An 897351-nucleotide genomic window follows, 5' to 3' on the forward strand; every position below is an offset into this window, starting at 1 on the left:
CGTTGGTGGAGCAAAGGGGCCGAGGCGGTGGCAGGTTGGGCGTCCCGGCTGCGACGCCGGGGGCACCGTAGTGCGTTACATGGGTCTGGGGGGTCACGGGTGGCCTCAGTCACTGCTCGAGAGGACCCCGGCCCTTGGCTAATGCGATTGGCTGGGAACGTGCAGCCCGCCCGGCACTTAGAGGCCGGTATGGAGGCCGCACCTGCTGCTCCGGCAGCCGCGGTGGAGACCGGCTTCGCCGAGACTCCCACAGCAGGGAGACGAGACGGACGGGTGGGAAAATTGGGAACACAGGATCCTGCCGACGACGAAGGGAAGGAGCCCATCCAGGCCTCCCCCAGCTGTGGCAAGATGTCGCATCTGGCACCCGCGAGAAAATCGGAACACGCCGATCCGGTCTTGTCTAGCGTGTGGAAGCGACGACCTCAGGGAAAGGAGTTTATTTCCTTGAAAGAAGGTTCAGAAACTGGTGTGCCGAGTGCCCGTCCGGTAATGGAGGAATTTCGGGGTGGAGACCAGGGTAGGGACAACGTTGCCCTCTAGGGTCTGCAGCTGGTCCTGCTGGTCCTGCTACAGACCGAACCAGCTCCGATAGGCATTGGAGCTGGATGCACACCTACCTGAAGAAACCCTTGAAATCTGGGGGAGAGAGAAGGCTTATCGATGGTTACAGGGGACAGATTAGCAAACTCCCGTTAGTCTCTACGGATCCGCGGGCTTCTTCCCCCCGTTTCCTGGCGCGTAGTTACCCCATCCCTGCGTACACGTGGGGGTAGACGTTCCGCAGGGTCTGGATCTAACCAGGGCAGGTGAACTCAGGTTGCGGACCCCGAGAGTCACCCTCGGTCTGCAGCGGCCGCGTCAGTATGGCGTGACGTCCGGAGGATGGCAGGTCGGTGCCGGCAAGAGCCCAGGGCGGGGTCATTCGGTTCATCGGATAAAAGTGATGCGGGATGCGGTCGCCGACACAGCATGAACCTTCCCGGTCCCGAAGATGAATTCCAGGCTCTTGTTAGGTTCCCGGAGGCCTTTTATTCCCCGGCCAGCGCAGGTGTTAAGACCTGTACGTGGCTTGGTTCGGAAGCCGATGGGGCTGGGTGCCATCCAAGAGGCTTTCTCCCGGGTAAAAATGCTGGTGAAACAGGTACAGGCCCCGGGGGTGTGAGTGGTGAATTCCGTGTCAGTTCCTGCCCAGGAGGACGGGGCTGGGGCTTGTGGCAACAGAAGGAAATCGGTTCGTTATTCGCACAAGTTTGAGGACAATCTGTTCTTGTGACGTGACGTCATGGGAAACACCGGCTGTTACCACCAAGGCTTTGACTGGAAAGTGTAGTTGAGACCGAGGCGCCCACACGGCTTTAGGGAGCGAGGGTTGACTTTACAGACCCAACAGAGCCCTTGGAAGACACTGGCCTGGTACCTTGCTTCCGGGGTTCCCGGGAGCCTGACCAGGTGAATGAGGGAGGTCGTTGCCCGACAGGCTCAGGAACCTCGGCAGGTCTTGGCGAACTCAGGAAGGGAGGGAACTTAACTCCAAGCTGCAGACGGCGTTGCAGGTGAGTCTGCTGGCGGGTGAGCATCTGGTGGGGCTCTTGACCTTGAACGGCTGTTAAAGGCTCCATCTGAAATTCCTTAGGAGAAGCGTGCCCGGGGGCGGGGGGCTCGGGCGGTTAAGCGGCGGACTTTGGCTCGGGTCATGATCTCAGGGTGAGTTTGAGCCCCGCGCCAGGCTCTCTGCTGTCAGCACAGGGTCCGCTGCAGATCCTGTCTCTCCCTGCACCTCCCCTTTTCACTCGCCCCCCAAAATGAAGCCATTAGAGAAACTTTTAACTGAAGTTCTTTAGGAGAAGCCCCAGCAGAGTTAAGGGAGCCTAGACCACCCGTCGCTGTATTTGCCGCACTTATGTGAAGGATTTGGCCGAGTTTGGGAGGACTGGACTCTTCGATCTGTGCTAGAAAGGAGGGTGAACTAGCTCGGGGGGCGGGGGGGCGGGGGGGCAGAACACGGCCTCGGCAGCACCCCTGGACGCCGGCCCCGGAAGTTCAGTGCTCTGCTCGCCTGCAGAACCACTCTGGTGTCCCCGTGGCCCGCGTTCGGCCCGGCTGCTTGCACGCTCCGCACCGACTTTGAACCCCCCCCCCCCCCCCCCCGGCAGGGCCACCTCCCGGGAGGAGGCCACTGTTACCCGGCCTCCCCTTGCTATGAAACGTGCAAGGAGACCGAGCCTGTGCCTGGGGCTTCCAGAATCATGGCTCTCTGAGCACGGGGGTGTCTGAGGCCGGGTGCGGGGCGCACAGGCCCCTATGCGGCAGGAAGGCTGGGGCAGTCGTCCCCTCGCCAGTGAGGAGTGGAGAAAAGCTGGGGCGGGGCCGGCTTGTCACCAGTGGCCACTGCGTTGCTGAGGGCAGAGCCCACAGCCGTGTGGTCTGCACGACCCTGGCCGCCGTCACTGGCCTCGAAGTGCCCGCGGCAGGGCGAGCCCCCCACGTGGCACCGAAGCGCACGAGGACCCCGCTAGGTGCGCCGAGAGGGACTCCCGCTGGCACAGCGGGGCGGGCTCGTGTGACCGACCTCGGGCTGTGGGAGCCCCGGGACGAACTCCCTCCCTCCGCCCGCCCCCCTCCTGTCCTCCTGCCGGCCGCGACCTCCCCACCGGGCCCCCCGCGGGGAGTTACCCAAGTGGCTGGCTTTGCCATTGCTATGAAGGCAGGAGGACACCTTACCGACCCTCCCCCCCCTAAAGGGACCACGGGGGCCCCGGGGGCCTTTTTAGGATGGAAAAAACACGGCCGGCTTTGTCGGCCCCGGAGAGGGGGGCAGGCAGAGGAAACGCTGATGCGGGGCAAGGGGAGGCTCGAGGACAGCACATCCTTGAAGGAGCGGGTGTGTCTGGCGCACAGGTGGGCGGGAGCAGGTGTGGCAGCAGACGCAGCAGCAGGGAGTCCGGGGACCCCAGTGATGGGGGAGGGGGCTGCATGTGGCCGTGGCCGACCCCAGGCTGCTGGAGAAGCAGGGCAGCAGCGGCAGGGCCGGCGGGGGTGGGGGGGGGGAGGGGGGCAGGCATCGGGCCCTCCAGGAGGGGCAGGGTGCAGACCGGGGACACGCAGCGTGTCAGCGAGGCCGGTCGTGGGCTTGCCTGGGACAGACAAGTAGGGAATGCTCGGAACGGGTGTTTCTGCCACGTGTTGAAGCGGAGGGGCCCGAGGTCCCCACCTGGCCTGCTCCACCCAGGCGGACCAGAGGGGGGACAGACCCCACAGCGCGGCCCCGGCCGTTCCTGTGGGTGCCGTCCCTTCGGCATCACGCACACGTGTGCTCCTGGACACGGCACGGGAGCCAGGCTCAACCTATCCCGATGTGCATCCCTTAGGTTCCCAGAGGTGTAGACGGCCAGGGTTTTTGCCAGCACTACTGTGGAAAGGGTGCCCCTTCCAAGGGGGTGAGGTGGACACCTAAACCTAGACCCTCTGGCCCTCTCTGTCCCCCCAGGAGGCCCATCAACACCAGTGCAGAAGAAAGCAGACAAGACAACAGAGAGCCCCCCCCCCCCCCCCATCCTCTTGTCGACTAGGCTCCAGACGCCTTCTCAACTGGCACTGGCCCAAGTCCCCAGACGAAGCCCTGGGATGTATCTACGGGACCGTTCACCTGGCAGAGGTTCTGGGCCTAGGTGCGGCGTGGACACAGACCAGGCGAATGGGTGACATTTAACATTCAATCTGGGAACCACTGCCCGGGACGAGTGAACAAGCCAAGCCAGAACCCTTTTGGCCGGAACGAATTTGAGCAGATGTTCCGTCCGTGGCGGCAAAGTCTTCGGGCTCGGGTGAGCGTCTCTTGGCCACTGAAACTTCTCTAGATTGAAATCCTGAAGAATCGGTAAAGACCTGAAACCTTTAAGAGATCGTGTAAAAGCTGCTACGGATGACGCTTTGATGACTTAACAGTTACTGGCCAGCACTACAAATCCACAGACAAATACCCCAAACCAATCTGTCACAGCTGCAGGGTTAGCCGTCCTCACACCCCTTTGAACCGGGACGGCCTCTAAAGCAACTTCTGCAACGGCATCTGGTCTCCGGCAGCTTTCTGAACACTCGCAAGGCCCTGTTCCTTTCCCTCTCATGTTCACAGGGTTAAGGAAGTAGGTTAAGGAACCTGGGCTAATAGCCAAGATCAGTGTTAACAACAGTTATTAGCTACAACTAAAAGGAAAATAAGATGGTTTTCATTCATGTTAATAAGGCATTTATTTGAAAAGACAAGTATAACATGCTCAGACGAGTTTATGTATGATCGCTAACATTCACACCCGTTACGTTTACAAGCACCATTTAAAAGTGAATTCCGTTCATTAACTGCAGAATTTCCTGAAATTCCTACAGATACGTAAACGTGAACAGCTACGATTATCAACTCAACAACACCCTTCTTGGTCTGCACTTCTGAGCTACGGCTCCCATTCTGGTGTTACAAACTTGGCAGATGGCAGCCGTAGACCGTCAAGTGATGCGGATTTCGGTGTTTTTTTGTTTTGTTAACATTTATTTATTTTTGAGAGAGAGAGAGAGAGAGAGACAGAGCATGAATGGAGGAAGGTCAGAGAGAGAGGGAGACACAGAATCCGAAACAGGCTCCGGGCTCTGAGCTGTCGGCACAGAGCCTGATGCGGGGCTCCAACTCATGGACCTTCGCTTTTGTAAATGGATCACAGCCCTTTGACGGAGTGAACTCTCCCCCATTTAAAAAAAAAATACAGTAAATGAATGAAAATGCAGATGCTTTCAGTAAAAACAAACTGTTCCTGAACAGGGTAACAATCCAATTTTATTCTATAACAAGCAGAATAATGTCTCAGTTGCAAAACAACTCGTAACGTTAATATAGGTTACTGACCTCTTAAGAGTCTTAAAATGTTTCTTTGGACAGAAATTTAAAACTTTTCAACCATCTTCTAACCCCTATACCACCTAGCCCCAAAATGAAATAAAAAATTAGCCTACTTCTCCACAGAGTCTCATACAGTTCCCACACCTTGTACAGGTTATTTAATGGCAGCTTTCATCTCTAAAATAGATCAGATACCCAAATAAAACCCCACCTTACAGTTCTAGTGAGCTTCCTTAAATGAAAATATTTCAAAAAGAAGATAATTAACGTAAGGCTTACAAAGAAGGACTTGCTCACTCCTGAAAGTACTTTTCAGTAAATCCCCACTTTTCAAATAGTCTAAAAGTCTGTTTATAATACAAAGCACCTTACCCATATCTTTCTCCAAAACAAAAATCCTCACACTGTAGCTGAGGAAACAAACAAGAGAAAATATAAAATTTGAATTTTTACCTATAAGCCAGTCAAGTAGCAATGCTAGAAATTAGACTCCAGACCTAATTCCTTCCCCAAGTTTCATCTAGAAAGATAACAGCTAAAAGAAATAAAAGGCTTAAGAAAAGCCCGACGTTACATTCCCAACACAGAAACCGCTGTGTGTCGTCCTCTGGTGGAGGTCAGAGGTAGTACAGGCGGTTGGACAGTGACAGGTTGGGCTCCCTGTGAATGCTCTGGCCCACGAGGAAAGCCAGTTTGTGGGCGTACTGACAAGGAGCCGGGACCCGGATGACGCCCTTTAGAGGAAGAAACACAGGGCCTGTTACTCTCAATCTGGTGTGCATGACACATGTCAGTGTTAACCATAAAAGGCCTTTAAAAACCCAGCAACTGCCTTCCGAGTCTCGCTGAAGTGAACGAACACACTTACCGGCCAGTTGTAATAGACGTGACACAGCTTGTACGTCAGCCTCTGTATGTGGTCCGGCTTCAGGCCGCTGTTGTCGTAGATGACATTGTAGTGTGTGGGCGAGACGCTGCCGCTTCTCACTGCCTGGCTCACGATAAAAAAGTCATACCTGCAAGGACAGCAGAAAAACCACACGGACGTGAGGCGAACGAGAGCTGAAGCGGACGGCGAAGGGATCCCGCGCACTGACGTGACCTCCTCATTCAAGACAGAGCGCGCCTCCTGAAGTCAGAGACTGCGGTTCGCGGACCATCTCGGAGTGCTTATGTGCGAAGGATGTTCAAGCTGCCACTACTGCCTGTATCTGAGGTCTCGGTCACTTCGGCACCCGGCGGGGCTGCTTCCATGGCGGTGAACACGGGAGCTCAGGGGAGGACGGAGCCGTAACACGGGCCCGGAGAGGCAGCGACGGTGGGGGTGAGTGGAGGAGGTCTCATTTCGGGCTCTGCGGTTTCCAAAATCTGCTTTCACCCCAGGACCTTTCCCCCTCTTGCTGTTCCCAGTGCTACTTGACAAAAATACACTTAATGTTACTCGTCGAGGATAAAAAACAAATTTTAGACTAGAGCGTCCGAGGACATAAGCACAATTCGTTCAGGACCCAAACGGTAAAGCAAAACCAAGGAGTGCAGCATAAAGGGACAAGACGGACAACAAAACATCAGTCCAGAGAGGCTGTTACCGGACTTGAAGTGGATTACGTGTGCAACTTGCTAGGTCCGCTGAAAACTACAGAAATTATAAAAATCAGAACTGATCTGTAACACTGTAGTGTTTCAGAAGAATGAGGGTTTCAGTGACAAATAACCTGCCCCAAACAACAGAGAATTCACACCAGAGCTGGAGTCAAAATCTCAGTTCCCAACACAGGCAAGTCACCGTCCAGAGTGCTGGCAGCCGACACCGACTCTGGTCTAGTCCTTAAAAGTGGACCTCTCCAGGGGCGCCTGGGGGGCTCAGTCGGTTGAGCATCTGACTCTCGATTTCAGCTCAGGTCGTGATCTCGTAGTTCGTGAGCTCAAGCCCCAGGTTGGGCTCTATGCTGATGGTGCAGAGCCTGCTTGGGATTCTCTCCCTCCCTTCCATCCTCCCTCTCAAAATAAACAGAAACGTTTTTAAAAGTGGACTTCTCCAGGTATGTCAATAGCATGATCAGCTAAGTTTTAAATAGCATCTAATAAAAGTAATGAAATGTTTTCATACTTCTTAATTCAACTTGGATTTTACCCAATTTGTTTATATCGGCTGTCTTCGGGTCCGTGTTACCCCCTGAGCTCTGGTTACCACAGCAGGAATACCTTTACTAGAAAGTACCATGGGGTCATTCTGACTGCTTAAGGGATCTTGCAGGAAAGGAACCTAAGTTAGTATCTTAGCTATTCTTTCTCAGCGGACACCCCCCACCCCCCGCCAGTAGTAGAATCCTACTGAAGCACTGCCACGATCCAAGGTCACACATTCATGGTCGCTTGACAGAACTGAAACCTGTATGATCGTTTATCCACATGAAGTTAGCAGAAGAAACCCTCCTGTACCGCAGTTTATACAGGAGCAGCACACTAACAGCTTTGCACCTAGGCCTGCACTTGATTCTGGTTAAATCTAACTTTGGAATTTAAATTTGGTTAAGTTTATTTTTGAGGGAGACAGAGCAAGTGGGGGAGAGGGAGAATCCCAAGCAGGCTCCACGCTGTCAGCACAGAGAGAGCCTAACGTGGGGCTGGAACTGACAAACCATGAGATCATGACCTGAGCCGAAACCAAGAGTCACTGCTTAACTGATGGAGCCACCCGGGCGCCCCAGATCTGCCTTTTGAAAAAGCGCCAATACGATGAAACAGAACAGTCCCAACAGCGTGCTTTCCCCGAGGAGGGGCTAACCTGGGCCGAGGGAGGACCTCCCACTACCCACAGGACCTACGGGCCAGGCGCCCAGCCGCACACAGGGCTTTCCCAGGGGCCAGCGGGCTTCAGCACTGGACAGCGGAACACTGTGCGCTAATCTCATTACCACGTGCCACTCAGGTCCTACTTACTAGCTTATTTTCCTAGGGCAAAGTGTAGCCCAGGTTGCATAAAAATGTTACTCAGAAGCCACTTTTCTTACCTGTGCTTGTGTTTCAGATGAAACATTTTGACCTCTGGGTAATTAAAAGCATTACAGACCTAAAAATTTTTACTGAGAAAACAATCTGAAGACACAGATGTGAAAGAAAAGACAAAAGCAATCTACAGCAGCAGTTCTAACGTCTCTAGATCATTAGTGCCGCAGACAAGAACCCTCTTCCCCCAAAGAAAAACTGCACAGAAACCTGTTGACCATTTCAGACGCAAATAAATCGTAGGCTTTAGTAACACTATTGGATCAAAGTAATCGGGGACTTTAGGATTCATAAGAAATAGAAGAAAAAGTAACAGGCACCTGGGTGGCTCAGTCGGTTAAGCATCTGACTCTTGATTTAGGCTCCGGTCCTGACCTTGTGGTTCAAGAGTTCCAGCCCCGTGTCAGGCTCTGTGCTGACTGTGGAGCCTGCTTGGATTCTCTCCCTCCCTCCCTCTCTGCCCCTCCCCGGCTCGCTCACATGTGAGCTGCTCTCAAATGAATTAAAAAAAAAAACATAAGAAAAAGTAAACGAGTTAAAGTGGATAAAGCAGAAAACAATGTTCAGAGAACACTACACAACTTACCACTCTGGTCTGGTAACTTCCACATCAATAACTGTTCCAGGAAGTGGGTTTTGAAGTCTTCCTCCAGACTGAGCAAAAAATCGGGCGTTCACTCGTTTTTTCACCACAATTACTGTTAGTCTTGGGCTTAAAACATGACGACGATGATGATGCAGATGCGGATGAATGTAACGACACCAAGTTAGCCACACTCTCAGTCAATCAACAACCCACTCATGTGGCTCTAACCAGAACCCCACCCCCCCCCAGGGCAGGGCACCGATCCAGGGTGTGAGGGGACAGCGTGCATGTGCCCGGTGTCTAATAAACAGGTAAGCACATCATCTGCCTATCACAATGAAACACTAAATTTGGCACACAGTTCGGAGCCTCTTCTACGTGGAAAATAGGACCTCGAGTCTAAAATCCCTGCTAGGGGGCCTGGTGCGAGCAGTGTCCGAGTGCAGCCTAGCATTACCAGTTCACGACGAACAGGGGGTCCCTGTCTCCGTCTCCCTCCCGGGGCCCAATCACCCCTCAGCCCACCCCACGGCAGCAGAGAATGTGCCCTCTGCGTCTCCCCCAGTGAGACTCTCTGCTTGGTTTTCCCGCACCAGGACTGAGTCCCTCTCCCCGAGCGTCCGGCTCTGCATCCGAGGAGGTGTGCTGGCCCCTAACCTGGCCTTGGATCCCCGCAGGGCAGCCCTTCAAGGGCAGCACGTGCGGCTTGACTACTTTCACACTTTCTCTACCACCTCCAAGGCCCACGTCGAATCCAGCGTTTGAAACACGGAATACGTGAACTGGTGCATGGAAGGCACTCGGGACCCTGCTGGCATGGGATGGACGTTTGATAAACAGGACAGTTATCGATGCCTCGGTTTCCCCTGTGCCCTTTTCCCAACCAGAGCACTGGCTCCTGAAGAGCCTCAGTACACTGGATTGCAAACTCTGGGATGCCACGGGCTTTACGTGCAGTGGGATCTGGAACGTTTGGCTTGGGAAGGGGGTCCAGAGTACACTGTTGGACAAATGGTCAAAGAGACCCCGAAATGAGAACTTCTGTTCCGTGGTAAACCTAATTTCACTCCTTCCTGGTAGCAGTAACTAAACAGACAAGGGGCAGGGAGGTGATGTCACTTCAATGAACAGAAGGTATTTTTAGAGACACCACCCTGCTGCCCAGTTACTGCGGCTCTGGATAGAACAAAGCCAGTCCCAGGAACCTAAGGCAGGTGGGTTCCGGCCCTCTGACATCACAGGAAGCGATTCAGCAAATGTCACAAAACAAAGTCGTAAGGATGAGGTGACATTTTGATTTCTTCTTCTGCCAAATATTCTAAGTCAGCTAATCCATCATGCATTTTTATAAAGTTAACATCACCATTTCAATCAAAACACAAATACTGTGATTCTAAGAATAATTACGAATATTTACATCCAAACTGCATTTCTTCAAAGTGAGGAACGACTCTCGGGTATTACTTTACCTCACACACGAGTTCTCCACCATTTATGGAGTGCGTATCGGGTACCGTGTCAAGTACTCTCCTTTATTCCTTCTGACGACCCTGGCTGGTCGCCTCCCCATTTCCCAGATGCAGCAGGTGAAGCTGGGTGGAACCTGGCCCTGCTCCTGAGACACCCTGCACTCGGTCACCTCTCCCCGCAGCCACCACGTCCTGGCACAACTCACAACGTGGCTCCAGTCCTGTGGCAGCTGGTCAGGCTCGTGCGGCCTCGGCGTGAAGTCCCCTCCCCCACACCCGTCTAGCCCATCCCCGGAGCGGGAGCCGGCAGGGGTCCCCCCACCCCACCCCGGCAGCCACCCTGGGCATGACACCGCCCCGGGCAGGACCCGGTTCACCGACTCCCCTCACTCGGGCTCCGGGCTCCTCTTCGAGAGCAACTTCTGCTGCTCCTTCTGGGAGCCAAGCCCACAGGACTCGAAAGACTCCCAGCAGCAGAGCCCCAGGCCCCACACGGCCACAGGGTATGTCCCCAAATCCCAAACGACATGCAGCTCGAGGCTGTGAGATCAACTTGCACCGCTGCGTCTCCTCCTTACTTCCCGGAAATTTCCTTTCCCCTCAGTGTGAGAAAAAGGCAGTGGGGCTAGAAGATGCTGAGGGCTAGAGCAGGGACCTGAAAAGGAGACCAGCAGGCAGCCGCCTCTCCGCACCTTCCTCTGCCCACCCCCCCCCCCCCCAACTCTGTCCGTGCGGACGGAGCACTGAACTCAGAGAAACACAACCAGTGAGGCTTACATTTCGAAGACCGAAAGCAAATACCGTTCTTTTAGCGAGAAAATGCAAGCATTAAGGTTTTTAAAGGAGACAGAAAAGAACATTAACATCCACTTCCAAAATATCGGAAAACGCTTATTAGCATTTTAATCTGAAAAACCTCCCTGACTTGCTCTGAGAGCTTACTAATAAACTCACTCCAAGAAACGGGTGCCATCAACACCGAGAAGCTGGCCGAGGCCGACCCGGAAGTACCCTCCACCCCAGCGAAGCAAGTGGCTCCGGGTGCCCAGCCCACAGGTGCCCAGCGCCGCCACGAGCCCAGGTGCACTCGAGGGCTCTCCGACGCCCTCCTTTCTGCAACGATACCAACTGCTGGCCGAACGCACAAACAGGCCTCTCGGAATTTCTGGGGCTCCTTCAACACCGACTCCGCCGGCCATCATTCTGCACCAGTGAGCCCCTGACACAACGGTCCCGGATGGACGTCAGCTTGCTCACCACCCAACAGACTAGCAAAACGTAACTTCTCCAAAGGGCCGTGTGGAGACGGCGCAGTCTCACTCCCGCGGGGGAGCGGAGGAAGGCAGAGAGCAGCACGGTCTGCAAGGGCACAGGCGGGGTGCTCGGGGAGGACCAGTGTGTCCCTCGCACGTGCGCGCCATCCCCCCGGACGGAGTAAGACATCAGTGCCAGTCGAGTTCACAAAGAAGTATTCGCTGTGTAAAGCAATCGAGAGAGAGTACACGAAGACTGTTTGGAATTTATTCTAATAACCACTCCTGCAGATGCCTGCAGACGTCTCCGAATACTCAGATCCTGCGCCACGGCCCCAGGCGAGAAGGCCGAAGGCAGACCACTGGCAGAGGTGTCTTCACGCATCCTCCCTGAAGGAAGGGACCCTCCACACCTCCAGCCTCGCCCCCAGGGAAGGCTCCACGAGCACCTCCCGCCCCTTCCGCAATCTCACCCGCCCCCCCCACACCTGAGGTTAAGGGCTCCCTTACCTTCCATCCTACCACACGGACCTCGAAGACAAAAAGCCGTGACCGTACAGACACAAAACGCTTTACGACGCGCACGCTTACTTGTAGCCTCTCCCGACGGACTTGAGGCAGTCCAGGAACTGCGGCACTTCGTAGTTCACCAGGGTTTTGAGCTGGCCGTCGCCGACGCCGTCCCGGTACACGATGATCCGGCTGGGCATGTACTGGTTACAGCTGTTCCAAGCCCTCAGGGCAGCTGCGGGAAAGCCAGCACCGCGCCACGTAACCCTGGGTCACCTCTCGGAGGGCCACGTCAGGGAGCAGGGTGAAAAGGCTACAGGAGACCAACCTTGGAGGCAGACCTTGAGACCGTCTACCAGCTCTTGTCCTCGATCTTGAAAGACGCAGCGAGAGAACCAGCTGTTGGGAGAAACACCGCGACCGGACCGCGGTGAGAACGCCCTTGCCTGCAGGCGGTTCCTTTCTCGCCACTGCTTCCCTCCCAGCAGCTCGTCTTTAGCCCCTTTAAAGAGGTCCCCTGGCATGTCCGGTGCTTCGGGAAACCCTGGACAGCAATGACAAGCCACTCATAACGCTACAAACCAAGCTTTCTTTCGTCACAGATCAACACAATTCCGCTGCTGAGGCGAAAGTGAAATCACAAGTAGGATACCCAGAGACACCTCCTCCCTCCCTCACACACACACACCCCCCTGTCACTCTGCTCATCAGGAGACATTCATTACAGATTTCACTCTTTTAAAAAGATAAAATACCTTAAAATATGCCGTTACTAAAGCTCACACATCAACATTCCCTCAATTTTCATCCTTTCCTATTCTTGGCAATGCTTAGTTCTAAGAAAAGCACTGAAAAGCAATTTCACTCCATCAAAACACAAGTGACTGGGTAAACTGAAGAAACGGGTTTTCCAAAATAAAGTCAACACCAAAACTTTAAGGTACGTTTCAGCAGGTCAATAAAAACTATGAGAGACCTTTTCAGAGATGGCCGCATTTAAGGAGATCCGCTCCCCACCCCCCACAGAAATCACCTATAAAACAGCCGGAAATGTGATCTGACTAGTACAGATTAAGGGCCAGGGGACAAAGTAGAAAATGGCCAGGTAGCTGTTATTCTACTTCCCTGACTTTCTTGATTATCGAATTCAGAGAAGTCAATAGGTTCAAGAGAACCTCGCAGACCCCAGAAGTCGGCCCTGCACGCACACCTCTCCTGCAGTGTCCACAGCCAACCGCCCGTCACCTGACCGCACTGACCGGGTCATCCCTTCGTTGATGCTCGCAACAAATCCTGCAATTGACCTCCGTCCAGCTGTGGTGTCATGATAACAATCGATGCCAACGATCATCGCCAGCTTCAGCTGTAACAAAAACCGTGTGCTTTCAGATAAACGGAATACCGGCAGTATTTAAAAAGTCCATTTTTGGTATACAAAGCATTCAAGCACCAATTATATCAATGAAACTTACGGGCATATCGACCCTCCAGAGCTCCCCTCCCATCTTGCAGTTCATCTGCAGGGCGATCTTGGTCGCAATGGCCATGACTGTCTGCTGCTTGCCCAGGGTCCGGGCTACCACACACTGACTTGGAGTAGGGCAATCTGTACACAAGTATTTTTTTATAGCATCGTATTTGTCTTTCCGATTACTTGACAACAGACAAACAACCTGAAAACCAAAAAACGTTCTCGTCACAGAGGATTAGGAAAGTGACGATCAAGTTCAGGGGAGAGAACAGAGAACCAAGCCCACCCGCCACGTCTCCACCATGAGCTGACCGGCGTGACGTCAGCTGATACGGTCTGCACATTCCCTTCAACCCAGTGACAGACACTCACAGAGGAAAGAAACCACGTGGAGCAAACAAGTCAAAACTGAAGGCCAAGAAAACCTGAGAACCTACTTAAACACGCTCTATTGCCAGCCTGGAGTACTTTAGGAATAAAGAATAGGGCAAAATAAGTTAGTGGTAACCTACAGGTGCACAAAAAATTTTCGAGAGACAGACAAGTGGGGGATGGGCAGAGAGAGAAAGGAGGAGACCCAGAACCCAAAGCAGGCTCCAGGCTCCGAGCTGTCAGCACAGAGCCCGACGCGGGGCTTGAACCCACGAACCGCAAGACCATGACCTGGGCCGAAGTCAGACATTTCACTGACTGAGCCACCCAGGCGCGCCATGGCTTTGAAACTTTTAAAGCTCTGGCCTGAGAACCTGATCACCCTATGAAATTTCTCAGGAAGTCCATGGACAATCCTGGGGACAAAATGGAGTGCCCAATCTAAATATGTCCCGGCCAGAAATGGGACGATGTTAGTCAAAGGGCACAAACTTGCAGTTATAAATTAAGTTCTGGGGATCTGATGTACGGTGCAGGTGACCACAGGTGACAAGGCTGTGTTATGCACCTGAAAGGTACTACAGACCAGATCTTCAAAAAAACAAAACTGTAAGTGAGGTGACAGAGGAGAGAAATCGCCCTGTTGGGATGATCAAGTGATCACGCTGTGCACGTTATGCCTTAACCCTGTCGTGATAATCGTTTCTGTGACATATACACGCGTCCAACGATCACACTGTACACCCTACGCTTTCAACTTACGCTGCTCTGTCTCCACCGTGTCTTAGAAACACTGGAAATAAAACAACCAATTCCTGCCCAATCTGAGTTTGTGTTCTAGAATTGAACGCAGACCTTTAACTCACTGTGTTTTCCTAATTTATAGTCCCCGATTCTTCTCTTTTCTCTAGTCCCCAACCAAATCACTTTGCTTTCCTAGGTGTCTCTGTTATTCCCGACAACGTAATAGTAATCTGCCTGCGGCACTTAAGTAGGAGATGAAGGGCTGGAAAAGGGAACGGATTAGTTGAAGCCAATTCACTTCTCAGGCTTGGAGCAACATACGTATGTTGTTTACCATCACACTGGTCTCTGCCACCACCCTAGCCGTACCTGTACGCATGCTCACCAACTAAGTACTGATTTTTACTTTTGTGCCTTTTCCCCACAAAATTTCCTGCAATTAAAGCCTTTTTTCTTAACATAATTTACTGTCAAATTAGCTAACATACAGTGTGTACAGGGTGCTCTTGGTTTTGGGGGTAGATTCCCATGGTTCATGGCTTCCATACATCACCCAGTGCTCCTCCCCACCGGTGCCCTCCTCGGTGCCCATCCCCCATTTTCCCCCTCCCCCACCCCCATCCACCCTCGGTTTATTCTTGGTGTTTAAGTGTCTCTTATGGTTTGCCTCCTTCCCTCTCTGTTTGTAACTATTTTTTCCCCTCCCCTCCCCCATGGTCTTCTGTTAAGTTTCTCAAGATCCACATATGAATGGATATTGGGCTTTCTCTGACTGACTTATCTCACTTAGCACAATACCCTCCATTTCCACCCATGTTGCTGCAAATGGCCAGATCTCATTCTTTCTCATTGCCAAGTAGGATTCCATTGTGTGTATAAACCACAATTTCTTTATCCATTCATCAGTTGATGGACATTTGGGCTCTTTCCATAATTTGGCTATTGTTGAAAGTGCTGCTATAAACATTGGGGTACATGTGCCCCTATGAATCAGCATTCCTGTATCCTTTGGATAAATTCTTAGTAGTGCTATTGCTGGGTCATAGGGTAATTATATTTTTAATTTTTTGAGGAACCTCTACACTGTTTTCCAGGGCAGCTGCACCAGTTTGCATTCCCACCAGCAGTGCAAGAGGGTTCCCATTTCTCCACATCCTCACCAGCATCTGTTGTTTCCGGAGTTGTTAATTGTGGCCATTCTAACCGGTGTGGGTTGGTATCTCAGTGTGGTTTTGATTTGCATTTCCCTGATGATGAGTAACACTGACCATCTTTTCATGTGTCTGTTGGCCATCTGGATGTCTTCTTTGGAAAAGTGTCCGTTCAGGTCTTCTGCCCATTTCTTCACTGGATTATTTGTTTCACGGGTGTTGAGTTTGGTTAAGTTCTTTACCAATTTTGGAGACTAACCCTTTATCCGATATGTCATTTGCAAATACCTTTTTCCATTCCGTTGGTTGCCTTTTAGTTTTGTTGACTGTTTCCTCTGCAGCGCAGAAGCTTTTAGTCTTGATGAGGTCCCAATAGTTCATTTTTGCTTTTGTTTCCCTTGCCTCTGGAGACATGCTGAGTAAGAAGTTGCCGTGGTCCAGGTCGAAGAGGTTTTTGCCTACTTTCTCCAACTGTAGGATTTTGATGGCTCCCTCTCACATGTTTAGGTCTTTCATCCATTTTGAGTTTATTTTTGTGGATGGTGTAAGAGAGTGGTCCAGGGTCATTTTTCTGCATGTTGCTGTCCAGTACTCCCAGCGCCATCTGCTGAAGAGATGGTCTTTTTCCCACTGGATGCTCTTTCCTGCTTTGTCAGTGATCCAAGAACCATAAAATACCTAGGAGTAAACCTAACGAAAAGATGTAAAAGGTCTGTGTGCTGAAAACTTATAAAAGAAATTGAAGAAGACACAAAGAAACAAGAAGACATTCCATGCTCAGGGACTGGAAAAAGAAGTATTGTCAAAATGCCAATACCACCTCAAGTAATCTACACATCCAATGCAATCCCAATCCAAATTGCACCAGCATTCTTCTCAAATTTCTTAGAGCCACAAAAGACCCCGAAGAGCCAAAGTAATACTGAAGAAGAAAACCAAAGCGGGAGGCATCACAATCCCAGACTTCAGCCTCTACTACAAAGCTGTCATCGTCAAGACAATATGGCACTGGCACAAGAAGAGGCACACAGACCGATGGAATAGAACGGGGAACCCAGAGCGGGACCCATACAGTTAAAGCCTTCGAATCCAAATAAATTCGAGATGGCTCTGTTCCCCCGGCCCTTCCTTGCGCACAGTCACGCCAGCATCACCAGGGCCACTTCATGAAGGTGAGACCTCTGTCGTGTGGCTACTTTATGACCCTAACTACGACATTTCAAACTCAAACACTAAGATTTACAAATGCCGTTTTTGAAACCAGTCACTCCGGGACACCCACCTACGTATCTGCGTGCTACTTACTATCTGGGTATCTGATGTGACCTTCTGCTGTAGGACTCTCAGGTAAGCTTCAGTTCTGTCATCCACTTCAATCCTGGAATGGAAACCCGGTACCCAACATTCAGAAAAAGCAATGAGAAACGTGCCAACATAAACAGTTTCCTATAGATTATAACATACGACACGTTCCGTATGAGATCCGAAATAAACCGCCGAGAGTGGTCATTCAGGCAAAGGTCGTTCTAACACAAACAGCAGAGATAATTTGAGAGGAGCCACTGCCTGCTCTCCCGCCCCTTCTTTGTTACTCAAATACGGTTCCGCATCCACGTTACAGGGGACTGGAGCAGATCTTTAAACTCCCGTCACCTAGAACGTTTCCAACACTTTCATCGCTTTTGTGTTCCCACACCCTCCAAATGACTACTCATCAGTTTTTCAGAGTAGAAATGACTTGATGGACTTACATTATTGCTTTTTTCATTTGTATGCCCATGGCTGGTGTAACTTTAAATAGATTCTGTATCAACGAATTGGCCGCTTCGTAATTCCTTCGAGTATAGATCAGCAGCCAGTTATCCAGTGGCTTCACGCTAATTAACGGTGCACCTCTGGTTTCTTTTGACCAATCTGCAAACTGTGGATTGTAATCGAACTAGAAGAAAGTTCAGAGACACTGAATTCCACGGTCTGCTCTCGGTGACAAAGCCAACAGGTCTGTAATAATTCTTCTCGTGGCATATCCTGAACCTTACAGAAGTTCTCGTACTTTCAACTGTGGTGACAGACAGAATGGCCTCGGTGGAGGAGAAAGGGACACGGAGGTATCCACAGACGACGGGGTCCTAGCCCACCAGGCACTCCCCGCCCCGCCGCCTCCCTCTGCTGAGATACCGCAAGGACGCGAGGTACTTCCCTTGTGATAAAGACCCAAGAGAAACAAGGCTCTGAGACGGGAGCAACTGGCTGACGTGTCAGTACCAAAAGTGAGCGGTGACCACGTCTGACAGCAAGACAGAGGGCTCACAGGCCAGAAGCTCGGTGACCTGGTGCTACTTTCCCCCCAGAGGAAAACCACCCAGTGCTTTCTGCACGTCCTCCCCACCTCCCGACAACCTTTATGTGGGGGTGGACGCTTTTATCATTTCCACGGGGGTAATAAAAACACCCGCTGTTAAAACACAAAACTACTTCATCGGGCTGTTATTCGCAGAACATTTACGAGGTGGGAGGGCATCATTTTCTATAAAAGGGTTTTTCAAGTTCTAGCACTTGCGGGTTTCCATTACACACCAGAATGTTTTCAGAATGCTTGCTTCCCTTTCCTGAGCATAAAGCATAAAAGGCATCGCAACACTTAACATGTTTCTCTACAAACAAGTCATCCAGGCGAAGACGAGGCCAAATAGACTGGAAGTTTCCTGGATAAAAAATCACTTCAGCGGCAGACATCACGCCAACCCAATACCTTAGCTCAACGACTTGTGTCACGAGGAAAAGTAAAGCCGGCTTTCAGTGAAGCCTCACCGGTGACCCAGCCCCAGGCTCCCACAGGCCCACCTCCTTGCTCCTGGGAGGCGGTGGGGCGAGGGGAGGGGCGAGGGAAGGGGAGGGGAGGAGTGGGCACAGCAGCAGACTGGCGTGGGACTTTATCACGAGTCACACCCGAATCTGACGTGATTGACAACTTAAAGAACTGCCTTACTGTTTTTCCACCTTGGTGAATCTTTTCTGCTTGCAAAATTCTTCCTGAGAAGGACAGTAAGTTGGAGTCAAAGCTCAAACCCCAGTCTCGAAGCTCCCTCTGAACGTTATCATCTCTGTAAATTTAACATATTTACGTACCACTCAACAGAAGGAAACGGCAGGAACAGACACAGGCAAACAGACCCACTCTGACCTACAGCACGCGGTCCCGTGTCTCCCGGGACCGGAAGCCTCGCAGCGCCAGGAAACACACAAGGTGCTGGTCGCTGCTCCCTCCCCGCAGCCCTGGGTCCCTCCGTGATGGCCTTTCACCTGAAGTTCTGATGCCCGAACCACCTCTTCAAAGTAACCCCCTCGATGTCGTCACCAAGACAGAAAATCCGTCTGTCCAAAATGGTTCACCTTCTGCTCTACTACCTCCTTCTAACCGAAGAATTAGGCCGCCGGCTACAGAATGCGACATGCCCTGACGACAGCAGCCTCGCCTAGAAACACCAAGAGCCCGCCCCGAAGGCCGCAAACGCAAAAGGGAACCAAAACTGCGCTCTGTCGCTCCCCAAACCCAAGAAAATACCACAAATTGGAAGCCATGCTCCAGAGCCGTGGGGGGGACCTACTTATGAATGTAGTCAATGAGTCTTCCCACTTCACGCTGCCTCTGTTCCGGAGTTAGTCTGGTATGGACAGCTAAGTCTTTCATCACGTTAAAATCGTTGCGCATCTTATCAGTTAGACCTTTAAACGAGACGTCGGAAGGCACAGGTTAGTGACAAGGGTCTAGTCTGTGAACGTCTGGGGTGCAGGGTGGTGAGGAGACGGGACAGGCAGCAGGAAGGGCTCCCGTGGAGGGGGAGGGGGCAGGCGTCTCGGCGAGGGTTTCAGGACTCCCCGAAGAGAACGGGGCAGCAAGCTGGGGGAGCCGGGGCGCAGCAGTACCTGTGAGATAGCAGAGCTCCGGGATGAGCATCGCGGGCCCCGGCAAGGTGCCCCCAGGGCCTCGCCTCCTCTTGGGCTGACTGACCAACACAGGCTGCTTCAGGTCCGTGATCTCTTGGTTGTATTGCTGGTCAAGAAAAGACGCCGTCACCGTTCACGGCAATGCCTCTGCTAACAGGTCAGAGGACCAAGGGGTTTTTGTTTTGTGTTTTGAGAACTGACGCCCACAGCAAGGCTGGTATCAGTTTCCAAGGAAAGCTAACAAGGTGCACTTTTTTTATGTTTTTATTTTTCATTTTTGAGAGAGAGAGAGAGAGAGAGCATGTGCATGAGCGGGGGAGGGGCACAGAGAGAGGGAGACACAGAATCTGACGCAGGCTCCAGGCTCTGAGCTGTCAGCCCAGAGCCCAACGTGGGGCTCGAACTCCCAGACTGCGAGATCATGACCCGAGCCGAGGTCAGACACTTAACCGACTGAGCCCCCAGGTGCCCCCTACAAGGCGCGTTTTTAATGCTACCAAAACGAGGTGTGATTTATGTGATCGCTCATCGTTCTTTCCAAGAACTTAAGAGCCTCACTGTCCCTGACTTTATCTAAACTCTGAGTTTTAGTCACAGTTCACTTCGTTTTGTGATTTCTTGGTCTACCAACAGGCGTCTGTATACCTCTGGGTCCTCACAACAATCCCCCCAAAACTACTAGTGTTACGTCAAGAAGCGTGGGGGAAACAAGTCTTGCTAGAACGATAAATGTGGGGGAGGAAGAGGTTGGCATGCCAGAGAACATTTTTAATTAGGAATAGTTTTTGCCAAATGCTGACACTTGGTAGAAGCTGAACTTGCCCTCAGTGAGTAGCCTTCAGATTCCCCACATCAATCGCCAGGTTTTTACAACACAAAAAGAGACAAAAATGCTGACTTCCAGGGGTTAATGGAGGCGTGCGCTGGCCTGCGGGCCTCCAGCTCGGCCCTGCGGCCTCAGAACCACGGGACTGGCCTTGCACGACCTCACCAGGGTTTCTGGCCTGGTTTCCTAGAGACCCTCTTCGTGGCATCTCTCGTACCCTCTCCTGGCATCTTTTGACACCCCGGTTCATCGGGCTCTTTTTAAGAGAACCACACCTCTCTACTTGGCACACAGGACGTGAGCTTAATCAGCACGGCCGTTCCGTTGGCTCCCGTCTCTTACCAACACAGTAAGAACTACTTCCTGTTCCCTGTTCCCATCCCATGACAAGGTCCCGGCCACCCACCCTCGTGAATGAAGACCTTGAATCCCAGTCTGTTCTTGACTTTGTCCTGTACTGAACTCTTCAGCACCCATTCAGGAAGAAAGCTAATTTTCCTATTTCAGGGCAGAAAATGTCAGTGCTCTTATCTAACCTCTGCTCCGTGCACCTACACTACCGATTTTAGCGCTCTTTTTTAATTTACTTAGAGAGAGTGCACATCCGAGTGGGGGAGGGGCAGAGAGAGAGGAAGGCAGAGAATCTCAGGCAGGCTCTGGGCTGTCCGTGCAGAGCCAAATGCAGGGCTCAAACCCACCCACGAGCTGCGAGATCACGACCTGAGCCAAGACCAAGGGTCGGACACTTAACTGCCTGAGCCCCCTGGCACCCCGCACCCCTGCTCACCGCCCCCGCCCTTCCGCCTCCTGTGTCTGTTACCTGGGTGCACCCACGGTGGGGGGTGTGGGAGTGGAGGCAGGTGTGTCCCTACTTCACTGAGGGCTCCTTATTGCAGAACCCTGGGACCTCCTCTCTATATTCTGCTCCTTATTGCAGAACCCTGGGACCCCCTCTCTATATTCGGGGCCCGAACAGAAGCTAAAAACTGACCGTGATCTTTCCTTTCAAAGGCCCTTCTCTCTCTGTGCTTCCTTAAATATGACCTTTGCTATAGAACATCCAAGCTATCACTTATCATTGAAACTGCCTCTCCACTGGGAAGTCCTAAGAATGCCTGGAATCCTTCCAACATTTCACCCTTACCCCATTGTGATTAACTGTATAGCTAGCAGATACACCCAATGAGGCCTGGCTGTGACAGAAGTCTTCCAGAAGAAATCATCTGAGTGGAGACTGAGGCCTCAGAACACGAATGAGGCATGGAGAGCGTTCCAAGCAGGGGGAGCCCCAGGCTTAGAGGAGACAGCCAGGGTGACAGAGGTGAGGAAGGGCAAGCAGGCCAAGGCCGCATCGCTCAGGGGCTCACTGGATACAGACCAAGTGCACTTCAACAGGCCACGGGAGCAGGGGAAACCACTTATGTGCTGTGGGTAGAAAATAACATCCCATCTGTAGGAGTATGAAAATGGATCAGGAAGCAGGAGAAATGAAAACCGAGAGACCAGCGGAATGAGAGACAGCAGGGGCCTCCACAGGGAGGGCAGCCCCTCAGCAGGGGGAGGACAGAGCCATTTCCGGCAGGGAGATGACCAGGAACACAGCAAGGTAGGCAGGTGGCATAGCTGTCCGCTGGCAGGAGGTTGTAACTGTCCGTCAGGCATGTGTTCGTCCACTCGAATACCTCAGTGCCTATGCGGGCACAGGGGTGGGGGGGGGAGGGGCACATAAACCACAAAATCCCTGCCCTTGAGGAAGTGACAGTCCCTGCAGTGACCCAGAGCGGGGCACAGGGGCCAGGTCATGGGACAGAACATGCTCAGCGCTGGTCACGTGGAAGGAGTCTTTAAGACTTGCAAACACTGAGGACCGGAAGGCTTAGACAGGTCTGGGATGGAGCTGGAAACCGGAGAACTGTGAACGTAGAACACTTTTAGTCTGACAACAGACGAGCCTGGAGATCACCTAGCAAGTTAAAATATAGTTAGGTCGGGGGTCGAGGCAGAGCCTCTAAGTATGCCACCGTGTAGAAGGCCACTTTCGGAGAAGGAGCTGCCACCTGAGACTCACTACCAGGCAGAGGAGGGGAGGACTTTCCTCTGACCTTCCTTTGGGTCTAAACCAAACTCTCCGCTGAGAACTCCTTCGTGTCTGCTGTTGACACGTACCAACCTTTCCCAACCCTGACAGGGATTACGAAACCACACAACGATGCCAACTCATTTCTCACGGTAGCCTCGAACGCCCGGAAGGAATCTAGGTTAAACACGGCCGGAGTCCTCAAGCAGTTAGAGGTTGAAAAGGGCAGTAGGGAAATCAAGCTGAGATGGCCCCTGGCCGGTTTTTCATCTTGCCCAAAATGAGAACAGCTCTTAACGCGACTTCACAGAGAATCCTCTCCCTCCAGAGCATCTGATCTTTTCATTCATAGCAGAGCAGCTGAAGGTCAGACAACAGTCGATAACCAGCAAGTAACAAGACACTTCAGGGTCACCAACCTGACGTATGATTCTGACATAAGATATAAATACACAACGAACAGCTCATCTGCCCAGCTTTTTAGGAAAAGGAAATAATGTACTGAAAGTAGAAAAAAGAAGATAAATCTTAGCACTTCAAAACCAAGTTTTAAAATTTTAAGTGCAGAGCGTTTCACAAACGCTTTTCCAGCACTTGTAACAGAGCATATGCAACCTTCTAAGGACTGAGGGGCCAGATCTGCCCCTCTCGGGACAGCAACGTTCGTGCGCGCTCCTGCATAAACACTGTGTTCTCTTCTAGTCCCAGCGGTTCTTTCTTGCCGCTGTTGTCAATTCAGCGATTACTCTGTATAAAACTAGCGTCGGAAGGTCCCATAGTCAAAGGACCTAGCCTGGATGATACAAGCTGGTCTGAGGTTGTCGATACGGGAGATGCAAGTTAAGAGTAACCCATAGGCAGATTCAGCTCATGCTGAAGACTCAGCCATCTTTAACCCCCATCCCTGGGTGAATCTAAAAAAGTGTCCACTGCAGAATATGGGTCAGAACAGTGAACTTCTGGTGTTCACTACCGGTCATCCTGTTTGTCCTCCCCATGCTTAAATTCAAATGTCATCTTCTGTTCGGCTGGGAAAAAGGAAACGGGCCCAAGCACTTCTCATTGGATAACGAGTTCAAGTGAACTATGCTCCGACCGCCTTAACAAACACATTTCTACAGTTTTCAAAGCAATTTGTTCCATGTGTACGAGCGTTAGAAAATCCTAATGAGTAGAGTTCAGATTTCCTCTAAGGCCTAAATACCACACGTTAAAAGATCAGGTCCACGGTGACCCCTTACCTTCCTATAGTACTCTAGGAAACTGATTTCAGAGCCGTCTGCTTTCTTGAAGGTGCTCTTTGGATTCTGGTCCCAGTCGATATCGTCTACTCTGTATGTTTTATTGTTATACCTATGAAATGATTGAGATTTACTGGTATTTGCTTGGAACATGTAGAGATATTATTAAAAAGAACCTAAATAGAGATAGTATGTAGTCCCTAAAAAATAAAGTTTCAAATAGCTTAGCGATATACAACGTCCTGCGGAGAAAAGGGAAATCTTCTTACAGACCACGCTAGATGGGTGGGGAAGGGACTAAATCACTACCAGAAAACAAAGACTGACAAAGATAAAAGCCATTAGATACCCTTTCCAGACGACTGTACTCCCCGAGAACTCGTGTCTTGCGAAGGGTGACACACACCCCTCCCCATTTTCATGCTCTTCCCACCAGTCAACTGTAGACCCTACTTTCTAACAGGATGGACCAGAAAGCCATGAGGTCTTAAGACTTGCAAAACGACTGCTGTGCATTTTTAAAAAAAGCCTTACTTGGTAAGAACAATTAAGCCTATCAGTTCTTTGGAAACTTGTTCTTGAAATTTATGCTCTTCTATTTGATGGTACAGGTTGAACATGAAATCTAACACGGTTTCACTCCGGAGGACTTTATGACTGACGTCGGTGCAAAGCATGATGTTATTTTCGTACTGGAGGATGGAAGTGGTAAAGCCAGGCCAGATCACCAACCTGTCAAGCAGAATGAAAATATGAAGTAACCTCTAACGCCCAAACATGGTCTGCACGTATCACGTTCTTTTTCTCCTGTCTTAACTGGGTCTAAAGTACAAAAGTTCCTGAAGTGAGTAAATTTTGTTATTTCTAGGTTTCACGTGGTTCCATATAGAGACCCATCTTTTTAAGATCTCAACAACGAATGTTTTTTCATAACGTAATTTTTAAGTTCCATTTTGAATACACTCTGTTAAACTATTGCTGACGCTGGACTAAGCCTTAACAAAGTTGCCGATCTAACTGAAAGCACCTGTGATGACAAGCCTGACCCGTGTGGGCCGCACCTGAATGCACGCCACACAAAGGAACTTCTGAAGCAATCTCCTGAGCTCGTAAGTTTGGTTACCCGAGACCAAATACAAATGCTGGACAGCTCTTTATGCTTCCCCAGTGACAGATGGAGAGCATGTGACGTCTTTAAAGCCGAGTAATCCGGGAGGTCTCTTTTATTATTCGGACCGAGTTGAAACTTCACGTACCAGGACGGGCACCGCTAACGGCCACCGTAGTCAATCTGATCGTCTCAAACTGGAGCACCCCTTTCCAAGTCCACGATTAAGCCCAAGGAATAGAAAGCTTCCGCCTTATACAAACCTGTGATTTGGAATATCAATTGGGTCACTTGGGTTATAATAATTCCGTCCAATTTGTTGTAAATTCATGATCTTCAAGAGCCTAGAAATTCAAAAGTCAGAACAGAGATGTGAATACTGACAAGCATCTCCAACACACAGGTCCTCACCGCACTGGTTTTTCAACTTTCCCCTTGATTTTTAATTTTTCTGTGTAGAGGGTTAGAAAACACTGACATACCTCCTGAAGATAATGTTATAGAACTGCAAACAAGTTGGTGATGTAGGTGGGAGCTCATTTGTTAAGGTGATCGTTATCCTCACTTGCTCTCCATTTCGGGTCTGACTAAATACTTCAGTAACCTGAAGCCGGAGCAGTGGAAAACCACACTTGTAATTATTAAAAGAAGTAAGCCCAATCACATAATTCCTGCTAATAAGGCAATGACAGGACTACAGAACAGTTTGAAATTAAAAAAAAAAACAAAGAAAAATGCTAGGAGAGGATGAGTGGTTGCGGCCCGTGTTATAAATTCAATTGTGGGGCGCCTGGGGGGCTCCGTCGGTTAAGCATCTGACTTCGGCTCAGGTCATGATCTCACGGTCCGTGGGTCTGAGCCCCGCGTCGGGCTCTGTGCGGACAGCTCAGAGCCTGGAGCCCGCTGCGGATTCTGTGTCTCCCTCTCTCTTTGACCCTCCCCTGCTCACCCTCCTCTCTCAAAAATAAAAACGTTAAAAAAAGATTTATGAATGTAATTGTAATCAAGTTACTGGGTGGATCTGAAAATGAAACTGCCCAAGTCCCCCATGGGTTTATTACATGGAACATCAGACTGAAGGCCACTGGTGCTTCTCTAAAAGCTACCCTAGACTGTGGCAGTTCTGCTCTGAAGTGGGGAATCCTTCATCACCCTCTCCCCGACCCGACGTTTTCAAATAACCTTGTGCTGTAGTCTTTTAGGTAAAAATAATATCGTTCCATCAAAAGCATGACACCTTCCAATTAAATCTTCATGTTGAAACAGAAGAGCTGAGCGGAGTCTTCTGGCCTCCATCAGCGGGTTATAGTCAATGTGATACTGGTACAAGGCCCACTGGGGACGGGACGTCAGTCGAAAATGGTTAGTGCTCAGCCTTACTATAATACCTGAAGACCCTGCAAAAAAGGAAGTCGCATTTGATTAACAAAACAAGTTTCGTCTTCCCTGAACTCCTTCCTACTGTGGCAAACAGACACAGTTCTGCAAACACAAGGCTGGGAATAGTACAGGACACTAGAGTTCTCAGACATCTGACTTTGAGGACCACTGTCCTGTCCGGAGAAGTTCCTAAAAGCATACATTTAGGAGTAAATCCCCCTCAGACTAAGCAACGTACAACAGAACCAACCAAACCTATGGCAAAACCCTCTAAAAGAAAAATGTTATCTACATCACATGTAATAAAAGACTGCAATGCAGCTGAAGACCTCTAGAACTTATTTCGTCAGAGCAGAGACAGAGGGGGAAGTGGAACAGCCACGTGGCACCCTGAGTAGATGCAGATGCGCCTCTCCTCCCCAGGACCGCGTCACGCGTGGATGTGCGAAGCGCGGAGCCTCAATTCAGCGTCCTACGTACTTGAAACGTAATCTCATGAACACTGTGTTCTTCATAATCGCTTACCTGTCTTTGATTCTCTAACGTGGTCTAGGTTCTGTCTTGTGTTAACACCAAGGTCATGAAAGTCTCTACGACGACCTCCCCTCTCTGCTAACGATAACTCCTGAAATCCAGCGGATATCTGGAGGTCTTAAAAAAAAAAAAAAGAAGAAGAAATTATACACACAGTAACATGAAACACGAAATAAACGACAACAGCATCAACACCCCAAATGATGCCATATGAGACCCGAAAGCTACTGAGGTGCTAAAGATCACGTAGAAGGGTCCCGTCAGAGGGTTTTAGGTATCTCTGGCCATCACAACATCCTAGCTAGGACTTCTCCTATAAAGCCTTTCTCGCCGTGCCCTAGCCAAGCTCTGCCGCTCCCCCATACGACATACGTACCGTTAAAGGATTAAGACAACTGGACGGAGATTCAACAACTCAGGAGTACCTTTGTTGACTAGGAAGTTATTCTTCTCGAATCTAACTTCTGAACAACCTAAGGACCTTTTTATCAGTATTTTTCACAGCTTTACGATACAATTATAGCTACAGGAATTAGTGGTTTCTAGGTTTCAACGTGTAACCTGAAATAGAAAATACAGGTCTAAAGCATAATTTCCTCACTAATTCCTTGAACACCCAGCATAACAGATGGAACCTTGTGGTGCCTGTCCCATGGCCATCATGCACCTGTCCTTTTGGGACAGGTTAACTATCAGCTCATGCTTAGTTGCAAAAACTGCTTATAATATCCAGAATCATTAAAGCTTTCAATTTTTACAACATATGGAAGCAGCTCATATCACAGTATGATATGGGCCCAAGAATGAACACGGGCTTTGTGGTCGCGTGTTAGAATTCTAGCTTTCAGTTAATCGGCATGATACTTCATGTACTAGAGACTTCAGCCTTCCCAACCTCTCAGCCTTCTTTTTTAAAATACCTTACTTAGGGAACAGTGTACCTAAAAGACTAGAATTCCACCTTATCTGCAGGCAAGGACAGCGGAGGAGACTTAAGCAGAAACTTCGGGGAAAGCACCTTGGGAGGAGAGCCAGTGGCTGGCGTTTACATTCTCTGTGCCCCTGCCTGCCACTCTTGCCTGGACTCTGGTCGTGATCACCAAATATATGTCTTAATGACAAGAAGTTGGGACAAAAGAACAAAGTGACTGAAGAACCCAGTTTTCTTCTGGTGGCAAGTTCCAGATTCAGCACCCAACTGCCAACTTCTGGACTTCTCATTAGAGGACACAGCTTGAGCAAAATATCGGCTTCCTGAAACACCTTGGGAACCAGTTATTCTAACATCAGCTTCAACTTCTTTACGTGGAAAAGTGAGGAACTTTACGGGTATGTCGTATGTTTTAAGTGAGAATATGATTTACAAAACTCCTCATAGGTGTTGCTAAATATGTTGGTTATTGTACCTCACGATATTCAGGGGCCCTATTTCAAAGTCCTTTAGGGGTGCCTGGGTGGCTCAGTCAGTGGAGCATCCAGGTTTCAATTTCAGCTCAGGTCATGATCTCACAGTTGGGACTGAACCCCGTGTCAGGCTCCCCGCTGACAGTGCGGAGCCTGCTTGGGATTCTCTTACTCTCTCTGTCCCTTTCCTGCTCTCATGTGCACGAGTGCTCTCTCTAATGAATATGCTTTTTTCTTAAAGATAAAAAATCCTTTAAATATTTAACTATTTTTGTCTCCTTTGGTGAATTTTTTATCCCCAAAACTTTCAAATTAGAGCATCCTCGGCACTGCGAGATTAACTGTATACTAACACAGGTCAACCGTACTGCATCCAACTTAGTAACAATGACAGGTCATAGCAGCTTTTTTCTCCTGAAAAAAATCTGAGTTTGTCTTAAAATTCCATTCCAGATACAAAAACCCAACTATAAGTTTCTGAATATAAATAATGAAGTCCATTCCCCTCTCTACACACAGTATTGCTATCACATTTAGCAACAGCATAACTGTCAACCTGTAAAGAGAACAGGTTTCAGAAAGAATAAAACTGTAAACCTCGCTAATTGTTAACATACCTCATTTTATTGTGCTTTGCAGGTAGTTTTTACAATTGACGCCTTGTGGCAACCCTGCATCAAACAAGTCTGCTGGGGTCATTTCTCCAACATTTGCTCATTTCATTTCTGTGTCACGTTTCAGTAATTCTCACAACGTCTCAAACTTCTTCGCTATTGTATTTGTTACAGTGATTTGTGATCAGTAACTACAACTTGCTGAAAACTCAAATGATGGTTGGCACTTTTTAGCAGTATTTTTGAATTAGGTACATACACTGGACACAATGCTGTTGCACACTTAGCAGACTACAGCAGTGTGAACAGTTCTTCCATACACGCCGGCAAACCCAACGATTCACACGACTCGCCTTGTTCCAGCTGCTGTATTGCAGCGTCTGGAACCAGGCCTGCTGTATCTCTGAGGTCCACCTAGAACCTCCCCCTCCGAGCAGCTGCTCGAACGACTAAAACTACACGTTAGACCTCGCTACTCTTCTACTACAGAGTCCTTGGGAATGAAAATCAATAAACAAGGTTTATTGACAATAAACCTAACTTGTCACTTCAGTTTCTAAAACCTAGTAGATTCGTGAACATTTGGGGCAAGCAGTTCCCAGTGAAGTGAAATGACGACCCTCCCCAAAGCAGTGAAATGACATAATTTGTTATTCCAAGTACTATTTAATCCTCACAATGGTCCTTAAAGTTAGATGCTACCTTTCTAAAGATGGGAAACTGAGTTTCACAAAATTTAAGTTCATGCACAACGGTTAATGATTAATAACGGTCGATATAGAGCATGTTTAAGAAATTAACGTATTTCCCACAATCTTATCGTAATTTTAAGGCTGCAACAGTAGGGAAATGTTTTTGAAACAACTTTAGCAAATCTAGCTGTTGGCGAACACACTGACCATGTCAAGTACTCTAAGTTTCAAAGGAACAAAGGCATCAAAATTAGAAGAGGAAGTGACTGCCTAACACCCTATAAATTTAGAGAGATTAATGCCTATAAATGAATTCTCATCAGGCAGCTTAAAAAACAAAACATCACATATCAGAATAGTTAACAGGTAATTGGATACATAACAAAAGACCATTCCAGACTTCTCACTGACTCTTCAAATGTAGCACTATTTTTAATTTTTTAATGTTTATTTCTTTCTGAGACAGAGAGAGAGAGAGAGAGAGAGAGAGAAAGAAAGCGTGAGCAGGGGAGGAGCAGAGAGAGCGGGAGACACAGAATCTGAAGCAGGATCCACACTCTGAGCTGTCAGCACAGAGCCTCATGCAGGGCTTGAACCCACAAACTGCAAGACCATGACCTGAGCCGAAGTCGGACGCTTAAACAACTGAGCCACCCGGGTGCCCCTCAAATGTAGCACTATTAACTGACATTTTCCCTCAAACGTTTCTGAACAAAAACACACACATACTCACGTATTCATTAAAAATGCGAAGATAACGCTGACTCACCACCCGATCCTGTCTGCCGTAGCCCAGGCGAGGGTCTACACCCCTGAGCGTGGTAACAAGGTGCCGTGCCGTTAGTGCGACAGTTCTCTCCGACCCTTTGGGCAGGCATTCCCAGTGTGGGGCAGGGTGTGTGACGACGGCCCTTACACGGTCATGCCGTCCCTGCCCCGGTCCGTCGGGTGCACTCCCAGGAGGGGACGTGCTAACGACAGGGCACCGTCACGGCTGCTACACGTTACAAAAGTCGGTACAACCGTACAACCCCTCAGGGAGGACAGTGCTGGCCTGACAACCGCCAACGTCGGCAAAGCGGTAAGACAGAACAACAGACAGGTAAACAAAATGTTCGCTTGATTTCACTTTCTTTCACGAGGCTTACCGTTTTCATTAGTCTTTGCGGTTCTCAGTGCACTGCCCTCCCCTTTCCTCTGCCCGCCTCCCTGCAGCCTGTCAGGCATCACGGGTTTTATAGGAGCGTTGTGTGGGCCACAGACCCAGCCCCACCATCACTTCCCCAAGTTTCCAGGCTTCTGACACGGACGGCGGCTGTCACGGCACCGTTTACGTGGCTCTGACACCACAGACTCCTCCAGGGGCTCCTCTGACGTTCGCGGATCTCACTGGGTAGGACCAGACCTCTGGAGTACTTGGGGGCGTCACCCACGGAGCAAAGCCGGGTACAAGCTTCGCCTCGTCACCAGCTGTCCCCACGCTAGTTCACGGAACAGCCCGTCTCCCGTGGCCACCCCGGCAGGAAAGCTAGCGTCATTACATCAGGTCCCGCACGTACAGGGGAGCTTTTCCTACACTGAAACCAAACTTAACTGCTGAAGAATCTTACATCGAGCGCCCAAGTAATCCAGGTTTGTAACAAAGTAACGAAAAAGCACAATTTCTGGAATCAGAACTGGTGTTCTGACCTCACCAGCTGTCGCAACTTTGGCCCCCAGTTTCTGTGCCTGAGAAATGGGGGGAGCCAACACAACACATAAGACACCGTGTCCTGCAAAGCAAAGTCAGAAACGTTACAGGTGGTCCAGCTTTTGGTGAAATTACTAAAGATGCCCAAAGAATGTTCTAAGTGGCTAATCGGCGAAGAAGGAGACGTAGGATTGGTTCAGAACCACTTTGTGAGAGCCACTCTGGGGGCCTGGCGAGGACACGCTCTTTCGTTTCCAAGAAGGAGAGAAACCCCGTGGCGCCCAACACAGCCCGAGCGCGCCTGTCGTACTTTAGAGGACTGTGGCTTTTCATCGTAAGGGGTCTGCACAGCGGCTGCCGTGCCAGGGCCACCGCGCGCGCGCGCGAAGTCTTTTTACCCTCCTTTCACCTTGTGACTTGGCCGGCGCTCCGCCTGCTCCTCTCTGTCGTCCACGGCCAACTAACTCCCCCTCTGCTGCCGGCTGCTGAGGCCGAGGCTGGACGAAGCCGGGGGGCTGACTCTATAGGTACATGCAAATAAACAGCAGGCTTTTCACGTCAAAGGTCACACAACAGAGGAAACCGTCTTAAACACGACTGAGACGCTCAAACAAAAGTCATCTAAATTAGAAGTCTAACGCTGTGTTCCCACAGAGCGGTTTCTTCAAAAACGGTCACTAACTAAAGAACCAACTCTCAAGATCCTCAGGAAAGGGAACACGATCGTCTTAGTTCTCCTCCCTTGTCCCTCACAGGACAGTCTTTTCAACTTATTTTCAACAGCCTAAGTTGATAAAGATTGAACAGATTTGGGGCGCCTGGGTGGCTCAGTCGGTTAAGCGTCTGACTTCGGTTCACGTCATGACCTCACGTTTTGTGAGTTCGAGCCCCAGGCCGGGCTCTGTGCTGACAGCCCGGAGCCCGGAGCCTGTTCCGGATTCTGTGTCTCCTTCTCTCTGCCCCTCCCCCCTCTGTCTCTTAAAAATAAACATTAAAGAAAAGTTTAAAAAGCAGATTTAACAGATTTTTGTTTCCTAAAGGTCGTTTCTGCAGTTAGAAAATGGTAAAGCACTCACAGCAGGGGCCCCCACGTGCCGCACCGTCTCCTGACCGCAAGCCCTTCCTCGTGCTCTCGCTCTGGCTCGCCCGGTCATTTTTCTTCCTTGAGAGGAAATAATCACAAACACAATACTCAATGTGCACAATTTGACAGTTTCTACGACGTGACCTTTAAACTTCAAGATTCTAAAAGAAGCTCCTGAATTATCACGTATCTTGCTAACCTGTCCTCTAACGAACTCAAGCGCTGGCAGGGCGGCGCTAAAGCAGACGACCTGTTTTAACCAGTATCTCATTTTCATTGCACTACTGGTTTTTTTTTAATAGTTAAAAGTTTACTCGTTCTGAGAGAGAGGGAATGCAAATGCAGGAGAGGCAGAAAGGGAAAGAGGGGGACAGAGAGAATCCCACATGGGCTCTGTGCTGACAAAACAGAGCAGTGGCTCGAACTCGCAAATCGCGGGATCAGGACCTGAGCCAAAGCTGGACCCTTAACCGACTGAGCCCCCCAGGCGCCCTGAATTATTGTTTTATACAGACGCAGGGAGAAAACTGTTAAGAAACGTCTGAGGGTGGGGACTAGCTCTTTCACATCCGGACACGTATCTAGGACACCAGGCACTGGTGGCACGGGCAGGCCCTTCACGGAATTCACGCACGTGCGCGCACACCCGTAGCACAGCTTCTGGGATCTCCCCACAGGTTCACGTGTGAACGCACCCAAACTAGTGTCTGTTACAGCACATCACTCGTGCTCCAGAATCTCTCTCTCGGTGAGCAGCACAACCACCCACTGCCTCTAGGGAAAAAGGACGGAGTCGTTTAACTACTCCTTTATTGCTCTTGCTACTTCTGACCCAACACTTCTCTCCGACACCGTGTTCGCAAGGCCCTGGGGGCCAGGACGGGTGCTGGGCGTCAGAGACATTACCACGCCAAGTTTCCCCACCCACTCACCCCCACCAGAGCGGACAGCAGTATCGTCGGGTTGTTAAGGTGTAGACCTCAGAGCTAGTCTGCCCGAACCCCACTCCTTCACAGAAATGACCTTGAGCACATCACATAACCTTGACTCCTCTCTGATCTGTGATAGGGAGTTAATAACCTACCACACAGGTCCAGTGTGCGGTTCAAGTGAGAACACACATGAGGCACTTGACACACAGTGAACGTTCAACATCAGCTGTAGCAGGAAAGGCACGCGAAATTAGAGCTACAAATTTTTTAAAGCTTAACGCAGCAAATAAACAACGCTCTCATACAAAAAGCAAGCAGGAACTGATTTACACACTGAAGTGTGCCTCCAATGGAGCTAGCACTTACACGGAGCTGGAAGATTAGAACTGGAAGGGAGACGGTGCCTGTCTTCCCCAGCAGGGCGAGGTGCTGAGTGTGGCTGGTCGGCAGGACTGGGAGCCGCCCGGGGACTCCAGGTACCCGGGAAGGAAAGCTGGTGAGCTCGGAGGCAGGCACAGATCCGAATGCACAGGGCCCTGCAGACAACGGGGTGGGGTGCCACGAAGGTTCTAATTATAGAGGGGCGGGCTGTGACACATTTAAGATCACTCTGCTTCACATCACATTTTCATCTTTTTTTCCAGTTTGAACAGCTTCTAAAATCCTTGCTGTACGAGGGCCTTCCTAGAAAGACCAACCTAATGACATCCTCCAACTGGGAAACCCCTCTTTGACTTCCCGTTGTGTTCCACGGGATCGGAAGCAAATCCTCAAACTTACCAAATTGTAGAAACCTTCACGATCTCATTCTAAGTCAGCCATCTCCAAAGCAGCTTACAAAACATCATTTGCGAGGGGCCCACGTATCAGAACCCGTGTTTAATGCCGTCTTCAACTACCGCGCGTATACTGCCTGTATCAGGACAATGGCTATGCGCACCTAACTCCCGCCCTGGGCCTACCGGCATACGTGCTCAGGGCGCTTACTGAAGGGGTACAGAATGAGACTTTTCTTTCCCGCATGCACCCCAGTAAATTCCACCATTCACCTTGTACCACGGGGTGCCCTACCTCCTCCACACGGCTGTGGTCCCACCAGCATTACTGCAGCTACCGCACAGCCCAATAATTCCCTCCCTCACTAGACGCGGACGCTGGTCGTAGTCAGTCCTGCGCACCTGCCCGGCCCAAGTGCACGTCTGGGGTTTCTTTTTAAGCCTGGTAAAAAGCTGAACTGCCACCTCCGACAGAAAACGTTTTCCTAGCGCACTTCTCAGAACGTGACCTCTCTCTCTCAGCAACACCTAGAACTCGTTGGAAACGCCAGTTAGACAGGGGGGTTCCCCGCTCCCAGACCCACGGGGTCCAGGGCTCGTTTCAGTGGGCCTCCAGGTGATTCTCACCATCACCCAAGACAACCACGTAACCACACACAGGTGGGGTGTGCAGACCCCGTGCTGGGCTGGCCGGTACAGCTGTGGTTCTCGGCTACATCCTCCCAACCTCAGGGCACCCCAGAATGGGAGACGAGTTAGATAGTCACTTTCAAGTAAGACTTGGAGGCGATGCTTCTAATCATCATCCCAGCTAGAAACCACACCGGGTCAAACTGTGCTCCATCCAGAGGCAATGCAATCCCAGCACCTGCCCCCAAACGAGAGCTGCCCCGGCCCCTGTGGACTGGAGACCAGTGCAGACCAACTCCCTAAGGGCCCCCTGAGCTCCCCCCACCTGGACAGTGCCACTCTCCTCACCCTGGGAAGTAACGGGAATGCCCTCCCGACAGGGGCAGTGCCCCCTCAACCCGGGAGTGTCCAGGAATGCCTCCCAACCCAGAAAGTGCCCCCCCAACCCAGGCAACGTTCAGGAATACCCTCCGACCCAGTGTCTGGGAATGTCCCCCAAACCAGACGGTGCCCCCAACCCAAGTAGCGCCCGAGATCGCCCTTCCCTGACCTCGGAAGTGTCCAGGAATGCCCCCTGACCCGGATAGGGCCCCCCGACCCAGACAGTGTCCAGGAACGCCCTTCCCTGATCCCGGAAGTGTCCAGGAATGCCTCCTGACCCAGATAGGGCCCCCCAAACCCGGGCAGTGTCCAGAAATGCCCTCTGACCCAGACACTACCCTCCCGAACCCGGGCAGCGTCCAGGAATACCCCCTGACCTTGCAAGTGGCCTCCAGTCCCCAGCAGTGTCCGGATATGCTCCTCCCCCCCCCGCACTCCCCGCCCCTGGGCCTGTCCCTTCCCCAACCCCTGCCCCCTCCAACCCCTGCGTCATCGTCGCCGCGGTGCCCGGCCTCACCAGGCCCAGAGGCTGCAGGTACAGGGAAACAGACACGCCGTGCGGGCCCCGCGACCCCCAGCCCCTCGCCTCACCTCCACCGACCGAACCGCGCCAACCGTCACCGCACGCCGGATCCCTCCGCGCGAGACTTCGCGCCCCGATGCCCGCCCCAGTGACCTGGCGCTCCTCGGCCCGCGAAGCCCTGCCGCTCGCCGTCGCCACCAGCCGGGGCTCCCACCTGTCGGCGGTTGCGGGGCGCGGACTCCCGCCGAAGGAGCGCGGCGTTCCTTTTCTGGGCGGATGAACACTTCCGCCTGGCGGTGAGCCCGTCTGCACGTGACACCCGGCTAACGGCGCGGAGAGGACGTGCTCGTGCTGCGCCCTGATTGGCTGACACGCCATGGCCGTTTGCCGTGGGGGCGGGGCCAGACCAGCTCAGGACTGCGGGAGGCCGGGGCTGCAATCGCCCATTGGGCGGTTGGGCGGTTGGGCGGTTGGGCGGTTGGGCGGGGCGGGCTCCCCCCTCCGGGGACACCGTGGTGCACGGCGCTGGGCCTGGGTTAGCTGTGAGCGCCCCGCTGCGAAGTGGTGCACTGAACCTTGGGTGGCCCCTTAAAATTAGAAGCGATTTAGCTCATCAGAGAGAGAAATGAGATTGGATTTTTGCCCCAAAGAAAGAGCCAGAGCCGTTCCGGAGCCAGAATGCCAGGCGGCTGTGCACCTGCAAATTTCAGTGGGCGCAAATTGTGTGCCGAGTGCACGCGTGTTGACGTGTACGGCAGCTGTTCTCAACTTTACTGACCGGCATCAGAGTCATCTGGAGGGCCGGTTAAAGCACGGATGGCTGGCCCCCTCCCCTGGGGATTCGGATTCTGCAGATTCGGTTGGTGGGGCCGGCTGAGGTCCATTTCTTGACGAGCTGCCGGTGATGCTGGCGCGCTGCTCTGGGTCCACGTTGATCCGAGGCTCTTTGTTAGATGCCTTCAGTGGGAATTCGTTTCCTCATTGGACAACCCCAACACAATTAAAACTATTGTAAACATTGTCCAATAGGACAGGATTGTCAGGATGGGACATGAGACTACTGATGTAACTAGTTAAGTCCAGTAATATTCAACAGTTTCTTAACGATGGAGTGTAGGGGAGAGCAGGAATACAGTTGCCTAGACGGACTTGTCTTAAAGCTGCCTTTGCACAGCGAACGCTATTTTGTTCTTAAGCGTGTATTCAGGGGGCTGGGAGTTTTCCCAAACCACGTCCCCAAGTCTATGGTCTCCTCTGTGGGACAGAAGGAACAGTCTGGGTTTCAGCGTATTCTGCACCTGCTGCATTGTAAAAACCCACATTCCCAGGTAATCCTGATTCAATAGGTTTGGGAGGGGAGCGAGGAATTTTCTTTTAAGGAGTCACCAGGTGATTTTTATGCTGAGAAGTTTGAGACCTTTAAGGCAGGATGCGTGAGCTTGACAACGTGCACGCTTAAGGAATTTACCCAAAAAGCCGTGGCACATGACGCCAGTAGTTTTGGGGGAAACAGCTTCACTGTTCACTTTTTAAAAAGGAAAAGGCACCATTGGGAATACAAAGGCAAGCATTAACTTTTCTGGGAAGGATCGAAGATGTTGGCGGGAAAGATGTTCTGTGATCTTGCCAGCAGATGGGGCAAGAAAACAAGAAATAAGTCTACAGTTTCCCCTGGATGCAGGGGAGAAAGAGGCCAGGAATGCACCCTGCAGGGTAGAAGTAACGCTTTTCCCTCAGTTTATTTGCTCTATGTGCCTACACCCCTTGGGACTTCTAAGGACACAGTGCTTGTGTAAAATGAGCTAGAAGAGAAGTTGGGGAAACTTTTTTTTTTAATTTAAGTTTCTACATTGACCGCATGACCTAGTGGCACCAGTTACTGGATACAACTATGCGTCACACTCTAGAAACTGAAAAATGAAAGGAGGTAGATCCTCCTTCTGGGAGCTTGGTCAAGAGCAGGAGAAAAGGGGGAATCAATCACTGAGAGTGAGCAGAGCACTTCAAGTGACCTGGGAGCTGGGAGGGAGGGTCGCTTGGCACACGTGGGTGCTGAAGTCTGGAAGGGTGAATGGGATTTGTAGGGAGCCCTGTGGTGCAAGCAGGGAGGGGTGTTTCGAGAACCGCCAGTGATTTGGTGCTGCGGGAGTGACAAGTGCATGCAGAAGAGGGTCAGGTGATGACACTGAAGGGGCAGACCGTGTTCTAGAAGCTGAGTGACCATAAAAAACTGAATGTCCAGACTATTGAATGCATCCTGCCGGGACAACCACCACCTCTGTCTGGTTCCAGTGTCCCCGAGTAAAGCCAGTTCCCTGTTGCCCCCTCCCTGCCAGCCCCTGGCCACCACAAATCTATGTTCTGTCTCTATGGACTTACCGACTTTATTCACATCATGTAAACGGAATCCTACACTATGTGGTCCCTTGGGTCTCGCTTCTCTCACTGAGCGTCATGTTTTCAAGGTTGGTCCTTGGACGCTGTAGCATGCATCAGTCCTTTGTTCCTTTTTATGGCCGAATGATACCCCACAGACCATGGGAAGACCATGTTTGTCTATCCATTTATCACTTGAAGGAAGAGTCTAATGTTTTCAAAGAGAAGCAGGGCTCTTGGAGACCTGTGGGCTCATTGTCAGCCCATGGCCATGGGTTGGTGGCACTTGTGCTGAGGGGCATTGTGGCCACATCACATCCTTGTTTCCAAATCCGGTGCACCTTTTGGACCTACCTGTCTTCTCCGTAGCACTGAGAGTGATGCATGCTCCATTTACATATATTCTGTCCTGCCTTCCACGACCCGGGTGTTCTTCCTCTGGCTCAGGCTAGTCCCCCTTCGTGTGATTCATGGGTGTGTCTTTTCCTGCCCATGTCCTAAATGTCCATTGCAGCGGTTCTTAAAGTGTGGTCCCCAGGTCAGCAGCATCAGCGTCACCTAGAACCTACGGGGAATTCTTGGGTCCCACCCCAGGCCTGCCGAACCAGGAACTCAAGGCGAGGGCCAGAAATCTGTATCTAAGCAGCCTGCTGGTCGGTTCTGATTCACCGGGTAGCAGGTGCTCCCCTGAGCTAACCCCTGCGCAAAGGGTTGAGCTGACCACCTTACTCACTCTTGGGGGAGCCCGGTTATCACCATTACTTCAGATGGCCTCTTTAGTGCAATGGCCCTGAAGTCTGTGGGTGGCTCCTGAGCCTCCATTCTGGCATATTCTGGCAGGATATGCCTGTGCTTGTAAGCAGGCACAGGACAGCTGTGGGAAGTTGGGGAAGAGCTTCTACTCATAACTAGTTTTTTTCTAAAAATAAGGAAAGAAATGAAGCCTCAATGATATTTGAGAGGTAGGTGTCCCTGGTGCCCTCCCGTGGCTCCTGGGTCTCTAAGTGAGTGGGTGGGCAGGGGTTGACAGCTGTCCCGTGACCCGCCTGTTGTCGTGAGCACTGGGACGGGCTGCCGTTTGCATGTGGTCTGTAGGCCGCGGCTCAGGTTACATAATCCTACTCACTCTGAACCAAGCCTCACGAAATGAGAAAGCTGCTTCAAAAGATTCCTGCTGCCGAAACATGGTGGAAAACCAACGAAAAACGCAAACGTGACCAAACAATAAGAAAGTGTTAAAAGCGATGCTTCCACTAATCAGTTTTTTGTGGGGCTGTAAATGCTGAATCTTGCAGGCCTAACAGCCCCGTTGCTCTCTTGAGAAATATGAGAATATATAATAATATGTAATACACAAATATAGCATCATATAAAATATGTAAAGTATCAAAATATAAAATAATATGTAAATAAATAAAATATGTAAGTAATAAAATATCAAAGCATTTTATAAAACAAAGGTCAAAAGTAAAATTTCATTAAAAAAATTTTTTTAACGTTTATTTTTGAGAGAGAGAGAGACAGAGCATGAGCATGGGAGGGGCAGAGAGAGAGGGAGACACAGAATCCGAAGCAGACTCCAGGCTCCGAGCTGTCAGCACAGAGCCCGACATGGGGCTCGAACCCATGGACTGTGAGATCATGACCTGAGCTGAAGTCAGACCCTTAACCAACAGAGCCACCCGGCCGCCCCTAAAATTTCATCTTTAAAATAAAGCTTTGCAAGATGAAATTTTTGAGATTTTTATATTGGAGCATATTTATCACGAGCATAATAGGACGATGTATCTTGTAAATACGTGTAATAATTTGCCATAAATGAATATAAATGTCTTGGGTGCACCTGCTCCAAAAACTTGTGACAAGTGCATGTTGGAGGTCGGTTGGGGGCCACTGGGCCCCGGAGGGCCCTGCTCTCTGGGCCTGCGGCTCCTGACCTGCGTACATCCTAAGAGCACCCAGTGGCCTGCTGGCCACTGGGTGCTCTGGAAGTATGTACTCCTCCCCCACCCTAGTTCCTTTGTTATTCAGGAAGCTCCCTGAGGACAGGACCCTGTCTTCCTCAGCTGGGTGTGAACTGAGGAAATGCCATCGAATACATGAGCATAGCTGCCGTGTTCAGCTTTATATAAGCCTTTGTGTTGTGAGCACGCCGGCCTTCCCACTCCCGCGTGCCTCCTGGCGGCCAGACGAGGGTGAAAGTCACCTGCCATGGACATGCTGGTGTCTCCTTCCCCTTCAAGTATCATCGTGTCCTGCGCTCTGGACTTCTTGTCTTTGGCTAATAGCCGCAGGTGTTCTGCTTTCTGTCGTGTACTTCTGTTCTGCAGTGGCAGTAGCGACCGGCCGTGTTCCTCCCAAATTAAGTTGAACACAGCTTCCTGGTGCCCGAGACCCCCACGGCCATTTCCTACCTTCCCTGCTGTCGCGGCCCAGCGTTTCGGTGGGTGTCTACCCCCTCCCCAGGTGACTCGGGGCTCACTGCACATTAGGCTGAACTATTGGCGATGGCCCCCAAACCTTTGCCAGTGAGTGCTTTATGTCTGACAGTGGCATGTGGCACAATTCTGGCCAAAGACACAAGAGAGGTCATTGGCTGGGGTCAGCGAAAAAAAGAACTATGAAAAAAAAAAAAGGAGAGAGAGGGAGCTTCACAAAGAGACGGTGCTTCCTGACTCTGGACTTTGAAGTAGATGCAGTCCAGAGTGCTGTGGCCGTCCTGTGGCTGAGAACAGAGTGAGTCCAGACTACTGTCCTCGCGGCTCAACCCCGCTGAATCCAGGGAACCCTGTTGAACGCCTGTAACTGCGGCCGAAGACACCTGAGCAGAGAGGTAGCTGTTCCCGTAGGGCAGCACCTGCACAGGAACTCGGAGAACGAGAATTCCCGGCTCCCAGGCTGAGCCGTGAACCCACAGCATTGAACTCAGACGATACGCCGCAGGAAATCTCGGGTTTTAGAAGGCTCTCCCGCTGATTCTGTGTCGATACATCAACATCAAACTTTGACAAGCACTGATAAGTTCTGTTTCAAAGTCTGTTCTGAAGCAGAAATTAAATTCCGAATTTAGTCCAGGACACCGGTTTTGACAAATATGTACCTGACCTTGGGGAGCTGTTTCGAGGTAAACAAGGACCCTGACGTTCTTGTTACAGTCATCCAGCACCTGTTAATTTCTACTCCGAACAAAGTGGCTCCGTGAATGTCTGTTGAATGCACAAATGGCTGAGACCACACACCTAGGGCTGTGTGTGCGAGCCACAGCTCTCTGACACCCAGTGTCTCATGGTTACAGTAGAATCAATAATTCCAAGCTCACAGGAGCGTTGTGCGAACCAGACGAGGTAATACACATAAAATGCCTAAAACTATTCCCATCATGTCATAGATTCACAATAAATTCACTTGTTGTACCCAGTTCTGGGGGGAGGGGGGGGTCTGTAAACCTGAGTTACAGGTGGGAAAGTTATAGCTATGCTGGTTTTCCTTACGCGAGTGAACACAAAACCGTATTCATTTGGTAAGTGATGATGCGTGGGGAAATTTTGCTATGTTGAGTTTTGTTAATGAGAAGCAGGGATAATGCAATCTTAATTGGGTTGAAGTTTATCTTTGTACTTCAAGAAGGGCTCCAGATACTAATCAATTGTGCGAACACAATCGAAGAGACGAGTCTAACCTACTTAGGAGAGAAAACCGTTCTCAAACCATTGGCTTATCGTGTCACATACGACCTGTTAATAGCACATTACCTTTATCTCTGTTTGCAAATGCACCATTACGTTGCTGCCACGGGTATTTGAAATTAATCAAATTGCTTAAAAAATGTATTTATTGATTTTGAGAGAGAGAGAGAATGCGTGTGCGAGAAAGCGTGAGGTGGGGTGTGCGTGGGGCGCAGAGAGAGAGGAAGAGAGGATCCTAAGCAGGCTTCGTGTTTAGCACAGAGCCCAACATGGGGCTCAGTCCCACCAACCGAGAGACCACGACCTGAGTCGATATCAACGGTCAGACGCTCAACCAACTGAGCCACCCAGGCACCCCTCAAATTACCATTCTAATGGCTTATGCTATTACGTGGATTCATCATAAATTGAAAATCGTCTCTCTTCGGTTGGATTTTTTGTTGATTCATAATTCGCAACATTGTAAACAACATGCTACCCCATATGTAGCCTTTTCTTTCTTTTAGACATATCTTGAGGATAAATTCCCTAAAGCGTGATATTATCTCCCGGGGAACTGTTCACTTTTAGGGCCCTGTGCATATTTACATAATTGCTTTTCGAAAAGTCCTGATTGGGTTACTCCCCATTGCCACTAGCTACCCAGATATCAGTTTTACTGCGTCCTCTAAGGGCCACCATCAGAAAGGGAAGTGACAAGACACTAGTCTTCCTTATCAAGCATGAAAACAATGTGGTGTTGACGTCGTGATAGACCAACAGGGAGATCCTAAGAAAGAGACCCCAGTATAAATGGGGATTTGAGAGAGCATAGGTGATTTTTCAGATCGGTGGAGAGAACACAGACTTTTTTGAAATAAATGGGTGCCACGGCCAACGTGGTATCTAGGGGAAAGTCACGTCGCGTTTCTAGCCTAAACTGGGCACCATACAAAATGCAATTCCCGATGGCATCCAGATGTACACGTGCAGAGGAAATGATGCAAATGTTCAGAAGCCGTTGGGAGACTAAGTTGCAGCCTGGGTGTCGAGGAGGCCTTTGTGACTTAGAAAACCCAAAGCTATCATAGAGAGAGGAAAATATTTAAGGATGTAAAAAGTTTGGTGTGCCACAGGGTCCCATAAATAGAGCACGTGAACAAAGAACCTTTCGGAGCAGCTAGCTGCAATGCAGACGACAGATAAGGGGTCCCGTCTATACTGTATGAAAAATGCCCGTAATCTAGCAGAGCAGCAAGGATATGATGTGAGTAGGTGAGTACGTGTTCCAGAAGGGAGCATTACAGAATGGCCATAAAATGCTAAGCCTCTCAAGTAGTAGAATGCAAAAGACACGAATTTCAGGGATTAAAAGAAAGATACCCAAGGGGCAGAAAGAGGCCACAAGTCAAAGGCTGCTAATCAAAATCAGACCGGATGCTTTAACACCAGCACGGAAAGCTAGACAGTCCTACCTGCTCCTCCGTGGAAGCGTCTCGAAAACGTGATGCCATATGAAAGAAGCCAGACCCAAGGGACCCCGCGTGCTCTATGACTCCATTTCCGTGAAAGGTCCAGAAGAGGCAAGTGTATAGAGACAGAAATTAGGCTCGCGATTGCCGGGGCCGGCGTGGCTGAGGGGTGGTGGGAGTGACGCTGCTGTGTGCAGGCTTCCTTTGGAGGGGTTGGTGAGAACGTTCTGAAATAGTGCTGAGGATTGCACAACCCTGTGAATGCGCTAAAAACCACCGAACTGCACGCTCTGAATGGACGAATTGTACGAGACCCCAAGAGAGCCGTTATGGAGGCGAATGTAAAGAAATAGGCTGGTGCACCTTAAACTCTCACCGGAGGACAGTCTTGACTCAGTGACGCCACCACCCCTCGTGAGCTCCGGCACAAGTCCCAGCGGGACTGGCCGTGTGAGGAACCTCCGTGCTAACTTGGGACAAACTGTCATCTGTATAAAGTTTCATCTTTCCATCTGAAAGTGCGGCAGCCCACGCCAACACGACTTTTTCTTCAGCTCATGTGGCGCGAACACGTGCTTTGGCCATGCCACCGCTCACCTGTACATCCTGCACTCGGTCTGCTGTAAGCGGCGTCTCAGCTTCGGCTTGAGAGATACCGTCGTTGTCGTGACCGCCCCATCGTCACACACAAACGCTGCGTGACGTCGTGTGCAAGCTCCGTGCATCGGGCGCTCTGGTGGGTGGTTTAAGGCCGCCGTTCATTCAGGCCTCGCCACACTCCCGAGGGAAGCTCTGTAGTTAGCCCTGGTTTACAGATGGAGAAATGGAGGCCGGGCAGGTCAAGAATCGGAGCTTGTGGGTCGGGGTCGCCCTGAGCCGTTCAATGCACAAGTGAGGACCTCACAACGACGTTGACAGAATTCTCAACGCATGGCCGGTGGACATTATATTCTGTGTGAATTTATTAGTACAAGGAAGTGACATTTGCAGATTCATATGATGTGCCTGTGTGCTCCCCGCCCTCCCGACACAAATGGCTGCATTTGGGGTTTGGCACAGTTTAAAAATACGCTTTTGATGTGTGCGATACCATGATGAAGAAGCCACATCGCTGGTTGAAAATTGAAGTTACTTGGGGCGCCTGGGTGGCGCAGTCGGTTAAGCGTCCGACTTCAGCCAGGTCACGATCTCGAGGTCCGTGAGTTCGAGCCCCGCGTCAGGCTCTGGGCTGACGGCTCAGAGCCTGGAGCCTGTTTACGATTCTGTGTCTCCCTCTCTCTCTGCCCCTCCCCCGTTCATGCTCTGTCTCTCTCTGTTGAAAAAAAAATTTAGAAAATTGAAGTTACGAACGTATGTAAAATATGGTAATTTTGCAGACGTATGTTTGGTATTCACCAAACTGATGTATTCCGCCCCCATTAGGATCTGACAGTATTTCCGAAATCCGGCCTCATTCACCCTCCTCCTTATTCTCCCCTCTTGGATCCAGTTCACTTCTTCCCCAGGCCAATCATTTTTGTTCCTCCAGGGGATTTGAAATCACGGAAGTGAATTCATAAACGCCCAGTTGATAACGGTTGAGAACTGGGAACAATTCTGTTCCGATCTGACTTGTATTCACTCACCCCGAGGATAACTGAGGGTTAGAGGGTGGGTCAGCCTCTAAACATCATAAAGGACATATGGTATTAGAACGGAGGCTACAAAGGGGCGCCTGGGTGGCGCAGTCGGTTAAGCGTCCGACTTCAGCCAGGTCACGATCTCGCGGTCCGTGAGTTCGAGCCCCGCGTCGGGCTCTGGGCTGATGGCTCAGAGCCTGGAGCCTGTTTCCGATTCTGTGTTTCCCTCTCTCTCTGCCCCTCCCCCATTCATGCTCTGTCTCTCTCTGTCCCAAAAATAAATAAACGTTGAAAAAAAAAAAAATTAAAAAAAAAAAAAAAAAAAAAGAACGGAGGCTACATGGATACAACAAGCACCCACTAGTAGGAGAGTGTCTGAATAAATTATGGTGTGGATGGTAGTAATCTACAGAGTCGTTGAAAAATTATGCGTCGGTCTATGTTTATTGATGTCAAAAGGCACAGCATTCACTGTTAATGGGCGAAAGCCGGTTACAAACAAGCCCATGGCACACGGCCCCTCTTCGGTGTCCCTCTCCTCCCAGGTCCTGCCTCTTCCCTGCTCCTCCCCTGCCCCTTTCCCTGCCTGTATCTCCGTCTCTTTCCACAAATTTGGAACCATGTCCTCTGTGTGGATGTGCATATGTTGCACGTGTGTGTGTGTGTGTGTGTGTGTGTGTGTGTGTGTGTGTGTATTGTGTGTGAGTCTGGGGGAATCTGGAAGGATAGATACAATGGAGAGAGGTAAATTCATCATTCTTAGTTGTCCTTTATGTGTCTTTTTCTAATCATATGAGTTCTGTGTGGACATACTCTTTTTAATAGACAAAAACAATGGGATTATTTCCATTAAAAAAAAAACAAACCAGGCAATGTATGCGATTGACTAATAGTCTTAGTGGATCAAAGGTTTCCATTGTGTTTTGGTTTTCATCGAAAAGGCCAGGAACCCATATCACCCAATCAAAACGTCGGTGACCCTTTGAAAGGATGACATTTAGCGTGTCAGGACTGAGCTCACGAAGAGGTTATGGAACTTTTCAACCATAATTTTTATTGCTTCGATATCAATATAGATGAATATTTCATCAAAACAGAGCACAGTTATGCAAGGCGTGCTCTCTCCTGATTAGCACTGAACTTGCCCTGGGCGCTTTGCCCGCAGTGGGGAGTTTTATTCTGCAGTAACCAGCTGAGCTCTCCTGCGGGTCAGGGGTTAAAGCCACAGAAACATGATTTGAGAATCATCTGAGCTCAGCTTTGTTGGGAAGATAAACAGAAGGATTATCAAAGCCTTTTCACGATATTAGTTAAATGCCCTGCCGTGGGGGTGGGGGGAGGAGGGAGGGCAGCGGAGTCTAAGCAAAACCAAACCTGTAAATACCAGTGTCGCTTTCACGAAAGAGCGCGCATCCCGCTTCCCGAGGCTACATTTACAGATCTGGATTGGTTTTAGTCTGGAACCGTTCGAGATGGTCTTCCCTGGTCCCTCCCTGGTCTGTAAAGTGCTGTCAATTACAATAAATGCCTGTGAGTATTGTTTTTCTGAGGGTATTTCATTGGTCATGGTGCCGGGGCCAACGGTGACCCCTCCAAGGCTTCCTCGAGGCAGGTGTGGGACCCCATGCCTCTGTGGGGACCGGGGCGGCCCCCCTGGATAGCCAGCAAGCCGTTCTCCCTTCAGTGTTATGCTCCCTCGTGGTGACTTTGAGGAAGGCTAATCCCCATCACCTGCGGGATGTGGCCGGTTCCAAAGAGACTGGAATCGCTGGGTCGAGGGGGCTTTGGGAGGAACTGAGCAGCTTGGAATTGGGGCACACCTGCTGATGATCAGAAACAAAGTAGCTGTGAAGCTGAAAGTTCCAGAAAAGCTCATGACATGCCATTTTGTACAAAATTTCCCCCAAAGACGTTCACGTCTCGATGTGCCCGATCGTGTGTGAGGGGTAGCGGTCAGTGGTTATTTGGGAAGCATGGCTTTGAGATTTGCCTTCTCATGGTTCGTGTGTGGATGTGTGCATGTGGGGTGGGTGGTGTGTGTGTGCGTGCGTGCGTGGTGTGTGATTTATGTATGCGTGTGCTGTGTGTGCATGGTGTGTGGTGTGTGCATATAGTGTGTGTATGTGTGTGAGCCTGTGTGTGCATATGGTGTGTGTATGTGTGTATATGTATGTACACATGTGTGTGCATGTGGTGTGTGTATGTGTGCATATGGTGTGTGTATATGTGTGTGTATATGGTGTACGTGTGTGTGTATGTGCATGTGCATATGGTGTGTGCATATAGTGTATGTGTGTGTATGTGTGTGCGTATGGTGTGTGTATACGTGTGTGCACATGTGTGTGTATGCGTGTATATGTGTGTGAGCCTGTGTGTGCATATAGTGTGTGTATGTGTGTGCATATGGTGTGTGTATGTGTGTATATGTATGTGCACATGTGTGTGCATATGGTGTGTGTATGTGTGTGTATATGTGTGTGCATATGGTGTGTGTATATGTGTATGTATATGGTGTGCGTGTGTGTATATGTGTGTGTGCATATGGTGTGTGTGTGTGTGCGTGTCAACATGGCATATGTGTGAGTACGATATGTGTGCCCATGTGGCGTGTGCGTGTGTGCTCTCTTTTGCACAGTCTGCATCCTCTCCCACCATCCCCAGTTGCTGCAGTAAAGCCACTTCCCTTCCATGTCATGTCTAAATGGAAACAGAACAAAGAAAACAGGACAAAAGAAACCAGGGAACTTTCCAGAGGCACATTTGATGTACAAGTGTAAACAGGAAAGAGATGCCTGAGGAGACCGGAATCGCTCAGCAGACGGCTGTTAATGCATGTCGGCGGTGAATTTGCAAAGGAAGAAAATACAGGAAAGGAGAGGGCTCGAGAAAGACCCCACGTTCTCTCGTGCTATTTTAAGTCCCCTTTGCATGGGCAGAATGGAGCCCGTACCTGACTTCCTGAGAGTCAGCTCCCAGATACAGGGGTGCACCTTGGAGAGAGCCTGAACACTTGCCCTCTGCATGACCGTCAGGGTGTGAAGGGTGCTAAGGCCGGCCTCAGCCGTCGGCGGTCCCCCACACCACCCGGGGGGGGCGGGTTGCTGGGAACTTGGGGTTTCCCGCGTCTTCTCCTGCTGCTGGATAGAGCGTGTTTTGACACAGGCTGGTCCCATTTAAGGAGACCTGGAACGTATACTGCATTAGGGTGTCAGTAGTTACATGTGCAAAATCCGTAATCCCGTCACTCATTTGATTTTCAGAGACACTGCGGGGTCTCCGGTGTTGTGTTGAATATGTTCTAGAACATTCTGAGCAAGAAACAAACGTTTCTGCTGAAATCAAGCAGAAAGAGATGGGAGGGAAGACTTCTCGTGACAGTTGTGGACCTGAACTTCCTGTTTCTCATTTCGGCGGACGCGACTGAGGCGGAAACCTTCGTTCTCCCTGACACGGGGTATAACTCGCTCAGGGAGGTGGAGCCAAGAAAACAAAGCATTTTCTGTTTTCTGAGAGGGTGTGACAGTATCTGTCTCTCTGTCCTCCACAGAGCTCCTCGGTGGCCGTTGGCCTGGTGACAGTGCAGTTAGCCGTGGTAGGGGACGTAGGGAGTGATGTCTGCACAATACGACGTGAGAAGCAACACCGGAGGGCCAGGTGTTGTCACGAGACACACGACTTTCCCATCTCGTTTCATTCCCAGAAGAACCCTGGCAGGTGGAGATTCCTGGGTAGAGCCCAAAGCTGTACCCAACCGGCCCGAGGCCACGCAGTGGTGAGTCATGAGCCACGCATGGGCCCACGTTTTATGAACAGCCGTCATGGAGTCCCGGCGTGCGGGATCAGTGAGTAGCCCATGTTGGGCTTTCCCCCATGACAACACCATCGTAACACCCGGTGAAACTAAGCTGACGTAGAAGAAGACCAATGAATAAAAAAAGGAGGTAAATCTGGAAATGTGCGCACCAAATTAAGGCAAAAGTGCATTCGACTTTGAAAGACCAAAGTTAGGTGTTCCTGGTCTGGAATACAGTTTTCAAGTTAAATGCTTGACAAGAAGGAGATTCAATGCCACTTGGTCCTAAGTGATTGTATCTGACCCCCGGCACAAGGGCCGAGCTGTGTCATTAAAGTTACGTACCCTTCAAGTGTCAGGTTTGTGAATGCCGTGGCTTAACCTTGATAATGCTGTGGAACTTTGTCCCAGTCAGCTATGTTCTTCTCTTTCTTTTCCTTTTTTTTTTTTTTTTTTTGTTCAGAGGCAGCTGCTGGCCTGGAGCCCTTCTCATAAAGAGCAGGAAGGACCGAAAGCCACAGGCAGGATTAAAGGGCTGATCTAAACCTTAGATCTCAGCTTTAAAGTTGTAATGTACAGTGAATTTGGTTACACGGAAAAGGAAACAGTAATTGTTGAAGTATGTTTTCTTAAGCTACAGAGTAATTTTTCAAATGCTTGCCTTTAATCCGCAGACAGGCTTGCCGTTTGAGAAAATATTGTCCTGCTTCTTTGGATCAATCTGACCATCTGAAATGTTGGATCTTGGAGCTACGTTTTGTCATTTTTTTTTTTCAAAAAGAAAAAAAAAAGCGACTAGTATCCTAGGATAAGGTTTGAAAGGTTGCTTTTTCTAGCTACCGTGCTTCAGTTATGGGCTGTTGGAATGGCTCGATTCCTTCTGCTTCTTAATATTTGAGACAGCGCCTGGGTTTTTTGCTCTCTCTTTTTAAAAGGCACCTGTGAGTTCACCACGACTGGACTGGGAACCTATCTCATTGTGCTTGTCAGTGATGGACGCAGACCTCCCCCCACGCCACCCCCCAAGTTCACCGGCCACAGGAACGTGGGCTTCAGCTCTCAGGGAGCACCGCTGGATTCTGTCTTTGCTGCTTCCTAGATCGGAGCCCTCGTATGGTCTGCTCGACTTTGGAAGCCTCCGCCGGTTGTGGGGAATCTTGGAAACCTGAAACAATCCTTTCTACACCAAGAGCTTGACGGACACATGACACGCGCCTGGTGTGAGCACAGCCCCGCTGGTCCTGCGTGTCTCAGGCGCGATCTGCGGGACTCCCAAGTTGCTGCAGAGACGAAGCGCGAAGGCTGTTTGGGACGGGGCTCCCGCACCATCGGCAGGCGAAGACTGTTGGGTTGCTGCGGTTGATGCCCCGCGTGCCACGCACCGCTGCTCTCGTAAAATAGGACAAAAACGAGTGTCCGGAAAAGTGAGAGGAAGAGAAAACAAGGACGTACAAAATACAAGCTCAATTTTAAAGTTAGCATTGACAAACAGCACCATTGGATTGGACTAGTGCCCTCTCTCTGCTTCCGTGCCAATATCTGTCCCGAAACCAACACTGCACTGTATGCTAACTAACTTGAATTTAAACAAATAAAGTTTAAACAATTGTAGTGGTGCTGACTCCTAATTTCCGTACTCACTCGTCTCCAGTACGCTCTGGGTGGGTGCTTCGTTATGACGGCCCCAGGAAACTCCCACGAGGGAATTATTATTATCCTCGTGGACAAACCAGGAAACAGGCACAGAGAGGTTATGTCACTTGATTTTGGTCACACAGCAATGGGTGGGGCCTGGATCTGTGCTCAGGCAGTTGGAATTCAGTGTTGAACCCTACGGACGCTAGTGTAGGAGGGTGGCTCAGAGCATGGGGTCTGGGGCCTGCTTTTGAATCATAACATCTACCTTGAATTTTCCAGGGGCGGAGACTGGAGGGTGAGACACCGGCTGGGAATCTGTAATGACAGGGGCCAGAAGCAAGCAACGGCAGAAGGATTGGGAACGACTGGGGTGCCCGGGAGGCTCAGTCGGTTAAGCGTCCGACTCTTGGTTTCAGCTCAGGTTGCGATCTCGTGGTTCGTGGGTTCAAGCCCCACGTGGGGCTCTATGCTGACAGCACTGAGCCTGTTTGGGATTCCCTCTCTCCCCCTCTCTCTGCCCTTCCCTGTTCTCTCTCTCTCTCAAAACAAAGAAATAAACATTAAAAAAAAGAAGAAGGAACGGGAAAGACAGATGGAAGAAACTATGTGGGGTTCAAATTCCCAAAACTTGAAAATTCCTTAGTTTACACGCAGAGGAAAAGATGGAACCTTTCCCCGTTTGTTTTACAAACCAGTCTAATCCTTGTTCCCCAAACCCAACAGTGGAAAAAAGAAAATAGAGATTATTTCCTCTATAATTAAAGATCTCTAAATCCTAAACCAAATACTAGAAAATCGAATTCAGTACTATGCTGTAAGATAATGCGCCATGGCCAATTAAGGTTTATTTTGATAATGCAAGGGTAGCTGGTTACTTAGAAACTTAATGATATAATTCATCACGTGAAATGGATAAAGAAGGAAAGCCACTGAACCAGGCTGATAAATGCCAGGGAGACTTTTGATTGAACACAAAAGAAACCGGGAAGACAGAGGCACAGCCAGACGTGGTGCGGTGAGCGCCACCCTGAACTAGCCAAGCAACCTCCCCGACACGAGAAACGGGCGTGTTCGTGTGAGAACCAGAATCAAAGATTTAAAAACCCGTGACTTGTGTTTGATAATGTTTTAGCTGATGCAAGAAAGCAAGAAATAGACAGAAGAGGTATGAACAGTGAAAGGAAGGTACTGAGACGAACCATGTGTAAGAAGAGAGCCTGACACTTTGCGGACGGCCGCGACAACGAATAGACAGGAAGCTACACTCCCGGTCCAGAATCCCGAATATTGCAGAGGCTTCATCTTCTCGTTAAATACATATTTATAACAGTAAAGACAGAGGGGGCCTGGCAGGGCCAGGAGCAGGCAGATCATCAGCACGGGTACGAACTTTAGGATGGGGTCAAAGAAGAAGGATGAGGTATTTCAAACCAGGGGCAAAGGTGGATTACTTAATAACGTGTCTGGGGTCAATTACATAACCACTCAGAACCAAATTAATTAATTCAAACCCATAATTTATAACTTTCTCTAAATACGTTTTAGGTGGTTTAAATATTTAAATGTAAAAAAAAATGAAACCAAGGAAAACTAGAACCCGATTTTACGTGCATATATTTATGTTTCCGTGCTAAAGGATCTTTTTCCACAGACAGAAAAGGCAGACCCCTTAAAAAATATTAAGGAAGGGGCGCCTGGGTGGCTCAGTCGGTTAAGCGTCTGACTTGGGCTCAGGTCACGATCTCGCGGTTGGCGGGTTCGAGCTCCGCGTGGGGCTCCGTGCTGACAGCTCGGAGCCTGGGGCCTGCTTCAGAGCCTGTGTCTCCCTTGCTCTCTGCCCCTCCCCTGCTCGCTTTCTCTCTGTGTCTCAAAGAAATGAATAAAGGTTAAAAAAAAATCAAACCAAGAAAAAGAATGAAATGTGCCCTGGCTTCATGAAGCACCTCTCCCCGAGGACTCCTGTGTTTTAGGGCTGCTCTTAGTTTAGACATGTTTTCTAGAGTGCTGAGGTGAGCCCGGCACGTCCACGTTTTGTTATTTTACATAAAGTGAAAAAAGTCTCTCACCCCAGGAAGGGTTGTCTGTGGTTAGCACGGAGAAAAACAAGTAAGGGACGACCTTTGTATCAATCAGGGTCTCAGCAGGAAAAAGAATTTACGCAGGTGGTTCGCTAAAGGATGTGGAGACAAGGGGCTCCCTGGGAGGGTGGGCAGGGTTAAGGGAGGCAGCACTAGAGGTGGGGGCCCCAGGCAAGCAGGAATAGGGGGTGTCCCGCCCGGGTTCTGAATGGCAGAGCCCACAGACGCCTGGAACCTGCAGGCAGGCAGGGGCGCAGGGGTGGGAAGAAATCCACCTGTCTCTCCTCCCGCCCTCTGGCTGCTGCTGGTGCCCCGTTGACTGTAGCCAGCCCAAAGGCAGCCGGCAAGGGGGCCCTGGGCGAGGCTGCCTGACCGATCGCCAGACGCCCCCTCAAACCCACGTCCACACACACAATCTCAGAACGTGACCTTACTCGGAAGCGTCTTTGCAGGTACAATCAGTTAAGGATCTCGAGACAGAATCATCAGGGACGGGGGGCGGGGGGCTTATAAGGCCGGTGTCCTTATAAGAAGCAAGGAGGCCACAGAGTGGCACCCAGAGGAGAAGGCCGCGTGAGGACAGAGGCAGAGACTGGACTGGTGTGGCCACAAGCCCGGGGAGACCACTGGCAAACCCCTCTCCAGAACCTCCAGAGGTAGCGTGGCCCTGCCCACACCTTCATTTCAGACGTCTGGCCTCCGGAGCTGTGAGAGAACACACTCAGAAAACCGAACTTGTGGATCCCCTGAAAAACTTGCACCAAAGAGCCAAAAAGCGGAAGGAACACAAAAGTTCGTTAACAGGCCGACGAAAACACAAAATGTGGCCTATCCCTGAAATGGATTATTATTCAGCCCTAAAGAGGCAGGAACACCACGCTGGCCACGTTTCAACATGGACGAGCCTTCAAAACGTTGCCCTCAGCGGAAGAAGCCGGGCTCCAGAGGCCATGTGTTGTGGGATTCCCCTTACGTGAACTGTCTCGAGCAGGCAAAGCCACAGAGACAGGAGGTAGGCTAACGAATGCTTGGCGTGGGGGAGACGCGGGGCCGGTGGCTGCCAGCGGGTACTCACATTCTTTCCGTGCTGATGAAAATGTCCTAAAATTAGCAGGGACGGCTGCACAACCATGTGCAACCCCCCCCCCGAGTTGTAGGCTCGCAAAGGGTCAGTTTTATTGCACGTGCATGGTCGTTCCGCGACTTCTTAAAAAAAAAACTCCAGACCCTTGGGGGGGAAAAATGTATTTTCTTGTGGCCTTGCCAAGATCTCTGCAAAGAATGTGTATTTTAATAAAGCTGTTCGGAGGTCTTGAAATTTCCCGTGACAATCAACCCATATTACTGTCACTTTACCGTGCAATTTATATTCTTCTGAGTCGGGTCACTTGTGTTTATTTTCTGGTGGGGCGTCCTCAGCAGGAGGGAACGGGTCTCTTTTGCGGCCCTGTGCTCAAATTTCTTCACATTACATCGGTAGAAACTTAGCAAATTCCTTCAGAGTGAGTGGTCCTGCCTCTCTGGTGTTTTCTGTCCCATTTAAATATGTTCTAGCGTCTCTGGGGCGCCTGGGTGGCGCAGTCGGTTAAGCGTCCGACTTCAGCCAGGTCACGATCTCGCGGTCCGTGAGTTCAAGCCCCGCGTCAGGCTCTGGGCTGATGGCTCGGAGCCTGGAGCCTGTTTCCGATTCTGTGTCTCCCTCTCTCTCTGCCCCTCCCCCGTTCATGCTCTGTCTCTCTCTGTCCCAAAAATAAATCAAAAAAAAAAAGTTGAAATAAATATGTTCTAGCATCTCAAGTTAAAAAAAAAAAATCCCTTCTCGGCAATGAAATAAAGTATTTTTGTCTGTAAACATCAAAGGCTCTTTTTTAAAAACATTTTATGCTCTTCACATACTCTAAATCTCTTTTAATACCCCTGGTTTAGAATTAATCAAGCAGTGTAATATGATCTATAACACCGTATCATATAATAAGGATTTGATCTCTGGGGCTCTGAGGTAAAGGATAGAATAGTTGTCACCATAGATAGCTATTTATCAAAGGAATATAAATTAAAAATAAAAACTCTCCGTGCTCCGTCAATGCATGACTCGTTTATGAGTGGAAAGAAATCTCCACGATAGGATTTTTTTTCTTCAAGGCTAGAATTTTTAAAGCTGCATTTCACAATGGAGTTTTGTTTACAAGGGTATTTCAATGTGAAAATATCCGTGGGTGGCTTGAGGCTAAAAAATGTCATATATTTCTAAAGGCTTGACATCGGATTTTATCTGGCACTCCGATATACGGGTCACGTGACTAACTGGCAATGTCTCACACTGGGGGGCCTTGACTTTGATACTTTTGAATCCCTTGCTCCTGAAGCGGACTGTAGGTGGGACCCCGCTTGTCCAGCGTCCATGCAGGCAGCTGAAGCGTGTACCACACCCGTTGGGTTATTTCAGTGAAAAGTCTACTCGGGGTGAGATTATTTAACCTACACGGACACTCCCCTCCCCAATGTTTTTGGGGGTACAGACGCGAATTAAACACCGATTCGTCTCATAGATGAATCTCATGTTTGGAGTTTAGAAACTTCGTAGGTTTCCAAGTACATCTCAAATTCAATGGTGGGACAGTCACACAACTGTTCTTAACGGTGGTAAAGTTCACAACTGCAATGACAATGACAATGACAACCTTTGTGAAGCACTCAGCGCCCCGTGGATTGGAAGACGTATTTCTCATCTCTGCAGACAGCGTCAGCTTTGTCCTCGGTGGTGTCCCAGAATCGCTGGGGCCGGGAGGCAGGTGTGACAGCTGCCAGAGCTTCCTGCCCGGGCTCAAGCTTGGCCACAGCTGTTCATCTTTTGCGACTTCCTTCAACTTCTGTACAACGTCAGCGCTGTGTGTGTTGGGTTTAGCGGTGGTGGAGATGTGAGCCCAAAACTACGCACCCATGTGCTTCTGGAAAGCGGGCTTATGAACAAAGGCACACGTTTGTCTTAAGAGAAGTGAGTCGGGTTCCACATTTTCCTTCCAAGGAGACGTTAAAGTGCTTCCGGGAATCCAAGAAAAGAAAACACCCGCCAACACCCGCCAACGAAAGAGGCTAAGATAGAAGCTGGATTGGCCAGCACGGGCCAAGCAACACGACTAGGGACAGCAGGGACAGTCAAGTGTCTCCGGAGAGATGGGAGAAATCTCACAGCCGAGAAGGCATGATACAACCGTTCATGTGTCCGTGAGATTATCATTAAGATATTGTGGCATACTTTAACAGGCAGTGACTTTTCTTTCTTAGCTAGTGTCTAACAAACCAATCTCGAACTTCACTCGGTTAAAATACGGACAACCGTTAATTTTTCGTGATAACGAAAAGTCAAGAGACAGGCCAGCCAGACTGGTGTGGCGACTTCTGGGGTTGACCGCCACCCGAGCTTTCTTCCGTCTTCCTGCTCCACCATCCGCGGGGGGAGTGACTTTGACCTCCACGGCTACCTCACGGTTGCAAGACAGCTGCTGCTGCCCCAGACTCGCCTGCGTTCCAGGCGAAAGGAGAAGGAAGCTCCGGACGAGGGTTAACGTTAAAACTGAGCTTTTAGATGGTCTCTAAACCGTCTCTTATTGGCCTCTAGGGCCTTTGGGGAAAAAAATTTTTAAAGAGTGCTTAGTGTTTAGGAGGGGCGTAACAGGTAGTTGACTAGAAAGGGTTTCACGACGGGCTGCAAGGAACTGTTCAGAGTATCAGACAACAGCGGGGCTCTGCTTACTCGGGGAACACAGCAATCGGGCTCTTTGTATTGCTGGCGGGCAAACACGGGCATCATACACAGGAGCGGCCTCTGGTCACTGCACGCTGGCCGTGGCCCGTGTTGCATGAGCGGACCCTCATCGCCGGTTCCCTCGCGCCTGAAATATTCCGCCCCCAGGGGCCAGCACGCACCGATCTCTACTTGACTCGACCTCTGCCTGCTCGCTCTTGAGCTACCCCCAGTCAGCGGCACACCCGGCCCTCCACGCCCCGCCTGGATGCCGGGGTCGGGACTCTGCCCGGCCTGTTTCTCCTTTGCCGGCTGCCTCAACCCATGACGGGAGGGCTCCGGTGCGGGAGAGAGGCCGCGGGGAGAAGGGGGAGCCCGCTCCTCCCTGCTCGCTGGCTGGCCCTGTCCGAGTCACCAGGCACCTGCACGGTCTCCACCCCCAATGCAGCAGGCGGTTCCAGCCGCCCCCCTCCCCCTAAAGTAGCCGGGCTGTCCCAGCAGCAGGCCCCTCCGGTGAGCTCCTGAGCTGCCTGCACCGAGGGGGCAGCACCCCCTCTCCGGAGTAACCCCAACTTTGTCCCCGCTCCCCCAGCCCTAGCATGGCCGTGGCTCGTGCGGTTACCACCCCTGGGTCACCCCCCTGCTCCGTCTGGCTCTTGTCAGCCCTCCGCCCCCCGTGTGACCCGTTCCCGGGGCTGCGTCCACCTGCTGAAACGCCCGCCGCGGCCTCTGCCTCGACCGCACTGGGCTGGCACCTGCCCCTTCTGAGATGATGCCTACCGTCGTCCTGCCCCCTCTCGGCTTCACTTTTGCACAACCCTCCCCGCGCCCCTCCCCCCGTGCGCGTGTGCAAGCTCCGGGGCGGCGGGGGGAGCCTTCCCTCACTCAAATCCTGCTCCACCCCCAGCCCCCGGTGCACCCCTTGGCACATTGTAGGAGCCCGGAAGCACACGGTGAAGGCACTGGTGAGACAGAGGCCACCTGCCCGGGGGGCCGGGAGGGAGAGGAGCCTGCCGACCGCCGTAGTGGTCAGCAGCCGCTCCTGGACAAGAGCCCATTCGTGCACGAGCTGGCTCTCCCACGGCCACCAACGGTACCGCCCCAGGTGTTGGCAGACCAAGCCGGGGCTCCCCTCAGTGTCATGCACGCCCCCGGGCATGTGTTTCTTACTCACTATCAGAAAAAAATAATAATAATTAGCTCGGCTGCTGTAACAAAATGCCGTCAACTGGGCGGCATGGACCACAGACAGCTACTCTCACGGTTCTGGAAGCGGGAGTCTGAGACCAGGGTGCCTGCACGGCTGGGTTCTGGTGACAGCTCCCTTCCTGGCTTGCCGACGGCTGGCTTCTGGCTGTGTTTTCACGTGCTGATGAGAGAGAGAGAGAGAGAGCACCTTCTGGGGAGTCCCTCCTTCTAAGGGCACTAATCCCACCACCAGGGCCCCACCCTCATGACCTCCCCCCAAGGCCCTCATCTCTAAATATCATCACGTCGGGGGGGGGGGGCAGGGCTTCAACGCATGCATTCTGGGGGACACCCTTCAATCCACAGCAGATTCTCTCTCCCCTGCCCTTTGATTACGGGATTTCTGTTGAGTGGCGTATTCGGTTTTCCTTCACATTTTCTTCTGTAGCTGCTGGACCGAGTCTACTGGGTGCCTCAACCTCTTTAAAAAAGAATGCATCTCAGATCAAATGACATTTTCCCTGCAGATTCAATTAGTTATGAAGCTGGTGTGGAATGTGCCAGCAATAGTTGGACTGAGGCAACCCACCAGCTGTTCACACCCACATTCCTGACCGTCCTGCAGAAGGAGATTTATTCTGAAGTCCCTTAAAAGCATCGCCACATCACGAGGGCACACGCTCTCCGGTTGTGTGCATCGTGCCTTCAGAAAACTGAATCCTTGGCAATTGCTCACTTTGCCTTTCTTGACATAAGAGGATTTTTCTGGCTAACCCTACAGGCAGAACGGAAAGATGGGCATCGCCTACCGAAGTGCATTGCTGGGTATCTGAGCAGCCTCCCCGGAAATGGTGTCTTAGCCACTGCAACCATCCAGCAGTTTCCTACGAGGCGGCGAGGATTCCGGGGCTTCGGGAACACAAACACGGCGTCAACGCCAGCCACGTTCCTCCCTGGAAGCAGCCGCACGCTACTCTGGCGAATTTCAGCAGGAAAGGGATTTACCCCAAGGACGTCGGCAAACCCGCAGAGCAGGAAGTTGGGACGGTGGCTGCCGGGGGCTGGAGGGACGGGGAGTGGGTGGTGAGTGCTTGACGGGCGCAGAGTTCTGCAGGGTGCAAAGGGGTCCGGGGGTGGGCGGTGGTGAGGACCGCACCGCCCTGGGGATGTGTCGCATGCCACGGACCGGTTAAGATGGGAGATGATTCTAAAACGTCTATCCGACAGGAAAGAGACTTTCTCGGACGACCCAAGCTCCTCCGCCTGCAGACGGGGGCACGGTGGCCATCACCACACTCTTGCCCGATGTTGTCACCTGCCGGTCCGGCCACGCGAACCTGGGGAGACAGGCAGCGTGCACCTGCACGGGAGATCTTTCTTTCAGGTCCCACCATCCTCTGCTTTCAGGGTCGGATGAAGACGGAATCCCACAAAGCCACATCTCTGCAGCCCATCCTCTAACGGTGGCTGACGTGCAGCCCTGAAGGCCACGGACGAGACAGCTCAGTGCCAATTACTGTAACAGCACCCTCGACACACGCACTCCTCGCGTGGGACAGATACGGAAACCCCGGCTCAGAGATATCGTACAGCCAGCTCGAGGATCACGGGTTCATTGTTGAGCAGAATTTTGACCCAGGCTGTCTCTTTCAGGAACCTGCAAAATAGAGTGTGTGCACACAAGTGTGCGTGGGTGTGCGTACTTTTGGGTGCACAGACATGGGGGTCTCTCGGGGGTACCCGGACCCATCCGCAACAACACCGTCGCGGACGTGCTTTGGAATTTAAAGCACAAGTTGACGGATGTCCGCACACATTGAGGTGAGAGTTTCATTTCACCAGACTTCTCTTCGAGAGATCTTCCCATTACATGATGTCTACATTCATAGGTGCCTGGGTGAATGCGGCGGCCGGACGGAACAGAACCAGAGCAGAACGGTGTAACGCAGAGCTCATGGAAGTAACTGGAGGCAGCAGGGTGTAGGGGTCAAGACCTTGAATCCCGGAACCAGCCCCGGGGCTCAAACCCCCATCTCCCACGCATCAGCCACGAGATGTGGGCAAACGGCTTAATCTCATGGTGCCTCCGTGTCCCCATCCACACGGTGGGAATAATAATCATATTAGCGATGTCATAGGGTTGTTCTGAGAGTTAACAAAGTGACCTAAGTCCTTTTGTGTAATCCAAATAGCTCCGAGACCCTACATTTGACAGTAAGTAACGAGGCTACTTGTAGTTTTATGGAATATTACCGCGTGGAGTTGGATATTGCTGTTACAGAGGTTACCCCAGTTTCAAAACACATCTAAGGAGTTGGGGTAAGGAGTCGGGGAGCCATCCAAGCACAGCCCTCCACACACAGCGAATGCTATGTCAATGCTGCTGTAGTTGACTCGTGCGAAAATCCAGAAATACAGAGAGCACGTAGACCTAGATAGATTTAAACACACACACACTCACACACACACACACACACACACACACTCACACACACACGCGTGCGTGCGTCCACTCTGGCTTGTCCTCCACGGCCTTGTGTTCTCTGTCTCATCCAAACTACTCTGATCCAGGGCACCTGGGGCATGCTGGGGGAGGACGCCTCTGCTACTGGGTTGAAGTTTAAGGCCCTGGGTCTTATAAGCTTCAGCTGCAACGATCCTAGGGAATCAGGCAGCCACGTGGGCCGTGGCGTTCCAAGGAGCACTCATCACCGAGTTACAACAGCCCTATAGGTTGATGTTTACGCAAAAAAGTTTATCGCTGGAGGATTATTATTTTGTTTTTCCCAAAGTAAATATTTTAGATCGTCTTGTTGCAAAACAAAATGCCTTAAATTGGCGTCTGTAAACATTGGTAATCAGAGATTTTAAGTCTGAAAATTTTAGCTCGTTTCTTGGCTTGATAATATGAGTGATGTCCCGAATAATAATCTTTAGTGTTACTTTGGAGTCCTTTGGAATATAGTCAAATTTTAGAGACACCACATTTCTTTCTTTCTATGTTTATTTTTATGTAGAATACAGGTTAATATCACCTATACTACATATAATCTATATTACATAGGCTACATATATTATGCGCATAATTTAAATGTAATTATAGGGGCGCCTGGGTGGCTCAGTCAGTTAAGCCTCAAACCTCGGCTCAAGTCATTGTCTTGCGGTTCATGGGTTCAAGCCCCGTGTTGGATTTTGCACGTGTGCGTAGGACTATTTAAAATTTCTTTTTAATGTTTATTTATTTTTGAGAGAGAGAGAGAGAGAGCATGAGCAGGGGAGGGGCAGAGAGAGAGGGAGACACAGAATCGGAAGCAGGCTCCAGGCTCCGAGCTGACAGTACAGAGCCCCACACGGGGCTCGAACCCACAAACCACGAGATCATGACCTGAGCCGAAGTCAGATGCTTGACCGACGGAGCCCCCCAGGCGCCCCAGCAGCTAGAGCTTTAAAATGAGATTTGCTCCATTATATACAAGCTCTCACGGTGTTTTGGCTCAGCGGAAACAGAGAGACAAGGGGCCCAACTCCCCCCCCCAGATTTTATGCAATGTTTCAAACATATAGAAAAACACAAAGACCTGCGGGGAGGACGCCCACTCCTGGACGCTAACGCGGACCCTCTGCTGGAGCTGCCTTACCATCCGTCTGTCTGTCCGTTCGCTTATCCATCATCCCATCTTCAGGTTTTGATGGCAGGGGCCTGATCCGAACTGCCAGCCACTCTCTCTCTGGCCCATTTAAACGGCACGAAGGGGCAAGACATCCCGGCAGCTGGAAGAGAGAATTTTACGCGCCCGCAGCACCCACCCCTCCCGGGCTGGACGCTGACTTTTCCATCACAAACCTCCTCCACCCAGCTCTGTGCCCAGCTGACAAAAATTCGACACAGATCTCATCATCCAGACAGAAATCAGCCAGGCATTCCCTGGGTCAGGCTCGGAAATAGCTTTAGAAGCTCGAAGCTTCACGGAAAGGGGGCCTTCTGTGCACACAGAACTTCAGGCAAGCGTGCAACTCAGGTGTTCACCTCTACCCGTCTCGACGTCCCTAGGCATTCTCACAGCCGCCACCCTGCTCCCCAGGGCAAACCCTTCCAGCGCCCGGAAGGCCCCCTCGGCCCGTCCTTGTGAGCACACCCGTCCCACAGAGAGAATCGCAGATCCGTTCTCTGTAGGCCAGGCCGAGCTTCCTGCCTGCTGCTTCTGGTGGTGGAGACACTCCAACCCCACCCAGACAAGGGAGGCTGAGACTCTCGGTGCTGGCTGCACATGCCGGTCCCTTGGGGTCGGCCCCAGCATCTGTGAGGCCGGGTGGGAATCCATGGCTCCTGTCCCCGCCGCGATGAGTGAGGCTGCATGAGGGGCATCACATCGCCTTGTTAGAAATACTGTCTCTCTCTCCCCCAAAGCAGGCTGCGCTGTGTCACGATCCCCCAAGTGGGTCCTATGCACATCAAAGCCCACGAAACTCCACCCTAGATGATGCAGCCCTTCTCTCCCCTACGCTCACCTGGCCGGCCCCAGGCTCTCACCTGGTCAGCCCCACCCCCTCACCTGGCCGGCCCCACCCCTCACCTGGCTGGTCCCACCCCTCCCCTGGCCGACTCCACCCCCTACCTGGCAGGCCCCACCCCTCACCTGGCCGGCCCTAGCTTCAAGGTCACCTTCCCAGAGATGGTTACAATATCACCCACACCCCAGCTCATCACCCTGCTGTTTCCTTCCTCCCTTGTATCCCTATCTGGAATTCCATTTTTTCTGTGTTTGCATGTCTATTTTCTGCCTCACTCTCCTTGCAAGCTTGTATGTACCCTCCACAGCAGCAGAATCTTTGCATGTCTCCTTATTATTATGATCCCAGAACCAAGAATAACATTGTTCACTCGTTTCTGAATAATACTCCTGCAACTGTTGTGGACACTTTTCGAATGACATCCTGAATGAAGCGTGCCCTTTTTCTTTTTCTTTTTTAAACCTTTATTCATTTTTGAGAGACACAGAGACAGCATGAATGGGGGAGGGGCAGAGAGAGAGGGAGACAGAATCCGAAGCAGGCTCCAGGCTCCGAGCTGTCAGCACGGAGCCCGACGCGGGGCTCGAACTCACGGACTTTGAGAACCTGAGCCAAAGTTGGATGCTTAACGGACTGAGGCCCCCAGGAGCCCCAAACATGCCCCTTTTCTTTTCATAGACGTCCTCTCTCCGATCAGGTCTGAAATCTTAAAAACCCATCCCTCTGATAATTTGCATTTGTCCTGAATGCCTAGCCTGGACGCTTCTTGTGTATAGCAGGTGTACAATAAATGTAACCTGTGGATGGTGAGCAAGGTTTTTTGATTCAGTTCATCTCTAAGTCATACGTAAATTCAACGTCCGATGTCCTAGGGAGAGGCAGAGAAGGTGCTGTGACTCCCGGATCCACAGAAATACTGATGATCGGAGCTGCTCACCTAACAGAACTGGGTAATTCTAGACTTTGCTTCTATTTCCGTCCCTGTCCACCAAGACAGAAAGACCCTGCCATCATGCGGGGGCAGGAGGAAGGCAGATGTCCTCGAATTTCTCTGAATTGGATGATCATCTCCTGCCTTCCGCGGTCATTTGCTCAGGAAATGCCCAAGTCGCTATTGCAGATGTGGGTATGGCAGTGGTTACTTCCGGGATGGAAATATGTGGGCTTCCTACGCGGTGAACGAGAAGGAGCCAGGAGCCTCACGTTCCCGCTTGTTTTACCCTTCACCTGTCAGCACAGCACGCGCTAAAACCTATTTGGCCGTGCGGGAACCCCTTCCCCTGGATGATGATCAACACTCTGGGAAATGTCATTGGCCTCACCGGGCGGGAAGGAAGACCAAAACTTCAACCGGGTCTCCTGCTGAAGGTCCTCAAACCGAGACCAGTGCACGAGCCACAGACGGAAGCCTCGGGACGTGCCCCCTGTTCCCAAGTCCCCGGACAAATGGAGCCGTCCTGTTTCCCACCTCGCCCCGGAGCCTGGCACTTGGCGCTCAGGGGAAGCAAGAGAGGGACGGTGGCAGCCAGAGGGCGCATGTCGGGTTCTCCGACTCGGGTCTGCTCGGTCCCAGGCTCCGTCGGGGAAGGGTCCGAGCCTCGGACAACAGTTGAAAAGTGGAAAGGCACACGGCAAATCAACCCCTGCCTATTATGTGCTATTCAAAACAGAAATGCTGGGGGGTGGGGGCGGGATTTAGGGATTAAAAAGCGATCGAGCCTCCTAGACATTCAGGCAAACCCCTCTGCAGGGAAGGAGGGGGGGGGAAACTTTGTGAAAGGGTCTGAGGAGGCCAACGAGGACGACGACGGCTTAGAAAGGGAAGGGGAACACTTGGGGCCGCGCCTTGGAAGTGAGAGGCGGCTCCCCCCTGCCGGGGACTTGATGAATAATCCTGGAGCCTCAAGCTGAGCCTGGCTCTCCGCGGGCCTCCAGACCCAGCACTGCGATCAAGGCGGGGCTCAGCCGTTCTAAACGCAAATGAGGGGGCCCTTTCCACCGGGGCCCAAAGGGGAGGATTAGAGACAGAGTTCAAAGCTCTAAAATGGCTCATTCATGCTTTCTTTTCTCCTCCCCCCCTTTATTTTTTAAAGGGGCCAGAAATATGGTTCGTTATTATCTCAAGTTATTGCTACAAAGAATTCCGAAATTAAAAGATAAGCACACTGAGGAAGCTCAGTAATTTTCATAAAAGAGGACTTAAAACAGATGTGCCCTCTTTAATCGAAGCACGCTTGAAAAAATAGAAATGCATTTTTAACATAGCAGGGGACAATCACATGGCTGTGCGTTTGTCTCCCGAGGATCCCTGTGTGTGAACATGGCGGGTTTGGGGAGATAGTAGTAATGTGTAACTCGGCCACCAACGGCTAGGAAAAGCCTTTTATCTCCTGGCCCTGGGCTGGATGACCTGTGTCTGTGTGCCAGACCTTTGGCTAACTGGATAATTTAATTTTTTTGACATCGTTAAATAATCTGCCGTTCAGAATGTGTTGACGTCATTCAAGCCACTGACCTTATCTGGAAGGAAAGCCAAGAGGTTGTCAACAACTTACCCCTGTCCCTCTGCTCATCACGAGAGGGATGTTTTCACACTTTCGGTCAACGGTTGACGCAAGACACGTTCACTTTTAAAGGGTGCTTGTTGGTCACTAGGCTTGAGCCGTCGTTCGTTCTCCAGAGTGGTGGTGGCTTTGCGTCCGCTGTTACCAAGCCCCTCTTTATCTCTGCTCCTTTCCTATGTGGCACCCCTTGAAATACAAGAGGGGAAAGGAAGTGATTTCTCCGATGTTGTAAGTGGAGGAACGAAAGGCAATGAGACTAACTACTATCAGAGACAAACATTTAAACAATATTTAGAAACAACAACTCCAGGGGCGCCTGGGTGGCTCAGTCGGTTCAGCGTCCGGCTTTGGCTCAGGTCATGATCTCGAGGTTCATGAGTTCAGGCCCCACGTCTGGCTCTGTGCTGACAGCTCAGAGTCTGGAGCTTGCTTCGGATTCTGTGTCTCCCTCTCTTTCTGCCCCTCCCCTGCTTCTGCTGTCTCTTTCTCTCTCTCAAAGATAAATAAATGTTAAAAAAAAATTTTAGGGGCACCTGGGTGGCTCAGTTGGTTGAGCATCCGACTTCGGCTCAGGTCACAATGTCACGGTCCGTGAGTTCGAGCCCCGCGTCGGGCTCTGTGCTGACAGCTCAGAGCTTGGAGCCTGTTTCGGGTTCTGTGTCTCCCTCTCTCTCTGCCCCTCCCCTGCTCGTGCTCTGTCTCTCTCTGTCTCAAAAATAAATAAGAACATTAAAAAAATTTTTTTTAAATGTTTAAAAAGTGTTATTAAAAAAAAAAGAAACAACAAGTCCACTAGGAATGGCAATCTCTACCCTCTGTTATCCTATCTCAGCACCGGGTCCTGAAAGACTCAAATCGTTTTTCTCAAGTTAGGGAGATCACTGTGGGGTTTTCGTTGTTGTTGTTATTGTTATTTTAAGTATTTATATTTTCCACAAAAATAACTTCGTGTTTTATATTGTCCTCAGCAAGCACGCAAGCACCTAGCTCCATGACATGGTTCAACAAATACCTACTGACTTGGGATGATTAGATGCTTCTAGAATTACTCCGTTTCCTCTTTTAATTCAGAAATTGAGCTACCCAGATCAATTCCTCCTGTGCCGGATCGTGAGAAATTATAGGATCTTTTAGGGTCTGGGGAACTTTCTCCAAATCACCTGTCCTGTTCATCCTCATCCAGACTTCACCTAGAACCACTCTAAAGCAATGGTAGTGACCCAAGGGACTTTAATAGGACTGGGTGATTTTTGTTTTATTTGCACTAATTTATTTCTTGGGCATCTACATTGTTTTCTTTCTATCCTTTATTTTAACATTTAAGTAACTCACTTTAGGTAATGCGTGTACAATACAAGGTAGCAAATTCAAAAGGTACCAAATGGAAAGGAAGTCACAATCCCCTCCCCCACTCCCCAGCCAGTTACTTCCTGCATGCTCTGCCCACAGACTTCCATTCTTACCATTTTCTTATGTGTCTTTCCAGAGACATCTTTGTCCGTGTAAGAAGATCTATCGGTCTGTCTCCATATGTATGCTTTTAAATATTTCTCCAATAGCATCGTGCTAATTGCCCCATATTTTTTATTCCGCTACACCCTGAAAATTTAATTTTTAGAACTTGTTTCAAGCATTTAAAAGTGTCACAGAGGTAGTAAAGGAGTTACTGCTCATAGTGAGAGATAAGAACGAAATATATGGTGTAAAAACTTGAAGTCCCCCTGTATCTGCTGTTTCCCCCTCCTACGCCCTGAGTTTTCGTCCCCAAAATGGCAGCTGTTAAAGCTCTGTAGCCTGTCTCAGCCTTTTTCTGTCGATTCACCTAGATATGTGTGTACACGTCCGTATAGAGATAACGTCCATGATGTTTGTTCCCTCCTCCGTCCTAAGGATCTTTTCTTGGGGGTACAGGCAGATCTAGGTCCGTCTTGCGGTCATGTTCAATGTGTCTCCCGCACAACCCACGTCCAGCCATCAGAAAATTCTCCCAGCGTGAGTTTGAGAATATTTCTGGAATCTGAACACGTCTTCGCTGCTACCACCTGCCCTGAGCACCACAATCTTTCACCTAATTGTCGCCATGGCCTGTTTCCTCCCTCCTTCTTCTCCCTTTGGAATGCGAGCAGCCATGTTGGGCCCCGGGTGGAAAAACATGGGGTCCCAACAGATATCTGAAACCATGTTTCCTCCAAACCTCTTGTTAGATCATCTTGAATAGTCTTCTGTTACTTGTATCTCAGGGCAACCTAACTGATATAACTAGATTGTAGAAGTTATCATAAATTGTATATTCCATAGGCTTTAAGATAGTTTATTCATAAGGATCTATGTGAAGACAGCTATAAAATTATCCATAGCCTAATCCCACCTTGTGGAATAAAACCCAGAAAACCACCCATCTAAAAATATCTTATCCAGAGTATTTAAAGCTTGGTGTATATATATATATATATATATATATATATATATATATATATATAATGGTGAGAAATTGGAAAGAATTCTATGCCCAGGAACTGGGAATGCTCTGGAAAACCGTGACTTATCAGTATAATTGAATATGATGTCAGTATTCAGATTACCAAGCACAGTAGCTCCATTAACACAGGGGAACATGATATAAGAATAACATTAAGGTGAAAAAAGCAAGATAAATTTATGTCTGTATTGCCATAACTCTAACAGGATAGGTTCATAAAGAAAACTTACATAAAGTTGGATTTGTTAAAATAGTATTTTCTACAAAATAATCTGCGTATAATTATATTTTAAAATTCTCACTGAAGTGAAAAAAATCCGGATCGGAATCAAAGGAATAAAGCGTTCCCCTCGTCTCTTTTTAAGTCCAATGCTTTTCTGTTAAATCTTAACATCCTTCGTGGTAGGAAGATTTTATTTTATTTATTTATTTTTTTATTAAAAAAAAATTTTTTTTTCAACGTTTATTTATTTTTGGGACAGAGAGAGACAGAGCATGAACGGGGGAGGGGCAGAGAGAGAGGGAGACACAGAATCGGAAACAGGCTCCAGGCTCTGAGCCATCAGCCCAGAGCCCGACGCGGGGCTCGAACTCCCGGACCGCGAGATCGTGACCTGGCTGAAGTCGGACGCTTAACCGACTGCGCCACCCAGGCGCCCCAGGAAGATTTTAATAGCAAGTCTGCGTTGGCTGCCTCAAATAAGTGCGGGGCATGTAAGAGGTGGTGGGGCGTGCAGGTTCAAAATGTGAACTCTGAGATCATGTTGCCTGCACTTGAATCCCCCCGCTGCCACTTACTGGTGTGTGACACGGGGAAAGTCACTCGACTTGTCTATAAAACGGAGAATGATGATGATGGTGCTAAAAATGAAAATGATGGTGATGATGATGGCGGAGGCCACCTAATGAAGTAGCTCCAGGCATTGAAAGAGTTTGCAAATATAAAAGTAGTTAAAACAATGCCTTACCCATACCGAGCTCTAGGAAAACAAAGCATTATTTTATTATATGCGATTAATGAGTGACTTAGGTATTCGATGGCTAAACATCCTAATTCTGGAAGGTCACTACTTTTGCTGTCAATTTTCATTATGTAATATTTAAGGGCCAGACACAGAGTGGACTGACAGAAGAAAAAATACGCGTATAATCTGGCCCGTATTACATTAGTCTTTATATCAATGCAATCATAAACATAAATGTTACTATTTTCTTTTAATGAAAGAAAGGGCAATGATGGGGGTCATAACAAAGCTCTGACCAACTAACGGACATTAGGCCTGGGTGGTTCGTAAACCGTACATGTTAGAATTTTCCGGAGAAACAGAGCTCATGGGGTATTTATTTATTTACCGACGCTAGGTTTATTAGAGGGATTGGCTCATGTGGTTACGGAGGCTGGGAAGTCCCATGATCTGCCCCTTGGCAGCTGGAGACCCGGGAAGGCTGGGGGTGTAATTCAGTCTGAGGCCAAGGCCTGGGAACCACAGGAGCCAATGGTGTACCTTCCCGTCTGAGGCTGAAGGCCTTGAACCCGGCACAGTGGTGTAGTCCTGGAATTCAAACACCCAAGAACCAGGAGCTCTGGTGTCCTAGGGCAGAAAATGGACATCCTGGCTCAGGAAGAGAGAGCAAAAAATCCCCCCTTCCACAGACATCCCCAAAGGATTGGATGGAGCCTGCCCACATTGATGAGGGTCATTGTCTTTACCCACCTCCCCAATGACATGCAAATGTCTTCCAGAAACACCCTCATAGACACGCCATAGCCATGTGAGCATCCCTTAGTCGAGTGATCCCTTAGCCATCACACCATAGATGAAAATTCAAAAACTTTAAACCCTTTTCTCTTGAATGTAAGTCCTAACGGCAAATTTGACTGTTGGGAGCTCTCATTTAACCAACTCTGTATTACAAAAAGAAACGGAACAAATATGGCATTTCCCCGTTATTCTTACTGCCTTAGAGATCGTAGAAGGAATTTAAAAAGTAGCCAGGTGCGGACGTTCTGATATACTAAGGGGCTCACGGGTACATTCAACTTCATGGCTCACGTTTCATGGAGATCTACACATTTTTAACATTTAAAAACTGATGGCATCCTGGCTCAGAGCCGGTTCATGCACGAGTCCCATGTCAGAGTCTCATCCGTCTCTGGGTGCCGAGGACGGAGACGTGTCATAGAGGATGTGACTTTGCAGGCCCCGGGGCAAGTCAGCGACCCTTACGAGGTTGGGTCTGGGGAGAGGGGACAACGGCGAGGACACGATTCTCACCCGCACGCCAAATTTTCCAAGTTCAGAAACACTGCCCCCACGCACTCCTGTGTGAACCACTCCTGTGTGGGTCAAGTGCACAAGGGCCAGAAGGGGCCCGTGGCGGGTGTCCCGGCGCTGAGTGTGTGTGAGGAGAGCCTCTGGCCAAACCCACGAGCGGGAGGCAGACGCTGCCTCCTTGCCTTCTGTCTTCACCTCGCAGAAAAAGCCAGTTGGTGTCCTTCCCACGGCTCTCCTGGGCGTCGGTCAGGAAATGTGGCGTCTTCCTGACCTCTGGGCCCGGGCTGGGGCCGAGTCGGGCACACAGCTCTCCGGAGGACTTGCTCAGCTAACTGCGCGTAACTTCCTCCCGAGGAAGACCGTGTGTGGCTTGTTTTCTGCCTGAAGTCACGGGTTGACTTTGGTTATCACCAACTCTCTGAAGGAACGGGATGCTTCTGCATGGCGGGGTCGATTTTTATTTAGAGGGAGGCTGAGGACGCTCCCTTCTGCCGGGATGGGAGTCAGCAGGGGGTGTAGACAATGCACATTTATTTCCTCAGCTTTCTGAGGACCGGCATGGTAGTTGGTGCTTTGAACATGTGCCTCTTTTTTTTTATTTTTGAAAAGAATTTTCTTAATATTTTTATTTATTTTTGAGACAGAGCATGAGCAGGGGAGGGGCAGAGAGAAAGAGAGAGAGAGAGACAGAATCTGAAACAGGCTCCAGGCTCTGAACTGTCAGCACAGAGCCTGACGCGGGGCTTGAACCCACAGACTGCGAGATCACGACCCGAGCCGAAGTCGGATGCTCAACCGACTGAGCCACCCAGGAGCCCCTGAACATGTGCCTCTTGATCTACTGATGAGCTCGGGGAGCCGACGGGGGTGCTAGTAACAGCCAGCACGTCAGCGTGTGCCGGAAGGGTGCATCCTGCCCCGGTTACCCACACGGGGACCTGGGTGCCATTATCACCCCCACTTTACAAACAGGCCAAGGACACACGGGGTAAGAGGTTAAGTAACGTGGCCAAGCGGTGGGAGAATCCAGCGGCCTGGAACCACTGTCCACACTCGCGGGCTCACAGGGCCGCTCTGGCGGCCCGTCTCTCCTGTGCAGGGCTGTGTTGTCAGTTGCAATCACCCCAACGCAGGCTTCAGAATCAGCCGGATCCCACTTTGGAGGAGGCTCCGCCCCCCATTTTTTTCTCCGTGTATCTTTGGTTAGCAGGAAAGTAATTCCACCACCTTGCATTTTCGCTGTGTGGATTTAAGATAACATACGTGGGATTCTGGGCACCGTGGTTGGCATCCTGCGGGAATCCGTCCGTCTCTGCAATTTTTGGTGTCACTGGACGCAAACCCTTACACTCTGGTCTACTCATGGCTGCAACCCTTCACCCGCCAGCCACCCCGGCGATGTCTGCTCTTACCTACCTACCTGCCCCAAATCTAACCTGCTGCGTCGGTGGTTGTGCTCAAAAAATTCTCACAGTTGAGCCGTTTGACCAAGTTACAGGGTTCAGATCTATGTGTTTCTGAAGGAAACATTTTTTTTTTTTTTAAACAGCCTTCACTCGCGTTTTGACGGTTTTGTTGTGCATTTGTATGAATGTGTCCCGATAATTATGTTTGGCCATTGTTATAAATATCTATCCCTTGTGCTCTGGTTTGCGAGGAGAAGAATATAGGGTTTAACTACACCACAGTCACTGGAATCACGAAAATGTGAGCCACACTACGATGAAAATTGTCAGGGTCTCCCCGACGATAAGATCTGCAAACAAACGTCAAGACCTATCGCTCTGATAGTTGGGGTACCTATCCCGTCTGTGGGTACATTTTGCCGAAGTTTGTAGACTGGGGATTATGTGAGTGAGTAAAGCATTAAAAATGAGAAGATTTCTGCTGCTTGGATTACTGGCATTTTACTGCGAACTTCATTTCAAGTTACGCAGAAGATTACACGTCTTGTGACACTGTTTATCTGCAGCGTAAATGGCCTTCTAATAACTACTTCTAAAGGACAACGGACTTCATAAATCTAGGCAAGCCTGTGGCACAGCAGACATCAAAGGAAGGGAGAGGTAAGGAAACCAGCATTTGGTTCTAGCTCTTAGTAGCTGCCTGAACTCTCATAAGGGAATGAATATTTTTGAACTCTGGCTTGCTCATCTGTGAATAGTAATAACCTCTAATTCCCAAGACTCTGAAGACGAAATGATTTGGTATCAGCAAAGCTCTCAACAACCATAAAGCATTATTGATAGCGGCTATAAAGAAAGACGGGAGGGAGGGGGCTGTTGGGTGCGAGGAGCTGGCCTTTTCCACGGGGCACCGCACGGGAGCACTGCCCAACCAGGGCCAGCCACGTGGGCTTCCACGAACAAGACCAAACACCTGCCGTGTTTGGCCACTGAGGTTCTGTACTGTTTGTTACAGCAGTTGGTTTAGCCTGACTGATACAGACAACACCAATGCTGTGTTATACGTAAATTAAGCAATGAAAATATGTTTAACCTCCCCTCGCCAAGAAGAAAAAAAATTACAAGTATCTGGCCTTCAAGTGTCACAGACACGGCATCTTTTTAAAAGCCCTAAAATTATACCGATCGCCCTAGAAAAGTCCTAGTGGTGTTGCACGTTTAGGCTCTGAGAGGTGGTGGACACGAAAGAGGTCCATTTACCTTTATTATTTGTGAAGCTCTCTTCGTGAGTGGGCTCTTCCCAATGTAGTGTGTGAGGATGCCTTTTTCTGTTTATGACCCCGAATCGTAGAAATGTAGGATTAGACTCAGTCTACGCTTGTGATTCTGACACTCAGTCATTTCTTCCTAATTTAGAAATGACTTGAGGGATCAGAGATTAGTTGTTTGATGCGTTGGGTGGATGGTAGATAAGCTTGTTGGTTAGATTCACATTTGGTTGGTGATGGTCCGTACGTCGGATTAATTCCGTGCTCTGGTCTTTAGGGCTAAAAACAGATTTTGGGTCAGGGTGTATTTGTCGAGTACTGTGGCCATCCAGCGAAGTGCGTGCGTGTGTGTGTGTGTGTGTGTGTGTGTGTGTGTGTGTGTCCATGTGGCTTGTGAACACAAGAATTAATGAAAGCCACTCCCAGCTTCCACTTCAATCAGGGCAAGGAGAATGCAACCTCTACATTTCACGCACTTGACCCAAAATGGCACCTTTAAAAATTCCAGTTACCGACTGTCCACGGTAACAAAAAGAATATTGTCAGAAATGTTTAAATAGCTTGGCGTGCGCAGTATAATACACGTCTGCAAAAGTGTATAAAAATAAGGTTTTTGAAAAAACTTCAAGCCTGACTTTGAAAAAGTCTATATTAAAAATGTCCCAATTCAATTAAGCATTTTATTATTAATGGAAAGCCCACGCTGGTAGAGGGAGAATGTGTGTCGTTTGAGTGGGAGAGTTCACAGACATTTCCAGGGTCCAATTTCCCTTTTGGGATAATGGCAGGCATTAAGAGACGGGGTCCTTACTGAGCATAATGGTTAGAGAGGGAACCGGCACCAGGTTATGCCAATAATTGCCAGCCCCCCAGGATCCCAGCTCAGAAATTTTTGTGTGTTCTCAGGAGAGAGAAATGAGTGATCATCAAAGACAGTGCAACTCAGCAGGACTGTCATGAGCCTGAAGTTACAACTTAGACATGCAATAGAAAATATCATCGGTACCTCTCCAGTGCCTCGCCTGTAGTAATTAAAAACTTGATCCCTGCTGTCTTATCATCTCATTAGCAATGGGGGCACAAGACTTTTATCCTTGTTTGTCAGGAATCAAACATACCGGGGGTACTCTGATTATAAATTGATGAAGGTAAAGTCAAACTTTTAAATAAGAGAAACGACTGGTCACGATGTTTTTTTAAAGCTGATTAAAGAGACCCATTTTTCCCATAAAAATGATATCTCGGTCCAGCCATGGAGGGTAGAGGTCGTCGCTGGGATCGCCACACGCCACGCGTGTCGTAAAGGGGGGGCTTGCTATGTGCGCGGCTCTGATGTAAAATAAACACCAATCCTGAAACTTCCTGAAAGCACAGATACAAAGGACGTCCTCCTTCTCATGCTTTTTGATGAACTTGAAACACCTTCTACCCTTCTCACTGATGTGGGTTCTAACGCCTTTTATGGAGGGCGGCTGCCTCTCCGTTGAAAAAACCAGGCAGGCTTCCTGTTTATTTTAATAACTTGTCTTTGTAAATGAGGACGGCTGAAGGACCCGGGACCTTTTCTGGGCGGCTAACTTCTCCAGCGCCTGTCTCCAAGCCAGGAAAGTCTCTTCGGAGCCGTGGTGTCTCCCGTGGGTCCAAAGAATTGTGCGCTCTGCCTCCTTGGTGGCTCCCGAGTCGCGGGCCGAGCCGTGCGGCAGAACGGTGGGAACGGTGGGAAATTCGGATTTGAAGGATGGGAGAGCTTACGGCACGTTCCGTTTTGTTTTATTCATCTCGGACGTCTCCCATCCATAATTAATTCATAATTTATGCATTAAAAGCACACTTCTACTTGCTGAGAGCCGTGCTCTCTGTGTCTCTGCCACATGCTGGGATCCAAAAAAAACAGACCGGAGATCCTGTTCTGTACCACACGTACAACTTCCTCTCCTCTATGCTCTGAGGAGAGCTTGGCTAAACCGTTTGAAGAACAGGGTAGCTTGAGACGTAAAGCAAAAACAGGGGCGCCGGGGAGGCTCAGTCATTTGAGTGTCCAACTCTTGATTTCCGCACACGTCGTGATCCCGGAGTTACGGGATCGAGCCCCATGTTGGGCTCCACACCGGGCTTAGAGCCTGCTTGGGATTCTCTCTCTCTCTCTGCCCTTCTCCCCCACTCATGCACACTCTCTCTACATAAAAAAATAAAAATTAAAAAAGAAGTGAAACGGTAACAGTAAAATCTAGTTATTCTTAGCCTCTGCGCTGTTGACGCTCCAGCTGGATCCTGGGACGTGTCGTGAGGTGTCTACCCATCAGATGCCCCAGATGCCCGTAGCAGCCCACCTCTGGTCATGACGACCCCAACTATCCCCAGACACTGCCCGCCATCACCGGGAGGCAAATCCACTCCTGGTGAGAAGCACCAGAACAATGGGTTCGTGGTTACCACACACACGGTTGTGGATGCGTGGGCCACCCGGGAAAGGGAGACGCATTTCTTATTTGTCAAAACGTGGTTTTCTCTCCCAGGTGAGGTGAGAGCGGGGGAGAGAAGGAGATCTATTTTTGCTGTATACCCTTTTCTTTTTTTATGCTTATCTATTTTGAGAGAGAGCGAGAGAGACAGCAGCGGAGGGGCAGACAGAGAGGGAGACACAGAATCCGAAGCAGGGTCCAGGCTCTGAGCTGTCAGCACAGAGCCCGACGAGGGGCTCGAACTCACGAACCGTGAGATCAGGACCTGAGCCGAGATCAAGAGCCGGACGCTCAGCTAACGGAAACCCCTGGCCCCCCTGTGTTGTGCCGCCTTTGAGCCCGTGTGCCCTGTGGATGCCGTACCTCTTCTCAGGCAGCAGACGAGCCAACGGAGGAAGGAATGCTCCAAGCCAGGAGCTTCCACGGAGATAAATAAGTGGAGAAGTGAGTTAATTAATAAATAAACACGTACATGAATGGATATGTGAAGATATTATGCGGAGGCTCCTCACCAGTTCGACATTTGTAAGCTAAATAATTAAATAAGTCGCTCTGATGGCATAAACACAGGAGTAATCAGAATTATTCTAGGAAAGCCAAGAGACTGAGCTTATCCAGACTGCGGCCGGTGCTTCCGGCCTGATTTTGTCATCGTAAACAATACCAATAGAGCATGTGCGTGTGCGTTTTATGCCGCTGGCAAATGAAGGGTCTTGTGGACTTTGAAAGCTCTAGAAAGTCACTTGCCCCCGTTTTCCAGAGAGGCTTCCTGGGAAGGAGCCGTGTTTGTCTTCCCATCACAGGTGTGAGTGTAGAAGGCGGGCATCCACCTGCCTGCACAACGCCTCTCCGGTGGGTGGGTGGCCGACTGGCAGGTCCCGGCTGCCCGGCCGGTTGCATCTTGGCGTCTGGCACTTTGCGAAGCTTCTCCTGGCTCTTCCCCAACCTGATTAACTGCTGCAACACGGGACCATCCCGCGGGAACAGGGAGGTCCGGTTTGGGACAAGCCGTAGTGTTGTCATTACAAGGACGTGACGTTGCACGACTTGTGACCGCGGGGCTCAGCCGGGTGTTGTAAGAACGGCCGTGAACTGGGAGCCTGGAAAGTTGGCTCCGTCCCCGGCGTCCCCAGAGCCACGCTGGCCCGCGTCTTGAGTGAGGAAATCGTGCTAGGCAAATCCTTACACGCTGCCCAAAGTCCACAGCCCCATGGTTCTTAAGGATTTCAGTAGCCAGGGGAAATGTCTTTTCCTCCTGAAGCAAACACAGAAAAGAGCTTATTAAATCAATAACATTATTTAAACCTCATCATTACCCTGAAAACACCTTATTCCACAGGCTGTAGTCCCGAATATAGGCTTCCATCTTCTTGGTGATTTACAGGCATTTAATGTTCTCATGCAATTCATGCCTAACGTGAAGATTAGAAACATCCATTCTTCTGAGAGACAGAATCAGGGTCAAAATATTTTGAGAGTCGAGAAAACTTAGCAGAGATCATTGTAATCAGTTCTGCTGTAATGGGACACATGCGTGCCTAAAACTCACCGTGCTGTGCAAAGTCCCAGAATACGATTCACGCCGCTTATGAGACGCAAGGGGTTGAGGCATCATACTCAGAAACTTCATCAGTGACACGTTAAGAAAAAAAAGAAAAGAAAAAGGAAAGATAGGAACCTGGGGAAAATGCCAGCACGGTTTTGCACGTGTTAAGGGTGCCTCACATGCCCGTATGTTCATTTGTATTCCCGCTTGATTACCTTCGTGAGGACAGGGACAGTTTTCGTCACCTGCACACCCTAGATTCTCAAGAAGCACGTGCTGAAACAGGAAAACATCAAAATTCGTCCCCTCGTCTGTTCAACCACTCGGCTGCACTGACCATTAGCCATCACACCTCGCTTCATACGTGAGAGGACCACAGAAGCCACGGTCTTGGGAGCTTGGGCCCAAAGCTAGGCATTTATAAGGATAAATTTTCCGTGGGGCCAAAAATCTCGGTGTTGGATTTGCAAAATTCTTCTGGTTCGTTAACTCTGCATTTTAGATTTGCTTTTACGGAGCAAATGAGATTTTACGATGGTGCGTTCGTGGATAAACTATTAACCCGGAATCACGTCCCAGAAAGGTTACTTTTCAAAACCCTTCAACAATCGGATTCTTTCAACAGTTAACAAGGGCGGGGGTGGGGGGGGGATGTATAATTACCAAGGACTTACCCTTTAATTGTAGAGAAAACACTCACTTCGTAGCTTTACATTTGGACCAAAAAATATTTCGCAGGTACCAAAAATCACAAAAATGTGTAACTTACTGGAGACAGGTGAACTGTTTTGGTAATCTGGTCAACGAACAGTGTCCTTCAAAGAAACGACGATGCCCGTGGCCCATTCCCCTGTGCCGAACACCCGTGAGATACATTCTTCAGTGGTGGGACTGCCTGCTCGTCTCGAGGGGTCTCCGTCGAAACAGGAAACGGAGACGTGACTTCCGTGTCACGGACAGTAGCTGTAGTAAAGAGCTCCTTCGTGTATGTAATAAAATAGAAGACGTTTTAAGCGCCGAGAGAGAGTCCCACATCTAAGATAGCAGGGCCCGGTAAGACCAGATCGAACTTACCCCATTGTAATGGAGCAGACACGTAGGAGACACGATTCTGTTTGAAATACCGGATCGTTTCCCCTTGATTCCGGGATCCTCAAGGCACCCTCAGCCATCGCTGGTGCCTTCCGCAGCCAGGCAGGTGCGGGCACGCTTCCTCCCGGGAGTCCACTCTCCTCGGAGACGCTTTCAAAGGACCGCGTCCTCGGTCATACTCCAGAATACAGTGGCCAGACACACAGGACTTCCGGTCAGTTTTCTGACCTGAAAATCTGTGGAGACATCCAAGGCCACAGGGGGAGCTGCCGAAACATGGGGGCCATAGGACTGGAGGACAAGGCAGATTTCTCCCTCCAGAGAAGCGGTGCGGGGCGACGGGGCGCTCTGCCATCGGGGACACGTGCCTTCTCTCCCTGGGCCAGGCTGGCCGCACTAGTCTTGGTTTACCGGCCTTGTTTGGAAGGCAGAGACCCGGAAATCGCCTGCACCTCGTCCCCCCCCCCACATCGGGGACCTGCGTTTACCCTTTGGCCGCACGGAGCTGCGGGGAGGGCCTCCAGATGTGTGGTCATGTGCGTGTTCGTCCGTCCACCTGAGCTCCCCGACTAGGTGAGAACACGGCCCACAGAGAGCTGAGGGGGGCGACCCCGGCAGAGGACGTGGGGGCCATGGAGCCCGCGGTGGACGGCGTCCGGGGGTTCCGGGAGGCACGAGGCTGCAGATGGGCCAGTACGGGCAGCAGGGCCAGGGTGTGGAGGGCTCAGAGGCCATCACACACGCAAAAGGCTCCGCTCTGGGCTCCTGGGAAGCCTTCGGGGGGTTTGAGCACGGCAGTGATGTGACGTGACTCAGCTTTGAAAAGGATCACCTCGTTGCCACGCTGAGCATTAGACAGAAGCTGCCAGGGTGGAAACAGAGAGCTTGGTTGGACCTTGTCGTCCAGGAGAGAGGTCTGGTGGCCCAGATCAGGGAAGCAGCAGGGGAAGGTCAGATTCCGGGTATTTTGGGGAGGGAGTTTGTGGGACTTGTGACCGTTTAGATGTAGGTTTCAGAGAAAAGGATGGTCCAAGATAACTCAAGTGTTTCGATCTAAGCAACTAACTGGAAGGACAGATTCACTTGCAAGTGATCCAGGGACAGGGTAGAAGGGGGGTGTCTGGGAGAAAGGCCAGAGGTTTGGGTTTTGCATCTTCTGTTTGACACATTAATTAGATTCCGAATGGCTGGCTGTGGCCATCGGAATGCCCATGAAGGCAAACTGGGGCTCGCCCTGTGCAGAAAGTCAGCCTCAGGTGAGAATTCACAGCGGCAGTGAGACCCCGTCCAGCTTCTGATTCTCAAAAACCAGAACGGCAGAGCTGTATGCGTGTGGCATACGTAGGTCGGGGATTCCAGAGAAAACCGTGTGCCAAGGCACCTACGACGTTAGGACCCCTGGTGCAGCTGTTTACAACCCGGGCCGCCCAGGTCACTCCAGATTAAGACCTCTCTGCTCCAAACGGCCTGAGTCGGGTCAGAGGCTCTTTTATTAAACGCGGCAATTGTACGAACAGCTAACTCCTAACCGAGGTGACGATGTGCGGGCCCCGTGCTCCATTTACACGGTCGCAAAAGCCCTGTGAGGAACCTGCCCCGTGTCACTCTCTTGTCACGTGGTTTCCAAGCAGTGAGGAAGCCAAAGCTGTATCCTTGGCCCCGTGGTGGGATCCACCCCTCTGGTCCCTCCTGACGTCCCCGCTTCTCCGAGGTGCCCCGCTCAGTCCTCAGTGCGGAGGTAAGCTGTTAGGAGAATTTATTTAAGCCCACACGCCCGGTGTTTCTAAAAAAGAAACCGTAACATCCCCTCCCTTTCTCTACAGTAAATATTTTTTGGAAAAGCCCACATTTCCCACAATCGATAGATGCAGTAGACGTTTGTGACAATGACAGTAGCCAGCCAGCCTGTGTCGAACCCCGTGTAAGGGCCCGTGTTTCTGTGAGTCGTCACGCTAAGTGACCCCGGGAGGTACGGCCGTTCGGCATTACGGCAGAGCCAGGACTCCACCTGGTTTAATCTGACCCCAAAACATCGATGGCGGGGCTCACGGTGCTTGGAAAAGCAGAAGTCAAGGACTGCAGAGACCCCAGGACAGTCCAGGGAAAGCTGGGACCACAGGTCATGACCCCTGGGCCCCAAAGGTTCCCTCAACCCAGGAGGTCGTCGTGGTGCCCAGGAGCAAGGCCTCCGTTACCTGGAGGGGGTCACATTTTGCCTCCCACTACTTGCCTTCTCTCATGAAAACAAACCAAAAACGGGCATTGGAACAATCCTGCAGTATGGCAGGAGTCCTCCGGGGGGCTTCCCACTAAGCCCCCCTCAAAACCTGCCCCCAGACCTTCCCAAACAGCCCCCTTTCCTGTGCCTCTGCCCCAGGCCATTTGCACTTGCCAGGTGGGACAGCCTGCCTTCACCATTCTGTAGCCGCCAGCACAGAGCCAGGGCCTAACGTCAACACCCTGCCTCTGGCCACCAGCGTAAACAGCACAGCCTTGGAGGAAAGCACGGCCTTCCAGAGAGCCAGGTGATTTATCCTTCCCCTCCGCCCCCCCGGCAGGAGACAGACACTTGGGGTCCACCATCTGTGGGGCTTTCTTGCTTTCTTACAAACTGCCTCTTGATGAGGCCACCAGGAGCCCGGATGACTGGACCTGACTCCTCAGAGGCAGGGGGCAGAGCATAGAGAAGGGCGATGGCCCTACGGCAGGCGTGTGCATGTGCGTGTGTGCGTGTGCGTGTGCGCGTGTGCGTGGCAGCCGCTCGCCTCTACGACAACAGTCTGCAGACCCCCCGTGTGGGCAGAGCCCGACCCCCGGGCCTCTGCTCACGACACAAAGGCACCTTCTAGGTCGTGGGATGTGCCTCCTGCCATCCGCCAGTGCCCGACCCTCACGCTTTCTTTGTTGAGAAGGGAAAAAAGATCACACTTAAGCAAAAGTAAACCACAGCCTGATACTGTGCCAACAACATTAACCAACTTCTCCTCGGCGCCTTTGAAGTCAGCGGGGGGCAGCACACTTGTGGCGCAAGGAAAGAACGATCCTGTAAGTGATTCCTTTTCATCCCTTTAACGTAATGAAAGATTAATGGCCTTGTTATTTTTGTTTCTGCTCCTTTTCTCTCCCCTTTAATTCCTGCCCACCCCACCCCCCACCCCGGCCCCAGTGAAAGAGAAAATCCTGCCCTACGACGGTCTTCTGCATCCTTGGGGTTGGCGGATACACGCCCGCGCCTTGGCCGCCATCTGCAAACTGGGCCACCCGTCCAAGTGCACAGCATCCAGGCGTCCGCGGAGGAGGAGCTCGGGGTGACCGCGCGGGGGGGGGGAGCGGCCGGGGGAGGCGGGCCTCACGCAGGCCGCCCTCCCCTCCTCGTGAATGGGCTGCGATCCCTCGGCCGTGGATTGTTTTCTTCCTGAAGGTTCGGCGTTGTGGGTTCTGGCACCGCCTCTGGAGGCCCGCCACGGGGGTGACCGGGAGGGGGCCACCCGCCACGGGCCAGCGGGTCACAACCGTCCGCTCGGAGGCGGAAAAGCGTAAACCCGGGACGGCACTTTTCCTTCTCCCCTTCCCCCACCCCTTCCCCATCCTCGCTCCCCTCCCACCTTCCTCCTGCTACCCCAGGACCGTGTTGTATGTGCCCTTGTTGACAGGAACGCGTCCCCAGCCCCTGGCCCCCACCCGCTCGTTTGGCAGGACCGCTGTTCCAACCCCCACCTGCTGCCCAGCCCGTCCGCTCTGTTCACATCGGCTCCGGCCGCGTTCAAGCCAGCTCTCCCTTGTCTGCAGGACAATCAGAGCCTCAGGAACCCCTGCTTCCCTCCTGCCCCCTGGCCTTTCTTGCTCTGCAGCGAGCGAGATCGTTCTAAAACGAGGATCATGCTTCTTCTTGCTTAAAACCCTCGGGGCTCCTAGACACTCTTGAAAGAAAAGGCAAGTTCCTTCTGGCGGGGGGGGGGGGGGGCTGCCCGACCTGGCCGTGTCCAGGGCCCGCTGCTCCGGGCCCCCACACCTCCCTGGGTGTCCCCCTGTCTCCCCGACTGGTCATTCGGGCCTCAGCCGAGCGTCAAGGCGGGCCTCACCTACACACCACACACCTCGCACGAAGGGCACCGCGTGTAAAGGACGCCTCCGTGTCTGAGCCCCGTAAAGGCTGCCACAGATGGTCTCAGCCCCTCGGCTGGCTGAGCCCGGGAAGGGTGGATTCCCAACCAAGAAATCTGCACTGTGGGCAAAAGTCCCAAGTTCGCTCACTCGGATGTGTCAGCATGCATTTAATTCATACCTGACTAGTTTCTGCAAGTTTAGAGGTTGATTTTAAAAATGAGCTCCGGTAGAATAATCCAGAAATGAGATGATCTGGAGCCGGGTAGCACCTATCCACTCAGTGGCTGTGCTCATTCGGTAAAATAGAGTTTTCTCTCATTACTGATGGCGGGAAGCCGCTGTATTTACAGGCGATCTCGATTTCAGGTCAATTCCGTACAAGCCATAGAGCCTCGGCTTCAGGGCCCCCGGTCAGCGAGGCCCCCCCCCCCCCACCCCAGACCCATCCAGGCAGGGATCAGCCACCGGTGCTGCCCTCACACTCTCCCACACCTGCCTGGAACATCTCGTAGTTCATCCAGACCTTCTCTCGCTCACCGTCTTCCCAGAATATTTCAAAACGTCCTCCAGGGCCGCATCACCCCAGAGAGAGACTGTGGTGGACGCTTGTTTAACACGAGATGCGTGAACCCGAGACCGCAACCCCGGAACCCAGCTGAGACCACGTGCAAAGGTAACCCGGTGCCTTTCCTTCCTCCCAGGGGTGCGGACGCGGCTCACAGAATTACAACTTTATGTAGATCATGGCGAGTTTCTTGCCATGTTCCACATTTACCCCAGCTGTGGCTACATCAACGATGCTTACCTTGTGGTCCGTCGTTTGCCATTTAAGAAATTCTACTTCCAGGGGAAATGAGAATTCTTTGCATCCTCTGACCTGTCGGCTTGGGATTTGCAGAACCATTTCTAGCGCTCCAGAGCTGACCTCCCCACCAGTCCCTCCAAGACCGGAGCCCCGGGTCGTGCACCCGACAGGGACCCGTCCCCCAAACAGGCTGGTGTCTCATTTGTACCCAAACAATGGACGCATCACATAAATACTTAAACTCCACACTTAGAAGAATTTAGTAAAGACAGACCCTGATGCATGACGTTAAATACGTTCCCTTCTTTTAATAACAACTTGATTTCAGATCAGGAATCAGAGTCGTCTAGTCCTATGAAAATTAAACAGAAATTTTCTGCCATTACACCAAGCAGCCTGCTTAATAAATCAGTAATGAAAAAGAATAATTTATTATGGCTTGTGAATTCTGACAGCTCTAAAAAGATGTCCTTTCTTTTCCCCCAAAGGGAGAACAGAATTTTCTTTTTACCTTCAAGACACTGGCATTCAGCATAATTTCTCTGTCTGTAGAACTTTACTATTGAAGGGGAGAGGGTATTAGAGTTTTACATCACAAACTATTTTAAGCAATTATAATCCACGAGTAATCTTTTCTCATGCATCCCCCTGGGGTGAGGGAGATGTAAGAGACCGGTCTCCCGGCCTCAGTTTAGATCAATGTTTGCATTCCTATTAGCTGAATTAGCTGAGATTCTGGAGAGCTGAGCTCACTTATCTCACACTCCGAGATCGGCTCAGAAAGGGAGGTTTGCCGCGGAGAACCATTAGTCAATCAACGAACACGGTCACGCCCTCGTCTGCACCGGAACACGGCTTTGGCCCTTGTGTGCCAGCAAGTGGAGAGACTGTGGTTAAAAGAAATTTTTTTTTAATGTTGATTATCTTTGACAGAGAGAGACAGAGACACAGAGACCAAGCAGGGAAGGGGCAGAGAGAGAAGGGGGCACAGAATCCCAAGCAGGCTCCAGGCTCTGAGCCATCAGCCCAGAGCCCGACGCGGGGCTCGAACTCACAGACCATGAGATCATGACCTGGGTCGCAGTCGGCCGCCCTACCGACTGACCCACCCAGGCGCCCCGAGACTGTGGTTTAGGGGAAGCGGCTACCCGGCCGTTCCTTCAACCCACTTGCACCCGGGGTCCTTCTCAGCACCAGGCGGTGGTGCGTCGGGGTCAGCTCCTACCGGCTTCTGACCACCGGCCATTACATTTCAGGGGTTTTGTGAGCCGGTGGTCGAACCCAGCCATCATTCAACATTAACTTCTACATATTTGCAATTAAGTAACGCACAAAGTAAAGGCGACCAACCCGCAGTTGGTCGCTTCCTGATGATTTGACCACATTTCACGGTGATCTAGGGTCTTGGCGGCCGACGACATCCGCTTTATCTGTACAGAAGAATCGGCGTGCGGGGGGCACTCTGTGCTTGGGATGTTTTCTCAACCGTCTTACTTCTGACACCTTCTTCTCCAGCCTCTCACTGTGAGTTTATTTGTCAAGGATTAACGTCGCCTTCTCTCTCAAACCTTTGTATCATCAACGCACCTCTTGCGGACAGCATGTTGCCGACTTTCTGTATTTCCCCAAGTGGGTGCAACTTTGGTTCATCGATTGATTTTTTTTTTTTGGCAGAATTGCCCGAATAGCACGGGTTACCTAGTGATTTCACGCACAGCTTATTTCTGCTTACGTTGTTTCTTTTTTTTTGGTGCCTTTTTCTTTTTCAAATTAAGCCAAACAAGGCTTATTCATTCCAGAAACCGCCTCTTTCGCAGCTGTGGTGGCAGATACGCAACCTGGTTCTACCTTCAGAGGTCATTGAAAAACGTAATCACCATATCCAGTTTTCTAGTTGGATCGATATAGCCAATATTAATCAGTGGCTTCACCCGCCAAACGAAACAAGAGCCCCAGTTCCGTGTTCCCAGCTCCCGTCCCCACCCCCCCCAGCTTTCTGGGGTTGTCACAAGATGGCTCTCGCCTCACAGCCAGTGCGTCTCCTGGTGGCCTGTGGGACACTGACCCACCACCGATCCCGTCTGCCCAACCTGGTTCCCATTTCCACGTATTTGTGGAATTTCCCCTTCGCTCATGGCACCGTTCTTGTTTTCCACGGATCTTAGATTTGAAACGTATACGTAACCATGCTTTTTCCAGGATTTTGCGAAATTGGAGCAAGAAGGGGAAGGAGGTGTTAACGGACATTTGGATCAAACGTCCTTTTTGAATGCATGTTTCCAGTTTCTACAGATTTAAATAATGGATCCACCTGGTTACTTCTTACTTATCCAGAGCCTCGAAACATAGGTGTGGTGACCCTTAGTTGGAAGATGAGCAAGTCAAGGTCCCAGAGACATTAGCTGATTGATGGAAGGACAACCGTCTTGTAAGAGAGAAAAGCCAGCACTGGAAAGCAGGCCGGTCTGGTACTGAAGCTCATCCTCTTTCCGTCCCTTCCTTCCCCCTCCCCCTCCCCCTCCCCCTTCCCCCCTCCCCCTCCCTTCCCTTCCCCATCCCTCCCTCCCCCACCTCCTCCTTTCCCCTTCCCCCCTCCCCCCACACACCCCCTCCCCCACTTCCTCCTCCCCTCCCCTCTCCTCTTCCCCCCTCCCCCTCTCCTCTTCCCCCCTCCCCCTCTCCTCTTCCCCCCTCCCCCTCCCCTCCCTCCCCCCTCCCCCTCCCCCACCTCCTCCCTTCCCCTTCCCCACCTTCCCCCCACACACCCCTCTCCCCCCTCCTCTTCTCCCCTTCCCCTTCCCTCCCCCCGCACCCCCCCTTCCCCCTCTTCCCCTCCTCTCCTCTTTGTGATAATTATCGGTTTCTTTGCCCCTAAGGATCATCTGAGTCCCTTAGAGAGAGCGACGACGGGTTCTCTCCTTTTCCCAGCCCCAGGGCCACCCCCCGGCCCGACGCCCACATTCTAACTCCTTGCTCAGTGTCTCTTCTGGCGGCTCGACTTGAAGCCCCCCCCCCCCCCCAGCAGGTTTGTCTTCATCCACAGTCCCGCCAGGTCCTGCTGGGTGATCGGTGACTATTTGCCGGACACTTAAATGAGCGTTCAGTAAATGCCCACAGATGACCACTGCACGGTGCGCTGGGATACAGAAGGGGAAAGGGGCTTGAAGCCAGAAGGTAAGAACCACAAACTGGACTTTCCCATCAGCTGAAGATAGGAAACACCCTGAAGGGGTGATTTAATATTCTCCAAAAGCATCTTTCGGTTTCACAGAACACAGTTTAAAGACACCTCGCTCTGCTTCAACTATACTGTATAACGAAGGCTTTTTCTGCATTTTTAAAAATGAAAATCTGTTGCCTGGACTTGACTTTTATGCATCATTTTCTTCTCCTAAACGCTGCCTGACAGCTGCTGAGATTCAAACTGAGGTAGCCCCAAGGACTTGACGAATTGGCTCGTTCAGGAATATTCACTGAGCCCGCAGTGTACCAACTTCCAAGTGTTTTCAAGACACGGAGATAAATGGAACGGGGTGCCTGTTATCAATCTTCATGCTGTGTGAGCGGGGAGAGGGTGGAACCCTTGATGGATGTGTAAGTCCTTGGAGGGATCGTTCTCGGCTCGATGGGGAAGCTGTGTGCTCAACTCTTCAGGGGAGAGGGCTCGGCAGCGACACGACTTGGCCGGATTTTCTCTCCAGGTTGTGACTTGTACCGGTGGGAGTGAGATCACAACGCGTTTCTTATGCAACCTCACCCTCCACCCCGGCCCCCACCCTTCACACCTACTTCCCTTTTAATCTTTTCAACAAGTAATTAAAGTTGGCTTGACCTCAAACATCCTCTACACCCGAAGAAATGCACAGATGATTGATTGTCGCTCTCAACTATTTTGAGACGAGAATGATGCTTTCTTCAGCTTTGTGACCTCCGAGGCAGGTGCTAGATGCTGACGGGGCGTATGATGGAACTCTATTCGGGGATAGAGGGGGGTCGACCAGATCTCTCTACCGCGAAGCTGCCGTCTTTCCCTTTGTAAGGAATTAGTGTCTTCCGAGGAGATACTTTGGGACTCTGCAAATAGCTGCTTTCTCATCAAACTCTCACCACTGGTTTTAGCACCCATGGATGATTCTTGTCTAAAATGATTATTATCGTACTGTGTGTCCAATGGTGGTTTTTCCCAGGATCTTTTACTTTTATTTTTAGAATTTTAATTCACGTTAGTTAACGTACCTTGTGGTCTTGGCTTCAGGAGCAAAACCCAGTGATTCTCCTCTTACACACGACGCCCTGCGCTCATCCCAACAAGCGCCCCCCTGAGGCCCATCCCCCATCTGGCCCATGCCCCACCCCCCTCCCCTCCAGCAACCCTCGGTCGGTTCTCTGCATTTAAGAGTCTCTTAGGGTTTGCCTCCCTCTGTGTTTTTACCTCATTTTGCCAGTTTCTTTTCAATACAACCAAGCATTAAAACAAAACCCCGCTACAGTCCCCGCGCCTCTCGTTAGCTACGTGACCTTGGGCAGGTCACTGGTACCCTCTGAACTTTATCTTTTCAGTAGGGCGGGAGTAATAGTAGCAATTAACTCACAAGGGCTCTTTAAAGATGAATTAAGGGGGCGCCTGGGTGGCGCAGTCGGTTGAGCGTCCGACTTCAGCCAGGTCACGATCTCGCGGTCCGTGAGTTCGAGCCCCGCGTCGGGCTCTGGGCTGATGGCTCAGAGCCTGGAGCTTGTTTCCGATTCTGTGTCTGCCTCTCTCTCTGCCCCTCCCCCGTTCATGCTCTGTCTCTCTCTGTCCCAAAAATAAATAAACGTTGAAAAAACAAATTTTTAAAGATGAATTAAGGAGGATGTGCAAAACTCTGAGAACAGAGTGTGATCAGCAGCAAATATTCCATCAAGGTTAGCTATTACTATTATAGCACGTCCCTCATATTGCTCGACACCCATGGGATCTTCACTACAGAACTCAATCTTGGCAGATTCTGTGCAGTTAGAAAGCAGATTTTGTGATAGTGCCTTGACACGAGCAGCCAAGTCGTTCACACCGGCAAAGGGATTTCAGAAAGGGTTTACCTGGCACGGGGAACACCGAGGGGCTGTGCTCCCAGCTCCTCATGGCAAACACCTGCGAGCCCCGTCAGTGGCTTCCTGTCTGTTTCTCCCCTAAAGACAAGAGCTCTGCTAGAGATCAGTCCTCCGGAGGTTTTCTGTGGAATTAGGGTTTGGGTCACACGCCGGATTTTCTTGGGACATGGGGGGTCTCCTGAGGATTCCGGGGTGTGGGAGCACCTTATCCGTGTCCGAACCGGAGTGCGTTACTGGACAGGGTGTTTGTGGGTGTAAATATCTCCGGGATGGTCATGGAGAAGCAGAGACTCAAATGACAGCGCGTGACTGTGGGGAAGAGGGAGGGACGAGATCCCCAGCAGCTCATCACGGAGGCCTCTCCTTGGACGCCTGCTGCAAAAGCACCACTACGGTATATTCTAAATAAAATCCTCTTTTCCCGGGGTGCACAGCAGACCGCTAGCCCCCTAGAGTGTTGCCGTCTATAAGAAAAGGAAGATCACAAGGCCTCATATTTTGATTTTAATTCTCTGTCAACTGGGCAACATGGCCTCTGAAAGGTCAGCTTTTTCCAGCTCCCTTTCCATATAATGTGGGGGTAATTGTACTGCCCCCCCTTCAAGTTCACATCTACCGGAAACCTTATTTGGAAAGAGGGTCTTAGCCTACAGGGTGGAGGTGAGGTCATGGCGGACTAAGGCAGGTCTCAGCCAGCGACTCGTGTCCGGAACAGACAGCCACGTGCAGACAGACAGATTCCAATGATCGCTCTACAAAACGAGGAACAGCGAGCATTGCCAGAAGCCCCCAGGAGCTCGGATGGTGTCACAGACCAGACTTCTCCAGAACCTCCGAGAGAGCAGGACCCTGCTGTCACCTGGATTTGGGACTGAGATTCGGGCTTTTAAAACAAAAATTTAGGTGGGGGGAGGGGGGGCGTTGCTTTCTAATCAGGTACATCGAACGCAGTCAAAATCCCACCTAAAGTTGCTCTTGAAAAATCAACGGATGGATCATGATCCGAGGGTTTGAATTTTCCGGCTTCCCCCAATAACACTATTCTTGGCGATACTTGCCGAAGACGAGGGCACTGTGGTGCTGACCTCACAAAACCGGCCGAATGCCTCAGTGCTTCCTTCTCTTGTGCTAAAAAAGGAAACTTCTGGCCCACCATCATGACCATCCAGTGTTCATGAACCCGATGTATAATTTCACTCATTCATTTTTTTCAGTAAGTATTTACTGGGCACCTACTACGTGTCAGGCGCTGTCCCAGACACCGGGGACACAGCAGCGAACAGGACACGGCAGAAATTGCTGCCTTCGTGAGCTAGTGTGCGGATACAGGTAGCACACAAGGTCAACAGTTAACATCTAGAACATCTGTCAGGTGGCGGTACGGACTGAGGAAAGTGCGAAGCGGTGAAGAAAGCCAGGCTGCAATTTTGGACAGCGTTCCAGAAGGGGCTTCGTTGGGAAGGGGACAGGTGAGCATAGAGTTTAGGGAGAAAGGGGAACGAGCCAGGTGGAAATCAGAGGGAAGAGCATTCTGGGCTGAGAGCGCAGGAAGTGCCAAGGTCCTGCGGTAGGGCCGGTGTGGCCTGTTGCGGAACTGAGCAGAATAAGCAGACAGGAAAGTGACAGCTGAGGCCTGAGAGGGAGGAGAGGTGAGACCACAAGGCACGGAGACCCAGTAAGGACGTTGGCTTCTCTCTGGGAGAGGTGGGTCAGCACGAGGAGGGTCGGAGCGGAGGCGCGACAGGCACCGACCGAGTTTTAGGCAGTCGCTCTGGCTGCTGAGGTGGTGAGAGCAGAGGCCGTGAAACCAGGCAGGAATCACTCAGGTGAGAGGCAGAGGGCGTGTGGGCGGCGGGTGGGCAGTGTGGGGCTCTGTTCTTCAGCAGGTGGAGGGAGACGGACACACGGGTCTGAGCATCTCTCGGTCTCTCCATTCAGTTTCTGCACGGATCCGGTGAGAGAGGGGCTGGGTCCCCTGCAGCTGCTACAAAGTCGTTTTCCTCGTTGTGTCTGTGTCTCCATCTGCACGGAGAGCAACAGCTGTACGTGTTCGTTCTTTCCCGCCGCAGAGTCCGGTTGGCCGTGATCTTCACTCACGGCTCTTTGGCAGCATCGGGCACTGGATTCGTTTCCCGAGGCTCCTGGGACAAGCCACCCGAACTCAGTGGCGGTGAAAATATCCCCTCTCAGTTCTGGGGCCTGAAGGCTGAGGTGGGGTTCGCTGGGCTACGTGCAGTCCCGTGACCCTCGCGCCCCCCCCTCCCCCGCCGGGCCGCTCCCATCAAGCCCCCCGAGGACTCCACCGGCTTCCCCTGGGCCCTTCCGCTTTTCCCTCTTCCCGATCTGTCGGCGGGACACAGGCCAGAGCTCACTTCTCCCCAGACCCTGTTTCCCTCGGCTCCCGGAGACCACACCCCGCTCTCCGCCCACCGCTGGGGAAGCCCCCCAGCACCCAGCCCGCACCTCTCCCCCCGGACCAGCTAACCGGGGGGCCCCCAGAGCCCAGGCGCGGCCTCGCGTCTCCCCACCATTGCCTGCCGGGCAGTGCCCCGGCCCCAAGGCTCGAGCCACGGCCTCCACCATCATGACCCCCGAGTCGCCACCGTCGGCCTCTGGCTCAAACCCCAGGCCCGCATATCCAGCCGGCTCCTTGACATCCCCCCACGGCTGCCCAATGGACACCAGGCGTGAGCGGTCAAGAGCGGACAAGAGCAGGGAACGGAGACAGCCGGGGCCGACAGGAGCTTCCAGGAGCTTTGTGGAGAGGGGAAGAGAGAAACGGGGCAGGGGCTGGAGGGGACAGGGGTCCAGGGAGGTTTGTTCGTTTAAGACCGGCTAAGAGCACACCTGCAGGCTGGTGGGAAGCACTCGGGGGAAGGAGGGGGGACCCAGAATCCGGGGCATAAGAGGGGGAACGGCCCGGTCAAGCTCGGGTGAGGGCAGCAGAGCGTGCGGCTGATACGCAGGTACCACTTCCTAATTTAAAATAATGTGCTACTTTCTTCTTCTCCTGGACTCTATACCCAGCAACACGACCCTTAAGCGTTCAATTCCCACTTGTCTCTACCCAGGTCTTCTGCACAGACCGTGGCGTGAATCCTTCCCAAACCACACAGGTAAAACAGGAACATTGGACGTGACGGAAAGTCTTTAAAATGGAAGAAGTTCAGGGGCGCCCGGGTGGCTCAGTCAGTTACACATCCGACTTTGGCTCAGGTCATGATCTCACGGTTCGTGGGTTCGAGCCCCACGTCGGGCTCTGCGCTGACAGCTCGGAGCCCGGAGTCTGCTTCGGATTCTGTGTCTCCCTCTCTCTCTGCCCCTTCCCTACTCACGCTCTGTCTCTCTCTGTCTCAAAAATAAATAATAAACATTAAAAAAAAATTTAAACAGGAGAAGTGCAAAGCAAATGTGGTGGCGTTTTCTTAGCCTCTGTGTATTTTGCAAAAACCAAGATCCCAGTTCATGAGAAGCCTTAACAGGTCCCTGCTTCCTGTCTGGACGGCACGTTTCCATTAGGTGGAACTCAGCTTGGGCCGCTTTACCGTCTTCGCAACACGGCGGCCGCGAAGATGCACAGTGTTAAAAGAAGGCAGGCGAAAAGAAAGAAAGAAAGAAAGGAAGGAAGAAAGGAAGAAAGAAAGAAAGAAAGAGAGAAAGAAAATTTAAAAATAAAAGAAGGAAGGCATCCGACCAGAACAAAACCAAAAGGGAGCTGTGATCCCAGAACTGGACGTAGAAAAGAGGGAAGACATAGGGAATGCATGGGTCTCTCTCATTTTAGAATCTTAGAAACATTTTAGGAGCAAAGTAAATGGGTGGGTGGAGCGTAATGTCTACTGAACAATAAAGTTGGGCCAAATGCCTTTTCTAGAGAGAGAGGGAGAGAGGGAGGGAGGGAGGGAGGGATAGACTGAAACGCATTCTTTGTTAACCCAACTACAATCCAATTAATGATGAAAGCGTTTCCGCCTTGTTCCAGAACATGGGGGACCATGTCTCAGAGCCCCCTCCGTTACCTCTTAGGGGACCTGAAAGGAAATCCCTACTTCAAAATGTTTTCCAAATTAAAGTGTCTGATGATCAAATCTGTCCACAAATGCTGGTTCTCTGTCTTGACTTTAGTGCTGGTGTGTTTTCATGAGTAGAGTTTTCCTTCGGTCCGTAAGGCGCCTGATGCCCCAGGGCTCTCGGCCACCCCACCCCCCACCCCCACCCCGCAACCCCCAGCCCGTTGTGTTTCATCTCATTTTCTTCCAAGAGTTCATAAAAGTCAGTCCCCGAACCCTGGGGGTGAAAACAGACCCGAGCCGTCGGGCTGTGCTTGGCCAACTCCGGGCAAGGGCGCTCATCCTGAGGCTGGAATCATAAGGCCACGTGCCTCCGTATGTTTCCAGGTGTCTGCTCCCGGTGTGTACAAATTCCCATTTGTACAGGATCCGTTGTTTCTGCTGTCTCCGTCCCAGGGAAAGTAGAGGTCACCGAGCCACAATGCCCCCTGACGTCCCCTCCCCTGCTTAGAAACAAACCTACGATGGTCCCCATCTCTTCTTTGGGGGAAAACACAGCTCTTTTTTCCTTCCACACGTTATCCCCCCCACGGGAGCTCGTGGCCTGTATTCCCCCCCCTCCCCCCCCCGTCCCCGTTGTCACAGCTCGTGCCTCCCTTCAGGCACCAAACTCGCCTCCACCTGCCCCCGAGCTCAGCTGTCCTCCCTCTCTCCGCTCTCCTTCCAGCTGCTTCCCTCGCGCTGGGGCAGCCCAAGGGCAGCCGGAGCGCCTTTTCTCCGGCTCGCTCGGCCGCCAGGACCAGCCTGGCTCCCAGCCCCCGTGTTCTGTATAGAAACCCATGTTTGAAGGCCCTGTTCACCTTCCAAAGACTAAATGCCATGTTTAACTTCATCTAGGAACTTTCTACTCTGCGGACCAGGTGCCCGTTGAAATGCACCCTTTCTTCGATTTCTAGATGGCCCTTCTGCCCACCTGGCTACTCCTTTTCTGTTTCTTCTGTCTCCGGACTCTGTGGCTATGAGTCCCGTGGTTGGTCACCCTGGCCACGTCTGCAGAGCACTCCTAAGGGTCACACTCTCTGCCCTGGTTTCTGCCACACACTGAGAGCCAACTCTGTTGTTCCGCCTCAAACCTTCCCTTGAGCCGACGGACCATTTCCTGAGAGCTTCTTGAATGTGACCTTCTAAATAGACCATAGACTCAAGTGTAACAAGTCTGTAATTAAATTCACTATCCCACGGCCCGAGCCCAACTCCTCCGGGCTCATTCCCTACATCAATGGCTTCCCAACCTTCCCCAATCGGACGTCACATCTTATCTCTTCTGCCCCTTGGATCTGGATCATTCTCCTGCCTGGACTGCTCTCACAGCCCTTAATCTCTGTCCCAGGTCGTAATTTCTTTTCCTTCCAGCTCATTTTTTTTGTCCCAGGAATGTGCATCAGCATCACCGGGCAGCTTGTTCAAGGAACATTCACCAAGCACTTGCAAATGTGCCCTCATTTTTGTTCAGATGAAACTTCCAAGGTTGGCACTGCCATTTTTCAGGCACAGGAGGGAAGGAACTTGGGAAAGGTCCCACTGCCAGCGCTGGTAATGCCCCAATTAATAAGCACGGTATTTATTTATTTACACTCACAGATTGTGTGTCTACTTATCCCTGTATTCCCAAAGCTGTTTATATATTGATTTAAATAAAAGTTCTTCCTTTAGCAAATGAACGCACTTACATTTCTCATTCGTACTTGATGCTCACAGCGCCTGCCCTGTACATCAGGAAACCAGCCTCATCAAACGTGCACATGTGATAACACTTCTGATCGAGACAAAACACCTTAAATAAATAAATCGTCTTGAGACTAGAAATACATGCATCACGGTAGTTAATTGTTCTCTCCTACTGGGGTTTCCAGCAGGATGCGCGCGCGCACACACACACACACACACACACACACACTCTCCTTACCTTTCAGCCCTTCAAAACTTACAGCTTTATTCATTCTACATAACTCACATTTCCTTTTTTGCTCATCGTTGCTTACAGAATTGTCTGTTTTTAAACGCATTTCAAGGGCCCCGTCTAATGATACACGATAGAGAATCACAGGGCTTCTTCTTTTTTTTTTAATGCAGCTTTAAAGTGTGTGGAATACATTTGAATGTGTTTGCATGCTATGTGCATTTTTTTCTTTGTTATAGACGCTTTTAACTTTTATCATGCATATATAATATGCAGTATGGAACAGATACAGAAAATTACGTAAAGAAAACGTATAGCCCACTTAATATGATGACCGAAACCCTTGTAGGTACCATGCGGGTCACAGGACAGAATCCCATCAGCCCGCTTCCGAGGCCTGGGGCCCCTGGGCACCAACCCTCTCCCCTGCTCCGGAAATCACCACCACCCTGGTCTTCTGATAGTTACTTCCTGACCTTTTCCCACAGTTTTATCACTCAGGTGTGATCTCTCAACGCCGTGTTTGGTTTCGTCTGTTTTAATATGTCTCTTAAGTCTTTTTTAATCTATAGACTCCTCCCTTACCCCTTTTCTGTTTTCTGTGTAATTTGTTTGGTGAAGAAACCAGGTTGTTGGACGTGGTGTATTCCCACGGTTGGGGTTTTCCCGAAAGCATCACTATAGACCAGTCCCCACCGTGTTCCTCTGTTCTTTGTATTTCCTGTAAACTGATAGTTGGCTATCTAGGCTTGATCAGATTCCGGTTCAATTTTTTTTTATGTTCATTTGTTTATTTTTGGAGGGAGAGGGTGCACAAATGGAGGGGGGAGAGAGAGAGAGAGAGAGAGAGAATCTCAAACAGGTTCCGCACTGTCAGTGCAGAGCCTGACTCGGGGCACCATCCCGTGAGCCATGAGATCATGATCATGACCTGAGCTGAAATCAAGAGTTGGATGCTGGGGCGCCTGGGGGGCTCAGTTGAGCGTCCGACTTCGGCTCAGGTCATGATCTCACAGCTCGTGGGGTTGAGCCCCGCATCGGGGTCTGTGTTCACAGCTCAGAGCCTGAAACTTGCTTCGGATTCTGTGTCTCCCTGTCTCTCTCTCTTTCTGCCCCTCCCGCGCTAGCTCTCTCTCTCCCACTCTCTCTCTCAAAAATAAATAAACATTAAAAAACAAAATAAAAAAAAAAAGAGTTGGATGCTTAACCGATAGCCAACCAGGTGTCGCCAGGTTCAACCTTTATTTCAGTGAGACAAATTCATCAACCGCACAGTGGTATCCTTTGGAAACACAAGTGGTTGTTATGGCAAATGTGACCTTGGACGCCTAGGACCTTGAATTCACTAAAAGAAGCTCATGATGGTGTTATAATTCTATAATGTTTCTTCCTTTCTTAGCTGGGATAATTTCATAAAAAGGCAGTTTCCTCCATCTATTATTTGATTATGCAGCGACACAGTTATCATGGGACAGTTCACATAGGAGAGCTCTGTTTTGCTGTCAGTTTTCAACATTTTGAGCTATTCCAATGGTCAACAGCAACCGATTCTATGTCTGCAACGTCATTGTGAACTCATGGATTTAAACATGCTTAATGCGTCTTAATTCATTATAGTCATTTTCCTAGCGATGCTTGTGCTCTCTCACCTTTGGTTAGTGGCAGCCTTTCCAAGTTGGCTTTTGAGATTGTTTTTCTGCTGGACTCTAGAAGTCTTTGGGGATCTCACTGCTGTCTGGTGCCAGCCTCCTCTGTCCTTCCCCTGCCCCAGACCTGGGGACAGCCATCAGTCATCCCTCCAGAAAAGAAGTCTTGTTTAATTTGTTAGTTTACTTTGGAAATGGTATTTCAAGACCACAATCTATGCTAGGTGTGTTCATTCCATTAATTTGTTCATGAATTCTAGAGCTTCCAGTGGACAGAGGCGGGAAATACAGGTTTACATATCAAGATCTGTAAATAAAAATACCTCTGGGCTTCGTGCTGATTTTTCCCGCTCAAATTTAAGACTACAGTGTTATTAAATTTTTTTTTAATGTTTATTTTTGATACAGAGACAGAGCGTGAGCAGGAGAGGGGCAGAGAGAGAGGGAGACACAGAATCCAAAACAGGCTCCAGGTTCTGAGCTGTCATCACAGAGCCCGATGCGGGGCTCGAACCTACGAACTGTGAGATCTTGACCTGAGCCGCAGGCAGATGCTTAACCGACTGAGCCACCCAGGGGCCCCAGGACTACAGGGTTCTTAATGTCATGTCTCCTACTTTACATGTGTCATTTGGCTGCCACCACAGTGGCCTCGTTCTCAAGGACGTCAGTGTGATAGGACACTGGTTAAAACGGTGCCTTATCCTGTGTCACACTCATGACAGTCTCAAAGTAGCAAAACCAATGCCACCTCCTTTGAAAATAGCAAAAACGTTCGCATTTGTTTTCCCACCACTTTCTGCTTATGACCGCTGTCCTCTGCTGACGTGGTCAGGACGGAGAGTGCCTTCACACCCTCCTTACCTTCTCACACCATTCAACGGGTCTCACCAACAAATGGACACATTCACAGCTCACGCCAGCTGTGTTGACGTGTCTCCGCTCTTGTTGGTTGTATGAAGCTATAAACTTACAAGGTTCTCCAGAAAGATCCACAGATACATCCTGGCTCAGTCCTTACACGTTAGGTGGGTGACAGTCTCGATGACCAGCAGGGCTGGGTATAAAACCCTTCTGAGGTTTCTGGTTTCAAGTTATATTGTTCTCTTTTTAGTTAATCTCGTATCATTTTATTTTTATTTATTTATTTTTTAATGTTTTCTTTTCATTTACTTTTGTGAGGGAGAGAGAGAGAGAGAGAGAGAGAGACACACGCATGAGTGGGGGAAGGGCAGAGAGAGAGAGGGAGACACGGAGTCTGAAGCAGCTCCAGGCTCTGAGCTGTCGGCACAGAACCTGACTCAGGGCTTGACTCACGAACCGCGAGATCATGACCTGAGCCGAAGTCGGACCCAACTGACTGAGCCACTCAGGCGCCCCTCCTATCGTTTTATTTTAAAAGCTCCACGTTTTCTTCTGGCTTGTGGGTGCGTCCTCTTGGTGTTTTGCTGTCCACGGGTCCCCAGTTCTCCACATCTCTCCCCATTTCCACTTCCTCACCAACACTTGTTATTTTCTGTTTGTTTACATAGCAGCCCTCCTCATGGATACACAATAATTTGAATTTATTTCAAACCAGGAGTGCACATGGCTTTTACAACAACAGAGGCTCGCTCCGGTTGTCCTGTGGAGGACGGACGGGTGAGTCTGGACAGGGAGGCTGGAGACCAGCTCGAATGCCCTGTTCCCACAACTCACCTGGAAAGAGGCAGCGTCCCGTGTTTTCGGAAATACGAGATGTACCGAGCTTCTCACACGATGACCGTTTTGGTGGGGCAGCAGCCTGTTGGGAGCCAGGGTCTGGCTTTCGGGGGGGATTTTCCCGGAAGGGTCAGCGGGTAGCCCTGTCTTCGCACAGCTCCCCACGGGCACCCCGCACCCTGCTGCCTGCTTGCACACAAGCACTGGGAGCCCCGGCTGGGACCCGGGAGGGCACGCAGGGCCAAGACAAGCTTCTAAAACTGTCAGACATCACCTGTCCGAACGCCCTGCCCACCGCTGCTTGGAGCAGGCCTTGGCACCCAGGCCAGGACCGGCCATCGGACAGCAGTGGGGAAGAGCCTCGTGCAGCGGGCATTTTCTACACTGGGGGGATTTCCGTGAGCCGGGCAGTTTCCATCTTTCAGGGAGGCAGGGAGCCCAGCACACAGAACGATCGGTCACAGTGCTCCGACCGGCGAGGGCGCGTAGACGTGAGCAGGGGGCAGAGGTGGGGAGCAGACTCGCGGCCGGTTGTGCTTTTTCATTGTGCTTTTTCTCCTCACGAGAACGCGCGTCCCATCAAAACCCACGAAGGGGGACCCACGTGATCGCCACGGGGATGTTTGCTACGGTTTTTCTGTGCGGATATGTGTGTGAGGACCGTTCCCCCAAAGATCAGACACCTCTACGAAGGTGACAAAAGTCACCTTCTACCGTCCTCCGGCCCCATACACGGAAATTCTAAAAGGGGGACACCAAGCACCCGCCTATAAACCATCTAATTGACCCGCGAGTATTTGCGCGGCGACACGAAAAGGTTAGTGCCAAGCAGAGGTGCGTCCCCGGGGGGCCCCCCTCGCCATCAGAAACTTTCTCGCAGAAACGGGTATCGCGCCAGAGGACACAGGGAAACGTCTTCCCGGACGCCGCCCTCGGCTGTTTTCCGGGAGCTGACAAGCGGGCTGGGTCGCGGGATCCCACTTTCCGTGTGTCGAGCTGCTGCGTTGATCGCAACCCGCCTGTTGTATTAACATTTCCCCGAAGGACGCGTTTGAGCCGGGAGGCCCCCCCGGGAGCTCGCCCGCCCACCCCCTTCCCGCCGCCCCGCCCGCGCTCCGGCTCCCGCGTCCCTCCTTGCGAGGCCGACGCGGACCGTCTTCGCATTGTACTTGGCCGAGGAAGGGCTTGTGATGTGGAATCGGAAGAGAAATCCCATTCGGAGAGGGCAGCGGACTCCTCGCCCGGCACAGCCAGCGTTTCAAAGTCAGCGTTGTTTGAAGGTTCAAAGAGCTATCAAATAATCAGCAGTGTCATCCAACTTGCAGAAAAGAAAGTGGCTTTATTAGGACTGGGATTTTGTCATTTTTATTTGAAAACGGTGTGGCGAGTTGTCAAGCCGAGACTCATTCTTTAATTTAATCTATTTCAAGGCGCAAAGACCCGACTCGTGTGCAGGCACGATTGTACTTCTGACGCGCCCGTTTCTAAACCTCAGGATTCAGATCTTCATCTTAAAAGCACTCCAGACTTCAGCCAGGGCGTCTGCCCTCCGTTAAAATACAATGCAGAGTTTCTGAAATAATTGTGCGGCGATGATCATTTTTCCTCCATGAAGCGCTTTCCACGTGAGGAGCGTCCTTTGAAGCAAGGAGCCGTGAAGATGGCGGGGGCAGAGGTGAGACGTGTGTTACAGAAGTTTACGTTCCCGGCAGAGGGTGGGTTGCGGGGCGCAGGACGGACTCTATTGATATTCAGCGCTTTGACCTGCTGACAATAACCGCGGGCCCCGGGGTCACCGCGGCGGCGCATCTCTGGCTTGTGCGGCAGGGCAGAGACACAGGCCTCATCGGTCTCCGTGAGCCCGGGCGGGACGTCGGCAGGACTCGGGCCATGCGGTCACCAGTCGCTCCCGGGGAGAAACGGAGTCAGAGCACGTGGGGCAGGGGGCAGTCGGAGAAGGAACTCCTACCCACCCCACATCCCACCAGGCAAGCGATCTTCGGCTAATTTGCCTGCAGATTTGCAGCATGATGGGTCGTTTTCAGAACCTCATGCAGGAAGAGAAAGGGGAAAATTAATAGTGTATCCTGAAGCTGGAATTTTAAAGGGCACAGGCAGAGTAAGGCAACACCCTGCTGTTGCTATCTCTTTCTTTGTGTTAAAAAAAAAAAAAAAATTGCCTTTCCTGACTTTGAAAGTAGCGACTGCTTTTTTTAAAGGAAAAAAAAAAAAAAATGAAAGGCCTACCAACCATTTCTTTTTGACAATGGGGAACATTTTTCCCCTGGTACTCAACTCATTTTGAATACGGCTGTACCAGTCTTACGGAATACATAGCATGCGCGCGGTATTTTTATTACAGAACATCTAAGCAGCCCCCGGCGGAGGGGAGTGGGTGTGTGCGTGGCGGAGGGGGAGTGGGGGGGGGCAGCAACTTGTTTATTGCAGGAAGGAGGTCTCCATCCCACGCGGGCCCCAGCTTGTGATTCCGCGAGCTTTGTTCTTCCACTGCCACCTCGATCGGAGCCCCTGACGCGCCACCCGGATTTGCCTGGGTCACTTCAATGGCAGAAAGCGCGCGCGACTCAGGGTGGCCCGGAGGGCTTACCCGGCTCCGTCCGCAAAGAAGGCATCTGCCAGAGCCGCGTGTGGGGGCACTTCTGGCGCGCCCTTGCCGGGGCTCCTGGCCTGGTGTGTGTGTGTGCAGCGTGCCCGGCCTGGGGCTCGTCTGTGTGTGTGCCGAGTGGTCCACTCATCACCGGACCGGGGACTGCATTTTTGTTATTCCTTGTGTCTTCCAAATCCTGGAATCCGAAGGTCCCAAATACCTGTTTTTGCTTTTTTATCCGCGTGGCTCAGAGGGCTGAGGAAGCTGGGTGTGGTGACCACAAGCCCTCGGGATGGCCGTGCACAGCCCCGGGGGACGCCCTTCAGGCAGAAGGATGAGGCGCCTCCCCCTGAGAGGGGACCCGCGTGGAGATGAGACCGTCCGCATTTTCAGCTTGCCAGCCCCCTCGTTTCTTACCAGCGGCACGTCGTTCGACTTTCCCTAAAGAGCAGTGGCCACACGTGTCTTTGGCGAGTGCGGGCATTTTCCCCCAGCAGGTGCAATGCCAGCGACACCGCCCTTGGCCACCAGCTCACTGCACCGGGATCGCGTCTGCCTTTGCCTCAGTCCTTCCCCAGGACTTTCATCCCACTTACCCTGCCCTCTCGTCCAGCCCACTAAGCGTGTTTTTTGATCTCCAAAAGAGTGCGAATCCTATAGGCGGATGGGCTCATTTCCATGAGCTGTATAAAGTCATTATCCAGATGAGTAAAGGCAAAGGAGAGGAGACCCCGCCGTCACTCTAGCTGCTCGTCACAAGCTTGGGATGGACGAGGTTCAGGGCATCAAGGGCTCCAGATCCAACGGCAGCGGGGTCACAGTTCACACGGGAGCCGTGGCGGGAACGACCAGAGATCGTGGAGGTGGGCAGGGGGCTCTTCTGTGCTTTGACCTCAGCAAGCACACGGCACGCTCTCTCCTGCACATGCATGCACCCACACATGCACACACACTCGGACGCACTGTGTACACACACATGCACGCTCTCGTACATATATACCTGCATGCACACGATACGTATATGTGCACACACTCACGTGCGCACATGCATGCACACAACACACACGTGTGCACACTCTTATACATACATGCATGCACACGATACACATGTGCACACATGTGCGCACACTCATATATATACATGCATGCACACAATACACATATGTGCATACATGTGTGCACACACTCATGCACACACAAACACACATGAATGCACACTTTTATACACATACTTGCCTACACACATTCTTATACACATATATGCACACACACACATTTGCACACATTCTCACACACATGCATACACACACATAATTGCATGCACGTGCTTTCTTATGCACATGCACGCATGCACGTACACATGTGTGCGCGCTTTCACACACATGTATGCACATATATACACACATGCATACACATGCACTCTTATACACATACTTGCACGCACACACATTGTTACACACAGGCATTCACACATGCATGTGCACACATAGGTATACACGTATGTGCACACACACTCAAGCACACACACATGCACGCATACTTTTATACACATACTCGCATGCACATACATCCTCGTACACGTGCACACACATACACATACAGTCACACACATGTGGGCACATCCACCCCCACCCTTCATCCCTTTCCTCCCCGTACAGCGCTCCTGTCTCTATTGAAGGGTTTTTGCTCACACCTCCCGCTCTTCTGTGGAGCGCACCACGTGGGGAGGGTGGAAGGATGCGACGGGCACCAGATTTGTTTTGGTCGCGACTACACTTGGGGACCCCGGAACTGATGCTCTGGTCAGGCTGCAAACACACGACACGCGGCCCCGCCCAGGGGGCCAGAGGGTGCACAGTATGACCTTGGCTCCTAGATGTTGTCTTATATGAATTCGTATATATTTTTCGAAATGAGAAGTGAATAACAGCCGACTCTTCTGAAGAGCAGCCTAATCAGTTATTAAGCAAAAAGTCCTTCAACGAGCCCGCGATTTCCTCCTCGGCCAACCCTTCTATTATTTATGTATTTCGATTTCTGGGTGGAAGATAAAGAAAGGTTTTGTCTTCCTTCCTCTTCCCCTGAGGCTCTTTAAAAACACCATTTAGAACCGAGGCCGCTGTCTCGTCTCAGACACGGCCGCTGGTGAGCTCTGGAGGGAAGGGACAGCCCCTGTCCTGCCTGTGTCTCCCGGGCCCCGGCCTCTCCCCAGAATCGCTCCTGCGTTTTCTTCTTACTTCTCCTCGTTGAAAGGAATGAGTGGCCCTGGTGCTCAGATGGTGTCACCGGCACCCCCAGCTGAGAGCGAGTAATTATTCCCACTCGGCGTGGCTTTGATACGCTTCCGAGGGCCGTCTCTGGCACAGCCACGCGGCCTTTGTTCCGCCAGAGTCACTTTCCTCCTTGGGAAATGAATAAAGATGGAAGTTGACAACACTGTGCAGGGGACGGGGAAACAGCTACACGTTGTTAACCTTTACAACACCGCCGATCGGTCCTGCAGCCGAGGAGAGAGACGTCGGCGCCCCAGGGTGGGCTCCCGGCCCGGCGTGGCTTCCGGGGAGCCAAGGAGAAGCGTGGGATCGATCCGCACCATCCAGCTTGCGGGGACGTTCGGTGATCGGAGACGGGCTGAGGGCAGCGAGGCCCCTGGGGGGCTTCTGGCGTTTCCGGTGGCCACCGAGACCCCGAGTTTCCCCCAGAACGCGTGAAGTCAGGGCTTGTGAACCAGGGGCGCGCTGAGGTCCCCCGGCTGGTGAGACCAGAGGCGGGGTCTTGTTGGACACTTGGCCGAGCAGGTGGCGTGGGCTGGATGTGCCCCCAGAGGCATTTGTGGGGGTCCCAAGAGCGGAGCCTGAGAACAAACGTCTGTTGTTTGGGCCCCTGGCCGGTGGCGTTTTGTGAAGGCGGCCCGAGCACGCACACCCGGCAGGTGGCTGGAAAAATCCAGCTTTAAATCCCCATGTCTCTTCCACTTTGAGTAAGAGAAGACATCTCATTCCCCAAAACCTCGTCGGAACTTCGCAACGGGGGCCGTAAAGTCACTGTCTGTAAACACGACATGACATCAGCAGCTCGTGAATTTCAGCGAGAGAAACGTTTGGGCAGATGGTGTTCGGGGCCTGAGCGCCGAGCTCCACACGTGACCCCCGCTGAGCGTGGGCGAGAACGCGTGTGGACAGACCGTGGCCGTCAGCACGGCAGCGAGCCTGGGTTTCTGACGCGCTCGCGGAGCGGGCCCACTTGTCTGGGCCGCTCCGTGCACCTTGGTTCTGAAAATATTTTGAGCGGAAGTTTTATTTGTGCTTTTGCTGCACGAAGAGTCACTTGTTCCTTCCCTCTGATTTCTGATTCTGCCAGAGGCACCGTTAGAACAAGGGCTCCGATAAGGGGGAAAGAAAAAAACTGGGCCAGGAATTAAATTAATGCGTTTAGACAAATATCCGTTCCATCTCCAATTACATTTGTGGATCAAAGACCGTTCGTTAAAGTTTTGCTTTTGAAAAACAGGGGGAGATTTTACTTCCTCGTTTGATATTTTTATGAGACTTGATGGGGTCGGTGGGGGGCGGGGCGGGGAAGGAGGGCCCTCCAGCCGGGACCGGGGGCAGCCTGGAGGACCCCGACGCCAACCTCGGGGTCAGACTCGTGTCCGAGTTTCTCCTTTCACGCCGTTTACTCTGCTCGCTGGACGTGGCGGCCTGTGTGCACTCCGCCGTGGACGCGGAGCCTTCTAGAGGCTGCGGGGAGGACGGACGGAATGCGGGAAGCTAACCAGGGCCAATGCGCGAAAAGCTCTGGGGGTCTCACTGGCCGATTCCAGCTCGGTGACATTCTGGAAAAGGCACAGCAGCAGAGGCGTGAACGGGGGCATCCCTGGCGGGGAGGGGGGGGCGCGGCTTGAGACAGGGAGACAACGCTGTGTGCCCGAGCCCGCAGACATTCGCCCAAGCCCGCAGATTGCCCAACACCAAGAGCGAACCCCAGCCTAAGAGCTGCACTCTGGGGAGGACGACAAGTCCGTGTGGGTCATCGTTGTGACAAGTGTCCCCCTGGTGGGGATGCTGACGGCCTGGAGGCCGTGCACCTGAGGGGTTAAAGTCTATTTAAAAGGAGAAAGAGGGATGGACAGAAGTTTTTAAACATAAGCAAAGCTGCTTTGGGCCTGAGTCCCGCACAGTAGCAGCACAGAGACCAAGCGGTTTGGGGAGCAAAGGAGGGGAGGGCAGCCAGTGGAAGCCGGGCAGGGGGAGCAGCCTCGGAGGCCGCGGGCAGGAAGGGAAGGGGCCCCAGCGGAAAATGCAGGCCTGCGGGTAAATCTCAGAAAGCCCGGTTCTGACACACAGAGGGAACAGCATGGGGGGCTGGGAAGACGATGGACCCCGGGAGACGGTGCCCGTGGGCGGAGTGTGGCCACAGGGGCACCCAGGAGAGGTCACACCTGGACCCCCGCCCACGCGCCCCAGCGCGTGCGTTGTCTCGAAGGCCCGGGGCGTGGTGTGCCGGCATCATGGGGCATCACGGGGCAGCGGATCCTGGTCGGTGCGCTTGGGTGCGTAGAATTTCTTCCCTCTCCCGTCTACCCGCGTCCCGTTTGCATTCAGGGACTGGAACCCACGGAGGTTACCTCCTAGAGAAACACGCAGCCTTAGGCGCGCGATAAACACCCAAATAAAGTCCCTCCTGAGAGACACAACCGGGAAAACAGGGGAGGAGGCGGGGGGGTGGGGGGGGTGGGCGGGCAGCAGCCAAGAATGCTTCATGGAGGAGGTGGTGTGGGACCTGAGGCCAGGATGACAAGAATCAGGTCACCGTTGAAAGGTCCGGGTCCGGGTCCAGGTCTGGGTCAAAGAGTGTTGTAGGAAAAGGGAGGGGCAGGGGCCGGAGCCGGGGTGTTCCAGAAACCCCCGTGTGACCCCACATGAGGTGGTCACGGGCGGCTGACTTCCCAGGTTTGGGCTCCAAAGGTCCTGTGTTCCAGGAAGCCCCTCCATCCCGGGGCAAAGCAGGACGGTAGTCACCAGAACCACACGGGGGCCCTGGTGAGGCTGTATTTCACTTTAACCAGGAGGCACTGTTCACGATACCCACTCGAGGCTCCGACCTTGGAGGGGGCCCTTCCCGCAGCAGCACTCAGCCAGCCGGATGCTTGGAGGGACACCTGGTAAGAGTAAATCCTGCCCACGGGATCCCCCTCCTATGCGTCTCCAGCAGCACAGCTCCTCCCGGCTCTCTGTCCCGACGGGCCCCTAACCGGCCTGTGCTGTTCCACACACCGCCTTCTCCCTGGATTCCAGGAGAGCCTCAGCTCACGCTGCCCGCCCGGCGCCGACCCACCCAGACAGCAGGGACAGACTCTCATGCAGGAGACCTGCTTCTCTGTCTCTTCAAGTGGCCAGGGACAGCCTGAGGGGGAAGTGCTCATGGTCTCCTGTGGTGTGGTCGCTGCACGATCCAATTCATTGTCTTTGATTCTGATGAAGCAAAATTTCACATGTGCATCCTGGTCCTGGAGTAGGGCTCAGTTTACAGTAACATGCTGATAAGGAAACCTGGAATAGGGCTCAGTTTATAGTAACATGCTGATAAGAAAACCTGGAATAGGGCTCAGTTTACAGTAACATGCTGATAAGAAAACCTGGAGTAGGGCTCAGTTTATAATAGCATGCTCCAAGGAAAACCTGGAATAGGGCTCAGTTTACAGTAACATGCTGATAAGAAAACCTGGAGTAGGGCTCAGTTTACAGTAGCATGCTCCAAGGAAAACCTGGAATAGGGCTCAGTTTACAGTAACATGCTGATAAGAAACCTGAAGTAGGGCTCAGTTTACAGTAGCATGCTCCAAGGAAAACCTGGAATAGGGCTCAGTTTATAGTAACACCCTCCAAATAAAACCTGGAATAGGGCTCGGTTTACAGCAGCATGCTCCAAGGAAAACCTGGAATAGGGCTCAGTTTACAGTAACATGCTGATAAGAAACCTGGAGTAGGGCTCAGTTTACAGTAGCATGCTCCAAGGAAAACCTGGAATAGGGCTCAGTTTATAGTAACACCCTCCAAATAAAACCTGGAATAGGGCTCGGTTTACAGCAGCATGCTCCAAGGAAAACCTGGAATAGGGCTCAGTTTACAGTAACATGCTGATAAGAAACCTGAAGTAGGGCTCAGTTTACAGTAGCATGCTCCAAGGAAAACCTGGAATAGGGCTCAGTTTATAGTAACACCCTCCAAATAAAACCTGGAATAGGGCTCGGTTTACAGCAGCATGCTCCAAGGAAAACCTGGAATAGGGCTCAGTTTATAGTAACACCCTCCAAATAAAACCTGGAATAGGGCTCGGTTTACAGCAGCACGCTCCAAGGAAAACTTGGCCCTTTCCTTCAGTCTCTTCGAATATTGATGGAACATGATACCGCGCATCCCAGGGCCCCATTAGTTATTCTCAGGGGCCTAAACTCTCATGGGGCCTCTCCCCCAGCCTGGTCACACGGCCCCCTCCGCATCCCGGAGCGGCTGTCCCCATGACGTTCCCGCCACTGCAAAACCAGGAGCATGGCCTCTCCTGTCCCATGAGCACGTGGGCACTCTTCTCTGCCGTTTTCGGACACTCCTGGGTTTCCCTAACGAAGCTGAGCGGGGCGGGGGGGGGGGGGGGGTGGGGGGCTCCCGCTACTTCCCTGCACGTCAGACGTTCATCCTCTCAGGCCGAGAGCCGTGGAGCTGCGACAAGAGAAGACAGGCCCCCACTCCTCTTGTTTCCTGAGAATTTTATCGGACGAATTTCTAAGCATCGGAAACTGTGGCACAGACACGGTGGGGACTTCTGAGTCCACAAAGCAGGGTGTGACCCTGACGAAGGCCGGCTCGTTTTTTCTGATAAACCCAGGGTTGAGGGGGTCCCGACTGATCTTTCCTTTGGGAGCTTGGCACCAGGGATGCCAGCAAATATCTCAGACCGGTTCTCACGCTTACGGACCCTCGTTTAGCGTCCTGCGCTGTTCTCTTGTCGCCGCTTTGTGTCAGAAGGACGTAAGGCAGTGGGGACAGTGAGAGTGTCAAAAGGGCAAGAAGGGGCTGGCAGGGGCTGGGCGCCATCTCATCTCATCTCATCTTGAGACCGTGAAGTCCCTGTGATTGTCTCCATGTCGCAAATGTGGAGAGTGAGCTGGGCAGTGATGGTTCAGCCCCGTCTGCTTCCAGAGCTCGTGCTGAGCTCTCCTGCCCTTGGCCTTGGCTTGGGGCTACTGGGCTTACACGTATGAGGTCCTTCCCACAACCATCCGAGGGACGAGGACACAGGGTCCGTCCCCAGCTTGGGATTGCGCAGCAAGGACACTGCTTTTGTGAGCGGGATGCTGGAGACGGTGAGGGGGCTGAAGCCGGTCGATGCGGGACTCCTACCCGGGTACCGGAGGGGAATAAGAGGGAAATAGAGCAGAACCAGGCAACTTGTGCTGCTCACTGCTGGCTCCCTGTCCAGTTTTTAGGGCTATGCTGAGGCCACGGGGTTTCCCTTCATGTCCCCCCCTCCCCAAACTGATCACCAGTTGATATGGGAAACCGCAGAGAAGCCTGTGAATCATCCGAACAACATTTCCCCCCAACCCAATATATTCGTCAGTTAAGAGAATGGTCCTAAGAAGTGTTGTCCCTGGGTCTCCGTGGGCTTCTTCCAGCCCTGTGCCTTAGGCTGTCCCCGTGAGCTGGGGCTCGGGGACCACAGTGTCTGCCAGAGCCCCCCACCCCTGATGTCCTGCAGGCCCCGCGGCTCCATGCCCCTGTGTCTCAGGCTGGTTCCTCCCATGTCTTCACCGTGGGGCAGGCAGCTGTCCACCCGAGCTCCCGAGCTGCCCCCAGCCCTGCAGCCTCGCCCTCCCTCATCTCCATTCAATTCCCCAAACCCTCCACCCCACTCTGGCTTCATTGCCCTTCGTGGTGCAAACGTAAATGTCCATCGGTGTGAGTGACCATCTGATATATTTACCTGCTAAGTGTCTGCATGCCTCCAGACGGGGGTAGAGGACATGACTTATTTCCTCTTTCAATCCGTTATCCTTAGCAGCACCTGACGTAGGGTCTCCGTACATATTTGTTGGATTGAAACTTTGAATGACTTCCGGGTGCAAAATGCCAGACCAGTAGGAGATGCACCAAGCGTGTGTGAAAAGAAACGGCCAGAGAGGAGACCTCTGTGCAGTAGACGTTTGTTCCCAGGTGCAGCCGTGACCGTGTGCTGGGGTCGCCCCTTCCCAGGGCTCTCCCCGGCTTCTGGCGGGCACTGGCTGCCGTTGGTGCTTCCCGGCTGTGGACGCCTCCCTCATTCCGTGTGTGCATGTCTGTGTCCAAACGTTCCCTCCTCAAAAGGACAGGAGATATATTGGATCGCGGCCCACCTTCACGACTTCATCTCAACTAACTCCGGTGTTGGGTGTTAGCACTTCATCACGGGATTTTGGGGGACACAGCTCAACACAACCCAACGTGGAGAAGTGGAGGGCCCTCAAGCAGAGACCCCTTCAAGAAGGCAGGGCCCCTTTGCTTCGGCCAGAGAGGGACCGTGTGTGAGCGTTCAACCGTCGGGAGCCCCGTGGGTCTCTAGCAACACGCAGGCCTTAGCCCCCCAAACACAGAGCAGACCTTAGGTTTGTTGCCGATGCTCGTTAATCAAGAAACAACTCAGAAAACATTGCCGATTGATAACCAAGGACAGTTGAGAAGAATCTTCTCTTTGCGGGCTTGGTCCAGCAGACAGATGAAGGAGAACGCCCAGAACAGAATGTGAACATGGAGCCACCACGACACCGCTGCACTGAGGTCACAGGCCCAGGCTCCGCGCACCATGGCTCCAGACATCAGAGTGGAAGGCAACAGATTTCGGCGCCCCTCCCTGCTCTGGGGGAGGGGAGAACAACACCCCATGCCTGCAGCTTTCTCGCCGAAAATCCAGGTGACAACCGATCGAGCCTGGCCATCCAATTTCCAACTGGCGGGAAACGCACAAGACGGAGAAGAATATTAGCATCACCACGAGGCCGTGATTGACAAACCCAAACTCACAAGCACAGCCAGACCATGGAAACTAGATTTTTCCACGAATGCTGAGGTTTAAGGATACCCCCGAGGCAAAAGTGTGGAGTGATTCTGGGTCCTGATTCAAATCAACACGCGTAAATTAAGTAAATACGTCAATAAATGAATAAAACCGTGCAGATGTGATCGGATTCCACACAAAGTACATGAGGCGACTGAAATGCGAACACTGATGGGTTTTTGACGCGGTCAGGGGCTTACTGCTCTATGAACCTAATGGTATCACGGTTTTGTTCAAGAAAGAGGCCTTGTCTTTTACAGAGATGCTCTGAAATCATCAATAGTAGATGATATGATGTCCAGGATTTGCTTCCAACTCATCCGGGGAAGGGAAAGTGGATGGAGGTAGGGGCGACGTCAGATCGGCTTCGAGTGATCACTGGGCCCACCTGGAAAACCCAGGACTCTCCGTCTGTCGGGTCAGATGATGCCCACCTTCGTGGCATCTGCAGCCTAACAAACCCCCGGCTTCTGTGGCTTCGGGCAGGGACGTCTTCGGGCAGGGGGGACATTATTTCATGATTCCGCCTTTGATAAGCATATTGTAAGCAATGGCCTTGTGTGCAAACAAGGAATTAAACATTTCCATGACATGCTTGTCGCTTTCTCCTTCTGCTAGAATGCATTAAGCTGAGCTATTGTTTGGAGCCTGTACATTTGAGGACGACGTCAACAGACAAGGGGAGGAATGCAAGTCGTAGTGGGAAAAACACTCTTAGTAAGGAGAGAGAAGGAACCAGAAATGCCCGTCCAAGGCCTCCCTTCCCCAGTCCTGTTTGTCGCTGCATAGAATGGCAGCTGTGGAGGGGGCTGGGAAGGTGCCCGGAGCCCGTATCTGGCGAGGATGGCCCAGGATCAAGGGCAGGTCAGAGACACCAGTGCCAGTGGGCGGACCGGTCAAGGGGGTCAAGGGACCGACCAGCATCAAGGTCCCGCAGCTCCCTGAGCTGAGCCGGGGCACGGGATGAAGGGAGCACTCTGCTTGGTAGATCAGGCCAAGCCAGTGCGGAGGGAGGGTGTCGAGGTCACCAGGCCCCGTGCATCTGGCCCCTGCCATCCGCTTGTGTTCTCCGCCCTCCTACCTCTGCCTTCTACCAATCTCCCTGCGGTGCCCCCCTCACTGAGACTTGGAGCACTGACTCTCTGCCTGCGGTGAGCACTGGCCCCCAAAATCCCGGCCCCCCAAGTCCATGTCTACCCAGGACCTCAGAACGCAGTCTTAGTGGGAAATAGGGTTTCTGCAGATGGGATGTGTCAAAATGAACTCACGCTGCGAGCGGGAGGGGGCCCTAAGCCCAATGTGACTGGTGTCCTTGTCAGAAGGGGAAAGAGACAGAGGGGTGCCTGGAGAGGGGCGCCCCGTGGAGCCGGTGCCAGACATCCCCAATGCTCAAAGCACCCAGCGATGCGTCTGCGAGCCAAGGAAAGCCAGGGGTGGCCGGCCATCCGCAGGCCTGCCACAGACAGACCCCCTTTTTTGTGCCTTCAGAGAAAGCAGGGCACTTTTTTTTTTTTTAATGTTTATTTTTGAGAGAGAGAGAGAGAGCACGAGCAGGGGAGGGGCAGAGAGAGAGGGAGACACAGAATCCGAAAGAGGCTCCAGGCTCCGAGATGTCAGCCCAGAGCCTGACGTGGGGCTTGAACTCACAAGCCGTGAGATCATGACGTGAGCCGAAGTCGGACGCTCAACCGACTGAGCCACCCGGGTGCCGACTGAGCCACCCGGGTGCCGAAAGCAGGGCACTTTGGACGCTTGCTTTCTGGCTTCTGGCCTCGGGAACCGAACGAGAACAAGTGTCTCTTATTTGCAGCGCCCCGGGTGTGGTTCTTTGTTATGAAACTACAGGATCTGCACACCCAGCCTGTCCTCCCCACCCACAGCCCCGGGGGGACTTCTCCACCCATGTAGACAGCCCCTCCAGCAATCATGGCCAGACAGTTGGGACCCCATCACTCCGGTTGACCTTGGTCACCCGCACCAGGGACGCACCCTGGGTCCGACGCCCTTGCAATGATCTCACCCGAGGAAGTTGCAAGTCTGACCACACCCGTGTCCCCTCGCCGCTGTCCCCCTGCAGGTCTGATTGCACCCGTGTCCCCTTGCTGCTGTCCCCGTGTTTCCGGGGGACAGTGCTCGTCAGGCCCGCCCGGGGAAGTTGGAACGAGGCCTCCAAACTTCACCCGCACGTTCACAAAGGTGAACACCCAACCCCTCCTCTTGAGTCTAGGCCGGCGACCCTTGGTCTAGACAGCAGAGTGGGATGCAAGAGGCCTGTGTGTCTGCCCTTATCCCCGTGCTCTGTCACCACGAGGAGGCGCCTCTGCTGGGGAGGAGACCCATGGAGCCACGGCCAGCCCACCCCTCGCACACGCTCAGGCCCGCTCAGCCCCGGACCGCCCCCACCGGGGAGCCACCAACACTTGCCACCGGCCTCTGAGGTCTGTGGCCGTGGCTGCCTGAGACGTTTGTCCAGACCACAGCTCCTACGCTCGCCTGCTTGAGCACAGGCATTTCTTGTGCGTTCCTTTTCCCCTTGTTAGCCTGGACCGCGTCGCTGGGCAGTCGATCCCACCACCTGCCGTTGGTTCTAAACGGTGTATCTTTTTGCATTGACGTTTCTGGTAAGAGGATGTGTTTTGTAACTGATTGCGCCCAACGCAATAGCGATGTTGGTGCGCCTGGGTGGCTCAGTTGGCTAAACCAACACAATAGCGATATGTCTGGAGAGACAGCACTAAGTTCAACACTGCAGAACGGCTACCGGTGGTCCGAGAAGGCCGTAGAGCCCACAGCGGAGAGCTCTTTCCAGAAAGGGAGCGTTATTGTACACTGGAAACTGACGTAACGTTGAATGCCGGCTGTACTCCAATAGTGAACATTTTAAAGGTAAAAGACGCGCTAAGAATTAAAAAGAAAGCGCTGTAGTACAGATGAAAAGTGTACTCTGGCCTCAAACGTTTCAGAGGAGTCGGACTCTGAACGGAGAAGTTTGCAGACACCTCGACAGGTTGGTTTTGTGTGCGTTTGGCACTTTGCACGCGCAGAGAGCTGCGTGATGTGAATCTCGGGGTCTACGCTCGTCTCAAAGAGGTCCTGCCACGTGCGCAAAACACGCACGCGACGCGAATTCCAGGTGGTGAGACAGCACCAGGCCCCAACGTGAGTTGTCAGCCCAGTTTCTTCCTTCAAGGAACGCAACCTGGTGGCAGGTGTCACGGCAGACGACGCCTCAGAGGGAAGGAGACGCGGGACTCCCGCGGCAGCACCCCCGAGGGCCCCGACAGCTACCGCCGGCCTCGCCTGGACCCGGACGCGGCGGGTGGAGCCCCCCCCCGACCGCGCCCGGCCGCACGCCCCTCCTTGGGATTTCCAGGGAGCAGGGGGTCCCGGGCGCCCACCACACCGCTCCTGGAGGCTTTGCTCCAGCCCCGCGGTTGGTCCGCGAGGCGCGAACTCTCATCTCCTCCGCTCCCGCTCTACCCTCACACCTGTCGCCGCCTCGGTCTCCCCATCCCGACCCCGGGGATGTCGATCCCGGCTTCTGCTCCTGAACCCTCGACCCTCCCCCATCTCACTCAAGGCGAACCCACAGAGCGCTGGGCGGTCGCTGAGGCTTAGTACGGTGGGACCCCGCCCCCACCGTGGCTTCGTCTTCCACCCCTCACCCTCACATCCATCCTTCTCCCGCCGAGCTTGCCGGCTTCGTTGGGCCTGCCGGGCTGTCCCTGCCTCAGGACCTTTGCACAGCCTGGTCCGTCCGCCCAGAACTCTCTTCTCTCTGACACGTCCGGGGGCCACCTCCGTCAGGGCTTTCCTCTGACACCCCCTTCCCACTGGCTTCTCCTTGCGATCCCATTCGAAAAGGTGACGCCCGGCCCCATTTCCCCATCGCTTTTCCTTATCGCGCAGCGCCCACCGCTCACATCCCGTCTTGGAGCGGGCACAGCCCTGACCCGTGAGCTCCACGGTAGCGGGTCGGCGGGCGCCTCCACCCCAGGGACGGACCTGTGCCCGGCTCACCGCGGTAACTTTCTGGCTGAAGTTCACGGAATGACTTTCCTCCCGGAGTCACTCGCTCTTTGTCACCCGTCGCCTCTCGTCCCACGTGCACACGGTTTCCTCGAAATGGCCTCCTGGACCCCAGCCCCCCGGCCCCACCTCACTTCCCGCAACGGTGCGTATCCCTACCGTCCGCATGCCTTGTTCGCTATCCGCTCGGATGCCGTGGCATGGCGCACACACCCGGCAGCCTGGGGTGGCCCTCTCTGAGGTGAGCCCGGTGCCGTGCCTGCCGTGCACCTGCCTCCCGCCTCTCTGCTCCAGGACGGGCACCTCCTGGGCACCAGCGCTCAGCAGAGAGCCCTGCACACGGCAGATGCCCCGCCCCCGTGTGTCCAGAGCGAATGGGAGCCCCACCCAGGCCCCTCCCGACGCGGACCGCGCGCCCTCACGGGCACCTCGGATCCTTACCTCCTGCCCTTTCCCGACCTGTGCTCCACGGACGGCACGCGACAAACGTGTGCCGGATCGAATTAAGCGCCAGAGTTTTGGCCATAGGTGCTGTTTGTGAAGAGTCTGGCTCGTGCCCTTGCCCCGAGAGCCCCGGAGACACCCTTGCCAGCACCTAAGCCGGCCACGCGTCATCCGTCCTCTCCGTGGCTTTGAAATTGCCTTCAGGACTACGAATGAGCACTTCAAGAGCGTATTATAAATTCAGACGTGTCTACGGGGCTTTCAAGTGTCACAGCGGGAACCTCTTCCTCCAGCAGCCTGGGGGTGGAAGGCTCCCCCACTTTTCCAAAGTGGCTCCTCCCCCGGCATTATCCTGGCCTGAAGTTAAAGACGGGGAACAAGAAGGGAAGCCACCTGGCGGAGCCTCTAAAAGCCCCTCCGGTTTTTCTCCAGGCGGGTTTTCTGCTGCGCTGTCGCCGGCTCGGGTCACGGGGGCTCCAGCCCAGATTTTGCCCTTCTCCACACCTGGCCCCAAGCGCGACCGAAGCCGTCATCCCTTGGGGGCCGAAGGAGAGCGCTGACGCAGGTGAGCAGGAAGTGAAGGCGCAGGAAAGCGAGAGCGGAAACGGGAGCGAGGCCGGGCAGGGGGTAAGTGCCAGAGGGTTTGCGGGTTATCTCGGCCCCGGGCATCGGCAAGCCTCCCCGGCCCGGCCGCGCGTGGCCGGGAGCAGGGCCTGGGCCGTGCGTCCTGGTCCTTGGAATGAGGCCTCGCGCGGGCCACTCAGTCCCCAGCCGCCCCTCCGGCATAGCCATCCCCCGGGGGCCCCCTTTCCCCCTTCTGGAAAGATCTTGTTCATTTCTCTGTTGATCTGCTGACTTCCTGCAGCCCCATGAGATTATAATCTCTGCGATGAAAGGAAACCTTGGGGCCGTGCTCCCCGTTTATATTTCAAAACGTCTTTTAAAGACCCTTAACCCGACAAGGGGTTCCAACACGAGGGACTTGGATGGACGGGTGTCTCCGAGGGAGTCAGAATCACTTTGTATTGAACAGGGTATGTATAGAGGAAGCACACACTTAGAGAGACTCTGACGTACGTGCAAGCCAACCTTGGTGCCCCTCTAGCGATCTTCCCTCCGGCCTTTGGTCACCGGATCGCCGGGCTCTGTTTCGACCACCTGCGGCTTGCTCTTAGGACCTCCGCCTGCCAGCAGGAAAGGACCCTTCACAGGGACGGTTTTAGCTCCGGAATCACTCTCTGCTCACCCGTGGGCCCAGGGGTGCCCAGACACATTCTCCTTCACGGTATGCACGCGCCCACACCTGTAGGCACGCTCACACACGTGCACGCACACACTCACTCACGTGCAATTATATCAGTGGCCAATATTTGAATATCAGGAGGTAAACGTCCCACCAGGACAGGGCCTGACTGGGGGAGGAGAGCAGAAGCCTGGGCCACATAATTACTACCCCCCCCGTCCCCCCACCCCGCTCGGTCTGAGGGTCTGCAGGGGCGGGGCTGCCCCCAGAGTGAGTGCTCCTCAAATTCGGCAGCCTCGGCAGGCAGACCCCCATCTGCGCGCCTAGTTTCTTCCGAGAACTCAGGAGCGTTGGCCATGTGTGACCGTCGGCCACGTGTGAACCGAAAAGCTGGCTCCAAGGCCCTGCAGGTGGCCCTGGAGACGGAGCGTGAGCAGAGGAGGGGCGGAGAGAGAGGGAGACGCAGAATCCGAAACAGGCTCCAGGCTCCGAGCTGTCAGCAGAGAGCCCGACTCAGGGCTCGAACTCACGGACCGCGAGATCATGACCTAAGCCGAAGTCGGACGCTCAACCAGCTGAGCCACCCAGGCGCCCCTTGATGTCGTGTTTAAAGCCGCACATCCTGGGGCGCCTGGGTGGCTCAGTCGGTTAGACGGCTGACTTCAGCTCAGGTCATGATCTCACGTCTGTGAGTTTGAGCCCCACGTCGGGCTCTGTGCTGACCGCTCGGAGCCTGGAGCCTGTTTTGGACTCTGTGTCTCTCTCTCTCTCTCTCTGCCCCTCCCCGTTCATGCTCTTTCTCTGTCTCAGAAGTAAATAAATGTTAAAAAGAATTAAAAAAAAAATGATGCCACAAACACCTGCCCGCACGTATGTGAGTATTACTGGAGGACCGCGTTCGGGGGATAACCGCGGTGGCTCTGAGATACGGTTTGCACTGGGCCCATCCGAGGTGCGGGCCACACAGCAGTGTGACAGGCCTTCAGGTGACCGTGGATGGGCTCTCCTCATCGTCTTACTGCGCTAACACCTTTGACAACGTGACGTTTACAGTAATTTCGGCACCTCCAGTACTGGCACGAAGTAAAGGTTTATTGGTGATACTTAATCAACTATTCCTCTCATGCACAATGCCACTTTCCCATTAGTGTTTATTTTTTCTAGCAGCGTCAGGCGGGGAGGCATCTTCTCCTGCGCTACGGCGGCCTATTGATCCGCAACGTTGGAGAAGCCCGTGACAAGCAGGGCCCGGAGACCTTCGAGCTGGTGGGCCAATAGCTCGGGACGGAGGAGCTTGGTTATCGCTGAGCACTACCGCTGGAGCATTTGGAAGACATCGTCGACAACGGTCTCGAGAAACAAGAATGTCACCAGGTGACGGAGTCCCGCCCTTTGACTTGCGGGCCAAGTAGCTGTAGGTTGTTCAAAGACAGCTGCACGGGCTGAGGAACATACGAAGGCTTCTCGGGTGTTCCGAGGCTCGATACTTTATCTGACTTCCTAAATACGGAGTTCTCTGTCCGAGTGTAAGTCCTGTGGGGCACGCGTGGGTGTCACGCCGTGAACCGTCCACGACGGCCTCTGTTTCGGGAAAACAGCACCACACTGTTCTTGAGCCTTTAACGTGTCCTCTCCGCGTGCCTCTTTCCTAACACCTTCCCTCCTTGTCCAAAATCCTTCTGCCCCTTGCCTACGAAAACTAGGCTCTCGTGGAAGGTTTGGGGCCAAAGGTCCGGCTATAAGACAGGGAAACAGGGTCCAGACACAAACGGAGATTTGCGTCTGCAGGAGCCGCAGGTGATAACACAACCTTAAAGTAGCAAGGGCTGCTCCCCCACTGTGTTTCCCGGTCCTTACGTTTAGGAAGGCCGTCTAATAACCCGAGCGCCAAATGCAGGCCAGACAGCCTGTCTCTCCCGGACGGTGGGGTGAAGAGGGGAACGGCAAGCCAGATGCTAATAGAGAATCCTTCAGGCCGCGAGTGCACTTGCAAAGGGGCTGAGGGAAGTAGGTCAGGATGAAGGCACTGCGGCCTCCCGTGGATTCATTGTGACAAAAATAGCTCCGCGGGGCTTTCATCGAGAGCACCTGCCTGTTCATTCAGGCACCGGAGCCACAACTCCGAGGAAGCTCCTGGAAATGAAATACTGGTTAGTCCACAGGCCCCATCAAAATGTGAGTCAACGGACAGAACTCTCCAAGTTCTCAGATGTGACAATGCAGGACTGCTGGTTTCTTATGATGATTATTGTGATCGTATTGCTTTGTTTTCTGCTTGCCTTGTTCTGAGATGGCGTGCCATGTTGGCTGATGAGGTGAAGGCACCATCACTGAGACTTTTAGCTACACCGGGTCAACGGTCTCAAAGACCAAACAAGGAAACCAAAAAAGTCAAACCAAACCAAATGGGAATTGTCTTGTCCATTGAGAAAGCTTCTGGAAGGTTCTTGCTCTGCCAGAGGGGCTGCCTCCCTTTCGGCCGCTCTTGACAAAGCACCTTAAGGGGAAGGTTGCCGAGCACCGCGAACTGGATGTTCGGTGTCCTCCCCGAACCCGTGTGTTGAAACCCTAATTGCGATGTTGGTATTAGGAGGTGGGGCCTCTGGGAGGTGATGAGTCACAGGGTGGAGTCCCCAGGGACGGGACCCGGGCCCTCACAAGGAGAGCTAGCTCACTCTTTTTCTCCCGCGTGAGGACGCAGGGAGGAGACGGCCCTCCGTGAGCCCGGAGGAAGGTCTCGCCAGAGATCCCGACCGTGCCGGCACCCGGGCTCCGGTTTGCAGCCTCCAGAACCCCGGGAAACGAATGTCCGTTGAAGCCACTCGGCCTGGGGTGATTTACGGCAGCAGCCGGAGCCGACAGAGACGCTGCTGGGCTGTCGTTCTCGAAAACAAACGCCCGTGTAGATCAAACCTCGCCTGGCACCAGGGCTGGTGCCCACGGCCACCCCGGCCGGTGCCCACGGCCACTCCCACGGCTGCTTCGGGGAGGTGAGGGCGAGGCTCCAGGGACTGGAAGAGCAACCAAGCGGAGGGAGCCTGGGTGGCGGGGCGACCCCACGGAGCAGAGGCGCCTGCCAAGCGGGGCCATGCCCCTCCATGCTGTTATAGGTCAGGGAAACAAAGGCAGATACTCAACTAAAGGGCAGACGGGCGAGAACCGCCCTAAATGTCTCGGCTCCCTTCTGCGGGACCGAAAACAGTCAGCAGACCTGTGTGCACTGGGGACGTGGGATCCGGGGTCTCTGCCCACGACGTGCTCTTGTCTCTAAAACCGCGTGAGGCACACAAGACAGGTGCCTGGCAGAGCGGGGCTGACGTACCTCCGGCTCTTGTTTTCTGCAAAAGCCGTTCAGATCGCTGGGTCTTCCTCTCCTAGACCTATGCCAAAGGTACAGCAAGTAATTTTCGAAATGGGTTTAAGCATAAAAAATTACAGTTTCTCCAAGAGAGATCTGGGGCATCCCCTGGGCGTCCCCAAGGCCATTACGAGGGATCCTGGACACATATTCACTCTACTATCTCACAGAAGTACGGCAGAGTGTTCCAGAAGCTACATGGCACATGATAGGACAACAGATAGAACAGAGGCAGAGATGAGAACCCAGCACTGTCTTACTAGGCCAGAGAGGAAAGAGATTCACAAAATCTGGAAAAAACCACAATGTTCTTATTTTTTATTTTTTTATTTTTTTGCCGTTTTGGAAAATATAGTCATTTTCCCATTGAAATTATGCTATGTCTGCAGGGCGCCTGGGTGGCTCAGTTGGTTGAGCAACCGACTTCGGCTCAGGTCATGATCTTGCAGTTTATGAGTTCGAGCCCCGCATCGGGCTCTGTGCTGACGGCTCAGAGCCTGGAGCCTGCTTGGGATTCTGTGTCTCCCTCCCTCTCTACCCCTCCCCCACTCACACCCTGTCTCTCTCTCTCTCTCTCTCTCTCAAAAATAAACATTTAAAAAAAAGGCTCCTGCCAGCAGCCCCCACCGACCTCCAACTTCCTAATGCAACAGAAGGGAAGAAGAAACACCCACCACATAGCACTAAGATTGACCACAACTCACCACCCTGTGCCTTCCAGAAAGCAGGCCCTTTATCAACCTACCTGCACGCCAGCGACACAAAGGACAGATCGGGCACCAAGAAACCTTAGCACATTTAAAAAGTGTCAGCACCGTCCATGTTTACGGTCCAGAATGCAGGAGTCATTGTGAAGGTTTAAATAGGAAACTCAGGTTTCCAACAATAAAAATTTGCCTTCTGAAAGTCTGTCAAGGAGGAGGAAATAGACTTTCCGACTGTGGACGTTAGAATAACAATTACAAACACATGAAATCTTAGAATGCACAGGATGTGCCCAGAGCTGCTCTCGTGAGATGTTTTACCACCTTCAGTGGGTTCGGTGGTGTTTTCTTTTTTAAAGAATGTTTCGGAGAGAAAACAGGAAAATGGTGGAAGGCAGACACACATTTAAATCAAGAATCTAACAAATGTAACAAATACTGTATCAGAATGATGTATACATACACATCTGTAAAAAGGATATGCTATAAACTGAGGAATAAATTCAAATACAGACAATTATTAAAGTGAAAAGGTGAAAGAAATTGAAGCTAAAAGAAACAAGTCGATTATAAAAGAGAGCAAAAATGGTTATAAATACATTTAACAAATACACATCAAGTTGGTATTGTTGTGTTTTGTCTTCCGGGGATGAATGGTATATTAAACCGGGAAGAAAACGAAAATACCTTTCCAAGCCTCGTATAAAAAGTGCCTGAGTAGATTTACAAGCTCTTGGCACTATCCAAACTAATTAATGAATGTAACACATTTTAATATACAATTCGCGTGCGACGATGATGGGATCCTTCTTTCACGGGTGCAGCCACCGGGGTCATGGGGAGGCTCCCAGGGAAAGCAGAAAGCAGGTGTGTCTGCAAGGGCGGGGTGCCCTGTGCTGGCGAAGCACGTGCGTCTGGCTTCCCCCTTTGCTCTGACTCAGCCATCGGTTCTCGAACTTTGCCACGCACAGCATCGTGGAGGGCTGGACGGCCACGCGCTGCCCGGCCGGTCCCGGGGACTCTGATGCAGCGGGTCTGGGGTGAGAAGCCTTCGTTCTGTTTCTACCCAGCTCCCAGGTGACGCTGATGTGCCAGCCCCAGGGACCCCACTCTGAGAACCTGAGGTCTTGATCAGCGGCAGATAGCGGCTTCAGGAAGACGGCACATCCCGACACGTCACGGAAAGGTCATCCAAGTGCAGTAGAAGGCAAAAAAAAAAAAAAAAGTGATTTTTAATTTTGCTGCCCCTGGGAGAGAGAACAGAAAAGGTCGGCTGTTGGCCGGGAGCGTCACACTACTGGGGGGGCCTCCTGGCCAGCTGGGGGTGTGCCCGCACGTGTGACACTGAAGAACATTCCAGCAGCCTCGTGCCCCTGCAAATCACTCAAAGCAAAAGCAACTCTGAAGGGTAAAATATGCGAGCGAATGTCCAGCATTTCCCGTGCTGGTCTCCCCCTCAGGCTCCCTTTGAAATACTAAACGCTTTAAGACGAAGCTTTGGCGCCCATAGTTTTCCGGCATCCCAGGCGCGTCATCTGTCGGGCTATTAGGTAGCGCGGCCCCGGCGGGAGAGGAAATCCCCGTGGTGGCCGAGGCCGCCCGGACGGAACGCGTGCAGAGGACGTGACGTTGTGTGTGCCCAGCCTCAAGTGGGGTCTGGCTTCCGGCGTCCAGCTTCCTGCACTTGGCAAGGCCGCCCCAAGGTCAGAGCTCCCGGCCTAATCCTCTAACGGGTCCCGGTCCCAGCTGGCGCAGGAGTGGCCTTCCACCCCTTCCGACTGGCTCACCGGATCTGGGCGACAGAGCGAGGCCACCCCTGAGCCCCGGCCCTATTCCAGCGGCTGCTTCCTACCTGGAGCTCGCAGGTGCGCTGCTATGGAATGGCTGACTCGGGCCCCTGCTGGGGAGGGGGCTCCCAAAGAGGTACCTCCAAAGAGGTACACCGGTCAGGGTCAGCCTTCTCAAGAACTCCTCTTCCCACTACGGAGGCCCAAGGGCGACCGACCCCTCTCCCACCTGGCCTGGCCGGTGGCACCGCCCCAGCTGGGATTCTGCAGCCGGTGACACAAACCAGTGGGAACGGCTGGAGATTATTTCATAAACTGTGGTCACACCGGGCCTGGGGACGGGGGCACGCCTGCCGGGCGGTTCCTGAGTCCCGGAGCTGGACCTCAGGCCTCCTTCGGACTCGCCTTCCCCACCGCCCACAGCCCCTCTTGCTGCGGACGGTGAGCCCCGTTGCTTGCCACCCGGTCCCTGCCTGCTGGGACGGACCCGGGAAGCGGGTCTCGCAGGGGAGCCCCGAGAATCCCACAGGTTGCTCGTCCCGTGGAAAAGGGAGTTGAGAAAATCGTGACCGAGGACCTAAGGTCACCGGCCTGGTTTCCCGGGCTCGGATGGTCAAACGTCCTCCTCGACTTTGCTCCGTGGCTGGCATGTCCGGCCTGGGCCAGGGCGACGCTGGGGCGGGAGCTCGGGGCTTTGGAGCTGGGCACCGGGTCCCAGAAAACAGCTGCTGAGTCTTTTGAAGTCAGTGTTTCATTACAAACCAGGTACAGTTGTTTCTGTCCATTTGCCCCGAAAGCCTGAGTCAGCAGGACCCGGGGGCGGGGCGGGGGGGGGGGCAGTTTTCTCTTCTGTGTGACTCCTGGAATCCCTGGCCCGTCCTCAGGGCTGCTGCTGAGGCAGCAGAGAGGGGCTGGGGGCGGCGGGCACGGGCCAGGGGGTCCAGGGACCTGGCAGCTTGCAGGCCGGCCTCCCACCCCTGTCCCCTCGCACCACAGACAAGCCGGGTGGGGCCCCTGTGGAGAGTGCTAGAGAGTCAGACGCGTCGTTGCCCCACACAACTACGGGCAGCCAGGCAGCTACACACCCTGCATTTCTTTTTTCTTCTTTTTCTTTAATGTTTATTTTTGAGAGAGACAGAGAGAGAGAGCAGGGGAGGGGCAGAGAGAGAGGGAGACAGAGAATCCAAAGCAGGCTCCGGGCTCCAAGCTGTCGGCACAGAGCCCGACGCGGGACTCAAACCCACGAACCAGAAGATCATGACCTGAGCCGAAGTCGGATGCTCAACTGACTGAGCCACCCAGGCGCCCCACACCCTCCATTTCTAAGAGCCTAAATCCCGGACCCGCACGACTCTGCCGACTTCTGTTTGATATCACGTGACAAAACTCCACGCTGAGCGCCCGGGACCTGAGGGTTTGGGGTGGCAGGCCCAAGAATGTGTACTCTTCACCCAAATAGCTCCTGACCCTGTCCTGTTTCTCCTGGTCTCTCCTGGAGACCACACGTGGCGGCCACAGCAAAGCCCCCAGCCCCAGGACGGTGGCGCTGGGCAGCTGGAGGCAAGGCGGGAAAGGTGGCCCGGTACCATCTCTGGGTGCCCGGGGCCCTGCTCACAGGATCGGGGGCTATGTGCCCGCCTTTGGGTGCTCCTCTGTGCCTTGGCTTCAGTTAGCCCCCGGGGGTTGTGCCTGCACATTTCTGAGGCCAGATATGCCCACATTTCCCCTGTAAAGGCGCCCACAGACTTCACACCTCTTAGCCAATAAAAACGTGGTCGTCTCTCGGGGGGGAGCAGGACTCTGGAGAACCACACCATTGACTTTACGGGAAACCCTGGACTTTATGGAAACTCTCCTGCGCACTTGAGGGCAGGGGACACTCCTGGCGAGCAGACCAACGGGGGGTCCTCCCCACCACCCCAGAGGAGCTGCAAGCCCGGCTCGGGCCCGGCTGGGTGCACGAATGCAGAAGACAGCCGGAGAGCCCTGCTACGGGCAAGCAACATTGCCCGGATGCAGGAGCACGGGGAAGGAGGGCTCCGAGATGCACCAAGGGTCCAAGCATGGACCGTGGGCACACCATCCACGGGTCTGAGTGTAAACCCCGTGTGCACCGTTCACGGGTTCTGGCGTGGACCCGTGTGCACCCTTCATGCGCTGAGAAGGCAGGGGTGGACCCAGCCCCGAGTCCCTGACGGTGTTCTGCACAGGCAGGTGGAGGGACTCGTGTGTCCTCGCTGCCCTGGGAGCCACACCGATGCGAACTTCCTTGCCCACAGTCGCGCAGCCGGCAGGTGCCGGGAGGCAGGCTTGGCCCGAGCCTGTGTTCCTCACACACCTGTGTTCCCAACAACCCCTCTATAGACACACTTGTGGGGTGTATCAGTTTCCCGGAGCTGCTGTGACAAATGATCACAAACTGGGTGGCTCCAAGCAACAGAAATTCATCCTCTCAGAGTTCTGGGGGCCAGAATTCTGGAAGCAAAGTGTGGGCAGGGCCGCGCTCCCTCTGGGGCTGCTGGGGGATCCCTCCTGCCTCCTGGGCTCCCGGTGTCCCCAGGCGTCCCGCACCCCTGGCTGCATCACCTGTGTCTCCGCCCCTGTCTTTCCCTCGTCCTCTCCCCTAGGTCTCTGTGTTTCCATCTTCTTCCTCCTCTTACAGAAACACCCTAACCCCGGGGTGATCACATCCCAGGACCCTTGACTCGATTTCGTCTGAGAAGACCTGTTTCCAGATAAGGGCACATTCACAGAACCCGACATCGGGACACAACCCAATTCCCTGCAGCCGGTTTATTCATTAAGTTTTGAGGGAAATGAGAAAATGAGCCATTGGAAACTCAGGAGGGACCGACAGAGAATAAGGTGAGGCCTCCACTTAGACGAGGGCACAGATTTGGGCTCGAGGCAGGAGTGACAGTAAGATGATGGGAACAACTGTGCGTCCTGCATCTGGAGGGGGAACGGCATACATCCTGGGGGGGTGGAGGGGGGCCTGTCAGATGGCCTTTCAGGGAAGCCTGTGGCTGGTCCCCCTGAGCGGGGGTGGAGATGTTTTGGAACGCGACAGAAGTGGCCGCACAACGTGGTTCACTTCGAATCCTTGCCTTCACGTGAACTTCAGCTCAATAAATTATTTGGAGAAAAACCAACCTAAAGGTGTGTGGGGAGGGGAGCGAGTGGGCGGTGGGCAGGGGCAGAGCAGGAGGCCACTAAATGGGGCCGACTGGGTGTGTCCCAGAGAACGGCTCTCAGGGTGGACACGGATGGACGTTGTTCTAGAATGACCAGCGTCCCTGGGCCACAGGGCTGGGCGGACCCTCGCCTGCGGGCACGTGCCCCGGGGTCCCCCTCTGCGGACGCCTCTGACAGGTGGAAAGTCAGGAGAAACGGAGGCTCTGCCCCGGGGGGAGCACCACCTCCGCCTCCCCCGCGAGAGCCCTGGAAGAACCAGGCTGCGGAAAGGGAGGAGCCGCGGGCGGCTGGTCTGCGACGCTGTGACATCGCGGCTGCCTTTCCCCGCCTGCGTCTGGTGCCTGTTTTCTCTGGACTTTTGGGGAGAGCTCGGCTAGACCTGGCCACTCACCGCCTTACTCTGTGCGTCGCCGTCTCGTTAAAAAGAAACCTAAAGATTCACTGAGCACCTTGCACCTTGAGGCTCAGGCTCCGAGCCGGGGGGAGATCGATCACCATGCGGTCACGTAGCGTCCTTGCCTCCTCCTTCTCTTCAATCGTCATGTCCCGTCTGTGAGGTGGGGGTGGCCCCGCATCTCTGTGGGAGTGGGGATCACGTTCCTCGCACGCTCCCTGAGCTCTCGTCCTCATGCAACTGTCAGGTCCATCTGTTTTCCTGCAGATGCTCGAGAAACGTGGAAACGAGGCCAATAGCTCGCGTCTTGAGACCGTGCGGCACCCGGGGCTCCTGCGGGAAGCGGCCGGCATCCGCGGGAACGTTTGTGCTCCCCCCAAAGTGCATTTGTGGAAGTCCTGGCCCCCAGTGGGACTGTGTGAGGAGGCGGGGCCTCTGGGGGTGACCAGGTTTAGATGCGACAGGGTCGGCACCTCTGTGGGAGGCAGAAGTCAGCAAAGTGTCTGCATACTCAGGGGAAGGTCGGGCGGGGGGGGGGGACATGGCCAGACGGTGGCCGTCCGTGAGCCAGGACGCCGCCCTCGCCTGGGACAGAAGCTGCCAGCATCCAGATCTGGGACACCCGCCTGCAGAGCCCTGAGGGGTACACGTGTCCTGTGGGAGCCGCCCGGGATCGCTCAGGCGGGCCGACCTGGAGGCCATCTAAGTCACTGACTCCCTAGCCAAGTGTGGGTGGCGTGGGGAGCCCAGCAGTGGACGGCAGGGCTGCGTGGACACCCGGGTGGGCACCGTGATGTCTCGGCCCCAGAGGGCTGACCCCTAGGGACGGGAGCCACAGCCAGACAGGAGCGGGGCAGTGGGGAGAGGGAAACCATCACTTCTCTGTCAGGCGGGCCCAGAGCGCAGGGCAGGAGACGGTGAGCAGGGGCCGGCTTCCTGTGGGCAGAGCAGGGAGGACCGAGGGCCCGAAGGGGCAAACGGCGAGGGAGCAGCCTGGCGTGGGTTCCCGGAGGGACTTGGAACCTGACAAATGCCCAGTGTAGACACGGTGTGGACGCGCCCACGGCACGGCGCGCACGCAGGCGTTCAGCTAAGGCCAGATGCCCGCTGGCCGCTCTGACAGGTGCTTACACCCGTGTCCTCATTTCACCCTGCCGCACAGCCCTGTGGGCAGGAACTAGAAGGTATTTCTAGGGACAGCCGGCGTCCCGCTGGCCTGCACCTTGGCCGAAGGTGGCTTGGAAGGACAGGGCAGGTCATACTGGCTTTCGGGTCCCGGGGATCAGCCTTGCCGGTCTCTGCTGAGCTGGTGGGGGGAGGGGCGCGAGGGTCTGTGACATCCCTGGTGGCTGGGGCTGCTCAGGACAACATTCCTACCGCCGAGCTGATTTTTTAAGGATGGGAGGGAGCGTCCCAGCTGAGGACCCCTAGAAATGTAGATGCTGATCAATTCCGGTCTGAGCTGGCACTGGGGCATCCGTTTTAAGAACTATGACGCGTCTAAAGTTTTTAAAACGAAAAGCTTAAACGAAAAATGTGGTGCGTCCCTGCCCTTGCAGCCCCAGATCACAGACGTTCCCCTGGGAACACGGTCGTACACGTTCCCTTCCCTCCTAAAGGTTCCCGTGTCTCCGTCCACACGCGGGCTCTGCCCATGGCCAGACGCGGGGCTGTAGGTACATAAACCTCCCGAAAACAGGTGAAACAAAGGCCACGCAGCCGTTCCCTGGTCGAGCACTGAATTTAATGAGCTTTATCCTTCCTGGAGCCTTAATCTAAATAAGAACCATACCAACCGCCATAAAAGCTACGGCCCTTTCTTTGAAATCTCAATTAAAACCAACACAAAACGAGAGCGTTTCGAGTCTCCGTGCGGGACTGTCTTGCAGGAGGAAAGTTTTTTTTTTAATTTGGTAACTCAAGTTGGAGCCGCTCCCCCGTCCCGCAATTCCACTGCCGTTTACTTAAAAAATAACTAAACCTCGCAGACCAGAAGGGATCCACGGAGACGGGACACGGGAACGTCCAGCACCTCAAAACCAATTTTGAAACATTTTCAGTTCTGGCTAAATGCCAGAACATGTTTTGACATGATTCTTCCCCCTTAATTTATAACCTATGTGTATCTGCGAGGAAATTCAAGCCTTATGTTTCTGATTCCTTTACACTTAACTCATCAGACGCTGTCCTGTAAGAACCATTTGATGTTAAGGGGCTTTGAGCACTTTTTTATGAGGGCTTTTAAACCTGTTCCCCCTTAGAGACAGGAAGCCAGGTTTTTCCAGAAGTAAACAGACTCGGCCCACAAAAAGTGTCCCTCGTCGGCCTGGAGACCAGACCCATCAGCACACTGGGCAAAATGGCCCAACGCGCGCTCTTTCCGGGGCTGAGGTCCTCTGGTTGAAAGTCAACATGCCGCTGAAGACAGGGACAGCGTGATTCTGACAAGGAGGAATGATCCCGCCTAGGGACCCTTTTCTTGCAATTTATGAGAGAAAAAAAAAACCAAAACCAAAACCACAAGGTGGGGGATCCGTGGCGGGAGGGGGAAGGAGGTGAGCTTCTGTTCTGGGTGAGCTGGGAGGGTTAGGGCCTGGAGGGGGCCACAGCGTCCTTGCCTCCTCCGACGGGCAGGTGAAGACTAACTTCTCTCCTCGAACCCAGGTGGCTCCGAGACTCCCTTGTCAGACAGGGCTCGGGCCTGGCCCTCGCGCACACAGCCCGCACGGAGGGGCCACCCTCTGTGAACCCAGCGCTGGGGCTGGCGAGCCGCACGCGGGGAGGCCCTACAGAGGACGGCCTTCATTAGGGCGATCATAGCCCAACAACCCAGCCGAGCCCTTCCAGAATGCCCGGCTCACCAGATCACCGGCAAAACCAACGCGCCGCTGGGAATATGAGTTTTAGGTGCTTGCTACGGAGGGACTGACGGCCAGAGCCCGGGGTGGGTCCACTCACCTCCTCGGCTCTCCTACGAAGCCCTCACGAGCCGCTTTTGTGCCAGTGGGAGCCCCTCTGTCAGGTTGCGAGGAGGAGAAGACCCTGCCGTACAATCTAAAAAGTCATTTCGGGACCGAGAAGCCCAAATGACCTCATTCAGGCTCGGACGGCCCCAGCGTTTCATGATGTGAGCACAGCTTTGGTTCAGATTCTCTGAAAATACCTTCCCCTCCAGGTACTGGCCTTGCCATGCCGCCGGACCCCGGGAGGGAGGGCCTGTGCCCACCGGGTGACAGAGACGCACTGTGACCCCGCACGTGCCCACCTCCCCGGGGAGCCGGATGGAGGGAGCCCATGGAGGCCGGAGCGGGCACCCACACCCCTGTAACCACACGGAGCCCCGAGCAGAGAAAGGATCCGGTGAACCCTGGTGGGGGCGGGGAGGCAACCAGCTCACGTCCATTCGTGAAATGGATGCCATGGCCACGCTTTCCCTACAATGAGAAAGACCTCCAACTTCTGCTCGTTGTTACCGTAATTCAAGAGCAGGAGATAAATCATACACTTATAAGAATTGAGGTAATATTTAAAGTAGAGAAAGAGGGGTGCTTGAGTGGCTCAGTCGGTTGAGCATCCGACTTCAGCTCGGGTCATGGTCTCGCGGTTCGTGGGTTCGAGCCCCACGTCGGGCTCTGGGCTGACAGCTCAGAGCCTGGAGCCTGCTTTGGATTCTGTGCCTCCCTCTCTCTCTGCCCCTCCCCTGCTCACGCTCTGTCTCTCTGTCTCTCTCTCTCTCAAAAATAAATAAAGAGTAAAAAAATAAAGTAGTGAAAGAAAACGAGGTGTGAGAAATTCTCACACTTACACTTCGGCTCACGCGCTGAAGACTGTGCTGCCTGCGTTTCTATCTGAGAATAAAAACAAAAACAGCTCATGGGGGGGTGGTTGCTGGAAAAAGTCAGCAGGCAGCTGCCCAGAGGGAGACGCTGCCCTCGCTGGGGGCACCTGCCCAGTTTCTGCAGTGTAAACGCTCCCACTGTGTGCAGTTCAAGCCGGCAGCCTCACGCGGAGCCAGGAAGGATGCTGACAACCGGGTCTCGCACCCAGCTCCCGAACTTCTGCAACATCCCTTAACGAATGTCAGCATCGAGGGGCACGCAGAAATCTGCCCCGGTCGCTGCGACCAACGCCGTCCCCAGCGCCGTCAGAACCCCACGCCGGAAACAAAGCCGGGCTTACCAAGGACCGGCTGCCTTTGCTAGCCGCTCCCTGGTTGTTTCCCAACAGCCAACTCAGGGAATTGGAAAACCTGCTCCCCCCTCCCACAACGAATTTGTGAAGCCAGAAGGCCCCAGAAAACACTGGTCAAGTTTGGGATGACAGAGACGCGGAAAGAACAACACACGTCGTATGACAGAAGTAGGCGTCAGAAAGAGCTCAGAACCAGGCACGTGCTGGAAGGGGGGAGCCAAGTCGGGGCCAAAGGGACGGCCGTGAGCTTGGGGAAGGAAATGTCACAGGGTAAATGTAACGCTTGTCTCCGGGGGGAAGCAAGCGCAGTCATACAGGGACAGGGGTCGGGGGAGCACGGGTCAGACGCAGGGTGTGGAGGACAGCGGGGAGAGAGCCCAATTTAAATCATTCGTGCCGGGGACCCGCTGGAACGCCGCTGTAATTCTCCCCCAAATTTGGGGTCTAGAACAGGGCATAGACATGGCAGGCTAGCAGAGTGTTTTTACAAGTTGTGATTAGTTGTCCATATTTAAAAGCGTAACGCTAACCGCCTCCCCCCCCAAAAAATCAAGATTTCTGGTTTATCTTGAAAAATCAGAATTTCTGTTAACACCAGGCTCCCAAATCTGCACTGCAGCAGTGGTTTGGAGCTTAGCTGCAGCAGCCTTTCAGACAGGACACATAGATCCAGAGACCCTATAACTCTCCTTGTTTACTCTCTCCCATTATCTGCTTCATTCACTGTTTTTCTAGCCCTACGGGCGTTTGGATTTGCAGCCTCTGATCCACAAAGTAGTACGCAATTATCTTATTGTTTTTAATAGCTTTGCAAACCCTCTCTCACCCATCCCAACCATTCGTCCATCTATCCATCCATCCATTCAACTATCCATCCGTCCATCCATCCATCCATCCATCCATCCATCCATCTTTCCATCCATCCATCCATCCATCCATCCATCCATCCATCTTTCCATCCATCCATCTTTCCATCCATCCATCCATCCATCCATCCATCCATCCACCTGTCCATCCACCCATCTGTCCATCCATCCATCCATCCATCTACCTGTCCACCCATCCGTCCATCCATCCATCCAAACTTCCACCCACCCATCCACCTGTCCACCCACCCATCTGTCCACCCATCTGTCCACCTGTGCATCTGTCCATCTGTCTGCCCATCCATCCATCCTCCCATCCACTTACCCATCCATCTTTCTTTCTTTCTTTCTTTCTTTCTTTCTTTCTTTCTTTCTCTTTGTCTCTCTTTTTTCTTTCTTTCTTTCTACATAATACATATTTATCACTAAGCACTGAAATTGAGAAAGTATAAAGAAGAATGTAAAGATTGTCCATAAATCCTGCCAAGCACAGATAACCACTGTAAACATTTCATGTCTTCCCAGGAATATACACACATTTTATGAAAAATGAGATGGTACAGTCCACAGAATGTATCGCATGCCCTGCCTTGTTCAGTTAACAGCAGATTAATATTCAAAATGCCTAACGACTGATGTGGCACAGGTATGAACCAATCAGAAAACATGCCAATCGTCAACAGCCAGAGGGCTGCCCTGGTCTTCCCTGGCCGGTGTCCACCTGCTTAGTAACACGGTTGGCCATCTGCCCACGTTAATAACATGTTTCTACGTAATTACTGCAATGACTACATGATATTCTAAGGATTTACCACGGTTGAATTGAACAGTCAACCTGCTGGTATACACCTAGATTGTTTCCATCTTTCAATACATTTAATGCAAGTAGAATTCCTGCCTCGCAGGGTCCACCCATTTGAAAAGGTGTTGGATACACGTTGCATTTGCTCCGGTGAGGACAATCCACTTTAGGTCCCCACTGGCATGACACGGAGCCCGTTTCTCCACGCCCAAGCCAAATCTAGGTATTAGGAGCCTTAAAACGAGAGTGCCAACGTCTTCGGCAAAAGTAATCATGTTTTCACACACGCGCGCTTTGATTACATTGGGTGAGATGAACTTTATTTCTACAGGTTTACGGATGATTGTATTTCTTCCCGTTTGAATCGCCTCTTTATAGACCCATGCAGGAAACTATAGTTTTTGCTTTTTAATTTTGTTCCTGGGGATTTCGCATTTAAAATTTTCTATTTATTTTATTTTATTTTATTTTATTTTATTTTATTTTATTTTTTTGCCATACAGAATGTGTAATTTCGATGGAGTCAAATCATTTTTGTTACTGGTTTGGGCTGTGGTGTCATACTAGGAAGATTCCTTCCTGGTAAGTGATAGGTAGTATTTACCAGAATTTACTTGGCATGGAATGACAATTTCAAATAGCTTTTTCCCCCTGATGGTAGTATTATTTTTACATTTACGTTTTTGAACAGTCCAAAATAGATTTTGATAAATGTATGAGAGCTCTGGTATAAATATGTCCCCAAATCTAAAACAAGCCTCAACATTATTGATTGAATAAGGCATTCTTTCTTATTCATTTGAAATAAAGTCCCAAACGCATTTAAGGCTCCTTCTGGGCCTTATATTTTGTTTGTTTTAATGCTGTTTTCCCATACTGTTTTCATTACTGTAGCTTTAAAGGGCACCCGACTGTTGTGAAAAGTACACTCTTTCTTACCATTGTCTCAGTTTCTTCCCCTCCTTTGGGTCTTTGCTCAGATTTGATGGCTTAATATCATTTTGTAGAGTTCCAAAGAATACAGGCTTTTGCATAGGAATTGCATTATATTTAGGGATTGACTTGGGGACAACTGACATGTTGGCCAGGTACATGGTATCATTTGGCAAGTATTTGACCCAATTATTTTATCGTTTCGGGAACAGGTGGCATTTTCTTCCAAAGGGCTTGCGCACCTTGTTTCTTGGCGGTTTACTTACACTTTTCGTACGTTCTGCAAAGGCGGTCTTTATGTCCTTTATATTTTCAACTGGTTACTGCTGGGTCCTAAGGAAGCTGATAATTCTGCAGATTTGTTTTCTCTTCGTCTCCTTATCAATTCTATTCCGTTCTCACAGGTTCTGTTTTAAGCTAATTATCTTTTCGATCACATCGTCTGCAAATATTGACAGCTTCCGCCGGTCTCCCTTGTGTCTCCTCCGCGTGCCTTACTTCACGGCATGGTGGGTCCGGCACGTCTGGGGTAACGTTGGACAACCGTCGAGAGCCTTGTTTGGTTCCCGCTTTCATAAAAATGCCTCTAGTGTCCCACTGTTACGGACATTGTGTGCTGTAGGTGATCCTGTGTCCGGTGATCCTCGGGTCCTCGTTCGGCAATTCCTGGAGAGTCGAAGCCGCCTGTGGGCACCGCTCCCGAACAAGAATTTAGACCCGGGTGAGCGTACTCGGAGGACAGTCAGCAGAGTGATACCAAGCTGTCTGGGCCACAGTTTTAAGAATCCAACCAGAGGCAGGGAACACATAACGCTCAACTTTAAAGACACGGGGCCTTCGTGGGGAAAATGAATTAGATGAAGGATAGCAGACCATGTGTCAGAAGGAGAGCCAAGAGGCAAGAGTCGTAAGGAAGCAGAGTTTACTTCAATGTAAGACGTTTTTAAAAACGGAGAGCTAATCCAAGCTGGGACACCCAAGTGGTGGTGCCCAAGCGAAGGCCGTTTCATTGTGGCCAGGAACAATGTGCAAGAACTTCACAGTGCAGATGGTGCTGGATGGTTACTCAGACTAGGTCAGCACCGCCTGGGAGTCTATTACAAACTTTATTACTCCTCATTACTCTTTATTACTCTTGGGTCCCGCCCAGACCTACAGAATTAGGATCTGGTAGGTTATCAAGATCTCCAGGTGATTTGTATGCACATTAAGATTTCAGAAGCACTGGACTAGTTGACCATATCAAATATGTTTTCTTACCAGTCATAAGACCCCCAACTCAAGGACTCTTGGAGGACCCAGGCAGTTAATTACCTCAAATATCAAGAAGCCTGGAGGTGGAGGAGCTTGACGAAGGCATCGTGAGCCTGGCGTTCTCGTTTTGCACCTGCCATCCTCAGAGCGATGGCTTCAATACTGAGTTTATTGCCTCATGGTCACAAAACGGTTGCAACAGCTCCACGTACGACTTCCACACGCTACTTCTGTGCAGGAAAAGCACAGGCTTCCTCATCATCTTTTTACCACAAAGCACAATCTTTCCTAGAAGCTTCCCCGACTTTCAGCTACACACACCCACTCTTCTGTCCCACCTGCTTGGCCAGACTGAGTGATTTGAACACCCCTAACCCAGTGGGATCATCTTATTTACAAGAATAAAACCTTGAGAAGACAGAGGTGGGCTGGAAATTAAAACATATTTCCAACTTTGTTTGATGCCCCTTCCTCTCTTACGCTTTTCTCTCTCTAATGCCCCGTCTCTCTTTTCTCTCTCTAATGCCCTCTATTACCCAAAAGATGTCACACAATACTGTGAACATGGCTGCGGTATCGGGCTTCATTGGTGGAAAAAAAGCCTTAGACGAATGGTTACATTTTGTAACTGACCTTTCCCTTTCATTCTGATTGTGTTTCTTTTTGTCTGCGCAGGCCTGTTTTAGCATTAGAGCAAAGTAGAACTACAAATTCTTTATACAATCTCTCACGTCCTCTGTCCGCTATGCCACGCACCGAAGGGCAAGTTGACTTTTATTCTCCCAGTACTTAAGAAAGTATGTCTTCCCTTTAAGAAAAAAAAAAAAAAAAAGCGTCAGCTGGCTTACAGGGTTCCTGAATTTAAGCTGCGGCCTGAAATGCAAGGACAGTTAGACAACATGGACACAGGTTGGTTAACATCACTCCAGATGAGCTGTGGGAAGAAAAGCCTTTTGCAAATGAAAAATCTTACTGGGAGCCAGCAGAGCCCAAGTGTTTTATGAGAGGGCGGCCCGGAGGTAAACAGGTGCTGCCGTGCCCCGGGGGCGAGCGAGGGAGGACGCAGCCCCGACCCCAGAGCTTGTCTCTGCTGATCAAAGTCGGCACCGGCACCTGCCCCCCATAATCACGGGCGCCCACCTTTCAAAGCAGGCCGGGATAGATCACCTGTCAGGGTTGATAACTTTGTAGTCCTGCCTGAGTTACAAAAACATTGTTAAGGTAGGTTTTTAAGACGGTTTTTTTCCCCCTTTCTTTCTTCTAGTGCAAATATTCCCCCAAACGCCATGGAGTGCTCCCTTTGAGGGCATCTGTTGGGAGAGACCCCGGGTCGTCAGAGACCGCCCGAGAGCATCCCATCCATCATTACTGCGCTCCCGGAAGCCACCGATTCCAGAAGAGTCCCTCCGTGTGGGACGGAAGCGTGTGTTTCAAGGATGGATGTTAAGAACTCTTTCCTACAAACTGAAGCCCTCTGGATGCGGGCTCGGTATCCGCCCTCCTCCCTGCACAAAAGATGTGTCTTAGAACAACAAAGCGAAACTCAGGGACTTTCGAGAAGTGCCCCTCGGCTGCGGATGGTGTGCGGGGTCCGGGAGCGTCACCTTCCCAGGGGCGGGACTGTCGGGAGTCCCCAATTACGAAGGCTCACCTCGCCCGGCAGCGGCAGAAACTTCACCCGCACGGATTTCAAACACCTCCTTCCCTCCTCCCTCCAGCTTGGCCTTCACACTCTTAATAAAACATTAAAAAATACGCCACGCTATGTTGCCTGAGCGTGTTCAGCGAGCTTCCCTGAAGTCTGGCCGTTCTTCTCCGTCGGCCCATTACAGCCACCTCCATCCATTTGCGTACAGAAATGTCCATGCATGAGGTCTGAGTCCCTGGGAAGTGAGTGTGATGTGATCGTGTTCAAAGAGGAAGGCCGAGCACATTCTCCACCGTGGCAGAGACACTGCACCTGCCTTTTCAACTTGAAAGACCAGTGGGTATCCTGTGTAACCCGAACACGGCATTGGGAAAGTGTTTCTCTAAAAAAAAACCCTCATTCTCTTTAAAGATCAGTCCTCATTAGCCTGCGGGGCTTGCTTTCTGGGGGAGGGAGAGGCCGTAAACACAACGCCAGCCCTCCTCTGCCCTCCGTCAGATCGTCTTCTGGGTACCCGTCTCTCCTCCTTCTTCCCACCCTCCCCCCTCCTTTCTTCATCCCTCTCTTCCTCCTCCTTCCTCTGCTCCCAATTAAACCCTCCTCCAACCCTGACCGCTTTGGGACACCCACCCTCGGCCCCAGGCTCCCTCCCAAGTCCCGCAGCCCAGGCACAGCCTGCGTGCTGACCTCCACCCGGCACATCAGAGGCCCCGCCTCCCGCCACTTTCACCTTCCATTCTCCTCCGGCCTGCGGCCACGTGTCCTCTTCTGCCTTGGCGAGCGCCCCCTGGCCGCCCCAGTCAAAACCGTGGCCGTCCCTGGCCACCCGGCCCCTCCGGCCCATCTGGGCCCAGCCCTGCTGCCCCCGCCCCCTGAGCGCCCACCTTTGGGCTCACTCGGCTAGCCAGCGAGGCGACCAGGTGGCAAGCGGCTGCCACCTCCTCCTGTCGTCTCCCAAGCCGGCGAGGCGACCTGCGCTCCGTGCCAGGATGCCCTTGCCCCCCCCGGCTCACGGCACAGGCATGGGGGGGCTGCTGTGAAGGCCAAGGAACTCAATGCACTGGAGTCCTTAGGACCACGGAGAGAGGTGGGAGGGCCGGTGCTCACGGGTGTTGGGTTTGGAGCCACACAGCCAGGTCCACGATCGGGCTCCTGCTGGCTCCCCGCGTGGCCTCGGGCACGTGTCTCGACTTCTCTGCGGCCCCCTGTCCTCATCTGCGGCACGGGGACAAGAACGGTCCTGCCAGAAAGGGTCAGCGGATCGAGCAAGCACGTGGCATCCAGTGCTCAGTGATCGTTCATTCGCTCGACGAGACCCGACGGAGTCGGTGGTCCAGGACCCATGACCAGACTGCCTGTCCTGTCCGGCTCTAATTCTTACTTGCTGTGTGACCCTGGGAATGTACTGAACCTCTCTGGGCCCCAAGGGAAAGCGGGGCTGACAGCGGCACCTCTCTGGGCGGCCGTGAAAGGAGACACTCCCGGAAAGCACTCGGCCCAGCAGCAGCGACTGCTGTCTCCGCTGCTGCTGGAGTTACTGTTACCACGCCGGGAACTTCCGCCGGGCGCCGGGCACCGCGAGGGCCGCGCGGAGGCTTCTGCGCGGCTCACGGCTTCTGCCCTGGCCATTGCCGTGTCCCTGCAGCATCGCCTTGCTGAGAGACGATTCGTGTGGGATCTGCTGTCTGCGTGCACTTGGGACCACCCTTGGGAGGCCTCCCCCGCTCAAAACAGAAGTACACCGAAGACGCGTCACTCACGAGCCGCTTTCACGGCGTGCTGGTCTCCTGCGCCGGGCCGCGACCTCAGAGCCACGGTGCCCCGTTTCCCGGGCGCTGGCGCAGAGGAGGTGGCGAGGAGCTGGGCGGCAGAGGGAAAGAATGACGGAACACACGGGGACGCACTGCAGCGTGACTCTGGACAGTCCCCTGCTCTGGGCTTCTCACCACGACCTCGCGGCTGGGATCCATCCCCCAAAGCGGGCTTCCGTCTCCCTGGAGCGAAGGCGAGGGCCGGGAGGCTGGGAAATCGCCACGTTAAGGCAGGCAACAATTCCTGCCGAAGTCCCGAGTCCGGCTCGAGAGGACCCGAGGGCCTAGTGGTGGCGTTTGCGCTTTCGAGCCTCGATGCTTCTCCTAAAATTCACAAATTATCTGCGCCTGACCCAGGTCAGGTGGGGGCTCCGCGGGAAAGCGCCCCAAGAAGCAGTTTGGTAAGAAATCCCTTCTGTGGTCACGGGCACGCATCTCCGGCCGACTCGGCCCCGCCCCATGCACCTGCCCCGACCGTGTGGTAAGAGCCCCTGACATCTGCGAACACGACTCCTGCGGTCTGTATCCACAGCGAAACGCATTCTAGTGCCGCGGAACTTAGTTTTCCCCGGGGACTGAGGTCTGCGGCCGACACAGCCAAACGCGGGCAGATGTCCACGGAGTTCACCACGGAGGAATTTGGGGGTCACACTCAGCTCTGATGCTCACAGCAGCTCTCCGTAGTGTTATCTTTCCAGACTTTCCAAAGCTCTGTCACACGTCATTTCTATTTTTCCTAAGAGTCACTTTAAGGGAACATGACGCACATACACACACCCATACACGAGTATCTCTAGATGGTCTTTGGGGGGGGGGGGGGCTGGGCGGGAACGGTCCACAAATAGGTTTTTATTTGCGGGCATTTTTAAAAAACTTTTGTCTTTCTTTTTCAATGCGCTGAAGGCAATTTTGGATTTTATTCTGAATTGATTTGCCTACTCAGGTGGTGTTTCTCGAACGTCATCCCAAACCACCCGGGGTCCCTGTTGGGGAAGGCCGCAGCCATACACGTCCATGGGAGGTGGTGCCCCCAAACCGACCCGGACCTTTGCCCAGCTCTGGTATCGATGCGAGGGTGGCCTTACCATCATCAGGCTCAATTCCTAAACACCCTCTTCAAGAAACAGGCTGTCCTGACTCCAGGCTTCTGTCTGTCTTTAGTAAGCCCTTAACACACGTTCAAAATTCTTACGGGCTCTTTGTTCAACCGAGAGCTTGACTTCACCACGACCCCACGGATAGCGTGGTTTATCGTGCCGGTTTCCCACGGCAGTGGGTCTGGACCGTGCCCTTGGAAACTGCGGGTTAGGACCTGAGTGTAGCTGTGCCTCTGACCGCTGAACCTGGGCTCCCTTCAGGTATCACCTACGTCCCTCCCGCAGCCAGCACAGGAGAAGAATCAAGTTCACAGACATACAGAGCTGATTAACTTCTCCTTAACGACTTGCCCACCCTCAGCAGCTGTTTTTTTCCTGTTCAGGTCTATAATCTGTTTCGTAAACATGGCCGAGACTTGCCACAAAGCCAGCACGCTTTGGACGGGTGCACAGAACCGTCTAGGTACGACCTGATCCCAGCAAGCAACTGAACACTACCCCGACCTGGTCCTCTTACTTGGGCTGGCCCCACTCCCCGGAGATATTACCGGAGGCTGGTCCGGAGCTCACCAGGGTACCCCCACTCTGCGGCCAAGTCACTCCCTGAGGAAGCGTCTCCAACCAGGCCCTCACATCCAGCCTTCCGCATTTCCTGCGTTAATTCCACTGAAACTCGAGATTAAATTATCCTGCCAACCTCAGCAGCCGCCCATCTGCCATTCCGCGTACGGAGCACCGTAATCTCTAGAGATGCACTCAGGATTTGCCCGAAAAGCCAACAGAGGGGAAGTTTTCTCTAGTCTCTCCCCACTCGGGAGAGGGAAACGTCATGATGCACAAGGGACGGGCACCAAACTAGAGGAACAGATTTTATTTTTAATAAAAATAGTGGAGCGTGAAAAATACCCTGTATTACAAATATGTACAAGCAGCATCACTCTTTCCGGGTGTGGTAGAGAGGTTACACTAGACTTGTCTAGTGCTTCTGGATCTATTCATGGAAACCATTTGTTCAACAATAGAAAGAGTCAATAAACCCTTTGGGTACTTTTGAATGATCTTTCTCCCCTCCCCTCCCCCCCCCCTTTCCACAAATCAGTCCAAACGTGTATAACATTGGCTTGGCTTCCATTAAAAAGCCACAAAATGTAACACTAGAGGGTTTCTGAGGGCTGGGCCTCCCCGTGCTTTTGTTGAGATTTCTTTTGTTGTCTCTCTGGAACAGCAAAATACTTGTTTGTCTTTTCGTTTTCAAGGACAGAGGGAAGAGATGTATCGCACATTGTTTGCATTTGCAAATGTGGGGTTTGGTGACAGTTTCTGTCTTGGAGAAGGACCGTTTGTGAAGGCTGGAGTCTATTTTAAGTGACTCCGAACCCACTGGAGTGCACTGAATTGTCAGGGCTCTCCTTTCTTCCTGTCTGCACAGAAACTGCTGTCCCATACACAGCCCTCCTGGGGGTGGGCCCCCGGGGATGGCTCCTTCCTGGACACCCGCTTCGCCTCCTTCCCTCCCTCCCTCCCTGTCCCCCTCCACGCCACCCAGCAGAAAGAAGTTCTTTAAGTGACAGAGAAGTCATCCCTTCTGATTTGCAAATGGGTAGCAAAGCCAACCTCAACACAGCACCCTGTATTTACAGCAGGTTCTAAACAAAAGTCTTCTCCTGGAAGCTGAACCAACCACTTTGCCACAAATTAGTTACACCAGGGGGTTACTTAACCCCGAGGGGCTCTCCTTCTGCAAACAAAACAGAACAACAACAACAACAACAACAACAACAACAAACCTGTAAGCTCATATTTACTTTCAGTGTTATCACAGCATCCTGACTTTCAGGGCAAAAACTTTTTTCTTTCACTTTTATTTAAAAAACCAACCGAGCGACCGACCGGTGGCTCTGACTGCCACTGTGTCCTGTCTGGGAAAAGTTTTCCACTCCAGCCTCCCTCCCCTCCCCCCTCCCCCCCCCCCCCCCCCCCCCACGAGCCAGTTCACACACAGGTGGGAGGCTGGTCAGGGATTTCGTATTTCCCCAGATGCGTCTTTTGGGGATGCTGGCCCTTTTTGTAAATCCCACTGTTGGCGATCACGCTGGCCGGTTTCCTCCTGCTCTTTGTCTTGAACCTGCGGCTGCAAATGTTCTGCCAGGACTGCAGGGTCTTGGACGTCCAGATCCACATGCCGCTGGTGATCCCCACCACCAGCAGCATGAAAATCTTCACCATGAAGATCTCCACGGCGGGGATGGAGGCGGCCATCAGACAGTCCAGACTCTTGGTCTGGTTGTTCGTTTTGCACGTGTGCTGGGTGGCCAGGACCTTCCAGTACTCCATGTTGAGGCGCTCGTAGAAGTAACAGGCGATCACACAGGTGGCCGGCACCGTGTAGAGCACCGAGAAGACCCCGATTCTCACCATGAGCTTCTCCAGTTTGTCCGTGTTCTCCCCGCCGGTCTTCATCACCCTCCTGATGTGGAAGAGCGCCACGAAGCCGGACAGAATGAAGGAAGTGCCCACCACGAGGTAGCAGGCCAGTGGGATGAGCACGAAGCCGGTGAGGGCGTTCACGTCCATGCTGCCCACGTAGCACACGCCCGTGAGCTCGTCCCCCGCCACCCGGCGCATCACCAGGATCAGGATGGTTTTCACGGCCGGGATGGCCCAGGCCGCCAGGTGGAAGTAGCTGCTGTTGGCTTCGATGGCCTCGTGGCCCCACTTCTTGCCCGCCGCCAGGAACCAGGTGAGCGTGAGAATCACCCACCACAGCGAGCTGGCCATCCCAAAGTAGTAGAGGACCAGGAAGACGAGGGTGCAGCCGGTGCTCTCCAGCCCCTCCTGGATGACGTAGAGCTGTCCGCTGTCGCGGTCGCAGGCGATGCTCTCGGCGCCGGCAAAGAGGCGGATGAGGTAGCCCACGGAGTAGACGCAGTAGCACATGGAGAGGAAGATGATGGGGCGCTCGGGGTACCGGAAGCGCGCCGGGTCGACGAGGAAGGTGAGCACGGTGAAGGCGCTGGAGAAGAAGCACAGCACGGCCCACACGGCCAGCCAGACCACGGCGAAGCGCTTGTCGCCGCGGCTCCAGTACACGTCCACGCCGGGCGCGCACAGCGGCGCGCACGCGGCGCTCTTCTCCACGTGGTGGAACTTGCCCGGGTTGTCACAGCTGGCGCGCCCCGGGCCCGCGTCCCGGAGCGGGTGCTCCTGCGCGCTGTGCGGCCGCTGCGGCCGGAAGAGCGGCGGGAACAGGCCGGAGCCCCGGGAGGGCTCGTCCGAGCCGTTGTTGGGCGCCTCCATGCACAGGTAGTTGGGGTCGTTCTTGTTGGGGAGCCTGCTGCAGTCCAGCGAGTCGGGCCACTTGAAGTTGAACTGCTCCATGATCGGGGAGCACTTGAGCCGGGCCTGCTCGCACATGACCCGGCAGGCGGGGATGGGGGTGGAGACTTGCTCGGTGCACATGGGCGCGTACAGCGAGCACAGGAAGAAGCGGAGGTGGCCGTGGCAACCGTACTCCACCAGCGGCGCGAACTCGTGCAGCTGGATGGCGGCCTCGCGCTGGTTCTCGTGGCCCATCAGGTTGGGCATGCGGGTCATGTTGTAGCCGATGTCCTTGCACATCGGGATCTCGATGGCCTGGCACTTGCCGTCGCCCGGGCGCTCCGTGTCCATGGAGCTGATGGCGGCGCACGAACCCATCACCTGCAGGACCAGCCACAGGCGGGGGCCCGGCCGCGGCATGCTGGCGTCGGAGGTGCCCCGGCGGGGAGGTCGGCTCCCCTCAGCGCCGCCGCTGCCCGGCTCGGGCCGCGGGCCCCGGCTCCCCGTCCCCGCTCGGGTCCCCGCCCATGCCCGCTCGGCCGGCCCGAGCGCTGCGCTCCGCACCCCCGGCCTCGGCCGAGGTGGGGGGGCCGCGGAGGGAGGGGAGGGGAGGGGTGGGGAGGGGACGGGGACGGGGAGGGGACGGGGGGAGAGACGGGCAAAGTTGGCCAACAGTACCGGGAAGCGCGACGGGCCCCGGGCTCCCGGCGGGCGGCGGCTCCCGGCCGCGGCAAACTTTGGGCTCTTCCGCGAGCGCGTCCGGGAGGCCGGCGGCGCGGGGCGCACGGTGGCCGGCCGGCTGGCGGCGCCTCCTCCCTCCCGCGCCGGCCTCGCCGGGCCCGGCCGCAGCTGCTCGGCGCCGCGCGTCCCGGGCGGAGAAGACGCGCAAAAGGCGAGGGGGGGCGAGGGGAGCGCGGCCGGGCGGCGACAGGCCCCGCCCCCCGGGCGCGCGCCCCGCCCCCGCCGCCGCTTTGCATGAGAAAGCCGGCCCGGCGCCCGCTCCCGCCGCCCCGCCGGCCGGACCCCCCGCCGGCCAGCCCGCCGCCCCCCACCCCCGCCCGGGGAAGCCCCGGGTGTCCCCTCCCCCCCCCCCCGCCCCCCTGCGCCGCCGGGGGGCCCGGCTCGCCGAAGTTCGGAGACGGGGCCGGCGGAGCGGGCGGGTGGTCCGCGGCGGGGGGCCGGGGGGCGCATCTTCCCTCGCCCTGACGGTGGGCCCCGGGCGGGGGGGCGCTTTCAAAGCGAGGTGGGATTTGCGTTTTACAGCCCTGGCCATAAAGTGGCCCCTTGGCTTGTAAACCTGCCCGCATCCTCCCGAGGCCCGGGAGTCACCAGGCCTGCGCTCCGGGCCGCGGCTCCGGGGAGGGGCTGCCTTTGAAATTTCAAAGGGAAGAGCTCGGGGCAGGGGGAGGGGCCGGGGGGAATCCGGATTTTAGGGCCGCTCCTGCGAGGGCTCCGCGGGCCGGGCGGGGAGGGGGAGGGGCGGCAGCCTCCCGGGGCGCTTGCATTTCCCCCCCCCCCACCCGGGAAGCGGGGGCTTGGCTTGTGAGATGACCCCCCGTCGCCCCCGACGAAGCCGCGCAGTGTAGGGGCCTCGCGCCAGGCAGGGCTGCTGAGTTCTTCTAGGCGGCTGAGTTTATTTATTATAGGAAGTCATTCGCTCGTCGGGTATTTATATTATTTGGCGACTGATCTGCCCGGCCTGCGCCCTCCTGGGCCGCAGACCCGTAAGACGATGCGGAATTGGGGGTGGGAGGTCGCGCGGCATCAGCTCGCGCGCGGAGGGTCCCCAACTCCCGCGGGAGGCGGGGTGGGGGGGGGCGGCGCGCACTCAATTTCGATGAAAGTGGAGAAGAAGCGTCCCGGGCGGACGCCCCTGTCTCACCCCCTCATACAGGAGCCAGTTTGTGACAAGTCACTTGGGACAGAGGGTCTGCCGCCCTGGGCGTGTGGGGGCGGGGGGGGGGCACCCACACCACTCCTGGCCTCCAGAAGAACTTGCAAAGCCCGTAGTGACCCTTAAATAAACAGCTCCCCTAGGAGGTGGCCGGGCGGGTCTCTCTCCTCTTAGACGCCCTCTAGGTCAGGATCTTTTTTAAGTTGCTCTGAGACTCCCAGGATCTCGTTCGTATAGGGGGGCAGTTGGATGACTGCGGCCAGAGGAGAGGTCGGAGGAGCGGGCCTTCTTCCTCCGCCTTCCTTCTTCCTCCGCCTTCCTTTCTGAGGTTTGACAGTGGAGAGGTGTGCGGTGTGGATCGCTGCGGCCCCCTCAGTCTCCCCGCCCTGCACTGGGCATTGGGGGAGCTGGATGCATCCCTCCAGGGGAAGGCGCTGCGGGTTTGCTGGCTATCTCTAGGAAGTGCTCCCGCGGGAGAGGCGACTGCAGGCACTCCTCCTCCCCCGGGAAGCTTTTGGTAAGCTGTGGCAGAAGGGGGGCCCTTCCTCTGAGAAGGCTCTTCGGAATACTGGCTTTTATTTAAGACAAGTGGTACTCTTTTCCATCTGTAAGAAACTTGGGAGATGTCACATATCCGCCTACCCATCCACCAGCCTATCCAACTGTCCACCCATCCAAACATTCATCCATCCATCCACGCACCCATTCACCACCTACCCAGCGTCCTCCCACCCACCAACCCTCCATCCATCCACCTGCCCATCCACCCATCCATCCGTCCAGTAAACACCCAGAAGACTGAGGCTGAGGCTTGCCCAGGACCCCAGAACTAATAGGCAGATTTGTGCAGCCGGCCCTGAATCGCTACCCTGACTCTCGCTGTGGGGGTGTTGGAGGAGGCTGGAGGGAGGGAGAGAGTGGAAAAGACACCTTCAACCGTGTCGTTATTTCCCAAGTTAAAAAACAAAACAAAACAAAAAAACCCCTGCTGTTTTAAAGGCTGCCATTCTTCTTATGATTTTGTGTTTGTTGTTGTTTGTTTAGTGACTTATTTTAAAACCTTTAAGTTAAAAAAAAAATTCAGCGGGCATCCCTTGGCCTCTCCAGAATCTTCCTTGCCGAGGTCCTTCATTGGTCCCATTTTCTCTCCTTTCCTTTTTTGCTTCTCTGCCACAGAAACTCTGGACACAAGGGAGAGCCCCAAACGCCAGGAGTGGGCGTGAGCTATTTGAGAAAGTGCGTCCTAATCGATCTTTTATGTGCCATTCTAATTCAGCCATGTTCAGACCCATTATTTTAGCCATAACCACTTCAGATGGCTTTCTTCCCCCGTTTTTATAAAAATGTCTGCACCAGGGCTCCGCTCTGCCCAGCTGAGACAGAAACCAACAAATAGACGTTATTATAGATGAGAAATGAACAGCTGTGAGATAACTCTGTAACTAATAAATGAAAAGGGCCTTTCGATGGCTCCAGCTGAAAAGATATTTTATTTTATTTTTTTCCTGTGTGTGGGATTTGAGATGTGTGATCCTTAGGAGCAGGGAGGTCCCCTGCTGCTCGGCCCTGGCTGGCAACCGGCCCCCCTCTGGCAAATGTTATGGAGAATTGGGAGGAATTTTATGGCTGTCTTTCCCCTCAGCTCTTTTTTCTTTTGTCTTCTTTGAAGAATGACTTTAGACATTTTATTTACATATTTAACCATGGATGAAAGCGGCGAAAGAAAGCATTTGGGGCTGTCGTGGGAATAGTGATATGTTTAAATTAATGGAAATCTTATTAGGCCTCTAAAATTTTGAGCAAAGGTTTTTAATGAAACTTTATAATTAAACATGATTTCAAATAACATGCAGGGACAAGGAATATAATTTTTTTTTTTTGTTTTACCCCAACCACCTAAAAAAAGATATCCAAGAACTACTCTTCACACACGGGCTACTTTGGAGCTCTTGCAAAAATGTTCCCCCAGAAAAGTAGAAGGTTTTTGAAAGGGACTATTTCTGAAGTCAGGCAGTATCTTGAACGATACCTAAATATTTTCGGATGGAAGGGAATTGAAAGCGAGGCAGTGACATTCCATCCTAGCAAAGGCCAAAGTATAAAATACTTTGACACGGATGTTGCTAGAAATCAAAGTTGCATCTCTTATTATTATGTTATAGTCAGTGGAACTTATAAGCGCTGTGCTCGGCTCTCTGAAATGAGATTAGAGAAAACCCATATAATCTCTTTAAGATTAAAGTACTGACACTTTCAGCAAGAGAAAGAAATTAAAGCATAGGCTTTGCACGGTACAGGCTAATTGCGAGAGTAGAGTTGTAGCGTGTCAGCCGAGCTCGTGAAAAGAAAGAGGAGAGCGTTGGGGAAGTTTCAGATAAAACGTGGCTCAGGTTGCCTCTCACTGCCTGTTCCCGGCTCTCGCGTGGACGGTCTCTCCCGGCACGTTCAGGTTTGGCGATCCCACGAAACGAGGATTGTGGTCTTTCAACTTCCAGTGTCATCAATGTGTGTAATTTCACCAGGAACTTTTCCAAGGCTGCTTCCCAGCAAGGGGAAAACGTGGTCTCTTTGCTGATCGTTGCCTGATGTGCAGAGAGGTCTCTGATACCAGTAGGCGCTATTTCCCTGACCTCATCCTGTGGTACATTTCTGCAGAAACTTATTACCAGACTTAAAAAAAAAAAAACAAAAAAAAAAAACCAACAACAACAAAAAAAAGGCAGTCAGGGAAAATTCTATTTTCTAACCCAACAGGCACCCTGGCCCCCCATTTTTCTGCAAGGAAAATACCTTTCGTCCTCTGATGTGGTACTTACTAGGGAAAAACACACTGTGCCTCCGGAAGCAATGCGGCAAATTCAACAGGCACAAAAGTTTGCACTACACCTAAAAACGCTCCTTGTAAGATGCCGGTGGGGGTGCGGAGGGCAGAGCTCCCCAAAAGCACGCACGTCGTGAAGCAGATGACTGGCATGCACTGGGTTACTCCGATACAATTTAGGCAGCTATTTTAAGGCCACTTCTCCTGAAATGTGGTTTGAAATATTACCAAAGGTTCCACGGGGTGCACCAGTGTGAATTGCAAATCAGAGCATGCTTCTAATCTCCCTTTCAAGGGCCGGCTTTGGATCCCGGGCGTCTACGGGGCTCCCCACTGATTCTGGCACAGGAGGGACCATTCAAGGAGCCAGCTCAGTCTCCTATTCCCACACTCCAAAAAACAACACCGCAGACAGACACCCTCCAACTAAATTAGATTAAACTCCTTGTTCTCCACAGCACATTAGTCTTTTCACTGCCCAAGGTTGATTATTCAGAGCCTCCTAATTTAAAGGTACAGTATTTCTTTTTCAGCACAACAGCAGCAGCCACAAACATACTGGAAAAAAGGGACAAAGCCAGCCTTCGTGTAAGTGTTCCCAAATTACAAGGACATTATCTGTTTAAAATATAGGAAAGGCTTAGCACATGCCTGCTCTAAAACACAACCAAATTGACCCTTAACCTGTGACAGAACCGGCCCCTATAAGAAGGACTTAAACCCATTATTCTATATGGGACTGCCTTTTTCTTTTTTCTTTTCTTTTCTTTTTTTTTTTCTAAAGAATTATATGAAAAAAAGAAATCACAGAATTCCAGAAAAACGGAACAAAAGAGATTCTAGAATGTGCGTGTGCGTGTTTTATTTTGTTCTGCGTTTTTATTCTGCACAGCTTTAAGGGACAGTCTGTTGGAAATGAATGCGTGTGATGAGTTCAAACTTCAGTTTTTGACCTAATTGTTTTGCTTCCCCCCTCCTTCCAGGCCCACCCCCCTCCCCCCTCCCCCCCCTTGCCTCGTCTGTTTGGGATATATTGATTTAATTACCCACGTTCCCATCTGTTTGCTTTCTGATTCACCACCCCCCCCCCCACCCCCAGAGCATTTTCACTGCCTGTCCCGGGGAGCTGGGCCACCACATGGAGGCCCAGAAAGAGGTCAGCCCCTCCCCGCCCCCCAGGCCCGCTGCCCCCGCACAGGTGACAGAGGGAGATTAAACAGAGAACCCGTCCCTTGAGGGGCGGAGCGAGGACACCCTCAAAGCCTGGTCCTGCCTCAAAAAGAAGCAAGAATGAGCCACACTCCCACTTTGGACTTTGGTTGGCTGAGTCTGAAACCACATGGCCGAACGCAGGGCGGCCCGAGGCCGCGGTGCTGAGCTGCGTGGGCTCTGGGTCCGAATCCCCTCTGCCACCTTCTCCCACCTGACCCAGGGAGCGGTCCCTTTGGTCTCGTGCCTCAGTTTTCTCAGCAGAAAAATGGGCTCCGGCAGGGCTCCAGGCTCCCAGGGCAGGGGGAGGATTATGTCACAACGCACGGGGAGCGCGTAGAGAACCAGGCCGCCGTGCAGCAAGCATTCGGTTCACGGTGCAGCGCTCCAGCGTCCACGGAAGGAGGGAGCGAAATCCAGAGCTGCCCAGGGTGTGGACACTTGGGAGCGAGTGTCCGGGGAAAGCACAGTGTTAGGACTGAGGTGATACGAGCGGATGTTCCTGTAAGTGAATAATGAAAATGCTAGAAAATGCTAGAAGGAGCAGGAGCCAACAGGGCATCTGATGAGTGGCCAGCACTGGCTGAGCCTCTCCTGGGAGGTGACTCACTTACAGGCACCCCAAGCAGCCTGTCCAGGGGAGATGCCCATTTTAAAGATGAGGAACGGGAGCCTTTGGGCATCCAAGGAGCCCGGCCAAGGCCCCACGGCTGTCAGGAGTGGGCGGGGGGCTCCGGGCTCCCTCCACCACGGCCTCTCCACAGTAGGCTCTGTGGGTCAGCCTGAGCTTTCTGCTCGGCTGGGGACCCTCTTCTGGTGTCATGTCGGCAGCCAGGAGAAAGATAAAGGCCCGGATGGTGGCCTTTTCCCTTTCCTCTGGGCTGAGACGCGTCGGCCACTGTCTTATCATCTTGACAAGTGTTTCCTTATCGCTTTCTTGTTCGCGTGCTTTCTTGCCTTTGAAGGGATCCTTTAGGGTCACCAGTGAGGAAAACGTGGAGGAAACACCATGTGGGAGGTACTAGCACGTACTGGTTTATTCCTGTCCTGGGCTGTGTGGCCTCAGGCAAGTTGCTTAACCTCTCTGAGCTTCGCCATAAAATGAGGATAATGCCAAGTCCTCCTTTATCTGGTCTGGGGTAGGAGCCAGCGAGACAACTCAGAAAGCACTTACAGGTGTGTCTGGCACCGAGGTTTTGGCCGCGACGCTGAGGTCTGTCCGCTCTGTCCCGTCAGCTCTTCGACGTGTCTTGGCCCGCTAGACGGCCGACGGTTTCCTAAGAGCATCAGCCACGAGCCTTTCTCTTTGCGCAGAACTGATACCCTCGTGGCTTCCCTCATCTTCCTCCAGCGAAACCAGTAACGGGCAGCCGACAAGCTGGGGGGCCCTCTGCCGCCTTGGGGGCCTCCTGAAGCGGCAGCCGCATCCTGGGCACGGACCCTCTGCCGCTCCCACGGGCGTGTCCAGCCACCACTGCCACTGAGCTCCCGGCAGGGGCTCCGGGTCCTCCGTGGGCCTCTCCCCCACTGTCCCGCGAAGACAGACCCCTGCGGCCTTGTGGACAGAGGTCAAGCTTTGGCCTCATATTTCGCTGCAGGAAACAAAGTCACGTTCAAGCCGTCCGTTTGCGTCCCTCGTCGTAAACGGCGGTTCACAGGAGTGAGCATGTTTTTGTCTAGGGTCCGGAAGAGGGCAGGACAGACGGTTTTGCTGTTCCTGCCTGCATTTCACTGTTTGCCACAAAGTAAGACTCGGGAAGGTCTTTGTTCCTGCTCTGGTAGCTGAGGCCACAGACCTCGGGGACGGACAGTCTCCCTCCTTCGATGACGGTCAGGTTCTCTCTCTCTCTCTCTCCTTTTCCTTCCTTTCCTCCTTCTCCCTAACACGTATGTATTACTTATAAAATCTAGTCATATAAATACTCTAATTGTGAAGCTGCCTTTCTGAGCTTGACCTTGTGTGCGTCCCCAGGACCGAGAACTGGGCCCAGTTCATGTTTTCTCAGCAGTCGAACAAATGACTTTTCCCTACGCTGCCGTCCTACGTGGAAGGTTGTGCTCTCTCCGTGGCCGGGAGCCACGGGATGTGCTACTGACCCACTTACGCACTGAGGACGGACACGTGAGGCTGGATTGGCCCCAAGGTCCCAGCCAAAAGAGGAGCCTTAGCCGTCCCCTGCCCTCAGGCCGTGGGGACGCGGGAGACGGGAACATACGGCTGCCTCCTGCTTACTCAACAGGTGTGCCAGCCTTTTAGGAAACTCCATTTAACTCCTTTCATCCTTCAACAACCTCATCAAGTCGGGGCTGCTGTCTCCGTCCCCCCAAGTGACTGAAGTGTAAAGGGGGTTGAGTAAATTTTTTTTTTTTTTTGAGAAAAAGAGTACGATCAGGGAAGGGGCAGGGGCAGAAAGAGAGAGAGAGAGAGAGAGAGAGAGAGAGAACCCCAAGCAGGCTCCACACTGTCAGCACAGAGCCCACCGTGGGGCTCCCTCCCACGACCCTGAGATCACAAACTGAGCGGAAATCAAGAGTCGGGCACCCAACTGGCTGAGCCCCAGGGTGCCCCAGGGCTGAGTAACCTGAGCAAGCCGTGCAAACATCCTGGGGTCCGCGGGCCCCGCTCCCCACCCCTCGGCCCCCTTCTCCCGTCTGCCAGTGTCGACAGAAGAGCCAGGGGATGCCGGAGCAGGGAGGTGGCACGGAAAGAGAAGGGCGGGTGGTGTAGATGCTGCAGGGGGAAAGCTGGCAGGGCTCAGCTTGTGCCCCATGGACGCGCCCTGTGACTTACGACCCGGCCGCGACGTCGTGGGGAGTGACCACAGGAGCCACTGGGCGAGGGTTGTGAGGCAGGCGGGGCGGGTGCCCGGGGACTCTTCTGTGACAACGCAGTGACAAGTGGCAGCGATCTCTGTGGCCGTGCCACCCGCTGTGTGTCGCTGGGCCGGGCAACAGTCACAGCACCCAGGCGTCCCGGGGAAGGTGTGTGCGCAGGTGACCGACAGCTGCGGTCAGGAGGTCACCGCCCTCAGCAGTGCGGTCAGCCTGGTCCGGGGCGGGGTGGCAGGGTGAACGATGTGAGGTTCCAGCGGGGAAGGACATTTCCCCTTCCTTCCGTCGTGTAAGCCAATTCCTTGCAATGAATCTCTTTATGTATTTACAGGTTTGCTACTGTACGTTCTGGCTTCCTGCCAGGCTCCTAACCCATGAGGCCCTGGGGCCAGAAGGACGGGGCTCCAGGCTCGGTCATACGAGGTGTGAGTGGGGTAATCAGGACCCCTCCAGGTGTGCGGACTCGGGTCCCGCACGGGACAGCCCCCCCCCCCCGAAACCACACGTCCCGGCGCCGGCCTCTGTGGAAGCGAGGGCTCCCTCTTCCAGGTTGCTCACAGACCCCCAAACCTGGTCCCCCGAATTGTGTGCCCTTGGGAGGACCCCTTTCCCAAGGGCCAGCGGCCACCTCGTGGATGGCCTTGGACGCGGAGCGTTGTGTCCTCAAAAGGTCGTCGAAAGGATTTACGTGACACGATGCATGGGAACGGCTCACGGCACCCTCCACGGTGGAATGTGTCGGAAGACTGCATTTGCTAATCACTGCAAAGGTTAGGAGTCTTGTAAGGAAGTGACAAGACCCAGCTCCAACGGGCTTCAAGCAAAGAAGCTTCCTCTGTCTGGGATAGAAAGGATGGGGCTCAGGGCCGAGGCTGTGATCGGTGCAGACCAGCTGGGATGCGCCCTTTGGGCCCCAGGGAGGGGGGCGGACTTCCGGGGGAGCTGGGTGTTGGCCAGCGAGGGAGGAGGAGAAAGGGTGGGGGACAGGCGTCCATCGGGTCTGCTTTGGCCTCTGTCCCCCAGAGGCTGGTCAAGGCAGTAAACTCGGGGTGACAGCAGGTTAGCAGCCGATGCACTTTCCTCGGGGACAGTGCCCAGAAACCAGCGTCTGGTCACCGCACGGCTAGACGGTGAGCCGCTCGCCGGGGTCCAGTGGCTGCCGGAGGGTGGGGCTGACACCAGAGGAGTCTGCTTTTGGCTTGGTGACGCCCCCCGGGAGGGCACACAGGTAGCCCCTTCCCCTGTGTAAACACAGAGCTGCCGGGACAGACGCCTGGCCACTGAGATCCCACCGAGGAAGACACTCGCTTCTTCCTACTTGGGCAGCTCGGACGCTTATCTGGGGGGCCCAGGGAGCAGTCAGAGGCGGCCCACTTATGGCCTCAGGCCTCATGGAGGAAAAGGCATCATCGACAAACGCTTTTGATGTGGTGTATGAAGCCACGTGGTCACTATGCCTTGTGAAGTGTAGGTGCTAGACCAACGCTCTGTAGAGCAGGGCATTTCAGACCCCGATCCTAGCTTTGCAGGGACGTGGGGAATATTTTCTGCTAGGACACTTAAAACACCTAGGTGGCGCGTGTTCTGTTTCCACCGGACTGTGCCGATCCGGGTAAATGGGCCACACTTGTTTCTTCAGAGCCGAACCCCCCCACCCCCCGCCCCGGCGACACGAGTATGGTTTGGCCTGTCCTGTGCTTTCGAGCTTTTTGAACTGATTCGGCAACTTGCAGCCATTGCAACATGTTCGCACACAAAAATGGAGCTTCAGCTTCTCAAGAGATCTTGAGTGGCCCCGGCCCCCTGCAGCCCGGTTCTCCGCGGAGCCCCCCTCGCTGCTGTCACCTTCATGGGGCCGTGTCTGGGCCGTGTCCGACCCAGCTCCCAGGCTTAGGGAGGACATCCCACCTCCCGCATCCGGGATGACCCCGCTTCTGGGTTCGACCATGAGCCAAGGTCACTCGGGTGACAGCCCGTCACACAGTTGAGGCCGGGAAGGTCCCTGCCTCAGTTTCCCCGTGTGTGAAGTCAGCGTGATCACCGGCGCAGAGCAGGACTGGGGAAGTGTGATTACTATTTGGGAAGCCCCACGGCGAGACTGGCTCACGAGCCGTGCAAAGGGTTCTCATCGGGGTTTGGGCGTCGGTTCTCACGCCGAGCTAGGGGAAGGTGAGCCACCTGGCTCCTGCGTGCGGCCGGTCAGCCAGCACAGACGGGGGGGCTCTGCGCGGCCGCCTCAGACCACATCGGACCTCCAGGTGCAGGAGACACGGGCCGGTCGGATTCGCCGTCCGGCCCTCGGATCCTATTCCCTTTGGAGGATGACGGGGGACACTCCCACCTGAGCGCGAACTTGGGCTGAAGGCAGAAGGCGGGCTCTCTGCGGGCACAGCCTGCTTTCCGGGCCACGAAGCCGACCGTTGGCAGGGGTTCCGGGGGTGGGCTGCAGGGGGCCGGGCAAGGAGGGGTCCGCCGGGGACCGGGGACGGGGGTGCCACAGATGGAGGGAGGGAGGGCCGTGGCCGAGCCGTGGTGGTCCTGCCTCACTGCCGGTCCTCGGGACCCACAGGCAGTGCTCTGCTGGTCCCTGGGCCGAGACTAAGGCCAGAAAGGAGAAGCCAGGAGCCCGGCCACAGGTTGGCACTATCAGAGTGGCTTATAAGACGGGGTACTCATTCAGGCACCCGTCAGGGCACGGGGAGCACAGGACGGTGGCACGAACGTTATCACATTGGATTTCAAAGTCCATCCCGCGACCCCGCAGGGAGGAGACCCTGTGGGACTTGAGTGAGACTCCCAGCTGAGTGCCCGACCCTGCCCTCCCTCTGGAGCCATCTTTGGCTCACTGTCCCCTCCCCAACTTTCCTCCCAACTTCTGCTGTCCCTGTCATCTGGGTCTCACCATTGAGGGTGGCCTTATCCGTCATGTTCTGTTTGACCTCTGAAGACGCTGCCTCTTTGCAGACAAGAACTCTCTCCCTTGGGTTTGGGGTTTTTTCGTTGTTTCTTCTGTCTTTGGCCTTTCTCTGTGGTGCCTGGGCAAACTTCACAGGCAGCTTCCTGAAGTTCTGGGGAGTCTGAGAGAAGTGACCCTTTCCAGAAATTCCTCCTACCATGTTGCCTTAAAAATAAAACACAACAGATGATTTATGATTATAGAATTAATACCTGTTCATACATAACACGAAATACAAGCAAAGAGATCCAAGCAAAGGTCGTCAGGAATCCCCCACCCAGAGATCCCCATGCTCTCACTCCTCGATGCACAGCCTTCCTGTCTTTGGTTCTTCTGGGAGGCTGTATCCCCAGGAATGCACGATTCTGTACGTGGAACCTTACTGTAGAGACCTTTCCGTAACCCGCTCTGCATTTCATTTAATTCACCATCGTGAGAATCTTCCCCGATCACGGAACGTTCCCTAAAAAGATCATCGTGATGGCTATGGTCACATCCCACTGTGTCAAAAGCTTTGAAGGAATCCCCGCCCCCCCCCCCCCCCCATTATGGGACATTTAGATAATTTCCAGTATTTTATTCTCAGTGTAATTTTTTATCAGCAGTATCACATCTCTAACGTTTTACTTTTATTATTATTTTTAATGTTTATTTATTTTTGAGAGAGAGGGAGAGAGGGAGAGAGGCCCGAGAGGGGAAGGGCCAGAGAGAGAGGGAGATCCAGAATCCGAAGCAGGCTCCAGGCCCCGAGCTGTCAGCACAGAGCCCGACTCGGGGCTCGAACTCACGGACCGCAAGATCATGACCTGAGCCAAAGTCAGATGCTTAACCAAATGAGCCACCCAGGCGCCCCTCTAACATTTTAGAAGAGTGCCCTAGCTTTGGCTTCGTTCTCCCTGAAACGCCTTGGTGCCTGGGGCTCCCGGCCGTGCAGTGAGAGGTTGACTTTGGTTGTGGCCCGTGGCTTACCCAGTCCTGGTTTCGGGCCCCGGGACAGAGTGCAAGCCGGCGGCTCACCCTGTTTTCGGGTTGGGCTGAGAATGTGGTGTGGGGGAGGCCACACACCAGTGTCTGGACGGACAGGTTTCCGGAGGTGAGATGGGCGAGACGAGGGTGGTTGAGACAGTGGCCCACAGACACACAGCAAAGTCGTGCCCAGGGAGGAAGCAGAACCGTGAGGCCTGCCCTTCCCGCCGCCCCCCCAGCTGGGGTCTGCACCCCCGAGGCCTCGCCTGTGACAGACACTCCCACGTCCCTTGACAGTCCGAAGCCACGTCCGTGTCCTGTTCTTTGCAGCCCGTGGCCTGCTCATCAGCCCTCCGTCCCGAGGGGCACGCTTGGAGATAGCTCAGCATCCCTGGGCTAAACCACCAGCCGTTCCTTGCAAGCTGTGCGTTTGCAGACGATCTCCTGTCCTTTCCATCTTGACCTGATGCTTTTCAGTTTTTGATCTTTGGCTAGGAGGGCAGAACAGTTCTGTGCTCAGCCACTTGGCACTTTTTCATTTATTTATTTTTAAAATTTTTTTAATGTTTGTTTCTTTTTGAAAGAGAGACAGACAGAGCACTAGCAGGGGAGGGGCAGAGAGAGAGGGAGACACAGAATCCGAAGCAGGCTCCGGGCTCCGATCTGTCAGCACAGAGCCAGACGCGGGGCTCGAACCCAGGAACCGTGAGATCGTGACCTGAGCCGAGGTCTCCCCTCAGGTGCCTCTCTGCTTTTTCATGTAAGTCTACCACCTGGAAAGTGCACCTAAAAGATTTAGGATGAAAATTTGTCTCTCAGGCATCTCCAAGATGCCTTCTATCTTTTGCAAAGACAGAGGTGTTTCACGGTCTTGAGTTTACCATGAACGCAACCGGAAACAATGCGATGGCCCTCGGGGGCCCTGGGAGGGCCCGCGGAGAAGCAGCGCTCCCGCGGGCCTGCGTTTTCAAGGACCCTCTTGAAAGGATCATGCGACGGTGTTCTGTGGGAAACCCCAATTCCTGCGGGTAGGGTAGCCGTAGCTGTCAGCGGGCTGGGTCAGGTGTGGGCGGGGGGTTCAGGGCAGGGCGGGGCACCTTCCGGGGGGGTCTGCAAAGCTAGGACCAGCTCAGGGGCCACCGGGACGTGCTAGGGGCTGCGGCCCACCCATCCCCTCACGTGGAGGAACTTCTCAGGAAGGAAGACAGGGCTCTGGACAACAGGGTGTGATTGCCGGGGGACGTTGTCCCTTCCCGAGTCCCACTCAGCATTGGGGTCACCCCCGTGCCCGGCGCCACGACTCAGGTCAACGGCAGCTGAGGAGGTTGACGGGGACCCCTGTGCCACACTGTCTCCTCCCACCCATTACTGGCTCTGTGATCTCGGGCGAGGTGGGTGACCTCTCCGAGCTTCTAATTAACTTCTCATCTGGGTGGTTAGTTTTACGTGTTGATTTGGTGACCCTTCCCGGTGATGTCGTCAAACCCTAACTCGGTGCTGCTGTGAAGGCATGTTGTGGACGTCATTAGCATCTGCGATCGGTTGGCTTTAAGTGAAGGAAATTATCCTCCGTAATGTGGGTGGTCCTTCTCCGATTAGTTGAAGCCGTAGGAGCAAACACGGAGGTTTCCTGAAGAGAAGTTCTGCCTGAAGACGGTGACGTAGAAAGCCTGCCTGGGCCTCCGCCCTGTGCATTGCGGACTTGGCATCCCAAGTCTTTGGGCCAGGTCTTTAAAATAAATCTCTATCTATCTATCATCTGTTATCTATCTATCCATCCATCTCTCCATCCACTCTATTATCTATCTATCATCTGTCTATGTATCTGTCTGTCTATCCATCCATCCATCCATCCATCCCCCCCACCCCTCCCTCCCTCCCTCCATCCTGTCTGTCTGTCTATCTATCTGTCTGTCTGTCTGTCTGTCTATGCATCCCTCCCTCCCTCCATCCTGTCTATCTATCTATCATCTATCTATCTATCTATCTATCTATCTATCTATCTATCATCTGTCTATGTATCATCTATCTGTCTGTCTATCCATCCCTCCCTCCCTCTCTCCCTCCATCCTGTCTATCTATCTATCTATCTATCTATCTATCATTTGTCTATGTATCATCTATCTATCCATCCATCCATCCATCCCTCCCTCCATCCTGTCTGTCTATCTAGCAGTCTCTCTATCCATCTGTCTATCCCTCCCTCCCTCCATCCGTCTGTCTCCTGTTGGTTCTGTTTCTCTGGAGGACCCCGGCTGATGCACAGAGCCGGCGGTCAGGATTCCGTGAGCACCTAAGACTGTGTGCAGGCCCAGCGGGACTTTGGTAAATCACAGTGATAAAGAAGACCGGGCGGGGCCGCGTTCATTCCCCCAGTCGGTGACTCAGGCACCTCTGGGGCTTGATGCATGTGGAACAGTCACCTCCGGATCACCTCTGCCTGGGGCCGCACTTTCCCAGGCCCTGTCCTGGCTCAGCTCACCCGCAGGACACACTACCGCTCGCGGCACCTTCACGCGACGCCTTCCAGGTGGGAGAAGGTGACACATCTGGTGATTCAAGACAGACAGACAGGCAGACAGGCAGGGAGTGAGCTTGGCACAAACGTCAGAACAGCACGACCAGAATCATTTTCCGGGAGTGTTTGGACATCAGGGGATGGGGGAGCTTGGGGAAGGAAGGAGTCCACGGAGCGAGGTCCCTGTCGTTGGGACGCCAAGGCTGTGGTGACAGTGTGGACGTGGAGCGAAGCCTGGTTCTCTGCCTCTGCCGATCGCCCTGGATTCGGAAATTAAGGCCCGCAGCGGCGGGATTTCGGAAGACGCGGCACAAACATGCGCTAATGCTCTCGCTCACGGTCCTGTGGCGTCACCACCAGGCATGTCCTGGGTGTTGTCCCCGCCGTGACCTCCTGCCCCCTCCCAAGCCAGGCCGCGCCCCGCGGGGCTTTCTCCTTGACCCCGAAGCCAAGGGCCTTTCCCGCCTCGGTCCACCCCCCTGCGCGGGGGCGCACCTGCCCCGGCCTGCGAGCGCCCTTACCCAGGCAGCTGCCAGTGTCTAATCCCCAGCGGGCTTGCTCACTCCCTGCACTTCATACGGTAGCTGCCGGAGCCCCTGGAGCGTCTGAACCGCCCTCGGAGGCACCTTCCCACCCCGACTTTTCTGCAACGCCCCGGGACTGGCGACGGGCCAGCGCGGGCTGCGTCTCCGGGCGGGTTGGCCAACAAGCTTTTAGAGACGGCCCCTGTGCCCCCAGGCCAGGCCAGGCCAGGCCAGGGGAGCAAACTCACCGCGTTGCTTTGGGAATGCCAGGTCTGCCTGTCTGTCTAGTTGATCTGTCGTCACCCCTTGAGTCAGGCGTGGGGAGGTGGAACCCAGCCACGGTGACCCAGCAGGCTGTCTGCGGGCGCGGCCGGTCCCCGGGGACGGGGACGGGGCCGTGTCACCGTGTGCCCCCCCTGGCCCCCTGCACACCGCTGCACGCGGCCGGGCCGGCGCGGGGCTCCTGCCGCAGCTGAGCTGCCGTAACTTTGTGCCAACAAGAGTCTGAGTGCGGCCGCCTTAGGAGAGCCGGTCCTCGGGCTTTAAGTGGGACAAACTTGACCACGGTGTTCGCCCTTCACGGCTACCTGTCATACCCGCCCGACTGCGGGGACCTCTCTAATTGTTTTTGCCAACGTGTTCGTCTCTCGGGGCTGCCCAAACGAGGTGCCACCGACGGGTGGCTTGAAACAACAGACACTCCTTCTTGCACAATTCTGGAGGCCAGGAGTTAGGAATCAGGGTGTCGGCCCCGCATGCTGTCCCGGAAGGCTCCAGGGCCGGTCCCTCCTCGCCTCCCCCTGCTCTGTCGGATGCCGGCCATCCCGGCGTCCCTGGCTTCGGGCTGCGTCTCTCCAAGCTCCGCCCCCATTCTCACGTGGCCTTTTCCCCGTGTGACTCCTGTCATGTGGGACTAGGGCCTCGCCTACCCTGCTATGGCCTTATTGTAACTAATAACAGCTGCTATGACCTTCTTTCCAAATTAGGGCTTTTGCATCGTCTTTTTGGGGGACACGGTTCGCCCCACAACACTAAGCCACGCTTAATTCCGTGAAACGGTGGGCAGGGGGGCTCCTCGGTGAGACTGGAAAAGGCAGACAGTGTGGACGCGGAGCGGGGGAAGGGCGCTGCGTGGGAAAGTCCCAGCACAGGTGCCTCGGGGCTCCAGCCGGAGGAAGAAAGCCCAGGGGAGAAACCCGGATGCGTACCTGCAGCCTGGCTTTCCGCCCCTCGAGGAGGTGTCTGTGCGAGGGCCACTCTGCTGTCATCCAGCCCCCGCTAGGCAGAGACCTTTGACACAGAAGCACGTCGCTGACAGAGGTCCCTGCTGGCCGGGCTCGGGGACGCAGGGTGAGGAGTGGCGAGGGCCCACGCGTCCCCGGCCAGCCCCCTACCCCGTTCTCCCGCGGCAGCAGGGGCGCCTGGCGGCCCCCGGTGCTGGGCGGACGGAGCAGAGCTGGGACCGCTGTGTTTTCCCCCATCTTTCACCAATTTGAATTCTTATCTTGTTCATCAGGTTTCTTTTTTACTCTTCACAGCATCTCTTTTACTGCGTCTTAAAGGCCCTTCCCACGTGGGCCTGGTCAGGACCCCTTTGCCACGGGCGCCGTCCTGGCCCCGGGGTTGCTGATGCCAGGCTTTGCGGGGGCGGGGGGAGAAGAGCGTGTGACTGTCCCGGGGCGCTGTGACGTCTGGCCAAAACGGGGGTGGGGGGAGTGTTTCATGAACCAGCCTGGAGGCCGAATTCGAGGCATCACAGGGCTGGTTCCTGTGCAGGTGCCGGGGGGAGTCCGTTCCTCTTCTCTCCCCCCGGGGTTCCTCGTCACACGGCCCCTTCTGTGTGTGTCTCCATCCCCTCCTAGTCTTGTAAGGACACCAGTCATTGGATTTAGGGCTCACCCTCGTCCAGCGCGACCTCAGGCGATCCTTACCTGAATTCCATCTGCAAAGGCCCTCATTCCAGAGGAGGTCGCATTCTGGGGTGAACATGCGTGTTGGGGGGAGGCTATTCAGCCCACTGCCAGGAGCACCTGGGTTTGTGTGGAAGGAGCTCAGTGGGTCGGGGGGGCTCTGTTCCAGGACTATGCAGGCCGTGGCTTCCCATGAACGCCACCCCACCCCGTAGGCCACGGCAGGATGGACGGGAGGCACGGGGCAGCGTCGGAGGTGAGCACGCGCTGGGAGGGGGCCGCCACCCCTGCGGGCTGCGGGTGGTGGTGCGGCCTCCCTGGGAGATCAGCAGGAGTCCCCCGGGGCCAGGCCTTCCGGACAGGAGCGGGGCCCGCGAGGTTGGAGCCCGAGCCACAGCAGCAAGGTTGCCTCTGCCCGAGCAGAGAGAGAGGGAGAGAGAGCCGCGCTTCCCCCTGCTCCGCCCTCCAGACCTCTTGCCTGCCAGGGGCCCCTCTGCTAGAACCTTCCCCAGACCAGATGGCAAGGGAGCCCCAAGACTCACGTTCCCTTTGATGCCCAGAAGGGCGGAGAGGGGGAAGAAGCACGCTGCTTGCATTTGTTCGGGAGGGTCCTGAACGCAGCCCCTGCCCCCTGCCACGAGTAAGATGGACAGGGTTGCAGTGTGTGCAAACTTTATCTAGATTTCTCTCTGGGGAGCCCAAAGCTCTTTGCTTGTACCAGCTGGTTTGAGCCTCGAAAGAGATCCCCCCCCCCCCGCCACGATGTTGGCGTTCTTACGATGCCCACTTTACAGACGAAGAGACTGAGGCCAAGGTCATCCCAGTGAGACTTAAACTCACATGGTCTAGCTGAAGAGCCCCCCTCTTTGTCCGTCTCCGGGGTTGCCCCCCACCAACACGTTTGTGACAGCCGTCGGGCACAATTGTTCCCAGCGGAGCTCCAAGGGGCAGGGCCGTCACGACCGTCAGTCACAACACCCGTGACACCGGAGGTCCGGCTGTTGCCATCCGTGCACCCAGCGGGCCGAGCGGCTCCCACCTGGGAGTGTCTCCGGGTGGACTCGAGGGGTCGATTCTGCTCCTGGAAGCGGGGAGGAGCGGGGGCAGAAAACAGACTTGCACACCAGCCGGCGGGCTGCACACCGGGCTCTGCCGAGGTCCGAGCTGCGTGGCCTTAGGCAGATGGCGGCCTCCTCGAGCCTCCGAGAACTAACCCATCGCGCGAGTAAAATCATGACGGTGTCTTAGGCGCCGGCCTCCCAATCACGGGTCCGCGCGTTCTGTTTTCCACGCGCGGACGTTCCAGCGTCCGGAAGAGGGGTCGGCGCCCACGCGGTCAGTCGGGTGGACCTGGGGGCCCCGTGTGTTTGCGCTCCCGGGCCGCACAGCAGATGTTTTACACCCCGGCCGTGTGCTTCCACCTCGGCTCCTTTCGCCCGTGTCACAGGGCTCCCCTGCAGCCAGAGAGCGCTTTGGCTGGCGGACAGGTCTCCGGTGCATCTCTCCGGCAAGCGGGCCCCGGGCGCGGGAATCTCCCCGGGGCGGACTCCGGCTTTCTCCTCCTGATTGTCCGGAACGGGAGTCCCGCTGAATGCCCGTGGGCCCGAGGGAAGGGCATTTGGTCCCGTCACGAGGAGGGCGGCGAAAGCCCGTGATGCCACGTCAGCGCGAGCGCTTTCTCCTACCCCTTCACGTGCTCTGGCTTTGTCCTCGTCAACGGCTTCACGGAGCCCGTGCCGTTGGCGGCCCCACCTGACACGGGGGAAGCCGGGCGCCGAGAAACTTGTTGGTCTGTGTTTACCCGGCTTGCTGGGCACAGAATCAAGGTTCGAACCCCAGGAGCCTGGCTTCACACATTCTCCTAACCGAAGTTTTAGCTGCAGTAGCTAGAGGGTCGTCAAAAACCGGACGGAGACGTTCCGGGCGTCTTCGCCCCGTTCCCGCATCTTGGCATCTTGCAAAACCGTGGCACCATGGCATAACCAAGCTGTGGACACTGATCTGGCTTCACTTTTTTTTTTTTTTTTTATTAAATTTTTTTTTTCCAACATTTATTCATTTTTGGGACAGAGAGAGACAGAGCATGAATGGGGGAGGGGCAGAGAGAGAGGGAGACACAGAATCGGAAACAGGCTCCAGGCTCTGAGCCATCAGCCCAGAGCCCGACGCGGGGCTCGAACTCACTGACCGCGAGATCGTGACCTGGATGAAGTCGGACGCTTAACCGACTGCGCCACCCAGGCGCCCCTGGCTTCACTTTTAATCAACTGCGGGGTCACCACACCTGTTGATACGCTGTTTCCTCAACCAAGGTGCTCTCTTTTTTTATTTTACGAAAACGTTTGTTTATTTTGAGGGAGAGGCATAGACTGTGAGCAGCGGAGGGGCAGAGAGAGAGAGAGAGAGAGAGAATCCCAAGCAGGCTCTGAGCTGTCAGCATGGAGCCTGATGTGGGGCTCGAACTCACAAACCGTGAGATCATGACCTGAGCCGAAATCGAGAGTCAACGCGGATTGTCCGTCACTGAATCGAAACACGACTTTGCCCCCCAACCTCCCATCGAGCGGAGAGACCTGTGTTCCCCTCCCTTGGATCTGAGGGGGCTACAGACTGCATCGAGGCAACGCCACTTAACTTCTGAGAAGTCACGAACGGTGACGAGCTTCCTCTGGCTCTTTGGAAGGTGCCTGTCCCGGGACCCAGGTGTCGTACCGTGAGGACGCCCGAGGTACCCCAAGCGGGAGGGGCACACGGACCGGTCCTGCGGAGGCATGTGGCCAACATCCCAGCCGAGGCCCCAGCTGACAGCCAGCCAGCATCAAACGCCAGACAGGTGCGTGAAGACACCTCCGGGTGACTCCACCGTCCGGCCCCCAGCTCTCAGGTGCTGCAGAGCAGAGCAAAGCCACCCCTGCTACGCCCTCTCCAGCTTCTCAACCCGCAGAACCCATGAGCCTAATGAGAGGGTCGTGAAGCCTCATCTGGAGGAACCGGAACACCGTCCAGCAAATACCTCTTGAGCACCTACTGTGTGTCAGGTGCCGCGTTAGGCGCAGGGATAGGATGGTGAGAAAGACCAGACCCGGGTCGCACCCTCCCACGCCTCCCACTCTAGCAAACACGGGCGATGGGAGCTAATCAGAGTTTTCCTTCTCTTCGTGCCAGGATCTGTTTTTGTTTCTATCTTATTTTATTTTTGAAAGAGGAGAAAACTTGGCCTTGGTCCTCTCTGGGCTTTGATGCTGTTGCCGAAGGAATTAGCCCAGAGCATTTTCGTCTGGCGGTGCCAGTTGAGTGCAGCCTCAGCCGGGTGAGCGGTGACTCACCCCCCTGCTGCACGGAGGGCTGACATCCTGGGGTGAACGCGTTCCGGCCTCCGGGCTGGTGGTGGCCGAGCTTGAGGGCGGGTGGTGTCACAGAGGCGTACGAGAAAGAAGACGGACCTGGTCAGCGCGTCCTCCCTCGGAGCCACGGCTGAGCATCTGCACAAGGTGGGAGACGGTCCGTCCCCACGCCCGGGGAACAAGGGCACAGCCCAGGTGTCCGTCCCGGGGCCTGGCGGTGGCGGGCAGGAGCTAAGCAGCGGCCGGCAAGCCCGGCCCTTCAGGAGTCCCGCCCACAGTGTTCCCAGGGCCCTTCTGGAGGCCAGTTGGGGATGGCAGCGGGCGGATGGAAAAAGTCGATCATTTCCCTGGTTTAAGGCCAAGACTCAGGCTTGCACACTCTGCGAAAACAAACCCAGGAGTGAATGTTCCAGTCCCAGCATGACAGACAGAAAACAATCAGGAGGCTTTCCAAGAGGGCAGCTGCGGGGATGGGAGGCTGTTTGCAGAGGAACCAGGGTTGGAAAGGACCCCAGGACCTAGTGCCCAGGCCCGGACCCAGAGGGAGACTTTCACGTGGGAACAAAGGGGCGGCCACCGTGTCCACTTCTCATGCTGGAGTGACCCTGCGGGTCGAGCCGAGCGTTCGCTGGGAATATCATTTCTATACCTGCTGCCCCAACACCCACAGACACCCCCCCACCCCCATCACAGGGTCCATGTGGTGGCCCTCCAGCAAACCAGCGAATTTCCGGTATTCCTGGAGCAGACATTTTTTTGGGCACTCAGCATCCGTTTCCCTTCTCCCCTTATTCTCACGCTGCATCACTGACCCTGAACCAGACCTGACCCTCCACAACACCGGGCATCTTTGGCCGCTCGACTGAGGTGACCCGGTCCTGGCCAATAAGCATCTGGCCGCGTCTGCTCACACAGGTGAGGGAGAGAATGTTCGTGTCTCCTGGGTCCGAACAGACAGGGTGTCGGTTGGGGCCCAAGGAGGGACGCTGTGGGGGGACCACGTGTGGGAGTGGGGACGCTCGGGACAGAGCAGGACCCAGAGCTGGCTTTGATGACAGCACGTGAATCTAACCAATCCCATCCCCGTGAGTCAGAACATTCCTTCTGTCTGTTTCTTAAGCCACGCTGAGTTGGGTCTTAGGAACTGCCGGTGAGAAAGTCCCAGCTAACACCACCCCACCCCAAACACAGCAGTATGTATCCTGTAAGAGAATGTGCACCTCACCACGGAGCAGAAGGGAGCGGCGTGAGTTAGCATTACTGTAGGAGGGGTTGAGGTTGCCGTAACACCCGTTCCCCTACGCATATATCCAAATCGGATCTCACCAGCCTGAAGTCAAGGTGTCTGCGGGGCTGCGTTCCTTCTGGAGGCTCTCAGGAGAATCTGTTCCCTGACTCTCCAGCTCCTTCAAGTTCCCGCCCCCCGGGCTCAGGGCGCCTCCCTCCTTCTCCTGAGACAGCCCCTCCCTGACCCTTGTCATTGTGTCCCCTTGTGACCCCAGCTGGGAAAGGCTCTCCAGTATGAAATCCTCAGTGGCTAGACTGGGCCCACCTGGACCTTCCAGGGCAGTGTCCCCATCACCAGGTCTTTACTCTGAACCACATCTGCGAAGTCCCTTATGCCATGGAAGGTAACACAGTCACAGATTGCATATCACGGGGGAGGGCATCATTCTGTCTGCCGCTGTCACGCGATTAGCAAGCATTTATTATGCACCTATTGTATGCTACCCTCTTTGGGGGTGGCTAAAGGGGTTACGAACAAGAATAAAGTCAAGAAAGATGCGTAGCACGGCAGCACCCCAGCCCTTGCCCTCCCTGACCTGTGGCCGGGCCCTTGTGTTCTCCCCGCGAAGGCGTGTGGTTTCCTGGTGTGGGCATGAGAGAGGCACGGGCCACGTGTAGGCGGGAGCGACAAGCCTCAGGAGGGAGTCGTCTGAGACTCGGGGTGCTGCAGACGCCTCCCCCCTGCCGTGGCTGGGCTACACAAGCTGGTCCTGCCGAACCAGCTCACCTCTGGATGCGCCCAGCCGGCCACAAGCCACGCACAACCCAACTACCCAGCGACCCCGCCTTCGGGCAAGGCTTTGGATCAATCAGTCCCAGCGCTCTGGGAAGAAAACCCACACCGTTTACCAGGTCCCCGACACCTGCGGTCTGGCCCCGTCCCAGACTCCTCCCACTACTCGCCCTTCTCACACGTGCCTGTCGTCTGTCTCGCGAGAACCTCAGCCCCACTCTGCCCCGCAGCCCGCGCATGCGCTGTTCCCTTCCAGCACTTCCGACCCCCACCGAGGTCCTTCTTGACGACGATGGTCACTCTCCCAGCTGCCCCATTGATGTTCTCTTGCTATCTGCCTGCCTCCCTCCACCCCCTCCCACTGAGTGTAACCCGCCGTGAGCACAGGACCGTGTGTGACTGGTTACTTGTCGCTGAGGACAGTGCTTGACAGATGGCAGGTGTCCATTTCGTGAAGCCGGGACGCAAGGTGAAGGAGGCCATGGTCATTCCTGGCGTGGAGGCCAGCCTCTGACGTGGCTCCCAACCCCCGCCTCCTGACGGCCGTGCCCTTGTGGGGTCCCGGCCACGGGTAATCAGGCAGTCTGTCGGGGGCCTTGCAGCTCGGCCTTGGAGTCTGGAGACACAAGCTTCCCGGGCTTTTAGCCGCCGTGGAAGAAGTCCTTGTACGTGAGGCCAGCCTGCTGGAGAGGCCGCACGTGAGGCTCTCTGCTCGCGGCTCCTACGGGGCCCGGCCTCCCAGCCATCCCTTCGAGATGCTAGTGAAGGCATTTGGACGTGAGGGAACCCTTCTCACGGCCGAATCCCTCCGAGCACACGCTGTCCGTGCCACGTGGGGGGGGGGGGGGGAATCGCCCCGCTGAATCCTGCTGGATCCCAGCCTCCCCGAATCGCAAGATGAAAAAAAAAATGGCTTTTGTAAGCTACTAAGTTTTGGGATCATTTATTACACAGTAATAGGTCGTCTGAACGCTAGGTTTCGTATGCGCATGTTGCTTTTTTAAAACCTTTCGGGCAACGGCAGCAACACCCAAGTCCGTGTCTGCCGTAAACAGGAAGCGTGGGTGCTGGGAACTTGGCTCGCTCTCGCTTTTCACACGAAGACCTCACTGGTTGCGTTATTTCGTGACATCCAGTGCTAACCTGTGACATCCCATCCCAGCTTCAAAGATGTCAAAATGTGGGGGACCCGTGTCTCAGGGTTAGTAAAGGCAGTGAGTTGGTGCGGCGCAGCGCGCAGAATCGCGAACGGCGATCAGCCCCCGCAAACCCCTCGGCCCTGCCAGGAGCCGCGCGGGGAGCCCCAGCGCTCGGTCCCGCACACGTGGGCGCGCACAGCACGCGCGGCCTTCTGTGTCTGGCTTCCTCTGCTTCGTATGACGTCCTGGGGCTCAAACACGTTGTAGCAGGTGCGAGGACTCCACTCCCAGCGATGCTGGGTGTCGCCTTCTGTTGCGTGGAGAACACACGGCATTGGTGCTGTTTGCACGGACAGAGATCCCTTTAAAATTTTGTTTTAATGCTTATTTATTTTTGAGAGACAGAGTATGTGAGCAGGGGAGGAGCAGAGAGAGAGGGAGACACAGACTCCGAAGGAGGCTCCAGGCTCCGAGCTGTCAGTGCAGAGCTCGACACGGGGCTCGAACCCACAAACCGTGAGATCGTGACCTGAGCCGAAGTTGACCTGAGCCGAAGTCAGACGCTTCACGGACTGGGCCCCCCGGGCGCCTTGAGATCCCTTTTAAGGAGGGAGCAGAAATGGCTCTGGGCTCGGGGAGCACTGTGGGAGCACTTCCCTCTCACTGCCCCCTCCAGCACCCCCAGCCACCCCAAGGATTGTGGAGCTCCCATTCGGTTGGAGAGAGAACGGGTCCGCACCCTCTGGAGCCAATGGTGGACGCAGGCGAGGTTGCAGGGAGGGCATCTGCGGTGCTCGAGCCGGGCTGGCCGCCCCCTCCCTGGGGAGAGCGCCTGGCCTCCGGAGCGGCTGCAGACGTGGCCCCACCCGCGCGAGTGAGGGCTCACCCTGAGGCCCCAGGGTTCACTCGTGTTCAGCCTCCGTGGGCGCCCGGGCTAACCAGGGCCGGGCACGCCGCCTCCCAGCTCACCCTTGACACCACCCTGGAGTTGGCGTGGAGAAGGCGGGGACCTCGCCCCGTGGGCACCTGCAAGAATCCGGATTTGGGCTCCGGGCTGGCGCTCGACCTCGACCTCTCGCCTGCCCCTCGGTGCTTCAAGGGCACCAGGGACCCAGCTGACCTGGGTGTGAAAGGCCCGTGGAGCCACTGCTGGCTTTCCAGACCCAGGTGTCAGATGTCCAGGGACAGCTCCCCACCCGGCAGCTGTGTCTGCGGCCCCCCGCCCGCGAGGGGGGAGTCCCGGCCCGAGGGCAGCGTCAGAGGCACCGAGTCAGGCAGCCTGTCCGGGAGGACGGCGGGGCGTCCCTCCCAGGCCTCTGCCTCGAGGGGCACCCTGCAGCCGGCTGGGCCCGGCCGGCCCCCCTCCCCGGGCCAGGGCCAGAGTGTAGCCGCTTCTGGAAGGCTTGGTGTGGGTGTGCCTGTGTGAGTGTGCGTGCGAGTGTGCGTGCAAGTGTGCGTGCACGTGTGTGAGTGGCGCAGCCCATGCTGGCAGGGAGAATGTGACAACCACCCTGTCCCGTCCGTGCCCACTCACACCCGGGCCCGGGCTCCCCTGTGCAGGGTAGTCCTTGCCACCCCTTTGAGGGCCGTGCGACCCCCCGGGCTCTGCGGGCGAGCCCCCTTCACCTGCCCAGGGCCCCCACTGTGGCGAAGGGGAGCCTGAGACACAGGGCCCCCACGGTGACACTGTACCTCCGGCCTCCTCGCGAGCCTCCCACCCCAACCCCGGGCCCCCCAAGCCAGCCGGGCGGCAAGTCCCGTCTTGTGACTTCTCCGTGGAGACGAGAAATCGGGTTTGTGGACAGGCTGGAATTTCTCTCTTCCCTTCCTGCTCCTCAGCCGGGCCGGGGGACGAGAAGGAAGACGCTGACTTTTGCCAAAACTTGTTGTGTGAGCCACCAGGGACGACGCATCCGGAAATCTGTGATGAAGAAATTTTGAAAAAATAAAAAAAAGAAAAAGAAAAGAAATCAAAGGAAAGTTTGGGGAAACGGGGCCAGGGGATTTTCCTCGGGTTTCTCCCTCGAGCCACCGACTTATCTCTCCCGCCCGCCCTGTAATCTTCTTGATTAGTTCTGCTGGAGGGCTGCAGGTCTAGAGGCACCCACTGGAGTGGGGGGGGGGGGGGCAGAGGAAAGTTTGGGTGTCCTGCCGAAGGCCACGGGGACCCCGGGTTTTGTTTTCTTGGGGTCCAGGCCTTTGTGTGGGGTGGCCCCGAGACAGACGGCGAATCCCTGCTCAGGCGGCCTCGGTGTCCGGACGCTGCTTTCCAGCGGGACCCTCGGCGACGGCGGTCAGGGCCTGCGGGCCACACGGTCCCCCAGGGGGTCCCGGCCAGGCGGAGAGGCGTGTCTGCAGCGGGGGACCGCGGCTGTGGGAACAGGCGCCCTCAGACGCAGTGCTCCCAACAACAAAGCCCTGGAGGCCCGGCCGCTAACACGAGTGTGGCTGAATCCAAGGGGGAGCAGGGCTGTGGTCGCCCAGAAGGCTGTCACGAGGCAGGTAGCTGTCTCCCGTCGGGAGGCTGCCCGCGTCCCCTGGTTCCCGACCCCTTCCCCTGCTTCCCTTGTCACATCTACTTCCTGTTCGGAGCCTCTGGCCTCCCTCGGGCCCTATGGTGACACCATCCAGGCAGCCTCCGGTCCCTTCCCGAACCTCGCCAGCCGCGTCTCCTCTCCCTGACCCCGGGCCCTGGGCATTATTAGGACGTGGACCACGGCCTCAAAACCAAAGCCAAAACAGCCCGTCAGTTTCCCCGCCTCTCCTCACCTGCTCCCTTTGTGCCCGTGGTGATGCGTCCGGGGCCCGGGCCGGCCCTGGGCGCCCAGGCCGAGGGGCATCAGAGGAGAGTGGGTCGGCCTGACCCCTCCTGCAGAGACCCCCAGCCCCCACTGGAGCCGTGAGGCGGATCTCGCAGAGCCCGGCTGTCTTGGGGGAATCTCATCTGCCGTTCAGGAATAATCCCGAACAAATGCTTTTCATCAAGGATCACGCAAGAAGCAAGGTCAGGATCAGGCCTTTGAAATGTAAGCAATGTGACTACTAGAGGTTGGGGAGGGGGGGCGGCTTTAATCGAAGCTGCCTGGAAGACGGCGGTTTTCTTGACGATAAAAGAAAATACAAGCCCACGAACCCCAGCAGGCACGGGGGCAGGCGGGACCAGATCGGCAGGATGCCCCAGCCCTGGCCCTCCCTCCGCGCCGGGGGTCTCGGGGCCCAGAGGGGCTCCTGAGAGTGTCCAGTCTTGCTCACCTTGGACCCGACACACGAGAGGCTCTTTGCCAGGCCTCCTGCCCCGGAGGCGAACATCCCCCTCGCCCTTCTGGAATGTTCTCTGTAGTCACGGGGGCCACGGTGGCCTGGCGACTGGGGTCTCGGAGCACCCCACCCCTTTGTCCTCTGCGTCAGCCTCTTCCTGTCTCCCCTCCCGGCGTGCCATTATTCTCCCACAGAAGTCCTAGTGTTCCGGACTGGACGCAATTACTTGAATTGTGACACTCTTGGGGTGCTTCATTTCTTCATAGACTCGCCGAACTTCACACAAAGCAAGGGACCTGACCCCCGCGGGGGGGGGGGGGGGCGGGGGACCTCCGTCCCGGGTGGGACCCCCAGGCTGCTGCCCCCGCTGGCCGGGGCGCGGGGCTTCGGGTCCGCCCTGGGAGGACGAGGGAGTGGGGGGAGGCGGAGGGCTGAAAGGGCAGCCCGCCCGCCCGCCGGCCTGCTCTTTGAAGAAAGGAGCATCTCACTACCGGCTCCCCCCCCCCCACCGCTGCTCACAAGAAAGGCGCCAGCCGGATGGTGTCACCCGCACGGGGCTGGCCGCCCTCCCATATGGGAGAAGGGGCGGGTGCCCTCCTCGAGGGGCAGGTCGGGGGCCGGGGGGCTGTGCTGGGTGGCAGTCCCTGCCTATAACGCGGCCCCCGCACCCACGCTGCGGGGACCCCGCGGGGCCCCTAGCCAGGCCCCACCCCCTGAATCCTTCTACTGTTCTCCATTCGGTGCCGGTCATTCGTTTACTCCCGGAGTCCGTGCTGGCTCGGGCCAGGCCACCCAGCCCGTCCGTGGGGCCCTTCCTGCGTGGGCTCCAGTCACCCAGGTGCATGAGCTGGAGATCACCCCTGCGAGCCCTCAGTGGGCTCTCCCTCCTTCCCGCCTCCTGGGACGGGCGTCAGGATGTCGGAGAGAGTGCCGGAAAAGGCTCGCTTCGTGCCCGGCGCGGGACTGGACACATGGTCCGTACTAACGGTAGCAGCAGCTGGCGGCTTCGTGGCCGGATGGCGTTTGAGGGGCATTTATGGAACAGGAAGACTTCGGCAGATTTTCCACAAGAAGCTTGAGGTCCTCTCGGAGACAGTCCCCTCATCTCCCCGCACAGAGGGCATCCCGTGAAACCCGGGCCTGCGGGGTGGTCATCAGAATGTGCTCTGGGGGGCGGGCGACCTGGGACACACCCTGGGGCGACTTCAACGCCCGCTCCCCGAGAGGTGTGAGGTTGGGAGAACGACCTCTGCCAGGCGACGGGGAGGGCTGGGGGCGGGGCCTGGAGGAAGGACAGGAGGGAGAGAGCCAGAACGTTCTGGAAGCAGGCGGACCGACCCAGCCGGGGCTGGAGAAGCATCAGGCGATGATGGAGAACGGGGAGCTGGCCGAAAGGGCTCATTTCCGATGAAACGCAGGAGGCTGAGCCTTTTCAAAGCGTTTCTGTGTCTGAGTTTCAAAACCGTCAGGCGAGGCGCGAAGGGTGTCTCATCTGCTCTGGTTCAAGTTTGGGAGGGAAGCGTCAGCCTTCTTTCTTTCCCTGGATGCATTTCCTTCTGGCCTTTCGCGTGATTGCTGGATGTTTCAGCACAGAGTCGTGTGCTACGTGCGTGACATCTGCCGTGATGCAGGAAACCCTCCCAGACAGAAACTGCGGACCCACACTGCGACGTCAGTTTATGGGAAAAGGGGCAAAAACACTCTCAGAATTTAGGGGGAGCACTTAACTACCTACAATCGTACTCAATAGTAACACTTAAAAAAATTAGACTTAGTTGCTATGTTGGCCTCACCGTATGCAAAAATATCTGTGAGCTACCCACTTGGTGGCATATGTAAATATTTTCCTTATTAATATTATAAAATGTTTTAACCTTTATTTATTTTTTGAGAGACAGGACGAGACAGAGCACGAGTGGGGGAGGGGCGGAGAGGGAGACACAGAATCCGAAGCGGGCTCCGGGCTCCGAGCTGTCCGCGAAGAGCCCGACGCGGGGCTCGAACCCACGAACCGCGAGATCATGACCCGAGCCGAAGTCGGACGCTTCACCGACTGAGCCACCCAGGCGCCCTTCCTTATTAATATTATAAATAAATACAGTAGTCTTTATGCAATAATGTTTACGTGCATCTGCTTTGTGCACAATAGCAGCATGCATCCAGCGCTGAGAAAACAGTGGTGTGCACAAATAGCTCAGGCGTGTGGCCAGACGGACCTGCTGTGGCCCCTGCTAGCTGTGTGACCCTGAAGCGGTGACAGATGTCTCTGGGCCTCAGCTTCCTACCTCTGACAGGACATCACGGGAAGGCAAACAGGGATGGGGTAGTCCCTGGCACCTGCAGCCTCTGTAAAGCCCGCTGCATTTGAATGCGGAGAGCAAGCCAGTCCAGGAAGAGGAAAGAGGTGAGAGAAAGTTGACAATAACCATGGCAAATGTTGTCAACGCTTCCTTCATGTCTCGCTCATCCTGAGTATTTATTGTGCACACAGTCTTATTATGTTGATAACCCTACGTAGTATTCCTTGTGATTTTTTTTAAGTTTATTTATTTGAGAGCAACAGGGACAGTAAGAGCGGGGGAGGGGCAGAGAGAGAGAGAGAGAGAGAGAGAGAGAGAGAGAAACCTGAGCTGGCTCCGTGCTGTCGGCATGGAGCCCGACGCAGGGCTTGAACCCATGAACCGTGAGATCGTGGCCTGAGCCGGAATCGAGTCGGACGCCCAAGCGACTGAGCCACCCAGGCGCCCCGAGAGTTCGTTTTTATTAAGCTTTTGTGCATCCAACAGAAACACGTTCTGTGTTCGAGTTCACCTCCGCTGGCTTGGTCGGCCTGGTCCCCCACAGAGCGCTAACTGATACGGCATCCGTCCTGATGGAGAGACAATGTGATGTTTCCTTTCACTGTCCCCATCGTATCGGGGCTGTTGAGACGGAGGAAATCTAACTGGGAAACAGATCCAGTCTGCAATCCTGCTTGCCCTGAGGGTAAACATCCCAGGTTACCCTGAATTTCTGCCCCAAAGTTGGCTTTATCTTCTCCTTTTTAATCACTGGCGGTGGAGGGGACAGTAGAGAGACATGTCGAGCGCCGTAGTTACAGAACATAGAGAGAGGTCCGTGTGCTGACCTGCCGGGGGCGGAGGACACGGACCTCTGCGGCTACTCAAAAAAATGTATTTCTTATTTATTTTGAGAGGGAGAGAGAGAGAATCCCCAGTAGGCTTCATGCTGTCATCAGAGAGCCCAACGCAGGGCTCGAACTTACAAAGTGCGAGATCATGACCTGAGCCGAAAGCAAGACTCAGACACTTAACCCACTGACTTGCGCTCAGGTGTCCCCCACACGTATTTCTTTAAAAAAGTAGGCTCCACCCCCCACATGGATCTTGAACTCAAGACCCCGAGGTTGAGAGTCTCCCTCTCTACCGACCGGGACAGCCAGGCGCCTGTCAAAAACGTATCTTAAGAAAAGAGGCGTGGTAGCTGGACAGACGGAGAGAAATCTGATGGAATAAAACAAGGAAAATGTTAATAGTAGAAACCAGGTAGTGGGTACGTGGGCGTTTGCTGGGCAATTCTTCCAACGTCTGTGGATGTTTAAAATGTTTCTAACGGCGTGCTGTGTGGAAGGTTCTATGCAGTCACACAGGTCCTGTCCCTTCGGGGCTGGTTGCAAACGCTTCCCCCTACACGGTTCGTTGGACCGGCAGGCTTTGCGAACTCAAGTCTCGGGGATTCGCACTGTCGGCTTTGAGATAAGATCACAGAAGGTCTGTTTAGGGCAGTCGAGGGGAGGAGGGTACTGATGTCTGCAACTTACCCTAAAATGTATCCAGAAATTAGCTGGCAGGGCGGCGGGAGGGCCCAGGCTCTAGTGCTGGAGGTTGTGGGTGCTGTGGTTTTGCCGATGTGTCATTACATCTCGGAAAGAGCAGAGAGAGGTCTGCCAGCCAGCCCCACAGCACGGGGCTCGGCGCTCCCCTGCCCTGGTTGGCGGGGGGACCCTAGCGCAGTGGCCCCCCTGCATCTCACACACTCGTTTTCATCAGAACCAGTAGAAACCAGCGAGAGCCGGCACACGCAGGGAACAGAAACCCATACTTGGGAAGCCCGAGAGGACGGCTCCCGGGAGCTGGCCCTGCCCGGGGCTGCGGGGGGGACGCTGCTCCTTGTCTCAGCCGTACTCGGGGCGTGCAGACCTGCCCCTCACCCCGGCCCAGTGCTCGTGGCGGCAGAGCCCCTCCCATCCCTCCTGTCCTCCCGTCCTCGGGTCAAGCCCGACGGAGCTGGCGACCTCAGGGCCCCCGCCTATCACCCGGGGAAGGGAGCCGGGGGCCCAGCTTGGGGACAGTGTCCCTTCTGGGCCCACTCCGCTGTGGGTCGACACGGCTATCAGTGACGCGCTATTGCGGCCACTTAGAGAAAAGGGGAGAGCCCGATAGACATCCCTGTTGGTAGCACTCACTGCATTTATACCGTCTGTAAAATCTGTAAAATAGGATAATTACAGGTTTTCGCGAGGGCCCTTGGCACAGAGACCGGCTCAGAAATGGCAGTCATTATTCATCAGTGAGAAAGGAGAGAACCCGTGTCCCCAGTAGCACAACAGAGGGCTTGGGGACAGTCGCCCCGCGTGCACAGAGCATTCTGGGAATCCACGACTGGGTAACAGGCTCCCGTCCGAGCCTGGGGGTTAAAACAGCAGCCCTTGTCTGCTCTGTTCACGGGTCTGCAACTTGGGTGGCAGGTGCCGGGTGCTGGTTCCGCGGGCTCCGTGCGGTGTTGGTGGGGGAGAGGGGCTCGCTCGCCCTCACGTGGGCAGCAAGCTCGTGTTGGCTGTCGGTTGGCTATCTCCTCCTTCCACGTGCGCCGGAGAGCTTCTTGGGCTTCCTCGGGGCATGGTGGTCTCGGGAGGGATCAGCCGTGACGTGGTCACTGGCTTCTTCCCGAGCAAATGTTCCAGGACGCCCTAGGAAAAGTCACAAGGCTTCTCATCGCAGCGTCTCACATCATTGCTTCTACCTTGCGCTGTTGATCGAGGAAATGGTCAGGGCAAAGGCAGCGTCGCTCCCCCTGTCAAAGGGAGGGGTCGTGAAGAATCTGCAGTCGGTTCCTCTCTGCCACCTGGGGTCGAGGGAAGGATTTGAGTAGCAGGGCAGCAGCATTGCTGTGTTTTGGGTCCTTGTTCAAGTCCGTGCATTTCAAAACCCTCCCGCCTTCGGAGCATGCATGTAAAAAAATCACTGCTTGCCCTCAGAAGTTTAGGTAATTGGGGAGACAAAGCAAAGCCACTTGAAGAGATCTTTTGTTGCACACGCCGTAAGTGCAGATTAATCCAGATCAAAAGTGCGGAGCCCGAGGGCAGAGATTCTCAGCGCCGGAGTGCGCCAGGGTAACCAGAGCGGGTCTGTTACAAACACGGATTCCTTGGTAGATCTGGAGAGGGGTCTAGGTAACTGAATCGAACGAGTTATTTGATTTATCTTTTTGAAAAGGTCATACACACATCAGGGGCAAAATCCATCAGGACCGAAGAGTACACAGGAGGATTTCCTCTTTCCCACCTCTGACCCCAGCCGCCGGGCCCCGTCCTCAGCAGGAAATGGACGTTGTTTCCACTTCTCGGGTATGTTTACAGAGATGGTTCAGGCACAGACAAGCGTATGTTTAACAGTTTATCTTCATTTGTTTTGAGAGAGAGAGAGAGAGAGTGAGAGAGCAGGGGAGGGGCAGAGAGACAGAGAGTCCCAAGCGGGCTCCACACTGTCAGCCCAGAGCCTGACTCGAGGCTCGATCTCACGCACCGTGAGATCACGAGCTGAGCCGAAATCAAGAGTTTGATGCTTAACCGACTGAGCCACCCAGGCGCCCCAGGTGTCTGTTTAAATACACGTGGCCGGGTGCGTGTACAAGACGGAGCCTCTACTGTTTACATGTATGTAGAGGTGTGCACAGTTAGTCTGTGTGTACATGGATCCAGCCTCCTGAACGAAAGTATATAGATGAGTTTCCTTGCCCTCGTATCTACGCATATATAAACACATATGCATATACCGCACTCCCTCCTCAAATGATAACGTCTATTTCCACAGCCCCTCACCTTGCTTTCCACTTACCCACACGTTTTGGAGAACGTTCCTTATCCTTTTAGTGCCCGAAGCATATTGCGTTGCATGGATGGGCCCTCGTGGATGCTACTATATCCCTGGCCGGTCTTCGGCCACGATAAGTGATGCCACATGGACGTCATGTGCACAAAGGCAAGTCTGTCTGAGACAGGGTCTCCTTTCGGGGTCGAATGGCGTGTGCAGTTTAAAACTGTGATCGTCCCTATAGCTGTCACCAGAGCACATTCACGTCAGTAACGTGCGAGGGAAGGTGAGACCCTCAACTCGCCGCCCAGGAGACTCGGACCCACGCATGCCCGAGAGCCAGGACCCCTGAGCCAAGTGCTACTCTCTGGCGTCCGAATTCCCGGAGCGGCCTCCTCCTGAAGGCGGCCCCTGCAGCCGCGGAAGGAGGAGGGGTCAAAGAGCAGCACAGTCCAGCTGGCTGTACCCTGTCACGTATGATCAACCAAGAGGAACCTCTCTGCCGGCTGCTGCCTTTCCCGGGGCCGGGGCTTGGCTGCGGGAGTGACGTGGATGCCCGGGGATTTGCTGCCGGTCAGGACATCCCTCCCTCCAAGGTGAGCGTCCGGGACTAGACGTCCCGGGAGGGCCCGGCCGGGGCCGGCGACCGAGCCACCTTCGGAGCTGCCTGAGCAACATCGGTGGTTTATAGCAGCTCTACCTGGTGGGGACGGAAAGGAAACAGCTGATGTGTCCTCGGGAAGTGGCCACAACCCTTTTATCCTAGTAAGAAGAATGTTTCCTATTTACAGATGAAATGCTACGAGATCTGGAATTGGTCTCAAGGCAACCTGAAGGGACCGATGGCGCGGGCGGGTGTGTGGGCAACACGAGGTCGGCCCTGACCCGATGACCGCTGGGTCTGTGCGTTGGGTACACGGATTCATCACAGGCTTGTCTCCACTTTGGAGTACCTTCCAAACTTCCCGTCATTAGAGGTTTCCATAATGGTTCTGCCTAAAACACGGAGATGGTTACACAGACCCCGATCTGTTTGCCTGTTTTAAAAACGTGTTGCAGGGGCAGCTGAGGATGTAAAGGGCCTTGTGCACCTGAACTAGAAGCTCTTTTGCAGGTGCTGGCCCCCACCCCCCACCCCCAGACGGGAGAACACGCCCCCCGGTTCATCTCCCAAAGACGAAAACCCAATACAGACTCTCCTGACGGCATCCGGGGCCCTTGAATTGGCTAAAAAATATTTCAAGGTCTCCGAGTAGTTTAATGCCCCATGAAAGTAAAATAAATTGTGTACAAATAATTCAATAAGCTCGGGGAAGTGGGGAAAAAAAAAAAAAAAACATTAAGCATGTCACAGATGTTACCCCCAGGCAGTTTATCAAAGCGAGTTTCATAATTTAACAAAACCATCTTGGCATCAGACACAAAAGTCCTCCTGTTTGATCCCTTAATAACACTGCTTAGCACTTTCTGGGGAACTGGCTTCTAGCAGTGGAGCTGTTTCCAAGCATTAGCTAATCAATCATCAAAAGATATTTTCCACGCAGGCAGGCAGGACTCCATTCACAGCTCACTTGACCCCCACGGAAGGGGCCTCGGAAGCTAAGAGGCTTTCTCAAGGTCACGCGGGGGGCAAAGGTCACAGCGGGGGTTGCAGCTAATGAGTTTCTGGTTTCTCCTGTGCTCCTGAGGACGCCCGGGCCCCCTGGTCCCCTCCCGGGTCACCGCGGGGCCCCGCCCGTCTGGCCGGAATGCCAGCGGCAGCTCCCCTCCCGGCCTTCATCGGGGACACGATCAGGGACACGGCCGCTCATCAAAATAGACCAGTGGAGTCATCGTCACCTCGCCTGCCCCTGGATCTGGAAGTGGGCTGCAGGTACGTTCTCTGCTGTAGGACAGAAAGCCTCGCTCGGGGCTGAATATCACCGGAACTGTACCCCCGTCCGCCTGATTTTTGCTCAGCATCTCACGTTTGTTTAGGGAACGAAATAGTTTTAAATTTCAGAAATCATCCGTGCACAGGTTGAAGGCGCAAACGCCACAGAAGGGCTTAAAGGTAAAAGAAAAATGCCAAATACAGCACGCGGCTCTTCCCCTCCGGGAGGGTCTTCCCAGGCCCCCTCCCTACACTCGAGGTGGGGATGCGGTACGGAGGTCACTTCTAAGGACAGAGGAGGAAAGGGACCAGCAGGGCCTTGAAGCCAAGGCACCTTCAGGGACCGCCTTGGCCTGGTGATCGCGGTGACCAGGTGGGCGTTGGGGACCCTTGAAGGACACAAAGGGAAGCCGCGGCTGCGGTATGCTCTCCCCCGAGCCCAGTCGGGTCTCGAGAAAAGCCATCAGACAGACCCCAACTGCGGGACACTTCCCAGCATCCCTGACCAGCGCCGTTCAACACCGTCAGCAGAGGTCCCAGAAAATGGAAAGTGGAGAGGCCCACGGACCGGAGGCGCCCACGGACACAGACGTGACGCCGTGTGCTTGCGGGGACAGATGGGGCGTTGGCGGAAGGCTGGTGGCTTCTGGAGAGAGCCTGGGGCGGACGGAGATCATGGTGACGCTCCATCGTGCTGTGACAAGTGTCCCGTGGTGATGGCGGGTGGCCGATGTGGGGAGGCTGAAACGGGTGAGGGACACAGGGAACACCTTTGAAAACAATGAATGCACTTTGGTTTTTGGAGCCGTCTTCCGTTCGTAGCTTCTCTGCACGGCCTTGTCAGGTTTACCGTAAATCAAAATGTCTCCATAAAAAGGTTAGTCAAAACAAAATTAAGGGTAAAAATCCTCTGCCACCCTCCCTGGAACATTCTAGAATATTCTTCCAGAATTCTGTGGCACAAAACGGGTCTTTTTTTTTTTTTTTAAACCAAGGCCGACCCCTACCATACCTGCTTTTGGCTTCTTGCCTTCTTCATTTACTCTGTATCTGGGAGGTGTTTTTCTAGAGCAACTTGTCTGGTCCTCCTTGTTTTTAACTGTCTTCAGGCCATGTACTTCAGCATGTTCCTGTCCTTTATTTCTCTGGGTCCCGGCAGGTGCACCAGCTGGTTTGGTGATTCTGCCTCTTGTAACAACATTACCAGCGTGCCCAGGAAGAAGTGAATAAACACAAGAAAGAAAAGCCTCAGCTTTACTCATAATCTAAAAGCCAAAGTGCATAATCTAAAAGCCAAAACACACTTTTGGTGTGTTGGACAAGCTCTAGGCCCCAGGGGGGCAGGGGGTGGGTATGGGAGGCAAACTTATTTGCGCCAGGGGGTGTGACTGCGATGAGTCCTAGCGCGCGGCCGGTAGGAACGCAGTTCGCGGCGGGGCAGGCAGTGACTCGGGGACCCTCGAAGAAACAGGCAGTGGCCCCCTCCATGCAGAGGCTCCCCCCACCCCCCAATTAAGACCAACTTTTATTTGGGCTGCTCTTTGATAAAGCAAAGCCTCCTCTGGTTTTCCCCATATATTTTTTTTTCTGGCTTCTGTGTGTCACACAAGCCTTTTACATTATTAATAAAAGTTTTGAATTGAGTGACTTTGCTCTTGAATACGAAAGGTTCTCTTTGGGGGACTTTGAAACTTGGTAGCTGCGAACTTCCATTAAGGCACTTAGAGATAAAGCACGATGGTCGTCTGCCTTTGAACATCTGGAGTTTCTAAAAATCAAGACCGCCCATGGAACCCGGAATCATAACGCGCGCTAAAGGAAAGTGCCAGATCTGACTCAAAGAGCTCTCCATTTGGATGTGGTGTAATTAAAAGCTTAGCCTTGCGGGCCGTTGCTATGGGCACAGTGTTTGGTTGCGTGCCTGAGAGTCGTGAAGGCCGGTAGGGCTATATCGTGGCGGGCAAGGTGGTCCGGGAAGGGGTTTTGAGGGACGCGTGCATTTGAGAGGGGCGGGTTGGAGGTGGGGAGGAACGAAAGGAATGGGAGCCCCCAGTAGCTGTTTGGACCTGAACTATTGGCTTGGAGGCGACGCGGGAAAGATCTCCGTGGTGAGTGGGCAAAATCCTAGTGAGGTACGTGAATTATCCTCATACTACACATTTCCTTTCGAAGTTAACTTTTCTTCGTGTCTGGCGACAGCGGTGCCCAGACACAAACAGGTCTGGGGCGAAACCGCCCGTTTGTTTTCCGGCTGCAGAGATAGATTCCCGGGGAGGAAGGTGTCGTGAATAACCCCAGGCCACACAATCGGGGCCTCTAGATTCCCGCAAAGCCTTTCCTGGATGTTCTGGCCCACGGTGCTGTCGCTGTCTCCCTTCACCGGGGATCTCCCGTAACTACACTGCAGTGGACGTAGCTGTTTGAATCCTGGTGTCCCCGGCTAGCTGGAAGGCCTTCTGCAGGCCACTTGGCCTCTCCGTCGTGGGTCAGCCTCCACCCAAGGTGTAAGATCACCTGCCCTCCAGAGGGTCCTGAGGAGGCCTGCACAGGGCAGGGAGCCCGGCGGGTGTCCAGGAATTAGGAATTCTCATTCCATCTTTCCCAAATCTGACTGCCTTATATGGCTAAGGCAGCTGCTCTCGTGACTGGTTGTTCAGGACCGTCAGGCTCCTGTCTGTTGGGGCCAGAATGATCATTGGCTGCTGGGGACCTTCAGGCTCCTGCCCGTCGGGGACGGAATGATCATGAGCCCAGCACCCGCACGTGATTCACACTGCCCACAGGAAAGCACACGCGGCTAGTTAGAGCCACGTCGTGGACTGGGAGACAAAGCCACCGGGCCCCGGGGGCGTTGGGGGCGGGGCTCGAGCTGCTGACTTTCGAGACCGGGCCGCCTCCTCCCCCTCCCTGACCAGCACCCCGCCAGCACCGCCCGGGACCAGTCACTCCTGGCCACTAGCCTCCTTGTATTTCACGCGATGCCCGTAACACCCTCGTGAGGAGTAATTATCCTGCTTAGCAGACGGGGAGACGCGCTCAGCAAAGTCTCTTCACTTGTGTGAGGCCATCGAGCCGGGCAGAGGCGGGTTTCCACTCAGAGCGCGTGCATGAGCTGCTTCCAAAGCCTTCTTGGATCCAGTTGGCAGGGCGACTCCGGGGCAGAACGCACGTGGGTTTTTTATGGGGTGCAGAAGGAGGGCGCCGGGAATCAGATCCCAAATAAAACGCACGGTGGCCTGTGCCAAAGTTCTGGGCCAATTAAGGCCAATTACAGACCTTGACTCAATCTGACGATCGGAGTCTCTTGCAGGAGTCTTTCATTACTTTGTAAATCACCAGGTAGCCCAGCCCTTGAGAAAAGTCTGATGGCACGGGCCTGTCCCTCGGCTTTCGTATGTCCTCGTCGCTGATCTCTGCCCGCGTCCAGCTCCTACCGTCGACTGCTGTCGAGCGTGCGGCTAATGTGTGTGATGACCCTGCTTAGCACGCCCTTGGTTTTGGAGCCCCTGGCCCTGGAATCTGTGTTTTCTCAAGCGCGGCCCCCCCGCCCCGTCACGTCACCCCCAGGCAGGACAGGTGTCTCCGAGGCAGCACGCAGAGGCTCTCGACACGGCCGCTTCCTACAGCAGAGAGCGGGCTGAACACTTGGATTTCGGGCTTCTCTTCACCTCTGACCTTGGCTGTGGTTCCGGGGCTCCCGCCATTCTCCCCAAACGGAAGCCGGTTGTGCCCCGTGGGAAGCAGGATCTGAACTAAAATGAGGCAATCTTCTTTGGGGCTTCGCGGTCAATTTCACGGGACGGCTAACTCATCTTTTAGGCAGTGTCTGCGAACTGAAACATCCCCCGTGTGCAGCCGGGGGACATAAGGGTGCTGCGCAGGCCGGGGGAGGCGGCTGGGGGCGGTGAGGACCGGTGCAAAGGGCCGGGGGCATGCTCTGACCAAGAGGCAGCCTCCCCTGCCCCCTCCGTATGGGAAGGTGGGCCCAGCAGCACAACTGGCCGGGTCCTCCCGAGAACCACGAGTGCAAACGGTGCGTCAAATCTGCAGGCCTCGGGAGGGTTAGAAGTGCATGCTCCTTAAGGAAGCTCTAACGGTCAAAGGAATAGCGAAGAGTGTCCTGCCCGTCTACCTGGAAACCACAGCCATGCCCCCACTGTTCCTCTGGCACCTGCTCCAGTTTCGAACATCTGCTGTGCTCCGGGCACTGGCGGAGGGGTAGTGAGTGAGCCCGACGCCTCGGAGGGACCCCGGGTTCCAGGACTCCTGCTCGAACCGCCGCTGTCCTTTGTGACCGGCTCATTTCCCTGGCCGCAGCACCCTCAAGTTCATGCATGTGGTAGCGGGTGTCAAAATGTCTTTCCTTTTAAAGCCGGAATGCCCGGAGCACATCTTCTGGGTCCGTCGTCCGTCCACGGGCACTCGGGTTGCTTGTACGTCTTGGCACCTGTGGGTGGCGCTGTTGTGAGCACGTGTGTGGCTATTGAACGATCCTGACTGTGTGGCCACGGCCACGGAAGGGGGCTCTAACAGTCCCTGGTTATAGGGCTCTTAGGAGGGCTGTAACGGTGAGACCCATACAAGACTTTGTTCAATAAACTGTGAACGGCTCTTGCCAAATCTTCCATATTTCTAAACGGAAGCTGGAAATCTGGACTTTTTATGTGAAATCCGGTACTTTAAAAAAAGTTGGCAAGAGGTTCAGATTCAAACTAAAATCACATGTGAACCCAAGAGACATATCTGTGAGCCAGAAATGCCCCTGGGCTGCCTGTGTGCCTGGGTGGCCTTTCAATAACAAGTGGTGCTCCAGAGACAGGAAGGCTGCCTGGAGGAGGAGGCATTCAGACCGCAATGAGATACAGACCGTCTTACCGGCAGACTGGATGGTAAGCATGTGTTCAACCCATATATTAGCACTCAGAGCAGTTGTTAGGGGCTGATGTGGGCCCCCCGAAAAGTCATACGTTGACGTCCGAACCTCCAGGACCTCAGAATGTGACTGTATCAGGGGAGAGGGTTTTACAAAGATAATAAGGTGAAACGAGGTCACCAGGGTGGGTTCCAATGCCACAGGACTTGTGTCCTCTCAACAAGAGAGAACGTAGACACAGACACGCTCAGGGGGGAGACCACCTGAGGATTCAGGGAGACAGATCCCTCCCTCGTGGCCTCACGGGGCCCGACACCGACCTTGGGCTTCTGGCCTCCACGCTGGGAGACGCTGAGGGTCTGCAGCTGGGGGGCCCCGGTCGTTTGTCACAGCTGCCCTGACTCGGTGGCCACAGCATTTCGCTGTCTTGCCGAGGACTCGAGAGGCTCCAACCCTACCCTGGGTCTTTCCATCCCGGCCGTCCTACTGTGTGCGGGACCATCTCAGCACAGCGTTTGTTTCTTTGTTCATCGTTATTTGGGCTTGGGGAAAAGCTCATAAGACAGAATTAATCACTCAACTGCCCACAGCTCAGTGGTGTTGGGGCACTCGCACTGCTGGGCCATCTAGCTCCAAAGCCACTTCAGCATCCCGCAGGACGTCATCCTCCCTCGTCCGCCGCGCCCCCCCTCCCCCCCCGCCACCACACGTCGGCCCCCCGTCTCCGCTTTCGCTTCTGTGGACGTTCCCCGCACACGGAATCCCAGCGCGTGGCCTGGTGCGTCTGGCTCCCCTCCCTCCACATCCTGCTTTCCAGGCTCAGCCACGTCACGGGAAGTGTGGCTGAGCGGTGTCCCGCCGTGTGGACGGACAGGCCGGGCGCACCCGTGCACACTCTCACTTGGGCAGTCCTGGGGAGCCTGCCTCGCCATGGCGTCCGCTGGCCTTTCCCTGGTGGCCGGCGGCTCTTTGTGGCTTCCGGACACGTGCTCACTGTGCACCTTGGCCTGTGTCCCCGCCTCCCCGAGCCCCCAGATTCCCACCACCATTTCCACCGGATCCTCACCACTTCTGTGCCGGTCGCGGCGAGGGCCGGCGAGGTCGGGCACAGAGGACGGCCCTCGCCGATGCCAGCCGTGGGTGCTGGTTCCCGGCCAGGTTCGGAATTCTCTTCCTGGAACATCTGGAGAATCTCTGAAGGGTTGCACCCGGAGGGGCCTGGCTGGGTGCAGCAGTTGTGAATGTGGTCACCGGGCCCCGTGGAAACGGGGGCCCGCCCGCAGCGGGGGGAGGCCGGCTCCACCCCGGGGGACCTGAGCCCTTAGGAGCCCAGCTCAGGGGCATTGCTGTCTTCTGGGCTATGACTGGAGGCACTGACCAGGTCAAAGGCCCCGCAGATGTACGTGAGCGAGCTAATGGGGCTGACACAGCCAGGGCGGCCGCGGTTACCGCTGGTCTGGACGCGAGGGCTTGCTTGTGAGTGAAAAGGCAAGCGGCCTTCTATGATGCCCGAGTGTCCCCAGCGTGAAAACAGAGCGAGGGACAGCACTCTTGGTCTTCCCTGAACACACACAGATGCACACGCACACACGGGCACAAACACGCACTCATGCGTGTGCACGCACATGTGCAAACACACTCACGTGCACATACAGACACACAGGCCCACGTGCAAACACACGCGCACGGGCCCCCACACTCCTTCCTAGGGCCTCTGCAGCTCACCCTGGAGATGAACCCCACACTCCCTAGATTAACAAACCGCAGTGGTTTTTATTACAGTCCCATGGCCCTGAGGTCATAAACCAGCGAGTGTTTCCCCGAAACCCTCAGCAAACAGGCAGGGTCACGGGGACGGCTTCCAGGGGACCGGAGACGGTCTGAAAGCGGGGCGGAGTGCCGTTTGCACGGGTGTGTTCGCCGCGAACATTCTTCAGCTAGGATCTGGACGTGTCGGCCGAGGAAAGACTTGACAAGACTTTCGCAAGCAGCCCCCCTGCCCCCGGCCGGTACCTGGCGGGACCCTAAGCTCTCGCTCCCTCCGTGAACGCCCCCATCTCGAGGTAACGGGTGTGCCGCTCGGTGGGTGTGAAAGCCCCCTGCCTGTTCTGTGGGCTCGTCTCGGGCACGCAGCCCCGCGGGCCGTGGGCCTCTTCAGGGCGGAGCTGGGACGGGCCCGGAAAGTCGAGGCCGCTCCCGTGGCCTCCCGACGGCCTCCCTGCCAGGCGGGCGGCCAGAACAGACGTGGGGAAGTTCGCTTTGTCAGAAACAGACGAGCAGGCTCGCGCAGCCCCTTTGATCTCACCTCGGAAGAAAGTGCTCATCCGTCCCCAGAATCTCCGCAGTTCCGACATGAAACACAAAGACAGGAGGATGTGAGGGGCGCGGGAAGGCCGCGGACACCGGCGCACGCGGCCTTTGAACGCGGGCGGTTCCTGGAATGGTCTGCGCCGTGGGGCCAGGGAGCTTCCTCGAGGATTTTCCTTTTTTATCTTTCCTCACACGGAGATGTGCGAGCCCTCGGCTTTTGATTGCGGTGGAGGCAAGCGCGGCCCCGTCGTGGCAGGAAGTGGACTCACTCTGGTCCCGAAGCAGCGCGGGAGGGGGGGTGGCGAGAACAATGGGAACTTCGGGGCTGGGGCGGGTGGGGACGGGGACCTTCCCCGCTTCCCCTCACTCGCCTGGGGGCGGGGGCAGGGCCAGGGAAGGATGCCCGAGGCCTAGCGGCCAGGACACCCTCAGAGACACACCCTGATGTGCCCGGGGCCCCTGGCCGCACTCGTTTAGCGGAGCAGAGCAGCAGCGGGGGGCCCTGCGGTCTCTGGGTGACACAGAGTCCTCCGGCTGGGGAGCCCTGGGTGCCGGCGGGACTTTGGCGCGGATAGAATAGAAGCGGGTAGTCAGAGGAAGGAGGCTCGGGGGAGTCCGTGTGCTGGTCAGATGGCGGCTCTCGGCGCAGTGAGTTCTGCCAGGCGCAGATCCCGGCCTGGCGGGCTCGGCGGAGTCCGCTGGTGCTGGGGGAGCACGGAGCCGGTGGTCCTCCGGTGGCCGGCTCTGCACAGGGCTTTGGACTCTGTGAGCTCCTGCACTGCTGGCCGGTGGGAGCCTGATTACGAGTGAACTGGCTGTCGCCCCAGAGCATGCTCCTGGGTCCCCCCCGTCCTCCGGGGAGCCTCGAAACCAACCCCTCCCCGTGCTCGCCTTCGCAAACGTCCAGTCTCACTCACGGCCGTCTTTGCAATCGCTCGTGTGATTGTGTTGATTCTCTCTTCGGAATCCTTCACGCACCCAGCAAGGGGGGCTCGGCAGACCTCCGTCTACACAGCGTGGCTCACACGAGTGCCAGAGGCCTCAGGCTCAGTGTGTGTGGTGGGGTCACCCTGGGAAAAGCCAGCGCCGCGGGAGGGTGTGGAGGGCAGGGTCTCGGTGTCCCCGACTGTTGGGCACTACTGGATGGTTCCGTCCACGCCAAATGTGCCTGTACTACGAGGCAGCAACTCCCCTCCCCCCCCAGTTCTTCAGGCGTCCACATCCGCTGAGGCTGTCGTGCTGAGAGTCCCCATCTCCCCGTCGAGGCCCCGTCCCTGAGACTCTCTGACGGACGCAGGTTCACGACATCGGGGCACACGCCTCACTAGCAGGGTGCACCTCTGGGGCAGAGAGCGCAAGGGTTGTCCCCGAGTCAAAGCCACGGGCCAACCTCTAGAGCCTGGAGGGAGCCCCCGCGGCCCCACACCCGCCTTTCCCCACGGACTTGCCGACGCTCGCTGTTGTCACCAACCGGGACGGTGGAAATGGGCCCTCAGGTTGTCTGAGCGCCGGGAGGTCACGCACTGATGTGCCCTTGGTACGTCTGCTTCCTGTCGCCCGCCCACATCGTCCGCCCGGCCGCTTTCCCTCCTCGGGTGGGCTCTCGGGAGCGTGCCGGGGGCTCCGGACCAGTCCCCGCCTGCGAGGTCACTGCAGGCCTTTCCCCCCCGTCTGCACCTCCCTGTTGTGTGTGCGCCCCAGAGCCGCGCCGAGTCTTACATCCGGCCGGATCCATGTTGACGCTCCCGCGTGAACACGTCCCCTTAGGCTCGCGCCGCTCACTCTTCACGGGTCAGCGCCAGCCCCACCTGCTGACCGGGTACGTGCTCCCCACTAACTGCCGCGGTCCGCGTGGACGTGCGGACGTGCGCGCGCATACGGCTTTGTGCGTAAACACACACACGTATCCCATATACGATATATCTTACGGAGGAGCAAACCGGCCAGGTATTAAATAGAACATATAATCGTACATACGAAATACACCGTGTCTCGTCGGTTCTCTCCTCTGTAAAAAAGAGAGACACTAGAGAAGGGGTCTGTGTTGCCAGGCTCACAGAGCTGACACGAGAAAACAGTGTATGTGAGAGTTCTGATGCCTGTATCTACACCAACACTGGATGCATGCTGGGTAACATTTCTTTCCTCCCTACCAGACTTCAGCCCAACCTAGGCCAAGAAACTCATGACGTCCTGATAGGAAATGCCGTTGAAGCTCTGTTTAAACACGGCTTGTTCTTTTTTTTTTTTTTTTTTAATGTTTACTTTATTTTTGAGACAGAGACAGAGCATGAGCAGGGGAGGGGCAGAGAGAGAGGGAGAGCGAGACACAGAATCACAAGCAGGCTCCAGGCTCCGAGCTGTCAGCCCAGAGCCCGATGCGGGGCTCGAACTCACGAACCGCGAGATCGTGACCTGAGCCGAAGTCGTATGCTTAACTGACTGAGCCACCCAGGAGCCGATTTCTGTATTTTAAGAGTTCTTTTATTTTTTTTATTGTTTATTTTTTTGACATTTATTTATTTTTGAGAGAAAAGAGTGAGACAAAGTGAGAGTGGGGGAAGGGCAGAGAGAGAGGGAGACACAGAATATGAAGCAGGCTCCAGGCTCTGAGCCATCAGCACAGAGCCTGATGCGGGGCTCGAACCCACAAACCGTGAGACCATGACCTGAGCCGAGGTCGGACGCTCACCCGACTGAGCCACCCAGGAGCCCCTAAACACCCTTGTTCTTAATCACAGCTAACATTTAATAAGCTCCTACTATATACCTGAAACTCTACAGCACCTATGAAGTACTGTCTTTATCCTACGGACTGGACCCTGGAGGCTCTCCGGTAGCCCGGGGCTGTTTGCGCGATAAGGAGCCGCGAGCAGGGCAGGGTTGCACGTGAACCTGGGAGGCCCCGTTTCCAAAGCGTGCCTCTACTTTCCAGTCAGCTTGCCTCTACTCACTCACTAGACTTGGGGCCAGGTTCTTTGTAAGCTGAGTTTAATTTTAAAGACTATTTTGAATATAATTTTGACTTTATCACCTCTTGGTGGTTCTTTCCTTCTCTTTTCTTTTTCTTTTTTTGGCTGTTCTTATTTTTAATAAAACAAAGAAGGAAATAAAACTCCATCACCTTTTGCTTCTGAATGACTTTATCCGCAAAACTTCATACACACTCCCCCCAACCCTCCTCATTATCGTTCCAGAAGCCTCCCTTTGACTGACTGCTACATGCGACAGCCGCCCTTTGGGGGCTCGACTACTCATTTTTGGGCATGTTAAATACACAGACGCCTACTTCTAACAACAGAGGTCAGTGGGGGGCTTGCACCCCTCCATTTTTCTGGTCACTCTTTACCGCTGGACAGAGTCAGAAATGAGGAGACCGAAAAAATACTTGTTTAAACTTCAGAAAAGTAGGGTAGGATTCTGGGTCATCTCCATAATGGAGTTTCCAGCCCTTCATCCCTGTGGTATTCGGGGGGGTCGTGTCTTTGGCAGCAAGGATTAAGTGAACCGCACGACCCCCACGGAGGGCTTAATTGGCAACAGAGAACCCACTGATGTGTGCAAAATTCATTATTGTGTTTAGGCTTGGAATGTTTGCACGGGCCAGCCCGTTTCTCTTTCTGATTTTCCCACAAGTGTTCAAAAAGATCTTGTGTCTCAGTGTCAGCTCCCCGGTGGGGCCAGGTTCCTGAGTTATGTGGTTCGGTAACCTCGAGGGCGAGAGAAAAGGTGTGTAAATCTCTCCGCGTCTGCAGTCCCCGGGTCGGGCCAACGAACGTGCTGGAGCAGAAGAGGAAAATCAACGCCGAGCAGTGATAACAGCCCTGCTAATCAGGATTTATTAGAATTCACAGACCAGCTGGGGAGGGGGAGGACCCAGAGGAATCTGGATCTGGCTCCTTTTAGGGTCTGTGAGGAATGTCCAAACGGCACGTGAGCTGGTACAGATGGCATTCGAGAAGCTGGGTGTTCTAATTCCCCACATGGGGCTGAACTCGCCCTAACATGTGGAACCACAAAAAGGAAGGCCGTTGGGGGCGCCTGGGTGGCTCAGTGGGTTGAGCGTCCGACTTCGGCTCGGGCCGTATCTCGCGGTTCGTGGGTTCGAGCCCCACGTCGGGCTCTGTGCCGACGGCTCGGAGCCTGGAACCTGCTTCGGATTCTGTGTCTCCCTCTCTCTCTGCCCCTCCCCCGTTCATGCTCTGTCTCTCTCTCTCAGAAAATGAATAAACGTTTAAAAAATTAAAAAAAATAAATTAAAAAAAGAAAAGGGAGGCTGTTGCGTGTTGGAAGGTTTATTTTCATTCCGTCTCTGGAGTATCAGGGACGTTTGCTCTTTCTGGCCACAGAACCACCCCTTTACCCCTGTTTGGTTAATAAGCGTTTTTGGTTAAGGCAGACCAAGCTCTGAACGGTAGACCACAGGGTCCGTACCTCACAAACTTGATAAAGTTCATGCCTGTTCATGTGATCGTACAAGCGGTGGAGGGGGGGCGGGGGCGCTCTGCTCGCCGTGGTCGTTCAGAGACCCAGGCTAAGCGAGACCCCCTGTCTTGAGCGGCGTGGCACCTGCCGGTCCAGCAGCTGGCAGTGGAGAGAGGTCTGGTGGGTGGGTCCCATCACTTTGCCACCTTCCAGCGGCTGGACCCGAGGATTGTGCCCACGTCTACCTGCACAGGAGGCTGGGAAGCACGAGGCAGCTGTCTGCCAGAAAGAAGGAGGGAGAAAGGATTTTGGAGCACCATCTCCCGAGGGGGTCCCCCTGCATTGTGCGGACTTGGTGGGTCTGTAAATCAGGTTGCCTGCCCCTTCCCACCAAGGCAGACGCAGGTGATCCTAACTTGGCCAACCAGACTATTTTTCCCGTGACTTTGAAACCTGAGTGACATTTGCTAGCACAGAATTTAAAAAAATTTTTTTAATGTTCATTTATTTTTGAGAGAGAGAGAGAATGAGCAGGGGAGGGGAAGACAGGGAGAGGGAGACACAGAATCCGAAGCAGGCTCCAGGCTCCGAGCTGTCAGCACAGAGCCCGATGGGAGGCTCGAACTCACAAACTGCGAGATCATGACCTGAGCCGAAGCTGGATGCCTAACTGACCGAGCCATCCAGGCGCCCCTAGCACAGACTTTTTTTTTCCTTTTTTAAATGAAACGAAGGAGATTAATCTCAGTGACAATTGAGGGGACCTTCGAGCTCTTCCTGCCACCAGCTGTTTGGAGCTACTTTCTTTTCCCAAGACGGGTCCTCCCGCCTTCCCACTGGTTCTGGAAGCTCCTCGTGGAGCTCCCGTAAATGATCCTTTGCTTTGATTAGACGAAGCTGTTGCTCTGGGGAACAAGGAATTAATGCCCGCTAATATGGGGGCTGAACTCTGAGGCATCTGGGTTAACCCGCCTTGATAACGTGCCGTGCCTACGGAAAGGAGGCTGGGGAAGTCTAGCCACATCTGGGTGTCATTCTCAAGTGGCCCCCAGTCTCCTGTCTGCTTTGTGAGAGTAACTCGTAGAAACGGAGGCTTGGGGTCGTTGGCTGGAAAGGACCCGCCACCTGGTGTTTGCACGTCAATGCATTCTGCTCTCGGGAATCCAGAATCCTTGGGGTTAGACGCCAGTCTTGCAATCCTCAAGGTGTCACGCGAGCCCTTAAGTTGCTTCTGTTTTATTCGGCAGTAACATGACCAGTCCACCTCCCACTTGTGAGGACCAAACGTGGGAGAAGATATCAGGGCATTTCAAAAAGCACAAATGTCACACAGGTGCAAGAACGTTTTGCTCTCAAGTAAAACCGGGAGGGAACAAATACAAGGGTCCAGCCGAATCGGCAAGAGCAAACCAAAACTGAACCTGAACCCAGAGAGCTTCGGCCGGGAAGTAGAAAGGCAGCCACAGGGTGCGTATCTCCCAACTCAGGACGGAGTGGGGTGGGGGCTGTCTGCTGGTGGCATGTGCAGCGACTTTGTCCCCAGGTATTTGTTTGACCTTCGAGGTGCTCGAACGTTTTACGTTGCCAGAATTGTAAAAGAACAGGAAATTTCAAGCGAACATTTTGATTTCTCGCTTGTCGGGTAAGACCCGAGATTTTGCTACTTTGCACCTTCGTGGCTTCGTGGTGGGTGACTTTCGGCAGGGGCGGGGTCACCGTGCCCTCCTTAGACAGGGCATCCCTTGGTGCCCAGCCCAGCCTGTGCGTTCATCGAAGAGGTGTTTAGCTTTGCGACCCCGAGTGGGGTTTTTGTGGGGCAGGCGCTAAAATGATGGCTGAGTCCACGAGGAGCAGGGACCCACTGAGGTCGACCAGATGCCAGCTGAACGGCTCACCGCTGTGTCCCTTCTTACCTCGGTTTGGACCCCTTGCTTGCGCTCAGGACCATCGTCAAGCTCACGGTCAGCACTTCATCCCCCTTCTAGGATTCTGCCGTCATCTTCCGTCCCACCAGCTTCTTCCCCCCAGACCTCCTGGACCCCACGCCTGGAGCCGCAGAGGAAGGACCCACAGCGTCTGGGTGGTTGGGAAGAAAGCCACACAGCTGGGGCATAATTGTTACCTGGAACCAAATTAGTTTTAATGACTTTTGGACGCTTCCCAGCCCCCTCCCGTCTCCCACCCACCCATGAAGTTTCACAGCCTGTGGGGCAGGTCGGTGCCCCACTCCGTAAACGTGAAAGCTTGTCTGGTGATGGCAAGCCTAGTGCGATAAGCCCAAGCAGGATAAACATCAAGTGGGGGGGGCCGCCGGCTTTTCATGCTGATCCAAGGAGGCGCTATTAGACGCAGGGGATGAAAGGGACAGAAGCTTCGGGCTGATCGCCAGGATAATTTTCCCAAGAGTGAAATCAGTTAGCCTCTGAAGACTTGCTCCTCGGGGGTGACATCCTTCCGACCCGGCCGTGAAGGACGCCCGACGGGGGGAGCCAGGCAAGCCCCCCAGCCCGGGACGCAGTGGAGACTCCCGGGGTCTCCCCACCCGGTTCCCCTGATTTGTTTCGATGAATTTTTCCAGCAAAGCGTGTTTCTTTCTCTAGATACGTTGCAGCACGTTCGACCTGAGCTCGCTCCTGACTCCCCACCGTGAGAACATCTGCCTCGCCATCGTCGTCCTTTCCGGGCTGGTGTTCAGAGCTGGGAGCTCGAACCAACGGACAACCCCCCCCCCACCCCCACCCCCAGCCTCGTGCCGCCCTCCCTAAGCCCCTGGCCGTTGGGTCTGACCACCGAGAGCTTCCTGTGGCTACACCTGACACAAGGCGGCAAATACTCGTGGAGCTACGTGCCAGGCACCGTTGTCCTCACTGGGCCGAAGAGCAGGGAGCGCGAGACCCTTCCTTTTACGGAGGGTCTGGAATAATCTGGTGGCATAATTGCAGGGGCCACATCTGCGCTGGAGGGCCTCGCGATCTTCCTCGCCAGCAGAAACACAATTAGTTGGGAGCACTCAATTTCCCAGACTCCCTTGCGGCTGGGACGGCCACGTGACCGGTCCTGACCAATGAGATGGATGCAGGGGTTAGTGGGCGGGGCTTCCAGCTCAGCTCCTCCGAGGGCGCGGGGCTCGCCTGTCGTTGTTGACCCTCACCTTCTGGAGCAAGTTTGCAGCCATGAGGACAAAAGTCGCATACAAACACAGCTGGGCAAGAAGAGAGAGGGAACCTGGTTGTTTGGGCGGCTAAGGTGTTCCTGCCTCCAGAATCCTCCTATCGCTAGAAGCATAAACTCCTTAGTAAGGTAACTCGTAGTGATTAGTCCTGATACTTAATCTTCTTCTATTTGTTCAGTTAACCCACCTCCGATCGTGAGAACAAATAATCCGGAAATATTACTTTTAAATGTCTGTCTTGTTCTTTGCACGCTTTTGCCCGGGTGCTTGTTAATATGCTGCTGAATTCCAAAACATTCCTCCTCCAAAACCTTCAGCAGAACTGGGCTTGGCTGGGACTGTCCCCGAGCCTCCACCGGTGGCTTCTCCACTGTGGGGGGTGGGGGTGGGGGGTCTCAGGGTAGCTGAGCCGGGTCTCCTTGACCATCGATGACCATCGTCAGCTTTTGAGCATGGACCGAATCTCATTGCCTCACCCGAGAGACATCCTCCACCTGTGTCTCTGTCTGGATATCTCTGCGTCTGTGTCTTTCTTTATCTCTTTCCCTCTTGCCCCCTCCTGAGGCAACACTTGTCAGTGATTAGGGACACGGCTTTGAAGAGACTCGTGCCGGCAAATGATTCAGGCCCCGGCGCCTGCACCTGGCAAATGGAGATCTCGGAGCGTTGAGAGCACGGGGGCCCTGGGACGCAGCACGGGGCACAGACTCGTGTGGCAGCAATGCCTGCTGTCCCCACCATCACCGGCACCGCGGCCGGCACGTCCTCACGCCGCCTCTCACGGAGATCCAGCTCCCTGCGGAATAAAGCCGGCGGGCGGGGGGTCCGCTGAGAGTGCAATCAAGGCACAGGACAAGTGGATAACAAGAGTTTAGAAAGCAAACAAGGCTGCAGGAAGTCTGGACACTTTCAAAAACAGCCTAAAACAAAACTAAACAAAGAGAGCGAGGGGACGGTGATGTAATCTCTCTGGTCAAAGGCAGAGGAAATTGTCACCGTGCTCCGGGAAGACCCGAGAGGGCCCCGGGGCGGCCTTTGTCGGGCACCAGCGGGCCCCTCGGATCTCCTCGTGTTTTACCTAGACAACGTCCACTTCTTTCTTTTTAAAATTTTAAATGTTTTTAAAAAAATTTTTTTTCAACGTTTATTTATTTTTGGGACAGAGAGAGACAGAGCATGAACGGGGAAGGGGCAGAGAGAGAGGGAGACACAGAATCGGAAACAGGCTCCAGGCTCTGAGCCATCAGCCCAGAGCCCGACGCGGGGCTCGAACTCACGGACTGCGAGATCGTGACCTGGCCGAAGTCGGACGCTTAAGCAACTGCGCCACCCAGGCGCCCCTTAAATGTTTTTTTAAATTTATTCTTGAGAGAGACAGAGCGTGAGCAGGGGAGGGGCAGAGACAGAGAGGGAGACACAGAATCTGAAACAGGCTCCAGGCTCCAGGCTCTGAGCTGTCAGCACAGAGCCCGACGCGGGGCTCGAAACCACGAACTGTGAGATCATGACCTGAGCTACCTGAGCTGAAGTCAGATGCTCAACGGACTGAGCCCCCCGGGCGCCCCTGGTCCACTTCTGTAACGTATGCTTCTCACTGGCCCGAATTACAGTGTCAGGTGCACACACGCCAATGCAGGGGAAACGTGGAAAGCAAACACACTAAAATGCTAGTTATTATGGTTCCCAGGCCAATCGCGTTCTTCCTTTATGTCCGGCAGACAAAAAGCGAGGGAGCACTTTCATAGCAGCCCTGCTTTCCTGGGGGGGGAGCCTTAGAAGCGGGGCCAAGGTCGTTCTGAGAAGGCCGGGCGGAGCCTCCGAACGGCCCCCCGCCCCGCACTTTGCTGGCCTGACCGCAGGCGCTGTTTCAAAACGCCCGCCTTCACCCCACAGCAGATCGGGGAGGAGCAGTGCCTTCCCGGCGCTGATGTGCAGGAAAGTTGATTAATGAATAGAATGTCAGCGGACCCTTACACTTCCTGAAGCCCCTGTGTGTCGTTCCCTGAGATACCCGCGCACGGCCACCTGCTCTGCCACCTTGAGCAGTCGCCTCCCTCTCCGAGCCTCAGTGCTCTCCTCTGCGAAATGGGCACAACAGCAGGGCCGATGCACGCGGTCCGCGGAGGAGCGAACGAGCCGTAAGTCCACGCACTTAAACAGCTTGCCTTCCAGAGGGTTCCCTCCATGTCCGGGGCTCTGGGTAATCGCAGAATGTCTCCGTCTGACCAGGGCCTCCGTCCTTGGTCCTGCCTCAACCTCCGTTCCTTCCCCCCTCCCCGTGATTTCCCGCCACGTGCACAGTCACCCCGGGGCCCCATCTGCTCCTGGTGTCTTTACCCCAGGCTCCCTGCACGTGGGGCCTCCCGGCACCTCCACGGTGAGGCCCCCCGGCCACCTCCCCCCCCCGAGCAGCCCCAGGCCTGTGGCCCCTGACCTTGTACAACAGGTGCACGTGGCCCCTGCTCCACAGTGCTCACCCTTCCTTCTTGCTCCCATCGCGGGTCCACCGTCGGCTTTGGGGCTGAACGGGGGGCTGATGGGGACTGGGGAACAGCAGCCCCGGGGCACCCTGGACGTCTGCCTGCCTACAAGCCCCTGAGGCCGTGGTGTTGCCCCCACGCAGTGTCAGAGGAGCAAACTCTCTGACGGTGGCTTCGTGGGCTCGGGCACCGAGGGGGCACACCCACCTCCAGCAGGGCAGGGCCTTGTCTCCTGTCACCGGCTCTCCCGCGTGACCAGTGTGTATGCCTGATGGGGCTGCCTCCCTCCACCTCCCCGAGCCCTGTCTGCGCCTCTGAATTAACCCCGTGCCGAGCAGGAGTCAGAAGCTCTCCAAGCGCCCGGAGAAGAAAGGGCAAGGCAGGCGGTCGCTGGGGCGCAGGTGAGACCCGTGCTGGCGCGTGGACCCCCGCGGGACCCCCCCTGCCACCCACTTGTGTCTCCCCAGCCCCTTCCCGCCACTTGTGTGTGGAGCCCTGCTCGCTAGAAAGTTCTCTAGTGGCTTTGGAACACGTCCGTGGATCTATGACGCGGAGAGAGGGCTCGCTGGGGGTGGAAACTGACTGCTCTCCCTTTCGGGGTTGGCGAGGCTCCGTGGCTCATCTCTGAGAGGTAAACGCTGGCAGGCGGACGCGAGCCACGTCCGAGCCAGGGTCACCAGGGGCACGGCACATGCTGCTGGCCATCCGGCCCACTGACTCTGGGGACAGCAGAGGCCGCGTCACGGGGCCACGCAGGCGGGGTGGGGAGCTGAGGCCTCCGGCCGGCGGCCCCTCCGGCGAGTCAACGGAGCCCCCTGCCCGCCTTCAGGACTGCTGCTGGCCTTGGCCGCCCTCGTGAGGGCCCCAGAGCCAGCCCCAAACCTCTCATCCACGGACACAAGCCGTCTACGCTGGTTGCACCGGAGGCGATTTTCACCCGGCAGCGGGTGTCCCGGGACCCCCCACCCCCCCCCCCGCCCACGTTAGCCATCGCCTGCTCTCTCTGCACACTCTGTCCTGGGTGTGCCGCTCACCACGCATCTCTGCTCCGCCCCTGCGACAGGGGTAACGGCCACGCATACGGGGTTGTGGGACACAGAATTTCCACGACAGTCACCCGGGGCTCGTGGCACCAGGCCACAGAGCGGGCGCTCGGGAGCCGTCGGGAACATGCCAGTGGCCACTGTCGCTGCCGACGGGACACGCGGGGGGTGACGGGCTGCGCTTTGCACCACCGTGGGCCCGGCCGCGTCTCCCCCCAGGCTCCCCTGTGTCTCCTGGGCCCCGCGTCTCCTTCAGCCCGACTGGGGCAGATACAGGTCCCCACGGCCCCTCCGGGAAGGGCGTCGCCGCCTCCCGCGCCCTCTAAGGCTTCCCCAGGTAATCGAGACGCGTGAGCCCCAGCGTGGACGCCCGCCGGCCGTGCTCCGTGTACGCGCAGGTGCCCCGTGTGCTCCGGGGACACAGAAGGAGCTTCGGGAGGAAGGCCAGTAGCTGAGCGGAACACCCAGCGGGCAACGTTGCAGTCACTTTGTAAACGTCCGAGCCCCCCTTTCTCCTCCTGGCCTCGTGGGCCATCGCGTTGGAACAGGACGCTTAGTACAATTCAGCTTCTCTCCCCTAACGGAGCGCAGAGGGTGGTCTTCGTGCCTTTCCCGGTGCAGAGCCGGGGCGCCACCAGGTCGCCCTCTCCCCGCGCTGGCCCCGCTAACGAGCGCGTATCTGGGGCAGCGTCTGAATGCTCCCGCCTGCCAAGTAGGGCAGTGCTCGCCACCACCCCAGCCGGCCGCGGGAAGCGGGTCTGAGCTTTGCCTGCGACCGTGGACCCTGCCCGTCACGCTGGGTCCTCGCGGCCGCGCCCCGAGGTTGGCGGGCACACGTCGGGGTCCCGTTCGTCTCAGAGACGAGAAAAACAAGGGACGGGGGCTTGGGTGGCTCTCTCAGGAGCCGGGGAGCCACAGATCTGGGTTTGAAGGTCTGCCCCACGTGTGGCCCGTTGGGTGCCCGCGGGCCAATCATTCCGTGGAATTGACACTTCGAACGCAAACCGGATTTCTGACCGATGCCCACGTGACGCGAGCTCTGTGGCGCTCTGACTGCGATCGAAAGCAGAAGCGGGTAATGAAACGGGCGAGGTTAACACAGGGGGACACGTTGGGACACAGTGTCGGGAGGGGGCCCGGAGCCAGGCCAGCGGGTTCAAACCCTGGCGCCCCCCCCCCCCCCGAGCACCGACCAGACCACCCTGGCCAAGCTCCCGTGCCCACTTTGCCTCCTCGTCCCCATCTGTGACGTGCCTGTGACAGTGGCATGGGGCGGGGGTCTTGTCGTGAGGATTCAGTGAATTCGCCTCACGCAGACTGCTTGGGGCCGCAGACACGCTTCACTCCCACGAACCCTCACTGCCCTACACTCACGTTTTTTTAAAGCACAGACACAACTGGATGTGTTCTTTCCACCGTGTGCTCCTCGCTGGGGGACGCACATACTGACGACCGTCGGTCGCGTGAAATCTGGCGCTAACGCTGCCCGGATCTCGATAAAGTTCAGGACGCTGGCTTCCCCTCGATACTAAAAAGTAGTAAGAAGGGGCAGACAGCCACAGCCCTCCCGTCTCTCAGACACTCGCGGCTCCTATCACCTTTCAGACCAGAACATCGGGCTATTTTTAGAGGCTTGGCCAACCACACGCGAGTGACCTTTTGGAACAATCTTTTCTCTACGCTCCGCGTTCACCCTTCCCGAACATTCCTTCCTTCTGTGGCTGGGACCCGGGGTTTTCGTGGGCTTTCACGGCACCTGCTTTTGGCTTTGCCTCCAGCAAGTCCAGAGCAACAGGAGGTCGCTGACCGGCCGTCTCGCTCAACGGCAACAATCCATAAGCCGCCTCCCTTCCCGCTTTTCTTTCTTTTCCCTCCCGCAGGTCCGTGAGCTGGGGGTCCCCGCGTTTGAGGGTCCTGTTTCCTGTGACCTAAACCAAACGTCTTCATGGCCCGAGTGCAGACACCATCGTCAAGAACCAAAGAGGAAAAATGGAGACAGAAGCGGGAGTCCCGTGGCCGTGGAAACACCCACAGACCCCCTCAAATGGAACTTCTTTTCCGGCCGAGGCGGCAGCTGCTGGCCGTACAGGTGCGCGCACGCCATCTGATTTCGTGGACCTCAAGAATCATAAGCCGGGGTGCACCTCGGGATCCCGTGGGCCGCGACACCCTTGTGCCCACCCTGGGGTCTCTGTATCACCATAAGACTTGCTGTGCGTGGCCGTCCCGACGCCCGGTTCTGCGACCGAGGTGCACACCCCCTTCCCACCCACCCTTGATGACGAGCCACCTGTCCCCGTGTGGAAGATGGAAGATAAGGAAAGAGGTCAGGAGGTTGAGCTGTGCCCAGGAGCCCACGCGTGAGAAGCCCCCCGAGGCCACGTCCCCTCCTGGGCCCCCCAGGCTCCTGACAGCACCGGGCTCTGCTTCTGAGGCCTGGAAAGTTTGCCCTGCTCACCCGACTCTCCTCGGGGCTCCTCCCTGACAACCGCCTCAGGGCCAGGGGCTTAGGTGCCCAAGGGCTCAGGGGGGAGCACCCTGCCCCAGGAGGTGATGGAGCCAGGCTGCGTCTGAGCCACAGAAATCTGATTTGTTTTGAGGCACGTGCTGTCCCAGGGCCTGGGGACTCATGCTCAGACCTTCTGGGGATGCTTTTTCAAAACACATCCTCTGTCCTCTTTTCTATACACTTTTTAGGTTAAAAGACAGTATCTGACCCTCAGTCCGTTCTGCCCCCGCGTCAGCGGCGTGCAGAGAATGTTTAACAACTGGCTGTACACACAGTAAGCCCGCGTCCGCAGCACTTGCCAGTTTCTGTGGTGTAAACGTCGCCCCCGTGGCCACTTGTGGCCTCCCGCTCACAAGTCCCTGCAAATCTGACATTTAGCTCTTGTGAGCCAGCGTGACTCATTCTGAGCCGCTCCCCAGTCTTCTATGTCTGTTTACTTTCTGTTCGGTCGACCCGCCGTGAACACAGCATCTGCCGAACTATTTTATTTTGTGCGAAACTTTTTTATTCTCATCGATGTGGTGATTGAAATAAAATTATGGATCGAACCTGTATTTCATTCCCCCTGAAAATAAAAGACAAGGGAATTCAGAGCAAAGGCGAGTTGATAGGTGTTTTTTCCTGGCCCCAATGTGAAACCTGACCAGATCAGTCTGGGCTGGGCCCCTCATCCTTGTAAGGAGCCCACGAGGGTATGGAGCCGCTACAGAAGAAGTGACTTTCAGCTAACCCTGGTTTTGCAAAACCCTGTAAGCCGGGAGAGGGAGCTGAGAATCTTATTACTCTGGGCTGCTCTGTACGGTCGGGCAGGTTGTACCAGGCAAGGAGGCTGGAGGCAAGAACACTTCTTTCTAATCCACACAAAACTGCTGTGCACCAGGGTGGTTGAGTCAGCCCCAAGGGGGAGTGTTTTTCCAACTTGACAGAGGCCCTGCAGAAATGACCCATAGCCCTTCTCCTTTCTCTCTTTGAGGTGGGACCTGGCTGGTGAATCAGGCAGGGCACACGGGGAATGCATCCTTGCCTAAATATGGCGAACGCTTCCTGGCAGGGGTCATGGCACCGTGGCACCATCTGAGGAGGCGGGAGAAGATGCATAGGTTTTGAGTACTCACAGTGGCTTTCACCTAAACAATCAGGACCCTGTCTGCTTACCCGGGCTCCTCTAGGTACCAGGCATCCCCCCTACCTGTGAATCCTGGGTATGTGGGTGGTCCCCATCCTCAACGGAGGAAGGCAGGTGGCCAGGCACCCCAGCATCTAAGCAGGTGGCTCTCGGGTCCTCACGTCCATCCCAGAACCACAGGGAGGGCCAGGCAAGGGCAGGATGGCCCTAGGGGAAGCAGGACGTCACTCCCGTCAAGAACACAGGCTCCGAAGATAGACTCCTGGCCCCACCACTCACCAGTCGTGGCCTTTTTATGTCTCCGCTTCTCAGCCCAAGAGGCGCACACAATGTGTCCCACAAGCTTCCCCCAGAGTGAGTTAGTCACCCTCCCAATAAGGCACGGACCAACCTCCTCTTGCCTTGCATCCGGGCTGGCCGCGACGATTTGCTCGTAACTGATGGAACATGGTGGGGGGACTCTGCCCGATTCCAAGGCCAGGCCGGGGCCTGCACAGATCCCACCTGGCTGTGTTAGAGCCTCAGCTCTCCGGACACTCTCTCCCGGGGCCCCCTGCTTAGAATGTGGCCGCCAAGCCACAAGCGCAGGTGCACGGAGGTGCTGGGGACAGGCCCGGCGGAGCCAGGACTGGACGTGTAAGAGAAAAATCCTCCAGAAGATTCCCCACTCCTGGCTGGCTGATCAGGCGTCCCCAGTCTTCGAGCCTTGCTAGTTGACCGCCCCCCCACCACCGCCAGACATCATGGAGCAGAGAAAAGCCGTCCTGTCGTATCTTCTCTGAATTCCTGACCCACAGAACCCCTGAACCTAGAAGCTGGCTGCGGTTTCCTACCACTGCACCTGGAGTGGTCTGTCACAGCCGCAGACTGCCGGCACGTGACGTGACCCTGGAACTCATTCATGGGTGTTGGGGCGGGGGAGCTGTGGCCCCAAAACGGGTCCACATTCTAACCCTCAGACCCTGTGAAAGCAACTCTCTTTGGAAACAGGGTCTTTGCAGGTGTAATTTGGTTCAGGATCGTCTCCTTGGCTGTGGGCTGGGCCTGCTGACCTCTCCTCCCGTCCAGCCGGGAGGTTCCTGCCTCCACACCCGGCCACCTCTGCCATCCACCCAGTCCACCCACCGGGTGAGGCCACCGGGCTGGTCTGAGGCACGTGAGGAGCCGGGCCCCCCACCGCTGTCGCAGGTGCTGCAGGGCAACTCAGCCCTCAGGTTCCGGGAGGCCTTGGCAGAACTTTTGAGCTCCTGGGGGGGCAGCGATAACACTAGGCAGCCAGGCTGAGCAGACCGGTTTGTTTGCACACACAGATGCTTATCTGTGCCTCGCACTTACTCTGCCTCTGCCGGGAAATCTGGGCAGGTCCCGACAGCCAGGTGGAGCCTCCACGCCCAGCTGGCAGTGGCCCCGAGCTCTGGGGGAAGGCAGGTCTGCTGAGTCGGAGACCCAGAGTGGGCGGGCCTCGGGGCGCAGAGGCCGGCCTCTCTCCGCTGGGTCCGGGGAGGATCTGAACCGGGAGCCTCCTCCCCATTCTGCTGCTTAAGGTCCTCCCTGGGGTGGGGGGTTGGGGAACGGGCCGCTTCTGCCTTCCTTACCCACCTGGAGCACGAGGAAAGAGGCGTGGAACAGGGCCGTGTGGCCGTGGTCTGTGCGCCCGGACGGGAGGGGGCCGGGCAAGGGAGCCCCCCATCCCTCCCATCCCTCACGGTCAAGGCTTCCTGACCAGCGCCGGGCGCCTGTCCGCTCAGCACCCACCGTCTCACGCGTTGGCACTGCTTCTATGCCCAATTTCTAAGTGAGAAATCTGGGGTTCAGGGCAAGACCGAGCAGCTCACCCGTGGGTGGTGAGATCAGGGTTTGGCCCCGTCTGACCCCAGTGTCCCTGCCCGCGGAAGAGCGTGGATTTAGATTTTATTTGCAAGAGTAGGTAGGAGAGAAGCAGGAGGAACAGATAAACAGGAGGTCCTGGGGCTATCGAACATTTTCCCGGTGGTGATGCCTGCTCACAGTTGCTTCCCCCAACCCCCACCCACCCCGTAACAAGCCACCACAAACTGGGGCGGGGGGGCGGCAGGGTGGGGTGTTAAAAAAACAGCAGCGTGTTTTCTCACAGCTCTGGAGCCAGAAGTCTGAAACCAGGCTGTGGGCAGGGCCGCGTGGGGGCTCCGGGGAGGAAGCTTCCTGCCTCGTCCAGCCCGGGGCCCGGGTGCCCTTGGTTTGTGGGGGCGTCCCTGCAGTCTTTTGCCTCTGGCCCCCCGCGGCCCTCCCCTCCCCCCGCCTCCCTGCCTCCAAGCCGCCCTCCCCTTTCTCCTGTGAAGACCCCGGGCCTTGGATTTTGTGCCCACTCGGAAGCCAAGTGAGTTCACCCAGAAACCCTTACTTCCATCTGCAGAGGCCCCACTCCTGAGGAAGGCCAGGCATGCCAGGTGAACATGAATTTGGGGGACGTTCTTTAAGCCGTCACAAGAGCAATGACCTTACACAGGCCCATGGCCAAGATGAAAGTCTGACTTTCTGCACGTATCCAGCCAGATAATGGGCTCTTATCCCCCTCGTCTTGCTTCTCATTAGCCCTTGTCTTCAGATGCCCTCAAATCTCATTCCTGTCAAGTCCAGGGTGGAGGGTGACGAACTTTTCATCTACTAGTTTCCTTACAAATAGTCTTCATTTTGGCCTGAGGAGGCTAAGCTACATTCATTCGGGGCTCGTTCAGATGAAAAAATCAGGTCACCGAAACCTCTGTCAGCAGGACAGACGGAAAGGGACCTCTCCCGGCCTTTCCTAGAAAATATTATTGTTTTCTACAAGCGTCTGGTTACTATTGTCCAAAGTGCCATTGGAGTCCACGGCGAGATTCACAGGGACGGTTTTTGATGTTTGGGGTTCGCTGTAGACATGTTGTCCCAGAAGGACCTGTGTGTGAGCCTCTCCCAGGCCGTGGTGCAGAGTGTCCCTGAGAAGAACGTTACCCACGGGAGCCCCGTCTGCGATTTTAAGGAGGCGCTTCACTTGGGGGCATGGGGTATCTCCTTGCAGCTGAGTGTTTGCTCTGCCAATCGGTACACAGTCACTGAACATGCCCTGTGTCCCGATTACAAGCCTGGCTGCTCAGCGTCCCGGTGGCCCGTGCAGGCGGTGGGGGAAGGGCAGCAAGGCACATTCGCACGAGCTGGCTGGTGGGTGAGCCAGGAGCAAGCAGGTGGTGGGGAAAGGGAAACCCACTTTTGCAGTAAGTTCTCCCAGAACACTGTTCCCAGGAACTCGGCGAGCCTCGTTTGTGCTCACATGTACATTTCGTGGATTTCAAAAATAAGTGATGCTGTCCGCGTGAGCGTCATGGAATCCCAGCCGCGGAAATTCTAGAAAGTAACCGTTGACATGAGACGTCTACGAGCCCAATCATCTCATGTCATGATGGGTTCTGAACAAAGACTGACGTGTCTTGTTTTAACTTACAAACACAGAGACACGCATTTATTTGCCAACACTTCAGTATGGGGACAATACTTTGTTTTGAGCGTGTGCCTTCTGATAGGTGTTTCATTCTCTTTGTGACAAAAACCAGCCTAAAAGGCACCTCTGTGACTCGAGCCTGTTTATTTAAAGCCCGGTGAGCACGCAGTGAAACCCCCCCAAGCTGAGGATTCTTTTATGCACTTTGTGATTTATCGCTCAAATATTTCAGTTGTCTGGTCCACATCTACTTTGAAGGCAATTTTTTGGCAACGGCTTTTATTAGATCTCTCCGAAGCATTCTAAGTATTTCTCACAGAAACGATTTTTGCGCTCGTATTTCATTGGCTGAGATTATATTTCATTAAATCACACGCTGACAGTAGCAGATGTAACTAGCATGAACAGGTTCAGGAATGGATACGGGCCGCTTCGGGGAGCCGGTGGGAGGGCCCGGTGCGCCAGCGGCCGGGGTCAGGACCTGCCTGTGCGACAGCAGCGTGCTCCCAACCTCTGGGCCCGAACATCCGCCAGGCGATTCCCCGGCCTCCTCCCTCCCGCCTGCAAGAGGAAGATGGAGAGGCCCGGGCCACAAGAATCTAAATCAGTGTCCCCGTCCGCAAAAGGAGGCTGTCAGGGCTCACCTGCCACAACATCATGAGGCGCACATGAACCCGCCGAGGTCCAGGCACACAGTAAGTGCCCGTGACGGGTTGGCCTGCCGTTGGACTCTGAAATAAAACACCTTCCTTCTAGACTTCCTAAGTGTTCGATTTTGATTAAAGTCTGCCCGGCTGAACTTCCTCGGTGTGAGCCCGTGTGTGCGCGGACGTCTGCCCCATCCCACATCTGTCCGTGTGCCCGTGAGGTGGACGCCAGGCACTTGCTGTTGCTGTGCACACAGAATGCAGGGCACTTGAGTATTCTTTTAAGTCTATTTATTTGGAGAGAGAGAGACAAGGCACGAGCAGGGGAGGGGCAGAGAGAGAGGGAGACACAGAATCCGAAGGAGGCTCCAGGCTCCGAGCTGTCAGCACAGAGCCCGACACGGGGCTCGAACTCACAAACCATGAGATCATGACCTGAGCCGAAGTCGGATGCTCAACCAACTGAGCCGCCTCAGGGGTCATAGTGAACCATCCGGGAATCATGTTGCATGTGTCAGGGGTCCCTACGCTGTACTGAGCACAGCGATGCTTCTAGAGAAGCCGAACCACTATGTCGGGCATCTGTAACTAACGTAACTGGGGTGTCAGCTGTACTCAGATGGGTTTTTTTAAAGTCGAGATCTCGGGGCGCCTGGGTGGCGCAGTCGGTTAAGCGTCCGACTTCAGCCAGGTCACGGGAGTTCGAGCCCCGCGTCGGGCTCTGGGCTGACGGCTCGGAGCCTGGAGCCTGTTTCCGATTCCGTGTCTCCCTCTCTCTGTGCCCCTCCCCCGTTCATGCTCTGTCTCTCTCTGTCCCAAAAATAAGTAAACGTTGAAAAAAAAAACTTAAAATCGAGATCTCAAGCTCCCTTGAAAAGTGGGAGATCTGGCATACTGCTGCCAGTGGCGGTGGCCAGAGGCGAGTGGCGGCTGCCCTTCTAGAGGGGCCAGGCAACTCCAGTTTGCCCCAGTCCCCACTGCTCCCTACTGTCCCACGCCAGGCGCACTCGAACCATGAACCCGCCTGCCTCCAACAGACGCAGGTCATGGTTCCCGGCTCTTCTGAGGGTTGAGCCACTTGGCTCTACATGAACGTTGGCTTATTCCCAGCAGCCCCCAGAGCGCCCAGGGGCCACACTCGCCCCCCCGGGTCCTCACGGGGTGCGGAAAACAGCACAGGAGTTGATGGCTCAGGGCCTCCCCAGGAAGCCCCTGACTCTCTTCCCCCAAAGCTGTTCAGTGGTTTCCAGCTTGGGCAAAACTTGTGTTCATTATCACTAAGGACGCCAGGATGGAATAGGCTGATGCGAGGAGTGTATGATCTATGCTGATTTATAACGAAGGTACAATGATACATTCATTGGCAAACACTGTGTTGTAGGAAGAGGTGGCCGGCTGCGTCCGGCAGGGCCGGCGCCGAAGGTCGCCTCCGTCCGGACTTCCAGCCCTGCGGCCGGTGAACCGGGGAGCCCGGCAGCTCGCGGTGGTGACTGGAGCTCCCCGCGGCCCCCCGGCCCTCCTCTGCGACAGCAGGGGAAGAAGCCTCCGCGGAGACATTCTGCTCTGTCTCCTTAATGAGCCCGGGGCCGCCCAGGATGAGTTTCCCTCTGAATTAGAAGCCGCGGTGCCTCGCAGACCGCGGGAGGCCGGGCTCCTCTGTTCTGTCGCTGGTGTTCTGTCGCTGGGTCTGTGCGGCTCCCCAGGCAGCCTCGAGGCCTCCCCCCCCCCACCGCCCGGGGCCCGCGGATGACATCGCAGGGGCCCTGAGGAAAGCGGGCGTCTGGCTCTCGGCCAGGGGGCCCCCAGGGGGTGGGGTCGGGGCTCCCTCGGGACGGTGCCCTTCTCCAGCTTGCTCCCCTTTCTGGAGCATCTCTTGGGCCGTGAAGTGGGCCCCTGCAGCCCCACGCGTGGGGCGTGCGTCCCGCCTCCCCCCGCCAGCATCCTTGGGAGAAGGACGGGCCGGGGAACAAGCGCGGCCCCTCCTCACTCACTCCACCCGCACCCACCGGGCTCCCCTCTGCCTCGGGTGTGCCCTGCCACAGAGTCACCTATAAAGACAGGACATCTGGTTAGATTTGAATTTCAGATAAACAATGGGAAAAAACTAGCATAAGTATATCCCAAACATTGCACTAAACTAATATTCATTGTGACTCTGAAACTCGTATTTAACCGGGCATCCAATTTGTCCTGTTTATTTGCTGGCCACGACCAACCTGCATACCCACGAGAGCCCGTGCTCGGCAGAGAGGCCCTGGGGACAGCTGCCTTGGTTTCAATCCCAGGTCGGCCTCTTGCAAGCTCTGTGACCTTGAGCGCGTTAACTAACCTCTCTGTGCCTAGATTTCTACACCTGCCTATTGAGGATAAGGGTGGTGCGTCCTCGGAGTGCTCGAGGACGACGTGGCCGTCGGGGTATGTACTAGCGCCCCCCGCACGGGCCAGCTAGGCACGACCTCAGAAGCCCCGACCGAGCCGCAGAATGGAATCGTTGCAACAGAGACCGTGTGGCAAAGCCCAAAATATTTATTTTCTTACCCGTTGCACAGAATGCTTGCCAAGGCCCGATCTCGATGCTGGAAATACAGCGATTAGGACAGACCATAAAATCTCTGGTCTCGCAGAAGCACCACTCGGCGGGAGGTACCTAAGTAAAGGGCGTCACGGCTCCGTGACGGGAAGCATTACACGGAAATGAGGCGGGGAGCCCGTGGGGAATGCCACACGGGTCTCTCCGTGTTAGACGCCTGGTCAGGGAAGCAAGATGTCAGTACTGACGCTCTGGGGGCGAGGGGTCCTCACGAAGGCGCCCAGAGGGGAGGGTTCCAGCGAAGGAAAGAGAAAACGAGAACTCGGCAGAGGGAGCACCCCGGCCCGTCTGAACAGCCTGGAGCCCGCTGTGCCCGGGGAGGGGACAGGCCCTCGCAGAGGTAGGGTCCGCGGGGCCCGGGCCCAGGGCCGGTGAGCACAGTCAGGGCCTGGACTTTTCCCCGGAGATCGATGCGGAGCCACCGAGGGTTTGTGTTGAGGTGAGATTCGCAAGAGGCAAGTCTCCCATTTTAAAGTGAAGGACCCACTGGTAGTCAGTACAGCCACGATGTGACCCAGACACCACTTTATCTGGTTCCAGATACTTCCAGCGTCTCAAAGGGTCTCTCCCGTCCACCCGCCCTGGACTCGGCCACACCACCTGCGGCCTGTCTGTGTGGCCTCACCTGCCTGGGTGTCTCGCATACGTGGAACCGCATAGCCGTGATGCGCGTCTAGCCGCTCTCGTTAGCCTCCCGTGCTTGAGGCTGAATAACGTTCCATCGCGTGCACGGGCCGCTTGTCTGTCCTGGGACACCTTTGCTGTCCGGCTGCTGTGAACACGCGTGTGCGTGTGCGTGCTTGAGCGGAGGAGTGACATTTTCTAAACTATACCCTGGCGGGAGCCCCGTGGCTGCTGGGTTGGGATAAGCGGACAGTGGAGGCCTGGAGCCCAGTTAGGCCCCGGGGGGCCGGCGAGGGTCCCGGGCGGCGGGTGCGGCCTCCGGCCCCCGCGGAGTGGGAGCGGCAGGGAGGAGGAGGGGACCGTGAGACTCCAGAAGGACCAGGTTGAGTTGATCCAAGACGGGGACAAGGGTGGAGGGGCAGGTGCCAGGGAAGGCGGTGCATTTGCTTTGGGGACAGGTGACGTTTGGGAGGCCTCACGGGAGCAGGAGGCCGCTGGGTCCCCGAGCCTGAGAAATAGACTTGGACGGGTCTGTGCACGCATGGGACTGGCCTCGGTCACCAGCACAGACAGAACATCCTTCCCTGAGTGCACAGGCTGAGCCAAGGGGCCCGGGAATACAGCCGGGTGGCCCTCTGGGCTTCTTGGGGCGCAGACGTCAGTTTGTAAGTGAGTCACAGCACGGGGCGCACTTCGGGGTTTGGTTCCAGCATGACCCGCAAAAGCTATGGGGCCTTGGACAAATGACCCACCCTCTCTGTGCCTCACCTGCAGAGCAGGAGTCACGATGGCCTCAGAGGATGGACTGAGGGCTCACTAAGCACGTGTGTGGAATGTGCTGCGAGCGACATTGGACATCCAGTGAGCACCGTGTGCACATGGTCCGGACCGGGAATACTCTTTAACGTGACCCTGAGCCCCCTTGTCCCTGCAGCCCCGGGGCCCAGTGCAGGGTCTGGCACTCGGGGCCCCAGAGTGCTAGCTTTAGCAGGGACTTCGACACAGACAGAGGCTGTCCCTGAGCGTGAAGCGGGGGGCGGTGCAGAGCCAGGAGGAGCCGGGCCGGAGGGCAGTGCGGTCGGGAAAGAGGGGAGGGAGGGCAGCAGGGAGGAAAGAACGGAAGAGGCTGGAACGATGTTGGAAGCGAGCAGAAGGGACGATGGTCCCCGACACGTGCTGAGACAGGAGACCGCAGTAGGCTGACGGGGGAGCACAGACCAGCTTGCGGTCGACACGGGAGGTGAGCACAGGACAGGACAGGGCGGGACAGGGTGGGAGAGGGCAGCACAGAAGACACCATAGCGTCTAAGTGATGACACATCCGTTCGGGGCGCGCGTGCGGGCCGGGCATGAAGCGAATCCCCTCCTCGGCTGGGACGGAGCCCGGTGGGTGCGGGTGGAGTGAGTGAGGAGGGGCCGCGCTTGTTCCCTGGCCCGTCCTTCTCCCAAGGATGCTGGCGGGGGGAGGCGGGACGCACGCCCCACGCGTGGGGCTGCAGGGGCCCACTTCACGGCCCAAGAGATGCTCCAGAAAGGGGAGCAAGCTGGAGAAGGGCGCCGTCCCGAGGGAGCCCCGACCCCACTCCCTGGGGGCCCCCTGGCCGAGAGCCAGACGCCCGCTTTCCTCGGGGCCCCTGCGTTGTCATCCGCGGGCCCCGGGCGGTGGGGGGGGGGGGGGGAGGCCTCGAGGCTGCCTGGGGAGCCGCACAGACCCGGCGACAGAACAGAGGAGCCCGGCCTCCCGCGGTCTGCGAGGCACCGCGGCTTCTAATTCAGAGGGAAACTCATCCTGGGCGGCCCCGGGCTCATTAAGGAGACAGAGCAGAATGTCTCCGCGGAGGCTTCTTCCCCTGCTGCCGCAGAGGAGGGCCGGGGGGCCGCGGGGAGCTCCAGTCACCACCGCGAGCTGCCGGGCTCCCCGGTTCACCGGCCGCAGGGCTGGAAGTCCGGACGGAGGCGACCTTCGGCGCTGGAACCCCAGGATACAGAGCTGGGGCTTCATTGAGTGGCAGTAGGGAGCCACGGAAAGGCACTCCAGCAGGGGTGACACCAGGCTGTCATACGCTGTAAAGAGGAGATCTGAGAGCGACGTTCCCAGATTTCCTTAGAGTCCTAGTCGTATTTCCACACCACCCGAGGCCCAGAGGAACACCTACCAGCTTCCTATTTATTCAGGAGTTCCAAATGGCTGCACAGGAGCAGTCTGCGTGGTGCCTGACAGACGTTAGCCGCTGTCCTTGAACACAGGGCGTTTTCGTGTTTGCTGGGGAGGCCCCAGGGTGCCTCGCAAATGCACTCTGGGAACCACAGTTCTCAGAGCTTCGGGTCTGGGCTCTGCACCCACTGGCCTCGCGTTCTGGACAAAGTCAGATTAACCACTTTGCTGCTTCGGTTCCCTCCTCTCCACGGGGAGCGGATGCGGGTACCATCCTGTAGGATCCGGAGGTGGAATGAGTGAAATCACGCATTGAAAGGTGTCCGCGGTGGCCTGGCCCGCAGCAGGTGCTGAATAATCGTCATCACCACCTGCCCCACCATCACCACCACCGTCATCATGATCATCAGGGGCCTTTGTGCAGTACGCAACCTGCTCAACGGGACGGGGCGAAAGACTCACAAGGAGGCCCTGCCTCGGTGTGTGGTCACCGGGGGTTTGTGCCAAATCGAGGAGCTCCGCGAAGTTCCCTGACCCCGAACGGCGCCGGAGGCAGCCACAGCTCCAGGGGACGACACAGCCGAGGGACGGGGTCTGGCCCTTGCACTCGGCCGGCCAGCGGGGAAGCCGCGGATGAGGTCACTAAATACCACAACCACTGGTGATCGGTGCCTGAGTCTCACAGAGCCCCGAGGGAAACAGACTCCTTGGGGGTGTGGCGTGGGCTCGGCGTTTGCAGAGCACTCCCAGGCTCTCGCGTGCAGCTGGGCTCGAGAGTCCCCCTCCCTCCCGTCACGGTGATTCCCACTGGAGTGTGGCTCAGCCTCCGAGCGTGTGCAAGCAGTGTGTGCGTGTGGGCGGGCAGCGCGCCCCCCCGAGCCCGGACCCGCGTCCCGGCCTCTCCTTTGGACCCGGAGACCACACTGGAGGGCTGGACGGTAGACGCGCTGTGAGTTTCGAGGGGAACGTGGAAATGCCCCACCCCTCGTTTACACGCCTGCCCACCAGAAGTTCCCTCCACGCCTGCCTTCACGCTCGAGGACATCACACTTTGGTTTGGGGCCCGTCCGATGAGAACAAAACACGGCACCGGCTGGAAAAGAAAGCTTCAGACTTTATGGGCCAGTTTGGCAAGATCTCGGAGACAGAATTGTTGAGAGATGGAATCTGATGGCAGCTGCAGACAAACCCTCGGCGGACGGACGGAGGCAGAGCGAGGGGCAGTGACTCAGCTGGGGCACCACCCGCGGCCCGCAAGGCAGCGTCCTCCAGGGAGGAGCGGGGGGCCACGCGGGGACGTGGGGACGGCCAGGGATGCTGTCTGTGTCTGGAATGTGTTCGTGTTTGCAAGGAGAAGGAATTGCAGTGACAACTATTTCGTTAGAGACTGACCTTTTAAAAGCTCACGGGGCGGAGGGTTGGGGGGGAGGTGGCACCTCGGTGGCTCCGTCGGTTGAGCGCCCGACTTCGGCTCAGGTCATGATCTCATGGTTCGTGGGTTCGAGCCCCGCGTCGGGCTCTGTGCTGACAGCTCGGAGCCTGAAGCCTGCTTCAGATTCTGTGTCTCCCGCTCTCTCCGCCCCTCCCCTGATCATGCTCTGTGTCTCTCTGTCTCTCAATGATAAATAAATGTTAAAAAGTTTTTTTTAAATAAATAAAAGCTCACAGGGAAATTACATAGAGAGACAAAGCTGACATAGTAAAGCGTTAGGGTGTTACCGTTTGCGGTTCCTAAAACTGGGGCTGTCCAGGAATTCCCGTGCTATTCTCAGTACCGTCCCACAGGTCCGAAAGCACGTCAGAGATGCGCACTGCAAAAATCCTTAAAGGGGTGAGCCGGGCCTGGTTGTCTTTTCCCTGAGAGCTGTGTCAGCGGGTCCTGCCCGGGTTTCCAGCCAGGGAGGTGGAGACCCTGGGGCCCCACGGGTGCGAGACAGAGGGTGGGCTTGGTCACGCCCGCCGGGCCTCTGCCACCGCCCCCCCCAACCCCACACAGGACAGAGCCACTTCCTCTTCAAAGCCCATCCTGCTTACACCAAAACGCCCCCCGGGACTGAAGTTCAAAGCGACGTGGGGAAGGGCTGTTTGGTGCCCGTGTTTGGCCTGGGGATCTCAGGGATTACAAAGCCCTGTGTCGCAGGCTCGGAACCAGGGGGCCTCAGGTGCGAAAGGCCTTTGAACACCGCGAGCTCTTTAGAGGCCCCAGCAAATTGAGGACAAACCAGCTGGGCTGCCCAGGAGGGGGCCGGCTGTTACCCCTTTCCTTCCAGTCTTAGGAAAACAAACACTTGATATTCCAAAGGCTGAGTAAACTCATTAAAAGGATCTCCAACCTCCTGCCTTTCCAGGAAGTCCTTGGAAGCCTCGAGCTCGGTTCCCAGGCAGCAGGACAGGCTGCAGGACCCCGGCCTTGGAAACCTCCGCCTTCTCGCGTCGCCGGCTTCAGGCCATGGCAGGGCAGGACACGGAGCCGTGCACGCCTGGTTCCTGTGGAGCACTGCTGCTCGGAAATTCGGACGTGGCGGTCTCACGGGTCCCTGCGGCCCTTCCAGCCATGGCAGCACCAGAGGCCCCCGTGCACACCGCCCCCTGCAGGTGTGAGCTGAAACCACCCCTCATTTCCACACACTCCCCTTTCACCGTGATCTCTGGAGGCGACACGAGCTCAGGCCGGGATGGGGCGGCCTCAGCATTTGGGGGGGGCCTGGGGGTCCAGGGGCGCAGAGAACCCTGGGGCACCTGCTGGGTGGGGGGGCAGGGATGATTTTCATGGGGAAAATGAAAGTCTGGGCTCTCGTCTGGTTCTGAACTTGTGCTTGGACGAGCCAGCACTGCGAGTGTGCACACGTGTGGGTAAGCAAGCACACGTGTGTGTGGCCGGGGCTCTAGCAGAAGGAGCAGACCACAGCAGAACGGCCCGGGCCGCGGTGGGCGTTCTCTGAACCTCTTTCAATCTCTCCGGCAGATCAAGCTGTGCCCGTGGGCTTCGCAGATGTTTTGCATTACAGGACCCGATCATCCTGTGGGTGCCTTCCTGCCAGAACACTCTCAGAGCTCCTGGGACACGTGGGCTGGGGCACGGGGGCTCCCCACTCTCCGATCCTAGGAGGCCCGCAATGGCCGTGCTCGTGCTAAGTGCGCGCCCTCCGCAAGATCCCGGTCCGGGGGCCGGGGACACGGGCTCGGCACCCAGGGGGAGACGGCCTCCACTCAGCCTCGGCCCACCTGGCGGCGTGGAACAGGAGTCCACCCGGCCAGGCCCCTGCTGTCCCCAGGGCATGGGGATTTCGTGAGTGTGTCTGAAAATACCCGGTTTTTAAATGTTGGCAACTCAAGAAATTTTCTCTGACTCTCAGGGGGCCAAACGGCACACATCTGTGGGCCAGGTGCGGCCTGCAGGCCCACGTTGCCACAGCTGGTCGACGCGGAATTCAGCCCTACCGGGTTCCAGCCACCGTTTGGGGGGGGGCCTCGTGCACGCACGTGCGTGTGTATGTGTGCACCTGTGTACGTGAGGGCACATGTGTGTGAGCCCATGGTCTTCCGAATGCCCAGAGCTGCCCTGCGCGTCTTGTTTTCGGGGCCCGGTTTGGCCCGGAGCCGACACTTCCGTCCGGAGTTCCTTCCCGCCCCCCTCTCCCGCCCTCCCCCCTCTCCCCTCCCCCTTCTCCCCCCCTCCCCCTCCCCCTTCTCCCCCCTTCTCCCCCCTCTCCCCCCTCCGCCCCTACCCCCCCCCCCCATGGCAGGCCTGGGTCTTGCTTCTGGGACCAGCCGTTCCCTGGCGTGCTCACCGGCCGAGTGAGCTCTGCAGGGAATTCGGTGGGCAGAGACCCCTGAGGATGGGGACACGGGGATCCAAACAGGCCGGGAGGAGCCGGCGGGGGTGGCGGAGCGGGCACGGAGCCCAGGGATCAGCACGGCAGGCCCTTGCGGCTGGTCGCCTGCACGTAACCGCGCAGATGCTGCCCCCCGGTGGCCGCTGGGGGCACTGCGGCAGCCAAGGGACTCGTCCGGTGGGGAAGTCCTCTCCCCGGCCAGGCCTTTGCCACGGGGCTGGGCGGGCACCTTCTTGCCGAGCACACTGACCTGCAGGCCAGAGGCAGGCGGCAGGGCCCGGAGAACACGGGCGGGCCTGACTCAGAAGAACACGCACGGGCGTGAACGCAGGGCAGCCACGGCCGGGGAGCTCAGGGCGCACAGACGCACCAGGGTGGGCACGGGCTCAGCGGCCGGGGGGCCTGGACCCATCCCGGAGCAGCTCTGCCCCCCGGGGACAAGCTGTCCTCGCCTCTCTGCCTCAGTTTCCCCTTTCAAAACAGGTGGCAGCTTTCGCGGTGGCGAAGGTGGGGTGAGGGATGCAGGGCATTGACCGTGCTGGGCTCAGGCAACACTGGAGACGATTTCGGGGGGGCCCCTCTGCTCAAATCTGGAGGCATGGGTGCCCTGTCAGATGCCCCTTCGGCTCGAGCAGAATCAGCACCCAGGCGGGGAGGCCGCTGAGAAACATTCTCTGAAGGGAACCGGCCCCCAGTAAGACCTCTTCCGTCCCCACTGTTGGCTTGCCTGAGTCTCCCCTGGCTGTCCCCATGCCCCCCACAGGCTGGCAGTCCTGTCTCCCACTGTCTTTCTTCCCTTCGGTTCCTTGAGTTTACCAAGCTCCGTTCAACCCCAGGACCTTTGTGCGTGCCGTGCCATCTGCCCGTGTGCCGGCCCCACCTCACAGACGGCTGGCCAGCATGGCTTCGGGCCAGGCGTGGTGCTGACCTGACCCGGTCAGGTGCTACCGTCCGTGGGTCATCCTGGCATCCGCCTGTCACTGGTGGATCTCCGGGGTGGGAGTTCCCTTCGTCTGTACGAGCGTGAGGCCTGCTTGAGACTCGCTCTCCCTCCCTCTCTCTCTGCCCCTCTCCCACTCTTGCTCTCTCTCTCTAAAATAAATTTTAAAAAATTTTTAAAAAGAAATAGGATTTGAACCACCTAACACAGAATTAACCATCTTAAAGTGAACAATCCCGTGTCATTTAGTACGTCACCCCCAAAAGAAGCCCCCGCCCCGCTAGCGGTCCCCCCTGCCCCCGTTCCCTCCCCGGAAACCGCCAGGCTGCTGGTCTCTGTGGATCACCGCTCTGCGGCCATGGTGTAGACGAGATCGCACAGTAGGGCCTCTTGTGTGTGGCTTCTGTCACTGAGCACCGAGTTTCCAAGGTCCTCCCACCTACTGGCACGTCGGACACCTGTTTATCTGGTCGGAGAAATGTCTGTCCCCAGTCGTTTGCCCACTCGTAAATGGGGTTGTCTGTCTGTCTTTCCGTTCGGCCTCTGTCGCCGAGCCAGGGGGCCGCCTCTGTTCTGTGCGTCCACGCCAACCTCCTTCTGGGCGCTCCCCGCGGAACTCCAGCCTGTGGCCTCCGCGTCCCCGGTCCCTTCTGCTTGGCCCAGACGCCTGGGTCCCCTCCAGGGACGCCTCGCTGGCCTGCAGGCATCCCCGGGCACAGAGAGCAGGCGGGTGGTGTTACTGGCCTCGCCTGGTGTCTCCCTCCCCCAAACGAAACTGTCTAATGATACCCTGCCCGCGGGCTGTCATTATGATGGGTTGTGTTCAGCCCAGTTCCCAGGCGGGAAATCCGAGATACAGGCTGCGTTTGAACGCCTTCGTGTCCAGCGACACTCGTTAAACCATTACCACTTCTAAGTGCTCCGAGGTGCTCAGATGAAGGGAGCCGGATCAGACAAGCACGTCATTATCTGGATCATTACTTCCCAGGACAAGACTCTTTCTCAGGCCTCTCTCTGGCGGGGCAGGGGCAACGACACGTCCCGTCTCCAGGCTGCCTCGTCTCTGAGGCAGGGAGGGGGGGAAGGCAGCGCAGGTGACCAGGTAAACAGGGGGAGGTCCATCCTCGCACTGGGACATGATTAACCCTAGGAAGGTTCCCACCTAGGAAGGCTTTCTCTTGTCTGACGCAAACAATCAAGGCTGCCCACGGGATCGGCGAGCCCCGAGAAGCTCGCCGCCTGTCACTTGGCAGTTTGCGTGAAGGCAGACCGGAGGCCCCCACCTGCCCGGCGCCCAGGGCTCCCCGCCAACCCGCCTCACGGGGCCGGTGCCCCCCGGAGACCTACCTCGTGGCGCTCCCCACCAGCGTTCTCCTTGTTTTGATCCTTCTTACAGTCTTCTCGCTGTGGGTGTGTGGTATCTGGCCATTGCCTCCCCTCACATGTCTGAGATGGAAATTCATTTAGGTGCATTTCAGGAAACTTTTGTTGAGCGTCTACTACGAGAGGGCGGCAGTGGGAGGACAGGTACGCGCCCTCCTTTCGTGAATGTTCATAGTCTGGACGGGAGGCGGATGGTGGAGGACAAACACACGGACAAGACGAGGGAAGTGTTGAGATCCGTGCGGGACGTGACGCAGGGAGGGAGGGCACCCAGGGCCACGGCGTCAGCAGAGTAGCCGTGGAAGAGGGGACACCTGAGACACAGGCGCCTGAATGGTCAGGAGGAGTCGGCCGCGGGATCGGCTGAGAACAGCTTTCCCGGGAAGACAGAGCAGCAGGTGCACAGATCCCTAAGCAGGACGAGTTTGGCGGGCTGGAACAGCAGCAGCGGAAGCAGTCGGAGCGTCGAGGGAGGCGGAGGCTTGGACAGCACGTCATTCAGGGCGTCTGCAGTGTTACGATTCCGCCGGAAGGGCTGCTGGAGGCGTATCGGTCTGTTTTTGCTGCGTAACAACCAAGCCCCGCGTCTCTGGTTTTGCGTCAATATACCTTAGTGTTCTCGCTCCTGAGTCTGCAGGTTATTGGGGGTCGACCGGTCTCAGCGGGGCTGTGCAGGGCTTAGCGCCAGGCTCAGGCTGTGGGCTCAGCAGCTCCCTGTGCCTCAGTCTGGGATGAGCCGTGATTCTCTCCCCACCGTGCACGGCGGGAACGCAAGAGCACGACCCAAGGGCGCGGTCACTCCTGCTTGCTTCTGTCGGCTGGAGGCTGAGCTGCGGGGCTTTGTCACACTTGCTGAGCTGACCTCACACACTCCTCAGCACTGTGTCCCTGTGCACCTGTCTCCTCGTTTCTTGGTCTTGCACAGAGAAACGGTGAATTAACCAGCTGCTCTGTGTGTGTGAGGAAGGTTCTCTCCTTACGCACTTGAGGTGAAACTGGCAAAGAAATCCGGGTGATGGAATTTCTCCAAAATCGGCATTAGCCTATGACGTTTAAAACATGCTTGCAAATAGGAATTTTCACTGTGGTCAAATATACGTAAGTTTTGCCACTTTAATTAGTTTTACACGTGTGGTTTCGAAGTGTTCACATTCCCGTGCAGCTTCCGGAAACTTCCACCTGCCCCAAACTGGAACTCTGCCGCCATTAAACTCTAATCCCCAAGCCCCCCAGCCCCGGGTGCCCACCCTCCTGCCTTCTGTCTCTACGAATGTGGCTCTTCCGGAAACATCACAGCAGTGGGATCGCACAGCGCCTCTGTCCTTCCGCGACTGGCCCATTTCACTCAGCATCACGACCTCACGGTCCCCCCGGAATTTTCTCTTTAGGGTTAATCACGTCCCAGTGCGTGGATGGACCTCCCCCTGTTTACCTGGTCACCTGTGCTGTTCCCCGTTTCGGCTGCTGTATCACCACTGTGCACGTGGGTGTGCACGTGTCTGCTCGAGTCCCGACCTTTGCGTGTGGACACTCGGAGGCGGGACTGCTGGGTCGTATGGCAACTCGTGTGCAGTTTTCCAGGACCCACCACTCCATTTGCTACTGGGGCTGCACCACCTTATGTGGTCCCCAGTGGTGCACGAGGTCCCCCCACCCCGTCCCTGCCTCTCTGTGTACTCACCTGCACGGCCATTTCCTGTGGGCTTTTTTTTTTTTAATGTTTATTTATTTTTGAGAGAGAGAAAGAGCATGAGCAGGGGAGGGGCAGAGAGAGAGGGAGGCACAGACTCCGAAGCAGGCTCCCGGCTCCGAGCTGTCAGCACAGAGCCGGACATGGGGCTCGAACTCACAAACTGCGAGATCATGACCTGAGCCGAAGTCAGATGCTTAACCGACTGAGCCACCCACGAGCCCCCTCTCCCCCGGATAATTTTATAAATAAGGGTCAGTTTAGGGAGGTTCAAGGCCCGGGGATCAGCATACGTTAGTATTAGGTCAGAGAAGGAGCCTGACTTCCTCCAGGATCAGACAGCTGCCGCGGATGAAGCCGTCCCGAAACATTCTCGACAAGAATTCTTAGCGCACAGACACCCCCTGCCCATTAACATTTAGGATCTTTGTTCCATTCTGCCAGCAAATATGTTTATACACTCACTCCACGTGTTTTGGTAAAATGGTTTGTCTTTTGTTAGCGATTTTGAGAACGAAAAAGCCAAGGGAAATGTGTCTCTTTTACAAGGAAAGCAAAAGTCCCTGCTTTCCTTCGTAAAAAGAAAGCTGTCATAAAAAGAAAACCATAGAAACACACACGGACACGGTGGTAAGTGGCTGTCGGTCTCCGGGAGCGTGTGCTCGGCCGGACGGCGGGCTGCCCACCCCAAGGCCAGGTCTCCCGTCAAGGGCCGGTGACGGCAAACACTCCGGGCCTTGTGGGCCCCGTGGCCTCTGTGGCGGCTGCTCCGTGGTGCTGGTGCGGCGGAGGAGACCCCGCAAAGGGCAGGCAGGTGCTTGGGTGAAATGAGACAAAACTATTGGCCGAACCGGGACCCGCACTGGATCTGGGGCATCGGTCGCGGTCTGCCGGCCCTGCTGTCGGCAATCACTGCAGATGTCAGAGCGGAGCCCTGCGTTGGCAGAGACTCTGACCTTTTTTTTTTTTTTTTTTTTTTAATTTTTTTTTTCAACGTTTATTTATTTTTGGGATAGAGAGAGACAGAGCATGAACGGGGGAGGGGCAGAGAGAGAGGGAGACACAGAATCGGAAACAGGCTCCAGGCTCTGAGCCATCAGCCCAGAGCCTGACGCGGGGCTCGAACTCACGGACCGCGAGATCGTGACCTGGCTGAAGTCGGACGCTTAACCGACTGCGCCACCCAGGCGCCCCGACTCTGACCTTTTTTAAGTTTATTTATTTGTTAGAGAGAGAGAGAGAGAGCACGCACCAGGGAGGGCGGACAGAGGAGAGAGAGAGAATCCCAAGCAGGTTCCACGCTGTCAGCACAGAGCTCGATGTGGGGCTTGTGAACCTTGAGATCGTGACCTGAGCTGAAATCAAGAGGCAGACACTTAACTGAGCCACCCGGGCGCCCCAGAAATTCTGACTTTGAAAAAGAATCCATAAATCCTTGTCTTCACAGGAAATCTCCCCACTTTCAAATACTAGGCGTAAAAAAAGAAAGTCCAGGTAAAGGGAAGCTGTGCCCAAGCTGTTTCCAGCCGGCGGGCCCGGAGCTCAGATTTCCCACACGGAAACCGCACCCCTGGCGTTTACGGTAACTCGGGGTCCGTCTCCGCTGGCGCCCCCTTTGCGGGCAGAATGGGGGGCAGGCATCCCGGGTGCTCACGGCCCAGCCGGGGCCGCCCCTTCCGGGGGTGACGACGCCCGGGCCTGGCGGGGCGACGGCGGACCCCGTGTGCACCTTTCTCGGGCCGCACTGCCCCAGTGGAGCTGAGACAGCCGACTCTCCGGGGACCTTCCTGTCATCTCCCTCGTGACCCCCAAAGGCAGGTTGGAGCCGCCTCTCAACACAGAAGCAGCACTCCCACACTTCCAAGCGTCCCCTGGCGTTCCATGCATCCCAACCCACAGAGGGGTTCCCCGGGAATTCTGGAAGGTGTGCAGTGGTTGGCAGCTCAGCTCTGGTTGGGGCGTTCAGTTCAAACTGGTCCAGCGGGGACGCCAGCTGAGTCCGCAGCGCGCCGGCAGCCGCCCAGGTGCCCACGAGGACGGAGCAGCCGGGAAAGACATGCCCCCAGGGTCCCGAGCGCCGGGTGGGACCCGACGGACGCACAGTAGGTGCATGATTCAGGCAGGAGGGAGGTGAATGCCAGCAAAGGCCAAGCCAAGTGTTTGACCATTATTTCCACGGGAGGGATGGAGAAATCAGTTCTCCTCTCAGATGTCCTTTTAAACTGCACTTGAAAGCGATGAAAAGGGGGCCTAGGTGGCTCAACCCGTTAAGCGTCTGACTCTGGCTCAGGTCTAGACCTCGTGTTCACAGGTTCGAGCCTCGCGTCGGCCTCTGTGCCAACAGCTCGGAGCCTGGAGCCTGCTTCCGACTCTGTGCCTCCCCCTCTCTCTGCCCCTCCCCAACTCGTGCTCTGTCTCTCTCTCTCTCTCTCTCAGAAATAAATAAACGTTAAAAAAAAGGGGGGGGATAAAAGTAAGAAAGAAGAGGTGTTTTTTTTTAACGAGTTCTTTTGCTAACCATCTTCTATGTTTTTCCAAAGGCGTTCTTTCCTAAAGGAGCATCACAGGAACCCGAGCTGTAACATAAATGCACACAAATAGTATATAAACACGCTGGCAGATATTCCTTCCAAGAGGAAAACACAGCAGGGCTGTGACCTGGCAGAAATTGAAGCCCGTGTTGGAGGCTGTGGCTGCAGGGAGGCAGGGGTGGGTGTGTGAGCGACGGTCGAGGACCGTACAGGTCCCGTGGGACAGTCTGTAAGAATTCCTGTCCCGGCTCCGTGGAGCTGAGACACCTGTACATCTGAGCGTGTGCCCTCGGTCTCGGCACCGTCTACACTCTTGTCTTCCAGAAATCTAGTCTCTCTGTGAGCAGCGACCCTGATTTGCTGTGGGAACCCCCCCCCCCCATTCCGTTTGGTCTGCACAGCTGGCCCCTGCTTCCCGATAGCTGGGGCTATGGTTCGGGACCCGAGTCGGCCTGGCCAATCACAGCATCATGATGGGTGGCAACGGTGATTGATCCGGAGTAGATCATTGATGCAAGCTGGGTGGTCAGGCCAAAGGGTGTCTGTAACTTACCTTTTTAAGAAATCTTTTCTCACCGGAGTTATAGCTGAAAGAAGGCTGAAGATGCTAGAAGTCATCTTCCTCCCAGATAGGGCGAGACTGCCTACGAAAGAAGCCAACACATGTGCAAAGGCAGAGATGAAAGGCCGAGAGAGACTGGATTCTGGTGACTGTGTCTGAGCTCCTTGATCCAGCCATGCCTGAAGCTAGCTAGCACCACACCCGGACTTTTCGATTATGTGATCCTATAACTTCCTTTTTTTGTCAAGCCCATGTTATATGGCTTCTGTCCTTTGTAATTGAAATATCCTTTACGAATTACCTGAGTTGCCAGCTCTCCAAAGGAAAATGAGAAACTGTTTATGTTTACTGAGAGCAAGCCCAACATCAAAGCCAAGTTTACTTCCTTTCTGAGATGAATTTCTTGATCGGGGGATAGCTCAGCTCTATGTATCTGAATTTTAGCAGGTGAGAGAATGCATTTAAGATCAGCAAGGGAAGTGTATTGAGTCGGGAGAGCTAGAAGAAATTCTTATCTGCTGTTACCAGATTAAGACTCACCTGGAGGGCAGTCTTGGCTGTAGGGACACAAAGATCTGGTCCTAATCGTATTCTGTTCAACCATTTTAAGATCTGGTCTTAATCGTATTCTGTTCAACCATGTTATCAAAGCCTCGGAGCATGCTGATCAGATTTAGGATGACCCAGAAAAATCAGATATTTGGATAATATACTTACAATACAGAAGCTCCCGGTGGCCTGAAGCATGAAGTCAGAGCTAGCAAGATAAAAATGCAATAAAAATAACAGAAGGCTTTGACCTCCCCAGATTCAGAAAGTCCACTGGAAGGGCAGGAAGTGAATGGACAGTGGTTCCAGGCAAACAGGCTGCATGTCCGTGCAAAGGCACGCGCCCCACAAGCACAACACAGCACAGGGTGGCCTCAGGCCATCTGGTCTATTTGCTAAGAAGCCCGGCCATTTCTGATGGATCCCAAGTCACAGGAAACGTTTTTAGGGGGAAAAAAAATATTAAGCCATCTTTTTTTTAAAAAATTTTTTATTTATTTTTGAGAGATTGACACAGAGTGCGAGTCGGAGAGGGGCAGAGAGAGAGGGAGACACAGAATCCGAAGCAGGCTCCAGGCTCCGAGCTGTCAGCAAAGAGCCTGACGCGGGGCTCTAACTCACAGATCAAGAGATCATGACCTGAGCCGACGTCCGACGCTTAACTGACTGAGCCCCCCAGGAGCCCCATTAAGTCATCTTGACTATCCCTCATGTAGGGTCATCTTGAAGGGGGTCAATAGGCAAGCATTTTTGTAACTTGGTAGGAAATCTCGTGTGCTACAATCTACTCACCAAGCAATGGTGATGAAACCACATCGCTAAAAAAAAAAAAAGTTGGTTTCAGTGAATTCTTCTAGAGCCGGATTATGAGAAGATTAAATCTAAGACATTAGTAAAATAATCCAGAGTCTGTCTTTGATCAGCCCTGCGCCCTGTTTTGTTTTACTCTTCGCTGTTTATGAGGTCACAAAGCTCTTGTCATGGAAAATCTACTGTGCTTGCTGTGCTCAAAGAGTTCTGTTAGAGTCTCTCATTAATCCTCCTTGAAAAGTAACTCTTTATTTTCGAGGAAGAACGCCTTGGCTGTGTTCCTAATTATAACCATATCAGCACAGTTTTGATGTCGGTCGGTTTTAACAGTGTTAGATCAATGAGGTCACAGCTCTCAGGCTGATGGTCGCAAGGCTGGTGAGGAAAATCAATCTTTTATGCAGAATGTGCCAACCTTAGAATGTTTAATGATCCTGTGTGGTTTTCTGCGGCAACGCTTCTGTGCAGTATCACCTTCTAGAACAGACTTGCCTCGTTTGGGACCCCAGGCTGGGGGGGGGGGGGGCCCGTGCCGCAGGAACAGAATTTTAAATTAATGCAACCCAAGAGGAACAAAATGGCCAAGTGTGCGTGAGGACCGCCACCATGTGATCCGTACGGAGGCTGAGCCGGAAGGACAGTGTGAGAGCAGTCTTTGACAATATTTTCAAAACCTTCTATTTGTCTCGTTTGCAGCCGAGAGAAGGGTCATTTCTCTTGATCAAGTGGATTCTGTTTGGGTAGAAATAAAATACGTATACTTAAAATCATGCCGTAAGTTTTTTTGTTTTTTTTTTTTAATTTTTTTTTTCAACGTTTATTTATTTTTGGGGCAGAGAGAGAGGGAGACACAGAATCGGAAACAGGCTCCAGGCTCTGAGCCATCAGCCCAGAGCCCGACACGGGGCTCAAACTCACGGACCGCGAGATCGTGACCTGGCCGAAGTCGGACGCCTAACCGACTGCGCCACCCAGGCGCCCCTCATGCCGTAAGTTTTAACGTACCTCCTTTCCGGGTTTTCAGCATTTTTAAACTGCTTCAATATTCCGGGAATAAACAACCATCACAAAAACACATAAAATCACGTGCACAGGGCACACACTTTTCTTTTTTGCCTCATGCAAAATCCTGGCATTAAGTCTCGAGACACCTGTCAATGCTTCACGGAACAGTTAAAACAAATATTTTCATAGAAAGAGAAAATTCTTTGTCTCGGAAGGAACTCAACATTTGACGACAATATCTCGAGTTAAATTTTAGGTTAACTAGTTTGCGAGTATTTACGCACCTTCCTTCTGTATTTTTTTTTTTTTTAAGGGAAAGGGTTTTGCTACACTGTATGTTAACTAACTTGGATTAAAAAAAATAATAAAAATTTTTTAAAAAGGGCTTTGCGTTGTTGAAGTGCCTGTGTGAACTGCTTTGCTATACTCTCAAGGGATTAAAAACATGTGGCCAATAGTTTTAATGTTAATTAAGATCGAGGCTAACCCAAAGATATTTCAGGCATGTGAGGATCTATTTTCAGGTTACCGATCAGGTAAGAGGCTCTGCTTTGCTTTCAGAGTTCACCACCCGAGGGCCTCTGTAGGGGTCTATTCTCCATCTGCTCTCCAACGGGAAGCCTGACCCTTCGTCTAGAGTAAGATGCTTTGGACTCAGGGACACAGAGGGAAAAGGCCCCTCATTTTTCCAGATTGATGGAGGACTTAGCTATAATCCTATCACCCTGTTCTTTCAAAGGCTATGACATTGAGTCTATGTTCATACTTGCTGGGATGGTGCTCAGTTTTGCTGGCGAGCCGTGCATGGTGGTAGTCCTAAATGGGAAATGTTAGGGCGTCCCCTATCTCCGCCTCTGATCGGTCACGTGGTCTACAGCTCGTCAATTTCGTTAAGATACACGTGGGAGCCGGCACCTTCGCTGGCATATTTTGTGTGGCTGACACCACATCTGCTAGACACAGGACCCGTTAGCTTTCGTGTTGGGCTCCGAGCCTTCCACCGCAATGTGGGGCGCAGAGCAAGTTGGGGAAACTTTCTCGGGGGGAGACCGGGGGCCGGAACTGCCTCGTGGCAGGTGCCCGTGTGAATTTTCACTTGTGCCTTTGGCATCACGATAGACATTTTGGATGGACATTGCACCTGTCTGCCCTGTGCTGTCCCACACTGGGCTCCTGGCTGCGGGAGTCCGGGGGCATTTGGTTCTGCATTTGGGAGACAAGGTTGTCCCCCCGCCCCCCGAAGCTTCTGCTGTTTCTACACAGTTGGGAAGGTGATGGGGTTTTTCTCTCCGTCTGTGGCCAGTGCACACTCACCGACTTCCCGGGTGTCCCGAGGCAGTTCCCGGGCAATGGCCTCCTGACCGCCGATGACAGTCTGCCCTGGGTCCCCACTCTGGCAAACATGGTGGAGGTAGAGACTCCCTGGGGGGCCGGGTCTGTGGGGCTGCTCTGAGAGATACTTCTGGAAGTCTTGGCTCCCGGCTGCTGCTCTCGCCCTCGCGATGCATTCAGAAGCAGCCGCTTCCTTGCATTAGATCCTTTCCGCTCACGGGAGCTACGGCACTTCGTGTTCTGGTCGCTGACTCCCGACTGGAACAAGCACGCAGCCCAGGTTGGAGCTCGGCAGACTTTTTCAGAATCAAGCCCGATAATGACTCTTTCAGGCTTTCTGGGATCCAACGACCCCTTGCGATGACCCCGTTCTGCCATTACATCACAGAAGCAGCCACAGGCAACCTGTTCCATGGATGGCTGTGGGTGCGTTCCAATAAAACTTTATCGACAGAAGCCAGCAGCTGGCCTGTGTGCTATCGTTTGCTGATCCACAGAATCCGGAGAACTTCCATCCTAAGGCAGAAGTGCTAACACCCCCCCCCTCTTTGAGTCGGAGAACAGACGTTTCCTACTTCTCCTTCCAAGGGAACCCACACTAGGAAATTTAGAATCTACAAAGAAGTATCTTCCAGTGCACTCCATCATTCTCTTTTCATTCATATATTCATGTGATCAAAGCAGGGTTTGCACCTCCTAGGTTGACCAGTCAGGATGTTCTAAGGTCATGAGGGCAAGTGTGACCAGTCTGTGGTCAGAGCTCAAAGCCCAAGATGTTTCCTGGTTTATTGATAAGCCTGAGTGCTCAAAATGGCGCACGGCACATAGGACGGATAGATGTTGGGTACTTGAATCATTTTGCACCTCGAGCCCTTGGACAGACACTTTCAGATGGACGGACGGGCCAAGGTCCAAGCACCCCTGAGCATGGCAAACTTTGTGACTCTGACTTTCCACCCTGGCGGTCTGTGTTGGAATGTTCAAGAGGCATGGGGAGAGGTGGAGGCTTGGCCACGGGGTCAACCCTTTGCCCTTTGTGACCGGACAGCCACGTGCAGAGCCGGGACCCCCATGGCAGCCGCAGAGGCACCCGGGCGGTGAGCCAGCTTGTCACTTCCTGATGTGCACGGACTTGGGGAGCAGGTCCTCCTTGGGGGTTCTGAGCCTCTCTCGGCTTGCAAGGAGAGCCGGCCCCCCACGGCTTCTCTTCCGGAGCCAGATTATGGCCCACGGGGCCCTTGCGGGGCGTACGTGAAGGCCCCAGCACAGCCTACTCTGTCTGACCACAGCTCTGGTGTGCTCCTTCGAGAGGACCCAGGAAATCTGTCACTTCTCAGCCTCAGCTCTTGATGTGACGCTACCTCCGAGGAGGCGAAGGGAGAGGGGTTCCTCGGCTTCGGGCCCCTCTGGATTGACCTGGGTGCACAGCAGCCCCACCCCCACTCCGGAGCCCCGCCTCCTCCCGCTCCCCTGAGTGAGACCTTCTCCAGCCAGAGTCCCATTTCCAGGCATTGAGTCCTCAGGGGTCACGGGAACCCTCTGCTTTGCCCGGTGGAGACAGTCGGGGACCGTGGGCTCCGTGACAGCCAGGCCTGGGCTTTGTAGTACGTGTGACATGGGGCTGTGGGCTGCTCAACCTGGAGGCCCGGCCACCCCTCGCTCCCTGGGTGCCAAAGCCCACAGGACGCACGGCCGTGTCGTGCCGGCTCTGGCCATCACTCGGCCTGGTGACGCTCTAGATGACGGCACAGGGGCGAAGGGCGGAGGCGGGGGGGAGGGGGGACCAGGGGTTGCAACAGCATCGGGCAGGATCCTGTGACCCTTCTCTCTGTTTGGGGTCACAAGGAGGATGCACGACCGGTTCCAGGGCTCAGAAATGGAAGAAAGAGCCTCTTCCCAAGTTCACAGGAAGCTCTGAGTGACCTCAGCCCCGTATCATTTCTTCATCATTCATCCATTCACAAATATTTACTGACAGCCGACCATGCGCGAGGCCGGTCCGCAACACTGGACGTGGAGAAGCCACCCAAACTGACAAAGCCTCTGCTTCGGGGGGCTCACGTCCTTGGCGGGAAGACACTGTAACCAGAAGACAAATCCCTACGTCATCTCGGGTAGCGAAGGGCTGTGATGAGCGTGCGGAGGGACCAGTCAGGGGACGCGTCCCCGCAGAGGTGGCTCTGAAGGGAAGGCAGCGGGCAGAACGGAGGCGTGCTCTCGCAAAGAGCCGGGGGCATCAGAACAGCAGGTCCCAAGGCCCCGGGGTGCAAAAGGCCTGGCTTGTTCGAGGAGGAGCCGTGGAGCAGGGCGTCTGGAGAGCGAGCCCAGAGCGCGGAGGAGAGGGAGGACCGGGTGGCGGGCCCGCGCACAGGAGCTCTGGTTGGGTCCCAGCGGCAAAGGGAAGCCATCGGAGAATCGCAAGCAGGACGCGAGAACACCGCGTGAGCTCGGGAGAGAGCGCCCCGCTGTTGCACCGGGGGCTGCCAGGCGGCGCGAGCGCGCGCGGGGTTCAGGTGCGCGCGCGCGCCCTGCCCGAGCCTGTTCCCCTTCCTCTGGGACTCGCAGCCCTCCTGCCCCCAGCTGCTCGACCATCTCCTCTCTCCCCGCTTCCCTCCCTCAGCCAAGAACCGAAGGACAGCCCGCCCGCTAGTCCACCAACAGGGGCCTGGCGGTGACTCCCGCCCACGCGACCCAGTGGGGCTCCCGCCCGCGTTGCTGTGGTTTCTTTCCTCGCTCCTCAAGGTGGTGGGTTTGTGAGTTGGGGCGCAGGGGCTCGTCCTCGGCGTGACGGTCGTCTGAGCCGCCTTCTAAGTGGGGGGGGGGGGTGCTACGGATGCCCCTGAGCAGGTGCCCTGCCTGGGCCTCCCCCGTTCCGCCCGATCCCCACCAGCGGGGCCGCGTGCCTTCCCTGCGGCGGGCAGAGAACATCACAGCAAACTCCAGCCGACCGTCTTCTGACTTTCAAGACCACAGGTGACAGGGACGCCCAGAGAACAGCGGGAGAAGCAATTCTTTTGTTTCTGTGTGCACACTGAAGCTTTTTTAAAATCATGATGTCATACATACAAATAGCCATTTCCGGCTTATGGAGTCATAAACAGATAAGAAAAAATCATTATTGTCGTTGCTGGTTTCAGTTTTCGAAAACTGATTTCAGTTTTTGAAGACCTCTGCCAGGAAATATTACTCTTTAAAAAAGGCCGGGGGGGGGGGCACCTGGGGGGCTCAGTGGGCTGAGAGTCCGACTTCGGCTCAGGTCATGATCTCGCGGTCTGTGAGTTCGAGCCCCGCCTCAGGCTCTGTGCTGACGGCTGGGAGCCTGGCGCCTGCTTCCGATTCTGTGTCTCCCTCCCTCTCTGCCTCTCCCCTGCTTGCTCTCTCTCTCTCTCTCTCTCTGAAAAATAAGTAAACATTAAAAAAAAATTTAAGTTTTTTTCTTGTGACGCAGACTTCTAAGATTTATTCTAACAACTTCCGAATACGCGATACCGTATTGTTAGCCATAGAAACGATGCTCTACCTTACGTCGCCATCACTTATGTATCTTCTGTCTGGGAGTTTATACTTTTGACCCCTCACCCGACTGACAAGTGATTCGTGAACCACCAGGCTCTCCTTCCCGCTGAGGCAGTGAGCTTTGTGGTAACCTGCCCCCTTTCCGTGGGGCGGCCTGGAACTACGACTCGGCAGGCCGCGGGTTAGTTTTCACTGCAGACGTGCTACGTCCCAGACCACGCACCCCTTGGCTGGGCTCGTGGCCCGGAAGGCACTGCCGTGTGCCGTCTGCATAAACAGTGCTCGCCCAGGGCCCGAACGTCCGTACCCGCGGCTCTATCATTTCGGAAAGTGTATTCGAGGACCAGTGAAGCCAGCAGGCTCCCTAATTCCTTCCCGTCTTATTGCAGGGCTGAACCAACCATAAAACAGACTGACAGATAGAGGGAAAACAAAATCCTATATTTTACAGGCTAACGACACGATTTCATTTCATGTCAACGTCGCAGGCTGATGGATTGTCCTGACATTTCTGCACTTGGATGTCCCCCCCGGTCCCAGAGACAATGATAAGTGGCCACGGCCCTGCCCGTTTCGTCTCCCTAAATCACTCCCTCTCCATTCTCCTCTCCGATGGCTTCTTTAACGTGGGCTGTATTTTCAGGTCTCCGGCGGCACGATGGCACCCAGAGGCCGAGCCGCTGGAAATCCGTCCTAAACGGTCTGGAGGAGCCGGGGTGCAGGCCTGCCTTCCCGTCGGACGAGTTCGGGCTCCCGGCCAGGGGCCACTATGCCAGCAGCCGCCCCAAGCATTTACGTGAGGCACTGGGCTGAGCGCGGAGAGTTGGAGGGTGTGCGGCCTCGAAGGCGGGAGAACTTTCTCATCTTCTCGTCCGGATGCCGTGGTTTGTATGATGGAGGACAGATCGTCTTCTCAAATCAGTCTCCAGATTCAGTGCAATCCTCGCAGAATTTCCAGCTGGAGGGCACGGACAGACTGACTGTAGAAGTCCTCAGAGCGGCACCTGCGGGCTCAGTCTGTCGAGCATCCGACTTCGGCTCAGGTCATGCTCTCACAGCTCGTGAGTTCAAGCCCCGCGTCGGGCTCTGTGCCGACAGCTCAGAGCCTGGAGCCTGTTTAGGATTCTGGGTCTCCCTCTCTCTCTGCCCCTCACCCGCTCACACTCTGTCAAAAATAAATAAACATTAAAGAAAAAGAAAAAGTAGGGGTGCCTGGGTGGCTCAGCTAAGCGTCCGACTTCGGCTCAGGTCATGATCTCGTGGGTCTGTGAGCTCAAGCCCCGCGTCGGACTCTGTGCTGACACCTCGGAGCCTGGATCCTGCTTCGGATTCTGTGTCTCCCTCTCTCTCTCCGCCCCTCCCCAGCTCACACTCTGTCTCTGTTTCTCTCTCAAAAATAAACATTAAGAAACCAAAATTAAAAAACGGTCCACATAAAATTTATGTCCACAGGTACCTTTAGAACAAACGGGTGTGGAGAGGGGCTTCAAAGGGAAAGAGAACAGAGAGGTGTAAGTTGCTCCACAGCAGGATGCAAGTCCCCTCTGGCCCTCCGCTGACCCTTCCTGCTCCGGAAGCAGGTCCTGACCGTGCAGGGGGGAGGTGCTGGGGGGAGGGAGGGTGCGGATCCAAACAGCAACGAGTGGGAAGACTGTCACCTGTTTCTCCTGACCTTTGTAAGGGTGGCGGCTGGACAACCTACAGCTGCGTGGGCCCCGCATCTGACTTCCGTGGGCCGAGGCTGGTCCACATCGCGGCCCGCACACAGGCGGAGGCCGGCGGCCAGTGGCGGCCGGACCCACACCCTGCGTGCACGGGGGGCTGGGTGTGTGGTGGGGGGCTCGTGCTGCCGCGCCTCTGAGCTTTGCTCTGGTCGGTCGTCCGTGGAAGGTTCTGGTCGTCCGCGCCCCGCAGAAAGGCGTGTTGATGGGCGGCGCCCTCCTCCAGAGCCCAGAGCCTGGAACTCTGGACTCAGTGAAGCCGGCTGGCTTCTTGACGCAGACGAGGGGACGGTCACACCGTGTCCCGCCTCGTCGCCCCCCCGCCCGCGGGGTTGTCACTTACTGCTTACGTTTTTATAGTCCGTGACATGTGTTGGCACGACCGGAGAGCCAGCGATTCCTCGGAAGGTCGGGAGGGGCGAGTGAAGGGACAGGCTTGACCAACTCAGGAAACCTCCCCGCGGAAGTACCCGCGAGGGACACCGGGTGGCAGCATCGCACCGCGTCCCCGCCTGCAATACCCGCGAGGGACACCGGGTGGCAGCATCGCACCGCGTCCCCGCCTCCCGGTGAGGGAGGGTTGGGGGCGGGGGAGTCACAGCCCCAGCAGGTGCCCCACTCACACGTGCGGCTCGGCCTCCTTCCCCCCTGCCCCCAGCTCCTCCACTTTGCCTGACCTGGATCCTCTCCTCTCCCTGCTCTCCTCCTCTCTCTCCGCCCCTGCGGCTCCCAAGCCCGGCCCAACGCTGTTCATCTCAGGGTCTGAAGAGCCAGACACAAGGACACTTGGTCAATCTAGAACATTCAGGGCTAGAACCCCTGCCAGTGGAGACGGGTGCACCTGTCGCGGGCTTCTTAGGCTCCAATCACACCCCAGCTTTGCGCCCCCCACCCTTGGTCCAGACTGCAGAAAATGTCGGTTCCCTCAGTTTATTGACTTTCACGTGGTCCGCCCCACATCCCCTTCTAAGGGGCCCACCCCGCCTGAGGCACACAGTGACCTCGATGTGTCCACCTCGCTGGGCTCGGGTGCCCAGCCGTTTGGCCAAACGCTAGCCTAGACATCACGGTGTTCTGTGAATGTGGTGAATATTTACTATCGGTTGACTTGAAATAGAGGAGGTCTCCCCTCCCTGGTGTGGGTGGGCTTCACCTAATCAGTGGAGGGACTTACAAAAGCAAAACCTGAGGTTTCCCAGGGAAGAAAGGATCCTGATTCAAGCCTGTGACACAGAAGTCCTGCCTGAGTTTCCAGCCCTACAGATTCGGGACCTGTCAGTCCCTGTAACCACAGAAGCCAATTCCTTCGTCCCTCTCTGTCTCTGTCTACATATATATTTTTGTATCTGATACATAATATATGCATTATATCCTGTGGATCCTACGTACTACATACACGTATCCTGTTTATGACATAGACACACATGTATATATTGTATATATTGTATCCTACTGGCTGTGCCGTTTCCCTGGAGAACCCTGACTGATGCAGGCATACTGTTGTGCTCCCCCGAGGAGCCCTGAGGCTTAAGGACACTGAGATGGGAACCCTTGCCCTACAAGGGGAGTCCCGCCCTTGTAGTTCTGAGACACGATATATCGCTTTAAACCTGCCGGCACGAGATCTTTGCAGAACTTAGGGATTTTTTTTTTCCCTCTAATATACGTGGTGCCTGGGCTGTTCGAGGCTGATGGGAAGGCCATCTGTGCGTGCGGTGGGAGAGAGAGGCCGCCTGGGCCGGTGGTAGACGCAGCCGGGCTTACGTGGCATCTCCTGGGAGACCGTGCTGCCTGGCAGGTGCGGTGGACGGCGGGCCCTTGAGAGCAGGTGGAGAGGTAACCGTGGTGCCTGGACGCCCCCGGATCTTTCCGCAAGAAAATCATGACCCCAAAGGGGGCTGGGCTCTCGGGGAAGGGGGACGAGGCACCACGGGCGTCTGCTACGTCCCCGCATCACCCAGGGGTCTCACACTTGCATTCCTGCATCAGCTTGCCTTACGCCGGAAGGTTCAGAACCCAGCGTACCCTGGAGTGTGGGCGTGAGAGGTGGGCAGGGGGAGAGGGAGGGGGAGGGGGCCTCTGTGCTTCCGAATTGTGTGAACGCTTCGCCAGCGTTTCTCCGGTAATGAAATTTGCACCGATTCTGAACAGGTTGGGAGAAACCTCTTCCACGTCTTGGGTCAGGGCTTTGTTGATATGTTTTAAATCCTGCAAAAACAAATCATCTCACAGAAGGAGCAGGAGAATCAAATCAGGGGTGCTGTGCACTCAAGGAACGCTCCCGAAGGGTCTTGCCCTGGCTGCGGGGGGGGGGGGGGGGGTCGGGTCTCGCCTCCCCGCTGGGTCCTCTGCATCCCTGCCGTCCTTCCTCATCGGCCCCTTCCCGTGACCCCGACCCCGGAGCAGAGGGCTGACCGACCCTGGGGTCCGGGGCTCCGGCCGCCTCTCCCTCACCGGACACGGCGATTGGCTGGGGTCTTAAGCTCTGGGGGGGGGGGGGGGAGGAGGGCGAACGCTGGGTTGCAGCCCGTTTCTGCAAAGCCCTATTTATCTCCACAGATGCAGGAAGTTAAATTTTGATGATGTGCTTAGCTGGGAAGGAGAGTGTAGGAGATGATCTCCATCCCACAAAAAGGGGGAAAATGAAGCATTATTACCTCAAGAAAGGCATCTGATTGGGCCGTCCTCGGAAATCAAGTGCTGCTATTAAGTCCCCTGGAGCCTGACGTGCGGGAGCTGGGAAGGTGGGTGGGCTGTCAGCCCGTGGCTTTCTGCCAAGGGGTGTCGCCGGCTCCCTCCTGCCCTGGGGACGGACGGCAGGGTCCGCAGCTGCGTGGGTGGGGGCTGGCTGAGCGGACCTCAGAGGGGACCCCGGAGGGGACCCGTGGCCCTTCAGAGCGGCGCCCGGGACCCCGCCTCGGCGCCGAGTGCACGGTCAGCGTGCTCACTGCTCCCCGCGGGTGCCTCTCGGCTCTCTGCGTCCTGCCTTGTGCCATCCGTGGCCCCTCCAGCTTCGAAGGCAGAAACCCAATCCGGCCAGGAGGCAGGAGGCGGGGATGGGCACGCTTCACCGCCCCGAGTCTCCGGGCTCCCTGTCCCTCTGTTGGCTCCAGTCCAGGCCACCCTGCTTCGAGGCCGCCCCTGTGGCCAGGAGGACGGACGTGCCCAGGGGGGCAGGCCTGGGTCCCATCCTCACTGCCAGACCCTTCTCGTCCCACTCAGGCCGTGAAGCTGGGCATTGCTTCGGGCAGGGAGGCCGGGATGCTGTATTCTCGTAGGTAGAACGGATCATTAGGACGACATTCGTCATCCCAGCTGGAACACGCCTGACACTGGGTCGGCGGTATTGATGGGGGCCACCCAAACGGGCACGCACACAGTGACTGCACCTAATTCACGAGATCGCTGCCAGGGCTGAGATAATGGTCCCTACAGAGGCTTTAGCACATTGCATGGGATCAAGAAGGCGTCCCGAGCGCTTCGAAGGCAGCGTCTCCTGGAGCTCTGCGTTTCTGAGCCCGGCAAGGCGGGGGTGCGGGTCCCAGGGAGGCCAGGTCACGCAGGACGGTCCCCTGGTCCAGGTCAGGTGGCTCCCTGGATTCTTACTGGCTGGGGGTGGTTTCGGTCGGAAGGCATCTCTAGACACGGTGCCCCAGGGTGGCGACTTGCTTTCCAGCTCTCTACTGTCTCTAAACACAGGCCCCTGGCCTGGCCGTGGGTGTCAGCCCGGGATTTTCGCGGAGAAGCTTCCCTCTGCTGCGCTCTCACTTCTCTCTCCCTGCATTTGGATGTGAGACGCTGGGCGGCCCCAGGAGGCCTCACCCGGTCTGGATGGTGCTGCCTCTGACCCGTCAGCAGCAACAAAGGAGACGGGTTTGGTCTATGAGAGGCTGGGGCTCACCGCCCCCCCACCCCTATCGCTACCTCTGTAATCTCTTGATTTGCAGAGACAGACACGCAGCGGGCGGAGGTTACTGTTTGCGGGAACCGCGTCCCCCCCCCCCCCCCCCCGGCACCGAGGGGGCAAGGGCGCCCGGAAGAGAGCTGGGTCTCGGAGAAACTGGAATCTGGGACTTGTACCCCGTAGGGCAGATTTCGCTTTTGGTTGCTTTTCCTCGTCTCCGCCGTGTGAGCTGTGTGTCAGCTTTATTAGTCACTCTCTGCACTCCCGAGTTCTCCACGCGAGTATCAACCGCTTCTGTGACTAAGAGCCTGACACTTGAGCTGACACAGATCAACTGGAGTTTCTTCCCCCTGCGCGGAGACGCCTGTGGGAGGTGGTTTGTTAGCATAGCCAGGCCCAGGGGCCCAGGTGTGTTCGTGTGAGAACACGTCGGCTCCCGTGGAAGTCAAGCTCCAGGGCAGGGAGGCGGCAGGAAGCTTCCAGAAGGGGGCTTACTTTCCCAAAGGGGTCCCCGTTCTTAGACCAAGGGGATTGCTAGGTACACGGAAATATACCCGCACGGCCCCTTCTGTAGGTGGAGGTTCGCAGGAGACTCATTACTCGCTGTTCACTTTTCCTCGTCTCCAGGCAGGGGGACTTGACTTCCCTCCGTGGATCCCACCTCTTCCGGTCTCTCTCTCAGTTCAGGTGCGTCGGGGAGAGGGGTCCCCATCCCCTGGTCCAAGGGTGGTCATGTGACAATCAGAGCATCACATCCCCTAAGGGTAGCGATCAGCGGGAGATAAGCAGCTTACCTGCTTTGGCTCAACTACAACCAAAGGCGCCCGATGAGATTATTTCGTTTTGATTTGGGGTTTTTCCCGGTACCGTTGAAAAATAAATGTATTCACACTCCTTAGCACACCACACACAGCCCCTCCCCCCCCCCGACTTGCCCCAGATGGTTTTGGCTTTGGGCAGCTGCCCGCCATCTTGCCGCCACATGGAGTCTCAGGGTGGAGCCCGCGTGGGGACAGGAGGACCGTAAGATGTGCAAAGACGGAGTCCTGGCGGCCTCGCGGGAGCCCCTGGATCAGGTGGTTCCTGACGCCCACATTTCCACTGAGCTTTCAATCAATTAACCTCTAAAGAAGTTTGACCTGCTTTTAGTCGTTGTAACTACAATAATTATAACAATGGCTCAGTTTTTTAAAAAGAGATTTATAATTCAGCTTGCGTGCTGAGCACCTGCTGTGGGCCTGGCTCTGAGCATGTGGCATCCTCTCGAACCCACACATTAATTGTGCGTTGTTTTATTTTACCTTTCAGGACATGAGGGAACGGGGCTCAGACAAGCCGGGTCCCTACATGTCCTCGGTCTCCAATATCTTCCCCATCCAAACAGCTCTCCCATGAATATCTCCTACTTCCGGTCCTTATATATACGGTCCTAATTTTTCTTCATTCTGAGATATCTTTCAGGAAATGTCTCCTTTTTGTTACAGGCTGGACCGGGCATTGGAGAGGGCAGGTGGTGAGGATCTGACTTCCTCCCATCATGGGGCTGAATATGTCCCTTTGTGCCTCGAGCGTGGTTTCAGCTATTTACTTACTTTTTATTTTTTGTTAACGTTTATTTATTTTTGAGAGAGAGGAAGAGACACAGAATCGGAAGCAGGCTCCAGGCTCCAAGCCGTCAGCACAGAGCCCGACGCGGGGCTCGAACTCACAGACCGTGAGATCGTGACCTGAGCCGAAGTCCGATGCTCTACCGACCGAGCCACCGGGCGCCCCAGGTTTCAGCTATTTATTGAAGCGCCATTCAAAGGGCGTGTGTGGGCCGTGCCCATCAGTCCACCTCAAGGTCCCATCCGAGAGATGCTCCCTTGACGAGCCCGCAGTTGTTACAGACACGATTCTGCTCTTGTAGCGTGTCTGGATGCAGCCGGGAGAGAGGCAGGAGAGTCCAGGCAGAGCCTAGCGGGAGAGGCTGGCACGGAAGCCTGGAGACGTGCCGTTCCGACTCTCGGCCCCAACAGTGGCCATCCCAGAGGGCTGGGAACAGGGCTGAGACCAAATGAGCACGCGCGGGGCCCCTACCCCACCCACACCTCACTCTTCTTGCTCACGTGTCATCTCATTTTCGGATCAGATTTTCCAGAGCGAACGTCCTAGAACCCAGACACCAGGCAAGTCCTCTTACTATGCGGTCCTAAGGCCGCCTGAGGGCCCCCTGCCCCACTCAGCATCCCCGGTGGCTCTCATTTGGGCCATCTCTTCATCCCCTGGAGTTTAACTTAACAATAGTTTTGTTTTTGTTTTTGTTTTTTTTTAAGTTGGAAAGAACAGGCCAACCTCTTTAACAAAAGGAAGAAAGTTTCAGGTCACTAGAAAAAAAAAAAAAAAAGCCCACCATTTTCTTCTGACTCAGCACAGCCGTGTTCATCGTTTTATGGCAGTTAATTCAAGCACAGTGGTACGAACCTTGACGTAACAGGGAGGTACGCTGTGTTTTACAGACAACGGCACTCTTGCGTTCCAATATTTTAGATGCAGAGGGGCAAATGCCTGTTGATAACTGTGGAGCCGGTCCAGGGGGAAGAAGGATGCCGGTTCATCTAGGGTCCTTTGGAAGAAGACGTTGTGTTGGGGCTGGGTTTCCAGCCAGGACGCCAGTTCTGCAACACTGGGTGCGGCTTCGGTGAATCGAGCCGAGCACAAAACGGGGTGAGGTCCGGAGAACCGTCACTGGAGGGTCCGATGTGGGAACCTCGCTGAGATCCCGCAGGGCTGGGACACAGAACGCTGGGACCTCAGTCTTCTGGGAAGCGGGTGGCAGAGCGTGGCCGGCTAGGGGTCCTCCCTGTACGTTTCTCTACTGGTCGATTAATAGGAAAAACCACAGAATTAACGTAAGAGCCGAGAGAAGGTTTAGAACGACGTGGTTCAGTCGTTCTCAGCTCAGTCATGCTTAGAGTCACTGAGGAACAGCTTTGAAATCTGAAACACGAGGTCTCTGTCCCTGCCGATTCCAATTCGGTACTTTTAGGGTGACATCCCGGAATCTGGATTATCGAAAAATCTCTCTGGGTCATTTGGATGCATATTCTCAAACAGGAATCTTTGATTAGGACAATTTTTTTTTTTTCATTTTGCAAGTTAAGCAGAGACCAAGTGACTTGACCCATATTTCTCTGTGTGTTTGCTGTGGAGTCATCAAACGCCCATGCACGACTTCACGATCTCCACATCCCCATCTGGGCAAGGCCATATGATCAATATCTAAAGAGACATGGGCAGAAGTGATGTAACCCATTCCAAGAATGGCCCTTATAAACATTTTGGGCTGCCTGGGTGGCTCAGTCACTTAAGCATCTGACTTCAGCTCTGGTCATAATCTCACGGTTTGTGAGTTCAAGCCCCACATCGGGCTCTGTGCTGACAGCTCGGAGCCTGAAGCCTGCTTCATATTTTGTGTTTCCCCCTCTCTCTGCTCCTCCTCACAAGCTCTCTCTCTCTCTCTCAAAAATAAATAAAACATGAAAAAAAAATTTTTAAAACATTCAGGAAGTGGTTCGAACCCTTCGTGTCACTGGGTTGCAAACGCGGAAGTTCTGTGTCCCATAGGGAAGCAACTTGGCTCTGGAGTCGTCACATGGGCACAGCTGCCCCAGGGAACACATCTGTGCTGTGAGCAAAATTAACCATGATCATGTCAAATAAGCGATGTTTTTGGCTTGTCTATTGTGATGGCTAGTGTCAGTTCCATTGAGATTAGTACTAAAATGAGGTCCGTATTAAAGACATCAACATATAGGGGGTCAATTTCTGAGTATCTGCGGGAGATTAGAGAAAGTCATTCACTCGTTCGTTCAATGTGCACATGGAGAAGGGGGCAAAATACACCACCCTAGAATATGCCTCTTTTGCATACTGATTATTTTAAGGTGGTTTTTACTTTTTTTTTTTTTTTTTTTTAAGAAACAGCAGACACAGGGAAAGCTCTGAACAGTGAAGTTACCCTTCTATGGGAGACATTCACATTCATGAAGGAAACCTGCGTTCGTAAGGGCATCTCCGTGTTGGTACCATGAAGGGGGGGAGGACTCTCAGTCTCTAGAAACTGTTACCAGTGGAGAAGTCCACACAGCAAGCTCGCTCTGTTTACTGAGTCTTTTCCTGGTCACCACCCATAACCCACTGCCCACCCCAACATCTTTGCCCCTCAATGACGGTGGCGTGGAAGGTGATGGCTTCAGCCATTTCGGGGAGCTGTTCAGTTTTCCTGGTCTCTCCCATGTGTATAGGAGGTATTCACGTTATAAAACTTTTGTTTGCCTTTCTCCTGTTAATCTGTCTCGTATCGATTTAGTTATCAGACCTACTGAAAAACCCAGAACAGGGGGAACGCTTTTCTGCCTCGACAGCTGCGTGAATTATGAACTAGTAGGAGCGAGGTTCGTACAAGGTGAGAAAAACATGGTCTGGCCAAATGCATGGACGGTTTGCTTAGAACAAACAAGAGACCATTGCTGGTTACAAAGAATGATAAAGAGTATGCCCCATGATTGGATATCTTCCTACAAAGAGCTCCTTAATTAGCATGTACACTTGGGGGGTGGGGTGGGCATGGGGTTACATTTGGGGTTAGCTTTATCAGTGAGTCCAACCTGGGCTGTTGTAATTAGGGAACCCAAAATACAGGAACTACGTCGAAATAAAAGTGCGGGCAGCATCACGGTGTTGGAGACCCGGGCGCCTCTGTCCTCTGCTGTCTCACGTGATGAAGGATGGCTCATCTTTGTTGGAGTCCCAGCACTTGTCATCAAGAATTGGCCTTGACTGTGACTCCAGCTCTGTGGTAGCTCCCTGGTTAGCGGTTGCCACTGGCTGTGTTTCACGGCATCCAACATCCAACACTTGCAACCAAGAGACGAGTTAACTCAGCTGGTGTGCATTGTTGATTACCAACAGTTTGGCTAAAGCCGTGAAGTCTAGACTTTCGCTCTAGCATCTGGATTGCGCGGTGGCCCCGGGATGAGATTGTTTTCCATTTGCAGAGCCAGCAGTCACATGGATCAGTCAAAGGTTTTAAGGCATAAACATCCCCCCAGGAAGAATAATTTATTTTTTTCCAACGTAGATCAGCCTTATGAGAAGACCTATGGACCCACAGGAAAGCCATGACGATTCCCATCGTACGTGCATGGACATGAGCACCTGCTTGTAGTCCCGAAGAGCTTATATGTCCAACGATGAATCACCAGTGTGGACTAGCTTATTGAGGTTTTAGGTCTTTTTTTTCCCTCATCGATTTGTAGAAGATATTTATATAGGAGAAATTTAGCCTTATTTGTGTATTTATTAAATATGAAATATTCCCCATTTTGTCATTTGCCTTTTGGTGCTGTTTATATAAATAGTTAAATTCATCTGTCAACCCTAGAAAGGGCATTTCTACTTGAGAATATGCAGTTTTCATTTATTTGCCATATGGACACCCAGTTATTCTAACACCATTATTGAATAATATATATTTTACAATATTGTTGCTGATTTGACTTACAGGAAAAAATATTTTTGCCTCTTTGAGGCAGAGGACAGAAACCTTGAATCTTGAATGGTAGTCAGTTAAAACTGTGTATTTTAAGTATTTGGGGAGACGGAGTTGGAAACTTCTAAAATCTTAAGTACTATTTGTGTTTATAGGCTAAACCCATTCTAAGGACAAACGGGAAGATAAGGAGAGGTCAAAGTCAAACATTTTCGAGCATGGGGTAGCAAACCCATATACCCATAGGAGCGTACCAGGCAATATAAGTAGACTGTCATCTAAGCCGACAGTCCCTAGGCAATGAAGGATGGTGAGCACTGTGGTGAGCTCCAAAGAGCGTGTCTTCCAAAGGAGGCAGTGATTCCTCAGTTGGAACCAATTGTTGCCAATGGAAGAGCCCAAGGTAGCCCAATCTTCCAATTTTCAAAAGAAGCTAGGGCTTTTAGGGGGAAGTCCCCCAGCTTGAAAATGGTGAAGGTGTTTTTAAAACCACAGGGTGACCAGGTTGGGGTGGAACAAATAGAATATGTTTGTGAGCTGGAACTTGTCTTTGGGTACCTGTTTGTGGGTGATTAGGACCTCAAAATCAACTGCTTATGGGGGAGGTGGTACTTAGGGGGAAAATAGGACTTGAGTGTTTTCTCTCTTCTCTGTCGATGATGATGGCGACAGTGACGATGATGGCGGTGATGATGGTGATAATGGAGATGTTGATGAGCATCAGCAGCTCACCTTCTGGCAGGGCTGCACTGACCGTTGCCAAGTGCTCCAGACACCTCCCCTCCCCCTCCACACACACCCCTAGGTCACACAGGTCAATGAAGATCCCACAGAGCCATCTACTCCATTGCAAATTTTTAAACACTTTCATATCCTCCACCTCCAAGATTAGGAAATGGAGACACAGTGGAGTTCTCCAATGGTTCTGGAGCCCACTTCTCCAGAATCCCTTTTTGTGATACCACACTACCCTCTCCTCCTCCTGGCACCCATTCTCCAAAACCATTTTCTGAGTGTCTGTGTGGGTATACTGGAAATCCTCAACCCGAATCCCAGGAGCAGACTCCCGCCTGTAAAGAGGTCTTTTCCGGGCTCATTGGCAGGTGGAACCTAAAGTGTGTCTGACCTGACCTGAAAAGGAGCCAAGGGCTCACCAAGATGGTGACTCCAAACTGGACCCATCCCACATCAAGAAGAGCCTTCCTGGAAGCCACACGTGGGTTTTCTCTATTGCTTTTTGAAAAAGTAGAAAACATACATTTCTATGGGCACTTGCACATCTTTCAGCAAGCACTTTTCATTTCATTGTTTCTGATCAGAAGCAAAATGTGAAGGTCCAACACAGACTCTGACAATCTAAATGCCAGCAGTGACAAATGGCTCTTTGGTTCTCTGGTGTTTCCAGTGCATCTGTCAAATGCCACTACGCTTTTATAATGACTGGGAATATTCATCTTTGGGGGGATAGTGCAATCATTCCAGCCTCTGAATTATGAAAAGTGACAATTTGTCTCCCATGAAGTGTCATCTTGTGGTGTGACACACACAGGCACATGGTTGACCAGTTCTATAAAATAAGAAGAAATCACCCAAAAAGGTTGCATTGGTATCTTCCAGGCTGCCTTCCTCTGAGGACTTTCTGTTCCTCCCAGTGAAGTTAACTAAAGAGGCCAGTCTGGGTGCGATCCCAGCTAAGAGGATGGGGGGCAGCTTGTACCCCACTTGGGGACCACACTTGGAAAGCCTGAGATTCCCACCCACGAACCAGGATGAAGACCCAAGTCTTTTGAGTTACTGACTTTTCTACTCTGTGATTCTGATGACCTCGTCTGGCTTTGCATTACTGATGAAAATTAATAATTTACTTTTTTTTCCCCTGAAGACTCGGAGAGCATGAATCAAATTGGAATTCAAAATGGAAATTCGTGTACCATAATTAATATTTAAAAAGACAATAATAGGGACGCCTGGGAGGCTCAGTCAGTTGAGTGTCCGACTTCAGCTCATGTCATGATCTCACAGTTCGTGAGTTCAAGCCCCACATTGGGCTCACTGCCATCAGCACAGAGCCTGCTTCGGATCCCCTGTCCCCTTCTCTCTGCCCCTCTCCTGTTTGTGCTCTCTCTCAAAAATAAATTTAAAAAACATTTTTAAAAAGACGATAATATAATTCTTTTTTTGTCTCAATATTCTCTCTCCTCCTTTGTAGACGATCTTCCATACCAACACCACCAATGGCAGGCATACCCAGGTAGCTTTCTTGAGAACGTGAAATCTGAGTAGAATGAAGCACGCCACATCCAGGGGAAAATCCAGTGAGCCCTGTCCGTCCTGCTGTGTTCTCTCGGCTGTTAGAAGCTGCTACTTTACTCTGAATCCTAGAGCAAGCGACACTGGAATAGACTGTGGCTGACTCATAAGGAACATATAACACGAAGGAGGAATAGGTATTTGTTCATTGGGTTTAGTGTTAGTCGTTAGTGCAGCACAACTTAGCTTACGCTGACTAATACCAGATAGATACAGACAGCCGATACAGATAAAGCTCTCGCTTTCCAGCCATACTTTCCAACAACAACAAAAATAACCAGACATGCTGTAGAGTGACTCAAATTTGAGAAACTGACATACCTTCACCTCTGATGGTTTTCTTTCTCTTCAGCTCGTGGGACCCGTAGGTAGTCTGGGGCGGGGGGCGGGGAGTACAAGAGGGGAGATGAACTCTCCAGTGTGAGCTGCAATCCTTTTGTCCAGCAAGCAACCCGACTTCAGTCTGAAACTCAAAACAGATCATGTAAATATGTCTATTTACCCTTCTCAAAATTAGTGTGTATGCTTTCTAGGATCAAATATTATTTTTGTGTTATCAGACAAAAATAAATGCTAGCAGGTAGCTAAGGAAACATATTTGTTTGAATGTCCATCCTGGATTCTTGGTCTTAGCATTAATAAACAGCTCAAGTTCGGATCATTTCAGTCTTTTCGCTGGAAGCTATGAGGTCTCTGTTTGTAATTCAGTTCTGGCTGATGGAAATTGACATAGTTTACATTGTCACAGCTCTTGAGCCTCCCAGACGCACACGTCTTCATCCTGATCCCCAGCTGCCCAGGCTTCAGAGGGAGCTCCCTCAACTCCTCCTCCTCCAGAAAATGCAAGTCTACCTGCAGATTTTTCTCTCACATCTTCACTTTCCACCCGAAAACCACCCTGACCAGATGAGGAAGAACCACCACTATCGCTGTATCTAGAATATCACTTTTGTCATTAAAAAAAAAAAAAAAAAAACTCCAAAATTTAAACTTTTAAAGAAAAAAGAACCTTAAGAATGTGTCTCTATTATTCATTCTGTTGTAAAAACCTCACCTCACCTAGGGTGATGGATGACTTATTCTCACCCTCTGAAAAGGTGAAAGTCCCAGGAAAAACAAGAAAAAAGAATCAAAATATGATCCTGCAACACAAACATCTACCAGCTACGTGGCCTACCCTTAATACAACACAGCCCAGCTGGGTGATAGCTAGAAATACATTTTTTGGCCTCCCTAAAATATCTTGAAGTTAGTGGTGTCCTAGAACAGGAATCAGTAATCTGTGAACAGACCAGATCTGGTCCCCTCTCGATTTTTGTAAATAAAGGTTTATTGGAAGCCGGCCATGTGCATTGGTTTATCCAATGCCTATGGCTGCTCTTATGTTACGGTGGCCAAACTGAGTAGTTGTGGCAGAGACCGTACGGCTTATAGAGCCTCAACATTTCCTTTCTGACCTTTACAGAGAAAGTTGGCTGACTTCTGCATCACAAGCAACTTTGCTTGCTGGGTTTTCTACTTGAGACAGAGGACAGCCACTAAGTGTCACAGACCAGGACATCCCGCACAGCTCTGCCCCGGAATTCAGCCAGCCACCATTAGGTCGTGGTTTGCTCCTTGTCATCTCAAATATCAAAACTTCTCCATCATCTGTGCGACAAATAGGCTGGAGAGGTGAGGCGAGGGTCAGCCATTTATTGGCTTATTAGGCTCTTCCGGGAGAAAGCTTTCGGTACTTTCTGTTCTCTCAGGAGCTTTATGATTTCTGTAGAGCCTTTTATCATCATTCAGATGACCTTCACTGTGGCACCTAAGAGGCCCCTCCTAATACTCTTTTCTCGAAAGGATGGTTAAAGCAAAGATGTTGTGGTTGCAAGACGACTACTGCATCAGCAAGTTTGTCTTTAGTAGAAAAATGGGAAAGGGGGTGGGGTAGGCGGGAGGAGGTGAGCCCAGTGTGGTTAGGACATTGTAACTGTTGGCTAAAACTGTCCTCTCACCCATCATGGCTGCCCACATCCTCCCCTTCACCGGTATTGTTGCCCACACCCTCCCCCTCACCCAACATTGTCCTCATACCCTACCCTTCACCCAACATTGTCACCCTTATCCTCCCTTTCACCCAGCATGACCACTCAGACCTTCTCCTTCACCAACATGGCACCATGAAAAAAGTGCTAACTTCACAGAGACCTTGCCACTCCCACATCTAAACAAGCAGGACCACTCCTATGTTTTGATCAGATCAGCCAACACCCCATGAATCAGGTTGGCTGCCAGTTCTTACAGTGGGCAAATCCAACAAATACCACTCGTGAAACTGATCAGTAAGTTTAGGTCTGAACCTCTTGGGTCACTGAACAGAGACATCCCACCCTGGTCATACACATAACAGCTTCATAGTCTTTCTCTCCCTGTCCCCAGCCCTTCACATGATGGTGCTGGGGACCAAGCCATCCTTGTCTCTGGATTCCCGGTTATTGTAGCAAACACCCCCTTATTTCTCCAAGCAGAGAAAAACAATGCAACAACAGCCAAGAAGTTAGCATTCAACATGGTACAACCATGGTCCAATCCTATATCCCTAAAGTTTATCTGGGCAAACCTACTTGGAACCTGACTTGTATTTGGAAGAGAGAGTAGCATTTGCCATGAAGTCTGACCTCACGGCTCACACAGACTCCAGGAAGCCTAGAGGTAACTTGGTGGCCCACTCCAAGGTGGGACTCTTTCTGTGAACTAGTGTCTGGATTCATTCCATTTTCCTCCTTTTGATTTTTTTTCTAATTCCCTTACCCCTTCACACTCATGTTTGTACAAGATAAAGCATAAGACAATGTCTCATATTCTGATCTTTTTTCCTTCTTCATGGTATTTTCTTCCTTTTTTGTTCTCGGTCTTTGCTTCCATCTGGTTGGGGATCTATCCATCCGACATCGATTCAGAGAAGAGGCTGCCACAGAAAAAATAACTTGAGCCTTAGAGCCTGGGCTCTGAGAGAAATTGGTGTATAAAATAAACACAATGAATTACATCCAGAGTTCCTTTTAGAATATTAGGATAGAAAATGTACCCCGGGGGTAGAGTAGAGGGTCAGAGAAGGGAGAAAGAGATGGGATGGGGCGGGGGGGAGGTGGAGCTAGGAGACCCTCAGCCAAGAGGACCTTGTAGGCAGAGTTTGAAACAGCATCCTCGGATGACCTGCCCCAACCAGGTAGCACAACCAAGCTGTCCTTGCTCGTCAGCCGTTCGACAATAATGACATCTGCCTGTCCTCAAGACCACTCAATTTCGGGCAAAAGCAAGTCCCAAGACACAGATAGGTCCTCAGAGAAGGAGGGTGGGGTCCTGGACATTTAGTGAGAAGGTGTGATGGATGGACCCATGGCGGGGCGGGGGGGGGACGTGCTGACCTGGTGGCAAGTGTGATGCCTCTCAGAGAGGTAGGTATCGTGGTGAGGAGAGAGCCAAATGTCACACCAGTATGTCCCTTTAGCCCAGGCATCTTTCATTTCCGTGGTGTCCAAAACTACCCCCAGGGGCAGAGGTGAGAGACTAATCAGCCAGGTTTAATTCAGCAGAAGTCTCACACTAACAGCTTCTGGAACGAATAAGATATAGAGACATATTTTAGTTGGCCTGCACTGTATTTTCACATTTTGAATTCATTTTCCACATTGGAAAAATTGTAAGGCCTCATATAACCATCCTGATTTCTGACTTCCAAACAAAATGGGCCCGTTGGACAGGACTTGGCTGGTGTCCCTGAAGGGCAGTCGTGTCCCGGAGCTGAGTATGGCCTCCCCTGCAGACAGAGCATAAGGCTTCATGCATTGTTATCTTTCTCCTCTAGGTCCACCCCCCTTGCGACCCCCATACGGTATTTTCCGTGTCCCTGTAGACATCAGGTTTGAAGATGTGAAACTGTTCGAGGAGAGACCAAGTCCTGCCCTGTTTCCATCACTGTTATTGAACAACTGGCTACTTTGCCATAATACGGCTAATTCCTTGTCATGTTGCCTCCAAATAACCTGATCAGCAGGTTGGACCAGGACTGAGGGATTTCACGGGTCCTCAGGCCCCCCTTCCGTTCCACACCGTTCCATTCTTCTACTTCTCTTCTCATGGTTCTGAAAGGTCAACTGAAGGTTCTCCTCTCCATGTTTTCTTCTCCTCTGCGTTTAATTTTCACCCAGAATAATCTCTGTCTAGATGCAACTGCTGTTGACATTTTGCCATGTTTACCTTTCTCCTTTCTCTCTCCCACTTTGTTGACCTTGAAGCACGTGAAGGTCAACTGCAGACACGGGACACAGGATGCTTCAAATCTTCACCAGGAAGGAGGCATGCCCTGAGATTATGCTGGATATCTCCAGACCGACCCCCCTTCCCTCCTGGCAAGACTTGAGATCTCGGCGTCCAGCTACTATTCCCAAGTAGCAAATCACTGCAAAGCTTATCAGCCCCAAACAAACCTGTTTAATTACACTCATGGGTCCTGTGGGCCAGGAATTTGGACAGGGCGCCATGGGGATCACTTTTCTCTGCTCCCTGCTGTCTGGCTGTCACCCGGGAGGACGCTAAGGCTGGCTGCTGGGGTTACGGGAAGGCTGTTCACTCTCATGCCGGGTGCTTTGCAGACCGACGTGCCTGCCCGGGGCTTCCCCACAACATGGTGGCCTGGAGTCCGTGGATTTCTCACGTGGTGGCTCGGGCCCAAAAGCGTTCCCAAGAATTGCTGTCAGATACACCCAGTGCACAAAATCACAGTGTCACTTCCAAGCCCAGCTGAATAGTCAGAGAAAGAAATGGCCTCCTCCTTGTGTTGGAGTGACAAGGACACCTCATAGAAGACCATGTGGGAGGGAGATGTGACAAGGCCATCTTTGGGAAGCCCAGTCTTCCACATCTTGTACTTGGGACCTAACAGTGCTGTGGCGCTCAGCTGATCAGATTGCACATTTCGTATTTTCCTGTCTCTCCTTTCCTTCTCAGGGAGGACCATTTTTCCGTCCTCCCCCAGAAATAAAGTCCTTCTCCCGCGAGCTCCCTCTGTTTCTTCTTCCCTTCTCTGTCACACACGCCTTTGTAAAGCTCTTTCGAGTTCCCAGCAGGTAAATGGACGCTGATCCTTTTCACCTCTATCTACTTCCATTAACTGCCGATGGAGGAGTCCACGGTGTCCCAATGTGACCCTGTCCCCTAAGCGAGCGTGAATCCCCCATCACCGCCACGGCGTAAAGGAGACACGCGGCACACTGCCTTACACGGCGCTCCCTGGGTGGTTCTCCCGGGGAACTACCCACCCCTGGTCGACTCCATTTGGCGTCAGTTGCCAGAGAGTTTTCCTGTAGGCAGATTTCCTAGTAGGATTCAAGACTTTGGAAGTAAACACACGAACAAACTACAACCACTCTATGGGCAGGCGAATCTCCCACTGGTGATTAATAAAGAATTTCCATGCACTGCTTTTCTAAAGAGTTAGTGTTCTGGAATAGACAGGAGCGGCATAATTAAAGGCACAGCATCACAGCCACTGATAACCTCGAGAGGAGGCGGCTGTTCTGTGTCATCCATAATTGAGCGCGCTCTTAATGTCTGCGTGCCATTTGCCTGACAGCAATCCAGCTCACTGACTCCATGGGGTCCTCCGGCCCCGCCATTAACTGGCACATGCTGTGGGTTTTGCAAAAACACCCACAAAATTCCACTGAGATCACGTACATGGAGTGGGGGCTATGTGTGGGGAGTCCTTGGTGTTTCTTCATCTAAACGAATAAAATTTCAAAGTGACCCTTTTGGAGCTAGCCAAGAAAACCGTTAAGTGATAGCTTCGTTGCCATGATTTTTGAAAAGGGCTCCGCGATCGGTAACCAGGGAACACTTGGGGAGGTGGGGCCCTGGCAGTTGAAGCAGAAATAATTGTTTCAGGAGTTCTTGCAAAACAAAGAGAGATTTGGCAAAATGCAGTGTGGAAAATGTGTGCCTTCTGTGTCCCGAATATGGCAAAGCGCGGGCCTTGTCGGAGAGCCTGGTGCTCCTGACCGAAAAACGAGATCAGCCTGAACTACAAGAGGACTCGCCCAAGAGGAGAGTCAGACTCACTCGATTACACTTGCACATTCACTCATTCATTAAGTCACTCATTCATTCACTCGTTCGTTCATTCACCCATTCATCTTCAGTCTCCTGTGGGGGAGGAGACCCCCAGCCAAAGCGCCACCTCCCGGAAGTGGAGGCTGCAGTCACCAGACCCCAAGCTTCCTGCTGTGTTGCACGTGGCCGGCATTCCCATCAGAATGTCGCAGGTGAGGCTTGGACGGCCACACACACGTGTACATGCCCACACAAACTTGCACGCGCACAGACACGTGCACGCACACATGCATGCACACACGCACAAACACACACGCACACGCATGCACACACACACACATACATGTGCACACTCACATACACACACACACACGCAAAGGAAATGAGTGGAAGCTGAGCTTCTGTCTCTGAGTTTGCCTTTCTCTTCAGAGTGTGGTTTCTGTAAGACCACGAAGGAAACAAACGAAAAAAGGAACAACAAGTGATGTTTTTGTCTTTTCTCCCATTGTCCTGCCAAGACCCGGTGGAGCCTTGCTGGCATCCCCAGACCCACGGTGCAAGTCCTGGGACCTCCCTAAGGACCCTAGTCTTCATTCTGCCTTCTGGGGGCCCCTCGAGCAATGACCCCAGCTTCCTGGTCTAACAGCAATTCTGACCCCACCTCCGATTGTGGGGTCCCCACACCACCGAGCTGCGCTCCGACACCAGCTGGGATCCTCTGGTGCCATGCGATCCTGACCCCGTCCACCCAGAGGTGGTGTCAGATCCCCCCCCTCCATGAGGGGCTCCTTCCCACAGGACTGTCCCCCCCCCACTTCTGCCACTGCAGGTGCCCGTCGCTGGTCCGGGCTGTCCCCTGGGCTTCTGACCCACCGGCTGTAGATCAGAGCTTCCCCCCTCCCCCGCCCCCTCCTTTGCTTTAATTAATTTGCTGGAGCAGCTCACAGAATGCAGAGAAACCCTTACTGACTTAGGGTAAAGGATGTAACTGAGGTCAGCCAGATGGAGGGGACGCACGGGGTGTGGGGCAGGGGGCACGGACGGTCATGGCCTCTCTGGGCACCGCTCGCCCCAAATCTCCACTGATCTGGCCTCCAGATCCCCTCCCCACTTCAGGTCCGATGGCAAGCCCAGCCCTCTAATCACCGGGGCTCTGAGCGCCAGCCCACCCCCAGGAGCTTTCCAAAAGTCTCTCGTTAACATAACAAAAGTCACCTTTATCACTCTCGTCCAGGAAATTCCAAGGTTTGCAGGGGCTCTGTGCCAGAAACGGGGACAAAGGCCAAACAGATTTTTTCCCCCCAAACCACAAGGTCACCGAGGGTCTGAATGCGCAAGTGAGCCACCCCAGCCTCAGGTGGATACTGAATTTAGAGCCAACTGTTCACCTTCCTTGGAGGATCCGAGCTGCGGCCCACCCCTCGGAAGCTCATTCCGCTGTGGCTGTGACAGAGACCCCGGTGGGGGGGCCCTTCCTTCCCGGAGCCCTTGAGTTCCACACAGGAGTGCTGACCTCTCCCGCAACAGGTTCCTGTGGCTTCCCATCTGCAATCAAACCCTCATTCAGTTTTTTCAGGCCCGATGAGTGACATAAAGACGTTTTCTTTTCCAAGCGCCCCCAGCCTTTGTTCAACCGACGCCCATGCGCCTCAGATCCCGCCGGTGGGGGGCCGGGAAGCCTGGAGCAGTCAGAGGAGTGTCACCAACCCCCCACCCCCCACCTCACCCCCCCCCCCCCCCCCCGCCCCGCACACACCCATAAAGACACGTTTCTGCAAATTCCAGGGTATTCAGACAGGGGGAAAAAAGTGATGTCTGTGTTTTGTTCTGTTCTTCCAGGGACACGATTCTCCCTCCTCTGGCTCCCGTATTCCCTTTGCTAAATTGTCCACACTGGATGCGGTTCCCGGGGCTGGACAAGGCAGCACAGAGCCATTTTGCATGACAAGAGCAGAGCTGGTCCCCCAGCAAATGACCACAGGGAGAAAACAGTCTCCCGTTGCCAAGCAGAATTGTCCAGAGGGTTGGACTGTTGGCAGGGATGGGACAGGGTTGCTCGTGGCCCGCCGGGCTCCCAGGTCCCCACCCAGAGCCACCATGCTCCCCAGTGGCCGGGAGGCCTTGTGCACCCCCTGCGTGCCCAGCCGTGACCTCCATTTCCGCCCACCGGAGAAGGTGAAGGGGCTCCCTCACCCTCAGCCGATGGCTCTACCCCATCTCAGTGGCCCAGCTCGGTGAGGCCAAGGGACACAAGGAGGCCCGGCCCGTGGGGCACAGGGGGCCAGACACGCAGCCCCTTTCATAAGCCGGTGAGGACACGCTGGTCTTCTCCCGGCCTCACGAAACAAGTGTAAACCCAGCGGCAAAGCTGTGCGTTTTGCTAATCGAGGGATTAACTCAAGAGGTGAAGAGAGGCCCACGTGAGCCCCGTGGCCCTGGAGCACCGTGGAGCCTGGCAAACGAACTTGGCCTTTCCGTGGGACAGGAGCCAGCGTGTAATAATTCTCTGCGCCAGGCCCTGAGACGGATGCCAGTCAATTCGTCGAAAGGGCCACGGCAGCGGGGATTTCTGTTCTGTGGGCTTCCACGTGGGGGCCACGCAGGAGAGGGGTTCAAGAGGTATCCAAGCGGCAAGAAAGGAATGATTCCAGCACGAGCGATCCCCGTCGGACCGGTTATTCACTCAGGAAGTTCATTTAAGAAATGTTCCCTGAGCCCCAGCCAGGCTCTATTGGGGGCTCTGGGGACTCTGCTGGGCAGGACCGCCTGGCCTGCCGATGTAGGTGTCCCCACCTGTCCCCTGGAGAAGGGGGATGGGCTCCTTTGTCTGCCTGCCTCTGTCTCTCCCCATCTGCCTGTGTCCCCAGCCACCGCCTGGCCTCCAACCTTCCACCGGGGATACCTCAGCAAGAGCTTAGGTATTTCACCTGCAAACCGGATTCACCGACAGCAAACCGGATTCGTAACAAATGCCATCGAGAGCTCTCCCCACCCCCGGCAAAGAGACAATTCTGTTTTCTGCCGTGTTCTTTTCCCCTCCTTGCCTTTTCTTACGCAGACCTTGGTTCAAGTCAAGCCCCCGTCCTTCCAACCGGCAAAGCCGCGAAACGTGCCTGCCGCCCGCCTGCACTCGACCCGCTTCCTGGGCTGTGGAAGGTCACCTCTATCCCAGACCTTTGCTCGCAGCACTGCCACCAGCTGAGCGTCTGTGTCCCCCTCCCCAAAGTGCACACCCCGACATCCTGCCCCCCGTGTGTGGTGCCAGCAGGTGCAGCCTTGCGGAGCTATCGGGCCTGAGACGGGGCCTCACGGACGGGATTAGCGTCCTTACAAAGGAGACCCCGGAGAGGGCCCTCGCCCCTCGCACCAGGAGCAGACACAGGAAGCAGACGCCGTCTGTGAACCAGGACGCGGGTCCCACCAGACGCCCAGAACCTGCTTCGTCTTGGCCTTGCAGCCCCTGGGACGGTGAGAAACCAGTATTTGTTGCGTAAGCCCCTCATTCGAGGATGCTTGTGTCATCACAGCCCTATCACCGCCATTTGTTTCTTGAAGAATGAGCTCTTCGTTATGGCTTGTGGCCGTGTGGGGGGCAGCGCTGGTCTGAGACCCCAGCTCCCTCCACGACCGTGAGCGCCTGTTCTGGCCCCCACACCCTCCCCCAGGACGCAGGGTCTCAGCAGAGGGAGGAACGATGGAGGGCAGCGGACGGCTCAGTCCAGGGGCCACATCCCGACAAGACTGGTCCCCAGCGCGGACCCTTGGGGCGTCCTTCTCTGCTGGCTGAAGCTTTTCGCCATCCGGCTCCTTGATAGTTTTATAACAGGGTCATAGGGCACAGCTCTGTTCTCGCTGAGGTGAACCCAGATCAGGTTCTTTAGTTTCCACCTGAAGGCCAGGGTCGCTCGGGGCTTGGGAACAAGTACCCCATGTGTCTCCGGGAGCGTCTGTGGCCCCGCGGACGAGGGAGTGAGTGTTGGGCTGACGGTACCGGCCATGCCGGTGGCCTGGAATTCCTAGCACGCCCTGGGATGTGACCGTGCCGACGGTCCAGCGCGTTCTCCGCTTTCTGTCTTGAATCTGGCTTTCGTCTGGGTCGTTGGGGTCTCTCCTCTGCGTTTCGGGTTAACTTAGTCTCCAATCTGTAGATGCGTGTTTCTTTTTGCCCCCCCTTCTTTCCAAAATCGGGCAATTCACAGCCATCGTTTCTTGGAATTCTCTCCCTCCCGCTCGACCCCTCGACTCCTCTCCCCTGGGACCCAGGGACACAGACGTGACGTCTCTTGTCACAGTCTCAGCGTGGCTCCTTCTGCCTTTTGGCCCACATTTCTCTGTGTCTAGGCTGGGCAGACACAGGCTGCTGTTCCCTTTCACAGCGAGCGGGGTCCCTTCTGCTCTTGAGAACAATTCCCCGACCTTATTTCGGCTCTGTCGTTGTTCAGGGACAACATTCCCGTTTGTTTCTTCTCTGTGTCTTCTGCTTCCTGGCCGAGACTTTCTGATCGCCATTTGTTTAAATTGTGTTTGTAACTGAAGCATTTTTACAAAGACCACTTTAAAATCCTGGTCAGCTAGGGGCGCCTGGGTGGCTCAGTCGGTTAATGGACTTCGGCTCAGGTCGTGATCTCACGGTTCGTGGGTTCGAGCCCCGCGTCGGGCTCTGTGCTGACAGCTCGGAGCCTGGAGCCTGCTTCAGATTCTGTGTCTCCCCGTCTCTCGGCCCCCCCCCCCCGCTCATACTCTGTCTCTCTCTGTCCCTCAATAATAAATCAATAAATGTTTAAAGATTTTTTTTTAAAATAAAAAATAAAATACAATAAAATCCTGGTCAGCTAATGTGTCACATCGCTGTTGGCATCTGTCAATGTTTTCTCTCGCTCAGGTTGGGGTTTTCCCGGTTGTGTCTATGCTGACGGACTTTGTCTTGGAATCCTGTCACTTGAGGCGTTTCACACGAGACTCTGGCTCCTCTGAAATCAGGGAGAGGGGCTGCTCACTTCTGCTGAGACTCTGGAGCCTCCGCTGACACCCGACGCCTCGGAGGGGACGTCTACCGGGTTCCCGCTCCCCATCTGGCCTCCGCTGATGTCCAGGCTCCCGGACTCCACTCCAGCAGGGGCCCGGGGGACACCTCACTGCCACCAGCGAGGCTGGATGTCAAGGCTCCCCATCAGCCTTTGTTGGGGGGGCCAGTTTTTCCATCGGAGAGTCTGTCCCTTTCCTGTTCCCGTAGCTAAAGAGAGCAGCCTTTCTGGTCGCCGACTTCTTCAGTACCCAATCTGCAAGCTGACCATTCTGCTGAACCCCGGGTCTTTTTTTTTTAACGTTGATTTATTTATTTTGAGAGAGAGAGAGAGAGAGAGAGAGAGAGCACATGCAGGGGAGGGGCAGAGAGAGAGAATCCCAAGCAGGCTCTGAGCCGTCAGCACAGAGCCCGACGCGGGGCTCGCACTTGAGTTCCCTGTGAGGTCTGCCTTCTTCTCTTGACCCTTCGGAGTCTCCTGGTGTCTGTTCGTATGTGATGTCTGTGGCGGTCAGCGGTGCTCAGAGGGAGGAATAGGACACAGCACATGCACCCATCCTCCCAGAAGTGGATGCTTGGAATTCTCACGCTCAGGATGCCCCAGGTGGGTGTGAGCAGTGCTCAGGCGTCTCCTGGGCCCCAACCCCGCGTACAGAGGACGATGCTATGCATTCTTCCCTCCTGCCTCACGACCCATTTCGTGCAATTCAGAAAACTCCGGTGCGTGCTCTACCCTTGCCTTAGGGGACTTTAAACTCTTAGATGACTTTCCCAAACCTTCACTATAAATCTCTCATTCCAAATGACCTGCCTTGGGAGGCCACTCTAATTCCTGCTTTTTAAAAAAATTTTTTTTACCCTCCTGATGTGGCATTTGGAATTAGAACCCCACCAAATGGCCCGGCAGGGGGGCCCTCTGCCTCGCCCAGATCGCAGGCGAGCTGCCACCAGTCACCCCGGCAGTGGCTGCAGGGGTTTGAAAGGCTGCAAACTTTAGAAACAGCTGCCGTGGTGTTTCTGGGGTCTGTAAACGTGGCGGAAGGCCTCCGGCTACGGGACTTGTTGGGAGCCTTTCCATCTCACAAGGTCTATTTTAAAAGCCAAAGGTGTTCCTTTGCTGCTCGCTTCTGTTTGCTTCTTTAAGCAACGTTGAAACTGACAGCATCTGGGCAGGAAGGAGACATAAGCCGTGTCCCCAGAGCTGGACTAAACCCAGGGAACCCTGCAGGATAAAGTACTACCATTCTTTTGTTTTGTTTTTAATACGTATTTATTTTTGAGAGAGAAAGAGAGTGTGAGCAGGGAAGGGGCAGAGAGAGGAGGAGACACGGAATCCGAAGCAGGCTCCAGGCTCCGATCCGTCAGCACAGAGCCCAAGGCAGGGCTCGAACTCACGAACTGCGAGATCGTGACCTGAGCCGACGTCGGACGCTTAACTGATGGAACCACCAGGTGCCCCTGTACTTGTCACTCGTGTCTGGGTTTTCTCGTGAAGCTTGCATGGATCGGAGCCCCGGGAGGAAACAGAGCCCGTGAGACAGCCACCGAGTGGACCCAGGTGGACAGGATCCAGAGAAACCCGCGAGGGTGTGGGACGGTGCAGGGCTCTGGGACAGCTGACGCTGGGGACCGTTACTGTCTGGGGACCCGGCGGGCACGGCAGGCAGTGCCGCGGAACCTGGAGAGGGTGGCTCTGGACGGGGCCACCTGCCGGGGCGGTGGCCTTCGGTGGAGGACCCAGGTGACCCCTGGTGACCCCTGGTGGCCGTGGGCATAGACACCCAGTCTGACCACCGCTGGCCACACCTCACAGGGAGCCAGAGGCCGCGGAAGGCTTCCAGTCGGAGAGGGAACCCACATCCATTGCTGCGGAAGGCACACGACGTGAGGCAGAAAACCAAAATCGCTAAAACACTTATTTTTATGGATTTTCTGGAAACGAGAAAATGACTAAAATCACAGAAAGATGGATTTTAAATCTCGAATGTGGCAATTATCCAGTAGAGGCACAAGTAACCACCAAACACCTCATTTGCAGAAAGTCCCCCTGGTTCCTCTGACTCCTGTCTTCGCCCGCTGAGTCCCTAAGCCCCACCTTCGCTCGCCTAGAATCGTCGCTCGGAGGCGTGAGGGTCCCCCAGGAAGACCGCGTTCACATTCGCCCAAATCCCCAGCGGCCGTTCTTCGGGATGGGGCCCGGCTGGCCCCTCTCCTCACCTGCAATGCACCTGCTGTGCCCCGGGACGGCTTCATCCCTGGCTAGCTTCCCCGCACCCCCTGCTCCGTTCTTGCTGTCCTCGCTCTTGTCCCCGGACCGTTCATCCTCCGCGGCAGCCCGGCCGAGGCAGTTACAACGTAGCTCAGACCAGGGCATCCTCCTGGCGGCGTCTCGCCTCATGCAGAACACAAGCCAAGGCCTCAGGATGGCGCACGGGACCTGCGCGTGGCCCGTGGCCCCTGCTGACCTCGGCTGTGACTCTCTTGCTGGCTCCGCCCCGGGCAGAGCCTTCCCGTTTGCTCAGAGCTGCTCAGCCGAGGGCCCCCTTTCTCCCGACCAAAGGGACGTGTTCCGACATCTGGAGATGTTTGGGCACAGGGAGAAAGAAAGAGATGTTACCGGGCCTGATGGACGGGAGGCAGGGATGCCACCGTCGCAGCACGCCTAGGACAGCCCCCCACAGTGCCACCGGTCTGAGCAGGCTTGCGTCCATCCCAAGACCCCCCTGACTGAGATCTTGGTACAGCGTCTCCTACACCAGCCTGGCGTCTTCCCTTGCGCGTCGTCTCTCAGTGAGACTTCCCTGGCCGTCTTCTCTGCACTGTCCCCCCTCCGCCGTAGTTTCTGCAAAGCACCCATCACCTCCTCACGCACCAGGACACCTTGTCATCGGCACCATTTCCGTCGCACAAGAAGATGGGCTCCCTGGACGGTGATTTCCGTGCACCGTCATCTCCCTGGTGTAGACACTCAGTAAATATCTCCTGGGTGGACACAATACATTTCTAAACGGGGTCCTTTGGCACCTCTGTGTCCACTTTTTATTTCTAGAATAAAACCTGAGTTTCACTTTTGTCTGAAAAGACCGGTTAAGTGTTGCCCAGGGCCAAACAAAGAGACGACGTACTTCATCCACGAGTTTGGCCTGGATCCATGGGGCAAACAGGACGACAGGCGCTCTCTTCATTTTTCTTAGATTTTTTTTCAAATGTTTATTTATTTTTGAGAGACAGAGAGACAGAGCGTGAGCAGGAGAGGGGCAGAGAGAGAGGGAGACACAGAATCCGAAGCAGGCTCCAGGCTCCGAGCTGTCAGCACAGAGCCCGATGCGGGGCTCAAATTCCCGGACCGCGAGATCACGACCTGAGCCGAAGTCAGACGCTCAACCGACTGAGCCACCCAGGCATCCCACGTATAAAAAACACACATCAGCAATGCTGCTTTATTTCACTACTGGGGTGCTCTCTTTTCTTCCAATTTCTAGAGACATGCACACAGGAATATATCCCAAAGATATTGGGATTCCATTTATATCTAGCTCATCCGTTATTGGCGTAATCTATATTTCACAAAGTAATTTATTGTTCCTCTGAAGGAAGTTCAATATTTGGAATCAGTTATCACACAGTGAATAAAATAAAAGTTTGAAGCCAATTTAACCTTTCCATTACCCGCAGCCCAGCCAAGGCAATTAAGAAGCGTCTTCCGGATGGAAGCTGAACTTGCAATAATTGAATGGATCTCATTCCGAGCTTCCCTTACCGAGACATTGCCTTAATGTTCAATTTCCTAGCGTATGGATGTGGATCCCAGCCTGAGTTCCTGCAAGTTGGAGCAGTGTGGGCTCGTTTCCAAGGGAAGCTGGGAACGTGAGCATCTCTTTCAGACAAGAAGATGACAGGAAGGGGATCCACATCTTCGATGGTGGGTAGAAATCACGGGGAAAACTGATGGGCGCTGGCTTGTTATCAGGAACGTTCTCAGCCCTGCTGCCCCTGCCACCATGCTCTCTGTGTGGGACGTGGCCCTCACTGGCTCAGCCTATGCTGGGTCTCAAGGACTGCTGGGATCAGGACGTTTAAATGAGTAGATAAGGGGCGCCTGGGTGGCTCAGTTGGTTAAGCGTCCGACTTTGGCTCAGGTCATGATCTCGCGGTCCGTGAGTTCGAGCCCCGTGTCGGGCCCTGTGCTGACAGCTCAGAGCCTGGAGCCTGTTTCGGATTCTGTGTCTCCCTCTCTCTGACCCTCCCCCATTCATGGTCTGTCTCTCTCTGTCTCAAAAATAAATAAACGTTAAAAAAATTTTTTTTTTTAAAATAAATAAGTAGATAAAATCATTCCATTTGTTCGTTCACTCATTCGTTCGCCACATACTCACTGACCCGGCCACAGCCTCACCGAACGTGTGGCCGGGGCAGAGAGGCAGAGGCTTAACCACCAATCCCAAAATAAATGTGTATTCGCAAGGCTGTTTTTCAAAAACATGGTGAGCTGTGAGATCTCTCGGATTACAGCCAACATTTTAATTTTTTTTTTAGTTTATTTATTTATTTTAGGGTGAGAGAGAGCTCAAGTGGGGAAAGGGCAGAGAGAGAGAGAGAGAGAGAGAGAGGGAGAGAATCCCAATGGGCTCCACACTGTCAGTACAGAGCCCGACCCGGGGCTGGAACTCACGAACTGCAAGGTCATGACCTGAGATGAAGTCAGACTTAGCCAACTGAGCCACCCAGGCACCCACAACCAACATTTTAGAAATAAACGAAATAGAGTAGAACAGAATAAGATACAAACCACCAGCATATCGTTGACAATACAGGTAAACAGACACAAACTTGTACAGGTCAGCACAGGCTAAGTTACGCTGTGAATCAACAGTCTCTGAATCTCAGCAGCTTAAAACGACGTTCACGTCAGGGTCACGGTGCACACGTGTCCACAGCTCAGCCACGAGTGTGCTATCCTGACTTTTATTTTTATTATTTCTGGCTTTATTGAAATAAAATTGATGTAATATCGTACAAATTTAAGGTGTACATCATATCGATTTGATACTTACATATTGCAAAATGATTACCACCATAGCATTAGCTAACAGCTGCATCAAACAGATGCATCATATCACATGATTACGGTTTCCTTTGTGTGATGAGAACATTTAAGATCTCCTGTCTTGGCAACTTTCAAGTATATGACAGAGTATTATCAGAGAGCAGCCACCATCTAGAAAGCTGTGGGTCACCGAGCCCGCGGATGGACAGGGCTGGGAGGTCTCCTGCTGGCCCCTGTGCTTGGTCATGACTGAGCACACCTGGATCACCTGAACGCGGGGAGGCCAGGAGGGCCCCTGCTGCCACATGCCTGACGGGCAAGCTGACAGAATCAAGATGGGGTGGCCACTCTAAACTACGTTTCTTTCGTGGTGTTTACAAACGTAGTGACCGTTACTCCGGACTAATTTAATTTTAGTGCTTAATTCCAGCGAAGCAATGCGAAGCCCTCTTTGGCCAAGATCCCTGCCCTTCCTGTCTTGCCACGTGGGCGGATCCTGCCCACGGGACCCACCCTTCTGCGTCAAATTATTCTGCACAGACGGCCCTCAGCAATTCTGTGGACGCCGCTCAAAACGTCTCCGTTACGGCCTTGCTAAGACGAAATGTGCCGGGTGATGTGCGAGTGGCTGGCCCTCGATGGGAGCCCAGCTCTGAGTCGCTTCTTCCTTGTCGGCGGTGTTGTGTGAGGTCACGTGTGTGCTTGCCCTCTTAATGTTTATTTATTGTTGAGAGAGAGACAGAGCGTGAGCGGGGGAGGGGTGGAGAGAGAGGGAGACACAGAATCCGAAGCAGGTTCCAGACTCCTAGTTGTCAGCGCAGAACCTGAGGCGGGGCTTGAACCCATGAACCACGAGATCATGACCTGAGCCGAAGTCGGACGCTCAACCGACTGAGCCCCCCGGGAGTCCCGGTGTGCCTGTCGTCGAGTGTCCTTCTTCTGTCCCCTGAAGAAGCCACCTTATTCTCCCTACATACCTGGGTCTGTTTGAGATTGACCTTGTGATCCATTGTCCTATCGTAACCCACCCCCCCAACTCGGCCGTTCTCAGTGTTGCTGGGAGAGGATCCGTTATCTAAGCCCCTGACCAGGGCATGCGTAACCCACAACGTAGGATTCCACAACGAATTTCGAGTTGTCCGAAGACACACAGGATGACAGGCATTTCATCTGGTAACAGGGTCTGGAAAGCTGGAGAAAAAAGTGGAAGATTCTCTGCGCTTGTAACCTGATTTCTGAGTCGAGACACAGACACGTAGCTCCGCTCACCGAATGTCTCCCCGAAATGCCAACCTGCCCACTCAGCCATTTAATCAAGTGGAGGGCTTACAAGGGAGAGATATTTTCACTGCGCGATATGATTATTTTGTGTAGAATCAGAAGGCATGACTCCAATGTCCTCATTCTCCCCTCAGCATCTGGAGACAGAGGAAGCTACGTGGAAAGTACCGAAGTAGAAGACTGACAGAGGCCTGCCTTTCAGTGACTGCACGAAAACCTAGGAGGAGAGTGGAGGCTTTCCGTCAGCAGCCTGGTGCCCGGGCCTCCCGTGCGAGTCCACAGCTGGAGAGCCGACATGAGGCCAACAGGTGAAGGAAGCCACATGCACCTGGCGGGCTTTCCTGGAGGACGGTGATAGGGCCTTTGGTTTAAAGTCATGGGCAGCGGGGGCGGGGGGTGCCTGGGTGGCTCAGTCGGTTGAGCGTCCGACTTCGGCTCAGGTCATGATCTCGCGGTCCGTGAGTCCGAGCCCCGCGTCGGGCTCTGTGCTGACAGCTCAGAGCCTGAAGCCTGCTTCAGATTCTGTCTCCCTCTCTCTCTGCGCCTCCCCTGCTCACGCTCTCTCTCTGTCTCTGTGTCAAAAATAAATAAACATTAAAAAAAAAAAATTAAAGCCAGTGGGTCGGGGGCGCCTGGGTGGCTCAGTCGGTTGAGCTCTGACTCTTGATTTCAGCTCGGGTCATGATTTCATGAACCGTGAGATCAAGCCCCCCAACCCCCAACCCCTGTCGGACTCTGTGCTGAGAGCCTGGAGGCTGCTTAGGATTCTCTGTCTCCCTCTGTCTCTCTCTCTCTCTGCCCCTCCCCTGCTTGCTCTGTCTCCCAAAATAAAGAAGTAAACTTAAAAAAAAAATAAAGTCAGTGGGGACGTCTTTGGCACTGGTTACAATTCTGCTCTTCAACACTAGATAAAACAAGGGGGGTGCTTTTCTGCTCTGCACCTGCTTGGAGTGAAGTTTCATCACTTTGTGCTGGAGATCAGCGATCCAAAAATAACAAATGTCTTTGAACCATTTTCTCGTTTACATGTTTTCTTGTGTCTTCGTGTCTGCCCCGCTGTCTTCTCAGCTGCCGGCTCTCCTGACCCCCCGAGCCCGTTTCTGGCCTTTCCTCCCACGGCAGACAGGTGCTCAAGCAGTCCCGTCATCACCCCTCCTGAGAGTCACCCCCGGTGTGGCCCCCTCCCCGAGTGCGGCTGGGGTCCGTGCGTGTTTATGGCTTACGGTACTGTAGCGGCCACCTCGCTGGGATCCGTTGTAGGCTCGATGAAGGCAAGCGGCCACGTTAGGGCACAGGGCAGGGGGCAGGTGGCAGCCCAAGAAAGTTCTGCCAGCGGCCAGCAAGCGTGTGGAAACTGACCCTTCCCCAGCCAAGCCCTCAGATGAGACATCATCCCGATGACACATGGACCACCCGCCCTCGGGGACTCGGCACGGCCCTGCCACGTCCTCGCTCAGAAACGGAGACAGTAAAAGTGTGCGGTTTTCTTACAAAGCGATTGATAGACCTACTTTGCCCCTTTTAAAAGAGGAGACTCCGCAGGGCCTGCATATGTTGGGGGACCGTGTATCACGCGTGGCATTTCTCTGCCACTGCGAGCCTGCCGTCTCCCTCGGTGCTCCCCTCACCCATCGGAGTGCCGTGTTCCCGTCCTGAAGTGTCAAAACAATGATCAGATACTGATACAGGCTCATTTTGTCAGGGATTAATATGTAGCCTCCTTCCTGCCGACACTGCATTTCTCATGAATAATTTGTTTCAAACGAAACCGCCGGATAATTTGTAGGCCACCTTCACTTTAAAGAGTGTTTCAAGCAGCTGCTGTCATCTGTGAAATAAGTTTGGTTTTTATAAATGAACTGTATTATAAATCAATGAACCCGACTCTTAAGTACACCGGGATAATTTATGGATGTTATGTAAGGTAGCTCAGTCTTCCCTCAAGCTTATGATTAAGTATGATTCTGCCTGTAAGTGGAAAGCCCATCCTTCAGACGATACCGTGCACGCACTATCTGGTGTCATTTGGGGGCCGTCCCTTTTCCATCCTTGAAGGCAGCAGTAACGATCACAAATTGATGTTTTTCCTGCACAGATATCATCCACTGGCCACCTTCTACCTGGGGGGATTGAGGGGGTGTCACAGGAGGCATCCCTCAGCTTCTTCCCTTGAATAGACGTCGAGTTGCAGGAAGCACGACAAAATGCGTCCCCTGCAGAGAAGAGATCATTTCAGATCAGAGCAGAAGCTTTGAACCAGGCATTTCCCTTCGGCCCCTCTGGGTTCCTCTCCACTGCTCTGTGCCTCAGGGACTGGATTTTGTGAATGGCACCGACAGTTTCATTATCCTGTGGGGAGATCTGGCCAATGGGGCACACTGGCAGGAGGCGGGGCGGGGGAGAGGGTCGGTGTGCCTCCCACTCACCCTTTCCCTGCTGGGTCCCCACGCTGGGCTGCAGCCTCTGGGCACGGCTGGCCCCGGCTGCCACACGCCGGCCCCGGCAGCTGCCTGGACACATGCACGTCGTGTGGGATGATCTTTCTGTGTCATACGTATCGTTTTCTTCTCCCTCTCCCTCAAGCAGAGGATGCTCTACGTTCAGTGTCTCTGGACACGATGGAGAAAGGAGAAGAAATCACCTGGGAATGCTTGGCTTTTCTCCAAATCGAATACCCCAGGGTGCAGGGGGCATTGGGAAAAGAGACTCTCTAATTCAGAAGCAGGAGGGGTCCTGCAGGGGCTTCTCCACAGGCCAGCGGGCAGTCTGGGTGTCCTGGTGCTGGTGCCGAGGCGTCCTGAACCGGAAGGGCAGTGCAGGGTCCGCCTCGGAAGAAGAGGCTGGGGAGGACCCCTGCAAAGACAGTCATGCGCCAAGGACGGAGCCAGAGGGAGACGCTCACCGGTCAGCAGTCATCTGGGCCCTGTGTCTCCCTGGGCACCTCCCCCAAGGAACCTCATCAGCGCGAGGGATCCCCCGGGATCAGGGTAGTCGGCTGGTACTGAGCGCTTGCTGTGTGCCAGAGGTCACGTACCTTGCAGGTGCTAAGCAGCTCACCCTTCCCAGACATCTGAGGACTTTACGGGCGGGGAGACTGAGGTACAGAAGGGTCAAGGAACTTCGCCAAGGTCACATACCTCCTAAATGGCAGAACCAGGGCCCAAGCCCAACACGTCCAGCTGCCTCCACCGTTGTGTGTAAAGACCAAACTGGATAAACCCAGTAGAACCTCCAGAAAGCTGCCAGCTTCCAGCGGTGTCTACCGTCAGGGCTGAGCTGGTGATGCCCGGGGACGCTCCCTCCAATCCTCGCCGAGAGCTGCCCACGTCATTCCTGTCCTGGGCTCCTGTGTCCGCAGAGAGGGAGGTTAAGAGGTAAGATTTGCTGGGGCGCCTGGGTGGCTCAGTCGGCTAACCGTCCAACTTCAGCTCGGGTCACGATCTCGCGGTCCGCGAGTTCGAGCCTCGCCTCGGGCTCTGGGCTGACGGCTCGGAGCCTGGAGCCTGTTTCCGATTCTGTGTCTCCCTCTCTCTCTGCCCCTCCCCCGTTCATGCTCTGTCTCTCTCTGTCTCAAAAATAAATAAACGTTAAAAAAATTTTTTTAAAGAGGTAAGATTTGCTAATGTTTTGGAAAGCTGTAAAATCCAAGTCTGGAAGGGGTGCTGAGAAGTCGTTCCGTCCAGCCCCCCCTGCCTTTAGATAAGCGTTGACGATCCTCTCCTCCTCCTCAGATGGCCAGGAAGCCAGCGTGAGCCCCGCCCCCAGGACCTCATCCCAAAATGTAGTTCCTCCGAATCTTTCTCAATGAGTCTGTCGCCGCTAGCCGAGCTTGAGGGCCCTTTCGGTAACGTAAACTCCCACGCCAGCCCGTCTCCATCATGACAACCCGCGTTTTTCTTCCGAGATTCTTCTGGAATTATCTGGGGTGTGCCTTATCTGGATGACCGCCACTTCTCCTGTCTAGGGTGGAAGCTACTTGAGAGCAGGTGCCATATCCGTCCCGATCCCTGCTCCACTCCCGACGCCCACGGCAGCACCAGGCAGATGGCGGGAGACAAGTAAAAGTGTGTCCAATGACTGAGTCGTCCTCGTGGCTGAGAGTCACCCGATGAATCACGGACACGCAGGCTCTCCAAGTTGGGAAGGAGTTTAAACTTCTCCCAGTCCAATTTTCTGCCCAACCCATGAATCCAAAGCTCCATCTATTACAGAATCATGTCCAAGAATGTTTTTCTGACTTTAATTTAAGGCTCTTTTTTTTTAAAGAAATACTGTTCTTTTGTTGGCAAAGAGGCAGCTGCTATCCCATTACACACATAAAGCGGAGCTTCTTAATGACATCTCGTTTGGAATCTAAGTGTTTATCATTTGGTAACAACTCACAAAGACTGTCAATTTCACAAATAACTGTTGGTAAGAGTGAATGGCTGAAACCCTGCACACAGCCGGTCATTTTATTTTATTTTATTTTATTTTTTTTTAAATTTTTTTTTCAACGTTTTTATTTATTTTTGGGACAGAGAGAGACAGAGCATGAACGGGGGAGGGGCAGAGAGAGAGGGAGACACAGAATCGGAAACAGGCTCCAGGCTCTGAGCCATCAGCCCAGAGCCTGACGCGGGGCTCGAACTCACGGACCGCGAGATCGTGACCTGGCTGAAGTCAGACGCTTAACCGACTGCGCCACCCAGGCGCCCCCGGTCATTTGATTTTAAAAGTCAGCTTTTGTTAATGAAATGCTGTGCTTTGCTCAAACTGTCTTCACGCCTGGGGCGCCTGGGTGGCGCAGTCGGTTAAGCGTCCGACTTCAGCTCGGGTCACGATCTCACCGTCCGTGAGTTCGAGCCCCGCGTCGGGCTCTGGGCTGATGGCTCGGAGCCTGGAGCCTGTTTCCCATTCTGTGTCTCCCTCTCTCTCTGCCTCTCCCCCGTTCATGCTCTGTCTCTCTCTGTCCCAAAAATAAATAAACGTTAAAAAAACAACAACAACAACAACAAAAAAACTGTCTTCACGCCTTGCAAGTGCCATCAACTGCCTGTGAAACGCGGACCCGGCGCTCGTGGATCACGTTTCGGGTTCTCAAGCTGCCACTTGAGAGAACGGTAACAAAACGGTAAAGGATTGTCGGTGTCCGGGTTGATGAGTGTGTTGGAGGTGGGTGTCGTCTCGCTGTGCGGGCAGGACCATCCGATGGGATTTTAAAAGCAGACACAAATTCCACGCCTCCGATACCCCACTGAGGAAACGCTCCCCTCCACACACAAGGACGTCTATTTCAGCACAGTTAATGGGGGAAAGTTAGAAAGAACTTGTCCAAATGTCCGTGAGTAGGGAAGTGTGGTTTCAGAGGTGGACCGACAAGCAACGATGTGCGAATAGCTCACTGATGTTCTGTCGGATAAAAAAGCTGCCTGAGATCATCTACGGTTCTGTCGACTTTTTTCCTCAAGTTCTGTGCTCCAACACATGCGTGTGAATTCGGAGAAAGAAGTCCACGGAGATACGACGCAAACAGGGACCGGTGGTTATTTCTGGGGAAGAGAGAAGGAGGGTCTGCGCTCGAGGGAGAAGTTGCTGAGAACTTCAGCGTCACCCCTGAATTTCAGCATCTTACAAGGAGAATATATACGTATATTTTCCTGGCGCAATTAAAATGTAATTAACATGCTACTGTTATAAATCAGAAAACCAGTTGTAAGCGTGAGGTCGGGGGAGATAATGGCGATGTCAGCCTAAGACGTGATATTCCTATTCTGGCTTTCCACGTAAGATGAAGGCTTCTTCCCCAACACAAGAGACGGCTGGGGGCTTTCTGGAAAGCGTTCAGCCACGGCCAGCTGCTATCGCTTCTCGCTCAGTGCTCTGGACTGCCCACACTCAGCATCCCTGTGGGAACAGCCCGAGACAAACAGGAACCTGAGAAGTATGGGGGGGAGGGGTGTGGAAGGAGAGAAAGAGGAGAAGACTCTGCCTGGCTTGTCCCGTGCCTAGGCGGGGGAAGGCGGTACCTCGGTTGCCGCCAACATTGCCCCAGTTCTGGGAACAACCAGTTCCACGGGACCTGCCACGTTCCCCAGGGGATGGCCGTGCCTCCACATCACCTTCCCTCCGTGTCCCCGAGGTCGGTTAGTCCACGCTGGCCAGAAAGCCCCCTTGCAGATACCATCCCAGGATGTTTGGAGCTGGGATCTGGCGAGGGAGCCGGGTCCCCGATCCCAGTGGGACCTTTATCCACCCAAACTGGTTGCTGCTGGCAGCCACGTTTCCCACTAGATGGAGAATCCAGGTCCCTGGGGCAGAGGGAATGAAGTGATGTGCAGAGTAGAGAGATGAGAGACGGAAAGAGAGTCCAAGTGGTTTTTAACCTCCTTCTTCTCCGGACGTTCACACCCTTCCTGCTCTTAAATGTCCCCCACGCCCCACCCGCCTTGAGTTCCCCGGAGCCAGTGCGCCCCACCCCCTGCAGAGAGGAGTCCTTACTAATTCAAGGACAGACGCCCCAGGCAGGCCTACGCCAGGACAGCAGACCCGGACAGGGCATCAATCACAAGGGACTCCCTTCCCGAAACCCACTCCTGTCTCTGGAACCTCTCTGAGCCGAGGCAAAGCGGTCCCCGGGGCCTCCGATAATCCCTGCGTTTTTGGCAAGAAAGGATGTCAGAGAAGCCAGCTAACAACTTCCCATTTGAGGCTGCCACGCCCTCACCGAGAGCTAGCGTTGCTTCGTACTTATGGAATAGATATTGGATTAGGTCTGTCTGCTATCCTAGTGACAGAATGTTCCAGAAGGGCCCTCACCCTCGCAGGATACTGGGACCTGCACTTGCTTCAGGACTCACGGCTCCGCTTCCTGGAAGGAATCCCTCTGCCAAGTTGGGTTTCTCTGCTTTGATAAAAATCGGGTCATCCAGGAGGACTTGGCCGTGGGTACGTGACTTCTCGCGGCCAGGCTCCAAAGACATACGCGAGCATACTTGTGACTTTCCAGAATGTTCTGGAGGCCCCACACTCCTGTTTGCTGCTTCACAGGGTAATTTCTCAGCAGAGCAGTCTGGTACACGTGGACACGGAGGGAGGGTGGGAGGGGGCATTATCCTCAGGCAGGTTTCCCCAAGCCACGAAAGATGCCCCATGTCACCCCTGTCCTACGACACCGAAGTATTTCTAGTGATCTGGTACTCTTTTCGCCTGAGATGACAGAACTGTCCCCTACACAGGGCTGAGCAGATGTTCGTACCCTTGACTTCCTAGCCCCCGCTTTCCACGGCGCAGGGTTTTAATGAACTGTGCAGACTCTGTCTCCGATGTTGGCCCAGCAGCTCACTGCCCTGGGAGAGTCTCTTCACCTCCCTGGGCCTCGCTTTCCTCATGTGTAACGTGGAGATGAGACTGCCCTGAGTTAGAAACACATTAACTGCTAATAATTCATGTCAGTGGGGAGTTTTTTTTTTCTCACAGCTAGTCCTAAGGCATCCGTTCACGGCCCGCTCGTGTCTCAGGACTGTACGGTTAGGATTGCCCTAGTCTTTCCCTCGTAGTCACAGGACGGCTGCTGCAGCTCTTGCCATCGCATCAGTCTTCAAGGCAGGAACAATTGGGGATGGCGACAGCCATGTGGTTCTTCTTCCCTCTCTCCCAGATTTCTATTGGCCGGTACTGTGTGCAGGCCTCCCTTTGCTGCAGGGAAGGGTATTTGGTTTTCCAGCCTTGTTTGATTGTTGTTGTTGTTGTTGTTGTTGTTGTTGTTTTTTCAAAGTTTTATTTATTTGTTTTGAGAGAGAGAGAGAGCGCGAGCGGGAGGGAGCACGGAGAGGGAGAGACAGAGAGAACCCCAAGCAGGCTCCACGCTGCCAGCACAGAGCCCGACATGGGGTGCGATTCCACGAAGCTATGAGATCATGACCTGACCTTAACCGACTGGGCCACCCAGGCGCCCCTCCAGCCTTATTTGAAAGCAGCAGACAGACAGGGAGGCTGGAAATTGATTTGGGGTTAACTACACGGCATCACGCGGATTAAATACTTGATAAATGTGAAGTGCCCAGCCGCACAAGGATTGCGGATGACCATCCTGCGCATTGGTCCAGCAGAGACATCAGTCCACACCGGATTTCATAGAGTCTCTGCGGTTTTGATGGGGCCCGTGTCCCCATATTGTGCCAGTTGCTAGCTTGATGAAATCTTGACCCTCTTCTCAATGTCTCAAGTAGCCTGTGTCCAGACGTCACGACTTTTGGTGGCAGGGCAGGCGCTCTCTTTTTGTCCCTTTGCAAAGGGCTAATGCAGTTTACCATTTATTTTTCCGTTATGAAGTCACAGGAAATACAGCTATTGCTTCGTGGATGTCGTAAAGCCTTCATCACCAGCCTCATGGGAATATATTTTTGCCACAATTGAGAAGCTTTAAGTTTTTAATTTTTAAAAAATTTAAAAAATGATTTATTTATTTTGAGAGAGAGCCAGAGAGAGCATACGAAGCAGAGAGGGAGAGAGAGGATCCCAAGCGGGTTCCACGCTGTCAGCGCGGAGGCCCGACGCGGGGCCCAAACTCCCCAACCGTGAGATCATGACCTGCGCCGAGATCAAGAGCCAGGAACTTAACCAACTGAGCCACCCAGGTGCCCTGGAAAGTGTTTTTAGATAAACAAATCTGGAAAACACGGACAAACTCAGAGGAAAATACATACAAGTCGTTGGCAATCCTGTAACCGTTGAAATAAGAAAACGAACCCCCGTGAACGTGGCTATATGTGGAATGGGTTGCTTCGGGCGGTGTCTCCGTGTTAATTAAGGTGCGGAACGCTGGCTGGTGTCGCGGATAAACTACGGCGCGTCCGTGTCTGAGCACAGGGAGTCCGTCTGTCCTCCATGCCACAGGCCAGCGGGACCAGCGGATCCCGTCCCTTCCTCCTCTTGGCCCACTACTGTCCCCGGGATGGCCTCGTCCAGCTGGGATCTGTCCCCGGCTGATCTCACTGATCTCACTGTGTGCCTGTTATTCCGGAAAGGACCACGAAGCCAGTGCCGGCCGGGGCCGCCACGGGGGGCATCCTCGTGCCCGCCCCGGCTCCCATGGGGGCACCGCGTCTTTACCGGGGCCGGGCACACGTGTTTCTCACGGCAAACCGCCAACACCACGTTTGGCATCATCGCTGCCGTGTGGCTTCCGAATAGAGAGGTCCCATGAGTCACCCAGGTCCTCTTAATGGATCCCTTTTCTGCTGAAGTCAGCCAGACTTGGTTTCTGTCGGTTATGCCTCCAGAGCCTGAAGGACGCGCTCCGGGTGGATGTCGGTGTTCTCGCGGCACGGGAGACAAAGGGCAACTACGGGAAACACGGGGACGTCGGTTAGCGTGATTCTGGTAACAACTCCACAGCGTGTGCCAGAACGCGGTTGTGTACAACTGGAACACACACAGCTGGCACGTGTCCCTCATGCCTCAGCAAAGCTGGAAAGGACACAGTTGCCCAGTAAACACACTGACCAAGTTGCCTGGCACATAGTTGCCTTGAATGAATGATAAACTCCTAAGTGCCTCCCTAGTCCTAGAGATTGAGCCGGACATTCATGCATCAGACACAGAGCTCTGACGACCCAAGTGCCAGCAGGGACCGTGAGGCCCAGGGGGACATCATGCCCAGGACACCATGTCCTTCCGTTTGCGAGGGGTGAGCTGGCAGCTGGGCTCCGTTGGAACAGGACTCAGGGCAGAACACAAAAGCCGCGTTTTCCATCGGCGGCTGGGAGTGCCTGGAGGGGGCTGTCTGTCCCCACTCCCACAGCTCTTTCCGCGGGCTGTTCTCTGGGGTTCCCTATAAACAGGGGCGCTGCCCAGAGCCGGGCTTGAACGTCGTTGTTCCAAGTTGGTAACTAACGAGCATGTGCCACGGAGCGTCAAGAATGCCGTTGGCACGTACTTGCACAGACACGTGCCGTTCGGCTGGGTTGAATCTGCTCCCATCTGGCCTAAATATAGAGACATCGATTTTTTTCCTCCAGATGGTGCCTCGGCTTTCAGCTGATTGCTCTCTTTTATACTAATAAACGCGGAAGCCATCCTGCTGAATGACAGAACCCTGGAATGGGAGCATCTGGAGAAACTCAAGCTGTCCCGTTAGCGGGCACGTAGGCCCCCCACCCGAGTTCAACCAATCTTCGCGGGTAACAGGTGCTCCGGCCGCTGAACGGCGACAGGGCCAGGCTTCACGCGCAGGGTGCTGAGACGGTGACTTGGGGCCGTGGGCCTCCCTTCATCTTCTGCACAAGGGAAGCGGTGAGCCTCAGGGACACAAAGGGAGTCACTGGATGGGCTGGGTGAAGAAGGCTACTTAGCTTTGGGGAGCCCTGAGGCTTTCCCGGCACTGCTTGGGGACACTGGTCCTCTGCCCTCCAGGAAAGAGGATGGGCGGGCAGGGCAGCAGCCCTCAGCCAAGGGAGCCAAGCAAGGTGGCCCAGGGAGCGGGAGCAGGGCAGGGCACAGCGGGTCATGACGGGGAACTGAACTCATTGTCGTACGGCCAAGGCAGAAGACACCGACGTGCGCCCACCTCACCCCTTCCTCCCTTCTGGCAGGAGGGGGATGGGTAACAGAATGAAGAGGGGCCTCGCTGAGCCGTGTGTCACTTGGTTCCTGATCAGACTGTGGCCCACGCTCCTGACTGCGGGAGGAGGCTGAGTGACGCAGCCCCGGAGAGTCCCGGCTCAGAGAGCCCGCCCTGCACCCCCATCCCAACGCTTCCTAGTTGTGGGACCCCCCTGGGCTCCAATTTCCCTGCCTTCTCATGGGAAGAGCCTGGGGGGGCTCTCAGTCCGTGAAGCATCCCACTTCGGCTCAGGTCGGACGATCTCACGGTTCGTGAGATTGAACCCTGTGTCAGGCTCGGTGCTGACAGTGAGGAGCCTGCTTGGGATTCTCTCTCTCCTCTCTCTCTCTCTCTCTCTGCCCCTCCCCTGCTCATGCTCTGTGTCTCAGAAATAAATAAACATTAAAAAAAGTATTAGCAACTGAAAAACACAACCAACTGAAGGTAAAACTGAACATTTACTGAGGAGTACCCTTCCCCTAACATTGTAGAAATTCTGACCACGTCCCTCTGTCTTTTACTTACTGATGTGCAAGCACCCTTTAGCCGCTCAAGACGTGATCTTCTGGCTTCTGCAAACATGGAGCCTACGTTTCGGTTGCCTCTTTGGCGTGCGTGCGCGGGTAAGTGCGTCGCAAGGCCTGGGCATTCCAGGGGAGTCGGGTTTCATCCAATCTCTCCGATCGATACTTGCTTCTTTCGCGACTCCTCCCTTTGGGGCGTTGCTCACAAAGCTCACGCCTATCAAATATTTATATATTAGATTTTAACTGCATTGAGCCGCAAACTCTTAGTCCGTTCATTCCTACTCCTGAGACGTGAGCGGCAGCCGGAGGAAGAATCCCAGCAGTGTCCTGGCAGAGGTCGCGCTCCATTAAAAGTTTAACGGCTTTTTTATTCGTACGAGTCGTGACGGCGGGTCCCAGGGAATGGTTTCTAAATGGATGAGTCAGAAATAAACAATGTGGCCGAACCGTGACTGTCCGCTGCTGAACGGTGGTGTGGGGGCCTATTTAACAGCCCCAGTGAGAACCCCCCCCCCGCCCCCAGGGCTGGAAAGGAAATGCCTGCGGGACAGTTCTGCTGAGACCGCTGCAGCAAAGTCACTTGGCCAACATTTTGCTCCAAAGCTCTGCCTTAATTCTCTCTGAGAGCTACTCCCTGAACCTCACCTAACGTGCAGGATCGTGTGGGATTCAATTAATATCTACAATCTCTCCTGTCAGTTTTTGGATTTGGCTAAGGTCCTTGCTCTGGGTTAGAAACACCACGGGTCAAAGTAAGAGACAGTCCTGTTATCAAGGCTGAGTAATGGCCCCCGTGGCGTCCAAGCCCCCATCCCCGAACTGGTGATTGTTACCCACGTGGCAAAAGGGATTTTTGCACGGACGATTAAATTAGGTTATCCCGGACTATCTGGAGGCCTGAGATGCAATCAGGAACGATTTCCGCGTTAGAAAGAGGCAGGCGGATCGCAGATGACCGTAGAAGACGAGGTCACAGAAGCCAGAGGCACCCGATGGGCTCTCCCCTGGGACCCCCAGAAGGGACCGGCTCTGCTGGGTTGGCACCTGCTGATGCCCAGTGAAACGTATTTCAAACTTCCGGCCACCATGACGGCGGGAATGCATTTGTGATGTTTTCAGCCCCCACGTTTGTTGTAACCCGTCACAACAGCCACAGTAAGGTAATGCGCCCGCCTGGTACATTTTGTAGGATTTATGTCAGACCCTTCACCAAAAATCCACTCTAAAATTGACCAATTTTGAACACACCGAGACTGAAACATTAAGAGCCCCTTTCCGGATCTACTCTAGGTAAACCTGTTAAATAGGAACAATGTCCCGTCTTTCTTTTGGGAAAGACAAGATGGTTTTTTGTTTTTTGTTTTTTGTTTTTGTTTTTTTTGTACCTCTCTCTCAAACTTCCTTTCTCGGGCTAGAAGAGAACTCTGTCTGATACCTTCTGTCTTACTCAAGTGTTAATGAAATAATGTGTTAAGTAACCTGTCACAGTGTTCGCATTTCAATAAGAGTCTGAGGAGGAGACAACTCCTTACACAAAGGAGAACTTTTGGGGTGGAATTGTAAGCATCGGCTGGGGGATATTCGGGACTCGGAGGTCTGCGTAGATGTCCTCAGACAATGCAGTGGTGGTGGCAATTGCCTGGGAAGCCTAAGAAAAACCCCCTCCTTGGTGAGTTGTTGCTCTAAGGTCCTGGGGGGGGGGTGGTTACAGGGTGGCATCTGATAAGAGAGTTGCAGAAGGAGAAAAAGCCAGGCATGTGGGGGGAGAGCTCCAGGGAGGGCACAGAATTCAGGGTATCCATCACGGATGGTCATAAAGATGATGTCCAGCATGCAGGGTCGCATTGACCACTCTAAGGAATCTGGATTTCATGCCACACAAGACGGAGGCATTTTGAGTACAGGAAGTGTATCCAGTCTCTCCTGAGAACAGACCCACATACCCGCATACCAGGATGCCCAGACACGTGCCTGAACTTTATTTCTGGGCGCGTCGGTGGCTGAGACAGATAAATCACGGGGCGTGGATCGCTCCTGGGAAGATCTGAACAGCTCACCAGCCTAGTCAGCGGGATCGGTCTAAGAAAACCAGGCGTGTTTGGGTCACGCCAGCAGATGGACATCTGGGAGCAAACAAAGTGCCCTTTCCTGGCCAATCTGGGCCCCCGTGCAAACGTGAGCAAACGCTGCTCAGAGGGCCGTTTCTTCCCACCTGGTGTGATTTCCTGTGTTTGAGACTCCGGCTCATTGTTTTAATCACAGTCTCCAGGGGCGCCTGGGTGGCGCAGTCGGTTAAGCGTCCGACTTCAGCCAGGTCACGATCTCGCGGTCCGTGAGTTCGAGCCCCGCGTCAGGCTCTGGGCTGATGGCTCGGAGCCTGGAGCCTGTTTCCGATTCTGTGTCTCCCTCTCTCTCTGCCCCTCCCCCGTTCATGCTCTGTCTCTCTCTGTCCCAAAAATAAATAAACGTTGAAAAAAAATTTTTAATCACAGTCTCCAAATATCAAAAATGATTTAGTCTATGAGAGACCTTAATTAACCACTCCGTATAGTCACTAGGAAGGAGACTAGAACCCATTCATATTACCCACTTAACCCACCAACCTAGTACGTGCTCAATAAATATTTGTGGGATCTGTTCGCAGAAGTAAAGGGGTCTCCGTTCATTATCAAGCGGTATGTTTTCCGTCCTTGGACTTGGCAAAATTAAAGTCGCCACCTGCCTTTGATTTCAGTGTGATTATCGAAAGCCAGAGCTGCGAGAGATTTTCAAGATAACTTTGTATGAGAGCCAGTGATATTTGAGGGAGTGCTTTTCTTCATCACTCAGAACTTCTACGGTAATCCAATCTTTCTTTCCTTTCCTTCTTGAAAACAACAACAACAACAACAACATTTCAGACACTGGTCATAATTATCCAACACCAGAGTCCACGATGAAGAGTAAAATATTCACTTATATCAGGGTCTGGCACACGTCCTGATGCTTGGTTGGAGGCTCACACGCTTGCCTGTGTGTCGACTCGAGGTTCAAGCGGATTTCGTCCGCCATTCCAACCACTCCCAGGTGTTGGGAGGGATTCTGGTCGGCTCGGGCTCCGAGGACAGGAGGAGAGCGATTTGGCAGGTGACATCTGTTGTGGGGGATGGACCAGGAGATAGCATCACAGGGCTCACAGATCTGACGCCCGTGGACGCCCTGGGGCCGCTGCGCGTGGTCAGCTCAGTGGGCTTGCTTTCCCCGCAGGTATGTAAACGAGGGCGGCCAGAAGCCTTTCTCCTTCTCGGCTCAAAATGCACCCCCGATAAAGTCAAAGCACGGAGAGCCCCCACGTGCACAGGTGAGCTCCTACACCCATGACACCTTCTGGGGCAAGAAGCTCTTTACTTAATTAACTTTTCTACAATCTTAGTGGAGACATAATGTCACTTCTCTAAGCCGACACCAGAGATTTCCTGTAAGACGAACGCAGCAGTTCGAGAATCCACACGGAACAGGTCCAAAGGGCTGGCTTCTCTTTGTTTAAGGCAGAGAAAAAGGGAGATGATAGGGAAGCAGAAACAGAAACTCTTACATAAATCCTGGGGGTTCCGCTCTCTCCTGTGGAATCTCCATCCCTGTTACCTCAATTCATTCCCGAGTGTTTAAATCACCATCGTGGGATGTGGTCGTCACATATGAAGAAAGAAAGCAGCTTAGGGCAACGCAGGACAGGACGGGAGGGGAGGTAACAGGGGACATGTGCCACAGGATACGGGTATCAGGGCGAGCAGGGTTTTCCGAAATTTCCTGGCAGCCGAGACCTGTGTGTGCGCGCGCCTCTGTGTTTTGGGCTGTGGCAAATCTACTTCCGACTGCCGTCAAGAAAGCGTCATGGCCTGTACTGCAGGAGAGGACACGTCCCCGTCCTCGCTGCCCCGGCCCGGCCCCAACGGCCCCGCCACCAGCAGCTCTGCTGGGGAGGGAGGGCGACACGGCCTCGGGCGGGACGCACGTGCACATCTCGCCAACACTCCTCGAGCTTTGACCCCAGGCCCTCCCTTCAGAATTCGAGTTCAAAGAAGGCTCCGTCCACCCACCCTCGGAGGCAGGAAGGACCAAAGAGGGACACACAGCATATTTTAGACAGCCACCCACGTGGGGAGCGCGTGAGGCGCAGTCAGGCCCGAAGAGGCACACCCTGCAGTTCTCGATTCTGCTGAGCCAGACGGAAGGCGGCTTCTGGGAGGGCGCGGACCTTCCAGAAGCGCTCAGCTGTGCTCGTGTTTCTGCCTGTGCGCCTTTGCGAGAGGGTGTCTTCTTTTTCTCCCCCCCCCTCCCTCCTTCCTTCTTTTTTCTTTTCTTTTCTTTTCTTTGCTTTGCTTTCTTTCTTTCCTTCTTTCTTTTGTCCATTCATTGGTTCTTTTGTCCCTCCTCCCTCCCTTTCTTTTTTTCTTCTCTCTCTTTTTCCTTCCTCCCTCCCTCCCTCCTTCTTCCTTCCTTCCTTTCTCTTTTCTTTATTTCTTTCTCTCTCTCTTTCTTTCCTTCTTTCTTTTGTCTTTTCATTGGTTCTTTCTTTTGTCCTTCCTCCCTCCCTCCCTTTCTTTCTTCTCTCTCTTTTTCCTTCCTCCTTCCCTCCCTCCTTCTTCCTTCCTTCCTTCCTTCCTTCCTTCCTTCCTTCCTTCCTCCTTCCTTCCTTCCTTCCTTCCTTCCTCCCTCCCTCCCTTCCTTCCTCTTTCTTTCTTTCTTTCTTTCTTTCTTTCTTTCTTTCTTCTTTCCCCTTCCTTCCTTCTTTCTTGAGGACGCCTATCTTCAAGACACCCTTTCTGCTCCTGACTTTTGTGGACAATTTCGCACATGTGTGACTGAAAACATCCATTTCAAGCAGGATTCCCACCTGTAGACTTTGTGGACTTCAAAGAAAGGCAAACTGCTCCTCACACGCTTACTTCGCTCAACTATAATTTAACACCAACTCTCGAGCATAATGGGATGTTACAGCCAATATTTATTTTTTTCCTTTCATTAGATAAATAGTATTAAATTGGGATCCTTGAGAAAATTGTACCAACGGTATCATATTTGAATGTATTTGGAGCTCAAGACTCACTCAGGCAAATTTTTATCATATGCAAATCACCATCATTATGCAAATAAGAGCATCCTCATTGCCAAGCAAGTGTGAAATGGATGTTTGTTTTATGGTGATGAATTATCTCTCCCAGTTGCAGTCTGCGGAGAGCGGCTGGGAAATCTGCGTGGGGTTCCTGTCTGCATTTCAGACGTTTCTGTTGGTTCCGACATAAACCTATTGCCAACGTGGGCGATGTGGGGTCTGTCTTTTGTTTCCAGATCTGGAATTTGAGCTTCTTTGTTGAGAGTTACTGGGGTCTCTACTGTAACTTGGGGTTTATATGTAACAGCCTTGAAAAGGCGTAGTTCTTTGCAGCTAAACTGGGGAGTTCCCAGCTTCGAAATCTTCCATGCCCCTCCCAAGAGCCCCCCAAGGAAGAAAGCACCTCAGAGGAGGGGCCAGTTAGCTGTACTGTGGTCCAGGGGGGACAAACTGGATAATATTAATCATTAATAATTAACCACTAATGACTAATGCGTCTGGAGTGGACACTGAGCTCCGAGCATTGAACTACGGCTTTTCGTTTAACCCCCGTGCAATCCTTAGAGGAAGACACTAGCATCATCCTCATTTCGTACCTGAGGAAACTGAGCTCTGAGAAGTCAAATAACCTGCTTAAGGTCACACAGCCCACGAGTGGTAGAATCAGGCCTCAGACACAGGTGCTGCTTCCCCGAAGCTCAGGCTTACAGACACCCTGTGTCTCTAAAGGGAGACTCGAACCTGAAACTTGGAGGCACATGGGCTCTCTAAAGGGAGACTCGAACCTGAAACTTGGAGGCACATGGGTCCCGGGACCCAGGCCAGGAGAAGGCAGGTCAAAGGACACACTGGTGGACGTCCACACAGAACACTGGGGCCCCATCTCGCCTGAGAGAGCATGCGGTGACCAGTGGGCTGCAGTGACTGGGAGGACGGATGATGGCGGACCAGCCAGGGAGGAGCTCTGCCTCAGCCTGAGTGACCAGTGTCTCTGAGGGAGACGGAGGGGGGGCACTCAGGTCCCAGGAAGATGGTGGGACTGGCGAGTGGTCCATTAAGACTCCCATCGCCTGATATTCTCTTAGCCCTAATATGCCTATGCCCTGTCTTCTCATTCCATTTGCTTCAATGCCCCCCCCAACCTACACGTGTGGATCCCCATGAATTCATTCCAGGCTTACGAGGGATAAGGCTGAGGGTGACAATCCCAACCGTTCTAGAACATTCCTTCTCAGAGTCTGGAGTTTTTCCCCTTCAAGTATGTTACTGCAGGAGTGGCACACACCTGCAGGGATAGGAGGCAGGTGTACACGTGTGTGTGCACGCACACACACACGTTCCAGCTCCCGACGTTCCAGTCTTCCCCACGGAAATGCACAGGGTAAGGGGCAGGTCGACCAGCCCTCTCCTCAGGAGCCCCACACAGAAGGCTCCTGATTTTGTTGTTTTCTTGTCGTCGGTCCCAGGGGATGGGAGAGGGAGAGGAGAAAGGCTGTCAGCCTGGGGCCTCACGAGGAGGCGTCTGAATACAGACGGCTGGGCTGGGAACGTGGATGTGTGCGTGACCACGGCTGGCCCAGGGACGCCCGGGTCCCTGCCGCACCTCCTTCCAGAAAACCACACTGCTCAGCCTGCACCAGGTCTGGCTGTGAGGTCAGGGTCGCCAGTGGGCCTTGTCATTTGAGGCCCGTGATCCCGCCTGAAAGATCACATACAGGATTTCTGTCTGCAGCCGGGCTCCTCACATCGTGTGGGTGAAGGTCCACAGGGACACTTGAGATGCTACCCTTCAGGGGTGAGAACCAGACGCACTTCCTGGCTTCCTCTAGGGGGCTCCTTCCCGCCCTCGGAGTCTCTGCTGTGAGATGCACAGAGGTGTGCCACTGGGTACTCGTGTGTGCAAATGCTGTCCCGCAGCCACTCAGAAGAGCGTGTCCGCACGCTTCCCTCCCGAGTCAGGGAAGGTGAATTTGAAGGGACAGAGGTGCACAGACCACAGTCTGTCCCCGGCATGGATCCACCCCAACCATCTCCCACCTCCGTCACCAAGTGGGAGATGCAGGTCCCTGGGGGACGACCTGATGCCTTTCGCCTGGTCACGTGGCTGCTGAGGCCAAGGCCACGCACAGTGGCTTGGAGGTCCTTCTAGGGAAAACAGGTGCTGTTCCCAGAGGCTTGGGAGGGTGCTGGTTGGACACGCACAACCGCTGTGTGTCAGGGCCTTCTGGTCCCCAGCACTGCCAAAGGTGACATATTTCTGAGTCTTGATCGCCTATGCCCCATGTAATCTTCCTTGGGGAGAGGGTGGTTAAAATGTGTTCACATTTATGGGGTGTCTGGACAGCTCAGTCCACAGAGCATGCAACTCTTGATCTGGGGTTGTGAGTTCGGGCCCCACGTTGGGGGTAGAGATTACTTGCAAATAAAACCTTAAAAGATATATATGTTCACATTTTATTTTTTTAAGTTTATTTATTTATTTTGAGAGAGAAAAAGTGTGTGAACAGGGGTGGGGGAGAGAGAGAGAGAGAGAGAGAGAGAGAGAGGGAGAGAGAGGGAGAATCCCAAGTAGGCTCCACATTGTCAGCATAGAGCCAGACACATGGCTCAATCTCAGACCATGAGATCATGGCCTGAGCCAAAACCAAGAGTTGGACACTCAACGGACTGAGCCCCCTAGGTGCCCCTGTATGTTCACATTTTAAAGGCAAAAACAGTAATATACAACTATAAGATTTTTAAATCCTCATGAAGCCCCATTTTCATTTCTACAAAGAGCTACTTCTCTTAACAGGAATAGCAGTAAGCCCTTGTTAGGGGCTGAATTGTGCACTCCCCTCCCTCTGTAGATTGAAATCCTAACCCCAGGACCTTAGTATGTGACTCTGTTTTGAGATAAGTTCTTTTAAAAGGTGATTATGGTAAAAGGAGATCACTAGGGTGGGCCCTGACCCAATCTGACTGGTGTCCTTCTAAGAAGAGGGAGTGTGGACACACACAGAGGGGTGACCACAGGAGGACACAGGAGGAGAGATTGACTGCTGCCAAGGAGAAAGGCCCAGGGAGGAACAGCTCTGCTGATATTTGATTTCAGACTTTCAGCCTCTGGAATTGTGAGAGAATAAAACTTCTGGTTTTTAAGCACCTCCCCCCCAGTCTCTTTTACTTTGTTATAACAGTCTGAGCACACTAGTGCGGCCCCCTACGTTCCTCATCTTTTAGGAAAAGTATGGTGTATCCTACCACAGAAATTTGGGGGAATATCTCAAAGGTTATTATTTTTGCTTATTTTTCAAAAGTTCTCTTTTCTTCCTCCGGCAAGCAGGCAGACTTTGGACCTTTCTGTAAGATTAATTGTCCGGAAAACTGTGTGGATTAATTGCTTACATCATTAAAAGGTCAGTAGGAAACGCGTGAGGCTTTTCCGAAATGGGGTTTGCTGTGTGGGTTTGCTGGGCTGCTGGGGGGTCTCCCTGAGCTCAGGGCTGCACAAGGGCAAGCAGCCGTCCCTCCAGACGGAAGCTCAGTGACAGCCGCAACCACCCCCGCAGGAAGGGGGGAGGGGTTGATGTATATGTAAGACCTTCCCCCAAATCTGTGACTTGGTTTTTAGAGGTCAAGAACTCCACAGGAGCAATGGGGAAAGCATCCACTTCCAGGATCTTTGTTTGTTTGTTTTGAGATCTAGGAGGTCATTTGGGTCCGGCTTCCCGGTATCCGGACCCTTCAAAGGCAGCAACTGCGCCCAGATTTCGCTTGAGCTCCTGTGGTCCAGGAGCCAGTGCTGGGCAGGACCAAGGACAGCATCCTCAGCATCCTCCCAGCCACTCTGATTGGCTCCGCCGTGGGCACATGACCGAAGCAGGTCCAATCGGAAGGAGGCTGAAGGCTTTGCAAGAGCCAACAGAGTAGAAGACTGATCATCCCAGGCCCGGATCTGAGGGGGGACACGAGCACAGCTGAGAGGGAGCGAGAGAAATCAGATTCCCGAACATCATCCGACCTCACGGCGAGCCATGTGTAAAACCGGATCTGAGCCTTTCCAGTTATGCTGTCTAATAAATTATTACCTTCCTCATGTCAGCTTGGGTTGGGTGGTGACAGTTTCATTTCTAGGCAAATATATCAAATGGCAAAAAGTTCCTGTTGGATGGGTAGCTTGAATTATTTGCTTCATACGAAGGAAGAAAAGTGACCCATTTATTTCCTAAATGACCTTTGTGCTAAGGGTCAGGAGAGAGCTCTTTCCACCGGCCATTTGCAGTCTTGCCCCTTGAGTTCACCAAGAGACCCAAGCGTGGAAGTCCGTGTCCTTCGGGGAGTCATGTGTTTGTTGATCCAACATCAAGACTCGGCCATGAGGCAACAACACACAAAACTGAGTTTGCTTTCACTGTAACTAATAAGTGACAAGGAGCTTTAGCCTCTCAAGACGCAGGGAGAAGATGGTCGCTTCAGAAGACAAAAAATGACCCTTCTCCTCCCTCTGTGAGACACTCTTGTACTTCCCCCTTGCATTAATTGTCACAATAATAATTACATCATTGACAGCACTGTAAGTATAATGAATTTTTACAACTTTGCTCCTCTGCTAGAAAATTGACTGCACAGAGACACAGTCATGGAATATTGGTTGATGCTTTCTCTCTTGGGCAGGGCACAACCTCAGGAACAATTTGGTGCAGGAATGGGGCAAGTAGGCTCGGAGATGCTAAGTCACTTGCTCAAGACAGCACACTCAGCGAATGGTAGAGCTGGCACGAAATTTCCCCTTGGGAACCTCTGGAGCGTGAGGAGGTGCAGGAGAGAAGGGGACAGAACTTCACATGAGGTGATGTCCCCCCCCCCCCCAGCAGTGGTGAACATTCAGGTAGAAAAGCAAAGCAGTGGCCAGTTCTCCATAAAGCTGATGGATTGTCCCCAAGGTCAGAATTTAAGAGACACCAGCATGGGCGGGGGATTTGCTGGTGTGAGCTTCAGCAGGGGAAAGCTTTCTGTCTGAGGTCAGGAGAATAAGGATCCAGAGGAGACAACCGTTAACCAGGAGATGGCCTGAAGAGGGTCACCGACGGGAGTGGGGTTAGGTGGGCGGGAGATCGGTGCCCTTCTGGAAGGAATGCAGGCCTCAGGGCAGGAGGAAGAAGCCTTAAGGAGGGATTAGGACGTGCAGGGGACAGTTCCTGCGGGAAGAGACAGGCGAGTCCATACAGTAGGCAGAGTCTGGTCAGGAAAACTGTCCACACCAGGACACAACTACATAAGTAGAGGAGGACATAACTTAAAACACTAGTTAAAATTGTTGGAGAAGGGGTGCCTGGGGGGCTCAGTCGGTTGAGCGTCCGACTTCAGCTCAGGTCATGATCTCGCCGTTCATGATTTCGAGCCCCACATCGGGCTCTGCGCTGACAGCTCAGAATCTGGACCTGCTTCGGATTCTGTGTCTCCCTCTCTCTCTGCCCCTCCCCTGCTCATTCTCTCTCTCTCTCTCTCTCTCTCTCTCTCTCTCTCTCTCTCTCTCTCAAAAATAAATAAAATACTAAAATTTTTGGAGGAACAGAAGCACCAGACAGGGTGGCATGAACTCCAGAGGAGCTGTTAGCATCCTAAGGCTGGGGACATGGATGGAGGTGACAGTCCTGAGGCCATCTGCTGAGAACCAGTGCCACGGGGACACCTTTCCTGCCACCCACGTCCCCTGTTGGCCAACGACGTCAGAAACCAGGTGGCCAGGGATCCTGGGAAAAATAAACTCCAAAGGTCAATCTTTAGTGGTATAAGGGAGCAGGGGGGGAGGAGCTGAGACCTGATGGAATGCAGGGAGGTGACAGGGGCGGGCAGGGGGGGCGCGGGGAGAGGCTTGAAATCAGTTCTCTGCTTGAAAACAAGAGGCGTGGATGGAATGGAGGCAATTAAAGATAAATTACTTCTGAAAATTTCATTAGTGCCCAAATGTTTTGTTCTTAGATAATAATTAAATAAAAAGAAGAAAATGTGGTGTTATGGTCATACATTATTAAAATACAAACAATGCCCCCAGGAATCTGAATTTCTTTCTTTTCCTGCTTAGCTGAAGGCCCCCCAGCTTTCGGGATGCAAATGTGTTTATCCAACACATTAGGCAAAGCGGTTCAAATTATTTATTAATGATGCTTATTTAATTTGATATCTTGGGTGGCTTCTGTGCATGTCTGATGTTATTTGGGAAACAGACCTTTGTTTACCATTTTTATTCCTATAAAACAGATTTGAGAGTGAATTATTCATGGAATTGTTTAATTCTGTGGGAGTGATGATTCCGAAGCTGTGTCATTTTCCCCTCCTTTATTAAGACTGCCAGAAGTCAATTAGCCAGCCCTAAATGAAATACAACAGATATCTCATTATCAGTCAGATTCATATTTATTTTTTTCTAGATGCTTTTTCATTAATGGTAATAGCTTTTGTTAAGATAAATGATCTTATAGGTGCTTTGAAATCCACATGTGGCTTTTTTTTAAATCAATGAAAGATGACCATAAAATTGTTTCGTACCAAAAAAACAAAAAAACAAAAAACAAAAAACAAAAAAACAAAAACTTTCCTGGACTGTAAGCTGCTTGAGAGCAGGGACCACATTGTAACCCTCTCTTTAGGAATATTGGTGAACATTTACATGGTATAAACTATGTGTAAGATGCTGTGGGGGTTACAAATATGACCTGATTAAATTCTCCCAATAGCATTGTGATTTAGGGGTTAAGAAAGAGGTCCAAGTTCACAGTGGGCTTGGGCCATTTTAATGCTGTTATTTTAACCATGGATGATCTGCCCCTGAATCTGCCATAGTGATTAACAAACCGTAAGTACCTGATAAAATTGCATTTTGTGAATGAATGAAAAAATACAGTAGTAGAGAGCTGTTTCACAGTGACTCCTGAAAAAAGGTACAATGTCACCTGGCCATGACACAATCTGTTTTGTTGTTAATGTCCATGGACAATTTGGTGCTTTGTTAGTTAGGGCTCTTAGCTGCAAATAACAGCATCTCGAGCCAAACTTAAGCAGAAAAGGGAGTTTGGTTTGTATCACCACGGAGGGGATGCAAAGGGTTGGCTTCAGGCATGGCTGGATTCAGGCGCTCACATGATGGCCGGATCTCCTTTCATCACAAAGCTGTGTGTTCTGCTGAGCTGTTTCTATTGTCAGGCAGCATGTCCCCAGGACCAGGGCTGAGGACCTCCATCCACCCTGCTCGGCTTGCCTGTGGGGGACGTGTCCAGTCCGCAAAGCTACGGATGAAGATCCCTGATCCTGAAGAAGGGAGAACGGATCCAGAGCCGGCAAAACACATAAATCTTCACTCGTTGAACTTTGAGCAAGGTGTTTAAGACACTTGTCACTTCTGATTACATCTTCTGCTCTCAATGCTTGAGTCACTCTTCCAGAAGATTGCAGCATTCTCCACGGTCTTTGTGTCAAGCTCCAGGTAGGAGGCCTGGCGTGTGGGGGAAGAATTGTCTTACTCCTCTTTGGTTGAATGTGCTCGACATGACTTGAAGCCATGTTCGGGGACAGAAGGAGCTGTAACCTCAGAGCACAGACCTTTTTTCTTCCCCACCTGCTTCCCAGGAGTGAGAGATTAATACCAGCCCATTTCCCAGCCGGTTGATTAGAGAGAAACACCATTACCGCAGGCGTCCAGGTTGACAGAGAACCATAATATGTACAGGTGAACATTCCAAGACCCTGAGGATTATTTAATGGAGATTCCTTAGTCTTGGATGCTCTGGCTTTCCCCGGGACCGGTTTCTTTCTTCCCTAGTGCACCGTCTGTCTGGGTCTGGGAGAAGTTGTCTCCTTCTTCACATTATCTGGTTTCTTCCACAACCAGCCCGAAGAAGCTACTTTTTCTGTCGGATTCACCCCTGATGACCAAGAAATCCGAATCTGTTTTCTTTGCAGTGGGCTCTCCTTTGCTGTTCCGTCCATGTGGCGGGTGGAGAACACGCGTCCCCAGCTCCCTGAGACTGACATCCTGCCTCGTGATTCAGTTCCCAACTCGGGGAAGGCTCTCTGACCGGTCTGGCGTGCGACGGTCACCTCACCGTGGTCCAACCAACAGTGGCCACGAGAAAGCGTCCTGCTGCACCCACAGACCTGCCAGGAGCCCACGGCGGAGAGCAGCAGAAGCAGTCTTTGGACCTTTGGTGCAGGGGAGGGGGCGGAGGGTAAAGAGGAAGGAGGAAGGGAGAAGGGGCTGGCTTCAGGGGACCCTTGCCCCCAGCTGGCAGAGGAGCAGAGGCAGCTGCTGTGCCCTGAGCCTCCTGAGACGGGGCAGTGAGTGAGAACGTGGCCCCACGTACCACGAGGCTCCCTGGGCCAGCCAGCAGGTGCTTGCTGCCCCTCCTAAACCACCATTTCCACAAAGCCGTTCTCCACGCGGATTGAGAGCTCCCAAGGTGGGAGGTCTCTCTCCTCTGAAGCAAAGATCACCTCAATTTGCCAGGGAACAAGGAATAAATAAATGCACTTGGGAACATAGATGCATAATAAATACAAGTACAAGTGTCAGTAGGACACAGCTTCCCTTCCGAGTTACCTCCTTATTTTAGCGAAAGCTTTTTTATCACTCCATTTACCAGCCGTGTGTCCGATCAATATGAAATCTTACTAATGTGACAAGATCTCACATTGCCTCCTGATGACACTTGTAAATTTGTGGGGGGGGGGGCGGTTGGTGAGGTTTACTTCTTGTTAGACTATGAGTAAATATGGCTCTGGAAATCCTGCAGTGGGGAATCTAGAAGGAAAAGCTTTATTTCTGCCAATGCCCAAGAAATGGCTCCAAGTCTCAGGGACACACAAAGAGATTCCACTGCGACGGGCCCCGGTGGTTCAGCAGCGGAGCGCGAGATTTGGAACAAAGCACTTACTTTTAAGGAGCAACCTCATGCCTCGAAGGGTGGTGGACACAGAAGAGCGAATCGCTTGGTGTTCGGTCAACTGCCGACTGTTAAACTCAGCCCACGTCCACAGCTACGATTCGCTGTGATTAAGACAAGGCCGATGCACACTGGGAACAGAACGCCGGCGATCTCACAAGCGCTGCTTTTCGTTCCGGAGAAGTTCGCACATACCGTTCACACTTCCGTTTCGGGGGGTGGGGGGGAGCTGGGTGGCTTCACCCCCGGCATGGGGACGGTTGGCTGTTGACACAGGAGAAGAGAATCACGTCCTCACCCCACACCGTAGACAACAATGAAATCCAGATCGATTCGAGTTTAATTAAGAAAATGAAACCACGAAAACCGACGTGGTTAACGATCGGTTTTGACTAGAACAACACACACGTTTCTACACACCCCCCCAGACCATAAATACCGTTAAAGAGCTAATAAACCACCTGGCCGGTTGAGGGGGGGCAGTGCTTGCTAGCTAAGACAGAGCATTCACATCTTACTAAGGGCTCTTACCAGCCACCCTGGAAGGCTCACACGAACAAGCAAGTGACAACAAGGACTAAAAAACATGTGAAAACGCTGTGTGCTTCCTGGTGGCGACAGCAAGAAATAAAAGCAGAAACGATGAAACCATGAGATTCGACTTCTCAACTCTCAAACTGGCAGATAATCTTAAAAATAGTAACTCCCTGGGGCGCCTGGGGGGCTCACTTAAGTGTTAAACTTCAGCTCAGGTCATGATCTCACGGTTTGTGAGTTCGAGCCCCGTGTCGGGCTCTGTGCTGACAGCTCGGAGCCTGGAGCCTGTTTTGGATTCTGTGTCTCCCTCTCTCTGTCCCTCCCCTGCTCGCACTCTGTCTCTCTCTCAAAAATAAATAAACATTACCAAAAAAAGTAACACCCTTATCTGGTGGTAAACAGTGTTTCTCCACCTGCACACTGTTGACATTTCTGGAGGATTCTTTGTGGGGGATGGGTGTCTGGCATCCCAGGCTTGTCCCCTCCAGATACCAGTGGCCGGCCCTCTCCCTCCAAAAGTGACAGCGAGAAATGTCTGCAGACATTTCCAAACATCGCCAGGGGCCAAAATTGCCCACTTGGTTGGGACATGAGAAAATTTGTAGCCCGGTATGTTTCTGGCAGATGAGTTAGAAACGTTTATCCAAAGACTTAGGATGTACATCCTCTTTGATGTAGCAATAAACTCATAGTATTTATCCTAAGGAAAATATCCGTGCCCTAAAATTTTATCTACTATAATATTCAAAGCCTATTTATAATTGCAGACAATTATAAGTGACCTAATCTCCAGCAGCAGGGATTGGGTGGTTGTTAAAGAAGGTCATGTCATTTCTGGAATCTCTGTGACTATGAAAGCCATGATAAGTGTGCACAAAATGCCCAGCCGTGAAACAGTATTGACGTGTGGGGGAGGGGCATGGCGCACATGTACATAGAAATACACGGTTAGGACAATTCTCAAACGATTTTGCTGGATGGCCGATGATGGCGGTAACAAGCCCCAGACTTACTAGCCTAAAGCAATGCTGATTCTCTCGTTGTTTCTGTGGCTCAGGAATTTGGATGCAGCTTAGCTGGGTGGTTCTGGCTCAGGGTCTCTCAGGAGGTGGCCACGAAGTTGTTGGGGGAGGGCTGCACCATCTGAAGGCTCGTCTGGGGCAGAGGATGAGCCACTCCTTAAGTGGCTGTCTTGCATCCTTGTTGGAAGGAGCCCTCACTTCCCAGCCCCCTGATCCTCTCCATGGGGCTATTTGAGGATTCTCTCCAAGCAGGTGTTCCAAGAAGGCGAGAACCAGAGGGCGGTAAGACACCTGTTGAGATCCAGTCATGGAAGTCACACACCAGGACTTCTGTCCCATTCCAGTCATTAGAGGCTGTGGCCTTGTGCATCTGCCATTTGCAGTGAGGAGTCAGGTAAGGACGGGACACATGGCATCTGAGTCTTCAAGGGACAGCTTACCAGGGACAGTGAGAAGATGCTCTCTTTCTAAGAAAATGGAATAGTACATGCAAAAGCGTGCAGTGGAAAAGAGCCCAGTCACCCCACACAGCTTTTGTCGGAGCATTTGCAACCCTGAATATATGGAATGGAGGTGGGAAGGAGGTGTGTGGTGGGGAAGAAGGCTCACAAGAGGGGTTAGGCATTGTCCAGAAGGTCTCAGAGAGCCACACAAGAGTCTCAGCGGGAAAAGAACACGATCAGATTCCTTTGCAGTAACATCACCCTGGAGGCTGTGGGGCCAACGGAGGCAGCAGGGAAGATAATGCAGAGACCCTGTTTATACCCACCCTACATGAGAAACCCCACGGACCCCAGCAGGGGCAGGGTGCCCAGGGGAGAAGAGAACGTGCCTACATGTTCAGCGTGAAAGATAACAGGGTTGGATGAATTATTGTATGTGGGGGTGAGGGAGGGCTAGAACTGGGGGAGACCTTCAAGTCCGTGAGCAGTGGGGACTAAATATGACATGGCACAGAGAAAGGGGAGAGAGAGTGGATGCGTTTTGTGACATTACAGAAAAGTGACACCTTGAATTGTCCAAAGAAGACGTCCAACAGGCAGTTGGGAATTCAGTGTGGGTCTCAGGAGCGACTTCTTGGGCGTGACGTGTGGCCGTCTCTTCACGGTCGCTGGTTGGAGCTACGATGTCGACAAGGTGCTGAGGAGAGTCTGCGGAATTGAAGAAAGACTCTATTCCTAGACGGTGCCTAAGAGATGGCAAGAGAAGAAGAAAACCACAGATTAATACTGACAACAAGTGGTAAAGAGAGGGGAAACCAAAAAACTATGGTCACAGAACAGTTGGATCGCAGGCTCAGGAGGAAGTACGTGGGTGGTGTTAATTGTTACAGAGAAGTAAGGCCAATGAGACATTCAACACAGCCTTGAGACTTGCAATCAGCAGGTCACTTGTGACATGTTGGAAATGGTTTCCCCAGATTGATGGGGAAAAGATACATCGTAGTCGGCTGAAGAATGGAGAATCTATTTAGGATTGGCAGACAAAAGAAGTTTTCAACAGAAACCCCAGATTCTAACAATTAAGGAAAAATGACCATTTGTACTCTGTGACCAACTAGTGAGGGAGCTTTCTACTCGTCGGAAGATTTCACATTTAGACACACGAAGAAATGAATGGCAAAGTGAACAGTCGAGCTTTGATACTTGTAGTTGGGACCTTAGCTTTCCAAGCCGATGGAACATGGATGCTCTTTGAGGGGAATCGAATATTGATGCAAATGGATGCCTCGTACGGGTGGGATAAATCCAACAGAAGGGAGCTAACATTCATTGAATAATTCTTATGAGCCAGAAAGTTTACATACCTTGTTTTCTTCACCCACCCTTACAACTCCAGGCTCCATGGGTCCCTGAGAACAAACGTGACCGTGGACACTGATGCTCACATTAACTGGCTTTGAGCTTTCCTCTTGTGAGTCAAAACTCTCTGACCGGGAGTCGTCTCCCAGGGATGTTTGGAGACAACTTTTCGATGCTGGTCGTCATGTAATGGAAATGCATCTCTAAGCCGCTCAGGCAAAACGGTAATTCATTGGTTCACATTATAAGGCAAGTGGAGGCACAGATGTGGGTGTCGAGAGCAGCTGGAAGCAGGTTCTCAGGTTTGCCCGGGGTTCTCTCTTTTGCTCTCTAAATGTTGCCTTCAATCTTTAAGCCCCGCTTTCTACCAGGCGGGGGACCCAGTTACTAGACGCTCTGGACCTTTTCAGCATTTCTGCAAGGAGGAATGAGGGCTTGCATTTTCCGGTTACAGTTTGCAAATTCTCCAGGGAAGGGCTCTTCGGCTCCCTGAGTTATACGTATTGGTGGGTCCAGTATAGACCACAAGCCCAATCCTGTGTCCGAGGGTTTGCAGCAAAGCGCGGGGAAGGCACACCTCTGACTGTCCCCTGCAATCAGCTTCCCACCTCTACCAACAGACGCTTCCGCAGAAAACCTTCCCGGCCAGTTCTGCCCCCCTCCCCCTGCAAATCAACCTGTGCAAACAGATGCTTGTATCTCAAACGTCCCACGAAATAAAAACACATCTCAGCTTAGGCTCTGAAGCCTCATTTTTATCCCCCATTCCTGCTTCCAGGTCAAGAAACAGAGGCTTAGATGGGCTGTCACCTTGTCAGTGGTCAAATCTATTGTAAGGGACAGAGATTTCTGCCATCTGGGGGAATCAGACGCCGTTGCCCTCTACCTAATAAGCTTTGCAAGACGGGCTTGAAGCATCTGAGTTTGCTGGCAGAAGACAGGAGGAAATACCTGAACTTGATTTATTCTCCTGTGTATTTGAAGTTGGAATCAATAATCATGAGCCTGGGGCGCCCGGGGGGCTCAGTCAGTTGAGCGTCCGACTTCAGCTCAGGCCATGATCTCACTGTCCGTGAGTTCGAGCCCCACGTCGGGCTCTGTGTTTACAGCTCAGACCCTGGAGCCCTCTTCGGATGCCGTGTCTCCCTCTCTCTCTGCCCCTCCCCTGCTCATGCTCTGTTTCTCTCTCCTTCAAAAATAAATAAACATTAAAAAGAATTTTTTTTACTTAAACAAAAATAATCATGAGTCTAAATCCCTTCAACTGGGAGAAATCAGGGTTGTGCCTGGCGTAATGGTTAGTATCGTCTGTGGCAGAACAGCAGAGCAAGCCGCGTGCTGGGGCGTCTTGTCTGGATGCAGGTGCCATCTTGACTCGTTGTGGACGTATTTGCGTCTTGATTTCTTCACCTCCAAAGTGAGGAGGAGACTCAGAACTCGTCAGCCTGGATCTTGGACTTTCTTGACCGCCCTTGTACACACGGATCCTCATTCTTCCCTTCAACAGAGCAGGCGCACGGGACCCGTGCTGTGTCTGGATGCCCACAAATCCTTCTCTTTTGATAACATCGCTGTGGATTTCCTTGGTGATAGAGCCCTCCCCACCCTCAGTGCACGCGGTCGGAGGGCATTCAGCACCTCGGTGCAGCTCAAATCCGAGGCAGCCAGACCGTCCCCAAACTCCAGCGACGGGAATTAGCAGAGGGCCCGTGGCCCTATTGGAGATGACGCCGGGGAACGATTCGAAAAAGGGAGTCAACGGAGATGTCGACACTGACGAAAGATGAGCTGGGAGGACGAAGAGAGGCTAGGGCCTGGTGATGCCATTGAATGCCCTGGATCCAGCCTTTCCTGAAGGACCTCCCTGGAATTGTCAGTTACTCGAGTCGATGACCTACCAGTCAGGTTAAGTTGGGTTTCTTTAGCTTGCAAATTCATGGGTCAAAACTAACACAGGGGGGCGCCTGGGTGGCTCAGTCGGTTGGGCGGCCGACTTCGGCTCAGGTCACGATCTCGCGGTCCGCGAGTTCGAGCCTCGCGTCGGGCTCTGGGCTGATGGCTCGGAGCCTGGAGCCTGCTTCCAATTCTGTGTCTCCCTCTCTCTCTGCCCCTCCCCCGTTCATGCTCTGTCTCTGTCTCAAAAATAAATTTAAAAAAACGTTAAAAAAAAATTAAAAAAAAAAAAAAACTAACACAGGACAGGAATCATTTGTGGATCCTGAATCCCAACAGCCCAGCCCAGGGCCTGACAGAGTGTAGGTGCCTAACTAGTGTTTATTGGCTGAGCTGAAATGAACGAAGGCCTACTTTGCTCACACCCGCACACTTAATGGCTTAAAATACCCTTTTTCAAACGTTTGGTCACAGTAGGGGCCTCATTTGGGAAGGCTTGATGCAGAAGTCTTTCTGACTTCTGCATTATTGATCATTTAGCATCATTTAGGCTTGATTCAGCGCTATCTGAAGGCTCCTGTACCCCGCATGTCTGGGGGTGCCGCTGCGGGCTTGAGACAAGGGCTGTTCTCTGGAAAGCCAGCACATGGGCTCTCCGTGTGGCTCTGCCCCTCCCCTGGGGTAGTCAGACTCCTTCCGTGCGCCTCGAGCCTCCAGGGTCTCTTGTGAGGCACAAGTCCGTTCAGAGTCTCAGGTAAGGGGACCGAGACCCGCCTCTGGGTGGGCGAGTGTTGGGATGGCACTGAAAACAGCGCCCGGCTGGGGGACGTGATTGCAACCATCTCTGGGAAGCACGGGTGCCCCAGTTAGCATGTGGCCGGACGTTGATGTGGTCGGTGGAGGGGAGAGGTTGGCATTACTGGGCGAAGTAGGTTCTTGGAATTAGCACCGGATTATTTGTTATTTATTCACATCAGTTCTCGTAGTCTCGGTTTCTCTGCCTGAAGGCAGAGAGGCGTGGACAGGGGTTCTCTGGAGGCGGAGGGGCAAAGGGGGACCCTCACTGACCTTGGAAGGCGATGGCACGCACCCGGTCGCGTGATCGCGGGCACAGGCTGGGGCTGCGCTCTGGACGCGTGCCGTCTCTGTGCCACACCATGCCGCACACGTTATATAAACACCCAGCAACACCATTTTAAAACGGTAAGTCTGACACTCAACTTGATCTCGGAGGTGCAACAGCTCACGCACACGACCTGAACTGTGGCACCATTGGTTTACAGCAGTCAGCATTTTCCCCGACGTGTGTGCACCAGAACGAAAAATCAACAAACGGAGCTTACACCTGCAGACACTTCATCACGGAAAATTTGCGATTATATAAGGTGTCTTCCAGGGTCTATTTCTTTCTTTATTTTTTTGGTTTTGTTTTTTTCTCCCCCCCAACCCCCACCCTAAGGCTTGGAATTTTTTTAATGCAGAAAAGAAAAACCTTACCACAAAAAAAGAGAGTTATTTTCAACTCCAGGATGAGTAAAGCCGATGTGTAAGAATTGTTTTTTCTGACTTCTGCATTATTGATGTTCTTAGAGGTCTAATGTGAGCCTAAGACCAACAAGACTTTTGCTTATGAGTCTGATCCCCATGGAGATCATTTAGCATCATGCTAAGAAAATCTGTATCTGGCCCTGACCCTGCAGAAACCCCATAAATTATGTGGACAGTCAAACAGGGAAACCAGACGAGGAAAAGCACATTTTGAAGCATTGCTGCTCCTGTGGAAAAGAGTATCTGGCCATCGCTCTCTCTTTACCGCTAACGCTGTGCTAGGATGCGCATCATGTAGGTGCTTTATGTAATTATCCTCAGTTAATTCAGGAACAGCCCAACTACTTGGGTGATAGTGTACTCTACAATTTTTAAGGTAAGGAAACGGTGGCCCAGAGAGGTTAAGTAACTTGGCCAAGGTCACACAGCCGTCAGTCCAAACCCAAGCAGGAGCTTCTCCATAACCATCCTACAGAACAGCACTGGGTGGCCAGGGGAACTGGGAAATCACCAGTCGTGGTGAGTTCCTCACTAACCAACCCCAGTCGGGGAAAGAAAAATGTTATAGAATGCCTACATTACCCTGCATTGCTCTGGGCAGTGAAAATATGGCAGTGAAGAAAGCTATTGCTCTCAGGGAGTTCACATTCCGAGGTGGGGGGTGGGGAGAAAATTAAACCACCGTAGTATTTAGCATTTTGTATACAGTATTTTATTTTAGTATTTAGTATATAGTGTTTTGGGTTGATAATTGACCTGACACCCAGCACAGGGTGAGGACAGGAGGCTGGTATGTCCAGGGAAGGAATCTGCTGTACAGTGATATTTAGCAGAGACCAGGGTGAACCACACAGGTGTCAGAAGGAACAGTGTTCCGGGCAGAGGAATCAGTCTGTGCAAAGGCCCTGTGTCAGGAGCAATGCCTATGCACTGGAGGAGGGTGGCACAGCTGGCTGAAATAGGGGACAAGTAGGGACAAGAAGGGCAGCTCACAGCCCCCTTGCAGGGCACTGTGGGCACTTGAAATCCTCACTGGGTAAGGTGGGAGCCATGGAAGGTTCTGAGCTAGGGTGACAAGAACCAATTCATGTCTCTCCAAAGCGGGCTGAAGCAGGAGCCCGGCTAGAGGAGTGAAACAGGGGACACCCCCACCTGGACTGGCTCCACACAGTGGAGTTCACGTGGAGGCCAGGGTGCTTCCTGGAGCATGAGAAGGGGCCAGGATGAACAACTAAGGCAGCCAGACTCTGTCTCAAGTCTGTTCCCCTGGGATTGCCTCGCCCAGGGCTCCAGATCGTGTCGTGGGCCACACGGCCAGCAACCCAGCAACGTCTAAGTTTCCCACAATACATTCCAGACATCCAAAGGTGGCTCTCCCCTCCCGCTTCAGGTGCAAAGGTCCTGGGGCAGGACTGCGGTTGGTCTGGCTTAGGTGCTACTCTAGACCAACGGAGGGAGCACTCGCAGGAGGGCTGCACAGTCTTACAGGGGAAACACAGCAGGGCCAGCTGGGGCAACAAGGCACAGGGTCGGAGAACCTTCCAGCTACTCCTAAGCATCCCCTCAAAGTGCGTGCATGTGTGGCGAACCCTGGTTTTGCTGGCGTGGTCATTTTAGCCCAACTGTAATTTTTGAAGGCCAGTTTCGGGAGAGAAATTGAAACACCTGACAGACACATACGTTCTCAATGCATATTTCTCGTGACAGATTTTCTACGAGTAACTTCCGAAGTGGTCTCGGTGCAGAAATGCCGGAATAAAAGCAGAGGACAAGACAAAGAAGCCCCAGCGACTTGAGTTTTAGTTTATCTGAAGCACGAAGCTGGGCCACAGCTGCACGGAGCCCCTCCCCCACGGCCCCTTTCAGGTGACACCCGGCACGGTGAGTCGTCATGACTTCCTCACGCTCAGAATCTCGAGGTTATTTAATCCGTGCGGCAGCGTCTTTAAAAGGCTGCAGTAGTTAAGTCTATAGCTTCCCTCTTTCTGGCTCTCGTTTTGTCAAACCTGAGAGACTGAGCCAGGGGGATGGCCGGATATCCCGCCGGAAGGCCCTCTGTTTTAACTGGGGACCGCCAGGGTCAATGCCACTGGTACGACTTTATATTTCTTACAAACTCACTTGTCTTTAATTTTGCTTTAAATCTTTGTTTTTCAGAGAGAAAGAGAGAGAGACAGAGTGCGAGCAGGGGAGGGACGCAGAGAGAAGGAGGCACAGAATCCGAAGCAGGCTCCAGGCTCCGAGCCGTCAGCACAGAGCCCGACGCGGGGCTCGAACTCACAGACCGCGAGATCATGACCTGAGCTGAAGTCGGATGCCCAACCGACAGAGCCACCCAGGCACCCCGAACTCACTTGTCTTTAAATGACACGTAACACTACATCCTTTCTGAGCGGGACCCAGGGGCTCCCTGCTTCAGGTGTCTCTTTCTTGTGCAGCACCCTGGGGACAACCCCCCTCCCCCTGGCCCCCATAGCCAAGGAACCAGGGTTTCACCTTTACTGGAGAGACCACAGGATCCTGCGGAGTAGGGGACAGAGGACCTGAGAAAGCGGAGGGTTTCCCACAGTGTCTCATCTGGAAACATTAGCTTGGATAATCAATATGGGTGCGTGAGCTCGTTTAAAAATACAATCTAATTCAAATGTGACAACCTGGTGGCCGGTGGGTTACAGCGGGAGACGTCCCTCGTTTATTTTTCTGTGGGAAAACAGGTGTCTTGGGCTGCCACTAGGGGTCACTGCAGGCCCACGGATGCGGCCTTGACGCCCGGGACCACAGTTCAGCATCACTGTCCTCTCTGGCTGTACAACAGGGAATGTTCCAGAGAGTCCGGTCTCCAGGTCCTGCTTTTCAGCCTTTTTGATCCATTCATGTCATAATGAAAATGGTCCAGTGTCATGAATTTTACTGTTGTCGAGGAACAATTTCAATTGGTCTTTCAAACTTACCTCCAGCCACACCCGCCATGCGTTCACTTACGGACTCAGCTGCCTACTGGCCATGAGTCGCTTTTGCAGACACGGATACCTGTCCCGCGAGGAGTTAAAAATCCGTGTACAGATAATTGATTGCACGCAGTCACAGTGGGTTACTCAATGTTGATCGAGTTAAGTGCCAAGCAGAGACCTTTTGGTGAAACAAAACAGTGGCATTTAAGAATTGTTACGGAGTTTTTAAAAAGGCTTTTGTGATTGTGCAGGTGGGGGCACCTGGAACGGTGCGTCCGTGGGGAGATATGGGGACACCAGCAGGTCTCCACTCCTCCATCATTAAAATCCCAGGCACATACGTCTACGTCATGGAGGACGGTTCACTTTCTGGAAGAAATTGGGGCATACACATGATTTACGAGGTGGATGTGGAGGAATTTTATTAGGAGGGAAAATCGAGTTCTAAGCCAGAAGCATTCCCAGCCCTATTATTTCCATTTGTTTGTTGCCCAAAGCACCTTAAATCTCTTCCAAATTAGGCCATTGAAAATGTCCTCCCATTTCAGCTTTGAAGCTGTTATACGCTCACATGGGACCTCAGGTCTCTTTGACGTTGACAAAATCCACAAACTGCCAGCAAAGCCTCTCCCTCCGTGGCCGCGCTGGCTCCCCCTGGGCAGGATCAGGTCCCTGCGTGTCACCGTGTGGACAGGGCTGGGGAACCGTTTTCTCGGTAATAATACTGGGATACCACTTACGTATGGTTCAGAGGCGCTTGCAATGAGTTTAGTCCTTCCCCGACAGAGGCGTCTGTAAGGTCACAGCCCAGCCGTCCACAGCCGTGAGAGACACTGGTTTTCAAAGGCCTCGGGAAACCAAACCCTGTGGGTGCTCAGTTAGGAAAGCAAATACGGCCTTTTTCCATGTGTCCGTCTTATCGGATGGGGGTGGGGCCCTAAACTCCAGTTTTCTCTCCTTCCTGGAGAGGTTCCGTCGTCCTGCCTCTGTCTCCGGCCCGTACCCTTGACCTCACCTCCTCCCCCTCCTCCCCTGGCTCCCTCCGCTTCAGCCACAGCTTTCTCTCGGAGCCTCCAGCTTTGACGTACCTCGTGGCCTTTGCACTCGCTGTTCCCTCCAGCAGCGTGGTAACGACCCAGATCTGCACACGGGGTCCTTCGCGTCAGCAGGCCTTGCTTCCCAGGCCACCTCGTCAGGGAAGCCTTGGCCGACCTCTCTCAAGGTAAACACGATCCTGCCTGAGTTTCTCCCAGGGTCTTTCTAAAAGTATCACGTTCCTTGTTTCCTGGTTCCCCGTCTGTCTGTCCCTGTGAGAACGTAAGCTCCGTGGTGGCTCCTTGTTGACTTGCTGGATACACCGTGCCTGGCCGATGACACGTGTAATAAATATGCACGGCATGGAGTAAGGGGTCCCTGGACGTCCCTCTCCCCTGGGTAGCCGGCCCGTGAGGACCACACCTCCCCTTAGGAAGCCTGTGCGCCTCGTGGGTGGAGGCCGTGGGATCTAACGTAGCAAACAGCTAGTGGCACCGTCAGGGGCTCCAGCGAGGGACAAGTGCACGGCACGTCGAGGAGGTCCTTCCGCAGGGGGCTTCTCTCCGACCCCCGCAGAATCCTCAGCCCTGACGGAGGAACCCGGCCTGGCCCGGCCAGGAGTACGAAGGCAGGATTTATTCGAGGGGGTACAGCATCCAACTCCAAAGAAGTCAAAGAAGACCGTTTAGGGTCTGCATGGATCCCCGACTCAGGAAATTAAGGCAAACGGGGCACGGTACTCCTGGCCTTCAGGAAAGAGGCTGTTCCTTAAGGTCACCTGGCGATGGCGGGGGCTGCTTGGGAGGCCGGCATGCTGGGTTCTTAACAGTTGCTTATGGAGCCCAAGGAGACGAGTAAGGGAGGGCCGAGTGGGGAGAGTAAAGGACAGTGTCATATTAGTAAGGCAACCAGAAGGATCCGGAAGTGCAGTGACTTAACACAGTGACAACCGTGGCTGCTGCTGGGTGTCTCGTGCGGCTTGGCAGGTGTTCTGGCCCCCACGGGCCTGCGGGGCTGGCGGACAGGGACTCGTGACCCCATAGCAGCTGCACCTGCTCACAAGCATGGTCTCCTCGAGCCTCCTGGTGGGGAGGTACCGAGTGAAGCACCACGGGGGGCTTTTCGCTGCCTCATCTCGGAAGAGACCCTCACCACTTCTGCTCATATTCCATTCGTCACCTTCCCAGGGACCGAGAGGCACAGTCATCCCTGCGTCCGGAAGGACAGAGTGACAGGGACTGGCCAACAGCGGTCACGCCAATCTCAAGGCCACCTCCTGGAGTAATCTTGCTGGAGACATGCTCTCCCCCGCCCCCCCGCTCCCCGAGAAGCACATGGGTGTTCCGAACGGCGAATTCCAAATCACAATTCTGTCCCCACTCTTAAAACGAGATAAGCCGTTTCCGGCCTATTTCCTGGCTGTTGCACACGTTTGGGAAGATTGAGGGGGAAAACAAAGAGATCCAAAACGGCTTGCCTGCACCTGAAGGAGGGATTGATCTGGCGGCTCACGTCCAGGGTCTCCCACACGCCTCCTCCCTGCGTTCCCAGGTCGTGTTGCAGAGAAAGATGACGTATACGCCTGCATCAGTGGTGATGTGGTCCTCCCCTTCAGGTCAGCCCACTCCTCAAAAACTTACGTCAGTTGATTTGAAAAAGGAAACCTGCCACTAAGTAAAGGTGAAGTGGGAACGTAAAGGTATTAATACTCGAAACAAAAAGAAAGCCGCGTTAAAGATATTAATAATGGAAACAAAAAGAAAGCCGCGTTAATGCACTCTGGCTAGCTAGCGTCACTCTGGGCAGAAAGAGGTTTCCTCTGTTATTTATTTATTTTCAGAGAGAGAGCATGAGTAGGAGAGGAGGGGGGGAGAGGGAGAGGGGGGACAGGGAGAGGGGGAAGAGGGAGAAGGGGGAGAGGGAGAGGGGCGAAAGGGAGGGTGAGAGAGAGAGAGAGAGAGAGAGAGAGAGAGAGAATCCCAAGCAGGCTCCATGTTGTCAAAGCTGGTACCACTTGAAATTGCCTCAAAGAATGTTTTGTTTCCTTGAAAGACGAGGGCCCAAACTGCCTCATGTAAAGCATAATCCACACGGCAGGAACAATTAGTACTATTTAATTACTGACAAAATTAGGCTTACAAATTGATTTATGGCCCTGCAGATGAAACCCACAGTCTTGCAGGAAAGCAGATTTCTTACAATTAATTGGAGAGAAACGAGGCAGGCGCTCTGATGGGGAGGTGGTCCTGGAGGCATCGGGACCTGGCGGGCCTGGCGCGCTTCTGGAGGCTTCGGAAGGCTCGGCTTCCCCACAACTAGCCGGGCTAATTACCCAAAGAAGATTAGATGTGTTAGCTGCAACAGCATCCCCGAGAAGCGGTTCTTACGTCTTATTGTAGCCACTGACCAGGTTTCTGGAGTTTCGGCTTCCCAAAAAGCGTCCGCACCAAAGAGTAGAAAAAACTTGGCCAACTCTGCATAACGGGGAAATGGTTTCACATTTTGGGCCAGAGCCTTCAGCCACGTTTTATCCTAAGGACACAGAGAAATCTTTTGCAATGAACCCCCCCTCCCCGCCCCCTCCCCATAAAGGAGCATCTGATGATTGCAATTCTGGAAGAAATAAAAACAACTTACTTTGATTTCAGAATAGAAGATGGTTGTTTTTAATAAAGAACGGGGACTATTAATTCTAGTCTACACATTGGGGAAATGCTCAAAAGACAGACTTTGTTTCCCATCAAAACCGACTCTGGCCACCTGGAATCTGCATTTAGTGCAGACTCTGGCCTTGCCATGAGGAGGCCAGGTGGGCAGGGGTTAGCCCTCAGTTTCCCCATCTTGGAGGTGAGTATCGTGAGCTAGGCCAGGGGTCCTGGGAGCAGCTGTGTCAGCTTCACCTGAAGCCCCTTTTAGGAATACCACCCAGACCTGCCGAATCAGAGGCTCCTGGGGTGAGCTTGTCGGCAGCATTTTTTTTTTTAAAACGTTTATTTATTTTTGAGATAGAGGGAGACAGCATGAACTGGGGAGGGTCAGAGAGAGAGAGGGAGACACAGAATCTGAAACAGGCTCCAGGCTCTGAGCTGTCAGCACAGAGCCCGACTCGGGGCTCGAACTCACGGACCGCGAGATCATGACCTGAGCCGAAGTCGGACGCTCAACCGACTGAGCCACCCAGGCGCCCCTCGTCAGCAGCATTTTTAACAAGGTTCCAAGTGATGGGGACGCTTCCCCAAGTTTCGGAGTGCTGAAATACACAACCTCTTAACGTTCTTTGCTGCATTATGCTGTAGGAGACCCAGAGAGGAGGAGCAGAAGTTTAAGAAACAGACGAAAGAAAAACAGAAAGACAGACATTCCAAGAAACGCAGAGACGGTCCTGGGGAGACAAGCACCCGCCTGTCTGATCTTCCCTGAAACTTTGAAAGCTAAAAACCCTGAAACCTTTGGCATATTTTCACAACCACGGCACCGAGAATCAAAACATCTGCTCTGTTAGCCGGATGATAAAGACCCGTTTTCACCTACTGGGTAAATTCGCCTCATTTGATTTGGGTGTTGTTGTTTTACAGTATTTTCAAAATATTCAGAATGCTTTCTCTGTCTCTCTGATTTTGATCCGGTTAATTCAAAGGCTCACATGGAGCGCAGGGGTCCTTGGACTAAACTCAGAGGATGATGCTTAGTGATCTCGGTTTCAGGGCTGTCTTAATTAGGGATCCAGGAAGGTATAAACCTAGAACCTTGTGTCTGATATGCTCAAGGCCACGTTGGCCCTCAGCCCATCAATTCCCAGTTCCAGTTGGCCCGGGGGTAAGGGGTTAGTGGGGGGGCGGGTGGTCAAGATGGAATCCCTTCAGGGTCCCTGACTTGGTGGTCATTCCAGCACCGGGGGCTGGGGGCCGGATGGCTTGTCGGAGGCCCTCCTCCTCAGAGGTAGTCGGGGATGGATGCCCGGGGCGGGCCGAGGGACCCTCTGTGGCGACCTTCGCGTCCACTGGCCGGCGGAGCGCACGAGGTACCCCCCAGGCCGGAGGGCTGGCCCTTCGCTGGAGGTTTGGGTACGCAGGGGAGGCAGATGGCCGTCTCGCCACCTGTTGGGGGGGGTTGGGCGGCCGGCTCGGGGCGCTCCGGGCGGGCGGGGTTTCCAGCCGCCTCCGGCAACCCCTCCCAGCCGCACCCGCGGGGAGGAGCGGGGGACGGCGAGGGCGGGGCGAGCGGGCGGCCCCGGGGTTGGGGAGGGGGGAGAGGTGGACCCTACTTCGCGGATTGGGGCTCACGGCTGTCACTCCGAAAGGGTGGGGCTTTTCAAAAACAGACAAATTCGGAAGGCGAAGCCCACCCCCCACGCCCCAACCTCCCAGGCGCGCAGGGCTCGGCGGCGCTCGGCTCCGCGCCGGCTGCGGTGTCGGCCGAGCGGGGCCACCGCGCGGGTCCCCGAGCCGGCGGCCGCTCCTCCGCGCGCCGGGGCCGCGTCTCCCGAGCCGGCCGTGCGCTCCGCGCGCCGGGGCCGCGGGCGGGGGCCGGAGCCGGGCGCGCGGGGGCGGCGCCGCCAAACTTCGGGCGCGGGCGGCATGGGGACCGTGCGCCCGCGCGCCCCGCGCCCCCCCGCGCGCCCGGCCAGCCCCCCGGGGGCCCCCGCGCCGCCGCAGCCCCGCCGCCCCGCCGCCCGCGCGCGCTAGCCGGCTCCCGCGCTCCCGAGGCGGCCCCCCTCGCCCGCCGAGCGGGAGGCCCGACCCCGCGCGGACCCGAGCGAGGCGCCCGGCGGGGGCGAGGGGTGGGGTTTGCGGCGCGCGCCGGCCTCGGGGGAGCCAGTCCGGAGCCGCGCGCGGTCGTCGCCCGGCCGGCCATGGGCTGGCGGGCGGAGGGCGCAGGGCCCCGCGGCTGCTCGCGCCCCTAGCCGCCCTCCCCACCCCCCCCCCCCCAGCCCCGGGGCCAACCCGGGCCCGGCGGCCGCTGGTCCGCGCCCCGACGGCGCCGGGAGCCGAGGAGCCGCGCTCGGGTCTCCGGGATGTGCCCTTCTGAGATGGGGACGCCGTGGCACCGCTGGTCCCCCGTGCTCATCAGCCTGGCCGCCCTGCTCTCCAAAGGTGAGCGCCGCCGCCGCCTCCGGCCCGGGACTAACTTTGCCGCGAGTGAGGGTGCGGGAGCGCGCGTGGCTGGGGTGGCCGGGACGGAGGGCGTGGGTGTCGTGTGCGCGTGTGCACGCGCGCCGGCGGCCCCTCTTGCTGCGGGTCCCTCCCGGGGGGACTTGGCCGCGAGGTCCCCGGGGAGACTGGCGACGGACGCCGGGAAAAATAGCCCTGCGTCGGGGGAGGGGGCCGCGGAGAAGCCGCAGAGGGGAGGGGAGGCGGGCCCTGCCGGGGGAGGGGGCTTGGAATGACCTGGAAGGGCCCCGGAGCGTGCACCTGGCGCGTTCCCTGCCGGCGCCGACCTGTGAGGAAAGCATTCCAGAGCCCTCCTGTGTACGGGAATGCATTCAGTGCCTGGCAGGCTGCCGAAAACGGGGCCCCGGAGTGACCCCACTGCCCCCAGGACCTCGGGGAGGGGTGTCCTGCGGGGTCGAGGCTCCCGCCCTCCGGGGCCGCGGGGCCGCGCCAGCGTCGGCACGGCCTCGCCGCGGAGTTCTGACCGCAACTTGTCAGCAGGGCCCCGACCCGGAGCCTTGAGTGCGGGCAGGGACCCCTGCCCCGTGTGCCCCCTTCCCCTGCAGTCAGCACCCAGACCCGCATCCAGCAGCCGCTTTGGAGGCTCAGGGCGCTAATTCCTTGAAGGACGAGTTAACGTGGTTCACGCAGGAGACGGTGGAAAGTAGCAGCAATTCTTTCTCCTTATCGATCCGGACTCTCGGTTCTGTGAGCGGTTCCCTCCCAGCGCCTGCCTCCTGCGGGGAATCATGTTAGGAGGAAAGTGGAGATTCGTGCCAGGCTCCAGTGGGTGCCCCCCAATCCCCGTCGACAGATTTTTTTTCTGAAAAGATTTTCGAGAGGAGAGCTCCGAAACTTCAAAGCCACTTGTCATGCACAGAGCCTTTTAATGACAGGAAATCTCTGCGAGCTCTTGCAGAATCGCGGAGGTGAGGAAGGCCGGGATCGGAGGCCAGACGAGGACCGTTCGCTTGCTGTGGTCCGGGGAGGGGAGGGTCGCCCACCCCGCTCGCCGTCTTTTCAAGTGCTGTTGGAGCGGGTTCACGGCTCCTAATTAGGAGTTAGAGCAGTCCCGAGGACCAGGGCCTCTGGGGTTTATGGTGTGCACACGGAACCAAAGACAAGGTTGATGAATTCAGTGAATCCAACCCAGGCAGACGCGAGGTTAAAGAAAAAAAAACAAACCCAATTCACAGCAACAGCAGCGGTCTTGCATATGGCTGTGAGGCATATTTCTTTATTGGTTGTCACTTGATTTTCTGAAAGGAAGAGGCTTCTCTGTTTTTATGTTGTTGAGAAAGGTCCAGAATAGCTGGGTAAATATGACTTAACTCTCACGTTTCCTTGGGTATGTACGTAGCTCCGTTACTGATTTCTTTATGAGATTGAGCAGTGTTGGAGAAGACTGTATTTTCCCCGATGCCATTCAACTTTTTCAAGTGGAAACCCTGAAAAATGTCCTTAAAACAAGGGCCTGTGCGAGGTGGGGGTGGGCGGGGGGGGAGTCTCAGCGTGTGAAATGATGCCATCAGCCCAGCATGTGGCAGGCATATTTTGTGTGTTGAATTTAGAGACCTTAACTCAGCCAAACTGTTCAGAAGTGAGTCAGTGCTGTGTGGATTTTCCTACAGCGGCAAGCACAGAGCTGAGCCTGAGATCGGTAATTCAGTGATTTTTCCCAATATACCGAAGAACAGAAAAAAGTGTGACCCCCCCCGCCATGCCATCATGTTATATAAAATATCCTGGTGCAGATGTGATTTCTAAATGCAGGGATGGCTCGTTCTGGCTCGCGTCTGCACATGGCATTTCTCCCCTGAGATTCTTTGACCACCTGAAAGGTTTAGACCAGCTTGACATCGAATATGGACTCTGTTTTGAAGGATTTTAATTGGAAGCGAATGTAGGTCTGCACACGCACGGACACGTGCACGTAACCCAAAGTGCCCGGTGGGTCTGGGGCCGATGAAAAAACGGAGATTACTTCCAAATATTGAATATCTGCTTCAGCGTGTTGTTGCTTTTACCGTATCGCTCTCATTCTTTCCAAATATGAATCCTTGAATGAACAGAAATGCAGGTTTTAATTCCAGGCTGATGTCCTAGAACCTCACGTAATTCGTGAGCAGGCGAGGATTGGTCACAGAGCAAACCCACTCTTCTATGGATTGAAAAGCAAGTAAAAATAAAGCTTCGTTGTTTGTACTCCTTTAAAAAACTTTTTTTTTAATGTTTATTTTTGAGAGAGAGAGAGACAGAGTGTGAGTGGGGGAGGGGCAGAGAGAGAGGGAGACACAGAATCCGAAGCAGGCTCCAGGCTCCCAGCTGTCAGCACAGAGCCCGACGCGGGGCTCGAACCCACGAAAAGTGAGGTCATGACCCGAGCCAAAGTCAGACGCTCAACCAGCTGAGCCACCCAGGCCCTCGGCTGTTTGTACTTCTATCCTGGGGACCTAGAGATGATATCATGAGGTCAGTAAGTGACTGGCCACGTTGTCCTCTGGTCCCAGACTTCCCTGGAGAATGGTCTTCTGTCCGGTTGCCAGAGCGCTTATGTCTTACATGTAGGTCTAGTCCTGTTGGGAACTTGACGTGAACCAGCACTGTGTTTTTATACGCTGCTGTTCATTTCCAGGGTGGGGGGGGCAGCGATATGGAAAGTGGGGGCTGACAAGACAAAGGAATGAGAACACGGGAGTTGGGCGGGGAGCGGGCACGTTTCCACGAACACAGGAAGGTCACCGCATCGAGGTTGCTTGTCGTGACCCGCACCTGCGTCCTCCAGGGTGGGTTCTCCTGTACGTGGCAGTGAGAAGCGGACCCTCAGCGACCCTGGGGGCTGGGAGAGGAGCCACTGCAGCGATGCAGGTCCCGTCTCAGGACCAGAGAGGGGTGTCGGAGAGGGGAGCACCCCCGCCTCCGTGGAGGGAGTGTCAGGAGAAATCCGGTACAGCCTTGGACTGGAAACAGCTCTGGTTTACAGCCGCCCCTTGTCCGGGCTTGGCCGGGAGGCAGAACTATCCAGGAGGGACCTGGCCGGTGCCTGTGTGAGAGGCGGAGACGTGGGGGGACTCTGCTGCTTACACAGGTCAATGTTAAAGGGCTGGGGGGGCGCCTGGGTGGCGCAGTCGGTTAAGCATCCGACTTCAGCCAGGTCACGATCTCGCGGTCCGTGAGTTCGAGCCCCGCGTCAGGCTCTGGGCGGATGGCTCAGAGCCTGGAGCCTGTTTCCGATTCTGTGTCTCCCTCTCTCTCTGCCCCTCCCCCGTTCATGCTCCGTCTCTCTCTGTCCCAAAAATAAATAAATAACGTTGAAAAAAAATTAAAAAAAAAAAAGGGCTGGGGAACAGGGGGATCATTAACTTTCATTTCCTCCGAATTAGAAAAGTTAAACAACAGATACGGTTTTATAACAAATACTTACACGCAAAGAAAGGTAGAATTCCGAGTATGAGGATCTGTTTAATTGGTTCCATTTCGGTAGCCAAGAAAAAAAAGAAAAACAAAACAAAAGCTCCAAAAACACCCTACTGCAGAAGCTTCTACTACCCTATGTTTCTGTGTCATCTGTCCCTTGAAGCCACTCCTCCGTTCATTGAACCGGTCGTTACCCATTCATCTGTCTTTCTGTTCATCAGGCTATCCATCTAGCCATCCTTTTCCTCCCTCCCTTCCTCCCTCCCTTCCTTCCTTCCTTCCTTCCTTCCTTCCTTCCTTCCTTCCTTCCTCCCTTTCTCCCTCCCTCCCTTCCTCCCTCCCTCCCTTCCTTCCTTCCTCCCTCCCCCCCTTCCATCCATCCCTCCCTCCATCCATCCTTCCACTCACAAATTACCACAGACGTGGGGACTTAACAAACAGAAATTTATTCTCTCGCAGTGTTGGAGGCTAGGTGTCCAAACTTAATATCGCAGGGCTGAAATCAAGCTGTCAGCCGAAGGCTCCAAGGGAGATCGTGTCTTGCCTCCTCCAGCTTCTGGTGGCCGCCTGCCCGCAGACCTGGCCACCGGCAGCCTCACTGCAGTCTTCCTGGCTGGTGCTACCCGCCTCTCCGCTCCGTTCTCAGCCTCTCCTCTCTGTGTCTGTGTGTAAAGTCTCCCCGCCTCCCTGTAGAAGCACGCACTTGCAGGGGAACCAACCAGAACAATCCACATCATCTCCCATCCTGCTCAATCGCACCCGCAAAGACCCCTCTGCCCGCCCCCCCATAAGGTGACACACAGGTGTGCAAGGGATTTGGACACAGATACCTTTTGCGCGTCCGTTTTCAACCTTTTCTGGGGGTTACATTCTAAACCTAGATTCTCCTGTCCCAAACTCTAAGTTCCTCTAGGGGCCACACTGTGTATTTTTCTACGTAGCTTTGATTTCTCTCCAGTACGTGGTATGGTTCTTTGAACCTTGCAAAGATACAATCAGTGTTCAAGTATGCTCAAGACTGTGGAATACCCCCGAAAGGCACTTTGCCCGAGGGTAAAATAATTTAATCGCGTATTTGTTTGTTTGTCTGTCTGTCTGTCTTTTTCCTTCAGTAATTCAAAGTGCCGTAGGAAATACTTTGGTCAATAATAGCGATGGCTAGTTTTGGGAGTAATTATTGTACGGCCGCTGTGCTGAGTGATTCAGGACAATGATTTCTGGGGGGACTTTTCAGATAAACCTAACTGGTTGGGGTTTGTTATTAACTCCATTTTACAGATGCAGAAAGTGAGGCTCAGACGAGATCTCACAAGGAGAAACGGGCCGGGTCTGGATTCTGATCAGCCCATGCGCTTGGCCGCTCGTGGTTGTTCATAACACCTGAAAACCAGTCCCTTCTTTCGTGCTTCCAGACTCGGTGACCGTTGAGTACAGAGAGGCCCTCGTTCGACTTGTAGCTCAGAGCCTAGTGTATGGCTGGTGCTCCACACATCTGGCCCTTGAACAACACAAGGGATGGGGTCGCCGACCTCCCCCCTATGCAGTAGAAGCTCCACTTAGGACTCTGACTCCCCAAAATCTGGCTGCCAGCAGTAGCTTGCCGTTGACCGGAAGGCTTACGGACCACGGACACAGTCGATGAGCGCGGGTTTCCGTGTTCTGTGAACTTCTTACCGCGTTCTTACGACAAAGGGAGCCAGAGCCAGGAGAACGTTATCAAGGGAACCGTGATGCGGTCTATTTCCAGGACAGTACTGTCGTTCTTGAAAACGGTGCCCGTGTAAGTTCAAACCCGTGTTGAACAGGTGGGCGAAAGGACGTCCTCGTCCGTAATCTCTTCGGCCTGAAATTTTCCAGCAGCGATGGGAAATGGTACCGAACAGGGGCTGAAGTGTAGATTTTTAAACATGCCTTCGGTAGTTGTCTCATTTATTTTATGTCCTAACGGTCGCTGTTGAGGCGGAGCGGGGGTACCGTGTCCGGGTGGGGTCGCGTGGGCGACACGGAGAGTCGACCGTCGTGCGTGTGACTCAGCGGTCACCGCCTGGCGCCGTGGGAGGACGTCGCTCCAGCCGTATCCCCTGGATTTCCTTAGGCTGTGCTTTTCTTTCCCGCGACTTATTTGCTTCATAACTGGTAGTTAGTACCTCTTAATCCTTACCAATGTAGATTTTTAATTCCCAGACTGTCGCAAAGGGTTAAGTGACACTCTGACTCACATCACTGACGTCACCAGCATGCTTGGGCCCCAGGTGTGGGGGGGAGGGACCTGCAGGACACGGCGTGGGGGTGGCTCTTTAGAGAAGAGGTAAAGGAAGAGGCAGAAGCATGTAGGCGGAAGGCAGACAGACACGTATCGATTTGCTTTCGAGAGGGGGACGGTGTGTCCCATGAACGGGTGAATCGGTGAGGTTGGCTCGGATGCCACACCCCAAGCCCGACCGAGCAGTGAGTCTCGAGGGGAGGCCGGCGGCAGGGAGGTGGTGGGGATCATGGGGACCCACCGCGGGCTTGTGCCGACGTGAGACCAAAGGCTCAGTACGCACCTGCATTGCTTTCGTCATTCATTAAAGAAAACCCTGCTTCTAGGAAGGAATGAGGGGGGCCCCCGACAGCCCGCAGCCGGTCTCTTCCACTTCTGCTGTGGGACGCTGGTTTTGAGGGTTCCTTTGACGCAGAAATACCGCCCAGGACGCCCCGCCGCTTAACGGTGTCCCGATCCACAAAGAGGCAAGTCCGTGAACTTCAGGGTAGACAAAATCCCGACACGTGTTGGAAAAGAGACTCGAGCACGTGTTGTCAGAGCAGATGGCACCACAGTGGCCGAGGGAAAGAGCAGAGAGGGCACGGACATCCTGCCTTCTCTGCCTGCAGTGAAGCGTCTCGATGGAGCGTCAGATCCGGGTTTGAGAAGACGGGCGGTCTCACGGTGTTTTTAGCTCTTGGGGACTTGACGTTCTCCTGTTGGTGTGAGAAACTGCGAGTTCGCACGTCGGTGGGGGAAATCGCCAGGCAGATTCACGACGTAGGCAAGATGACCGTCCTCAGGCTGGCGTCTCGTCGGGAAAGCCGTCCGGGCAGGCGGGGCGCTGAAGTGAGCACGTAGCTGGTCGGGGTGCAAGGTGTTGGGACACCTTCTCGCTTAGCCCGTGGGGCAGTGAGAGGCTGTGGGTCCATGTTGCAGATTCCCCCGCCTGGCCCCCTTCCCGGTCGCCCCGGACCCCTCTCTTCAGGCAGGGGACACGTGGAGGCCGCTGCGGCAGAAAGCGCGCGACCAAGGGCCTGACGTTTGGCTCCAAGGGAGCAGAGGGTATTGCTGAGCGGAGACGCCCCGAACCGCCATGTGCCGTCGGTGACGGAGGCCACACAGGGTCTTCCCAGGTGCACTGGGGAGTCACAGGTGGGGGCTGCGTGCCCTGAACGTCGGGGGCGAGGGGCAGAGGGGAAACATTTCTGCGCGGTGAGCAGGCAGGGGGCTCCCTCGAGGTGCTGGGAGTCCCAGAACGTTTCCCTGCCCGGCTGGGTGTGGTGCGGACGTGGCTGGACGGGCGACCTCAGGAGGCCCTGAGGTCAAGACCATGGGGGTGCAGGGGCACCTGGGTGGTTCAGTTGGTTGAACGTCCGTCCGACTCGGGTTCAGGTCGTGATCTCACGGTTCGTGGGTTCGAGCCCCGCGTCGGGCTCTGTGCTGACAGCTCAGAGCCTGGAATCTGCTTCAGATTCTCCGTCTCCCTCTCTGCCCCTCCCCCGCTCACGCTCTGTTTTTCTCTCAAACTAAATAAACAGTAAAAGAAGTAAAAAAGAAACAAAGACCGTGGAGGTCCAGCCGAGGTCTGCAGGGACTGCCCGCAGGGGACCAGATGCCATTTGGACACACGGCGAAGGCTGTGGTGGGAATGAACCCTTCTGGTTTGCTGGGCTTCCGGAACCTAGACCCGGTCCCTGGAACCACTAGGGGGGTGTTGACGGAGACTTTGTTTGGCCTCTGAGTGAAACGAGGACTCCAGACGGACACGGGGTCCCTGCCGTCAGGAGGAAGAAACGGACATTTCTGGCTCGCTGAGGTTGGGGACTGAGGGTGGCCATGTGGCTGGTGCCCCTGGGGACACGGTGAAGAGCAGACACGGGCCGCGCCGGGCGCGGTGGGTCTGGCCGCTCCATGGTGGCAGATGGCTGGGGTGGTGGTGTCCCGGGGTCCCCAGCCAGCCCTTCCCAGGTGAGCGTTACTGTCTCGGGCACACGGACGCTGGCTCTGGCTGCAGACGGGCACGTGCTCTGTCCCGGCTCGTCCCGACGTGGGAACCGTCTAGCAAATGGGGCGGGCGGGATGCGTGTGGCACACTGACCCCAGGGCCACACAACGTGCCCCCCCCCCCCGCCCGAGCTGCAACGCGTGGGAGGGGCTCGGGGTGCCCGTGAGGATTGTGTCACCGTGGGCGGCCGAGTGGAGTGGTGGTGCAAGGAGTTTGGCTATTAGAACACGATCCCTTTCCTCAGTGCCTTTCCTGAGAAATACTTGCTAGGTCTTAGTACTTCGGGAGGGGGGGGGGGGTTGGGGGGGGCGGGGAAAAAAAAAGCTGTGTTTATCCTGAGAAATGGTTTGCACTTTATCCTGTGGACACCACGAATTTTGTAAGTGAGTTTCTAAGTGTCTCTCTTTGCTCCAACTCCTGGGGCTCTTCTGAGCCACGTTTGCTCTTTGTAAGCAAGTGACACGTCTCTTACATCAGCTTTCTCCTTGGCTTTATCTTGTTTCCTGCCTGTGTCCTCGCCTCCTCCTGTCTGCTTCCTCACCTGCTTCTTCCATGGCAGCTACTTCAAGCTAATTTTGAGAGGACAGAGAGGTAAACACAGTCTCCTTGCCCAAGGACGGCCGTTTCCTGTTGTGATGTGTCTCATCCTAGTTGTTTTCCGTGGGTTCTTTGAATCATTGTGTTCATACTGTGGATGCTACACGTAGTTTGCGTTCTGCACTCTTTTGAGCTGTATGTTCACGTAAATATTTCCATGTCTTAAACACGTACCGTGAACTTGGGCGCCTGGGGGACTCAGTCGGTGCAGCGTCTGACTTCGCAGGTCATGATCTCACGGTTCTTGAGTTCGAGCCCCGCGTCGGGCTCTGTGCTGACAGCTGGGAGCCTGGAGCCTGCTTGGGCTCTGTTTATGTCTCTCTCAAAAATAAATAAACGTTAAAAAAATAAATAAATAAAAACCTACCGTGAACGTACTTATATGCATCATGGCTTAAAGGTTTTAGCTCTTGCTGGACATTTCCAGAATTTCTTGTTTTCCACTGTTCTAAGGAAATAATTATCCTCGTGCATAATTTTTGCTTTGAGTTACTTTTTTGGGTAGATTTATGGCAGTTTAGTCCCTGGCCACGTAGTACGGGTAGAATTCCTGTTTCCAGAAGGGCCGTCTGTCCCTTGTCGCACAGGTTTTGCACAGTTGTCTCCCTCGCACCTGAGAGCATTGGTTTCGTGGAACCGTGATGCCCTTGGTGACGGCACGTGTCCATGTGTGCGGTACCCATGAACTTTGCCGAGTGCCTCGAGTGTCCCTGGAAACCACTGTGAATGCGTCACGTGGAAGCCACTGCTCTTTGCGGATGTGGCTCCCAGTGCCCCACGCTCTGTTTTCCCCACAGTGTGGTCCGGTGCCCCGAGGTGCTTCGGCGCCTGGAGGCTGTGGGGTTGCAGTGGCTGAGGTGACACAGTCTGTGGCCAGAGAGGAAGGTCCAGACTTGCTTACGGCAAGCATTCTGCGGGCACGCTTTGTGAAGAGGGCTGCGACCCGGAGCCTCCTTGGTCATTAGTCAGCAGGTGACTTGGAGATAGAGCGATAGTGGTTTCAGGGGAGGAGGAACAAGGCAAATGTGTTAAGAAAATGTGTTTAAGACAACTCAGGCAACAAGAGATGTTGGCGAGGATGCCGAGAGAGAGGATCTCTTTTGCATCGTTGGTGGGAATGCAAACTGGTGCAGCCCCTCTGGAAAACAGTGTGGAGGTTCCTCAAAAAGTTACAAATAGAACTACCCCGCGACTCAGCAATTGCACTACTAGGTATTTAACCCAAGGACCCAAAAATGCTGAGTCGAGGGGGCACGTGCACCCCAAAGTTTATAGCAGCGCTATCGACAATAGACGAAGTATGGAGAGAGCCCAAATGTCCATCAAGTGACGAAGGGGTAAATACACACACACACACACACACACACACACACACACACACACACACACAGTGGAATACTACTCGGCGATGAAAAAGAATGAAATCTTGCCATTTGCAACAACGTGGATGGAACTAGAGGGTATTATGCTAAGCGAAATTAGTTAGAGAAAGACAGATATCATAGGACTTCACTCCTCCGTGGAATTTGAGAAACTCAACAGATGGACATAAGGGAAGAGAAGGAAAAATAATACAAAACCGAGAGGCAGACCAACCATAAGAGACTCTTAAATACAGAGACCAAACTGAGGGTTGCTGGAGGGGAGGTGAGTGAGGGGATGGGCTAGATGGGGGATGGGCACTGAGGACACTTGTTGGGATGAGCCCTGGGTGTCACATGTAAGCGATGAATCACTAGATTGTGTTTCTGAAACCATTATTATACTGTATGTTAACTAACTTGGATTTAAAGAAGGAAGGAGAGGGGAAAGGGAAAGGGAAAAGGCGGGTAGGATGCTATTTTGTTGGCCGGGAAGATGAGGTCCCCTCTAGGACATGCTGTTTGGGAATCACCATTACATAAGCGAATCTGGAATTTCACGGTTCTGTGACTTTGATGGCATTTGAGAGAGTCCCGCTGCCCACACACAGCAGAGAATATTCAAGTTCAGGCTGTGATCTACCCAGTTCTGACTTTTTATCTCCGGCAAGGAATGCCACCGGCCCTGGGCACTGAGGGCTGTTGTTTACCTATCGGTGAGCTAGGTTCTCAGGAGGCAGAAAGGACTATGAAGTCAGTTCTGCCGTCGAGATGATGCAGGGAAGTGTGGGACACAGTCATAACCGTCTCTGGTAGAGCAGTGTGATCAGTACAGGAATGGACACGCTCTCTGATTATGGGGTGAGAGGAAGGATGCGTCCTTGGTGTCCCCCGAATAGCCCTTTGGAATCTCTTTCCTGCGGACTCCGCTTGCTCTGTGTTGGCCAGGATTCTTAGCTGCTGGCCGCAGGCTCTGTCCGGTGGAGGGGGGCTTGCTGGGTTGTGTGTGTAGACCCGCAGGGCGCCCTGGGGGCCCAGTTTGCTGAAGGACCAGTGGGGGTGGGGGGTGGGGAGACCCCTAGCCACAGTCTGCTCCCTTTCTGGCCCAGAGCCCGCCTTCACCAGTGCCCTCCTCCCGGGACCTGGGGGCCCGGGGACTGGATGCTGCTGCTTCCCGGGGCCCCCAGTACCTGAGCCAGCCCTGAACCCTGGTTCCAGGAGGTTCCTGCCGGGCTGGTTAACAGGACTCAAGAAGGCAACTCCGAAGGGATCTGGAATTGGTGATAAATGTTCCGATCTTTGGAATCCAGAGAAACTCGCGCTGTGTTAAAGTCGATTTTTGACGCTATTGATGTTGCCGAGAGAGTCATGTTGGAGTATCTCACCCTTGTTAGTTTTCTCTTCCCAAGAGGGCTATAGGACAGAGGCAAGAGGGGCGCCTGGGGGGCTCAGTCCCTTGACCGTCCGACTTCAGCTCAGGTCGTGATCTCACGGTCTGTGAGCTCGAGCCCCGTGTCGGGCTCTGTGCTGGCAGCTCGGAGCCTGGAGCCTGCTTTGGATTCTGTGTCTCCCTCTCTCTCTGCCCCTGCCCCACTCACATTCTGTCTCCGTCTCTGTCTCTGTCTCTGTCTCTGTCTCTCTCTCTCTCCCCAAAACAAAGAAACATTAACAAAAAAAAAAAAAAAAAAAAGGAAGCAAGAAGTCTGCCTGTGTGTTTCTGACATTCCTTATCATGGCGTTGGGAAAGAAATGCTCAATCCGTAGCTGATTTGATTCTGGGTTTTCTAGGCAATCCCTCTGCCTTCTAGGATTTGAACGTAGTCCTTGTGTTTCTTTGAGCAGGAGACCCTCAAGAGGACCGGTTCCGTTTTGTCATCCCAAGGGCCTCTCTCTAGGTTACTGTTCCCAGTCAGCATTTAACAGGTGCTGTCAAGGGAGGAATCAGAGCAGGTCTCGGGCTGGGACGACCCCCTTCTGGAATGTAAAACGAGGCATAGGACAGTCTCCCAGAACCTGTGGGTTGAACAGAAACGTTCTACCTGAGATTTACTTAAGGCGGCACTTTGTACTGATTGGTAGTTGGACATGTTTGTGTTGCAGGCATGAAACAAAGCTTTCGGGTTGCCTGGGGGGTACAGGAGTGAGGATAGGCCAGCCGCGGTACAGGGGTAAGCAAATGCCCGCGTCTTGGTGGATTAATTTGAGAAAGGGTTACTTGTTGTTCACTTAGAGCCTAGTTGACCTGCCTCCACCTTCTTGTTATGCCGCTCGGAGCACACGGCCTCTGAAGGCATCACGGGAGGGGAAGAGAGGGCCAGAGGATCACGTGGGATGCTTTGAAAGTCCAGATTCGGAACTGGCTTCACTACTTAATGCGCACCTCCCACTGACCGGCACTTAGAAGCGAGGCCTCCCTCTGACCGCAGGGGTGGGGGCTGGAAAATGTAGAGCAGCACGTGTCCCTACGCGTGGTGAGTACTCACAGTCTCTGCCGGAAGGGAGAAAGAAACATGCTGCTTCCTGTAAGGGAAGTTCTGTGGGTAAGCTGGCATCAGGCAAGGCTTGATCCAGGTGCGTGTGTGATGCCTCAAGGCCCTAGAGCCTCTCTGCTCCTCTTTGACTGTATTGCTTCTGTTCTTAGAGACACTGCCCCTCATTTAGGCAGGATGCTTCCCAGCTCAGAATTAAATCTTCTTACCCAAAATTCGCTAAAAAGAAAGAACATTTCCTTTCACAGTTCCATCAAAGTTCTGGACCTGCTCTGGAGAGGCCACACTGCCCCATGAGCCTCCTTAGGCAGAGCCAGGAGTGGGAATCCACCCAAATCAGCTGGTATGAGAATGGGGAGAGCATGATACGTATAATTTGGAATGCCGTTACTCAAAAGGATCGTGGATGCTGGATGTTCACTGTAAGAGCGATATTCCACACGTACGGTCTTTGCAGTTTTAAACCTAAAATGAAAATGCTCACACGGTCTCCAATATTTAACCTTACGGGGAATTTTGGGTTCCTGCTCAGGTGACAGCTCTCCGTACAGAACTGTCCCCTCCCAGAGAAGTGACTCTCTCTCCCTTCCAGTGTGTAAATGTGATGAAGGCTCTTGTTTCCAATGGTTGTAATTTTTCAGAGTCCTTAATTAGATGTAAAAACTATGCACAATAGGAATTACTGCTGTGATTAAATATTTGCATTATGTGCCGTTAAAAGCAGGCATCAAAACGCGCAATTGCTTGTTTTACAAGCATTCAATATTTTGAAACGTGAGGTCCCCGAAGGCCCGGGGAATTCTGTTGGAAGGGAGAGAGACCCACTCAGACGGTATCGTTTGCGTTTTCAGGGAGCAGCTGTGTGTTGGGAAGGGAACGGCAGTTTAGGGGTGCGGCCACCCGCGTGAAGCTTAGCGAGTTCTGGGCGTCTGGTCCCAATGCGTCACCAAGGGTGTGTTCTTCTTGGTTTCTGTGCGGAGTTTGGCTCTGACGGCAGGGGCTCGGGTTTCTCCTGTAGAGACACAGTTTCCAAGGTGTTCTGAATTCCAGATAGCCTACTATTTAGGCTTTCGAAAGGAAAACGGCTTGTAGGGTGGGTCGGGGCCGAATGTCTCATTTTCACTATTCCGCAGTGATTTTCCTGGAATTGTTTTGGTTGCGGTAAAGGGATTTTTGATGGGAAGGGGGCATTGTCACTATTCTTGTACAATTTAATGTTTATTTATGAGGCAGAGAGAGACAGAGCATGAAGGGGGGAGGGTCAGAGAGAGAGAGACACAGAATTGGGAGCAGGCTCCAGGCTCCGAGCTGTCCGCACAGAGCCCGACGCGGGGCTCGAACTCACGAACTGTGAGATCATGACCTGAGCCGAAGTCGGACGCTCAACCGACGGAGCCACCCAGGCGCCCCATATTCTTGTGCAATTTAAACTTAAACACAGGCCTCGTGAATCTGAAGGAGGTAGAAGAGAGAAACAGGGTGTGTCATGTCTTTACCAGATAGAAAAAAAAAAAGCCCTCTCTTGCCTTGTGTACCTTATGTCCGGGGTGTGGCTCTGGGTGGACGGGAGTCAGGTCGAGACTGTGGTCCGCAGGTCCGTCTCATGTGGCTGCCACAACGAATGTCTCGTCAGTATTTTGAAATCAGGAGATCTTCATAAAAATGTGGGTTTTTCTGCTCCCCTTGATGGATGTTTCTGCGTGGTGACAGGTGGCTCCAGCGACGTACGCAGCAGCTGTGGGGCCCACACCTGTCACCATTGTCCTGGGCTGGAAGTGCTGTTTTGTAGGACAGAGGACGACTTCTCTGTCGTCCGTGTCCACCAAAAGCGGGGAAACGAAATACAGACAGCCCACGTGTGTTGGATGTGATCTCCCCGGGCCCTGGCGGTGGGGGCACGAGCAGCTCGGGTGGTGTCAGTCCTCCCTTTCATTTACGCTGTTTGTTTGGAGCAGTGTGTCCTTGAAATAGGATGTATGCATGGGGGGAGCCTAAGGCAGAGACCTTCTGGGAGGAGTTCATTGGGGGTGTTTGAAAGGTTACGAGTTCACAGATCCTTAACTTCTGCGTGCATTCGCTCGTTTATGTTTGTTTTTTTATTTTATTGAGAGAATGCATGCAAGAGAGGGGCAGAGAGAGAGGGGGCGGAGAATCCAAAGCGGGCTCTGTGCTGTCGGCACAGAGCCTGATGTGGGGCTCGAACTCACAAACTGTGAGTTCATGACCTGAGCCAATGTGGGACGTTCAACCGACTGAGCCACCCAGGTGGCCCGTGCATTTGCTCTTAAATGTCATCTTTTTTTTTTTTTTTTTTTTTTACTATAGTTGACATACAAGGTTTCCCTAGCTTCAGGTGTAGTATTCACTCTTTAACTTGATCTCTCCAGATTTACAGTTAGGCCTGTTATCTTGTGTGTCTGTCTGTCTACACCTCTCTCTCTCTCTCTCTCTCTCTCTCTCTCTCTCTCTCTCTCACACACACACACACACACACACACACACACACACAGCTTTGACTGTAAGATAGAAAGGTTCTTCTCCATCTACGGTCTTAACTGTGATTCATTTCTTACGGGCATTAAAACCTCCACTGTCCCGCGAGTACAGTGAGACAATTCCTTTGGTCAAGACAGCAGAATACTCCCACCCCATATAGCGCATTAAGAGGTACATTTACAGGAGGAGAATTGCTTTTTGTTAAAAAAAGTTATGTATGGAAATGGGAGACATTTATGCTGTTTTGTGCCCCAGTCATAATTGTAATAGTGCCAACTTGAAGACCTTTTTGAGTACTGAGACTCTTACGGTGAGAAGAGACAAAAAAAAGTTTAAGTTCTGTGTGTATCCACATAGATTTTTTTGTTGTAAAAAGGTACAGTGGGATAATGGATACATTATTTTCAAGAGTACGGTACGTTACATTAGGATAAAATTCTGTGAGGCAGTAGAACGGAAATAGGAGTTCGGGAGAAAAGGGAACAACGGCACATTTCTGGTTGTTAATGGAGAGCTCTTCATGGGTTTTATAAATGGATGGTGGTGGGTGTCAGGGCATTCTGTTATTTATATCCCAGTGGAGATATTTAAGAGAGTGATATAACGGTTTAATCTTAAATGTCAAGATTTACAACACACTAGAAACTTTATCCTTAGCAACTGTTGGAACGCTGATAAGAAACAATACGGATCATTTTTTATACGTGCGAGGGGGTACATAGTTTTAAAAGGTTTCTCGTAGGGATTTTGGGAGGAATCAGTCGTCCAGTGGTTCAGCATCCCGCGGCCCAAGCCACGCCGTGGACCGAGGACATCAGAATAGCCTGGGATCAGGACACTGGCGGTTTTGAAGGGCCCCCCAAGTGATTCTGATGGGCAGTCGAGGCTGAGAGCCGTGAGGCAAAGCCATCAAAGGAAGGCATCTGTTTTTGGGGACGAGAGGTAAAGCAGTGATTCTGAAACCTGGCTGCACATTAGAATCCCGTGAGAGGATATTTTTGGGGGGTTGTGTGTGTCCCGTTAATAAAGGTAAATTTGCATGGAGTACAGGTCACCTTTTTACGGTACGTCTGTGAATTTTGGCAAATGCAGATCGTCTTGTAACCGTCAGGATGCAGAGAGCATTTCCATCACCCCCAAGAGTCTTGTGCTCTCCCCGGCTGGTACCTCCTCCCGCCCTCATCCCCCGGCAGCCGCTGCTCTGTAGTTGTGCCTTTTTCCAGAATGTTCTATAAACGGTGTCACACGCTGTGTAGCCTTTTGAGTTGGGCTCCTTTCACTTAGCACAACGCATTCGATCTTGTTCCCGGTGGTTGGATGTGTTGGGAGTTCACCTGTTTCCCTTAGCGAGGAGCATCCTACTGTATGGCAGACCAGAGATTGTTTTTCCGTTTGCCAGACGAAAGACACCCAATTTGCTGGTAGTTTTGGCCAGCGTGAATAAATCCGCTACAGGTATTTGTGGGCAAGTGTTGGTGTGAATGTCCGTGTCCACTGCCTTGCGGGTACACGCTTGAGGGTAAGACGGCTGGGCAACGTGCTGAGTGTGTGGCTCACAGAGTAAGAAACTCTCAAGCTGTTTTTGCAACGTGGTTGAACAGTTGGCGTCTGTAACGGGGACGTGTCACCTTCCGGCTGCTCCACACCCTTGCCCACACTTGATATTTTCACGCTGCAATTTTACTTCAGCTCTTCTAATACGTGTGTAATGATATCCCGTAATTTCCCTGATTGCTAATGATGTTGAACGGTTTTCAGTGGCTTTTTTTTGCCATCTGTGTATCTTCTTTGGTAAAGTATCTTCAAATCCTTTGCTGTTTTAAAACAGGAAACTAGGGGCGCCTGGGTGGCGCAGTCGGTTAAGCGTCCGACTTCAGCCAGGTCACGATCTCGCGGTCCGTGGGTTCGAGCCCCGCGTCAGGCTCTGGGCTGATGGCTCAGAGCCTGGAGCCTGTTTCCGATTCTGTGTCTCCCTCTCTCTCTGCCCCTCGCCCGTTCATGCTCTGTCTCTCTCTGTCCCAAAAATAAATAAACGTTGAAAAAAAAAATTAAAACAGGAAACTAGGGGCGCCTGGGTGGCTCGGTCGGTTGAGCTCTGACTTCGGCTCAGGTCATGATCTCACGGTTTGTGGGTTCAAGCCTCACATTAAGTCTCTGTGCTGACAGCTCGGAGCCTGGAGCCTGCTTCAGATTCTGTGTCTGTCTCTTTCTCTCTGCCCCTCCGCTGCGCATGCTGTCTCTGTCTCTCAAAAAATGAGTAAGCGTTAAAAAAAAAAAAAAATTAAAAAAAAAAACAGGCAACTAATGTGGGCTGTCTGGCTCCGTTCAGAGAATTATTTGTGTTGCCTGGATATGTGTCTCTTATCACATATGTGATTTGAACATCGTTTCTCCTTGGTCTGCGATGTGTCATTTCTTCCTGGTAACCGGCCTTTGGCAGAGTGGATTTCTTTATTTTGATGAGGTCCGAGTTCCCTTTGTCTTTTATGGAATTGCTTTTCTTTTCCTATCTTAGAAATATTTGCCAAATGAAAGGTCACAAAGCATGTTCTCCTGGAAATGTAATAGTTTTGGGATGTACACTGAGGTCTATGATCCATTTTGGGTCAACTTTTAGGTTTTTTTTGCATGCAAATGCCCAGTTGTTCTGACATAATACGTTGTAAAGACTTATTTCTCTCTTAAATCAGCTGTTTTTTTGTGAAGACCCTTCGACCTTACGGGGTAGGCATGTTCCGGACTGTCGGTTTTGTTCCCCTGACCCACACGTCTGTTCCTTCACTGAGACCTCCCCCCCGCCCCATCTCCATGGCTGTTCTTTATAATGAATCATGAAATCAGGCAATGTGAATCCTCCAATTCTGTTCTTTGTTAAAAACACTTTGGATGTTCTAGTTTCTTTGATCTGCAGTTTACATTTTGGAACTAACTTGTCAATTTCTTTAAAAAAAAAAGAAAGAAACTGCTGGGATTTTAATTGGGATTGCATCGACTAAGCAGAAGATACACCTTTGTAATAATGAGAACTCCCACCTTAACAACCAGCCCTCTGATCCATGAGCATGGTACATCTGATGGTGTATTTAGGTTTTCTTTGGTTTTTCTCGTCACTGTGCTATCATTTTCAGCATACAGATGCTGTACATGACTTTTAGATTTATGTCGGAGTGTTCCATGTTCTTGGGGAGCTGTTGTGAATGGTATTCTTCTTTAAGATTTGAATTTACGGTCTTTATTGCAATTATATAGGAACACCTAATTTTGTATATTGATTTTCGTATATTGATCTTGTGTCCCAAACTCATTTATTTTTGGTTTTGTTTTCTGGTAGACTCTTGGGCATATTTTGCATGGTCAGCCATGCCATTTGTGAATATGGTTTTACGGCCCCGTTTTCCATCTGTAGGACTCCCCCCACCCCGCCCTGTTCCCTCTGCACAACCCCCAGGATAATGTGGAGTAAGAGTGGGAATGGCTCGCATCCTTGCCCCGTTCCCAATAGCACGCCTTTAACCATGATGTTGGAGGTTTCATGTGGATGATTTGTATGAAGATGAAGAAGTTTTGCTCTGTTTCTTGTGTGTTGAAAGGTTTTATCATAAATGGAGTTTGAACTTTGTCTGACCCTTCTATTGTGTCCGTTCCATCGTCCTGTGGTTTTTGTTGATAGTGTAGATTACGTTGATGTTCAGATATTGAATCATCTGTATTCCTTGCACCAACCCAACTTAGTCGTGGTATAATTCTTTTTATGTGTTGCTGTCTTGGATTTTCTAATATTGAGGGTTTTTGTGTCTAAGCTCTTTTTTTTACAGTTTTTTTTAAAAATGTCTTTGACTAGTTTTTGTGTCAGAGTCATCCTGGTGTTGTAGAATGAGACATGGAATGTTCCCTCCTGTTCTGTTTCCTGGGCAAGACTGTATGCATTCAATGTAGTGCTTCTTAAAATGTCCAGTTTAAGTCGTCTGGTGAAACTGCCTGGGTCTGGAGGTTTTTTCTTTCCGAAGCTTTTACATTGCAAATTTAAAATGTTTTAGGACTATTTACATCATTTAATGGTTTTAGGACTATTTCCATTACCTGTTTTATATGGAGTGGGTTTTGGTAGTATATGTTTTTTTGATGAGTTGGTCCATTGTATCTAAATTATCATATTTATGGGAATAATGTTCATAATATTGCTTTATCTGCCTTTTCCTAACTGTGAGATCTGTAGTGATGTCCTCTCTTTCATTCCTGCAATTAGTGGTTTGTTTCTTTTCTCTGTTCTTGGTTAGTCTGGGTAGAGGTTTATGAATTTTATGTGTCTTTTTATTTTTTTTCAACTTTTTTTTTTTTTTTTTGGGACAGAGAGAGACAGAGCATGAACGGGGGAGGGGCAGAGAGAGAGGGAGACACAGAATCGGAAACAGGCTCCAGGCTCCAAGCCATCAGCCCAGAGCCCGACGCGGGGCTCGAACTCACGGACCGCGAGATCGTGACCTGGCTGAAGTCAGATGCTTAACTGACTGCACCACCCAGGCGCCCCTATGTGTCTTTTTAAAGAGCCTGCTTTCACTTGTCATTTGTTTTTCTTTTTTCCCCATTTTTATTGATTTCTAGTCTTATTATTTCATTTTGTGGCTTTGGTTTTAATACTTTTCTTCTTTTTTTTTAAAAAAAGTTTTATAATGTTTATATATTTCTGAGACAGAGACAGAGCATGAGCAGGGGAGGGGCAGAGAGAGAGGGAGACACAGAATCTGAAGCAGGCTCCAGGCTCTGAGCTGCCAGCACAGAGCCTGATGGGGGGGCTCGAACTCATAAACCATGAGATCATGACCTGAGAGGAAGTTGGTCACTCAACTGACTGAGCCACCCAGGCACCCCAATACGTTTCTTCTTTTTTAAAATCTAATATCTTCACAGGGAGGCTTAGATCATTTTCTGAGACATTTCATCTTTTTCTGATAAAAGTACCTAATGCTATAAATTTTCCTCCAAGTACTGTTTAAGCTCTGTCCCTCAAACTTTATTTTCATGTAATTTACAATTATTTCTCCTAATTTCTCTTCGGATTTCCTTTTGACCCATGTGTTATTTAGATTTTGTTGTTTATGTCTGAAATATTTGAGGATTTCATGAATACCTTTCTTTTTTTTCTTATATGAAATTTATTGTCAAATTGGTTTCCATACAACACCCAGTGCCCATTCCAGCAGGTGCCCTCCTCAATGCCCATCACCTCCCCCCCCCCCCCCCCCCCGCCACGCTGCATCAACCCTCAGTTTATTCTCAGTTTTTAAGAGTCTCTTATGGTTTGGCTCCCTCCCTCTCTGTAACTTTTTTTTCCCCCTTCCCCTCCCCCATGGTCTTCTGTTAAGTTTCTCAGGATCCACATAAGAGTGAAACATGAATACCTTTCTGATACTGATTTCTAGTTTAATCCCAATTTGGTCAGAGATCAGACCTTGTAGGAAGTCAGTTTGTTTATATGTTTGAGTATTTTTTATGTTCCAGAATAAGGTCTGTCTTGCTAAATGCTCCTTATCTTAAAAAATTTTTTTTTAATCTTTATTTATTTTTGAGAGAGAGACAGACAGAGTGCGAGCGGGGGAGGAGCAGAGAGAGGGAGACACAGAATCCGAAGCAGGCTCCAGGCTCTGAGCTGTCAGTACAGAGCACGATGCAGGGCTCGAACCCACAAACCGCGAGATCATGACCTGAGCCAAAGTCGGATGCTTAACCCACTGAGCCACCCAGGCGCCCCTGTGCTCCTTACATTTTAAAAGGAATATTGTATTATTGCTTTTGTTGAGTGGAGTGCCCTGTAGCTGTCAGTTAATTTACTCAGTTGATAGTGTTCTCCAAATATTCTAAATTCTGAGTGATTTTCTGTTCCTTTCGTAACTAAGAGGGGAGTGTTGACCTCCCCAAATATAATTTTGGATTTTTCTGTTTCTCCTTTTGGTTCTGCAAGTTTTTGCTTTATATATTTTTGAAGTCCTTTTGTTAAATGCAAACACATTTAGGATTGCTATGTATGGTAGGTGGATTGGCCCCTTTACAAACATATAATACCTCTCTTCCCACCATATTATGGCTTATTTTTTTCTCATCTTAATAGAGTTACTTCTATTCTTTTGTTACTGTTTGCCTGGTATAGTTACCTATGTTTTCCCCATCCTTTTTTTTTAAGTAGTTAATGTATTTATATTTATAGTATATTTTCTATAGATAGCATATGACTGGGTGTTGCTTTTATATCCACTACAATAATCGTTTTTTTTAATGTTTGTTTATTTATTTTGAGAGAGAGAGAGAGCATGAGCATGAGCGGGGGTGGGGGGGGGCAGAGAGAAAGGGAGAGAGAAAGAATCCCAAGCCAGCTCTGCACTGTCAGCACGGAACCCCATGAGGGGCTCTAACTCGCGAACTGTGAGATCATGACCTGAGCTGAAATCAAGGGTCACATGCTTTATCGACTGAGCCACCCAGGTGCCCCAGCAATCTTTGTTTTTTAATTTGGTGTTTAGACAATTTATATGTCATAGAATTATGTAATTTTATATATATTTGGGTTAAAATGTACCATCGTTTCAGTTGTGTTGTTTGTTCTTTTGTGTGTGTGTGTGCCCCCACCTTGCCTACTTTTCAGTTAATGGAATATTGTTTACAGTTGTATTTTATCTTGAGTGTTAGGTTATTATTTATACTTTTAAAAAATCACGGTGGTAGCTGCCCTAGGGTTTTCAGTATGGACCTCTATCACAATCTAATTTACAAGCAGTATTTCACGACCTAACATGCGGCATGAAAACCTTGCAACGGTAAATTTCCAATTTCTCTCTCTTCCTGTTCGTTTTATTAGTGTCCTTTATTTTATTTTTAGACATGGTAAAAGCCCACGCGATGTTGTTATGATTTTTGCTTTCTACAGTCAGTTATCTTTTATAGCAATTGAAAACAAGAGAAAATTGGATTTTATATCTGCTTTGACTTTAACCATTTTCAGGAGTCTCCATTTCTTTGTGTCGATCCCCGTCCCTGCCTGGTAATGTGTTCTGTCTGTCTGAAGAACTGCCTTTGCCCTCTCTTGTCTTAGAGGTCTCATGGCAATGTAGCCCTAGATTTTACTTTTTTGGGGATATTTTTATCTCCAGAAAATATGTTCTTTATTTACAGATGTTGCTTTATCGTCTTCTGGCCCCTATGGCTTCCGAGGGGAAGTCCGCTGAAATCCTCATCTTGGTTCTTCTGTGTGTAATGTGTCTCTTCGGCTGCCATCAAAATTTTATTTTATTTTTCTTGGCTGTTTGGAGGTGACGGGTCAATATATGCTCTTTCTCATTTATTTTCACCATTTGAGATTCTTTGAGCCTCTTGATGTGCGGTTTGATGTCTTTCGTTATTCTGGGTAAGTTGGCACTCACTTCTGTTTCCGCCCTCTCTTCCCCTTGGGATTCCAGTTCGGGTTGGGCCGCCTCTTGCATAGCGTCCCGCGGTCCAGGATGCTCTGCTTCTCTCTTGCACAGATTCAGGGGCAGTGATTTCTGTTGACCTGTTTTCCTAACACGGATGCTTCCCTTGGCCCTTTTCAGGTCCACGAGTAAGCCCACTGATGATTCCTCATCTGTGTGAGGTTTTTGTTACGTTATGATTGCTCGTGTTTCCGTCTGACATTTTCTTAGATCCGCGTCTTTGCCGGAACCCCCCACCCCCATCTGGCCACGAGGCTGTCCACCAGCCTCGGCCTGTGGGGCACTGGAGTCTCTTCCTCTGGCTCCGGCACAGGTGAGGTCTCGTCTTCTTGAAGGACGTTTACTTCCTGACGTTCAGGTCCCTGGTGAGTTATGTCATGGATCCCCGTGGGGGTCCAACCCGGAAGACAGCACGTCAAATCCTTTCTGCGAGGACACTTCAGTGCAAGAGGTGAGGAGAGGCTGACAGCCGGCGGGGGCAGGGGTGACAGATTCCCTGCAACAGGAGCTGTGCCGTCTTGAGGTGAAGGGACAAGGGGAGGAGACTGGGCTCCCCCGGTCCAGTTTCCTGGACAGGTGTTTGCTGCTGGGGCCGCCAAGGAAAAAGATACAGCTGCCTTCCTAGAAGTCCCCCAGACACAGCGTATGGGGCCGAAGTCCTGACCCCTCTCCCGTCCTCCATGAGGCCCGCTGGCCTGGGAGCCAGGATGTGCCTGCAGGGCCGGATGGAACAAGAGAAGTGTTGGGAAATGCTCACAGGTGGCAACCAGCCATCTCCCAGAGACCTCGAGTGTAGCCACCTGATTAAGCAAAGCTAATTTTGTTACCTGTTGCAGTAAGGAGAAATCTGTAGAGACTCTCGGTAGTATCCCAGGACACTCCAGGTCAGGTGTGGAGGTAGAGAACTTGGGGGTCTGCGCCCAGCTGACTGAAGGCGAGGCCGTGCGGGCATCGCGGGCGCACGAGAGCGAGAGGCTTGAGGATCCTGTGCCACCGCAGTTAGGGGCTCAGCGAGCCTTGCGGCCAGGCGAGCCTTTGTCGTTCTGGGAAGGGGGGGGGGGTGCTCTTTGCCCCGATGAGCAATCTCTTGTTCGCATCAATCAGTTTTCGGGCGACTTCCTGAAGCAGACAGGGAGGTTATTTATTATTTCACAGCCTTATCTGCCCAGGCGGGCATTTCCTGGCACGGACTGTAAAGGCGCTTTGATACAGACGGTGGTAGTTTTGAGCCTTCTTGCTTGAGTGTCTGGACGCAGATGGCCTCCGTCCCGAGGGCACAGCGGACAGAAGCCGACCTCAGTGTGTGGAAGGGATGCCGGCGTCCCTTCGTCATCCCGGGGCTGAGGATACAGGCGGCCCCGCGCGTGTAGGTTTCAGCGCGTGGTTGGGCCGCAGACGTCAGGCCTGGAGAAGCGGCGGCTGGCTACCCCTGTGGCGAGTCACAGACGCCAGGAGTCAGCTTTCCGGAACAGGCTGCCTTCACGGCCCGAACAGCGCCGTGGGGAGGCTGCGGGACGAGGCCTTAGGTGGTGGCTGCGCGCACGTGTGTGCGTGTGGCGTGTGCGCATGCGCGGGGGCGGGTCGCGTTAGGCTGCCGCCCTTGAGTCGCTCGGCCCGCTCTTTGACCCGTGTACGTCTGCGGGCCGAGGGTAGGAGACACGTGAAGGAGGCTGGCTCTCGTGACCTTATCTGCCCTACGCGTTTGAGGGTGTCTCTCAGCGGAGCAAATCCCTCCCTCCGCTGGCAGGTGCCTCGGAGCGTCAGCCCTTGACCGGCCGGATCCGCGGGTCCGACGTGCGCACAGGAAACGGCTGGGATTTAGGAGAGGGCACAGAAACGTCCCCGCGGGTCTGGCTCCCCGGACGCGTGTGCCCCCTAGCCGTGGCGAACGGTCTTGGTTCCGTCTCAGCCCTGGAAAGGAGGACGGTATTTTGAATTCCTTCCTGAAGGGGTCGGAAGGAGCCGGTTTCTTCACAAAGCCCTGCCTCCCTCACCCTGGACTCAGGGGGGAGCCCACTGTCATCGTGGGGGGTGTCAGCCGTGTGTGCGCACACGCCTTCCGTTCCCAGGTCTCCTATAGCATCTTGGTTCTCTTGGGGAGAGGACACCCCTTCTCTGGGTCAGTCTGTACGGTGAAGGCAGGCTGAGCCCACCTCTGGTGGCAGAGGTGGGTATGTGGCCCAGCGATGAGGCGGTCACCGCGGCCCGTCCTCCTGGCCCAGTGGCTGGTCAAGGATCGGTACCCGATCCCATTCCAGGAAAAGAGAGGCAGGCTTATGACTTTTGGTGGAAACCGTGGAAAAGACAAATTCACTCTTTGTGGGGATGAGTGACCGTGAGCATCGGGTGTGCTGGGGCTGCTGGAAGTCACCTCGCCGAGTGCAAAGATGTAGGGAGAGGCCAAGCATGGTGGTGGTATTTGAGGCTTGATCCAGCCGTGCCTGAAGCTCAAGTTTCAGTTACATGAGCCAGTAAAGCCTTTCTGTTTTCTTCTTTAAGCTGATTTTATCTAGGTTTTTCTCAGTCACTGCTGGAAGAATCCTGACTAATATAGTCACCAAAGGAAGAGAGTGATGGCCATGGAAATAGTCATGAGAAGTGACAGCCAAGCACATAAAGCCCCAGCCAGTATTTCCACTGAACCTCAAAACAAGCCTCTAAGTGGAGAACTCTTGCTGAGTGGGCAGCAAAGAGGTGTTTACTCTTCCTCTGGACTGTGCTAGCATCATTAAAACGTTGGAAGTCCTGTTTTAAAGGGTAGAATTTAGTGATCGGGATGCTAACAGCTGAGTTTACATCACCAAATAACTGTATTTGGGATGCAATGAATGCTTCTTGGCACACTGCCTGCTCTTTAGTCGTGAGAATCCACCACGATATCACGGACCCCACTTAAAGTTGATTTGCTCGTGCTTTTATGCATTTGTCTACTTTCCGGAGCGCCGTGGTGGGCCGTCTGAGACCAGGGGCTGTGTTTATTTTGGGCCTCTGAAACGTAGTGTCGGCATTTTAACAATGCTGAGAACATAGCCTGAGAAGGCCTTCAGAGCTCTCGTAAATAATGAATGAATGAGTGAATACGGCAGTGTTGATTAATTTGGAAATCTCCGGGCCAGAGTGAACAAAATGGCAGCTGGCAGGTCAGACGTGGCCTCTGGACATGTCATCTTCGATCACTAGAATGTTGCCATTGTTTTTGGAATTGAATTGCCAGCATCTCAAATCAGAAGAATTAACATGCATTTGGATTTCCGGTGTCTCTCGAGAGCCGGCAGTCCTCGCTGGGCTGCTGTTCCCACGGGCCCTCCTCTCTGGTGCCTCGTGGCTGCTGTGGCTTCTAGTGACACGCTCACCTTCCGTTTGCCCACCAAGCCAGCCCCACTCCTTCTGATATTTGTCCCCCACGCAATGCAGAGCCAAGCCTTGGAGCGGGTAAGATGCCTGTGCCTGTCCTGAGCTGTGCCCACCCACCCGCTGAGGTTCATGTGTTGTCCCTGGAGCGTTTGTCCTAATTTGGATCTAGGGGCTTTCCTGAGTGTGAGCCAGGACAGCACAGGTTTGTCACCTTTTGAGCCTGTGATTACATGGAAGGAAAAGAGGTTAAAAAAAAAAAAAAAAAGAAACGGGAGACGAGAAGCAGAAGAAACGCCCAACAGAGCAATCCAAATTCTGATATGTATTCGAGACTCCCATCAAATAAATCACTGCTTCCAGTGCATGTGCATACACATAATGAGCCTTTAAGATCTCATTTGTAAGCAATTTAGATGTTTGCTTTTGTGGGAGGCCCTTTGGAACAGTGAGGTAAGGCCATATAGTTCTCCTGGTGCTTCCTCTGCTGTGACTTCATCCATCCGTCCGTCCATCCATCCATCCATTCATTCTTCCATCCATCCATCCATCCATCCATCCATCCATCCATCCATCCATTCTTCCATCTGTCTATCCATCCATCCAACCATCCATCCATTCATTCTTCCATCTGTCCATCCATCCATCCATCCATCCATCCATCCATCCAACCATCCATCCATTCATTCTTCCATCTGTCCATCCATCCATCCATCCATCCATCCATCCATCCATCCATCCTTCCATCTGTCCATCCATCCATCCATTCTTCCATCTGTCCATCCATCCATCCATCCTTCCGTCCGTCTATTCATTGGTCCATCCATTCATCCATCCAATATTTGGAGGCACCTGTGGTGTGCAGGGCACCATACTGAATAGGAGAACAGAAGTGTCTGCCCATACGGAGGTTATGTTCTAGTATGGAGGCAGATGACAGAAAACTGGTAAGTAGAATCATTTCAGAAATGCTACGTGCTGGAAAGGAAATACTACTGAGTGTCTGGAGTGAGGGGTGGTGTTTGGATGACGTCAGGGGAGCCATCTCTGTGGAGGAGGTATTTGGGTAGCAGACACCTGTTCTGTGTCTGGATTCATAGGTTGAAACCTAATCCCACGTGAAGGTATCAGGAGGCGAGGCCTTTGGAGGTGACTGGGATTTGATGAGAAGGCAGAGCCTCCGTGAATGGGATTAACTCTCCTTTGGGTCAGGCGGGCTTGCTTCCTATGTCTGCTCTCTGCCCTGTGCCCTGTGCCCAGGAAGCGGGGCCTCCCCACAGTTCGACTGTGCCAGTGCCCTGATCTCGGGGTTTCCAGCCTCTGGAAGTGGAAGAGATAAATTTATGTTGTTTATAAGCCCCCAGTCTGCGGGACTGTGTTATGGTGGCCCGGAAAGATTGACCCAGAGGCACTTGAGGATTATTTGGGACCAGAATTTTCTAGGGGTCCAAGTAAAGACCCTGAGCATAGATAACCCTGACGTGCTTACTTCAGACTTGGTGGTACTTACCATTGCTGTCATGGCTCATCATCTGTTGTTGAAGTGCCAAAGCAGCCAGACAACGAATACTCAAAACGTTCCGGCCCCTGTTCCGGTAAAACTTTATTCATAAACACTAACAGTGCCATTTCACGTGCTTTTCACATGTCATGAAATATTCTTTCATAGATTTTTTTGGAGTCATTTAAAGATGGGAAACCGGGGCGCCTGGGTGGCGCAGTCGGTTAAGCGTCCGACTTCAGCCAGGTCACGATCTCGCGATATCTCGCGTGATCTCGCGTGAGTTCGAGCCCCGCGTCAGGCTCTGGGCTGATGGCTCAGAGCCTGGAGCCTGCTTCCGATTCTGTGTCTCCCTCTCTCTCTGCCCCTCCCCCATTCATGCTCTGTCTCTCTCTGTCTCAAAAATAAATAAACGTTAAAAAAAAAAAATTAAAGATGGGAAACCATATTCACTTTGTGGGCTATACGGAAGCAGATGGCCGTCTGTCTGGATCTGGTCCAGGAGCCGTAGTTTTCTGACTTGTGTTGTGCGCAAGTCGCTGGCGTTGGCCTGTCGCAAATGACGAGGGCCACAGGCGGTGGAATCTGAGACGTGGGTAGGAAGCTGGCTTGTGGCGTGGATCGAGGGGAAGCCAATGGCGGGTTTGAAAAAGCAGAGTAACCTACGGGACCCAATTTACATTACAAAAACGTAACGGGCTCATCCATCCTCAGTTCTGGGTGGGATACTTCTCTTTTGCAAATTATGTGAAATTCACCCTCAGAAAGAGCCCCCCTTTTTCTCACCCACGAAAAGGAACACAAAAGAGTACATTTTTGCTTTTGTGGAGTCAGGTCTGCGTGGGTTTCGTTTCTTCGGTCTTGTGGTAAAAAGAGGTGGTTGGGACAGGGTGGGAAGGAGTCACAACGAGGCGGACCCGTCTTTGAGCTGGGTTCACGCTGGCTTGGCGTCGAGCCACGGAAGCCGGTCAGCGAAGAGCCCGGGACTTAAAAAAAAAAAAAAAAAAAAATTCTGTTGCTGAGATTTCCTGCTGCTTTTGACAAGTCAGCTTAAATTCCTATTGTTTGTTTTTATAATAACGTAGGCGACAGCAGTCTGGTTGTCTCTTAATTGTCCTCGTTTCTGCCCACATTTGCGCTGCAGCGAATCAGCGAGATGGTGGGATAATGGCAATCAAAGCAACCTCTTTCCTCGTGTCGTGCGGTCCCCCTTCCGCTGGTTAATCACAATCAGAGGACCGCATCTGCTCTGAGCCCCTCTCCCATCAGATGCCGGGACGAGACGGAGATTTGAAATTTGAGGACCGTCTCTGCTGCCTGCGTCTGATGCAGTGACTTCGGGGTGGCACCCGGCCGGACAGCGGCTCCTGGCCACCGCGCGGCTCCGGGACTCCCCGGCACGCCCCCCCCCCCCAGTTTGTAACGGGGCCGCCAGGGGCCGGCTTGCACGGTTCTGTGCACGGGAACGGGACTCTGGTTTTCACCGGAGACCTGCCTGCCTCGTTGTGGACGAAGGAACGTCCGTGAATGCGCAAGCCCAGCTTTCTGACGTTGACCGAGAGGCTCCCGGGTCTCTCTGTTCACCTGCACGCGTGGCGGAGGAGGTGCATGATGTCCAGTCCATGTTTGGTTCGAGCCTACTAAGTCTTGCCCGAGATACACCTTTCATTAATGAATTTGTTGATGTGATGGGAATGACCTTACCCGTCCAAGCATGCACGGTCCCGACATCCTGCTCAGCACTTAACCCAGAAACTTCCCTTGGAGACTAGTCCCCGTGGACTCAGAGGTGTTTGAACGTGGTGAACGGGCTTTCCCGGATGAGGTAGCCGATTGGGCTCCTAGGTGGACACTCGTTTTCTTCTGCGGGTGGAGCAGATTTGACCTTTACGGCCCCTAGATTAAGAGGGAGTTAAGTGTGTAAGTTACTCCGCAGTCGGATGAGAAGTCTTTGAACGTCTCCCGAACTCGCTAATGCTGAGGCGATCATACCGAGGTTGGGGGCCCTGAGCGGGGTAGGGAGGTGGGGGTCCTGAATGTTAGTCTGGACATCAAGACGGCCCTTTGATCAGAGAGGTCACGTGCTTCGTGCCATAAACATCTTCCGTCTTTCCACTTCCTGTACAAACTGGATTAGGAGTTCTGCGCCTCTGATCTCCTACTTTTGCTCGGGGAGGTTTCCTCCTATCGGAGAAAAGAGCCGGGATATTAAAGCAGCCTCCGTGCTTGGGAGGGATTTAATCCTGTCTCTGGAGCCTCTGTTGCCACTGAGAAGTCACCCAATTTGGAAAGCGATGGTCTTTTTTTTTTTTTTTTTTAAATTTTTTTTTTTTTTCAACGTTTATTTATTTTTGGGACAGAGAGAGACACAGCATGAACGGGGGAGGGGCAGAGAGAGAGGGAGACACAGAATCGGAAACAGGCTCCAGGCTCTGAGCCATCAGCCCAGAGCCCGACGTGGGGCTCGAACTCACGGACCGCGAGATCGTGACCTGGCTGAAGTCGGACGCTTAACCGACTGCGCCACCCAGGCGCCCCAAGGAAAGCGATGGTCTTTGATTGCAGTTGCTGGAGGGAGGTTGGCAGGACAAGTGCAGGTGGCACTGAAGGGTTTGATAACCTCCAGGAGCCCGTATCTTTGTCTCAGTCAAGGCTGTGAATGAAGGAAGGCAGGTCCTCGGTGAACATAGACCCACACGGATGTGGATCAGGAGCAGCATTTCTGACCCGTCCCTTCCCCTCTGCTGGCTGGGCTGGAACAGAAGGCCCCGCCCCCCCCCCCCCCCCCCCCAGTGAAGGGGCCGGGGGTTTAGCGGGGATCCCAGAGACCGGCCATGAGCTGCCTGACAGCCTCTAAACACAGGTTTTTGGTCCAAACGCTGGAACCAGAGTGCTTCCCACACCTGCAGGGCTAATTTCCAGCTGCTGAGAGTTTGACAGTGGACGTGCAAAGGGCCTGGAGATTTCACAGCTGGCCCCAGCTACACAGGATAGGGCCAGTATTAGCGCCTTCCTGAGTTGCCTCTGCCTGTGGGGAGAATTCAGGTGGATTTCAGCCTTGTCTATTTTTCAAGACTCACTGGGATGCTTGGGAGAGAAACCCCCCCCCCCCCAAACTGGCCGGCGGAGCGGGGGTTTCTTGACTTTCCTCACCGCGTGCGGGGGCACTCTCCTTCGGCCCCGGGGACACAGAGGGTGCAGATGCTGCCGCTGGGACCCGTCTCTTTCGCGTCGTGGCTCTGCCCGATCTCATGGCGGCTTCATTCTCGGGCCGACCTGTCCCCAGGAGAGCAGGGTGACTGTTAACAGCTCCAGTCTCGCTTCCCGTCTGCCGAGCTGCTTCAGCAGCAAGAAAGAGGGGCTTCTTTGTCTCGAGGGTTTCCAGAAAGTTCCAGACTAGACTCCCATTGCTTCCGGGCGGGCTCACCTCCACCTAACCATCGGTTACTTCCGTGACTCACTGACTGCCTGTGGCCTGAGGATCCAGGGGAGGCAGGACTTGGAGAACGAGGACAGAGTCCCGCTTCTCCTGGGCCCCCGGCTGCTTCCCAGTGTGGTGCGTGAGTGTCGTAGGCCAGGATGTGGGGGTGCTAGCCTTGCGGCCAGCAGACCGCTTCCGGCTGCCCTCTGTGGGTGTTTATGTAGACAGCGGTGCTGGTGTTGTTTCTGACACGAGCCCGGGGGGGGGGCCTGCAGTTTGGTTCAGCCCTGACAGTGATGGCCCCGAGTGGGCCTCAGACCCCACGGGCTGACGTCACGGCCCTTTAACTGCAACGGCAGCTTCCCAGGCCCAGCACACGACTGCCCTTGTTCCAGCTGCCCGCACTTCTGTCCAGCGTGTCTATGAAGCCCGTGTTCCCATGAGCCCCTCACAGTTGTCATGGCTTCTGTAGGACTCACAGAACTCACTGGAAAACCATACTTACGATGACAGTTTCGTTACAAAGCGTATGAGTCAGGAACAGTGAGGGGAGGAGACACATAGGGAAGGTCTGGGGGTGGGCACAGAGTTTTTACGTGGAATCTGGGCACCCCCCCAACCCCCCACAGGGATGTGTTCGCCGGGCAGGTGAGCGTCGGGGTGCAGGGTTTCATGTGGGGTTCCGATACGTGGGCACGGCTGGTTAAAATCATGGTCCTGCTTCCCAAGGCTGGGGCTGTGTGGTCTCTGTGCCGTGGCCGCTCTCTCCTGTCAGTCACCCCATTAGCGTCAACTCCGGTGCGGTGGAAAGGGGCTCGTTATGATCCCAGAAGCTTGTCATTGAGGAAACTCCAAGGGTTCTGAAGTGGGTCCGGTGTTCATTCTATCCGGTGTGGGTGTGGGCGCGGGCGTGGAGACACAGGTGTAGACGGAGAGCCGTGCGTTGCCTATAGCGTGTGGGACCGTTAATCGTGAAACATACCCGCTTCTCATGCACATCTCTGCAGGTAGCGCACAGCCCAAGAAGGACGTCAAGGTCATTGCTTTTCACTCAGATGCAAAAGGATTTTCATGCCCAGACATTGAAAAATAAGGACTTTTTCTTGGCTGCCGTTATAATTCGATGCATAAAATTAGGCTGAGAAACACAACAGGTGCCCCGCAGCGTGGTCCCTTCTGACCGGGCATTTGAGCTGCTTCGTTCCCCGCGAAGGAGGTGGTTGGTCTAAAGTCGACAAACCCAGATATCTCTGGGCACCAGGAGGTGCCTTCGTGTGGGAGTCCGCTTGGCGTAAGGGGTGCGGGGGGGGGGGTGTCCCGCCTAAAGACGTTTACATTAAAAGACAAACAGAACCCAAGGTGTAACACTGGCGGCCCGGAAAGTGGTTCTGGGGGCTGTGGGTGGCGAGGCGTGGCCAGTGTCGCTGCCCCGGGGCCCAGAGCCGTGCAAAGCCTGGATCTTTGATGCGAAGCTGGTGTTACTCTGTCTCGGGACAGCTCCTGCCCTGCTCTTTGCCTTTCGGTGGCCGGACGGGCACTTCTGGACTCGCTTCCTCTGCCGGAAGACAGAACGGGGCACACCTGCTGTATCCACGGCTGCCGGAGGAGTGAATAACCTTCCGGAAGCTCAGCCCCGGAAGGGCCAGCCTGCAGCCCTGCCTGGGTGTCACAGCCATACGGCTGGCACCTGCTGTGGGCGGGTGAGCCCGGATGCATTCACCGCGTGGAATCCTGCCCGTGGACGGAGTGTGTCTTGACCACGGGGGCTGGAGGAGGGCCTTGCTCATGCTTGGATCTTCCGGGAAGTTCTGCTAGAGGCTCCGAGGTGGCTTTTCGTTGCGCACGTAGGGTGTACCCGCGTTAATCCAAAAAGGAAGTCGTTTGCTTGAAGTGAATACACACCTCTGAAAACATTCGAAGTCAATTTCTTTGGGGTGTAATTTGCGTACAATAAAGTGTGCCCCCTTTAAGTGGATAGTTAGTGGGGTTTTTTTTGTTTGCTTGTTTTTACCAATGGGTGCACGTCAGTGTTGTTAGTCGAGACGGAGAACATTTCCGTCACCCCAGAAACTACCTTCTGCCCGCCTGACGTCAGCCCCACCCCCGTCCCTGGTGCCTCATTATTGCTGTTTACCCCTGCAGCCCCTGCCGCTGTGGACCGTACCTTTTAGACCCCAGGCCTGTTGACTGGAACCTCAACAGCGTGAGAGGAAAACGAACCCAAGCCCTGCTAACGGCGGCTCAGTTGTTGGGGCACCCCACCTGCAGTGACGGGGCACCCCGGTCCGTAAGGAAAGTAAGCGTGAGACCACGAGGGGGCTCAGGCTCCTGACCCCGCTGGCCGCGTGCCCACGGGCCACGCTGCCCCTGCGTCCCTCTGTCTGCCGAGTGGAAATGATAGAGCACCCGCCTCGTGGTATTGGGAGAAGTGAGTGAGGGCAGCCCGGGGGTGGGGGGCGCTTCAGAGCTGTGCCCCGCACAGAGGAGGCCCCACAGCCCCATCAGTTGTGACCGGCTCCGGGCATCTGTGTGTCCGGCTGGTGGCTTCTGCTCCCACGTCACTCGGCAGCCGGCTGATGAGAGAAAATGCAGGTCAGACCCCCGCACTTAGCGCAGGGCCAGAGTCCCTCCGTGCCCGTAATTGCAAGACGTGGTCTCATCCCTGCTTCTGCTTCTTGGGCTCCCCTCCTGCGAGGTGGGGGTGGGGGGGGTGCTGGCTGCTGTGGTTCGTGGGGGCACGGTCACCCGGAAAGGACGAAAAAGAATGTTTTGCTCTCCTTCCTGCCCCCCGCCCCCAACCCAGATGCCGCCACAGTGGCACTTTATGTATTAAAATACGCTGGGCCCACAGCACTTCCTTTTTCCCTGGGGAAGGCCAGAGTCTACGCCAACCCCAGAGGTTTTGGATTCTTGTTTTCTGTCGGCCCTTCGAAGGCGGTGCCAGCAATCTTGCTTGAGTTGGGGATGTGTCAGGGCTGCTCTAGCGAGCTCAGAATACCAGAGAAGAAAAGCCTTCGCTGTCAAGTGGAGAAATGGGGCTGTGTAAAAGGAGGCTCCCTTTTACCAAAGACCAGACCAACAGGTTCCTGAAAATACTGGGTTCCCCGCGTCGGTGTGAAATGGTACACACGCCCACCCGAGTCTCGGCAGGAGGCGGGCGCCCGCCCTCCAGTCCCTGGGGAAGGCCGTGGCTTCGCCTCCGGGCACCTGCTCCTTTCTGTTCCCCGCGGGTCCCCGGTCCATTCCTCACTGTTGTGTAGGACTTTCATCCCGCTGCCTGCCAGACGTGCGCATAAAAGCACCGTCTCCTTTTTAACCCGGCTTCTAAGCCCGGCACAGAGGTCTGGGGCTCGTGCTCTTGCCTGAGCTAAAAATTACAGTGAGTTTCGTGCCACACGGCCCATATTTGTCTGACAGGCAGCCTGCCCCCTTTCCGATGCCTCGGTTCTCCGAATGAACCGATGAACGTCCCTGGATCCCCGTTTAAATCTCTCCTGGAATTCTTCCAGCACCGCGGAGGGCGGGTCCGCGGCAGCCGGCCGGCTCCTTCCACCACGATGCCGACGCCTGTCGTGCCGTGCGGCTGTCGTGTAGCCCGGCTGCCGCGGACCGATGTATACACATGCACACACGTATAAACGACATTCGTCTTGCTGCTGCTTAAAGCATCCAGCCTTCACCCCGGGCTGTGTCAACTTTCAGTGGTGTTTTACTTCATGACAAGGGAATGAATGGTTACATTCCGCACGGGGGTACGGAGCTTGGCTGAGTGCTTCTGAATCGCAGACCATTCGCTGATTATATTTGTGTTCCCTCTTGATGGAATTCGAATAAACAGTTCTCTGGTGTGAAAAGCTCTCTATTAGATTTATTGCTAAATTCTTTTAAGGATGTCAGCGCATAGCTCCCAGGATGTGACCGGAAGGGCCTCGTCCATCGACCTGTGTGGCTGCCGTGAGTCAGTCTGGATCTGTCGGAAATGAAGAGCTCAGAGGGCAGAGAGGGAATGGGTTGAACCAGGGCTCAGGGTGAGTGGCGAGGGGAGGTTTGCTGTCTGCCGTGTGGACACAGCCGCACCTGTGCGTCGAAATGTGCTGCACGTGCGGCATCTGATGCCTGCGGGTCTGTGTCTTGGGCGATGATGGCAGGTCCTGGTCCCCGGGGGGACGAACGTTCCCACCCTGCCTCCTGCCCTGGAAACCCCTGCCCGACCTGGGGGACCCGGGAGAGGACACCCACCTGCCTTCTGTGGCTTCCGGAGTCGGGCTTCAAAAAGCCGCTCAGCAGGGCAGGGCGTCCCTGGGTTCCTTCCGCCGCAGCAAAGGCGTGTCGATGTGTAGTTTGCCAAAAATCACGATTTGCAGGAAACCAAACAGTTTTTCAAAAGTTAACTTTTCCCAAGCGGTTAAAATCCTCGCGTGGCCCATGAGCGAGGGTCAGAGACTTGTTTGACGATACAGCCGGACACAAGGTGGTTATGAGAAACTCCCAGGGCACACACATGCCCGTGCACACACACATTCCCATGCAGACCCATGCAGGCGTGCACACACAGGCCCCCCCCCCCACGTGCACACACATGCATGCACACACACTGGTGAGCATGTGCACACGCATACGGGCACACGCATACACGCATGTTCAGCGGAAAAGGAAAGGGGGCTGGGGGAGGCCTGTGGGGTCTGACGCAGGCACAGCCCCATGGACGAGGACACAGACACCAGTGGGGTTTCTTTCCATGCGACTCCAGTCGTTTGCAACTTACCGTCTCCTTCAGGGAAACGTCTACACTTATGGAGTCTGGGCTCCGATCAATAGTAAATAGTCAAACCAAGTCCCCTTTCCCTGGCGAATCCTGTGACATTTGGGTGGGCTTGTTGAGTGCTCTGGCGTGACTTTGAAAGGGCAGGCAGTAATCTTTTGGCCTTATTTCTGAAATGCGCGTGGTTTTCCTTAACCCGTCACCTTGCTCGGCCCCATGCGTCTGGGGAGTGGGGGCCCTGTCAGAGGCCAGCCACGAGCTTGTTCCCAAGAGCCGTGTGAGTGTCCTGCCCCCCAAACTTCACGTTTTCCACGAGAAGCTGTAAGTCCAGATTTTTACGGAAATGCCCAAGTTTCAAATGCGGGCAGCTCGTTGAGTGGAGACAAAGCAGGTCTGAGGTTGCCGGCCGGGTCCTTCTGAAGCGAGGGAACAGACAGGGCCTGCGTGCTGCACGCGGGGAGGTGGGCAGGAGAGCCCTGGCACGTGATGCATGTGTCACCTCGCGTGCCCGCCCGCCCCCCCTCTCCAGGAATGCTGTTTCCACTGTGGTTTTGCTTTTGTCCCACGAGGCTGGTTTTTCTTGTACCTTTATTCACCCAGTTTTGGGGATTTTCCTGATGGCCATAGGGAGACTTTGGGGATTTTCACGCCGCGGAGGAGTTGCTGTGCCCACCCTGTTCACCGCTCAGGGTGCCTCCTGCGTGTGTCGATTGCTGGTCTGCAGTGTGGGCTCTGGGCCGCCCCCTCCCCCCCCCCCCCATCTTCTGAGGGTTGGGTGGGGCTACGTGGGGTGGCCTACGGGAAGAGCGTGGCACAGCGCCTGGAACAGAGTGACTGCTCTGAAGGTGGCTGTTTCGTGTTATCCCGTGACCACCCCGCAGGCCTCGTCAGCTGTCATTTCGCTCCACGCCCTGGAACGTCGCAGACCCAAAATGTTGGAGGTGACGTGTCGTGGGAAGGGCCACCGTGAGTTGGGTTGTGTGCCATCACCTCCCACCTAGTTTGCATGGTGTCACTGCTGCCCTCCTGTTCGGCTCGCGTGGACTCTGTCATCTTGGAACTGTTGTACCCGTCCTGGCACCTCCCAGAGTCAGCCCTGTGCCGTGTGGGTCGTGGGGTGGGGTCGTATGGTCCGTGTGCCCTACCTTAGCCCGTGTGCCGAATGGAAAGCCACCCCTCCCCCCGAACACAGCCCCGGCCCTATGAGACGCTCCTGGAAGGAGACGGAGACCGCTGACCGGGGGGTGGGAGCATCCAGCCGGGACCCCGGTGGTTAAGGCCAGTTGCAAAGAGGTTCTCTTCCACGGCCCTTCAGAAAGCAGAACAGTTAGTGTGTGCATCTCTGCGCAGCTCCCGTCTAAGACCATCAGCCCAGTACCTACCGTGCGGTAAACACACAGGGAAGGCTGCTTCCAAACTTCCGTGGCCCCTTTAAGGCTCATGTGAAAGCAGAAGTCTTGTCATGACTGTATGTTCTACAGAAACTTTGGATTAAAGCAGAACCATGTAGAACCTACAGGCAGCGGGGAGACCCCAGTGCCGGTCGCCCACCGTGTCGCCCCAGGCAGAGCGGCTGCGTCCGGTGTGTGTTTGCAGACCTGTCTTTTCCTCCGGCTCTGTGGTCCTCGAACGTACGAGGCCGAAGAGTTCGGTACCAGAACGTGTACGTGAGCCCATCGGAAGCCGAGGGATGTTCAGTGAGGATTTCGACTCCATGTGTCACTTTGGAACCTCTGTCTCTCCTCCACTTTACACATTAAGCGTTAGGTGCACTGGGCACACAGACGTCCAATGAAGTAAATGAAATTTATCCTTTTCTGTCTGGTGGCAAACATTTTGAGGAATACTGAAAGCCTGCGATCTCTCCATAGACATTCAGAGGGGCGCCCAAGTGGCTCAGTCGGTTAAGCGTCCGACTTTGGCTCAGGTCATGATCTCACAGTTCGTGAGTTCGAGCCCGGCATTGGGCTCTGTGCTGACAGCTCAGAGCCTGCTTGGGATTCTCTCTGTCTCTCTCTGTCTCTGCCCCTCTCCTGCATGCATGCTCTCTCTCAAAATAAATAAACTTTTAAAAAAGAAAGAAAATCAGAAAAGATCCCAGAAAGACATACTGACGCCTCAAAGCAGGTCATACATATCTGTTCTGCAACCTTTATGTCTTGCTTTCTTTTGACTGTATTCTATTTCTTCCAAACCATCTTACCCATATTCCATGCCGTGTGTGTTCAGTGGAGTTAAAACATCACTCATTCTGAAAACCTGTAACGAAACACCTACCTTGGGAAATTCAGCCAGTGTGTTGCTGTAAATGTTTGCATGTCGGGTGGGGCATGGGAAGGTCAGGAGGAGGAAGAGGAGGAGAGGGAAGGAGGTGGGAGAGAGGAGGTTGGTTCACTGAGCAGCACGGGCAGAGAGAGAGAGAGCGCACTGTCCGAATTAGACACCGGATGGAGAGAGAGAGGGAGACACTAATCAACGGTGCAGAGGAGTAGACACAGAGAGAAAATCAGACCTAGTAGTGTGAGTCTGTTTGGGGTCACATTTACCCTAAACCTACCCCTGACATGCCCAGAACAGAATAAACAAGCAGCCGCCAGCCACACAACATTTAATGCCATTTTTGGAAAGAGATAAGGGAAATTGTATAAAACATTGTGATAAAGGAGCTAAGAACCAGCGAGTCTGGTATTTTAAAAACAAAGGTAGAGAGCAAGATGTCTGACTCCGGGGGCACCTGGGGGGCTCAGTCGGTCAGGTGTCTGATTTCACCTTAGGTCACAATCTCATGGTTCATGGGTTCGAGCCCCGCGCCGGGCTCTGTGCTGACAGTGTGGAGTCTGCTTGGGATTCTCTGTTTCTCCTTCTCTCTCTGCCCATCCCCTGCTGTCTCTCTCTCTCTCTCTCTCTCTCTCTCACAAAATAAATTAACATAAAAATAAGATACATGGCTACATTCAAAGGAAATGGGGCAAGACGGGACAGATGAGGAGAGGAATCATCGGGGGCCTCCAGGTGGTCATCTGCCCCTCTTAGCGGATGCTCCTGGGCCTTCTGAAGAGATCAAGTCAAGGACACAGCAGCAGCTCTTTGCATTTGCACGTTGTCGGTCAGCCCACAGCTGGCCCTTCAGGGACAAGTCACAGTCTGCAGTGTGGCCTGGGGAGAGCCCACACTCCCTGATGGTAGCACAGAGGAGCCTGAAGACGTCACTGCTTTGGTCTTCCTTGGGTCTCTCCCCTTCTGGAGAGGAGGTGACCTTGGGGGAAGAGCCTTCGCACCATGGCCTGTCCTTCCAGCCAGCTGGCTCTCCCCCGTCACCCCCGCCCTGTGTTGTTTCTGTGCTTCTCTTTGGGGGTTTAGGACCCCCAGTCACCCTACCACCCGCCCTAGGAGGCCTTTATTTCTCATTTAAAAAGAACCTGATTTCCAAAGTTAAATAGAAGCCAGAGTGGATGATGCGCACCAGCGTGCCCCCCTCTGTCAGCGTGAACTCCCGCAGGCGGGCTCTGCTGTCACGAAGAAAGTTCTCACCGGACGAGGTCCCCGATCTTTGTGCACAGTTTAGAGTCGAGAATGTTCCCGTGAATGTTTTCCAGCATCCGTCTGTGGCCGCGAAGTGGACGGAATAGTCGTATCTTGGGTGCGATGTTTTATTGGAGGATGTTGTTTTAATTTTTTATGGTCAAACTCAGCCTCCTGATTCAGCTCCAGGGAAGTCTGAAGAGCGCTTGGAAGGATGAGGATTCTTCTGTCGTAGAATCTTCCTTTGGAACGCTTTCTGTTGTTGAGGATGGTACACGTACCTGAAAGTCCGTCAGGCATATGTGGCGGTTTAATGAACCACCATAACGCACTTCCTGTGTAACCACCGTTGGGGAACATCATGTGACACCTTGTCACCACCCCAGTGCGGAGCTGCCCTGCTCGGACTCCAGGGAACCGTCTTCACCCAAGCACACGCCCCTCACAGTGTGCTTTCTGCCTCGTTTTCATAGCCGTTAACAAGAATCACTTGTGCATTTCTACTGAGAAAAGTATATACACTCAGCAAATACAGGAAAGCCTTGGTTTGCGAGCGTAGTTTGTTCTGGAAACACTCTTGTAATCCTAAGCACTTATATGTCAAAGTGAATTTCCCCATAAGTAGTAATGGAAACTCAGATGGTTCGTTCCACGACCGAAAAATATTCACATAAAAGTGATTATAATACTGTAATAGAAAATAGTAAAGAAAATACAAAAAATAAATAACCTGAACTTACCTTTGAAAACGTGCATGGCTGATGTGAGGGAGACAAGAGAGAGGAGGGTTATTGTGCCGGGTGACTTTCACAATCATTAACGGAATCACTGCTATCTACTGACTTCATGGAACCTTTTTCTGCATGGGGGCCATTATATATGCTCACACGGATGTTGACTTTATTAATAAACTCTTGTCATATTCTGTATTTAATGTAACTGGCAATACGGTGGCGGAGGAACGGGTCTATATCCGCAGGCAGCCTGACCTGGAATGAAGCAAAGCATTCCTAAGCTCACTCTTGTCTGGAAAAGCAAAGGACTGTCCACAGGTGCTTTGAGGTGACAGAAAACCCACCAGTGCCAGTTGTGGGCACCTTCCAACCTTCTGAAAAATCACTGATTTCTGCCAGACACTGTGGCCTGAGAATGAGCATCTGAGCATGGGAGATGATCACCCACAATTCCGCAGAGAGAGAGAGAGGGAGAGAGGAAACAACCAGTGGCTCATTTGTGATCCTGTGACATTCGGTGTCACGTACGACTCGTATTGCAAGACATCGCTCGTTTATCGAGTTAAGAGTTATTGGGAATGTTTGCCCATCTTGCAGAACACGCACAGAACAAGTCACTTGCAATCCGCAGTTTTACTCCTCAGGTATGATTTGCAGACTTTGCATCAGCACCTGCCCCCACTGCCCAGTCCCAGAAGGTCCTAGATAGCACCTGTTGAAGCTATTTGTGTGCTGAGAAGTGTCAGCCCTGATGCATTTGTGCTCCATTTACCTGTGAGGCGGTGCAGATTGTACGTGGCACACCGTAAGTGGCTGACGTTCATGGAGATCCGGGTCAGCGATTGGTGGCTCATGGTCAAAGGTCATTTTCTACCTGCCCCTGCCCCCCCCACCGTTTTGGGTGGTCCCGAGCTAAAAGCAGTTTTTACGTTTTTAAATGGCTAAAAAAATCAAAAGAGTAATACTGTGTGACAGGAGGAAATTTTAGGCGTTTCCGATTTCAGTGTCCAAATACAAAGTGTTATTGGAACATAGCCACAGTGACTCAGTTATGTCATTGACCGCTTTTTGCTATAGTCTCAGCTGAGTAGTTGTGGAAGAGACCCTGTGACTCTCAGAGTCTAAAACATTTACCGTCTGTCCCTTCATAGAAACGGTTTGCTGGGCCCTGACACGGACTACAATGTGGACATCCCCCTGCCTGGAGTTGTGAAGTGCACAACACGCACAACTGTACTGAAGCAGCATTGCGTATACAAGGGTGCACATATTTTACGAAATAAAACAAGGCTATCGTGCGGTAATTTGTTTTATCACTGCTGACATTTTGGTTGCCTGTAATTTTTCACTATTACAAATAATGCTGTGGTAAACAACTTTGTACCTTCATACAGCCTTCTGCATGTTACTGAAGTTACAATTATCTCCAACTGAGAGCCACGTAAATGCTGGCATGTGTACAATTTAATCAACAATGTGGCAACTTGTAGTAAATGAACAATTTTTCAATTTAATATTTATGACGGCAGCCTAAGAGAAGGAAATCTGTCTGGTTAAGGGGGAAAAAAAGTCTATAATGAATCAGGAGGTTTTAAAATCCTAACTATGAAAGGCAAGTCAACTAATTTCCAAATAATTGAGAAACTATTCAGTATGGAGAAAATAAAGCTTTCTCACGTGCTCAGATTAGTTCTCTCTGCAAATGTGATCCTGATTTACTTGTAGAAGTCGGTTTTCGCTGTGGATAGCAACATCTGCCTTTGTCTGCATCTGTGAAAGTATTTGAACAAAAGCATTCAGAATACAGGCTGTGTTTTCCATACTGAGCTAATATTTGCGTGGATATTGAGATGTTCCCTCCGAAGTAAATATTGACCTCAGTTTTGCTCTGATTTGAGTGCTCGGATCAACACCCACCGGTAACTGTTTATGAGATCGGGTTTTCCTCATGGTGGAATCCGCTAGAACCAATAGAAGTGTCTGGCCCCCCGCTATCTCTTGATGTGCTGCTCCTTTTAAAAGAATCTAATGAAGAAAAGTAGTTTGTGTATTTGTATGAAAAAGTCCTCAGTGCGTGTGGAACAGCGCGTGTATTAATAACTCATGCTTGGCAGTGATGGGCAGCAGGTGTCCTGAAAATGTAGAATATGGAGTCTCTTCCCGTCCTGGAAGGTCCAGATATATCTGCACAAAGTTTCCCTTGACTCAATGACATCAATCTGGCCTGTCAGGCTTCTTACTCAGTTCTGGGAAGTTTTTTATTTTATTTTATTTTATTTTATTTTATTTTATTTTATTTTATTTTATTATTTTATATTTTATTTTATTTTATTTTATTTTACTTTATTAAAAAATTTTTTTTAATTTACTTATTTTGAGAGAGACAGAGCATGAGCCGAGGAGGGGCAGAGAGCACAAGAGCGGGAGAGAGAATCCCAAGCGGGTTCTGCAGAGTCCGTGCACAGCCCGATGTGGGGCTTGAACTCACGAAACCTTGAGAGCACGACCTGAGCTGAAATCAAGAGTCGGATGCTCAGCCGACTGAGCCCCCCAGCTGCCCCATCTGCGAAGTATTTTAGAAAGCATTCTGGTTCTGACAGAGAGCATGTTTGTAAAGTGTCCTGTTCACAACCAGACTCACAAACAAACAGAAATCAAAACCCCATGCGCAGCTCAACCAGACCGCCCCAGGCCCACACGGTGTACAACTCATGTTTCCACGAGGCTGGATGTCACCTTCGGCTGGCATTTTTGCCCCTGGTGTCCCCTTAACCTGTTTCGTATTTGCATGGCAGATTATTTTCAAAAGCTTTAAAATAAGCAGGTGGCACATGTCCTCGGAGGGGCACGGTGGGCGCATTCCAAAGGTATGTGTGCTAACACATTCAGAGTCGAGTTCTTGCTTAGGGCGTTCTGGAACGTTCTCTGCCCGGAACCGGAGAGAACTCTCTGATCGGCTCCTCCTCTGTCTCTTCGGCTTGTACCCGCCTCCCTGACTGTGGTTCCTCCAATGTGAGCACGAGACAGAGAGCAGCACTGCTTTCACGCCCGGACCTACACACCCCTCAGCTCTCACGTTTAGTAACCCCGAATTAAGTCCGGGATCATGCTTTCCACAACTGAAATCGAACTGGTGGGCAGCCGGTGGTGCAGTGGGAGCTCTTACCAAACAGAAGGCCGATGCCGTGTGTTTTCCTCCCGCTGTTACGAGCGCCCCCAGATACCCCTGTCTGTTGGACAGGACAGGTGGGGGGTCTGCCATGGCGTGGGGGAGACCCTGGGCTTGTCAGGTGGTCGGTCGGCAACACGTAAGTCTTCAGCTCTGCTTGTAGATTGACTGTTCGGTGCGAGCATTCTCTGACCCCGCCCCTTACCTGCATGATGCGTGACCTAGTATCACAGTTGTGTCACCGGATTCAAGTGAGGTACTGTGTGTGAAAAAGCGAGCACGTTGCCTTCAAGCACTGGAATAAATAGAGAAGAGTTTCCTCCTGCCATTTTGTCTCCTGCTTCCCCGATGGGCCCCGTCCACAGAGTGACCACCTAGTTTCTGTACCTTGTCTGTCAGCGGTGTTGACATTTCATAATCATGCTGTGTGTGTGTTTGTTCTGCGCGGCTGTATTAACAGAACTCAGGTAGATTCAAAACTCATGTATTTATTTTTGAGAGACACAGAGCACAAGCGGGGGAGGAGCAGAGAGAAAAAGAGGGAGACACAGACTCCGAAGCAGCTCCAGGCTCCGAGCTGTCCGCACAGAGCCCGACGCGGGGCTCCAACTCACGAACCATGAGATTGTGACCTGAGCCGAAGTCAGACCCTTAAACGACCGAGCCACCCAGACACCCCATGAAGCAATTGGCTTTTTGTAGACTCAAAGCGAACTGCACCCAAAGGTTTTGGTTTTGGCTGTAGACTGATGGTTCAGACTAAAGGAGGGTTTTTTTTTTCCGCCTAGAAAAACAAGTGTGGTTTTATGGTTGCATTTGTTTGGGCTTTGGTTCTGCGTTTTAGGAGAGCTGATTCGTATCCTTAAACATGATGTTTTAAGAGCTGTATTTATATATGTATATATAAAAGATGAGAATGGAATAGCTCTTTGTGTTTACAAGATGAGAATTGCTCTAACACGGTTATACCACCGTGCGGCTCCGATGTGTCCCTTTGTAAAAGGGGAAACTGGGAAACTGGAGGTGGGTAAGGTCTACTTCGTGGCATGATAAACTCCTGCCTGTGACTGAAGACACGTTTCTCTGGAGCATTTCCCTTCTGAGTATTGAGCCTACACGCAAGTCTGGGATCTGCAGCCCGAACGTGGCACTTTGCGGTTAACCGGAGGCGGGAAGAGGAAGGAAGCCGGTCCGGGTGCAACCAGAGGGCATTACCAGGAACAACAGAATGTGATTCTGCAGGGTGGGAAGGAAGGCGAGCCAGAACACGGGAATTCATTTCTTCTTCCTCTTGGCCAACACACGCATGTCGTAGGCGCCTCGAAACTGGTGTGCCAGTTGAATCTTCGGGTATATGACTGAAATGGAACCTCAAAATTATTTTTTACCTTTATGGAAGAAGATGAGAAGTGGAAAAAAATGGAAGTGACTGATCAAAGGGTTTTCAAACCCAAGAAAGGACCGCTGTGCCCAAGTCTTCCCGAAAGTGGTCTTTTGTTTTTTTCTACCCAGTGGCATCTACCCAGGGGCTGCTGGGCATGGGGAAGAGTCACGTGGAGCATTTTATCTTCTTGATGTTTTTCTGCATTTTTCTTCAGTGGAAAAAGGGGTGTGTGTGTGTGTGTTTTATTTTCAAATCTCCTTTACTAATAGGACCAACTTATCCAAACAAGCTGTTTTTATCTCAGGACGAAGCTGGTGTATTTATGTACTGGGTGACAATTCTCTTTATGTATCAAGGAAGAAAACTGTCACTTCTGTGTCCCGAGTCCTCCACGTTTCACTGAAGGGCAGATCCTGAACGGGACCATTTGCAGCAAGTCTTAGAAAATCTCTGTGATAATTTTCAAAGGAGCCATTAGGAGCTTATCTTTGGGTATTTCAGATGTCGAATACAGAGAAGGTACCCGTGGTTCCCAGGGACGATCCTGCTGGGTGGACAGTAACCGTGATGTTCACTGTGTGGAGGGCAGTATGTCCTCTGCTCTTTTGACTTAATTCAGTAGATTCATAGTCTACTAACGATGCCCTGCTAAGCTGCAGGTTTTATACAGTTCTTCTAATTTGGAGTGGACACACCCCCATTTTAGATAATATTCATTCTCTCTCTTCTAAAAATACGGCAGTTTGGGCGAGTGGCGGTGGTCGGCTTGCCTTGGAGAGCATGTGAAGTTTGGGTTATTATTTAGCTATGAATAAAATCTGATACAAGGGAAGTAAACATGGGGATAAATGATTTTCCGTGCAGTTCTGCCCTCAGGCCTGAATGGTGTCACGGAGAGAATTACTCATTATCTCTGAGACTTAGCTGTGTCTTAAATGACATTGGGAAGAGAATCCCTTGAATTTGTTTTCATTGTCAGGTGCTTACGAACGTCCTCTCCGCATGCTAGGGTGCTGGCCCACGGCCACGAGGGTAGCACCCCGAATTCTGCTCGATGCAGTCAGGGTGGGCTATCGTTTGCTACATGAACAAACAGCCCCTGAGTTTCTGGTGCTTAAAACAACTAAGGTTGGTGTCTGTTCACACGACGCGTCCGATGAGTTTCAGCCACAGGCCCTGCTGGGCATTCTGGGTTCCCATTTGGGACCCAGGCTGGTGGGGGCAGCATCCCCACCTGGAACCGGGCTGGCCGGGCGGTGGAGGGAGACGCAGGCTGGCACAGGTGCTCACACGGCTTCAGGCCTGAAGTGACACAGTCTGCTTTGTAACTTTCCACCGACCAAAGCCAGCCACGGGGCCACGGGGCTGTGCACGCACACGTTCTCTGGGAGGGACACCGTGTTCCCGAAAGGAGAGCTAACGTGGTGCAGAGGGTTACGGGCTGTCTCTCAGCGCTCACAGCAGTTACTGGGGGGTGGGGGGAGACGCCCACGTGTGGTGTGGGTTGTGGTGAGCACCACGGACAGAGGCGAAGATGGTGCGAGGCTGGGAGATGACCCGGGGTGACCGAGGGCCGGTCGGGAAGGGACCCTCTGGGGAGCCGGCGCTCCTGCAGGGACCTGAGTGCAGCCACCAGGCCAGCCACCGGCGTCTGTCTGTGTTACTCGGGCCCAACGGCGGTTCTGATTGCTTTTAAGGCTTAATGGAGGATTTTGTGCTTATAATGGGCACAGCTTCCATTTCCGGCTGGGATAGGCTGTCTCACATTAGACCAGAACTTTTGCTCAGATGGAGTAGTGGCTTGGGGTAGATTTTCCTACACCTAGACACGGACACATACACACAGGCGCAGGTGGGCACCCACAGGCACACAGAGATTCACGTACACAGATGTGGATACACACAGACGCAGATTCACATGTATAGACACACAGACACAGCCAGAGACACAGATACACAGACACACGTACATTCACACACAGAGGCACACGGATACACACAGATTCACATGCAGACACAAAGACACAGATTCACACACACACACACACACACACACATACACACACACACAGATTCACGGACACAGACACATAGACACAGGCACAGACGCACAGCTTCACACACACACACACACACACACACACACACACACCCACACACACACTGGAGAGACTACCAGGCCACCAGAACTTGAAGGAAGAAGATGCTGTGGTTATATATTCCAGAAGCAAATCACCCGCAGAGTTAGTGTAGTAAGCCTATAATTTATCAGTAACCTTCCTGATTCGTGGAGTTGATGGGTTCAGCTGAGTCGTTCTTGTTTGGGGTCCCCAGCACTACCGTAGGCAGGTGGTGACCGGGGCTGGCATCATCCCAAGGCTTCTCCATGGTCATGTCTGGTCCAGGGGCTGGATGATGCCATGCTGCCTCTCCATTTGGCTGCCTCGGGCTTCCTCAAAGCTTGGTGGCTTGATGGTGGTCAGACTTCTTGCGTGGGACCTCCTTTCCCGCAGCGGTGTTCCAAGGTTCAGGAAGGGGAAGCTGCCATTCCCTTTGGGTGTGGGGCTGGCAGAGCATCCCTTTCCTATTCCGTAGGTCACTGAACCTGCTCAGATTTGAGGACGGGCCTCCCCTCTCCATGGGCGGGGGGTCAGAACGTGCAGATGCCTACATCCACCACAGAAGACCCAATACCTTGGGCATCCCGATGTTCGGAATCACCGTGGACCCAGTGCGTTTGCTGGTGTTAAGGAAACAAAGTGGACCAGGGTCGTCGGAAGTCCCTGGGGTCAGGGTGGTGCAGGCGACAGGGCTGATGTAAGGGACGCGGAGGAAGAGGAAGCAGAGGAGGCAGAGGAGGGGGCCCAACATTGTGCACCAGTATTTCCCTTGAAGTATTTGCCAAGTAACAGCGACAGTGGGAATACGGAGGAAGGGAACGGAGTGGCAGCTCCAAGGCTGATGAGCTAAGCCAGTGCCCTCGGCATTCTCGTGGTGCGGTTTGCCAGAGACAAAGGTCGGGTTCCAGACCAGCCCTTGGGACCTAGGCCCATAAACACTCAGGCTCCTTGTTGTGGCTCCCGAAGGGCCAAGATTTGGGCCAAGAGTCTGCGTGGACCAGAGCTAGAGTAACCCTCACAAAAGCCTCACCATCAGCTTCGAAATAGCTCAGTTGCAGGCTGGATTACGATAGTTTCCTCTAACTCGAATTGCCTGCCAGAAACCAAATAAGCTCTCCCTGGGGAGAAGTTAACATAATCCAGAGCCTTTACAGGTTTTCACATGCGTCGTCTGACATTCAGGAAAAAATTGCCAGATGCACAAAGAGCCAGGACCAACGGTAGAGAGGGCAGATGTAGACCCAGGGTGATCCAGGTACTGGGATTTCCATAATGTATTTAAAAATACCTATCCTGGGGGCGCCTGAGTGGCTCAGTCGGTTGAGCGTCCGACTTTGGCTCAGGTCATGATCTCGTAGCTCATGAGTTAGAGCCCCGCGTCGGGCTCTGTGCTGACAGCTCGGAGCCTGGAGCCTGCTTCTGCTTCGGTGTCTCCCTCTCTCTCTGCCCCTAACCCACTCGCATTCTGTCTCTGTCTCTCTCAAAAATAAATAAACATTAAAAAAAAGTACCTATCCTAAATGTATTCAAGAAAACAGATGATGTGATGGGAAGATTTAGCAGGAAATCAAAATATGTTCAGATGAATCGAATAAAAGTGGTAGGGCTGAATAGTAGAGTAACTGAAAATAAGAATAGTGGTTTTTAAAAAAGTTTTCATTTATTTATTTATTTTGAGAGAGAACTCATGCATGAGTGGGGGAAGGCCAGAGAGAGAGAGAGAGAGAGAGGGAGGGAATCCTAGGGAGGCTTTGGCTGTCAGCACGGAGCCTGACATGGGGCTCGAACCCATAAACTGTGAGATCATTACCTGAGCCGAAAACAAGAGTCGGATGCTTAACCGACTGAGCCACCCAGGTGCCCCAAGAATAATAGTTGGTTTACAAGCAAATTGAGATTAGTGACTGGAATGGAGGTCAGTAAAACATACTCTGAAGAGCAAAGAGGGGGAGAGAGAGCAGCGCATGGTAGAAATTCCCCAAAGAGGTGAGAACCTTCGAGGCACGGAGTCCAGAAGACCTGTGACCTCAACACAGACACAGAAGGAGCTGCATCCAGGTAAAGAAATCATCCCAACACTGCTTGAAACAGAAAGATGGCATTTAACTTCAAAGAGGAAATAGGAAGAGCGACCCTGTACTTTTCAGTGAAATAATGAGACTTGGGAGACGATGGAGTCACACACTTGAAAATGCATTGTTCAGAAATGAAGAGTAACCTCTGATATTTTTGTTACATCTTCATGCTGTGTTTCGTACAGAAGCACAGCGAATGTGTCCCAGATGTCTTCTGTGGAAGGTATGACAAAAGGGAAGGAGGTGGGATAAAGGATAGTGGTGAGTGTGCAGGAAATTGATCGCACAGAGTAACGATCGGATAAACTGTCAGTGATCGCTGTATTTGAAGTTTAATGGAACTTGTTTGTGACATGCTGGTTCTGTTCTTGCCACTCATTTTAATTTGGGATAAATCTCCTATAATTTGGGATAAATCTCGTAGCTAAATTTTGAGATATATCTTACTGGCGGGCTAGTGGTTGGCCCTTGTGGGATGACATTTGAATGTGATTGTTCTATCTGGAATTTATTTGTGTATTTGTCTATTTAGAGAGCGTGTGAGTGGAAGGCAGGGGCGAGAGGGGGGCAGAGAATCATAGGCAGGCTCTGTGCCCAGCGTGGAGCCCAACCAACTTGGGGCTCGATCTCACGACCCTCAGATCATGACCTGAGCCCAAATCAAGAGTCGGATGCTTAACCGACTGAGCTACCCAGGTGCCCCTGGAATTTAAATCTAGTAAGACAGAGTGGGAAATTATGGGGATTATAGGCATGATGGTTTCAGTCTTAAACATTTTGCTTTCCCCAAAAAGTATTATAAATGGTTTTGCTGTTGTTGGTTTCTGACTCATGTAGGACCGGTGGCTGTGGATATGTCTATATATATGTATATATATGTATATATATATATATATATATATATATATATATATATACACACACACACACACACACACACACACACACGTCTATAACAGTGACAGGGAAAAAACATTCAGGTTTCCTGGGGGTTTTAGACGCTACTTTTACATGAAGCCATTTTCCGGCAATTTGTTCTGCCTCTAAACACTGTTACAGGGAAGTGGTGTTTTGATTATGAACCATCCCTGGAACATTAGCCACAAGACACATCACCTTCAGATGCATGTTTAAAAAATATATATGTATATACGTATATGTATTTCAGGTTCTTGTTTATCTCCCTAGTTTGCATATATTTTCCTTCTAGATATTGAAATAGAATGAACAGGGAAGGGGTCTGATGTTACCTGTTCTGTGCCCACCAATAGGTAAACTTGATTCAAGAACACAGGGAACGTTTTCATCAGGATGACCCAACCTTTCTCACCGAAATCACATCAGAGGTGAAGGGGGGACATGTGACCATCCACAGAGCTTAACAGTGTCCCCCCACCTCATGAATTATGTGATTCCATCTTTTTTTGAGAGAGAATGCGAACTTGCAAGTGGGGGAGGGAGGAGCGAGTGAGCGAGAGAGAGAGAGAGAGAGAGAGAGAATCCCAATTAAGCTCCGAGCTCAGCCTGGAGACTGACGCAGGGCTCGGTCCCACATCCACGAGATCACGACCCAAGCTGACATCGAGAGTTGGATGCTCAACCGACTGAGCCACCCAGGAGCCCCTCCATCATTTTTCCCAATGGATAATGCTCAGCGTGACCTCCAGCCCATCAAGCTAAATGGGGCAGCATGTTCCAAGTCCGCATCCTATGGTTACTCGCCCGTGGAGGCCCGTGACTCAGCCCCTTGTCCGTGCAGAAGAACCGTAGAGGGGAGAGGGTTGGCTGTGGTGCAGCTGAAAGTGTGATGTCACAACTGTGGTCTTAGGACAGCTGCTCGCACTCGAGGCGTTTCCAGCCGCGCAGCGGTGTTCCGTCTTATTTACACGTACGCGAGGGGCTCACGTGTGTTCCTCAGCGAGGCCAGTACAGGAAAGTTGTCTTTCAGAGCTAGGGAAGGTCCTCTATGTTCACATGAGCATCAGGTAGGCTTGGATCTTTTTTTTTTAATATTTTTAATTTTTTTTTTGGCTGATTTTTAAGAGAGTACAGCGGGGGCAGGGCAGAGAGAGGGGGACGGGATTTGAAGCCAGCTCCGCGCTGTCCGCACACAGCCTGAGTCTGATTTGGATGCCCAACCAACTGAGCGACCCAAGTGCCCCGGCTGGATCTTTCAATAGGGGTAAATAATATCCCTAAATATTGGGGTCACACTGGTCTCAGCAAGACACTTAAGCTAGGAGAGGCGTAGGGGGCCCAGAAGTCTGACGTCGAGGTAGCTATGCAGCCCGCCTCCCCTGTCTCGCCCGCCCTCCAGGACAGGTGCTCAGGTAGTAATAATTTGCAGGATTACCTGCACTGTTGAAATTACTCTCTCTCTTCCCCGCCGTGTCCCTCCCTCTCAGTTTTTCCGAGCACGTGAAGTTAAATTGGTTTATTACTATTTTTCATTGCAAAGAAGATGTCACCTTGTGAGATGAATCCTATTTTCAGGTATGTTAAAAACACGCGTCCCACCACGGACAAGATAGAAAGGCTGCCTGCCTGTTCCAGGGAACCAGTTTGAATAGATTCCAGATAAAGGTTAGATAGTCATTAAAGTATCTTTTGGTATCTATTTTATCCGTTTATCAGTAGCAACTTTTTGTGCATTTGGTCTTGTGTTTTTTCGATTATAAAAGCAGTATATTTGGGGGTGCCTGGGTGGCTCAGTCGGTTGAGGGTCCGACTTCAGCTCAGGTCACGATGTCGCCATCCGTGAGTTCGGGCCCCGCGTCGGGCTCTGTGCTGATACCTCGGAGCCTGGAGCCTGTTTCAGATTCTGTGTCTCCCTCTCTCTCTGCCCCTCCTCTGCTCACGCTCTGTCTCTCTGTCTCTGAAAAATGAATAAAGCTTACAAAAAATTAAAAGTAAATAAATAAAAGTATATTTGCACCGTAAAAACTCTAATATCGTGAAAGCACACGGAAGCGGTCTCATGGTCCCGTCTTGCACACACACAAGGCTTGGGCACCTCCTCACGCCCTCTGGACAGCATCCTCTCACAGCTCAACTGACGTGCGCGACTAAATATGCCATAAGGAAGACGTCTGAGTGGTTTGAAACTCAGAAACTGCAGTAACAGCCCCCCCCCGCCCCCCCCCATGATGAGTCTCACCTTCTCCTCCGAGCATCCCGGGAACAGTGACCCGGCTGTTCTCTTGTTTTTTTCTTCAGGTAATTTTGGTCCTTTACTGTATTTCAGCGTGCGATGACTTGCAGTGAATCACTTTTGCGTTGTTCTGTGTTCCACGCATTTGGTGCGTATCTTGTCTTCCCAGTGAAATTTAAGTTCCTTTAGGTCCTGCAGTCACATCGCGACTTGGTGTGTTCCGTAACGGTAAGAGTATGCTTAAGGGTTTGAAAGGGTCAGGATTGGTAGACTCTTTCTGTGGTCGTGAGCGTAAGAGTGATCACTCAGTGATATTCTTCTTCTTGTTGTTAAAGTGTATTTTCCATTTTTTCTTATTCTGGAAAAAAAAAGGTCTTATGTGGGCTGATTGGGGACCCTGTTTAGACCAGTCTGTGGTGATTCGTGGTTTAAAAATGGCCCCTGTAGGGGCGCCTGGGTGGCGCAGTCGGTTAAGCGTCCGACTTCAGCCAGGTCACGATCTCGCGGTCCGTGAGTTCGAGCCCCGCGTCGGGCTCTGGGCTGATGGCTCAGAGCCTGGAGCCTGTTTCCGATTCTGTGTCTCCCTCTCTCTCTGCCCCTCGCCCATTCATGCTCTGTCTCTCTCTGTCCCAAAAATAAAAAATAAACGTTGAAAAAAAAAAATTTAAAAGGACTGGATACCCGTTCCTCTGTTGAGTGTTCCTGAGGTCACTGCTCCGGTTCACTTCTCATTTACATACAATTAATATTTCAGTGCCGACTACTCGCCTTCGGCTTTCGGTTCTTCCCGCCATATTCCGTCTTTGCTTCTCCCTCTGTGAACCCTAACTTTATCTATTAAAGGGAGAGAACTCAGGGCATACGTTTAAGAAATCGTTTAAATGAAAACTCCAAACAGCATTAACATTTCAGGGCACCTCATTATTACTACAGAGCAGGGCAGGAAATACACAAGGTAAAATTAACAAACTTTTGCTGAAGTTCATGGCTTTGAAGAAGATGTTCTCTCCAAGGAACAGTGGGACTTAGGGTTGATTAAACTGGGATTTCACCATCTCTCAGCCTTGAATGCCTGAGATAAGAAGTCATTGATCTAATTAGACAATCTTATGGGGACTTTGAAAGAACCAACCTATGGTGGTACTTTTTTTTCTTTTTTAAATCTTGGAAGTGGATTTTCAGAGGTGTGTGAATCTGTTTCTTTCGTCCGAGGTTCGAAATCTTCCAAGAACGAAGAGCATGGGAGACTAGCACCTGAAAACTTTCGGTGACTACCTTCCTGAGACTTCACAAAACCATAATTTTGTATGTGCACCTCTAAGTGTGTGCATGCATACAGCACATCGGCCATGGAATGTGCGTTATGTATGGACGTGTGTGTGTATTTACTGCTCCCCAGTCTGTAGCTCAGCCGTTGTGATAAAGTTGCATAAGCACAACCCGTACGATTCTGTAGACTTCCGCTGTTTTATAATCAAACGGCACGGCACACGACTAAAGATAGTTCTTAAATTTGGTCACGCGGTCAGCAGTAACGCTTCTGGGTGATACTCCTTAAGCGGGTAGCGCTGGTCAGCCACTGTGCTTGGGTGTGGCCTCGTGGGTTGTCACGGCAGTCCTGTGTGGGGGGCCTCTGTCGTCCGCCTTGCAGCTGAGGGACAGGGACACAGCTTCCGAAGCTTGCCCAGGCCCCCGAGCAGCAAAGGGACAAGGTGGCCTCCCGGGGCTGGAGAAGGGACTGCTTCACGGGCCACTCGCGACGGCTTCAGGATGGCACAGCCCGTGGAACTGAACTTTTCACTTTTAGTGTGTGCGTTTCAGAAGGTCTGGATCATCCTTCCGTTTTTACTTTTCTCCAAGTGTATGTGATTTGCTTCCTGGGTTGAAGAGAAGGTCTGGGTTTTTTATTCCCACTTATTAGATGCCTGCAAGTAAATCAAGGAACTCAACACTAGGCTGCAGAAACTTGACTGAGGTTCTGTCGTCCATCTTCACAGCCCAGGTCTGTGCGGCAGGTGCTCAGGGCCCCTGCGGGTGAGGGGCGGGAGCCCTGGGGCGGTCACCGTGATGGGCAGGTCTGCCTCACTCCCAGCCGCCCCCCTTTCCACAACTGGTGCCTCGGAAAGAGGGAGAGAGCAACCTCTCTGAGCATCGTTCTCCAAAGAGGGTGGTGTCCTTGCCGGTGTGGACAGAAAATATCGGAGCTTCCACTTCCGTATTTAAATTTTATCCTAAACAATGTTTTTAAAAAATTTTTTGGGGCGCCTGGGTGGCGCAGTCGGTTAAGCGTCCGACTTCAGCCAGGTCACGATCTCGCGGTCTGTGAGTTCGAGCCCCGCGTCGGGCTCTGGGCTGATGGCTCAGAGCCTGGAGCCTGTTTCCGATTCTGTGTCTCCCTCTCTCTCTGCCCCTCCCCCGTTCATGCTCTGTCTCTCTCTATCCCCAAAATAAATAAAGGTTGAAAAAAAAAAAAAAATTTAAAAAAAAAAAAAAATTTTTTTAATGTTTACTTACTTTTGAGAGAGAGAGAGAGAAAGACAGAGAGAGAGAGCATGTGAGCAGGGGAGGGACACAGAGAGAGGGAGACACAGAATCTGAAACAGGCTCCAGGCTCTGAGCTGTCAGCACAGAGCCCGACGCGGGGCTTGAACCCACAAACCGCGAGATCGTGACCTGAGCTGAAGTCGGTTGCTCAATCTACTGGGCCCTTAAAAGATTGTTTTTTTTGGTTTTAATTTTTTAAATGTTTATTTATTTTTGAGAGAGACAGAATGCGAGTGGGTTAGGGGCAGGGGGAGAGGGAGACACAGAATCCGAAGCAGGCTCCAGGCTCCGAGCTGTCAGCACAGAGCCCAACCCGGGGCTCGAACCCACAAACCGCGAGATCATGACCTGAGCTGAAGTCGGTTGCTCAATCTACTGGGCCCTTAAAAGATTGTTTTTTTTGTTTTTAATTTTTTAAATGTTTATTTATTTTTGAGAGAGACAGAATGCGAGTGGGTTAGGGGCAGGGGGAGAGGGAGACACAGAATCCGAAGCAGGCTCCAGGCTCCGAGCTGTCAGCACAGAGCCCAACCCGGGGCTCGAACCCACGAACCGTGAGATCATGACCTGAGCCGAAGTCGGACGCTCAACCGACTGAGCCGCCCAGGCGCCCCATGTCGATTTTTTAATGTTGGGGTTTCATCCTTTTTAAAAATGAATTTCTAGGAGCCGTTTCATAGGGAGGGTCAGCTTTCACGTTTTAAGGTTTTTGTTTTTACAGAGCATTAGCAGCAGTTGCCACACGCAGACCCACGTCTGTGTCACGCTGGCCTGTTTTACTTCCCTTCGTTGTAACTCAGGGCAGAGGGGCCTGATTTAAAGTTTGAGTGAAGGAGGAGCCAGGCCTGTGCTGGGCGGTGGGGCCGTCCCGCTGTCCCCGCAGACAGACACCCTCTGGTGGCCTGGCCTCCAGCCCTGCGTTTGGAGGGATCCGTGAACTCAGACGGAGTCTGGACAACATACGCCCTCTTCCACTTGGGACGTTTTAGGAAGAAGCTTAGAGTGGAGTTTCTGCTCTGGAGATGACGTCTCTGGCAATCTTATTTACTTACTTTTCTCTGAGCTCCAGAGTGATTTAGGGAAGATGCCATTGACGTCTCTGAGTTATAATAGCAGTTCCCCCCACGGCTTTTAATCCTGATTTATGGCCAGGGTTTCAGAGCAGGAATCCAGGGTAGCAGTTTCTGTAACGGAGAGAGCCGCTGTTCCCGCAAAGCACGTTGAGCGATCAGATTTTATCGGTTCATGAAAATGTCAGAGGGTTCGTATCTTTCTTCGGTGGGGCAGCTGTTCAGTGTCAAGGCTGGGAAATCGCTTCATTTTTCTGTTTGAAGAAAGAACACATAGATGTTTTGGATTACATTTTGCGCGTAACCGTGTAAGACAGACGTATTAAATTAGCCAGGGCCTTTGGAGATCTGCCTCCAAACAGTAAGTTCTACTTGACGTTTTCATTTGCACGTGGCAGGAAGCCACCTCCTGTATATTTCACGGGCCCCAAAGCGCCACGGACATCGGAGAACCAACCTGAGGCTGCAGCTTCGTCGCCCGGCAGTACGCGGAGGGGACCAGATCGTCTGCGCTGGTGTTTGGGGTTGAAAAGACTAACAGCAAGTCAAAACCACAGAGCCACTAAAGCCAAGCGTTTCTCTGGGTGGAGAACGGTCCCTGCTCGTAAGGCCCGAGCAAGCTTAGAACCAGAATACGTCTCTTCCTTCTTTCGTCTTCCATAAACACAGAGGCGCTTCAGTTCAGAGAACGTGCCCCCTTGAGGAAGGCGCTGGCAAGGTGCGATCGTGTTTTTTGCCGGATTCCAGTACTGAGCGCTTTAGCGGGCGCTTTGTTTGTAAATCTGGTCATTCAGGTGGATTCATTTGCAAACGTGAATTTTGTCCTAAAATCCTCCCTACAAAACCTCTCCCCTTGTGAAGAGCGCTGAGGATCTGAAGTTAGTTTCCGTGTTTCCAGGTGTGTTTTCCATTAAAAGTAATACCCTCGAGGGGCGCCTGGGTAGTGCCGGGGGTGAAGCGTCCGACTTCAGCTCAGGTCATGATCTTGCAGTTTGTGAGTTCGAGCCCCGCGTCGGGCTCTGTGCTGACAGCTCAGAGCCTGGAGCCCGCTTTGGATTCGGTGTCTCCCCCTCTCTCTGCCCCTTCCCCACTCACGCTCTGTCTCTGTTTCTCTCTCTCAAGACTAAATACACGTTAAAAAAAAATTAAAAGCAATATCCTCGATGGGTTCCTCTGCGGCTCAGTCGGTTAAGCGACCAACTCTTGGTTTTGGCTCATGTCATGATCTCACGGTTTGTGAGTTCCAGTCCCACATCGGGCTCTGCCGTGACAGCAGGGAGCCTGCTTAGGACTCTCTCTCCCTCTCTCTGCCCCTTCCCTGCTTTCTCTCTCTCCCCTCCCCCCCTTCAAAATAAATAAGTAAAATGTTAAAAAAGTAGTATCCTTGAGAATAAATTATTTTGGGGCAGATGCCAAATGAAAAAATTATCAGACGGTGTTTGCCACAATCTACATCCTTGAAACAAAGCAGGCAGCATCTATGAAAGATAAAAATGAGATTTCGATGGCACATTTGTTACCGTGTAAATGCCACCGTATTTCCCTTGCAGATGTGATGTGGCGGTGGTCGCACACGTAGGTATTTATTGACAGCCAACCAACACCAGAGCCCCGTTTTCTATTTCCTAGAGAGTGTTTCTGAAACAAATCCCTTTCGCCTGTAGGTAGAGAATAGACTCTCCGCCCCCCACCTTTTATTGGTTTTCCTTCTTTGCTTTGCAAAATTTGGAATCACTTAGGGAATAGATTCCTCACTGGTTGCCTTAATTAGTCTGTTAATGGCTGTAGCTACGAGGTAATTTTTTGCCGGGTGCCCAAAGTTCTTAGGTTTGTAGAGATCCAAGTATAATGTTGCCTCCGACTGCTGCTTTTTACTAACAGTATGTGTAAACAGCCGTAGACAGCGAGGGAGTCACTTTACTGCAGCAATTTATCCCTTTATGGTGTTAGGGAGAGGATCCTCTTTCTGATTTTAATGATTCATGGGAAGCATTTATTTTATGTGCATAGAAGGAAACCTGTCATTCCGTTGTTAGGTGAGCCGTACTTTTGCTTGGCAAAGAGCTAATCTATTCCCCTTTTCATTTAAGAAACGCAGAAGGCACTTGAGCCGTGGTGCATGCTGTCAGCATTCATGTGCACATGCGCGTGCTACACACACACACGCGCGCGCGCACACACAGCTTCCATCCCCGGAGACACGAGCCAAGCACTCGACGATAAGAGCTCTTCAGTGTGCAAACAGCCGTCCTGCAGATGGTACGAAGCCACGCGTGGATATCAAGAGCCAGCAGGTGGAAACCATCCCTCTGCCGTCCCCAGAGGACCCCGAGGTCTTGTGGTCTGAGCCACACGTGGCTGCGGAGGTCAGGGAGGGGATGGCAGCGAGCTGCGCCAGACGTGGAACGGTGGTGGTCGCCCCGGCCTCTTCGAGGGGCTCCGCACGCGTCCCATCCCACGTACGAGGTGTGTTTGCTCCACGTTGATGCCGTGAAACGATGACACCATCGTGGTTGCACTTATGTTTTTAAAAAGAATGTTTATTTTGTATTTTTGAGACAGAAAGAGAGAGAGGGGGAGAGAGAGAGACAGCACAAGCAGGGAAGGGGTAGAGAGAGAGGGAGACACAGGATCCGAAGCAGGCTCCAGGCTCTGAGCTGTCAGCACAGAGCCCGACGCGGGGCTCGAACCCGCGAACTGCGAGGTCAGGACCTGAGCCGAACTCGGACGCTCAACCGGCCGAGCCAACACTTGTTGTTGGTCTTACACACTGATGCCAGACAGCAGAGCCCCCCGCTCGGGAGCCTAGGCTGGCGGAAACATCGTCAGCTTATTGTGGGAGGGCACACAGGCTGACCCCCCATCAGCGGTTCCGAAACTGGACAGGGCAGCTGAGTCTCCTGGAGGGCTCATCGGAAAGTGGAGAATCCTGGCCACCGCGTCTCTGTGGTTGACGGGCCCTGAAAAGATGCACATCCCGTTCGTTCCAGGCGGTCGTAACGAACACAGAGATGCACAGACTGACTTACTTCACAGCCTGACAAGTATGGCCAGATGGCTCGATGGGTGGCCCGTGGGGACATGGGTGGAAACCGGAGCCCAGTGTGGGGAAGGGGTGGGGGTTTCTCTTTGGCATAACTTTTTTCTTCATAGAAAGCCCTAATTGGCATGGAAATGTAAGCGAATCCAAAAGGAAATACTCTCCACTGGTGAAGGAAGGGGGGAGAGGGGAAACAGGGCTGTGTTCTGTGTGCAGGGCTGTGTTCCCCATGGCCTGCAGGGGATCCGGCGACAAGTTCTGTGGACTCGACCGTAGTGTTAGGTGGGGACACTTCCCGGGAGCTTGTGAACGCTAAACCGAGTTGTGTTTTGGAAGGCACGCCTGTGTCCCAGCACAACCCAAAGTCAAGCGTGAGGATTTTGGAGGTTGAAGCCTTGAGGCCCGTGAGAGCCACTTACCACCTGCGGGTGACACCCGTGCGGGGACACCCGGGTGCACGAGGCCGAGTCTCTGAAGATGTGTCATTGGTCGATTTGCTCTTCCTTCGGTGGAAGCCAGAGCGGGGAGGGTGGACCCAAGGGAATAAAGCTCCTTGAAGGTAAGAGTGGGGTCCCCGGAGGCGTCGCCTTTGCGGGACGTCCCCGGGACAGAGATGTGACGATTGACACAGCCTTCTGTCTGGATCATGGCTGGGCTCGGGGCAACGGTGACAGGCAGGGCTGAGCAGCCGTGGCCACGCCTCAACCTGTATGATCAGGGGACGAGCACAGCCCCCTGTGAGGAGGAGAGAGGCGTGGCTGGTGGGTAGCTCCTGGTGCACGACCACACAGTACTTCCTTGTGCAGCTTCACATGTGACTCCCCCCGCGGCCCGGTGGGGAGAACTGGATGGCCACCATCCCTGCTTCGTAAGTGGACCGGCTCTCTGTGCTGTAGTGGAGGGGGGGCCAACTTTCTGTAAAGGGCCAGATGCTGACTGTATGCCAGTCACATAAAGTCTGTGTCCCGTGCTGTCCTCCGGGTGGGGACGTGTTGGCCCCTCAGAGGCCACGGTGGGAGAGGGGCTCCTGTCTGGGCACAAGGGCGGAGGGGCAGCAGGTAGGGGAGGGAGGGAGAATACCGACACCGGTGGGCCCCTGGAGTCCTTTGCCACTTAGCAATTTGAGTAGCAGTGGCAGGAAAAGTCACTTCTCAGCGTCTGTCCAATTACAGTGACTTTTCTGTCCCCAGTTACTGGAAGTTCTGACTGAGACACTCAGGTTTGTAGTTTTGTAACAGTCCCTGTGGTCACAATTACTACCCCTCATGAAATACCTCCTGTGCTGCACATGCTGGGGTGTGTGTGTGTGTGTGTGTGTGTGTGTGTGTGGGCACGTGATCCATCCGCCCATCCACGTGTCGGCCTCTGTCCCTGGGCCCCTTCCTCCCGTCCTTGCAGGAACCGAACAGACTGGGCGCTGTGTCCCCGGGTGCACAGGTGGAGGGTGGGGTTCGGGCACACCATGAAGCTTGAGCCTGAGCTCTGGACCCTCTGCCCCCAAGAGGCGTCAAGTGCCGTGACCGCACCATCCGGATTCTTGTCCACAAGTGAGAGGTGACACCCGACCCTCAGGGAGACAGACAGGCTGGGAGCTGGCGTGTCAGCTGGGCATCTGAACGGGGGTTGATGCCCAAGTCCGCTGCCCCTGGCCGTCGCTGCCCTCATTCGTGGCCACACCCCGCATTTCTCACGAGGGACGGCTCTGCTTCGCTGTGGGACCTTTGTCATTTCAGACCGAGTGTCGAGAGACACTCATCCTAATTCGGGTGACACAGTGCACACCCTTTCCCACACTCGGGTGGAACCTTCCCGCCTGCCCCCAGGTCCCAGCTGTGGCCCAGACCTGGCCTCTGTCTCCCTCCCCCCTCCTCCCTCCCTCCTTCCTTCTTCCCTCCCTCCCTCCTTCTTTTCTCCTTTCTCCCTCCCCTCCCTCCCTCCTTTCTCCCTCCCCATCCTCCCTCCTTCCCTCCCTCCCTCCCTCCTCCTTCCTCCCTCCCTCCTTCCCTCCTCCTTCCCTCCCTCCCTCCTCCCTCCCCCTCCCCTCTCCTCCCTCCCTCCCTCCCCCCTCCTTCCTCCCTCCCTCCTTCCCTCCTCCCTCCCTCCCTCCCTCCTTCCTTCCTTCTTTCCTTCTTCCTTCCTTCCTCCTTTCTCCCTCCCCTCCCTCCCTCTTTTCCTCCTTCCTTCCTGCCTCCCTCCCTCCTTCCCTCTTTCCTTCCTTCCTCCTTTCTCCCTCCCTTCCCTCCCTACCTCCTTCCTTTCCTTCCTCCCTCCCTCCCTCCCTCCCTCCCTCCTTCCTTCCTTCCTCCCTCATCTTTTTTCCCTCCTTCCCTCCTTCCTCCCTCCTTCCTCCCTCCTTCCTTCCTCCTTCCTTTCTCCTTCCTCCCTCCCTCCCTCCTTCCCTCCTTCCCTCCTTCTTCCCTCTCCTCCCTCCCTCCTTCCTCTCTCCCCTCCCTCCCTCCCTCCCTTTCTTTTAGCCTAGAAGACAATAAAGGTCTTTGCCCAGCCAACCAGCCATGTCAGCCACTCATAACTGCTTGGATTTAATTTCAGTGCTCAAACTGTACCCAACCATAGGTGATAGGTTGTAATTTGGCGGTGGCTGTGGGGGGTGGGGAGTGATGTAAGACTGCTGTGAATGCTAATAGATATTTTGAGATTTATATGCATGGGTAGATTAGAATTGTTAACATTATTTATAAAGATAATAATTATATAATTTCTAAATTCACAGAAATAGTTTGGCTTAATGATTTCTAAATGCACACAATGGAACATTAGGCAGTTTTTATTAATTCTATTTATGTGTGGAGAAGCAAAGACTAAGAATCCTGAATCTTAAATGCACCCAAAGAGCGTGCTGTAGAAAATTCTCTTGCTCTATGAGATGAATTTCTGGGCCACAGCAGCCAGGGCCAGACCATGTCGTAGAACCTTTGCCAATAATTTCTGCTTCTGAGGACCCCCACTTTGCCGTTATTTGGCGACTGTGGGTGCCTTTGCATATAATTTACATGCAGTCATTTTCACCCTGGTAAGAGAATATGGTTATTAATGTGCCTGCTGTAAAGTCGGGTGAGCATAAGCTTTCATTTAGAGAGTCTGTCTTTAGGGCACACTTCGTTTCACTTAGAATAAATTATCATACATTTATCATTAGTTAGCACGTTATTAACATTAATATAAACAAATATGTGGCACATTTCTTCAGGAAGATTACGTTTTTAATCACTTAGTGAATGCAGCAGGCAGCTTATACATATTTTATTTTTTAATGGATGTGCTTTCCCCAGGTTCTGTGTTCGTATTAAGAACAGCACTTTGCATCTGTTAGCTCAGGATGGGCTTCGTGGAGGTGAGGGGCTTAAAAATGAACTTTTCGGGGCGCCTGGGTGGCTCAGTCGGTTAAGCGGCCGACTTCGGCTCGGGTCATGATCTCGCGGTCTGTGAGTTCGAGCCCCGCGTTGGGCTCTGTGCTGACAGCTCGGAGCCTGGAGCCTGTTTCGGATTCTGTGTCTCCCTCTCTCTGACCCTCCCCCGTTCATGCTCTGTCTCTCTCTGTCTCAAAAATAAATGTTAAAAAAAATTTAAAAAAATGAACTTTTCTCTTCCAGTGATGAGAACTTTCTCAGACACCCTTTTACCTCTGAGACTCGCTGTGTGATTCCTGGCTGGGGATGCTCCTTCTCCGGCAAGGAGGTGCCTCAGTGAAATGTCAGCACAGGAAACGAGGCGTCCTAGGTGCCTTGTGCAGAACGTGGGTTCCAACAACGGGAGTTGGGACAGAAATGACCATGGACTGTGTCTAATAGGCTCTGTAGCTGAAGAAGCATCAGGTGCTCTGTTACGAGTTCTGCCCTCTGCGTCCTGCGAGCCCCTGGCATGGGAGGAGTGAACCATTGTTGGTGTAGGTGTTTATATCCTTTTGTCTACACTCTGGGTCTCCAGTGCTCTCGGTGATGACCGACCACGCGGGGTGGAAACCTGCGTTTTGGGGCCAAGAGAGACTGAGCACCTGCTGTGTGTTAACTAGGTGCCACTGGGCAGGTTACATAGTTTCTTTACCTGAAAATGGGGGTGATAATGATAGTATTTATTTCACACGCTACAGGAAGGTGAGACGTGGACAGAGCTCAGGACAAGACTAAACAGGAAGGTGCTCAGGGGGCGCCTGGGTGGCTCAGTTGGTTAAGTGTCTGACTTCGGCTCTGGTCATGATCTCGCGGTTTGTGGATTCAACCCCGCGTCAGGCTCTGTGCTGACAGCTCAGAGCCTGGAGCCTGCTTCCAATTCTGTGTCTCCCTGTCTCCCCAAAATAAACATCAAACATTTTTTAAAATAAAAAGTAGCCATTAAAAAGACAAGTGGCCCATTATTAATTGCCACTATTCCCGTTTATTGCTATGAGATACGTACACCCTTGCCTCATGAGCCGCCAGATTGCGATATGACATTCACCGAAACAGTTTTGTATTTTTCACGTTTTGTCATAGCCTCATTTTCAGAATGAGCCTATTAGCACAGCCCAGGTTGAGTTTTGCATGTCAGCTCCGGACAGAATTCGTTGACTCTGCTTTCCGAGGAGAGACCCCTTCACAGCTCGTCTGGCTGGCTCTCCCGCTTGAGTTCACAGGCGCACGGGTTTCTGATGTCGTCCTGTTTCACCTCCCCATCCGGTGTCACTGCCAGTGCTGCTGGGAAGGCACCCCCTGCCCCTGGGTGGGAGCCCCGGACAGGGAGATGCCGGGCGGAGGCTAAGAGAGACTCTAGAGGGTGAGTGGACGGCGGGTGACCAGTCGCGAGGTCGTGCTGGGTCCTGGAAATTTGCTGAGAGTGATTTCGGGTGCCCCTCCCCCCCCCCAGACACAGTGGACGCCGTGTGGAGGACGTAGGGCAATCAGCGTCACGGTGACAGTCACCACCCCGTGTGCACGTGTATGAGTTTGTCATGCTGCACGCCTTCCGTATGTGCCTTTTCGTTTTGTTCTTTTAAAGATTTTATTATTCAGTAATCTCTGCACCCGACGTGGGGCTCGAACTTGTGATCCCCGAGATCAGCAGCTGCACACCGGTGCGACTAAGCCAGCCAGGCCCCCTCTCCCCCGTTTCATTGCGAAAATTCACGAAGGCGGTCCCCCCGACCCTTTTCTGTTTCGCAGCGGTATTCCGATGGGCTCCCATCTCGGTCCCCCCTACGTTTGTCTGTTTTTGTACCGTGTTGCCAGGCTGTGCCCTCAGAGGTGTTTGCTCACCATCCAGAAACAGGAAGGGAGGCGGGAGGGAGGGGAGGTGGGCTCAGAGTCTCCTTCCCAGGAGAGGCTGGCTTTGTTACACTGGATCCGCTCACCGGGTGGTCAAGCCCAGCCTTGGCCAGCAGGAGTGGGTCCCTCTAGCCCTGCTCCCTCTGGGACGCGGTCGGTGGAGGCTCCTTGGGGACACCTGCCCTTGGGCTCCCCGTGGAATCAGGTGCTGGGCTTTGGAATCTGTACCCGGCAACGACCTACAGGACTGGTGCTCATTCCGGGAGTGAAGCAGGTGACACGGCCAGTCCTGACCTTAGGGGGTGTGCCTGGAAGGAGAGCTGCTTGTGAACAGGCCTGTGGGTGGCCACAGGGGCCGTTGTGTTTGCCCCGTCCCCTCCCAGACCTCCTGCCGCTCCTGGGCGTGTGCCGGGGGTCTGCGGGCAGGGGATCCGCCAGCGCAGCCGTTCACGTGATGGGCGTGGGACGTAGGGAAGAAAGAGGCCCGGGGCCCCACGGCACGGCAGAGACCCTCGTGCTTCCCACAGGTGAGCGGCCGGAGCGTAAGCCCCTCACCAGCCGTCCCACTGCCAGGCCGGTCCGCCAGGGGGCCAGGGACAGCAGGCGGGAGCCTTTGGGGCTCCCTGGCAGGGTTGGATGGACGGGTGGGGAGAGCTCGAGCCTGGACCCCGTAGCCCCTCGAGGAGAGGTGGGGCCCCCTGGGACACTCCGAGGAGCCCAAAGAGAAAGCTGTCTCTGGAGACAGGTGGCAGGAGAACGTAACTGCCCATCTGCGTGCAAGGAACAGGTTCGCAGAGCAGGCAACAGTTGTTAACGACCAAGTGGAGAACGGGGGACTGTCCAGGCACACGCCCTCGGGAAGAAGGGTCTCTCCCCCGCCCCTCCTCTCTGTGAGACAGTGGAAGGAGGACTTAACGGGTGGCGGGAGTGCCCCCTGGCCCCCTCCAGGCCACCACACAACCAGTGTGCCCACTCAGAGACCACAATTTCTCCCCCCAGCGGTGGGGGCTGGGAGTGCAAGGTCAGGGTCCCGGCTTGCCAAGGGCCACCTTCTCCCCGTGTCCCCACATGGTGGAGAGAGCGCATGCTGGCATCTGTCCCTCTCCTCCTCCTAAGGAGGCTGACCCCACCTGGGACCGCCCGCACGACCTCCTCTAACTAACCCCGATCACCTCTCACAGCCCCCACCTCCGAACCTGCACGTTGGGGGTTAGGCTCCGTGAATTCCGGGGACACAGACCCTCGGTCCCTGATGTGACCTTACCTTTGCCGGGGGCTGACGGGCTAACACGTGGTTGCAAGCTGGGAAGTGGACAGAACGGAGTATTCATAGCCGTAAGAAGCATCTTTTGAAAACAAAAAGTAACTGAAAAATACAGAATTGCCCTGAGACCCTGATGAGGGAGCCTGCCTGCCATCCAGTTAGAATCACATTTCCTGGAACACGGCCCATGATGTCCCTGGAACAAGGAAAACGGATCAAAGTGGTTTCCTGGTGCTTCAGGCTTGCATTCCTGCCTCTCTTTTCTCACCTGTAAAATGGGAGCATGATAGACTGTGCCTCGCAGTGTTGCTGTCCAGTTGGAAGGTGCTAAGAGATGAAAAGCACTTGGAAGAGCCCTTTTGTACGCTAATGCCTGGCTCATTGTAGGGCCTCAGTCGATGTCCGTTCTTTAAATGAGGAGGAGGTTGAGTTACCTGCTGATGATGGTGAGAACGTTCTCATCCAGTGCTTTGCGTGATGGCCTCATTTGAGGTTAAACGTGACTTAGCCCGGAAGTGATGGAGCCTGGAATGTGATCGCCCGGGGATGTGACCGCTGCTTTCTTCTCTGGGTTCTTTCAGCCCATGAAGCTCCAAGCAAACTAGCTTGCTTTCCTTTCCCCGGCGCCCATGCCCGGAGCTCTGGCTTGAGGTTGGAAACGCACCTGCTGGGACTGTTCTCCCTGGAAGGGCTGCCTGCCGAGCTGGCCCCTGGGTGGGGTCTGGGACCTCGGATGGTAGGAGGGCTCCCCCCTTCCCTGACTGATAAGGGCGGCTCACCGGGCCTCACACCTGCTCTCCTCGGGCAGTCTGGGTATTGGTAGATGCCGGGAAGAAGGTGTCTCAGCGACGGCAGTAAACGCCCTGGTGCTGAGTCTCGGGTGGGCTTCCTGGTGGCAGTTCCTGGTGAGCTCCCACATCACCACTCCTCACAGGGGGCGCTAAGCGTGTCCTCTGTGACTCCCCTGGGAGAGGACTCTGGCAGCCTGAGCGCGGCTCCCCCAGACCTCACCTCCTGCCCCTCTTCCCTGTGCTAGTGTTGTGTCGTGTCCCTTTGCCGGAAGGAGTCATGGTCACCAGCATGGCTGTTTGCTGCGTCCCGTAGGTTCTCCTAGCGAGTCCCTGGGCTCAGGGGTCCTGAGGAGTCCTTGCCTGCTTCCTTCTCCTCTCCAGCTGCGGTCCCCTGTCCTGTCCTCGGAGACACCCACCCACCCAGCCCGCTGCCGTCCTCTGTCCCCTGACATATCCTGCCAGCTTTGTTTGTTTGCTTTATTTTTCCGTTTCCCCAGGGTCTCTCTGACGTGTTGGTTTTCTGTCTCCCCAGCATTGTGCTCTGTGAGCACAAAGACCACGTCCCTCACCCTCCTCCATAGAGCAGAAGGGCTCCTTCTTCCCTGAATCTTTGCTGGTCAGCCCCGTGGCCAGGGAAGGCCTCGGGCCCCGGCAGCCCCTGGGAGTGTGATAGGAACGCGCACTCTTGTCCTCGCCCGTCTGCCGCACCTGCTGAGTCAAAATCTGCCTTTCAGTAAGGTCCCAGCTGGTCCACCTGGAAGTCCAAATGGCCCACGTGTATTTTCCCTCACTTCCTCCCTGATGGCAGTCCTGTTCCAGTGGATGTTTTCACGTTTCTTCAGACCCAATAGATGACGCAGACCTGCTGGAAATCCAGCTTCTCTAAAAGATCCTTCTCTGGCTGCCTTTGCAGCAACCTGAGTTTTGGCAGAGGGCTTAGATACCCAAACCCTGAAGCTATGGGATGGCAGGCTGACTTGTGGTACCTTCCGGGTAGTTCCACGGGCCCATTTCTTTTCTTTTTTTTTTAAATTTGTTTTTTTAACGTTTATTTATTTTTGAGACAGAGAGAGAGAGCATGAATGGGGGGAGGGTCAGAGAGAGGGAGACACAGAATCTTGAAACAGGCTCCAGGCTCTGAGCTGGACGCGGGGCTCGAACCCACGAACCGTGAGATCACGACCTGAGCCGAAGTCGGACGCTCGACCGACGGAGCCACCCAGGCGCCCCATGGGCCCATTTCTCGATGGTGGAGGTGCCAGTTAGCCAGGGGCTTTGTCACCCGTTACGGTTCAGCCTCCCGGAGGGGCAGCCCTCTGACACCCTGCAGTCAGTACCTGACTACTCGTTGCACTTGTGCACGTGTGTTCCCCAGGCGGAAAGGAAATCAAGTTCTCCCTGGGCAGATTCATTCCCCCGGTACAGACTCCCAGCATACATCATCCCCATGTCAGAGAATCTAAGGGGTCTCCGAGAAGATGTCTCCACTCCTTGAACCCAGTGTTTCCCGAATGACTCTGACCAGGGGCTGCTTTTACTGTAGAGTGTGTAACAATTGGAATTGGGGCGCCTGGGTAGCTCTGTTGGTTGAGCGTCCGACTTCGGCTCAGGTCATGATCTCACGGTTCAGGGGTTCAAGCCTCGCATCGGGCTCTGTGCTGACAGCTCGGAGCCTGGAGCCTGCTTCCGATTCTGTGTCTCCCTCTCTCTCTGCCCCTCCCCTGCGCATGCTCTGTCTCTGTCAAAAATAAATAAACATCAAAAAAAAAAAATCGGAATCAGAAAATGCCACCTCAGGATGCTTAATTTCTACCCATTCTTAAAACTGGTTTAGAAGGGACGGTGGTGGAGGGGCAGGGGAGGGGAAGGAAAGGAAGGAAGGATAAGGGAGGGACTGACCAGAGACTGAAGTCCTCTATGCTCCTTGTCAGATTCACCAGGACTTGTGGTGAACCTTTCCTGGGTCCTTGCGGATTTATTAATGAAAATCTGGGGGACACTTAATTCAATTTTGCTTGTTCCTCTAGCTTTGGCATGTGTATACGTGGTATCTTTGTACCCCAAATAGGAGCTCCTTCATGGTGGGGGGGGCTCACATGTATTTCACAGTCGGTCTTCCCAATGTGCACCTCTGCGTAATGGGCGTTAAACACAGCACGCATGGTTGGGATTACGTGGCTTTCTGGTCTACCTCCCATTACATATGAGCACTCCACTTGAACCTTGTGGCTAAATCTGAGTTTGAGGTATTTATAACTTAGGGGTAAGTGTTCTGGAGTGGAAACCAACACCAGGCTGGCGTCAGAGTCCCCTGGCTCTGTGCCCCAGCTCTTCCACACATCAGTAAGACCCAGCGCCTCTCCCTGCCTTGACTCCTACCCGCAAAAGGTGTGTACTGTGCCCGCTCCCCGCACAGGGAGGCTGGAAAGGGCTTTGTCGGTGCTTACGACGCGGTGGGAGCCCCGCACCTTGCAACTGCTGCCTCCTGAACTCCTGGCGGAGGGAGAGTGGTCTTTGAAAAACAAGTCTTGGAGGGATTCTGGGTCCTCCAGGGTGCGGTCTCTGCTGCGGCTAGGATCGCTGGGAGAGAGGACAGCTTCAGGGAGCAAGCAAGAGGAAGGAGGGAAGGAGGAGGAAGTGATGCCAGCTTCTCTGGGGAAGGGGAAGCTGCCCTGAGCGGCTTCTGGAAGGTTCCAGGGCACGGTCAGCACGGCGATCCTCCCGCGTGGCCTCTGCGGCCAGCATTGCCTAGGCCCTGGCGAGCGCTCCGGGGGAGCAGAGTGGAGGACTCGCCCAGAACCACAGGAGCCACAGCGGGTGGTGCTGGCAGAGTCGCGGCCAGGCTGGGTGGGACCAGCAGCCTCACCGACCACCGACCGCCACTTTGCCCTCAGCTGGCTGCGCGCCGGGCCCGCCGTTCACACCGAGTTGCGCGGACTCTGAATGACAAAGACCGTCCTTGTTCCCATTTCGCAGGTGAAGGAAGCCATAGAGAGGTGACAGTCTCCCTGGAGCTCAGATCCGCCCTGACTCCAGAGATTACACCATACTCCCCGTGCTAAATGCCACAGGGGACCTGGGACAGACCCGTACCTCTGCACAGGGTGGCACCAGAGGCTGGGACCGGTTTTATCCAGATTTCACCCGGCATCTACGTTAACGTGCGTGCACTGTGACTGTTTCTTAGCATATTTTATTTGTCAGGCAGGACACGTGTAGTGGCAGGGACGGTGAGACCGGAGGCCAGCTCTCCTTCCCAGCCCTGCTCCGATGTCCGTTCGCGGAGCACCAGCCGGCCTTAGGAGCACCGCGCTGCCCCGTTGGGCGCTCGGGGCGGGGTGGGTGCGAACAAGGTGAAACGGGCCTCCTTGTCTCTAAGGAGTGTGTGATCCAAGAACGCGTTTTTGCACTTGGTAGCGTGCATCTGTGTTTTCATTCTGTTGCAGAGTTTTCTGCAGCAAGTGGCCGGGGGTGGGGGTGGGGGGCAGACAGGCTTCATGCAAACTTCAGTAGCTCCTAAGAAAGGAGAGTGGCAACACGGGCTACCTGTGTGCACACGAGTGCGTCCGTCACCCGAGTGCATCCGTCCGTCAGCACGCTCTTCCTGTGAGAGGCAGCCCGCCCGCCTTCACGCAAAGACCTACATCCACACGCTCCGTCTTATCTTTACCTGTGGGTTTCATCCTTCTGTCCTTCCTGCTTGCTGACGTCTGGCCTCTGCTTCTCAAACGGAGTGAGGACCTTCTGAGGCTTTCCTGACAGAGCCCTGGGAATCACACACAGATGATAATGCTTGGTGGTCAAGCACCAGACTTTCCCCAGGCTCTCTTTTTTTTTCCCTAATGTTTGTTTATTTTTGAGAGAGAGGCAGAGCTTGAGCAGGGGAGGGGCAGACGGAGAGAGAGGGAGACACAGAATCAGAAGCGGGCTCCAGGCTCCGAGCCGTCAGCACAGAGCCCGACGCGGGGCTCGAACTCAACGATCTGCGAGATCGTGACCTGAGCCGAAGTCGGACGCTCAACCGACGGAGCCCCCAGGCGCCCCTTCCCAGGCTGTTAATTGCAGAGACTAAACGTGTTGACTGGGCCACTGCATGAGTTTATTAAGGTCAAGATCTCCCTGCCAGGGAGTTTAATTGCAAGCATCGTATATTCGTGAGAAATAAATTTACCATCAGCTTCAGCCATTCTTTTGCAGTTGTACATGGTTTTCTTATACTCCGTTTCTGTTCTTACTAACGTCAGCTAGTTATTAAACTGACTCCTGTCTAATTAGCCACATGCTCTTGGATAAAATTGGATGGCTGTAATAAAAGCTGACTCATTATCAGAATAGGGAGATATGGTATCTATTTATGTTCCCGTGTGTGATCACATTCCAGAATTTTTGTCTTCGATAAAACGATCCCAGTGTTTTGGAATTACTTGTTCGGGCCTGAGAATATCCTCTGTGTTCGTTTTAGCAAATGCTGTCATCAGAGGCCTCACGTCGGAGAAGAAACGTCAGCTCTAGAGTGAATAGTCTCGGGATGAGCTCACAATAAGTCTCTGACATAACGTCTTACGAGGAAACCTTTTCCCCGGGACTTGGGAGGGCTGGTGATTACAAAATAGATCTTTCTCCCATCTCCTCCTAATTGTGGCGTTCATCATTTTTATCTTCCGTTTATGGGCTCGAAGATAGAATTCGCGTCTCTTTTCTTTTGACTTTTTCTATTTACGTATGGTTTATTGTATCTCTGCTTTCCTGTAATTAATATTTAGCTTTTCCTCGGTGCAAGTTGCACAGAAGATCGTGCGTGCCTTTTGTAATAAATTAGCCCCACGCTGTCTCAGAAGGGAGCCTTAGGTAGCAACTCAGTTTTTCTGTCTGGAAAACGGAGCTGATAACCGGCCCCTGTTGCGCTCTGACCCAGGTTGGGGCATACAAATGGCAGACATTGTAACACTTTGTGAGAAATGCAAAGTATAGTCGTAACATAGCGGGGTTTTCATTTGTAGTCACACGTGTGTGCGGATATTCGCGTTCTGGCTGATCCTCTGTTCTGTGTTCTCAAAAAAGAGGGTCCTAGTTCTAGAAGACATAGTCTGAGATGCTGAGGTAGGTGCAGGGCAGTTTTCTAGAAAGTCTGCCCTGCTCACCTGCCTGGTGGCTGTTGTGGTTTTGGGTTAGTGTTCCGCAAACGCTGATCCCGGGCAGAGCAGATACCCCCCCCACCATGCTTTTGTTCACCCTGGTGTCCCAACGATACGATGCAAGGGGGAGGGAGACCTCAGAAGGAACCCCGTGAATTGTGGGTTTGCAGCTGCTAACCAGTGTTTCCCTGTGGTCAGCAGCCTTCCGTAGCTGACGCTGAACTCATCCCGTGTCTCAGGCGTTGCTTCTGTCTCTGTTTTCCAAGGGAAAAGAACTTTGATTTCTAGTTGTAAAAGGAACATAAAATAATGGTAGAATGTTCAGACGGTGAAGACCAGCCGAAAGCAAAAAATGGGTAACGGCTGAAATCCTACCACCCAGAGAAAACACCTTGAATGTTTGGGGGTTCCCCTTTCCGATGGTCACACAGACAGACAGACAGACGGACACACAAACCCTTATAAACAGAAACTAAGTCCCTGACGGCCATTACATGGCCATCTAATTTAAAAAGAAATGCTGGGGGGGGGGGGGGCGCCTGGGTGGCTCAGCTGGTTGAGCGTCCAACTTCAGCTCAGGTCATGGTCTCATGGTCTGTGGGTTCGAGCCCCGCGTCGGGCTCTGTGCTGATGGCTCGGAGCCCGGAGCCTGCTTCGGATTCTGTGTCTCCCTCTCTTTCTCTCTCTGCCCCTCCCCTGCTCACGCTCTGTCTCTCTCTGTCTTTAAAAATTAATAAATTGTTAAAAACAAAGGAAAAAGTGATGCTTGGAATGGTTTGACAAAATATCAGCCCTTGGTCCTCTAGAAATGTGGCAGGGGCCCTGGATGTGGGGGCAGCGCCTGGAACAGGTAGACTTTGGCACATTCTGGTGGGTGCGGGCTGGGGTGGCTCTGATTGCCGTCCACACGTGCATTCTTCCCCGAGAAGTGGCAGGGACTTACTCATATATTACATTGCTTAGCGGTGCCTGGGAGAATCATATTATTATGATATTTTAAAGCCTGTGTTTTCACCCCACAATATATCCTGGATTCTGACATGTTTTTATGGAACTAAGAACTACATCCCTCCCTTAATGGCTGCATATGAATCTACATTACACGCATGTATTAACCTTTATTTAACAAATACCCTTAGGTTCATTACCGCGCAATTAACACTCTTGTGTAGGTCTTAAGATATTTTACCAATAAATACCCATTATGCATCTAGTATGTTCCAGGAGAAGTGTTCAGCCTGATGGAGCTCTTAGGCTGTTGGGGGCAGCTGAGAACACACGGGTAAGGGTGGAATTGCAGATGGAAAGAAATGGAAAAGATAATTTGATGGAAATAATGGGGAATGGAGAGGCTGGGGGGAGGCTTGTCTGTAGCGGGGGCCAAAAGCCGACTGGAGTGTCCTCTTTACCAGCGAAGCTGGAAGCCAAGCCAGAGTCCCGTACATGTAGGGCCCAGAGACCAGGAACTTCAGACTTTATATGGTAAAAAAGGAAGCCGAAGAAGGTTTTTAAGAGGGAAGTGAGGTGAGCTTCTGTCTCGTTTACGTTATTTTCAAGTTCACCCCGACAACGGCTGCACATGGCAGGAAGGGGAGGGGAGGAATGGGGAAGACTGGTTTGAGCCGCTGTCCCGATGGTGCCACTAACTGAGACAGGGACAGGTGGACAGAAGGACATCGGGAAGGGGTGCGTCAGCCCCGTTTGGAAAAGCCGATATGTCAGGTAGGCATTGCCCCTGTAAACGTGGGGAGTAGGGGCGTGGCAGGCCTGGACACGCAGAGGAGGGGGGCGCTCACTGATGGCATTTAGAGCCACAGGAGCAGAGCGGCCGCCCCAAGGGACGAGTGTGCTGAAGGCATGGAAGGGACCACGTCTGGAGAAGCTTGTGTTCAGTAGTTGCGGGCAGAGGATTATCCAGGAAGAGAGGGACAGAGGGACCCGGTGTGAAGAAGGTTCCGGAGCTGGTCGCCTCCAGGAGGGGACAGTGTGGCCCAGGGAGGAGCTGACTCCCAGACGCTGTTGAGCGGGCGGGACGGACGGACAGGCGCCGTCCCTGTGATGCGCGGACCCGAGGCTGGTGGTTGCGGTGGGGACGACACGGGGTTGGAAGGTCTTCAGGACTGAGCGGCAGGAACCCGAGACCGTCTGGGTCCGGAGCCGATTCTTACAGAGGTTTGAACCGTGGGGCTGAGGACAGAACACAGAGAGCCGTGAAGGGAGACGGAATTTCTTCAAGGTGCAAAGTGGCACCTCCTGGTCACGGTTCTCGTGGTCTTTGGCGGCCACGGCAAATCCAGGCCGGCAGATTTCAGAAGAGGGGACTCCGGAAGGTGTGCGTGTGGTCCACGGGGACTCTGGGAGGCTGTCAGGACGGCTGCTGGAGCCGTGGGCCAGGAGCTGTGCCCAGTGACAGCACAGAGGCTCCCTGTGGACCCAGCGCCGAGCTCCATGGAGACAGGAGAGCGGGGCGGGGGGGGAGGAGAGAGGAAGGGAGGGTCGGGCTTCGTGGTGAGCACGTGGGCGCCCGGGTGCGGGGAGGTGTAGACGGTGCCCTTCCTGATGAAGGCTCAGCCTGGCTGCACCCTTGGGACTGGATGGCAGAGGGTGAATGGCCTTTTCTGCCGCCGAGTGGGGGATGTGGCCACGTCACCGCTGCACAGCACGCGGGGCTTAGCGCTCGGGCTACAGGGCAGACGTCCAGGCGGGCTCGGGTCGCTGCTCAGGGTCTCGCTGGGCTGACACCAGGGGTCAGGGGGCTGGGTTCTTAGCTGCAGGCTTTGGGGGAGACGCTGCCCCCGGGCTCCCCAAGCGGCCAGGAGGACCTAGTTCCTGGGCGTTTTAGGACGAAGGGCCCTGTCTCGTGGCTGGCTGTCGGCTGGGTGGCCCTCCTGCCCTCCCCCGTGGCCACCTCTGTGTCCAGAGCCAGCAGCAGCACGCTGGGCCCTCCTCACCTTTTGGTCTGTCCGGCTTCCTCTCCTGGGTCGCCTTTCAGGGGCTCCGGTGGCTGCGTGAGCCCTCCCCGGGGAACCCAGAATGCCCGCTGTGCCAGAGTCACCCCGAATCACATCGGCAGAGTCCATTTTGCCCTGTCGAGGTAGGGAAGCAGAAGGACTCCGTTAAAACCTGCCTTTTGCTCCTTTGTTCCTGCTAGAACCTGCACCCCCCACTTTCCTCTTGCCTCGGGGTGCAGGCCTTGTGTGGCCTCCGTGTGAGGGACCAGGCCTTAGTGGTTTCTTTAGAATAGGTCACAGGCCCAGGTGAGAGCACGACCGGATGAAGCCATCGAATGCGAATCCCAGACCACCCGCACTCTTGTCTGCCTTCAGTGCGCTCTGCCCTCGCCTCCTGCCCGCTCTCTCGTTGAGCCCAGCCGGGGACCCTCTCTGGTCATGGGTCCCAGGACCTGGCCTGCCTGCATCGCTGTCCGGTGACACATTCACAGAGGCCGTGTCTCCTCTCCGTCATGGTCCTGGGACTAGGGCAGGAACCTTCCTGGGGCCCGCAATTCTGCCCGCCCCTCCCAGAATCTGAGAAAGAACCAAGAGCCCAGAGGTCCGAGGGTCGTCTTTGTGGATGTTGAGGTCTCACTGAGAATGTCAACAGGTGCTGAGATTCTGGGGTGGTTTTTTGTCACAGCCAAGCCTTCGGGTGTTCAGGTGAAGGAGGGATAGAGGGGGACCCCGGGAGGAGGTGGGGTGGTGCCCACTGGCGTGAGCCTCGCAGGACGGGGCGTGGGAAGCAGGACCAGGCTGACCCCAATCCAGCCCCAGGCATGCTAAGGGCAGAGTAAACGATAATTATTGGAAAGAATCAGTGGCTGGAATTTCCCCCAACACTCTACGCTCCTCGGTAGAGGTTTAAGCCTTTTCTTCGAGGGGTCTGACAGTTTGCTTGTTAAATCTGCTCCTTGATACTGTGTTCTCCACTGGAGAGTATAAATGGAAACTTTCTGCCGCTGCTGCATTTGTAACGGGTTATGGTTTCCTGTAAACAGGTTCCTGACTTTGTTTTGTGCCCTCCTCACTGAAAGCTCTTACGATTTGTGATTGTTTTTCTGGAGGTTTGAACGGATTTTCCAGGCGGGTAGTGTTATCAGTGGTAAATAACCAATATTTTCTGTAAAAATACCCATTTCTTTCATTCTGCTTGGGGCTTTTTAATTAGGGGCGATTCCGATTTTCCTTCAGTGGATCTTTGGGGCATCTTTGGCTCAAGATGGTGACATGCTTTTTCTTCTTCGTTCTGTTAATATGGTAAGAAATTAGCAAATGTTTCACTATTCCTTCTGAATTCCTAGAGTGGTTCCACTTAGTCACAATGCTGAAGTTTGTTTTGTTTAGAGTTTTAGAAATGTTACGTAAATCCCGTCTTTGATACATTCCTATATTGTTTTAATACTGGGATACACTTTTCTTCTGTTGGTTAGGGAACGGGTTATACAGTGTACGCGTGCGTATCTTTTCCTTGAATATGGGGAACCGTTTACATACGAAACCACCGAGGGTGCCCGATCTCCCATTGCCCCTTTTTTGGTAAATATTAAGCACGTGCATGCGCATGTGCACACACACACGCGCACACACACCTGCACACATATTTCTGGATACTACCCCAAAACAATGTAACAATCGCTCATTTACTGACCACTCCAAATGAAGAAATGCTATCGTTTTGTGATTTTTGTATTCTTTTTTTAATGTTTGTTTATTTATTTTGGCAGAGAGACAGAGAGCGCACAGGCAGGGAGCAGGGGAGGGGCAGAGAGAAGGAGGGAGGGAGGGGGAGAGAGAGAGAGAGAGAGAGAGAACGAACCCCAAGCAGGCTCTGCACTGTCAGCACAGAGCCGGACATGGGGTCTCGACCCCACGGACCGTGAGATCATGACCTGAGCCAAGATCATGAGTCAGACGTTTAACCGACTGAGCCACCCAGGCGCCCCTCGGTTTTATATTCTTCAGGTTTATTTATTTATTTATTTATTTATTTTTAATTTTTTTTTTCAACGTTTATTTATTTTTGGACAGAGAGAGACAGAGCATGAACGGGGGAGGGGCAGAGAGAGAGACACACACAGAATCGGAAACAGGCTCCAGGCTCTGAGCCATCAGCCCAGAGCCTGACGCGGGGCTCGAACTCCCGGACCGCGAGATCGTGACCTGGCTGAAGTCGGACGTTTAACCGACTGCGCCACCCAGGCGCCCCTTCAGGTTTTTTTAAATACAGAAAAACAGGCTTTCAGATTTGTCAGTGGACGGACACTCCTTTTGTCTGCCATTAGTAAATCAGTCTTTCTTTCAAATCCGTATGTCCCTCACGCACTTTTTCTTGCTTCCTTTCCTTCCCTAGGACCTCTGCTGGTAAATGCTGGCGATAGAGGTATTCTGCCCTTCTTCCGTAAAACAATGCTAGTAATATTTTTGCCATTAAGGTAGTATTTGTGTTTTGGCGTGAGTTTTGGCAGGTCCCGGGTTGAGAGCGTTGCCTTCTGTTACTGGCTGGTGAGACGTTCCTTCCCGCCTCCTTCCCGCTGCCAGTGCTTTTTCTTAGGGACCACTGCTCGGTAACTTCTAATACGTTAGATGCTTGTTTTTCCAATTTAGGCAGCTATATTTTCCAGAGTCCATTTTTGCACGTTACAGTTTCCTAGAAACATCTTTTTTCCACCTCAGATTTTCGAATTTATGAGCATAGGGCTTTATACAGTATTCTGTCTTTAAATTTCCTGAGCATCTGTGTTTATTTACCTTCTCGTTCCTAATTCTCATCATTTATAGCTCCTGCCCCTATTTCCGAGGTTAATCGGAGGCTTACCATTTTTGATTCTTGGTCTTTCTAAAGAGTTCTTTTTTTACTTTTCCAAACGTGCACGTCAGCTGCTGTTCTCCCCAGCTACACTGAGGTTAGAAGATTTTCAAAAACATAGGATTTATTGATATTGGTTATGTGTTAGAGCAGAACTCTGCCCGACTTCTTCATTCGGGGCCCGAAGGAGTCTTCTTTCCGCCAAGATGGGAGACCCATGGGCTCCCCGTACCTCCTCTCCCCATCTGTCAGTCTCCACCACGACCTTGATTTCCAACTTGAGCCAAGGCTTTCGCTAGAAGACTTTATACATTTGTAAGCAGTCAACTTGTTTTTATTTTCCTGCTGTTGAAAAACAATTTTTTTAGTGTTTATTTATTTTTGAGAGAGTGACAGAGCACGAGCAGGGGAGGGGCAGAGAGAGGGGGAGACCCGGAATCCGAAGCAGGCTCCGGGCTCCGAGCCGTCAGCATAGAGCCCGACGCGGGGCTCGGGCCCACGAACCGCGAGATCGTGACCTGAGCCGAAGTCGGACGCTTAACCGACTGAGCCACCCGGGTGCCCCTTCTTACTGTTTTAAAAGAACCTACAACATTACTAGATTGTGGTCTAAACGTTTATTCTGTTTCTTTCTCGGGGATTTATTGACATTTCCTGCGGACAGTGTCTGTAAGCGTTTTGGGGCATTTGGAAAAGTGTATATACCTTCGTAATATTTTAGTTTCGTGTGTACAGAAGGCTGTTAATTAAATGTTACTACTTAGATTTTTCATGTTGTTTGTCTTTGTTTCCTTCCATTTCATGCACAGGACCTGTCAGAAAAAAAGTAGTGTGTTAAATATCTTCCATTTCTACTGTGTTCTGTCCAATTTTCCCTTATTTCTTTGTGTAACAACTTTTGCTTTGTATATGTCAACATCTGATTCGGTTTTCAATATTCCAGTGCTATGCAAGTGAGCCTTTGAGAATTAATAATCATTGTGTCTACATCGTACATGTTAATCTTCAGACTCGTGCATTTCGTTCCTTGATCTTGAATTTACTTTTTCCGTTACTGTTGTATCCCTGCTTTCTTGAAATAACTGTGCCCAGCCTTTATCCTCGTCCTTACCGCGTTTCAGGAATGGGTAGATTTTGTTTTCTGAACCAGTCTGAGAGTGTCTTTCTTTGAGGGGTCGAGTTTGACAATTTGACGTCCCCGTGTTGATTCTCCATCTATATTTTAGACGGGACAGTACCGAATTCTGCGAATTTCCATCACTTGAATAAAGAATAGACTGCCTTAGGCAGAAATGGCAGGAGAATGCAGGTGTCATGAGTTCAAGTAGGCTGTGCTCTACGATATTTGTGTGATTTACATTTCTTTTATCATTAACGGTGCTAGGCCGCATGCACCTGTTTCCTTTCAGCTGAGAATCGAAATCACTGTTTCCTAAATCGAGTCCCATGTGTGTAACGCCACGGTGTTGAATAAGAAGTCGAGACCAACATAAGAGTTTTGTCAGCAAAAATAATGACACGTTTCAGGTTTTTGTCATGCTAATTCCCAAGACTGCCCGCTGCTTCGGAGTTCATTGTTAGGTCTAAATCTGCACCCTGTTCAGTAAACCTCCCGCACGATGAGACTGAATGCTAAACTGGAGGGCTATCTAGGATAACACGGATTGCTGCGAAAGGAGTGATAATGGACCGAGGTAGGGTGGTTGCAGGTGAATGGCTGCTTGGACCTCAGTCAGACGCGGCTCTTTTCATGTCCGTCAGTCCAGCTCAATCCGAACGGGTCCAGCCTGCCTGCCTTTCACGGCAGGGAATGCTCTCAGGTAGGAGACAAGGAAAAACCCAAGACAGATTTGAGCAATCGGTATTACGTCCTGTCCGAACTTTGCAAACATAAAATACAAGCGCGGCGGTGCCAGATTTGAGCACTTTATACCCAAGAGTTGGGAGAGGGGAGGGCTGCGGAATGTGGCCACTGAGACTGAGTATTCTGTGTTCCGTTTTCCATCAAGCAGTGATGGGGACTGGGCGTGGCCGCGACGGAGAGGCCTGTCTGCAAGGGTAGAGGGTGTCTCGGCTTCTGGCAAATGGCACCCCGGGGAGCCATTTATGGCCGGTCTCCCAAAGTCACAGCCCTTCCTGGGGTGCTTCTCGCTAGTGCTGGTCACCAGTGGACGGGGGTCCAGCGAAGTCAGGGCTTTCGTTGTTTGCTCAACAGAATCAGAAAATCTGCAGTTTTACGTCCCATCTCTTAATGTTTTCCTCGGACAGTTATTGTAAGCAAAAAGGTAAAAAACGCACTAAAGCACTCTCCTACCTGCTCAGGCGCGGCTGTAGACTCCTTAGGCTTCACTCTAGGTACCGGGCAATGCATGTTCTGGCTACTCTAGAGCACAGATGCCCCGGGGGCATCTACCCATCACCCCTTCCCTGAACCCCAAGATGCCCTCAGCCCTGCTGCAGCCCTGAGCACGAGGGATGCCGCTCCCCACTTTGGACCCTCCACAGAGAGCGAGTTTCTTGTTCAGCATCTGGGCCAAAACCCACAATTCTATGGAGACAGAGCAGGGAGCGTGGGGGTCCCCCGGAGCTCAGCCCAAGGCCTGGCACCCAACAGGCTCAGTGCAGACCTGGAGAAACACAGACGTTTCCTTTGCGGCTTTAACCCCCCCGCCCCCACCCCCCATCTTCTTCCTTCTCGCCCTTTCTGAACCACCCCGCCCCCACCTGTAGAAGCTCAGACCTCAGTTCTGCTTCTCGACACACCTTCCCTCATTTACACGCTTAACCACTGCCCCTCTGTCCCCGTTTAAAATCTTGGAAAGATGCTAGCAGAACGTGTCCTCCCCCCGCTTCGGTCCGCATCTTACCCTTTCTGGAGGGATGTCTCTGCGGCCGTGGAGTCGATCACACCACGACGGACTTACCTTCCTGTTAGGAGAGGTTCAGGTGCAGTGGGGACATGTTTGGGGGGTTCGGGCGTCGTGTCACATAGAGTGCTTTTTTAGAGTCCCAGGATTATCTAGGAGGATGTCTTCGTTCCAAAGCTGGAGTAAGAAACACTGTGACCACCGTGGTTGTGCGCCTCTCCCCGGGTAGAATTAGTTTTGGCAGAAATGCGAGGGAGTCTCAGATGGAAAGGGCAGTCCCCAGGCTGCAGAAACAAGCGGATCTCCTTCTGTCACCCCCAGGGTGTCCTGGTCCAGGGGGCTGATTCCTTTCTTGACAGCTCAGTGCCAGTAGGTACTCCTCAGTCTCAGGGCCTCTAGATTTGTCTGGAGCAGCGATAGAAAACAAGCTTGCTTGTAAGCACCGGCACATCACGGAAGTGAGTGAGGTATGCAAGCGTGAGGCCCCCCCCCCCCCCCCCCCCCCCCGCAAATCAAGTGGATTGGCCACAAAACCACTGCCAGGGAGGAGTCTGGCCCTGGAGGGCACAGGGTCCCACGGGGACCCGAATCTGTCACCCCCAGGTGACAGTTGACCTGTGGAATGCCGGCCCAATATTGCTGGAACTTACTATGTCCAAAGGAAGCCTGAAATCTGTATTTTCCGGTGAAATTTTCCAGTTCTTTAAGGCTCACGACTAATTAAAAAAAAAAAAAGAACAAAGCAGCATTGTGTGAGCCAGAGGAAACTAGTTAGTAGGTTGGATTTGGCCTGCAGTTTACCAATTTGCAGTTTCCGCTCAAGCCAGAAGCCAGGAATTCTAGAACAGGCAGTCTCTGGAAAGCCAGAACCTGCCTTTCTTTGCAGTCACCCCCCTCCCCTCCAGCAGTGATGCTCCCTGCCCCCCACCCCCCACCCCCACCCCTGGTCAGGGGGCGGGGCAAGCCCCCTGGGCTCACTGTGGCACTTCAACTCCTGTTTCCTCCAGGGCATGAACTCCTTAGAAGGCAGCCTGTGGTCAAAGATTGTCCTGCACTATTTAAATAGTTCCTGTGTTTTTTCCTTTTGCTTTAATTTGGCTGATTCCGTGCGGTTAAATTAATAAAAATTAGATGCCTTTAGATGTGTTTCTACTAATTATCTTAGCTTTCTAATTTCCTTTGCAAAATGTGAAACCAGATAACCTGCTTGGCTTTTCCGGAACGTTTGTATTAATAAACAAACATCTCTTTAACCATTTGCATGTCTGTCCCCAAGCCGCAGAGACGTTTGAAAACTATGTTACTCTGTGTTTCTTTTGAAGGATGAATTAGTCCAGGGGTAAACTCTGAAATCTGACACTTGGACCTCCTTTTCTCATACCAGCTGCTCGCTGGGTCTTCTTTTTTTTTTTAATTTTTTTTTTAACATTTATTTATTTTTGAGACCGAGAGAGACAGAGCATGAACGGGGGAGGGTCAGAGAGAGGGAGACACAGAATCTGAAACAGGCTCCAGGCTCCGAGCTGTCAGCACAGAGCCCGATGCGGGGCTCGAACTCACGGACTGTGAGATCATGACCTGAGCCGAAGTTGGACGCTTAACCGACTGAGCCACCCAGGCGCCCCAACACTGGGTCTTCTTAAAGAGTTAGGCATGTGACCCAGAATTCAGAATATCTGCAGTTTCTCAGGCGTTGGGAGATGTCCTTGGAGGAAGCCCATGTGCCCTTCTACCCCGGTGCCGGATGGGGGATGGCGTGGAAGGAGGACTGTAGGTTTCCATTCTCCTTAATAATGTGTAATGGGTACCCTAGAGACATATGGGAGTTTTCCTAATAAGTACACAGAGGCTACTTCTAGAACCTTCTGAGGCATCCCCCCCGCCTTCCCAACCCAGGGCTCTTCAATTAACATTAACCTGGGATTATAATTCCAATGTAATGAAGCATCCGTGGATGTGGGGGAAGGGACAGGCAGCCTCAGGAAAGGGCAACCCCGGAAGGTCCACGTGAACAGGCTTCTGTTGGGGGGGGCTCCTGAGTAGGGAATATGGTGGTCACACCTCATGTGCCATCTTGTTGAGAAATTAGCCTCCATTTCTCAAATGTGGTGGAGTTAGAGAGTTGTTCCAAAGGGTTAACAGATACCCCCCCCCCCAACACAGTGGGCTGAAGAGAGTGACCCCCCCCCCCCACATGTACTTGAAGAGAGTGGGCTTAGCCTTTTGGCTGATGATGTATGCAAAGCCAAGAGAACAGTCAGGATCCCTTTGGAAGAGACCCTTGATGGAACCTGGGCTGGATGGAAAGCTTAGCCACATTTGAAGACAGACATAACAGAATGAGATGACTTGGTTCCATAAAGGATGAGGAGAGTGGCTTTGATGGTACACAAGATGTGTATAGTTTTGAAAGAAAATGCTGCTGAGAGCCGACCTCAATAGCATTGGGGTAGGACAGACTTGGGTAAGACCGGAAGCTGAGACAAGGCAGCGAGAGAAGACGGAAGTGGGGAAAGCAAGAATTAAAAGAGCCACATTTGAAACCAACTTGTTTACAGACATGAAAACTGCGGAAACGGTAAATGTTTTTGTAGGTGACCTTTGTTTTAAACCAAAAACACAAATTGTAACAAATGAGTATGTGGAAAGAAACTTAAAATGTTATTAAACTCTTCTCCCCTGGCAGAAAAAAAAAGGCATTGGGCCCAGATGGGTTTGTATTATGTTTTCCTCTACGTTTTAAAGGAGTGTTCAATTCCATTGGCTATACACATAAATAAATAGAAAGGAGAGAGACGTAAGTTGTAGGTAAAAATAAAGGTCTTTCATTGAATTTTATGAAGCCAACCTAAGCTCAGACCAAACTCTAAACACACAGAAAAGAGGAAAATCTCATCCACAAAAATACCTCTAAAAACCACTAACAAATTAAATGGAGTAATATAATACATTAGTAAAACCAGTTTTAAAAAAAAAAAACAAACAGCAAGAATTGTATATAGCATTAAGAGACCTCTTGATGTACAATTGTTTGGGTGAAACTCAACATGCATTTCTAATTTAAAGATATAAAAGCAGTAAGACAGGAGCGGAATGACCCCTTCCCACATTGTAGACACCTGATAGTATCTGGGTCCAGCAGCCACCTTACACGTCATGGTGGAATATAAGGAACCACGAGACAAAGGATGCCCGTTATTGGCATCATGACTAAGCAGCATGTTTGTAGCTGAGGCCGGCAGCTCTGGTGTCCTGAACTTTCGTTTCAGAATCACTTGTGAGGTCAGTCAAGACTAGCTTCTTACATGGTGTACATGCCTCAGAATGTATAAATGACACCCCGTGATCTGGTGAACCCTGTCGCTCCCACCTGGGCATGGTCTCGCGCACGTGTGCACCTATGAAGATGTGTCTCACACCCGGGGAACTCTGCATTTCACCTGGTGCACAGCGCATGCCCGGGGATCCTCTGAGCGTGGGAGTGCCCTCTATGCTTTGTGCTGAGGTTAAAAACAATCAAGACTTTTTGCCCTAACCGATGCAGTGAGGCAAGAAAAGCCTCACGACAACCTATTGGAAAGGATGGCAATGGATCACGTTAAGTAACTATTAATGCTTTCAACAAAAAGAAGTATAAAGAACACTGTACAACAGCCGATAATTCATCTCCCTCAGATAAACCTCTTTCCTGTTAAAACACAATAAAGGAAATACATCCACAGAGTTCGAATAACCAAATAAATATGTATAGTCCGGTGCTGAGTGAGAAAAAGCCCTTCCCCATCAGGCTGCCTGCTCATGTCCACTACATTTTAATACCGTTCTTTAGATTTCTTCCAGAAATGCATTTACATGTGCTTTCCTTTTTATTTGCACGAGGAAATTCGTTATCAAGAGATGATACGGTTGTCTTCCAAAGAGTCGGAGAAACTTGGGTGCGCAGAGTAAAGCCACAACAATAATTTTGTCCGAGTAGGGGCTTCTGGGTGGCTCAGTCGGTTAAGCATCCAACTTCGGCTCAGGTCATGATCTCACAGCTCATGAGTTCGAGCCCCGCATCAGGCTCTATGCTGACAGCTCGGAGCCTGGAGCTGCTTTGGATTCTGTGTCTCCCTCTCTCTCTGCCCCTCCCCTGCTTGTGCTGTCTCTCTCTCTCTCTCTCTCTCTCTCTCTCTCTCTCTGTCTAAGATAAACATTAAAAAAATTTCAAAATGGGGCACCTGGGTGGCTCATTTAGGCACTTGACTTCAGCTCGGGTCATGATCTCACAGTCCGTGAGTTTGAGCCCCGCGTCGGGCTCTGTGCTGATAGCTCAGAGCCTGGCGCCTGCTTCAGAGTCTGTGTCTCCCTCTCTCTCTGCCCCTAACCCACTCACATTCTGTCTCTCTCTGTCTCTCAAAATTAAACATTAAAAAAATTTTTTTTAAAATAATAATTTTGTCTGATTATAACAGCACTTGCTTTGCACATAGCATGGAGACAACCCACTCACAAATAACGAAAATATAAATAATTTAGGAAGAACTTAACAAAAATGTTCTAAATTGAAGGAACTACATAAATATCTAAAACCTATAAACCACAAGTGAAGGCAAAAAGGCCACTTACACAAAATTACAGAAGATTCCATATTATATAGTGAATTATGTAATATAGTTATATAGATCATTATCTAGTATAATTATCCAGAATTAACTTACGATTCTACCTTTTCAATCAAAAATAGCAGTGTTTTCTTTAAGGGTGATATGACAAAATGATTCTGAAGTTCACTAAGAAAAATAAATGACTTAGTGTAACGAGGAAAATATTTAAGGGAGAATAATGTTGAAGACTTGTACTGTTAGATATGAAAACACACTATAGGGGCGCCTGGCTGGCTCAGTCAGTAGAGCACAACTCTGATTTTCGGGATTGTAAATCTGAGCCCCACGTTGGGTGTAGAGCTTACTTAAAAATAAAATCTTTAAAAAGAAGAAAAGGAACAACGAAAAAACGGACTACAAAATTTAATAAAATACTACAGTATAGGCCCAAGAATGAGTTTGATGGAGTAAAATAGAAAGCCTAGTGATAGCGCGTATGTGTGTTTCTACAAAAGAACAACACGTTTAAAACGTTGATAACTCTGATTACTTACAGACGAGAATTACGTTTCCGTGTACTTAAAATGCCATATCCGTGGGGGCGCACGTGCCCCTTCGAATCCGCACTCCTGTATCCTTCGCATAAACACCTAGTAGTGCGGTTGCTAGGTTGTAGGGGGAGTTCTAGTTTTGATTTTTTGAGGAAGCTCCACACTGTTTGTCAGAGTAGCTGCCCCGGTTTGCATTCCCACCAGCCGTGCAAAAGAGATTCCCCTTTCTCCACGTCCTCACCAACACCTGTCATTGTCTGAGTTGGTAATTTTAGCCATTCTGACAGGTTTGAGGTTGTATCTCGTTGTGGTGTTGATATGTATTTCCCAGTGCTATCAACAATAGCCAAATTATGGAAGGAGCCCAAATGTCCATTGACTGATGAATGGATAAAGACGATGTGGTCTATATATAATGGAGTATTACTCGGTGATGAGAAAGAATGAAATCTTACCATTTGCATCAACATGGGTGAAACTAGAATGTATTACGCTCAGCCAAATAAGTCAGAGAAAGACAAATATCATATGATTTCAGTCACGTGGAATTTGAGAAACACAACAGATGAACATAGGGGAATGGAAGGAAAAATACAATAAAAACAGAGAGGGAGGCAAACCATAATAGACTCTTTCTGTAAAAAATTTTTAAACCTTTATTTCTGAGAGAGAGAGAGCGAGACAGAGCACAAGCACGGAAGGGCAGAGAGAGGGAGACAACAGAATCCAAAGCAGGTTCCAGGCTCCAAGCTGTCAGCACAGAGCCCGATGCAGGGCTTGAACTCACAAACCGTGAGATCATGATCTGAGGTGAAGTCGAATGCTTAACGGACTGAGCCACCCAGGCACCCCAAAGAGACTCTTAAATACAGAGAACAAACTGAGAGTTTATGGAGGGGAGGTGGGGGGGGGGATGGGCATTAGGAAGGCACTTGTTGGGATGGGCACAGGGTGTCCGTAGGTAAGAGATGAATCAGTGAGTTCCTCTCCTGAAGCCAAGACGACACTGTATGTTAACTAACTTGAATTTAAGTAACAAATATGAAAACATTTCTTATTTTCCAAAAAAAAAAACCACCAAAAAAAACCCCCACACTATATCCAAAGTAAAGTGATTTGCTGTCCTATGGCACCATTTTATAAACATCTAACTATATATAACAAGTAATTGTGGAAGAGTTTGTAACAGATCCTATAGAAAAATAAAACAGGACATTAACAGACAATTCACAGAATATTTAAAAAAATTTTTTTTGAGAGAAAGAGTGTGAGTGGGGGAGGGGCAGTGAGAAGGAGACACAGAATCCGAAGCAGGCTCCAGGCTCTGAGCCGTGAGCACAGAGCCCAACACAGGGCTTGAACTTGCGAACCAGGAGATCATGACCTGAGCCAAAGTCGGACGCCCAACCCACTGAGCCACCCAGGCGCCCCCACAGAACGTTTTATAACAAACTTTGAAAAAGGACGCCTGGGTGGCTCAGTTGGTTGTGTCCAACTTTGGCTCGGGTCATGATCTCACGGTTTGAGAGTTTGAGCCCCTCATCAGGCTCTCTGCTGTCAGCGCCGGGCCCTCTTCAGATCCTCTGTCCCCTTCTGTCTCTGCCCCTTCCCCACTTGTGCTCTCTCTGCTTCTCTCAAAAATAAACGTTTTAAACAATTTGAGAAATATTGTCATCCTCACATGAAGCCAAAGAAACAACAATGTGCTATTTTCTCCTAATGCAGTAGCAGTGGTTTGGGGATTGATCAGGTAGGGGGTGTGGAGGTGTTCCTGTCCTCCCGAAGAGAGCAGATCCCAGAGACGATGTAAAAAAAAAGTTTTTAAAGGCAGTTCAGTAATACTTACTAGAGACGTGTAAATGTTTTTAACCGCTTTCCTCACAACACAGCTGGAGAAATTATCCCATGGGGAAAAAGAATGGGATGGTGTGCTAAGATCCACTCCCAAATATATTCTCTGCGTCTTTATTTATTACAGAATTCTTGAGGTTCTAAGTGCTCAAGGCGCAGTATTAAGTAGAAGTCATGGTTTCAGCCAACACGTTCACACGTATCCCGTTTTACAGATGAGGAAGTCGAGGCTCCTAGAGAGTAAAGACCCTATTCAAGACTACATAGATGCTGGCAAGGAGAGTTGGTGTTTGAGATAAAGTCCCAACGCTGCTGCTTTGAACCACCGTGCCCAGCGCTATCCTACCCGATAAAAAGGAAAAGTAGCAGTATACATAAAGAAAACCCAGCAGACACACACCTTAAGTGAGGCTGACTAGACGGGAACATCTTTTACACCGAGATGCTCAGTCCATCCAGGAATCAGTAATGCAGCGCTTCTGTTTTTCACCCAGAGTAATTCAGACATCGGCTTTGGAGTCTGAAAGGCATGCTAAGAGATCAGTTTACTTATTCTGTAGTTTAGCATTGTAATAAAATCACCCTGGGGAAGTCACAGCGGGTTATCTTCCCTCCCTCAAGAAGCCCATTGGTAAAGGGGGCCCACAGCCTCTTCTGTCTTTGCCTTAAAGTGCCGCACACATGGGGGTTATTAAGCATGCTCTCTGGAAAGCGGGTCTGTGGATTGTCGGACGCTGCTGATGGCTCTGAAGCTGTTTGCTTTCCAGATTGATTTTTTACAGCCAAGATTCCTGGCATCAGTGGCTAAAAAAACTCAAAAGAGCTGGCTGAGATTGAGAGATTCGTTTGGTAATTAGATTTTGAAAAATCATAACTTTGGTTTTTGCAGACGTGCAGAGCAGCACAGATTGGTTACTGTGGAGGCCAACTCAGGCTATTCCTTTGAAGGAATAGGATGTTTGTGATGGGGACGGGGCGGGGGCAGGGGGAGAACAATCAACATTAAAATATTTTTCTTTTGTAGTCTGCAGCGGTCAGTTCAAGGCCATGACTTTTTAAGCCATTTAAAACATTCTTTTTAACCACCTCTGTAGCTTGACAGGGAGTCAGAATGAATAACTTTATTTTTCTCACCACTTTGGTCTGGAAGCAATATTTTATTTTCAAAATGATGAAACTGCATGTAACTTCATATACGTACGGTCCCTAATGCTCCACATAATTAATCGTGGAACGTCAATTTCTCTTTTGTTGGGAGTCTGTGGGTGCATTTCCATAGGGTTTATTCCGTGTTCTAGTTTTGACCCATGTGTTTTCAGACCTTGCTTCTGGAAGCAACTCAAATGAAAAGGCACGCTTTTGTGATGCTAATGGGGTAGGATCTTGTCTCTCCTGAAGTCTTTGACCCGACACCACTGATCGGACTATGTGTTGCTGCCCCAAATCATGAAGGTGTTGAAACTGGAGGAACATACAGTTTATACTCCGCTTGCGACCTCCAGTGGGGACTGAGGTCCCCAAAATTATAGAGACACCATTAGTGTCAGATTAAAGGTCTCCGTGCTTTTGACTCTTAGACCATTGCCAGTTTTTAGAAGTGCTTCGCATTGAAAACAAACCCGGAATTTCATAGATGGGGGTAATCTGAATGTTTGGGAAGTTCCGATGCATTCAAACCAAACTCGCTGTTAACGCATCTTTCTGTTTCAGATACTCGGCTTGGTGTGGTGGGGGGACCAGGTGTTTATTTGTTGGGAGAGCAGGATGAGGACTGTGGCACCGCGGCCCGTGCCCAGGGTGGCCTGGGTGCTGAGCTGTGGGTTTAGACACGTGTTGTCTTTTTTTTTTTTTTTTTTTAATTTTTTTTTTTCCAACGTTTATTTATTTTTGGGACAGAGAGAAACAGAGCATGAACGGGGGAGGGGCAGAGAGAGAGGGAGACACAGAATCGGAAACAGGCTCCAGGCTCTGAGCCATCAGGCCAGAGCCCGACGCGGGGCTCGAACTCGCGGACCGCAAGATCGTGACCTGGCTGAAGTCGGACGCTTAACCGACTGCGCCACCCAGGCGCCCCTAGACACGTGTTGTCTTAATGCGCCACGCCACGATGCAGAGGCTCATCCTTATTTCTGGTGGATTTCGATGGCTTGTCAAGAAGTGTCCACGGTGACGGGATTTTGTGGCTCCTTGGTTTGTGGGCAGGTGTCTGGAAGGCACCGTGAGCCTAACCCTCCATGACGCACCCTGACCAGGCCGCGCTGGGTCTCCTCCAGGTAGCTCTTGCCCCTGTAGCCCCTCTAGACAGTCCCTGAAGAGGTCTGTCCCAGCATAAACATCGGGGGGTTGCAGGTGCTGAATGAACCCTGCTCTGGTTTGCAGTCCTATTCGGACCCCAGTCCACACTCGTCCCCGGCCCGCCGTGGGATCTTATTTCTTCTCGTCTGAGCTCTGACTTCTGTCCCATGCGGTTCCCGCCGCGCTGGCCTTCTCTGTCTTCCCCAGAATTGCCTGGCTCCTGTCTGCTTATTTTCTTCCATCCAGCCGGGAAGCTCTTCCCCGGGCCCTTGCCTTGTCACGTACGCCCAACACCCGCTCCTCAAAGGCAACATTGGCCCTCTGAGAGCAGAGACCCGAGTCTTGTCCGGGGGTGAATCCCCACACTGGCATGCGCCTCGATAAAAGTGGGGTGGGCGGATGAATGAGCCGGTCCGTGTGGGGTTCCCGTTTCTCCCTCCCGAGTTTGACCGTGTCGTTATACACCCTGTGTGTGAAAGCCTTTCCGAGGACTGAGCCTGTGGCCTTCTCTGCTTGGGTTCGGGGACGGTCTCCATCTGTGTGTGCCTGCGCCTCTCTCCGCGCATCCTGCCCTAGACCGCGATCGTTCCCTTTGTCCTGACCTCCGCGCGTCACCTTCCGATCCTTGACTTGTTCTCTGGGTCCCGTACAAACGTGGGCAAGCCGCGAGGCCACGCGCTTCGAAGCGGCAGGTGCACGGAGGACAAAGCCCCCGCGCTCTCCGAGTTTGTGGCCTTGCGTGTGGAATGGACCGCGGGGCGCAGGAAGCGGTTGTTTATGCCGAGGATTCTGGGGTGCACTGGGAGCGCCCCCTCAGGAAAATCCAGTTCCTGGTCCATGGAGATGACAGAGAAGGCCGAAGCGCTAGGGCTTTTCATGATGGATTCTGAGAGCGCCCCGTTTTAGGGCCTTGGTGTCCCATCACTCGGGCTCCTGTGGGTTCCCTGTGTCCTGGGGGGCCGGGTCCAGATCACAGATGTGGAACCTAGTCTCCTGCTCCTCTGGCCTCCTGGAACCTGCACCAGGGGTGGGGGGGACACCACCCCTCCCCTGCCCCCGGGCCCCTCCCCCAGCACTGCCCACTCCCTTTTCTGGAAACCCACCTGCCCCTGCTTCCTCGGGTTCACCCTCCCACACCCTGTGTTCTGCGGGCTCCCCTGGCCCTGCTGGGCTGACCTTGCACTCCCCCTGCAAGGGCAGGGTGTTCATGGGGAGCAGGGCAGTGCCCTGGGCCCCTAGGCCAGCTGCAGGCCCCTGGGGGGTTTTCTGCGTTCTCTCTCGGGAGGCAAGTGCCCACAGTGGCCCTTTGGGAAGTTAAGGACTGAGGTTTTAGGGAAAGTCAGTTAAATGTTATCGTGTCTATTTCGGGTCAGTTTGGACAAATAAAAGGTCACCTTTTTCAGCATTAAGGGTCAACCAAGGAATTTTAGAAACTGCCAAATGCAATACTTTCATTTGCTGTGAGGAAGCGGAGGCCCAGGGAGGGGAGAGAGACACCCGCGGGGTTATAGTCACTGCCATGAAACTCCCCCCTGGACCAGAGTTCTGGGGCCTCCTGTAAAGGGAGGAGGGCACCTCCTGTGGAAACTTCCTTTCCCTCCTCCTCCTCCCTGCTTCCCTGAGACCTCTCCCCTCCCTCCTCCCTCTTCCTCCCTCCCTGCCTCCCTCCCTCCCTCCCTCCCTCCTTCCTCCCTTCCATCCATCCAACAAATCACTAGTAGCCAAAAAGTCAATATCTGCAAATTTGAGATCAAAGTCTTAATAAATAAAGGGATTTTGTAGTACCATGGGTAGCATTTGGGGAGATTTTTTTGATAGTGATTGCAGTGAGGACCGAGAGTGCTATTTCCTGGGTTGATTTCCCCTGATTTGGTTGCAGCTTTTCCTGGCCACCGTCCCCTGCAGCACCCCCACCCCCTCCTTTCATGGGGTCCCTGGAGAGCCCTCTGGCCTCTCCAGCCCCCTCCTCATGCTCTATGTGGCTCATCTCATTTGAGTGTATTCTGGGCTCACGCCTTCAACATTTCTGTCTCTTGTTTTTTGTGACAGTTTGGGGCCACCCTGTTCGTTGGCTGTGGGACATTTCGTGCCCCTGGAGTGGAGGCAGGAACAGGGCTCTGTGACGCGGGGAAGTTTGTCTGCACCGCCCTCAGGGATCCGTTAAATGCAGGTGTCTTTTCTGTGGGCTCCTCTCCCAGGGACCAAGCAGGGCACACGTGCACAGGACCTGGGGTCCCTTCCAGGCTTGGGAGCCGTGATTGGCTAGCACCAGCCTTCAAACTTCCAACCCACGTGTTGCTGATGGAATAAACCAGAATCCAGCATTCTGCCGGAACCGTGTGATAAATACACCCAGTGAAACGGGAGACAGTGTAGCTGTCAGGAAATTCAGCGACAGTTAACTTTGTTTCTGATTACGCTGGATGTCAGCCACGCATTGGACGGTGGGCGGAGCGGGGCGTGTTTTCCTGTGCCCGAGGGACTGCCCGCCTTGCTGAAGGTGGCTGTCCGGGGCCACCTGCCCCCTGCCAGGGAGCTGTCTGGGAAGACAGACTGACACGCCAGTGACCTTCAGGCCCCCGATCTGTATTTCCGCGGTCCCGGTCTTCTCTTGGGAACAGGTGTTCCTGACCGACCAGCCCCCTCGTCCCGTGTTCCGCCCTCCACGCGGACGCTCCGTGATCTGTGCTCCCGACGGCTCATGTTCTGTGCTCGTGCGTGTGTTTCCCTGACATCTTTTCTGTTTCAAACTTGGGCTCAGCGTGTGAGACAGCAGCTGGTCAGATCTCACAGCGTAAGCCCCGGTTCGTGTGTTTGCGCTTCAAGTCTCAGGTGAAGCCCGGCGTGGAGTAGGGGACCCGTGCTGTGGTTGAGGCAGTGAGCGGCCGTAAGGAAACACTGGAGACGGAGGCTGAAACTGCGCAGACTGCTTGTCTCCAGGTCTGGAGGCCGGGGGTCCCAGCTCTGGCTGCCTTCCCGCTGTGTCCTTGCTGGAGAGAGAGAGAGAGAGAGAGAGAGAGAGCGAGCTGGTGTCTTTCCCCCACCTTATCAAGACACTAATCCCATGACGGGGCCCTTGTGACTCCAGCCAACCCTAATGGTCTCCCCAAAGCCCCAGGTCACGTGCCACCGCGGGGATGTGCTGAGGGCTCGGGGGGGGGCCCAGCTCTGTCCTTGGCAGGTGTCAGGGATGGGGCACGTGGTGAAACTTCACCCCTGCACACTGTGTCCGGTTCCTCAAGGCCACGTGGCTTCGTTCCCAGGTGGAGACTGACCGGAGTCGAGAAGCAGAGCGTCTTTAGCACCTGTGTCTGCCAGGCAGCCCTGTGTGTCCCCTGATTATGTACCGAGCCCCTGGAGGGAGGTGTGACCGCCTCCGTTTCCCCCGTGGGAAGACGGGGCCCTCTCACCGGTCGCACTTGCCTGGCCTCACAGCTGGCCCGCGGCACGGTCCCCATCAGAAGCGTGACCACTGTTTGCAGAGTCTGACGCTCACCGGAGGAAGAAGACGTAGCCGTGAGTGGATGGGGCCGATCGGCGGGCGGTGACAGCGGCCGGGCCGGCGGGAGGGGGCCCTGAAGGCCAGGACGCCGTCCGCTTGGCCGGTGGCTGCAATCCCGGCGTCGCGACAGGGCCTGGCCCAGGGCAGGTGCGTCCTATCCGCGGGTGGCCGCGGGAGAATTCAGAAACTTGCGTCTTAAGGTGAAAGCTCGTGACATTTTGCGTGGGTCGGCTTGCGGACCGTTCAGGGTGTGTGGGATTAAAACGAAAGCCTTCCTCTGTAGACCCAGCAGTGTGTTCTGGGGATGAGTCTCCCGTCGGAAATTGTGTGAAGGGATCAGCCTTCGGTTCACTCCGACCTGCTCGTTACTAACAGGGGACTAGGTCACACGTTCCCAGCGCCGCTGGCTTTAGGTTTAAATATGTGCTTGCAGAAGCAGGGAAGAGCCAGAGAAAACGAGAGAGAAAAAGCCCACGGGCTGTCCTCCACATCCGCTGGAAGCAGCTGGAGCATAAACATCACGCCCTCTGCCTTTTATGTGCCACACTACGGGAATCGACAGTTTTGAAAGACAGTAATGGTAAATAGAATGGATTTTCAAGAGTTAATTTGAATACTGAAAAACTAAGAAGGAGGAGGAGGAGGAAGAAAGAAACCACGAACAAAGGCAGGTGCACCCACCAAGTTCTGCACGTGGACCTTGTGCCCTTAACCAAAGAGACAGGTGTTGCTTTCTGCTTTTTTTTTTTTATTTTTAAGATTTTCTTCAAGTTAGTTATTTATTTTGACAGAGAGAGAGAGAGAGAGAGAGCGAGCACAAGTAAGCACAGGCAGGGGAAGGGCAGAGAGAGAGGGAAAGAGAGAATCCCAAGCAGGTTGCATGCTCTCAGTGCAGAGCCTGATGCAGGGATCAAACCCATGAAACTGAGGGTTCATGACCTGAGCTGAAATCAAGAGGTGGCTGCTCAACTGACTGAGCCCCCCCCCCCCCCCCGCCCCCCCCACCAGGTGTCCATGCTTTTCTGTTTTGGCATTAAATCCCTGCTTCACATTCCTAGAATGAGCTTCCTGCTACTCGGGGAGCAATTGCAGGATTCCAAGATGAGTTTTTCCTACAAAATGGGCCCCTAAGTGCCAGCTAGTGACGTCACCTAGGGGTGTCCTGAAAAAACTGTTGTCTCCTTTGATCTTGGAGGAGGGTGAAGAGGGGAGAGAAGCACACGTATAACTGTGACTTTTGGAATTTCTGAGGGCGTCAGGGTCGTTCACCATGTTGGGGCGTGCTGGGATTTCAGACGTACTTTGCGGCCCTTTCTTGCCCCCTCCCAGGCAGAATTGACCTCTGCTGGTACGACAGACACAGGACACCAGCAAGCGGCCACGTCACCAGTGCTGTCTTGAACACCTGCTACTGGTGTTCGTGGCCTCCACCGCATTCAGCTTTCATAAATCTCAAATCCCGAGCTGTTGACTCAAACCAGAACCTTCGAAGTTGAAGACATTGTGAGCATTTATTCAGATGCAACCCGCTGTCAGCCCTTAACCATTCACTCTTGCTTTCCCCGCACATCGAGCCCTACAGCAGCCTGGAAGAGAACTCTCGTTTGGCCCCACGTGCGCCCCCTGACCTTGTGCAGGAAAGAGGTGGTTCCAGACGTTGTGACCGGGTCGTGTCTGCGCCCGCCTTGTGACCATGTGCGTCTCTGAACACGGGACGTCCCTCGTGTTTGACTAACCGTCACCCTCTGCGGTTTTCACTTTGCTGCGAGCTCTGATTTGCAGCAAAGCTCTTTCTGGGCTCAGGGTGGTACATTCAGAAGGCGTTGGAAAGAGACCCACACGTCTGCCATGGGGGTTCTTCCTAGAGAGCGCTCACATCATGTCTTCAAACCCCAGAGCCTGCAGAAACCAGTGTTGCTGCTCAGAGAAGCAGGACGCCGTCTGGGTCCAAGGACAAGGTGACGCTTCCTGGTGGGGACTTGACCTCCCTCCCCCCACAGCTGATGCTGAGTCAGCAGGGGCGGAAGCTAAGAGCCCAGGTCTGGAAGGACAGGTAGGGGGTTACTGTGGGCGGGAACTGAACCGCATCGTGGGGGCTCGTCCCTTTGTCCGAGAAAGATGTACCCGGACTCCCTCTCCTGCCTCCCTTGCAGGGTGCAGCTGTGCGGCTGACGTGTGGCCACTGAGACGTGAGCGGGAGTGACGTGTGCTGCCTGGAGGGCATTGGCCCGAGCGGCTCCTGGCCTCTCCTCTTCCCCCCTGTCTGGGGCACACGCGGGATGCTGGGACAGAAGCTAGGCGTGGTCCTCTAGCTGTGGCCACAGCGTGCCAGCAAATTCTCACCCTGTGCCACTGACATCTGGGCTACTCTCACCCCAGTCTGGGCCAACAAAGAACAGAGGCAGGGCGCCTGGGGGGGCTCCGTCGGTTAAGCGTCGGGCTCTTGATCTCGGCTCAGGTCACGATCTCACGGTTCGTGGGTTCGAGCCCGCGTCGGGCTCTGTGCTGGCAGTGCTGAGCCTGCTTGGGATTCTCTCCCTCCCTCTCTCTGCCCCTCCCCTGCGTGCACGTGCACGCACGCGCTCTCTCTAAGTCGATACACCTAAAAAAAGAAAAGAACAGAGGCACAGAAAGGTTGTGTGACTCGCCCAGGGTCACACAGCCAGAAAGAAGCAGCAGCGGAATGCAGGGGCAGAGCCCGTGGTCTGAGATGCCATTCGGCAAGTTTCCGCGGTCCCGCCTGGGGGATCATGTGATGCACGGACCTCGTCGTGAATGCCCCTCTGTCTTTCCCAAGAGTTACCGCTGCATTGCAGTTGAGGTTGTCTTCAGAGAGGTTACGATGAGTTTGAACTTTTCGGGAGGCCTTCTCTCCTCTAGCGTGGATGTGGCCGTGTGTTACCCACCAGCCCGCCAGCGTCCTTTCCCACCTTCTTTCTCTAATGAAGTGACTCCCGGTTTCTCCCTGGGCACACGGACGCCCAGCTAAAGGCTGCATTTCCTGGCCTCTGTTGCAGTGCCGTGAGCCCATGTGACCGACCTCATGCTGGTGAGGCGCGAGAAGGGATTTAAAAAGTGCTTCCTGTATCTTTGCTTCCCACTGGCTGGATGTAGATGTGAGAGCAGAGCCAAAGCAGCCACTTTGAACCCAGAGGTGGAAGCTGTACGCTGAGAATTTTGGAAGGGCTTTGCTGGCCCAGGACTCCCTACATGGGAAAAAAAAGTAAACTTGCCTCTTGTGTAAACCACTGTATCTTGGGGTCACTTTTCATGGTATCCCAACAAAAACACTCGGAAATATGCCTGGTTTCTGGGTGTCCTCAGAATTTTCCCAGGCTGCTTTGTAAAGTCTGCCTCATTGCGTGCTTGGAATTGACTCTGTGATACACGAGTCAGAAGTATTGTGAGGTTTGCGTGCGTGAAGACCGACGGACCACTTCAACGTGCATAGATAAAGGGCCAAGAAAGACAGATGTGGCACCTTCCATATTGATAGTGTCTTCTGGGATCCCAGATAAGTTTTAAGAATGTAGCTCCTGGAGCCTCCTCTTAAGATGTTACAGATCTTAAAATGTAGATTATGACAAAGCTTTTGACGACGTAACCTTTCATCGTCCACTGTGCACCCCCGGAACACGCCTTTGAGCCTCCAGTGCACAAGCTGTCATCAGCTGTCAAGACAGACGGGCTTTAGCAACCCAGATGATCTCCCTGTTCGTGTATTCTCACGCTGGTCAGGAATTCATTTCCTGTGAATATTCCTGACCGTGGCTGTTGCAGGAATACCACTAAGTTCCCTGTTACCCAGCCCTCTCCTCGGAAACGTGCTTATTAACATGCCTTTGCTGTAGATCAAAGAGAGACTCCAGCCACTGTTTCCATTTTTATCTTCAATTTAATGATGACAGAGGGTCCTGGATGAATAGCCCTGGGATCCTTTTTGGTCATATACGTGTGGAGCGGGTGTAGGGGGCCGATGGAAGCTTGAAATTCACTTCCTCACTGGCCTGCGGATGCCCGATGGGCCCGGATCGTGGCTCGGCACGGTGCCTCGCACACAGTCAGGCTCACTACCTGGGGAGCCGCGTCTTTCAAGTGAGAATAGGTAATACGCAAACGTCAGGAAAGCAGTGCGTCCTGGGCCTGGGTCAGCTGACCAGATGCATCTCTGTGGGTTTGAAGCCAGGGACCCAAGGACCGGACTCAGCAGGAGGGAGCATGCCCGTGGGCTTCTCGGAGGCGGCAGGCTTCTAGCGCTGGAGTCAGGCAGGGGCTCTTCACACAACTCACCGTGTCACCGCGGGCAGGGCACACTTCTGGGCCAGACTCGGCTGTAGACACCGGCTGAGGGTTCTGCCTTGGAGGAGAGTCGTAAGCATTTCCTGTTGTATCGTGTGGCCCCACGGCATTCAATAATGAAGAAGGAATCATCATAATGATAAGTCGCGAGTATGTGAGACTTGCCCGCACAGGGGCTGGGACTGAAAACGGTGGGACCTTCGCATGGTCCCTCCCAGTATCCGTTCTCCTTCCTTAGAAGCAGGACCCTGGTTTAAAACGAGCACACGACCACCCGAAATGAGAGCTGTGTTTTCTCGTAGCTGTAGGTACAGCCACTTGGCTGTAAGTGGACGTGTCCAATGAGCATCTGAGAAATGTCCTCGAAGAGCATTTGTCCTTCTACCCTTCCTGTGGGCTGGATTCTGCACGTGATGCCCGGAGCTGCTGCAACCACTGTGTTTCATGAGAACGTTCAGGACGTGAGTAGAGAAAGACGGAAGGGGCCAAGCTCTCCGCTGGTCATGGGGGCACAGATCAGTCCTGGAGCGCTTAGCGCTGGATGGTGTTTCCGTGAGAGAGAAGTCACCGTGCCTGGTTGGAGCCTCTGTTCTGTATTGTCCGTGGAGCCCTTATCACAAGTCCAGGGTCCAGCGTCCATTGTTGAGGGTGGCAGTCAGCAGCCGTCTAAAGATGATGGGCAAATCCAGATGTTGTTAAGAGAGCCCCCCCACCCCCGCCGTGAAAGAAAAAGATGTACAACAGCTTAAGCTCCTCAATTTCAGGATTGTAGCAGCTCCCTTCATACTGTTATCTCATCCCCAGATAAGCAAAAAATAAGGCCCTATCTGGGTCAGAGTTCAAGTTACTCTTTCCCACAGTGACACCTTCCAAACATTTATTCAGTGTAAAAGCCTCCCGTTGTCTGAAATCATCCCAGTGCATCAGCAACTTGCAAACTGTTTTCTAAAGCGTCTTCCAGGCATAAGATTATGGTACCCCACGGCGTGACTGAGTCCCATTAACAGGAACTTGATCGTGCTGAGTGTTCCTGTGCGTCTTCCAGGAATAATAAACAGCTGGAAATAACTACTGACAAATTCTCCAGCTGCCTTTTTACCGGTGTGTTGGCAACTGTGTTCATCCTAGATCAAGGCAGATTATCCAGACTTTTATAGGATGGGGCTAAGCATCTACCCCGGCTTGCTTGAGTGTCAGGCTTGGGAACAGTTTAATCGGGAAGGTAGAACACTTGGGTTTGCTCCATGAATTAGCAGAGCTTTTCGAAACTTAAAGAGTGTAGTTTCTAAGAATAGTTTTCGTTTTGGGGAGGGGAGGGGAGGGAGGGAAGGAGGAGAGAAGATTTTTGTTGTTTTGTCTTTTTTTTTTTCCCTCTACGAAAAAGTTTTCCTTTTTGTCTTAGATTGTTAAAAATCATCTGTGGCCTGTAGAATGATTTTAACCTGACATTCCTAACTTTGTTTTCCAAATGTAAATTTCTTTGCATTTGAGGTGTGTGTGTGTGTGTGTGTGTGTGTGTGTGTTTCTTTGCATTTGAGGTGTGTGTGTGTGTGTGTGTGTGTGTTTGGGGTGCTCTTGACCGTGGCCGTTGATGACCTTGTATTTCATGAAAGGGTGAAAAGATTGGGGGGGGTGGTTATTACAGAAGAGGCGAATCCTGTAGACTTGCTTCAGAATGTCCCCGTGACCATTCTGTATTCATAGGATTAAGTGCTTATTCTTTGGTGACTCTGGTGATGGAGAGTCAAGGTGGGGTGAGGCAGGCCGGGTGGCTGTTCCGATCTCACTGAGACACTGTCCATCGAGGGTCCTGGGGGGCTCCACATAGGCTGAATCTCACTTACACATGTATTGTGTTTGTCCCACATTTAGTTGTTTGTTTGTTTTGTTTTTTGTTTTTTTTTAAGTTTGGATCGGGGCTCCTGGGTGGCTCAGTCAGTGACGCGTCCGGCTCTTGGCTTCGGCTCAGGTCATGATCTCACGGCTTTGTTGGTTCAAGCCCCACGTCAGGCTCTGCGCGGGCAGCGCTGAGCCTGCTTGGGATTCTCTCTCTCCCCGTCTCTCCCTGCCCCTCCCCCACTCGCGCTGTCTCTGTCTCTCTCAAAATAAACTTTAAAAAAAAAGTTGAGATGAATTGCTCACTTTTAAAGTCTGGGCAGTGTCACCTAGGAGGACACAAAAGGATGTCCGCCTTCTCCCGGTCCGTAATGATGGGCACTGAGTCTTGACTTCCTCTTGAGACAAGGCGTCATCTCCCCATCCAGCGAGCTCCCCCTGGAATACCTCTTCGAAGTCCTGATACCCGACTAGCCCCACCACCCGCAGCACTTTGGGTTTCCCATTTCTGCTTAAATAAATGCCACAGTAAATAACAGTAACAAACATCAGAAATGACACTGCCCTGGGGAAGGTTTACAATGTGTCGCCCAACCGGTAACAAGGCTCAGCGTCTCTGTGGCATTTTGTAAACGAGTGGTCGGATATACGCGGCCGCTGTTTAAAAACACCTTTGTTAATCGGAAGACGTCCCAGTGCCTGACTTTGTGGTTGGAAATGCCACTGTTCGAGGTATGGATTTCTTTTCCTCCTCAAGGGTGTAGACGTCCATTAGCAACAGTTTAAGAAGGAGCGGACTTCGTGATTTCTTTTTTTTTTATTTTTTTTTTTTAATTTTAATTTTTTTTTTTTTCAACGTTTATTTATTTTTGGGACAGAGAGAGACAGAGCATGAAAGGGGGAGGGGCAGAGAGAGAGGGAGACACAGAATCGGAAACAGGCTCCAGGCTCTGAGCCATCAGCCCAGAGCCCAACGCGGGGCTCGAACTCACGGAGCGCGAGATCGTGACCTGGCTGAAGTCGGACGCTTAACCGACTGCGCCACCCAGGCGCCCCGGACTTCGTGATTTCAAGGGGAGGTCTTTTGTTTTTTTTTTTCCCTCCCTGGAAAGAAGGCATTTTTTTGAAGCCTATTATCTAAAGATGTAGCTACAGACCTGACAAGCTGTTCTTGTTACTTTTATCCCTAGTGAAGAAGCAAGAACTTGCATAAATGATTAAGGAACACGGTCTTTCGTTTCTTAAGTATCCAATTTGAATATGTTTATCACCAAGTATGCTGCTGCTTGAGAAGATGAATTAAGCAATTTTTACAAAGCAGCTCACCGAAGGCGAGCGGCGAGGTAGGGCTGTGATGCGTCAGCAGTGAGGGATCCACGTTCCGTGTCTGTGACAGGTGAGGAGCTGGTGGCTGGTGGCTGGGGCCCCGTGGATTCACAGCGGGGCTGGGCACACCACACCATCGACCACGAGTCCAGGGAGAGAACTGAAAAAGACAGTCTTTGGGAAATTGGGGGGGTTTGGGTGGGGCTGGGGGACCTTTAGTGCCTGACAAGTAAGGGGAGAACACAGTTGTTGAAAGAGGCTGGGCTTGGCCCTTTTAGCTTCTGGAAGGACTTCCCAAATGGCAGTCTCCAGATCTCAGCAACTGTGTTTATTTTTATTTTTATTAAAAAAAATTTTTTTTAATGTTTATTTATTTTTGAGAGAGAGAGAGAAAGAGAGAGAGAGATAGAGCACGAGCAGGGGAGGAGCAGAGAGAGAGGGAGACACAGAATCGGAAACAGGCTCCAGGCTCTGAGCTGTCGGCACAGAGCCCAACGTGGGGCTCGAACTCACAGACCACGAGATCATGACCCGAGCCGAAGTCGGATGCTTCACCGACTGAGCCCCCCGGGCGCCCCATCCCCTGCTTACACTTCTTTCCAAGGCTCTAGTCTCTTGGAACAAAGGGGTTAAAGACATTCCCCTTTCCCAGCCTTCCTGGGATGATTCTGTTCAAATCAGCAGCACAACACAAAATTCATTACGGCTCAATTTTAGGGCTCATTAGTTGCTGGATCGTGGTTTCTCAGAAGACACTTTTTCTGATTGTTGAAGTGGGGTACCGATACTCAGTATCAAAACATACATATATACACACATGTAGATACATACATACGACCGTGCCTACATTTGTATCTATATGCTTGTGTGTGTTTATGTTTTACCATAATGACAGGTGATGTGTATTTTTGGGGGGGACGGATTTTCTGCCTCCAGGAGCTGGCATACGGAGAGAGAGCACAGGAGGGTGTCCCTGGGGGCCAGAAGGAAGTCGGGCCACTCGTAACAGGTTGTCACTTGGTGTTACCTGTGGCATCATCGCCCTCCACACTTCCTTGGTTTTCTCCTGCCCTTTGCATTTATCTGCCCGCATCCCTTTTACAGATGCCGTCGCTTTCCGTCCCTTAGTTAATTGGCTTCAGCTTCTGCCACAGAAATGCTAACGGCGGCAGAAATGTGACAGCTCGGAAAATCCCAGGGCGACAGTAAGCTGTGCACGGGGGCCGTGTGTCCCTGTCTCCGCCAGCCGGGGAGGGATCCCTGGGTGCAGCCCGGTGACTCTCAGAAACCTGGTTCTTTGGTGAATTAGGACGCTCCCTTCAGCAGGAGACTTGGCTGGGTCGATGCCTGTGGGACGCAGCGGTGTGCCTTCGGATACGCGCCCCACTGTTTGTTTTTTTGTGTGTTGAACAAAACCACCCTGCGGTGGCCCCAGAGCGGAGTGCCGGGCCAGGGGAGGGTGCACGAGAAGACGGGGTGTGCCTTGAATACACCCGGGCTGCAAAACGAAATTTCAGCAACACCTCTGGCCCTCAGCGGCCGCGTCTCTTACCGTGGCCGTAACTGCCGTGTCTGTGCGTATGCTTTTCCCCAAGAGAAAGACACCAAGGTTCCCCAGACGCGGAGATGAAATGTGTCCCCATGTGGCCATGGTAACCGTCTCCTCCCCAGGGATGCCTTTCTCGCCTCCTTGATGGGATCAGTCCTCTTTCTACGCCCTCACGGTGCCCTGCGGTTCTGAGCCACAGGACTGGTGCAACTTTGCGTTTACGTGTGTGGTCCTTTGACAGTCGTTTTCTCTTGCCTTTTGTTCACGTGGCATCACCAGCCTCCACCTTGTAAGTAAAGGCAGACGGGTTTTAAACGGACACCGTGATTCCCAGCATCCTGCACGAGTTTTGCAAGCCTTACCCCACTTGCTACGGACAGTAACCCACAGAGCTAGCTTCCTCGCTGTCCCCATTTAACTGCTGAGAAGATGGAGGCTCTGAGGGATTTGCCCAGGTTCCCATGGATCGTAAGCAGCGGGGCTAGAATTTTCTTCCCGTCCCTCTGACGCTGGGGTCCTGGTCAGTGCACAGATTCCATCCACCGACGTGATGTTGCTTATTTAACCATCCTTGCGCTCCTAGCATTTAGGTGGCTCCCAGTCTTCCTCAGTGAAGGTCATCCCGCTCTGAACCCTTTGGGGGCGTACAGAGATACGCAGCGGACACACTGCAGCCGCTGGAGCCTGCCCTCTGTCCTTGGGAGAGGTCGAACTTCCTTCCACCCCAGGGCCTTTGCACTCGCTGCCCTGGTGCTTGCAACATTCTGCTACTTCCAAATCTCCTCTCGCCCAACTCCTTCTTGACTCAGCCCTCCACTCAAACTTCACCTCTTGCGGAAGGCCGTTCTCAAGTGCCTCGTAACGACCGCCACGGCCCTTGCCTCCTGCTGTGCATCGCCTTGTGACGTCTTCACTTACCGCGCTCTCCAGTCATCCCAGCGGCTGCGTCCCTGCTCATGCCCGTCTCCCGCCCACACACCGTGTCTGCCGGTGGGTAGTTGCACCCCGGCCCCGGAATGGTGCACAGCATGCCGCGGGCTCTCCACGTCAAACACGTGATACAGCGAGCGAGTATACCTTAACGTTTTGTTCCGTTATTTCATCAGCCTGAATCGCCCAGGAATGGGATTATTCTGCCCAGAGGAAGTTTGTATCCAAGATACCCGGGCACCCAGAAGTGGCCCAGGCACAGAAGCAGCCTGTGTTCCCCCCCGGCTCGCTCTAACAAACCCCCGACTCTTCCCAGGGGTGTTCTGCCCCACGGAGATGAAAAGAGGTCTTTCTCCTCTGGGTTCCTTTGCTTGGTGGCACAGCAATGAATCTTGTGCTCTGTCGGCGTCTGTGTCTCCTCCGTTCCTCAAAGATGCCGAGAAAGATAAATGACACGGGGGGAGGTCCCGGCTCCGCCTGGCTTTAAATGCCCAGTGGCTCCGTCCCTGTGGGCCCTTGGACTTGGGTTTGGTCAGCCTTTGGAAATGTCAGCAACATGGTTATGCAGTCCTGGGCCTCTGCTGGCTTAAATGATCTCCTTTCAGATGCTCCTAGGACTTCCTGTTAGGCGTTTAGAGACATGTAGGTGCTGTTATCCCGGGAAATGACGATGTGGGAAGAGACGATAACCCACTGCCCGTTGACGTGTGAGCGGCAGGACAGCTGTGTTTCCAGGGGTCCGTTGCAGACACGCCCCGGGGGAAGTTGAGTGCGGCTGTTTTGTTGACACGAAGCCCGTTTTCCAGGTCGTCAGCGGGATTTAGAGATGCGAGATGCAGCCTGAATGTACACATTTACGTTCTCTAAAATACCCCGCTGTTCCTTTCTTTGATCCTGATTTTTCCCCCGAAGTTAAATGGACCGTCCCTCACTGCGCACACAGTCCAAATCGTTAAGTCATTTGGAATTCCAAATCCCCATCACTCCAAGTGTATGGAATCCAAATCATTGAATTAAAAAAATGAACTTTACAGTCTTCCCTACAAAACTGTACTTTGTTATGGCAAAAACTTCAGATTTTACCAATTGAATCTTTGACTCAGGTCTCCATCAGTTTAAATTATGCGTGTGTGAAATTTACCCAGATTCCGTTTCGGTCATCCCTGGGAATGTTGCGGCTATTAGAAAGAATGAGGTAGGTCAGTGGTTTTTTTTTTTAAATTTTTTTTTTCAATGTTTATTTATTTTTGGGACAGAGAGAGACAGAGCATGAACGGGGGAGGGGCAGAGAGAGAGGGAGACACAGAATCGGAAACAGGCTCCAGGCTCTGAGCCATCAGCCCAGAGCCCGATGCGGGGCTCGAACTCACAGACCGCAAGATCGTGACCTGGCTGAAGTCGGACGCTTAACCGACTGCGCCACCCAGGCGCCCCTGGTCAGTGGTTTTTATATTAGCAATAGCCGTCCGACTCGTTAAGTGAAGAAAGGCACAGTGCTGTCACCGGGTGATCCCGTTTGTGGATTCTACGTGCACGAGTTGGGTTCTCCCCACTGTTGCTTTGGGTGGAAATCTGGCGCTTTACCCTCCCGGGTGGGTACCACAGGTCCGACCCGGGCAGTTACTTGGGGAAAAGTCAGAGAATTGTACTGACCACACAGATTTGTCCTGAAACGTAATGAGCTAGTATCTGTGAAACACTAGACGTTTTGTCACAGGCTTACATGTGTGTGAAAGTGATTCGTTTGCCCTGACCTTGACCGTCAAGCATCCCCCACTCTGTTCAACAGGCAGCTGGCAGAAACGTCTAGCTGTTCAGGGCATTACTTAGTGGACGTGGCTCAGGATGGGCCACGAGAAAGCAGAGATCGGGGGAGAAAGTGGCTCTCGCCTTGCTCCCGAGACCTTTGCTGCCAAGATGCTCGCTGGAACCATGGCATCACCATGGTTCTCAAGCACGCGGAGGGCGTCGCTTCGCGGGTCGGCGGGCCTGGTGGTGGCAGAGGAAGGGCGGCTTCTGTTCACATAGCGATCGAGAAACGCTGCTGCGTTTTACCAGGTTAATGATAATAACAGCGGACCCTCCCGTGACCGTGAGCAAACACCAAACCCTGGGCTGAGTCGTGTTCGTATTTTACCTTAATCATCACAGAACCCCAGCGAGGCGGGTGCTGGTATCTTGCGGGTGGGGAACCTGGGACACAGGGCGGTTAAACTTCCCCCAAAGCCACACAAGGACGAGGGCAGGCAGAACCAGCACTCAGCCCATCATTGCCTTCGTGCGGGAAAGCCGAGCGGAGTGAGAGTGCCAGTAGGGAACTTGCTGGAGGTGCGTCGATCGCATTGTGTGCTCGGGGCCGAGCTGCCCTCCCTCCCTCCTGCGCGCGGAGCCCTGGGACACCCCGGGCACCTCCCAAGTCGGGAGGCTGTGTGTTCAGGGGCCTCCAGGGCCCTGGGCCTCTCCGATCTCAGGGACGTGCAACTACCTTGCACCTCAGCGTAAAACACCTTGGTTCCCCGGGTTCTCGGTGGCACCTTCCCGCGGGAGAGTTTCTCTCTGAGGTGGCGCGCGCATACGCGGGCCTGCAGTCAGGAGAAGTCAGCCCCGTGTCTCCGGCAGAGTCCTGCGCGTCCTAGAGGCAAGCCCCTGACGTGCACGGGGACCCTTACTGATTTGCCCCCTGGCCTCCTGTGTGAGTCCTTTCTGACCTTCACTATTTTATGGCCCTGGGTGAACATCCCCTGTAGATTCCAGAAGTCCTCCTGGATGAAGACTGTGCCCTCCGTCCAGGCATGTGGTCAGCATGCAGTGGCTTTCCAGGACTTGCCGCCCTTCCCGGTCAAGGCCGTTCTCGGAGAGAAGCCGTGTGTGCTTGGGGAGTAGAAAACCCCGCCGTTCTGCTGTGTCCGGGGCTTGGGGGGCAGGGCCCTCCCGTCCTCCTCTCTCCCTGGAGAAATCTTATGGAGCTGGGAGTCTGTAATCTTTCCCTGCATCACCACCACGACCGTGCAGGCTTGACCGTGTGCCCCATGGTCACTGCTTCTCCCGTGTGTTGGCGGAGGCTTTGAGGATGGTCCGGAACAAGTGGATTGTCTCCTTGCCGGGTGACTTGGGGACCAAATTGCAAACGCAAGGCACAATCCCACCTTATCCTTAAAGCTTGCTAGAAGTGTATCAGCCGATGAGGGTAAGAATGCTCTGGGCTGCAATAACAGAACGCCAGTTTGAAGCGCTCGAAGGAGACGGAGCGCATGTTTCTAACTGCACAAGAAGTCTGGGGGGAGGCGTTCGTTGACGTCGCTGAGGCTGTGGACCCCGGCCGTTGGCTCCAAGCTCGTCCCCGTTTCTGCCCCCACGGTCTTCAGCATGTTGACTTCTTCCTCACCCTCGACACTCTGAGGTCAGGGGGACAGATGGACAGAAGCAGGCAGAAGCGGGGGGACCTGGCCACAAGGAGATATCAGACACCTGTCTGATGGCCACTGTGGGAAAATCAAAAGACAACAGTACTGGTGAGGATGTGGGCGAGGGAGCCCTCGCGCACTGTCGATGGGAATGCGCACTGGTGGGTGCAGCCCCGTGGACAACAGGATGTAGGGCCTCAGAAAGCTAAAAATAGAATTGCCCCGTGATCCCGCGGGGTCACTTTGGAGTATGTACCACACATCATCGAAGCCGTGGGAGGCACCTTTGCACAGCCACGTGCACAGCAGCGTTCGTCACAACGGCTAAAACATGGAAGCAACCCAGGTGACCTTCCGTGGCTGAGTGGCTGAGCGGGGGGAACAAAATGCGGCCCCTCCACACGATGGGATGTGACTCAGCCCTAAAAAGGAAGGAGATTCTGACACCTGCCACTCCAGGGGTGAACCTGGAGGACATGATACAAAGCGAAACAGCAGGACACAAAAGGACAGATATAGTAAGACTCCACTTACGTGAAGTTTCTCGGAGAGTTAGGGTCATAGAAACACGGAGTCGGATGGTGGCTGGCGAGGGGAGGGGAGGGGAACGGGGGGAATTAGCGTTTAACGGGGACGGTTTCAGTTCGGGAAGGTGGCAGATGGCAAAGTCCCAAAGTCCCAAAGACACAGGGTGGCGGTGGCTGGGGACAGCAGTGTGAGTATACACAACACCACCCAAGTGTACAAACAAGAACAGTTAATATGGCGGGGCGCCTGGGGGGCTCAGCCGGTTAAGCGTCTGACTCACGGTTTGTGAGTTCGAGCCCCGCGTCGGGCTCTGTGCTGATGGCTCAGAGCCTGGAGCTTGGGATTCTGTGTCTCCCTCTCTCTCTACCCTTTCCTGCTCGTGCTCTGTAAATAATTAAACAAATAAACCTTTTAAAAAAAGTGATTAATATGATAAATGTTATGGTGTGTGTGTTGTGTATTTTATCACAATTGGAAGTAAAAGCAAAGCCTAGACATAAACACACACGGGAGAAAGCACACACGCATTCTCCTCGAGAGGCCTTGCTACTTTACTGGGGGAAAGTGACGGATACCAGGCAGTATCGTTTTTTGGAGACCACAGAGTTGCGAACGAGCCATGTGATCCGTGTAACCAGACAGCCCCCGGGGCCCCCCGCAGACGCGCACACAATTTCCTCGAGGCGGGTCCGGGTCACATGCCCACCTTTCGGGGGATCCCAGGTGAACAAGAATGGGTTCGCCACGATTGGACTAGGGCGGGCTGGTGCAGGGCTGGCTACAACCTGAGCTAACTGGGTGCTGGTTTTCAGGGAGGTGGCGCAGGTTGGCCACTAGGAAGCCCCGAACACAGCCTGCCGCGTGACTCGTCACACGAACACGTTAGCGTCTGTCCGCGGGGGATGTGACCGGGTTGTTGTCGGGAGATCCGTCACCTGTTTCTGTCCATTGCCAAGAAGCCCGTAATTTGCGAAGTTCTTTGTCGGATTGCTTCCCTGTGGTGCAGAAGTGATTTTGCTTTTCCGCCTTTATTGACGTTAGTATCTTATTATCGTTTGAATGTGGGGGGAGAAGCCCAGGAGAGAGGAGGCGTTAGGGTTTCGTATTTTTCTTTCCTGCTTCCCGATGCTGACGGGATGTCCCTGTGTGTTGGGTTAGAGTCCTTTACATCCAATCCTTGCCTCTTGGATTCTCAGGAGGCAAAAGAAAGAAAACTTAATAGGATGTGATCGCCACCATTTACAATGTAAATGCTGAGGGCTTCCGTTATTCAGAGTATTTGTGAAGACTGGAATGTCTTCTCAGGAAGTCTTTCCTGGGGAGTTCAGCGTCTCTGGGGGCCAGTTGGGTGACCCGTATGTGTAGAGAGCAAGAGACTTGAGGGTGGTAACTGTGGGTTGGCATTCGAGCTCTGCCAGTGTGCTTTGATATTTCAGGGCAAACCCCCTCCCCCCACATCCAGATCTCCCCTTTCGAATTTGTCCTTTGAAAAGGTGAGTTCTAACTCGACTTACGAAACGCATAGTGTATGGATCAGCTTTTAGCCCCGGGAGGCCAGTTTGCAACTTTTGGCTTAATAACCATACGTGGTGCTTCTCCTTTTAAATGTAAATGTGAAAAAACAACAGTGCTCTGGAGTTGCGAGTGAGTGCACGTTAATACCATCTGCACAGAATCTAGCCTTTTGTACGTTTCAGGCAAAGTGTAGGAAAAACAAAACCGTGGCGTTCCACGGATGTGCTTCCGCCCACCCCGGTGCCTTTGCGTGGGTGGCACGAAACATATTGGATGGCTTTTCCAGCGAGCTGATGCATGAAACAGAGTGACAGCAATAGCTTTCCATCCATCTCCCCAAACAGGGATAAACCAGTCGATTTGCACCATAAATGGCTCCGACTCCAGAAGCAGACTCTGCCTGGCCGTGGTGGATCAGCCAGACTCCACATCAGGGGACGTTGTGCGTGACAGGAAGCCCCTAGAGCTAGCGGCTTTGATGAGGCGTCTTCATCCATTAGCTCTGTCTGTTTCACCTGCTTGCTGATGAAGGCAGAATGCTAATGCTGACTTGGAATCCGGGGTGGCCGCCTGGCACTTGGAAGGGCGGGCGGGCAGGAGACAGGGGCAGCCTACCTGCCCAGAGCAAGCTCCTGGGACCTGACTGGAATCCTCTGGACGCTGAAGGAAGAGTCACTGTAGGATAGCTTGATTCTGGGATTTAAAAGCAAAGAACCAGAAAAACCTTTTTGGAGGTTTTTAACTTTTTAGTGGCCGATCTCGGTAAAAAAAGAAACAACAACAACAAAAAACAAAACCAGTCTGTTCGTCTTAAGTAGGCAGAGATCGCTCACGCATGCGATCGATGGGAATAGAAAATTAGTTCACAACTGTTTCAGGCAATCGCGTACCTGTCCCGACACCCAGGATGTTTTGTTTGTAAGTAACAGAAGAGACAAACTGGCTTAAGCGATAAAAAAAGAACGTGTTGGCGCACATAACTGAAATATCCAGGGGTTGTCGGCGTCAGGTACAGATGGATCCAGCGGTGTGCTCTCTAAAGAGGCTCCGGCTTCACCTCTCTGTGGTTGTCTTCGTTCTGGTCTCTTCCAGGTCTGAGCTTTATCCTCAGGCTATCGTTTCTTATGTCAGAAGGATCCCGCATGGATTCTAGGCCTGAGGCGAAACAAGCACTCTGGTCTAGCATTGGAGTACTGTGCCTTAGTGTTCACCGTGGTGGGTCCCATTTGCTCAGGTGCTCACTTGTGCACCGGTCGGTCGCTGTTGACCAGGAGGAGGCAAAGTCTGATGAATTTAGCCTGGGGAAGGGATGTGACGTCAGCTTCCAGGAACCTGATGTAGCCTCGCACAGAAATCGTCAGCTCTTGAAAGGGAATCTGGAGGAAAGGAGGTGCTCTCGGGAGTCCTCGTGGCCCAGAGCCCGAAGAGAAGCTGGCATGCTGTCGCCTCAGCGTGTGCGTGTTGGGGGGGCGAGTGGCACAGTTCAGGTTCGTGTATCCCAGGAGGAGGAGGGACACGAACAGGCGCCCTGTGGGAAGCAGCCCACCGGGTCCTCGCCCGTGTGTGTCTGTGCCTGAAGGAGGCTCGCCCTTTCTGCTGCCGTTCGGGCAGCCTGCGCACTGCTCAGAGATTACAGTCGGGTCTCACAGCCCCTTGTCTGCTGAGTTACCCTCTCACCTTTAAAAGGCATCGACCTCCTGATGGATTATGAGCGCGAAGGTGCGTGAAGCATAGAGAGAGCAGTTGGCATGTCCTGAGCCCCGTGCTGTACCACATGCTGTGAAGCACATCTCTGCAGATGGGCTCACGATGGGCGTGTTTGTTTTGTGTCTTAAATTCCTATATTTGGAGCCCATAATTATAGCCACATGCATAACTTCTCTCAATGGGTCTTCACATCATAATGATCAGATGAATTCAGGGCCAAAAGTGTAACCCCCGCGGTGCATTTGGAGGAGTTTGATTTTATGTGGGATTTTGAAAAATTATTTTAAAACGTATTTTTAAAGTCAAATCCTGTACATGGCATAGTAGACAATTATTTGAATAGAGAAAAAGATAAGAAAGTTCTCTTAGTATTTTGATGTTCAGATGTAGCAAGTATTGACATTTGGTAACTATCATTTTGCCTTTTTTTTCTTTTTCCTATTTATTGATCTTTGTTTACCTGGGGTCATAAACACTTGTTTAATGGGGGTGTCTCATGTATACATTTTATTTATTTTTGCCTTTTTTTTTTTTGAGAAAGAGCGTGCATGCAAGCAAGGGAGGGGCAGAGAGAGAATCTCTATTTTCATTTTAAATTTTTTAGGATTTTTTTTTTTTTATCATTTTTTAATGTTTATTTTTCAGATGGAGGCCGAGTGGGGTAGGGGCAGAGAGAGAGGGAGACACAGAATCCCAAGCAGGCTTCATGCTGTCAGCGCAGAGCCCGATGTGGGGTTCGATCTCAGGACCGTGAGATCATGATCTGAGCTGAAGTCAAGAGTCAGACGCTCAAGTGAATGAGCCACCCAGGTGCCCCTTCCGTGTATGTTTTGAAATCATTATTAGGACAGGTTCAGCCGTGGTAGCAGATAAATCCCGAAGATTAGTTGTCTCATATAGCACATCTATCTGTATTTCTTCCTCATGCCTTATCCCCTTTCCATCCAGAGTCCCTGGCCACCTGGGTGTCCAGCTGCTCGTGGCATGCAGTGACCCCCCCCCTCCCGCCCCACACCTGCAACACACCGCATGTCCGAGATCTGTGTAGTAAAAGAAGATAAAGTTGGGCATTCACACGTCCCCCCTGAAATCCCAGGGCAGACTTCCCGTGTGTCCCAGACAGGAAATGGCATGGGCAGCAGCTACATCAAGTCTTTAAATGTCTTTTGAGAATGTAACTAATGATTTTTATCTTCTATATTCTCATTGATGCAGGAGGGAGGCTGGGGTTGCTAAGAAAATAATAGTAAAATAAAGAAGAACAACATGGCTGGGACACCTGGGTGGCTCAGTCGGTTGACCGTCCGACTTCGGCTCAGGTCATGATCTCACGGTCCGTGAGTTCGAGCCCCGCGTCGGGCTCTGTGCTGACAGCTCGGAGCCTGGAGCCTGCTTGGGATTCTGTGTCTCGCGCTCTCTCTCTGCCCCTCCCCTGCTCATGCTCTGTCTCTCTCAAAAATAAACATAAAAAAAAATGAGGTGGCCGACTCCAGCAGGTAGGGAGAAGGAAGAAGGGAGGAGGCATGTGACAGGTCGGGAAGGTCTGGACGGACACACCCTTGGAGGCATTGCAGCAAAGTAGGCCTGTGAAATGTTCTCGCTGCTTTGAGCAGTTTTGAGGACCGCGGGGGTGCTTCAGGAGGCGACGGAGACTCGGGTGGGGGCCGTGGTGAGGAGCGGGCAGGTGTAGGAAGACGTGGCAAATGACGGACTGAGGTTGGGAGGAAAGGAAGTGGTAAGTCCCCGAGATTTCTTCCAGCCTGGGAGAAGCCGCGGGGTGGGGGTGGGGGTGGGGGTGGGGGTGGCCGTGAGGCTGGCTTTGGCCACCATGACTGGAGGACGTCCAGATGGGGCTGCTGAGTGGGCGGCTGCTACAAGGGTCTGGAGCTCAGTGTGGCAGGATTCTGGCCGAGGATACGGAGTTTTGAGTCACTGGCATATAGATGGTATTTGAAGCGACATCTATACGGGCAGAACAGAACTGAATTGCCAACCTCCAAGGAACGACCCCTCTGCAGCACTCGAGATTGAAAGAAGCAAAACAAGAGACTACTCACATCGGATTGTTCTTTAATACCGCGTTCCGCCAGCCCACGAGCACTGTTAATTTTTGAAATAAGCATAGAGTCTGCATGCTGGCAAGGGGGGGGGGGTGCATGTAAAACTTGCTTTTTGATGTTGAGACGTTGAGACCCACTTTCCAGGTGTGAATGGCAGATTCAATAACGCCTCGCCCTTTCCCCCATGACCCTGACCCTGACGTCGGCTTGTATTCATTTCCCGAATGACTGCAACAGAGCCTTTTTTTTCCCCCGTTTTGTTTGTTTTGCGTGCACACGTCTGCAGTTGTGAGCCCTGTTCGGGAAGAGTGCAGAGGGAGGCCAGGAGAGGAGCCTGGGAGGCAGAGAGACCCCCCACCCCCACCCCCCGGAAGGAAATGTCAGGGTCAGACCTTTCTGCTCCGAGCCAGGTGGAGGGTGCAGATTTCTGGGTGCGGGAGCCCTGCTGACCGGTGAGGCAAGGGCCGGGGAAGCTCGAGTTTAAGCACTGAATACAGTGACCCCTTACAGCTACTGTTCTTTTTTTCTTTCCTTTTTAAGGTTTTATTTTTAATTGTGGTAAAATACGCATAATAAAAAGCTGCCCTCTTAACCATTTTTTTAAAGGAACAGCTTAGTGGTGTTCAGTAAGCACATTCCCACAGTTGGACAACCGTCACCGCGGTCGGACCCTTGTCATCCCGCGGGAGTGAGACTCTGTCCCCGGGAAACACTCACACCCCACCCCGCCCCCCAGCCCCTGGCGACCACCCCTCTGCTTTCTGTTTGCATGAACGGGACTGCTCTGGGGGCCTCGTGTGAGCAGACTCCTACGCTGTTTTCTGTTTGTGACTGCTTTATTCCACTGAGCATCACGTCCTCTGGGTTCATCCATGTTGTAGCAGGTGTCATAACAGCCTCCTTTCTTCCCCCTTTTGTTTGAGCAGGCTCCGTGCCCAGTGTGGTGCTTGAACCCATGACCCTGAGATCAAGAGTTGTATGCTCTACCGACTGAGCCAGCCAGGCGCCCCAGAGTCTCCTTTTTCAAAGCGGAGTACCGTTCCCTTGGGTGTGCATACTGCATTTTGTTTCTGTTGTGGTTAAGAACACTCCGCGTGAGATGTGCCCGTTTAACAGACGTTTACGTGTGCAAGGCTGCATTATTAGCGGCACGTCTCTGAGCGCATTCATCTTGCAGGGCTTCAACTTCCTACCCGATGAGCATCTCCTGCTTCCCCCTCCCCCAGATCCTGGAAACCACCACTTAACCCTCGGCTTCTGCGAGAGTGACTATTTTCCATGCCCCGTGGGAGTGGAATAATGCAGTATTTGTCCTGCTCAGCATGCGAAGTGAAATAAATCTGCCACAGCCGGACAGATCGAGGACTTTTTCTTAATTGTATTCAGATGTGTGTATCATTTGGCTCAGGCAAAAATGAAATCGTAGATGATTCGGGTAGTGCCTGAGCGCAGGCGTGGAGAGAATTCTCCCCGTGGCCTTCGGGGGTGGGGCGGCAGGACTGGGGCCTGGGAAAACCAGGAGGGCGTCACCTGTGCGTGGGGCGGGAGAGGAGAAGGCTTTTGTGATCTTTTCACCCTTTTCTGAGAACGAACCTGCTCAGAGCCCTCTCACAACCTGAGCTCTACGTTTTCATTCCCTCACCCGTCTCTCAAATTCAAACTGATAAGCTAATGACGGGGAGCCAGGGGAACATTCTGCGTCCACTTTTGGCCCAATAAAAGGCAGACGGATGAGGCAGAGAGAGAGATCCCAGACCCAGAGGCAGACCTCAGTGTGGCTGGTGCACCCTCGCTGCGTTTTCCTCCCAAACCCCAGAAACTGAAATGCGTGCGATTGGATCCCAGAAGCCCACGGCCCAGGATTTCCACCTGCCCTGCCCGAATCAGGCTGGCCGCCCCCCGGGGCCGGACATACAGTGGACACATCTGGAAATTGATTCTCCATTTGTATACAACAGCTCTTGTCACGAAAATGTAGCACCAACATGTCAACGGTTCCCTGCACATCACGCACCTGTGCCTGAGGGAGGGAGCCGCCTCGACAGCCCCTCGGAGGACCGCGTGTCTGTAGGCACGTTGAGGAAGGACTGTGGCCCCGAACCCGCCACGTTTACCACAGTCCAGGGTCCTCCAGGGCAGTAAGCCATCGCTCCGAGTTACCGGAGAGCTTGGCCGTGTGCCCGCGGCACACCGGGAGCACATAACCAAGTCAAACCTGGTGGCTTCTCCTAGAAAATCGAACGTTAGCTGAGTCTAATGAAGGGACAGAAATCCCCTTCTGCCTCGGTGCGAGGGTTTGCACAAGATCTCACGGCTATAGGAAAACGCCAGGTCCTGGCGGGGAAGAATGGGGTGGTGTTGGTCACCGCCATTTCTGCTGCGTTTAGAGATGTCGCCAGGTGCCCGCAGTCCCCACGTGAGTGTACGTTGGACCGTTTCTCTGTTTTGGGCTCCAAGTCTGGGTCTGGACTCTATGCTATTGAGGGCAGGTTTCTGGTCTCTTTGGTCTTTATTTAATCCCCCGAATGGATGTGATCTCCCAGGCTGCTTTATCAGGTGTGAATTTGATGGCCACCTCTCTTTGCCCTTGGGAGGCATCGCAGTCCCAGGTGGGGACGGGGTCTCTTCCTCTTTGCGCTCAGTGCACCTTATCCCATCTGGAAACCAGCCATTTCCACCTCTACACGTTGGCATCTTCTTAGAGTGGCTTCTCCTGTCTGCTCCTGGCAGTGCCCGGTCCACGTCTCCTCCTACTGTGTGGTCTCTCTGTCCAGCCCCGTTTCCCGCAGAGCATGAGCTTGTGGAGAACGGTGTTCCTGGCCTTCTTTGGGGCCCCAGGCCCTTAGCACGTTGCCTCAGCCTCTAAAGTACCTGACTTAACAGCCAGATGTATCAACGCCCTGGTGGAGTTGGGGACCGACAGGTAGGACACCCAAGATTCTATGCAGAAATTTAGGGCACAGGTCTTTCTGCTTCACTGTGTCCCACTGTATCTGGAGGGGAGGGGTTCGTTCTGTCTCCCCCATCCCAGACTCCCCTTGGAGGGGGTTCTGTGGACCCGGCAGGGTACAGTTCTGTTCCTCAGAATCTTCTTCCAGCATCCTCTCGTATTCTTGGTCTGCATATCTCTTTTTCCTTAAAAAAAATATTTTTTTTAGCATTTATTCATTTTTGAGAATGAGAGAGACGGAGCATGAGCGGGGGAGGGGCAGAGAGAGAGGGAGACACAGAACCCAAAGTGGGCTCCAGGCTCCGAGCGGTCAGCACAGAGCCCGATGCGGGGCTCGAACTCATGAACCATGAGATCATGACCTGAGCCAAAGTTGAATGCTCAACTGACTGAGCCACCCAGGCGCCCCTAAAAAAAAAATTTTTTTTTAATGTTTATTTATTTTCGAAAGAGAGAGAGAGGCAGAGTGGGAGTGGGGAAGAGAGAGAGGGAGACCCAGAACCTGAAGCAGCTCCAGGCTCTGAGCTGTCAGCACAGAGCCCGATGCAGGGCTTGAACTCACGGACTGCAAGATCATGACCTGAGCCGAAGTCGGATGCTCAACCGACCGAGCCACCCAGGCGCCCCACGAAGGAAAGGTTTATAACAAAGGTAAACAAATTACAGGGAGCAAGTAATAGATAAAAACGTTTTTCTTCCACAGCACCTTGGGTATACAGAAACGCACATACCATCACTGAACGCACACTTAGGCCTTACGAAGTCGGAGACACACAGGAAATGTGCCATTTTAATTTCCTTTTGTTGAAATTGATGGATTTTAAGCGTGTCATTTCCAGTCCTTGCCGAATATCGTGTGATTCTGTGTAAGTACGTCTGTCTTTTTTTCAATTAACTTGTCAGCCTGCCCTTATTTTTCAGGAAAAGAAAGCATTTCAAATTACTCTAAATTGTTTAAATAAACCTGGTTGCCGATTTGTGAACGTCCAGGATTTGGTCTGAAGTGTTTTCACTGGAATCTCTTTGTGATTGGGAGAACATTTGGAAGGCCTATAAGAACACAATTCTTGCTTTAATCAATTGGATTAAGTTTAGGGAACAAAGATTCTTCCTGATTTCTTTCAGATCTGAATAATGCAAGAGCTGTTGGTTTTAAGGGACTTCATACCTTACATCGTATTTGTGAATTTTTCGGATATTGCACCCCCTTCGGTACTTTCTGGACAAGGATGTTGAAAAATGATGCCCGTAGGGATGTTGTCTCTTAGGGGTTCTGATGTCAATGGGGGCGCGGATCAAAGGGAATCTGGAAGAATCTTATCCTAAGTTCTGAGGATGTGGCACTCACAGACGGTTCGAGTAAACCTGGGCTACGCTGAAGGCTCTGTTCAGACAACGTCTCCAGCATCTTGAGAGATCAGTTTCACTTTATTTGCCCTGAAGCGAATCCTGATCAAATAAAGGCAGCCATGCCCTTTGGTCCGGAATGTTGATGTGAAACGCTCAGCCACAGGCTGGTGGGCATCTGTCGTCCTATCTGTTGAGCATCTACGCCCCCTTTCCGATAGTCTCCTGCGGAAGTGGCTTTGGATGTGGTCTTGGGAACATTAAGATCCCTCGCTTTTCCTGGCCAAGGAGCAGGTGGTCCTGTGACCAGACGGGACCCATCTGGGGGGCCGTTTGCTGCTGGAATGGCTCCCAGAGACTAGAAATGATGAGTTTATCCCAACGGGGTATCTTGGAGATGATCTCTCCGGGTTCTTACACTGTTATCACCAGTGCTGCTCAGGAATGTGACTTTTCAAGTTTGGTTTTGTTTCAGTGACTACTTTTTCTGGGATCTTTTGAGTGTGTGTTGGGGGCTTTCCCACACCACTGAGCAAGCGAGCAGCGCTTTCACACCTGCTGGGGTCCTCCTCTTAAACTTGACCCTGACCCCGTCTGCCCAGAGGTGGTGTCAGATCCCCCAGGTGAGGGACGCTGTCCCACAAGGTTGCCCTCCTGCAGGTGCCAGTTACTGGTCCAGGCTGTCTCCTGGGCTTCTGACCCACTGTCTGTAGATCGGAGCTTCCCTCCCACCCCCCACCCCCTTGTTTGCTTTAATTAATTTGCTGGAGCAGCTCACAGAATGCAGAGAAACTCTTACTGACTTAGGGTAAAGGATGTAACTGAGGCCAGCCAGATGGAGGAGACGCACGGGGTGTGGGGAAGGGGGTGGACCTTCATGCCCTCTCTGGGCACCACTAACCCTGAATCTCCATGTGCTTTTTGTTGAAAACGGACTTTGTGCTTCAGAACCAAGATGTAATGTGAAGACAGGGTTTGGGATACGGGGAGCAATAGCTTTATTGCTTTGTGGGCACAGGAGGCTGCGGAAGAACGTGCCTTCAAAACTGTAAGCCCGCCTGGAGGAAGGGGCTGGGGGTCTTACAGAGAAATACAGGATCTACTGGTGTTGACAGGAATAGGGTCAATGCTACCAGCCTCCTTTGTCTCGTTTTCAAGGTGGCACCCTGTTGCTGAAACAAAAGGGGAAGAGGGGAGGCTTGCAGAAGAGAGCCGGTTTTCAATTCAGCTTTGTTGAAGGCTCCCTGCCGCCGTTTTGATTTTTGTTCAACTTTATGCTCGCATCTGGTTTCATGCTCACCCACTCGTAAGCCCTCCGAACCCTGTCCATTTGGGGTTTTCCGTTGGCTCCATTACACAGACATGATTGATAAATCACCGGCCTCTAATGATAAATTCCCTTTGTAGATTGGGTCAGACCCCCGAAGGTCATGGGTGGGACTGAAATTCCCAACCCTCCAGCTGCATACTGGGTGCCTCTGGCAACCTGCACCTATCTTTATTTGCTTTCCAAAAGCTGCCCCATTAACATAACAAAAGACATTTAAATGGCTCTCCCTACAGGAAATTGCAAGGGTTTTAGGAGCTGTGAGTCAGAAATGGGGACCAAGACCAAGCATCTATTTCTTGTTATAACTCACTGTATCCCTTTGACTGACCCCCACAGACTTCTAAAACCTGTTTGCACCGAGGAACCCTGATACTGAGTCATGTAGTGGCAGGCAGAAACCTTTGGGTAAAGCATTAGAGAATCTTCCAGTTGCCAAGTTGCATGGAGGGATAATTTGATGGACTTTATCTGGGCACACAACTCCTAAGGCTCATTTTATCCAGAGTTCCTATGCATGAAAGGTTGATTTGATAGTTCTTTCTTCTGAAATTCCTGCCACCAAAGCCTTGGCAGAAGTAGAGCCTTTCCTTTGGGTGTAAGAGGGGAATAAGGTTTACAAAGTCTCCCTCTCTTGGAGTTTCTTACATTTGGTGTTTTGAATTACCTTCTAGTGATGGCCCACGGATACCTGGAGATAGATTGTAAATGCAGGCATTGAAAATCCAGCAAAACTTTAACTCCTTTTTAACATTTCTTTAGCCTTTAAATATTGAAGTCTTGTGGGTTTTCCTCCACATCTGGAAGACTGGGGCTATATAATCCACTAAAAAGAAAACCTTCACAGTAGTGGGGTTGGTATGTAGACTGTACATGGATGTGTCTCTGTCGCCTATATTTATTTGATTATTTTATTTTATTTTTATTTTATTTTAGTTTACTTTTTCTGTCACTATCGTTTCATTTTGTTTTTTATTTTATTTTATTTTACTTTATTTTATTTTATTTTACTTTTTCTGTCACTATCCTTTCATTTTGTTTATTTTATTTTACTTTATTTTATTTTACTTTTTCTGTCACTATCCTTTCATTTTGTTTATTTTATTTTACTTTATTTTATTTTATTTTACTTTTTCTGTCACTATCCTTTCATTTTGTTTATTTTATTTTACTTTATTTTATTTTACTTTTTCTGTCACTATCATTTCATTTTTTACTTTATTTTATTTTACTTTACTTTATTTTATTTTACTCTTTCTGTCACTATCATTTCATTTTGTTTTAAATTTTATTTATTTTGAGAGAGAGAGAGAGACGGCACGAATAGGGGAGAGGCAGAGAGAGAGGAGAGAGAGAATCCCGAGCAGTGATCTCATGACCTGAGCCCAAATCAAGAGTCGGACACTTAACTGACTGAGCCACCCATGCACCCCCGTACCCATCATTTTAGAGCTTTGGATTTTGCTAAGCAAATAACCGTGCGATTGTGAAGACGTATTACCCAAGATTAAGGTAGTATTAAGTCTCTGATGGGATTAGTTTTAATTAAGATCACAAGGAAGAGAAAACACTGAGAAGGGAGGACCACATAGTAAAGGCAGGAGTGAAATCATGCTAAAATCAGCTTTATGTCTGACAAAGCTGTTTGGGAAAGCCTTGACGCTCTCTTACGGAAACACTTCAACAGGAAACACAATCATCATGGTGTTCGTGAAGTCGCAACCCTAGTCAGTATGTGCAGACGTGGCCTTGTCTGCAAGGTGATCGATCCGTCTGTGATGCACAAAAACCAGGCAGGTCTGCCATTTATCCCGGAGTGCTAATGGTGCAGTCTGTAACACGGGCAACAGTCCGGAAGCGAATGGCTTGCAAAGCTAACCAACATTTTGAAGGCAGGTCCGGAGTCAGTGCCTGCAGGGAAGCCGGTGGGGTCTGGAGGCTGGGACACGATGGGGGAGTAATGCCTCCTCGAAGGAGGACAGCGCTGGGGAGGAGGTGCTCACACCTAGCCGAACAGCAGTGTGGCCCTCACTGCTAGTCAGGAGAGTCCGTCAAAACCACAGTGAGACTCTTCAGAATCTCCTGTCTTCCGCACCCTGTCTCTTCCGCAGGCAGAGACAGCCTGGGCTGCTTCCTGTCCGGGTGGTTTTACCAGCCTCTGTCCTACTGCTCCGTGCTTTCTACTTAGTGACCCGTTTGTTCAACAAATAACTATCCGCATGTGCCGAGCCCTGCTGTAGACGCAAAAGCACCCCCCTTCTTGCCATCATGGGGAGTCCGTTCCAGCGGACTGTGTGCAGGTAAATAAGCAAATATGAATACAGAATGTCAGAGGTCAGAAACGTGCCAGATAGAAAAATGAAGCAGGGAGGTGAGTTACGGTGTGTGCATGTGATTTAAGACGTGTACAAGTGAGAAGTGTCAGAGGCAGGGGATGAGTGTGCTCCAGGTGCCTGAGGACGGCTCGCTCTGGAGCGAACGGCAGGTGCCAAGGCCCCGGGCAGGACGGCGGCCGTCAGTAGGTTAGTGCCAAGAGGGAAGTGTGGCCGGACGCGGAGCGTGAGGAGAGGGGCAGACAGGTGCTGGGAGCCAGGGGGTTCTGCACCCCCTGCACCAGTCCGGAGGGATTGGGAGCCTCGGGGGCTCCCTGCGCTGACTCCTGTCTCAACAGGCTCATGGGCTGCTGTGCAGGGAGCAGCTCACAGCGGGGACGTCAGGGGCCGGGGACCCGCGAGGAGGCCAGATCAGAGTAGGAGCAGCTGTGGCGGTGGGAGCGAGGCCCGCGTCTGCACGCCACGTGGAGGGGGGGCCCACAGACTTGGGCCGTGAGCAGAGTCCGTGCTGGTCCCCGAACGGGGAAGGACAGAGTTGCTGCCCGCGGAGCTGGGGAGAGGTCAGCAGAGGCAGATTCAGGAGCGGAAAGGCCCGGAGCGCGTGGCAGGATCGGGGCACCTGTGCCCTGGGAGGGCCTCCTTGCAGGGTTAAGTGACGGGAGGTCTTTCCCGCCGGCTGGAGAGGCTGGCGTGGGTCTGTGTGCGTGCACGTGTGCACGTGTGTGACTACTGCCTTTCAGCCTGACGACGTCTTCCTATCTCCGAGTCCGCCACCGTCCCCGACGATGTCTTTTCCCTCCTGGTCCCCTAATCCGTGGCCCCAGTTCTGCTGCCATGCTCGCGGCAGCAACAGTGACCTCAAGTGCCAAGGGCATCAAGTCGCCGCAGTCGAAAGGTCGGCCGCTGGTGTGGGACCCGCAGCAGCCACCCCCCTGGGGCTTCCCCACCCCCGCTCCTGTCCAGCGTCTGCTCTGCCTGGGACGCTCATTCCTGGGCTGTTTTTCCTTCATCCGTAAATGCCACTTCCCGTTGGCCTGGCTCTCTCTTCGGACGCAGGTCCCGGGCTGAGCGTCCCCCCTGTGAGAGCTCTTCCCACACTGCACGCGTCCCCCCCCAACCCACCGAGAGCTTGTCTGGGACCCTCCTTCTGTAGGGCCCGGGGTCTGTTTGCATGTGGGAAAGAGTGATTTCCAGGTAGAGGTGCATTCAGAGACCGGACCCCATCCTGAGCACCGGGCACACACATGAACTAATTTAACCTTCACATACCACTATTACGCTTTCCATTTTGAAGTAAAGAAAGTGAGGGGGGACAGGTTTCTGAGAGAGGAGGGGGTTTGCACTCCCCCTCCCCCTGCCCCAGCCTGGGACGCTTTGCTGCTCAGCTTAGAGCTGAGGACACTCCGGGCATGGCTGAGTGACAGCACCATGCGGGGGCCGGTTGTGAGAAGGTAGGAGCTCCCAGACACCCCCCCCATCCGTGAGCAGGTGCACCCGGGGGCTCGGAACAGTGCCCCAATCCATGTTTGTGGGTATCGATTCTGGAAGAGTCACTGACGAGGAAGTAGTCTAAAAATGAGCCCACTCTAGGAAGCTGAACGTGGCCTACCCAGCACTTGCGGCCGGTGTCTTAGGATTGGCTCTGAAGCTAACGCGTGCAGATTTATGTAGATTCTCTGCCTTCGTGTCACTGCGTGTTTTCCTTCGTGTAGTTGAGAAGTGCTCAGGGCCAGGTCGCTCGGGTGGGGTGCCTGGCACACTCAGTGTCTGGTCTGTGCGGGGCAGACGGGGGCTCCCTGCGTCCCGAGCCCGGGGCTGTGCCCCTGCCCAGCCTGGCCCCGCCCTGCAGGTGCTCCAGCCTGGTGAGCCGCGCGGCCCCGGGATATTCTCGGAGCTCCAAGTTATGCAGCCTGCACACTTAGCACGGCTCTTTGCAGTTCTTTTGTCACAGGCGCCATTCCAGCCGGTTTCCTGCTCCGACGCCAGTGTCAGATCTCCCTCCCCACACGCTTTTCATAATTCAGCAGGAATCTTTCAGGCACACGGGATTCTGGAGGAGAAGCCTTAAATGTAGCACTGATACTCCCCACACCGGGTTCAGGACGGGCGTCCCTGGGGCTGTCCTGACTTTGTCAAGCCTGCAGCATTAAGCAGTTGAAAACTGACGTCCGGGAGAACAGTAATTGCTGATGTGCATGTCATGCTTCGCATGTGCTGGGCACCGTTTTACGGGGACTCCTAGCCCGTGAGGGGCGGTTGCCGTCACCCCCGTTGCGCAGGTGAGGAAGGTGAGGTCATTTACCCAGACAGCTGGTCACAGGCTGACTCTGCTCGGCATGGCTTCTGAGCCACGGGCTCGTGGCAGCAGCGTGGGCACCCGTACGCATCTCCTGTAGCTGAAACAGATTTCCGCAAACGTAGTGGCTCAAAATGACACACATTGTTCTTCCTGTTACGGTTCTGCAGGGCAGAAGTCGGAAGTGGGTCTCAGGAGCTCAGATCAAGATGTCAGCAGGGGTGTGTTCCTTCTGGAGGCTCTGGGGGAGGGTCTGTTTCCTTGGGTTTCCTGCTTCCAGCGGCCACCCTGTGGCTCCCAGCCCCCCCTCCATCATCTGGAGGGAGCGTCACTCCGTCCCTTGTGGTCCTCAATGTGTCCCTCCCTCGCTCCCTGTCTTAGGACCCTTGTGATCGCACGGAGCCCACCTGGACCCCTCAGGAAGAGCCTCGTCTGCAGGTCCTTAACTGGGTCACATCTGCAGTGCCCCCTTCCGGTGTGAGGTCCCATCTGCACAGGTCCTGGGGTTCCAGCGTGGCATCTTTGGGAGGAGGTGCATTATCCTGCCTACCACAGTCCTCAAGAGCAGATGAGGAGTTTCCCAGTGCAGGAGAGAGGCTGAGCGGTTGTGGGCGGTTTCCTCCCCCCGAGCAGAGGCCCTTGCAGCCGGCCTCTGGACCAGGATGAGCAGGGATCGTTGGGGACAAGGCTGAGGCCAAGAGGTCGGATTTTTGCCCTTGGATTGGAGGGAGCGTCCCGAAAACTTTCTCGGGGACGCTTTCCCAGTGCGACGCACCCAGTGGGTCCCCAGTGACTCTAAACAAAGGTAGTGTGTTCATTTTCTCAATTTTGCCGGGTCGCCGTCTTCCATCTGACTTCCCGGCGGGTTCCTGTTCCAGAAGGCAGAAGGCCATTCAAGTTGATGAAAGTCTCACATTCCCGCGCTTCAAAGAACGGGACTTTCATCAGTTTCTGCCTCTGGGATGGAGCCAGTCCATGGAGTCACGGAGCCAGAAGACAGGGGTCTGCCTCAGATGCTTGCGGGCGGCAGTTTGCTTTAAAGTCTTCCCAGAGGGCAAAGATCACAGGCGCCCCGGGGAAAGCGACTCTTCCTGTAAGACGTAATTTGTGTGGTTCGAGTTTTGTCTATTTTCCGCAGCTGCACGGACAGCGATACCTTACTTGTTTCAGGACGCAGCGTGAATGTGTTCCGTACGCCTTCCTCCTCTTAAGGCCAGAGTCAAAACCTTTCAGTATTTGCATCTCGAGACGGTTTTGGAGGTGCCTGGGTGGCTCAGCCAACTCTTGCTTGCGGCTCAGGTCACGATCTCACGGTTGTGACATCGAGCCCCACATCAGGCTCTGTCTGTGCTGATGGTTCGGAGCCTGCTTGGGGTTCTCTCTCTCTCCCTCTCTCCCGGCCCCTCTGCTGGTTGCGTGTCGTGTCTCTCTCTCTCTCTCTCTCAAAATAAATAAATAAGCTAAAAACAAAAGATTTTTTTGTTGTTGTTGGAAGTCATCCTCATGCACCTGCCACTGTATGCTTGCCTTTGTAAGGAGAGCTCACCAAAATTTCACCTAACATTCTCTTCCTCGGTGCGATGGTTCGTTTTCAGTGTCCGCCTGACTGGCCGGAGGGATGCCCAGACAGCTGGTCAGCACGATTTCCAGAGGGTGTTTCCTGGGGGGGCTGGCATTTGGATCAGGAAGTAGAGGAGAGAAGATGGTCCTCACCTGCGTGGGCGGGCAGCAGCCGGTCCTTTGAGAGCCTGAAGAGAAAAGACGTTGGAAGGACACGTCTTCTCTCCCTCTGGTTGAGCTGAGACGACCGCCTCCTCCTGCCCTCAGACCCTGGTGCCCCTGGCTGTCCAGCCCGCAGACACAGGGGGCTTCCCTCATCCCGTGCAGATCCTTCCCTCCCCTCCCCTCCCTCTCCACCCTTCTTTCTCTTCTTTCTTTTCTCCAGCAAAAGCCTTCCCTCCGTCTCCGAGTTTCCTGGAGGTGTGCACTCGGGGAGCCATGGCGGTGATTGGAATCCCTTTCACTGCGCGGCGAGGACTAACATGACCGCTCAGGTTTAGCGACAGGGTCTCTAATCTCATTGATTTTTCCTGGTATTTGGTAGAATATTATAACTGAGACAACTTAAATAAGATTTTGAGAAATGCATGGAGTCATTTAATCTGCTCTGCTTGTTCAGTAATAGCCGATCAATACGACGCATTATTGGCTATAGAAATGATGAATGGCCCCGATCGATTATCAGGGAACAACTGTTTTTGGTTTTTGTTTTTTTTAATTTTCGCTTTATTGGCTCTAGGTGAGTCTTTGTGACATTGATTGTCACAGCGTCTACAAACCAGAGACGAGCACGATGTGGTGATTTTCACTCTACAGATTAGATAATGGGTGGCTAACGGAGCCTCCGCGAGCGTGGTGACCTTTACGTTGCTCTCTAGGTAATTCCGTTACTGCCTTTTGTATTTTATTTGCCCCAAATCGGCTATTCGTTCACTGCAGAAATGTCTAGGTCCTTTGCGTTTGGTGTTAAATGCCATAGGGGCCAGAGGTGAAATGTATGCGAGTGAAGCGGGCAGGCGTGAGCAGGAAGGAACTGTGTGGAGCCGTAGGCAAGTGGCCGCGGCCACAGCGGTTCGGGACGCGCACGGAGCTGCAGACGCACGGCCACTTGGGACGAGAGGGCGAGTCATGTTTCCAGGTGCCTTGTCTTCTGACACCTCAAGAGAGAGAAGAGATTAAGGGTTCCATGTGGATCATCCCGAGTTCGGGGTCGTCAGCTAATTAGAACATATTAAAAGGTTATTGGGCAACGTGTGGGGTGTTTTGGGGTGTCACATTTGGGTGACACACACCCAGGTGCTGCTGGCTGCAGGGTGGGGCCCACAGGTGCTGCAGCTCATGCCACAGAGCCGTCCAGCCCCACGGTCGCCAGTGTGGGGGAAGCACCTGCATCTCGGGTCAGCATCAAGCCAAGGCTGTATATTCATGCCTAAGACTTATCTTTTTTTTTTTTTTTAATTTTTTAACATTTATTTATTAGAGAGAGAGAGAGTACATGAGCAGGGAGGGGCAGAGAGAGAGGGAGACACAGAATCAGGAGCAGGCTCCAGGCTCCAAGCTATCAGCACGGAGCCCGACGTAGGGCTCGAACTCACGGACTGCAAGATCATGACCTGAACCGAAGTCGGACGCTTAACTGACTCCATCACCCAGGTGCCCCAGACTTTCTCTTTTAAGAAGTACAAATCCAGGGGCACCGGGGGGCTTAGTTGGTTAAGCATCTGACTCTTGATTTTGGCTCAGGTCATGATGTCACAGTTGTGGGATTGAGCCCTGCATCAGGCTCTGTGCTGACACCTGCTTGGGATTCTCTCTCTCTCTCTCTCTCTCTCTCTCTCTCTCTCTCTCTCTCCCCCTCTCTGCGCCCCTCCCTCCGTCTCTCTCAAGATAAATAAACTTTAAGAAGAAAAAAAAAAGGACAAATTCATGCTTACAGAAAGCAAGGACAGGTCCGTCTCAGAACATCTTGGTCTTGGGGTTTATGTGTGGCAGGTACGTGTTTCTCACTATCAGCTGGTTGTGGTTGTTTTTAGCTGGAGTAGTGATTCCTTCGCAAGCTCATAATCCCATGCTGCCTGTTTCTTCCTCACTGACCCCGACTCCGGAGTCTCAGGATCCCTTTGCGAGCTGCTGTCCCTTCTTCCCTGGAACACAGTGTGCGTGCTGTAACATTCTCTGGTGGGATACGTTAGGCGGAGAGGGTTCATGGAAATGCTGGGGGAGGGCGGTTCTCAGATGGAGAGTGTATTTCTCTCCGTGTGACTGGCTTTGCGACCACTTGTCCAGTAACATTTCCTCCTGCTTCTGTGACACCAGCATCATGGGAAACCAGTTCCTGGCAGCATAAAAAAAAAAAAAAAAAAAGCATCACGCTGTTAGAAATGAGAAGTCTGTGTGGGCAGAGGGTGACTGCAGGAGCAGCGATACAAGTACAGTTATTTTCCAAGGTTGTCGATTTCCCTGAAAGGCAGGAACATGGGAACAAAAGAAAAACACACTTGTAGTAGAGTGGAAATCCGGACGTGGGCGGGCGAGATACGGACCCGAGTTGCAAGTGTGGAGAGAGGGATCTCAGGAAACAACGTGTGTGTGTGTGTGTGTGTGTGTGTGTGTGTGTGGATTCAGGTGGCCTGGTTATGCCTGAGGTCAGCAGGTGCGGGCACCTGAGATCACAGATCAGGGCGGGATTCCGCTGGGTGGGACTGGTCACTCCACACTCACGTCCAGTCTTCCCCACCTGCGTGGCGTCCCAGGAGGGTGATCTTTGTGGGTTGCAGGAGGGATGAGCAGGATTTGGGATGTTTACAACTCGCTGGTGCCCATCGCCCCCACCCCTGCCCCTGGGATGGCCGCGTACCTGGTGGATTTCATGGCATGAACTGCCCTGAGACACCCGGTTTGATTGAGCTGTATGTTCCCCGATTACGTCGATCCGTGGGGCTTTCACAGAGGTCCACAGTGCTCTGATGGAAATAAAAATACTTTTAATATTATGCAGTTATTATAAAAGTAATACCTGATCACTGTAGAAAACAGAAAACGAAGGGGATGAACAAAAATAAGAAAACCAATGCATCAATCGTAAATTCTATGCCCAGGGAGAACTCGCGCTAATATTTGTAAGTAAATGTTATTCACTGAAGTATAAAACCTATGAAGAAAAGGGAGCGATCGTATAACTAAAGAGGTTAAAAATAAGGGTTACGAAAAAAAGGAAGAGGGGACAAACGAATAATTACAAGTAATCAACCCATCCATGACCGAGAGGGAAATGTGGTTGCCTGGGGCTTGGTTGGGGGGGGCAGTGGGAACTGGGGAGAGGCTGGCAAAACGGAACAGACCTCCAGCTGTAAGATGGGTGAGTTTTGTGGATCTGATGTGACACATGGTGAGTGTAGGTGACAACACCATCGCATAACTGAAACGCGCTAAGGGAGAAGAAATTAAACGCTCACTGTGTATAGTGATGCGTCGGGAGGGCTGTGTTAATTGGATGAGGGGAAACCTGTCAGAATTCATTCGTATATCAAATCACCACGATGTACACCCACCTCAAACATCTGACAGTTTTGTCACTGATATCTCAATAAAGCCGAAAAAGAAGACAGAACGGGTAGGACCTCTGTGGCGCCCTGCTCTGGGTCGAGACCCCTTTGTCCCCGGCGGGCACCGCTGTCCTGATCACGTGTTGCTGGTGCCTGGTGTCGAACTTTACGCAGGTGGCATCACGTGTCCAGCAGGGACGCATGGACCGCTTCTAACGCTCTGTGTCACGTTTCCGAATTCCACGTAGGTTGGGAGGTCCGTTTGGGTCTCCTGCCTCACATGCTGCTGGACTTTCTGTGTTGTTCTTCCAGCCTTGTGTGTGCGCACGAATGTGCAGGGTTCTGTGTTTTTGTTCCCAGGAAACGGTCCCATGTGCATGTGCGCCTGTGATGACAACAGCCCCGCGTCATCGCATAAGCCTCTTGTCCCGGACCCTGTCAGCGGCTGCCCGATGGCTGTCAGCATTGTACTTGTGTCACACGGGCCGCACTGCACCGAGGTCTCCCCCTGCTGCACCTTGCGCTGGGTGCCGCGGTCCTCTCCCTTTCTGCGTTCCGCTCACAGAAGCGGGACTGCACGCGCTCGGCTGGCGATGGGGACGAAGGCGGGGTGTGCCAGCGCGGCCTGTGCGTCAGCCCCTCGTGGCCGTGCGACGGGCGGCGGCCAGACAGTGGCTGAGAATTTCGAGTATTTTGTCCTGAACGACGACGTGTTGAAGGAGGAATGTTCGGATCGTCCCAGCCCTGAATGGGCGGTTCCAGGTCTGGTCTCACAGCTGATGTCCCAGCAACTATGGGGACCCCGTTGATTCTTCATGCTTTGACTCAGCGGTGGTCAGAGGGACTGCCTTTTCTATTTGCTTTGGTATTTGCTTTCTCCCGGTCTTTGTAGTCTATCCAGAAAGAGAATGTTGAGATTCGGAAATTTACGCCAGGGATGCCTTCGCGATGAGGCTAGTTTGTTGTGAGTGAAGAGAACAGGTTCTCCCAACACCACAGAGCCGAGTCCTGTGGTCGTTTGTTTTTTAAGCCTGGAGACAACAGCAGATGGGTGGGATCAGAGTGTCTGCTGGGAATCAGATTCTCAGTCAAACAGGATCGTTTCCATCCTCTGCGAACACGCAAAAGTGTTTCTCTTCGTAAGCAGGGTGTCCAGAGAACACGGGCTCTCCGTTTGGGTGAACTTGGCTCCGATTGATTGAGTTTATAGGGTCGTGGGTTTGGGAGAGAGCATTCTGTCGTTCAGAACAGTTAATAATCCCGGTAGCCGTTCACGGCGTCAGAAGGAGCGTCGCACGGAACGCCGAGGCTAATTGTACCGCGTGCTGCACAAACGATAATTGTTACAGAAGTTCACGGACAAACGGGAACAGGGAAGGCCGTGGTCAGGAAGAAAGCCTCATGGAGGGGGGCGGGTAGGATGGGGTCTGTGCTTAAACGGGAACAGGGTTTGGGTTAAAGGGGCAGACGTTTGTGGCGCTTGCAAATACATCCTCTTCATCCATGACGTTTTACATTTGCATTAGGTTCAAATACAAGGACAGCATGAGTGCAATGAGCAAGATGGCTGATTATGGGTAATTAAGCATCATGATTTTCTGTTCTCCAAGGGGAGCTGGCAGTGGGTCCCACCTCGCTGGCCAACATCGTCCTGTTTCTGTCACGAATGACTGATGTGTGTGTCGCAAGCTGTTTTAAAAGCCACCGTCTCTGACGCCAGGTTGCCAGTGACATCTGAGAACAGATGAGACAGGGCTCTACGTTTACCTTCTCAGTCTCCCGAGGTGCTTTGCAAGGAGGATGAAAACAAGGAATGTGGAATGTGGGGGGAAATGCGGAAGGCTGGCTTGGCTAAGCGTCTGCGGTGGTACATGTCTGATGCTTCTGTCCAGTCCATCAGCAAAAGCCTTTGAGCTCTACGCATATTACGGCCACTGCTTACCACCTTCTTGGCTGCACCTTGGCTCAAACCACCATCCTGTGTCACCTTGGCTTTTTAAAAATGTTTTATTTACTTTTGAGAGAGAGAAAGAGAGAGGATGTGAGTAGGGGAGGGGCAGAGGGGCAGGGACACAGGATCTGACAGAGAGAGAGAGAGGGAGAGAGAGAGAGACAGAGCATGTGAGTCGGGGAGGGGCAGAGGGGCAGGGACACAGGATCCGAAGTGGGCTCTCCCCTGTCGGCCTGGATGCAGGGCTCCAACTCATGACGTGAGATCATGACTTGAAGTTGGACGCTCAACCGACCGAGCCACCCAGGGGCCCCCGCTTCGAATTTTGCAGTCCTCCCCAACCCCCCGCCCGTCGGGCCCTTCTTCACCCTTGCTCCCTCTCTCTACCTTGTCTCCGTAGAGTTTTCAGACTGATCATTTCAAATATCTGGGGTTAGCGGATGATCCTACAGTTTAGAGATTAAAAAACCAAGTGCCTGGGGCGCCTGGGCAGCTCAGTGGGTTAAGCGTCCGACTTCGGCTCAGGTCATGACCTCATGGTTGGTGAGTTCAAGCCCCTCACTGGGCTCTGTGCTGACAGCTCGGAGCCCAGAGCCTGCTTCCGATTCTGTGTCTTGCTCTCTCTCTGCCCCTCCCCTGTTCACGCTCTGTCTCTCAATAATAAATACATGTTAAAAAATTTTTAAAGGAATACAACAAAAAACCAAGTGCCTGTAGGAGGTGAGCACGATTACAAATGAGGCAGAAGGGCTGGGTGGGGACTGTAGCAACCTCCTAAGTTCCTGCCCCACCTAACGGGCACCTCTCTTGCTTGTTAGGGTAACAAGTGGATTCACAGACTTGTCACCTCTTGCAACGTTTTAAAGAAAAACTCAAAGTCAGGATTTTTATGTGAAATCTTCTCTTTTACAAATATTGGCGTTTAAAGAAAATTATGAATTTAAAATAACGCCACGAAGAATCAACCCCAACAGTCTTTGGAGCCAGATCTGGTTCCTGGGGCTTCAGTTTTACATCTGCTGTGGGCAGTGGGGAGGGTTTTATTTTATTTTATTTTGTTTTATTTTATTTTATTTTTTTTAGTATAAAATTTATTGTCAGGTTGGTTTCCATACAACACCCAGTGCTCATCCCGACAGGTGCCCTCCTCAATGCCCATCACGCACCAATGGGGAGGGTTTTCAAAAAAGAAACAACTGACGGAAAAGTGGGGTGACATTCTGTGGCCATCTACCTGGGCTTCCTCCTGAGACCGTGTTTGGGGACTGACGGTTTCTTCTTGGCATCGTGAAGGCCCAGTGACTCCTTTCCCTCGTTATAACTATAGATGTCCCTTTGCCATGGGAAGGCGATCTTAGAATTTAATAATTAGAAAATAATTCTTAAAAGGATTTGAAATCAGCCCTTTTCCCTTTCACATGGCCAGCACCTGAGTGCAGGAAAACAATTTACTCCAGAAATTAAATGGGCCATTGTTTTTCAGCCCTCTAACATTCTAAATGAAGACCAAGCCTTTCAGGCTCCGATGGGTCCAGATTTCCCAGGTCGTTTTTTCAGCTCCGCACTGCGGAGGCCGGCCGGCCGGGGTTCCCTCAAGAGAAAGGGGCTGATTGCCTTAAGGTTAAGAATTTCCAGGCAGACCTGAGCGGATTGCACATTAATTGCAATCACTCACATCACAGAGTAAAAATGTGCTGTGCTCGCTCAGAGACAAAATTTGTTGTCAAATGAATTTGAGACACAGGAACAAATATTGTAAGATGTGAATTTCAGCCTTTGATAATGCTTTAAAGAAAACAGTTTCTGTCTGTCCTCGTTTTCGAGAACCCTCTGTACTGATGGGTTTTTCTCTGGCTTCTTGTCATATTGTGTTCCCCCTCCCCCCCCACATTCTGTGTCTTTATTTTTCTTTTATGATGGACCGAAGTGGGAGACTCTCTGGAGACCCCTCTCCCCGCTCCCCGCCCTGGACCTCCACCTGTTAACATGCTTACACAAGAGATAGACACACAGAACCAGTGTAATGAGCCTGGTGGAGAAACAGATGTTGCCATGCTGGGTGCAGCCTGTGATCGGGGAAGAATGTGATCGGGGATGTCCCGACTGGGAAGCATGGTAGGAGTAGCCGGGGCTTAGCTACCTGCCCTTGCTCTGTGAGTTTCGCTTCTTTTCCATCAGCCCCCAGCATACGTAAAGCGTTTAAGGTTGCCCTTTCAAATTTTGTTCCAGTGAGACCCTGCTAATCCACCCACACTTAACATTCCCCGGTTAAATTGTTAATTTGATCGTAAGTCACTTGGGAAAAGAGGATCTCATGCTGAGTAACCAGATCTTGGGAACAGAAGCTGGTGGAAGCTGGTGGGGGGGGGGTGGGGGCGTCCACAGAGGGACCCACGTGATCCCAGCTGCCCCCTCTCATCGCCCTGCGCCCCCGACCTGCGCCTTTGTTCTGTTTTGTCTTGTCGCTAAAATGGGGATGGTCACATCGTCATACAGGAGATCTAAAGACGGTCCTCAGAGGTCACCTCGTCAGGGGCTGCTGGTCCACGCTGCACTTTGGACTCACCTGGGAGTTTTTAACAGAAAGTTCTGGCGTTCGGGCCACAGCCACAGGAATACATCAGCACTGGGTGAGGTGGGCGTTCGCATTTCTCTGAAAAGGCAGGACAAGGCTGATGTAGCTCAGCCCACCTTGGACAGAGTCCGGCTCCTGTCAGTCGGGCTCAGAGCTGGGACGCGGCTCCTTGGGCACGTGTGCTCAGCTGCGGAGGGGTCCCCAGACCTCCGCCCCGAGATCGCCGCGTCCGCCGACTGCCTTCACCTCTGACCCACGTCAGCCTCCTCACAAGCTCCCCGTTCAGCCTTTTGGACACACTTTAGCCTCCTCCAAAACCCCAAGGGCTCCTAATCACACATAGAATAAAGTCCAAAGTGCACCGTGGCACAAGAGACCTTGCCTGGTCTGGCCCATGGCTGTGCGTCTGCCCCAGGGCCTTTGCTCTTGCTATACCCCCAACCTGGGCAGCATCCCTGACCGTGTTTGCGTCGCCACCACGTCCTAGCTTCCCAGGGGTCTCCGCTTAAATGTGGCCTATTCAGGAGTCTGTGCTGGGCCTAGGGTGTCCAGACGTGCAAATGAAGGCCGGGTGTTTCTTCAGTCGCTGATTTGGTATTCAGGATTCTTAACCTTCTCACAGTCTGGTGTTCCCGTGGTCGAGGAAGATTTGGGAAACCCTGTGTAGAGAACAGACCGATGTGGGACCTGTCAGGCTGTGGCACCAGCCGGGCAGACCCTGACAAGCACATGGCATCTGGGCTCGCCCCAGCCCACAACCTCCAGCTGGTGACACCCTCTGCCGGGCCGGGAGGGGCTCTGACCACCAGCCGGGTGTGTTTCTGCCGCGGCCTGCTCTTCAGGGCCCCCCTCGTTTCTTGCTGGGAAGGAGGGATCATCGGAAAAGTGGCTCATTGATATGGGGGAGGGGGGATCGATCAGGCTGGTGCGCAGAATGAGGACGTGACTACGGCCAAGTGAGAAAGTTACATTTCCTGTGACCCAAGCTGGTGAAGCAAGCTTTGTGCTTTCTGCGTGAGGAGTGGGCGGGCAGAGGACCCTCCCGAGGGTGTCTGCAGCCCTCTTACCACGGCACTCTGCCCCAGGGCCAGAGTTTGCGCAGGGTGCACGTGGGTCTGTGCTCTGTCCATCTCGCTCCCGACCCCCGCGGTCCCGTCCTTGAAGCGTCCCAGCTGGTGAAGGTCAGTGGGGCAGTCGAGGGGAGGTCAGGCCTGACAAGCTGTTCACCTGTGGTTAGACTCCACAGGCAGCTCCAGGGACCCACTAGCAGGGGGCCACCCCTCCCCTCTGGGGGCAGAGCCCTGATTCACTTGTTGGTTTTGACCCAGAGACATGGTTTTTTCTGGGCACTGAGAGAAAGAGACTGTGAGGGCCTCCCACCTGCTTTTGTTACCTGTTGAATTCGGTGCAAATCACTCCCCCGACGGGGGCGTGTTGTGCTTGGATGGGTCAGTGGACAGGTCGGCCCTGGGTGGGCAGTTCAACCTTTCTTTCCACTTCAGTGTTGCTGTCATTAGCCTGAGAGTGGGGGGAAGACAGCCTTTGCGTATGCAATGCATTTATTAAAACCATGTCTTTAAATAATGGTGTATCTGCACCTCAAATGTGGACCCATTCCGTGCAGAGGACCTTTCCACGATTTAGTCCTATCAGATCATTCGCTGTATTCTCGATCACGAGTCTTTAATGGCCCACTTGAAACGTTGCCTGTGTGTGTGTGTGTGTGTGTGTGTGTGTGTGTGTTTGTGGGGGGGGACAAGAATGGCGACTGACTGGTTTCCCAGTCTCACTGCTGGCGGGAGGGAGAGTTGGCTTGGGCTGCAGTGGGGAGCAGACCAGGCGGCCTGGCCCAGCACCTGTTTTCTCACCCACCCCCTTCCCTGCCTGAATTTCAGCTTCTATTTTGCTTTTATTACGGTGGCAAAAGCGAGTTACTTATTGGCCGCTTACTGCTTGTTTTGCTGAAAGGACGTAAATTAAGAGGAAAGTCAGTTCTGACTTGGAGTGTGTTGGGGGCGTGGCAGCTCCTCTGACCCCCCTTTGTCCTTGGAGATGCACAGAAGGGGAATCACCTCTTGTACTACCCGGGTTAGTACTTTGAGGATAAATCCGTTCCCGCGGTGCTGGGAAGCCAGGCCGTGCAGAGGCGAGGAGCTCACATTCTGGAGTCGGGCGGGGCTTGGCCACGTTCTGTCTCAAGCATCGAAAATTCTCTGGGTCGTATTCCCTTGCCTACTAAGTGGGGATAATAAAATGCTCACCTGGCACCCTGATGAGTGTAGGATACGGTACTAAATGGGCGAGAACACAGTAAATGTCACTTTCCTGGTCTGTCGTCCTCACCCTTCCCACGAAACGCCTGCAGAAGTCAACCGACTTCCAGAGACAGCAAGATGCAAACGTGTGAAGCCTTGTCAGAAAGAATAAAATAAGGGGCAAACCCGGCCCGTCGGGGTTTACTTTACGTAACCGGAGGTAACACGGTCATAGCAACATGGCACGTGAGGCTTCATGGTGCTTTTGTGAGCTCCTCCGGGGAACCTTCTCCCCTCGCCTCCCGCCTCCGCCCAGACACCCCGCTGGGGCCGGAGCCATGCCAGTGTCAGGGTGCAGGTGTGGCCCGTGCCCGGCCAGTCTGTGTGTTCCATCTCCCTGGCCGCTGTGATCCGTGTTGTCAAGAGCACGTGACCCAGTGTGGCCCAGTGAGCGCCAGGCTTCAGATTCAAGTTAAGGAAAAGCAGCTACGGACCCTGCTGGACTTGACCCTGGGGGAAGAGAAGCCAGGAGCTCCTGGGGACCACGGGCATGTGACTGGGCCACCCTGAACATAAGCCATTAGTTTTGGGGAAAAAGATGCTGTTAAACCTGGGTCCTGACTCTTTACACATCTGGATCCCTCGGATTTTGGAGTAAGAGAAATTACCGACACTGCTTAACTTGCATAGGTATGGATTTTCCGACAGGTTTTACAAAAACAGACCAACAGGCGACACTTGGAACACTTGGGATGTGGTTCCTCTCCTCTCCCCTTCCTTCCTCCTCCCTTCTCTCCCCCTCTCCCCTCCCTCCTCCCTTCCCTCCTCCCCCTCTTCCTCCCTTCCCTCCTCCCCCTCCTCCTCCCTTCCCTCCTCCCCCTCCTCCTCTCATCCTTCCCCCTCCTCCCCTTCCTCACCTTCTTTCTTCCTCCCTTCTCTCCCCCTCTCCCCTCCCTCCTCCCTTCCCTCCTCCCCCTCCTCCTCTCATCCTTCCCCCTCCTCCCCTTCCTCACCTTCCTTCTTCCTCCCTTCTCTCCCCCTCTCCCGTCCCTCCTCCCTTCCCTCCTCCCCCTCCTCCTCCCTTCCCTCCTCCCCCTCCTCCTCTCATCCTTCCCCCTCCTCCCCTTCCTCACCTTCCTTCTTCCTCCCTTCTCTCCCCCCTCCCCTCCCTCCTCCCTTCCCTCCTCCCCCTCCTCCTCTCATCCTTCCCCCTCCTCCCCTTCCTCACCTTCCTTCCTCCTCCCTTCTCTCCCCCTCTCCCCTCCCTCCTCCCTTCCCTCCTCCCCCTCCTCCTCTCATCCTTCCCCCTCCTCCCCTTCCTCACCTTCCTTCTTCCTCCCTTCTCTCCCCCTCTCCCCTCCCTCCTCCCTTCCCTCCTCCCCCTCCTCCTCTCATCCTTCCCCCTCCTCCCCTTCCTCACCTTCCTTCTTCCTCCCTTCTCTCCCCCTCTCCCCTCCCTCCTCCCTTCCCTCCTCCCCCTCCTCCTCTCATCCTTCCCCCTCCTCCCCTTCCTCATCTTCCTTCCTCCCTTCTCTCTTCCTCTCTTCTCCCACCTCCCCTTCCTCCTCCCCCTCCTCCTTCCCTCTCCTCCCTCTCCTCACCTTTTCTTTCCCTCTCTTTTATCTTCCTTCAGGAAATGACTTTTTGATTAAATCACCCAAAAGGTCTTTGCCCTCAGGAAGTGGGGAGGAAGGAGAGCTGTTTGTGAGATTTTTAAAATGCTGTTCAGTCCCAGCACTAATTAAACATGAATGTCAACAGTCCTTAAAAAATTACGAGCTCTGACATTGTACTGGTCTTTATATGAAGCTACTTATTGGAGTCTTTGCACCGCATCCCGGGTGGTCCCCGGCCTTGGGGGGGGTGTGTGGGCGAGAGGTTAAAGGTGCCGTCAGGGCTCTGAACGCTCACCGTGTCTTCTCGCTGGCCTTCCATCTGTGCGGCGTTCCGGAAGATTCAGCCCCCGCGGCCTTCTGGAGTGCAGGTGTGGGGTGATGAGCCGTGGACCTTGCTGTGGGAGATTGGCTCTGCCTGTTTGCCCCGCGCCCCTTCATGCTTTCCCCCCTCGTTTACTTAGTGTCCCTCCGTCCCTGGCATCCTTCCGGGCCTGCACACCCATGGCTCTGAGCAAGCCCGCTCAGATCTCCACCTGCAGTGGTTTGCCAAAGAAGGAGGGGTCTGCACATTGAGTCAGGAAAGCAGATAGGAAGGGCAACGAAAGATAGGAAGCAAGGACACAGGGCCTGAGGGAGTGACCAGGTAGGGCGACCTCAGGCCAGCTCCAGGTGCCTCTTAGGCCAAGACCTGAATTAGGATGGTTAGCCATGCAAAAGGCCCGGGGGAGAGCATTTCAGGTGGAAGAAGAGGCCAGTGCAAAGGCCCTGAGGCAGGACTCTGGCAGAGAGCGTGCAGGGCAGTATGAACAGATGCAGATGGGCAGGGGGCTGTGGCAGTCGGAGAGAGGCCACGGCCTCCTCCTGCAGGATTTTACAGTCACCTCATGTGCGTCATGAGGTATATGCTTTGTCCATTCATGTTCTCTTTCTTACCAGCGTTGGGGGCAGTTTCCAGGCACAGGGATGCAGGAAGTAACCGGTTCTCAGCGTGTGGCTCCTGGACCAGCTGTACCTGCACGACCGGGTAGAAGGCAGGGCCTTGGGGCCTACCCCAGACCCAGTGAATCAGAAGCCGGGAGGACCAGGCCTCCCGATGCGGGCCAGAGTTGGGGAACCGCTGCGCTCAGAGTTTGCTCCTTCGTAGTGTCAGACGTTAAGGGGGAACTCGCACGCCTCCCGTTCTGCCACGGTTCCCAACCGAGACCCTCCGTGTAGTTACGGAATGTGGGCACAGACACTGAAACACACCGGGTGAGGTTGGGGCCAGACCTGTGTGCGGCTTGCCTGCTGTGCCTGGCTGGTTACGTTTTTAAAACTTGGGTGTGCCCCTAAAAGCACAAAGCTGATCCACACCCATTATTTGAAGGAATTTTGCAGTTTTTCTTTAAAAAAATTTTTTTTAATGTGTATTTCTGAGAGAGAGAGAGAGAGAGAGAGAGAGAGAGAGAGACCATGAGTGGGGGAGGGGCAGAGAGAGAGAGAGAGACAGATCACAAGTGGGGGAGAAACAGAGAGAGAGGGAGACACAGAATCCGAAGCAGGCTCCAGGCTCCGAGCTGTCAGCACAGAGCCCGATGTGGGGCTCGAACCCACGAACCTGGAGATCCTGACCCGAGCCGACTGGGCCCCCCAGGAGCCCCTGCAGTTTTTCTTAAACAGGAAAAAAACAAAAACAAAAACAAATTCCGGAATGAGAGGGATCTACACTCGAACAACCACGCACACACAAAATTCTTCCGCGAATGGATTTGTATGTACGTATGCGGTCGTGAATGCACGTCTGCACATGGCTGTACACGCGAGAACCATTCTATTGAAATTCGCTAGAATAGCTGTTCTCGGACGGTAGCCTGTGATCCCTTGGGGATTGTTTTGGCGAAGATCACTGAGCCCCAGCCCCAGCGTGTCTGAGTCAAGCGTCAGCCGTGGGACCTGAGAATCCGCACGTCCGTCTAACCAGTTCCCAGGGGATTTGATGCCGCCTGCGTGGGGACGGTCCGCGGAGGGCACGTTGCTGGAGCACAGAGCTCGGGAAAGATGACTCTGTCGTAAAGCTAGGGATTGGCTCCGCTGTGAGTAGCGGGAGTTGCAAAACGGAGGAGCTGAAAGTGGCTGAGAATTGCTTCTCCGTCACATAAAAGTTCAGGCTCACGCAGCAGCGCGCTCGGTCGGCCGGGACCCCAGAGTCCTTCTGTCCACAGCCTGTGCCCCCTTTTCAAGGTCGGTGTGCCCACTCTCCAGCTTCAGCCACAGGAGGAGGGAAGGCAGGAAAGGACAGGGGCTGCACTGCTCCGTTTATCACTTCTTGCAAACTGCAAACCCCCTCGGCCAGCGGCCCAGTGTGGAAAACACTCGCCACATGAGGCTGTTGACTTCAAGTCCCTGGAATTCAGTGCAATTCAGAAAATTATTTTCCCTGTAGCACTGATTGTATTTCAGCCGTTCAAGTGGTTTGTGGCCACTGCATTGAACGCACGGATAAATAAGTTTTCACGATCCTGGAAAGTTCCACTGGACTGGGAGGGGCTAGAGCTTAGGGGCATGGCCACTCCCGCCAGTTGGGAATGTGTTTTTTTTTTCCCCCCTGGCAGGGGGTCCTTGTTAAAAGTGGGGTCCTATTGTGATAAACACATGAAAACTGATTTTACAGAATAACTTTTTGTTCCTATCACAGGACCAAGGGCATGCACTAAATAAAAGGCATCTCAGGCTGAGCTGGATGGGATCTCAGATGCTCTGAGGTGCTTTAAACTCTGATGCTCAGAATCTTATAAAGTCCTAGATTTGCCTCATTTTAAACTCAGCCTTACGACTTTGATCCGAAGGATCATATCGGCATTTAACTGTTAGCTTCATGTTTTCACTCACTTTATGTATGTGAACTCATGATCTACATATGAATCAATGTAGATGCACTTTCATATTCTAACAGAGACACAGCAGTGAGCAAACAGAATGGTCAAAGTCCCGGCCTTCACATAGCTGTCAGAGTATCGGGCCGACAGACATATAAATGATCATAAAGGTGTGTACAACTTATTATATATTACATAACTTATGATACAAATATGAAGATAATGTAAATATATAATAAATGACATAAGGCCAGTACACAGAGAAGAATGTGTTCATTCAGTTAGTACTTACTGGGGATGTTCTGCATGAAGGGTGCTCGAATAAGATAGATTTTGTACACATCAGATGAGAAAGTTGTGTAATATGTTCCAGTGTGATGTGTGAGAAGGAAAAAGGCAGATGTGGAACAAGGCGGGAGACGAGGGGAGCCAAGGAGAGGGCTTTGCGACTTTATACGGAGGGCGGTGGAGGCCTCCCGGGGAGTTGCCCCTGGAGACAGAATCATGAGGAAGAGAGGGAGGAAGGCTTGATGTGGGAATTGCTGGGATGCCAGGGCAGGGAAGGGCAAGTGCAAGGGTCCCGAGACAGATGCAGGGTTGATGCGTCTGAGGAGCAGGGGAGGGTGGCCATGGGCAAGGTCAGAGGGTAACAGGCTAGACCCTGTAGCGTCTTTGGGAGTTCATACGGACTTCAGAATTTTCTCTGAGTAAAGCACTGGAAGGTTTTGTGCAGAGGAGAGACTGCTTTGTATGTTCGCAGAGTAACTCTGGCTGCTTTATTTTAGCACATGTACCATAGAGTATGTTATTTACTACATGATGTGCAATGTACCATGTGCTATATAATATGCCGTGTAATATTTAATATACTATACAATATAAGTAGACTATAGAGCGTAGACTGTCCTATACAATATAAGTAGACTGTAGAGTGTAGACTGTCCTATGCGAGGGCATGAATGGAAGCACGCTGACCAGTAAGGAGGCTGCTACAATAACCCAAGTGAGAGTTGGAGGTTGTTCGGTGCAGAGTAGCTCCACTGTGCATTTATCCATGTGGATTCATGCTTTGCTCCTTCCTCCCCACTCTACCCTGGAATGCTAACAGTTATGAACTGTGTCTACGGGCTTCCTTGCTCTCCGGCTCCCGTGTGAGTTTGGCCGTGGGAAGTTAAGGACAGGGACCAGAGGTCGAGGAAGAAGGCGTGGGTTGGCAGAGGCCGTGTTTCCCCACTGAGGACCGCCGCGCTGCTGGGAAGCCCTCCGTCAGCCGGGGCCACCGCCATCCGGCACCTGCTCTTCCGCATGCCTTTCCCAGCCTGGAATTTGTGTTGCTTTAGCTCCGGCTGCTGCTAGTTCAGGATGCATCTTTCTCTCCGCCACAGCTTTAAATAACCTGTTGTAAAGCATCCTCACCTGCCGATTGTAGCAGGGTGAATGTTTTCTGCAGGGACCTTGACTGATGGAGAGGCCCTGACAGATGGGAATGGACAGTAGAGTTCAGCTTCCAGATATGTTTTAAGGCAGAGCCGACAGCTTAGGGATTCACTACGCAATATGGGAGGAAGAGAAGAGTAAGCTAGGACTCCCAAGTTTTTGTCAAGGGTATTGGACTAATGAGGTCGCGTTTTCCAAGATGGGAACGCCGTAGCCAGAGAGGTTTCATAAGTTCCAATGAAACGTTATACTTTGGGCATGTCACATAACGGATAATATGTTATTCACGTGAAAATTAGCAAACGATCTTTAGAGGTAATTGGAAAATTTAGGGGAAAAACCTTAAGGAGACAATTAACACTAAGTCTCATCAGGAGATGCAACTCATTGGTGTGCTTTCTCTTCTCACACCCTTCATGGGGATATACTGTATTTTATTGTTACTGAGTCTTTCTTTTAATATATAGAGCTCTAAAATTCATGACATCTTAAATTAAGTAGTGTTCTGAAATCAGTTGTCACACGATTCACGGTGCTCTCCTGCTAGTATTCCCTGCCGTCCAGGTCATACCTGCTCATAATTCATTGCCGCTGTGTGTAAATAGTTTTAAATAAATTTTCAGTAAGTATCCGATAGAAAAATGAAAAGCTTAGTGTCATACTTTAATCTCTTAGTGGTACATAAAATAATGGCTTATTTAAAAATTAATGGGATCTTAGAGACTATAAAATATGATATGCATTTTTGCATTATAAACTACATATCCTCATTTTATTCAGGCAATAATAACTTGTGTGATATTTGCTTCAGGCTGGTAGACCAGACTTCCTGCTGAGTAGAAAAGCTGAATAATACAGTGAAAAAAGAAATGCTTTAAGGCATTAGTGAGCTTTGGAGGCAGACGGGATATTAAGGAGTAAAGAAGCGGGGGGAAAGGGAGGCACATTGTGGCAAATCCAACATCCTGAGATGTTTCCCCTCAGGACATTTGCTTCTGCTTAGTTGGTACAAGACAAAGAAACTTAAAAGCTGAGAAGAAAGTAGTAGCTAAGGGGCTGGAAGATGAATGAAGTTTTCACAATGTCGTGGAGCTGGGCAAACAAAAGTAGTTTATCTTTATGCCAAGAAATAGGGGTAAAGTCCCTAGGCTTTCGGAGAGATTTTTTGAAGGCTTTACCTTGTGGGTAAGAAAAATACTGGAAATAACTAGTCCTCACAAAAACTATAATCCAGCTTCAAATCAGATCAACTCCTACTGGATGAAGGTGATATGACCCTCTTCTACTTGTTTTCCAGAAGCAAATTAAATCGTCCGGGACAAATATAACTCCATCTGGGTATTCTGGATAACCCTTTATTCATATGCCTAGCACTCAACAGAGACCTTCTAGGTAAACCAGAAGACAAGATGAAAAGAATGAAATAGATCATAGAAACATGCACAGAGGTAATACAAATGTTAGAGGTGAGTTACTAGATATATAATTTTAAATAAATGGGATCCATATGCTTAAGTAAACAAATGGCAAGATAGGATATTTTAGCAGAAAACTAGAATCTACCAAATAAAATACAATGGGAATTTTAGACTGAAAAAGTATAATTAATGTGATTAAAAAATTCCATACATGTGTTATAATGCAGATTAATCAGAGCTGGAGTGAGAATCGGGACTGAAAAATAGACCCCTGGAAAATACACAAATATAAAAAATAAGAAAGAAGAAACATGGTAATAAGCATATGTGACATTGTGTAAAGTTCTAACTGAGGTATAATTGGAGTCTGAGAGAGAGAAGGGAGATAAAAAGGTATAAAGACTTTTTTTTTTTTAAATTTTTTTTTCAACGTTTATTTATTTTTGGGACAGAGAGAGACAGAGCATGAACGGGGTAGGGGCAGAGAGAGAGGGAGACACAGAATCGGAAACAGGCTCCAGGCTCTGAGCCATCAGCCCAGAGCCTGACGCGGGGCTCGAACTCACGGACCGCGAGATCGTGACCTGGCTGAAGTCGGACGCTTAACCGACTGCGCCACCCAGGCGCCCCATAAAAAAGGTATAAAGACTTTGAAGAAGAAACTACAGCTGAGAATTTTTCAAAACTAGTGAAAGATTTTAAGCTGATGATTCAAGAAGGAACATGAAATCCCAATAGTGCATGCATGCACACGCGCGTGCGCGCGCGCACACACACACGCGCACACACACACACACACCCCTACACAAATCTTAGGAATTTTTCTGAAAACAAATGACGAAGAGGACTCCTTAACAGCAGCCACAAGAAGAGAGAGCAATTATCTTCTAAAGAGGAATATGAGCCTTACAGCAGACTTATGTACATAAATTATGGATGTAAGAAGACGATGGACTGACGCTTGCTGAATGAAAGTAATTGCCAATCTAGATAGAGTTCTATATGTGGCGAAAATATTCTTAAATAACTTAGGTGAAGGAAATGATTTACATCAACAAAGCCCAAGATAAACTATGCCCAGAGGTGTTATTCATTTGAAGTAAGAGGATCACCAGTAGACGAGCATCAGAAAATGTACACATGATGCTAAATCCAAATAATATTGATGGTTAGCAAGAATAAGGTTGACACATGTATAATGACATGTGTGCACTTTGATAGCAACATACGGGATACTTTTACTGCCCTAAAAACGCTCTGTGCTCCACCTGTTCAAATATCCCCCAGACTTCTCTGGCAACCACTGATCTTTTTACTGTCTTCATAGTTCTGCCCTTTTTAGAATGTAATGTAGATGGAATCAGACGGAATGCGGCTCTTCCAGGTTGACATCTTTTCCTTAGCCATAATCATATGAAGTCCCTTTATGTCTTCAGAGCTTGACAGCTCATTTCTTTTCAGCAGTGAATTCTACCCCATCATCTGGATGTACCACAATTTATTTATCTATTCACCTCCTGAAGGATATCTTGGTTGCTTCCATGTTGTGGCAATTAGGAACAAAGCTGCTTCAACCATTCGTGGGCAGGTTTTGTGGTAGACATCAATTTTTGGCTCCTTTGAGTAATTATCAAGGGCATGGCTGCTGGATTGGATGGTAAAGGTATGCTTAGTTTTGTAAGAAATTGCTAAGCTGATTTTGAAATTGGCTGCACCATTTTGCATTCCCATTAACAATGAATGAGAGGTCCTTTCCTCCACATCTTCACCAGCACTTGCTGTTGTCAGTACTTTGTGTTTTGGCTGTTTTAACGGGTTTGGAGTGGTTATGTACACTTTCACTTGATACTTAGTTTGTTGCCATTTTTTTAAGTCTGACACTGCACTGAACAGTCTTATAATGTAGACTGTCCCGTGCATTTCCTTATTTTTTCAAGTCTAGGAATAGATGGCAAAGCATACGATGAATGAGGCCAACTTTCTCTTAGATACGTCAGTCATCTTTAGGCAATATGGCCCTAGACATGCTTCTACACCAAGCCCTGTTTACCAGTGTAGCTGTGGCTGAACTCTGGACAGCATTGTTCACTGTGAGTTAAAAACTGTTTGCCGAGTCTGAGAGGAAAAATACGCTATATTGAACGTGACTTTTCTAGTCGTGTTTGTAGAGACCAAAATAGAGTTTTAGCTCTATTTTCAGAATCTGGTAATAACAGATCCTGGTTTCTTTAATCTCATCTTTGATAGTCTGTCTGGAAGGTCCGTTGCCATTGTGCGTTCACTAATCTGCATGGTCAGAGCATTTGATTGTGTCCTTTTGGCCCGTAAATCTGTTACTGGTATGCATGCATACGTACATACATACATACGTGGTGTGCGTACATATAGTATTTAAATTGCAAAACTGGAGTAGTGGTTCTCAGGAGTGGTTTTGCTTCCTAATGAGGGTTGCCAGATAGAGCAAATAAAAATGCAGAACTTCCAGTTAAATTTGATTTTGGGATAAACAATGAATGTCCTATGCAATATTTGGGACACGCTTACGCTAAGAAAAGCATTCATTGTTATTCTGAAGTTCACATTTAAATAAGTGCCTGTGTTTATCTGGCACCTGTACCCGGAGGGGTTATTTGGCAATGTCTGGAGGTATGAATGGCTGTCACAGCTGAGCAAGGGGGTTCTACTGGCATCTGGTGGGTTGAGGCCGGGGTTGCTGATAAATATTCAGCAATGCACAAAACGACTTTCTACAATGACCAGTTCCCTCCATAGTCCTCAGTTGAGAGTTCCCGATTGAGACCATTGGAGCTCCTGTTCCATTTCCAGGCTTTTGCATTTAGCTCGTGAAATGTCAAGACTGACAAGGACTGAGTGTGAGTGATACATACGGGGCTACAGAACTCCTCACTGCCTCTCCCTGTCGTAGGCGGAAGTCTCACGTGACTGGCCGTGCCACCCTCCACCCTCCAGCCCTGCTTTGTTTCCGACACGGCACTTGCTGCTACATTGGGTCATGTGGCAGGGACTCATCGCTTGTGTTTTAATTGTGCCCCTCTCACCAGGACATGGCGTCCTGGGGATGGAGACCTTGTTCCTCTTGTTTAAGCTGGTCTCCTCAGCACCTTGGACAGCGTCTGTCCCTACTGTGAAAGGCACCGTGACCACAGAAGCAGAAGCGTGTCTTGCTTTGAAGATAACTTCACAGCCTCCAAACACGTTTTTCATGACAAATGATTCTTCAAGTGGGACGCTTCTCACACTTAGATCTACACGGGGGTGGGGGGTGCTGCCTGTGCCACTGGCTGCTCCTTGGAGAAGCGGCAGTAAAATGCCCATTGCCTGACTCATTCAAGGCATGAAAACGTGCTTGGGAAATGGAGACAGATTCGCCTCTGAAATATCTGAAACAACAAATTTGGGTTTTGGAATCCAATTAAGGACCGTGCATGGAAAGGAAATGTGTTAATCTCCATCTTGGGACATTCTTCCTTATTCCCAGTGCTGCAGGGAAACGGGGCGGTGGCGGGGGGGGGGGTGCAGTTCTCCACAAGTGTCTCTAAAAGTGTCCTTTGATTGACAGAGATCCTGAAGAACCACTCATGTGTTTTTCTGGAGCTAACATTCTCATGAATAGGTAATAAAGCCCCCAAACTGCCCAGCTCTGCGCTTGCTCCGGGGGCCCCACATGTGTTGTTTTCATAACTTTTGAGCAGCAGTAGTTTCTTTAAGCCCTTTGCTTGTAATCCATGCTGCCGGTGTAGACAGATTAGCATGATGTACCTCCCATAGTGTCAACCTAAGCAGTGTTATCCAAGATTCTTGGATGTGATATAGGAATTACATTGTTTCCCGTATTTGTTAAGAGAGATGCCTGGCTCATTGCGATTTTAAAAATATGCTTTTCTGTGCACCACTGGGAATCGTCAATCGTGGTGCCATTGACACTCATGCCACATTCTAGGAAAAGCATGGATTCACATGGAAAGACGAACAGAACAGGGCCGAGTCCTTGACTCGCTCCTGGAGGGTCACATTGTGTGGTGGTAAAGGAGCCGGACTCTGGGGTGTGAATCGTGTCTGCCACTTAACCACCTGCATGACTTCAGGCCACTCAGCTTCTCAGCATCTCCGTTTCCTCACTGCCAAGTAAGGGTGATACAAAGCACCTGCCAGTGGGGTTGCTGAGCATCGCGGGGTCACCCACCCCTCTAGAGCATACAGGACAGCGTCTGGAAGTGAAGAAGCATAATTATTACCTAAGTAACTTGGTGGGGGTTGCTGCATACCCAAGGAGAAAAACAGCATCAAGGACCACATACGTGTTGGAGACCCCGTGGGAGTGGGGTGAATGAACGGGCTGACTTGCCTAGAAGCAGAGTCCCCAGATAGCAGTGCTGTAGGCTGGGACAGATGGCATCTTTCCAGCTAGAGATTTGCTTTGCGGGAGAGGCCATTATAACCGGCCATTACAACCATTATAAATACCAGGACGTTGTGAACGGTGAGCTGCAGGGTACAGATTTGATGTGGGAGTCATTGCCTAGCCGTGGAAACCTTTTTAGGGGTCACAACAAACAGGAAGGACAACAGCAAAGCCGTAAGAGCCCAGTGGCTTGTGGGGAGCAAAACCCCAGTCGTCAGACAGGGAACGTTTAACAGCTGGCTCTGGGAGGCGATGGGGAGGGTGACCCCTGATCCGTAAGGTCTGTCTGTTTCCATGGTCTACGTGCTGCCACCGTGGGGGACTGGCGCCCAGGGCCTGGAGTCACTGGATGGGGGGTGTGGGGGGGCAGGTAGGAGGTGGGTGGAATCAGGTCTCTGCTTCCTTGAAATTAGGTGAAATGGGTTTCTTTTTGTTTTTAATCAGGAACGTTTTCTTTTCTCGGTTGTCTTTCTACGATGCTGCTTTTGGCTTTTTCTGGTATCTTCCCCAAAAGCCCCACTCTCTGCCCTGCACAGCTGATGTGTGACTCACTTGTTGGCAGTCTGTCCCTGGCTGCTTTAATTTCTTTGTCTTTAACCATTTACCTTTAGGGAAAGCTTCCAAAGTCCCCCTTCACATATGATAGATTCAATTTTCTGCTTTCTCAAATCTGTTTTATTGCCTCTGAAATCATTTTAAACCCTTCACTTTTAATACTGCCAGATTCTTACCCCTTAGTCTTATCGCATTAGAAATGGCAAAGGGCCGAGCCGGTCTTAATTGTGGGGAGCTTAAAAGTTGTCCTGGGTAATATGCACGTCCCTACCCTCTGATGGGTATTCTTCAAAGCTGTGTCCTTCCTTGGCCTCTTGAATGCCTTTTTAAATTTGTTTCTTTTGCTTTGCTGTTTTTGCATGTGGATTCCATTCCTCTCTGCTTTTTGTTCCTTTGCTTTTTCTGTTTCACTGTCTCTGTAGGAGGGAAGTCTCTTGCAGGGAAATTTCCCTTCACACAATGGAGTGCTTTCTTCTGTCCCTAGTTTTCTTTCTTCTATTAGTGTTCATGACAGAAATTCACCTGGGGGGGGTGTTGATCCTTCATTACCCTATGTGGGGGGCCCTGCAGCTTGAGCAGTGCAAGGGTGCACTGGGTTTGTGGACATGCCCAGCTACTGTGCTCTGGACCAGTTTAGGGTTGGCCTGGGTGCATCCCAGGAGCAGTGGGAGCCTATGTCTCATGTTCTGTTCCCTGTCAGCAGGACACCCTGACTCTGGGGGGCTTTCTGTGCGAGAGGCCAGGCTTCCTCTTGGGTCTTTCAACTCAGCTAATTGCAAAAGTTCACTGCCAGCGTCGGGAGCTCACCAAGTGCACAGGATCCATGGGGTTCAGGACTTTTGCTCCTAGAAATAGCAAGCAGTTCAGGGCACCTGGGTGGCTTAGTCGGTTGAGCGTCCGGCTTTGGCTCAGGTCATGATCTCGCGGTTCATGGGTTCGAGCCCCGCGTCAGGCTCTGTGCTGACAGCTCAGAACCTGGAGCCTGCTTCGGATTCTGCGTCTCCCTCTCTCTGTCTCTCTCTGTCCCTCCACTCACTCTCTATCTCTTTCTATCTCAAAAATAAATAAACATTGAAAAAAAAGAGAAATATCTGATAGTTTCCACCCGGCTGCCTGCTCTGCTTAGGGTTCCAGATTTAGCAAATAAAGATACGGACTTCTGTTACATTTGAATTTCAAATAAACGACGCATCGATTTACTTCCTTTTATAAGCATGGCCCTGAAATGTCTCTGTTTATTGGAAATTGATCCTGGCTTCCTGTATTTTGGCTGGTGGGGTTAGAACCCCTGTGATCTCTCGGGACCTCCCATGGTTCCTGGCGTGCAGACTGAACCTCATGGTCAGAAGGTAATGACCCTTCTGCTTGTTACCGTATGCCCTCCGTGACTGCTTTCTGGCCTGCCCAGAGGAAAGTATGAAAGTCTGTGCTCAAATTGCCATCTCCCCCATCTTTCTTAAAAGTTATTATTTAGGGGGGCGCCTGGGTGGCGCAGTCGGTTAAACGTCCGACTTCAGCCAGGTCACGATCTCGCGATATCTCGCGTGATCTCGCGTGAGTTCGAGCCCCGCGTCGGGCTCTGGGCTGATGGCTCGGAGCCTGGAGCCTGTTTCCGATTCTGTGTCTCCCTCTCTCTCTGCCCCTCCCCCGTTCATGCTCTGTCTCTCTCTGTCCCAAAAATAAATAAACGTTTGAAAAAAAAAATTAAAAAAAAAAAAAGTTATTATTTAGGGAAAAATTATCTTTTCAAAAATGCTAGAATTAATATAAAGTCTCTCTGATGCCACTCTGAACTGCTTTAAGATGGGAACATGTTGCTTTCCTTCAAATTACTGTTTAAAGCCATGGCTTCAAAACCAAATGTAGTTTTTTTCTTAATGGGTTATTAATTGAGCTTTACTGGGCATGGCTTCTTGGTTATCTGACACCTTGCTCATGTTGATGGAGAATTGGTATTCTTAGGTTATAGTAGCCACCCCTGTGGGGATTCAAGGGTAATGAGTTTTACTTCTTAGTCCGTTTTGTGCACTGTGGAACGGAATTGGCATGAGTTTTGCAGTTTGGTTAAAAAGAAAGAAAAAGAAAGGAAGGAAGGAAGAAAAAGAAAGAAAGAGAAAGAAAGAAAGAAAGAAAGAAAGAAAGAAAGAAAGAAAGAAAAAGAAAAAAGGAAGGACAAAGAAATAACACTAGCTTTAGGTCAACTCGGAGCACTTTTAAGCAATAAACATGTGGGTCAGATACCAGGCAAAAAGACAAGTAAGCCACCTGCGGAAGAAAGCTTAGAAATTACTTCCCTCTCAACAATGTTTGCTGTGACCTCCCCTTATTGCTTTCCCAAATAAAGTCGGAGGACCCGTAGTCATTGCCCTTGGAATATGTAATTAGTTGCACAATTAAGTTTGGTGTCCTCAAGGAGTGGGGGTCAGGGGTTCAACAGGAAAGTGCACACAGTTTTGGTGTCTACCGTGGATGTTTAACTTTCTGTTACTTGGTGGTTTGGTTTTGGCGGTTTCTGGAAGGAATGAGAAGCTGGTGTGGGCGGCTCAAGGCAGTTGTTCTGTCGAGTGCCCAGGTGTCCTTTTAAGAATCAGGAGACGGGCGCCTGGGTGGCTCAGTCAGTTAAGCCTCCCACTTCGGCTCAGGTCATGATCTTGCGGTCCGTGAGTTTGAACCCCGAGTCGGGCTCTGTGCTGACAGCTCAGAGCCTGGAGCCTGCTTCAGATTCTGTGTCTCCCCCTCTCTCTGCCCCTCCCCTGCTCATGCTCTGTCTCTCTCTGTCTCAAAAATAAAAATAGAAACATTAAAAAAAAAAGAATCAGGAGACACTGTGTCATTGATGTAGGTCCTTCAGAGATCTCATTGCCTGGAGAAGCTTGTCTTCCTTGGCCCCACATCACTAGTGTTTCATGGAGCCCATAATGGGATCGAGGATTCCACTTATAAAGAGATGATGGACAGAAGACGGCAGCTAAAATCCCGCTGTAAACGTATAATCCACTCTTTGTAATGTTAACGGCATAATTCATTTGTCGGCCCAACCACTCACACATTCATCAAATATTTATTGGGTACTCGCAATTTTCTGGGCGCCCTTCTGCCCTGTGTAGGAGCGTGCGGGACGTGGATGGGGCTCGTGGCCCAGAATCATGCAGTCAGGGGAAGCACTCCAGAGAAGTGACTTTGAGCGTGGCGGGAGCGCAGCAGAGGGTGGGGACAGGGTGCCAGTGAGGGGACAAAGCGTTCAGTCCAGAACATTAGCGGCAGATCCACTCCGTGTTCTCTGGTTTCACTAAAACTCATGTGGGAAGATACAGAAGGATAGGAAACATGACTCCCGAGTGATGTCCAGAAAGTTTAAAAAATTCAATCCTGTTAAGGAATGAAAGAGTCTGGTTCTACCTCTGATATTCTGATTTTGGGGAACAGAAAGTCCTCCTTATTAGGTTGAACCGTATGACGTCACTGTTCCGGTCAGTCACAGCTGCTCACTTTTCGGCCGCTTCCACCGGGTCAGCACCACACAAACCCTGTTGCTTGATTGGGACTCCGCCTGGCCTGGGGTTGACAAAGCCGTGGGACCGAGAGAGTTCTTCACTCGCGACTGTCGCTACGCTCGGGACGAACGTCCGTCGCGACCCGGCTTCGCGTCCAGAAGTGGAGTGAGTGTAGCTTAGCTCCCGGCGGTGCTGTGGTTGGACGGTTCTTCGGTGCCCTGATCGGGGCCCTCACTCTGCAGACCGGCCCCCGAGGGGCCGAGAGGTTCAGCGCCTGTCACCTCCCAAACACGTACGGCAGAGTCAGGCACAGGACCCCTTCCTCTGAGTCCTTTGCTTTGTCTTCTGCTCGCAGACCGTTGCTGCGAGGGGTCCAGACTCGGGGAGGCGTCGTGAGCCGGAACAGGTGTTCACGCGGGCCTTTGAAGCAGGTTGGCACAGTGAGTGTCAGGGTTCGAGTAGCTTTTATCGCGGAATAACCAGAGATAATTACACGGCTCCTAATGAGAAGGGCTTTGTGTGACTTGTGGAACTTTGCCTGGAAAGTCAGTGTTCCCAAGGCCAATAATTTCCATTTCTAAAAGCCGTTAAATTGGTTCTTGCGTTGTGCAGTTTCTGCGTCTGTGTTTTTCTTACAGAAAATAAGGCGTACTGTAAAAACAGCTTGGGTTTTTGCCCCCGCTCCCTGACGGAGGGCTGTGTTCAGCGAGGGGAGAAAAGAATACCTTTTGTGCACTAGTATCAAGATGGCTTTCGGGCGGGGGGGTGCGGCTGTGATGCGAGGGGCCGGTTGCCTCGGGACACGCGGGTCTGCCGTGCCGTGGTCAGGTCCTCTCCTGTAACTGCTCCCAGCAGATCCTTCTGGGCTTTTCATTTCTCAGCATAACCCCGAGGGGTGCGCGTGACGTCCGCGTGATTGTCGTGGCCCGTTTTAGTTTCCCTTTGCCCCGAGTCCCTTGTCATTTCCCAGTGGCCGGCGTGTCCTTACGTGTGTCATGGGTGGGAGGTGGACGCAGCCTCAGTCCCCGCGCTGAGGAAGTGAGTTCTCCACCTAGCGTCCGTCTGTCCGATGGAGCTAACGAGAACAGCCTCCTCTTTCTGGTGCTTGCACACTCTTAAGACTTTCCCGATGCCAGATGCCTTCTCCTTTGAGCAAAAAGAGTAAGTTTTAGGCACAACCCCATTTTAAAAACAGCATACTCAATGGGGCGCCTGGGCGGCTCAGCGAGTTAAGCGTCTGGCTCTTGGTTTCAGCTCAGGTCATGATCTCACAGGTTCGTGAGTTCGAGCTCCTCATCAGGCTTCAAGCTGACAGTGCGGAGCCCGCTTGGGATTCTGTGTCTCCCTCTCTTTCTGTTCCTCCCCTGCTCTCTCTCTCTCTCTCAAAACAAGTAAGTAAATAAACTTTAAAAATACTAAAAAAATAAGAGCGACATACTTCGTACCAAGTGAGTGGATGATTTAGAAGGTTTGGGTAAAGAGTTGGGTGGTGGGGACAAAGGGGGTGATCTGTACCAAAGGGACGCGGAGATGCCGCCCCGGGTTTCTAACGCCTCTGCCCCGATTCCCTCCCGCAGTGACCGAGTGCCGCGGGGTCCTGGAGAGTATCCAGAGGTTCTCCCTGCTGCCCACCTACCTGCCCGTGACCTACCACATCAAGAACACCGACGTGTCCTTCTTCCTGAAGGAGGCCAACCAGGACATCATGAGAAACTCCAGCCTGCAGTCCCGCGTGGAATCCTTCCTGATTTACAAATCCAAGCGGCTGCCCGTCCTGAACGCCAGCTACGGGCCCTTCTCCATCGAGCAGGTGGTGCCCCAGGACTTAATGCTGCCCTCCAGCCCCTTCGGCTTCACCAGCAAGTTTTCCCTCAACTGGAAGCTGAGGGCGCACATCGTGCGGGACAAGGTGTACCTGAGCCGCCCCAAGGTGCAGGTGCTTTTCCATCTGCTGGGCCGGGACTGGGCGGCGCGGAGCCCGGGCGAGAGACTGCCCTGCCTGCGGGTGTTCGCCTTCCGGGAGACCCGGGAGGTGCGGGCCGGCTGCCGTCTGCAGGGGGCCCTGGGGCTGTGCGTGGCCGAGCTGGAGCTGCTGGCCGGCTGGTTCGGGCCCCCCACTGTGCTGGCCGGGAGGAAGAAGGCGCCGGGGCCGCCCGAGGGGAGCCCCGTGGAGCTCTACTATGCCGTGCAGCCGGGGGACGGGCGCGGGGACTGTGCCGGCGGCGGGGACGCCAGGAAGGGCAACTCCATCCGGCCGGGGAGGGACGGGCCGGAGGAGGCCGTGCCCCGCCTGCAGAGGATCGGGAGCGTCTTCCTCTACCAGACGGGCAGCAGGCCCGCCCTGAGGGAGCTGCGTCTGGACAGCAATGTGGCCATCCGGTACTCGGCCCGCACGGCGAGGCAGGGCGAAGTGCTCACCTTCCCTGTGGCCGTGTCCCGAAACTGCAGCGCCGATCGCTTCACGCTGAGGTGAGTTCCCCGGCGGCACCTGTCCGTGCGCACCTGTTCATGTGCCTCTGAGGCCACACGGTGCCTCCAGAGACCCACTCGTTGACCCCGAGCGCTGAGTTACTGCCTCCCAAGTTTTATGAACCCCCCTTTCCGGGAAAATAGAACGGGCTGTCCTTTCCCGGGAGGCAATTTGGTGGTGAAGACATTTTCATTACAGGATGGTCCGGGCCCTCCCAGAGCAGCCCGCGGGACGCTGATGTGCGCCTTTGCCTGAGGGTGGGGTCTCCTCGGAAGTTGTAGGAATGCTAGCGAGGTCCCTTGGGGCCCTTGGAGCATCGGGGAGCCCGGTGCTCGCAGTTGAAACGAGTCGGCAAATGGGATCGCGACGGTTGTCGGAAGGAGAGACGATAGGGTTTTGCCAGCTCAAGTCTGTTCCGAGCCCGTGAGCTCTCAGTACGATATGGTACCAGCCTCACTCTGTTTCTCTCTGGAAATAGAACGCGGTGTTCGAAATATAAAAGAGCATTAACGTGTGAAGAATCTATAGTAGAATTTGTTGAGAGTGTTACTTACTTAAGAGCGTACCAGAGACAAGAAGACATTTAAACGGAGGACTGGGTACTTTGGGGGGAAAGAACGGGTTGGTTTTCTCTTTGGGACGTAATATGTCACAGAAGCTACTGGCCTTGGCCTGATTGGATTTTCATTAGATCGGTTTTTGTTTGTTTTAAACACAAGACAGACTTCAGTATACAGCTATCTGGGCGTGACTGATCGGGTCACTCAAAGTGCCCTGACGTTGTTAGCGAACGCAGTGACGTGGTCTCATGTGCTACGTAATGACATCTGTCATGATCCCTGAAAAGGGGCTGTTAGCGTACGTGAGACCGAGCGTCTGTGTGGCTTTTAGAGTTCACACGGTGATGCTCCTCTTGTCTCGTCCTTCTCCACGTGGGCTTAATACTTGCTTTTTCTTCGTTTTCTTTTTCCCCTTTCTCTTTGGCTTTGTGAAGGGGTGGGTGAATTTCAGAAAGGATTCATTCTTTTGCTTATACGGTGCACATTTAAGCTTTGTTGATTTATGACCTCTTAATCTTGACCAAAGGAACAGAAACTAATGCACAACATTAATCTCACGGTTGAACGCAGCTGATTCCAGCAGGTCAAACCTTCGGCGTGGGCTGGCGGCACGGCTGGGGATTGACCACAGGGATTTAGGTCACATAAACACATCTGCGGGGCTGAGGCCTCATTAGCTCTCCCTCCGTCCTCTGGAATCAGACCTGGATGCAGCTGGTCACAGGTCTGCTGGCTCTGTTCTCTGCCTCTCCACATACGGTCTTCTATAATGTTCTTTGTGGAGGTGGCTGTTGATGTCGAGAGCTGTTCTGATGAGAGAAGGCAAAGGTTTGGAATAAGGGGAGCTTTGTTCTTGGGTGGTTTTGGAACCTCTGCCGTCCGGTAGGTTTGCCAAGTGCTAATTGTTGATTTCCCGAACCCAGGGTGAAAACCCCAAATCTCTTGAAGCCTTGACTCTCCAGGAGATGATGTCCACATCCAGCTTTTTGGGGGACACAGTTGCATATGGAGTATTACACTTCACAGAAAGCTTTGTAGCTGGTGACCGCCTACCGCCCACTGTGCATGGTCATCAGAGTCCCGAGGGCCGCTCGGTCATTGGCGAGTGGTAACAAAGCCAGCGGAAATTGGCATTGCTGGGCCACATAATCCGAGGAGTCCACATCTTTGCAAAATCTGAAACAGACACATTTGAAACACCCCGGCGTGGCCACTTAGAAGGTAAAGATTTGAGCACTTGGGGTGTGGAGCAGAGGTGTGTTTGTTCAGAGTCCCTGGTTAGAAATTGGTAGAAAAGTTTAGTTTTTCGGTTACGATCATTGTGAACTAAATGTTCATATATGTGTGTTGAACCTGGTGAGGGGCACACCTTGTGCCCCTTGGAAAGCACTGATGATGTGTTTGCTGCATCCTTCACATGCTGTCGTTACTGGTGAGTCATTGGGGTTTGTGGTAACGGCTGGAGGTGATCCTGAATCAGGTCGTGCTGTTAGCGTTCAGTCTGATTGCTCATCATTACAAAGTAGTAAGACCATGTGTCTTTTTTAATGAAGTCAGTTTGACACTAATTTAGTGTAGCCTCCAAATATTCAGAGTGAGGGCGGGTCTGCTCCGTCTGGCTGGCCACCTGCTATAAATGACCCTGCAGGATCCAGCCGCGTGTCCTCGGGGGCTTTTGTCTGCATTTGTGACTTCTGTTTCTAGATGCTCCGTGAGAACATGCTCACGCGGTCAGGGGTGGGCTTATGGTATACAGGTCAGGTGTCAGCAGGACATCCATGGCCACTGAAGGATGGCCAGAGTGGGAAGGGGACCAAATTCAGTGCCACCAGCAGGAGGGGGCCCTCCAGTCCATGCAGCTGCTGCCCCTTGAGCTCTTTGCCGAGAGTGGTTCACTGCCTTCTGCCACCTCCCCTGCTTGTTCTGAGCCTGTGACCTGAGTGTGGCACCAGGGCTAACACACAGGGCAGGAATCCAGTTGTATCCTGCAAGTCATCAGGAATGGCGGTTTAAAACCTTAGTTGTATGTGTGTGCACGTGTGTGTGTGCAGGTGGGTGTGCATGTGTGTACGTGTGTGCAGGTGGGAGTGTGCAGATGTGTTCATATGTGTAGGTGTGTGCAGATGTGTGTGAGCAGGTGCATGCATACATGTACGTGTGTGTGCAGGAGTGTGCATGTTTGCATGTGTGTGTAGGCAGGTGTGTGAATATGTGTGCATATGTGTACGTGTGTGAAGGTGTATATGCAGGCAGGTGTGTGTATATGTGTGTGCAGGTGCGTGTGCATGTGGGCAGGTGTATGCGGATATGTGTGCACACGTGTACTTGTGTGTAGGTGTGTTTGCACAGGTGTGTATGTATATGTCTGCATGCGTGTGTGCACATGCGTGCATACGTATACGTGTGTGTGTCAATGCCCGGGTGTGTGCATTAACTGTCGAGAAGAAGAAAACTGGGTGGGGCTCTCGTCATCTTAGGAACTGTCTTCTCCCTCGTAGCTCCTGCTCTCCCGGGCAGAGCTCCACAAAAGAGGAAAAACAAATAAATGCTTTCATTCGTTAGACATCTAAGGATCCCTTTTAATTTCAGGAAATGTTTTCCTTCAAGGAGACAACTGAAGCGTCCCATGGCAGTTGGGTTCTTTCTTTGTGTTCTTGCCTTCTGTTCTGTCCCGTCTCTTCCCCCACAGAGGGCCAATTTCAGAAGCATCCGAGGTCTCTAATCACCTGATTATGTGTCTGGAGGAAGAAGAGAATGTGGGCTCTCTGTCACATGCCCCCTACCTATTCTAACGTTCCTTTCCCCCCAGGACGTCAGTTGGAAAGGGGTCTGGGTCATCAGATCTGAACTTGGGGCTAGAGGCAAGTATTTGCATAATGTGAGCTTGGTTCCCCACCACTCCGGGAAGTGCAGGTGGAAAGGTCCAGAACAGTGGCACAATACTCAGATGAATGGGGGCTTTTGTCAAAGTCAGAGATACTCTTAAGTTGGTTGAACCAATGAGTGAATGAACACATCACATTACGAATGAACGCAGGCAGTTTCCTGAGGTCTCTGCCGTGTCCCTCTCTAAACGCTCAAGAGTGTGTGACATACGTCGTGTCTGGCACGGTGGTCAGACGCGAGGTCGTCTCTGAATCAGACATTATTACCAAGGAGGTGTTCTTGCAAAGATGAGGGTTGTGAAGGCGGCCGTGAGAGAACAACATAGAATATTTGATGAGGGGAGAAAGGGGGCCCGGGATGGCTAAGGCTCGAAAGGGCTTTGTGGTGGCTTGGAAAGCCCTCTGTGCCAGATCCTGAGGTTGTTGGAGGATAATGTGGTGGCTTGAGACTGGCCCTGAGCTCAATTCACTTGAAGGATGCAGCCTTTGAACCTGCCCTGACCTAGAATAGGGCCCTCGTCTTACTCTGTTCCAGGTAAAATATGCCCTTGCTGTAGCCAGTGATAGTCTTAGCTGCAGACCATAAATCTCCGTCTGGCTCATTTAAGAAAAATACATAAATAAAGGGCTTGCCGGATGTATATCGTGGGTCTCAAGAATTAATAAGAGAAGGGGCACCCGGCGTCGCGTCTGAGAAGAGGTGGACGGAACAGCCTACCCCCAGCACGTCTTCCCACCCGCCAGCGTGAACCCCTTCATCTGTCCTTGTCGTGCTCACAACAGGTGCACAGACTCTCGGGAGGCTTCCGCTGGCTCTCACGTCTACTTGCTGCCTGTGCCCGGGGTGACACGGGGGCCCGGTGTGGCTCCCATAATGAGACATAGGTCCCGGCCATCCCCTGCCTGTCACTAAGAGCGCCTCCTGCGGGAGAAGGTGTTTCCCTCATGGGGAACCTGGGGTGCCCTCGGAAAGGGGGTACGTGCTGGGCCTCCCCGAACCCCAGCGAGGTCCCTGACACCCGTGGCCGGGACGCTAGTGGGCATTAACGGCCTCATGTGGGGTGGACAGCGGGTGAGAGGGGGACAGAGAAAGGAGGGCGTTCCATCTGTTTTAAAGAAGCTTTTGGCTTTAGAATAGATGTCGACATACAGGAAGGTTGTGAAGTCCGTGTAGGACAGTCTCCCGGCTGGTTTCCCGTGTTGTTAACATCGTACGTTAGTATGCTACATTTGTCACAATTAATGAGCCACACTTCATTCGTATTCCCTTAATCGTTGCCCTCTTTCTGTTCCAGGAGCCTGTCCATGATGTCATGTACGTGTGGTCATTGGGTCTCCTGCGATTCCCTGACTGACCGTTTCTTACCCATTGTTTTTAAAAATTTTTTTTAACGTTTATTTATTATTAAGAGACACACAGAGACAGAGCACAAGCAGGGGAGGGGCACAGAGAGGGAGACGCAGAATCCGAAGCAGGCTCCAGGCTCCGAGCTGTCAGCACAGAGCCCAACGCGGGGCTTGAACTCACAGACCGTGAGATCGTGACCTGAGCCCAAGTCGGATGCTCAACCGACTGAGCCACCCAGGTGCCTCAGTCACACATAGTTTTTGATGACCCTGGCAGTTTTGAGACTTTACTGTAGGGAGATGTGAAGAATGTGCCTCCAGGGGCGGGGGCGGGGGCGGGGGCGGGGGGGGAGGGGTGGTTGTCTGTTGGTTTTCTCAAGATGAGACCTTGTGAGGGGCATGGGGTTGAAACCATGGAGGTGGAGAACCACGGTCACCGCACTGCATCAGGGATGCGTCCTACCCGGCTGACCCACCCTGGCCGACGGTACCCTTGCCAGCGGCTGGGGGCGTGTCTCCCTCGCCCCGCCACCGGGAGGCTGCCCCCTTCCTCGCCCCCGTCTCCCTGCTCCCGACGCTGCCTGCTTTGGAGGGACGCTCACAATTAGAGTGAGGTACGCAATTACTGCACCTCCTTGAAGCCATCATACCTGCCTGAGTCCCTCGGAGTTCTGCAGGGGTGATGGGTTTGTTTCCGTAAGGGCGTCTGGGTATTGATTCTACAGTTTGGGTGATAAGCCAATAGAGCGGGCTAGGTTTCTCAGCCTCGCGCTGCTGACATTCGGATCGGGTAGTATTTTGTTGGGGGTAGGGGTTCAGCCTGTGTCCTGCGGCCTCTCTGGCCTGCACCTGCGAGATGCCGTAGGACAGAAACCCCAGTAGTGACACCCCCACAGTGTGCCCGGATACTGCCACGCATCCCCTGCGGGAGAAGGCACCCCAGCGAGTTAAAGACCAGTGAGCGAGATTCTGGTCCTTGGGGACAAAAGGAAACATCTACAGAGGGAGCTCGCCTCTTACCCCCAGGGAGTTTCAGAGTTTAGAGTGAAGACGACATTCCGTGCGCTCATGTTGTCCTTGGGAATCTTTTTTTTTTTTTTTTTAATTTTTTTTTTTTCAACGTTTATTTATTTTTGGGACAGAGAGAGACAGAGCATGAACGGGGGAGGGGCAGAGAGAGAGGGAGACACAGAATCGGAAACAGGCTGGTGTGTGTAAGAAGACCGTGTTGTACTTTGTCGAGCAGCGGTCGTGACACACGCACCAAGGACGGAGGACGGAGCAGAGCAGGTGCCTGAGGTCACTTGCTTTTCAGCTCCTTCCCACCTTCTCTTGCTCCGCTGGGTCCGCCTTAGAACCTGCGTTCCCCACATGCCCTACACGGACTGCGTCGGGCTTCTGAGTGCACGTGGCCGAGGGGACCCTTTGGCAGGAATCTTGCGTGTGGGAAGACGAAGTCTGCGTAATCGTCTTCTGGCTCGCTTCATGGTCCCGGCTCAGGCGTGGACGCCCCTCCATGGGGCAGCCGTGCCCTGGCTCCAATTCTTACAGGGAGACCTTGCCATTGGCCCCTCGCGGCCCCAGCTCTGTGCTGTGTCCTCCCGACCCAGGATAGCTAGCAGCGTCCCGTAGGTGTGGACATCCAGGTCGCGCCACCATTGTCTGGCCGGTCTTCCGGCAAGTTCTGCACCTCTTACCACTGCTGTGTATGAAAGTGCTCTGGTTGGTTGTCTGCTATGGGATCTCATCCCTGACGTGGGGGTAGCACTTTGAGGAGACATCTTTTTAAAAATTTTTTTTCAACATTTATTTATTTTTGAGAGACTGAGAGAGACAGAATGTGAGCGGGGAGGAGCAGAGAGAGAAGGAGACAAAATCCGAAGCAGGCTTCGGGCTCTGAGCCGTCAGCACAGAGCCCAACATGGGGCTCGAACCCACAAACCGTGAGATCATGACCTGCGCTGAAGTCGGACGCCTAACCACCTGAGCCACCCAGGTGCCCCATTGAGAAGATACCTTTTATGGAAACAGAATATCTCATCTGATGGACTCCACCTTGTTCCAGATGCAGAGGACAGTCATCGGGGGTTCCCATCTGTGTTGGTCTCAGCTGGGAGCACAGGCCCGAAGGTCTCAGGCAGGGAAGAAATGAATTTAGCCACACAGAAAATGTAATAAATAAGATACAAACTTCGAAAGACCTACAGGCAGCAGAGAGAGAACACGGCAGGGCAAGGTAATATATTTGTCTCCAGTCTGTGAACTTCCTTGTGTGTAGGTGAAAAATCAGTGCTTGTATTTTTTTCCCTTTCTTGTGTTGGGCAAGGGTCCAAGAGGCAGAGGTGAACTGGAGTACGCACCTGAAGCCCAGGGTTATCCAAGCGCGCGGAAGATGTGCACACGGGGTTGAGTGAACTCAGGCACGGAGTATTTGGAAACAGCTGCATACAGGGAGGACAGGGCTCCCTCCATCAACCCTGACTGCACTCTCTTCCTCTCTCCCTGACCCCAGGCTGTTGAAAGCTCGGGTGTTGATAACACATTTTGAAAGATAAAGCATGCCAAGTGAAATTCATCCACAGCGCGTCAGCGCTGATGGAAGGCCTGGGTCTGGGTCGGAGTTGTCCAGGTTGGACACAGTCCCGCTTAAAACAAAGATGGCAGGACATTCTGTAAATACGTTGCGGGCAGGCAGGAAGGAGGAAGGAAGGAAGGAACGGGGAAGGAAGGGAAGAAGGCCAAACATAAGAGAGAGGACGAATTTATTTTGGAAGAAAATGTAAACCAAGAGAAAAAAACAGAGAGACTTCTCTGTGAGTGCTTAAATGGCTCGGGAGTTTTTTTAAAAAAGAATATGAACTTAATATATCAAGAATTCAGATATGCAGAGAAAACAAAGAGAGAGGCAGTAAGGTAGACGAGAGAGCTAATATGTGAATTGAGGCCCCAAACAGCATAAAACGGAAATTACCACTAAGGAATACTGCAGGAAAAAAAAAAAAAGTTAAAAAAATCAATACCAAAGTATCACCTAATTATGAAATTTCAATCATAATGAAATAGTTAGCTAATCGTTCAGGCAGAATAAATATTCGTAAGAACTTAAAGACGTGGGTGTGCTGTGTTCAGAGAGAGAAAGACGGAATGTCGTGAAAGTGTCCGTTCTCCCCAAATGACTACGTAGAGGCACTGCAATTCTAATAAAAATACCAGCTGGGATATCCTTAAAGGAGCTTGACAGGTTGAATTTTAATCTGTATGAAGACCAGAAGGCCAAGGATGGGTAAAACACTAGGGAGAGGACAAATGCAGATAGGTCGCTGAAAGTCCATAACCATGCAGGTATGAGACTTCGTGTGACAGAACTACCATTACGGATCTGTGAGAAGGGATATATTTTTCAAAAATGGCACTGGGGCATTATCCAAATGAGAAAGAAAGGAACCCGATCTCTATTTCATGCCATTTATACACATCAATTGTGGATCAATTAAGTATCCAGAGGGGAAAATAAAGGAAATCAATGTAGAAGAAAACAGTAAAGAAGTCTTTATACGCTCTGCGGGGAAAAGATTTCTTCAACAAGATACCGGAACAGTGACCACCAAGGGGACAGCGATACTTTTGACTACGTGTGAAACATAAGTACTTTTTTTTTTTTTTTTCAACGTTTTTATTTATTTTTGGGACAGAGAGAGACAGAGCATGAACGGGGGAGGGGCAGAGAGAGAGGGAGACACAGAATCAGAAACAGGCTCCAGGCTCCGAGCCATCAGCCCAGAGCCTGACGCGGGGCTCGAACTCACAGACCGCGAGATCGTGACCTGGCTGAAGTCGGACGCTTAACCGACTGCGCCACCCAGGCGCCCCAAGTACTTTTTTTAAAATCAAAAAGCAAACCATAAACTTGGGGAAGGTGTTTGTAACACATCAGACCGACAAAGAATTAGGATGCATAATATATAAAGAATGCCTAGAATTCAACAATTAAAAGCAAATAAACAAATAGAAAAATGGGTTAGGGACTCTCTCGGAAGAGAAAACACAAAGCAGCAATAAATTTAAGAAAAAATACAACATCTCACCAGAAATTAGGGAAAAACAAATTAAAACCAAAATGCATTTCAATTTTATAACCACCCGGTTGCCAAGAGTCAAGCAGCCTCCTCCTCTCCAGAGTTGTTGGAAAAGCCTCATCTCTTGCTGTCGGAGGAAAACACCAGAGGGTCGCTGGAGGGGTTGTGGGTGGGGGGATGGGCTGAATGGGCAAGGGACTTTAAGGAGGACACTTGTTGGGATGAGTCACTGGATTCTGTGCCTGAAATCATGTTTGCACTCTATGGTAACTAACTTGGATGTCAATTGAAGAACAAGAAAGTGGTTTGGAGTTACCCCATAATAGGAGAGATAAGCATAGTCTGTGACACCAAATTTCCACTTCTGAGGTATAGAACCTGGAGAAATTCTCGCACTCGTCTGCGAGAAGGCCCCTAGCAATATCCACAGCCATGCTGTCATTAATGGCAGACCCCAAGTGACCATTGCCAGGATAATGGATAAACAGATTGGGACACATTCTTGCAGTGGGATCCCACGCATTCATGAAGACTGTTCCATTACAGCGAGATACATCAGTGTGAGCAACCCCTGATCTCTACCATGGAACGGAATTGAAAGTTGCAGAAAAGTATGTTTCTGTGAAGATGCGATGTAGGCATCGAGTTAACGACAAACGGCTCATGGATGATGGATATATGCATTCATTTAGGCGCAAATGTAAAAGAACAGGGGAATGAATACCAGATTCAGAATAGTAGGTGTCAGTGGGGAAGATGAGGATTTTATGGGGAGGAACATACAGGAGGTTCCAAAGACATTCTTCATTGTGCTGCTTATTGTACACGGCTTGCTTACTGTCTTCTAAAATGTCCATGCATGATACACTTTTTAAACTGTATGTGTGTGTGTGTGTGTGTGTGTATTTCCACCAGTGCTTTATATATACTTAAGTGTGTGCATGCACGCGTGTGTGATAACATGCCAAATTTTAAAATATTTTGTCAGGAAAAAGTAAGTCCCTGTCACTTATGAGGGGAAGAAATTCAGGCTGGCATGAGACTTCTCCACAGAAACATTGAGCACCATTCAGTGTCAGAAGATAAGAGAGCAATGACTGCAATTGCTAAGTGTTCATTAAAGGCATTGGTTATTTTACGGTCACATAATGTTATTTCACGGAATACTCTATAGCTATTATGATATGAAAGTTTTGCAAAACATTAGGTGCAAAAAAGTGAAGTGCAAAAGATGGGATAGGATGGATGGATAGATGATAGATAGGTGGGTGGATGGTTGAATGGATGGATAGACGAAGGATGGGTGGATGGATGAATGGATAGATGATGGATGGATGGATGGTAGGTGGGTAGATGGATGGATAGATGATAGATAGGTGGGCGGATGGATGGATGGATGATAGGTGGATGGATGGATGGGTGGGTGGTAGGTGGGTGGATGGATAGACAAATAGATATTGGTAAGTCTTCTTTAACTCTTGCATCTCAAGTAGAATCCCACCCTTCTCCATATCATCTTGCTTTAATTTGTGTGTGTTTTTTAAGATTTTATTTTTAAGTGATCTGTACACCCAATGTGGGGCTTGAACTTACAACCCCCAAGAGTTGCATATGCTCTACTGACTGAGCCAACCAGGAGCCCCTTTAATTTGTGGGTTTCTTTTTAATTTTTGAGAGAGAGCGAGAGCAGTGAGTGGGATAGGGGGCATAGGGAGAGGGAGAGAGAAAGAATCTTAAACAGGCTCGACACCCAGTGCGGAGCCGGATGCGGGGCTATGTTTCACAATTGTGAGATCATGACCTGAGCTGAAATCAAGTCTGATGCTCAGCTGACTGAGCCACCCAGGCGCCCCTCGTTTGTGTTTTAATAGAAGTTACCATTGCCTGAAATCCAGCTGTTTCCGTAAGTGTGCTTTGCCCGTGTTAGTGTTCTCCCTCTGCAGACTCCACGTGAGCAGGCATTTGTCTTTGTGGTGCATCCACGAAAACCACAGTGCATAGATCTCAATAGATCTCTGCTGACTCAATGCTTTGATCAATTTAAAGCCAAAGATCATGACAAATTCAAAGGCCCAGAGAGATTCTTTGCATGTTAATGGAGCCCAGATTTGCTGACGCTGAATTGGGACCACCTTTACCCATGGCCGTACATCTCAAGACTCTGTGGTTCGATTTTTCCCAACTCTGATCTTAAGGCTGGGGGTTTCCTAATCTTAGCATGACTGACATTTGGACTGGATAATTCTTTGGAGCATGTGTTTGTGTGTGTGGTGTTCTCTGACAGTGTTGTGATGGATGGATGGATGGATGGATGGATGGACGGACAGACGGATGAACGGATGGACAGATGGGGTATTTTAGGGTACGGACAGCATCCCTGGCCACCACGTACTAGTAGATGGCAGTGTGCTTTCCTCTTCTGTTGTGACGTCCAGAAATGTCTCCAGACATCGCCAAATGTCCATTATCCTAAGGAAACCTTTCCTTCTTCTCAGGGAATGAAATATTAGTTGAAGTCCAGATTTATCTTCTGGCTTACACAGTAATTTTCAATGAGGTTTGTATCCATTTTCTTTGACTTGCCATGATTTAGGTTTCTCCACCTTGCTCTCACTGTGTTTCCTAGGCATTATTGGTGGAAGATCTCATTTGGGTCTGAGAACAAGCGATGTTTTCCACTTCCTACATTCTGTTGAGAGGAAACGGAAGAAGCAGAGGGAGGTGTTGAGGGTCCCAAAGCCCCATGCTAAAAGCAAGCAGAGTATAGCAGAGCACTCTTGGTTCTGGAATAATACACAGAAGCACCACATTCTACAGGGCAAAGTCCGCATTCTGGGTGTTGTTTAGGATGAAAACATAAAATAAATGTGGCTCAGGTGCCCCTCTGCATCAGCACTCCTGTATCCCTTGGGTACATTCCTAGCAGTGCTATTGCTGGGTCATAGGGTAGATCTATTTTTAATTTTTTGAGGAACCTCCACACTTTTCCAGAGTGGCTGCACCAGTTTGTATTCCCACCAACAGTGCAAGAGGGTTCCCGTATATGTTTTTACTCTTATGTGGATCCTGAGAAACTTAACAGAAGACCATGGGGGAGGGGAAGGGGGGGGGAAAAGTTAGAGGGAGGGAGCCAAATCATAAGAGACTTTAAAAACTGAGAACAGGGGCGCCTGGGTGGCGCAGTCGGTTAAGCGTCCGACTTCAGCCAGGTCACGATCTCGCGGTCCGGGAGTTTGAGCCCCGCGTCGGGCTCTGGGCTGATGGCTCAGAGCCTGGAGCCCGTTTCCGATTCTGTGTCTCCCTCTCTCTCTGCCCCTCCCCTGTTCATGCTCTGTCTCTCTCTGTCCCAAAAATAAATAAATGTTGAAAAAAAATTAAAAAAATAATAAAAATAAAAACTGAGAACAATCTGAGGGTTGATGGGGGGTGGGAGGGTGGGGAAAGTGGGTGATGGACATTGAGGAGGTCACCTGTTGGGATGAGCACTGGGTGTTGTATGGAAACCAATTTGACAATAAATTTCATTACAAAAATAAAAAAAATTAAAAAATTAAATAATTTAAATAAATTTATTTTTTATTTTTTTTTTTAAAATTTTTTTTTCAACGTTTATTTATTTTTGGGACAGAGAGAGACAGAGCATGAACGGGGGAGGGGCAGAGAGAGAGGGAGACACAGAATCGGAAACAGGCTCCAGGCTCTGAGCCATCAGCCCAGAGCCTGACGCGGGGCTCGAACTCTCGGACCGCGAGATCGTGACCTGGCTGAAGTCGGACGCTTAACCGACTGTGCCACCCAGGCGCCCCAAATAAATTTAAAAAAATAAAATAAATGTGGCTCAATCTTGAAGTGCCTTTTAAACCAAGAATTATATGGATGAGAGACTCTTTCTGTGGTGTGGTTTGTTGTGAAAAGATGCCTGAATGCGGTTACTTTGATACAACTAGATGCATGTTATGGGAAGAAAATGACGTTTCTGACATTCTCTGTATGAGTAGAATCTAAGTGCATGAAAAACCATCTTAAAAAAATTTAAGGTGGATTTTTCCGTTCTCTTTGCCAGAAGGGACATCTGTGCAGGAGTGCTCGGGTTCCCAGTGTGCTGCTCAGAAAATGTGCCCTTTCTAGAGCCTGTTTCAATTCCCTGCTGCCTCCAAAATTAGCACCTGATGCCCTTTCCCGTTGATTTGAGGAAGATTTACTTTAATTCTGCCTTTCACACTCTGGACCCGTTACAGCAGAGAAAACTCAGGGGTGGCTGCAGTCTGTGAGTCTGTGCACAGGAGTCCTGTCAGTGCTGGGCTGGTGGGGTGCTCATACGCATGCCTAGGGTTAGCCTTTTCTCCCTACAGACCTGTCATCTTGGAGAAGGGGCAGAATTCATTTTCCATAGTGGATTGCCCTCATTGTCCTCTATCCATTTTGTAGATGGAGCTGGCCTGTTTCTGTTGTATTGAACCTCTGAGTCAGAAAGTTAAGGGATTCTCAGATTGGCAAAGAGCAAAGGTTTGATATTGGTTGTTTTTTGTTTTTTTCCCAGAGAAGTAGGACATTGCAGCTGGGTTCATTAGACACAGCCAGCAGTCAGATCCTAAAAATGCAGACTCGGAAGCTATCAGCGTGGTATTTTGATTGTCTGCTCCCTGCCTCTTGTGAGGGTGTGAGTGTAATTCCAATACCAGTATGGCTCCATTTACGTGACATTCTGGAAGAGGCAGAACCCAGGGATGGAGAACTGATCAGTGGTTGCTAGGGATGTGAGGGGAGATGTTTGGCCACGTCAGGAAAGCACAAGACAGGTATTTGGGTGATGGAACTGTTCTTTATCTCTTTTTTTAAATAAAATGTTAAAAAGTGTTCAGGGGTGCCTCGGTGGCTCAGTCATTTAAGTGTCTGACCTCAGCTCAGGTCACAGTCTCGCGGTTTGTGAGTTCGAGCCCTGCATCGGGCTCTGTGCTGATGGCTCAGAGCCTGGAGCCTGCTTCAGATGCTGTGTCTCCCTCTCTCTGCCCCTCCCCTGCTGGTGCTCTGTCTCTCTCTCTCAAATTTTTTAAGTGTTTATTTATTTATTTTGAGAGGGGAAGGAGGGGCAGAAAGATGGAGAAAGAATCCTAAGTAGGCTCTGCACTGTCAGCATAGAGCCTGACTTGAGGCTTGATCCCACAAACCGTGAGATCATGACCTGAGCCACGCTCAAGAGTTGGGTGGATGGTTAACCGACTGAGCCATTCAGGTACCCCAGGAACTGATCTTTATTTTGATTGTGGTGGTGGTTACCTGAATCTAGACAGGTCTGAAACCTCATCCAGCTCTCTCCCTAAATACTTAGGTACACTTACACGCGTACGTATACGTGTCCGCGTAGATTGCATGATTCCATGAGCCTATAAAATTGTCCAGACTCAACAGACATTTGACGTGGATGAATTATATGAAACAACATAGATTTTTGACCTCATATTTTATTGTCTAACACTGACCATGTTACTAGTGTCAGTGGGAAAAGCACAGGTCTTCTTCACCTGGGTCGTGTCGGTCTGTATCTTCGTAAGCATAGATGTTCTGCTTACCTCGGGTCACCTAAGCTACAGTCTTGCTCTTTGTGTTGGTTGGAGTAGGTAACCCCGGAAGCTGTAACAGACCAGTGCCTACTCTCAGTTGCTCGGCACAATAAGTGTGTGCTCCCTGTTCACACCAAGTCTACTGTTCACACCGAGCAGCTTCCATGGGGGATGTGGGGACCGGGGCTCCTCTGAGGCCCAGCCATCCTATGGGACTTAAAGTCCTTCACTTCCAGGTAGTAGATAGGGAGCCAGCAGTGAGAGTGTGGAGGATGGTGGAGGAGGGCTTCCAGTCCTGGAAACGGACGTTGCGTTGCGCGGATGCCGTTGGCCAGACGCTGTAGGTCGCTAGCCCAGGTGTAGCAGATGGTGGAGATGCGAGGCCTGGCCGTGTGCTCAGAAGGAGCTGGTTTGGTGTGTACATAGTGGTCATTCCACATCCCCCCTGGTTTTTTTCTCGGGCCTCAACGATAGAAAATGAACCTGCCTGAGCCTTTACCCTGAAGCACGAACTACCTCTTTTTGTTGCTTTTTTTCATTATCATGTGTGGTGATGCGGTGGGAATTCTGTAACTAGAACACCCCAGGGTCTCTCGGGCGGTGGCACATCTTGAACCTTAGCGTGGCTCTGGTCTCGGCCCTCACCGCCCACGGTCTGATTCCCACGTCTTTCCTCTCCAGCTTGTGACCTAACGGAATAGTGACCCTCCATTCCCCGCAGCTGACTGCTTCCTTGCTGTCCCCGTCTCGTGCCCTCAAGGTCAGATGAACTACAGTCTCCCCTACGTTTTCAGATTAGGCATTGTTCACTTAAATAGCCGGTCTGGGTGCCTTTGTCCTTCTGTTATTCAGGGACCACCACGTAGACCGGTCCTTCCACTCACCATTTTGGTCTTCGGGGTCTCCCGTCCCCGGGCCCTCACCCGCCGCACCTGTGGCCACTGCTCTGTCCCCTCCACGTTGTTCAGCTGCTCAAGCCCCCCTTCTTTTTTCCATATGGCTTCCCTTCCCACTTTGCCTGGCCCTCTTTTCTCATTTTCTTACGCTCCCTTTGGTAGTTACCCAGTGTTCAACACTCTTTCATTGATCTCAACAGCCGGTATTATGATTTCTGAAGGGCTGATAACCCTTCCGTGGGCCAGGGTCCCCACCCTATTTACTTCTTTCTATCTGAGTGCGTGCACCTTCAGTTACTGGGATGCATTTCCCCCTGGAGACCCGTTTTTAATGTTGGAAGCCTGTTGGAAGCGATTGTCATACCAGCGACTGGAGCTCACATGCTCCGTTGAGGGTCCACCGTGGATCTCTCCGGGCCCCTCTCTTCCCCCGAGAGCGGTACAAGCCTCCGAACATGCCGCGGGCTGCATGTGTGGCTTCTTTCCTCTGGCCGCAAAGGTTTGCTCTTCGAACCTCTTGGCGAGGAGCAACGTGCAGCGGGAGTTTTATATATCACGTTAGTGTTTACTTTTTCTGTCTGTCTCCTCGCTTCCTGCCAGACGAAGCTTTCGGTGTCTCCTCACCCCTGAGAAAGGAGCATCAGAATCGGTTCCAAAGTTTTTAGGAAAAGCTTCCAAATTCAGACGTGTTTTTTTGGCTTTTGCAAGTGGGGAAGAGATCTGGTGCAGACCCGTGGCAAATGTAAAACACGTGTGTCTCCCAGGGTCCCTGGGCACTTGGCTCCGGGGGGCTCACCCCCTTGGAGTTCGGTTCTGGTGGAGCCATGGCCGCAGACGCATGCCTATAATGGAAACGGGTTTTAGGGGCCCCTGGGTGGCTCAGTAGGTTAAGCGTCTGACTTGGGCTCAGGTCATGATCTCGTGGTTTGTGAGTTCGAGCCCCGCATCGGGCTCTGTGCTGACAGCTCGGAGCCTGGAGCCTGTTTCGGATTCTGTGTCTCCCTCTCTCTGCCCCTCCCCCACTCACACTCTGTATCTCTCTCAAAAAATAAACATTAAAAAAATAAAAAAAAGTAGTCTAATATATAATACATATATATAATGATACATACATACATAACACATAGAAAACAGTAGCGTAAGTAGTCTCTCCCCATGGAGACTCCCATATCCGAGCTAGAAAGTTAAAAAACCCGCCTGAAACTATTTGCAGTGACTTGGCGGATAAGGAAGTGCCCAGTTGGTCCTTGTATGAGAGGGAGCGGTATTTTAGGCAGAATATTCAAATGCAGCACTTTCCCTTTGTGACTGAAAGAGGCTGACGCCCTCTGCTTCGTACCTTGGACTTGCCACGAGCACTACACTCTGGTGCGTCTGGTTCTCGCTCATCTTGGACACGAGCTGGTTTCCAGGCTTCTCCCGGGTCTGTCAGCAGCCCTGGTTACAGAGCCCTTAGGCTGGCACGTTCCATGGGTGACGGGAGCAGGTCCCGATGCTGGTAGGTCTAAACCTCCTTCTGCTTCTTAGTTTTCTACCTGGGTTGACTTGGGCCAGTTCTTCCTGGCGCATCACGGCTGTTGTGGGAAGACCAGCAAATCACCCCACCCGAGATGGCCCGCCCATCGGCCAAGCTGGAGGCAGTCAGTCTGAAATACGGTGGCGTTGGGGACCTTCACCAAGTCTGCTTTCCTACTCAGCGGCGGCCAGTCTATGCAGGTAGCAAGTGCTGGCCGTACCCCTATGTGTGAAGGTGACAGGGTGTGGTTAAGAATGCAGGCTCCTTGGGTCCCCCGAAGGTCTGATTCTTCAACCACAAAGTAGGGACAGGTTCAGCATGCACCTCTTGTGATGGGAAATGCATACAAATCACTGAGAAATGGTGCTTTGCATACAGGAGGTGCTTAGTAAGTGTCAGTGGTTACTGCCCTTTCTACCACCGTAGCTGCATTCAGTGATTTTGTGTCTGTGGTTTTATTCCAAGGACTGACCAAAATTGAGCATTCCTGCCATCTCCGAGCAAGCCTTCTTTCTGAGGTTTTTGGGGTTTTGTTTTTAATTCTTCTGATTAAAATTGCAGAACACCAAGAGATAAGGCAGTTCAGAGGGTTTTGGTCTCTCTCTGTTAGTGCCTTCTCTTATTATCCGACCAGGCTGGTTCAAGCTAGACCCGGCTCCTGTCCATGCAGCCGTAGAGGTGGAATTCTATAGTTGTCCAGAAGGTCAGGGTCTGCCGGCCAGAGCCCTGGGATGGAGGGGTGGAGAAGCCGGGCGCACCCCCTCTTCCAGTGTTGATTTTCTCAGGATTGCTGCCGTGAGTCTCTGAGGGCCTCTAATCACACAGCCTCCATGGAAAGCCTGAAGGCAAATTTCTCCCTGGTCTTATTTTTTTTTTTTTCTTTAATAGAATCCCAAAAATCAAGCCATGATTCCTAATCACAAAAAGCTGCATGCAGGAGATGTGCAAATGTGACATGTCTCCTCTCTTCTTCTGAATGCACAGGCTGCCCCTTTGCAAAGGGCCCCCCCAGATGGTGATGTTTCCTAATTTGAGGATAATTGTCAAAATCTCTTAGTCTCACGTCACTTTTTTCCCTGGAGAAGGAGAGAGATAGAAAGCACTCTGTGATGACATAGAGAAGGATTTTCCCCCGGGGTATCTGCTCGTGCAAAGCAGAGTATTTGGGGGAGGTTGGATATAGTCACTGCCATGGATTAAAGGTCTCTCTTCCCCTTTTGCTCCTCGTGTGGATAGTCACAGACGGCCTGTATGGTGCTGTGTTATCAATTGTGCGGAATGTAGTCCCGAACGCAGCTGCTAGTTGCCGGGCCAGCATCTCCTTCCTCCTTATTCTGGGCTAATAGAATTCCGATTTTATGCATGGGGCAAAGCGTCTGGTTACGTTCGTTACTTCTAGACTCTTTTGTGGTTCTCGGTGGCTGTTTCATCCGGTCTGCTCTAGTGAAGTCTGAGTGGGGGTCTTGGGAATGACTTGGTGGGACCCCGTTCTTGTCTTGATCAAAAAAAACAGGCAGACACAGCCAGGACGTGCCTCCCCCCGCCTTCCCCCTTCGTGCAACAATGCCACACAACTGGGAGTCACAACCCAAATGTGGGCAAGTAGGTTGTGTTTTCAGGGGCAAGGTCCTCGAGGGCTCCTAAGTGCACAGCGGTAGCCCTGCCTGGCTTCTCGACATCTGAATTTCTTCTATGTGCGAAAACCAAATCATTGCTGTGTTAAACCCCTGTGGTTAAATCTGTTACCTGCAGCCCAAGGCACTCCTGTTACTGACTCCCGTTTCTGCCTTTCCTACAAGGTGGGCTGATTTGAGCCTTGCGCCCCCTAAAGCCAAGTTTGTGTATTCTGTTCATATGGGTGATGAGCTTTCTTTTTTTATGTTTGTTTATTTAGAGAGAGTGAGTGAGTGAGCATGAGTGGGGGAGGGACAGAGGGAGAGAGAGAATCCCAAGTAGACTCCATGCTGTCAGCACGGAGCTGGATGTGGGGCTTGAACGTAGAACTGTGAGATCATGACCTGAGCCAAAATCAAGAGTCAGATGCTTAACTGACTGAGCCCCCCAGGTGCCCCTGGTGATTAGCCTTCCTGAGTCATAAGACTGCACACTTGAACCTGGCCACTCCTTAGACACAATTGGGGAGTGGGGGTAGACCTGGTAAGAGAGGGCTCCAGGCTTGGACGAGCCCGCAGAGCCCACTGCCTGAGGTGGAAATGCCTCTGCCCACGGGTTGAAGGAGAGTTTGTGCTGTGTTCACTCTGAAGAACCCTCTGAGTTTAAGGCGAAGTTAGAGGTAGCCTCTGAGATGTGTGGCCTGGGGGCACAAAGAGCAGGCCCCAACTATGCTTCTGTCAGGACCCGTGTGTCCTGCCGGAATGCCACCTGCACCCGCCCTCAGCCCAGCAGAGTATCCCTTCACCTGAATTTTATCACACGTCTCGTCTACACCGCACGCTAAAGCTTCATTGTCTCCCTCTGTTTCTCAAATATTAATTGTATTCACTCTTCTATGAAGATGGAAGCAATCCCATTTCCTACAACTTGAATGTCCCACAGGACGCATCTAGCCCAGGACGGATTTGTGGGCTCAATAAAATCTTGTCATCTGCTCAATCCAAAGGGGAACCACTTAGGAGGAGGAGGAGAAAACACGAACTCTGTCTTACTCCGTTATTATGGCTGTACTGTCTTTTTCCTAGTCCTTGATGACAAGGGGCGTATGACTCCTGCATGGACGTTGCTTTGGCCAAAGCGAAGTGAAATGCTTGGGTGGCTCTGAGCTGACCGTGTGTGCGGACACACACACGGAGAAGCCAGCAAGTGTGTCACTGTGTTTCCTTGTTCATCGCGCGGCGATGCAGCTTCCGGAGGTGAAGCAGGTGCAGGCACAGAGCCACGCGTCTGGAGAGCATGTTGTGAGGGCGGATGCACCTGTACCCTTGCTGAGCATCTGCGATGAGATTCACTGAACCGCCTTCAGGTGTTAGGAGTCAACGGCAGTTTGCCCTTTATGGAATTATGGGGCCGACCTGCCTGATGGGCTGCGGGGACTCACGGGCTAGCATGTCACCGAAACGCTGTAGAACACCAGTAACCATTCTGCCCTGTCCTCCATTCTCCAAGTGTGTTTTGCAATCTTTGAAAATTAGGTTTTCAGTAAATTTCTTTTTATGTGTTCGCTCCAGAAGCTGCCGAGGAACAGAAGTAAATGTTTTATGGCTTCATTTCCATTAAAACGTAATGGCCCTGAGATAGCCACTCAAATGCGTGCATTTCCAGGGGCTTAAGAATACCAGCTCCAAGGTGACACACTGCATGCAAATGGCTACTGCTCCCCCCAACCCCCTTGCCCCACTGTGGCTTGGGTTCTAGCAGCACCGTTTGCGAGTGGCCACATCAGACTGGGGAAATGCACTGGGCTGTGGGAAAATAAACTAGGATGGACAGTGACACCAAGTGCATCTCCAGCCAGCCGGGTCCCTCCTGCCTCCGTTCTGATGATGGCAACAGTGATGTGCTCACCAATTTGTGTCTAGAGGATTTCCACTTGAGAAAAAGAGAAACTAGCTGTCATGGAGAGTCATTTGCCAAATCCCATTGGTGCATCTGCTCCCAAGACATGGCATATTCCCAGCCCCACAGACAGGGGGAATCAAGATGGTGCATCTTGGTGCCACGTGTACAGATCGGCACTTGCACTCTGAAACTTGGGCTGCTCCTTATGTTCTACTGGATGGCCCCCTTTTAGAGGAAAGGCAACAGCATGTGGGCTTCATGCCATGGAAACCCTCTTACCAACTTGCCCAGTTGATTGGACCAGAGTTTGGGATCAACAGAGAAACCAACAAGATGCAGTCCAGACATAAAGGAGGGCCAGCCTCATCAGCGAGTTATATTCAGTATGGCACTTGATGCAGTGTCTAGACGGTGGTGTGGTTCTCCACATTGGGTAGCTATAGCCAGGTCACAACATGTTTCTCCATATTGGATGGCCACAGCCAGTTTACAGCATGGTTTCCATTCGGCGTGTTTCTCCATATTGGATGGCCACAGCCAGGTCACAACATGTTTCTCCATATTGGATGGCCACAGCCAGTTTACAGCATGGTTCTCCATACAGCATGGTTCTCCATATTGGATGGCCACAGATAGTTTACAGCATGATTCTCCATATTGGATGGCCACAGCCAGTTCACAGCATGGTTCTCCATATAGCATGGTTCTCCATATTGGATGGCCCAGCCAGTTCCACGAGACCTCTGTCTGTTACGGGTTATGGACATAAGATGCAAGCATAAGAGAAGGAAGAGGAAGTGACTGTTTCAGAGGTGATGGTAAGAAAGCAGTGTTGTGACAACTTCCCTGGGGGCTGTTTTTGCATCTGAGACACTGCACCAGTCAGCTTCCCTAGGAGGTCTCAAAGACTTGGGTACAGAATGAGTCACCTTTTCCATTTATTTATCTGTTACTTCCCTATATATCCATGTACACTTGACCCATGAACAACGCAGGGGTTGAGGTGATGATCCCATGCATAGTTGAAAGTCCATGTATAACTTTGACTCCCCCAAAGCTTAACCACCAATAGCCTACTGATGACTGGAAGCCTTTCCAATAACATAAGCAATTGATTAGCACCTATTTTGCATGCTATGTGTGTTGTGTACTGTATTGTTACAGGAAACTAAGCTAGAGAAATGAACATGTTAGTAAAATTGTGAGGAAGAGAAAATGCATTTACATTCCTGTGCTGCTGTATTTCTAAAAAAAAAAAAAACAAAAAAAACAAAGAAAAATATCTGCATGGAAGTGGATCCACGCATTTCAACCCTGCGTTGTTCAAGGGTCAGCTGTAATGTGATTACTTTACTTGAGTACCGAGCCTGCCTCTTTTACAATACGTATCCCTCCCACCCCCTGGCCTCCACCTCCAGTACCCATTGCCCCTGCCACTTTCTATAAACCGTCCCTTTTCTGGGGGATGTAGGTGACGATTAAACCGTGACCCGGCAGTAACCCCCTTGAACAGCTCGGATAGCGCCCTTTCCGTGGGCTTCTCATCGGTGCCGCTGTAATCCCGTCTAGTTTATCCTTAACTCACAGGTGTGCTGAAATAACATTCCTTGGATATGGCATCCTGAGGATGGGCACACTTGTTCATTAGTTGAAAAGTCTACCTACTTGGAAGATTTAGAGAATGCCGTTAAACAAATCCAGCCGAATCATTCTCGGAAATAGCTGTTATTTTTTAGAGCTGAATTGCTTTTCATAAGAAAGCAGTTATAATCAAAATCTACTCTACTGTGTCATATACCGTCGTATTGCAAAAGCTGTTTACAACAATCCACAAAAGAAAGATATTCTGTGTTCTTAAGAGTCGTTGCACAAAGCTTAACAGAGCAGAGTTGTTTTGGCTTTTTTTTTATTTACCTGTTATTTTACCCATTATTAGACGATAATCAAGCCATTCTCAGTTCACAAAATAACAACCTTTCAAGCTGACTACTCCTTTGTGCTCCATAGGAGCAGAGGACATAAGTAAACGCTTACTTGCTTTTGAGAATTTCTAAGTAGCTGGAATGTAAGAAAATTATCTTTTTTTTTCCTATGCCAAACATTTCAGAAAGTTTCCTTTTGTGTGGCAGCACGATATAGCAGTCAGTTTTATAATGTAATGTTGGAATTCATAATAAAAAGATGTGTTCTGGTTATGCCATCACTGTAAAAGTAACCCCACCAGATCGGGGGGCCTTGCAACAGCCCATCTTACAGCTTAGCTTTCTGTAGGCCAGAAGTCGGAAGCAGATCTCAGTGAGCTAAATCATGACGTTGGCAGGGGTGCATTTTCTTCTTAGAGGCTCTGGGGAAGAATCTGTTCTGTGCTTTTTCCAACTTCTGGAGGCCGCCTGCATTCCTTGGCTTGTGGCCCCTTCCTTCATCTGGAAACCCAGCAGGCACAGTACCCTCAGATCTTTCTGCCTCCGTGTTCTACATGTGAAAAGACCCCTTACGCTTATATTGGGCCACCCAGATGATCCAGGACTGTCTCCTTACATTCGTGTCAGCTGGTTAGAAACCTTAAGTCCACCTGCAACTTTAATTACCCTTGCCTGGTAGCATAACAAGGTCACAAGGATCCTGGGAGTAGGACATTGATACCTTCGGTGGCCATTTTCCTGCGTACTACCAGTGCTCAAAATATGATGGTTGAATGGCTGAATGGATGAATGGGTAAATGAGTGAGTGCCCTACCTCAAACCTTCTTGGGTAGAGGTGGCTTCCGCAGTCATCTTATGACGACGTTCGATAGCACTCTTCTCTGTGGAACGAAGGTGGGTTCTGGGGTATTACATTGATTAAAAAAAGTGTTTTCCACAAATGAGTCGTAATCTAGGCTTCAAAGCACAGGTAGAGTTGATAAGAACCCCCTTATAGGCGCTTATCTAAAGCTGCACATCCCTGCTTCGATTCTTCCCGGTAGATCATTTAAAATTCCATTGATTTCATTTTTACATGTGACTAAAGCTTACTACTAGGAACCTCCTAAGTGAGTTATCAAAGTTACAGAAATTTGGAATTCAAAGACTAGAATCTGTTTTTTCTCCAATTTGCTGAAGACTTTATAAAGTCGCATATAGTCCCTTAGTGTCTGGCACTATTGCAAAGCTCCTACTGTGTACGTGCGTGTCCTCGGGAGGCCCAGGAAAAGATATCTTCAGTTGTTTGCACTTTGTAGTCAAAGTGCATGAATTCCTGTGCTGATTTGATCAACATTATCTGCTTGATTTGTTTAGGTTGTTTAACTTCACAGTCATCATAATGTTAGAGAAACTTTCTTTAATAGGCTGTAGCTTTCCACCAGGCACTTGGGTGGCTCTGTCGGTTCAGTGTCAAACTTCGGCTCAGGTCATGGTCTGATGGTTCACGAGTTCGAGCCCCACGTCGGACTCTGTGCTGACAGCTCGGAGCCTGGAGCCTGCTTCGGATTCTGTCTCTCTCTCTTTCTCTCTCTCTCTGCCCCTCCTCACTCATGCTCTATCTCTCTCTGTCTCTCAAAAATAAATAATAAAAAATGTTAAAAAAAATAACTTGGAGACATCTAGGAATAAACCTAACCAAAGAGGTAAAAGACCTATACTCCAAAAACTGTGAAACACTGATGAAGGAAATTAAAGAGGACACAAAGAGATGGGAAGACATTCCATGCCCATGGATTGGGAGAGAGAACATTGATCCAATGTCTACTATACCCAAAAGAATCTACAGATTTAATGCAGTCCCTACCAAAATACCAACAGCATTTTTTACAGAACTAGAACAATCCTAAAATTTGTATGGAACCACAGACACCCCACATATCCACAGCAGTCTTGAAAAAGCAAAGCAAATCTGGAGGCATCACATTCCAGGCTTCAAGTTCTACTACGAAGGTGTACTAATCAAGACAGTATGCTACTGGCACAAAGATAAACACATAGATCAAGGAACGGAATAGAGAGTCCAGAAATAAATCCACAATGGTATGGTCGTTTAATCTCAGACAAAGGAAGAACAATACGCAATGGGGAAAATTTGCTCTTCAGCAAATGGTGTTGGAAAACTGAACAGCTACATGCAGAACAATGAAAACGGACCATTTTCTTACACCATTCACAAGAATAATCTCAAAATGGAGTAAAGCCCTAAATGTGAGACGTGAAACCATAAAAATCCTAGAAAAGCACATAGGCAATAATTTCTCTGACATCAGCTGTAGCAGTATTTTTCTGGATATGTCTCCTGAGGCAAGGGAAATAAAAGCAAAAATAAACTGTTGGAACCACATCAAAATAGAAAGCCTCAAGGCGCCTGAGTGGCTCAGTCAGTTAAGCATCTGACTCTTGATTTCAGCTCAGGTCATGATCTCACAGTTTGTGAGTTTGAGCCCTGCAGTGGGCTCTGTGCTGACAGCTCGGAGCCTGCTTGGGATTCTCTCTCTCCCCTTCTGTCTGCCCTTCCCCCTGCTCGCTCTCTCTCTCTCTCTCTCTCTCTCTCTCTCTCTCTCTCCCTGTCTCAAAGTAAGTAAACTTAAAAAGTAACAAGGCTTTACACAGTGAGGGAAACAGTCAGCAAAACTGAAAGGCAACCTACTAGGTGGGAGAAGATATTTGCAAGTGACATATCTGATCAAGGGTTAGTAATCAAAATATATAAAGGACTTCAAACTCAACACCCCAAAAAACAAATAATCCAACTAAAAATGGGCAGAAGACATAGAGATTTCTCCAAAGAAGGCATCCAGATGGCCAACAGACACATGAAAAAATGCTCAACATCACTCATCATCAGGGAAATACAAATCAAAACCCCAATGAGATATCCTCTCACACCTGTCAGAATGGCTAAAATCAACAACACAAGTAACAACAGGTGTTGGCAAGGGTGTGGAATAAAACGAACCCTCATGCACTGTGGTTGGGAATGCAAATTGGTGTGTCCACTGTGGAAATCAGTATGGAGGTTCCTCAAAAGGTGAAAAATAGAATTACCATATGACCTAGTAACTCCCCTGCTGGGTATTTATCCCCAAAACACAAAAACACTAACTCAAGAAATACATACACCCCAATATTTATAGCATTATTTATAATAGCCAAGATATGGAAGCAGCCCAAATGTCCATCAATAGGTGAATGGATAAAGAAGATGTGAGATATATATATATATATATATTTTTTTTTTCCCCAGCCATAAAAAATGAAATCTTGCCATTTGCAACAACGTGGATGGAGCTAGAAAGTATAATCCTAAGTGAAGTAAGTCAGAGAAAGACAAATACCATATGATTTCACTCATATGTGGAATTTAAGAAACAAAACAAATGAGGAAAGGGAAAAACAAGAGAAGCAAACCGAGAAAGAGACTCTTAACCACAGAGAACAAACTCATGGTCACTAGAGGGGTGGTGCGTGGGTAGATGGGTGAAATGGTGATGGGGATTAAGGAAGGCACTTGAGGTGAGCACTGGGTAATGTATAAAATTGTTGAGGGGCACCTGGGTGGCGCAGTCGGTTAAGCGTCCGACTTCAACCAGGTCACGATCTCGCGGTCCGTGAGTTCGAGCCCCGCGTCAGGCTCTGGGCTGATGGCTCAGAGCCTGGAGCCTGTTTCCGATTCTGTGTCTCCCTCTCTCTCTGCCCCTCCCCCGTTCATGCTCTGTCTCTCTCTGTCCCAAAAATAAATAAACGTTGAAAAAAAAATTAAAATTGTTGAATCATGATACTGTACATCGGAAACTAACATGACACTGTATGTTAACTACAGTGGAATTTATGATAAAATTTTTAAAAATTGGGGATCACAGATGTACCGTTCTCCTGTCACGCCCTTGCCTCGTCATATCAATGGGGCTCATCCTCAAGGAAAGATAACCAATGAAAGTGGTTCTGATCTCCCGTCACCTGGGAGTTAGTCGGTATCCAAGGGTAAGCAGCGTAGCAGTAAGGTACATGTCAAGTGTTAAGGGTGTGAACGTCACCGGCGGCTGGCTTATCGCAAGGAATATTCAAAACAAACTGGAAAAAGTATGTGAAGAGGCAGTTCATGATGAAACCTGCACGCTCAGTGGTCCTGGAAACAATGCTCAGTGTTGCAAATAAAGGAAATCAGATGAAGTCATGGAAATGGAGGTCCGTGAGTTGGACACAAATTAAGTGTGGGAATACCAATTGTAGGTGATGGAATGGAGCCCCAGGGACTCCCCCAGATCCGTAGTTACACCTGTGTTGAGAAGGGGTTTTGCAGTCCTTGGTGGATTCGAAGGTACGGGAGCCTCAGAGTGGGATAAGTACAAGACCGTTCGAAGCAGCATCGGGTGGTAAAACATCGGAAACAACTTACAAGTTTATCCCAAAAGGGCCGCATACGTAAAAGATGAAATACCCATTCGATGTGTGTGCCACAGCAGAGGGGCTGGGTGAACAGGAGCCGGGTGACTATCACAAGCCTGTTGTGGAAGAACATCGACCTCTAGGTAGGCACCTACGTTATGACATACTTTATATAAACTTGCAAAATAATTACATGGAAACGTAGTTGCAGACGTGTGTGCACTGGGGGTGCAGTGGTAGCCTTAGAGATGACAGCAGCAAGTAAAGAAGAGAGGAGTTGCCCCTGCCTGGGAAGCAGGTGCAGCGGTCGAAACAGGAGGAGGAGGAGGAGTCACGTGGGGCCTCCGTCGGATTTGTATGCTTTTCTTTCTTCAGCTGAGTGTTAGGTCCTTTCCTCTGACTGTATGTCTGAAATGGTGTAGAAGTTTGGTCAAGAATGTGAAAACAAGGGGCGCCTGGGTGGCTCAGTCAGTTGAGTGTCCGGCTTCGGCTCAGGTCATGATCTCACGGTTTGTGGGTTCGAGCCCCGCGTCAGGCTCTGCGCTGACAGGTCGGAGCCTGGAGCCTCCTTCGGATTCTGTGTCTCTGTCTCTCTCTGCCCCTCCTCCACTCGCACTCTGCCTCCGTCTCAAAAATAAATAAACATTAAAAAAAAAAAAAGAATGTTAAAATTAAACCAGTCATTTCTTAAGGATTCTCTAAATAGCAGAGAAAAAGTTACGTCCACCATAATTTTTTTTTGCAGAGATGGGAGAATAATGGCTGATAACAGGTGCACATCGAATGATTAAGAAGGTCCCCCTCTCATTTGATGCCCTATCTTTTTTGGGTGCTTTCTTAGGCTTAAATTGGTATTTACTGAATTGATAGTTTTTGAGGGGCGGTGGGCTACAGGGGAGGAAGGGACATTTCTTTATGAAGCAAAAGTTTATTTATTTTGAAAGAGACAGAGGGTGGGGAGGGGCAGAGAGAGAGGGAGATAGAGAATCCCAAGCAGTTTCCCTGCTGTGAGCACAGAGCCCGACACAGGGCTCGAACTCACAAACTGTGAGACCATGACCTGAGTCGAAATCAAGAGCAGGATGCTTAACCGACTGAGCCAGTGAGGCGTCACATGGGAGAATACAAGTCTGAATTATTTGCTGCCATGATGAATAACTGTCAGAGAGTTTGGGAGCCAGCTCCGTGAGGACACCTCGTTTATCTCTGTCGTTCGAACTCTGTATCTGGCACCCGGTAAACACGTTCTTGTTGAAGAACAAATGGGAGATCTGAGTGTGAGTCAGTGAGTCCATCATTCGTGCTTTGACTTTAGGGAAGTTTCTGATCCTTTCTGAGTCTTTCCTTCACTTGGAAATCTGGGAAAATCCTATCCTCCTTACAGGATTACTGTAAAGGTTACATGCAGGTGAGAAGGAAGGCTTGCAAGGCTGTGCCCGCCCCCGGTGGATGTGTCCTCTGTCATCCTGTATCCTCAGAGTGGATGCATGGAGGGCATTCACCGTCAGGTCTGGGAGACTCCCCCGTTTTGCTTGGCATTCTGTAGTTAATTCCCTTTGCAGTTTTATTTGACCTATTATACGCACCCATTTATGAAAGTAAAACCCTGTTAGGTAGATTTCATTTGAGTGAAAATGTGTAACATGAAAATTTTGGAGAATTTCCTGTTTATTTAGTGCATTATTCATTAAGATCAAATTCTATGTTAATAGAAGACAGTTGTTTAGACAGAACATACGTGATTTGTTGCAAATAAAATTGACTTGTATCACAATTGAACATAAACAGATACATCCTTAAGGATGAAACTCATTAATCATTAATACTGATTTGTTTTAAACACAGGCTGTGTGCTTGGCACTGGGCTACGTGCACAGTGTATGTATGACAGAAAAATCATAAAACAGGCTGTGTCTAAAACAGCAAGGAAGAATTAGAAACCGGAATAATTAAAGAGCTCATGCAAATTAGCAAGAAAATGCTAAACAATGCCACAGAAAATTTAGCAAAGGGCAGGTACAAGCAATTCTCGGAGAGGAGAATGCCACCAGCCAGTAATGAGCACGTGAAAAGCTCTTTGTCTCCAGGATTCAGGGAAACAAAGTACTTGATCCTGTTCTGTATTTATTTAGGCAAATGTTCCATATTGCAACAAGGGAAAGTCGGACAAGAAGCAAATACCGGGAACGCGTGTGCACCGCGGTGCGCGTGTAAACCGGTGTGTCCACTGGGAAGAGCGCTGTGCAGCGTCTCACACAGCCCACGGTGCTCTTCCTCCGCGACCTGGCGGTGCTTCTGCTGGATAGACGCCCCCGAGATAGTCTGCGTCTGAAACCGGAGGCAGCAGGCAGAGATGTTCACTGACATGGTGTGGCGCTGCGAGGTGACACTGCGGCCATCCGGAGACCATGCCAGGTGACGCCGTGCTTGGGTTGTGTGCGTATGTGTGTTGACCACATACACGTATACTTACAATATGCATGCGTATAAAAGTATTGGTGTGCATATACGCATGCGTGTATATACGCGTTTATGTAGACATACGCACAAACGTACAAGTATGGATTCATTTCTGGAAAAACACAGTCGCGAATGATAAACACTAGTTGATGGTACTAGTTATCTTGAGGGAAGGAGAGAATACAGTAGAATCTGGGGAGAGAATTTATCTCTTCAGCTGGGTGGTGGGGATATGGCTGCTCACTGTAATACGTGTACATCCTCTGTATTCCTCATAGAATCCCTGATACAGAAGCCCTTGCCCCTCTATTACTTTGCTGACCTCTGGGAGCAGATGCCCTAAGAATCCCTCGGGAGTGCTGGCCATTATGACCAGGAGAGGCTCTGGTGTATGGGAGACAGATCAGGAGTGTGATCTCCTGCCAGCGAGTTACTAGCATGTTCTGGCATGTTCTAGAATGTTCTAGCATGTTACTAGCATGTTCCCGTAGACGGAATACTTACCTGCATGGACACTCCCCATCCTGTCTGCAAAATAGGAAGGATGATGCCTATTTCAGTGGTGGCCGTGGAGAACAGGTAACACAGTAGTAAGTGTGCTGTGTCAACCCTGGGGCAGTGCTGCCCAAGAGAAACACAGAGCGAGCTGCAGAGGTGTGCCACATAACATCATTTTAGATTTCTCATAGCCGCACTAAAAAATAAGTAATTGCAAAAAGATAAATTAATTTTCATAATATAGGTTATTTAATTCAAAAAAAAAATCCAAATTACTGGGATGCCTGGCTGGCTCAGTCGGAAGACCGTGTGATTCTTGATCTTGGGGTTGTGAGTTTGAGCCGTATATTGGGTGTAGAGTTTACTTAAGTAAAATAAATGAATGAGCTTCAAAAAAACCCCAGATTCTTGTCATTTCAACACCTAATCAACGTGCATGTATTATTGATACGTTCTTCTTTTTCGTACTAGGGTCTTTGAAATCCAGTGTCCCATGCCCACTGCTCATGTCAATTAAGAACGGGTTGACATGCTACTCAGTGACTGGCGTTCGCTTTACTGGGCAGCGTAGCCCTCGAAGAACTACGCTAACGCTGGTTGTTGATGATTACTCGTGGCTCTAAGGGCTTTAGGTAGGGGATGAAGGGGAGAATTGGTGTGAGTTAAAAATACACCGACTGGTGGATTTATCCATTCATTTATTCACAGAGTACTCATTGACCGTGGCGTGACGTGCGTGGTGGTTTTCGCGCGTCCTTCTCTAATGGTCATGGTAGCATGGCGGTGGGTATTGTAGCTCCCATGTCAGTGGAAAGGAAGCAGAGGGTTGACAGCTGTCCATGGGCACAAGGGTCCCATGCGCGATTCTCTCAGAATCGTCCATCCACTGGCGTAGGGGTGGGCAAGCATTTTCTGTGAAGGGCGAGAGTAAATATTGTTGGCTTTGCGGGCCATACGGTTTCTGCCGTGGCTGTCCGACTCTGCCACCGTGTAGACAAAGCAGCCACAGGGCAAGTGGAGCAATGAATGTGTACAACCGTGTTCTTACGAGGTGATTTGCAGCAGCCGGTGGTGGGCTGGCCTTGGTGGCTGGGATGTTCTGTTGACGGCAAGTCAGGTGGTTTTAGGCGATGTACCGACAGCGCAGGTAACACGCCCATCAGGAGAAAGTAATTCCTTTTTGAAATTATGTGTAAGGCCTTCCGTCTGCGTCAAGGAGAAATTCTCGATCGTTGCCGGAATGTATGTAACATTTCTCTAACTCTTGGAAATTTCTGATTTCAGTGGAGAGATGGCTATCAAGGACATACCGTGGCGAAACTAAGCCTTTTCCTGGAATACGGTCGAGGTTCAATTTACAGGAATAATGTGAGGCTTCTTCTCAAAATATATGGGTTAAAAAAAAGCGAGTTGATTTAAAGGGCACTGTGTACTATAGAACAATATTGGTGGTACTGAAAAAAATCACAAAGGGTCTCCTTGAACATCTGAGGTTTGGACAATACGGTTCGTGTTCGGATTCCACATTTTGTGGCAGATGAAGGGAGCGGAGCGGGGGTCGGGTGAGCTAGTTAGGGACAGACCAGTCTGCGAGGGAGCTCGGAGGCGCAGCTGGGGGCTGGGAGCTGGGCCGAGTTTGGGGGGGGGTCAGAGAATACCAGAAGGAAGAGCCGGTCCTGGGATCAGATGTGGGGGAGACAGTGAGAGCTCACCCCCCTGAGCTGCTCTGGGAAGCCGCCACTCTTGGCTGCACTCGGTGGTTTTAGCGCATTTCCCAACTTGTTCTCATGATACAGCTCAGCTCAGTAGCTACAAAATGAGCTGCAGTGAGACATTTGCACTGTTAAAACCTGGAAATAGAATAACGGGCTCTTAAAATGCACCACTGCAGGATTGTTATTGTAAAAGGAAAGCTGTCTTTCGAGCCCCCACCCCCACCCCCGATGCATCCAAAAGGGAGGTGCCCAGGAGTGAATCTGCACTGCCTGCCCAGCCCGGCTCCAGAAATGGAGGCGCTCGGGCCCCCCAGCAGAGCAGGTGTGGGGAGGACAGGGGGTTGAGGGTCGGTGGCTACATCGGGACAGCCCGGATGACGCTAACGCGACCCAGAACGTCACTGGGCACAGAGGGTCCTGGTGGGCTCCTGGAGGCTTCACTGGAAATCAGAAAATATAGGACACGAGCTGGCTTGGTTTTAAAGGCTGTTCAGACGCTTTTGTAAAGCATTGTGTGGCCCCTCTCAGGTGCCAGCCTTCTGCTGCTTGCAAAGTTCATTCATTCACTCGTTCATTCATTCATTCATTCATGGACAACCTTTTATGGGTGAGGCATTGATCTGGGCTCTGGAGAGGGGACAGACCATGTGGCTGTGTTCATGGAGCTTACTTTCTTTTTTTTTTTTAATTTTTTTTTTTCAACGTTTATTTATTTTTGGGACAGAGAGAGACAGAGCATGAACGGGGGAGGGGCAGAGAGAGAGGGAGACAGAGAATCGGAAACAGGCTCCAGGCTCTGAGCCATCAGCCCAGAGCCTGAACGCGGGGCTCGAACTCACGCGAGATCACGCGAGATATCGCGAGATCGTGACCTGGCTGAAGTCGGACGCTTAACCGACTGCGCCACCCAGGCGCCCCATACTTTCTAAGTTCAGTTGAGAATGAATGAATGACCAGATGAATGGGTGACTGGAAGTGGAAATGGTAAATGCTCCAGGTGTTGGAATAGAGCAGGATTTCCTGACCCTCGTCTTGCCATGCCTGACCCAGGAAATGATAACATCATACGCTGAAATGGGGTCCTGGGATGCACGGGAGGTTACGACCGATGGGAAACCCTCCAGGTTCCCATCTCCCAGATTCTGCCAGAGCTGACTGTAACAACCCCGCCAGCTTTTCGTGGCTCCTCCCGCGCCACAGCTCATGGGGAAGGACTGTCGGTGCTGGCAGGTGCTTCGGACAATGGGATCAGAGGAGGTGACGTGTGAGCTGACCCGTGAACGGTGGGAGCGTAGGGGGTTGTGGCTGGGGGGAACCACGTTACATGTAGTGAGGTCAGCCGGAGGGTGGGTGTTGAAGAATCTCCTCTCTGACCCTTTGCAGAAAAAGGGCGCTGGCCCCGAAAGCGAGTGCGGAGGGAAATAGATTCATTTGAAAGGCCGTGCCTTTTAGGGGAGTTCCTGGGCTTTGGAAATTTGGTGGGTGCGTGTGCACGTGCTATTTCCATGGCATGCTGAGGAGTAAGTGTGATAGCATCCTGAATTATGTCCGTTTTGGGGCACATCGCACGTCACAGCAGTTTTCCTTTATAAACGCAAATTCCTGTTACAACTCTGACACGTGGTGGCCCTACACCTTCGCCTGGTTTTCGGTTGCCGAAAATTTGGAGGAAAAGTTCACTCAGAATGAGGGAGGTTCAAGCCAGACTTTTGAGCAGGTTCTCAGAAGGCCTGTCCCAGAGCAGTGTAGACCACGTTTGGGAGTTTGGACCTTAGTCGGAAGGGAAGCCGCGGGGGCGTCTGGAGCAGGGTAGCCGTGCGGCTTGACTCACAGTTTTAAAGATGCTGCTTGTAGGAAAAAGTCTTCAGCGGGGCTGGCGTGCGAGTGCAGACCCCGTGCAAAGTGCCGTCTGCAGTCTGGGTCATGGGACAGTGAGCTGCGCAGAGGGGGTGCCGGGAAGGCAGGAGGAACAGGAACCCCAAAAAGATGGCAGTGGAGATGCCCCTAGAGTGGACAGGGTCATTCTGTGCCCACGTATTGAAGCGATATAAGTAAGCGGTTCCGGGTTTGAGTATCGCCCACGACTGTTCTTTCACCCAGGATGAGGAGCTGCCGACCCGAACTGAAATCCGTCTGCACTAGACGTCATGCTGTGCAAGCCGATGGTTAGAAAGACATCCTCCCTTTCCGCACGCCAACCCCCGGGTCTTGCTTTTGCCGTTTGGAACCCTTGGCTTCCTGGTGCCCCACGAATCTCTACTTAATCTTAACGTGCCTTCACCCTTGCCGACCTAAATGAGGAAGCCCTGCGGGCACCTTTGGTGTTAATTACCTTGTAGATACATAATTGCAGGGCTGCTTATCACGTGGCGACTCGCGTGGGGATCCTGTTCGCACACATCACACCCGTGCGGTTGATAAGTCCCCCGGCCAAAGCTGAGAAGACCCTCTGTGCAAAGACACCGGCGGTATCCACAATTGCGCAGAGAATTCAGAAGTTCCATTTTTCTTACGCCTTCAGAGGACCGGGGAAAATACCTTCTGCTAAAATTTCTGACCGTGAAAACGAAAGTAAAATTTTCAAATTCCAGTTACGGCTTTTGCTTCACCTTCATGAATAGAACCCTCCAGGGAGTCGGGCCGAACCCAGAACATATGCCCTTCTTTACCCCAGATGTGTCCAGTATCTGTGGGTAAAGGTTGGAGGCGACTCCATCAGCCATGAGGCAGAGTGAATCTGGACGTTCCCGCGTAGCATCCTGGGGTTTATTCTTATGCACCTGCTGTCGGAGGAGAAATAATCCTTGAAGTCAAATGATGCATTTTCCTGTGGAGCCATTTGCAACTTCACGAACTTTCCAAACAGGGATGCAGAGGAACTGAGGATTTTAGAGAACTTTGTGATCTAGTTGAATCTTATTTACTGGAGCTTTTCCATGCAGAGTTCTCCTCTCCTTTGAAATCAAGATGATGGTATGAGACCAGTTAATAAAACAAGTAAGAAAGGACGTATGGCTCCAGCTGTCCTGCCTTTGTTTTTCTTTGCTGTATTGTCATTTTGAAGGTTTTGTTGCATGGATAGAAAACGTCTTCCGGGACCTGGCTGGAGGGCTGGCTCACGTGTCATTTCCATTATAGAGAAGTTCTGTGAGAGACCAGCCCATTTCTCTCGGTCTACAAAATGCAACGGAGTTGTTTCAGGGCCTTTTAAATGGAAGCCTGCAAGATTCACAGCTCCTGATGACTTTTCCACTACAAATTTTGCAGATGAAGAGATGTGGCCATTAGCATTTACAACGAAGGGTTTTGCTTAAGTGTGCGAGTTAGGAAATTCAACCTGTGAGCTATTTCCAGGCAAACCTGTCCCCTTATTCTGATTTGGGGGTGCTGAGAAGTGCCCTGTGGAGTTTCAGTCTCAGCCTGGGTTTGAACCACAGCAGGTACACTCTGTATCACCTTGGGCATGTCGTGGCCTCTTCCCTCTAAAAGGGGAAATTGTAATACTTGGCTGACAATTTTGTTGTGGGAAGTAATGAACTAATAAGGGCACCCGAGGAAAACACCACACTGAATGAGGTGAAGGAAGCAAGAAGACTTTATTCAAGGCTGTTGCACTTGGGGAGAGAGGCCAGAGCCTGGGCTGAGCCCAGCTCCACCCAAGATGGACGGACGGAGGAATTTTTAAGAGCCAGGATGGAGGGGAATCTTAGTTCGTTGCTGGTGTCTGCTAATTGGCTTTCCCCAAAGGAAAAGTCAGCTTTCTCCTGTCTTCATGACAGGAGGGAGATTGACAGTTGAGAGCATGACTCCAACCCAAGTCTGGTCCCATTTCTCCTAGAGAGGCTAGGAGACGGATAGGCGTCGTTCTTGATGGTTACATTTCAAAGGGGTGGCTGCTAGGTCCCTGGAAAGAACCCTCTAGGGCTGTAAATCTGGCAAGAGGTTTTTAAAAAGATTTACGTCTCAAGGCAACAGAGAAAGAAGATACAATGGCAATTTTTCTAAAGCGAACGTTCTAGGAGAAGGGAGGGGGGACGTCTGTGGTTAGGCCATCTGGATTCTGTGAGGGCAGGAGAGGACCCTGGGTGGGACAAGCCTGGTGAGGTGTGGCCGGCTGAGGGGCAGTAAGACCCTCCTCATCTTGGGTAAAGTACTCAGAACTGTGCCCAACACAAAATGTGTAAAGCTGATACTAGAAAGTTTACATCTGTTTGCAAAGTGAATTAGAGAGCGACTGTGACTATAGCCAATGGATTCCTTACAGGAAAACAAACAAACGAAACAAAACAAAATCTCTTAATAATGACGTTCCCCGTGTATTCAAAGAACCTACTCACGAGAATCCAGGACGATGGTAGGTTCACAAACTCAATTTTCAGTGTAAATTTTGGAGAAGTGTGCATCTGAATGTAGTGTAGCTGAAAAAAATTGCAGTTACTTGCAATAGGAGGGAACAAAATTGACCATAAAAAGGGCTATTTTAGGAAAATAAAAGCTTTTTGAGAAAAAAAAAAATTTATACAAAGCAGTGAGAGTATCTGCCCATGAGTCTCCTTTGCTTTGGAAGTTTGCCTCTGTGTGTGTGTGTGTGTGTGTGTGTGTGTGTGTATGTGTGCACATGTGTGTGTGCGTGTGCATGCATGTGTGTGTGTGTTCACTGCATGCTGAGGAGCACGTGTGGGAATACACGTGGCAGAATTTCCGTGTGCCGGCATCGGGGATGGGGGTTGATACATAGCCGTGTGATGTCTATGGCATTGTTGAACTCATTCTTTATTATGCGAACTTTATGAATGCAGGTGGCCCCTTGTAACGGTACCATCCGCCTTTGTCTTAAACCTTCATGCAGACTTCATTTGTCAAAAAGTGGAGATAAAAACTCACTCTGAATAAGAGGACATTCAGGCCTGACTTCCAACTTTTGAGCTCTGCCTGTCCCCCTCTCTCCTCCCCTCTCTGCCTCTTTCTGTGTCTGTCTCTCACACCTGCTTCCGAATACATCTGAATACAGGCTCCTCACCTGGGAAACGCCAGGGAACACGCAGAGCATAGGAGTTGGGACCACAGCGACTTTGACAAACTACTTCTCTAAATACTTCATTGTCATCTCTGCCTAAGTCAATCAATTAAAACTGGCTTTGACTCTGAGTGATGGGAGCACTCCACCATCAAATGAAGACTGAGCACTGCCTTTTGACTGATGGTTTCAATCTCGGCCAATGTTTGGAATGAAGCTGTTGGCGGAGGGGAGGGTGATTGCTGGTGCGGAGGGCTCATGAATTGGGGCGACCGTGGCTCGGGGGCCACTTCCTCCCATTCTTCGCTGCCCTCCCAGCTCTGCGAGTCTCTCTGCACCTCTCTGCCACGTGCGTTTGTTTGAGGACCTACCACGATGGAGATGACAGCAGAGAGAAAATGGTGCGCATCAAGTTAGAGAGAGAGCGAGAGAGAGAAGGAAACAGGCACCTGGCAGCCTACTGCAACCCTGATTGACTCAAGACTTCAGTCCCAAACATTTAAAGGCAAATAATGTAGAGACATCAACGTATACAGTTGCTGGGACTCCAAGGGAAGGTGGGGGTGTTGCAATTAGACGTAACATTTAGAAACGTTCTTTGTAATTAAAGATGTATTATGTGCATGTAAATGCTAACAATGCAGATACTTCGTGGGAAAGCCTTTCAGTCCAGCTGTGGAGTTGGTTTGCAAACTCAGACATTTTCAGTGAAGACATTTCATTTTACCTTTTTACCCCAAAGGTTAAAATTCTTACACAGACTTGGTTTCTGTCTTCTAAAGGGTATAACAGGTTTACATGAGTGAACTACAGAGCAGAGCTCAGTGACTTAAAATTATTTTCATAACCTCCTAGGTGTTTATGAAACCATAACATGAATTTTTAAAAAGGCAGAACCTTTTTGTAAGTCCTACTGTGGGATCCCAGAAAACACTAAGAAGGCGAACACGATGCAGCTTTTGCTATAAAACAAAATACCTTCGCGTAACTTTTTGAATAAAGTATTCGCACCCTGATGCATCAAGATCCCGTTTTCTTTGTCTCTGACGCTTTGCTTTAGACAGAAAATGATTACTTGAATAGCTGAGGATAGTCCAAGAAAGAGATAAACACCAGAATTGTTCCCAGGATTTCGAGAGAAAGTTGTGAAGATTCTTGAATACATACGTGCAGAAGTTGAATCCATTGAGAAGTACGGCAGCACTCTGGACAGTTCCCTCCGCACCTGTTGAGCACCAGACCATGACATGGGCACAGGGTGCCGGCCATGGAGGGGGCAGGCCCTAGACAGCCGTGGGGGGCAGGGAGGTGGCCGGGGGCTGTGCAGATGGGCCGGATAGACTGTGTCTTGAGAATCGTAATGGTTTCAGCAGGGGCTCATTGCTTCTTCTGCAACAGAGAGATGGATCCTAGTGAAGAAGGTTGCTGTTTCTTCTTTTCTTTTTTTTTTAATATTGTCCTATCAATTTAGATGGGAACTCGAGTCTCAAGAGTTACTGGCCTAACTTCTTTTGGCTGAGTATTTTTAAGTTTGGGGGACAAAAGTCTCCAAAGCCACTGTGTTTTCGTTTCTGTTGCTTCTGAGTTCCCTGTGAGGCACACATTAGCGGCTCCCTGGCAATAAGAAAATGAAACAATATGAAGGAAGGCTGTCGGGCCGGCGGGTAAGCGGGAAATGGATGGCGGGCAGGATGGGTCCTGACAGCCTGCGTGCAGGCGGGTTTGCGCGTGGCTCCCCTGTCATCCATCACACTTCGCCAGAACGGCGGTGTCATTCGGATGTACTTAAATTCCCAGAGAGCTGGTAAAATGAATCCAATTGGGGGGAGGCTCAGGCCGTCGATCCTGCTTCCCAGACTTCAAAGGGGATTAATACCTATGAAGACACACAAGCCGGGGAGTCTGTGTTCGCAGAGCCCTCAGGTTCATTTTCCCATAGAATTCCTGTTCCTTCTCAGGCGAGGGACAAAAAAGGCATGATGAGTTTTCCTGTTCTGCGGCACAGCATTGGCCAGCAGCCTCTGGCGCGGTAATTCACCGATCCCATCTCTCCAGCCAGGGGCCAACACGTACCCCGTTTGGAGCCCGGTCAGATCGTGGAGTTAAATGGTTTCTCCCCTTTAAATAGGTAAAAGCTTTTTGTAATAGTGGGAAACTTGGTGACTTCTGAAAACTTTGGATTTGCCTGGTTTCAAATACCCACCCGTGGTTGATCCACAGTGCCGTAAGAGCCATGGAGCAGTGGGGACGAACGACAAGGGGCAGGTGAGCCGGAACTTGCGGGGAAGACACTCACCTCGTGGCACACGGTTTTTTGTTTTTTGTGTTTTTTTTTTTTGCTTTATCTGTGACATGGTGGCAGGTAGAGTTCATTGTTTCAGTTTGGGGGGCAGATGATGACATTATAATTTCAGTAGCATTGGGTACAGAAGTCCGGGATCATAGCCAGGCCCCTACTTCCCTTGTGGGGATTCAAGGTGAATCAGATGCCACCGTGGAGTTTGTAGTCTGCGCAGGGGCAGGGGGATGATCTGTGGAGGACGACAGAACGTGTGAACGAATGGACCCAAGTAGCTGAGGCTGAGGACGGAATGGGAATGCTCGCTGTTGACAGGCAGCTGGACGAGGCTGAGTCTGTAGGACTCGGCGCGGACAGGGGAAGACAGTCCCGGGAGAGTCTCGAGATCATCCTGGATGGTTTCGTGAGGGTTCCGTAGCTGGGGAGAGAAGAAACCAGATGTGGTGACTTCCCTGGAGGGAACAGCAGAGTGTCCCGAGCGGGAGCCTCGTCTGCTGGCCTCCGGCCGCTCCCGGGGGAATGAGACCCCACCAGCCAGCACGGATGCAGGACGTAAGGTGAAATTGAGACTGGTTTCTTGTCCCAGCGGGTCTTGAAAGCTGCCCTTCCATGATGAGATCCAGTCTGTAGGAAGACGGAAAAACGGCACACAAATGACTTTTGAACTCAAGATGAGTATCATTAGAGCTGAGCATATTACTCTTTTCTTCTTCTTTTTAGTTTTTATTTTTTGGCCTAAAAAGCATTAAGGCAGAACAGAATCAAACTCCCGTCCTCCTACGCCGACTCGGCGAATCGTTCTGTGTCTTCTTTCAATGCTCGGACACTGTGGGCAGACTGTCACCTCGGCATAATTATATATGGACACGCTCTGGTCTGGCCTCTCCCGTTTCTGTGTCACCATTTCACAACATGTGAGGTTAATTCCTAATCACAGTTTTCACCACCCTTTAATAGCCACTCACAAGTAAGCGCCAGGAGATCCGCCGTCCCTTCCCAGAGCCCTGGGGACCCTCATCCGGCTGCTGTTGTAAATAATACTGTAGAGAATATCTTCACATGTTTCCCTTGGCCCGGCTTTAGTCCCTGGGTTATGGAATTAACAGTCTCCAATTCTCGAGTTGCAGCGTGACGAGTTTGAGGACCCATGGGAGTTTGCAGGGTTTAGGAGTTGGTCATGTTACAACCCATCACAAGGGTTCCTCCCCAGGATGCGGGGGGCCTGTACGGTTTGCGCCCCTCGCTTGTCAGTTGCAATGATGTGAACAGCCCAGCAGCTCTGCGGTGATTTCATTTGCCTGAGAGGCGAGACTTTGCGGAATCCTGACATCTCATTTTGTCTCTAAATGATCTCTTCACGGAGAAGAGTTTGTCAGACCCGTCAGCGGAGATCATCAATCATGCGGTTCTGTCCCCGCCGCTCGCCCCCGCTCCGTTGAGGACGTCCGGGCTTTCCTGGGTTGGACGTTGGGAGCATGCCCCTCCCAGCCCCCTGTGACCCCCGTTTGTGGGCGTGCAGGGTGTTTCTAAGGCCGTGTCTGCGAGGTTTGCAGGGTGAGCATCTCGGGATCCTTCCTGCCCATTCTCTTGATGGTCAAGTGAAGCTTTTCATCTTTTGCTTGCATTTAGCCACTCTTTTTATGAGACAGGCCTGACCAAAGGTTTCAGGACGGTGCACAGCTTTAGTGCAGAGCTCTGTAATCGTTTCCAGGGGGCAGCTGAGCTGTGCGGAAGTTGAAGTCGGTGGTACCCCCGAAGGAGGCGGGGTCTGAGGTCACACCTCCTGGCAAGTCGGCCGTCACATTGGAACCCCTGTGTTCACAGCTATAAAATGGGAGTGATGGTAACAATAACTGCGGTGCTCCCACTTCCCCGGGGAGTCCATGCGAGTCTTACGTCAGGTGGGGACTGACCGTGTGCTCAGGAGCCCCTGTCACCGCTGCGTCCCCTGTGACCGCCACAGTGCCAGAGCCGATGGCGCTCTCGGGGCCCGCATAACTGCCACATCTCCGTCAGCTTAGACTCAGTGGCTTGGGTCGACACCTTCCTTCTGTGCGGCCCCTGCCACGCTCGAACCCCTCTCTGTGTATTCTGCCTGTACAAGCCAGGTGCACCCTCTGGACCCCTCTTTTCCTCGTTACCCCACCACATGATTTCGAGGTGTCTTCTGAGTCTCTGCAATGTGGTTTTCCTTTCTTTTCCTTCCCTGGGCCTCGCTGCCCTGAACTCCAGTCTTGCACCACTTGGTCCCACTGTTTCCATCTGTCTGTTTTTCCCAAACACACACATGCCACGTATCATCTGGGTTCCAAGATGGAACACGTTCAGTTAAAGATGAACGGTACCCGCTATCGCATGAAGGCCTTGGGAGTGAACCGGGGCTCCTGGAAATCTGCGTGTACTGACCACGTGCCACAGCCGTCTGTGTGCTTGATGTGTGTCCACGTAAGCCACTTCTTAAAAACTGTTTAGCCAGCCACCCAGCAAATATGTATCAACCGCCTGCTCTGTGCAAAGCTTCTTTTCAATTGCTATGTAAAGCCGAAGATGAATCAGAAACAAATCTTGCTCTTCAAGGATATATTGTACTTTTCCAAATGGATACTTAATGTCACACATTCAACTGCATGTGCTCAAGTTTTTATACACAAGGGGTCAAACACGAGCCAAACCACGTCATGTGGTGTGCCACCGAAAATGCCAGTCGGCTTCCCTGTGGTGATTGTGTTGAGGGGCGACACATCATTGTGGGTTTGTGTGCAGCGTCATGGATACTGAGCTTATAGGTCATCGGGGGCTTTCCGAGGACCATCCGGACCGTCCTACTTTTCTTCCTCGTGCGTTAACTCCTAAGCAGGGTACGGCAGCGCCAGTAAAGCAATAGGAAGTAAGGAATCAGCAGCTCTGCAGGAATGTGGGAAGCAGACATCCTGGAAGAGGCATCGAAAAACTGAGGGAAAGTGACCAAGTGGTCTTCAAGGTGGGAGCCAGACTGTAGAAAGTTTTCTGGGGAAGACACGTGACTGACCTTTGCACTGGTCACACGTATGTGGAGTGTGACTTCGTGTCGGGCGCGGGGCTGGGCGCCAGGGCGAAAGTGGATGTGGTGCATAGGGGCTACATTTGTAGTTCGGTGAGAGCCACCGAGGAGTGTGGCCCGTACGAGAGTGTGCACTGGGGTGAGCAGGTGGCCCCACACAGACAGAGAAGCCACCCAGTGGCCGAGATGCTCTAGACAAGTTTTGAAGGATAGGTAGAAGGCTACTTAGGGGTTGAGAGGAGGGAAGAATGTGCCAGCAAAGAAGGTGGCATGTGCAAAGGTACTGTGGTAGGGGCGTGTGGGGAGGGCAAAGGCTTTCCAACGTGGTGGGTTTGACCGGAGCAGAGGGAGGGATGGAGGGAGAGAGAGATGGGGTGTGTGTGAGTGAGAGAGAGAGAGAGAGAGGGAGAGACAGAGGACTGGCAAGAACAGAAGTGTGGAGGAATAGGACTGCACAGGATGCATCCTGAGTGAGGAATTTTGGCTTTATTCTAAACACAATAGTAAGTGCAAGAAGAAGGTCACCAGCAGATGTGAGCAGGGTCAAGGATGTGGCCATCACACTGACCCTCCCCGTTCTCTGTTTTCCCTGACCGGCACTAACCACCTGCACTTACCGTACCCATGTGTTCATCTGTGTGTCTGTTGAGGGCTTCATTTGGACAGTAAGTCCCACAAAGGCGGGGACTCCGTCCCTGGTGTTTCCTGCTGCGTCCCCAAAGCTTCGTATAGTTCCTGGCATGTAGCAGGTGCTCACTGTGTATATGTCAAGTGAAGGAAAAGTCCAGGCTTGGCTGGACAAGCCTGTCTGCCTGCAGATGGCTGTGTCCACCGTGAGACCTCCCATAATGCCCAGGGTGCGGGGCTGAGCGGGCTGCCTCTGTGTCTGGTCCTTCCTGCCCCCTGCCGTGCGGCTTCTTCAGCAGCTCAGCGAGTCTGCAAGTATATAACCTACCCAGCACCACTCTTCCGCCCCCCGTGAGGGTTTCCTGCAACTGTGGGGCGGGGGGATTCTACAGTCGTTTGGGGGGACGCATGCCTCCCGGACACGGGTCACTGTAACACGCGTTCTGGAGGGCCCTGCCTCCCGTGTCTTCCTCCTCCCGGAGAGTCGCAAAGCCCCGGACCGGGAGAGCCTCTGCGAAGTCAGGCAGCCGGGAAGCCCTCTAAGCTTTCTTCCACCCAGGGTTTCTCAGAATTAATAGACCATGGGGCTTTTTTGTTTTCAGCTTAATGCTGATTAAAATTCCATTAGAAACTAGTGTTCCAGGAAACAGAATTGGAAAACAAGTGTAAGTTGATAAGTTTATAATAGCCGTGGAGTATTCACTGCTCCTGTGAATTATATACTTTCAACCTGCATTTGAAGAGTTCTCCAAGTTAAATTGTTTAAAGTTGGAGTTATTTATGTAATTTGCAACAACAGCAATCATCTTTACACACCCGAAATTGAGACTTCAGGTACCCCCTCTGAGTGGGTGTTTTTTAAATGCAGCCTCACAGATTGAGGGGGGGAGATACAGAATTCCTGTGGGTGTGAAGGGTCTAATTGTGTTGAAGGTAATAAATCCTGTCTTTAAATAATGCAACTACTGTATGGGGCTTTCTTTGAAATACCTCCCGCTCGACTAGGAATTGGAAAGTGATGCCAATCTCATCCACACTAACTGTCAGAGACACAGTAATGGCTTTGCTGGTCTGTGGGCTGGAGCAATCTGTACAAACGGTAAGAATAATGTTAGCCTGGAGCCGGGAAGGGCTCCTGGCTTGGGGAGAATGTTCATTCTGGAGGCAGAAACGTGTCTACCTTCCCAGCCTTTGTTCTACCTTCCCGGCTTGTAGAGTCGGTTTTAAGGTTAGAAAAGAATAATTTAAAAAATGGTTTTTAATGTTTATTTTTGAAAGAGAGAGAGAGCACGAGCAGGGGAGAGGCAGAGGGAGAGGGAGACACAGAATCCGAAGCAGGTTCCGGGCTCCTGGCTGTCAGCACAGAGCCCGACGTGGGGCTGGAACTCACGAACCGCGAGATCATGACCTGAGCCAAAGTGGGATGCTTAACTGACCAGGCCACCCAGGTGCCCCAAGAAGAACAACTTTTAAAAAGTGGAAGCAGGTTAAAAGAATAGTCACTGTTTGGAGGAATATTACGTTTTTGTGTCTCTTCCTTGGAACTTTACAAAATGTTGGGCACCGATGCCATGATTTAGTGACTTAGAAAAGAATGGCTAAGTCATCTATGTCTCTCTCTGTCTCCTTCCGACCTTCCTTCCTCTCAGCACAGATCTCCTCTGTGTTATGTTTTCGTCTGTCGCAGATGAAGTTTCGTGGCACCGTGCGGCCAGGAAAGGTGTCTCCCGCAGCCCTAATATTTACTCCTCTGCTGGCCAAAGCCAGGCTTACCCCACTAGCTTTTACAGCCTGAGCAGGACTGCTACAGTCCTGGGTTGGATCTTTTGTCCATATCCTGGCCAAGCACCAGGGCAGTGAAGAAGGCTTTGTCTAACTGGCCACCCTCTTCTGTCACAAGACGGCTCCTGTGTCTAGCAGGTGGGGCACCATGATTGACCCATGGTTGACATCTCCTGGATAAGAGCGGGGCGCTTGGGAGATAAAGCAGGCATGTGACCACTACAGAAATAGGGATTAGTTGGTGATAGTTATAAGAATATTTAACAAAAGATGGGGCACCTGGGTGGCTCAGTTGGTTAAGCGTCCGACTTCGGCTCGGGTCATGATTTTGTGGTTCGTGGGTTCGAGCCCTGCATCGGGCTCTGTGCTGAGAGCTCAGAGTTTGGAGCTTGCTTCAGATTGTGTCTCCCTCTCTCTGCCCCTCCCCCACTCGCACTCTGTGTCTCTCTCTCAAAAATAGATAAATACTAAAATTTTTTAAATAAAGAAAAAGAATATTTAGCAAAAGAGTATAGAGAAGAAAGCCCTACTAGCCCGTATGGTTGTGGGTCTATATGGACCTTTTCGCACCTGAGGCAGGTGCCAGATGAGCTGGGGTGTTTCTATATTTAGAAAAGTTGGATATAGCCCAGGATGTAGGATGTGGGACATCAAAGTTCCATTTAACTTCTGACTCTTGAACTTTTTCCTGGATGTGCTTTCTCCCAAATTTACCCACGTTCAATTCCCTATGTTACGTGTTGGGTGTTCTTGGGTTTCCTTCCGGCCCCGACGTTTGCATATGGAGCCCCTCCGCAGACGCCCACCGTCCTGGCCATCTGTGATGCGTTTGCGGATTTCCCGTCATGGTGTCTCCCACGGGACCACAAGACCAGCGGGAGCCCGGCCGTGTCTCTGTCTCTGAGCTTGTACCGCCAGGGGCTAGTAGGCTCCCACACACTATCGGTTAGCCCGTCGTTCCCTTCTTGTTCTGAACACTTCCACTTTTATGGGTTCGGCGTGTGTCTAAAGAGAGAGAGTTCGCCCACGGACCCGATGAATCTCTGAGAAAAGGAGAAGTCGCCTCTCTGAGGATGGGCACCGTTTGAGGTTTTCAAGTCAGAGAGGGACACAACCTTCTTTACTTTTCTAGAAAAGGCCAGTGGGTTCTGGGTAGAGAATGGACAGTAGCATAGACAAAATAAATAAATTAATTAGTAAATTAACTAAGTGCTAAGTAGGAGCAGCCGTGGGGGATGGTTCCACACAAGGGCTCTGGACCAGACCACCTGGTGTCCAAGCTTGTTTCTGCCAAGCGGCTGGGTGTCCTTGGCAAGCGACTCGGCCTCTCTGTGCCTCAGACTCTTTATTGGTAAAATGGGATAATGGTAGGACCCAGCTCACGTAGTTGAGAGATTTAATGTGTTCATCCTTTATTTTTTATTCATTTTTGAGACAGAGAGAGACAGAGCATGAGCAGGGGAGGGGCTGAGAGAGGGGGAGACACAGAATCGGTAGCAGGCTCCAGGCTCTGAGCTGTCAGCCCAGAGCCCGACGCGGGGCTCGAACTCACGGAGTGTGAGATCACAACCTGAGCTGAAATCAAAGAGTCGGTCACTTAACCGACTGAGCCACCCAGGCGCCCCAACGGGTTCATCCTTTAAACACTCAGAACAGTGCCAGGCACCTGTTAGCACACCCTCAGCATCAGCTTCCTTTATTAGGATGCTAAAGCAGGGGCTGGACATTAATGTGCATCAGACATTGGTCATCAGGGCGTTGCGTGAAGTGCACGGTTGTGGCCAGTAGGGTCACAACAGTGAACAGACAGACCCAGTCCCGGCTTCGTGAGACTCCAGTGGGGGGAGGGAGCAGGTAACACGCAAACGTGTTGCATGTCGAGGCGATGCCGAGCGCGCCGGGGAGAACATAGCAGCGTGAGAGGGTGGGGTGACCTAAGGGAGGTGACTGCTCCTCGCTGCTGGTGGGGAAGGCGCAGAGCTGGCGGGAGGAGGACAGGCGGGCTCCGTGTGCTTCGGGCAGAGGAAAGAGTGGTAGGGAGGCCTTGAGAAGGGAGTGTGCTTGGCGTCTTCCAGAAAGCAAGGGGGCAGGTGTGGCTGGGGGGAGGAGAGCAAATGGGAAGACAGGTGTTCTGAGACGTCGGGATGGCCAGGAACACGAGAGGCCAGAGAGGCCACGGGAGGGACTTTGCCTTTGCCTTTGCAAGCAATATGGAAAGCCATGGTTGGCTTGGATCTGGGCAGTGACTCGGCCTGACACACTCTAGGCGGATGCCCCTGGCTTCTGTGTGGAGGACACATTGGAAGGGGACACGTGGAAGCAGGAGGGGGAAGGTGCTGTTCCAACAACGGTCTGGACCAGAGCAGACGGTGGCTTGTCCAGGGTGGTAGCAGGGGTTGTGGTGACGGGTGGCTGGGTGCTAGGTAAGCCCCCAAGGCTGAGTTGCCAGCATTTGCTGCTGGGCTGGTTGTGACTTTGAAAGAATGTGCAGAGTCAGAGATGGCCCCATAGACATGGCAGATGGCTCTAGGAGGAAGAGCAGATTTGGGGACAAAACCAGAAATAAATTTGTGTAGACTAGATGTGTCGCTGACTTGGGTTGGGTAGTTTGGGGCCATTTTAAATATATATTTATTTTGAGAGAGAGAGAGAGAGCGCACACGCACAAGCGAGGTAGGGGCAGAGAGGGACAGAGAGAGAATCCCTTATTGAGTGTGGAGCCTGCTTGGGATTCTCTTGGATCTAGGGTGGGGCTCAATCCCACGACCCTGGGATCATGACCTGAACCAAAATCAAGAGTCAGACGCTTAACTGACTAAACCACCCAGGCGCCCCTTTTTTAGGGCCATTTTAGGGTACCATAATCCAATACAACTGATTCTAGATGCCTTTCTGGAGAAGAATTCTGGTTTTTGTATTTTAAATGTCCTTTTCTTGTTAGGGCAATGCACTCAATGGTAAAATGAAATGTCCTTTAAGGAAAACTTCCTCGTGGTGTTTAAGTTAAGAAGAAAATGATTACCAAAACTCAGTTTGAATCAAAGAAGGTTGTTTAAGGAGTTCCATTAACACTACTGATTGAAACCTTTAAACCAAATGTCAGATGATCCTCATATTTAAAACATCGAAAACAGGAATTTGTAATGGGAACATTAAGAGAATTTAGTTCAGCAAGTGGGATTAGGGTGATACCTTTCCTTTCAAAAGTTAATTGAGTTTAAATGAAGGCAATTTGGCTGAAGTTGAAAAATCAAGTGGGTGGGGGAGGAGGGGCGGATAAGCCAAGACAAATGAGTGCCTTAGGAATAGGAACACTTCGGAAAATTAGCTAAATGTAGGGAAATTGGCTAAGTGTTTCCATATTTAATTAGGTAATAAGTCCTGCGTTGGCAAGGACATTCCTGAACATGCACCCAGTTAGTCTCTGTTGAGTCCTGTGCTAGGTTTGATGCAGGTCTTGTGTGGAAGTGAACTCTGTCCTGTGTCAGGTTGGCATGTTCACAAGTGCATTTCAGTGGGGTCCTAGGTGTTTTCTGTCCTAGTACAAATGTGTGTGTGTGTATTTAAAAAATTCTAAAAACGACGTTGACTTTAATTATCATGGAAGCTACAAAACTTGTAAGGAATTTGATTCTCACTGTGTGGCTTCTCTCTTAGTTACCGAGTGTAGCTTGGATACGATTGTGTATTTGCAAGAGAGGCTGTCCGGCCAACAAAGCCAAAAATACTGACCATTTGGCCCTTCACGGCAAACGCTTGCCAGACCACGAGATGGAACACGAGTACAACGTGAATAAGCAGTCATCTGTTAAGTGAACGACCTTTAAGGCCTGGAGTTCCGAGGGTTCCCGGTGTTGTTGGGATGCTTAAAGCTTTATAGTCTAGCTTGGTTATTATTTTATTTCATTTTTGTTTGCTTTATTTAAAAGTATTTTTAGGTATTTTTGTTAAAAAAGTCACCTCACACTTAGGGTTCCGAGACCAGCAAATGACATGTGGTCTTTGAAACTCAGTGGAAAAAGACACTTGCGTCTATGTAATCTTCCACGTGCATTTTGCTTTGTTTTATTGAATTTAAGTGTCATCACCGGCAGGCACCGTGTGAGGCACGCCCCCAGCTTTGTCTGTGGTCCTCATAACAGCACCACAAAGTAGGTGCAGATGCCCCCTAGTAGTAGGTTGGGAGGTTCACGCACTGGGAGGTAAAGTGACTTCCCCAAGGCCCTAACACTACCTAGGAGGCATCAGAAGTGTCAGGCCTGAGATTTAAAAAATTGCCAGTCTGCTTCCCAAGCCACTGATGGAGGTATCGGGTACGGGGAGGCAACGCTGACCCTGAGGTGCATTCGCACAACTCGGTCTAATGAGTGGAGGGAGGCCTTCCTATACATGAACCTTGCTCACCCGAGCCTGGTGGTAGAATCTCTTTTTTTCGATTCTTCTTATCTTTCTCATTCTTCATTTTCTGTGTTAGTCTTGAAAACGGAAGTTTTCAGAGTGCCTGAATGGCTGGCACCCCGGCCTTGCCTCCTTCTGCTAGTGCACACCCGAGGGTTTGACCCTGCACACGTGGCTCTCAGGCTCCGCCCACAGTTGTGGGGCACTTGTGGGTCTTTGCAAGGAGTTCTGTGACTCAGCATCGCAGACTTGCTGAATGTCTTTCCTGCGTGTGTCCTAGTTCCAGTCCTGAGCTCTCCTCTTGTTTCCTGTGATCACTCACAGCCAGGCTGCCGTAGTCCCTTCCCTGGATCTCCCTTCCCTGGATCTCTGTGTGGGGACCGGGGGATCCACCTCCATCAGGACTAAGCTCCTTCTCCGAGTCTCCATCTCACTTCGCTGGCTCAGGCCTATTCTGCTTGCACCAAAGCTGCCATATCACTTAGGTTCCGGCTCATAGACCTGTGCTCGAGGTTTTTGAGCAGGAAGGTATTTAACGGAGGGAATGAGACGCTCACAAAATTGCGAAGGTTGTCAGCTGCGCCCCCATGTCTGTGACCCAGAGGGTGCGAAAGCTGTGTCTGCCATCCACCTGGGAATGCTGGTGCCACTCCCAGAGTCCCCCAGGAGGGCCCCTGCAGAGAGGGTAGACGCCACTGCAGACCCACACCTGCCGGGTGGCGGGTGTGTCCCCGCCGTGAAAAGAAGCAGGAACGACTGCCATCCCGTGCTCCTTTCCAAATACTCTACAAGTGAATTGCGTTGGCAAAATGAAGATTACATCCAGAATTCTGGAGGAATCGGGGTCTGCTGCATGCAGCTGCCTGGCTCCCAGCCCCGTGCTTTAGTGGGGATAAAAGAAGGGAACGCAAGTGAGGGAATGATGTGTGTGCGGCAGGAGCCAGTATCCCCCATCACGTTGTCTGCTTGGCCTCCAGCCACGGGCTGAACTCATATTTAAATTTAGAAACTTCAACAGTAAGAAAAAAATACAACACACATAATTCTGTGATCCCCACTTCCCACATTAAGCACACAAAAGCATATGTCCTGCCCCCCTTGGGAAGCCCAAAGACCCCTCGGCCATTGAATCCACCTCTGGGTGATGTCTGTGCCCTCCCCCCTTCTGTCCCCTCCCCCTTGGGTGTTAGGTCAGCCAGAGATGGACTTGCAAGGTGACGATGCATCTGGGCTGAGGGTGACGGTGCCTCCCTGCAGCTGTCACTTCCAGGGTCTGGGTCTCAGAAACACGGGTGCCCTCCGATTTTGGCGTCTATCCCACTTGTGGTGAAATTACAGTGTGGGCTCTTTTTGTTTACCTACCCACCAAACAGAGGGGTGGTGGTAAGGTGTCTCCGCCTTTGTCACATCTAACTTTCATTTGTTGGTTTCTTGTGTTTTAGTAGTGTTAATTTTGCTCAGTGGTCTCACTGCAAACTGAAATACCTTCCAGGCTGCAGGTGCCAGGAATGTTAGAAGGAGGCTGGTTATGTCCCAGGGACTGGCGGGGGTGGGGGAGCGGTGCCAGGCTTTCAGAGCCTGTTCTTCTTTTTAAGAAGCTCGCATAGGGGCACCTGGGTGGCTGAGTCCGTTGAGCATCCGACTTCGGCTCATGTCATGATGTCACGGTTCGTGACTTCGAGGACCACGTCAGGCTCTCTGCCCCTCCCCCCATCGCTCTCTCAAAAATAAATATTTAAGAAAAAGGAGCTCACGTATACAGATTTGTAAGGAAAGGCTTTCTGATTTAAATGTAGTGACAAATTAACGAACTATGTGTCGGCCAAATTAAACATTATTTGTGGTGAGGAACTGTGAGCCATTCTTCTGCAACCTTTTACCTAAACCTGGTCTCCCGATCCCAACAGGCCAGATACCTGCAGATACGACTCCGGTGTTGGGGGTTACTATGGACCCCAGATCCACCTGGAAGTAAAATCGTTCGGTGATTTCCTTCCCAGACAACAATCCACGCATCTCTGTTCTCTGTGTTAGGATGTTGGGATGACAGCTAGTGTGTCCAGCCTCATAGCAGCCATTGTATTGCTGTATGATAAGCCTTTAGACGACATTAGACAAAAAAACATTTGTTTCCTTAGATCCCTAGACATTTCTTCAGAAGTGATTTTGATTGTAAGAGAACAAAACTACAGGGGACAAGGCCAGATGGTTGTATAGAGTGGGTCAGCTGTTAGACATGGAGGAATCTCAGGTCAAAGACGGGTTAGTTTGCTGTGCACGTGGAGAGTCAGACGACGCGAACCTTTTACAAGCTACGTCACGTCAAATCCACATTTCCGTTATCCTCAGCAATCCCGGGAGATCGGGAGTACTCGGCATGCGTGGGTGTGACCTGATCGCAATGACCACCGCTGCCATGCTTCCGTGCGACATGTGTGTGCTCTTCCCAGGTTCCCACGGCCCCCACCCAGTCTGTTTGCTCATTTCCTCTATCCCTCTGGACCCTGTAGGCATTTGGTTAAGTTCTGCTCCTTCCCAGCAGAATTCTGTCCCGTAATTCACAACAGTCAAGATACTGTAGAGATGTGATTGGAATCGAATTTCCAGGAAGAGAATTGTTCTAACGAGAGGGAGCGTAGCAGGGGGATCATATCTGCCCTTGTTGGTTGTCAGCCATCCAGTGATCTTCCTCCATCACAGAACTCTGGTGAATCCAGGCCATTCATGACAAAGCTTTCACCCACCCCTTCCAGCCTCTTTACAGCTGGGATGACTCATTCTGGTCTGGAAATTGCTGAGCCATTGAAACTGTGTTAGAAATAGCTGGATTCTGGGCATTCTGTTATGTGGGCAAAATTAATGCCTCTTTGGTTAAGCCACTCTCGTTATATTTCTGTTATTTGCACCTAAGTACACTGCTAACCTATATGACACCCAAGAGCTTTGGTTCTGGGGCCGCGTTACCTGGGTTTTGATGCTAACTCTTAATACCACAGTCATGGACCACAGCCTGCCCTGTGGTCCCCAGCTTTCCTTTTCCAAATGGATGTGCTTATGTTACTTACTGTGTCCTTGGTCCATCATTGCGTGTTGGGTATTGCTGGTGCTAATTACCCTTAAAATACACTAGCTCTGTGACCCTGCTTATGCAAGCTATTTTTCCTCTTTATGCCTTAGTTTCCTCATAAATGCCATCTGCTTGATAAAAGTAGCTAACTTGTAGAGTGTTGTAAAGATTATATAAAGCACATGTAAAGATCTTTGGACAGTGTCTGGTACATGGTGAGAGAGAGAGAGAGGGAGAGAGAGAGAGAGGGAGGGAATCTTCCCAATACTTTTTAAGCAATCCTGGTTTGAATTCTGCTGCAGATGTTTTGACTCCTGTGGTGCATCTGAGACTGTGAGGTTGGGGATTAATGAATATGGCAGTTCTTCCGGATCGAGGTGAACTCAGGCTTCTCCCTGGGGAGAAATTTGGACCAGTGCCCCTGTCGATCTGTTATCAGAACATTGGTGCCTCATCAGACTAATGCACTTTCGTCAGTACTTAACCTAATTGCCCTGTAAATCCCTCCGATTACGTGCTGTTTACTTCCTAATGCGTCCTAGGAACACGCTTGTAATTCACTTAGGGATGAACACAGCAGCGTCCTAGTAGTTTTTGTGTGTTAACATCATTAATTACTTACCCACTTGCAGCCCAAGGAATGGAGCCCACATGTGCGTAAATTTGAAGTTCTTAGTGATGCCTGGCATATGCTGACAGGCCGCATGTTATTCTTCAACTTAGAATGTCCTTTGGCCCTTCCTTCTAGCAAGGAAGCATTGGATGCTTGGATGGTAGTGTTACCTTCGCAGAGACCCCGCCCTCCAGGAAGCAGCCAGACTTGTAGAAGAAGAAACTCGGATGTTGGGGGCTGTTTCAGTGTTTGAGCTGGGTGACAGAGGAAAAGGGAGAAGTGAGCATTGGAACAAGGCAGGGGCCCGTGAACGCATCAGGGGATTGCTACAGAAGCTGGTTGCAAGGCTTACGGTAGAAGAAAGGCGTCACCGGTGGTGTTCCAGAGAATGATGTACTGACTCCCGGACCCTCTCGTTCTTACGGGAGAGGATCGCACCAGGGTCCTTAGGAGCTGTAGCTGAAGCTCCTGTCTTGGCCAGCAATTGAGAGGTGAATCCCCACTTGGCCGTGTGTTCTTGAGATCACGGACTGTGTCCTCCTTCCTTTTGTATTTTCACCCTGAGATCCACTGACCGGCGGGGTGCAGAACAGAATACATGGGTGAATTAAGGCCGGAGGGGCCCCGGATACATTTACCACGGACAGCCTCAGACTCCGTTGTGTTAAAGTGAACAGAGAAACAAGACGGTACCCGTCCTGTGCTTCCACAACACCTGCATACTCTTGCTTAATTCAACAAGCTTGCTTTTCTTTATTGTGTTAAGGTACATAGGACATGACATTCACTATGAGACTCATTTTTGGGGATACAGTTCGGGGGCATTCAGCGCTTTCACGTTGTCTTGCGGGTGTCGCCTCCATCCACCCCCAGATCGTTTTCATCTTGCAAAACTGAAACTCTGTCCCCAGGAAGCACTAATCGCCCTCTTTCTTCCAGCCTCCGTCATCCACCACCTACTTGCCGTCCCTATGAATGTGACAACTCCAGGGACTTCACAGATGGGGCACCATTCAGTGTTTGTCCTTTTGTGTCTGGCTGACATCACTAGTATAATGTTTTCAAGATTCATCCATGTTGTAGCATTTGTCAGAACTTCCTTCCTTTTTCGGGCTGAGTATTATTACGTTGCAAGTATACATCAAATCTTGCTTCTCCACTCATCCATCAACGGGCACTTTGTCAACAAGTTTTAAAGCCTGGATTATTACACTCATTTATTTAGACACAGAGAGGTTAAACAACTTGCCCAAAGTTAGAAACCTATTGATTTCTGAGCTCTCACGTAAGGTCTGGCTTGTATTTTTCAATATAGGTCTCTGTAACAAATTCTTTGCATGATGGTAAAATTTTAAGGCTGGTCATCACAGACTCATTGGAAAGCAATAGATTGGGGCGTGTGGTAATAATCTTCTCACCTCCCTCAGTGTCTCTGAAATTAAGAGGATGGGTGCCCTCTAGGTCGCCTGTCCTGGATTTATTTCCCTTTCCTGAGGGCAGCCCAGATTCCTTAAGTTGGAATTATCTTTTGTGGATTGAACACGGTGTAGGGAGAGGAGATCAAGTGTTGCTCCTCTGCTGTGCAGTGCAGGTCCTTGACCCAAACCAGTCTAACCATGTGGGCTCCTGTGGAGCACGGACATGAAGCAGGCATTGAGAGACATGGTTAAATGGTGGTCAGGGTCCCTGCCCTCTGAGGGACAAAGTTCTGACCACAGTGCTCGGGCTCCAAGACCCATGCGCCCATTCCTTTAATGTCCCACCCGTCCCCCGGCCCTATACCTCGCCTCTCATCAATCCCACGGATCCCTCCCCTCTCCCCCCCAGTGCCCTTGCATCTGGCTCTGTCTTTTTGGAATTAGCCAGAGTTGGTTTCTGCTGTTTACCATGAAGAATTTTGAGTAACTCAGGAGTATGGTGCTTACATATTCCCATTAAGCGAGTGTTTATTCAATTTGGGGCCTATTATGTACCAATTACTCTTCTACACCATCTTGGAATTAAAAAAGAAAAAGATGAGGGCAGAGCATGCTACTTAACGTTTGGACCACATCACCTGGGAGCTCTTCAGAAATTTAAAATTCGGGTACCTCCCCTGCCTACACACACAGAATCAGAATCTCCACTTTAACTTAAACTTTGAGAAAGGTTGACCTAGCACATAACCCTTAATCTCAAAAATATCAGCCGGTTCTTAGAAGTAGACATGTAATTACAATAATAGGCTTATGAACAAAATGGCCAAGGAGGAGAGCCCTTTAGGGTTTTCTGCTCTTTCAAATGCTCTGGCCCTTCCTGCTGTGTTCCTGACAAAAGAACCACCATTTTTTTCTCCCAGTTGTCTTTATTTTTATTTCTAGGCATTCCTTTGGTTTATTTTGTCCAAGAGGAGACGGCTAAATGCATTATTTTATTTCCCTTTTTATAATTATAAATCTAAGCAATTTTATACCACTTGTTTAATGAAAAGAAATTACTCAAGTACATGTGGATGAGTTGAGAGTGTTCAGAAAACAACTCTCTTCTTGTGGATAAATGTGTGCCCATCGACGTTTGGGAATATCTCTCAGCGATTCATTCAGATATCTTCTGATTCAAGACATTTTCTCTGGTCTTCTCCACTGGATATGATCTCTTGCTTCCTTGTGAGAAATTACAGCTTTAGTTTGTGAATCTTGTAGCGTTTGCCAGGTTTAACCTTACATGATAGGACTTATTTGAATGTTAGCTCTAGAATTCAGCAGATGGTGACTTTTAGGGTGTTTTCCTATTCGTGTTTGCATACCTTTCATCTCCAGGTTTTGGAGGATAGAATATATTAATATTGTGGGCTGACTGTCTTGACTACCTGGGTATTGTTACTTTCATCGCACATCCTTTATTCAGTATGAGCGTCTGAATGGATCTAAAATTTAGGTAGGAAATTTGGAAGCATGAAATCAAGAGAAGGGTAGAATTTACTGCCCTGTTAATCTTGTGTGCTCCAAAAATGTTTTCTCTGGAGAACATTTTAACATTGTCTTTAAATGTTTTTTTTAAAAAAATTTTAGTGTTTATTTTTGAGAGGGAGAGAGAGAGAGAGAGAGAGCAAGCAGGGGAGAGGCAGAGAGAGAGGGAGACACAGAATCCGAAGCAAGCTCCAGGCTCTGAGCCATCAGCACAGAGCCCAATGTGGGGCTTGAACTCATAGACTGTGAGATCATGACCTGAGCTGAAGTCAGATGCTCAACTGACTGAGCCACTCAGGCGCCATGACATTGTCTTTAATTCATAATTAATGTTGCTGGGCAACCCTTGAACTTGATGCAGAATGTACTGCCCTCTCCCCTGCCCCCCCCCCCCCCCCCGGCATGAGCTGGGGCTAGAGCATAGATAACAACATGGTAGACAGAGTCTTGACTTGAGTGCTCCCTGGAGCACCAGCCCCTCCCTGGTATGATCAGAAGGCTGAGTCATGGGGCTGAGTCTCCATGAACTACTATGACCTTCCATGACCTGTCATGACCCCGATTGATTGCCTCAAGCACTGCAGCATTGTCCACTTGCCCGAACTTTGTAAGAGGCCATCATCCCTCTTGGGAGGCCACCCATACCGATGGGCAGACGGTGTGATGAGTCCGATTCTCAAAGGATGGTCCCCAAACAAACAGAATCAGCATCACCTGGGAAAATATTAGAAATAAAACAGCTCTGACCTACACAGCTGGAAGATCTGGGGGTCAGGTCCAGCAACCTGTGGTTCCACAAGCCTGTCAGATGGTTTGGGTGCACCTGAACTTTGAGAAGCAGTGCTCTAGCAGGGTTTCTTTGCAGCCAGAATAGAAACAGTGTTGTTTGGAAATTGGGAGATGGGAAGGAATGAGGAATAAAACAGAAGCTGGAGGCTTTAGGACATTGACTCGGATATTTTGAGTTTCTCCATTAACGGGGGTCACCTGGTTTTCTGCAGGGCATACGGTTTTGTTCTTACCTGTGAACATAGCATTTTTTTTCAGGGAAAAAAAAGTAAGTACAAAGGAGACTCTTTACAGGTTTCAGAAAGAAAATCGATTGCCATCTCCATCCAGTGAACAGACTGGTCTCTTATTAACAGTGTCCATGACTTGTCAGATGGGAGCTGTGGTCCTGTAAGGGCTGTCCTGCCTCATAGGCTTTCTGTTTCTGGTGACATCTGAGCCTTCATCCATCATCGAATCATCGACATATTTGCATTCCATCTTTGCTGATGGGACGCAGTTCCGCATCTGGATGGCATGACAATGGGTTTCCAAAGAGAGCCTTTAGTGTTCTTGGCCGGGCGTCACCACCCACTCCCTGCAGAAAGGTCGGTATTCTATTAGCTTCTGCAAACCACTCTGGTCTGTTAAGTGGAAAGTCAGTGCGTTTCAAGTGAATAAACATAAGAGTTCTTATTTCTGCCACTTCAGGGTCAAAAGGGCTGAATTAAAACTCCTTAAAACACACTTCAAGGTCCCTTCACAGTGATTTCAGTTTAAAAGCCAGGGATTTGTTCTTCTTGCCATGTGTTATCTGTGTTCCTCCATAGCAATCGATATTTCACAGAACCAAGCAGAAACAAGTGCTCATCTGTCAGACTCCCCCACTTTCACTCCAGTCAGCATATTCCCTGGGGGCTGGGCATCGTTACTTGGGTGGTAGTGATTCCAGCCTTGCAAAATATATTATACGTTGATTGGTGGAATTAAACGCTGGACTCATGCCATGAACAACTCAGCAAGCAACCTCTAAATCTTTTGAGAGTTGTAGGGGAAAGCCTGTGAGAAATCGGCAAGTGCTCATGAAGAGGAAAAGACATTCAGAATGCATACTTAATTTATTTTGGAATTGGTGTCCGTCCGTCCATCCATCCACCCATCCATCCACCCAGTAATCAGCCATTCGTTTTCTTCAACACATATTAAATATGTGCAGTAGAGGACTGACCTTACCCAGAGACAGTTTTGGCCCTTTGTCCCTTGCTCCTGGGGATAACCTCTCAACCTGACAAGAATGTCTTTGTTTAAGGACCTGGGGACCTTAAGCCACACCGGATGGTCTGTGTTAACAATGGGATCTATGGCGGAGGTAGTGATACCCAAGATACTAACTCCATCTTTAGAGGGGATGGGACTAAGGTCAGCCCATGCAGGTGTCAGTCATGCCTAATGGACCAACATCCCGTAAAAACTCTGGACACCAAGCTTTGGGTAAGCTTCCCTGGTGGGCAGTACCCATGCATACCGTGAACACTGTGGGGCTGTGCTGGGAGAGGACAACTGGAAGTTCTACCCCTGCGTCACCCAAAGGACCTTTTCCGGTTGCTGATCTTCATTTGCATCCTTTCCTTGAATGAACCCTAATTCAGTGTAGCAGTCTTACCGAATTCTGTGACTTCTGGTGACATACTGCACCAGGCGGTCTTGGGGGAGCTCCTGAATTACAAAGAGCCTGTGCAAAAAGTCAGGGGCTACGTACGTTAGCACTGGAGACACAGAGATGAGAACACCGTCTCTTTGTTCATTTCCAAGATAGACAAAGAAACCAACAACTGCAGAAAAGCATCATAAAATTCCCTTTGGCAATCAAGGGGATGACTATACCTACTGCCAGTGACCCCTTCTATGGACGAATATATTCTTTGGAGCAGGTTGCATTCTGAGAGTTGCCCTTACATCTGGCATTTTTGTAGAGGATGCTTCAATCAGATGGTATACTCAGGTGAGTAAGAAATGTGATTTTTATTCCTCCAAATTTAGTGTAACTTCTCTTTCTTGCTCTCCACTTTCTACCCACATGGCAGAAAGTTCACCTCAGTCAGTCACAGGTAGGTCTGTGTGGTTTTTTGTTAGTTCTGAGTTCTTCTTGCCCTTTTCCAAAAGCTGCTTCTAAGTCTCAAGCATTTCTGTAGTGCCTGTCTTGGGTTGGAGTGACGGAGGGTGGCATTGGCCATTGGTCTCCCTTGTTAAGCCTGATTCTCAGCTTTCCATCCTGTCTCATCAAAGCTGTGCCCTTGCTCATTTGCTGCCCTGGTTTCTGACTGAGCTGGTCTACACCATTCCACAGACACAGGGAACTTTAGCTGCTTTCTCAAGTGGCTCTGGGGCTATGGCAAACTCTGAGGCTATCTTAGGGTCTCTATACCTACACATGACAGACCTATCTCTACCCTCCTGCATTTTTCTTGCCAATTTCCCTACTTTCCCTGGGCCGCACTCAAGAAAGTCTAGAGAAGCTATGTATTGGCTTTACCAATATTCATTCCAATCCCCTTCTAGCTTTCTTTCTGAAACGTAGAGGGTAAAAACTAAAGTGGCATTTCCCAAAGACCCTTGTAGCTAGGGCTCCACCTGTAACCTGGGTTCTGCCAAGAAGACCCTGCTTATAAGACCAAGGAGGAGAAGCGAGGCCTATACAAGTGCAGATTACCCTGTGCAGAGAAATTGGCAAGCACAGTGACTAAGGACTCTGGTCCCTCTTAGCCAGCTTTGATGGTGTGTGTATCATGCCATCCCTAGTGTGTATAGCTACATAGGAAGTAATAGCATCTACCATGATTTTTTTGCTAGAACAGTGAAATGGTATAATTGAGCCATTTTCCTGCCTGTACTACTTTTGGCTCTGGAGCATCTAAGCTTGTTTATGTGGCGCTCACCAGATCCAGTGAGGCTGCTGTTGATTGCATCCAAGAACTCTGACCCATAAAACTAGTGATATATTAAGACCTCCACTGCCTGTTCGTTGATTTACAATGGGAGGTTTGACTATCTAGGCATCCACGTGAGTGCTAATCAGTACATCTTCGAATATATGGAACCCTAATTGCCCATAATAATTTCAAGTCTGCTTAGGAGGCATGGAGACAGAAGAGAAATTAATTGGATTTTCTACTGCTGACGTCCAAGTGCCAATCAAGGACCATCCAGGTCAGAAAGGGTCATTTTTTTTCCCAATGTGTGAGAGGTGGTGTGTCCTCCATGTAATTTGGGGGATTAAAAGTCACATCCATCTGCATTCTCCCCCACTTGCCTCCTACTTGTTCTGTGCACGCACTTTTAGGGATGATTCGGTAAGATGGGAAACCCCCAGTGCCACAATAAAAAGTAATGTCCCCACAAGTGCCCATCATTTTTATAATCACACCCATTGTGTTTAAAAGTCTTCTTCAGTGACATATTGATGTGTTGTTGTATGCTGGGCAGAACAAACTACAAAATATGTGAGAAAAAAAAGTCTTAAAGCAGAACAATAATTAGAGGATTCAAGAGTGAGCCCCATCAAAGTTGTCTTAGTTTTATCTCTCTAGTATGTTTTTAAGGGTATATGATTCATTTTTATAAATATCTACACTGTGAAGAGAAAAATTCTAAAATTAACATGTGGATAGGTTATAAAGTGGGAAAAAAAACTCTGTTCTAAAATTAATACCTCATACCACCTCTTATTTACCACCCCTTCTCTCCAAGGCCAAGGCTGTTTTAATTAGAACCATTTTCTTATGAAGGTGTGCATTTGTATTGTTAAAAATTAAGTCTGCTCACAGCATCTTAATTTTGCGCCTTGGCCGGGTACCTGGAACTTGAAATTCATTTGCAGCTAGCCAAGCTTCAGTAACGATAATGATAATTAAATCCCATGCTTCGGTATCTAAGTATGATAATGCTTCAGGCACGAGGGAGGGAGTTTTCTCCATTCTGTGACATATTTCCGATTGGTTAGGTACATTATAGTGATCTGAATGCATCTTTTCTTTCCTAATGCAACTGGAAATAATTACCAGAGGCTAGACAGTTGGGTCAGGTCTGGAAATGATGACATCTGTGATGTTCTGAATCAAAAATGGCATATGCCCATGTGACTAAATCAGTAGCAGACCCAAAGAATTGCAGTAACGAGGCCATGAAATTTATGTCCTAAGAGCTGGAGGTGATTGGTGTCAACCTCCAATTTTACCTCCATTTGCCTACTTCCTCCATGTTTCTTTTTTTCTACTCATCATTTTTTTCCTGTTTTTTTTTTTTTGGACCTTATATTCTATCATTCTTTCCTTCCCACATTTAAATAAACCACTGACATCCCAGGCATTCCTGTAGTCTACTTTTAGAAGCAAAATTTGAGAACATCATTGGTAGCTGTATTTGTATGTCCTAGGATTAATAATAGTTCCTTGGTACTCTAGTTTTGGGGAGATGGGTATTGAGACATGGGTAGATGCTGGAACATTCTTTTTTTTTTTAAGTTTATTTATTTGTTTATTTTGAGAGAGACAGAGACAGCACAAGTGGGGGAGTGGAAGAGAGAGAGAGAGAGAGAGAGAGAGAGAATCCCAACCAGGGGATTCTCTGATGTGGGGCCCAAACCCATGAAGCCGTGAGATCATGACTTGAACCGCAATGAAGAGTCAGACGCTTAACTGACTGAGCAACCCAGACGCCCTGATGCTGGCACATTCTTAACCAACAGTGTGGATGTAATAATTTGAGATAGGCCATTCAGCTTTTACTTTTAACCTTTCTTCCTGACGGCTTTCATGGTTATCAGTTTGCAGTTGGACCTGTCCTGCCAACAGAGAGCCTTGTCTTTGCCAGGTGCTGTCCAGAGTACTGAATTTAGAGGCCGGAAGCAGTTCCAAGTGGGGAGATGGAAATAAATAATTACAACTCCATTCAATATAAGTGATAGTGAAAAATATAGACGAAACATTTAAAATGCATGAATTATAAAACATGAATTCTACTGATTCATGACGATGGACTTTTTTATGGTTGTAAGGTGATGCTTGAAATGTAAAAACTTGGGAGCAATTATACCTTCTAACTGATGAAACAAATTATGTGATATGAGTAGTCATATTTTGGGTTTAAATTCTTTTTTCTATTTGACTGGAAGGAATTTTTGTATGAGGACCATATAATCACTGGTGTTTAAAGCTTCCATAATTCCAAGTCACATGTTTATTATTACTTCTGCTGTAGATTGTAAACAATGAATTACAAATGCATGCACCAGTACGTATTAGTTGTGAATATGTTAATTGCGGAAGACAGAAACCCTACTGAAGCCAGATTAAGTAAAATGGGGAATTTATTGGTTCATAAAACTGGGAATTCTGAAGCACTACTTTCACGCATGACTGGTTCTAGGATTTAAACAGAGCCCTTGGCAATAAATCCTTTTCTGCTTCTCAGCTCTGCCTTCCTCTGTCCATTCAAAGAGTAGTTCTTCTCTTTGATGAAAATGTGGCTTCCAGAAACCCCAAGCCCATTTTCTATCCCTCAACAATCCCAGGGGAAAGAGAGGACTCCCCAGTGACCCTCAGAAGTGTGGGGGTTTCTGTGGTTGGCTCAATTGCATCAAATGCCCATCTATGAACCACTTTTGATGCAATGCCATGAAATGGTATGACTTTCCAGACCTTGATCAAATCCCCCCTTGGCTTGGAATAGAATCAATCTACCCAGTCCACATGGACTTTGAGTGAGGAAGAGGTGGAAATACAGCTTGTAGTATCAGAGAAAAGAGGGGATGAATTCTTGGAAAGCAGGGAAACCGATGTCCAACATCTATTACCAAAACACAAATCTGTAGACATCCGTGCAATCTTTCTGTGAGCCGTGACTTTTCCTTGCATCAGTTTTTGTTGTGTTTGGTGTGGGTTCCCCACCCCCATCCCCTGATGGCTTTCCTTTGGCTTATATGTGTCATGATTATGGCATTCCTTTCTTGTTTTCTGCCATTGTTGCCAAGAAGAGCTTAGAAGTATAGCAACAACAATAGAAAATACAAACACAGAAAATCTGTTTCTAACTTTGCAGTGGTAGTTGGAACCTGCTGAAAGGGAGGGGTGATGATGGTTCTCTTAGGGGGAAGGAACATCACAGAAAATGTAGGATCTAGATTCTTTGCTCTGGGCCAGGTCCACCAGCAGTAGGTTGGTGTGTTTAGATGGCGAGGGGCTTTGACCTCTTGTATCTCTGTCCTTCCAGCTGCTCTGGAAGCAATGCCTCGGAGTCATTCCAGGGTACATTGTGCTCTTCAGTAGCCCGTAAAAGAATAAAGAGCATTTCGTAGGATGCATTTTCCTCGTGGAAGATGTAATGTGTGAACACACTTCTGGGTTTCATAAGAATCTGTCCTAGGAATCTGGCTTACGATGTGCTAGAATTCCACACCTCCCAAATGTGTACAATTTATATTTGTGACTGAATTTCATTGTAGAATTTTTTTTTTTTTTGCAAAGGGTGTCATGGCTGGGTTCCTACTTTTGAAATTCTCCTATATCTTTTTACTACTTGTGTCTGAATTCCATATGCCTCTGACCTTATCCAAATGTCCTTTAAAAAACTCATGTTTGAGTATACCTATCACTCCCTGCCCTGTAAGGCTCACATAAACCGAAGACCCAGTTTGAACTTAGTGGTAAATCCTGTGACTCTCTGAGCTACCAGTAGGCCAAGCCTGATGGGAAATGGTGGTCCTACAGATAATGACAGGTCACCTTGGGGGCCTTTGTGATCTTCAGAGAATGACTTCGCCACTGTAGCTACAAGTTCTAAATGCTGTGTCATGGTTGAAATGCAGGTAAGAGTCTGAACATAATATTTGGATTTCTTGGTTATCCATTTTTATTTTTAAAAGGATTTGTCCACCTTCCTTTTAGGGGAATGACATTTTCGTCTCTGCACTGCCCGAGGGAACATGCTCACGTGATGGGCTGTGAGATGATACAGTTTTCCCAGGGGGCTCTCCCGCTCATCCTGCATGGCTGTGTTATGCGCTTCTGGGTAATCCTGATGGAACATTTCTCTTCATAACCGTTTTACTTATCACTCTGAGAAGCAATACAGCTATGTTTTATGTAAATACTGGGTGTGCATTAGAGAAGATTGGATTAGATTTTCCTTGTAGGTGTACCTCTTTTAAATACTTCGGGACCCGAAAAACATTTTGTGATGTTCTGGTCGTTTATGTATGCAGATAAATTGGGCAGGATTATATCGGCATTCTTTTGAACATACCCCCACCCTCGAATTGATATGTGTACAACCGTTATCCACTGTCTTGGTATTATTGTCCACTACCATACATATATGAAAGAGAGATCTGATTACGTTTATGTGTAACATGTACTTCTTCATAGCTACATCATATATATCCTGTGCTTTTTCAGGGATAGGAGGAGGTGTATGGTTTTACTTGAACTGTCAAAGTAGTTTCCTTTCATCCAAGTGTTTTTGTTCTTACCTGTGTTCTGTGCTCTACAGAGTATCCAGTTATCTGTCAACAAGATAAATAGATCATGTCAGTCTCTTGTTTTATAGCTTCCCATTGTGATCATGGTGAAATCTCTACCACAGCCTACAGGGCCACACTCAATCTGTCCCCTTTCTCCTTGTGTGCAGTCGTGTCTCCCTCTATGCTTTCACACTTTAAAATTTTTTTTAATGTTTGTTCTTGGGAGAGAGAAAAAGAGAGAGAGAGAGAGCACAAGTGAGCAGGGGAGGGGCAGAGAGGGAGACACAGAATCAGAAGCAGGCTCCAGGCTCTGAGCCATCAGCACAGAGCCCGACGCAGGGCTCAAACCCAGGCACCGCGAGATTGTGACCTGTTAGATGCTTAACTGACTGAGCCACCCAGGTGCCCCTGCTTTCACGCTTTTAACAAGCTACTCAGTCACACTGGACTGACTCCTTCCTGTTCCTCAGAGTCTAACCTATACCACCTTTGGAGACTTTGACGTTACTGGTCCATTTTGGGGGGATATCTGTTTCTCATGTCAGCATATCGGTGAGCTAGGGCCGTGATGTACTGTAGAATAGAGATAGGCAGCATGACACAGTGAGCATTTCTATGGCTCCTGTGTCGCCGGGCAGCTGAGGGTCACCTGGAGATTGGCCGGTGCAGTTTGGGCTCTGCTGGTGACTCTTCTGGACTCAGTCACACACCGGCAGCTGGAGGCATCTCTATTACGTTGCTGCACCTTATTTCCTAAAATGACATTGTTTACACATGTACACGTGTGTCCCTCCCTCCTCACTGGAACGGAAGGTCCATAAATCCGCCCTCAGCGCCTGAATCGGCACAGGCACAAAACAGGCGCTCGGTGCGGTGTTGTCGAATTAATGACCGTGTGCAGTGTCGGTTTCCGTTCCCGTTCCTGTTTGCGTGTTGTCTGGTTTCACTCAGAATTAACGAGGAGGGCAGGGTGCTAGCTCGGGATCTACTTTGAACACAATCCGTGTCCAGAAGCCAGTTATTTTCTCTCTTGTCCTGCTTCGTCACCTGTGCAAAAAAGAAGCTATTAAGTTGTATGGGTTCGTGCTTTTTTTTCAGCTCTGCCTGTCCGTGATTATAGTCCTTGAGCCTATTGAATAAGGTAAGGATTCACGTTGCTTTCACTCCTGAGTGCTGCGGAAGTCATCTGCCCTCAGTCTGAACAGACCTCTCCTTCTCAGCAAGTGTCACTCACATCCCTACGAGACACACGTGCCCCGCCTGAGTTGGAAGACAAGGTATCCCAGGCCGGCAGCAAATGCGAGACACCCATATCAACGGGTAACATGCCCAGTACTGAGAAGTAATTCCCACGAGATCCGGGAGAGCTCTGGGGACATGGGTGCAGGGCTGAGTGGGGTTGCTGAAATAGTTTCCAGCTACATACATCCCTCTAACCTTAGTGGCAACTGATTTGAGCCACTCTGGATTGGATGCCACGCCTTCAAATACTATAGGTTTTGGCTTAATGCGTCATATGTGATATATCCCTTTTTATCTTTGTTCCAGTAAAAACTGAAGGCATCTATCTGCATGCAAGGCAGAGACTCTCTCTTGATGGTCACTCCTCCTGACAGTTAGGAAAACAGTGTATTCCTTGCCCCTGGTCTTGGGTGAAACATTAATGTTCATTTAGCCGGCAATCTATCCAACGAGTGTCCAGAAAATCTCTTGACTAATCTTAAATGTACAAATCACATCGAAGCAAATCATTGTCTTAAATAAGGCCGCGTGGCTTAGGGGTTGCAGAACTGAATCGGCTTATAGAATAAAAGCTTTTAAAACCCTTTGTGAATCCTGAGAGGAAGCCTGGGGAAGTGCCCCGTGTTTGTGGCATTACGGCGTTCCTGCTTACTGTGCCCCGCAGGCCAGAGTGACGTGGTCTCCTGTACTTGTGGCTTAAACGTGAACCATAGAAGCCCGAAAGCAAGCCCCTTGTTTTTTGGTAGGATGCCTCAGACAGCTGTCAAAATGGGACCCAGAAGGACTTATCTGAGTCTGACATCAAACGCTACACGATAGGAGGTCACTTAACACCAGGAGGATATGTACAAAGGTGGAGAAGGCGTTGGGAAGCAGCTATTGAAGTCACACAAGCTTTAAAATCCCTGGCGGCCCTAAGGAACTTAATATTTCAGAAAAATGCATGCCAAGTGGAAGAGAAGTTCCCTGTGCCCCCTGACGCTTTCGGGTGTCAAACTCAGCCCTATGCTAATGCACTTTATCCTAAGAGAATGAATATTGACCAGGGAAAGGAAAGGTATCTCCTGATCAGAGGTGGCCTCCATTTCTTGGCGACCACTGCTTATCTTGTCCAAAAGCCAAGGTCACAGTATCTCAGCGTTTGGCGTCTCTGTTTTTTCTCTCAGCCCACCCTTTGCCCCTTCGCTGCCTCCTGCTGCTCTTCTACTTTCCAGCACATTCAAAATGTGTTAAAAACCCTCCCCAGCTTTCAAGTGCCTGAGACCTGATCTGTGTCATCGATGTATTAGTACGCACTTGAATTCAGGGATGTACGTGGACAGTTTTCTTTGCCTTTCTCCCACGCCCGTAATGGAGATTTTATGGCAGAATACAAAATCTGGTGTCACAAGGCTGCTTCACTTTCTGTTTCCTTGAGTGAGCATGGTTTGACCCACATAATGTTGAGAAAGCCTGCCTGCTTCCCCCCATCCGGGGCCCTGGCCGGCCTGCTGCTAGACGGTAGCTCAGCGCGAGACTCTCCCGACTTTTGCTCTCCCCAACCATTTTACGCACGCTTGTGCCTCAGCAGCCTTTTCGCGTGGTGATTGGTCTTATGAGATGTGTATTTAGACCATTGGAAGAAAGTTCAGAAGACGCAAACCTCGAAGGGCTCTGTACTTCTTTGTAACTAGTGTGATGTCAGGTTGGGAATCTGTTCTGATTTTCATTCTCCTGCTTCTCCTTCTTTCTCATTCTCAACTGAATTATTTTCCTCATCCTCATCACTGAATAGGCAATATAGTACCTGAAAAAAGCACAAAGCACAAAGGGCTACATGATTAATGCAATCGTCTTTCCAGTGGCTCCCGACAGCCCTTTCCCCATACCTCCTTACTGACACATAATTCTTGTTATACGTAAGATTATATAATTATCTATGTTACATAAGACCTATGTGATTCTTGTTCTGTCCTCACACCCATTAACAGTACACACGTTCCGCACGTGGCTTTGTGTCCCTTGAGACTGTATCTCGCATGGCATTTCCATATCAGAACATATAGAGCTGGCTCATTCTTTTTAATCGGTGCGTAATATGTTATTGGGCAGAAGTATCATTATTTATGTAATCAGTCCCCTACTGTTGGGTACTGCCTTATTCCCATTCTTCATTTCAGATAATGCTGCAAAGAATATTCTCGTGTATGTATCATTTCGTCCATGTTGGAAACATGGCTGCGGGCTAAATGCGCAGCTGTTGAGTCGGAGGAGACATATTACCAAATTCTGTAGGTGTGTTGGATTGTCCTGTGAAATGGCGGATTTCAAAAGTGGGAACAATTTCATAGACAAGAGTAGCATTGATTTTTCTTTCTCTAGCCTGTTTCATCTGGAATGCTGATGGTAGAACCTGGGTCTGGAAGACCGTCTGCAAAAAGAAAGCAAGATATTTCACCCTGTTTTACCAATTTCAAGTCATTCTTTTCTCCCTCCCTGCAACCAGAGGGGTGTCCTACTTGGGGGTAACTTGCCGTTACGTTCCACCGTAATTTTGCCTTCTTGGTCACACATGCATTGAAGGCGTGTCTTGCAATCATTGGTGTCTGAGATTCAATGACCTGTGACCCTTTTTGTAATAAGAAATAGGAAAAATAATTTGATTTAGAAATCACATCTGCTTCTTTTCAGATAATGTTACTTAGATAAATGTTCAATTTGTCAGTATGAACTCTCCAGGTTAACAACTCAGTATTACTTCTCTTGTTGATGCTGATTTTCACTACCACCGTGGATGCATCTTGAATTTCTTAAAGAAAGAGATGACTTTTTAGTCACTCTTCTGATTAAATATTAAGCAATTAGAATTATCCATTCAGAAGAAGCATCAGATCATGTGCTCTCAAGCTTACAGCATCCATGTTTCATGCATTCTCACTCTTAGAATGAATCCCTCATGAATTTGGGCCAATACCTGTCTCCCGCCTCCCATTCAAAAAAAGCTTCCTGAGGGCTAAAACCTAGCACCATACCTACGTGACTGCCTCTTACTAGACACTTGATAAGTATGTATTGAGTGACTGTGTCTTTATAGCCCCACCATGGTTCCTGAAACACAAAAGCAAACCCAGATCCCATCCAGAACATTGGTTGAATGGTGGGATTACTTCTGTTTAGTGGGAAGGCTCTCTTCGGGAAGAGAGACTGGAATATTCTGCCAAGTGCAGGGCTCATCCTTCATTTTCCTTACACACTTGTTCCAAAGCGTGATGTCCTTGTTGATAATGACACACGATGACGTTCTGCGGTGTGGACGATCGAAGCTGGAGGTCTCTCCCACTGCCGCCATTCTCAGAAAGAAGACGTGGGATAAATAAGTGATGGTGTCATGTGAGGGGTTAATCAGGAACTTTCAGAAAGCCGTGGGGAGACTCATTTGCCAGTCTCCTGATTTCATCTGCCAGGACCTTCGCAATTTCTTTGTACCTCAGCCTTCCTTCCAGGGCTCCCCCACCATTCAGATTTGCCTTTCTGTCTCCCTCCCTTCCAACTGATTTGAAGGTCTCCTATTTTTATCCCTCATGGGCATTCTGGGGATTCCTGGTTGTCCTTGATACCCTTTGTTTTTTTCTTCTCCATCATAACACAACCCACAACTGCAATGTCGTCTGGTCTCCGGACCACTGGGTAGTGCGAACAGGTATGTTTGGGTCCTGGCGGTCCCAGGAGGGTGGCCATCCTCAGGAGCTGTGCCTAGAGCACTGTGGGTGAAGCTTGGCTCACCCAAGCCCCACGAGTGAGATGGAACCTGTAGGGCATTACTTCACGAAATCTAAAAACAGAATCAGCCGTGGAAGTCCACGTCGGCAGCCGTAGGAGACCGGTGCTCTGCTCACCGGCTCTGCTATCTCCCTGCAGCTGTGTTGGGTCCTGAGCCTTGGCCGTGATGAGGGTGGGGTAGCTCGGTGGAACCCGCCCCGGAACTGAGGCACTCGTGACGGGGCGAGCTGGAGGCCGAGGTGCACACGGGTCTTCACGGGGTGGGGTTCTGCAGGAAACCCAGCATCTATCTATCTGACAAATACAAGTCCTCCTGCGTGTACGGGTATGGAATTGTGATTTCTGGGGTCTCTGGAGGGATTCTCTTTCGATGGCAAGTCTTACTCCAGTTGAAATTACTACATGCATATTATTGCCAAACTCTGTATCTTTCACTTAATATTTTGTTAGCATTTTCCCAACTGATTTCGTGGTCTTTAGCCCCATATCCAAGTGCAGTATGCGGGATGAAAATACACTTTTATTGTGTGAACCCAGTGGAGTTTTGTGCGTTGTGTATGGTATCTGTCTCATGTTTTCTCGTGTTCAATGTGAACGGGTAATTATTTGAACGCCATTTATTGAATCATCTCCTTTTCCCTTTATGGTAAATACTGTTGCTATTTCTGTTACCTACTACATGCCCTTAATAGTTCTAATAGGCTAGACCGTGGTACTGTGACACATGAGCTTTGAAAGTCATTGGCGTAGCGAATAAACTTGTGTTGTAGCGAATAAACTTGTGTTTGCCCCACATAGCACAATCTGAGGGTGGTGGAGGGTCCCTTGTCCATGTTGGTGTGATGGCATCCACTCTCCACGCCCTTCAGGACAGATGCTACAGGACAGAGTCAGGCTGGGGGATCGAACACAGGATTTTAAGTGCAAGCTTAGATGTGCCTTACGTGATATTCCACAGGCAAAACTTAGTACATGTTCCAATCTAATTGCAAAGGCGGTTGAGAAATTTGGTTATCCCGTGTGCACAGGGAGAGGAAAAGCTACAACGGGCAATACCAGCAGTGTCTCTAGTGGAGTACCAATAGGTACGTGGTTTGGCTTCTAGATGCTCTATTTAGTTCCAAGGAACTATTTATTCATATTTCAACACAATTCTCTTTTAATTGCTATTATTAAATTTTACAGTGCACATTGATATATACTACAGCAAATCTTTTTCTCTTATGTCTTTTTCCCCTGTAAATATTCATGGGTTTTCTTATGCAAATACATTTACTTAATAAAATTATCAAGATATTCTCTCCCGCCTCACACACCCACACACACACACACACACACACACACACACACACACACACATCTCATTGGCATGTTGATTGAAAATGCATTGTATTCATACTTTCATTCTGGGGGACCATCGACATCTGTATGTTATTCGTCCTTTCTTCCAAATGCCTCTATTATGCAAACAGAACAAAACAAAACTATCCAAAATCTTAATTTGAAGTCCCTTTGGAAGAAGCCCTCTGTCATTTGCTGAGGGATAAAAATTACTTAAGGGAATATTTTTAAAAATCAAGCTTGGAAATGCACGTCAGCATCACGCAGTCCATCGGTCAGTTGTACACTTAAGGAATCGTTTGAGACCACCCGTAATGAGGCACAGTCGTGAGCAATGCACAGGGACACTCAGGGCTGGTGTGTGTCCCACAGAGGACAGCGTTTGCTGCCTGCCATGTGTTCCCTCCACTCTCCAATGTTTTGAAACATTGCCCATGTTTTACACAGGTTCCTGAGTTGCGGCCCAGAACAAGTTGGTAGACTTGAGAACGTGAGGATGTGCCCTCTTTCTCTCCCAAACCTCCTCCCCTCTGTACCCTCTGTACCCGCCACGGGCTGGGCCGTGTGTAGGTGTCACACTTGACTCCTCACAGGAGAGCACAGTCCTTGTTCAGATGTTCCGCTCATGTTAGTAGCAGATAAGGCTTTTCTTGCCTTTTATTGAAACCATTTAAAAATTTTAATACCGCTCAAATAATCACATATGCTTCATTAGTGTAGACGAAGCCATCTTTAATGAATAAAGAAGCCTCTACTTAATTACTGATAATGGTTACCAAAGCTGTTTATTGACTGTGTTTTGTGTGTCTGCTCTGTTCTAATGGTTTCATTTGCATCGATGTGTTTCATCCTCAAATCCATGCATTAAGTAGGTCCTATTATTTTCTTCATGTTAGAGATGAGGAAACTGAGGCACATAAAGTAATTTCCCGAGGTCCCTTGGACTGAAAGCACAGAGCTGAGATCCAGTCCCATACGCTCGGTTCGGTTGGACCTCCTTCCGCTGTGTGTTGGGACTCCCTTCCCATTCCCTGTGGGTAGCTGACACACACATTTAGGGCTGTTCTGTCGTCCTACTCAGTTATTTCACTACACTTATTGAATGAATGCGGGCAGCCTTGTTCTTTTTCCACTATCCCAAGTCATCTAATGTCGTTCGAATTAATGCAGCATACCCAACTTGCAGGTTGGAACAAAGTCCCATGGAACCTGGGCCAGGCCAGATAGTTCCCACACCCTCCTTGGACCAGTGTGTGTAGCCAGGGAACGTTCTCCACTGTGAAGGTGGGGATGTAGCCGAGAACATCCGATGAAACCTGCTTGTGCTGTACCTGCTCACATCTGTTGACCAAAGCAAGTTGCATGGAGACCCCAAACATAAGGGATGGGGCAGGTAGCATTCATCCACCATATTGCTAATGGAATCCACCCAGCAGACTCAAAGATCAGTAAGGCACAAAGTGCCAATTATTTATACATAATAATCTTATCTACTCCTCCCCCTGCTTCAGGAACAATGTCTAAACTATCCTTGGATTTTTAAAGATATGGAGAAATTTCCCAAGACTTAAAAATTCCAGATTATTTAAATCAAAATAAATATTAACACGAATACAAGGTCTAAGCCAGCTCTTTAGTTACCAATAATAGCATGCAGTGAGACACCCGTGTTCAGCGTTCACTACAGTCAGTTCATGCCAATAGAAGAATGTAGAACTGAACAGCCAGAGAATGCAATTTTTTTGGATATTTCTGATAGAGCTTCTTGGCCAACTCTTATTTTAATGTTTATTTACTTTGAGAGAGAGAAAAAATAGAGGAGGGGCAGAGAGAGAGAGAAGAGGAGGGGAAGAGCGAGAGAGAGAGAGAGAGAGAATTTTAAGTAGGCTCCACACTGTCAGCACTGAGCCTGATGAGGGGCTCGATCCCACAAACCGTAAGATCGTGACCTGAGCTGAAATCAAGAGTCAGACACCTAACTGACTGAGCCACACAGGTTCCCCTTAGCCAACTCTTTACACAAATTATTTTTCTGAAATGTTACTTGATGGGAGCCCAGAAAAAGTATACTTTTAGAAGTTTCTTTGCTCTTATTTAAAATACATTATTCCTCCCCAAATTAAAAAAAATGTTATTCTAGAAACTTTCTTAAGAATAGTAATAGCAGTCTAAGAATTAGAACATTAAATTATCTGTGACCCTTTTAAAAGTTGGGGTTAAATGTCCATGAATCTTCCATTGTGGAGTCATTAAGATCCTACTTCCATCTAATTCATGGCAGGAAGCAAGCTTTTTTCCAAGAGAGCAGAAAGTGTCTTTCTCAGAAAGGAAGGAAAACGTGGGTAGAATTTTAAAAAGCAACATAACACTGTTTCCTGAGAAAACCTGTCTTTTGTAGGTTTATAGGGTGATAGGTGTGACCAGGTATGACAATGATGCTTTTCCTCATCACAAAAAGTAAACAGATATGAAATATCTACATGATAGTGTCACAGTCACCTGCTAAAAATTCAAACCTGAATATAGTAATTGGAGTCCAGTTCAAGTTTATTAAATTCATACAAAGGCCTACAATCTTACTGAATCTCAAAAATGAGAAAACCTCTGAAAATATTATATAAAGAGTCTGAAATTTTATTACCTTTTCCAAATGTTTGTTTAAAATATTGATCTCGTGCCTGTTTCAATGACAGAGATGTAAAGACGATAGGTATTACTTTTTGGACAGTTAATTTTCCAGCATCGAATTTTCTTTTTAAAAAAATTTTTTTTAATGTCTATTTATTATTGAGAGACAGAGAGACACAGAGCATGAGCAGGGGAGGGGCAGAGAGAGGGAGACGCAGAATCCAAAGCAGGATCCAGGCTCCGAGCTGTCAGCACAGAGCCCGACATGGGGCTCGAACTCACAAACCGCGAGATCATGACCTGAGCTGAAGTCGGACACTTAACTGACTGAGCCACCCAGGCGCCCCTAGCATCGAATTTTCTAATATCAGAAAACAGTCCTTTGTAAAAGACCCTTATTTGCACATTAGGAGAGCAAGATTTTTAAAAAAATAATCTAGATATTTTTTGAAAATATCTTCAGGTTTTGGTGATTAAGATACGTTCCCCCCCCCCCCCCAAATATTTCCTTAATCAAAGAAAATGTTTTTCCTGTTAAGTTAGCAGTTCCTAGGACGGAGAATTCTAAGGAAGCAATCTAAAAGCAATGTGCCACTGGGCAAGTCAATTTGAGGACTTTCCACTTAAGTAGCTAAGAGATTTCTAGCAAGATCACTATAATGTTTTCTAGGCACATTTAAGTTTGTTTCAAAACTAATTTTAAACATCCCATGTATGACAATTTCCAGAGGAGACAATGAAGAAAAGAAAAGGAGAGTTGAATCTCGACCTGAGTGGTGTATGAGTTTTATCACTCGTGTGCAACTTGACCAGTTGGTCATGTCTTCCTAGCGCCATTTTGAATTTGAATCTGTAGAGAATTCTTACTCGACTAGAAAGGACCAAGAGCAATTCTAAGTTCCCCTGAAAGTAACTTACTCTGTAAAGGGCCGTCTGGTGATATTTTAGGCTTTGTAGCTCTTCAGCTATTCAACGGTATTGTGAAAGTAGTTGGAGACTGCCCGAACAAATGGATGTGGCTGTGTTTCCAATACAACTTTATTTACAGGCATTTACGTTTGAATTGCATGTGTCATGTGTCCTCAAATGTTACTCTTCTTTTGATTTTTTTCCCCAACAATTAAAAATGTTAAAATTAAAAAAAAAAGTTTTAGTTTGCAGGTTGTAAAAAACAGGTGATAGGATGGATTTGACCAGTGACCTATAGTTGACTGACCCCTGATACAAAGGTTATACATTGGCACAGAGTGAGCTCTAGCCAAGTGATAACAGCCTCTGACTGTTTGGAGTGCATACAAAGTAACTATTATATATAAATCTGGGATAGGGGCTAACTTGTTAAATAATTAAGAGCTCTAACAAAGTATGAGAAATCCTCTAGCAATTCGATGTAAAAATAGTCAAATGACAAGAACAGAAAATTTGCCAAAATTCTCTGCAGATGGCTCCAAAGCAGATACTCAGCCTCATTCAGGATAAAAGCAGTACCAATTGTCATCGAACAGATTGGTGAGGATCAGAATTCTTGATAAAGAAAAGTGTTAGCAAGGGTTTGTAAAAGGATGCTCTCTTCATACTGTTCTTGTGAGTTTAAACCAGTATAATCATGTTGACAGGCATTTGGACATCCGCCACTGTTTTCTCCAATGAACATCATTGTCCATCCAGAAATTCCATTTTTAAGAATGTGACCTATGGCCCGTGCGTGCAGAGCTTCTGTAGAGGGACGCTCACTGTGGCATCAGTTACATCGTCAAAGGCTGGGGGCCACGACATGCTGGTCAACTATGTGATGGGCTGTGTTAAATCATGGCAGAGTACAAAGTAGAGAGAGAAAGCACCAGTGTGTAATTGGCGGATCTGAGTCAATCTCCAAGATCTATTATTAAGTGGGGAAAAAAAGGTACAGAGAATGGAGAAAGCTATCAATTATGTGAATAATAAACTTGAAATAGAAGTTGCATTCACGGAGACTGGCAGAAGAAAAGAGTCTTATTTTTCTTCTTTGAAACTTTCTGACAATTTGAATTTCTTGCCATGTGTGCTCCTTCAATCAGATGTTTAAATACTTAGAGTGACTTGTTCCCAAATAATTACTTATTGGCTCTCTCACTTGGTTACGACGGGGGGTGGTTTAAGATTTCTAACTTGGATCCATGTTGAACTGAGGCGAGGTAAGAAAATCAAGTTCTCCATATTGAATGTACGCTATTGAGTTTCAGAAAGTGAACTTTTTCTTTGTAAGAGAGAAGATATGTAAGAATGCTCTGCTTAACTAATAATTAAAAAAAGGGTCACTTAGAACAGAAACAAGTTACCTTATCCCCCCATTTGGTCTTTTCAGTCAGGAAAGGACTCCCAATGTGTTGACAAAAGTGTGGTTGGTGAAACTACCACATCCCTCTCTGCATGTGGCTGGTTCTTTCTAGTAAAATCTGCTGTCACCTTGACTCCCCTTCAGAGAGGGCTGTGCATTGCTTTCTGTAATGCAGACTCCCACCCCCACGGCTCATCCTCTATCATACCATCCGCTCTATTTTCACTACCCTGTGGTGTTACCTTGCTTATTTGTTTACAAGTCCTTTGCTGCTAGAAAGTAAGCCGTGTGAAAACAAGTCCCTTTACCTCTGAATCCAAAGTGCCCAGGACCATGACTGTTAATGACGGCACCCCAAATGATGTTTGTAAAGTTGATTTTGAACAACAATAAAAGTAACTCTTTTTTGGTACACAGCTCTATGAGTTTTGGCAAATTCATAGAGGTCTGTAGCCACCACCACGATCAAGGCACAGAACATTCCGTCACCCTAGGAACTACTGTCACCCTGCTGTCCGTTAGTGAAACCCTCCCTCTCCCCCAACACCTGGCGACCACTGATTTGCTTACCAACTCATGGTTTTATCTGTTCCAAACTGTAAAATCAATGCAATTGATTAGTAAGTAGCTACAAGCTAAGTAGAACATCAGTTTTGAGAGGGCTAACCATGTGCTGGATATTAATTTAAATGCTTCCCGTGCATAATCTCAAAAATATCTTCTGTCTTATTCCAGTAGATAGATAATGAAAATGAGGCTTGGTTTCACAGATAATGGGTACTGTTTACCTAACTTCTCAGCACTGGGGAGAGAGTGGTTGAGCTGATGTATAAACCCAAGTATGGACCCAGCAAGCCAGAGTTCCTAAGCAGACTGCTTCTGGTGCTCGGAAGCATCAGAGAGGATGACAAGGTGTACACTTCAGATGCCAGTTCCACAGCCACAGCCATGACTCTGAGAACGCAGACCCTCTGCTGGGAATCAGATCTAATGCCGTGCTCTTAAACAAATATCTGGTGAGTTTCACTGCAGGGTGGCCAATAAAAATGCCAACAAACCAAGATCCAGCCACCTTGATGGGGCACGAGCTCCCCTCAACCATTCTGGAAGGAAAAAAGAATTTCGCTATGGTCACAATCGTGAGAGAAACGTCAGTACATGAGACAGGCCACATGGGTTGTGAAATACAAGCCATATCCTTTGGTTGTGCCATGGTGTAAAAACGCGACATTTTTCATCGAGATCGGGGAAGAACCAGAAAGAACGTATGAACACTTTGGCATAAGTCAGCAACACCGGTACGTCCATTTGTGCCAGCTGTGATGGCTGATGCCGTGTATCATCACCCGTGTGTTGTCCGTGTCAATACCACCACTGTGGCCAGTGAAGGTGTTGAGGGCTGTGGACGTGGCTAGAACATCATGTTACAGCAGTGTTTGTGGTTTTAACAAAAGGATGTCAGAATGCACCGAGGAATGACCTGGTCACGTCTGGAGTAGCCAACCATCATCACTATCACTCGTTAACCTTTGTCTGGTGCCAGTTTAGCGAGGCAGGCTTTCGCACTGGGATCCTGCCCATGGCTTGAGAGTTCTAGAGATTGGTAGTGGATTATGCCGATCTAATTTACATTAACAGGAGAAATGTCAAGACAGATAGTGACTTTTTGAGGAATCTTAGTATTCGTATTTTGGGATTTTTTTTTTATTTTTTATTTTTAAAAAATTTTTTTTCAACGTTTATTTATTTTTGGGACAGAGAGAGACAGAGCATGAACGGGGGAGGGGCAGAGAGAGAGGGAGACACAGAATCGGAAACAGGCTCCAGGCTCTGAGCCATCAGCCCAGAGCCCGACGCGGGGCTCGAACTCACGGACCGCGAGATCGTGACCTGGCTGAAGTCGGACGCTTAACCGACTGCGCCACCCAGGCGCCCCCGTATTTTGGGATTTTTAAGGCGATACTCAAAAGGATGTAGATTCTTCTATTACTGGCAGAGATGGACCTAGCTTCCCCAAACGTCCCCACATATTCCGTGCGGGGGACTCTTGTACTGCAAGACATTTATGGCTCAGACCCTTTTGGGCACTCCTTCATGTTCTGTCAAGTTCAACTCTGACTCCAGGCACGGATGCAGTGACGAGATCTGCCCGGGCTTCAGCTAGGTGGGTGCAGGTGTAATCTGACCACTTCACACCTCAGCGTGTGGGTATCTTGCTTCTGTCCTGGGGTTCTTCTTGCCTTGAAGGAACCACTTGGCCTTCAGGTGTGCGCGTCCCAGAAACGTGGGAGAGCAGATGCCTCCTGGGGCCATCCTTGCTTGACTGAGGAGCTGAAGCCAACAGTTAAATGCTTCCCCCTTCTCCTCCCTCAAGTGATGGCTCAGCACCGACCCCATTGCCTCTCAGAAAACCCTTTGGGTCAAGCAAGCGGTTGCCTCCTCTGATAGCTTGATGACACGTCTCATGTTTACTGTCCTTTCTCTGCTCATGCCTTGTACCTCTTCCTCCTGCACCCTGAAATCACATTTCCAAATAAACCACTCATAGCAGACGTATCTGAGACTTTATTTCTGGAAGAATCTAGGCTAAGATATCTCTAACGGGAAAAATTCTCTAAATGTTCATGACATACGAAGGAAGGTACATTGATGGAGTTGAAATTCTAATTTCCTCTTGTGGGAACATTGTCAATAAATTCAGAGCTTCTCTCCTTAAAAAGGGCAAAGAACAGGATGGATCAGCATTCATGGTGGAAATGCATTTTTCCCCCTTAGAAAATGTATTTAATATTAGAGAGGCAACTGTTCATTTATTCTTTTAACAAATGATCAACACCTACTGCTAAGTGTCCTTCTGGGTAATGGCCTACTGTGGTAATAAGACAGAATTTCCATTTTCATGGAGCTCATTCTGTGTGTCTCTTTCAATTACAAATTCAGAAAATTATTAATTGTTAAAAATCACACTGAAAGACCCCCTTTGCAGGCAACATTCAAGAAAAATTGTTGCTTTGAGTCACTGCATTTGGGGTTGGTTTGTTAGATGGCATTGTTTTGAATGTAGCTGACGTGGAGCATGACACATCATTCCAGAGAAAGAATGTGAACGTTGCACACAAAGACCCGTGGGTTGAAGTTGGCTCATAAATGCGAGAGTTGCCTGAAAAATACTTAAAGCATTCAATACGTAATTGAACTAATACCCAACGTATGTGTAGATTTCACATAGAACTGGACATTTTTTCTTTCGTTGGATAAGCAGATCTGACAACACTCGGTCCATATTTCCAGTTGGCAGCGGTTGGTTGGATCTTTCTAGCAGGTACAACTTCAGGGACCCTGGCGTTTCATTTGGTGACATATTAACATCACTCCCCATTTTCTGTTTGACACCTGCACATTTATTTTACCAACTGGCTCTTGTAATCCCTGAATCATTTCAGTTTTGACCGTTGCAGCAAAGGATTATCTCCACACTGATTTAGGGAGAAATTTCTAACACCTGCAGGCAAGCAAATAGCATTGAATAATTTCAACAAACAAGCGCTGGAGAGCCATAATCATGCATGAACCATGAACTGTACTGATGGGATGGAAATGGTCTGGGGTGCTGAGGATCTCCATGCCCACTTCTTCCAGAAAACATCCTTCCACATTCTGGGTGGCAGAGGGGCCTCCTTAGACTCCGTCTCCACCACCTGGCAGACATGATGAGGAAATTAGCCATCCTCCTGGAGAGCTTGGGCTCGTCTGTTTCTCTGGCCCCGTCTCTCGGTGCTGGCGGCTGCACTTGGTTGAACAGTTGGCAGCTGCATCTGGCTTCCTCTGGCGTGGGGCTTCTCCTATCACTTTAACCTTGCTGTTTGCTTAGTTGGGGGTCTTTTCCATGTGCTTCATATTGCATTCTTTCATCTGTCCTTTGATACTGGAGAGCACGGAGGGACAGGGCAAACCTGGGATTTCCAAAGTATTCGTGTTAGGACCCACTGTGATAATGTGGAAAAGCCCTGGACTGGATCCTTGGGTTTTCATCCTAATGGATTCTGAAGGGTTCTATGAGCTTGGACACATCACGTTCCTTCTCTGGGCTTCAGCTCCCTCCTTGCTCAAAATGGCACCAATAACACCCGACCCCCGTGCCCCCACTGTCGTCGGACAAGCTAGTGGGTAGGAAAGGCATTTTGCTTTGCGCACAACTGCTGCTGTAGCTCAGGTGGCCTCGTGGCCTCCCTAGGAAAACAGAAATCCGAATCGCAGTGCGTATCACATCTTTGCCTTTCATTAGATTTTTGGGAAAGTTTTTGGGTTTTCGTATTCCCAAAGATCCTGATTAGAATGGATGGAACTCGAGCGTGTATATTTTCCTCACTATTTTATTATACAGACTTTACACATGCAGTCATGTTGATCAGATTTTACAGTTAGCACCCATACCATCACCATCTAGATTCTATAATTAACATTTTAATTATGTCTGTGTGTTCATGTATTTCTCAATTTATCCTCCTTTGCATGTATGAATCTGTCTTATTTTTGATGCATTTGAAAATGAGCTGCAAACATCAGTATACTTCATCCAAATATTTTAGGATGCCTATTGTTAAGAGTCCAATATCTACGGATAGTTCTTCTTGTTGTAAAATTTACACACAGTGAAATGTGGTGGTTGACGAGTTCTACCTAATGCAGACCCCTATCAAGATAGAGATTACCAGCTCCGTAGAGCTCCCTGGTGCCCCTTCTAGGCAGGGCCCACTCCTTCCCACCGCCGCCCAGAGGCAGTCAGTATTCTGTTTTTTCCCCCCAACAGATGGCATTAGCATGCTCTAGGGTGTTTTTTTTAAGTAGGCTCCACGCCCAACGGGGGGCTTGAACTCACGATCCCGAGATCAAGAGTTCTACCGAAGTTCAGTCGTGTTCTACCGACTGAGCTAGCCAGACACCCCTGTCAAGAGTTTTTTAAATAAACAGAATCATACAAAATATACTCTTTTGTACAATGCTTCTTTCACTCGGAATCATATTTTGGATTCATCCATGTCGTACTGTGTATCATTAGTGCGTTCCCTTCCATCAGTGAGTCATTTTTCATTGTAGGAATACACCATCAATGGTTGATTCCTTATCCTCTTGGGGTCACCTGGCTGTTTCTAGGTGGGGCTACCATAAATGAAGCTACTGTGACTTAGTTGAATAAAGAAAATCCATGCACACACTTTCCAAGTTGTCGTGATCCCCAGTTTTATGTTGAAGAAGCATCGGTGGAGAATTTGGATCTTAGACTTTAGTGTCAGAGAGACCGGCAGCTGACTCCACCTCCCTATCCAACCAGAATACAGACAGACATGCTAATTACTCACCTGGTTGTGAAAACAAGATGCTGTGGCTTAATGGGGCGTCCCTCTGGATCGCACATGGTGGGCACCCAACAAGCTGAAACTCCTAGGTGCTTGATAAATGTTACTAGGGCAATGCACATATCAAATGGGCTGTTTTCCGATTGGGCTCCTCCTGTCTGTATGCAAACACTGAAGATCGGGCTTAGTTCCGTCTGGAATTGTCGACCGTGGACCTCCTCCTCAGCGCCCTCTGCTCTCTGCTTTTGTTATCCCAACCGTGCTGTGTCTGGTCCTCAAGATAATGACCGTGTCAGAGTCCATAGGTAGGGGTTATACTCCTGGTGTTGTGGGGATGGGCTAGAGGCTGGTGGGCGGAAGCTTGGTGCCCTGGGTGGTGCAGGACCAGCTCACGTCTCCAGGCCACATCTCCTCATGCCCCTCTGCCTCTCTCACGTGAGCAGCCCCGTCAGCATACGACACGGGCACAGCTTGTGCTGTCACCTGCAGGTTCCCTTCATCTCCCAGCTCCAAGGGTTCGCCCTCTGGAGCTGCACAGTCTAAAATCTATATAATGGGGGACGGCAGACTTTGCTGAGTTTCTTCTTGTTGGCAGTGCTTCCCCCCCCACCCAGGTCTCTAAATGACACCCTTCTGTTGGGCAGTGGGTAGTACCCTCCTTCCCTTCCTTCCCTTTCCCTCAATACCAGATTAAGAATCGGATCTGGTTACTTCTTTAAGTTTATTTATTTTGAGAGAGAGAGAGAGGAAGGGGCAGAGAGAGGGGGAGAGAGAGAGAGAGTCCCAAGCAGGCTCTGCATTGCCAGTGCAGAGCTCCGTGTGGGGCTTGAACTCCCAAACCGAGAGGTGATGATCTGAGCCGAAATCAAGAGTCGGACACTCTACTGATGGAGCCACCCAGGCGCCCCGAGGTTTTGTCCTTCTATGACAGGAATACCTTAAACAACCACCAGAAACAGCAGTCAAAAGCTTATGGGAGGGGGCTCCCCACTGTCCAGTGGATGTTTCCACAGGTGGTGTTGGTGCCCTGGAGACTTCTTACCCCAATCTCCTCCATACGTCTAGTCTGACTTTTAGTGCTGGTGCCCCCCATTTCATGCGGGGCTCCTTGGGGGCTCCTTGGTGCTCATGTGGCCCAACCCCTTGGGGTCAGAACCAGCATAGAATTAGCACCCACCAGGCGCAGTGCTTATCTGGCATCCAAGGCAGCTCCAAACACCACCCTTCCCTCACCTCTTGAGTGGGTAGCACTTGGGGCCCCTCTGGGTCACCCTGATGTTACCTTCCTTTCCGGCTCCCTCCAGCTTTTACCTGTGGTCTTTGGGTTGCTCCTCAAACAGACTCTTCACCCTTGAGTCCTTGTCTCAGGGTCTATTTCTAGACGACACGAAATTAATTCAGATGTCCCTGTGTCGCCATGAGAAACTTGGAACTGCCCAGCCATCTTGGGACCCAGGGGAGACTGACCTGCAGGCTTAGATGGCAGAAAGCAGAGCCTTTACTGAGCGGCGGCTCATCTGGGTTAAATGTTTGTCCAATGGAAGACCCCTAATCTACTTAAGAAACTTCTATGTGATCTTTTGTTACTTCAAGCCAAAAGCATCCAAACTAACAAACCAACATTTGGTTTGGATTTTTGATCCTGCCGTCGTATCCACTAAATTGTTTCTGCCTGATTTTATTCAGCCAACAGAAAAATACTAAACATTTATCACCCAGCCTCTTTCTCATGAGTTTCTTCCTTTAAAGTTGAAGAAGCTGCTGGCGTTATTTGCCAGCCACTGAAATCCACACACCTGCTGCTTCCTGGGGATTTAGAGCTGAAATAGGATGTGTGTCCACTTTCATTAAAATTACCAGTGCATCTTTCCACCCACAGGCCACAACAACCCAAATAAGAAAAGAAAAAGCCCCCTTCTCTCACCATCGTAGTGACAATTGAGTGATAATTGGCCTTGGCTTTTGTTTCCAGATCTCCGTGCTCATCAGACGGTCATCTCCCCAGCAGAGCTCAGTAAAATGAAGCTGTTACCTCATTAGAGTTGCTTTATCATAAGCCTGCAGGTCGGGCTTTGATGGACGTTATGTAATTGGCACGTTGCATAACCTCATGAATACTTTTATTTTGTGCTTACGCCTTCTGCTGTCGTAGTTTCAAAAAGCCAAACAAAAACTTGTCTTTAAAATATGAAACACAGAAATGTTTTAATTCCCCAAGGAAACACAGAGGAGAAATGCCTTGCTGTTCATTCGTCTCCATCACCCCAGGGTTTATTTAGTGTCTAACACATAGTGGGATTTCAGGGAGCATCTAAATCACCGACCAGATCCAGAAGAGAGGGTGATGTTCGTGTGGCTGCTGAGGCTGGTGGCCAGGGCATCGCTGTATCTGAAAACCGTTCTCCCTTTTTGTACCAGCGTCAATGAAACCATCCCCAGATGCCCTCAGTAGGGTCCCAACTTCTGGTCTCCTTGGCATGTTTGCACCTTCAGTGCCGTGGGAAACGACATGTAGGTTGATCTAAGCCAGAAGAGCCCTGTCATTTTATAATCCCTTGAAGTCTTACTTCAAGGTCATTAGGTCATTAGGTCATTAGGATGCTCTTCGCGTCACCGGCTGAACATCTTCATACTGTTCTGGTCTTTCCAGATCTCACTTACGGAAGCCTGTCTCTGACAATGGCTCTCGGTTGATCTAGGACACTGGTTCTCAAAGTGTGGTCCGTGGACTGGCAGCTCCAGGGTTCCCCCGGGAACTTAGACTTGCAAAGTCTGCAGACCCGCGGAGCCAGAAACCCTGGGGTGGCGCCCAGTGTTCTGTGCTGTGAGGACTTCCAGGTAATTCGGGCGGTGCTGGGGTTGGAGAAGCGCTGCCCTGCTGGCAGACCGTCCATCCCTCTTTCTCCTGAGGCTTCAGTCCTGACCTGGGGAGCTGCTTTCTGTGGGTGTCCACACCGAAACGTGTGCCTGTGCTGTTTCCTTCGCTGCTGAGCCAACTCAGAAATAAAATGACAAATATGTAGATTCTCTTCACACATGCTGCAGTGAGTCGGAGATGCAAATCACTGAACGTAAAATAACATAACGTAACGTAAAGTAAAACAAAATAATATAATATAAATTCAAGCTAAATAACATAAAGTAAAATCACATAAAATAATGTGAAATACAATGACCCAAATGTAAGTTTATATTCCTAAAGTATTGCTTAATATATTTGAAGGGCTTGCTTTCTTCCTTTTAGAAACACTGTATAGAAAGTGCCCTGCCTTTCTACATAATTGGTTTTTTTATGTTTATTTATTTTTGAGAGACAGAGAGACACAGAGCGTGACCAGGGGATGGGCAGAGAGAGGGAGACACAGAATCCGAAGCAGGCTCTAGGTTCTGAGCTGTCAGCACAGAGCCCGATGCGGGACTTGAATTCGTGAACCGTGAGATCATGACCTGAGCTAAAGTCGGATGCATAATGGACTGAGCCACCAGGCACCGCTCAGTGGTACTTCTTAGCAGAGAGAACAGTTTGGTTTGAGCTTTTTTAAAAAAAATAACAGAACAACAGATGCCTTCAGAGTGAATGATTTGAACATGATCAAAGCTACTGTTTCCGAAACAGACACAGGAACAATTCTGTCATAAAATCACAGGTACTGAACCCTCTGGGGCGTGTCTGCTTCCCGAGGGGTGAAGGTGTCTTTGTGTCCCAGCGGGGGTCGGGGATGTGCTCCTCAGCACAGTGCATCAAGGGTGCACTCCACATCAAGGTCTCTGCCTTCTGAGTTAGCAGCTCCGTCCACAGATCCGCATTCAGTACCCAGGGCAGGCTGTCCCCTTACGCTTCCCCTGGCAGACCCTTCCAGATACGATAAACTCTCCTTTTCCCCAACCATTGTACACATCTCCTTAATTACTGCTGTGTTCAGTCTGTTCTTACCCGATGGTCAGACAGTGGCAGGTGCTTGCTGGCTTCCACCGGTGCTTCTCAACCTTTTTTGTCTCCGGCTGCTTTACGCCCATGCACATTATCGAGGAATCCAAAATATGTTTGTTCATTTAGGTGATACCCATCAATTTATACCACATTCAAACCTTAAAACAGGTACTTTTAAAGTGTGTGTTTATTGATTTGACTTAAATAACAGTCGTAAAGCCATCGCACATTAACGTGAATAATATATTTCTTTAGGGAAAACAACTATTTTCCAAAATGAAACCAAACGGATGACAAAGGCGGCGTTGTTTTACAAGTTGGTCAGTTTTTTTTAATGTCTGAGCCTAGTAGTTCGATTCTCTTTACCACTCGCTTGTGTCAAGACTTTTATTGAAGTATAGATAGACTTGTTGGACCTCACAGGTTTATGTAGTTGGAAAAGAGAGGAATATTTTAATAGCCTTTTCAGAGCACTGCATATACGTGTTCTTTTAATACTACACCAAAACTTGTCGTGTAGTGGCTTCTGGAAGGTGAGCTGCAATGCGGATACTGGGACTTGAGTGTCTCCCTTGCCCACGCCTGACTGTGGCGTGCCGTCATGCATTTGTTGTTTGGAAAATACTGACTCTCCAGTTATACAAGACTTCCCAGTGTGGACCCGTTCCATTTTGCAGTACCCCACATCCACATTTTCCTTTGAATACCAGCACCAGTGTCATCAGCAAAAGCCTGTATGTATTGAAGAAGCTTCCAGAATCACAGTGGCAGATAACAGTTTTCCAAAATTGGCAGTTTTGGCTTGAAAGCTGTAATTTGGTCATCGGGAACAAACCGTGTGAGTTTTTTGTCTTAAAGTGGCATACTGACTTCGCTCATTGTGAAGATGTTTGTCACATACCCACACTGCATGACCATGGTTTGCTAGTCGTTCTCATAAGTGAAAATGGTGTTTTGTGAGGGAAGAAGCTAGCTGGCCCAGCTTGTGGTTCAGAGACTAGCGCACACGTGTTTCTCATGACAGCCACCAGAACTCTGTAGGTAGTAGAGGTGGCCTGTGTGTTTTGTCACACAGAATATTAAAGAGATGTGATCTCAAGGACACCCATTTAACAAAAACAGGTGACTTTTACTGTTGCATCACGGACGTCCTGGAGTAAGGTTGGCATTTTTCACGATGCGAGTTGCGGTGAATAATATAATAACTACCAGCAGAGCTGGCTTTGTCGCCTCCATCCGTGCTGAGCTGACAGCAGTTTCACCCACCGCTGCCTTTGCACCGTTCGGACAAAGGACAGCACAGTGAGAAATGTGAATTCGCATCTTTGTTTTCTTACGAAAATAGTTGTGACTTTGCAGCACTGCTGGAAGTGTGGCGAATCCCTCTCGGAGAGTCACTGACGTAAGCCACCAAGAGCCCTCTTGTCACTCAGTCCCCTAAGAGTGAAGTCATTTCCCAGAAGCCACAGGGTGTGAGGGGGTGATGGAAATGTCCTCTAGGGAAACAGAAGTGCACTGTTTCCCAAAAAAAGTGTAAGAGAAAGTTGAGTGGCAAAAATAGCGGATGCTCAGGACAGTGGTCCAAGGAGGTTGTGGGGCCCTTTGTCCACAAAGTTCTCGAGGAGGAGAAAAAATGTCCTTGTCCCAGACGACGCCACGACGACACTGCGGGGAGCACCAGGCTGTCTGGTCATGTTCCCGTTTTCCATTGGATCTTGTCGCCACCGTGTTGTGACGTGTGCCGTGGCTTTTGCTTTTGGTAGGAGCTGTCACGTGGCCTATCGGGAAGATGCTTGCTTTTCTTTTAATAAATTCAGCAAGTCGAGGAGATTTAGCTCGGAAGGCCGGCGCTGCTGCTGATGAGTGCTTGACTTCAGACGTTGTCAGCTTCTGCTGCCCGTGGTTTTCCTGTCTGTGAAATAAGGCAGGTTGACTAGATAATCGCCAAAATTGAGGCATACCAGCTTCTCTGGGAGCAGTAAATGCAAATCCTGTGAAATGCCTTCGTTATACCCGAAATAACACTGACGTGTAAGAATCGCTTTTGTTCGTTTTCCAGACTGGACACCTGCTTCCTTTCGGCCAGTGGTCTGATGCTTTATTTGCTATCATTTCCCTTGACTGTCAAGGATGCTGTCCCAGGTCAAGGACGCTGTCCCAGGTCAAGGACAGCCGCGTCAGTATTGATGGCTGCCCTGATTGGTTCCTGTCACACAGGACTTGTTAAACCATTTGGTTCTCGCCGCCAGATAGAAGACTCCAGTTCAGATAGGCATTCGGGTAAGGGTTTGGTGTCTCTCTCCTTCCTCCCCCGAAATCTTAGATCTTTTCCCAGTCGTGCTGTTCCCACCCCGGGTCCTCGATCCATCCCAAGGGGGGAACTTCATCTGATCTTTGGTGTTCACTGCAGGAGGAGGCCTTGGGTCCTTCAGATTTTACAGAATGAAATATCTACCAGAAAAATAAACGTCCATCTTGTAACCTTCCTGACAGGTCTGCTGCAATGCTCGGTTATGCTGACCACACTGTGTCTGTCATATAATCTTCTCTCTTCCCTTCTCAAGAAGGGTTAGGGGAAAGTAAAGATGGAAGGATGGGGGGAAAGATATCCACATACAGCTCCATCCATACACAGACACACTCACACCAGAAGCACTGCGATCAAAACCATATCAAAGAACAAACAAAGAAGAGCTCTGTGCATTCTGGAAGGGTGGAAATTTATGTCCATGGTTAAGGTCTTCTACATAAGCAGTATTAAGCTGATCCTCAAGGTAACCCCGTACTTTGATTGAGTTTGTGGTTAACCATGTTTCTTATGAGGAAACGGGTTCAGAGAGGTCATCAGGCTCATTGTCCAAGGATGAAAAGCTTGGGTGCTGGGTCTTGGGTTGGAATCCGGGACTTCCTTCTGCTAGGCTGGGATCTTTGTACAGCTCCCTGGGGTTCTAGGAAACGCAGAGGATGGGGGGCTTCTCACAGTCACCTGTTGTAATCTGTTCTCTGCTCTCTGGTTATCTATCTGTCAGTGATGTGTTCAGTATCTTCATGGAAAGTCCATTGCTTGCTGGTAAGCAGTACCCTTCCAACTGAGGAAATTAGTTTACAGCAACGTTCTCTTCCTCATTAAGAGTAGAATATGCCCCAGATCCATTAAATTCTCCTCTGGAAGAATTGGTAAATTCAGTAGCACCTTTCAAAGGTGATTTGGGAACTCAGGGATTACCCAGACATGGATTGTCCAGTGGACAATCTAGAACAGACTACTGACACTCAGAAGCAAGCACTTTGAGCCAGGGGCTTGGGACCTTGGAGAAGTCCTTGGTTAGTTGAGACCGAAATCCTCTTAAATTTGATGAATCCCTTAATAAATATGGAATATATCCAAAGTTTTAGTGCTTCGCTTTTAAAAATGTGTCAATATATATACATACATATATACACGCACACAAAAGCCATCAAAATCAAGTGACATTTCTACTTCTGGAGAGAAATCCACTTGTGCTCTGAATTAATTTACACAGAAGTTTATCACCTTCTTTCAGTTCAAGTGGATGGTGTCTGGAAGGCCCAGCTCTGAACTCACAGCACAGACCTTTCAAAAGCGAAGGCCCAACTAGTCTCCTGCCCTTTTGATAATTAAATTGAGCACCAACACCTTCTGAGGCTTATATTTTTTTTTTAATTTTTTTTTCAACATTTATTTATTTTTGGGACAGAGAGAGACAGAGCATGAACGGGAGAGGGGCAGAGAGAGAGGGAGACACAGAATCGGAAACAGGCTCCAGGCTCTGAGCCATCAGCCCAGAGCCTGACGCGGGGCTCGAACTCACGGACCGCGAGATCGTGACCTGGCTGAAGTCGGACGCTTAACCGACTGCGCCACCCAGGCGCCCCTGAGGCTTATATTTTTAATATCTCGGTTTGAAAGCGGGTTGTCCTCGTATCTGGACAGAATGCCTTTCGCTCTGAACCGTTAATTGGGCGGAGAACCCAGAGATAAACAAATTGATTTAATTTTAATCTGCTTTCATGGTGATGCATAATGATAACTGGCTTCTGTCTCATAGGGTTGAAAACCACGGCCCTTAATAAGAGTTTGCGGGTGTATTATGCAGCTTTAAATAGCTTATGTTGTGCCAGACCGCTCTCCATAAATTATTCCAACTCCGCAGCGTCTCAGGGACTCCCAGTTCTTGTCTGCTGCGGATTTTCAATCAGTGAAACTATTAGTGTGTCATGAAAGAGCTCAGAGCCTTCTCCTGTTAAGAACAGCACTGATTCCACGCCTCGTGTGCTGTAAATGAAGTTCGTTCTGGAGAAACTAGGGGTGCTGTCTGTTGCTGCGTGAGAAGCCCGGCAGGAGCATTCAAAGCACTGGGAATGGCCTGGGCCTTGGGAGTGACCTTCACATACTGAGGTGCCCACAGACTGGTTGGTGGAGTGGTTCAGAGTGTGGATCCCAAGTTAAGGCTAGTTAGGGTCCAGGTCGAGTCATAACGGTGAGGCCGTTGACTCTCAGTGGTGGTTTCTGGGTTCTCGCCCAACCAGCTCTGTTCTGAGTCCGCGTTTTGTGTCCTCTCCCGAGAGAGAGGCCTTCTGTGAATTCCTCCACCACAGTGAGGCCCCGTCGACTTCCTCCTGGCACCTGAGACTGTTCTTCCCCACTGTCCGTCATCACCTAATCCTTTAGCGTCTGTCTCCCTTTCCCGGCCGTTGCTACCGCTCGCTCAAATCTCCTCTGGAAAGAAGCGGGATGTTCTCCCCCATCGCGGAGCTCATATGGTTTTTCAGACTAAGGGACAGATAAGGGGAAGTGACACGTCACTCCCAGGGAAGCACAGGGAGGGGCTGGGAGGGGAGTTTCCATCTTTTCTTCCCCAAATGAGGCATCTGTCAACACCCCTGATGGTACAGCCTCTGCGGGTTGTCCCCGAGGGAGAAGGCACTGGCCCCGGGTGCGCGTGTGTGGGAAGGAGCGACGAGCTCCTGTGCCCGCTCTGTAGGTGGCGTTGTTACTGTGGTCTGTGTCCCCTGACTGGCTCATTCCCGCTTGTGCCGGGAGGAACCAGGGCGGGTCTGTCCTCTGCTGTTTCCCCAGCAGTGAGCAAGTGCCTGGCACATGGGATAACCCACGTCCCGTGCTTTTGTTTCCTCACCGAAACCTTGGATCTCTCCGTGCTCATCAATGGATTTGAGGCCTGGCCTTGGAAACCTCCATGGCTCCACATTTCATGAGTTTGCCCCTTAAACTTCAGTTTGCTTTGAGCATTAGGAGACTCTTCCTACTGAACAAAAATATATCTTCTCTGAACGTTCCTGCGTCTTTCTGGCCCCTCCAGTTGGTCATTTGCCATCCACACTCCACTTCCCTTCGTGGTTCTCTTTTGACTTGAACCTGGCATCTGTGTCCTACATGTACCTTCTCTTACCAGCAGGTTGTCAGTATGAAACTTTTCTTGTATCTTTGGATTTTGATTAAATTTATGTGGCAGAAAGCAAATGTATGCTTCTTCTTTCTACATTAAAAAATAATAATACGGGAATTGAAGTCTTAGAAGGTGAGCTCCATGTCAAAAATTCTGTCCCAGTTGGCTTTCTGGAATGTTCTATACTTGAGAGCCCAAGGCAGAAGAGCTGATAGTGAACACTTGGGATTTATGGAGAAAGAAGGTTCTGGGTTAAATCGTGACCTCTGCATGTTAGGTGAAGTAGAAGGAAATTAAAACAGATTTCCCAGGGCTCCTGGGTGGCTCAGTCAGTTAAGTGCTAACTCTCAGTTTCAGCTCAGGTCATGATCCCAGGGTTGTGAGATTGAGCCCTGAGTTGTGGGCTCTGTGCTGTTAGACTGGAGCCTGTTTGGGATTCTCTCTCCCTCTCTCTCTTCCCCTCCCCCCTCAAAATAAATAAATAAACATTAAAGAAAAAAAAAAGCACACAGATTCCCATCTCTTCTCTCGGGCTTGATCTCGTGTGGCCTGTCAGGTGCATAAACTTTTACACACACAGAGAACTCACAGCCTCTGCACCTGTTGGGAAAAATAGCTGGTGAGTCCAGTTATGTGCTGGTGGGTCGCATTGTGGTTATTCACCTAGCAGAACATGAGTCCCCGCCCTTTGGATTCCTGAGGGAAGTTTTACATTCCGGAGGTGTTTCCCTCGGCCGTGAGGATGGCTGGTGTTCTGCAAAACCATTCCAGGAGCATACAGACATAACTCCTTTTAAGTAAATCTGTTGGCGGAGTTCTCTGCTTCCAGAAGCCCTCTTCCCTGAAACTGAACCCAAGGAAGCATCGAAGCTGGAGGTGCCCATCCTCACATTCTCCCTCAAAGCATCGAGGTATATCGCTGTATCACAGTACACTCTGTTCAGCGTTTCCAAGGACCTCATCCACAAAACGTCGGACCTGAACTGACCCTGAGCCCATCTCATTCTTGCCATAAACGAAGGGCCTCCGGGGATCCACGGACACGAGCTGTAACTGGGGGAAGTGTCCCTGCTCTGGGATCTCTCTTACCAAGTCATGGTGACCGGCACCCCCTTCTATATTCTTTTCTGCATTTCAGGACAGGAACCCACACCTCTGTGTCCCCAGCCTCCGTTTCCTGTGGTGCTGGGTTAGAGTCTGCAGAGGAGAGGGGTGAGGATTTGGAAAGTAGAAAAGAATGCACTGTTGTCCTGTGGCTTCGCGGAGATTGTTGGGATCCCCGGAGGCTGGGGAGCTAGGGTTGGAAGTCACCCCCATTCCTGCTGCAGGCAGGACGCTTCCCGACGCTTCCTTCCAGCCTGCTAGTGGTTTCTCCGTCCTCCTCTTAAAGACCTTCTGCTTGGACTGTGCTAGACTTGCTTCATGGGGCAAGTCGAGGCGGGGCCCTGTAGGCCCTGTTTCCACGCGGGAAGCCGTGGCCATGTGACTTGCTTTGGCCAACACTTCCGCGTAGATGCATCTGTGAAAGTCAGGGTGAGGTGTCCTGCTCTGTGTTCCTGGGCTTGGGAAATTCTGAAGTCCCGGGTAGCGATGACATCACCAGAATATGGGTTCCACCAGCCTGAGTTCTGGTCACATAGAACCTCAAGTATGAGCAAGAAAATAAATCCGCGGTTTTAAGCCTGTTAAAGCCAGGGTTGGTCTGGCATAAGACAGCATGTGAGTCCATTCCCACCATGAATCACTGCATTTCTGATACTCCCTCCCTGTCTCGCGTTGAATAACTGTTCTTTAAAAGTTAGACCGCCCCTGCTTGAGTGTGTATTGAATCCAATTGTAATGAATCTCAATCTAGAATTTTAAAACCCACATTTAGAGGCTGGTGGACGAAGACAAAACATGAATTTGAATTCATATACGTATTTTTGTTGCAGAGACATATGACAGAGTGATCAATAAAGGACTTTGAGACATAAAAAATAGAACACATTAGGGTAAAATTCAGTGAAAGAGACAATGAATTTGCAAGCTCAAGGATAAAAAAAAAACAAATATAAAATTCGAGTCTGGGAAAGAAGAGGTTTCTGCATGTTTTTTTTTAAAATGAATAATGGTGAGTATCAAATCACCATGGTATTTGGATTCCAGTGAATACTTTTAAAAGAATGATATAACAGTTTAATTTTAAATGTCAATAGTTACAATATACTGAAAATCTCAACCTCTGCAGCTTAGGAGGGAAAATTTTAAATGTCAGCTTTAACATGTGCCTGGGGAAGCATAGAAAATTATTCTCGCGCAGTGCTGTCCCATGACTTTTTTCTGCGGTGATGGAAACGTTCCCTACCTGTACTGTATAATTTTGGTAGCCCCTGTCTGCATGTGGCTCTCAAGTTCTTAAAATGTGGCCGTGCAAAGTGAGGAACTGAATTTATTTTCTCTTAACTATTTTAAATTTAAATAGATGCACATGATTGGGGGGGGGGCTGCCTTTTTGCACAGTACTTTTTCAGAGTATATGATTGGACCAGCAGGTGTCTAAAAGGACCGAGTGAAATTGCAAAATGATTTCTGGTTGCCGCTGTCCCAGAGGGGGCCCCCTTCTAGTAGTAACGTCTGCGGTCTTTCCTGCGATTTTAACCGCCGCTGAGACAACCCTGTGCTTCACACCGGAACACCTTTGGGAGACAGAGCCCCACTCTGTCCGCAGGGGAGACAGGAGCCTCCCCGTGGTAACGAGGGGTCCGCTAGGATTCCGGCTGAGCTCACAAGGTGAAGAAGGTGCTCAGAGACCTCTCTCCGTGTGGATACAGGTGCAGGTGGCCAGGTGTCGGCGGAGTAGAGGCTGAGGTGAGGCAGTAATGACACATTTTCCGCCCGCTCAGGTGCACGGACAGGTGATGGGTGGGAGGGACGGCTACAAGGTGTTGACGTTCTAGGAGGACCACATCGGAAAACAGGGGGAGCGTTCCTCCCACAGCCCCGCACACCCCACATCCTTCTGGAGGAAACTTGGATAGGGAAGCAGGGGGGTCAGAGAGAGAGAGTGACGCTCCATGGGACAGACACCCTCTCAACCTCACCTGAGGACACGCGTCCTGTGTGCGTATGACGGACGACTGGTGTTGTGATGGAGAAGAGACCACGCGGAACACGTAGATCGCCCGGGACCCAATCTCCCAAGATTCAACGATCACATTTTGACGTGCGCGTCTAGCTTTCTTATGCCTACCTGTATTTTTATCCCGTATAACCCATTAACACGAGAATGTCAAGGAATCTTCTCACTTATCTAATATAAATAAACAAGTTCTTGCTCATCTCTTCGTTCTGCTTCTCGCCCCGTTCAGGGTCTGGGAGGGAGAAGAAGTGTGTGGGCAGAGGCGTGCTGACAACTGGGAAAGGCCTGGCGACTGGCAGATCACCGTACCTCCCTTTCTCTGCACGTCGGTTTGAAATATAAACAAAATATGAACTATCGGCAGAATCTGTGTCCCTCCCCCCCTCCCCCCCCCGATGATTATCTTTTTACAGATCAAAACCTGTGAAATCAATGTCTTGTTCAAACGTGTGTGTACTTAGCGGGCTGTAACACTGCCTAGCAGACGATTCAGCTCTTCTGGAACATCCAGGAGGCCCAGAGGTCACCCCAGGGTGATTCTGTGGCTGCAGACCCAAGCTTCCAGCCACCTGCAGACTGGGTCTGCGAAAGGGGGCTGCCTGACGCCCAGCTCCCTTTTCCTTAGGGCGTTCTCGTTCTGGTGGGGAGGTTAGATACGTCCCCATGCAAACAGTGCGTTCCTGGGCTCTGTATCGGTGCCACTGAGCTGTCGGGTCCCCGTCAACAATGAGGCCGCCTAAGTTCTGAGTAATCGGCTTCCCTTTCCAAGTTGGAAGAGAAGGCGCTCTGCTGGGCTTAGGGAGGTGGAGCAGTTCCTATTATTGTCGTTGTTTTTACTGACAGCCTACAAATTGGCAGGATGTTTGGTGTTTTGGAAGGACAGAGACAGTAACATAGCTGGAGGGAACGTACCGTTTGGGGCACTGGAAGTTTGAAGCGGTGATGGGGCTGGAGGAGAGGATTATCCACGTGGCTGGAACCCCGTCAGGAATAGGAGAAGGCCACGAAGCGGGTCCGGCTTTCAGTGTCTCAGAAACGTGGGCTTGGTGACTTAAGGCCCTGCTGTAGCTGGAGTCCGCATCACTGAGACATCCCGGCAACATGGACTCAGGTCCCCCTTGCCTTCCGCACCATAAGCCTGCAGGCTGCTCGGGAGCTGGTCTCCAGGTCTCTCTTTCCAGTAAAGGAGAGTCACTTGCTGGGAGATAACCAGATGCAACAAATGGGAACGTTTTCTGGGTGTCTCTGCCAGGGATGAATGTGGTGATAGAGGGGCAAGGTATCAGGATTGTGGATTCAGAAAAGAGAGGGTAATTTAAAAAACCCTGGGGTGGCTCGGTGGGTTAAGCGTCCGACTTCACCTCAGGTCACGATCGAGCCCCGCGTCGGGCTCTGTGCTGACAGCTCGGAGCCTGGAACCTGCTTCGGATTCTGTGTCTCCCTCTCTCTCTGCCCCTCCTCCATGCACACTGTCTCTGTCTCTCTCAAAAATAAATAAACACACAAAAAAAATTTAAAAAGCAGGCATGGAGCTAAAAGGGAGGCAGTTAATCACTAGAGAGGATAGATAGATGGTAGAGGTACATAGTCGATAGATGATAGGTAGATAACAGATGATGGATGGATGGATGGATAGTTAAATAGTTAGATGGATAGATAGAATTTAATACAGGAGGAAACACGGTTACAACGTAACTTTCCATTGCAAATTCAGTCTTTCCTTTGCCAGTCTCTGTACGTTTAAACAGTTTGGTCGAAGTTGTCCGTGTGACGTATGGATTTACCTTCATCATGTCTTTGTTACGTTTCTTTCCAAACACAGTTTTTTCATTCCCTCTCAGGCCTCAGCAGACACACTCTTCACCCTTGTGGGAAGGAACTTAGAGCAAGAGAGAAGCCTCACTAGTCTACGCATAAGGACTTTCCGGCAGAAAAGGACTAACCTGTCTGTATTTGTGCCCATGTATGTTACTCTTGTACCAGCAAAATATTCTACACCCCAACTAAAATATCGGAGGGTGTTGGGTTCTCTTTGTTTTTTCGTGGCACGGGACTGTAATCAGACTACTGGAATCTGTCGTCACTGATGTGGTTGCAACTTTGGACCCTTTGTTAATTCCAAAGGCAACTCAGCTGCCTTGCGGGGACAGGCAGCTAATAAAATTGAGTGAGTCAGTCCAGGTCAGACATAAGAAAGGTGTTTGTGTTTGGAGAGGCACGAGGGGGTGATGGGGGAGTGGGGAAGAGGAAAGAACATTTGTGCTGTTTAAAGGTAACAGCCTCAGCTGGCTGGTGCTATTAAGTCATGCAGACCAAGGACTGCAGTCCTGTTTCAAGACAAGCCCCAAATCTGGATCTTTAAAGGAAATGTAATTTCAAATAAAAAAATTTTAATGTTTATTTTTATTTTTGAGAGACAGAGACAGAGCGTGAGCAGGGGAAGGGCAGAGAGAGAGGGAGACACAGAATCCGAAGCAGGCTCCAGGCTCTGAGCTGTCAACACAGCCCAACGTGGGGCTCGAACTCAAAAACTGTGAGATCATGGCCTGAGCCGAAGTCGGACGCTTAACCGACTGAGCCACCCAGGTGCCCCTCGATTATAAATCTTTTAAACAAAAATTTTTTAATGTTAATTCATTTTTTGATAGACAGAGCATCAGTGGGGGAGGGGCAGAGAGAGAGGGAGACACAGAATCCAAAGCAGACTCCAGGCTCTGAGCTGTCAGCACAGAGTCCTACGCGGGGCTTGAACCCATGAACCACGAGATCATGGCTTGAGCCAAAGCCGGACGCTCAACTGACTGAGCCTCCCAGGCGCCCCTGTAATTTTAAAATATTGTTTCAAATGCTCACGATGGAATAAAACTATGTCAGACAAGGTTTGTTGGCTACCCTTGAGCCCGTGAGCGGCCACTAGATGACCGAGGGAGAGACCCAAGCCTCTGATGAGCGCCAAGGCGGGTAGGCAGTGGTTCCCACTTTGGGTCCAAACACTGTCCCCCTGTTTTCTCTTGCTGCACTGCACAATGAATGCTTTAAACAAAACCTTTTCTTGTGTTCGCGGCTTCCGTGGATCAGGAATCAGGAAGGACACGTTTGGGGTGTGGCTGTCTCTGCTCCGTGATGCTGGGGGCCTCAGCCAGGAAGGCCCCAAGGAGACGACAAGACCCTGAGGGCTGGACCCTCGGAAGCCTCACCCCGAACGCATTTGGTGGGACCTCAGTGGGGTCGTCAGACGGATACTCGCCCCGCTTGGTGGCCGGGCCTCCCCAACAGACAGCGGGCTCCTTCTGAGAGGAGGCCGCGAGCTCCCAAGGCAAGCATCCTGCAAAGCCATCGAAGCTGCTCAGCTCGTGGGACTTACGGGTCCCCTTGCGTCACTGCCCCATGGCTGCCAGCCTTCCTCCTGGGCGTCAGGGGAGGCGACGGCACACCGGAGCAAGAGCGTGGGCAGCAGGACACGGGCTCCGCCTTTGTGAAACACGACCTTCCGTGTCTGCCAAACACCACGCAGATCGAGACAATCAAAGGGGAGCTGAATGGAGATCCGAGTCCGCCAGCTAACATGCAAAGCTGTCTTTCCTTATTTATCAAAGTGTCTGTCTTCACCTCGCCTGGTTTTCGTTGTCGTTGGCGGCCAGTTTAGCGCCTGGCTTTGCGCTGACTGGGACGGCTGTGGGATCGGCACTTGATGCTGGGGACGGGGGAGCAGGTGCGTGCAGAGGCACCAGCTCACGGCCTCCGTGCCCGTCAAGAGTGTGAGGCTGTCACAGGGGGCAACAGCGGGACAGTCAGGGCGCAGGAGCACGGAGCCACCCCTCCTTCAACAGACCCTCTCTTGCCATCGTGAAAGCAGAGGAATTCGCTCCTCCCCTTCCGCTTCCAGGCTACAAAACCAAGTCTCTCTATCAGGGATTTTTTTTTTTTAATAGGAAAACATGGGAAAGCATATCAGTGTGGAATAGTAATTGGTGTCATCAGAGAAATTCCCCAGTGCTGTAGAATCTGGAGAATCATCTGTGTTCTACGCACGACAGAACCTCTTTCAATAGCTACCAGGTCAGTCTGTCTCTTGTGTCATCAGGGCTGAGGGAGCACCCACAGATCCTCACATGCTGGCCACACAACAGCACAGAGGAGGCTTTGCAAGTGACGGCCTGGTCCGTGTTCTGCCACATCCCCGATAACCCCCAGGCCTCAGTGTCTCAAGCCCGCACGATGGTGTGTCCTCAGTTGGGGTCCGGATGAGGGAGCTGTGCCATCTGGTACATTCACGGTCAGGGGGTTCCAGGGGAAAGACGCCACAAGAGAACATGTGTGAACCCTTACGGCTTCCGCCAGTGCCGGGAGGTGTCCGTGCAGCTCGCGATGTGTTGAGCAGAGCCACAGGGGCAGACCCCACTTCAAAGGGAGTGGAGGGAGCCACACTGGGCAGGTGACAGAACCGCGTCCCCAGGGCCCCTTTTCTTTCCACGTCTGACCGTCCGCCCGCGTGAGCTCAGGAAGCGGTCCGTCTCTGGGACCTCTGTTAAACCTTGGTGTCTCGTTGACAAGGGGAGAAAGGTGACCATTCTTGGGAATGCATTCATGGGTTTCCTCTTCTGCGTCTCTGGAGAGAGGACTTTTTTCTTAGTCGAGGCATCTGCTGGCCTCGGGATGGGAGACGCTAGGATGGGCTCTCCCATCGCTCCTGAGGTTGCACCGTGATTTGCTTTGTCCGGTAAAACGTGAGAAGTGACACGTGGCCGGTGACGGGGGAGAGCTGTAGGGCTGCCACATGCTCTTTGAAGCTCTGTGAACATGCGGTTCCACAGCCAGAAGCGCTGGGGCTTCTGTTGAGGCTCTCGTGTCCCCAGTGGGGTTCTCTTGTGCCCAGAGAGGCAGTCAGCCTGAAAGCCAGGATGTCAGGGAGTGAGCGAGACAAGAATCTTCTGAAAATCTTTCTCATCTCCCCACACTCTCCCATTTCAACACCACGAGCAGCCTTGAAGGATCAAACGAATAGATTTTGTTATACTCCAGGGGCAGGGAGGACGCAAATGGTGTGTCAAAAGACCAGATCCCACCTCTGTGCTCATGGGTTGGGGCCTGCGGGACCGTGGGAAGGACAGGGGGGAGGGGGGCGGGAACAAGGGAGGGCGTGCCTCAGTTCCCCCTGATGATGGAGAGAGGAATTTTCCGGGAAGACCAGCAGGAACTCCAAGGCCAGAAGGGTCTGTGCTGGCCAGCCACATTTGGGTTCTGGAAGCAGGTTGCCCCGCACATTCGTAACGCAGTGACTAAATCAGGGTTTGGTGAGGCTAGGTCTGATTCCACTAGGACAGTGTAGAGGTACCCGCACGCCCAGCCCCCATGTGCCCTGCAGAGGGGCGGGCGGGCTTGGGTTTGCCAGAAGGTACCCCACAGGGACAGAAAAGTTGCAGAAGAACACAGGGAGTCAGAGTAGGGCTCCCGGAACCAGCGTCAACCACGCAGTAGCTGTGTGGCCTCGAGCAAGTTACTTAACTTCTCTGTGCCTCCCTCTCTTCGCCCGTAAGATGGGATAAAACTTGTCTCACAACAGCACTTGCACAAATACACTTTTTTTTTTTTACGCGAGACTCTTATGCAACGTATTGATTTTTTTTTTTAGTCCACAGACACCTCAGGAGAGGCACGGTTGTGGGCTCATCGATGGTAAGGGGTATACGGCTGGGGTGTTCCGGGATCCTGCTGACAGCGGGGGGGTTGTGTAGGGGGGCAGGGGTTGTGCACAAACTCTGTACTTTCTGCTCTAAAAACGAAAGCTTATGGGGCGCCTGGGTGGCGCAGTCGGTTAAGCGTCCGACTTCAGCCAGGTCACAATCTCGCGGTCCGGGAGTTCGAGCCCCGCGTCGGGCTCTGGGCTGATGGCTCGGAGCCTGGGGCCTGTTTCCGATTCTGTGTCTCCCTCTCTCTCTGCCCCTCCCCCGTTCATGCTCTGTCTCTCTCTGTCCCAAATAAACGTTGAAAAAAAAAATTAAAAAAAATAAAATAAAAACGAAAGCTTATTAATTTTTGTAAGAAGTGATATTTAATCATGAATGTCTTCAAGAAAGACCCACTCTCTAGTTTGCTCCCCTGATACTTTCCAGCCCAATTCTGGTCAGAGGATGTTGTGTAGACAGACTTTAATTGCCCATCGTGTTTGGGTGGGATTGCAGGAATGAGAGCCTGCCCACTGGGGTTTACAGGGATGAGAACCCACCGTGGTGAGCTGAGCTGGGGGCCGAGTTCTGTCTCCCCAGATGCCGGACTCCAGGGTCTGACGGGACCTCGTTTGGAGGTAGAGGCTTTGCAGACACAGTCCCTGTAGCACGCTGTTGGCTCAGTCGGTTAAGCGTCCGACTTCGGCTCAGGTCATGATCTCGCGGTTCGTGGGTTCGAGCCCTGCATCAGGCTCCGCGCTGGCGGTGTGGAGCCTGCTTGGGATTCTCTCCGCACCTCCCCTGCTTGCGCTGTCTCTCTCAAAAATAAATAAACGTTAAAAAAAAATGTGTTCAAAGAGCGGATCTCGTGATCAGTGTTCTTTTCACGATTAAAAAAAAAAAGGTAAAAAATCAAAGTGGAATAAAAATAAAACCTGAACTCACAATGATAAAAACCAGATTAAATGTTGGGATGGTGGGGAATCGGTGACTCTTGCTTTCGGCCTTGGGTGTGTCAGAAATCTGGAAATAGCTGGGGCGCCTGGGTGGTGCAGTCGGTTAAGCGTCCGACTTCAGCCAGGTCACGATCTCGCGGTCCGTGAGTTCGAGCCCCGCGTCGGGCTCTGGGCTGATGGCTCGGAGCCTGGAGCCTGTTTCCGATTCTGTGTCTCCCTCTCTCTCTGCCCCTCGCCCGTTCATGCTCTGTCTCTCTCTGTCCCAAAAATAAATAAACGTTGAAAAAAAAATTAAAAAAAAAAAAAAAAGAAATCTGGAAATAGCAACAGTTAAACCCACCAGACCAGTAAAATAGCGTGGAGTACGAATGTGGTGCCCAGAAGACCAGTTTTCACACTGGGTGCTTTCACGTTAGAAACTGATGGGAACGTGCAGGGATGTGATGTCAGAGGTGAATTACCAGGTGAAGGAGGGGGCTGTTTAACCTTTAGGAGGATGCTTATCACCATGGGGTTCCCGGCTGGCAGGGGGTTGGTGAAAATCACTTGGAGGAAGATTTCTTAAAGTTTCTTTGACGATTATCAGGGGCACTTAGAAGAAATGACCTGAGTCTCGCATACGTTCATGACATCAGCTGGATTTAGGTTTGCTCGCGTGGCTTAAATGGATGTATTTGCTTGGCGTGGAGGGGGGCGGTCTTCCAGCCTGGTCTCTATTTATTTTATTGTGATTGTTGGATCCAGGGCTCGTATACGAACAAGGATCTGTCTCTTTTCTCCTGACTCTCCCTCCCCATGAGCTCACGTCTCGCTTGGTCCTGTTGGGGTGTGATGGCTGAAGTCGCTCACCTTAAGTCAGGGAGGAGGACCTGGGGGGAGGGGGACGCTCTTCTGGTAGCTCCTGGCACATTCCTGAGCCCGCCCATCCGATTGGACCCAGTCACTGTCACCAGAAGGAGGAAAAGTAACTGTTGTCTGTGGGTAGTCTCGTCTGTTTCTACCTTGGGCAACCCAAGGCTGTTGCCCAAAGAAATAGAACACTGTCAAGGTCAGCCACCCGTCCCTGTGAGGATGTCATTGTTCTGAAGGATGTTGTGTGGGAAGCAGCCGATCTGGTGTTCGGATTCAGGAGGCACCTGTTCCCAGTGACAGAATACTTCCCTTTTGTCTTTTGGGGACAGAACTTCTGCCGTGGGCCATCACCCCATGATTGCCTGCTGGGTGTTATTTTCAATGTTAGAGAGGGATGTTTTAGAGGCACATCTCTCTCTCTCTCTCTCTCTCTTCTTTAAAACTGAAAGGCTGTTTTTGAAAATATGCTAACAGAAGATGATTTTTGTTGAAATAAGCATCAAGATATCCCTGAAAAAAGAGAGGGAATAGGAAGGGGATAACCTTACCAGATATTAAAACACGTTATAAGATACTGTGTTTAAAACATTTGGGTGCTGCCTCATGAGAAGGCAGACAGATCAATGAAGGCGAACAGAGAAGCCAAAAATAAGCAGACGAATGTAGTATGTATCAAGGTTGGCATTTTAAATCAACGGGGTACTGGGTGAATCGTTTAATAAGTAGTACCAACGAAACCCATGTGGAGAATCTCACACGAAAATAAATTCCAGGTGGACCAAGGGAATTTTCTTATACATCGATTTCCCAATTAATAATAAAAATAAGACCAACAAACAACAGAGAAACGGACAAAGAATGTGAACAGGCATTTGATTAAAAAAAAAGGTGATTCAAATATAAGCCTGCGAAAAACACATCCAACGACCCTCCGACGTAATGAAATACTAGTTTCATTTGTCGGATCTGCGGCAATCCAAGAGGCAGACAGAACGGCACGTAAGACCCTCTCGGTGACGGTGTGATTTGGTAGAATCTCTTCGGCAGTTTGGCGAGTTCCGTCAGAACTGGACTTGGGCATCTCTTCTGGCATGACAGTCCTTCTGTCGATGTTTATGCCGTACACGTGCGCGTGTGCGCGTGTGCGTGTGGCTTCTCTGAGCACCAATTGCAGCAGTAAAGATTGGAGATCACCTGTTTCTCCATTGGACGGACACTGGGTGACCGGATGTTACTTCAGAACACCTACCAGAGACACTTTTAAACACGTATGTAGTTTCAACCCCCAGAAGACGTACACTAAATTGGGTACAAGTTAGGAGAGGTGAGTCTTCAGGGAGAGAAACTTTACGTATCCCCATTTGTAACATCTGAATATTTACAACATGCCTGGATTATTTCTTCAGTGAAAAAAAAGATGTTAATTAAAAATTAACAAACCCCCAAGGACATCCCTGAAAGTGTGAGTTTGCTGCCCAGAGCTCTGGCTTTGACTTAGAACGTTTCCCTTGACTAAAGAAGTATATTGAAGCAATTCCTCCGAAACACCGGCAACCTCAAGGACTGAGAAGACAGCCGTCCTGCTCTGTGACGTGCTGTCGTGAAATTGGAGGGTTGGGCTCTCGCAGGCAGCGAGATCAGGTCGCATCCCAAAGCCTGGGAACCACACAGCGCAGTGCCGAGGGCGTGGCGGTGCCCAGAGCAGGGAACCCAGCCGAATGTCCACAAAGACTAGTCACGGGTGAGGAAGCCCACCCAACTTGCTTTTCTGCAAATACGGGTCCTGCTTGCTCTAGGAGATGATGGCCCTGGCGAAATGGGAAACTTGGACACCCTGTAGACCTTTGAGTCCCCACTCCCATCTCCCAGTGGATTGCAGGGGTTGTGTGTTATTTTGCTGTGTTGTTTTTTTCAAAATCAGAGCTTTGATGAGTGATTGACTAGTGCACGGACCAGATGGCAAGAGGGTGAAATTCAAAATAGTCAGGTGTGCAGGTCTTTGTAAAAATAATGACGATGGGAGCTAAAGTCTGTCTTCTTCTGGACACTGTATGAAGGACTTGGTGTACCGTTATATCCGAGAGTCCGTGATGTTCAAGAAAGAACAGGGCTTTCTTCTTGCAAATCTGCTGGTTCATGAGGCGAGTCTACGACGGGGGAGTCGATAACGTGCAGAATGAGTGGGGCGGTGCCCGCGTGTGGGCGGCACAGAGAGCATGTGCGTTTATTGCTTTAGTATCAGACGCAACTACTCTGTCTTTCTAGAAATGGTCATGAGCTGTTCTCTCTTACCGCCATCCGGCTGAGCCATCACTTGGGGGAGCTGTGTCCAGGGATGCTGATTCCATCAAGGCTTTGCTTCTCCACACGGGACTCTCTGGTTCGCGTGGGGTTGTCATGATCCCCGTGAAACCATGGACAGTGGGCTCACTGTGCAGCATGTAAACAGTGCCCTTGAGTGTTGGGGGGTGGTCTGTTCTCAGTAGGAACAAGGCGGGTTTCCCTCCCCAGTCACCTGGTAGGCAAAAACCAATCCAACGTAGAAGACACCCGTCCGTATACGTATACGTATTTCCCTTCTGCTGGCCCACTTGGTTTAATTGCTGGCTTTCCCACTGGGCAGGTACATCGATAATAAACTAAACCTTTCTAGGATAGCCACTCCTATGCTGGGCTGTCTGTCCCCTTGTCTTCCTTTTTTTAATCCATTATAGAACTTACCAACATAAAACGTGTGTGTGTGTGTGTGTGTGCGCTTTCTCGTTGGAATATGAGTTCCCTGTCAATACAGAACATGCCTTTTTCATCCTTACTTGCATTTCCAGCCCTGTGAATGTCACCTGGAAAGTCCAACGGTGTTTGTTGAAGGCATCACTGAACGAATAAACAGACAGTTTGGTTTCCTTTGTTATTCGTGACCTGCTTCGGTCACGTATCCAGTCAACGTACACAGTCGCGCATTTACCAAACTGTTTTGGGGGGTGGAGTGGGGCCAGCCTTACTCCCTCCACAGCTTCTGACAGTGATACGCACACTCATTGTGCCCGCACGGTTCCGTCTGCCAGGCAGTCCTGTTTCTAGCGACCGCATGTCTGTTTGAACTGGTGTCTGTGGGAAAGACTGGCCTTTGCACCCTCTTCACGAACAGAGTCGGAAGGAAAACTAGGCGCTTAAAAAGACTAAAGATTGTGTGCAGGAAGCACTCGGATCGAAGATGTTTTTCTCTTTTTTAATGTTAATTTATTTTTGAAGGAGAGAGAGACAGAGCGTGAGCGGGGGAGGTGCAGAGAGAGAAGGAGGCACAGAATCTAGAAGGGGCTCTGAGCTGTCAGCAAGCCCGACGTCGGGGCTCGAACCCACAAACCATGACATCGCGGCCTGAGCCGAAGTCGGATGCTTAACCAAACTGAGCCACCCAGGCGCCCCTCGAAGATGTCTTTCAAAAGTCGTGCATGGGGCGCCTGGGTGGCGCAGTCGGTTGAGCGTCCGACTTCACCCAGGTCACGATCTCGCGGTCCGTGAGTTCGAGCCCCGCGTCGGGCTCTGGGCTGATGGCTCGGAGCCTGGAGCCTGTTTCCGATGCTGTGTCTCCCTCTCTCTCTGCCCCTCCCCCGTTCATGCTCTGTCTCTCTCTGTCCCCAAAATAAATAAACGTTTAAAAAAAAAAAAAAAAAAAAAAAAAGTCGTGCAGCCTCTGTCTGGGCTGGCAGAGAAAGCCCAGGGGCCAGGCTCAATAGGAGGACAAGTGCTGAGTTATCGAGGCCCCAGGATAAACGGGACGTCATCAGAGCCAGCAGCCTGCCTGGCATCACATGTTGCTTACCCTTCGGGCCAAGTAAGATGTAACACTCTGTTTTTCTGCCTTCCTTGGGTTCTCCTGAGTTGGTTGGTAGCCAGACTGGTCCCTGCTCTAAGTTATTTTATTTGTCCCTGGAGCTAGTCAAGAAGAGAGACCAGGATGATCTGTAAATAAAGCAGCATGTAATGAAAGCAGCTGAATACAGTTGTGCAGGTTGTATACTGCTCAACTCTAGGAAACCTCACTTCACATCATGATCTACATGACTGATGCTGCCCCGGGGTTGGTCAGTGCACAAGTTGAAGAGGCCTGACTTACAGAGTCCCAGCTAACGGAGGCCACAGGCTGGCGACATTGGCTGCTTCCAGTCCTCACGTGTTTTGAAAAGCCAGGATGGTGTTTTCAAAATTTGTTTTTAAAAGTGAGGCTCTCTGGCCTGTCTCCAGCGTTGCACATTCCGCCGCGCCTGCATGGCAGCTGGAGGGAGGGCTCTGCCCCGCAGGCGAGGCCGGAGCTCCCAGCCTGACTTGGTCCTTTCTAGTGGTGACAGACCACAGGCAGGGCCTCGTAGTGTCCAGTAACTGAACCATCTTCTGAGAGCCGTTCACCCCTCACCCCTCCTGCCTGGCGGTGGGTCCCGGCACCCCCAGGCCACACCCCCCAGGCCTCCCCCACTCCAGGCTCCTTCCCCTGGGGCTCTTGGAGATACCTCTTTCTCGTGGGGACAGACTCCTGCCCATGTGTATCGTCTGTCCTACAGTGTTCCCCACAGGGTGCGCCTTTGACAGCCGGGACGTGTGCGTGCAGTCCCTTGCGTCCCTCGCTGATGACGTGACATCAGAAACCGTTTTCCGTGCAGTGACTGGCCTTCCTTCTAAATTTAGCATTACCCCTAAACTGGCCACGTGCACACAGGTTCCCTCATCCTCGGGAAGCTGTGAACACACATTGCTGGCCGGAGACTCGGCTTCTCGTCCACACCCTTCCCCCCCGCCTTGTTGGAACGTGACCTCTGCCCGTCACCTTTATCCACCCTGCACTTGGGCGTCAGTTTGAGCGGGACTTCCTCGTTCACGTTCCCCCCATGGGGTGGGCAGCGTGATTCCACGAGACGGTGGAGAATCTGGACTTCAACACGTCCACCTTCCTCTCGTCATTTCGACGCATCCCGTCGTGTGTCTGTTGTATATTTTACACTGCGGTAGTCCAGGTACCAAACCGATAAATGAATATGCCCGTGTTAAGGGTGAATGCTGAAATAATTTACTGGCATGAATGCATAATAATAGTTGAGTATTTGGAACCTGCTGCTTCACATTTCGATTTTACGTACACAGGATTCAGTTTTTCCGTAATGCCACTGCATATACTGGGGATCGTCCCACAGCCATGGCACGGAGACTCAGCCAAGCACTTTCCAGTGGTAGAAAGAGGGGCCCAGTGTCACGCGATCCACACAGAACCGCTAATAACGTCGTTCACAAGCACACGGAGGTACTCGTTGGCCGAGGCAGGGCCAGGACGTGGGGACGGAGAAAAGGTCGCCCTGTGCCTGTAGCATGTGGACTCGGTGGGGAGCCTCATTGTCGTAAACTGTTCCTGGTCAACTAGCCATAGAAGCAGTGTGTGATTGTGGAATACGGCACTGTGGCCATTGCACATGGGCGTACGGGGCAGGTTGTCTTGTTTTCCACAGTTAATGAGAGGAAACAAGTAAACACGGGAGGGGAGTTTTGTTTTTGAAGCTTTGCTTTGGCCCCAAAGGGTTTTCACCGGACTTTGAACCAGTGGGGAAATACAGGTTTCTATCAGCGAATGGGGGAGGCTGCCGTTAACCAAATCCCCCAGGGTAGTGAGTGAGCCGCGTCTTGTGTCACCCAGACTAGGAGGGATTGGGTGTGGGGAGCGGGGTCACCCAGCATGCGCTGCAGACATCACCCGGCTGTTTCCGTTAGCTGTTTCCCAGCAGGTTCCTGGATGCCGTACTTGGAACACACATGCGTGCACGCACACACACGTTTATATGTGTGCGTGTGTGTGTCCACATATGTGTATGTGTAGAGTTGAGCCTTGAGCAACACGGAAGTTAGGGGTGTCGACCCCCTGCCCGGTGGAAAGTTGACAATCTGAGTATGACTTTGACTCGCCCAAACGGAACTCCTAACAGCCTTCTGTTGAGCAGAAGCCTTGCCAACAACATACACCATCGATTAGCACATTCCGTGTGTGTCCTCTGTATTGTATCCTGTGTTCTTGCAGTAGGATAGGCTAGAGAAAATCAAACGTTATTAGGAAAACCATAAAGAAGAGGAAACACATTTACGGTCGTGTGCTGTCTTTATCGAAAAAGATTCATGTGCAAGTGAGTGGATGTGTACCTGAAACCCGTGTTGTACCAGGGTTAACTGTATACATATACAGATGCGTGCACATAGTCGTGGGTGTATGTGCACTGTAGCTCAGTTGTGTTTTCAAAACACAGCACACCGTGAACCCGAGCAGGTTTTACCCGTATCGATCCATAGTACATGTGCCTACTGTGGGCGGAAGTTACGACTTTTCCCTGTCACTATGGTAGATACATTTTCAAGTATACATGGACAACAGAGTAACAGAGTGTCTTTGGAAATCAAGTGCCCTGTTTATCTCTGTGTGATGAGGCTGTCAACGTAACCTGTATTTATTGAGCCACAAGTAGGTTGTAAGACTTCCGTTAATGAATACAAGTGACTCATTTGTCATAAACCAAGGCAGGGATTAGCACTTGGTTCAAGCCCAGTGAAACCAAAGTGCACGTGTCCTAAGAATGATCTTAATGGTTCCAAAAGGCTGCTCGGAGATCACTGTGTGAAAATGATTCACCTGAGGCAGACCGTGCTCAGTATATGCCACAGCTGTGTCTTCGAGGAATGACCACCCACTTTCTTGTACGCGATCGTACTTGAAATGCACTCGCCCTCTCTCTGGAGCCAGGATCCGTTCTTCAGTTCGGAACATCTGAAACACGTCCTCGAAATGTGTCTCTTCTCCTGAAAATGTTCTGTGTCTATGAGAGGCAACTTCCCAGCGTCCTGCACTAAATTTCAGAAAGCGTGTCCCCTTAGAAATAACGCCATTCATTATAACTTCAGGTAGCTGCAGTAATTATTAGCAACAAAAGCTGGGTACTTCCTAGCTTAAATCGTCAGCCAGGTTCCTTCTTGAGCACTTAAAAAGGATTCATGGGAGAAACATTGTCAGAGCTCCACATGACCTACTTGTGAATAAAATGTAAGAAAAATGTGAGCCTGTCCTGTATCAGAAAAGTCTTATGCCCTGATGTGTCCTATAGAATGAAAAGATCACCAAATCCAGGATGATGACCTATTTATTTAAAGCAAATTTGATTCAATAAAATTCCAGTGCACAATAATGGGACGGCCCTTAGAATTCATCTCCGTATAATAGCAGCTGTCCACAGTGAATTGAACTTTTTTTTTTTTGCCACCACCTCCCGGTTGCCTGCTATTTAATTGAGTTCCCGCAAGGCAGAAATCATAGCTTTATTCACCTGCCGATCTCACTGGAGTATCTGGAAAACGAGACGGCTTCCTGGCCTACCGCATGCCCTTCCCGGTTTATAGATGACTGCATTCCAAGTGTTGGCTTGTACCATGATTATTTAAAACAGAAAGCATGCTATTTTTTTTTTTTTTTCACGCAGAAACAAGGCTGTCCATAAAACTCCTAAAACTATAAGCTTCAGCACCGAGGGTCCCACATGAGAGACGATGCCTCTTCTCATGATAGAACAGTAATTCAGCAAAGGGAAAAGACGTGTGGGGTGAGGTCTGGGGGGGCCCCACGGCCCTCTCCCAGGGAGTCGCTGCGGACGCCCCAAGTCCCTCCAGCAGTAAGTTGTGGCTTTACGTGTTAAGTGTCGCCTACCCCGGGAAGCTGACCTGAGCCTGGATGCCCAGGGTGTCCCCTGGGGGCTGGTCACTAGGCGCCTCTGTCTGGCACGCACCATAATGCCAGGCTTCCAGAAAGCAAGTGGGTGTCGGACGTAAACTGTATTGTTTGTGCAGACAGGTCGGGCACAGTGGACCCTCTCCTCAGGGGATGGTGGGATCCCCCTGCCCACAAGGCCGGTGCCTGACTGCCAGCCAGGGGCACCCTTGCCACCCGCCTTTCTAGAACGGCAGCCTCAGACCTGCCCTTGATTCTGTGCCACCGTGCGCCTTGAAGGCGTTTCTGTGGGAGGTCGTGTGCATGGTGTGAGCGTGCACCAGGGTTTCAGAGGCTGGCGCCCGGCCTCCGTGTCCGTGCAGGCACAGCGGTTTCACATCTGGAGGGTGCACCTCGGAGTCTGCCCCTCCCGGACCGTCTCGTCCCCGACTATGTGCTCGTCCCTCCTCTGCTCTGGCTGCAAAGCCCCTTGTGTGTCCCCCGCACCCCCGGGGGACCAGGAGGAGCAAACCCAGCCACACGCACGACTTTCGAACACGAGTCCGGTTTGTAGACCAGACGGTTTGCCACGCTTTGCCCGTCTTCCTGCATACTTGCCATTCTGTGTGATTTTCCACTTGAAACTTGTCAGAGAGAGAGGAAGGGCAGGCAAGGAACCTCCTTCCTCACCCACCAGCTTCTCGGGAAGGAGCGAGGCCCCTCCTGTCTAGGCACAGAGCTCTGGGCACATGACTTGCCCCTTGCCTCGGACGGTGGGGAAGAACGAGTGAACGGGCATGGGGTGACACACGCATGTGTGTAGGGAGGCACGTGTGTGCACGTGCCAAGTGTGTACACGGTGACACACTTGTATCAGGAAATCTGTGTTCGTGTAAAGTCTGGTAGGCGTGGGACCTCCAGACGCGCACGGACCGGTGTTGAGTGGCCGCGGACGTGCGTGGGATCAGAGTACGTGGCTCCTGAGTTCCGTGGGTTTGTGTGATGCTAAGGGTAGCACAGGGCACGGCCCGACCTGCGTGGCCGCCCGGCCAGGTGACGAAACACCCGGGTCCCCTGCTTGTGAGCTGTGTGACGCCCGGGTCCTCAGCCGCTGGGGGGGAATGACAGCGGCACTGGCCCCACAGGCACGTGGGATCGTAGAGGTGAGGCCGCAAGGCCCGTGAAGGGCGCCCGGTGCATGGTGCACGGTCGCTCACAGCAGCCGTGACGGGGACGGTGGGGTGGGAAGGGCTTGCACGGGAGTCGATGGGTCTGTTCAAACCTCCGCACCTGCGTTCCTGGGGCCCCCACCCCGTCTGAGCTGCAGCTCCCCCGCTCTGAACTGAGGACATCGTTAGGGCATCAGCCAATACAGGCGAGGCGTCCTCAGCGCCTGGTGCAGAGGAGACGATCAGCGGACGCGCCTAGGCCGTTTTCCTTCATTTCCCTTTTCTGCTTCAGTCCTCATGGTCTGGAGGTTTGCAGGTGATTCCTTTTTTTTTTTTTTAAACTAAATCTACCCACGAGCGCGGCTTTGACCCTCTGTGCCTGCAGACTGTCCGTGCACCGTCCGGGCTCCTCTGTTAAAGCTGGGAAGAGCTGGGGGTCCGTCAGGACAGAGGGATTGCAAGGTGACGGCGAGGTGGCGAGGATGTGATTAACACAGGCTCACGCCTGCAGTAGGTTCCCCAGTCCCAGAAGCAGCGGCGCCCCTGGGGTTCCCCAGAGCCATCTGAACTGTGCTCTCTCTGTCTCCCCAGGGCCAAGGTGAAGAAAGGCGTGAGCGTCGTGGGGGTGAGAGCCAGCAGCCCTTCCGTTTGGGAGGTCACGGAGGGCACGGAGCACACTGGCAAGTACGCACCGGCTGTCATCCTCTGCCAGAAGAAATCCGCGGGCTCGGAAACCGGGTGAGTCCCCGCGGCCCGCGGTAGATTCAGACTCGCACCGCGGCCCGCACCGGCACCTGCTGTCTGTCCGTAACCCTTGTGCTTCTCAGAGAGGCGGGCGGAATCCGTCGTTGGGGAAGGGGGGCTGTTCTGCAGACTGGCCCTCCGTAAAATTCCAGCGTAGCCCCGGGGTCACCCGCAGGGGCCGCTCCGCGCAGGTGGGATCTAACCTACAGCTGGGGGTACGCGTCGCCGAGGCCTCCCTCTGGCCGGAAGGGCATCTCTGATGAAGCGGCCTGTCCCGCGAGCCGTATACACGAGAGCGTGTGAATCTCTGGCACACGGGCTCCGCGTTTGCCGTGCAGAGTCCGGGATCACGTACGCCATTGTGTTGGTGCGCACGCGTTTTCCGATGCACGGGGAAGTGTCTGCTGTGGGATCATAGGGCATTGTCAGTCGCCCGAGAGGCCAATTAAAACTGGAATCTGTGTCTCATACCCAGCAAGTTAGAAACCGTCAACTCACAGCTGGGCCGAGGGACTTGGAAGCTCAGCGCTTCTCGATTTTTATTCCTGTTTCCGGAAGCCTCATTTGGGGCTCTGGAGAATCCCTAGTCTGGTCTCGTATTTTTACCACTTCTAGGTTGGGTGTGCTTTTGCTCCTTATGTTACTGACCATTGGAAAGTAACAAGCAGATGAACACGTTATTTCTGGTGTCAGGTGATTAGACCTCAGCGCGCAAGTGTTTGGAAAAATACGTTTATTTTCCTTCCGTTTACTTATTCTAATCTCGAGGTCGTGGATCCCAACCGATGGCTGTGACACTGTCACCTAGAAAGGTTTCTTCTGCGTTGTGGCGTTAGCAAGAATTAGGAAGCCTGGGCGGGTGGATGCATGGATAGATGCGTGACGGGTAGGAGGCAGGTGGGTAGTTAGGCAGGCAATCAGCTTATTTGATTCTTAACTAGACGAGGAAAGGAATTTGGGAGGAGGGCTCTCGAGTAGCCTGTTCTGTTTTCTCTTCTCTTTCTTGCCCTCTCCTCTGTAGGTTGTTGTAAGTAGGAATGGTTGGATCATCTTCTATAAAATATGAAAAGGTTTGAGCAGTTTTAAACTTTTATGATTCTTTTTTTCTTTTGAGTCCCTGGCCAAGGATTAGCTCAGTTTATCCCGGGCCTGGAGGAGGGAACAAGGAAAATTTCTGAACACGGCTCATCCCCATCAAGGCGTAAGCCGCTTTTCCGTGGGTCAAAACTTCAGGGGCTCCCAAGAATCGCTTTTAACCCTTCTTGAAATGGAACAGAAACTCAGCATCTGCAGAATACCCAGAAACACACAAATGTATGGCGTTTGCCTTTTTTCTTCTCTCCTGTGTATCAGGACCTTGTTTTAAGAAGCAAGTGCCCTGAATGGAATTTCACGTTATTCCTTCAAAGTCCTGACCCCCTATGGAGAGTATTCCTGATCGCTTTGTAGATCCTGATGTCCGTTTTCTGTTTCTTCCTATGGGTCCAGAGGACAGGAAAAAAGCACGCACATATGCACAGACATACGCGCACACACTTAGTTATATGCGCATAAACAGTATATTGCATGCGTATACGGGCACGATGTGTTTGTGTGTGTACTGAGATGTATGCGTATATCGTATGACTCTACAGAACATACATACGATGGAGGTGTTAGCGTGTGCTTGCGTGTGTGCATATGCTATTAGGTGATTTATCTGTGCTCACATCTGTTGAGGGGGAAGTTCGTGTTTCGGAACTCGGTTCTCACGCTACAGCTAGGAAGGCTTTGCTCGGTGAGGAGGCTTAAAAGCGTAAGCCGTCTTGGTTTGGGGACACGTCTGTCTCGTCCGCAGCTACGGCCCCAGCCCGACGGCGCCCCCTGCTGCACATGGGGCTCCCCACACATGCTGGTCGGCTGCGGTTCTGGAGCTGCACCTCATCTCTGTTATTCTGTTACGATGCGAATCACACATGGTGAATCCTTTCCAGTACACCTGTTTGAAACAGTAAGGCGTATGACAAGGTGTGTGTTGAAGCCTAGGTTGGGGAAAACCCAGAGAAAGGTACTTTTTTTAAAAAAAACTTAAAGGTTTACTTATTTATTTATTTTTTGAGAGAGAGAGAGAGAGAGAGAGAGAGACAGAGTGTGAACAGGGGAGGGGCAGAGACAGAGGGAGACACAGAATCGGGAGCAGGCTCCAGCCTCCGAGCTGTCAGCACACAGCCCGACGCGGGGCTCGAACCTACGAGCCGTGAGATCATGACCTGAGCTGAAGTCGGATGCTTAACCCACTGAGCCACCCAGGCGCCCCAAGAGAAAGGTACTTTTTTGAGTGGAGGGGTCCAGCAACTGTGATTTCTACTGGAGGAGCGTGCCAGGAAGTTGGGGGAGAAGGCTGAATGTGGGTTGCTTTATCCTGTGAACCATTTGGACCATGAATGGTTTGCTCGGTGCATGTATTGCCATTTAATAAAATGTAGACAGCTAAATGGACATTTTTTGAATATGATACATTTATTAATACAGTCAACTTTTATCCTCACTTCAGAATTTTTCATCTTACTTCTGTCTGTATGGAATTCAATGACGAAACATCATGTTCCAGGATCTGGGATAGTGAGTGGCCTGGGAGGAGATCGATTTCTCTTTATCTGAAGGATAATTGGAAAATGTATTACAGAGTGGATGTTTTACTATTAGAAGGTTTTGCTTTAGAAGTTGTCTTGCTTTATAAATTCTTCCTAGTCCCTTTGAATGTTTTTTAGTTATTCTTAAAAGTCAGAATCAGATCATCAGAATGTAAAGAGGCAGTCTTAATTAGCTTGAGAGTCATGGATTTCGTATTGCTAATAATTCACCACGGATCACGAAGTTGTGCTAATGAAGTTAAATCACTGTGACAGGTGTAATTTTATGGATTAAGGAGACACTTGTGGTCGTGATGAATTCAGTAGGAAGGAGTGAAGATCTCTCATCTGAGTTGAAATACATCCTTTCCTTTCTGGAAAAGTTGGGTTGCTGAAAACCTTATCATAGTATTAACATATGAATGTTATCACAACTCTCTGGTCTTTTTTTTTAATTAAACCGATGTGCTTGGCCATGTAAAACTACTGTCTCAATGTGTGTGTGTTTTTAACATTTTTATTTATTTTTGAGAGACAGAGAGAGAGAGAGAGAGAGAGAGAGCAGGGGAGGGGCAGAGAGAGACAGGGAGACAGAATCTGAAGCAGGCTCCAGGCTCTGAGCTGTCAGCACAGAGCCCAACACGGGGCTTGACTCACGGACCGCGAGATCATGACCTGAGCCGAGGTCAGACGCTTAAATGACTGAGCCACCCAGTGCCCCTCTCTGGTCTTTTTTGACTAAACATAGCCAAGAAATAGTGTGGAACAGGGTAGAATAACTAATGTCCCTCCATCAAATTCCTCACTAAGGCACAATGCAAACCGAGATCAATGTATGACAAAAACCGTGTATTTGTTTTTAAGTTTATTTATTTAGAGACAGAGACAGCGCAGGGAGAGAGGGAGAGAGCGTCCCAAGCAGGCTCCGCACCACCAGCAGGGCTGATGACTGGGGGCTGGAACTCACGAACCGTGAGATCATGACCTGAGCAAGAATCAAGAGGCAGACACTGAACCGACTGAGCCACTCGGGCGCCCCAAGTCGTGTTATTTTTTATCTCTTTGCTCTTCCCTGCATAGATGAGTGTTTTCCGGAGTTTGCCACCGTTGCATAGGTGGGGCATAGATATGGGTTTGAATCAACTCGAATGACAGAAGCTTCCGTGGTTTTCTGTTCTCCGGCGAGACTTCGATGGACATGCTCATCTACCTTGTCTTTATATCACCTGTCCTTTGTCAGCAGATCGTAGACAGGAAGTGCACAGCTGGAATTAATCTTTTTTTAATAATTGTCCATTTATTGTATATGCACTAATTTCATGTGTATCGTAGGTAGTATTTTTCACTTTAAGAAGTACATATTTTAGATAAATACGTGAACTGCTATAAAGACAATTGATATTTAAAATACAGACCGATGTACAAAACCATGAATGTATGTTCAAAGGGAGGACTTTCTGGCATCGATAAATGTATCTCAAACTATATTTGTTAGGATTATTTGATTATTTAATTTTTATTGCAGGAAAGAGTGACTTAGGCAAGACAGAGGTTTATTTCTCTCCCACCCAGAAAAAGCCTGCTGTGGGCGGGTGGGCTGGGGCTGGTATGACACTCCCTGGCACCTCCAGGGTCCCAGGCCCCCTCTTCCACACACACCAGTGCAAGGACTCCGTCCTCACAGATGAAGATGGCTGCGGGGGTGCCGGCCATCACACCTGCCCTCCAGAAGAGGGTCTTCTGAGCTGGGTCAACTCCCTTTCAGCAACTTTCCTGGAAACCCATGCCAACCCCCAGTTCTCTCTCACAGCTCCTTGGCCAGGACTTAGCCAAGTAGCTGCACCAGATGTCAAAGGAAAGTGGGAAACATCATTTATTACAGACAGTGGTATGTCCAGCTCAGAACCATTTTTCTGCTCCAAAGACAGAAGAACATACGCAGTGGGTTGGGCAGCCCGAATCCTCTTTGTCAATTTATAATGAGCAGATGTTGCGGCATTTCCAGGAGCGCGATGACAAGCTCATGGTACCCGGTGATCTCCTTCCCTCTGCCAGGCTCCTACGGAGGTTTCCAGAGAAATGTAAGGGGTAGGGAGGCCCACCTAGCAACGCACCCGAAACGTCATGCACGTGTTGGCAACTTAGGGAAGAGTTTGTCCAGGTGAAGACAGGACTGAGCTGAACGAGGGTGCAAAGGTGGCCAATCCCGAGAGAGCCGGAATGTGAGTGGACACCCGGACAGAAGAACCAGGAGCCGGACGCACACAGCAGGCCGGGGCTGGCGAGCCTCGCTCTCTGGACGGATGGCTGCAAGAGACCAGGAGGCCCTGGCCTGCCCAGGAGCAGACGAAATACCACCCTGAGCGAGAATTCGGGGTAACCCTCGAAAACCAGAGGCAAAGCCAGAACTGCCCGCATGAAAGGGGGATATTGTGCGCTGGTCAGCGTTCTCATGTTCATATCATAAGAGATGGATCTGGCCACGGGAGGAGAGGCCACGGGACCAGGCAGGGGGTGAGAAGATGGGCCGCCGCGGCCGTAGAAACAGATCAGTGGGGTCGAGCCAAACCTTCGGGGCACGGAAACTTCAGAGGAGAGCGTGAGAAAGAGCTGGAAATAAGGAGAACCCCCTGAAGCCCAGCCCAACGAAAGTATACAAAGGGGCAGGCAGAGCTAACCCGTTACCACAAGGTCGAACCCTGCTAGTTATGCCCCTGGGAGGAGCTAACCTAGTTACCACCAGGTCGGACGCGGCTAGTTACCCACCCAGGGGAACCGAAAGCAAAACTCCACGGAAGAGCCGCCGCACAGACCTTCTCGCCAACACCACCCACAGCAGCCGGAAGGCGGACGGCGGCCCAGTGTGGCACGTCCACGCACGGGGATGTCGCTCGGCAGTCACGTGGGGAGGAGTGCCGGGCCCTGTGCAACGCGGGTCGGCTTTGAAGGTGCTACAGCCCGCGACACAGGCCTGCTGTGGAAGGCCACGCGCTGTGTGGCTCCTTTTAGACGATGTGTGCAGAGCGGCCGGTGCCCAGAGACCTGTGTCTGAGCTGCTCGCCGCTCTGGGTTTGAGCCTGACCGCTGCGGACGGGGGTGTCTTCCCGAAGTAGTAAGGATACCGTCCCACGCGCTGTGGATAAGCCAGAGCCACTCACTTGGGCACTCTAAAATGGTGAGTGTTACAGCGTATGAATTCCGTCTCGATTAACGTGTTGTAAAAGTCGGCAGACGACAAGAGCTGACACGGTCATACTGATTTTGCGTGTAAACGAGAAGAGGGCAGGAACGATCAAGGCCGACAGATCAAGGCATGTTGACACTGCTCAATCCCAGATGGTGACGCCACGTGGGACCCGTGTTCGGTCCCCTTCATCTGCTCCGTGTGTATTTCTGAAAATTCCCATCGTGAACGTGGGTTGTCTCTGACTTAGGAAAAGAGAAGGTATGGAAGAGTGGGATAAAAAATAAGCTGGATTTCACCGTGGAAAATCTTGTTCAACAGAGTCCTGGATGTTGGTCCTTGTCATTGCTGAATGGAATATGGGCTGTTTGGGGATGCTTTGTCCATCTGCAGGGGTGCCCACATGTGAAGCCAGCAAGATCTGGCCTCTTGGTTTCTGGCAAAAACAGCTTGTAACAGAGACCTTGTAGATTGTTTGTCAACGCTCCATTTTGCTTAACAAAGCCAAGTTTGAATCGTTGCACTTGACTGCTGCTTGGCCATGCCAAGATCACAGACCCAGGGATGGAAAATTAAAACCTTGAGATTGTTTTTTGCATTAATTCAATAAATTGATTAGATTTGTTTTCTGGCAGTCTGTCACCAGCGAGACAGTTCACCTCTTCCGACGTCCAGAACCCGGGCTTAACAACAACAAAGTCTTTCCTGTTCAAGTGTAATTTGTCTGATGCTTTAAATGATTGCGTCATCCTTACCAGTGACTTAATGGATTACGCCATGCATCCACGGCCCCATCTGGGTGATAATTCCTTCACAAAGCGTGGAAGGAACGCGGGCATCCTTCAGGAGAGCTGATACGTGTTTCTCATTTTCACGCTGGCCGTCTCACATCTCACCACCAGAGAGGTGGTAAGAGGTAGGGCATCCCCCTCTATAATACCAGCAACGCGACGTCGGCCTTTGCCCAACTCTTGTGAGAACCCCACGTAATCCTGTGCGGGAGCACACTGAAGGAATCAAGACCACCTTTCTAAGAAAACCATCTACCGATCGTTTTCAGATCGTTTAGATGACCGTATAATATACGAAGCACGCGTACCCAAGTCCTCCAAGATCCTGGAGAATTACACGTTATTTCCATACTCTAAATGAAAATTTCCCAGAGTACGAGATGGATTACATTAGTTGTGTGTGGAGGTTTTATTAAGCATTGCGTGTGACTTTAGAACCTGCCAGGAGCCATTTGGTTCAAGTGTGTCTTAATAACTTCTGCATTAGGGAGACAACAGACCGAGGTATTGTTTCCGATGCTGCTAGACATCATTTCTTCTAATCATATTGGAGGGAGGAGATGCACGTAATAAAATGTTGTTTTTTTTTTTTTTTTTTTCTGAGGATGTGTATGCTGTGTGCTGGACTAATTATAAAATGCTTCATCCACTTTGGAGAGGTATCTGTCAGCATCTGGCTAATCACATTTAAGACGGGAATCCGTATGACCCTAAAATTGCGTTTCTGGATACATCTGGTCCAGATTAAAGCTTAGCCATGGACACGGGGAGACGTGTACCACAGCATTCATTGCTGTATTTTTAAAAGCAGCTGGTGTCCAAAAACAAAATAATACTCATCAAGAGGCACGCCGAGTTTTAAAAATGGTGCATTCATTCTGCCGTTGTGAGGAGTAGCCTAGATCTCGCTATGTGTGTGTGTCGACCTTAAGTTGAGCCGAAAGTCCAGGGGAGCCTGGGTGGCTCAGTCGGTTAAGCGGCCGACTTCGGCTCAGGTCATGATCTCGCGGTCCATGAGTTTGAGCCCCGCGTCGGGCTCTGTGCTGACAGCTCAGAGCCTGGAGCCAGTTTCAGATTCTGTGTCTCCCTCTCTCTGACCCTCCCCTGTTCATGCTCTGTCTCTCCCTGTCTCAAAAATAAATAAAAACCATTAAAAAAATTAAAAAAAAAAAAGAAAGTCCAACTTTGTGGGAAGCAGGAAGTGTGGATATCACGTACGATGTTGCCTGTCAAGTGATTACAAAAGAGACCCACGCAAGTGTGTCGTTTTCGAGGAAGACGCTGAGTTAATACAGTCAGAGGTAGGATGAGACGTTGATGCTGTCTGAAAGGCTGGCCTCTGACACCCAGCGTGGAGGAAGGTGTGCAGGGGTGTTCTGTGGGCGGACGGCCCAGAGGACGGAGCTCTGGGACCCTCCCAGGGCCGCACTGCGTTTTGTCCCAGGAAATGGAAGCTTCCTTGTGCGGCTCCCCTTAGAAACACACAGACTGAGGGAGGCGCTGTGATCATTCAAGCACACGGCGTTACAGTTAGCGGGACGTCACGAGCCCAGGTCTCTGTGAAATGCTACCTCGATCTGCCTCCCCCAGGCCCATTCTGCGGGAGCACAGGAAGTGTGAGGTTTGCCTTAATTTACCCCGTGTTGCTTTTCTTTTTATTACACCCATCTATTTGATATTTAGTGCCTCCTGTTTCCAAGTAGAGCACCAAATTTAGAATGAAGTTATTTAACACCCACTTGTAGCGGGCCACGGCAGTGAGCTGGGACCACACACACACACGTCTTTGCTCGCAGCACCTGCCTTTGCCTTCGGTAGGACCTCCAGGCTGATGCACCGGCTGGGTTTGCTGCCACGGCCACAGAACCAGCGACTGCGGCCTGAGCGGTCACCCAGTAGCAGCGATGATTGTGTTTCCCCGGTAGCTGGTGTTCATCAGAGTGCTTCCTAAACACGCTTCGGTGCTGTGGAGACTGGCTGGTGTGGGGTTGCCGGTGGTTTGTGATGTCGCAAAGCCGACCGGCCCCACTGTGTGCTGCTCCGAGGAGGGAGAAGCCCCTCGTCCGTTGGAACCACCAGGAGCATCTGCAGTGGTGGAAATAGCAGACGGGACACATAACGTCCCGTGCAGAACGCTGTGGGATGCAATCCGTCTTCCTATATGTTTCTGAACTTGAATGTGCACGTGAAGCGAATGGGTGTGTGCGTGGGTTGCGTGGATGTGTGTGTGCACGCCCTATGGGCCCAGCCCTTAGAGTCCTTCTCTCTGAAGATGGAAAACATGATCGGTCAAAGTCCTACCGGGAAAATAAGTCTATATCTGTATCTGTATCTCTGTATCCATGTATCAGCCTCTCTGTGTCATCTATATCTGTATTCATATCTGTATCTCATCTATACCACGTCTATATTTGTGCATGTACATATGCGTAATGTGGATATATGCATAATGCGAAACACAATTTTTTAAAACTCCGCTAAGAGTCACAAGCCTCTGTAGTCATACTGTTTTGGTGGGTGTTCATACAGGAGTGCTGATTCATAGGGGCACAAGTACCCCAATATTTACAACAGCGCTTTCAACAACAGCCAAATTATGGAAAGAGCCTAAATGTCCATCAACGGACGAATGGATAAAGATGTGGTTGATATATATAATTGAATACTACCTGGCAATGAGAAAGACTGAAATCCTGCCATTGGCAACAATGTGGATGGAACTGAAAGGTATTATGCTGAGTGAAATAAGTCAGCCAGAGAAAGACAGATATCGTATGTTTTCACTCACATGTGGATCTTGAGAAACTTAACAGAAGACCATGGAAGAAGGGAAGGGGAAAAAAAGTTACAAACAGAGAGGGAGGGAGGCAAAGCGTAAGAGACTCTTAAATACAGAGAACAAACTGAGGGTTGATGGGGGTTTGGGAGATGGGGAAAATGGGGGATGGGCACTGAGGAGGGCACCTGTGGGGATGAGCCCTGGGTGTTGTATGTAAGCGATGAACCACGGGAATCTGCCCCCAAAACCAAGATCGCTCTGTATACGCTGTATGTTAGCCACTTTGACAATAAATTATATTTTTAAAAGATCAAATCAAATAAAAATGCTATCATGATGTAAACAAACAAAAAAAATAAACGGAAATAAAAAGAAATCTATAAAACTGTCAGCTTTAGTTCCCTGGAATTTCATTTTAATGAAATATTTTCCTATGAAGCTTTCATGTTGAGGCATATACTTTAAAGCCACGTTTGGGGTTAAAAATAAAAAAGCCTATTGAAAAAAAAGGCAGGTGCATAGATCCCCGCATACCTTAGATGTTTTGAGGGAGAAGTTCTTGGGGGAAAGCCCATTTTTAGATCATCGAGCTGCCCAGGCTACTCTGTCCTGATCTCTGCCTTCACTGCCTGGCTGTTCAGCACAAACACCTGCCGGCCTCCTGAAATCGCCACCTTTCGCTGGTGCCCTTGGCTGCATGGAACCAATGCTGTGTTTGGATGATCTGTTTCTTGAAGGCCTGGGGAGCAGTTTAGAGAGATAATAGTATTTCATGGAGCGTTAAAAAAAGAAACAAAAGAAAGATGATAGGATCCATCCAAAGTAGCCTTATTTATAGTCAAACTGTGAAAAATATCATCTTGCTTCTTATGTTCTAAAAATTTCATTCTGATTATTGTTCTCTTGGACAGGATGGCTCATTTTATTTTTAAATGTACACGTTTTGGGTTTTCTATCATTTCCAAAAGGCCCGTCTTCTGACAGCTCTCCACGTCCGTGCTGTGTGCCAATGAGTTCAAGAAGTTTCCTTAGTGACTTGTTAGCCTTCTAACTCTCGTGATGAATTTTGTCACGGGTTAGTCTGCTGTGCCTTCTCCTCTGAGACAGAGCTGGAGAAGATAGCCAGAAGGGCATGGAACTTTATATTCTTACTTAGAGCTCTTTTTTTTTTTCTTTTAGAGCTTTTGAGTTATAAATTGTATCCTGTAAAATTCGCCCATGGAAAGTGTGCAGTTAAATGAGTTTTAGAAATCTACAGCCATCACCACAATCTGCTATTAGACTTCTTCCATTACCAGAAAAAGTTTTTTTTTTTTAATCATCTGCTGTGAGTTTTCTTTTCCAATTCCAAGCAATCATTTTTGTCTCATTTCTGTCCCCATAATACTGCATTTTCCATAAGAACCCAAACTGGAGACAACCCAGATATCTATCAACTGACAAGTAGCTAAAAACCTGAGCTGCCCCTTAGCAGAGGAATAGTATGCAGCGATGAAAAAGAACTTCCCAGTGTGCGTGAACGAGCTTGGGGAAACCTCAGCGGCGTGGCGCTGGGGGCTGGAAGCCACAGGCGGAAGATGGCATGTTGTATCATTCCGCTTCTGTGCAATTCCCAGACCTCATTGTACGGTAGTTCGTTTTCAGCTTCTCACTGGGATCCACCACGTTACGAGGCACCAGACCACTTCATTGCTTCCCGAATTACTCTTTCATTTTCCTTTTTTTTTAATACACGAAGTTGCTCTTGTATAAGATTTTGGAAGTTTGTCTGAGTGGTACCCTCACTTCACAGTGAACGCTCTGTGATCAGCTGTCGAGGGAGTGATGCCTTGGCCAGCCAGCCGATCTAATTCCAGGCAGCAATGGAAGGTTTTCCATCCTACTATTTTAAAGAGATTTACCCCATTGAACAAAAGATCCCAATCAATAAAATGCAGGGGGCTGTAGACCCTTCATCTTTGACATAAAGGTAGACCCTGTCTTCATACCATAGAAACAAGACGTATGACCTCAACTCCCATTACAAGGTCGAGGCCTCTTTTCTACCATCTTGACTCTAAAATATTCCGGAGGGTAAAAAGTGGGTTTTTCAGTTGTGGAGAGATACCAGCACAGGATGTAATCCTGTCAGGATCCATTTCAAAATGCATAGCGATCATTCGGGACCCTCTAAGCATAAGCAGGTACTTTTCCATTCGGTCGACATCACTGTTTGTCACTGGGGTTGTCTCTGTCACTGCTCAGCATTGTGCCCGTGTAACTCTCGAAGCCTGAGATGCTTGCTGTGGGTGGTTTTGGTTTGCCCACTCCTGGAGGCAAGTGGAACACGGGTGAGAACCGCATCTGGCTTGGTGTCATTATAACCGATCCTCCTGGAGAGAGAACCGGCCGGGAGCCCTTAGAGAGGGAGGAGATAGTGTGGGTGTCCAGGGGCTGCGTGGAGTGGGTGGGTGGATCTCGAATCCCAGTAGCACACTGGTGTTAATATCCAGAAATGGGCTGTGTTCAACGCACACAGCTTAATGCCTGTGTGCAGGCTTGCTTGTTTTCCGTGCATTCATTACAACGGAGGTGTGATGGGATCAAAACAGCTGAGGTTGGTCCAGGTTCCCCCAAGCTCTGGCAGCCGCACGCTGTGTTTGCAGCGGACCGTTTCCCATCTCGCCCGCAGGATCGCCCACAGGATCGCCCACTGACTCCTTGAACTCCGGGCGCTCTTGAATGGAAGTGAATTTATTCAGAAGGGCGTTGATCTGACCCACAGCAGGAAACCAGGGTGGCTTGGGTGCCCAAGGTGGCCATAGAATCCAGACAGTGAAAGAAAGCAGGGCTCGTGAGCTCTAGGTCCAGCCTTCTGCCTGCAGCAGGATCTGAATGCCACCTCTCTGTGTCACCGTGGACAGTCCACGAGTCCTCCAGGAGCATGGGGCGGTTGTGACCCGGCTGAGCCTTTCTTCAGAAGGGGCTCAAAGAGACTGAACAGAGTTCCTCCGTGTCTTATTAGATGCCAGACCTGCACTAACGCTGTCCTGCGTGGCTCTGACTCCACCTGACACGCACCTTCCCAGGGCCCCTTACAGTTGGCCATGTGTCTTACGGTGTTGTGTGTGTGCATGTGTGACGTGTTTTATCCTGTGTTTCATCCTGATGGCCCCGCACCTGCTGCTAAAGCGAGCGTCCACATCCTTTTCAGGGCCATGGACTCCGCCGGCAGCCCGGTGATGCTTACGAATCTTCTCTCAGGATGATGTTTTTCGTTTCATAGGCTCGAATTCATAGCAGCACTGAGGAGGGCGGTCGTACTAAAACCCGGCTTCAAAAAATGTTTTTAATTGCGAGGTGCTGTACGTGCTTCCTTCGTAAAAGCCTGGGGAGCACATCTCATAACCGCTAGGATTTCAGATAAGTGTGAAGGGCGGGATATGTTTTGAAGCATCTGTTATAAATCTGTTATAAAGGCAGTGTCACACGAAGAGGCAGTGGCCTCTTTGGTTGGTGAAAAGTCACCGTCGTTGCTTCTCTGGCTGTTGCCTACGCTCATTATTGAAGGATGTGCTAAATGTTCAGTTCTGGGCTAAAAAAAAAAAAACAATTCTGAAAATGCGTTTTCCCCATCCAGGTGTATAGACCTCTGAATTCCATCTCCTTGGGGCCCTAGATTAATGACCCTTCCTGAAAACAAGTTTGGGCACCTTGAAGTGGGATGAGACATAATTGAAAGAACAAAATACTTCTAATGTATCAGGCCTACCCCTCCCTGTGCTGCAGTTGAGAAACGTATATTATATTACAGCTTCCCATGAATATAATTGCAAACATCAGAAAACCTTCCCATATAGAAAAGCAATATATCCGTGTGTGCCAAGATTTGTTATAATGTTTAATAACTCTTTGGTCCTGTATTCTAGGAACTAATCCTAAGTACGTAATCGGGAATATGATACACAGGCATGTTTTTCACATTTGAATTAATAATAAAAACTTGAGGGGTGCCTGGGTGGCTCAGTCGGTTAAGCGTCCGACTTTGGCTCAGGTCATGATCTCGCGGTCTGTGGGTTCGAGCCCCGCGTCGGGCTCTGTGCTGACAGCTCGGAGTCTGGAACCTGCTTTGGATGCTGCGTCTCCCTCTCTCTGCTCCTCCCCCCGCCCCCCAAAATAAATAAACATTTTAAAAATTAAAAAAAAAATAATAAAAATTTGGAATACGCCACCCAGGTAAGGATAGAGGAATAATTGAGTGACTTTGACATACTCACACAACAAAATGTAACTGGGCCAATAAAATGGTGTTTTAAGACATTTATTGGCCCAAGAATATGCTGTCAACTTTCTGGCACGTATACACACACATACACACACACAACAGTCAAGAGACTAAAGGTAAAATGGTACAAAATCCAGTAACAGTGAGATTATGGGTGGTGTTTACTTTGTCCTGAAGTCAAGCCATAGAACCTACCGCGTACCGGGGGCTGGATTGTACAGGACTTCAGTGTGAGACGTGACACCTCTTCTTACGGATCTTACATTCTCGACGTTTGCCAGTCTTTCCGATAAGCTTGCATCAGTTTTACTAATTACAAAAATATCCAGAGGCTTCCACTCTTTTATTCTTCTTACAAACTTGCCTTAGAGACACGTGCGCGTTTCCTTCAAGAGTGAAAGCGGGGTTGACGCGCCCAGGTGTTGGCACCGTCGTTTACTGTCCTTGGAAGAAGAACTGTCTGGGAAGAGGGACCGCGTTCTGATCATCTTGGCGGTTGCCTACATTGTACATTTTATGTGTGTGTGTCTACCTTTAAGGACACAAATGCTAAATCGTCTCTGGATTGCGGGAATGGAAATACTTGGCGACGCTTCTGAGTTACAATGCGCATTGATTATCTTTTGGCAAGATAAATTAAAATCGATTCATTCTGTTATAGAGCAGTCTTAGGGCGTACATTAAAATCGTATAAAAACAAAGGAAATCAACAAGTTCTAATGCCGTTGATAGGATCAGAACTTGGATTTTCTTTTCAAAGCATAAATATCAGCCGAAACAGCCGATCCCAATTTCCCCCTGTTCTTTATTCAACCGTGCCTGCCACGGCGAAAACTGCCTCCCAACTAATTTCAGGGTGACCTTGTGATGGGGTTATGAGCCTAAGAAATTGTAGCAGAACCCTCAGGCAGGATTTATGAGAGGATGAGAATTGGGTTTTGCATGGGCAAGGAAAATTTCATTTAGTATTTATTGTCGAGTGCTGTTTTAACACAGGGCAGTGGGATGGCCTGGCGCCCTCGCAGACGGTCCTGAGCCCCGTGCCAGCCGCGTGGCAGGCTCTCACTGTCCCTGGAAACATGAGGCACAGCAGTGGGCTCAGCATTCTGCCGACCTAATGGCCAGACCAGTCTCGCTGTGACCTCTGTTGTCTGTGCATTTACCAGAACCTCAGGGTCACCCCTGCCCACTAGAGTGTAAGGTCTGCTTCTAGACACCGACACAGGGTCATTTGACTACGAATATCTCACATTTATTAAGAGGTCAACGTGTACCAGCCTCTTCTGGGTGTTGTACCTGTAACCACGCTAAGTTTAGTACCTCATTCTCCTGACGCGAAAGGCTCAGAGAGCTCGCTCCCGTTTTGTGGACCACGAAGCTGAGACCCAGGCGGAGGCAGGTTATGTAAATCAGTCCCTGTGATGGGCCGACCGATGCCTCTCTCCTCCTCTCAAATTGTGAAACATCTTTGTCCCAGCTCCTAGGACCTCTGTGTGTGCCAGTCTTGAGATGGGGAGGCTCTCTGGGGTCGTCCCGGCCGACCTGATATGATGGGGATGTAATAATGGTCCTTGTGAGGGTTGAATGCAACGGGGTCAGAGATGTGACAGAATCAGAAAGGAGGACGAGGAGCCAAGGAACACAGGCCACCTCTGAAGGCTGGAGACTCAGGGTGGAGGGTTCTCTGCTGGACTGTGCATGCGAACCGTGCCTGCCGGTGCCTGGGCTCCAGACTCTGTCCTCCAGGACTGGAAGAGAGCCAGTGTGTGTAATCCGTGGCCACCACGTTTGTGGGAATTTGTACAGGAGCCAGGGGTCCCGAGTGCACTTCCCTGGTTCACCCAGTAGCAGCCGTAGAACAGGTGTCAGCCCCAGGGAGGCAGGTGCCAGGCTTGGGCCGTCAGCCGTGGCGCTGGCCTTGGAGATCGATCGTCTGACTCCCAGATGCCCTGGACTTAGGAGAGCATAGTGGGTGAGCGGATGGCGATGTGGATTCCCACGGTTCGGGTCCAGAGCCCTGCCCTGCCACCAGCAGTGTGTGGCCTCGGCCAGGATGCATGGTTTCTGCCCTTCACTGTCCACACGCGTAAAATGAACAGAATAGCTGTACTTAGCCTGGGGGGGGGTCCCGAGGATGGGGGAGCGGTTGTGTGAGGCGCGCTTCCACGGACCTCATTGTCCACATCGTGATCGCATTTGGTAATTAACAGAAGGCACCACAAGACTTCCGAGGGCCACGAGGCTTTAGAGGTCAAAGCTGAATCACTCTGCCTTCATTCATTCGGTGATTCATACCCATTTTATTTGTAACTGGTCTGTGGGGGGGCGGGTGTTCAAAAAGTCCTCCCCAAAATGAGTTCTAATGATGGTCGAAGGCTGAAAGCCAACATGGGTGGTAATGGGGGTGCGGAATTCTGACCCTGGGGACAGTCATGGATGTGGCTGCCTGGCTGCCTCCTCGGGAAGTTGATAGGCATCTTGACTGAGAGATACGTAGAATGGGGCACCTGGGTGGCTCACTCGGTTAAGCATCTGACTCTTTATTTTCAGTGTTTATTTTATTTTTGAGAGAGAGAAACAGACAGAGCGTGAGCAGGGGAGGGTCAGAGAGAGAGGAAGACACAGAATCCGAAGCAGGCTCCGGGCTCCCAGCTATCAGCACAGAGGCCGACGCGTGGCTCGAACTCGCCGACCGTGAGATCATGACCTGAGCCAAAATCAAGAGTCGGATGCTTAACCGACGGAGCCCCCCAGGCGCCCCTGCTTTGCTCTTTCTTGACACGTTCACCTCGGGACAGTGGCTAGAGCCGTGACACGTGGACACTGGGCAGCCTGTGGAGGGGCCGGGGTGGGGGTGGGGAGGGGGCTCCTGGCACCACAGCACCAGCTTCTCCACCACGTGCACGAGCCCCCCCGAGATGCACGACCGACAGCCCCAGGCCAGCCTTTGGAAACGGAGCCCCAGGTGCCTCTTGATGAGACCCCAACCCCGTGCAGCTGCCGCGAAGGTCCCAACCTCAGAGAATATGCAGAACATAAGCACCTCCCACTGTTGTGGTCACCGTCCAGCTGGGCTTGTGGCTGAGGAGACGGCGTCACCCTTCGGCTTCTCTCTGTTGCTTGGCTCTGCTCCGTGCTGGCTGTGTTCTCAGAAGGGCTCAGAAGGGCTCTGCTCCCTGGGTGGAAAATTCATGTTTACGTTCCAGCATCAGAGCCTCCCGGTTTCCGGGCCAGCAGGAGAGACGTGCTGAAAATCCCTCCGGTCGTTCCCTAGAAGTCCCACGACGGGCTCCAGTGGGACCAGCCTTGGTCATTTGCCTCCTTCTGGACCGGTCACTGTGGCTGAGACTTAGGTCACAGGCTGGAGGGACAGGAATTGTCAGTCAGCAAACACAGAGGTTGGGGTGAGGGACAGTTTTCTCTCCACCAGACCATCATCGCCTTCTCATGAGAACCAAGGGGGACGCAGCCAACGATTATTTGAGTGGCTGCTGTGTGCCAGGCACAGCCCACATCAGGAAACCAGAGAAGAACAAATTTTTCTTCTTCATGTTGCTTCATTCCGGTGATTGAAATCTGACTTGTTCAAAACGCTGCAGATCCCACGGATGGACGATATGTGTTAATTACCAGCCGCGTAACACAGAGTAAGTTGCTTTCTTCTGTCTTGCTTCCCTCACCTGAAAAATTAGGATACGATATATCTTCTCTCCCTTGGTGAGTTTTTTCCAAGGATAAAATGAGGTGATGGATGTGGAAACAGTATATAAAATACAGGATAGTATTGTTTTCAGTACTGAAACCACGTTCACAGCCTGGGAGAGAGTTCTTGTAAATCTTACTGCCGCCAAAGGACTGACATCCAGAATACAAGGCAAAGGACCCCGTTTAAAAAACGGACAAACTATTTGAGCGGGTTTCCCAAAAGAAAACATACAGCCGTCACATCAATGCTGTGAAAGCAGGTGAAAATCTACTCCACGCTTTTAGTGATGAAAGAAACCCAAACCCAGAACATGCAACACGGATGAATCTCCACAAAAACAGAATGTTTTGCTCAGTGAAAGGAGCCAGACACAAGCGAGTGGCCCTTGTACCGTTCTGTTTATAGGAAATGCCGTAGATGTCAAATCTACTGGTGACGGAAGGCGAGTTGGGCGTGGCCCAGGGCGGTGGCAGGGCTGGGAGGTGACGACTCAGGTTTACCTGGGACTCACCAGGTCGATGGATGTGTCCCACGTCTTGATTGGGACTGCGGTTCTACGGCTGGACCTCTGTTGTTCTGCATCCAGCTGGATGCTTACGATGGGAGCATTTTACGGTATGTGAACTGCACTTCAATAAATGTCATTTAAAGTTAAGTTGATATTTACCGACGGCCTCACTGACCCCAGATTTTAGGGTACGCTGGAGACGCGTGGAAGCAGCCAGGGCCTTCTCAAATGGCCTTGGGGATGGGGGCTCTTGCAGCTCCGGGCATTTGGGGACAGCCGGCAGGGACTCCCTGAGTCATTGGGCCGCTCGATTGCTCAAGGTGGTAGGTGCGGTGATAATGTGTGTTATCGCGGGGTGCACGGCGGTGGATGGCGGACCAGATCAGATCCCCTATGTGTTTTATTTTACCCACACTGTGTTTTGGAGTTGGGAAATTTCACATCCAAATGTAGACTTTGGGCTTTTCATGCAACACAGTGAGTTCCACCTTGGCGTGGCCGTGGCCGTGGCGGTGATTAGTGGGAGGGCGGTCGGCGCCCTTTGTGCGAGTGACAGCGCTTCCGTCTGCCTCAGTACCCTCCTCTCGTTTTTAATGCCTGATTGCTTCTTTTAGGTACTTCTCTTAACACCCTTCGTCGATACAGCGTGTATACTCTGGGTATGCACTTACAGGTGCTTGGATACGTGCACCGTCTCCTTTCGTTTTCTGTAGTAATTCCTGCACGGTAGATACTCTTGTTTCCTTCTTACAGAGGAGGAAACATAAAGTCAAAAAATGCGGGTGCCTGCGTGGCTCAGTCAGTGGAGCGTCCCGCTTCGGCTCAGGTCACGATCTAGCGGTTCACGAGTTCGAGCCCCGCGTCGGGCTCTGTGCCGACAGCTGCGAGCCTGCTTCGGATCCTCTGTCCCCCTCTCTCTGCCCCTCCCCGACTTGTACTCTCTGAAGAAAATAAGTACTTTTTTAAAAAGTATTTTAAAAAATACTTCCCAAGGCCGTAACCTTCCCAAGGCCACGTGGGTGGAATTCTTAGAGCTGGAACTCAAGGGGCCTCTTTGTCCCGTGTGGTGCTCCCTATCAGTGTGGAAAGGAGGAGGGTGGGGAGGGAAAGAGCAGTTATTTGTAAACTAATGGCTTGCTCACCGTCCCATTGGCTTTCTGCCTCCCTGCCTGGTTTATCCGGGTTTCAGCCGGCACAACGCTTCCTTGTTGTTGCCGTTGAACTGAATTGATCTCTTCTCGAACATTCCCGCCATTGTTGTTTATTTTAAGTCAAATATTCCCTCCGTGCCGACACTTGAAAACGTTTGCCAGAGCATCGCCTGTCCATATTGGACAGTGTCGCACGAGTTGCAAAGACTCTTGAATGAGGTAAATTAAAGTCTCTGGCGTATTGATAGCCCTTCACGCCCTCGATTCTGCCCCTTTGGTATCTTTCGCCGCCAGGCTCCGCCGAACTTCTTGCTGTTCCCAAGCCTGGCAAGAGGGCCCCGCTGTCGCTCCCGTCCCCTCAAATGACGGACCTGATGGATGGAGTTGTGTCTGCAAGGGCGCGCGGAGGCCAGGCAGGGCGAAGCGGGCGGGCGACCCCGTGGAGCGTATGGACGAACCGGGGTGGTGCGGGGAGGGGAGCGGCGGCAGCCGGCAACATGAGGGTCACATGTGGGAATCCACAAGCATCGGGTGCTCCTGCAGGAGGGAGGGAGGCTTTGGAATTCCAGAGACGAGACTCGGATGAGGAGTTGGAGTTTGGAGAAAGGAGAACCGGGAAGAGGAGGGTCTGGATGACCGTGTTTCAAAACTGAGAGCGAAAAGGGAGCGGGATTAGGCGGTCAGGCGCAACCAGAGAGAGGGAGCGGTCTGGAAACGCGGAGGCTTTTCCCTACGTCTTCCAGTCTCCTGTTCCCACATTCCGGCTCCTTCCGCAGTGTTGTTAGGATTGATGAAATAGGGTAAACGAATTGACATTATGGATTATCGTGCTTGTCACCCAGGGGGTGGATGGCCTGTGTGAGCAAACTCACGGCGCTGTGCAGTGCCATTTGTGAAGTAACTGTAGTTTCCAGATTCAAAACGTGTGAATAAAATACTTAAGATCGTTAGACCATAGGATTTCACTCCTGTGGAACTTAAGAAGCAAAACCAAGGGGCAAAGTAAAAAAGAGAGTGAGAAACCAAGAAATGGACTCTGAACCACAGAGAACACGCTGATGGTCACCAGAGGGGAGGGGTGGGGGATGGGGAGGGGAACGGGATGAAGGAACGCACCTGTCGTGACGAGTGCTGGGCGTTGTACAGGAGGGTCCACTCGCCATCCAGTAAAACCTTGGGTTGCGAGTAACTTGTTGTGCGAGCGCTCCGCGAGACGAGCAAACACATCTAATACGTTTTCGCTTCTCAACGAGCGATGTCTTGTAATCCCAGTCGTACGCGTCGCCGAATGTCACGTGATCACAACTGGGTTTTAAGATTCGCTTTGATATGCGAGTGCTTTGGATTACAAGCATGTTTCTGGGACGAATTATGCCTGCGGAACCAAGGTTTTATTACTCTGTTGCACGCCTGAAACTAATGTCACAATGTATGATAACTAACTGGGATTTAAATGAAACTTAAACAAATTCAAGATCGTTTCAAAAAACAAGGTATTTATGAGAGAGTTTGCATACTCTGCTTCCTCGCCTGGAATGTCCTTCCCTCCTATCTCTGCCCATCCAGATACACTCACCCTTTATTGGGTTAAATGTCCCCAGTGTCTGGGAGTCACCACCCTCCAATCCCCCAAACGAAGGTAAAAGAACCTGTCCCTCTGCTGGCTCCTGTAACACGCTGTCCATAGCTCAGTTGCTCGTTGGATTTTCTCTCCCTGTCCACACTCAGGGAATCTTCGGACCACCTCTCTGGACTCTGCCTGTGACACATAACTATTAAGGCAGTTGGACAATAGTAAATAGCACATCCGCGTTATTAGGACAGCGAAGCCAATCCCAGGACTTTTGCAGGAAATAAGCCTCCTTTCCAGCTGGTAGAAGGTATGCTTGGAGCTGCTCGGGACCCATTTGCCGTAATGTGGCCCGAGTCTGCCTGGGAATAGGATGCAGAGAAGAGGGGACAGGGGAGGGGGAGGTCCTGGCCGGCTGTGGCCTCGTTTTACACCTAGATCCGGCTCTGCCCGAAATCTGAACCGTCCTTGGGCTTTTCTCATACATACGTGAGCCAATAATGTCTAGTCGCTTGAACCAGTTGAAGCTGGATTTCTGCCGTTTGCAGGCCAGTCTTCTAAAGCCAGGTTATGGTCCTGACTGTATTCTAGTTAATAAGTATAAAAGTTCCAAATTTTACTTCATAGCACGTGTCACAGAATTGCAAGAACAGCACAAGGAGAAGAGCTTCTGGTTCCGGCCCCTGTGCAAAAACGTTTATTTAAAATGGTTTAATGCAGAGAGCTTGAGATTTCCAGGCTTCTGAATTTGGGTGCTGCTCGTGTCAGAAATGTTCCGTCTTCGGGAGGATGCCCTCTGAGCCTCTACTTCCCCGGATCTGAGATTTCAAGTGGGGAATATATGAATGTCTGAAGTGAATCTGTGATTTTACTTAGTTTGCCTGGGAAGCCCTTGTGGAAAACCTGATAACCAGTCTCCCGACGGTGTGCAACGTCACTCGGGTTAAGAGAATCACAGAAATTGCGAGTAGGGACCATTCGGTCCACAAGGTGCATTTTGCAGATGGAGAAACCACACCTGTGCTGAGGAAATTTTGGGGGTGCCTGGTCTTAGGACAGTCGGGCAGCTGCGATGACCCACTCACGACGTGGAATTTAGAATCTGCTGCGAACCTTTGATGGCTCTCTCCGTGCATTGCTTGGGGGATATTCTGGATTCTGGAGGTTTTAGAAAGTTGTCAAATGTGGGGCGCCTGGGTGGTGCAGTCGGTTAAGCGTCCGACTTCAGCCAGGTCACGATCTCGCGGTCCGTGAGTTCGAGCCCCGCGTCGGGCTCTGGGCTGATGGCTCGGAGCCTGGAGCCTGTTTCCGATTCTGTGTCTCCCTCTCTCTCTGCCCCTCCCCCGTTCATGCTCTGTCTCTCTCTGTCCCAAAAATAAATAAAAACGTTGAAAAAAAAAATTAAAAAAAAAAAGAAAGTTGTCAAATGAGATATGAGCTCGTCTCGCTGATCGGATCAGCCTTCCGTTTCAAGGCAGGAATGGCGAGGCGACTCCCCAGGCTCCGTGTCGTAGCAGCCTCGGCAATCCCAAGACGGGAGACAGAACTTTAGGATTGTGTAAGCCTCCGTTTCTCCTCTCCTGCCTCGTTTTCTAATCTGAGGAGACCAACCTTGAGTCTCTCCACCTCTGCGAAATGGTTTCCACTTTGGCTGTCATCTTAAGTATGAATTTCCCCTCAATCCTGGAAGTTTTATTTGATTTTGCGCCTTTTCCTGTAGCCTGAAATTTAATTTTACTTTGATGCCGCAGTTTCTAGGTTCTGTTTTTTATGAATGCGTTGTGCCCTGAGGCAGACACAAGGAGTTCAAGGCGCCCTCGCTTACCAGGGAGGCTGTACAGAGAGAGCAGGAAAGAAGCGAATGTGTTATAATCAGAATTACAGCGTTTAGACGCGAACCCCGTCTTGCCCGCCCGGTTTTCTTGTGATCCATTGGAATCACCATAAAATGTCTTGTGGACCCGCGTGATGTTTTTATCAGGTGCCCAGGAGCGAGATTCGTAATAGCACACTCGGAGCTGGGCGTCACTTGCGTGCAGAGAGGAGTCCCGCTCGGGGGGACTTCTGCCGCTCCCGGTGGCCCGTGCTGACACTCGCTTTGTCGCTTAGGAGCGGGGCAGGGCAGGGGAGGGGCGGCTCACAGTGAACCAGATACACGGAACGGCATATTTTGTCCATCGAGGGTTGGACGGGGCACTAGGATGTCAGTGTCTGAGCAGACCCAGCCGTGTCCTCCGGGCGTGACTCGTGAGTTCTGGTGGTGGGCGGGGAGGCGGACGGAACAATTGCCGACGATCCAGGCAGCTCCCGAGGCCGTCAGGAGGCTGAGGTCCGTCTCCTGCGGGCCAGGAGTCCTTCTGAGCCACATCAGGTGCTTGGGTCGCTGGAGGACACACCGTCACGAGGTTCCCGATTGCCCCACCACTCTTGCACTCCGAGCCCCCCACCTGACACCCTTGCTCTTTGTTTCTTTCTTACCTCCTTCCTCTGACTTACCCTGGTGACTCCCCAGCAGTGGAGGTCCCCCCCGGGGACCTGATTCCCTCTCATCTGCCTCCTGTCGTGTGGCTCACGATGCTTCCAGCACGGGGAGGAGGCCGTTCTTGGGGCGTCAGGAGTGACTCTTGCGTGGGGGCCCCACTGTATTAGCAGCTCAGCCCATGAGTCTCGTGGGTGCAGGGAGGTTGGCACTCCGGGTCCCCTGTGTTATCTCCTGACCAGAGCCCCCCAGCGGGACGCTGAATTTCTCCCGGAGAAACGGAGACTGTTTGAAGCATACGTCATCTCGGATTCGTACCTTTTCATTCTGGGTACCCACCGCCTGTCCCCCGTTTGTCCCTCTGGCAAAACGTATTTCTGTTCTGAGCAACACCTCCGTGACCCCTTTGCAGGGACTTCAAGTTTCCAAACATAAAACCGTCTTGCTAAGGTAAACGTTAAACATCGGTTATGTTATTTGCTTACACGAGTGTAATTTAGGCAAAACACGAAACAAATCCCGTAGCAAGCGGCTTCCTTTTATTTTCGCCTGCCTCTTGCCCTGGGCAAGAAACAAGAGCAAAGCCTTGGTCGCCCTCCTTTCTCTCCCTACACTACCCCTGGCTTCTAGAACAACGCGGTGCACTCGACGGGGGTTCCATACGTTCTTTCTCCTGAAACGTCGTGGAACATGAGCTGATACAGGCACACGGGGTGGGGGGGGTGCTCAATGGACACAGTGCCCTGGACCGAGTAGAATACTTCATTTGCCCAAGAGTGCACGTGGATGGCCAGCACCCCGAGCTTTGCACTCTGACCCAAGCCGACCAGTAGGTAGCGTTTCCAAGAAGAGAAGGATGTAGACAGTGGTAATTAGCGTGGTCTCCCCTCGTGAGACTTTTGGTAGCACATGTCTCCTCGTGGCGCACGTAGCACAGCCCCGTGGGCTTCGTTCTCACGTGCTCACAAAAGATCCTCACCCCACCGAGGAGACGCCGAACCGTTTTATTATTGAGCTTCCTGTGTACTCTCTGCTCTCTGGGTTCACATGGGAAGGTGCACCATGGGGGAGCGGGGTACGAGTGATTTCTTCTTAGCGATTTAATTTCACTGCTCAAAGGGGGGAAAACAAATCAGCAAGCCTGGGGAATGTATCAGTGTAGTGTGGCTAAATAACACAAAAGCAAACAAACAAAAAAGATCATCAAATAACAAGATTTTTGAAGCCAGTGGACACTTCTTTCTGTCTTTCAGCCGCAGACATTGGACATTTCCGGGTCACTCTGGGGCTCTGGATGTGTTCGGGTGCCCTGTTAAACAATTGGAAATAGTTTGTGTGAGCTGGGTCTCTAGCAAGAAACCCTGATGGTTTGAACAAAGGGACTTTAGTAAAGAGAGGCCTCGCAGAAAGGTGGGCAGGGACGGGAGAAACTGGGGTGTCTGTTCACCCAGAGACTGGCTCTAGTGAGCCCTGACAGTTGCTGGGCCTCAGGACACAGGGGAAAGAGGGGGACAGCATTGCCAGCAAGAGGTGGGGTCCCAGAGGAGGGGCCACTGGCCAGAAGCAGCGAACTGAAGGAACACAGGTGGTGGCAGCAACGTGGGACAAAGCAGGGCCACGGGAGAGAGGACAAACCCACCCCACGCCTCTGTCTCGTGCCAGGAAACCCCATTGGCAAACCCAGTTGGATGCGCAAGGCCGAAGGGGACCCCGATTGAGCCAGTGACATGGCCTGTGGGAGTCAATCCTGGGTACGGAGGAGGTGAGGAGTGAATTTCGCGGAATGGAGGGCAAACGGAAAATAACCAGGCCACCATGATTTTCCACCATCTTCCCCCTTCTGGTCTTGCTCAGCTGGGAGCCTTCCCTCCCACAAAGCCATGCAAACCCTTGGGAGTTTCCTCTCTCTCTCTTCCTGTGGGTGCACCCTTCTCTCTGCTCCCTGCACCGTTAGCCGCCGTGGGGGACACAGTGATGCTGCTACACTGAGCCCCATCATTTCCCTCCTTCCCGCGAGGCTGTGTCTTGCCAGGGAGCTGCCTGTTCCCGTCTTGGGAGCATTTCCAAAGTTCATCCTTACCTTGGTCATGATTTGTGCAGAACCGCTTCCCACGTTGACGACTGCAACTTCCTCCTTTGTGGTCCCCTTACTCTCCTCAAACACCGGGGGGGGGGGGGGGGTCTAGGATGAGTGGGCCAAACAATTTTCTTCCTCCAGCAAGCCAGCCTTGTCATTCAGTGACATTTGTCTCCACCGCTTGCTAAAACCAGTCCAGGACGTCTCTCCTGATTTTTTTTTTTTAATTTTTAATTGTATTTATTTTGAGAGAGACAGAGATAGCGCGAGTGGATGAGGGACAGAGACAGGGGGAGAGAGAGAGAATCCCAAGCAGGCTCTGCACTCTCAGCACGGAGCCCAGTGCGAGGCTTGAACTCGTGAACCCCGAGATCGTGACCTGAGCCGAAAGCAAGAGTTGGACGCTGAACTGACTGAGCCACCCAGGCGCCCCTTAGCTCTCCTGACTTTTAAGATCCTCTACTAAGGGGTTAGTGGTTTTCTAAGGTGATGTGTATTCACTTTCAAACTCATCCCTGCCAACCCTACTAATATGCTTCTCAGCATATCAGCTCTCGTTCTTAATAGCTTGCTGTGTTTTTTCAATTCCGTACATATTCGCTCAATACGTTCATTCAAGAGAATATTAGTTGTATGAGTATACCGGACGAAATATGAGGCATACAGCGGCGAATGAAACAATTTAATCTTTTCACTAATAGAGCTTCCGGAGAAATCTCTTGCGAAAAAACAGACACATAAAGCCAGCGTGTGTATTGTTCTCTGTGTGTTCACACTGACTGTCTAGGCCCCAACCTGCTGTGTGTTATCTTACTGTATTTTCTTATGTTTATCCTATTATCTTATTATATTTTATAACCCGTTTGCAGAAATGAACATGAAACGCCTCATAGTTTGGAGTCAGTTCAGCAGACGTGTGTTGACAGGCAGTATTTGTGCCCTGGGGCTGAGTGGGAATCAGAGAAGCCTGGGATGTGGCCCTTGTCCCCAGGGTCTTGATCCTGTGTCCTTTTCTTCGGGCAACTCTGACATAAACAGTCGGATGTGATGCTCCCGTCCCTAAGCCCCTCAAAGCCGCCCATCAGCTGTGGGTTTGGGAGGGGCAGGCTTGCCCGGCCGGCGCTCGGTGTGCTGTCTGTCCTTCTGGGACAGCGTGGTGGAGGCACCTCTGGGGAGGAGGGAAGGCAGGTGCTCTGGACTCCCCTCCCATCACCTCACAGTGACAGGCTCCGGGCCCTTGCTGGCAGCACAGTCCTTATCTTGGTTAGCACCTTAGCAGAGTGCACCTGCTGGCCCGGGATCGCTTCTGGCCAATAGTCCTGGCGTGGATGGGCTTAGGGGCGTGGCTCGTAGGAGAGTCACATCAGCCGTGTGACCGTCTGCATGTAAAGCGGAGATGCCTGGTGAGCGCCAGCCCTGTTCCCAGCCACACGCACCCACCATGTGCGTCCCCGGGAGCCCTCCGGTGTTAGCCTGGGGTCGGCTGTGTGCAAAGCGCCGGGACAGATCCTGGGTTTCCGCCCCTGTCGTCCTGCAGCCGTTCCCATGTTGTGTCCATCAATCGTTTGTTTCCGTGGAATTACTGGCAGAGCTCGATATTGGCTTTGGTCTCGTATTTGCGTGAATCTGAGCCGACAGTCCCCGGGCTTGTGTTATCCTGAGGCTAAACTCCCTACCTCCTGGTTAAGAAAATGAGGTTTTGCAGAATGTGGCCCGAGCCCACCTCTGCCCAGCCCCTTTATGCGGAGCCCGGTCAGTGACACCAGCCTGCCTCGCCATCCCGCCTCTGTGTGCGCCCATCGCTCCCCCAGGAAAGCCTTGCTCATTTACTCAGCTGGTGTTGACCTAGCACATGCCTGTTGCCAGGCGCTGTTCTAGGCACCGGGCATCCCTGGTGAACACAGGCGGCGCGGGCTCCGTGACAGGCCAGGGTGACTGGAGCCGACAGAGGGAGCGGGGACGCAAGGAGGCGAGTGTGGGGCAGGGGCCCTGATTCAGACTTCCGGCTTTATTCAGTGATGGGAAGATGTAGGACGGGCTGAGGGGGCACGTGTCGTGTCCAGTCCTTGCTTTTTTAAAGGGAGGAGCAGTCGGTCTAGAATAAAATATCATCAAAGGCCAGCAGAGGCACGCTCTGCCTCACAAAGAAACGGAGGCCGAGCCGCTGATCAAAGCCGCAATATCTATTCTCTGTATGCTGATTTAGAGCGCTTTGCCCAATTGTTAATATGCAAATGTAAATAACGCATTTGCATATCCTGCCCTAGGCTGGCAGTGAGGAGAAAATCGCATGTAGGAGTCCCTTCAAGAAGAAAGCTGCGTGCCTGCAGGTGGCCCCGATTGTACCTGCCGGCTGTGTCTCTGCGAAGCAGCGCCCTGGATGGCGGTTTTCCAACCCTCACGCCCCGCTGTGTGACCTTGGGTGTACTGCTTAACTCCTCTGGCCCAGGCATCAGGTCTCAGTTTTCCTTCCACCCCCTAGAGTTGAGGCGGGGATGTTGGCTGGGCATGCTTTGCTGACACGAACCTCCCTGCCGGTGGCCCACCCCAGACTCCAGACTGGATGGTGGCAGGGGACAGAGGCCAGAGACGTGGGGATGCCCCGCTGACGTCTGCCCGTGCCTCACCCCGCCACCTGACCTTATCACGGTCTAACACGTGCTGAGCATCAGCTCAGAATCCGGCACTCGATCTCTGTTCCTTGCAAACCTGGGCAGAGAGTGGGGCTGTGCTTTTCTTGATCCCCTAACGTGTCAGCAGAGCAGGGATGTTGTTAGGAATTCACGCTCTGGAGGCAGCTGCCTGGTTTTCCGGGCGTCTTGGCTTCCTCTGAGGGTTACTTGCTTCCCGAGTGTCGGGAGGGTTGCATAGCATCGGAAGGCCGGTGTGTTAAGTCGTACCCAGTCTGTGCAAACCAACTATGGGTGGCAGGTGTTGTGCGTGTGAAGTGAACGCAGGTTCACGTGCATGTATCTGTCCATTTTATTCTAATGCATGTTTATTTCCAAGGATGTTTCTGAGAGGATACAAAGTTACTGGCGTCAGTAACGATTCTGAGCAAGAGAACGGAAGTTGAGGTCTGGGACAGTAGAGAGACGTAGCTTTGTACCGCAGTTTGAACCTGTTTGAATTTGTTAGAACAATGTGTATCTGTTAAACCGTATCAATTACACGGGACAGTGCCGGCATACAGCAAGCACCTACTAAGTGTTACCTGAGACTAATTCCAGTGCTGTTTCAGACACTACATTGGGCTGTATTAATTACCAGGTTTGATGCCTGTTCTATAATAGACTCCCAGTGATGGTAGCCATTACCAAAAGGTGTTTCCATGGGGCGCCTGGGTGGTGCCATCGGTTAAGCATCCTGGTCTCAACTCAGGCCATGATCTCACATGTGAGAGTTCAAGCCCTCCATCGGGCTCTGGCACAGAGCCTGCCTGGGATTCTTTCTGCCCTTCCCCCGCTGGTGCGCTCTCTCTCTCTCTCTCTCTCTCTCTCTCTCAAAATAAATAACTTAAAAAAAAGATGTTTCCAGTAATGCTTGGATCAATTTGACCTCTTTGTTTGCAAGTTATGGAATTTAAACTCAGAATGAAGCGTGCATGCGTGCGAGACAGTGCATTCATTTGTTGGCTCGAGGGCCTGAGTGTGATGAGTGCACATAGTATCAGGGACATCTGGATACAGGGGCACAGATGGTGTCAGGAGGGCATAGTTTCTCCACTGCTGGGCTCAGCCTTCTTCTTGTCACCTCTGTTTTCCTCGGGAGGGTCCATGTGGTGGCTTGGGCTCTCCAGGTAGAGAGTAGTGTCAGGGAAGATGGGGTTTCTGTTTCCCAACAATCCCAGAAAAACTTCAAGGTCTGCACCTCTCTGGTTTGGCTTGGGCTGCGTACCCCCTCCGAGCCTCTTTTATTTAAATTTTTTCAGCGTTTTTTTTTTTTTTTCTTTATATTTGAGACAGAGAGAGACAGAGCATGAATGGGGGAGGGTCAGAGAGAGGGAGACACAGAATCTGAAACAGGCTCCAGGCTCTGAACTGTCAGCACAGAGCCTGACACGGGGCTCGAACTCACGGACCATGAGATCATGACCTGAGCCGAAGTCGGATGCTTCACCGACTGAGCCACCCGGGTGCCCCTCCAAGCCTCTTTTAGAGCGTGGACATCCCCAGCTGTCCAGGCTTGGTTCATGGGCAGGTTATATGAGTTTGGGGGAGCACAGCCTCTCATGAACCCAACATGTGGGAAACAGATAATTCCCCACAGTACTTGGGGTGCCATTGCCCAATCAAGGGGGTACCATCCTCTTACGAACAGGGAAGAGTCAACCAGGAGGGTGTCTGAAGTCAGCTTTGAATTGCACGCGCTGTGTTTCCTCTGGACGTCGAGGGAACAGAGCTCCCACCGAGCAAACTGGCAAACAAAACAACGTTATTAGCCAATGTCACATGAGTGGATTTAGAGAAAAAGGGGGTCTGCATCTGGTTTTATTTTGCGCACCAATTGTCATTCTATTGTAATGTATTTAATGATAAGGTGCAGAATTAAATGTTGTGTGCCATGTGTCTAAGTGTACTTCTGTTCCCCCACTTTACAGACATATTTCTTTCTTGATTTCTTTCCTCCGTACCGAAAAGCTCTCTCATGTTTCCTTAAAATAAAAATTAATTGCTTTTCAGAGAACTCTGACAAGGAGATGCGTCTCCCAGGAAGTATTTCATAATCAGCCGGTCTCCACGTGCTGCATTTGTAACCCAAACTATTTTTAATTGGGTTGAAACTGACATTTGCTCATTTTTCTTACTAATTTTAACCCCCCCCCCCCCCCAAAAAAAAAAGAAGGAGGAGAAATTCAAACAAAATCCTGGAAGTTTTCCTACTTGGTATTCTTTTAGGCGTTACAAACTAGATATTGAACAGTACTGGTTTTTTTAACAAACAAAGCCTAGTTGGTAAGGGCCCCCACACAAGCGAGGTTCATTTCTCACTCGTGTAGAATCCTAACAGGTATTGCTAAGAGAAAGCTCTCCACCAAGCAAAGACCTGAGAACCCAGGATCCTTTCTTTTTGTTTATTTTCGAGACAGAGAGAGACAGAACATGAGCAGGGGAGGGGCAGAGAGAGAGGGAGACACAGAATCCGAAGCAGGCTCCAGGCTCCCAGCTGTCAGCACAGAGCCCGATGCGGGGCTCAAACCCATGAACCAGGAGATAAGACCTGAGCTGAAGTTGGATGCTCAACGAACTGAGCCACCCAGGCGCCCCTCTCCCTCACTTTTTTTAAGTGTTTATTTATTTTTGAGAGAGATAGAGAGAGACCAAGTGCAGGTGAAGGAGGGGTAGAGACAGAGGGAGACACAGAATCTGAAGCAGGCTCCAGGCTCTGAGCCATCAGCACAGAGCCCGATGCAGGGCTCGAACCCACGAACTGTGAGATCATGACCTGAGCCGAAGTCAGATGCTCAACCGACTGAGCCACCCAGGCGCCCCAAGGCTCCTTTAAATGTTGTTTCCCTGGTCTTCAGCACGTGGTTGCCATGGTTACCAAGGTCCTCTGCAGGAACTGAAGGAGAAGGGCAGGGAGGCTCATGGGGAAGTTGCCAGGCTGGCCTGCGCGTGTCCAGATCACTTCCGGCATACCCTGTGACCCCTCCTGCAGGGGAGCCTGGGAGACGTAGTCCAGCTCTGTGCCACGACTGGGAAGAGGTGGCTTTCGGTGACGAGCCCCCCAGTGTTGGTGACAGAAATAGAGTAGAACTGGTAAGGCAGTGGCCCAGCCGGCCTCCTTGGTCCACCCTTGCCCTTGTTTTCATCCAGCAGTCAGCGTGATCTGGTTGACAGGGCAGGAAGATCCTCCCTGTGGATGGATGATTTCAGCACACAGGTTTTTAGGGCTTGTGCGGTATTCGGAGGGCTTTCAACGTGAGCCCTCTGGATGATGTTCGCAACTACCAGGAGCAAATCGGGTGATGGTGTCAGAAGGGGAAATTCGGTCTCCCGGGGACTCAGTTGTCTGCAGTCCCACATCGGGTACGTTAAGGGCTGTGGGAGCCCATACCTGCGGCCAACAGAGGGTCACACGGTGAGACACCAGGGGGGTGGGGGCAGGTGGGAACCGTAAATGAGCAGAGAAACCACGCGTGGGACAAGGAGGGAGGTATTGCGGTGGGCGGAGGCACGCACTACTGGGTCACCGACGCTCTGTGAGCCGTGGCTATGCAGGGCTTTCGGGAGAAGGAAGAAATTCAGACGTTCAAGCGAGGTTTTCCAATGTTGAAAATATCATCTGTGCCTACCAGTGGACTGTCTGTGGGTCATTGGTTTGCAAACTGTGGCTGAGCGTTTTCGGCCTCTGTTATACATTCAGGTGGCATCCAGAGTCAGGTGGCTGGGGAAGGTTCTTTCTTTCTGAGTGTGGTGCATAGTAGCTTTGTACCAGAAGAACCCACGTATCCACTTATTTTGAGTTGACTCAGTGGGTTACAGGAGCTACATTTAACAGAATAAGATGTGGTCAGTAGCTAGGATGCCATACATTTGAAAAGAATGTCCTTCCTGTGATTCCATGAGGTACTTGGGTCTGGTCTCTGTCCTCACGGGCCTCTAGCTGCTGGCCTCCTCTCTCTGTCTCTCTCTCTGATTCTCTCTCACTCTCTCTATCTCTCTGTCTGTTTCTCTCTCTCTCCCTCTCTCTCTCTGACTCTCTCTCACTCTATCTCTCTGTCTCTCTCTCTCTGACTCTCTCTCACTCTATCTGTTTGTCTCTCTCTCTTCCTCTCTCTCTGTCTCTCTCTCTCTCTCACTCTCTCTGTCTCTCTCTCTCTGACTCCCTCTCACTCTCTCTCTCTGTCTCTCTCTCTCTCTGACTCTCTCTCTCAACCTCTCTGTCTCTCTGTCTCTCTCTCTCTCTCACTCTCTCTCTCTGTCTCTCTCTCTCTCTGACTCTCTCTCAATCTCTGTCTCTCTCTGACTCTCTCTCACTCTATCTCTCTGTCTTTCTCTCCCTCTCTCTCTGTCTCTCTGTCTCTCTCACTCTATCTCTCTGTCTCTCTCTGACTCTCTCTATCTCTCTGTCTCTCTCTCTCTCACTCTCATATTGACCGGATCTCCAGGAGACAGGAGGGCTTAGTCTCTGTCCTCAAGGTGACGGGTCAGCTGGCTGTATGGACGACTGGTCAACTATAGACACGAAAGACCTAAGAGCAACCTTTACTGGGACGTGGAGGTGATTGTCTCTGGATGATGGGATTCCAGAATGGTGATTTTCAGAATCCACTGTGTATCTGTTTATGAACACGTCCACCGTTTAGAACTACTGTTTGTACAGTTTAGAAGGCAATCAGAGTTTTAAGAGTGATGATGATATTGTACTGTAATGCTTTCCATTTCCCTCCAATACCTCACAGGAAAAAAGCACATAAGAGTGGCATCATTGAAAAGGCCAAGGCCACGTGACATTTGCAGCCACTGTCGTCAAGGCCCCAGAGCCCAGGGGCTGTGTGTCACTTAACCTGGTCACGCATGTCTTACCGTTTTGTTTCAGTGGTTTCAGCACCTCTAAATTATGGCCCGAGTGAGAAGGGTCGTCAGTAAGTTCTGTTGCTTTCTTTCAGTGCCCAAACACTCTTGGACGCCGGGGAAACCCTGAGTACAGAGGCCCTGTGTCCCCAAGACCCTGCGAGTCCTTTGAGCAGGAATGCCAAGGGCGAGGGTTTCCATGGTTAATGGAGCACTGAGCCCGGAGTAGACACTTTGATGTTTGTTTGCTGGGAGTGACACCAAGAAAGATGGGCACAAAGAGACAAAGTTGTCTTCTCTTTCAGTTGATTCCAGAAGAGAAAATGCTCCTTCAAAATAATATTGATTTCCATAGATAAGAGATCCTCATTCTTACCTTTAATCTGAGAGAGGGAAGGAAGGAAGGAAGGGAGAAGGAAGAGGGAGGAAGAAAGGGAAGGGAAGGGAAGGGAAGGAGAAATTAGGAAACCAGTGGGGAAGAGCCACTGGCATGGAGGTGAGGCCCCACTCAGGTCCCGGGATTCCATCGGCACCGATATCCTAGTCCTGACGTTGATGGCATGATTTATAGTGCGTATGATCTCCTGCTCTGGTCATGTCCCTGGACCTTTGCAGCGACCCAGTAGATGGGTCAGGTGGATATAACCCCCCCCTTCCATCGCACGGGTGAAGAACCTGAACGTCAGATGCCTTCTGCACAGACACACCGCAGGTAAGGGACGGAACCAAGATTCCAGGCATCGTTTCTTCTCTTGTGTATTAGCCTGGGAGCTTGGGCAGATGACTTCAGTGCCCTAAGACTGTTCAGATGGGGATCGTAATGTCCCCTTCCTCATTTGGCTGTGGCGACGAGTCAGAGAATGGAAACGGGGGCCACCCCGGGTCACATCTGTGAGCCTGGGACACGCGTGTAATCAACAGAGGCCCATATGCCACCTTGCTATGAATTCTCCCAGGAGCAGGTGCTACACTAGCATTTGGGTGCGGGTAATTTTCGCGGACATAGAGGAGAGTGCCAGGAGCGGGGAGGGGACGGGGAGGTAGCCGATGAGACGGGCGTCGTAAGCGCGATGATTCCTGTGGACGGGCACAGCTTTCCCCTCATGGGGAAGCGCCCAGAAATGGCTCTGCCCGAGGGCTGCGGAAGCTGGGATATTTTTATACTGACACCCATGGGTCTCGCGTGGGGGTTGCTCCCGGGGGCCCCGTTCCCCTGCGTCCTCGCCCTGCTGTTCTGGCAGCAGAGGGGACCCCACAGTAATGAAGGGCCCCGAGGCACGGAGACGCAGATTTCGGCAGTTGGGGTGGCACAGCCCGGGGAATACGGGCCGGGAGCCAGCAGCATCTGCGAAGGCGGCATATGTCTCCATGCGCAAAAGTTATAGATCAAGCTAACAAGCCGATGAATAAAAGATGTTGTGTCCTCCCGCCGTGACGTCCGTACCTTCACGACTCCCTGGGAGGCGAGGGTGCCGTCGGAATCCTCGGACCGCTCCGCTTCTGCCTTGGGCCCCGCGGCCCCGCGGGCGGCCAGCCTCCCGGCCGCGCACGTGCGCTTGGAGAGGCCCGCCTCACGGGCGCTTCCCTGGGTGTGCCCTGCTCGCAGCCGCTCCCGGCCACCCTTGGGTCCAGCAGCAAGTGCACCGCCGTGCGGCTCTCCCTGGAGGTCCCCCGGGATGAGGATGTGCAGACGTGGATGTGGGTTGGGTCCAATTGGGCGGCACGTTCGGGCCCCGTGTGGCGGACACTGATGGTGCCTGACCACAGTGCGCCACGCCCCCCCCCCCCCCCCCCCCCGATGGCCCTGGAGCTGACCCTGCGGGCAAACGCCTGTGACTTGCTGGGGGTTTTCTGTGGCAGCTGGAGTCCCTTCTGCTCCTCCCGGGGTTGCTGGCCTGTTCGCCCCTCTCGGAGATGCCCACGCTGGCCCACGGGGACACTCCATCACACGCCACTTCCTGACCCGTCCCTTCCTTCCCACATCCACCCTCCTCCGCAACAGTTCCTGGCGTCACCTTCCAAAGCCAGTGCCTGCACCCACGTACGACCTCATGGCCTTCACGCACCCGGGTCCCTGTCTAGAAGGGGGTCGTGGGCATCAGGTGGCCCCACAGGGATCAGAAGCAGAGCTGGGACCGCTACAACAGGAGCCCTACCTGCCACTTAGTAAGAGCCCAACATAAGGGCGCTTGTGCTATTATTGTTACATTGTTTAAGAACCCAGCTCTTCTGAATTCTTCTGTGATACCTACCGATTCTTTCGGATACGTGTCAACTGTTCCTAACAAATGGAAGGAAACTGTGTTTAGGTTGAGTTTTAGTTAACAGCCTTGCTTGAAAGACAACGTTCAGTACGTGAACCAAGGATGCTAAACCGGCCCCAACTTTCCCAGAAACTGGGCACGGGGAGAAGGGAGAGGCGCCCGGACGCACGGTTTGGGGGCGAGCGCGTTTGACCGCTCGAGGAAAGTGGCCAGGTGGAGTCCGTGTCACCACCGACGGAGTAAAGGCGCTAACTTGTCCGGCCCCTGGACGGTGGACGGCTCTCCTCCAACCTGCAGGAATCATCGCGACTCGTCCGGCACGTGGGATGGCATTTTACAGCACGCACGATTTTGCCAAGCAAAAACATTAATCGGGGGAACAGAGACTGGATTACCCCGTCGTATGCCTGACACGGCCGAGAACGTCACTTTCCGTCCCTCGTTGAAGTTTATGGTCCAGCCCGAGAGTTAAGGGGCATTTCGGGCAGTAAATCAAGGACTCAGCATCCCATGGGATGCAAGTTCACGATTTAAAAAAATTTTTTTTCAACATTTATTTATTTTTGGGACAGAGAGAGACAGAGCATGAACGGGGGAGGGGCAGAGAGAGAGGGAGACACAGAATCGGAAACAGGCTCCAGGCTCCGAGCCATCAGCCCAGAGCCCTACGCGGGGCTCGAACTCACGGACCGCGAGATCATGACCTGGCTGAAGTCGGACGCTTAACTGACTGCGCCACCCAGGCGCCCCCAAGTTCACGATTTTAAATACAGTCTTCACACAGATGGTTTCGCTATGGGTCCAAGCGGAGGTAGAGAAAAATCTTCGAGAAACGCAGGTGGTTTCATCGGGGATTACCGCATAGAAGGAATTTTGTGAATGAAATGCCGGAACCCTGCCGAGATGCTCCAACAGAGCTACCAAATGCCACCAAGCTATAGCCCGACTCCCGTGGGTGTGGAGACATTCACGGTGGCATCGGGGAGCCACCTGCCTGCTCGGGCTGGCTGCACGTGACACTCTCGGGTAGCCTGAGATTTTAGATCAAATGACATTTTCTTCAACCAATTTTCAAATGACTGAGCTTCAGTAAAGTATAGTTGGTATTAAAACTCTATGAAAGGGGCGCCTGGGTGGCGCAGTCGGTTGAGCGTCCGACTTCAGCCAGGTCACGATCTCGCGGTCCGTGAGTTCGAGCCCCGCGTCAGGCTCTGGGCTGATGGCTCAGAGCCTGGAGCCTGTTTCCGATTCTGTGTCTCCCTCTCTCTCTGCCCCTCGCCCGTTCATGCTCTGTCTCTCTCTGTCCCAAAAATAAATAAACGTTGAAAAAAAAAATTAAAAAAAAAAAAAACTCTATGAAATATAATTCGATCCGCCATTGAGTCAAGACACAGGACTTGAACGTTCTAGGAGATTGTTGAGAATATTATACCTGCTCATCCCAGATCAGTGGTTCTCAGCCGTGGGTATATATTTAAATCATCTTCAAGACTGCTCCCAAATTCTGGGGTCAGGCTCCGACCAAATGAAGTCAAAGCCCGGCAATTTGTACTTCTTTCAAAACCCTCTGGAAGATTCTAATGGGAAGCCAAACGTGAGAGCTGAAGGATCAGACAAAATGGAGAAAAAGCCAAGCACGTAGGCAAGGATTTGGCCAGATCTTAACGTCTGTGCAGATGTTTCCTTCGAAAAAAGAAACATAAATTCCAGTTTTTATAAGATAAATAGGTAACGTGAGGCACCGGGAGTACCGTCTATAATACTGTAATAACTGTGTCTGGTGACAGATGGTGACTAGACGCACCGGGGGCTTGTTGGGCGATGTGTAGAAAGGTCGGATCGCTGGGAGGCGCCCTGGAAGCTAACGGCACATCGGTGGCAATTACACTTCAATTTAGAAAAGTGCCACCAAGGCTTAAGAGTGGGAACAACGACAGCCGTCCAGCAGCACATTTTCTTTGTCATGTTAGCGTTTGAGGGTGGTTTTTTTTTTTTCATATGAAATTTATTGTCAGATTGGTTTCTGTACAACACCCAGTGTTCCTCTCAACAGGTGCCCTCTTGAGGGTGTTATTTAGGAAACAAGCGTCTCTTTTTTTTTTTTGAAAGCTCTCAGGTGGTTTGAATTCCAGAGTAAAAGGAATTTTTGGAGGTTGGATCATTTGGCACGCCCCCTGCACCACACACACACACACACACACACACACACACACCCCACACGCATACACCCCACCCCCACGCTCGCACACCTCCACGCACCACACCCGACACAGACACCCCAGGGACGCACACCGCAGATATATGCATACACCCCACATGCATAATCACACTGCACAACCCCCCACAAACATCCCCCAGACGTTTGCCCTTTGCAATGGGAAAGCGTTAGGAAAAGAGCCAAGCAACCACATAAACTGAGCCTCGGAAACCCGGGCTGACGAAGGCTGCTGAACCCTCCTGCGGGATTCGTGTCACCCTGAGGCGGCCGACGTGACCCGCAGGCCATGGGACTCCACCCGGAGCCTGTGCGAAGCCCACAGACCAGTTGCCAGATGCCCGTCTCCAAAACGCTGTCCTCTTCTCCCGTTTCGTCATCAGATGACGGCCGTGTAATGAGCAAATGACTCTAAAAACGCATCTAAATGTCAGCGCTGGCTGCCTCCTGAAGTCGCTAGAGCCACCAGCCCGCACGCTGTCCCCTCGGGGACTCCCACGCTCCCGCGCACGTTCTCTGACATTTATTCCAGCACGTGAACTAGAGCTGCGTGTCCGGGGCCTCGTCCTGGCCGGTCTGCCGGGCTCCCCGGCTCCCTGACTGCGGGCCGCTGTCTGCGCGGCCCGTGGGGGGTTCCCAGCAACGTGGCGGCCTCAGGAGACCAGGGTTTGTCCAGGAGACCTCATGCAGCCTCCGCGCGCGTCAGACGTGCTCCCGTCCGCTCGGCCCGCTCACACCCAGCGTCTGTCGGGTGTGGGAGCAGCAGGCAGGGCGGTGTCAGAACTGGGGCTGGTGGCGAATGGGGTCACGAAGAAGAGGCTCACTGGGCCTGAGGATGTCTGCCGTCCGGTTTTGGTCGACACGGCCAAGGCCCCTCCCCCCAAGGGGCGGCCGTCCACATCGCCGCCCGTCATGTGTCAGAGAACTCCTTTCCTAAAGTGACGGCTACCGGTCACGCCACGTTTTTTGATTTGTCAGGATTATAGGTGAAAACTTCCGTTTTTCTGCCGTTCCCTTCACCGTTAGTGAGATCGGAAATCTTTCCGTACATTGGTTGGTAAATTGAATTTTCCCTCTTCTGTTTTATGTTTTTCTGCCTTTGTAGGGTCGTTTGTCACAATGTTGTGGCATCTTCTTGGTAGATTAAGTTTTTCCTTAAGTTCTAGTTCGGTGGGAGGCCCCTGTCTGCATCTGTGGACTTCAGATGTTCCCCTAGGTCTTGATCTGAGTCCCGTGTTTCTCCATCCGCGCCACCGCATTCCCGGTGGGTGACGTCCAGGTGCCCCACGAGTCCCATGGTGCTCACGGCCCCCGTTTGCCCGCTGAGCCCCATTGAGGGCACCCGCGGTGGCCACAGAGCCGTGCTCCACGACCGAGGCTGTGGCCGAACCCGGGTGCGTGTGTCCCCTGCGGTCCCGTGTGGGAATCGTCCCCGATGCGTCTCAGCAGCGGACAGCAGGGCGAGGGGACGTGTCTGCTCCGTTTGGGCACGTTCCTCCCGTCGTGCCAGACTCTCTCCCCACGTTCTCGCCAACGCTCGGCATCGTCCAGCGCTCTGCCGTCACCGGCAATGTTCTCCAGCCCCCGGAGACCCACCCTCCTCCGCTGTCCATGAAGAAATGATCAAATATGGGGGGGAGGTTCAAAGCTACGATTCAGGATGAGATGGTCATATATTATAGAACATTCCCATCGCTGCTGAAAGTCCTGTAGGACTGGGAGCACCTGGGTGGCTCAGTCGGTTAAGCATCTGACTCTCGGGTTCGGCTCGGGTCATGATCCCACAGTTTTGTGAGTTTGAGCCTCTTGTCGGGCTCCGCGGTGACAGCGTGGAGCCTGCTTGGGATTTTCTGTCTCCTTCTCTCTGCCCCTCCCCTGCTCACACACTCTCTCAAAATTAATACATAAACTTAAAAAAATAAAAAAACCAAAGCCCTGTAGGACAGCGCTGCTCAAAGCTGGGCCAGAGATCTCTGATGACTCAATGTGTCCGCAGAGCGCCTCTCCCCTCGATGACTGTAGGACAGGAGCCTCCCAGCCTCCCCGCTTCCTTCCTTCTCCGGGCTGTCTGCTGTCTTTCTCCACCCTGTGCGCTCTCCCGCGGCCCCACGGCCTCACGGGGCTCACTGCTCCTACGGGGCTCACTGCTCCTGCAGCCTACACTCCCCCCGCCCAGACTCCCCCCTGCCAGACACCTGCAGGGTCTGCTCCAACACTGCGTTCGCACAGAGAGGCTCACTCACGCGGGCTTTTGTCGTGAAGGGTCTACGGTGAAGAGCTGGGTGTGGAAGAGGTCGCACGCAGGCCCGGAACTTCTCGGCACCTGCCCTCCTCCTCTCTTGGTCTGGGATCCTCATGTCCTCTGTCTTCTTCGTTCTTCTTATCCTGCCGACTGGCTTCTCCGGCTGCTCACCGACCTGCCTGCCCCCCCCCATGGGTACCCCAAAATTCTTACAACAAATGACGAGCTTCCTCTGCTTCTCTGGAGGCAAAACGTGCCAAGACAAACGGGGGTCTGTTTTAGCCCCTTGGAGGGGCAACTGGTTAGTAGATGTCAGTTTCTTACGTAAGAAGCTCTTTCTAGAACTGCACAAATCATCGTGTGCGGTGTGGTTGGGTGACATGGGATTCTTCATGTGCAATTTCCAAGACATCTGTAACCCCTTTAGAGGGTACAGGTTTTAGAGACAAACCGACCTGGGGCTCCATTCTTGGCCCACGAACTGTGTGTCCTTGGGCACCTCACTTCTTGAGCAGGAGTTTCCTCATCTGTAAAATGAGGACAAAGAGTCAAACACATGGAATTATCAGGAGGATAAATTAAATTAGGAATGTTTAGCAAAAGCCCTGTTACACAGCTGACACAAACCAGGGAGCCCTTGACAAATGCTGGCTCACGCGTTGTTATTCACAGCACCTCGAGGCATCTGTTACGTAAACCGTACTCCTAGACGTGTTGGTAGGCACCTCGATCGCCTAAAATAATTTACCACACACATAAGAAAAAAAATGCTTGCAAACTGCTCGGTGACTTCACAAAGAAACCCTGCTGCAAAGCCTTACAAGGTTCCCGGGAGGAATTGTTTCTGAAGTTAATAACCCAAATGCATTCATCTTATATGAACGTTCCACAAAAACAAATTGCTTTTATAGTCAGAACTACAAATTTAGACCCCTCGATCAATACCCCCATTTTATGAGCTGTCTGTGGAGGGTCCTGAAGACGCTCCCTTGCTTGATTGCCTAGGAATAAAGATGGATAAGTCCAATACCTTCCCATCGGTAGATTCTAGGTTGATTCACACACTATACACGGGCCAGGCAGCTGTGCCTCCCCTCCCCCACCATCCCTCTTCAAAATTACTTAGTCAATACCTGTGCTTCTCAGCACGTCCTATAGCGTCTGGAAGGGGAATGTGACCCCGGAGAGAACGCTTTGGAGGGGAGTGGGCAGTTCGGAGAGGTTCACTCGGCACCCAGCATCCAGCAGGGACTGAGGGCTCGTATCTCTAGTTCCTTAGCCTTGTTCTGCCAAGCGTGTCCTGTGATTCCACTGGAGGTACGTCCGTGATTTTGGTTTTCAACAGCGACAACAGGTGGCAAAGTCGGGGTGATGTGAGGTTGGTCCGTTCGGTGTTCCAAAATCTCATTTCACCGTACACGGGCTTGCCCCCGTGGGACGCCCACAGGGTGTGGTGCTTGGTGACCCAAAGACATTCTGGTGTGTGTCAGAAGCATACAAGAGCGAGCCACCCTTTCTGGTTGTGCAAGAGATCAGCTGCTGGACAGCAACAGCGGTAACGGCAGCTAAGATTCTTGCTGTGTGTCCGGTGGGATGGTCAGCCCATCCTGGACGGAGCAGGTGATGTGTGATCTCTTGCATGATGGCTGGAATGGACATTCTCTTCTCTTACTGGGGCTCTTTTTGATGTTCCGATTTCTTATTTGCCCTCTGGCAGTGGCTCTCCAATTTGAACACTCCCCAGAATCACCCGGAGGGCTTCTTGACACACGGATTGCTAGGTCCACACCTAGAGTTTCTGATTCAGTAGGTCCGGAAAATTTGCACTTCTTCTAACGATAGAAGAAGTGCCTTTGGGTGATGCTGGGGACTCACTTTCAGGACTCCCATCAAGTTTCTTTTCCCTTAATTGTCTTAAGCATCTGTAGAAGCAGAAAGCAAACTGTCTACCAGGCACACCAACCAAACAAAGACAGTTTTAATCTCTCGATTTGACGCAGTAGATAAATGCCTCCCATACAAACAGAAGACAAAGGGGCCATCCTTTTTTCAGCGGCTGTAGGGACGCAGTCTCTTGCGTCTTTATGGCATGGCGGTGTTCTGTCCCCGTGATCTCAGCATCCCTTGTTTGTGGGCCAGCCTCCTTCATTAAGTCGGGGAGGAGAAGTTTTGCTTGTTGTTGTTTTAATGCATTAGGTGACGTGCGGGTTTGGAGCACAGGGTGCGAGAGAGAGGGAGTTTATTAAATGGCCTGTCGCTACCTCTCGGGCCTCTTTCTGAGAATGCCGCGGTGAAACAGGCCCCGGCAAGGGAGCAGAACATCTGTTTCCATCTGGAAGAAGCCAGATTTGAAAGGCATGACATTAAAATTGATTTATCTAATCATAAAGATAAAGCAAAGTAAAATGTAGCAAGCACCCTCGGCTTGGAGTAATTAGAAATATACTGCTGTCAGGGGGAGAGCAGTTGGCAAAGCATCTTACGTAAAATATTGTTTTATGAAGTGTGAAGAGAAAAAGAGGCTGCCGAGGGGGATTTTGAAGAAGTGTAATCACTGAGCTACAATTGGGGAAATATTTATGGATGTACTTGCATTTCTGATTAATGTCTCCTGACTTCCGTTTTGGAACCACAAAGCCTATTGACCTGAGGTCCCCAAGGACTGTGTAGATGCTTGGAGCCTCTCTGAGACCCGAGATGGGGACATGTTCTGTTTGATTGTCCTCCTGTGGATGCAGAAGTGATGTGTGGGTGACAGATGCATCGTATCCTCCGCGCCTTCTCCGTAGTCACGAATGCCTCTGTGTGTGTGTGTGTGTGTGTGTGTGTGTGTGTGTGTGTGTCAGGGGCCATCCGCAGGGATGTAGCGTTCTGCCTTCTGTGTCTCCAGTCTTTAGCAGAACCATCCATGAGTGGCCTCCCTTGGGGTCACAGTGCCACCAGTAGAGGCAGGGCTCACCTACTGTGCTCACCTGCCTTCTTCTTGCAAGAGAAGGGAAACGCAGCCCTTGGAGGCAGAAGCCAGGAAGGAGTGCAGCCGTGTGTAATGCCCAGAAACGGTCCCCCACGTCCCCAGATGTTGCTCCTCGACAGCATCCCCAGAGGTGGGCTGGACTGGAGTTGCCAGCCTGGGTGAAAAGCTATTTCAGGATCATTGATTCCATCCCACCTGTTCTGTGGCTCACATCCCTGTGTTGCCTCTATGGATCACACTCAGATCCCAGTTACCTGTTACCTGTGCCCTCCAACTTCACCAGTGCCCTCACACCAGCTGTCTGCCTCATGTCTCTACAGCGTGCCTCTGGTCTGGCCCCCTTCCAAGTGAAAAGCATCAGTGGCCTTCCATTGCCTTCTGAATGAAAGCCAGTCCTGCACCCCAACATCTGAGGCCTTTGGGGAGCTGGCTCTAAATCCCGTTTCCAAACGTTTAGTCCGTTATATAAGTTTGAGCGTGAAGCTGGACTGGTCACCTGCTGTGCCTTCCCATAGGACCGTCTACATGTCTAACCTCTTCCTGGCTTGCAGGCCAAGTGCAAATGCCTTTACCTCTGCGCCCCTCTACGCGTATCTCAGTTTCTTCGTAAGGTTCGAAGGTGGAGCCTGCTTTCCTGATTGCCCACCATCCATTCCTTTTCTGATCATTGCCTCCTGTCATTCTCCACCTCCGGTAACAGGTGTGGGCACCCACTTCAGCCCCAGCATCAGGGCATCCCAGGCCCTGGGCTGCAGTGATTGGTTGGGGGTGGTCATGTGACTCCCAGATGGCCAATGAGATTCCACTCTTAGATTTTGCTGGGGGCCACTGGGAAAACAGCTGTTTTCCAAGGCAGATGGGAGTGGATGTCACTAAAGCCTGGACCTGTACGTCACTGTCGTTGGAAGCCTGCTTGGGAATAAAACTGAGGTGGAAAAGAGCTGAGTCAAGAGCACATCCTGAAGAGAGTTTAAACCCTGGATTCAGCCTTGTCTGGGTTGAGAGCCACCGTGAGAATTCCCCAGGAATAGAATCCAGTGAAGTATTATCGTTGGGTCTGAGCCACAGTTGTGTTACTGTGTTTTCTATTCATGTGCTTACCAAAGCAGTACTTGTTGTTTGGATTATAATTATGGGTGGTATTTTTAATTTTATTCTCAATTACTCAGTTAACATATATTATTTATTCAATTACATGGTATCTGTCAGATTCCCTGTTCAGCACCAGGGGCAGTGCCCGCCTTAGAAGGGCTAGGGATCCTACTAAAGGGAGAGAGATCATTCTAGCAGTGCAAAGTAGCTCAACAGACACTTTGGAGGATCAGTATTGTTCATGCAACCCTGAGCATACCTGAGCAGACTTCCTGCAGGCGGTGATGTACGAGCTGAGTGTTGAAGGATGCATAGGAGTTTGCCACACAGGCCACAAGGGAGTTGGGGAATGAGCACTCCAGACTTAGGAAATAATGCACGAGAACAAGTCAGAGCAAGGGTAGTGAGTTTGGGGGGAATGCACATAATTCATCGTGGCTGGAAGATTGTCTGGCATTCCCACTGAATTCCAAAGTACGTAACAGACCGGAGTCTTTTCTGGGGAATATATTTCATGAATATCTGTTGAGTGAATGAGTTAATGAATGAACATCACTGGCAAGTGCTATTCTAGGTGTTGCCAGTGTTTGGTGGTTTGAGAAATCCTCTGTTGGGCTCCCTGGTTCAAAAGCAACAGAGCCTACCTCTCTATTTGTCAAGATCCCTTCTCGAAAAACAGTGAAAGACACAGCGTGGCCATGGTTATGGACTACGAGTCTCATCTGTGCATGGCTTGGAATCCAATGGGTTAATTTTCTACTGCCTTGACCTCTGATTCTCAAAGTCCCGTTTATAATCAATTTGAAATCGTTAATTGGACAAAAGAATTCTTCATTACTGTATCCCAAGGGTCGCCAAAATTTAATTGCTGGAAGCTTGTTTGTGCAGGCAATTTCTGTTTAACAAAGAGGAATATTTAGTGCTGTTGTAAAATTAATTGGGTGTGTTATGTTTCGACCCCCACAATAGGCAAGGGCTGAGAGAGTGGTAATGTGAATAGTGTTTATTAACCATACAGCTTTCATAATAATTTCCTTCGCAAGGGCAGGCATAAAATTCTCTCCAAAGCATCATGTTCCTTCCATCACGCAAATGTGAAAATTGCAACTCATATTGTAATGCCTTTTTTTTTTTTTTTTTGGTCGGTGATACCATTTCGATTTATTTTGATTTTTTTAATATAATTTATTGTCAAGTTGGCCAACATACAGTGTATACGGTGTGCTCTTGGTTTCAGGGGTAGATTTCCGTGGTTCATCGTTTACATACAACGCCCAGTGCTCATCCCAACAGGTGCCCTCCTCAATGCCCATCACCCACTTTCCCCTCTCCTTCAACCTTCAGTTTGTTCTCTGTGTCTAAAAGTCTCTTATGGTTTGCCTCCCTCCCTCTCAAAAAATAGCCATTTCAGTTTCTAAAACTCCTTGTCCCATTTAAGGTGAAAGTCAGGCCACCCGCCTTTCTCTTAGGTACCTCCACGTGGCCCTGTTTCTCTGTCTCTGCCTCCCTCTTGGTCTGTCTCTCTTGTGTCTGCTTCTGTCCCCTCCAATGGAACCCACTGCCCACATGCTTCTTTAGCCATCGTCTGTCATCCGGCCTCCGGATAACTTTCAGGACAAGATGCTTCTCTGGGATCTTCAGCCAACCTGTTGGCTCTGTCGCCTGGAGTGACCTACTTTACCCTTCCAGCTCAAATGACTTATCTGTCATGAGTTAGCAATGCTGGCGTCCAGAATTGTGGAGACCCAAACGAGATGCTTCTTGGGGTTCCTGGGGTGTCTGCTTGCTCAGTCTTCCTGAACCAAGCCTTCTGGCTCTGATAAGAATACGTAAGTATGTGTATATGGACCTACCTGTGTATTTCTGTCAGTCACCTGCCACTGGGGACTAGTTTCCTCTCTTTCCTTGGTCTCGGCGAAGCACACGTGTATCCGCTCAGCCCCACGAACCTTTCCAGTTTGATGTGAACACCTGAAGATGATAAATGAAGGAGTCAAAAGGCAGATGGGACTTTCGTTTAAATGGGTCTATTCGTGTGATACAAAGACTTTGTGTCCCTTTCCCAGCTCCTCTTAATTTCGTGTCGGTCCACCCACACCCGTGTGCAAACTGAACACCTTCTTTCTGGTCAGTCCTCTGGCCTGGCTTCTCGGTCCACATTTCTACCCCTGTCCTCTGGCTTCTGTTTAAATGTCTTCCCCTGCATCCCCCAAAAAGCTCACTCAGAGACCGCCCCTGGCTTTGCTCCCGGAGTCCTCGCTCTGGCTCTCTGTCCTGGGTGAGAATATCTTGAACTGCAAGTCTCTGAGCTGGTTCTTGTCTTGTCTTCTCCTTCTTCGCCCAGCCCTTTTCCTCGGCACCTCTACTCTTTAGAGTTCGTACTGACTGCACCACCCGCTGCCCACAGCCTTTCCCTGCAGAGCATTAGAACTTCTAGACCTACTGTAATTCAGACTCGCACTGGTGAGCTTGGCAGCCATAGAGCCTGAGCCCCTACAAGGATCACCTCCGTTCCCACCTGGCCAGCCCCCGTGTCCTTCTCTCACGGATGCACGCGGGGTACGCAGTGCTACACATCCGTACGTTTGCTTCATGGCCACACTTGCTCAGCTGCCTGGCTGTGCCTTTGCGGCCACAGGCATCAGAAAATGGGGATGTTGAGAAACACCCCGGTGGAAAATACGGTCTTCATAGTCACTTGAAACCTTTTCCTGTGTGGATCCCCTGGTGCCTGTCTCTTCTTTGTCAGGCTGATTCATACAGGGATTGATAGCACCCACACACAAGCACGTGAAAAATTGTGATGGTCCTCGCAGATCCGTCCCTGCTCATCTGTACGTGCTCTTGAGCAATCCCCACTGTCATCTCTCACCCGGAGGGACATTTACTGAATTCACTGGAGCATTTATGGAACGTTAATTACATGCCAAACGCTCTTTGGACGGCTTTATACACGTTAAAGAATTTTATCTTGGGTACCTGGGCGGCCCAGTCGGTTGAGCGTCCGACTTCGGCTCAGGTCATGATCTCGCGGTTCATGGGTTCAAGCCCCACGTTGGGCTCTGTGCTGACAGCTCGGAGCCTGGAGCCTGCTTCAGATTCTGTGTGTGTGTGTCTCTCTCTCTCTGCCCCCTCCCCCGCTCATGCTGTCTCTCTCAAAAATAAATAAACATTAAAAAAATAATAAAGGATCAAACAGTAAAATTCATACTTAAGACATAAATTGTTACAAAAAAAAAGACGATTAGGATTATATCGGGAGTATTTGGCAGCCACACAGTAAATATCATGTGTCATGGGGTGCCTGGGTGGCTCAGTCGGTTAAGCGTCCGACTTCGGCTCGGGTCATGATCTCACGGTCCGTGAGTTCGAGCCCCGCGTCGGGCTCTGTGCCGACAGCTCGGAGCCTGGAGCCTGCTTTGGATTCTGTGTCTCCCTCTCTCTCTCTGCCCCTCTCCTCTCCAAAATAAATAAACATTAAAAATAAAAGTACGTCTTTCCATCTGGAATGGAAATCACCTTGTTAATGGTCTCACGTGCTGTCATGGAAGTTTCATGAAAGAAAGACATGACTGGTCTGTCTAGGCTGCCTGGGTAAAGCCAGCACCACGAACAGCTCCTGGCCAGTCGTCAGAGCTCAGTCACCATCTGATGGGTCAGTGGCTGAATGAGCAGACTGACCGTTCAGGGTGTGCACTGTGCACAGAAAACGTTGAAAATGAGGAGAGAGTGTTCTGACCCTGGTCGTCGAACGAAATGCTTTCTTGACTTTGAGGCAGAAGGATACTTTCGTGGAAGCCAATGGAACTGCCAGTCTGCAGCCCACACTCATCGGCGAGCGCTTCCCTGAGCTGCCCCGGGACATTCACGAAGCGACGTGTCCCCCCATGAGCCGAGGTGAAGGGAATGTCACTGGCGACCTTCAAGGAACCCGGAAGGAGGTGTTTCTGGTGCCATTACAGCCCGCTGAGCACAGAGCCTGATGTGCTAATTCTGGAAGTGTGTGATGTGCCAAACCAAAGACAGCAAAAGCTAGCCTTAGGCTTTTTCTTGGTAATTGAGAAAAATGTCTTTCCCTTTCCTGCCCGGCAGACAGCGTGGAGGCCACGGTTTCTGAGCTGTCTTCCAACTCCCCTGTCCACGACTCGGTGGGTTTTACCGACCGCCCCCCTCCCCAGCCCCCTCCAAGCCGGATATCACCTGTCTCCGCTCGCTGTTTGAGATGCTACAAGCTTGATGGCTGATTTGCGTGTGTTCAGTTCTAGTCTCCCGTGGCATCTGCCGCGTGTCGGGACCGACAGGGGCCTGCTCCGGGGAGTAACAGCCCCATGAGGTGCTCCGTCTGAGCCCCATTGTGTAGCCCGTCCCCTCTTCCCTGGAATAACTGTTGGCTGGGAGGTTGTGAGTTCAGATCCCCTCAGGACTGAGTGTCACCAGTGCTCCTCACAGACCCCTTTCTCTCTCTGTGTGATGCCCAGAGTCTCGCTGTGTAATTGTCCTTATCAGATGCGTCTGATTAAACCATTTCAGAAGGTCTTTTGGTAGAAAAGGCTGAAAATTGTAATCAATTTAGCTTGTGTCTCATGGTATCATTATTGATGGACTCAAGTCCTATTTTTAAAAAAAAGGAACAGTGAAACCTGTATTTGTTCTCTTTTTACTGGTTTCATTTATTTTTTTAATTTAAAAAAAATTAGTGTTTTTATTTATTTTTGAGAGAGAAAGAGCATGAGTGGGGGAGAAACAGAGAGAGGGAGACACAGAATCCAAAGCAGCTCCAGGCTCTGAGCAATCAGCACAGAGCCTGACGTGGGGCTCGAACCCATGAACCCTGAGATCGTGACCTGAGCTAAAGTCGGACGCTTAACTGACTGAGCCAGCCAAGCACCCCCAAAACAAGTTTTAAAAAAAAGGTTATTTACACCTATTGTTTTAAAATTTTTTTAATGTCTATTTTTGAGAGAGAAAGAGACAGAGAGACACAGAGAGAGCATGCTCGTAAGCAGGGGAGGGGCTGAGAGAGAGGGAGACCCAGAATCCGAAGCAGGCGCCAGGCTCCGAGCTGTCAGCACAGAGCCCGACGCGGGGCTCGAACCCATGAACCCTGAGATCGTGACCTGAGCCGAAGTTGGACGCTCAACCGCCTGAGCCACCAGATGCCCCTCATTTTATTGTTTAAATACCCTTAAATATCCAGCAGGGAGAAAGGACTCATGCCGAGAGACTAGCCAGCCCGGCTGAGTTTCTGTCCCCTGGATTGCCACAGCCGGGGGCTCGGCGGAAAACACGAGAGGCGCTCGGTCAGGGCACAGAGGAAGACTGCGTGCGCAGCGTGTTGACAGAGGTGTGGGCAGGGTGAGGACCCAGTAAGGTCCTAGCAGCGCTGGAGGCTCTCACCTGCCGGTCTGGAGGACAGGGGGAGAGCGTGTGCTCAGAGCGCCCTAAGAGCTGGAGCCCCGGAGGGGCCCCCGGGCTGGGAGGTCTCCCAACACATCAGGGAGAAGCAGGGAATAAATGGTCTTCCCTGTCTTGTTGTACTCACTGTCCACAATCAATCACTTGCCAGGAGGGAAGGAGGGAGGGACCCAGGGAGAGGCAGCTCAGCAAAGGGGAGTGGATTCAGGGTGACAGATGGTGGGTGGGCAGCAGACCCAGAGGGAAACCCCAGCCCTGTGGTCACTGACCCACGAAGGGAGCAGGTGAGGAAGACAGGCTGAGCGACGAGCTCAAGTTCTTGGCACAGAGGATCGTTTGTGTTGTGCCCGTAACAGGAGAGCCGTCGGGAGGGGTGGCTCCGTCTGCCCCCGGAAGGCTCTGGCAGGTGCTGGGAAGAAGGGGAGAGGGTGGGGCTGGCTTCTGAGCCAGAGCTCCTGGTGACACAGGCTCCCCAGGACCGTGGGAGCCCAAAACCCGCCCCAGCCGATCCTCCAACAGGAGCAGAGTCAGTGGTGGCAAACAGCCGCCAACGTTTGCCGAACGCTCTCCGTGCATCCGCCTCTATGTGGACGACTGCTGATACATTCTCTTGTTTACTCCTCATGATGGTCCTAGAAAGGGCCCCTGAAGAGATGTCCAGTTTAAAAATGAGGAAACATTGGGGCGCCTGGGTAGCTCGGTTGGTTGAGCCTCTGACTCAGTTTCAGCTCAGGTCACGATCTCGCGGTCCGTGAGTTCGAGCCCCACTTCGGGCTCTGCGCTGGCAGCTCGGAGCCTGGAGCCTGCTTCGGATTCTGTGCCTCCCTCTCTCTCTGACCTTCCCATGCTCATGCTCTGTCTTTGTCTCAGAAATAAACATTAAAAAATTAAAAAAAAAAAACCAGAAATGAGGAAACATTAGCAGGCGTGATGATTTATCCAACAAGGTGATTACACAGCAAAATCGGGATCTGAAACAGGTTCTTTTTGTCTCTGAAGGTTTCGCTCCTCACGAGTACGGTGGCCTTTCTGCCCATGGGATTGGTGTGGGTCCCTGTGTGCTCCGCCTGGCAAATATCTCCCAACCCCCCTCCCCACCTCCCCCCAAACGTCTGTCTCTGGCCTGGATTGTTGCCATGCCTCTGAGATCATTCCCCGCCTCCATCACCCCTACCCCTGAATCCATTCTGCACACCAAGAATAGGTTCTTCTTCCTGAAAACAGTGTGTTACCTGGATTGAACACCTGTGGCTCCTCCGAGGACCAGTTCCGTCACCTTTCCATATGAGGCGAGGTCCCTTATGACGTGGTCCAAACCCATCTTACTGGTAGCTTTTCCTGATGCACCTCTCCCCCCTCCCAGAACACACGGTGTTTTCTCAGACCCCCGTGCCTTTGCACATGCTCGGCTCCCTTCTTCCTTTTCTTTCCACGGTGCATCCGTCCTAACAAGTCAACACGCAATGCCTCCAGGCCCTCCAGAAGCCTTCCCCGGCTCCCAGGGCTGTCTTCTCTTCCATGTGTTTTCTCCTATTTGTGCGTTGTCATCAAGATGTATTGTGATCACATTGCTGAGGTCAGCTTCCGGCTCAAATCTGTCCTCTTCAAAATAGTAACACAGTGATTTTGCATATGTTATCTCATTTAGTGCTTTAAAAACACCATCAGATAAATGCTACAATTATCCTCAATTAAAGTTGAGGGAGTGGAGGCTCAGAAGGGTTAAGCACTCTGCCCAAAGATGCACAGCGTGTGAGTGATGGGGCTTTGCTAACTCCGTTACGCTGTAGCATTACATATTCACTCTGCGGGTGTCACATCCCCGTGGCTTTATATGGTTTTCTGTGAATACGCTACACTTTTATAATGTTAGAACCGGCAGAACCAAGAACCCGTTGACGGGATAAACACAGTCATCCCTTCTGGAGTTGACAGCCAGAGCTTAGACACTCGACCGTGTTAACGGATGAACTGTGCGAGCCTTTGGTCACACGTCCCTACTCCTGTCCACTTCAGGCACCCCGCCTGTGGTTCCGTGAGACCGAGCTGGGTTATGAGTCCTCGCTGTGTTTCAGACGCTTTTCAGAGTCTCTTTGAAAGGTCAGCTGTTAATTAGCTGGATTTTTATCCTTGGATTTGGCTGTCACGTATTAGAGACGGGAGGTCCCTCCCACGGAGTTCACTGAGGAGCGCGAACACGCCCATGGGCTGCCTGCAACTGTGACAGTTACAGAGAAGGTCTCGGAACTGACTGCTGGAAACTGGAGAGGGAGAGAGAGAGACAGGAAGTGGACCCTCTCGCAGGAGAATCCGCTCTCTGTAGACCATATCGTCCTCGGCCCACGCAGCCACTGAAGAGGCGATTTCTGGGGAGAGAGCCCTTAGCATTTTAAAAGGCAAATGCGACGCTTCCTAGCCTTGACTTACGCACCAGCTGAAGGACCCTTTGGTTTAGCAAGTTGGTAAGAGATTTTTTGCTGCACGGTGCAGCGTCATCGTGTGTGGACCATCTTCACTTGCCATCTCAGAGCTCTTCTGTCCCCAGCTGGAAGCGAAACGGGACACTTCTTAAGGTCGGCCGCAGCCCCCCTATATGAGGTTCTCACGAGAACCCACCTTGAATGCTTCCCAGCTAGTTTTGCTCCTGTGGGCTTTTGTTCCCGCACCTGTCACCTGCACCACACGCTGCGACCCCACTGACGTGGAGAACACGAGATACTGTGGGAGTACCTTCCCTAAATCTGAAGTCCAGTCTTTTTTTACTGAATCAGTTAAGAACAGTTGAATATTGCATTCAAGAGTAAGAGTAGTGGGGCGCCTGGGTGGCGCAGTCGGTTGAGCGTCCGACTTCAGCCAGGTCACGATCTCGCGGTCCGTGAGTTCGAGCCCCGCGTCGGGCTCTGGGCTGGTGGCTCAGAGCCTGGAGCCTGTTTCCGATTCTGTGTCTCCCTCTCTCTCTGCCCCTCCCCCGTTCATGCTCTGTCTCTCTCTGTCCCAAAAATAAAAAAAAAAAAAAAAAAAAAAAAAAAAAAAACGTTGAAAAAAAAAAAAAAAGAGTAAGAGTAGTGCTCAAAACTACCATTCGGTTTGGCCATTCGGTGCAAGATACTCGTGCACCCTGCCCAACGCTAGCCAGAAACAAAGCTCAGAGACACAGAACTTGACCTCCAGGAGTATGTTCTGGCCCGAAGCTTGACGGGGCTCTGCAGAGATTCATAATACGAGGTACAACCTGAGTGCAGGTACAGAATGATCGTTGGAGTCGGTGCTTGAGATCTGTTCTGGAAAAAGAGCTTCACCTTGCCCCCCCTCACCGTCAGGCCAGGTGTTTAGGGAGTCACTGCCGTGACACCGGCTCCAGGGGGCTGAGCCAAACACAGCTTCGCGAAATCAATGTGAAGGGCAGGGACAGGGATCGGTTCACGAGTGGGCCTAGGACCCAAGCCGAGTGCATCGGACGTGGAGGTACTCGGTTCTGCTGGGTACCAATCAAAGGAGAGATGCGTTCAGTCCTCCGGATTTGACGACACCGTGTCCAGGCCGGTGGATTCCCACGGGTGAATCACAGAGAAGGTTAGGTCACAGCCAATTAAGAGCCGGACACTAATTATTACAATTTTATATGCCAGCTATGCCCCCAATGAAGCTGGAAAACAAACAAAAGCATCTGGAAGACGAAGCCAAGCCTCAACCTGCTTTGATCGCCTGGGTCCAGCCACCACTAGAATTTTCCATTGGCATGTGGATAAATCCTTCTGAAAATTTCTCTGTTTGGCATCAGTTAGTTCGAAGTTTCTATTATTTGCAAGCAACTGAGATGAGAATGTGTTATTATTAGACGGAGCCTTATCCAGTGGGAAAGAGCAGCTGTGGCCCCTTCTCTGAGTGCAGATTTAGAAGGGGTGGGTGTCAGGTAGGGGTTCCGGGCGCAGGAACGCCGCGCTCAAAAGCCAAGAGAAGGAACAAACGGAACGGACTTTCATGGGGTCTGTGGAGAGCCTCAGACCATCTATAGTATCCCCCAAGCTTGTGCTAAGAGCTGCAAAGCAAAGATAATCCTAAAATGTTTCCAAAGAATGTGTATATTGTATTCTGGTTAAACTGTTGCACAGGGTGGGGACGGGGGTGGAAAGTGAGAGGAGGAAAACAAAGTGAGCTTCCCTCTCTCTCTCTCTCTCTCTCAATCTCTTAAAAATACCCAGAAGCCACGGATCAACAAAAGTTTCACAAAGAAAAATGATCAACTTAGGAATTCCTAGCGTGTTTCCGTTAAGACAGTGTTAATGCTCATTTGAACTCCCTTTTATTTAACCTGTACATCGATGGAGAGACTCCGTTGTAGACCTGGGCTCCTGAGTGTCCTTGCTGAGATGTATTGAGGATTTTTGTCCTCAGGTATGGCCCTTGCCCGATTAAGTCAGCATCCACAACAGCACAAGGAGGGAGTGTGGCCGGAAGCCCTCCATAAATGATGGTAAAAATAGCATCCGCCCCGTGGGAAGGGCATCGTGAGCTTTACGGATAGACAGGAAAACAGGTTCGAAGCGTTGGCTTCTCCATCTGCAAAACCCAGGCCGTTTCTAATTGTTTTCACAGTTCACAGAGACCTGCTTTCCCACATTTGTCAGAAGCCTTTTTCTCCCCCACCGGCCAGGCCCTATGATGGTCCCTTTCAGGCAAAATCCCGTTAAGTCTCACTGCTCTGAAAAGTGGGCCAAATGAATAGTGCAGAGGTATCATCTACCACGATTCCCACCCGACGTCTCAGAGGAAATGAGGCCCCGGGGAGAATTCGCCGGGGCTTGGGGACTGACCCCTAGGAGTCCGGATTCGAGATGAGCTGTCCATTCTCGCCTCTGCACCATTATGGTGACCTCTGCCTGTCCACCTGGTGTCCACTCTGTCCTTCCTCCTTCCGAGGACAGCGGTCATCCCAGGTCAAACTACCCTCCCGGACTCGGTCCCTTAGAGTGGCCCTGTGACATAGTTCTCGTCAGTCGGTACAGGTGGAATTTTCTAGGTGAAGCGTCTAGGCGAATATATTTAAAGGGCATACTTCTTCAGTCTTGGCCCCTTTTCCCTCCTTCCAGGGTGCCCCTTTCTCTGGATTCCTTGTTCCTTGGGGAAAATCTCAATGTGGCGGCATGCCAAACAGACCGGGACAGACCTCTGTAGACAGGTTTCTGATTTTTTTTTAATTTTTTTTTTTAACGTTTATTTATTTTTGAGACAGAGAGAGACAGAGCATGAATGGGGGAGGGGCAGAGAGAGAGGGAGACACAGAACTGGAAGCAGGCTCCAGGCTCTGAGCCATCAGCCCAGAGCCCGACACGGGGCTTGAACTCCCAGACCGTGATATCATGACTCGAGCCGAGGTCAGACGCTTAACCGACTGAGCCACCCAGGCGCCCCATGGTTTCTGATTTTTTTCATCTTTCGCGAATTCACTCCACTTCGGCCTCATCATTCAAGTCCTTTCTTTGGTCTCACATGTGTGAACATGATAGTTCTGCCTGGTTATCAATATGCCGGTTCCCCTGTTTCCGGACGTTTCATTTCTTTACCTGATTTATCATCCCGTGATTGCCACTCAGACATCAGCGTGACCTCCGTACGAGCCGGAACTAATGCTCATTCTGCAGGTGCCAGATATGCAGCAGGAAGTTCACACGGGCACACAGGGTCCGTACGGGGGTACAGCTGGGCAGCCGTGCAGACCTGAGTTTTAATGATGCCTCTGCCTTCATGTATGCCTATTTATCTGAGGTCCGTGCTGCCGGCTGGGTCAATTCTAGTAGATCTTCCTGATGTATATTTATGAAGACCTTCCCAGCACCTGTGTGTTTTATTTGCCTGACAACTTTGAGGAGTGTCAGTGACTGTGCAGGAAACCCATGTAGGGAGCCTTCGCGGGCGCCCCGAGCATTTGGGGAGCGTCCTTTCAGCGCACCGGGAAGCGGAAGACAGGTACACCTGCTGCAGCCCAGGGGGCTTGATAGGAAGTCACGGAAACTTCCCGTCGCTGAGACGCCTGTTTGGATACTGCTGAGACGCCTGTTTGGATACTAAGTGATTTCTTAGCGCCCAGCCAACCGCATTGCAGACAGCAGTGAACTTGCAAGGCCTGGTCTACCGCGGACACCGCTATGGGCATATTATTGATCAAACTGTTTCAGAACATCACCCTGCTTGCTTTACTTTTCAGGTGCATTTCACCCCAACTCCCAGCCGTACCTGGACTTAGACTGTGGATCAAAGCAGCGTTGAAAATCGTTCAGGGTTGGGGCGCCTGGGGGGCTCAGTCGGTTGAGCGGCCGACTTCGGCTCAGGTCATGATCTCACGGTTCGTGAGTTCGAGCCCCGCGTCGGGCTCTGTGCCGACGGCTCGGAGCCCGGAGCCTGCTTCGAATTCTGCGTCTCCCTCTCTCTCTGCCCCTCCCTCACTTGCACTCGGTCTCTATCTCTCTCAAAAATAAACATTGAAAAAAAGCAAAGAAAATCATTTAGCGTCAGAATGGTTCTTGAAAAATCTCTTACGCCAAGACGGATGCATCTGCTTTCATCGAATCAGACACACCTGTTGAACCTCCAGCACCGAGCGGAGCAGGGCTTCTGTCCCGGAAGGTTTGATTAGTGTCATCGGAGTATGCACAGAAGTCACTGGCAGGCCGGCCACGCTGGAAGAATGTTCCGGAGCAGGACTCACGCTCAGTGCCCTGACATGTTCCTGTAGCCGTGACTCCCCCCTCCCACGGCTCCGAGGGGCCTGTGGGAGGGTCTGGCAGGGAGATCCGGCTTCCAGCCAGGCACAGGGCGGCAAAAGCCCTGATCCTTTACGCCACGACCGTGGGCCACCATGCCTTCCCCAGGCTCGGGGTGCCCGAGGGGGTTCAACACATGAGGCCCGGGTGCGGGCACCTGCCTTCCTGCCCGGAGGACGAAGCGACACAGCGTCTGTATTGAGTGCAGCGGCCCCGTCCAGTGACCCCCTGGGGCAACGGACCCCAGGCGCCTCTCCTGTGGTGCAGGAGGGACCCCGTGTCCTTCCCTTGGGGGTGACTCTACGGGGAGGGAAGGGCTGGCCGTGCACCATAAGACCTCACGCTTAGCAACACTGGCAGGTACGCTGAGGGCCCGGACAGGAGAACCGGGCCTCCCACCGTGGGACACGGAGCCAGAGCAGGCACGCTCAGCCCCTGGCCACCAGACGAGGAAAGTTCCAGGCTCAGGGTGCCCACCCACACGCTGGTGGCTGCCGTGTCACAGTCCGAATGTGTAAAGACGCGTGACACTCAGAGCCCTGTCTCCAGCCCCCGAAACCCCGACGGCCGTGGGAGGGACCCACCCGGACCCACCCGGACCCACCCACCGTCTTCTCGAACTCTGTGACCCACCCACCGTCTTCTCGAACTCTGTGACCCACCCACTGTCTTCTCGAACTCTGTGACCCACCCACCGTCTTCTCGAACTCTGTGACCCACCCACCGTCTTCTCGAACTCTGTGACCCACCCACCGTCTTCTCGAACTCTGTGTGGCTGTTAGCAGTTGGGGTGGCCCTTAACTGTCCCTTTCGTCCGACACTGGGCAGCATCATCACGGTTATCAACCAGCTTGTGTCTGAAGCAATTTTGCCAGGTTCACTTTTAAGTTCCTACCACCGCATAGGTTCGGGTCAATGACAGAGGAGTGACTGACCCGGGGTTTGAATTGGTTCCCCCTGCGCCCGTGGCCGTGGCCCCCTCCCCAAACCCATCCGCCCTGTGGACCGCAGACAAAGGCACCATCCCAACGTTGTCCCAGTGTGTACCCCGCTGTGTGTTTTCTGCCAGTGGCCACGTGGAATCCAGGCTACATCCTCTGCCTTTTCCCAGATTCAGAAACACATGCTACGTTTTATTACTTCCGGGCGTTTAAAACGATCTGACTTGTGATGTGTTACTGGCACTGTGTCAGATACTACGTATCTTAGTCTGTTTTGGCTGCTGAAACAAAATACCACGGACGGGGGAGGGGGACTTATACACAACGGACGTTCATCCCTCCCGGTCTGGAGGCTGCGGGTCTGAGGCTGGGGTGGGTCCGGGTTGTAGACGGCCGTCTGTCCTCTCCCTGCGTCCTCCCGGGTTGGAAGGGCTGAGGGGGCTCTCCAGGGTCTCCAACCCCCTCATGGGGGCTCCACTCTCCCATCCTCATTGCCTCCCAAGGGCTCTGCCTCCTCCTACCATCACCTTGGGGATCGGGATCTCAGCACGTGACTTTTTCTGAGGGGGGTGCAAACATTCAGTCTCTAGGGGTAATTAGTGTAAAGGAATTAATAGCATCCCTCAAACTTCTTAAGCCCTGCAGGATTAGATGAAGCGAATAGGGCAAAGCACAGACACCTGTTGAAATCCAGGCACAGGACACACACACCTTCCTTATACCACTTCCTGTATTTCTCCTGGAGGCGCGAAGGGTTTCATGATGAAGTTTTAAGAAACGTACGTTCCCCCAGACATTGTTCTGCCCATCTGAGGAACTTGTCTAGCCAGAATAAATAAACCTTCCTTTCCTCCTCCGCGGAAACACACAGAATGAACGCTACATTGTATAGTTGCAACAGATAGAAAGATGAACACATAAAGTGCACATCACAGGGCCTGGCACACAGGCCGCGTCCAGCACGCTGCTGCTCTTCCTTCCTCTGTTCCAGAGAAGTTTGCTGAGCACCTACAACGTGTCGAGCATCGCGCTTCGCGGTATACAGTCCCCGTCACATTTTATGCCCATATGGGAGGCGTAGATAAACAAGATATTCTTGTCTTCCCGGCGCTCGTGGCTTGTTGGAGGCCAGAAGGCAGCATACACATTATTACAACTCAGGGCAGCGACATCCAGACGGACAAAGTGCTTAGGCAGGACGCACACAGCTCGTTAGTGGCAGATAGCAAGGAGCCGAGGCGTCCCGGTCCTGAGCGGTGCCCACATCGCCACATTTTATTTCGCGTCTGGGAGAGCTTGATCTACCGCCGGGCTCCCCAGAAGGGAGTGAGCCGATGTATGTATAGAACACGGACGTAGCTGCAGAGAGCCGTGAATCACACAGCAGAAAGTTAACCTTTCTGCAGCTCTTTCCCAGCCGATCGGATTACCTCCCAGAGACTCTTTGATAGTAGGGTGTCTTTAAATCCTAATATTTGCTTACCTCGTGTTTCAAAGAGAAGTACAACTCGGACGCAAAGCCTTTGGCACACAACGGTATCTAGTTAGAATTAATAAGGTTGCTTTATTTTCTTCCTGGCTGTTTGTTTACGGCTGTCTTCTACTTAGGGCAAACGACACCAGCCTTCACCAAACCGTGGGGCAGCACAGCCTCCTTTCCAAATGAATGCATTTAAGGAAAGGAAGCAAGCGAATCTAATAAAAAATACTCAGTTTACATAATAGTGCTGGCTATATGCAGACAGCAAACGGCAGATTCCAGAACGACTGAAGTCAAAAACCCTGAGCCACATGATTTACTGAGATAAAAATGGCTCTTGAGCGACAAGATAGGCTGGAGAAAGTGCTGGGGTTTGAACCGTAGTTGGAAGAGCACGTTGAGGGTGTCAGGGTGCATTCGTGTCTCTCCCTGCGTCAGGGCAGACCACGCGAGGGACACGGGAGTGGCTGTTGGGAGGGTGTGTGTGTGTGTGTGTGCGCGCGCGTGGGGCAAGCTGAACATCGGGGCTCCCGGGGAGCGGTGGGTTTTCATCACACAGATGAGCCTATTTGGGGCTTCACAGGACAGTCCAACGTGCTGTGTGTGATCCAGTCGGGGACTTGGCCACATGCTAATAGTGTGCTCAGTGGCACAGGCATTTATGTCCTGGGGACCGTGCACGCCAGCCTGGTCTCACGGCCAGGCAACTAGATTTAAAACCTGGCAGGTGTCGTTGTTTCAAATCGTTTTCCTCCTTCAAGTGACGGGAGAAGAAATCGGGGGAGAGGCCTGAAATATGGTGTTGTCGGCCCCTTTTCATTCCCCACCTCTGATCAGTTTTACACAGCACTTCACCGCTGCGTGTGGAACAGGAACGTGGTGGATGTCTTTACTGCGCGTCGCTGCTCAGAAGGCAGGCAGGGCTGGGCTCCTCAGGAGCCGAGATCTGAGAAAGGCTCGTGGACGCGAAATGGACCCGAAGCAGCCGTTCATAAAGATGCGGTCGTTTGCGGACTGTTTGTCTCCTTCGGCATCAGGGCAGGGATCTTGTCCCCGTCACTCACTCCCATCTGGGTCGTGGTGTTCTCCAGAAGTACCTCTGAATGAGGAGGCGAGTTGTTTCTGCAAGGGAATCAGCAGGATGGCTGAGGTGCACAGATCCGGAGCCCCTGGGAGTCCGGCTGTGCAGAGCTTGACCAGCAATGTTCCAGCCGGGGTATCAGCGACGGGAGGACGGACCACGCCCTGCCACGTTCTCCCCGAGATCACCGTTTTCTCCAGACCACTGCTGTCTCCAGGCACCACCCACGTCTCCCCGTCCAGGGCTGAGGCTCTCTCCCTCCACCATCTCCTAGGAATGTGGCAGCCGGTGACTGTGGGCTGAGTCCCTTTTCCGGACTTGTCCTGAGTGGCATCCAAGGTCCTGCCCCTTTCGTGGAGGCAGCTCATGTCCGGTGACTGGAGGATGCAGCTGTGCAAAGGCTCACGCCCTGGTCTCAAGCCCAGCTCCATACCTCCGTGAGGACCGCATCATGGTTTTGATTCCTGCCTCCCCCCTCCTGCTTCCTTCTTTTCCCCACAAATGTTTATCCCCAGAACACTCCTCAGCACATTTCCATGTCAGAGTCCGCTGCATGGGAAACCTGACCTGCACCACATAAGAATAAAAGTGCCTACGGGGGCGTCTGGGTGGCTCAGTCGGTTGAGCGTCCGACTTCGGCTCAGGTCATGATCTCATAGCTCGTGGGTTCAAGCCCCACATCCGGCTCTGTGCTGACAGCTCGGAGCCTGGAGCTGCTTCGGATTCTGCGTCTCCCTCTCTCTCTGCCCCTTCCCTGCTCACATGCTCTCTTTCTATCTAATGCTTAGTTAACATTTAAAACATTTTTAAAAAGAATAAAAATGACTTGTGTCTATGCGGTGAGATTTTCTGTGATTGATTTATTTGGCTGAACTCCAGAAATTCAAGTTGAAAGGGACAGAAATGCAACCTATGCTCGCTAACCCTGAAAGGTAATTGAATGACTCATAAACCGAAAATCCAGAGGGAGAGCTTCAGGCATGGCTGGATCCAGGAGTTCATATGTTGCCACCTCTGTCATCCCCTTGCCTCTGGGTTGGCCTCAGTCTTAGGCACACACCCCAGGCAGTGAGCAGACGGCCTCCAGGAATGGCAGGCTTAGACTCTGGTACATTGGGTTCTGAAAGAAAGAACATGTTTCCCTTGTCGGTTCAGAGAAAAATGTAAATTTTGGGATTTCGATCATTGCCGTCATCTGGGTCACACGGTCAAACTGAAAGCCATCACGGCGCACAAAGAGTGTGGAATATGTTTCTCGATCAGGCGTGGTTTCTTTGCTCATCTCTGCATGGAGGGGGAAGCATAGGCAGGGCTCTGATCCGAGCGGAGGGCAGAGGAGGGGCGGCTCTCGACGTGGAAGAGAGACGCTGTGAGGAAGAAGGGGGAAACGGGTGTGAGCTACAGCTGGGAAAGTGAGAGAGTGAGTGGAGGAGGAAGGATAAGTGTAGAGCGGGGGGAGGCAGCGGGCCAGCTCGGGATGGTGGGGGTGGGGGAAGGACAGGCTGGGGAGGCGGAGGGCGACTGGAGGAGAAGGTGTCAGGGACACCCAGAGCGAATCCGCAGGATGAGTCATTGCTCACCGAGCTTGGCTTTTATCTTCTCCTATTTATCATCAGATCAGAGAGCATGGAAAGCATTTTGATGATACCAGAATGGGCTCCACGGTTCAAATACTAGGGTTCGGCAGTGCCCACAGGGCTGCAGAGGGGAAGCCGGGTAACCTTGAGAGGCGCCGCCACCGAAATGCACACGGATCCCCGGGAAGCGGACTCCGGCATGGAGATCTGCGTGTGCAGGAAGTTTGGGGGCCGTGTCCCTGGGAAAAGCTGGTGGAGGAACAGGACTGGGCACGTCGGACGTGGTCCAGACAAAGCCTCAGCCCATCCCAAGGGCACCCGGGAGAAGCCGCCCTGAGCAGTCATTAGACGGGGCCTTCTGCCCAGGAGGGGGACATCCCCCCGGGGGAGGTGTCTTCTCCGCAGCTGGGGCAGTGCCGGGAGCTCGGCTGCACCCACAGCATCCGCGAGCGCCTCTGCACACGGCAGGTTGAATAAAGAGAAGGCGCGGGCGGGCCTCTGGGTCACAAACGAAATGCGCTTGACTCTTGCCTTGTGTCAGTTTGGACTGTGTTCAAGGAAGGAAAGCCTCTGGCCTTCCCCACGTGCGGCTTACGGGACGCGGGGCACAGACGCGGACAGTCGACCAGAGGATGTGTGTTCCCTGCTCTGCCGGTCCGTGTCGCCGTGTATGCTCCCAAAGCACCGTGCCAGATGCAGAGGGCGCGGGGTGCGTACTCAGAAGACGTTCTGGGTCCCAGCCTGTGTCTCTCGGCGCGGGGGACTGTTCAGGGACGTGCCCGAGGGTGACAGCTGGGAAAGAGCAGCGTCTCAGGACTCTTCCGTCCAGGGTCCCGAGAACGGCTGCCCCAATCGCCCGGTCAGATGTGGACCCACATCGCCGGCACCCTGCACACAGACCCCTCCTCACTTCCCTTGCTCTGCGCCGGGCCACAGAGGCTCTTTTCCACAAACGCCGTGTCTCAGGCTCCCTCCCTCGCCCGCCGGGTGCTGATTCGGTGTGGTTGGTGGAGGGCAAGTTCAGGACGTGTGAGACCCGGGGAAGGAGACCCCAGGCTACGTGCCACGCCCCCTGTCTCTCTGGTCGGACCAGCATCTCACACGGATGCCTTCTGTCCCTCTGTCTCCCACCAGACGGCCTCTGCCGTGACCCCGGCTCCTGTGGGGCGTCTCTGCTCTCTGGCTCCGATCAGACCGCCTCCCCTGGTCCGCTCTGTCCCGCCAGCCTCGAACCCAGGCTCCCTCGTCCCGTCCTTGTTTCTTCCAGTAGCTCTCGTGGCTTTACTGCAACGAAATTCGCGTAATTTTGTACAAGCGAGCGATCATCCAGCATCTTTCAAACTAGTCCCCTGGATTAAATTCACTGTCTGAAATGCCAGACGGAGACGGTGTCCCTGGCTTTACAAACAAGACCTCAGAGACAGTTGGTAAATAGAACCGTGGTGGATGCAAATCCCAATCTAGAAACGCACGCGGGCAAGACACGGCGTTAGCGTCTCGCGTCGACCCTACCGTGTGTTTCAAACTTCCGTTCCGTCGGGGGAAAGCACTCAGCCCCCGCCATCAGAGGCTCTTTGAGACACACCCCCTCCAGTCCAGGCATCCTGCCTCCTTGTGGAATCGTAGCCGAGTTTTGCACTGCCCAGCCTGCGGCCGTGGGTCATGACACAGGTGTTTTCTGTGTCACGAATCTTTCCCTCGGTAGGTCCGACTTGCGTGGACGTCCACCTCCGACGGCCCCGTGCATCTCAGGGACCCCGTGAAGTCTGCCCGGCTCCCCCGTCACTGAGCCTTGCTGTTCACGCCCTCCTGGACCCTGTTCAGTGAGTTCCTGTCCCTGTCTGGGTTCTGTTCCACGTAAGCCTCGAGCCACCGTCTCCGGGCTAACTTCCCTTCCCTCTCTCTCCCTCGTCTGCGGTATCCTCTCCCGGACACCTGGTGGCAGAGACCTGGCCCCCAGCGTCCGCTCGCTTCTTGCTTTCCGCCCAGAACTCCACCTCGCAACCTCCTTATCAAGCATTTCTGTCTTCAGAACTGGATGCTTCTCTCGTCCGTCATTATGGAGGCCCCCAAATCTGCTACTTTCTCCGTGCACACCAGTCTTTTCCGTTTCCCAGGCTAGCTACGTTTTGCTTAAATCCGTTTCTGTCAGCAATGACCCCGGTGTCTTCGAGGCATGTGACAACAGAAGCTTGCTGAATGCTGTCACTGCACGTGTGTGTCCAGCCGGGTTTAGCGCTATGGGGCCAGGCCAAGAGAGCCGCCACGATCTGGGACTTGTTTTCTTGGGGAAGAGGGAGAGGAAAGATCTTGAAACCACATAATAAATAATTCCTTAAGTTCTCATTTCATGGATCAAAGGAAGTCACGTGTCCGGGCCCGATGGCCTGGGCGGGCAGCCATCACCCCAATAAGCGGAGGGCCGGCACGGAGTGGGGACAATAGAATAAGCTGTGTTTCTGACATTTCAGCATCCGGGAAGCAGTCCGTGTCTGCACCATGTACTGAACGTTAACAACAGAACAGACTAGCTCATGCTTGAATGGTGGGAGAAGGTGGACAGAGACAAAAGGGTGGGTGGGTGGAGGGACCCAAGCTGTGTGTTTAAAAATACGGTCTCAGGGAGCTCCTGGGGGGTTCCATCGGTTACATGTCCAACCTTGGACTTGGGCTCAGGTCATGATCTCACGGTCTGTGAGTTCGAGCCCCACCCTGGGCTCTGTGCCGACAGCTTTGGATTCTCTGTCTCCCTCCCTGTCCCTCCCCTGCTTGTGCGTGTGCTCTCTCTCTCTCAAAATAAATTTTAAAAAGTAAAAAAAACATATTGGTCTCAGCATAAATGCAAGCCCAGGATTAACCTTCCGATGTTTGGGCCCACCGTATTCTTCTTGTTACCAGGTCGGGGAGTTAGCCCAGACACAGGCCTTCTTCCCACTCCTCACGCCCCCCGAGAACGGATCTTTTGCCAAAGATAAATCTGATTAACTCTGTGCATCTTCAGTTTGGGGTATTCGTACTCATTTCCATTTATTCCGTCATCCCCGAAGTCCCACCTCACTCTTCAGCGCCTGTCTGGCTTCCTGCCGCGGCCTTCCTGGGAGGGAAGCCCCGGGGTGGAGCTGCGAATCCCAGCAGCTTCCGGTCTATTTTTAGCCCCGTGGCGGGCGCCACACACGGGGTTTGGAAGGTTTGGAGGGAGGAAAGCCCGGCCAGAAGCTTTCCCACTGGGAACGGCAGCCAGCGGAAGGCTTTCTGGACGGTCCCGTACGGCCTCCCGGGCGGCGCACCCGCGAGTAGCGGAGTCCGGAAACGCTGTGAAACTGTGTGCGTCGCCCCGCCCCCTCCATTCAAACTCCCTTCTGTGCAACGTGTACTCGGCTGGTGACGGAAGGACGCGTTTCAAACGATCAGGCTCTAGCACATGCAGCAAAAGCGCACGAGCGTGGCGTGCCCGTCAGGACGGAATGTCGCATGTGCATGGGCGTGGCCCCCGCCCGCCCGGTCCCCGCGCAGAGCGTTTCCAGCAGCGCACGGGGGCGCCCCTCCCCGCCTGCCGGAACCCGCCTCCACCCGCACACGGGACTTGTGCTGCCCCCTCTCGCCGAGAGCAGCGGTTCCTTGCGTTCGCGAAGCCGTGCGGCATAGGCTCTCTGGGGTCTGCGTCTTTTCCTGAAAGTCGCGTCCCTGAGCCTTAGCCGTGTGACCCGTGGAGGGGTGTTTTCTCTCTGTGCCGGTGGCCGGACGGTATCCGTATTCATGCACCGCGCGTTAGCGATCCGATCCGTCGAGGGGTCGTAGGGCCGTGTCGCGCTTGGGATGGGGAAGAACACGGAAGCTCTCCGCACACGCAGTGATGCGTGCACATGAGCCCTACCCGAGGCTCTGTTCTCTGGGATCGGATTTCTGGGCTGTATGGCAGACGCACTTGGCCTTTAATCCTGGCAAACGCTTTTCCAAACTGGCTCTACAATTTACGCCCCCCGCCCCCCGCCCCCTGCCCCCTGCAGGGTACGTTCGGGAGTCATTGCAGATCCTCACCGACATTTGGGATGCTCAGAAGGTTTTGGGTTTGTTTTTTTTTTTTTTTTAATTTTTTAATGTTTATTTTTGGGAGACAGAGAGAGAAAGAGAGTGAGCATGGGGAGGGGCAGAGAGAGAGGGAGACACAGAATCCGAAGCAGAATCCAGGCTCTGAGCTGTTAGCACAGAGCCCCATGTGGGGCTGGAACTCACAGACCATGAGATCTTGACCTGAGCTGAAGTCGAACGCTTAACCGACTGAGCCACCCAGGAGCCCCTAAACATTTTTTTTAACTTTTATTTATTTTTGAGAGAGAGAAAGAGGTAGCAGAAGCAGGGGAGGGGCAGAGAGAGAGGGAGACACAGAATCCGAAGCAGGTTCCAGGCTCTGAGCCATCAGCACAGAGCCTGATGCAGGGCTCGAATTCACAAATCGTGAGATCATGACCTGAGCCGAACTCGGTCGCTCAACCGACTGAGCCACCCAGGCGCCCTCAGAAGGTCTTTTTTAAACTTAAGCTCAGTCTTTCTGAAATGCAAACAGGACCCCATTTCCCTTCCTTTTTAAAACTCTTTTGAAAGGGGGATTGGGGAAAAATTCACGAGCAGGACAGAGGCCAAGTGTTCATCAGGCAGACAGGTGGGGTCTGCAGTGAGAAATTCATTCGGGTTGCAGAAAACAGGGCAAGAAGTATTTCTTACGCACCTGATGCTACGACTCGAGGAGCAAGACACATTAGAACACCGGCCCTGGAATTCTTTTCAGAATACCTGCCAGCGAGCCTGGATGGCATGTTAGGATCTCGCGTATCATGGGGACGAGTTCCCCGTAGAACGAAAGCTTCTGCTCAGAGATAGAGGCCACGAACAAGCCCCTCGTGCCTGGGATTTCCCCCACTGGGGAATGAGACAAGTTAGCAGGTACGGGACTTGCATCAGGTCCTGATTAAGAACCTGGGTTCTGGGGGCGCCTGGGTGGCTCAGTCGGTTGAGCGTCCGACTTCGGCTCAGGTCATGATCTCACGGTCCGTGAGCTCGAGCCCCGCGTCGGGCTCTGGGCTGACAGCTCGGAGCCTGGAGCCTGCTTCGGATTCTGTGTCTCCTTCTCTCTGCCCCTCCCCCGTTCATGCTCTGTCTCTCTCTGTCTCAAACATAAATAAAAGGTTTTAAAAAATTAAAAAAAAAAAAAAAAAAAAAAAAAAAAAAGAACCTGTTCTCTGGAGCCAGATACCCTGGGAGTAAATCCTGACTCGGCCACTTGCCTGGTGAATACCCTTGGCCAAGTTTGTTAGTCTCTGTGCCTCCGTTTTCTCCTCTGTACATGAAGACAAGAGCCGTCCTTCCTCACGGGTCGTAAAGAATCAATGATTTATTGTGCGTAAAGCTCACAGTAGCACCAGGTAGTGGCCTCAGCAGGAGGGAGAAGCAGGGGAGATGCGGTATCCGAGGTGTGCACGGGGGCCTTGTTGGAAGTGGGGGCACAGGCGGCCCCCAGAGGAGGTAATCCCGGAGACGAATCAGGAGTTACCGAGGAGAAGTGGAGAGGGGATCATCTCTAGAGGCCGGTGTGGGGGAAAAAGGCGGTAAGAACCCAAGTTAGGGTTGATTTGGGCATCACAGTCGCCACCCACAGTGGCCAGGAGAGCTACGTGAACGAGGCGGGGATGGCGGGGAGGCGAAGCTCCAGCGGTGGCCCCCTCCCACGGGCGCACGCCGGGGTTTCATGCCGGAAGCTCAGCGTTTTTTGCTTGTCAGACACAGCACGTGCCCTGTGCTGCCGACTCTGTGTCACGTGCTCCCTGCTTTTCCCAGAAGCCTCCTTGTCTGGAGAGAAGATGAAAACATAGTTTAAACCCCCAGGAGTTTCTCTGTGCAGAGACCCACGTGAGCTGTGCGTATGTAAGGGAACACCAGTGAACACAGGAGGGTAGCCTGTGCAAAGGTCCTGGGGTAGGAGCGTGGTTCGTACATTCAGGGAGGGCGAGGGGGAGGCCGGTGGCGATGGAGCAGAGGAACAACGGGGAGCGACCCGGAACGAAGACCAGACTGTATGGGGGCTCGAGCAGGAGGTGAGAATCTAAGTTCTATGTAGAGTGAGGTGGAAAAACCAGTGGAGGTTTCTAGATGCCGAGGGGCATGATCAGAGTCATTCTGGCTGCGGTGTGAGCAGTTAAGTGTGGGGGCTCAAAGGCGGAGGCGAGCTGACCAGTTAGGTGACGGAAACAGCCCAGGAAGGGGGAGGGAGGCGGTAGACTGTGGTTGGAACCAGATCTGCTCTGTAAGGCAGAGCCCACGGTGTGGAGTCGAGTACCCACAGGACCCCCGTGTGCATTGCTTTGGAGAAGGTGAGAGACGTTGCCAGCCGCTGGGCGCAGGGGCTCAGGCTCCCAGCCCAGACGTGACAGATGTGTCTTTGCCTTTAATCCCTGTGAGAGGTAAACAGGAAGGAGACTGGATTTCTGGAAAATCCGAAGCCAAGAGGAGGCTTCGTGTGGCGAGTGTAGGGGGGTAGCCTGCAGAGTGGGAAAGCGTGGGCTGTGGGCGCAGCTGCTGAGGTTGTGGACTGAGTCACTGGTCCTTCCTGGAACTCCGTGCCCGAGGGTCTCTGCTGACCACCACTGTGCTTGGTCTCAGGCCAGGTGCCTCGAGCAGGCAGGTGTCCTGGAGCCCCAGAGATGACCCAGGCAGGCCAAGTTAGTTTGGCCCAGAACGGTGCCTGTCCCCTCCACCTCCTGAGCCGCTGTGCCACCAGCCTGCCCAGCGTCAGGGAGGAAACACAACGACATTGTTCCTTTCCGCGAGTTTCCGTTGCTGGCGGCCGGTAGGGGACACAGGGAACCAGAAGTTACTGTGCACTTGCCCGCTGTTGGCGGACTTGACGCGGATTGCTTTGTTCTGACACACAACCCCGGGAGAAAGGCACTTTTGTCAGCCTCTTACAGGCTTCAGGCTGAGGCTGAGTGGGGCCGGGGGTGTTCCAGATGCGAAGCGGGGTCTGGATTTGAGATCGCAGAGGGCAGAGACACTGGTGCACCCCTGTGCCAACACCCTCCAGCACTGCAGACACGGAAAGGCAAAAAGCGATCCCGCTGGACCCCCTTGCGGAATAAGGACGGACAGTCGGATGCCATTGGGACCCTGCAGAGGCGGGAAGCCCACGGCAGCGTCCTTCTGCTGGGGCGGGTCAGTGGCCGGCCTTGCTCTGGAGGCCGCAGTTGTGGGTGACCGCCAGGTGTGCCCCAGGGGCCCTGGTGGGACCTGCTTCCTGACACAGGGCTCCTCCCCGGGAGCCATCCTCGACGGCCGTCACGGGGGCCAGTGTTGGCCCGATTTTGCAGCAGGGACAGCAGTGTTGTCACCTGAGTCCCTCGCTCAACGCCTCTTCTGCACGAGCCACGAGGGTGGTCTCTGTGAAGGCACAGCCCGCCGACGGACCGACGGATCCCTCTTCTCCCGCAGGGCAGGACCGCGGGGACGGCCAGCTCCGAGATGCCTGAGCCACGTAAGCCATGCAGTGCGCGAACACAGCCTCCGTGAAGGGAGTAAAGCTCACGTGCTCAAAGGGATAGCTGTCCCCTTGAGAGCACATCCAAGCCCTGCAGTACGTAAAAAGCACACTGCCTCCCGATGGCAAACAGCGTTCACCCCAGCTTCCCCCAATTTGTAATGCGGAGCACTGACCGTGGCTAATACGTCTCTCGGCTGAGGAAAACCCCATTTGGTCCTAGGGATAAAAACAAACAAATAAATAAAAATCCGAGTTTCTGTTTGAAGCCTGCCTGTCAAGAAGCAATGGGCCTGCTCATCAAGCCAGCGACACGTGTTAAGAATTCCTCAACATGCGTGGCGGTAACCACAGCCTTGTGGACGAGCCCTTCGTGTTTTAAATTTCACACGTGGGCCCTGCAGCGCTCTCTGGTTTTTTTTCCCCCTTTTTTGTTTGTTTGTTTGTTTTTTGGAAGGAAAGGTGTTGTTGAATGTTTTATTAATAAGGCGCTCTTACTGTGACATTATCTGCCAAGCACACCTGGTTGCTGAATTATCCAGTTTAAACACGGATCTGTAAACTCACGAGGAAGAAACAGATTTCTCACCCCCCGCCCCAGTCTTTGACAGTTGACCTGCCGTCTCTGTGGTTTCTTGCTCGTTCCTTTATTTATCGCGTGGATGAAAATGTTTGCTGATATATGTAAAATTTTATGGAAGCGTAAACGGAGATTCCCGTGGGTCCTGGAGAGGCTCGGAATACTGAGCGGCCACGCGGAGACAGGACGGGAAGGGTGGCCGGGATCACTCAGCGGGACCTCGTGCCTGAGAAGTCGGTGAATTACGGCAAGTGAAGCGAAATCAGCCTCCCTGCCGGTTGCGTCGCCGGGACAGAAGAGCCATTATTTTATTTTCCTACTGTAGGAAATGTACGAGGTTTGTTTTCTTCCAGAAATAAAAAAGGAAGAAGGAAAGCAAAAATCACACGTCATCTCACCATTTTCTCACCCAGGCTGGGATGCACAGGGAGTGACGCCACGGGCCCGACGGACAAGCGGAGGGTCGCAGGGCGCGTCGCTGCCCTGCGCGCCTGGGGACCTCCCCCCGTGTCCGCCCCGTCTCCTCGTGTCTTACCCTCCACACCGCTTGCGCCTCACGCGGAGTGGGATTCGGATTCAGATGAGAAGCATTTGAGCAGGAGGGCAGCGAAGGGGCCAGCCAGCACGTGCACCTCGCGTTCGGGGTCTCGGGGAGAGGCACGTGTGCATCTCTCGTGGACGTGGGTCTCTGAGCGGGACATTCTGGGCCCGACCGGCCGTGGGTCGTGGGGAAGGACCCACGCCGGGACCTGGGAACTGTTTCTTCCACTTCCTGCCACGTCCTGACTGTGCGACTTTGGGCAAACCGCTTAACCTCTCTGTGCCTCAGTTTCCCCTCCCCTTGAAAAATGGTGATTGCGGTACCTCCCCCAGGTGACGGTTGTGGGTTCAGATTTAACTAATGCGTGTAAGGAGCCTAGCAGAGAATCTGGCCCAGAGTGAGCACCAGGCATCAGCGGCTGCCATTATCGTTACTGTTACATTGTTGTTTTGTTGTTGTTGTTGTTGTTGCGAATGACCTCATGGTCAGTACGTGCTGCTTCCGATGGTCTAACAACTCGATGCAGGATTGAGAGGGAATGAGTTCGGCGTCTCAGCCCGAGCGTAGACATTTCTTAGATCGTTCTCGGGCCACGGGAGCCTGACGTGGCCTGACTGGTCGTCGAGGGTACATGTGTCACCAGAGAGGCAGCTCGACCTCTACTGCTCATTTCCCAGCACCAGTTCAGAAGAGAACTAAGATTTTGGGGGGGAACTTCATGGTAAAAATAGCGGAATGCCTGCTGATGGCACTTTTGCCCTAGACCCTCGTGGGCAGAAAGAGAACTGACCGGGAGCTTCTTGGAGAGTAAATCATCCACGACGAGAGATGCTTCTAAATACTATTATTATTGATCATTATTATTTTTTTTTTTAATTTTTTTTTCCAACGTTTTATTTATTTTTGGGACAGAGAGAGACAGAGCATGAACGGGCGAGGGGCAGAGAGAGAGGGAGACACAGAATCGGAAACAGGCTCCAGGCTCTGAGCCATCAGCCCAGAGCCCGACGCGGGGCTCGAACTCACGGAGCGCGAGATCGTGACCTGGCTGAAGTCGGACGCTTAACCGACTGCGCCACCCAGGCGCCCCGATCATTATTATTATTAAGTTGTAATTAGTACCAAGCAAATATAATGTTCATAGGAAATAGTACATCTTCACGGACACGATGAAAACAAGGCTGGGGAAACTTTATGTAATTTCCTAGAAAGGTCAAATATTTTCTTAGCCAGAGCTTCCTGGGAGACCTCCCCGTGAGGCTGTTATGAATTAAAGGGATCTCAGACTTAACGATCCATTTGGCTTTAATGAACTGGATTCCATGCCCTAAATTTCTCTGGTTGGAAAATTTATATCAAAAAATTGGGATGCCGTGGGCTTTCTTTGTCAAAAGTTGAGACATATTCCGAGTTCAAGTCCAGATGTGACCGTGAGTAGTATCAGACGTTACTATTTGCTTAGGAAGGCATTTCGTAACTACCCGGCCGCCGTGGGGTCCCGGCTTCTGCTGCTCTCGGCCTCACTGGTTTCCGTTTCCCGTCACTGCATCCCGTCTGGAGCCGCCTCTGGGACCCGTCTGGCCGCACGCAGACTGCCTATCCGCCGTCCCCTCATCCCACCTGGGGAACACAGGTGATTTTCCGTGACCCTCTTCCGCCGAGCCCTGACGTGGCTCCAGGCAGCCACCAGCGGTCAGTCTCATTTGGCTCTGGACACGAGACAGGTTCACCAGCCCAACGCCCAAAGAACCAGGCGTCCTCGTGAGCAAGTCACCCAAGGGTAAGCGAGGACGCTGCGGGACAGTCCCTGTCACCAGCGGAGCAACTTGCCGTGTAAGGTGGCCCGCCTTCAGTCATATTATTCCACCGTGTGCCCCCGTTCTAACCCACAGAGCTCTGCTTCACGGTTCCTGGCAAGGGAGGAGAAAGAAAGAAGAGAAATTACCAAATGATACCATTTCAGACCTGAAATGTCAGCCCCCGCTGAACATGTCTGTGTATATTTTTTTTATAAACTGGGATTAACTTAGTTTTGCTTAAAAATACGTCGGGTATATTTTTCCAGATCAATACATATGGATTGAATGCTTTCCTTTTCAAACACCTGTGTGATAATCAACAGAATAGTTTTACCATAATTTGTTCAGCCATTCACCTACCGACAGTCTCTTTCCCGATGAGACTTTCTTTTCGCAGTTTGCATAATTCTGCCCATGTTCCTCCGTCCTGGTGATTTTATGTTTGTGGAGAGAATCCCCGGTGAGATCTGTGGGTCAAGGAAGACGTGAATTTTTTATGATGAGAGACACGGCCAGGGTAATTCTCGGGAACTTGAGTCGGCCCATTTGACGACGTTCGTGAAAGCTCTCACTTCGCCAACAGCCTTCCCCGACCCAGCCTGTGTCTTGCTAAATCTGATGAGGGAAAATGTTACGCTCGTGGTTTTATTCTGCAGTTACTTAACTCCTAATGAAGGAGGCCTTTTTCTAGATGTTTCCTGGCTGCTGGCGTCTCCCTTCTGTGACTTGCCTGTTTACATCCTGGGCTAATTGTTTTCTACCTCCTTGTTTGTCTTTATCTTATCTTTCAGTAGCTGACTCTCCTTCCAGGACGGCTAAGCAACATTTACCTGCGTCCAGAGCACAGTCTTGCGAGCTTTGTTCATGCTGACTTGTACCAACAATGATAAAAAAAAGTTGTCAAGCTGTAGGAAGGTCCATCTTTATCTGCCACAGCAGGCGTTTCCCAATCTTCAGATATGTAAATGTTCTCCTAAACATTAGAAACTTTAGTGCCAGCAGTGGGTAGGATGACCCAGAAGCAGAAAAGCATTTTTTTAACATTGCTGTTTCGTTTGATAGATTACAATGGCCGTGAGTTAATTTTATAATTAGAAATACAGTTAAAAAAAAAAAAAAAGAGGGGCGCCTGGGTGGCTCAGTCGGTTAATCGTCTGACTTCAGCTCAGGTCACGATCTCACAGTTAGTGAGTTCGAGCCCCGCGTCGGGCTCTGTGCTGACAGCTCGGAGCCTGGATGGAGCCTGCTTTGGATTCTGTGTCTCCCTCTTTCTGCCCCTCTCTGCTCACACTGTGTCTCTTTGTCTCTCAAAAATAAATAAACATTAAAAAAGAAAGAAAGAAAGAAAGAAAGAAAGAAAGAAAGAAAGAAAGAAAGAAAGAAAAGGAAAAGAAAAGAAAGCTGAGGGAGGATTTGACCAGAAGGAGCAGGACCAGGGGTCATTTTTGGTTGGGAGCAGTGATGGATCTGCTCTGGATCTTTACTGTTGGGACAGTCACGTGACCCCATGTGTCTGTCAAAGTTTAGAAAGAAATGCATACCATAAGGGGGAATGTTACAGCATGTTCATTAAAAAAGTAAACTTCAAAACATGAAACATTCCTGGGACACCTTAGTGGTTCAGTTGGTTAAGCGTCTCTCTTTCTCTCTCTGTCTCTCAAAATGAATAAAACTTAAAAAAAAAAAAAAAGCTGTGTTTGGGGCACCTGTTTGGGTTCACTTGGGATCGAGCCCTGTGTCAGGCTCTGTGCTGACAGCGTGGAGCCTGCTTGGGATTCTCTCTCTCTCTTCCCCTCTCCCCAACTCGTGCTCTCTCTCTCTCTCTCTCTCTCAAATTAAAAAATAAATAACAACTTTAAAAAAAATGGGAAGATACCCGGCCATCGTGTAAGCCTAGCTTTATCCTGGTGACGTCTCACAGTAGTTTAAAAACCAAAGGAAAATGCACTTCACATCACTTACAACTAGCTGTAAGTGCAAAAATCCTGGGCAACATATTGGTAGATCGCATCAAGCGCTGAGTTAAAAATACGGCGGAGTGGAGTTTCTCTTGGAACACAGCTCATCAGTGGCTCAGCATGAGTCCACAAGCTCAGTGTTAGGGAATCCGTCAGCACAGGTTTGTTGGTCCCAGCACTGCTGGTGTTTGGAATAGGTGATTCCTCGTTTGTCGAGGAGCGGGGGCTTGTCCTGCACACTTAAGATGTTCAGTAGCACGTCTGATCTCCACCTAGTATCGCCCATCATAGGACAACCAAAACTATCTCCAGAAACTGCCAATGTGCCCTGGATGGCAGAGTTCCCCATGAGCACCACTGGATTAATGTAATTGATTAGCAGGGTAAATGAAGAAATATATGATCATCTCAATGGATGGCTCATAAATGTCCGAATGAAATGTCTCATAAAATTTAATGCCGTTTCTTGATTTTTTTTTTTGAGAGGCAGAGAGGAAGAAGGAGAGAGAGAATCTTAAGCAGACTCCACGCTCAGTGAGGAGCCACAGGTGGGGCTCAATCCTGGGATTGCAACCCGAGTCAAAATCAAGAGTTGGACGCTCAACTGACTGAGCCACCCGGGTGCCCCCCGCCTCCATTTCTTGATTTTTAAAATAGATAGGCAAATAACTCAACCTTTTAGTTGCAGGAATAGATGGGAGATTTCCTTAACTAGTTCTAGACTATATCCTCAAATCCTGCATCAAATGCCGTATGTGATTCTTGACTATTGAAACGTAAAAACATCCCTGAAACGTTTCTTCCGTTAATGTGTTTAGGCCAGGTGTCGTATGTCAGGCTCAAAAAGGCGTCAGGCGTCTGCAGTCCATTCTTGAGCACGTTGTTGAGTATGGTGCTAAAGGCAGCGAGGATTGTGGTTACTTTGTGTCGGTCCGCTTGGAGGCGGGTTTCGGAGAGAGGCGGAAGACGAGGGTGTCTCCTGGGGACTCTGTCCCTCGCCGCTTCGCCAGGTAGTGGTTGTGCTGGAGAGATCCTTGGCAGTAAGGCTAAGGGTTCGCCTCCGTGACGTCCCGCAGGACTTGAGATGGGCCGGCAACGCCGACGACCGGCCCAGCAGAGGAGATGGCTTTCCTTCCCGATGTCGTGCCTTGCCCTCGTGGCTCCGTTTTCTCCGCTGTTTTCTTCGTTTATTTGGCAGGTCTGTGACGATGTTGTTCCCCGCAACCCACGCTGCTGTAGAGATGGTCTGGAAATGGACAGCGCCCAGGTGGAAACCAGTGTAGAGCCCGCCAGAGGCGGGATACGAGTAGAGAGGACTCACGGTTAGTGTTGCGGATGGCAGCGGCCCAGATAATCCCCCCAAAATGTGTAATCACTTCAGATGAGCTTCAGCATGTTGTTTGGGGTGGTTAAAGCAAAAAACACAGCGCCTGGCTGCGTGTGTCTTCTAGCCAAGGGCGGTATCGGTCGGTTCTAGTGTTATTCCCACCAGCACTGTAACAGGCATCCTTACCTGACCACGGAGTGTTTTCCCATGGAGCCGTCACGAACTTGGACTCCTCCTTAACACAGTTCTCCAGAAATCCCTACCAAGCTGTAACAGTGGCCGTTGAAGATAAAGCTAGTATGCCCGTCTTGTCCTAAATTTATGTTTACAACAATATCAATATCCTTGATATCCTTCAATTCCCAGAATGGTTTGGTCCAAGGATGATGTGTGGTTAAGCAGGACAGAACAAAAATTACCATCCGCCCCCAACCAGAAGTAAATTAGCTCCAAATAACTTCTATGTAAATTAGTTTGCATTTAAAAGAAGATTAAGACACAGCTCTATAAAATCTCCCTGAAGGTAATTTGCCACCTCGGAAAGAGAAGACCACAGACGTGGCATTTTACATTCATGTGGGGTAGGATTTAACTGTAGATGCAGCGAAGAAAACATAGTATAGGGGTGTCCGAGTGGCTCAGTCTGTTAAGCATCTGACTCTTGATTTTGGCTCAGGTCATGATCTCACAGTTCATTAGTTCTAGCCCTGCTTAGGATTCTCTCCTTCTCTCTCTGCCCCACCTCCATTCAACATCTCTCTCTCTCTCTCTCTCTCTCTCTCTCTCTCATAAACAAATAAACTTTAAAATAAAAGAGAAAACATAGTATTGTATAGCTTTATTCAAACAAAATTATATCTAACATTCTCTTGGCTGGAAGTAATAGAAAATATCGTAGAGGTGGATTGCCTATAAAAGGTAATATTCATGCAACTGAAAGGTAAATGGCAGTTCTGGTTTTAGGCAAAGCTTTAGTAGTTACCATCATTGATGTTCCTGGGGGCAGAGTCTGTCTCCTTGTGTAGAAGTCTTTGTCCTCAGGTAGCAGCATGTGGTGTCTCCTACCAGCACCTGACTCCCTCATGGTGGCAAAATGCTTGCAGCTACACCTGCACTCACATCTTCATCCCAGGACACCCAGGGCATAGAGAGACTCTTCTAGGAAACATGGGATTTCTGGAATTCGCTCTCTCTCATTGGCCCAAACTGGGTCACATCCCTATTCCTGACCCCATCCCAGTCAATACTGATTGGCCACATGGGGGTCCTGTGGCTACCCTGAGGTCATGGGCTTGGCGTTAGCCCAACCGGATCCTGGGGCTAAAACTGGGAAAGGGATGCCTCCCCACGGAAAACACAAGGAAGGTGGTTTATCAGTTTCTTGCCTCTAATTTGCCATAAGGAATTGCCACCCGCTGGGCAAAAATAGCAGGAATTTATTCTCTCAGGCTTGAGGCTGGAAGTCTGGAACCGTGGTGTCCACAGGGCTGTGCTCCCTCTGAAGGCCCTGGGGTCCTCCCTTCCTCCCTCCCAGCCCAGAGGTGCCGGGACTCTCTGGTGTCCTTGGCTGGGGGGCTGCATTGCTTTTGTGGTCACATGGCTTCCCCCGGTCTGTGCCCGTGTGTCGTCACATGGCCTTGGTCTGAGGACCCTGGCTGTTGGATTCGCGGTCTGCCCTGATGCAGTAGGACTTCGTCTGAACCCATTACAACTGCAAAGATCTTATTTCCACAAGGCCACATTCTGAGGCTCCAAGGACACATGAGTATTTGAGGGACACACTTCTGCCCAGTATAGAGGGGACACGATTAACATTCTGAGGCCCGAAGGAACCCTCCCGTAAGCTGAGCAGTGCTACGGTAACACTCAGCAACGAAGGGCAGAGGCCTGAACTCCCCAGCGGAGAGTGAGGGTCTCGTTCATCTCCGTGCTGACCTCCGTGTCTCAGCCTTGATGTCTGGCCACCAGATCTATGACGTGAGTGATCTATAGTGACAGGCACCACTTCCTCTCTCTGTGCCCAGACGTCCTTGTGACTGCTGGGGGACAGGATGGGCGGTCTTTGCTGAAGGGGTAGCTCCTTTGGCATCAGCTGGACGCTAATGTGGGGACAGTGGGCGAGGTTCAGAGGTGGACCCCACCCTGTTGGGTGTCAGTGGCATTTACCCTTGGACGTGAATTCAGCATTCGTCGCGAGTTACAGTTACGGGCCAGGGACACTATTTGGTTTGTGACTCTAGCCTGTGGCAGGAACTGTTAGATGGATGTGTGCACTCACTTGCGTTCGTTGTATAAGATATTTTTTACATTTATTTATTTTTGATAGAGAGACAGAGCACAAGTGGGGGAGGGGCAGAGAGAGGGGGAGACACAGAATCTGAAGCAGGCTCCAGGCTCTGAGCTGGACGCGGGGCTCGAACCCACCGACCTTGAGATCATGACCTGAGCCGAAGTCGGACGCTCAACCGACTGAGCCACCCAGGCGCCCCTGAGATATTTTTTCAAGTAGGAGAATAGAACTTCCTTTCTGCTTTGACATTTCCCCATCAAATATAGTCACAATGTCAGACCAGAGCTTCTCTCTGCACAGGAAGGAGTGACTTCTGGACAAAGTTAGAAGAATATTCACAGCGACACTGAAACTCATTTATTTACGTCACGTGGAATCATTGGGCACTTACCGCGTGTTGGGCGCTAGCGGGGAATAAAGCGCTGAGAGATCCATTCCGTTCCCTCATGAGGGTTTTGGTGTCGTTAAACTAATGGGGGTTAGAAATGAGCCCAAAACAAATACTTAACTTCAAATTGTAGTAAATGCGAAGAAGACAGAGGGTATGGTGGCCCAACAGGGAAGAACGAGGCGTCCCAGCTTTCGCTGAGATTTGGAAGGGCTCTCAGATGCGGCTGGGGGACCAGTGAGCCGGGAAAACAAGTTCACTTCCAGAGACTTGACATGATTCTTCGTGATAAAACATTAAAGGGCCAGTGTACTCAGAGATAGGCGTGGTCATGTTCTGGCTGCTGTTGTGGACGAATGCTTTAATTCCACTTCGAAAACGGTTCGTGAGTACCTACTGAGTATTGAACATTGTTCGTTCATGGCCAGCTGAGGTGTTCGCATTACTTAATTCCTATGACTCCACGGAAGGAATGATGACTCCTTTCTTTGCGTTTCAGTAGCTTTCTGTCCAAAACCTCCGTTAAAGCGTTTACCACATTGTTTGATTGTGTGTCTCCTGGAATAGATAGGGTGTGACCTCTCCAAGGGCAAGGTAAGACTTTCAGGTGCATTTGGCACTAAGCAAAGTACTAGCACTCAGTCAGTGATCAGGGAACTCAAAACCTTGGGGGAAATATATTATCATCCTCGTAAGTCCAGAGTAACTAGAAGCATACTTGCTGAAAAGGGGATTTATCTAATTTTTCCTAAAATAGCCTCTATTTCCCTAGAGTTACAAAAACCACAATGTCCTCCCAAATGAGTTTTCTGCCCAAGCTGTAGGAAATGGCTTGGCTTACTTTCTAGGGAAATTTTCAGTCTCAAACTAATCATGTTAAATATCCAGAAAAGCGTATTGATCAGATATTGTTTGAATCTGTGCGGCAGACACTGGACTACTGTAATTTGACTTGACAGAGGATTATAATCCATCCAACAATGTTAGTGCGGATGAAGACTGTGCAGGACTGGCCCAGCCTGTGTCCAGTGTTGGCTCTGTGCCTCTGCTGTCCATCCCAGAAGTGGTCTTAAGACAGGAACTCCCTGTCCTTCCTTCTCTGAGGGAAGAACTGGAAGAAAGAAAGACACAGGGCGTTCACAGGGCACAGCAGACTTGCGCTTCCTAAAATATTAGGCAGAGCTGTGCCTCGGCCACCCCGAATGCAAGGGGAGAGCTTGTGTTTGTTCAGATTCATTGCCAACCCAAACAGGTGAATTTCCAGGATTGTGGTTAGGCAACTAGCAGTCTCTTCCACAGAGTGTGCCTGAATGAGCAAGTCGGTTTATCCAAGCCGTTCATGCTCTGGAGAGAGAGCCCAGTCCCGGTTGGTTTTTTGTTTGTTTGGGCGTTTGTGTTTTCAAACGAGAATTTGGACTCTGCCAAAGCCATGGGTGTTTTTGTGAATTTTGATGACAGCTGTAGATGGGTGGACGTAGATGAGACAGATAGATGATTGATAGATAGGTAGATAGATTATAGATAAATTGATTGATTCATTGATTGATAGATAGATAGATAAATTGATAGATGATAGAAGAGATGATTGATAGATGATAGATATGCGTGTTCACATAAACTTACGTAGAATGGCTTTGAGTGGTATTTTCTGACATTTTGGCTAATCGTTCCCGTACAGATGGTTAAGAGACTAGCTTTCACGACAGAGGAACACAAGTGACACTTAAGAGGGTGCTGTGTTTTGGTTTCCCACCTGGCGATTCTGGGCTGAGGGGGAGGGCCGCACGCACCTGTGGACACCCCCTCTACAAGGAGCCGTATCAAACACAGGAGAGAACATCCCCACAGGGATGGGACACAACCCCGAGGAGGCTGGGCGTGAGGGCCCGGGGGAGGGGAGACACGGGGGTCCCTGTGGAAGGAGGGGCTGCTGAACCGCCACGCGGCCAGGGGAAGGGCTGCAGACCCAGCGTCCCCTCAGCACCTCAGAGAGCTCATGGCTCACAAATGCCAGGCCCAGCAGGACTAGTGCTGAAGGCAGTTCACTAAAGTTAGGGACAAGGTGCCCTGTGTCTTCCCAGCCGTGTAACCCTGTGGTGGCATCCATCCTTCAGTCAGATAGTCGAGAGCAACTCTAGACCCGGGAATCAGAGAGGCAGAAGGGAAACCATCTTCCTTTGCGGTGACAGAAGTACGTTTCCAGAAAATTCCACACACATGCTCTCAAATGACAAAAACATACCATGTTCATGAGTAGATAATCTCTATATCACGAAGATGTCCATTTTCCTTAAAGTGATATATAAATTCAGTGCATTTCTGATGAAATTACCATAGTTTTCTTTTTTTTCCCGGAGCTACAGAAGTTCTATTAGAAGACTGAACAGATGTGCAGATTCAGGAATGTTCTGAACAGAACGAATAAGGAGGCGGTACACCTACCAGACATTAACACGCATTATAGCGTCTGTACTTAGAGCAGGATTCCAGTACTGGTACATGCATTACTGCTGTGGGAACAGTGACAGAAACCAGTAGAAGATAGTAGACAATTCTGGAAACTCGCTAACATACTGAAATTTAGTAGAAGAGGAAGGTAGCATCGCGAAACAGTGGACAAAAGATGGACTTTTAAAAATTCTTTTTAATGTGTATTTATTTTTGAGAGACAGAGAGAAACAGAGCGTGAGCGGGGGAGGAGCAGAGAGAGGGGGACACAGAATCCGAAGCAGGCTCCAGGCTCCGAGCTGTCTGCACAGAGCCCGACATGGGGCTCGAACCCACAAACCGTGAGATCATGACCCGAGCTGAAGTCGGACGCTCAACCGACTGAGCCACCCAGGTGCCCCGAAAAGACAGACTTTTAAAACAAGAGGTGTTGGGACAGCTGGATAAGCCATATGAAAATCATATAATTGGGGCCACTACTCAGGTATATACCAAGGTAAATACCAAATGAAGCAGAGATTTTAACGTAAAATCAAAGCCAAGTGAAACAGTAAATACAAGTATTAGTAGACAATATGGATAGATTTCTCTATGGTCGGACACTGAGGAAAATTCTTCTTGGACTCAAAATTCAGAAGGAAAAATGTACATAAACAGGATGACATAAGCCATGCATGGGAGGGCGGGGGGAACCATAACAGACTGTAGAAAATACTTGCAAGTTATAAAACAGACCCAACCGTATCCCTAGGAGGAGTTTTTAAAGCCAGAGAAGGAAAAAAGATCAATGGCCCTATAGAAAGATGTTTAGAGCTGTATCGGTGTGCAGAAAATAAAAGTGAGTACATCTTAGCCGTATAAAAACGTGCTCAAGCTTGCTCATTAAAGACAAATGTAAATGAAAAGTATTCTGAGATCCCATGTGTCACCTTCACGATTAATGAAGGACCCACAGCACCCTCCAAGGGCATGACCGTGTGCCAAGAAGCTCTCGCATTTCTGGTGAATGAGAAACAGCCCGGCCCTGTGGAAGAGAGTTCGACGGAATCCCAGCACGTCCATATGATTCTGCCCGTGGGCCAGCAGTCCCCGTGGCGACCTCTCTCTCCGGTGAATCCTGCCGAATGTTGGAAAAGGTGCAGACGCACAAGACTGTATGCGCGAGAAGAACGACGGGTGGGCTCTGGAGTTGGAGGACAGGGTCCGTCTAAACTGAACCGCGCAGGCCCTGCTGCAGCACCCCCGTTATTGTACCTCGTCCGTGCTAATGACATCGCAGGCAACCGAGTCGTGTTCAAGTGCTGTGAACGGTGATGAGAGACGGTCACCTGGCTTGTGAGCTTTACGTGGGAGGAGGAGCTGTGGGAGGGGAGGCGGGAGATCATGAGAAAAGACCGCGTAAGCCCACGTGAAGAGCTCGGAGCTGCACAAAGGAGTGCGGTGAGCTTGCCTCCTGGGGAGCAGTGTCGGGCGTTGTTCATCCCATGGCATTGGGGTGGGAACAGTATTAACAAACCAAGTGCTTTACGTCCTTCCTATGTGTGCTTCTCCCCAGTGTTAGGTGGGAGCACACTTCCGTTCTGTGCTGTCCATCACGAACATCACCGGCCACCCGTGGCTGTTTAAATTCAAATTACATTCAAGGACAAGCTCAGACCCTCGCTCACACTGGCTACATTTCAGGTGCTTCATAGCCGCATGTGGCCAACGGCTGCCATTTTGGAAGGTGCTGATGGAAGGTCCACCGTGGGAGAAAGCTCTGTTCCTCTGCGGTGCATGGCAGGAACCAGGTGGGCATAGCTCTATTTCTGTTTAGATGAGAGTTTATGCTCTCATGAAGCACCTAGAACCTGAATGTGACTTCCCTAGCAGTACTAAAACCCAAAAATCTACCTTAAAGAACGGTCTTCGTCAGGCAGGAATCTTTGCTGTCTGTGTGCCAAGAGTGTGGCTTCCTTGGAGAGGATTTTGCTACCACACAGAGGTATTTGTTCTTCATGTCATAGGCAGTGGGGGCTATTTCGGTCCCGAGGGGGATGAGTAATGCAAAGTTACTGGAATTTTGACAGGGATGGCCTGAGTCACAGAAGAGAGAGTGTGGAATTTGTGAATTCTCTCACAGTGTGATAGGAAAAGCATAAGTTTGGAGTTGAAAGTCTGGGGTAAATTCATGTCTCTGACATTTGCATGAACAAACATAAGACAAGTTCTTCCCCCAAAAATTATCCTTTCAGAAAAGAGGGTGAATTCTTATATCCTGACGTTCTTAGGAAGTTTCTTACATTATGACATTTGATTTTGAATACTTACCAAAATGACAAGCAAGAACTGTGAAAAAAGCATATAACTTTTGAAGCAGCACTAAGGGGAAAATCAAAGATTACATCATGGTAAGTGTCATTGCTCCTGGAGAAAATGCTGTGGCCCCGCATGCTTGCAAAAACACGGATTTTCAAAAGGGCCATTGCTTAGTGGAGCAGAAGCCAGAGCTCACAGAAAGGGGTGTGTGACAGACAGAAGGCTTCTTACTTACTTGCTAATAACTAGTCGAGGAAGACATCAGCTTAGCCTCAGTCAATACTAGTTATAGATGTTTACAGAGTTTAGATCAGAACTGCTTTTAAGTAAAATAGGGGTGGGAGGAGATGAATTTCACAAAAAACGTACTCATTATGGCTAAGGAAATGGCCTCATGACCGCACACAAGTCTTACAAATTTCGGTCTGGAAAGCAGTACGGTGCAGGGTCAACCCACAGAGCAAATGAGAAAGCTCAGCTGTCCAAACATTACATGAATGAGTTCTCGAGACTTGGAGTAAAACTTTAGGGTTTCTGCATCCTAAGTGGTTACATATGCCGTCTGTGTGTGAGACCCTGTGGGAGTGACCGTCATGTGCTCAGGAAAACAATGGCGAAGGAGGGTTTCTGTGGGGGCGCCTGGGGGGCTCAGTCGGTTAAGCGTCCGACTTCAGCTCAGGTCATGATCTCACGGTTGGTGGGTTCGAGTCCCGTGTCGGACTCTGTGCTGACAGCTCGGAGCCGGCTTGGGATTCTCGCTCTCTCCCTCTCTCTCTGCCCCAACTCAACGCTTTCTCTCTCTCTGTCTCAAAAGAAATAAATAAACTTAAAAAAAGAAACCAATGGAACAACTTCACTGCTTTTTCTGATTGTGATTTTATTATTCGAATGTTCATTATAGAAGTATTTTAAAATGAAAATGAAAAAAAGAAAAGACTTTCCAATAGGACGTCAGCCTCCACCAGTATCTCCAGAGCGAACAGATTTCACGACACTCTCGCCAGAAAGCCGGACTTTCTGGGCCAATCAGCCGTGTGAGTCGTGGTTCTGTGTGCGAATCGCATTGAGGGCGTGATGTGTACTATTTTACACGCACTATTTTATAAGCTCCACATTCTGAGTTCCGTAACATACGAATATGAACTGACATAGTGTTCAAATATGTAAGGATGCTATTTATAGGTACCCAGGGTTTTCACACTCCATATGTAAAGAAATGCTTCTGTTTATTTTATGGAAGTTAGAACAACATATGAGAGTCTCATAAAGCTCGTGACGATTACCTCCCCAAATTGTAGAAAATAGTAAATTCGTAATTCATACAGGCGATTCTCCCACCAGGTTCTCAGCGTGCACAGGAGGAAAATTTCTCTTGCATGGTGTTTTTGTTGCTGGCACAGGAATGATTAAAGACACTGAGAGCCTTTACATTTTCTCCAAGAGGATCCAGCAAAATATTTATATTTTCATCTTTGGTCGCCTTGTCCTTGTCCATATGTGTGTGTGTGAGAGAGAGAGAGAGTCAGACAGACTTTCTCCCTTAATTTTCCTTCATTCGTTGATATTTGTTTTTTCCCAAGGGAGACGTAAGTTAAGTTGGAATGCAGACGTAGCTATATAACGATCGCTTTGAATGAAGAGGACTTCTCTCCAAAGGTGAAGCAGTCTCTGTATTTAAAAAGTCGTTACATGGTTCACCTAGCTAACTCGTGGCCCTTGAATGGGCATGGAACGTGTGCCAGGTCCATGTAGGTGCACATCCATGTACACACAGACACGTGTACAGAGAGTGCATAAATATACATCGTACACTCCCAGAGATTCATGACCCAGAAAAGTTTGGAGTCCCCGACTTAATGTGTTTTCTCTGAACACCTCTCAATGGTACTAAACTGCCTTGTGTGAAAATGTAAAAGTTCCCAGGAGGAAACTCAAAAGAATAATTATTTGGGAGCAGTGTGGAGAAAATCCCAAACCACTCTACTGAGAGGTAGGAAGTATTCCTCAAGTAACCTAATTAGGCACTCCATATTCCTAAATTATGTATAAAATTGCCCAAATCCTTGCAGACAAGAAGTGACGAAGGAAGACACATCTTACAAATACTTTACAAATAACACTTTTACGGACGGCACGCTTAGAGCTACAATGTGCTGGCACGGGAATATCCCGCGAGCCTAGACGGAAGGCTTCCTCTGAGTCGGGCCCCCTCTGATCGCTGACAAAAAGCAAGAAAGGGAACATCTCTCCCCTTCTGTGCAGAGACAGAGAGGGGCCAGCAGAGAAGAGCCAGGGCGAGAACAGAACAGCGTGTCGCGAACGAAACGTGTCAGGGTACGCAGGACGCACGTTGTTCGGGCTTCCAGGAAGGATAGGTCGAGGGTACAGATCTCACAACCACAAACAGACTCTTGTATCTTGTATTACAGCCTCTATTCGTGGCAACGTTTCTATTCTTTCCACCACAGTTGGCCAGATATCTTTCTCTTTGCCTCTTTTAGAGAAATAAGTGATCACTGTACAGCTCACCCTTACGCCTTTTGCTCGAAGCTTCTTAGGGACTGAGAGGCAAGGGCCCCTTCCAGTTTGCAAGGATTCCACAATTCTTGCGTGAAGAAACAGCAAAGGGACGGTGCTACATTTTAAAGGTTTATATTTAACAAATTAACATTTTTAAACCTCTGTAGACATCGTAATCCTGAGGGCAAGAATTGCCGTGCATCCTTTCCATTTAAAAAGTTGCAACGTAACTCGAATTTTGCTGAAGCGGCAGGAGGCCAACTTATTGTAATAATTTTAGCTTCATGCCTCGTCCTAAGCCTTTAAAAATTGATTTTTGCCTTGTTGATTTTGAAGTGTGGGACCCTGGTTTAAGAAGATTCTTTTCAAGTTGCCTTTTCCTGTAGCAATTTTTCTTTGATCAAGGGGACCTTCGCCCGATTTGATGGGGACCGTTGTCGAAAGAAAATTAAACTCTCGTTAGTGTGCTGGCTGTGTTGGAGGCAGAGAGGAACCAGACAAGCAGGATCGTTTAGAGGCTGGAAACAGAACTCATGCATTCTGTGTCCATAACCAGGAACGGCTGTATTGTGAGTGTAAGACTCACTTTACACAATTCCAGGTGGGAGGGTTCTGGGCTGCCATTCGCACTAGAGTCTAACTGTGCTACCTATATGCTACCTATAGCTTGTGAGGCGTAGCAGACAACCGATCTCTGTCCTCTCATTACTGATGATGTGCATGCCCACGATGCGGTGTGTGTGTGGCATGGATGCATCCTGAGAGCATTTTCTAAAGCCACGTGCAGCTTTTCAGCATTCTGGATCAGTGTTCTGACCCCACTGAGCTGTGGCAGGAGCCTTGCTGGGCAAATCTTTGGTAGCAAGGAATAAGAATGCTCCAGCTGTGGGACCGTGTCCCTTTGGGTGATGAGCTGGTTTGGACGGACCTTCTAGGCGAATGATATCCTTCATTCATAACAAGGTGCTTTAATACTTTGTAGTGAGCCCTGAGTTTGGGTTTCTGAAGGGCCAGCACAATCCTGGTATATGTTTCTATCACATGGAGTGTTCTTTGATAGTCTGGGACTGAAAGTACAGCCCGATCTAGCCAAACAAAGGGTCATTGGTTTACGTAGGTGGAAATTCAGAAGTAAGGCTGACCTCGGGTCCTGCAAGAAATGTTCCCGGCCAGGTCTTCAGACTCTGTGCTTCAGTCTCGGACTGGCTCTTTCACCACTGCCTGAGGGCGGCTGTCCCACCCGACCCCCCTGCTCTTCCTCTGGCGTCATGGCCAGCGGCAGGGAAAATCTCTACCCCTTCGGTTGAAAAGTGAAATGGACCTTCCACATCCTCCCTTGAACCACAGGGTTGGGGCATGCTGACTTCGTGAGATGTACCATTTCCACTTGGGTGTCAAGTAAGGAAACTCACAGATCTGTGTTAATGTGTGGTGGGCACTTGCCAGAGGGACACTGAGGGGCTGTCACCCCCATCTTCCTTTGGCCCCAGGGAAAATGTCACTGTGCCAGAGCTGTGCAGCGTCGGCCGGCTGTGGGATTCTAGATAACACCAGGTACACGTGAGCTTGATGGCTTCCGTGGCAGCCTCGGGGCATGCTTCTGGGAGAAGCTGTTGACAGTCGGGCCTCAAGACGCCCCAGAGAGTTTCCCGGCTTTCCCTCCTTGTGGGTCTGTAGCTGGACAGCACAAGCTGATTCTGAACCTCGATGGTAGGTGGGCACCAGCCCGGTGGTCCGCGTCCGCCCCCACGACTGGGGAGTTGCTTCCTGCCTTTGGGAGACTGTGGGTTGTGGGAACAGATGGGAAGGGAGCCTGGGTGGCCGGGCTTCACTGTGCACTCCCTCCCCTCCACCCACGTCCATCAGTCGTGCTGCACCCCGCACAGTCTCCAAGCCCATGGGCACGTGGGGAGAAGTGGGCGGGCCTTATCCCACAGCCTGTCTGGCCAGGTCCTCTCACATCCTTCAGCACCATTTGTTGTGGACAGCGCACTGAGCACAAGTCCCCAGTCCAGACCCCCTACCTCTGTGACCTAGGAGCACTTGCTCACCCTCTTGCTCATTTGCCTCCCTTCCCCATGTGGTTAAGCACGAGGATTAAATGAGTCAACGTGTGCAAAGCACATCTGACGGGTACACTGGGTGGCCACGTCACCTCTATGAAGGCAGAATTTTGTGTCCTGTCACATCTCCTCACAAACAGATTGTGCTGGCTGAGCAGTGACAGGGTCGCGGTGAGCTGCGCTCATGCTGAGACCATGCAGGTTCGTCATGCGCACTCGGTGCAGAAAGACAAAACTGTTCTTGGGGTTCAGTGAAAACTCTGCAGGGGGTGGGTCACAAAAGTGGGGGAGCCTCACCCCAGGTCCCTAAGTGGAGAAATGACATACGTTGTTGTAAACATCCGTGCCCAAATTTCCTCACGTTTGCAAGGTCGGGTTTGGAAAAATGACGTTATTTTTCTTCTTCGTGGAAAACTTTCTAAATGACCGACAGGACACGAGTCACATTTTTTCCACGAAGATACTGGTGGCTTTCCCACCCCCGTGGAACTACTGATGGTTAGTTGTAAAATATTATATATTTAACTTGTCATAAACACAACATACTTTCCCCAAGACTTTTTCTTCAGGAAGTCACCAAGTCACTGTCCCCTTCCCATCCCGCTCCTATGGGGTTTTGTCCATTGGGCTGCGAAGTCCACTTACAGGATCTTGGAGGTGCAGGAGGAATAGTTTTCACTGTCAAGGCAGCCAGGGCCACCCTCGTGGACCGTGTCACTGTCAGCAGACTTGGACACGCCTACTCTGGGGTTCCCGGCACTGGGTGCAAGCCTACGAGGCCACACGGAAAGGGCGCTCTTAGTAATGCGTCTGCGTCTGGATAATCATTTGGGAGTTGTGGCCTCTGTGTTGGTTCCCACCCACCCCTGCCCTGGGCCTCTTCCCCCTACTGGATGCGGTGGGCCTCCCCCTACCCCTGGGGTGCAGGCAACTCCCCATCCCTCCTTCTCATCTCCCGTGACTTTTGGGTACCACACACCTGCTTCTCCAGTGCTTCCTGAAGCTTTAGCCCCAAGTACAAGACTCTGGTTGCAGGGCTGTGGCCTCTGTGTCTGGGTTAGCTGCAGCTTTTTCGGAAGCCGGTGGCTTCACAACCTGGGACAAAGTAGAGCTCAGTGTGGCCAGAGCAGACGTGAATGAACCCTGAGGACTGGATGCCCACCATCCAACCTCGCTTCTCTTCCAGGCGGCGTTTGGACAGAGAAGCATTGGCAGAGAGAAAATAGTAAAATGATTTGTGAAAAGCTTTGAACCAGCCAGCAATGACCACGGACGGCATTAGACGCGCTCCCAGACACAGAGTTTTCCAGAATCCCCAGCCCCAGTTTCTGTCCTCTACTCATCTTCGGTCCCAAGATAGGCTTCAGGAAATCATCTGGATGCAAACGAGAAAGCATTAAATCAAGTTTTTGATGGATACCACTCTGATCGCCTTCCAGGGATATATTTCATTAAGTTTTATGGTGTTAGTTGGAAAGGTTAAACGCGTAACATGATTAAGGATAAGCGTGGTGTAAGGACCCCTGTTCATCACCATCACAATTAAATCTAGTCTCTGACCCCAAGTGACAGCCACACTCTTGGTGAGTGATGGGCTGGGGAAACTTCATCCGCCCGACAAGCAAGATTTTCCACAAGCTCACGAGGCAAAGAGGGATTTATAAGAGGCCATGGGAAGAGGTTAGTAAACATCCACTGCGTCTTCTCTGCCGAGATGTAACGTCAGGTGAACTGGTGGTGAACTGTCGAACGTGGACGATGGTTGCACACCCACCGTGGGACTGAAACTCCGAGAGCACCATCCATGTTCCTGTAAGGCGGAGAGCAGGGTTGTAAGTCTGCACAGGACACAGGAGAAGAGAGGAGACATCAGCCAGATTCACCTGCAGACCAACAAGTGTGTGTGTTACGTCCCCAGTGGAGCCACGTCCTGAAGAGCCACCGTTCCAGGCGTGCAAACAGTGTGGCTTGGCTTTGTAGTTCCTTGGGTAAATGGAAAGTTTCAGGCAAACACAAAAATAACCCAGACAGAAATAACCGTGCAGACGGACATAGCTCACCTCCGTTAAACACTAAAATACCGTCTTATCGTAATTGTCCTTGGATTTGTTAAGAAAAATACTCAGGTGAAAGTCATCTTTTAAAGATGACATTATGTAGAGCGTTGAGTCTGAGGTGCTTGAAGAACGAGTCCTTAGCAATATGTGGACAAAGTAAGAGAGTGATTTGTCTCTTGTATGGAAGTCTGAGCTGGTAAGCGGCCCAGGTGAGGGAGGCAGCTCTGTTCGACGTGGTCGTCCTAGACCCCGGTTCCCTGCATCTTCCCTCCTAGAGCGGCTCCCTCTTCCACGGAGACACAGATGGCCCGGCACCATCAGGTGCTCCATCCAGCTGGCACGAAGGGGGACGGGGAGGCGGCTGCGGACGAGCAAACTCCACTTACGGGCATGACCTCGAAACGGCAGAGATGATGCCTCTCATCCACCATGGGGTGGACACACGTCCACCCCATGCCGCGTGGCCGCACGTGAATACAGTGGGCCGTATGCCCACATTACAAACCTGGGGTTTCTGTTATTAAGAGGGAGAGAGGAAGGGGGATGTAGTGAAGAGGGAGACAATTCGCTGTCTCTGCCGGGACCACCACCTCCTGCCCCATCCTTCGCCCGGTGCCCTGTTGGGCATCACTGCCCCAGCTTGGTGTGCACTTTCTACACTCACAGAAATGGGTGTTTACTTTAACTTCACACAAATGAGTCATGATAATTAAGCATAGGGTTTTTTAGTTTTTAGTTTTACTGAATTTGTCTTTGAGGTTTATTCATACTCATACTCACACTGGTATATACACACAAAACAGGCCGCTTTTCATATATATATATATATATAATCTGATAATATAGATCACTCATATATATGTCACAGGATAAGTACATATATATATATCTCATAAGATAGATGATAGATAGATAGATAGATAGATAGATATAGACGTAGACATAGACGTAGACGTAGACGTAGACTTCGACCTTAGACTTAGACATTAGACTTAGGCTTCGACCTTAGACTTAGACATTAGACATTAGACTTCGACTTGGACCTTAGACTTAGACATTAGACTTCGAATTGGACCTTAGACTTAGACATTAGACTTCGACTTGGACCTTAGACTTAGACATTAGACTTAGACTTCAACCTTAGACTTAGACATTAGACTTAGATTTTTTTTTTTTTTCAACGTTTATTTATTTTTGGGACAGAGAGAGACAGAGCATGAACGGGGGAGGGGCAGAGAGAGAGGGAGACACAGAATCGGAAACAGGCTCCAGGCTCTGAGGCATCAGCCCAGAGCCTGACGCGGGGCTCAAACTCACGGACCGCGAGATCGTGACCTGGCTGAGGTCAGACGCTTAACCAACTGCGCCACCCAGGCGCCCCTTAGACATTAGACTTAGACTTCAACCTTAGACTTAGACTTCGACCTTAGACATAGACATCTCATTCACCTGTTTGGTGATATCTATCTGTTTGGTCATATATATCTCATAAGATAAATATCTATATCTATATCTATCTGTCTGTAGATCTAGATAGATCCAGATGTAGACATAGATGGCATAGATATCTCAGTCACCTGTTTGGACACTTCTGTCTTCTCTTGTTCACTTGGATAAACATTACTGCAGCAAGCATGACTGTGTAGATCTCAGTGAGTATGTGATAATGTTCCTCTCAGGTATATTCTAGAGAGTTCCTGGGCGCTAGTTACGAATATTCTCTGCTGTACCAAATGCTGTCCAGTTCCCCTCCAGAGTGGCTTGGGGGACACACTACGTCCCCAGGCTTCCATCACAACACTGTTCCTCATTCTTGTTCCCGTTGATATTATCAGGCACCTCAATCTGCACCAGTCTAACCGGCAAACAAGGATCCCTGTAACTTCCCAGAATAAAAGTTGGTTTCTATTTGAGCCTCCGCTCCCCTTGGTGGTGGAAATCCCTGCATGATTCAGGGCATTCCTGTCTTTGGAGGGACGTGTGGTTACAGGCACAATGAGAGGATGACAGAGTCCTGTGGTCATTACTGTTTAAGAACTCGATGGAGGTATAATTTGCATTTCACAGAGTTCACGTGAACTGCTTTAAGTGTACAATTTGGTGACTGACAGCATATTTGCAGATCTGTGGAACTATCACCACAATGTGGTTTTAAGACACTTCTGTCACCCCGGAAAGACCCCTGTGAGCCTCTGCAGCCGGTCCCCACCCCCACCCATTGCCCCAGGTGACCATGTGCCTACTCTCTGTCTATACACTTGCTGTTTTAGACATTTCATGTACATGGACCATCAAGACGTGGCCTTCTCCAGGTCACTGTGTTTCCACGTGGGTAGGGTGTGACACATCCTTGAGCCCCTCTGTGGGGGTCTTGTGTGCACGGGTTGGCACGTCAGAGCCACCATGCCCAGCTTATGATTCTGCGCTTCTCTGGCCTGCTTCTCAGATCCTTCCCTGGGGACACCCCTTGCAAGCCCCCCAACTCCAGAGTGGCCCACATTTGGGAGTCCTTTATTATGGCCGGCACAGGAACCTCATATGATGGCTCCCAAGAAACAAGGCAGGCCCGGAGACATCTAGCTGTGTCTTTCATAGGGATTATCGGGAAAAACACTTATGGGCACTGCAGAGCCAGCCGATCTCCATAATTTTATCGACCAGCTGGGTCCTGCACTTGAGTTTTGAGGTAGTATTTCAGCCCAGGCAGGCAACCGTAACAGGCCCCCTTCCTGTTCAGGGTGTATTCCGTGTTCTTACCAAAATGTATTGAGGGAAACAGCAATCACACACACACCGGCAAGAAGAAAGTCTCCATGTTTCTGGGCAGAAAGTGGAATTGACAGCAGTGGGTCCAAGTCCCAGCTCCGAGGCCAGCTTTTTCTCTCCCTCATCGTTCTGAGATCACACAGTTGGATCAACGGCTTCGCATTCTCAGGTGAAGCACGCTCAGCGCCACTGGAACACGTGGGGATCGAAGGCGCCTAATTCAATTTGTAATTCTGCCTCGTTGAAGAGGAAGTGGGGAGATTGAGTGCATCGTCGCTTATTTCAGTATGAATTTCGCACGACGATCCTGCCAGGACAAACACTGCTCTGTGGTGGCGAGGTGGACGTCTTGTCTGAGAAGCCTGACGGATCCGGGGTGGAGCTCTGGGGCGGCGTTTGCGTTTCCCGGGGAAGAGCTGCCCCGCCGAAGCTGGAGAACATTGCTTTGCTCTTTCGTTGTACGGCTGTCGCTGTGCGTCGTGATGGGCATTCCTGAGAGATGCACGCTACCTGCAAGAGGGAAGGAACTTCAGGTTGGCGCGATCGATGGCTGGCTGGAGTGTTTGTGCCAGCTGGCATCTGTTTCTCTTCATGAAGGGGACGCCACTCAAGGCTTTGCAGGATGGCCTTTTGAGAAGTGTCTCCAGGCGGGTGGAACAGAGCAGCTCTCCAGGGCTCCAGGTTTCTGAGAAGCAGCGTGGGGCTGTCGGGTGAGCTTTGCTCCCCTCAAAAAGCAAGCACGAAGGCTGCAGTCTGGCCTGGTGCCACCCAGCGGAAGGTGACGTGTGTCTTCAGGAAGCCCCTTGTGTGCCCTCAGCCCCCCGCCTCAGACACAGCAGCTGTTCTCCCGGAGAGAAATGGGAAAATCCGCAAGAAGTCACAGCATCTGAATTTGGATTAATCCAGCAAGAGTGCCAGGGACAATTGGCATTGTTTTTTAAGTTTATTTCTTTTGAGAGAGAGAGGGAGAGTGTGCATGCATTGGGGAGGGGGAGAGAGAGAGAGAGAGAGAGAGGGAGAGAGAGAGAATCTCAGGCAGGCTCCACGCTGTCAGTGCAGAGCCCGACTCGGGGCATGATCTCAGCAAACATCAGATCATGATCTGAGCCAAAATCAAGAGTCGGATGCTTAACCGACTGAGCCACCCAGGTGCCCCGACAAATGACATTTTTAAATTTTTTTAATTTTAATTTGCTTTATTTTTTATTTTTTTTAAATTTACATCCAACTTAGCATATAGTGCAACAATGATTTCAGGAGCAGATTCCTTGGTGCCCCTTACCCATTTAGCCCATCCCCCCTCCCACAACCCCTCCAGTAACCCTCAGTTAGTTCTCCATATTTATGAGTTCTTCTGTTGTGTCCCCTTCCCTGTTTTTATATTATTTTTGTTTCCCATCCCTTATGGTCATCTGTTTTGTCTGTTAAAGTCCTCATATGAGTGAAGTCTTACGATTTTTGTCTTTCTCTGACTAATTTCACTTAGCATAATACCCTCCAGTTCCATCCACGTAGTTGCAAATGGCAAGATTTCATTCTTCGGGGAAATACAAATCAAAACCACAATGAGACAAATGATATTTTTAACAAAGAGCTGGATAGTGCCAGTGTTGATTGATTGATTGATTCATTCATTCATTCATTCATTCACTCATTCACGGATTTATTCACTGGATATCTATTCTGTGCCCTCTGTAGTCACCCACACGGGGCAAAAATAATGAAGAGTTCACAGAGTATGTCAGATGTCAGAAACTTGCAGCCAGGGACTGAACCTGTCCCACAGGTAACACTTCGATGGTCCCATGGGATGCGGTTTGAACCGTGTTTCAATTAAAATTAATTATGTGCCTTGTTTGAAAAGTCAACAGCTTCCACCCTTGAGAAATGAGAAACACCCATCCACGGTGAGCCTGTCTTGGCACCTGTCGTGTAGACCGGACACAAGCCGAGGCTGCCTGTTCGGGTGGGGTTTATCCTGTAGGTTGTACTAGTCTTTCCCGCTGATGCTTAGTTCCACAGTAGGGGTGATGTCATGAGTCGTGAACCATTGACTCTTTGTTACTTCTTCTCTTAACACTGGCCCTGTCTGTCCAGTCAGATTACCTGTCTGGGCTGTGAGCATTTGATTTTGTCACTTTCAGTGTGGTCCAGATGTTCTCAAGTGGGGATGGCACATCACGATGGTCCCCCATCGTCATGTGCATCAATCAACTTCACACAAGAGTGAGGTTGGGGGCTTGTTACAGCAAGGATTATGAGCCCCACCCATGGTTTCTGATTTGGTGTCCATGGGAGGGGGCCCAAGAATTGTATTTCAAATAAGTCCCTGCTGGCATTTATGAGGCTGGACTGGGGACTCCACATTGGTCTGTTGTTATCCTTTGGGAGGATGGGCTTTATCAACAAATCCAACAATATATGCAGAATGTTTAGAACAGGTGCCCTTGCAAACACACTATGTCATCTGCCAATATGGTGATGATGATGTCACACTGTTACCATTATGTCAGTAAAAAAAAGTGAGTTCACTTAAGGAAGAGCAAAATTACAAGAAGCATGCTAATGATATAAACTTGGGAATGACATTGTTAGGGTGAGAGAAGAAAGTAGCCATGGAAAGGTTAATGATCTTATTAACCAACATATAATAATTAACAGATATATAGTATCTATGAAGTGTTAGGTACATATGTGGTGCATATATGTGTCTGAGTATTAGCACATATTAAATAATTTAGATTCACACGAATCCCATGCTAGAGGATATTAATATTGACATTTTACAAATAAATGAACTAAGACCTGGATAGTTTAGGTAATATGGCCAGCGTCCCACCGAGAGTGGGATGGCCACTACTGGCCACACGCATGGCCCTTGAGTCCGGATCCCGGGGCAGTGAGCTTACTGTTGATAGGGTGCTCTGGGATAGAAAGGGGTAATCCGGGGAGGGTCACGTGACAAGACCAGGAAGCGTGGCGATCATAGCACCACCAGCTAGAAGCCTGAGGACCAACAAGTGTCCTTACTTGCCAGCACCTGCACCCACTTTGCCAGCAGGAACACCAGAGAACCTCTGGAATCTCTGGCTTTTTCCACACTTGAAGCAAAAACTGGAGCTTTGTAGCTAAAACAAACAAAAAAAAACCCCACCAACATTGTCTTTGTGGTTGAAGCCAGTTTGAGTTGTCTGTGCCTTGTATCCAGAAGCTTTCTAGAAACGTTGGAATTGTTAGAAACCTGTTTCTGATAAGTGGGGTGGGCTCCGGCGTGCCATTGGAGGAAGGGGTGGGGCGAATGAGCACCGAGGGTCAGGTAGGTCGTGGCAGACCAGAACGTGGTCGAGGAGTGAGCACGTTTGGCTTTAGTGACACATGGTCTCTGGCACAACTCCTCAGCTTGGCCGTTGTAAACCCAAGGAGCCGTGAACCATCTGCAAGTGAACGGGTGTGCTGTGCTGTCCTAGAACTTCGTGCACAAAAGCAGAGAGAGGCCTGATTTGGCCTCGGGTACGGTTTGCCAGCCCTAGGTGTAGACTGCACCTTGGAAGAGTTTATTGGTATGAGGGAAGTATGGGACGAGCTTGAACACTCATCCGCAACAGGGTGATTGCCCGCTCACAATGCTCTTACCCCCGGCCAGTCCACCAGAAATGCGGCCTGTGTCGAGGTCTGCATGTGGGAGACGGGGTCCCCATGCTCACCGTTGGGAAGGGTCCGCACGGCATGTCCTAGGACACGCTGCTGTGCCTACAGTACAGCTTAAATTCCCCACGGCAGAAGAGACGCCACAAGCCTACACTATGGTGTCCAGCTGCTCACCTCCAAACTTTTATTTTTTCAATTTTTTTACCGTCAGCTCTTTGACCTCGGACAAGGAACCTAGCCACTCTCTGCTTCAATTTCCTCATCTGCTAACGGAAATGATAATAGTCCCTGTGTTAAGAGTTGTTTTTTTAGGAATTAAATGAGTAACGATTTTAAATTAGCATAGAACATAGAGTAAATGCTTAATGTGTGGTAGCTATTCTGATTTTATTTATTGAATATAGTTAGTAGTAGAATTAGTATAAGCATTAATATTCATATTTGTATCAACATAGAATAGTATGAGTGTTAACATTGGCGTTAACATTAGTATTAGTGTTTGCATTATGAGTATTACTGTCTCCGGTCCTGAGAAACAATCACTCTGTGCCTTTGTTACAGAGAATGTCCACGACAGGTCCTGTTTTCATGATCGGGCAAGATCATGTTCTTGGTTCCATCCGGGATGTCAGATACCCTGATGTAACGGGGGATTAGGTGCATGCGTATCTTATAAACCAAGTGGTTACACGGGTCTGTGCCACGGTGAATTAACAAGGATGTGTTGGTCCTAATTGGCCAGTTTGTGAAGAGAACATCAGAGACAGGAACTTTTGGGGACAGCCTGGGAAACCGTACATCGCAGAGTGGCCTGTCTCCAGGGGAAATTAATGAAGAGGTTCTAACACGCACCTGTCAGAGCCTCTGGTTGGAATGTCAGGGCTGATCCCAGACGCCTCCCTAACAGGACCGCTTCTCTCCGGAGAGCCTGTTAAGTATGCACCAATGGTTCGGCTCCTGGCCAGCTCCTCTCTGGAATACGCGGTCATAAAATATGCATCAGGAGATATTGTTTGCCTTCTGAGCAAACAATTCACGCTCTAAATTATTAAACCTGAAGATAAGATGGAGAGATATTTTTACAGTTAATCTTATCTTTCTGCTCTCTTGTCAGCGCGTAGGAGATTTGATTGAGTTTCCAACTAATTCTGGCTGCATATTTAAAGAAGGAGGGAAATTTCTGTCTCATTCTTTTTAGAACCAACCCGACCGTCATCAGAGATTGGTTAGTTATTGAGTCAGTTGGTGGACAGGAGGGAATGAACAGCCTGTTTGCTTTCAGAGCCCGGGAAATAGCCAATATGCAAAACTCTTTCCCCCTAAGTGTCCTGGTAAATCTATACCCTGGTGTGTCTAAGAAAAACTTTAACCACTTAAAATGCTCATCAGGATCCAGGGGGTGAAAATGCTCATCAGGATCCGGGGGGTGGACAGAAGTGCAGGTTCAGAGTCTGCTCACATTGTGTCGAGAGTTCGTGATGAACAGAACCGTTTGGACGGTGAAGGTTTATCGACGCCTTCTGTCATGTGAGGGATGGTTGGCTCGGAGCCAGCACACTGGAATACTGCTTCCTTTTTAATATTCTCAAAAATTTTAAAATAGGATATGACACTTTATTTAAAATTTTTTGAGAGAGAGAGAGAGAGGGCGAGTGGGGAAGGGAGGACAGAGAGAGAGAGGGAGAATCTCAAGCTGGCTCCACACCCAGCGCAGAGCCTGATGCGGGGCTCTATCCCACGACCCTGGGATCATGACCAAGCTGAAATCGAGAGTCGGATGCCCAAACACCTGAGCCATCCAGGCGCCCCTGGATGTTACACTTTAAAATGTAAGCATAAGCCCATGTAGTGTAAAATGGTGAGAAACACAGGAAAGTTTTTTCTAGTGCTTCTGAGACTGTCACATACACGTGCGTTGTCTGGAGATTGTGTTAAAACACAGATTCTGATCCAGGACATCTGGGGTGGGCCTAAGAGTCTGTGTGTGTGAACAGCTCTGAGTGATGCTGGTCCATGGACCACACATCGAGTAGCCAGGGTCTGTCTTGGGAAGGAAGTGGAATGAGACCTTAGGTGCAGACCCGTGTGAATAAACGGTCACGAGAGCAGAGTCCTCTTTCCCTTTGATGACCAGGAGCCCGTGGACCGACCTTGAGTTCTGAGGCTTCCTTTGTCTGGAGAGAAGATGAAAACATAGTTTAAACCCCCAGGAGTTTCTTGGAAGTTGTGATGCCCTTTGTTGCTTGCTGTCTTTTGTCTGTTTTCGTTTGTTTTGCTTTGTTTTCTTTTGTTTGATTCCCTCTTGAAGTTTCGATAAGCTCCTTTCAGGTTTTCAGCAGTTGGCCTGACAGCTTCTCCATTTTTTTATATGCATAAGGTTTTTGCTAATCAGAGTGTCCACCCAAACACTTTCTTTTTTTTTAATTTTTAAAAATGTGTATTGTATTAATTTTTGAGAAACAGAGAGAGACAGAGCATGAGCAGGGCAGGGGTGGAGAGAAAGGGAGACACAGAATCCGAAGCAGGCTCCAGGCCCCCAGCTGTCAGCAAGCTGGACAGCTTGAACTCGTGAACTGTGAGATCATGACCTGAGCCGAAGTTAGATGCTTAGCCGACTGAGCCCCCCAGGCGCCCCAACTTTTTAAATTATTTTTAATGTTTATTTTTGAGAGAGAGCGAGAGAGAGAGAGCACAAGGGGGAAAGGGGCGGAGAGAGAAGGAGACACAGAATCCGAAGCAGGCTCCAGGCTCTGAGCTGTCAGCACAGACCCCGATGCGGGGCTTGAACTCGTGAACTGTGAGATCATGACCTGAGCAGAAATCAGACACTCATCCGGCTGAGCCCCCCAGGCGCCCCCTGCACCCAAAGACTTTCCATGTGACTCTGTCTGTAGCTTCTCGTGGCTCATGATTGGCTTGCTATGCAAGCGTTTGGAACATCTTCCTGAGTCTGTGTTCTCAGGTGTCGTTGTTTTTGCAGTCTGGTCCTGAGCTCCATGAAGGTCTTGTACATTCCGTGAAGTTCTGTGGTTCTCAAAAGATAGCAGTTCCCAGATCTCTGCAGTGCATTCTGACACTGTTCCTCACCTCTGGCCGCAGATGAGAATTAACCAGGGGCTCTCCTGGCCACCCTCACCTGGTGAGTCAGGACCTCCAGGAGTTGGGACTCAGCCCATGTGTCCTCATGCATCTGAAACACCACGAAGGTGAAGAAACAGTCTAATTAGGGGCGCCTGGGTGGCTCAGTGTGTTAAACGTCCGACTTCGGCTCAGGTCAGGGTCTCACGGTTCATGGGTTCGAGTTCCGTGTCGGGCTCTGTGCTGACAGCTCAGAGCCTGGAGCCTGCTTTGGATTCTGTGTCTCTCTGCCTCTCTCCCACTCCCACTCTGTCTCTCTTTCAAGAATAAATAAACATTAAAAATTTTTTAAAAGACAGTCTAGTTAATGGGAATCCCAGCTTCAATAAAGGTTGTCTGCAGAGTTGAGTTTGAAATGTACAGGGCTGCCATGTGGCAAGAAAGTGGTAACTTCCATCTTTCTGTTGATAGTATTTGTAAGCACTGAGGGCGTGGCCAATGGGCTCTGTGTGCGTTCTGTGTAGTAATCTCGATACGCATTTCCCAGATGTCCTTGAAGTGAGGATTTCTGGAGGTGAGTTAGATTTCTTCAGTCAGATGCACACAGGTAAATTGGTGTTTGGAACTGGATTACTGGCGAGACGGGCAGGGTGTGGGGCATCTTCTGTTGCTGGGGCTGGTTGGAGTCGGTAGCCTAGATCAGCATGCAGAGTTTGAGAACTCTCTGCTTGGGACAAGAGGGGGCTCTTGGAGGGGCACCTGGGTGGATCGGTTGGTTGGGCCTCCAACTTCAGCTCAGGTCATGATCTCACTGCTCGTGGGTTCGAGCCCCACGTGGGGCTCTGTGCCGACCGCTCAGAGTCTGGAGCCTGCTTCGGATTCTGTCTCCTCCTCTCTGCCCCTCCCCCACTCCTGCTCTGTCTCTCTCAAATATAAAAAATGAAACATAAAAAATTTAAAAAAAAAAGAGGGGGCTCTTGGTGGTCAGGTCTTCCTAAATGGTGGAAACTCAGTCTGGACTGCCTCTTAGACACCACCACCATATGTCATTAGCGCCCTACAAAAAAAAAAAAAAACAAAAAACAAAACAGTGGATTCTGTCCTCTGTGCCTTAATGCAGAGCAACAAAAACCACAAAGGAATTACAGGATCAATAACAGTTCTGCCAAAAACAGAAGGGGGAGATGGGCTGCAACAGCACCAGTAGCCGTGGAAGGAAAGCCGTGCTTGGACTCCTGGCCCTCCCACCCTTGGACTCCTGGCTCTTAGGAGCACGGATCGGGCTCTAAGCAGGCGTTCATCCCAATTCTCGCTTGTGACTTTTCCCCCAAACCACATACTCAGGAAAAGAGGCCAGTTTTCTAAATTCCATGCACGCCTGACAAACTTGGGGCACCACGGTGTGAAAATTGACCTGGGTTAGCATTTTTTACTTACCAAGAAAGTAATGTGTATGATCATGAAAACAGCAATGCTTTCTAGTTACTAGCACTTCCTGGTATTAATAATCAGGGCCTCTCCCTTCCCTTTCGGGCTGGTTCAGTTGAATTGATACTTTTTTTGCAGTTGAGACTTAAGACTTCATGTTGTTTGTCCTCACATGATCAGAACTGCAAGCAGGGGGCAGGTTGCACGCATCCACTCCACAAATCACCTTACCTGTGAGCCACCCCGCTAAGGGAATTGGGTCTGGCACCACCCTTCCGTATGACGGGTGGCTGATGACTACTGTTTTGCCCAAGTCTCTATGCTGGCAGTTGCCTCAAGGCCGTTTTCCAGTGATGATTATAGTAATACTTGGTAATCGAATGCCCCTTGTCAACCTAATGGACTGGAAGGAAATTCAGTGCTCAGAAAACTGTGATCAGATGTTCTAATCTTGATTAAAATGACTATGGCTTGAAAGGTGGTAAATTTCAAAGAAAAAGTCTCTTAAACCAGCTTCGGAGTTGATGTTTGATTACCAGAGCAAAGTGGGACGTTTTGATATTTAAATTGACTGCTGAATATTTCAGCATTTACTTTCCTTTGTGGTAGCAGAATGGAAATTTCGGCTATTCCTGAAACTTTAAAGGCTTTCCCAGGACTTGCACCACCAACAGGTTTTCCAAGAACGTGGCGGTGCTTATGAGTATGGATTCCACCCCACAATTACACCCCTGGGTAACTCTGAGAAGAAGGAGGCTCACATATGTTACCAAAAGATGTGTGCTAGACTGTTCCTAGAATGTGGCTTCAAATGGTGGATGACTCAAATGCTCATCAAGTGTAGAATGAATGCATAAATTAGAACATTCGCGTGACGGAATACTATCTCGCCACGATAATTAATGACCTTTAAGCGTATGTAGCAGCGTGGACGAGCTTGTGTTAAATGAGAGAAGTTGGACATAGGAGAGTATACCCTGTGTGATTCCTTTTACGTCAAGCACCCAAACAGGCAATACTAATCTTTGCCTTTTTTAAGTGGTTTTAAATAAAGTTTTATTGGAACACAGCCATGCTGATTCATGTACATATATATTTTTTAATTTAAATTCAAGTTACTTAACATACAGTGTAGTCTTGGCTCCAGGAGCAGAAGCCAGCAATTCATCTCTAATCTTTGCTTTTAAAAGCCAGATGAGTGGCTACTTTGGGGGCAAAAGGCAGGATCTGGAAAAGAACCTCTGGAATGTTCCTGTTACTTGATCCAGGAGCTGAGGGCCAGGTGCGAGAATTTGTCAAGCTCTACACATATTACGTGCACCTGCTCATAGGTATCATATACCCTCAACGAAACATCTAAGCAGTTAACAGCCGTACAGACAACTGTGGAGTCGGACTGCAAGGAATCAGATACAGACTTTCCACTTTAGAGCCAGGGAACCTGGAGGAATTCCCTTAGTCACGCTGGGTTTAAGTTTTCTCATATGCAAAATGGGAAGAATTGGAAAATCTACGACAGGATGGCAGTGGGAAGTTTTTGTTAAATAAATGCTAAAAACCAGAAAGAACATCCCGAACCTCACTGCAGTGAAAAGCCACGGTTCCACGTCGGTTAAATATTTGAAGGGAAGGGAGTGTTTTCCAATATTCTCCAAGGGAGATAATCCTCTTGAGAGTCGTTCAGAGCCTAACTTTCCGTCTTTGCTGGGTTTTCTTGGCAACCTTCTCACTGGTTGTTTGTATATCTGTAAGAGTCCCTAGGAGGAAAGAAACAGGAAATCTGCTACCAATGGCCATAGCCACTGTTAGTAATAACTTTGGCTTAGCGAGCAAGCGGTGTGTGGAAAGGATGGTTTCGAATGCAATGGGCTTCCGGAAGCACCTGTGAGTTCCAGCTCCAACTCCACCCACTCCTGACTGCGTGGGGTGATTTCTCTCAGAGTCGCTGTAACCCTACTTGAAGGATCCCTTGTCTTCTGTAGGAAGACCACACAAATGACATTCTCTATACACCTACCTAAGTTCCCACTCAAAACAATTCTCAAAGGTCTCTTAAGAAATACTTAATTAGACAACAAAAAGGAAAAGAACTGTTGGCACCTGGGACAACCTGGAAGATTCCCCAGAAAGTTATTCTGGGGGAAAAACAATCCAGTCGTCAAAGGTTACATATTGTGTGTCCATTTATATAGCATTTTTGAACTGATAGCATTTTAGATATTGGCCACAGAATAGTAGTTGCTAGGGATTAAGGGTAGGGGTAGGGAGGTGGGAGGGGTGGAGCCACTGTAGGGGGGCAGTGGGAGGGGTCCTTGTGGTGATGAGCCCCACTTGTGGCAGTGGACACGCAAACCAACATGTGTGATAAGATGGTATAGAATTACGCACACACACACACACACACACACACACACACACACACACGAGTCCAGCTGGGAAATTGAGTACCATCTGTGAATCTCATTGCTACCTGTATCCTGACCGTGATGTTGTGCCAGAGGGCACGCGGGATGTCCTCATGGGGAGAAGCGGGGTAAAGGGGATCTTTCTCTATTATTTCTCGTAACTCAACATGAAACTGCAATGACCCCAGTATCAATTTACATTAAATTAAGCAATTATTAATGCCGTAGGGCTGCCTGGTTGGCTCAGCTGGTCCAGCACGTGACTTTTGATCTCGGGGTTGTGTGTTTGAGCCCCACATTGGGTATAGAAGCCACTCAAAAATTTTGTTGGGAGTCTTTAAAAAAATACCATAAAAGTGGAGACTCTGAATATTAATCATTTAAAAAGTCCTTCCCCTGAGAAATGGGGAGTTTTCTTCTTTGGGTTCCGTGTTTATCTGCTGAGTGAATCCTGAAGATAACAGCAGCATATTACATATGTGTCTAGTGGTTTTAAATATGTACCTTATTAAATGCATTGTCATGTAAATGGATGTCATTACCATATTCAATTGGACCTGAAGATATAAAATGTACCGTTATTTTGATTCCCAGTATGAAAACAGCATGCCGTTTAAATTATAACACAGTCTTTCTTGTTCATTATTTTTTTGCCAAACGAAAGATCTCTTTTAGGCTCATTTAGACTTGGGTTTTTATCACGTGCCTGCATCACACATACATAAACTAAGAGGAAAGCAAACTGAGAGGCACGTCCGAGCCTCTCGTATTTTTGACACTAACTTCTCTGAGTCACATCAACTCCGAGCTGTCAATGGCCCCACTTTCCCAGAGTCTCACCCTCTTGCCTATAATAAGCAAGCATTTCTTAAAAGGATTCCCATCCATTGTTTTCAGAATTTCCTTCCAAACCCTTGCCAATTTCAGGTTTGACCCTTTCCTGATATTAGCAGGTGTCAGCGGAAGGCTTTCAGACCAACCCCCAGGTCTCGTATTCGTCCTTCAGATGTCCCTCAAAGTGGGTGACTGACTAAAATGTCAAAGGGTTGCATGTGTCCGGTTATATCACCAATAAAGCAACTAAGCTCACACATTCGCAAAGACGACACCATCCTGTCTGTTTCAAAGATGTTAGGCGCAAAAGGAAAAAGTCCCGTTAAGAACTGAGGAGGTGAAGAAGGGGTAGGGTCTCTCTCCAAGGAGCCATGCCGTTCTTAAGGTCTGGGAACGTGATAGAAACAGAGACGTCCTACAGCCACATAAGGCCCCTTCGGTTTGTCACCTGCACTGACGGACATGGACTGAACGATTCAGCAGGGTCAGGGTCTGGGGACAAAATACTTCCCCCTTTCTAACGTCTCAGTTTGTGTGTGACACCATGTCTCCAACCACCTCTCGTAAAGCATATCTTGTGGTATAAATGTCTGTGTGTGGAAAGAGACATCATGACTATAGTATCACTCATTCATTCATGCATTCATTCATTGATCCAGCCATTCGTTCATTCATCCGTCCGTCCATTCCTAGACTTGCTGGGATTGCTGTCACCTAGGAGACAGGTGTAGCTCTAAAGGCCACAGAGTCTCTTTTCTTCTTTCTCTTCTTGATGAGTACAAACTCTTCAGCTGGTAAGTTGACTACAGTGTGTGTGTGTGTGTGTGTGTGTGTGTGTGTGTGTGTGTGTGGACAGCAGAACGGTGGCCAAATTCACATATGAACTAAGCAGGCTCTAAGAAGGGACTAACTACTATTTCCAGAACAGTAAATCCCGCGTCAGAATGAACACCCCTTCCTGAGTAACACATTTCCATCGTTTATTACCCATAATCAGGTTCATTAAATGTACTCCATTGATTGAATTAAAAGCATATTCTCCAGAGACCTATCTGGTCAAGTGCGCCCGTGTTCCTGGGCGATTGCCTCCTGACGGCATCCGCAGGCAAGCCGCAACGGAAACCCAGGCTGGGGGCCCACACTTGTTTCTGTCTCTGAAGCTGCTTAAGACATTTCTTTCAAAACTGACTCCCTCAGCCTGGGCCAGTGGTACACCGACTGGACTTTCCAGTGGTCGGAGCCCCCGTGAAATAAGTGAGCCAAAAGCAATAATGTGCTTCCGAGTACGTTTTTTTTTTAAATTTTTTTTTTCAACGTTTATTTATTTTTTGGGACAGAGAGAGAGACAGAGCATGAATGGGGGAGAGGCAGAGAGAGAGGGAGACACAGAATCAGAAACAGGCTCCAGGCTCCGAGCCATCAGCCCAGAGCCTGACGCGGGGCTCGAACTCGCAGACCGCGAGATCGTGACCTGGCTGAAGTCGGACGCTTAACCGACTGCGCCACCCAGGCGCCCCCCGAGTACGTTTTAAGATAGGCCGGCTCTGGTACAGTCCACCGAGCGTTGGCGGCAGGGAAATGCCGTCCTGCAGGTGGCTGGCTGGGAAGGAGGGCGGCCCCCCTCTGCTGAGAGCCGGCTTTGCTTCGGGGCCTGAGAAGGAGCCGGCAGAGCATGGAGAGACCCCAGTATTTAATTCTGCTTCAGCTGCCTTGTGAAATTACTCATCTCGGGTTCCTCCCAAACCTTTGATTAGCTCCTGAAAAATCTACTCCCCGCTACTGAGGGCCTTGAAAGGGTCTGCGTTTCAGAACACAGCCTGACCACGGCTTTCAATTAGCTCCGAGAGTGCTGGGTGGCAGGCACGCTCCCAGAGGCTGGAGAGCTCAAAGCAGCCTGGCTTTGATCAACCTGGGGACGTGCGCGTGAGACGCAGGCCGGGCTCGCTGCCTCTGCAAGAGTGGACTCGCCGTGTGCCTGTCCTCACCCTGCACACGTCCCCACGTCTTGTCATTAAAAGACCTCTTGAGGCGTGCAGCCCCTAATTGTTCTCCAGTATAGTTTGAAGCTTCACTTTGAGAAAACGATCGTTTGGATACAGCCTTTGAAAAGGCAACGAGTCCGTGGCGATTGGGAAACGTCATTAACAGGCATATAGACAGTAGTTGGACTTGATGCTTAATGTGTTTATACCTCCTTCATTCTCATAGGACTTAGTGTGGCTTGATCACCAGAGTTACCCACAGGACACATGAAAATAATGAGCGGGGGCTCCTGGGTGGCTCAGCTGCTTGAGCGTCCGACTCTTGATTTCAGCTCAGGTCATGAGCTCATGGTCCTGAGATCGAGCCCCCAGGAGGGGTCTGTGGTGACGGCACAGAGTCTGCTTGGGATTCTCTGTCTTCCTCTCTCTCTGCCCCTCCCCTCCCACGCACGCTGTCTCTCTCTCTCTCTCTCTCTCTCTCTCTCTGTCTCTCTCTCAAAATAGATAAATAAAAGCTTTTAAAAAAGGCATGAAAGGAGACTGTGGATGGAAATAGGAAAGTCCAGTTAGCATTTGTACCGTGTGGCTCTGTACAGTCACAGACCGTAGACCAGGCGCCTCTCTCAGAAAGTTCCAGCCTTTAGCCGGTGCAAGAATGCCATCGAGGAAAAGATTCCGAGCAGCTGCAAAGTGGCCATTCTGGTTCCCGGGGAGAAGCACGGTGTATCCCGGGGGCAGGACCTGGATGGAATTCTGTGCATCCTCGCAGAAGGGACTCTGTGCCACATGGCAGACCACGCCCTTGGCAATATCGCAACGATTAGGAAGAGTATTTAATTTTTCTGCTGCTGTTCCTTTAAACGTTCCTCAGTATGGACCGAGAACGGAGCTCTCTGCCCTTTTCCTGACGAGGAACGCTGTCCTCCAACATGCCCCGTGGCTCATGACCTCGCTTGAGTGATGCCTCGTGTGAAGCGTCCGCCCCCAGAGAACCTTCTGTACCAATTTGCTGGGGCGCCCACAGCGAGTTCAGTCTTGTCTGAGGCCGCTCTCCTTGGCGTGCAGATGGCCATATTCTGTCTTAACACAGTCTTCCCTGTGTGTCATTCTATTAACTGGTCTCCTCTTTCTTTTTTAAAAATTTTTAACGTTTCTTATTTATTTTTGAGAGAGAGAGAGAATCAGAGCACAAGTGAGGGATGGTTAGAGAGAAAAGGAGACACAGAATCCAAAGCAGGCTCCAGACTGCGAGCTGCCCACACAGAGTCCGATGCGGGGCCTGAACTCACGAACTGTGAGATCATGACCAGAGCCACCCACGTGCCCCTCTGGTCTCCTTTTTCTTAAGGACACCAGTCCTACAGGCTCAAGAAGGCCCAAGTGACCCCATGACACCTGGATTGGCTCTTGAAAGGCCGTGTCTCCCCACACGGTCTCATTCTGAGGTCCCAGGGGTCAGGACTCCAGCCCGTGTGTGTCCAGGGATGCATTTCGGCCCTAACGCCTTCTCCAGCCACCCCGTGACACGTGGACCTTCCATCCCTTCCCTCTGCTGTGTTTGCTTTGCTTTAGAGCTTTCCTCTTAGGTTGGGTTCCCTGGGTACGGATGTTTCACTGGGGAGACTTTTGGGAGATGCGCCTGTGAGGAAGAGAAGCGGGAGGCCTGGGGAGAGGGACACCTGACTTCCCATCCGTCGCGGTTTACGCTAATCCGACAGGCAGCTCCAGAGCTGGGTGGGCCTCTCGGAGCTGACCAACCCCTTGGGCCCCGCCTCGAGGCACACCCGGGACAGGTGTCCCAAGGGGTGAGACGAACACCAGCATCCACCACACCCTGAACATTACCAGTCATCATATTTTTATTTGTTTTTATTTATTTATTTATTTATTCTGAGAGAGAGGGAGAGAGAGAATCTTGTTATTATTTTTTTAGAGAGCAGGGGAGGGGCGGGGACAGAGGGCATCCCAAGGAGGCTCCATACTTTGGCTGCCGAGCCCTGGGTGGGGCTTGATCTCACGACCCTGGGATCACGACCTGAGCCGACACCGAGAGTCAGATGCTCAACCGACGGAGCCACCCGGGCACCCCTGTTTGTTTGTTTTTGAATTGTTCTTGTTTGTTCGTTGTTTCCCATTTCCCAATATCGCGTTACGCACCTCCCAATATCGTGAGCACCTGAACACAGGGGCTCTGACCACTTTGCCCACGGATTTAGCCCCTGTGTCGGGAGCATTGCTGGCCTCCTGGGTGCTCCGTAAATGTAAGTGGGTTTATTTAAATGAGTGCGCCGCGGTCATGATCTCACAGATGGTGCATTCGAGCCCCGCGTCGGGCTCTGGGCCGACAGCTCGGAGCCTGGAGCCCACTTCAGATTCTGTGTCTCCCTCTCTCTCTGCCCCTCCCCCACTCACACTCTGTCTATCAAAAAATGAATAAACATTAAAAAAATTTAAAAAAAAATTTATAATCGAGGGGCACCTGGGTGGCTCCGTCGGTTAAGCGTCCGACTTCGGCTCAGGCCATGATCTCGCGGTTTGTGAGTTTGAGCCCCACGTCGGGCTGTGCTGACAGCTCGGAGCCTGGAGCCTGCTTCGGAGCCTGTCTCCTTCTCTCTCTGTCCCTCCCCCACTCATGCTCTGTCTCTCTCTGTCTCTCAAAAATGGATAAACGTTAAAAAAAAATTGAGTGTGCCGCACCCCTGTGACCAGACCCCTGTGACCGAGAGCCACAGGTGCTGTGGATTGACCAGGGACTGGGACATTTGGGCAGAGGGTGGGGAGGGGAGGCCCCCTCCAAAATGCTGTGAAGGCGCAGTTAGAAGAATGAAGGGTGGGGGCCGAGAAAATAGCACACCCCCTGCAGGGGGCACGTCTTGCATTCGCCTGCCACCCAGTTGTGGGGCACAGTCTCTGTTCATCATAAGCAACCAGTAGGCATCTGTTGTACGTGGGAAGCCACTGGCTCCTTCCACCTACCACCCCTCCTGCTTCCAGTGACATTCTGCTGTCCCCTTCAGTTCTTTTGAGAACAGTATAGACTATCTAATCTCGCTGTTTGGCCTGATCTGGGTCCCCTCTCCTTGGGCACCAGGCAGAACGAATTCCCGATGCCCAGGAGACACTGTTCCGTCCCCAGCTACTCCCCTTCTGGAGATGGTCCCTGGCCGAACCCGGCTGAGGCAGGGGCATGAAGCCTCGTTGCTCACCCAGCCCTGGAGCTGCCTGCTGGATCAGTCAGGTGTCCCTCTCCCTGTCATTCCTCCTCACTCCCCTAAGGGTGTGTCTCCTTAGAGCCTTCCCAGTGAAACTTCCACATGGCTCTGCACGCAGATCTCGCGGTATAATGGCAGGTGAGCAGGGAGGGGCCTGGGGACAAACAGAAACACGAGTCTGTGGTGCCATCAGCCTGCTGGCTGGTGGGGGGTGGGGGTGACAGGGAGACGGTTTGAAAGGCCAGAGCCCCTTCAGATGGCACCTTGCTTTTGTTATAATGCCCACAATCGTGACACATTTATTCGCATGGGGATTTTCAGCATCCTGACATCCACATTCACTCTGGGACCGCAAGATCACATTTTCTCCCTATTCCAGCTGTGTCCACCTGAAAATGTCTAAAATAGTAGCTCCCACTTCTGGGGGCTTGTAGAAGGCTCCGGGAAGCTTTAAAAACAATTAGTGCCCAGGCTGTACCCCAGCTCAATTTAAAATCTGAGCTTCTGGGGCTTGGCCTCAGACATCCGTTTGTAAAACTCCCAGGCGATCCTAACATGCTGAGCACACGGAGGACCAGTTTGGAGGGGTTCTGTGCTGCCATAACCTGGATGCTTTTGCAACCCAGATGTCCAGACGGCATCCCACACCCGTGGAATCAGAATGAGCTTGGGACCCAGGCTGAGCCATAGTTATAGCTGCCCCAGGCGATTGTGTCGTGCTGTGCAGGTTGAGGACAACTGATTTCAGTGGTGCCTTCTCCACACCTGCTCCCCAAACCTCATAGGATCAAGTGCCCCAAACAGTTTGATTTCCTTGCAGCTCAAAAATGGTGTTCGCAACATTCGAACCATGCAAGGAATTAAAAAAGAAAAAACAAACAAACAAAAAAAAAAAAAAAACAGAGAAACCAGAGGCATTCCCGGCACACCTCAGGGGAATTAAATTCAAATCTCTGGGAGGCGGGACCTCGTTAATGGTCTTGCTTGACGTCCCCAAATGTCACCGACGTCGTAAACCTCTGTTCTACACTGACTCCAGTGTTGAGCCTGTAGTGTAGACACGGGGTACAGATGTTGAGCCTGAATCACAATATCTCGTGACTGGGCTATTTGTAAATTGCTCTGTGTTTACTGACGGCTGTACTGAATAATTTATTGAGTTATTATAAGGTTCAGCATAATGCGCGAGGTGTCAAATTTAGCATCTACTCTACATAAAGTGGTTAAATGCCTGCTGTATTTACTGTGGCAGATATGATGTGAGAAAAAGGAATCGGGCTCCCCAAGGTTTCCATCACCAAAATTCCCTCTGGTCGGCCTGCAAGGGCCCGGTTAATCTGAGCGGTCAGAGGAGGGCCGGGCCCCGAGTAGGGTGGTCCAGGGAGGGGGTGTGCCGGTGGGGGGCAGGGGGGATCACTGTGTTGTCCGGGAGCTGGAGCAGTCTCTCGGGGAGGGGAGGGGGGGGGGGCAGGTGGTCCCCCGAGGACTGATCTTAAGCCACACCCAAGTATAGTTTGGGGAGCGTCATATTCTACATCACTGCTACCTTGCGGGCACCCAGCCTCTTCCTTCCAGGCCTCCTGAAATACTGTTCACATGCCATCAGCCAAACCGTAGTGAGCAGTCTTGGGGCAAAAGTTGCTGTCATGCTGTCATTCGTCAGCCCTTGTTCTGTGGTTGCCAAAGGGAAAGAGTCTCGCACAACCTGAAAGTGGGCCTTGGGTCTGGGGATGCTTTGGCTTTCTCGAAGCAAGCCTTGGGAGTCTGTGCTGTGACTCAGCTCCCTCCCCTGTTCTCTTCAGCTCTGGCCCCTTACTTCTCACCTGGAGACCTGTTCTTACCGTCTCTGAATCCCTCCCCCAGCCCGGGGCGTGTGCTCTGCACTGGATTGATTCCCTCCAGAATTCACGTGCCCAAGCCCTAACTGCCACTGTGACTGTATTTGGAGACCGGCTTTTAGGAGGCAATTAAATGAGGCTGTAAGGGTGAGGCCCTAACCCAGTAGGGGAGAAAGGAGAGAAGATCTCTGTCTCTCTGTCTCTGTCTCTCTCTCTCCCTGCCACATCTGGACACACAGGGAAGGTGGCTGTCCGCAAGCCAGACACGCGCTCTCATCAGAACCTCACCCCACGGCAGCCCGATCTAGACTTGCAGCCCTGGGAACCAGAAGGACGGACCTCTGCTGTGTGAGCCCGGAGGCTGTGGCTTCTGTTGGCAGCCCGAGCCGAGCGGACTGAGGCAGCACATCTGACCGTTCTCTAGGGAGGGCTGGGAACGCTTCCCTATGCGTCCTTTTTTATTCTTCTAAATGTGTACATCTTTATTTCCTTTATTTATTTGTTATCTTTATTTTTCCCTAAGGCCCGAGGCGTCTGAAATTTAAAAGCCAGGACGCTCGTCCGTTTCTCCCAGAAGCACCAAGTGCCTGCGGCCTCTGCCTGGCCAGGCTCGCCGCGTCCTCGGATGGCTTGGCTTAATGTCACGTCTTGAGGTCCTTAGGGTTGAGCAGGGTCTTTGCCTTCTCGACATGCAACCCAGATGACACTGGCAGGAAACAGGAAGTGCATGTTTATTCAATACCAAGAAGTTCCCTACCTGCTTTTTGCCCCTTTCTTTTTCTTTTCTTTCTCTCTTTTTACAAATTTATGAAGCTCGGAGCAAGGACCCAAACTTTGATCGTTTGAGTGCATTTGTTACTGGAATGGCAAGGACCCAAACTTTGATCGTTTGAGTACGTTTGTTGTTGGAATGGGGCTCGAAACGTGAGGTGGGGGAGGGCTCATCGATCAGGCTGGAAGAATTTGTTCGTGTAAGTGATGGTGTTGAGTCCCGCTCCGCATTCCCCGTTTCAGATGCTCAGCATCCAAACGCTGTATCTACATAAAAGCGTGGTGCCTTGTCTCCTGCTGTGATACGACCAATGGGGGGGCTTATAAGCAACAGCCCTGGAAGCTGAAGTCCAAGATCGAGGCACCCGCAGATTCCGTGTCTGATTTGGGTGGATTTCTGGCTCACAGACATCCTCTCGCTGTGCCCTCACACCAGGAGCAGGGGAGGGTGCTCTCCGGGGTCTCCTTTGTAAGGGCGCTAATCCCATCATGGGACACCCATCATCGTGACCTCATCACCTCCCCAAAGCCCCGCCTCCTGACACCACCTAGGTTTCAACATGAACTTTGGAGTGACACACGTGTGTCGACTGTGAAACTTGGCATCTGACTTTCTCGGTCTTTGAAATAGCGTGTTCCTCTAGTAAGTCGTTCTTTCTAACAAGGACCGAGTCCTTGGCTGTATTTGTTTCCCGTGGCCTCTGGAACCGATTACCATAAACCTTGTGGCTTAAAGCATGACCCCTTTATGCCCCTGCAGTGCCGGAAGTCAGAAGTCTCAAAGCATTTTCACTGGGTGCTGGCCGAGCTAAGCCCGTCTGGCGGCTGTGATGGAGAATCTGTTTCCTTGTCTTTTCAAGCTTCTAGAGGCCACGTGTGTTCCGTGGGTTGTAGCCCCTCCTTCCGTTTTAAAGCAGATCCTCCTAATTTCTGTTTCTGGGATCGTCACCTGTCCTCCTCTCTCCTGAAATCTCCTTCTTACAAGGACACTTGCGATAACACTTAGGGCCCAGCTGGAAAAATCACCCCATCTCGAGATGATTAATCATAACTGCAACATCCCTTCGGCTGTGGAAGGTAGCATTCGCATTTTCTGTCAGTTAGACCCGTGGACATCTTCGGGGTCATTATTCAACGGACCATACTTGTTCTTCGTTGAAGGAAATATGTGAGATATGACATAGGAACAAATCAAACGCGGTAATGGATTCTTCTCTACATGCCCCTTCTGCCGGGCGACATCGTCCAATGGCAGCAACCAATGGCAAATCGTCCCTGCTGCCAAAGGGACTGACTTTGGCACCGACTGCACTAGGGGCCGACTGCACTAGCCCTCCCTTTCTTGTTAGCAGCTGAAGGATAACTAGTATCGTATGCTCAGACTGACCAATGAATACATGCCCACACAGGAACTAACACTTGGATGTAGTCAGGGTCTAGGCCGCAGAATGCGTGTTGCCCCCAGCACGTGCCTTGCCATTCATTACTGTGACATGAAAAGCAAAGGGCAGATGAGTTGTTAAATGTTGCTCGTTATCCTCACACACTGAGCCAGGTTTAGCAGATATGTAGAGATATGGAGAGACATGAGCATCTCCCCCGTTCCAGTCGATGCCCCATTATCATGATCATCCCCTCCACGTCATCACCGTTATCACCAACATCACCATCACCATCATCACTGCAAACCCAAGGGACTTTGTGCCACGTCTGGCCTAAAGACACCTTTATTTGGGCTTCCTGGTGGCTTTAAGAAACTTTGAATTAATTGTCAATGTTTGACAATCAAGAGCTTTCAGTTAATAAAAAAAAAAAAAAGGACGTGTTGGGGGCAAATTGAGAACAGCTCTCAATACTTTCCAGAACAACAGGTGAGAGCTGGGTGGGGACAGTCCCATGAGGGATGGTAAGCCTTCTCCAGTTAGCCGCAGACCCCACCACTGCTGTTTTCCTTCCGTGGGCCGCTCTCCTCACTCTGCGCTTGGCCTGTCTGAAGGTGAGGATCTTGTCCCCTGTATTATAGCCTTAGAAGTGTCAAAGGATAAAGGGATCTAACAAGGGCGCCAAAATTACTTGGTCTCACCTGGCTTTAATGTCTTCATAATAGAAGTCTCTCCCCTCCCTTTCTGTGTCTGTAGCTGAAGATGACTATTCACGGCTCTCGTCTACATTCTGTATGGCTGGAAAATTCAGTTGACACATCTCATGTCACCTCTTCATGCAGCAATATTTGCAAATTATCCCTTAGAGCCCCAACTACTAAGATATTCCCCAAGCTGCCTCTCAACAGCTAGATGGGATGTTTAAAGAATAAATGACAGACGGGTGCTAGCTACCAGTGAGCACTTAAATGTAATGGTGTAATTTTATGATTGTGTGTATTCTCAAGCATTCTAACGAAGATTAGTGTTCCAACAACTGAATTCCATCAGTTTTCTACGTAAGACACCTGGCAGGACTCACTCAGAATTGGGAAGACCGTGGAACTGATGCCTGAATTTAAAAAAACAAAACAAAACAAAACAAAAAACGAACCGAGCTTGAGAAACAGATATTTTTATTAAGTTAAATTTCTAAAAGGTGGGTTATTGATGAGGGAGATTGGCGATGGGCATCACTTGTCCTGGCTTTGTTTCCTGTCTCCCAGCAGACCTTCACACAGACATCCCAGCAAGAGGTGTGAGTCCTCTCTGCTCCGTTAAGGTAGTGTTCAGCTGCATGGAACAAAAGACCGAATGTAGTGACCTTTAAAACGTGATGGTTTGTGTATCCCAAACAGAAAAAAGATGCATGTAGGTACTCCATGGCTGGTATAGTCACGAAATGATGCAATGGGGTCTTTGTCTCCTATCTTCCTGATGTGCCACCATCACAAGATGGCTGCTGCACATCCAGGCATCACATCAGTATTCCAGGCAGGAAAGAGAAAGGAAGGAGGGTCAGAAGCACATGCCCTCTGAAACCGTGTCTCTTTACCAAGGGAAAACCTTGTTTCCCAGAATCCTTACAGAACAGATTTCTGCTTACGTCTCATTGGCCAGTAGCTTCCCAGTCATTTGCTTCTTGTTGGCAAGGGGCACGTATTGCCAACTTGACCGAACTGGGCTCTGTCAGAAAGGAGGAAGGGAAGAATGGATTTTGAGTACATCCAACACCGGCCACACAGTCACTGACTCACTCTGTTGTTGAATACTCATCTCCTGAGAATCTAGAACATGGCGGGGTTTGCAAGGTTGAGTAGGAGGAACGGTTGGAAGGAAAGGAAGCAAAGAAGGGAGGAAGGAATAGTTCTGTCCTCCGAGCACTCATTCACTCCGCGCTTAGAGAATTACCCCCGTGAATAGGTGATTAATCAGCCAATCACAACTATGTCTTTTGATGGTGGTCAGGCCTCTGAGTGTGGTGTACAGGTGGTGCACTGAACAATTCTGGGTGCGTCATTCACACACTCAGAGTGGGCCATCCTTGAGGTGTGCAGTGCACAGCCTTCACAGATGTTCGAGATGGTCCTAGCCCTGGCAATGACGATTAAAGGAGATCACGAGGACACAGAGATGGCTGTGATTGTTGACCATTTTGTGGCTGCAGAACCTGAGGCTTCGGGAGATGAGGTGTTGGATAACATAACTCGTGCCAAGTCCGGATTCCCTCCTGGGGGCAAGTCAGTGCCAAGTCCGTTGTCTCAGCCACTCCGTGTCACGGCCTGTAGCCGCTGTCTGAACTAGAGTGAGTTTGTGGTGACCAAATGGCCTTCTAGGCTGTTAAACTCCCAGTGCGTGGCATGAACTGTTACGAGGCCGTTGGGTAAGAGCCGTCTGAACCTATGAAGCCATAGGTGAAGTAAGACACAGTCGGTTCCATTTCCTCACGTGACACCGATAACAAACATACCTCACTGCTCGTACGAGAAAATCGAGCCTCCTGACGAAATCCTTCCTCCCTGCAGGTTGGGGAGATTTTAGTAAGTCACCCATGATGCCCAAATCCAAAAAGGCAACATTGACTTAAAGTTTGTCTTTAATTGTATTTAAATCACAAGGCTTACCAGAACGTATTGACATCTACACCAAGAAATTAATTGACATTCTATTAACCTCAACCAGCAAATTAATTCCTTGGCCCCAGACCCTGAGCGCTTGAAGGCAGAAGCAGTTACGTATTGATCGTAGGACATGGCGTGGCTTGTTTGCGTGGCAGTTTACCAGCTAAGCCTCGAGAAACAGAGTCCTCTCTTCCGTACGAGGAATCAGCTAGATACGTGTTTGAATTCTTTTTTGTCGCAAAGGAGTCGAGCATCCGAGCCTCTCAGGGCTTGTGTTTGTCGTGTCGGGTGGCAGTTGAGAAAACCATTAGTGGAGGGAACAGTGATTGTCACTCTCCCTTAATAATCCTGTTCGCGTTTTCAAAAGCACGTGGAACCTTCCTTCACCCCGGCAGTTCAGCTTCAAGAGATCGTGGCCAGATGAAGAAGAACACACATCCCCTGTGACGAGGCACGAAAATCCCTCATCGGGACACCCAAGAATTTCATTCCAAACTGTCTTCCTCTGATCTGGCTCCTGATGGAGCCTGCCGACGTGCGGTCTGAACAGAGACCCCCTCTTAGTACATTCTCTCTTAAACAAACAAGAAAGAATGATGGGAGTGGAAGTGGAAGAAGGGAGCAGCAGTGAGTTCCCAGATGTAGCCGAGGAAAGCTTTTTAGCGTAAAAATCCTCCAGGGCAAGGTCTAGGGGGACATGGCGTCCCGGGTACAGTTGTCAGTTGCACGTCGAAGGCGGAAGGTGCTTCAGAGACAGACCGTTCCCCAGGCCCCAAAGGGGAGACAGGAGCTCATTGTGTATAATCGGTTCGCTCACCTCCCTTCCCGGCTCCACCCCGCTCTTGTGACTGTGACCCTGGTGTCCTGCCCAAGTCACAGCCCGGCTTCGCCAGAGACGCTGAGCAGAAAGACTGTATGGCACCCTAGTTACCTGCTTATGCAGCCAAGACGTGATCTCAGTCTCGAAGAGTCAGCAGCCCAGGCAAGAATGCTAATGTGTCTGTGGCGTACAAATTGGATTTTTTTTTTTTTTAAGTAAAAAACTCCCAACACAAAGAAATAGATACAAAGAAAATAGCTCTCTGTCTCTGAGTATGCTCAGGAAAACGTCACGATGTGGAGACAAAAGTTGCTTTACTCTTTTTTTTCCTATGTTTGCAGCAGCCATTGTAGCTCCCGTCGGGGAGACACCCTCAGATGGGGGGGGAGGAGGTGAGTGGGGGCAGCTCCAGGACACTTCAAGGTCATTTCACTTTCAATGGGATTTGCTTTTTTTTTCCGGTTTCTGATTGAAGACCTTTGGGGCTTCTGATTCCCCATCCCCCCCACTGGCTGCCTCCCTTTTACTTTGAAATGTTGGAAGCCCTTTTTAACTGAGCTAATAGGCATGCTTTAAAGATCATTTAAAGTCAATCTGGGGGCGCCTGGGTGGCTGGGTCGGTTAAGCTTACAACTTCGGCTCAGGTCATGATCTCGTGGTTCACGAGTTTGGGCCCCGCGTCGGGCTCTGCGCCGACAGCTCGGAGCCTGGAGCCTGCTTGGGATTCTGTGTCTCCCTCTCTCTCTGCTCCTCCCCGACTTGCACTCCGTGTCTCTCTCTCAAAAATAAATAAAACATTAAAAAAGTTAAAAAAAAATAAAGTCAACCTGTAAAAAAGAGGCTGCCGCATCATAGTGAAAGTCACTATAAATGAAGCTTGATTAGGAACCTACTTTTTACAAATGAAGCTAAACACAAAATATCAGGTGACTTCACCTTAAACATGCAAAAGTTGTAACAATGGCTTTATTCTCAGATAAAGATGGAAATCAGTACTGGTTGGGAGGGAGAGGTCACCTTTCAGAAAAAACCCTCAGTTTTGGTCAGTTTCGAAAAAGTAACCTAGATTTTCATGAAATTGCCTCGAAGGCTTATCTTGTCCTTTGGTGAGCGGCATCCTGTGTTTCCGAAGTGCCTGTCTCCTCATTGTCCCTTGTCCCTTTCCTCTCTTTCAAACGCTAACTTGTTTGATTCTGCCCCGTCCTGGTTCGTCAGTCCTTTTAGGCGTGAATCAGACAACCCCAGCGGCTGTCTCCAAGATTCCATTCACGGGTTTTATTAAGTAGGACGTCCTTTCCAAGACGGGAAATATCCCGGTGGCATCTGCGTGCCATTATGTCATGTGTACGAATGGCCGGTCCACAGTGACCTCTGTGAGGGACGCTTAGGATGCAGATGTTCAGCGAGGAGAGATCGTCGTCTTCTGTCGACGGCACGTCACATCACCCTGTTCAGAGGCAGGGAGCCCCCCATGGTTCTTCAGGTATCTTCTCTGCTTTTAGGGGGTAACCGTACGCTTACTTGCTGCCGGGACAGGTGGGCCATTTGCTTCGGCGGCTCTGTGGTTCTCGGGAACGGTGTGGGTGGGAGCCGGTGGAGGTGGTCGTGCGGCTGGAAGACCTTGACCGTCAGCGGAACAGAACAGAAGTTCGTGCACACGCCACCAGTCAGCCCGCAGATTTCCCCCGCTGTCCGCGAGCCCAGATGTGTCTCCCCTACGGCCCTGTTTCTCTCACGTCTGCCCGGTCTGCCCACATCGTCTCTGGTCCACCTCTGGTCCCTTCTCCACGGGACACTCACGGTGATGTTTCAAGCCATGACCCTCTGCTTAAGACAGTTCAGCGGACTCTCACTTAGATGAGAAGGACTCCACGGCTGCCTCCGCAGGTGCACATGTCCCGATGTGCCCCAGGATGCCCTGGGCACGGGAAGCGTCACTTGTGTTTCTAGACAAGGGCCCGTTCACTCATGGGTTGACTGCCGGACCCCTAGAGCCCCCAGATCGGACCCCAGCGGTGAGCCCCTCCAGGGAATAGCCACATGCTGACACACGGGCTCTACGAGGCACCTCTGTCATCAGAACAAGTTACAAAAGAGCCGTGATTGCGCCGTGGGAAGCATCCAGGTGCAGATCGGGAATTGCTTGGTCAGGAAGACGGTGGCCATGTTTCCCGGAGAGGCCTCATCCCTTCTTGGGTCGACCTCCTGACCACCACCTATCTGTGGGCTGATTTGAAGAGCCCTCCTTCCCCTTTCCCACTGCAGACCCACCAGCATCCCCTGGTCAGGAACCCAAACCGGGCGATCAGATAGAGGGTGGGTGTGGTCACAGATTTCAGGGGGGCTCTCCCACCTTCCCCTGTGGAAAGAGCAAATAATCGCTGCCTGCCTCCCTCCCCCCCTTCCGAAGCACCCGTGCCTTGACAGGTATCCCCACCTTTGTTCTCTCCGCCCCACCTTCGTCCGGTTGACCCCGCTCTCAGAGCTTGACCTAGAGGAGCTCACTGATTGCTGAAAACAGGGGTGTGGCTGGCAGAGAGCACCGGAACCCCGCCCAAGTCAGAGAAGGGTGCCTAGGGATCTCGGACCCACGGCGGGGCTGTGCTTCTCTTTGGGGTGCACAGGGCATGGTTTGGCTGACACTGTCACTGGAGTTTGGGCAGGGCCCAGGATGACAGACGTCCTGCCGTGTGGGGTGTGGCTCCACACAATGAAGCATTTGGCTCCTTACCCTGTTCGGCATTCTGACGTCCTGTGGACACTCCTATAGGACTCCTAACTCAACTCATCTCAGAGAGTGTCCCTTTTTTGTCACTTTCCCCCCTTTACAACAATCTATAACTTGGCTTAGCCTACTTTTCCTAGGTCAATTAAGATCATCTCGTACTTTTGTTATTACCTTATACACATAAGTCTGGTCTATGACTTATTCTCCTAATTGCAGGATTTATTCCAGGGCCGGTGCATACACCTGTCTCTTTCATTCTCCTGTTTTTCTTTAATATGTTTTTTTTAAATTTTTTAAATGTTTGTTTATTTCTGAGACAGAGACAGAGCACGAGCAGGGGAGGGGCAGAGAGAGAGGGAGACACAGAATCCGAAACAGGCTCCAGGCTCCGAGCTGTCAGCATAGAGCCCGATGTGAGGCTCGAACTCACAAACTGTGAGATCATGATCTGAGCCGAAGTCGGTCGCTCAACCAACTGAGCCACCCAGGCGCCCCTCTCCTGTTCTTCTTTTTTTTTTTTTTTTTTTTTTTTTTTTAAATTTTTTTTTCAACGTTTATTTATTTTTGGGACAGAGAGAGAGCATGAATGGGGGAGGGGTAGAGAGAGAGGGAGACATAGAATCGGAAACAGGCTCCAGACTCTGAGCCATCAGCCCAGAGCCTAACGCGGGGCTCGAACTCACGGACCGCGAGATCGTGACCTGGCTGAAGCCGGACGCTTAACCGACTGCGCCACCCAGGCGCCCCTCTCCTGTTCTTCTTAATGTAGAACAGTCTCAGATCAACGCTTAATTCCAAATTTATTCATTTTCGGTGGAAATAAATATTTGACTACCTCATAATGTCACCCACTGAAGACGTCCCCAAGCATTTGCACATTGAAATAAATGTTCTTTTATCGTTGCTAAAGTTTTATTTTTGTTTTTTTTAAGTATTTATTTATTTTGAGAGAGAGAATGAGAGAGGGAATCCCAAGCAGACTCCTTGCTCCACACGGAGCCTGACATGATGCTCTATCCCACGATCGTGAGACCATGACCTGAGCTGAAATCAAGAATCTGATGCTGAGGCGCCTGCTCAGTCGGTTAGGCATCTGACTTTAGCTCAGGTCATGATCTCAAGGTTCTTGAGTAGGAGCCTGACACTGGGTTTGTTGCTGTCAATGTGGAGCCTGCTTGGGATTCTCTGTCTCTGTCTCTGTTTCTCTCAAAATAAATAAGTAAAAAACTTTCCAAAAAAATTAAAACTGAAGAGATGCTTAACCGACAGGGCCACCCAGACGCCCCAAGATCGTAAAGCCAGCTTTTACGTCCGCTTCCCCATCACCCAGCACAGTATCCAACAGGCACCAGGAATCCAAGGCCTCTCCCTGGATGGGTGGAGGGAGTGTGGGGACGGGAGGAAGGAAGCCCTGAGGTCAAAGGAGGGGAGACAGCATGATGTGGTCCAAGCTGTGACTTTCCCATTTGTCTTTTCCAGAACGACTCTGGTTAGCAGACCTGAGAGGATTATAAGGTAGAAACAGAGGACACGAGAAGACAAATTTATGGTGACAAAAATCTCATTACAAAGTACATACATTAAAGGGTCCATGCATATTTTACTTCCTAATGAAAGGATTTTATTCTGAGAATGCTAATGAAAAAGTTAGGAGAAAAGACGTCTGTAATGGAAAACTGGAATACTGGCGCTAATGTCCAAGAAGAAACAATTTGAGTAATATCCTTATTTGAATCTGGAAAATGAGATGTGGAGGAGGGGAGGGGGAAGGAGGTTCCTCTGCTCGGGAGAGACATCCGGTAACCCCGCGTCTGCGTCTGGCCCAGATCTCCAACGTGCCACCGCGGGCCACTGTTGGCTGGGTCTGGAGGATTCCTCCGAGTGGAGCCGGTGAGGCCGAGGACCCGGTGTGATGGCCCCTTTGCCCCTTCACTCTTTCGTCGTTTCTCTTGCCAGACTGTCTCACGTAGCATCTGCCAGCCGCCTTTGGTGTTCTCCTTGCCTCAAAACCCCCTTCAGTTTCCCTGGAAGACAAAGCCTTGCGTGCAAGCCATTTAGGAAAGACGTGTCCCGGGAGACAGGGGAAAGAGAACAGAGAGGGAGAACCCATGCACGTGGAGGGCGGCTCCAGCCCGACCCCAGAGTGGGGGGACACTCTGGAGTGGGCAGTGTGGCTTTGGACACTCAAGAAAGAAAGGTATCTGGGGAAAGTCACAGGTCAGGGTCGTCAGGAACAGCAGCGCTCACCAGCCAGAGGTGAAGCGCGTGGGAATGACGCAAGGGGCGAGGAGGTAATTTCCGCCCCGTGGTAAATGACTCTCATTCCTATGACCTCTGGGGAGTGTTCTGAATTGTTGGGGGGCGGGGGGCGCATCTCAAATTATTTTCTAAGTTCACAGACACTTAGACACGAGCTTCACCTTCTCTCCGGCTTTCCTTTTGATCTCATCTCAGAAATGTCACCCAGTTATCTTTGAGGGTACCGTGTCGCAAAGCCTATTTGGAAACGGAATCTCTGGGCTTCCCCCCGCCCCCCACCAGCTTCCCCCGGACGCTCACGCCGGAAGCCAGGTGCCCACGTGGGGGCTGGCAGTTCAGGCATTGGCATGCGTGGCCTTGCGTCTCAGATGCTTCCTTCTAGATCATTCTCCTACTACCAGGTCCGTGTCTACGTGGTTTCTCCTCCCTCCGGTGGAGGGTAGGCTCTCCTGTCTAGAGCTCCCGATTCCAGATCTCTGCTTGGATTTGTAGGCACATCATAGAACTGAAAGTCGGCTGAGGACCCTTTTTAAAGGCAGCCTGATGTCCAAGTCTCTTGTCGCAAAAGTGTGCCAGCTTTGCTTGTCCGGTTTGTTTGAGGCATCTGGTCTCCTGGTGTGGCACACTGACCTGTGTTTCCCCCGGGGGCCGAGAATTGCCCTCCTGGATCCTCATCGCTGCTCAGCACGCCTGTCTTGCCCTGGAGAACGAGGTGGGGGAGCCCAGCACACGGAGATCAAGAGTAGGCCTGCCCACTCACCTCTCCCGGTTCCTTCTGCTGTCAGCGGAGCGACCCTGCTAATTTCTTGGCCTCCTTGAACCTAGCTTTTCGTCTGCAACTGACAGTGAATCACAGCTCTGTATTGGTACGCCATGAGGGCTACACGCATATGCCATAAGACGTAAAAAGCCCTTAAAATCAGTGTTTGGGGCACGAGAGCTACTCGGTAAAGGTTGGTTGTTTGCATCGCTCTGGAAAGAGCTGCGACGATCCGAAAGCGAGACTTTTTCTTTCGAAATCGATGCCCTTTTTGGCCTCGGGATGTGCTGAGGTGGTCTTGCAAAGCCTGGAGTTTCGTTTTCTTTCTTGGGTTTCTGAGCCGCGTGGCCCTGAGGGTTGCGGTCACCGTCTATGCCTGAGAGCCTGGTTATCTGAAAGGGCATTTCATTTCCCTTAAATGTCGGGAAGTCTCCCAACTGTGCCTTTGTCTGCTTGAAGGAAGGTCTTCTTAGTGAGAAGGTTTAGATCTTGAACCCAGCGCACAAAGGCAACTGTGTGAGGAAAGGTTGTGGAGGAATGGGAAGAAGTCTCCAGGCCAGGGAGACGTGCTCATCTCTGGAAGGAGGACAGGCTGCAGAAAGGGGCTTCCCAACCCAGATGGAGGGAGCCAGCGTGCAGGGATCTGAGGTGCCCGTGCGGTGAGGGGCCGCGTCCCCACTCTGCTCCCTGTCACTTATCAGCCGCAAGTGAGACAGGACAGAGAGGCGGCCTCTTGGCTTTCCTCTGCTGGTAGCACCCACGCAGGCAGAAGAAACTAAAACCACAGGTGGCCCCCGTGGCCAGAGGCCGGCAAGTCCCCAAGTCTGATGGCGCACGGAGCGTGTCCACGCAAAACCTTCCCGACTCCACAGTATCGCCCTTTGCGTGGAGCTCACGCACGGAGCGCATCCTTGTTGCTCGGTATTTGATTGGCCTGGGGGAGGGGGCAGGGGACGAGGGAGGCTGCAGGGGTGGCCTCTGGACACGTCATGCTTTGCCACCCCCTACGCCTCCTTGGCTGGCCTTCTTTTCCTATCTTTCCTCACCCTTGTGCTCATGGGCATCTGAAACCTTCTTCACAGCTCCCCTGTGCCTTCACTGATTTTTCCAGGCATACCTTCCAAATCCACTAATTGAATACATTTTATTTCTAACACATCATTTCCAGAATATTTCCCAGAGCTCCGATATCCACATAATTACACCTGTGTCAGTTGTTCACAGTCTTGGTGGCGTGGTGGGGTCGCCTGGATAAAAAAGACGGACAGGTGGAAGGAAGGAACAAAAGGAGAGAGAGAGAGAGAGAGAAACTCAGCTGGGGTGGTGCCTGGTCATCGGTTTATTTACAAAGCTCCCCCAGCAGTGCTCACGCACAGGCAAGACGGAGACCATGGCTTTAGGCAGATTGTATGAGTGCTCATCACCTACTCTGCTTACGCCCTGGAACACAGTAGACTCCATTCTGATGAGTACCGGGTGTCAGACGCTGCTGGGCACGACTTGGTGCAAAGCAAGCGTCGGCCCCTCTTCAGGACACTCACGGTTAAACACACAGACGCAAAGGTGCGGTCCCTAGCTTCACACTTCAACACGAAGAAGCGGTCAATGTCGCCAAGCAGGCAAGCGTCCTGCAATCCCGCACACGTTAACTATTTGCAAAAAAGGTATTCAAATTCAGATTTCCACCGACCCACCAAGACACACAGGACGAGCTAGTCTAAAGCTAGATCACCATGTGCAGAATTTACAGAAGAAACTACCAGGAACGTGCCCCAAAGCCCGACTGCGTCAGAATCACCGAGAAGCCCGTGCAAAAGCCGAGGAATCGTTCGAGAAAAACACACATTTGCACGCAGTTTCGGAATCCACGAGTCTGCTGTGGTCCCCGGGTTAAGAATTCCCAACAAAGGGAGTTTTTAATCACCACATCAGAGAGAGGAGAGGCCGCTCAAAAGTGACCGTGTTTCTTTCACATCTCGGCCAGGCAAGGGACCTAAAAGGAAAAGAGAAAATAAACTTTATAGAGAACCGGGCAAGGTTACTGAATGAGTAAACTAATGAAGTACGTAGAGCCCTTTTAAAGTTCCTGGTGTTGCTTTTACGGCTAGCTCTTGCCGAATGGGAAGAATTTGCATCCGTGGAGAGGTTGACAAAGGCTTTTCTGGGTAGAGTGAGCTCCGGAAGCGAGCGTGCGGGCACTGAGAGCGGTGAAATCCAGTGTCGAGGGGAGCGAGGCCTGCGGGGTTTTGCTGGACGTTAGGTCACCTGTGAGGATGCGGGACAGAAAGCCGTGTATACGGCAGGGTCCCAGCTCCGCTGTAAGGTGTCCGCTGTGGCGTGGGGTCCCTGAACATTCTGTCCCGTAGATCTCGCTCTCCCGTGAGTAGGTGGAGAAGGCAGGGCTCGGCACGGCCGCAAGAAGGACGCGCCGTCTCGGGAACGGGTAGGAGACGCCAGAGTTCTCGTAAATCCCAAACCCAGAAAGGTGTGTTCAGCATCCTGACCGCAGGATCCCTCTGCCCGTGGAAACGCCAGGGGGAGGCTCCAGCCAGGCGGTGGCTGACTCTTTATCACAGCCACCGTTTCTCAAAGAGTTACGCTTTCTTGCAGAGGTCAGGAGAGAGGAAGTCCTGTGGGATTTCCATACTCGGTGCCATATTTTTCCTGATCAGCGCTCACCGTCCGCTGCAGCTACTCCTGCCACTGCCCCTGTCCCTGTCCCTCCCCCTGCCGCTGCTCTTGTCCCTGCCCCTCCCCCGCCCCTGCCACTGCTCCTGTCCCTGTCCCTGTCCCTGCTCCGTGCTAGAGCTGCTCAAGGAGAAAGTCAGCCTCTGGGTTCAGTCTGGCCTCTTTCCTTTCCGGGGATGCCTCCTTGATCTCACTCCTCTGTTCCTTCTCACCCCCCTTCCTGTTTCTCCTCCTCCTCCTTTTCCTCCCCCCTCCTCCTCCTCCTCCCTCCTCCCCCTCTTCCTTCTCCTCCTCCCTTCCTCCCCTCCCCTTCCCTTTCCCCTTCCTCTTTCTCCTTTCTTCCCCCTGCCTCCTTTCATTATAGCTGCCCCTATCCCGGTATTCCAGCCCATCCCCTACTTTGAGAAGAAAGCCCCCAGGAAGCCCCACCATCTGCCTCTGAGCTTCTTCTCGGGTCTGATGGTGTGAGACACAGAGTTTCAGTAGCTCTGTGTATATAAGAGGACAAACCCTGTAGTCCTGAGTGTCAGGTGTCAGTGGTCATTTTGCAATTACGTGACATCCAAATCTTCAGAGACGGATCTGACAGGTGAGAGTCGTGTGGGCCACTGAGGTTTAAAAAGCATCTCTCGTAGCTGCCTCCTCGCTCGGCTAATCCTTCCCTGTACCCTCTGCACTCTTCCCTCCCTCAGGGAGCGGCCGGCCCCACCCCTGCCTTTCTTCCACCCATGATGTACAAGAGCAGGCATTTTGTGAAAGCAACCTGTGAAGAGGCAGAGGAGGTGGCCGGTTAATTAAACTGACACAGACAGTGGCAAAGATCACCCTGATAGTCTCACTTGGTTCGTCTCCAGACGCATGTTTACAGGCGAAAAACATGTCTAAACACTAATAATTGCTACGATTACTCCGATCCCCAAGCGACATCCAGCCGCTTCTCCCTGCCTATCAGCATGGCCCCCGTGGCCTCGCCCTCCCGTTCGTGCCTCACCTCTGTGTCTGTGCAGCTCTGTCTCCCCCCCACCAGATAGCAGAGCCACGTCTCCCTCGGACACCTTGAAAGTTCCGGGCTGGCCGTGGCTCTGGAAAGTCCGATATAAGCAGCCTATAGATTTCGGGGAATGGGGGAAAGAATCCTAATGATGATGAGGGGATGAGGCGAGGGAAAGCATTTAGGAAAAGGCACGCCCACTGTTCGTGACTCTCCGCGAGCGCCTGCTCAAACACAGGGAGCGGTGATGTCTCAGACCAGCCCGGTGCCGCGAATCACGTTGGACGTGGCATGTTTCTTTGACGCTGCGTCTTGAGACGCCCTTCACGGGGACGATGGGAACACACGCGTGCACGAGGACGCACGTGCGGAAATGACAGGCGCGGCCCAGGGCCTGCTGAGCGTCACCACTCGCCAGTCTCTCAACGTTGCTCTTCTCTGCTTCTCTCTAGTGCGGATGACGCCTCCGATGAAGTCATGCAGGTTGACGTACGGATAGAGGAGCCCAGTGACCTGCCGGCCACACAGCTTGTCACGTGGCAGGTCGAGTATCCAGGAGACATCACGTCTGACTTGGGCGTATCCAAGATCTACGTGAGTCCGAAGGACTTGATGGGCGTCATACCGCTGGCCATGGTAAGAAGGTCCCTGCCTTGGGCTGTTAATACAGAACCCAAGGGAAAGAAAGGCTCCGGGCTGCCCCCACACCTGGCGGGGAATTGTCAGAGAACCAGGAACCAGGGTTGTGGGGGGGTACCTGACCCGCAAAGTCTGCTAAACAGAGCTGAGTCTCAAAAATGTGTTCTCTCTAAATCATATTCTGAGAACGTTAGTTACAAAATCATCAAACTCCAGGTATTAGATTTGGATCTTCATTATATGGAAAAATATGGATCATTTAATAAATGTGCTTCCATCATACAGTGTAGACTTTGACAATCTCAAATACATCCGCCCCCAGAGACCACATCGATCAAGTGTGAGGGAAACGTAGCAGGTCACATGGCAGACGCCTGCCCCCTCTCAAAGCTGCAGCTAGCGTCAGCCACGCAGCAAAGCCACGCCGGCTTCTCAGTTCTTACGAGCTACCGAGTTTCCAAGGAAGCCATAAATCCAGTTTGAATGTGAAATGTCAACCTGCTCATGGTGGCAGCTAGTTAGAAATAAATAAAACACGACCTAGGAAAGAAGTCAATGGTATTCCATTCGTAGGTTACCTATTTGGAAAAGATTAAAGACGGTAAGTCTGCCTACGTGTTCTTTAGGGTTCGTGAAACAGAGATGGGCTTTTCTCCTTGGAAGGACCAGCCCCTGGTTTCTGTGTCACACAGTCCACCGCCTGTGGGAACACCCGTCCTCCACGTTTCCCTAAGCGAAACACACACATGCCCCGTAGAGCCCTGCCTGTACCTCGGACTCTTCAGGAGCCCCTACAGAGGAACGATACCTTTTTTAATCGTGAATTTTCACAGTGCAAAAGCTTGGGCGTGTTGGTCTGCCGACCATAAGGTGAGCTTTCCCCTGTTTACCAAAACTACTTTTCCTGTCGGATGTAAAACATGAGTCGACCTATCCACTGCCTGCCTGGTGTCTCCTCCACACCATCCATTAGAAAATATCGACAAGTGTTATTATATACGTAGAGAAAGAGCATTGGGAATCAATCTTTCAATGAAAGGTAGCATGGACAGTTGCCTGGTGACGGCAGGTTCCTTATTATGCCGTTCGTTAGGAAATGTAACAGTTTGGGGTACGTCCTTGATAAGGGCTCCTTTTAACTTTGTTTTGTGGTTTTTTTTTGGAGGCGCTAAGCCTCCCTTGGTGTATCTCTCCACGTGTGAGGGTAGCACTCCTTTGGTTAGGCTATTAGTGAGTGGTTCTATTACTGGGGATGGCAAGACCATTTATCTCGAACAAGGAATTATTTGAATTTGCTCCTGTGCCGCACCTTTGATCAAATGAGCTCTTTGCAGTACTCGGCACGGCTTCTGTGGCTTTGTTCAGCGTAGGTTAGCGTCCTGTTCGTTTCCCGCACTCAGCGTTTCTCCTGCCTCACGTGTCCCTGACGCCCCCATCACGTATCCCCAACCCCACCGTTCCCCGTAACACGCATGAATCCCCACTCCGACAAGGCGCCTCTCGGGCCTCTGCTGGTCTGTGACCATTTTCATCTTACCCCGCCGTCTAGCTACGACGGGTGTAGTACCGTACGATCGCGTGACGAGACAGCCAAGACCTAGTCGTGCCTTTCGCCATTTAGGAATTGCATTTGTTTGAAATCAAGAGGGCTCCTCGCCCACCCAGCCTGCTCTGACCCAGCCAGTAGTGGCTAAAATACAGATGCGTTTCTTTTTTCACGTGAAGGAACTCCAAAGGTTAGTGGTCTGGTTTCGGCGTGGTGGCGCATGCCTCCTTCCTTCTTTCTTTCTGCCTCGGTGGTTTGAGGGCGTGACTTCCACCCTCGTGGTAACCCTAGGGTCCAAGATGGTTGCCGGAGGGCTGGCCAACATATCCATGTTCGGTAGACCAGAAAAAGTCAGAAGTGAAGAAGCTCAAGAAAATGAGCTTTCAAGAAAGAAGGATCCGACACAATATTTCTGCTTACATCCAATCGGCACGTAGTCGTATGGCCGTACCTCTTGGAAGGAAGGCTAGTTAATCTCTATTTTAGCATGGCACGTTGCTTAAACTCTGTTGCAAGGAAACAAGAGGAAAATGATTATTTGTGCCATATTTGTAACAGTCCTCCTTCATTTCCACTTGAGGAAGTGGAGACTCATGTTGAGCACCTGTGTGTGCTTTCTGTCTTGATCTTTAGGAAACCCCCAGGAAGCAAAATAACATAACGGAATCCGAGCCTCCACTTGCCAGCTAGGCAAACGTGCTGATTTCACTCACGGTGCCTCCGTTTCCTCATCTAAAGGGGGAGAAGAGATAATACTTACTCATAGGCTAGTAGGAGGCTAAAATGATAACTCAGGAGTGCTTGGAACTGTGTCCGGTCCAGAGCAAACATACAATAAATGGTAGCTATTATTTTGTTCATTTCACCCCTCGATGCAAAGGATAGACAGCGCCCTGACAACAATGTTGTAAATTCTTCCAGGAAAGGGGTTTGGCCCTGGCCGCCATATTTCATGGCGTAAAAAGAATGCTAGACACCGTGTACGCGCTCACTGATTCTTGAGCTGAGTTGAATGAATTGTAAGGGCACTTTTGGTCCGACGACGTTTTACCAGTGATCTTGGAATATCTTCCTTTGGAGCTAAGGGTGAAGTCTTCAGGGTCCTGACTCCCCAGTCTTTTATATTTGGAGTGTTCTGAGTCCCCCTTCCTGAGAAGGCGGCTTCATTTTACCTTTGACTTGGTTGGGAAAAGAACTCTGGCCATTGCTAGAGAGATTGCCCTCACTACACGGTCGTTTTGCCACTTCATTTCACTTCCACTGTGTGCTTGTTCAACATGTGTTCGTTGCGAGATATTTGAAGGAGATCTGATGTCCATGCGTCTCTTCATCTGCATCACACGTTCTTGAAATATTAGAGAACCGGAAGGAGCGCCAGCTCACTGGGACCATGATGAGTGAGGAGAAGGCGCTCTGGGTTGAGATCGTGGTCACCGGGCGCTCATAAGCTAGAACAAGGGGGTGGATCTTCAAATGTGATTTGGAGCCGCTGCAAGGCTCTCTGCAGGGTGTCACATGGACTGATGTATGTGTTTAGAAGAACGCTCCGGCTGTAGGTGGAGAGTAGATTTGGGAGAGCCAGAGAGATGTCAGGGAGAGTTAGGACCTGCACGCTGGATGCTGTCCAATAACCCGGATCTAATGAGCTAGGCGTTTACTCGTCCCTCACCTGTCCTGTAAGAGTGTGAGCAGCCTGGGGCTTCTCTGATGCCTCCAGGGAGTTAGGACATAGCCTCCCTCTATCCCCAAAGCTATTGACCTCCTCCCCATGGCCTCAGAATAATAACAAACATGTCCCTGTGGCAGCCAGCAGGAATAGGCAGAGGGACAGCGGGAGGATGTGTTCCTTTCCGTCAAGGACGGCCTGTCCCTGAATACAGCACCTGTGCCCCAAGCCCGCCAGCCCTGAACTCAGCCGAGTGACCACCTGTAGCTGCGGGGGAGCGGCGAGAGGGAGCTCTATCCCAAGAGGCCATGTGTCCAGCTAAAAGCATGTGACGGTGGGAGAAGGAAGGACAGACACTGACGCCATCCTGGATGGCCCCAGGAGACTACAGCCAGGACAGTGGAGACATGGCAAGGTGGACACTTCCAGGTCCGTTCTTAGTGGGTAGGTGATTGGACTTTCCCCTGCATTGGGCACGGGTGTGAAGGAAAGATGGGGGGGAAACAGGAGTCTGGGTTTTAGGTTCATCCAGAAAGCTTCCCCTGTGTCTCCATGGTTCACACACAGACCTAAAATAGGTAAGAGATCTCCTATTATGAAATAGCCTATGGTTTACATTTTTGCACAGAGATCTTTGCACACAGCTCCGACTGATTCCTGCACATACTTTTGGGAATAAACTCAAACCAAAGAATGTGAATCAAATGATATGCAATATTGTAATTTTTCTGATAACAGTCACCAGACTGCCCTCCGGTAAGTTTAACCAATATAATTCTACCTGCTGTGTATGATGGTATCCATTTCCCTATGAGTCACAAACTTAGGATATTAAAATCTTAACATAGGCCATTTATTAAGCAAAAATGATACCTCGTCGTTGCTTCAATTTTTTTTATTGCTGCCTAAATTTGCCCTCTTTTGGTTCATTTGCAAATTTCCCCATCAAACATTTGCTCTTACCCATTTCCTTTCCCTATTGGGAATTTCATTTCTTATGACTTTGTTATTAAAAAATCTTTTTTTGGGGGGCGCCTGGGTGGCGCAGTCGGTTGAGCGTCCGACTTCAGCCAGGTCCCGATCTCGCGGTCCGTGAGTTCGAGCCCCGCGTCAGGCTCTGGGCTGATGGCTCAGAGCCTGGAGCCTGTTTCCGATTCTGTGTCTCCCTCTCTCTCTGCCCCTCCCCCGTTCATGCTCTGTCTCTCTCTGTCCCAAAAATAAATAAACGTTGAAAAAAAAAAAACTTAAAAAAAAAAAAAAATCTTTTTTTTATTATGGTAAAAACACGTCACGTGAAATTTACCATCTTAACCACTTCCAACCGTGCAGTCCATTGGTGTTAAATATGTTCACATTATTGTGCAACAGATCTCAGAAACGTTCTCATCCCTCAGCCCTGAAACCCTCTCCGCCATCTACACATGAATTCCTTCCTCTTACCCCCAGCCCACGGACACCACCTTCTGCGTTCGTTTTCTGTATATGAGCGATGCTGACCTTCTGATTGGCACATCGCTGCACGTGTTCTCCACGATTTACCACTTGCCTTCTAATCCCACAGGTCGTGGGTTGTAACATGCAGAAGTTTGGGGGGTATTCAATTTCCATGCAGCCACATCCACAGACCTTTTCTGTAGTAGAAATCCCCCTCCTCCCCCTAATTACCACCAAGAGGAAAAACATGCCTGTTTCACTTGTTCTTGTAAAATCTCGGAAATTAAAATACCCCCGGACCGTGCATTTGAACGGAGAGAACTGTAGTTTTCTGAAAATAATGCTGAAGGCAAATGCAGTTGTGACAGCTGATACTGTTATTAAGGATTTAAGATCCATTTGGGGTGGGGCTCACGGCCCCTCCATTCTTTGTGTGACGTACGATTCCATCCCCAGGAAAGCTTTGAAATGAGACGCGGTTAAGTACTAACATTCAAAGCTAATTTCCCAAAAGACGTTTATTTCTTACTCAGTGTTTTGCCCATTTTTTCCCTGATGTCTACAGCCATAAAACCTTTTTAAAAAAAAAAATCCATTCATGTATTTCTATGAGTTTTATTACATTACTTTTTTACGTTCAGGAAATGATGCCTTACGATCTTGTAGGTAGATATATTTTTGTCCTTAGGAAGAGAATCCTGAGGAAAAGGTCATTAAGCGTGCATTAACATTAATGCAATTGGTGCACGTCTGTAACTGCTTGTCAGTGTCTGATTCTGGAAAGAAGTGTTTGCACTTCTTAAAAGAGCTGGAACGTTCTGGGTGGGGGCTGGGGAGGGAGGCTCCGGTTCCTCAAGGCCTTTCAACATCCTTCTCTCCTACCTGCCTCCAGGGTCTGGGTAAAGCAAGTGTTTTGGGCTTCCGCCCAATAATAACTGATATTTATCGGCGTGAATGCCGTACGAGCTAGTCCTTGAAAACAGTAGCACGTGCTCTCAATTCCGAAGTAAAACTAACATGTTTTGGATCCTGCTGGGTGGTGGCTGTCTGGATGCTGTAGTTGTGGGCGCTGCTCTAAGTCTGGGAATACAGGTGGGTGGTGCCACTCTCCTGTGGATGGTAGGAATGTGCCTCCTCTCTCGGGCTCTTGATGGGGCTCCCACTGTGTGCCGTTCAGCCTTGACTGCCAAGTGTTAGTCATCGGAAGTGGGGTGAGACTTTCAGCAGGACATAATCAGAGATACAGTCAAGTGGAACATCATAATCTGTGCAAACCATCAGAAGACTCTCACCCTAATGAACCATTTGGCGATGGTGACATTCTGTGATATTTACAGTGATGTGAGGGTGTAGACGTGTCTCTAGATCCTTGGGGAAGGCCAGCAGGGTTTTTAAACAAGATCAAAGAGTCGGGTGTGTCCTGTGCTCCTCATGAAGTACAGTATATGACCTTAAAACTTACTCTAATGAGAACACAAATGCATCTCATAGGTCTTTGTAGAGCCCATTCCCCGTCACCTCTTCCGGGGAGTCTTCCTTGATCCTTGTTGACTCTTCCGCTCTGTCCAACCCACGATTTCCTCGTGCACGGTGGGGACAGTAGTCAAGTCAGAGGATGCAAACACTCTTGAGTTATTTTTGATGGTTGAGATCACACCATCGGCAGCTGTAATAGATAAGAGCCATAGAGACGACACCCTAGTGCATCCCTTTACGTACCCTCTGTGTCCTCCTTCCTTCCATCCTGTTCGAACCCCACCTAAGCCCTTCCGATCTTCAAGCCCCCTTCCAAAGTAGAAGCGGCTAGATGCCAGTTTACTTCTCCTGACTCACTGGCGATGCCACACTCAGATGCCTGCCTTCTGCTTCTTAGCGTGAATGGGGGATGTGGTCGCCCAGAGAACCGCAAGCCCGAGCGGTGAAGCGTAGACCTCACCAGAACCTTCACTCATCTGACTGCTGCTCAGCTCTCGTCTTACGTGATTCTTGGCATTATGAGAAAGTAATCATCAAACAGCACCTTCCCTCCTTGTCTCATGTACCCCTTCTTAACTCTCTGATCAGTGCCCGTCCTCCTGAATCAGGAGACTGTTCCATTTCCATCAACCCAGCATGCAAAGCTCGCCCGCATTTTGATGGCCATATAACTTACTATATTGTAAACATTCTGATGAAATGCATCTTAAGCAAACTTTCCTGGATCTAATACCCTCTTCTCCATAAGCACAGCTGACCCTTGAACAACACAGGTTTGAACTTCACAGGTCCGCTTAAAAGGGGAGGTTTTCCAGTAAATACAGTCCGGTACTATAAATGTGTGTTCTTTTCCTCATACTTTTCTTAAGTATCTTTTTTTTTTTTTTTTTTTTTTTTTAGTGTTTATTTGTTTTTGGGAGAGAGAGACAGACAGAGCACGAGCAGGGCCGGGGCAGAGAGAGAGGGAGACACAGAATCCGAAGCAGGCCCCAGGCTCTGAGCTGTCAGCACAGAGCCCGACATGGGGCTCGAACCCATGAGATGATGAGATCATGACCTGAGCCGAAGTCGGGTGCTCAACTGACTGAGCCAGCCAGGCGCCCCTCATTATGCTTTTCTTAGTAACGTTTATCGTCTCTAGCTTGCTTTATTGCAAGAGTGCAGTATAATACACAGAATACACGAAATGTGTACTCACTGACTATATTACCAATAAGGATGTTGGTCACCAGTAGGCTGTGAATAGTTAAGTTCTGGGGTGGGGGGGTGTCAGAAGTTGTATGTGGATTTTCGACTGTGCTGGGGTCGGTGCTCCTAAGCCCTGCGTTAAGAATCAAGTGAAAAACGAACTTTTGGGGTGCCTGGGTGGCTCAGTCGGTTAAGCGTCCGACTTCGGCTCAGGTCGTGATCTCGTGGTTCTGAGTTCGAGCCCCACGTCGGGCTCTGTGCTGACAGCTCGGAGCCTGGAGCCTCAGATTATGTGTCTCCCGCTTTCTCTCTCCTCCTCTGCTCATGCTCTGTCTCTCTCGTCTCAAAAATAAATAAACGTTAAAAAAAATTCTTAGAAAACGAACTTTCTTTTTATTTGCCCACGCTCTCGCTGATCTTCAGGACCTTCACGACTTAGTCTCCTGGCATATCCTCCTTGCTTGTGTGTTCTCCCACCAGCCCAGGCCTTCTTCGTATCGGCACACCCCGCAGAAGGCAGGGTACCGCCCCGTCGTCGATGCCCAGAGAGCAGCCTCACCGCCCCCTGGCCTGCACGCGGAGATAGGGTAACGCAGGGTCATTTGTCCCCCGCCACCTCCGGAGTGAGCACAGGTAGCGTTTCCGTGCCAGTCACCCGCCACGGTCAGAACCAGAGAAGAGGCTCCCGCGTTACAGTAGGAAACTATCTTTCCTGGCTCCAGTAATGACATTTCTTTTTATGTTTGGCATGAAAGTGGATTCTTGGCTCTTTTTTGTTTGACTTTTCATGGTATTCTTTTCCTGTGTCAGCCTGTTAATTAATATGCCACATACCCTCTGTTGTTTTACTCAGACTTTTTGAAAATTCAGTCACACTGGATAGCACAGCCCTGCTTTCATTTTTATACTTCTCCACCAAGTGCAAATTAAGTTGCTGCAATAGCCCTTGAGGAAAGTCTCTGCTTTCAAGAAGCATTCTCGCTTTGTGCTTGGTGAATAGGCATGGCCGCCCCAAAGAGCGTTCACAATAGTGACACCAGATTCCTGATGCTAATTATGTATCGGGCAGGGCGCTGCATTCACCCCTCTCCCTGTCTCCCATATCTATCTGGAGAGAGACAGAGAGAGACACAGAGAGAGATGCCCAGCACTGGCTTGAACTCATGACCCTGAGATCAAGAATCAGGCACTTAACCGACTCAGCCACCCAGGTGCCCCTCCTTCTATATATTAAGGCATTAAATTCCCACAAGGCCCCGGTGAGGCTGCTTCTCTCCCATTTCACAGATGCGGGAGGGCACACAGTTGAAGGATGCCCCCAAGCAGTCCAGCCAAGAAGCTGAACTGGAAATAGATTCCAGACGGATGGGCTCCGGAGGCCGTGCTCCCCACCAGTGCCGGCCACCGCCCTCCTTGTGAAAACAGGGTTTGGACTGCTGATCAGTTCAGTATGCAAAAGGATCTTTGGAAGATGCAAATCCACAAAACGTACTCATAAAAAATATGTAGTTGAGAAGTCTTACTGAAATAGGAAAGGCGTCTGAAGATGAATTATTTATCATGCACAAAGCCACTGCCTTTTCTTTTCAGCCCACTCTGGGGCCTTTGATGCCCCTAATGAGGCGTCCTCTCCGGAGGTGATTTATAATGAGACGGTGGTGGCTGAACCCCAGCGCCTTTAAAGCAACGTCGCACAAAATAAGTCAGAGTGTGTCTGCTGTTGCTGGTTTCCGTGTGCTTATCACAGCCCCGGCTCGTGTATGACCAGTTGCTGTCAGTGCGTAGATATGCTTGTGATGTAACTCCTTTTGTTTTGTTTTGTTTTTTTTAATTTTTTTTTTCAACGTTTATTTATTTTTGGGACAGAGAGAGACAGAGCATGAACAGGGGAGGGGCAGAGAGAGAGGGAGACACAGAATCGGAAACAGGCTCCAGGCTCTGAGCCATCAGCCCAGAGCCCGACGCGGGGCTCGAACTCACGGACCGCAAGATCGTGACCTGGCTGAAGTCGGACGCTTAACTGACTGCGCCACCCAGGCGCCCCGATGTAACTCCTTTTGTAGGCGCTCCAGAGAACAGTCCATCCCTGCAGTTCCTGGGCTCCGGGGATGTGCCGAGCACTGGCCTTTGTGTTGGGGATCCCGCAGAGCTCACATCCCACTCAGGGGAGCGGCTGGCAAATGAGTAAAAAAAAAAATCATTGAGCAAGAGGAATTCCAAATTGATCTATGCTTGGCAAGAAATAAGACAGGGTGTAGCAAGGTGAGCCCTTGGAGGCTGGAGCGTCACTGCGGAGGTGACATTTGAACTGAGACAGAATGCCAAGAAGGATCCAACGTGGGAAGATCTGACAAGAGCTGGCTTTCCAGACAGAAGGGAAAGTGGTTGCCAAGACCCAAAGCAGAGGCCAGCGTGGTGCGCCTCCGGATGGAAAGGTCGAGGGAAGCGGGGGAGTAGTGACTGGAGACCATGAGGTCTGAGGAGGCAGGCTCTGGATTATGTAGACCCTCACCAGCCATGAGGTGTGCGGAAGGATTTCTCATTTATCGTGTTTAAGTCTCTTCTGATTCATGATCTACTTTTAAAATATCGCTCTGAATACCAAAAGGAGAACAAAATGGGGAGGGGGGGGTGAGCCGTGGAAGCAGGAAGACCATGCTGGGAGCTCCGTTGATAGTCCAGGCAGAAAGGGCTGAGGACTGGGTCTATGGAGATGATGGCGGTATTGAAGACAAATTAAAGACCTCGGGTGTACTTCCTAAGTATGGCCATTGGGACCCGGTTAGAGGTAAGACCAGGAGTTTGTCTGAATGGGCGAGGCCAAAAAATGAGTCTAGAGTAGACAGTACTGATAGAACTTTCTGCCTTGATACAAATGTTGGTTGTGTTACCTGAGCCGTCCAATATGGCAGCCACACGTGGTCATTGAGCTCTGGCAACATGACTAATGTCAGCAAGTAACTGAATTTTTGTGTGATTTAATTACGTTTGACCCTGGAACAACACAGGCGTTAGGGGCGCCAGCCCCTTGCACAGTTAAAAAATCCATGTATAACTCAGAGCTCCACAGAAACGTAACCACTGATAGCCTACTGTTGACCAGAAGCCTAACCAATAACATAAACAGTTGATTGACAGATTGTGGATGTTCTGTGTATTATACACCGTATTCTTACAACGAGGTATGCTAGAGAAAAGAAATAGTATTACAAAGACAAGGAAGAGAAAATGCATTTACAGTACGATACCGGATTTATCAGAAAAAAAATCCATGTACAAGTGGACCCATGCACTTCAAACCTACGTTGTTTAGGGGCCAACTGTAATTTAGATTTAAATAGCCATGCATGCTAATGGCTCTTGGATTAGACAGCACGGCTCTAAGGCTTTGGCTTTGTGACAGACACGGATGGGGTGGCTGAGTGTCACCAAAACTGTCCGTGGAGGCTGGAGTTTGAATTCCATGTAATTTACACGTGTTCCCAGGAAGTATGCTTTTTAAATGGTTTTCAACCATTTATGAATATAAAGACCATTAAGGCGATACAAAAACCTAGAGTTTGTGGTACGTAATTTTTAAGGCCATTCCTGGTCTACTATAGACATAGCTTTTCTTTTTTATTTTTTTTTCAAGTTAGTTAACATACAGTGTAGTCTTGGCTTCAGGAGTAGAACCCAGAGATTCGTCTCTTACCTATGACACCCAGTGCTCCTCCCAAGTGCCCTCCCAATGCCCATCCCCCATCTAGCCCATCCCCCAACCCCTCCCCTCCAGCAACCCTAGTTTATTCTCTGTATTTGAGAGTCTCTTAGGGTTTGCCTCTCTCTGTTTTTTTTCTTATTTTTCCTTCCCTTCCCCTATATTCATCTGTTGAGTTTCTCAAATTCTACATATGAGTGAAATCATATGATATCTGTCTTTTTCCGACTGACATTTCACTTAGCATAATACCCTCTAGTTCCATCCAGGTTGTTGCAAATGGCAAGATTTCGTTCTTTTTTATTGCTGAGTGGTATTCTGTTGTGTGTGTGTGTGTGTCTGGATATAGATATGGATATGGATATGGATATACTATATCTTCTTTATCCATTCATCAGTTGATGGACATTTGGGCTCTTTCCATACTTTGGCTATTGTCGACAGTGCTGCTATAAACATTGGGGTCCGTGTGTTCCTTTGAATCAGCATTTTTGTGTCCTTTGGATAAATACCTAGTAGTGCAATTGCTGGATCATAGGGGTAGTTCTCGTTTTAATTTTTTTAGAACCTCCATTCTGTTTTCCAGAGCAGCTGCACCAGTTTGCATTCCCAACAACAATGCAAAAGTGTTCCCGCTTCTCCACATCTGTTGCTTCCTGAGATGTTAATTTTGGCCACTCTGACCGGTGTGAGGTGGTATCTCACTGTGGTTTTGATTTGTGTTTCCCTGATGATGCGTGATGTTGAGCATCTTTCCATGTGTCTGTTGGCCATCTGGGTATCTTCTTTGGAAAAGCATCTATTCGCGAGAGAGCCTTTTCTTAGCCTTCAGGAGGTTGACAGCGGCCCTCCTCTGTGGTCCAGTCATGATGTAAAGCTTAACCTCCTTGAAGGAAGGGATCCCTAAAAAGAAAAGCAATTTTGAAAAGCATCGTTGCACGAGAAAAGTGTGCGTTTCCCACTGTGCTGCACTCAGTGGAGGGTCCCCACGAGACCCAGGTCAGCCTGAGCGGGTGGAGGGAGCCTGGCTCCTCCCTTGAGCCAGGCGCCCGCACCTCGGGCTTGGTGCTCAGCCCCATGCCGTGACTTCCCTGTGCCAGTGAGCCCTTCTGATGGTTCGACCCCTAAAGTGGGATGAGCGCCTTCCACCTTGTCAGAGCCCTGGGAGCTCCCCACATCCCTGGTAGTTATTCTTCCTAAATCTGCCTGAGCATCCCTCCCATTTTTTGATTAACTTCATCTTCCTCTTAGGCGATATCCCCTGGACAGTGGCAGACCTTGCCAACGGTACAGCTGCCATTAACCTTTCGATTAACCTCATTCTCAAAGAGTTGAAGAGACCTGTCCACAAAGAGAAATGGACGCCGATTTAAGAGCATGATTCCAGCAAATTCCCAGGTTCAAGACCCAACACTTTCTTGCTTCTTAGATCGTTTCCCGAAGGCTGGCTCGCTCCAGTACCCCCGAAATCTCGGCAACTCCCAGCAGGTGAACACCTCTCGCAGTATAGCCCGGTCACATGCACGTACCTGAGCATTCCAGGCTGCACGCCGGCTGCCGAGCCCGTGGCGTCTCTTGTATCTGTGAAATCTGTTAGATTTCTCTCGGTAGAGACCCCCTAAACCCAACATCGGGATCCATGTGATTTTGAGATCCCACCAGCTCCACCTGGCTTCTGTGTTAGCGTCGGTTAGGTTTTAAGCATCCCATAGCCGGTGGTCAGGACCACGTCAGAAAGCAGCCTGTGTCAGAGGCTGCTTTGTCTCCTCTCTCCATGGTACTTCTTGAGACCCAGTGCGTCATACGTTGATTTTGCCCAGCATATGAAGACCAAAGCAGGGACACTGCCTGCGGAGTTGACGCTGCGTCTGCAGCCCCTAGACCAGCGTCTGACCACAGGGGAAGCTGGAGACACATCCTGAAGTGGAGGCTGAACCCGATGGAGCTGAATTCACATCCCTGAGAGTTCGTGAGCGTGTGGACCTTGGGCAAGTCCAACGACCTCTCTGTGCGTTACTTTTCTCACCTGTAAAGTGTGGATGAGTTCTGGGATTTCTACTTCCTGGGGGGGGCGGGGTACAGGCTTTCATGAGAGGCAAAGCGAAACGTCTGGCATGGGGCCTGGAAGTACCTGGCTGTCAAAGAATTACGGCCACTGCAGTATTATTAGTAACAACAAGAGAGAAGGCACGTTTTGGAATATCTGCACAAAAAAGTTGAAGCGGTTAAGTGCTTTTCTTCTTATGTTCCTCTGCAAGTTTTACAAGAAATTAAGGAAAAAGCCATGTCCTGAAGAAATGAAAAGACTCAATTAACCTACCGGTTTTGAAATAATTTAAATTTAAATGGGAACCATGGCCGTGTTCCATACGGCAGTCTTCGCTGGCCCGGTGGACAGGCACAAGATACCGCTAGTGAATCCGTTAGGACTTTTCAAATCCAGTCCACGCTGGTTTTATGCAGAAATGAGAACTTACGGGCCCCCTGTGTAAGGTTGCATCCACGTGGCTACCTGACACAGACATAGAGACCGCCGAATACAATGGCTTTAGCAATGGTGGAAGTTCATCTTCTGTGCGTGAATTAAGTCCAGAGGTAGACACTGTGAGTTGAACCTGGTGGCTTCCTCGGGCACCTGGGTGTGTCTTTCTACCAGGTGACTCCATTCTCAAACTCGCCTTCTGGTCCAGAAAGGCCGGTGGAGCTCCAGCCATCATGTTGGAGCTACAGACTTAGACATAGCATCAGAGCCCGCGTCCTGCAGGGAGTCTCCATCGCATTGGTCCCTGTAGTCAGTCACATGACCATCCCTGGGGCTGGATGCAGAGGCTCCTGTAGAACTGCATCAACCTACAGCCTGGGGATGTACACTCCGCCCAGAACCCAATGCCTCCCCCATCTGGAAGCATCTTCAGGGCATGAATGGAGCATTAGTTGCCTTTTTAATAAGAGCTCAAGAGTTTAAAATGCAGACAGGGTATGACAGAAGTGCCCGTGAAGAGCAGCCCCGAACAGTCTAAAGGGAATGTTTGTTTCTTCCTCGTAAAACACGTTCATTTTAGACAAGACGCTGCTCGGCATTCACCGGTCCTGGCTGTCAGACACACATGGGCGTGTGGAAAACTCCCTTTCCATACAAAACTCACAGAACCTCAGTGTAAGGGTGTTAGCAATTACACATTGGTCCCTAATGAGAAGAAGATATATTTTAAAATTTGTTGTGGGGCACCTGGGTGGCTCAGTTGGCTAAGCATCTGACTCTTGATTTCGGCTCAGGTCGTGATTTCTCGGTTCGTGGGATCGAGCCCCGCGTTTGGCTCTGTGCTGACAGCAATGGAGCCTGCTGAGGATTCTCACCCCCCGCCCCAAATAAATGATAAATGAGCATTGAAAAAAAATGGAAACTAGCACACTAGAATATGTATTTTCACCAAGTAGTGGTTTTCTCATGTGGGACCTAGCTATTTTTCCAATGTTCTTTAACTCGGAAGTTTTCAACAAAACCATTATTTTCTTGACAGATGCTGAGGCAACTGGAGATTTCGGTGGATGCTGGAATATGAGTTGATGTATAGTTACAGTAAAATATGGGTTAGGTCACCGCTCCACGAGCTCTTTACTCTGTTAATCTTTGCACGCTGGGTAGTAAATGCGGGCTTAGGACTTCCCAATGTGGGCAAATTAGGGAAAGAAATCTGTTTTTTGCGTTCGTATAAACCAGTCTTCCAGTAGTGCAAGTAAATTTCCGATTAAATTTAGCCCAAACAAAAATGATTGCTTTACCCTTGAACTCAATTTCTCTTTTGCTTTAAAGAGGAAGATACGAATGCTAATGCAGATTTTTTCCCTCCCTCCCACTTTGGTGAAGGAAGCTGTCTTTTCCTCCCTCCCTCCCCTCCTCCTGCATTAGCCAGGCTCTCCAGGGAGACAGAACCAATAGGACATATGATACGTATTTTTATGTATTATAAATATGAATGTGTATAAATATTATTAAAATCATATGATATTATGGCTGAGAAAGGGAGGAAGCCTGCCCCCGTGTCCCTGCCTCACGGCTTCACCCGGGACGTCCCCTCTTCTCCTGTCCTGCTCTCAGACTGGCATCCACGCCACAAGCTCTTCTGGGCCCCCAGCTTGTAGACAGCAGGTTGAGGAGCTCCTCAGGATCTTATTCTTTATGAGGGAGCAGGGTGTCCTCAGTGGGGGTGCTTTCGGAACGCGAGCAAGAGGAGCCCCGCTTCAAACGTGCTCGCCCAACAAGCAAGCTTCCCACGGCACACCCTGGGGCGTCCAGAGGGCAGTCTGGACGGAGAGGGCGGCCGGTCCAGGGAGCTCGGTCTTGGCTGTCCTTGGTCTTGCCCTCCCTTCGTGGTCCTCAGCAACCACTGGAGCAGAGAGGGAGGTTGTTCGCTTCCAGCCAGAGGAAGGAGAACACCTCTCCTCCATCTTGCGCGTGGGAGTCCTTCCTGGCGGTCAGACCGTGCCACATCAGGCCGTCACCTGCCCCCAACCTGGACGAAATGGCCACATATTCTGATTGGTCTAAGCAGACTTCTTAAACTTATCACTGCCGAGGGAATAGTCTGGCCGTGCCTGGCTGGGATGGGGATGCTGTCAGCATCCTCCGAGTTCCCAAGCTGTAAGTCAGGATAGCTGCTGGAAGGAAACCATGGTTCTGGTAGGAAGGAGAGAAGAAAGAATGAAAGCGTGGTATTACACAAGGTCACTGGGACATCCATGGTGGAAAACTACAGGACAAATATGCTTGCACAGGGCTTGGGGTGAAGGAGATACTGTACCCACCTTAATGTTTTATGAACAACCGAATATTAAAACCTTCAGCAACAACAAAAATGTCCCATGGAAAGGGTGCTTGGCGAATAACAATGATGACCCATGGACACGGAACGTGCACACTGACCTTTGTCAGTGAACCACAGCTGTGCACACTGGGAAACCAGGGGCCCCGCGGTCCTTCCTGAAACAAAAGTACTGATCCGGCTGCAGCTCGTCATTGATAGCTACGTTAACGTGCCCTACCGGTGACATTAAAAGTTGAAGACTGAGCTTCAGCCAAGATTGAAGCTTTGAAATGTATTTGTTTAGGGGCACCTGGGTGGCTCAGTTGGTGAAGCGTCCAGCTTTGGCTCAGGTCATGATCTCCCGGCTCGGCTCCTGAGTTTGAGCCCCGCGTCGGGCTCTGGGCTGACAGCTCGGAGCCTGGAGCCTGCTTCGGAGTCTGTCTCTGCCTCCCTCTCTGGCCCTTCCCCTCTTGAGCTCTGTCTCTCTAGCTCTCTTAAAAATAAACATTAAAAACTTAAAAAAGAAATGTATTTATTTATAACCTGTGAAATCCCCATCAAGAGGAATTTTAACAAACGTAACAGAGTTTTCTGACCATCTTACGCTTGACTCCAAACTACCTGTGACCACAGTTCCTTAGAATTGTCACTGTTATTCCCAGTCAGTCTACTTTGGCTCACTGGCAGGGATTCTTCTCTGGTCTGTTAATTCAGCTAAGGCTAGGTTGGTGTTGTGTGTGTGTGTGTGTCTGTCTGTCTGTCTTATCTGGCGTCTGTTCACAGAGCTTGGCGTTGATCCCTAAGGCCATGTAAAAAGTAGATGGATGTGTATCCCTCTTTCCACGGCCGGAATGATCGTGTGTGTCAGATGGTAACGTGACTAGCTCAGAAAAGATGGGGAAAGTTGGTATTTAAGTTTTTTAATTGTAAAACCATGAGAGAAGTCCATTGTACTAGGAAGAAGGGACTTTTTATGCCTTGTCGAAAGAGGTGGATGTATCACAAAACAACAGAATGACGGCCCTGCGTGGTACTATTCAGGATGACTACTTTAGTGGTCTGGTGGCTGCAGTTCAAAGTGACTTTTACGGGACTTACTTTTCCTAAGCCTGTCAGCAACAAACTGTGGAGACGCAAGCGTTTAAACTGTCCTGTGTGTTCCATGTAGATCTGTTTTCCTGACCGTTTTTAGATGGAAACGGAGGCTATCTGTCCTTGCGAATTCCTAGCTGTATGCAAGGACAATAAAACGACATATGGAAACACAATGGAATGATTAAGGAGAGGATTTTGCTAAGCTTGTTACCAGCGGCCTGAGAGTTCTTTCCATAAATCTTGTATTTCCGTTGCGGAAATGTGCGTGATTAGCCGGTTAATGCTTTTACCCAATAGAAGAGTGTTAGATATTACCTGCCTCTTACTGCTTGTCAAAGGTTCGTCTTTAAAAAACAGAAGTCAGGGCACCTGGGTGGCTCAGCCGGGTAAGCATGCGACTCTTGATTTTGGCTCGGGTGGTGATCTCACCATCGTGAGTTCGAGCCCCATGTCGGGCTCTGTGCTGACAGTGCAGAGCCTGCTTGGAATTCTCTCTCTTTCCCTCTTTCTCAGCCGCTCCCGGCTTGCGCGCTCTCTCTCTCTGTCAAAAAATAAATAAATATAAAAAATTAAATAAGTAAATAATAGGAAAAAGTTGGATTGAACTCATTTCTGAGGTAGGGGACAGATGGCAAGTTTAACTTCCTAGTACCTGAGTCCAGCTGTGGTGATGGAACCCAGGACCCATGTCTTTCTAGAAAACCCATCTCTGACTTCATGGAATTCCCTTCTTGATAATGAAGCTGGGGAATAAGAAACGTGCAGTTCAACAACTGAGAATGGATTCAACCCTGGAAAATAAACAGATCGTCTCCTTTACTAAGTACATTGGGAGTTACCGTGTTTTGCTACCTGACTCACTGTACAGGCTCTTTCACAAAACTTCTTATTCAGGCTCCACAGCAACATCACAAGAGCGGTCTCACGGTCATTTTTCAGATGGGAAAACTTGCGATTTATGGAAAGAAAACAAGTCACTGAAATTCACATGGTTAGAGAGCGTCTGTCTTCTTTTTATGAATATAACTTATTGTCGAATTGGCTTACATACAACACCCAGTGCTCATCCCCACAAGTGCCCTCCTCAGTGCCCATCACCCATCTTCCCCTCCCTCCGTCCACCCCCAGTTTGTTCTCCGTATTTAAGAGTCTCTTGTGGTTTGCCTCCCTCCCTCCCTGTTTGTAACTATTTTTCCCCTTCCCTTCCCCCACGGTCTCCTGTTCAGTTTCTCAAGACCCACGTATAAGTGAAAACATATGATAGCTGTCCTTCTCTGACTGACTTATTTCACTCAGCATAATTCCTGCAGACTCTTGCTTGCCGATGTCCAAGATCTAAGGGTGGAGCTCTGCCAGAAAGAATACACTGAGCCAGCACGTGCCCTCTGAGGTGCCTACAGAGGAACAGAAGGTAGACATTAACCCCACACACGGACGGATGGGGAAGATGTGTTCATGCAATGGTCCTGGATAAATTTATCTCCAAACTGGAGGGTGACAGAGCCGGACTGTCGTGTGACTGAGTGATGGAGGAATGATGTTCAGAGCTTTTGGAATAAGAGAGGAAAATAGATGAGGCTCACAAGGAAAACCCACGTTTCTGCCACCCCTTCCCGGAGTAAGCTTGGCACGTTTCTGTCTTGGTACCTCCCGTTTCTTATCTGTGCAAAAATGCCACATGGGCCCCATCCATTTAATGGGATTCTTGACATTTTGTTAGAAAGATCTGTGGATACGTTTCAAAACAACCTATTCATTTTCCATAATGTGATAGAATTCCCTCTACAACATCCTCACTAGGGGTTTGCCTAGGCTCTTTTCTGGTATTTTCTGGGTATAGGAAATGATGCACTACCTTCTTAAGGAAACCCGTGCCATTCTGTATACATAGATATGATAGATAAAGATATGGGTAAATGTAGATATGGATGAGGATGATAGAAACAGATAATGCAGAGTTGATAGATATAAAGATATATAGGGATAGAGATAGATATGTACATACATACACGATGGATGGATAGATGGATGGATGGACAGATAGATAGATAGCTATCCTGTTTTGTCCATATATACAGAGAGAGGGAGAAAACTGTAATGTCCAATATCTAGTGGGTGGCTTCTCCTTTTTGTTACCATTCAAATCACCTTTGACACACTTACCTCTCATTTCCTTGTGTCCAGCCCAGTACCAAGTCCTTTTGATTTTGCTTCCTGTTTTTCAAGCTTGTCCTTTTCTTCCGGCATCCGCTGCCAATATTGTAGCTCAAATTATCCTTTCTGGTCTACATTATAGACGTGCCATCCACTCCTGATGTTTCGCGGCTCTGTTCCCTACGTGCATGCAGGTAGTAATCTTCTAGAAACTCAACTTTGATGATGTCCCTATTTCCTGCATAAAACAGACTAATGCCATCTTGTTGCTCTTAGACGAGACACCACGATATTTGGCATGGCACATGAGGCTGACCCCGTTGGATCTAACCCCTGCCTACCTTCCCAGCCTCTTCCACCGTTGTCTCCTGCCCTTCCTAACTACACGAGAGCAGGCGAGTGTAGTTTTCCCCACCCAGGAAGGAGTTGGTAAATCCCCAATACAGTGTCCCACCGGGAGTAGCTCTCAGGTTAGAATATTCCTCCGTTCTTTCAACTACTGTTCTCCTCTGACTGTGCTGGGTCTTCTTATCTAACCACCCTGGAGTTGAGTGGGATTCTTGGAGGGGACAGTCTTTTCACCCGATTGCCCATCAGTGTCACTTTGGGTCCCAGACTTAATTTGTAGACCCAGCCCTGGAAATGGCATTCAGGGTGTGGGCTGACCAAGAGAAGAACTGAGCTGTGTGTTAGTGTCTCCCTTTGGGCACCGTATATCCCTACTGACACCAGCCAGTCTGCCGAGACCCTCCTTGGGAAAAGCTACGTTGCACTGTTGACCGCCAATTACATAGACCTCTTTGTCTTTCTCACATGCTGGTCCTCAGCTGCGTCTCAACCATGATTGTTCTAGTCTGGTGAGGGCTTTGAGCCAGGAAGCTAGATGTGGCGTTTCTTTCTAAAATTGAATCGCGTTGGACACACTCCATCATCATTACAGCCCGTTGAAATATTTTAGGATCCTGAATCTGTGATTGAGCATTTCGATTATAACTCTCAGCTTTATGTCATGTGTAATATGATTAGCATGCTATCAACTTGCCCTTTGAATCCATTAATTGAAATTCTGCACAGAGAACAACACCCTCTGTGGAACCCCAAGTTCCTGAGACCACACATGCTTCATGTTTTCTTACTAATTCATAGGCTCCTCTTTCTTGATCTTCTTCACTCACAACTTCTCACCTACCCACCTGTTCTGCTCTGAGGAAGTCTTTCGAATTCCTTTCTGCCTACGCTGAGCCCCTTGGTGATTTCATCCTTGTGACATTAAGTATTACCTGTTCACTGATAATCCTGAAGCATATGCCTATAGCCTGGAATACTTCTCAGCTGCCTGGTTCCAGAGCACCTCTGCTCTGTCTAGTAGACCTCTCTGGCCGGCACCTGTCATCTTCACTCTCCAAACGCCTTGCTCCTTGACACCTGTCTGTTGCAGTCGGTGGCAATTCCATTATTGCAGCTGCTCAGACCCAACCTGAGGAAGCCTTTGCTATCAGACCCAGCACCCAGTCTCTTGGTTGATCCTGATAAGTAATTCTGCCTTCACAGGATACCCAGAACCTGACCCGATCTCATGCTAATGCCCCAGCCCGCAGTATCATCTGAAATGCCACGAATTTTACATGATTTTCTGTAAGTCCATGGGGGCATGAAATTGTTGTTTCGTCTTTTTTTATGGTTAGTTTTGGTATCTAAAATATTTCTTTTTTTTTTTTTTTTTAATTTTTTTTTTCAACGTTTATTTATTTTTGGGACAGAGAGAGACAGAGCATGAACGGGGGAGGGGCAGAGAGAGAGGGAGACACAGAATCGGAAACAGGCCCCAGGCTCCGAGCCATCAGCCCAGAGCCTGATGCGGGGCTCGAACTCACGGACCGCGAGATCGTGACCTGGCTGAAGTCGGACGCTTAACCGATTTCGCCACCCAGGCGCCCCCTAAAATATTTCTTCATACATAGTAAGTGTTCAAAAATATTTTCAGATGAGCAAGTTAATGAATAAGTGATAGATGCCCTCTCCTTCAGACTCACGTCACTTCTCATTGTCCACAGTGACATGATGAGATAGATTTTATCACCGTTGGACCCATAGCCCCAATAAATCATGTCTGCCATAGTCTAAAAATTAATAAATTCTTCTTTTCCCCTAAACCGTTTCTTCCCTTGGTTTCATCACCTCAGTAAATTTCACCCCATTCCACCTGGTCCTCAAACCAACAACCTAAGAGTTCTCCATGATACTGACTTCTCTTACCCTAAAAGCCAACTTAGAACCCTGTCTCTCGGTTTTGCCTCCAAAGTATCGTCTTTTTAAATTTTTTTTTTAAGTTTATTTATTTATTTTCAGAGAGAGACAGCATGGGTGGGGGAAGAGCACCTAGAGAGGGAGAGAGAGACTCCCAAGCAGGCTCTGCGCTACCAGCACAGAGCCCAATGTGGGGCTCGATCCCACAAAGCCGTGAGGTCCCGACCTGAACTAGAGCCGAGAGTCGGCCGCTTAACCAACTGAGCCACCCAGGTGCCCCCTCCAAAGTATAGTCTTGAGTTTGATCTCTTCTGCTATTCGCTAAGTTCAAGCTACTCTTGCCCTCCCTTGGTCCCCCTTCCTCACCTCTTGCCACCCACACCCCCTCCTGCTCCCATTGTCCTCAGAGCTTCCAGGGAGTTTTATTTATTTATTTAATGCTTTTATTTATTTTTGAGAGAGAGAGAGACAGAGACAGAACATGAGTAGGGGAGGGGCAAAGAGAGGGAGACACAGAATCCAAAGCAGGCTCCAGGCTCCGAGCTGTCAGCCCAGAGCCCGACGTGGGGCTTGAACCCACGAACCATGAGATCATGACCCGAGCCGAAGTCGGACGCCCAACGGACTGAGCCACCCCGGTGCCCCCAGGGAGCTCTTGTTAAAATGCAGTGTGCATAGCCCTCTTCTCTGCTTAAAGCTGTTACATGCAGTTCCATCTATGCAAAGAATAAAATTCAAATTTCCTACCAAGACCCAGGGACCCCCTTCATGGTCTGACCCCTCTCTGCTTCCTTGACTTCATTTCCTAAAACTGACTCACTTGCTGGTAGGTTTCACATGCCCTGTCCTCTCTTATTTCTGAAACTCACCCTTACCTCTGGGTGTCTACATTCACTGTTCCCCTTCCTGGAAATCTCTGCCACCAGCATGTGTCTCAGCCAACTCACCCGACATTCAGTGGGATCCTCTGTGTAAGCTTTCTTGAATCAACTGATGAATGCTGCCCCCCCCCAACCTCACCGTTAAGACACCATTTATTCCATCACTCGGCTTATTTGCTTCACTCTACCTTTAGTTACCTAAAATTATCCTGTTTATTTTTATGTTTACTTGTGAGTGTTCCCCACCCCCTTTCAATGGTAAACCTCTTGAGGACAGGGAGCTTGTCCGCCTTGATTGATGGAGCATCCCCACATCTAGAACGTTAACTGGCACATAGTGGAGGCTCAGAAATATTTGTTGAATGACTAAATGCTGGCGCATGTGAATCAATAACTGAGGTTATCGTTAATAATCAACAAATCATAGCTGAGATTATTCAGACGCGACAAGTCCTTATTGAGGCTGTTCTGTCTTCTACTGATTATCAGGTCTTTGTGAAGGCACCGTGATATTTTTAACTCTTGTCTGCGTTGATGTCATTTTTGTTCATTGAGAATTATTCCAGGACCTTTCTCCGTATACATAGCTCCTCACGGGTTCAGTGAACAGATAGATTCCGTCTTGGTGTCCCGGGGAATGGTACGTGCAAGCCAGGAGACTTGAGGTCACATAAAAAGGCTCAGTGATGGCTCGCAAAGTGCTCACCACGTGCGGATCCAGTTCCTTCTTAATCGCTTTTACGTCTAGTCCGATGACCCTCTCCGACAACACGAATGGAGGCACAAAGGGGAGTGAGGAGCTGCTGTCATTTTGTGAAGGACTTCCATTGCCTGGGATATTTCTGTTGTTTCCCCAGACCCGTTATCGCTGTTCTCTTGTGTGTCTTACATTAAGGGACTTCAGGGCCCTCAGATTCCAGCTAGGTTTGGCCAGAGAACGTCAGAGCGTTTTCCCTCCTGGCTCCTCATCTACAAGGTCCCCCGAGGTGGGCTGGGCTTGTTCCATCACCAAACATGACTGCCCCCCAACATATTTGTCTCCTCCTCACCCCCCAGGCCATTGGGTGGCCACAACAGCTCTGTGTTACAGAAGCATTTTCCATGGCTCCCCAACACCCCGCCTTTCTAAATGAGCCCTCCCCAGACTGCCCTTCTGTTTTCGGCTGGGGCGCTGACCGATCCCATTTCTTGCCACGTGTCTTCCCATGTTGTCTCTTGGCCAGCCGTAGACCTTTGGATTCCTTTGACTTTTCTTCCTCTAGCAATCATTTGGGTTAGGAAATTAGAATTTCAGTTTTCCCACCCGGCTAGATTTCATCTGGATTTTCTGTCCACGGAATTGTGTTTTTGTCTTTTCTTGAGACTCCTAATAATCTGGCTTTCTTCTGTGACCCTACTTTGTAACATGGCCCTGCCACACTGGCCACTTCCACTCGGCCACGGTGTCTTGTGGGAACTTTCCAAATATAAGGAGTCCCTCCTTTCTAGCTTGCACGGGCTACTTTCTTACGGGCTTTTGAGATCTAGCTTTGCTTTGCTTCTTTCCTAGAATTCCTCAATTACCTGGTTTGATCTCCTGTTCACCTCCAGGGAGTTTGATTTGCCCTCTGCTTCTTTTTCAATGAGGGCAGTATGTTCACACCTCAGTGGTTCAGCCCATGAGGCTCCTGCTGTGCTAATCTTTGCAGGCTAAAGAGTGAGTACCAATAACAACGAAGACTGAAGTCGATTTTCATAGACCCTGCTTTCCTCTAGATGGTCTGCCTGAGGTTGCTTGTGAAATGGAGACTGTAGGCTGGATGGCCATCTACTACATAGACCCTAAAGCAAGGAACTACCCAGTAGAATCCCATGTTCGTGCCCAAGGACTCCACCCACGCTCTAGAGTGTGTATCGAGAGAAGAGACGGGCCAACAGTACAGTAAGGAGACAAATCCAAGGAGGACCTTGAAGATGAATCCTGGAGTAAACACTGTTTAGATTAAGTTGATACCTAAGTAGTGATAAAGTAATTACTGAGCTGGTAATTAGATAGGTAATTGAACAGCTTCTTTCCTCCGCATCAAACCATATCACCAACAGCCATAAAAAAGACGTTAAGAATCAACTCAACATTCGAAACAAAGCAGAGGGAATGCATAATGTAGGACCTAAGAGAAATCTCTGTTTAAGAAGATAATGGCGATGCGTTTTGCTATCAACAACCACACTGCATAAACGCTGTTTGAGCGTGTTTGTTCCGGAGGTTGTGCGAGTAAGAAGAAGAAAGAAGGGCTGCCTTAGTGGATGGTAAACCGAGGCTATGAAGAGCAGCCCACAAACCCTGAAGACTAATGCTTCTTGGCCTTCCACTAGCGAAGTCAACGCTCCCTTAGGGGCTTTTCTTTGGAGACTTAGATGTAAAACCTACCATTACCTACGTCCTTTCCAGTGGCTTAACATCTAACATGGCATCTTAATCAGTAGCTGCCTAGACTCAGCTCTCTACCACTCGTTGGCAGATCGAGACCTCTGACCCGGGGCGCTTTTATTCCATCTGGCATTCTCTACCCATGTGTAGCAGAGATTAACCCAGAAAGCTGGGTCTCCACTGCCCTCTCTTTTCCCAAACTAGTTAGTAAGTCCACCTACTGCATCAGTGCTGGGCGCTGTTTATCATTCTTCATCATTCACTGAGAACTAACGAGGAGGAGATCTGCTTTCATTTTGCTGCTGTATTTCATTTATGATTTCTAAGCAAGGCAGCGAGTCGTTGAGGGTTTTAAAGGTAAGGTGACAGACGGCAGGACCTGCTCGCGTTCTGAGACGTTGGCCCAAGTGGCTTTTGCGGTGGAGAAATGGGAGGGAATTAAGTCATGAACCGTCCTGTCTTGGGTGCTTTGCAAATTATTTCTATAATGTGCCACACATTCGAACTCTATTCTTTTGTTGTAAGGAATCCCTTGTGGGGTTTTCCTCCTTCATTTTTGCATCTATCCTACAAAGATAGATTGATAAATATATATATATATATATATATATATACACATATAGTGTGTGTGTGTGTGTGTGTGTGTGTGTGTGTGTGCACGCACTTATGCCTGGAATATTTCAGGCAAAGTGTAAGATTTGGCAAATAAAACAGACATAGATTCCCCGTGGCAGTGAAGACGTAGGAGCCAGACAGTGAATAGGCAAATAAATAAGTAAGTAGAAATTGCAGGTTAAAGATGCCAAGCAGACTTTGGTGACAGAGAGTTGAGAGTTGGGAAAAAGCAATACTTAATTTGGAAGATCAGAGAAGATCTGCGTTAAGGAGGTGTTCTTTAAATGAGGCTCAAAGGACGAAGAAATGCCCGGCGCACGAAACGCAGGGACATGGACACCGCAGGTCGGCTCAAAGGACTCGACACAGCCAGCGTGGCCGGGATCCGAGCCAGAGAGCCGCGTCTCCGGAGGAGCCGGTGTGCCCTCGCAGGCACCGCGAGAAGGAGAGGGCCCGCTGGCGGGGGTCTGTCTGTCTGTCTGTCTTCAGACAAGTGGGAATGTGGGGTGCCGTGTACTGAGCCGGCCACGATGGGGACAGCCTGGTTTCAAGGGGAAAGCAAGAGTTTAGGTTTGGAAATGTAAAGTTTTCGACGCTGGGGACACAGGAGGGTTAAGGTGATGAAGCGAACCTCATGTAAGTCGTAGGTTCATTGCCCCAAAAAAAATCTCCCGCCTCCCACGAGCGGCTGGGCACAGTCTGAAGCTTAAGGAGGCTGTGGCGTTTCCACTGGTGCTGTGGCAACAGAACAATGGGGGTCCTCTCCTGGGCCCCCCTGATCGCCGTCGTTCTCTGAGCTATGTCCTTCCATGGTGTTTTCAAGTTTCTCCTTCGTTCCAGAAACTCTCTGTGAAGTCTTTCCGCATGAACATACACGGCCATTTTCAAACTAGTAGCACAAATTTTAAAACAAATTTAAATAGTACCTCTAAGAATGTCACGAGTCGAATTTGGAACTGCTAAATTTGCTTAGGGAAAAAAAAAAACAAAAAACAAAACAGAACCCGGGTAGTCTTTTTGCTTTTTGCTCATTGTCCTGTGTCGCTTCTGTATTTCAGATTTTAAAGTCTTTGAGCTTGAGTTAAAGGCTCATCCAATCCCCGGAAACTACCTGCTTCCAGATCTACCTGTCCGTTAGCCGACGCTTAGAGCTACCCGTCTTCCGGGCTTTTCCTCGGCCAGCGGGATGCTCACTTGTGCACACCCGCCTGACCCTCGGTCTCTCATCCGTCCCCCTAATTTCTCTGCACCGTGATTTCCCCACCAGATGATCCACAGCACATCTGAATACTGGCACTCTGAATACTATTGATGTTGTATTTTCAAAATGCTCTGGGAGGCATGTCAGATGCTGAGTGAACACAGTTAGCAGGCTTCCCCGCAGCGGGGCCACTCGGAGCCATAAATAATAATCAGATTCCCCGTTGCAGGCATTAAAATACTGCCACGTTCCGCAGACTTTCTTCTCCGTGGGGTCCAGTTTGCTCGCAGAGGGCCTGCTTTCTCAAGCACACCTGTTACCACCTGTACCTGTCCCGTGGAATGCAATCGGGATCTCTTACTTGGTCGATGGATTATTTAAGCGATTGTATTAACTTCTATACTGGGCGACCCTGAACAAGTTATCCGATTGCTTTCCCCTCTCTTTATCTGCGAATGGGGTGTATACCAAAGTTTCCTGATTTTGCACGGCTGTTGTGGGTACGTACAGACATCACTTCAACACTTAGATGTGCTTTTTATCTTTCGGTAACCGAGGTGTTATGTAAATCCCAGGCCTTGTTTATACTGTGATTATAATAAGCCGTGTAACTTTTCTACTGGGTAACCCTGAGATAGCGTTGTCAGAGAAGGAGAAATGGCTGTACCGAGCCACTTCTGTGAGCCAGGCCCATTCCCGACAGCTGGCTGGTGGGTGAGTTGTTAAGCTCTGAGATTTGAAGTGGCATTTACAGAAGACCTTATTTTGAGAAGGCACCACAGGGAAATTATAACAAGTGTTATTTAACAACTCTAATTATGATTTTTTTTCTTTCTCTCTCTGCTTTGCAACTGCAATTGGATCCAAATTAATATTTATTTATACTAATAATAGCAAACCCAGATGGATCGCTTACTAGGTACCCGACCACGGTACACAAAGGGCTTTGCACAAACTGACCCATTTAATCTTGGTAACCCGTGAGGAAGGTGCTGTTACGGTCCCCATTTGAATCATGGCGAAACGGAGGTCAAGAGAGGCCAAGGAACTTCTCCAGAATTCTAACAACTGAGACAGTCTGGCTCCAGAGTTCAGACTCGCCATGCTGCCTTCCTTCAGCCTTGCAGACCGCCGCTTGAGCTGTGCATGCGTTCATGCCCAGTTCCCAGTCCCCCATAACGTGATGTCCCACGGCGTGGGGTTGACTCAAGACCCAGGCCGAGCCTCAGGAGAGACACCAGCCCTCGGACTCCCTGAAACTCGATCGGGCTGACATTTCCCAAACGTCAGGGACGCATTCCCCAGTGTGTGCTGAGGTTGGTGATGGGCTCATATTCAGAGGACTCTTCTTTAGACATGAGTAATGGCTACAAAGCATACCTGTCTCCAACCTTCTGGACCCCATGCGAGTGTCATGTTCGTGACTCCTTGCTTGGTCGTTGTTGTAACTCAACACGTAGTCCAGGAACCGTTGATAGAAGCGGACACTGTGCTCCCCACGGGCGGCCGAGTGGCGAGGCGGGCTCCTAAGGTTCTGTTACAGTCCCTTCTCTGCCTTCTGTGGGAGGTACTAGCTGTCCCCAAGTAGTAAGACACTCAGAACGGCCGAGTTAGTGGTGGGTGTGGGAGGGTGTGTGTGCAGGCCCTGAGTAGCAAGGAGGCCGGCAGTGTGGAGGCCCGGGGTCCCGGCACAGCAGACGAAGAGAAGGCCACGTTTGAGCGTGAGGTCAGGATAGGGGGCGTTACAGGATGAGGGCAGAGTGGTTGGCAGGCCTTGGAGAATATGGGGTCTTTCAGGGCATGACCTGGAATTTGAATTCTATCGTGGATGCAGGGAGTTCACATTTGTAAAGATCACCAGTGGCCACATTGTAGACACGAGGGGGTGGAAGACGCCGGGTTTTATTCCTCGCTTCCTCCTCGCCTGAAGCAGTGGCACAAGGGAGGGGCTCGCAGTCAGGGAGACAGAACCAGAAATAGGCAGCCTGTGGTGGACTACACTGGGGTCTACACTGGTTCTTGGGCCGCGTCGCTGGGCGGCCTCCAGGAGGGCGGAGCCGCTTTCTGTCCGTTGACTTTGAGCTTGGCCACACGACCTGCTTTGGACAAGGTGATGGTGGCAGGCACGAACACAGCAGACTCTGGCAATGGCCTTCCGCGGTCGGGGCCGCCCTCTTGTACCTTCTGCCATCGTTGACGAAAACATGCCGTAGTCTGCCGGTCCTGGGGGAACGGGAGACGTGGAGCAGCCCAGAGCCGAGTGCCGGGGACCTTCAGAGCCCAGCCGACCTGCAGACCCACGGCCTGAAGCAGAGCTGCCGATCCACACATCGGTGGTGGCGAGAACAGGTGCGTGGTGCCGTTCGCCAAACCCTTGTAGCTAGAGCGGGGCCCTTCAGGGACGCGTCCCGGCCCCACCTCCGGAGCCTGATGGGCTGGCGGGCCCTGTTCTGGCCTGGCTTCGGCAAAGTCTTCAGAGCCCAGGAGTCTGCCAGGTTCACAGTCACTGCAGTTTATGACCTTCAGATAGATGCCGTGGACCCTGGGTGAAAGGAAGAATTGAGAGTTCCTCGGGCGTATCGGTGCTGTGATGGTCTTTTCCAGTGTACTTCCTAAAGTATCATGTTCCCTGCCGGCCACGTCGTCATCTGCAACAAGAGAATGTGGTGCTTGAGAGGCAGAGCCTGGAAATCAGAGTGAGGCGAGAGTGAATCCTGTGTCTTCCATTCACTAGCTCTGGGCGTTAGGTGTTTTGTTCAGCCTTCCGAAACCTTGGTTTCCTCTTTGGAAAATAAATCAATGACTCGCCACCCACCGGGATTGGAAAGGAGAGCAGATTTAATGAAGTGATGCCTAAAAGTGCCTAGAGCCGTGCCCAGTGCAACACGAGTGCCCAGTAGATGTTCCCCGTCACGCTTGCGGATGATGGTGGCTGGGATGATGGTGGCGGCTGCGTCGTTCCAGACGCAAGTGAAGGGGTCAGATGCCGACCCAACCGTGCATCCGTCGGTTCTCAATCTGGAAAATACGAAGAATGTCCATGCTTCTGAAGCAAGTTTTATGAGGATGTAATCACCATGGGCGCTTGAACCTCCTCTGTGGGCCTCTTTTTGTTAAACATTCCCGACAAGGTCTCCCTCAACAGTTAATGACCCAACGTTCGGAGGCAGGGTGGACAGTTGACCAAAGATCTCCCCGGGCTCCCGCAGCTCCGTATGGCTGTATGAACTATGCACACGCACAAAAGAGGATTTGGGTATTGATAACCCAGGCACCAGATGAACCAAAGTCTGGGAAAGGGTATGCATTACCAAGAAGTTGAAATAAAGGGCACAGCAAAACCGGTCCCTGTTCCAAGAGGAGAGTCCTTTCTGCAACAGGACAGCTCGTGCCTTGTTTCCGTCTTCTGTTCTGAAGACAGTATGGCTAAATGATGGTCCCCCAAGATGCCCACATCCTAAATTCTGGACCCTGTGAATGTCAACTGCAGTGGCAAATGGGCCTTTGTAGGTATGGCTCAGGATGCGAGGCGAGGAGGCTGTCCTCACTGCCTGTGTGCGTGTGACCACGCGAGGCCTTCTGTGAGGGACGCTCAGAGGAAGAAGTGGCCTGCATCTGGACGCAGGAGGATAAAGAGGCAGCAGCAGGGAAGTGACAGGTGGGACAGGTGCTGGAAAGGGGCCACAGCAGTGGAATGCAGGTGGCCTCCAGGAGTCTGAGAAGGCAAGGGGACAGATGCTGTCCTGAAGCCTCCAGGAAAACAGACCCTGCCGACAGCTTGATTTTGGACTCTTAACCTGCAAAAGTGAGAGCCAATAGGTTGGTGTCGTTTTCAGCTGCTAGGTTCATGGTCATGTGTTACCATGGCAACAGGAAACCCAAACAAGGACCTAAGAGGCAGGTGGCATGTATGTGAGCTCTCGAGAGGCGGGGGCCGTCGATAGCCGGTCATCACGTTCTGCTTTCCCAAGCCACCCTGGCAACTAAGCAGAATCGAATGCCTTTTTACCTTAACGGATCAATGGCATTCCCATTTTGATGGCTCAGAACTCTCTCCTTTTCCAGGGGAGCGATTTGGCAACGTGCCTTGCTCTGCAGGTTAATAGCTTCTCTGCGCATCGGTTGGCCTTGGGAGTGTCGGATTCGGACCGCACGCTCCTGCGTCTTTATTAAGCAGCTGGCTCCAATGTTCACCATCTCCTCTAAGAAGACTTGGCTCCCCAGCACATTTTGAAAGGGCTATTAAAACAGTCATTATTTTATGAACCTTCTGTGTGCCCAAGTTCCAAATGTGCAGGGACTCACAAAAGAAAAAGGTGTGAGGTTTTATGTTTTTGCTTCCCGGTTTTCACCTTTTTTTTTTTTTTTGGTCAACCTTTAAAGCACTAAAGTCGTCTTTGTATGTTTGGCTAATTTCGGATTTTGAAAGCGCTAGGAAAGCGCTTGAGATTTGAAGTTTGCCTACGGAGACAATCAAGCGTATCAGAAGGCAGTCAGCTCGGGATGGTTCGCTGCAGAAACCCATTTAACTTTACAGCATGAAAGGTTCGTAGAAATAACAGCTTCCTCCTCCTTTGCACCACCATGGACCGTCCTGAAGGACGTCGGGGGAAGAGGCCGTGGCCATTTCCCTCTTGTCTCAGCAGTGAATTAAATCGGATACTAAGGAAGAAGAGAATATGATATTTTATTGTTAATACTGCACACATTAGTTCCAAGAGTTTAAAAAAAAAAAAGCTTGTTCAGTTTGACAGGAGGCGGGGTAGGGGATACCGCCATGAGTTGTGACACACAAAATACTTTCAAAGCCTTCCTAGCTTTCTGTAAATGAGTCCTTAAATGGCCCTTAAATGAGTCCCAAAATGTGCTTTGGAGACACATCCGTCCAATGTGAAATTGTTAAAACTCTTTGTTGCAAGTGGCAGAAAACCCAGTTCAACTGGGTGAAACAGAAAAGACTTACTTATGTGACTTTCATAAGAAAGAGCCTGCATTTAGACTTCATCGGGGACAGCTGGATCCAGAAGCTCGGATAGTATCGTAAGGACCAGTTTTGCTGTTTTCATCTTGTCACCCTGGATTCCCCTGTGTTTGTCACCCTCTACAGGCTGACCCCAGTACCTCCAAGCCCACATCATTTTTATCACTCACAGTCCATGTAGACGTATCTCCCAAGAGCCCCAGCCAACATCTCATGGCCTCTCATTGGTTCTTATGGACTCATCTGGATGTCACGTCTGCACCATTTGGCTCTGGCGGGCCACACCTAAGTCACATATCCATCCACATCCGGAAACTCTTTCTGAGGCACTTGGCTGGAAAGTGAAGTGAATTTTGTTCTCTTGAAGGAAAGTTAAGGTTCTGATGTGAAAGTTAGAAAAAAAAAATGGTTTGAATGGCAGGAAGTCAGCCAGTTACCTGACATTGACCGGGCCCTTTTTTAAGCCTCATGCTAACATGGGGTCCATTGGAGCATTTGATAACAGGTGCATATAAAGGAGAACATTTGCCTGGAAGTTACCTCGGGTCTGGTCCCAGCTTTGCCACTGATTAAAAGTAGGACTGTTACTTGGCAAACTATAGGTTTCCTTGAACTCTAGAATTCTGATATACCGTGATCTTCCTCATTGCTTGTAACAGCCATGGGTTTTTGGTCTGCCTAGAGCCTCTTTCACTTTCCCCTGGGAAATGATCCTGTGCCAGCACGTCCCGGTGTTTGTGGTATCGATTAACGTTGTTGGTCAAAGGCTTCTGTTACTCCTCACTTCCGGTCACATCATGGACTTACCTTTCCTCTTCCCCTTGTGGTTGGATGGAATCAAATGACCGGGTCTTACTAAGGAACCTTTCACTGTCAATTCAGAAAATTCCAGAACAACCTTCTCTCCGGCTTGGCGTCTGAGGATGTCCAACGTGCCGGCTGTGCGGGTCATCCGGGGCCCAGAACGGGAAGTCTTGGAGAGCCGAGCCCAGCCAACTTGTGACGAGTATGAAGGCTGAAGCAGACAACGGGGGTGTTCTTTTTTGCGGCATAACCTAGCTTATCCAGACTGATGCGGGGTTCTGACGGGCCCACCTTTCACCTGCCACGAACCTGCGGCCTCCCTGAGTGACAGGGGCATGGAAACACCCGTGCAAGCCAAACCAATCGGACTTAAGAATTTTCTACTTGAAAGGAGAGCCATTGACCCCAAAATGCTTGGAAGCTGCGTCTTTGCAGAGGCCCCTTTATGTGCAAGCTCCTGTCCTTCTGGAGACCTGCTTCGTGATTGTGCTTTGGAGTCCCGTGGCTACCCAGTATCCTTCCGGTGAATCCCTGCATTGGTGAAACGATCCAGAGTCGCCTCCTACTGCCTGGAGCGAATGCTTTGCCCTGTGCCCACTGTAAGATTTAGCCAGGCCCCAGTCACTCAGGGGGTCTTTGGAGGGCAGGAGAAGAGAACTGGACAGAAGAAATGGGACTGGACACAGCTGTGTCTTCTCAGCCCCACCTGGTTCCAGGTGTTGGGCCAGCTTTCCAGACCCAGCTGCCGCCGTTGCATCAGACTCTGACTCCAGCGACTTTTCTCTGCACAAGAGATAGCGTCCGACCTCAAGCCCTTGCCATCCTGCCCTAGGCCTCTCGTGCTCACTCCAGAATGTGAATATTTTTCCAGAGAAGCACCCACATGCTACCCTGAAGCAGAGAAAATTTAGCACCTGCAGGGACCAGCTTTGACCGGCAAAAGATGGAAACCAGTGGATAAAGGCGTCCACAAATGGGCCATTCTCAGAAACATTCCCGGAAAACAGTCTGGCGGAGTCCACTAATTTGTCACGCGTGATACCAAACACTGGCCCCCTCAGCCCTGCGCTCGCACCGCCCCACACCTTCTCCTGTACCGCTGCTCCTGGGCTGGCCCTCCAGGGATGTTCTTTATCACATAACCCTTGCTCCAAGCTCTGCAGAACATAGGCTGAACTGTGATTTGTGGTTCATTTGGAAGAATCAGGTAAACTTTCTCTCTTAGAGGCCTTAAAGGGCCCCCACACACCTAGGATGTTAGTGCACTGTGGGGAGGGAAGTGTCGGGCACAGAAGGGCAGAGTTACAGGCTTCATCTAAAATTGATTTATTTATTTTGAGAGAGATGGTGTGAGTGGGGGAGGGGCAGAGAGAATCCCAAGCAGGCTCCATGCTATTGGTTCAAAGACTGACCTGGGGCTCAAACCCATGAAACCATGAGATCATGGACCTGAGCCAAAACCAAGAGTCAAGTGTTTAACCAACTGAGCCACCCAGGCACCCCTAGGCTTCATCTAGATCCTCCTGATACTCAAGGGTAGAAACAAGAGTATAGTCTGGGAGTGTCTAACACTTGTCTGCTGACCATGCGGCATGGCTATGAAAAGCAGGAAGACAAAGAACATGACACAGGGATTCTTTGATGGTGCCCAAGGACATCGTGTTCCTTCTAGAACAGAACATAAAGGTGTTTTAGGGAGGTATCTCTGTTGTAGTGGGCTCTGTGCTTAGCTTACAGTACCTGTTCTGTGGTCACAAATGGCGGGATCTCTTTCTTTCTCATGGCTGAGTAATATTCCCGTGTGTGTGTGTGTGTGTGTGTGTGTGTGTGTGTGCGTGCACGTACATGCATGAGCCCACAATTTCTTTATCCGTTCATCCATTGATGGACATGTGAGTCGTTTCCATATCTTGGCCATTATGAATAACACTGCTATAAACGTAGGGTGCACATATGTCTTTGAGATACCATTCCATTTCCTTTGTATATATGCAAAAGTGGGACAGATGGCTAGATCATAGGGTAATTCTATTGTTGGTTTTTTTTTGAGGAACCTCCATACTGTTTTCCATAATGGCTCTTCCAGTTTGCATTTCCTCCAAAGGCATCACGCTAAGTGAAATGAGCCAGACAGAGAAAGACAAATACCGTATGGTATCACTTATTTGTGGAACCTAAAAAAAACCAAGAAGGTCATAGAAACCGTGGAGTGGTGCTTGCCAGGGGCTGGGGGGTGGGGGGCGGAAATCAGATGTTGAGCAAAGGGAAACACTTCCCGTTACAAGTTGAATCAGTTCTGAGGATGTGATGTACAGAGCAGGGAGCATACCTAACAATATTGTCTTGTGCGTTTAAATCTGCTAAGGCAGTAGATCTTACGTATTTTCACCAAAAAAATTAATTAAATTAAAAAAAGAGGAACGATGTGAAGTGATGGATGTCTTAATTTGATTGTGGTAATCACTTCATAATGCACATGAATGCAAAACCATCACATTGTGCACTTTAAATATACTACAGTTTTCCGTGTCAGTTATACTTCAATAAAGCTGTAGAAACATTTTTTAATAATAAAAAAAAATACCTTTAGTGCCATTTTTCCTTTGCGAGCCATTCACCTGCTCCAAGCATCTCTCTGCAACACCATTGGGGGTATTAAATGAGATGATGTATTCAAGTTCTCCTTGAATACATAAGAAACAATCCAAGACTGTTCTTGCTGAATCTGGATTGTCCGTGGAGGATTGCCTACCTGCATTTATGGGCGTCTTGGGAAGCCCTCCTTGGGAAGCACATGCTTCCTCCTTTGCCGGTCCCATCTCTGCTTAGCCTGTTCTGGGGAGCAGAAGACCAAGGCTTCGTGCGAGAACCCACAACTTATCTCCACCTCCCCGCCGACCGCCTTCCCTCCTGTTGGTTTGAGGAGGAAGGATCCAGAAGTTAAGGAACTTGCTGTTACCCACCTCCTATTCCCTCAAGTCTCAACATTGCCTGTGGTCTTTTTCTCTTATGGTGTAGGTTTTTGGAAATCCAAAGGCAGGAAAAGATTTTTCCCTCCCTCTTCTGCTTTCTGCTCTGCTCTCTGTTCTCAACGTCTCATCTCAATTTATTAATTGGTATTAATAAAAGTAACATCTTCACGAACCTTAACAATATCAGTGGATTCTCTGGGTGGTGACACTTGACTTATCCATATCCGTCTACACCAGTGACCCTTGGTGGCGGGATACCACCCATCTCAGCCAGAGGCTGAGGCTGGAATTGAGATGGTCAAGCACCGAGTTCAAGTATGCTAGGCTGTTTTCCTTTGATTAGCCCTGGTCCTCCCCTCGTTAAAGGGTTCTCCTTAAGGGATGGGTCGATCTCAGTGTCTCTCACAGATGTGATCCGGCCGGCAGTGAGGGGCCCCCCTGGCACCTTTTCTAACAGGATCTCTGACTGCTCCAGTGTTAGTTATCGGCACACTCGGGCAGGCTACTGGGGAGTAAGATGATGGGTTCTTCCATTGCTCCTCTGCTGATGGCATTAGGGCTATGTTTTGGAAATGGGAGAGGAGGTGTCTTTATGGGAGCCAAGCTTTCTATCAATGCAAAAGAAAGGAAGGTGGAGAAGTCTTCTTATGGATGAGAATGAGTTGATTTTGCTAAATCACAGAAAGAATGTGAATAAGGCCAACAGACATGAATGCTGTCCCTGACCAACGTTCTTCCGCCTTGAGATTGTAGGTGTTCTAACATGGCGGGCAGGCTGTAATACTGTAGGATTTTTTCCATCACAGGCTGTGCTGTGGGCTCATGCTGGAAACCTTCCTCCCCATCTCCCATGACCTCATGGCTTCTCGCGTGGCCTCTACAGACCCATTCGCTCTGTCTTTCTGATCCCCTGTGGCCAGCTCCTTGCCTTCTCCCGTTGACACGACACCTGCTTGGGTGGCCCCCGGCCTCCCTGCCTCTGCTCAGGCCAGGAACCACTGCCCTACAATGGCCTCATAGCCATCCCCAAGCTCTTCTGCTCCTCGCTACCCCTCCCAGGACCCCAGAGGAACCCCAAGTGAGAACCAGACTGCAGAGACATCAGATTCCGATTCCGTAACCTGTGCCCCGTTATGTACTGAGCATTTCCTTCCGTCGCCCGTGTGCTGTCCTACAGCAGTCATGAGCGAGCGTCTCACCAAGCATTTCCCGTCCCAGTCTTACTTCGGTAGCTCAGGGTAGACAGAAAGTCGTCAAGGGTAAGAACAAAACAAAAGAATTGTAATTTTTTGACACCCTTGGCAGGAAGACCAGAGGAAAGGTTATGGACAAGGTACCGTCCCCTTTATAAGAGCCTCGTAAAGCAAAGCTACACCATGACTACCATCACGTTTGAACTGTCCTTAGGAGCGAACCCCGGGAAGACGAAACCTCATTATTTTACTCAATTCCCCAGCAGTAGACACACCTATTAGCATGCATTAAAACTAGCATAACATTAGAACAGAAGAAATCACGCAGGCGTGGTTCTCCGGCCACGCTCCAGGGACTGACAGGGATTTTGCGCTTGACTTAAAAGCGGAAATCTTTCGCCCAGATGTCTGCTGCTGGAGTTTTGTCTGGCCTCTCTCTTTAGTGTAGTTCAACAAGTCCTGGACATTCAAGCTGTGAAAACCTCTGGACTGCGTTGGATATGGGAAACCGTCTCCCCTGTACTTTATGGACAATGTAAGGAAAATGTTAGGAGTAGTGAGCTTTATGCAGTTTCTGCCTTCAGCTCTGAGTCTGGGACTTAATCCTCTGGGGAAAGGCAATTTCATTAGACAGTAAACAGAGAATCTGGCCGTGCCAAATTAATGATGTCTGTAATGAAAATGTATCTTTGCCATGGATTTACAAATCATTTAGTTGAGGTCAACAGCTTAACAGACTGCCTGCTTTTATTGTGAATTTTAATTGCAAAAATGATTCCTGAATGTATCATCGTGTCTAAAATACTGCGGGTAAGGTTACCGTCCCTCATCCTGCGCGCGGCCTTCTGTCCTCATCGGAAATGACCTCTGTTTCACGTTGGGTATCCTGCTCGAGCTTTTCTGTGCTTTTATGCGCACATTCCTGCAAATAGAAATGCTGCATTCAACTTTCATGATTTTGCATAAAAGGTTTCATTTTGTAGCTATTGTTTGTGACCTTACAATTTCCTTAATCGGCAGTGTTTCTAGAAAGCTCTGCGTGTCTGTACACACAGGACTAGTGATTTCTGTTAACTGGCCCATAGTTGCCTGCCTCAGAACAAGGTAGGTTATGTGCTGCCGTAACAGATATTCTTTGAAGGCTCTGTGTCCCCGCACAACAGAAATTTCTCTCTCGCTCGCGTAAAGTTAACTTCGGTTTGCCATGGGTGCTTTCGCAGCCAGTGACTCAGGGATCCAGACTTTTCCCATTTCGTGATGCTCCCGCCTCAGTGCATGACTCCCAAAATTAACATGGAAGGGGAGGGAGACATGGAAGAAATACACTGGCTTGTGTCTGTTAACGTTTTATTTTGAGACAAGTTTGGGCTTAAAACTGTGTTGCCAGAATCACAGGAAAAATTCCCAGAATCCCTTGACTGACTTCTGACTTCACCAGATGCTAACGTGTTACAGAAACACAATGCCATGGTCAAAACCAGAAAGTAAACACAGACACAAAACTAATCATAAATACAGATCCAGCCGAATCCCACCAGCTGGCGCACGAAGGCCCTTGCCTGGCGAAGAGCAGTCCGGGGCCACACCTTGAGGATGGGCGCCATGTCTCCGAGGATGGTTCCTTATGCCGGCTGGGGTTTCCGTGGCCTTGCCGTTGTGTGTGTGTGTGTGTGTGTGTGTGTGTGTGTGTGTGTGTGTGAGTACTGGCCGGTTACTTCGCAGAATACTCCTCAGTTTGGGTTTGGCTAGTGTGACCTGATGATTAGATTCCGGTTATACTGTTTGGGCATGGAGATCATGGAAGCTATGCTGTGACTTTCCCTGTCCTGTCAACGTCACGTGATGTCATCTGGCAGATGATGTCAGTATAGCCTGTTCCGGGGGAGGTGGGCTTCGAGCATTTGGTTAAGGTGGTATCAGCCGTGTTCATCAACTGTGATGCTTCCGTCCTCCCTGATGCATTAAGTAAATGTACAGATGCATGGAGACTACGTAAATATCCTATTAATGGCCATACTTTGCCCACCAACCTCAGCCTCCCTTGACGATTCGATTCTGAAACGGTCATCCCCACGGTGTCTTGCCAGATGGCAATTCTCTAGTTCCATCCTTCCTTCTACGTTTGTTAATTGGGACTCATTTATTTCTTCAATTATGCACTTACATCACTGATGGACACCTAGATATTTGCTTTATTCTGTGGATCGTAATCCTTTACTATCATTATTTATTTGTTGCACAAATTGTCCCGGATCTGTCCTTTCGGAATGCCTCCAGTTGGCTCCTATGTCCTGTTAGGATACAATCTGCCCCCCTAAGAGGTCCCAGGCTCATCCTGTACCTTTCCTGCCCTACCCTGGGGCCTGCTGTTTCTCCAAGGAGCCCAGGTTCCTTTGAGAGACGGTCTTTAGACTCCAAGATCTGGTGCGAGAGGCATTCGCTTGCCTTTCGCTGCCTTCGGAGGGAAAGGGCACTTCCCGCCCTGTTCTCCTTCCCAGCTGCCAGCGTGCCATCACCTGCCCCAGCCTGAGACACAGGGAGACCCAGAAGTCTTTCTCTTTGCTTCCAGTAGGGCAAAACAATGTGATAAACAGGCAGCATTATTGCCTCCACAGTAGAGTTCCTCGGTGTGACTAGCCTCCAGCTTATTTCGCCATATAATTGCTTTCCACTTTTTCACTCTTGAAAATAACCCTGCAACACACTCCCTCAAGCCTGTCTCCTTGGTCACATTCCCAGTAGACTGTTATGCGCATCATCCCTAAAAAATATCCCAGCTGAACTATAAGAAGATTAGGACAGCTTCAAATATGGCACTGGTGATATGTTTTCTGAATTTTATTAAACACCACACGCGAAACACTGATGCCCACATATATTTTGGGTTCTGCACTCTTTCTGGGTTTATCATCAGCTGTTTTTCCCGTATAATGATCTCAAGTGGCTTGTGGCAAGCTGCTATGTCTGAGACTCTGCTTCTAGTTATCTTATTTTTAGTTCCATGTTCTTCCTAATGAACCCAAAAACTAGAGAAAACTTCTCTCCAGAATTGGACTCAAGGGTTGGTTGCCACAGTTTTCTATAAACTGTTCTTTTAAAGAAAAAATAAACCTTCCTTGTTAGCAAGAAGAAAATCATGGGCTTAATAGCAGATTTTTTTTTTAATCGTCTTCTCTGAATAAATAGAAGTATGACACGGCGAGGCACGGTTGGTGAAGCTCTATCATTTCGACAAGGATCTACCGGAGAAAATCTGGATCCAGCCTCTCCTCTCAGCAAATCCTGGTGGACTGACTGGGGGAGACAGTCAGACTCAAGTAACATAAAATTAATCGTTTGGGCGAACAGCTCAGTTACATCCATACATAGAGCCACGGGACCACCACCTCTGTCTAGTTGCAAAACATCTCCACCATTGCAAAGGGAAGTCCCGTACCGATTAAGTGGCTTCTCCCCAGTCCCTCCAATGGCAGCCACCAGTCTGCATTCTGTCTCTGTGGGTGCATGTCTTCTGGACGTTACCTCTACATGGGCTCATGCAATGTGTACCCTTTGGGTCTGGCTTCTTTCCTTCAGCATAGTGCTTTTGTGGTGAACCTGTGTGGTAGCAGGTGTCAGGGTTTCACCCCGTTTTATGGCTGAGTATATTCCATTGTGTGGACAGACCCATATTCAGGGAGGGGGTGAATTCGCTCACCCCCCAGGGCGCACAGGCACAAAGATGTCCGGGGCCATGTTTGTAGACTCACTATGCCCCAAGGCAGGGAGTCGTTGCTGAGAGAATTGGAACTGTGTGGACAGCTTGGTGTCTGTCGTGGGGTAACCAACATTCTCATCTTGGTTAGTGGCCTAAGACTTTTAGAGGACGGACGCCCAGCCAGGTGACCCTCCGTGGCCATTGTCTTACGTCTCCATCATGGGCCATGCAGGGACAATTCCATTTTCAGGGAGATGTTTGGAAAGCACTCCGTGCTTTAGAAGAAACCCATGTTAGTCGAAGGTGTTTTGTATAATTATGCAAGCCTGATAGACCCGTGTAAGAAAGAGGAGGAAGAAATGGGGAACGGGACTTGGACGGATGCCTACTGTGCACACTGAGGAAATTTGTGTATGAGGTGCCTGATGCCCGGAGTCAAATGCGTGAGCCACAGGAACCCGCATCACGTCTGAGATGGTGAGGGCGAGGTGTTCCTGAAGCTTGTAGGATGGGACTTCGTGCTAAGAATTCTCCCCGTGGAAGTTCGAAAATATATGTGGGGGCCAAGTTCATGAAGATTTCTTTTTCTGTTCTGCTCAGATGCCAGGCTCATTCCCACATCTATATTCCCTCTGCCTGGAATAATTTTCTCCTCAACTAAACCAGCTGATTTCCTTCCCACCACACAGACCGCAGGCTGTCCCTGAGCACTGTACCCATTGCACGTGTCTGACCCCAACGTTTAGTTCCCTGTGTCACGCTGCAGCCGAGGGACGGTGTATCGAGGCCACAGTGTGACGCCAGTCTAGCGACACTTGACATCATTCCACGGCCACGGAAACCAAACTGCCTTGATGGCCTTCCACGTTCCAGCCACTTCCAGCGATGACCTCGGGCACATCTCTTATCCCTGTGTCCCTCCCCGTTTCTGCTTTTATTGAATTAGGACCTCACTGTCACACACCTCGGGATGCTTTTATGAAGGCTGAGTGACTGAGTCCTGTAAAGCGCTCACGAGAAGGTCTGATGTATGGAGAACATACTTCATCATTCTCAGAGTGCTGATCACCGTCTGAAATTACATTGATGATTTATTTATTCCTTGTCTGTCTTCCCCACTACAGTGTGAGCGCCGTGAGAGGGACTCCTTTTCTGTTGCTATCACCACTACAAGCCTAAAGCCAAGAGGAACGTCTGAGTTATAGCAGGTGTTCAGTAAATAATTGTTTGGTTCGTGAGTGAATGAATGGCAGATCCATAGCTATCTTCTCCCGCCTGACGAGTCCTCTCTGTTACTCGGTATAAACACAGCCTCCGAGGGGACTCAGGAACCAAAGATTTGTTATCTTCTGGTGCCAGGAGATGCACACCTTCTGACACAGAGAACCAGAAACAGTAGCCTGATTCCCACAAGACGTGACTGACCAAGGGGTGTCCGTCTGGCCTCACCAGTGAGAAGGGCCAGCCCAGAAGTTCACAGCTACCTCCCTTCTCCTTCACGGCTGGTGCGTTTTGGCTAGGTCATCCAGCAGGTGGCCACAACCCTAAATGCTTCTGAAGCCCTACTGGCTGCAACCATCATCTCAGTAACGTGGTTGTGCAAGAAACGTACATTTCTCTGATTTTGTACCTCTCAACTGTATTTTCAAACTCACCCGCCTTCCACCCATATCTCAGACGTTCTCTGGGCTGAACTCCCACTTTGTCTAGGGCGGGGCATAAATCCCACGGAACTTCCTTATCGCCGAGCCGTGCATTGGGTTCCGGGGAAGGGCACTGAGCCTCCAGAGCAGTCCTTCCCACCTGGCCTCCGGTCGTCAGTCAACCCAGATGACTGCTCGTCTTTACCTGGACCGCGGGCATCTGCAGATTGCCAGCTTTCTGAGCCACACTTGTGCCATTCACCGGAGACGCCACCGGGAGGGACAGGACTGGCTCTGGTCTGTCCTGAACCTTATTTTCATACAGATGTTCTTACGCTCTGGGACAGAACGAGGGGAAGAGACCTGTTCTCTGTGCTGTCACATTCCCAGTCTCACCTGCAGGTGCCCTCATTGCCTTGGGAATTCAGCCCAGGGAGGAGTCAGGGTGTGGCCGTCTCCTCAAGAGCCCTCAGCCCCTTGCTGACTCTGAACTAATCTCTGGGTTACAGATACCACGGCTCTGAGCTCTGTCCTAGGTTGGGTTTTCTAGAAGGAGGATGCAGATTCTTGTCTAAATGATTTTTGTGAATGTTTGTTTATTTTTGGAGAGGGTGAGCATGGAAGGGGCAGAGAGAGAAGGGGACAGAGGACCCAAAGCGGGCTCCGTGCTGACAGCAGAGAACCCGACATGGGGCTCAAACTCACGAACCGTGAGACCACGACCTGAGCCAAAGTCGGACGCTTAACCAACTGAGCCACTCGGGTGCCCCTCTCAGTGAGTGACTGAGGGAGAATTCTCAGGAGAGGGAAGGGAATACATAGGGAGGGGCAAGAAGTGTGCAAAGGGTTCACAGAAGTCCATCGACAGCCTGACCCCAGACAGAGCCCTGGGACATGAAAAGCATCTCTGAGCAGAGCCCTCATGAGGCTGTCCTCCCCATCAGTCAGGCATGGGAGGTGCTTTGGGGGAGAGCATAACCTTCCAGATAACCCCAAGAGAGGCAGGGGCCATCGGCCCAAGGCAGATCTCAGGAGATCCCTGAGCTGTGGGCCATTAGCACCCAACCCTCACAGTGGATGTGGGCTGGGGCTGGGGCATCCATGGTCCCATTTATCTAGGAATGGAAGATAATTGGATGCCAAGGAGCAGATGACCCACCACTGGGGCACCAAGAAGGTTCTTCCTATTCTCAGTGAGTCTGCCATCTAGATTAGCCACATTGTTCCAAAATTCGCAAAACCAGTGTCTCTCCATCGACAAAATTCAGGGTCATCCCACTGGGAAGTCTCTGCATGTCCACCAGTGGCCTGGGCACAGCCATCTCCTCTGACTTCTCAAAATACCTAAGCAAACTCACGTTTGTTGTAAAAATCAGTCATTGGATTTTCTTTCTTTCTTTGTTTCCACTGCACCCAACTTCAATGCCTTTTATGCAATACCCGCTTACAAATCAGAGGGACCTTGGCGATGTTCAAGGAACCCAACAAGATGGCTCTCACGGTTTGTCTCCCCAATAGACGGTGCGTATTTCACTTCCTTTCTTGTCTCTGCAGCCACGTTGTTAGGCCTTAATGAGAACATTAACTACTATACTTTCCCTTTATGAAGCCAGCAGGGTTTTCTTTGCTGTGAAATGAACAGTTCAATTACCCTCCTACTAATGGATAAAGTGTAATTAACATTGTCTTGAGGCTAATTTCCCTTTGAGCGGCCATTCCTCATAAGCCGAACATTATTCTCTGGAAAAGTCAATGTGTCACTTTTATTAGGCCGGTTTGCACTTTAACACCGGGAAAATTAATTCGAGCTACATTAACGTACTTAACTTCAGATACAGTGGGATTGTCTGGTGTTGTCCATTAGGAAGTCGTGTCACTTGGAAATGCACAGAGGCAGCAGCGTGAAACGTGAAATCGCCCTTAATGTTGCCCCGCCGTCCTGGGGAGGACGTTTCTGGGACCTCCCAGTTAACACGCGCGAGACCCCAAGCTCCATCTTTTGGGGTGACGGGATTCCCCGTGAATGGATGCCCTTCACGGCTTGGCTCTAATCCATTATTTAATGTCTTGCTAAAAGATTTTCTAAGTTTTGTGTTTTTCTACCAAAAAAAAAAAAAAAAATCAAGTTAAGGAAATCAGATATTAAAGACCATAGCCACTGGGGAATTCTCAGACCCCGCCCCATCCCCACTTGCCCAAACGTTTCATGGCCACACTGCTGTTTGCAGCTTCTGCTCTGGGTTTACAGGCTTTGCGACCACGTTTCACATGTTGCTAGAACGCTTGGTCCGTTCTCTCCTAAGTGAGGACAAAGTCCTCATTCCCAAACATTCCTTTGGGAGGCGAAGGAAGTGGGGGAAGATATCCTCGGCCCCAACATTCATTATTTTGCCAGGGTCCATTAGGGTTACGTTTATTCAATGTGCTGTTGCTGTGCTGAGTTTTAGGAACCGACAGTTACCCTGCAAGAGAAAATCCGATTTCCTAAGTTTCTCTCTTAAACACCACTTAGATGACAGTAGCATCTCCCTTTGGATCAAAAACCAGACCCTGGTGTCCCTTGAGCCAGATATGTTTGTGCCTAGGCTGTGTGGTGCCTTTTTGAAATGACTGTTTCTTTAGCGCTTTTTGAGGTTCCCGGTAAAATTCAGGGGAAGGTGCGAGATTTCCCATCTACCCTGTGCCCCACGCGCACGGCCTCCCTCACCGCCGGCATCCCCTCCGGATGGGACGTCTGTCACAGTGATGACCCACGCGGACACATCGTCACCCGAGCCCGTGGCACACGTTGGGGGTCACTCTTGCTGTTGGACATTCTGTGGGCTTGGACAGGTGTGTGATGACGTGTCTATACCATCCCGGCCTTACTCAGGACACTCTCACTGCCCTCAGATCTCCCCACCCACCCCCAGCACCCACTGATCGTGCTCTTGTGAGGTCTGCCTTTTCCAGAATGTCACATCGTTGGGATGCCACGGCCTTTTCAGACCGGCCTCTTTCTCTCAGCGATGCACCGTTAGGCTTTGTGCCGCGTCTTCCGTGGTTCCTAGCCCGTCTTTCCCGTGCTAAACAACATCCCACTGTCCGGAAACAGCAGTCTGTGAACCCGCTCACCCACGGAAGGACCACTTGGTTGTTCACAGGGCTTTATTGAAATTTCATCGATAACTTTAAGATCAGTGAATCTTACAGGAAATCCCGGATGTCTGAGTTCTCTTAGAAAAGTAGAGACTGGCGCACAGGTGGGGATCCTGCTCGGTGCCAGCGGCGGGCCCCGAGCGAGCTCCCCCCTGCACACCCTGCGTGTCTGGGGCCCCGGGACCTGCTTGGCCCGCTGCGTGTCGGCCCCATCTAGACACTTGTCCAAAATCGAGCTAGTGGCTCATGCCCGAGGCACCTACCCTTTCTGTGCTAATTTCCCTGCATTTCCTTCCCCCCTGGGCAGTTCAGACCTGGCTGTTAGGAGCCCATAGCAGGGAGGCCAGCACGATCCTTTCTAAAGCAAAATTCTCTTTGTTCCTCCTCGAGCCGAAGCCCACAGAAGCCCGGGGGCAATGGCATTAAGCTCTTTTTCCTCAGGAGGAAACCCAAATGCGGTTGGATGCCCCCCCCCCCCACCCCGACCCTGGAAAGTCAAGAGTTTCGCCAGACACGGCTGGGACCCAGGGGAGGGACTGGGGCTTGGTCTGGAAGGGCTCGCCCCTGAGCCAGCCCCTTTCTTTCTGTGGAGAATTCCTCTCCAGGGGCTCTGTTCACCGTGGAGACGCGGCCGGGCAGTGACATAGAGCCTCACCCACGGGAGCCCGGGGCTGTGTGCTCACCTGTCCCCTGCGGGTCGCTCTCAGGCCTGGGAGTGACAGTCCCTGGATGTCTATCTAGACCCTGCCACTGGGCTCATCCTCATTTGGAGCCCCCCCCCCCCCATGTGAAGTCTGCTGCTGGGTCCATCTAGCACCCATGGGGAATCCGTGCTTTCCTAGTTTTCATTGCAGTTGAGAGCTTGGGAGGGATGGGCTTGCCGTGTAAAGGGGGGCAGTCAAGACCCAGGCTGGCCCCAGACCAGGTGAGTCCCCAGGACGACCCCCTGTTTGTCCCCCAAGCTCTCTGCTGCCCCGGTCTGTGCCTGGGCTCCCTTGTCTCACTGAGACTGGGCTTCTCTCGGTGCAGAAGGAAGAGGGGCCAGCAGAGAACAGATCCTCAGCGAGGGCCTGGACAGGTTCCTATCTACACAGAGATTGGGGCTTTAAGAGACGGTGGGGCAGAGGGGAGCTCTTGCCTGTGAGGGGGCATCCTTGGCAGGGGGGCACTTGCCAAGCTTTACCGTCCTTGAACGTGAGGGGCCCTGGGGGAAGGGGAGGGGCTTCAGAGCATCCACAGGGCTCTTTCTTTATGTTATATGCTCGTGATGAGAAAAATACAATGCAAGCAATTAAGAGACACATAGGGTGTGGTATCTGTTTCTGACTTCCAAATCCGACCTTCTAAATGCTTAATAAGAGACCTCAGCATGCCTGCCTGAGCATAACTTAAATATTTGGTCTCATTCTTGAAATGGCCATATCAGATCTTTTTTACTAAGCCCTTCAAACATTTTTTAAGTTTTTTATTTATTTCGAGAGAGAGCCATCAGGGGAGGGACAGAGAGAGGGAGAGAGAGAATCCCAAGCAGGCTCCACCCTGTCAGCACAGAACCCGACGCGGGGCTTGTACTCGCGAACCGTGAGATCATGACCTGAGCCGAAACCAAGAGCTGGATGTTTAACCGACTGAACCACCAGGCGCCCTCCCCACCTTCCAAATTCCTGATAGGTCCTCACTGATGAGTAGGTGATAAAAAACATTTTTTTTTTTTAAACCATTTTATACAAGCATTCAGAAATTTACAACAGCTGAAACTACATCTTTTTTTCTTTAATTCCTTGACAGATTTGATGTTGAAATGTCTCGTGACAATCTGAGCCGCTCTCTGATCAAACAATTCTTTTGGTGTCAAATATTTCAAAATAATGATGAAGCTGTAAGTTGACATCAATGCCTCTAAGAGTTGGGTCTCCCGGTTGAGAAGAATTCATCTCTCCCTTCAAAGACTCACAGGCACACAAAACCAAATCCTTGCAGCCAGAAACGTAAAGTAAAGGGAGAAAGAAAGGCACGCGCGTTTCTGAAGTTTTCGTGTCACACACACGTGCCTCTTTCTCTCTCACGCGTGACCTGAGATCTCAAGGTTCGCCTTTCTGTTCCTAAGCCCCGTGTGTGCTGGTCTGTCCCTGCTGACTCGGGGACCCCAGCCTTTTGGTCCAAATTAGCATCTCCTCCCTCAGGGCTCTACTTGGGATCCCGCCTTGCCTTGAAGTCTCAGGCAGGGACACTCACTCAAGTGAATGGAGGTGCTTTTCATTTTGCATGATGAGGCGTGATGCATCCAGAGAGGTTTGCATAATGCAAGAACAATAAATCACCCCGGCCTTGTCAGTAATCTTCAGGGGCTGTGCATTAGGTAAACAAATTGGGTGTCATTATGCTTTAAAAGTTTGCAGGATGGGGCGCCTGGGTGGCGCAGCCGGTTAAGCGTCCGACTTCAGCCAGGTCACGATCTCGCGATATCTCGCGTGATCTCGCGTGAGTTCGAGCCCCGCGTCGGGCTCTGGGCTGATGGCTCAGAGCCTGGAGCCTGTTTCCGATTCTGTGTCTCCCTCTCTCTCTGCCCCTCCCCCGTTCATGCTCTGTCTCTCTCTGTCCCAAAAATAAAATAAATAAACGTTGAAAAAAAAATTTTTTTTAAAAGTTTGCAGGAAACCAGAAGGCAGGGACGCTGTTACCGTACTTTGTGAACAATAGGCGCTGACTATTTGTTGAGAACTGTCTGCGTCAGTGGGTGGCCTCCTGTTTGCACGACCCCTTTGCCTGGCACTGGAAGAAGGTGGAGCTGCCCCCTCCGAGGAGTGGCTTCGTGCCTGGCACCGGTAGATGTCTCCCAGTCCCGCACGACTTTATCTGGGAAGCAGATTTTGATAGCCTGCTAGGATTTAGGTCGGTGGATGATTCCGCCCAGACAGCAACCCGTAAGGCTACTGACAAAAGAAGAGACACAAATAACCGGCAAATTCCACAAATCCTTGGCTTGTGAGTAGCTCACTTTTCATAGACTTATCGTAAGTGTCCTTGAAAGCTATCTGGAGAGGAAAGCATGCGGTGCTGTCTGCAGATTGGCACTCGAGTTTTCAGAGTTACTGATAACAGGGTTCCCCGTAGAAGCTGCTCTTTAACAAAATGGTGCCTTTGGTAGCAAACATCTTATCTCTGGGCACCAACAGAGAGAGATTTCTCTTGGGAGAACGGTCAGTGAGTTACTTAGACACTATTTCCCTCAGTGGACCTATCCCTGAAAAATCTTTGCAGCGGTCAGGTTCACGCCTTTGCAAACGGCCGCTCGCCGGGCGCAAGCCAGGTGCCCGGTGTCAGGGATGGCTTTTGGGTCACACGAGGGACCCGGTGCCTGGCAGGGGTCTGAAATGTTCAGGGGGCAAACGTGGGGCGACATCCCTGTGATCTTTGTCTCTGTCATCCCGTGGCCCGGCGTGCGGCCACCGAGTTGCCTGCGGTCTGTCTCGATCACGTCGTTTTGTGTGAGTCGCCTGTAGGCGACGGTTAAGTTTTCTGAGCACAGGGTTTGTGTTTTCAGCCGCTGATCGAAGTTGGCGAGTGGCACAGAATATACTCGGTAGTGAATAAACACACTGTTCCTTAAGTCGTGGCAGGACTGCCCAACTTCGGCTGCAAGCGCAACCTTCGTGGTTTGGGGTACTCCTGTGTCCCTGCTTGTGTTAAAGCTAATGCTGTTCCTCAAGCAGGCACAATTTTTAATTTGATAAATGTATTTTTAAAAGATACTTTGTATCACTTTTATTAGTAGGGTTTGAAAATAGGGCAACTGTAAAAAATAACTATGTTATAAAATGATTCCTGAGCATCTCCTCGCCAGGAAGGGGCTTCTTGGTCTTTATTAAAAGAAAAAGGTAGGGGCACCGGGTGGCTCAGTCAGTTAAGCGTCCGACTCTTGGTTCGCGGCTCAGGTCATGATCTCACGGTTTGTGAGTTCGAGCCCCGCGTCGGGCTCTGCGCTGACAGCATGGAACCTGCTTGGGATTCTCTCTCCTTCTCTCTCTCTCTCTCTGCCCCTTCCCCTGCTCTCACGCTCCCTCTCTCTCTCAAGATAAACAAACTTAAAAAATATAAAAGAAAAATGTGTGTGTGTGTATGGGGCGGGGCTGTGGGTTGGCATTAGCTGAAGGACGGTCAGGCCACAGTGGCATCAGCCCTGTGAGGCGCTCAGAGCCATTGCTGGAGAATTGAGGAGGGGTCCTGTGTCCCAGTACGAGCAACTCAGTGGTACCTCCTTGCAGTTTGCACGCACTAATGAAAACCGCTCCTAACTCCACCCTCGGCAAACTCCAGCCCCACGAATTCCATTGCAAAGATGTCATTATCGCCGTGGACACCATCCTGCTTTCTCTCACCTTGGAGAGTCTGCAGTTTTGAGAGAAATGTTCCCACCAGTTGGAGAGGTAGGGGAACAAAGATACCCCGAATCCTTTTCGATGCTTCCGTCCAGCTCCCCAGTTTTTTAGAGGGCATCTGGGCATTTAAAGTTCATTCTCTTTAGCCCACAACGATGGGCCTCACGTCAGAGAGGACCATTTTCCTCACTGGGGCCAGGACAGGGTGCGTGTGAACTAGGTGCCCATTATCGGCACAGTCAAGCCATTGTGGACCCTGAACTAGAAGTCAGATGTAAATGCTCTTAAGGATGGGGCTGTGTTGTAATAACCAAGAAATATCCAATTTATGAAGAACCTTGTGGGGCCACACTGCTCAAAATCATGGAATTTCAAATGAGGGACTTAAACATTAGTCATGTTTCCAGAGAGTTCATCAGAGGAAGCAGGTAGGTGCTCCTCCAGGAGGACGGTCGGGGGTTATGGCTGACCTGGTCCCCTGACTCGCTGGACAAGTAATTCTCAGATTTGATTCGGGTACTCATGAGCTAGCAGTCTGGTTAAAATGAAGAATTTGACTGAAAGGCACTTGAATGGCCTGCGACTCTGAATTTCTGGCAGGTGCCCGGAGTGCTCCCTGGTGCTCTTGGAGTAGCGAGGTGCTGTGTGGCTCTTTGGGAAGCTGTCATCCCCGGGGACGTTTTAGCACCTGGCAGTCAGCCACCTCCCACGTGGCAGAGGGAAAATCCTCCTGAGGTCTGTCCTTCCCTAGGAGGAGCGTGGATTTCTAGGCAGAACATTACAGGAAATCGTTCTTTTCCTGTGTTTAGCTGTGGGGCTACCCGGTAAAGAATAACAATCTTAAACTCATGGAAGGGAGCACCCCTGGTCTTCTAAGGGCACCTTGTCTGGGCGTCTTGTTTGTTTTCTCTGACAACATCACTCATTCCCAGCAAAACAGGCCTTGGTCTTTCTTCCAAATGAACTTCCCAAGCGTTACTTAAAAGCTGCCGCTTTAGGGAAGATGTACTCCGAGACAGAAAAACAAAAACAAACCTTTGTGTGCGTGTCTGTGGCTTAATAAAACACCAGCATTTTCCCTCTCTCGCTGCTAACAATGATGCCTTTGGGCGGTGGTCGTGGGGAACGCCAGGGCAGAAATAGCTCTGCCCATCAGCCAGCAGGTGCCCGAGGAAGATACCAACAACAGCCATCCTTAAAGCACGAGTGAAACCCCGTCGTGACTATAATCATCTGCCACGAATTCCAAAGGGATGCTGATATTTTGACACGTGCCCAGCTTTGAGGCTGAGGACAAATTTGAAAGCGCCTCGCCGTTTTGCGGAGAGAACCCGTCAGAGCCTCACTCGCGCAACGAAACAAGGAGCAGGTGTTTTTCCAAATCAACTTGAGCCGTAAGTGGCATCACAGTCGCCCGATGCCCACCCTCGCGCCCACCTGGGCAGCATGGCATTTCGACCGGGCAGGATGTGCTGCCCCCACAGGGACGGAAGAGGGGGCGTCCACGCATGTATCGCGTTGCTTCTGTCGCTCGATGGACAGTTGTCTAGATGTCATCCGGTGGCATTTAAGTCGCGGACGCTGATGGTTTTCGGAGGAAATGTGCGGTGACACCCGCGTGCTCACGGATGCCCCTCCTGCCTAACATGCAGGCATTTTCCAGAAGTCGTCTTCGACTCTCCAGTCTGCGAATTTCAGCTCAGGTTGGACCTGCATTCTGGGCGTTTCTGTGGAAACCAGGCCGGACTGCTGGGGGCTGGGTTTCGGGTCCTGATGCAACAACTCAGCTTCCGTTACAGGAAACCTTCTCTCGACAACACTTACCTTTCAGGCGGCCATGTGGGCGATAAATCGCCGCTGGAAGGAGAATGAGGAAGGGACAAAGGGAGAGACGCCGTATCTGCCTGCAGGACCCCGGCACCAGCACCAAAACTTCACAAATTGCAGCCAGAAAGCCAGAGCTCATCAGGTGGCTCCGACACCCTCTCTCACGCACCCGCGGCTCTCCCAAGTGGCTCGCTGGGTTTTCCATTCTGGCCCGGCCGTCAGCGTCACTCACGCGTCAGCCGCCCCCCCCCCCCCCAACCACGCTCACGGCGCTGCCTTCTCTCTTGGGGGACCTGGGTCACCTCCCCACCCATCACTAAGCGGCGGTGACGGATGCCTTGCTGTTCTGGCACGTTCACTAGCGAGATGCCAGGCGCTGCATCGAGGATGCAACGTGGTCTGTGCTCCGAGGAAGCCCGGCTAGCTGATTAGCTGCCCCAGGACTGAGACACGAAGGACCAAGCCTGCCCGTGGGGCCGCAGGGAAGAAGCAGAATCTGGGCATGGGGGGGGGGGGGGCGGCGAGAACAGGGGCCCCGGGGTTCGTGTTGGGTACAGAGGTCCCGAGGCTCCTGTCTCCTCCTTTTGCCCCTGTCCTGTCCTGACAATCCAGCTCCCAGGTGTGTCTGCATGGTCCCCATGCACATCTGGCACGTGCCTTCATCCGTTCACATTGTGGAGCCTCTGCAGTGTCCTGAGCGCCGGCTGGTGCGTGGGGAGATCAGCACGAGGGACACGGGGGGTGATGGCAGCCCCGGGAGAAGCCAGCCCTGCAGACGCCCAGTCTGCAGAACTCTCTCTGAGAACGAGCGTGTGCTGTCCGGGCCCCCCGGTCTGTTTGTTCCCACAGCCTGAGCCGACGGATTCAGACACCCCCAGGAGCCCCCTCCCTTAGACCTCCTCCCTTCCCGTAGCCGTCGTCCTGCGACATTGTGAAGCCAGTGTCTCCCCCCCCCCACCCCCGACTTGGTCAGCTCTCCCTTCTCTTCTCTTGGTGGCCGGGCCTCAAGTGGAACGCCCCCTGCCCCGCCATTCTCTTGTCACCACCTGTCTGTGACAACGTAGGACAGGGAGGCCCCTCATCCCTCAGGCATCGGACGCTCTCGGTGTCCGCATCCTCGGCCTCTCCCACCTTCTCCTCTGCTCCTCGGGGCCCCTTCCTCCTTGGTCCCCTGTGCTCAGCGTCCAGAAACAGTGGCCCAGGTCTCCCTCTGCCCAAGACCCTCTTCCCTTTCATTTCCAAGCTCTGTGTCCTAGCCTCTGAGCCCAGCCTGGCCCCCTGTTCTCCCCACCCAGGAAACGGCACCCACATCGTCCCTGTCGCTCAGGCCACAACACAAGGAGCCGTCTCACTCCCTTCGCCGACCCCCATCCCACACGCCCAGGCTGTTACGAGTCGCGATGGCTTCACCCCTGAAATGGTTCTCGAATCTGCCTGCTTCTCCCCACCCTTCCAGCCGCCACCCTACTCCAAACCCGGGATGTCACACGCGGGCCCCTCTGGGTGGCCTCCCACCCGGTCCCTGGGTGTTTTCCCCGGCTTTCCTACCATCGACTCTCCTCAAAGATGTGGTCTGGCCTCTGTCCCCCTTTCTAACCTCCCTTCTGCACCTCGCTAGACTCCAGCCCTTTTGTACTAGCACACTGAGTTCATTCGTGCCTCAGGGCCTTTGCACTGCTTCCTCCCTCACCTGGAACATATTCCCCTGGATCGCATCGTGGCTAGTTCTTCTCCTTCGGGTAGCAGCTCACATGTCACCGACACAAGAATGTCACCCTTACTGGACCGGCTTAAAACACTCATCGTATGTGTGGACGCTGTCGGCTCTCAGCCCAGGCCCCCAGCTGTCGGCTGGACTGCCTGCTCTGGGGAATGACCCAAGGGGTTCAGGGGCCACCTAACCTGGGAGACAGTGTCCCTCCCGAGGGTGGCCCAGAGCCGGTGGCTGGCTGACTTGTGGGCCGAAGTTGTGGACAGCCTTGCGGTGTGCTTTGTACCCCAGGAGGTCACAAGGATGGCTGGGACACGTCCCTGCTCCTCTCTGCCCCTCATTTCACACAGGCGCTTCCTGAAGAGTGACACGCTCCCCAACCCGTGTCTCAGACTCGCCTCTAGGAAACTAGACCAAAGGCACACGTTACCCCGGGGGATAATACTGCCTATTTATTTACTGTGAAGCCTTATCATTTCCGAACAGACCGATCTGTTTACTTATTATTTTCCGTCCTTTGCTCCCGCTGGAGGTTGTTTGAAAGTGGGCGATCCGTATCCTGTGCCATTCAAGGGCAGTGCTCGGTGCACAGAGATCCGTGTGAGAGCACGAAGGGAAGAACGAGGGAATGCACGCCGAGCGTGGGTGGCTTGTCGCCCGTGACTGCCTAGCCAAATGACCGTCTTTGGGAACAGAGGCAGAAAGTGGCGCGTAGCCTGGGTCATCATCCTTTCCCCTCGCAGATGTCAATTTGAATGAACTTATGAGAGTCCCATCACCTCACCATTCAAAAGTTATTTCTCCCAGTGGGCGTCTGTAAGCCAGTATGTATTAGAGATGATTCATTTCCCAATTTGAGGATAAGCAGTTTCTAGGCACGGACTGTGTCTTTTCCGTAGTGTCGCCTCACGTCCCCGCTCCAGTCACTATCAACGGGGCTGGTAATAATACATGCATATAATACTGGGAGCGTTCGGACTGTGGTTCATAGATGCACTATTCGAATTACACAGACGATTTTACTTAATTCTGAAAACAATTAAGTGGGATCTAGCCCAGTGTTACAAAGGAGGACGCTGAAGCTTCGACAGGTTAAATGGCTTGCCCCAAATCAGCCGTCCAGAAGGGATTAGACTCCGCGGTTCAAACACGTGTCCTGTTTTATGGAAAACCGTGTCCTGTTTGAACAGTGGGGGGTGTGTGGGCTGTGTGTCCTCCTTAACTGCTGAATTGGTTAGGATTCTTAGTTGCTGAAGACACATCACCTAACCCCAAACAGCCTAGGCAAAGGGCTCGTGCAACTCTGGATCACATGTGAACAACATGTAATGGAACAAGCCAGTGAGCACTAGCTTCAGGTGGAGCTGTATCCAGGAGCTCAAGGAGGGTCGCTAGGATCTGTGTTCTCCCCATCTCTCAGACAGCGTCTCGCCTTGTGGTGTTGGGATACCTACAGTAGCTGGACTTCAAACGTAAGTTCACAGTCTCCTAGACTCCATGCCAGGGGTATTTCCTAGAACTCCCAGCGAAATTCTCGTGCGTCGCCGTCTCTGCCTGGGTGGCACGTTCGTCTCTAGACCCATCTCTGTGCCCAGAAGGATGAAGGCTCTGATCTCCCGGGTCTGGGTCACATGCTCACCCTGGGCTACCTGAGAAGGAGAGCAGGGGTAGTTTGGGGCCCCATCCAGGTGTCCTTAGCAGGAGAAGAGCGAATGGTTGTCACAAACAAAGGTCCCGCTAGAACGGCTCCAGCTGCCAGGCTCAGCTGACTTGTCGCACACAGGTAAGCTCGCTTTCCCTCGGCTCCATTTGTCCAGAAAACACCATCGTTCCCAAGTGCCTCTGGCATGTCACGTGCAGACACGTGGCCTCTCCAGGTGAGGCAGGATGCCACGTCCCACACGGTGGACCTCTGCCTCGCTGTGGAGACAGGAAGTCCTATTGGCCCTTTCACTGTCAAGATCGCCGAGCCTGGAGAACAGAGATGGCGTGTGCTTGGAGGGGGGAGTAGAGACAAAGGATTCTCAAAGCCATAGGCTTGCCGGACACGTACGATATTTGGAACATACTTGTACTAAAAAAGTAAGCGTAGTTTACCTGAAGTCCAGCAGGGCATCTTGTATTTTGATTCGCCGAATCTTAGCAACCCTGTAAAGCGGATACTGTGGAAAGCAGAGCTTCCCGTGAGATGGACAGAAATGCATTTCCTATAGGGTGACATGGTTCGAGCCACTGGATCAAGCCTTGCCTGAACGCAGCAGTTACAAAACAATGAGTTCCCGTTTCGGTTTAAGCCTGGGTTTTCTGTGACTTTCACCCAACTGTCACAACTGCCGTGCGCGGGGAGTTTGGGGCAAGGGCTGAGAATCCGGGGCTGGGAAGACTGAATTGCCAGCTGGTTAACTTATGGAAGGACACACGTTGACATCGGAAGGGGATGACGCGGTGGAGGAGAACGAGAAAGGGCACCCAAAGAAGTGTCCCCGGGCAGTGCCCACTCTAGAAGTGCTGAGGACAGCCGTGTCCTTGACAGCTGTGCCCTCCATAGGGGAAACAAAACCCCACGGCATGCAGTGAGCCCTCGGACGCTCCAGGCCCTTGGATAAGCTCCGGGCAGGCATGATCCCAGTTAATCTGAGAGGCAGCTCTGTGGTTTAGATCCTCTTGTCTGTTCCCATTGGATGGCGAGGGATCTGAGACCTCCAGGGATTAACCTGGGACAGTCCTAGGTCTAGTAAGTGGCAGGGCCAGAGACTGAACTGAGGCCACCTGTGTTTCTCTTTCAAATTGATTGTTTCCGTGGGAGGAGCGACCAGATCTGGTCTCATTGGAAGCATACGTGTTCACGCCCGAGTCCGGGTTTATACGTGGGCAAAGAAGTCGGTCCCTCCCCCTCCCACAAAAGGAAGTGAAGAGAAAAGGCAACCCCCAGACTCAGGCCAGCACAGCCTGCCCGTGCTCAGAACGCGTTGCTCTGCAACGACCACCCACCACGCACAAGAGGCCAAGACGCCCAGACAAAGTCGCTCCGGGCTCGCGGATCTCGGGTGTCCCTTTTGCTCAGCATCTCAGGTCTGACTTCCTTGGGTACAAATCATACTCAGATGGCTCACTTGATCAAGAAATATTTATTTCTTTGTTTCACGGTACCTCAACGTAATTACCTTTCCAAGCTCCCAATTTGTTATGGTTTGGCAGGAAAATTAACCCCAGTCCCGTTTTGCTTGTTTCTGAGCTTGTTCACGGGAGGGGTGAGTGGGCTCATAGCACACGGACCGTGGGTGAGCTGTGCCCATGAGGCCCTCAGACTCTTTGCCGGGTTTGGTCGCCGCTGGGCAGCCGCGGTCCCGCTCGTGTTGGCCGGGAATCGGGGCTCTGAGGGCTTCCTGACGGTGCTCAGGAGTCCGGAGTCTTCCCAGGAGGGAACCGCAGCCTTGCCTGCCTGCCTTCACCGCCACACGCTTCTGCATTCCCACTGCTTCTCCATCAGCATCACCAGGAAGCCCGAGGGTCAGGAGTCACCTGTCCTTCGCGCCCCCCCGCACCCAGGGACACTGCTCCCTGGCTCAGGCAGGAGGGCGAGGCCACACCGGGTCCTCTGCTTCTGGGCAAAACATCTGTCCAGTCCTCGTTCCTCTCATTCTTCGTCAGGCTGTGGCGTCAGGCCTGCGTCCCACCTCCTGCCTTTATTTTCCCGGACAAGCCCAGTTTTCTCAGGCTTGTAAGTTTGAAACACGGGCGTCAGGGAGGTTCTTAACTGCCCAGCATCCAGACGTGGGTATAGGAGTACTTACGGGATATGTGAGTGGTTTGGATATGTTCTGTCCACTAAACCGCTGTGACAGATAAGCCCCGAAACGCGATGGCTCACGCCCGGTCGGATTTCTCACTCTGGAAGTACAAGGTGGCTGTTCCGATTCCTGAGTTGCTCCCCTGCATGTGGCGATTTAGGGGCCCAGGTTCCTTCCACCTGGTGGCTCTGCCGTCCCCAAACCTCATTGCTGTCTGGGCGGCCAAGGAGTCACCACATCTGAGGTCCAGCCAGCACACGCACAGAAAGCAGGCACACCTCCTCTCTTAAAGGCACCTGTCCAAAAGCACCATTTCATCGTTCCATTGGCCGTTCCTGGTCACACGGCCACACCCAGAAGCAAGGAACGCTGGGAAATGTAGTCTAGCCTTGTGCGCTCGGCAAAGGGGAGGGTTGGAGCCAGGGGATAAGCATAGTCTGTGCCAAGAACACTGACTGACCTTGACGCCTCAGTGCCGCTCTTGGCTCCTGTGTGTCATTTAGCCTTCGAAAGAAGTGTGAGCACGTTGGAAACTTGGGAGGTGTCATACAAGGCGAGGTGAAGAGCCTCCTACAGATGAGGACCACACCCCTCATCCATGCAAGGGACTGGACGGGACTCGGGGCTCGAAGGCAGAAGAGTGTCAGCCACCGAGGGTCCTCGAAGGAGCTTTTCCGTTCGCCCCGTGTCCAGTTCTGCGTGGTGCTTCCAATCCTCGGCGTGCGAGACTGCACACACGAGCCCGGGCAAACGGGAATTGGTGAGCGATTGAGCAGATTTTCAAAGCCAGCCTTGATTACACACGGTTTTACCTAATGCAGCTGCTGACATCTACTATCCCCTCTGCACAGGGAAACCCGGGTCGGGGCCGTGCAACCCAAAGAGCGGAGCCTGGCCCCAGGCAGGGGTGTAACCTGGTTCTCCTCCCCGGGGGCCAGCCCCTGGCACCTGCCCCTGCACGTGTCTGATACCCTCGGGAGAGGGGGGAGCTCTGTCGTGGAACCGTTTTCAGCCACCCCACGGATGACACGAGCGGGTCACTCACCGCATTAAGCAGGGGTGGACTCTTGGTCTAAGAGGAAGGGGAGTTCAGGGACCACACACTCTTTTAGCCTCGCCTGCAAGAGTGCGTGTCTGTCCCAGACGCTGTCAGCGTGGGGGGATTGCAGTCACTCATGTTGTCTTTGTTTGGTTGCTTGGTTTGGGGTTTTTTTTTAATGTTCACTTATTTATTTTGAGAGAGAGAGAGAAAGAAAATAAGTGGGGTAGGGGCAGAGAGAAAGGGAGAGAGAGAGAGAAGCCCAAGCAGCCTCCGAGATGTCAGCAAGGAGCCCAGTGCGGGGCTCGAACTCAGGAACTGTGAGATCACGACCTGAGCTAAAATCAAGAGTCAGACGCTTAACCGCCTGAGCCACCCAGGTGCCCCATGGGACTCGTGTTGTTAAGCAGATGAAAGTCGGTGCCTGTCTCCACTCTGTTCACTCAAACAACAAAGGGTCTACCCTGGAGGTAATTCCCAAAGAAGACTTTCCAAGAGTACTCTGAGCAGTGAGGTAGAGGGCTTTGCAGGGGGCACAGCTGAGAACGGCCCAGAATGCGTCTGTCTGGGATTGTGGCACACGTGTCAGTCTTGTCTCTTCAGCCACACGCCTGCCGTCCTTCAGCAAACGTTCCCTGAGTGTCCACTGTGTGTGGTCCCCCATAACAGGTGCAGGTGAACGGGGCCGGATCCTGCCGTGCGGAGTGGCCAATCGCTGTGTGCACCGCGGCTCCCAGTTCCAATAATAGATACCTGCCTTGGCTGATAGAGACAGAAAGGGAATTCGGGTGTAAAGACCCCCTGTGGCTCACAGAATCATGGGGAAAATTCTAGAACCACGTTTGGAAAATGGACAGTAGAGCATCAGGATCCCTGCAGGGAACAGCACGCTCACACTAGGATGTTTCGAAGAGAGTTTGACAGGGTCTGGCAAAGACGTTGGCGAAGTGCAGCAGGATGGGGACAGCCCCCGAGACCTGACCGGGTCAGGAGAGAGTAACGACCGGGATCAGGGGACAGAGGGCTGTGCGACTAGCCTGACTTGCACCTGCTGAGACCCTCAGTAGAAGGAATGGAACCACCAGGGGAAGCCCTGCAGGGAGGTGGACCAGGCATGAACACCCAGGGATCCTCTGCTCCACCTCTGCTCAGACCCTTGCTGGCACCTCCCGTCGCCCGAGTCCAAATAGAAGCCAGTTGGGCAAAAGGGTTTCTGACTGTGGTTTATACCAGTCCCCACCCAGACCAAGCAGCAGGGGCGAAGAGAGAGGGGTTCCATGTGGAAGGGGCCCATGGAAGAAGGCCAGCAGAGAGAGCACAGGGAGACCGGGCATCCAGGGTGACAGCCACAGTCATGTCACACAGCAGCCCCGTGAGGACACACAGCCAGCCGGCCACCTTCACTCCCTGCACCACCAAATGTATCCCCTGCTCCTTTTTTGTTTGTGCTGCCACCCCCCCAAGGGGGACAAGACAGTCAGTAAACTTACGAGCAGGCGTGACAGTGGCAGAGAAGAAAAACATCCTTCAGGGAATTTCAGGGTGCCTGGACGTGAGGGAGTACCTAGATTAACCAGTCAAGGAAGACTTGGGAAGCATGTTTGGGCATCCCCAAGCACTAATTATAAATCTGACTTTGCCATTTGTAATTCAGCACCCACTCAATATTCTCAGGACAAAGCACCTAATGATGGGGACAGGCAGCAGGCAGGTGCCAAGGTGATTTCATAACTGCTTAGCGAGGAGTGTCACGGCCACAAGGGGTCTTACACAGTGGGGAGGGGGGGGGTCTGTAATCCCTGATGTCGTCTGGAGCGAAATTTTTAAATGGGCATTTTAATAAAGGGTCAACCTCTGTTTCCACCAGCTCCTAAGTCCTTTGTGTGGCCGTAAATAGCAATTTACTTGGTTCTCATCCTGCACCTTCAATGATGTCTCTGCTTTGGCACAATGAGAGTCTGCATTTTCAAGTTAATCCATTAGAGTTGTCTTCGTTTGACTTGTAGAACAGGTTTTTCAAGGATTGCCTTTGCTATTTTGTACTACCACGACCATCTACAGCGTTCTTTCGTGATAGTCGAGTTAATTAGTGTGAGATCAGAGGGTCGGATTGAGCTTATTATCACAAAGTTGATGGGGAAATCAACTATATGACACAGTTTCCACACTGAGTGAGCGAACGCTATTTCCTTCAGCAAACATTTCAAAAAGTGTAGAGCCCTCAGTAATCTCTCTTGGTCTCAAAATGGCAAGTCAAAAGGGCTGAGAATTATTAGATGCTTCAATTTTGTGTGAATACATTTTGCCTTTCTTTGCAAACAGACTTGTAGAAATTTAACTCCAGGATATCAAGATAGAATAATTATAGATTTGACTTAAATTTTATGTTACAGGTATATGAATATTCTATCAATACAACCTTGTTTATCTATTAAAATCTAATTGCCAGCTGGGAGCTTTGTTGCCTCAAAGTTTCCTGTTCTTTCAAGTTTTATCATGAAAATCTGCTCTTGAAGACAGGCGGCCTCCACTTTCAATGACACACTTTTTTAGTCAGGTGGAATCATCTTCTGTTTCCACACTAGCCAACTTGTCACCTTGACTTCAGATGGTGAGGAGAGACACCTGCCCATGTTGAGGGAGATTTCCTGAGAACTAGGGACTATTTTAGTGATTCTAGACAGTGTTGTGTGTAGTTATTCTGGATAGTGTTGTGTGTGGTTGTTCTAGATAATGTTCTGTCTAGTTGTTCTAGATAGTTTCATGTCTAGTTCTAGATAGCATCTTGTGTAGTTGTTCTAGGTAGCGCTGTGTCTAGGTATTCTAGAGAGTGCTCTGTCTAGTTCTAGATAGTGTCTTATGTAGTTGTTCAGATAGTGTTATGTCTAGTTATTCTAGATAGCATTTTGTCTAGTTGTTCTAGATAGTGTCATGTCTAGTTGTTCTAGATGGTGCTGTGTCTAATTATTCTAGATATCATTCTGTCTAGTTATTCTAGATAGCGTTCTGTCTAGTTCTAGATAGTGTTGAGTATAGTTCTAAACAGTGCTGTGTCTAGCTGGTCTAGCTAGTGTTCTGTCTAGTTACTCTAGAAAGCATTCTGTCTAGTTCTAGATAGCGTTCTGTCTAGTTTTTCTAGATAGTGTCATATCTAGTTGTTCTAAATGGTGCTGTGTCTAGTTATTCTAGATATCGTTCTATCTAGCTATTCTAGATATTGTTCTATCTAGTTATTCTAGATAGCGTTCTATCTAGTTGTTCTAGATAGTGTCGAGTCTAGTTCTGAACAGTGTTGTGTCTAGCTGTTCTAGATAGTGTTCTGTCTAGTTATTCTAGATAGCATTCTGTCTGGTTGTTCTAGATAGTGTTGTGTCTATCCTTTGTTCCACATCTATGTGAATCTTATTGGGATAATGTATATTAAGATTTCGTTTCATGTTTTGATGAAGAAGAATGGGAAAGTGCAGAATAATATTAGGGGAGAAAGTAGTTGAGGATGTGTTTTTTTCTAGTCATCAAAATACTGGAAGAAATGACATTTAGTTGGCCAAGTCCAGAGCATGACCTGTTTCAGTAATATTTTAGAAGGCTGACAGCATAATGTGTGTTGAGAATTCTGGAAGCCAGAAAGGGAGGGGCTGCCCATTTGGTCTAGACATCTGTTATAAATGTCATCTTTTTAAATATCGATCCCAATACCTGCCAGCTGCAAAATGAGGTCTGTCCATTCACATTCCAGTACACCAAATGCAGAAAAACCTCCACAGCCAGCCCCAAATCTGAAGAGTTAGCAAAGTTAAAAACGGACGTTCATTTGGACGTTTCCTAAAGAAACTCTGTACATTGACTTCCAGATTTTAGCTTTAGCGATTTGCCGATACACATTTTTAGGGAAACTGAAACGAGCTACTTAGAAGGCTTTTGAAACACCTTTTCGATTAGGGAGGCAGAGACGTTAACAAGAAAATCCATATTATAGCTTGTACAGTTTTTATACCTTGGATACCAGCCTAATGAGCAGAGAGAATTGGTTGGATGGGGATATAATTTATTCTGGGCCATAAAAGCACCTTCCCCATTCCGGTAAGCGAACAGAGCTGGCCTGTCGCTAAACAGTAATGCACTTGTCACGTCACTGCGTCCTCTCGCCACAGAAGATAACCTCTTGGTCCGTTGTGTAGTTTCACCTGTGCCCTTGTTGGGCTCTTGGCCCATCTCTTGACCTTGGTTTCAGTCTCCTTCTCCGCCTGCACCTGGAAGGAGAAGCAGCCACCGCTTCTCCTTGGCTCGTATGCCGTGATGACCACCCTGCCTTTCTGTTCTCACGCCCACGCCTCTCAAACTCTTAACTCCTCTGTCGCCTGTGCATTAGAATGCCTTCCCTTCTCCATGCATATGCTAACCTGCTTTGTGAGATGGAAACCCTAGAGTCTCTGGGAGCTTGGATGAGATGAAGTGAGTCAGGCAGGATGGACGACAAGCCAGACCATACACGGTCCGGCTGCCGTGGCCGCCGCCCCCCCCCCCCCCCCCACTCAGCCAGATGCCATCATGCCCCAGTTGCACCCCACGTTCGCAGATTTTCCGGTTTTTCCATAAAAGCTATAATGCGGTATTTTTATGCCAAACTTCCTGGGTATTAAAGTCTGGCAAGTAATTCCTTTTTTTTTTTTTTTTTTTTAATACCAGACAGGCTAAACAGAACGCATCTGCAGGCCAGGGCTGGCTGCTGGGATGCTGTTTCTCACGTTCTGTCTGCTGGCGTGTCGATTTTCTTCTGCTCCTGCCACTTTCCTCCTGCTTGCTTTTTAGCCCAAAGCGGTAGTGGGTCGTCCGCTAGAGCCCACTATCACTGTGCTTTTACAAATGCACCACTACCCCCTAAAAACAGGGGGAATAGAAGTTATTATCCATCAGCCGACATCAGAAATCTAGTAAACGCAAGAGCTGTCTTTATTCAGAAAAAAAAAAATGTTCTAATGATAAAAAAAAATCAGCTGCACACAAATGTTTATAGTAGTTTTATTCATAATTGCCCCAAATTGGAAGCAACCGAGGCGTCCTTCAGGAGGCACAAAGCCCCATCCATCCAGACGGTGGGATGTGGCTCAGCCTTGAAGACAGAGCTACGAAGTTGCTCCTTAGATCCTGATTTTGGGGAGTAGACCAATCCTAAGTCTGCCCTCTTTGTTTTCCCTAGCTTCCAAATCATTTGTGGTTCCTTTCTGTTTTCTCCATATCAGAGCCAAGATGCATGAAGCCGTGGGAAATGTTTACCCTTTATTTTGTAGTCAGCAGCAAATCCGTTTCCTCGGACCCCTCGCTGTTCACCGGTGTTTCTGTCCCTGTGGGAAAAGTGACTGTTAACATAGGAGCCCCCAGCACTTCCTCCCCAGGGAGCGTTAGGATTTCAGAGGCAGACTTAAGCCAGGCACCTGCTCCGTTCACTCAAGAAAACCAAATCAATCAAAATGAGGACATTTCAACGGTTAATTAAAATTCCAAGATGGGATAGTAATAGAAGTAATTATCTACAATGTATTCAATCGGTTGTTAGCTAAACCCATAAAAAAATTAATCAAGAATAATTTGCTATTTGATATTGACATTTTATATTTCTCATTCATGCTAAAGAAAATCCCATTAAAGAATCTAATTTACTTTGCATTAAACTCACCTTTACAAGAATTGAAATCAAGTCTCGCCAGATGATGATAATGAGATTCAAAGTTACTGGAGATGAAGCCCTCTGTTAGCAAGGAAACAAGCCAGAGGCCAAACTCTTTCCAGCTGTTCTAATCTGGTTTGCAGAAGTAGGTTTGTGCAGCAGCTGCATGTGTGGACCCAGAGTGGGACTAGGTTAAACTGGTATTTGCAGCCCCTCCCCCCAGCTTCTAACTAACCCACATGGACTTTTGCAAAGGACCAGCTGCGAGGGAGATAAGGCCATGGATACAATGTAGGCAAATCCACTTAGCCTTGCCTTGTAGTAGAAAAGGTACCGGCTGGTTCATAAATCTTAGGTTCAACGCTCCTGACTTCTACACTCGAAGTCCTCGTCTGGAAAAGCGAATCAGAAGGGCCTGCAACAAGAAATAGCTGCAAAAAATAATAGTTTTTACTGCAATGAATACAGGGCTCCCTACATCTGCTTACATCACCTCTGAAAGAGCATCGAGTGATTTGTATTATAGTTTATGTATTGTGATCGGCGGTAGCTAAAGCGTGTGTGTGTGTGTGTGTGTGTGTGTGTGTGTGTGTGCCCACACGCGTGGGCTTTCTTCACTGTGCTGCGGTTGAGGGCTAAGTCCAGCTGTTGGTTTTGAGTGGACTTCTGAAGCTAAGGCTGGCGTTGCACCCGGCGTGGGATTCATTAACAAGGTCTTCCGTAGACAAGACACGAAAGGGGCTGGACTTACAGACCCTACCCTACATTAAAAATACTGCCTCTCACCCTACACAGGAGTGTCCTCAAGAGTGTTTTTACTCGCCTTCATAGTCCCGGTGTCCAGCATTTTGTAGCCGCTGAATAATAATTAAATGATTAAAGAACAAATCGATGGGCATCATTAAAAATCAAATCTCTGGGATAATTGCTGGAAATAGGAGCAACATGAGTGTTTAACTTCTGAAAATAGAAAAAGAAGAAAGATCAAAGGAAGGGAGGAAAAACAGCCCAAAACACCAAACAAAACAAAAGTAATAAGAGAAGAAAGAAGAAATCAAGCAAGTTTAAAAACCAGGGCAAATAGAAAACACAAAACATATAAAGCACAAAATAAATTAATTCAAATACATAGGTAATGATTTCCAATGAAAAGGAATTAAACTTTGCAATTGAAAAACCAAGACCATCAGAGAAAACTTAAAAAATGTGTAGGGGGCGCCTGGGTGGCCCAGTCGCTTAAGCGTCCGACTCCAGCTCAGGTCATGATCTCATGGTTCGTGGGTTCGAGCCCAGCATCGGGCTCTGTGCTGACAGCTCGGAGCCTGGAGCCTGCTTCGGATTCTCTGTCTCCCTCTCTCTCTGCCTCTCCTCTGCTGATGTTCTGTCTCTCTCTCTCTCTCTCTCTCAAAAATAAATAAACACTAAAAATTTTTTTTTAATTAAAATAATGTGTATAGACTTCAGCTATATTGTTTCATTAGACACACACACACACACACACACACACACACACAAATGCACTCCTAAAAATTAAGAACGTGGCAGGACTGAAAGAAGGTTGGAAAACCATACAAAGCCATTCTTACCCAAAAGGAAGTTAGTGTGGCCATATAACTATCAAGTGAAATAGACTTTAAAGCAAAGGGTATAAGAAGACATGAAAATGGCCTCTGTCCGTATACACATATTCTGTACACTTGGTGCGTGCATAATATCTCACCAAAAATAGTAGGCTTCTGAAACTTCATTCCCCTCTTAGGAGGAAAAGAACAACTGTATCAGACATAAGGAAACATGTCTTGAATGGAGGCCGGAACTCTAGAACGGGTCAATGGCAGAAGGTGTGGAAGCCGGTCTCCACAGATCTGAAAGCATAGGGCCACAGCCATTTTCGGAATGGCATTTTGACTGAGGGACTCTACGGTCCTAACTGAGACCTTTGAACACTAGAGATGGATGTTACTGAGTGCCCCTTGACCCAAGTGCCCCGGGTCAATGGATCAGTCTTCGGAGTCTCTCTCCCTCTGTCTCTGTCTCCCTCAGATTAGTGAGATTATAGGAGATAATGATTTTTTTTCTGGTTCTTAAATAAGTTTGGTCTCCCTTTCATGCATTCATGCATGAATTATAGTTATAATTCATAACTTTATAATTAGGAGGGCCTCCTCTGCATCATCCATTTAGTAAATATTTTGGGTCATCTGCTGTTCTCCAAGCACTCCAGTATGAGTCAGAAAGATCTGAATCAAATAATGAACACAAACGCATGTGAAGTTTTACTTCTGATGAGTGCTGGGAAGGAGAGAGATCATGCCAGAAGGGCTGCGGTGTAGAGGTTAGCTTATTAAGACAAGTGGAGGATGCTTCTGCAAGGTAGTGTTGCTTGGTCAGAGACCCAAAGTTCCATGAGTACGAGGAAACCTGGCACGGGGGGATGGGCGGGGCTGCAGGGTGAGAAAATAGGGCATGCAGAGAGCATGGGGCAGGAGGGAGCATCATGCAGGGATGCAGGAACCACAGCACAGGGGGCGGGAAGAGTGTCTCGAAGGTGTGCATGGGCAGGTGGCAAGTGGCCACATCACCAAGGGCCTCGTGGGTCACATCAAGGGAGGTGTTGGCTGTTCCAAGAGCAGTGGAAAATACTGAGGTCGGGTTTTGGCCAGGGATGGGTAAGGCAGGGGAAGGGGGTGTCAGGAGGTGGGAAAGGCCCTTTTGACTGGGGTATAGTGAACGGATTATTAAATGGGGCTCAGGAGTGAGTGGGCCAAATGGGGGGTTCTTTTTAGTGGCACAGCTCTGGCAGGAGAAAATGGCACTTCAGAGAAGGGTGTCTGTGGACTGGGGTGGGTATGATGGGTATGGAGAGAGGCAGACGGCCTTGAAAGAGGTCCAGAAGGTTGAATGGAGAAGATACAGGGATGGATGGATGGATGGATGGATGGATGGATGGATGCATGGATGGAAGGATGGATGGATGGATGGATGGATGGATGGATGGATGGATGGATGGAAAGATGGATGGATGGATGGATGGATGGATGGATGGATGGATGGATGGAAAGATGGATGGATGGATGGACGGATGGATGGATGGACAGATGCATGGATGGAAAGATGGATGGATGGATGGATGGATGGATGGATGGATGGATGGATGGATGGAAAGATGGATGGATGGATGGAAAGATGGATGGATGGATGGATGGATGGATGGATGGATGGATGGAAAGATGGATGGATGGATGGATGGATGGATGGATGGATGGATGGATGGAAAGATGGATGGATGGATGGATGGATGGATGGATGGATGGATGGAAAGATGGATGGATGGATGGATGGATGGATGGATGGATGGATGGAAATATGGATGGAAAGATGGATGGATGGATGGATGGATGGATGGATGGATGGATGGAAAGATGGATGGATGGATGGAAAGATGGATGGATGGATGGATGGATGGATGGATGGATGGATGGATGGAAAGATGGATGGAAAGATGGATGGATGGATGGAAAGATGGATGGATGGATGGAAATATGGATGGAAAGATGGATGGATGGATAGATGGATGGATGGATGGATGGATGGATGGATGGATGGATGGAAAGATGGATGGATGGATGGATGGATGGATGGATGGATGGAAAGATGGATGGATGGATGGATGGATGGATGGATGGATGGATGGATGGATGGAAAGATGGATGGATGGATGGATGGATGGATGGATGGATGGATGGAAAGATGGATGGATGGATGGATGGAAATATGGATGGAAAGATGGATGGATGGATGGATGGATGGATGGATGGATGGATGGACAGATGCATGGATGGAAAGATGGATGGATGGGTGGATGGGTGGATGGATGGGTGGGTGGTTGGAAGGGTGGCTGGCTGGCTGGCTGGCTGGCTAGATGGGTGGGTGGATGGATGGATGGGTGGATGGATGGTTGGATCGATGGGTGAAGAATGTCTGGGGGCTCCCCAGATTCCCTTACCTGAACACCTGGGTGGAAGGCAGTGTCGTTGTCTGGGATGGGGAGACTCAAGTAGGGGAAGATCATTAGCTTGGGTACGAATATGTTGAGCTTGACCTTAGAAATTGAGCATTAGTGCACCTATACACAAGGTCCCGTGCCTGGACTTCAGAGAGATCAGCCTGGGGGAGGAAATATCTCTAAAAATGGTAATGATGACACAGGTGAATTCAACACTCAGAATCGCAAAGGTTTTATTACTTTTTTTTAAATCACAAATCAAGAAATTGGTCTGCGTCTGAAGCCTTCCCTCATTCTCCTGCTCTCTGATGTTACGGTTTGGAAACAATATACTGTCTAGGTTGATACGTTCTCATTCGGGACAGTTCTGAAGTTTGTATTCATTCAACAAAAAAATTCAGAGAATTTATGACACCCAGCTGCCTCAGCTGCTCTGTAGCATAATGTCTGCTTGGCCGGTGTAATTACTGCCCCCTTTGGGAAAATGCAAACCAATTTACTGAAACTGAACTAAAAGTGAACAAAGTTACATTAGCTATAGAATAGGAAATGAGACCCATCCACAGTGCCATAAAAGGAAGCCAGGGACTCATTTTATACATAAAACAAACAAATAGTCCTAGATACTGGGAAAAGTCTTAAAGGATAGACATCAAAATCGTAACGGTGGTTGTGTCTGGGTAGCAAGATTATTGCTCACCTCTATTTTCTTCTTTATGCTTCCCATGTATTTTCCAAATGTTCTACAATGAAGCTGATGCAAGCTTTATCTCTAAGGGAAAGAATGGCCATCCATCTAGTTGGACTGGAAGGCAACCTAAGAGCCATTCCTGCCCTTTCCTTGCGAAGAGAAGGCCAGTTTTGTTAAGGTATTGGGAGGGAGATATGTTCAGGAAATCTGGCTCCAGACCCAGGGGACTATAATCACAACTGTTCCAAACAAAGTGTAGTCGTGACCTAGGGCTGCCGTAATAGATTACCACAAACTTGGATGGCCTTGAAACAACAGAAATGTGTTCTCTTACAGCCCTAGAGGTAGAAGCCGGAAGTCAAGGTGTGGGTACGGCCGTGCTGTCTTGAAAAGGCTTTCAGGGAGGGTCCATCCTGCAGCTTCTGGTGGTTGCAATCTTTGACGTTCCTTAGCATATGGATCTCTGCCTCTGTGGTCACTGGGCATTCTCCCTGTTTCCCTGTCTGCATCCAAATTTCCTTTTTCATGTAAGGATACCAGTCACTGGATTAAGGCCACTCTAAGTCAGTGGGACCTCATCGTAACATGATCACTGATACAAAGACCCCATTTTCAGAGGTCACATTCACAGATTACTGGAGTTAGGATTTGCATGTATCATTTTTGGTGGGGGGGGGGAAGAGGGACACAGCTCAACCGTCAATACATGTATCCTCCAACTTAGCTGTATGTTATAAGAACACATACTAAATGATTCCATTTATATATATCCATTATGTATATATTTGTATATATATATTTTTTTTATATATGTATGGTGACAGAAAGCAGATGATTGCTTGCCTAGAGATGGGGTGGGAAGGGAGCTGGTGACAGGAAAGTATGGGAAATCAGGATGGTCAAGGACCACAAGGAAATTTTGACGCTGGTGATATGTGCCTTAGTTTGCAAATAGTGATTTTAACATTTATTTATTTTTGAGAGACAGTGAGAGAGAGAGAGAGCACAAGTAGGGGAGTGGCAGAGAGAGAGGGAGACGCAGAATCTGAAGCAGGCTCCAGGCTCTGAGCTTTCGGCACACAGCCTGACGCAGGGCTCGAACCCATGGACCGCGAGATCATGACCTGAGCCAAAGTCGGATGCTTAACTGACTGAGCCACCCGGGCGCCCCCATCATGGATTTTAAATAAGTGTGTTTGATTGCGTGACAAGTACACCTCAATAAAGGTGTATTACATCTTAACAAACTAAATAAGGTATTTAATTTCAAAAAATGAAGTAGATCCTGCACAATCTCTTTCAAAAATTACAGACATTTTCACAATTTATTTAATGATGCTAGGATTACTCCAATAATATAACCACACAGAGACATCAAAAGAAGGAAAACTGTAGACCAATATCTCCCAGCGCAGATGGAAAAATGCTTTACAAAATCTTAGCAAGTCTCATCTCTGAATTAGGATGTAGGACACGCTATACTATAAAAATAACTAAATTGTTAGAATAAATACTTCATAAAAGTAGACCTACAGATGTCAAACAAAACGCCTGAAAATATGTCCAACAACATTAGTTATTAGGTAAGTGCACATTAACGTCTCAAAGAGATACGTCCACACGCTCCCTTAAAACGGCAAAAATCTGAAAGGTTGACAATATAAGGTGTCGAGAGGATGTGCAGAAGCCGGAACCCTCGGACATTGCTGGCGTAAATGAGAGCATTGCAGCCATGTTGAAAAGCGGCGCGCAGATTTAAAAAGTTACGTGAACTTCTCTAGGACCTGGTATTTCCATTCTCCAGGGGAAATGAAAACGTATGTCCCACGAAGACTTCCCTCTGCATGGTCACAGCAGCTGCATCCATCGTAGCCAGAGTGAGAAAGCCCAGGTGTTCACCCACTGGCGGATGTATCCACAAAGTGTGATATATCCACAGAGTGGAACATTACTTCGCAGTAAAAAGGGGGAACCAATGAATGAACACACAGCAACGTAGACCAGTCTCAAAAACGTCATGCTAAAGAGAGGATGTATTGCCTGATGATGCACGCATGAAATATCTAGAGAATACTCAAGGGTGGTGAAAAACTCGAAGTCATGGATTGGGAGGGAGGCTGACCATACCAGGGTACAGAAGAACATTTCAGAGACAGCGGGATGCTCTAAAATTGGGTTGTGGTAATAGTTGCACAATGATATAAATTTACTAAAACTTGGAGTGCCTAGGTGGCTCAGTTGGTTAAGCCTCCGACTTTGGCTCAGGTCATGATCTAGCGGTTCATGGGTTCGATCCCCGCCTCGGGCTCTGTGCTGACAACTCAGAGCCTGGAGCCTGCTTCGGATTCTGTGTCTCCGTCTCTATCTCTCTCTCTCTCTCTCTGCCCCTCCCCGTCTCTCTCTCTCTCAAAAATAAATAATAAAAAATGTTTAATTTACTTAAAGTCATCAAATTATACACTTAAAATGGTTGCATTCACTTTATATAACTTTTAGCTAAATAAAGTAGTTAGAAAATACATAGTATGACCAGGACTGATCTCTCGAGGACGAAAAACAAAACAAAACAAAAAACAAGAATTCAGTGCAGCACTCTGTTCTCACAGAAAGGAGTGACCATAAATTCAAGTTTTAATTTGACTACAATTTTTATTAAAGTTATTCAGTAAGGCTCACTGTGTCACCTTTAATGAAGTGTCTCAAATATGCCTTAAATACACATTTAATGTAGATCTAATGACACTCTTCGGCCAGCTAATTATTAGGCATGTTTAATGGGGTTTCACAATTGCAGGGGAGAAGCATAGCCATTTCTACATAGATCTATCCTTATCAAAATACTTTTAAGATAATGGATTTCACCCACATAGATTGCCTTTGTGAATGAAAACCATTATGTTCACCCACAATAATAGTACTTAGAGTTCTATCAGTTATTAAAACCTATCCAATTAACATAAGGAGTCGCTGCTGTCGGCATTCTTTATGGATTTGTGACTCTGTGCGCCTGTGGTATGTTAAAGAGATTTAGATAATATTGGAAATTTCACGAAATGTACTTCATTTTGGAAAAGAAGCACAAAAGAAATACCGATCTCGTGTTTGGGGCAGGTGAGAAGAGACTGCAAGTTACTATAAATCAGGTTTTTGGAGAAATGTAGATTTTTCAAGGCACAAGCTTTGAAAGCCAAAGTCAAGCCCAGATTTATTTTCTTGGGCACACAGAGCAGGCATTAACATAAATTCTATTGCTACCGGTCTGAAAAGATTAGGTATTTAACAGTTCCTGCCATGCCTACAATGAGAAAGGATCCGAAGCCTTTACTTGTGTGTCATTTCTAAGAATATTTTTTACAAGACCGATTATGTCTCTTCATAATAGCTTCTTGGATTTCACATTTCCAAAGCTCCCTAAATTTGCAAATGACCAGCAGCAGTAACTGAATAACAGCCAGGAGAGAAAAGAACCTTTTCTTCTACAAACCTGTGGTAGCATTCACCCAGTTACTTACCCAGGGAGGACTGAGGTGCTGTGCCCACTGCCCCGCGGTCTGAAGACAGCAGAAAGCGAGACACGTGGTGTCCTTGTTTTTGTCCCATCTTTTAGTCTGGAGCAGGAGACAGCTTGAAAGTCTAAACCATCGAGGCACCTGGGTGGTTCAGTCAGTTGAGCGTCTGACTTCGGCTCAGGTCACGATCTCACGGTTCGTGGGTTCGAGCCCCACGTCGGGCTCTGTGCCGACAGCTCAGAGCCTGGAGCTGCTGCGTCTCCCTCTCTCTCTGCCCCAACCCCAGTCGTGCTCTGTTTCTCTCTGTCTCTCAAAAATAAATAAAATTTTTTAAAAGTGTAAATCTCTCAACTGAGAAGGCTAAACAGTGAATTACTTAATAATTTTTATTTTTTCTCATCTTAATAATCATGTAACTTAACAAATTAACCTTCAACGTGAAAAACAGGGTCATCTGTAATTGTACGTGCTACAGAGTTGAAGAGGGAGCATTCTAGTGGGGAATGGATGGGGTGGGGGGGGGGGTTGTACACTGGGGGCCGGGACTAGCAGAAGCCACTTGGTGGTCAGAGAAGATTCTTGGAGGTGGTGATACCACAGATGAGGCGTGACGGACGGGCCAGGGCTGTGAGGTCCTGCCTCACCCCCTGCACCTGCCTCACTTGGAATCGCCTCGCGCCACCCAAGCCAAGGTTCACGTTACTCTTCCTGAATCCCACTCTCTGTGGTGAATCCTTCCCTCGCTGCTGTGTTTACTTTATGGCATCATTGCTCTCTTCTAATATCCCTTAAACGTGGAGCCGTAAACCTTTTGCCTCGCGCTGGTTTGCCGATTGCCCTGTCTGCTGAGTCGTTTGTCTCGGACCGTGTTGGTGTGTGCATGTGTTTTATAGATCCAGTCGGGGTGGGGAGGCTTCTGAATCACTAGGGAAAGTGGCCATCCGTCGTGGGCAGAGATAATTCCCAGTGGTTCTCAACCTCTGCTGTCTGTGAGAATCACCTGGGGAGATGTTAAATTTCCAAAGGTCCAGACGCAGCCCGTACAGTTAAATCAGAATCTCTGAGTGCATGATCCAGCATCAGCGCTGTTTAATCTGCCCCAGTGATGCCAGGAGACACTAAGTTTGGAAGTCACTGGGTTAGAATGTCTGGTGAAGATACGACACTCCTGATGTCTGGGACTCATCTCCCCAGGTCTGAGGCGGATTCCTGGCATTGGCCAGATCTCCCCTGCAGCCTTGCTTGAGGGGTACAGTTCTGGACTCAACCTCAGGTGTGCTAGAGCCTTAGGAGGACAAGGCTCCGATATGTCCGACGCTTTTCACACCCCCGGCTGCCCATCGTGGTGACTGGACTGAAAGTGATTCTCTCCTGGAAGTATTAAGCTGTCGGCCAGAGCCAGGGTCACCATCTCAGCCTGCTGGTTTTGAGCAAACCTGTGACCAGGTAGGGATTAAACCCCTGACTTCGGACTCAATAATACCATGCACGGACCACCTGGGCAGATCAGCCGCAGTTGCATTCTTGGCTACACACCGGTTGGAACATGCCTGCCAAAGCCCAGCTGAATTCAGCAGAAAAGAAATCATGATGGCGGCACAAGGTGGTGATCTCCCCGCGATCCCAGCAAATGCAGCAACGCTTCCTTATGTTCCTGCTCTGCGTTCAGCAGCATCTGACAAAGTTGAGTTGCTTTAACCACGTGACTCAGTTTCCCCTGCAGGCTTTATGATTGTGACACGATTTCCTGAGTCCAGCCAGGCAACGTGAAAGCTAGAGATATCTATAAGCATCCACCAGTGAACACGGCCATGAGGCGAGTTACCTGTTGAAAGTGGGAGTTGACTGGCCCTTGATGGGCCTCGTGCTAGGCACGCATGACACCCAGAGGCAGAGCTCACACGGTGTCTCCCGCAGGTACTCAGGGCTGTGTGTGGAGCGGCCCCAAAGCCCTGCCCTCCTGGAGCTTTATACTCTGGTGTGGTCAAACAGGCAAGAGATGTGTAGAGAAAAATGATTTCTGGGAATGACCAGGGCAATGTTGTAGAATACCAAGATGAGTGGTTTCAAAGGCTTTCCCTAACGCTGGCTTCCATCATGGCGGCTTGAGTGAAGTTGACAGGGGTGGAGGTGGGAGGAAGTGGCTGGGTGTGCAGAACACATTGGAGCTGGTGCTCCCAGGATGCTCTGCTGGATGGGACACGGGGGTGGACTAAAGGATGAATCACGATCCCTGAGGCTCTGCCCAGAGCAACCAGGTGGCACCATGTACTATTTGGAGCGCTGGAAGAGGAGAGCTTCAAGGTGGGGATAGCAAGAGTTCTGTTTGGGACCCAGGGAGTTGGACAGACCCCATTGGAAAGGTCGGGCAGGCAGGGGAACATTTGAGTCGGGAGCTCATGGGAGAGGTCAGAGCCGGAGACGGCAGTCTGCAAATGAGCAGAACCCAGATATCTCAGGACTGGATGAGATCACTTCCAATGGTTTGGCCTTCCGCGGTCACATGGGGCCACCGACACCTGACAACAGAGTTGCTTCGCCCACACTTCTCTGCATTTCAAATGGGTGAGAGTTAGATCGGTGTCCACAGTCTCGTTCACAGAGCCTCGCTGTACGGGACGGCGTAGAATCATTTTCATTTTCGTCAAGCACGCCCGGCACCCATCTGTGTTTCGCGGAGGACTGCCCCGCCAGCCACGCACAGCTGTGAATCCTGGAATCCTAGGCCTGGATACCCAGAAGAGATGGGGTTAGAAAGACTCCGGCTGGGGGAGTAGCCAAGAATACTGATTTTGTTCCTCCTAAAGGTGGCATTCCCACCCCCACCCCCCCAGAAAGGGAAGCAGAGATCTAAGAAACATTTCCACGGCCAGTAGTACATCATGGAGGTGAAGTCAATGCAGGGATGGCTGTGCTCATTGAAAAAACCCAGACTCCTCTTTCCTTGCCTCCCAGAACAATCTTAATTGCATCCCCCCGCAATTCCCAATTAGTGTGGGCTCAAGACATGCAAACTCATTTCTTGCATTAGCCTAAGAAAAACGTAATTAAGAAGTTGTCTGGTGGAAAAAAAGAAAAAGCCCATAATGTATTCCAGGGCCAGACTGCAGATGACTTTTGGGCTTCACACGATTTGGGATTAGCCACGCCACTGGATGTTCATTAGCATAGATAACCGAGACGTGGCTCCAAGCCCCACCAATAAGTCTCTCCAAAATCCCTATGGCTTACAGGTCAAAAAAGGACTCAGAACTACTTACCATCCCTCTGGAGGGCTGGGGTTCTAAGCAAGACCAGCTTTCAGGTGCCCACTGAGTCAAATGAAGTCTGCAGCGGCCCTTTCATGTTTGTTAATTTTGTATGACCTTTCCGTACCGGTTGAATTAATTCCTTAGTCTCACGTACCATAAAACCAATAGGCTTCTTCCAGCCTACGGAAAATTCTGTTGCCTTTGACAATTTGACATGCATTTTTCTGTAGTGATAGAGAAAGGGGCTGACAGCTCGTTTAGTTAAAGGCTACAGGCAAAAACTCCCCCGGTTTCAAAGAGCAAATACTTTATGATATCAAGAGAACTCTATCAACAGACATAAATTAAATATTCATGCCGAGCTTCACAGAATTGCTGTTTGGAACCAAGGCTGAAGCGAAGATTCTCCTAAGAACCATCAATGACAGTCTCAGTCGTCAATCACGGATATATGTTGAGGGTACTCAACGGCATCCTGTAATTCTGTCAGGCTTTTCTCACCAGGGAGAGCCGTGAGCCCCTGGATGTATCGTTTCCGACACACGGTCTCCTGCTTTAACAAAAAAGTTATAAAAGTTCTAAGCGAAGCCACATCCTTACCCCTGTGTCCTTAATGTGTCCTGCTTGTTTTCAGTTTAGCTGTTGGGATCGGGCGAAGTTTGCGTCTTGGACTGCTGGATCACACACATGTGTTGGCAGTCCAGAATCATCTATACGAGGCGTCCCAGACTCAGCCTCCTGCGGCCAGCCGTGTGGCACACAGGAGATGGGAACTTTGGTGGAAGGGAGGGGAGTCACTACTTGGAGCTTACGGAATGATACCCCAGAGTTGTCTGTTCTGATTACTCGAGACAAACCAGAAATCCAGATTTTTGCATATCTCCCAGTTTTTAAATGTTGTGAACAGTTGATTAAATCTGTGCAGTTCAAGCAAAGCCCTCCATGAGCTGGATTCAGCTTGACACAACCCTAATTTACAGACTGTGATTTGAACGGCATTGGGAGAATTGAGTTGTATGAAATGGAAGACTTAAAGTTCTTCGATGCCTTGAGGGACGTCACCCAGCCGTACGAGGAGGGACGCGTGAACACGCGCTGCGGCGTGGATGAAGCGTGAGGGCGTGGTGCCTCCTGAAAGCAGCCGGTCACGGGAGACCATGTGTCCCATGAATCACCTCCTGTGAAGTGACCACAACTGGGAAATTCATGGAGACACGAAGTAGATTGGCAATGGCTGATGGCCGGAGCCAGGCTGGTGGACGGGAGGGGACAATAGCCACAGGGCACAGGGCACCGGGCTTCTTTTCAAGATGATAAAAATGGTCTCAAATAGACTGTGGTGATGGTCGCACACATCTCTGAATATATTGAAAAGTAACGAATTGCACACTCTCATGGGTGACTCATGTGGAATGTGAATTGTTATCTCAATAAAGCTGTCAAGAAAAATAACGACACGAACGGCTCCCAAAACCTGCTCTTCCTCCCTCGAGCAGGGAGCTGAAATTTTCAGCACCCAAAACCAATCCCACCAAGTCTGGGATTCACACCACCGCCCACCCTGGCTCACTGGAAGCATCCCCCCTAAAACTCAATTCAAAAGTTAAACTTATGTCCTGTTTCCAGAAAATTTAGGCCGATGGTAGTGTGCATTTTGACTTAGCCTCCCTTCCTGCCAAGAAGGTCTTGGACGCTCTGTCCACACGTCCTGTTGCCAGTGTTGCCGAGGATGAAAAAGGAACATCGAGACGAAAACCCATCATTTTGTACACTTTCTCCAGGGCCAGGGATGTCTGTCCATTCCCGGGCTCACATACAAAGTCAGGCATATACTGTAGTTTCCCCATCTTTCTTGGAAATGCCACTTTGAAAGCACTAATCTCATGGATAAAATTGGCTTAAAGTCTTAAATTCGTTAATATGCCTTTGTCTTACTGATCAGGAGGAGGCTAGACAGCCTATTCGGTGGGGACGAAGGGTTAATCTGCGCCCCTCTCCTTAATACAATACAAGGATGGAACACATGGGGCTTATGCACATCCTAAAGTGCTTTCTGAGACTCCCAATTGACTCCTTTTTTTCTTTTCTTTTTTTAATGCAGAGTCTGTTTGCCTAGCATCCCGAAAGAGGCTTGCGTTATTTTTGTCCCTTAGAGTCTCCTGCAGCAGTGAATGTCATAAATAGAAATCTCTATTTGACCACATCCTTGAGGATGTCAAGAATGCTTGGCCAATTGGCTCAGCAGCTTACTGAGTTTGAACAGTGGCAGGAACCTGGCCCGAGGGTCTCCCCACGGTGATGTCCTCCTCCTCAGGGGATTTTGGTAATGCCGTCTAATCAGCTTAAGGAGCTAATTAAACAGCTGTCACTTAGCTCCTTAATTCTGAAACTTGATGCTAAATACGATTTGAAATTAGTTATGCAAAACTGAGCAGTGCTTTTATGAGACCAGATTTCTTCAGGTGGCACAGGATAAAAGGGGGCCGCGTTGCCAGACAGCAGGGGTCGTGGGGTGACCGGGAGAAGTGAACCAGGGTCCTGGGAAAACACTGGCCCTGCTGGTGGGTGCGGGCAGGCAAGCAAGAGTTTAAAAATCTCACCCTTTTTACCCACAAGGGATCTCATGGTTAGGGGCGATTCATTATCCACCAGGAGAGAAGTCACCAGTTGGAGCCCATACGGAGGTCAACACGCCGTGTAAATGTATGTTGTCCCGGCTTCTTGGTGTTTTTTACAAAACGCGAGCCCAATGTGAAATTCAGAAGATTTCACATAGAAATATCGACTCTCAGCCTCTCTCAAAAAAAATCAGGAAATGTGCAAAACCTGAGTTTGCAAAACACAGTCTCTAAGCCTCAAATCCTCCATTTTTCCTTCTGTGTTCAGACACTTGAATGCTCCTTGCTTGGGCTCCAGGTGAGCGGCTGGCTCATGCTTGGGGCACCTGCGGGTGAAAAATACACCTTTAATTCTGAAGTTCCTGTCAGTGCTGTAAGAGGCGCACGCTGTGGGCCGCTGGGTCCCTGCCTGTCCCCGCAGTCTCGCTCCAGGACAGGGCCAGCGCTCACGGGCGTGCAGTTGGGTTGTGTCTCCCTGCCTCCCCTCCCTTTCGCTCACCCCCTGCTTCCCTCCCTCTCTCAGTCTCTCTCTCACTTTTTCCTTCTGCCAAGAACATCCTGAATTAATATAAGTCACCGCATGTCTTATGATACTACTAATAATAGCCAACCTATTGAAAAATTGGTGATGCCAAGCACCGTTTGAACACTTGGCGTGCGTTAGCGTACCCGTCCCTCACGAGAACTCACCAAGGTAGATGCTACTTAGAACCCCACTTTCCAGGTGAGAAAAACGAGGTGCACAGTGCTTACGTGACCCGCACATGAACAGGCTTTACCAGATGCCATTGAGATCTTCTTGAAAGACGGGAAAGTTGGCCCGAGGGGGTACGTGACTTGGCCGAGATCGCCCAGCGGTGCCAAGGGAGGGCTCACGCTATTCAGCCTGGGCTCCCCTTCCCGGCTCCTGCTCTCAGGCTGCTAGGCACGGCGGGAAGGAATCCTGAGGCCACGTCGAGTGACCATCATGACGATGCTAACACGTGGTCTTCTTACCACCTGCCAGTCACGGTTCTGAGTGCCTCTCACATATTCGGTCCTCACTTCCAGCCAATAACATGGAAATGTTCACGGTCCCCATTGAACACATGAGGAAACTGAGGCACGGTGCAGTCCCTACCTAGGTTGCCTACAGTCCTGGAGCTAGTAGGTATAGAAAGTAGGGTTCAAAGTCACGCTGTCTGGCCCCAGAACCAGGCTCTACTGCCTCCATATATAATTTTTCTTATGTAATGTCGATAATAAACTGTAGACACTAACACTGATCATTTCCACCTGGAGGGATTAAGAAAGATGTAGCATTTGAGTTGGGCCTAGAACTTACTATCTTGGGATCATTTTTTTTTAAGTTTATTTATTTTTGACAGAGAGAGAGAGAGAGAGACACAGCATGAGCGGGGGAGGGGCAGAGAGAGAGGGAGACACAGAATCCGAAGCAGGCTCCGGGCTCCGAGCCATCAGCACAGAGCCCGACGCGGGGCTCGAACTCACGGACCGTGAGATCATGACCTGAGCCGAAGTCGGATGCTTAACTGACTGAGCCACCTAGGTGCCCCTCGATTATAAATTTTTTTTTAATTTTTTTAATGTTTATTCCTTTTTTGATAGACAGAGTGTGAGTGGGGGAGGGGCAGAGAGAAAGGGAGACACAGAATCCGAAGCAGGCTCCAGGCTCTGAGCTGTTGGCACAGAGCCCGACGCGGGGCTCGAGCCCACGGACCGCGAGATCGTGACCTGGGCCGAAGTCAGACGCCTAACCGAGTGAGCCACCCAGGTGCCCCTCTTAAGATCATTTTTAATAGGAAGCTCCTCTGGTGTAAAAAATACGATTTTAAACGTTGATTTATATTTGGTTTTCAAGAGTACATCGATCACATACAGCCTGCCGGCTCTGGTCACACGAAGCCCTGTATGCTGCAAAGCCTGTAACTGCCACCAACAGGAAGAAAATTGAGGGTTTCCCTCCTGCTTCTGTGCTTTGAAAACCTCCCCCATCCTTTGGGTGCATTCTGTTTATTAAAACAAGCAAAGGCAAGGCGGAAGAAGAGGCGACCAGGAACACGTGGACACAGAAATAACACGAGGACACGGGACAGAGTCCCTGGCACAGTTCACTCCTGCAGCACGTTCTCGAGGCCGCCCGCCCCCCACCGCTTCCCAGGGGACGTTTGGAGAAGCCTGCAGACGTCTCTTGTTGCCACGGCTGGAAGAGGCCGTTCCTGGCATCCAGTGGGTTGAGTGCAGGGATGCTGCTAAACGTTCAAAGTGCACACGATCGCCTGAAAACAAGGAATTATCTGGCCCAGAACAGCAGTAGCCTGGAAGCGGGAAAACGGCCCCACGGTGTGTGAGCATCGGAGGCCCGTTTCCAGATTCCAGCTTCTGGACTCAACCTTCGTATAAAGCATGGAAGGCTGTGTGGTAGTTGGGGGCACGGCGGGGGCGTTGTCAGCCCTGGGAAGAAGGAAGTGTCAGCTGGAAACGAGAGGAAGTTGGGAGGCCGCGGTGGTAGGAAGAGTGGGCGGGAGTTGGAGCCAGGCTCATACTGTCGTTTCCTACGGTGCGTGGGGGTCTCAGGCGTCCGTGGCTGTGTGAGGGGACGCCGGTGGTCATGCAGCAGTGGCCACTTACGCTCTCGTTAGGGTTCTAGGAGTTGATGGGACTCGGTGAGGTGGCTTCCACTGGGGCAGGGAGTCCTCTGGAAGGCTTCCTCGTGGACATGTCTGCGGGGTGGGCAATGGGTCACAGCCATGGCCGTGGACCAGACCACCTCCGCTGGCCCCTTCTGTGCGCCTGGGCCCCCACATACCTTGGCGGCCGAGTTCCACGAACGAACATCATCGGAGAAAACACAGTGGCTCCGTGGCTAAGCCTCACAAGTAACACAACCTTACCTGCACGGCATGTCGACCACACGTGTGAGTCACAGAGGCCAGCCCGTACTGAAGGCCAGGGCACCCTGTGTCCGCCACCACCCAGGAGGAGTGTCACCGCCTCTGCAGACACAACCCCTCAGGAATGGACACAGCATCTCTTTAATTCTTTTTGTTTGACGTTGATTCATTTTTGAGACAGAGCGTGAGTAGGGGAGGGGCAGAGAGAGAAGGAGACACAGAATCCAAAAGGTTCAGGCTCTAAGCTGTCAGCACAGAGTCCGACGTGGGGCTCGAACCCACGAACTGCGAGATCATAACCTGAGCCAAAGTCGAACGCTTAACCGACTGAGCCACCAGGCGCCTACAACACGTTATGTCTTGATTAGAGGTGTGTTTGCTTAAAGTTAGAAATAAAGCCAATGGAGGAACCAAATCAGGAATCTACTTGTGGTTGAGAAAACAGAGAGAGACGAGGTTTCACCTGTCGTGCGAGAAAATCAGCAAATGATGGCTGAGCCCGCTGTACCAAGAAAGTGTAACGTAGCGTGTTGTTTAGACAGATGAAAACGCCTCGGTAACAGTTAGGAGTCCAAAGTGGTTGCCGGCGGGGAATGAAATAGTGGTAAGGAATGGAGATAAGGATGGCCTTTGGTGGCATTTTATGGTAAACCCTTCCACAAGTGGAGCATTTCAACCATGAGGTGGTATGTTTTCATTCACATAGAGAAGAAGCACCATGCACCTGACTTGCTTCAGCGGCTTCCGGAAGACGGCCCGGCTGGTGAGAGGCGCACGCTGCCATCAGCCCCGTGTGGGCTCTGCTGTGTGGCATCTTTGCCGCTTCCCCACGGGTGGGGCGATAATTGTATTTTACCTGCTACGGCTGCTAGAATGTGGTAATTCTCCATACTGTGCCACAAACATTAAACTGAGGCGCTGACGTCCTTTTAAAAACAGAGGGGTTCATAAATGTGTTTGCAGCGCAGGCCAAATTGACGGATGCGCCCCACTTGTTAAAAGAAGCACACAGGTGCCCCCTTTGGCAACAGGTCTGCTAAACTTGGAGCGACACGGAGAAAATCAGCGTGGCCCTTTGCAAGGATGACACCCAAATTTCTGAAGCATTCCGTATTTTATTTTTCAAAAATTTTTTTAACATTTATTCAGTTTTGAGAGACAGAGAGAGACAGAGCGTGGGGGGGGGGGCGGCGCAGAGAGAAAGAGGGAGACACAGAATCTGAAACAGGCTCCAGGCTCTGAGCCATTAGCACAGAGCCCGACGCGGGGCTCAAACTCACAAACTACGAGATCATGACCTGAGGCAAAGTTGGACGCTCAACCGACTGAGCCACCCAGGTGCCCCAGGCATTCCGTATTTTTTTTAAAAAGGCATGGGAGGAGGGCACTTGTTGGGATGAGCACTGGGTGTTGTATGGAACCCAATTGACAATAAATTATATTTAAAAATAAAAAAATATAAACTAAAAGAAGCATGCAAGTTACTTATCACAATGCAGCATTATTGCTAGTGAAATGTAATATTTCAATTCACGTACTAGCTCTTTTGTTTCATGTGGTATGAATGGCAGACTGCAGCCCATCATCTAGTAAGTGTATGTTATTTATGGGGGCATAGGTCACGGGGGCTGGAATAACAGAGCTTGACCAAACCATCAAAAAACAAGGACAGGGTGATGAGTCGTTCTTCTGTTCATTGGGTTATTGATCTTTGTGGGGAAATGCATTGAAAAAGACTTAGGAAAATAACCACAGTTAAGAAATCACACTGAGGAAGAACACAGCTGCAGAGGGGTCTGGTCTCTGCACTGAGTTGGGCTGGGTCTGTCCGAGCTCACGACAACAGAAATCAGGAGACAGAGGGCCAGCCGCCTAGCATGTGGAGGCAAGGTTAGCTTTTCATACCTGAGCAATCTGTTTTGGCTTGGGGCAGAGTTCAGAGTGTTCATGAATATTTTTATTTTTGGAAACTGGAGTTGGGAAGTGTCGTGTGTTAGTTAGGATAGATTAGGTGTTATCCGGTAGCCAGTGGCTCCAAAAGTCTTTGTGGCCTGAAGACGAGGAAAGCATATTCATTACTCTTGCTTCCTGTCCTGCGTGGGTCGGTAGAAAGCTCTTCTCCGCACGGTGACTGGGGTAACCAGGCTAACAGGCTCTCCCATCTCATGGCAGCCCCATCTGGAACATGGCGGCCTCCTCAGTCACCAGGGCAGCGGATGAGAAAGGTCGTAATTGTGCATGAAAGCTTTATTGCCCCAACCCAAGAAGTAAGACAACACTTCCCTCCCATTTTGGGAGCTATGAGTGTCGTGTGGCTCTGTCTAACTGCAAGGGACCTGGAAAATACAGAGGGACAAGTGGCATGCCTCCTGAGCCTTCCTTTTTCTGTCTTACACTGAAATCCGATCATGTGACATAACCATCAGCATCCAGACTGACTGACCAGGTATGTCTTCCGATCAGTCACGACTCATGCCATACTGTGTGTTTTAGGGTTTTCCCCCCATATTTCAAATATCACCTTTAAGTATGATATAATTTAGCAGGAGGAAGAAAATCACTTTTATACCAGATATGAACATCTGTCTTTAACTGCAGAGTATATTGTTTTATTTTTTTAATATTAAAATTTTCTCTAAGTGTATACAAATTTTTGCAAATTTACAGAGATTTTTTTTTTTATATTTTATTGTTAAGTTGGCTAACGTAAACTGAATTCTTGTATCTTACGCCCCTCTGACATTTGACGTCCTAGAATTCAGTCTCTTGTGGACAAAGAATCATAAGGTCATACTTCTCTGTGTTGTTGGAGGTGGGGTCTAGAGCCAAGGGTAAATGATGCCAATATAATAACATTTTAGGGGCTCTTAGAGGGCTGAAAAAGAAAACCAAAGCAGGAGGCATCACAATCCCAGACTTCAAGCTATATTACAAAGCTGTAATCACCAAGACAGTATGGTACTGGCACAAAAACAAACACTCAGATCAATGGAGCAGAATAGAAAACCCAGAAACAGACCCACAGACGTATGACCAACTAATCTTTGACAAGGCAGGAAAGAATATCCAATGGAGAAAAGATAGTCTCTTCAGCAAATGGTGTTGGGAAAACTGGACAGTGACATGCAGAAGAATGAACCGGAACCAGTTTCTTACATCTTACACAAAAATAAACTCAAATTAGATAAAAGACCTAAACATAAGACGTGAAGCCATCAAGATCTTCAAGGAGAAAGCAGGCAAAAACCTTTGACCTCGGCCGCAGCAACTTCTTACTAGACACGTCTCCGGAGGCAAGGGAAACCAAAGCAAAAATGAACTACTGGGACCTCATCAAAATAAAAGGCTGCTGCACAGCGAAGGAAACAATCAACAAAACGAAAAGGCAACCGACGGAATGTAAGATGTTTGCAAATGACATATCGGATAAAGGGTTAGTATCCACAATGTATTAAGAACTTATCAAACTCAACTCCCAAAAAAACAAATAATCCAGTGAAGAAATGGGCAAAAGACGTGAATAGACACTTCTCCAAAGAAGACATCCAGATGGCCAACAGACACACGAAAAAATGCTCAACATCACTCATCATCAGGGAAACACAAATCAAAACCACAATGAGATACCACCTTACACCTGTCAGAGTGGCTAACATTAACAACTCAGGCAACAAGAGATGTGGGTGAGGATGCGGAGAGAGAGAATCTCTTTTGCATTGTTGGTGGGAATGCAAACTGGTGCAGCCCCTCTGGAAAACAGTATGGACGTCCCTCAAAAACTTAAAAATAGAACTACTTTGCGACCCAGCAGTTGCACTACTAGCAGTTGCACTACTATTTATCTAAGGGATACAGGTGTGCTGTTTCGAAGGGGCACACGCACCCCAACGTTTATAGCAGCACTATCGGCAATAGCCAAAGTATGGAAAGAGCCCAAGTGTCCATCGATGGATGAATGGATAAAGAAGATGTGGTATATAGATACAATGGAGTATTCCTCGGCGATAAAAAAGAATGGAATCTTGCCATTTGTAACTGGATGGGACTGGAGGGTATTATACTAAGTGAAATTAGTCAGAGAAAGACAAATATGATTTCTCTCATATTTGGAATTTAAGAAACAAAACAGATGAACATAGGGGAAGGGAAGGAAAAATAGTATAAAAACCGAGAGGGAGATAAACCCTAAGAGACTCTTAAATACAGAGAACACACTGAGGGTTGCTGGAGGGGTTGGGGGTGGGGATGGGGGGTGGGGGATGGGCTAAATGGACGGTGGGCATTAAGGAGGGCACTTGTTGGGATGAGCACTGGGTGTTGTATGTAAGTGATGAATCACTAAATTTTACTCCTGAAATCATTATAAGATTAAATGTTAACTAATTTGGGTGTAAATTTAAAACCATGATTTAAAAAATAATACTAAATATAAAATCAGTCAAATTTCAATTAAAGAAAACCAATAGACCTAGCAGAATATGCCTGTTTGTACTTAAACATCACGAAGATCCCAGGGCATGCGATGCTGATACCGGTCGTGGCAAACCACCAAATGCAGCTGCCCAGAAGACACTCTCTCTCCATCCTTTACAGCCCCTTGCTGTGGAAATCTCGTGTTCTCTAAATAAATTCCAAAAATCTACTTTGCTCAGCCTCCCCTGGGAGAGAACGGAGTGTCCCTGAGGGATCAGGCTTGTGGTTCAGTCTCTGCCAATTGGATGTGCCTGTGTGACGCTTTCTTTCCAGCAGGGGGAAGGCGATGTATGTGGGAGTTGGGGAGTGTCAACGAGGGTCTGAACCAATGTGCCTGATCTCCCAGCATCCCAGTCGGGGCAGAAGCAGCAGGTGCGTGGCAGGAACACCGAGGGGTTCCACACACTGATCTCGGGAGGTCAGTGGGGGTCTGTTTCTGCAACCCCGTCAACAGCGCCGATGCCTCGGCAAACCCCTTTCTGCTGAAATGAACAGGAGTGGATTGCGTTGTCTACAGCTAAGATCCTGGACCCGCACAGTATCTCTCAAGACTGACAGTGGTTTCCAGGATATTCTTGAAGAAGGAGTAAATATATGGAGACAGGTGGGGCACATCTATAATAGGAGCAGTGCAGTTGCAGAAGTAGCAGGAGGGAGGGACGATGTTGCAGGTAGATGTGCAGTGAGCTCCCAGAGCCCTGCAGGGGACCTTCCCAGAGTGGCTCCGCCCTGTCCGCCTGGATCCTTGACGCAGGGCATGTGAGTCATCTCCAGATGCCCTGGAGGGACGTGCCCACATGTGTGTCCTTGCCTCAGTGGCATATTTGATGCCGTCTCATTAAGTGAGTGTCTCCCTTCTCTGAGGATTATAAGCAGAACAGAGTAGAAGCGTTGCTTCTGAAACCTGCTGTGTGAGTTACTGTCATTTCTGGCCACAAGTCTCTGTGCAAACAAGAAAGCCTAGGTGTGTTCTTTTTGTTTTTTAGAAAGTAAGTGAGATACGTGTCCCAGACTCTGTCGTGGGCAGTTTCTCTCCTGACACAGGAGAACTTTGTAGCCACCTGACCCGCGCACAGGTGGGCAGATGACACCCTGGAGGGAACTCCTGCTTCCAGCCTGACGTCAGACAATTCTGGGAGGCCAGGCCTCTGCAGACGCTAGTGCCCAGGGTCCCTGCTGCAAGGTGGATAGCACCACCTGTCTGCCTCCCACGCCTCTCCCCTGACCACCTCCCCTTGCCAATAAATCGACTCCACCCATCGCTGCCCCAGGCTGTGCTCTGGTGCAGATTCAGACTAATGCCGTCTCCAGCCCGCAAGTTGGGGGACTGAGCTTGGTAATTGTTACGAAGTACGAAGTCTGCATCCCAGTGAGAATTGGGAGGGAACCCTGTGAACCAATGTTCTTTCATCCACCTTCCTGGTCAACTGTGTTGATTACAGTTCCTTGGAAGCAAAGGAAATTGATTCTGGTTAAGTTTGGTTTTTTGGTTTTTGTTGTTGTTGTTTTTTTTTTTAACTACTTTTGAGGTATTGTTGACGTTTACAAAGCTGTGCATAGTTAATGTATGTAGTTCGTTGAGTTTGGACAGGAGTATACATATCTGTGAAACCAGCCTCATGATCAAGGCCACAGACATAGGCATCACCTTACAAAGTTTCCATTATTATTATTATCATCATCATCATCATCATTATGATGTGTGTGTGTGTGTGTGTGTGTGTGTGTGTGTGTGTGTGTGTGTGTTAGAACACTTAACATAAGAACCATCCTCTAAAAAGGAATTTAGTGATGGGGCACCTGGGTGGCTCAATTGGTTAAGCATCCAACTTTGGCTCAGGTCATGATTCTCCCAGTTTGTGAGTTCGAGCCCCATGTCAGGCTCTGTGCTGACCGCTCGGAGCCTGGAGCCTGCTTCGGATTCTGTGTCTCCCTCTCTCTCTGCCCTTCCCTGGCTTGCTCTCTCTCTGTCTCTCAAAAATAAGTAAACACTTAAAAAATTTTTTTAGAAAGGAATTTAGTGAAAGAACATGGGCTCTCCCAAAGAATGGATGGGACAGCCGGAAAGGTGGGAGCCAGGACCTTCATGGAAATGCAGACAACAGGCTGAACAGTTTTAAGGTGCCGCTGACTGTGTAGGAGATCCCAGCATCTCGGCTCCTGCCCGCTCCCCTTGAGTGGAGTTCTGTCCCAGGGGGAGAGGCCCCACCGCGCGTAGAGGATGCCAGCCTACTCTGGGCCAGGGGCAGGGAGGATTGCTGTGACTCTCCTTCCGAAGGAAAAGGGATGATTTTCCCAGAGAAAAATGGGTGCGTGGTTACAGACAAGAGACTGGCAGGCAAAACCAGAAGCTTCCGTCCGCGGGACTCGTAATAAAAGATGTTATAAGGAACTCGGCCGCGGTATTGCACTCAAGTCCTGTTTGGGGGAGAGCTTGTACCCTTTCTTAAGGTCCTCGTTGGCGGCCCAGGTAGGAAATGCTTCCCTTGTGCGCGTCCACGCTGAGTCAGGCGTAGTGTGTCCGCTGACTGTATTTCCACCTGCTGGAAATGCCCGTCTCCCAAGTGTCTCTCTCAGGGAGTAGGATGCTGTGACACACTCAGCGTGTGCAGGGGAGGGACGTGGCTGGCGGCCGCCAGTGGTGTTACAGGATGTCTGCCCTTGTCTGCCCTCCTCCGGCGGGCTGCTTGAAGCTTACCCGCCATGCTTTGGTTGAGGTTGAAGCGGTGAGACCGCCAACGCCACGCTTCTTTGTATTTCTTCCAACCTTACGCCTCCAGTACGACATATGTGGATGGTCTCAGAACCACATATTAAAATGGCGCATGATCTCCAAAGGGGCCACGGTGACGGTGAAGACAAAAAAAGTGTTTCCTCCCCCCTCATTAGGAACAATAAGCAGTTCGACTTGCTGGTTTCAGCCCAAGACGTGGGAAAAGGGAGGGCCTGTTTCTGGCAGGCGGTATGTGATGGGACTGTGGCCCATCTGTGAGCCACAGAACACGCACACAGGGGTGAATGAGCAAGGTCTCAGAATTTGCTGCGCCGTGCGTTTGGAGGGGGCGTCCGGGATTAGTGTTCTGTTCCATCTCGCTGGCGTCCTCTTCCTTCTCTTTGGCTCGGCCATCGTACCGGTTTCCTGGGGCCGCCGAAAACGTGGTGGCCGAAAAACAGCAGACATCTGTCCGCACGCCGTTCTGAGGTCACAGTCCAAAATCAAGATGGCAGCAGGACCACGCTCCCTCGCAAGGCTCTGGGGGAGAATACTTCCTTATCTCCTCCAGCCTTGGTGGCTGCTGGCTTCCTTGATGTCCCCCGCCTGCAGCCCCACAGAACCATCTATCTGTGTCTTCTGGTCTCATGAGGACGCCAGCCATTGGATGAGGGTCCACCCCCATCCAGGACGACCTCATTTGAACTTAACTCATTATATCCGCAAAGCCCCGTCTTCCCGCATGAGGTCGTATTCTGAGGTTCTGAGCAGACGCAGATGCTGGGGGGATGCTGTCCACTCTGGCCCAGCCACCACTCACACCTGCGTGCTTATCAGACACGCAGAGACAGGGTGGGCGAGGCACCGGCCATTGTTGTGAGCTCTCCAGCATTACTAACTCACCAAACCCGGGGCAGACGCAGGACGGGGGCACTGCTGTGTCCTCAGTCCATAGTCAAAGCTTATGAGGCACCGAGAGTTAGGTGAGTCACCCGAGGTCACCCAGGGGGCCTCGTCCGAGGCGGGATTTGCCCCCAACGCTCCAACAACAGATTCCCTGCCCTCGACCCCCAACATGATGCATTTTAGCCTCACGCCCTCACCTTTGGGGTGCACGATACAGCCCCAACTCCAGTATCCTCTGTGCTGACAGCAGGAAGAATGGGGAAACACAAACCAACCTTCAGAATCTGCTTTTTTTTTTTTCAACAAACTTTTTTGGAAGCCTCACCAACTGACTTCCGTTTATATCTCACGGACCAGAACTGTGTCACTAAGTAAGGGCAGCCCAAAAAAAAAAAAAGCGGTAATTTTAGCTGGGCATCTTACAGCCTCAGACAACATGGGGGGTTTTCGAAGAGGGCAGAGAGGAGGGTGGACACCAAGTGGGCAACCCCAGGTCAACCTCGCGGTGCATTCTAGAAGGGCCCCCGTGCCATATTTATCTCTCCATCATTTCCTCCCCTCTGTTTTTCAAATGGATGTTGGAGGGTGAAGGTGAACCAGTGACTGTGTTCACAAAGCAGAAAATCAGGCTGCCGAGGCATGAGGAAGTTTAAGAGAAACACTCTAATTCCGGGCCCAATCCGTCAGACCTTGGTATGAGACGCTATATTCCTCGGTTTTACCGCAGCAGATCCTGCCCCGTGCACCAGCTCGGTACCCCACGCGGGCAGAGCGCTCTGGACAGCACCCGTCCAGCGTGTTCTCTGAAACCATGGAGGGCTGCCTCCTCTGCTCGCGCAGCAGGCTGGACCTGCCGGGCACGGTCGGCCCCCGGAGCACCTCTCAGGAGGTGCCGTATAAATAACCCAGCTCCCTCGCCCCACCACGGAATTATTTTTAAGTGTGTATTTTAGGTAATTTCCCTGCAAGGGAATGTCTGAAATATCTAACGCACGTGGTGTGTTTTGCATCACAGCCCAGTCCCGCGGGATCAAGCTCCAGCTGTCCACCGTGGCAGCTGGCGTGGCCCACGCGCCTTCCCGGCTCTCTCTTCTCTGCTCCCCTACTGACACTTCCCGAACCCCCCAAATAAACCGCCCTTGAATCCTTGTGCCGGAGTCGGTTTCTAGAGGGGATCCGAGCCAAGATGTGAGTCATCGCTTCTCCAGCAAAATCCGGACAGGGATTGCTTCCTTACAAGAGATAAAGAGTCGAATCCCCAGAATCGTATCTGTGGCCTCTCTTACGAGGTTGCCCCTTTTTTCCCAAGGCACCGTCACCTTCTCCCGCCATTTTTGCCTCCTCCTGGCCTCTGGAGAGCCCGACGCTCTGTGGTCAGATACCCAGTGAGTCACTGCTGGCGTGCACGGCGTCCAGGTAACAGAGGGAGCATGGAGCCACCAGTGAGGACGGACACGAGCTTTCTCAAGAGGTTCCTTCCTTGATTTCCCAGCTCTGAAGGCCTGGGGTGAAGACAGCCCATGACCGTAAGGCAGCTGAGCTCTCTAGGGATTTATGGCATCTAATCATCCGGGCACTTGCGGGTCGAATGTGCAGGGCACGTCCACCACCTCTTACCTGGAGACTTTTACGAGCTGTGCACCTGTCATTCGCCCCCCGGGGACGGCAGAGCTGCGCCAGAGAGAGCGCTCCTGACCTCGAAAAACTGGACGTGCACAGAGAAGGCAGGGAGGACCTGAAAGTTGCCTCACGAATCCCCACGAGATCCTGCAGGCAGAGTGGCATGCCCATTCGGAGGCCAGGGGAGCACCCCAGACAGCTGGGCTTACAGATGGTCGCCAGCTAATTCCCGCCGCCGTTCCTTCCCGTGCTGGCGTCCGCGTGCACACGCTGAAGGCCTCTCGGGTTTTACCGGTGGACAGAGATGCTCGTAACCCTTCCTGCACGGAGGTGCAAAATCGCTCTCCTCTTCCCTGAAACTCATGTCAGCGGTCATGATACCCCGCTCCCCACCCCGGTCAGCTCCTTCCTTTGGGATGAGCCAGTTTGGGCCAGAGAGTTAAGGAGCATTTTCCCGTATTTTTCCAAAGTGTGAACGGTCCTCTTGGATCTCTACCCGTTTAGTAGGAGCGTGCACGCGGGCCTCCCTCCCCAGACGCAGCAGAAAGTAGCAGCATAGCCTCTCCCCCCCCCCCCTTCATTCTTTTACGGTGTTTGTGCCCAAGATGAAATCACATCAGGCTGGGAACTCAGAGGAGGGAACAAAACCAAACCCAAGTGCATAATCAACGGGCCTTTGGAGGCTCCTGCGTATTGAGACAGTATCGGGCATGGTCTTTGAGATTCAGGAACATTCCAAACTGGAGGTCTCTCAGAATTAAAGAAAAAAATACATATGCAGATGTATATATATATGTGTGTGTGTGTGTGTGTGTGTGTGTGTGTGTGTGTATCCAAATCTAAACCAAAGGAGCTAATTATAAGATGAACCTCGTCCTGTAAGGAAAAAAGATCTTACGTAAGAAATGAAGTTAACATAAGGAAAACAGTTATGCAATGCGAAGATGATACATTTCTATTCCTTCTTCCGGCACGCTCCTAAAACGGGCGTTTGTGATTTCACATGAAAATCAAATTAGCTAGAACCTGCCCGAGCCTGGCTCTGAGAGACAGAGATGTACCTCCTAGCAGCCCCCCAGGCTCTACCAAGGATGGGCCAGACAAGGTCGGACCTACAGAGGAAACTCCGCATTCGCGCCGATACGACGCCTCTCGGGGACGCCGTCGCGTGTGGTCAATGACACTGTGGGCTGGAACTCGGGACGCGTGCTGTACAGAGGCTGCGGGTTACATGGGGACTTTGATCGCCATGTGATTGGAGGAGACGGTCCCCGCAGAGGGAAATGAGACCCACTTCTGGTTCTTGGAGCTCAGTTTTCCCCATCTGATAAATGGGCTCATGTGGCCTCCCAGAGCCCTGTAGGAGTATCTGAAGAAGGCACAGGTGCACTGGTCACAGGTGTAGAGCACGGCCGCTGCTCAGGTCGGGGTTCGTGCGCAGGACTGAGAACAGGGAGGGGGTTGTGGATTGCAGTCCTCCTGTTGAAGTCCTCAGCTGTACATTCTGAAGACGTGCACCGCTCGCCATAGCTTAGCACTGTGCCGGGCACTGGGGGGTCAGAAGGCACATCCAGCCCCGTGGACCTGGTGGCCTAGAAGAGGGATGACCGACTGAATGACTCCCAAGTGAGACAGCAGCAGTGACAGGTGCCATAGAGGAGATTCTGTGCCTGTGTTTCCCAGGCTCCGGGGAGCTCGGTAAAGCAAATAACAAGGGCAGGCGGGGACATCCCGCGGGACACCCCTTGAGCTGAGCTGAAAAACGTGATTATCAGGCAGAAGGCATGTTTGGGTGAGTGTGTGCGCGTGTGTGTTTTGCACACAAGTGTCACATCGGTGGGGCTGAGTGTGTCCTTGGAGCCACAAGGGCACTACAAATGTACACAGGGGCCAGGACCCAACAAGAGCCTGGAAAAGGGACAGGAGGTGAGAGCCAGCCAGAGCGGAAGAGTCAGAGAGTGAGGGTCTCAGCGTCCACGTGCCCCCCACACACTGTGGGAAGCAGGTGATCTCAGCTCCGTTTATGGCGCTTTGCGCCCCTGGCCGACAGCTCACTGCTTAAGGCAGACGCGTGTTGCGTGAGTTCAGACCTGCTGGAATAGCTCTCGCGGGGACTGAGCTGCTGGACTTCCTGGCTTCAGATCCCACCTCACTGTTTCCTAGCTGTGTGACCTCGGGCCAGTGACACAACCTCTCTGTGCCATCTACCAAACGGAGAGAATACGAATGCCTGTCGGTCTCATCTGAAAATTCAGATGAACGGCTCCTGGCACTTGGTGACGTTCGTCAGATGAGCCCCTGCCCCTCTGCACGTGACATCCCTCCCCATCACACTCTCCCTGTGGACGTCCGGGTGACGGGAGACCGTCGGCTCCAGGCGGCGCTGGCGCTGGGGCGTTTGCAGGGGTGGCGGGGAGGCGGTCCGCCCAGCGGGAGGTGTGTGACGGGCAGGTGTGTTTGTTGTTCCAGGAGGCGGAGATCCTGAACACGGCCATCCTCACGGGGAAGACGGTGGCCGTCCCGGTGAAGGTGGTCTCGGTGGAGGAAGACGGCACGGTGACGGATGTGCTCACGTCTGTGGAGTGCAGGTCGTCCGACGAGGATGTCATCAAGGCAAGTCGCCACCTCCCTGTCCTCCCCGGGACTCCGCTGCCATGGCGGTGTCTGTGACCACCGGCCCCTCCCGGCCCGTCCTGGCTGCCGCACCGCTGGGGTCCGGAGACCCTCCCCTGCACAGTAGTAGAACAGGGTACAAACCCACGCTGGAGGCTGAGCCTGGTCTGCAAAGCTCCTGCCCTTCGGCGTTTGCCAGGTGCTTCGGGCCTCTTCCCACCCCCTGGGGAGGCCGTGGCGGGGTGGGGGGGGGGGGGCGGTGCAGGGGCTGGGAAGGAGGGCCAGACCCAGACTGGCCAGGGTGCGGCCATGCTCCGGGATGACTTCACAGCAAGGTCAGTGGGGGTGTTCCGTGTGCCCTCTGGGAGGGCAGTGCTGTCGGGTTCCCTCCCTGCGCCGCTCTGTCCCGTCACTTACAACCCTGGGCGCGTAGGACGTGCTCAGCAAATGTGTGTTGAATGAATGAGCGAACCGTGCGGTCGGTAACCAGCTAGAAGGGAAAACGTGTCACTGAATCGTGGAAACACTTCTCAGACACTGAGGGTGGTTCTGCACGCGGTCGGCCAGACGAAACAAAATATGGCAGCACATCGCGGGCAGCGGGGGCGGTGGGAAGGAGGGCGGTGAGGACGCGTCCGTGCAACGGAGAGGGCTGCGGGCTCCCGTGAAGGACTTCCGTGCGTGTTCGCACTAGCTCTCACTTGCCCGTCTTCCCATAACAGTAACGTGCTCTCCAGAAAGTTCCTCTCTGTCTTTGCACTTAATCCACGTAACACACGGTGCCGTCCCCACGCCAGCTTCTGTTGCCAGAGTGACCCAGCGTGGCCATAAAGCCTCGCGTCCCTCTGGACCCCGTCACTGGCTCAGGGAGAGACAGGGTCCTAATCCCAGCCGGCGAGGGCAGCCTGGAGATGCGGGCTGCAACTCCTGTGAAAGATTTCCTCTCCCGACAAGATCTCCTGCAGTCACCTTCTCAAGGAAGGGACCTGCTGGGGACACATCCAACAACAGAGAAGGCAGAGGCACTCTGCAGGGAAGCCAGGTCCTGTGAGGGCGCCCGAGAGCTCGAGTCCCGCCAGACCAGCCAGGCTTGCCCTGAACATTCCCGAACTTGGATCCCTTTTGTGCACAGCGGTCTGAGTTAGGCTTGGGATACCAGTCACCAAAGAAGTCCTCACTTACACATATGCTCTAGAGTCCAGACCGACCCGAGTGATCCCGAGGCTCATGCAGTCACCCCCAGAAACCCGGGGTCTCAAGGGCATCTCAAGCCGCACGGATGGAGGCACAGCTTAGGAGCCAGCAGACTTCAGCGGTCACGTCCGTCGTGAGTCCTGGGGTCTGGACATGATGGGAAATCCCACCCACAACGACTCCAGTTTAGAAAAAAAGATCAAAAAGTGTTGCTGGCTGATGTCATTGGGAAGTCCAGAGTCAGGGATAGTTTGGGGGGTTTTATTCAGATAAAATAAAACCTCTCAGAAGGTATCATGAGAACATTCCCACCCCTCCCTTCCTTTCTCTGTGTCTGTGTCTCTTTCTCTCTGTTTCTCTGTATCTCTCTGTATCTCTGTGTCTCTGTCTCTGTCTCTTTCTCTTTTCTGTCTCTGTCTCTGTTTCTCTGACTCTGTCTCTGTTTCTGTGTCTCTCTGTCTCTGTATCTCTTTCTCTGTTTCTCTGTATCTCTCTGTCTCTATATCTGTCACTCTCTGTACCTCTGTATTTCCTTTTCTCTTTGTCTCTTTCTCTGTATCTCTCTGTCTCTGTCTCTTTCTGTCTCTCTGTCCTTCTTTCTCTGCATCTGTCTCTGCCTCTGTCTCTCTGTCTCTTTCTGTCTCTCTCTCTCTGTCTCTCTGTCTCTGTCTCTCTCAACCCCCACCTGGAGACAGAGCTCGTCCTGTATGGCTTTGCTCCCAGAGGCCACCCTGTGGGAGGAGACAGGCGCCTCTTCGTGGCTCGAATCCCAGGCAGACCTTCTGGGCCCATCCTGGCACCTGCTTTCTTGGGACCCACCCAGGTGGTCCTCCTAATCCTTGAGCCCGGCCTGCAGCTCCGACCCCCCTACTGTCTGAAGCCTGATCATCCCAAAGTACATGATCCGCGGAGGAGAGGCGGGGAAGGGAGGCCCCAGGACAGCTCTGTGTGCTGTTGGCACAGAAGGGGAACGGGCTTTGTAGATGCGTCCGCCCTGCCACTGCGTGGGACTGGGCTTTGGGGGTGAGGGGATCTTAGGAATCCCCAAAGTGGTGCCATGGGCAGCTGGTCTATCACAGGCTGTGGGAAAAAAAGACGGATTTGCTGGAGTATCACCAAGATGTGGGCTGAGTTGTTCTTCTCCACTGTGGTTCTGGGCGTTTGCGAGCAGCTCCAAAGTGGACTGGCCGGTCCCTTGTGGGGACGGGGGACTCAGCCTCTCCGTCACAGCTGGACTCGCCACCTTGCAGTTTTTTCCCAGCTCAGGGTCCACCCTTGTGTGTCCAGCAGAGACGTGCCCGTTGGGAACAGGGCGTAACCTGGCCCGGCCCGTTCTCCCAGGGTTGGTCCCCGCAGAAGACGGCTACTGACCTCTGTCAGGGGAAGCGAGGGGCCAGACACTGAGCAAGCTTCGTGGACGAGCTGGAGGCCGGGAGAGTGGCCGGAGGGGCGGGGGCCCTCCACCCGGCCGTCGGTCCCCCCGGCACGGCGCTGGGTGTGCACCTGCTGCTTGGCTCCTCCCGGCGGGGGCTGTGGGCCTCAACAGAGGGAGCCACGGCTGGTACACAGCCCTGCAGGGCACTGCCGGGTTCGGTCACCGGGTTGCTCAGGGAGCCGCGAGCAGGAAGGCCCGCGTTAGTCCCGTCTTTACCCTCCGGCTGCGGTTCTGCTCTGCAGGGCAGCTCGGTTGTCTCTCTCCAAGACTGCAGCCAGATGGCCTCTAAGTATCCCTCGAAGGAACAGGCAGCAGCAGGGATTAAAGCTCCTCACGGTCTCTGCCGTCCCGCTGGAGATGGCTCCTGGGTCCCCTGCAGGGAGGAGCCGTCAGAAAGCAGCCCGACCTCTAACCCCGTCCCCCGCCAGGCTCGAGCGCGATCCTGTGCTGCCCTGGTTGGGGGGGACGCGCTGGTGTCCGTGACCTGGCCCCTCTTAGGCTCCTGGGCCCAGCGGGGTCTCGGAGCAGGTGGACCCCCCAGGACACCCCTCCGCCAGTCCACTTGTAGACGAGGCGTCTCCCACGTTGGGATGGAGTCTGTAGCTGCAGAGTGAGGTGAAGCCACCCGCGGGAGCCGGGGATGCACACGAAGGCGGGGCAGGAGAGGAATGATGGAAGACAGCCCGGAGGCGGTGGGCAGGGACTTGGGGGTCGTCTGGTGCTGTTGCTTCTCTCATCTCTTTCGACACCAAATAATGGTGTTCCTTGCCTGAAACTGACTTCCTTCCTAGCGTCAGCTTTTTGTGATTCCTTGATTGCAATTCGATGTTTGGGTTTATAGGAAGCATTTCCCTTCCCCATGCACAGGCCGGTCTCCTAGATTCCAACTGTTTTCCTCCGTGTCTATCAGTTTCTAATATACAACGCGCTCGGGGCGCCCTTGGCTTCCGCCTCGGGTCACGTGTAGGCAGCCCGTGTCGCGCCAATAATAACAGAAATAGCGTTTGAGTGTGTGTTGCTCAGTCCTTACACAGCAGCCCAGCGTCCACCCCTTTGATGCTCACAACAATGGTGTGAAAGAAGTATTATGTGTTTCTGAAATAAGGGAATCCAGAGAGAGGTGGCAGGATACACAGAGCAAAGAATGTACCATCTTAACGGTTTCTAGGCGTGCGGATGGGTGGTGTTAGGAGGCTCCCCGTGGCCGTCTCCGGACACGCCGCTCTGAACACGGCAGAATTTTGACACGTCTTCAGAAACCAAGATTCGTGGGGCCCGTTGCCATGGTACCCAAGACCCGCTCCCTCTCTGCCTCTATCACTCATCCGTCAGGACAGCGTTTGGCGGACGATTCCCGCCATGGGAGCCAGCCGGGAATGCCCACTCGTGTATTATTTCCGTGGCTGCTGTTGCGCTGCCGTGGCCGAGTTGAGTGGCAGTGAGGGAGCAGTAGGGCCGTAGGGCTGCAGGGCCTGGCGCCCTCAGCATCCGTTTGCTACAGAGAGGCTTACGGATCTCTGCTCAGGGGCTCCACGCAGGCCTCTCTTCCGCGGGCGATTACTCTCCGGGCGCCCTGAGACCCTGCGCTCCTGGCCAGAAATAACTCCTCCATGGATGGTTACCGTCCTTCCGGCAAGATGCCATGCTGTGGGATTGAGCGTGAACACCTCCCTGCGATGCTTTGTTAAAGCAAATATACCCCTGGGAGACGCTGTATGGATCAGTTTCCAGACATTTCCGGCAGAATGGACTTGCTGGGGTCACTTTCCTCCGTGATAGGAAAAATCAGGACAAGCCGAGATTCTGCCTTCTGGGGAGAGGGGGCAAGATGCGTCCGCGGTGGGGATCAGCCTGGCCCCACACCCCGGGTTAGCCTAGGACAGCGCCAGCCCCGTGGCAGACATCACCAGTAGAATTCGGCACGTGTTTCTGTTGTGCTGAGACATTGGCCCGGAAACCCCTCGCGACGCTGCCAGCGTGGGCATAAGAGACAACACCCCTTCGTCCTCCCAGACCGAGAAGGAAACCACATACCGCGAACCCCACTTGCGTAGAATGTACGTGAGGGGTCCCGGAGTGCGGAGACCAGGGATCACAAACCCAGCAGACTACAGATCCAGGAGATAACACGAGTGTGAAGAGCAGGGAGGGGTGGGGCCTGCGGCGGACTGGGGGGCGCAGCTGTGACTGCGTCCTACCTGACTCGCCTTGCGGAAAGAGCGCGCGGGGCTCTTGAGGGCGCAGGCCCTTAAGCCAGGTTGCCTGGATTTAAATCCTGGCCCCGATACTTCTAGATGAGAACCAGCGCTAGATATGTAGTCTCTCTCTGTTCCTCGGTTTCTTCCTCGGGAAGTGGGTGTGATGACGTTCCCGTGGCAGGTCTGCTTCTGCACCTTACAGTCGTTCTGATTGGCCGTCTGTTCGTCTTGTGAGTAGGACGATGCCTGTCCCTGCACTGTGAGCCTGGAGAATGTCGCACACATTCTCTCCATCTGTAACTGGCTGAGCGGAGCCGGGTTCGGGGGGTGAAGCGGACTTTCCTCAAGCCTCCTCACTGGTCGCTGCCCTCGGCTTCGACCTGTGCCCCACACTCTCTTCTCAGCCAGCAGCGAAGGCATCCCTTTAGAAGCGCGCATCGCAACACATCGCTGTGCCCTCAAGACCCTCTTGTGGCTTCCCATCCCCCTCGGAGAAAAGGCTGCATTTCCTTACAGTCGCACCACGGCCGTCCCTGTCCCCACCCTCCGCCCCGCACCCTCCCTCCCTGACCTCATCTCCGTACTCTCCCCTCAGCCGCACTGCTGTCCTGTCCTCTGCCAGAGGCACACCCGGTCACTGCCTGCTTCCTCCAGGGCGTGGCTCCCACCCGTCTCCACCCCCTTCTCGGACTTACTGTTCTTCGTGGAACGTACCCCCATTGTCTTACTGTATCTTACCTTGTCCGTTTGTTCGCTGTCTGCCTCTTCGAGGAGAGGGGCTTGCAGGCTGGGTCATCGCTGGTCCCCCAGTGCCTGGAGCATCTCGTGGGCCCTCTGCCAGGAGCTGCGGAAAGGAAGGCCCTTAGCTAGGAAGTTGTACGGCGAACGTGGGCAGAGAGCATCATCTCTCTGGGCTGCCACACAGAGGATGCTGATGTCAGAGACAAACTTCTCTCCAGTAGGAAAAATTCAGTACGTGGGAGATGCCTGTTTACTGACTGTGCAGTGGGATCTCCCTGGACCTTCGTATAAAAAAGCAAAAACATCCCGAACACGGTGGATGGCCCACCCTCCGGGCCCCAGGAGGGAGTATGGATAGGGATAGTGAGTTGATGGATGGTATTTAGAACCGTATGAAAACAGCTCTGTTGGTCCAGTTCAGAAGGAGTAAAGTATGTTTAGAAGGCTGTAGAGAGAGAACATTCTGGATGGAAAGGCCAGGAGCAGGGGTGAGGTAAGCAGGGCAGGGATCGGCCTGATCACTACTCCATACTTCCCGTTTCCTATGTGAAATGTATCGTTAATTGGGATTCTCTGAAGCTTCAATGGGAACAGGAGGCCATGGGCCAAGTGTCCCTTTTGCAGACACCGTGTAGGTGATTAGATTCAGCAGGAGGACCGTGCACCGTTACTTCCAAGGTTTTAAGGATTAAAATGGCAAAAGTCAGACTTTAGAAGTCAAACAAAGCATTCGTGGCCAAAAGGGTTTCAATTTAAAAGATTTGCAAGAGTAATTTTCACTGCAGGTGACTGACCTTTCTTTAGGTAAGACGTGACCATCCTGGGCTTGGACCACTCTTATCCTGAGTTGTCTGTGTGTGGGCACCTCTGATGGGTTTGCAGAAATCCTACACTGGGGACCCATCGAGCGCATTTCTGGGTTCCCGGACTAAACCGCAGGCCTGGCACGTGGCAGTTCCTGAGTAATTATTTGCTGAATGAATGACGGGAGAATAAACCTAGATTTGCATTTCAGCATTGAGAAACATCCAGTGAGCTATAAAGTATCACAGCCTCCTTTACCGTTCTGGGATAGTTCTGGCTAAATGGACATCGTTAACACACATACGTTGTGTTTAATGGGCTCCTTTAATAATTTTGGGTTTTGGATGTATTGTTCGCCGAATGCTCGGGAGCTGTCAGCTGGGCACACCTGGAGGCATCAGCTGGAGGCGGCAGAGGCCCACCTGGATGGACCCAGACTCTCGCTATGATGACTACAGCTTTGTAATATAGTTTATAAAGTCTGAAATTGTGAGTTTTGTTTTTCTTTTTGGGTATGAACCGCGGGTTACCTGATGGGCACCACCTGGTGGCAGCAGCTGGAATTGCAGGTGTAGTACCTTCCAGGATTCTAAAATTCCTGTAAGGGTGAGCCTGGCTAATCCCCCTCCATTTCTGTGATGGAAGTCATTTATGCGACTCGCTCTGTGACTACAAACACACTGTTCTAGGAAGAAGGAAAACATACTGACAACAGGTGCATTAGGGCATGAGATGCAGGTTGTGACTCATTTTAAATCCTCACTCAGCACCCAGACAGTTAAGCAGTGTGTGGTATATACAGAATGTGCATGGTTGGCACAAAGCCATTGTATTATGTTTTTTTAAAACCCAGCCTTAGAATGGTAGTGGTTTGTTTTTTGTTTTGTTATCTTGCCTGACGATTTAGGAGTCAAACCTTCACTGGTGCTAAAACGAGGCATGCAGAGGCCCGCTTGAACATCACATTTTTTAAAAATGTGTATTTTTGAGAGAGAGAGAGAGAGAGAGAGAAAGCAGGGGAGGGGCAGAGAGAGAGGAGGACAGAGGATCCAAAGTGGGTTCTGCACTGACAGCACGGAGCCCAGCTCAGAGTTGGAACCCCTGAACGGTGAGACCGTGACCTAAGCCAGAGTCGGATGCTCATCCGACTGAGCCACTCAGGCTTCCCTTGAACATCACATTTTGAATGTATCTGAGCTGACAGTACACCTGCTGTGTTGCAAACCTGAATGGACAGCAGAGACTCTCATTAATGAACTAATTATCTAATAGATAATTAGTACCAACCCAGTAGTGCACCCTTGTCAGCTGCTTCTACAGAGTTAAATTAAGAGAAAGGAAAAGGTGGCAAAAAATGTACATGTAGAAACCAAAATTAGAGACTGTACTTGGTCCAAAGGGATTTTTTTATTATTATTTTCTTTCAGAGTCTTGTGAGTTCCTGTCTCCCAAGAGCTTGACATTGAGTCTTGAGTTTAATTTTAGGGTGAGTCACAGAAAGCTTCCGCTGTCTTTCCCTGAGGGAAAGGTCTTTAATCCAAGAAGAGAGAGAAAGAACATACCAGGAGGTACAATGTGTGTTTGTGACCAAAAGGAACACCCGAATTCCGAGGCAGTTCTACACTGGTAAAACCAGATTTCTCACGTGGGAGGCGGGGTGGGCTCAGTCCGTGAGAGAATCAGCCTGGTCCCTCGTCCCAAACGTGGACCCTCAGGCCTCTGAGTAACATTTCTTGGGACAAAAAGCCACCACGATGGAGGGTCCAGGGGTCTATTCCAGAGAGGCCTCTCCGGCGTTGTGGCAGGACACAGGGGAGGCCCAGCCCGGGGTAATATTTGGCCACCTCTCTACATGGAAATACTCTTTTTCCAAAACACATGAAGATTTTAGAGACCCAAAGTTCAGAAGATACTATGGAGGCTCCCATATAGAGTTCAAAATTAAAACCATACTAAAATGTTTATAAACAGTCTAACAAAGAGTCTTAAGTATAAACATAAGTTATTCAACAAATATTTACTGAATTTCTGATGGCATACAGGACACGGTTCCAGGTGCTGTAGACTGAGCCACGGACAAAACAAAATTCCTGCCCTCGTGACAAGGAAAATAGGAAATCCTATCTATACAAGTATAGGAGATACGTATATAGTATCCTATGTCATATTTTTTCATAAATATGTGAATAATTTTTTTCTTTATACAAACGGAAAATAGATATTTTCATATACATATAATATACATATACCTATATAAATAGCTTCAAACGTAGACAGAATATATCCCATATATATCATTTCATGTATATGTAGAGTCCTCCACAGAGGAAGAAAACAGGATGTATATACAGGGGAGGGAGAATCCATCCTGTTTACATGTTAGTCATCTGCACATTAATATATACCGCATATATAAGCTATCTACAGTCTATATGGAGTTTCATACATGTAGTTTCCTTTACAGAGGAGGAAAAAATATTTTTACTATTCTGTATATCCTATACATGCATACTTTTTCACATATGTATTTTATTATCATGTATCTCCTGTATAATAGTTTCACACATATTCTCCTATATAAAACAGAATATATAAAACCTTCTCATAGAACCTTATATATAAGAATATATATACATATGCTTCTCTTTTCCTCCTCTGTGCCTTACATTTTATATGAAAGTTTTATATATATATTCTCCTATGTGTAATAGAATATATACAGTCTTCTTATATGATCTTAAACAGAAAAATACATTATAATTACATATAATTGCAATATGTAATAGAACATATAATTATAATTATACACATATGTGTATTCGTCTGCCTTCCTCCTCTGTGCCTTCCCAGCAAGGTGTGTGTGTGTGTGTGTGTGTGTGTGTGTGTGCACATACATGTGTATATTCATATAAGAGTGTAGTTGCCTCACTGAGAAGGGGACCTTGGGCCCAGGCCCAGAGGAGGAGGGAACGAGTCCCCAGGGAGGGTGGGCAGGAAGGGTGTTTGGGGGAGGAGGAACAGCAGGGAGAGGGCTCTCGGGTGGGAGCTGCGTGGTATGTCTGGGACCCAGAAGAGCAGCAGGGGGGGCAGAGGGTGGGAGGCACCGTGTGGGGCAGGCGCCTGCGATACACATGAGGGGGCGGCCAGAGAGGCAGGACCGTGCCTTGGCTGCGGTGCCCGGGGCTGGGGCGGTGAGGCCAGGAGGTGGTGGCAGGCCCGGCCGCTGCTGTGTGGACCCCCTTGCGATCTGTGTTGGTTCTGCACGGCTGCTGTGGCAAGTACCACGAGTGTATTGGCCCGAAACAGCACGCGTCTATCATGCTGCGGTTTGTAGGTTCGAAGACCAGCATGGGTCTCAGCGGACGAACATCAAGGGGTCTGTAGGGCGGCGTCCTTTCGGGACGGTTCCAGGGCAGAATCTGTTTCCGTCACTTTTCCCCCTTCGAAGGCTGTGGGTGCAAGGGCACAAACGTCCAGTGACAAGATGGACAGGTTCTGGGAATCCGACGTTCTGCACGGGGGCCCGAGTTCGCAGTCCTGCCTTACGCACTGGGACTGGGAAGCCGCCAAGAGAGCAGAGCCTACATTTTCTCACCGCAGTGAAGGAGGTGCTAACCTTGTCGCGGGGACCGTTTCACAAAAGATACATGGGTCAAATCACCGTGTTGTACGATCACACGGTATTCTATGTCAATTATATCTCATTAAAGCTGGGGTAAAAAGCCACAGAAAAAAATGTTTCATATTGAAGCCAGGGTTATTGCGGTGTTCTCTCTCCGTGAAAACAAAACGTGTGAAACCACGCGGGATGATGACAGCAGTAATAACAAAATAGTAAAGTGTAATCAAATTGGTTAAATAAAATAATGAAATATGTCTAATACTTACAAAGATAAAAGAATAGATCAATTTTTAATGTGTCATCAGATTTAATTCATCATCGATTTTTACATTGATTTCGTAGTACGGCAGGGTGAGAGAGAGGGAGGGCGGGAGGGAGAGAGGACACTCCCGGAACTGAGCAGCACCAATGTCCCTCAGGAGCACAATCCTGAGCTCGTAAATTGCGCTTTGGGCAAATGACATTTTTTAAAGGTGTTTTGTTACTTTCCAGGATCCTTACGGAAGGGGTGTCTGAAGGCACAAGGCAGAGGCTTGTTACTTAAAATGCCAAAGACGCTGAAAGGTTTTTTTTTTTTTTTAACGTTTATTTATTATTGAGATACAGAGACAGAGTGTGAGTGGGGGAGGGACAGAGAGAGAGGGAGACACAGAATCTGAAGCCAGGATCCGAGCTGCCAGCACAGAGCCGGGCGCAGGGCTTGAACTTACAGACCACGAGATCGTGACCTGAGTCAAAGTCAGACGCCTAACCAACTGAGCCACCCAGGCGCCCCAGATGCTGAAAGTTTTTAAGTCCTGTGAAGTTTTAAATGCCTTTGAAAAAGTGCGGTGAAAACCACCCACGTCCCCGGGCCCGTGGCCCCTTCCTCCGTGTCCAAAGCCTGCAGTGTGGCTCTTCCCACCGCTGTGTTACCGAGGTCGCGTCTGAGATTTCCCCTTCTCTCCCCGCCGCCCCTCCCTCTGACCGCACTGGGTCCACCGAGCAGCCCGGGACGTCTGTGCATCTCAGGGTCAGCTGCTGAGCAAGCGTGGCTCCATCCACGACCTTACTTCCCTGATGTGTTCACAGGTGCCGGCATCCGTGTGCTGACGTCTTTGGGGACACGTCGTCCCGGGCCACCTCGCCAACATCTCCGCTGACGAGACGTGTCCTTCTGATGTTTAGGTGGTGGCACGGGACACACAGCCCTCTCTCTCGATTTGTAGGTGACAGGATCGGAGCCTGTGGCCCGTGGCCACACACAGCCTCCCTCCGCCTGTTTTCTTGATCCCTGTGGATGGCCGGGCTGTTGGTCAGCCCCTGGTCCCTGCAATGCTTCGCTTTTGCCGGGCCTCGCGAGGGCCCCACGGGGGCCGTGTCCAGGTCCCGGGTGTGTCCCCCTTGCCCAGAGCTGGTCTCGGGCCCTTGTGCAGAGTTCCAGCATCATCTCCCCTTTGGGCTTTCGTTCTTGAGGCCTGAGCGGGGACTGTTTTCCTTACTGGCCAGCAGGTGCAGACGTGAAAGTTTCCGCATCAGGCCGTCTGTTTATTCTCGCTTCTGTCATCTCCGAGCAGCCCGGGGCCCTTTGTTGTCCGGGGGCTCCCCAACTTTGGGATGGCAGGTCACAAGCCGCTGGCTTTGTGACGGGTGATGGCTTCGACACATCCAGATGCTTGGGTGCCTCTTCGGGGCGTCCTTCCCCTGGCTTCCGTCGGGCGGTAACCTCTCAGGGGCTTTTCTCCTTCCTCGTGGGGAACCGAGGGCCGCAGATGGTTCTCTGTCAGGAGCACTGGCTTCGTCCAGTGGGACGGCCCCTCCGGGCCTGGAGGCCCAGCCCTTGGCTGACCAGCGAGGGGCGGACAGTGTTGGCTCTCTTGCAGCCGAGCAGTGCTGTGCGTCCTTCGGGAGGGTGGGTGGTCTGAGCACTCAGAACGGTGTGTGCCGTGAGCCAGGATCCAGCTTGGTACTTAAGCCCACCCTGTCTCGTGTGGGATACGACATTTACCTGTTTTCCAGGGTTTCTGGTGTCAAAGTTCTGGAGGAGCTCATAGAGTCTGAAACTTCTCTCTGTCTCTGTCTCTGTCCCTCTCTTTATCTCTGTCTCTCTCTCTCTCTCTCTGTGTCTGTCTCTCTCTTTCTCTGTCTCCATCTCAGTCTGCCTCCCTGCCTCCCTGCCTCCCTCTCTCTGTCTGGTTAGCACCCCAGGTACGTTCTCCATAGACCCAGGAGTAGCTCAGCACTGGGAACAGACACGTCATCACAGTGCAAGGTGATGGGTGTCACGGGAGGTACTTCAGCTCACCGAGGAGGGACTTGCCTCTGGTAAGGGGAGTGTGGGAAGGCTTCCTGGAGGAGGTGGCGTCAGAGTTGTGGATTGAGGGGCCGCAGGAGAGACTGGGTGAGTCTTCCCAGGCAGAGGGAACCCAAGGGAGAGTGCTAGAACCGAGGGCCGCCGTGTGCTGTAGGGTCTGAAGCGTGGCCGTTGAAGGGGTAGGAGGTGACACCGGCCTGGGGATGCGAGATGCCCGTAGGTGACAGCTGATCAACATCTGTGGTCACTGCTGACCATCTTCTGGGAGCAGAGTCGCCCCCGTTTGGGGACCAGAGACATGTCTGTGGGTGGGGGCTCATGAAACCCACGTGCTGGAGCCCCCGTGTGTAGCTGTCCTCTGTTGCCACAGTGACACTACCTAGCAAAAATCACAAGAAGTAACGATTTTAAAGTCCGCACTGGTTTCCCTGAGAAGCCTGTGGTCCGCCGGGCAGTGATGCTGGCCTCAGCTGAGCCCAGCTGGTTCGTGCACCCGGGGCCCGCTGGAGGGCCGCAGGGCTGGCCGAGCCGGGACGGACGTCAGCTGGGGCTGGCGGTCGGAGATGCCCCGGCCGCACGAATCACATCCCCCAGCAGGCCACCTGGGCCGTGGCGGGGTCTAAGAGAAGGGGGAACACGCACAAGGTCTCTTGCAGCCTGGTCTCAGAGCCGCTCAGCTCTACTGGCCAGCACGTCTCGATGCCCCAGTTCACGCGGTAGGAAACAGACGCTAGGTCCTGATGGGGGAAGCTCGAAGTCACGAGAGCGTGGACGTGGTCCGTCCATTCGCCACGCTGAGACTCTCGGGGTCCCGTCTGCCCGCTTGGAGTGGCACAAGCAGTGCGTGTTGTAGGGACATCCCTCTGGCTGCAGCACAGGGACTGGAAGGCAGAAGGGGCCACGTGTCGGGCAAGGCAAGACATGAAGAGTGATAACCTAAAATCGTGGCGGGGGTTGCAGAGGGAAAGTGGATGTAGGCCACAGCGAGGGACTAAATGGGTACGTACCGCCAGCGAGAAGGGGCAGGTGATATAGCCGAGTCCACGGATGGTGCCCAGGCTCCCGGCTCGGTCAGATTTGGGGACAGTCACGAATACCGAACTTGGAAAGAAGCAGGTTCGTGGGGGGCAGGAGGATAAAGGAAGTTGGGACAGCGCAGACATGCCATTCACAGCTTCAGATGCTGAGGGATCCTGTGATGGGAGCAGCCAATGGGCCATTTCCGAGTGGAATATAATTTAGTATCTTCCTCCCACTAGGTCACTTTTTAGAATCAAATGAGACATTATTCGCGAGTAGAGGCAACACAGCTGTCCTGTCCTAGACAAACCACATGTGTGGTCACCCCAGATATGGGCCAGGCAGGAACTGCCTCATGGAGCAAGCGTGGACCTCATATTTAGGGGGACCTCACACTCAGGGGGAGATTTCTAAGCACAGCCAAAACCTGAGCGGCGAACATCGATGTGTTTCTGTGGGTCAGAGACCCCAAAGCAGCGTCTTACTGAATGACAACCTACGATTTAATTGTTTCCAGAGGAAAAAATCACCCCCAAGGTTTGACCTAGAAAGGACACGGTCCTGATTTCTGAAGGCCCCCAGGGCTCGCTCACCGAGCTGCGTGGTGTTAAGGAAGCCACGTGTCCTGGATACTTTCATGTAGTATTTGCTCAGGCGTAATTCGCCACGTTTGTCAAGACGGCGACAAGAACATCCTCCGTATTAGGAGGATTATACTCTGATGTCTATTAGAGGGACATATGTCTGACGCAGTCAACTGTGCTTTTCCTGCATGTTCTTTCTTGGGAACAGACTCAGTTGAAAAAGCAGTTAGGGTAAAGAAGAGGTAAAGAAGCTTCTTGATAAAGAATAATGTGGGTCGGAGGTGGGTGGATATACACCAGCAGTAAAGGTCGTGAGCCATGCTCAGAAAATCCCGCTTTGACCTAGGACTTCATTAAGTGGGCAGATGTCCACTGGCGAGCCCGCTGCCCGAAGTGGGCTTACCCTTCATCGGTGAGCACAGGTGAGCCTCGTCACTGAAGCGCGCGGTCGCTCTGTCTCACGCTAGTGGGGAGACGACTGTGCGGGAGAAGAAACACGTCAAGTTCCATCGCTTCCGAGGGGCAGAGAGGGGAGAACAGCAGCCTGTCACTTCTAACTGTGTCCGTGTGACAGCACAAACCACGCTCGCTTTGCACAGCCGGGTCTCTTACTGTTTTAGAAATTCAGTGGCTCCGGTTTAATGATGGTGATGGAGGTTTACTACCTGAGCTGATTTTTTTTTTTTTAATTTTTTTTTTCAACATTTATTTATTTTTGGGACAGAGAGAGACAGAGCATGAACGGGGGAGGGGCAGAGAGAGAGGGAGACACAGAATCGGAAACAGGCTCCAGGCTCTGAGCCATCAGCCCAGAGCCTGACGCGGGGCTCGAACTCACGGACCGCGAGATCGTGACCTGGCTGAAGTCGGACGCTTAACCGACTGCGCCACCCAGGCGCCCCCTGAGCTGATTTTTAAGTAACTTTTAAGCAGCACTGTTCCAGACTTTCACTGCACACACCCACCCCTGGCGGCCCTCCCTCAGCACCACTGCTTCCCTGACACCCTTGTCCAAATCCCCCTGCGTCGTTTTACCTCCAAGACCGTAAGGCTCCTTAGCGCCCCACCGCCTGCCCCTCCTCCCACCGCACTGGTTAGAGGGAGGCTCGCTGTTGTAACGAGTGAGACTTTAACACACTCAGGATCCGTTTCTCTTTGTACAACAGCCAACATCACCTGCCCTGCCCCACCCCCCACCCCGGGACGATTCGGGGACCCAGGCTCCTGCCATCTTGTGGCTACTCTATTGCCCAGCTCTCCGGGATGGAGAGCCGTCTGGAGAATCATGCACGACGCTGGTTGGATGTGTTCCATTCACTACAGCTCAGTCACACCGTCGTGCCTACCGAAAATCACGGACTCTCTAGGTGGACAAGTTGGTTGAGGATTTACCTGACAGGGAGGCTAGCCGTGCACCCGGGAAGAAGTGGAGTAAAGAGGCACTCTCGGGCTGGAGGGCCCGGAAACCCAGAGGAGCAGCTGATTATTTACATTAGATGGACATTAGTTGTTCAATACATAGCGTGTGACGAGTGTGTGATTTACCTCATATTTTGCAATACGTAAAAATATCGTATCAAAATGGATTAAATACTTAGCTTTAATTCAGTGAATTCTGAACATTCATGTGATGTTAGTACTGTGCCAAATCAAATCTGAAAAAAGATGTTATCCTATTTATAGTGAATTTACAGCGGCCATTCTAGTTTAGGGAACGGTGGTAGGTATGCTAACTCGTCGTGGTCATTCCGGCCCCGGGACTGTTCTGAGCCCTTACATGCAACAGCGCCCATCTGCTTCATAACGCCCCCTGAAGGTGGGGCCCGTGCTACGGATGAGGCGTCGGAAGAACGGCCCACATTTACACCCAGGCGGTCTGGCTCCAGCGTGTGCCAGGACCTGTTACAAATAAACACACTGCTTGAGACGCCGAGAGACAGAACCCAGGAGAGCCAGGCAGTGGGTCCCAGTGGCAATGCAGATGGCTCGGGGGGGATGGTCATGTGGTGGGGAGGGGCAGCCCGGCCACGCACCCCTTCCCAGTGGAAGGAACAGTGACCCCGAAAGAGTGCAGGTCAGAGTCCCTGCCCCAGGAGAGGCGCGGAAGGAGGCAGAGTCGAGCCAGAGGCAGGGTGGGCTTGGAAGCTCCTCACACAGGTAAAGAGAACCACCAGCCCCAGCGACCAGAGCAGGCCCGGAGGAGCAGGATGCGAGTCGGCCCTGCCCCAGGGAGCCTTTGGACCACCTAAATTTTAAATATGCATTCTCAGGGCACTGGGTGACTCAGCCGGTTAAGCGTCCAGCTTCGGCTCAGGTCATGATCTCACAGTCCGTGGGTTCGAGCCCTGCTTTGGGCTCTGTGCTGACAGCTCAGAGCCTGGAGCCTACTTCGGATTCTGTCTCCCTCTGCCTCTGCCCCTCCCTCCATTGCGCTCTGTCTCTATCAAAAATAAATAAACATTGGGGTACCTGGGTGGCTCAGTCGGTTGAGCAACCAACTTTGGCTCAAGTCATGATCTCACGGTTTATGAGTTCGAGCCCCGCATCGGGCTCTGTGCTGACAGCTCAGAGCCTGAAGCCTGCTTCTGATCCTGTGTCTCCCTCTCTCTGGCCCTGCCCTGTCCGCACTCTCTTTCTCTCTCACATAAAAATAAACATTAAGAAAAGCAGAAAAATACCTTCAGAAAAATAAATAAATATGCTCTCTCAAGAGATGAGCACATAAAACCCCTGTGGGGGCCAACGTTCGCTTGCACCCACTCCCCCGATGGACGTGCTAGAGGCTCCTGAAGGAAAGGCCTGGCATTGTTCGGGTCACACACCTCCCTGAGCTCTGTTGTCAATGGCAGTCGGGAGCTCAGCGCCCTATTCCGACTCCTCTGCGGAACCCTCGACAGCTCTGAGGAGTTCTTGTTGTGCAGTTCAGTTGGGAGGTTTCCTGTGGGGTTGTCACAGTAAGATCCCTTCATCAAAACCAGACCCACTTCCAGGGTCTCTGGATTGTTTCAGGAGCTGTATATGCAGTGTATTTCAGAACACAGTGGCTTACACTCAGTGATGTGGAGAGATAGATAGATAGATAGATAGATAGATAGATAGATAGATAGAGTGGATGGATGGGTGGATGGATGGATATATGCATGCATACATGGATGGATGGATGGATGGATGGATGGATAGATAGATAGATAGACAGATAGATGATAGATAGATAGATAGATAGATAGAGTGGATGGATGGATGGATGGATGGATGGATGGATGGATATATACATACATGGATGGAGGGATGGATGGATAGATAGATGATAGATAGATGATAGAGTGGATGGATGGATGGATGGATGGATGGATGGATATATATGATGCATACATGGATGGATGGATGGATGGATAGATAGATAGAGTGGATGGATGGATGGATGGATGGATGGATGGATGGATGGGTATATACATGCATACCTGGATGGATGGATAGATAGATAGATAGATAGATAGATAGATAGACAGATAGATGATTGATTGATAGATAGATAGATAGATAGATAGATAGAGTGGATGGATGGATGGATGGATGGATGGATGGATAGACAGATAGATGATAGATAGATAGATAGATAGATAGATAGATAGATAGAGTGGATGGATGGATGGATGGATGGATGGATGGATGGATATATGCATGCATACATGGATGGATGGATAGATAGATAGACAGATAGATGATAGATAGATAGATAGAGTGGATGAATGGATGGATAGATAGATGGAGTGGATGGATGGATGGATGGGTATATACATGCATACATGGATGGATAGATAGATAGATAGATAGATAGATAGATAGATAGATAGAATGGATGGATGTATACATGGATGGATGGATAGATAGATAGATAGATAGCAGGATGGATGGATAGATACATACATACACAGATAAAATGGATAGATGGAGGATGGATGGATGGATGGATGGATGGATGGATATATACATGCATGCATACATGGATGGATGGATAGATAGATAGATAGATAGATAGATAGATAGACAGATAGATGATAGATAGATAGATAGATAGATAGATAGATAGAATGGATGGATGTATACATGGATGGATGGATAGATAGATAGATAGATAGATAGATAGATAGATAGCAGGATGGATGGATAGATACATACATACACAGATAAAATGGATAGATGGAGGATGGATGGATGGATGGATGGATGGATGGATGGATGGATATATACATGCATACATGCATGGATGGATGGATAGATAGACAAAATGGATGGATGGATGGATGGATGGATGGATAGATACATATGACTTACAGATAGGGATGGAAAGATAGATATGATTGATAGATAGGATGGGTATATAGACAGATAGGTAGGGTGGATGGATGGTTATAAAATTAGATAAGCTTTAAGCATTCTTAAAGGAAATCTTAAGTCAACCAATTTTGAGAAGGAAATGTGGAATGTTGGACATACTAAATGACCAATTGTTGTTATATTTGGAAACACCTGGGAAAAACATTGACTGTCTGGGTGGACAGATTAATTGAGGATTTGCCATGTGATAACTTGTTTTCATTTGTTTTGTTTCCAAAAGTTCTTTTGGCTTGAAAATGTGATTTTTTTTTTCTGCATCGCCACGCTTTTAGTTTATTTCAGATAACAGAAATCTTCTTTTCTTTGAAACCTTGGAAATTCTTTTTCAAACGTGACGGTCACTCATGCCTGACCCCCGGTTTCTCCTCTGGCCCGCCTCTGTGGGGTGGTGTAAGTGAGCCCCTGGATCTTCCTCCCTGAAGGCAGAACTGGGAATTTTAACCTTTAAGGTCAGCTCCAAGTTCAAGTGGGAGGCTATTCTGTAATTTGAGAAAATGAATGGGTTCAGTTCAGGTTGTACCAGGCTCACATTAATTGGTTTTAGACTTGAGATTCAGTGAAATAATTTGCACCTTCGTTCTGTGTGGTCTGTGTAGCAAATCAGATCCCTCTCCGCACATGCGGGGAGCTCAGCCTTGGGTCAGCCCCGGTCGCCTGGAGCACAAGCACACACTGCCACCCCCATCTTCTCGCAAACACCCATCCTGTGGGTGAGGATCCCCGGCTTCCTGTGAGTGAGAGAGCCCGTATGGGGACATGCCTCGTTAGGACCTCCTTAACCCTTTGTTTCAGTGAATGAATTCATTGACTTTAGAACCTGACTCACAAGGCATTCTGACTTGTGATTCCCCTTGTAAGTATTCGCAGCACTTTTCCTTTATCCCGTTAATTCCCCGTTTCCCAAGAACCAAATCTCTCCAGTTGTGCGTTTGCCACCGTGATACCCTTCCAGGCTGCGGAGGTCTCTGTTGGGGGAGACCTTGCACAGCGGGCACCGAATCCCAGCGAAGACGCTCAGAGAGAGGTCGGCCACGAGACTGAGGGCTGCCCTGGCTGGATTTGCATTTTCCCTCCCAACGCGCTTGACAGGATGCTTAACCAATTGCAGCTTCTGTTCTCAGGCTAAGTACACCTCAGTGCCTAGCACTTAGTCTCTTGACAGCTGTGACGGGCAATGCCCACGACCCAGTGGAGGGAAATCGTTTGATTTCCTGGACACTAATCGCCGGACTTGGTCGTCACACCAGGCCTGCCGTCACTGGCCGCCCTTCTGCAGAGCTAATTACTGACAGTAAGATGGCTGACGTTCTCTCAGGGGCCACGCGAGTCTCTAAATGGGTTCCAATTCACTGTAATTAAAAGCGGTGTATCTTCTGCAGTGTTGCAGACAGAGCTGCCAAAGCCGAGTGGACGGGGTGTCACGAATCCCAGGAGGTGAAATCCTCTCCCTGGCGTGGAGAAGGGGGGACTGTGTCAGAACTCAGCTTCTCCTCCTGGAGGCTCATCTCCGTCCCTGGCCGTGGCCAGGCCGTCAGAAGATTTCCCGAGATTCAGGAATTAAAGTTATGAGTCCCAAAGACTGCATGAGGAAGCCCAGCTGTATATGCTTCTGGGTGGCACAGGGGAGCCACGCTGTGTGGATTTGTCACCGAGATCCACTTATGTACGTGGGCTAGAGGGGGGAGACGGAGAAGTCATCATCAGATAAGGAGGGAGATCTCACCCACCTCGCATGCGCTGAGGATCCCTCTTGTGGCTATAGCGAGGAGGGAGCCAAAATCTGCCTTCCCCGGGGACCACTCCCTTCCCAGATGCTTCTGGGGTGTCAGCATCTGGCTGCCCTGGCTTGGGAAGACACCAGGTTCCACGCAGCAGGGTCCCTGACCCGAGCCCCCTCCCCACAACCCATCCCTGACCAAAGAAATTGCGAGCAGTTCCCTTGCGGAGAGGGGCGTGAACGTGTTGGAATTATCGGGACGGTCTCTGGATCCAACAGGACGCTGCCCTGAGGAGTTTGCAAGGGCATGTGCACTCTGCAGAATATTTGACCTCCCGTCCCAACCCCTGTGCGAGACTAAACCCAGAAGGTTCCTGAACGTGGCAAAAGTAAACTTACAAAGCTGAGGACACTACCTCCAAGAAGTTAGGCGGACACATTGCCACTGCATTTGCAACGGCAGGCTTGGCAAACTGAGAGAGCGAGGGGGGTATAGCAGCAAGGCGGCTTTGCCTTGCTAGGATGGCTTCCCTGATGCGGTGCTGTGTTTCTGAATATATGAACGTATTCAGAATGTATGCGGTTTTCTCATACGGTCTCCTCATTGCGAAAAAAAATTGTAAGCCAGATAAGGGGGCTGAAATACATAATGTTGGACGTTCTCGATAACAGTTGGGCAGTTAGGTAATGATAGCATAAACACCGTTCCACGTCCTGGGCGCCTTTTGTTCCAGCACATTGCATCGTTTCCTAGACGGTCTGATTTTTACTTTGGATGAGTATTCATGTAGCCTGGCTACATTTCGTCCGGTCCATTCTTATTCAAATAGACCTCCATTCCCCTCCTCTCTTGAACCACAACTTAGAATTACTCTCAAATTCAGACAGTTTTGATACAGCCCTACCTTTCTTCACATCTGAACACCCCTGAAAAGGAATTAACAAATGTTTACCTCTCCAGCCTGTGTGGATTGTTAAAAAGCTGGGCATTTGGAGGGCTGGGGTGAGGACAATCCGTTAAGGAGAAGTTACAGCCCCGTCGTAGAAATCCAGTCAGTGCATTAGTCCTTACGGATACGCGCAAAAGTAATCATGCACATTTATATCTCGGTTCGTAAATGCAAAGCGACAGCCTAGGACTTAGCTGCAAAATGATATTATCGAGACAAAAGGAATCAGAGAGGAAATCGAGAATACGGGTAGGAGAAGGTGCTAGAATTGAACACATAAATATAAATCACAGAAGAAGATTGGTTTAATGCGATATGAGAGTCCGAAACTGCAGGTGTTAAAAAGATCATCCACTCATCGGGCAAAGCATCCCTCTGGCTGGAAATCTTTGGTGAGAAAAAGCCTGGCTTTGGACAAAAGGAGCCAGCTCAATAAAGGCTGCCTAAGCTTGTGTTGAGAAATAAGGCATCATTAGGGAACATCCTGCTTTATAATGTTTAGGTACAAAATATGAAAATCGTCTGGGGGCATAAAGCATCATGCTGTGCATGTCAAAAGCAGTTTTTCTTAACACAGCCCATTTTGAATACTTTGGGAAGAAGCAAGCCTCATTCTTCTGTGTATCAGCAAACACGGGGATTCCCTGCTCGCTCCCTGCACCCTAACCCACACCCCGAGCGCACCGGTGAAGCAGCCACAGCTCCGAGGGTCCCCCGGACTGGCCCCAGATCTCACCATCTTCTATGTGTTCGGTGCGCGTACGGTAAGAGCGCTCGGAAACCATCTCCCCGCCTCTCCTCGCCTCACCCCTGACCTGAGTGCAGAGGCTCTAAATGAGAGAGGGGCCTGGAGACTTCACGATTATTCAAGAACAAGTTGGACCCCCGTGCGCCCAGTTAAGCTCTGGCCGTGGTCCAGCATGGCCTCCTGTCGTGTGGCTGGGACTGCAGCCATAAGGACTCTAGATGGCACATAGATCGATGTTTTCGGAATACGGTATTTGTGCATCTAGTTTAATATATTAGGAAAATAGGAGTAGCACATCAACACTGGCATCGCAGATATTTTGCGTTAGCAGAAGCTTAAGGGAATTCTCGTAAAGTAACAGTCTCGGTGGACGTGGCGTTTTACATCCAGAAAACGGGATGTGTAGACAGCAGAAGTTTGAGAAGAGTCTCGGCAGCTAATCCCTTCCTTCATTCACCAAGCACGTCTTGAATTCCCTCTCTGTGTCAGACTCACTCCCACACGGTGGGCGTATAGAGATAAACAAAACATACGTGGGCTAAGTTCCCTCGTTGTATTTGCATTCTACAAGGTGAATGCACTCATCAAGATGCTCTCAGGTGAAAATAACAGAACAACAGGTTAGAAGTGCCTAATAAAACGAGTTATAGTCCATGCTGCAGGATAACGAACTCATAGACTGTCAGTTTCAGACGTGGTTATGTCAGCAGCTCCAGGCTGCCAGGCCTCCAGGCTGGCATCCCAGCCCCTCTCTTGGCTCTGTACTCACTATCACAGAGTGGCTGCCACAGCTCCAGCCACAGCATCCTCGCACCACCACGCCTCATAGGTATGTTTCCTGTTTGCCCACAGCAGAAATTTGTGAGAGTCTTGGTCCATAAAAAGGACAGGAGGATCCTACTCTCCTGCAAGAGTTGAGATGGTTCTCAAGGTAGGATCCCCAGAGTCCCAGCATTGACATCACCTGAGGACTGGATAGAAGTGCAAATTCTAGGGTCCTTCCCCGGAGCTATCCAATCAGATCAAAACCCCTGAGGGTTGGGACTGGTAATCTGTGTCCTAACAAGCCCTTTCGTTGAGTTGATTGCCAGGTGAGGTCTAAAAACCTGCTGTTTTAAGAAAGCACTGTTTGGGTAACAAGCAGCCCGATTTCAGCAAAGGCAAATTTGAAAGGTAAATTGTCACGCGCTGGGGTTTCTAGCCCCTTTCTTGGCCACCAGCTCAGTGTGCGGCTTTGGGATGTAAATTGACCTCCCCGGATTTTGTGCGTCTAAATGTCGATGGGGGCGGAGCGAGGCGTGGCTTTGTCAGGAGCGTGGCTCCCAAGACTTATGACCAGGGGCAACCCTATCCTGCACCCGCGGACATCTGGCGATATCTGGGAGACATTTGTCGTTGCCACCAACATGGGAGGGGATGCCATGGCGTCCAGTGGGTGGTGGACAGGGCTGGTCCTGAACAGCGTGCGGCACACAGAGAAGCGTCCAGCCCAATGCGTCGGCGGTCACAAGGTTAGATGTACGGGGCGGGGGGCACATGGTAGTTCACGACGTGTCGGGACACAGACGGGCCTGGAAAACATTATGTTAAGTAGAAGACAAGAAGCCTGCCATCATTGTAGGGTCCCACTTCTGCCAGATATCTGGAATCGGCAACCCCGTAGAGACAGGAAGCAGACTGGTGGCTGCGGGGGGCCGGCCGGGGCTGGCTGCGGGGGTGCCAGTGGTTAGAAGGGTCATGGGTGCATAGCTCTGTGGAGACGCTACAAACAGTATACGCTGGGGAAGGGTTCTTCGTGTGGGATGTGAGTTACAGCACAGTTAAGGGGCTGGGTGCGGACAGACGTGACATGAGGGTCCGAGCGGAAGACTGTTTAGCAAAACCGTTCTTGGTGGTAGGCATTTTTCTTTCTGTTAAGAAACCACAGTTACAGGTCTTACAGAAAGCTGCATTCCCCCCACTCCACGGCTAATCCCTTCAGTGTTTCCCCAAGTGAATGCATTTTTCCAAGAATCGCCATGACTTCGTACTTTGCCTTCCACGAACTCTGCCTTCGTCATCGTTATCTCGGTGAGTGCGGCCGCCATTTTTACCCCTGGCAACAGCTCGACTGTGTGGTCATCCCGGAGGACCAGAGGAGAAAGACTTGTTTTCCACCGCTCTTTCCTTCTGGAAGGCTCGCTCCGTCCACCCACAGACATCCACTTTGTGCCCACGGCCGCCCCCTGCGATGTTCTGGGTAGAGGGTAATTCTTTGCACTTCTGTGAGCTCCCGTATCTTTGCAACTCTGAACGCAGGGCTTGGCTGGTTCCCAGTTTGTCAGACTGTCATTTGGATCCAAAATTAGATTGTTTTAATGTTAAAGAGCCGCACCTCCCAGAGACCTCAGCAACGTCTACCGTGGTGCCAAGGGGCAGAAGGCAGACTCCACGATGTCATGTGACACGTGTCAAGAAATGGGCTTTACTGGGGAAAATTACGAAGCCAGGAGCAGCAAGGGAAGGCGGTGGACCCCTGACCTGGCATCAGCCCGTGGAGAGATGTTGGGACTGTGGGCTGCGTCCCTGGGGGGGAGGGGCCTGACTCCTGTCGGTTTTTACCTGGCAGGTGTGGAAGCCATCTCGCTGGGCAGTCAGACAGCTGGCTCCGCCGTCTGCTTTTAGGTATGAGCCGTTGCTGGGGCTTGTCTGGGGAGCCTCCCTGCCTCCCTGCTCGAGGCTTTGCCTCCCCTGCTGCCGGGGAGACCCTGCCGCTGAGCTCGTAAGGCGCTGAGTCCCACTGCTGTTCTGTCTTAAGATCGTACATCCAGCGGGTGGGGAGCACGTCTTTCATTCTGCGCAATGGCTTTGAGACTGGCTCAAGCTATCGTTGGGGCGATAATCCTTTCCTTCTTACTGGTGAGTGGTTTTTTATTGCATGACGGTGCCACTCCCAGCGTATTTCCCGGGGATGGGCACCCAGGGTGTTTCCAGGTTTCAGCTCACGTGGATACTGGTGTGAACGTTCATATGTAAGCATACGGATACGTGTTTCACTTCTTTCTGGTAAATGCGTGTGAGTGAGATGCCGGGGTCACACGCTAAGTGTACACCCCACTTTGTAAGAAACTGCCAGACCGTCCGCCCGCAGAGTCTGGGTATTCTGGATGCTCCCGGTCCTCACCGCCATCGGCTGGCTTTGGTCCTTTGCGGGGACCCTCGGCAGATCTCACTGGTGGACAAGCCGCCAGGCCAGCGCGGGGCACGGGCACCAGGGCTGTCAGGGTCCCACTTGGTTCAGAGCAGGTGCCCTCGCATTCCGTTCCTGCCGCTGCTGGGCCAGGGAGCATCGTCCGGTGAGCGCGAAGCCGGGAGCTGGGATGACCTCCCACCAGCCCCCAGACCCCAAGCTTGGGTCGGGGGTTGCTGCCGAGGATCTTGCGCACAAATCGAGCTGCCCGCGGGGTAGCTGGCAGCCACCGTGCTCGGGTCCCCAGCCCCAGTCAGGGAGGGCACGGGAGCCACACAGAAGCCACGTCCTTGAACAAGAATGCACAGTCGTTTGGTACCAACTTCCCTCCAGCTGGTGCACCTAAATGATCGTCTCTCCTGCAGAGAGGATTGCCGTGTTGAGTACAGAGGGTGAAGGGGTGCAAAGATGAAGCTGGGAATTACCCCGTGTCACTCGGGCTGGCAGGAAAGGTGCAGAGGGAACTGACGACACGTGAGGGAAGGGGCGTCTTCAGAGGCAAGGGCAGGAACGACGAAGAGCCCAGGGAGCCGCCACGGTGGGAAGCCATTGGCTCCCGTGGGCCTGAAGGGGAGGGAAGGGGGGCTGGCCCTGGACCCCGGATGGAGCCACGGCACCGCGAGGGGCTCCGTGCACAGGCAGAGGCACCCAATGTAACACCAACAGCCCAGCAGGGAACAAACAGCCCGGCCGTTCTCTCCTCCTGCTCTGATTTCCTGCCACTGCCTTCCACCGGCCGGACCCAGCCCGGAATCGGGCGGGGAAGAGTGATGGAGTGCCACACACTCCATAAAAGTGGGTTTTCTGGGAGAGGCCGGGGACAGGAAAGGGCCGATCGTGTGTCTGAAGAGGCAGAAAGAGGAAATAAAAAACACGCAGTGGGATCCCGAAGCTCACTGAATTCATCGTAGCTGTTGCTCGGATGTAGGAGCAAGAAATTAAAACGCTATTTGAAACGATAGCTGTTAAAACTGCTTTAACATCGTTACCCCGAGAAACGCCTCGCTTCACCGATTCCAGACGCAAATGCAATTACCTCTTACGTTGTTGGGGACTAATTCCTGAAGAACACGGCTGCCTTATTGTCAAGAGGAGACTCTCCTTGCAGCGGCCACCCACTCAGCACCTCGTCCGGGGACCGCGGGGGGCTTGCACGGAGCAAGTGAGGACAGGGAGGCAAGGGGGGCTGTGACGCCACAAAGCTGCGTGGCATCTCGCGGCCACGTGGTGTCTCTGTCGAGGACGGGGTCTGCACGGCCCGACAGCCTCGTGCTTGATGCTGGCTGCTGACCTTGCCGGCCCAGGTCTGGCCCGCATGGTGGACACCTGTCTTAACACTCACACGCTTGGCCGTCACACCCTCGCGCATCAGCCTCCTGGGCCGCCGTGACTCACACCGTGGGCTGGGGGGCTCGCACGGCAGGGATCTGTTTTCTCGCAGTTCTGGAGACCAGAAGTCCGACACCAAGGTGCCGTCGGGATTGGCCCGTGGCGAGAGCACTCTTCCCGGATTGCGGCCGGCCGCCTTCCAGCTTCAAGCTGTCTCTTGTAAGGATCAGCCCCGCCCCCCATGATCTCATGTAACCGTAATCACCTCCCTGAAGACCCTGTCTCCAAATATGGTCACCCTGGGGGTTAGGGCTTTGTCATACAATGGCGGGGGGCACAGTTCAGGCCGTAGCCTTCTTCGTTACTCTCCAAGACATGACATTGCATTCGGTGGCACTAAATGCTCCCCAGCAAATCCGTGGGGCTTTGCGTCAGCCTGAGTCACCAACGCAGACCCGCGTGCACTTCTGATGACACCCCCACTTTGGACCACTGGTCCCCACCCCCAAACGGTCTTGAAAACCTCCCTCCCTCCTAGCAACCGAGGGGTCCTGTGAGGGCCCTGCGTGAGAGGGCCAGGGAAGTTTTTGTCACCATACGCCCTCAGGACAGCGGGTGCTTCCCGCCCTGCATTCCACAACAATGACATCCGCACACAGCAAACTAGGTCATCCTCAAGGGAGAGGCTGGCCTCACTTGGAAGATAATTTCAGGGGCTCTCCAACCTAATCTCCACCGAACAGGGGGACCCAGAGAGAGGCAAAAGCCATCTCAGAGAAGATGGCTTTAGGAAACTGTTGTGATGTATTTTAGAAAAGCAATGTTTAATGGCCGTTTGAGGACAGCAAGTGAGCCAGTGCCCCTCGCGGCCCTGCCTTGCGCTCTCTCCCGCCGCCTCCATGTTTCAGGGTGACAACAGGTGTGGTTTGGAAGGAGAGGATGTGATCTGTCGCAGGAGAAGTGCGACAAGGTGGAGGTTGTGGGAAGGGAGGGCAGAGCCCAGCAGCCCATGGACACTCCCGTGGCAGGACACAGGGCTGTGCCCCTCTGGCGGCAGGTGTCCCCATATGTCCCCCGTGTTGCCTGCTCTCTGCCCCTCGAGCCCCTCCGTGCCCAAACCATCAGCAAGCGTCGGGTGCGTCCGCTGTGTCCCGGAACGTTCTGGAGGAGGGGTAGAGGCTTTTGCGTTGTTGACGCAGGCGTGATGAGGACACGGACAGAGAACAGACGGAGTGGGACAGTGGGCAGCTCTCGGAATTGTCCGCTTCTCGGGGCCAGGAGGGACCTGTGCATGGTGGCAAAGCTCATTTGAACTTTCAAGCCAGAGTTGGTTCCTGGAGCCTCCCCCACCCGCCCCCCACCGTCCCGCCTGCCCAGCCTGAAAGCAAATGGGTTACGTCCCCGGTGGCATTCGCTGACCTGCGTCCACGCACGATTATTCAGTCCTTTTCAGAAGCTCTGTCTCTTCCTCTAGGCAGCCTGGGCCTCTCTCTGCCTCCGTGTTTGTTTATGCTGGAAGCTAAGTGGGGGCAGCAGCAAAGAGAAAAGATCGCTTCCTGGGCTTGAAAAGGGTCTCCTTAGTCCGAATAAGATTTTGAACCTAGAACGTTTTCCTTTTTTACTTTCGCCTGTTTTTCACACATTTCCCCTGATTTACAGAAGGCTTTCCATGTGCCTGGTAAGGCGCTCAAACAGGGATTATAATTAACACTCATTCGGCACATCGTTTGAACCGGGCACTGTTCATGTGTTAACTCATTTACCCTTTGTAACAACCGTATGAGGGAAGCACTGATATTTTCCCCACTGTACAGATGGAAATACCGAGGCACAGTGAGGTTCAGCAGCTTGGCCGCGGGGACACACAGTCTGTGCAGGAGGCAGGATGAGGACTCAGGTCACAGGACCCGCACACGGACGCTCGTGACATGAAGTCAAGGCACTCCCGGACCTTGGTGCCCAGCTCTTCTGCCCTGTCATTAGTGTCCAGTTCAAGACAGGGGACAGTCGAGACATCTGCGTGTCCACCCCCACCTTTGCGATGCACAGAATGTGACTCACCACGTCTGCTGTGTGCCTGGCTTTCCACCGAACTAGCACACAACTGCCTCATTCTGTCCTCTTCTTTTAATTTTTTTAATGTTTATTTATTTTTGAGAGGCAGAGAGGGACAGAGCATGGGCAGAGGAGGAGCAGAGAGAGGAAGACACAGAACCCCAAGCAGGCTCCAGGCTCTGGGTTGTCAGCACAGAGCCTGACGCGGGGCTCGAACTCACAAACTGTGAGACCATGACCTGAGCCGAAGTCGGATGCTCAACCGACTGAGCCACCCAGGTGCCCCTGCCTCATTCTGTCTTACCTGCCCCAGAGTATTTATTCCGTGGCCTGGAATCACGCATCACGTGTTACGATTTACATCATTGGTCTCTTACTCATAGGCATTTGGGGGGGTTCCCATATCTCCCAGCTATTTTCCAAGAAGAGAGTGCAAGTTCCCAGGGAGGGGAAGGAACGCAGAGAACAGGACCACCGCTGGCCTTTCCTGGTGGGGCTGCTGGTACTCAGAGCCGGGCCTGGCCCCGAGCGGCCCAGGGACCGACCGGCCCAGACCGCAGAGACGCGGAAGGGATTTATGATGCAGGCATTTAGGACACAACCACAAAAGGGGAAGGGGCTTGAGCAGGTGAAGGAAGGAGAGAGGTCCTTTTTGGAACCTGCTGAAAGGTTTTGCTCCCTCTGGAAGATCTTGACGTTGCTGGGGACTATGGCAAACGTCTCCAAAGTGTCAGAAACTCAGAAAAAAAGAAACCGTGCAGTTGTCCAGCTGGACGAGACGAGCACCAGGCGAACGTAGTTCTGCGTGACTTCTAGCAAGCTCTGGGAAGCCGTGCTCTCGGCAGGTTGAAATAGTTGGATTGTGATCTAACTTCTCACTCATTAACCGTCGCGTAAGAGGCTCCAACGTTACTGGAAACACATGAAGGGTACTATCTATATACTCACTTTGCTCTGTTAACATAAAAGGGATCTGTTATAAATTGTCCCCAGCCCTCCGAGATACGCTCCTTGAGGTAAGCCTGTTACGATGCTAAGTGCCCACACAAAGCTTGGCTTACCAGAAGGTTCTGGGTTTTGATGTCCGACAGCCTGTTCTAAAAACCTAAGCTGTTCAGTTAAAGACCCCTGCTAAGATTTTCGTTCTGGTTTTGGTGTTCCTGTAAGCATTAGGGGTAAAGGTGATTTTTACAGCGTGTTCAGAATAAACGCCGACTCGATCAGGGGTGCACTGGCTTTCCCCCCGGATGCCAGAGGCCAAGCCAGGGCAGACCAGGTCCCTGCTTCTACCGTGCCTGGAGACGTGCCTCACGTGGATTTGGGGACTGAAGCCGCACGTCCTCAGCAGAGTTGGAGAGACATTTATTTCTTAGTCGTTAACCACGTCATTATGTCTGGTCACTCAGCACAGTTACCACGCACATAGTGCGGTCTCAGCAAAACCCCCAGAGATGGCGTTTCTGTCTGGAATCGTGGCTGCATGTGACAGAGGCTTAGTCACAGTGGCTTCATCTGCCCCCGAACAAGGGAGGCGAGGGGACTACTGGTGAACGTAGCTGCACGTCCGCAGGTAACAGCTGGGGCACAGCCCGGCGGGCAGGCCGAGTCTCTGCCTGCCCGTCCTCCTCGACATCGGCGTCTTTCTCGAGCAGGCTCTTCCTTCAGACTTTCTTGCCCACACTCCAGGACGAGGGGAGAAGCGAGCGCCGCTCCGCAGGGCCCCGGCCACGTGTGTGTCGCTGAAGCAGTCACCGGGGCGGCAGAGGTGACTGTTCAGCGGTCCAGGCCTGAGTCCTGCCCGCCTGTGGGGCCAGCAGCCCAGAGACACAGCCTGGATGAGTCCAGAGCGCCAGTGGCCATGGGAATTCGTGCTGAGCAGAAGGAAACTGCAGACCGGGAGTCACCACGGGCGTCCGCCCCTCAAGGATAATTTCGCAGCATCCCCACTGCCTTTGTGGGACTGGTGAGAGCCGGGTGGGAGCTTGTCCAAGACCGAGAAGAGCCATCTGAAGGCGGACCTCCACGCAGCCTGGCCGCCGTGGTCCCCGCGGTGGCCAGAGAGAGCAGCCTGCCCAGGACTCGATTGGCTTTGGTTCTGTCGCCAGCATCATCCGCCCAGAGGAGTCTCGGCCACCCAGGCTTTGGGCGATGGGCGTACGGGCCTGGGTCCTGGCTGTGGGTACTGAGGTGACCCCGAGCTGGCTCCGGCCCCTCTCGGCTGTGAGCTGACAGCCCCTGGAGGCCGCGCCATCCAAGTGGGGACCAGATTGGTCCCCCGCACTAGCAGCTGTCCATCGACGAGGCACCACTGAAAATCTGGGAGTGTGGAGGCCCGTCCGAGCAGGACAGCACGAGACGGGTGAACAGCAGCACTGACCACAAGGGCCTTACCCCAGCTGGCCCCACACCAGGCCACGAGGGTCCCTGGGCCTGTGGCCTCCGCAGTGGGTAGGGGAGCCCCGGCTGGACGTCCGGGGACACCAGAGCTGTGGGACACTTCCCAGGAGGCCCCCTGGGTCTCCCCTCCCAGGAATCACTGGGGATCAGACAGAGACGGGGCTCTCGGCGGACTGCGTTCTATCGGCAGCTGCACCCGTGCCGAGATCCAGCGGGGGGGCTCCGCCAGTCTGCAGAGCTGAGCCCGCTTCCCCATCCGGCTGGGCAGTCGGTGCACTTCTGCCTGATGTGGGTCCGCAAGCACACGGTGGTCTCCGAAATACGCACCGGCCACCCCCTCCCGTCCCTCCTCCCCCGCTCACCTGTCGAGCTGTGTTTCTCCAGCCACACCGAACCCCCTTTCCGTAAGCACGTCATGCTGTAACTTCCAGGCCCCCACCGGCTAGACCCCCGGTCCCTGGCGGAGTATGTACCACAGGGTAGCAAGTGGCTGGACAGCCACAGAGGAGAAGCAATGAGATCGTATGTGTCATAAATTTTAAATGTGAGATTAATTACGCTTATTAAGAAAACCACATTATGTTCTTAATAATCACTATAATTTTTAAGTGTGTAGGCATTGCAAAGACCAGATGGTCTGGGATTGTATCTTCAGCCAACACTCAGCTATCAGCGTATAATTAATATCAGCTGACGTATTTTGGGGGCACGTGCGCGCATGTCTCCTTTGCGTCTCTGAAGTCTGTGATGCGCATTGTTTCCCTTGCGTTGGGATCACATTCCTAATTCGTAAAGATAGGTCAATGCAGGCTAACTAGGTGCAAAGCATAGTGATTAAAATAATAATATTAGCGTTACATCTACAGTGACGGAATTAACATACCGAGTGGACAGGAGACAAGGGGATCCGGAAATACGATGATCTGGTATAACAAAGAAAAGGGTGACGAGTATGAATGCTAATGACTCCCTGAAAATTGGATTTTATTAAACTGACGTGGAACGTTTCCAACCCTTCGGAAGAAATACCTCTCTCATAAACTTATTGCCGCAGGAACAACGTCGTGCTTTTATACCAAGCTCACGTTATGGTCAAAGGGAAAGAAAACAAAACCGCATAATCACCATCAAAGACACATGGGCTCCCTGTAGCATAGAATGAGTACAAATTAGCCCAGCTCTGCGGAGCTTGCAAAGTCAGGTGCAAATTGCATGTCAGAGAGGCTCAGAGAGTACGTGCGAGGGAGGCAGTGTTGGGAACCTCTTTTATCAGACAGCATTCTGTGTGTAAAAGCAATTAACTTGTACCTGCAGTCTCGCAAATACTTTACTTTGCAAGGACTCACTGATGTGTGTGTTTCATACACAACAGCTCTGGGCGTCTGTGCTGTGCGAGCATGAGGGAGAAACGGCAAATGACGCCATAGTCTGTTATGTTGTGGTCAACAGTGTGCTCCCTGATCTAGACTCTGTGATGGCAGAGAAGGGTAAATATGATTCAAAACCCACTGGGAATGTGTCCTTTCAGTGGGAGGTGCAGACAACTGGGCAGTAGTTACGTGACTCCCAGGACGTAGTCAGCGATGAGAAGCCACAGCAGATGCTCTGGGTGTGCCTTCATTTCTAACCACCAGAACTGTTGGAACCAACAAACTAGGGTTGGAGGGAAAGAAGGAAAAAAGGGAGGGATGAAGGAAGGGAGGAAGGAAGGAGGAAGAGAGGAAGGAAGGAAGGAAGGAAGGAAGGAAGGAAGGAAGGCAGGCGGAGGGAGGAAGGAAGGGAGAGGGAGGAAGGAAGGAGGAAGGGAGAAAGGAAGGAGAAAGGAAGGAAGGAAGGAGGAAGAGAGAAAGGGCAGGAAGGAGGGAGGGAACAAGGAAGGAGGAAGGAGGGAGGGAAGGAAGGAAGGGGGAGGGAGGAAGGAAGAAAGAGAAAATGAAAAGTAGCCAAGTGGTTACGAAAATGGCCAAGGGCACCAGCCATCTGTCACTGAGTCAGACACAGGTGTCACGGGGTAATATCACAAACAACATGATCCTTCTTAGTAATAAGTGTCATTACCATTAAGTTTTTAAATATTATGTTGTATTTATAAGTTAGTGATTTTCACCCAGACGCCCCATGAACTCATCTGAGGAGGCCAGATGTTGAGAAAACAGCACCCAACAGCAGGATCTGTCTTTTGTACAACCCTGGAAATGCTGTATCGTGATGGGTGCTGAAGAGTCCGTACTTGTGGAATTAGGGCATAAATCAGAGCCGTCGCATCCTGGCTCGCTAACATAAATTGCAAACTTTGGGAAACCAATGCATATTTCCCACGGTTTCTAAACATGTGGGGGCGGGGGAGAGCAGCACTCAAATCTGAATGGCCCTGTGGATGCTGGTACCTGCTTGTGTGTCCTGTGAGGCCGTCCTGCCTCCCTTGGGGACTCCCACCTGCACTGTCTCCACCCCTCACGGCATCCCCGGTGCATCCCATCCCAAAACCTGGGCTGTGGACCACCCAGCAACCTTGTGTCAAGTCTACTATTGGTCATCCAGGTAGAGGCATTGAGACTTCACTGAACTTGTGTCTTGAAGTTTACTTTTTTTTTAATGTTTATTTTTTTTTTTTAATTTTTTTTTTCAACGTTTATTTATTTTTGGGACAGAGAGAGACAGAGCATGAACGGGGGAGGGGCAGAGAGAGAGGGAGACACAGAATCGGAAACAGGCTCCAGGCTCCGAGCCATCAGCCCAGAGCCTGACACGGGGCTCGAACTCACGGACCGTGAGATCGTGACCTGGCTGAAGTCGGACGCTTAACCGACTGCGCCACCCAGGCGCCCCTTAATGTTTATTTTTGAGAGAGAGACAGAGTGAGAGTGGCGAAGGGACAGAGAGAGAGGGAGACACAGAACCCGAAGCGGGCTCCAGGCTCCGAGCTGTCAGCACAGAACACTGGGCTTGAACTCAGGAACCGTGAGATCATGACCCGAGCCGAAGTCCTATGCTCGACCGACTGAGCCCCCCAGGCGCCCCTTGAACTTTAAATACAAGATTAGTGATGGTTTCCGAGCAAATTTTGACAATGCAAGACTAACCAGAAACTCGGTGAAGGTTCTGGACAGTCTCGTCTGGAATGCACATCCTGTGCCACACGCCGGTCCCAGGCACACAGAAGACACAGGACCCAGCCCCCCGAAATCTCTCCCGTAAATTGCACCTGATGCTTTTGCCTTCCTCACTGATCCCCAGTGAAATGAGGGGCCCCGGGGTCTCCTCATCTTCCTGTTGGGGCGGCCTCAACCAGCTGAGTCCGGCGTCCTTTGAAAAGACCCCTTCCTTCTGGTTCCGGCATTCTGAAAAGCACGTAGGTACCTTAAAGGTGGAACATTCATAATATTTCTTTGTAAGTACGAAAATGCTTCATAAATCAGCCTGTGAGAATCGCCACGAGGACCATGAGGAAGTAGAAGGAATTAGTATGTGCACATCTGCTTCCGTTTTTCACAGCGCAGCCTGGGGGGGGGTGGGGGTTGTGACATTTCACTGCGACCTGAGCACCGAGATCCAGCCTCGCGGGGGAGATAGCAAAAGCCAGCGAGCATTGATTTCCACTTGTTTAGGCAGAAACCTCTGATCTTTACCGCACGAGACCCTGCGTGCCCACGTTGAAGTTCTGCGTCTGGCGAGCCCCCCCAGGTACACCGCGCACATGTCTCTGGCTCACATCTGCGATGCGTTACCACGTCCCGACTCCGTCTTGCCTCGCCGTGTCCGGCACAGCCCTGGACGCAAAGTAGCGCATGAAGCCGGACCCAACGGGGATATTAGAAAACACAGCGAAGAGAGCTCGGTGGAGGGAGCTGAATGTGCGGGATTAGAGTTGTAGACCTGAAGGGGCAAAGGGGAAATGGGGAGACGCTCCGACATCAGCCACGGCCGGCAGGCACGACCGCCTCTCGGTCTGGGAACGCACAGAGGATCTGGCGTCACGGAGGGGCCGCGTGGGAGCTGGAAACCCGGCCTCCAGCAGAGATGCTGTCGGGAGCACGGAGGGATGGGGGCAGAAGTCCCCCGGCATGTCCCCTCCTCTGCCCCGCCTGCCACCACCTGGTGGCCAGCCGGGCATGGTTTGCAAAGGGCTGTGACTCGGAACAGAGGAAGGGAGGGGAGCGAATGGGAGGAAACGTCAGACACCCTGGAGATAATTTCTGAAGGACAGAAGAGTGCACAGAGCCAGCATCAGGACCACTAGCTTCCCCCGGATGCTCCAGAACCCTGTCTCTCTGGGACCCCTCTTTCACCGCCCGCTGGCAGAACGTGCTTGCAGGAGTGGTTGGACGTTTTCGAAACGGCTCATTATTACGGTGCCTTCTCACAGGAGCCCAGACCTACGTGGGGTCAAACCTGGGTGTTTTCCAGAGCCTTCTGTGCTCCTGCCTTACTGAGCAGGAGGCCACGAGCAGGGGTGAGATCGCAAACCCGATTGCCCCTGGTCTCCCTCCCAGACCCTGATGAAAAGGCAGGTTGAAGACCTCGGCAGATAGAATTTCCAGGTTGGTGGGAATGTGGAGAGACGCTGTGCTCCAACTCCCTACTCCTCAGTGTCAGAGCACCTGCAGGACCTCGGAGCAAAATCCCCAGCCCTTGGAAGCTTCCAAAGAAAAACTCCCAGCCTGTGGAAACCTCCAGGGTGTTAAAGGGAACTGATTTCAGGGTGCCTGGGTGGCTCCGTCAGTTGGGTGGCCGACTTCAGCTCAGGTCGTGATCTCATGGTCTGTGGGTTCGAGCCCCACGTCGGGCTCTGTGCTGACAGCTCAGAGCCTGGAGCTTGTTTCAGATTCTGTGTCTCCCTCTCTCTCTGCCCCTCCCCTACTCATGCTCTGTCTCTCAATAATAAATAAACATTAAAAAATTTAATAATAAAAAAAAAGACAGCAATGTTGAGGGGTACCTGGATGGCTCAGTCAGTTAAGCGTCCAACTTCGGCTCAGGTCATGATCTCACAGTCCGTGAGTTAGAACCCTGCGTCAGGCTCCGTGCTGACAGCTCAGAGGCTGGAACCTGCTTCCGATTCTGTGTCTCCCTCTCTCTCTCTGCCCCTTCCCTGCTTGCTCTCTGTCTGTCTGTGTGTCTCTCTCTCAAATAGTGAACATTTAAAAAATGAAATAAATAAATAAAAATGAAAATAATAAAGTGAACTGATTTCAAAGCAAGTGGATGAAGGCAGTCTGAGGGTCTTGCGTAAAAGGCAGTGACCACTGTTGATAGCACTGCATCGACAAATTGAAATTTGCTGGGAGCGGAACTTGCACGCCCCAAAAGATAAATAGGTGAGGTGACAAACGTGTTAACGAGATGGGGGGATCCTTTCACAACGTGAACGTTTGTCCGATCATCACCATGTACGTTCAGGTATCTTATAACTTGGTAAGTACGTGGCATCCTTGAGTACTTGGTGAACGTTAACGCCCCATTAACGTTAAGCCATCGCCGCGCTGTGTGCCCGCCCCGCAGTCCTGGGCAGCCAGAGAAGTGCCTTCTCCCCACCCGGCACGTTCTGGAGGGAGGCCCCGAAGCGTCAAAGACACTGCGATAGATTTGTTTTGTAAGATCCCTCTTGTCTTACACCTTCCCAGCTCCATGGGGAAAATGGCCCGGTAGAGCGGGTGGTGTGCGGGTGGGGGTGTTGAGGTTCAGGTAGCAAAAGAGGAGCCTGGGTGGCTCAGTCGGTGAAGCGTCCGACTTCGGCTCAGGTCATGATCTCGCGGTCCGTGAGTTCGAGCCCCGCGTCGGGCCCCGTGCTGACAGCTCAGAGTTTGGAGCCTGCTTTGGATTCTGTGTCTCCCTCTCTCCCTTCCCCTCCCCTGCTCGTGCTCTGTCTCTCTCTCTCTCTCTTCTTCCTTCCGGGGAGACCCGAGACGCTGTCTTCCGAGTGGGCATACCTGCAGACTGGCTCCTGACCCTCCACCTAGTGTGGCCAACCGTAACGGCTGTGCAGGTTTGGGTCAAAGGGATGGGCTGTGTGTTCGTCCTCTTCCGTGATGGAGCCTGTCAGCACTTCGGACGTAGGGAACCAGCACTGAGTCCGTGCCTCTGCTCTGCTCCTGAGTCACCCTGTCACCGGGCAAATGGCGCTCACACCTTTCAGCCCAGGCGTCCTGATGGTTAACAAAGGGATGGGGGACAGTGCCTCACAGGGTGTCACGGGGAATAACCGAGATGGTACGTATAAGCGTGCATAGCAATGTTGGTGTTGTTCCCACTCATTCGTGGAAAACACGAGCCCATGAGTCAACCACACGGCACGTTCAAGGCCAGCCGAGAGCAGGACCCGGGTGTCCCACGCCCTGGGTGCTTGCTCGGGGTGCTCCTCCCTGGGGGTCACGGCTTCCTGCCTGCTCTCATCTGTGTTCTACGTCTGCGGAAAAATAGCACCAATTTGTCAGTAATCGCCCCCCTCTGCTCTGGGGCGTCCGTTAGGTTTTTTGACAAAAAGGGTTAGGCTGTTCCCGGAGAGAAGAAACAGATGAGCGTCCAGGCTCACAAATCGGAGAAGCCGCGAGCTAGCTGTGGGAGCCGCGGTCGTGGGTCTCAGGTGAGCTAGCTTCACTTCTGTCCCTCGCGATGCCGCGTCCGGTCCCCGGCGCTGCGCACGGACGTGCGGGAGGAGGATGTACAGTTCTGGGAGGGAAGAGGCGGGACTTAAAGGCGAAATCACCCTCACTGCCTCCATACCCTTTCTGTTTATGCTTTGCTTCATCTTGCAAGTCCAGCAGATCTCAAGGGTCCAGGAAGCCCTGAGAGATACTTCCATGCTCTGAAAGGACAGAAGCGCAAACCCCGCTGGTCTCCCCAGTGACACCCGGTCGCCTGTTGTGTTGTGTGTTTTTCCAGCCTTAGTCCTGAGCCATCACAGAAATCTGGGATAGCATCCCCCTGCTTTTCTTTCAGAGGCGGAAAGACTTGAGCCCCATGGTTTTGGGGCAGTGTTTCTCTGAAGAATCCCTTTTGAGCAAGCTGGGGAGGCCCACGATAGAGAACACCTTCCTTCCGACGAAAGGGGGGCCAGCTGGAGACGTGGCTGCCCAGGCCGGGACCCGGTGCGTGCAAGGTGGTTTAGAGAGCAGGAAACCCTCAGAGGTGGTGGGGGCGCGAGGGGGGCACGCCAGGAGGCCTTTCTCCTCCTTGCCAGCGAGGAGGGCAACAGTCCCCACTGAACCAGGAGCATCAGTGTCTCCTCGGTGCTGTTAAGAGACTGCCGCACACGTAATGGCTTTAACAACAGAAATCTATTCTCTTCCCGTCCCGGAGGGCAGGAGTCCAGGAACGGGTTCTAGGGGCTAACATCCCGGTGCGGGCGCTCCTTCTCTCTAGGGGAGAATCCCGCCCTTGCCTTCTCCAGCTTCTAGAAGCGCCTCATACTGTTTGGCTCTTGGCTGCCTCCATCTTCAAAACCAGGAGAGAGCACCTTCCAATCTCTTTCCCTGACCTGCCTCCCTCTTAGAGGGACCCTGGGGATGACAGTGGACCCGGGCAGAATATCCAGTCTGCTCATCCCGAGGTCCTCACTTAATCATACCTACCAAGTCCTCTTTACCATGTAAGGCGACCCATGTACAAGTTCCAAGGATCAGGACGAGACCCATTTTGGTGGGGGCGTTATTCCATCTACCGCACTAGGTGACAGATTTCATCTCATTTGAAAGCAAATATTCCTGGGGTGCGTGGGTGGCTCAATCAGTTAAGCATCCAACTTCTGATTTCAGCTTCGGTCATGATCTCATGGTTGGTGAGCCCCACCCTGGGCTCTATGCTGAGAGCTCGGAGCTTGCTTAAAATTCTCTCTCTCTCTCTCTCTCTCTCTCTCTCTCTCTCTCCCCCGCCTCCCACTCATGCATGCACACATGTGCACGCTGTCTCTCTCTCTTTCTCAAAATAAAGAAATAAACTTAAAGAAAAAGAAAGTAAATATTCCTGATCATTTTAGGACAAGCTCTTCACAATTGCCATGAATACAAAGGTGGAAAGACGGGGTGGTTGCCCTCAAGAAGCCACAGGTTTGGCGGTGACAGAGTTGAGTAAACCAGACAGTTAATTTCTGTTATAGTAGCATGGGGATATAGGTAAGGGACGCCCAAATCTGTCTGGAGATGGGACGGAAGCAGGTGCCAGATGCTAACCGGAGAGCACGCAGAGAATGCTGGAAACTGGGGGTGAAATCATGATTTTGAAACCATCCACCAAAGTTGGTCCAGATGAGAATCAGTAATTCATGCTAAACCTAAGGTGAGGACGAGGAGATTTGGTGGACAGTATGCTCATGGTTTTAATTGTGTCCCAAAGAGAGCTTATTAGTTACAGGGGAAAAAGTAATAGCTACAGAATGGGGAAGTCAGCCACTACCCTGACCAGGTGATCGAAATTAACGTCACTCATAAAGTGCAGGTGGACATCTAATGCCTGTGATGTGACCGGTGAGCGGAACACAACATCCCCTCTGTGATATCCCAGGGGGGCGTGCATAGAGTAGTCTAATCACAGGGGACTGTCAGACTGACCCCCATGGGCAACATCCTATTAAACGATTGGCAGTATTCTTCAAAACTGTCAATACTGTGAAGGAGAACAAAAGGTCAAGGAATGTTCCAAATTAAAGAAAAACATGATGTGTAATGCAATACCCAGTCCAAGACAGAGTCTCATACTGGAAGGGAACAGAAATCTATAAAAACGTTCTTGGGTCAATTGACCAAATTAGACTACAGACAGAAGATTAGATCAATTTAAATTAAAAGGTTCCTGAATTTGATACCTGTACTGAGGTTATGTAAGAAAGTATCCTTATTCTCGAGAAATACATGCTTGAGTATCCAAGGGTAAATGGGCATGCTGTGTGTAATTTACTCTCAAATTGTTCAGAAAGGAAAGATAGACCAGTAGGCAGGCAGGTAGGTAGGTAGGTAGGTAAATAGATACATGGATGGATGGATGGATGGATGGATGGATGGATAGATTAGATAGATGATAGATAGATAGATAGATACACAGATATACAGATGGATGGATGGATGGATAGGTGGATAGATAGATACACAGGTAGATACACAGATAGATGGATAGATACATAGATAAAAGAACAAATAATGGGAAGTAGGCAAAATGCTAAAAGTAGGTGTATCTGGGTCAAGAGTGTAAGGCATTCTTTGTATTTTTCTTACAACTTTTCAATAAGTTTGGAATCATTTCCAAATAAAAAGTATTTTTCAGCCGACAAATTGACTTCAGAAGCCAGACTGCCTGGATTTGAGTCTTGCCAGTGGCCTCCTTTTGGCTATGTGATTTCATAATTCCTTTGGGCCTCAGTTTCCCCACCGGTAAAATCAGGGTACTAACAGCACCTCCCTTGTGGGGGTATGTGCGGCTCCAATGGACTCACTCATGTGAAGCCCTGGGTGGAGTGTTCTATGCTCAGCAGGCGCTCACCACCACTGTTGTTACTCTTTCCAGAAAAGGCAGATTTTAGGCAGAGGTTTAGAGCATGTGTAGAAGTTTGCCCGCTGGACGCACAGGGTTAGGGTGCCACAGGGGAAGTGTGCAAAGATTTGAGCAGGGGCGTGTCGAGGGGAATAACTAAAGACTCCATTGCGAGGTGGGACATGGCTTAAGTCGAAGCTAGACACGTGAGCTGGGCCAGTTGCGAAGTGCCTTTTGCCCGTGCACAGGAGTCTGTTATTTGTCATTCTGTAGTATGGATGGTGTTTGGGGAATTAATGAATGTTCAAAGAGGGGAGTGATGTCATGACGTGTAATTTTCAAAGACCACTCTGGTGGCTGTGTGGTAGGAAATAGACCCGACAAATGGAAATCCCCTGTGGAAAGCCACTAACGACTCCTGGTGACAATCCAGGAAAGAGATAGTGAACATTGGAACCAGGACAATTGCCAAGATGCTAGGTAGGAAGGAAGGATTTGAAGGGTATCTAGCTGAATCCATCAGATTCTACATAGTCTTGGTAAGAAGAAAGCATCAAGAATGACTTCCCAGACTTCTGGCATGGAAAATGTCAGGAGGCACTGGGTTTGGGCAGAGGGAAGGGGTAATAAAACATTGAAAAGGCTTGGAAACCGGTGATTTTGAGGTGCTTTTAGGACATCTAGATGGAAATACCCAGCAGGCTGTTGGCTGCGAATCCAGAGCCCAGGTTTGAAGATAGAGATTCAGGGTTATCGCCTTCAGCTTGGCGACAGTATGACCGTGGATGACATCGTCTGGCCGGAGAGCACGGAGTGACTCATTATCAAGGGTTGCTGCTTTCAGTGTGACAGAAGTCTGGGGCCCGCTCCCAGAAAATGCACACGGCCATTTGCACAGAGAAGTCGTCTTCCAAATGTAAGGAACTGCCCCATGAAGCCCATCCCTGCTACCCTCCCTCCCCCCACCCAGTTTAAAAATACATGCTCTAGGGGCGCCTGGGTGGCGCAGTCGGTTAAGCGTCCGACTTCAGCCAGGTCACGATCTCGCGGTCCGCGAGTTCGAGCCCCGCGTCAGGCTCTGGGCTGATGGCTCGGAGCCTGGAGCCTGTTTCCGATTCTGTGTCTCCCTCTCTCTCTGCCCCTCCCCCGTTCATGCTCCGTCTCTCTCTGTCCCAAAAATAAATAAATGTTGAAAAAAAAATTAAAAAAAAAAATACATGCTCTAGACCAGGGGTTTTGAAAAATGAATAACGAGGCATTGGTGAGTTGTGCAGTCGATTTAGGGGATTGTTAATCAGAATTAAAGAAGGAGAAGGAGAGGGAAAGAGTGGAAGGAAAGGGGTAGAAAATATTATCAGGCATCACGTGCAGGAGAAGTCTGGTGTTATATAACTTTTGATTATGTGCACTTTTATAGCACACATATCGGTTTTTCGACCGATAGATGTGTAAGATACAAAATACATGTAACTAACCCAGATACGTGTTTTGATACAGACACGCACACACACCGCCTAATGGAGGGTGTGCCAACCACCTATTACTGCGTGAAAAACCACACCAGACTGGCTTAAAACACCCATCAGTTACATATACGCGTGACTCTGTAATTTGGGCTGGTCTCAGCTGCCATCACATGAGTGGCCACCATTGTCTGGAAGCCGGACTAGGGCTGGATGGTGCCAGACGCCTCAGTCACGAGTCCAGCGGTCAGCCGGGGCCCTGGTTCTCCTGCACGAGGGTTCACACGTGGGCCAGTGGGACTTCCTTGCACGGCAGGTGGCCCCTGGCCTCCAAAGGGCGCACTCCGGTGGGCGAGCACTCCCCAAGCCTCTGCGTCATGCTTGCTGATGTCACATTGGCCAAAGCAGATCTGACCATCGTCATTTTGACACTAAGCCCACAGGTGATGTGGGAAGGGATTGCGCAAGGGTCTGTGATTGATTAGAGACCGTTGGCTTCACCTCCGCCAGAGAGTGACAAGCACACAATCCCCGTCTCCCATGTTCTGCTTGTTCCAGAATTTCGAGGCTTGCCCTCCACCCTGGCCCATCCCTCCCACCCACTCTGCTCCTCCTTTTTTCTACCTTTCTTCTTCATTAACTGAGAACCTGCAGGAAAGCCTCTGTTAGGAGAGAATACCAAGAAAGATAAGTAGATATCACCTTGGCCCTCAGGCCACCGATCAACCACCTGAGTAGATAAGGGTCCAGCAGAGAAATGTTAAATAATAAATCAAGGCATCTGCCCAGCTGTCACAAGACAGCCCCAATTAACCGTCCCACGAATGGTGCAGGGAGTCTCCCCCGGGAGTTCAAAGTCGTCAGTGCAGCTCAGCGGGTCTCCCGCTCACTTCTGTTCTGAGGGGTGTAATTTGAGCTCTCAAACTGCACTGACCTTCCGGAGGAAAGTAAGAACAATGTCAAAGCCTGGGAATTCAATAAAAAGCCTTTTTCATTTGCATGTATCCTGTGCTGTCAGGAACTCAGATCTCAGAACTGCTACGTCTCTCCTTTTTCCCCCGAAGTTCATATACGTGTATGGCTGTTGGTTCTACCCAGCAATTCCCCTTAGGCTTAGCTTCCTTGGGGGAAATACCCCCATGTGTTCTTGTGGTTTGAATGGGCCACTCTAACCCTCTCTGGCCCCAGAATTGCAGACCGGAACTTTTATCATGTCGATCACGATTGGGAGAGGGGCAGGCACGGGACGCCACTCGGTCAAATCACACTTGATCTTGGAAATCAGTGGGCGCTATTAGAAAAGCATCTGGGACCACCCGCAGGCATCTTATGCCAACAGGGGCCATGCTTACGGGAGAGTCTCTGTGATTAGGGAAGCAAAGGAAAGCCACGAAGAGAGACGGTTTCCCGATGACCCCCTTACCGTTGCAATTCAGTGCTCACGACATGTATTGTGTCCCCCATCCAATTTCTCAGTCTTTAAACAATTAACTTTTCTCTAAAGGCCATAAGCTACTCTGACAATAAATAGGCTTAAAATTAAAAATTTTAATTTAACAAATTTAACGTATTAAGTTAAATTGTATTTAAATATTGATTTCCAACTTAATTATACATTTCTCAACATTCCATTGAAATCAAAGTCTCATATATCAGATCTTCATAAATGCATTCAACTCAACAAAACACACAGCGAACAAGGGCTATGAGGCCAATCCATGGGCTACACTGGCTGTAAACGGAAGGTCACATTGTGGTTGTATGCGTGCTCGTGGTCTCTGATTCGTGTTATTACTTCTTTGTGGGAGGGGGGGGTGTGATGTTCTTCATCAGCACAGAGAATCGGGGCTGCCGTCAGCCACAGGTGGTGATCACTATGTTGGGGGTTGGGGTCGGGAAACTTGAGGGTTTATGGTCGGGTTCAATGGCCAACACGATTAGATGTCAAATGACTCGTTCGTCCAACAAATGTTTATGTTTATGGAAGAGACCACCTTCCAAGGTGGTCCACAAATGTATGACTGGTTGCACGAGATTGTTTTTTTATAGATACATGTGTCCACTTAGGAGAAGACGTCCGGTGTGTTGCTTCTGGCTAATCTTTATTACTCTAGACGACCTCGTCTTCTCTGGGAAGATTGTACTGGTTTTGGGGTCCCGTAGAACGCAGCCCAGTATCAGCCTTTTTTCCAACCACTTGTTCTAGGTAATGCCTGATTGTTTCAGTTAGGTCGAGAGATAGCTGTCAATTGAAGTCTCCCAGCGACTACACCTTTCTCCTGCTGACACCCCTCCGGGAGCCCCGCCCTTCCTTAATCACTCAACCCAAGGAAGAACTCACCATCACATCACACCGTTTTATTTTCTCTGTCATACACAGAATCACCAAAAATAATCCTGACCTGTTCATGGACTTTTTTTTTTCTGGTTGTATACCAGCTGCCCTCTCGGCAAGAGCAAAGACTCTAATTCGCAATTGTGTTTCCAAGTTCGGGAAGGGGCCTTGACAGAAAAGCACACACCACAGACATTTGTCGGATGAGTGAATCATTTCCCATCTAATCATGTTGGCCGTTGAACCTGAGACGGACCATAAACCCAAGGGCATCCACTTTCCTGGGGCTGTTCTAGTTTTTAGCAGGGCCGGTGACCAACTTGTTGAAAGCAAAGTTATTTCCCTTTCTCTGTTTTTATATATTTCAAGCTAAGAGTTGCGAGGTCATCCATGGGATACGTAGTGCTAAAAAATCAAGCCGAAATTCAGAGCGTGTGATATTATTCATAAAAGCCAAAACCTGGAAGCAACCCAGATGTCCAATAATAAGTGGTGAATGGATAAGCCAGTGGTGGATAAACCATGGAGGGGGGATGCTTCTGAGCCCTCAGCGTGGGTGAGCTATTGACACATTCAGCCATGTGGGTGCATCTCAGAAGCATTGTGCTGTCTGGAAGAAGCAAGCATAAAAGATTATATGCTGAAAGATTCTGTTTCCATGAAATTCTGGGGGGAAAAATTGCAATGGCAGAAAGCAAATGACTCGTTGCCCGTGGCCCATGGTGGGAAAAGGAAATCAAATATGAAGATAGACGAGAACCTTGAGAGTAAGAGGCCGTGTCCCGTGTCTCAGTGGTGGGGGTCACACGATCGTGTGCAAATCACCAAACACCATCAAAGTGCATGCTTCATATTACCAAACGTTACTGTATGTGAATAGTACCCTAAGAGACAAGAGGAGAAGTCCATGGCAAGTTTAAAAGTGCATGTTTCTCTACAGACTCTAAAATGTAGTACTAGGGGCCCCTGGTGGAGCCTACAACTCTTGATTTCAGCTCGGGTTGTGATCCCAGGGTTGTGGGATCAGGCCCCTCATTGGGCTCCACACGGAGCATGAAGCCTGCTTGGGATTCACGCTCTCTGCCCCTCTCCCCTGCTCTCTGTCTCTCTCTCTCTCTCAAATGCAAAAAATTAAAAAAAATAAATAAAATCAAAACATAGTGTATTACTAAAATAGGGACATAAAGCCAACAGAGCTGTCACTTGTTTTTTGGGCCAGGCAACAGTCCCACGGTAGAGACAGGATAGGAAATGTGTTTGTATTTGTGGTCATTTACCAGTGGCGAGTGCTATTGGCCGGGGAAATCTGCTTCCTTCCCCTCCCCCCGCCCTTACCCCTTCGGGTGTTCCCTGTGACCACGGGTGATACTCAGAAGGGTTGCACTGGCCTGGCTGAACTGAAGGCCCGTGTCTGACCGGATGGCCTTGTAGCCAGGCTGTGTTGGTGGCTGGATATGCTGGAAATTGGCACTGCGTGTGACAGCACCTGAAAACAGCTTGTACCTGCCAGCATGCACATGTCCGTGCACACATACGTACGTACACACACATGCACATGCATGCACACATACACACATGCATGCACACTTACACACTTATGTGCACATGCACGCACATAGAACGCACACGCACACATAAATACATGCACGTGTGTGCACATAACACACGTGCACACATGCACAAATACATGCACATGCACGCACACATGTACCCACATGCATGCACACATACACACATGCATGCACACATACACACACACGCACGCTCACATACACATGCATGCTCACACATGTGCACATACACGCACATAGAACGCACATGCACACACAAATACATGCACATGTGTGCACATAACACACATGCACACACATGCACACTCAAATACATGCACATGCACGCACACATGCACGACACATACACATCTGCTTGCACACATACACGCACATGCACATACACATGCATACTCACACACATGCACACATACACACATGTACATGCATGCACACACATACACATATGCATGCACACACATGCACACACAGACACCTGCCTGCACACATACACACACACGCATGCTCACATACATATGCATGCTCACACACATGCACACATACACACATGCATGCATATTTACACACATGTGGACACGCACACACATAGAACACACATGCACACTCAAATACATGCACATGCACGCACACATACACACCTGCATGCACACATACACGCACACTCACATAGACATGCATACTCACACACATGCACACATACACACACACATGCATGCACATATACATGGACATGCACACACGCATGCACACATACACACATACATCCACATGCATGCATGTACACATACACATACATGCACACATTTGCACTCATACACACACGCACATGCATGCACATATACATGGACATGCACACACACATACATTCACACACACGCATGCATCCACATACCTATTTTTGGAGCCAGAGACTCAACTGGAAAGAGAAAGAATTCATTTCCTCCAGGCAACCCTGCACTTCCTTCAGTAGGACCTTGGAGAATTGACTTTTTCCCCCCTCTATTTTCCTAACTGTAAACTGGGACTCATCTTTCTTCCTCCCTGCAAGCTTTTTTTTTTTTTTTAATTTTTTTTTTAACGTTTATTTATTTTTGAGACAGAGAGAGGCAGAGCATGAATGGGGGAGGGTCAGAGAGAGAGGGAGACACAGAATCTGAAACAGGCTCCAGGCTCCGAGCTGTCAGCACAGAGCCCGACGCGGGGCTCGAACTCACGGAACCGCGAGATCATGACCTGAGCCGAAGTCGGCCGCTTAACCGACTGAGCCACCCAGGCGCCCCCTCCCTGCAAGCTTTAACTAATATTGCAAAAAAAAAAAAAAAAAAAATAGAGTGTGCACAAGGGGAGGATTTCAGTGTGCTCTTGCTGAGATGGTTTCTCGGGACTGCCGTGTGCCGCCCCGGAAGTCAGCGTGCCAAGGCTGAGTCTGGAGGTGGCCGTTTGTCATCCGCACGAAGGCGGGGTCGTTGGTGTGGTGCTGCCGGCAGAGACCCAGCGAGGCTGGACGAATGGGCTTCCTGTCACCATATTTCATGGTCTGCAGCCTCCGGGTTGAAGAAGGATGGCAATGTGAGAAGATACTATTTGTCAACTTGTTCTTGCTGTCCGTTTTTATTGCCAGTTCGAAGATCAGAAAAGCTCCATCCCGGTTTCTTGCAACATCCCCCTTCTCTTACATCCCTCAAGGAAACAAAGGTCGTGAAGTTCGCTTTTTGTCGGAGTCAGAGGTTGCAAATTGAAGGTCCGTCCGTGGGTCTTGTGCCGCAGTGCACACGCTGTGTTTGGCCTGAATGTTTCCGAATCCTGGCCAGGATTTGAAAATCTGGAATTGTTACATTAAACATTTGCATCGAGGGGCGCCCGGGTGGCTCAGTCAATTGAGCGACCAATTCTGGCTTGGGTCATGATCTGGCGGTCTGTGGGTTCGGGCCCCGCATCGGGCTCTGTGCTGACAGCTCAGAGCCTGGAGCCAGTTTTCGGATTTTTTAAGAGTTAAAGTGTAGCTAATATATAATGTTAGTTTGTATGTCTTCATGCCCCTCGCCCGTTTTGCCACTATCTTCCTCCCCTGGCAACTGCAGGGTGCTCTCCGTAGTTACCAGTCTTCCTCTTTTTTGTTGTTATTATTGCAATTCTGTTTGTTGACTTCGTTGTTCATCTGGGATTTTTTTTTTACTTAGATTCCACACGTAAGTGAAATCGTACTGTATTTGCCTTTCTCTGCTATGCTGATGTCACCTGGCGTAATGTCTCTAGGTGCACTCATGTTGTGGTGAATGGCAGGATTTCCTTCTTGTTAGAGCTGAGGAATATTCCATTGTGTGTGTGCGTGTGTGTGTGTGTGTGCGTGTGTGTGTATAAAGGATCCACTTGTATATATCCACATGGATGTGTATAAATGGGTAAAAGAGATGTGGTGTGTATATACATACATATATATAATATATATATCCTTTATATATATCCATTTATCCATTTATATATATATGATACATATAATATATATGATATAGGTGTATCCATTTATTCATATATAAATACACACACATCTCCTTTATTCATTCCTCTCTTGACGGACCCTTCAAGCCCCACTTCAGCCCATCTCTTGATGGGCTGCTTCCATATCTTGGCTCTTATAAATAATGCTACAGTAAACATAGGGGTGCGTTTATCTTTTTTTGAACTAGTGTTTTTGTTTTCTTCAAATAAATACTCAGAAATAGAATCACTTTCTTGCTCATGTCTGCTGCCTTATGGTTGCAAAATGGCTGCCATACCTCCAGCCGCAGTTCTGCGTTCCAAGCAAGAACAAGAGTAAAGCAGAAATTGGCACAGGGTGTATCAGGAAAGCAGAACATTTCCAGAACCCATCAGCTTATTTCCTGTTGTCCCCAAGGTATCACATAACCACTACCACCTTCAAGGGAATTTGGAAAGGTAAATGCATTGCAGCATTGAACATTACAGGGGCAGGCGGAGGTGAATGTCACATTCAAGGAGGGGGGGAATATAAAGTGGGGCATGCCATCACTAAGACTTAGATTCAAGCTCTCACTTAACCACATACTCCAGTGTGACCTCGGACAAGTCACTTAGTGCCCCTGACTTGGTTTCTCGTGTGGTAAACGGGGGCAGTAGGGGCACCTGTCATAGTGGATTTCCACGGGAGTTAGCGAGTCAGTGACTATGAAGTATGTCACACAGCACCTGGCACACGGTTGGCCGTCGTAAAAGATGGTGTTGTGATGATGCTTCCAGTGGGTTTTCATCCAGGGTTTATAAAGGGAAGCTACAGGAAGCTATTTTCAAATAGAGTTTCCAAGCAGTGGTAACGTACCCTTGAGACGAGGCGCTGAGAAGCACACAAGTTCAGCTTAATCACGAGAAAACACCCGGGGTCTCCACATCAAGGGACATTCTACCAAGTAACTGAATGGTGCTCCCAAGACGGTCAAGGCCGTGAGATTCAAGAAGAGGCTAAGGTGCCGCCATCAGTCTGTAATCTCTGCGCCTTGGCCGGTCTTCCCGATCTGTGTTCACGTGACTCCCCCCACATCCAGGCCAGCACGGCCCCGAGAAATTCCATTTGCTTCTTCCGCTTGTCCCCATGACCAGAGAGGACAAAAGAATGTCTCTTCACAGACTTTAACTTGAAGCAGGATATCAGGGCAGGACTGTGATCGATTGGCTTTGATTTGAGACACAGCCATGGACCCGCCATTGTGGCCCCGGGCTGGGATCGGCCCTGCCCGAGACGTGCCTCGTGTGCAGCACGGAGATGAGGTGTGTCCCAGAGGAAGCAGGGTGTGATCCAACACAAGGTCGTGAGAGGAGTCACCCCCTAGCAAGGGCAGTGCTGGACCTCAAACCCAGTGTGTCTGCCACAGACATCAGGCTCTGAGCCACAAACATGGTGTGTCTGACCAGCTGAGAGCCCCAGCCTCCCCGGTCCTGCTTCCCGCTGCGTGGTCCAACATGGAGGAGTCAGTCTCCGGAGGTGACTGCCCAGGATCAAAGCCGGACCCCGTTAATTCCTCACTGAGTAACATGACACAGATTTCCCCCCGGTGTTTCCGCGCTCTAGTTATTAAGTGGGAATAATAGGAATTATCTCCTACGCTGGTCAGGGGGCCTCTATTTGATAACGTACTGCAGGTCCTGGGAACGATGCCTGGCAAATAGTAAGGGCTCTAAATCATTCCCAACCCGTCCAGGTCAAGGAAAAGAATTACCTTGAGCTGAAGACGTTGACATAGAAGGAAGGGCGGCAGTCCTGAGTCACAAGGGGCCAACGGGAGGGAGGGAGAAGAGAGAAGCAGGAAAGGGAGAGAGAAACAGGTGGGGGGGAGGGGATCTCAGCACCGGCATCCGATCCCAAGTCGTGGGAGTGGCAGCTAACGCCCTCCAGCCAGCATCCTTGAAGGGAAACCTGGACGTAAGTTGCAATGAGTGTCGCGGATACCGCAGCCTGTTCCGCTAACCTAGCACCAGCCCCGTGCCACTTGCGTGCCCAGCGCTCCGCGGGTGAGTCTGTCACCTCCAGGAGTGCCCCAGACACTCCTCTGTGTCTCTTTGTGAAAGGTCTCTGGAAACGGAGATTGTTGCTTTTAGTTGACCGCAGAGGCCGTTGCCCGTAATTTAATTTTTTTTTTTTTAATTTTTTTTTTCAACGTTTATTTATTTTTGGGACAGAGAGAGACAGAGCATGAACGGGGGAGGGGCAGAGAGAGAGGGAGACACAGAAACGGAAACAGGCTCCAGGCTCTGAGCCATCAGCCCAGAGCCCGATGCGGGGCTCGAACTCACGGACCGCGAGATCGTGACCTGGCTGAAGTCGGACGCTTAACCGACTGCGCCACCCAGGCGCCCCCGTAATTTAATTTTTTAAAAATGCTTCCAGTTATAAGGACTACATTGCCGTTTCCTCAAGACAGAATCTTTCTTACGTATTTAGGAACTTAATATATAGGTGTATAATTACAACTATATTATTGTAATTACATTATAATTAATAGTGTGTGATTATATGTGTTACGTAATTTATAACACATAATTACATGTTATATGTGTGTATACACACACATACGTTTTTTTTCTGCTATTTTACAAATTCCGGGCCAAGCTATTTTTTCAGTGTTCTTCTTTTTTTTTTTTTTTTTTTTATCTTTTTTTTTTTTTAATTTATTTTTGGGACAGAGAGAGACAGAGCATGAACGGGGGAGGGGCAGAGAGAGAGGGAGACACAGAATCGGAAACAGGCTCCAGGCTCCGAGCCATCAGCCCAGAGCCCGACGCGGGGCTCAAACTCACGGACCGCGAGATCGTGACCTGGCTGAAGTCGGACGCTTAACCGACTGCGCCACCAGGCGCCCCAAGTGTTCTTCTTTTTAAAGCAACTGACCGCACCAGCTTTTCTTGCTCTCAAAAATGCTTTTAACATCACTTATTGCAAATAAACACGACAGTAAAGTGTAGGAGAAAACTGTGCATCCAACCTTTTTGTAAACAGAGGATAATTGCTTTGTGCCATGAATTCTTGCTTTCGACAACTTGGGACGGCTAAATTTGCAATCGTTCAAGCGAAACCCAGCTGAGAGTTCAGTACTTGTCCTCCAGCAAAAGTTTCAGAATGCTGAGAAAATATTTGCCTTTAATTTTGGTTATTTCACTGAAGTTTCCAAGAGCAAAGATTGCAGGCACTTAGTGGGAACTGGAATATAAGAATGAGTTCTTGGGGGTGCCTGGGGGACTCAGTCGGTTGAGCGTCCAACTTTGGCTCAGGTCATGATCTCGCAGTCTGTGAGTTCGAGCCCCGCGTCGGGCTCTGGGCTGACAGCTCGGAGCCTGGAGCCTGTTTCGGATTCTGTGGCTCCTTCTCTCTCTGACCCTCCCCATTCATGCTCTGTCTCTCTCTGTCTCAAAAATAAATAGACGTTAATTAAAAAAAAATTAAAAAAAAAAAAAAAAAGAATGAGTTCCTGGTCCAGGGGCTCCGTGGGCGTGCAGAGAAACACAGCTGGGGCGTGTTTCAGTATAACATTGCACGCACTGCTTGACGGGTCCTTTTTCAGGGTTTGGGGTATTTTTTTAAATGTAATGAAGTTTTGGGGCACCTGGGTTGCTCAGTTAAGTGGCCGACTTCGGCTCAGGTCATGATCTCACAGTTCGTGACTTCGAGCCCCGCGTCGGGCTCTGTGCTGACAGCTGGGAGCCTGGAGCCTGCTTTGGATTCTGTGTCTCCCTCTCTCTCTGCCCCTCCCCCGCTCATGCTCTGTCTCTCTCCGCCTTTCAAAAATGAATAAATGTCCAAAAATGATTTAAACGTAATGAAGTTTTAGTTTTTAAAAGGCTCAGTTGGTGGCATTTGTTCATGCATCTGCACGGGCAGCGGGGGCGTCCCTGCCCTCAGTGTCTGCGGCCCTTGACCTGGGCCCCTCACTGGAAGCCAGTCTCACAAGCCCCGTGGTGAGAAGCTCCTGCAGGGCCGCAGTGACCAGGGCACCACGCGCCCTCAGTCCCTCACGTTTTCCTAAACACACTTTGAATGCGCCTGGTTCTGATCCCTGGTGGCCGAGTGCTACTTTCCGGCAGGATTTCTCGCGTGTGCGGGTGCTGGGTTTCTCCAACAGTAGGCGCCTGTCCACCCCAACTCAGGAAAACGCGCCAGAGTCCGGACTGGCTCTGCTGGGTGCTCGTGGGTGAGTGCACGTGACCGCGTACGCACCTACCTGCACGTAAAAGACTCGATTTGTGTTTCGGGTTTTCTCACCAGTCCTTTGTGTCACCTGAATGTCACAGTCTCCGACACAGAGCAACTCAGGGAGCGTTTAGCCCACTGGTGTCCACCCCACGTCGTGTGAAATCACCTGGAGAGCTGTTTAAATTCTGAGGCCCAGGCCCCACCACCGTCCAGGGGAATCAGAACCCCTGGGAACCGTGGCTCCTGGGACTTGGCATTTTTCCAGCACCCCCGCCTCCCAGATGATTCTAAGGGGTGAGGACCACGTTTTGTGGGCGAGTTTTAGTCTGCCTGTAAGAACAGGTTGCACATAACCCACAGGCGGGTGGTTCCCACCAACATCTACTGTCTGCAATAGTCTACGGACGTCCACACCGGTAGGTTCTGGAAAGCCTGGCACTCGCCCGGAACGTTCCTGGCCACCCTGTCTGGACGCACAGCCCCTCACTGTCCATCCCTCAGCCCTGCTTTGCTGTTCCCCGTACCGTGTCTCACTGCCAGGGAATTTGCTTGCTTCTCCGATTATCGTTTGTATGGGTCCCTGGAATGCAAGTCCATGAGGCCAGGATTTTTTTTTGCTCTAACTGCTGCATCCTAAGCATCCAGAAAGTGCTTGTGGCAGGTTAGGCTGTCCTGAAGCAGAGCCCGAGGTGGAGGTTAGCAGGCAGGATATCGCTTAGGGACCCACACCTGTAGGGGGGAGCGACAGAGGCAGGATGGGACAGAGCGGGGCGCTGAGTGCCGCAAAGCCCCCACGGGGGTCCTGGGGCTGGTTCGGCCCTTCTGAGCCACCCCGAGTTGAGCGAGGAGGCTTGGCCTCTGCAGCCGGATCCCAGCAACCACCGCAGTGCTCAAACAATATTTCAGACGATGTGTCTTTCCGTTCCCCGCCTCCAAAAACAAAAGCAGGGCTTTGATATTTGAGCTTGCACGGAGGTCCTTGTTTCTGGCAAGCAGTCCCAGGGAGCAGGCTGAGGAGAGCCGCAAGAATGATGCAGGGAATGAGGGGAGGACGCATTCGCCCGTAAGCTCAGGGGCTCAGTGCTGCTGGGGCCCCACTCTCAAGGAGGGGAGCACTGCCCACAGTTCCCAAGTCCCCCGTGGCTGGAGGGTTGCTAGGCTCTTAGCTCCTTGCACTTCTAAGTGTGCGCCTGGGTCCCTGAGACCAAGCAGAAGGGCACCAACTGTCCTGGTTTGCCCATGGCTACCCCAGACGTGGTGCTGAAGGTCCCCCGTCCCAGGGAGCTCTGCGGTCCTGGCAACCCGAGACAGGTGGTCGCCCTCCAAGTGGTGCCCCCAAGTGCCCGTGTGGCAGCCGCAGAGAAGCCTTGGGGAACAAGGTGAGGCACCAGCGGGCCCTTTGGTTAGAAGGTGAGTGGGGACACAGACACAGGACCCTGGGGCGTTGGCACAAACGGCCAGCCAGCCTCGATCCCCACCCCCTCGGTCAGCCGGGCATCTGAACTCGAGACGTAAATGCAGCGAGTGTACAAAAATCTCCTTCACTGCCGTTGAGGTCGCGTTTATGCAGCTTTCTGCTTTCCGCCTGCCCAGAAACCAAGGGTAAAATACAAACGTTTCCAAAAGCCCCAATACTTAGCAAACGCCTGGATAGGTTTTTCGCATGTCCTAAAACAGCCGATTTTCTTGTGCATTCGGCTTATTTCCTTTCGTTTGTGTGAGTAAAGCCTGAGATCTGGCTCTTGGGAAGACTTCAGAACCTGCCGGAAGCCAACGGCACCTGCCAATCCCTTCCCCCCCAACCCCCCTGCTATCTGATGATTGTAAGTCTCAGCCACGGTGATGAAACGAGCCTCAGCTGCTCCAGACTCGTTTGGATTTGGGGACCGTGAGGCATTTGGCACAGGGAGGTACAGAACTTTGGTTTGTGCCGCGTTCGGCAACGAATGGGCTTTGAAAAGATCTTGCTTTGAAAGGTCTTGCTTTGAAAGATCGCAAGGTGAGGAGAAAAAGTACTCTTTGGAGGTGAGTGATTGGAGATATCAGAAATTTAATCAAGGAAATGTGTGCTTTGGTGTGTTTAGCGTGAGTCCGATAGGAAAGCCTTGAAGCGAATGTGTGCATGTGTGTCATGAATCTGTCTCCCTCGGCGTGCATGATTGATGGGCAGGTCCGCCGGTCCTTGGCACCCAGTGTTTCCCCTTTAGATGTTGGGTTGGTTTGGACGGCATACTTGTCCCTTAGATGGTGTCCCCAAATGCAGAGCATCACACGCCCAGAACCACTGCAGATATGACATCCTCCTGGTGAAGCGTCTTGGCATTCCAGTGACAGATCTGTTAGCTCTAATGACACATCCTTTCATGCAGGACTTGGCCCTGGCTTGTAATTGCCTGATGCTAATAATGAAGAGAAAAAAGCTTTTGTTAATTTAAAATTTTGGAGCGATGAAGATAAAAACTCTCTTCTCTGGCTCATTTTATCAGGCTCTTGAAAAATGTATTAAAGTAGAACCCTGTGTTAATTCAAGAATGCTAATTCAATACCTAATATAAATTCCTGCCAAACGCATACGTATCGTAATTATTCCCATAGCATGCACCCACCACCCTGACGGGGCTGGCATATTTTTGTTCTTTAATGAGCCAAATCCCTTAGACACTGATGGGGTGCTCGCAGCCTTGAGTGGGTTAGTATACACGAGATGTTATCCATGCTAATTAAAGTGAGAGAGAACGAACCCACCGTAGCCTCTCAAGCTGCTGTTTGTGACGTCTGTCCCCTCTGCGGGCACTCGGTGCTCCAGGATCCCTGCTGGTGGAGAGGTCTGGGAGCCAGAAACTGCAGACTGGATCTTGCTGGAAAAGGAGAGAGTGAAGGCATCAGAGGGGAAGCCACGTCTTCAGGGTCACAGAAGCACGCAAAGAGTGCTCCCGGTTCCGAGTATCACTGAAACAGACACCACAGCGATGGGTATGAATATGGATATATAGATACAAACGCAGGGAGAGGTTTATAGATATTAATATCTGTGCATTTAAATACCCTGTATGTCACGCCTCGGCGAATTTTAAAGCACATGCACTTCTTGTGACACGTCGAGCAAAAGTAAAGGGGAATTTACTGGGAGAACTTGCGGGCAGAGAAGCAGCCATACAGGCAATGCCCCCTGCACTCCCTTTTCCCACAGAGAGGCACGTGCGGGTTGGCACAGCCGGGCACATCCTCCAGGAGACGTCCTGCCCCCCGTACATGGCGTGAATTAGCAGGGGCATCGTGGGGGCAAGGGACACCATGCTGACGATGTTTGGAGGGGAGCCTCCTGGCCGGGGAGCAGACGGGCTCGGGCGTACCACCAAGTGTGGTAGTTGGGATGCTAGCTCAGGTCCAGAGACCTGATCGCCGGTCCTCGGCGAGATCAGTACAGGAGTCCAGCGTAAGCAGCCAGAAATGCCGACAGCGACCGGACAGCATCACATCCTCCAAACACATTTTTCTCGTGTTTTACAGAGGTGTTAGTCTGTGCTGGATTGAAAATTAAAGAAAAAAAAAAAACGTAACTTCATCACAGAAAGCATAAGAAACCCCGAGCTAGAAGGATTGCGTGTGCACCGAGCTAGTCTCTTGCTAATGTTCTAAAAGGGTAGAAGGAATGGGTTTCCGAGCTGTGTCCTTCAGCGGCTCTGATCACATACATGTCCATTAGGAGGTAGTGTCCCAGAAGGTACTTAAGAGCTGATCAGGAGTTTCCAGCTATCGACACGCATAATCCCTCCAGAAACGAACACACTTCCGGGAACACGTCACGTTATTTCTGGGTTGGTTCACGCTGTCGATCTGTGCGAACCAACGGAAAAGCACAAAGCGCCATTAATAAATGCCAGGCATCCCCGCTCCCCACCCCCAGCCTTGTCAAGATACCCTTCATCCCAAAAGCAAACACGCCATTTTCTTCTGGTCTTCCTGTGTGGATGAGTTCCAGCCCCAGTCAGATCATTGCAACGAGACGGGGAAATATAATTACATTCCTAGCTGGCACCAGGATCCCTCTTAGAGAAAAAACCGAGTTTGTTGGCTGAGAGGGAGGTGGAAAGCCCTTAAGAGTTCTGAGGTTGGAAAACGCGTGTCTACCCAAAACCGAGCAGTTCCACCCCGAGAAAAATGGAAAACGCGTGTCTACCCAAAACCGAGCAGTTCCACCCCGAGAAAAATGGAAAACGCGTGTCTACCCAAAACCGAGCAGTTCCACCCCGAGAAAAATGGCATGCATCGCAAAAGCTGTGCATGAGGATGTACACAGCTTTGTTCATGATAAGCGACGGCTGGCGATGACGGAGACGCCCGTCCGTAGGAGAGATAAACAGGATGCTGTGGGCACCTGGGTGGCTCACTTGGTTAAACAGGACGCTGCGTGCTCATCTCTACGCTTGTCAGCAACAGAGAACACTGAGCATGGACAACACCTCGCAGACCTAACAGCAAGTGAACGAGGCTGGAAACAAGACAGAATGTGCCGTGTGGTTTCTTCTCTGAAGTTCTAGAATGGGGGAAACTAATCTATGGGGAGAACGGTCAGAATAGTAGTTAATGGGAGGCGTGGGGGTGACGGACAGCAGGAGCTGGGGCGTCTGTGTGAGTGCTGGAGGTCCTGAGCTCGGGAGGCTTTGACAGGCGCGCGCTTGGGTAGATGTCCACTGAGTCGTCTAGTTAAGGTGTGTGCGCATCCGAACGTTAGGCTGTAACTCAGCTTCTGTGGAAACAAAAGTACCCATGCGTACAAGGTCCTGAGTGGATGAGGTCGCTCCTGGTGAGTCAAGGGGAGCACGGAGTGTGTTATTCTGGAGGAGGGGGAGGAAGGGAGGAGGCCAGCCTACATCTGCAGGCACTGTGAGCCCCCGTCACCTGCGCGCCCCCCGGGAATTCATGACAGACTCACCGTGAGGGTCTCTGTCGTGGAAACCAGGAGGGTCGTTTTCCGGGCTGGCCTGGGATGGATCTGAGACAGCCCGTGTGGACAGCACAGGGAGGGGAGCTGAACACCCAGAAACCATGAAATGCGGCAGGGCCAGACCTAGATTCTGTGCAGCTTGAAACTTTCACCGTTGGGCTGGGGGCGCACATCTAAGAGAATGAATACAAGACCATGTACGCAAGCTTACTGAATATTTATTTAGATCAAGTAAAGGAATCAGCAACTTACAAGTTGCAAAAAATGGGAAAATGCTACAGACATCACAAAATGTATCAAACATATCAAAAGTATTATAACGTCTTTATTTTTAAGTAAATCGGTAACTAATCTGTCCTACCTTTTCCTACGTATTTCTGGCAGTATCTACTTTGAGCATTCCTGACAACAATCTTATAAGTGCTTTACTTAGTGATAGAATTGAAAGGCAATTCGATATTTCTTTTAGCATCGCAGATCAACATTAAATGTTTTTAATGTTGAGGGGCGCCTGGGTGGTGCAGTCGGTTGGGCGTCCGACTTCAGCCAGGTCACGATCTCGCGGTCCGTGAGTTCGAGCCCCGCGTCGGGCTCTGGGCTGATGGCTCAGAGCCTGGAGCCTGTTTCCAATTCTGTGTCTCCCTCTCTCTCTGCCCCTCCCCCGTTCATGCTCTGTCTCTCTCTGTCCCAAAAATAAATAAAAAACGTTGAAAAAAAAATTAAAAAAAAATGTTTTTAATGTTGATAGTTTAGAAAATTTTCCTTTAGCTTTATAACCTGACATGCTTAACCCCATGTATAATTGTTCTCAAATTTCGGCAAACCCTCTTGTGTCTTCTTTCTACGAGCTGTAAGATTTCAGGGCATTTCACGTTTCCTTACAAAGTGACTAATCTTAGATACTCTTTGAATTCCTGGCAGTCATTAACCGTAACCAGTTTGCCATCGGAATCTTTCTAGATTGATGTGTTAGGAGTTTTACGTCATCTTTGTCATTGCCAATATTTCGCGTCAAGTAAGCAAGACATTAACACAGAAGTTCTGATAAAATCCAATTTGCATAATTCCCACTCCAAGAAGAAAATGTGGAGTGTGTTTATTACTTGATGGACTGCCCGGTTTCTGACATGTTAGAGCGTACATTTTTCTAAGCGGATCATAAGAGGGACACGGAACTCTCCACCCCCAATGTTGCACGTCACGTGCTGGGAACAGTTTTCCAGTCAAGCCTTTGACTCCTTGGACCGCAAACCTCGCTTCTTCTGTACCGTCCACATTTTGCAGAGCCCGATGCCACATGCAAGTTCACGGTAGGCGTTATGTCACATGCTCCAGCTGTCGTAGCTCACCATCTAAGTATTTCTGATGTCGTGCTAGACCAGGATAGCCAGCCGTGGAACTAACTGGACATCACATAAATAGATCCCCTTAGACCCACATCCAGGAATATCCCAAGTCCAACTGCCCCATAGCGGGACAGAAAAATGCCATGGCCACTCAAAACCCCTCTGGCACGGACTGAGCATGAGGAAGATACAGTTGTAATGGAAAGAGACAGTGGTTTTAAATAATTATGGTTAAATCACTTACTTCGCCAGTAGCACAACAGCACCTGAGCATTTGAACACATTGCTTGGGAGAAGAACCATTCAAGGCAGCTGCTGAGCTTTGACTGGCCTTAGAGTCGATCTCTTTAGGGACGCATCTCTGTTAAACTCCCACCTGACTGTGAAATGGGTGGGGAGGCGGGAATTTGAGCCAGATTTCACCAGCTTCCAAGAGGCCGGAAGTTGATGGCATATAAACGATGAGTTCCGTCATTTTTGGCACATAGGTAGATGCAGACACATTGATGGGACCGGTCAAGACTGCTTCCGGCTGGGAGTAACGCCGTGTCCAACAGCAACGGTGGCTTTAGCCAGTGAGCTCAACCCAGCTGCACATTAGAAGAATAAAAAAGTAACTACCCCTCTACCCCTCCAGGTTCAGATTCAGGTGGCCTCAGGTGAGACCCAAGAATCCGTACTTTCAAAAACTCCCCCCAAGTAACGCTGATGTGCAGCCACAGCTGAGATGTTTCTTGTCTCGCTGAACAGAACGATTTGGGATAGGCAGTTCCAGGACCAAGTTAGCATTTCGCTGGCCACTGTCCTGGTGACCTCGAAGGGAGCTCTTGCAGCCCCAGGTGGCTCTTGCAGCCCCAGGGACCATGGCCTCACGTGGAGAAGAAGGAAGGGACAAGAGCGGAGTGGGAAGTTCTCTCTTGTGGCTGCTACGTCTCCTCCAATCTGGGACAGTTCCTCTGTCTTTCCTTATTTTCATGACCTTTCCTTTTCTTGCGATTAATTTATTTTGAGAGACAGAGAGCGTGGGGGAGGGGCAGGGAGAGGGAATCCCAAGCAGGCTCCATGCTGTCAGCGCAGACCCCAACGCGGGGCTGGAACCCACGAGCCGTGAGATCATGACCCGAGCTGGGATCAAGAGTCAGACACTCAACTGACTGGGCCCCCCAGGCGCCCCCTGACCTTGGCAGTTTTGAAGAGTACTGAGTGGCTATGTTGAAGGACGCTTCCCAGTTTGGGTCTGTCTGGTGTTTTCTCGTGATTGGACGGGGGTGTGCTTCTCATCAGTATGATGTCAGCGTAGACGCCTTGCTTAAGGTGCTGTCTGCCGGGCTGCCCCTCTGTGAAGTTGCTTCTCTGCCTTTGCAATCCATTTGGGGTGGCGTCCCGACACCAGGCCGCGAGCCCGCTCCCCGTCAGTCGTCCGCACACCGGTGGTCCCGTCCATGGGAGGAAGCTTCAGCTCAGCATCCCTACAGCCCACTCCTCGCCCAGGTGCCCAAGTGGCTTCTTCACCACGTGACTCAGGCTGTGTCCCTCGCATGCACGAAACACCCTAATGGCCCCAGGTGGTGCTTTTCGTAAAATCCAACCTCCTCTCCAGGACGTTCAGGCCTTGTGTGATCTGGCCTTGCCAGCCCCCATGCCCCACCCCCACACTCCTTCTGCCTCTTCTCTTGCTGAGGCTTCAGCCACAGCGCCTCCCATTTATTTTATTTCTCCAAGATGCCACAGTCGTCCCCACTTTCCGATTTTCCCACCCCACCCCCCCAAATCCCCTGGCTCAGGCCCTCCCACGGTTGACACAAGACTTACGGTTCAGGTCCCGGTGAGACCATGGCCCCCCTCCCGCCAGCACCCTCTCCCCATCTCTCCACAGCAAGCGGCTTCATTTCATTTCCCGGACCCTGACGCCAGCGGGATTTATGTCTTTGCCCCCGACGACACCATCAACTTCTTGAAATCAGGAAACTGTATCTGTGTGATTCACTGCTTTATCTCCAGTGTTGAGGACACAAAGGTGCTCATAAAACATTTGTTGAATGAACGGATTCCTTTCACTTCACATGCCCAGTCCGTGGCTCTCTCCAGTGCCGCGTCGAGGAGCACTTAGCCCCGCTGGTCCAAGTGACCTTCCTCAGACTCCAAGGTGGCGCCTCATTGCAGATCTGGCAGCTACGTTCCTTTATACAAAGTCCGGTCAAGTTGGGGCGCCTGGGTGGCGCAGTCGGTTAAGTGTCCGACTTCAGCCAGGTCACGATCTCGCGTTCCGTGAGTTCGAGCCCCGCGTCGGGCTCTGGGCTGATGGCTCAGAGCCTGGAGCCTGTTTCCGATTCTGTGTCTCCCTCTCTCTCTGCCCCTCGCCCGTTCATGCTCTGTCTCTCTATCACAAAAATAAATAAACGTTGAAAAAAAAAAAAAACAAAGTCCGGTCAAGTAACACCATCGCTGTGTCTCGTGTCCTCGAGCTGGTCTACTGGCCATTTCAGTTCACCCTCCTCTACGGCCCCACAAGCTCCAGGCTCTGAGCTGTCAGCACAGAGCCCGACATGGGGCTTGAACTCACAAACCGTGAGATCATGACCTGAGCCGAAGTCGGATGCTCAACTGACTGAGCCACCGGGCACCCAGGGACCCATTTTGACGTTGCTTTTTAACTCAGAATTTTAAGGCCCTCAGGTTGATCACTACTAAATGTCACAGTTACCAGAGAACACATACGCTTCCAACTAGATATTTCCTGTGTTCGTCGTCCCAGGGTCCAGCAGGGCAGAGATGAGAGGGACACCTTGCTGGCCCCAGGGGTGGGGGGGCACAGAGGCTGGAGGGCAGGTGCATCCTGGGCGCTAAGCGTTGCTGCGTCATGATGCACCCCGGAGTGGCTGGCCAGGCCCCCGCGCAGACGTTCCCGATAATTCAGAAGACCACCGTGCTGATTTCCGTCACCTGTGTTTAAAGGAAAATGGGGCGTCCCTTTGCCACTCAACCATCATCCTCAAAAGCATGACTTTGATTCACAGACTTTTTGAATATTACCAAGAAGGATTTAGGACTGTCTACAAGCTGTATTTTTAAAGGGAGAAACAAACAAACACAGAAGGTAGAATACTGGCCATCATGATTTTAGAAAACAATAATAAAGTACATACTTAGACGCATGGACACACGGAGACTCAGAAAGGCTTCACAAGGGTCTGTACCGACGACAGTCACTTTCAGGGTGAAGGACAGGGAACCTGGCAGGTGTGGGCGGGACATAATGACTCGCAGGTGCATGCTTCTTTCTCTTTTCTGTTCTGTTTAACTTTTAGACCATGAGCCAGTATCCACTTTCCATCGTAATGCCAAAAAAATTAGCAATTGGAAAGAAAATCTCCAATGAGGTATTCCGACTTGAAAAGCCGGCATGAAACATTCATAACACACGACAAAGCTTTATGAATTTTAAAAAATCATTAAAAGGAGACGTATTCATTGATGTCAGTATTTCTTTTCATTGCAGTCGAGTCGAGATCAGATTGTCACAGGGGCTCGCTGGGGTTTACTGAGTTACAGACGGCGAGACAGTGCCCCGCGTGGGCTGCCGCCAGTTCAGACCTGGGCCATCATCTCTGGCTCTGTGCCTCTCTCGTAAACCAGTCATGGTAATTATACGTGCCTCACTGGCTTGTCACAAAGTTGCAATAAAAAACAGAAAGCGCTTAGAAGAGTGTGTGCAACGTAGTAAACGTTATGTACGTGTTGGGGATTTTTTGAACGAATATTCACGCTTTATTAGAGATGACGGCTTATTGTTAGCCTTAGGGTTCCCTCTTGGCTGTGAGTTTGGGGAGTCTTCACTGATGCATAATGACACGTGGCCACCATTTCAGCACCATACAGAATGGTTCCTTGGCCCCAAAGAACATGTGCTTTGCTGTTCATCCCTCCCTCCTTCCTGACTCCTGGTCTGTCTGCTAATCTTTTTTCCGTCTCCATCGTTGTGCCTTTGCCAGAGTGTCGCACGGTATGGCTCCTTTTCAGACTGGCGTTTCTTTCACCTTGTGATATGCTGAGCAGGACACGTGCTGGACGGGACCCAGGAACCCAGCAGGGGCCAGACTACGTCAGACCTTGTGGGGCACAGTGATAATCTCCTGTATTACCCCAAAGCAATGGAAAACCATGGATGAGTTTTTAAAATGGCGTCCCAAGAATAATGCGGTAGTAATATGATAAGTCTGCATTTGGTAAAAGGGTGCCCCGTGCACTTTTTTAAGTTCACTTATTTTGAGAGAGAGCAGGGGAGGGGCAGAGAGAGAGGGAGAGAGAGTCCTAAGCAGGCTCTGCCCTGTCAGCACAGAGCCTGACATGGGGCTCCAAGTCATGAACCATGAGGTCATGACCTGAGCCAAAATCCAGGGTCAGATGCTTAACTGAATGAGCCACCCAGGTTCCCCATAAAATGAATTTTTAAATAATAAGGGGAGGAAGGAGGAAGGAGGGAGGGAGGGAGGGAGGGAGGGAGGGAGGGAGGGAGGGAGGGAGGAAGCAGAGGAGTAGCAGACGTTTCTGGTCATGACATTGCCACCCCGCCACCACCACTCCCACTGAGCAAAGGTCCTATCGTGGCGCCCCTGGACTGTTGGCCCAGGTCCCGAGGCCACCAGTGACACCACTTCTGCAGGTGGTGAGGGAGCAGGTTGAGTAGGTAATGCTGAGTCGACCCACGCTGCACGGTTGTGTTTGAAATGCCCGTGTGAGCATTCACGTCGCCCCATTGAGGGTTACCGCGCAACATCGAATGCTGCTAATCGGACAGTCCTGCAGTCCAGAGCAGCTGGGAAAGCTGGGCTTCTGTTGAGGGGCTGACAGGGAGGGAGGACTCCGTCATCAGTGCTCATCCACTTTGGAAGATGCAATGGAAACCCACGCCTTTCAGAACCTACGGGTGGGTCTCACCTTTGTAAGAAGCCCCTTGGGTCGGCCCTTCTCTGGGCTCAGGCTCTCAGCTCACAGGGTGAACGAGAATCAGAAATGAGAATTGTCTGTCAGGGTGCAGATTCACTGGCCTCGCTCAGGAGTCCCACTCAGTGGACAGGTTAGTTTCCCGGGGCTTCCGTAATAACGACTGCGAGCTGGTGGCTTTCCGCAACAGACTTCCCTTCTGTCTCAGTCCTGGAGGCCAGGATCCCACAGCCAGGGAGCCCGCAGGGCTGTGCCCACTCCGGGGGCTCTGGGGTCCAGCATTTCCTCCCCTCCTCCAGCTTCTGGCCAGTGGCCGCCTCCCTCCAGCCTCTGTCTTTATCGTCTCATGGCTTCTGCCCTGGATGCCTGTGTCTCTCCTCGTCTGTCTCTTACAAGGATTTGCTCACCGGACCCAGAGTACACCTGACCCCAGTATGACTGAATCTTAACTAACTACGTCTGGAAAGACCCTATTTCCAAATAAGGTCACATTCTGAGGTCTAGGTAGACAGGCGTTTGGGGAACACGATTCAGCCCCCTGTAGAAGGTCTGCAGACGGTCCTGGAGATCAGCAGTTTTGTGGTTTCTTCCTACCTGGTGCTATATTCACCTGGGTTTAAAGAATAATGGTAGGTGGGCGGTTCCCATTTGTGTAGCGTTCCGTTAGTGGGATTTCCTGCTCCAGGACCGTGTCGTTGGTCTGTGACCGTGTGTTGAGCACCCCCCCGCCCCGACCTGTACCTGTTTCACTAGCACAGTGCAAAGCGAGGGCTGCCCGGAGGAAGGGACAAACTAAGGTCCTGCCATAGATGGTGCTGTGGACCGAACGCCCAAGCCCCTCCAAATTCATGTGTTGAAATCTGATGCCCAAGGTGACGGCATTGAGAGGTAGGGTCTTTGGGGGTTAGCTGGTCATGAACGGGATCAACGTCCTCATAAAGGAGACTCCAGAGAGCTGTGCCACCCTTCCAGCACTGGAGGGCGCAGCGAGGAGACCGCGTCTACGAGCCAGGACGCGGGATCCGTCAGACCTCGGACCTGCCGGCGCCTTGACCCTGGACGTCCAGCCTCCGCAAATGTGAGACATGAACCCTTGCTGCTGACAGTCTCCCCGTCTTGGCGATTGGGTACAGCAGCCGGGCTAAGTGGACCAGGCGGGCTCTCCAGGAGCAGGTGCTGGGCTGGAATCAGGGGCCACCGCCCCTGAGGGGGGGCCAGCCGCTGTGTGGGGAAAGGGGGAAGCGGAACCAGCAGGGGGAGAAGCCAGGCCACCACGGAGCTGGGCCGCAGGTTGGCGGTCCATGCGTCCACATGTCCTGTGTGGCAGGTCTTAGTGTCCCCACCTGGCTCCCGCCCCGGGAGTGACCTGTCATGGCAGCAAGCGGCTGTCTGCTGCCCACGTGCTCCCCGAGGACGGGTTGCGACCCTGCCTCTTCCTCCCCTGCTTCTATGGGTCCCGCTGCCTTTTTCTATGTCCCTCTGGAGGACGTATATACATATATACTCTGACCTTCCCTATTCCGTGGGCTTCTCTGTTGTCCAGGTCCACACGGCCTCCTTCCAGGGCACATACACCCCTTCCTTGCTCTGCAGTGGGGCGGTGCCGGGGTCCTAAGGATGCAGGGGGCACTGAGACACAGAGGCAGTGACAGCCAAGAGCCAAGAAGAATGTCAGCGCTGAGGGCGTGTTTGGCCTTCGCCATGGACGCCGGGTGCTTTCGCCTGACCGTTTTCGCTTAGGGATCCGCCCTGGTGCTCCCTCCACGTCAGCGAAGAGCACTCCTGGCTCCTTCCTGCACCCATGTGGTGTGTGTGGCCCGCAGAGCTGTGTGGTCAGCAAGCGCCCGGGTGATTCACAAGGAGAGTCACGGGCCGGGTCGGGCTGGGCGGTCTGTGCCGACAGGGGAAGCAGGCCCAGCACGGCCCTCCCGCCCCTTCCCTGCCAGCACCTCTGCTGACTTAGGCACCTCTGATAAGACAGAGAGGGAGGGTGTTACCACGGCACTGACTTGCTGGTCTCTGCTTGTTTTATAATTTTCGTGCAGCCGTACGTGTTTAATGTTCTGTTGCATCTGTGTTATATTCTGTGACTGAAGAGAAAAAGTAAAGAATGCAAAATTGAAAAGAAGCCAAAGACTTCAGGATGGCTCAGTCCACTCTGGGGTTAATAGGGACCAAAGGGCTTTATTGCCAGAGGATGGGCGCACCACTGGTGAGTTTTCTCAGTGGTGGAGGGGGGAGGGTAGGAGTGCTGATGGAGCGTGCCGTTTCCCTGCCTCCGCCGAGCTCTCAGATCCCGGCACGTGGGGCACGTTCAAGGGCCGTGTGCACCTTTGGGAGCGGGCAGATCTGGGCACGCAGGCGACCATGCAAGGGGAGCACCTGCAAGGGATAAATCAGAGAGGCAGGAAGTGCCCCAAGTTGAAGCATTTAGCATTAAAGATACTGATGTTTGCAGCTTCCTTTGGAGGGAATCCTGAAAGCAGAGGAACGGAGGCTTGAAACGCGGAGAGATCTGTTGCTGAAGCAAACACAGAAAATGCCCACTGCAGAAGCTAGGCGGCGGGTGTATGGGTGTTCGTTGTACGATGCGGATTTTCCCGTGTGTTTAAAGTGTGTCACAACAACGTGCTGGAAAAGCAGGTCAAACATTTTGATCGAAATATTAAAACCAGAGGCGATGTCTGACTCTGACAGTTGTTCCGTGGGGAGGCGGACCACTGCGGGAGTTTGGGGAACGCCGCGTTAGAGAGTGAGCAGAGGTGATGGCCAGAGAGGGCTCCCCGGACGGCAGAGGGGTCAGAAGAGTTTGGGCGACCCCGGTGGCTCAGCCTCCCCGGCCCCTGAGTGGGGCCGTGGCCTCCCGGGACAATGCATCTGAGCCCTGTGGCCTCCCTTCTCCCCGCGGGGCCACGGCTGAGTCGAGCAGGCCGTCCAAAGGTGTCGGATCTGAGCCCTCTCCCCAAACCCTGAAGTGCTGCCCAGAAACCAGGCCGGGAAATAGGAGACACAGCTTGGCTCAGGCCGACCTCCCAGAATCCGGGAAAAATAGCTCGCAGTGAGCTTCCTCGGTGCCACGGGGTCGAGGCTGGGGCCTGGGCGCAGGAATACGGCCCTCGGAGAGCTGATGGGGTTTGCTTGGGAGAGACAGCCGGGGGATGGGTACCTCCTGCAGCCATGTGGATTTCGGCCAGACTCGGGACTTTAGAAATAACCGTCTCCCCGATGGGCAAACACAGAAGGGCACCGCCAGCGGCTTGTAGATTTTGTGGGTGCTGAGCAGCGTTTCCGTGATTTCACCTAAGTGTACCGTCCTCCCTCCTACGTGCTGGGACCTGCTCCCGGTGTGTGGAGCGACCGTCACTTGGTCCTGCGTCTCCGGGAGGGACACCTGGCGGGTACGCTGTGGCCAGGTCCGTGCTCCTGCTCTGCCCCTCCCTGTCCGGCTGCCGTCTGTGGGGTGTTAGTGGGGTTTCTGCCCCTCGGAGTGGGGAAAGCGTCGCAGGCATCTGGACGACGAGGGGACCCTCCTGTTCAGTCACTTGCAGAAGGTGCCTCGGTGGAAGGAGGGAGGCTGGGGCAGGTGCACAGATGGCCTCAAGAGCGAGAGCGGGCGGTGCCACCTGCCAGTAAACACTGACTGGGAAAGTCTCAGACAGAAGTCCCGGAACACCCCGTGCTTTGCAGCCACCACAACGATGGTAGAGGGGACGCCCAGCACACTGAGCATGGGAGGGAGGGCTCATCGCCAGGAAAAGAATTGAGCAGGAAGAGCCATGAGGCATTTGGCAACGGGGCCAGTGGTGTCATGATTTAAGGTCGTTTTCCAGTGTTACGAAGTCAGGAGCCGTCTCCCAGAACCGCCGTGTGTGGTGGGACAGGTTGTGCACTGCAGGACTCCGGCAGAGGGGTGCCATCTGCTCGGATGCCTCAGCCTGGAGGAAGGATGCCCACTCCTTCTTTCTGAAGGACAGCTGGCAGGGCAGCAGTGAGCTGGCTCCGGCCTTGGGCACCCTCCACCAGCAGGACATCCTGGCACAGGTGCCACCCGGGCCACTCCCCGCGATCGGTGGCGCTACCAGCACAGAAGAGGGCAGGCATGACCTGTGTGGAAACAGACCGCTTTGCGGTTGCTGAATGCTGGTCACAGCCCCACGGACGGGAGGTCGGATGGGGATTGATGAGGAGAGGGGAGCCATTAATAGAAAGCGTGTTCTCGCCGTGGGTCAGAGGAACGTGTTGACTGTGCAGCTCCCAGAAGCGTCTTCGTCTTCCCTTCCCTTCCACAAAGCAGGAGGGCTGCCTGGCCGCCCCCCCCCCCCCGGGGTCCCCGTGAGGACAGTGCCCACTCATTGGTTTTCACCTGCCTGCACGCCGAGAGCACATGACGGTCCTCCCGTCTGTCCGTCCCTGTCCTCCCTTCGTGGCGCGGGGACCCGGATGGCAGGAGCGTGGGCGTCACGGTCACCAAGCGCCCCCCGGGGACCCAGCAGGAGCCGGGGCCAAGGATGAGATGTCCGGTCTAGAGCCCCGGGCACATCAGACCTGTGCTCTGCGGGGTCGCGCCCCAGAGGCTGGCGGGGCGGCCGGGGCTCCCGGACCGTGACTGCCTGCCTCCGCGTTTGATGTAGCACGCACCCACAGACGCGTCTCCCGGGTGGCGTTTCCACGGAGCAGAACCCACTCTGCGGGGCTCCGGAGCCGCTGCTCTGCATGTGGCAGGGGACACAGGCTCTGTGCTCCCAAGACCTTGGCCTTGGCCTGCACAAGCTCCAGGGAGCGTGAAGAGAAAACGACGCTCGGGCCCCGAAGGAAGCGGGGTCCTCACCTTAGCTCCTCCTTCCGTGTCAGGAGCGTCGTGTGACGCGAGAGAGACGGAAGAAAGAGACCCACACGCTGTAGCGTCCCCGAGTGGCTTCCTGTTTCCGAGGACCGTGAGGAGTTATTTGAGGGAAGGCTTCGCACCAGGGGAACGCAGTTCAACAGCTGCCGGCAGGAGAGGAGTCAGTCCCTTCAGCTAAGGATGCTCTTCCCGAAGATACTGGTTTTCCCTCCGCGTCTGTGCGTCTGCGCGTGGTTAACAGGGAGCTGTTTCTGCAGCTGAGCCAGAAGGGGATGTGGGAGGGTCTCGGTGTGCGTGGCTCCTGCCGGCCCGCCGTGTGGGGCAGGACAGGAGACGACCGTGATCCTGCGGCAGGGGCCACACGCCGGCGGCTTTCAGAACAAAGACAAGGCAGCGTTCGCCGAGCGCGTTATTCCTTCTGACCCGGGAAACACAGCAGGTGGGCGCGTGGGCTTGTGTAAGCGTGTTTCGTTTGGGTTTTAAAAGAACAGAGCTGGGGCGCCTGGGTGGCTCAGTCGGTTGAGCGTCCGACTTCGGCTCGGGTCACGATCTCGCGGTCCGTGGGTTCGAGCCCCGCGTCGGGCTCTGGGCTGACGGCTCGGAGCCTGGAGCCTGCTTCGGATTCTGTGTCTCCCTCTCTCTCTGCCCCTCCCCTGTTCATGCTCTGTCTCTCTCTCGTCTCAGAAATAAATAAAAACATTAAAAAAAATTAAAATGACAGAGCTTCCCGAGGAACTTAAAGTCAGGGCTTCAGACGGGAGAATAGGCTGTCGTGCATGGAGGATTCCAGAGATGCTAGAATTTCCGACTTCAGTGTCATAAGTACTGGCCACTCAGATGCAGCTCCGGAAAGGGGTCTCTGCTCTGCCGACGTCCTCTGGCGCTTAGCTCCGCGGGTCCCTCAGTTCCGAGCTGGGCCGTGCTGACCACGAAGATGGGGACACGAGGGCCTGGCCGCTTTCTCCCGCACGGCGCTCCCCTCCTGGGCAGCCGGCCTTGGGCCGCCCCCTCGGTGCAGCCGGTCTGCATCTGACCTGAGAGCCCCCCGCCCCTCTTGTGCCCCTTCCCGCTTCCTCCACAGATACCACTGCCTGGTAGACCTTCTGTCTCGGGGTCCCCTCCCCAGACAGCTCCACGGTCACACCGCATGGCACCAGGGAGAAGGGGGCCGGGACGGCCTGGATGCAGATCCCAGCACGCTTTTCCTACAATTCTGGGGCTAGAAGTACAAGGTCAGGGTTCCCATAGGGCTGGTTACTCCTGCCGCCTTCTCACCGTGTCCGCACTTGGTCTGAGCGCCTCTGGGTCCCTTGTGTGCCTTCCTGTCTCCCCCAAAGGCTGCATTTTAACATCATCCCCTCTTCCAAGGTCCCGTCTGCAAATACGGTCGCAGTCTGGGGTCCTGGGAGGCAGGGCTTCACAGAGGACTTGGGGGGACCGCAGGTGAGCCCCTAACAGGGCCCGCTCCCTCTGCACACCGAGCGCCTCTCCTCCTCCGTGTGTTCGTTGGAAACTTGCTTGTCCCTTGGCAGAAGCCTGTCAGCTTTGCACCAACAGACGTGAGTGAGGTGGGCTGCCTTCCAGCAACATAAACTGGGTAAAGTTCTCTTCTGATCAGTTAGCCCAGTGTAACACGTCCCTCGTGGCTGCGGAACCCTGTGCCTCAGTTTCTCACCTGGAACATGGGGTAATAGCACCTACCCAACAGACTTATTTTGCGGATTACGTGGAATGAGGTATTAGATACTCCACACGGGCGCCTTGCGTGTAGCAAACGCTCAGTAAACATTAGCTGCTTTTCTTGTTACCGCGATGATCAATGGTATCATTTTCGTGCAGGGTAAAGACTAATCTGAAAAAAGGTAACACGTAGCTTGAGAATTGGATGCAAAATATCCCTATAGGCTGTTTATTTGTTGCCAAATCTGAGGGTGGGGGTGGACAGAATTTTAACATCCTTCCCTCTAGCTCTTGGGGGGAAAAAAGGGAAGAGTTTACCATGAATGTTGGTGATATTTAAATAAGATTGAATTCATACAGCATTCAAACAGCAAAGAGGAATGGCATTAAATTCACAGAGGTGATGGACTGTGCATAGCGGGAGTTGGAGTTGACTACGTCCTCACGGTGGCCCGGTGCCGCGGGCTGGAAGCCGACTCTGAAGGAGGGTCTCGGGTCTCACCAGAGCGTCCCCTCAAACCTTCAGCACCGTGCCGGGGTGGCTCAGAGGCAACGGGCGGGTCTTGTCCGCCCACCTGGACCGTTCATCTGGCGATGGCCAGGGCGAGGGAGAGAAGAGGGGCCCAAGGACCGGAGAGGCACGTTCCTCTGGGACCAGGCGGGCCCTGGAGGGATGAACCCGGGGTCTTCCCAAGTCAGGGTCGGCCCAGCCGCGGGTCAGGCTCCCTGGAGACGAGGGTGGGCCAGCGCCTCGTGCGGGAGGCTCAATGAGAAAAGCCCTAGAAGTAAGGCCTGTTTGGGGAGGGGGGAAGGTCAGAGCCGGGAAAGCATGCGCAGGTGTGAGTTAGTTTCCCATGGACGCTCTGACCGATGACCACAAGCTGGCTGTCTTACAACAGGCGTGCTGTCCTCGCGACTCTGGAGGCCAGAAGCCTGAATCATGTCCCCTCCAGGGCAGGATCTGCTCCTGAGTGCTCCTGGGGCTCGGGGCAGCCGGCGCCCAGGCACACGTGGCCAGTCCCTGCTGCGTCGGCCTCAGCTACACATGGCCTCCTCGTCTCTGTGCCAAATCCTCCTCTGTTTCTCCTTATAAGGACACCGATCGCATTTGCAGCCTACCCCAAAATCCGGGATAATCTCGTCTCAGAATCCTAAACTGAATTACGTCTGCCATGTGAATCCCCCTCCCTGTCCTCTGTCTCCCTCTCCCTCCCTCTCTCTAGGGTGTTTTTACACCCCCTTTTCTGCTTACTCTGGACGGGCTGGATGGCACTTAGAAGCCACCAGGGACGGCGAGAGCCAGCAAGGGGGAAGCCCCCGGACTTGCAGCCCAAGCTCACTCGCGGGCACTCCCCAAAGTATCCCTGACACCCCCAGGCTGGAGGCCCCTCCCCATGCGAGAATGGCAACAAGTAAGGCCCGGTGGTACCATAGTCCCCAGGCCATGAGGTTATGAGCATCAGTACCCCCGGCAGGTGTCATACCCCCTAAGTCCCCAGCACATAGGATCCGGAAGCCCAACATATGTGTTTTTAAGTTTATTTATTTGAGAGAAAGGGAGTGGGAGCACGGGAAGGGCAGAGAGAGAGGGAGAGAGAGAATCCCAAGCAGGCTCCACACTGTCAGCGCAGAGCCCGACGCAGGCCTCGAACTCACAAACCGTGAGATCATGACCTGAGCCGAGACCAAGAGTCGGATGCTTGCCCGACTGAGCCCCCCAGACGCCCCTGGAAACCCCTTTCACATACCACCAGCCCCTTCCCCTGTGAGATCCCATTATACACTACGTGATCCCCCCACCCTCCCAAACTGTCCCCCAGGGTGAAGCCTGCAAGGCCGTGGGTCACTCCTCCCTGATCTTTACTTCCTTCGCACGGTTTCCATCACTAGAAAGCCATTAGCATGAGGTGGGGGAGGGGGTCCCCTAAGTTGGTCATAAAGGAAAGATCCGAGTTTATAACCAAGACCTCTGGCCCCCACTGCAGGCCCCAATTGCACTCGCGGCTCATTTTGTGTTCTCAAGAATTAGGATCTTCCCAGATACCTGCTCATGATCTCCTCCGCCTTCGTGTGCCTTCCTCGCCCTGCCCAGCTCACTAAACCCGTTAATTTGGTGCGTAACGGAACCCAGGGGATCAGGGACTCCACACAGGAGAGCTGCGCTTTGCCACCCAGGCCGCCTGTCCCTGCGGCTTTGTCGGGGGCTGTCGCAGGCGCTCGGGGGCACCCCGGCTGGAGTCACCACCTCCAGCACCCTCGGCGCCACAGAGACGGGCAGGGAGCCCTAGACGGCCCCTCGGGAATTGAGTGCTGCTCACAGCTCATTGTCAACCCAGTCCCCTCCCTGTCCCGCTCATGAACTAGGAGGGCAGCCCCACTGTGTGCCTGAAGGAGGGCCAGACGCCGGCGGTAAGCTCTCCGCTCACTGCCTCCGTGCCGACTCTGGCCGTGTGCAGAAAACCAGAGAACGGTGGGGCGGAGATCACAGACCCTCCAGTCAGACATGTTTCGTGTTTTTGTTACTTGCCATAAACACTTTATGCTTGCACGTACCCATGCACATATATGCACACACCTGCACCTGCACACACACATTACACATGCATTCCCACATGGGTACGCATCCACACACGGACACACACAACATGTATGCTCACACATGCACGTGTATGCACGCACACGCACCCACACACACACATGCATGCACATGCACATTATACACATATATGCACACATGTATGTACACACGTGTGAGCACACAAGTACATGTACACACAAGTGCATGCACACGCGTGCACCTATGCACACGTGCACATTCACATGTGTTCTCACACGTGCACACATGTGTGCACACACATGCATCTATACATGCACATTATACATGCATTCCCACACGGGTACACATACACACACATGTATGCTCACACATGAACGTGTATGCACGCACATGCACCCACACACATGAATGCACATGCACATTATACACATACATGCACACATGTATGTACACGCATGTGGGCACACAAGTACACATGCACACACGTATTCACATGCATATGTGCACATAAGTACATGCACATGCGTGCACCTGTACGCATGTGCACATACACATGTATTCTCATGCATGCACCCATGTGTTCCCACACAAGTACATGCACACACAGGCACCTATACACGCACATTATACATGCATGCCCACACGGGTACACATACTCACACGGACACACAACATGTATGCTCACACATGCACATGTATGCACGCACATGCACACACACATGCATGCACATGCACACTGTACACACATGTCTGTACACACGTGTGGGCACACAAGTATATGTGCACACATGCACCTATACACACCCCCTTTTCTTAGTACTTTGAGGAATAAACACTGAATTTCACAACAAAACAGAACTCTAAGACCTAGCCCTAAGTTCACAATCTACCCCGGCACCTGCTCCCACCTTCCACAGGAGGCTCTTGGTGGCGGCCCCGCCTGAGATGCTCTCCCATCTCCCCCCCGCCCCCCCCCCCCAGACCTCGTCCGGCAGGAGGGCCGGGAAGTTACATTCATGAAATGGCCGGTTTCCCCGAAAACAAGTCTTACAACCCGACCTTCCCCCCACCTCCTTCTCTCTCTCTCCCTTCCTCCCTCTCTCCCCCCTCCCTCTTCCCCTACCTCTCCTCTCTGTCTCAGTCCCCCTCCCTCCCTCTGCCTCCCCCAGTCAGCTCATCTGTGACAGTTCAGCCCAGTTTTCTGGAACCCTTGAAAGAGGAAAAGCCTGAGATTACGGGCTGAGGGCAAGAAGAGCCGTGGCCAGGCCACGATGGTGACCAAGCCGCCAAGCTGCTCCGTTCGGCCTTCGGATCGGATTTAAGTCCTTTTGCTAATGGCAGATACTTAGGATGACAACCTGGTCTGACTCATGTAAACGGGCCGGAGTCCGCGTGTCCCTTCAGAGCCGGTGATCGTCGGCGGCCGCGGAACCCCTCGGCGCCCCTCGGTGCCTTTGTGTCCCCGCTGCCTCACCGCGGAGATGAGCGGGGCCTTCCCTGGAAATGCTTTTTATGATGTTCGAACAACCTGATAGTTTCTGCTTTGCTTTCCTCGGGCCCTTCGGGCAGGGATGCTGCACTTGTAGGAGGAGGCAGCAGGGCGGACGGGGTGGGGAGGGGGTGTCCAGGCTGTGCGTTTCCAGCTGCGTGTAGTTTCTAGCAGGGTAGTTTCAGCGAAACCTAGCCTCCGCCTGACCCCAGGAGGTGCTCGGGGTGGTGGCTGTGTGCACAGCGGGTCCTTTCACCAGGCAAAGCGGGGGGTCAGCAGGCCCAGAGGAGGGTGGGCAGCACGCGGCACCCGGGTAGCTGAGGGCACGGCTCCCGACACCCAGTGGCCACCTGACAGAAGAGGTGCAGCGGGACAGAGGCAGCAGGGCACCTGTGTTGGCACCTGTGTACGAACCAGTATGGCTTATTCCTCAGAGAGTGAGGGCACCTCCCCCGCCTCCTCCGCCTTCTCCGCTGTTCCTTTGGCGATGAGATACCATGAGAACTGCCATGCCTCCCACCCCTCTGTCCTCTTCGCAGGTGTCGGACCGCTGTGACTACGTCTTTGTCAACGGGAAAGAAATGAAGGGCAAGGTGAACGTGGTGGTGAACTTCACCTACCAGCACCTGAGCAGCCCTCTGGAGATGACGGTGTGGGTGCCCCGGCTCCCGCTGCACATCGAGGTCTCGGACACCGAGCTCAACCAGATCAAGGGCTGGAGGGTGCCCATCGTCTCCAACAAACGGTGGGCGTGCTAGTCAGGACTCCACATTAGAGACCCACGCCAAACAGGCTTTGGCTAAAAATGGAACTTTGCAGGGTAGCTAATTTCAGGCCCGAGTGGACCCGGGGATCCCTTACGGGTGGAATCTCTCCCTACCTCTCAGCCTGGTTTGCTATGTGTTGGCCCCGTATTCTTTTTACGTGAGGCTCCAGACTTGCACTCCACCCACAGAAGGTGCATCCTTCTCCTCCCCAGTGGCTCCAGCAGAAGTCCTGGGGTTAGGCTATCCTCCCTTGGCTGTGTGCCTGTCCCTGATCCAGTCACCGTGGCGAGGACACGGAATACACTGCCTGGTGAGGCCTCATCCACAGTCCCCTGGAGGAAGAGGTCAACCCTGCCTGAACCAATGGGCTGATACCAGAAGGAGGGGACCTGGGAATACATTCTGGCTGGACCTGGGCAACCTCTCCGTGCCCCCAGCCCAGAAGCTCTCAGATTGCTTGGTCCTGGGGAGATGAAGTCAGAGCCTGTGACCTGCATGCCTGGCCCTTTGTGCTGATGGTGCCTGATAGGGTGATAGGTCTTCTTTTTTTTCTTTAGTTTATTTATTTTGGGGGGAGGGGGATGGGGAGGAGCAGAGAGAGAGGGAGAGAGAGAATCCCAAGCAGGCTCCACACTCGGCACAGACGATCCCACAACCGTGAGATCATGACCTGAGCTCAAATCAAGAGTCAGATACGTAACCAGCTGAGCCCCCCAGGCGCCCCAGTGACAGGTCCCCTCTGTCTGCACTGGGCACCAGATACCAAGAGAGTTGCAAGAGGTCAGGCTCTTTGTTCAGGGACTTTGTCACCTCGGAGAAACCCGTGCCTGAGGACTCGCATGCCGGCGACCTACAGAAAGTCAAAAATGAGTGTGCGCGGAATTAGAGGAGGAGGAAGCTCTCCTGGTGTCTGTGTGCTCAGCGGGGCAGGAGACTGGCACTGGTCTGAGGGGTGACCTCTGTTTACACCCCTGCCCTTGGAGCTCCATCCCTGTTAGTCTTTGTGCTGCTGGGTGAGCGGGAGGCTTGCAGGCCGTGGGTCCCACGCGTGGTTGGAAGATGGGTTCGGCAGTGATCCTCTCCTTGGTGGCCGGGGTCTCTGATGTGGAGGTGGCAGGGCGGCCTTAGGAGGGGTTACTGAGCCCGCGAGGGCAGGTGGGTGCCAGGACTCCCCCGAGGACGGGCCGAGTCTGGTCTCGGCACATCAAGACGCAGAGTGTCACGGCTGTCCTGCTCAGCCCTGACAACGGAACGGGGCTGTCGCTCAGACAGAGACCACGACGTGCCAGAGAGGATGGGCTGGGTGGAAGGCGTCAGTCACGAGGGGAGCAGCTAACATCTGTCCCCGAGCCGAACAATGGCGGCCCTTTCTACGCTTACTGCCATGTGACCTTGCCTTGAGCTCAACACTGACCTCCTTGCGGTGCTGGTTTTAGGGCCATTCCCACCGTCCCCAGCCCTGTCATAGGAGTTACCCGTCACTGCACAACTTAATGACGTATCCCCAAACTTAGTGGCCTATGCCCAAGCTTGACGACCTATCCCCAAACTTAGCGGCCGAAAGGAAACACGTATGATCTCACCCTTTCTCCGGATCGGCTGTCCAGGCGTGGCTGAGCTGGGTCTCCCACAGGCTGTCTGGTCAGCTGGAGCTCGTGTGGGGAAGGCTGTGCATCCAAGCCCATGTACGTGGCTGCCGGCCGGCCCGGGCCGTGGAACGGAGGGCCCTGGCTCCTCACTCGTTGTCTTGGCATGTGGCCAGCTCCATAGGGTGGCTCACGACCCCGTAGCTTGCTTCAGGAGAGCAAGCGAGAGAGGAACCGAGGAAAGGATACGTGTCACGGTCTTTCAGACCCTAATCTTGGAAGCGACTTCCCCTACCATTGGCTGTGGTCTTGCACTGGAGGAAGGTTCCCGGTTCCAGCTCACACACAAAGGGAGGGGGTTCCACCAAGCACGTTCCTGGAGGTGGGGCTCCCCGGGGACCTTAGGAGCTCTGCTGACCACACCACAGCCCCTTCTGACTGTCAGGACTCATACATTTGAGTGTCACCTGTGTACCCACCGGGCTGGGCTCGCTGCCCACTCCCCCTTGCGGCCCCTGCCGTCGGCCCAGATCAGGACCTGTTAACCTGAGCTGACCCTTTGACAGGCCGGCCCGGGACAGCGAGGAAGAGGAGGAGGACGAGAGGAGAGGGGGCCGTGGGTGCACTCTCCAATACCAGCACGCCATGGTGCGGGTCTTGACGCAGTTTGTGGCCGAGGCGGCGGACCGCGGGGGGCACCTGGTCCACCTGCTGGGCTCAGACTGGCAGGTGGACATCACGGAGCTGGTGAATGACTTCACGCAGGTGGAAGAACCCCGCATCGCCAGGCTGCAAGGGGGCCAAGTCCTGATTGGCCAGGAGCTCGGCATGACCACCATTCAGGTAAGCAGCGCGCCACGCAGGGGCCCTCTGTATCCCTGCCTCTTCTCTGGCCAGACGAGAACGGTTGGTCGTTGCTCAGGACAACGTCTATTTCTAGAGTGAAAGAAATCGTCCCCCAAATAATGCAAGCGGTGCAATGACGTGACCGGAATCTCGAGATTCCTCGCATGTTGCCTGCATTAATTTGGCAGACCCTGGACAGCTCCTCTGGTCGGGTCTTGTTTGAAAGCCGAATACGCTGTCTGTCTACGCCATGGCGCGTGTTACCATCCTGGGGAGGAGGCTCTTGGCCCGAGCTAGCCTCATGGGAACCGTGGGCATGGTCAGCGGCTTCTCGCTGCCCATCGTCGCGTGGAACAGCTCTCCAACCGCCGTGATGCCCGGCCGTGTGAGGTCCCACCCCAGGCTGGACGAAAAGTGGGGCGTGTCAGAAATGTGCTGAGGAGAGGAACAAAGTTATGTTGCCCCCACGGTGTCAGGGGCACCCGTAGCTGGGAATGAATGGGAGAGGACCAGGGTACAACAAGGGGGTTGGCAGAGAGAGGGAAGAGGCAGAGAGAGAGGGAGAGAGAGAATCCCAAGCAGGCTCCACGCTGTCCGCACAGAGCCCGATGCGGGGCTTGATCCTGCAAACCTTGAGATCACGACCTGAGCTGAAATCAAGGGTCAGGAGCTCAACTGACTGAGCACCCCAGGTATTCCTGCAACATGGAGTTTTGAAACAAACACTCCTCAGGACGCTGTTCCAGGCGGCCCCTTGGGGTTAGTTGTCTACCTCTGGTCTGAGAACAAGCATGGTTCCTCCGTGGCTGCCCCCGATCCCGCTCTTAGCCATTCAGTGGGGTTTCTGACACAGCTGTGTACAAGGAGGCCTTGTCAGGGAAGTATTGGATTGTGCAAGATTTAAAGCATGTCCGTTCTGGAAAATCGGCTGGTATTTAAAAGAGATCATTTTACTCAAGGAAGAAAATAAATGGGTTTGAGGTGACCCAGGGGTCACATGCTCCAGTGACCTCTAAGACCTGAGAAAGTAACTGTGAGCAAAGCAGGCCGGGTGTGAGCTGAAAGACAGCTACTGACTCAGGCCCCCAAGCGCTGGGAACACCGTAGGGGTCGGTGCGGACAGTGGTGAGGGCCGGGCTGCTGCTCATATCCTAAAGCTGCCGACGAAAACTCGACTCTCGTACGGCCAGATGTTGCAGCCTTTCCAGAAAAGCGAGAAATCTTTTTGTAGTAAATCCTCTGATTGTCTTAAGGGTGGCCATTAATTCCGTTTTAAAGTTTTATTTATGTGAAACAAAATATATCTGCCCCGTAGACAAGAGCTCGAAACCTCCACATTGGCGTTTGATTGAAAGATCTAAACCAAAGATCTAAATTCCTGGAGTCTGTCTACAACAGGCTAAATTAATGCCTGGAAACCGGATACACACACGGGGCATTAATCACTCCCCCTAAATGGTAGCGTGGACACAAGAGGAACAGCATTGTGCTCGCGGTTCAGGCGTTACGGAGGGGGAAACGGGCCAGCTTCCCACGTGTTAAACCTGGAGAGTCTTTCCTGGTGGGACAGCCGCTGCTGAGACCCTCTTACCTACTCCCACCGAGTCCTCCTGAGTTATAAGTCCGCTTGTCCGCTTTGTCCTGGGGACTCTTATGTCATGCTGACTGCCATTCAAATTGTCCTCACCAGACCCAGAGACGGAAGGTGGCATGTGGGGGTCCTGGGAAGAGCTGCCACGGTGACACATGTCTTCATAAATATCAGTAACAACAGGCACTGAGAAATGTGTCAGGAGAGCAGGTTAAAGAGGGCTGGGAGGGGCGCCTGGGGGGCTCAGACGGCTGAGCGTCCGACTTCGGCTCCGGTCAAGATCTCACGGTGTGCGAGTTCGAGCCCCGCGTCGGGCTCTGTGCTGACGGCCCGGAGCCTGGAGCTGCTTCAGATCTGTGTTCTGTGTGTCTCTCTCTCTCTTGAAAACAAATAAACGCTTAAAAGTGCATCGTGTTTTCACAAGAGAGCTACGTCTTTTGGAAGAAGACATCCGTGGGAAAGACCCGTTTCTGTCATTCTGGCTCATCCGTCTGTCTCCACGCACATCATTGACGCCAGTGCAGGAGTTCCTGCGACCACAGAAAGCCTTTCCTTCTGTGTTGGTTCTGCCTTTCAGATCCTGTCACCTCTGTCGGACGCCATCTTGGCAGAAAAGACCATCTCCGTGCTGGATGAGAAGGTGACCATCACAGACCTCGGGGTCCAGCTGGTGACCGGGCTGTCACTCTCCCTGCAGCTCAGCCCAGGGAGCAACAGAGCCGTCTTTGCCACTGCGGTGGCTCAGGACCTGCTTCAGAGGCCCAGACAGGTGTGGAGGCGGGGCTGGGGCCACACAGCAGGTGGGGGCACGCGGCAGGCGGGTCGCCCATCAGGCGTGGCTGCCCCTCGGCCAGCAGTGGGGTAGCAGTGCCTCTAGGAGGTGCCCGCGGCCTGCTGCCGAGTCCCCGCAAGGAAGACGGGGCGGCAGGTCTGGGGCGATGGAGGTTCCCTTCACCAGGTTTATAGTTCTCAGGGCAGAAAGACCTCGTGGGGGTGTCAGCCGCATTCGCAACCCGCGTGCTCCAACGGGGCGCTGTGTGTGTACGTGTGCGATGTGTATCGTGCGGTGTATGTGTCTGCGTGTTGATGGCACGGTTTCCAAAAGAAGGGTGCTGCAGATAGGCCATCTGCAAAGGTTGAATGTGCTCCTCCCTCGTTAGAGGGGGGCAAGCATTCTTTTTTAGGGGGAACACGGAGGCGCCGGTGAGCCTTGCGGAGCAACAAAGCCGTGGTCTCCGGCTGTTGATTCGCCCCGTGCCTCGTGAAGCAGGACTGTCCTCCCGCGGGGCTGCGGGGAGGCCGCCAGCCCACGCAGGGGTGTTCCTGGCAGCTTCCCTACTGGACGGGAGCCCCCTCCCCCGCACCCGCACCCGCGGAACCGCCGAGGCTGTGCCCGTGCTCCGAGCCGAGCCAGGCTTGTCCCAGGACACACGCAGCCTTCGCGTCCCCCCCGCCTGTACGCTCACCGGGTGTTCCTCGGCAGGCATCACTCGGCCCCTTCGCTGTGGCCTGAGCGTGCAGCGGTCTGGGTTATAAAACCCTGGGAAGGGCGTGATTCCCGTAGCAGATGTGAATGGTCGCCAAAGACCAACCTTTTTCTCAGAGCGGGATGCCAGGCAGGAAGCAAGGTGCAGGTCACAAAGGAGAGACACCCCGAGGCTGCTTTCCGTCTTCGTGGGGAGATAAATTCAGGTGACCACCAGCTAGGCGTTAAGGAAGCGGTAAGATAGAGTTAGAATTAGGCCAAAGAGCTAATCCGTTCCCAGCAGGCAGAGCTCAACAGGGGACCCTGAGGTTTGCTCCGTGCGTGGCTTGGATGGCCCTTAGTCCCTGCCTGCACCTGGCTCTGACATTTCAGTTGCAAGAAGCCCAGGGGCGTTTGAACTTCCTGCTCTGATTTCGAGGCAGATCGGAAGAACCTGGCGAATCAGAGTCCGTCTGGGGGCTCCTGCACCGTCTTGGTAGCATTTTGCACCTAGCAGCTGGGCTAAGCCGATGCCGGCCAGTGGTAGAGTCTAGTGGCTGAGCCCAAGGAGCTGAAGCCACGAGCCACATTGGAGGAGCCTTCCTTCCTGCTTCCAGAGACTGAACAGCCCCCGTGCAAAACTGGCTTCTGTCACGCTCAGGGGCCCTTGGCTTGAGAGAAGGTGAAATCCACTCAGGCGAGCTTAAGAAAACAAGGGGTTTCTTACCAGGATTGGGGGCTCTCAGGACCCCGGCTGTAGGAGCTCAGAGGAGGAAGAGTGTCTGTGGTCTCTCGGTGGCCACACCTCCTTTTGGTCTGTCTCTTTTTCTTTTCCTGGAGATAAGTGCTGTCCCCAAACGCTTGCTTAGCCCTGCTCCATTGCGGTTGCTCCGAGGGGGGGCTTCATCCCTCAGATTTTTGTGAGCCCCCCACGCATCCTCCCACAGCTAAGGCGTCAGTCCCGTCTGTCTTATTTCAACTTTGACAGATAGAGAGAGATGCCTGTTGGCTCGGAGCTGCTGAGATGTGCGCCTCATCCCTGGTCCAGTCCGCCGGGGCTGGGTGTACAGGATCACGTGCCTGTCCAGGCTAGTAATCCTTCCGGGCTTGGGGTGGGGCAGGTTCTCCGACATCTGGGGGAGGCAGGTGGCAAAGGGCCCACCAGTTCGCTGTCAAGCACGGTGACGTCTCCACTCCCATTAAATCGGAGGTGATTTCGTCTGCCTGGTCCACCTAGTCCCAAGGAAAGTCGGTCTAAAGCAACAAAGTAAAAAGGCAAGAGACTGAGATGCGTGCAGACCTTGGCCTTGGACACCCTTTGGCCTCCCCGTCTCCCCAGCTGGTTTGACTCCTGGTGTCCCAAGCCCACGCTGGGTCCGGAAACGCGTACAAACCTGGTCCTGTAGGCCCAGGTGAGGCGGGACCAAAGCCCACACTCCTCTGTGTGCCCCTGTCCACATCAGAGGCTTTCATCTGTGTTGTGAGTAATGAGCAGAGACTCGGTATTAAAGCAACTTAAAAAGTAATGCAATAAATATTTTCCGCGTAAACGTGTAACACTTGCAAATGATCCCACTAACCAGTAATATCCTTTGACGTGCAATTTATGTTTGCACAGACATAGATCTTGCCCTGCCTCAAAACCCCGTCTTTTTTCCCACACCCCAGAGGGAAAAAGAGGATCTTATTATGGAGTGTTTGTTACGGGCCCGGGTTCATTGTCATTTCAGTCTGGTGGTTGTTTGCTGTCGGTTTTGTGTCTTCCTAAGAATTGGGTTTCTTGCGTGACCTCCCGTGCGTCTTGTCTCTTATTTCTGCGCTGCTTAAAAGGTTTTCCTTTGTTCTGGTCGTATTATCCTGGCCACAGAATGTCTACTTTACAAAGACTTGGTGTTCGGTGAGCTTTGGGGCCATGTTGATTGGTTTATTTTATTCGACAGGAGGCAGCCATCAGTTGCTGGGTCCAGTTCAGCGATGGCTCCATCACCCCCTTGGATATCTACGATGGGAAGGACTTCTCCTTGATGACCACGTCCCTGGACGAGAAAGTGGTCTCCATCCACCAAGACCCCAAAGTCAAGTGGCCGATCATCACCGCTGAAACTGAGGGACAGGGTCCTCTGATCAAGGTGGAAATGGTTATTAGCGAATCGTGCCAGAAGTCCAAGCGGAAGAGTGTGCTGGCTGTGGGAACGGCCAACGTCAGAGTTAAATTTGGCCAAAGTGATGCTAACCCCAACACCAGTGACAGCAGACACACGGGGGCAGGAGTTCACCTAGAAAATAATGTCAGTGACAGAAGACCCAAAAAACCCTTGCAAGAGTGGGGGGGTCAGGGGGGACCGTACTACGGGAGTTCCTCCATGGGCCTCATGGAAGGAAGGGGGTCCACGACAGAGAGGTCAACCTTCCAGAGAAAGAAGAACCAAGAAAGCCTCCTAGACGATGGCCGCCATCTGCAGACCGTCGCCATTGACTTCACCAGCTTCCCGACCCAGGGGGGCCCGCCCAGCAGCAATGGGGAGGTGGACGAGAACGGCCTCACACAGGCATCCAAAGGGCTGAGCGACTTGGAGATCGGCATGTATGCCCTGTTGGGTGTCTTCTGCCTGGCCATTTTGGTCTTCCTGATAAATTGTGTGGCCTTTGCGTTGAAGTACAGGCACAAACAGGTTCCCTTCAAAGAGCAAGAAGGCATGAGTCACTCCCATGACTGGGTTGGGTTGAGCCACCGGTCAGAACTGCTGGAGAACCACATTAACTTCGCCTCCTCCCAAGATGAGCAGATCACCGCCATTGACAGGGACATGTATTTCGAGGAGAGTAAGTATCTCCTGAGCACAAACTCCCAGAAAAGCATCAACGGGCAGCTGTTCAAGTGTTCGGGACCCACCATTGCTGATGGGAAGGATCAGAAGAGTGAGCCCCCAACGTCCCCGACCTCAAAAAGGAAAAGGGTAAAATTTACCACCTTCACCACCATCCCCTCGGATGAAGGATGCCCTGCCGTGAACTCCGTCCCGACCAGTGGTGAGGACACGGACTGGGTCTGCCGGGAACTGGACCCTGGGGAAAGCAGACCGCCACACCGCTACGCGGGAAGGTTACGTGAGGACGTGTAAGCCGGGACACTCGCACACATTACTTCGCACTCAACTCCCAGCCTTTAATTTGGGGACGGAGCGTAGCGACCGGACACGATGAGGTCGTCCCTGTCCTCAGAGCCCCGGAAAATGCCCCTGGCTCACCTGGGGGTGGCCCCACGTCGGGACCCGTGCACACGTCCCACCATACGGTGTCTTGGTCAGTGCCGAGAGGCTCACCGTGCATGGCAGGATTTTTAAAACTTGCAGGAAAAACCGAGTTCTGAATCACTGAGCTTCCGAAAGGTTCTGGGAATAAGCAGCCCCCCTCTGCCCACGGCCCTCTTTCTGTCTTTAATCACAGCACTTTGGAGATTGTGAAGCCGTGTGGCTGCCGTGTGCGATCGTGCAGACCGTGGAAGACGACCAAGACTCCGCGGAAGCGTGTGCCTCGCTGGGAGGCGGCGTGTCGCTGGGGTCCGGACGCACAGCTGGCCGTGCACGGGGTCGGGGGCAGAGGCCAGGGCGAGGCAGCTCCTGGGAGGCGTCACCGCGGCGGATTGTCTCCCAAAGCCCAGCCCGGCCCAACGACAGACCAGGGCGCTGCTGATGGGGACTGAAAGGGAGCACGTGGGCAGAGGGGCCACAAATGTCTCTGTAACTGGATGCGGAGAAGAAACCCAACAGACCCCTCGGAGCGGTCCGGGCGTTCCTTCCTTCGTAAGCTCGGGATACAGGGCGTAGAATGTCAGGCCGGTTCCAAGAACCAGGCTTTTTGGGGACGAGTTCACTGCGTTAGAATCTGTACTCACCCCCCCACCCGGCCACCTTTCTGAAAGCCGTTGGTCACTCGGCAGTGGGGGCCTTTCCAGCGTTCACGGCGTCCTTCTTCCCCCACGCCCGGTGTGTCAGCTCCAGGGGACAGTCTGCAGTGGCCCCGCCAGGCGAACATCACGCGTCCTTCTTGAAGAGGCAGGTCTCTGCGGGCAAGTGGTTCTCACGGTGAACGCAACCCCAAGGGACACTGGCTCCCCTGTTCCTCTGGAAGGACGGGAGAGCTGTTCGCGGACAGCCCTGCGACGGCCACACCGGGCCTCCCGTCCGCGGCCACAGAGACACGTGCCGGCGTCCCTGCGGGGTGTGGGGCCGGGGAGAGCCGGGGCAGGAAGCCCGTCCACACCCCTGCGCGGGCTTGGACACGTGGGGGGACCAAGGCGTCCGCGCGTGGGGTGCAGACAGAGACCCTGCTCAGCCCTGAGAGGTTTGCTGTGGCTTGAATCCGAAGGACTCGGAATGTCCCCCTCCCGTCCGTGGGAAGCCTAAGAACGGGGGGGGGGGGGGGGGGGGGGGGGGATGAGCGGCTTCCGGCCCAGCTCCAGCTCCCGCCACAGTGGGGGAGGGGCGGGAGAGGGCCAGCGGCCTGGGGCACAGAGGCCGGGTCTCTTGGGTGTCTTGCCTGTCACTTTTCCCTGTCCCTCTGCCTTCCTTCTCCTCTCCAGTTCCTGTCTGTCTCTGTGTCTCCCTGACCCTGTTTCTCTGCTTCCTCTGTGTCTCTCCCTCCCTCTCTCCCTCCCCCTCCTCTCCCTCCCCCTCCTCACCCCTCCCCCTTTCTGTCTCCTCCCCCTTCCCTTCTCCCTCCTCTCCCTCCTCCTCCCCTCCTCACCCCTCCTCTCCCTCCTCCTCCCTTCCCTCCCCCTCCTCACCCCTCCTCCTCTTCTCCTCTCCCTCCTCTTCCTCCTCTCTCCTTTTCTTCCTCTCCCTCCGCCCCTCCTCCACCGTCCTCCCCTCTTCCCCCTCCTCCCCTTCTCCCCATCCTTCCATCCCCCTCCTCTTCTTCCTCCTCCCCTCTCTCTTTCTCCCACCCCTTCTCCAGTGCATATAACTGAATTCTCCTAAGATCATGGGTGTCGTTTCTGCCAGCTCACCCTTCCCACCTTAGCACCCCCCCCAACTGAGGTGCTCCCCATTTGCTCTAAGACTGGGATTCCAGCAGCCATAAGCCACCTGCTCCTGTCCCCAAGTCTACTCACCTCGTCTGGTTGGACAATTAAACTGTCACCCTTTCGCTCAATGACGGGGCTTTGCTCTCTGCAGCCTCCTTGTATTTCTTTCCATTTTTACCCGCGTGATGTCGTTTAATACAGCAGCCGCTGCCCGCTCCCAGATCCGCCTCCCTGCAGAATGTATCGTAGGTCGTGAGGATGTAATATATGTTTATAAACTTACTGACTGTAAATATAAAGTTTGCATTCAGCGGCTTTATGGCTGTCCTTTGTCTTTCCACACTCTGACCCCCTCCGCGGGGCTGGCGTCAAGGCGGACGGCTCTCCAAACGCTGCGGCTTCTGGTAAATGAAAATGCAGATTGAAGGGGCCCAGCACAATCCAATTACACTCTTACACGGTGTAATGTGGTCTGTGCACCGAGACAATGTTGACACATGGTGACAAAGTGCACTGTGTGCTAAGTATCTCTCCTTCAGGACCCGAAAGGATTTTCAGATAAATCACACGTGCAATTCCCTGCTAAAAGCCTGCTGACGGATGGTGGTAAGTGAGAGCCGTGGCAGGCGAGCGTATATCCCGGCTCCCTCTGGGCTACAGCGGGGAAAATTGCTCTGTCCTTTTTTTTGGATCTCACGTGTGCATTCAGATGTCAGCTTCCTGAGGGACGCCCACCGTGGCTCTGGGCCGAATGAAAAAGGTTGACTTTTCCTTTCCCCTAAGAGTCAAATGCAGCCCCAAGGCCATTCCACAGAAAAAGAAGTCGCGTGAAATTCTTGCATTCATGCAACAGCATCAGTGGGCCAGTTACTTACTCACTGGCATTTACTGGGCACCCACTGTGTGCTAGAAACTACCGCAGGCTTGGGCGATGGAACAGTAAATGTGACAGGTGGGACAGGAAACATCACATGCTTGCTCTCCGGGATGTTACATCTGGTGGGGGCAGGGAGGTGACCTCGAAACACATTTCAGATCGTCCTCCGTTACAGACAGGAGATAAAACACGTTACGGGACGCAGACGAAGCCGACCCTAGACGCTTCGGCCATTTCGCTTTTAAAAATCTGGATTTGTATCCCCTTTTGAAAATTCGGACACTTTGGTGAAATGGGGCTGACAACCCAACCTGGCCCTGGTTGGAAACGGTGGGTTTGCTATTGCCGCCTCCAGGCAGGACACCCAGATTGTCTCCCTGACCCAGAGTTGCCATTTGTGCCACAACTTTCCGTATAATAGAGGAATATTTCTCCCTGCTCGTGACTCTACGCAAAAGTGAGAGAGGCAAATGTAGGCTGAGGGGAGTGCTGTGTTCGCAAGACAATTAGGGGAAAGTATATTGCTCTGTGAAACAGAGAATAACAACCCTGTGGTCTCCCAGGAAAACAGAGACGTCGTTGTCTAACACACGCCACCCCAGAGGCCACCACCCCACAGCCCGTAACGCGATCTCTGCCCAGAGCTCAGGAAGGAAGAAGCCGTGTGAGAGTCTTGACGGGGTGATTTTTCAGCCGGTGTCTTTTGTAATAAAGAGCTGCCACCGGCTGTCCCTCGCACCCGGCCTGCGCCCTCACCTCTGCCCCCGCGGGGCCCCCTCGAGCCAGGAGGCCGCTAGGCTGCCGACTGAGGCCAGGCCCCTGGGGAACAGGAACCGGGCTCACCCGTGCCTCCTGGAGGTGGCGGCTTCACGGCTCCTCGGTGCCCGGGACGTGGCCGACCGACTGTCGTCAGGGGCCTCGCTCTGCTAGGCTGCCTTCGTCGTCCCGGACCCGGGCTCGGACCGCGGAAACTTCCCGCCTCCCCGCCTGGAGGCCGCAAGTGCTGGAGCAGCTGTGTCGGGGGCGAGCAGGGCGGGAGGCCTCTCCCCAGCACCTGCTGCTCTGCTGGCCTCTTTGGCCTCACCCCCTCCCGCCTTCATGTTCCCGTGGTGTGTGTCTGTGTCCAGATCCCCCTTTGGTCAGGACGCCAGGCGCATCGGAGGGCCCCCCCCCCCGTAAGCCCTCATTTTCACCAATTGCCTCTGTAAGAACCCCAAAGACCCCATTTCCAAATAAGGTCCCCTCTCCCACCGAGGGTTAGGACTTCAGTGTGTGAATTGGGCAGGACACGTTTTGACCCGTAACCATGACCTCTGGCCAGAGGCCCGGCAGCCACACTTGCTGACGGTGACACAGGCCAACCCGGAACCGGGCACAGGCCCAGCGGGCTTCCACGAATGCGTCCACAAAAGCCTTGCGTCCCTCTGTCCACACCCGCTTTGCAAGCGGGGTGGTGCCAGGACACCCTGGAAACGTGAGGGGACGCGTATCCTCTCCCTCTGGGAAGGCTCGTAACTGTGAATTAACTACCCCGATGGGCGCCTCGCGGGTGTGGTCATTAGCGCTTCCCTGGGGGACACCCTCTCCCCCCCCCCCCACTGTAGCAGCAGCCCTCGAGACTCTGGCTAGGATGGGGGTGAACTGGGATGCACCCCGCGGGCGGCCTGTGTCCCCCAGTCCAGTGGTGATCGAGGGCCTGGGTTTGCGCCAGGGGTGACCGGGGGGGGGGGGGGGTGACGGAGCGATGGGGAGCGGGAGAAGGACATTGTGGCCAGAGGTCTAACGGAAGTCTGACTCGGATCAGTGGACACCCGCTCAGGACCAAAAGGCCCTCCTCTCTGCCGCGCGCCTGCCCCCAGCCCTGGCCCCGATGCTGGGTCTGTGGGAAAGGAGGCTAATCCGGGTATCGTACATGTGTGGACAGGAGCGGGAAAGGTGCCGGAAAGGCTAAGTGACTCTGGGAGGTGTGTTCATTTCCCTGGGGCTGTCGCAACAGCTCCCATAACCTGGAGGCTTCAAACAGCAGGAACCGACTGTCCCACCGCTCTGGAAGCCAGATGCCCCCAAATCAAGGTGCGGGCAGACTTGGTTCCCCCTGAGGGCTGTGACCATGCCTCCTCCCTGGCTTCTGGTGGTCCTCATGATAGCCTGTCACCACGCCGCCTTCTCCTTGTGTCTCTGGGTCTACATTTTCCCCTGTTAATAGGGGCTGCAGTCACCCCGCTCCGGTATGACCCGATCTGAACCCAGTTCCATCTGCCAAGACCCTCTTTCTGAACAATGTCATATTCACAGGCTCTGAGGGTTAGGACTTCAGTATCTCTTCTGGGGGGAGGGACAATTGTACCCACTCCAGGGACAAAGTAGTCCCCTTGGGAGGGAAGGAGACCTGTCTGGATATTTGCTTTAGTGAGAATCTTTTTATCACAAATGATATTTCAAAATCTTTTAACTGGACTTCGGAAAGGAAAATAAAAAATTCGGAACAGGCACAGAATTTATTATTCCAGGGAGCACGTCGGACTCCCAGACAGTTGACCCAAGGGTCCTGTGTCTTAACCCTCCCCAAGTCCCAGCTCTGCACCTGCCCGTTTGACTTCGTTCTCAGGCAGAGCTCTTTCACACGGGGCCCCCAGAAGCTCCAGCCTCATTGGTTCCCCAGCTAAGAATCTCAGAGTAAAGACAGTGACTGTCCGGATGCCTTCAGAAAAAGTCATTCAGGGGGCACCTGGGTGGCTCAGCCAGTTAAGTATCCGACTTCGGCTCAGGTCATGATCTCATGGTTTGGGTTCGAGCCCCACGTCGGGCTCTGTGCTGACAGCTGGGAGCCTGGAGCCTGCTCCAGATTCTGTGTCTCCCTCTGTCTCTGCCCCTCCCCTGCTCGCACTCTGTCTCTCTCTCTCTCAAAAATTAATAAACATTTAAAAAAAAGAAAAAGTCGCTCAGTTGACCCCTGCAGGCCAGCTTGGGTCACGAGCTGAAGCTAAAAGGAGTCTGCCACCTGTAAGACGTAGTGACCCAGGCCCTGCTCATGGGTGTCTCCCTCCAGGCCTGGAAGCTGGCGAAGGGCTAAGTCCCCACCTAAACCACAGGGGCTCACAGTAGAGAGAGGACGGTTTCCGAGAGGAAAATCAAGACTCGTGCCATGAGAATGCATCAGCTCCCGCAAAGCAACTGACGCCGCTTCTCTTTCCTTGCCTTTTCCGGCACCCCACCCTGGAACCGTGTGCAGGAGCCCAGAAGACCGAGGGCCAGGCTGAGGAAGCGAGAGCAAACCCCCTTCACAGATGGCTGCAGACACCCTCCGCTCTCTGGCTGGGCGCCGCCCCCGCAGAGTCTTACGGGGCCACACGCTGCCTCTTGCCTGGTCGGCCAGACTTTGGGCTTCCCGTGGCTGCTGTTCCCTGATGGTCCGTCAAGTCGGATCCGCCCGCCATGCTAATAGGCTCAGAGCACCCCGGCCAGCGTTTGGTTTATTGGTTTATAACTTTTTTTTTTTTTAATTTTTTTTCAACGTTTTTTATTTATTTTGGGGACAGAGAGAGAGACAGAGCATGAACGGGGGAGGGGCAGAGAGAGAGGGAGACACAGAATCGGAAACAGGCTCCATTCTCCGAGCCATCAGCCCAGAGCCCGACGCGGGGCTCGAACTCACGGACCGCGAGATCGTGACCTGGCTGAAGTCGGACGCCTAACCGACTGCGCCACCCAGGCGCCCCATATTGGTTTATAAATTTAAAAGCTCCTGCCTTGCTCTACTCTGCTCCCTCTGCGTCCAGAGCATTTCATGGCTCTTGGATGAATCTACTAGGTAGACACTTCACTGTTTGCTAAATGAAAATGAACAGGGTGACCTTTTAAAAGCATCAATCGCGTCACTCCCAGCTTAAAACCCTCCAGTGACGCCCACACATCCTCAAATGGAGTCCGGAGTCGGGACTGTGGCCCACAGGCCCAGGGTGATGTGGCCTCACCCGTCACCCTGCCCCCACCCAGCCTCTGCCCATCTCTCTCACGAAGTCCAGACTCACGGGTCTCCTTCAGTCTCGTCCTCCCACAAAAGAGGCTCGTCCTCACCTCGGAGCCTCTGCCCTTGTTGCCTCCTCATCATTGGGGCCCCAGCTCCTCTGGCCCTTCCGCAGGCCCGCTCTGACCACCTTAAGAGCAACCTCATGCTCTCCTGTCAGCCCTCCCCACCTACAATCCCCTCTTCTGCCTACCATGGCTTCCAGAACACTCTGGAGCTGTCCTTTCTAAGTATTTCCTTTCTTGCTTGTGTCTTCCCTCGTAGATTATATTTCCAGAAGAATAAGGACCTAGTCTAACCTGTTCTATGCTATATACCCTGTGACTAGAGCCATGCCTAGCAAGAGTCAGCAGTCAATAAGCATTTTCTGGATGGATGGATGGATGGATGGATGGATGGATGTTTGTATGTTTGCATGGATGGATGGGAAGAAGGCTGGATGGATGGATGGATGGATGGGTGTTTGATTGCATGGATGGATGTCCATATAGATGGACAGATGTGATGTGGATGGGTGCATGGGTGGACGGATGGTTGGATGGATGATTGGATGGGTGGATGGGTGGATGGATGAGCGGTGGGTAGACAGATGGACAGACGACTGGATAGTTGGATGGATGTTTTTATGTTTACCTGGATGGATGGAAGGACAGATGGAAAATGAATGGCTTACAGATCAGGGAAGATAAAGGCATGGTCTAACAAATTAAGGTGGTATTTAGTGGGAACCAGAAAACCAAACTACAACTAGGGGAACTTTAAAATAGAATCTAATTGTTGCCCCATGTGGATGTGACACAAGCATCTTCCTCTGGGCCAGTAGGGAAGTCCAGATTTGGTCTTCAAGGGAGGGAAACTAAAGGAGCTGCAATTCCTGTCCTCGGGAGACACGCAGATGATGATACCTTTTCTCGTCTTTCTATAGAGACCTTTCTGGCTTGCTCTGAAGGCCTAAGCTTCAGAGAACAAAGCATGGTTATGAGTTCAGGATCCCGCTTCTTCCCAGATTAACCTCATTGGACAGACGTCTCAGTGTTCTGCCGGTTGTGTTGTATACAACCTATCCCCAGAGGCTGCTGACAAAGAGAACTTCTCTGGCTCTTTCTTGTCCCCACGGACAGGAAGGGGGTCCCTTCTTCTTTTCTAGCCCCCAGGTACTTGGACATGATTGGGCATGGGGGAGTTGGGGTGCTCACAGCCTGCCCTGCACTGCACTCGGGGCCACATGACTGGCACCAGCAAGGACTATGAAGGGTAGTGACAGGTGGCACTCCCAGTGCGGGTGGGGAAGAGACAGTGGGAGTTCTCCATACTCTCTCTTATCCTGTTTTGGTGACCCAGAAGCCACATGCTGACATGGGGCACAAGTCAGAGCAGCCTGGACCCCCCACCCAGAGGGCGCCGACCCTCCCACACTCCTCTTGACACGAAAGGAGCCTGTGTTCTGTTACATCACTGCAGTTACGGTGTAATTTTTAGTGTCGCAGCAACCTGGTGGATACAATATCGTAATACGATCTGTTCATCACATGCCGCTTGGTTCACTGAGCCGCTGGATTCCTGAGAGCAGACCTCCATGCTGAGGCGGGAGCTCCGAGGGCAGGAGGAGAGGACCGGATTGCTGCCAGACCAGCCACTTCCCCACCCCCATCAAGGGTCTGCATGACTTAGATGCCCCCGTGGGCTGGGCCAGGAAGAGCAGGACGAAGGCACCACCTAGAGACAGGAGTGTGCTCTGGAGTCCTAATCTTCATTCTGATGCCAACGTGGGGAAAACACTGGGGACCCACTTGTCGGCCTCTCATTGCTACTGCAGGCTAATCAGTCAGCCAAGAACTGTGCCTGCTTTGCTCTGCCTGTGACGGTGTCACCCAAGAGCCCGACTTTCCCCCAACGGCCTGGGTGCTGGCTGGTTCTCCGGCCACACCGCGGGCCCCCTTCCGCATCCGCCCTTTGGAGCCGCGTGGACATGGGGTGCAGGTGTCACGGCCGCTGAAGGTCAGGTAACAGGACTGGGCTCTCCCACTCCTCCCCAGGGGCAGACATGGGCGGACTTCCGGGCTCAGACCTTGGCGTGGCCTCAGCTGCTTAGAGGACAGCTGGGGTCACTCCCTTGTCCGTATTTGCAGCCTTTTGTGGTGCTGCCGTGACTCTGTGATAGAGCCAGGGGACGGACACAAGTCCCTTCACCACCCCCAGCCTCAGTTCACCACCTACAGTGCAGAGAGAATGTCGCTTGGCCTGGGCACCCCTTGCAAAGCCCTTGCGGACGCCTTGCTTCTCACACCTGTGCCCTAGAAGCTCTCACCTGCTGGAAGCCACCTCCCTGTGACCCCAGCCAAGTCCTACGGCTGAGTGTATGCTTTCTGGTGCACTACGCGGGGCTTTGCCATAGCAGGCGAGCCGGTCCCACGGGAGGACCAGGCTGCCTCGTTAAGATGGCGGGCGTGATCCCGTAGGTGTCGCCATGGGACCTTGGCCAAGCAGCAAGGTCTTCTTGGCGTGGACACAGAACGCTGTAGCCCGCGGTGAAGACGGCCGACTGGCACTGGGCCTGGAGGACCCTTGGGGCTTGGGGGCCGTGGGGCATCCTCTTGGGCTGTGAGCCTGGCGCTCGCTCCCTTCCAGCCCAGTGGGTCTACAGGGCAGCTGGAGTGATTTAAGGTCCCCAGCCGGCCACCTTCTCGAACCTTGTGCCCCTCTACCAAAACACACTATGGTCTTTCAGCCTTAAAACGGGAAGGGCGTGCTACTCCCCGGAAGACATGGACACGAGTGAAAGTGGGAATTTTGTCCCATCCCAGCACGTACACAGACGTCCCGGAAGATGAGATCCTCGTTTTCCTTTTAGCGCCTTCCTTTTTTCCCACAGTCTTAGGAAAATGTCAACCCGAGAATATCTACCGAGTCACCAGATTCAGCTGAATATCCCACTGATATTCCAGATTTTTCCTTGCTCCCAAAAGGAAGGAGCGTAAGTCTTGAGGGTGATCTGGGCTCCCTCTGTCCCCTCTGTCCTGAAGGGGCACGGTCCTCATGCCCTGTGTCCTTCCTTCATCCCGCCTGTGCCCTGGCCCCACTGGCTGCCATCAATGTGCCACCGCATCAGGTGCCTCTCGCTGCTGACTGTGGATCTCTACACTCCCAGTTTTAAAAAGCCTCAAGGAATATGCAAAACTCAGTGTTCTCCTTAAGGTATTTGAAAATAACTGTGGTTGAGAGAGAGAGAGAGAGAGAGCTCACACATGGGTTAAATAACGAGCCTGTGGTCCAAACAGTCCCCCAGTGGTGTTTCAGTGGATGCAGGGCTGACTCTCCCCCCACGGAAACAGCAACCAAACCACCGTGTGGAGCAAGAGGGTTTCAGTGAGCGCTTAATGGGGCAGGACCCACCTTCCCCAAGGCGGGGTGCTTCTGCACCCAAGCTAGTAGCATGTACTCATTATTCACTGCCGCGTAACAACACCCCCCAAACTTAGCAGCTCACAGCAATGCATAGTTATTACTCATCACAATTTCTGAGGGTCAGAAATCTGGGAGCCGTCCCTCGGGGGATTATGGCTCAGGGTCTGTCGTGATGCCGGCTGAGGCTGCAGGCATCTGTCACTTTGGGGCTGGATGATACACATTGGGGTGGCTCGCCCACTTGTCTGGAAAGTTAGTGCTTATTTGAAAGTCTTGAACATTCCACTCTGCTAAAGTTTTGCTTGAGTGACCTCACAGCTTGGCAGTCAGCTTGCCCCAGAGCCGGAGATCCAAGAGACAGCAAGAAGGGAGCCACAGTGTGTTTCATGACCCAGCTCTGGAAGTCACATGTCATCGTTTCTGGTATTCTCCTGGTCACACAAATTAGCTGTATGTAGTATGAGAGGGAACCACACAAGGCCCTGAATACCTGTAGGTAAGAACCACAGATGGCCAGGGCACCTGGGTGGCTCAGTTGGTTAAGCGTCTGACTCTTTTTTTTTTTTTTTTTAATATTTATTTATTCTGGGGAGACAGAGAAATAGAGTACAAGCAGGGGAGGGGCAGAGAGAAAGGGAGACACAGAATCCAAAGCAGGCTCCGGGCTCTGAGCTGTTAGCACAGAGCCCGATGAGGGGCTCAGACCCACGAACCGCGAGATCATGACCTGAGCCAAAGTCAGGCGCTTAACTGACTGAGCCACCCAGGCGCCCCGAGCGTCTGACTCTTGACTTCAGCTCAGGTCATGACCTCATGGTTTGTGAGTTCAAGCCTTATGCTGGGATCTGCACTGATAACTCAGAGCCTGCTTGGGATTTTCTCTCTCTCTCTCCCTCTCTTTCCCTCTCTCCCTCTCTCTCTATCTCTCTGTTTCTCTCTCAAAATAAATAAATAAACTTAATAAAAAAGAAAGAATCTTAGAGGGCCATCTTGCAGACTGGAGACCACAACCCCTGCGGGCAGGTTCTGTCCAACCACTAACAAAAATGACCTTCTCCATATTGATGAGCTTATATCCAACTGCTCAGAAAACCACTAAGGAAAGGGAACATCTCTTTCCCAATGGTTCCAACAAGAATCCAGAAAGGGAGTCATTGGTCTGGTTTGAGTTAGGTACCATCCTTGAACCACTCACCAGATAACCAGGGGAAAATAGAAATCTTCCATTGGCCAAACTTTGACCCACTCCTCAGCAGTGGGTTGAATCCTTCCCGCCCAAATCACATGATACTCCTCTTGGAAAATTCAGGTAAATTTTCTCATTTCCATAAAAAAGGGGAACAGATAAGGAACAGGGAAGATCAACCAAGGTCAAGTAAGGCTCTGGTTGCCCCTTCAGAGAATGAAGAATTGGCTGCCGGCCCTGTTCCTCACTCACCAAGTAAATCAATGAGCATGAGACCTTCAACTTGGGGACCTTTCGTGTGGGATGAAGGGGAGAGGAGACCTCACCGCTGCCTCTCTGGGCTTCCTGGGCGATTCACCGCACAGTAGGCTGTTCTGTCTCTTTCCAATTGCTGAGATGGTTTAAAGTATATGAAGGCTTTGAAAATCATACCCAGCCTGTCTAAATGCTCCTCAAATAACTGAGCCATAATCAATGTGTGCAATTAAAATTGTCCATTTTTTGATGTATAATTGTACAGACAAATAGCCTGAGCCATACACGTCAATATATAGATCTTGGCAAGGAGGATGACATATTACCAGCAGCTATTAAGCATATTGTACCCACGCTCGAGCAGGGCTGAGCAATTTGGGTCGGTGGATATGGATTGAGAGAGACAGCCTGGTCTTGAGCTGTAGACGGAAAAGGTCAAAGGGATTTACTCAGAGTCACATGGCCTGTGAGTGGCAAAGCCAGGGTTTGAGCCCTGTCTCCTGACTTCGCACCCAGTGCTTGTTGGTTAGGGCCACTGTATTATCCAGCCCCGTTTCCTAGTGACAGTCCAAGTTATTAGGGGATGACCTCAGTTGTGTGCATTCTCGGTGGGACAGTAAAGACAGGTGGCTGACCTTCTGCGCAGAAGTCAAAGATCACCTGGACGCCCCTTGACCCGGAGCTTTTCTATCACACCTGGGGGCCCAGCCAGCAGGTGCACTCACATTCTAGGCTTGGTTAACCAGGCACATGCTCTCTCGGGCCATTACCTCTCAAACAAATGACCAAGGACAGAAGGGGCTGGTGAAATGCATCCATTCTCTCGGGAGCTGCTCAACCCATGTGTCCCTGCTTGGGACCTTTCCTGCCGCTTCTGCTTCCCAGTCTCCAAAGCTACCCTGCTCCCTGCCTGTGTCCTCTCTCCCCAGTGAATTTCTGAGCTTCCAGTGGCCTTCCAGAAAATTTTACTTTGCTCGTATTTATGAGTCAGTTCCTTGCCTTCAATCATTCTACCTGGAAAAAAAAAAACAAACAAACAAACCGATCTTCCTATTATATGTTTCCTGATAATAACGGGGCATTTCTGTTCTCCTAGTATTACAGCCAGGCCACAGTCATTTGGGATCTCTGACACTTATGGGTTTTTTTAAATGTTTATTTATTTTTGAGAGAGAGAAAGAGAGATGGAGGGGCAGAGAGAGGGAGAGAGAGAATCCCAAGCAGGCTTTGCACTGTCAGCACAGAGCCCGATGTGGAGCTCGATCCCATGACCCATGAGATCATGACCTGAGCTGAAATTAAGAGTCAGATGCTTACCCGACTGAAACACCCAGGCACCCCCCCCCCCGATGCCTTACATTTTGATTCAAGTCCCATATCAGGGTACAAGCTAAGCTTCCAGGAAAAAGAAAATACATTCATTACATCCTTTCTCAACCTCAGAATTATCAATATTGGGGGCTGCATAATTTTTTGATCATTGAAGGATGTTTTACTGTGCCACTGGCCTCTGCTCTCTAAGCACCTGTTGCAACCCCCTCCTTGTTTGACAACGGAAAATGTCTCCAAACGTTTCCAAGTGTCCCACGGGCAGCAAAATTGCTTCTGGCCAAGAACCTCTCCTCCACTGAACCAAGCCCTCGTTTCTGCCTCCAGGGAGAAGTAAAAGGCAGAGGAGGGGAGGGAGCAATTTCCCTTCAGATGGACGTGACCCTGGAGTTGCACACCTCTCTTCCACTCACCTCCCATTGGCCTGGACTCGTCCCCACCCACCCTGAGCTGCAAGGGATGCTGGGAAGTATCACCACCCGGGAAGCCATGTGCCTAGCTCAAGTTTGGGGGATCCTTTCACGCAAAGGAAGGCGGGAAGAATGGATTCTGGGGACCACGGGCAGTCTCTGCCCAGGCCCTGACCTCTCGAAAAGCCCATCTCACGGGGTCTTCCAAAGGCAGTGCCGAGAAGGCCCATGAATTCCAGTTACCTTGGCTGGGTATGTGTGGAGAGGATTGTGTGTTATCACATGCATGCACACACACACACACACACACATACACACCACGTGTATATCTTCACATGCACATAAATATATTTCTGCATTATTATATATTTATACACACCTCTGTATTTTATTGTGTCCCCCCCTCCCCAGAGGCAGAGGAACCTAGAACAGGTAGCGGTTGTAATAAGAGTCACTCGGTATTATCTTTAATTGGAGAAGCACATCCTTATGCAGTGCAGTAAGGTCTACAGGCTAAGAGCGAGGGCTTTGGGGGCCTTGGGGACGGGTCTGGGCTGGCTGCTACCACCACCCCATCTCACAGAAGAGGCAGTTAGGGACAAGGAGGGCACAGGCTTTGGGATCACATTGTTTCTGGTGTGAAGCTAGGTTCTGCCGCCTCCCAGCCCTGGGCCTTTGTTCACTTCCGGTCTCTGATGGTCAGTTGTTTACATGGGAAGTAGGGCAAATACTTACACGCACAGTGTAGGGGGGGCGAGGACGGCTGGGCAATGAAACCCACTGCCTGGCTATAGTAAGCGCTCAGTAAACAGGTATTACCATCATCATAGGTATGTCCATGTCCGTCTTTCGTGGGTGTCGGGGTGTGGATGATGGCCCTGGGCTGTGTCAGCAAGTCCCAAAATCTACCCGGAGAGCGTTTAGGGAATACAGATGGAGACCCCCCCCCCCCCAAGAAATGTCAACTTGGTGGATCTGGGGCAGGGGGCCTGGGGGCTGGTATGTTTAAAATCTTCCCTCAGTTGACCTTGGTAGATGGCTGGGTTCCTTCCAACTCTGAGATTTTATGTTCCAATTCTGTACCTTCCCTCTCTGCCCTTTTATTTTCATGCCAGAAACCCCAGCGCCAGCCCTTTCTCTGCTGTTAATAAGCGTTTATGACTCCCCGTTATCCCTTCTCCTTCCAGTCCTGATCAATAGCTTTCCTCTTAGCCTTTGGCATTCCTATGCATGCGCCGGGCTGGTTCCCAAGGTCAGAGATGGGCGAGGAATTTTTCTCTTAAACAGTAGCACTGACCTGTGGGGCGGGATTTGGGGTGCTCTGCAGTATTGAACCATCAGGCAGAGATTTGATTTACTGCATCCCTTTGCTCCGCGTGCATGGCAGGGCGAGACCCGGGAGGAGGCGCACTCAGTGGAAGGCGCGGGAGGCCCATGCTGACTCCTGCAGAAGTGTGCTGAGCAAATGGGTTTGGCACAGAGACGGCCGCGGGCCCAGGACCGCTGCCTCTGACGACGAACGAGCCTTCGGGAGCAGGTCTCAAGGAGCTCTGTTCTCGTGCGGGGCCTGTGTGTAGTTGTTTAGATATCTCGCCAAATGACCCTCCCTCTCCCCCGCCCCCGCCCCAGAAAAGAGAAGGTTCCTTCTGTGAAGCACACTGGGTATTTGATCCTCTATCTGGACCTGCACGTTTGCACAAAGACAGATGGGGATGTGCAGATGTTTCTTGCAGAGCTCTGGGAAGTAACAAAACACTGGGGACAACCTAAATGTCTGTCAACAGGGAACTGGCCAGGGCATCCACGGGGCTCCCTTGAGGGCAGGCTGGGCTCCGCAGGCCTTCTGTAGACACAGAAGCGTCTCCAAGGCTCCTGGGTCAGTTACTCCACTGGTGTGACCGCCTGATTTTTCCTGCCTGTGTGCACACGCCATTTCCAATGTGACTTGCAACCCCGTCTGTCAAGAGGTGGAGCGTTATTTCTACGCTCTTTGAACTTGAGCTAGTCTTCCTGTTTGGTGGGGGTGACATTGGACCGCCCCCCCCCAGGCCTTAAGAGCCCCACTCCTGGTCACCCTTTGGAAGCTTCTCCCTCCGTATCAACAAGCCCAGGCCAGCCCGCTGGGGAATGCATCATGTAGACTAGTAGAGGCGATTGCATCATCCTAGCCAAAGCCCCAGACACCAGAGTCTGGTCAAAATCAGCAAAGTCAACCTGACGATTGACTCACCAGCTGACACAGGAACAACAGTAAGCCCAGCCGAGACCAGCGGAAACGTGCAGCCAGTGCACAGATTCGTGAGCTGAACAAGTATTTATTAACTTAAGCCATCAGATTTTCATGCTTGGATGTAAATACAGCAGTAGCTAACTAGGACACCTTGCTAGGGCCATGATGGTTTCCCTAGTCTTTATAGGACCAGTGTGGCTTCGTAGTACCACACAGGATCCTGCAGACTCCACGGTTATGTAGGGTCTATGGGGTTATACAGGGTCCCTGGTGTCTTTGGTAGTATGATGGTTTCTGGGGAAGCGATGGCCACGGTGCCTTCAGAGCCATCAAAGGGGGTCTTGTCATTGTGGTTGGATTTGGGAAAGTCAATCTGGATGTGGGCTGAGCTGCCCACCCCTTGGTTCACCAGCATGATGTCACTCTACCAGGAGTGGCTCACCACCGCTCACACCAGAGACAGCTCTATGTAATGGGCTTTAGGTAAAAGATGTCAAAAGAAACCAATACCTTTGCATGGTGTGAAACATTGCGTCCTGTTGTTATGTCAAACATGTACAAATGTAAGGACTAGATCAGGTAGCCGTTCAATCAAACTCTGTATTACTGGGATGATACGTAAGATATTAGTAATTATGTTTGGCTCTGGAAGGAATCAGAGGCAAAGGGGTGGGAAGGACATTTGTCTCCTGACTCACCATGTATTATCATGCCGGAGAAGCAGGGCAGCATAATGGTTGAGGGCAAGGACTTGGAACCGGAATGCCTGGCCTTGAATTCCAAGCTCCCGGGTCCTTGTCCAAGATCACACAGCTCCTAAGTAGCTCACCCAGGATATGACATTAGCCTGGGTGTTTCCAGAGCCTGCATCCTATGGATATGCTTGGTGCACGCGCACACACACACACACACACACACGCTCAACAGGACGATCCCACTTTGTATCTGTGCGTGTCTACTACAGATAAGACCCACTTAATGTAACCTCTCCATTTTCCGTTTTGTTTTCAAAGCATTCAGCCGTTCAAGTGAGGCTGTACTTCTCAATGATTCAATGGAGCGCACCTTAGCTGAAAACAATGATGCGTGCTCCTTGTGATCTATATCCGTAGATTAAATGTCCTGTGCAAAACATGATATTACTTGCAGCCCCTCAATCTGTTAACTGGGCTGGGCCGGTGATCGTGTGTTTATGACACCGAGACTGAGCCCAGGGCTCAGCGCCCCCCCCCCCCCAGGGTTGCAGGAAGCCCCAGGTGGGGTTTAGCAAGCCTCCTGCATCCCCAACAAGGTTACTCTGAAAGCACCCCCCATCCACCTTTCCTGATTTCAAAAACTACTTCGAGTGCACTGCCGCTCCTCAATTTCAACACCATACTGAGTACAAGGTTGGGTGTTTTACTGTGTGGTCCGTAAATTATATGAAAATAACAAAGCAAGATGCAGGGAGCTGTGCTGTAACCGTATCGCAGTCTTTGGACAGGAGGAGTCCAAATTCTCTAAGGTGTGTGTGGGGGGGGACCAGGCACAGCAAACTTAGCCAGGACCCACACAGAGGGGCCACGGCCACCGGATGATTGGTAAAAGCAGCAGACGCCGTCCCCCGTTTCCAGATCAGTAAGGTGTCCAGTCTGTGGTGTCACCTAAGTGATGTGGTACCACGGGCGGGAGGGAAGTGGAATTTCAGTCAGCCACTCTGTTTGGGGAGGATGCTCAGGGCACCCCCATTAGCACCAAATCAACCTTGTCTACCAAGTAAACCAATGGTCTTTCTTTAATGCAGGTAAAATTAGTATAGAACAGCATACACATTCCAGGTGGACAGCATTATTTTTTTAATGTTTATTTATCTATTTTGAGAGAGAGAGAGAGAGCGAGCAGGAGAGAGGGGCAGAGAGAGAGAGAGAAAGAGAGGGCAGGGCAGAGAGAGAGGGTGAGAAAGAATCCCAAGCAGGCTGTGTGCCGTGAGCACAGAGCCCGACGCGGGGCTCGAACTCACGAACTGTGAGCTCATGACCTGAGCCAAAACCAAAAGTAAGACGCTTAACCGACTGAGCCACCCAGGCGCCCCAAGAATTGTATAATGTTATAAACAGACATCTGTAGGGGCACCTAGAGGCATTTTATTCCTCAAGAGAGGCAATAGAATGCGGTCCTTAAAAGGCAAGAAGGAGCCAAAGCCACACTTCCTGGGTTCAGCTGCGGGCCTTTCTGCCTTTTGATCCCGTGCAGGTAATGGATTTACAAGTCTCCCTGCTTTAGTTCTCTAATCTGTAAAATGGGGACAATAACGAGCCACCTCAAATTATAATTGCAAGGATTGAGTTGATAATAATTAAGTAATAAATTATCTGTAATAAATAAATAACAAAATAATAATTTGATGTTTAATGTTACTATTAGTGATATTCAGTGAGCTGTTCTGTTTTATAATGAAGATACTTCACTAATTTTATATTGTAGTTTGTCGTAAGAAATAATAAGTTATTTAGAGCCATTCCTGGCCTATGGCGAGCGCTCAGTGCATCTGCTGAGCATGGCCTCATCTTCAGCCCTAGGATGTTGTTGAAATCGCCACACCCGGGGAGGCTTCCCGAGAAGGATCTCAGTGCTGCAGCCAGAAAACGACAAGGGCCTGCCACGGTGGGAGCCGCCTCTGAGCAGCGTTCTCCTCGTGGGCGACATCTCCCACGGGTGGCCCGCCCGCGGATCCAGGAAGACTTCACTCCCAGGAACCCGTCTTCTGCCGTCCGATGGAATCCGAAGCAAAAACTTGGACTTGGAAAAAAGGCTGTGATTTTTCCGCTAAGAAACGTGTGTTGGTGGCACCTCGCAACTCAGCCATCGTGAGTCACGTCTTCTTGTGGTTCGCGCGCTGGGGGTGGTTATAAAAAACAAACAAAAACAAAAAACAAAAAACCAGGAATGAGCGCTTGCATTATTCCCTTCATTTATTTGGATACGATATTTGGAGCTCCTTCATTAGATTTGCTAGAGCGTCCTGTCATCTTTCCCTCTGCCACCGTCTGTTGGACACAGATAACGTAACACACAGAGGGTGGGAAAAAGTTCCCTTAGAAGGGAACAGAATTATTCAACTTGATTTATAGATTGGGGTGAGCTTTTGTTTTTCTTTTCTCCCCTCAAAGGAGCCAAATAGCATGAGACATTTCATTAGTGAACGTATCACTGCATTTGGTAACCAAATGGCTGAGGCAATTAAGCTGTTGTTCTCCTGGATGAAAAGAGACACTGTTTGGCTTTGTACTTATTTTTTTTTTTTCCTTTGGAAGAGGAGGTGGGTTTCTCCAAGTAAAGCTGGCTGCGAGAGCAGTAACGCTAAGTGTGTGTACTTCTAACTGTCGTCAGAGCACGAGACGGGGATCTTCAAGTCCTTGGCGACCGTGCTTTTCCATCCGAGGGAGCGGCCGCAAGACGGGTGGCGGTCTTACTCAGGAAACGTTGCTTTCTGACAGTTAATGAATGAACTTGTCATCCGTCACAGAGAGATGCTAGGTGAGGAGGATTCTAAGGAACCGTTGTCGGATTCGATTAGAGTTAAAGGACCACAACCCCAGTTTCACGATTGGAAATCTGAGGCGCAAATAAGACGACGGGGCTCAATGTCAGAAGGGCAGTTGAAATGACAGAATGTCAGAATTCCTAACCCGGTACTCATACCCTTAGACACGCTGGTTCCGAAATTATCCAGAGAATATACAGAGGAGGGAGACAAGGTAAAGAAGAAAGCAGTGTGTTTCTGTGTCGACCTCTCCAGCCTTCAGGGAAAGAAACGATTCTGTACGAGTGGAATCTGAACGCCTACAGTTGGGCTGCTGTTCAGCTGGTATGTCCAGGAGACCCATGCCCATGGCTCCCTCTCTGACTGGTCAGTGTCATACTGGCCCTTAAATATTTTGACTACAATCCCTCTGTCCATCAAGAGAGAGTAGGGCAACACAGGGTATAACAGGCATGTGCTGTTTTGCTGATCACCCTTTTTATGGGTGGCAGCATCCCGAATTTGCTCTGGGAGCAACATTCCTCCCATTGGATGTGGGTGGAGCCATCAGTCAAGACATCCCCTCCAAGGGGCGTCCCCACAGGTGCCCTCTGTTCCTGTGACCTACCCCGGTTCTGCTGCCTTGTTCCTTCCTCTCCAGCCTAAGTCCAGAGTCTCAGTTTAACTTTCTACTTCGTAAGGTACCCCTTAACCTTCTTTTTTTTTTTTTAATTTTTAAAAATGTTCATTTATTTTTGAGAGAGAGACACCGTGTGAGCAGGAGAGGCGCAGAGAGAGAGGGAGACAGGATCCAGGCTCTGAGCTGTCAGCACAGAGCTCCACATGGGGCTTGAACCCACCAACCATGCGATCATAACCTGAGCTGAAGTCGGACGCTTAACCGACTAAGCCACCCAGGCGTCCCACCCATAACCTTCTACGAAACCCCTTCCGTCTTGAAGCTGGTCAAAACCAACCTGTCACTGACAACCGAAGAACGCTGGAAGAACCCCCAAAGATGCTCCCCTAATCTTCCAGAGACGGTGTGAATCAAACTGTGAGATGGTAACAAATCACACGAATGGAATTAGCTGTCTGCAGACACGCTTCCTGGAAGCAAATCTTTCTGAAAAATACAGCTCCGACAGAAGTTACTGATGAGATGCGAGTGCCTCTATATGTCACCAGGAAGCATCAACCAGGCAGAAACTTCTGGAAGTATGAGATGCCTCCCATGTTAGGAAAAGTCCGTGGAAGATAAAATGTTGACTCCTGTGAGTGGGAAGCTCCGAGAAGAGGGGCCTCAGACCGAACACGGCTGATGGGTGGTCTCTACAGCACCGGGCGCGTGGTGGTCGGCCTCCCCGCAAGCCACCTTCCCCGGGGTCTTGCGTGCACCTGCGGGCATCTGTCCACACAGCTCCGCCACACCCGGGCCGCCGTAACCAGAAGGCGGGACTCCCAGGGCGGGCACCACCCAGACGCGGCCCCGCTTGGTGCGGACACCGCAGCCGGTCTCGGACACGTCGTCCCTCGGGTCACCTGCTGCAGCACAGAGGCCCGGTCTCCTACAGAGAACCTCTTTCTCTTCCTCTTCCGGGCCCTTCCGGTAAATGTCCCGGACTTGAGCCTCATTGGCTCACGACTGAGCCATGTGTCTATCTCCGAGCCAATCACGATGGGCCTGAGGCTGCCATCTTTGGATTGGCTGGGCGTGGGTCACATGACCCCCTTAGGAGCATGGCTGCGGTGTGTTAGGCGGCTTCCCGAAAGGAGAACCGGGGAGGCTGTGACGAAAACAAGGGGGCGTTCGGATGTCCGCTGGCCTGGAAACCAGGTCCCCGGCTCGTTTCCTCGGCTGAACAGAAAGACTTCCTGTAGGCGGCGGAAGGCGACCTCATGTCGCCCGGGGCCTGAAATCGCCCCATTTCCCTGCAGCCGCCAAGCGGGGCGAACTGGATTTCACCCTTCCCAGCCGAAGGGCCCTTCCTCCTCAGCTGCATGGCTGTCCTGTCCTGCTGCGTGGCTGTGCGGGGACACAGGGCCCACCCCTGGGGGCAGGTTCCTGGCCACCCCTTCCCACCTGCCCGTCCGCCTCGCCCCCGACACCCAGCGCTTCCAGGAGCCCCCTGCCCTCCCGGACCTGCTCTCAGTCAGGTAACCTGGTGCTGCGAGGCCCACGGAGGCCGAGAGCGGCAGACGCGACACGCCGATCGGGGACCAAGGTCGTGACGTTTTCCTGTCCTCGAACTGTACGTGCTCTTTCCGGTGCAGACCGGACAGCCAAAGGGCGGGCGGGGTGGCGAGGGTGGACATTTCGGTCACTGTTGCCAGCTGTGCACAGGATCCGTGGGGAAGCAGGACGGAGGCCGCCTCCTCACGCCTCCTCTGTGCTCCCACGGGTCATCCCACGGCGATGATGGTGACTGAGCTTTGAGGCAGCGCAGGTGTGCACAGAGGCGTCTGCTCACCCCTGCATCGCCTCTCATAATTTCAACAGACAGCATGACTTCTTTTAGGTGAATGCCCTCAAGAGGCCGCTCTGAGCATTATGCCCAAAACTGAGCCCTAGTAATCTGAGCACTCTCGGGACCGGAATGGGGACGAGGGGTCTGCAGGCCGGATCCGTTGCCTCCGTGTGTTCTCAGCCCAGAGAGAGGGGCGCGGCTCTTGGTGGGATGATGCCTCAGTGGCTCCACCAGCACCATGGGCTCACACAGCCACATCCGTTTACTCATTCACTGACTTGCTCACTCGTCCATCAAGCTCTGAATCCTGCCGGCTACATGCCATGGTCAGAACCAAGGATACAGAGACTTACGGTCAAATGAGGAGACCGGTAATTACGGTCCGGGGTGATTTGCAATCCCCCACAGAGCGTGTTAGCGTCCACGAGCTGGGTGGCTTAAAACAACCACAGTTTACTCCCTTGCAGTTCCGGAGGCACCAGATCTGAAATCAGATCAAAGTGTGGGCAGGGCCATGTCCCCTTCAACGCGTCCTGCCTCTTCCAGCTCTTGGTGGCCCTAGGCATTCCTCTGCCTCTGTCTTCACGTGGCCTCCTTCCCCCGATGCATCTCTCTGCCGCTCCTTTCGTATAAGGACACCAGTCCTTGACTTAAGGCCCACCCTGAATTCAGGATGACTTCATCTTGGGATCCCTGACTAATGACATCTGTGAAGGCCCTGTTCCCAAATAAGGTCACCCCTGGGGTTCCGGGCGGACATCAATCTGAGAGGACCTCTTTGTCCCACTACAGACAGGGACGACTCCGGGAGGAGACGAGCACCCCGTGGGGTGAGGAACAGGACCAACCTAAGAAGTGTTCTACCACGTTCTAGGTGGTGTTGGAGCTCCACAGAAAAGCCGAGTGCCAGGGGTCCTACCTGACAAACTAAACTCTGCACCTCGGATCTTGACAGCTTTTCTCTGACAACGTCTTTCCCGAGTGCCGCGCAGTAGGGAGACGAGGCCCGTGCACGCGTGCGCCTGTACGTGCGTGTGTGCGTGTGTGTCTGTGTGTGCAGGGAAGAGTCCAGAAGCGGAGCGGCACGTCAAGCAGGACCGAGATGACTGTACACAGTGCCTCCCCTCAAGCCCCGGTTTTAGGGGCAAATCCGAGAACGCCGGCCGTCTGCCAGCTCCTTCCCTGCCCGATCCTGGCGGGCCGTCAGGAGGTGTGGGGCGCGGCCTGATTGAGCAAGAGCGCGCCTGTGAGAGCTCCCTGTTCACTGTGTCGGGCGGTCAGACGCGCACTTGTCTCTGCCCCTCTCCTGGCTGACGGTGGAGAGCTAGGTGGCAGTGTGGGACGCTGCCTGGCTCCCAGCGTCTGAGGGCTGGAAGGCTTGGACTTACAGGCAGAGTGGAATCGCCCTCCCACGCGGGATGGGAGCACAAAGCTGGTGGCCGTCAGCTTCCTGGGGGGCAGGCGTGCGGCCAGCATCACCCACAGCCACCTTAGCCCGATCCGTGACCCCAGGGGGCCTGCCTCGGGGGGGGAGGTTACGGCCACTGTGGGTCTCCTGCCTCAACCCACCCTTGCTGCAGAAAGACAGACCCTTGGGATTCGAGGCTCCTGCATCGTGAAGGTAGGTGACGTCGGCGCAGCCTCAGCTCGGCGCCCAGCCCCCGCCCAGCCTCACAGACCGTGTGTCATGCAATTCTCTAGCAACTCAGGGATACGCTTGTCTGTTCTTCAGATGCCCCTCAAGCACCTGCCGCGGGCCGGGCGGGGTTCACGGCCCTGGACGCGGCTTCGCCAGTGTGACTGCTTTTCCGGAGTCCTCGTCTTGAGGGGCGGGGAAGGGGCACGCAGCACACGAGCAAAGCGGTAAACGGACAAGGTCGTTTCAGATCGTGCCACTGGGCCACACATGAAAGTCCTGGGGCGGATGGCCCTTTGGAGGAAGTGGTGTCCCCAGAGGGTGTGACATTTGAGCCAGCGCTCTGAGCAGAGGCGGGCTGGTTATCACAGGAAAGGGGACCCCAAGGGCTGACGTGCATCGTGTCTAGGGGCAGGGGAGGTGGGGCACAGGGCGGTGCTGGGGCGGGAGACGGGGGCCCTGGGCGGGGCCACCCGGCTGTGATGGGGATCCTTCTAAGTGCAAGGAGAACTCCTGTTGGACCGGAGCCTGGTCTGCAGCTCGTGCAGGGTGGCTCTGAGTGCTGGGTGGAGCCTGGACATGGAGGGGTGAACGCCGGAGGCCAGCCGGGAGAGAGGGGCGCCCCCTGCAGGTGGGGCACGCAAGCACCGCATCTGCAATTTGCTGGTGTCCAGACCAGGGACCAAAATAACTTAAAAATCACCACTCCAGGAAAACAGAACAGCCAGCCGTGAGTCCGGGAGCCACCCGAGGAAAGGACCAGCCGACACCTAAGTGTCACGAGCTGTGACTCCCCAGGGGGCCAGATGGGGAGCAAGCCCGCGAAGGAGCAAATTCTCCTAAATTCGCCCACGGTCTGAAATTCAAACATGAGCCATATGGCTGTCTCTGATCTGAGCACCACAGACCTACACACTGCAGATCCCCAGTTTGTCATTAACCAACTGAAAAAATGTCACATCTTTCGAAAACAAAAATGACCTTTGAGGGGACGTTCCGGCTGTTAGGAGGACCGGGCGGCCGTGAAGAACAGGCTCCCTGTCAGGACCCGCCGGGCCGCTGGCGAAGCCGCCAGGCCGGGAGGCGCGGGCAGCTTTTGTGGCTGACTGCAGACGCTGCTAAGCGCAAAGCTGACAGACCCAGCTGATGGGCACGTGTTGTGCTGAGGTGTCTTCCTGACCTAAAAAAGCCCTCAAATTCCGATTATCCTTTCCTCCATCTAGGTGGCCAGATGCCACAAATCCCTGCATTAGAAATTGCTTTCGGTTAAGATGCTTCAGGTCTTAGGTGGATGCCAGTGTATTCCCAGGGAAGAGTGACTTTAATCCGTTATTTTCGACATGGGTCAATAAGATTGGCCGCCATTACTCAGCAAGGTGGCACACAGGGCTGGCACGTTTTCTCTGGGGATTGGGGACAGTGGCGGGAGGGGAATGCCTTAGTTGAGGTCCCCGTTACAAAGGAGCACATAACCTTCCACGAATGATAAAAGGGGCTTGCGAAAACACTAGCGATTTAGAAGAACCCCTAAGTAAAGCGAGGACAATTAAATTCAGCAGATTCACTGACACTTGCTCAGAGGCAAAGAAGGTGAATGAGTACTAGAAAGACAAGCTGTGCGTCCCGGATTTCCCATACAGGGACAGCTGCGGAAGGTTCCGGCACGGTGCCTTGTAAGGGATCAGCAAGAATGATTCTGCAGAGCTGAGAGCAGAGACCCAGACGGTTATTTGGACACCTGCGCTCCCAGCAGCGTTGCTCACAACGCCTGACTACAAGGGGACGGGATTCGTCCAGAAAAGGAAATGAAACGTTGACACTGTGCTACGATGCGGGTGGACCCTGAGGACATTGTGGGCGGTACAGTAAGGTGCAAGGACTGGGCAGGCGAAAATACTTCCCCGAATGGTCCTATGTTGGTGCCTCTGCTCCGAGGCGCCAGGCACCGTGGCTTCTGCTGTGTATGCCCCTCTCTCGGGCTCTGCCTCACTCAACGGATTTTTCCGCCCGGACGGCATCCCTGGCAGTCGGGGCACAGCCTCGTTCTGAGTAGTTCACCCCAGGCTTCGGGTCCTGGTCGCATCTTAAAGCGCAGGAACAGTTTGAGGCAGCCTTTTCTAAATTCTAGCCCGGGGCCGGAGACTGCACGCTCACGGAGCGTTCTGGATCTGTCTGCATCTCAGAGCATGACCTGCGGGCCACTGGCTCTCGTAGGTGTGAGCTGCACCAGCCATGGACTCGAGAATGCGGTCCCCATCTATCGTGCTCAATACGTCATGCTTCCATCCCCCTTGAAGTCACACTGACACTGATCCCAAGAAAACCTGGGCTCGTTTGCTCCTGTAGTAGAAAAATAAAGGAATATGGCGGGGGAAAGGCAGCACCAGAAAGGAGAAGACAGAAGTCCCACAGCAGGCTTTGTGAAGGATTTCCTGTGTGACATCAGGCCAGTCACCTTACCTCTCTGAGCCCGTGTGTCCAGTGAGGAGTCTGCTTTCCCTGAGTGTGACCGAAACAACGTTCCCTAGAAAGATTTCCTTCCCTCGCTGCCCCCCGGGCACACATGCTTTTTCCCCAAATGCGGTCTGTCTCCACCGCCTGCTCCTCACTGACAAAAGTACCGTCACGGGGCCTGGCCTCCGGTGGCGGCCCCCGAGGGTCCCCGGAGAAAGACCACTTCACGTCTCCGCGGCACAGCCGGGTTCCAGGAGGCACGGAAAGGCTAGGTATCTCGTCCAAGGTCACACACGAGGAGATGCCGGGGCTGGGGGCCCGTGTAAGCTGATCCAGTGCCAAAGCACGTGTTCTCATCATGCACACCCTGCTTCCTCCAGGGACAGGAGCGTTTGGTGGCTCACCTCCTCGCTCAGGCTGCACAGTGCTCTTCTGGATCTCTGTCACTCCTCAACCCTCTTCTCTTGTTGGCTTTGCCAGACCGATCCTCGAAACCCTCTTCCAACGCCCAAGATGTAGTGTCGACGTTTACAGGGTTCCTGCGCGTGCCCGGGACTGTGCAGGGGCCTCTGTGCACCCTCACCGATCTGCAGTCCCTCATCCACAATTCCCAAATTACATAAAATATGTCTCTACGACCCAGAAATTTTTTTCGGAGGTTTGCGGCAAAAGTATTTCCCGGTCTAATAATGAGGAACCGTGTAAAGTGTTCGTTTAGCACACTTACTGCAATTACGTTTGTGTGCGTTTTGCTGCGTAAATGTGAAAAAACGTGTCGTGATGCGGTGCTCCCCCAGAAGTGGGTACCACTGCGTGTGTTACTGTATGTGCACGTATATGTGCCTATCTGGCCACACACGTGCTGTGTTGACTCCCTGCCCCCCCCCCATACCCTCCGCGTCACAGCCCGCCTCCCCTCTCTGAGGCCATTTATTACGACAGATGACTTCTCTCCCGCCAGGATCCAAGTTCCGTGTCCCATTTCGCTTCAACAGCCCTCGGTTTCCGGGAAAGCCTCTTACATAACCTCGGGTCTCTTTTTATTTCTGGAGAAGTCAGCTGCGTGTTGCCTTCAGACCAGCAAGGCCCACGGGGCCTCATCAGAGCCGGGCCTAATGAAGGAAGATTTTCCGCAGAGTGCTGATTTATTTTCTTCCCTCCTGAGGTGTGAGCCGTGTGGGTCAGAATAACTTACCCTGCTCTACTGAAGAGAAATTATGTCTCGATGGTTCCCCAAAGGACAATTGAGTCCTCCGTCCGTATGTAAGGGCGGCCGCGGGAATGTTCCGTTCCAAAGCCGTAAAAACAGCACAGGGTGTACCTCATTATCATGCTTACAGCAGACTGACTCCTTCCTTAACTGTAAACTCTCCTGACATCTCCAACTGGGATAATTGCGGTGCTTAAGGGAACTTTTGGCCTTGCGGAAAACACTTAGCCACGGTCTGCACAGCAAGGGGTGCACTTACAGGTGATCCAGGAAAGCCTCTGTGGCCAGCAAGTGCTAATTCGTCAGGGAGCCCTCCTGGCTCCCATGTGTCTTCGTTCCCCCTGCGTCGCTGTCCACCTCGACCTCACACCCCTGCTTCCGACGCTAGGGAGCCTAGGGGAGCTCGGTCCTACCCGGTGGCGAGGGGGCAGGAAGGAGATTCACCTGCTTCGTTTGGAGACTATACACACTGCTGCTGGCTCACCAAACCCCAGTTTCCTTCTCTGTTGGGAACGCAGCTCAGCTAAAGCTCCTGGCGTCCCGGCAGCCGCATAAAGCAAATGCCTGAGATTTGGTCAGTGCACTGCACACGGACACGGCATGTGCCGATGAAGGCCCGGCCCGGAGAAGCCCGACTCTCGTTCCCCATCCACCAGCTGGACGAAGAAGCCTCGAAGGAGGACAGAACCACAAGGTGGAGAGGACCTGGGTCCCAGAGTCACCATGTGGAGGACGCCCTCTGTGCACCTGCCCGGAACACGAACATGACCACTGTTAAATCACTTAACCCGGCCCTGACAAGGCGTTGCCCATATTCACGTTCCAGAAGCCCTCTGCTGGGATCTGGGCATTGCCCGAGATCCCTCGTTGAGATATTCTCCCTCTACCCTGAACCAGCTTACCCGCCTCTTTAGTTATTCAGCAAAGACCGTGTAGGCTCAGTCGCCCTCCCCGGAAATACAGAGTCTGGCTGGGCATCGGCTATGCCAGATTCCACTCACATCACCCTACCAGAGGGTGGTCCGTGCAGCTGTTAGTGCCCAGAGAGGAGATTCCACTTATTTCTTCCTAGCCCTGCTGTGGCCGAGAGACCGGTTTTATTTCCATACCCCCTGACCCTCCCAGGTGTCCTGGGCTCTTACACTCTTAGGAGTCATTTGAACCCATCTCGGAGGTGGCTCTTGCAAATCAAAACCAGACATCTCACTGGCCATCTCTCGGTCAGACGTCCTCGCTGGACGGGAAGGAGAAGTGAGTCTGGGTGCCGCACCAGCTCTCTCGGGGCTTCTGGATCGTGTCAATGGAAGACACTCGTTATCTCCATCTCAATCCGGTATGCGGAAGGCTTCTGGTCCCTTCTCCTCCCCCAGCCAGTGGGAACTTTTACACACATTGGGGCAGAGAAAAGCTGGTCTGCTAACGTGCTTCTGGTGCTTTTGTACCAGCAGCCGTGGGGGATAATAATCAATTATCAGGTTGTCAGTTGAGAATGTGCAGCGATACCAGTGGGTGCAGGTGGATGTTTCCCCCAACCACCTTTACCTGCCTGGGTGCAGCCATGTAGGAAACGAGGGTTAGATTCAGCTGGGGGTGGTTTTTCCCTAGGTGAGTCTAACACATGGCAAGACAGCCAGGAGAGTTGGTGGGGGGAAGGGCAGGGTGTAGCAAGAGTCTGCTGATTACCGTAGAACGTGGTGTCTAAACGAGATGAGGAGAGTGGGCGTGAACAGCAGAACTGGGGGGACTGTGCTGGAGAGTCTCTATCCCAACATGTCACAGAGCCGGGGGTGAGGTGGGGGAGTGGTGGTGGGGCGGTGAGGGAGGTGGCCGCGGGCTAGCAGGACGAGGGATGGGCTGTCTGCAGAGAGCATCTCAGCCCCTATCAGATAACCATTCGTCTAGTTGGGGTCTTCCTGGCAGTCTTTTGGGCACTCACGTAGGACCTTATGTAGGGGAGGGAATTCGCATGAGTGGTAACGTAGCGTATCATGGAGTTTTATCAGTGTTAACGCATATATGCCTACCTTATTTATTTTATTTTTTTTTACCGCTGCATGGTATTTCACACGCTGTTTTTACCTGTTGACTTAACTATTCCCCTGTGGGTGTACTTTTAGGTTAGTTTCGATTTTGCATTATTAGAGATGATGGCCAATCTCAAAAGGCCCATCACATCTCTCCATTTCTGTCTTATTCTCAAAAACAGAACAAAACCAAAAACCCAACACCTGTACTGATGGAGAAGCGGTCCCAGTTGCCAGAGGCGGGCAGGCGAGGGCAGGAGCATAAAGGGAAGGAACGTCCACGAGGGAATTTCGTGGGCCCTGGCTGTGCCGCTAGGTCCAGAACCCATACGTGTGTTAAAACTCAGGCAACTACAGAGGAAAGAAGGAGAATGTTGTCTGTCAATTTTTTTAAAGATTCGGTTAATTTTTAAAAGTTAACCACTTTTGTATGTGTCATCCTGACGGCCGGCGCACTCGCGAAAGTACCCTCTCGAGTGGCCTTTCAGAAAGGGGGTCGCGGTCCCAGAGCATCGCATCCTTAGCTTCCGTCTTTCCCGCCACACTGTCTTACAAAGTGATGACAACTGTGGGCTTTTCTTGAAGGCAACGTGGCCTGAAGGACGCTTCCTGCCATGCAGTCTGTGGAAAACCTCCACAGAGAATTGGAAATCTAGGTATTCGGAATCCTACAGTGACGCCAATCTGTTTTCCAACTGCTGTCCTTTCTTTTTCCTGGTATAGACTGCCAACGCGGGAACAGTGGGAAAGAAGAGTGGAAAGGCATTAGAGCAGGGGTTGAGACCTCGCGTACCCGCAGGGCATAGCTGATAACACAAAGTAGCAATCGTAATTAAAAATCGTAACAAATAGCGGAAAACCCTTACATGTTGCTTTCAGGGTGGTAGGCGCCGGACAAGCTGCCTTGCCTGCTGCCAATCATCTGAGCTTCACAGCCAGCCTTCAAATCCCCATCCTACAGAGGAGGACACCGAGCCATAGAGAGATTTGAGCAGTGCACCTGCTGTCGCAGCTAGCAGGCGGCCGAATCGGGACCAAGCGGGCAGGGCAGAAGCGTGCACCACACGGAGGCCGCAGCCGGAGTCCGCTCTGTGCACCTGCTGCCCCTGGGGAGGGCATATTCCGCATCCTCCTGAAAGGGGTCAGAAAGGGGGTTTCCTTACGAAACGTCTCAGTTAAGTATTGATTCAGTTAGATCACGTCACAACCTCTGGATAAGAACTGGATAAAAATACGGGGCTGGAAGACGCTGACAGTGACCTCGTGGCGTCTCGGTGATTCTCGGAGACCCGGCTGGCGGAGCCCACACAACGCTGGCCCTCAGTTCTTCTGACTGCGAACCCACTGCGCGTGTCACTGCGTAACAGACGTCAGCAGACCCCCGTGACATAAAAATGAAATGATGGACCTTTTGTTTTCATTTATTGTTGTCGTTTATTAATTGTGATATAGGAAACAGTTTATGATGACACTTTACTTTAATGGCTGGCTAACGGTTATAATTGTTGCCCGTGGACTGGGTGCCGCTTGCGGCCGGGCTCGCTCAGGGGTCTGTGCTCGCCTCCCGGCCTGCTGGGGGCCGGCCTGCCGCCTCCTCGGTGTGGACTCCCCTCCGAAGCCTTGGCCGGTTACTTTAATGAGAGCCGAAGTCTGGGGAGAGCAATTAGGCTTTCAAAAGGGCGATTAAGGGAAGTGGCTCATTGACACCTGATAAATTCCAACTGTTCAGGCCCAGTTTTAATCTTTGCTCCTATTCCCAGGGAAACAGTCATCTAAGGAAGCTGACATTAGAGGCACCATCGGGAGTTAATTCTATAGACCGCGAACCTTGCAAATGCTGGAAAAGTGAACAGGCTTAGCAAAAATGGAGGCTGGGTGCTGTATTAATGGCCCAAGCAGAGAGGGTTTTCCTGCCTTCCTCCAGGATGTGCAGATTCGTGTTAACAGGACAGAACAGTGGGGCGCCTGGGTGGCTCAGGTGATTGAGCGTCCGACCCTTGATCTCGGCTCGGGTCACGATCTCAGGGTTCATGGGTGGATGCGAGCCCCGTGTCGGGCTCTGAGCTGGCAGAACAGAGCCCACTTGGGGTTCTCTGTCTCTCGCTCTCTCTCTGCCTCTCCCCGATTCTCTCTGAAAATACATTTTAAAACTTTTAAATAAAATAAATTTAAAAATAGAACAGTTCCTAGAACAAAGGTGAACAATATTTGTGCAAACTCACTATGATCACTCAAATCCCAGAAAATCTTGGTGAGAACCTACTCAGAGCAAGACATCGCAAATGTGCTGGAGGGCTTACTAAACGTCCACTGAGTGGAGGGACAGCTGACCACGAAGGTTGATGGCCTGCTTCTCAGAATGAGACACTCACAGGCACACCCAGCACAAATGGGTTTGCAGAAGCCAGCAGTGTGGGTGAATCAGATACGATCCAGGCATCTCTCCCCAACTCTTGATTTAGCTGATGTGGTAACTAGAATGTGAACCCTCCCCACCCCCCCAAAGAAAAGATCCACATCCTAATCCGTGGAACTCGTGGATGGATATGTTGCCTTTCTTGACCAAGGACACTTTGCAGATGGGATGAAGGCCGGGGGCTGGAGGCAAGGAGGTTGCCCGGACCAGCCAGGTGGACCCTGTGCTCACCGCTTCTTACGGGAGGGACACCGAGGGCCGGGGGAAGGGGAGGGATGGCTGTCCACTCCCCTGTGCCTCAGTCTCCTTATCTGCACAATGGGCGACAGTCGCAGCCCGTGCCTCACAGCAAGAATGCAAGGACCACGTGAATTAACGCAGGAAATGTGCTTCTAGCTTCCAGCGATAAAAACAAAGGTTATTATGTATGAAAACAGCCTGATTCCTGGGGAACTTCAAACCCTCTTTTTTTTTTTTTCTAACTGAAGTGTAGTTGCCACAATGTTGCATTACTTTCAGGTGTAGGACACAGTGAGGCGACACATCTATACATCATGCTGGGCTCACAAGTCTAGCAGCTACGTGTCACCATGCAACACTAATCGCCACCGACGACCTCCATCTGTGTGCGGTACCTCCAGACCCCAGGACTTCAAACCCATTTTTAAAATACACAGTAGGGGCGCCTGGATGGCTCAGTCGGTTAGGCGTCCGACTTCAGCTCAGGTCACGATCTCGCGGTCCATGAGTTCCAGCCCCGCATCGGGCTCTGGGCTGATGGCTCGGAGCCTGGAGCCTGTTTCCGATTCTGTGTCTCCCTCTCTCTCTGCCCCTCCCCCGTTCATGCTCTGTCTCTCTCTGTCCCAAAAATAAATAAAACGTTAAAAAAATTTTTTTAAATAAAAAATAAAAATAAAAAAAATACACAGTAACTAACAGAGTATTAATGTAACATATTGCCATTTCAAACTCAGTGCAAAGACAGGAGGAGACTCGACTGTAGCTTCCGCGAGCCCGCCGGGCAGTGTGTCTCTGTACGAGCCTTACAACTAAGTGAGCGTGTGTGCGCACGTATGGGCCTGTTTGCACACATAAATTTTGCCGGATCGCTTGCGTTAAAGTTACTGCTTCCCATTTCATTTCCCCGGGGCCCTGGCAATAACTCGGATCTCCCTGTGGTGTGAGTAGCCTCCGAACATGGTTCCGACATGGCTGAATGGCTGCTTAAGTATTGGTTAGACTAAGCTTAAGCGGTGGATGGCCTTTGTCCAGAAAGGCGGGAGAGACGCATCATGTGAAGGGACACATGTCCCGTTGGTCCCCCGCTCCCCAAAGCCTCGATCCCGAGCAGCCCTGAAAGTGCCCCTTCGCTTCCATCTTACCGACGCTCACCCTTGGTTCCCTGTAGAGAAACGCGTGCGTGTGCTCACACCCTGAAAGCTCACACTCTACAAACCCCCCCCCCCATCCCCCCTCCAGTCCCCTCCTCGGGAAGGCTCGCCCACAGTGCAGTCTGCCGTGCCGTGCGGAAGGATGGGCTGGAAATTGCCGGATACGGTGAAGGTGGATAGGGTGCACGTGTGCCGATTCGGAACATTTATCTCTTCTTTTCTTTTCCTGAGCAATAGTTATTTTATTGTGCTTATGTTAGCATGTGTGTGTGTGTGTGTGTGTGTGTGTCTGTCTGTCTGTCTTGAAAAAGATGAGCGGCGCCCGGGTGGCTCAGTCGGTTAAGCATCCGACTCTTGATTGGCTCAGGTCATGATCTCACGGTTCGTGGGTTCGAGCCCTGTGTCGGGCTCTGTGCTGACAGTGCAGACAGAGCCTGCTGGGAACTCTCTCTCCTTTCTCTCTCCCACTCCCCATTCTTGCTCACTCTCTCTCTCTCTCTCTCTCAAAATAAATAAATAAGCTTAAAAAAAAAAGATGACAAGTTACTCCTGCCCTCACGCTTAGCGTTCATGGCCGCGTGATGTAATGGAAGTCGGGCCTTCAAAGTGTCACCGGCGTGTTCTACATGGTAGGGGTGGGGCCGTGGGTGGGGGAGCTTGGTGGGGGAGGGGTGCCTGGCCACTGGGGGAGGTCACAGAGGCTCAGGGGCAGGGAGGGCTGGAATCAATGCCAGGTCTCTGTCCCCAGGCTGTCGCAAACCTGGCGGTGGCCGCTGAGCCTGACCTGGGACCTCACAGGTGGGGACAGAGCAGGTGCACACAGAGGCTCACCACACTGAATTAACAGGAAGGGTGACAGGTCTTGGCTACTGTGCCTACCTGTGTGGCCACTTCCACCCCCCCCCCAGGGGCCGCCGAGGGAGAGCTGGGTGCTCCCACAGGGACCCCATGACCCCCAGAGGCTGGCAAGCTTCTTCAGGGCTGAGGGAGGCAGGGGGCCCGGGGTCCAGCTTCAGCTCTGCCCCATCTGGCCTGCTTCTCACCCGAGGAATCAACCAGACCACGCTGCTCACATTTCTGGGCATAAAGCCCCCAGAGAACCTGCTGAATAGTCTCTGGGCCCCACCCAGAGGCTCCGATTCAGCAGAACCGGGCAGAGGCCCAAGCAAAGCGGGGCTCGGGAGTAGGACCGCCCTGGGTCCCACACGCCCCCCTCACCCAGCTGTGGGACCTTGGACAGACCCTTCCCCTCTCTGTGTCCTCATTGCACCTCAGAGATGGGACTGCTGTGCCTTTGAACTGGGACGCAGGGAGGCCGCTCTCAGGCCCCTGAAAACTCAGCTGCCCTGGGGCGTCATCAGCGTCCAGCCCGCACGACCCCATGGCCCGGCTGCAGGCTCCGTGGACGCCCTTCGTGATTCCAGGCTGGCGAGGCGGCCGGTGCTTGGCGCACAGGGAACCCATGAGGGTCTGCGATTCCTGCTTTTCCCCGTGGGGACCGCTGTGGTGAAATCTCTCTAAAATAAGCCCGGAGAATGTCACAGCCGCGAGAGCCACGGCACAGGTGACGGACGCGCGCCTGGAGCCCGTCCTCCTGGGTCACCGTGACCTCGTAGCAGAGCTCCCGCCGGTCGCGCCATTCCTCTGGTACTTCCCGAAAACCTGGGGGCCGCCGCGGGCGTCTCGGCAGGAGGCTCCAGCCCTGACCCACTCGCCCCAGCCTGCACTCCTTCCCACACGCCACAGAGGGTCCCCTCCCCCCGGCCCCCCGGGCCCCGGGCACACACCGGACCCGTCAGGAGAAGCGGGAGCCGGTTACTGTCAGTTTGGAACATTTCTGGAAAGACGGTCCTCGTTCTCTGATCTTGCAAAGCTGCTGAAGAAGCAGTTTTCTCGTAGGACGTGAAAAGCAGCCTACTTCCCTACTGTGCAGCGTCAGGACTAATAACGAGCTAATTAATTAACCCTGCGCTCCGGCCCAGACAGACCCTCCGCCTCCGACCCCCCTTACGGGTAGGGTGCAGCCACGGGGGACAAAGGCAAGAGCCACATAAACACAGCGGGCTCCAGAGGCGGAGGGGCGGCAGCCCGGGCCTGACCCGGCGACCCCCCAGCCTCATCGGAGACCCGGGCTCCCGCCTCAAGGCCTCGAGACGAACCCTGCAGCTCCGACTCTCGCGTAATCATTCCAAGGAACGAGAAGGAGAAAGTGAGCCTCTGGGGCTGCTCCCTGTGAGAGATCTTTCTGGAAAGGTCTCCCGGTGCCGCCTCTTCTGTCAGATGGACCAGGACTTCGTTGTGCGGCCAAGGGAAGCCAGGACGCGTGGACGGTCACCTGGGGAAGGTGTCACCCCTAGCAGAGCCAAGGTCCTGTGGTCGTCTTGGGGGGGGGGGCATCAGCTGCACCACCCACGCCCACCGTGTCCGCTTTCCCGCCTCCCGGCACTGCACCCACCCGGCTGCCCAGCCAGAAGCAGGGGGCGCCCCTGACTCCTCCCTTGCCTGCGCCCCCCACATCGAGGGGACAGCACACTCCAACAGCTCCGCCTCCAGAACGGACCCCGAGCTGTCCCTTTTGCTCTGTCCCCTCCTCCGTCCTCCGCAAGCCTCCACTGTGGTCTCCTCCAGCACCACTCTGCTCCCTGCCATCCACCTCTGCTCAGGAGCAAAGTCTGACCGGGCCACCCCCTCCCTGCTCAAAACTCTCTGGTTTGGCATTGAAACCCCGGGGCCGTCGAGGGCCTCCGCAACCGGCACCCCCGAGACCTAAGCGCGCGGCCCACCTCTCTCCAGGCCTCTCCCGAGCTCCACCCGTGGCCGCCGCCTCTCCTGTTCCCCCAGCTCCGGGGCCCCCTTCCGTCCCAGGGCACCGGCATCTGCTCTTCCGGCTTGGGGTACCTTCCGTTCCGGCCTCTCGTGCACCCACATCAGCGTAAGGTCCCCCTGCCCTGATGCCAGATCTCGCCCAGCTCACCCAGACCCCGGCCACTCTCCAGCCCTGTCTTGTCTCCCGCCACACTCATCACAACCTGGAAATACCTTTTGAAAAATTGATTTGTGTCCTGGTACGCGGTTGGACTCCACCCACCAGAAGATCGCCAGCCACGAGGGCAGCGAGCAGAGCTGGCCTTTCCTGGCTCACGGCCGTGGTCCCCAGGGCCACAACAGGGCCTGACCCAGAGTAAGTGCTCGGAAACGACTTATGGGGATGACGGATGAGTGGATGAATGCGCAAAGGCCGTTTGAGGCACACTGGATGGGATCGGAACGGACAGCGGGTGAAGTGTGGGGCAGGCCTGGGGGTAATCAACCAGTGTCCCCTTTGGAAGAACAAAGCCGCGGGCAGAGTGCTCGCAAGTCAGTGAACAGCAAACCGGTAAATAATGCATCTCGAGAGCACGCTCTGAGAATTCTTCCCCGACCACGAAGCGGGGGCACCTAGATACAGCGTGGACTTTCTAGCATCTGGCTTCCGCCCAACCCAGAAGCACAGAAGAAAGGGGGGCTCCTTCCCAGAATGACGAGATTGCACTGGACAACTTAATGGAAAATTCTCGGTTCCCGCTGAGGCATTAAATCGTTGGCTTCCACACGGAAGCCTCGTCGCCTGGGACAAGCCCTTGACAAACTGTTTCTTTATTTTTTCATGGAAATGTTATGGGCGAAGAAGATTAGCCAGAAAGTTCTTCACCCAACTACAGCATCGTCTGTGAGCCTGACTGATCAGCAGCCACGGCCGGAAGGACGAGAGAGTCCGCAGACGGATGGTGCTTTGTGCGTGCGATTATATAGTGAGTTATTAATTATGTGTTTGGTCTCAGCTTGAGTTACAAGTTGCTCATAGAGAAAGAGGGCTGTCTTCCTCTGCCTACGTGGCTCATCACTGCCTTCCACCTGGAAAAATAGAGCCTCCTGCCCGGAGATTCTCGAGTTCTCATGACTGAGGTTATTATATAACGAAAGTTAAGCTCGGAGAGCTCCGATCTGGGTAGTTGGGTGCTCCAGGGATAAGGGCCGTTAGGGCTTTAGGTCACCCTGGGCACCCGTGAATGGAAGCCGGCATCCCCAGTGTGTGCCATTAAGCCACTGACTTAAGCCACATTAAGCCACTGTGACTGGACAGTCACAGCACAGCTCAGGGTCGTGTCAGCCGGCTTAAGAAGTACCTCGGCCGTATTTGCCTGGAGAGTGACTCCAGATCTCCCCCTTAAAGCCCTCGCAGGTGGAAGGCAGGTGCTGGTCTGGGTGGGTGGTGAACTCCCACGGCGCTGTATTTGGTGCATGCCCTATTGCTTCCATTTCTTTAACTACTTCCCAAGAAGATCAAAATACAGCCTTAAACCAGAAGCCTGTGAGATATGAAAACAAAGCATGATTTTAGCTTTTGATGAAGATTTCAAGCCTTTTTTTTTTTTTTTGTAAGAGATAGCTCCCATGAGAACCCCAGAAATGAGAGGGAAGGAAGCCCTTCGTTTCATGGCACGGCATCAGCCGGTTTGTTCCAGAAATAACACATAGGCACGGCATGTCAGTGTTTGGACCTAGTGGGAACTTGGGAAACAGTCAGCGAGACTTGGGGGGGGACTCAGGGCTCCGTGATGAATTTCCCTGCTTAGTTTCCTTCACTTAAAAAAAGAAAAACGTAGTTTTAACCTGCAACAATGCATTACATGCTCGTTTTGCGAAAGCAGAAAGCCATAGGAAGAACGCCTAGGAAAATAAATCCCATCCGTCACCTCATCACCCCAACCATGGATGCGTGTGCATCATCGTAAGTCCCGCTTTATGCATATCTATGCATAAGTGTTGATAAAACTGTCACCATACTCCACGTACTATGGTGACTATGTCTCCCTGTTCAGTCATATCATTGACAATATAATTTCTAAAGGCAGCACACGATTCCGTGTTATATAACCAGATAATAATTAATTGGTTATTTCTGTATATTTGCATTGTTTAAAATTGGGTATCGTAATGAATGGCATGATGGATTTACCTTGTACACAGATCTTTTTTTTAATGCTTGTTTATTTTGAGAAAGGAGAGAGAGAGTGGGGGAGGGGCAGGGAGAGAGGGAGCCAGAGGATCCCAAGCAGACTCCACTCTCAGCTCAGAGCCCGATGCGGGGCCTGAACTCACAAACCGTGAGATCACGACCCGAGCCGAAACCAAGACACTTGACCGACTGAGCCGCCCGAGGGCCCCAGAATTTTTTTTTTTTAAAAAGAAGGGTTACTGTGGCCATGGGAAGAGACCCTCTAGATATCCTTCAAGAACATCTCAGCTGCCGTCTTCCTACCATCCTCATGCTTGCAAGATGGCTGCTGGAGTTCCAGCCATTGCGCCTGAGTTCTGAGCAAAAAGGGGAAGAGTTTAAGGGCAGAGGTCATCATAATGGGCGGAGGTGTGTCTCATAATGTCACACCTGGAAAATCCTGCTTACAACTTGGACTCACGGTGTGTGTTTTTAACGGGCGCGTTGCCTCGTTGAGCAAAAGCAGGGCTTGGTGCTAAGCGAGAAGGAGAGAGCGGATATGGGCCTGCATTTAGCATTCCTGGCCCCCACCGTGAATCCACTTGCCGGAAGTCTCATAGCCAGTGGGAGGGTCCCTACCCAGCAGCTCCAACATGGGTTGAGAAAGGCATGACCCGGTGCTCCCTCAAGGGCCTGGACCAGACCCCAGATTTGGTGAATGGTGTAACTCACCCACCGCTAAGCTTGACTCGGGCGCGAGCTTTTAGACTCAACCTGCCGGTGCCTGGTTCCGATGACACTGTCGTCTCTGAACAGCCCGGAGTGTCACCTTTCTGGAGTAACTGTAGCCTCTTTTCATTGTGTGCAACCGAAAATAACAAGAGATGACAGAAGAATCTGTTTGAAAGACAAGGGGGTCCCTTGGAACTGAAGGGCTGGAACTATAGCATGGACGACCAGAATCTGGGAACTGAACACGTTAAAAAAACCCTCTGTCCCTGTCTCTGTCCCTGTCCCCGTCTCTGGCTCTGTCCCCGTCTCTGTCTCTGCCCCCGTCTCTAGCTCTGTCCCCGTCTCTGTCTCTGTCCCCATCTCTGTCTCTGTCGCCGTCTCTGGCTCTGTCCCCGTCTCTGGCTCTGTCCCCGTCTCTGTCTCTGCCCCCGTCTCTGGCTCTGTCCCCGTCTCCGGCTCTGTCCCTGTCTCTGTCTCTGTCCCCGTCTCTGGCTCTGTCCCCGTCTCTGTCCCTGTCCCCGTCTCTGGCTCTGTCCCCGTCTCTGTCTCTGTCCCCATCTCTGTCTCTGTCCCCGTCTCTGTCTCTGTCCCCGTCTCTGGCTCTGTCCCCATCTCTGTCTCTGCCCCCGCCTTTGTCTCCGTTTCACATTCTGCTCTGTTCTGAGTATTTGTTGCGTTTTTCCTTCTTTATCCCAGCTCAGAATTCTCAGAGAAAGATTCCGAATGCCTGTCTTGGATCAAATGTTCATCTCTGGACCAACGAACGGATTGTAGCCAGAGGAAGAGATTGTACATTACGTATATTATTGGTAATAATGTGTAAGTTACTGATTAGGACTCAGACACGTAGCAATCTGCAAAATCAGATATTAACCGAATGATTCTTGTCATAATCGCAACGCAGTTGATTTAGAGAAGCCAACCACGACGCTTATGGGTTTACCTGATCTTACTTTACCGTTTTTAAAAATGTCCCAGACGGCACCGGTCCTAGCGAATCCGACCTCATTTCCCCCCTGGGTGGG

The 897351-nt window shown here is 51.8% G+C and overlaps 3 protein-coding genes, 1 long non-coding RNA gene and 1 other non-coding gene across 9 annotated transcripts; 2 read left to right on the forward strand and 3 right to left on the reverse strand.

Annotated features, from left to right (window-relative positions):
• Positions 1-4806: 4806 nt before the first annotated feature.
• On the reverse strand, positions 4807-35459 carry PIWIL1 (piwi like RNA-mediated gene silencing 1). Of its 4 annotated transcripts, none has more exons than XM_025919007.2 (22): positions 35365-35457; positions 33353-33522; positions 32047-32132; positions 31380-31491; positions 26562-26687; positions 25839-26053; positions 25139-25260; positions 24920-25000; positions 24083-24280; positions 23549-23660; positions 19384-19510; positions 19065-19182; positions 18446-18560; positions 17208-17395; positions 16762-16834; positions 13191-13391; positions 12978-13081; positions 12047-12117; positions 11800-11953; positions 8487-8612; positions 5760-5907; positions 4807-5625 (listed from the first exon to the last, which is right to left on the reverse strand). In XM_025919007.2, the coding sequence occupies exons 3-22, from the start codon at positions 32122-32124 to the stop codon at positions 5509-5511; spliced, it is 2586 nt and encodes an 861-aa protein (XP_025774792.1). In that variant the 5' UTR covers positions 32125-32132; positions 33353-33522; positions 35365-35457; the 3' UTR covers positions 4807-5508. The 4 variants fall into 4 exon arrangements, with proteins under 4 accessions (XP_025774792.1, XP_086537551.1, XP_086537552.1 ...); XM_086681425.1 differs by lacking the exon at positions 35365-35457 and adding an exon at positions 34165-34188; XM_086681426.1 differs by lacking the exons at positions 17208-17395; positions 18446-18560 and having other exon boundaries at positions 35365-35459.
• A 101774-nt stretch (positions 35460-137233) lies between these two features.
• Positions 137234-139052, reverse strand: FZD10 (frizzled class receptor 10). Its single transcript, XM_086681428.1, has one exon. It carries the CDS (start codon positions 138985-138987, stop codon positions 137242-137244), a length of 1746 nt encoding a protein of 581 aa, XP_086537554.1. The 5' UTR covers positions 138988-139052; the 3' UTR covers positions 137234-137241.
• A 3197-nt stretch (positions 139053-142249) lies between these two features.
• LOC147575240 (uncharacterized) lies at positions 142250-143324 on the reverse strand. Its single transcript, XR_015242690.1, has 2 exons — positions 143278-143324; positions 142250-143131 (listed from the first exon to the last, which is right to left on the reverse strand). It is a non-coding gene; the product is annotated as an uncharacterized LOC147575240 (long non-coding RNA).
• A 151810-nt stretch (positions 143325-295134) lies between these two features.
• Positions 295135-859258, forward strand: TMEM132D (transmembrane protein 132D). Of its 2 annotated transcripts, XM_086681429.1 has the most exons (9): positions 295135-295409; positions 445954-446845; positions 556390-556536; positions 681722-681905; positions 774320-774463; positions 849055-849260; positions 851435-851711; positions 853883-854074; positions 856711-859257. In XM_086681429.1, the coding sequence occupies exons 1-9, from the start codon at positions 295331-295333 to the stop codon at positions 857890-857892; spliced, it is 3303 nt and encodes a 1100-aa protein (XP_086537555.1). In that variant the 5' UTR covers positions 295135-295330; the 3' UTR covers positions 857893-859257. The 2 variants fall into 2 exon arrangements, with proteins under 2 accessions (XP_086537555.1, XP_086537556.1); XM_086681430.1 differs by lacking the exon at positions 556390-556536 and having other exon boundaries at positions 856711-859258.
• Positions 763151-763256, forward strand: LOC112856588 (U6 spliceosomal RNA). The gene has a single exon (XR_015242775.1). It is a non-coding gene; the product is annotated as a U6 spliceosomal RNA (small nuclear RNA).
• Positions 859259-897351: the final 38093 nt, after the last annotated feature.

Source organism: Puma concolor, chromosome D3 (assembly GCF_028749965.1).
Source record: "Puma concolor isolate L17-30 chromosome D3, mPumCon1.1.hap2, whole genome shotgun sequence".
NCBI classification, from domain to species: Eukaryota; Metazoa; Chordata; class Mammalia; order Carnivora; family Felidae; genus Puma; species Puma concolor.

Coding starts and splice junctions, on each gene's coding strand:
- PIWIL1 (XM_025919007.2), bottom strand. CDS start 32,124: ATGACCGGGCGAGCCAGAGCGAGAGCACGAGGAAGGGCTTGCGGTCAG. Junction 24,281..24,919: donor ATTGATATTCCAAATCACAG/GTTTGTATAAGG, acceptor TCTGCTTGACAG/GTTGGTGATCTGGCCTGGCT. Junction 13,082..13,190: donor TCTGGAGGGTCGATATGCCC/GTAAGTTTCATT, acceptor TTTTTGTTACAG/CTGAAGCTGGCGATGATCGT.
- FZD10 (XM_086681428.1), bottom strand. CDS start 138,987: ATGCCGCGGCCGGGCCCCCGCCTGTGGCTGGTCCTGCAGGTGATGGGT.
- TMEM132D (XM_086681429.1), top strand. CDS start 295,331: ATGTGCCCTTCTGAGATGGGGACGCCGTGGCACCGCTGGTCCCCCGTG. Junction 295,410..445,953: donor GGCCGCCCTGCTCTCCAAAG/GTGAGCGCCGCC, acceptor TCCCTCCCGCAG/TGACCGAGTGCCGCGGGGTC. Junction 849,261..851,434: donor CCCATCGTCTCCAACAAACG/GTGGGCGTGCTA, acceptor ACCCTTTGACAG/GCCGGCCCGGGACAGCGAGG.